Below are 1,153,433 nucleotides of genomic sequence, written 5' to 3'. Positions count from 1 at the left end.
AGTTTAGAGGCCGAGTTATACAGTTCTTAGAAAGGTAGCAGATGCTGCAGTCAAGTGACCACTTGTGCCTACTCAGCTTCACCATGTGTTCAATAACTATTTACAGCCATATTGGGAGGGAGGCGGTTACTTAATTTGAGGTTCAGATCACAGAAGATGATCTTCTGAAAACATGCAGTCTGAAATATTGACAAATGAACAAGGTGTAATTGCAGTTAATGACTTCAGATGAACAGGACAACTAACAGAAAAAAGTGAGCCTTAATGCATCCACAATTTGGGAAAAACAATTTCTCAGCTGATGGTTTAGAAAAAATATTGTTTTAAAACTAAACTTCTGTTTGTTTCTTTGAATGCTGAAATATTTTCTTGAAATATGTAAATTTTCCCCACAGCCATATTTTTCCAAAACATTCAAAAGAAAAAGCCTGTCCTGAAATACATTTATTGTTCTGTCTGTTTCAGTTTATATTTATTAAAATCTTCTATGATTTTTGATCTCTTGTTACTGAAAATCCTGGGAAAATGTTTTACGATTTCTATGGTAGTAGTCTTTTCACCAATTATTAATATTGGATCAAAAGATGCTTGTCTTGAAAAGGTTGAAAATTAAAAAGAGAATGGCTTATCCAATTCACTCCTATTCCTGTTTGGTCGAAGTCACCAGTTGTTTATATGAGAATACCTATATGATTTAAAAGATTAAAGATTTTTTAAAGTGCTTATTTTATATGGTAGCTTCTACATTCTTAATTTTCTTCTTCTCATCATTAATGTTGGCAGTTTTGTCCTCCATTCATTCCTGATACTAAAAAATAGGGTTAGGCATGTGATGATTAAGAAAAAAATCAGTTAAAGATGTTTTAAAATGAAATGCTTTCCTTAACCAGGTCCGTAGTGTCAAGTGTTAGACCTATTATTTGGATGATACTTCAGCATTTATACCTGAGCTTACAAACAGAAATTAGGTACACAGAATGTGACTCGAAATGGCTAAAATCTTCAGGGTTCTGCTCCCTCCCTACTGCATCCATTCACTTGTCCTTAACAGCTGGATTGGTATCTTTTCTCTCCTCTCCCTGTCCTCCTGAGTACCAGGTCGCTCAGCCTGAAGTTCCTGCCATCTAGCTTCACAGTGCGTAAATGACCAACCTTCGCAGGGATTCACTTTCCCTGTTCTACACCCACAAAATTTCTCTCCTGTGCTCCCCAAATAATCAACCCTGCAGCAGTTGCTTTGATGAGTCTACCTCACTCAGGTTGGGTTTTAGTAAATGATGGCCAGAAGGGAGCAGTTATCTGCATTCACAAAGGAAGAGTTTCATAGGAAATCTTTGGTATGTATTTTCTGATATGGCACAGTTCGTATGCATGTAGGATGTCTCTCCAGCATGGACTCTGTAATGGATTATAAAACCAGATTTACAAAAGAAAAAGAAGTTTTCCTTTTCACCAGGACATCAGTGAGAATTTTGCCCCATGTGTATTTTCTGAAGTGTCAAGCTATACCACAAACTGTTTACCCAATATAGGCACTTGAAATATTTCTCGCCCACATGAATGAATAGCCTGGTTCTGAAAAAGTGCAGAGCTCTGAGAACAGCAGCTCACACATTCAAAACTGGTGATATTTAAGAAATCTTATGATTATTAAAATTTTCTCTTAATTTATGCCACTTCTTTGATGCAAACTGTTGCTGCTTACTCTTTCACCCATGCTTATGCTGGCTGGTTTCTTCTTTAGCAAAGGGATTGACAATGTTGTCTGGAGAGATCCTTTTTATTTCAATCATCAGCTGAAACAGAATCAGCTGTAGCTACTAATGTTACTTCACATTTTTCAGAGATAGAATTGCTGAAAATAAAGGTATGGAGGCTTTCACAAGTTTGCCACTTTACCTAATAGTTCCAAATGAGAGTTGGCTATGAAGAACTTCAGAAATGGTCAGAGAGAAAATTGGGATCAAAAACTAATGTTGCAGACATTTCACAGTCTCTGTTGTAGACTTTGGTTGATTACATGCTTAAAAAAATTTGAACTTGAAATTCTGAAATGCAAAATAATCTTGAACTTCAGCATAAAATATTTTCTTCTCAAAGATGTAGCAAATATGCTCCAACAATTCTGATATTTTTTTCAAAATTATAAAATGGTCTTTCAAGCTGTTTCATTTTCAGTAAATCTCAATTTTATGACTAAAAACATTTTTCAAAATAAAAATTGGAACTATTTCTTCACATATCAGCCTTCATTTTATCTTCCTTCACTGTATCTACTTGTGAGATCCATGCTCTGCCTCTGTTCCTGCAAGCCTTCTATCTATCTGGCAAAGTTCATGAGTTGTTTTCTCCTCCTCCTGCTTCTGCCGTGATTTCATTAATGTGTCTATGAAGCATTTTACGTTCTTCTGAGCTCTCAAGGGATAAATCTGTAACTGTTTTGCTTTCATTCTAGGTTTGATTTTTTCCAGGCAGTACTCCAGTCTGTAGGGTGTGCAGTGTCACAGCGGATAAACTAAGTTATAAATTGAAGTATTTCTTATCCATATATTATCTTTCAGTATTCCCCTTTTCACTGGGTCCTGCAGAAACATGACAGATAATTCTTCCTTTTCATTCATCAATGTTAGCTTGTTTTTCAGGTGAATTAGAAGCCTGCTCCTGAAAAGGAAAAATACCTGTCATATGTTTTATGAAAGAGTGAGCTCTTTGAGTTTAGATCCTTTCTATCGTTGTTGAAGGGAAAGTTATTTTCTCTGAACAAAAGGGAAAATAATGATGAGGTCTTTATGAGAAAATGAAGCATCTAGTGGGAATTATATGACAATCAGTAGAAACCTTCTTCTGTGAAGCTCTTGTATCTGTTCCCAAGAGGCTGAAATAGTCTTATTTGGCTTCCAGGAGGTACCACGTGGAATTATTTCTGCTTTAAGAGAAGAATTCACATTAATCAGAAATTATTTAAGGTTGAATTTTAGGTAGCCTAAACGATAAAAGCCAGAACAATTCTCCCTGAAGGCTAACAAAACATGCAAGTATCATCACTATGTTGTTTCAAAGTATGTGTGTGTGTGGGGGGGAGGGGTTACATGCACAATGGCTACAGAAATTGGTTCAATTGTTCATTATTATTTTCTTCATTAGCAAGTTTCTTGATCTGTCTTGTTATAGCAAGTGACATTAAAGTATTAAAGTATCCTAAAGTATTAGGTCAGATATTCAAATCTATAGAAACGATGCCAGCTAATAGCAATTAAAAATCTAGGCCTATCATTTATTATATTAGGCAGTATAGGGAAAGAACAACTGAATGTCCAGAATGTTTTTCTGGTATGTGACCAAACTATTGTGTGTGTCCCATCTTCTCTGAGGTCTGAAGAGACCATTTTGCTATCAAATGTAAAGCCCCACATAAAGAATTGATATCCCTGATATGCTCTGAATAGTAAGATCTTGGCTATGGACCATACTCATCTGACACTAATCAGCTTTCTGTATCACTTGTCTGGTGTAGGATAGCTGAAGAGATAAGGATTGAATCATATTCATGAATTAGGAAGAAACTCCCCAAAAGGCAAGATCTATTAATTTCTAAATGTATGAGAAGATTAGATATTCCCCTCTGCTTTCTAAAAAGAGAGTATTAGTCCTCTTTGATAGTATGCAGTAAATACACACATTAGGACATGGTCTTTAAAACCTTGATGTTTCCCTTTACCTTTCTCCTGGAAGCTGATACATAGTACAATAATTCCCAAGAATATATTCCTTGAAATTGCTATGAAGTATAAACATTTCTAGGAATGTATTAACTCCTATGAAACATAAAATACTCTTTTTAGCCCAAGGTTATGTTCCTATAAAATGTCTGGGGTGTTTTTCTTATGTTTTGGCTAGAAGGCATTTTAACAACTTTAGAGCAGACATGATTTGGGTACATTTCATGTATATTATGTGCAGCATAGTAACATAACAGAATTTCATTTCTCAAAATAAATTACATGTCATTAGTAGAACTGCTGCAAGAAATGGTGTAAGCTGGCTAGCAGTCTTAATATGCATGCAAGGTGTTTGGCTTCTTGGTGTTCCCTCCAAACTTGACACTATTGCTGCTTGTACTCTTTACTCCAGTGTCTAGGTGGGTTGCTACAATCATCATTTTTCAGCAGTTGTCAGTTTAATTTCCTTAAAATTGGGCTTTGCCTAATAATGAAAGAACAACTGAATGGTGGTTGTTATAAACTGCAGCTTATCCAAACTAAGATTCATCACTTGATTTTTTTTTCTGAAATTTATTTGCTCTTTCAGTCAGTTTCCATAATACACTGTATTATCACATGCAGGTCTGCATAGCATTCAAAAGCAGTTAATTAAGTTTGCAATCAGTATAATTTAATTCCTACTGTGGAGACATAGATCACATGGCATTTCTTCTGTTCTTTGATTGGTTGAGAATAACTTAGCTTTTCTGTGAAAATGCTATCTTTATGTATATAATTGCTTTTTCTTCCTTCCTTTTAAAATTTGCTGTTTTCTGAACATTATTCTTAGTGAGCTCATTCACTGGCCTAGTTTTAGAGAAAAGAAACAATAGACACGGAAAAGCTAATTGAACTTTACATCTAAATTAAAATAAAATATATTTTTAAAATATTTTATCAGTTCCTTTGTATTAAAGAATTAGGAAACAACAAAAAAAATTAGGTCCTCCAAAAATGTGTGTGTGTATGTATTTTGGAAATAACTGAAAAATATTTCAAGGATGGCCAGAGAACAGGTAACAATTTTTCTTCTGTGTATCATAATACTGCTGTGTGTAATGAATTAGTTTGTTTCTGATGTTATTGCTGAAGGAATGCAAATGTATTCACAAAACATGAGGAAATAATGTCATATTTAGGAATGATTTCTGAAATGTGAAATTTCAAAAGATGAACTTTGGGGGTTTGGAATGACATCCAGATTGCTGATTCATTCTAGAAAATATTCACTCTATCGAGCATTTTGATCATATCAGCATAAAAAGTCAATTCACAATCACTAGGTATTTGGGAAACTTTGACTCACTTTGAACTTTAGTTTGGAAGGGACCTCCAGTGGCCATCTAGTCCAACCTCCTGTTGCCTGATTTTATTTCACTGTGTTGGGAAAGAATCTTTAGTGATAACTGACTTAGATTAAAGCAAATTTATAAAGGGGGAATACAGCAAAGGGTGCTATATTTAGTTGTCTAAGTTACAGACAAGGGACCCTATTAATGAAGAAGGACTTTATTCTGATGCATGCTGTACAATTAGAAGTCACAAAATGATCCCTGCTCCTAAGAAAGACTTTTATAAGCAGCACAGTCTACACACAAAAGACAAAACGGTGAACAAGAATGCAGTAAAACTGTAATAAGCATCATGACCAGTCCTTTCACATCAGCAAACTGATGAATATCATGGGTTTTATAGAAATCTACAGCAGAGCAGTATATGAAGAGATGATTCTGAAGAAGATGGATAGTGGGAAAACTTATATGTTTATAGGCAACTTCTCAAAGAGGCAAGAATATAATAGTAAAAAGCATGGCTTTTCTTTTTTGTTGTTTTTTTTTTTTTTTTTTTTTTTTTTGAAACCTACTATCCAGAGGTTGAATGTTGGCTTCATGGACTAACTGGAGGCAGAAGTCACACTCTTCATACAAAAGGAGAGATGGTAGTTAGCATAGAAATGTGAATATGAAGATAAACAGTTTATTTTAGTGTAGCATAAAATAAAAAGCCAGTGGAGGAAGTCAGAGAGATGGGTTTAAAGCAGACTGGAAAAATAATCTTTGCTGCAAGGATCTAAACAGATCGAAGGGAGAGAACTGAAATTATCAAGGCCATGTTACAGAAAATGACAAGCAAAATGAGGCTCATAAAGAGTCTAGCTATGTACTTGAAGAGAAAAGGTCATGGCTTAAATATTATGCAGCAATCTCTATAGTAAGCACTAATTATAGTTGAGCTATAAGAGTCCAGAGCGAGTCCAAGAAGGGGCTTTTGAGTAGGTTAGTGCAGGTAGCTGAGCAGCAGTCTGGTGATAATGTGCCCAGTGATAGAAGGGAGAAGGAGAACAGCTGCTTAACCTTGTTGAGCTTGCAGGAGAGATGGCTAACTATCCATGAAGAGATATGAAAATAGAGGGTAATAAGGCTGGAGCAGATAGGTTAATGTCTGAGCTGTTTTCATGGGGCAGGCATACAAGGGGAGGAAGAGGAGACCAACAACAGAGCTTTTGTTGTCCACCTAATACTAGGAGGAATAAAAACAACTTTGTGGAACTGAAGTAACAGTGAAATGAGAGACAAGTGGTAGTGGCAGGGTCACTGAAGTCAAGTGAGGAAAAGATTTCAAAAACTTTGCCTCCTCAGGCTGTGGAGAACATAAATGCAGGAGTAGAAAGGAAAGAGTTCTTGTGTCTGCCGGTATTTATGATCTTATTAATCAGTGAAAGTTCAAGACCCTGGTTTAAGAGCCCAGTTTTTGAAGAAAATTGCGTTTAAGTCTTTTTGTTCAGATTGTAGAAAATAGCTGGAAAATAATCTATGACCTGTCTTAACCTGTATTATCTTCTGTGTCTCAATCACCCTTTAGCCATGCAGACTCTATGCTCGTTGTGTTTTTGAAGAAAGATTTGTTGTTGGTTTTGATATCTTTTACTAGTTTTTCTGTAAAAGAGCCTTTTCGCACGCTGTGTTGCATTTTGACTTTTAAATTCCTGGATTTTATGGTTCTTTCTATGGTTTTCACAAAACATGATTCCAGCTTTTTGAAAGACACAACATTGCTTCTAGTAGCTCTCTTTGCCACAGTGTTTAGCTGTGCTAACATCTCTCTGCTCTTTAAAAACTTTCCTAACAACATGTACTTATATATTCTGTGCTCTCAACATGTTCCTCAAGAAGTCTCCATGCTGTCTGCAAAGACCTAAATCTCTAATTTAAACCTAAACCTCTTCTCATTTCACCTTCTTTTTAACACGTTTCCTCATTTTTATGTTTGTCACCTATTTGAAGTTGACTGTGGGGAGTGTCTGCTTTTATTGGTCCTGAAAGAATACTGAATTAGAAAACATCACAGTCACTGTTCCTGAATCGTTCTTAATCATCAGTATTCTGAACCATGTCCCGCATATTGGTGAGGAACAAATCAGGCTACCCCTTCTTTTGTAGGGACCCTGACTAGCTGTTCTGTGAAGCAGTCATGGATCTAAAAATAAATGAACCTAAAAATTTAGCTTAACCATTTCACCCCAGTGTGATATTTCCCATTTTAAATAGAGTAAGTGAAGCTTCTATTTCTACTTCTACTAGCTTCTACACTTCCACTGTACGTCCTAATCTCAGGGCATTTCTTGTGGCAGTGGCATCTGCTGCATGTTATTGTCATTGTTGCCATTCTGATCAAAGATGCAGTAATAGAAACTCAAAATTACGTTTTCCTGTCTAGGTCTGGAATTCTAATCCACAGGAATTCCATGTTACTTGTTGACAAATTTTGTTTCTTATTCTGATTTGATTAGACTTTATCTCAGCATATAGTGCATTTCAACATACAGGTGTATACCACCATCTTCATGGCCTATTTTGTTTCTCTTGTATACTTTGTACTCTAATATAGCACTGTCCTGGCTACTGCCCTCCTTCTACCCTGCATTAGATAAGTCTCTTAAGTTTGTCCTCAGTAAGGATAAATAGTGAGGTTTTCCCCATTGATTTCTTGGGTTTAACAGTATTCTCATAGAATGGTGTATATCAAAAAATTGTTCTGTTTTTCTGCATTTGCTTTACTAGGCTTTTTTTGACTTCTTATTCTCCTTTGCTGTTTGACTGTTCCCATCTTCTATCCTTTCTGCAGCTTGGACTTCACTCTGAGTGGTTGCTTCTTTCTGCACATATTGGCCTTCTCCCACTCTTTGGTTTGAAAACTCACTTCCAACCTTTATCATTTCAAACACCAAAAACTCGGCTTTCTTTAGGGTTCAGACAAAGTTTGTGCTGCCTTTGCAAGCTCTGTTTATTCCAAAAGTACCCCACAACCTGATGAATCTCATTATCCTTTTCATATACCATGTTCTCAACCAAAAATTAAACTCTTGCCTTTCTGCCTTTCTGCCTCCGTACTGGCCATATGTTTAGCTCTGGAACATTTCTCAGATGTCTAACATGAAGGTTTTGGTCTTCAGTTCCCAACCTGTCAAACACAAGTTTTACTCAGAAGCTCTCTCCTCCCTATGTTGCTGGTATCTGTACAGACCATGACCATCAGCTCATCCTCATATGCCTTCTAAAGCCTGTCCAGACAACTTGGGAGGTCTGCCACTTTATTTGTTATAAAAATCACTGTGTTGTCCTTTCTGCAGTCTGTTTAGCCAATGCTACTTCTTCCTTTTGACTTGTTTCCCTGCTTTCAGAGGTGTAGCTTTGGCATATAATCTTGGTTGCCTTGCCCTGAACCCATCTCTGGAATTATTTTCCCTTGAGGAAGATTCTTCAAGATTAAAGTGAATTTCTTAAAAGAAAGACTGCACAGTGATGTCTGCAATGGTGCGGTTAATGAACATTTCCCTTTCCCTAAACTCCTTCAGGTCAGTTGCCCCAGCCTCAAGGCACAGACATCTACCTCAGATGATCATGAACAGCGCGTACCATGTACAAGCACATAACATTCCCCCTCCTCCACCAATATTGCATATGACACTTAATTCTGTTAACTTAGAAATCCATCTTCTTGCTGGGTTTCTAAGTGCTCCTATCTTTCTATACAAAATGAGGGGTGATTACATTAGCTTGCCTAAAATGTACAGTTGATCTACCTTTTCTTGGTAAATTTGTCTCTAGGTTTAGGGAAGGAGAGTCTTTTCAACTTCTTTCACTTGCTGTGGTTCCATTCCTTCCACATTCAAAATCCCTTTTTCAGCTCAGAAAGTTCCAGGCTCTGCTTGTCATTGCTGAAACTATCATCACCTGATGAGGATGGTTTTCATCTGCTTCGATGCTGTACTTGTGGTTGCATCCACACATCAGCCAGATCCTTTCCTGGCTGTGTTGTTCCCCCTACATGGTCATGAGTGAATAGTACCATGGATCCTTTTTAGGGTTCGTTAATGACAGGTCAAGTCCTCAGGTACTATGGTGGTCCTAAGTCTCAAGGTAGTGCAGATTTACGGCTTGCTTCCTGAGCTTCTCTGTGGCAGGCAGGCTATTGTATGTGCAGCCTTTTCTCAGCTAAGTTTATACCTTAATATTTGGGAGCATTTTAGTCTGGTATCTTGCATCTTTAATGAGAGGTTTTGCGTTAAGCTACAGAATTTAATTTGCTGGCTCTACGTGTTTTAGACTAGACCAGAGCCTTCTTTTAAAAACAAGCTTCAAAGAAATTGACGGGACTCTTTGAACTTCCTTTTTGACCCTGGCTTCTCTTTGCAAGTAAATACACTTCATAAAATGAGCTGAACTTTACCCTGAGAATACACTAGAAGATGCTTTAAATTAACTTTCCTTGTGACAAAAAGTCCTACAGTCCTACAGTTGCAGTTAAGTTATGGAATTAGACAGGCTAAGTTTATTTAGAACAACAGCGGACTAAGAACAATAAAGCAGAGACACCTATCTGCTTCTTGCTTCCTCCTGTCTGCCTCAGCAGTTGCACAAAGATTTCTGCCCTGCTTTCATCCCAAAGGTGCCAAATGGGAGCAGTTGCATAAGGATTCCGTGAAGTCAGCCTAGGCAGCTAGATGAATTAAGTCATTTGTCTTGGGGAATATTCTGCTTTGACATCGGATGAAAACTAAGTCAATAATCTACTTTGATGAGGAGATCCAATGAGAATTCCTCATTTTCGATTTTCTAGATGCCTGACAAGTGCCTTATGTCTTTATTTTGCCCACTCAGACATAAGTGGTTAGAGACCAATTCACCTGAGTATTTAAATACACAAGAAAATGTCATTAAAGCCAATTGACTAAGGCAAGTCTTCAAAAAACATGAAATCATTCATCTAACTGTGCCATCTTGACACACATAGGTACTCACTTTGAAGCATACAGAGGCGAGATTGCCTCCGCCTCGAGACAGCAAGATTGTATTGTGGTACTTTTGAGAAATATATTTTTTCTTCTTCCTTATCTTTGATTTTCTGTGTTGCTTGCTCTTTCTATTTTTAGCAGTTTTGAGAATTTTATTTTTAATATTGTAATGAGCCTGTTGAATAGTATGGTATGTGTTGTACTTCTGACAGTTTTCACTCAGAGTTCAAAACAGGCATGTTTGTTCTCAAGGCAGAAGGCATTTTTATTTCTGCAGCCCTTGGTGGACAATAAAAATGCGTTAGCACTTCTACTTCCCTTATACTTATGCATGCACAAAGTTGCAATCTGAATAAAATATTTATAACTGTGCTATGCATGCTGTCCTGATGAGGAATTAATGAAAATGAGACAAAACTCTGAAGATACAGGTAACTTTCCTCAAATCTATTAACACTGAGAGTGTTATACTTACCAATAAAGCTCAAAGTTTAAGGCATTTTCTCTGTTTGAGTTGAAAAGGTGAATTGAAGACCTAGAAACTTATGCCTCATTAAGGTTTTGGTTTATATCCTGTGCCATTTGTAAAGACTGTTATCAAGGAAAAATATATTCTGGCAGTTCATCCAATCTATCCAGTTTACTAGTGAATTTATTTATCTTATGCTACAAAGTGTCTCCAAAGAAAAGAAACAAATTTATCATAATTATACTAATCAGAATGAGTCCTCCACTTCTTACTAATAAAGAAATATATGCTATTAAATAAAATATATACTGTTTGCCTATGGAAACACCAATAAAATGCGAGATTCCAAATATAACTCTGAGAGTCACTGCAATTTTATTTGATAAACTAACTTCCAGAGGAAGTAACTTGAGCTATTAGTCACTCCAGTTGTTATACCTTTTAGATTATGGTGTTACTCAAACTGCTCAGGCAGAAGAATAGAGTCCTCTGAGTATTAAAAATTGTGTATTATTTGGATGTGAGGCTAAAATCCTGTTAGAACTATAAGATGCCACCTATGCCAGAATATCTTTAATAAGAGGAAGGCATTGTTACTGTGTATTGTAATATAACTTCCTCTCCTCCGTGGCCACTGCATTCTGTACCAAGCATTTATATTACATTCACATCACATACAATGTTCTTTGCAATAAAAATCACTATGCAAAATTTAGGTGTATAAAGGTAAAGATGGAAAATGAGACAGCTGCATTAGCTAAACCTAAAATCACTTAGTGTTGAATCATGCTCAGAACATTACTAGAATGGGAATCCTGCCCATCCTTAGAAACCTGTTGGAACTAGACAGTTATGTCTGCAAGGGTGTTGGTACCTTTTCTCATGATACAATTCAAATATCTGTTCTTCCTAGCTAGAAGCTGTTGTTCCACAGTACAAGAATCAGCTCCTGTGATTGTTTTTTGATGGGGTGGGATATAGAATTGGCTCTAACAGCTCACCAGGAGATGAGTTTTGCTAGAATCTACTGTGTATGAGGAAGCCAAAGGGGACTTTAAAGAAATGCTCCAAGTTTCTGAGGATCAGTTTTTAAGACCTGCTTTCTTGGGAGATCAAGTCCCCAGAATCTTTTTTCTCTCTTAATGAAGCCTATTACTTTGTGTCCCCATGCTGTATCAAAGCAAATAAGATGGAATAGCAACAGGACAGTAAGATCTTGGCCTTTTATTTTACCAGTGCAAATTTGGCGGTGTATATACAGTTACTTCCACAGGTATAACTGAATGTATGACTTGAAACTCTCAGCAGAGATTAACTGGAGATGAGAAATCTTTGTTAATAAGAAAGACTGAAGTTTCTTTGATAGTAGCAGCTTGAGAACAGAATGTTGTTTCAGCAGTTCAGACACAATGGGAAAAATTTGTATGAGATCCTGCCTGTTTTTTTATTACTTTATTGCATTTACTTCATATGCTGCTGTTTTGAGGAGCACAGCAGTATGCATGAAGTCTATACTTTCCTTATTTTAAAAGGCCATGTTTTATAACTAAATGAAAAAGATGAGCTAATTTAGGGTCCATCTTGTTTCCTGTCCATAGTCTGCAACACTCATGTCTCTGTCATTTGTGGCTGGTGCCCTCAGCAGACCCTATTTGCTGACCGACAACCTCTTGTACATGAATAGGCTTGGAGTTCTCTGGAGAGCTTTCTTTAGGAAAACTACCAGAGAGAAAGCTGAGAAGGCTGATCTTCACCCAATACATTTAAAAATAGAAGAACAAGAATGCCATGTCATGAAAGCACTGTGGTTCAATGAAAATATTATTCAAAGGAAAAAGACTAGATTACCTCCTGTGGTCCCTTCTAACAAGAATTCTGTGACTGTAAGATGGAGAAAAAGGACTGTCTACTTTTTTCAGAAGATGACTTAAAATGGAAAGAACTTTTCCTTTGCCTTGCCATTCAACCTAAAATAAGTATGAGCAGGTCTCTGGGTGTCTCCTTAGGCTGTTTGCCCTAGTATTAAAGGACTTGAGGAAGAGACCACATTCTTTCACTCCCAGAAGGAGAGATCTTCATTCTCCTTTTTGTTCTCCAGGAAAAAAGAAAAATCCTTAAAAACAGGGAAATAGATATCTTCACAGGCTCTTACATAGATGTACTAATTGATCTGCATGATTTAGAAAAAGAATTGATTAAGATGGGATAGTGCCCCATTTTTAAGTAATTTGGGGTGACTAATTTCTGAGCAGGACTGATTATACTGTGGACTTTTCAGTTTCAAGCTTTGTGAGATTTTATTCTGCTAGTTGTCCTCATCTAGAATGACTCTTAGATGTTCTTACTGGTCAAAGATTCACATAAGGATTCTCTGACTAGGAGACCTAATCACATAGCATGCCACTCACAAGGAAAGCAATTCAATAACAAATACAGCCAAACATAGAAGCCCATCACAGTTTTGTAGCACCTAAAGAAAGCCTTGCTTTCTTCCAGTTCTCAGGAACCTCCTCCGACCACCATGACCTTCCAAAGACAATCAAGAGTGGCTTCACACTGACATCAGCCAGCTCATGGCTGCATCCCATGAGTTCCCCTGGACTTGTGTATGTGCAGTCTGCTTAAATGTTCCCTAACCTGACCCTTTTCCACCCAGGAAGGGCAGATCTTCATTGTTCCAAACTTTCCCTCTGGTCATAGGAAGCTAGGATTCTTGAAGGTCAGTTTTAACCAGTAAAGACTAAGGCAAAAAAAGTATTGAGTACCTTGGTCTTTCCCATGTCCTTTGTCCCCAGGTCCCCTACCCTATTCAGCAGCAGGTCCACATTTTGATAGTGGCATTACTGAAGAAGTGATTATTCTTAAAAGACATTCCACTCTCTGAATATGTTTTTCTGTGCATTCTTCAACATATATTCCCAGTAGTTTTTTATTTTCTCCTCCTCCAAATAAGCCAATCAAAAGATACTTCTTCCTCTGCATTTTTTTAAACAAATACTGAATGATACATACTGCAATGTGTGAGATGTAAAATGATATCAGAAAGTTTGAAAAAAAAGTTATCCAAATTGTTAATAAAATTGCTCTCAAGTAAGTGAAATTTAAAACATACATACAAAAATATATTCTATTATCGTGTTACAATGGTGCTCAGTTTCTCTGATTATTCAAAACATCTGAGCTATGCCAGGCACTTCATAATTTTTGGCAGTTCTAGCAGACCTGTGGATACTCACAAGATGAAATAAAACTCATAAGATGCATAAGTTGCATTAAAATACATTCTAAATATAGTAGATATGTACTTTGTCTTTTGTTTGTAAGTGAATGCTACATATTTGCTTTTAATTATAGAACAAATTCTATAGTAAAGGAATTATGTCTTTAGTGGCATGTTAGGCCACTATGGCATGAGTTAAAGAAAACAGTAATCAAATTACACTGAATTGAAGTAAATTAGTAGCTCAGCTCACTGAAGTTTCCCCAGTGAAGCTCAACTCACAGCAACATGGTTCCCAGGTCAACACAAATTTTTACTCCTCAGATTTTTCAAGGACAACCTCTTGAAAGCACAAAAATGTCCCATAGTGATCTGTAAAAAGCAAAAAAAAAAAAAAAGAGTAGCCATGGCAGGAAGCCCACTTGGCTAAACAGGGAGTGCCTGACTGAGCTCACAGCACTGTCCACGCATGAAGGGAGGAAAATAGGAAAGCCAAAACTCAGCTGGAGTTGAAACCATAAAGTGATGTTCAAGGCAACAGCAAAGGCTTCTATGGGCACACTGTCAGCCAAAAGAAGGCTGAGGCAAATATTGATCCACTGCTGAATGGAAGGGCTGACCCATGACAAAGGGCATTGAAAAGGCTGAGGTACTCAGTGCCTTAAGTTCTGCTCAGGTGTGTGTGCCTAGTTGCAGAGTCTGAAGGGGAAGAGGGGAAGAGGGCCCACAGAAGAGGAGGATTAAGTGAGGGACTACTTAAGTAAACCAGACATACAGAAGTTCATGGGTCTGGATGGGATGAATCTGAGGATGCTGAGGGAGCTGGCCAGTGTCATTGCAATGCCACTGTAGCGTCTTGAAGAGGTCATGGTGACTGGGGAGGTTCCTGTTACCTGAGGAATATGTGACATCCATCTTCAAGAAGGACAAAAAGGAAGATCCAGGAAACTACACCACAATCACCCTCAGACCCCAGGAATATTATGGAGAAAACCTCTTGAAAATCATTTCTAAGTACATGGTGGACAAGGAGGTTATTTGAGATAGCACAGCTTTACTAAGGTCAGATCATGCCTGATTGCCTTCAACGATGAAATGATTGGCTCTGTGGACAAGGTGGACTTCAGTCAGGCTTTCTGACACAGTTTCCCATAGCATCCTTACAGCTGAATTTGGCATGTGTGGGCTACAAGGTAGGTAGAAAACTAACTGGACAGTCAGGCTCAAAGGGTTGTGGTCAGTGGTCCCAAGCATAACTGATGGCTGTTTAGTAGTGTCATTCTTCAGGAGTCAACACTGTAGCCAATGATATTGCACATCTTCAACAATGACCATGACAATTGGATAGAATGAATCCTCAAGAGGTTCACAGAGTCACCAAATTCATGGGAACAAGTGATACACTGAAGGGTAGGGCTGCCATTCAGTTGTACCTTACTAATCTGGAAGAAAGGATGGCCTTATGAAATTCAGCCAAGGCAAATGCAAAGGACTTTGGGATGGAAATACCCCATACAACAGAGTGGGGACTGTCTTGGCTGAGGAGCAGCTTTGCAAAAGACAATCTAGGGGTCCAAACGTATAACAAGTTGAACCTGAGTCAGCAGTGTGCCCTTGCAGGGATGAAGACCAACTGTCTGCTGGGATATATTCACAACAGTGTGGCCACAGATCAAGGAAAATGATTCTTCCACTGCGGTCATGGTTTGTGATACTGCATCTGGAGCACTGCATCCAGTTTCGGTCTCCCCAGTGCAAGAAAGATGTTTGCGCACTGGAACCAGTCCAGCAGAGAGCCAAGATGGTTAAGGGGCTGGAAAATATGACATTTTCTCACAGAAGAGGCTGAGGGAACTGGGTTTGTTCATCCTTAAGAAAAGAAGGCTGAGGGAAGACCTTATTGCTGTCTATAATTTTCTAATAGGAGAGTATAGAGAAGAAACAGCCACGCTTTTTCCAGAAGTGAACAGAAACAGGAACTAGTAGACACAGGCTGGAACTCAGGAAATTTTTTTCCTAATATCTAGTTAGAATTTCATAATTTCCAAAAATATTTTGACACCTGAGGGGTGTCAAACATCAGAATAGGTGCCCAGAAGGGTTGTGGAGTCTCGGTCCTTTAACATACTGAAAGCTAAACAACACAAGGCCCTGAGCAACCTGATCTAGCTTTGAAGTTAGGCCTGCTTTGAGTAGGAGTTTGAACTACATGACCTTTAGAGGTCCTTTCCCATTTAAATTAATATATGGCTCTACGAACTTTCTGTCAAGTCCCTTTGTATTGAAAAACTTGAGTGGACTAATAATTTGCATCTGTGCAATGCTAATGATGAAATGAAAACTTTCAGTTCTCTCTGACTCTGAGGTTATTTTACTCTTATTAAAAATTACCTTATTTTGAAAAATAAACTACATTGCTCCTGCAAGTGAGAAATCACATTGATTCTAGGAAAACCACCACACAAGCCAGCAGTTACTAAAGCGGAAAAAGTTACTTCTTGTATTTTCATTGCTTGAAGTTTCTTGTAAACATAAATTTGAGACTTTGTTACATTAATATTATTACATTAATACACACTTTAAATAATATGTATAGTGATAAATGGTTTTAATAATGTGTGTGTGACAGAATTCCAGATCTCAGGATTTTTATAAGGGATACTTGTTAAAAGAAGAGAGAACAAATATCTCCAATAACAGAGGTAGTCTCCGAGTTATGGAAAAAAAGTGTGTTTCTTAAGCAAGGGCTGTTTGAAATTTTCAGAGCCTGCGGAAGAAATCCCTAAACAAATCAATGGAGTTTATCATCTTGCCCATTTGAATGAAAACTTTCCAGAGAAGTTAAAAAGCCTATTGAACTATAGGAGTGTATGACCTAAATATTTTTTAGGTTTTGCTTCTAAATATTCTGTATATCTCTGAAGTGGTTTTATTCATACTGGGAGTTCAATGCATAGGGAAGATTATTGACCCTGCATTTGTATCTGTTGCTCTCATTACAGGTTCAGATACTATCACAATGCTTGAGAATAATGTGTATATTTTATGAATAAAAATGCTTTTAAATAAAGTTTTGTCACACATTCTTTCATTTCAGTAGTTTTATGATTACTCTTTATATTTATATATTTCAACCATGGTACATTTTTAAAAGCAGCCTTTGTGAAACTTTATTTAAAATATGCATTCATTAAAAATTATGCATTCATGCGCAACTTGCATTATTGATACAGTCCCAGTAACAAGATACTATGTTTAATGTCAAATACCAGTACTTTACCATAACCATCAATGACTCATCCACCTCCTAGATATATCACCAATTCAAGGTACATCCTACATTCTTTCTGAACAATATTACACTGATAATGTAGTTAAGGTTGTCATGCAGACTTTCTTTATTTAAAGAGGTATGCTTTTTTAATCATCTGGCACATGTCTGATAATAATGTAAGCATAGGAAAAGGAACAGAGAATTAGCTGAGGAATGCAAATAGAAGTATGTCCTTCTGAGATTAATGCAGGAGTATCTTCATTAAGTCTAGTGTCTTCACAGAAAAAAAGTGTTATTAGCCCTAGAGCTGGAGCTCCTGAGTTTTTCAGCTCAATACTCTGAAAGATTCAGCCGACCAGACTATGTGGTTCTCCCTATGGGGAAAACTCTAAAAAAAAGTAAGGAGTTTGGGATAGTTCTTTAGAGCTGAAAGAGGGTCTGATATCTGTGTATTGAAATGACAGGTTTAACCTGGAGATCAAGCCTTGAGAAGAAACTGAGAAGAATTATATAATCTCTAGTTTACAAAAAAATGAAGCATAAAACTGAAGAGTTCAGAAGGTCCAGCAAAGCTCTGGAGAGGACACAATAGGAAAGCAGTCCTGAGTGATGAAAAGGAAAAACTCTAGCATCATTGGAAACCCCTTTATTACCTCTTCTAGAAGAAAATGAAGTAGAGTATCTTGTATGTACATTAAAATATCTATTCCTACTTATCTAATTTAACACTTGCAGAACTGTGTCTTGTACTTGTAGGCATGTATGATAAGATAATCTCTGGGAATATCTTTGCCAGAAGTAAGCTATTGTAATAGAGATTTCTATCAGGGTATAATTAAGTTACTGATAGATAAGTCAAAGCTTTTCTAAGAGTGATTAAAACCTCACACATCTGCCTCAGTGGAAGAACTTCATGTAACTTTACTTAAGGGTAGAAAATTTTGCCTTTTGGCTTTTACACTAAATTATAAAAGAAACACAGAAATACGCCACAACTGTAGTGAAACTCTCACATCCACAGCCATAAGTGAATACACTGAGGCATAATGGAGACAATTCTGAGATGGTAAGACAATCTTGTCATAGGCAAAAGAAAGTAGAGGCTCGGGAGGAAGAAGAACTGTCTAGCACAAGGATATTATGTAGAGAGTAGTGAAAGCATAAAATAAGGTTCAGCTTGGCCAGCAGGAAATCTTTTTCACGAGAAAGGCAGTGCAATACTAGAACAAGTTATCCAGAGAGGCTGTGGAATCCTGTCCTTGGTGTTTTCTAAGACTCAGATAAACAAAACCCCATCTGACCTGCTCTAATATTGGTGTGGTCCCTCTTTGAGTTGGAGAATGGACAAGATGACCTCCAAAAATCCCTTCAATTTATACTCCTGTGACTCTGTGAAAAAAAAGATAGTGTAGAGTAATTGAAAAGGGGTCAGGTGATGGGGTTTGGAGGGGAATGAGGGAGAAAATAATATGAAAAAAAAGGGAGGTGGTAGGAGTGTACTGAAGGGTACACCAGAGTTTTCAGCTTTGTCTTCTCTTTGCCTAACCCTTCAGCAAAATGAGGTTGTCCTGATTGTGAGCATGATTGAAATCCTTTTATTTCTTTTAGAAATAAATAAAAGCAGCTTGCACTCCTATATGACTAAATCCAAACTTTCAATCTCATCAGAAAATTCATTTAACAAGTGGACTATTCAGGAGAAAAAAAAATTGTTCAAGTGAATAAAATGATCTTGGGTAGCTGAATTTGTATCAGTTCCATACTACCAGGTGTTCAAATGTGCAGTATAACTATGGGAATATGCCTAGCCAGCAGATTGTAATATTTGCTATAGAGCTGGAGTTTATAGCCAAGAGTTCTGTTTGGAAAGACTTTAATTCTTATTGAATGGCCTTCTTAAATCAGGATTAGACTATCTCAGTGCCTCTTCCTATGTGAGAAAATAAACCTATCGAGTTCCCTGTTCTTGAGTATAAGAGGGCAGCTGATATTTACACTGTCAACCAGACAGGTAGAAAATTCTTTGCAAGAACATTGTTAGAAAATGCTCTGGTTCTTTCCATTGTAAAGTACCTGTTACAACATTATACAGAGTTTATTGTTGAGTAAAATCTCAGACTAAATGAGGGTCAGCACTAATGTGTTATTGATAGTTAGAAAATAAAAATTATTTATATGGTACTCTGGAAAGGACAACAGTCTGGACGTCTATAAGTAATCATTATTACTTTTTTGTGATTTTGTATGGGAAGTAATAACATTGGAATCACCTAATAAAATGTTACTTTAGAGAAATAAATAAAATTAACAGGAATTGTTTTGGAAGATTCATCCTACTCATTAAATATAACTGGGGAGATGCCAATAGAAATTTGAGAAATCTTATTTTAGAGAATGTGTTGAAATTTTAAAGATTCAATTTAAATGTCTGAAAAAACCAAAATTTACATGTTAATTAAATATTTGGACACTTTGCAAACTAAGCTCATTGATCAAAAATGTTTGTCCCCAGCCTTTTGTACAGATATTTGAAATAAAACGTTCAAATTTTCAAAAGTCATCAAAAGAAATGAGGGAGATGTCATGATTATCAATTATAAAATGTTGCTAAGTTGTCACTGATATTTTTTCCCTGAGTGAAAGTAACAGATCAGAATTACTGACCTTATATCTTCTTTTAAACCATATTACTTAAAAATAAATGCAGAGGGAAGAGTCCAAAGAATAGGGATCACGGGTATAGAAAGTGTAATTTACAACAAAGTGTGCATGTCTGTCAATATGTGAAAAATTGTTTTAAGGGAAACGGTAGTAGTTCACTGCAATTTGCCCTTATCCCTACATATGCATGCATCCTAAAATGCTAGAGAAAGCTCTGGGGGAGAGGAAGATACCAGAGCAAGCTGTCTCCAGGGGCTATTTCAGAACAGATTAGACAAGTATCTGTGTAGTGTATCCCAGCTCATTATAGGCATTTGCCTTAGATAACCTTGAAGACTAAATAGGTAGTAGAAGAGACTTATGGTTCTGTGTAAGGTTGTCTAATTTCTGTCCTTCATTCCTTATTAATGCCATTTCTATCGATGTTAACATATTAGAGCCCTGTTAGTTGTTACATAAAGCCCCTACTCTTCTTCTTTAAAAAACTTCAGCAGTTTACAGCAATTTAATAAAACAGATAGTTTCATCTTGCACTTGAATTAAAATTCCATTTCTTCTTAGATGCAGTATTTGATTGTACATGAAAACAATAAACATGTCTGCTTAGTTATGAATAGTAAGTAATTATAGTGACACAACAATTTTTTCATAACCATGAAGAGTCATTACCTTTTTGCCTGAAGAATAAGGGTAACTCCAGGTGCCTTCTTTACTCTTGTTGCAATTACGGCACAAGAAAACGAATGGACAGTGCATTAAAACAACCCCAATCTTAATAAAAAGCTTAGATTCCCGATGTAAATTATTTTTTATGAACTAAATACAAATTATTTTTAGGCATTATGAGCACAATTCAGATAACAGCGTTTGGATCAAATATTAGTTTTAGCTTTTGTGTGTGTGGTTTTTTTTAGTTCAGTTACTGTGTCTGTCTTCAATTTAGTGAAGCCTTAAGGGCTACTACTTTCGAGATATTTTTTCTTCTGTTATAGCAGCATCTAGATTTTTGAAAAAGAGTTCATAAAATAGTAATTAAAAATATAAGAATGGAAAATAATATGCAGGTATATTAAAGTTTTTCAACAGTCATTCTTGAAAGCTGAGGAGGTTTGTGTGTGTGTGTGTGTGTGACTGAGTCTAAATCTCTCTGTGTTTGTACTTACCTCTAAACTGAGAAAACTGTGAACAAATGCTACGCAAAGCATTTTTGGGCTCAACAGTTTACATGCTATGGACTTTTCTTAAATGTTCCAGAAAGGGCACTTTTCAGTGTGATTGTTCACATTTTTCCTCTCATTTTATGCAACTAAAGAGTGCTGGTCATTAGGCTTAGTTCTCAAGTGGCATACTTCAAATTGTAACTTTCACAAATTGGATGGGGATGTTGGTTGTGAAACGAATTAGGTGAGAGTGTGAGAGCTATTCATTTTAATGAAGAATTTTAAGTCCCATGCATGACTTCCCATATTAACATCCTGCTCAGAGTTAAACTTTTACTAAAAGATGTTTTATATTTGACACTAGTAGTAGGCAACATCAAAGTGGAAAACATTTTTTCTTTACTGTACAATTAATATAACAAGCAGATCAAGTAAGTGTTGCTCTGCTAACCACTCTTCCATATATGAAACAGCAGTGTGACTTTGGGTTACTAAATCAGTTTAAAAACAATACTGCTGACATTATGATATTTGGTTCTTCTGCCATCAAATCCGTATGGTAGAAGTATGTTTCCATGCACAGGTGATAAATTATACCCTTCACAGAGAAGTAAGATTAAAAACTGGGCATAAAAAGTTATTTACACATTCAGTGATCAAGTCAGTACACACAAACACACATTTTCTTTAATGCACATAACTTTATGAACATGTGGACTAAGTCTAGTTCTGCCATTAAGAAAAGGGACTGGTAGTTCTAACATAACTAAAGTCTGAGAGCATTGATCATGGAATCAGAATGTGACATAAAGCATTCAAACTGTCAAATGCTTATAAATTCTATTAAGTATAGGAGGTATAAGAACTAAATATATATATATATATATATATAGAGAGAGAGAGAGAGATATCTTGCACATGCAATCAGAATTTTGTATTTCACTTTGATGTATGCAATCTCACTTACTTTCCACAAACTTAGGAAATGAATGGTGTCCTGAGTAGATTTTCCAGTTATCTGTTGAGTATATCAGCTTTGATTTGAGAACAGAGTTGCTTCAGAATATTTATAGTAGAGCATAGTAGAATGTGAGGAAATCAAATAATTCTTGTCATACATAATGGAGTGATGTTTTAAATACAAATAATAAGAGATATATCAGGATTAATGGCCATGACCATCATACCTGGAATAATCCGAAAGAAAGTAAAAAGTACAAAAAAAGGTTTTACTGTAGTTTGGTTGTAGCAGGTAAATAGAAGCACTTGCCTTTTACAAAATATAGTGTCCCAGACAGACTACAGCACATACCAGATTTCGTGCTAAATTTAGAAAAGAAAAAAAGTTGCATCTTTTTTGAATATTCAAGCATCAGTTTATTAAAGTCATTTATATTTTATTGCAGTATGAATTGACTTTTTTCATAGTAGCTATTTAATTCAAAGTGAATTACACATATATGATAATCTATTTATATTAAGTATGCAGAGTCTTTCTTCTCATATTGTCTGTAGGGACTACTTAGTTAAACAAATGCTACATAACCCAGAGTAAAGTTGTGAATGAATTCTGATTCGAATTAGATACTCAGTCTTTGGAATAAAGTCTTTCTCTTACTATGCTGCTTACTTAAAAACATATAATCCAGCCCCTGCTGGAAAATAAATTGCTGATAGCAGAAAGAAAATCTTTCTTGAACCTCATGAAGTTTAATATTATGTCAGATTAAGCCAACTTTGTAAATAACCTCAGCAGTTTTCGATCCAACTTTCCTTAAACTGGAAAAGCAGAACAAAATGGCTTGAACCATGCATGTCACTCACACAACATTGGAAGAAAACAATGAGCCCAGGAATATATATTGTATGCTCTTTAAAATGAATATTATACCAGTAGCAGCTATTTCTAGTAGCAGGCATATATGTACTCTCTGTAAAAGTGAAAAGACTGAAAAAGCATCTGCTGAAAGGATGCTTTTAAAGGATACTTGTAATACCTTTTTCATGAAAAGTTGAGGTACTAGCCAGTCATAGTTGTAAGAGGTCCTGCATGTTCTAGGTTTTTCCTAAACAGAAGAGGGGAAAGAAGAGTATCGATGTCTAATAGTGTCTATGTTGTGGGGTATGAAAAGTAGTAAAAATTGTGTAAATAAGAAATCAAAAAAATAACACATCAGAATATCTTCTCTGTGTAATTATATCTACACTGAGCATAGATTCTCACTGGATAATCATTGGACTCTGTATGAATATTTCTGATGCATATAGATTTCGTATAGAAGCAAGGAACAAACTAGATTTGTATAAATTATTATAATCATGTATTAGTATAATTACTAATTAGTATAAAATTAGTGACATGTCTCAAAAATATTTGAACTCACTTTCCCACCCAACAGAACTTTTTAAATGATCACAGAAATATTTACCATTAGGTAGCTTTGGCAATCAGTCTTAATTACTAAACTTTTTGGGGTTTGCTTTTTCTCATGCATTTTGATTTCATATAACATAGAATGTGATGGTGATACAGCAAACTAAATCGGAGCAGAAGTTGCAATCCGGCTTTGCATTTGGGCTAATATTCCATTAATTATAATCATGGTTTCTTATTATGAATTCCTGTAATCAGAAATGCTCATATGATTATAAACTACAATTTTATATCCATCAATGACAACTTCCAAAAGAACATTCAGTTACCTTTAAGTGTATTAGAAACAGAAAGTGGGCTTCATTAATGCATCTTCCCCACACAATTGGGAGCTAAACTAAAAAGTTATGAATACCATATACTACTATAAAGATATTTTCACATTTTGACAAGAGGAATACCATGAACAGATGATAGGTAACAGCTCTACATTGCTATATAGAGCAAGACAATAACAATACATTAGGGAACAGAATGGCTGGTTGGAGCTGCATGCAGCCCAGCTGGTGTGAGCACAACCCTCATAGTGATGCTATGTCACACGGCCAATAGTAGAACTGCACTGGTCCAAGGACTACGGGGTAAACCAATCCCCCAGCTCTGGAAAGAAGCGTCAGCAAGGTCTGCAGAACCGGACAGAATTAACTTGGCAACCAGTTGCATTCCTGCAATAACTCTGTCTCAGCCTCATGTAGCCTTATCTCAGCCTCTCTACCTGTTAACCAAGAGTTAATTAACCCAGAGTTACCCTCCTGTTCAGCCCCTTGAGGTATATGCTTCATAACTTTCGGCTACATGAACACTTTGATGGCTTGTAAGATGAAGGTACAGGACACCTTGAATTGCCTTCATATTTTCTGGCAAGATTTAGAAACAAAGTGTTGAAAAGATGACACTATATCTGGGCAGAGCTAAAAACTGAGGATCAGTGATGAACGAAACTAGACAGATCCGTCCCACAGTTTGGGCCAAATTCTCCGATTTACTAAAATAGACAGAGAAAGGAAATCAGATCGTGATAACCCTGTCCAGATAAAACTTATTTTCCCCCTTACTACCTTGCCAATACCAATAAAAGTACAAGGTCCTCTGCATAAAGTGGTTAAAGATACAGTTATTCGTCAGTAACATAAGAGGCCTCCTAAATAACAGCATTTTATAAAACTGTATATGATTTCATACAACCATAATACTCCAGTGGTATGAGGAGATTCATCAGTAAGCCACTGCCACCATCAATACACTTTAATTTCTCCTGAAATTGTTTTAAAAGCATCAAGTGGCACATGCTGGGTGATTTGCATTAAAAAGGTACGTGAGGGTTTCCACACACATAAAACTAATATGAAATCACAAGGGAAAAATCATCCCTCAAATCACAACTTGTGATACATAAAGAAACAGTGATTTGGGAATTGATCATTGACAAAATGAACAGAAAGTTTTTACAACTCATCTGCCTTACTGTAATCAATACTTGTGACGAGTAATTTTCGCTTATCAAATAGAAAGAAAAGCACTACTGACAGAGGTCACACCAAAAGAGACAGATCCAAAGCTACGCGATGATCTAAAGCCTTACTTTAATCACCTATCACAGGTCTTAGTTGCATCTGATAAATACTGAGTCCAGAAATGTTCTTTCTATTCTTGAACTGGTTCCACTTAGTTAGGATCATGAAGGGTGGCTTGATTTGATTTCTGAAAACCTGGTCAGGATTCCAAGGAAAAAAGCCTTTCAGGATTCCACTGATGCCTTCTCTCCACTGACTACTGATTTTTTATAATTATTTTACATCTTATTCTTTGGTCATTTTTTTAATCCATGCAAGATCTTCCCTCTTACTCCACAGTTACTGAGTTTTCATGAGGGAGTTTGGCACAGGATTTTGTCAGGAAACATTCAGAAATGCAAGACTATGTTTAACAGATATTCTTTTTCACAAATCTCTTGCCTCCTTCAGAGAACTCCAGTAGATTCGTGGAGCAGGATGTATTTTTGCAAAAGCCCTGCTTACTCCCCCGTCCCCCAGCTTGGTCATACTTTTCCGGATGTCCACTTTTTTTTTTTTTTTAAACATAATTTCTACTTATTTGTTCAGTAGAGGCTAGCAGGCATTTAGTTGTTAAGATCTCTCTTGGAATATTTTTAAAAGTTGGCATTGTGATTGTCACACTCCAAGATAGTTTTAAGTAAGATGTTACAGTCTTCATTAGTAATTTGGCTATTTCACCTCAATTTTTCCTAGATCTTTTGCATGAATACCACTCAGCCCTGCCACTGTATGCTTTCTGTTTTCTCTCTTTATTCCTTGACTCCTTCTAAGCAATAATTTCAATTTAATATAGATCCTCTGAGTAGATTTTGGCATTGGAATCTCCCAAGCTTTATCCACAGTGAACACCGTTGCTAAAAATGGGATGGGTTTAGCTTGTCTACAATGCTCTTTTTCATATTCTGATTATCCACTGTTCCCGCAGACTCGCTGGCAGCCTTCCTGCTCTTTGAAGTGTTTGAAAGAAGATTTGTTATTTTGCATTCCTTTTGCTTAGATATTCCTCAAGCTTTTAGCCATTATTTATTTGTTTATTATGCCCCTTCTGAAAGACTTGAGCCTTCCTATTTTCTTTATATGGAAACAATTTCAGATTTTTGAAGGATGTCTTCTTGCTTCCAATAACTTCCCTTACTGCATTGCTTAACCATGTCATGTCCCTTTCATTCTTTCTTAAACCTTTCTACCTGCTGACATTTAAGCGTTTCAACTGGCCCTTGTAGCTCTTTGACAATTTCCTCATTTTTATGCAGTGCTCATTTTTTGGATAGAGTACATTTGCATAAATTACAATTGCTGTTACAGTTGAGGAGCCACTTTAACATACTGAACTACATTCTATACAGGAGTAACTCAAAGACTGAATGTTTTCTTGTGAAGCCTCCAGTCAGTTGCTAGTCATTGATAGTGTACAAAAACTGTGGCCTCTGCATTAGGGCCTGATATGACATTTGCCTAATCTACATGGAGGTGAATCTCCCATGAATGTTGTATTTCCTGCCTTTGATCACAGTCAACAGATCACAGTCAGTGTCACCATCCTGTAGTGGTAACTGGATGGTTGGTAAGATCTATCCAAAAATATATTTTCCCTGCTTGAGGACTAGAATTTCAATCCATACAGATTTTGTTACTGAGGTAAGTAGTTTTTCATATATGCTGAGCTTCAGCATGGCTCCTGCATATTTTGTAGTCCAATTTCAGTATCCTACTGATCAGAAGAGTATCCAGCATGCCTGGTATAGCGGTATCTTTATTTAGTGTTAGACTAAATAGATCACACACATAATTTCCTAAACCTTCAACTTTAATGAAAAAGCATAAATACCTCTGCTTATGTTCTTTTTTCTGCATTCTATATAGAAAGCACTCTGTTTGCCATTCCTCCTTCCTTTGCTTGAGTATTGAGTGTGCGTGTCTTCTTCCAGAGCAGAAGCATCATTCCAAACTGTGTGATCTTCTGCTTTGGTTAGCTTTCCCCTACTCTTCAGCTTAAAATGTTGACTCAGGTTTTTTTTGCTTGCTTGTTTGTTTGTTTTTTTCCCCAGGCGCCTGAAACCTACTTCTCTTGTTCTTCAGATGAAATCCATTTCTTCTGTATAGCCTCTCCTTAATCCACAATGTCCCTGGTTCTGGATGAATCTACATTCCTGTTCCTTTCATCTTCCTAGCCAGACACTAAGATTCTTCATCTCCAGTGGTCCTGCAGGTTTAGGAACATGTCACTAACATAGCAGTACTGCTTGTCGTCTTTCTTCCGAAGTGCCTGAATTTGCCTCCAGATTCTCTCTTGTTCTGCTCTGTCACCAGTACCAATGGAAACTGCAATCACTGGCATCTCCCCAGCACTTTCTAGTGGGGATCCAGATAACGGATAAGAGCAACCACTTCTGTACTCCACAGAGAAACTACCATGCAGTGTTCTCTGGGATGAGGGGCTGTCTATTTTGTTGAAGTAGCATCTCATACCACTAAAGTCTGCCTCTTTCTCTCAGCTTGGGTTTCTTATTCCAAAGAGATGTCCTCAATGCGACAGGATAAATGGCTATCTTCTAGTGAGGAGGGGGGCACTAGGTTCTGCCACAGGAACCATTGCCCTTTTGTCAGTTCAGTGTCCTCCTCCTAGAAAATGGGATGGCTGTCTTGAACTTGATTCTGCTACGTTATGTTTTTCAAAATCTTTATGAAGCTCTGTTGTCTTTCTTGGCCTGGGGAGGTTGTTTGCTTTGAGAAGAATCTGCTCAAGGATGTTCTTAGACTTACTATGAGTGGACCTCTCCAGTTTAGCTACTCTGCTTTCAAGAGCTAGTGTGTTCTCTGAGAATCGTATGTGGTCTGTGTACCTATATATGTGCTGCTTTCCCAGAAGATACAGTAGACTGAGTAATCCTTGTTTGTTTGTTTGTTTATTTGCTCAGGTTCTGTCTCCATTTCTTCTTTTGGAGTACAGAAGAAGGAGGATTTTTAAGTTGACTTTTTGTGTGGATGAGTCAGCACACTGGGATATAGCCATTCATAAGCTACAGTTTGATTATCATGTAGCTGCAGCACCAAATAAAATATATCCTAATACATCATATTATGCATTTTATAAATGACTAAGCAGACTGCTTGTGCACTTAGCACATTCATACATATTGATCAATATATGTAACTTGCATTGAGCACATGATCTATTATTTGTTTACAGCAACTATGGCTTGCAAATAATGTTTTCAATTAAGGTACCTTATTTGACTATCAGCAAGTACAATTAAGTTTGTTTGAACTGGAAACATCATTTTCTGTTTTACATCACTGATACCATTATTAGCATTATTCAGTACTATTTTGCTTTTCTGGCAATAAGGTGGAATCAAAGATGGAAAAAATGCATCTCTTCAGCTTTAACTGTGATATCTGCTATTACTATAACACATAGCTTGGTAAATTTGCATGCATATATCACTGTAAGCTATAAATGAGTTCTTGCTTTAGGATGCTCATGGGCCAAATGTGGCCACCAAAAGTGGGAAGGGTTTTTTCCCTTGCTAACCCATCAGAAGGTCCCAAATGCTACCTATCATTATCCATCGGATATATTTAGTTCTAGCCTGTTCACAGCAGTCAGCAGAGCACTCATAGCATTGTAGCATCTCTCTCACCCTGCAGAGGGATGGTGGGCTGCCTGGCAGCAATTGTCATCCAAGATATCAGGTCTATCCAGCTTCCTTGTCAAGGTCAGTTCTCTAGAACTAACACAGGATAAAATCAGTCTATCGAAAAATACTTTTCTTCACTGAATGCAACCAATTACTAATTTAGTTTTGCAGTATATAATATAAATGTTAGCTTAAATATGTAATTAAAAGGTACTGAAGAGAACTTTAAGAAGGCAAACACCTGACAAACTAAGCCTGTTACAATCAGTTCACTTTTTAATTTGCTTTATTAGCTTTCAAATAAGACTGTCTTATAGCTGCAGAAAGCAGTTGCTGTCAACAGCAGAAAGACTCTAAAAAGGTGAACAAATTAAAACACCTCTTATTGCTTCCCAGAAAAAATTATTTGGAATAAAATAAAGATATTTATAGATTATGGACTTCCTCAGAATGATTTAGTGAAGCCTTATGGTAAGAAGTAGTAAAAAGATAAATCTGATATCCTACTCTACTGTGAAATTTTCAACGAAAGGGAAAACAAAATAAATTTAGGAAATTATTAGGAAAATTAGGAAATTAGGAAAGATGTATTTCTTCTTTTCATGTCAAAGAAATCTAAGGAAATAATCATCAAGTATTTTCTTTTGCTAGGCAAATATGCTCTACTACAATGTGGTTCAATGGTGTATATGAATTCAGGCAGATTGCAGGGTATTTTTTCTTTAATTCCCTCTTAGAAAAACAGTTATCAGTGCTTTATATTCCAAAGTTGAAAATATTTTCATGAGATATTGCTCTTCTCCCCAATCTTGCATCACTGTGTTCCAAGAGTTGATCCCATCACAGAGTCATAGAGTAGTCACTTCTTTCCATCACTGAACCTTAAGTTAAGGGACTTCTGAAGTGCTAATTGGCCTAACTATATTTATGCTATGTCTTCTGATCATGCCTAAAAGATGTCCAGTGGTCAGACTGAAACTTCCTTCTAAATGCAATACAGATTTGTGGATGATAATGGTCATGAGCCACACCAACATATCAGCTATCAATCTCAATTTACTAGCTAGGAGGTGGTGAGGAACAAAGGAAATGCCTCTGGATTGTAAGTGACCAGGCTGCTGTTTCCCCTCCAGTACAACATCAAACAGATCATTGATAAAACATGGTACATGTGAACTCATTTGAGTTTGGGACAAAAAGGATTAGGAGTATTTATGTGGCTAGCTAGAGAAAAGACAGATTTATGAAGGATGTAACCACTCCATTTCAATGTAAAGTCCAACAGACAGTAATTTTTGATTTACTGGTAATGTTAACATAGAAAGCTCTGCTCTACTGCAGAACGTGAATATTATAGCTGCATAAGAATTACTTGGTGTTGAGCTGCACCTTGAATATTAAGGTTAACCTTAACAAGGTTAACTCAGGAAAGCACAGCTAGCTACCCAGAAATAAATATTGCTTTGGAGGTTTACTGGGCCAAAAGTAATACTCAGAGATATATCCCACAGAGGCACAGCACTTGGATATACACCCACCTACAAGATATGAAGGGGTGACATTTCTGAAGAACTACTGACCTCAAAGAAACACGAAAATTTTTCATTTGGTTCCATTTTTCTTCTGTGTAATTTCAGTGTCACAGGTGTGAATGCATGTCTGGCTTGTGCATAATGTCAGGGCTTACTTTACATAAAGATGAGACTGATTGATTGATGAATTCACTTTTTGCCCTGGCAGGAGGGAGAAAGAGAGCTTGTCAGGAGAAATAAAAACAGTTGTTATTCTTGCTTTGACAGTGAAAAAACAAAATTATAATAATTTCTTTTTTATTTTCTTCAATCTAGCAGTCACTTACTGCTTAAATGAGGTGAGGGGAGACTTGTAGAAAATGCTTTGAGTAATAGTTTCTTTTTCTTTAAGTTTATGCATAAATTCTGAGATTTCTACCTTCCCACAGCATAACATAACTATAATGGTTTTCTTTTAAATTTTCTCACCATTGTATTCCTCAAAACCTAACTGAGTGCATCCTGGGATGGGGATTTTTTTCCCTTTTGGTTCTGTTTTGTTACCGACAGCCCTTTTTTCATTTTTCAGAGGAGTTTTGCTTTTGATAGTGGCGAGCATCTACTCAAAATCAAATCTGTCAGGCCGCCGTTTCTTTTGGAGTACCATAATTCCTATTCAAGGGTAAGCTTCACCAAACACTTGTTTACCTGTGAAAAAAAATTTGAGGGTCATGTGAGATGTTTTTTACTTTGTAGCAGAACAGCAGCCTGTTCTTCACCTGAGGGCATTTCACATTCCTGGTATATTGTCCTACATACAGTTAGTTTTCTAAATTCCTCCCCAAAAGCATAATCATCCTCATCAAACCTGAATATTGTGTTGTTTATTTAAGTATCTGAAAAGAAATGTAAGTTCCTTTAAGTTCTTTTATAAACTGGCATCCATTGGCTCGATGCATTTCTCAACTGCTCAAGCTCACTCATTTAGCTTGAGGCAGAATATCAGACATCTGATTCAATAGTCTGCGTGCTAATGACTGCATCCCACCACCTATCATCCTAGGCTACTTTCTATTCTTTGTCATCAAAGCTTATTACCAAAGCCTCTTTTACCAATATACAAAACCTATATGCAATCAGTATTCGTCTTGTCTCAGTAACTTTGCTAGAACAGATGGAAACTAAAGGTAAAGCTTCTAAGCAGAAGAAAAAAAAAAAAAAAAAAAAGAATTAGAACGCTGCTCCATGAAAAGAACCCTAGAATGCTTTGACAGAGTCTTTTTAACATAATATTTTTTTCAGAGACTTCACCATGCAGATCAAAAAAACCTTTTCTAAAACTCATCATGTTTCAAGGTTCTAAGAACCTCCAAGACAACAGATAAGTTTTCACTTAGATGCCTATATAAACATATAAAAGATGCCTAAGGACCTTGTAAATCACACCAAGTTTCATGACCTCCTATAGGAAAAAATACAGCGCAACATAATAAAAATTGCTGGAATATAAGTTCTTTGAAGTTGCATTCATACTTATCAGGGAAAACACATAATTCTGTCACACATTATAAACTGTGTATAAAAATATTTCCATGCTTTATGAAAAACAAACAAGTTCAATTCATTTGCCTTAGAACTCCAAATTATAGCAGAAGGCAGGTGTCTAGAAAGGAGGGATTCATTCTCTGTCCTTCCTCCCAGAGGTAGGTTTTGTTTTGTGCTTTATTTAAATACAGGAAAAAGAAAGCTGGAAGGTTACCTTTATCTTGAACAGCAGCAGAAGGTTTTGGAATGTGGACAATATCTAGTGAAAATTATGGAAATTAAATTAAAATATATAACATAGGCTGAAGGGAAACTAATTTCTCATCCCCCCAAAAAAGTCAGAAGTAACCACTGAGAATACACTTCCATACACCCCTTGTTTTAAACACTGAATCAATCTCTCAGGTTATTTTGCTTAAATGTAGGAGCAGCAACACATTATGTTCAGCTACATAATATATGTGAATAACTGGGGATCTGGGGGTTTTACTTTATGTTTTATAGTTCCCAGACCACTGGATGTACAAAAAATGCTATGGAGATTCCTGTGTTGCAGTTTGCTGCCAATATAGCTGACCTTCTGAAAATGATTCTCACTTACAATAGAAAGATTCATCTAAACCTACACTGTTGAGGGTGATATGTCTAAATATTGCAGTGCTTGTGTCATGAAGATGTTATCCTTATAAAACCTTTATAAATTGTCCAAGTTAGATCCAAAATACAATAAAGGCAGTAGGAATGCATTGATCCTGCTCATCTTTGACTGTAGAGGAATAAAATCTGACTCATAATTGGATTTGTACAGAGACTGTATTTTGAAATGGTTAATAAGAAATTTTGGTCTTTTTGTCCTATCGACTTGGCAACAGATCAAAAATTGAGGTGATTTTATATCCACGGTGATTTAAAGAAATCCAGTCCAAGCAGAACAGACCAGATCCTGTATAGACTGATACAGAACAATTGCAACTGTGAAAGGTAATTTAGAAGATACCCTTAAACCAAGCGAAGAGAATTAGAAAAATAATATTTTAAACATGGAATTATTTCACCTGTACTGCTCTGATTCTGACAAGAAGCTCAGACAAGAATGAAAGATGACCTCTTTCTTTATTGTAAATATTTTAAAATAGTTTATATATTGAATGGTAATTAAAGTTTTACTTTCCCTCATTTCTGAGAACTTCTTGAATTAAATTATATTTTGCACCAGAAGAAATCAATGGGTCTACTAACAAATCCTTATTTGTATGAAACAAACACATCAAAGATCAGAGAAATATATTTTTGCATAAAATGCATACATTAGCTATTGACTAATAGAGATATCACTTATCATCCTAACCATACCAAAACCTGAAAGTATGTATGTGAATTTTTATTAAGCAGGCATTCTTTACATTTTTCTATTGGTAGCATTAATGCAGTTTACATTTATTTACATTACATCGTTTGAATTCTTCAACTTATTACCTCACCAGATCATGAAGACTTTTTTTATCATATTATCAGGCAAAGATACCTAATGAAATCAGCAGAACACAATTATTTGGTCTTCGCTTGAGCTAATTTTCACTAAAAGCAAAATTAAGAAAGGGCATAAAGTCCATTATAATTTTCAGGATTGATAAAGAAATTCTGCAAAGCTGAACAACTTCCTTGTGGTGCTCATGGGAGTTTCTTTGGGTATAACCTGCCCCAAACAGCTCCTGCCTAATCCAGGACTATTTCCAACTGCCTCTGCAACAGTCTTGACTTGGGGAATTTTTACTTAGTTTAACTTATTGCCAATTAACACATGCTTCTGATCAGAGATTTGGGTATGGAGAAAAAGAGGATGTGAACAATCAAACATTCATCTTTTGTCCTCCTCTTCCAGGCTCAGCTTAAGTTAAATGTTTATTCTCCCTTTTCCTAGTCTCAATTTCACTTGTATTCACCACAGATTGCACTTAGTCCATCTTAATTCCTTTGGAGAGGTGACAGGCAGTGCAGGAGTTGGGGTCATATGTGTAATAGTTTCTTTCTGCTACTTTTTTTGCTGGTTGTTTTCTTTCTGCCACTCTTTGCTTCTTACTGATTTCCTCTGCTGCTCTTTGCTTCTGACTGATTTTCTCTGTTGTATTTTTCCTTTGTGTCCGGTGCAGCTGAGCTGCAGTCCCTCAGGGTTGTCCCTGAGGACACATTTGAGCAGAGGCATCGTGTGTCCCGTTAAAAGGCACAAGTTTTGGTACGTGAGGGTCATATGTTTCCATCCATTTTGGAGCCATCTGGAAATGGCTGTGACCAGCACTTGCCTTCCCTTCTTCTTTGTGTGGTCACGTTCGTAGCTTTCAGTCCAGCCTTGCAGAAGCAAGGAACAAGTAGGAGATCTGAGCTGCCTAATATTTGTTATTAATAAAATGAGGTTTTATTTTATTAGCCTTGAAGTATTCCTCCAGGGTTATTTCAGATTCCTATAACAAGCTGCATTTTGTGCTATGCTGTAACAGGGATCAAGGCTGTTTTGTATTCATGTCCAATCATTTTATTTCTAGGGTATTCTTCTTGCTCAATTGCTTTTTAATAATTAGCTCTGCTATCCTATATACCCCAAACTCTTCCTTATTTTATAGAAATATCTCCTCGCAGATTAACTGAACAGAAGCTATTCCTCTGCTGAAGATGTTCTTTAGGCTAGCAGAAGTCTATTAATTATTGTTCCTTTTGCAATTTAATTTTCTCTGAAAGGTTTTTGAAAAGATAATGCTTTCTCAGTTAGAACCCTTAATTTTATGTGAAAATATATTGTAATTTTGTTTTTGAGCTGATAGCTACTAAGATAAGTTTTTTTCTGGAAAATTGTTCAACAAAGTTTTGAATATTTGTGACTCTATTATACATACATACTTTATAGATTGTGTGATTTTACTATCAGGCCTCCAAATATCATACATTGTAAGAATGTTTCATTCTGCTTGGAGGTTCTGATGACATGAAATCTGTTTTCCTCTAATTTCTTCAACAGAAGTTCAATCCTTCTGTCTTCCTCCACCCTTTTTTTTGATTTGACTGTCTGTAGATGACTGTGCCTCAGTTCTTCTTCAGTCTTCTCATTGTCATGGTTGGAGATATAAATACGTATGTGGTGACTTACCTTGAAGAATAATAACATGATGACCACCTAAAATACAAGACCTGATTTAGCACAACACATGTTTTGGGCAGCCCTTATCACAGCATCTGAACACATTTTTAACACTGAACCTTTGAAGTTTGACTGTAATCATTGTTGGAACAGTAAGTAGGTTAAAAAAATGAGTCTAAAGTTAAATATGTGCTTGATGACTTGCCAAATGTAACTTGGAATCTGTCTTTTTTTGTTCATGTTTCCAACAGTTACTCATTTGAAATTTGGTTTGGGTGAAGGGAAGGCCATTTCATTTTATGAAAAATTTCAATATTTCAAAATCTAATCTCATTACTACCTGGAAAAAAAAATTAAAAAGGCATAATTTAAATTCTCTGCAAACTGAAATAGGATCACAAGGAACTCCAGAAGTTTCTACTTTGCAGCCTAATCTAGAGTTGTAGGCCCTAAAAGTCAGAGCTGTTCTGGGGATTTGGGAAATTTCTAATTTCTTGATTACTTTTCAGCTGGCTGAGTAAGCTGGTAGACTTCTGACAAAAACATTACTGCTAGGCACATTTTAAAGTTTCTTGCGGTGTTTCAGTTTCAGCATTTTCTCCAGAATGTTTCCAGCCATATTAATTATTAATTTGAAATTCAAATAAATTTGTCTTTCTTTCCCTGGAAAATGTTACTTATGCAAATATTCCAATTGGCAATTAAAGCTGCTAGGGTATTCTTCTGTAGCACTTCTGAAGAAATACTAATCTCAAATTTTGTTTAAAATGCATTTGCCTATTCATGAAAAATGTTAGCAGAGTTAACCCATTTGTGTAAGCACAGAAAAGTGAACTGGACTGAACTGACTCATATCTGGTTACAAATAACAACCAGCACTAGACAATTAAGAGGAAAGAATGCAAAACACAGTATCAGACAATTAAAGAATAAATTTTTTTCAGGAAAAGAAAAAGTCCTCTAAATGCCTGTCATTAAAGCCTCAGAATAATACATGAATGTTTAAAGCTTTTCATGCTGTCATAGAAGTATCAGCATATGATGCCCTTTTCGGTAGACCAGATTTGCAGCATTTCTGCAGGTACGTGCATAGCACTTGGTTAACCAGGTCACTGCCTCTGAGTCCCCAAAGGTGGAATGTATATGGGCAAGTACATGAAAGAGAAGAGATTACTTACTTCACAATACTGTGGATCTTTGAGATACATTGTCCCTATACATGAATGCAGGGGAATCTTATAATAGCTTGATTCTGTATCATCAGCCAAAAAACCCCTCAAGTACTGGGAACGTTCTTGCTCTTTTTTCTTTTGAATGGAAGCTATGATAATACTCAGGATGTTGCTGCAGTATGAATTGGAAAAAGTGTATAAGTAAAGTTCCTTTAATATATGAGAGGTCAAAGTTCAAATTAGAAGTTAGACTGAGCATGGGATTTCTTGAGGCATGGACCTGCATAAGGTAAGAGGAAAATTAAATTAATTGGACTGTGATGAGTGCTTTCGGTTTCAGCAGTCAGTGCTTGGGGCCACTGCTTCCATGCTCACACTGGTTTGCCAAAGATTTAACTCCTAGTGGTAGCAAGTGATGCCCTTTTCCATGTCCTTCAAAATGATAATTAAAAAGTTTTCCACCTTACTTTCTGTGATCCTGCACTAAGCAGAAACAGTCTGGATACATTGGACACATTCCTTATACAACCACTTTATCAATAAGAATGAAAATTATCAGCCGCCACAGATAGCAAAGCTTGTCACAGTAGAGATGATGAATACCTACCATGATTCATACAGTCGCAGAGTATTTCAAGCTGGAAGGGAATTCAGCAGGTCATCCAGTCCAGACTCCTATTCAAAGCAGGATCAGCTACAAGGTCAGGGCAGGTTGCTCAGGAGTTTATCCCGCCAGGCCTTAAAAACCTTTATGAGACTGTACAACCTCCCTGGGCAACCTGTTCCTCTGTCTGCTTGTCCTCATGGTGAAAAAGTTTCTCCTCATATCAAGTCTGAAAATAAGTTGAAAATAAGACCATGAGTCTGTGCCAAGAACGGCCACTTTGTCTACATTTTTGTACTGAGCCATGACAAAATATACTATTTTTGCCAAGATCAAACTCGTACTTTTCAGATCATTTCAGTTTTCCATATGTTCCTGTTTCCATAAAGTTAAAAAAAAGTCTAAAAAAAAACTCTGCAAAAATTAATTTTACCATCTTCTTGGGTCCATTATTGTGCAGAAGTATTTCTTGAAATATGGCTGTTATCTGGGATTTATTGTCTAAGTGCTTGTGCTTAGGGAGTTCATCTGTTTATTGGTTTGTCATATGTATTTCTTCTTTTAAGTGCCACAGGAAGTCAGCATACCACGGCACTGAGAAATGTACTACTCTTCCTATTTTTCATTAACAAAATATCACCAATTTGATATGGCCTTTTGATCTTCAGACAGTGGACTAATACAGAGAACCAAAATCATCCCATTTGGAGTTCATGTCATGTTTTATGTCTTCCTCTCTGTATTCTTAGATATCCTTGCAAATGCTCAATTGATAATGGTTTTGGCTGCTAGAGTAATGCAGCTGGAAAGAGTCACTACTCTCCTTTAAAAATATGTGATTTAATGAATCATTTGCAGAATCTTTTAAAGGTAATACGGACTTGCAGTTTTATCATCAAAGTCTTTCATGGATAAACTACAGGAAACAGTCCTTTAAGGAAACATGAAGCACAAATGTGAGAATTTTATCTTGAAAGTCTGTCTGTCTGTATTTTTTTCCCCAAGTTATCCTGCAGTATTTGTTAAATCAGATGATACATTTAATACTTAATTGACATTAATGAAAAGTACCTCATTGCACTGCAGATTCAGAGAGGTTCTGTAGGCTAGACATTCATTACATGACACAAGCAGAGACATCCCTGGTTACCATCTTTAGGTGGGTACAAGGAGTCAATAGTATAACACAGATTTAATATCCTATTATTGCTAATTAGATTTGCTTCACTTGCTTCACTTTCTTTTGCATCTTTGTCCTTTAACTTGTCCTGTCCTTGATAGATGCAGGTGCCTAGAGATGAAATATAGTCATTGCCAGTTATACTCCTGCTTTCATCAAGAAATTCCTTAAATGTTTTATAGCTCATTCTGTGCCTCCTCTGCTGTACAGACTGCTGTATTAAAATGATACTGTAATGGTAATATCTGTTTAGGTACAGCATGTAATAAGTTACATCAGCTTAGTAACTCCTTTGCCATCAAATAATGCTCATCTAGGGCCATAAAGACGGAGGTTTTATTTTCCCATACAAGTCTATGACCTCTCTACCAATTATCCCAGGCTCAAGATCAGCCAGGCAGTGTGAGAAACAGCATGAGGCAATGGCTCAGTGCTAAAAAGAAGCCTAAACATTTCCCCAGAAAACAACTGGCTTCATCTTTAACAGGCAGGGGGTCAGTATCATCAGCAAAGGATGAATAGTTACCTACTGTGGGATAACCAGGGTTTCCGAAGCATCCGAAGCTCTGCTGCTGCTCCAAAAGCTCACCACTGTTTAACAGCTGTCACGAGAAGGCTAATGACTGCAGGGAATGCATCATATTTCCTGTCTCTGAGGTAGCCCTGTACGTTTCTGTCATTCTATATAATGTAATAAGCTTCACTTAAGTAGCTGAAAATCAGTATAAATGCAAAATGAAAATGTACTAATGTACATAATTTTATTGATGTCCACACAGGTTTGTACAGGTCTTGTGATGGTGAACTCAGACTGTCAAATAAATGACACTGAGGTTTAAGCCAAGTGTGTCTCGGATTTAACTTTTTGGACTTTCTACTGCATAAACATGGAAACGAGAAAGAATCACTGTTCTTTGCTTAAGAGACTTACATTTCAATCTGTTCTTGTAGGACATCAATACAATTGTAAATTACACTCTTTTCATAAATAACTTTGAAAAAATAGTGTAACTCACTACTGGTGAATGTGAACTTTTTTCAGAGATTTAGGGTGGGGTTTTGTTTGTGTGTTTGTTTGCTTTAAGGCTCTTTGGGACATTTTAACTGCATCTTCTATGCATGTATGTATTTATATGCATCTATGTAGTTGTGCATATAGGCTATAAAAATGTTTTTTCTCTGTATGCAATGGTTTTTGTCAGACGTTTTTTGTTTAGCTTTTGTTTTCAAAAAGTGCATAGCTACCCTATTGATAAGGAAAAAGGGACTGATTTATTAGATGACTTGTCCAAAGCTACATATTGATTTCACTGACTACAACTCTAGAACTTCAGTTTCTTGACTTCTGATTACATGCTGTCATACAGGAAAAAAAAAATGTTTATTAATACTTAGAGTCCCCATAATATAAAGCTTGAATGTAGAGACATGATTCCACATGTGGCACTCCACTCTTCAGCATCTAGAAATTGCACTGGTCCTCTACTTGTTTTACAACTTGGAAGGGAGAAATGGGGATTCACTTCTATGCAAATCTAATTATTGGTTCTGGTGTTTTAATAGATTCTTCCTTGAGTAGATGCAAGAAATGCCATGTACCACATACACTTTCTTGGAGATCTAGGCATAACATCTATGTGTTCTGCACTGAAAGTTTCAAGTCATTAATTAGTGCCAGTTCAGACCTTTGTTTGGTAACTGGAATCGAACCTTCTGGCTAACAAGTACTAAAAATACAAGTCTTGTCTTCTATATCGGACAAGAAATGACAAATTTCTAAAACACTGACTCCTTCAGCTTGGGAGTTCTGGGCTCTATTTTCAGTCTGTAAAAATGAAATAATGCTTTCTTACTTTGCAGAAGTAGTGTGAGAATGAGCTCCGTAATGATTACAAACACACAGATACTATGGAAATGAACAACACACAGTGATGTAGTTGTATGGTCTTTTGGTCTTACTAAGACACAACTTTTTTCCAATTAGAGTGTCCAGGTTGGAATTTTCAAGTCAGTCAAAAAAGAACAGGTAACTCAAGTACTGCTGCATTTCTATGGAGACGGGAGATCTAATTCACTTCTGAATGATCTCCCCTTATTCCATCCCTTCTTCTTCCCTATCTCCCCTTCTCCTCCTATATAAACCTTTCATTTTAATAATGGAATCTTCAAATACTTGAGCCTTAAATGAGGGAGAAACTGTTGGAATCCAGAAAGGAAGGTTGAAGGAGAAATCCTGCATACTAATAATCACGTCTGTGTTGCTTATGAATAGTCACAAGAAGAGTAGTAATAGTATTACGAATTCTGAAACACAAATCAACTATGAAAGTCATTTGAAGGTGACCCTGTACGACGTTTTTATATAAAACTGCATGAGGTGTCATGGAGGATGGGTAATATCCAATATTTGCCTTGAAGGTATCAAAAGAACCTAATCCTTTGAGAACTGCACCATGCAAACACTTTCCAGAAAAGTAGAGTGGGACTTCATTCTCTACAAGTGAATGACTAAAAGCAAATTAGGTACATAGTGGCAATTGAAGTTGCTGGCAAAACTGTCCTGTTGCTTTGATTACGCTGTTGCAGTGGTACCCTCCAGTGGAAAATAATGTTGTCATATTTGCCATGTGCTTGAAGCACAGCATGTAGAAGTTCAGTGTTTGTTTTTCCTCTTATGCCTAAGCTTGGGCATCTCCTGACCAACTTATACAAACAAAAAGGGGACAGAACCTAAAGACAATGTAAATGTTTGTTGCTGTTCTCTGTCTAAGCCTTGATGGAAATATTTCTGAACTATGGAAGAAGTTTACAAAATGAATTTTGTTTTATATGATGGCTGAAGAACCATGGTGAAAGGTGTAAGACTTCATCATCTCAGCAGCTGCTGAAAGATGGATCTCTATTTGTGGGTAAAAGGAAAAGAAAATGAAGGACTGACTTAAAGCAGTGAGAGTCATATAAGCCTTTCTTTAGTGGAAAACAGAATTTGAAATGCAAGTCAAAATTTAACAGCAGCATTATTTACAAAAGGGCCAAAACCTCGCTTTATTTTATAGATATCTGGATCTACTAAACAACTACATATGGGACAATATGCATCTATTAGTACAAAACAATCTATGCTGTGAAAAAATGAGAAAGGCTTGCTCCTTGGGTGTCTATGCAGATCAAGCAAATTAATTATATTAAAGATGTTTATCTGGTAATTTTAAGTTCAAATAGGGCATTATTACTTGTTTAATTCACATTCATGTTTAAAGTGAAAAAAACTGCAAGAAATGAAACATTGCCTAAAATATTCAGGGCAGCAGCATATGCCTCAAGAGATGAGACTTTCAATGTTAGTTTAATTAAGAGACCAAAAAGCAAGTTTCAAGTGTTATTTACAAGTTCTTGACATATTCGCTAATGAATCATAGGAGGCTGTAAAGGTTATTTTGCCTATTACAAAAGAAGTTCATGTCAATTATTTCGTAACTAGCTTGTTTTCTTTGCAAAGTTTTATTCCATTCATCATAGATCAATGTGCCAAAAACACATGAAACAAGTTTTAGTTTGTTTGTTTGTTTGTTTTTTTCACTGTTTCATCAATATAGCTATGTATCTCCATATGTGAGCTAGAGTACAGTGGTACATTCTTAGGTTCATTGTTGTACATAAAGGGGTTAAGCATTATATCATCATAATTTTTACTACTCTGTATTCTCCAGAGCACTGAATTTATTTTTAGGAATATCAGGAATGCTTGGTGCCCCTGCCAGCACACCAGGTAATGAAGAATTTCCAATATCCATTACATTCTTTGCTTTAGTACAAACAATTTTTGTTCTTGTTACATGCATATTTATCAGTCAGATTGGTATTGTTTTTTTCTGTTTCTTTTTTCTTAAAGATCTTTCTCATGCACACACACATTCTTTGTTCAGTATTTATTTGTTGCATTATACAGCCAAAACAAAACAATGCACAACTCCTTACCAAATAAGTGGTTGTAAGATTAATGATATGATGGAGATAAGGATATAAGGAGATGATAGTGCATGCTGCTTCTGGTAGAAGGGGTGCTGTATAATGTATAACAGCCAAATTTTTAACTAACAGCTCTAAACAGAACATATCTTACACAAAAAAATGTCTTGTTCAACGTCTTCTGTCTTCTAAAGAAGAGGCATCAGCTTACTTTCGCAGTTCCTTGTTATAGAACCACTGATTTTGAGATACAGTGTTTATAGTTCTTGTTTTTTATTTAGAGTGCTGCCTGGATTGGATAGCCAGCATTGGAAAGCTATTGACTTGTCCCCATGAGGAAAAAAATGTAAATGCAGCAGAAGACCAAGATTTCTGTATTTTTTCTGTTTGAAACATTCTTCTTGTTTCTCCCTTAAAACTACCCTACTAGAGGGGAGGGAAGAGCTAATTTTATAATAAATTATAGTCAAAATAACAGTTTTATTCTTCTTCTTAAAAATAGAAAATAAAATCTCATTTCTTTTCCTATCACCAGGAATTAAAGGATAAGATTTAACCTGGAAAAATGCCTGACTATGCTGTGCATTGAAGGGAAAAATAGTAATCTGAACCATACACACTCAGTGGAAAAGAAGAAAAGCTAACATTCAAAACCTACTTCAAGGGTGACTGTGAATAGCAAATTAGATACAGCTTGTGGTAAAGTGTAGCTGGAAAAAGGCCATACATCTTCCTGCTGAGGTTGTGAGGTGCATTTTCATGACTGCTTCAGCTTCCCTGCATTTTGTGCATGGAACCAGATTTATCAGTCTCCCTCAGCAGCAGGTGGTTTCCCTCTGACAAGAGATTTCCTGAGGATGTTAAATGTGCCCATTTAATTTCCAACCATGTTCTAAAAGCTGTGTTTAGTTTTGGAGGAGACTGCCTCCTTCAACTCTGCTACTCATTCTGATGTATTTGTGGCAGGTGGTGTCTTGAAAGATTCATTTACGTCAAACTAATTGTGCCTCCTCCTTTCCCCCCATCATGTCTTCCTCCAGGTGAAAGCTTGACCATATTAGGCACTTGTCCACATCAGCAAGCCCCTCTGCTACCTCCAGTCAAGACAGGCCAGCAAGGAGCTCCTTCCACAAGCACAAAGGAGTGAGGTAGGACTGGAAAAAAAATGGCCTTTAAGCTAAGAATCCAGTTGTTTAAATGCTTGTGCCTCTGAGCACAAAGATCGGAAATCCTCTCATCATTTCTTTCTGTGTGTCAGATGACGAATGCTTAATAAGGTAGGAATGAGCTTAGTAAGCTAAAACAGCACAGGTTTGGTAACTGCCCTTGGTGGCTTCAGGTCTCCCAACCAAATTCTGTGTGAATTAAGCTGTTTTTTTCTGCTCTCATACTTCCCCATCACTGAGGAGTACACACCCATCAGTCTGGACCAAATGCCTTCTGCTTATGGGCAGAAAAGTGAATATACAGCGTTGATCAAAAACATTCAGCCAGATATGGCCTGGAGTGCCTTAGGCATAATGAAAGGATTTAAGGATCTGTTTTGTGCAGGGCTTGTATTTCCTCAAGAGAAAGGGCCATCACACAAACAGACCTGTTCATCAGCTTCAGCATATGCCTATGCCTAAGACCGGACCTTTACAATCTATGCTTTGTCCCCTTGCCTGTTTTCCAGTTCCATAAAGTAGGGTACAAGCTGAACAGTGCCATTACTTCAACGTGTACATGCGGTAAGCTCACAGAGGATGTTTATCCTCAAAGCATTTTTATGTTATCAACTTCAGATACTTGTGCCTGGTTGGCTTTTTTGGCTTCTATAGTGGATGTTGGAATTTTTATTCTCCCTATTTCAACCATTGTCATATTTGTAGATTATCTGAAAGTCAAAGCAGATGTACACATGGATATGAACTCAGAAGAAACACAAATATCAGATATAAGAAATATGCTTACAGCATTCTTCCATTATCCATTGTCAGAAGGCACTGTTATTTAAGTTATGCATCACAAAATATCTTTTCTTTCCTTGGGGTAAACATAAGAAAAATTAACGTTTCTTCACAGAACCAGATAACTGATGCATTAGAATCTTTCACGCAAAACAGAAACACATCTTTGTTCAAAGTGTAGACACATGTTAGATGAAAGCTGTTTGCTAGATATGCTTTTCTTTTCTTCTTCTCTCTCATATATCTAATTCAAGTTTTTGCAAATGAAGTAGCAGAAAGGAGAGGACACAGATAGACAAGGATCAAAGGGCATGAATAACTTTTGGTTGGAGCAGTGGTTAAAATATGATTAAATGTGAAAAGGAAGAACATGAGCAAAAAAAAAAAAAAAAAAAAGAACACACTCTTCCCTGCTGTGCAGATGGCACTGTTCATTGTTTATAAACAATTGTGATCACATTTGAGATACCTGACTTTATTACTAGCTTTTGCACCTAACTGAAATAAAGCACAGGACCCAACATTTTGGTGAAAGTCTGAGATGAAAACCAACTGCTACCGTAATAAAAAAATAAATTTTATTTGAAATAGACAAAAAAAAAAATACTCTTAGAGCATGCTAGTCTTTCACAGAGACACATTCTCAATGCCTGTCTGGTAGCTCTGCCTATGACGTCCACATTTTTCCCTCCCTTTTTTCAACAAAGAATTACAACCAAATGTTTTCTTTACTCCCCACAGTGAACGGACAGAGAAGCAGAATAAACTATGATGGAGGATATATAACCTCTTTCTCACAAACCTTGGCTAACCCCATATTATATATTTTGCCATCTTTTTGGGTGCTTTTTAATGACTACAGAAAAAGTAGGTGTAAAGCAGTAGCTTATGACTTTCTGAATGAGGAAGCCTCTCAGGGTAGATTTAGATTTTTCTCTAACCATCTGCATTAAAAAATCAGTCCTCCACCTGGATTTAAAATGAAAACCTAAATGAAGCAACTATTGTTTTCTGGGCCCCAAAAGAGGAATTGGCAAATAAGCTTACTGTTAGCTGATATAAAGTCTGCAATTTAAATACCCTGTCAAATGTATGAAACATGCTTTGAATTCTTCCATGGTAAGTTTATTATATGTACGTAAATGGAAGTCTGGGGGAAAAAAAGAAAAAAAATCTTCCTCCATAGTAGTGTACTCAGACTGTTAAGGGGCAGATGTAGTATACTGAAAGTTTCCTTATAGCATCAATAATTAAAATAGGCCTTGAAAATGTAGATCTTATCAATTGCATTTTAACTTGAAGCAAGAATAATCTTTATTTATTTGCTCTTTTGTTCTTTTAATTATAGCACATAATTCTCACAACTGCTTGAAAGCTAAAAACAAAATTCCTGTACCAGGAAAAAGCAACAGCAAAATCTGGTCATTGAGACTACTGATAGCATAGCTATGGTGATTGCATTGAGATCTACCAGGCAACACGTTGCTTACTAAACCGAATTTTTATTGCTTAGTTTTAGCTCTTGGCATTGTTTTTCTTCTGGCAGAAGCCTTCTCCACACATCAGAGTTCAAAGAAAGACAAAGGAAATAATATAGAGAAAATGATAAATAAGATGACTAAAATAATGTAAGTAATCAACATTGTTTTTGAAATTCACATATAAAGGAGGTTTTATTTTTACCTATAATGCTGAAAATTCCACTATTATGGAAATTTCCAGTTTTCCAGTATGTTTTTTTTTAAATGTGTATCCTAGAACTGGAACCTGTATTCTAGCCATTTTCCTGTAAATGCCTGATTTGTCTTTATACCGTGGTGTCGAAGCATCCCTTACTCCTGATTGTTATGTTTTTCTCAACTCATATTTAATTTATGACCTTTATTTCCTGCAACACTATACATATGTGTATATATATATACATACACACACACACACACACACACACACACATCTGTTTGAACAGACTTGTGTAAACACACTGAGGAAATATTGTCTGTGCCCAGACAATACTTGCTCGTTTCTCAGGCTATCCAGGCAGTTAGCATTAAAAGCATGGGGCGTCTCCAAGTAATCACTTTAATTGGTTATGCATTTCTTAATAAAGAAAAGAAGGGATTGAATTAAATTTATGCAACTTCTGAATACAGATATGTACAATACTAGCTGTTGAATAGTTTCTTTCTACATACAAGCCTAAATAAACCATATAGTACTCCAAGAACTTTCTATACTAGTTTACCTTCATCTGCTTTAAGAAGTCATGCTGCTGTAACTTTGTTGGTTTATAAACAGATACAGTTAAACTGATAGAACCTAAAATATATCATTCAGTCAATAGCCTAAGCCATATGTGGAATGGTTGATCCAACAATTCCAAAATAATTTACAAAAGTGGTAAATACAATAAAACTTTTACCCACTCCAGACTTGACTTAGATTTTAATGAGCTACCTTAAGCTTTTTTTTTCCTTCTATCAGTCATCTGACCGTTGTTGTCCTATATAAGCACTCTATGTATGTACGTCTATATTTTAAGTTTCATTTCCAAATGCTCTGTCAGCTTTTGGATAACCAAGAAATTATACTTTGCATAAGACTTAGACATGTAGGACATGAAAATTTGTTTCTATGCATATGGAGAACACTGCTTTCTGTGCTGATATGCTTTCAGCAAGCTTCATCCTATACACTGCTAGAAAAGCCTCTTCCGAGCACAGAGATCTTAGATTTTAAAAGCAAGTAAGTTAACTCTTTAGCATGTGTTAAGAATCCTGTCTTGACTCTTTTGATATAAAAGAGAAAATTTCTATTTACTTTGATAGGCCCAAGGCCTCAAGTATTCACCTTCCCAGTTTGTGCTAAACTCCATGCATCTGCTTTTAGTCCGAGACAGGCATCTGATCTATAGTTTTTGGAGACTTAGCTGAACAAAAACCGCCGAGCCGGTGAAGCACAGAACAGGAGAGGCTTCTGCAGGAAGCAGCATGCTTAGCAGGCTAAATAGAGTGGCTGCAATGAGCTTAGCCAGTGGCCAACGGAGGCTAGCATGCCCTGCTGTGCCACACTAAAATGACTTAGCACATGAAAATAATAGCTCTCTGCAGGCAAATGGGAATAATTTGCTCCTGGCACTTAAAAATTTAGATTTTGATCACTGAGCCTGTAAAGACAATACTATGTGAGCTTCATGACCTGCATTGTACTGGCTGGTTGCCTTTGGGCAGGGAGGGAATTTAGCAATGAAAACTATCCCTCCTTTGTGTTCAGAGTTTAACCTATAGGAAGTGGAGTGGACTTTTTGTGCAGCTGTGTCACAAGGAAGCATAGGGTACAGCAGGAGGGTCTTTAATCATGTGGCCTTCTAAGAGTTTTTGGTCAATGTTCAGTGCATCATCAGGCAGTGGTACCTGCCAACTCCACTGCTAGAAGCCCTATAGGCATATTAGCCTTCAGCTTCACCCAAACCAGACAGATCCTTAACAATTTTGGACACAGCATGGCATGTTAAAAGCACCCTTTCTGGACTCATGGTGGGTCATGAAGAAAAAAAAAAAACTTCTGGAACTAGTCCAGGTGTATGAAAACTCCATTCCTAATGACCTGTGGGCCTACAACATTTCAAAAACCTGGAAACCTCAAAGTATCTGCTACAAAACCTTGTGATGTGTACTTTTCTGCTATTAAATAGCATCCTTTCGCTTTCATGACACCAGTGAGATCTGGAGCTTTGACTTTGGAAATGGAACTAGTATTTGGAGACTAATATGCCTGATAGACTTGATTGAAGTTCTGCCGCTGGGTGACTTGGGAGTAGACTTACACCTGCTGTACATCCACAGTTCTTGTTCTTTGTGGTACTCCCTGTAATGAAAGTAACTAATGGCTTGTTTATGAAAGGCACACTTGATCCAAATTCATTCAAGCAGTAGCTTCAAAGCTACTACTCTGCTTCAAAGCAGACTAGTTAAATGTGTGTGTCAGGATAATTTTATTTAGAAATTAAATGGCATTGATTCAGTTTGTTTTAGTCTTGAAATGAGAGTAAGATAAACTAAATACACTAAAAAATACACAAATACTAAAAAAAAAAAAAAAAAGAAAATCAGTAATACTAAACTAAATGCATTTTGGTCCTGAGTAACTGTTCATGTGGAGCAGTTTGTTGTTGCTTAAATAGGTCACATAAAGCTTAAAGCAGTCCATTTTTCTTCAGTGTCTCTACCTACACAAGCCTAAAAAAATTGTTTTTGGCAAGCATGTCATCATATGATAAAACTCATGTTGTGATTAGGGTGGATGTAGGCATTTATCTTCTGCTGTCAGCTTCAGACAAAAGGAAGATAAGTGAAGCTATTGAAATTGTGAAGTGACCTTTCAGTTTTAGAGATACTGACAGCTATCCTCTTACTTTCATACAGTACATTTGCCACCATGGTAATTAGGTTTTTGTTAGTGTATTGTTGGGTTTTATAGTTACAGTGCTGTCTCTCAAAATGTTTGTAGATTTCATCTGCTTTTCTCAAGATAACATTTACTATGTGCTTGACAAAATGTCAGCAAATAGTAGAACATGTTTTCTTAAAAGGATGCTTGCTTTTTTCATGTTCACAGCAAACCATAATTTGGCTGATCAAAAAAACCCACAAACAAACAACAACAAAAAACCCCAACTGCAACGGGTATAAAGATATTAAAAAAGAAGCCAGAAAATTTTCTTTTGAATACAAGAAAATGAAGCTCAGTTTTCACAGTCCATTTTAAAAACGGAGGCAGCTATAGGACAGAAATATGTTCTTGGTGATTATTAAAATAAATCTGATCTTACTACGAGCTCGTGTTGGGGACCGTTACTCATTTTGCCTGTGACAAAGTGCCAAAAAGGGCTAGAGAATTAGGAGAAGATGTGAATTTGTTTTGCCATCCAGTCAAGTAACTAAGAAATGCTCATTATATCTTTGTTGTTTAGCCACATAAGAATAAATCTGTCTTTCTACATGCTACTCACACTTTAGATGGGATCTCCAGCAAGGTGCTGGCACTGGGCATAGTTATGACGTGGCTTTCCATCTTTTTTTGGGTAACTCCGAGTAAATGCAAGGATTCTCCTGACTTAGCGCTGCTTTAAACCATCTGAAATTTACCATCCGTCTTTCCTCAGAAGAAGGAGGAACTGGGACTTAACAGTTTGATTTAAGTCATAACCTAGATCTTAACAGTAACTCCTCTCTGACAATGCCACCCGAGCACAGTTCACTGATTCACTGCTGCACAGAGATAGAGCTGAGCAAATAATTCACAGGGGTTCTTCCCCTTTTTTGCAATATTCATGACTAAAGTGCTGTTTCCCAGCATTAAGGCATTATTTGTGTGTTTGACTAGTATCTTTTACATGACTGTTGTTTGAATTGTTCATGCATAAATGCATGATGACTTGTGACCACACAGACAAATCCCATGCCTAAGAAGAAATGTCATAGTCAATCAGAGATAGTATCTTGCCCCACAAAGTTTGCCTTGCTTATGTCATTAGAAGACCACTACTTCAACACTAACATTACAATCTATTAAGGAACATTTCTGATATAATGTCTGAGCATTTTCATCTCTTTCTAGTTAAATTCTCTCCAACTCTGTTGTGAGTATGGAGAATTTTCTCAGCAAGAGATTTTTCAAACTCGGAGGTAAGGTAAGATCTTCTACAATTGTACTCTGACTGTTATCTTTATGTACAGTAAATATGATGGGATTCATGCTGAAAATCTAAAAAAAAAAAACAAAACAAAATTTAAAAAACATTAGAATGAATATTCAGGAAAATATCGTAGCTGTTCTAACAGTTCCTGGCTTTCCAAGTTAGCTACAGATGTGAAAACATAACTGTCTTTTTAGAACAATTATTATATTATACAAAATAGCTTAGATTAGTCTGTGGTGAAGAAAATAGCTTATATCCTATAGTGGCACTGATAGTAAAATTCACTGAAAAAAGAAGTTTTCCTATTTTTCATCATACAATATCCTCACTTATGCTTGATATGCCATATTAGAACTGTTGTTTACAACAAACTCCCTTTTATAAATCCCAGCACAAAGAATCATTTATTTTCTTAATAATCAGCAATCATTAATACTTTAGATTGAACATGAAGTCATATATTGCTTTTATAAATGCACATTTTTAAGCTTTTCATTTCTTCAATCATGTTTTTACCTTGCATATACTTTCAATATATTTCACTTCTGTTTTAAAAAGACAAGCAGAAACTTTTGACAGGAGGCTACTGTAGAGCTAGAAAGGGAAAGGGTACTGGATTTATTAATACAAGAATATTGTGAACCACCATGGATGGATTTAACTGTGATAAAGTCCATATGCCAATACAGCTTCTACTCAGAAATGTAGCTGTCTTCAAGTAGACACAGATTCTCACAGAAACAGTGAAAGACTGCAGATCACATGAATAATACCTGGTCAGCCCCTGTTACATAATTTGCCTTGAGAAGGAGCTATCTTCTGTAAAAAAGAGTGTTTGCCAAGAAAAGAAATAAGCAGATATGTAAAAAAAATAATTCTCTTAGTTTTGGCTCTCTGAAGGGTAAGGTTGGAACTGGAATTCTGCACCTGCGGAAAGCTACATGGATGCTTGGAGGCCATTCTGCATAGCAGTGTTTGGGCTTTTGATCCACATTTCTCACTTTTTATTAGTTGAATCTTCCTCATGGACTGTGTGTGCTGCTACTGGAGATAGATGGAAAAATACAGATATATATAAAATCTTTGTGGACAGCAGACCATACAGAGTAAACTAGATGAAATAATCTATGCCTTATCTGGAAGTATTGACAAGCAGTCCAAATTGTTTTATCTTTTGTCCTTTTAAAAATAGGAAAGAAAAACAAGAAAATGTGCTCATTTGTATTTTATGAAGACAGTCCTAATTATGGTAAGATTAGTCAGAGATAAAAGGACAGAAGATAGATCATCTGATTGGCAAATGCTGCAGTAAGATGCAATTTAAACCTTCTAGGTACAATGATGATATTCTAAGGTTTATTCAGAATTCATTTACTTAGAAAAAACAAGCCAAACAATGTGGAATTTTGTTTTCCATGCATTCCCTACTGAACTGTAATCTGGAGACCTATGCCGGGGAGATGGGCAGAATCACAAAATTTAGATCCAGATTTGGATGTATGTTTCTTGAAAGACTGTAAAGGTCTAACACTGACATTTAGGTTCAATTCCCTGCTTCAATTTCATAATCAATCTTAAAATACTAACTGCATTTTATGAAGAACAGACAGGATTATTTTGGCCTGACACTGTCAATACATCACTGTTTACAGTCAAAATCAAAGTAATTTATACATAATATTATAAAAGAAAATGACATGTGCTGTTACAATTACTTTGTTACGCGCATTTGTTCAAAGAGCCTGCACTTACTCAGGGTAATTCCTCTATTTTTATGGCAGCAAAAAGTGAGTGAGGAATGAAGGAAGGAACATACCACTTGCTTTAAAGTTTCATTTAACTTCTCTTCAAATGCATACTTTGGAGCAGTCAATGCCAAAAGCTATGATATAATGTATAACAGGAATACAGAATTATCCATGCAGGAAACATAAAGAAATGTGGCTCTAAAGGTGAGCTTTATAGTAGTTATTTATTCTAGATAGTAATCTCTGCCAAATGATTTTTTTCCTGATGGCAATAATTTTAACAATAACAGTGAAAGGATAACAAATTGATCTTTAAAGATGGCAATGTCATGATTGAAATGAGTGATGTTCCTACACATATAAGGCATCAAGAGCCTTTCCTCTGTCTTTAATGGTGCATAAATCAATCAGTCTTGCAGAGCCAGCTCCAGAAACTTTTTCTCAAGGTTAATAGACCCTTTACTATATAAACATTCCTCTAACAATAAAAGACATTTGAGGGAATAACATCTTAAGCAAGGCCACTAGCAATATTACAAACTCACTTATAGTAATGTATTTAAAAAAGAAAGTTGAAATTGTCCATTTCCCAGTAAAAATACTCCTTCAAGAATGTAAAACTGAAAACAGTCTCAACATGTTAATCTTAAAACCACTGGCTGGAAACTGTACTTTTCCACTGTGGGCGGAGTTCAACAAAATGTTTCGGCAGATTTTTTTTTTCTTGCAGAGGAAGCATGTTTGGTGATATCCAGACATTCTGAAAGCCTTTTTTGTTTTTTGTCTGATGTAATAGAGCTAATAGCATTCAATGTTGATAAATAGAAACTATAACAAAATAGTCTAGATTTTTCTCTTTCAGAAGTCGTCTTTAAAAAAAGATATTCTTAAATGGAAAATGCATTTTAGAAAGGAAAAGCTTCTTTTGATGCAATTATTTTTAATCACAGGAAACAAAAAGTCAGTGCTTTTTAGTCCTAGCAGCAGGATGTTTTTATGGTCCAGTCACTGTAGAGCTGTTTCACTGAAGTCTCTAATTCCAGGCAAAGTCATTTGGTTTTGGTAGGGAACCTGATAAGAACAAGATGGAAAGCATTCCCCTGGTTTATCAGTGTAGGTGAACAACCTGCCATTCTAAAAAATAAATTTTAGAAATGCAGCCTGGTAACTTTTCCCATGAAAGACAGAGCAGACATGCCTGGTGAAACCTATCACAGCCTCAAGAAATATCTGCCAGTGCAACAAGCATTCATATTCAGAATCATAAAGATACTTTCGTACAAGCAGAAGAAAGAAGAGGAATTTGCAGGGATGGACTCTGAAGATTAAAGCATTCTTTGGCAGTAAAAAATAGAGGATAGATCCTAAATCAAATTCCATAGGGAAGCAGTTCTCGAATTTTTAGCGTAATTGGCTCTAGAGCTCCATCCCGTTTTTCAGCTGCAGAATGGCAAGGTCGGAAATATTTGGACTTTTATGCTTGTAAGCTGTGATATATCAACAGATTCTTGTGCTTATCTTGCATCTCATTTATTGCCGCTAGACTGCAACGATCTTCCAAAGCATTGCAACTTGTTTAGGATCCTGAAGCAAATATTACACATCTGTCTGCAGTTTTTTCCCTACAACTTTCCATTCTACTTTGGCCCATCATCAGCCTCCTTTAATTCTTTACTCCATGGAGACATGGATACTGCCCAAAGAGGTCAGCTCTTGCTTGTCCAGCAGTCTCAGTGGGTTAAAGTTGTGGGCGCTAATGCTGTACAGCCCAGTAGTTTGGCTTTCCATACTTATCTCAGATTCCTGTTGCCCCTGGTGCAAAACTGAAATCTTTTCCTTTAAAGCACCTGCTTTCTTAAATACTAGAGCTGGTCAGATTATGTCCTTTGGTGCTGTGTTAGCTGATAAAATGCACCATGATACTAAAATGATATTCATATTTCTGCTTCAGCCAATCTTTTCATAGTATTGGCTTGTTCACTTGGAGACTTTTACATCTCTTCTTTGAGGATTAGCTTTTACTCTGAGCATTTATTTATATGTTGCTGGAAGAGAACAGAAGGTCATAGAGAAGAAAGAAGAATTCACAGGGATGAAAACCAGAAAAGCTAGCTATAAACGTACAGCCTGTTTGTGTAGAGTTAAGCTGAGTCCCTCCCTGTAACATAAGGGGAAATTTCTTTCCTAAATGCTTCTTTCATTTTACTTTTGTACCTTTGGACAACAGACTGTGTGCAAGACTGGCCATCTTCAGCTACTTACTGTAATAACAGCCCTTACAAACAAAAGGGTGGCACGCACATGCGTTGAGAGGCGGTGAGACTACCATCTCAATTTGACTGTATATTAAGGGCTAGATTGCATTTTGGAAAACAGGAAAAGAAACACAACAGCAAGACTCCTTAAGGAATAATGGTTGGCTCATTTCTACAACTTTTTAGGAGGGGTCAGAAGACTGTGAGGCTGTAATCCCATCATTATTTCCTTCTGCCTCTTCAGTTATCTAAAACAGCTCAATTACACAGTGCAAGTCTCTAAGCAAACTGGGCTAAACATTCAGAAGGCTTTAGAAGTCAGACTTTTCCCCATATTTGATGCCTGCAGATGACTTACTTTCAAAAGGGGTGGGCTGTCTCTTAAGGAGAGGAACTGTGATGAGAACAGATAACAGGGGAACAGAGCAAGCATATTACACTGGAGAATTATACAGCTGAACAGGCACAAAAGCCTGTGGGATATGTTCTGTGCCAGGATCCATGCCAACTAATTTTTGGTTTGGACACGGCTGCCCTGTTTTGGGAAAGAGGGAGTTAAATAGCATAGCAGTAGCTGTTCCATGCTAGTGGCATCAGTGCCAAAGGATGTTCCTCGGAGTGTTTAACTTAGAGCAAATGTAGACTATGCCTTCTTTTTTTCCTTCTTCCTTTTCTTGCAGCCACACTGTGTAGTAATTCAAGATATATATTCCCTTAAATTGATTGTCAGTGGAGAGTAAATTCTGACTTACATGCATGGAAAACCACTGGGATCCAGAAGGAAATTACTCTAAGAGATGACATTGTAAAATGAATTTTACTTGGAAATAAGCACAATATAATGTAATTCCTTTTACAGCATAAATAATACAGCAGTGAGATTATTTATTTTCCCGAAATACTTTGTTTAAATATTATTAGCTACTGAAATTCAGTAAACAGAAAATATGTATTTTTCCTTCAAAGACTGACAGCTCCAAGTGAGTCCAATGATCAAAAATTACTGAAAGGGAAGAGTTTTTATTCCCTTTGTGTGTAAAAATGACAAAATGCGTAAGACATACATCATCCACTCACGCACAGCTCCTCTAGGGATATCTGGAGAGGCAGTCTAGCAATCAGAGCTGATGAGCAGTGGATTTTCCACTTCACAGGAGAATCCAAAGTTTTGCATTTCTTCCCCCTTTCTGAAATGGAAACTAAAAGTGAAGCCACATTTTCCATCTGAAAAGCTTTAATACCTGCATATGAACTTAGACACTAGGAGGGTAATGGATGCCTGAAGAGGCTCAGTGAAGGAAAACCGCTCTTGCTCAAGTGCTCATTTCTAAGCAGCCAGGATTCCATTCAAAGGAACTGGCTGCTCTTTACTGCTCTCCCATGGGGAATATGTTGCTGCAAGTTACACAAATGATGAGAAACAATGCTGACTGAGAAAGCTTTTCTGAAAGACTTGATACAGAGGACACTGTGAGAAATGACACAGCTAAGCAATTTACTGTGAAAGTCACACAGGTGGCTTTACAGCAAAAATGAGGATCTTGAGTACAGAAACAGGGGTGAGCAAATTCTGGTTAGCTCTTCTTTCATCCCTGCCCAGAACAAATATTCAGTGCAACTTTATCACTAAAGTGGATTCCAGGGTTATTCCTCTTGGACAAACCAGAGTCTGGAGGGCTTTTATTCTGGCTGCATTGTATTAGATACCCCTGTGGCTCTTGATTATTCAGCTTGAGGCTTGCTTAATTGTCATTATTTCATGTTTCATGTACTAACATGACTGGCATTGTGAAGAGCTGGGAAGAAGAAGAAACTGTGTGATTTGCAGTAATCACATCTGCTAGTCAGTGAAGGTGTTGCGACTGCTCGGAAGGCTTGACTGTGCAGATGGAATGGTCTAGATGCATGTAATATCTAGTAATTTTTATGTTAGAGGACACTTATTGAGAATGTGACATTAATAAGGCACAGAGATAGCTGACATAATATAAGGCAGCACTAAGATATTTTGAGTCAGTCAGTTCCAAAGAAAATCTGTTCATGCCTGCTCTCTTTTTTTTCAGGACTTCCTAGCAAGTCATAAAATCCTTTTCTTCTCCAGCTGTAGCTTGTGACCTTTTCTGTTAAGCTCTGTGTTGCATACAGATTAGGTCCACCTTTTAGAGACTGTTTGAGTGGTGACACCTCTAAAAGAGCTGATGCTCTGTGTGAGACAGTGAACTTTCCTGAAATTAGAAAATGGAAAGTTTGGACTATTTCTTGGTGGAAATATACCTTGCTTTCTTTGAGGAGTGATAATGAGAAACTGATGCCTGTATAATGAAAAAAGAAGATGCTGAAAACAAACGTGTGTTTTATTCTTTCCTCCACATTATGGTTATGAAAGTCATTGTGCAGATGCTAGTCCAGAGCAGGCAATGCCTGTCTCAGCCCAGCGAGCCTTGTCATCAGAGGTCAGACAGAAGCCTGCAGCTGAGGAGGGTCAAGCTGGTGAATGAGAAGGAAAAGCTTGCTGAGACCATAATCCCTTCACTTGTATCAAAACTGATTTGAGCTGTTGTTCAGCCTATGGAACCTCTATTACCTTTAGAAGTCATTCTCTTTGAGAGCGTTCAGAAGCATTCAATTTGAGAAACTTGAAATGAGCACAGTTTAAAGGAATTCACCTATGTCACTTCGAGGAAAGAACAGCCTGTGCCCTAAAGTTACGAACATAGAACAGAGGTGCAATGAAAGTCCACTGGTTTACGAATTTTGGGTTGGAATAATTACAATCATACATTTCAATCTATATTTCTAAATGTCATTTTTTAACATATTAACAAATGGTAATTACTTCACTTAATCCTGGTCTGTGGGGTAAAGTTTCTTTAGTTATCGATGGAAGTAGTGCTTGGAAATTAGATATAAATTGCCAAACATATCAAAAACGCATAGCTTAAAAGCTCTGCCAAGTGAGACAAGAAACCCAGAAGAAAATTAGAATCCATTGCAGGATGAGTAAAGCCCACACAAGAGACTAAAGAAAGACAAAAGATTGGAAAGTATCACCATAGTTTGAATTGAGACCTCAAAAGGTATGTGGAAGTGAAATGGATACAATATGGGAAATATCTAGTAAAGCTAAAGGCCTGCGCAGGTTGCTTTTTTTCACACTCTCTGAACGCACTGTTATGTTGGAACAATATCAGCATAAATTATTAGTAAGTGCATGAGCATCAGCCATCATAGTGATAGAAAAAGCTGATGAAGTGATTTGATAGAAATCACAAAATGTCCAGAAGTATAGGTGACACAATCAATAAAGGGGTATACTGGCCATTTTAAAGAATCCAAATGAACGATCTGCATGAGTTTACAAGGAAAGTAGGCACATATGCTAGGTATCAGCCCAGAGGCCTAATTCCCAGCTGTCAGATTTTAACAGGCTTCTAGACAGAAGGAGCATAGAGGATTAGATGCTTTCTTCTCTAGTGGGAATGATCCTAGGAGGATCAATCTCATAGAAGAAGTGGATGCCCTCAAGAAACAGAAGAGCACAGAAAGAGGTCAGGATGAGAACAAAAAGTTCTCATGTCAACATCCTTTTGTTTCATAGTAGAAATGAAGAATAGAATTAGTTTCTTCTAAGAAAATCCTAAGAAAATCCTGTAAGAGCTCTAAAGACCAAAATGCTGGCAAATCTCTCCATGGATGGGATCTTCACCGCATGCCATGTGCTCTGATTGGAGGTCCATCTGAGGCTGCATGCCCTGTGGTTACCAATATCAGAAGGGACATAAGATTAGCTATCCTCTGTTCCCCTCTTATGTTAGCTCCAATAAATGGTATCTTAATCAATACCTTATGGGGTCTGAGTGCCTTTCTAACCGGGACCATAATGAACACTATGCCCCGCGCCTTGCATTGGTGCACAACAAACTATTTTTTTTTCCTTCATTGGAATAGTGAAAATTAACCTACAGGAATAGTAGGCTTGGAAAGCTTTTTCCCAAAACCCGAGAAAGGAGAATGGTTAAAACTGTGAATAATACTAGCCGTCTGGTAACTTTGCAAGTAATACATCAAATATTAGCATGGCAGATATGTTGGTCCCATCCCCAAACTGATGCCTATTCATATTCTCCTGACCCAGGGCCTTCCAAGCAGGTCAGCAGGTTCTCAATAACTTAATTAATGGGAGACTGTGCTTGAGATGGTCCAGTGTACTAAGCCAAATGACAGCATTAGCACTAACTATTGACATACATTACAAATTTTTGTGAGTATTAAGAAATATCTACCCATTTGGATGCAGGAGTTGAAGAGCATTCCTGGATTCCTCAGGTGTTACTTATCAAAAACTTCAGTTTTGTCACCCAGTGCTGTATTTACTCCAGAATGGGGGCTAAAACCAGATTCAAACTTCACCCACCTTGAAAAAACAAGACTTTATGGTATTTTTATACCATAGAGTTCAGTGTATGGTGAGACACATATTCAGAAATATCTACAGAATGGCTTTGTTTGTGAAAGAAGAAATCTACAATCTTATTTTATTACAGTAGACTTCCTATATAAAGACATTTGCTTTGTAGGTTTATACTATTGTTTGATAAGGGCACTGAGTTAACACATTTAGTTATGTCATTCTAAGACAATATTTTTTCTGAGTTTATCTTATTCTTGCCAACTCCAAAACCCATTTGCTTTGATAAAGAACTTCACAAAAGAATGTTCAGCAAGCGGATGCTGCCCAGACTCCAGCCATTCAATTACCTGCTACTTGCCTCTATACCACATAATGACAGACTGTTTCGTCCATAAGATGAATAGAGAAAACTGAGAGACTTATTTTTTGTTTATCTGACAAAGATACATTTCTCCGATAACATCACTTTAATTCTAGAAGGGTGTTATCTCTCAGCCAGGAAGAATGACAGCATACTTTTCCTGGTTTCATTCATCAGTCTGAAGCTTTTTCATGGCCTTGGCCCCTGTCTTCTTGTGAAAGACAACTGTGTGTCTAATAGGACAACAAAAGGGCAACTTTATTGTTTCAGTGAATTCCCACAGGAGTAAGAAAGACTGAACTGCAATGTTTTTAAACACATTCAGTTTGTGTATGGAGGGAAGAGGAGGAGTGTTTTGTCTGTTAAGAGGGTTTGGAAGTCTCTGGATTTTTTGACACAGATTCATCACTGTTACAGTTCAACACATTTTTAACCTATTGGTGAATCTGGAAAATGATTTTTTCAAGTATGTGACTGTTACATAGGTATTCAATATGTTACATGCAAGTATAATTCTGCTTTCAATTTTCAGTGAGGTCCTCTCCCTCTTTTAAAAACAAAAGGGTTTATGATGTCTCCCCTCTCGTTTACAAAGTAGTTGTGACATTATATTGGAGATTGGGAGGGGATTTTGCTCCTGATTCTGTTAGAAAAGAAGCCTGCAAAAGTCTTCATTTTATCCTGATACATTTCTGTGGTCAAGTCAAGTTTGTGTTCTTATACTGAGCCACCTAAACCACAACAGACATATTTAACCTTTTAGGCTACCCTAAGATTACTCATTGCATAAGGCAGCTAGAACCTGTCTTTCCCACTGCATTGGAGGCTAAGGTGAGAATGTGGCTAGGGAGGTGAGGGGTTTTACCCAGGTATTATTCCAGTTGTTTTAAGTGGGATGACTTCTCAAGAAAAGATGAGGACACAGCATGAGAACAGGGGCAGCCTTGGTTTCCTCCTGCCTACCACCTACTCACTCCCACATACCTGAACAATCTGTGGAGTACTAATAAAAAATGTTAGAAATAGCTGCTATAATAAGCACAGCAGAAATGCACTTCACTGTGCAGAAGACTCACTGAGCTACTATTGCAGCATGTGGACTCTCACACTTCTTGCAGTAGATTGTTATTTGCTTCCTCAGAGCTCTGCTTTTCGAGGCCAACTCAGTGACAAGTCAGCAGCCGGATCGTTTTGTTCTGTGATGGGGCCACAGCTAAAAGCATTCACGTGTTTCAAATGTGATCCGTGCTGCTGCAGGACTGCATGATCTTGAAGCCCATAGAAGGAAATATGCATGGAGGAGGCAGGGCAGAAACAAGGTAGGAAAGAAAAATAATTATTCTAAAACCTTTTAAAGTATGTTCAAGTGAAGACTTTGTGCAAATTTGAGAAGCTGCTGAGAGAAGATAACGGCCAATTCCCAGTTTCCCCACAATGGAAATCATTTGAACAGGGAACTCTGTGAATCAGTCACCACCCAATTTGCTGTGCCCAGCTGATCACTTAGCATGGCTAGAACAAATTTCAAACAGATTTCAATTCTTGTCTTCTTTTATGATAGCATTTCAATGACTTCTGCCCACATAGTGTGCTATTTAAAAGGCCGTGTAAAAGACAGCTGTATGAATCATATCCAGGCTAATCCCAAATAGTGCAGAAATGTGAGGGTTCCTTAAACAGATTTTGTCAATATTAAGCTCTAGTATAAAGTAGAGACTTAGAAGTAGATTCTGCTTAACCTTTATGCAGATTTCCCCGTGGAGGCAGAAAAGAAGGCATACAGACATATATACTGAAAAATAAGACGAGAGCAGAGGCCTGGCTTTGTGCCTGTAGATCTGCCTGTCCAGAGAGGCATTGGCATACACAGAGAATACAATGCTAGCCCTATGCATCCAGAAAAAATAATAATAAAACCTTTTTTTGAAATAATAATTGTTGAATCCAAAATCTTTCTTGACTTTGAGCCTTCAGAATTCATACTTTTGAGCAACTCTTTCATGACTCTGAAGCTTGCCTTATCTCTATTTCACAACAATGCATTTGTCATTAAAAAATAAAATCATGTCATAGGTCATAATGTGCAAGTTCACAGCATAAATGATGTTTTACAGATCACAAGAGAATTTCAGGGTGATGATCCAAAGAAGGAATATAATGTCAGCTTGTTCTATATCTGCTTTGCGAAGACAGCTGTCACTCAGTATTGCTCATTTATGTTTTTTTTTATTTTTGTTCTTACTGAAGAGCAAAAAGAGTATAAACAGATTTACCCTACACTTGAGTCCAGACTGTAATAAAGTGTTCCAAATGTTGACTGCTACACAAAATCCAGCTTCTTTTGGCCACATTGCCCCTGTGGAGATGAGGAGTGGCTGTTTATCTAACTCTTTTTTCCTCTGCTGCCTTCACAGGTCCAAGGGTTTGGACTGTGAGAATATGGTGAGAATAAGGTAGATAGAAATGTTTTTTCTCCAGTATTTGCATATGCCAAAGGTCTTGGGATTGCAAACCATTGCTCATGTGTCAAGTGTGGACCTCCTTGGACTGCATTACAGAATAGTACTTTTCTTGACATGGAATCTATAAACCATTGTGAATGAGTATCTCAATCCTTCAGAGACAAAAGGGGGGAGGAGAAAGAGAATCACATAAACTCAGTTGTTAACATGATCATTTAAAACTTTTTAATGTGCAAAAATTATTAGGCAAAGGTAAATGTAAGACTTTTTTTATCAGTCAAACCAGGGTAAATCCAAAGTTTCACAGATGAAAATAGCATTTCTCTGAATTTAGACAAAGTGGGAGCAGAAAGCATCCAGGTGATAACCTGTCTTTATCAGAAAATTTAAGCTGCTGTCTCTACTGGGACTTTATACCTGATGTTAAGAATCTGGAGACTGGGGTCAGAAATCAGTGTTCTTGAGTGCAGTTTCTTTCTGATAGTAAATATAAATTATAAGGAATGCTTGCATAAACTACATGAGAAAATTGTCCATGCTCTTCACTGTGGCAACAGCCAAAGATACTCTCCAGAAGCTATACCTAGAGGCCTCAGGTCAAAATGTTATTACAGGGAGATATTTCAAACTTTAGTAGTATAATATTGGCAAAATATAAACATTTTCTTTTGCTCTGAATAAAGGGTTTTTTTTTAAAGAAAACCCTGTGCCTTCTTATGTTTCAGAATTCCATGGATGGCATTATCCTTTTACAGCACATGTTCCTGTTTATTTTATCTTGGGAACCTTTCTTTTTCTTTTTTAATTCCTATACAGTTTTGCTTCTTTTTATCTTCACTTACCTTAGATTTCTTATCCTTCTGTTTCAGATTCATTCTTTTTCTCAGTGTCTCTTGTATTGAATTTTATACTCAATTTTGTTTTTTAGGTTACTTAGACTTAGTTATGGTTTTTAGTGTTTGTTTTATCATATGATGATTTTTCTTTTCTGAGATGATCTATACCCTGAGCAAGGATAATGCAAACTCCCTTGACTTAATTCAATTTGTATCCAAAACTCAGAGAATGCAATTGAGATTATTCTCTGAAATTTCTTTCTATTACTTTTTTTTTCCTTATGATTTACTGCGACTTGACAACACATTGTTCCTCTGTTTTTGTTTTTCTTAAAAATGAAACCTTCACCTCCTAGAACTGTGGCACAAAGTCAGGCAGGAAAGAACTGGAAAAGAATCTTATTAGAAAAGCTATAGTGAAGCAAGCAGGGAAGCATGCAATTCCTTTAGGATTATGGCTGTTACATTTATTGTCACAAAACTACTTGTTCACTTTTACAAGCAAGTAATTCTTCCATGAATCTTTTTCATTGCCATATGACAAAAAAATTACTTTCATTTTTCTTTCTTTTTTTTTTCATTTTAAAACAGTGTGCTGAGGTGGAACTTCAGGAGAAATAATCATTAGTGCTCAGGTAACTCACAATTCGGTGATTAAGACTGCCTGCTCTTGCTCTCTGTGTTTGGTTTGGGGTTGTGGGGTTTTTTTGCTTCCTCCTTTTTTTTTTCTTTTTCAGTCAAAATGTATTGGACAAAGGAATGTAAGGAGGCAAAAAAGAAAGAAAATGTTCTTTTCCATTTTGATTTTTTTCCCTTGTTTTCCAGATTTCCACCCCACTTTCCTTCTTTGCAAAAGAAAAATATAGAAAGAAAAATAAAAGAAGGAAAAGAGGGAAGAGAAAACCCAAACACCAAGACACAGACATAAACATGAAAACACATATTTTTCAGCTTTCTCATTTGGATTAATTTAAATGCAATATATTTGAATATGAAAAAAACAAAACTAAAAATATTTAATTGAGATTTTTTTATCCAAAAGGAAAATATTTTCATAAATAATTGGCTTTATCACCAAGACAAGCAACTCATTTTTAGCAGAGAAATCTTCTGGATAAGAAAAATGGAATGCTTGAAAAGTTTTTATTAGGTTTCATTTATAACAAACGCCAAAAAAATTTTTTTTCTAAGTGATATTATTCTCTATATTTGTTTGGGCATTTCACAGGCTCTGGAAACACAGAAAGATGTTTTCATACATTCATAAAGTTTTGGCTGTTGTTTTTTGTCACTGATGAACTTGTACACCACTCAGTGATGGAAAATTGTAGTATTAGATATACGAAGAGCTAAATATATACTGGCTGTCATTAGCTTTACCTGTGTTTTAAATGTCATATGGTGAATTACATAATCTAAAAATATTGCAGTTGTCCTAAAGTAATAATAGATTTCAAAGACAGAAAAGTAATTTTAATGCAAAGGTTGGAAATTAGTTACATCAGTTTTAAAGCATTAGTTTTCTAGTTTATTTCAGTCCTATTTGATTAAGAAACTTGTATCTGTGCACTGTTATTGATGTCACCAAAAAGATATAATTAGGATATAAGATATTTGATGATTGCACTTAATATTGATTGATCAAAATATATTAAATTTCATTTTAGGTATGTAATTTGGAGGTAATGGATCAAATATGACATCCTTGCTCTAGATAAGATGATGGCATGATGTGAAATGTAATTTGTCCAGGTCCCTACTAAGCCAATGAGAGATTAGGCCAGAACATGTCACTTCCTCTTACTTCATCCCATGCTTTTGCCATTAACTTTACTGTCACTATATAGGGAATAGCCTTTCCATTCCAAAGCAGGAAGTTGCTGAAGCTCTGAACAAGTAGAAACTGCTATTGTAATCATATAAGATTGTTTGATTTTAATTTTTTTTTTTTTTTAGATTCAGACAATAATCTCTAAAGCAGCAAAAACTCAAGAAATAGTTCTTGAGAAAATGCATGAAATGGAGAAAAACGCCCTCTTGAGAGTCAATCACACATTATAAGATTGTATTTGTGTGCATAGAAAAGTATCTTTGGGAAGGTTCAGGAAAGGTTTCACTCTTTTGTGCTATTACCTCCACAACGCTGTTACAATTTTTTCTCTTTATCATGGAGCCCGCTCTAAAAAGGCACTGAATGATGTTAGTGACTAGTTTTTCCTGTGTTGCTGCTGGGGCATTATGGAAATGACCAGGAGGCTATTAAAATTTTCCCCTCAACTGAAATAATCAGAATTCGTATTAGTGCGCAAAACTCAAAGAACTAGTTGGGAGATGCATTTGCAGTGACACAAGTAAGGCTGCAGAGACTGCACAGCTAAAACCCCGTGGATATTAACAGCACAGGGCTCTCAGAGATAGCAATGCAGTCAGAAATGTGCCATTTTTAGTTTATTTTGTAGTTTTAAAAGTGCCACTGGATAACAATCTGCTGTTGAACTGACAAGTCCTACTAGAGGTAGAGAAAAAATTTAAATTTTTTTCAACATTTTCCCTTGTAATACCCCACCTATACTTACCCTCTCTTCAACCTTCCTTTCATTGCTTTCCCTTTTAACTGTTCAGTGCTAGCCAAGGGAATGAATTATAAGCTCAGTCAGCTCCAGTCACAATTGTCATTACGACAGAAACATTCAACACCAAAGAACAAGTAGTATTTCATTATAATTAGGATTTGTCAATATTAAAAATACAAACATTATGGAGCTTGATTAAAGTGCTGTGTCCTGACCTGGTTGCAAGGTGATTCTCATGTGCAGGGAAGATGGCTCACCCTCTGCCATATTTTCCCTTTTTTAACCTTCTCCAGTCCATTAACGATAATGGGACCTGATTGTTTTCGTTTTGCTTTGGTCAGGAGATTGCAGGTGTGCATCATGGAGAACTGCCAAATTACTGTGAGATGACCAAAAAAATTCAGTGAGAGTGTAGCACATTTAACTATAATATTTAACACTGATTAAGTACAGTAAATTTAATTTTGGGTATACAGCTTTAAACCATAATGTGAAGGTAAACCATAATGACCAGATACAGACTAGCTTAGTAGTATTTTTATTCTCTTCTTATCAATATTTCTTATCCTGTTTGACATGCAATCCAGTACTGTCACTGTTTTTTCCAGTTGTTCCTCCTCCTGTTCAGCAACAATTTCTATTAAGTTCTTTACCAGATATGCTTATTTTTCATGATCTGCAGGTGCTTCCGTTCCAAGTAACATTTTGCCCTATTTGCCTCCAGGAAAAAATCAACAGAACAACACACCCTATAGAAACAGGAAAGTGTTTTGTATCTGAAACAAGCACAAAAATGTTATGCCACCTACACACAAAAAATTACAAGAAAAAATGGAAAACACCAACTGTAGAATTTTGTTTCTATTCTAAATTTCTATGAAGCAGGGCCAGCTTCTGGCCTGCTGTGGGTGGATATGCATATCCACAAGGAGAATATTTAAAGCAAGTCATTATGTCTGGGAAGCTCACTAATTTTGGTAGCTCATAAACTTTGACATGTGCTATTGCATCAGTTTATGGTAACAGCACTGCAAAAGAAAGGGGAAAATAGAAGAAAATAGAAGAAAGAGTTTCATACTTTATAAGCCCAGATGACCTAGAAAATGTGGGAATCCTATGGAAATTCTTGTTTAGAATTTACACTGGGTGTTAAACATTCAGAGTGAAATGAAATGAAGGTATGCAAGAGGCAAATTCTACAGAAATTATGAGAAGAATTGAGTAAAAAGGAAATACAATTGTGAGTAAACCTACTGAGAAAAAATATGTAAGAAGTCAAAGAATGTCAAAAACTCTTAAGTTTTTAAGAAAAATTGCCTCGGGACTGAACTAAACTAAAACTAAAATGAGGTTTAGCTTAAGCAAAAAATAATGCTTTATTTTTAGTCCCCTCAAATTGGAGTTTTAACAGAGTAAAATAAAGTTTCTTGCTCTCCATTTTGTTGCATACTGTGACTCTTTTTTCTTTTTAATGAATGGAAGTCAAGACAGATTTAAGCCCTATGCAAAAGATCAGCATTTTACATATGTCTGTGTTTCTTTGCCTCTGTGTGTGCCCATGTGTGTTTGTGCCCGTGTGTATGTATACATAAATTAATGCATACACAGGATGTGTACACATGAAACACAGAAAGACAAACATTAAATGAAGTCAAAAATGCATGCTTATCATAAAATAGTAAATTCTGTATCCTGACATATTTTTGCTGAGGAAAGAAGCCGTCTATAATCTACTCTTTCTGGAGACTTCAAGCCTGCTTTCACATGTCTGTAGTAAAAATTTATATTTAACAACAAAATAAAAAAAGAAAAAAATTATTGTGGTAACACTCAGAGATTAATGAATAAAATTGAACACATATTTACTGAATAAAATATAAAAGGTTTGTAAGCTGCACACTATAGAATGAAATTCATATATTGTATTGCTATCTTATTAACAGCAAAAACTGGAAATGTGTCAAAGCATTAGGAAATTATTATTATTGATAACTATTTTATTATTACAATCATATATTTTGGTTGTAACTGCAGAATTTGTAGAAGCATTGTTTTTACATTCACTCAGAACATACTATACTCTGCGACTGCAATTCAATCAGATGGAGGAAGGTGGAAAGGCTATAGAGATACCTTTTAGAAGCAAGGACAGTTTAGAATTAAATCATAAGCCTCAGGTAAAAAGGTTATAGATTTTGTCCTTGTTTTTGCTAGAAATGCAAATTGTCCTCTTAAAAAAAGGTAGTGCAAGCCTAATACTGTCATAAGAGCTCCATTCATACAACAAAGAAAGACTTGAAGCTCCTTTTGTGATCTTATGAAACTCATTTGACTTCTGCAGGTAAAATCCTGGTCTGATCTACTGAGGTCAAACTGCTGTTCAGTTTAATATTTCTTTTGCAGTGTCCAACTTCTGCATCTGCATGCTGGAGATAAAACTAATTCTCTACATCAAAGGGACGGTAAGAGGCTTAATTCATTAATTATTCTAAATTGCTTTGAGGTCCTCAGATAAATGCTGTGGAGTTTCTATTAATTTATTCAATTTATGAAAGCCACTGGTAACTGGTCACACCAGGTATTGCCTGCCATCACAAAAATTAACTTTCCTAATTACTTGTCAGAGCCCTGAGTGCTCCCCTGCTGGGGCAGGCTGTGTATGCTCAAGGCCAGCTCTGATCTGCTGCAGCTGTGGGACCTGGGGTCTCAGTGCTGGGGCAAGAGCCGGGCTAGAAAGAGCTGCAAGAAGTCTCATTGGCAGCTTCCTCCTCTTTGCCTGGGAACTACTTCTAAACTGAGATGCTTAGTCTTGGTCCTTGTCAGAGCTATGTCACAGCTTTGTGCCCAGCTGTGTGCCTTCCTACTCCCGACCTTGACTTCCCAGCTTGACCTTGGACCTGCCTTATCACTAAGAATGAGCCTTGTTATCATCACTGGAGCTGCTCTTCTTACTGGGTTCTGTGGGACTGCATCCTTATTTTTGGGCACATCTGTTAGAAGTTTCACAAATGCACTGTGCAAGAGGTGCTTCTACTGAACCTCAATACCTAATTTGTTTTGTTTTCTTAAGAAAAAAACAAACAAAAGCTCAGAAAAGGTGAAGTTCCAAATGATCCTGCTGCATTGCACTGTTTTAAGGAAGGCTGTAAGGAAGCTTGCTTGAAAGACTCTAGAAGAGTTCAAGGGAGGGAATTTATCACATTGCTATATTAGCCAAATTATTTATCAGGCTGTTCGTTTGAATGGGTGGAGATGGAAATGCAGGGAATTGACCAGATGGATCAGAATCAATGAAGGACAAAAAGGAAGAACTTTGCTCATGCTTTTTTGTGAATTTTCAGAACCTTCTTCATATAGACACCATGTGTTAGGAGTTCTGCAACTTGATAGATCATGCAAGAGTTGGTATTGGCAGCATGATATGACACATATCTGTGATACTAAGAGGACCAAATCATGCAACATACATACAAGATTTTCTTCTATATGGTCTTTTTTGGGCCCATATATCTGGAAGCCTATTTTCCAGAGATACCCTGTAGAGACACAATTCTGTAGTGACTGGTTTGGAAACAGAGGAACTTTACAGAATAAGGAAATTCAGGTGCCACAAAGTGTACAAGTGCAATCCAAACTGTTCCTGAAAGAGAGTACGGTAGCTAAAAACAAATTCACACATCACCATGTAACCCACATGATGCTTTCCTTCCTCATAATAACAAAGCACTTTTTATATGAATTTGACCTCAGAACTCTTCCTGTCAAATTCACCAGGACAGCAGAAGACCAAGACACCAAAGTTTTTCATTAAAGAGCCAACACCAGCCCATGTCTCTGCTCCTCCCCAGGTGTCTGAGGGCACTGCAGGCTGAAGAAGGGACGCCCTGAGGGCTCTTCTATTGAGAGTACCTACAAGGTAACATTAATATGTATTATGTAACTGATTCCCCTCTACAGTGTCCCCAGAATGTCATCAAATCAAAACTGTGTTTACAGCTTATGATACTAAAGAAGTAAAAATTTCACCTATTCCTTGAGAGGGCAATTGCAAGACTGAAATACTGCCAGCATTCACACTTGCTACCACTCATGCGAATGTACTGGTTGTGATATACTTTGATCTCGGTGACAGTCCATTATTCCTACTACATACATAAAAAGTTGATATCACAGTGTAGTTCAGCCATTAAAATATTACAAATGTTAGGGCTTTTTTAACACAGTTCTCATCAGCTAACCTGAAGGATACTCCTGTTCAAAGCTTACGCTGGATCATATACAGCGTATTTAAGGTGCTTTGAAGGTATCTACCATTCTTTTCTCTTCTGACCACACCAACTGTTATCCTTCAGGGCACTGAGCAGCTTCTGAAGGTCCAGACTTTCCCAGCTTGCTTTGGCTTTAGCTCTCAGGCTTTCCTGGAAGGACACTGCTTGTTAAAATGCTGAGTCCTATGTCTGTTCTTATAGCTTTGTGGGTAGCCGTATACATGAACTAGCCCTCTTTCTTACCTGGGATATGCAAGCACGATACTCTACTTCATTGTTTCACTACCAAAATGCTCTATTTTCATGTTTTCCTCAGTGGGATTTTTGCTTTGTAATTCGGAACTGATTTTTTTGTCTGTATATCTTAGATGCAGCACTTTCCCAAATATTAAAACAAATTCTATAAAATGGGAGTTTTAGGGAGGGAATCATTTCACTTATTAATAGCCAGAGCAACTGCAATGCCCAAGCTGCTTATGTGGAGCAACCTTTTCTAGTTTTTTTTGTTGTGTCATTTGAAACAGGCCAGACTGGCAGTGATTAGCTGACTAAAAAAAAAAAAAAGAAGAAGAATTTTTGTTCAAGCCATGCTCTAACGCCAGTCCTCCAAAGGCTGTTTGCGTCAACTTCAAGGGCTGCCCTCTGCTGAACTGTCAGTCAGGTTTATTAACCCTGTGCGCTGAAACTGCTGTCTCATGGTAGAAACATAATGGCTGCAAGTCCTGATACTATTAAGGACTATCAAGCGCTTTTGAAGTTTAATTTCAGTAAAAAGGGTAGGGCTTTTCACCGACTTAGGGTTTTTTTTTTTTTTGTAGACTTTATAGAATCCTAGCTTGCATGCCACATACATTCAGCTTAGCTGATGATTTCTTATCTGGCAGTTCACGCAGAGCCACTGGGTGGATGATGAAGGTTTTTTCTGAATCGAACAAGTAATGAGGAAATATTCTGGCAAAAAGTCAACTATTTCATAATCCACTGAGGAAGATGGAAAAATGTACCTGTCAGTCTCACATACTGTGCAATACATTTCATGCAGGTTTGAACATTATTATTTCTCGTTCAGAAATTTGAAAATGGTGGTATGGAGGCTTCTCCTCCACCCCCCTACTTATTCACAATTTTATACAGCAAAGTCTTTTAAATGGCACATCGCATTGGAAAAAGAATTGTTCCAATTAAGTGACTGTCAGTGTTTCATGAAGCTATTCCGCAGACAATTGTTTTTATTAGATGAATTTATAGAATAATATCGGTATTATCCAAAGTAATAGAACATTAAAAGAATGCCCTGTAATAATGCTGACTATATAAAAGCTTTAATATAGAGGGGACTGTGGGAGAATTATAAGACCTACAGAGGAATGCATAGACCATGATATGAGGTATATTCTCAATCATTAGGTTTTCATGTAAGAAGGAGGTGAAATGCTGCCATTCAGCTTTTCTTTTTTCTATATTTATAGCAGTAAACTTTCTATAACTAACTATATTTATATACTATATTTATAAACTTTCTATATTTATAGCTGTAAGCTTCATTCCTATAACTAAGATAAAAAGATTTATGAAACAGCAGCTGTGTCATCCTAATAGGAAGGACTTACTCTTCTACAAAACTGTATCGCGTTACTCATGTTATAACACAGGAGGGGCTTCCCAAACTGCATCTGTTACTACTGCTGAAGTCACAGCTGACTCCTGTTGCAACAATTAAGTCTAAATAAACAGTCTTTTTTTCTGTGCAATAGTGGGGAAATCTGAGTGATTTTTGACCTGGGAGTATCTCAAGTAGATCTTAACCTGGGAGTATATCTGTTTTATCCTTTTAAATATAAGTTTGTATAATAGATTTAGTAGAAAATTAATGTAGGCCTAGTGCCCATTTTATTCACTGAGTCAAAAGCAGATTTTTTTTAGAAAGTGTAACCATTAAAAGCTACTGGCAAACCTTAAACTCCCTTAAATCACAAAAATGCATGTATAAAGTTGATAACTTATCATAAAAAGAGTGATTTGCCATGCAACAAATCATGTCATGAATACCATCCCAGTTAAACAATTGTCCTTTTTAGCAGATTGTATACTCTGTTGTTGGCCCAGATATTTCTGTAAACATATCTTCTACAATATTGACAGGATGTGTAGTAGACTCACCGTACATGAGAAAGAAGTCATTTTCCTGGAAAAGAAATACATGACTTTAAGGGTTTTACAAATACTGTAAAATTTTATACAGTTTGAATCTGCCACAACAAATTTCTATAAGAGGTTGTATTTTTAGATGTGCACAGGAATTTTTATGATGAATTGAGTGATGGGTACATGAAAGGGAATATAACAGTCTACTGTTCTTTCCAATATCTGAAAAAAATAGAGTAAAAGGAAATGCACTGCTCTAAGGAGGAAAAAAAAATTCTTTGAAGAATTGACATGCTCTAGTTGTTTTTTTTCAGTAACAACTTCTGCAATTTTTTTTTCAGTTAGCATTTAGACTACTGTAAGCATGGTTGTTCATGAAGAATACAGAATAGCCCTATTTGTAGTCTCTAAACTGTAGTTCAGGGCATAGGATTGCATAAATGGCTTGCCCATTAGGCCTTGCAAACAAAACTCATATACCACATTGGTCATTTTTATTTATAGTTGTAGTACTGGGAAATTTTGGAATCAAATATTAATCAAATGCAAATTCTGCCTTGGAGTGTGTATCTAGCATTGTATCTGGTTGAACTTTGAGGTAGCTGAACTTTCTGAAAACAACTTATCTGAATTTCATACACATTTGAAAAGCACTTGCATACTCATTTTAACGAAGTATTATTTTGACTGAGTCTGCATCCAAAATAGAAAATATTATCAGTTTCTTGGGTTCTTCCCCAAATCATAATCCTAATTTGTTTGTTGTAAAATATTAATGAACACTGATCTAGACTTACAGAAGCAGTGTTAATGAAAGTGCCAGACACAAAATTTTGCCTTTAGATTTGGCTTTCAAGATCTGGCACCTCATGAAAGCTTTCTTTACACATCTGCATGTAAACACACAGCTCAGTGGAGAAGCCTGTCAGCAGTGATGGTTCTCTTCTGCACAGATAACAGTTTGAGATGAGGGTATTTCTCAGCAAGAACAGCTACTTCTCTGTTTTGGCAAGGATGTTGGCTAAACTGTGAAAGAACAATGCTTGCAGGATCAGCAGTCAGTGCTCCTTCTGCCCATGTCACTATAAGGAACGTGGGCGTTACGTAGGCATACTTTCCCAGTGGATCAATATTTACTAACAGGTAAATCCTCTGTTGTCATGGAAAACTGTACGAGCTAACTCTCAAGGCAGTACATGCTTCAAAATTGTGCATAGACTTTTTGTTTCTACCTCTTTTTTTTTTTCCCAGAACATGATGAAACCTTATTAACAAAGTAGTTCTTTCAGTCAATAGATGTGTTTGTCAGTTAAATGAGTAACAGTGAAGGTTACTGTCCCGATCCAATATTGGGAGGGTTTTATTACGATCCCAAGGACGAGATTAAGACGCTAAAACCAGTCAAATATCGTACAACCTTTTAACTTTATTTTCCACGGAGTGGGGAGAAAAGGTGGGGAAAGGCAAAGGGGAGGAGAGAGAGAAAGAGAGAGAGAGAAAAGGGGGAGAGAGAAAGAGATATCACCACCCGTGGATCCAGCGGCGTCCCGTTGGTCCTCTTCACCCTGGGTGTAAATTTTAGCGATGCGCGTGCAGTAATTACAACTCGAGCAGGGTCCGACCCTAGGTTCCCGCTGAAAAGTTCGGAGCCAAATCAAGGCAAATTAAATAAATAAATTGTAATGACACGCGTGCAGTAGTTACAGCTCAAGTTGGGTGCCTCTGAAGAGGGACCCCAAACAAAGAAATCCCTGGGCAATTATAGCTTTTTCAAATTAAGTTTCCCACCCCTCACACGGTAGTTCAGACCAATAGTAATTTTTGGGTCTGGGGTCTCCTGCTCCCTATTGGGTCTCATCGTTGTTCCCAGGCAGGCTGCTTTTCTCCCTTATCTTTACTGTTGCGGTTTCTGCTGACAAATGTGTTTTGATTCCTCGGGTTCTGCCCTTCTTTCTCAGGGCCCTGACCAACAGGCCTTGTTCCAGCAATTAGCACTGCCCCAGCAGGGACAGTAGGTGTTATCTTCCAAGGTCCTGACGAGGAGGATATAATCCAGACCCCCCTAATTAACACTGTTTCAGCAGTGAGGGGAGGCTTTGTTTCCCAGGGTCCTGGCGCCCAAGCAGGCCTTATTTCAAAGCCTTGACATCCTCCCTTTCGGAATGTGAGGCATAGGAATGCAAACTGCTTGTAACTCCCTTATCTTTCCAGTCTGCACCAGCTCTGGGGCCCTTTCTCACTGAACTAGGGAGTGCGGCTAAGCAAGTTTTATAAAAGTTGTGCTAAGCGGCAGTAATTTGCAGTCCAGGTCCCAAAGTCTCTGTCCGATCATGGTCCGGTTCAGCGCAGGCTCGGTGTGTCCCGAATAGTCACAGGGAGACCATTTCAGGGGTCGCAGCAGCTCAGTCCTGTTTCCGCTGGGAACAGATGGCTTGTTCGGGGTTTTGGTTTGCTTGCACCTTATGTTCCAAGAAATGTTTAAGGCAAAAGTTCACTCATCTGTCCGCCACAGTTACTCTTGGTGATTTTCTTGGTTTTAGATATATAGGAAGGCCAGGATTTAACCAGTAGGGCGTGAGAGACAGAAAAGGAAGACATATTACTCAGGCAGAAGCCTGACAGCCATGTCCAACTAGTACTTCACCTCTGTATCTGGTCAGGTGGGATGAACTGTCCAGGCAGACAGAGAGGCCTGTGGTCTGAGTGCTACAGAGTGAAAACCACTGGCTTAAATAACTAAATACAGAATATGATAAAAGGAAAAGGAGGATACAGCTTGGGAGTGCTAAGGGCAGAATAAGTTGTGACTAAGCAGTCACAGGTTCCTTAGTATGTAGCATGGTCCTCAGTGTATGCCACAGTTCTGCCCACTTACTGCTTCTCACCAGTGAAACAAATTATGGCAGCAAGTGTATGGCTGGAAACAGCCACATATGCACTTAACCTAAATCAGTAAATGCTTTGGAGAAGGCAAGGAAAAAAGAGGAGTCAACGTCCAAATAGAATTCACCGTACCTTAGCTACAATTTTTGGAGTAGAGTTAAAAAATACCTCAGTCCTCTGGAAAGGAAAAGCCTGGAGTACTTTAAGACGTGTCATTGCAAATGCCTTTTCAGCAAGGACTGGACAGAATAACAAGTCCAATGTCTTTCAAGTCCTTCTCAGTGGTCACAGGGATGGATAAGGGGTTCCAGCATTATTAAGCACTCTGAGTTTCTAGTGTAGTAGTGTTTGCTCATCAATAGTGTGTCACTTGTTTAATTCTGGAAAAAACAGAAGTCTCCCAGAGACTGTAGTTATAATGGGGAGGAAGCCTACTCAAGTTTAGACTGCCAGTCATAAAGAAAGAGACCTCAGACTCATCTCTCTGGAGATGATGATACCAGACAGCTACAGGTTAGTTTTCATAGAGCTATTTTTTAAATAACGCAAATTATTGTGCACAATACCGGGTGGTTCTTGGTGATTTTTAGGAAAGATTTCAGCATATGTGGTCTTTAAATAGTGAATATATACAGTACAGTCAGATATATGATTGCATCTTTTGTACAGGTACTGAAGATACCATTAAGCCAGTGCAGATACTGATAAGCAGTGTGGCTACAGCTTGAGAAAGCATTGCGCTAACTGCAAAACCAAAGTAAAGCCACTGTAAATGTTTCGCAGTCCATTCTTAGAAGAAGGATGTGAAACCTGCTGGATGTGGCTGCGAGGGGCATTGTTTCATTTATTTTTTGTTTATTCCAACTCCTTATTCTGCATAACTAAGCTGACGTCTGTAGTTGTACTCATAATACTCAGAGCTCCAAGACGCATTAGTTTTAGAGACCCTAATAAATCTAGATCTGTAAGTAGAATTTTGCTGACTCTATCAGTTGTGTTGAATTTAGGTAAAATGTTTTTGTTTCAGCACATGGGATTTGTTTGGTTGGTAGTGTTACCTACAATATGATGATGTTCTTTTTCTCTGGGGTTCTTTTAGTCTTTTGTGAATACATTTGAAAGCTATGAGTAAGCCACATTGCCCCATTGCTTGTAAAATTATTAAATCAGGGTGAAGTCATCTCTATCCACCTTGACGCCATGCTCTGTCCTTTAAAAGGTCATAGGAAAAGTGGAATTGCTATGATTACAGGTGTGAGGAGATGTATGTTTTGAGCTTGTTCTCAGCTGCAAGGAGACTGTAGGAGGGAAATTCCTGAAGGAAAGGGGAGGTTGCATGTCCTCTGGGGAACAATCAAGTTTGTTCATTGGAAGAAAAAGTTTTATGGCTGCAGGGTGCAGCAGGGGAAGATGAGGAAGAGGATCCCTCTGAGAGGAGAAGGGAGCCAGCCTGCTATAGCCCTCAGAGATGACAGAAAGAGGAATTTCTTGGGCACCAAGTAGAAACATGCTGAGTTTGCTGCAACTCAACAAATTACTGAGCTGACTAAAACCAAACATGGAAGCAAAGTTGGTTATAAACCCTTCTTTATTTTTTCTCTGTCTGACCTAATTTGAGCTTTCCCTATTCAAAAAATTAACTACTCTAGTCTTATAAAAGCAGGTTTTTCTGTGTTTAAAACCTTTCTAGTCTTCATCAAAGGCTTGCTAAAGGGTTATCTACCTCAAAGTTGTGGTGACTGAGGTCATAGCAAGATTTTGAGAGACCTTGGATTTAGAGGCATGGAGAATAAATGTCTGTGGGAAGAGGAGAGGTAGGCAGGTAGAGAAAAGACATGTTTTTTTGTAGAACTATGTTCTCACCTGAATATCCTGCTTTAGACCATATGCTGAGTTCAAACAGTGTGGATCTCTATGTACAGTGACTTTGATTTTGTCCTCAATTGGATTATTCTGGATTTACACTGTTTTAACATATACTCACCTGTTACTATGCTCAGTTCACATGAACACTATTTCTTTTCAGTAGCATCTATCAAATGTGGTTCCCAAAGACAAAGCTATTCATGGTGTACGTTTGGGGTTTGATCCCCCGGGTCATCCACCGGTAGTATCCATTATGGATATAGCAGTAGATTGCTATATATCATGGTGCCATCTCAGCTTTCTGACTCTCCTTAGTCTCAGGGTTATTGTAACACTTCAGATAATTCTGTATGTGATGTTTGATTTAAAAAATGAGGGCTATTACAACTCAGAAACATTTATCCTAAAATGTTTCCTCTGTTCACATATTTGTTATAACTACAGGGTAAAATAATGTTTTTTTAACTATAAATTTACAAGCAAAAATCCTTACAGTATTAATAGAAAGAAAGTGCATAAATTTCCCTGGGCACTGGTGGCATTATACTTCCCTGAATGTATGTGCACTGCATGTCGTTTGGTGCTTTGCTTGGTTCAAATCCTTCTAGCCATTTCCTCATCCTCCTGAAATCCAAGCCATTAAGGTACCATCATATGCACAGGGAGACATTTCTGAAAAACTTTCACATAGTTACTGTTGCTACGTAAATCACTCCCTTGGCATCCATGTATTTAGATATGCTTCTCACTTTCTTTGTCTCATCTGTGACACAGTGACATGACATTGGGGGAGGCGGTGAGGAGAGATGCATGCAGCTAAGGCAATTGCCAGGCAGTAGGAATAAAAGAAATAACATGCGTTCCTTTAAGATATGTTAAATACGTGTGAATTAAGTTTGCACGGAACTTATCTGCCGGTGTGGCCCCATGCATCAACTGGATCTTCATCAAATTCAAAGGTAAAAGCCAACAGTTACACCTAAAAAGCATAGGTCAGTTCTGGCACTGTTTGATTGCTGAGAAATGACACTTCCCAAACCAATCTTATCTTTAAGTTTTTGACTCTTAATGTGCTTCTAATCAACACTTACATGTATTTTATACACATATGTATATACAGTCTGTATTTAGGCCAGTTTAGGATTACATAAGCATTACAACAAATTATTTGTCTGTGTCCTAAACAGGAAAGCTCCAGTTTCAAAATTCAAATGTAAGGATTAATTTCTGACTGCTAGGATTTATGGGATGATTACACAGGGAAGCCTAGGGAGCAAGCAAGACAAAATAGTGTTTGAAAAATACAGAGGTTGGGGATGAGAGCAAGAAACCTCCTTCTTTATAAAAGAAATAATAGATTGAGTTGACCTTTGATATTCTACAATAGTCATCTAGAAATTCAAGTCAAAGCCTTGGAATTAAACAGGCCTTATATGGCACTTTGATTCTAAGACTGATTTTCTGTACAAGGCTAAAATCCACTCTTTTTGGATGTTCAATGTATTTTTAACTGTATTGGTGATATTTCTAATGGATAAATTACCATTCAGAGAAGGCAAGGTATGTCTCACAAGTTTTATGTATTTTCTGTAGCTTTCTTAGCCAATTCTCTTCAAAACCTACATGAAAAACTCAGTATTTACCTCTTAGTAGCATGACTGTTATTTATATATGTAAATGGTAGTGCAGAAAGTCTTTTCTGGAACTAGTAAATAAAATAAGGGTAAACTTCTAGACCAAGTTATCATTTAAATAAGATTTTAAAGAGCATTATAAGGCAGTTCATATGGTGTCCATAGCTTCTTTTTTCAAAGTCTTTCAAATTTTTACCCTGAACCATTTCTTCATTTTCTATCTGTTATACAAGCCAAAAATGTCAAATTCTGAAGCAAGAATCCATGTTGAGACTTGGGATGATTGATTTGCTCAAAATTAGATCTGTAGAGTCAAAAACAGTATGAGTAAATAGTATTCTTTATTTCATTGATTTGTTAATTATTAAGCATTCAGTTTCTCTCTATTTATGTTCCATTTGCCAATGTTTTAATTCTAGTTACATTAGTAATTGTGTAACTAGCAATAACATAATTATTTTGTATGCATAGACACACACATGTCATATACCCAGCTCTATGGATTAAAAATGCTAACTGAACGTAAACATACTCAAACTCTAGTTTTTGCCTTCATGAACTCTGAGGATGCCATTCTTAGAAGAATCAGAACAGAGAAGCCACAGATTAGATATTTACTCAGTTCGCAGTTTCAAGATCTGAGTTCACAGGCTGCCCATTTATACCATAAGATTAGGCAACTTCACCCGGCTCATTGTTTTTCCTCTTTGAGGTTCAATTTCTCTGCTAGAAGTGGCATCTTGATTTTAGGATATTAATTTTTTTAGCAATACAGATTAAAGATAATGTAATCTTCCCAGTCTGAATCTCTAAATTCAGGGTTTTTATCCACTACCGATAGAAAAGCTTAAATCGAACTGCAAAAACTCTGATGTGTTAATGCAACTAAAAATCTTAAATGCCCATTATTCCCAGAGTGGTTTGAAAAATGCTACTGACTAACTTATATGGGAGATAAAATATTTATTGAGATTTAAAAATAACTAGAAGGGAAGGAGGGGGTTCTTTAGATTTAAGCCTTCAGTATTTTCTGCAACACATGGTATCAAATTACACATAAGTCATCAGTCTTCTGAATAAAAGCAGAAAGGCTAAAAAAGCTGAAGCTTGGAAATCTTTCTAGGGCTCTTCAAGCATCTACAAGCTTATCAACAAAATCTGTATGATATGTTTCCTCCCCTCCACCCTATATCACGAAGAAGTGAGAGAGCTCTAGAATCTGAAAGTCCTGATTTACTATTTATACTGGGAGTTGATAACCTTGAATGCTATCGTTAATGTAGAAGACAGCACCATAGAGTATTTAATTTCTTTACTGAACACTTTCAGGTCTTCTTAATAGCAGCAAGCTGGAGGAAGAAATGTATTTGTATCATACTGCTTTTCCACTTAATATTTGCGGCTATTTAATAGACTTCATTAAGAGCACAAGTAATAGCTTTACATTGCAGCACTCACAGTTCAGTTTGCATAATAGGAAATAGAATGGAATAGGAAATAACAGCATGTTGGGAGAGACTGGGAGCTCTCCATCATTGCAGACCTTTGGGAACCAGTATGTGCCAGGAATTTTGTAGGTGCAGTTAAACCTGCTTTGGGGTAAGGGAATGAGCTAGGTGACTTCATTTATAGTGCGATTCAACAAACAGTCATCTCTCAGGAAGCACAATACAGATTTCCCAACAGCAGACCAAAAACAACATGAAAAGCTAACAGCTAGTCCATGGGTTAATTTGAATGGCATGTGCCAAGTGACAGGAGGTAACACCATTTGGCTTTTAAAAAACAGACTGTGGCATTAATCCTTCATAATGCTTTTGAATTTACATAGCACCTTTCATCCCAGAGTACTTTGCACATTATTTAGTGCATTGCTGGACTGGAGTGGAGTTTCTTCTGAATTTGGCTTGTGGCAAGGATAGCAAAAGCAACTAAATACAAAGAAAACCTTGTGCTGTTCAACCCATTTTTAAAATTATTATTATTTTAGAATCTTCCAACCTGTAAAGTCCATGTAACTGTAAGTATCCACCTTACAGGCATGAACTAAATAAACCCTGTTTGTGTATTGATGTTTGGATTCAAGGATATTATTTTGTATTTTTTATTGTTGTAGGAGTCCTCATCATGAATTGTTTGTAGCTATGCTCAGACATAAAAGAGATGGTTTTTTTCTTACTCTAAACTATATGTATTTTACAAAGAAAGAGACTGGAAAACATAAAGTAACAAAGACATTCATGAATGCTCTAAGAAGGAGCAATCATGGGACACCAGCTGTGTGCCTCTGTGCAGTATTTTTGCAGCAAAACTGAGTTTAAAGAAGGGTTTTCTCTGTGGATGCCAAAGTGGTTCTCCATTGTGTATATATGAGTTTACAAAGAGCTTCCCATGGACCTGAGAAGAACATGCCCGGAAAAGCAAGTCTGCTTGTTACAAAAAATTGTCAGATTGGCAGTAAAGGTTCTGCATTGCTGGAGTGAGGGAAAAGTCAACATCTCAGGAGTGTGCAAGAAATGATAGGTCAAATGAACTGTGATGAAAGCAATAAATTTATGTTTGACCTATTTGACAATACCAGTTCTTACTATTTTTGCTTGAACTAGATAATTCTCGTTGCATATAAAATGGTATTTTCTGAGATTAGGGAAAGGGAGATGGCAGTACAGAAACCATGAACTGATTAAAATGTTCTCAGTAAAATTGATTGCTGGGATGAGAATCAAGTTTGAATTTTAGATACAGTTCATGTGAAGGAAACGTTTTATATGAAATCTCATTCTCAGAGCATGTGGTTTCACTGTAGTATTTTTACTGACCTTCAATTTTTGATTCAGTCCAGAAAGCTTGCAATTTTTTTCTGAGTTATTGTGCATCTGATTATTATTTGAAGTCTTTTCTTTTGTAAGAGCCACCCCACATATTTTCTCTTTCTTCATCACTTTTAGATCATGTCCCCTATTATTTTTTAAGTCTGTAAGATCTCAATCTTGATTGTGTTCTGGGCAATACAAAACTTGGCTACAGGAAAGAACAATGATTCCTATCATATAAAGTGGCTCTTCAGAAAAAGAAAAGAATAACACTTCTGGAGTAGTTTATTTTCTCAGCTTCACAAAATTCCTAAAATTCTTCTCCCCCTCCCTCCTCAAGTTTGCCCAATATGTGCAGAATTCCTGTGTAATTGCCTAGTGGAAAGGATAGGTGTTGTTTTTGAATTTTTTTGAGGAGGTTGGGTAATTCACTGGGAAATTGAGTAAAATCAACTTCCCCCTCCCAGCCCCATAATTTATCTATCTATGCTTACATTTTAAAAGCACTGGAAAATCAATTGAGAATTATCCTCACTTTTGTGGGCTAAACTATTATTATTCTAGCCATAAAGAAACAAAAAGAAATGGTGACTAAATCATTGCTGATCAGTAGGATCTCCACCAACTCCACCAGCATGTTTTGTTTCCTCTTATTACGGGAGGGATGACTTTGATTCTATGAGTTTAAAAGGCCCATTTTAGTTAAAATGAGCCTTGTCTAGACTAAATGAAAGAATTCTGTTGACCTCAGCTGGTTTTGTCATCAGACAGTGTGTATAAATCCAGCATATTTGTATATAAGTGCCTTTAACCTTCTGACCAAAATGGCAACACAGGTAGCAGATAATGTATATCTACTTGGACGTAACAACTGTACTCATTTACACTAGCTTGGAAAACTTGAGCTGGGATTGAGAATCTGGCTGTACAATCCCACTTTATAACAGAGAATGAAAATAGCTGTTTTGGCAGCAACTTTAGATGATAGTGTTGTTCTGTTTCCTTCAGTCCTCTATTTGAGAATTTCATGAAGTTGTCTCAGGCTAATTTGTTTTTCTTAGCTGCAATAGCTTTTTTGAATTCACCTGCAAGGACTACGTCCAGTCCTTAATCTGTACCTATACTTTGTATTACATACCTTACATACCTTTAAAAAAGAAAAAGTCATATTAATGACTAGCATGATTTCCCCCCTTTATGCCCTGATAACCTCTCAGTGAGTATGTCTTTCTTTTTTTTTTTTTTCCTTGTAAATTCAGCTAATTTCTTAGGTATAAATATCATTTCATTAGTGAGATTTAATCTTCCTCTTCTTTCTCAATACTTTTCTGGTAAAAAAACTGTCTCAATGTGTCCCAATCCAATATTGGGAAGGTTTTGTTACGATCCCAAGGACGAGATTAAGACGCTAAAACCGGTCAAATATCGTACAACCTTTTATTTTCAATGAAGTGGGGAGAAAAGGTGGGGAAAGGCAAAGGAGAGAGGGAAAAGGGGTAAAGGGAAAGATAGAGAAAGTTGGAAAAGGAGAAAAGAAACTAGGTACCGCCACTCCGAGTCCAATGATGTTCCACTGACTCCACTCGAGTTCCTCAGTTGTCGCAAACAAGCCCCCCCTCTATTCACGCCGTCTGCAGTTTTTATAGGTTCTTGCCCCGCCTCTGGGAGGTGCTTCCTCACTTCCCATGCAGATTAGCTGTCGTGCACAGTCCGCCCTCTCGGAACATTTCAGAAACGGGCTGGGGCATCTGGGGGTCTCCTGCTCATGCGCAGATCGCGAATGAGTACGTGCGGTTTGTGCCAGGTGTGCTGTTCCCCTAGAAGCCTTCTTCTGCCCTTTTCGCGCCTTTTTTCCCTGTGCAGGCACATGAGGTTGTTTACCTCGCGGACGGCTCCCGGGGGCGCCGGCGCGGCATTGCACGGCTCACCTCAGCAGCGGCGGCTCAGCGGCAGCAATGTCGAGACAAAACTGCATTTAGTATTGGTTCTCTACACAATGTACTTCAAAACTTGGTATAGTACAGTGTCACGTGGTGCTCTGAATTACAAATTCCCAATGCGTACTTGTCCTTTGAATGTTTAGTAGGGATGGCATCCGTTATCATTTCACTGTTTGGTTTTGTACCTGTTTCTCTGACCATGTATCGGATGTATATTCCAGATGTCTCTTGGAAAAGATGAGGATTTACTAATACAGAGATCATAATCCATGATAACAGGGCAGGACATATATTGCATGACACTCTTTAAATTGGGCAAAAAGTAGAATAGAGTGAGGTCTTGGAGATTTATCAAATCTTGCTTCTTCAGGAGCCAAGTTCAAGTCACCTGGAGATTCTTTGAGGATGATTAAAAATGGCAGAACTGTGAACAGATTTTACAACTATATGGACTCATTTTCTAGTCACTGCTTTCTTTGATGAAAGCAAGTGGGAGTTTTGAGTGACCAGGAGTTGTAGGATCAAGTCCCCATTGTTAATGTAACATTGAAGAGAGATGAATGAAAGGATTTAATGATACAAAGAGATTTAATCATAGGATTAAAAAAGGATTTAATGATACAAACACTTCTGTGAAAACTCTGCCCTCGTGACCTTGAGTGAAAAATTATCTCAGTCATCAGTCAGGCTTTTCAGAAGTGCCCATGAGCTGGGAAAGGCTAAATATTTGTGTGTTCTCAGGCACAGTCTGGTCACAGTTGGATCAGGGTGTTTCCTTTAGACTTCCTTCACTAGGCTTCCTTGGGGATGGAGCAGCTGAGCTACTACCTCATCCCTGTCTTGCAAACCAGTTGGTGACCATGGATGGAGACCTGAACAAGTTTTCTGAAGTCTGCAATTTTAAGCTAAATCTGGTTAATTGTCAGTTACATCTGTGTAGGCCTCCCGAAGTAATTTGCCTTGCTTACTTTTGATAGTTAATCTGAGTGTGGAAGATTGCTGCCCTAACCTGGAGGATCGGCTGCCCTTGATACCTGTGTGTACGTGCGAGAGCCTCCCTTCCTTACTCATGGGGTATTCTGGAGGGAAATACTCTCAGCTTGATAGTAGTGAGAGGCACCTGCTATTCCTCAGAGTTCAACTTTGTTTCATGTCTTGATGGATATTTACATAGAAAAGGGTAGTAACAGGGCATGGGCTAAAACCTTTCTAATAAGCTGATGAAACAGTCCTTCATCAATCTCTATTTCTACCAGTCCACCAAAATTGCCATCCTCATTTTACTGTGCATCTGAGGCATAGCTAAGAAGCAGGGACAAAAACTAATTCCTGACAAGTCAAAGTGATGTTGGTTAGATGTGAAAAACAGTTGTCAGATGAAGATAAAGATGCCATTATCTGCACAAGCATTTTTTGGTCTCATAGCATAGATGAGATGACTTGCAGTTTGGACAGGGCTATTTTTAGTACGAAACTGAAACATAGTAGGCTATTTGAATGTAATCATCTGAAGACCAGAGCAATCTACAGCGTTGTATTTCCTTTTGAGTAGGCAAAAAAAGTAGTACACTTAGAGGACTGGGCTAAAACAAGTTGTGCTATTGCCACGTCCAGGGAAGCTCATTTTCCAGAAAACAATTAAAATTCTGTCAGTGTTAGTAATGTTTATGCTGTTGTAACTATGTCCTTTGAAATGTTATTACTGTGCTGTGAATCAGTTGTATGTATCAAACACACTCATCTTTGTTTATTTATGCTATCTAGGTTTAACCTTACTTAACATTTAAAGCAAAATAGTTCAAGCATGCCCATAAAAGCAGAGCTTGGCTGTTGAGGTAGTTGTTATTGTTATCCCATAAATTTTCACTTAATTGGCTGTATTTTCTGAAATGTATTCTCTCTGTAATGACCATGTTATTGCTGCAATATAATTTTGGTTTTAAACTGATGCATATTTTAAACATTGCACTATTATGTGTGATGATATTGACACATCTCATCCCCTCGTACTCTCCCATGCCTGCCTTAGTGCAAGCCATGTGGAGGCACAGACCACTCTGTTTAGTTTTGTTCCTTTAGTGGAGATGGTTTAAGATGCTCTTGATAGAAAGATGGTTGGAGGTGTTCCATGTCACGCACAGAGGCTGCTCTTGCTTAGCAGAACCCCTAGCATGGAGCAGCTTTCCTGGCTACATCCTCATCTTTATGGTTTAAGTATCTTCAGCTATGTAGGCTGTTCACAGGGGAGCCAGCTTTTCCAATGAAATTTTTCCGTAGGTTTGAAGGCAAAATCTTGATATTTTTTGAACCTTTATGCTTAGGACAATCTTGGTTAGTGTAATCCACTAAACTGTTATGTTGTTCTGGTTTTTGTTTTGCTGTGCTTCTTGAGATCTGCTTAATTTACTTTTTCAACAAGGGGGAAGAAGCCACCTAAAACAGCTATGTTAATTGTTGATAAATGGACTGCAAATTAAAAAAAAAAAAAAAAGGGAATATACTCCTGGAATTGTTCTGTAGTGTCTATAGAATTCTCTCTGTATAACATTTAAGTTCTCATGAGGCTGCGGTAAGCCTCCTGGCAATGAAGAAAACAAAAAGGAAAACCCTAAAATAAGTGTTTCAGAATTTTGTATTCTCTCATCTTTTTGCTGTATTAGAATTAAAAAAAATAGTGACATTTCTTTAAATATTCATAGGGTGAAATGTTTTACACTTCATTTATTACATAAGTTTTCAAGTTACTTTGGAGAAACTTGTGCAGGTGGTTTTAATGTTGGGACTGAATTACTGCCTGATGAGAAACTTTTTGAATGGAATTTCAATGGAAAGCTTTTCTTTACTTCATTTGAAAGTACATATGACAAAGTCCTTTCATAAAGGGTGCTGTAATCTGCCTACAGTACTTTGCACTTCCATCACAACGTTTTGATAATAGATTTTTCTCAGGCTTTTCAACCACAGATGTTTAAAGGTAGTTAGGCACTTAATTGCTGTGGAAGATCTGTGAAATACCATTGTAATGGATATTAAATACCATCTTTCTCAGTTTGGGGTTTTTCAGCACTGACGTCTTCTCTGGAAGAAGGTTAGCAATCTCCATCAGATCAGTAGATATATTTAAATGCAACACTTCAAGGAAGGAAATTGTGCTAACTGAAGATGCAGAAATTCTTTACTCCTCCCTCTTATGATACCCAGGATCAAAAGGAACCTTATCAACTATCCTGCTCTTGCTTTTGGAAATGCAGCTGTAAAATTTTGATTTGCTTTTGTTATTTAATGGCTATGCAAGGTCTGTGATCATACAAGCACTGTACATTTTAAGGGGGAAAAAAAGAACATTTTAGTTTTATATTCTGTCTTTTATGCCTAGAAGGGGTGAGCTGTCCTTTACTGATATCTATCTTTGATTATCACTGCCTCCCAATGCACAGACAGCCTGTTGGAATTGTGTATTAGTAGTACAGCCTGTGCAGAAAGAAGTCACCAGAGTTTTCATGGAAAATAAGCTTTTTAGCATATCTGTCTGATTTCAAATAAAAGCCTGAAAAGATATTATTGACCTTGCTCCTAATTTAAAATAAAGTGAGATGCTTATCTGTTGCAAGTTGGTACAGCTCCATTGACTGTTTAGCACTAACCTGATTCACACTTAAGAAGATCCTGGCCCACTGATAGCAAATGTATTCCCTGCATGATTTTAGCAGTTTGTTCTTGCTTCATCTCTAATCCTGTCTTTGGATGGCATGAAAAGGAACTACAGAAATATTGCACAAATGACTTGGAGAATGCTTGTTTACCTTGGCTTGCAGATTCCCTCCTTTCCTATGGGTGAATAAGAGATGCTGAACTATAACTCTCACTAAAGTCTTTGTGAACAGAAGGGAAGGATATCTTTCAGAAATTAGTGTGCAAAGAAATAAGAGAGTTTGCTGGCAAAGGGATAATAATGTGATTGACCCTGAAGAGCTGCATTGTTTTAGCTTCCAAATATAGCGTTGTCTATCCATATACCACTTTTTCAGTAGTCTCTTACTTGCCATGTGTCTATGCAGAATTTCAAAGGCCATGCATTTTTGCATAATGGGCAAGCACCAAGTATGTGCTCCATTCTATGGGGATCCATGAGTACAATTAATCAACTCTATTTTATTACAGTTGCAATACTACTGTGTAGGTGTTACCGTGAAAGGACTTAATCATGTACCCATGAGTGTTTCACTACATTACAAGGCCTCCTACAATTCAGCTGACTAAACACGGTAACGAATACTTTAGTGCAACAGCAGTGGCCTGGCTAGCAATAGATGTTTCTATGAGGATGTTCCTGGAGAAGCAAGTGCTTTTCTATTACTATTATTAGTATGGAGTGAAACAATTCTTTCTTTGTGTGTTTTTACTAGGGGAAGCAGTGGGGAAAGGAAGGATGATTTGTAATTTTTCCAAAGTGGAAGGCCGAGCTTTCACCTCTGAAGGAAGGTGGAGAGAAAGACAGTAACGACAGATGAAGCAACAGCTGAGCCAGCCTGTGTATTTGTAACAGATACAACAAAAAAATCATTTTTCTGAGGTGGACTAAAATGTGCCAGGAAGGCCTGTTAACTCTCTGTTGCAGCAGAGTGATCTGGGACCTCCACAACAGTCTTGGTCTCCAGGCTAAAGAATTTCCAACTCAGTGAAAAAAACAGGAGCATAATGAAGAAATGGAGATGAGTCTTTTCTAACCAGAAGTGGGTTTTCTTTCCTCCCACTCAAAATTTTTAAGAGAAAACTGAACTCACGCCTTCATGGTTAAGGCATTCTGCTAGAAAAGCTTTTTCTAATCTGTTCTATTCTCTTCTGTTTTCTCTCCCAGGCAGAAACACTGCTATGATGCAAGGCCATTTGCAAAGACCATGTGTTTGCAAACCATGATAAAGACAGATCTTTATCCACGTAACAATTGTCATTTTGCTCTGTAAAGGATAAGGATCAAAAGAGCAGTAAACTAATAATAAAGGATCTCTGTAAGCTCTTGGGAGAGTCCAAGGAATTGAGACTGGTATTTTGCTGAAAAGAGGCACCTGTACAATCTGTTTTGTCTCTCAAAAGAGAAAAGCAAAGAAAGGCGTGAACCTCTGGAACAGGCCTAGATACCCCTACTTAGTTTTAATTGTCAGACTCCAAATGCTTAAACCATCTAGCAACCTTGTGGATGGGTCCTGGGTAGCATGTGGTGAGTGACCCACAAGGAGCCCTCTGTCAGGGACCAGCGAGGGCTGGCTGCTCTATAACGGACAGGGAATTGAGTGTGATAACACATCTGGCAGTGCAGCGGCCTTGCCAGCCAGGGTCTGTCCCACAGCACCCAAGGCAAGCAGGGCAGTTCCAGAGGTAGCCACCAGGTTCAATCAAGAGTTTGTGGTGGGCATCATCCTAGGTCAAGCCAGGAGGTTGAGTCAGGATCAGGTCCAGCAAAGATAATCACGGTTAGACATAGCCCAGTGGTCAATCACCAAGCAGGTCCATAGTGATGAGGCAGGTCCAAGGTCTGGGAGTTGGTCTGTATTGGATCAAGGTCTGGATCAACATAATCCATCACAGGCATAGGCATGGCTGTGGTGGAGCTGCAGATCGGTAATTCTACAACATAACTCAGACAGGGACTGAAGGCTTAGGAAGCTCTTTGGCAAACAGGCACTGCACCATGACTATGAGCTCTTGAAAATGCTCCTTTCTTCCTAATGGTTAAATCTTTGCTTTGAGTGTTTGGACATCAGCTACATAATTTTCATCTATTACCTAAGCTTATGCAAGCTGTAGACCACATATTGGAGTGGTATATTTGTAGGTAATGAAGGATGAATAAAGCTATGTGAATTTTCCTCTAGCTAGCACGCTAATTCTTGCCTTACTTAATTCTGAACTGTAAAGTGTAACCGTGAAAGAAATTAAACATGGAAACAAATGACCAGAAACATAGTAGCTTGTTTCATTGTTTCCAGTCAAGGTATTTTTCTATAATATTTGTTGAAATGAAATCAGAAATTAAGGATTTGATAATAAAATTAACAGATGAAATTCCGTTTCCTGCAGGCTGCAGAAGAAAACTAGATTAATCTCATTTGCAAGGGGCACTTCTAATGTTAAAGGCTGTCAGTTAAATAACTCATTTTTAATTTTGTACATATTATCATGCTAGTAATTAGAAAGAGTGAGAACGCTCTGGTATGTATCCAGAATGTCTGGTAATTTAACATTTGTAAGTCAGAGGATATCATTTGTCATGCTCACTGGATGCCAACACTGATTTTGCTGGGCATGCTGATTTTGTGTTTTGACATTTGTTTTGAAGAAGGGAAAGGGAAGAGGTCATTGGCTTGATCTTATTTCTTTGTAGCCACCCAGACAGGGTAATCAAACTTGGTTCCACTGCATGGTATTTTTCACCACTAGCTCCTTGTGACAGGACCCAGCCCTAGCCTAAGTTTTAGATGGGTCTGAGTAGACCTTTTTTCTTTAGACTAAAAGCTGTAAAGTCAATTTGTATTTGAAAATAAACTAAAAAAAAAGAGAGAGAGAAAGACTTCATGTCAGGCTTGCTCTTAGTCCAGAAGGTCTGCAGTTTTCTTGGATTGCAGTAAAGTCTGTAAAGTCTCCTCCGAATGTCTAGAGAAGGTTTCTTTTCTCCCACCACCTCTGTGATCTGGCTGAGTTTCTGCTGCCTGTTCTTCTCAGCTGTCTCACAGTCTGTTGGGCTCCAGACACAGCTTGCTGAACACTCATCCTTTGGCTCCTACACCCTGCACTCAAGGAAGTATTTTTTTGTCTGAGCAGACTCAACTGCAAGAGAAGGCACAATCTGCCAAGGTGATCTGCATATTTCCCATCAGTTTAGCCATTGCTTTGCTGCTTCTACTGGATAAATTAAGTGAAAGTGCTAGCAAGGAATGGTTCATATGTTTTTAATGGACTGGTAAGTCACACACCCTGAATAATCCTTGATTTTTATACTGTAATTTAGCCACCTATATTCTATCTATAATAACATATCTTTGCAATCAACAGGTTGATGAAAAATAATAGACTGTCTTTCCCAAACTAGAAAGAAGTAACAGAGTATCTTATGGCTGACTATGGTGAAGTTAGCACTCAGGTAAATTTTCAGGCAGTTGACCATACAGCTTTCATTCTGTATTTGTGTATGATTTTTTTGCCACACTTACATACTCAAGATGAATAAATCCAGAAGTGTTCTGTCCTAAGTTGTTTTATTATTCTAACGTAATGCTTTAGAAAGTTATGTATTTCTGACTGTATTCTGTAAGCAAAGCAGAGTATTGTTGCACCCATATAGTAGAAGCACACTAAGTAAGACATAATTAATATTTGCTTACCTTAAACCCAGACATAAGCACACTAAGATAGTGTAACCCACTGTGGTGTATACATATATAAATTTTCACCCGACCCTAAATACTGACCAGTTTAAAAATTGTAGGATTTGGTTGTGTTTTGCCTAAAGTAAAAATTTAAATATCTGTATTAGACGACAGCCGAGTGGGAAGTTTGTGGTCCAGTCCTAAAGCCACTTTTCCCATGTTCTTTCACTTCAGCTACCTGCTGTCATCTTCTGGGGTTTCCAGACAGAAGTAGAGGAGACAGAGAGCTTATGTTTTCATAAAGTAATATATATAGAGCAATGTGACCTTGACAGAGGGAAATAGGAATGGTAGACTTACTTAAACATAGTTGTGGTACACTTGCATAGTATTACTATGTAACTGTATGTATGCATGTATGTAATGATAGGTATAGTGTGTAGCTATACTTACGTGGTTAAACATAGTTATGACTTCTCGTGAAACACTCTTTCAGAAGTAGGTTATTATCACTGAAAATGAAAGAACTCACACTTTTGGGAGAGGGTAGGTGTTTTTATGCCTGTTTTGCATTGAGTTCTGTGGAACATATGGCTCTTGAACAAGGCAGGAAAAGTCACAGAAGATGGATTAGCAGCTCATACACCTACTCTTTTTTACAAAGAAATCAATATGTATTTAATGAATTTATGTTTAGACATGGAGGAATATTAAGTTAAAAATCAGCAGCGAAGTTATTAATACACAGACAATGGTAAAAAATGGATTCAGCTTCCTGTTTGGTAGCTCATCAAACACAGGATTTGGAAATAACAGCTAAACACTTGGTACTGATTCTGATTAGGCGTGATCAGTTCAAGAACTGTTACTCCTTTCTGCTTCTAAATCAGTATTTGAAAGATTTCATAATCCTGTGAGACCGTACATTGTCTAGCAAAACACATTGATCCATTATATATTGTTAAGCTTTCTTACATTCTTACCCTGCAACACAAATGAGGATAGCTTGCACCTGCAGATGTGAATGTGGACACTTCATTAGGTACATTAATGATCCCATTTGCTAAGCACATTTCAACACAATTACAATATGCTTCCAACAGAATATGGGATAAATTAGTCATGAGCTGGTATGAGATACATAGTAGATTCAAACTTAATACTTCTTATATACAGAACTAATTTCTGCTTTCTCTGGGTTAGCTTTTCTCTTTGAAATGCAAGCCTTTCTGCACTTTGTCCCCAGCTTTGTCCCCAGCTGTTTGCTGCTGTTCAGAAATCTGGCATTTTTTGGTCATTAGATGCACCTCATCCTATAGACTGTTTAACCTGACCTGTGAGTAAGCGCTGCGGTGAGTATCAGAGTCATGGTCATCCCAGCAGCAGTCTTGCTTCCTCCATTTCCTTCTGTGGAAAGGAAGAAAGGAAGGAGAAGGGATGACTCTGGGTAAAGACCACAGCTCAGGAACTTGAGCTCTCCAGGGTTCCCGAGGTCAGAAGTTTCCTTTCTGAATTTTCCTTGTGAAAGTGAGATCATCCTTGGAGCTTTCTCCACAGTTCCCTCCTGATGAGATGGTCCCTTTTTGCAGCATTCCCTTACATATTCAGAATCTGCAAAAATCTTGTTGTGCCATATCAAAAGCTTTGATATGGCTGTTGCATGCCTCATGCCTGGGACTTCCAATGCAGAAATTACTCTTCAGAAATATTTTCTGTAAATCGTTCAAATAAACATGTGCTTTCAGATTAGTGAGCATGATTCTTTACAACTTGCATGGGGATTGTATCCGGGGGTACCTGTAAGAATCCCATTTTATTGGCCACTGTACAGACATACTATAAAAGGACAAGCTGTGTTGGAGTGAGAGTGTGTGTAAATTATAGAGACACAACACGGGTTGGCAAGAATGAGACAGCAATAAAAGCAAGCAAATTACCATGCCGTAACTGAAGTCTCAGCTTACTCTGCTCAGTTGTCAGTCTGCAGCACGTCGTGTACATTTTGTGTTCTGCTACACAGAGAAACTTTTAAGTACAAATATCACTCCTGCTGGTGATGGGAAAACACACAAGATTCTGCAGCCCTTTGGTTTTACCATAAACACAAAGGGTAAATAGGAAGTTTAGCTTCTGCAATATTTTTTAGTGCAATTTGAAATAGTAGGAATTCAGTTTTACATTAGATTCAGAGTTGTGTCTTTAAAGTGTTTAAACTGTTCTAAATTAATCTAAATATTAAGAGCAACCATACCACTAGGGAGGCCCTGTCAGAGGAAACGGATGCTAGGTTTGTGCATGTTCTTCAAAAGGAATCACTCTACTTCTAAAAAACACTTCTGAAGTCTCCTCTTAGGACCAAAATACTTCCCCCTCCTCCCCACTAGGAGCTCCTTACAAAAACTTTTCTTCTTTCAAATACAGTTTCCTGTTCATAAAGATAAAGATAAAAAATGCAGTGTATTGAGAACAGACAGTGCATCTTATGACCAAGTGGTGCTTGGGCATTCCCAGGCCTGATCACTTCGTAGTCTCCTGTGTGGGTAATCTCCAGAATTGAATGAGTTTGTGGTCTCAGTCCAATTACCCAGAAAATTTAATCTCTAATGCATAAAAAAGAAACAAAAAAGTGTTATCATCCCTTCAAGAAATTGTATTACAGAATTAAAGCTTTGAATTAAATTTTAGGATGAAAATGCCTCCTCCTTGTGAGAGCTGTGATATCTTAGGTCTATCCTGTATCTCACAAAATATTTGTTATGCACAATTTCATTACAACTTCTCTACTGAAAACATGATCAAATACTATCTTGCAATATTTTTATCTAATAAAAAGCCTTGTAACAGAGAAATAGTCCTGACATGTAAACTCTTTAATCAGATGAAACATTGTTTCTGTATGGCTTATATTGCAGAGAAAATATCAGCACATCTGCATGAGCACTAGAACAACCTATGTATCACAATGAGTCCAGATTTATAACTCTGTCCCACAGACATCTGACTGAAGAATTACTTTTGTGAAATGGTTGCAAGAATTTGTCTTAAATCATGAGCAATGCACAACTATAATACAATTAATGCATAACCTTATCTTTGTAAGTATATTAAATTGTAGCGTATCGGGCTTCAAATCTCTATTGTTAATGATAACTCATTTGATTCCTAAGGCTAGGTACACCGGATTAGTGGTCAAAATGTGTCACCATGTGGAGCAGTCTGAGAAAATGCATTTCTCTGTTTTTCTTCTCTTCAAGCTATATTCATTTCTGTAAATATATGTATCTCATTAAATCACAGCTTTTTTCAGAACTTTTTTTGTAGAGCTAAGTTCTTGAGGAGAGGTCTTCTAAGAGCTTCCTTGGGGTACTTGTCCATCTAGTCTTACATTTCAAGATCTATTCTTCAAAATCCCATTAGGATCCTGTATGCTGTGATTTTAATGACCTTTAAATTTATTACAGTTCTCATGACTTGGGAACATCACTGTTTTTGCCTGAAATTTAAGATGAATTTGTACCTTATATCATGAACACAAAATAGGCTAAGACCACAAAAATGCCATCTTTTTGCTTTCTAGAAAAGCTTTTTTTTCCAGGAATTTTCAGGAACTGTCTCATTGCTTTTGCGATCCAAAAGTGCTAACCCTCACATATTTTCATATTAAAAACATGAACATCAGATTGGCTTCTGTATCTCCATTTGAAACCTAAAAGATTTTGTCATAAGTTCTCAGGACAGATGGAACATTTAAAATGCAATATTAAAAGCTGAATAACGTAAAAAAGATTAGTGGAGATCAAGACATTTTACAACAGAGCTGTTGAGGTGCCTTTTGTGTTCTAATTGAAAATTAGCCAACTTTTATGTGAAAAAATAAAATCACGCATCATAAGATCTGTTAGAATGCTGTTATGTACTCTGCATTTTAGTAAACAGTATTTTCATGCTATCCAGATAAAATAAAGTGGCTTTATGGACACTATCGTTCCTCTTTGTGGATCACAGTTGAATAAGGTATCTTATAGGAAAAACTATTAAGTCACATTGCTGAAAATTTACTGTTCTTTTTCTTTTTCATTTTCTAAAAAAAATACATTCTCAATTGTTAAAGGTTTTGACCAGTAGACCAGGCTAATTTTAAATTAATAGAGAAAAAATAAGTGAGGAATATTATGCAGTATCTTGATTTCTACACTTGGAGCTCAAAATGCATTAAAAATTGCTGCCAGAACTTCATTATAATTCTATTACATAAAAGGCATTTTTAGCTCCACATTTTAATAATTCCCACCTTTGTGCTATCAAAACACAAGATTTTGGAAAAAGAATTCACTTCAAATAAAATTTCCTGATACTTTAAGGGACTCACTGATGTGGGGTCCGAAACGAAAACCCTGACAGCTTTTTTTTTTCTTTATCAGTCAAAGCATATAAAGACTATTGGAAAACTGAGAGTTTGCTACCGCAAGCTGCTAAACAGCTTTGTTTACATACATTTCAGTGAAGTTATTTCAGTGAAGTTCAGCCCTTTTTAGGCATCACTGTGAGCACTGAGGAGATCAAACCGAAATCTGAGGAGTTGCCTCTATAATAAGTTTTGTCAGAGTTGAAATATATTCCTTCTGACCAAGTGTTAAGAATGTGAACTGTGGTGCTGTAGTCAGTAGGACTTTTTTTTGGAGAGATTAGTATGTGCATAGCACTTTGAGAGAGCACTGTACTTTTTCTAGAATCTACCAATATATCAGTAAAACAGTAATTGTTGTTCATCCCTTCTCTCCTATAACATTAATAATTTCTTCCAGATAAGCAGCTTAGCTATTACTGGAATCCCAGTTAAAGTCTATTGCTATGGTTTTTACTTTGGTCCACTTTGTAATGACATATTTGTACATACCTAGGCACATTAGGGTTATTTTTTTTAATAAGCATTGCCTGTAGCTTGCTGACATATCCATACAGCCAGAAACTGTCATAAAGAAACAGCAACAAAACACTTCATACTAGAATACTTTAATAAAATAATCAGAACCAACACTAAGGAAAGGAAATTATTTTACTTTTGAGCTGATTTGATAAAGAAATTGTATAACCTTTGCTATTTTTTTCTCCCTTAAAATAAAGTAAATAATGCTCCTTGAGTGTCTGTTATGATGAGAGTATTTTGGAATATCATCTGTAATGTATTTTTGTATTTTCAGTTTTATAGCTTCTTTTATCTGTAAAGAAGGAGTTGAGGTTGGGGTGGGCTGAGAAAAGGGTTTGCACATATAAGTTGAATTAAAAAGGCTTTGTCAGTTCCATTTAAAAAATATCGAATCCACAAACTAAACTGTATTTAATTGGTTAATTTTTTAAAGTGCTCTGAAATGAAAGCACAATATCAATTTTAAATGGTATTATTAAAATAGATGACCTACCTTACATTATTTGTGAATATTAATAAGTAAATGTAAATGTGTGTGTGTGAATAAGTAAATGTGAATATTAATAAGTAAATATTTTCAACTTTGACTCACAGTCATAAACAAACTTATAATATAGTAACTATTTTAAGCAAAACCAGAGCTTTGCTTTTATTTCTTTTTATAAGAGCAGACTGAATTACTCTGACTCTAATGCCATGGTATAATTTCTTTTAAAAATATGGCTCAGTAAAAATGATACCTTGAGTTAATTTAAAATATATATATATATTATTTCAAGAAAAAAAATCATCACTTCAGCTAGTTGTGAAGAGAAGGATGTCATCATCACATACTGGCAGCCTGTTTCAAATCTACTCCTTCTGTAATGTCAATCCTGCCTTCCTAAGGAAGCTTAAATTAATTTGAAGGACTGGCCATTATTTCTCTATTCTTACACCTTGGAACTCATGCATTCTGTGATTTTTTTTCCACATACGGTTAGCACTCTTCATTACCAATGACTGCAATTAAATTTAGATTGTGTACATCCAAGGAGGTGTTTAACAAAAGCTTAGGAACCCGAGTGCCTGTTGTAAGGCATGTACAGTTTTCTTCAGTAAGTGCCACAACTCATGCATGTATTGAAATATTTATGTATCCATAACTCTATTGAATAATTTTTGTTATTCATATATATATCCATATACCTTTTCAATCCTCTTCATTGCATATTTCTATTACAGAGATATGTACATACACGTATATATATATATTTTTTTTCACCTTTTGTCATGGCTTAATTGTGCCTCATGCTTTCGTAATACAGCAGAAGGTGTAGAAACAATCACGATTTGAAAAATAATAAGTAGCCTAATTCAAACAAATCTATGTTAGGTAATACTCACATTTATGTCTGAATTTACACTGCTTCATCCTCAGAGGAACTACCTGAGACTGAAAACAGTTCTTGCAAACTCAGCATCTTACGGTGTGTTTGTTATTTCAAGGACATGGTTCTTCTTTTTGGCTGTCCTTTTTATTGATAATTGATCACTCCTTTTATATAATTTGTGCATGGCTACACAAGAATGTGACAGGAAACAACAATGTAAAAAAGCTTTTGGTAAATGAGAAAAGCAACCTAATTGCAATAAAGAAATTTATTTGGGAAAGGAGCTGGAAAATGAGAGATCCCCTCGAATTAGATTTCTAAGTTCCTTCACATATTTCAGACCTCCGGCACTGCACAAGGATACTAATACTGTGGGAAATTTTCATTTTGGATCAGGTCTTCAGTTTTGTTTCTTGCACGTCTTGGAGGTCAAAGTAGTCATTTTTTTTTAGGAAGATACAGAACCATCAGAAATCAATGAGAAGACTTAGACTTCAGTGAAGCTCAGTCCTGTATGAGCACTGTGCTTAGCACTCAGATTTTAGTGAGCTGTCATGCCAGCTGACTCTCATGGGCTCATTTTCAGAGTTTGGCTCAATTTCCTCACGCTGCTTCTTTTTTTGCTCTCTGTTCACATGGGATCTGTCTCCCACTGTGAAAGCAAAACTCACACATTTTTTGGCCCCTTGGTAACACTGCTTCGGAGCTCCTTTTTGCAGGCACTCCTAGTGTGAAGCAAATAAGTAAACAGCAGAATCCCACAGCAAAAGCATAAAAGGCCTTGGTCTTTTTTTAGCCATCCAGGATAGCTTGTTTCACAGATTGTCCTGTACCACAATTCTGAGAAATATCAGAGAAGACTAAAGATGTTCAACACAAATGAGATTTCCATGGTAAAAATGTAAGATTGCAACAAAGCTAGCTTATTCACTTGAAATTTCTGTACATACACTTTGTGCTCCTTCTACTTCTCCCTTCGCCCTTTGGTTCATGCTCGCACGACATGTAGATACCTCTATGTATATATTCAAGCAAATTTCTTCCTTCCAAAACTGTTTGGTACCCATTCGCCCTTGTAGCTTATCCCCCATTGATTTTGGTGACGTAAGGAAACACAGTCTGTTGCCATGTCAACGACCGGCCACGTACAGTGTGAGCGGCTGTGATTACAGGTCTGCTCTGCTAGACTGTTTTTTCCCAGTCAGTTCACAGCTATATCTTTTGTTCTGCGGTATAGTCCAAGTTCTGTTATTAACATGCTCGACCAATTTCGTGCCCACATAAGTGCCTGTGGTTGTAAAAATTATGTTCCCAAATGGCTGTCCGCTATACGCTTTTGCATGCACTTTCATTTGCGTGCAAGCAGGCTAGCTAGGGTTAATGCCTTCCTAGAGGCATTGCGTTACACGTGTGGAGCAGGGCACACGGAAGGGTTAACATACGGTATGCAACAGCGCTGAAGTCAGTTCTTCTTCCTAGGCCTCGAGGCAAACAGGCCCAGGTAGGAAAAATGGGACAAGTTGTGAGTGATTAAGTGGTGTGTGGTTGAACTGGGGAGAGGGAGTAGTACTGCGCAGGGGTCTTTCCCTTGACAAATACTGACACAGAAAGCCTTTCCTTTTTTTAAAAAAAAATTTTTTCTTCTTCTTCTTTTTGTTTTGTCTTGCTTTGAAGAACAAAAATTGGGCTGTGATTTACACACCTGTGTTATGAAAAGAAAGGGAATTTACTGAGGACATCCCTGCCCAGGGAAGAGCTCGGATTCAGCTGTTAAGGACACGTTGCGGTGGCTCAGCCATTCTCTGATGGTGTGTAGCAGACATTTACTTCTCAGCTTATTTAGTCACACAAAGTTTGGAGTTGGAGGTAAGGCACACAGAGAAGCTCATTCTGCTTAGTTTTGAGGTCATCGATGCCTTGCACCAAGAACTGGCTCTGAGCTCTCATGCACAATTTATTAATGCGAAATAAGCTCAGCTAGCATTTATCTGAAGCTTTGCACTGGTTTAGCAAATTCTTTTGTCAAATTGTTCCCAAATGCTTGCCAAGCACAGTAAAAAAAAGCATAAACTTTTCTGCTTGCCAAGTATTTACCTGTATTTCCCCCTACAACCTTTATGAATATGTTAGTATGTGTAGTATCTTTTGGAAAGTCAGGCAAAAAAGAAGAATATGAAACATATCTCATCCCTGTCTTTCATTAAGTGGAATTCAGCTTCCTTACCTACCCTTGTCCACCCAAAACTGTAATTAAAGCAATTGGACAAAACTTTCAGAGGCATGAAACAAGTCAGCTGGCATAGGAGGAGGCACTCTGCTACTCGGCGCACCTTCAGTACCTGGGCACCGCTGGCAGCAGCGGAGAGCTGTGCGTGACTTACTAGAAATCTTGCCTATATTCAGAGCTCTGGGCCTCTGCAGTGCAGTTCATGTAGCAAGTCCTGTGGCACAAAATGGTGGATGAGCAAGTGGTGCCACACAGCCATGCTGGGCGTCTCCTGGAGTGCATCACCCAGTTTTGTGTCAACCAGAAGGAACTCGGTTTGCTTGCTGGAGACGGGGTCACGTTGTAAAACAAAGCACAACGAGGCAGTGAGATTCACTTCAAACACAAGTTCCTCATCTGAACTGAAATGCCTGAGAAGAGGCACCATGAAGACTGCCCGGGGATGTTACAACCCTTGTTGTTAGCCCTTTTGCTTAAAGAAAAGCTGTTTTTTTTCCTTAAAAAAATAAAAATGGAGGGAAAGTATTCAATGCTAACATTCTTTGGCTAACACTGGACAGCCTAGAGTCATGCTTAATTGTGTGTCTTTCCTCCATATTTAGGTACAGGCTACCTAGGGGACCTCAAGTATTTCAGGGATTTTCTTTGTACCTGAAAAGGAACTTAAAATATATTTGAAAAATATTGTGAAATAATACATTTAAAGCTGTTTAAACATTCCTAGAATACTTTCTTAAAATACTGACTGAAGAATATATTTTACTTTCATTTGTTAATTCACCCCTTACTCTCAAAATGGAAGCATTAGGGAAAGAAACCTGCCTCTTTAAAAAAGCAAGCCAGCCAAATAACTCCTCTATACTTTCTTCCCCCTTCAAAAAAACCCCCAAGGAATGACCATAAATACATACAGAGACCTGGCTCTCAATTTTGCCTGTTTGTATTCTTGTTTTAAAAATCAGTGACAAAAGCAAGAATTTATCGCTCTGCTGCCAGAATCAGAGATGCTCTTTGGTTAGCAGTGATCTTTCTCTGTCTCTTGGAGAAAACAGTTTACACTGAGATTTCCATATATTTTAAATCACATAATGGATTATATAAATACTAATTATTCCTAATTTAATCACTTGCTCTCATTCACTTTGCTAGGCTTCTCTTCAGTGAGAGCATGCAGGTGAGCGGCTCTGAGAATTAGAAGCTTAGAAATGACTTGGTGGTATGCAAAGCACAGGAAATCTTCAAGCACTGATTTCATTTCTCTTTAATAGTGAAGGTGAACTGGGTTGTTTATTTGCACTAATTCCTTATGCTCTTAGGCATGGCCAAATGCTGTCAGCTCCTGGACTGCAGCTGAAGGCTGTCTCCTGTTATTTATTTTCATCTTCTCTATCAGTTGTTTTTCTAAGACTACAGGAGGAAGAATTGAGAACATCCTTATATATTCTTTAGTAAACCGCCCTATTTTTTATGAATTTCTTTTCTTTCTGACTGTCAGCTGTGTATCTATGTGAATCATGTGTATGCATATATAGAGGGAACAACAGCATTTGTGCATGAGTAGGTGTTAACCATGAGTTCATTTGGTTTTTTTGATATAACTAGTCATGTATCTCAGACTGTTGATGCCATAACACATTGATTAATTACAGTATAAAATGAAATTGTAGAACCATCACTGATTATTTCTGTGTCTAAATGCTTGGCATTTAATCAATGAAATGAAACTATATCAAAACCCAAATACTGATAAATTTGTAAATTAGGTGGGGGTTTTTTTCCACTGAATACACATTTGTGTTTTGCTTCTCTCTGTCATTTCCAGCACATGTCCCTTGCCCCTAAGGAGCCAAAAATATGTGCCCAAAGTCCCCCCTTTCCAAGTGCAGATTGATATAAAGTTGAATTAACAGTGGTAGTTTCCAAACACTGGGCAATGTCTCTCTACTCAGGCCGGTGATGTGAGGATCTGATAAATACTTGATGATCTTCATTCACCTGTGCTGATGCAAGTGCTCACAAGAGAGCAGAGAAGACATTAACACTATGTTGTTTTTCTTCACTCTCTTAACTCTTTCATGCAATTGGTTAGCCACTGGGATAAGAGCATCTGTGGGTGAGGCTAGCTACAGTTCTGAGTGAGGTATGAATTAGTGTAGTCTGTCAGCATAACTAATGAACAAACAAGAGTAAACAAATACTTTGTGTTTTAAGAGGTACTTTTTTCCAAGTAAAATAAATTAACTAATGCATGTGCTTGGTTAAAATGGCAGCCTCCTCCATAACGTATGTCACAAGGCAGTTTTGCTGCTTAGATTCTGGTTAAGAAAGGATAATAGCCTATCTTGGTATAAGCAATGTACCATGTAAATACCACAGTGCTCCTGGTCCCTACTAAGCTTCACTTAAGATTTGCTGAAGTCTGCTACCAAAATGCAAGTATCTAAGCATTGTTACTGTATCAGCTACTTGCTGGTGGGAGGTGGAGATATTGCACTGATGCTTTAAAAGATTTTTCTTTCTATGTTGCAGCTAGCTGAATCCACAGGAGAGAAAGACATGAAATGTATCATCACTTCCTCTAATAATGATGCTTTATATCCTTCAAATGAGGAAAAATGTTTAATGCAAACAGCTTTCTGCAAGAAAGATAGTATTATATGGAACACTTAGGATTTCCTCAGAGACTTGTATACTCTAACGTGGGGCCTCAGGTGATGTTAACTTTTTGACTGAAGTATCGAAATTTTCTCCTGAAGAACAAAGGGTATCATTTCAGTACAGTTGTATATTTTACTATTTTCTTGATATTTAATTTGGCAGGTGTGTCCTTCCAATAATACAAAAATTTTTGCATTGATTTTTTTGGTTTGTATTTTGTATTTTTGTTGTTGTTGTTTTTCTTCTATTTACAACACCTGGGTTTCTTTCTCTCAAATATCCCATGTACCTGATATCTTCTAATAGACAGTCCCCCTAAAAGAAAGAAATGAAATAACATCCAATCTTCACTAAAATGACAGAGGCAAAATAAATAAAAACAGTTATAAATTTCTACTTTTAGATATTTTGCCATTTAATTTTATATCAAAGAATTTCATTGGGTGGTACGTTATATCCACAGTTACAGAAGCAGTATATGCTGAAGACACAGAACATACACAACTCATTGCATAATTGCAATTATGATGCAGCATAAATCAATCTAATTGCAAAAGCAGGATCTTCTGTCTATACTCTGACTTCAACCTCTCTTTCAACTCATTGTTATTTCTTGCACTAGCCAAAGTATTTCCAGTGAACCTATCAAAAAAGAGAGTCAAACTGAAAGTTACATCAATAACTAAATAGTATGATAACCAAACATATAGGTGCCCTTTACATTATGTTCTAGCATTCTGCACACTCTGAAGGATAAGACTAGAAGAGATGTCTTTAAACTTATTAGAAAGAAATAGGATCAGAATTTGAGTTAAAGAAAAATAAAAACTTTTTGTATGTTCAAAGATTTATTATAATTGTAGTCTTAATCCAAGGACTGAATGTATTTCACTGGATTTGGATCATCCCTACTATCTGTGACCTTCATTAGGACTTCATTTTATTTCCAGGGGAGCATGAGAACAATAGATAGAGAAATTCCAATAAACACAACAATTCTTAGGTTCCTTTGGAATATCCCAGCTGTTATAGATAAATAATGGATTCACCAAAATCCACTCCAGAGAATCCAGTGAATGATTACTGGAACACACAGTATTCTTTTAACCTTTGTTTGTTTTCTTATTTGTTTGTTTTTTTGTTTCAAGGGACCCCCATTTAGCCTCTTGAACCTTTTGTTTTTGCATGCACAGACGTCTTTATATGAAGAATTAAATTATGCTACACTCAGCTTGAGTAAATAGAGTTTGGGGTTTTATTATAACATTTTGTTCTTCAGTTTGTTTGTGAAAGAAAACAAATTAAGAGTGAGAGCACTGGTTGGTGCCTGGACTTGCTTCATGCACTCAAACTAAAGTCAGTCTTCTAGAAGAATAGTTCAGATTTCAGTCTCACAAGAGAAAAGAGGCGAAGAATTGTTGTATACCTGAAACGTGTGTCTGGCTTGATCAGGATCATTGCTTCATCGTGTGATGTTGTTTCAGAGATAACCTCAGGCCTGTGTCTCAAGAATAAAATGCAATCAGTTTTGATGAAAATATGACTCTGAAATATTTTATATTTGCTCTGTTTGTGTTGACACTTCTTTCTGAAGATCTAGTTATACTGGAGAGGAGTTATTTTGCTGTGTCTTTTCAGTCTTTGGCAAAAATGTTTTAATGTTTATTTTATTTTTGGTTCATTTCATTCACAAATCCTCGTTCTTTAAGTTTTAACTTCATAAAGGGCTTTCATCTGTCTGTCCAAGGACTTGTTGATAAATTTGAAGAGTGAGATGAGAATTATCTTAAAAGAAAAAAAAAGAAAAAAAAAGAAAAATTTTGAAACCCATTGCAATCGATGAGCATTTGCAACACAAATTTCTGCACAGTGTAGAAAGTAGAATATGGTCCAAACCTAACTGCATCAACAAAACTATTCATGTTCATTTCACAGGGCTTTAGATTAGAATGAGTATTTGCCTTGGGAGATTTAAGCTGTATTTATTCACTCATGAGCCTCCTTTACTGTCTGCCTCAAGTTTGTTTTTTGAAAGAAAATCTCATTCTTTATTAATCAGTTTAATGCAGTATGAGATTTCATTCTTATAGGAATGTAAGCTTCAATAAATCAGAAGATATGACAGACACTGCATCTTAAGAGATGAAAAACTAATCAAGCCCTCTGATTGAAATACTGCAAATTTTTGGAGGTATTACGTTCTGGATTTTGGTCTTCCTTGTTTTTTGTTTTGAACTCCCCATTCCCATACAGTTGCTAACACTTTTGGTGACTGTTGGTGTTTCCAGCTTAACTGACACAGCAGATTTGATGCTTTGGTGTCAAAAAAGCAACTCCCACTCCCACATCCACCTATTCTCTGCTGAAGAATTAGTTCTGCTCCCTCGTATCCAGTTCAATCCTTTCTTCCCACTGGATCCCATTCAACATCTGCCCAGCATTCCCAGGGCAACGCGTTCTGTTTCTCCCAACCTTGTTTCTCTCCTCCCAGTAATCCCACCTGCTTCTAGGGGAAGTGGGGGTAGAGAAGGCAGAAGTGCAGCAATGTCCCCTTCCCCATTGCCCTAGCTTGTGTGCTGCAGGGAGGGCAGATGACACCTCTCCCTGGCGAGAGGAGCCAGCGGTGAGAACAAGAGCATTGCTGGATCCTTTATAGTGTCCTCTTCTCCCTTTGCTGCACGTGAGGGCAGCACATGGTGGTTAGGCCAAAGAGAGTGCCTGCTGCTCACCAAAGAGCTCTGATTACTTGCCTCTGCCCTGAGCAGCAGCAAACTGGTGTTGGAAGGCCATCAAAGGAGATGCCTCCTTCCTCCTTCCCAACAATTATTGATGATTTGTTCCCAGTTGCAGCAGAAATGCAAATTTCAAAGTTTTTCAAACTTTTTAAAGTTTATTTACATGAACAGAAAGTAGCTTTCATTACACATCATGAAAAACTGCATAGTTTTTCTTGGTGTTAAATCCTTTGGGGGGCATTTTCTTCTCAGCGAGGAGCTGTTAAAACAAATAGTAGTTGCCTATTAAGATACAGAAATACAAGCAATACAGAAATACAACAAACAAATATTTTCAGTATTTGGTGCCAGCTGCACCATCATTGTAAACCTTCATTTAAACATTCAGTCACATTACATCAAGTGTTCGTGCAGTAAGGTAGGGAATAGTTGCCTTGTAGTAAAATACTGCATAATTAGCTGCTTCTCTCTATTTTTTCAACTCTTAATTGATGGCCACCACAATAAACAAGATAGTGGAACAGATGGAGTATAGGCTAGTTCTGCTACAGCAATTTATATCCCTGCATACCTCCTTTTCCTATCAAAAGCTAGAAGCTGTAAATGTATCAGCTAAAGGACAGAAACTGGGAAAAAGTGTTTGAAATTTAATAGCGATCCTGAGGCTGATGTACTGAAAGGGGACTTTGGGATGTTTGAAAAGCAATGTTAAAGGGCAAATGAATTCAGAAAGCCAGCTTTTAAATGCTTTCATAAGGAAAAGAAAGTTAAGGTAGAGCAGCAATCTTTAATAAAAAATACAGCTTATAGGAAGAAAATTGTATAAACTAATGGAAGCTTGGTATGAACTTAATCCTTAGACTGAAAGGGGGAAAATATGATAATAACATGTGGCTTGTCCTATTAGGGTAGACAGTTAGTGTGGCCATTTTTGGAGACATGTCCACAATCATCTGCTGTTTGTCAGAAGAATAAAATCTTATTATTATTTTTAAAAAAATCTGTGAAAAAAATTATTTTTCTACTGTGTGTTAATTTTGCACTGAACTGAAGATTTCATAGTTATTCTAAGAAAAGTCAAGCTCCCAAGACTTTAAGAATTCATATTGGCAAAGTTGACTGAGTACATGTGAAAGAAAAGCACAGAAGTCATAAAATTAATTAAAAATAAATAAATATTGTATATGTAGGCAATGACTTGTCTTTGGAGACCAGAAAGGAATTATTTCTCTCCCTTGATGCATAACATGAGTTTTTGCACTTTTCCATCATGATCTTGAAGAGTGAAGTGATGAAAATTAAAATCTCTCATGTGTTCTTTAGTGTGGCTTGCTAAAATACTTGGGGTCCCATCCATTCTACTGCATGTTACCTTTCCATATGCTGGAGAGGTTTCCTTGCTGCTGATTGCCACCAGAAAATACCTCTTCTGATAGCTGTGATATCAACTCATGTGGAATCATAGAAAGTCTCTGGATATACAAGAGAAGTGTGCTAGGGAGCTGGCACTTGCTAGGGTGTCCATGTACCCCAGATTTCCTTGCCATACTGCTGAGTGAAAAAGGGCTTGGTAGTAGTCAGTAACCTTGAAAATCACCTTTAAATCAAGTGAGATAAGGTAAAACATAAGCAAAAACATTAACTTACCACATCCAAAATAATCAGCAAAATTAGAAATATTTATAAAGACAAAAGTAAAGGCATTAAAAAGAATGCTTGTTATTCACTTTAAACAAAAATCATGTCTAGAATGTCTCTGACTTCTCTGATTCACTAGGAAGTGTTCCAACTTATTTTAGCACAAACAGTTGGGGCTTTGCATTTTGTTTAATCCTTTACGTCTATGCACACCACTTTGAACAACAGCAAGTTACAACCATAGCATTTAACTACTCCTTTTGTTGAAAGAAAGTAGGACTGTGAGGCAGTGGAATAGGAAATGTATGTGGAAGAGTGCAGGACAGGAAAAGGGGTGAATGCAGATGCAGGGACATATGGCTGGATAAGGAGACAGGAGTAGGATGCTTGTCATTACTGTATAAGGAGAAAAGAGAAAGAGTTTGGCCTAGGATTTGTTTAGTAATAAGTTCACATGTGAAAACCTATCCTCAAGAAACAACATATAAGCAAAGAGATGCAGTTGAATTGAACAGGCTGTTCTAAGACTCCTGCTTCCTGATTTTTCAGTACTAACCTTTGCTACCTCAGACATGTCTAAAAATCTACAGTAAAGGAAGCTGTGTCATTTCTTTCCAGGATGACAACAGTGCCAGCAGCATGCTGAGGAAATCAAAGAGGCAATGAGAACATTAGAGGAGGATTTAACTTACCTTGCTACAGACTGGAGAAACATCATACTGGATCATGATGATAAGACTAAAGTTTTAAATACCCTTCAAGACTATTTCATGAAGGGATGTGACTGTCAACTTGGTCTTCACCAGCATGTGGAATCTGCTCCAAAATCTTAAAATTAAAGAAATTCTAAAATAATGACCGTGAAGTTCTCATATTCAACATTCTTCAAAGGGCAACAAAAGAGAAATCCACCATACATAGATGCATACAGTTTCTGAAAGGGGAACCACATAAAACGTGTGAAACTAGCAGGAGCAGTCAAAGGAAAAATTTTTGAAAGCAGCATGGAAGCCATTTTGGAGGCATAGATCAAAAGCATGTGACCTATCAATAAAGACTTGAGAAATGAAAAATAGAAATCATCATTGCTAAACATCAGAGTAAAGGAAGCTAAGAAATCAAGAATGCATTTTTCAAAAAGCTGAATTTGTGTCCAAGAAAATATGGCAGGAACAATGTAAAAGCACAGCAAGGTAGGTCAAAAAAGCATTTGAAGAACAACTTGGAAAGGTGGAAAAATTAATACTAGACATTTTTTCACATACAACAGAAACAAGAAACTTTCCAGAGAATCTACAGAGATAATAGCACACCTGAGGTATAGAAGGAGTGTCCATAGTAGATAAAGGCTATAGATTTCTTTTTTTTTTTTTTTTTCCCTCGTCCATGGAGGAGTTTGAAGTGTAGAAATAGGGACCCTTCCTTTCAGAGAATGTGTCAGAGGCTGTGTCTCAGATTGAAGTATTGGCAGAAAAGGTTATGGATCAAGGAGATGATATGAGCAATAACAAATCACCAGGAGCAGATGGCTGCTGCCCCTGAGTTGTGAAGGAACTCAAGTGTGAAATAGCCAAACTACAAACTGTGGTGTGCAGACAACTGACTCAGTGTCAGAGCCCTGGAAAGTGGTTAACACAATGCCAATTTTTTAAAGAAAGAGCTCCAGGGGAGCTACATATGAATAAAGAGTAGAATTAATGGACATATGGATAAGTACGGGATGTCACAAATCTAGTGGAGTACTTTGGAGAGATTAACAAGTATTTAGTTAAAAGGGACCTGACTGATACCATCTCTTTGGATATGTAGAGTGCTTTCATGATCGTCCCTCACCAAAGGTTTTTAAGAAAGCTAAACAGGGAAAGTACTGGTAAGGGTAAAGGCTAATCGAAAATTAGGAAACAGAGGACAGGGAAAAATGAAGAACTGTTCTCACAGTGGAAGACAATTCAATGCAGAAGCTCCACAGGAGTCCGTGCGGGATCCTTCAACGTTCACCATACTCACATGCACTTTGGAAAAGGGAGGTGAATACTGAAGTGAAGTGAATAGAAGTTGCTGATTCTATGAAGTTCTTCAGGGTGGTAGAGAGGATGTCTGGCTGTGAAAAATGACTGGGAGCTGAACTGAGAGTTGAAAGGCAAATAGACCAAGGCAAGTGGACTAATATAAGCTAATATCCCTGCCGGAACTACTTTTCTTCAAAATCCAAATCCTATCCTGCAACAATAGGAATGCAGCATAGATTAGGAAATCAGTTCAAGCTTCCTGATTCTCAAATTTCATACCCCAAACATGTACTGCAGCCATCTAGAACCAGCTGTAAAATAAACTCACTCACTCTGGTCTGTACTCATGTGACAGCAGAAGTAGGAACCTGAAATGAGGAATATGCTCTCAAGCCAAAGACCGCTAGTATGGTTTGGCCAGCTCCTCCAGTTGTGCCAGTTGCCACAACATGACGCTCTCTGTTGTGACTGTTAGGATCCAGCTGTGATCACTGCCTCTGTATTATGGTCAAAGACACAAGCAGAGAACAGACTATTTATGCCCTGAAAGATTTTTCACTGTTTTTATTTCTTTATTCTAGAGCTGGAGAGTAAAATGGGCAGGACTAAATTACTTGCTTTCTGTCATATGAAAGCTGTTAATTGCTGTGTGATATGATTAAAAGCAGAGAGACGACACTGTCAAATTACACTGCTTTGCTGATTGGAACCCAAGTGCTATGACAGGGCTATAGCAGCAAGATAGTATGATGGGGGAGAGGGAGGGGTGGATGCCTAGGTATAGAATTAGAGTGGGAGCTGTATGCACTGACTGTGCAATTTCTGAAATGAATTGCATTATCAATAAATAGTTATGCATGCTTTTAAAGCAACTTGACAGCTGGTGATATAAATACATGGGACAGGCAGAGAGTAGGTCGAATTTGACCATCTATTAAGACATTGACACCTAATTCGCTGTTCAGGTGAAAATGTGGCACCAACCTGAGAATTTGTTTTTCATGATCACCAAGGTGTTAAATTTTCAATATTTTCCTAACATTATGTCTTCCCTTCATAAGTTCAATATGAAAGACAGTCCTGCAGTACTAACATGTTGGATGAAGAGACTTAAAATATAGTCCTTGGTCAGAACAGCTTGCACCTAGTCTTTTTTTCTGTGTTTCTATTAAACTTTATGGGCTCGATGGTGAGATGTCTGTTCTGAAATGGATGATCTTTTTGTTGGCTGCTGGCAAAAGACAGCATGAATGGAAATATCAGTCAAAGTCGAATAATAATGTGTGTGTGCATAAGCGTGTGTGTGTGTGACTATAGGACGCATTCCTGCATGCCAGGCACATCTTAATTTTGACTTTTGTCCACATTTGATGGGAATTAATGGTCCATTTAGTAAGACAAAATTCAGTGGTTAATACAATAGAATAGATTTCAATACAGTGGACTCTTGGGATGAGTAAACCTAATTTCATAAACTTTAATTTCAGCCAGGTTCTTTGGTGGGCTGCTTGACACAATATCCAATTTAAAGACAGTTTGCTGTGGAGTGAAGAAGGCTGAAGAACAGCCAGTCATTTTAAGTTGTCCAATTTTCATTATTCTTTTTAAATCCTTTCGATAGAAACAGATGGTGCAAACAACTCTCCGTCCTAATGCTCCCACATGTTTGTGGTGTAAGTGCAGGATTAAACTGAACTAGAATATCAGGAAATATCAGCTGTAGAAAGAGTAATCAGATCTTTTATATTCCTGAATTTTCACATCATTATAGCTTATTTGTTGTATGACCTAAAAGACATGTTACATCAGTGCATGTATCTGCATTGCTGTAGCATGTAGCCAGTAAGATGTGTGAATTTCTGTAATGCTCTATATAGATTGTAATTAAGTCAGGAGACCAAGTGCCGTATGCTTGTATAATGCAATTAATACAAGTACCATATACTTACAGATGTGTAAGCGTATGCACATACAATGATGCAACTTGGTCCTGTAGAAAGAGCTATGGAATTTAAGTTGCAACTGAGATATAAGGATGAAATTCGTATTTGTCCTATAGTTGTAACTGTGGTGTAGCTGGGTCAGGGCTGTGCCCGTGTGCACAACTAGTACACTTAAGTAGTCCAGGAACTTCGCAGTTAGTCATCTGCATAGATGAGGCAATGAATTGATTTGAGTCAGTGGACCAATTTGAGACAAGGTGATTGCCTGAACACCTAGCTGTCTTCACAATTAAGTGCTTGAGTAATTGGTGCAGGAGTCTTCAGGTGGGAATTTCAGACTGTCCTGAAAATCTCCCCCCAGGCAGCTGCTGCTGTGCCTAGACTTTGTGTGTTTCAGTGTGTGGATTAGCATCCTGGTGGAGAATCTGGCCATCCCAAAGACTCTTAGGAGGTTCCTGATGCAGCACTGACAACTGTAAATGGGTAAGATACTTATAACTAGTCAGCAAAAACTGTTCTGACGGTGCAGAAATGACCACGTAGGACGGCTTTCTGCACATCGTTAAGGTAGTCAGGAGATGTTTGGTTCATAATTTAAGATAACTAATAATGCTACAGTAGTCATATAGGGCTGTGGGCCATCTGGATGTAAGAACTCAACAGCACTACATTTCAGGGAGTCCCACTCGATCTCACTAAGAAGCCATTGCAGTGGAGACTCCTATCTGCACAGAAACCAAACATCCTGTTCAAAGTTTTGATACATCACACTAGCATTACCCTGTGCAAAGATCCCAAGAAATTATTATTATTAATATTATCATCATTATCATTTTTTAACAAAGACTCTGCCTGTGAGTGTCTGTGCAATGATTCCCTACCTGTATTTTACACATCAAGCTAAGGCAGTTTTTCATTACACTGTCTTTCAGTAAAGGTCACATTTCAGTAGCCTTGATGTTAGCAGAAATAGTCACATATGTTGACTAAGATATAGCCCAATTTTTCCTACTACTATGGTTTGCAGAACGTTTAACTAATTAGAGGCTTGCAATTAGTACATTTAAACACTGCATTTTTATTTGTCATGGATCATAAAATGAACACTGAAAGGCCACCTGGTTCTTTCTTCTTAGGGCCCAGATCCCCGTTTATTTCCAACAGAAGTATTCAAAAGCTACCAATGGGACTTCCCCCACAGTAACTGCCGTGACAGAAAATTGTTTCCCATCTTCTGGGAAGTCGCCTCCAATGAAATTCCTCACATTGTAGTTCCTGTCATGTTTTCATAAGCTCAGCTTTATCCAGTGAGAAAAAGAGTTGTGAAAATTCAATGGCTACCATTAAAGTATTGTTGTTCCTTCCTTATACACAAGAATACTAACTCCATTCCTTCTTTAATGAGAATTATTTGCAGGCTATAGTATGAAATACACTTTAACATAGTATGAAATACACATGAGACTTTGGCACCACAATTTTCACCATCTAGGGCTCATAGATTTGAAGTGGAAGTTATGCAATAAATTTAACTAAAAGCAGGAAAAGTTCACATTTTAGTAGTTCCCACAGGGTTTATCTTTCAATAGAGTAATATTCTACACTTTCTGTTCTGGTTTAAGAAAAAAGATCTCTTTCACAGATTTAAACCTGAAAGTATAATGGAATAACATGGTGCAGCTGAATTTACAAAGCAATTAGAACTGAAGAAAGCAGTGTTTCACCCCTAGTAATGATCAGTCTAGAGATAATGTTGAATAGAACAAATACAGCTTTTCCTTGATTGACCTATAGTATTTCCGATTAACTCAAAATTAACTTTTCTTTTTTGCCAGTCTGACACCATGTAACAGAGCTGTAACAAGGCAATGTTTTATATACCCCAGAACTGAACCATGCTTTATACAAGAGTCAAGACTACCAGAGGAGGCAAGATGCTGGATTTAGCTTATTTTATGCTTATTAAACTAGTGCTAACTAAAATTGATCCTGTTGGGAGAGAAGGGTGTCATATTTTTTTAACTTTTAAAAGGAAGAGATGAAAGTAATGGTATAAAGATGCATTCTGATATTACTTATTTTTCTGAATCCAGTGCAGCCATTAACAAAGCTGTTGGGAGTCAGGGCAAAACATGCAAAGAGAGGCAAGTATTCAAGCAACAGAGAGCAGACCCATGGCAGCCTTGCCTGAGGATGCTGTGAATATAAGAAGATTACATTAGTTCTAAGGGCTGGCTCATGGAAGAGAAATCTTATCAGAGCCCTGAGTTCATAATACTTGGAGAGTATTTGTGGGAAATATTTTGTATGTTTGCTCTGTTTTTACTCTTTCCTAGCCATGAATTCATAGCTACTGTGCCCACTGTTGTTCCCTTGGGGTGGGAAGGCAGCCTCTCTCTAATACATCCTCAGAGCCCTCCCTGAGAATGGGGTTAATAAATGATATAAGGAAAAAAACTAAATGAATTCAGGACAGCAACCGGAGAGGATGGGAGAGGGGAGTAGCAGAGTTCCCAAGGGCAAAGTCCTTCCAGTGTCAGAGAGAAAGTGTCCATGTTGACAAATTCAGCAGTGGGGCTGAGGACTGAATGGCTATGCAGAGAAAGGAGATTTTAGCTGTCTGCATTAGCACACACTCTTCTTTCTTAGAAAAGACTTCAAAGAATTGCAGAACTCCGTAGGTTAGGTAGACATGATGCTGTTAGCTGTGGTTATCCAGTTACAATTGGTTGATATGCATGACCACATAGAACAGTAAGTAGAAGTTTGGTATTTCAATGACTCAGAGAGGTCAATTCATTGTAACTTCAGTCTAAAAAGGATCCATGAAATAATCAAATAGTTAAAACAACAAAAAAAAAAGGTTTTCCAATTTAATAAGCCTTTTTTTTTTTTTGTTACTATTTTTACCTTAATTTACACCAGCAAGAGCTCTGATCTTACAATATCATTAGGTAGTTATGAACTGCCCTTTTAACAATCTGACACTTTGTATCTTAAAAAACCCAGACACTAAAGATATTCTTATGGATTTGTTCCACTTGCAGAATACACTTGCAATAGAGAGATCAGTTTAGCACAAATTAAGTGCCTTTTTTAACATTACTTTTCTTTGTTTCATGTATTCCATTTTGTCTAAAATAAGTCTTAATTCAATACCAGAAAGCTTATATAATAGTAGGTGAGTGTAATAATAATGAGACACTCTGGATTTAAAGCACTGCAAGCTTTACTGGTATTGCTTTACTGGTAGAGGAAGGTTGCTTTGTGGTATAGCATGTTCAAACATATTTTCAGTTCTGTTCACTTTTTTCATCCCTGTTTCTTGTGTTGTCACCCACAAGAAGAAGCATGCTACCTTCAGCTGTACAGGCACATGCTGTTGTATGTAATGAAGGTACAAATGTAATGAAGGTACAAATGTAGTGAAAGTACAAATGCTGATTTTATAAGCTAAACATGCCATCTGTAGCTCAGGAGCAGGGTCAAAATACTATTATTCCATGATTCAGGAGAAATAGGACATCAGGTCAATTTATAACAAGTAATTAAGCTATTACTTTATTATTATTATTATACTCACCTTTGACTTTTTTTAACATAGAGATAAATTGAATCAAAGGCTGAGGAATCAAATGAATTCCTAAAGACCTACATGGAATCCAGTTCATATACTTTAATAAGGTGGATTGATGAATTTATAAAATAAAAACTGCTCCGGATCGAACAATCAGCAGGTTTATCTGTTTAGTAGAAACAGAAGCAATAGATGTACCAACACATTTTGTCTGGAAATTTTCTACATTAATTTCATGACTGGGCTTAAAATTCCCATTGTCACATATAGAACAATAATTGCTATTGGCACAGCTTCTACGCATACCTAACAAAGGCAAGTATCTTTTTTTTTTTTTTTTTTTTTTTTTTTTTTTTTGGCAGATTTAGTGCATGTGCGTAGAATACTGGAAATTTTCTGAAAACTATTCATGGAGATCACAGTGAGAGAACTTTGACGCTCACTTCAGTGCAACTGGGATTTCATCCAGCAATAATTTTAGTTTGTCTTTTTTTCCCATTGCAGGATTATTCCATACAGTATTTCCTAATGCACTGGTCCTGCTCAAGGTTCCTCATGCAGTGGGACTTCCAGCGTTCTGCAGTCTGATAAGACTAGCTATGGTAAGCAGTTCTTTAATCTCAAAATCCAACTCATAGTATCACTTGGACTATTTATTATATTCGGGAAATATATATTTATTTACAAGCATATGAATTTTATAATAATTAATAAAAATAGTAATACTTAAAAATGCAGTCCGGCCTTCTCTTCTGTATTAACTAGTCTCTAACTTGAAGGGCTCTGCAGATAAGTTCACTTGAATAAATACAATATACAGGTTATAGGCTAGGGTGAATGTAACAATTACAGACTGAGAGAGCTGGGGGCCTCATTCTGCATTGCTGTAACCAGTGAGCGCTTGGCTTTGGATCAAGCACCAGATTTATATTTACTGTCAAGGAACAGAAAGTAGAGAGGGTTACTGGGAGAATTTAAGACAGAATTTAAAAACAGTATGAAATGGCACTTAATGTACTAAATCTAAAACACTGTGTGTGTGTGTGTGATCAAATTTTGCACCACAATCAATGTAGACATCTTCTACGGGCAGTGATTTTTTTCTTACTATCTTTAGGAAGGATTAACTTCCCTTCTACTACTTTTTTTAGTCCTTCTTTCATGGTGTTTAGATGTTTCACACCAGCTACTAGGAGCTGAGGTGCCCCACAATGACCGTACTTATGCATGAATTCAAATATCAGTTGTTGATTCCCACTGTCTTTTTATGATTTCCTACATTCCTGCCATCATTTGATCAGAGTACGTGGCTGAAAGATCTCAGTTTAAATACACGCTCTACTTCGTTCCTTGGCCAGTGTCTCCCCCTTGCTTTTTTCAGCATGACTGTCACCCCCAAGCATGTTTTCTTTACTTTTTTTCCTCCTCATGACTAGTTGTCTTTTTTATTATCTTTTGTCTGCAATTGCAACCTTTCTAGCTCCTATTGTATTTTAGTTATCTGATAAGCCCTGAACGAGAAACTAATCCATTCAGCCTCAGGTAGAGTCTTCCAGCTCAGTCCACTGCTCTATAGCATTGCCTTTAGTATACAACTGTCAACAAGATTTCTGTGTAATCATGATGGGCACAAACTGCTTTCAGTCCAATTGGTGAGGTGATATTTTGTAACATTTATGTAAACTCTGAATAGTCTGATACATTGCCTTCATTCAGTACTGTCTTTGGTAATCTGTTGAAGGAGCAACTGCTTACCCATCCATTTATTTACAAACCTGGACAATAATTTACTTAAAGTTTTCTTTTTCCCTCTGCCTGAGTCTCTCAAACCATCTATGCTGAAATTTATTTTCATGATTATTTTCATAAGACATGTTTATTTTCATAGTGAAAATATCACACATTATGTGTGATAATTAAATTAGTATAAACCAGAATATTTGCTGGAGAAGGACATAATGACTTTACCCTCTACTAACCATTAAAAAGTTTTTTCCTTTGGAGAAGACTGATGCTTTGGCTGCTTTTCCCTCTCATTTCATCTCCAGTCCAGGTATTCATTCAGATTCCTCTGCTACCAATATTCTTATATTCTTATATGAGCAGTTATATCTGCTTGGTGTTCTAGCAAACCCATACTCACTTTCCTATTATAGCCATTATATTTACTATGAATTTCCTCTAAAATCTGAATAAAACCCATTTTTTTATTTGGGTGCTTTCAACAATAAACATTAAAAAGAAACGTTAGCCTTTTCAGCATGTAGTTATGTTAGTCTTTCTTCATGTAGTTTGAATTTAAATGTCTTTTTTTGTTCTTCAGTTTTATTATAAGGAGTAATTTCAGTGCTGTTTCTCTTCCAAACTTAGTAGGGTACTTTTTGTCTGGATTTTGATAGATAAATGTGTGTTTTTATAATTTAACATAGTTCGGTATTTATTTTAATGTTTTTAATACCTTAAAATTATACATTTAACATTTACTTATTTATGTGCTTACAGAGAATGCATTCACTTCCCTTTCTCTTTGTTTCTTATAATAATGTTGATCAATTGAAAATTTCCTTGGTTTTTCAACATGTTCTCATCTACCAAAAGTAATTTGCAATATGTTTCTGAAAATTGTACTTTCCTGAGAGGTGACTTATCCTGTATAATGCTTCAGAACAGACTCTGAATTAGCTACATAAAATTTTGTCTATGCTTCCTAAACGTTTTTGTTTAAACCACATTTGAATTTCACATATGGAGGATCATCATGTTAGATCTATTGGGGAAAATAAAACTGTTAAACTGAAAAATCTATTTTTATGACAAAAAAGATGGAATCTGATGCATAATGAAGGAAAGATGTCTGCAAGAAATGTACGCTGTTTACTAAGTCAACGCAGTGGCAGGGTGGGAATGAGCTTATTTCTGTGTCATTTTAATTTAATTGTTCCTTTCAGGAGAATCAAATTCCTGAAATAATGTGTGACATTTGTGAAAAAGACAAATCCAATCCTAGGGTGCTCCATGCAAAGCATTTCCAAGAGAGCTAGGGGAGCATTACAGCTATTCTACAAGGCCCCGACCCGACCTCATCTGCAGAACCGTAAAGTTCTAGTCAACCCTATTCAACGAAAAATTAACTGAAATGGGAAGAGGTACATAGGAGGGCAATGAGGGGGACCAGGGGAATTTGGGAGGATTCTGATGGAAACGTACATCTTGTTTGTATGAACAAAATAAAGGTTGAGAAGATATATGATAACTCTCTCTGAATATATCATAAAGGAAGCACTGAGAAAGGAGAAAAGCTGTTTAAGCTAAATAACAGTGTTGGCACAAGCAGAGATGGGAATAGACTGGTTATAATTAAATTTAGCCCCAAAATTAGAAGATGCATGACCATCAGACTAAATAAGTTCTAAAAAAGCCCTCAAATCAAAGAGGTCAAAATCTCCTTTTAACAGGGATTGTGATCAGTATTATAAAGAGGCTTAGATGAGCCCGTGATTGCAGTGTCTTACTGGGTCATCTGAATCCTAAATAAACTTACCTGCATCATCACAGCATCATATCAAAAAAAAAAAAAAAAAAAAAAAAAAAAAGCTAAAACAACTGTCAATTTAAGGATAATATTTTGAGTGATTCTCTTCAAGCTACACTGATTTTGAATGACTCTTTTTTACTTATAACTAATGTACTTCATGCTGTTTTGAAGCCTAAAGGAATCTAAGAATAGCTTGCATTTGCTTTCAGTTCCTCTTTTTTTTTTCTGTATGCTGATGTTCAACACCAGCCTTTCCTTATGTTATAACAAACACCATTCTTTTGTACTCTTATTCTTTTTGTGCTTTTTGTGTTAGTTTACCACTGCTTGTCCCTGCTGTTTTTTATTCGCTTCTGACCATATGCTGAACTGAGGGAAGGATATAAAATTTCAGAAGAGGTATAGAATCTTTTTAAGTAAACACAGAAATTAGCATTTTTGCAGAGCAATGCTATGAACGATTTTAATCCAAAATTAATTACATATTAAAATCCAGCATCACAGCATGTCCTATCACCAAGCAGCAGCCAAAGGAGAGATTACTGAACAAATTGTTGCATTTGCAGTAGTGGTAAGTATCCGTCACCTTATACTGAAGTCAGCCTTGGGGGTTTTTTGAATACTGCCATTGCACTGAGTAGCTGTTGATTTAATTCTATATACCAGAAGACAAACCATGGAAGATCTGAGATGTATTTGCAAGGCTTTCTCTATTGCCAACAATTCTCCATTACATAATCAGATTATTAGTGAAGTGGCGAGAAAATGAGTAGGAAGGATCCATATGTTCAACAAATAATGCTAAGATTTTAATTTTGAAAAATTGCCAGGGCACTATGTTCATTGACTAGCACAAACCACTTTAGCAAGAGACATACAGAGGAAATCACCCAGTTTTGAAGTGAATATCATAATCCATTGAACAATGCTCTGGTTTAGGTTCAATCGAGTAGGCCTTTTACGTGCCCACTGCCAGAAGAGGACTAGGGGAAGGTCAGCCTTCTGCTTCCTCTTTCTTTCTGCTCGTCATGCTGCGAAATGTCCAAAATGTCATAGAAAGAGATTCCAAAGGCCAAAAATATTGTCGATGTAGATTTCAGAAATGAAAAGGAAATCTGTCAGATGTTGCTTCAGCTCTTCCGTAAAGCTCAGTGCTTGAGCTCAGGTAAATATTATGGGACTGCTTCATCACTCAGAGTCTAGCTTTTGTAAAAAAGTTGCTGCATGTTCTGAAACTTCAGCAGAGGGAAAACAGAAAACTGACTGAAATGTAATGCCATTAATAGCTAGAAGTGCAAAGGCGTGGGAGAGGTGAAAGCCCATTTAAAGCTTCCCTACCAAAAGGATGCAATATAAATACTTTTAAGAAATTGGATTTTGTCTCATTCCAGTCACTCAATTCTAAGTGAATTAAAGACAGTGAGCTTCTGCCACACAACAGGAGTCAGTCGCTCTCAACTCCACTGCCTACCATTATATGTCTCCCATATCTCTTAAATTCCACTAAACTGAATCTGATTTCAAAATAAAATATTAGTTATTATCTCTGAGCCACTACGCATCTCTTATCCACCAGCAGCATGATTTGACAGTATTGGCTGAGTCATCTGCAGACTGAGCCCTTAGGGTTATCCTCGAGTCCATAGGCTTCTGTCAGGTAGTTTGTCTATCAAAACAGAATGATTTCTGTCTGACCTACTTAAACATTTCCACTTCATATCTGTAAAGCACTACCCCTTGAAACTGGTTCATTGCACTTCAATAACTTTATGTGCAGCAGTCACATAGATGTGATAATACTTGTGATGAATGGAGGTTCCCCAAACTTGGGTAAAAAAGCTGCATTAATAGTCAGGTAAAGTTTCTCCAGAAACAGCAGCAACAAAAATCAGATAGCCAGTAATTAGTATGTGTTTCTTGTAGGTCACAGCTGAGGTTTAAGTATACAAATAGAATTTAAACTATTATTACAATTATCACGCCTGCTAACTGTGAGCATGATTAACATGGGTGTGTGTACGTGTCTATATACTCATGCAAAATGTTGTCATTTTCAGGCAACAGATCTGAAAATAGAATGCAAGTTCCTAATATCTAAGTGGATGTTAGATCTTTCAAAATTGTGCCACTGTTTATAAAGACTTGTTTGCTAGTTTGTTTTATTTTGCTGGAGGGTTGTCATTGAACATGATTACTAGGGATTCAGTATTTTTTGAAAAAAAAATCAGGCTAAATACCAACTTAGGATACTTCGTTAAGGCACTCACTTCTGAGAACTCTGAGCACAGTTGATAAAGCATACTAGTTTTCAAGGCAGAAACACATTTTAGCATAATGCAACCTTTGACAAAAATAGGCAAGGATGTTCATAAACTGTTTGAGCAGACAAGGTGGCAGAATTTTTGCCAAATATTTTTGGTTTTTTATAGAACTATAAGCATGAAACTAGTCTTCAATGGGCAGAACAGATTTGTCAAGTTCAGGGATAAATTATAACATGCAGGAATCGCTCTTCTGTTCCCCCTATTTCCTACTCCAGGTACAGGCTCTTGCAGGTCCAGTTGCCTACCCAATTTCTAGTCTGGTAAGTCTTATAACCGCTTTTTGCCATTCATGCTGATGCTTTTACTTCTTTCACCCACATCACGCTATCACAAATTACACTTTTATCTGTAACACTCCACTTCTCTTTCAAAAATTCCCGTTATATTAAGCTGGTTCCTTTCCTCACCTATTTTTTCTGTGCTAATAACCTTTCTTTTCCTCTCAAAGAAATTATCTTGTTAATCTCTCTTTCCAGAATTCCTTCCTATGCCTTCTGAATTTATGCTGCTGAACAAAAAAAAAGAGAAATTAATTAAGGTTAAACCATTTAAATCATAGGACTTTAATGTATATCTAAAGGCATATCTTAAAAGCTAAACTGGTTTGAGAAACAGAGATTATTTAAGAGAGGCATAAATCTGTATATGTCTCCATGAATCACTTCATTTTTTTCCAGTTAATCTATCAAAATTCTAGGTAACAGTATTCCCCAAAATAAAATTTCATATATATATACACATATATATATACACATTATTTATTTATATATATATATATAAAATAGTGGGGGTTTTTTTTCAAGAAATTCAACAGTGGGTGGGTTTTTTTTTAATCTTTCTGTATTGTTGTTACCTCTTGCCTTTAATCAGATGAATCACAACACTTTTAAGGAAAATGCATCAGAAATGAAAAGAGGGAATGTTTGCAAATTTAGCGTAAAACCTTTTTATATGATCTAATGATCATATAAAATTATACTTTGGTACACTTGGAAATTTGGCCTTACTCCAAAGATACCTGAAATAATCTATCTCTAAATTAAATTGGAGGTAAATCACTTAAATCTAAACTTTTTCAGAAATGTTATTACATCATCCCCACTCAAAAAATATTTGTCGCAGACTTTCCATAGTGTTAACCCACTTCTTTGATGAGTGTCAAAAATGAAATGCATGCAATGTTGTGGGTACCTTTTACTAAGAAATTTTTTAAGTGAACATTGTTTGCATACACATAGGAAGTTATCCTAAATGATATCAGGGAACTTCCCAGTCCAGCGCTTCATCTCTAATGCTGCTTCAGAGGGATGTGTAGAAACTTCACAGAAGGTTACTATGCAATAAATTTCCTAGGACAGAAATTGTCTTCTGATCACTGGTCCTGGGTCATGGAAAATTTGACAACAGGTATCTATTGTAAATTCTAATACAGTTAATCTCATTATATTTTTATCTAGTCACCATATGAAGGTTTTATCCTTGCTGTTAGAAGTTCAGGAGGCTACTGCACTTTTCTTATATTAAAAGCATATGTAAAATATTTGCTTAGTTTCTTGCACTGGGATATATTGCACAGATTGCTTCGAAATGGCCAACTGTAGCAGTACATTCAGCAATGCCAACTAATATTAAACACTTTTTTTTAATGTCATCCTTTAGCTCTGTTGACAAATGATTCTTAATGTGTGAACTTTCAGAGAGCTGGACTTCATGAACTGAGAGTAGTTTTCCTTCAAGCTACCTGAAAATGTCACTTACCTCCTCTCAGCATGCCAGAAAGCTGCAATGTGGAAAAAAGATCTGGGGCTAAATAACAATTCTGTGTCTACAACATCTTCCAAAACTAAAATAAATGGCAAATGCCCTAATGACCAGCATCGATAAAGGATATTTGTGAAAGAAAACTTCAGCTAACAAATGCAAAGATGAAACCTTATACAGAGGCAGCCTAAATTTGAAATGCAAGTAAATTGCAATAAACAACTTCTTTAATAAATGTTTCTAGTTATTCTTTGGAAATAGTCTACAAGCAAACAGTAATTTTTTTGTCCTGTTAGATTTTTATATGAGGTTCCTAAATAATTTCTGTGACTCATTCTTAGGGAAAAAGGAACACATACTAAGGTGAGTGGCAAAACTCCATCCACTTCAGTGGGGCAAAATTGCGACTTTGTTTTGAGCTTGTTTACAAGCATTTGCTGATTATGTTTCATTCAGGAATTTTAAAGGAGACCTAAATCTCAACTTGCTACTTCCTAAATGAGAGCTCATCTATCGGACAGCTCAATGTTCTCTGACATGGTCTAGGAATTTTGCTACAAAATACAGGTTGAGGTATAACCATATCCTTTTAATATACTAAGCAGCACAGCTCTTATTAAGTTTTTAACATCTTAACCATCTTAAATTCATTCAAAATTAATAGACTTTTTGCTAGCATAAATTCCTCAGAATAGCTAATCCTAAAGATTGTCTGCATCATCTCTTCTTACCCTAACAAAAACATATCTAATTAGCTCTAATTCTTCAATTTATCTCCAAGAAATTGCATTGTATTGCAGTCTAACAAAAAATACATCATCATAAATTAAAAATAACTCCCTGCTATAATCATCACTGGAACTTCACCTATCTTTGTAATAGCAATGAAAATACCATTTCAGCTATAACTGAATGCAAATATTTTGTACAGATTTCCAATACGTGCTTCACAGTAATCATGCTACGTGAAAATAGCAGTACATCATGCTATTTACTGAAAACACTGAGCAGAGCCAGCTGGTCAATTAGAGAAAAATGCCATCAGTTTTTCAGCACAAAAAAATATTTTGAAAAAGCTGAAAAGGCCTTCTAGATTGTTCAGGAAGAAAAAATTAAATATGTGCAAATAATATTCTCTCTAAGACTGTTTTCAAGGCATGTTCTGGGAAATTGTTTTCTCTGGATATTCCCAAGAGAAGCAAAGTCTTTCTCGTAACTTTGATGCTGGTTCAACCATAAGCCTTGAAACTGATTGCTCTAATTTTTACTGTTATTTCATTCACTATTGCCAGTATATAGGTGGCTACCTACATCATCTGCTAGAAAAATGACATATGCTGCACCCATTGGGAGCCGGATATTCCATTCTGCTTAGTCATGAAGACTTGTCATGGTCAAGGCAAGTAGCGTTCTGCACTTAAAAGATCGTGGCTGACCTCTCAGTCACACTGTTGGAGACCACGCAGAAATTAAGTTTTCAAGCGATGTTCAGCTGCTGTGTACTTGTCATTCCAGCTCATACACACACTGAAATGACAGGAGACTAACACTGCAAGAGGCATGTATGATGACAGATGCAGCTCTGCAGCTCTGATTTACCTTTTGTTTTAGCCCTGCAATGTCCAGCTGACTTAATTTTAAAATATAAATACATTTGTCCCTATTAAACTGAAGTGGTGTAAAAGGGACATGGATGAGTGCATGATATCCATTTGTAACAAAAACAAAGTATTGAAGTTCACCAGTCTTGAAGTGAAAGATTAATCCATCCTTTTCCTCCTCCTGCAGTTTTTGTTTGAACTGACTGCAAGATGGAGAAGCCCTCAGGACCAGCTATATGCTGGTGTACTGAAGAGGCATCCTTCGAGACCTTGTCCAAAATGTGCATGGAAGTTGCAGCAGCTTTCTCTGTAGGAAGTTTATAGCAGGACTAGGCTCTCTGACCCTGCAAAATCCAGCCTAACTCCACTACCACAGCCACCCTTTGCTCACAGGATGCTAGACACCTAGCTCAGTAGAGTCACCTAAATCACTGCAGCTGCTAAGCTGGCAATAAAATAACAAAGCATAAAATAAAATAATGTAAAATAAAATAAAACAACATAACATAACATAAAATAGCATAACATAAAATAAAAGAAATACATCTGCTTTTTCTACTTTTCTCTACCTTCTTAGAAAGCCAATTATACTTGCTCTCTTTCCTGCTTCCCTCCAGTCTGTTTTCAGAGAACATGACTCTTCTTTCCATACCCACAGCAAACCAAGGACTCTGTTTTCCCTTTTAAAAGCACTCCTCCTAGTGTCATGTTATTTCCTGAATCTGTGAGTTTGTCTCAGGATACACAAGCTACTGTGGCGAGGAGCCTGGAACAGGAATTCCTCTCCTAACAGGAACAGTCAAAAACACTGCTAATACCACCCTTCACTTACAATACGTTCTGGAGCTCGGACCCAGCCCAGCATGCCTTCTCAGCCCGTAATACAGACTCTAGGACAGAGGAACTCCAGCACCATATACTGAGCCTGATGGAACATGCATCAAATGTAGATTCTAAAAAAATGCAAGGACAATAAGAAAACGTACGGCCACCAATTTTTTGGAGCCTAGTCATGTTTCACATCTTGGCCATGGTGACTGTAGCACTGCCCCACTGGGGAGACGAGTTCTGGTGCAGCCTTCTCAAAGCCTTGGCATAGGAACTTTTCTCAGAGCATTTTTACTCAATTTGGGAATATTGCCACCACAGGCGTTTCAAATGCAGGAGATAGATACTTAAAAAGGAGGATGGAGGCAAACATCTACCACAGGAGATGCCAATCCAAAATTCCTTCTTGTTTGAGGACCAGTCTGTGCAGCTACATGAGAAAATACTATCCTTCAGCTCAGTACTCTTCCTGCATCCATGGTCTTGGCCCTGTTAGATGAAGTCCACTCTGCTATGAAGTTTTCTTTCCTTCTTCCTTCCCCTTCTGTCCAGCACATAGGGTGTTAAACAAGGTGGGATGGTTAGCCTGGATATGGCTGATGCTGATGACTCTTCATTGGATGTACTTGGGAGGAGATATTAAAAAGAGAGGCTTGCTCTCCTTTGTTACTGTTTGGAAACACAGAAACCTGCTCTCTTCCCCACTTCCACCCTAACCTCAGCTATTTGCACTGCAAAGCCAAAGCTTGCAGCCTGTATATGAAGAGGTTTGGATTGCCCTCCTTCCTTTTCAGTTTGTGTCCCATTGGATGATTCATTATTTATCTCTAATGCATGGAGTGAATTTGTGGTGGCTTCTTGTTGAGAAGAATGATGATTTGAGAGTCTCACGTGCCAGCTGCAATCCTTCTAACAAAGGAGTTAATGCAGTATTATCACTGAGTAGCAGGGTCATTTCTTTAGAGAATATTTGTATTTGAAGACCAGCTGCTGCTGTTTTGTCAGTGTAGCACTGACAAAGATAATTAGCTTACAGAGACTTGCCTCTCATCATCTGAGTAGCTTACATGATCTTTTGTGAAGATTTTATGTATTCTTTAGGCTTTGCTCAGTCTCTAGCTCAGCAAGGAGTCTAGCTTCCTTAACTTAGAGTCATATAGTAGGATCCTCAAGTAATTTAGGTTGCCAGGGACATCTGGAGGTCTTCTGGTCCAACTCATCACTCAGAGAAGGTTAACTGAAGTCAGGTCACTGAGGGCCTTGTCCGGCCTAGTTTTGCCTTCTGCAGAAATGGAGACTCCACAGCTTGGCTTTCTGGGTTAGATAGACACCACAGGCAGAAAGTCATAGCTTTTCTTTAATAATTTTTTTTCCACAGTGTTCTTTGAAATGTTCTGTGTTGAAAGTCTGAATGACATGGAGTTTTCTAAATGAGTTGAAACAATTTCTGCAAAAAATGCAATATTAACTTTCAATTAACATTTAAATCTGTTATAGTGTCTATTTTTTTGATTACCAAAATAATTACCAGTTACAAGCTCAAGTTCTGGTCATAAATAATAGTAAATGATATATAGATATAAAAATAGAGTATATGACAATATTATATAAAGGAATTAGAAAAAAATAAATTGGAAAACACAAAATGTAATACCTTTTTTACACCTACAGTATATTTTCATTTTAGATAAAAAATTCAAATTCTGGCTTTTGCTTATATTCAGAAGAAAAACATGTTTACAAATTATATTGATTTTATATATATATATTATATATAATGTATGTCCTATATGTTCTGTATGATAGATGTATGAGACCTATTAATATAATATATACAGCTATGGTATATATCTTATCTTAGATATGTTATGCATAATGTATGTATAGTATGCATATAGAACACACATACATCATGTGTGTGTATGTTTAAATACCAGAGTCTTGTAGAATATAAATTTAAAACTTTCAGCATTGTAGAAATATTAATATAGTTAGAAAAATTCAAGTCATGATCATGCATTTTCATTGGTGCCCTCTTGTACCAGTTTATTTTTGGCAAGTCAGTGTTACCTGTGGCACTTAAGACTGAAATGAGAGGGTCTTCAGGTTCTCACCAGACATTTACTATCACTAGAATTTCTGAAGTGATAGCATATCCAGAGAGGAAAGGTGGCACAGATATTGTCTCAAATATCAAATACATATTTTTTTTTAAATCATAAACTAGGTCTTTATGTAGCTTGCTCTGATAATGGACTTTTTGGTCCAAACACTTTAGGGCATGTAGTTGAACCTCTTCCAATTCTCAGTTCACATCAAGCAATTAAGCAAAATTATTAATGGAGGAGACCTGATGAGATTTCAGTTTTTAGAATATTGCTAGTGTTGCAGGAAGTTGGAGCAGAAGTAGTCATCCTGATCACAGCTTCAAGATCAAGATGTCTGCAACGCACATTCGGCTAAACTTTACACAGCAATTTCCTTTCACTTTGTTTCCTACTTGGACCCTGTGATTTAGCAAAAAGTGAAAATCAGATTACAGTAGATAAATCTCTGCCATTCATAAGAAAATCAGGCAAAAGCTAAGTGATTTTCAAGAAAGGTAGGAAATCAGTTAGTAGGAGATACAAATACTTTCTAAAAATGTGACCCAGTCAGGTCTGTGAGAGAATGGCAAGGGAGCACATGAACTACAATACAGATCTGCAATGCATGAGATTTTACTGAGTATAAATACGATCTACCTTCTCTATTTTTGCCATTTTAGACACATTTTTTCACCATTGGCATCACTTCATCACTTTGCACAAAGAATATGGCTGCAGCAGGTGAGAATCAGTTGAACAGAAAGCACGTTAATGCTAATTGGTCAAAAAATAAGTTGAAGGATTAACTTGTAGAAATAGTTTTAATTGTGTTTGTATCTAAATCACCAAGACTTTTGTTCCTTCAGGGGTAAACCAGAACATAAATAAACTGTCATCCAATTTTGCATGCCACTAGGTTGATATTTTGCCTCAGTAGATTTATGATTTGTGTCTTGATTATGAACCTTTGAGAAAGGCTATGAATATAAGTGAAACAAATGCATTACCTTGGAAAGAAGGAAATACTCTGCTTCGGAGAAGGAAAAAAAGAGCAAAACGAAGAAGCTGAACTGAGATAGCTCTTCAACAGTTTGACATTCAAGAGTAGATGTCTAAGTATCATGTACAGACTGGAGTCACTGCTCAATAGTATCATGCCCAGACCTCCTCCTCTCCCTTCCTTCATCCTCCTCAGTTTTTACATAGCAGATAAAACCTGCTGGGCTTGTGACTGTGCCACTCCCAGGGACTTTGGTCTAGGACTTCCCTCAGCCCCAAATTTTTAACCTTTTTCTGCTTGACATTCACAGACATGTCCAAAATGTGGGAGATGGGAACCTGACTGATAATGTTTTTAAGACAACGCTCTCCCTCCCTCCCCACCCCCACCACACACACACACGGACATTACAAATGGTCACTTTACTGTCGGATGAGCTTCTAGCTCATGTATGTAAAACCAGTAGTTTGGTGCTTGTTTTGCAAGGTCGCCAAAGAGGTGTAACTCTCATTCATCAGTTTGACATTTTATGATTTCCTTTATCTCTTTGCTACCTTTTAACTCAGGCTTTTGACCATCATAGGGGCTCCTTCTCTAGATGTTTCTGCTGTAGAGAGTGGAAATTTAGCGGTCATTCTCCACATTTATAACATGCAATGCCCATGTTTCCTGTTTTGGGGTGGTGGTTTTTTAGAAGTTGCGTCAACATTTCCCCTTTATTAAGCTTTATTAATGTTATTTCCAGTTTGTGTTTTTGTTAGTAGTAGGAAAACATAGAAAATGTTAAATGTTTGCTTTCTTAAATAGACACTTTTGATGCCCTAATCATTTAAGATGCTAGATTAAATGTTAAACTTACTTCCTTACTTCTTGGGACAAGCAAGTGTGTCAAATGAGATTGGATGTGGCTGTAGCATTTGTGTGGATGGACATTAAATATCTTGGAAAAGTGTGTCTATCATCATTCTAGTGAAAGCAAGTGCTAGTAGGTAGTAGTTAACTTTCAAACACAAAAAGGCCTAATGAAATTTTAAAAATACTCTGTTTAGTAGGACAAGTGGGAGAACATTTTGTTGACAAAATTTGTCCTGAAATGTCTATTCCAGTTGAAGTCAGAACTATGAATTGCTCCACTGGACAGGATAGGCACTGCAAATTCTTCATGCACTGACTGAAATAATTGACTAAGCATTTGACGTTGAGCTCAGCTCAAGTAAACCGGACTTCCCAAGCATGAATGTCCAAATTTTGCTGAAAGCAGTGCTTGGGCAGTTACCAAAACTAGAAGAATCATCCCATTTAAACACTGTTATGGGCATCATTCCCCTAATTTGCTGTTTAGGATAGTGCAGGTTAATGAATTAAATACTATATTTTATCACCAGCAGTTTTCGCTTTTCTTTGGGAGCACTTGTGCATATTTTTTTTAAATGTGGTTAATTCTTTTCTCAAAAGAGTTGAATTCAAAACGCTGGTGTTCCTGAAGCGATTCTGATGCATCCAGGAGCAGAGTATCAATTGGATGTCCCACTTACAGGAAGGAAAGGAAAAAATCTTCCTGGAGCCCGCTAGGCTTGAGAAAACAAAAAGATTAAACATGTAGTCAGGTGTTATTTCAGAATGAGAAGAAAATCAGAAAATACTCAGATTCCTTTTAAGCATTTAGCCGGCTAACAGCTCACGATCGAACTGGTCCTGGAAAATTCTAATGTATTCTAACTTTAGGTGAGAGAGAAATAATAGGAGATATTTATGCAATGCTTTCAGTGCTGGTTAAAATTAAAAAAAAGTTTTAAAATCCTCATTTTTCATGATTAAAGTAAAAAATTCTATTACAGTTTTTAGTCTAAACTTTTAGTCTCTAAATATACAGATGAAAGTATCTATAAAATCTTCACTGATTGTGGTTGAGTGTTAGACCTGAACTCCCAAGAAAGTCACTTGCACAAAGGGAATGTTTCTTCTCGATGAAGAGGATAGATGGACTAATTTTACAGCCGTGTCACATGACAGTGCTATGAGTATTTCAGATTCCGTGAGTAGCTTCATACTCAAAGTGCAGATATTTGAAGAGTGTTTTACCTCCCCTGCACTGATGTTTTGGAGGTGATAATTCAGGTGAGTTACAGGTGGAATGGTATTTAAACATTCCTGCAGATTCAGTTCAAGACCATATAGGCTGTGCGATGCCATTTTATAACTAAGTAAGCACTTGAAAATGAGCATGAATGCATTTGAATGCAGAATTCAGAAGCTTGATTTTCTTTTCTTTCATATCACCATTCTGTCTCAAGGGCAGGGTGTGTATTATTTTGTAACATGCTACTAACATGGGATTTTCTTTTCCAACCGATTAAACAATTTGGACTTTACAGTGTGTGATTCACTATAGTTCTAAAAATACTCCTAAACAGCTTTCCCTAAATCATATCATGTTCAGCCTATTTGTGCCAGTCATCTGTGAGACAGTAATGAATATATTTTGATAACAGAAAGATCTTTAAAGCTAGAAAGATATTATAAGAATTAGTTTGGAAAATATAACTGATCCTGAGACCTATTTACTAAAACAGCAATGAAAAAAAAATTTTAAAATTAGAATACTCAACTCTTATAGTTGGCACTGTTAGTCTGACACACAGAGAGGTCCTTAAGATGAATTATCTCTTGTCTTTCTTTGCACTTCCCTTCTCCTTGAGTAACTGGGTTTAAAGAGATAGCAACTGCCCAGATTTTATTGTGGTACCTAGACAGCTCCATATAGTATTCTTCAGTAATTTCATAACTCATCTTTAGGAATCCCCCTGTGAGTACTTGATCTTTAACATTATTGAGGTGTAGTTTTTTTCCACGAGTAGCTCGAAGCTATGGCTTCTCACCATGAGCCAAAGTACCATAATTGCGTTATTTCCTTATAGCATGCGTTATTAAAGCATCTGCCATTCATGTGAAGACCAAATTGTTCTACACCAGGGTTTCAAATTTTAAATATTTCAACTTCAGGTGCTATATTTTTTATTATCTTCTATATTCATCATTCTTGCTAGGTGTTTCCTCCATTGTTTTGAAAGCCTATCAACTTTTGTAGTTACTGAGTTATTCTATATAAATTATTAATACAGTAATTTTGCTATGGAAATTCAGGCAATGAGCATACCAGGGAACATAAAAAGGGCATATGGCTTTGGGAATTGATGATGGGAATGGAAAGCTTTTCTTTGCTGAAACACTGATGTAAATTGGATCAAAATAGTCAAGCAAATGTTTTGATCCAGAATTGTTCTGGATATGAATGGTTTCTGAATCTGTGGAAAGCCTAATTTTCTTCAAAGCAATGCTGCCTGATGATAGGTCAAACGGTGCATTTCATGGTCAAATACATCCATGTGATTAGGAAAGGCAGGGCGGGGCGGGGGGGGGGGGAACATTGTTTGAATCCTCCACTGACTGCTATTCAGTTGAACCTAAGCATATAGCACAGCATTATTTGTAACAGCATAATAAAGTAACAAGCTTAACAATAACTTAGTATATGCTACTATTGATATTTATTCTTTCAAACAAATGTTGTAGTTTTTTGGGTTTTTTTTTTTTTTTGCAGCATAAAGAGATTCTGCAGCATAAAGAGATTCTTCTTGCAGTTCATTGGTTCTACCTAGAAAAGAAATGTAGAAATCTCCTGGGGTTTTCTTTGGATTTAAAGAAAGCCCTGAGGTTTTCTTTGAAGGGGGATTCCTGGAGACTGTAGAGCAGGTATTCAGTGAGTTTCACAGAAGGGATTTAAACTGACAGAGACAGTCTTTTAAGAAGGAGAGCTGTTAACTCGCATCCTTTCCCTGCATAGATCATAGTTTAGTAGATACACATCTGAATGGTTTTTTTTTTTCTTTAGATGTTTCATATATTGCAACCATAGTTAGAGTGGCAGTTTTAGGTACCCAGTTAATATCAGTAAAACATTTCCATTTGTATACACGCTTAAACTCTATTTTAATTCTGTTGGCTTACTTTCATACTCTGATGGTAATTGTGTTAGGCATTCCCCTAATACATGAGCAAAAGATACTATTGTGTTTCTCTTAATGACTATTTATATCACAGTCTATCAAAACAATTTAATACTATCTATACTTTTATGAGAATGATTAAAGAATAGGTTCTGAAAAAATAAAATCGTTTTATAAAAGTGCTGTATGTTGCACATTCAAATAACTGATATATTCAGGATTTCTTACAGTCTTAAGGTAGCACAGAGAATAATCTGTAGCCTTGATAAGATGGTTCTTTCACTGCCTTATCAGAATGTCTCTAAAGTAATGCACAGTTTTCAGGGAGTAATCCCATGAACCTTTAGTAGCAAGGTCAGTACTGATTCCCATAAGTGGTCAACTGGAAGGAAGGAAGAAAGGAAAGATAATAAAAGATGGGGCCATTTTATAGTACCTCATAGATCTTTACATCTGTTCACAATTTCATGTGTTTCTAGATGCATTTCAGATTTTGTCACCACATTATAGACACAGGTTATTTAGTCGATATGATGCACTCAGATTTTTTCAAGATCCTTTTGATGGGATTCTTCAGTAAAAGCTCTTTAGAAATCATGTTGGTTAAGTAGGGAGGGTGGTCCCACAGAGGAAGACTAATGTGGGAGCAGAAGGAAACGATGCACTTTGAGATACTCATTAAGTGCGAGCAGATGGTAGATAACAGCATTATGAAGTTTGCAGTGAAAAAAAAGAAATTCTCATGATAGTCCAAAATAAAACTGACTCCAAAAAAGTGCCTAAGAATCTTACACTACTTAATAATGTGGCGAAGGAAGTGACAGATTAAATTTTATATCAACATATGAAAAGTAAGACATGAGCACAGACAGTGTTGTACACACATCATTGCTGTTCAGTGTTAGCTACCACGGCTTAGGGAAGGAGATTAATCATTTTGGATAGCAGCTCTCTACTCACAAGTGTTCAAAATTATTACAAGGAGAGCAAAACTGAAAATAACAGTATCACACTGTTTAAATTCATTGCTACCACATCTTGTGTACCTCTTGCAATTCTCAATTTTCCACCTTCACTTCCTGATTATACAGAGCTACAGAGAAGATAACAAGGGTGATCAGAAATAGAGAATGTTTTCCATAGAAGAAGAGAAGAAACTGATTGGAAAGCTTCTGTCTAAACAGCAGAAAACTGAGGGAGAGCACAAATTCAATAATAATATAGAAAAAGTTAACAAGGAAAAAACATTCACTTGCCGCTTAAGCAGTCCCTAAAACATGGATTGTCAGAAGCTAGTAAGTCATACCGAAAGGGTAACTGAGTTATATTTTTCCCTTTTCTTACTCTGCCAGGTTATCAAAGCAAAATTATGTTAACTTGACTGCTTCATTATTTACTTTCCAAGTACCTGAAGTCAGAATTGTTTAAAACATTTCTTACCTCCTTTGCACTGGATCAGGTGACTGAGAAGTTCATCTCTTATATTTCTTAAATAGCAAAAAAATTGTAACTCAGTATAGAAATATTACAGTTTGACATTTGCAAGACATGAATAATCCATGCCTTCTGTAAAAAATACTGCATCTTACTTTAGAGGTTACCCCCTTCTGCTGTCCTCTGTATTTTTTAACTGTATTTGTTTGTTATCTCATTGGACAATAATTTTTAGTCTTTTGGCAACAGTGAACATGCCCTTCTACTAAAGGTGCTTCCATTTGCACATCATAGTATAATGCCATGCTTTATTGAGCAATCATACCAGCTGAGCAATAATGCCACGTATTAACATAGAAAAAAGATATCCAGATATGTTTTTCAACCTTTCTTCTCAGAACTGATCATATTAGGTTCTTTAGCTGATGCAGTAAAATCTGGTAAATCTTTATAATTGTTTAAATTAAAATGTGCCAAAGCCTTGGCTCCAGCTAAAGTCAATGATGTTTTTTTCTGCAGATTTCACTCATGCCACAATTTTTCTATCCATATATTTTGTGCATCTTCTTTACTGATATAATTATCTTTTTAATGGCTTTTGGTGACAAATTACACTATTTTTTGCAGAACTTGACAAAAAATTGTAATAATGCATATTCATGCAAGAGTTCACTAGGATTTCCAGTTTCCTCCCTCCAAAAACTTTCATTTGCTCTTTCAGAGTGAAAGCACTGTCTAAATACTTGATGACATAAATCAGAAGTAAAACTCTGTCCTTTGTCAGTTACAAGTATCAATGATACGAAGATCTCAGTGGCCTACATTTCCATATAAAGTCTCTGATTATTTCAAGTGATAGGCCAATTAATATACTCAGATTATTCATAAATAATGTATGAGAAAAAAATAGAAAGCATTACTGTCTTTGAAGAGCTTGCTTGCTCTAGTCAAAGATCTTTTTTTAAAGATCAGTTACAGTACATCAGTACTTTCTATAGATCAAGCACCACACATCAGCTAGAGAGATTTCCAGACAGGGCCAGGGCTGGTAGGTTACAGCAGGGAATGGCTTGATTGAGAGATGTTTGGTGGAAGCTGAACATCTTAATGTTAGGCAACACTGAATTAAAGACAAACTTTACCTGAATGCAAGAGTGAACTCCAACGCTAGTGTACAATTATGATTTATATACATACATACACACATACACACATACATACATATTTATATATATAGTTATTTTTGTGTTTTCTTTCTGAGAATGTCAAATGGCTTTAGGATGAGCAGGCACAGTTCAGTGCAGAGTTGTTTTTGCATATCTCCAGCACTCTTCTCATTCACTGCTATAACTTCTGTGGCTCTTGACTACTTTCATGAAGAGAAATTGTTTTGAGATTCCTTTACTACCTTTTTCCTTAGGTTCTGTTGAAGCTTTACTACTTTTTGATACTTTTAAAAGTTATTTTAACAAAGATGCAGCTGTGATCTATGTCATGCCAAGCAATGAGCCTGCTTTTATGTTTTAATTTAATTATATCTTCATTCTGTATCAATTTGGAGAAATTCATGAATGTCTGAAATTTTGCTAAAAATGCCTGTTGATTCAGGGAATTTATAGGCACGTATTTATTCCTTAGCATAGGAGGCTCTTAATAATGTGAAAAGCAGCAACTAACCTTTGCTAAATGGGCATTTTTTTTCTTGAAGGAAAAACCTTAGATCGCAGACTCAAAAAACAATTCATGCTGGAAGGAACATCAGCAGGTCATCTATTTCAACCCTGTGCTCATACAGGACATAGACCGATGTTATACGCTAAACTACCTGTATTCTGAGGATCATTTTACCTAAATCCTGTATTGGAGCTCCAGTGTTATTCTTGGCATTTTCGGAGTTCCACATCAATTTAAAGCAAATTCACAAATTAAACCTGAGTAATTTCTTTCCTTCCATATCATCTGAGCTACTGTCATATTTAAGGCCCAGATTTAAAATTGTAGCGTCTGTTGGTGATATCCAAAAAAGAAAGTCAACGGATGTTCAAAAATTCCAGTGTTTTGGGAAGTTTCTTTGATATCTAGGTTCATGTTTGACAAAAGCTGATTCTTATTCACAAATGGGAAAATGAAAAAGATATTATAGACTTTCAGAAAAAAATTGTGCCCAGAAATTTCTCCAATATTTTAAAATTCTGCTAATTACTCATTTTGATACATTAATATTTTCTTCAGATGGTAGAAGAACTTATTTCAAGCTATTGGATGCTTTCTAATTCCTGCAAATAATAGGAAAAATGTACTCATAAAAAAAGCTAATTATAAATATGAAGAATAAATGAGTGCAGAGGGACACAGAAAATAATATCTATCTCTAGGGTGCAGGTATATGCACACATGCCTTCCTAAAGCACTGCCCAAATATGATTGCATTGCGAGCCTAATTAGAAACAGTATGAATTCAGTAATTTTTTTCAAATATTCATTGCATAATATATTGTACTACATAGCTTCTCTTTTGTTAATGTACTGCACAGTTATCACATGGGGGAGGGACAACTGTTGAGTAATTTCTGGAGCTTCTCTCTGACTTCTTTTCCCAGGCCTGCTCCTGTTTAGAGGTCCACTCTGTGAGCCAGACTTGGCCTTATTCTGTGCTTGCTCCCTCCCCGCTTCCTTCTCTATCCATTTCCAAAGTTCAGCAGGGCCACGAGGGACTTCTGGAAAAAAAAAAATTAAATCTCATAATAATGCCTAGGCTATTCAAGAAGTCAAAGATCTCCTCAAATTTTGGTGGGAAAGGGTAGTAAAAGCTACATTGCCATGTTAAATATAGAAGGAGAAAGTAGGAACAATGTTAAAATTTAGCTACAGCAGGGATCAAATGCAGAGGGCAAGAGATGATTAAAATCTCAGGACTAACCTATTTCCTTGCCTCTTTTGATAAGAGTCTCCTCAAAGCATCTCTGTAAAGGCAGAGATATGCATTTGATTTATCTGTGTCAGACCCATGGGGCCTTGGTAGCAAGATGGCAGCAAGAAAAAAAAAAAGTAGTCTGATGAACTGTGGGAAACATTTAAGTTGCGGGATGGGTTAAAAGGCATTGCAGCAAGACAGCCTCGAGCGGTGAGAATTTTAGCATGCCAGACAGTGGCCTCTCATGTCACCGGGCTTCATGTGGATTCACCCACTTTAAACCTCCCTGCAAGTCACATCGCTTTGCAGCGAGGCTGTCTGGAAGCAGCACACGTTGTTTCAGAGCTCACTGAGGTACCGACAGAGCAGGAGATGCTGCAAGCTAATAAAGCTTTGAAATGCCTTTGTTCCCTGGGGTAGCCAGGAACGGTTCCAGCCATGTTTTGAAAACTGAGACAGTAATTATTGACTGATTTCCACTTTGTTCTGCATTGTCTGAGGCCTCTGCAAGGCCTGTCTCACTTTGCTGAAATAATGGCCCTTCAGCGTATGACATCTCTGAAGGAACTTTCATGTTGCTTTTAACTTGTCCTGGCTTATAAGTACAGAGCCAACCCAGTATAGCAAGTCTTTGCCTGATACGAGTTCAGAAGAAATTGTGTGCACTTCTTTGTGGAATACTCTGATTCATTCACTCGGTCCTCACTTAATTATTAAAATGAGACATTGTTTTAATCAGTTTTTCCAGAATAATTGTAACACTCCTAATCACATCTACCTGAATATTATCATTCATATGCTGAATGACCAAAGGAGTGCTGTATGGGTCACTTCTCCAAACAAACTGGTAGATTGTTCAGGTATTCTGTGAGAAAAATGTGATTTTTTTGAATAAAAGGTATGAATCATTGTTTCACATGTAATTTCCTCTTTCTGGATTGAGGGCATAGTGGAAATCTTTATCTCAAATGTATAAAACCAAACCCACACAAACCCCTGAGTTCAAAAAGCATGACAAAGTTTTCCATTTTCCCAAAGAAGATTTTGAAATAAGAAAGTGTAGAATAGGACTATTTTATTAATTATATTCATTTAATTGCAAAATGTATCATTGGATTTAGTAGCAATTCTAAGAAGAAATAGATACAGATAGCCCAGCTGGACTGTATGAGGCCCTCGGGTTATGTGAAATCTAACTAAGGCTTTCTACATAAACATTGTAGTCATTCCATGAACTTTCTTTTGACCTTGTCATGCTTCTTAATGGCCCCCTTACTCTTCTTGTTTCCAGTGGCTGTGAAAAAGTACGTCATCTGAGAAGTACCCTTAAATCTGAATGGAGAGACTGCATTACTGAGGGGCATCTGCAGCATTTTTATGGAGTTTACTTTTCATGTTCTACTGTATCATCTTTTAACTTCTAGATTAGTAACTGTATCTTATTATTAAAATGTAACCAGTAGCAGGAACTGAAGTTTTTAAGATCTTTGAACAGGTGTTTAAAAGTTCCATCTAAATAAATTTGCAATTATCTACAGAAATTCTTCCAAATATTCAGCTGTAGATTAATACTGGTATAAGCTTCATTGACGTCAAAAGTTGTGTCTGGTCTGCGAGAAAAAAAAATATAGTACTGGTAATGCAATGTTCTGTTATCCTATACAGTGGAAAATAGGATTTCCATGTTCGAGTTCTGTAGAGGTAGATATGAGGGTCAGCCACTAAAAACGTCATGCTGCTTGAGCAGAGGAGAGACATTAACTGTATCCATCAAAGTAGACGGAATAAAGTTTGTTTTTTCACGCCCTTACACTATAACAATTTTTCCAAGGCATGCATGGAGACAATTTCTGATTCAAACACTAGTCTTAATGCTGTATACATTACCAGATGATTTCACTTCCCTACAGTGATAATTAATACAATTTATGGGGTAAATTTAATCTTTGATGAGTAAACAATTCATGGAGTAAACACCTGTTCATGAAATAACAAGTAAATGAGGTATATGTTTGATACTGAGCTTGATACTTGATAAAAAAAGTTTGATACTTTTTTGTGGGGGCGGGTGGGGTAACAGAGATCATAAATCAGCAGTTAGGATCTTCTTCATGCCATTGCGTTACTAAACAGTAACCTTTCTGGGTGCACTAGGCAGAAATAGTGATTTAGTGATCAACTGAAAGATTGAATGGCTACTTGATGACAACTGCTTTCAACACTACCACATAAATTACACTGTTTTAAAGGTACAAGGTCATTTTCTGCTATCAATTGCAGGCCTTAAAAATCCAGCAGTGCTTGTGTCTTCAGTGGACAGAAAAGTTAATACCCTTTAAGGCCTTTCTTGCCTTTTCGAGGATTGTCAGTGAGATGCGGAGCCCAGTTGTGTGCCTCTAACCCATTCCGGATCCATAGTCTCTTTGCTTCCTGTAGACCCCTTGCTTCCGTTCCCCCTATAGATCTAGACCCACAGTACAGCCAGAGATGCAGAAAGATCAACACAAGGACAACTAGTATGGAGGTACGGAGGCCTAGGGAGAACAAGTATGATTTCTGCCTGTGGTGATTAGCAGAAATTATTCCTCTGCAATGCAATGTTAGAATGAGAAGGAGATATTTTGACTTGAATATGCACTCTTTCTCCCTGTCCCCCACAACCATTTCTGAGGTATTTGCTAGATCTTCAGTAGTAGACACAGTAGTTATATGCTTCTACAGAGCCGAAAGCAAAATGCCATTTAGAATTCCAGCTGGGAATATATTTGAGAAATGAATTATGTTGTGCATGTTTTATTTATTTATTCATTTATTTTTTAGATTGTTAAAGAGTGCTATATAGTGCTAAATGTGTGAAATGTTTTCTGTGGGGAATCTTTCAAGAGATGCACAAACTTAAGGAAAGTTAGAGCTGAAAATCAAGACCAGCGGTTCCTGACCTTTGGCTTGGGGACGATGTTTTTTGCAAAAACTTCTGATGTTGTTAACAGCTGTTGGAAATTACAATGAGAAATAGACTTTGATTACTTTAGGATATGTTTACACTCCAGTTTTTCTCTGTGTTTTAAATCAAGCTGTTGGGCTGAACTGGTCACCGCTGACTTGCTTACATTTCCACACAAGTTACTGATGATGGCTGTTGCAACCATATGATGGAAATCTCTTTATGTTTTTCTACGATTGTCTATCTTGTTTTGGCATTACACCAGGAGTTACTGGAGAAAATACATACTCTGGAAGCTTTGCCTTACTGCGGCCGCAATGTCTTCTGAGGTCATTTTGTCCATTGCTTCTTATGTCGTTGCTTCTGTTCTTGCTGTGTGGATCATGAGTGTCTTCTCTGAGAGGTCACCAAAAAGGCCTGGACAGAAACATCCAGCTACTACTATGAGTGGAGGCCAGATGCTTGCTGCCCTATGGGAAAACTGACAAGGTTCATGCCTGGTAAGCCCCACACAGCAGTAGGTCCATGGTCTGGCCCGTGGCTGAAGTGAATCTCTGCATGGTGAAATGGAAATTTTAGGCCTGAGAGATTAGACTGACTAGAAATGCAGTTGCTCTCTGCACTGTGGGGGAGAGGTGGGATCTGTCATTCTGGCATGTCATTCTCTGGCAGCATCTTACTTTCTGCCTAATGTATCTTAGTTGTAGCACCATGAGGTCTGTGAGACACCAGTGATGGTAATAGTGTTGGGTGTGTGCATACATGGATGAGCACAGATTTTTTTAAAAGATCATTTTTTGTTTCTTTTCTCCAGAAGCAGCAATAGATTTTTTTTTTTTTTTTTTTTTTTTTTTTTTTTTTGGCCAGGCTTGCTCTTGGCTCGTAAGAAACAAGTTGTGAGGCACACTCGCTATGGCAAGTGCTGTCAAGCAGCCAGGGAAGGGAAGAGTGCAAAATCAATGCACTGGCCCTGGAATATGGGTCTTTGCTCACTTCACTGGTTTTGACCCCAGATTTCAGTGTTGGCCCAGCATGCAGACTGTCTTCATACCCCCCACGTATGAAAGCCAGCTCCCAAAACTAGTGTATTGTGGACAATGTGTTGTATACTGGTGTCTTTTCAGATGACATCTGGGTCAGCTCACTACAGTATGGGTGCATTTGACAAACTTTTCCTGGCCACTGGTTGTTGTTGTCCTTGACCTTCATTCAACTACCTTTCATTTTCTTGAAACGGCACTATTCTATGTTTCAGTCAGAAGTTACTCAACCGTGATTCTCCATGTGCTCCTACTGGGAAATTCTCCAGGCAGCAACTCTTCTTCCAGCATAATCAGACCAGAAATTCAATTTATTCCAGCCCCCCAGGTAATCTTTCTGTGCTCCTAGGATTGGGACTGCAACATCTCTTTTTCTTGACTAGCAGCTATAACGAGTAACAAAATGCATTGCAGGACCAGATACTGAAACAGTTGTTTCCCAGCATGCAAGACCTGAGCTTTCTTATAGTTTTTTGAGGCCTCAGGCTCCCTAGGATACAAGAAATTTTGGAAGAAAATATCGCAGGACTCAGGTGAGGAAGAAGGAGTGGAGTTTGCATGCTGTATGTCCATACCTTCTGCGGATAGTATTGCATGAAACAGGGTACCCTGTCATATATGCTGTTTATTTTCATTTGGCAGGAAAGCAGGATTTTTGAGACACTTTCTTCCCTAGTGTGTGACATGCACAATACAGGTCATCAGGTAATAAGATACTCTAACCCAGGTACCATTAGTTAGTATACTTTCCAACAGCCCAGGTAAAGTTGGAAAATCCTAATCCAGGTAACTGAGATTGTAAAATAGCACAGGAGATACAGGAGAACCAAAGATGTGAAGCAAAATTACCAACAGTAAAACATAATGGATTCCATAGCAGCTCATTTTAAGTGAAGATGCATTTTTCAGCAATAGAGGTCTAGAGATTTCAAAGAGAACTATTGAGATTTCTCAAAAAATGTAAAGAATTATTTCAGCAAAATCTGAAACTGCACTGGTGCAGAATGAGTTAGCGAATACTGTAATTTACAGTAAATGATGGATTTCCCATACTATGAGATATGGTTAAAATATTATTGGGATTTTTTTGTAAAACAGTAAAATGAGGAAACATAACTGGCTAAATGGATTATCTAAACAAAAGTATATTTAATGGAGAACAGCATTCACTGAGCTTTGCACTTAAAGGATTTGGGCAGAGTCATTGACAGTTAACTGTCCATTTCAAAGAATGATTCATGTAGTAGTCTGTGGAGACAGGATGGGAGGTAGCCTCTCTCTTGGAAAAGAAAGGTCACAACAACTCTTCAATGACAAAAGTAATTAGACAACACAGTAGAGACACTGATGTGTGGTTGGAGATGGGATTAAGTCTGACTGGGTGATCTATGATGTTCTCCATGTAATCAAACCCTCAGCAAATGTCTAATGAGGTAATACAAAACAGTGCCCCTCAAAAGGGTTGTGAGTTGAGAGTGTTCTTGGGACTTCTACAATATATTGAAGTGATAGGGCTGAAATGACTTAAAAAAAAGAAAAAAGAAAAAGAAAAGAAAAGAAAAAAAGCAAGAAAATTGTCTTAGCATTTTCTATTGAGCTGTTTTTACTTAAGTGGACAGAAACCTCTGTACCCACAGCTACAGTGGGCCAGCTACTATAAAAAAATCAAGTTACTTGAAGCTACCAGGCCTTTTAAGCCAAAGTGTTTCAAAACTGTTTAGAATAAGGAAATGTTGTACCTGCTCCAATCCTTGTTAAAGGGGCCAGGGCATAGAGCTGCACTGAAAATGCTAGTGCTGGCAGTGCTGGCTCTGGCAGTGGCACCAAACAGATTTGGCACTACCTGTTTTGACAGTGCCCTGCATACTTAACGTCTGTACGAATGTGTGTGGAGATATATTCCCTTTAAGGAATCACTATTGCCTCGAGTAATCCTCATTCCTTGAGCCTAAACTGCTTCATCTGCATGCAGCACAGATGCAGCTTTCTCTCAGATAAGAATACAGGATATATTTGAAATTCTGGAAAGGAGGCTGTTTTGACCTTGTGTAGACACTATCCCAGCTGTCAAACCCAAACAATGACAGAACAATGCCGAATTTCCAAGAGTTTTGATGCACATCCAGAAATCATGGCAGCGAGGTTATCAGTAAAAGACAGAGACATAATTACCTTTTACAATACTCTGCTATACTTGATGTAAGACCCTGAACATCCATTTTGAGACAAACCTGGTATTCTCCCGGTAGCAAATATCTGCTTTGAAGTTTCTGTAAAAATAGAGACTTAGTCTGACAATGGTTGGCAAGTGGCTGCCTTATCTCATACTACCTGCAGTTAAGACTAAGAGGATTTCAATTTCCACTTTTAGTGACATAATGGACTTTTTTTATTGGAAGGATAACTGTAGACTTTGGGAAACTCATCTAACATAAGCAGTACAATTACAGTAAAACTACAAATTTCTTAACACTTACATGGAAATGTTTGAGACAAATTCCTCTGTGTTTCCTTTCCCCCACAAGAAAACAAAATGTAGGACAAAAGTTAAAGGAATCCTTGGTTATATAGCTATGTAAAAAGAAAATAAAAATATCTTCTACAGTTTTATTTCTTTTTCTTTTAAATTTTGGAGCAACAAAGTAACATTTCTTCAGTGCCAAATATGCAGGATTTTCTACAAGCCTTATTTGTTTTTACTCAAGCTTACTTCTCCTGAGCACATGTGGCTTTGTCTGAAGAACAGCCACAAGATCTGCTATTCAATGAAGAGGATTTTCTAGTATTTTTTGCACTAGAGCTACAATTCTTGTATCTTAGAGAGCCCATAGACTGGACAGCCCTTAGAATTTTCCTCATTGCATTTGATGTTGTGATGGACATCTTTATGTGATCTATTGCCATGGTACTTTTTTCAAAGTAGTTTTTCTGCAGGAAGCAGGAGCCGTAGCAACTGAATAGCCAGTTCTGTGTGGGAACAACATAACATGTGCCACAGTCCAAACTGATCTATACACAACTTCAGTGATCAAAACACATGATCTGGGTGTATTTTCTGGTATGGTGAAATTCTCCAGCTTATCTTTCTGTATAGCTGAATCCTGACAGTTCTTATTTATTGCAATGAATGTTTATGAGAAGTCTTTCTAGTGGGCAGAATTATTAGTCATACTTGCAAAACATGAAAGGCGACTGGAAAGAGATAGTTTTCAGTAGAAGCTTTGGGATATTAATGCAGCCCATTTCAAATCCTGTGCACCTTTAGAAAGCATTAATTGCATGACTCTCCATAATATTACAGACCACAAATGGTGGTTGTTAAGGAACAGAGTCACCTGAGCGTTTGGGTTATATAACTGTTCCTGCATAGAACAGTTAGTTAGTTTTAAGTACAGCAATCAGAAGAATGTTATATATACATACATATATATATGTTAAAACAAAAAACCCACATTTCTGATCCTCTGTGGTTGCATCATTATAATTGAAAACAACAATGTTTGTAGAGAAAAATGGTGCCTTTTAAAAGCTTGTATGATGTTACTGGAAAAGACAGACAAGTCATCAAACATACCAGTAATTTTAATGGAGGTGAAAGGAAAGAACAGGAAAGTGGAGTTATTAGACAAATGACAGTTACCAAACTATCTTACATTCCTTTATGAACTGATTTGGCAGGAAAAGTGCAACCAAAAAGGGGAAAAACCTTCTGAAAACTTGGAAATCCTGAACAGTTTATTATACCATTTTCAAAACTTAAATCTGTAAGAGCAGTTATTTAAAACAGTTTAATAAAAAATGAGAAAAATGATTGTTTTCAGCATTCTATTTTTCCTGAAAAAAACCCAATTTTAAAAAATTTTGGAATTCATACTCCAATAAAGTTTTCATTTTCTTTTTATTTTCCTTGAATGCATTTTTTAAAATTGGTTAATTTCACAGTCCTGTATAAGAAGTTTGATAGATCTCTATCATTCTGTTATTGTCATTCACAAAAACAAAAAGTTCTGATAACAGGCAGTATATTTCTTAGAGGGCCTACTTTAAAATTAATCTGATAGTCACTCAGAAATTGGAATTAGTCTTAACTCATTAAGCAGTTTCTATACACTGCAAAAGATCTAACTTTAGAGAGAATATTCAGTGGCTGAATCCCAAGATGAAATGTAAACCTCAGGTTCAATTATAGAGCAGTATCAGTCTCCTCTGGGACATGTTAATCATGTGTGACACACTGTCTTATTGACTGGGCAATGTATGCAGACATCCAGAAAAACTAAACATCTTCAAAATCGTCTTTTACCTTCAGATATGTTTTTAAGCCTCAGCAAGTTTGGTTAAACTCTGAATGGTGTAAATTAGGGATATTTTTCAGCCAGCCCATGTGTGGAACTGCATGAACACTAAAGGTAAAATGTAGAGCTAGTGAAATCTGCTTCATGTTGATCTTTGGACTATTGCTTATATGTATTTTTCTGATTTATCATCTACATGATATATAGATGAAATCTCACCAGGTTCCCAGGCTGGCAAAAGACTTCTTTTAGGTATGTTATAACAGCATATGGGAAGGCTTACCTTTGAACATTTACGCTAACAGATTGGGAAGATCTCCTTATCAGGTTTTTGCTTAGGAGACTGTGCATATAATTTGAATAATTTTATAGTGTAAGAAAGGATGCCGTAGCAGTTCCAGCTCTTACAAAATGAAACTGGGATTATACAATTTACCTTTTTATGTTCTGAGAGCTTCTGAAAACACTGGGAAGCACAACAAATAGCTTTTGTGCCTCTGTGCCTTGGTGGAACACCTATCTTATGTGTCCAGTCCTTGCTGTTGGTTGCTGCTTGTCTCCAGTCCTCCATTGTTAGGGTGCAATGAATGACAAGTTGCTGTTTTTTAAATCCAAACCTGTTATATTTACTGGTGCAGATTAAGTTTTCAGTGCCCTTCTTGGGCAATAGGACATAAAGTCTGAGCACGATAGACACCCAAACTGGTTCTTCTGTACTTATGATCCTCTAGTTGTTTAGAAATATCATTATCTGCTTTCCTTGTCACCACCGCCCCCTTTCCCAAAGCTTCCTGAATATTTAGATTCATAGAGAACAAACTGACAATAAAAAAAATACATAAACTGAGGAAAGGAATTTCTTAGTCATAGACACAGACACAGACAGACACAGACACATTAATTGTTAAGAACACTCAAGGTTCCCACCAGGCTGGTTTCTGTGATAACAGAGAGTTATTTTAAAGTTAGTGCATCTCTGGAGAAACCAAATCCATGGCTTTAGCTTAGAAAGAGTAATTTTGATTTCATGGTTCTCATTCTTGTTTGCTCATTAACATGCCCAGCCCTCAAATCAGATGGTATGCTCTTGTTCCAAAATGCAGACTATTTCACGACCTAAAGGTGTGATGAAAATTAAAACTGGGGCTGAAATATATTGTTCTGATCACACAGTAAGTCTCAGTTCACTATTCAGTGTGGTACAATCCTCAGTCTGTTTGTTCCTGCACATCTTCAAACGTTACAAATCTATTTCATATTCTCAATTTGAAGTGTAAATAAAAAAAAGATCACAGAATAGCCAGAGATGCTCAAAAATAGTTTAAAAAATATTTTCCATATAATAAATAGAGATCCGGGATAACTGAGAATGAGAAAGCATTGATTCAAAGGAATTATTCTCTCAGCAAAAAGCCTGTATTCTACATAACTCAACGTGCATGTAAGATCCAGGCCTGTATAAATATTGTGATATTTTTACTGAGACAGAATGGGCTCTCTGCAGGCTAGTGGTATTAGTCTCCTTTAGCCTCATAAAAAGAGTGTTTTCTCAAAGTAACGTGATGAATCCCACTGGTGAAAAGTAGGTTATAGTATATTAGCTATATGCTAAGACAATCTAGTGTTAAAATGCTAGAAATGAAATTATTATTTTTTTCTTTCAAATTACTTCTATATCATTCAGATTAATGTTATACAAGTCAGGTATGTAATTTTGTGGTCAGTCTGACAGCAGATGTCAGAAAAACACAAAATGGAAAGATTTAAGCTCTCTCTGTTATCATGAAGTGCCGGTTTGGGCTCTATCTTTGGTGAAACATGAATACCTTTATTTTGCTTACTGGCTATGAGTACTACTACAGAAATGCTATGCAAGTTGTTAATTTTAAAATTTTAAAATTGCTGTTACAAAGTCTACAGTCAAGCCCCCCAAAATATTAGATTTCTGTATTAAAAATACGTATTTCTTATCTTGAATGAAAGTTTAAAAGCTTCTCCAGGAGCCAGAAAACTTTTCCCTGTAGACATCAGTGGAAATTATGCTATATTTTTTTTCAGAACAAGGATCTGACCCATAAGATCTAAAGGCAAATATAAGATTGCTGTATATCAGTGTTGATCTTTGCTTTCCTTGGGCCAAATTCTGAGTCCACTGAAACCACAATTGTTCATACTAACTTAATGCCAATCCATATTCCAACCTCAAAGACGCCCTGAAAGTGAATTAAATATATACAATGTGGAAGTTATGGCATAGAGAAAATATCACGGAATTCAGGGTAATCGCTGATAGGAAAAGAAAGACATTTTAAGATACCTTCTTGCTTTAAGATGCTGCATCAGTCTCCAATATGTTGTGTGTGATGATAAACTAGTTGATTTCTAGGATATTAAAGCTCCATTCATTGTTCATCTTTGAATTCGAAGGAAATAATAGTGGATAAAGGAAGATACATCATTGCTAAGTAGGTTGAATGTGTTAAGTATGTTATCAAATGTTTTAGCAATAAACTGTCTGCTGATGTGTTGGCAGAAACAAATAAAAAAAACTATCACAACTAAAAAGCAACCAAATAAAACAAACCAGATCACTTGAAAAAAAGCAGCAAGAAATATGTTACTTGGGAAACTGAATTATTAGAGACTTTACTATCATAGGAATGCCGAAACCTTAGCTTAGCAGGTGATAAAGACTCAAGGCCTACAAAACCACTTTGCAGCATTATAAAGCAGTTCCATGAGTGCTTTAAGTTAGCATGTGTCAGTGCCAAGCTAACAGCAGTGGTCTTTCTGTCATACCCCATTGTCACTGCTCTTTTTTTTTTTCAGCTACATGCTTCCTCCCTCCCTTTTTCTGGCAAAGCAGTTGTGTGGCCAAACCGCAGGCTGTGCAGGGGAACTCCTCCACTGCTGCTAGAAGTCTGCTGGGCTGTGGTAATGGATTTCATTCATCAGGCCACAGAGGGATGAAAACTTCATGCTCAGGAAAGCTGAAAACCTACATCACCACAAATTAGTTTTTAAAGCATTTACTTGGAGGGAGCCCCTCAGCCTTGCTCCCTACTCCCAGGTGCCTTTTGTAATTGATCCCATGAGGGATTTAAGTTAGCACATGCCACGGGACTTCCTGCGATCTTACTTTGGCTGAAGAAATTGCTCTTCATAATAAGATTTGCTTTAAATATAGGAGTAGGCTAGTAGCAGACCCAAGAACAGAGTCCCATATCTGAAGACAAACTCATTGGACTCCCCTTTGGTTTATGCCTAATTTGAGTCCTTAGAGTTTTTGCTTTGAATATAAATCCAAACTAGGACACCTAGGACCTTTACTTTGTAATGGGCTGTACTAAGAACAAGGTGAACTGTGTAAGGGTTGGAATATGTCCCAAAGTGTTAAGTCTCTAGAGATACCTAGAGAGTTTGTTTTTGTTTTGTTTTGTTTTGTTTTGTGAGGTGAGTGTATTTCTTGTCCTTCGTTTGTGATTAAAGAAATAGAAAATAAATGTAATAGCAAAATGTGAGAGACCTACAGCAGGACCTGAGATAAACATATACATTTGCATATTTGCAACTCAAAAGCTTCTCTCATAAATAGAATGATTTTTTCTTTTATATACACTATCCAGCTGTTTCAAGATAGTTTAAGATTACTTGTACTGCGAGTGTTTAATCACAGAAGAAGGTTAATTCTGGTAGTATCCTTGAGTGATGACTTCCCTTTTTTTACTGCTATTAAAGAATGAGATATTCAATTTAGCCTTCCATTCATTAGTAGAGTGTAACAGATACACGAAAGATACAAATTAATGTCTTCTATGTTAGGTAAATAATTAAAAGCATATTTGCCTACTGCAGTTATTTTTCTGATGAGTGGACTAAGATATTCTTTACATGAATATCGCATTGGGCCTCCTGACTAAACCAATTAATTTAATTTTTGTGGAAGAGGACACTGCACTTCTTTCAGTGAGATTGCAAAGGGTAGTACTCAGCACTGGTCTTGTTTCGCCTCAGCAGTACAATGCACCTTTGCAGTAACGAATGTAGTGCAGAGAGCAAAGCTGGGCATTGTGCCAGATTTGCCATCCCTGCACAAAAGGTTTGTTGTCCAGTTCTGTCAGTTATCACTCCAGGCAAAATTATTCTTGCCAAATGCTGTATGTTATAATTGATCAGAAAAAAGGGGAGGCTAAGGAGCAAAGTTTGATGTGACTCATTTTCTTTGTTGTGGGACTGCGGTAAGTCTCTGAAACATAGTGTTCTCATTGAAACGAGTACACATCTGGGTTCATATTGCCATTTCCCACTGAAATATCCTAAAAGAGGATGACAAAATGAGGAGGAAAGGTTAAGGCACCTAACTTTTCTCAACAGATCTCTTCTCACATCTTGCTCTTGTATTTTACTGCACCCATGACAGTATGAGATGGCACAATCCATCTAAATAAAGATACCAAACTTTTGTCAAGTGTGATATGTTTTAATGCCATTTCTAACCCCTGAAAAAACTGAGGTCTGTTTGCTGAGCTCTCGAGAAGGAGGTCTGTGTGGTGCCATTAACCGTGGCTGCGGTTAATGAGGCCAGCCTCACTGAGCAACGGTTCTCTTCCCATTCTTGATGTTCAACAATGCTCTAAGGGGGGCACATTGTCATTTTGGGCCCTGGTAAAATATAACCATCTCTTCCTTCTGTCAGTAGCCACTCAGAGCACCAAACTATTTATATATAATGTTTCATTCCAGGCGTGCTTCAGAATTCCCTGAGCTGTAAAAATTGGACTAATATTTGGAAAGAGTAAGCTGTGATATCTATCAATCTTTCTGAGTTTAGCTTTCTCTTAGTGCCCAGAGATACCATCTCTCATGCAGGTCATTTTTCACGGTACCTAATACCAAATTATTGCAAAATTGGACACCAGTGCCTGAGAGTCATTCCGTTTCATAGCTCTGTCAGCTGTGGCTTTGCTGTTAAGGGGGCAGTAAGCCCCATAATTTCTTGACTTCTTCTAATAGGCCACTTTCTTTCAAAGGGAGCAGCACTGTTTTGAAAGAATTACTTGTGTGTATTTATCCCTCTGATTGAATTCCTGACCACTTTCCGGAATACTGTATTCTTTGAATTCTTACTACACTTGTTATGCTTGCATGAGTTTCCAGACAGTCTTTGCCGGTGCTTAGATTGTCTTCATCAAGTGAATGAAAAAAGTGCCTTTATTACCACACAAAGATCACATGGTATTTGTGTTTTGTATCTATCTTAACTCGCAAGATCCCTGGCAACATGTGTTATTGTGTGTGCATAGGCTGAAAGATTAGCAGTGAAAAACTCACCAAACTTTGAATTTACACAGTTTTTACTGAGTCTTTGCTCAGGATAAATTGTAATATACACTGTGATTTAACAGCTGAGAATGCATAAGTAGGAAATTCTTCCTGACACAGAAATAAGTGACTGCATTTCTTCTTTGGTAGCAAAACATACACTACAAGTATTATCAAAGTACTGTTACCCTGGGGTGATAATTAAGAGAAACATAGCTTGAGAAGATACAGAGGATATTTGCCAAGAAAATATACATCTTTCCTGGTTTATATGTCTTGAGCACCTTAAGTATTGCCAAAATGCTTTTAAACTAGAGCAGGCGAAGCTCCAGATGCAAAATAAGAAGTTTAAAGGGGTTTGATTAATTTGCCATTCAGAGCTGCCCTATATAATTATATTTTCTCTTGACTATTTGGTTAAAAAAAAAAAAGTAAACCACTTCAGCATTAGAGATATTAATATCCAACATGCTGGTCCTGGTGGAAACTCAATATTTCCTTCCATGCAGACAGTGATTATTTAGTAGATGGAAAATGACATCTTTGTCTTCAGGTATCACACTGTAACTAATGACAGATGACTCTGTTCTCAAGCAAAGCAGCTTTGCCATGGCCAGCTCACTGGGTAAAAGAAGCTGAGCCATGCTTGTGGGCAGTCAGCAAAAAGAGATCTCCCTTCATAAGATCTCTCTCATTTGGAAAGATTTGTGCCACTGTTTTTCACAGAAAACTGAAAAACAAGCTGAGGGAAAGTAATTAATTCAAGACAAAAGGAACTAAGGAGACTATAGCCAATGCAGAGACCTGACACCTGTAAGTCATAAATGTACTAATCAGATATAATTAACATTATCTTCCCTGGAACCCAAATGTAAGTATAATAAAATAGTGTAGCTAACCCTAGTATGTATTTTGTAACACTGTGATAGCATAGCTGTAACTCGCATAGTATGTGAGCAATGCGATCACCAAAGGGGCAAAGAAAGATAATAGGCATCCAAATAACTAAAATTGCTAGACAGAGGACAAGATAAGCACAAGGGACTGCAAATGGGCAGGACATCCTTCCAAAGACACCAGAAGGATGGCTGGCAAGACAAAAGAGAAGAAAAGCAGTATCAGGAGCAGAGGAGACTGCCCCCCCCCCTTCACCTTTTGCAGGAGGAGGCAATAGCATAAAAACATAAGCGAGGGAAATTGGAGAAGGAAGACAAGCCCACTTCAGTTCTGACTTCTTTCGTTGATCAGCACTCAGGCCTGGTCACCAGGTCTGCTGAAACCAAGCACCACCAAAGACCACAGCCACCAGCACTGACACTGTTTCATGGTGTCTTATATGCACAGCTAATTTAGAATTTGACTGCCAAAGTTTTGTATATCTACTGATGATTAATATCAAAAACAGACAATTAGTATTTTATTTTTCCATAATAAGATAAATTTATCCATTAGATGTGGAGCTGTTGGGTAATGTTTGGTTTAAATATAGAACCAGCTAAAACAAAGAACTTCCAGATTCTTCCCAGCCCGGAGCTGCAACACCTAATGTTTAAATCACAGCGTGGAATTTAAACCACAGAGGGGGTGCAGCTCCTTATCTGGAAGGTAGAACTGAAGACCACTAACAATTTTCCCTTAAAGTGTACACAGAGAGGGCCTGATTGCCTCTGCTTATCTTTTATACTGTTGTAGATCTTACTGCAGGAAACAGAAGACCTCCTGCCCTTCCCAGAATTTAAACCCAACATGTCATGTTTCTCAGGAGCTTTACCTAATTTATTTCTATTTCTGTTCAGTAACAATTTAATGAAAATTGCACGGAGATAGTGGAAGCAAAAGCAGGTCACTCCATTGTTAGATTACAGATGCACTCTCATGATCATTTCTATTCTACCTGCCACTATGAATCTTGCAAGGTCTTTCTCCTGCTTGCCCCAGTAGTAGAACAGCTGCTATTGCGAAGCAGCCTGAGTTTTTAGAGCTCTCAGCAACCATGGGAAACTGTCTGGGGAATTATGAGCTCAAACCCACTCAGACTCAGGTGAGCACAGACCCTCAGGCAAGTGCTATAGCCTCTGTGCTATTTTCTCCAAGCATTTTTTTAAACAGAGTTGTTGCATCCAAATTTAATTGGGGATACATATGTGGGCTTGTGCCATATCTGCTCTGATCCTGCTCCAAGTCTGGGGCCTCACTCAATCTCCAGCTGCTTTCTAGTGTGGCTGAGACAGATGCAGGTGGCAAACCAGTCTAAGTGAGCACTGTGCAGAATGAGTTTCTTTACTCACTCTAAGATGATTTTTTGAATCTCTTCTGACACAGAGAAAGAGGGAGTCATGCTCTTGCCACAGGGTAGACAAGGATTTGCACACAGTTTTATCAATCTCTGATCTTGCAGACAGTTATGCATAAGCTTAAGTGCTATTTATATAAGTAAAGCTCCTTGAAAGTGAGACATAAGAATCAGCTTGAAGTGAATGAGATTTAGATGGAAATTCATCTTTTAAGTTATTTTAAGAGTACACGACCTAGAAAAGCAGTATGATATGAAAATAACTCATTAGCCAAAGAGTATCCACAAAACTGAACCTCTACTTTATATAGCTCTTAAAGGAAACTGCATTGGCTAACATGTTTTAGAAAATACACATACATTTTACATACATTACAGTATAAATATTTAATCCATTTGGTGGATACCTCCATCTGGTAGAGGTATTCTAGGTTTTCTGTGTCTGCTCTGCCACCAAAGTTTGTCCCTGAAATGTTTTTAAGTTATGAGGCATTTAGGCATGAAAAAAAGTACAGAGAATTATGTCACTGCATATATATATTTATATATATATATGGCATGAAGTATCATACAAGAATCTAAGGGGTGAAATTAGTTTTTAAGACAGCTATCTACAGTGCAGAAAATTTCAAATTGAGATGCAGGTTTCCACAATGATGGCACAATGCCCTCATTTTACAATATGTTTCAAACAAGTATAATACTACTGCCACAATTTCAGGCTTGGACATTTAGAAGGAGAGCTCCATCTGTGATAGTTCTGTTCTGGCAATAAGCCTTCAAAAGTTGTTGACTTGTAACTCATATTTTGAGTTTCAATTGAGTTGCGCACACAGTTTTGTATCTTGACTCTTCCCTTCCAATTACAAATAAAACTTTCCAACTCACATGTTTTATAAAAGTTAAAAGTCATATTAAAACCTCTCATAAAAACCACAGTCTTGGAAGTCATAAAAAAAAAAAAGAATTAGAAGCCTGATATAGTTGAATGTTTAGTGTTCTTAACACTCGTTATTTTAGTGAGAGGGTTGAGAGCGCTCAGTGATTCACGATACTTCAAACACTGTATCATTTTTAAATGATTAGCAGATTACATTCCCAAATTTAAAGTCATCATCTCCTTGCCAAAATTAAAGCCCAATTCTACAACCATCTTATAAATGCATCTTGCCTTAGACTCACCAACAATTTGGGTTTTATTTCTATCTTTAAGATTTGGCTTAGGCATGTAAGTAAGGACAGAGCAATCCCCTCTGCGAACATCATTCTCCACATGGTGAAGAACTTAGGATGCTCAACCTGATGCTCAAGAATTATGACACTGTTCTGGGTCTGTGAAAAGGAGCAGCACCTCATAATGAGATTCCCCTAAAGCTATTGGGTTCAAGATCACCATCTAAAGACAATAATAGCAGTGCTCAGAATCACCCTGCAAGACGGGATTAAGACAACCATCTGCCAGCCCGAATTATCACCTCTGAGAAGAAGGCTGCCTTCTTGTGCAATGTGAACCTTCAGGGAAGTTGGCTTTGGCATACCAAGTTTCCTATCAGTAGTTATGTCACTGTTGCATGTCAGTATTAGTGATCATGCAGTCTCATTGGGGAGATATGGCTTATTTTGTGTCAGGACCTTTTTTTACAGTATGAAGATGTTTTCTTCTGGCATTTTTAAATGAGGAAGAGTCAGGCTGAGCGCATACCTTACACATGAATTCAAAACAGCATAGGAACTGAAAAGAAATGATCTGAAATCTTGCTTTACAACCAAAAAACTTTGTTAATCAACATCACATAGACTTGGTAAAACAAATCAACAGAATTGGAAGGCTGGTAGAGTAGAAATAGTTTATTCTGGAAGCATGAATGGGAAAAAAGGAAACCAGTGTTACACTGTAGATCAAGAATGCTTTGAAGTCACTCTCTGAAGTTGAGAAAGAGGTGAGAGGCAAATTTTTTGCATTTCTCTGGGTGAAGATAAAAGGAGAAAGAATAAAAGAAAAGTCCTAATCAAAAAGAAGCTGTAGATGAAGTTTTTCTGATCAAGCAACAGCAGCCAAAGGATGACAGCAATGAGGGACTAAGTACCTCATTATTTATTGGAAAACAGTATGTAGGGCACAGTCCTACAAAATGTATGGAGGGTTACTTCAGGTAGGGCAAGTTAGAGAGGTTCAGATGTGCAAAGCATGATAAAATTCAGCCTGGAGTACCTGATAAGTAATTGAGACCATCTCAGAAACATTTACAATTATTCTTGAGCATGCAGTTAGGGTGTGTATTTCAGAAAGTTACCTTCCAAAGATAACTTTATTAAGGGAAAGAAGAGTAGTTGATGAATTATATAGACTGATTGCTTTAACTTACCTTTCCAAATGCATTAATCAATTTTTAAGCAACTGCAATATGAGAACATTTAGTGTTTCTGATCACTGCATTTGCTAAGAACAAACTATGTTAAACAAATTGCATTTCCTTTTTGACAATATAATTGGCCTAGGAAAAGAAGACGAAGCAATATATGTGATATATTTTGACCTTAGTAAGCTCTCTGGCCCTGCCCCACATGACGTTTGTAATATTGGGAAGATCAGGTTAGATACAGTTGCCATAAGTCAAATTCCCAGGTCAGCAAGCACTCTTAGAGTAGATAGTAATGGTTCACTGATCAGCTGAGAAGATACTTCAGTTGGATGCCTGTAGGGATCTGGCTTGGGCCTAGTTCTAATCAATATCTTCATTAACGGCAGGAGGAGTGACTCTAGGAGGAATGAATTTAAGAGGAGTTGTAAGTAGTTCAGAGACAAGGTGAGAACTCAAAATGCTTTCAGTAAGTGGGGAAAATGGTCTGAAACTCACAAGATGAAAATAACAAAAAGCAACAAGTACTTTGCTAGAAAGGAGACATCAGATAATCAGGTCAGAAAATGAATACTCTGCTCTGTGGCAGGCAGCAAGCTCTGTGCGATTCTGTGCTGAGGAACTGCAGTGAATATGAATAGCAGGAACATGTCCCTAGCTGTCATTACTGTCCTGACCCATCATTGTCAATGCCAACCGCAAACACAGTGATGGTAACCCACTTGGCAAAACTAAATATGAGAAGTCTCAATGACCGTCTTCTTCCTTCTACTTGATTCTGGGCTATCGAAAGTTCAGTTCTCCACTCACATGGTGCTAGTAGGTTCTTTGGCTCCTGCTGTGTGTTTCTGAGTTGTGAAAGCTCACACCCTTCCACCGCTTCTGATGGACTAGCTGGATTCTAAGCAATAGCTGTTATCTTCATTGGTCCTCCTTTGGGGACAAGGCAAGCACATGTCAAAAGGAGGAATGGTTCTGGTCCGCCACCTTGTCATGTCCTTTCTGGTGCCCAGAATATCTTTTCCAGTGCTGGCTGCAGCAAGAGGAGTGTCTTTAGATTCTAACAGAGTTCCTCAATCAAGCCAAAGTATATTTCCTCTTATTGTTTGAGAGCTTCAGTAATACAGGTTTCAAGGCAAAATGCTGTTTGTTTGAGACAGACTCATGCCGAAAAATAAGCTTCCATAGTGACAGTACAGCCATGCTTGGTCTCTGGCCTCTAGCACTGAATATGACTCTTGAACGCAAACCAAAAATATATGGATACCATATAATATATTTCCAGTTTTCCTGTTTTTCCCCTAGAATGGACTGTTTGTGTTGTTTATCACCTTCATGCAGGGTTGCTCAGAGTTGAAAACTCAGTCATCCTTACCTAGAAAGAAGTGATTCCAAACCTCTCACAATGACCTGAAGATGTTTCAGATCTCAGTATAGAGAGGATAGCTATTCCTCTCCCATTCCATTACAGTGAGTAGCAGAGCCAACAACTACTCACGTGGCTATCCACCACTTCACTTTTTTACCCCAGGTAGTATAATTCTCTCCATTAACAAAGCAGTTAAGAATCTAGCATACGGCATCTACCAAACCCAGACTCCCCCAGTACGATAGCAGGGATACTGGGCAGAATGTATCATGTCATTTGCAGGCATAATGAATGTTCCTTTGTTACACCCGGCCTTCGCCGTTCTTGTAGTGGCATGGGTAAATAAAAGGATCACAGCATAGTATGGGTCTGGAGATAGTCTTCAGAAGACTGGAGTTTCTGGGTATGTGATCCTTCTAGGTAAGGTCCAAACTCCTGGTTAGTTACAAATACTGTAGTTAGATCACTCATACACATGATCCTCTATGACTTCTGTTTCTTCTCTCTGATGAAGAGTGAATACGGCAAGGAAGTAGTTGTCTGCATCATTCTCTCTGAAGAGACAATGAATGGAGCAAGCACAGTTTCTTACAATTGCAACAACAGTTACACGGCATGTTTTCTTGCTGCAAGGATCTCAGCTGCAAAAGAAAATTGTCAGTTTTGTTGACGAGCAGAGCTGTGCAACTGCAGGTTTGATGGAGTTCTTCACTCTGTCAGTGATAACACAAAATCACAGTCTCCACAGGTCCTGTCCTTGGTATCATAAAACAGACCAATACTAATTTGGATCCTGTACCTCTGAACTGTGGTAGCTGGCCCCTGGACAGACTACAAGGGCAGATCACCACTACTTTTATCAGTACTTACTAGCTGATATGCCCTGCTAACTGCCACAGACCTCTGACTCCTGATGCTAAAATTATGTTTAGGTACATTTTTTATCTTGCCTCCTTTTCCTTTTTTTCCTCTTCATTTCATTTCATTTCATTTCATTTCATTTCATTTCATTTCATTTCATTTCTATTCTCCCTGGATATCAGAGACTTGTGAAGCTGTTCCTGCTAACAAAAACCTTATTTCTCCACAGAATTAAACTTGGTACTCTACACAGCTGGTAATTGCTCATTACTCTTTCTGTCTGTGAAGATGGCTTTTGGGGACGCTATTTCTTTTGCTAGAAAGTAGGAGATTCACATAATGGTAATCAATCCTTCTTACACTGTTTTCTATATGAATATAGTCTGTCAAAATTTTCCCAGATTCTACCTGAGGTGGACAGGCTGACTTGCAACTAATCTAAGTCTGACTGAATCAGAACATTAAACTTTCATTTTCCCTAGTTTTACAATTTCAGGCTTAAGTCATTGCTTCCTTTATATCAGGTCAAACTTCAGTCTTATTGTAATGAATTTCCAAATTGGGTTTTACATGTCTGATAGTTAAAAAAACATGTAGAAAAATTGACTGTTTTTGTCTGTTGGAATAGAAATAAGACACTGAGGTTTTTCTCATGCTGGTTGGACTGAGCGATTAGATTACAATTCATGTTCAGTCACATATTCTGTGAATTTAGCAGATAAGGCCAACAGGGCAGCACACAAATTGCTAAAGAGGATCGATGCATGCACTTGCCATGCATTAAGGCTTATAAGCAAGGAGCACAAGCAAAATTCTTTTAAAAAATACTTGAAATGCAGCAAAAACAGGCTGTAAGGAAAGAACTCCATAAAGCCCAGTCATGCAAGGACAGATTAACCCTTTTACGTGGGTAGTAACTGAGCAATAAATTACAAGTCTGTCAACTGCACAAGTCTCTCTGATTCTTTTACATGAGCTTCTCCCTTGGCCAACAGTTTGTAGCCTAGTCTTCCTTTGTCGGTAAAAGGCCTGCACCTCATTGGAGGTATTAGAGATGAAGCAGGAATCTGTTTGGAAATCCCAAGCTTCTCTACTGCTAGATCATTGTGAAATAATTTGTTATAAAGTCAGTTCTGGGAACTCTCATGGGATTGACCTCTTTCAAAAAAATTGATGTGATTTTCTCCAGTACTACAGGAGCATTCAGATTGTAACTTTGATAATCCAGGTTGAGAGATGTTTTAAGTTTGTCTGCAAGGCCAAAGAATATCCTCAAACAACACATTTCTTTAGAAGGTCCTCTTAATGGTTTCTTGCAGTCATCCCCTGATTTTCCTATCTCCAAATCAACAATTGTATAGACTCTGTCTTTTTGCTTTCTATTATAGAGAAGCTAGATTCTTTTCATTTCCCTTTTTTTAACGTTGTCTTTGTTCATTTTCAATAGACTCAGCATATTATTTCCTCTGAAAAGATTGATTGATTTTTATTTTTCCTACACAAGGTCTCACATTATATCAGACATCTATTTCAGATGTGTGACCTTTGAAGTTAATTTTTGTTTCCGGTAAATCTTTCTAATCTTTCTTTTTAAATGGAGAGCCAGAAGCAAGGACACTTTTTTCATGTCTTCTCTGATGCTGTTCTCAAAGTCTCCTAAAGTATCTTACCTATCAAATCTCTATTGTTTGGATTATAATATTCCTCTGTACAGGACCTCAACTGATGCTAATTGCTAGCAGCCAGAGGCTGTGTTCAAACTTTAGAATTACTTTACGAGTTTTAACTAATGATCATTACTTACTGTTTTCTACCATTTTCTAGTGATTATTTAGTTACATGGAATAAATTAGTTTGGGTAGGGGAATTGCTTTGGAAATGATTGCCCTTTCCCATTAAAATAAGCAGAAGTAGACTCTGAGAAGGAGGGAAATCGAAACAGGACTTGGATGATGTTATTAACAGGGTGTTTTGCAAACCCTTCTATTCTAGCTGCAGAGCTCGCCTAAGAGCTTACCTCACTTACTTGCAAAATAAGAATAGGCTTTCTTCTAAGAAAACACAGAGAAGTCAGGCACGAAACACAGAAGAGATGTGTGACAGGAGCACTGCTCACAGCAAGCCCTACATAGACATTCATCTTCATTAAAAGGCATTCCTCTCCAAGTGCTCTCATCCAGACAGGAAAATCATCTCCTGACCTCAAACCTTACCTGCATCTTCACACGTAACCTCTCAGTCTTTTGTCCTCACAGAAGGATGTCTGTAGGATAAAACTAAAGAAAATAGTGATACATCTTTCTTTGAGGAAACAACAGATAAAACCAGGATCTGGATCTATTTTTAGGCATTTCTGAAAGCAATATTATGTTCTTTTAGCATAGCATTTTTTTTCTCCTATGTATGTGTGTCTATTATCCTCAGATAGACATTTCACTTTTTGTGAACTCAGTATTAAAACAATTGCTGTATAAAAGTTCTCAGCATGGCTAAAATGTGTTTGCTCAAAGAATATATTCTTGCCTGCCACATATTTAAAATAGAAATTGCCATAAAATTTTCTGCAACAAATCCAGGCAAAAGAACTAGTGGATGAATAGGGAAAGTTAGACCATGCAAGTTTTCCAAAATGCTCATGCTTATGCTACCAGACCTCTAGGTACATAGTGTTCTGCGCACAGATGTATTTATATCCTTTTTTTCCTTTTTAATTTTTTGAGCGTCAAGCTTTAAATTAAGTTTGTGCTTCCCCGAAAGGTCAACATCTTCCTTCAAAGGGAGTAGGTGAACTGGGATAAGGAATTAGGTGTTTGAGACTTAATATTGATACTAGTAATGAACTCCTTTACTGCTATTGCTTTTTTTTTTCCTGTTCTTTCAACCTGTTTTTTTTAAAGTCACAAAATTTGCCCTATTTAATATATTGAATTGTAAACTTCAACATGCAAACATGTATGAGATCAGATGGATATGGCTTTAAAATGAGCATAGGAAAAACTATTGGCATTGTGAAAGAAATATAAGCCAATTTTTCATTTGCTGGCAATCTCTCTTCCTTTATAACCATTTGTACCATATGCAAAGAACTTAGAAAATGCAGCTGGCTTTGTTGTTTAGAGTTATTGTACAAAACTACTTTCAACAAGCTGGAAACCATTTCACTGGCCTTTACATTTCAGGGTATTGAGATAATATTCTGATAGGGGATATGCTTCAAGATGTCAAAGTATTCAGGCAGGAAAAGGGAGTATCTCCAGCGTTTCTGAAAGTATCTTTTATAATTTGATAGAAGGGAGGAAACAGCAGAAAAAGGTCTCTCGACTTCAGAATCTTTCCAGTGATCTGAAAATGAAACTCTGAATGATGAGTTGTCCGGAATTTATTTTGCTATTTTGCAGAGTATGCGGGCTGGAAAGTTGGTTGGAAACAAATGGCTATTCTCATTTTTCATTAGTTTACTACAGACCTCTGAGAAAGTTAGCATTGAATTGTTGGCAGGAAAAACAGAGAAAAACTTCAAATGACTTGATCGTGGCCTGCATTATTTTTCAAATATTCTTAATGGAGTTTCATTTCTATCCAGAAGATAATCAAACAGGAAGTAGACTATTCCCTTTTTCAACAGTGCAGTAATAAGGAACTGTCAGAAACACATCAGTTTTCCATGGTCTGTGGCAACCGTTGCCAGAGAGAAAAATATACCATCATCAATTAAGTCTTTGTTCTTCTCAACCAAAAGAGGAATTAATGTATTCTCCTACCAAAATGCTGTATTTCAGCTTTTGGTAAGCCTTAGAAGATGATGTAATTTACTATTTTATTGACAGCCTTGTGATTACCTCATCATTTTTTGTATTCCTAGTAAGAGCAAAAAGAATCATTTTGTTTTTAGAAGCTGTGTATTAGCTAAATGATCTACTTCGACGGCATTCTGTCTTCGACAGTTAACCATGAGCAACTGAGAAACCTCTTCTGTATAAATGATAATAAGTCTTATTGTAGCTATTACTTCTACAGATTTGTAAAAATACCTCAGTTCACCCTTAGATCAGGATTACCCTCTGTGCTCACCATCATTTGTGTCCAAGGCTGATATGCCCTACACTTGATGCCCCATAAAACCAATATTTACTCCACCATGGAGTAAGCCAATATTTATTCCACCATACATGAAATTAAATGGTAATGAATGAGTAATGAACCACTGAATGTATAAATTGATCTTTTTGGAGAACAGAGCTATTCTGAAAATATATTTTCCCTTTAGTTATGATGGAAGGCCTTGGTGCCCTACATGTGGAGAGTTTTACAGAATATGAGGTCTCTAGATGTGTATTCTGAGTTAGGATCATGTGACTCATCTTCACTGTGCTTAAATCCACTTCCAGATAATTATGAAAATGAGGCTATCTTTACTAATTCACAGGGTGCTTAAGTTCATCTGTGCCATTCAGTGAAATTTTAGGTTTCTTCGTTATTGGCTTTCGCCATATTTAAATGCAGGACAAGAAAAAGTCTTGACCTCTCGCCATCAATTCCCAGATTCTGAAGTCAAGATTCAGATAGAGGCCTAATCATAGTAATTATGGCAAAGTATAGCTTTGAATTCCTCAAGATTTACTGTGTTACAGGGACAATTTTATTATGTAACAAACTCCTACAAAAAGGAACATAACAAAGATGAGAGACAGTGCTTGATAGTGTGAAGTGTTCTTTGCTCTTTTTAATACAGTGACAGTTTTCTAGATCGTGATATTTTATACATAGGCATATGAAAACAACACTGGATTTTGTGGGTAGAGCTAAGTTGAGTTTCAAATAAGAAATGTGTTCTATTGCCCTGGGACAAAAGTTGAGGACTATATTACATTCTGAGCATGCCCCCTAATGACTTGAAAATTGCACTATTGAAAACACTTCCATCAAAGTATAGGTTGGTTACTAGTTCGTATTTCAAATAAAATGTGCAGATTAGATACCATTTTGAAATTATGACTCTGTGGCTTCATTATTTTCCTAGGGATGTGCTTGATTTCATAGCAAAGAACAGATTACTCAGTACTAAGGATGTAGTAAATCAATATAATAACAGGTACAAGCGTAAGTCATCACATTCTCTCTGTACATAATACATCCATCAGAACAGTTCTCCATTTCTTCTCCCAAAAGCACAAGATAGAGGCATAAACTCTGTTTTTAGAAACTGCTGGTGGAGAAATCAAGATGTGGAAGAAGCAATAGGTTTGAATATTAAATAGTGTTACCTTTTTCTTTTTAAAATTAAATTGCTAAATCTGATTTAGTCCTTTCAAATTATCTACAGTTTAAAGGTTTCTTGAGTTTACATGATATTGACAATTATCCTCTGAATAATTCTGCCAGTAGGTGATGAAAGTATAACACCTGAATTGTGTCACTTAGTTTGGAAAGGAAAGTGGAGCACTGGATGCTTTTTAGTAGCTTACAACTCATGGAGATACATTTTCTTCAGGAAAGGGTTGCTTTTGTGAGTTTAATACCTCCTTGCTATTAACATGGAAACACAATTAATGAAGCAAAAAATTAGTATCTTACTGAATGTCCACGCCACCAGGCATACTTTCTAGACCAACAATGTGAAAGCATATTCTACATGATCAGTGTGCATTCAGATAAATACTATTGGAAAATTGGAGGGATATTCAATCAGTTTTTCTGATTTTCTGTCAGCTTCTTGTTTACTATGTGCTTTGATTACTTCACCTTTTCTTGCATAAGTTTCTTTCTTTTTCTCCTTCCTTTATTTTCCACTGGTCTATATATACACTTCAACTCCTCTTGTTATTTTTGTCAGAAAATTTGAAAATATCAAGCTGCGTTTGAAGAGACTTGCATAAATAGGCAACCTAGTGCTAGAATTAAATGCAACTACCTCAACTGACTTCATTTGGAGTGAAATCAATCATTCTGACACCTTGCAAATCCTCAAAGTCCTACTTCTTTTTTTCAAAGATCGGAGGATAATCTTCTATTTTCCCAGCTTCTGCAGCTACCCTATTGCTTTCCATCAAATTTTACTTTTACAAGACTGTTTACCCACATTTTACCTGTATTCATGCATTAGGTTTTTATTGTTCTGTACTAAAAAAGTATTCTTCCAGGGTTTTGTATTTATCTCTGATTTTTTCTTTGAATTAATAGATTATTACTCTAACTTACAACTGTGTCCTCATCTACAGCTGTCTACGGTCAAAATAACAAAAACTGTGGTTTTGCTGTACTAATTTATACAATGAAGATTTGCTATGACTGATCTAAACAGATACTGGATTATGCCTTATTTACTTATTGTTTTAGGATTCTGTATATTCATGGGTGGCATAATCTCTTGTGCCTCACATGTTCATAAAAATATGCTTTTCATAGCATAAAAATAATCAGCAACTTTATTATGCTTTGCAAGACAATTCCAAAGCAAAAAATGCTTTTTAGATGTTTGGATGTTTGAAGTCAGCCTTTGATTATTTCCCATGTAAAAAGTGTTTCAGATCCAAATACAAGAAAATACAGATGAAACCATACATGCTCTCAGATACAGACTCTAAAACCAGAACTAGAAGTGAAATTGGTTAGAACCAGCTCTCATCTGTTAATGGTTAAAATTCCCTAGATGAATATAGCTTCAACAGTTCACCAGCCTGTGTGGCTACTAGTCTGAAATTTGTATAGTCAGTCAAAATTGAAGAAACCAAAACAGATCCTGGAGTGTGAATTGGTCATCTCCGTTGCACTTCTAGCATGCTCATTTTATAGAGCATCAGCCATAGGAGAGCTGTCACAGAGCAATGCTTTGCTGATGAAAAGAAGGATGGGACATGTTTGGGAAGAGTGGTGAACCATCCTGAATGGCTTCAGTATTGGTCTGTAATTCTGCTCCATGCAGGCATTTGAAGACAGAAAGCGCTGAGGACTGGAAAGACAACTTTTGCACTTGCCTTTGCATGACTCAGTGTGTTGTGTAGTGCATGGGCAGATGACTGTCCTGGGAAAAGCAAGATCGATAGGTTTAAGGAAAAAACTGATTTGTGGGCATTTTTAACCTGTTTTGTAGAGGCAAGAAAGATATAATGCAGTACAGAATAGCAGGGACTCAGACGTAAAAGCCTCAGACCCAAAACATATCTCTGATTTTATGCTCCAGTGTACAGGCCATGTCTCCCTGTTACTGCAACCACTGGGATTTCCTGCACCCATTAAGTGGTTTGCAAGGCAAAGGCAAGAGAAGATCAAGTATGGAGTGGCTTTCCTTCTTCTCCTACCTGAATAACTGTGCCTACTTTAATAACTGTGCCCACTATATTGACTGAGAGCTACTGAGGGTTCTTGGTAGCTGAGTGTCGCTGGTTGCTAAAAGCAGCCTGTGAGAGTATTGAAACAAAACTTTTTCAATTATGCTGACTGAAGTGTTTTTATAAGGTTCAGTAACAGGCAAGATTGAAACCCTTCCAGGAATAATGTGAGCAACCTGTTCGGCTTAATGCAGATGGAAGCTCTTGTTACCACAGAAGTGAATGCTACTGAACTAAATCAATACTGGGCACTCCCAACCTCCTTCTCCCCAAGGTCTCAGGTAGCTCCCCTGCCAAGGGTAGCAAGGTGAGGTCCTACAGGCATTGGCTAGGCAGGTCTGTTATGCTCTTGTCACATAGCCTCAGACTATGCCCGAGTGATTCCTGAAGTGATTACTAAGCAGCGATTCCTAAAGGCTGCGTTACAGCACACCAGTGCTCTGTCTGACCTCCTCTAGCCCCAAAGCGTGAAATTAGCCCAGCAGGAATGAGAAGCCCAGGGGATGCAAGCAGAGGGATGTGCTAGGCAACAGGCCCAACAGTTAGCCATGAGGCTAGCACTCTGCCGTTGGCAGGCGAGCCCAGAGAGATCACCTCCAATTTCAATTCAGGAAAAAAAAAAACAAAAAGCAACCAAAAAACAACTGGCACAGGTGCCAAAACTCAGAGGAGCACTGTCCTTCATGGTGTTTCTTAAAAAAGATACAGTACTCAAGACACAAAGACATGAAACACTACATAATAAGTATCCCATAATTCAGTGACCAGGATGAAAAAGAACATATTGGTAAACATTTTAAAAAAACAGATGTGATGTTCAAATTTGTCATTTGTCATATCTCAGACTCTACTTAGATATCTCTCACTCTTTTGTGAAATACACGTATTAAAATCTCTCCTTGAGGCATCTGAGTTTAAGAACATTTTAGACGAGAACATTAATGCAATTAAGAATGATTTTTGATAAATGATTTCTGTGAAATCTAGGCACCATGAAAGCTGATGGGAGTTTCAGCATTTATTCTGCAAGGATAAAAGTTACCCTTCTTGAGAATTACTACTAATAGAGGTTTTTTTCTATACAAATTTAACTTAGAAAGTAATATTATTATATTCTTCATTGATAGCCCAGAGTCCGTACCTTTTTGTATGATTTGACTTAGGTAAAATTTTAAAATTCTCACATTGGTAAAATTCTGAATTTGAACTTGATGGTCTAAGGGAAAAATGTATTTTTTAACAAATGTGTTTGGAAATCGATAACGAATTTCCCACACCTACTTACTGACCATTTTTAGTTAAGGAGACAGTATTTCCTTATATCTGGGTAGAATGCTGATACTGAAATACAGTGAGGAAACATCACTGAAGACATTCACATGTCATAACTGTGCTTATAACTTCAGAACCTAATTTAGTGACTTCATGTTTGAGCTGGAGAGTGAAGGCTGAATGGTATTTGGACTGCAATACACTTCTGTTTATGTTAGGTTGCAGTAGAGCCCCAGTGCATTTCAGTTTTCCTGCCACCACAGCTCCCAGCCTGCGGATACATAGGCAACTGTTTAGTTCTCCTTTGATCATCTTTCACCATGGCCCTGTGATTTCAAGAAGATTCTTCACTTAAATATGTGTGCTTAAGGAAGGTATCATAAATGCAGGATTCTGCTCTTCTCACTTGTGTTATCAGAATAAATTTTGCCTGGCTTTCTTTGCATCAGTATAGAACTATAATAACTCTCTCCCCTCAGTCCTTCACGCACATGGTTCTTGTCAGAAAAAGTCTCTGAAAGGAGGAGAAACTTAACAAAGACAAAACCTTTTGCTGTTGAACTGGCAATCCCCAGGCTCAACAGATGTCCTAAAAGATACTGTAGTAGGTAGGGAAGTTGTAGGAAAACATACAACCCACTTGATGCTGCTTTATCCCACAACAAACTTGCCTTTCTGTAGATTGCTACTTGAACTGTCCGAGGATCTGCTGTACATATTTGTGGTAACATATGGGACAGCATTGCCGAGGTGCGCTCCTACTATTTAACTCCTTCACATGTACAGGAGGGCTAAACTACACGCTAGTTTTGTATTGAGTACCTCTTCAAGACACTATATGTATAGTTAGATTTGTATCCATACAATTTCCATTCACACCAATTTATCAATTTTTCATTGCCTTCAGACAATTATAATTATAAAAAAAGAGACTTGTGAGAAGATAATGGTAAACAGTTAGAATAGGTTGTGTCTCACTGAATCAAGCAGTTGCACTGTCTGTCTATATTATTTTTAATCCTGTAACCTTCAACTTCCCATATGTGACAGTTTCTGGCTCTTTATGCTATGGTCTTTATGAGTAAAGTCTGTATGATATCTGTCTGTGTGTATATTCATATATGTATATATGCACACATTTTAAAGTCTTATAATTTTAAATTACTTTAAACTAGAAATGTTTTTTTTTCTTTTGTCTTCTAGAAGTTTAGCTGAATTGATGACGTTTATTTGGTTCATTTCAAAAAAATACATGCTGCAGCAATAGTGTATAACTGTCCTCCAGGCACCTTTAGGCAAAACAATGACCTCTGTGCCTTGTTCATGTAAATTAAGGTATTTGATGGAACACATTAATTTACTACTGGCTGAGGATCTGGTCAAAATGTTCATCTCACAAGACTATCCTAGTGAGAGATTTAAAGAAATAAATCTGACCCTAATGTTGCCCTTATAGCCAACATATATATCAGCTTCTTGACAAAGGACCTGCTATCCCTCTAAGACAAGTTAGATGAAATTAAAGCATTATTGTTCTGATATAGTTAGCTTATCTTTCTTTCACCTATCCTGTTTAAATTCTCTAATAACTAAATTCAGCAAAGAAATATGACAAGTATATTTAATTGGCACAACAGAAAGCTGTTAATAAGCTGGCACCAATTCTGTGCTTATGCCAGAGAAAAGGTGACCCAGGAGTTATGTGCAAACCCTACTCTGCATGCTACCTGCACGTAAAATACAAACTTTTTCTTGGTTTGTTTTTTCTATCTGGAGAACTCCTCTGTATATTTGTAAATGACACAAGCTTTGCATCGGAACTGACACCTGCTTTACTCCCTCACAAATGCAAAATACTTTGCAAGAGTTTCTAACAGTTCACAATGATCAACACCACTTGATTTGGGACTTCTTAGAAGTTGATCGTCGGCTGGAGGAGTATGTTTAGTATTTCATATTTTTTAATATTTCCTTTGAAGATTTTTTCTTGTCAGTGTTCTTTTTTCTTCTTAGTGCTCTCCCTTCTACTGCCCTTTTTTGATTCCTGCATCAATTCCCTTTCCTCCTATCCACTTTCCCTGCACTTTTCCCTGCTACCGAGCACTGCATCATGCAAAGACATCCCTTTTTTCTTCCAAAACAGCACCACAAAAAATTATTGGAGAAGGGTACAGAGCTAGTGGTTTTGTTAACTGTTATATATATGCCTTATATATTATATATGTTAACTATTATCTTATAACTAAGTTATGCATGAGGCCTGAACCATGGTAACTGCTTATACTGATCACATGCAGAGCCTGACAAATAAAAACTCAGCTGTGGGATAGGAACAATATCAAACCACCCAAAATCCCAGCCTGCTGCCTTGTCTTCACCATCACTCTACTCAGTAGCACTTTTCTTCTGCATCTCTTACTCAGCTATGTCTTCCTCAACAACTTATAACTTTCTATGTAGTTTCTTCCCAAAATTCTTCTTAGCCCTGTCCTTTACTTCTCTTGTCCTGCCCTACATTATTTACTCTTTTACACAATTCTTTTCTTCTTGCTCCCAAACTCAAATTTATTTGAGTCAGTTCTCTCCTTCACCACATCATAGGCACCAGAATAACCTTTGCTACTCACAACTAGTACGAACAGTGAAAAATGTGAAGCTTTAATTTTAGTGCATCTTGTCCTGTAATGTTCTGATAGTAGCAATGCTGACTGGACGATTGCATGCAGTGGGTTCTTTTTAAAACTTTGTCTACAAAAGACTGTTTTAAAACATTTTTGTTGTAATAAAACTAGACAAGTTTATAATTACTGCTTCTTTTTTTCATCTAGTGCAGCACAAGCTATTTTCTTTGTGAATGGAGCTTTGTGATTTTTTTTCCCACTTTTGCATTAGTCATATAATCACATTCTGAAATGATTACTAGGTTCAGGACAGGATGAGTTATTATTGTGCTTTCTGAGAAACTTCTTCGATTTCTAAAATACAGGACTAGACTTCCCATGCTATTCCATATGTCAAACTCTTCCCTCAAACCCCTAGCATGATCGAATTTCTAGTTCTGTATAAATATTAAAATTGGTTGCTAGACAACATGTAGGAATCACTTCTGAATGTGTGTAGGTGGCTCTTTAGGAGGCAAAAGATCACTGGCACAGTCATTCAGTTAGAAGATGAGGAAAATATTCATGCATTATTTATGCCTGGTATTTTGTTAAAGCAGCTTCAGTTGATGGAGCACCATTCAGCTTGGACCTAGCGTAGATGAACTGACTTGCAGAGCCCGCTAGTAAGACAAAAAATAATAAGATGTAATGTATATACTTAAAGATTTGCTATAATAAGAGAGCAAGTCATATATAGTATAAATCCCTTGTGCAGATACAGTTAAAAAATGCACATTTGAAGTTTGATCTTATTGAGAAATATTGAGAATTCCAGGAGTAACAAGAAAAAAATAATAATATGATTACAAAGAGTACTGTAGAGTACCAATACTGTAGAGTATTGCTACTGCTACACAGTTTTAAATTAAGTAATGCAAGTGAGAAAAAGTTTACATGTTTTGGCCAATAGGTCATAATAAAAAAGGGGACTGCTCAGAGAAGGCATTTCGTTGAGGAATGGCTGAAAGAGCCAGACTCTGGGTTAAGGACACACGAGGAGTTAACGCTCCATTAGGCAACAAAATAAGCAGATAGACAATGTTGAGATCTACTTTATCATACCATCAAGTTTCAAAATTGAGGACAGACATTGTTGCTTCTATAACCTAGACTATAAGCAGCAAAAACAATAGTGATAGCAGAACATAGACTATAATAAAGCAATTAAGGTAAACTGGATGAGGTCTCTTTTAAGCTGCTGTCACTTAAACTCCCTGTGTCTGCACTAGTAGTCCCAGCTGGGACTGCTTGGCTATAGAGACCTCATCTGGCTGCAGGAACTTTCTCATGGTGGGAGTATCTGGTTGTTCTTGTGATTACTCAAATGCTTTCTAACTTCTAAGACTGTGGCCCAAGCGTGCACATTCTGTTTGGCACATGCACTCCTCTTTTATTAGAGCTGTTTAAAAGACTTTTCACCCGCATCGTTTCACCATGAAGATGTGCCCTTACTCACTCCCAGCATCCTTAGTACCATCAAGAAGCATCCTTTAGTTCACCATTTTCCTTACGGGCTGGCTCCATGAGTATCACTGATAGCACTAACAGAATAGCCCTTCAATGCTCTGTGAGTCCACAGCATCTCTCACATTGTGTATTGATGACTCAAATCCAGCCAGATTAATAGATGAGAATTTATTCAGGTTTCCTGTAAGATGTACCAAACAAATTATTCTATATTTAAATAATTCACTAGTATAGGGAGCTTCTGTATTAAAGTAGGTCATCCATCTCCTCTTTCTTACAAATTTCATTTTGCTAGCTTTAGTTAACTTCCTGAATTTCTCTATTTATAAGTGAAATCACCACTTGCAATTTAACAGAAAAGCACTGTATCTTGTTGTAACAGTCATTTTTGAACCAGCAGTTGGTTTCTGCTCTGTATGCAGGGACTGGAATTTTATTTAGGCAGTGAATACAAACCTCTGAGCTAAAACTAGAAAACTGCTGCTGTCAAATTCTTATTCAGTGCTATTTCTGCACTGTGATAATAAAGTATAATTGATAATAACACGTATTGCATCCTCCTGAGGATACCTAAGGGATTTACAAATAACTACAAATTCAGCCACAGAATCCTGTAAGGTATTACACACTTTAACAGGAGACAAATCCACCATGTCATACTGCAAATTGGAACTAGATCCAAACAGAATGATTGATTACATTGTTGCTAAGCAGTATGCTTTCTCTCAATGTATGAAGCAGATACAATAGCTAATTTTTACTTTATCATGCTATTATCATTTCATGGTAAGTTTGGAAACTTTTTTTTCTGACAGCACAGCTGTGAATAATATTATCACAAACAGGCACACATTCTTATTCTGGCTTTAACAGCTGATAAAACTGTTGGAATAATTTCTTCTGTCTAATCTATCTAACTATATGATTCTATCTCCATATAACTAGGCAATATCCATTGTTTTTCAGGCTATTAGCTGTAAAGGAATAATGGAAAGGTTTTTGAGAGAATGAGATCACAAAATCTTGTCAAGTTTTATTGACTCAGTTTACAGAAACATGAAGCATAGTGAAAGTGGAAAAAGGTATGCTAGAAAGGTGTGTTTATCAACCTAGCTCTTTGTTTCAGACTAGGAAACCTTGGATCTGTTTTCATTCTGGGGGTGATCTTCATTAGGAGCTGGTCCTAGGTTTGTCCTTTGTTGATTATGATTGTTTTGCATTTGATTTGTTTTGGGGTTATATTTTCTGGGTTAACGAGAAAAATATCAAAACTTAGTGAAGCTTTGCCTGGGCCATGTGAATCCTGAAAACCAGTAATTCTAGGTCATATGGTAATGGATTTTCCTTGTGAACTTTTCTCAAAAAATGTCCACTTCTCATCTTTAAGCAACATTTTGTTGCCATTTTGCAGCATCTGAAACTGGACTTTCAGACTACCTTTTAGTAGGTAGCTTCTTTAGCTTCTGTTCAGTGATTATTCCCCTACTTGAGGGGAATATGTTTTATCTTTCTTTCAAAAGGAGGTAGAAGCTCCCATTTTCTCTATCAAGGATTTCTTTTTTTCCATTCAAGACAAATGAACATAAACAGTTCAGCCTTAGCTAAGGAAAATAGCCCATTGATAGAGGTTTCTGACTGTGCTGTATCTATGCAAAGTATGGTAAACATGGTGAGCCATTGCTTTCAGAAACGAGAGCTACAACTACTAAGCAAATACCCATGGAGGGACCTAAATCTGAGTAGTACCTACAGGAAGCATCACATGGAAGACTTTTTTGTAGCTCTTTTATCAGAAGGAAAAGTTTGTCCTGTATTTACAGAACTCAGGATAGATCAGAGGATGGAGTCACTGATTCAGCCCTTTTGTTCGCTTCTGGAAGAAGTAAGTCTTCTTAATATATGTTAATGTCTTCCAGTGAAAGCCAAGAAGTTTAAATAACACCTTGACATCAGTTCTAGTTAGAAAGGCATAGAGCACATTCATTGCAGATGGAATTGCAGAATAATTTAGCAGCTGAACTCTGAAGAGGCTCTGTTAAACATGAGAAAACTAAGTTTCGCAAGAGTCTTTCAATTTGGTAACATTTCATGAAGCACCATGAGTCCTGAGACCAAGGTTTCATTTGTTAATGGAACAGATGTGTATAGCATATTTTTCTTCTAAGAAATGACTGCTGTAGAATGGCATATTTCCTTGCTTTCCTTAGCATTAGAAATCGCTGCAGCTTAGTGAAAATAAATACATAAAAGTAAAAGGCAGAGGCAAGCACATGAAACAAAGGTTAACCCAAAAACCTTTAGTTCAGCCACGTTGTAACCCACTCTAAACAGTTTCTTATCAAGAAAAGAGTTATGCTATCTTTTCTGTAGGTGGTGTTACCACCTACACCTGTGATAGGATCCACAGATATCAGACATTTATAGAACTCTAGCTGAAAAAGACTAGCAGATACCCTTGTCAATGCATCTGAGTTAGTCAGTTAACCGCCTATTATCCTACTGATATTTAAAATAATGCAGTGAGAGTGATCTCATGCACTATTTTTTAATTCCTTTAAACACAGAAACTAAAAGGACAGCCCCCACGGGTGGTCTCATCCTGCCTGTAATGATTCGTTAGCTCTGCACAGATATGGGTTCAGGCCAGATGCTCTAAACTGATTGCACCCATACTGCTTGTAACGTTGACATTTGAGTTTGGGCCAGTCCTCAGTCTGTGCCCAATTTTTTTTTGCTTGAAGAATAACATATCTCAAGCTGGTGAAAAAACCAAGAAGTAAACACTAAGCACTGGCAGAATTTGGCCAAAGTATAAGTTCAAGCTCAGCACTAAAGTGACATAATGTCATACTGATTTTTGCTTGAAGAATAACATATCTCAAGCTGGTGAAAAAGCCAAGAAGTAAACACTAAGCACTGGCAGAATTTGGCCAAAGTATAAATTCAAGCTCAGCACTAAAGTGACATAAAGTCATACTGAACTAGTTAAAGTATTAAAAAACAGACTAGAGAGAAGCCCATTGGAGTACTACTGAAATGGTTAGCCTCTGATATACCAGAAGAGGCTGAGGGAACTGGGTTTGTTTAACAAGAAAAGACTAAGGGGGAATCTAACTGCAGTCATCCATAACATTAAGGAGGGGTTATAGAAAAGAGGGAGCCCAGATCACCTTGGAAGTGCACAATGGAAGGATAAGAGGCAACAGTCACAGACACAAACAAAGGAATTCCAAGTAGACACAAGAAAAAAAAGTCTTGACAAATGTAGTGATCAAGCACTGGAACAAGTTGGCCACAGAGTCTGTCAAATCTCTGTCCTTAGAGATTTTCAAAACTTGGCTGGACAAGGCCCTGAGTAAACTGATCTAGCATTGAAGGTAGTCCTGCTTTGAGAACTTGAGTGATCCCTTCCAAACTAATTTTTTCTGTGATTTCTATGAAGTATACTCTGAACAAGAATGTGAGAATATGGTCTATGTTAAATAATCCTCCTGGTACTGTGTTGGCAATACAGGTTAATCCTGTGGGTTTCTCAATTTTTTTCATTCCATTAACATATAATTATAAAATCAACCATAAGGTTATAGTGTAAGTGACCTGAACGTTAACAGGATAAAAAATTCAGTGATTGTTTTTGTCCAATTTATAAAATATGAATGTTTTATTCCATAGATACAGTTTATTATTTGAAAACTAAATACTTAAAATTTCAGGGAAAAGAATGGTACTGAGTATTCAGGAGCTTCATCTCTAAGTCATCTTACCTGTGACCTTCATTGCTCGATGACCAAACAACATTTGTCAAACAAATCACCAACATATCGATACCCTATACATAATCTTCTGCTCGTAAGCAAGCGTAGTTGGCACCACTCTAAGCCTACTTACCTGCACTGAACTCGCTCAGCTCAGAACATCACTGTGAGATGACTAAATCTGCAATGTAATCATCACCACCCATGCCTTTGTAATAATCTTCTTTATAGTAATACCCGTAATAATCCGAGGCTTCAGAAATTGATTAGTCCCTCTAACAACTGCCCCCCCCCCAACCTTCTCATGCAGAAGCAACATCAGCTTCTGACTACTACCGCCCTCCTTCACAGTCCTGTTAGCATCCTTTGCTGTTGCAGCTGGAGCAGGAACAGGATGAGCTGCGCACCACGGCTAGCTGGAAACCTCACCATGATGGAGCCTCTGTGGACCTGGCCATTTTCTCCTTCCACCTTTCAGAGAATCGGTACTAAATGTGGTTTGTCTCGACATTGCTGCCGCTGCCACAGAGCCGCTGCCACCGAGGCGCGCCGGGCAACGTCATGCTGGCGCCCCCAGGAGCCATCCGCAAGGTAAACAACCTCATGCGTTTGCACAGGGAAAAAAGGCGCGAAAAGGGCAGAAGAAGGCTTTCAGGGGAACAGCACATCTGGCATGAACCGCATGTACACATTTGCCATCTGCGCATGAGCAGGAGACTCCCAGATGCCCCCAGCCTGTTTCTGGAAGGTTCTGAGAGGGCGGACTGTGCATGACAGCTAATCTGCATGGGAAGTGAGGAAGCACCTCCCAGATGCAGGGCAAGAACCTGTAGGAACTGCAGACTGTGTGAATGGGGGAGGGGCTTGCTTGTGATGACTGAAGATCTCGAATGGAGTCAGCGGAACATCATTGGACTCGGAGTGGCGGTAGTTCGTTTCTTTTCTCCTTCCCCTTACCCTTTTTCCCTCTCTCCTTCGCTTTTCCCCACCGTTTCTCCCCACTTCATTGAAAATAAAGTTAAAAGGTTATACGATATTTGACTGGTTTTAGCGTCTTAATCTCGTCCTTGGGATTGTAACGAAACCTTCCCCATATGGGATTGGGACACACCTAGCACATGTTGCCTCCATCCTAGGGGCAATTAACTGTTTCACTACAGCCATCAGTGTAAAACCCCAGCCCTCTCGCAATGCCAGACAGCCCTATTCATTTGATCTGTCCTAATTATCTCCATCCTGTTGCTACTCTCGCTCCCTGTGCTTGCTGCTGTCATTACTATGCTCCTCACAGACTGAAACCTTAACACCACCTTCTTCAACCCGGCCAGAAGAGGAGACCCCATCCTATACCAACGCCTCTTCTGATTCTTCTGTCTCCCAGAAACACATATATCCTCATCCTACCAGGCCTCAGAATCATCTCAACATGTAATAATTTACTGTGTAGGCAAAAAAGAACCATTTGGCTACATAGGAATAGTCCGAGTCATACTATCTATCAGATTCCTAGGGTATATTGTCTGAGCCCACCACATATTCACAGCAGGAATAGATGTAGATAGATACCTGAGGCTACTTCACATCCACCACCATAATCTTAATACACTTACTTTTTAAAGTGGCATTCATCTTAGTCATAGCAAGGCATTATTCAAGATAAAAGGTCCCTGAGAATATTATATAACCAAATTTTTTTAAAAAAAATTAAGCAGCCCTTTCTTCCCTCCCTCACAGCAACATTTCCACCCATACTCACCAAAAATCCAAGGAAAAAAAAACACAACCCCAAACTCAGTTTCAAACCAAGATTCAAAATTAATTTTCCTTGGCAATCAAAATTTGAACTCTACTACACAGAGTTCTATCAAGGTTAGGTAATAATTTAAGAAAAAAAGAAGGATAATTCCTGTTGACCCCAGTGTCAGTAGCAGCAATGTGATTAAATAATTGAACTGTCCTACCTTATGCTGGAAGCATTGTTCTCCCTGGAGTAATTAATGTTCAGATGGAAGCAAAAACAAATACAAAATCAAGCAAGCGTATGCAATGTTTAAAATAGTCTTAGGCTTTATTTTTTCTGGTAGTGTTGGCTATATAAAGCAAAAACTCAAGTAAATATCTAGGTCTGCTAGTTAACAAGACTCTCAAGCATAGTGGCTAGCCTAGCAGCTTTGCTCTCTCTAAGAACACTCAGCTTTGCATTAGTTCTCTCTCTTTTTTTTTTTCCTTTTTTTAATAGTTCTGGATGAGATAAACCAGAAGAATAAACAGAGTTTTTCTGAGGAATTCAAAGGTAATTAACCAAGGTGCACAACCAACCACAAGAGTTTAGCCAAGAGGTCATAAACTATAAACTATTTTGTTTTTTTTTTTTTAATAGGCTTGGTTTAGAATCACATTGTTTTATGTCTCCCTTAATGAAGTGTTTGGGGTGGTTTTACTAGAAATGAAACTGAAGGATAACACACTCTCACATACTTCATATTTATTATTATAGTGGCATGCCACTGCACAGTTCAGTGTACAGATTCACATCCTTACCCACATTTTTGCCAGCAGCCGTAAGAACAGGGATGAATCAGTGCTGTTTTACTGTGACAACTAGACCAGTTCCCTGGTCTTGCAAGAGGGAGCAGGAGTTAGACAATGGCACTCCAACAGTGCTGGGATAGATATACGAGGAACATCACTAGGTGAGAACATCAGCACAGATTAAGATTCTGTAAGGTTATTGAGAGCACAAAAGAATTTAACTATCCAAAATTGTTAATAAGCAAGTCCAAAATTTAGATTTTTTTCAAGCCCCAGTTAAATTATTGCAAATGATGGGGACAAGAAAGTCCTTCTTAGATGTGGACCTGAATTCATAATTTCCATATTCATATGATAATTTTGTGACCTTTTCTCACTGCAGGTTCCACATATGAACTTCAGATTCCTCAGGCATTTGAAAGTAACTCCTGCATGTGTGCTGAAACACCTCTGGCTGACACGGCTTAACAGCTCAGCATCTATATCGCATTTAAGTCTGAGTGAGAGACTAAGTGCAGAAGGTAAAAGATACTTAGTTCCTGAAGCAGAAACAGTGCCTATGGTTCCCTTTTCTAAGTGCCTAACGCTTGGATTGATGATTCTTTTTCATTTGGTCTCTTTGACTGAATAAACCTTGCAGTATCTACACAATGGCACAGCTCCCATAAGATTGCAAGAGAATATATCCAGAACCAGAGAACCAGAGCAGACATATGTTTATAGCACTCTTGTAGGAAATAGGACACGTATGCTTTTCCTCTCCAACACAGAGGAAAGAATTGAATTTAAATCACCTGCACCTTCATGTGTGCTCTGTTAGTAACAAGTACTGTAAGATAGGAGACCTGCTTCACTCTTTGAGAGAACAGGTATGCGTTCCTACCTTCTTAAGAAGTTCTAGTCTGACTCCTAAACTGAGGCACCTGTGGATGTTGCAGAATCCCTTTTATGGTCCCCCATCTATATTTGTACCAGTAACCTAAAGAGGGCCACATCAAAGGTGCAAGAATGGCGTGAAATAACATTTACCATTTAATTCGCAGCATATTCTTTGGCAGTTTTGTCCTGTGTCAGCTAGTAGTGTCCCAGCCAATGCACAGTTCAAGGCATGGTAGGGACCAAGGACTGTTCCCAGTAGGTATTTTGTATATGGCACCCTGGAGAGTTGAGCTCTGTGGATGTGCCTTTTGTCCGTAGGGCCAAAGAACAGGCCCTCACATGTTTTAAATCCTTTGTATTGTGTCTAAATCATAAAGTCTGTAGGTGTCTACATTTCCTCCAGTCATGAATTACATACCTAAATGTTTGGCACTGAACATACCTAGAATTGCCCTCCTATTGACATATCTGTGTGGCAAGGTGCCAGTAGTGTTATTCCTGTGTTGTCTGATGCATAAGATCCAACTCATCAGGATATTTTCCCAGCTTTAGAGCAAGTAGCCTTAGTAGTTTCCATAGATTTGAAACTTCATACCTGAGTTTAGCCCTAATTCAAACTAGACCTCTTTCTCCATCAATTTGAATCTGTGTCACTCATAATAAGATTCCAACAATAAGTCCTTAAAACAATTCAATTTGTTGCAATAAAATCTGGGTTTCAGGTTTCAAAAATTTGAGCTACTTTCAATTATCATCATAGGAAAGAAAAGGACCATCTCTGGGCATATTAAAAGGAGGCAATCAGTAGGTGACCCAAGCACTCCTTTATTTGCAATAATGAAAACTTAATAAGCTCCGATAAGGAGGCTGTTTTCTCTTGCTGCCAGCTCAGCAATAAGAATGGGATCAAATGAAGTCTTTCCATTTGTTTGGTTTTTGTGGTTTAGTACTTGCTAAGTATTGCCAACCACAATTCTTTAGCTGGTGCCAGGACTTCTTAACTTCCCAGATAAGAAAAGACTGATACATGATGTCCAGCATAGCTGTGGGTGTAAGAGCTATCATTTTTATCTATATATCTTCATTTTTACAGATAGATACCTATTTGCCTTCTTGAGAAAAGGAGGGAAATTTTGTGTTCTTCTCTCTGGTTACTTCTATTTGTCTTTTAGCCATTTGTGACTGGGACGTTAAAACACTGAATGAATTCCTTATTTTATTTTTATATAAGAGTTTCAACACACACTACCTCCAGCTGCATCTCTTGGATGTACAGTTCGATGAAAAGTTCAAATGCTGCATTTTTTATGGGACACTTAGGTTTGTAAGCAAAGCAGTAAAGTGGTCTGAATGTCTATTTGTTTTAAGAGATAATTGCAAATACTCCTGAGACTTGTGAGAACTGTAATTTATTATATTAGCATGTTTACTGGGCATTTTATATTTGAATTTATTAACAATATCCTGAGGTAATGCAAATTCTTGTCTGTGACAGAAGGATTCATAAAGATGACATTAGTGCTCTGTGACATGATGAAATGGCAGCTTTCACTTCAGTATATGCACATTTCTATAAATATAGTGTGACACCTTTGGTTTGCTGTCAAAGGTTTTGCATCTGAAAACATGTCCAGTTATCCCCTGCGGCTAAGTAAGACAAGCAGGAGATTTTGGTTTCTGAGGAAAGCATTACAGAGCTACTATCTCAGGCTGCTGCTTTTAACAGCTCCCTTCTTTTGCCCCGATGACGCTTCTACATATGGAAAATGAGCTGACGATCAACATGGAGAATACAAAATGCAGAAGTATTTACAGAGGCTATACAGAGTAGTCAAGATAAAAGGGATAAGATGACTCTAGAAGGGAGCAGGCTGGAAGTTAATTTAGGACTGGGTTGCAATTAATGAGATACAAAATGGTTAAGCAGATAAAGGGCCTACCTGAGCTGAGAATGGCTGGGAAGCACCAGCTCCATATGGTTCTCAGTGCACTTTTCTTTTCTTGTTACAAGTCTTCAGAAATTGGCTGTTAGAAAGACTGCAGGAGAGATAAAGCAGGAAGATGGCTCTGGAACATCTTGGCCTAATTCCAGATTTCAGGGAAGGTTTTAGTGCTTTGTTTCTGTGTTTGTATTAAGACACTCTCTAGCTAAACAAACCTTACTCTCTGTTCCTCTGGCAAGTTTTTGCTCAAACATCTCAGTAAAGCACAATGCTGTCTGCAAATGAATCCTTTCGCAAAGTCCTGAATTTTGCCTATATAAAGATATTAAGTAATATATTCATTTATAGGAAACTAGTATCCAATGCTTTAATAAGGATATGCATTCAGTTGAGGGAAATATGTTTCAAATGACTCATAAGAATCACGAGGGAGCAGGGCAGCCAGGGGCAGGCGAGGGGAGCAGGGGCAGTGGGGACAGGCCAAGGGCAAGTGGGGAACTCAAATCATGGGTTTGAAAGCCCCATCAACAGCATCAAAAGCAGCCAAACCTCCCAGACAGAGGATGTGCTCAGGGCCCTTACACTTATGCTACATAACCTAAGGGAAAAGGCAACAGAAGTTGGGTCCACTTGGACATTGCATCAAAACTATGCCAGCCAAACTCCTGTTGCTGCCGACTGTGCTGCATCTCTCCTCAAGAAAAAGTGAAGAACTCCATTCTGGTTCTAGTAAGCTAATTTTTATCTTTCTGCTTATTTTTTACCCATTTTGATTTCATAATTTTTCATCAGTGCTTATTTAACTACTTGTCTTAATCGCTACCCTTTGCAAAGAACTTTTGAATTTGTACAGTACCTATAAGTTGCATGTGCCAATGAATGCTTTTGTTTCCTTGCAAAATTTTCAAACATTATTTTCTCTAATCTTAATGCTGAGCTTACTCCTGCAACACAAATATTTGCCAGACTGAAAATGAAGAAATGTCTAGGATGATTGATATAATGTTTTTACAGCCTCTAGAATATTAAAATTCTAATATTGTATAAAAGAATAATATTGAGAGATGGGGGGTAGAGGATTAGATCTAGCTTTCCAATTTTACTGTAACAATACTCCTTATCTGTCAGAGGTATTCTTTTCCATAACGGACTGTTTTCTTTTGACACAATGTGTATCTCTTCCCTGTCAAAGTACATGCAAAATCTGTAGAATAGGAGAAATTAGCCTTTCAACCACACCATTAATGTTATAGGGTAAGTTGAAACAATCATGAATTTCAGTAACAAGCACAGGGACACAGAACCTCAAAATAAATTATGAGCTGTGATTATAGTAACACAGATTGCATAATAAAATTGAGCTGGGCCAATGACTGTGATGTTAGTGGCTCTAGGGGACACATTGTTTCCTCTTTAGTCTAACACAAGCCATACCTTATTATAAACAGGGTACTCCACTGGGTTTACATGGTTTCAGCACTCTGTTAGGGCTTAGTTTATAAATTTAAGGGCACCAAAAAAATCTGATAAACCATTACTACAAAATTTCAGACACAATGATGAAAAATCCATGTTGGTTCAGGCCAGAACTGGCATTTTAGGCTTTTCCAGTCGGAAACTTGTTAACGAAAACTACAAAAAAAAGGGACTGGAGCATTGTGCCAAAGGAAATCCACCGTTTCTTGTATTTAATCTGGAGTTATTATTATACTGTAATACAAATACTGCTTCTTACCTATGAGCAAGATTTTAAGAGGTCCAGCAGTGGATGATAGCTTAGAAGTAATTAACTTTTGAAAAGTGAATGTCTGTTTGTACATGATACATCCATTCACATATCCGTCTAACATTTCTTTGGCTCTGTCAGGACAACCAGGCTAAAAGACTCTTTCCTCTCTGTTGTATGTATGAAGTAAAAAACTGTTCTTTTCTTTGAACCCATTCTTCTTCTTCTGGCCTGTAACACTTTCCTTGTGGCCAATACAGGCTTTTGAAATGAAATTGTAAGCAAGCTTTTAAACCTGATTCTTGGCCTCTGTTTTAGCAAACTGCTTCTGTTAATCAAAAACATTTATAAAGATTTAATATTACATTTGCAGTTCTGGCATTTCCTTTCCTCCTTTTTTTTCCTTTTCTCTTCTTTCTTTGACTTGTTTTTGCCAGCCCCTTTGCAGACAAGCTGGCTTACTGGTAAAGCCTCCATACATCCCTACTTACAGAATTCAAAGAGACTTTGTTACCTACAAAGAACACCCACATCACAAGTGCCTTTGAAGATAGCTTAGTAAGAGGAGGAAAGAAGGTATGAGAGAGGATGGAAATGTGTAGCTGTATAATTAAGAAGTCATATGAGAGATTAGAAACTGATTAGGAAAGGCAATGGAGAATACAGAACATTACAATTTGGATAAAACACCTTCTCCTGTCCTTATTTGTATTCAGTATATGGAGACCCAGAGAAGAGACTATCTCCCTGATGAGCTGTTAACACTAGTCAGTATTACCAACAAGCGGATAATGGCTTTCCTCTAACGTTGAGGTTGAATTGCATTTCAGCACATGTGTGTATGTATATACTTATGCATACTAGCACATATACTAATATTAATATATAAAATTATGTAATATGATGTGTACTTGTAACCTATATTTGCATATATGTTTTGCCTTTGAAAGTATAATAAGTCATTTTGAATTGCCAGGTATCAGAACGGCTGAGGACATCGTCTGTCAAAAAATCTATTCTAATTGGACCTTTCTGCATGTTCTGTCACTGGTGCTCCAGCAGCTTGTCACTGAAACAGAACAGTTGCTGCATCCACTGATTTAAAAGCAGAAGGGGAGGGAGAAAGCAACAATTTTCAACTATTCTTTTTCCCCAAGTGCGAGACTGTCCTTGCAGTATGTTTGTAGATCTCCATTTGCTTTAACTCCAATTCTCAGACTGAAAACTAAGTTTTCTACTGCTCATTATTCAGAATTAAGAATTATGGAGATAGATACCCTCGAGACTTCATAGTCAAAGCTACATGTTAGTTAAAGCAAAAAAATGAAATCACTTTTCTGCATGCTTAATGTTCAAGTTTGGTATTTAGACATAATATACTCACCCTTCTTGAGCTAGCTAAAGTTTCTAGAAGAGTTCTTAGTCACATAATTACTACTAAACATTTAAAAATGAGTTTGTCTTGAACAGCCAGTGGATTTTAGATGGGAGGGGATTCTTCAAGTAAAGGTGCTTCTCAATACAAGCTTCCCTCTCAAACCTCCCACACATTAGTTCCTGTATGAGACCAAACATAGGCATATCTGAATTAAAAATTAAAAATTAATAAAAACCCTGAAGTTAAACAGGCGTTATCCCTTTCTTGCAGCTTCTCATTTCTGCTAGGAAAGCCCATAACTGACTATGTTCTTTTTCTTGAGCCTGTTAGCTGCCATCCCCCTTCTCTGAGCTCCTCTCATTGCTCCTCAGAGAAAGAGTCTCAGAAGTCAGGGGTGCTGGCAGGAAACCCACATGGAGAGATAGATAGGAATCTGGGTAGGAGGTGTCATAGGAGTATGTGGTCTGGCAAGGAGAAAAAGTGAAATTCAGTCCTGCTCCCTACAGTCAGGCTCTAGTACCACTGGGAGCTGGTTATAGAAAATGAAAATGAGATTTGGATGTGGGACGAGCAGGGTACTGGTTAAACTTCGAGGGGTGTAAGGGCTGAATGAAAGTTAAAAAAGGTTTAATAGAACCATGTGCTTGTAGAGAAAAGAGTAATGGATAACCCTTCTTGGGAGGAGGAGGTGTTTATCATGTTAGTCTTACTGGGTGGAGGACTTCATAGAACCGTCGGAATATTAAATGGTCTCTACCACCTCACATTTTGACAGCCTCAAAGACTTAGTCTAACTCTGACCAAAAATGTTCAAGAAATAACAGAGTCTTCATTGATTAATACATATGTAAACAACATGAGCAGGATTTTCCAATAAAGTCATTCCTTTCACTCAGTTTGGAACTGTATAAGTGTGGGGGCAAGACTGTACAAGTGTGTGGACCAGAAGAACCTATGAACATGTCTTAGTTAATACAATATCTGAGGCTTTCAGACACACAAACAGAGTGTCTTCCTTGTTTCTCAGCTACTTTATAACTTTCCACAGAAGTAAGACTCTCTTGCTTTTGAGTTTAGAAATGAAGGGAGTTTTAATTGTCTATAGAACCACAATTGCTGGCACAAAAGTTGTAAAGTTTTTTGAGGAATGATACTCTGCAGAGCCATTAAAAGGATCCTGCAATGTCATACAATAATCAAACATCATGATAGGGCATGCTGTTGCTGGCATGTTGTTATTTTAGAAGAAAATCCTTTCAACTGAATTTCCAACACCACCTCCTGATACATCCTACATGCTGCCTTAGGTCTCTGGTTCAGTCAGTTTTCTCCAGCGCTGTTCAGCTTGGGAGCGCTTGAAGATGGTATGATTGTAGTTATGTGGTTAAGTCAACTAAAGCATGTAAAAGTTTACAGAATTTCTGTCTTGTTCAAATAAAGCTTAATTTCATGAAAGAAGCAGATGATCAGGATTTACAGGCAAAGTTAGGAAGATAGAGAAGGATGAGGAATAAGACTGGATATAAACTTAATTGTAACTGTCTAGCTGTAGAAGGCCTCACTTACAAATCATCTATTTTTTTCCACACTTCAAGTCCAAAGAAAGGATTTACAAATCTACTCATTTTAATTTAGGATTTATTGGTATGATTTGTAAATTAATCATAGGAATTACATATAGAGGGTAGGATTTATAATCCTAGTGGAGGATTATAAAGTGTGATGTAGGATTAGTAAATCTATTGTGTGGTACATAAATATATTTCCTGACTTTTAAAGCTAGTTAGCTAAATCATATGCCTAATTAATGAGTAAAATACAATTTTTTTAAGCCAGTGGCAATGTAAGACAAGTTGGTACAAAGTCTAAGGAAGGAACATTAGCAAATGAAGTGCATAGAACAAAGTTAGTGTGGATATTTTACCAGCGTAAAGGTATGAGAGGGAAGAAGAAGATGTAATACTACAATAAATACTTCCCAGAACTGGTTTTAAAATGCACCTGTCCATCTGGAAGAAAGCAGTAGTCTACAGTAATGTATGCTGTGATCACGTGCACAATGGTGAGGGGACGTAGAGCGAGCCAGGAAAGCATATATAGGTTGGTTTGACTAAGCTGATTGCAATAGCCAGCTCTGGTAACAGAACAAAAACAAGAAAGAAGTTATACTACTATAGTCTGCAAATAAACTTGCCATCCTCAGTGACTTTGGGATGTCTCCCCTTTCTTTCCTTCTCCTTAAGTCCTGAATGGAGCAAGGAAAGATTGGCTTGGTGAGCAGCTGGCTCTGAGCCATTTCAACCTACAGAACTGCCTTCATCTTTCAGATGGGCAAAATAACTGGTAGGAGTAGTGTGAGTAATTTAAGATCGTTAGTAGCACAGGTTTTTAAAACCAAAAAACATTAACACAAAAATGAGAGCCCTGAGCTAACCTGCAAATCATTCAGTAGAAGGTATCACAATGCAGCAATTACACTCCGACTTAAATTTCAAAAGAAAAGCAAGTGGCAGTGTTATAAGAATAATCTGGGCAATTTGAATCACACCACAAAAATGTCTGAAATCTTCCTTGGCTGGCACTTGGATTTCATTTGCCAACTTGTAGTGGGTTGCTTTGTTTGAAAACACCCTACACTATTTTTATTGTTTCTAAATAGCCACAATATATGGTGTGTTTGTATCTTTCTATTGTGAGGCAGGGAAAGGAAGTCAAAACAAAACCGAGGCAAAAAGACAAGTTTTATCAGAGCTTGAGTACTAAACAGATTAGTCAGTTCGGCCATATTTCATTAATAATTCAACAAAAACATCTAAGGAAGAAGTGAAATTTTTCCTATTGTTCTAATGATGATTTTTGCACCAATTTTATTTTTCTTACTTACAGTGTAGTTGTCAGTCTGACTAAACAGATTGTGATATAAAGGATCGCTGCACCAGGTCTCCCTGATGCAGGACAGATTTTTATTATTATTTATTTCCTGCTAAAGCTTAAAGTACTGTCTTTGGCTCAGAAAGTCCCTGACTCAGGCACTCAGTCTTCAGCAATTTCTGCTCCGAGGGGAGGTTGCAGTATATGCTTATCTTGTTCTTAGTTTCTTTCCCTGGCATCTGTTTTTGATGGCTGTTGGAGACAGACTATTTGGCTAGATGGATGCATGGTCTGACCTGGCATGGCTACTCTTATCTGTTTTGTATGACTCTCATTGTCAGCTGTTTACATTAGCACAGACCAGTCCTTATCACTACTGAGGCACAATCTGAAATGTATAAAATTAATGGCTAGCCAGACCTATAGATTCATCTCTATGTACCTCTATCCACTGACTCTTCTTAGCCCTTGAAGAGTCAAAGACAGCTGAGAAGTAGTGAGACTAATTCACCTCCCTCCTTGCATCAAGGGAATGTCTTAGTAAATTCCCGTAACAGGCTCAATCACTTATTCTGCAAATCCATTCATGGACATAGGGTAAATGAAGGAATAGCTTATCCTTTAACTCACTGACAAGCTTTAAGATTCAAGGAAATGCAGGACTTGATTTTTAGATCCTAGAATGAACTTGCAGAGCAGAAGTTAAGGGAAAATTTTCTTACTAAAAAAGGATTTCTGACTTCAGGTAATTGGAACTGAAGACTTACAATGACAATTTTGCAGTTACATTTTAATATTTATTACTATTTCATTTATGCTTCCCCATTCTCTTCTTCTTGGTGCTTTTCTTATATACGGCTTCTCCTATAAAATGCAACTGAAGAGAGTGTCTTGCTTTCCATCTGCTTTTCATAGATTTGTAGAATCATAGAATAATTTAGGTTGGAAAGGATCTCCAGAGGGTCACCTAGTCCAACCCCCTGCTCAAAGCAGGTCTCATAAGATCAGGTTGCACAGGGCCATGCCCAGCCAAGACTTGAACATCTCCAAGTGTAGAGATTCCACAACCTTTCTGGGCACCTGTTCTGAACAAAGGGGAAGGACTGTCTTCATTGACCCGCTGACAACACTTTGCATAATGCAGCCCAGAAAACCATTGGCCTTCCTGGTCAAAACGGCACACTACCGGTTCATGGTCAACTTGTTGTCCACCACCACTCCCAGGTCCCTCTTCGCAGAGCTGCTTTCCAGCAGGGCAGCCCCGAGCCTATACGGGCACAGGGGGTGCCTCCCTAGGGGAAGGACCCTGCACTTCCCTTTGCTGAACTGCATGAGGTTCCTCTCTGCCCATCTCTCCAGCCTGTCGAGGTCTCTCTGAATGGCAGCACAGCCATCAGCCACTCCTCCCACGTTTGTAAGATCAGCAAAATTGCCGAGGGTGCACTCTGTCCCTTCATCCAGGCCATTGATGAATAAGTTGAACAGGATTGGACCCAGGATTGACCCTTGGGGGACAGTGCTGGCTACAGGCCTCCAACAAGACTTTGTGCCAGTGATCGCAACCCTAAGAGCTCTGCCATTCAGCCAGTTTTCAAGCTGCCTCACTGTCTGCTCCTCTAGCCTGTACTTCTTCAGCTTGCCTACGAGGATGTTACAGGAGACAGTGTCCAAAGCCTCCCTGAAGTCAAGGGAGACAACAACCACTGCTCTCCCCTCACCTCCCCAGCCAGTCATCCCATCGTAGACCAGGTTGGTTGAGCATAGGTTGATTAAGCATTTCCACTCTATCTTCATGACAGGCAGTTGTAGATAGCAATAGCAATTAGGTCTCCCCTTAGCCTTCTCTTCTCCAAGCTGAACAAACCCACTTTTCTCAGCCTCTCCTCATATGTCGTGTGCTCCAGCCCCCTGACCATCTTGGTGGCCTCCACTGGACTCACTGCAGTATGTCAGTATCTTCCTCACACTGGTGAGCCCAAAACTGGATGCAATACTCCAGACTCAGTCTGACAAGTGACAAATTGGGCAGAAAGGTCAATTCCCAGGACCTGTTCGCTACACTCTTACTAATATAGCCCAGGATGCAGTTGATCTTATTTGCTGCAAAGGCACTGCTGACACTGTTCAACTTGTTATCCATCATGACCCCCAGATCCTTTTCTGTAGACCTGCTTCCTAGATAGATGGCCCCTAGCCTGTACAGTTGCATGGGATTATTCCACTTCACATGCAAGATTTTGCATATTCTTTCACTGAACTCCACATTTCCAACAGGCCAGTTCTCCAGCTTGCCGAGGTCTGTCTGTCCTCAGTATATTGACAACTGTCCCCTGTTGTGTGTCATTTGCCAATTTGCTGAGAGTGCACTCCGTCCCATCATCCAGGCTGTTAATGAAGACATTAAACAGTATTGATCCCTGAGGATACCACTAGTTACTGGCCGTCAGGGGGACTTCACACCAGTGATCACAACTGTCTGGGTGTGGCAGTCCAGCCAATTTTCCACCCACCTTATCAGCCACTTATCCAGCTCACATCTCACCAGTTTGGTGAAAAGGAGACTATGGGAGACTCTGTCAAAGGCTTTGCTAAAGTAAAGGTATATAACGTCCATTGCCTTCCTCTTGTCCACTGCACCAGGAGTCTCATCACAGAAAGCAAAGAGGTTGGTCAGGCACTATTTACCCTTTGTAAATGTGCTGTGCTGGCTGTTCCTGGTCACCTTCTTGTCCTTCATCTGTCTAGAAACAGCTTCTAAGAGGATTTGCTCCTTAACCTGCCCAGGAACTTAGGTGAGGCTGACCAGCCTGTAGTTACCTGGATCCTACTCCTTGCCCTTCTTAAATATGGGCGAGACACTTACCTTTTTCCAGTCATCAGGAACCTTCTCTGGCTTCCATGACCTTTTGAAGATGATAGATAGTAGCCTTGCAATGTGATCAGCCAGCTATTTCAGTACCCTTGGATGCATCCCATCTGCTCTCCAGGACTTGCATATTAGCTTAAGTGATCCCTACCTCTATCTTCTACTGTGGGTACTACTAGTAGGCTCAGGGACCTGGGAGGCTTGAAGGCAAAGCTTACCAGAGGAAAGCAAAGAAGGCATTTGAGTACCTCAGCCTTTTCCACGCACCTTGTCACTAGGTCCCCTGCTCCACTGAGCAACTGGCTCACTTCCTGGCCTTTCTTTAAAGTCATAGTGTACTTACCAAAACCTTTACCTATCTCATTAATTTTGACTCCAGCTGAACTTTGGCTTTCCTAACTCAATTCCTTAATGTGTGGGCAACCCCTTTTTATTCTCTCCAAGTAGCCCATCCCTGCTTCCCTCTTCTATACACTTCCTTTTTTTGTTTGTCCTCAGTCAGCAGCTCCATGTTCATCCATGCTGGCCTTCTGCCACACTTCGACTCTATGCACTCTACTGAAAGGGACCATTCTTGAGCTCTGAGGAGGCTGTCTTGAACATCAGTGCACTTTCCTGGGCCCTTTGCCCTCCAGGAATTTTCCATGGGATTCTGCCAAACAGGACTATGAAGAGGTAAAAATCTGCTCTCCAGAAGTCCAAAGTTGTAATTCAGCTATTTGTGTTGCTCACTTCTTTCAGGATCTTAAACTCCACAGTCACATGGCCACTGCAGCCAAGGCTGCCCTCAACCTAAACATCTTCCACCAGTTCTTGTTTGTGAGTAGCTGGTCCCGCAGAGCATCTCTCTTAGTCAGTTCATCAACTTTGTCAATAAGTTGTCTTCAATACGTTCCTGAAATCTGCTAGATTGCTTGTACCCTGCTATATTGCCCTTCCAGCAGATTCTGGTGTGCTAAAAGTCACCTGTGAATTCCAAGGCGTGTGATTGTGAGACTTTCCCCAGCTGCCTAAAGAAGGCTTCATTTGCCTCCTCTTCTGGATTAGGAGGTCTGTAGCGGATACTTACCACACCACCACCTGTGCTGGTCTGTCCTGTGCTTCTTACACACAAACTCTCTACTGGTTCATCACCTGTCCCAAGGCAAAGCTCCATGCATGCAAGCCACCCCTTTGCATAGAATGCAACTCTTCTTCCTCACATTCCCACCCCAACTTTTCTGAAGAGCCTTGCGTTCCTCCATTGGCAACTCTTCTTCCTCACATTCCCACCCCAACTTTCCTGAGGAACCTTGCATTCCTTCATTGCAGCACTCCAATCATGAGAGTTATCCCACCATGCCTCCATAATGCAGATGAAGTCACAGTTCTGCAACTGTGCACAGAATTACTTCCTCCTGTTTGTTCCTCATGCTGCATGCATTGTGTACAGGCATTTCAGACAGGCCCCAAGTCTTGCTGCCTTCACAGTGGAAGTGTGAGAGCCTACCCTGTCATGCTGTCCCCCAGACACATCTGCTCTGCCCCTTATGTACTCACTTCTCTTCAAGTTATTGTAATCTGCCTTCAGTATAACCATTTGAAAGCCCTTCTCACTGTTAGCAAGTCAGTTCACAAAGACAATCCTGTCCCACTTTGTCAGATCTATTCCATCCCTGTTCAGTAGCCCTCACTTCTCAAACTGGCTCCTATAGTCATAGAAGCCAAAGCCCTGCCTGCAACATCAACCATGTAGCCCGGATTTGATCTGCTGGATGACTCCACTTCTTCTTGAGCCTTTCCTCCTCACTGGCAGGATGGAGAGGACACCAGCAGGTCCCACTTGAGCCCCCTCCACTTCACCCCCAGAGCTCTGTAGTCATTCTTGATACATTCCAGGTTACCACTGGCAGCATCGTTGTTGTCTGCATGGAAGAGCAGCAAGGGGAAATAGTCCAAGGGCTGAACAAGGCTTGGCAGTCTCTCTACAACATTCTGGCCCCAGAAAGCAACAAACCTCTCGAGATATTGGGTGAGGTTAGCAGGTAGGTACTTCCATCCCTCACAAAATGGAGTGTCCAAAAAATATCATTTGCCTTTTCCTCTTTGTGCAGACACTCAGCTGGCTCAGCCGACTCTGAGGCATCTGCTGATGAGCCCTTTTTGTCCTTGGCAATGCCCAAGGCATTATACCTGTTCTGAACTTGCAGATCTGTAGGTGGAGCAGGAAACAGAAGTTCCAGCCATCTCCATCTTGACAGCATCCCTCCACTGCTTGTTTGACCATTCCCTCCAGCTGTCCCTTCTTTCTTGCCTTGCTCACCTCTTCCTTCAGCTCCTTCACCTGGCAACTCAGTGCCACAGCCAGTGCATATGCCCCACAGAGGAGAGGTGCTGCTGTCTCCCAGCCCCAGGGAGATGCACCAGGCACTGCCCACAGCCCCACACCTGGACTGTGGTGTCCCCTCCCTGAAGTTTGGTCTGGATCAAGACCTCCAATGTGCCAAGGGCATTTGTACCAGCCAGTGCTCAAGAGTGCCCCTGAAGCATGCCAAGACCATCCTTGTACAGTTTTTAAGTGGTCTCGCACAATCTTGAGCAGAGTTTCTGGGCCCCTCTGGCTCCTGCTGTGCTAAGTGCTGTGACAACTGCTGTGCTTCTGCTGTGCTCATATGTCTATTTAACAGTAGCAATTGCTTCCTACTCGCTGCTGCTCCATTTTCTGCTGTGTCCTTGCTTCTTGGATATATAGATAGCATCTGGACCTGGCAGCAAAGAGGAGACATGACATATCAAGAGGATGAGTTGTAAGAAGAGGATTTAAACATATGAGAAGAGAATTTAAATTGAGAATAAGTGAAGTAATAAGCCATCAACTCTTCCCAGTCATTCCAACTAAGGTGTTTAACCTTGTAATGAAGACTATGCCAATTTAAATAGCCATGTCATTGTTATGCTCAATGTTACCTCTGCCAGCATAGCACTGGAAAACAGACTAAGGAAACCAAGCTTCCAGACCTTAATTACTTATAAATGTATTTGTATTGATTTATTGAACACATTGTTTGTGACCCCTCATTCAAGGATTACATTGTTTAAGATCTCTTTACCTTTTTTCCTGACATATACAAATCAAACATTTATTTGAAAGTCCAGAAAGCATGTTTACGTTACTGTTCCAGTCTGACAAAGCACACCTGTTATCCTGTCAATGGATACATTACACCACCAATAGACCTTAAAAATAAAGCATGAAAGGGAAATGTCTGTTATTTGAATTAACATGAAACACAAAATGTATGAATGGAAACCTAAAAGTAAACAGCATGAAATATGGTGTATGAACATGTGTCAAACTTCTGCAGCTTAGTGTTTGGATTAGTTATTTCATTTTAAGTAGTCACTTCAAAGACAGTGGTAAGCTCTTTTTTCTCTTCTTTTTTTCTCTCATTTTTACCTCTTGACAATGACAGTTCTTTCATCTGAACTATGGAGAAAATCAGCCCTATAGAACACTAGTCATAAAATTGCACACAATAGCACAAGAAGCAAAACTATGAGCAAGAGGAAAGAACAGATTACCAGTGGCCAACATAATCATACTCAAGTCTGCCTAACAGATGCTTGTCAATCCTATTCTTAACAGTGACAGCCATTCCACACCTTTTTTGTACAATTTGCCAGTGTCTAAGCACACTTACCATTAGAGATTTTCTCTGTGTTAATCAAACCCTATGTTCTCCTGCCAATAAAGGTCCTTTTTTAAAAAAAAAAAAAAAAAAAAAAAAAAAAAGTGGAAATGAGGAACAGTTTAGTTCCTCTCTGTGGCAACAAGGAACATTCAAAAGCCATCATTGGACCATCATTTTTTTTTTTTTTTTTTTTTTTTTAGGAAGGTGGGTTTTTTTCTTTGGAAACTCCTCCCCAAAAGCTTTCGATGACATTTTCCTAAAGTATTGTCATTTTAATTAAGTTAAAGCTAGTTTAATTACAAGCCTTTTTAAAGATAAGCTGGTTGTTATTATGAATGATTTTGTAAGCCACTCTTTTTGCTTACAGTACATATCAGAAGAGGCATTGTCAGTCATAAGAAGTTCTTTCTAGATATTTACCTCACAGGAACTATAAAATCAGAATCTTTGTAATTTTTAATGGCACTTTATTCTTCGCTTTTTTTCTCCACTATTCATTTCCCCCCATTTTAAGTGCCATTACTGGGCAATTTAGCAGTAAAAGAAGTGGCGCTGTACACCATCATGTGTGCTAAGGTGGCTAGTGACACTCGGTAACTACTTGAATCTGAATGAATCCATACAGCTAGTAATAGATGAGTAGAAGACATGCATCTGCCACTGTGGGGATACTCCTCATGAAGCAGCCACCTCACTGACTCACCAGCATGGCTGTTCTGGAGAAAACTGAAGGTGTCTCTCCCTCTTGGAGATATCTCTCCAAGGCCCTTCACCAGGGCTGTGGTGGCCAGCTGCAGTGCTTCCCTGGGGATGCATCCTCTGCCTTGGCAGGGATGGTTCAGAGAGCAGCCAGCACAGAGCCTCCCACTTTAACTGGCCAGTTTCCACCCCACTTCCCGCATTTGCATCCCTTTATACACATCCACAGTGAGTTTCAGCTGGCATTACGTTGCTTCTCCACTTCCGTTTTGCAATTTTTCAAGCAACCCTCACATTTAATATCCTGAATAACCTGGTAACATCAACAGATTTTCTTACTTCACTGCTTGCCCTTTACATGGATGTTTATTTATGGGTTATACTAACCGGCACAGCTCTCAAAACAGCTCCCTACCAAACTCCACCGCTGACTATCCTCCATTTTGAGGGCTGAATATTCAATTTAATTTCCTGTTTCCTACCTCATAATTAATTGCTCAACATGCAAGTACCTTTTCTATTAGTTCACAACCTTAGTGTCTTTAGAAGTCCTTCATGAAGGATTTTGTCAAGGTTTTCTCCTGAAAATCTTTTTAATTAAGACTCTTGAGGACTATCTGGAGTACAGGTACCTAATATGGAGTGACCTGCAATGGGTAGCTGCATTATGAAATGAGAAAGTAGACTAGGATTTAAGGACAGCAACAATAAGTCATTAAAAACTGTCAGTGTCTAGAAACATCTACGCAGCAGCCTCCTGCTGTACAAAATTGTCTCTCAGGTGCTAAGTTTCATAGTTCTACTGAATATCTAAAAGCACAGATTCATTACAGATATTGGGTTTATGGCATGTTACAATCTTTCCCTCCCCCCGCCTCATTTCTCTACATTATACAGACTGTAAAGTACGTCCCTTAGGAGACAGATACCTTACAGCTCCCAGAAAATGATTTTTTTAGAAGTAGAAGTCACCTCCAAAAAATCCCTTCCACTTCACAGATACCAGCTATCTCATCTTTCAGAAATACTCTAAGTGATACATAACTAATTAAATTCTGATCAGTTCTTCTCAATTTTTATTTCATTTAAAGTTTGTTTCTTTTGTTCACTGACCTGAAGAAGGATTTGTGTGCCAGGAACCTTGTCTGATTTTTCTCCACCTTGGCAGTTAATGTAATAAAAGAAGCGTAATAAAAGAAGCGTCACTGCTGCTTGTCAACTTTGTCTATATCCTTAGATTGTCATTGTTGCCGCGGCACTAACAGGTTATCTGTTTAAATTCTCTCAGCTGTAAGAAAACAGGGCTATCTTTTTTCGCCTTCTTTAATTTAGAGATTACGCATGGGATTACGTAATACAAAATCTTCCTCTTGAATTCATAAATTCTGGAAAATTCTATGTGAAGAAATTTGCCTGTTTTACCTTTCATTTCTTTTCTTTCTGTACACAAGATTTTTTGTCCTGGTGCATCAGGTTTATGTTGTTGTTTTGCATATTAAAACAATTAATGTAATCATAGATGAACAAGAAAAAATGTAACTAGCTTTATATGCATCTCCAATAAAGCTTCTTTTTTAACTTACTTATCTTTTACTTGGTATCATATTTTTCTCTGTTATACCAGCAGAATAAAAACTTAGTAAGATTACAAATTGAATAAAGACTGATACTCTTTATGAACCTAAAATTCTCAAGGAAAACAGTATAAGGTTTGGATATCCAAGAACTGTGGGAATGACTAGAGTCTAGTGTTGCAAAAGTAATATGTTAATTTCTGTCAGTGTTTGCTGATACTAATGAGAATGGCATTGCTCTAATTTTGCTTGAGTTATGACCAGGACTCCCAATATATTGAAATCTAACAAGTTTTTTTTTTAATTGCAAACTTATAGAAATGGCTTTTTAGCCGTTTCTTACACTGTATTTCACATATCTTCCACATGATTAAAAGGGAGTCAGAACTGTAAAGCATGAGATGGACTCAATGTGATAAATTTTATAGGATTTTTAAATATTTAAAAGGAGGGTTCATGTTTATTTTGCAGCAAGATGTTTTCTTACGGAATGCCTATTTGCTCTATTTGAGTAGTTAAAAAAGACTTTGAACCTCATTTTTATTTTAAAATATTCTTAAAAGGGAGATTAATAATTTATTTTTGCTGGAAAATATACCAGCTACATACAACTGAATACTCCACTTAGTTCCCCATTAATGTGATGTTTGTCAGAAATCTGCAGGAAGAATCCATCTCCTGAAGCTGTAGTAAAAGTATTGAAACTAATTATTACATCTAGTACATTGCACATCAGGTCCTAGAGAGTGTACTCACCTAACTCTTGGGGTAGACCAGGAATAGGATAGAAAAGGAATGGCTTAAGTCTTCAAAATGGCTTGCACTTAACACTGGCTTTTCTTTGGCAGAAGTGGGTGTGAGCAGCATATGCTTTTACCTACACTTTTGTTTTCATTTTAATGCTGGTGCAAAGTGCAATATGGATCAAACCGGCTTTTGTTTTCAGAGTGCTGAAGAATCACACTGCAGTAGAATTTCAAAAAGATCAGCAGCCTTTCAGACAATTAAATAGAATCAATTTTTCTAGTACTCTCTAAGAGCACCCTCTTCTAGCACCCTCTAAGATCTTCAGGTCAGATTTTTCAAAATACCTTAGCACCTGATGACTCTTTGGCAATTTAGCCATTCCTTTGGATACCTAAATAGAACCATGACTGCTTTAGAAATCTGTACCTTGCAAATTCTTTCTCTTGGGGTCAGGACGAAAGATGGGCCTGACTTTGAATTTCACTGCAGTCAAACAGAGTCTAAGTTTCTTCTGCAGGAGGGAATTCAGCTGCAGCACTTGCGAGTTAACATCTCATTTTCATGCCATTCTGAGGGGGGGCGGGTCGGGCCGGGGATGATCTTCAGTTTCCTTGTCCTCTGAACCATCATGAAACACTCATTTTAGCTGACATTAGATTCCTACTCCATTCTGACATGCTAGGACAGTATTAAGACATTAATGACAATGAAGAATTACTTGTCTGCACAGCATGTTGTATATTGCAGCATTTGCTACATACAAGAATCTTTGAGTGGTGACAGTGATGGCTTGATACATAAAAGACTTCAAATTATTGATGCCACACACAATGTCAGGTTATAAGCATGGCTCATCTTGGTGCCCAGTTTGTCACATCCTTGCACAGAATTAAGAACAGCATATTTGTCACATTAGTCTATACCTTTATTGATATTTCCACAACGACCTCACAAACATAAAACCATCCAAGCAACGTGGATAATTTTTAAATGCCTAGCTGTCTTGCTAATATCTGCATTAAATGCACTGAAACAGATTTTCCATTTTGTTTTCTATACTTAACCACTATACATAGCGAGGTCCCCATTTAAAATTAGGCTAAACAAATCCATAATGAGAAAGCCATAAATAAAATTCAACATTTTCACTCTTCTCTATGATTATTATGTGTTTTCCTTGTATTTCTACTTGTCTGGGGGGGAGGGGTTGCAAGGTGAGAAGCCTTGAAATATTTAAATAGTTCTAATTACGAACTTCCAATAATCTAACAGGATATAAGATAAAAGGCACTTGAAGCGTTTTATAGCCTGAGGAACTGAGTTGATTCCTTCTGCACTCATTTCTTAAAGTATTAAAAATGCATTATTGGGAGTGCTCAGATAACTGCTTATATGACGATTTATTCAGCTCCACAATTGTTTATGTTAGAATTATGGACGTGGTTTTCTATTCAGACAGTTAGTTTGCTTCCTTGCTGAGTCTTGAAGCTATTTTAGTTCAAATTATGTTAAGGCATCACTTACAAAAGATTTATTTGTTCACAGACTATCCAAGAAAACAGAGAGGGCTTCAGAGGCATCTGTAGCTCCAGGGCCCAGCAAACTAGGTCTTGAATAGAAAAATGAAAAGAATAAAAATTGTAATATGTAAAAGGGTAGATTGGATGTGTTGTCTTCCATTAAGCGCAAGGGAGCAATATTCGCTTATAAGTTAAAAGTGCGTTTAATTTACATACTTCTTCAAAACAGTATATATTCTTAGATAACAGGTTCTTCTCTAAGATAAAGAAAAAAAACTGTTTTATATTCTTTCTACGGCCCAGATTACACTTTTCTAAGAAGAAAAAGAAAGTGGGAAGACAGACCAGAAATATCCATGAAATCTACATCATCCTGATGACTATCCATTTTTGCACCAGCCACAGAAAATGTTGAGGAAAGTGGCTGCAGAGCAGCTAGATTTTACAATACCCTTAGCATTATTGTTATGTCACTATTGTTGTGGAGCAGTAAGGTCAGAAAACAGGATGTATTTTTAGGGGTTGCCTCAGGATAGAGTGGTTTTCTTCTCTTCTTTGCTTCTGCCATTTCAGAAAAATCATTTGCAGGGCATGCTTCCGATGAGGCAGCCACTGAAAGATAACTTGGGAGGATCTATGCCATGAAAATCCCAATATAAGCCTACGAGAAGGTTATCTGTTTCTGCTTCCTTCTATACATATGCACAGGGGAAATCCGATATCTGATTATATGAAAACGAGGTTTTAAAACATGGAGTTCTAATAGGATTTAAAATCTGGAGGGTTTATGTTTGGCAAATTAAGGCTTGGGAGTTGGTATAGGCTTTCCAATGGTTGACTTGATTTTTTTTTTCTTTCAAATACTGTTATCATGCTCTTAAGAGGCTTTTCATGGTTGAACCCCATAAAACATGTCTACTTACTGGATTTCCTGAAAACTCCTCCTACACAGCAAAATGTGTCGTTGACAGATTGGTTCAACAGATTGCATGTGTCTGTAAAAGAAAGAATGGACTTTTCAGCAAAACGTTGCTTTTTGCCACTTATTTTTTTAATGGTTGTATTACGAAAGCAATCTCCTTTAAAAAAATTTCATGGTGTGGAATGTATTTTTGGTTTCCTGTAGAAGATGTCTTATTAGCTGTGTTATTTTTCCTAATAATTAAGTTTAGCTAGGTGATGCATAGCAACAAATGGAAAGCAATGAAATTAGCTTTATGCACAATTTTGATAGCTTGTCTTAATGCAATATTACTTTTCTGTTTTAATACAAGCTGTACATAGTGGATTATTGTTCACTAAGTTGATTAACCTTTAATATAACAGTGGGACAGAAGATGTGATTTTAGCCATGGCCATGTAGAGCTGTTCATAAATTATTCTATGTTGTTTTAGAAATATCTCGGTCAGAGCTGTATTTTCCCTTTGTTGAGTGCTAACTTGCATAGAGGAGGGTATGCACATGCTATTCTTTAGTTCCAGTTAATAATATTTTAATTTCTACTTTCTTCCTTTCATGCCTCCGATGGATGAGGGTCCATTTCAGTTTCATTTCAGAGCTTATTACAAAGATGTATTTGGATCACTTCAAAGTTCTTTAAAACATAAGATCCATATGATCTATGCATTTGCAGAAAAGCAGGAGGAAATATGTCTTACTGGAAATGTTCAAAAAAAATCAGTAATACATTGAAAATATATCAGATACTATTTTTATACATCTGTATTATTTCCATGCATCTGTAAACCAGTGTAAGTTACTTATTTAGAATATGATATACATGTTGAATTCATTAACACAGTAAGCTAAAATCCTATTCTATAATGCTTCACGTGGTGTTGCTTCAGATCAGGAAGGAATTGTTTCTATTTTAAGAACCTGAGCAACAAACCATCAGAGTTACAGATGGGTTTTCATTAAAGCGATGAGGTATTGGTTTGTTCCACAACTATGTGGGCCAGTGCTTTTTTCTTTAAAAAGTTTAATGCTTTTTTTCATCATTCTTCATGTAAAGAAGGCTGTTTATAAACAAGTAGTTTAAACAGTCAATAGTGACAATAGAATAGAAACACAGAACAGGGAAAGAATACATTAATAAGCAATTAGATAAATCAGATGCTTTCAAGATGCAGGTTTTACTGTAAGGTGGTTAAGAGCTAGTCAAAGAAAACTTCTTACTGTTTAACTTCAGGAGTTACAAGAAGAGAGGTCTGATCTCAAGGGAGGCTGAAAACACAGCATCCTATATTTCAAACTAGGGAAATCAGAATGGGAATCTAAGACTAGTTAGCTTCTAACTTGGAAAGATACCAACACTCATTAAAGAAATTAGGGTGTGCATACCTAAAATATAATAAGATGATCAGGAATATCCAGGATGAATTTACTGAGATCGAATTTTCATCTTTAACAGAATAACTGGCTTACTGGACAGAAGGACTGACAGATGTGATATACCTTGATTCCAGTAATGTTTCGACACCACCACATGAGATTTCCATAAGCAAACTAGAGAAATACATTCTAGAAGAATCTGTTATAAAGTACATGAACTATTGCTTATGTAAGTTCCAAAGTAATTATCAAATATTCATTGTCAGTGCCTGGGCCATGAACAGGCTCCAGGTGCCCTGAGCAGCCTCCTCTGGGGTTTCCATCCATGCACCCTCTCACCCAATGGCCCGGAAGATGCACATAAGCTCAGACCCTTTGCCCTGATCCCTGCCTGGTCTCCAGGGCCTGAATGCTGCCTTGCCTTGCTTAGCCATGCCATGCCCTGTCACCTGCCTTAACTTTCTGGCTTGGCTTTGGACCTGTCTTGTCGCTACAGACTTGTTCAGGAGTCACCTGACGGTGACTGACCCTAGCATTGAAAGCATGCAAAGGTTAGAAGCAGTCCTGAAAAAAGGGAGGAGTTACTAACACTCAGAAGATTCAAAGTGCCCTGAATAAATTGAAGAGGAGTGTGAAATCCAAAAGAATACCCAGGTCAGGAGCTGTTCTACTGGGTATGGTCAAGAAAGATGACTTCCTCACTGGATCCAATGAATGTTTCTCATCCCCTTCCAAATAAAATAATTAGCTTAATTTTAGTCATGTTTTTCTCTTCACAACATTTCTTGCAAACTGGAGCAAGTGGGGAAGCAGGAGCAGGGAGAAGCTGAAACTACTATAGAGCATCAGCTTGAAGAGTTGTAGATTGGCACTGGAATGTGCCTTTTCAACAGAGTACCTTCTAGCCAGCAAATGAAAATGAATAGAACTTTAATATACAGCTTAATAAAGTTAGTGCATTATATGAAAGAAAGCAACTTGGCTTTTCACCTTTCCAGCCTTGGACAACCTATAACTTCTGAGATAAGCCAAAAGAGTATTTTAGAGACTTCTAAAAATAACTTTCTGTGCAGAAGTCCTGTTTTGAGCTTATGTATGGACAATGGGTTCTTTACTCAGTACTGAACAAGCACTTTCAAAATAAGCTTAGGCTGCAAGGAAGCAGAAAATATCTCTTCATAGTTGGCCAAGATGCAGTAGGAAAGCACCACAGATCTTTTTGACTATATAGCATTTTATGGTGATTCTTCTAGAGACGTCTGGAGTCAGGCTGTTTACAGTGGTGCATGGTGGGAGAAGGAAAGACAGCAGATATGAACAGAAAAAAAGAGAGGGTCCAACCTGATGTACAAAAATTTTTTCATGTACTGGAACAGGTTGCCCAGAAGGGTTATGCAGTCTCCATTGGTGAAGGTTTTCAAGACCAGACTGCATAAAACTCTGAATAAACTGCTCTGACCTCACAGTTGACTCTGCTTTAAGCACAATGTGGGACTAGAAACCTTCTGAGGTCCTTTCCAACCTGAATTATCCTATGATCCTATTACCAGCAGCTGTTCATATCATTAGCCAAAAAGACTTGTTTTTTAATATAGCTGATAATCTTGCCAAATACAGAATGTAGCCTTACGCTCTTAGTGAGGTTAAAAATCCCATCATATTACATGTTGTGAGCAAAAATATTGTACTTCTAAACACTACTTCTGGCCTAAAACAAAGTGACACAGTACGCATTTAACTCTGTGTTCTAAATGACACCCTTCTGTGGCCAATTCAGTGTCTGTTGATGTCTGGACTGTATGTGTCTGCTTCTTTCTGCTTCGCAAGGCATGGTATAGCTAGGTTACAGTAAGCAAAAGAATTCCTTTTGTGTAAAACAAAAAACCCGAAGTCAATAAAGTCTTTCTGTTCAGGCTTTCTCATTCATTCTCCTTTTCATGTTTTTGTTTTACTACCCTCTCATCCTTCTTATTTGCTCACTGCTGCTGAGGAACAACTTTCAGAAAGACTTTCTACATCAAAAGTGAAAATAGACCATATCTTTATAAGGCTGCTTAATTTCCCAGAGCTTCTTTTCACTTAAATAGAAGTCTTTCTAAGAAAGTCTTTGCTAATATGTCACAGTAAGTGATCAGGCTTGCATTAAATACCTTTGAAATCAATTGATGCTCTATAGCCCATTATGACTCTGGGATTCCACAGTTCCCGACACCCATACAAAATCAAGAACTAAGAGCAGATAGTAATGCAAACTAAATAAAATGTCCATAAAGACTCCATTTCTATCAGTAGATGAAGGGCATTTCTGTGACGCCACGCTTCCTGGTCTGTTTCTCCAAAACTTCAGTGATATGAAAGAAAAGGATTTAGAGAGAATCTATTACAGCATTTTCTTTGCTTTTCTTTGCCTTCTATATCCGGTGAAAGTTTGATTGATCCTGTCGAAAAATAAAACTTGACAGGGAGATGTCTGGGTTGCTTTTGTCCTAATCATAGCCATGCAGGGTTGGCCAGTTCTATACGGAAAATGAAACTCTCTCAGGTGATCAGTGCAAGATTCTCTAGCAAGGTGGAATTTTCTTTTTTTCTTTTACTGTAGCGTCTTGCACTTGGAGGATGTGATCAGACCATTAATTACAACCAAATACAGGTATCAAAATAATAACTGAAAATAAATTAGATTTCAAATATATCCCTGTTTCCTCTTCACAACACATATAGACTTAGCCTAATTTTTAAAAAAAGTATAAATATTCACTGACTGCATCTTTTTATTTGAACAATAAGTAGTCTGGCTGTTACTAAATAACTAAGAAAAGAAAACAAAAATGTTATTTAAAAAAGACTTAAGCTAAGTACTGCATCAAAGAAAAAGTATAAAGTCACATGTAGCTGTAGATTTTCCTCCTTGTCACAAAGTGCAGGAAAGCATCATTACCCAATTTTTGACCCTTGTGAAAATTCGTCAGCCCTTGCTACAATTGCCAGTTTATACTACCAGGCTCCAGGGTGATTACATAGAAATAATCTCTTACCACACCTTCTGGCATTCATTATTGTCAGTGCATCATGTTAAAGGTCTGGCTCTCTAGCTCTAAAAAACTTTGTCATGGCTACAAAATAACTAGTATGACTTAGAGTACGAATACTTTTGAATGTAACATTTGGTGACTTTTACATGTTTACATTTTTAACTATTTGGAAAACCGACCAAAAAAGGTGGGTAAATTTGACAAGTTTGTCAAGCTACATCAGATGTAATGAGCCTGGCTTTCAGATTCATAAATAAGATTTCTTTGGCTTGCTCTTCAGATTCTTTCCTCAAGAAGCTTAAACTCTGAAAATGCATGGATTTGTAAATGTTTCAACCCACCTTTTGGAGGCAAAGGACACCTGTACAGTGGAATGGTTTTAATTTTATGTTTTAAGGTACCTGGCAAACGGACCTGAGATTGGAGAATTCTAGGAACTCACAAAACTCAAGTTTCTATTTTTTTTCTCCCTAAAGACAGCTACCACAGCTGACAGTCTACACTTAAAGTTATGTTAGCCAAATAACTCTCTACATAACAATTCTGTACTAAACATATTTTCATATTTTCCATTACTTCCATCAGAAGTCTATTATGAAACTGAAAAAACCCTCAGAGACAAAGTCAGAAAACAGATAACTCACAGTTGATTCTAGGCCTAAATAAATATTTGCATGGTGAACATAAACAGGGTTGAAAACAATTGCAGATTAGGTACATGAGCACACTGGGAGATAAATAGTTTTTCTCACAAAATATGTTTAATTGAAAACCCTTCAGAGTAATTAAACTGTATAATTAAAGTGAGATGATCCGAGGTAGTCTTTTGAAATGCCCAGACAAGCATCTAGCTGAAAGAAGCATTAAACAATGTATGCCATATAATATCCTTATTCAATAATATGTCACCATCCTGTTCCTGATGGTTAACATTTTTTATCTTTGTATTACAAAAATATTAAGAAACTGCATTGCTTTCGAATTATTGAAAAGTTGCTGATGGATGAAATTCTGACAATCCACTTAGAGGAATCATATTTCTATTGTGATTAGAATGGATGATATGATATGTGTAAACAATTAAAAAGGTTTCTCATTATTTCAACAAATATAACTGAAACTAACAAGTTGTATCTGTTGAGTTACTAATATAGTCATTTAATTATTAATAATGAATTGTGGTACTTTTTAAATTTAAATTCTACAATTCACAGCCAACCAATTGTTTTATAAAGTTGAACTGATATGTGCATGCTGCAAAGTATCATCAAAATCATATGCAAAAAGAACATATTTATTAGAAAGCTATCTTCCTTTCTCACATTCTTTTGGTAAGTGTTACCATTTACTGTTCTCCATTGCACACCTAACATACTGCACCCAAAACTAACTGTTCTTTAAGTATAATGGCAACATAATTATTACTTCAAATAATGATTGTCTTTAAGCAGAGCTCAGAGATTTCTGCTGAGTGCTATGGCACACAGAACAAAAATTAGCAGAACAATGTGTATTATTTCTATTGTTTAGCTGCTGCCCACGTGGTAGATGCACTTCATAAGCAACCGCAAAGAAGTAATTGCTGAATTTCTTTTGAAACACAGTTCTGTCAAACAATGTTTGCAAAGTTTTCCTGCAAGAATCCTAGTGGTTAGGATTTCTAAACTGTGTACTTGCATAAAGGTACCCTTAGTGAGGAGAGAGCAATCTAATGCCCTTCAACAGAAAACTGAATATAATTTAAAAGAAAAAATAACGCCCAAAAGAAATGAAAATTAGGTCATGTAATAATTTTGAGGATCTTGAGAGAAGAGAAATTCCAAGTTAAAATTTCTCATATAATTTTACTTCTGTTCTTTAGGGCACAGGCACATACAGACATTTTCCACAGCAACTTATCTTTGTGTAGTCACCTACATGGGCACAAAATTGATGGAAGAGTTCATCATTCTGATTGAGTTGTATTTTTTGCTGCTACATTGACCAAGTTATTTTTATCCTCCTCTGCATCATCATGTGTCATTTGTTTCCCAGGCTCATCAGTGTGTATGCACCTAATCTGCCATTCTGCTGACATGGGGATTGCTGATACACTTGATTGTTCCTGCCCTGCTCCTTTTTTGTCATCTTTTACAGTAAAGATCTTAATTTCTAAGGCACAAGTGTTTTCTGATGCAGGATATGTCAGTATAGCCCTTTCTAGACAAGACTAAATGGTTGTCTGTAATCACAGCTGGGTGGATTTGATGGGTCAGGAGGTCTTCTTGAGCACATTAGTCCTAAAAGGAAATACGACTGCATAAGTTGGGAAGTAGCAAAGGATATTTAACTACTAAATCACACAGGCTTTTATTTGTGAAAGCAGTGATGCCCATGAATAAGGTAGTGGAGCACATTGTTTTTAACCTCCCTGTTCAGTGATCAAGGACATCTGCGTCATTCCTCTGCAGATTGCTTATCCCATGCATAGGGATTGTTCTAGTCTGTGTAGTACATACAAGATTATTTGTTCTTTTACAAAAGGCTAGGATCTACAATATATTGGCATACTACTTGTAGAAGCCAGTGTTTACACCTGCTTCAACCATTTTTTTCAAAGTCAGTCCGAAATTCTGTGTGTATTAAAAGGTATCCTTTTCTGTTGATTGTTTTTTCATTCAGGCTATCCCTACTTTGATGGGCTGCAGGCAGATATCTAGATGACTGACTAGGTCTTGGTCTGAGTTTAAGCAAGCTGAAGAGGACATGAAAAACTAAGAGCCATGAGAAACTGCTGGATGTAGAATAATCTGTCAAAAGTTACAAAAGTGCTGCAAGAGATGGCTAATTTCACAGCTGAGTAAGGAGGAGCTATGTGAGAAACAGCCAGAGTGCACAGATCTTTGGAGGGGAGCACTGAGGACCCTGGAGGGAGGGACATCTTTCAAGGCAAACTGTACCTAGAGAACCACATCAGTAATACCACATAAGGCTGAGATCACATGTACAACAGTATCAGAAATACCAAATTAGGATACAGATGTACCAAACCCAGGGCTAATGGGGAGCAGTAATTAGGGGCAGGTTGTTTATTTGCAAGAGGGAAAGAGCAGGAAAAAAGAAGAACCTGGGAGGAAAAAGGGACTATAAGGGGGTAGCAGAGCATGTGGTCAGGGCTGCTTGGATGTACCCGTCAGGTAGCCTGGGTGCTTGATTATAGTAGCTGAGACAGGACAACAACAACTCTTGTTCTGTCCATACAACACGTGCTAAAGCTACTTCTGTGGTCAGGTGGACTGGGGGAAATCAGAGTGCCTGCACTTGCTAGCAGGGGAACCCCTGGCATGGACAGATGAAGTGTCACCTTGTCAGTGCCCCTTCTGCACCTCCTGGCATTGGCAGCTCCCTTACAACTTCCTAGCATATTTCCAGTCTGGCTGTAGAAGATATATGATTAAAAGCCTGGGACAAAATATGGGATACAGGTGTTATCCAATGGCCTTAGGGCTCTGTTAGATGAGCACACAGTTGCAGCTAAGATAATATTAGAAACTAATCAGATCCCAGAGAGCCCAGAATGGGAGGACAGGAAAATTACATTAGATTGTATATTAAGACTAGGCTTCTAAATATTTTCAGTTCAAAGTAAAATGAAGGATTTTCAGGTTGCACAAGGAAGTTTCTAAATCCTCCAACAGAGTCATTGAATTTGCTCTAGGACAATAATCTGGACAAGTATCATTATAAGATAGCTCTGTTCTTACAGTCTTTCCTAGGCCACCACTACTGACCACTGCCCAAAAAAGGCTACGGAGTTGGGTGGCTATTTGGTCCAATCCATACAGTCGGTAGTTCCACCATACACAAAAGCTGAACTGTTTACAAATGGCATTATAATTACATGACCAAAAACGGAAGTATATTCTGTTGCGTAATAGTCAGAGGCTGTTCATATATTTTCGACATTGCTGCCTGAATCAGAATGGGATCATTCTCAGTATAAATGAATTTGCTGCAACATTTTCACAGGTTTATAATTCTTATAACAAGATTCTTTTTTAATATAGTAAAATCTGAGTCCAATGGGAAAGCAAAATGAAAATTCCATATTTTCGCTTTGTAAAGATTTTCTTTACTTGGAACACAGACACCAAGCACCCCTGTACCAGTGCTTGGAGCTAGATGAAAACTTCCATTATGCTCACCATTTTTTGGCTGGGTTTGTGTGGCTGCTTGCTGAGCAGTCTTTCAATTGCCTTTTTTCCCCCTCCCCTTTAGCTTATGTTTATGAAACATATTTATATCATCTTTTCAAAGGAAAAACTTATGTCACACAATCCTCCAGTACTGATAGGCCAATTCATCTTTTTCTGCTGGAAAACTAAACACATATATGCATAAATCTGTTTGTTTTTCAAGTTCCTTTGGTTGTCTCCATGAGCAAACTGTGAAATATAGCTTTATCTTCCTCTTCCATGTCCATTCCTATTTATCTTAGGTCATTTCCTAGTATTTCAAATGCAGAAAATTTTGCAAGGCAAAGATGTGCCATCAGCAGATTAGCAACAATTATAATAAAAATGTTCTCCTACCTGGCAATGTATGCTATAGAGAGGTACAATAGAAGCCTATAGATGTTATTAATTTGTGTTTATACTAACGTGAGAATTTCTGAATATAAGCTTCATGTGGCTGGGAAAATTCAGACAAAACTTTTTTTATTAAAGATTAAAGTCGTCTTCTGAAAAACTACAAATGTTTTATGAAAGCACATTTTAGTAGAAATAGAAAGAATAATTAATAGCTGCGTGGGCATTAGATAGGTTTTGGATCATGGGCTTGTATGTAAGTACAACTCCTGAGCAAGAGCAATACCGCAAGCCAGATTTTTAGCATCTCAGGCCTATGCATAACCAAGCAGCACTGAGGTAGTGCAGGCTCTATAAGCAGTTACCACCTGACTGGGCTATACGGAGAGAAACCTATTGTACGGCCTAGAGAGAAAACACGCCTAGGATGTGGGCAACAGCTTTGAGTCACTCCTTTTACTTCTGACACCCGGTGACCCTGTTGATCCCATTTGGTGTCAGTCCTCTCAGCTCTGAAATGCGGGAAAAGAAAGACTAGAGGGGTTATTTTCATTTTTAGACAGGAGAACTTGGCATGACTGGTTGCCATTCCATGTTGGGCAAAAAAGCAGGAAAACCAAGTCTGTTTCCAAAATACAGTTTCAGGGGTTTGGACTGCCCTTGTGAGTATAACACAGACTTCAGCTGTTGTAAATCTTCACTGGGGATCGTTTACAAGCAGAGGTGTAGCATTTCAAGAATTTCTTTTTTTATTACTGAGTGTTTGTTGTTGTTTGGTACTTTCCTACAAATAAATAGCCTCCAGATGTCAATCTTTCCTTGGGTTTCACCTCTAACCAGTATCATTTAGAGTTATATAAAGCAAGCACGTGCTCCATTAGAGTCAAGAAATTAAGCTTTCCTTTAGGTTTTCTAGCAGAACATTAACAAGGGACTATATAAGCTCTGGAGAGTACTTTGTATCACATGCAACAGAGAGCTGGAAAAAATGATTATTTCACAAAAAGTGAGGCTTGGTGCCTCACCTTTTTCACCCAGCAGGCTGTTGCGAATTAGCATTCCCATTCTTTACCAGGATTGTCAAATGATGTGTGGTTTTCAAATGTATTAGACAATTAAAATAGAGCTTTTTTTTCCCTGTCATGTACAAACTGAATCTCTTCAGAATTTTCATAATTCATCTGTTCTAGTCCTTTAATTGTTTTGTCATCTCCTTTGAATTCTCAATTTTTTTATGAAAAGGATTATGATGAGCTACATCAATCTAAGTTCTCACATTTTATTTCTCCTCCTTGATAAATCAAGATAATTCAGAGTAAATATTTCAGAATGGAGATGGTAGCTAACATCTCAGGACATGGAAATTTCGTGCTAAGAATCCTGAAATAGCCTCTGTTTTGCCATCAGAAATAATGCTTACATGAAAGCCTGTATTCCTCAAATAGCTAAGAAAGGAGAGGATAGCTAAGGCAACAATAATCATTTCAAAAATCAGATGCTAATTACTTTTAACAAAACCTTACATTTTTCAAATGAATTCAAGAAAATTCAGGCCTTTCACTGATTATGAATATAACTAATACAGAAAATACAGAGAAAGGCCTAAGTTTATTATTAATTACATCTTAATTCACAAGTTTTCAACTTGACTGTCCACAGTTGTTTTGAATGAGAAGCTGACAGATACTTTCTATATATTTACATTTTAAGATCAATAACAGTTTCTAAGGAGCAAAATATAACCCTTGCAGTACAATGTCTATGTGTAAACATAGAATTTGTTGTTGGTAAAAGGGTATACATTAGAAAATAGGAATAATGGGTCATAGAGCGTGAAGAACAGCGTGGAAGGAGTTTGGATTGACATGAAAAGATACAGTATGCCTATAAAGCCATAAATGTCATTTCTCTTAACTGTAGTTACAGTAAAAGGAACCATACACATAGTTCTCTGTTTTAAGTAAAATGAGTTTAAAAGGACAACTAAGAGAAGGGCTTGCATTCTAAAACTGGATGAAGTCACTACGGCTTTGGCAACTTTCTCAAGTCTAAGCCACTAAAACAGAAAAGAGATGGTAAGAGCTCACAGATTACACAGGAAAAGTTTTAATTTCAATATTTGTATAGTTTGTGTTAATATAATCACTTAACATTCTGGATAATTATTCTTACATAGAATCCAAGTGGATTATGTTGCTCCGCCCTCAAATATAACAGTTACTTTCTTCCTCACATTATTTTCTTGAGTTACCTTTTTCTTTCATAATTGATTAGATAGGAAAAGTGATATTTTTTGTATGTTATTACACATGGATCTTAACAGAAGTCAGAAGTCCAAAGGCAGGGAGGTAGATGTAAGGTAGCCTTATTATTTAGCAGGTAAAGGGGGTGACGGTGTATAAATTGAGGATGTTTATCAATGTGATGAAGAATTTTTGAGGATGGATCTTGATTAACAATGTTCTGATCATGATGGTTGCTATGGAAACTTAGCTCAAGTTTTATCAATATAAGCTCAAATAGTTGAATTGTGATTAGACATAGCAGCAGAAACAAGAGCATACATCACATCCTTGCACTTCAAAGCAAATTATAAGATAATGAGTCTAGGCATGTAGGACCAGGATCTCAGGGTAACAACCATTGCTCCCATCAAGCTACATCCATTGCTCCTTCTCACAGTTACAGGTACACAGACTTGCCCTTAAATGTAATGTTGAGTTAATGTAATTTTGTGAGATCTGATTTGCATAATTAGCTATACTTACCAAATAACCAGGTGCAGAAATTAAGTGTAGAAGAAAGAAATGTTAAACACCTACAATGCTTTCTCTCTGTGCAAAGGCACAAGTTTTCAAGCCAGCACTAGAAGAATTCAGTGCCATAATTAGTGATTTAGAACAGAATAGAAGCAGAGAAGAATCAGATTTCAAATGATTAAAAAGGTTTGGGGCCAGTAGTGGTGGATTACATTGTGAAGTTTTTCAGAGCAGCAACATAAAAACAAGAGATTATGGAGTAGATGCTATAGGAAGATAATGTTAACAAGCACGAAGCAAAGCGTGCTCCAAGGGTTAGTATGAACCGCTTGTGAATATTGCTGAATACATGCAGTTGCTTAAGTATTGCTGAATATATGCAATTGCTTAGAAGCAGCTGTTCAGGAAAAAGAACTGGATAGCTGTTAGGTAACTTGGTTGCAGTACAGGGTTCAGTTATGGTCATTTGAATTAAAAAGAGAAACAGTATAGGAGTAGACTCAGTATGTGTCCGTGTGAATCACTAGGAGCAGTGAAAGTGCACTGCTTTAGAGAAGAGAATAAAAATTCATCGTAGTGTCATACAAAACAATAAATACCAGAGAAAAAAGTTACCTAATTCCATTTGTCATTTCTTTTAAGAGAGAAAAAAGAGTAATTAATCTGGTGCTGCTGTGTGCAACTCCCCAGAAGAACTCCTTGCCACAAAATATCAGCAGGACTAAGCTTTTAGTAGAAAGTAGTAGGGGATTTGATCTCTACATGCTTGTTTAGTACTTCTGCACTTAAATTCTAGATAGAATTATACAGCAGAAAAGTTTGCAAACTGATTCTTCAGGATCAAAGCTACTTCTATCACGTGCCAGTGATAGAACTATTACTCTCTATATAGGGTTAAATATATAACCCTAACTTTGCTCCTAAACCTAGCTTCAACTTTATGTTGAACTGAAACTCAATTTCTGTGAAACATGGATGACAACACATAACTCCCCCATAAGGACATTGTGCGAATAGATTAGTGCTTTAAATGCTCATTTCAAAAATCTTTATTTTTTTTTAAAGTGAGCCTGAAGTGAGAGAAAATACTGTCCCAAACTCATCAGTAGCACAATATCAATTCATAAACCAAATTTCAAAGGAAAACAGGAATTCTATGCTAGGTTCTAGATCAAGGACAAAGGAAACCAAGCAGGTTCTTTCATGACCAACAAAAATAATGCAGGGGTTTTTTGTTTGTTTCTTTTTACTTTGGCATCATTTCAGGAGAATCTTTTGTGGATCAGTGTCAGATGGCTCTGTATTCTCTTTCCCTCACTGAAATAATTTGATCTAGGCAAAAGGTAGCAAGTGCTGTAACTAGCTCTTCAGCTGATGTATGAACATGCAATGTGCTAGTTGTGGGGACAAACAGAAGAGGTAAACCTCTTATACTCAGAAATCTTTTACTCAAGGGAGCACTGTTTGAACCTTTGTCTTCCATGCAGTAGGTTTTTTTTCCTGAACCCTGTAGGAACTTAATAGCTCCAAGAACTCTACTTCACTTTCAAATTTGGCTGAAATTGGACACTGCGTTCAAATTGTTGGGGAGACTGACTGATAGACAGATAAATGAACATGGACAACATGATTGCATAAAGCTTTTCTTTCTTAGGAAACCAGTATAAAAATAAGCTTACGCTATTGCATCACCCAGTAGGCTCTCAGAGCTGCTCATAAGAAAGCTCCTGTAATTACAGTACTATACTCCTAAGAATATCTGAAGATATGTAATGGTTATAACTGTTATTCTTGCCTGACTACCTATAAGATCTCTGTATGTCAGTCATTCCTAATGGCTGTTTAAAAACTACTGTTGTTCAATATGTGCTACCAGATGACTGTAGCTGGAAAAACAAGAAGCAAGACAAACCTCAGCATTCTTCTTGGGCTGTCCTCACTGAGGTCAGTTTGTACGTAACTCCTGTTAACTCAGTTGGGAATATGATAAGCCCTTATAAGCTGTAGAGCTAAAGTTCAGTCCAGAAGAGCTGAACTCTCGTAGGAAAGCTCTGATAAGACAATTATATTACAATGCTGTCTTCTGGGTATTTTTGCAGTAAATACTTGATTCTGAAGTACTTCAGGAAAAGTCGATGCCTTTTTAAGCCATTCAATAGAATACAAAAAGTCATTAAAATAAACTACATTCCTCAAATGAGTATCTATTCATATTCTGAAGTGGTTTACTTCAATGACTTCAATTTTTAAAATTCATCTTTGCTGCATTCTAATTGTTATTTTCAGTAAACAGATTGGCACTTATGTAGAGGCAGAAGAACATTTGCCTGTAAAAAGAACCCATTCCAGTGAAATTATCGAGGTTATAATGCATGCAGCATTCAGTAAGGCAAGTCACCTTTCTGGAGAACTCCAAATGCTTAGTTCAATTACATTTTTCCCTGTGTGGAAAGAAATATGCATCTGTTGAGTGTTCGTTTGCATCAAGGAACAGAAGCCTCTACTGAAAGTTCAAAGTTAAGCTGCAGTGATGCAAACACCATATGTGACATGGACTTTGGATCCTTTTAGGCCAACTACAGAGTCTGCATCACTGCAGTTTAAATGTGAACTTAAAAAAAAATTTTTTTTAATAGCAAGTAATTAGTATTGCATTTTCTATCTCATTATGTTTCAGCAGCATCGCCATAGGCTACAAAAGGACTGGATCCTGTTCTTGCTTATCCTGATGGAAGGACTCCTCCTGGCATTCAGAGAAGCCACACATGCTTAAACAATACGATGTTTTATCTTGTCTTGTGGATTGTCGAGGGCAGAAGAGCTGAACAATTAGGACAGCAGTGAAAATAAACAAATACTCTAGTCTTGTCAAATGCTTAATTTAGTTAAAATAACCTTGGCCATTCTTATACTGATTTTCTTTGTTATTTCCTTAACTTTTTAGATCTGGTAGATATCCCTTATATTGAATGGCAAATTCTCGATCTTCTGCTGAACAACCAGACTATTGATATGAGTGATATTACATCCCTGGAAAGTGTTCATTGTATCATAATGGTCCTTTCTGGGCAAAATCTACAAATGAGGCAATGCAGTTCAGCTAGCCTTATCTCTGAACACATCCCTTAATATTTGCCATTGCATTGCCTTCCCTGATTACGCAGCCATCATATGTACTTTTGCATCTTATAGTGACTTACTCAATTCATCTGGAGTTTTTGAGTGAGTATCTTCTATTGAAGGCAAATAAGAGATTCAAACTTAAGGCAGACCAATTTCACCCCCCCCCTCTTATTTTTTCTCCATATATTTCATCTTTTGCTTGTATGCATCCACTTGCTCCCATGGCATCTCAGTGTTTTGTTTCTCTTAAAAGACCTTAGAGGTGAGCTTTTCTTTTTGATGAAGGGCTGTTGAGAGCAGAGTGTTTTCATATCTTAAACCATTCTATGCTGAAAATATATATCCTTTTCCATTGCATGCTAGAAAGAATACAATAAAACTGCCATAGCAGAATAGACTGCAAAGGAAGTAACTGTTTTCTAGTTCTTTAAGACAACTTGTAAAAAGAAAATGGGCAGTTTTTTTTATAACTACAGTTGAAAGAATTGATGTATTTATTTTGAAACATAGAGAAATTTTTGTATCAGTAAGTTCTGACCTATTGATCTGCCTTCCATCTGGTGACACTATTTATACTCATGCAGAGCACAATGAATAGTACAGAAAAAACGTATTTTTCCTGTATTAAAGTGATATTTTAAGTGACAATATAGTCAAGGGATAAGACTTTAATAATAAATATTTTTTAAATAAGAAACCTAGTTTGGGGTTTAATAGCTTGGCAATATTGATCTTTTTTTTAAAAAAAAAGAGTTATTCACCATATTTTACCATCAGAGGAGTTGTCAGCTCAAGAAAACTTTTTTTTTCCCTCTTCTTTTTTTTTTTCTCTCTTTTTTCAATTAGCTATTTTTGGTTGGAGAAGGAGATAAGTATATTAGGGTTTTATATGCTTTCCTAATATTTTATCCCAAAGGTCCCAGCAATCTTCTGTCCCTCATCCCCTGGCTCTTTGGGATTCTTTAAGCTGAGTATTTTTCAAACGTATGGAAAATTCCCAGTTCTTTCTCTAGTCTAAGAAGTCTAGACAGTCATGGCCCAGACCAAAGAGGAAAATGGAGGTAAGTGTGGGAGTGGCTCCAAATGATTATGGAGAAAAGATCAGATGAGAAAAATATGCAGGTAAGAAGGAAAAAAAAGTGAAAAAAAGACATAGTAGAAAGTAGTATTTAGGTGAGGAGATCAGATTCTAGTTAGACCTTGAACCTTATACTTCTGAATTTGAGTGAGTCAAGTCTAGATTAGAATTTCTTCAGCCTTTCTCTCCCCCCACTCCCTCATATCACTAATGAGACATTTTTGCAGGGTGATCTCTGGAAAACCCGAAAAACTCCCATTTTCCTTTAGTCACCCTATCAGCAGGAATGAACTCTGCAAAACATTGGGAATGACCAGCTCACATGCCTGACCCCTTCCTTCATACATTCAGAAACCCACATGCTTTACCTGGCAGAGTTTGAGAGGGATCTTGTGGAGTTGGAGTAGCTTTGTGTGGATTGCAACAATTTCAACATTCTCTTTCAGACATGTCTTCCATCCAAATCCTGGTCTCCAGGCTTGTTGAGGCATGTAGGACCAAGATCAAGATCTTCATTCTTTGGTCTGTGCCCACTTGGAAGCGGCTGGCCATCCGCCTGCTGGCACAGCTGAGGAGACAGCCTGTTCACTACCTCTCCTCCTGCTTTCCTCTGACACTGGGAGGCAGAAGTGGGCGGAGACACCAGCAACAGAGATGATCAGCTTATCACCATTGTGACATCTATAGATGATGCCCTGTGTCTGCTTCGCTGCTGGCCAATCAGATTTCTCCTTTTGAATGTTGTCATAGTAGGGGGCCCCATCCTGATCCCCAGACCCAATAAATTCTCCTTGAAGGGGATGCTTGTCCTTTCTTCTGGGTTTAGAGGCAGGAAATACTTTGGAGGGGGCTCTCTGCAATTAGAGCTTAGTTAATACTGAAGGAATGGTATCCTCCACTGGCAGAGGCCTTAGGCAAACGTTAGGAAGGAAAGGACTAGAGCAAAAGGATCTGAAAGAGGGAAGATTATGTTTCCTCTCAGGTCTGGGAGAGAGTTCTGTGTATGTGTGTGAGTGAGAGGACAGAGAAAAGCAGTAGAGAGTTCCTAATAACTCCGTGATTATACGGTGCATAAAACTAGTCTCCATTTTAACTGTTGCCAGAATGTGATGCCTTTCAGGAGAGCTCTTTCTCATTTGCTTTCTTGAATTAGCTCCACACAGATTTGTGCTGTCAGGGAGAGGCATCTGCTGCTGGATTCTGCAGAGCTTGAAAGGCCAGAAGTCTCGTTCTGCATTCAGGTGAGCAACTTCTGTCTATCTCAACATCACCACCACATTTGAGGGGTGATACCTGGAGAACTGAGGACAATTTTTTTGCTCAAGTGTGGCCAGCAACATGGCAGCTTAGAGACATAGGAAAGGACGAGATTCTTCTCTCCTTTTTGGGATAGCATTTGTGAATCACTCATCTGAATGATTAAAAACTCCTCAGATTTCTTAACATTGTAGGATTAACCATTTTTCTGAATGTGTTTATGAGGCTTTTTTCTTCTCAGCCTTTCCTTTTTTGAAAGCCAATGTCAAGCTCACAGTTGATGAAATCAAGACTTGCCATCCCCGGACAAGAGGAAGTCTCCCCAAGAGTGTGCTACCAAAGAGGAGTATAACACTAAAATTTTAGCAAACTAAAAGCCAGCTGTCTCCTTGACAGCTCTACATGGAGACATCTTTGGTTTTCCTTCTTAACTCTAAGCATTACACAAGCATCACAACATATGTGCTCTGCCATGCTAGAGCCATTTCTTCTACAGAGAGAAGAATTTGTTATGCCTTTTGCAGAAAGCCCAGGAAAGGAGGAAGGACTCATAACCTCTGCCACAAAGTTATGATTTTCAGTCTCTGAAATTACTTTTGAACATAAAGACTGAGCTGTTGTTCGGTGGCAAGGAACCCACACGCCACAACAGTCTCTATGAACTGCCTTACTGAACCCAGCCCACTGTTGTACAACATGTAGAGGCTGTGCTTGTTAAACACTGGTGGAAGGGAGAAGGGAAAGCAAGAGGCCACTCTTATCTGACGCTCCTACAGTGGCAAGAAGCCTTTTGAGCAACAGAGGCTTTGGCAAACAACCCTTGCTCAATGCTGCAGAGGAACATGAAAAAAGCCCCTTGCCTCAGCCAATCTGACCTGGAAGAAAAATCCTTCTTCAGTCCAAAACCAGTGACTGACTTTACCCTGAGCATGTGTCCTGGGATAAAACTTCCCTGAAAGCACTGCTCAGATAATGAGTCCTTGACTACATCTACCCAGCTTGAACTGACTAGATGAATCCAGTATACACTGGAAAAGGAAGCACAAATGAACTTATTTACATTACTGTTGCCAGCTTCACACCCTTGTAATGTATTTGGGGGCAGGAAACCAGAGGGTGACAGAAACCCAGGTAAAAACTACTAATTGGTCTTTCATACGGGAAAGTCAAAGAGATTGACCTGTGTGCTACATGACTAGCAGCTTATCTAATCTAATTTAGAAAGCAATAGTGCAGAGCTCCATACAAAGGTGTCTGATACTGTGAAGAAGACCAAGTCCACTGTGGAAACACTACATGCAACTCTCAGGCTGCCAGTCAAGACTCAGATGTGCTGGCTGGTTGGAGGGGGCCTCATTCCCCTGAATCTATGGTGCTGGTCACAGCTGGACTGGAGGTGCCTTGATTAGCGTGAGAGAGAAGTGTGAGAGTGTCGTGGAATAGAAATCACTATTAACTTGCTGTAACTTATTTAATAAGATTATTTTAAGGTCACGGAGTGGTGTGGTTCTGTTTTTGTGTCCATCCCACTCAGACTCCCCTATGCATGTAAGCAAGAACAGCACAGCTGACATTTTGGGCCCTGAGACTTGCTGAATGCCATCAAAATAGGGGTGCTGTCTCCTCTGGGCTTCCCTGGCTCCATAGATGGCTGAGAGCTGACGCTTCAGAGGAAGAAGAGAGGAAAAATGAAACAATCCATTGCACCAATTCTGAATGACAGGAAGGAGAAAAGAGGGGAAAAAAAAGATTTTTCTCTAACTGCAGTGAACGTCTATTTTCATCACCATTAACAATAAATTCTCTTGAGTTGTTGCCTGCAAAAGTAGCTGGCCTTGTGAACAAAGACCAAGAACTAATAAGTATTGCCTCTGTGAAATGCCTATGGAGGTGATATGAGATGCTGCAACTCTAGTTTCTTCCTCTAATTATAGCCCAGAGTGTCCACATGTACTTTTAAATAGTTACTGAAGGAGTCTGCTGCTCCCTGCTGAGGCATTGTTGCCCAGTGCAACCACAGAGGGGCTTTGTTTGTCATGCAGTGCCCCACCACAGCCATTCTTTTCCCCACTTTAAGGGGGAGGAGAGAGAAAAGAGAAAGGAAAAAAAAAAAAAAGAGTGAAGTCTGAGAAATTGCTAAGCAGTTCATCCCACACAAAATAGCTTGACCACCCCAGTCCTGAAGGAATCAGCACCAAATGGCAAAATCCAAGAAATGAAGAAAGCTCAGGTACAAGATGTGTACCTTAAGAGTTAGGAAGAAAGAATAGGACTGTAATAGGATATCTGACACTGTTCTAACAGTTGTCCTTTGGGTATTGTAAATGAACTTCACAGAAAGAAGAGCTGAAAGATTATTCAGCTGAAACCAGTGAATGAAGAAAAACACAGCTGGAAAAAGTAAAAGAGAAAAGTGTTCACTGTGCAACAGCAGTCAATTTATCAACACTTCAAAAGAAAGATAACAGATGTTGCTCATACCGTGCCTTGCACCACAGAAAGGAAAGTAAGAGAGATGGGGTAGCTGTAGGAATTAGGAAAACACAACCTAGGAATTAGGAAACACAACAAGTCCCAGTGCAGTGGAAACCCAAGGATTAAACCATTGGGCACAATTATGGTAAAACTGCGCAAAAACTACACACTCTTTTTCCCATTGTTGTTCATTTTGTTTTCCTTTACCAGGCTGCCTCTAGTCCTTATGCTGTTACAGAGGAGGGAGAGTTGCATGGATAATAAAGGGAAAAAAAAATTTTGCCTGAGCAAAAGGAAACCTCAGAAATAAATGTCATTTTATGTGAAGGATTAAAAGATGAAGGAAAAACAGTTATTCACCATATGTGTTAAATATTTTAAAATAACTGAAAAATGCCTTTCTTCCTACAGACGTAGGAATAATCACTTGGGTGTTATAAATTGTTCATGAAGCCAGAAATCTTCAATGGCATCCAAGTGAGTGTCAGAGCATGTTTGTACACTGATGAAGTGACTTTAGCTTGTTTTGAACTAGAGACAACAAGTACTTAAATATAGGCCTGAATGAGATTTACTTGAAGAAGTTGTCTGGAAGATTGCTCTAGAGTGTGTCTTACCACAAGTACTTCATTGTGTGAAAAAAACATGTGGAGATCATTTAAGGCGTATTGGAATGCTTTGAAAACACTAATAAAAATCAGGTAGGGCATTCTGACACACAGGCTTGTTTAAAGAATGAGAGAAGTAACAGCAGAATCATTTTAACTAAAAAAAAAGCTTGAAATGATTATATCTTGTATCTCTATTTAATAATGTCATGACCCACCTTTTTTTCAAAAAAATGGAGCATCGATACTATGAAAATGGGAAGACGTAAAGTGAAGAAATTGTATAAATCATTAAGTACTAGAGTAAACTTGGAAGAGTTCTGCCATTATAATGAATATTTAGATCTTGATATGTATTAATAGACTATTGGATTTGGAGGAAACAAACCTGGCCAAAAATAAGTTCTTTTATTTCACCACCTATATTTTCTTCCAACCATAAACTCTACCTTATCAACCATAACATAGTGATCAGAAATGAAGGAAACTTCAAATTTGCAATTCCTTTGTTTCAGATATAGAAACCATAATCTCAGTATTCCCCAACCATATATTCTAACTGATGCCAATACTTGCTATTCTTGTTTTAATCAGTAAGTTAAAACCTGGATTTTTACTCCCAGTGGCCAGGTAGAATTTGGTTACTAGGATCCGTTATCACGTTATTAACTTCACTGGAGATCTGCATAGATCTGTTGCGGACTTAATTCACAGTAAATGAGCATAAGTTTATAGACATAGATGGCATTTATTGCAGCATAAACAGAAGTGCTTCCTTGCATAATGAAAGCATCTCTCACAGTGCTGATCATTCCCTCTGGAGCAAGGGTTTAGGAAAAGAGATGAGGGTAGGGCAAATATATGAGGATTATGTTGACCAGTAGCAATATGATCCAATTTCATTATCATTCATTTGGAAGTCTGATAATTTCCTCTTCCTCTCATCCAGTGTAAGCTTAATCAGCGCAGTATAGCAGATGTATAGCAGACATACAAGATGATGCGTGTTGCTACAGCTCTTTTTTAAATTAGTGCTTTTTTTTAAAAAAAAAAGGCACTTCTCAAAGACAATCCGATGACATACAAAAGTAATACTCAAAACAGTTTGCGCTCTTCACAGTTATCAGTCTCCATTTTGTTTTGGTTTTTTAATATCCCTGTGAAAGCAGTTTGTTGTCACAGCATCTACTAAACAACTCCATAGTTGTAGAAGACTGGTAGATAGAATAATGCCAATCTGCAGCTAACTAACATTAAGAGGTTTTGACCAGTGGTATTTAGATCTTGCGTAAACTCCGTAGACATGTACAAGTTAATCTACAGCTATGAATGCTTCAATAAGCTAGATTTTAATACCTGCCTGGAGTCATTTTTGAGTCATCATTCAAGAAGAAAAATGTGATTGTCCATAGTTACTGTGCCCCAAAACAGCACTGCATGGTGATTAAGTCAAATTATGCATCAAATTTTCCAAGAGTGTTGACTCTTTTTTACACTTACAAATAGCATATATCTAGCATAGATGTAGTTCACTTTTCTCTTTAAGATAGCACTTCCAACATTTAAAGCAAATAAATATAATGCTTTATATTATGTACATTGGAAACAAAACTCTTTTTATGGTTGATATTGTACAATTTTAAAGAACTTTTAGTAGTATTAACTATGGCACACCTATCCAAGCCTTAGCAAAAATCTTTTATTATTTTCCTTCTGTCTGAAGTTTTGTCTCTGGTTTGTTAAAGGATTCAAGGAGATCCTAGGATATGTTTAAACTATTTACCAAATTCAGTCATATGTTCCACTGATACTGACTTGAGAAAGTTTGATATCAGTTAAACCAGCATAACTCAGACCAGAATATAGCCTGGAAAAATCACTGCATACAGTAGTATGGTCAGGAAAGTGTGATGTCTTGCTGTTGCAGACTTACCACAGTAAAGGAAAACATTTGACTGGTTTCTCATAAATTTGTTTTGCTAAAAACTTTCTTACGTGTCATATTTCTTTTGTGTCTTGTACATCACAAGGCACAATCGCAAAAGATGTGATTCTGAGATGAAAGTGACTAGAATATTTGAAACGTCTACACAGATAGTGCCATAGGAGAGCTGACTGATTTTAAAATACGAAGAGGTGTTTAGAGTAACACACTGGTCAAAAACAGGCTACTGATGTTTTGTTTGAAAAACAAAAAACAAAAAAAATTTTTTTTTTCTAAGCAGTACAAACCATCATGCATCAATACACACAGAAGTGGAAGCCACAATCACGTGATTACCCGTTTTATTCTTTAAAGTTGTACTTTGCCATATTGCACAGAACCAACCAGTCAGGCTCTGGGTTCCCTATACCAAATGAGAAATTCATTCAGTAAATTCCATCCGGGACCATATTAGTGGAAGAAGAAACAAAACTCTTGGAATTATCTTACTACCTTGCCTGACAAAGACATTAACAGTGGCTTCACAATATTCAAGCAGAGTATTGAATCTGAAAGGAAATGGAAGACAAAAAAGTAATGTGAGACTTCTCTTCCCCTGTAGCCTGGGTGAACATCACAGCAGTGTATGATTCTGAGATTAAATATCCAATGCCAGTTTTAGGTTTGGTCCAGATCAGTGTGCAGGGCCTGGTTCAAATACTATCATTAGGAGTTGATGAATAACCATAAGCTACTTTGATTCCAAAATCCTTAAGTAGCTAAAGTCAAAAGGTCTACTGCTGATTGAATTTAAAAAAAAAAAAAACATATAAATGGGAAAAGTTGTCAGAAAAAAGGTTAAAGAGATTAATCACTCCACATGGCACAGAGAATAACACCCCTGTACTGCTTCTCAAAGTAGAGGAATACAATCTATCACCAAAAACTTCAGAAAATCCAACAGGCATGGATAAACAGGGGATACAATTAGAAAGGGAGATACCTTAAAAACCTTAAGCTGTGTCTAAATTTGGAAACTAGAAGGGATAATAATCACTAGCAGGTTGGTTACATGTAAAAAACACAAAATAGCAGGACAAAAAGAGCTTGAGAAGCAAGCTGTAGATATCACAAAAACAAATAATAAATCTATTTTCAAACACATCAGGAAAAAAGTTCCTAGGAAGTCTATAGCACCAGTAAATGATCAGCATATGAGAAGAGCACTCAGGAGAAGAAGTCATAGCAGACAAAAAAACTAGTTGTTTCCATCCATGTTCAATATGTATACTTTCAGGGAGATATCTGAGCTGAACTGTCCTCACCTCTTTTTTTTGCTTGTTTCCCCTGTAGACACTTCAAAGGAGTTGCTTAAGTTATTGAACAGATAGATAAAATGAACAGTAAGAAATCTCCAACACCAATTGGTATTTACTTTTGCATTCTGGAGAGACTTGAGGATGAGAAAGGTAAGTCCCAAACCAGCACACAGCTGCTCTCTGAGAAACAATGTGATATCAGGACTGACACACAGCTAATGAGACAGCAGTTATTTAAGAGGTTTGTAGGAGAATCCAGATAGACCAGTAGCTTGACGTCTGCAGTAGGTAAATTAGTTGAAACTGTTTGAAAAATAAATAAATAATTATGAACCACTAGGGAAGAGCAACATGGCTGTAGCAGAGGGAAACCAAACAAATGTACAGAAGTTCTCCGAAGGACTCAGCAAACATTCAGACTAGGACACTCAAGTGGACATAGTGCACCTGGGTTTTGAAAAGGCATTCAACAAGGTCTCCTACCAAAGGCTCTTAATGAGAGGAAGCTGACACTGGAAAAGGGGACTTAACATGAGTAAATAAATTACTGGTGAAGAGAGAGAAAACAAATGGCAAAAGCAGTTTTCGTAGTGGAGGGAGATTGCCAGAAGTATCCCTCAGAGATTTTTGCTTGACTCAGTGCTTTTTAACTTATTCATTAATGATGTTGAGAAGAAGCTGAACAGTGAGGTGAAAATGTTTGTCACTGTTATCAGATTATTTGGGGAAATATCTGTGAGCAATGGCTACAAAGAACTGCAAAAACACTTCATAGTAGGGACTGACTAGGTGACAAAATGGTGGATCAATCTACAGTGACACATATGAGAAAGCAAAAGTCTCTTTTATTACCATAAGTATGCTTTAATTAATCTTTTCCAAAATTAAAACTAATAGAAGTTAAATAAATATTTAAAGTCATCAACCCATTTCAGAAGCAATATAAAACCTTTAAAAAACTCTTCAAAATGCAACTTCACTTGAAAATTGAATAACTGGAAATTGCATCTTGAAGCCTACAGATATACTTCCTTTGCTGGAGACTGTCAGGTCTGGTACTAGACCAAAACTTATGATATCTGTTTGTTACAATTTAAGATCCAGAAAAGATGTTTCAATCAGCATTAAGCAGCTGCAGCCTTTAACGGTCTTTAACATAAATATATTCCAACTGTAATATTAAGCCATGCCAACAGTAAGAGTGCCTAATACACATCATAAAACAATGAAAACAATCTAAAGCTAAAAAACCCTTAAACTAAATCTGAGAAACATTTCTACATATTTCTCACCCACAGGACAGTTCACTAAAGTCAATATAACTTTATGGAAACTGTGGTTTAAGCAGGTTTTTCTGATTAAAAAAAGGCATTTTGTAAATTCCTTCTGAACGGCTGCAGTGGGGAGAAGGTGCAGGAAGCCGCCTGCACTGCCCATGCATGGGGTCTGGCACACCTGCACAGGATTAGGCAAAAATGCCCTTAGGCCAAAAAAGAAAAAAAAGAAAGCCTACCTTTCTACACCAGCTTTAGAAAGCCATAGGTCACAGGCAAGTCAAGCAAGCGTGAGGAACACGTCTGTGGCTACAGTGATTTCAACAGAGCCTGGGTCATGGGCCATGCACGGGGCCCAGTGTTCTATCAGGTGCCCTGACACACTTCCATCAAGGCTGGGTACAGCTATGAGAACATGAAATGGAAGGAGAGCAACGTCTTACTAGCAGAAATCCTAGACTAGCATCTGCTCACCTCTTTTTTCTGCCAGGTCGGCCCATTTTTATTTAGCAGACCATCTCCCTCTTTCCTACCCCCTTCAGACTTCCCTGGTTACGGAAGTACAACCCTGTCGCTGGCTGGGATCTTTGTGCTTCCCAGCAGGAAGGAAAGACCCAGGGTCTGAGGGCAGGAGCTGGCCCCAGGAGCCATTGGGGGTTGCTTCCTCTACCACAGGGCTCTTTGTGGGCTGATCCAGACTACACCTCATGTGAGTGGCTGTCTGGCCAAATGACTGCCATAGCGCTGTATGCTGTTGAGAGCCTTACAGCAACCCCAGGGAGAACAGCAGTGGAGGACTACACTCATGCCATAGCCAATAGAGCCCAGTATGACACCTCCAAATCATAACCGCACCTCTGCTGTGACCGCTGGACCCCTGCCAACACCACTGCCAGAAGAGTACAGTGACCTTGCTGACGCTTTTGAGAAAAAGGGAGTAGAAATGCTGCCACCCCATCACCCATATTACTACCCCATTGACTAGATCTCAGGAGAGGAAATGCTTCTCTTGTGTGGGAACACAGCTGTGCTGGTGATTGTGTGCTTGTTTGCTAAAATGGCTCACTTTGTTCCCCTTAGGAAGTTGCCCACCACCCCACAGACTGCCCGTCTCTTTCTACAGCATGTTTTCCAATGCTATGGCTTCCTAGCCAGCATCATTACCAACTGGGGATACAACTTCAAAGCCAGATTTCAGAATGATCTTCTTTAAGTACAAACTTACCACCTGAGACCAATGCACAGACAGACAGTGAATCAGATCCTGGAGCAATACCTCCAGGGTTACAGCAACTTTCTACAGGACTACTGGGCTGCCCTGCTCCCCTTGTTGGAGTTCGCTTACAATAGTAATACTCATATATCTACACTGCAGACCCCATTCTTAGCCAACTTGGCTTCTACCTCCACAGTCATCTAACCACACTGGCTGCCTCACATATACTTGCAGCTGGTGATCTCACACAGCTCCAGCAAGTCCATACCCTCCAAACAATAAAACAATTGCACAAGGCTAAAACTGCATATAAGAGACAAAGTTGCCCAGCCGCAGTTTTCTTCTATCAGTGGCCAGTTTTGGCTATCCAGTGAGTACATCCACGACACTTCACCACGAGCCAAACTGGACCACCCTTACCGGGGACCTTTCACCATTGTTGAATGAATCAATCCAGTTACTTACTACCTGAACCTTCCATGAGCCATGGATCATCCATGTAGTCTCCTATGTATCCCTCTTAAAGCCTTGTCATCAGGACTCTTTCCATTGCCAGCCCGCACTCCCACCCACAGTCACAGTGAAAGAGCAGCCAGACTATCGTGTGAAGCAGATTTTGGACTCTAAATTCATTTGGGGAAAGCTTCGCTCTCTCACTGATTGGCAGGAATATGGACCTGAGGAGTGCTCACAGGAAGCAGCAGAGGTGCACATACCAGCTAAGACCAGGCCATTTCACCCCAAGTACCCCCCTAAACCCAGACCTTTGTAAGGTGTGGGGACACATCTTGTAGGGAGGGGGTGCTGATATGAGGGCCCAGAGCACATCCCCCGTCTGGGAAAGTAGCTGGTTAAGTTAAAGAGTTTAGCTGGCTGAGTCCAAGGTCAGCTCCTTTGCTCATAAGAGCTGTTGTGAAGGAACCTAGAAGTAAGGATCTGCCCTTCCTTGCCTTTGGGAACTACTTTTAAGCTGAGGCTTCACTGCTGCCCCTGCCTGTGCTACACTGCTGCTGTGCAAAAGCTGGGTCTGCAGCTGGACTCCTACCTCCACAAGTCTGACACTGACCCAGACCCACCAGCTTGGCTTCCCAGCTTGACCTCAGACCCGCCTGGTCACTATGGCCTTGCTGGGTTCACTGGACTGTCTGACCCTGGCCACTGTCTCTGGCCCTGATGCTGACCTGAGCTTGCTGCTCTGCATCCTAGCTCCTGGCTGCTGAGGCCACTGCTCATGCCCGCCTTATTAATGCGCTCCACTCCAGTCTCGCTTTCCCTTGTGGAGCAGCCGGCCCTCACTGCTCACTGACAAAACATCCTTCTGTATGACAGAGCACCATCTTTGCTAGGGCTCAGTCCTGAAAGCTGCCAAGTGTTCTGGACCTGATTCCTGGGTCCACTCCATACAGCCAAGAGAGAGCTCTCTCGTAACAAGGAGGTAGTGAGTTTGAGGGTGGTGAGGAAGGAGTTATTCTATCAAGCGAACAAGGAAGTATAAGATCACATCAGTCTGGATTAAAACCTGCTCGAGGTTCCAGGCAACCAGAGACAACTGCACCATATTTCTGATATAGTCTTCTAGTAGAGGTGAACTGTGTGATTGTGTCTTCATTACTGTTACGCGAAAACTGTTAAGCAAATGTCCCAGGATATTTCTTCCTTTTACTTTCACATTATACAGTACGTGTGTATATTTAAATGCTTGTTCATGAAAATCTGCATCTATGCAATATTATGAGTATATGCATTCTTAAAATTAGGTAATTTATGCCTATAAAGTTATGAGAAAGCTATCTGAACTATGAATATATATGAAATATATATGAAAAGCTTTAAAATTGACATTATGTACAACAACGCCAGTATTACACCTGAACAACATGGCAAGATAACAGTCATTAGGGAACACAACCATTTTTAACTTTCTTGCTTTACTGTAATATTTCAGAACTTGAAATTACTTTAGATTTCTTGAGGATTTAGTCTCTGCATCTGTTTACAAAAGGTGAAGATACTCACACCTGTGGTATTGTTGTGTGATTCTGCATAGGACATTGTTTTGAAATTCAGAAAGTAGTCCTAGCCACTTATAAAAACAAAAGATGTACCTACTATTAAGCATAGGTCTCCAGTGTATTGTGTTGATGAGTTTCCAGGTTTTGAATGAACAGAATTCCTCTTGATTTTCCCTTCAAAAGATCCAAAGTGTCCAAGGCAGATCCTGATTGCCGTGGTTATGGTTATTGCAAACATCACTATAATTTCAATTGGATATAGTATTTCCCATTTCTATTAATTTTATCCCTTACTTGTGACTTCATTTCAGTCATCCCTAAAGTGAAGATTGTATTAGTTTGTAATACAACAAGTTTGTGATTCTTTATTATGAAACACATGGTAGCATTGTAAATACTAAGATTTTCAAAAATGCTCACTTTTATCTAACCTTTCTGCTGGTCAGATTTATCAATGACTCTAATTTAAACTCAACATTTCTAAAAATCCAACTTGCCATATATTATTGTAGTGAAGCTAAAAATGGAGAAAAATAAGACCACTAAATGCATATCAAACATGTAGAGTACAACTAGATTTAAAACAATGTGAAGGAGAACTATCTGGAAAAAATATGGCTTGAAATAAGAGCAATGTTAAAAAATACTTTTCAGGAATAAAGCTGGTAAACATTACCTAGGATATATATAAATAGTATTGACACTGTGCAATCTTCAAGATGTACATTCAGCCATATAAACCACTTATTGTTATTTTCTTCTTCTTCTTAAATTGAACTCCCCTCAGCGCAAATAATTCTGTCTTTAAATGCTGAAAAGTAGACCAATTTACAGAAGTCATCTGCAGTATGTAATTGCCAACTAGCAATCCAGGCAGCTTTCCCCAACTATGGGGAGAAAGAAGTAGATAAGGTGGAAAAATAGAGGCAGGCAATGAGAAACAGGTGGAAGTACAGACTGCTGAGAAGAAAAACTACTGCTATCAGTCCTGCCAGTTCATGCCAGTTCATGAGAAACTGATGTGCAATTCATGAATATGACAAAACACTTTCTCCTTACAAAACAATAAAGCGTAAAGAAGACACATAAACAGGGACAGAAGGAAAGGTGCCCTGGCATACTCAGTGCAGAGCTGTGAACAGTATTTCCACTTAGGTAGGAAGAATACAGATCCTTTGTGGTTTTTCTTTATGAAACAAGGGCATGAAGAATGTGGAGATAAGGAAGAATTCACATTTTTATGATTAAAAAAACCCATCCGCATGAAAATGAAGGGGCAAATGAAAAATTTCTAACTTGCATTTGAGAAGCCATGAGAAAACATGTTTTTTTCCTTGCTGGTAATCTAGGGTTCTTGCAAGCTGATAGAAGCTGAGATTCTTTTATCTGTATGCTATTGTCGTTTTGCTTTTTTCTGAAGAGTAAAGCTCCTACAAGCCTTTTTCTAGGACTCCTTTTTTATCTGATTACTGCAAAGTAACAAGGTATCTTTTTTCCTTCTTTGTGTTCTCATGGTTTTAAATATATTTGATGGAAATTACTTTTTCTCCTCTCTTTCAGACATGCAGGTGTGTTATTTTGCTTCTGGAAGCCAAGAAAGGAAACTTCAGGGATCAGACTGAGCAGAGTGTTTATAATTATACATAGACATTTTAAAACCAAATCAAATAAAACATGCTGTTTATTGGTCATTCAAAAGCAAATGTGGCACTTTTAACTGCTACATTCAACTTCACCAACTTTGGTCTTTAGGCCTTTCGCAGAGTGTGACATTCATTCCTCGTTCATGTGGTTCTTGGTACATTTTAAAAGCCAATTCTGGTATTTCCAACCCCAGATCAAATTTGGGGGGTTTCAGATTAGCATGAGAAAGTGGGAGAATCTCTGCTGGAAGAGTTCTTAAATCAAATGGCTAAGCCAACATGTCATGGTAGAAAGCCTTATTCTGACTTTTTTTTGTCTTCACAGTAAGAGTTTTTTAGAACGTAACGGTATCACAGGCTCCAGAGCAAAAGGTCTGTAAGTTCTTGGGCCTGAGCACTTCCATTACAGTCTCTTTTCATCTTTTTTTTTCTAAACTAACTTCCTTCTCATATCTGTATGCTGAACAAGTAAGGGAGATACCTCAGAGGAGTTACAGTAACTGATTGAAAAGCAATGTGTGGGATCATAGTTTTGGTGCACTTGTCCAAAGTGAATAAAATAGCAGAACTAATTTCAAGTTTGTAATGATGTGGAATGAGGCTGATGAAAGGCACTAATTACATCTCATTAATGTGTTATGTAGAAAACAAGTAAGTATAGATAATAGATGATGCTCTTCATGAAGATCAAGAGCATTAGTGTTTGGAAAAAGTTCTATGCAGTGGAGAGAAGCCTATACCTTTTACATTTGCAGAGATGTCTGGGATATCAGATTTTATTTTTGTTCTCTGGAGAAGATGACACTTTCCAAAACTGGAATATTTACAAAGAACAGCTTGTGAAACAAAAACATTCACATATTCACAATACTGAGGAAATTACTTAAAAGAAGGAAGTATTATGACCTGGGTGACAAGCAAATGGATGAGGAAAATTAACTTATTTTAAAATGTTATTTCTGGAATAGGTATACTTAGAAGATAATCTTCAAAGAAAGATTTTTTGAGTTTTGAATATGACATATATTATGGAACAATATTTTATATATTTGGTATTAAAATAACAGTGCAGGTTGAGAAAAGGAGCATAGCCACAAGCTAATATGCACGCATGCACCTTGATGTAGAGTTGATTGGATTACATTTCAGAAATAACATTTCAAAATAAGTTAATTTTCCTCATCCATTTGCTAGTCACGCAGGTCGTGACACTTCTTTCTTTTAAGTAATTTCCTTTTAAGTAAATTCCAGGAATCAATCAATGACAATTTCTTTGACATAGTACATACAACTCTAAAGATCTTATTTTTTGTTTTATCCTGGAAACACTATGCTACCATGTTAATCAGTTTTCCTCTTTAATTCACGTAATAATATTGATTAGGAGCTTTACAAAAATATTTCCAAAATCAAACACATTTCTTTAACAGCCTTCATCTTTGCACTCAACCTTCCCACGCCAATTTTCCTTTTACATGCAGGATTTTCTTCAAGTAGCAGATGCAGTGAAGAGCAGACATTTAGCCATTTCCTGTGGCACACGTAGCTTTAGTTGTCGCATCAAAGCAGTGTTCTAAATGGCATTAGTGTCGCCTAATGGAAGAAAAGATCTTCTAAAAAATACGTTTTCAACTTGTTTTGCCAATGCTGTATTTAGCTGTATTTTACAAACACAGGATTAAGTTCTTCCTTTTCTCGTCAAAGCAAAGCTAAAGCTGGTGAAGTTCAGCAGGGGTATGTGGAAAGCAAGCCACAGCAACTCTATTTATGTTTCAGTCTCTGCGAAACCACGGAAATGAGTCTCACAACCAACTTTTAGCTGTGTCAGGCTTTAGCTAGCCTGCAGGAACTGCAGCAGGAGAGGAAGGGACTGACGCTGAAGAATGAGCTGCTGTATAGTACATCTCAGGTGAAAATCTGCCAGGGCATAAATAAGGTCTCTGAGAAGCATTAACAACCCCTGCGCATTTTCTGTCTAGCATTGAGGACAACCCATGCCTGAGTAGCTCCTGAAGGAAAAGCAGCTTTGCTAGGTGACCAGCAGTAAAGGCCAGCTGGTATACAGATATCTCAACTCCCGTGTAGCAAAGCACCGAAGCGTGGGCTTATCCTCTGCATACCCCTACCACATTCCTTGAGATTGATGTGAATGAAATACGTGCCTGAGTGCTCTGTTGAATCAATGCTTCTGGGTTCATTGAAAGCCCACAAAGCAAATGGAAAATGTTGCATTAGCATTAATGAGCTTCAGAAATGGAAATCCTATGATCTGCAGGGCATGAGCCTGATTTCACAGTAAATTTGCCTCATTGTCCTTTCTGAGCTGAACTAATGTTATGAGATTAGAAGCCCCCGCTCACGAATGTTTCTCATTTCACCATATAAATGGATATATATTGCTCATAGATTTGTTCCCTGTTTTTTCCTCCCCACCAACTAGTCATTCTGTCATATGTGTATCCCTTTTCTCTGATAACTCCCTGAAACTTGTTGGACTCAACTAAGCATTATGACTTGGAAAAGGTAACAAGTCTGTGAGTCAGTATTTCTGATGATAAAACTGGAGAGACATTTTTATTACTTCCGCATAACAAACCACACTGACCAGATTGTGACGTTTTGAATGAAGAAATTATGAAATGCCAGTAAGCTAGTGCTAACATGACAAAATTCTGTTGAATTATTTCATTGATCAACATCTTAAAAGCCAAATTTGGCAGTATTTATATAATAAAGAAGCAGAGAGATTCATAAATATATTCCTCTTGAAGGGTAAAGCTTCCTTTTCTGGACATGAAAATATCTTAGTGATAAAGTAAATCATACTCTTTGGAAAATGAAAATCTCTTATTAAGAAATGAAAGCTGGCAGCAAAAGAAAACTGTAGGCAGGTTGCTCATCTCATCCATGTCGTGTCTTTGGTTGGGCCAGAGAACTGGCTCGCTTTGAGTAATGTGTCCTGAACAGTCAAAATTTCTGGGGGCATACAGCCTGCATCACTTGGGACTTTACCAGCAGAGCAAGGAGTTGAGGTGACAGATCTCCACTTCCAGCCCCAATTGCACCATGTGGCAGAGGCACAAGGTACAATCTCCTAGAGGAGACAGCCAAAAGATTTGTTTAATCCTATAAATACTAGAATATCCTTATATGGATGCTACAGCAGGAAAGTGGGAAAGGAGCCTGCAAGGCTGGTACTATACAAGTTGAGGATCTCTCATTCCAGCTTATCTACAGATATACCAGCTGTAGTAGATTACTTTGCATCAGCTGAGCATTGCAGAGGTATCCCACTGGAGCAGTAAATCTAGCCCAGCATGTTCCATTATAGAAGGAATTGCTAAGCCTGACATTTACATGACCTGTAAATGATATTGGTCTTCCTTATTTCACAGCAGACTAACCATGTTGGACGTCACCTCAGGATGAAATGGGTATATGTGAGCAAGTATACAGTTTGTGAAGGCACTGTAGAAACCACACCTTGTGATAGGAGAAACCTGTTTATCAAAACTCTAATTCTTGAATTAAAGCAAAATTACCATTGAATAAATCCACATGGTGTTTTTTTGACAAAGGACCTTGGGTTTTGAGAAATGATCTTGGAATTTGACTTGATTTGTGATTATTCTAAATTTTTAAAAAGGAAGTCATTGAGGATTTAATGTTACACCAGTCCTACGGTTAGGTAACATATGCAGTTTGCTCCTTGCTTCACAGTGGAACCACCCAGTCCAGCCCTTGAAATGCACGCTACAAATTTTTGTTTGGCCAGGTGTCATCGGGGGTGTCGGAGTGTCAGAAGGATGGGGACGGAGCATGTATTGCTCAAATTCCCTGGAAAGAATTTGGTTGCCTGTTATTTTTATTCCATCCTCATCACATCGCTCTTGCTTCCCCATCTGCTTGTCACTCTCAGCTCCCTCCTCTCCTATTCCCATTCATTCTCCTTATAGCAGGTTATATATCAAGGTGATGGCTAGGATTCTAACTTCAAGGTCCTACAAAAAATCTTTCATGGCAAGGACAGTGACTAGTTTGCCATTTGTAATTTTGTCTGAAAGGCCATTCCTTATTTCAACAGGTTAGCCTCTCCTGTTACATGACATTGCCAGACACCGCCTGCAAAAGATAACAGATTCTTTCTAAAACATTTGTGGGTTATTTAGGACCATTTGTCCTCCCCTTTTTAACTGCACTTTTTTCTACATTTTCTCACCCTAGACGGGGATGTGAATTTTTTTAACTTAATTTTTCATCTACTTTTATCTGTGTTGCTCATGCTTACTTCTGGAACTGTTTTTCCTCTGTGGAAAGAGAAGAACAGAAGAAAAAGTCGTTTAATTCTTTGAATGCGGCCTATCTTCATGTGCTCTGGAGAAGAGTAATGCAAAATGAGACAAGAGGTGATTTGTAGACACAGTAAGCAAACGGGTCACAAGTTTCAACACACAGTGGCTTGTGCATTTTTTCATGTGGATATACTAGACAGCGATGAGGTATACATATACAGAATAGAAGGCTTCAAATTGCTAGGAGCAATGGTAAGGCTAGTATTTTCACTTACACAGCTATTTTCTGTTATGCAGTCAAATAATGCATGGAAGAAAAAAGTCCTGGCCTCATTTGGCAACAGGCAAAAGCCCTGAAGCATATAAATAAAACTACTTACATATAGCAGAAAAAAAAAAAATTAGTCTTCTTTCAAATCTCTTTGAAGGTATCAATACATCAGATATCCAAAGATTTAATTTCAAACTTGAGAAGTCTTTTTCTGTCATCTCTTCCATAAATTTGTCATCTTCTGTCTTAAAACAGTTTAGATTCTTTGTCCCTACTATGCTGTTTTGGAAGATTATTTTGAAATGTAACTCTTTGGATAATAATAATCATAATTTTAAAAAAGTGTTCTAAATTTATTTTTCTGTCAAAATTTGTATTCCTATGGTTATTCCCTTCTCCTCAAGTTTATAGTTATTATATAATCATATCCCTCTCAGATTCTGCTCAGATAAACTGAACTAGCCAAATGCTTTTAATCTCACTTCTTAAGACAGGTACTTCTCTACTCTAATTAATCTAGTAAACCAATGTCTCTTAAAATTATTGTTTTTCTAATGGAACATGGCTAACCCAAGTCATACATAGTATTCCATATGAGATCCTGCCAGCTTCTCAAAGAACAGTTCTGATAATTCTATGTCTCTGTTAAAAGACAGTTTTCTGTCTAAGCTCTCTGCTTTGCCCAATGTGTCTCAAAACTCCATTAGCTTTTTTCATACCTTCTTCAAATGCACAGATGCATTTTTCTCCTGCCACATGTGTATGTGTAGATTTCTTTTCTCCTGGCTCTTCCATGTGGACAACTGATCAGTCCATAGCAGGTGTTTTTGTCTCCTTCAGTGCCTGACTTTTTGCTGTTTAGTATTGTTCTATTTCTACTGCTCCATGGTTTCATCCACCTCCACAACAGCGGCAATACTCCCCAGCTTTCTCTTTTGCCCAATTCAGTGAATTCATGCCTACTCCTGACCGGGAGGCCACTACAGCTTATATTAAACAGGATCAGGCCCAACAGTGATCTCAAGAAAGAATTCCCCAGCTTTCTGACAACTGCTGAACTCTCCCCTTTTGACAGCTTCCCATCTACTTCACAATTTGTTATCAATCTCTGTCATACTCATCTATTTTTATAATTGTACATGGGTCATGTATCAAATGCTTTGCTTAAATCTAGACTGATGACATTCTTTGGATTAGAGCCCTTCTATGAGAAATCAGAGATTATTTAAAAAAAAAGAGAGATTGGTCTGATATAAAACTTCTGGCCTACTATGAAAGATTTATAAAAAACATGCTGATAATTGGGATAATTGTATTCGCCTCTTTGTCCCTAATTACTCTTTCCTTTAAGGTCTGTTCTAAGACAATGCACAACACTGAGACAAACTAGCAGGGAAATTGTTGGTGGCTACTTTTCCACTTTTTTTTTTTTGGAAAATAACCAAACAGCTGAACAATTTCAGCAACAACTTTTGGAATAAATAGATAGTTTCCCTCCCCTTCCCCCCAAAAAAGGGATCAAGATCATTTCTGCTATTTTTCAATCATCTTGATGAAAGAGGTTGAAGAAAAACAGGCCATGAGCTGACCTTCTAAAAATGACATTTATTACAGAACTGCGATGATATAATCTGCATGCTCAGGGAGTAAAATCTTTTATTAGCTCTTGATTTCTCCATATTTCTTGATTAGCTAATCTTAAGACTAATCAACTAACATTAGTTGAGGCAAATGTTGTTAGGAGTGCAAGTGGATTCATCTAAGCTTGCTTTTTGACAATATGGATTATAGCTGCATTGAAATGGTGCACCTGAATCTAAAGAAAAAATCAGCTTCACAGAAGATCTTTTCTTAAAAAGAAACAAAAAGTTACTGCATCGCCAGGGATATTGGAAGATGCAAAGAAGAACAACCAAGGAAGCGCAACTATCTCAACTCAGAAAATTCAGATGAGAAAGAGAGCTGTGTTAGAGCCTTACTATTGCAGTTAAGTTCGCATCAAAAAAAACAGAGACAGAAAAGTGTAAATAAAAGTGCATTGCTACTTTCACAGGCAATCATTAGTCAGCTGGAGTTACATGTACCTACTAAAGGCAGTGGCAAAGTATCTGTTTATTTTACAGGGAGCAGAATTTCAAAGCCCCTTTAAAAAGCCTACCTGCAAAGTTGAGGCATTTGACAACTCTGGATGGGGGGAGTGGAAAAAAAGGCTTTCCTCTCCTCGGTCACATTTACCTAATGTCATACTCTAGGATACAATGGAATGGTATTACATTGTACAGTGTAGAAGCATGTAGAGAAACCCAAATTACTTGCAGTACTGGGATTAACACAGATGTATCAGAGCAGTGCTTTCCATGCGACAATTTTCTTTCCATTGTCCATTATGGCTGTTCAGGACCTGAGAGATTTAGATGCCTCCACCATGGGGAGCGTAAGGACGGGACAATAAAAGGAAGTTTCTCTAGCAAGATGCATAACATGAATCTTCTTTTCCTATAAGATTCTACAGCCGGGATGTAGGGACAACTTTCCACCTGAAGACACAACTCAGAAGACCAGTACTACAATATATGCCTGTTAGAGCTTCTCATTTATGAATAATGATACTACAAATTATATGGAGCCTGATTAGTAGAAGCCCTTGGAAGAAGGGGTGTAGTGATGCTTTTCTGAGCTTGTACTAAATAATTGTCCTATTCTGCCAGGAGCTTTGAGTGTGTCCTGCAGTTTAAGAAACAAGCTCATTTTCATTCACTGCTCAGGGTTTTTTACCCACCCCTCCTAGAAATGGCTGCATCTAGGGGAAATCTGCAAGAATCATATGAAGTCTAAATGGTTCACTATCTTGTGTTTTTAATAAGCCTATATTTCTTTTCTGAACATTGTGGGAGGATACTTTGGGTATGAAATGTGCCTAACCTTTAAGTTTATGATGCATGCCATCACAAATGATAAATATACATGGGTTGCAGAAAACTTAGGCTAGGTATTTTTATGTATCAAAGGAGTATGGCAGGTCTATCCTGATTCCACGACTCTCAGTAAATTCTTAAACAGGCAAAATTTAACTGCTTCTGAGTTATAATCTCTCAAAGGTTCATGCAGCTCTAACATGAACTAGGTTCTTCTTCTGAAATAAATATAGACAGTTAGGAAGGAAATATTAAAATTGAATTATTGTGATGTAATCGTAGGCACAAATATTCTCTTGCCAGTGAGCGTAGGTATGCTGAAAACAGAATCCACAGCCTTTGATTCCCAAGACAGAAAGCTCTAATACACGAGCTAAAGGTGTTGGTTGTATCAAAGCTTCATCATGCAACCTAATCAGTGCATTGCAGAACAGGAGGACACGACCATCATATCCTCTAGAAATACCCACAGAAACGCACAAATACATTCTGGATATTAACATTAATGTTAGAATCCATAAAATATCACATGGCTCTCTGAAGTAAAAGAAGAAAATAAGACTCATAAACAGAGAACTATCAAGAATCAATTTCAATAATTTACTCAGTGATGTGATGACATATAACTTACGGTATGGCCTCTAAAGTAGCAATAAACCAAGAGCAGAATGCTAAGAAGAGCGTGATTTTTTTTTCTTCATTTCCTTCCATCCTGGTCTTTTCAATTCTAAAATATGAGATAGCTTCAGCCAAAAGCTGCTGTGCAGCCCAAAGGACTGGAAAAATACAGTATGCTTCACCATTCAATGACTATGCATGATCGTCTGGACCTGAATTCCCAAAATTTGTAGAAGCAAAGATGATTAAAAAGCCCACAGCAATGCACAGGTCTTCCTGACTGTTTTCTCTTGAAATCTATTGAACCAAAGGAGTATACTAACTTTGCAATTTAAATGCAATGAACAGTATGAATTCCCTTTCTGAATTGTAAGAATTTCATTTTGGACAAGGTCCATTTAAGTTGTTTTTCCTCATGAATGATCTGTCAGCATAAAACAATTGCTACATGCATAATTTTACTACTGTTTGCATTTTCAAATCGTCCATTATTTGTAACATAGTACTTTGAATACTTTCCAGAGAATCATCATTCAGAATGTTTTGTTCTCTACTATCAATTTAAATTGAAACTGAAGTTCAGCTTATTCTTACCTGTACCTTTTACTTAGTATTCTGTTTTCTACTTTCTTATGTGTTATTTCCAACTATATTTTGTAGTTAATATGAGTGTAGATTGTGAGTTTTGAACTGGACTATAATTTAATCTTTTAGTTCTTAATAGCCAGGTATTTTCAGGCAGTAGGCACTGAATAAAGGTAACTGAATAAAGTGGGGGAGGATTCAGAATTTATATGGATCTGGCTTGCAATATAGAATGCAGTGTTGTGCTTGCCTAAGGAAAAGAAGAAACATTAAAAATTATATACTGGCAGCTAATCATGGCTAGCCACTAATGAAGTATCTAGCTGTGCTGTACAGTATGCAAAAATATTTTGGAAGATCTATAAAAATGTATTGCTAGTAAACAAGCAAGATTTTCAGAACCATTGCATTTTAGGCAATTTTTGTAAAAAAAAAGTACAAATTCTGTTGAGAGTGCTAACCAAAAAATGGAATTCCCAAGTAGTTGCCCTAACAGAAAGATCCACTAGCCATATATTGCAATATGAGCATTTTAAGGAATACTTAGAAATTCAGGTGAAACCTGAATGGTGAAAAGTAGAAGTAACTTAATTTGCTGCTGAATGGTTGATACCATGCATTGGTGAAGAGCTGGAATCCATCACCCTGACAATCTGCCAGGGTACATAACGTGAAGCAGTATGACAAGAAATACTGGTTATTTATGATTTAATTATTTCTGGTTAATAATATGTAGCACTGATTTAGGAAACCACATTTCAAAGTACTTTGCAAACATTATCTAATTTGTTTATAAATATGTCTGTGCATTTTGGGACCTTATTTATGCCATACTTTGTTTTGGATAAATGTGTTAAATTAAAATTAACCACCCCAACATGCAATATATTGAAAAAAAGAGGAGCAGCTGAGTGTAAGAGAATTTAAACTAGAACAGAGCCCATTCTAATCTTAGCAACTGCTATATCAAAAATGAGATTTTAAAGCTGAAGTATTGCAGGCCAGGCTCTATCATTCAGGCACATCTGTGGATATGGTCACAGAGGCTCCTGAAAGCCCTGAAAGATAGCTTTTTCCCTAAAAAGGGGGCAGCACACGTGTCTCAGCCAGCCACCTCAGTCAGATAGGGACACAGTCAAAAAAAACTGGAGCCTGAGCAGTGCAAAAGCTATTGCAGTTTATAGCTGCTGTAAGTTCTTCTTTCTGTTTACAGTAGACCATTTTTCCATATATCTTCACACATTGGACCAGGATGTTTCTACTGGTACTCAGCATTAGGGATCTTGAAAGACATCCAAGCTGTCCTGAAGTTTGTCATTACATGAATTTATGTCCCAGAGCAGCTACAGATACAAGAATCAATGCATTTGTATCCTGCACTAAAAACACGGTGCATGTCTCAGATGACTTAACTTCTTTGAGTTGTAAGAATATATGCACAAGGCCTGTTTGATAGGCTTGTACTATTTATTAAACTGTGGCAAGCACAACAGTGCATTCTATATTGTGAGCCAGATCCATGTAAATAACTCCTTACCAAGTCAAATAAGTGGAATAAATATTAAACTATTTAGGCATAAAGAGAAAAAGGTATCTATCAAACAAATAAGAGTACAGCAGCCTGGAAATAACTATTTTTAATCTATCTAAATGAATGAGCACTCTAGATCAGTGACCAGTATCAAATGTTTCAGAAAGAAGCTTTAAATCTCTGCTATGGATAAATAAATAAAAGTTTGTGATAAGATGAAAAGGATGAATATTGCAAACATTTCAATTGGATAGCAATCCAAACTGATTATTTTGTTGGTACAATAAAAAGGAGGTCATAAATATATAAAACTGAAAGATTCATGAATCTTTAACTACGCCAAGCAGCTCAGTTGAAATAGTCACTTTGAAGTGAGCACTTTACCCTGTTGAGTTTTCTCACCGCACTTCCTACTGGAAAGACAATTCAGAGTTCCAATTTGCTAAAAAATACCTTCTTCATTGTGGGTGATCAAAATATATATAGTGCTCTTGATGATCATTTTCCAGGCCGCTATACAATGGCATTAATTCTTCTTAGTCTGCTGCATATTCCTCTGATATGTTTAATTGCATTTCCTTTTTCTTGGCCATGCCACACTGATAACTTATAGTCTGTCTTAAAGCGCTCAAACTTTTGTGCTCCATTGTCATTTCATTTTCATGAACCTTCTATTTATAGAAAAAAATTTGTTATCAGTCCTTGTTAGCAAGACCTTCTTGTTCCCGCATTTTATACCAATCTCTACTCTTAATTACTTTTTCTTTGACAATGTATTTCAAGTTTTGCACACTGCAGAGGTCAAACTAATTCATCTGCAGCTGCCTAGATAACTTTCTCCTCCTGAGAAGTTACGACTACATGAACTATTCTCCATGACTACAGCATCAGACTTTTAGTAAAAATCTTTGGTAACAGTCTCATTTGCAATTTCCTATGCTTGTTTAGTCAGCAAGCTAAAAGCTGGAGATAATCTGTCTCGCCACGTAGTCCACCCACTACACTAATGATGTGATGTATTGACCTCTTAGATTTTTCCTGTCATTTCAGATGTGTCTGTTTCCACTTCCATACCATCGCACTCATAACCATCCTACTCCTGTGACATCTTCTGCAATGTCCCACTTTCTGAAAACAGAGGCAGAGTACTAATTTTTTGCTGGAGCTTTATCTAGAGTAATTTGGACTCCATAATCATTGGGCAGGATGAGCTTGACTTTGATTAATTATTGTCTTATTTCCTAACTTTCTGCTCTGCTTGACAAGACTCTTTGATGGTCAATTGCTTTTCTTTCATCCTTACAGGTCTCCAGTTTTTTCTTAGTATCCTATCTGAGCTGTCCAGTCACCTAGCTAAATATACAACTCTTCCCTACAGAGCTTTTTCCTGTGCTTGGTAGCAAATTCATGGTAGTCTGTACATGTTTCTTTTACATGATTACAGAGCCTTCAACATATGAATCTTTTCAGTCTAACCTCTCTAAATTCCTTTATATACCCCAAATATATCCTTTCAGAATAGAAAACATTACTTAGCAGCTTGTTTGTTTGTCCTTCCTTTTAATTTCAGCTGAAGCAGCTCACAATTATTTGATTGTGTACTCATCAGACTTCTGGAATAGCTTTATTTCTTGTTGATGTATCACTAATGACAAAATCTCTATCCCAAACGGAAATGACTGGCTGTGCTGTTCTTACTACTAATTTTTCTGTCATCCATGCCAAGGAAATTAAAGACCTGAGAAGTACACAAATATAAATCCCAGTAGTACCTATAATATGAGGAAGCACAGATTTAAATTTGTGGAGTCTAGTGAATATTTTTAATGTTGTTGCAGCAGTACTGATTTTTTTCCAATCCTTCACCAAAATTAATTTGACCAATATTTGAATCCAGGGCCTCTACTTCTTTTAATGCCTATCTCAGTTGTGTTTGAGCCATTTTGTGGGAAAATTCATCTTCAATCATAACAATTAGTAGATTCTTATTTGTTCCTACCAGAAACTTTTTTTTTTTTTTTTCCTTTTATCCACATTTCATATTCTGTCTGGCAGGAAGTTAATTTTTCCCTTCTCTGCTTCCACTCTGGCTCTGTGACTGTCAGTTCTTCAACAGCAGTCCCCGGTAGCATAGACTTAAAATAGATTCGTGATGTTTGTAAGGCTTTCAGAGTCCTTTATATTTGCTGAGTATTCCATTTTCAGTTTTCTCTTATGATCCGCTTGATATCATTCACACTCTTCTTTTGGATTCCTGCCCTTGGGCTACCTCCATTTTTTTCTTACTATCTTCTGCTGGAAAAAGTCTTCTTTCTCTTTTTCCTTGTCACTCCATCTTCTGCCTGCCTCACTTCTTGCTTCTCCAGTACAGCAAAACTTGTTCCTTGGGGAGCAAAGAGACTTGTTCTTCTCTGTCTTGGGAATTAGCCAAGACAAACCAGAGATGAATCACAAGCTATTGATTTCAGTTTCTGATCAGCAGTGAGAAGAGGGAAATATGGGAAGTTACAGATGGAGTGGGATGAAGACTAGTGTGTGGCAGAGTCCCCAAAACCAGCTGCTCTTTAATTCTGCTTATCTCTTGTCAGCCAGTCAATACACCTCAGAATTAGTCGTCTGATTTAATTAACAGCAGCTATGGGTCTAACAGTGAAGTCCTTAGTCAGACAAGACTCTTGCTGAGTTTTCAAACTGACTTTTCTCTAAGTGTAGCCTGTCTAGACTTCAATATCAAGCCCAAGAGAAATTATAGCTGTATTCCCGCTCTTTTGTACCTGGACTGATTCCCACACAATCTACAAAAAAACATTTTTAAACAACTTGTTTGTGCTCTGGTGCTCTCTACAGAAGTGGCTTGTTAGAAGATATGAATTCTAGATCTAAAGAACAAGCTGACTAAGTTAATGAATTGGTTATATTTCAACAGGTGATAATGCCTTTATGCAGTGAAGTCCTAATAAATTTACAGTGTCAGGTGCTACTTTAGAGTTTTGTTAAAGTCATATTTATGACTTAAGGGCTTAGTCATCAAGAAACGTGGTAGTTTAAGTTCATGAAATATAAAATTAAATTTTATATTTATGAAATAATAATGCAAAGATAACCAGCCATGTTTGCTTTTTATGAGAAGCTCCTTTGGGGCTAGACTTGACCCTTCTTCACCTGTGTAGCGTTTCCCTCCTCCTGCGTAATGCAGCAATTTCCTGACTAGGTTTCCTGGAGTCTGGGCCTTTGAGCGACAGTGGAAATGACAAGGGAAACTCTAAGATTGTTTAGAAATGTCAAGCCCAGTGATGTAGCAGCAAGTGCTTTCATTTCTTCAATTTTGTTAACTGTAGTATTGAATCAGCTTTACACTGAGAAAATAATGGATCTATTTCTGACGACTGTAATAACTGAGTCTTATGAGGTCTATCCCAGTTGTAAGCTCAAGTGCTGCAAAGTTGATGAAAGTTTATAAAATGTTCCAATAACTGGTAATAACGAATACTGATGGAAAAGCACTAAGGAGAGAGAAGAGACCTGAACTAGTCTAAGAACAAATATCAGCTCACTCATACCATAAGTGGACTACATTGAAGTCGTATTTGGTAAACAAAAGCAGAGAAGAAATGAATGAACAAAACTGGTGTGTTAGAAACTGAATCTATTCTATACCTATCCCCATCACTCTATTTTTTGGTCTCTTAAAAAACAGTTTGAGAGGAGCAGATGGCTATAGAGTCCAGACAGAAGAAAAGCCAGTAATGATTTGTGTCACTCCAGAGACTTTGGCCTTCATTCATTAGCTGTGGTCTCAGCACGTGAAGAACACTGTCCAATTAGCTTGTCATATCACTAGCAAAGATCCCTTCCTGATTAATATGAGACCATCCTTCTTTGCCTTTATCTTCCCAGGATCCGGAGGAGGAACTTTGGTGACAGAATCAACTTTGATGCTAAAAAGCATGCAAATAATTACATTTCTCCTACCATTACTAACTTATCACTTTTTTCCCGTTCATCTTTGTTTTCTTAAAAAAAAATACTGGGAAAATAACCATTTTTAAAGCTAGGAACTGAACAGCCAAATAATTATTTTCTTCCCTGCTCAAGAAAGATACAGTGAAAACATATCAGATTTTAACTAATAACTTCTTACCTAGAAAGGTGTTTGATGCTTTTTGGCTATAGTTTGTAGTTTTGAAATATCTTTTTTTTATGCTTTGATTCTTTTTTCTTTTTTTAATAATTATTTCTTATTTTAACACATTTTTCCTAGTTTCTGTGAAATGGCCTGAGTAAGCTGAGGTGTCTCTACTTAAACCCTGTTTACCATCTGACACCCTGTTATAGCGAAACAGCCATATGAATGTTGCCAATCTGCTAGGCCAATTTATCCTTTGATAATAAAAGGTAGTTGTATGGAAGCTCAGGTATAACTGAATCCAGTGTTACTCCAGATCTGCCACTGAACAGACCACCCTTCATGAGCTGTGTCAGAAGGTCTGAGGAGCTACCAGAGTCTTGGTCGAGCAAGAAGAGGACATCATATCGCTACACAGAGACCAAGGACACTGCTCATACTGCTGCAGCTGTTGTCCAACCCACTTTTGTCCATTCTGGAAAAGTTTTTGTCCTTGCTTTCCTTACCAGGATACAGCTGCTGCTGACTGATGAATGCTGCTCAGAACAACCACATTTTGCTGTGAGTCAGTGAACCACAGACAATATGCTACCCCATGACTACTGACAGAGAATATAACCAAAATATAAGTATTCCTTATGTATCCCTTTGTTATCCTAAATATCTTTTTAAGTTGGGGCAAGAGAACTATGCATTGCATACTGACCTTTACATGAGTGGCACAGAACAGGGAGGTTCTTACTGAGCATGCTGCTTCTCATCTTTTTCAGTATAAAAGGTAACCATAATGTAGGGAAAAATGCCTCTTCCTTTCATATGTTGTGAGATTCCAGCACAAACACAATCCAAAGGGAAATTGTTCTTAAACTGTATGACCTTGCTTAATGCTTAGGTAATTTCTCCATGAATAATTTACAAATTTCTGTTCCTCAGAAAGTTCTCCACTGTCCATGGAATGCAAGATTCAGGTTATTTCACCTTCCTATTGCATTATCATGCACTTCCTAGGGCAAGCTCTTAATGCTGTTTCTTTACACAGCTTCTTTCCTTGCCTCATTCAATCATTTGCTCTTGTTTTAATCTTGGATGGAATTGATCACAATGCATATGACTCAAGTATTTACATTATAGGAGGTATAGTTTAAGAGTTTTGAGTCAAATGCATCACTGAGAAAATATCTAGTTTTTTTTTTTCCATCATGCAGTTTAATATTGTTTATCAGATTATATTAATATAATATTTGTGTTTATTTTATTAATATACTGTTTGTGTCCTCTTCTAAAGGGCACAAGTATTTAAATCCTGTATTAATGTGGATTTAAATAAACATAGCTGCTTATAATACCTTTTTTTACTGTTGAATAGGGTTCAGTTGTCCAGATGTCTGTCATTCATTACAGTGAAACATCATTGATATTTACTGATTATTGGACCTTCAACAAACTGAATGTATAATATTTCCTTACCAGCTGACACTGTGATGCATTTAGTTGCCAATAATTTGTATTCCAGCACTCATGTTAGGAGATGGTTTGGTTTTATATTCCTGAAACTTTATCTGTTTTAAAATGCAAGTACTCTCTGGTTTTTCCTTATTTTTTTTCTAAATCATTGTGACAGTTGCTTAACTAAACTGATTTTACGTTTTTTTCTTCAGTCTCTAATGTTCAAAATGTAGAATACTCCTTAACTGTAAGAAGTAAGCTATAAAATGCAAACTCTTAATGAAGTGCTTCATGTTAGATTAGTTTATTATTTTTAACCTATTGCTTTTCCGTACCTCATATTTGCAAACTATTGGAGTTAAATGATTTAAGTAAAATAAGCAAAATCATGCTCTGCAGTACTACCGACCACTCTCATACCTTAAGTTTATTGTCATTTTTCATCTATTTATAAAATTCCTCAACCAGTTTTTGGTTCCTAACAATGCTTAGCCAATTTGAATTAATTTTTCATTATATCCTGAAATAAAGGATATGCAAAGTAATCTCCAAAGAGTGTTGAGGTTTATATAAACGGAAGCTAAGGTGATATTTCAGCTCAGATGAAACAGCGTATTGATTTTTCACATGAATTCTGGTCTTGGATTCAGCAGTGCACTCTCATCATGGAGCTACAGGAATATATTCATTCATGGATAGGGTTCCTCAGTCATTTATCTTTCTGGCTGAAATGAAGGTTACAATGGTGAAAATAAAATGCCATGGTTCAAGAAAAGGTGGTGTCAAACAACTGTTTCAACACAGAAGGGATTTATGCAATGTTGGTAACACAGTTTAAACTCCACTGTCAGAAAGTTGCTACAAAGGTAATCTTAGTCCAGCAGAGGTATAGGAGGAGCCAAACCTTCCACCCAGAAAAATTTTACTGGTGATAGGTATTGGTTTTGTTCTTAGTCTTTGTTTTTTGGGTTTTGTTTTTTTCTTTTAAGTGAGGTTTGCAGTTAGTGGGAAAGGGGTTGCCTTGTTACAGGTAAGTGTAGGTTTCTACCCAAAATATAGCATTCATAAATAAAAAAGACTTTTTAATTTTCCCTCATGAAGGTTGTTGATAGTTCCATTTTCTCCCATTCCAAGATCTTTGAAGTATTCTTGTTCCCATAACAGTGGCTTACACCTACAATACATAGACATATGTATGAGTACACACACACACATACACACACATATCTGTTTATGCTACCAGTTTATGAAGAATTTCAGATAAATCAGGTGTACTCATCTACTTCATACACAGAACATTCTTACCCATATTCTAAGCTCTTGGGGACTGGTGATATAAATGAGACCTTCTAATAAACACTGGGATTAGGGATTATGAGGAAATGGTGGGAAAGCACTGGGCAGGTTCTTTGTTTAGTCTGAAGGAGGCTAAGGAAAACAACTAGTTATCCTATACCACCTGATGGGAAAAGCCTGGAAGTAGGAATGGGGGTATCAGGCATTCTTAGAGTCATGGGAATTGAGGTCTACAGAGGTAAGAGGGAAATGAATATCAATAATGAGTGGGTTATGCAGGTAAAGTCCATCTGTGAGCTCTATACTAAAGCATGATCATAGAAATGTCAAGGATTGTTCCGTGCATGTCCCATGATGATAATCCCATGAAATCCCATGAATTTCCTCTCACTGCAGAGGCTGCACAAACAACATAAGAAGGTCTTTCTTTACCTCTCTCTGTTCATTAATGAGAAACATCTAGATGGATGATGGACAAAAGCAGTGGGGAGAGGGAAGTGCTCCTGTGGTTTGGTTGTCTTTGGAGGAAATGACTTTGTTACCACGAGAATTCCCTATGGCTTGGTGAAGGTGGTAGCACTCATTAATTACTCAGCAAGAAAAAAGTGCATTTTAGTCATCCCCAGTGTATGTATGGAAGAAGGATGGTAGCTTTAATAGCAGAATACAATGTGATGGGTTAGCACATTTCCTCAAGAAACACCTTTGCATAGGAGCATTTTTGTTTTCATAGGTTTCTGCATTTGTAACATTGTAATCAAAATTATGAATAAAAAGAAGAGACAACTTAATCTGAACTACATTTTTTATCTAGACTAGGAGAACACAGGAGGGGTTGTCCAGACAGAAAATATAGGTTTCAAACACCTTTTTATTACTGTCATTTTATTGCAAAAATTGTATTCTAAAATATATGGGAAAAGTTACGCAGATTAAGAACCAAAATAAAATTTAGTTTTTAAGATAGAATCACAATTATCCAATTTTTCCAGTCACTGAAAGATAAAAAGAACTTAAATGAGCAGAAACTAGAAGAACACAGAAATGAAATTTGACCTAGCAGAATATATGGAAGCAATCCACAGCATAAGAACAAAAGAAATTGTAGAGGAGCATATAAAAGAGAGAGACAGACTGCTCTATAGTGGAAGGAGAGATGAAGCACAAAAGGAGAAGTTTTGATCTTTAGACAGCGCTGATTTCTTGGACGATTGTTACCCACTCTTCTCCACGGCAGCGGCAGTCAGGCAGGAGCATCCCATAGGCCACATCTAGTCCTGAAGCCACATTTTAACTAGGCTGATATGGCAAAAATAGGCAGTACTGCAGGCTCCTAAAATGAGTTTTGATCTGTAAGTGATGGAACAGTTTATCACGCTTTTGTTTAGATTTTTGATTGTAAACAAACTTTTAAAAAAATCAGATTGAAGGTCATAGAATCAAAATCTCAATCAGTATGGGAGGGACCTCAGGAGACCATCCAGTCCAACCTCCTTCTGAAAGCAGCGTCAACATTAAATACAGACCAGCCTGCTTTGGGTTTTGTCCAATCAGCTCTTGAAAACCTCCTTAAAGCTATTTGGAGATCTCTATCATATGACTACTAAGAACAGTGCTATGAAATTATATTATTAAAACACATTTCCACTTGCTAAACTATTTCAGAATTAAAATCCATTAAAAAATTAAAATTGGTAAGAAAACTTTCTTTGTGACATGTATGGTATCAGTTATAAAAATTAGTTAGGAGATCTATTTCTCTCTGTGGGAGATAAGAGTACTCCTTCATGAAGAACAAATATTTGACCTAGGCTAAATTAGTTCATAATACTGCTAAATTGTTATTTGTAAAATGGGAACTAGTTCAGATTATCTTTTTTTCCCTTTCCAAATATAAGTTTAACATTATTTTTAGCAAATGAAAGAAAATTATTACTTATATGAAAGAGAACTAACACAAGGGTTGAATTTCTTTAAGGATTTCAGAGTTTTACATGAAAATGATTAAGTCTTTAATTGCAATGCCATTTCCTCATATACCAAAATATATAGGGTTTTTTTTCCCCTGTACAATCTTAATTCAATTCCTCTACATTAAACTCACAAAGTTTAATGCCTAGGCTTACAGGGGATCAGTAAATAATGTGTGGAAGACAAGCAAGAACTGGAAATAGAGGAAAAGCTGATGATTTTCAGGCTGTAGATTCATACTTCCTATTTTCCCTTTTTTCACCTGGGAAATTCTGTTTTTAGTTTTGAACTATGGGACAGTATAATTAGGAAATGTGGTTCCTAAGTCAGGAATCTAAATATGTAGAGACATAAATATGAATTTAGTTGCTTACCTTTAAAATTTTTGGTCTAATTTATGTTAGAGAATGTTACAATTGTAGAGAGAGGATTTTTGTGAACAAGTTCTGCAGTTCCTGTGCTTTAACTGCTTAGATAGACATCTAACAAACTACATGAAGAAAAACTGCACCAACATTTTATGCTTGCAACAGTGAAATGGATAATTCTATTTTCAGCACAAATGGACACTTGTAACTGGATATTCTATTCAAGAGCTTCCCAATCTTCTTTTCCACCTACCTCTCAGTACATGTAATCACACTTTCCACAGCTTTCCATGACTCTACAGTCAACTCTTTGCAGCAACTAATCTTCAGATTCAGATGTGCTCCAGAATCTTTCTTATGTGTCTTCCAGAGCCACAAAAGTAACACTTATGACCCCAGTGAGAAGCACTATTCTCTGTTCTGGTCATAGTATTAAATGACTCATAAATTGAGGTTTTCTGATCTACAAAAAAATTGGCAGACTAGATGAGCTAGAGAAAATGCTGAAATATTTCAAGACTTTATCTCTTAAAAAAGCAGAGGGGAAAGTGTGAAGATCAAGCAGATGGAGACTGTCAAAAGTCTTTATTAATGTTTGATTTCATGTATCACACTATAGGAGGCCCTGATACATTCAATCTTTTTACTGCTCTAGATATATATTAGATAGAATTTTTCTTCTGTGCTGTCTGGAATGGCTGATAAACATAAAACACCTTTTGTAATTGCAAGAAAAGAAGTAACAAGAGTTATTACACACTAAGAAGATTTATAATGTTGCCACAGGGCATATTACAAACTAACAGAAAAACAAACGAATGTTGAAGGCCAGAAGATGATGACTTTATTGTTCTTCAAAGTCTGCCCTCACCATATGGTCTATCTAACAATCTATGATTGTCTTTACCTTTCCCAGTTTTTTATAGACCCTTTGTGTTATATGCATAAATGTTAGGAAAATTAACCTCTGTCTCATTCTGATAAGATGGTTTTCAAATACAAAATGAATAACATGTCAGCATTTTTCCCTTTGATGATATTACTAGTTTCATTTTGGGTCTAGATTTAAAACCTGTATTTGTTTTCTAGGAGCTGCCATATGGCATCTGAAATAATACCTAGTTGTAGCTTACAACACATGAATCTCTGGTCTATGCTGTTAGAAGCACATACTGCCAACACATTGGAAATCAGGCAAAGAGAGAGAAAAGGCTCATGCAGCAGAGATGATAACCGCTGTTGTGTAGGCTGCATACTCCCCATGGCTTCACTTTGTCCAGAACATATATGGCCCCTATTTCCATCCCAGACACTCTGCTGCCCAGTCCTAGCTCACTTACTCTTTTCCAGTTATATCTTTCTTCTGCCTTACAACATATCCATGCCACACGGTCTGATGTGGCCTCTGATAAGTAAGGATCACTGCCCTGTTCTTTAATGTGCTAGATAGTCCCTGGTTGTTTTTGGCATGCTCCTTCCCCTCCTTTGAGCTCTGCTGATCACACTGCTTCCTGATTTTCTTTCTAGCTACACTGTCACTCTCTGCCAGGGGATGAGATTGAGCAGCTCTGGCTCCAAAAGTGGCAGAGATGTACTTTCCAGGACCTTCAAGGGGGAGCTCAGAACCTCCTTTCACTTGTCTAAAGGAGGGTTATTTTTAGAGCTGTCCTCCTTCCTTCCCATGTCATACAGGTATGGAGTGGAGGGACTTCCAGCTCCCTGCCTTCCCACCAAAATAATTAGAGTATGCAGTCCCCCACAATAAACACACATTTCCCACCTTCTTCCTTCCTGGTGCACTGGATATATATACATACATGTGTGTGTGTGCGTGTGTTTGTGGAGGGGGAGAGACATTTTTGTCATCCATGGTTTAAGAGACCCTCATCACCAGCAGACAGAAGAGGTTTCTCTCACACACACCTGTTGCTATGCTGATGGGTGACTTCCATGTTTCTCATAGCTCACCATTTTCTCTGCCTGGTGATGGAGAGGTGGATCCTCTCTGTCAGCTCTGATAAAACAGTAAGAACAGGGGCAGACAATGTAGCCACTAACAGTAGCCTTGAGCACCACCTCTGGTGTGTTCTCCAAAAGCAGGACAGTGAGTATTTAAGCTAAGACAGCTAATAACCCAAGATATGAAGAACCTTTTAGCTGAGTTGGATTTCTCTGAGGAATGTGGTCAGAGGAAGATGATGGCTATCTACCTCATTCACGGTGGAAAGACCATGCATAGATTAAGACTATTACTTATCTGTTCTGAAGAGCGATGGTCTCACTGTGATTTCTCAAGCTGATATGTACATTGTCGTGTTTCCTTTATCCTTCTTTCCTTCTTCCCCAAAAAGGTCAGTTTATGTAAAGTTTAACTTATGACTTGGAAAGTATTTTCGTTCTTGAGTATTCCCCTAGTTTCCCCAATGTATTGTTTGAATGCCTGAGTAAGAAACACTAGAAATACATATTCAGCCCTCAGTTATACATTGGTTCCCTTCATTCTTCCCAGCATAGAGAAAGCTTCACGAAATACCATCTGGAGTTTGACAGACAGCTGCCTTGTGCAACAGCACGTTCTCCTGAAATGGCAAGCAACTTCTCTGCACAAAAAATAACTCTGAACTAGGCACATTGGAGGTGAATCCCATCGAAAAATACTGCTATAGAAGATATTGAGACTAAAGATACAGCAAAAAATTGTTGGCTCCAAGCAAATGTCACATTACTATTGTACATACTCATTGTGGATTTCAGGACAAGTAGGTTTGATGAGTTCTCTCTTCTGACCAAACCATAGAAGAGGAGTGGGAGGACAGTTGAACCCTGGAAGCCTTTCACCTCAGAAAAAATGTGGCAGTAATTCACAGGTTGAAACATGTGATACAGGCATTCCTTCACTGCTCGCTGTTTGCACACATGACAGTACGAACGCAAGATCTTTTACTCTCCTTGCACATTTTTTGTAAGATCAGATTTTCATGGAGGGGAAAAGTCATCTTTTCCCCAGATTAATATAAAGGATTATTAATTGCAAAGGACCAAGCCTTGCCAGATGTCATTTATTATATAAACACTGAGGCAATTTAATACTTTCAGCATAAGGGGACCGACCCTTGATCAGTAATACTGAATTCTGAAATGTTCATTATAATGATTCTCACAGGCCATAGTGACAGCTTTTACTAAGGAAACCGCTGATCAGCCGTACATTTATCAGTTGCTAAACTGAGTCAATGTTCTAACCTCAACAAGCTGATGACTCCGCTGTGTGCATGCATGTGTAAGCAATCAAAACATAAACAATAAGGAATGCTTTTAAAAGGAAGCATCAGCATTGTTCAGATCTGCAAATTTCTGCCCATGTAGTGCCTTGATTGGTAACCTGCAAGACGTTTTCAGTTCTTGACAAATGCTAGTATAAGTGACTAGTATTAGCACTGTTCGCAAAACAGAATTGAGCTAGCTGTAGGCAGAGTAAAACAGACTTTGTAAAAGCAAGTGAGAGACAAAAAAGGCCTTAACCCTCTGCTGGACAAGTTTGTTATGTATGCTACTATATTAGAATAATGTAGATATAAGAACATTTAATTGATAAACCCTAACAATTCTAGTGAATCTGCATGCTATGTAAATGAGATGTACAGCTGGTTTTAAAAAAAACAGTTCTCTGTATTTTTTCAGGTATATATCTTCATCTGGTAAAATTTTATTCAGCTCATCTAGTTTTGTTTAGGCATTTATCTATTCTGACATAATTTCGTGTTCTACATGTCATTTAAGCCAGAGTCATATTTTCACACAATAATATATTGCAGTAAAGAGGAAGGATAAGAAAAGATCAGCTTAACTAATGATTTTTTCAGTTACTTCAAGCAAAAGAAGAATTCAGGAAGTAAAGACTAAATCAGATTGCTAAAGTTGAGTACAAAATAACATAGGCAAGCATGTGGAAACAGAAGACCATAGCATAAAAACCTGTGAACCTAACAAGGCATATCAGGACAAGAAATACAGAGGATGTTAGCAGAAGAGTAAGAAAAAAAGTAGCTCATTACCAAGCAGAGAAGTAAACCTACTAACAGCTAAGAAAACCTGTGTATTTATTGCCCTTTTGAATCATACTTTGCACAAACCTTCAGCTGTGAGCATTTAGCTAGCACAGCTGATTATTCCACAATGGTGGGATAAGATCTCAGCCTAGAGCAAGGAGAAAACAGGTATGAATGTATTCAGGTAAGAAAATTGTTTTGAGATCAGCTGGCCCTGATAACTTTTATTCTAAAATATTTATGGAACTGGCTGAAATAAACACAGCAGTTATCCTTGAAAATTCATAGAGACAAGAGGCAGCCCAAAAGCAGGCTGATCCTAAGAACGGATCAAAGGAAAAAAGCTGGAGGATTTCATGTGGATTTTACAGATTGTTCAGCTTCATTGTGAACCCTGAGGAATCTTGATGCAAGTAAATAAACTATTTGCAAGTAGTGAAGATACTGAAAGATAACAAAATTTAGAGCAGCTAACAAGGTTTTATTAAAAAAAAAAGTGTGAAATCAATAAAATTTTATTTTACATTGGGATAATGAGATTTTCAGATTCAATAGAAATACAGAAACAGTAGAAACATATTTCATATCATGACACTAATAAGACTTCTAATGATGTCCTGTATGATACTCTGAAAAGGAGTAGGAGACATGATCTAGATAAAATCTACTATAGTGTGGGTGTAAATCTTGTTGGAAAACCATAATCAGAAGTGTAACTATCAATGATTCACCACCCACAACAGAAGACATCTTTTCTGAATCCATTTTCCCTTAAATGTTGTCATTAATGAATTTGACATTGAAGTAAAAAGCAAGCTTATACATGCACAGATGATGGAAAACCAGGTGAGGCTGCAAGTATGTTGAAACATAACATTAGAATTCAAAATTATTTTGACAAATTGTAGAGATAATCTGACAAAACAAGAAATTCAGCAGTGAGAAATGCAGGGTAGTACACAATGAGGAGTAGTGAACTGGGCAACGGACAGGTGAAAAGCAAGGTACAAGTACTCAGTCCTATGTGAAGAGACCTACAGCGTAACTATTAAAAGAGGACTCTCGCTGTGTTGTTTTTGAAAGACAGAACACATCTAAGCCATCCACGTGACCATAATGTGCAGCTGTTATAGACCTGTTCTCCACATACCAAGAAACGAGGAGAAAAATTAATATCAAGTAACCGTGATCACTGAATATTTTAGGCAAAGTAATATCTCATTTGGGATATTTACTTTGATTTAAGTACACTTGGGAAAAGGATGAGATTTACTCTGCAGAAAAGCAATGCCAGGAAACATTACTTACCTGGACAATAATACTTGTTTGTTAAGATTTTGAACTTGAGCAAGAGACCATACTCTTTAAAATCTTGCCTCCAGAAGCAACGTTTCCTTCTCTGGGTTTTGTCCAGTGCGGAGCTGCATTAGACCCACTGGCTATCTTGACCTCTAGACTGGCTGTCCATCTCTCTCAGCATGTAAAAAAAGGTCTTTATGAACATTAAATCTGAACAGATAAAGAATTGGCTTTCTGTGGCAGGTCAAAATTTTTGAATCAAAACTGTGACAAAATTGTTTGGTATTTTTCACCCACAAAATGGTTTATCAAGTATCTATTTTCTTTAGGAGAAAAAACGTTACTGAAATCTGAGCGTTTCAATAATTTCAGTTTCATAGCTGAAGTACATCATGTGAAATGAAGTCTTGTGTGAAACTTCTTCTCACATAAGGCACTACAGCAGTGAAATTGCCAAGAAACAGCTAGGGAAGAGACTCTGAGAAATGTGGAGCGTTCCAGCTAAAAAATTCTGGCTTTCAATTTTTTGCTGAATACTAGTTCTGTGCAAAATACTCTGCTGTTTAGAGATGCTGTTGTAGAAAAGCTGCCAAAGAAACTCTGAAAGCTCTAATGATTACAGGATCTTTAGAAAGCACACAGACTTGGAGTCTGTCTTCATTCTTCACGTTACAGTTATGATATAATCCTAGTGGCTACAGTTATTTCTTGCTACCAGAGGTGGTGTTCTTCTAATATCAGGGTATTTTTTCTACCAGTAGAGTATGGTGTAATAATCAAAAGATCATCATTTTCTTTAGCTGTTGCTCTCTCCAAAATCTGCATAAAGCACATTATATTGCTTAGAAGAAAACTGGGTCATGTTACTCTCAGACTTCTGTTCGTCAATGACCCTAACACAGAAGAGTGATTTCTTTTCCACTTGTAGGTCAATTTTCTTAAGCAGATGAGTTTTAGTTGCCCAGACATTGGGCCATATTAAGACATACTGTAAGGATATCTGTAAGGTAAAAGCTATGTGAAATGTAAAGGACAGGTAGATACTTGGAATGTAAGGAAGATTTCTTGAAGATACCTGGTTAATGGCTATCCTGCATAAAAACAAAGGGAAGAGATAGACAAAGCAACAAACCCCACCTAGATACACAGAGCCCAAGGCACAGGGATAATGGAGACAATAGCAAGGACCACATCCCTCAGGTCACTGACTGAGGCAACACAGTGGAAGGAACCACTAAAAGCCTTGGAGAGGTTCAACCAGTGTTTTGTAACTGGTAAGAATGGTTTGAGGTGGGGGGGGGGGGGGGAAGAGTATCATGGGTCTCATGGCAAAAAGCAAACTTATTCTGAGAGCCTTTAAAGGGCTTATGAGAGTAGGTGAAACTTATCACAGAATGTGTAAGGGAAGAGCCAAAGGGAGGGATCAAAGTGGGTCAGGGAAGAATAATACCTGACAGGAGAGTGCAAAGAAGATAGGGCCAGACTCTTCTCAGTGGTGTCCAGTAACAAGACAAGAAAAAATGGGCACAAATCAAAATACAGGAAATTGCATTTAATCATATGAAAAGATTTCTTCTCTGTGAGAGTGATCAAACACTGGAAGAGGTTGCCAGAGAAGTTATGGAGTCTCCATCTTTGGAGGTGTTCAAAAGCTGACTGGACATGGTCCTAGACAGCCTGCTCTAGGTGACCCTGCTTGAGCAGGGTGGTTGGACCAGAGAGTCTCCAGAGGTCCCTTCTGACCCCAACCATTCTGTGATTCAATCACTTGTTCTAACGACTGCCTCATATGTATTATGTGGAACATACTAATGGTCTGTTATACCTACCATTATAATAGTGTTGAGATTGTTATTAGATATGTTAAAGTTCCAGATCATATTTGTTGTAATAGATTAGTGAAACATTATATGAGAAGAACAAATCACTAAACAATGTCTCAATTCTCCTTTACATATCTAAGTATTCTTTCTTCATTGTAATACAGTGACCATTCTATATATGAAACCTAAGTGAAAGACAAAATTTACATATTTTTCAAATTAATGCTTGTCATTTTTAATTCTTATTAGCATACAGTTCCTTCTTTAAAGAGGCATTCTTCTTTCGTTTTAGCTCTATGTACAATGACTAAAACCATAGCTTTTCAAAACTGTTTCTTTTTTAGCCACTATGGACTATTAAAATGTTATGGTAGCAAGAGGAAATTCCCCTCCCCCCAGTTATGGTCTTGTGACTTAATAAGACCAAGGTTAAGGTTATTTTTAAGATATGGAGAGCCAGCTCTATTCAGTGAAGGTCCATTCTAAACTTAAGATTCATATTAAGGTTATGAAGATTAGAATTTCTTCTGTGTTACACAGTTGATTGATGTGGTGTTAGCTTAAATCAGGAACCATCTTGTCAGTCTTTCACCGGAAAAAATAAAAAGAAAAAAGAATCCAAAGAAGGATAGGTACTTTCCAAGATGTTTCTGCAAAGATGTTTTAACTTGCAGAAGCATAGCACTGTTCTCTGCTGCTTTATACTGGCTGAAAAAATCTGCCAAGCATCACGAAATAACTTAAATACAACCAAAGGTACCTGAGTCAAATATAATTTTTAAATTAATATCCTAGAGTAAGGGAGACAAAGATTTGCCATCCGAACTCTATACGTGACAGTGATAACTTATTTCAGGGACACAGCTGACATGAGTAACATCAAAGACTTTTTGTAAGTGAGTTAAAGGGTCTTGCCACTTTAAAAAGTATCCTTGTTTAGTTCATTGGAGCTGCTACAGTCCACTTTTAACCTCTCTCCAAAGGGACTGATTCTGGGATTAGTTATGCTACTTTTGGACATCTACCGTTGTAGTGTACGGCCATGGTAGATGATGGGGGAGTTCCAAAATCCAGCCAAAGACATGGGCTAAGAAAAGCTTAATATAAATACATTTTTAATAAGGCCTTGATAAAAAAAAAAAATGAAAATCTTTACAATAGAATTTAGAAACATCTTATAACTTCCCTTTTATTACTTTGTATTACTTAACATCTTATTACTTCCATTTTTTTTTTCTTCTTGCATGAAAGGTAGTGGCATACTAAATTCAGCTGCCTTTTTCACTTAGGCAGGTGATGCTGATAAAATATATCTTCTTCTTTTCCACTAAGTTATAAATAACATGAAGAGGTCAGGTATGCAGTAATACAGAGATTTAAATAACAGGATTAGCCAAAAATGGGTAGTTATTTTTTCTGCTGAAAAAGCATAGGATAAGAAATTCACAGTTCCCTTTAGTAGCTGTTACCCTGAAACTGGAAGAGTAGAAGCATGTTGGGAAGTGAGGGAAAACAAATCCTGCCCCATGTGCTCTACATTTTCTTGATGCATTTAAAGCAGTGTTAAAGACTATCATATAGATACAGAAAATAAAACAGATAGTGCACATAGGCTGAGAGTGACATCAAGCAAATGATAAAGGTACCAACCTAGACAACTTAGAATTGTTTAAAGGTTGTTTCACTCAACATTTTATTACTTCCCTTCTTGCAACCTCAGGGTGAAAATCTGATTTCCCATCCCATGATGCTGAAAACTTTCATCGTTGTGTCCATGGCACACACCTCCATTCTGCTGTTCGGTGAATGGCCATTTAAACTGCAGCAACTGCCACTCCTTCTTTGATGAAAATTATTCCTTCTAAACAAGTTAGCTCACGGAAGCAACAGATTATTACTATACACTCTAGGGGATGATGACCAGCACATCTCTCTCTAGCACAAATCACATATAGGACTAGAGACACCCAGTTCTGCAGAAGAGCCTGTAGCAAAAAGTGGTGAGACTGGGTAACATGCCATGAATCAGATGACCTGGCACACATCAACCTTTTATGAGACAGATCAGTTCTGGGGCCTGGCAGAGGGAATGGTCAGATCCAAGTTGGAGGGAACCAGGCATCTGCTCATGACTGGGAGGTCTGGAAGAGCTCAGCTGAGGACGGAGAGGAAATGAGGTAGTTTTGGTTCATGGAGCCCCAACTGGAATGCCCTTTGTTCCACCAGGCTATATCTACATTGCTGACAGGTGCAGGGCAAAGTGGGGAGTTTGGTTTTCTGAGATGGGTTATGGTTCCAGGAGTGTATGTACATATTGCATCTGCATCAGCAATAAAGTCCACACTAGTTGCTGGGCCTCAGTCCACGTGGTAAACAGTGCTCTCTAGGTAGCCCCCCAATCTGTTACTTTAACTTCAGTTCCACTAGCAGGGGAACCACTTTGAATGCACCAGTGGCATACTGGAGAGTATGTCATCCACGTACAGATGTAAGGAATATTAAAGAGTCCTCCTGTACACTAAGTCACTAATATGCATGCAACATAAAGCTAAGGAATGTTGTGAGGAGCAGTAGAATTGTAGCAAGGCGTCCTTGATAGCTGTTGTACACCCTTGGTATGTCAGCGGTCTGGGTTTTCACAAAGATTACTAGTGTAGGTATTCTTGTGCCCTGGGAAAACAGACCAACAGTCTCCAGGAATGTACTATGTCTAAAGCCATGGATAGAAAAAAGCAGAGGGATGTGACTTTGGGAGCATGCTGTTCGTGGAGTTAATAGCCAAGTCAATTCAGCTTCATCTTTCCTGCCACAGTGACTAAATGTGCTAGAGAATAGATTAAAAAGTGAGCCAGCATTACATAATTGCAATAGAAGCCAATTCATTCACTTCTTTTTCAGGCTAACTAATATCTTAGTCTTTACTGAGGTCTAAATAGATGCTAAATTCACTGTTTTTTCAAACTGACATTTTTTCATACTGTGGAAAAATATTAAGTAAAACTCATGCATAATTGGATTAAATAAAAGAATAATCACTATAATGATGTTGCACTAACTGTCACTCAAACAGAATTACTTTCTGAGTCTATTGCAAGCTTTCTACCCGGCCTTTTGCAGGATGGTCTTTATTGTTGAGAGGGACTTGCTCAGAGCACAGTCACTTCTTGAGAGGTAGGTTAACTTCTTTAATTCTTTATCACTAAACAGGAAAGGATCATGGTGCAAACAGTCAAAGTAAATATACCAAGTAAGTGTCAAATAAACATCTGTTGTCTTCTAGTTGCTTCCGGTATGTCTAAGAATTACAACTTTTCTTTCAAATTATAGACCTCTTTCTTTTTTCCTCTCATTCTTTCTTACTGGCCTCAGTTTCTAAGTCTCTCCACCAATAATAATTAAAGCATTTAGGCTCTGCTTTATAGGGCTAATTGCCAAAAAAGGCTAGTTAGCTTTCTTCAAAATACTAAAAAAAAATCAAGATTAAAAAAAAAAAATAACAGTAGAGACACAAAGAGAAATTAGGACAAGTTGATCTTTCTTTCTCTGTTCATAATGCAAACCCTTCCACTCTCACCACGTATAGCCCAGTGCTTGCTTTGCTGATCATTTTGCTGTCATACGGCTATATCTGAGTCTACAGGACTTAAATCTTGTTTATAACTGAGCACACCTGACCTGGCAATTAGTGGCTCCTCCAGTGGTCTAGGCTGGCTCAGGCATCTGAGAGCTGTTAAGACAGATGCCTTAGATAACCTTCCTGAGGTCGGGCTAGATAAGACTGTCATATGGGGAGAATTTTTTCAGCAGGACATTGATAGGCTTCCAACGCAAACAAGCACTGTGGAAAGGAAAAGGAACCCGAGAGGTATAACACAGTTTTGTAAGCGTTACACCTTAATCCTAAATGCTTTTGCAGCTCTAAATGTATTAAGGGATACATCTGGAGAACGGCTTGGCATTTCAATTGACACTAATAGGGATAAACCTGTTTTGAACGGTTAATGCCAGACTGTTAATTTTCAGCTGAGTTGACATCATACTGCTCATAAGACTGGGTCACACCAAGATAAATCGAGATTACTTTCTTTCATGGGATTAGGCCTTAGAAATTGTTTCAAGACATTCAACTTTTTCTCCAAGTTAGCCTCTGTAGTCTGTGCATGTGCAGGATAGGACTCTATAACAGCAGCCTCTTTTTTCACTTGGGCGGAGGAGGCCCAGAGTGGCAGGGACTGGAGGGGGTCCCCGGGATCCAAGAGTGTGACATTTTGACTGGCCTAGTTATGAACACTTAGATGAAGTATGATTTTTAAATCATGTGGCTCCATTTCTGTTCCTTGAATGAGAATGCTGATTGTTTGCAACTGAGACAGTCCATTGGAATTTTACCTTTTTTAAATCATTTTACGTGAAAATCTGCAATGCTGAGAATGTCAAATTGCTTAGGAAACTGATGGCAGCTGTCAGCTAAATAATTGTTCTTAAGATGGTTTTATGAAGTCAAGGAGGTCCAAAAAGGGTTTTAATCCTGCTGTTTCAGAGAAATGTTGCTCACAACTGGCTACTTTGTCATCTATGGATGAAGCTGGGAAGAAGCAGCCATCTCTGCTCCCTAAAATCCTCTTCCCCTCTGCAAGTGCTTCAGAAAAAAACTCCAGGTCCCATTCAGGTCTTAGGGAACAGAGACTTTTCCTCAGTGATTAAATCCAACTCTCCCAGTGCAAATAGAGATTCATTTACAAAATCTGCAGGTACTACAAATTCAATTGTACCTTCCCATTGCCAGTCAAGCTTAGCACTTCGATGGTAATTTACTCAGAAACAGACTGAGTCAAAAACAGCTGTGTCTCAGAATGGAAAATACCTTATTTTCCTTTAAAAGACTACCGCTAAAGAAATGTTTCCAGGAGACGAGGACATGAGGTTATGCAAATGCAATGGTACAAATCTTCTCTTATCATTTTTTCTTTGTTTTATAGGAAGCCAACTTCATCCTAGGATTTATGCATACTTTGCTGTTAACTAAGCAATTGTGTACATAATATTGCAATTTAGGAAAATGGTAAATACAAATAATACTGCTATAATCCAATGTTGACTTAATTTATTAAAGATAATAATACTGAAATAAGGAAGTTGAAGCAGTTATTTAAATTCATTCCTACTTTGGTTTCGATATCGTACTGTATACCTCAAGACACATTCTTTTTCTTATCTGAAATATGTTCATTTCAATGGATATTGTCAACTTATTTTAATAATTCCACTTACAAATAAGTCTTAGAAAGTGATCAAACAGTTATAACAATACTTAAAGGACTTTGTAATAAACTTGAAAAATTAAAAATGTTTGGCTTATTTTCCAGCTTATTAAAAGGGCAAAAAATATGTTTTCCTGATTTTACTCCAGACTTGTTAAAGAGTGACTGAAGCATTAATCTGTTTCATAAGCCTAGTTCTGCCACAGTTATATTCTTGGCATGCACAGTTCCCATCCCCTTCAATGTGATGAAGGGTAGAGCTGCACCCTGACCAGTACAGATGATACCAAAATTTTCAAATAAAGTATACATTTAATTTTAAACATGATTTTTAACATTTTAAACATGAAGAGTAAACAAGTAAAACTGAGCAAGAAATGCTTTCCTTTCTGTCCAAGAATTCATTAAACAAATCCTGAAATCCAGTTATGAGAAGGATTAAACCAAATATGTTTTATGTAGAGACAGAACATGCAGGCACAATTAGCTTGCATCTGGATATCCCATGTTCTAGATGGCTTGTCTAATTGCTGGAAAATGGACTTTTCCCTGTTTGCTTCTACTCCTACCTTCCTCCTTAACCTGAAGATGAAACTTCTCACAGAAAAGTCAGAAGAAGGGAAAAGAAAATCACTGTCAAGTAACTATGGTAACAGGCGTCTTCTGAGCCAAAGCTGAAACAATTTGTAGTTGTTATTGTCCTTCATAATATTGCCATTTAGGCTGTAAAGGTAAAACATGGAAGAAAGTGTACAACTTTTTTTTTTTTTTTTTTTAAAAGAAAAGTCTTAGGAAATCTTGTAAAGATTTAGCTGTTCACATAGGAGAATATCTGAAAACTCTATAATAAATCTAATAGATCTAAATCTATTCACATTACCAAAATTGAATTACATTTTTATTCTCTGAAAGTTTTACTTGTCATTATTTTAAGCAAACAGAAACTTAAGGTCTCGAATACCTTTAAAAATCTTACAGCTGTACATAAATGACAAAGAAGTTTTTATGACTCCTGTGCTTGAAAATATTTGCCTCAATCATCGTTCCCTTTTCTTTTTTTCCCCATTTCACAAACAAAACCCTCAAGGAGGTTAACCAAGGCTTAGGCTAGCTACACCATTCCCAGGCACAGCCCAAGTAGCCTAAGGTAGCAGATTGCCCATGTCTGGGAAGCTTGGGATTGTCTGTTCTGGTGAAGAGCTGCTGCAGAGGGGGCAACCCCTCCCAGAAGCTGGTCCCACCACTTTTTACTTTCATACCCCTCACAGCTTGCCCTTACCCTTCCTCCGTGGCAGCAGCAATGGGAGGATGGAATGGGATGAAAAAGCCATTTCTTCAGGTTTTAGTTCCCTTATTCCACTCCTTCTTCTCCCCATCCACAAGCAGACACCAGGTCTAGCCCCTTCACTGACCTCCCCAGATGGCACAGACACTTTGAAGCAGTGATGCGGGGAGAACCAGGGAACATAAGCAAAGCAGAAGGAAAGGCTCAGTGAATCCTGTAGTGCATTTCAAAGAATGTCCTGTCATGCAAGAGAAAAGTTTGTGAGAGAAAAGCAGACATCTCCATAAACCTCCCATTTTCCCCCAAGCCCTTCTGCCTCCATCCCTCCCTTCCCCACACAGGCCCCTCATTGCTATATACCTTTATTTATTACTGCTGTATTTAACTCTTAGTCCAACAGTTTCCAGACTAGTACTCTTAAATTGATACAGGTAGCTGGGCAGCTCCCCCACACTTCTACAGAGTGTGGGGAGAATCAGGTGTCTTAGGTGTAGGCCTCACCAGCATGCTTTGCCCATCCTGCAGGTAGGCCAGGTGTGTCCTGTTCCCAGAGCCATAAAACACCTCTATCAGGTGGGTGTACTTTAGTGAGGAAGAAAGGAGGACATAGGCTGTTCTTCTGTCTCCTCTCCCTTGATTGACAGACAGAAAAACCTTTCGGCTCTGAAAAGAAGAGGCCAGGCAGCACCAGGTGGATTGCATGATGCTATTACACTTAGTAATGTTAGTATCAAGTCCATCTTGAGTTGTAACAGTAACATTGTATTTCTAGGTATCTACTGGGTGATACACTTCTCTCAGTCCAGAATTATGTGCTAGGTCAGACTGGGAATCACAACCCAGTGCTTACACTTGCAGTTAATGCACATAAGTTCTCCCTCTCAATGCAGATGACGAAAAGGTGGGTCTCTCCTTACTCTGCAATACCCTCAAAGTTTGAACGCTTGCACAAGAAATAAGAGCTGAGTTACATATCCAGGTCCCCTAACTTTCAAAAAAATGGGCTAAGCTACTATTTTTTCTAGCTTCAAAGCTGCCTCAGACAGCTAGGGCTGATACCACAGTTAGTGTCTGGGCAAAGATAAGAGACTTGACTTAACTTTTCTTCTTTCACTAGACTGTGAATGAATTCAGCCAGAGAAACTCTTAATTACTACTGATTTGTGTAACTATTTGGTGTTATGGCTTCTTGAATTGCTTACGTAGGCTCCTCTAAACATTCATTTTCTTTTCTATTCTTATAGTGTGTCTTTGAGTGTATTGGAACAAGTGTACTTATTGTGAGGCTAGAGATATTTGATAGAGGAGCTGGCCCCAAGGCGGTGCACACATAAAAATCTGTGTGTAATCCTTCACCAGGCAAACAGCAAAAGTAATGGCAGGCTTGATATGAGTAAAACAAAACAAAACAAAACAGAAAAGACAATAAATACAGAAAAGAGGAAACAAAAGAGACAGCACGGAGAAAAAAAAAAAAACAAACCCAAATATAAGTGTTTCTGACGTTGTACGTAACGTGACTAACACGACGAACTGAAACGTAGTCTCTGAACACGTCCCGAAACGCGGAGCCAAGGCCAGTTTGGGGGCCCGTCGGCGCGGAGCCACCGCCCCGCGGGCTGGGGGCGGCACTGGAGGCGCCAGGCGAGAGGTGGCAGCAGCGAGTCGCTCCGGCAGCGGCCGCGGTGGTGCCCGCGCGGCTGAACCTGCCCGCGGAGCCGCCCCCGCCCCGCAGCCGCTCATGAGGTGCCTGCCGCTGCCCGTCCCGCCGGCTGCGGGATGATTTCGGGCTGCAGCGGGCGGCGTGAGGCCACCCGAGATCAAGGCGCCGCCGGAGAAGCGCGCTCCGCCGCCGGCCGACGGGGCAGCGGCCGGGACCGGGCGGCTGCGGGCGCCCGCTGCTCTCGGTGCTTTGCTGCGCGCCGCGCCGGTGCTCGGATTACCGCGAATTAGCAGGGATCGCTGCGAAGGCAGCAGGAATTTATGTTTTTCTCGGACACGGAAACTCCGCAGAGCAAGTTGGGAGGACCCACGGAATAGCAACTTCCAGGTGAGAGCTGCGACTGCATTTCGCAGAAGTCGCTCAGCAGAGGGTTAACTGTATATATCTATATATGTATAAATAAACCTGACTTCCGTGCCCCGCTGCTCCCTTTGCCTGTGGGGGGGGACTTAGTTTTCCCACCCGGGGCCCTTAAGGGCGAGGCGAAGAAGGAGCGCGGCCACAAGCCCCTGCCGCTGTCCTGCTTGGCGCCCTGTGGCCCTCCCGACCCGCGAAGGTGTGCGTGTGTTTGGGGGGGGTGACACCCCCCCCATCGCAGAGCCCACGCGGGAGCGCGGCAGGCGGGGCGGCGGCGCGGGAGCGCGCGGGGTGCTCGGCGGCGGCGGGCGCGCTCTCGCCAGGGAGGGGACGGGAGCGGCGGGGCGGGGCGGCCGGCGGGGCGGGAGCGCGGCGGCAGATGCTGCGGCGGTGGCTGTATCTGCTCCGGCCGCATCCCGCGGCCGCTGCGCCAGGCGCCGCCGCCGAGCCCGGGTCCCAGCCGCCGCCGCCCCGGGAGCGGGGCGCCCTGCGGAGCGGAGCGGCGCCCCACGAAGCGCGGGGCGGCGGGGGGAGCTGAGGATGCTGCGGCTGGGCAAGGTCAGGACCTTGCGGTGAAGCCCCGGGCCGCCGCCCGCGCCTTGCCCGCCGGGCTGAGGATTTGCTGCTGGGTTTTTGTGCATGCTCGGGAGGAAGGAGGCAGGATCGGCGCCGATCGGTGAGTACGGCGACGGCCGTCATGGTGCCAGGTTTCTCTCCCCTCCCTCCTCCTCCTCCCCCCTTGCGTGATTCCTGCCGGCGCGGGCTGCCGCGCTGCTCCCCTCGGCGACACCGCGGGCCGGGCTGGGGCGCCGGGGCCGTGCGTGCGCCCTCGGCGGGGAGGCAGCAAAGTGCGCCGCCCCCCGCCTTCCTCCCCCGCTCCGCCCGCCGCCCCCCTTCTCCGCACACCGCTCGTCTGCTTATGTAGGGCATTGGCGGCGGCGCGGCTCCCGACGCCCTGCACTGATGTGCTCGTTACGGCAGTGAAGTCATGGGCCGGGGAGGGGGCAGGAAGAGGAGGAGGAGGAAGGGGGGCCCAAGGACCCGCTGCCCCCCGGCGTCCCGCAGTCGCTGCGCAGCCTGCGCCGGAGGCGCCGCTGCCATCGTCGGGGCCCTGGGGCGGCTCCGGGCGGCACTGGCTACGTGTGCAAGGGGGTGCGTGCGCGTGTGCAAGGCTGTGTGCGTGCGCAGGGGTGTGTGTGTGTGGGGGGGGGGGTGGCGGCTTGCTTTGAAGCCACCGTCTGCGAGATGCTGCGCCGGAGGAGCGGGCGGGAGGGGGTGGGGAAGGGGGGCTGCGCCGTGCGGTTTGGTTGATCTATATTTAATGGCTGTGAGGAAAGGCGCTTTCCTTTCCGTTTGCCTCACCTGGCTCGGGCGCTGGTGTGCGATGTGCTGGCAGCGAGCGGTGGGAGCGGAGCCTCGGCCGAGTCGGGGTGCAGCAGCGCAGGCAGCGCGTGTAACGCGCGGAGCCATCCGGCCGCGGATCTTGGAGAAAAATAACGATAAAAATAATAATGATAAAAAAAAAGACCCCGAAGAGAAATCATTTCAGAAACCATGTTAAATATACTCTGGAGGGAGTGGAGACATGCACATGCGAAAGGCTGAAATACAACCCGTTATGCTGAGACATTTTCTTTCCCGTAGTTGAAGTGTTCGGCGTGCTTTGTTCTCATTCAGGGTGTCGCGATTAACCTTATAGTTAATGGCCTTATAGGAAAAATACCCTGAACTTGGAGGAAATAAATAGAAATGAATAGGTCTTTATTAAACACTAAGCTGTTAACTTTATGGGCTGCAGCAACGGATATTTCATGCCCCTGAAACCTGTGTGCCTTTTTTTCTTTCTGTTGGTAATAGCAAGATCAAGTGTAAACTTTAGTTTTTTCGTGACCCATACAGGTAGCCTATATGGACAGTGGAAAGACTGAATCAGCCTGAACTGTAGTTTGTAGCACATTTCTCTACAGGCTATGCCAGGACCTCAGGAAAGGAAGAGACTACCCCAAATTGTATGGCATTTACATAAGTCTGCTGTAGGCTTTTGCAAAATCAAGAGAAGGAGAAATATCTCTGCCCTTCTCTATTTAAGAAGGAATTTAAAAGGAACTGATAAAGTTATCTAATCTCACTTAGGCTATGAAGAAAAAAAAAGGCTGAATTTTACATTTGTTTTCGGGTTCTTTTGCCTTTTAATGAAAAAAAAAAAAATCCTGGATTGATTTTCTTTTTCTTCTCAATGGGATTGATGTTTCGGGAATGGCTCAGTTAATGGGCTAGTGTATAAATGACACGGCATGAGTGAGTTCCCACAGGAAGCTTCTCAATATTCTCCTTGTTGGCCTTTGAGACTCGAATGCCTTTAGGGCTTTCATGAATCTGTTTACCCTTTACGCAGTTTGCTGGGGGGGATCCCTGCCCCAAACCCAAGCAACCCAGGAATAGTGTGATAAATAAACAAAACTTGTGCATTCAATGATTGTTAATGATCAAATATCCTTTCAAGACTAATTCTGAGGAAAGTTTGTGAATCTGGCCCTTTTCTGTCCGTAAAGGACTCCACCTTTCATGAGCCTTGACTGAGTATCAGTCTGTGGAGTGCAAACTGCCAGCGAACTTGCATTAGATCGCCCTTATTAGGCAGAAGTTGATTAATGGCTCAGTAGTGTGTTGAACATAATTATGTTGAGTGTTGTAGCACAGAAATGGGAGATCGCGTCTTAATCACGTTGGTGAGAGATGGTTTTTGCCGTCCGTTATGTAAGCAAGGCTTTGAAAAAAAGAGTAGTGGGCTGTGCTGTGTGTACACACCAAAAGAAACACCCCTTAAAGGTGCTGGTGGGAAGCAAAGAGAAGTATTCATTTCTGAATGTGAGTTGCATGACTTACTGCGCATTACAAGAAAGCTTCTTTTGGGAGAGAACAGCAGCTCCTATGCTTGAGTTTTGTTTCTCAGGTACCTTAGCTGACATTAAAAGTGCTAAATAGTTTATCAGTAACACTTATAAGCTTGTGACTTTTGCTGTGTTTTTTGAATAATGCTCCTAAAATAGTTTCGTACTCACATAATGAACTCTGACAGACAGCCGCACAGAATAGAAATAGTATCAACTTAAAAAAAAGTGTTTGCATAATTTGTATTTGCATAATTTACCTCTGCTGGTGGATGGCATCGATTTAACAGCTGTGATTCAGTATAATATATTTGTTTCTCAAGACATGTAAAATCAACTTACACTGTAAAGGAAGGGATGGAACACCTTATTTTAAGGGTTTTAAGAAATATGTTTTTAAGTAGGGCTGTAGATCAGCATGTAAATGAAGCAGATAACAGAATCAGCAGAACTCATGAGAATTAAATTTTGCACTAAATTTCAGATACATTTTCTATTTCATGGTTCAGTGTGATATGATTTTTAGAGCCTACCAGTTGTAGAAATTCCAGCATATCTTTGTTAGGATTTCAAATGTATTTTTCAACAATTCCTAGAAGCAACTGCATTCAGAAATATCAGTAAGATGAGGAAAATACATTATTACAGTAATTACTACTTAAATAAGAACTTGTTATTGTTTTTGATTCTTACTGATTGCGCTTGAAATGCCAAACTATTCATGACTTACAAGTTACAGTTTATGTCTGACAAAAAAGGATGAAATGGATTGTTTCTCTTCTTTGAAAGTCTCAGTAATATCTTATTACGGGATGAGTTTAGGATGATTATTTAACTGAACAGTAGTAAATTTAACAGTATAATTGCTAATAAAATATATATGTAAATCATAAACCACTAACTGATAGGCAGTGTTTTCAAATAGAATGACTCTCAAACAGGACTAAAAACACATTTTGTTTTAAAAGAGAGATTCCTTTTTCCTGAGAAAAGGCATTATGCCTGGGGAAAACATTATTCTTCTGACTTTTTTGATAGAGGGCATGATGGGAAAACTTTGAGTTTAACATCTCTTATGTCAATATGGGGTCTCCATGTAGGACAGGTATGCAATCCTCTGCTTGCATGCTGAAGAATCACAAGACCCTTTGGTTAGTGGCTCTTCTGCAGTTAGACTGATCTGGAAAGAATTTCGACTGCAGACTGACACACTGAAACAATTTCTTCTATTCCCTTGGGATGTGCTAACTTGGTATCATCAATGGGTGCTAAAAGCAGATTGCCTGACCCAATTCTCTGGCAGTATACTGGACAAAACTCAAGTTTAATAAAATTGAAAGGGAAATATGGTCTCTCCTTATGTGTAAACTAATAGCTGTGTTAATAGTTGCTAGTTTAATGCAAAACTAAGAAACAAAGGAATATTTCTTCATTTATGACAGCAAGTATTTAATATATTTTTAAATTGTTCTTGGCTTGCTGAATTCTAGTGCATCCTACTGACTCTTAGCTGCATGTTCTTGTTTACAAAATTCAATTATATTAACAAGCAATAACTTCAGGAGGCATGGAGCATGGAACAGATTGTATTATCTTGTCCTTTTTGATCATTACTTATTTTATTGGTTTAAAGTTTCTGGAAAAACAGGCTTCTAATGCAACTTCATACTTTTCAAACTTGCCACAAAGGTGGTAACTTTGTTTTTTAATCCATATATAAAATAATCTTGTTTGATAATACATTTGATTATGATTTATTATATTATCCATTAGAGTTTTACTGTATAATAAACCATTATTTTTTTACTTGATTTCAGTTGGCTTCATTTCATTTTGAGAAGCCATGAATGGGCAGAGTCCGCATCAAGTAGCAATTTTCAAAGTCCAGAACATCTGAGAGCCAAAGTGGCTCTTGTAAAAAGTTCTCTATGAGAAGATACTTCTTCCTTTTTTTTTCCTGCCAAGTTTGTAATTCATTTCTTCTTCTCCCTAAATCTTCATAGGACAGCAATTGCATTTTGGTCAAAAAAAATTCTTTTTGAAACTGACAGTAAAACCTAAATTTGACTGCTTAGTATAACATATGTGTGTTCCTTTTTCAGTGATAGGTACAGTCTTCTCTCCTAACATAGTCAATTATTGTTTAATTAAGTATCACCAAAATATTCCTGTAAGGATTGATTTTTGAAGGGAGCCTAATGAAATTAGGCATGTAGCATAAATAGGACCCCTAATGGGATTCTTCACTGTTTTAAAACCCACTGGATGAAACTTTTAACATATTCATTTCTATCAGGTTACTTTCTTTTAAAATACTGAAATGTTTGTGGAAATAATCAGAAATAAGTTCTAATATGGTAGTAGAAAATTACTTTACCTTTTGTCACCACTAGGATTACTAAAATTTATAATCTGCTTTCTGTAAAGGCATAACCCTTCCATTAAAGACAGCAAGGAGTTTGGAAGAGTCACTGGCAAAATTCTTGGAGGTGACTCAAGGCTCCAGACAGTAAAATCCAAAGGCAGATATTACATTTTTAATTCCTGTCTTCTGAGAAAGTACCTCTACAATTTTTGAACCAGGCATTCTGTTATTTTCTCCAAATGTTGTACTTGGCTGGGTAACCATCAGGTTTATTCATTCTTAAACATGCATATTGTCTGCTCTTTTACAGAAGAAAGTAGGTTATTGTCTCAGTCAGATCAGCTTGTTTAAAAATAATCTTTCCCCTTGCTAAGAGGTTGCCTGTTGCCTTACCTGTTTGGCATGTGGGAAGGCAGAAGCCTCTTCGCACTCATTTTTGACATGAAGGATGGTGTGGCATTGAGTATAGAGGTGACTAAGAAGCAGCTGGAGGCAGCAGAAGGTGAAGTCAGGGAACAGCTATCTACAGAAGCAAAGGCTTAAATGTTTTCAGCAAAGTAAATGATTCGGGGTTAAAGAAATATGGAAATGGAAAGGCTGCATGGGCAAGCCATGTTGTTGTCTTCTATACCAGAATTTTCAGAGAAACTGGGATATTTAAATAAGCAGATGCCTGGAGGCATTTTTGAAATCATCTCTGTCTCACATTTATTTATTACAACAGTAAATACACTTCAGGCCAGCTTTTGAATATGCCTAATGGCATCATCTCGTTTCTGCATGGCTCAGTACCTCTGAAAGTGAGGTGCTGTGTGATCTGCAAGCTGATGTCTCGCGGGAGGTGGGACTTGGGCTCCAAAGTGGTGTGGATGCAAAGTACAAAAATAGATAATCTAGTGAATTCTTACAAATGTAAGTCTAAGTCAGTCTACGAGTATTTTTGACAAGTCAGGATGTATGATTAATGAATTTGTTGAATTTCCTGAATCCTTCTGATGAAGTAACGCTCTAATAAGAGGTCTATTTTAAGAAATGTAGGTACAAAGCCTTATTATGAAGTGATTTGTTGCAGGAAGAGGGCAGAATGTGAAGGGGTTGTGGCAGATGCTGAACCCTGATGTCAGACCATGAATTAAAATTCTGATATGACTGTTTCTTCAATTAAGTAAAAATGAGGTGCATGTATATTACTAGAATTTTTTTCAGATAAGATACTTTTTTTTAACTGTTCCATAAGTCTTATTTTTGGACTATTGTACTACAGCAAATTTTTCAATGATGGCAATATAGGACGGAAAGGCTCTTTCTGGCTCAGGAACTCTCTTCGGCCATCATAGAGAGCATGATAAACTGAAACATTTAATATTGCAACAATCTAAGTTTCTTGCTTCCCCTATATTCTCATCAGGAGTCCTCTGAAAAAACTCTCTTTTCTGTAGCTGCAGAGCTTGTTACAATTTTTAACCTAAGCACATTTATGGTTAGTTTATTCCCATTTGTCCTTGCGCCAACATTGACCTCTGGTTTATATAACTCTGCTGTCCTGCCCATGTTTATCGCTGTGATGGTGTTTCCCAAAAGCAAGCCAGTGCCCTCTCAGCCCTTGTTTTGTGAGAGCTCCCTCTCTTGCCCAGTCACGAGGAGCTCTTCATTTTCCCTGTTAATCCCGGTTGTTTGCTCTGCCTGGCTTTAAGTTGTCTTTCCTAAACATGAATAAATAAACCTCCATATGAGGTAGGACCAGAGTCTTCTACATACGTCAGTGCTTTTCTGCATCAGTGCTCTGTTGATTTGTTCTAAGTTGTTGTCTGCTGTTTTCGTGTTTTAGGAAGTGGTAGTTCACAGTTAATCACAGGCTCCTTGGTAGGCTGAGTTTATTTCATTCCAAGCAAAAGTTATTGTTGCTCCCCCTAACACCTGACCAGTCTGTTTAGCACTGTTGAATCTCATCTTGTTTCTCATTACAACAACTCTTTCAGTGTGGTACTCTGAGGTTTTTGTTATTGTTGTTGCTTCTTTGGGTTTTTTGTTTTTGTTTGGTTTTTTTTTTTTTAATGGTAGTTACTCCTGAATTTATGTCCTGTTTCCCTTCCTGCCAAATTCATTAATGGAAATAAGGTCCTGAGATGCATTGTCTGAGTCAAAATGCTTTTGTTTTATTTTTAGACAAAAAACAATTTGTTGTTTAATACAAGACAGATGTCAATGAGAAGGGGTTAATGATGGGCTAACGGATCCTTTTGGCTTGAAATTTGGTTTGAAGCAAGGGTCAGCTAACAGTTGGAAGAAATGGATGAGTCTTATGATGATGAAAACTGTCTGAAAACTTCCCCTCTTTTTCCCCAAATACTTCAACTGCACTAATGGGGAAGAGTATTTGAGTATGTGGTCTATCATACTTAAGACAGTACTGTTACAGCCTATTGACCCAATGACTTTCTTCTTCCTTGTCATGTATATAAATTGCAAGTGTTTCTCATTTTGATGGTGTTCACTTTCCATGTGTGTTATTTTGCAGTGTTATATTACTTTAAGATGTTAATGCAAAACACTTTAATATATTAAATATCCAGTGGAGTAACATTTTTTTCCTGTTCGAAAAGTTGCTGTTCTACAGCATTGCTATAGTCGCAATGAGGCTGCGATATCATAGGCTTCGTTAGATAAAATGCAATTATCTCCAGATATTTGCAGGAAGTCTGACTTGTGTAATTCACTTAAGAATAATTAAAAAAAAAACCACACACAGCAGAGGAATAATATGCAGAGACTCTCATCCTTAAAGTTCACCTTTATGTCAGCATGAGAGAACCACATTGATTTTTGTTGTACCTATATCCTTTTATACCACGTGATTGTAACTTGACCTTTAGTTCAGTGCCCAACCTTGTCTGACCAAATAGGCTTACAAGTGCACTGAGCAGAATGAACAAGTTTTGGATATTTTACAAGTCCGCACTTTAATAAAGGATGTTGACAATAATGACGAATCATATAATTCTTGTTGTTCTGTACTGCAAATGTTTTTGCAGGTTGAGTTAGGAGAGTCTCATGACTTTGTATGTGGATTTCTACCACAATGCTGATGTATGTCATTTAGAGGGATAGGGAAAAGCCTGGAAATGTGATGGCATATCTCTTCCTTGGGAGTGTCAAAAATGTAGGAGGGCAAATACCATTCTCAAAATGATCATTGCAAATAAAACAAGAGAAGGTAGTTGGCATGTGGTTTCTTTTATTTCTTTTTTCAAACCAGATTTATGGCATTTTAGCCCAACATAGGGATTTTGAATAACAGGGTTTGGAAGTCCTGCTTAGGGATCACCAGGTTAATTCCCAAAGGCCCCTCAGCCATGTCTGCATGATTTTTGGAAGGTAAAGTTTGGTTCGCTCTGGGGAAAAATACAGCATTTGCAATCTGGCATAGACCTCATTAAGGATTAATTACTGCCCATGCTTTTATTTTGCTAATGACATATAGTATCCTATAATGGAGTGCATATTAGATATACAACACCATTTCCTCTCTTCTTCCTATATAAATTGATGATCCCTTAAAGGTCTGATATATTCAGGAGTTAATATTTTTGTTGAGAGTCTTTCTGACAAGCGTGACAGCCTATCACGCTTGTTTTCCATACTTGGATTTTGACTTCTTTTCTCTTTACCAAGAGCAAGTACAGTATTTCACAGAGCCTCAGGGGCCTTGGTGGACTCTGAATTTAATCTTTTTGAATAAAAATGAGCAGATTCAGCTTAATTAGAAACAGGTATGCCTAATCAAAGAATAGGCTTAGAATGACAGATTTTAAAAATGAGTTAAAAACAAATAGCATTATGATGCAAAGAAATCCTTTATATACAGATGAGAGTATTGAAGAGAAGCCATAAGACCATTTTCAAGCAGCTTAATGTACTATTCTGTTAAGCAATTGCTCAGTGTACTCAGATAAATAGGTGCTTAATATGTACGATTGCATTTCGTGCAAGAAAAACAAATTCCAAAGCATGCATTTCTGGTCAAATTAAGGAAGTTTGTTAACCTTTTACCGTGCTTCTGTGGGGATGTTACTCACTCATATTTCTCAATGCTAGCTTTTATAGTGAGAAATCAAAGGATTGAGAATACTTCTCCATATTTCAAAAGGAAGCAAACATTTCCTTACGTTCTGTGTTTCCTTATGTAGCAAAGTTTATGCAGCAATTACTTTATGCAGATGAAATGCAAACTTATAGTGTAAAACTTAATTTTTATATATCTTTGCCTTTCTGAGATTGAGTTTTGATCAATTGCCTTAATATTCCCTGTTTTTTTTTAATTAAAATTTAAAAAAGACTTAAACTGAACAGATCAAGACACCTATTTCTTTGTGGTAGAAATAATATTCTAAACTTGATCATGCTTTATGCCTTGACTTTAGCTTAGAATGACTAAAACTTTGCACAGTTGCATAAAGTAAGACAATTTAGGTTTGATTTCCACAGTAAGATTTTCTGATAAGTGCAACATTAGTATTTGAGGGATTTAGTGTATCTAGCACTCACTGCTAACTAAGCGCTATGTAAACTTGCCCTGCTTTAAGACAGCTTGGATTTTTGAGACTTGGCCTCTCTGAGCTCCTGAATCTGCTGGTGGCACTAGAAAGCAGGCGGGGCAAAGGCACTTCAAAGAACTTGACTTCTCTGCTGTTGACTTCTCTGTGTGTAACTGCCTATGCTTTTGCATTTAGAGATGCTATTTACTGTATAGAATTGTGGTGCAGTAGCTTTATATTTGGCCTCACGGCTCATTGCAGGCTGTGGTTAAGTGTCTCAGAAGAGGGACCTTGAGCAAGGCCTGTGGCTCCGTTGGCCTGCGAGGAGCAGTGCAGCTCTGCCCACCAGCCTCCTCGGGCTGACACTGCTGATGGAGCACTCTGGGTGAGGCTCCCTCAGCATGGTCTCCCCTCTAGAAATAGGTGCCTGGCTTTTGGTCAGCATGAGGACAATATGCCAGGTCACCCAGGGACAGATTGCTGGTGATCTATTGACCAAAAAGTCTCCGGGCCGTGATGTTTATCAAGGAGCCCAAGACTCTCTGCAGTACAAATTGCTTTTGTGTCTTTCACTGTGTAACTAGTGTCCCAAGGAGAGAGAGATCAGAGATACTGGTGATAGCAAACCGAAGTGGGGTGGGGGAAGGAAAAGGAGCTGGAATCCCATTTACAATTGCAGTAACATCAGTGAAGTAGGAAGACACAAATTCAATCGTTTAGAAGAGGCAGTTAAGCCAGTCTGCTGGTTTCCAGTGAAAACTTTTAGAAATACATTTTCAGGAGTGCTTTATTTACAAAAGTATACCAGTTCCAACAGGAAACCTGGTATCCATTCAATAAGGAAAATACAGTTTGCGTATGTCTAAGACAGAAATGCATATATTCTATTTATGTGGGCAATGAACTCAGTCTGACTGATCTTTCTATACAAAGCATAAACACACTTTCACCTCCTGATTTTAAAACTGAGATCTCCCTCAACAATTCTTATTTTTCCAAGTCTGCTGAAGTCAATAGGAGTTTGGCCTTGGCCTGAATACGGTCTTACAAGATAAACATTTAATGCTTATTTGTTCTGTGGGATTTTTGTTCTGATACAGTCTTAGGTTAGAAAAATGTTTTATATTTTTATTATATTTGCAAGCATTTTGTATCTAAATGCTATAGTGTTTTTTTTTTTTTTTTTTTAATTCTAATATCTTGGGCTCAAAGATTCACCTGTACTTTCTCTTCTTCTCTGTCCAATGCCCCCCAAAAGTTGTTTTTAAAAATGGAATTAGCTGTACCTGTGTCAATTTTTAAAATTCCTCTCATGCTTATGAATTTGTATTGCATAACTTGTAAAATAATGAATTCCAAAGCTGCATAATTTTATATTTCTCCCAAGTAAAACTCAATCTTCTTCTCATTGAATTAGGTAACAGAAATGCAACTGAATCAATGGGAAACCTGAACTTTGCAAGACATATCTTCATCACAAATATTTTTCATCTCTTTATTCAGCTACTTTTACCTCCTTGACTATCAAGCAATTGCATGATCTAATGTTTGTCCTGGTACATTTTTGGTTCTTTTTTTTTTTTTTTTTAAAGAAAAATACTGATATTGTAGACACTGGTAGAATCCTAAAATAGGCAGGATGAGTAGTCTCAGCACTAGTTTATAATTCTTATACTTTAGGATTTTTAAGTTTTGCTATACTGGGTCAGATGGTTCTTTTCCAGCTTTAATCAACACACAAGATTTCCACATGGAGGGGAGGAGTGGGGAAGTGTGTTGTGGGAAGGAGAAAGGAAAAATCAGAGTGGTAGTTTGTTTAGCTTATTTGTCCTGCAGCGAAAAAAAGCTTCCTTCCTGGCCTCTGGAGCAGTAATGGTCTTGAAGAATGAGGTTTGTTTACCTGACACCATAGCATGCTTGCCAATAATGGTACTACTGTCTAGGCAGTTGTATAGACTTTTAAGTTTATGAAATAGGATGTGTTATTCTTGTGAATGAAGCAATTATTTCTCCTCCCCCTTTCCCTTTTTTAATTCACTTACTCTTAGTGTACTTAGCATGCTTTCAGTAAAATATCAGGACTGTGATAAAGAACCAAGGATTGCTGACTGTGAAAAGCTTAGTGCGCTCATTGTAACATTTAAATCTGCACTTTTTTCAAACAGTTTATTATAAATACTTATTTACATTTGGCCCTTTTGGTTCTACTTTGGACTTAATAACTATGTAATATTTGCAGGGTGGCCAAAATTCAGTTATTTTGTCATATGGAATTTTTTTTTTTTTGGTGCATCTAATTGGTGCCACTATGCAATATACTCTTTGCTTAACAAAAGCGAATGAACAGCTGATATATATATATTAAAAAAAAAAAAAAAAAAAAAAGCAGTGTGGGCCAGGAAGAACAGGGCAAATAGAAAAAAGAAGCTGTCTCTAAAACTGGAAAAAAAGGGAAGAAAGAGTGACTGCTCTCGAGGTTACAGAGTAAAAAGTATGTGTCTTTCCCTAACTGTGCTGCCTGTTGATCTGCTTTCTGAAATGCCTTAGTCCTAGGCTGTTGTCTATAAGGATCCAGGTGAATTGGTATTGTAGTCTCTTGAACTTGTCTTGAGCTTGTTTGTAGAGAAGTAGGTGCTATGTTTCTTCCTCTATGCACATTCAAGGTGATACTAATACATGTTCTTTCTGGTCCCACCTTTCTTCCATACTTACCTACCTACTTATCAAAACCATGGGCTGGTAAACATGTGGTACACGCTATGATGCTGTCACCCTGTAAAGAAGTTGTATTGGTATTTACACTGAAAATAGGATTAATCATTGTTTTTGACATTATAGTGATGTAATTTAGTCTTCAGATCTGGAATGAGGTGCTGGGCTTCAGATTCAACTTTTTCTATTCATCTGAAGATAAGAGTACAGGCACTGGATGCTGAGAATGCATTTAGTAATAGCCAGCCTTCTGTATGTTTGATTGTGCATACAAATATGGGGTATTTTATTATTTGATTAAAAGTTTAAAAATGAGAAAGAGAATTTGAACTGAGTAAATTTCCTTTCGTATTGCTAGAAAGTGTGGCAGCCAGATGAAACTTAGGCCAGTAATACCTTTTAGTCTATATAGTACATATCTTTATTTTATTGTGTCGGAATTGAGAGCTGGTGTTTTTAGAAACTTCGTTTCTATATTTTTGTAGCTAGTTTGCCATATATTGAATTTGGCTGTCTGTTATCCCTTTTCTTTTCCTAGCATGTAATGCGACTTTCTCTGAGTAAGAGCTAATATTGTGTCAATGTTTGAGCTGCATTTTCCTTTCTAGGAATCAGAATATCTGTGTCATGTCACTGAAGTAAAAGATTGTTTCCTTTGTTTTTCTAAATCTGTATGTTTTCTGAATTGTTTCTTCTATAAATTGTTGTGAATTTTCCAGTATCAGCTTGTATTCAATCAAATGTAGGATATAGCAAGAAGAAGTTATAAGCAAACTTCTAATAAGATCCAATAACAGCTTTCAGGTATCTGTTTGAGAGGGATCGGACCTTCAGGTGGTTGCTGGCTGAGAATTAATTAATGTGACTTTTGGATTTGGTATAGGTGAAGTTTGTTACTTTTTTTTTTAAGCAAAAATATTTCCACTACAGTGAAAACTGAACAAGACTAGAATTTTTAAGAACAGTTATGGTGCACCTAGATTAGGTAAATGGTATACGAGAGGCAGGCAAAAGTATAAAATTGTACTTGAGGGTGTATATTTATGTGAGAGAAATGCTGTACAAGCTGGTGGAGGAAATGTAATGGTAGAATTGTGTATGTGGAACTGTAGCATGAAGTTTTAGTGGCTGCTCTGAAATCAGCTCAGCAGTAAATGATACCAAACAGCATCTCAGGTTGCCTCTGTAATTCATCAAGAATCTTGCCTACTGGAATAGTCGAGACATATTTTTGGCTTTGGATCGGCTGAAAGAAGTAAAATCATTGCAATAAATGCTCTACTACTTGAATGAAATTTGAAGATAGTTGAAATAGTTTTAGTTTTGTGTTCCATTCCCATCCATGTGCAACTTGTTAGTTTAAAGGAAAGAGCTAGAAACTTGTGATATATTTCACAATACGATTTTTGAGATAGCAAGTGTTTTTATGAAAGACAGCTATACTTCTGCATTTTACAGGAACAGTTGGAGAAAGCAAGGACAGCAAAAAGCTTTTTCTTCTTTGCACATGAATCATTTCAGAGCTCCTTCAAAAAGGTAACTTGTTTACCGATCCATTATCGGGAAGGTTTTGTTACGATCCCAAGGACAAGATTAATACGCTAAAACCGGTCAAATATCGTACAACCTTTTAACTTTATTTTCCACAAAGTGGGAAGAAAAGGTGTGTGGGGGGAGGTGAAGGGGAGGCGAAGGGAAGAGGGGAACAAGGGTAAGGGGAAAAGATAGAGAAAGCTGGAAAAGTAGAGAGGAAGCTAGCTACCACCACTCCAAGGCCGAGATGTTCTGCTGACTCCATTTGAATTACAGCTCAAGCTGGGTGCCTCCGACGAGGGACCACAAACAAAGAAATCCCTGGGCAACTATAGCTTTTTCAAACTAAGTTTCCCGCCCCTCACGTGGTATTTCAGACCAATAGTAATATTTAGGTCTGGGGTCTCCTGCTCCTTATTGGGTCTCATCACTGTCCCTAGGTAGGCCGTTTACTGTTGCCCTTTCTGCTGACAGGTGTGTCTCCATTCTTAGGTCCAGCCATCATCTCTCAAGGTCCTGACAAAGAGGTGGTAACTCCAGCAATTAGCACTGTTTCAGCAGTGCACAGGAATGTAAATTGCTGGTAACTCCCTTATCATTCCCGCCTGCACCAGCTCTGGGGCCCTTTCTCACTGTACTAGGGAGTGCGGCCTAAGGCTTCAGCAAATTTAGCCACTCATGCTAAGCAAGTTTTATAAAAGTTATGCTAAGTGGCAATAATTTACAATCCAGGTCCCAAAGTCTCTCCCCCCCCCCCCCCCCGATCGTGATCTGGTTCAGTGCAGGCTCGGTGTGTCCTGGGTGGTCACAGGGAGATCATTTCGGGGGTCGCAGCAGCTCAGTCCTGTTTCCGCCGGGGACAGATGGCTTGTTCGGGGTTATGGTTTGCTTGCACCTTATGTGCCAAGAAACGTTTAAGGCAAAAGTCCACTCATCTGTCCGCTACACTTGTGCTGCTGAATGAATTTACAGAACATTGTGTAATGTTTCTGATGTTTTAATCTTCATCTCTGTCTTATATACATGTAGAGGAGAAGAATAAAAATGGGCTTGTAATTTAAGATCTGACCATTTTCACATGCAAATCTTTTGAAGCTTGAACAAATATACCAAATTTTTAGTATTACCTAAATATGAATTTCGAATATTGGCCAAAAACATAGCAAACATTTAAAGCAGTACTGCCTCTCCTTTAATTCTTTTAAAAATACTTTTGATGCAGATTTTCTCCTTTGTGAAAACTTTTTGTTCTGCTGTTTTGAAACAGTCATTAATAGCTTAAACAGAACATCATGGAAATATCTGTCAGCTTGTGAATTCTGTTGTTCCTCCCCTCGCCCCACTCCCCTGTAAACATCTGGGATCTCTCCAGCTCTGTGACAGAATGTGAGTGCTATCACTTGCTATCAGCTGTGCATGTGTTACTTATTTGCATCCCTCTACAGTTTCTTATACTACTTTCTAGAAATAATGTTTATAGCTAAAATTGTTTTATGATACAAAAAGGTGTCAGAAAGGGGCTTAAGCTGCTACTTGTAGATGTAGGCTAGCTTGTTGTAGAAGCCCAGGGAATTCCTTCAGCCATTCTGCTGGCAGGTCTTGTTTCAAACTTTCCTGTCACTGTACCCATATGGAGCCAATTTTTTTCAACCCTTCTGAGTGGAAATGTATTTGCTTTCTATTGCAACTGGATTTCCGTAGGCTGATACTGTTAGGAAGCTCGATCTGTTTGAAATAAAACGTAAGTTAAAAGAGGAGCTTGAAGCTGGTTTTAAATTTCCCAGCATTTCACCTCTTGGCACACTGAGTGTACCAGTAGTGAGCTCAATGCCACTGAGTTAATCCCTGACCTTTTGCAAGGAATAACAAACAAAAGTAGCACAATCACAAGTACACTTCAGCAGTATCTTCATCTGCAGAGTGGCTTATAACCAAAGCCCTCTCAGTGTATGTTTAGAAAACCATGTGCTGTAGATTCATTAACTGTTCCATATATGAAAGAGCATATGCGGGCATGCAGATGGAGTAACAGACTGTAATGTTAATTTATCAATCACAGAAGCAATCAAACATAGTGGGGGCTTTTTATTTTCTACCGTGTCAGTGTTTTGACGACTCAATTTAGATCACGCCCCTGTTGAACTGGTGCTGTCCAAAACATGCTCACAGATGGTCCTTATGGTGAAGAGTTCAAAAACCTAGCTAACAGGAGTGATGAAGGGAAAGCAAGTTTAGAGGTGTTGAAATTAGGTCAGGTGCAAGCCTGAAAGCAGGGTCCCGGTTGTCTCTGCACTCTGTCTCCGAGAGCATACGACTCTTTCTGTGCTGCTCAAGCAAATGCTTGGCTCTTGTTATGCTGCCATCGATGCCTGGATGTCAAAAACTCACTTTTGCTTGACTCCATATGACACTTTCCCAGAGTAGGTAATAACATGTTGTATGTGATCCAAAAGGCTGTTTTCCAAAACAGCAAATACCATTGCTCTGCTTGTGTATCTTTTTGAAAATGAGTATTTACTCATAAGTAAAAGGTAATTTGGAGGGGGAAAAGAAAGGGGAAAAAATTAAGCTATATTGGTTCATTTTGCATAAGAAGCTTTAAAAACAAAACAAAAGAGGACTTGCTTCTGCAAGAGTAATGAAGCTGTACAGAGTTTCAGCAAATACACTGCTGCTGGTCCCTTACTTCTTATTATATTAACATGTGACAGATAAGGAATGTTATTAAACTCATGAGTGAAAATCTGTTGCTCTGTGTTTCCGTCGCATGTTATGAGAGAGATCTGTGCACTGACAGCTTCTGCTCAGGCCTTACCTTCATACCAAGGGTAATTTTCTTTCCTCCTTCCCTCCCTCCCTCCCTCTCTTCCAGCAAAAAGCACTAAGCAGCCTCAGTTACAGCAGGAGAGTCAGGGACAGGTGCCTGAGCTTTCTACGTCCTTAGAAGGCTTCCTTCAAATAGGAGTCAAGCTGATGGTGAAGAAATTAAATCTGTCAGCAAAATCCTTAACTCAGCGTGAGTAGGCCTTAGAATATTCGGACAATCTCTCAGCAATTTTCCATCACTTTCACAAAACAGTAAACGCTATTCTCATTTCTTAAAAATAATATCTTAAAAATACTCAAGAGCTTTTAATATGATATATCAGAAATGGTCTTTTTTGAGATCATTTTTCTTGACATTCATTTTCTAAAAAAAAAAAACCCCAAAACAAGAAACAAACCAAATAATGAGTGTGTGTGGGGGGGGTGGGGGGGGATAGATGGTTGAGGAATGTAGGCTTTCTTTGGCCTGGCTCAGTGGATCAGAAGGTAACTGTAGACTAACATCTCCCCGCTCCGCTCCCCCAAATAGGGAATGTCACCCAGAGCAGGTATTTCAGGCCAATATCAGCTTCAGTGAGGATCTGAGGAGTAAACCAGTGATACGAGAACTCTTTCCACTTCCTTACAACAACATACAGAAATAAAATGGAAAGAGCGTAGGGGTGGAGGAGGAAAAATATTTCTAGGCTAGCACGCATACTCAGAAAAACTGCTTCTCCAACGAAAAAGGACAGTCTGTTTTTCTTGAATCAAAATGTCTGACATTATATTACAAATGTTATTTGTAATAACATTACAAAACAATAAAATATGCTTTGTTGTGTGTTAGGTAGCAGTTGCATTTCTCATTCCATATGTCAAGCAAAATAAAATACTTTGAGTATAGGTAATAGTTTTGGTGATGGCAAGAGTGTATAATGATAGTCTGTAATATGGCCAAAACTATCTTCATTTTTCTGGAATATTTTACAGGTGTTAAACATAATATACAAGCTGAAATTTATTTAAAAAACAACACTAAAGAAATAAAATTTGTTCAATATTAATTACATGAAAAATGAGTTGCAGCTCTCATAGCTCATGCTATTTCAGTTAAAATAAACAAAAAGTTTTGCTTTTTTTTCCATTAAAATCTAATTTTTGGAAGTTCAGTCTGCTTATGCACTTGCAGTCAGCCTTGAAAGTATGGCCTATGAATACTTCGTAAATGTCCACTGAATTTTAGAACATCTGCCCCCTAATCTAAATATCTGTGTCCTAAATGCACATACCTAAAGTGACTGCCCTTCATGTTTTTATATAATTCTTTTCTAGGAGCTGCTCAAAGCACTTCACTGATTTTCCTGCCCATTGTTCCTTTGCATGGTCAGATTACAGTCAGTAAGACTTATGTATTTTACACACCACTTACACCTCAAAAGGGTAAATACAATGTAAAGACAATGATGTTTCCTAAACATGTAATCTGAGGAGAAATTCCAGTTTAAAAACTGCAGTTGCTAAGAGCTAAGTTTAACTGTATGTGTGTATATCCCAGAGTAGGTTTACCTTGAATTCCTTTGCATGCTCGGAGGATGCATAATCTTTGATTCCTCCCCTTCCCCCCCCCCCCCCCCCCCACTGTTGTACAGTTGGGCACTCTTCCCTGACATTACTCAATCTCTACTCTCATGAGCTTTGTTCCAGGCTTCACGTGCTTGTGTTTTCAGACCCTGGCCTGCTAGCTTTGGATATGTTTTTTGTTGAGTTACAGCATAGACTATCCCTGGTGAAAGATAACCAGAGTTCAGTCCTCACAACCATGATAACATGTAATTCTGTGACATCTTGTTATTACTCTGTGACTACAAAGATATCTTCGGTTGGTTCCAACTGTAATTTTCTTTTATTCCAGTGTGGACTCCATTATTGAAGCAAGAATGTATCTGATCAAATGCAAATAAATAGCTGGCTTGTGCTTCAGAGCTATCATGTAGACAACAATATGTTTGTCCGCTGAAGAGTGGACAAGAAGTTTCTATTAATCCACTTCAGGGTTTTTATCACCATTTGTCATCATGATACCTGTGCATCTCCTAGGTAAAAATTCTACTTTTGTACTAGTTTTAGGAGATTTAAAGTCTCTGATAATTATCTTTGAAAGGTCATTACGGTCAAGGGAGGTTCCTGAGGACTGGAAGAAGGCAAATATCAACCCTGCCTTCAAGAAGGGCAAGAAGGATGATCCAGGGAACTACCATGGCTAGTCAGCCTTGCCAGGATACCTGGAAAGATGATGGAGCAAATCCTCCTGGAAGCCATTTTCAAACATTTGAAGGACAAGAAGGTGACTGGGAATAGTCAACATGGATTTATGAAGGAGAAATCATACTTGGCCAACCTGATAGCCTTTTAGGATGAGATGACTGGCTTGATGAATAAAGAGAGAGCAAGGCATGTTGTTTATCTTGACTTTAGTAAGGCTTTTGACAAAGTCTCCCATAACATCCTTATGGACAAACTGATGAAGTACAGTATGGATGATGAGGTAGACTGAAAACTGGCTGAACTGCCAGGCTTAAAGAATTATATCAGCTGCACAAAGTCTGACTGGAGGCCAGTCACTAGTGGTGTACCCCAAAGGTCGATACTGGGGCCAATACTGTTTACTATTTTTCATTTTCATTAATGAACCAGATGATGGGACAGAGTTGCGCCCTCAGCAAGTTTGCTGATGGTACAAAATTGGGAGGAGTGGTTTATACACCAGAGTTTTGCTGCCATTCAGAGGGACCTCAACAGGCTGGAGAATTGGCCAACATGAATTTCATGAAGTTCAGCAAAGCCTTGCACCTGAAGAGGAACAAACCTATGCACCAGTACAGGCTGGGGGCTGACCTGCTGCAGAGCAGCTTTGCAGACAGGCACCTGGGGGTCCTGATGGACAACAAGTTGAACATGAGCCAGCAATGTGCCCTTGTGGAAAGGAAGGCCAACAGCATCCTGGGCTGTGCTAGCAAGAACATTGCCCGCAGGTTGAGGGAGGTGATCCTTCTGCTTCCTGTCTACTCAGCCCTGGTGAGGCCACACCTGGAGTGCTGGGTCTAGTGCTGGGCTCCCCAGCACAAGGCTGAGAGAGCTGGGACTGTTGAGCCTGGAAAAAGCTCATGGGAGATCTTATCAGTGTGTATAAATATCTGATGGGAGGGTGTAAAGCAAACGGGGCCAGACTTTTCTCAGTGGTGACCAGTGGCAGGACAAGAGGCAGTGATCACAAACTGAAATACAGGCCACTCCATTTAAAAATAAGAAAACTTTTTTTTTCTTTCTTTTTTTTTGAACACTGTAAGAATGAGTTAATGCTGGAGTAGATTGCTCAGACAGGTTGTGGAGTCTTGATCCATGGAGATATTCAAAAGCTTTCTGGACACCATCCTTAACAGCCTGCTCTTGTTGACTCTGCTTTGAGCAGGGTTTTCATGGGGCATTCTTATTAGGATCATCATTTACAGTAGAATGCCTTTCTCCATAGAGAGAGATGTTGAGATTCTTGTTTGTTTGTTTTAAGGCAGAGGGCCGCATTTCTAGATAAACAATTCATGACTGTTCTTTGTCTTTTCCTTTGATATCTGCACTGTCTCAGAGAAATTCAGATATTGGTGAGCTCTAACTTCAGTTTAACTGTTACATAATATGGAATGAGTAATAGGGCTTGACCTAGGGTAGTTGTTGTTTGGGACCAAGGGAGGAACTTGAGCATGGACATGATGCATTCCCACTGACACTTGCTACAGTAGGCAACTGATTTCTCTGCTAACTAGAGTCTGTATGTGGTCTTCAAATTCAGCATTGGATGCATTGGTTACTGTGCCTTGTTCTGTGTGCAGGAAAAGTTTCTTGGCAGGTAAGTGGTGACTGAATGTCCTGAGGCTACCTGAGAGCTTACACAGCAGTATGTAAAGGACCTTAAGGCTTTGCAGTGTTTCGGAGAGTGTCTGTGTAGCATCATTCAGCCTTGCCTAAGACCAGCTCCTCTACATGCAAGAGTTAGTCCCTCGAAAATCGAAATTCATAACAAATAGAGCTGGATCCCTGAAGACCCATCATAAGAGATTTCAAGAGTCTCATTACAATTTTCTCTGAATCAGACATGGTATGATTTTGTTAGCAGTTGGTCTTCATTTGATTTCACCAGCCACTGATACAGCCATCTACTTAGAATAAAGTGGTGTCTATGTCTCAAATTACTCCAATACTGCAACTGGAGAACAAAATATAGAATGATCACACTTTTCTATTATTACTGAAATACCTTGGAGACACTAATCAACATGTTTTTGATTTGCCGTCTTAAGCAAGTAAGAGATATTTGCAGCAGAAGACCAGTGGTTTCTGTGGCTAATGGGGAAGCATTGGATTGATGGCTTGCATTTTCAGGCTTTTCAAAGAATAAATAGTTCAAATACACATTTTTGTGATAGGAACAAAGAAGTGCATTTTTAATATTCACATTGTAATTTTTTTTTTCCATAATGAAGCATCTTAACTGAGCTCTTGTTTTCTGCCTGGTTTTGAGGAAGTTGCTTCAATCCATGTGTTTGAAAGACCCTGTATTTTCAGTCTTGCGGGGTGACAGTAGCAGAAAGTTAATGTCTAGTGTTTGAGCACATTTGTCTTGGACCTGGAGAGCATGAGCTACCAGGGTCTGGACAGATGCTTCCTAATTATATTAGAAGTTGCATCCTAACATCAGCTTGATCAAAAAGATCAGAAAATATGGAGGAAACAGTTTTGTAATAGAAAGTCTTTTTTCCTTCCATACTTCACATGCCCAGGGCTTGGTGGCAGGAAGGGGCTGGACAAATGATGACAGATCTGGTGACTGTATTTATGGAATATGAATAAAATTTAAATTCTGTTCATGAAAAGTTTGGGTGGCAAGTAAGGTTTGGAGTATTATTTTAGTGTTGCATGGATGGGTTATCCATTGTTAATTATTTTTCCTCTGTTTTTTAGTAGTAGAGCAATAGTTGTGCAGTACTCTTCTTTTTTTTTTTTCTTTTTTTTTTTTTTTTTTTTTTGTTCTGTTCCTGTAGATCCATCAGTCCCAGGCTATTTAAATGAGGCAAGCAATCTGATCACACACAATGAAAACAGAATTGTACCTGTATTGTGTTTTTTTTTCTCCTTCTAAAATGAACCTTTTTATACCAGCCTGTGTTTATTTCAGGCTTGAATTTTGGATTTTAATCTCTCAAATTTTATGAAAATTATAATTATCTCTGTCTTCTGAATTGTTTCTCTGTAGGAGCAAAACCTCTAGAGGGTGCCAAAAAACTGTTTTTGCTTAAAGCAACTGTTAGGTCTTGAAGCACTAATGACAGAAGTGAAGAGGTGCAGAACTGCAGGTCAGATTTTGGTTCCTGAAAGCTCTTCTCACTCTCAGTAATTCAGATGCCTTAGAAATGACTGCTCCTTTAGTTTTGGTTCTGAGAACCAAAATTGCTACTTGTTACTCTTGCTGCTCTGTAATGATAGATTTTATATACTAGGGCAATAACTGTATGACTGTTGAAAGGATTGTTGTGGTGTTTTGGAATTTTTTTTAAATACATTTACTCTTTATTCATAAATTTCTACAAATTCAGAGAATACATGATGTTCCTAATATCGGATAGACTATATTCTAAGATAAATACTGTTTCTTTGACCAAGGCTTTGCATGACAGCAGTGGCTAGATGTCTACAGCTTATAGATTTGCCAATTTTTTTTGTCATTTTTATCTTTGCCCAAAATTGTGCCTTCACTGTCACCAGGTCTCCAAAAGGCCCAGACAGGATTACTCACCCATTATAAAAAAAATCTGGTTTTGATATTAAAACTGGTACAGCGTAGAAACTCTAGGAACAGGTTTGTTAAATAGTTAGTCCTAATTCACTTCTTGACATGTCACTACCTTTCAAGAAAAACTAGACCAGATTTTTTTAAGAAACACTGTCTAATAGCAGTTAAACATGTATGTTATGACAAAATAATGCCAGCTGTAATATATGTCGAGCAGTATTAGTGCCAGTCAGCTGCAGCTTATGGTGATGAGGATGTTGTATCAGAAGCACTGGGTTTTAGAGGGCCAGCAATTGCTTCTGCTGCACCTTCTTATAGGCTTGAATTTGCTGTATTTTTCATCACTCTCCATAGTGGTATGCCAAAAATGACTGGATATATTCACATATTTGTAGTTTGAAGTATTTCTAAGCATTCTTTACTGCAGCCTTGCACGCAGCCTCAGAAGACTTGTAAGTAGTTGTAGGCAGTAATGAGCCATATCTTTAAAAGTAAGATGGTGTATCCTAGATGGAGTCACGATCACAGATTAAAAATTAGGGAAAAAGGTTCTTAAGGGTTTTGTAGATATTTGGAAGCTTCTGTTCTAAGATATGACTGGGGATTTGTGCTTGACTTAAGACCATCTCTCCTGCACACACACAGAAGGTATGGGAAACCTTTGTATTTGAGTCAACATAATCAAATCCTTTTTCTATTTACTTTCAAAATTCTGTTGACATAAGCGGGACTATTTACATGAGTAAAACAAGTGGGATTTGCCCTAAACTATATAATCTCCTAAAGAATTTGATAATTTACATGTATTAACAGAGCATTTATAGTGGATCATGATGAAGATCAATATTTAATCTACAGAAATTGTTCTGTATATGAGTGAATACATAAATTAAAAGACTTTAAGAACATTGCAAAAGTTAAGTGGCTGAAAAACTTGCAGTTGTCTTAAGAAGTAAGTCAACGTATATTCTTAGTTGGTGATGCTCTTTTTGCATGGAGTGCTAAGGAGACATGGTGAAGCTCTTTACCAGGCTAGGTAAAGAGAACAGAATGTGCCAGTAAATACAGATTTGTTAATATAGGAAGATTAGTAGAAACAATATTAAACACAATAAATTAGGCCTACCAAAATGTTAAGATAGTTTTCTTTATGTAGTCAATTTTTGGAGTGCAGAGCAAATCTGGTGTCATTTCTAGGAAAGAGCAAAAGCTTGGAAAAAAGGGTAGAGGGATAAATCTGTCCCAGACAAAATCAGTGTAGCATGCACTGGATTAAAAACTAGATGATTGATCTGAAAATATCTGTAAATTTGAGGGCCCTTACCCTACAGTGTAATCAGCTAAAACACTGCAAATGTATTCAGAAAGGACTTATAGGTGTGAATCATGATCTAGAAAACACATCTGGGGAAGATGATAAAGGAGCTAAAGTTATCTTTTGCCAGCTGAAAGGGGCAATTTGACTGAAGGCTGCCAGTACCTCTCAGTAAAGTGATTTCTGATGGAGGGCTTTTTAATTCAGAGGTAGTAAAATGTATATGATGTCACCAAGCAAGCTGCAGGAACACAAGGAGACAGAAGTTGGTATGCCAAACTACACATTTTGGTAATAAATGTTTGTGATGATTTTCTAAAATAATTCAGCTACTTCTGTTAAGTAGCCCTAAAATGACATTCTGTTCCAACACTAACCCAAGCAACTCTGCACCTTAACATAAGGATTATTCTATCTGATGCACTCCTATCATGATAACTTCACAAGTTGTTTCTAAACCTGACTTTAAAACCAATATCGGCTTAGTTAGTAGTTTAGTATTTGACAATATCTGACTAGGCAAGTAATTAAAATGATACATGACATTTGGTTAGTCAATAATATAAAGAACAATTAGTATTATGAGGCTTAAGCTCTTCCATGCATCAATAGAGTACAGGCTTGAGCAGCTGTATAGAATACAGGGTTTGAACAGCCTTGAAGTATGACGATATGTGTTTTTAAAATTTAGGAGTAAGTGTGCCTCTTCTGTAACTATCACTGTTTATCTAACTACCACCTCTTATACTTAATTTAGGCTTCACAGGAGTGCTAATTAAACTTTATTAACTATAAGTCTCTTAACTACGTTATGAGGAACAAGAGAGTTTTTGTTTATATTTTAAGGCAAAAAAAGTGAGAAAGTGGATTGGTATTTCTGGATCTTTCTTCTCTAAATCCACTACTTAAGGATCACCTCCTAAGGTTGCAGTGAAAACTACAGAAAGCTTTTATAAAATCCAACTGTTGTGAACTAGTTTTCCTTTCCAAGCCTGGATGTATTTCATATTGTATACTACTTGATTTTTATTTCTTGGGGGTAGGGAATTATATTTAGGGTAACTTGTGACATTTTTGATACACAGAGATAGATTTATTATCAATAGGAATTGAAAGCGCTCTCTTTGTCATGAAGTTCTGCCACGTCCATCCAGTGTTAATTCCTTATGTCCTGGCATTCCACCCTCCGTGGTGCTTAATAATAAGTATTTCTTTTCTAACTACCTTCTAGTCTATTTCCCAGTGTTTATATTCAGTTATGATTTTTTGTTTGTTTGTTAAGAATGAATCCTTTCTAATAGGAGCTGGTTGTGGCATCAGGTAACTACCTCATAATGTAGCTTTCATGTGTGTGAGAAGAAGAATCTAAATCTGCAAGGTAGTGAAGAAAGTCCTAGAATTATAAGCCTAACTGGAGAAAAAATAAATGCAAGGAAAAAAACCTCAATGGTTGTAACCTTTTGAAAATTATGACAGTGGGATTCAAATTGCAGAACTTGAATTATGACCATAGCTCATGTTTTTCTGAACCCTTAGAGCTGGCTATACTGCTTTCCATATCCTAAACTTGAATTAAGTTGCATGAAACATTGACAGCTCACTTGGTTCTAAAAGAGTATCACGGAAAATTTGTTTTTAAGGATTTTTTTTTTCCATAATATCACTTGATAAATTAAGGTGTCAGGTGTAAGTCATCAGTGTTTACTGGAAGCCAGTGTGGAGACAATAGGGGTGCAGTTTCATGCCCAGCCTATGGTGATCTGAGTTCCCCTTGTGCTGGAAGACATTATCTGAGTTTCATTGCTCCCAGACCTGTATTCCTGCCACTATTTCTTTTGTGCTGTACTAAAACTTTGTTGTTGATGACCAGATCAGGAAACAGCTCTGGCTGAAAACAAATGCAGCGAGAGGAGAAAAATAAATCTGTTCATGGATTTGGGTCCTTCTGAATTGGTCACAGAGCCATACTCTGAGAATTAAATGTACAGAATCCAATTCAAAAGGTGGGCCTCAAAAATCAAGAATTAAACATGAGTGATAGTTGCAGTAAACTCAATTTATACTCAGTCTATCTAGAACATTGCAGACTGCTTATTGTATCTAGAAGGTTATTTTGTGCAAAAGATAATAAATTATTTCTGTTAGTAATATGACAGTAAGAGGTGTTTATAGTGTAAAGAAATGTATATACAGGGTTTACAGTGTCCTATCACACTTAAGATAGAAGGTATCTTGCCAAAGGAAATATTTGTGGGAATTTAGTAAAATCTCTATATTCAGAAGATTATGGTACCTGTTGTGAATAGTGGGGAGCTTTAAGATAACATGATTTGGTAAATTGTAGTGTCGTATTTTATTACTTCCTAAATCAAGGTAATCTGTGGGCCTTTTGAGTGCCTCTGTCCAACTCATTTCAAGAGAGCACGTTATTCTTTTGACTTTTAGTTTCCACGGAAACAAAATGCCAATTACTGATTTTGTTGTCTCTGAAAAGTAATGACTGATGTGACTGAAGAACCTACAAATGATGCAGAAATTGTTTGTTATATCGTGATATGTAGTTTAAAACAAGGTAACTGTTTTAAGAGCATAATGACCAGAATGGACATTTTTCTGTGGTTTTCAATTGTTTATACATGCAAATTGAAATAGCTCAGATAATAACGAGGCCCCAGTATTTTCTTCCTCAGCTATAACAGTGAGACTGCTCTTCAGTGATGTAGGAGTTTAAAAATAGAACATCTCATAACTGATTGAGAAATGCACACGCAAGTAGAAGATGATTCTTGTGCTTATTTTTATACTCAATATTTTAACAGCTGCATCTTTCAATTATGTATGGCTAATTAGAAGCCTGGATTAAAGGCAGTACTGCTTCAGGGTTTTTAAAAGTACACTGAGCTACTTGTCAGAAGAATAAATCAAGTTTTAGCTCTGGACTTTCTTCCGTGTTGTAAACAGTATTTCATTTCAGCACATAAGTGCTCTATATTTGCCCGAAAAGACGTGGCTTTGCCTTCAGGTGTTTTACATTTACGCAGGTGCTTGAGAATAGAGTCCTTTTTCTTTCATAGGCTGCAGACATAATCCTGCAATCATTCTGTTTGGAGATGCAAACTGTTGATGACTTGGCACTTTTTCTAACTTAAAATAGACCTTTTACTTGTGGATTTTTTTGTAGTATATGAGCACCCAAATATTTGTTTCAGAAAATTTACAAGAGACTGTGTCTGTGGCCTCCTCTTGCTTGTTCCAAGCAAAAGTCAGTCTTAAAGTCTAAAAGTAATGTGCACTGTTGTTTGAGGTGCTCTGCTGCTGGCCAACCCTGAGCAGCTATCTGTGAGTTAGAAAGTCAAAGTCTCTTCTCTCTGTTGCCTCTTGCATTATTCTCTGAGGTCTTTAGGTAAAGCATCCAAACTTCTCTCTTAAGCCGTGGATGAAACTGTAAAGTCATTTAAGCAGTATGTAGCTATTTTTGAGCAAGTTTGTGCTTTTCCAGGAGAGATGTGGCTTTTATGCCACTGTTGGGCTCGATGGTCTGGATGGGATATGTCTTCTGAAATGTGCAAGGACCAGCTTCTGTGCAGTCTAGATCCAGAACTGTCACTTTGGCAGGGGAAGCTGCCTTTGAAGATAAGCCTTCCAGAAGGGGGAACTGAAGATGCTCACTTGATTTATACAAATCATGCTTGAAAGAGCAATTGCAATGTCAGGTGAAATAAATAGCATTATGTAAGGGATCTTGAAACATCTCCAAGCTGAAGTAATCAGGACAAGACTCAGTCCTGTTTGCTGACAGTTTGCCTTCTGCATCCTTCCTTATGGTAAATCTATTAAAGTTCACTTTCACTTTAACACAGGAGTCAGTGGATTTGCTGATTAGCCGCTAATGTTATAAGACTAGCTTTATCTCAGAGTGAAATGATGTTTCCAACAATTTTATACAAATAAAATATGCATCTTCCAAAAATACCCACGTGAAGGTGTGAGATGTTAAGCTGAGCTAGAAAGCTTTTATAACAGCATCAAGATACTGCATCAAGATATTTTAGGGGGAACTGGTGACTTGTACTAGCACATGAAACTATTTTGGCAGCATTCAGAAGTTATAGTTATAAGTTTAGTAAGAACCATATTAGATACTATCAAAAGTCATTTCAATTCTGTTCAGGTTGTTTAAACGAGCAAGTTCTTAGTTCTAAATAAATACCCATTCATGTAATACATACAATATGTTTGACTATTAGCAGAGTTCAAACCAATTCAAAAGGGCATAACAGATCTTTTTCCTTCCCTTTATTAGACTAAATCAAAAAAAGAATAAAGACCATTTCTGTCTTCAGAATAATTAATGCTAATGTCCTTAGTACCAAAAGACACCTAATTGCACATAGGTGATTGTTCTATGCGATTACAGAGTCATCACCGTCTTTAAGAAAGACTTATTAAGACTGTCCTCTTTGAATGTGTTAAGACCAGGCAAAATAACTCGCAAAAATACGCCACTGAAATGCTCAAGAGGGTGGGACAACAAACACGTAGGTTCAGACTTGATTTGAAATGACATTGGTAGAACGTTATTTTCAGTTTTAGAATCCCATTTATACAAATATGCACTCTTCTATGCAGAGATAACGATTGATTTCAATAGGGAAACTTGATAAATACAGACAGAATCAGGTCCACAAGCAATAACATCCTTTTTCACTTAACATAAAATACAGCATCTCCCAGATGTTTCAAACATTTTTGAATCTGTTTTTCATGTGGATAATTAAAAGATTGCTTGCTTAGAAAATAGGGAAGAATAAATGTTTTACAGTGATTTTATTGTGTATGGCCAGATGTCACATTATCACACAGCATTATTTTTCTTTGAGATTAATAGTGCTTTTTCTGTCTCTCAGATATATGCTAAACACCTACTGGATTAATATCTGTCTAGGTCATTTTTATAGTGAGTCTCTTCATAAGTGTGTCCTGTAAGAATATCTCCTATGAAATAAATGCCTTTATTCCATTTTTACTACTTCTGTTTCTCAGTCTGCTGGATTCCATATTGATCTGTGGAATGAGAAGGCTTCCTGTGTTTTTAAGCCCAATTTTATGATGGATGTGAGAGCAAAAGTCTTCTACTGGTTCAACCACAGCTTTCATGTTGATCAGGACATTGGGGTGGATGGTAACAGATCTCTGCCTCTTATACCTGCTAGTCCTACCAGAGGAGTAGAGAGGCGCAAATTTCATTTACTCTCCCTTAACCCTCTGTGTGGTGTTTTTGTCATCTACGTAGCTCATGAATAAGTGCACTGTTTGTTTCTGATGCTCTTCACAAGGTTTTGCCAAGAGCAGAGCTGTGAGTTAAGGGTAGTTCATGCTAGGTGTCATGGATCCTCACTGGGCTCTCAGTGGCAGTAGTGAGCGGTAATAATACAGTCTTGTTTTCACTCTGCTCTGCTTTAAGAAGCCTTTGTATAACTGTAGATTAATTGAGCTTTCTCTCTGCTGACCTGGGCCAGCATTACAGCACTTTGTTTAGGTTTAACTCCACAAGTTCATACATATTTAGGTTTTATTGCTATGTAAGTGTTTTGTCTGTGATTCCTAACAAGAGAAGGACTGTCTTGATAGATGCTTTGGGATTTTGTCAAGAAAAGGCTAGTCCTGCAAGTTGGCCTCATTTGCTTCATCTAAACGGTCTTGTGAATGTCACTTCTTCAAGCAGTTAGAGTATGTGTTCTGATGCCAGTCCTTGGAAAAGTAACTGTCCTTGTCAAGTCCATCACTGAGAATGGGTGCAGCCTTTTTGTGGATCTTGAAGACAATCTAGCTGTTGCATCTGAGCCCCCGGTGGCATGACAGGCTATATGATCTCCTATGTATGAGATCATCATAACTGCTGCTGGTTTAGGTGTTCCATGTCCAGCTTCCCAAATGCTTTTTAAGATTTCAAAACATGTTGCATCCATGTCCTGATCTCATGGCTTCTTCTTGCAGCCTGTTTCACCCCTCAGTGGGAAGAAGAGCACAGAAGAAGCCACCTCTGCAGGACTTTTGCTGCTGTTAGTGGATGTCACGCTATACAGTGGCATCATCATTTAAAAGATTTTTTGAAGTGTTCTGTGCTGATTGACCAAAGATCACCTTCTTAGCTGTTTCAAGAAATGGTCTGTTTCAGACCCTCTGAAGAACATCTTTAGTTTTTACCCCTCATAAACCAGGATCTATTCAACTCAGCTCTTGCAAAGTACTTCAATTGTATATAGTAAGAAAGTCTTATGAAAGGTATTTTGTTTTCCCACAGTGGCCTACATTTTTCTTGGTAATGCTTCTGTTAAAACTCTCATCCCCTTTAGCATGAAGTTATGGAAGAAAATGCATAAATCTCAGATTCTGCAGCACTGCATAAAGATCTAATCTTATTTTCTATACTGTGAGATCTGCTGAGCTGTGATATTCCTGCAAGAGTTATTTCTGTTTTGTTTTTAATGCCTTAGTCTAATGTCCAGACCCCAGATAATTGTCTTTCCAATGTAACAAGTGGTTTCACGGTGGTAGATGGAATGAAAGATGCATGTGCATACTGAGATACATGGATAGATCTGCTTATCTCCTTCTGTAAAATGCTTTGAAAATTAGGTATTTGCTCCAGCTGACGAAGCTGGCATTTATTGTTGCTACTATATAGCTTAATGGGCTTGTTTATTAATTTTATTATGTGATTGAGGCGGCTTCTGGTACCTACAATTAGATAGGAACTGAAGTTGCCAAAAATCTGTTGTTATTGCAGCTGCTTCCACTTTATGAAGATATGGAGTGTATTTCTTCAGTCTCAGATGAGTGTACCCATGATGTAGGAAAAACACTTGCAGATAAGCGCCAACTATTTGTCATTTGCATCCAGTTCAGACACTGTTCAGAAGTCAGTTAAAATTAGTCAAAATTAGTTCCTAAATGTTAAATTAAAATGTGTCCTTTCATTTAATGTCATATTTGTCTTGAAGTTTGAGCAAGAACGTGAAGTCGCATGTTACTACAGAACTTCAACAAGCTATTACAGCAAATTTTTGTGATACTGCCAAGCTATTTTGGTGTGCAGAGAGTAAACTTGTGAGGTTCAAATGTCAGTATGAATTTGAATAAATTGCTCATTCTCAAACTTTAACCTTTGATAAATTGAAATGATCTTTAGCAGTTGTTAACTTAAATTTCAGTAAATTTATATATTAGTAGTACTGAAAAGGAATTTAAATTTGTGTTAGGGCCAAACTATTGAGACATGGAGTTTCTGAAATTTCTATAAAAATTAAAATAAAGAAAAAGGGCTGCCAGGACTTATCAAAGCAGTGAGCCCATGATGTCGTCCATCAATGAAGCAAGAAGCCTTAGCTAAAATCAGCAAGCAAAAGTCAGCTCTGCATTTTGATGTTTTGCTGGGCTTTTTGCTGATGTGATGAGTTTGGGTTTCTGCTGTAGGTGTGAAATATGCCCTTTCCATATATTCAGCACAAAGTCTATGCCTCATACAAATCCTAACTCACTAATAGTTTGAAGGCTTTGCAAGGGCTTATGTGAAGCCTGGGCGCTCTGCTGGGCCTGTTGGTTGTGCTATGTTTCACTCTCAGTATGAAATGTCCTCATATTGAGAAATTGTTCATTTTTGTGTCATGCTAAAGGATACAGCTATTCAGTGTAAACTGAGTTCTTTGCACTTGTATCCTATGGGAAACAAAACAGCTTGTGTGCTTGGACAGAAGAGAATGTGCCTCTTGCCTGCCTAGCCTGACTGGTCCCCTTAGTCCATGCTGTCTTCAGGACGTGATAAAGTGAGCTTTTCTCTGAACCGGTGGTCTAAATCTGTGAAATTCCCATCTGGTGTTTTAGATTGCTGCCAATTTTTGGAAAAACTGTGGCTCCTGTGATTAACTTTCCCCTTGTGTGTTCCATACTTCCAAATCTGTGGCTGAATGGAAGAATTTTGCTGACTTGGGAGTGCTGGGTTCTGTTGATCATGGAGGCTTTCTGTGCATGCAATTCTGACACATCCAAAGTAAATCAGACTTGTTTCAAGTATGCTCTTGCCTGCAGTATACCCAGATTGTTTTGACTTGCTGTTTAGTTGCACAGGATGAAAGTAATAGGAAACATGTGGAGTTAAAGGAACGTGACTGTGTTGACTGCATAGTTCTGAGCTGACCAGAGCTTTAATGTATATCATCTTAGGCTTCGAAGAGAAGTCTTCTCTTCTTAGACCACCTTCTCTTCTGAAGTTCCCAGAGAAGACTGAATGACTTTTTTTACATGTATTAAAAAAAACCCACAAGCTTTACTAGGCAGAGGGACACTTTTTAGGTTTAAAAATTTGATTGACAGAGGAAGGCAGGAATAAAAAGGAAGGAAGATTGTATATAACTTTCTTTTATCCAACTGTGTCCTGGCATGGAGAGTCCTTATTGCTGGGCTTAGCTGTTGTAGTAGTAAATTGCCCGGTCCCATCTGATTTTTGGGAAGTTCCTTCTGTCAGGCTGGTGCCCTGCCTGGCTGCTCCAGTCAGCAGGTTTCAGCTCCACTCTGTGACTCTGTCCTGTGACATCCTGTGGACCCCTCCTCCAGATCTAGCCACTTCTACATGAACATAATAAAATTAAAAAGGAAAAATCCTAGAAGACACACTGTCTGTCATGAGGGCCTTCAGTACAGGGTAGTAGTGACTGATAGCTCTGAATTGTCTACATAATAAAGAACATAAAGTGTCACTGCTGGATTAGCTGAGACAAAATGTTAGGAGGCTAAGGAAGGAATGAACAATATATATTTTTTTAATCTACTGTAAAATGATATGTTTAGTTTTGTTCTTATGTGGTGCTTTAGCTATTTTTATATCTTTGCAGCATTTTTCATTTCCTTCAATGTTTTGCCTGTCCTACCCTCCTCTTCTCTTTCTGTTTACAATTATCCATGTCTTTTTATGACACAGATTTATAATAAGTAAAGAATGGCTGATGATGATTCCTATCATCTGGAAATATTCCTACATCATTCAAATGAGAAAGAGAGGTAACAGAGGAGTGACTGTGTATACCCTGCCTGCTGATTTCTTGTTCCATTATGGGTGTTGCTATTTATTCTGTAAATGTTCAAAAAATAAGAAAAATTTCCTTATAGGAAAAAGTGGCCTGCCTATTGAGATGATCATATAACCTTCAGATGTTTAAAAACTAGCGTACAAATACTAAAATATCCTTTGAAATGACTGATTCATTGACTAGCTTCATCAGCTAGTACATGCAGTGATTAGATGTTGTTTCCATTGTAGGGAATAACTTAAAAAAAAAAATACTGCCAAACAAATCACTGGCAAATAAGCCAGTGGGATCCTGTGGTAAATAAACCTATGGAATGCTGTGATATGGGTGTCACCAAGACATGGATTAACTCTAATCTTTTGGCTTCTATTTAATCCTACCATGCTCATTTCTTAACTTTAAGTTTACATAATCCTGATTATAGTCCTGTTTAGAAGAAGATATATTGTGGTATTTTAAGAGTAATGATGATTTATGAACATAAGTCGTAAAGCAAATATGAAATCCTGTGAATTAGCAGATCCGTTACATGACCTATGTACTGAATGTTTTCTCTTTTTTCTGCATTCATTTTTGCAAAAATAGTAAAATAGAAAGTACAAATTTCTCTATAGCTGTCCAAAACCTTCTCTATATGGTTTTAGGTTACAGTGAACTATTACAGTTGTTTCTGATTTTCATTATTGAGACATTAGTGAAAGATGCAACAGGCAGATAATAGAACAGTAGTACTCTAGAAAGCCACTGAAAACAACCCCTAAACTAACCTAATGAATGTTACTGGTATGACTGTAAAACCTGAACTTTGCTGAAAAATATTAGCTGAACTGTTCAGAACTCTTCAGAAGGGGAAGAGAAGGTATTATAAGTGGGGATTCTTTTTATCTATTATGGAGGGTAAATCAAATCAGATAAAAGATGTTTGGCTGAAAATCTTTAAAACAGTTTAAGGTTGATTAAAAATACTTGTTACTGCTTATATATTGTAGCAGTAAATTGAAAGCTTATAGGACTAATGATTTCAGGCTCTTCTGATTTTGTTTTGCCTGGGTTTGTGTGGCCCCTCTCCCCTCTCTGATTTATGGGCAGAATTGCTGGAGATCACAGAAAATGAATAAACTTTTAGAACTGAAATTCAGGTAGTTTATTTCTCTAAATTTATACTAGTAGAAGCATGTGCAGTTTTATGGTAGTGTTTGAACAGTACAAGCCACACACTTGACCTGATTTATGGCCAGGCCTGCATACATCTAGGGAAAAATGAGGAGCTGACTTCTCTTGTCTCTCAAGATTATATGTACTTCTTTATTTTTTATTTTTATTTACTTTCCTTAATAAACTATAGTGTTTATTGAATGTGTTGGGCTTTACTTTGTAATAATATTTATACTGTCGCTGTGCCTAGGGCTTCACTGAAGCTCATGAATAAATGCATCAGCTTACTGCACAAGGAACCAGTTCAGCTGGAAGGCTGATTCTTAATTTCCACCCCCCCCCCCCAAATCCCCCCAAACAAACAAACAAACAAATGCCTACAGAGTTGAGCATTGTAAATTTGCAGATAGTTCTAAGACCTATGCTAATATAAACCTGCTTCTTCCTCTGTCCTGTGTTTGGCTCTTAACTATCTTAATGTGTGGCAAGAAGCTAAAGCAGTGTAGTAGGTTGCACGCAATGAGAGCAGTAAGAGTCAGCTTTGTGTGCATGGGACTTGTGAAAGTGCCTTCTCTCCTCTGTTGTGCTGAACTGATATTTTTCTGGAATAAAATAATGGATGTTAAAATGTTGGTAAGCTCTGCTTATCCTTTCTTATAATACAGGCTGATTAGCTTATTTATATGAGGCACAAATAATTGGTGATAAAATGACTACCAAGTCTTAAAAACTGTAAGTACAAGAAAGTGTTGCCTTAAACAGGATTAAAATAGAAAATAAGTCCTTACACTTTTAGGGGCTAAATACAAAGTGAGAGAGATTAGGAAGAAAATTCTGTGAAAAGCTAGTTGTAGCATGCTCACCCAGAATGGATTTTACTTTTCAAAAGATATTCTCCCATAGTCTGTCATACTAGCCACAAACTGAGAAGAAACTGGAGTAAATGGACTATTTAATCAGTACATTATAATCCCTCCTACTATATGTGTAGAGAATTGTAATAGAAATTTTAAAGTTGATATGTTTAGGAATGTATGAGTGCGGAAGCACCAGAAGGAATAAGCTGCAATAGACGAGCTACAGAAATATAGAAAGTCTGGAGAAAGGAAGTATCCCTTGGTGAAGGAGGATAGGATTAGGGATCATCACTTAGACTTGTGTAAGTCCAGTTTGCTTATGGGCCCTGATGGGATGCACCCACAAGTGCTGAGGGAGCTGGCCTATGACATTGCAAGGCCACTCTCAATCATCTTGAAAGGGTCATGACCAGCGAAGGTGCCTGAGGACTGGCAGAAAAGCAGGACTGGCAGAAAGCAAATGTCCTTCCAGTTTTCAAAAAAGGGCAAGAAGGACAACCCAGGGAACTACAGGCCAGTTGGCCTCACCTCAGTCCCTGGAATGGTGTTGAAGCAGCTAATCCTGGACAGGAGGACAGAAGGGATATGCCCTTCTGTCCCTGGATAGAAGGGAGGGGAAGGACTGGAGAGATGGCCTTGGCACGTTGGGAGGCCTGTGGGGCTGCCCTGGCTGCTGCCATGGCTCGTCCTGTCCACCGCGTGTCCCTGTTGCCCAGGTGCGTGTTGGCTGACAACCCTCTATGAGGCAAGGGACGGGGGTGCCGCATGTCACAGGGGTCGTGGGGGGTGGGCGGTGGTGGGGCTGGGCGGTGGCCCCAGTGTCCTGGTGCCAAGCATGGGAGGAGGTGGCCGCAGAGAGCAGTGCTGTGCGTAGGCAGTGCCAGCAGCGTGGGGAGCACTCGGAGGGGAGGCCGTGCCTTGGCTGGCAGGGCCCAGGCTGCGCCGGGGGTGCGAGCCAGGGATGCTGGCAGTGTGCCGGGCTCTGTCTGCGCAGGCTGAGGCCTTGAGTCTCCTCAGCTCTTGTGCAGGCAGGGTGCTTCCTAAAGGCCCGGCAGTGTTTCTGCTTGCTCAGAGATGAGACCCCAGCATGCTTTTCCCCTCCTTCCTTCCTGCTTGCTTGCTTTTGCTAGGGAGAGCTTTGGTGTGCAGCAGTGTTTGCTGAGGGAGGATGAAGCCATGGGAGATGCTGGCTGGCTGGATCAGTCATTGGTCAGTCAGACTTTGAATGGCTTGTGGGATTTATGGGAGTGGGTTTTTTTGTTTTGTTTTTCTGTGTAGCTACACTGCTGCTGAAGATAATCTCATATATTTCACAATCTTCCATGTCCTGCTTTAGTTTGTAACAGTTCATGTCTCATTCTGTTTTCCCTGTGTCCCACTATGGATAAAGTGAGTTAATAGGGGAAAAAAAAATCGAAGTCAGAGTGGTTTGACTTGCATTCCTTTGCATGGTGCTCTCCGTATAATCGAGTAGCTTTCAGGAGTGGAGAATACTGCCTCTATCACTGTTCACTGGCAGGCTCTGGGAAGTCATCTTTCAATACTCTATTTTTCAACTTGGGTGTTCCTCAGGTCTTCCCTTCTGCATGCTCCAGCATGTCTGAAGGTTCTTTTTACTGCCAAAATAAGATGTTGTTTATACTGCGGATGCACGGTAGCAAAAGTTTCATATTTCTACGTAAGAGTCATGGTGGTGCCATTGTTCTGCCTGTGCTTGTTTTTTCTCAAGAGGTTGTTATTAAAACTTTCCAGACTGAGTAATGAATTATACTGCCTTCGTATCATGTGTGTTCTGAAGTGAAAGGTGTGCTATGTGTACTTTCTCCAAAGCTGCTGAAGTATAATGTGGGTGTTCATGCTTGCATAGTGAAGAGATCTGAGAGGTTGTCTGGACGCTCTAACGTAGCTCGTAGCTATAGCATTAGAAAAGCAGATCCACTGCAATGCCTGTATAAGTCTTGTCTGCTCCTAAACAGAATGTTACTTTGTATTGCAGATCAGTGTGGATGGGCAGAACTTACTGAAGTAAATAAGCAGTGGAAAATTTTTCTGTTTAATTGAATTATGAGTTGATTTGGTGTAAGAAAATTAGCATGAAAATTAGATTCCAGATAATTCCCTAAATGTGTTAAAGAGTATTTTCACCAGCAGCCAACTGATCGTCTATTCATCTAGTCGTCTGTTTGTCTAGCTGATGGTGCACAGGCTTGAAATTTCCGTCAGTAGGAGAGAGATGATTTTAAACTATTCCATTGGAGATCCGTTCTCATGATGCTGAACAAAATCAGTTGTCTGAAAGTCGTCTGATAGTCCATCCCATAATATGTTTATTATGAAGATGTAAAGGTTACAAGGTAAATGAATAATTAGTATGTTGGCAACCTTATGAGGTCTAAACTTTGTTTTTTGTTTGCTTTGTTTGCTCTTTTGGGTATTCTCACTTTTTTGCCCTAAATTGGTATTGTTAGTATCAAAATAACCTGTCCTACAATGTAAAAGGAAGTAATTCCATCGGGATAGTTATTTATTTTTCTTCCAGGACTTTGAAAGAATCTATGTGCTGTTTTGGTTAAATCCTGAAGGAGGATGGGAAAACAAATCAGAACTAATGCTAAGTTGATTTGTCATTTTTAATATGAACAGAGAAGTTTTCTGTGAAGTTGGTTTCCTGCCAGTTGCCCCTGTACTGGGAGGGTTCATGTTCTAGAGTTCGACTAAACTTAAAGTGAGTGGCTAGTGGTATCTTGCAAACCAATAGGACCATTAAGAAATGAGATTTTATTTAAAACCATATCCAGGAAGCAAAGCATATAACCTCAGTATTGGTTGTATTTTTGTCTTTTTTTAACTTGCTTTGATTCACTGAAAGCTTTTCTAGGAAACTGGCTAATCTGCTGGTGACGTTCAAGGATGGCATAGAATTATCAGTCTCTTTTTTTTTTTTCTTCTTTTTTATTGTGCTAAAGGCTGAAATAAAGCATTTCAAAATATACTAGGTATAGTATACCTACATATAGTGAAGTGCTGGTGAGAATGTGAAACTATATTCATCAGAGTGGGAAAACTTTTCTGTAAACAGATGTGTGGCTTTATGCACTGAACAATATTGGGAAAAAACAAAGATGAGAAAAATGGCTTAGTGTATGTTATACTCACTAAATTGCGTGCAAAACGAGGCACTACTTTGGTGGAAAACAGGATGCACAGCCAGACTTTAGCTTTCTGCTTTATATGAATGGCAATCTGTATAGTTTTAAATTTAATTACTTTAGATTAACTAAATATTACTATTGTTTGCTTTATTGTAATTATTTTTACTAGAGACATAACATTTAAACCCAGATACATCAAAATGTTGATAATCATAAAATAATTCTGAATTATGGAGACTGCTTCTTCAAAAACAAGAATATAGTTTGGGGGCTTGTTTTTGTGAGACAAGGACAGTTTTGTCCCTTTTAGTTGCACGTGGAGCTGTACATTAAGTACTGTGGAAAATAAGTTGTGTCTCTTAAATGTTTAGAATATATGAATCCTTTGTGTTTGTGACATTGGCACATTTGCAGACATATACATTGGGATTTTTAACTCTTTATCTTACTCTTGCCTCTGATTCCTCCGTATATTATCTTCCTTATTTTGTACACTCTCAGGAATGATTGCTGGAGACTGAGTAGTAGTCATATGCTCCACAGATACCACCTTGATAATGTGTTCTGGGTTGTGTATCTGGAGCTTTTATTCCTGTTGAGCTCTTGGCGTCTGAATTAGGGTAGACCAGGTGGCTGTGTGGGTTGAATTGTTCTCAGAGTTTATGCCAAACTCTTCAGTTTATTTCTTTGTTAGTGTTTTCTCTTTCTTGATGACTACCTATTTTGTTTAGCAGTTTTATGAAGCTCTGAATAGCTGATGTGTCTGCAGAACTGGAACGCTGTAGTAGTGTCGCTCTTACTACACGGTATCAGAATTCTTCCATTTATTCTTTAATTCTATGTTACAAAACATGGATCTCTGTTCAGGCTTCTTTAATGTTATGAATGTCAAGAGCTTTAATTATCTCTCAACCCTTTTTGCAAATAACAATCTTTTTTCTTGACACTGAAAAGCTGGCAAATTTTATTTCATTTCATTTTTAAACAATCCAAATGTTTATAAATTGCTTGAAACACAGTTGGTATTTTCAAAAAAGCAATTATCCTTTCCTTCTACTCTGTAAAACAAACAACAAATGCTAAGCATCCTCTTATTCTAAATCCTCCATTTGGCTATTTTGAAATAATTACTGAAATGTAATTTATCAAGGTCTTAACCCTATAAAATTCTTAAAAGTGGTGCGACAGCCATGTCCTGCTATTCAAACATCACTTTAGGAGTGATACGTGCTACTTGCAGCAGTGTAATTTTGGCAGTATTCAGTGTTACTGACTTTTGTTTCATGCAGACTAATTAGAAGTAGGGAGCCAGGCTCCAGTGGGACTTCTGGTTGCTTCCTAAAGGGGGCAAGGTGTCCCCATTACTCAGATGCTCTGTGATGGATGGTATATAAATATGGTTCATTATTTAATGTTCTTGCGTGGTGCTAAAGAAACTTTAGAGCCCTATCAAGACTCTGTTCTCTATACAACTTTTTAATAGTAATATTCCTCGTGAGGTGGTGGTTTAAAACTTATTCTGTTCTTGAATTTTTCACTGGTCAGCTATGCAACCACTATCCAAGGGCAGGGGGGAAGGTGTGGGAGATCAAGGGGTGAGAAAATACACAGCTGCAGTGCCAGAATTTAGGGTAGAGCAAAAAGCTGTAGTTTGCACACATTTAACTGCAGCCTGCAACTGCTGACATTGTGCTGATGTTCTGTTGCTTCAAGTACGATATTTTAAAAGGATGTATAATGCCAGTATTGTGTAGGACATGCCTCTCCCCATGCGGCAGTGAGATTTCAGCGTGATTGTGGAGAATGGTTTGGACCAACTGTACTTGCCGTCGAGGTTTTCTTTCCTGGAAGCCGAGGCTGACAGAATTTGCTGAACCTTGGCAGACCAGAGGAGTGGGAAGAGTATCTCAGGCCTGAATCCTGGATAGAAACAACCAAATTACCTCACCTTTCTATCATGGAAGTACATGAAAAGAAGACCAAGAGGGCTATTTGTGCAACAAATTCTGATTTATATTTATATATAAAGACAAAGACATTAGTATGGCATGTTTTAATTTCTTTGAAAATTAATAACCATAAAAAAATGTCCCTTTTGATCTTCAAAATGCAATGGTAGCTTCAATGCAATCTCCCTGCTCATTCTTAGAAAAGGCAGTTAAGGGTGAAATTCTAATCTGTTAAAGAGACCTCTCATCTTAAATGCATCAGAGTTTCATTTCAGGTGACTGAGTTTTTTTTGTTGTTGTTTCTTTGTATGTTTTTTCATCTCCTATGTGGATGTGGTATCCAAGCAGAACTTGCTTTGCAAGTCTGTATTGTCTTCCTCCGTTGAATCTGAGTACTGCTCCCACTGCCTAAAAACAATCTGCCAAAATGTCTTTATGATTCCCTGTTTCCGTAGAGCATGTCTGCCTGGATAACTCTTCTTTTTTTCCAAAACATACAGGAAAGCAAAATGAGGAAGAATTGTTAGATCTAAAAGCAGTGTGTGTGACTTCTCCTTAATGCAGCTTGTTCTCTCACCAAATAGAAACTCCTAGATACATGAATTATTTTTCTTTATTTAGTTTTTATACAGAAGTGTACTAAATTAGCCTAAATGAGACATTTTCCACAGAACTGAACTGTGGGCTCCTGCAATAGAACCAAACTTCTTTTGTGTAAATTCTTCTTTTCATGGTTGAAAGCAGTTTTGGCAATTCCTTTCAACTCTGGGCTGAAAATTATTGGTGCTAAAAATGCGGTGTCATTGTGCTCTCAGAAGGAATAGTGAATCATTAGGTTATACTGAAATACTGACATACACAAAAAAATTTACTGACTGTATATGGCTTGGGTATTTCGCATATTAAAGAAAATCCCACAGTAGTGTTTTTTATTTAATTCATATGTGAAGTTTGCTTTTCTGAGTGGTATTTTGATATTTGTGCTAGCTTCGTGCTTTTGCAGTGTTAAGGTAAAACTAAGGAAAATATTCACGCCATTTCAAGTCATGAGATAGCAAATAGACCTCATCACACACTTTTATTGCTTCCCAGACTTCAGTGAATTATTTACATAGCAAATGAATATTAAGTACCTGTTACAATAGTGACAGAGCTATGCTGAGTCTGCTTGCCAGGAGTTCTTTCTTATATTAATAGATCTTTATCTGGACACTCTAGCCTGACAGGAAATTATTTTAAAAGGGAAGTTTTTAATAGGAACGTGATTGCTGTGGGGGAAAAAAAAAAATCTATGTTGAAATTATAGTATAAATCTTACTTGGATAAAATTATACTTGTCTATACTTATCATAAAAGTATTGGTTTTGTATTTTTCCTCGTTTAGAAGATTTCTGTGAATTTTAGTGCTACATTGAGATTTTTACTGCTAAAATATTTGATTTTACATATTTGATGAATGTTTCTTTAAAATGGATAAAGCTCCCCCCCACCCTGGATGGTGACAGTTGTATTATTTTTTGCCAGGTCAGGTCTGCTATAGCTGTCCCAAGTTTGGTGCTGTATCCATTATGACAGCTCCTTAAAAAGAACTGCAAGGTATCTGCGCGCTTTGCTCTGGGGCGGAGGGATTCTCTCCTGCTCTGGAGTCTCTGGGAATGGGAAGGTGAAACCACAGCTCCTCACCAGCCCTTCCAGCGCCCCGCTCACTTCTTGGGCTTGCATCGCTTGTTCAAATGTGCTCATGCGTAGGTTAAAAGAATGACCCTATTTTCATGGTTTGCACAGTAACCAAAGCATTAGGTATGGTTTGAGTTCCCTGTTGTAATATGATATATGTGTATGTCTTTAAGTATGTGTGAGACTCATTAACCTTTCTACAATCCTCTGTAGTGGTTGCATAAGAACTGCTACTGCATAAGAAAGCATTTAAACCTATGTCTATCCTGTCTCTCTATGGACAAATCATGAGCAGAATGGATCTGGACTGTTACATCTCCACTTGAGGATGTGAGTTGTTAGATTAGATAATGTTTTCTTTGAGATAGGCATTTAAAGAAAATGTAGAGTTAAATAACCACTCTGTTTAATATTTGCAGCACACAAGTAAGCTCACTTTTAGTTCTCAAAGTAATTCATACAAACCAGCCTGAAAATGGCGGTAGTGGAGTAGAGATTTTTGGAAAAGTGTCAGCTGATTGACTGGGTGTCTTCTTGATTTGCCCTTTGGGGGAGCTCGCTGTAAATGGGAAGATGCTCTGTCTTAGGGCACAGTTCTGGAAGGAAGCTCAAGTGTGTGTCTATGCTGTTGTGTTGACGGACGGGTGAATTCATAGCATTAATGCTATCCATAGCAATTCGGATAGCTCATTAATAGCAGTCTCAAGCAGAAAGCTGCGTTTTGGACTCTTTTCTGTAAAGAGATGATTCTCTTACTGCTATGCTGGAATTTTGTCTAAGTATCATAAATGTTAATGGCTAATTGGCAGTACATAAAGAATAAATCACAAAAGAGTGTGATGTAATGGTCTTTAGGAAGTGGCACTTACTGCAATACAATTTCCTAAATAACAGTTGTTAAAATAACGGAGACCTGGTGTCAAAGGTTCTTTGTGAAATTCTTCAATTACTAAAATGTTAATTTTTTTTGAGATTTAATGCTTACATTTAAACTGAATCCCATGATTTAAAAATTACACTGAGTGTAATAATGAGAATAATTTTGGAGAATACAAATTGAATAACTTTATAAAGTTTAATTTTTAAAGAAATGTAAGGATTATATACACAGATAATTAACTCAGAAATTGATTACCAGAAATTACTTGTGCTGGAGGATTCAGACTGAAGATGAACACATTTTTTTAACTTTCCTTTCAAGTATCTGAAACATTTCAGGTAATTCCTTCAGGAAGAATCTCCTTGTCTATATACAGGTGCTAAATTATTGCACTAAAGATATATAAAACCTTTTACTTTTGTTTTTGTTCTCTACTGTTAGATACCTCCTGTTAATTTTCTGTCATCTCTTTTTTCCTCTGTTTGCTAGACAGTGGGTGGTGTAACATTTGAGCCTTTGTGTTTAGATAAATAGATCATTTATTTTGTAATTGGTAGAGACACTGATAGTCTGTGTAGGTTATTTTATGTTCTTAAAGAGAAGAATGATATTTTGCAGTTGTTTTTGTGTGGGTGTCTCTCACTGTGGTGTGTGGGTTTTTTTTTTTTTTTTCTTCCTCCTCTCCTTTCTGAAGGGATAAATAGTTTGGACCAAATATTCCTTTATACTCCTGCTCATGGTGTAAATGAAATTCTCTTACTGTTTTTGGCCCAAATCCTCTTAATGTCAGTATGTTGATTCCTCACTGAGAATCAGATTTAGCTTAGTCCTTATTCAAAAGCACAATGTGAAGGTTCTCATCTTCTTCCCTTCTTTTCCTTTTGTGGCACTTATTAAGGCTACGGAAGTATTTTACCTCCTCAGTTTGAGGAAGGAGAACCTACGTTTTCTTTGGGTTTTTTTTCTTGTTGTTGTTTTTTGAGCAGACAAAATAGCAAATGGAAGCATGTACATAAGGCTGTGCAAAATTAAAATTTTGTATTGCACAGAAGCATGTAGAGCAGGCTGCCTATTCTTGGGTGTCCTTAGCAGGTCTGGGAGGCAAGTCTCCTCCCAGCAGGAAATACCCCTGAGCAACCTCTAAGGCTGTGCAGCTTTACACAAAGAAGTTTTTTCAACTTTTAGGCAGTTTGCAGGTCTATGAATGTTAAGTGGACAGGTGCACCCATTTCTCATGAAAATGAATGAGAATTGGGCATCCAGAACACTCAGTGGTTGGAAGTCCTTCTCTCCGTCTCCCATTTCATACTGCGAAACTTGAGTCCTGTGCAAAGTGTAAGACATGCTTGCCATACATGAGACAGGGTTTTGCTGCAATTGCAGAACGGTATGGGTTGAGTGCGCGCTGGGAAGTTGGCAATACTGCTGGCTTTACAGCTAACACGAGCTTGCTGCATGCTGATGTTGTTCAAAGGCTTCTTTCAGAAACGACAGCCCTGACCTGGTCAAAAATACTGTAGTTGCTCCTGGTCTGTGAAATGTGTCCAGATGCAATGACATTACCAAATCCCAGCAAGAAAGGTGTGGTTTTCTAGTTTACTTGTTCTAGATTAATATTCAGAGACATGGACTGCAGAATGAGCAGTGAGAATGGTTGGTTAAATACGTGGGATGAGACAACCTTACTGCCTTATCTTTGAGGAACTGCTTCATAACTCAGTTTCTGTTGCTCTTTACCTTCTTAAACATTTTTTTGCTAGCCATAAGTGGTAATTTGTGCATAGAAAAGATCCTGCTGACTGCAACTGCTTTGTGTTTCTGCTGAGACCTTGCTGTAGTCTGTAGTCAGCATTTTTACCATCGTGAAATTAATGTTTTCTTGCTGCTTAATCTACAGGAAGTAAGTTCTGTGGCAGAGTTGCTTGTTGCTTGCCACTTCTTAAAATAATTTTTTTTCTTCAGTGAGCTCTGTCATCCTCTGTAGAGCATGGTGCTTGTTCTCTGCTATTGTAAGTGAATTGTGAGACTTCCCATCCTGAGCCACGTCTCCTTCACATTTGTTTTGCTGCAAATACTTTAGGTTGCCTGGCATCTTCCCCAGACCAATTAACATTAAAATCTGTCAAGAACAGTTCAAGCAAACGAACATAACCTCTAACGTGTCAGACTACAGTGAGCAATTGCTTTTTTGACAAAATTTAAGACAAGCCTGCCTGCTGTTTAAATTATTATTCTATTTAGCTGAGATTTTTCTTCTTCCACACTGTTGACTGTTTGTCTGACAAATGTATTCCCTAAACATAGGCAATGCTCTAGTACAATCTTTACTCCAAACATTTTGGAGCCTATAATCTCCCCAATCAAATACCTGCCAGAGCCAGAATCAAATTTCCACAATCTCATTTCCGTCAGTTGCCTAAACAGTAGGATTGCTCCTCCACCCCCATAGGGAAAAGAGAGGAGGATTGCTCCATGGTGAGACAGGGTTTTTTATGCCTGTGATTTCCCCTGCTACCTCTGTTAAACAAGTTGGAGATGGACACACATGCCCTGTGAGGAGAGGCTGGGGGAACGGGGCTTGCTGAGCCTGGAGAAGAGGCACCGGGTGGCAGAAGCTAATGCAGCCTTCCAGGATCGACGCGGAGGCAATCAAGACGACAGGGCTAGGCTCTTTACTGGGGTGCATGGCTGGAGAATGAGATACAATGTTCGTAAATGAAGAGGACAGTTCTGACTTACGGAAAAACACATTTACTGTGAGAATAATGAGGCATTGGAAGAGGTTGCCTGGAGAGGCTATGGAAGAGATCTCCTTGAAGATTTTCAAGTCCTGCCTGGCAAAGCCCTGAGCAATTTGGTCTGAATTCAGTGTTGGCCCTGCTTTGAACAGGAAGGTGGACTAGATGACCTCCCAGTGTTCCTTCCAGCATGAATTATCCTATGATTCAGTGAACAAAGGAAGACCTAGAGAAGCAGGAGATAAAGTGAATGTTTTCTATCAAAGTTTGTGGTTTATAGAAGATAAACCTACTTTATTATAGGTGATCAAGAAAATATCAAATAGTTTTTCCTTATGAGGCCATCTTTCAGCTTTCTGAGATTACCCCCCCCCAATATGCTAACCAGAATTATGCAGTGATCTAACAGTACGATAGTAATGAAAAAGGTACAAAGCATGGAGACAAGGATTATCAGAATATGGGATAGCTTCCACATGAGGAGTAAGGGGCGGCTGGGATTGTACAGTTTGCTGAAGAGATAGCTGAAGTGGCATAGGATAGGTCACAGGGAGCATGGAGGAGGTGAATTGGGAGCTCTTCTTTCTCTTCCACTGAAAGGAGAAGTGGTCATCAGATGAACCAACCAAGATACAGGTTGAAAATATATGAAAATGGTTCTCCGCAGAAAGGGTAGTTAAGTGGAACTGCTTGCCGCAGCCGTTGGTGTAAAATATTCTCATGCATCAAAAAGCATTTGGAAAAATTAATGCAAAAAAATCCATTGAGGACTGTTAATCATAGTGATTCTATTGCTAGCACTGGGAAGAGCATATGAGGGAAGGCAGCTATTCTTGGCCAGCATGAGAGAGAGAGAGAAGATGGAAATCTGTCTATTGAAACTACCAGGCTCAAGGGTCAGCCTGTTGTCTAAGTATGCACTGTATACTCACAATTTTGCAAGCTTTGCAACCTTTAAAATTGCATGCTGTCATAGTCTGACAGTTGATTAATGATCAGTTGTTGATTGATTAAAACTGATGATCTGATACCCTGAAATAATCATAAAAGCATGAATCAAAAGAACATTTGTTACCGGAAGAGGGTGGAGAGGCATTTGCCCGACATGTTCCTGGTTTTGTTGGCTTTCAACAGTACTTCAGAATTCCGCCTGTCAGAAGAAAAGAAGAAAATCTTTGAAGGTTTTCTATAGGCACATCATGTGTTTGAAGGTATTTAGCTCAGTAGCTTTATTATGATGCTTTTATATACAAAGGTAAGATGGAAACTTTATCTCAGATTGCAGATTATCTCAGATTGCAGAAAATTATCGTTGGTGTACTTTATCCTTTGGACAACACATGAAGCAGGAGCTAGTGTCTGCATACAAAGTATTTGGTGTTTAATCACTTTCAGTAATATTCAAGATGCAATCTGTTTCTGGACAATCTGAGCAGGCAAATGAAGTACAAATGCCATATCAAGGAAGTGAGCTCTTTATATAAACAAACTTTTGTTTTATGTAGTCGGTAGCAGTTTGTAACAGTCTGGAGAAAAGATGCAGTATGTAATCAAGGGAATGTAATTTAACATAATGCACTTTGAACGCCACTAGTGAGCAGAGGGTATGAGGATATCTTAACAAATACATTCAGTGTAACTCTTTCTCAGTGTGGGGAATTTTTAATCATCAAAACATATTTGAAGAACTGCAGATAGAGAACCACTATAACATCTTCATATTTGAATAAATTTATGTTAATAGCAAGTATGTGATAAGTGACAGAGATGCAGGAGCAGAACTCCAGGAATATTCCTAAGCTTCCAGAGCTTTATGTACTTCTTGTCATTTCTGATTCCATGTATATGAAATCTGATCTGCAGGACTAACATCCAGCAGACTTCTTTGGAAAGCATGCAGGTAGAATGAAGAGGACCATGCAAGGGAAGTCTAGACCTGACTACATCTGCCAGAAATATTTTTATAAAACAAAAACTTGAAGCTGGGACCCTATTCCACAAAACTTTTCCAGGCTGTATTTTGGCATGTCCTTTGTTGTTGTTGGACACACAGTTCTCATCTTTCCTTCAGCTATAGAATGAATGTTAGTAGCCATTGCATTATGCCTGTGGCTGGAAGATGGTGGTCTCCAATATGCTGTGCCCTTTGCATTGATATGTATATATGGAGAAACCAGAAGGTGCATGCGTATGCACCTACTGTTTAACTGTCAAGTGGGTTTTACTTTATTTATTGGTGGTATTTGTCTGCTGACGCACTTAGAGACCATCTTATAAAAAGCTAGGAAGTCTTACCAAGATGGATATCCTCTGGGAAAAAATGCCTAATCAAAAATATTTCCCGATTTCATTATTAGCATTGCCTGATGAATAGATGTAGAAGTTTTAAATTATCCTCAAAGCTATTGTTAGTACAGTCTTTTCACAGCATGACACAGAAAAAGTTAAATTGCATTTTAAGATAAAAAGATAACATTTGGAACAAACAAGTTTCCATGCATTTATGCTATGTCAAAGCCAAAGATGTGAGGCAGTTAAGCAAATAAACTCTTTGGTTCTGCTGTTTTTAGTCTTAAATATTTAATTATTAAAAAAAAAAAAAAAGCAGCATGAGTCAATGACAGGGAATTATTCTATCTATTATTTGATCACAGAGATACCTAATGAAATTTGATTTTATAGATATTTAAGAGCACCTAAATATAGTTATTCCAATGTGTTGGCTTTATGGTTTCTATTTGAAAACAGTTGCAGTAAAGGTTGATATGTGTAAGGTATGTTGTACCAGCTCTTATTAAAAAAAAAAAAATGGCTGTATAAATATTCTGTTTTCCAAAACTTTAAACTCAGAGGTTTGTGTGCAGCTGTGAATAATCAACTGGCACAAGCTCTACTCATTTCTTTGACGTGTTTTGTACATAAAGCAATTGCATAAAGGAGGCCGGCAATCTTAAATTACTTTTTTTCATCTCTCTATTGTATGTCCCCATACCATATATAGTTTTCTGCTTTACTATGAAATTCTGTGCACTAAGCTGTTCTTGGTAGTCCCTGAGATCCACGTGTAATGACAGGTGGTTCAACTCAGATATTCACAATTTTATCTGTATGTGTTACATCAGAATATTTTTTATCAAAGTATCTGGAAAAATAAGAATTTAATAAATGGTCTGAAATGGCATAATGGGCATTTGCAGAATAATCTGAAAACCTTTTGGAGAAAGAAAAGCAAGTATTCTGTAGAATATCATTGTCTGTGTATGAAGTCCATTCCTGTTGAATTCAAACGCTTTTTTAAAGACACTTTTGAGGATAATGAAGCAGTCTGGCCTATCGAGTTGACGAGATGTTAATGACAGACAGCTAACAACCTGCTTAGTGATTAAGTCCTATAAACCACCTCATATTATGTACATGTGATAAATGGCAAAATACCTACCCCACTCTTGACCGGTGCTCGCTGACATGTTAACAGGCCGATTTTGATGACAGGAGACATTTCAATGTATCTGCCAGTAAAATATCTTCACTATAATTTATTAGTGAGCATCAAAAATGACATTACTTTGTACAGTAAGATGACTCCTTACTGAAGCATATGTAGTTGTGTTCTCAATGTCTATTAAGCTGTGTTAAAATTGTCCTAAATAACAGAAGTGCTACTCTGAAATACAGGAAAAGAGGCACTGAAGTAATTGCTTATGGAAAATGTTAGTAAGTCAGTGTAATAATTCTGTACTTGCTTGATTGTAAAACTGTGACAAGTTTCAACAACTTAACCTAAGTCATGATTATGCCAGAAGAAAACTTTCATTTTGAAAGCCTGTAACTCTTTTTTTAATATATGATGTCTGCAAAAGTGTCATTCAGAACATAAATAGTATATACTAGGACACTCATTAAATACTTTTATTTTTGGAAATAAGCTGCTCTGAGAAAAAATGCTTCCTTTCAAAACCAATTTACTAATTTGCAAGATGATTGTAATATTTGTGGCTGACGGGTTGTGTCCATTTTACTGTAATCTGTGTACAACATTGAGAGTTGATTCTTTTGAGTCTTTGTGTAGGGCAAGGCAAAGATGGGATAATTTGAGGGCCTTTGGTGTCGTGGGTTGTTTTTAATAAGCCAGCAGCTGTCAATCACAAGGAGATGGGGGGCGCTGTGTGCTGCTCCCATGCCTCTGCGAATGCCTTTGCTGGTCATTGGGTGTGTTTTGTAGCGTTTTAGAAAAGAAACTCTAAAAGATTAGCAAATAAAGGTGGTGGTGGTGGTGAATCTTTCCTAGATTAGATCCTTTCACCTCTGTTGCCCGTTCAACTACTCCTTATAATATATACAACGATCGAATAAAAAAGGGAATTAAAAAAAAAAAAAGTTCAGTGCTAAACATGATCGAAGCTTATTCCAAAGCTTCCTGCCATTTCAAACCAGTGCACACTAGAATGTTCCTGTTTTATCTCCATATGGGATCTGCTTTCATATCAGGTCTTTGTATTATTCTTTAGCTTCTTCCTTGGTGTCAAATACGACTGTGAAAGCAATACAGGATATTACAGAAATATGGTTAAAAGACTATTCTAGGACTGTACGGTCCTTAACTTGTCTTGACAATGGAAATGAAAATTAATCGTTTTCAGCTGTAACTGTCTCATCTTGCTCTTGATGGCTAATTTTTCAGTGGTAAGATATATCTTGACATGACTAACTGCTGCTAAACTGTGGCATCAGCAGAGATCTCTAGTTATACCTCAAAAAGGTGTATTTTGGTTCTTCGCCATGGGTCAGCAGCTGCTGTAGTCCTCAGTTGCTGCCCTTCCCTCGGTCATTATCGCCTGCTATTTCCTTATGTTTTGCAGTTTTATGTATGCAACATGTACAGCCATGGAACTTATGCCCTAATCAGAAATTGGTATTTCTGAGCTGCCGGGTACTATGCAGTTAGGGCAAACTCAGTTCTGTGGCATAGCGCTTTTTTGATTTGTTTTGTTTTTTGCTTTTAAATCTGTTTGACAAATGACACGGTGATATATTAAGCATGGTGGAGAGACATGGTTAGCGCAACAGTCGCACCTTTCAGAGCAAACACCCGGTTTCAGAGCTCGCTCAGTGATTGCTGCTGCTGAGCCAGCTCGAGCTTCCCAGAGCTAGGAAAGAGCTGCCCCGAGACGGCAGGACTCGCACTCGTGTTCGTTTAAAGCTTTTGCTGAACCACTTTCTCTAGTAATGCTGGTTTGTGTAACAGTTAAAAGAATGTTTTCTCCACGTGGAAAAGAGTATTCGTCTGTGAAAGAATGGAGGAGCTTTAAATGTCACAGCTGCAAAGTGAATATATAATTAATATCTACCCATTGCCACTATAATAGAAATTAAATGGTAAAACAAAGCATTTTCTTTGTGAAATGGAATTGTAGAGAAAAATCGGTGCTATAGAACTGGCAAGCTGAGCATTCAGGAGAAATTTCCATTTAATTTAGTAAGCTATTTCGTGAATGAGAGGGATATTGTTAATGCGGAGATATACCGGGATGGGGGAGGGGGACACCTACTAGTTATCATGCATCTTAGTCTAGTAAAACTGAGATTCCGAAGTGTTTTTCTTGTTCCTCAAGCCTTGGATAGGTTACGTCTTTGAGAAAATGGAGATACACATGATGGCTCCATATCAATCTACCAGTGGAGAATTTTTTTAGGGGAAAGTGCCTCAGGAGCATCCCTTTCCTGTGTGTGGTTAGTCTGGGTAACCTTCACCACTGTCCTTGGGACAAGTTGCTCTCCAGGGGAGCTGCGCTTGCAGAAGACTGGCTGCGCATTTGCTATGAGACAGACCCATGCAGTGCTGCTTGGCACTTTCCTTCTGGCTGGCCGTATATACTTGATGCAAAGAAAGGAGTCAGTGTTTTTGGGTGGGGGAGAGAAATGGAGGAGCTAATGGAGTAACCACTTGCCTCCCTTTCTCAAAACTGCTAGAATAAAAGTAAACTTCTTTGGAAAAAGCTAGTACTCAAAGGATGGGGCAACAAAAAAAAGTCTTCCAATAAGATACTATTCGAGCTCTGGGCTTTGAGATAAAAATACGTTATTTCTGTCTGTCTTTCACTATGGTTTTTAAATAGGGTATGTTTGTTTCTTTTTGATTAAATAGTCACTCTTTTTTCCTGTGGTAAGGAAGAAAATCTAAACAAATAATCCAAGTAAAATCCGTTAATGCCGAGATTTCAACATTCGAACCAGTCGAGGGATTTGCAAGTACAGTGCCAGCAGCCTGTGCAAGGCTCTCACTGAGGGAAGAGAGCTATTAAAGTAGCTTGAGCAGGATCAAGCTGTTGCATGCTGCAGACCTCCTTACCTTTTTGATTCATTTCAAATAGATAAATATCCTCCAGATGATTTTTCAATAGGATCAGGGTTTTTCCTCCGATTACTCTGTTTGGTGGAATATGTAACTTGTTCTTTTTAAGACTTGGTTCATTAAGTATAACTGTTCACTGTAGCACCCCCGGTAATTACTGCCTGGGGGCTTTGAGAGTAAGGATGCCTAGGTTGTTACAGCTGGGATTAAGAAACAGGACTGGGAGGGAGCAATGCCAAAGTTCACAAATTTTTAAGGTCACCGCAGTATTTCTCACCAGTTTTCATGCTACTCCTTCATTAAATAATGAATTTATTGCGTGCACCTATTGCTGGAAACAAAAATACAAACGAGCTTGGGGAGTGCAAATAGTCCCTAAATACTGTAGCTTGCCCTTTCCCCGGCAGTTTCAGCAATGTGGCCACAGGACAACTGTTGTCACTGTTTGTGTTATTTCCGTCAACCAATTTAACAAGGATGGTATCAACAGAGGGGCTGTCGCTAGTGCTCTCTTCTGGCAATTTAGGGAGTGAGAGCAGCCTCAGGGACTGTGTTGACTGTGTCTCCTGTAGTTGTTTTTACAGCAATGGCTCTAGGAGGGCTGCTAGATCTTCACTCAAGTGATGGATTAATAATTTGGATAATAATTTGTATTTCAGGTTTCAGGTTTCATCTTGGAACAAACCAAGGAGGTACTAGTCTGCCTCAAACTGTATGCATGTAAAGGGCTATGCATTAGTCCTTAAGGAAAAATGTATTTAACAAGGAATCTAAGCAGCCTGGGCTTCAGTGAGTTTCACTCTATGTGCTAGTGTGCAGTTGTCGTATTGCCTGCTATCATTGCAACCATAACAGTAAAGCAAGATAAAGCTTTAAAATTAAATGGGGAGAAACTACAGGTTTAAGGCACAGCTGTACAGTACTATTTAAGAGATTTGCAGAAGAGTTACAATATTGCAGCTTCCTCAGCCTTGTGCAATGACTTCCTATACTGTTTCCAACTGGTAGTTCTTCTGCCATTTCTTTGTAGTGGCAGGCATGCAAGCCTGTGGCTGGGTTCACTGAATTAGCCTCATACTGTGAATATGGTCACTCATTCTCCACTAACCTTGAACTGTTCCTGTTACCTCCATCTCTACTGGCAGTTGTTTTGATAGTTGGAGCTTGGGGTGTATGTGGAGGAATATGATTTGGTCTTTATTTTGATGTGTTTCAGGCTTAAAGAAGTTGCCTCTTTCACAAGCCTCTATTTACGACATTTTATGGACATCCAAACGGTTATTTGTGGGGATGAAGTTTCACATTGTGTAGTCTTTGGCATTGGCATGATTTGGTCGAAGGGTATTTATCAGTTGACATCTGTCTGATTAGCTGGTTGGAAGCATTTTCTGTCCTCAGAATGGGCCTTCTTTCCCTGTGAGTGACAAGGGTCGATACATCTCCAGTGATAGGTAATAAGAACTGGAACTGTGTTTGGGGGTGGTTTTCAGGTGCATTTCAACATAGTAAAATTTAGCTTCTTTCCAAAATTCTTTTGTAAGTGACTTAAATATTTTTGTCAGTGTGTGCTTCATTCTGCACAAAACCTTTCTCTTAACAAATACTAATTATGAATTTGTCTCTGTGTTATACTGCCATGTACAGAGTTGCAAAAGTTAGTAACAAACTTGTCTTTCATAAACTGATTTTTTTCCGTGATGGCAGTGTTGTAAATTACCTGAGATTGGGCATGTTTTGCATAACAGCCCTCTGCCTTCAAAATTGGTCAGAAAAAATACTTTCTAAGAAACTTTTGAATCCTGTCTTTACAGATGTATTTAATGGATGAATATTCAGCAGATCAGGGAAGACCTAGAATTTTCATAATTGCTCCTCTCATTTTTTGCTTATAAATTAAGGCCAAGGTCATTTAAGTACCCGCACATAAACAGGTTAAATAAGTAGAAGTAAATTTAACTTGTTTCAGTTGTAGTGTTTAGTTATGGGTACACATACAGTCTATAAAATAATATATATTTTTATTCATTAAATGTTTAAGAGTGAAAGATGAGTTCATACAGAGAACGATGAGGTTGTTCGTATATATTCAATCTGAGGTACAAAGGCCAATAGTGTTAATGGTTTCTACAGGTGAGAGGTTTGATACAGATGAAAAATTACTTACTGGGCAGGCTGAAACACTAAAACTACTGTTTTCTTACAATGTAGGAAGGAATTAATCTTCCTGAACTACCATATCATTTACTTAATCTCTTATATTTGAAATTCTGCAAGGGAAACCGAAGGATGCCAGGTATGGTACTCTGCATAACATCCTGGTATTGAGATGAAGGCGATTCCTGAAAGTCAACTTCTAGTATGTTCTTGATTATTATGAAGCTTATGAAATTAGGGTGTTCATCCACAGCAGATGAATGCACACACTTTGAGTGCAGCAAACGCATGAAATATCTGTACTGTACTAAAATTTTGTTGGCCAGAACCATAGGATCGGCATGCATGCTAGCACAGTATGGATTTTTGGTTTTCTTCTCTTCTGGCCAACAGACAGAAAGAAGGCACAGGGGAGCCTGATGCTACCATGCCAGGTAGTGTCCCCCACTGAAGGTGAGGAGAGCACTATCAGGTATGCTGGAGGACTGAATGGTTTTTGTGAATGTGGAAAGCGGAAGTGATCATGGTTAGGAGTGCATGGTGTGGCCCTATATCTCATGTAGTTTGGGGTCAAAGGAACACACCTTACATGTGAAGCCAGGAATTTATTGTCAGTAGCAACAGTCTAATGAAATGGAGTCATTTTAATTGGACTCATAACGCCTATAGTACAAGTTAACTTGGACTCACAAAGCCTCAGTAATATGCTTAAAATTATTATACACCAGCTCCCTTGTGTCTGCTCCTTTAGTGGCATGCTCAACTGCCCCTCATCCGCATGGGCCCCACGGTGAGTGGTGGTAGCCACCTCGAGGAGAAGGAGGCAGGGGGTAGTCTGGTATTTGGGGAGGAAGAAAGCTTCCTTCCCCCTTGTCCTCGGCTCTGCTTGGCGCTGTTTTTGTGTCTTAGCTGGTCTGTTCAGCCCGTCTTTCTTTTCCGAGTGGCTCACGGTTGCTCGAGGACTATTTAGACCTTCATCACGTGTGACTGAAGTATAGCATTACAAAGGCAGCGTTAGGCCGTAGCAGAGCAAGCTATTGTTAAGCTGTAGAAAGTAGGTCGTTGCCGAGTCAGTCCTCGGCTATCGGAAATGACCCTCTCCTGACCCGTATTTGCACTTAGAGCTAAACCAGATAGGTGGCTGTCCAAGGCTGTGCCCCCCGGTAAGCGCACTGAGGCCTGAGCTACCGTGCGGGCACAAAGCCTGGCCGTGCTGGTGCTCGTTCGCTGCGCCACCGTTGCAAGCAGGAGGCAAACCAAATGAAATAGCGTACCTGGCAAGAGGGCGCATGAGGGCAACAGCAGAGAAAATGGGGCTTCAAATCAGCAGCTGATAATCCATCAGAATACGCTATTTGACACTCTACGTGCAGGTTTATGAAGACTGTTCATTAGCTGAAGCCAGCCAGTTGCAGTTCAAAAAGTCGTGTTTTTCCTGGAGTTTGTGAATTGAGCAGGCCAGTTTGGATACGCCAAAGCAATTTGAAGTTTGCAGCCTATGCTGCCATTTTTTTGGTGTTTTAAATCTTTAAGTGCACTTTAAATCTTTAACTGTACAATGGCATTGATTTTCATTCGAAGGCTTTGTAATCTATTTCATGATTGCTCTTTAAAAAAAAAATTGTACTGATTTCCAATTTTGGACTCTTTCCAGGTTTAGAAATTGGGACTTAATCAGGGCTACTCAACTGAAATAGATTTTATACAGAGTAACAACCCATTGATAAGATCTTTTCCTTAAATAAATCTTTACTTGCACCTCTGCTGAAGTGTGATAGAGAAAACTTATGCAGACCACTTAGTGTTATGGCTTAATATTGACAAATATTTTCACATTTCTTCAAGGGAAATATATGAAGAACTTTATTAATTTTAAAATTCTGAATAGGGGTAGAACCAATTCTGAATCTGAGCTTTATTTCCCTAACCAAATGTAGCTCAGAGCAAGAGGGTAATTAAGCTTTAATAGAAGGGCTTTTTAAAAATCTGTCAATTTATCCTCAGCTAGCAAACTTGATTCAGAACTTCAGACCTCTAAATAGTTAGAATAATCTACTTTAAGAAATTTTCAAGCTTTGTGAAAAGCCCATTAAAGTTCTTTTTTTTTTCTTCGTCTGTTCTCCTGCTGAAAAAAGCTCTGCCCAGTTGAAGCATGAAAATGAGACACTGTTCTCAGTAAAACATATCTTAAAAAAAATAAAGGTTACTCTAAGCAGATTGTGTTGATTTTCAAAATGTTAGTGTTCTGTTTCTCAGGCTTCACATCTCATTGAAATGAATGAATAAGCCTGAAGCTGTTTTTTGCCCAATTGCTCTTTTCAAGCTCTCTTAAAAAAAAAAAAAAAAACAAAACAAAAAAAAAAAAACCACTAACGTAAATCTATCAGTTATACTCTGTTCATTTTCACCTTTTGCTTGAAAAGAGAAATTGCTGAAGACAGTTACTCCTTTAACCAGTTGGTGGAAATGAGAGTTTGCGAGGTGCCCTTGTACCCTGCCACACACCTGTGTTGTGATGTATCTTTGGCTGATTAATGTAAGCACTACTCAATCTGTTCTGATCACTGATCCCTGTGCCATGAAGTTAACACTGTGCTGCTCTTACTCCGATGTCTTGGTCCTCCCTGCAAACTGTTGGTTTGCAACGGGACTGTTGGTTCCATATCTGAGCCCTATAAAATGGTGTTGCTGGTTTTAATCCATTTGAGCAGCCTTTATAAATCCTTTTGGAAGTATGCTTGATTCTGAGGTAGATGTGCAGTTGATGTGACATCTCTCAAGGAAATGCAGCATTTTATTGATAGCAAGCCATTCCTCCTGCTAACGTGTCGCTTTATGGGCACAGTAGTGGCACTGCTTTCAGTGGCAGTTTCTGTCTGCGATCCAGGATGCATATCAGGACATCTCAGACAGCATGTGTTCACACTTACAGTCATGAGGTAGAGAAGCAGTTTACTTAAACCTGCCTTTACAGTAGCTGGAGCATCAGTTAACTATGCCTGCCAGCAGAAAGAAGTGCTGGTACTTAGTTATCTGACTATTTAAGTGGTGCTCCAGGTATGTGTTGCAGCAGCCACATGGTTGTTAGTCCCTGAGCGACCAACGTCAGACGTCAGCATGAGCTCTGGCCATTTCTTTCAGGTGTTGGAAAGGGTTTGCATGTGGCTCAAGTTTACATCCAAGAATCACTGCATGGAGTTTGGCTTACTTCAGTGGAACTATGCAACAGGTTTAACGGCCAGTATCTGGATAGTTTTCCTGTGCAACTTTATGGTTATTAAAGCATGAAAGACCCAAATATGCTACAGTAAACTGTTCAATTCATATGGCCTATAGCTTTCCTACCTATTTTCTGGGAGAAAAAAAAGAAAAAAAACACAACCCAAAACCTTAACTTTATACTTCTGCATGTAATGGAAGTGTTATTAAGATGCTGAATCTAATTAGCTCCCATCCCAGATTGCTTTATCATTCTGATTTGGAACTACTGTTCTTTGAAAGGAAGATAGCGGGATTTTGTGTAAATACAGCTTCAGTTAATTGGTTCACCATTTAACCACAAATTAGCCAGTGGATATGTAAAGCTTCCCATGAATAACTTTCAAGCTTATATTCCAGATTACACTTATCTAAGGAGTACTTGTATTACTTCATGTGAGTGGAATAATTACCCTGAGTTAACTAGCACTCAACAGTTTTTCAATTTAAATAAATCTTTCCATTTAAACTATCTGTTATATTTAAACAAACAAAAAAGGCAGAAGGAGAAAATCTTAAACTTTAAGATCTTCCTTATAGCTATGCCCACTCTGCCCCCAGTTATACAAAAATGGACTTAGCTAGCAAGTGAATAGAATAAGATCCTTTTTTAAACTCTTTGCCCAGTAGTCTTTATAATGCAAGATTACCCTAATTCGTCCAAGGGGACCTACCGCCTTGCAGCCTGTTTTTTCTCAGACCATACATTTGTAAAACTTGTAATTCTCAAGCAAAAAGAAACTTGTGGAGGGGTCAGAGGGGTTGGGGTTTAAATACTTCAATTAAAAAAGAAAATAATCTTTAAAATGAAGTGATGCTGTGCTAATTATGAGAGTTAATGAACATCTGTAGATGTGGTGGAAAATTCTTTTCCAGTCAGAATCTCATATCTGTTGTTATCAGAACGAAACTTTAATTACCTTTAAAATATGTTTTCAATGGCTCTGTTAACCTGAGTCTTTTCCTACTTTACATATGTCTTTATTATAGATAAAACTTTCACTTGACGGACAGGTAAATCTCATGTGAATATATATATATATATTTTTTTATCAGCTTGTTTCCTTGTGGTGTCAGAGATTCGTCAGGATCCCTAAACTGTAACCGAATATAAAAATTGGTTTATCAGAATGCATAATAGCTCACACTCCCAAATTATCAGTGTTATGGCACAGCCTAGTGTTCCGTCGTCTTCGTCTCCTTGCCCTGTGCCTGCCCTCCTTGCTGCCCCCAAGCCTGAGGCCAGACCACGGTATCGCCAACGTTTCTGCTGTGTGACTGTGCATTGGCCCTGCTATTTGTAAATGTATGTGAAGAAGATGCTATCAAAAAAAAAGAAAGAAAGAAAAATTCAAAATTCAGTGCCCTGATATTATGAGGAGGAGAAGGGAAAGAAGTTAGGGACAAATATACCACTTGTACAAAAAATATTCTGTGTATGCTTTTTGTTTTGGAGAGGCTTTTGTTTTTATGTAGGGTAGAAACAGTAATTTACTTCTGATATGAGACAAACTAAAAGTGAAATGTTTCAGTGTAGGCTTGTAGTACCAATATTTGTGAAAGACCTCACCAAGTTGCAGTGGATGTTTTTCACAAGACAGTGGTCAGCCCTAGCGCTGACCTTCATTTGGATGGGAGCTTACTGAAATTAACCTGCCTCAAAACTTCTCAAGTGGTAAATGGATTGCTCTTCATGTTTATCTCATAAGGGTCAGTAAAATTAGCTCTACTGAAATGCCTTTTGCAGGGAGACATTGAACAAGATGATTTTACTGCTACTTTTAGAAGAAAAGCATTCTTTAAGTGTGGAGTTTTTGAGGAACTTGAGTATTGGCAGCTCTTTCTAAGGCCTAGTATGGTGACATAGGAGCTAAAAAGGCTCAAGGAGCTAATGGACATGCCTAAACTGAAAAGGCCAGGTGAAGTGGAACAGTGCTGGCAAAGCTATTTGAGACTCAACTTTAATGTTGTGTTCCCATGTGGCATGAATTATGCCAGCAAACTGGCCACTCTGCCTGCAACACTGCTGCTAAGGCAGGGAGAGTTTGTTGCTTCAGTCCTGTCAGCCAGGTGAAATAATGGTGGTGGTAAAAGAATTAGCACGGGCACCCTCTGATTACATTTCAGGAATTATTAATATATATCATGGTAGGGAAATAGGATTTGGTGTGGAGAAAAGGATTTGATGCATTTTCTCTGCTGCTGTGATGTATAACTAGCAATGTATTTAGCTTGGGTGAGTGTGGAAGCTGACGCCAGCTTATTGACCTACTCCTGCACACTTTCCCCGAGACCTCGCTTGAGCAACTTGAGCTCTGTCTACCCAAAAGAAGAAAACGTGACTATAATCTTTTCTGCTGCAGTTTGGCCGTTGGTCTGTTCCATTCATAACAGCAGTGGTGTCAGACCTAATGTAGTCAAGTTTTGACTGCTTTAGGACTCTCTGTACTGACACGTTGCCCACCTTGGGGAAGCTGCATAAAGCAATGTGTGTAAGATGAGGGGAGCAAGCGCTCTTCCACCCGGAGGAGGGTTCCAAGTTATCTATAGCAAGTTTATTAAAGAGATTAAGAGAGCATGTATGTGAAATTTAATGATGAAGACACTATTTTGAAGTGTTGATAATCTTAAATCATAAAACCCTTTGCACTGATACTGCCTTCTAGTGTGAAAAATTACGTAACACTTGACTTAAAAGCTATCTAATCCTAAATTGCCTTTCTTAAGAGCTATTGACTTGCAGAATAACGCTGCTGCGGAAATTAGAAATTCTTCTATACTGGGAAAAGGTGCAAGAGGAGTGAAGTGGGGGCAAAGCTTGGAAGTGAAATGTTGAGACCCAGACTGATGCTTTGAATGAGGCAGCAAGACAGAGGAGCAGCTGACTTAGATGGTGCCCATGCAGAGTGACACATCCTGCCGCACAAGGCAAATGTGCGATATAGCTACGTTTGCAAACTGCCTGGGCGAGCAAAATGTTGGCTGTTGCTTGCCCTGAATGCAAGTGCACCAAAGGCTGAAAACTCCTGAAAAAATGGTAAACAGTGCAGCACAAGAACAAGCAGAAACCTCCAGTGTAGTTTTTGTTACTCATCTGTTTTTCAGATGAGTTCAGCCCTTGGTTCAGATTAGAGTGGCCTTGCAGCTGCTGCTGCTTGTGCAGGTAGTGATGGTTCCTTGACAGCTCTGCAATTGCCGAATCGCTGGAGTATGGCGTGCCCATATCTTCTGGTGTCAGCAGTAGTTAGGGTGGAGACATTTCTGTTGGGTCTATGTCATTAGAAGTTGTCCTTATATAAGAGAAAATGAATATGACTAAGCATGCAAATAGAAAGCAAATCAGCTTCCTAAAGGATGTGTAGGAGTCTTTAGAAATTTGAATACACAGTTCAGTAGAATGGGAAAAGTAGTAGTAATAATAATAAAAAGCTCATCTTCTCATATTGTCTTTTGCATGACTCAGATCAGATTTTTCTTTGCCCTGTCTGTTTTCAGGTTTGGTTTAGAAATGTAATGTGTGATTTGTCACTGGGTTTTGGGCTTCTAAACTTTTCTTGGAATGTGTCACGTTGAATTACGATTCATTGCAAAATTTCATGCTGTCTTATCTGGGGTACTGTCTTAATTCATAAATAGCATAGTGCCACTGAAACTAGTACAGGTGCGCTATATAAAAAGAGGATAAATCTTATATATGTCGTCTGGCTCCATCAGTTTAAAACAATCTGGATTGAGGAGCAAAGCCTGTAAACAGCACTGCCGCATATGGTGTTTGACTATCGTGTATGTGTGTATGTGTGTGAAGGAAATTGTATTCAGGCCTCAAGTAATTTTTTAATCTAAAAAGTGAACATCATTTCCAAGCGCTATATTTTGGTGGCTTTCCGCCGCAGAGGCAAGATAGCTATCACTTCTTATCTGGTTATGAGCGCTGATGCCAGCTGAGATGGAGCGGTGCTCTGAAACGCCCCACGCGTGAGCCCCTTGTGCTTCCCAACCAGTGCGGCTTGAGGTTGGAGTCACTGCAGCTCCAGCAGCAATTCCTGAACCTTTATCCTCGTCCTCCTGTTGCCTCAGAGGGCAGAGGCATCGTACAACCCTCTCCCTTCATGTTCCCACCTGGCAGCATACATTTTTTGCATCCTTTGAGCATGCCCTCATTTCTAGCGTATCTGACTTAATCAGAGCTGACAGCTGAGCTTATAACAGCGGTTTAAGGAGATGAAGATGGTTGTAAGGGAAAATGGGAAGCAGGACAGTGATGATGGGGAGCGGAGTTTGCTGGGGATGTTGTGATGGAGCTGTTTTTTCCCTTGGAGGAAGGTAAAAGCAGGGGAAATTCAGCAGCATATGGTTGTAACTTTCCTGATCCTGCTGAACTCAGACTGCGTTGTCTTTAGCGCTGTACTGAAACGTAACGTTTTGGAGTTTTTATTTGCCTACGTAATAACTGTCATTTTATATACTCCTGACGGATGAAGTCTGTACATTTCCGCCTGATGACATAGGACTGTGTGGGACTGAGCTTTCATACAGAGGCTTGCTGATTTTATACAGGTGTATGAACTTGTCCACTCATATCCGCTTATAGTATCTGGGATTTTCATCAGCCAAAAAAATTTTACAGCAAACACAGGCTGAGGTTCAGAATTAGGCTATTTCACTAAGTTTCCACTCCTATACACAAAATATATATTCAAACTATGTTGGATGGACATGACCTCGGGAAGGCTGTTTGTTAGTCTTCCTCGACTGCGTGGCAGAAGTAGGCATCTGCTGACTTACCCAGGTGAAGAGCACAGAGTGTGCTGTTTTCCAGAGCTTTTCCCAGTTGTGCTATGTTTTCCAGTCTGGTTTGGTTTCACTTTTGTGTGTAGTTCATATTTCACAAGATGTAATGAATATGAAACTTTTCCACTCTTTCCAAGATTAAATACATATCTGTAATTATGGCTTAGCTGAAGATGTCCTAAATTATTGAAAATGTTCTGATTTAGCTAAGGAACATATCCTCCTTTCAAATACCATGTACCAGAGATGAGTGAGAGGTTCTCAACAATCCCTATAGTTTTCCTCTGTGTAGGCCAGTAGCTGGTTATCTCTTAGTGCAACATTTAGTAGATAAACACAGATGCAAATGAGAGGTATCATAAACAAAACAAATAGCAGAGATAGACAGGGACAAGTACAGAACCTGAAACAGCTCTTATTTCTGTAATAGGCTAGATATCAAGTTCTCTTTTGATTACAAACATCTAAAATAGCCGAATAGCGTGTGTTTACTACATAAACAACAACAGCAAATGCTTTTCTAGAAAGCACACGATAAAAAAGTAGGTAAGGTGAAGTGGTCCTTGATGGGCTTGTTTGTAGCAAAAGGGCAATTATAACAAGAAATATTTAAGGGGAGCGTACTGGAAATGTGTTAAATGTTAATTGTTTTCTTCTGGTTTCAAATTCAGACTTTGCCCATTTAAAAATGACCAAAATTTAATCTTTAAAAAAAATAACAGCCTACGAAGACAATATCAGGTATCATATATGTACAATGCTGCTTGATATAACTGAGGAGGGGAAGACAAAGTCCATCTTGTTTATCTCAAATGGTGAGAAATCCAATTGCACTGTATCCCACTCTGCCAGCAAAAGTCGTTTGACTAAATTGAAGAGAGTCATAAAAAGTGAGGAATGTGACAGATTGATGAGTAGGTTGAAAATGTTTACTCTGTAGAATATGGAGGCCTGGGCATGAAGACCATCATCAATCTACAAAGCAAATGAAATAACTTCAGAAAAATGTGAGCCGACTGTGGCATAATTTAGTCATAAGAAGTAATTTATGAAGGGTTCTCATTTTTCCACAAAATCATTATGTTGGTGCTGGGTTGAATAAATGGCTTTCATATCACATTGTCAAAGATAGTTGTTGTAACCATTCACTCTAAAAATGTGGGGGTTTTGTGTTTTGGGTTTTTTCTTTTGTTTTGTTTCTTTCCACTACCTGAGTATTACTTTAGGATACAATGCGTTGATGTTTTGTGTGGAAATTTATCTATTGCAAGAGTTTCTCTGGGAGAACCAGAACCAGGAAATGAGAAGGGGTGTGGGGCGGAAGCAATAAGCAGGTGAGAAAGGTGGTGCATAAATAGGTGTGATAATTTTAAATGATTTTGTTTGCTGCACTCTGTTCTCCAGGGATACTGCAGAGCTGCCGAAGGCACTGACCTCCTGTTCTCAAGGACAGTAGTTTTATACAAACCCAGACAATAATTCTAGCAGCCTGTGTGCCTGTGGGATCCTTTTTCTCTTGCCTGGAGGAAAAAAAATAGAACAAAACTCTTAGCATTACCAGTTTATATAGTGACTGGGGATATAGCATCAGTAATGGTTAGCTTTTGCGGGAGACATGGCTATATTATTTGTAGCTACATTTATCTAAATTGTCTTCATCAGCTAAATGCAAGACGCTAATTCTAATTGACTGCTTTTAATGCCGTGTCATCTGAAGGTGTCTGTATTGCTAAATTTAAACATAAGTAAAATGACTTACATAGTCCAAGAGGAACTTTAGTGTGTTTCTTTTCTGCTCCACTTAGCAATTAAAGAGCAAATCTCTCAAGATTAGCCAGGTGCAATCTGCTGTTACTTTTCTCGGTGGCGCCAGGTACAGGCCACCGCTGGAGGCAGCATGCCGGATCTCACAGAGCCGCAGTCCGATCCGCTGTGACAAATTCCCCCAGTTCTTGGGGGGAGGTGGGAAGCTGCTCTGCTTTGAACACTGATATGCTCTTCACAAATAGCATTTGTGGGTTGTGGCATGTCTATTTTTCTACATCCTATTTCATAGTGATAACTTTTCCCCCCACAGCTGTTGGTCTAGAAAATTTCCAGTTCGATGTTGCCTTACCTGTCAGTGTGAGTGCAGTTAGAAGGATGCACGGAGTTGGAAGGAAAATAGCAAGCACAAGGAGGAGTGGGGATACAAGCCGAGGAGCCCGCGAGCAAGGCTCGCCAGTCCATCTGCATGTGGGCAGCCGGTTTGTCAGGCAAAGGTAAAGCAGGGCTTGCTGGGCTGCAGCAGAACCTGAGAAGCTGAGTGGGTGCAACGAACTTCCGCTCTGCTTTGCCACTTCGCAGTTATTTCCTTAAAAGCATGCCAGTGAACTAGCACTGCGTTTTGAGCGGGCTGTCATGCAACGTCACCCGCATCTCCTGGGCGCTCTGCTTTGCTAAGAGAGACACGCGTACCAAGCCTGCGACCAAGTGACTGCAGCCCTCCTAACAGTCTATACTTTACTTGGATATTCCTGCACCTTTCGCCAATTCTGGACAATCAAAGATACCAGTTTTAGGCATGATTTTTTGGGCCTTTCCTATTCCATTTATGGGGTCTCACTCTGATCCTGTGGCTGGCAGAAACGGGACTACCTGGCCATCGCCAGCCCTGTGTAAGGCTGGAAAATCCGTTTCCTCCTCCTCCCCTTCTCCCCCCCCCATCATTTCAGAAGCATTTGTCAAAGTCTTAGCATTCATTTTAAGCAAAAAAAGGGCAAAAATGTTTTTTTCTTTTTTATAAAGAATAAAGCCTGTACTTAGCTGCTTATGTTTTGGCTGTAGTGACTGCTAGCTAAATGTTTCCTTTTGGGAGGTGGTAAATTTTATAGATGAATTAGCAATGCAAAATGTTTCTCATATTTTACTATAGCTCTCCTCCCTCACTGATTTTAATTAAGTAGACCCAACTGGGGTGCAAAAACACATTAATGCACTTCAAAGTAGTGTAACATAGTAGATGGTCTGAATGTGCATTAATTTTTTTGCATATGTTGTCTTGGAGCAAACAATTCAGAAGTTACTAAGAGACAGGCAAAAGTCTGCCTGAAATATTTTTGTGGGGATTTTTTGCTGGTATTTACTTATACTTGACCACATTTCAAAGCAGTCTTGCTACCAAAGGTTGTACACAGTGCTAATTTGTGGTATGCTTTATATAAGGATTATTTGCCTCCTCATGGTTCCACTGATGTGGAATAATTTGTAAGTTCAGGAAGGACTTATATACCTGCTATTGCTTGTCCTAAATTTTTAGAAAGAGTATACTTGGTTTTAATTTTGACACACACAAACCACACTTGCTTACACTTTTTAATTATTTTTTATAAGAACAGTTTTACATTTCAGGTGACAGGACAGTGACTAGAGTATGCTAGTTTCATCTAAAAAGTCATAACAGTTTAGGTAATAGATAAGGATTTCAAATGACTTTGCAATCTTGACTTAAATTCTGGATTTTTTAATTTATTTTTAGATAGGTTTGTGGCATTCTTTAGAGTTTTGTCTGTTGTGTCTCTTAAAAAAAATCACATTTGCAAGTTTGAGATTAGGTTTTCCATTTAGTGTTAGTTTCTCTTCTCATATTTACACAGCTCTCTTTAGGATTCTTTCATGCTTGTCTCTACTAACCATACTTCTGAGCAGCTGAAAGTTCAGCTGAACTGTATTTTAGCTTTTTTGAGAAGAATGGACTGAATTGGTGGCACAACTACTTTACTAATTTTATAAAGATCTGTTTACTTGACTATAATAATAAAAAAAAAAATTATCCTGTCATGGTACCAGAAATTGTGTTCCATTGCAGCATTGCCGTGATGCAACAAAGATGCAATTTCCGTTCTAGAAAGGAGGGTCTGGACAAGAGTCAGGACAAGAGCAAAGAGGACAGGATGCTGCAATAGCAGACAGATCAGTAACGAATTACAAAAGAGAAAGAAGAGCAAGCTGAACAGTGCAATGTTGAAGGCTTTCGTGCTCTGAAAAAAGGAACATGGACCTAAGCTTTGGGAGAATGATTTTGAAAGCCTTTTGTTAGTAGTGTTTTCAGGAAAGACTATGTTTCAGTGTTTTCAGAAGTGAGACAGAAGAAGAGAACACAGGATTGGGGGTGGGGATGATGGAGATAGAAATAAAGAATGAAGTTACCTAATGTCAATTCAAGGAGCCTGGCAATAAGAAGACAGCGTGGAGGGTGATTACAAAATGAGAAGAAAGAATCTACATTAAAGATAAAACTTTCCAGACCTCGCTTTTAAGTGAGGAAGAATTGCAGGTTGCTAATATAATGAACATAATCTTGCACAGTTTTCTTCCCTTCTTATTTCTTCCCCTGTTTCACTGAGAAAATTTTCCTTTCAAAGGTTTTCTCACCACCTTCATTGCTGACCAGCTCCCATTAAAAGAAATTTTAATTCAGAGACCAGGGCAAAATGCAGCCTGTTGTGTCTTGAATTAGTGCCTCCATCAGTTGCTTTGGATAGTGGGGTGAATAGTGTTCACATTTACTCACTTTAATTCCAGGATGATGTTCTCAAACACTACCAGTAAACAATTTCCCCCCACCACCACCTCCCCTGATTTCTCCCCCCTCCCAGTGCAAACAAATGTATATTATACTCTAAAAACTTTGAAGGATTTTAAGTTACAAAAATTCCTAATTATTATCAGTAGATATCTGCAGCAAACAGATGTTTGGCATCCACTAGATGTTAGATACATATTTGAAGGAGCATCTATGGTTTCACTGGGTCAGGACCGTAATGATCTCTTATAGACAAGACAGTCTTTATCCCAAATAGTTTCTTTCTTTTTCTTTTTTTTATGACAAGATACATTGAATATGAAAAATGAAAGGGTAAAGTTACCAGTGAAAAGATGATACAGAATACATTAAGCATCAGAACTAGATTTCTGCAATTTGCAGTTGTTCTTACCTGAGACTTAAAACATACCTGAATGAAAGCTTCACACTTTTAATTAGCTGGCATTTACAGGAAAAAAATGTATAAAGACTGTGTCAACAAAAAATAGTTTTTTAGTCTATTTTTTCTTTTTTTTAAGACTATATGAAATTTTTTTTCCCAGTTTTTATCACTAAGCCATGGCGAAAATAACTTGACTGTAATTCTCATTTTACTGGTTACTACAAAAGAGGTCAATTTTATTTACTGTGTTTTTTATTAAACTTAAAATGTGTAGTCATTTGATATATCTTGGGGAAAAAACAACTTGAGCTTTAGTAATAGTGTCATCCTTTGCTGAAACACGTTTATTCTGTTAAGAGAGATCTGCTTGAGAAGATTGGGATACACAGATTTCAAATCCTGCAAAAGCAGCAGGCACCCAAATGCATGTAGCTTTGGGGATAAACTCACTGCCTCCTCCATTCTGCAGGTTTTTCAGTTTAATGCAAATTAGTCTAAAATTCTGTAAATCAGAAAGATTGCAGCATTCTGTAGGCCAGTGGGTTGGTTGGTTTGGTTTAAGAGCAGCACTAGAATAAGAGCAATTCAATAGATTCTAGGAATGCCCTCTGTGGGAGACAGCATTAGAGGGACTGGGCAAGGAGAAAGCTCAACTCAGTCCTCGTGTAGGCATCTTTCCCTGAAACATTCAGGAAAATTCCAGCTTATACTACTTTATACTACTTTAAACCAAGATGTCTAATGATGAATAAACATTCTTGTTAAGTTATTGTATTGGATGGTTACCCTCTTTGTTAAAAGATTGAAGTGTAGTCAAAGTATAAAACTGGCTGTTTGGGGGGATCAAGATTTCCCTTAACTTCCCCCCCACCCCCTCCAATCTACTAGGTTATTGATATTTGATTAAACAGATAAGGCAATTTTTCAGTCTTGAAGTGTCCTTGTGGCTTTTTTTCCAGTGTATTTCTTTATACTGCGGATATCAGAACTTTACACACAAACCATGTGCTTGGTATCAGATTTATTTACCTGCCACTCTCTTTTCACTGTGATTTCGGTTCATGGATGTGATCTGTATTCTTTCCCATTCAATAGAGAATTTCACATCTAGTTTTATCTGGCAAAGATGTTTTATGTTCATTTAGAGTGCACCATAGCAACTTTCTAGATCTCCTTTCTTAAAGCTTCAAGGGACATGAAAGTTGTAGAGAAGAATACTAGTATTGCTACTTCTTTCAGCCAAGGTACTTCTTTCAGTCCTTCTGTATTCTGTATGGATAAAATTAAATCTGCTATTCAGTGGAAAATTCTAAATGGCATTTTAACTTGCACGTATCAACTCATATAGCTATTTTTGGTTTTTGTTGATTGATATATTCTACAGAACAGTATATGCTGCACTGAGACTGCTTTGCACTAGAATTGCAGGTAGGGATTCAGGTCTACATTCAGAATCAGCTCAGGCTGTGAAGGCAGGCTGCTTTTACTATGAGAATATGTGGCACTATCTGTCCCATTTTTGTGTGGGTTCTAGTTATATCATTCTTCCCATGCTAATAATTTTAGGTACTTCTGTAAATCTGACCAAAACCTTTTTTTTTATTATTATTTAATGTAGCTTAGTTCTGCACATATTTCAGTTGATGGCTCACATCTGTAATCTGGCTTACAAGGTTCACATCAATGCAATTTTTAGTAAAAGTAATAACACATGAATTTTATACAGTGTTCCATTTATGAACTCAGATTGCTGCACAAATAGAAGTTACCACTACTCACATTTTATAAGTTTGAAAAGTGTAGCTTTGAAAGAGGTTTAGATCCATATGCATGATAAAAGCTGTTTTAAGACAAAGTCCATGTACCAGTACTCTGAAGGACATTCATATATTTTGCTACAGTGAAAGCAGATTGTGGGTGTAAACCTTAATCCAGTTGTTTAAACTGTCAAAGTACCAAGCTTGGGTCATAATCGATGTACTGAAATCCTGTGTAAAAACACAGAGCCGTTAAAAATTGCGCTTCAAGGTTTTATTTCCTGTTGTATGAAGTTATCAAGCAGATAGCAAACATTCATTCCATAATTCTGAGGAACAGTCTGTTTCCACAGATCGGGGCCTATACCTATACATAACTTGCTGCAAAATGTAATTTCAAATACTGATATTTCAGTTTTATTTTTTCTTCAGAACACTTCTAGACTCTCGAATATGTACGTGCTCCTTCAGAGTCAGCAATTTCAAACCATAGTTCTGGATGCATCCTAGTTTTCCTCAATTATCTTTCTAAAACAAAGGAACTTGCTTTTTGGCAGATACCCACAGTCAAAAGAAATGGTATTCAGGTCTTAAAGAATTGTACTGCATATGCCATTTTGATGGCCAGCCAAAGCTATGGTTGTAGCATGTATTTTGAGTAGAATATGATAACAATATATATTCCCCTAAGCTTGTTCTCTCAAATTTAACATTTGAAATCATAGATGACTTTAAGCAAATTGTTGCTAACTGGTATTCTGCACTGAAATTTTGGCATCTCCTGGGAATACTCTTTGACCTTCTCATTCTTCCCTAAGGAATGTGCAAATACCCTCCGGTGTTGATCATTCACGGAAGGTTTTCTATGCCAGCGTAAACACTCTCAGCAATAGGTTGACGTGAAGAGAGCACTAACACAGCCTGACAGTGACATTTAAGCTTGGTAGAAAGAAATGAGGAAAAGAGTAAAAAGTTTAGTACACAGCTGCTGCAGTACTGTATATAGGTACCTGTATTTAGCAGCAACAGGCCAGTGCTGGGTACAGGACTGCTCTCTGCTACCCAGCTGCAGGCCTAATCACACAGGGTTTCTCTTCTGCAAGAGCTTTTTAGGTAGTTCCAAGTTTGAGAGAGAATTCTTCAAACTGATATTTTCCACGCGTTTCCTCTCGCAGCCCAGTTTCAGTGATTTCAGGTCAGACTGGTTACTTGCCATCCTTCAGTCCATTCTGGCACCTGTTGCAGGCTCTTGGAGTTGTACGTGAATGCTTTGTTTTTCAAGTTCATTCATATGATGTTGCCTGGCACGGTGGGATGAGGTGGGGAAGCAACATTAGGATATGTCTGTGTCTTCCTGCTTTCCCTACAGTTGGCACTTCAAAGTCTTTCCATAAAATAGTCCTGTGATAGCGTTTATGTTTCAACAGTAAGTTCTAAATGCAGCATTATTTTTGGTCACCAGAAGCAAAGTAGCTTAAATACAAAAGGTTAAGGCAAATACCAGTTGCAACCAACTGGTGAAATAAATCTTTTCAAGGAACTTGAATATAGAAAACCTAACTATTCACTTTCTTGTTTGAGAATAATAGCTTTCGTCACACAGATGTCACCAATAATGAACCTAGCAGCATTTACACCATTTAGATACCTGAAAAGAAAATGTCTTTTTTTTTTTTTTTTTTAAACTATGAGGACAGTCAAGCAGTGGAGCAGGTGCCAAGACAGGTTGTGCAGTCTCTCTGCAAGAAAACCTTGTGGGTTTTCAAGACCTGACTAGATAAAGCCCTGAGCTACCTGGTCTGATCTCACCATGGACACTGCTTTGAGCAGGAGCTTTGACTAGGGTCCTCTCCAACCTCATTTAGCCTGTGATTCCATGAAATTCAGACTAGATCTGAATTATAGACCTGTTGCTACTGAAAATGAAGTAATTGTGTTGCATCATTCAATAGAATATTAAAAAACTTATGAAACAAGATAATGAGGGAAAAAGTGTTTAACTTCCGATATTCTTGCAGTCCTCTGGTGGAAAAAGTGTGTGATACTTGAAACAAGTGAGAGTTGAGACGTATCTGGAGGAAGGTGATAGACTTCTAGATACTGTGAAGACATGTACTGAATTCAACATTTGGGGAACTTCCTGCAGAATGCTATCCAGAAAACCAAAAGAGGAGGGCAGGCCTAGAAAATCAGCAAACTCGCTCTTTCCTTAGTTTGCATAAAGCTTATTTTCCAAGATTTTAAAATACTGTTTTTTGCACTTAGGTTATGTATGTAATGTTATTGGTTTGCTTGTATTAGCTGCCAGCCTAACAGTAAGCATTTCTCCTGGGAGAGCTATTTCAGCTCAGGCTATAAAATAGCATAAAATCTTTCTTAATGGCAAGAATGTCCAGATGCATAAGAGTGTTTTTGTTTTTTGCTTTTTTTTTTTTTAAAGAAAAGTAATGAAAACTGTTTTAGATATCTGAGGCCATCTGCATATGCAGTGAAGAAGAAAGACCTCAATTTTCTCATGGCTGCTGTTCAAGGCACAGAGAGAGTTTTGTGGGCAGCAGCTGCGACCTCAGGAAGAGTCTCCCTAACCAGGAGGAACCACATTGTTTGCCTGTGTCCTGGCAGTGTGAGAAGTGCCCACTGCCACCCTTCCTCAGGGACATAGTTCCTCGACTTACTCCATCCTGTAACTCTGGTGCTTGACCGTAGAGAGCATCCTGCAGCAGCCATACATATACTCCTGACTTCCCCTTGTGTTGCGCAGGCTTGTGCTTTTATTAATCACCTTCATGTTGCACAAAATGAAGCTGTACCACTGTGCAGCTGGCCACGTGCATACATCTGTTGTGTGTGTGTATATATGTGTGTGTGCGTGTGCGTGCATGCGTGCCTTTAGGGCATACGTACTCAGCCATGCTCCTGCCTGGACCTGGGGGCATGGAGCTGCAGCTATCAGCCTACCAGATACAGCAGCCCCTAACAAAAACTACTTGTGGATGAATTTTTCTGTCCTAGTAAGCCTTAACACTTTAAAGGATGAGTGAAGAGTGCTGTTCTGTGTTCTTTCTCTCATTTTATTGCCCTGCTCTGTGGTATTAAAGATTTGTGAGTCTTCATTCATTATGTCCACTTCTCAGCAGGGAGCAAGGCTGATTTCTCACTTTCTTGCCATTCCCAGTAGATATCTGCTGTTCTTCGAGATGATTGAAGATGACCACTCAGCCTCCTAAGGGTATCTGGCTTTCCATCAGTCTAACATAAATCTTCTTCTGCTAACGTTTCAAGCTCAGTGCTATTTGTCCTGTCCACCACAGGCTCAGAGAACAAAATACTCCTTTAATACTTGCAACAGTATCTCTTCTCAATTTTCCCAGGCTGAAATACCCTATATTTCCATGCAAGTCATGCTTTCTTGGTCACTGCTCCATACTTCTTGCTCTCTTTTGAACTCTTTTCAGCAAGACAACATCTCTTTGCCACCTGAACAGTGTATTCTGGTATGTGGTCTTTACAGTGCTAACTGGAGGCAGAAGGATGACTTAAATTGTCCCTCAAAATCCTATTTGTTCATGTTAGCAATCATTTTCACAATCATATGAATGTGATGCATGGTAGCCATTTAAACTTTTTTCTGCTGCACTCTGCTTTCTGTGGTCACTTATTTGGTATGGTACATTAGTGCTTTCTTATTCTGGAATCTTGCAGTTGCCGAGAAGGGATCAGATCCGATCCCTTTCTTGTTCCCACGGCATTTACAATTCAAATTCCGTTTGCATTGTGCTTGCAGTCCATCACATCCATGAGTTTAATAAGCATACTCAATGATCTAGGGGTTGGTTGAGAATATTGAGTAACAGCAGACCAGATTTATGGGAACTGCGCTCATGAGCTAGAGAAACATGGTCTAGATGAATCAAAAAAATATAAAATTGCTTGGAAAATAATATTTGAAAATAATTATCAGTAGTAATTATCACACTGGAGGGATATTTTGAGTGCAGTTATGATGATATGAGCTGGCAGATGGATCATTCAGTTTCTGTTCAGCTAGCGCTGGTGCCTCTTCCACTGCAGTTAGACCCCTGAAGATATCTAACTGGATAGTTAAAAATCTTTTTGGTTTGCTGTACTCTTTGTTCCAAAATATTGCAGCTTGAGGCCTTTAGCTCATGTAGTTGTCTTAAAATACATATTTTTGTCCCTTGTCCTGTCCTTCAGAAGTGCAATGCAGTTTGCAGAAAAAGAAAAGATTTGCATTCATATGAAAATTAATTCAGGAAAACTGTCTATCAAGCAAAATACCAGTTACTTAAAATGCAACAGTATTGAAAATATATTTGTTACTTGCTATGTGGAACGCTGAAATTGAAGTTACTGGTTATCACTTTGAAGATATTCAAGACTAAGTAAAGCTGATTGTAATTGAAATCATATTTATATTAAGTAGCAAATATGCTAATTTTTAATCTAAAAGGTATTCATTAGCAAAAAAGTAATTCATTTCTTTTAAATTGAATGCAGTGTAAGTTTAATTTTCAGAACATTGCCTGGGGCAATAGTTTGACATTTTCTTGAAACTGATCTGATTAGTTCTCAGAATTATGCTGAGAAATGTCACTTACTATGGAAAATACCTTTTTAAGCCATGAACCTCAGAAAAGAAAAATTATTTTTTTCTTTTTCTTCACAAATTGCTTTGTGCTTTTCAGTGGCAAGGGCAACAGTTAGCTCTAATTGTGTATTGAACTTGTTTTTTATATGATTATTAAATCAATTCAGAATCTTAACAGAAAAATGATATGGATTGAACCAAGTGCATTGTACTACTTTTTGTGAAGGTGACCTTAAAGAATAAGTGTAAAGGCTTTAAGTATAAAATTTCAATACACTCCTGTAATTCTTGTGACTTGAAGCTCAGAATTGCCCGTGCAACATGTTTCCTTCAAATTGAAAAGGCTTTTTCATCTGAATTACTGTGCAGAACATGCATTATATATACTCAGACATGGGTTTTTGACTGATTGAATAAATATAATAAAGTTATATAATATCATGTAAAGCACTTACTAAAATAAGCATTTTGTCTGTGCTGTCATTCAGTGCAGCAAGATTTCAATAGGCTTACTGGACAGTGAAATACCATTTTAAACTATCGTATGGAAATTAACAGCTGGTAAAATTCCCAGGTCTTAAAAACAAACTTTGATTGTCACATTTCATCTCATACAAGACTTTGGTCTGTGCCAAAAGCAGTGTTTTCACATGTGAAACAAGACTTGGAGTTGTACGCAGTAAGAAAAGCAAAATGTATCATCTAAAGGATGATAATTTCCAGTACTGTAGTGGTTTTAGTGATTCTTTCTAACACTTGGGAATATTTTGACTGCTTCATTAAGAATAGAATTAGGAATGCATGTATTTTAAAAATTTAAGATTGTTTATGATACATATTGAAATTCTCCCCTTCATTTTTTAATTAAAAGTTGGGGTGGAGGGGTCCTGGGCCTCACTAGATGATGTCAGTGTGATAGTTTACTGTCTGTTTCAATATAGTAGCTTGTTTTCTAATTAAAAAATTTTCAAATGATGATAAAGTCAATATATCTTGTTGCATTTATCTGCCTGTATTTTCTTGCAATTTTTAATTTTGTCATTGTAAGGAAAGCACCATTTTCAGGGTGCTTCAGTCTGTCCATCAAAAAGAGAACAGAAAGCCAGTTGTTCCTTCCTTCAGGCTCTGCAACATCATGCACACTTCCACGTTGGAGCTTGCTGGAAAGGGCTTTGTGGAGGAAAGAAGCTGCATTTGACTGGTATGCAGAGTGCCGTTTACTGCCCAGAGCATGAGCTTTGTTAGAAATGGGGGGAGCTCCCCTAAAATCACTGGAATGACTTTGGGCTTGCTTTGGTGACATAAATTCAACCTTGCAGTATGCATGTCACTAACGTCAATCTAAAAAGTTCATAGGTTAATGCATATGCAAGTAGTTGGATGTGCAAATTGATGTATCTAAAAATCCATTCTGACACCTTGTCATCTGAAATGTCGGTGGCTTTATCCTTTAGAAAAAAGTGTGTATGTATATATACATATATATACACACACACACATACATATATGTATATATTTAGTATTCAGACACTCTGTGAAGGAGGTCAGTAACTTTATTCTTCCCTCCTTTTTTTTTTCTTTTTTGCTTTTTTTTCTTCCCCTAGGTTTACAGATAGGGAAGCTTAGAAGGGAAGAGAAAGAATGATTCACCCAAGGTGAATTAAGTAGGGCAGTGATAGGACCCAGCTCTCTTTAGTCCCAGTCCTATGATTTTCCTTTTTCCTAATCACATTCCTCTTCAAGCTACATTAGTTTTAATGAACTAAAACTGGTCCTATCTCTAGGCTTCATTATGGTGTCAGTAAGAGACTAGGAGATGAGAAAAGGATGTCAGAGTCCTTCAGCAAGTTCCTTAAGTTCTGTTTATAAACCATAACATAATTTCATATTCCAGTTTAGTTAATTGTTAAAGACACTGTTTTTTGTTAAGCTCTTCTGTATATAATACAGAAGTATACTGTATATAATACAGTATAAAAATGCTGCAGTCTCTTTCCAAAGGTGATTTCCACATTAAAAAAAGAAGATTCAGTTGAATGACTCATCTCCTCTTATACATTTTTGGGTTTGAAAAGAACAACGCAGTTTTGATTGTAAAGAGGAAAAAAAATCCTGCGCAGATATAGTACTTGATAGCTTAAGTGTAACTAGATGGAAACTAGCATTTGGAAAAATTAGAAAATAGTAAGTTTTCAGATGCTTGCTTTCCATGCTAAATTATTACTATTATCATACTAAAATACTCAGAAGTAACAGATTTGACTTTGTGACGTTGTGCTTTTATTTTGTTTGGGTTCTCTTCTTTTTAATGTGCTGTGTGATTAAACACTTTGAAGTTTATAGCTTCGAACTTTCATCCACAAGCAGAAGTCTAAAGGTAGTTTGGAGAATTGTATGACTCTATGGGGGTGAGTCTTTTAAAGTAGAAGAGAAGAAGATGTGATGCTGCAAGGCTCTTTAAAATCAAGGAGTTGAAAACTGTTGACTTTTCTTAGAAGTGAATCTGCGGCACCATATGTGAGCATTTTGTAGTCGTCTTAATTATGCACTGTTTCAAAATTTGCAGTGTGTGCTTGTGTGCTGGGTTGAGTAATTGATGTCCGCTAGGTTTTCATAAGACTCACAGGTGTGGAAGCTGTGCTCCAGCACTGTGACTTTTGGGGGGGAGGTTTGTTTGTTTTTTTTAGTAATGGTAATAGAAAACTGCAAGTGCTGAGAAATAATGTCAAGGTGGGCACTAAGCAGCCACTCTTCCTATGGTTGATGTGAAGATAGATTCCAAGTTGCCTGCAGTCCCAGTGAAACTTATGAAGGTCCTAAAGCCTAAGCTTTCTCCTTAACTTCTTAACAAATTACTTTTCCAGCTGACTTTAGTCATCTGAGAGATAAAGGACAGACGTGTCTTGGGAATGAGTCCCCCCTGCTCAGAGGCCAAGCCCAGCAATTGTTATCTGTGTTTGGCAGTCTTGAGGACATCCCTCATCCCTGGCCAGTTTATTCCCTGGGTCTAGAGGGGATAAAATGGCTTATATCTGCTCCTGTCCAACACTTGCACTGCTGTTTTGATGCATTTCTCTTCTGTCTTTGGGAATCTGGCATCTAAACAATTCGCCTTGTTAGTTTGCAGCGTGAATAAAGGAGAGCCAAGGACTAGCGAAAGGTTATTGGTTCAAATCCAAATGTGGCTTTGATAAAAATGTGTTTCCATTTACTGCTGGCACATGCTGGAAAAAAATTATATATAAAACCCCCTCTTTTTTGTAACACTTGCTTCAGAATGGTGCTTTGAGAAGACTCAAAGAACTGTACCTTCCTTTCTTGTCCGTCACTATTCTTTGGTCTCTTGGCATTTTCCCTCTGTGACTGCTGAATTTGGACGTTAGCTTTATTTAAGCAGCATCTTACCCCTTTTTATTTCATCATTTACTCTGAAGATATGATATTTAATTGTTAGATACACAGTAAAACCTAATGGAGCGATATGAAACATGAGATGCAACATGTGTTCTTATTTTTCAGAATTTAGGTTCAGATTCACTTTAACAGATTCACACACAAACTAAACACTGAATTATTAATGCAGGTACAGGGTGAGCTAAGATTTAGGCTTCCTTTTAGTCTCTCTTGAGTTCATCCCTTGAGGAAAAGATTTCATCAGCTTCACTGCTCTCTGGGTGGAAATGTGAGGTCCTCTTCTTAGGCTGGGGCCTGGGCTATGGTTCAATTAGAGAAGGAAGTAGAAATGTTTAGTGACCTACTCTGCCATAGTATAATATTCATAGTATGAAAGTCCCATTCCTTCAGGAGCCTGGGACACCAGAGCTCTTTTGCTGAAAACTGCTTCTTCCAAACAACCCATAAGTATTCATCCAAACAGGTTTAGCATCCAGAGCAAACGGCATGCCACGTGAAAATGACTTCATAGATATGGGTCTTAACTATCTAATTGAGTGATGTTTTTGCCACTTCAAGACATTTATTTTCCAATGCTCTGCTGTGAACAGCAAACCTGCAGTGCTCTCTGCCTCTTCTTGTGCTTCCATCAGAGCGCGCCCTCCCCAATGCCTGCTTAAAACTTGTGCAAATCTTACTTTATGAAAACCTGGGAGATATTGGTCTCCAGTCTTTTGATCCTGACAGCAGGTGCAAAGCAGGAAGTAAACCTGCTAGCATGTTGGTTGAGGGAAAGAGAGGGTCTCCGATTACCTTTACCTCCTAGCTGTTCTCCTGAAGACCTGTTTGTTTTGCCGAAGAACGATGTATGGTCCTGCATCTCCACGAAAGCAAACTGCAGCCTGTTGAGACACTGGTGAGGTCTGGGCTGCCAATACTGCAACTACCCAAACCACTCTCCTTTTTCCTGCAGTTCCTCAGGTCAGAGGGCTTGCTGAGTCTTTGGTGAGGGACATGCATGGGAGCTGTCTCTTGCAGGCTCCTACTTTCTGTGGTGTCGACAGATTCAAAGATCCTTGTGCTCACATACCCGTATAAGTGTGTGTGTGTGTGTGAATACATACATATTTGAATTTGTCCACACCACAGCAGGAAAGAGCCTGCAAGAGAGGACTCTCATGAGTCCCCCTCATGTAAGAGTCAAAACGCATTCACTATGTAATGAGATTTTAAAATAAAAATAGATACATACACTGTGTCTGTATATATATATATATATATAAAATATACAGTGCATCTCTATACATACCCTCATTGCATAGTGAATGAATGCGCTGTGCCCCTCTTTAGTTATCCGTTTTCTGCCTTAGTGATTGTATTTTAAGACTTGCTAATACACTGCTTGTTCCTATATGTACATTATAACTATAGAACTGAAGTAATGAAAAGAAGAAATAATTTCTCGGTACTTCATTACATGTTCTAACAGATGAAAGCAACACTCCCATTGATTCCTCTTTCTGCGTTCTGTGGAAGTTTTCCATGAGCTTTTCTACCATCAGATTCAAACGTTCAGACGGACATCTGTGCCAGCAGGACTGAGATTTGGACCTGCACACATGTGGTGTCTCAACTCGTCCTGTTGTTTCATTTCCTGTTGATTTTCCCTGTGGTTATTTTTTCAATCTCTTTTAATATGAGCTAGACAGAATAATGTGGCACAGATGAGCATATGTAATAAAAACTGTTCTTCATCTACAGTTATGGTTTCGCTCTCTGTCTTTATCTTAAAGCATTCTCATTTCTGATGGGAAATTTTATAGACGATACGCAACTTTGAAATGTCTAAGATTTTGTAACGCATTCAGCAGTGAAAAAGGAGAGACTTGTTATCAAATGTCTTGCACTGGAACAATGACTTTGAGAATAAATTTAGGATTTAATATATTTCCATTCTTTTGAACATTTTGATATGTTCAAAATTAGTATTTGACCTTATAGGAAAAGTATACAAATTTTAATGACTTATTTTAGCTGACTGGTAAACTCAGGCATATAGCCTTATTGACTTCATTGGCTCTTTTCATGTGATTTAGTCCTCTACAATTTTAACAGCCTCAAACTGTTGACATTATTTATATCAGATCTTTTGCCTACATATCAAAAAATTTTGTAAACGTTTTTTCTTCCCCATTTATCATCTAGATTTATTTAAGACTTTCCTATTTTCACTTAAGTAATCACAGTCCCTCTTTCAGAAAAGCATATACTGATAAAGAAACTAGTGCAGAAATGTTTCATCAATACGAAGTTAGATGTTCAAATTGCATTTGAAAGCTGCTCTCTGGGGATCTGTGCAAGAAATAACTGCAATTTTGCAAGTATGCAACTGTACATTTTATTTTGTATTTTATATTTATTTATAAAGGCATGATAGTTTTGTTGCAAAACTAGTATTATGTAATAAATTGAGCAAATAAATGTCCCACTGAATGGAAGTATCCCACCTTATTTAAGCACCTAAATGGGTATAGCTTACTGTAGTCTAAATATTGTCACTATAACTCTTGATATGCATATATTTAAAACAAAATGCCATGTATAATAATTTACTTGTGATATGAGCTGGAAAAAAATGCCTTAAGGTTTCAAAAAATTAACTTATGAGTGAAGTACATCATTTCAAGAAATTCTCTATGCTCTCATAAAACTGCGTGGCCTTTTTTGTCATGCAGTTTCCACTTAAGGCAATGGAAACTGTAGAGCTGAAATCACACTGAATTCACTGAAAATCTAGGGCACGCTTAAGGGGCACTTCATCTGAGCAAGGAAATCGTTGCTTTGACTATGGCTGTGTTAAGTAAAACCTGGAAGTGAACAGCTTTTAGTGTACTGCTCATGTGAAAGCTGGAAGGGAAAATGGCCTTTGTCTACCTGCCCAGCATTTCCCCCCACCCAAACTTCCTAAAAATGCTCCTTTGAAATCTGACAGCAGTTACTTTTGATTTGTTACAGTAGCTTTCCAATTTTTTTCGGTTCTTTTTTTTTCTTTCATCCTTGTAATAAATTTGCTTTATTTTTAAAATGCACTAAGTAAAGCTAGTGCTGTTTAAAACAAGCCACAAAGAAAAAGTCACTTAATGATAATTTGATACATAATTCAAAGTTTGATCACCAAGATGGAGTCATGAGTTGCTTAGTCTTTATTTATGTATGAACTTGTTTGTTAGGTTTCTTTAAGTGATTTTCGAAGTGCTGCCTTTTTATATGTGGGACACTTGCATCTTATTGCAGATGCGTTCCAAGTGTGTGCCATAATGTTGAAAATCAGGAAGGGCAGCTTGTAGAAAATTTGTGATATGTAAATCTGTGAATAAGACATGACGTTGTTATACAATTAAATGCAGAAAATGAGATTACAAAGTCTATTGTTAGCTACAACAACAGTGCTTTTAGTGCGTTAATTAGTTGTGTATTTGCTCTGAGACCCACATAAAGTACAGAAAATATTTGCTGTTTTCTTTAGAGAGCACTAAATAACAAGCTGTTCTTAATAGAAATAATTGTGTGTTTATTGTGTTTTGGTATTCATCCTACTGTTTGTCTTCTTCATGTTTATTTGGGAATTTTTGACCTCCTGACATCGCCACGAGCACTGTGTAGGAACAGCTTGGAGATTCTCTTAAAAGAGTCATTCTCGGAAGGGGTGGGGATCAGAGTTTGTTATTTTTTCTTCAAAGCTGTGTTACGATAAAGCACTTTCCATACTGCGTAGTCGTAATTAAGTGAATAGCTAAAAACAGCATCTAAGCATGAAATCCTGCAACTCTATTGCAAACAAATGAAAACCTGTGAATAAGATGCTGCTCTGATGCTCAGCATCTTGCTGGGTGGTGTGTTGAACGTTACCAAATTTAGCCCAGGTAAGTCAAGTATTATTCCCATAGAGTTGAATAGCTCTAATGTTTGAGGCCGAGTGGCTACTGATGCCAGGATTACAGGCAAAAAGAGGTGTTCTGAGAACAGAAAAGAAGCCAGTTTAGGTCAGTTCAGTGTCTGCTACTGTTCAGACTACATGCAGATACGATAGTGGATGCGAAATGGAGGAGGAGGCATTGACATCAGTAAGCGTGTGTCCAAGGACATGGACTGTACGAAAGTTAAACTGTGTGAGTTCCCAGGCACAGCTCACTGTTTGCCCCATTGCTTTTAATAGCTAGATTTTGAGAAAATCAGGAATGGTAAACCATTCCTGATACTTAAGGCCTTTTGCAAAATTAAGTATTTTCTCGGTTTTGGAGTGGTTATATGTTTTAAGTTGGTTATCTTGAAGTACTATGTTTAACTCGCTTTCTTTTTGTCTTCTGCAAAGTATAAAAGCTGGCCATTGCTGGCACCTTGCAGACATCTTCCTATTATACTTTTCCCGTTCTCCTTTCTTTGGGAGAAATAAAGAAATATGTACTTTGAGTGTGTGAAGTAGAATTGTTAATATTCACGTAATAGTCCCTGGTAGGTAATTTGCTACCAGACTGGCGAAGTGCAGCATTCTTTACCTAATGGGTTATGTCTCTGTCATCTTTGGGCAGAAACTCAACCTTCGGTGACGTTACCGAGAGTCCTGTGAGAGAAGTCTCAGCTCTCAGTAGATGTAACATCTCTGCTCCCCCTATTTCTCCTTTGAGGCTCCTCTCAGCTAAGGTCTGACACTGCATTAGCTATTACAGTCTTTCACCCATCTCCATCAAACTTTACACAACCCCAAAATAAACACTGAATTGCCAAGGATATAAAATGTACCGTTTGCAACTGCTAATTTCCTTTCATCAAAATGCTGACCAGTGAAACAGAAAGTTGTAGCAACATAATGATTTCTGCCAGATAAAGATGCTGCTGTAGAAGATACTGCTGCTAGATAAATGGCATTAGAGAATGAGACATTTTTGGAAAGCAGGTGCTGGGACTTGTTTGATATACATACTGAGCCTGTAAAACCCTTTTCAATAAGGGCTGCAGGTGCTTTTCTGTGCAGTAGAGGTAACCACATAGTGGATACCTAGGAGGGTTAATTTTTTTCCCTTCATGATTAAAAAGCATGGACTAAACTCGAATGGTTTCTGGGCACAGGCATGTCCATCCCTACCCACCTCTGCGCAGTGCAGCCTTGTGTTGACCATACGTACGTGACAACGTATATGACAAAACATAGATGTGGCAAAAGACTTACCTATCTTAAAAGTGTGTCTTCCATAGGTGGTGACAACTTTCGCTGGCAGCAGGGCTGGGAGAAAAATAGATAGTGGTGCCTGATCGTCAGTTTTCGCAAAGGTCAGAGATCTGGTTAAAAGCTGGTAGCTTGTGGCTTGGTATGTTTGTGATGATTTTTCACAACTAATATGCATTGCAAAGTACTTTTTAAAATAGTGGTACAGAAATAACAGTTTTGGTTGAAAAATTTGTTGGATTAATTCCAGTAGTTTCATAATCTGATAAATTTGAGTTGAGGGGAAAGAACCCTTCTTCCTAAAGTGACTTAAATATTTTTAAGGTCCTGTCCCTGCTACAGATAAGACATTTTGAGAGAGGGAGCATCTTCCTAGCAAATTTGCTACTGAAAGCTTTATTTCCTATTAGGCCACTCAGGTATTTTTAAAGCTCCCCTTCATGCAGTTTCGGGGAAACAAAGTCTTATGAGTTTTCCTGGCCATTATGTAATGATGTTTTAATGTATGAATTAGTCTACGGGACCCTAGTTCGTAGCGTTGTTGATCTCTGTTTCAAAAGAATCATGACTGACATACGACAAGGGACAGTAGATAATGTTGGCTTCCCACAGGCATAGTTTTTGCTGGGTAATATGGCTATATAAAATCAAGTTTAAGTTTTGAAGTGTACCCAGTGCTTTGTTTCTTAATTTATTTGTCTTCTTTTAAACAACGGTCACAGATAACTGCTGTATCTTCTTGACTTATTCAAGACAAGAAACACACAAAACTGGCTTAGCACCTCAGTGCTATCTTTGCCCTTTTTTTTATAGTGGCTTTGTAAGAATATTGAATATTTCATGTTTTTCCTTTGAAGCAATATTTCATTTAAACAAACTAGTTTTCTGGAAGTGACCGTGCTTCTAGCCCTTTTCAAAATATGATGTAAACTAGGAGTGGGTAATTGGATCTTTGGGAGATATTTCGTAAGAAACTTTCATAAGGTGATATGTATTGGAAATGTTTTAAAAAAATGACCATCTCCACTCTATTTGTGTATACATTAACATAGTATAAATTTAAGGTATTAATGCTTCCAATTAAAGCAGAAAAACAAGATATTGTCTTGGTTGCCTGCAACTTCAAAGATCAGGAAATGAGCAGCATCTGGCCAGTGAACTGAGCTGCAAGGTTTCATAGCCTATGGTCAGAAGGAAACTTGGTGAAGAGAAGTCTTGTAATTTGTTCCAATTATAGACAAGTTTGCTCTTGAATTCATTTCTGCCGGAAGCAAATCTCAGAGCTATGTATCATCTGCCAAGAACTCCCTCCTTGTGGCTGCTGAAAATACAAAGTTTGGAACCTGGCAAAATTTTGTGACGTTGAGTTAGAGACAGGTAGACAGTTGTTCTTTTAAAATACATTGCATCCAAGCTATTTACAATTGCATTGACTGTCCAGCACTGGGAAATTCCCATAGAACATGTATTGCCAGCTGTCATAGGGCACAGAATAAACATGCGTTATATTTTTCCTCCCACTTACATATATATACCTTGTTATAGGCAGGGTAAAACAGATTTTACAGTGAAGTCCCAGTCCAGAGCACGTGAAGCCACATTTCAATGAGTTCTATGTGTATTGTAATCAATCATTAATGCTATGAAGTTCAGGGTCCTCAAATAGTACACATCTGGGATTGAGTGATGCTTGACTTTTCACCTGCTGCCCTGCTTCCCAAAACAGAAGAGGCAGATTTGGTTTTAGCAAGCAGAGCAAAAAATATAAGGTGTTTATTAAAAAAAAAAAAAGTACCTAGAAATTTTCGAAAGCTGTAAATTAATATCTTGATATTTCAGAAGCTTTCAGTATGTTTGAGCAATGATTTGCTGTAAATTTAGCTGTATTTTACAAATATTAAAAATGTTTTATAAAACATTTCTAAATGTAACACTTCAGACATGGGTATAACATACCGTTAGGTGTTCGGACTTATTTTACCTAAATATCCTTCATAATAACAAAAGCGTGTCATATTCACAACTTATAAATGCTGTGCTAAGTTGTCTTTAAATAACATTGCTATTTTTTCATTTATTGTAGAAATGTTCGCTTGTTGAACAGAGCACCTGAGCTATCTGTTTACAAAACAGCAGATATCATTTAGACTGCAAGACAACGTATTTGGCATTCCTATAGTTAAGGAGGCTGCAAACTGTGCACAGAAAACGGAACTTAAATTCTTTGACACTAAAATAAAAAAAAATCAGATACTATCATGAATGTTGTGCTTTTTCAGTAAACTGGACAAGTTTGAATTAGCTAGTTGAACTTCATCCTATGTTCAGCTTAGACTGGCTTGTAACTTTTTTTTTTTTCTTTTTTCATGTATGTTGTCCTACCCTTCTTTTGGTAAAGCATGCAAACTGCACTTTGTTCAAGAGTGGTGCTTCTGTGCAGAACTGAGCAGGTTTTACCTAGGTAAAAGCAAGAGTGAGGAAAAGGTACAAGAGTAAAATTTTCTTTTCTTCTGCAATGTGGCACTTACATTCTCAGAGGGAGATATTAGTGCTGTTGAGAGGCAGAATTTTTCTTCTGCAGGGTCTACAAGACTTTGTCCCACAGAAAGTAGCAAGCAGCCTTGCAGAGTGGTGCATTGCTGGTGAGGAGAACAGAGCCCTGGGCCTTGTAGCAGAAAGCAGATACAATGTGAATTTTCTTGTTTTGAGGTTTGCCTCAGACAAGCTAGAGTAAGATATTTCCTTATTTCTTCCCTCCTTGCAACTCCTGGCCCGTCTAAGCTTCAGCTTCATTTCCAAACCCTGTTGCTTTGCTTTTGCTTCCCTGTGCCTTCAAACCAGGCATGCCTTATGTTCCTGGTCCTCTATGGCACAGTCAAGTGTATAAGCTCAGTATTTACTCTGGCAGAGTTGGTATTATATTGACTGCCTTTCATGTGATAGCAGTGTGGAGGAAGTTGCCAAAATGCACTGTCACGAAGTTATACATTAAAGCATGGTTTTGATTAAGTGAATGTATGCAATGTGGCTTGAAAGAATATTGATCTGGTGTTAAGGTATGGATTTTTGTGGTCAAGGTCTTGACTTCACTGATCATTTGCTTTTGGGGCAAGAGTAGTCACTGCACCAACAAAAATATATATTTGAACAGCCTTTGCTTTCATGTGTGGTTAATGTGTGCTTGAAATAATTTTTAGTGAAATGTTTATGTATGTGTATGTTGTATTATTTTTGGAGCCTGTTATAAACTTGAATTTACTAATACCGAAATTATGAGCAAACAGTAAAAACAAAGACAAGACAGTACAAACATATTATTTGATCTTGAATAATAACTTTTGTACCATGTGCAATTCAGTGTGTGCTGGATGTTGTTATGCATGCTACAACTTTTACATTTTTCTTAGTTTAGAAAAGTCATGAAGAAAGCAGTCATTCTTGCATTTTAATTTTGTTCTTGTTTTATAGAATTGAATGGGGATTTGTGGAGCTCTGGAATGTTTTCTAAAGAGCGAGAGAAAAAAACAAATCACTGCAATACATACCGTGTGTGGTGTTTTCCTTCGAATTAAGTATGTAAATCTGGAAAGACTGCATAAGAATAAGGAATTTTCCTCTGTTCACAAGTACCTTTGTAACGGGGACAGCATTGTTGGCTTGGTCTTAATCCCTGTAAACTAACGCTACATCAAGTCTGTGCTGAAAAATACGACAAAGAAAGGTCTGAATCATAAAAAGTCTGAATGACGTAGCTGGTATGATGGTGCAGTCTCACAATATGCATAGCTTCGTGGTCCCCCACACCCACACCCCCCCCCGCAAAGCTACTGTTACCTCTTTTAAATGAAAAAAATAATATTGTTTAAATCACAAGTCAGAATGGACTAAGAATATTGGCGCCAAGAAAGAAGGAAAGGACTTTGAGCGGAGCAGTGGTCACATCAAAAAGGCAAAATAATCATGTTGCCTGTTTCACAGCATCTGGAAGAGGTAATGTTTTCAACATGCCTTAAAACTGGGAGGGGGGAAAGTCTTGTTGGAACCGAAAGTTTGACTTTCTGACAAGAGCCAAAAGTGAGATTCCTCACTCTGTCTTCAGAACCGGGGTATACATTTCTGCAGTTCTTGTATTATAAAGAACTCTGTTTACCCATTTTTCTTTGGGAAACTGTGTTTTTAGAGAGAACTGCATCTACTGTAAGGTTTGGTTTCACCCCAGCTGCCTTTGTGTGAAGGTGGTCAGTAAGCTTGTTACTGAGTTTACTTTCAAGAGCTTCACTGACAAAACTACATGTACAATAAGAACTATTTTTTTGATAAGATATTAAGATATTGAACATGATATAGTTTAGCCATTCATATTTTTATATATATAAAAGCATATATATACACGTGTGTGTATATATAAATATATAATTTTATATATAAAATGTGCAACAGTCTCATTTATGGAGAACTGTGTGTTTCCACAATGGGAAAAGACTAATTATTTTCCTAAGGAGGGAAAGAAACCCTCTGTCCTCTTAACTGAGTGTAAAGTCTTGCAAATGGCTAGTGAGATGCAGTGTTTTGCTGCGTGTAGTGCAGCTCTGAATGTCATCGTTTTCCTCTCGTATAGGCTGAGGAGATATAGTATAACACATTTTCAAGCATAATTCTGTTAATTTCTGTGAAGTGCCAGCTGGTGAACTGCTTTTAATGTGCCTTCCTGTTTGTCTTCTGCATCTTCATTTGTTTCATCCATTCATATATGGCATCTCATGAGGAAGTCCATTCTTATCGACCCTTGTATTTTTCTTTCCATGGTATTTTGGGGGGTTGATATTTTATATCGCTTTTTCTTCCCTTATTCTCTATATTTTTCCTAATTCTCTACATTTTTCTGACTATCCAGAGTCAGAATAGTCCAGACAGTTCTTTAAAGTGACTTCTATAATATGTGGCTTGCTGCTACTGTTCTTGTTGTTATTACCACTGCTGTCTCCAAAAGTTGTTACACTGCAGATGGTAGCTACAGGTGAAATGATGTGCTGGGCTGGTGAGAGTATTTCTTCAGTTCATTGTCCATGTTTTTTTGTTTATCTTTCTGTCTTTAATAGTTGTTTCAGCGTACTTAATAGTTACTTTTGTGTTACCTGTGTTTCCTGTGATGAAGGGAGAACGTGGTATGATAGTCTGTTGATCTATTTTATAGGATGAGACAAGATCTGCTGTCCTGCAGATTCCCACATCAAGAAACTAACTGCACTTTAGGATATTCGTGGAAGAAACACTAGACCCAGGAAGGCAAATAAATCAAGATTCATAAATCCCATTCAATTTGGAAATGACAGTTTTTGATCCATTTACTCTCTCCTTCTTCTCCCCCTTTTATCCCAGAAAGAAACCACCAGCAAAACAAAGTATCTTCTTTTTTTTTTTAATTAAAAAAAAATCTGAAATACCTCTTCGAAAAATCAGGTGTCCTCCAAATCCCGCCAGAACCTCTGTGTGCTACTTTGTACCAGGGACGTAAGAAACCCTCAAACCCCAGATAATCTCTTTTTATATATACTGCATTCTTTTTTTTTCTCCTTTGATTGTGTTCTGGAAAGCCATACATTCTCTTCTTCTCTTTCCCTTTCTTTTCTTTCCTGTTAATACTTTCTCCCAGACAACACAAGGGCCATGTATGCATCACATTTAGCATCTCTGTGTTCTTCTCTTGATGCTTTTCTAAAATGATGCTGTGACCGTATAGCTTTAGTATGCCGTTCATTTTGCATTTGATTTGAGACAGTTGTATCTAGTTCTAAAAGACTATGTTCTAGATTCAGCTTATTCTGAATATAATGTACTTCCATTAAAGTATTGGGCAGACCAAATGATGGGAGGTGGCAGAGAGCCATCACTAGCAATCATTAGATCTGTAAGGTGATGAAAAACGTTTTTATCTGGGTGATCAAATGCAACGATTTTAACTTCCTCTTAAAAAATGTCTACAAAACCTACAATTCCACTTAATTTTTTGAATTAAAGGATTTTTAAGTAAAAATGTCCTTGCCAAATGAATTGGAGTAATATCAGTGGGAGATCTTGTTTCAGTTTTAGCTAGTTACTTGAAGTATGCACATATTTACAAAGAACTGCAGCACTAATTTAACATTTTAATTTATGTGATTAAGAGAAAAGCCTGGAAGGAGAAAACAGCTACATAACAATTTATTGTAAACATTTATTTTAAGAAAATATGTAAAGCAATAACTTGCCTCTACTTTATTAATGATGTTAAGCATGATTGCTGTTGCCATGACCAGACTGAAACCTGGCAGCGTGAATTGTTTCTTTTGCCAGGGGAAAAGTGAAACAGAATAAAAATATTCTGCCATGTATCGTCATAAAATCTTTTCCTCTCAGCAAGCCATCCTTGTCTAGTGCTGGATGTAACTGTGGATTTTGGTAGTTGAAAAGTGAATTTTAGGAGACAAAGGAATGTAAGAAAATAATAAAAAGAAAATAATAAAAAATAAAAACTTTTCTGAATCTGTGAGAAAGTAGGAAGTTTGGAAATGTGATTGATGGGTGTTTTTATTTTATTTTTTTATTTAAATGTTGTTCTGATACTAGTTTCTATTGCTGCAAATTTCCTTGGAGAAAATATGGCAATGTCTTGCATGCTTGTTTAATATCCAAGTGACTGTCATCTTAAAGAAGCTGGTTTGGTTACTCTAATGTAAGGAGGATTTGTCTACCCACCATTTATCGCTACATCTCCCCCTGCACCAATGTAGAGATTTACCTGAAGCAAATTATTCTGAAGATATGCAAAAACCCGCTGTTACTGTTTGCACTTTTTTTTCTCCAGTTTTTCTCTAGTTTTCACTTCAAATGTATTCTGTTTGGCTCCTGTTTTTTCAGTTGCTGCTCTTGTAGTTAGGGCAGCAGTATTCAAGAACATTTTTGTTCATTTATGCTTTGAATTGTAGATTTTAAAATTGCTTCTTCATGGTTTCTACTGCTGCAATGCCACATTACTTGGGTAAGATCTGAATTCAGCATTATTAAGAGGGCAGTTCTGTATGTAACATTATCATGTGGTAACATTTATTTTTACCTGTAATTTCATAAGGTTTTTAATCCTGTAGCAAAAGTGGTATATGCTGCACAAATGGCTGTTATGCACAGAGTACAGGATTTCTGAGCTTAGGGAATGAAATCATAAAGTTTTGCTGAAATACAAATTTATTCTTAGTGCAGCAAATTTTGAGGTTTTGCTGGAAACAGAACATCTTATACATCATTGAACCAAATTATCTATCTGGTTATTTGGGAATTTGCATAGAAATAAGAAATTATGCAGAAATCAAAACTTAATGTCCATTGGTAAGGGCGGTAAAGGGACTTGGAGCTACACAGAGTGTAGGAGATGAAAACTGAATCTTTGACTTATTCCACTTCTGTGGAGAGCATATCCTATGGAAAGTTTTCTGTTTGTTTTTAATATATATTTCACTATTTGCAATTAAAGTCCCCTTTTGGCACCATGTGGATCATAAATCAGTACTGTAAGTGGTTCACATGTAGAATTTGTCAAACTTGAAAAATAATTGTGTTTATAGAAACATCAGAATTGTTAGCATAGAGCTAACATTAGCATGACTGAAAATCCTTCCTGCACCCTCAATACTTCATTACCACTCTGTGGTGATTTATTTTCAAATACATTATTTCAGTTGGGTATTTTGGAAAGGATTTTTTTTTCAGAAGGAATTTTTGCTAATGTGACAAACCTAAGGTTTGGACTGTTGCATCTTTTGGTATGCATCTGCTTGTTTGGTTTAGTTTTGCTTTTCCCTCCGTTTGCTTCTGCCTCTGAAAAGGAGCATTGCTATCCATAGTATGTGAGGAATTGCCCTTCAAGCATTAGTGATGCTGCTGGGTACACTGAGACCTGCAAAACTGATCAGTTTTGGAGTTTGGTTTTTAATCCATTTTTACCTTCCTGAAACATTTGTTTGTGCTTGCATCCATAAGCAATGTTCAAACGGATTTTAAGATAAAAGGGCTACTTCTCTATTATTCTTGAAAGTTAACTCACGGCTCAAGTTTATGGTAAGGGAACTAAGAAAGTTGTTACTCCTATAAAAGTAAGTTTCTACTATTACATAAAACATGAATAGTGCATGTATCCTCTTAAAGAGAAAGGATAAGGAAATAGTGCCGAAGAAATTTTAAAGCCACCCACAGGCAAAGACCAGTCACAGAGTGTTATATCCAACAACAGTGAAATACTCTGGAAAAAGTTATTAAAGTCAAACACGAACACATTTTGTAACTTTGCTTGTGTCATTCATATCCAAATGAACAGTGTGATTCTGTCCTTTGAGTTTTACAGAAGAAAGACGAAGCAGGCTCTCTGAATTAATTTTAATCATGGAGAAACTAATTTCTTGGGATAAATACAAAATGTATGAATCTTTCTTTTCGAAATCATCTTTATGTCTTGTTCTCACTGGATGTGACATGATTTCATAATTGTCAGCAGCCTGTTAAGTTACCAAAAAAAAAAAAAAATCATCATAAAGGCAACATGGTCAGCGTCACCAAATGTGTCCACAGCAATGTGAGCACAATGCTATGAGTATGAAGATATAGACTTATTTTGATTTTTGTTTTTTGTTTTTGTTTGGGTGGTTTTCTTTTTCTTTTTCCTTTTTTTTTTGGTTAAGAAACAATGATTAAAAAGTTTATTTCTCTTACAACTGATACTGAAAACTTGGTTCAGTTGATGGAAACAGTTTTGTTTCGGACTCTGTGTTTCCGTAGTTCAAGAATACTGTTGAAGTATTGGAGATGTAGATAATGGAGAGAAATATTATGGGCACTTTATTTTAGAAAACAAAAACTAGGTTAAGCATTTGAAATACTGTAGGTTTTAGTCTGTCCATGCAAAGCCCCCTATCACTAAGCATTGGGGCAAAAAGCAGAGATAAAGCATAATGAAACTTGTTTTTTTAAAAAAAACAAACTTAAAATAGATATGATATAAAATGTCATGCAAATATCAATTTGCAGAAATGTTATTTGTAATAACATTGATACAATCTAGCTAGACATGGCTGGTTGCTTGCATTGCCAGGATGCTGGTTATATGCTGTATCTTTAACAGAGTTCAGACCTTCTGATAACGGGCCCCAAACAAAATGTCCCCTGTATGCAGATAGCACAACCTCCTATACAAGGTAGCTGTACTGGCTACCTTGGTGTGAAAGTACTGATTTTGTGTACATTTTCCAAGTAAATTTTCTTCATGAGAAAAATCTTCTATTAGGAAGCACAGTTGTTCTAGTTTCTGCGGTGCTGCCTGAAAAATGCAATTCAGACAAAGTCAAGAATTGTTATATATGAGCTACCAGCTACCACAGATTTAGCTGCAAACAGCTAAAGAGAGGGAGGGAGGAGCCCTTGCTTTCTGAGGTATCACAGTCAACACTAGAAACGGAGGAACACATCTGAAAAAGCTATCACTTCTAATATATAAAGGCATTGGTGATGCTAGACATCAGTATGCAGTGGGAGACGTCAAAAGTTACTCTAGAGTAGAGATTAGTAGGTAGAATTAGGGTGGGAAATAATCTTAGGTTACGCGAAAATTCACACTATGATATGAAGAATTCCAATGTAGAAAAGTATTTCTCACTCCCTTGAAAGTTTTCCTTTTGCATACTTAAAGGTAGAATTTAAGAGTTTTGTAAAGCTTCATTTCTCCAAAGAAGGGCAGAGTCCCATTAAAAGTTAATTCTAAGAGCAGGTACTCTACTATTGTTATTGACAATATGACAGTGCCTTGTTCCCTTATGGGTGATAAACTACGCAGAATAAAATGTCTTAGCAGTCTGTTGGGATGCCCTGGCAAGGATGCTGTGAGCGCTGCGCTGGCCTTCAAAGTGGAGTACCCCTAGCATTTGAGGGAGTCTAAAATATTAAAGTCTTGTTTCATTATAGCTACTCATCTTGGAAGCACTTACTTAAAATAAATAGTATATTTATGTTACTCCTTATATGCTACTACACGTGGAGGCGGCTTATCTCTCAGAACATCCTCAAAGACACCCATGTTTAAACTAAGGATAGCATCAGGTTGGTGCGGCTTGTAGGGAGTTGCTTCGGTCCTGGGACAGTGGGAGATGAGCTGGTGCATACAGAGATGTGATGTAGGAAGTACAACAGCGAAGGGAGAGTCTTTAACTGACAAAGTAAAAACAACGAGGAGAATTTTGTGAGGAAATATATATGCAGGGCAAATGTGCACCGGCCTTTAAAAAATGTAAATAAAACCTGTGTGAATGTGAGAGAGGCATAGTGAAGTAACACCAGGTGTTTAGAAAGCAGACACGTGGTTCGCAAGCTGTGTTTTTAGCAGAAGTATCCTGAATTATGCAGGAGGATGAGAGTGGCAAAGATCAGATCAGGAAAAAGGAAGATATGGTAGGCAAGTCCAGGTTCTTGCTCTCTTCTGCTGGAATGGTGACGGTTATGGTGATGCTGTGAAGGAGACATACAGGGCTGTGGCAGCGCCCCTCATCCATAGGGAATGTGTGGTTGAAATTGCTGAGCTGATGGTCTAAATAGGGTCTGACATCCCACATCTATGAAAAAGTTAAATCCAGAAAGTTTGTGGTGAAGGCCTCTTCCTCGAAGAGCTTTGTTGTTTTCTGCTTGAGTTTGAGATGGCCATGAAGCATTGGAAAAACTACTAATTAAAACAGGTCAAATTAACTGTTTGCGTCAATGACAACTGTGTACTCTAAATGCTTATTTAAACATAGCTGTGGAGGAAAATCATCAGATCTGAGGGCAAGGCAAATGCAGAGATTGACGGCCAAGACTAGGGAGATCATAAAAGGGCATCATGGAACTAATTAGGGACTGCAGGTCTACAGGGTAATACTGAACTTCAGTAGTGAATATAATAGTGATAGTATAGTACAGTAGTGAATATACAGTACAGTAGTGAATATAATAGTGATAATATAATAGTGAACTTCTTCATCCACTAAACGTCAGTGGATTTTTCTTGCATGAACTTGAGTCCCTGTAAGCTTTTAGCAACTGCAGGATCATTTCACAAGGACTTCAGTGGCTCAGCGATGTACAAAGAAAGAACCACATTCTTTTTTTTGCTTGCAACTTATCATTTGCTCACTTCACTCGATGTCCTTGTTTATTCCAATCCCTTCTTCACCCTGCCTATGCTACCGAGGCTTTTAGAGAGCTTTCTTATTTACCCTCTCAGCCTTGTCTTTTCCGCACTGAAGAGCGCTAGCATGTTTAACTGCTCCCTATATGGAAGCCATTCCACACCTTTGATTGTTTTTGTTGCCTTTCTCTGCCTTTTCAATTCCACTGTGACCTGCTTATGAAGGGGAAGCAGAGCTGCTCATGCTATTTGAGATGCAGATGAATTATAGCTGTTTTATTGCCCAGTCAGACTTGTCAGGTCCTCTACAGTTCTTCCTAATTGGTCCTTTTTTAAAATATTTTAAATTGTTCAGTATCATGAGCAAATTTCATCACCTCATGCAGTCTGGGAAAGGGAGTGAGTAGTATGAACATGTTGAAGAGCTGAGATCCCGACACGGTTTTCTCTGGGAGAAAACCCTTCCCTCCTTAGGAAGAGCTTCTTATCTCACTACCTTCGCTTTTTATCTCTTACCTAATTACTTAGCCATGGAAGGACTTTTCATCTGATGTGGTAGCTCTTTAGTTCACCCAAAGTCTTTTGATGAAGGACTTCAGGAGGCTTTTGACGCAGTCTCCCACAGAATTCTTGAACCGAGGCTGGGATGTTACATTCTAAGTAGATGGACTGCTATCCTGGGACCCTGTCTTATTTAATGTCTTTATCAATTACATGGAGAAGGAGATGCAGGGTGCCCTCATCAAGTTTGTGGATGACATTAAATTGGGAGGTGCACTCAGTATATTCAAGGGCTCACTGCCATTCAGAAGGGGCTACACAGGCTGAGGAATAGGCTGACAGAATCCTCATCATGATTTCCCAAGGACAAACAGTGTAGTCCTAAACTGAGGGTGGACTAACTCCCTCAATTGGTACATGCTGGGGACTCCCTGGCTGGGGAGCAGCTCTGCCAAAATGGACCTGAAAGTCCTGGCAGACAGCAAGCTGAACATGAGCCAGCAGCATGCCCTGGCAGCAAATAAGGCAAACAACATCTTGGGCTGTATTAACAAGAGCATAGCTAGTAGATTGAGGAAAATGTTTATTCACTTTTACTCAGCACTCATTAGACTGCATCTAGAATATTACGTCCAGTTTTGGGGCCCCAGTACAAGAAATGCATCAATAAGCTGGAGTGAGTTCACTGGAGGGCCCCAGGATGGTCATGGGCTGAAGCACTTGCCCTGTGAGGAGAGGCTGAGGAGAAGAGATGGCTTTGGGGGGACCTAGGAGCAGCATGCCCCTACCTATGAGGAGGTTATCAGCAAGATAGAGGCAGGCTCTTTCACTGAGGTGTACAGCTGGAGGATGAGCCACTGGTTAAGAGAAGATACTCTGATTTGACATGGGCGGGGAGAAGAAAAGTTTACTCTGAGTAATTAAGCACTGGAAGAGGTTGCCTGAAGAGGCTGTTGCATCTCTGTTCTTGGATCTTTTCAAGACCCAGAAGGACAAAGCCCTGAGCAACCTGATCTGAATTCAGTACTGATCTGCTTCAATGAGGTTGTTGAACATGACAACCTTGTGAGGTCCCTTCCACCAGAAATATTGTATGAGTCTATGATTCTGCAACTTTGTTGAAAACCTTAAGAAGTCCAAGAATAGCGCACAACCAGATCACCCTAACCCACAGGCTTGCTGAACTGTTTGAAAACTCCAGTGGGTTCATGAGGCTGAAGTTCTCTTTTGGTATCTATGGTGACTCATTTCCAATATGTTTGTCGTTGAATTCTACCCCTTACTGTATCTTCTATTCATTTTCTACCTTTCCTCCAATCCTCAGGTAACAATGCAGTTCTAATGAAATGGTACCTCCTTTATCTCTTTTTAAAATATTTTTTTCCTTCTTCTATTAAGGTATTAAACATCAGGAATAACATCTGATATTCTTCTGACACACAGAATAATTGCTGTACTGACTAGTGCCCTTGCACTCACTAAGGTGATTTCTGGAATGAAAGATGTTGGTGTTCTAATTGGGACTCATACAGTGGTTGCTAGGTGTTCAGGTCAAGGCTTTATTGCAATTCATTGACAATTATTCCTGATTTTTCAGGAGAGGAGATGAAAACTGAAAAGTCAGTTGCACAGAAAATTACTCTGCCCTCTTCTCATGAACTGCATTTAATTTTATTCACTCCTCTTACCTAAGAATTGATGTAAACAGCAAAAATAAGTTTTAGGCAAAAACAGATATCCACATTTAGGAGAGAGAGAGAACCTTCATCATGAGCCTCATGGCTACCAGATATGTATAAAGTGATTTAATGAATTCTGTATTATCATTTTGATGCTATACTTGCATATTTATTCATATCCAACCTCTTATCTGGAAATAAAATTATTTAAAAAAATAATTATTACTGAGAATAGATTTGCTCATATAGTGATTTGGCACTCACATGATTGAGTTTTTGTATTTTAATACACAGACATGACTAAAAGAACAAATAAAAATAATGTCATTTTTCTTTGGCCTCCTTATTAGGAATAAATTATCCTCCTCTGCACTAGAGGAGTATTATATCATCGCCTTTACAAAAGGAAAAAACAGTCAACTCTATCATAAATGCAGGGTACTTTGCATAATTATTTTTGTACTAAATTTGCATGCTGAATATTTCTGCTGAAAATAATGTACCAAAAAAATTTCCCGTGCCACTTAATTCTGTGTACCAACCAGAAGAGGCATAGGAATAACTTCGGAAAACTTTAGACTGGGGATTTTCGCATCAGGCACAATTTCTAGTGCTTGATATTTATACTTAACTTTTCAGAAGACATTCTGAATAACATTTTGATTAAATAGTGTTTCCCTGATGAGCTTATTTGTTGGTATATTTATTCTGTATCTAATATGCAATTCACCTTACCTAATTTTAGCTACCTGAAAAGTTAGTCATTGGGTTTAAAATAGTTGCCTAGGCACTTGCTACAGTTAATAGAGATGATTCCTCCTCTCCCCAAATGTGACTCATCCCTTCTGCCTTAGAGGCCTGTCTTGTGATAGAATTAATCACTCTGCAGAAGCACCTATTTCCCTCTATTAAGTAGGACAAGAATATAGACAACTAGCTCTTACAGGAAAACTGGTTTTATATGCTTATTTTGCAAGTCACTGTCCCTCCAGACTCATTTATTATTCTATTTCTCTTCTCAAACATAACTGAAACCACAAACCTTGGAGGAATAAAAGTAAGCCCAGATTAAAAGAAATAAAAATGATTTTAACTTCTGTAAACTCTTCTTAGGGCTTTTGGTAGCTCGTGCAAATTTATGTTTCTGCTTAGGAGTCTGGAACGTATCCCAGCTGGAGGCAGAAGTGCAGATGCACACCCGGTGTGATGACTCTTCAAAATCATGAATCCAGCAGTTCAGTGTGCTCTCTTTTTCTAGATGTGCAGCGTGGGGTGTGTTGTTTGTTTGTTTTAACTTTCCATTTCTCTGGCTGTTTCACAGGAGACATGTTATGCCTCTTTCACATCAGGATCTAGTGGCAACCTCAGAGTTGTCAGCAAAAGACAGTGAAGCATCGTTTTGTCTTGGGCAAGAGGATTTATCTAGTATGCTAAGAGCTAAATTCACGCAGAAGGTGCTCATACTTTCATTAAGCTTACTTCTGTCTTTTGTCTTCTAATCAATGTCAGCTCATCCATGCACAATATCTGTACTTCATGGCGAAGAGCTGTATTTAAATAGGGTAGGTAACGCTGAGAGACTGCAGAAACTGCAAAAGTGATGTGTGTGAGATGAAAAAATGTACGGATCTCTCACAAGTCAAAGATTCTTTCAGTCTAGTACTGAGAAAAGTTAAGTCTCTAAACACTTTCTGGAATTGCCTCTTTTTTCTTTTTCCCCTCTCCTTTATCGTGACTAGAATCTAGACCAAACAGACTGTGGGTTGGGTGTGCTCCTCTTTCCTTCTCCCTTTGCAATATGTGAATCCTCTTCAGGACAGCTCAGATATATCACTTCAGATAAAATGAGGTGAAATTTGATCGTCAGATGAAATCTGAAGTATTATTTCTTCCAGAAAGTAATTGAAAGAAAATTCTGTCTTTCAGTGGCAGAACTGAGTGTACTTCGTATAAAATTCATGTAATTCACAAGAACCTGTAAAAGACCAACTTGACCTCATGGGATGAAGGTGATAATAATAATAATGTCTAGCTTTCCAAGGTTGCCTTTAACTATTTAAACAATGAAAGAAATACTGGATTAACTCAATATTAAACTCAAAATTAAAATAACAAAATATTATATATTTGATGATTTAAGGTATAGGGAAGAAAACATCTGTGCTATTAAAATTTATCTTTGCAGTAGCAGGCAACAGCATAATAAATATTAAGCCAAGAGTATTCATTAAAATAACTGTTCTTTTCGGGCTGTCAAGTGAAACATCCCTAGCAAACTTTAACACCATTAATACAGCAAATGAAGCACTATTTGTAGCCTTCTGCAGTCTTTGTGCCTAGTATTTTCATTCAGAAAGTTGCAGATAAAACAATATTTTACTGCCTATTTTAAATGGTTTAAAATGCCTATTAATGATTTGAAAGAGTTGTGGAGGGATTTTTGGGGAAGGGGAAGGAGGGGGAAGAATTCTTGGTTAATAAATAAGTGGCCATAAGGAGTCTGTGAAGTTTGGCCTGCTTCAGCTTTAAGTCATCTGAAAGTGCAGGAATGGACTTCAGAACCATGGACACCCAAAGTGGCTATATTGCAGGCTAGTGAATTTTTAATTGAATTTTTTTCCTGCACACATTTAGACAAGTAAGCCGTGAGTCTCTTTGCAGTGTCAGATAACTTCTGAATAATGCTTTTGAGTCATTTATTTTGTAAGGGGAAAATAATTGCATATGTTAGATTCCACTTGTTTGATTAAGTGTGTCAAATTCAGTAGTCAGATCTGAAGTTCTGCAACCAAGTATCTTACCATTGTTTATTATCTTTTAATGACATTTTTTTGCTTAGGAAGATCCTTAGGTGTCTAAATTAGTAATCATTTTCCTTTTTACTCATGGTCTACTCCACCTGTTTTGCTGGCTGTAGCTATTTAAGGTTTCACAGCAGCTCAGTATCGGACACCACAATATTCCTTTTGTGCACGTGCATACAAGTTATAAGGATGAAATGGGTGGTTTTGTTTATAAGCGTGTATAATACATGCATGCATGTCTACTGCAGCCATGGAGCCTAGAGGACAGAGAACTGGGCCAAAATCCATGCCTGGGCTGCTTCCTGACCCGCAATATCCTTCCCTGTATCTTGAGTAGATCAGTTCATCTCTGTGTGTGTGTTTTCCCTTCCCTGCCTTGCTTTGCCCACCGAGGTTGTAAGCCCGTCTTGCCTGAGCGACACACTCTCTTAATTTGCGCCATCCTTAGGGCAGCGGGTCCTCAGTCGTAGTTGAAGGCTCTAGGTAATCCTGTAACACAAATAACTATTTTGTTTCTGTGCCCCATGGACCATAAACACTTCCAGAGCTTCCACTTCTTTGAGGCAATCTCTTATAATGCAAACAGAAAAAGACACTTTCCAGAAATACAGTTCTTGGAAATGCCTGAACTGCTTAAGGTTTAAAGGGGGGCGGGGGGATAAATTATGAGACAGCTGCCCAGATGGAGTATTGCAGCCCAAACAGTTAGCTTGTCAGAAGTGTAAGCAGCTCAAAATAGGATCTTAAAATGAGAAGCGCTAAGCGCTACTAGCTCTGCCTGTAATTAAAAGAGAAAGCAAGAGAGAAGATTTGTGAACCTTCCTCAGCCGCCTTAAGCTTGTGAAATGAGCGGATTCCACTGGGGCTGGGTAAAAGCAGCCTCTCGCAGCAGACCGCAGGTGCGCCCTGCATGTGCTCCCCACACGGAGGCTGGGGGGCACCGGGGGCAGCGGCGCTGCCCTTCCCGGCTGCTGCCTGCGCTCGGGGCTTCCTCCCCATGCCGTCTGGGGCAGCGCTTCCCCGGGTGCCACCTTTGTTTAGGTTGCACAGACTTTTTTTTAAGACACAGAACCTGGTTCCTCTTCAGCGATGTGTCATTTGATGGAATGAGCTTGTAAATAAAATCATATATGCATTTTAGACTTTGTGGGTATAATAAGATGAGAGCATCCCATAAATGTATCCATATAGCAGGTATGTGGTTGGTAAAGCTAGATACTGCAGGCAGCCAAAGCAGACATTGGGAGACATAAGTTTATGTAACAGTGTGCATGTCTTTGCACAGGCAGAGAAATATAGCTGTTTGGGGTGGATGTTGCTGCTGTTTCAGCCACCTGGCAGTGCAAAGGCGCTTAATGGCTTCTTAAATCAACCTTGCAATGAAAATGAGGGCAGCAGTCATTAAACCACTCCAGTTTAGCCTGTATTGTATTCAACAGCAGTTAGCAAGGCATTTTTTAAGACTTGTGCACTGTAGTAATTCTGTACTAATTCTGTTGAAAACTTGGACAATAGTACTTGTTTGTAAAGAATAGTCTGGAAAGAAGGCTTGGTTAAAAGATGTGGATCTGCATGGGGGCTGGCATAGACTGGTGCAAGAATACGCAATCCAGGAAACAAAACAAACAAACAAAAAAAGGACTAGTATGTCTTTGTAGGATTGCAATAAATGGAAGGAGTAGATGTGTACTGAATTGAGTATGATGAGTAGATGTGTACTGAATTGAGTATGATTTCTTTTCTATTACTGCTAATAACTTCGATTTAGGAAACTAGAGGTACACAGTACATAATAAAATTCTAGTGCCAATAAGTCACAGGCAGTTTTCAGCTTTATGCAACTCGCTGGTTTAAAACAAGTCAGTGAGGGGAGAGCTGACTTCCTTCTTAGGCCTAGTCTCTGCTACAATTTTTTATGGCTTTTGGTGTCTTAGCATGCCCTTTTTATAAAGAGACCATTGTTTAGGAACCAGATTCTGTAGCGGCGTATGGTCTTGGCCCCTAAGCCAAGACAATTATATTATAGTATTGTAAAAATCAGCCCTAGTTTTAGAGTGTTTGAGCAAATGACTGCAAATTTACTTGTCTGCAATACGTGTAGGTGTAATAAAAAAGTAATCATACCTAGATTACAGGCTAATGTAATATTGCTGTGTTAGTTTAACTGTGTATCCTTAGCATTGAAAATAGTGTCTAGTATCTCCTTTCCAGGAAAGCGTGTTCTTCAGGCAGCACGTACCTGAGAGTGAAGTGAGAAATTTGGCTGAGCTCCAGGCAGTTTTGTGGCCCATTCCTTCAGACGTGTTGCTCTGGCACTTCACAGTTTTGAGAAGCACCTGATTAGTGTTGATATGTGAAGGAGCTGACTTTCAACCTGTGGTCTTCCAGGCAAAATGGCTAGTTATGGGTGGATAAGTGGGACGTGCAGCACGTTCTTTGCAAGTACCTTTCACGTCATCAGTCTGAGACTCCCTGAACCTTCAGTCTATCCAGCTTGTGTTGGGGAGGAGCAGCGTGTTCGCTTCTTTAGCAACAGCAGAGTCTTTCTGTTAGACCAAGTCTCATCTTTTATCGCTTAGCAGCAAAAACATTTAGGCGAGCGTTTCCTGCACTCCCCGCCTTGCAAGTTATGCCTCCCACTTGCTCACAGTTACTGCCTTCCCTCTCCGCCTCTCCGCGCATCCCCGTCTCTGTCTGGAGTGTTATATGCTGTGTTGCACTCTTTGATCTTATGTACGCTTTATAGTCTCTTTCATTTTTAAGGAGTAAATATTAGCACATTTGTAAGATTTTTATTTTCTACATCTCGCATCAATTAGTTTGTTAAGTTAACAAAGTTTTGAAGTCCCATATCTAGAAGGATCAAGGCACAAGGGTGAGAATTGCCAGGGTGGTGGTGAAAGTAGGCAAGGAATCCTTAAATGAGCTTTAAAAAGCTTTGAGGGGATTATGCAGAGGTTCCAGTTTGTCTGTATTTTTCCCCCAGTGATTTTTGCCATCATTTCATAGATTAATCAACTTGGCGTATTTGGGGAAAAAAGGAAGAAGGAAGATGTAATGTAGCAAGTCTATTATAAGTCTTGCAAGTGATATACTCCGAACTGATGCATTTTAAGAATGTGCTCAACGTATGTGGTTAAAGATAATACTGTAAAATGTTACCATGACAGAGTGAAAACTAAAACTATTAGAATAATTACAGTCTTATACAACTTAAACATACACATCTTTATCCTTTTTTGTCAATTAGCTATCTCCTGCATAACACCATTTTGACTAGAAAGAAACAAAAATAGAAGTTACATACTGTGCAGAAACACTAGGTTTGGGTTAGCAACCATGTGAAGAGATTAATAATTTCCAAAATTTCAGAGAGACTAATTGAAAATGCAAATTTTCCCTAAATCCCACGGTATGACATACAAGTAGACATATACCCTCTTATTTTATATTTTTTCCTGTAAATTACCTGTTCATTCCACAACATCTGGTTGTAAGTTTTCAACAAGCCAGATTAGAAGAGTTGTCATCACATTCTTATAATTATTGCCGATATTGATATAAGTGTATTTCCAATGAAATCTGAACTTTCAAACTTGATGCATGTGTGTAAAGTACACTCTATGAAACTTATTCACAAATGAGGAGTTTTACCTGTTACTTCATGGCAGAAAGACACCCAGAGCAGTCTTCTATTCTGTTGGGTTTTTTAATGATGTTCCTAATGCAATTCTTTAGTGGATGCATCAGCAGCCATATATGAAAATCTCGATTCCATGCTGATGAATGCATAAAGTAGCTTTCTGTATTCAGAGTTAGAAGAATAGTTAGGATCTTACTAAGGCACTTTCTGTTTTGTTTTCTCTATTAAATTGGGCATATTGTCATGCAGATCGAACAAGTCTGAGTCTTGGAAAGCCTGGACTCAACTCTGATCTGCTTTAGATTTCCTTTGTAACTTAGGTGAGATTTGTGGCTACTTTGCACCTCTCTCTGTAAAAAGTGAACAAGAGCATTTTCTTTTCTCAGGAGTGCTGAGAACACTGATATAGTAAAACTCTGTACACTTCCATGATAAAATGATGAGGAAGGGCATATAAATTATTTCCTAGAGAAAGCAGAGCCTCTCAGATACATGCAGTGTCAGAAGTGCTATTGAGTTTTATGGAAAAAGCAGGCCAACGCTCATAAATCTGCCATGGTGGATTTTTTGTTGTTTTTGTAACTAAAAAAGTTAATTTTTCATGTCTACATAGCTAAGACATTTTTATTTTCTTCCTTGTCCTTCTATAAACTTGGCAAATCAAACATACATTTTCTTTATCTTATCACTATTTCAGGAGTTAGTTTTATGTGCAATCATGCATGCGCAGAAGGCTATGGCATTGGTACTAAGTGTCAGGCAGACAATAATCCTGGATTTTAATTCATTTTGCCTGTATATCCTAAAGCATAAATGTATGGATAAAAGTTTTATATTTCTGTCATAGTAAAAGAAAACTTTATTTTTCTGGTAGACTTTGACTGAATTGTCTTAAATTTTTTCTGCTGCTAAGAAGTTGTCTCCCTGACACGTAACTTCATGTTTTCTTTGTATTTGTCTCTTTCCCTTCACTTACCACTGCTTAAACATGACTATATATTAACCTGCTGATTAGACGAGAGAAAAAGAGATTTGGATATATACCTAGTACAGTATAATGCAAAGAGCTGAATAACTATGATTACAGCTGTGTGTATATATATATGATTACAGCTGATTATGATTATATAAATATATTTATAAATATGATTATAGCTTTGTACTTATATGGTCAGTATATTGGGAACAATAAAACCCTCAGTTTTAAAAATATATATGATCAAAACCAATCCTTAGGAAGGCCAGCACTAGCCTACTTGTTTTATTCTGATTTTTCAATTGATGATGAAATTGGTAGAGCCAAAGTATCTACTATACTGAGCTCAACTCCAGAAAGTTATATGAGAAGAGCATTTCTCAAGAAAGCTAAAAGTGGTCAGGAAAAGGACTAAGTCTTTGGAGGAGTCATAGAGACTGTTTGAAGGACACTGCTTTGGAGTTTAAGAATAGCTGAATACCACAAGAAATAGCAGAAGAAAGCTGGCACGGGTATCCAGCAGAGTCAAGAGCTGACGTGGAGTTCCAGCGTAGGAAATGGAAATGATTACACACCTTGGCAGGATAAATGTAAGAATATGGTAGGCAGACCGCAAAAAAATTTAGGAAACAACAAACAGCACAAAAAATAAATGACTTTTCTTTCCCCCCCCCCCCCCCCAGTCTGTGCTCTGCATTGTCCTGGTACAGGGCTGTGAGGATCCCTGGGTTTTTCTGCTGGTTTTATTGGGTTTTCTGGGTGTTGGAGAGATGGTCCCAAACCCTGATGCAGGGTTGTAGGATTTCCCTCAGCCCCCAAGTCTTTTTGTTACTCTGGTGGCCCACAGTATTCTTGAAGTGTTCTTAGTTATAGGACTGGGTAGAGAATAGCTTGTTGGTGATTAGTCCTTTCAAATTGCATTTTCTGATTTGCTGTTGCCATTGATGGTGCTCACAATCAGCTTGGTCTAGGCACTTCTGGATGGGTTTACACTTCTTGATGATCAACAGGTTATTTGCACAGTTAGGCTGTTTATTTTCTTTAGCACAAAAAAACTCTTCTGTTCTTTGGGACAAGCGGTTGGTCATGTTTCATCCACTTCTACTCCAGCAAAACCTGGTTAACTTTCACAGGCTTATGCCTAACTCATGCTCACTGAGATGAGAAAACAATAACTATAAACTTAAAATGAAAGGTTCAGAAGAGGATGTCAAGCAGAGAATCATGCATGATGCCCCCAGATCTTCAAAGAAGTCTAGATGTGTGTAGTACAGTCCAAGGATCACTGTGAGAGATCCTGCAGTTGCCTCTCTCTCATTCTTTCTCTCCTTCATTAGACATTTCCTCCCCTCTGGCAACCTGAATGTCCAGCCAGCTCTGCTAACCTGAGCAAGGAATCTGATGCAAGATTTTGTGCTTTTTGTGGGGCTTGGGCTGCATTTATAAGCCCATATGAGAAGGGGTGGGAAAGCAAGCAGCCACAGTTGCCCCGAGGAGTGCTGCTTAGGAAAGCTCTGCCAGTGCCACGCCAGCAGTCACCCTCTCTGCAGAGACACCTCAGCTCTTCAAAGGAGTACTAAGGAAATGTTTGATTGCCATGCTTATCTTGGGGCCTGGTGGAGATGGATCTAACCATTCAAAAGATAAGGCACCCCTGCTCCAGCAGATCCCTACTCCAGCATGTAGTGAACAAACAAGGAGACCTCATACTCTTCGGCCACCTCTTTGTTTAAAGGACATAGACATGGAAGCAATCCTGGAGTGACTGCTGCATTGGTTTGCTAGTACAGTCCTAACTGCTGGAGGTCATTTATATCTCTGAAAATTAGTTTGGAAATACCTTGCACACGATGTTGTGTGGGGCTTGGAAGTACACACTCTGCAGTCTAGCATAGCTCTTTTATAAGAGTAAGACATGAGGCGAAGATCATCTGTGCAGTTCAGTATGATATGTATAAGTAAGCTCCTTAACTGTAGGAATTAATGAGGAAGTAGATTAGTCCTGAGATTACACCAATAACAGAACTGTCTATCCTAGTTCAGGTTCAGAGCCATGGGAAACGTTAAGAGTAGACAGCATGAATCAGTCTGCAATTTAAATTTAAGTAGTAGTAATAAACAGTGTATCTTGGCACAGAACCTTTAGTGAATTACTTGTCCCAGGCTTTAAGAGGGCTGTGCTTTTGCCTTTCTACTTCTGTTCTTTGTAATGAACAAGTATCTTCAAGTGTTTCTGTTGTTGACCCCCATCTCTTGTAGTGCAAAGAATGTTTGTCTCTTAATTGCTCTTGGGGGTATTATGGGAAAACACCAAGCTACTTAAATGTACAAGTCACTCCCAGTCAATAAAAGATAATTGAAGAAAAAAAAAAGACAAAGGAAAAAAATGCCATATTTTGTTAGTATCATCTACTCATATGATATCTAGGTCACAAGGGATTTTAAGAATTCACTGTGGGAGTATTTTTGACTTTTGTTCATAAATGTGCATTTTGTTCTGTATGCTTGAGGACATTGGCATTGTCACTGAAATAAGAACTCTTGTTCTCTCAGTAACACCATCAAATAATATTCTCTTATTGGGTTCTATGAATGGAACAATTTTGCCTGATTTATGAATAGTCTTTTCAGCAATACTGAAATCAATTATTGTAAATCCTCATGCTGAGATCTGTAAAATATTGGCAGGAGTATGAATTTTTATGTTGGTTTCTCTTTGTGATCATGTTGCTGATTCCAGCTGTGGAGTGTTTTCATAAGAATTTTAAGAGTTTGCTCTGTTCTCAAGTGGTGCATGCTAGAAATAGCAGTTTCAATGCCAGTGAAGTAGGAACGTGTTTCAAGCCAGCATGGGGTTGATCTATCTTGATTAATTCAGTTGCTATAATATATTAACAAGGAAAAGGGATGGGGGAAGTTAACTGATAGTGTACTGTCTTCATTGTTTGGGGCTGGTCTTTGAATTTTAATGCACCCAGAGTCGATGCTGACTGAAGTCAGAGAGGAAGGAGCAAGGGAGGTGCAACTGGGCCATCTTTCTCTTGCTTTTCTTTGAAAGCTATAAGCCAACACACTTCAGGCCAAATCATGTCACTTTTCTTTCATAAGCAGTTCTTTTGAGTTATCTTGCTAAGATCATTGGGACCGTCTTAGGTGTTTTGTTTGTTCGTTTTTGGAGGAAGGCTGTATACTAACTCAAAGTACTTGAAATTCAAGCTATTATAGAAAAAAGCAAAACTGCCTATGTTCTGTGACATGTTAAGTGAGCAAAACAGCACTCTGCAGGATCATATTGAACTGAAACGTCTGGAAGTTTTGCAGATGGCTTAAGCTCCAGCCAAGAGGCCAGTTTTAATGTGACTTCCAGAATTCTGATGTTGGGTAACACAGAGAGTGGAAGGGAAATATTTGCTCTACCTGAGCAGAGCCCTCCCCTGTTGAGCTAGGTATGGTCTCTGGATGCTGTTTCAGGAAATGCCTTCTTGACATAGGCATATGTGAAACAGAAGAGAAAAGAAGACTTCATATACACTAGCTGCATACATATCAACATTTATGGTTTCTTTTTTAAGTATTATTTTATATATATATATATATGTATTTTTTATCTATAGGACTTTTGGGGAGGGTAAGTCAAGGAAGGAGTTGGAGGAAGTTTACTAGTATACCTGTTCTTCAGTGAAGTTTTAGAATCTGATTGTTACTGTAACAGTTAGGATCTTTTATATTTTCTATGACAATTTTGCAAAGAGCGGGAATTTTATGGTTTACTGAACTTGGAATTCCCCTTTGTCTAAAATTTAAAACCAGCTGATTCTTTTTCATCCTTTTAGTGGTCCCAAATACCATGATTAAAATAACTGAGGATGCAACAGTTCAAGTCATGAAAGGGGATATGAGAGGAATCTCACAAGGGATCTCACCTCTCTTAACGAATAGAAAGCTGGATGGGTCTACGGACAAGGAGCCATCCAAGGAAGCCAATGGTGTCCTCACTCTTTGGAAAGCCCCAGTGACTGGCAAGTTAGGATGACAAGACTGCTGATTTGATATATCCTGGGCCCTTAATTAAACTAAAGCCTTTGCAAAGGTCTTTAGAATATATTGCCCTCTTCAACTAATCTGTTTTCCCCTCTAGTAATTTCAACATAGGAGATGTATGTTTTAAGAAGCTGTGATAACTATTTAGGCAATAAGAGGAAATATCTCTTGGAGGTATTTGGCAAGGCCTAGTAGATTTTCTTACCTTCTTTTTGATTCATGGACTCAAGAGATTACTAGCCTATTTTTAAGAATACTTACCCAGCCACAGATTGCATCAAACTGCCAGCAAAGATGGGAAAAAATGAGCCCTCATTTAAAGAAATCTACTATTTCACTGCTTGGATGTGTGCAGAAGAGAAGGCCCATCTTTGCAGACTTCCTCCACAGTTTCACTGTCACGCAGCTGAAGGATGCTCTCTATCATTACAAGTGTGATGTGCTTGTGAGTACTTGAACCACCCCACAGAAAAGTTTAATGCAACATTAGTAGAAATGTAGCCTGCTGTCTAGATCCAGTGCTGTCTCAGTCTTCAGTCACCTCTACAGTCTGCCATTATCAAAGGACTGGAATATGTCAGCTTTTTGCTGATGCTGATTCCTTGCAAGTCTCAGTTCTCAAAAAGTGCCAATTTCTACCTCATCCAGTTGGGCTCTTATTCCAAAACCTACGGAAAACCGTTATTCCAATAGTTGTATGTATGTGATAACCAGACAAAGCAACGTCTGAGATGTCTGAACTGCCTTTACAATATGTAATAAGGAAATTATTATTTGGGTTTTTTTCCTCCATATCTCTACCAACAAACATGACTTGTGATGTGTTTACAGTCCTATATAAGTAACAACTTGCAAGAACTTCCAAAGCTATTGTATTCTGTATTGTTCTTGCTCCAGCCTACACCTGCTTATTTCTTAAGTTGTGTTATCAGAATGCTTCAGTGAATAATATGAAATTTGGTCATTTTCGTATTGGTAGATACTGTGCCAAGCCAGTTCCATTTTTATTTTGTTTACTGCTGTTATTAGAAGCTAGTGTGTTGGAGCTGTTCACAACTGTAGACTTGCAAATAACCACTGTTCTTCATATACGTAGGGAGAAACAGAGGTTCCCTATTGCAGTCATGGAATTATTGTGTTGAAAAATATTGGAGTATTTTATGTATTTATCTTTAATTAAAACAGCTAGAAACAGGATCCATGTTAATCCTTGCTTCTGAAATCCTGATATGGGATTCTGAAATGATAAACAGTTATTTGAAATGTAGCTATAAACATACAGTTTTAGGCCAAATAAAAAGGTGTTCAAATATTCATTTTACAAAAAGTCCCCATTATTTTGAAAAAATAGTAAAGAAGAAAGAACTTTAATGGGAATAATAAAAATGCATATTTATGAAATAGTAGTCCTACTGTATTCTGTGTTCAGGATATCTGGGTGAGAGGAAAGGAAGTTAAAAATATTTCCAGATGCATAATTGCATACTGGATTCTCTTAAGTGATTGGTTCTTAACCAAGGCTACTTCAGTGTTGTTCATGGTTCTCCAGATTAGCTTAGTAACAAGACAAATTTGATTGCTGTGTAGTAAGACAGCATGACTTACACTTTTATAATGAATGCTCTTACTGATTAATGGCTCATTGTACAAGGAAAACTCAGTAGGGAGTACATATTCCTTACTGCAATGTCTTTTAATTAAAAGAAACATATTTGGATTTTCTGATTCCACTGATTTGATGCGGTTGCCAGTGCAACAGATAATTCAGCTTTACCATAGATTTCCAGATATTATAGAACTGTGTTTTTTTCCAGCTGTCTACACTTTCTACCCATGAAAGGGTGATGTAACAGCAGACTGTGTAAGAAGCATTAACAAAGTGACTTTCAAGGGAATATCATGGTAATATTTAAAAATAAAACTACTATCAACACTCTCAAGACTGCCTCTTTAAGGAAGACTTCCTTTTTCTTTAAACATATGTTACAAAAGAACAAGAACCTATTAAAACAAATCAATTTAAGTTGGAAAGGGAATTAATGCTAACTTTACAGATCATTATGCTGCTTTTTCAGTTCCAGCACTTTTTTCAGTGTTCTCCAAGAATGTGGTGAATGACACATGATGTTTCTGATGGGGAGAGGAAGGGAATAAGATTGTTCAAAGGTGGATGCAGCCCCCCAACCTGAGTAAGAATAGCAACAAGTCATGACTGAGCTATGTCACTAGAGTGCCTTTACCAGCCAGTGGCATATTCATGGCTACAGCCCCACTTGGTCTTTCCTTAGTAAATCTGTGGCCAGTACGATTAAAATCTATATAAAAGTGCATGTGCAAAATTAATCTTTCAAGTGAAAGCACAGCATCTGAGATACCATTTTCACGTGTGTAACTGAATAATTTTATTTTTTCCTAAGGATTTTTATATCGTGCAGAATGTACCTCTGTGAACTGTGAATGTGCCCCTGTGCCTGAGCTCAGACTTCAGACTGAACAGACTTGCCGTTTTGCCTTGGAAATTAGCTGCATTGTTAGAGATGGCATGAAGCACTGATACAAGGAAGGGCACCCACCATCCAGCATCCCTGCCACATCATAAAGGCTGCAGAAGGAATCTGGTCTTGTGAACTTTTCTGTCCCAGTTCTGAATGTCATGGTAGTACTGTTGCTGGGCATTTGTGGGCCCAGTCATAAAACATGTATCCAGGTTTTTTGCATACTACTAAAATGTCGTTGATGCATCCTTAAGAAGGGAATTATATACATAAAGCACACCAGCATTCATTTAAATTTGAGTAGAATTTCATGGGACCAAGAAAGGGAACTTCACTAGCCCAGGGGCTGAGTCCCAGGAGAATCCCAAGAACTCTTGCAAAAAAGCAGAGTTAAAGATGTAGCATCTCTGAGGACAATTCCATTAAAAAGTTATTTCAATATTGTTATGCAGTGTTCACCATTAGACATGTTCAGAAAACATGAATTATATTCCAAAATGAGATTGACTTAAATCCTAATTTTAAAAAGTATTTTTGGATGTTTATGCTTCTAAGATTATTCCAAACTTTTCCATAACTGAAGAAACTTTTTTTTTTTAATAAAATGAGAATTTTGTAGATTTCTTTGACATAACTGCAGGACTGTTATGCATATATTCTGCATTGCACCCTTTTTGATCTTAAATTTGCACTGTAACTTGTCCATTCTCGCTGTCAAAAATTTAGATTGTAAATCATCTAGGCATACTCCCCTGCTCAGAGTGGGGATGCTTTCAAGGTTAGATGAGGTTGCTCAGGATCTTGTCTGGCTGAGATCCAAAAATGTTCAAGAATGGAGATTCCACCACCTTTCTGGGTACCTGCTCCCCTGCTTAACCAGTCTCCTGGCAAATAACATTTTCCTTATGTCCTATCAGAATTTCCCACATTGTAACTTGTGATTGCTGCTTTTCATCCTTTCACTTTGAGAAAAGTTTGGTTATGATGGAAAGAGTTGTAAGTCTATGCACTTGAGGTGCTTTGAAAATCTGTTTTAAATGTGGTTCAGAATTTGAGATACAGTGACAGTTTTCTGTTAATATCTCAGTGACCAGAATAGGACAAAGGCTTGAAAGTTCATAGCTAAGATGCTGGAATAACAAGAGAAGACGAAGGGTGTAGCCTGTAACTGCTGCCTGGGAGAACAGAGAGAAGACAGAGCCAGGCTCTTCTCAAAGATATGTGGTGATAGGACAGGAGGCAATGGACAGACGTTGGAAATTCACATAAGCTGGAAGGGGAAAAAATGTCAGCACAAGGGTGGTCAAGCACTGAAATGAGCTGCCCAGAGAGGCTGCTCAGTCTCCAACCCCGGAGATACTTGGCACTAGACTGGACAAGTGCCTGAGCAACCTGACCTAGTTGGCACTGCTTCAAGTAGGTGGCTGAATTAGATGGACTCAAGAGGTCCCTTCCAACCTAAAGTAATCCATGATTCTATGAATTATTTAACTTGGAAATGGTTTTCTTCAACTTTAAATAAGCTAGGCAGTGTCTGGTGAACTGAAACACGTTACCCCAGAGCAGAGCAGCCTGTGAGGAACAGCCTGGCAGCAGCACCCTCCCTTGGGAGCTTCTACTGCAGTGAAAAACTCAATGACCACTTTCTCCCCACACTCCAAAAAAACAGTAAAAGAACAAGAAAAATTGTATGGTTAATGAAACCAATGTGTACATCTGCCAGTACATAGAGATAGGTGCACCTGAATTATGCGTGTTGTGCATTTTAACTATTTATTATCAATTTTCTTTCAGAGTTATGTGTACATTTGCTCGTGGTCATTATTCATATACAACATACTGATAGAAAATGTGGAGACCAAAAAGTGAATGCAGTTCCATTTGGCTTAAGTTTACAGAATGGAGAGCCAAGAACAGCTATGTTAGGTCAATAATATTAACATAATGATGACTAACTAATTAATTTAATGGCTGTGATGTAGCTGGATGCTACCTCACTCGAAGCTTTAGGAGCTTATAACAGAAATAAAATTTCAGTTTAAAAGTGAAAATCAGCAAGTCTCTTGAGTAAGTACAATTACTTTGAACTACCTGTGGTGTGGAAAATACTATCATCAAATAATCTATCATTCTGCTGTCTTTCTTTTTTTTTTTTTTTTTTACTTCTTAACTAGAAAAATGAAAATACTGCAGTCTCGTTGTTCCTGGTGGGCAGGTGCTCAGTGACCTAGGCCGTTATCATGCCATGGCGTTGCGCCTGGGATGGCGCCGTGCCCGGGATGCTGACGGATGTTCACTAGCTTAGGGGGAACCGTAAAAGAGCAAGGACTCCAGGTGCAGCACCACTGTCAATTAGAAGTATTTATTGCTCATTCCCCCATTGCAGTCTTCCAGCCCAAATGGCTATCGGCAAGCGCTAAAATATAATTCTGTGCGCGCTTTGGGTTTGCAACAGAGCTGCTGTCTGACTGATCCCCATCACTCAATGTCCCATTGGTCACAGAGGAATCACGGTGCAGGTGTCCCCTTCTCACCAAGTGAGAGTCCTGGGGGCAGTCCAGCTGTTCAGAGCAGGATCCACACTCTATGGGGCAGCATTAATCTTTTATGGTTCCCCCTGCTGTTACCCCCAAAAGTAGCAGGTTAAACCAACAACAAGTTGAATTGCCTTTTTATCCGGTCACATTTCATCATTCCCTATGATGCCTTCGTTTTACTTCTTTATTGCTACTTTTCCCCATGTCCTACCAGAGTTGAGGGTGTCTGCAGTGCTGCCTCATTTCTTCTCACCATGTTCCCACCTGGCTCTGCACGGGGTGCCTCCGGCCATGGGCACTCTGGCCATCACTGACTGCCATCCATGAGGCCCCTGGGCCTGCTGGGCTGCAGCAAATGCTAAAGTTCAGGCATCGCAGATGTTTGTCTGGGAACAGGTTTTTCATTGGAATTTGGTGACTCGCGTAGTGATAGTTTGGGGGTGTCTGTGAAAGTCTGAGTAGAGAGTACAGTCTGTGCCGGAGAGGAGTTGGGGGCCTTTCTGCCAGGATGGGCCCTGAGCCAGAGGAGGTGCAGATACCTGCATCTGAACTGCCAGGGACCTTGCTTCAGGTGGGTTTTAACTGTCTCAGAAACAGTTATCTTCTAATTACCTTTGGCTCAAGAACTGGCCCTCTCAGCCCTGTTTATTTCAGGAGTAATGTTTCAAGTAGGACTCGGGTCAGCTTTAATGTTTTTGATAAGTAATCAACATAACAAATGTAATAGTAATCAGCATAATGAAGGTGGCTTTTAACCTGCTTTCCCAAGAAATTAGGTTTATGGAGTGCCTTTCTGCCTGACTTTTAATAATTTTTAGATCTGCTGGCCTATTTTAACTGAATTTAACCAAAAAAAGCAATACGCCTCTAACAATTTTTGTTTGAAAGCGGTTACTGTGCGGAATGACATTGATTGACGCCTGGTGGGTGCTTAGGGGTTACGAAGCCATCACAGGTAGGGGGTGAAGAGCAATGTATTGCCGAAGGTGTTGGGAAGGTGTGGTGTGAAAATAACCAGCGTGCACACGTAAGCCATCAAGGCCTATTTTTCTTGTCTGTCTTTATTATTAAAAATAAAGCCATTTTGGGGCTGGTGGGTTTGTGAGGTAAAATTTTGACATGCTCCTGCAGAGGCAACTGAAAAAAAAGCAAAGGAAGGCTGAACTCCAAAGAGAATTTTGCCACTGATATTAAGTACGGGAATCTATGAATAATTTATGTCCGACTTCCTAGTACGTTCCCAAATGGCTGGTGATACTTTTCCTCTTTGTCTATCTGTGATCTTCTAAGGTTCTAACTTTTGTTCTCTGAGGAGCACGCGTATGCCCTGCCTTACACAACCTCATTCGTGTTTTCGTGACACTGCTACGAATCTCATTGCTGTTGTAGAAACTGAATACGACAGATTTACTTTGTGTTCTGCTTACTCCACTATCTAGTGTCCTGTTCAGCTTCCTACAGATTTTCCACATCCACACTTGTTCTAATTTTCTTTCTTTCTTTTTTTTTTTTTAACTGCTGTTCTCACGTCCGTGTGAGTTATCGGCTACCCTGATTCATGAGGGAAGATGTTAAGAACAGGAGTAGCTTTGCTAGTAAAGCGAGCCCAGAGCGGAAGGGCGGTAGTCATCATATCTGCTAAAGTTTTGTTGAAGAGGAGTGAAATCATTTGATTTTTGTGTCCGTGCTAGATGCTACAGGAAACACTGAACTTAAATTGCCCTGGGAAGCCCTGATACTAGACACCAAAATAAGCTTCCTACCAGCAAGGCTGAGGAATGCAGGAGCAGGTTGAGAGAGGAGGCTGCGGGGAGTTTTGACAAGAGATGTTTTTAAGAAGTAATTACACGTATTACACATCCAAACTGATTTAGGCAGAAAAAACATCTGCCTTGCCAAGGAGATTGATAATGGTCTGGGTGACTTGGAGGCCCTTTTTAGCTCTATTTTCTGTAATTCTACACCGGCAGCAGTTTAAGTCCTACTAAAAACTGAGAGTGGCTGCTTTCGTGTACTGAAGGCCAAGCTAAATTAAAACATATACCTCATCTGATCAGATGGACTAGCACAAATGTAGGCCTTTGCTGTAGTGGTGCTTGCTGTCAAAACACTATGGTTGATTCATGTATGATTTTTTGAATATAACTACCTTCAGTACAGTAGCTTCTCTGGTAGTTTTGAAAGTTTATCCTATGTATTCTTTCCATATTATATTTTTCACATGATTTTGTGTAATGCAAAAATGTTAAAACGGATAATGGTAAAAGCTCAGCCAAATATTGTCACACTGTAGAGTCAGTGACATTGGCTTATTAAATGCAATTGACTGCAATCTTTTTTTCCTGAATGACTGTAGGGATAAGCTGAACCAATGAGGTAGATGTTAGAAATGATATTCCATGTCTGGAAGAAACCCGATGCTTTGCATAAGACTTGCATATTTTAATAGGTGAACAAAGTAGTATTTTTAGTTTCAGCAACATTTCTTGTGATTTCTCTGTTTCTAGAGAACTAGAATGTGCAGCATGCCTGTTAGCTTATTATTATTATTTTTTTGTATGTAAAACCAAAAATCCTGGAAACACGCAGTACCAAGCGCGCTGAATTGAGGAGCCGGGGTGGCTGGAGGAGGGCAGGCAGGAGAGAATGGCTCCTAATTCATCAAATGAAAAGGAAAATTTTAACACACATAAAATAACATTTCCCAACAGCTGAGAGCAGGACCAGGGAGTTTTTGGCCTCTAGTCTTGTTTAGTTCACTGGGTTTTACTTCCTCCAAGTAGTGTTTTTGGAAGGGTCAGTTGTGTGGCATCCCATGGCCGGGCGGCCTGAGCGGCCAGGCTGGGCACACAAAGGCTGCTTGCTGGGAAGCTGCCTCAAAACCAGAGGGAAAAATAAGCTTGCAGCAGGGGAGCTGCTCTCCGCCAGTGCATCCAAAGCTGCTCAGCGGGCACCAATTTCACGGTCTTAGTGCCTCTTCCTGCCCCGGGGTAGTTGGGGCAGGTGATTTTTCACACCACGCTGTGCAAAGGTCTGGGTCCCCCGAGTGAGCCGCGGGAGCAGTGGGAAGCGGTTGGGCTCCCCACTGCCCCAAATGAGTGGCTGCAGGGATGACAGGCCCATTTGACATAGCCTCACTTTCTTCCTGGTGGTCTCTCTCTTGCCTGTGCGCAATTTTCAGTCGGGCTTCAGGATGTGGGATAGATAGCGGGAGTGATGCAATCCAGCGTCTTGTGCAGAACTGCAGCTCTGCAAAATGAGCTATTAGGCCATTTGTATTTTTCTCAGGAAAATTGCAACACCGGAAAGAAAATGGCTTTGCTTCCTGTTGTGATGCAATTAACAATTTAGTAAAGAAAACATTAGATCTGACTGAAGGTAAGGTAGTAGAATAAGGGTGTATAAATATGTGTGTGCGTGTGTTTCGTGTGGTACTTTACAGAGAATAACAATGTGTAATCATTTTCTGCTAACTGTGTTTAATTATATGCTACACTGCAGAAAATAGCTGACTTGTCATAATAGGAGCCGATGTTTGTGGCACCGAATAAGAAAATATAATTCAAAAGTCATTTTAAATTGATGTATTGGAATCATATAGAAGTTTTATATGCTGTGCTTGTGGTAGGAAGAGACAGGTATATCATCTGGGTTTTCAAGTATTAGCTTCGGGTTGTGTATGCATCTTGAGCAAGGACATTACCAGAGCTAAGGATTCAGTATTTACCACACTTAGTGGTTTGCATACTAAAAGGCAGTCATGTGAAAATACGCAGCTGTTTTAATTAGAAATAATGTATTATGGTATACAATATAATCCTTCAATTTATCAACTAATCCAGACTGAGATTTAAGGAGATTTCTCTTAAGTGAAATGACTGAAAATATTTTATGAATAATTCATATTTTTCATGTCTTTACCATCATATGCATGCCAGTGCCGTGAGCTTCAGGAAGCTTTTGGAAAAGATGGCCCAGCTGGGCTGAATGAGCCTTTGTGGGCAGCACTGAGGCTACAGAGCCAAACCTTTATAGATTGCCATCTTCCCTCTGTTTTAGAGCCCTAGTTTCCATGGAAAGTTGGTGCATGGATGCTTGCGCTGTGCACTGAATTTTGCAAGTCACTTCTACGCAGTTCCCCCTTTCAGACTTCTTATTTCTTCTAGAAGAAGTTTTATTTTGTGGAGAGCTGGGGTTTGGAAAGGGGAGTGCAGCCACAGCAGGACACGTGCCATAGAGGCGAATGGCAAGGCGGTGCCCCGCGCCCCCTCCAATGGCACCGCTGCTCTATAGGAAGGGTGTCCAGCTGGCAGTCTGTGAGCCAGACCCGCTCCACAAAATAAATACCTTTGGCCAGCTCCCACATGAATGTGATCTCACCCTAACTTGACTGCGTATAACCCTGCAGACTGCCCCTGTGCTCATTCAGTTCTGGAAAGTGGCTCGACTTGCCTGCAGAGATCTGTCTGTAACACCATTTATCCAGAGACGCTATACCATAGCTCGGCCTTCAGAAAGATATACCTTTTCATAATTAATCTCTCCTCCTTCCTCTTGGAAAACGAATATTAGAAATACCAGTAAGTTCTAAGATTTTTTTTTTTTTTTTGAAACAGGTCTCAAAACTAGCATAATGACTCCTGTATTGTCCCCCCCTGCCCACCCAAGAAAAAAAAAACCTCTATGATAAAATGCTACCTAAATCACCTTCTAGACTAGGAGAAAGTTAGGCAGAGTAAGTTACCTGGCTTAAAATGCAATACATATTAAATATCCATTCAAGTTAGAAAATCAATACTTGAATACTATTTCGCTCATGTATCCTTTATTGGTTCTCTGTTTGCAAAGCATTTCATGATTCATTTCTTTTCATGGTATTGTAATTTCATGTTGGATGCTACCACTGGAACAGTATTAAAAAATAAAATAAAAACAGCTGTGAATGACTTGAATCCTCTCCAAATGTGCTGCAGTGAATATTTTGGAGTAAAACTAGGAGGTCATTTGATATTTTATTTTAGAAATAAATTTTAAATCAACTTAGTTTAAAAAGAGTGATGCATTAATTACTTCTATATTACCCACCTGAAGCATGCAAGTTCTTCTACACTTTCCTTAAAATAACATTATTCTTACATGCATATAATTTCTGATACATATCAGATTTGTAATAACAAAATAATTGTTTTGCTTTCCTATAAACTGCAGGAGCTATGCCTGTTCCAGACCAGCCCTCGTCTTCTGATAAGACAAGTTCCCTTAGTCCTGTGTTGAACACATCCAATGGCGATGGCTCCGAAACGGAAACGACCTCTGCAATTCTCGCTTCAGTAAAAGAACAGGTATGCAAGTGCCACATCCGCATGCTAGAAGACAATAATATGATTTAGTAATTTTTACTAAGGTTTCATAGATGGCATCTGAATAATTTCATTTTAAAAATGAATTTAAAAATGCATGTTGCAAAGAACCTAAAATATTTCTTCACTCTTCTACCATAGATTGAATATAAACATTGAACTGTTCATTTTATTCTCCGCCTTTCACTGTGGGCAATGGTTTTGGAAGATCTCTCCTTTTCTTGTTAGTACTCTTCATGTGGAGTTACAGTGTAAAAGCATGGCATATAAGCACTGCAGACAGATAATCAGCCTTAAAGAACATGTGCCATTCTCAACTTTTTACTTGAGAGAATTTAGAAGAATCCTAACATTTAAAAATTTAATGCATATTTGTTTTTATTTTAATTTGCCTACAATTTGACATTAAATTAATTTAGGCCAAAATTAGAAATATGAACACAATTAGGCAAAAGTACTGTTAACAAAGAAAAAGGTGATCAAGTTCATAATTCAGGTATATTTGGATTAATCAAATATGTTACATACTTGTCTTTATCTGTGCTGATTCTTAACTTTAAAAAAGTTGCTTTGCTACTCTTAATTCTCTTGGAACACTTGTGGCATATTCTTAAGCTGTTTTCTCATGAAATATCTAGAACAGTATCTTTGGATGACTGCAACAAAGTAAACTGCAGGTTTTATAGCGTTAATGACTGTAGTAGGTGTTCCCAGTCTTTGAAGAGGGCAGGATATATGAAAGAAGGCCACAGAAGAATTTATAGATATTGTATCTATCTGTTTTAGTTATGCTTCCTACATGAAGCATGAATGATTTATTCATAATATCTGAAATTTCGCTGTGCTTAGTTTGAATAACACATATTCATGTGCTATCTTACTTTGAGGAAAAGATTTATTGGGTCTAAAAAAACTGTGTGTCAAGAATTTTGCTCACTGTGCGAAGTGAAATAAAGGATGGTCATGACTGGATCAGAAGATTTAGCCACGTACTTCTCAAGATTGGGATTTCTGACAGAAATAGAAACAGAAATTGTTTTGTTGTTGAGGGGTTAGAGATATCTAAGAAATTCAAATCCCAAACTCCTTGCTTTAATGTGTAAGCCATTTCATTTGTGTTTTACCCTTGGACAACTATATGGAATTACAGTCAGGTTTCAGACTTTTGGGGTGCAACTGGAAAGAAGTTACGAATTTGGGAATATGAATCCAGGTTTGATCCCTTCCTTCTGACTTTCTTAAGGTCAGCAACCACTGCTGGAGGTGACGCATGGGTTATATTTCATATGCCTAAGAAGTCATGAGATGCTAGGCAGTGAGCTTTGGCTTAGGTATTTCCAAGCTGCCCTCATCAAGAGGGCTTGTAACTTTGGCAAAAATGAAAGCTGAGGATTTTTTCAAGTGGTCAGAATCAAGTGCTTTAGAATCAAGGTTTTGAGGCCAGAACAGGCAATGAAATCATCTAGTATGACCAATGAACACAAGTCACAGCATTTCATACAGTTATCCAAGGAGTGAGCCCCAAATCTGATCACAGAATGACTTTCACAATCGTTTCCCCTATTAAATTGGATGCCCTATTGTAATGTATGATATTCACCAGTATAAAATTTCATTGTTCCCTTATAGGAACCAATACTTTCTATAATAACTTTAAGCATTCTGTGGCTTTTCTATATAGATGCAATTATAATAAATCCATATCTTGCTTTCCTTCAAACATCAGGCTCTATATTTGCCTCCAAAAGTTTTAGCAGTTCACTTTCGGACCCAAGCTAGTTATATTTCATCAATATCTATTTAAGTTCTTTCATTGTCTCTCTCAGTAGCATGTGATTATACTCACTTCCTTAATTATAGAACTCCCTTGTTTCCAATGAGATTTTGAGATATTCTAGATAGAGATTCCCCTTCCATTTTGCCATCTTTTTTCATTAATATATTGATTTTCAGATATTAATACAGTATAACAGGAAGTAGACTTGGCTGCATGATGTATTTTGAATGCCACAAGTATAAATGCAGTGGATTATGTACTTCTAAGTTGCTGGACCAACATATTATTATTCAGGTGTGAAGCTTTATGAGTACAGTTAGTGCTTCCCAAACACATCCTCAAGTTGATGGGATTGCTTTTGAGATGTTTGATTCCCACTGCTAGAAACTGGGAGTTAAGCAGAGAAGTTTTGAAGAGAGTCAGCACAGGATTGGTGAAGAAGGAAATCCCTGAACACCCCTGCTATATGCCCTGCTGTATAGGATTCTGGATTTCTTGATTTAATCTGAGTCCACTTTCATGTCATTTTTTGGAGCAGCCATGTCTGTATTCAGTGTTTTACTTCTCAGGAAATGGCAGATTACAGGAGTGGAGGACTAGACACGCAATTTTTCTTCAGAACCTGGTATGCTATAAGTGGTGCCAAAGACAAAATAGCAATAGGAGACAAAGCATGAAGAAAAAGCAATTACTTCCCTGAAAAAAGAATGCGGTGATAATCCAAAATATATGTGTTTGGGACTGTCTGAAATGAACTAGGAGCAGAAGGGCTTCTGTAAATATTTACAGGTAGAAGATAGAAGTGTGATAGAAGAGTATTGAGGGAACACAATCTCCCAGCAAAACCATCTTTGAAGAGAGGGAAGAAAATGTCAAGTATCAGAATAAAATTAACTATTATGCTATCTTGACATAAAGTAATGTTGAAAAATGAGTAATTCAAAGCCAAGAGTTTCAGGGAAGTTAGGTGGAATGCTCCTTAGTGACAGCTTAGTCTAATCCCAAGTTAAAGCCCTGTTTAGAGGGCATCGTAAAGAAAGGTGCACTATCTCTTGTTATCCAGCAGCCAGGATATGAACACTTGTTGCCCCACAAACACTCCTGCCTCGGCTGTTGAAGGGACATCTGTTGCCATTAGTGGAAGAATTTCAAACGTAATATAGATTCCTTAAAAGAGTATTAATGTTGATATTCAAATCTGAATTTTGATATATTAAATTTGTAACATTTTAACACTGCTGATCTCTCTCTCTCTCTCCTCCTTTGGTATAATTTATTTTTTAAATCTGAAATATTTTCCTGTCTAAACCAAGTCTTTTTAATCAGCTTAGTGGAATACATTCTCAATCTTACCTTAATTTAGGTCCTCGAGAGGACCTAAATTAGAATAGTTAGGAATGGCTAAATAAATTGTTCTTGTTCCTCTGTTGGTGCAGCTCCCTCTGCCACGCGGGCTGAGGCCGCCAGGTGGTGAACGTGCCTGGGGGAGCTGCCTCATGGGAAAATAACCCTCCAAAATGATAAGTAAGGGGCTTTGGGAGGTTGTGTTTGGTTTTCTTTTTTAAGAGTGGGGTGCCGAATCAGTTTGCCAACTTGTTTTCAAGGGTAGGGCTTCTCAGCACTGCTGCTGTAAAAATATACTTCGCACAGTGGCCTGAGTCAACTGCTTTTTGTAGTATTTGCAGTGATTCAGAAAGTCCAAGGTAGCATCCCCATGTAACCGTGCAGGGGAGCAGAGGTTTGGGGTGTGCCTGCCCCACTCCCTTGCCTAACAACGCTCAAAGGCACGTTTCTCTATTCTTGAGCTTCCTCTGACTTAGCTGTCTTGCCTGTTTTCCGTATTTTTTTCCTTCCATTCCTGAATTAAGCAATGTTCATTAATAGTCATTTTTGTTTGTACAGAAAATATATAAAAGTTGCTGAGTCCCAATGCATTCAGAAATGGTGTACCTCTTCTAAGGAGAAGAAAAAAAAAGTGCTGTTAAAAGACTAACTGTGAACGTTTCAGTTAGTGATTATTTTTACTTCCCTCTTCTCTTCTCTGGAAATGACTGAAACAAAAAATAAAAGCACTTCCCAGATGCCACAGTGACCTTTCGCCTTTAAGTTGCTTTGCCAGTACTTCCGTGGGTGCAGCTTTATTTTACAACTTCGTTTTTGAAAGGAATTTTTGCAGGAGATTTAATTTTCCTCATTGTTTTAGCACTTCTTTTCCTTTTATGTCATTTTGGAAACATGAATTCTTCTATTGTGTTTTTCCATCTGTTTCTGTGTGTTTTCTCACATGATGGCATTTTCCAGTCCTGATGTATTTACTGCTAAAGCGATCTGTATCTTTCTGTGGGTTATTTAAATCTTTTATGTTCCAAGAAAAAAAAAATATTTAAGAGGCAGTTTAATGCTATGCATATTACACTTTGATAAAACACATTACAAGTCTGTTAAGGTACATATAACTTAAAATAAAACTAAACCTGGAAGTTAAGGTGCATTACCTCCCAGTAATCTTAACTTTGGTTATGACTTCATGTAGTAACGATAGTATTAAAAGAGTTTAGAAACATGCAATAAACTCATTTTAACAATGTAGTATATGTACTTCTCTTTTTCATCCTCCTTTGTGGAGAAAAAGTGTCTCTCTGTCAAGTTTCTGGTGACAGAAAATTATTCTGTTGTTGCCTCTAATAAGAATCTTTCCAGTGTGAAGGGATAAAATGCCCACAAAAGACATTAACCTTTAAAAGAGCTGTGACGATTCTTTATAAAGTTCTAGACAAATAAATGGGTTAATTCATAAATTCCTTCCCTCAAGGTTAATGTTGCAATTTGGTAGAAGATACACTTACTCTGTTTTGGAGGGAGGCTATATTGGTGCTTTACATTTACATGTGTAACCTACCCAGTGGCTGCACACTGTTTTTGCATGGTTTCCTTACTACTCTTTGTATATACTTTTTCTTTTCTTTTTGCCTTTTTTTTTTAAACGCAAACAGCAAATTCAAGTCCCAAGGACCAAAGAGTTTTTCCTCCTTTTTTAAAAAAGATTTTTGGAGGAATTTTACTTTTTCTTGAATGGATATGTGCGATGAGATTATAGCTACTTAAATTTTGCAGTCTCTCTTGTAGAATGCTATCTTGCTTGTAGCTGAGACCTTGTTAGAGGCCAGCGTGCTCTGGCCAGGTCCATTCAGGCATTCCTCCTGTGGAGGCCTTAATGTTGAATGCAAGGTTTAATTAATTTGAGGGTCTTTGCATTTATTTGCACAGGACTTTGATTTAGCACAGTGATACAGCAGTGCACTTAAAACACAATGTAAATGCAAACGTAGTGGATTGTAGGAATCTCAGTGTACAGTCAAACCGCAATATGAAAGTGAGTCTCATTACCAGTCTCTGGAGTATGCTCAGGGTGATGACACTGGGCATCCCCAGTTGCCAGGGTGGAGTATGCGTGTTGAAGCCAGCTCAAGCCTGCAGCTCACATCTTCTGGGCTTTGCTGGGTTTCCTTTTCACCGTCTGCACTCAATCGCTTCGCTCTTTGCCCCGAACCCTGCGGTGGTGACACCTCTGCTTGGGGCCTGGGAGCCTTCATCCACGGTGGGGGCGGGGGGGGGGGGTGTCCTTTGATCAGCTGCAGACCTTTGGCCTGTTATCTTACATATGGTGGTATGAAGTTTTGTTTTCTGCTGTGCCAAAATTTACCTGTTTGGATATTAATATCCTGTGACACCAGCTTTTATAAGTGAAAAACCTGCCCTGGTTATCTAATTGACAACATGCAAAGCAGCATTTCGATTTCCATTAGTATTTGCTCCATTTCTTCTGTTTGGATGGTCATACAGCAAATACTTGCTTGCAGTCTATTCCCTTAGCTGTTTTGGAACGTGAGCCATGCTACTCACATTTCTTCTCTCTCCCTTCAGTTGCCACTTCTATTTTTTCCCGAGTCCTCATAAAACACTATTCTTTACGTTTTGCAGTCAGTTCCATCTCTTTTGCATAATTAGTACGTCTTTCCTTCCTCAGGTATCTAGTGCCCTCTGATACAATGATCTGATTAATCAGGGATAGCATTTTGCTGGGTAATGTTGTATTCTGTCACTCTAACCTGCGATGCACGTTGCAGCCCTATCCCTTGGTCACGACTACCCCTCCACCCTCACCGCAGCAGGGGCAACGACGTGCCTGCCTGTGTGACTGAGGCTTAAAGCAAGCCTGCTGTATGCCATTACCGGCCTCTTCAGCCAGGGAGTCTAGTAGTTGCTGTTCATGTTGTCAAGTATTTTTCAACAAAAATTTGTGGTGGAAAGGAAAGCAGCATGGAAAACCTTCCTGACTGTATTTTATGGGTTAGCTACTCTGTCTTTCATACTCCCGATGACTATTTCAGAATCCTGATGTAAACAGATGTAAATAGATATGTTTAGGAATTGTGCTGTAGGCTGCTTTGAAGTGAGTAAATGCGTGGTTTTCACCCTCTCCCTGATTCCAGTATAGCAACATGTGATAGTAACATCCCCTTTACATTTTTAGTGTATAGTTATTTACTGAAGGATATCTGTGCTCCAGGTGTTTTGCTGGGATCCCTCATACTCCCTCGGCAGGGCAGCTGAGGCTTTATTTTCTTCTTAGCGTTATCTTTCCTGTGCGGAGTTAGAGGCCCATCTTTGTGCACGATGTTGGCAGTCCACGTCATTGCCTGAGGCCATCGCTGATAGAGCACTGGAGGGTGGGTGACTGCATCAGATACCATAAATAGCCTGCATTCTTCATATTAAGTCAGCAGATTCACTGGGAAATTCTCAGGTCTGTGCTAGGGTTGATAACATGGAGGGGGTTATTGCCTTCTCTGTCAACCACAGCTTGTTTTTGATGACTTGGTGTCTGGAAAAGTTTGACGTTCTAAAATTTGGTCATTCCGGACTAACATGGGAATACTGATTTTGTTTGGAGGAGAAAAGTGGACCTTTATTAAACTATCATGTCTTTTTTTTTTTTCCACACAAAGCAGTGCTTATGTGTGTAAAAACCTGTTCCAGCACAACTTATGCTATTCTGCTTTTCCCAAGTTACAGAAAAGAAGAGGATACTGGGTTACTTTTTCCTATATGTTTTCAGTAATGCATGAAAACAGATGATTCTTTGGATTAGGGTTTTTTGTTTGGCTGCTGCTTCTCCTCTTGCCTCCAAGTGGAGGTGGTTCTTTGGTCCCTGCCACGATTTGAGGCAGCCTTCTGGTATAGCTCCAAGATACTGCTCTGCTAGGTGAATGTTGGCAGGCAGGGCAAAGGCTTTTGCCTCTGATAGGTGGCTTTTCCATAGCTTTTCTGTACGGTTAGGACTGCAGGAAGGGAGCTAGCTGCAGCTCTGGCAACAGTGTGTGCTGGGATAGCTTTCCCTCTAAATCCTTTAGCCACTCTGCATGGTTATGGCATGCATGGGCTGACCACTGTGACGCGTAGTGGGATTGAAAGGCATCATAAAATGTGTGCGTAACAGTGATTTTCCCCAGTACAGTCTGCAAAGATCTGTAAGTACCCCACAGCTTATATGCAACACCAGCATCCCCTTTAGAGGTTTTTCATGCTGAGACCACCTGATGGACTGTAGCAAATGGACAGTAATAAATGTGATGGCTGAGGTATTGGTAGCCACTGAAACGGAGGTTTGACACGGTGCCTGTTTGCTGATACTGAACCGGCAGCGCCACTGGTGCTGTACTCTAGCACACGCCAAATTCACTGTCAGATGCAGAAATAAAAATTCATTGATAGCATATGCCGCAGTGATGCCTACCTAAATGCTGAAGAGCTAAGCTAAATTAACGACTCATGTCAGTACCCTTAACTTCTTTAGTAGCGGGCAAATATTTAAAGGCTGATGACAAGACCATTAAGCACTTGTCATTTACTTTGTAAAGTGAAGTACCATTTATTCCGTGAATGCATAAAAATATATACAAATGAAAAAGTACTTTCTACTGGAGTGGTGTGTGGGTAATTCACAGTTGTATTTCCTTATCTGGCACAAGAAGTTATCTAGTACTTAAAATCTTACTAGATTGTTTCTGTAAGAAATAGAGAATTATCATTACCAGATATTTTTGGTGCATTTTGCTAGTTGACACAGGTATGTATGGTCTTTGTTTTCCTGAATGCATTGGGAACGAATGAAAAGAAATCTGTCTGTCTGGTTGTCATTAGTTTCCTCTGAACAGAAACCAATGTTCTGCCTCCCTTTTCCATCCATAAAAAGATCCATGGGAAGCTCACGCTTCCCTGTTTTTCTCACCACACACTATTTAGCTTCTGATTTTTCCTGTGTTGACAGCTGTATCCACTCCCTCTCAGTTCATCTATGGTCACGCAAAGAGCTATTTTATGGTTTCTTTTTGTGAATTTGAATAATACATAATTTATGTCCCCTGATGATTTTTTTTGTTGTCTTTTTTTTAAAACGAAGTACGCTGTTAGTCTGTAGTTGAAATGCAAGAATCTAGGCATAGGTAACCCATTTTTAAAGCCAGAAAAGATACTCAAGGTTTTCTGCAGTTCTAACTTGCGCATCTGAGTATTTGTCCTTTAAAATTTTTCACCCTTAGTTGCTATAATAGCAGCTGCTCCTCATTACAAGCCTTCACTGATTTGAAGACCCTATGATGATGAAAGCTTGTTAATTATTTTTTGGCTCATTTGGTAGAATATTTTTTAAAATTCGCTTTTCATGAATTTTGCCTTGGTTATATACTTGAACATTGTGGCTGTAACTGTACTGTTTGCATAGTTCCTACATGCGTGATGACAGTCAGTGGCACCTTTTAGTATGGCAGTGCACATGTAGGTGTACGGAGAAGGAAAGTCTCCTAATAGAAGTATATTAATTTGCATCTCTTCTATTCAGTTTTTTAGTTAGTTTGTCAAACTTTGTCGTTTGTTGAACTTTGGTTTGAATGTGTTTGAGTTGTTTTCTTTCTGATCGCACATCTGCACGACCCAAGAAAGGCATAAGTGGGTACAGAGGTTTTTTCTCTCATCAGTGATGAAGCTAAGTGAGGAATGAATGGGCTGACCTAAGAAAAGTAGGAAACTTCAGATTAACTTTGAAAAGGATTGTATTAATATTGACAAAGATGCAGAAGTTACTGAAATTAAAATAATTCTGACTTTTAATATACTTGACATACTCCTTCCTAATTGACAATGTTTATTCTTAATCTTTCTTTTCTCAGTATGCGCTTAAAAGAATTGTGGATAATTGTGAAAGAATTATGGAGACAACATATGCTTGCAATAGTGGTCTAATACTGGCTTTTTTTTCCCTTGAGTTCAAGACTAATTGGCTCAGATAATAAAACAGTGGGCAACTTTCAAAATAGTTCTGTTCATTACTGAAGAGCATAGTACTAGAAAGCTCAGTTCAGTTCCATTCAGCTCAATAAGTGAATTAAAAAGACTGAGAGCAACTGTATTCTTTTCTTACAGGATCTCAGTTATTTTTGTGGTAGGGAAAAGCTCAAGCTGCTTTGGTTTCTTTATCCACAAAGCTTCCTGAGACTTTTCAGAACTTGGTCATCTGGATTCCCTGCTGGATGAAAGGTTCAACATGCAATGTCTTATGATAGTGAAAAACAAGCTTAGACTATCCTTTGAAAGAATATAGAATGTGATTTCTAACATTATGCATATACTGATCTAGAATTTGAGTGTAATTCCAGTGTAGTGTGCTTTATGTAGCACCTTCCATTTCTTCTGCATTATTTCTGGAGAAGGTAAATTGATGAAATCAGAAGGGTCAAAGCCTGTTTGGAGCTGAAGTTAGTTAGGGGCATAAAACACCGAGGGATTCTGAAAGTAGATTAGTAGCAGAAGGAAACTCGGAGAAATGTGGGTCCAGGCCTGAATGCTGGAGGCAATCTAATGGTGGACAACACAGAAAAGGCAGAAGTTTCCAGTGCTTTTTTTGCCAGTTTCTAGGCAAGAGTCAGTGACGCATAAAAGCCACAGGTCAGAAACTATTTAGAGAAGGTGGATGTATTCAGCTCTTTGGTACTTTATGCCAGGAATGACAAGAGCGCTTTCAGATGATAATAAAGGAGCTATCACTTGTGAGAAGTCATGGCAAACAGGAAAAGACCCAGAGAACTAGAAGGAGGCTCACTCTTTAAAAAGATAAGAAGTATCCAGGAATCTACTGGCCAGGCTGTGCAAGTCCCTGGAAATATCATGGAAGATATCTTCTCAGTACACATTTCAAGAAACATGAAGAAGGTAAATGGCAACAGTAAGCCCAGATTTCTGAAATGCAATTCATGCTTTACTAATCTGATTGCCTTCTGTGATGAAAAGACTGACAATATGAATGAGGCTGATATGATATAGCTTGAACTTTATTAAGAATTTTGATACCTTCTCCCAGACTTCTGTCAACAGTCAGTAGTCAATATTGTCTGTAGCTGAGGAAGCATAGGCTGGATAAATGGGAATTTGGTGGATTGAAAATTGGCTGAACTACTGGACTGACATGATAGTAATCAATACCTTTTAACAGTTAGCAGCCAGTAGTAAGTGGAGTACCCCAGGGGCTGATTCTGGTATTCATGCTATTCAATATATTCATCAATGACTTGGATGACAGGCTTGGACAGAATGAGTCCTCACCGAATTTTTGAGTAATATTAAATTAGGGTTATGGTTGAAAAGCTGAAATAGAGTTTCAGCCTTAAAGAATTTTGAGACCTCAAGAAATTTGAGGACTGAGCCAATGGAAAACTCACATAGTTAAAAAAGAGCAGAGCAAAATCCTGCACCTGGGACAGGATAGCCCCATGCATCAGTACAGGTTGGTAACCACAATAACTTCAAGGAGAGCAACAGAGATGATGGTGCCAAACCTTTCTCAGCAGTGGCATACAATTTAGCAAAGGACAATACAGCCATATGTGGCAGCTTGGGGACTTTAGACTGGACACAGGAAAGTTTTTTCATGAGGAGGTTACTACAGTACTGGAGCAGGTGACCCGGAGTGGCTGTCGAAGCTTCATCCTTTCACGAGTCAGCTATGCAGATCCTAATCTGGTGTTGGGAATTGTCATACCTCGAGTGGGAAGTTGGATGAGGTGACCTCCAACCAAAATTTCTATGGTTTGATAATTCTATAATGATTCCATGAGAATACATGGTTATTCTCAAACTGTAGTACATACCTTTGTATGTACGTACCTTATGTATCCACTATACTGTGGATAACATATTTTGCAAGGGAGGATAGTGCGAGATAAAAATTCTGCCAGTTTTGTTACTTATTTTTAACACTTTTAAATTTGCTTGTTTCTTTTCATAAAGGTAATTACAAGATTAGAAACTGAGGATAGTAGCTGATTATTGCAGAATAATCTCATTGATTTTTCAGTGTTTGTACTAAGTGGTAAAGGGATGAAGTAGTAAATCAGCCTGGACAGGACTGATGGATGAAGGGGAAAACTAGCTAATGCAGAACAGGGAATTGGAAGCTTTTGATAAAACTTGCTTTTCAAATTCATTTTGATTTTTTTTCCCTCCCCTGGAGATGCCCTTTGTTTTTAGAAAAAGGTAAAGATTCACTTTCTAAGCAGTTTTTAGAGACCAAGCCGTTGCTTTTCAAGCTTGACCAGATCTTATTATTTACCTGGAGAAAAACAAATGTGCAGAAAAAATCATGTTTTCTTAAAATTAGTAATACAGAAGTGTAAAGGTCAGTGTAAAAGTAGCCTCATATCTAGATTTGGGTTCCTTTTTTTTTTTCAGACTTTCTATGACAGATCAATTCTATTAACTATCTCTTAGCTCCCTATTTTTTTTGAAATGGGAATAATAACCTTTCCCTAAATTGCAGATAGGTGGCATGTATAAATACATGAAGAGTGGAGCACTGGTCTCTTAAGGGGGGCAGTGTGTGTGTGTCCATTGGTTGCTTCTGGATGGTTGCTTCCATCTGGAGAGGACTCAAATAGCTACAAATACTATGTTACGCACTTTATTGCAGCAAATTTTCCTATATGGTGGTGGTTGAACCTTCCCTCAGAGGGTTCAGAACTAATTCACAGAAGCTTTGCATCTCCACGTATGACTTGGACCTTAGGTCACGTAAAATGAAGGCTCCTAGCAAGTCAATTAGGCCTTCAATTGGAAAACTCATTACCTGATCATCGGTTTAAGTAAATAGATCGGAAATGAGGGCAAGATATTAATGAAACCAAGAGACCATTCATGCTGCTGCAAGAAGCTGGCAGTCTTTGCTTGGTCTTGGTGGGACAGAGGGTGGTCAGCACTTCTCTAATGCTTGTTCAGGTCTGCAGGAGGCTATTCCTTGGGCTAGTCCTTGGATTCAGCGAGGTATTTCCTGGTGTTTGGCCAGCTCTCTCTAAAGCTGAGGGAGAAATGCAGTGTAATAGTTACAATCATGTGTTTTAGATACAGTACAAGAGATTACAGTAATGTATTTTAGTATTTAGTACTTGTTATCTCTATAACACTGGAGTGGTTGACATGAGAAAAAAGGATTGCCCAGGACAGCCCCGGTTCTTGGGTTTTTAGGGATTATTTAGAGGAAGTTTCAGTGTCAGAACTGCCAGGATTAGGGTTTCTTGCTCCACAAGTGAGATTATGGCACATTTCTGTCTACATTATCTAACTATTTATAAAGTAGCCTTATACCACTACCTGTCCCCTCCCTCCTCCCTGCCGTGTTAAATCCTGAGAAAGTTTGACACTTTAAAGCAAATATAGTATTTAGCTTCTGGTGGGTATCTTGTAGTCTCCTGGAATGTTATTTGACAGCACTATTTCACCTTTTGGGCTACTTTTAATAGGTAGTGTTCTTTCAGCTCTGTGTTGTACCCTATTGACTCGTGTGTGTTTTTGTGGAACCCAGAGGGAGATGTAGTAATTAATAAAGCTACCTGCAAAACCTGCTGCAGATTGTATTGTCTAATACATTATATCTTGGTCTTTCCTACAGCAGTTTTTGTTTACAGTTCTTTTTAAAGTTGACTTTCTCCATCTCCTTCTATTGCATCTCCATCAATAAAATTCAAGTATGTTCTGCATTTGCTTATGCCTTTAAAGACATAATCTTCAGTAAATTTATGTATTTTTGGCTGTTTAAAGTAGTTTTCCAGTAGTTTTCTTGGTTACCACACAAAGGAATGAGCTTTCCTTCTTAGATACATTCTCATTTGGATAACAGATGTCAGCTTGGTGTTATATTCTAGTAGGTTGTGCTGTTGTGAACACATTCTAAAAAAGCTGCAAGGAGAGCTAGCGCTTGTTAAAACAAGGGTTTCTTATCAGCAGTAGGCTTTTAAAGCATGTTGGTTACTGTGTATTAGTCTTTTATGCACTTGTTATTATTAGCCCAAATGAAGCTGTCGTCTTGCAGAACAAGTATTACCACCCGCTGTTAAAATGTCTGTGTGTTTATGTAACTGCCTTTCCTAAGCGAGGTTTATTTTAATGAAATTTGTAGAAGGAATATGTTTTTTGTACAAAAAGATCACTTTTCCTCATTGACTGTTCTTTTTTTTTTTTTTTTTTTTTTTTTTTTTCTCCTGCCCAGCCCCATAGCATCTTTGCCTATCACTGGGATCTCTGGATGCTGTCATGTCATTTTTGAATTTGAAGTGAATCACTTGATCTTCAGAATACTCTTTTCATAGTCATTTAACACAATCTCCAGAAGTTGTCCTAAACAACTCTTCTTTATCTGCATAGCCTGGATAATGGGACGCCTTAGATAATACAGATGTAGGAACCCCCCATCAGCTTTACAGCCAATACATCTCTGGCAGGACCTGCACTGAGCTTGTATTAATATGCCCAGTAAGACCTGAGAGGGCTTCGCATGATCAGGTGAATTCACTGCAGACTATTCTAGCTATTGAATAAGCATCTGCATTCATTAGCAAAGCTAGATGTCAAATTTTCAACATGTTTTCTTGTAAATATAATCAGGAAAGCGGTCTAATCCTGCAGATCCTTGAGCATGGCCAGCTATACACACGAGTATCATTTAACAACTAATGAAGTTATTCAAATGAGTTATTTGCAAATCAGAGGGCTTAGAGATTTGAGTTGAATCCAGGTTTTAATTCTGAAGAGTCAGCTTTGAAGACTGGGATTCAAATGATGATAAAGTTAATTATAAAAAATGAATCCTTATAGAAAATATAAAAGCAATTTTTTACATGTAAATTTCCAAAAGTAAATTATTTAATATACAAATCCTTTGACATTTTACATTTTTCTTTTTTTTTAATGCTGGAACTTATTTTCCTATCTGAAAAAGTAGACCATCATATTTACATAATTTCAATATAATAAATAAGCTGCCTGTGAATATGTTATGTTAGTAATTCATTTTATGTATGGTAATTATATAGCATGCTGGGTTTTTTGAGGGTGTATATGTCTAGTTTTTACACTTATTTTATGCTTAAGAGGGGTTTCAAGGTTAAGACCTATAGCTGTGTTAGGCTTACTGAGAATTCAAGACTATTCTTTAAGTGTTTTTAAAGACTAGAAAGCATATAGAATATTGGGAAAAGGCTATTTTGCAGTAAAAGGACAAATTAAATCAGCACCTCAGTGTTTTGAGAAAGAGGTCTTGTTCCTTCTCTTTGTGTTAAAAACTGCTTTTGGTTTTTGTGTCTTTTAAGGGGTGTTTGGTTTCTATGAAGGCAACACCATATTTTTTTCAATAGCTAGAAAGAAATAACTGAAAGAAAATGATTGGTTAATCCAGATTAATAATTTAAAAATGCAAATATGTTATAAACGACCTCTTTTGGGGAGGTTGTTATTAAAATGTCTATGTTTCTATAGCGGGTTAGATTATGTGTGTGCCTTTGATTTACAAAATGGAATGTAATATGCAGTCTCTGTGTGTATGTTTTCTTAGCTAACGTTTTGAAGATAACTTTTCACTGAGTAGCAAGGGTTAATTCTCCTCATTTATAAAATAGTAAAAGCAGGATTAGAATCTGTCTTGCGATGTTCCAAACAGAATTGTGCAGAAATCTGCCTTTTTTCCCCCCAAAAAATAATAGATTTTTTTCAAGATGAAATGCTTTGGTCTTACCAAAAAACTCCTCCCTTCACCTCCTCCACCCCCCCTCCTCCCCCAAAAAACCCCAAACCCACAGGGCCTTTCAGGACAGCATCTTGATTTTTGATTGATCTGCATTTCCCAACAAGAAGATATTTCAGTGGAATATTCTAAAGCAGGTCTAATGTTGAATACTTGCTAAGACTTTAATATTACCTGATCACTTTGCAGAAGTAATTCTGAACTACTCACTCAGCCCAATTCCTGGTATGATAAGAAAATGTAATAGGTACACAATTAAGATTATAAATATTACCAACATACTGATATAAAAGAAGTTGCAGTTGTTTATTTAGCCTGAAGATGAAATTGTTTGTAATGAGCTTACCTGACTAAATGCATTTCAGAATGTGAAACTTTTAGTGAAAACTGCAAGGTTATTTTAGTCCTGTTAGCATAGTAGTGTTGTGGGAGAGTAAGCAAAACCCCTCCGTGCTCACAGTTCTGCTCTCTGATCTTCCTCTCAGTTGTGGATGGGTTTGTATTCCGGCTTCCCCTTCTCCTACATGACCTCATTGAATTTTGTTGTTTTTCACTGCAAGCCAAACAGAATAAAAGGGGTTGCACAGCTGCAATGGTACGAGTCTGAACTACTTCATCATCCTTGCTTGTGGCAGGGGGCACACAGGGAAAAATAGGCTTGATTTTTAGCTCTCGGGAACTTTACCAGGAACGATAAAGCAGTTATTTCCTCCAAACTGAGCAATTTGGAAGTAAAAATCTTAAAACAAAATAAAAACACACATGCACAACCCCTCCAGAGCTAGCCATGCTTCTGGAGACGCTGGGCTTTCCTTGTCTGCTGAAGCTGGTGAGAGCTCTGCATTCTGACCATCTCTGGCAGATTGGGCGGATACACAGAAAGCTTCGTTATTTACCAGTTATCTTACTGGAACAGAAGCGTGTGATAATGTGCTTTAGCTAAACATGTATAATTTTGGCAGAAATAGTTGTGGCTGAAAATCAATATTGGATATCAAAATAACATAATTTATTCTTGTCTATATAGAAGCACATAATTGAAGCTTCCTGAACGAACCCATTTGTACTTTGCTGCGTAGTAATTCTGCACCACTGCAGCCAGCGTGAGGATTCGGCTGAAGGCAACAACATCTGTCCAACAAGGTTGTTGAAATGCTGCTTGTAATTGGATTCGTGTTGAGTGAAGCCAGCCACTAAAATTTCTATTTCCTCTTATAAAATGAATCCTGTCCACCTCAGATACTTCAGTGTGTTTGCTTGGTAAATCATTTTTCTGCATATCCTACTTCTGAAGGTTTAAAGCTGCTCTGCCCTGAGATTTTTAGCAGTGATGTAGCTCAACCCAGTGAGCAGCACTGATGAAGGTACCACTGTAACCAGACAGCAGTGGTGTCTCTTTTGGAAATGAAATTACTTGCAAGAGCTCAAAAGACAGGGTATGCTTATATACATGTATATATGTGTACAGCAGGTCCATACAGAGTTGCATACCAGTCTTATTACACCAACACAGTGACAAAACCACAGTGTAGGTCAGGCTTTACAAAGAGCTGAAAGAGACATGAGATGGCAAATAAAGGCAGTCATGAGCCCAGGTTGCCATTAAGTATGGTTAACTGTAGTCTGTACAGCCAGGAGGGCCTGTATAGTCGGTAGAGGCACATCAGGTACTGCATTGCATAACCATTTGAGGTTGAAGGTAATGGAAGATCATTTAGCTTTAAAACAACAAATCCTGAAAGGATACACTGTTAAGAATCATATGTCATCTTTTGCCCCCATTGCAAAAAAAGTAATATAAGCATGCTTTTCTTCGTTCAGAAGGGCGCTGTGAAGTCTTCAAAAAAATGAAATTTGTACTTTCAACATTTCCTGGAGCATTGTGTCTACAATGTATTAAGTGATACTTAGTTTTACTAGCATTTTCATTTTATTTGTAAATTTAAGAATTCCCTTCTTTCACTATGGTTTTCTGAAACTGCAAGAGTATAACTAGTCAACCTACTCTTTTGGGGGAGTGACAGCATGACATACCTGTATAACAGTAAAATAATACATTAATAATTCACTGGTTATAATCCTACCAATAGGTCTTTTCCAGTCTTAGGCTTATTAAAACAAAGGTCCTTGTTCTCATCTGATGAAATTGCTTTTCTGATTTTTAATTTTGCTTTAAGACTGTTAACAGAAAGTTACCATGTGAACCATGATAATATTTTATGGCATTAGCAAGAAAACAGGTTGACATCAGTCCCTGTGACATAGCTGTTTCAATGACATTTCCGTAGATTTCAGACAGAGCACGACTAAATACACTTTTTGTACGTACCTTTGCATTTTTGGTTTAGAATCCCCAGCAGGCTGCTAAGCACCAAATGCAACATTATCTATTATCATGTTATAAAGAATATATAACAATTAATTATTTGCTTTTTGGTCTTTGTCCAAGATAATGAAATTAATGCTTTTTTCTATAGTACCTTTTCTTAAAACTCGAGCACCTGTTTTGTTCTTTTCTCCTTTAATGTTTTCTGATAGTTTAAGACACTAAGGAAGGGATCGAAGGAACAATATCTGCCATCCAAGTCTTTTCAGTATTTTGCTAAGGGTTGTTTTCTTTTTGCGTGCATTCATACCTCATATGCCTAATATCAGCCTCAGCCAAACAAACAAATGCAGCAATAAACAAAAGAGGTGCTTTGAAATAACAGCTAAATATTTTAGCTTTGCTCTTAATAAAACATGAGAAGTCAAATTATGTTTTCCTGATTTGATTGTCTTCTTTTTATGTTCTTGCCTGATGAGCCTGTGTATCCTTCAAGTAAGCCTGTCAGCAGTTTTAAAAATGCTTTCCTCTACCTGTCATGTTAGAATACGGTGAAAGGTTTCAAGTGCTGGAATCAATGCTTTTGTTTGTTGGTTGATTTCCACAGAAAAAGGAAATACTCTGCTTGTAGGGAAAAGGTTATTCAGTTTGATTGCTTGGATAGTAGAATAAATTTATGCCTTGCCTACGTGGGCATATAAATAAAAACAGAAGCTTACACAGATACTGTGCTGTTGTCTCAACAGAAGAAAAAAATGTTTCTGCATTGTTTTTTTTCTTTTTAATTCAGAATTTTATTCTATGTTTCAAGTCTTTGAGCAAGTTATGGTTGATGTTTCCATTCCTCAGTGAGTACCCAATATGTTCCCTGACTCTGCCAGTTAAACTCACTATTTCTGGCTATTTCTGATGCATTGTATGATGATAAATGGTTTAACATAGAACAGCACTTTCTTGACTGCCTCTTACAAGCTCCCGAGGAGAAGGGGACAAGACAGTACACACATATGCTACTGGCTTTGCATCACCCTAAGCATTACATTTCCTCTGTTTGCAATACAATATATAGCACCTCTCTCTTTGTTTGCTCCCCTGTAAGCAACAGCCATTACATCTGGTCAGATCTATGGGTCAGTTTGCATCTGGTTCTTGGAGTATAAGGAGCACTGAAACATTTTGAGAACAGAACTTCTTCGTATTAAGTAAGTGTTAAAATGTGCCTTTGGGTCTCTCAGGGGTCTGTGTGGTTGGTATAAGCATACCACCCCAAAGCATAATCTGAGAGTAGGGAGTGCATTTCCTGCTATGATTTATATATGGTAACAGTGGAGTTTGTCAAAAACTGCTTTTCTGGCAAGGAACACTGTTGTGCCGCTGTTGCACTGCATCAAGCAGAACACTGTAGAAAAAAATGTGGAAATGGGAATTTACAGTATTTCTTTAAACTTAATTGGCAAAATGACAGCATTTGCAATGACAGCGAGAGACCTTTTAGCACTTTATAAAGAAACCATCATGTGATCTGTGCTCCTGCAAGGCTGCGCAGCACGGGAGAGGAAAGAGAGAGGACCTCCTGCCTTGTGCCGCGGTGGTGGTGCCTGCAGCGAGGGGCCGTGAGGCTTCCTGTTTCTGTCCTGGGGGGAGGCAGCTCCCCCAGGGAGGGGTTTCAGCCCCAAGCATGCTGACGTTCTCATCCAGAACAAGAACAATCTTCGTATTTTATTTTAGATTGCCTTTATTTAATCTTTTGGATTTTGAAGTTAGGGATTCACATTTTCACACTTCTTCACAAGCAGAAGACCTAGCTGTCTTTTTTGATGGAAAATGAGATTTTCCTGCAACTACAGGAGAGCAAAGAAGGCAAAGCTTTCTGAAAAAAATGTGATACAATAGGATTGACAGCATCCACTTTAACCTACCTTTTGCAGTGACAAAGCACGTGGGAAATTTGCTGCATCCCTCCAGGAACGTTAACAGTAGAGTCTCTTTATATTTTTGAGACCTCTTCAGAAGGAATTGTGCTTTGCAGGGGAAATATCACTTCCTTGGTTCCTCACAGAGTCTCAATCCAGGCCATAACCTGTAACTTTGCCTGATCTTAACCTGATTTTTCTCAAACACTAAAACACATAGGTTACCCAGCTGTACTTATGATGTATTGTATGCTCTATATACAGGTACTGTTTATTCAATCCATTTGCATGTTTAACTTTATTTAGGTTCATTTCTTGACATTGAATAGTTTTGAGGAATAAGTAAACTACTTCTGAGTTCATTTAAGAGCCACAGTATAGATAGGTTGTACATATAAATATGGTTAAATCAGTGTGATTTCTCTAGATTAAAGAGGGTGAACCAAGAGGGTAAAGTTAGCATTTATTTCAGTAACAGTATGAGTAGTAAACATCTAAATATTATTATATCTGTATCAGAAATAACACTTGTTGCTCCTGTTTGTAAAATAATTCAGATAAAGATGAGAAATAATTCATGGTTTAATTTCAGAGTTTAATGAAATCCTCATCTCAGTTAAAGAATAAAGTGTTTCTGTGGGTAATACATATTTTTCTAATTCACCTATTTAGATGGAAAAGCAAAATAAGCCAAAATTACCATACTTGCATGCGGAAATGTTATAAGAACATTCAGGGAAAAGATGTTAAAACAGAGCCGCTGGACTCATGGTTAAGTTTGAAGCCTGTTACTTTCTCCTGTTTTTACTAAACACAATCTTCATCATTGTGGGCAAAAGAAAACTTTTATTTTTATCATTGATCTAAACCTTGAAGTCATCAGAACATTGTGACACTGCTGCTTAAAACAGTAGTAATGACTGTTATGCCAGGCAGCAAAGCTAATGCCTCAATCGCGTCGATTCTTGCAGGGTCAGATCTTTGATGCAGGTTGCCAAGTGTGGAAGTAGTGAGCAAAGATACGAACATGGTACATGCTTTGGGCTTTCTGAGAGCAGAAAAAGCTGGTATTATTGCTTCCACTCCTTTTATTATAGAGCCTATTAATTTTAGTAATCTTTCTTGTTTTCAGCCAAGCTGTGTGTGGGGGAGTGCGTGTGTATAAATATAAATATATATATATATATATATATATATATATATATATATATGTTTTTAAGAAACTTGGCATTGACCTAACAAGTTAATTCCTGGACATGTAGTAAATAAACGACCTAATATTCAGCAGTGATGGGACATCTTTAAACTGGCTATATTAAGGATCTAGCAAGCTCTAAAAATCCAGAAGTTATACTTGAATGTTTGGGGGAAACTGGCTTTATTATTATTTTTGTTGTTATTATTTGACAGCAGGGAGGGTTTGCCTCAAGCTCTTTTAGAAACTCACAGAAATTCTTTACAATAGTCAGAAACTTATTTAAAAATATATATAAAGAAAATCCCTTCCTGTCCTTCAAATATTGTTCCCACTCAATCAGTTTGTTTTCTTTCCTTTAGTGGTTTAAAAAGTTCAAAAGATTGCTCTCTATGTTTCACAACCTATGAAGCTGCAGTTTTTATAATGCCCGAATTTCCCTTTAAGCTTGCATCGACAAAGGAGCCCTTTCTTCATTCAGTCTATTCCACTTTGTTTTGAGTTACAATTGCAAGAAAAATCTTTTAAGTCCCTGTTAGAAATAAATTGAACCATCACTCAATAGTAAACATTCATTGCCCATACTAGAAAATTTGATTTAGAGTGTAATTTGCAATTAAACTAATATTTAACTTGCTATCAAAGCTAAATCTAAGTAACAGCCTTATCAAAATGCCGACAGGCCAGGTACAGTTCTTAATCGACTTTTCTGGATGCCGCTGTGCTTGTGCAGGAGTCTCAAGCCTGGATACAGTGGCACAAATGGCAGGATTGTTCCTGGACAGAAAATAACAATAGCATGATTACTGTTCACTAAAGGTTAGAAAATAATTAAGAAGGCTAAAAATAGATACTTTTTGCCAATATCATTAACTAACTACAGTTCTGTTTTCTGGGGAAATGATAAATGTTAATCTATCCAAATGTAGGAAGCATAATAAGAAGAGGGAAACTTTTTGCGTATTACTAAAATGAAGGGATTTGACTCATCGTTAAGACTACAGCCAGGCTGATTCAGGTTAAAACCAATTTGTTTTGTGTTAAGTCTGTTTTAAAATCCCCTTGATCTGTTTTACCACTGTGAACCGAGCACCTGGAGGGTTTGCAGTGCAGGGTCCTTCCCAAGGGACGGGAGTGCCCAGGTGCCATTGAGCACTGGGGTTGTATTTAAGCCAGTGCCAGCTCGGTGCTGGCTGGTGAATGAAAGAGCTGCGACCAAAAATATATCTGGTGCCACTGTACTTTAACAATTCCTAACTACTAATATAGTCCTCTAAAGGGACATACCCAGATAACTCAGAATCACCCTAATGCAGCATTAAGTTACATTGAAAGGTGAGTGGATACCCATTTGGATCTGAAACTAATACCTATGAAACTGTGAAAGCCTCACTGATCTCTCCTCCATTATGCAGGACAGTAGTTCAGGATTTGATGCAATATGGCTTCACAGTCAGGAGGGGCAAAACATGTTTTGAGTCATAAAGATGTCCTTTAGTTAAAGAAGTCACTGCAAAAAAAAATGAATGCAAAATCTCAGAGAGAGAACACACAGATGTGTGAAAACAGAGACGGAAAACGTGGCCTTTCCTAATCTTAAAAATGTTGTATTAAGATTTTTCTTTTTCCTGAAACAGGCCTGAAATTCTGAGGTTTATTTTTAGCTCCTTCTGAGAGTTAGGAATATGCATTAAGTTGTATAGATTAAGTTCCTTAGGCACCAAAAACCCATCTGATAAAAGCTTTGGCTATGGAAGAAGGAACAACTGAATATTGTGTTTTTGCAGCATTAAATTTCTGGTGACAGAATGAGGAATAAAGTGAAAATGACTCCTGGCCAAAATCTATAGTCATGTCACAGGTAGAACTGGTTATAGAGAAAAGCTTTCTTGTTGTACAAATCACATTATACACACACATTGGTATTTTGATTTGTACGACAATTCAATTTGCAGTTTTGGATTCCTCAGCCATGGTCAGCTCTGCAGGTAATTGGGGTTAGGAGGATGCAAAATACTTGCCATCACGTTGCTCTTGACTAATGCTTGAGTCTGGTTGTACTTACCCCTGTAGAGTAAATACTAAAAGTTTACAACAGATGTTTAATGCAGTTTTCCACATTATCTGCTCTTTGAAAATCCAAGTCATATTAAATTTTAAATAAAATAACTTGTGTAATCTGGATCTTTACTGTATAATCTACTTACTCTACAGGTTGGCTTTACATTTTTGAGATGTTTGCATTCATGTTACAGGGAGTTTTTTTCAAATGACTATGTTAACTCAAGGAAATAGCCACTTACAAATATAAAAGCTAAATCAATGTTTTCCAACACCTGTTGTTGTTGCCTGTTAGCATAAAACATGGGGGAAAAAAAGATATTCTTTCACTACTTTGCTCCTCTGGGAGTAAAGACATACACGTTTTAATTCAGGTGCATTCTCCACTTGTTCTGCTTTTCCCTTTTTGATATCCCCTCTTCAGTAAACATATTTTGGGACGTACTTACAGTTTTCCATAAGGCAGACAGTGTGCTGTTGTCTGAGATGCCATGGGACTACCCTGCATCGAGATACCCTTGATGATGCCGCCATCTCCAAGAACACCACTAGAAATAAGCACCAGGGAAGGTAATTTCCATATGTGCACACACATGTCCTGGTGACTGCACAGGCACGGCCCCCATACAGCACAGGCTGTTTTGAACTAGTCAGCGTAAATGCGCTGACTGATCTGGAGGTGACTCCTGCAGGTTGGTGTAATTTCTGCGTTTTAGGCTCTACAGTGTTGCAGGTACCAGATATTTGCCCACTTGTGGTGCTGGAACTGAGCTGGCGCATGTGTGTGCAACAAGACTCATCTGATAAACCTCTGTGGACTTCTGGGGGTCATCTTCAGATGCTTAACTTGTTGCTTATAGCTATAAGTGGTATAAGTGAGATAAGTCCATATGATGCTTACTCTTTTTACAGTTTCAACAACTAAGCACATCCTTAGCTGCAAAAAAAGAATACAGCTGAAAATCTCATCTCTGTCTCTAGTTGCTCATGATGTATTGCTAGGAAATGGAGGAGGATTTGCATGTCTTTAACATATTGATACAAAGCTCAGGCAGTGCTAAAAATGTTTCTGAAAGACTGTGGAAGATGCTGCTAATAAGGAAAAGTCACATTGAAATGCAGTTTTCATTACATAGCTCATAGATTTTTAAACACTTATAACTTGCTCAAGCGCCTTTTAGGGGGCTGAAATTATTCCAGGCTATGTTTCACCTTGAGGTTATTCATTTTCAAGTTTAAAAAAATGTATCTTTTTTACTTATTTTAAATTGCAGAAAAAAAGAGATTTTTTTTTAACTACAGCACTAAAAATATACAGCTTTTGTTTAAACTTTGCTTGTTTCATAGACTCTTTAGAGCTCCCAACAGTAATCATCACACAGAGAAAACCGATGCAATAGCTCTGCCTTTTCCTCATAAAACACTATATTTTATGTGCTATTAACTCTGTAACCATTACATTGATTCATAAGTAATGGAAAGATTGCTGGAATAGCCTTTGTATAAAGCAGGCTAACCTAAAAATTAGCTCTGAGTTGTGGTTCCATAACGTTTGACTCATTTCATTCAGTTACTTTGTTGTAATGAATCCAAATAAAATTTATTCATACACAGAGCATTATTTTATTTCAGTTTTCTAGAAACACATGGTACAAACGCAAAAGTTATGATTCTTAATAAAGTAATATTCAGTTTTGAATTTTGTGCAGTAAGAACTTTTGAGTATTTACAAAGTTTTATCTTCTTGACTATTGGAAGTTTGCTGTGTAAAATTGTCCCATCGTAGTCACATATCTTACATATTTGAAGGTCTTCTGGATGAAGTAGTCATCTCAGCACTCACCTGTTTTGAGGATTTAAAAAAGTAACCAATAGACTCTCAAGTTTTGGGTCAAACCTAGAAGAATTGGATTCCTTCCCTTACTCAGTTTTGTTTCATTTTTAACAATAATATTTCATTAGAGAAGGACCTATGGATAGCGGTTTGGGGAGTACTTAAAAAATGCACAATTTTTGCCAACATAAGAATAAAGCAAAAAAATGCAGTAACTGTATACAGCAGTTTTCTCCTAAATAATTTTTTTAGAATTCAGAGATAGGTGGCCTTGGCCTTAGAGATCATTAGCAGTGAGATGCAAGTTAATGTCATATGGCAGCAAAATAAAAAAAGGGAAAAGGAGACACTGAATTCTCAGTCACATGGGAAAACAGTGAGTAGGGCCTGAACACATATCTGGGTACAACTGCATCATACTGGTTTGTAGCCATATCTCTGTTGGATGATGATTCCTTTTATTACCTTTTATTATACCTTTATTACCTTTTATTTTACCATGTTAGTATCTGAAATACATATGTAGTACTTACAACAGGATGAGAGCCTTTGCTTAAGTCTTCAAGCAGTCAAGCCTGACTGTACACGTACGAATTGGATAACCTTACTGGAGAACAAATCTGCTTTATTCTTGCACAATCAGGTAGATGAAAAATGTGTGCTCAGTCATAAAATGTGAAGAGTTATTCTATTCGTATAAAGTACTTCTATTTTCACCAAAACTCTGTATTGTTATCACCGAGTTAACAATCCTTCAGTAGTTTTCTTGAACTTCCACTAAGTTCCAGAGCTGCTTCAAACTGAGCTTAATATTTTTATTTAGTTTATTATTTTCAGATTAAGGCGTGGATCAGAGACCTTATATTACGACCAAAATACACCTACTACTGAAAATATTTGCATATGTCCTTCCTTTAGATCTTTAGATAAAGTGTGGATTCAGTTCTTATTTGTGTACTCATGGGAGGATGGGGGGAAGGAGTGTCTCAGATCTGTAAGAGTGCATGAGCCCTTTTCATTTCCGTTTCAAGGGACTGTTTCAAGCCCTGTCCTTCTAAGACATATATTCCTTGCCAGTGTACTGGAAGGGTGAGGTGCTCCCCTTATCCTTGTGCATTTGAGAGAATAGGCCCATTATGGTGTAGATGTGAGCCATCCTGAGGTCCATCCCTGGTCCTCTGTGAGCAGGGCACGAGAAGCCTAAGAGAGGCACTCCAAGTGGAGATTAGGATGAAGAGTTAAAAACAGGCATGGCTGGCACCTGACAGGTGTGCCTGGCACTGGGAAAGGAGAACTACAACCACAAAGATGAATAAGCCTTTACATTTTCAAGACCTCCTGTATTCATCTCCACAAAGAATTCTTGTCCACCTGAGAACCCTTTGTGCCCCTTTATGTCTTTAAAAGAATCAAGATTAAATGCAATAAGAATTTATAAATGTTCCAAAATTTCCATACTTAATAATATTTCAGAGAGTTGGATTGGTGATCCAAATTTGGGATCATTTGATTCAAGAGTTTCTCAGATGCAACACCTTCACCGCTCTCCACATATATATATTGAGAGAAAGCAGCAAAGAACCCTAAGGATCATTGTGACCTATTATTTGAAAAAGCTAGCAATACTGTGATCCTCATGCAAACAAATGCCTCCTGTACAGATGGAGGTATTTAAGTATATCCCTTGTTTTGCACGTCTCTGTTACTGTGCACAGGAGGAATAGTGAGTACTAAAAGCAGAGGGATTATGAATCTTCAGCGGTTGAAAGTTAGTCTGCCTATTCAGTCTTTTGTAATGTCCAGCCCTGTCCTGTTAGCTGCTTGTTCCTATACATGTATCGCAGGCTATCTGACAGTGCACAGTCGTCTTCCGTAAATATTTGGCCTTAGTTGAATGAATGCTCGCTGCGTGTGTTTGACAACTGGGAAGCTGCATGTAAACTAGAAGCAGTTGCAGCTTGCGCTTTTGCATGTGCAAAGTAGACATTTAGATGGACCTTCTCTCATCAGTGTCTGCATAAGTTACCATGTGAAAAATCAGTATTAAATGCTGCCATCCAAAAAACAAGGTATGTGCAATGTGAAATGGGTGCTTTGTGTCATTATTTTCCCTCATCATCACTGGAGTGACTGTAATTTGGCCTGGCTTATTTATGTAGGTAGTGCAACCAAGTTGCATTTAACTAGTGCTTTTAGTACTCCAGTCAATAGTAAAGTTATTCAGAATGATAGCTCTATTTTGATCTTGCTATTGACAGCTATCTTGAAAAATAGATAAGGCTTTATTTGGACTTTTGTTTTCAAAATTGTTGATGAGAAGTTAAATATGTTCTGTATTGATGGATGGGAAAGTTGAGGGGTTGAGGGCATATGATTTTTTTTTTAATATGATCATCTCATCCAGTTAAAAATTTCATAGGCTAAAATGCTTTAGGTATTAACATAGGTTTGGACGTTTGGCATAAAAAGAGTATTTCAGATGAAAAGCTACATTAGCAAACTGGAAAACCTACATATAAAATGTTGAAAAATGTTTTTACCATGTGCAACTGCCTCGCAGGTGTCGTATATGTTGTATGATCACTGATATCAGTTATTTTAATTTTTGGTTTGGTATGTATAATAACCGCATGTTGAATGTGCCCCTCGCTATCATTGTGGTAACTCATTTATCTTAAAGAATCACTTGTTATCCGATACCAAATCTGTATAACAATAAACCACATATTGTTCAATTACTATAGTATGATGTTCAATATAATTATAATTATAACCCACACGATGATCAAATGTTTTCTTTTAAATTGTGTATTGCTGCAACTCCCTCACAACAGAGCCAATATGTTGTTGATTTGTTACAAAATACAGATGACAATAAGCGGTATTGGATATTCCAGAACTCATAGCTTTAGAGTTATGTAGTAATGTAATAAGTAGACTTTAGAAGAGTTATTCAGTGAGTCAAATCAAGCCTGTTACATGTGGCAAGATATGTGCCTTACATACGTGAGGTTTCAGCTATTTCTGTCTTTTCTAAAATAAATTCAGCCATATTGTGATATGAAAGTGTGCAGTTGGGGCACCCATATAACCTTAACAGCCCTACCACCAACACCCACACAACCTTAACCTGCTTTATCACGGCTACTTACCAAATGCACATTTCCAGCTCATGGAAATCTTGAAGGCAGAATATGTCTGAACACAGGAATAATTCTATTTTTGTATAGCAAAGCCTATTTCAGACTTAGAAGTTGGATGTTACATAACTGAAAATATTTTAGTAAGTCTCCATCATGCAGAGATCATAAAACTTATTCTGCCTTATGTGTTTAAAGACAGATTTTGATACCTGACTGCTGTTTTGAAGGTACAGAGAGTTGAGGTAGGTATTTGGGAATGCAGTTACTGGTAAGTGGATATCCAAGCACCAGCTTTGTGCACTCAGTCAGGTTCAGCTCACAGAAAGTTAATAAAAATCTAGCTTGCTGTGGAAGAAATGGCAAAGTGGTGCGCAGATGTGCGCAGGAGTGCCCAGCAGCTGCCTATTCCTTTGGCCTGGGCTGGGAAGGGGGAGCCAGAAGAAAGAGTGGAGGCAGACCTGGAGAGCAGCGCTGGGATACTGAACGGTTCCCAGGGCTCAGGTTTCACTGTCGATGCTTTGGCAGCCAAGTGGATGTATCACAGTTTGTCTTTTTTATAAAAACCTGGTAACCTAACCCATAGAGCAGTGTGGGTGAGCACAGGGAAAGTGTTTTGTGTGGGGGTGACGTGGGGAAGTGTGCTCCAAAGCAAGGAAGTGCATAGGTATATCCCGAGTACAGTTATTCCCTTAGACTCACTGGCATTTATGTTAGAGCAGTGATGTACATGGAAATATTTCTGAAGTACAGGCATCACAGGTTTCAGCTGTAGAATACTTCCCACTTAGGCAAGAACTAATTGACATGAACTCTGTCATACTGTGGAGACACTGCTCAGTTTTATGTAGTCAAGCGCTGTGCTGTAAAAACGGTAAACTGTTCCCATTTTTGAAGCTGAAAAAGGATGCCAGATTTATTTGCCTCTCGTCCTTTGCAGTTTATTCATGTTGATAGGTGATTGCTAGATTGTGAGATTGCAGAGTGCCGGTGTGGCCTGCTAAAATTTCTTGCTAAATTGCTGGAGGTGTGTGAGAACAGGATTATTTTTGTCAGACTTCCAATCTTTTTGACGGCACCATCACCCCTCCACCTTCAGCCTCTGAGATTATCCACACAAAGTCCTTGAGTATGAAAGTTTAGTTTAGGATTTTTGCTTTGCCAAATACTGTAGATCTGTGCAAATATAGGTTGCTAGCCAGTTGCCTGTCTTTTCTGAGGCAGAGAAGGCTGAAAAGCTGGAAAAGTCTTGCCTAGGTGTATAACCATTTTTGCTGCACAAAAGCCTACTCTGCAGTTGCATGTCTTTTTTCAGAATATAAAATTTAAAGTCTGTATTGCTCATTGAAGTACAAAACTACTGTAGAAACTATTATTGAAAAACATTTGTAGCATGTCAGGTTATCTCATGACATGAAGTGAAATGTTGGTGTGCAAATTTAGTATCTCTCACTTAAAGCACTGACATCCACATTTTGTAGTATCTGAGGTGTTGCTGCAGTCATACTGTGGGTGATAGTATGATCCCAGATCTTAGCAACTGAGATTGACCTTCTGTGGGAAGACAGGATATAAAATGTGTGTGATAAAGTGGTATTGAGTAATTGCTTGGAGTAAAATAGGATTAAAGAGTAAATCCTAGCTCTGTAGCACTGATTGACAGACTTCATCATGTAAAGTCCTCACATCCCAATGTTCTTCCTCAATGGGCAAGATTTTTTCTGGACTAGTTTTACTCACTATTTAACTCCTCCTACCAATGGGGACTTAGTTTTTTGGCCAAAAAAGGGAGACCCGTGTTCTCAGCTGGAAAGTTTAAATGGCACTTGCTTCTGGTTACTCCTAAAACCTGTTGTCTGGGAGGCAGGATGCTAATGCTCTTCTTTCGGAGGCACATGTTAAATTTCTTTCACACGAAGAGAATCAAAATGGAGATTATGTGATGTTCTCCATCCTGGCAATCATTCACAGCAAGCATGATATGGCCCTTTTTTGGGATGTGTGTTTAGTGGGAGGTTAGTAGAAGTTGCAAATATACAAGTACCATTCTTAAGGCAAGTGTTACATTCAGAACAAATCTTCCCTCTTCTTTCCTTTACAGACAAACAGTGTTTTCAATGGTGGATTTGCGTGTTGATGTCTTGATATGTCAAGATAAATTATCTTCATGCTGGAAAATGATCCAGTATAGCAAAACAGTCAGTAATGAAAATACATCCACATAATTGGCAACATTGAAAAGAAAAGGAGCCTATATCAAACTTGAAAAAAAAATCCTTGATTACTTTAATGTTTGCTTTGATTATTATTTTTCACAAGCTGAGTGGTATCATATAGGATCTCTCCATAAGCACAGTATTTTACCTCTGGGAGCTACTCAGTCATAGCTGGAGAAAGTACTTTTTTGGCAAGCTTTTTATTCAATTTACAGAGTTTTGATATGCCCTAAAATGTACATCACTCTGGTGACTGTTTTCAAAACCATTTACAGTTTTCCCGTGGTGGCAGGCGAGAAGGGGAAGGGGAAAGAATCCGTGTGGCAGGTAATGATCACATCTCTCCTTTGTAAGCTAAAATGGTTACCTGCATGAACTAAAGCTTTGAAGAGTTTGCAAGAAATAATGACACCTTGTCTTTTGTGACTGCGCATCAGGCAGCATATCTACACGCTAGGGAAGCTGGAGTGAGGAAGTGCTGTGGACACTGGTGTGAAGGGGAATTTTTCTGCCCATGAGCTTTTTTGGGGATTTAATATAGGTAGCACAAGTGTGCAGAACACCCCAAGCACTGCCCTGGTAAACAGTAGATGTAATATGCACGTAGACATGCTAGATATGGTATCTACAGTGGTGATCATACTATATATTTTTATAGGGGATATTTATTAGAGAGCTGCCTTACCTTTCTTTGTCTGAGGATGGATTTTTGTTTACTAGTTCTTCCTGGGTACTACTATTTTAAAATAATTCCATGGTATGTTTTCCATAAATTTTTGTACACACCTTGGCCGCAATGAAAACTCCATGGTTGGTTGTTTTTTTTTTTTTTAGTAGGAATGTGCTTTTAACACAACTTCAGTTGACTCTGGAAATGAAAAAATGTATCTAAAATATCTTCTTTTATTTTGCTTAAGCTTGTAGTCTCATTGCTTTGGTAATGAATTTGTTTTCAAGTTACACTGAATACTGCCCAATATTCTTTGGATTTCCTTTTATCAGCCTATGTTAATGATGCTGTACTTAAGACCACACTAGAGTTGATATTATATCATATTCTGACCTCAAAGTATCTGGCTACGTAAGGTTTAGTATAGCTAAACATTTACATGTTATTTTGCTGCCTAGATGAAAATTTATTTGTAGATGTCAGGTTGATCAGAAATCATTTTGATCAGTTCTATCTAGCTAAAAAAAAAAAAGAAAAATGTTCTCAAGTAAATTAACTAAAACTGGGGAAATAAAGTAGTTGATGTTTGGGGTGAATCTAAAGAATGTGGGTAACAGGTTTTGATTTGACTTACAAACTTTTAAAAGTACTATAACTGTCATGCCTTGGGTCTTACTGAGCTTTAGTTAAGGTTAAAATAAGCAACAACTGATGTGTTTTTCTTAATTTCCAGTAGAGATATGTCTTTTAGGGCATGCTTACCGGGGGCTGGGGATGAACAAAGGGGGCCAAATCAAAACTGAATCTGATTTTCAGGACTGAGAATACATGGGTTTTAATGATAAAAAGGATTTGCTTTATTATTTACACATGACTACTCTTTGAAGAATGGGGTTAGTGGTAAACTTAGGAATGAAACTTCAATCTCAAGCTCTTTGTGAGCTATAATAGTTTTCTATTGATACCATAGCTTCAAAAAATTGCAAGAAACAACATGAAGTTTTTTATCTGCATATCTATGAAAGTGATCTTCTCTTTGTCTTTGAAAACTGTCTATCTTTTGTTTTTCTCTTGTGAATTTTGACTAGTTGACAGTACAAAGGTCTTAGCTCCTATTTTCTGTCATTGTGAGGTCCCAAATACTTTTTGTTTAATGAATTGTGAATACCTCATGTTCTCTAGAATTAGCTGCAGTTGATCCTGAGCTAGGCATTTGGGGAAAAGGTTTTTGAACTGACTTATGGGCCCACACCTCACCTTTCAACAGAGCAGTGAAATTCGTATCCTTACTGTTTTTCTGAAGAGTCAGAATTTCTGCCAGGAAGCTGTGCTGTGAACGGTTCTGAAGTTGCTGTTTGAAGCAATTCCCCTTGCTTTGTGCACATACATTAGAAATGGTCTCTGAATTCCCCAGGTTTGGAAAGACTTGACTTTTTTCAACATCTAGAATTTGGATAGGAGTGTCCCGCTCGCTCTTCTATCCAGTTTCCCCGGTTGAAACAGAACTTCATTTTTTTCCCCAAAGTCTGCCTAGAACATTTTTACTTTTTTTTTTCCTGAAATCATGTAATCATGGTGAATAGTATTTTTCTGAGAGGCTTTTTAGTTTGAGGAAAGGTGTCAAAGTTTGTCTTCAGCTTTTCAGTTATCTAAGCAGATTCGGAAAATAGCTATCTAAGTGATTTCAGAAAACAGTAGCTTTTTCCTTTTTGTTTTTTTTTTTTGTTTTTTTTTTTTTTGGAAACCTGTGATTTTTAAGAGTACATGGGATTTGTATGTCATGGTATATTAACATATTTTCTTGAACTTAAATTGCATTATCAGCTGAAGAAAAAAGAGCCATCATTTTCCAATAACGAGCAGCAGTGTCAAGCCCAGGAGCATGGCATGAGAAGTGTGGGACAGGTACAGCAATGCCACAGTGATGGAGGAGACTTGACCTTCTGCTAACGCTGGCTGGCACAGAGGATGTTCTTGCATCATGGAATATATCAGTATCTTAAGAGTTTATGTGTAGTCTGAATCTTCAGTTATATAAAACATACTCAAAGCAGTGCAAGGAAAGGATGTCTTTGCCCAAAAACATATTAATGAGCTTGCAGAAAGCTCATTAATCCAGGTACCCTTTCTTGTTGTGTATCAGAAAAAAGTATACACACTGTTTATGGAAATCAAATGAAAGCAAATGTTTCGGCATATGTATTGGACTAACTGAATTGTAATAATAATTTACATGCCAGAATATGAGTCACATTTACTTCTGCCACTACGCAATTCAAATATGCCTTCTGAGCAGTTAATCGTGAAAAGGCTCAGGCACAGGACAGAATGTAACAAGATTAGGCTGCTTACTTACCAGGCAAAAATCAATAAAAGGGAATCTAATTATCACTTGAACCCTGGCCTTGTCAAATTGGTTGGGAACTAAAAAGGCCAGCATCCTAAGGCACAGAATAATAAATAAAATAAACTTTGAAACCTGATTTGGAAAGGAAATAGGATTTTCTTTGTATTTCAGTAAATAAGATGTGATGTACAGCCCCCTAGACTGTGTACCTTGTAAAATGAATCAAGGCAAACTACATATTAATTCTCAGTATCAAAATTTATACTTAATGATACTTACATGGAATTTTTTTGTTTTCACTTGATAATACTTGATAATAATACTTGATAATAATCCATGAGGAAAGATGGATGCAAAAAAAAAAAAAAAAAAAAAAAGACAAACTCTGTAAGGCTTGTATCTCTTTTTGATTGACAGATGGAGATTCATTATGTGTTGTAAAGGCTTCATGAAAGTCTAATTTCCAGGACTGAATGGGAGAACATGCATTTATTCAAAAAAAGCCTTTTTTTCAGTTACAGTATTTTAGAAATATATTAAATTGGCAACTGTTGACAAATCAAGATCATTGGAATAGCAACATTTATCAAGTTACAGATATTGTGAATTTCTCAAACCTACTCTTTAGTTCCTTAAATTTTCTTGCTTCCTCAGGAAATATAAGTTAATCATGCTTTTTTGTTTGTTTGTTTGTTTGTTTTGTATAGTTAGCTTTTATGTAGAAACTTTTGCTTGTAGATATGGCAAAATATCTAAATGGAGTTAATTCAACTGTTCAGTATTTCTTAGTGGATGGGTAATTTCAGCTTGTAAAATTGCATGTCCCAGATCACACTATAGGCAAGTGAAAGAAGTAGGAAGAGAAATTGAATTTTTTTTGTTTGTCTATACAAATCTTGTCTAAGATTTCTTAGAATTAAAATTGTGTTTTGTTCTAGAAAAGAAATTAACTATCAAGTTTGAGATTTTTCTCTGCTCTTTTTGTGCTTTTTGGTGTTTCCCACTTTGCCAGTTCTCCACGCCTTGCTTAGGACTATTTTTAACTGGGTTTCTTCACAGAAGGAGAAATCTCTTTTTGTCATTTCTTCTATAGTAATAATCCTCAGAGTTTTAGTTTTTTGATGGTACCATTTTTTGTTCCGGAGCTGGTTACAATGGAGTGTTCTCACTCTCACCGGGTAGCTATTTCCCACAAATAAACTTCTCTTTTATATAATTATGCGAGAAAGAAGTTGGCAAGTCTCAAACAGAAGTTCAGACGGAGCTTCTAGAGAACCGAACTCTTTGGTGGCTTATAGATGTCCACGTTCAACGTAACCTGGCAAATTTTCCCCCTTAGAGGAAAGGGTTGCTCTTCACTGTTCTCTGTCAATAGACTACTTATAAAAGACTAACGAACAAACACAATATGGAGCTAAAGGAGAATAGAAACCTAAATGCCGACTATCATCCATAGAATTTGAATTAAATCAGTGACTGAAGGCATAGAAAAATGTAACTTTTCTCTCTGCCTTAAGCTCGTTTCATTCTGTAATGAGTACACACTTTTTTGCATGTCTGTAGCACTGGAGACTGGAAAAGCATGGAAAAAGCAACAGCCCTAAGAAGTCTGCTTGATCTGTTTCATTTAGATCATATGAATTAATACTCTCTGAGCTTTGGCTGACGTACCTCGTATTTTACATATCTTACTTACATGATTTGCCTAACTCAACCCGCAGTTTATCTTCCTCGATCTCACTTCACCAAACTTCATTGTTAAATATTGCCCACAACTTTTCTGAGCGCCAGCAGACACAGTAGTTCAGGGTGTTCTAATCCCTGTTTCTGCATTCGCCTCGCATCGTTTGCCTCAAATAATTGACTTAGGGAGCAATTCTCCTCCTAAATATGGCAACAACATTTAATATATAGTTGCCCCTTGCAAGTATAAGTGCTTCAAATAAAATGCAGATTATGCATATTGAAACCCATCACATTTAGCCTACAGACTACAACAGTAGTCATAAATAGGACACAGGGAGAAGTTACTAAAGCTTTTTTATGAGCAAAGAATATTGAAAAAACTGACACAGAAGCAAGGTGAGAACTGGGGTGGGGGTTCTTAATTTTAATAAGGATACGAGACATTTGAGACATCTGGCAATGTTAACACATTCAGGAGAGAGCCCAAATACAATTGCAAGTGATAAAGTAGACTGGTAGAACAAGGTAACAAAAATGCTTAAAAATAGAGAAAAACATAGCTTTTCAGATCAGCTCCAAGCAAGATATCAAATCAAAGTGGGGGGCAAAATATCTCAGGATCACAGCTTTATTAAAATTACCTGAATTATGTAATTTTGAAAATTTTCCTTCTCTAAATATGTAAATAAAAAAGATCTGATAGATGACTTTCTAGGTGACTTAAAGTTCAGCTTTAGAAGAGAAAGGTTTGATAAAATAACTCAAAAAAAGAAAGGCTAATTCCAGATCCCATATGTGTAATCATAAAGTGCCTTGGATCAGGTGTAATGTAGCAGAGTATCAGAGATCCTGCCTTAGAACTATTGTTAATTCTTGGTGTCCTCTTAGCAGGTAGCATCTTCTAGAAAGTGCTACCACTTGAGTCTATGATTTAAAAAGTTGGCATAAGCCAAGAGTGGTTACTCTGTAAATTCACTATGCCAGAGTAAAAGGAGAAAAAGTCTGTTGTATCTTAGGCATTGTTGAGTGGTAACTCCTGCTTGAGGGTCTTTTTGGATAAAAATCTATCACTTTTTAGAACTTTGAAGCAGCAAATTGATGAAAAGATTTTTCCCTTCCATGACTCAATGCAATAATAAGTTAATAGAGATAAGGATTTTTTTTAATTGCACAGTGAGAATAAACAGTAAATTCATAAGCCTACATCTTAATTCTGTGGCCCAGTCACAAAAGAAAATTGCTTTGCTTTTTCTATGATACTTTATTTTTTTTAATCTGGTTAAGTGCAAACTTTAATTGGAAGTCTCAAAAAACATGGTTCATTTTGAAAGTGCAAATTGGTTTTACACAATAAGAAATGCAGATTGGGACTATTTAGCTAAGCAATAGTTGAATTCAGGAATGTTTCCAGCTGCTCTTGGTTCCCAGTGCTTCATGCTGCGACTCCCGCTGGCTCATCTGAACTCCTCATGGGTCTCTGTCAGCGAAACGGTGTGCAACAGAAGGCTGAAATAGAAAAGATGCTCTTCTGTCACCTAATTGCCTGGCAGTTGCTGACAGGCAGGCGCAGGGCTGTCACTCAGGGATACACTCAGACCAGTAAGCTGAGCTGCGTTGCACCAGGATGGGATCGCTCCATGGCTGTGGGAGAGGTGAGCACTGCTGCGTGCCTTCAGAGGGCATCAGCGTTTTTCCTTTCTGCCTGGCCTGAGCTCTGCCTCCCAGAATCACTGTCCCCTACTTTCTTCTGCTGCGTTGTTCTGCAGAAGCGTACAAAATACACAGTTTGGAATGAAAAGCCCCTTGAACTGAAGATGAACTTGGGTGTTCTGTTAACTATCACCAGCTGAGGACTCTCTTCACATTGGAAAGGTGGTGGACACCTCTTCCCATCTAGAAAGCTTCAGGGTCTAAGTGGTTTTTATGGCCTCTACAAGAAGATTTGAAGACCTGATTTCCTGATACCATCTGGACTTCTCCAGAGCTTGGTATCTTTTTGATTACCACTTTTATTGAAAGAGTTCTCTGCAGTGCCATTACCATTACGCCTCATTCCCTTGCCCCAGTTTTGGTCTTGCTGGCATCTAGCAAAGTAGGCGCCATTAGGCCGGATACCATGTCTCCAAAGGAGCGAGGAAGTGACGTGATATTACCTGTGTGGATGCAAAATGCTCGTGTGTGTCAGCAGATGCCTGGGGAAGAGGAGGCACTGCCTCTGTATTGCCTGCCTCCCATGCGTTGCTTGGGGGTTTTCACAGGAATTGCATTTCCCTGGCTAGTGGACCCTAGAAATTTTTAGGTTACTTTTATGAGATTGCCAACGAATGCAGAAGGCTTTCTGTTCCAGGGGTTTAAAGCAGAGTAACTAAGGCAGGCAGAAGTGCTGTCTGTCCTGCTGACCTGTCTGTATTCACGGGACAGAAGACAGAAGGAAATTCACAGCGTCTGGGCCCTTTTGGACATTTGCTGTGTCCTCCAGGAATCAGGACCTGAGGAAGGGCCAGAATGATAAAGCAGAAGCTATGGAAAAGGGAGGCTGGTGATTGGTAGGAAAAAAAAAAAAAAAGCAGTTCTATGAATTCAGCAATGTGCGTTTAGGGGTACACTGCGAATATTCTGAGCATCTAGCAAAATAGGAGCCATTAGGCCAGATACCACTACTCCAAAGGTACTACAGGTGCACTGTACTTCTGTGTCTCCTCAATATAATGGTATATATTAATATAAGGGGAAAGGGATCCAGTGGTTTTTGTGCTCTTATTCATCTGTAACTTTCAGCCTATTCATTTGGACTGTTGCAAAAAAACAACAACAAAAAAAGCCCTAAAAGCAAAACAGATTAAAAAAAATGCTTGTGCCAGAAAGGTTGTCTCGATAGATTTAAAATATAGAGGGAATTCACTAATCCAACTTTAGCTTCATTTGCCTTCTGTTACTGGCCACTTCTGAGGTATAGGCAGGTTTAATCTTTCTCAGCACTTGATGAAATAGATTCTTTTCAACTGAAGAGACTGTGACTGTTTCCTCCTGGTTGCTCTTTAGCAGATGGAAAAGATTTGGCTGGTTCCTCCAAGTTCTTAAGCAGTTCTCTGAAGAAGAGAAATGCCTGAAAGGACAGGCTAGAGGATACCATTACCGTCTTAAACAAATGTAGTGGGGGGGAGGTGAATGGAAAATGTGTGTATAAAATCAGGATGAGTAAGAGTCTAGATCAAAATCCCAAGCAGCTTTTGAAAACAGGCTTAATTCCCAGTCGTACTCATCTTTTCTAAGTACATATGCCTTTTCATGAGAATGTTATTAGGTTTTGAGATGACTGTTACAAATTTTGTTTAAAGTAGCTTGACTTTTTGGAAGGAAATTTGGGGTTCTCCATTTTATTTATATTTTTTTCAGTGATGATATCTAGAGAAGCAGTACACTATTCTGGTACTTTTAGTTGGGTGGTTTAAGCTTGACATCTGGTGTAGATATCAGAGCACTGAGCTTCTTTGAGAACTTAGGCAGTTGTCTGTTTACGGTTTTATATTTCCATTGCAAGGACATCTCTGAAATTCTTGGTGATGTAGGGAAAGTTCAATATCATCTCATTGCCATCTGTCTATTGATAGTAAATATTATGCATGACTGTGTAGAAGCATTCTGTGGTAAGCCGTACTTGAGCTAAATAAGATTTATTTAGAATATTTCATAAACCTTCCTGTAGCAGCATAAGGAGCTGCTACTCAGACACCCAGCAAGCTGTCTTGTTTTAAATGTTTTGCTGGTACTGTTTACATCATATCCACTATATAGCATGTAGATAATTCAAATGATGCATTAAGACGCAGGATGATTCACGAGCAGCACACTACGGATGGACTACGGCTGAATTACCAAGGCACAGTGGGAGGGCAGGGGCAGTAATGCTGGTATTTACTTGCACAGAGGGCCAGCAAGCTGTCCAAAGGTAGCTGTGTGCAAGGGCAGCTTGACCGTTTTGCACCCTCAGTCCTAACTGTTTGTTCGTGTCCCGGTAATTGGGAGGCCGTTGAAGAAGTGTTACTCTTTTCAGGATGGGTCAGCATAGCCTGAAGGAGTCCAATACACTGGCATTGTCCGAATTTCTATTTCTGTAGCAAGGATTTCAGGGGAAGACTGTAAACTATACACGCTGTAAATACTTAAGTCATAGGGAACCTGATGCAGAAAAGCACAGATCATAGCCATGTATCCAGCATCTCAGCATAAGATATTAGAACTTCGTACAGAAAAAATGCAAAACACATGCTTTGCTGCAATTTAACTCTGTATCTGACATACCAGGTAGATTTTTTTCTTTTTTTATCATGTTTGACACTTTCTCTTGCTTAATGTGCTTTTGTGTTCCCTGACTGCAGTATCACAAACATTCATTACAAGAGATGTGAAATGAGTATACAGAAATATATAGGTATTACGAGGAAAAGTATAAACATTCATGCACAATTGAGTAGGAAAAGGACTATTTTTGATAGAGGATGACGTCTAAGCAATTAACCTAGAAGATGTTCTATAGCATCATTTTAAATGTATTTTGAGGACTGTTGCTTACGATTTTAATCTTTTTTTTTCTCACAGTGTAGATAGAAATGAAATGCACACATTCATTCTCTTTTTAGGATTCTTTGCCTACCTGGTTTAAAAATCTCTGTGTCATAACAAACTCCCCACGGTGCTTTTCAGGTCATCTTGTATTTTAGAAGACATCAGAAAGCCTGAGAATAGAGTAGTTCTTATGTGCTGCTTTTGCAGCTCTGTCTCTCTTGGTGAATGGAATTTTGTCTCCAATTCCTCAGGTCTGCTTAAGTGACAAATTTATGCCATCTTGTTCAATGTTAACAGGTGCAGCCAAATTTTACCTCTTTAAATAATTCATTGTGTTTTGAAACTCTTTAGTAAAGAACATCTGACAATACAAGATTGATCACAGCCTTTCTATTCTTTGGTTAGGAATGTCACTCAACCAATTTGATTTCATAGTTCAAGTAGGAATTTAATAGAATAATATAAGAATATATTAATAATAAATAATTGGACCAAACAGATGCATATAGTATGTGCTTATGTTTTTTATTTAATTAGAACCACAGTAACTACTATTTTACCTTAAAGACTTTTGTTTTAGTTTACTGTCTCAGAAAATCACAATTTAAGGCATGAAAACTTGGAGAGGAGGATCAGCTGGATGACGTTAGCTGTGGCTAATGAATTGAAATGGAAGAAGCTAATTTAAAATGGTGGAATATGACAATGTAAAATGCAGCATATTTTCCTCACTTTTTTCTTCACATTCGAAATGCCCCCCCAAGCTACTGCAGATGGTTACAGTCTTTTTTCAAACTTTTTTTTTTCTTGAATTTCTGCAGCATTAGGCTTGATTATTTCTGTTGAATTGCTTTAGGGAACCCAACATCAACACTCATTTGCAATATCGAAGTAATATGATGCATTATGATAGCTTGTTCTCAAATGAAGGTCACTATTTTTTCTTTAACCCTTCATGTACGAATTTTATAGCTAGATCTATTAGTGGTAAAGCCAGTAGCTCCTTTTATTAAGAGGGACGCTGCCACTGACAAAGGATTAATAAGCTTTCATGGTGCATTTAGTTTGTAAGTCTTTTTCTGTGTTAACATAATTCCATACAGTATTGCAGATTGTTTTTCTTTTTATTGTTCATTTAAAGATTAATATAATCTTTCATTACATACTGTTGAGTTTGTTTTGTTTCATAGAATCATTAAAAAATTGAGCTAGAAGAGATCTATGAAATCATCGAGTTTGTCCCCAGTGTCCCAAGGCAGAATGAACTCTATGACTAAATTCTTATTGCCATCAAGTAAAATATCACCTTTGAACTCAGATTTTCCCTACCTCAAATATTTGATTAGCTTAATCACAGCCAATTTGCCTGCACTTTCTTGTATGTATCAGTGTCAGCAGCACTGCCATAGTAAGAGACAGGTTATTCTGCCTCAACTGTGTTTCCAATTAGGGCAATAAAGGATATAGGCGTTGCATCTCCTCTCTTTCTATCTGCTAGTTCTAATTATTAGGTGGGTCACAAAGGTCATATGGACATTAATATTTTTATCACTTAGACAAACCTAGGATTTTTTCAGTTCTGTTATTCTAATAATAATGTTAATATAATCATCCTTGTCTAGTCATCATAGCTTATAATTACCATCATTTCAGTAACACTCTCTTTACAAATACTTTGTAAAAACCTTAAAAAAACAAACTTGGTGCTTCCTTCCTAAGTTTGCAAACTTAGACAAGGCAAACAAAACGATTCTGAATTTAGCAATTGAAGGGGGAGGTGATTGCTAGCAAAGAGGAAAAAGCAGTATGTTTAAGATAACTGAGTTTTTAAAAATGTAGTGCTTTAGGAAGAGAATGGGGGACATGGCAACGCATAGGAAATAAATAGAGGAAAAATAGTAAGTGTAGTATACATGGAGAAGTGTATGAGCAAGAGGATGTCAGGTCAAATGAGAGAAGACATGTAGGCAATAGAAAGCCTGTTTTGACATTTTGAAGCATTCATATTTTCAAAAAGATTGTTACTAGTAATAGCTTGAGAAGATCATGAGTGGGGATGCTGGACAAAGGATGCACATTACTTTAAAAGATGTGAAGTTTTTATGTGGATTCAAGCAGAAATCTCCCCGAAGTAGTAGAACAGGTTTTTTGTCTTGTCTGAGGTCATAGTATCAGAGAAGACCTATAAAGTTGAAGAAAAAATTAGCAGCATTGTTAGTGAAAAGAAGAGGAAAGAGCTGCTCAATACTTTTTAGTTATATTTTTAAGTAATCACACTTCAAATGTGTGAAAGTGCTAATGGGAAGTCTATTAATGTGCAGGATATTTTTCTCTTGGCTCTCGTAATTCAGATGAGGGGTATGGAATTTACTCCCTCCCCCCCCCCCCCATTTTTGCTTGCTTTATTAATCACACTTTGTTTCAGATGTTCAGAGTCAGTCACGCAGTCTCGTCCTACAGACTGTTATTACCATGTTTCAGCTGTCTGTGCACACACTAATACTGGCATGTTTCATAGCATAGTCTCCAGATTTCTTAAAGCTTCTTGACATCTGCTTTAGGCAAGTGCTCACTGTTTCTATGTTACTGTCATGTATTCTCATCAATGTTGAATTTTTAGTGCTTATCATTTCTAGTAATGAAGAAAACTTGAACTAGAAAAGGTCTGTGTTTATGAGGAACAACATATAAACATGACCCTATAAGAATTAAAACGAATGTAAAGGTTTTTTTAGTATCTTCAGCTTTACATTCCTTCACGATCTGTACATATCACCTGCCAAAATTATGCATAGTCCCACATTTTCTTCATCCAACCTTTTACTTCTAATGTAGCAGTAGAAAGTCTTCCATTTGCCCTTAGTATCCCTTGCAAATCTCAACTCTAGTTGACCTTTGCTCTCTTAAGACCATCCTACATGCCCAGGCAATGTTTCTAAATTCCTCCTATGTAGCCTGCCCCTCCTTCCACTTCCAGTGTGCAGTCTTTTTTTACGTTGGAGCTCTGCCATGAGTTTCTCTCTTAGCCAAGCTGGTTTCCTGATATTGTTCTTCTGAGTGTTGGTATGGACCATTCTTGCACTTGAAGGAGGCTGTCCTTAAAGACCTGACAGCTTCCATCATCTCCTTTGCCCTTCAGAGCTTTGTCCCATGGAATTGCACCTACCAGTTCCTTGAATAAGCAGAAATCTGCTCACCTGAAGTCCTGGGTCTGTAGTCAGCTACTATCCCTTCTATTTCCCTCCAAAACTTGAACTTCACTATTTTATGGTCACTACAACCAAGGCTGCTATGGATTACCACCCCAACCGGTTCCTCCTTGATAGTGAACAGCAGATCTAGCTGTGCATCACCCTGGTTGGCCCATTCAGTACCCATATCAAGAGACTTCCTTAAGTTTTTTAATGACTTCTTCCACTTCTTCACACTGATCAGGGTGCTCTCTAACACATCCTTACCATGCTGACACCCTCACTGGCTTCTCCTCGGAGCCTGACCCACAAGCTCTCACCCAGACTGTCATCCATCCCACAGAAGAGCTCTGTACATCTGAGCTGCTCCTTTGCATAGAGGGCAATTCCTCTCTTCTTCTTCCCTTCATGTCTTTCCTGATGAGCTTGTGCCCATCCATCACAGCAATCCAGCCATGCATGCTGTCCCATGACAGCTCAGTAATTCCAGTGACGTTATATTGTGACTGCAGATAGAGGTCCAGTTCCTCCTGTTTTTTTTTTCCCAAGCTGTGTGCATTTGTGTGCATATACTTGAGGTGGGTTTCTCTTTATCTTGTTTCTTAATTTCTGAGGTGCCTCTTGTTCCTGTCACCCTGCACCGTTTGATTTCAAATTGTGAAACCTACCACTACCTCACTTGACTGTGGCTTGTAATCTCCCTCCCTCATCATTCCTATTTTAAAGCTCTCCTTACCAGTGCGGCCAGTCTCTTGGCAAAGATGCTCTTTCTACATTTTGTTTTCCCCATTTTGCTCTTTCACTTTGCCTCCAGAGCTGTGCAGTTGCTGTCGATGTGCTCAAGATGAAAATGCAGAGAGGCATCAGTGACCTGTCATGAGCTGGTGCCATAACTCCAGAATATGGGACTTGACACAGGCTTGTGCTTGTGTTCGAGAATGGCTTTTCCCCATGGAGCCTTGCGATCTCTTACTCCTACTAGTCAGTGGCTGGCCTGTTTGGGAGGGAGAGACCATTATGAGAAAAATCTTTGTGTCAGTAGTACACGTGAATGTTTGCTCTCCATGGATTTGAAATATCTGGAGGTTATTAGTAGGATTCACACTCCCAGGTAGCACTTGACCCATAGCAGCTATGGCAATGCAAAATGCATGGGATATTATTCCATTATAATGCAGACCTTTGCGGACCACTGAGGAACATTTATGGACAGCTGAGCAGACTTCAGCAGAAGAGTTTGTGGTATCAGTGTCTTCTGTAACTCTCCTCTCAGATTTCGTAGGAGTACTGGTGTCTTCTAAGAGGGGTCAGGGTCATTTTTGATGCTTCATTCCTCCTCCGTGCCGTGGGAGAGGCTGCATATATCCCTTATATATCTTTGTCAAGAGACCACATATCAGTTCTCATGCCTAGCTTAACAGTGCTCTTTCTGGATTCAGGTGGAAAGTGTATTTGGCTGTCTCACTGCTAGATGGCAGGCCTGGGATGACTGACTTGATGTCAGTTTTAATACTTTCCAAACTCTGGGTGGGTCCTGCACAACCACTGCAAGAATCCAGAAGGCTTTTCCACCCAGGCTGTGAGGATCAGTTTCTGTGGCAGCTCTAAGCACAGTCACTAGGCAGAGTTGGGCATCCAGGATGCCAGCTACTCTGCAAGTAACTGCCACAAGAGAGAACAGAAAAATGGAAACTTGACAGGGGACGAAGGACGTGAAACAGCCCAGGCCACAGCTCAGGAGAGAGAGGGCAAGTCAATAAGGGCTAAACCAAGGGCAAAGCCAGCTATTAGGCCCTGGTGTATGGAAAAGAAGCCTCTCAACAAGGAAGCCTTTTCCTCCCCCTCTTCCCAGTGAAACCAGAGCTTCCATCCTCTTTCCCCCACTCTATCCAACTCTCAGGAGACATCACCTCTCTCTCTGATGAATAGCTGTGCTTTTCCCACCTTATGAAGGATCATCAGCATGCAAGGGGCCATACTTGTGGTCCAAAGAGTCCTCACAGATTAACTTCTTCCATTCCAGAAACTACTTGTGTACACAAAGCACTTAGTGGCAGAGTGCTCTCTGGGGCACCTGTCACTGTGCAGAGACCAAAGGCAGCTATTCATTGAGTGACTATGCCCTTCCCAAGTTGTGGCCTGTGCTTTTTGCATCAGCCACTTGCCCTACATTGTCCCCACACCCCCAAGGATAAGCTCATGAGGAAGGCATGTAGGAGTAGTACTTCAGCAAGGATGTATGGGTGGACTTCCCAGATTCTCCCAGAGGGAAAATCTGGGATTCAGGGTGTGTGAGTCCAAACAAGCTGCAGGGCTCAGTGATGCATGCCCATAGGAAGCTCTTTTTTTTATAAATTTAAGTCTGCTTTAGTGCCCCCAAAGTGTGATTTTTGCCTGTGGTCTTCGAGAACTTCGGCTTCGTGATTTTGGTCTGATGAAGCATTCCTCTCATACTAGACTGCAGTCATAAGTTAGCAACCTGGTGAGGCTGCCACCAAGTTGAGCTACTGCCCAAGAAACTTGCCGACCTCTCAGAAGTAAGATTTGTAAGCAGTATCATGTTATTGGGACACCAAGTTACACCTCTGATTTTCTGAGCGCAGGAAGAGGTAGCCATTGTTTGCCATGACAGAAGAGAGTTGAAAGTGTAAAGGGCTAATAAATTATTAGTAACAAAAACAGAGTTTAGCAAGAGGACATGGCAGAAGAAGGAAGGGCAGGTAAAGAAGAGAAAGGATTTCAAACCAGAAATGTGTATGACTGAAGAAGGAGCTGCAAGGCTGAGTAAAGAGTTGAGGCCTGGCAGTCCCTGGCAAATAGGAAGGCACACAGAGTTTGTCTCGTTAAATGGTGGGAGAAACCTCCTGGTGTCCAGGATGGCTTAAGAACCTTTTAGTGCTGCTTAGGTTGTAGGCATGTGGTATTGTCACCTCCATGTGAGCTCGGACCCAGTGATCCCCATCAGAGGTGTAGAGCACTTTGGGACAATATTTCCAGTTTAGTTTTCTAAAACCTAGTTTGTGCGTAAAACTGCTCTCAGAAGCAAGCCAGCACATAGTAAATGCGGTGAAGTGAATCAGAGGATTTATTTTGAGACAGTGCTGTCACTTCAAATAGTATTCACAGCCTGTCTGCCAAAAAAAAAGCATATTTTGCTTGTCCAGCAGTACAATGGATAAATTATTATTTGTTTTAAAGTTTAAAACAAATAAAAAGGTCTGTATTTCATTAATTTTCCTAGATATTATTTTTCTTGAATATGTGTTCAAATGTTTGACTTCTAATACCTTGCTTTATATTTCCTTTACTCTTCCCTTTATGCTGTATGGTTTCCAGCAATCTGAGCTGTGTAACCGGTTTACACAGCTTCAAATTACATTTGAATCACAGGCTTAGATCATAATATGCATGAAAAAATCTGCATTTACATAAATTTGTCATTAATTTTTTCTTTACAGTTTACTATGTAAATATGAAATCTTTCTGTGCAAGCTTAAAAGGTTACTTCATTTATATCTGACATCTTTGTTCTAACATTTGAATTTGTTTAATAAAACAGGGTGTCATCTGTGGATAAGCTAGTCATCAAGAGATAAAAACAGTGTTTTAAAATGAGATACAGTTCAAACTGCTTTAGCCACGAGTGCGTCTCACTTCTTGTAATCTTGACTTTTTATATTCTCAGGTAACTCATTTTGTATTCTAATGGAACTAATGATGCTTTAAAATAAAGACTGAAGAAAAAAAATGGAGTTACATCAACTTTTTGGCATTTGTAACTCTACTCACTCCTAGTCGATGTAACTTGTTTGATATTTTTTCTTCGTACAGATTAATTGGTTGTAAAATGTTTCCAGATAAGTGCCAACTGAATGCTTAATATTATTATTACAAGTATATTTATTTGTAATTCACTAATTTAATTGACTTCTATTTTACTAAAATTCACAATGATGATCAATTAAATTCTTTTATAGCATTTACTGATCTTTTTTCATACCACACTATGTCTTCTCTAAATGCTTTTTCATCTCAAATCCCTTGCAAAGATAGGAATAGACCCAAAATTGCTCAAACATATTTTAGTTGTCCCCTCCTTTTTTTCAAAGTGGGCACAACACTGCCAGACTTTTGAAGAGTTTTGGCTCTAGAAATTCAGAACAAACACATTTATTCCAGGGCCATACAGCTTAAAGAGGAATTGACTTCCTTATCAGTTGAAGTGAAATACGTGAGAACTGTGCCATTTTACCACTGTGTTGAAGAATGTAAGAAGCACTCAAATGCTTTCTTCTCTTCAATGGTAAAGGTGATATGAAATAGCCCTAATGACTTCCATCCGTCATGCAAGGAATAACAAGTCAGTTCTTTATTTTGGCTGCAATACCGTATAACAGAAGTAAATTTATAAGAAATGTTTTCATCTGTCCCATCATTTTTTTTCTTTTTCTAATTGCAGTACTCCCCAAAATGTCAGATTCATAATGTACATTATGGTGTCCACAGCAGGACCATAAGCAAGTTTAATGCTTGTTTTTAAAATTACTTTAACACAGTTTCATAGGGTTCTTTTTGTAGAGTTGTGCAGATGATTTGTGGTTGACCATAATATTCCTAAAATCTCTTTCTCCAGCTTATCTTCTATATTGGTGTTTCAGAAAACTTCTAATTTTCCAAAATCTCTTCTGCTTTTGGTTTCTGTGATCATGCATATTATTGTCAATTGGCTTTAATTTGTAACTGGATCGGTTATACTTTTAAAGGCAGGTCTGTCTTGGAATAGATGTTTTCTATCAACTATGTTTGCTAAAATGGAAAGACCTGATCATGCCACTCTTTTTCTAGTACTTTCTCTTGTGAATAATTGAGAAAAGCAAAAAGAAAGGCAGCCCTGATCCAAGAAATGTTCCAGATTAAAGGCACCTGAATTAATCTAGAAGGACAAAAATGCTATATTGGGTCCTACCAAAGATTCATCTGTTCTATTAGCCTGTCTTTAAGAGTGGCCAGAAGTGGAGAGACAGGAGAAAAATATGAGAAAAAAGGCACTACAGAGTGATATTAAAATGTTGTTTGGGACAGCTGGATAGAGTTGTTTTGACTTGATCATAGTGTAGGTGCTATAAAAAATAGGCATCATTGCTACTATATATATAAGTAGTAAAACCATAATCACAGTAGAAAAGGGGATGTATTCACATACTTACTGGCATGATGGAATACATCAGAATTGCATGGGAAATTGCACCAAAAGAGCAGCATTTTGTGAAGCTGGCTAAAAGCAAAAATGAAAGGGGCCTATCAAGAGGAGTGAGAAACACAGAGGAAATGCAAAGACTGAATTAGCACTGAGTGAGTTAGGTTTTAAGGTTTCTTTCATCTTTGGTCATCTTCCAGAGTCCTGAGTAGCTCAGATAACTCGCTACAAAGAAAGGACCTGCCACAGCAGCTATTGACTGACAGGATGGAAAAAAAAGTATATCCAGAGCTCTCAGGTCTGAGGTGTTCAGAGGTTATTTTTAAGTTTGGATTAATGATGCAGAGATCCTGTCTATGTCTCATGTGTTTAATAAAGGTTAATAAAGTGATCTGTATAAATAAATGGATTATTAATTATTGGACCAAAAAGGGAATAAAATCCAAGTGAATAGGAGTGATAGGTGCTGTTTCTAAACAGCTGATTTCACAGCAGTGAAAACAACTGTGAGGCACATTATCTGGAAGAAAGTATTTAAATGAGAAAAAAGGATTGATAATTGGGAAGAAATTAATTTTACAGATAAATGGGAAATAATGCTGTTAATAAACCAGATTCAGGAAAGAAGAGCAGATAGATAGAAAAATACAATTTGAAGGCAGCTTACAAAAATATGTATATATTTATGTTTATGTAAGTATATACACACAAACAGATAAAAAGACCAAGATAGTAGATGTAAATACAATTAGAAGGAATCTGAGAAATTTAGAAAACTTAATTGGAGGTAAAAACTGTAAATGGAAGTGTGTAATTAGCAGAGTTAAGGCAATGAAGAAGTGGTTTTTTTGAAGAATAATAGGAGTTCATGTTACCCAGCCTGTTCACAGTCAAAAGTTGCTTTAATTTACAGAATTCATTGTATTATTATTACAAGATTCACGAGGGAAATAGAATCACCGTTATTTAACTGGGGATTTTAGAAGCAAGATAATTGTACTTTGTTGTTGTTGTTAAATTCAAATTGCCTTGATAAAGATGACAGTAACAATATAACAGGCTTTCTGAAATACACTTGATTTGATGTTACCTATGTACTGAGAAACAGAAATCAACATGGGATGCATTAAATAAGTTTAAAACCAGATACCTGATGAATTTCAGAATCTTTTAGGGAAAAAATATCAACTGCATTGATGTCTAGCGGATAGTCACAAACGTTGGTTCTTCTTTTTGTAAGGTTTTTTTTTTCTGTAGTGTCCAAGATGACAACATAAACTCATCTCTTCGGATATTTGCAGATTATTGCACCCTAAGGATGAATAGTACAACCGAAAAGGGCATCTTACTGGTAAAGGAGCAGTCATGACTGGTAAATTTACAGACAGGTTAATCAGTATTATCTCAGGAAAGCCAAAGAACAAATCATATATCTCATACGTGTGCGTGTGTGTGTGTGTGTGTGTGTGTATCTATCTTTGTATGTTGTACATACAACGATTTGAGACCATACTTGCAAAATAGTCTGCTCTGTTATGGAAGTGATTGAGAGGCATGATGGGACAGTTCGAAGTGTGACTCTGTAGCCAAAAGGGAATATTTCATTGGAGTGGCTATTGTAGCTGTGTATCACTTACTAATACAGCTTCTACAGAGGTGTGCTAACTAGTGCTTGCGTGTTAATAGTTCAAGAAAGATGCTGATAAATTTAAGATGTTTTAGAGAATGAGAATGACCAAAGGCCTAGAAAACTTTCTCTGTGGTGAGAGATTCAAGAAACTTGATCTTTTTAGTTTATCAAGGAGACAATTAGGGGAAGAGGTATCTACCCAGGAAAAAGTATGTGGTAACAGGTTAATCTTCAGTCCACCAGAAGTAAGACATCATCTAGACTCTGGAAACTGAAACTATAAATATTCAGTCTCAAGTCACAAATTGTTAATGGTAAAGGTAAATAAGTCTGCTAAACTATTGTAAAAGTTATCACAGAGACACCACTAAGATTTTTCTAATATGTATATTGTACTTTAAATTGAAGGTGCTTAGTTCTGAAAAACCTGACAGCTTCTTTTACACTAGAAGGCAAACTGGATATAGTTACTGGTTCTGGAATTTGGCTTGTTGCAAAATATTTTCTCCAATCCAACAAATTCAAGAAGAAATGATAATCAAACCATAAATTTAATTACTCAGAGTCATTTTTTTTACACACTAATCCTTTGCAATATAAAAGGATTAGGTTCACCCATTTACAGCAGTGCGGGTAGTACTTAATATGAGCGTTGTTAAACCGAGCCAGGCCAAGAATCCACCTAGCTTGGTATCCTGGCTTCAACACCAGCTGTAAGCGCATGCCTGGGGAAAGCCGTAGGAGAGGCTAAACATGTACTGACACTTCCCCAGGATGCTTTGACTTTCCTGGACCAGAAGTGATGAATTGTGGAATTTCTCCCCTTACACCCCTATACATTTTTAGCAGTTACCGCATCCTAAGGCCTTCCAAAGCCTTGTGATGTATTGTCAGAAGAACTACTGTGTTATTCTGAGCCAGTCACCACTACTCTTCGTTTGATGATCTCTAGGCCTACTATTAGAAGAGACATGCCTTTATTTACTCTTCTTCTGTCATATTTCCTTTTAGACATCTATTTTTGTACCCTACCTTCTTGCTCTTCAAAGATTTGTTCTACATTCCTGAGCATCCTATTATTCTAGTGATGTTACTGTCTCCCTTCTGTTTTAAGAGGGGACCAGTACTTAGTAGTAATTAAGATGGCCAGGTGAGTTTCCTGGCTGGTCATCAGTGAGAAAAAGTTTGATCACTCTCTTTGAAATATGTTCTGCACAATTCTAAGGAGCCTCCTTGGCACAAATGGGAAACAGTGAAATATGTATCGTAGCCTAAGGAATTCTCTGACAAGATCAGAACCGTCCTCTTTTGGGGACAAGAGACTCTTGCAACCACAGCAGTTTCACAGATCTCCTGGAAGCTCAGAACCTCAGAAAATAAATGTCATTTTGATACAGTCTCTCCCTTGGATATGTTCCACTATGACAACAGGCAACTCTGATCAACTGTTTCCAACCCATGTTTATACCACCTAAACTGAATTCTTTCCCAGTACAATGATGTTATAGAAATCACTGTGACCACAGGTGATGGTGACCAAAGGAACGTTACTAAAAGCCATATAAAGACTTTTGGTTTGGATGTCAGCACAAAAAAGTTAGGTGTTGAAAGCATGGATACTATTTTCTGTCATTTATAATCTTTGTCAGTATGCGTGATAGTATCAGAGAAGCACTCCATTACTGATTTTTCTCGTAACTGGAACTACTCATAAGGTTTCTTATTGTGGCTACATATTCAGATTAGAAAGGAAATGTGTACTTACCATCTACCACAGTGCTTCTGTAACTATTCAGAGTGCACTTCTGAATAGTCTTAAGAATTTTAAGTATGAAAATAAAATAAAAGAATATATGTTGAAAGTACATGGTAAGTGCATAATACACTATGTACTAAATGAATTGAACTACTACTCATTTGGTTTTTAGACCATACCTTGATTGCCTTTAATTTCATCCCCAGCCTCCCTATGTTGATCCCTCCTTGTTCATTTCTGTATTTAGCAATTGTATCCACATTTAGCTATCTTTAAGTGCAAATGAAATATGTCTTAATAGTTACTAACCAAAGAAAGTCAATGCTTTTTAAGGATGTAAAGTAAACATGGAAGATAGATGTTAAAACCAGTGACTTAATTTCATTTTGATTTAAATTGAAGCACTGTGAACAAGAAAAAAAACTCCATCCTTTGTAAACCACAACTGATCTTTACGCATAAAGGTATTTGAAAGATGTAGAATGCCTCAGAGGGAAAATGAAGAAGGGCAATTTAAGTAATTCTTCAAAAGTTCAAATAAACACAAGTTTGTTTTTAAATTTCTAAAAGCTGAACTGGCCAACTTGGCTGAGGCTGCAGAGAAGATTTTATCTCTTTGTTTATTCCATGGCAAAAGGCAGAGCAGTGATAAGCCTGATGCATAGGGGTTTTGGTTGTTGTTGTTGTTGCTGTGGTTTGTGGGTGTGCGGATACCCATTACGGGAATTTTTTGCTTCTTACATGCATAATTCACAAACTGCTGCAGGGATTCCAGTAAATCCAAACATGCCTGTAAAACATGACAAACAAACAAATAAATAAATAAATAGATGTTTGGGTTTTTTGGAGCCAATGTGTACATTAGAAAGTAGACATTTTGACTGTGGTATATTACAGGAGGAGCAATAAATCTTATTAGGAAAGAATGACATTTAAACTCTGATTTTTACAGAAAAATGTCCTTCAACTACTGTGGTGTTTGTGTCTAAGAAGAGATTGTAAAGCTTTAAAAAGAAGCAAATCAAGGATTTTCCTTTCTTTTTCCTTTTAAAAAGATTTGATGTCTTTTTGTAATATTATCCTTCATATGATTACAAACAAAATGATATTTGGTAGAATGTGGATTTGTCTGTTTTTCTTCACATATTTTTGGGGTTTTTTTTCCTTTCAAAATGCAGGAATTCAAAATAAATTAGTAAAAGAAAAATTATAAAAAGAAAGAGGAAAAACTATAAAAATGAAGGGGATCTAAACTGCACTTTTGTTGGGGAGGGAGTTTCTCTTTCTGTAACACTTGAAATACTTCCACTGAAGTGGCTGGACTGATCTTTGTCACTGCAATCAGAGAGCAGACCAGTCTTTTAACCAGGCTGTCCCTGGTGGAGACCTGCTTTCATTCTTTGCTCTAGATCACAAAGTTGGTGAGATACTGTTTATTTGCAACATATCAACCCAGAAAGAACGCTAGGAGAACTCTGAAGAAAACACTGATGAAATTAAGCCTATGTCATCTTAAAAAAATGGTAAAAAAAGGGGGGTGGTATCTATTATTTTGGAGTTTTTCCCTTAAAATTGACAGGTAATGCAAATAATGCATTGCCATTGTGATATATTTCCAACGAGAGCTAAAGAATAATACCAAAAATCCTATTCTTCCTGTAAGCATGACCCTTCATTATTTTCAGACTAGTTGCTCTATAGACTCATCTGATTTAGGTATTGAAACCTGATTAGAAAGTAATATAACACTTTCACTCTTAAAGATTACATATTATTATGGGGTTCTTGTCATTCTTTTGTAATATTATAAAATATAAGTATTAAGTCATAACTCATCAATAAATGTATTGGTAGTTATTATAAAACCGAGCTTTAACTCACTCTCTCTTTGGATGATAAGATGATTTACTCATTTAGACCAGTCCATTATACCTGGGTAAAAAAACTCATTCAAGTAGATAGAGATTATAAGCATAATCAGGAAAATCTGACAGGAAGCAAAAGCAGAAAAAGGAACAGTGATTTCCCACACTGGATGGTTGGCACCAAAAATCGTTTGCAACAGCTAGACGCAGAATAAGGACAGAGCCAAGCAAGTTTTGTTGAAGCCGTTCAGAGAGAGAGTCTCACAGCACAGCAGTGTAGCAGGAGTTTCTCGGGAAGCGCAGTGCAGTCTCGCTGTACCGAGAGTGTGCTGGCAGGGAAGTTGTGCAAGGACACTGCCAGCTTGCTCAGTGTGAACTCCGAGACCGAACGCTGAGTTACGAAGTGCTGCAGTGCTGAACACACCTGGACAGCCACCTGTTGTGCAGAATGACACAGTTAAAAAAAAAGTGTTTTCTTGTTTCTAAGTAGAAAAGAAGGAAAAAGAAAGTAAAAGGGAAGAGTGTGCAAAGGGAATGGTGCAATAAAAATAAAGTGAGAGTAGAGAGAAAGATAGGAGAAGAACTTGAGAATAGCACTCAAAGAGGCAGTGCAGCAAAAACACAGGGGAAGAAACATCATGAAAGGAGAAAAGATTCAACAAATACGAATTACTGGTAGAGAGGCCAGAAAGCTGACAGAGGAGCCCAAAGAGCATCTGTGCAGCAAGGGAAACTGCTGACTAGCCTTCAGGAAGCAGAGCCAAATTGCTTTATTTGTAGTGATGGAGCCTCCACTATCCGAGGTTCTCTGATCCAGGTTGAGACAAAATCTTTCACCTTCAAGAAGGTGAGCACCGAGTAAATGGACTCCTTCCCAGTTCTGTCGTACTCCTTGCAGTTACCAAGGGGATCTCTTGTTTTGGAAACTCCCACTTCTTTCCCGTCCAAAATCACTTAGTTTCTGTGTGCAGCTCTGGTGTTGGGGTGGGAAGGACCCACCTTCTGGAATGGCAATCAATGTCCTGACTGCACTAATCACAGCTGGCGGCATTTGCAGGCAAAGGCAGGGACAGGGGAGCATGAAAGGCCAGAAGCAGCTTTGCTTTGTGCAGGGAAATTCCCTCTCAGAGCAGGAAGCAGACATCGCGATGGTGTAACTTAGCCACAAATGCAATTTCAGTCTCAGATGCAGAATGCTGAGCAATCAATAAAGTTGAAAGCTCTGCTGCACTTGAAAAAGACTGGATACAAGTCAAGTATGATAAATACAGCTTGCTTGGGAAAGCACCTAGAATTTAATGATCATATACCAAAAGTGCTCATTGGATTCTGTCGAAAAAGCAGTAATAGAGAAATATTTGATTTCAGAAGTACAGACTCTGAAAGAATATAGAATGAGGTCAGGAAAACTCAGTAACAGCTGAAAATCTACAGTGGAAGGTTAAGAAATATTTAATAGAGTGGAGTAAGGCATATTCAAAAGTACTGAAAACCTAAAAAAAATTAGAAAAAGGAACAGAAATTATTGTGGGTTGGTGGAAGTAAGAACTCATTGAGAGCATTACAATGCAAAGAAATATAGAAAGCGGCTGAGCACTGTTATTTAGAATTAATGTTGAAGAAATAAGCATAGAGAATGGAGTAGAGAACCGGTAAACCGACAACAGCAACCATGAAAGATAGATTTCCTAAGTGGAAGGAAAGGCTGAGAAAAGGAAAAGCCACTCACCACAGCAAGAGGACTGAATATATGTTATTTAGACCTAAGAGATGGTGTGATGAGGTTTGTTTATTTGAAGAGGATAAATACAGATTGATTGCAAGTGAGTGCTGGTTTTAACAGGTGAAGGGCTAAAATCACATAAAAAACAATCACACAATTTAAGAGAAAAACTAAAGCTGTATTAGTTTTTGGTAGCAACCAAATGGGCTGCTGTAGTCTGAGTTTCTATACTATCTCGCTCGCTTCTCTCTAAGATCACTGGTCTTGCTTCATCAGCTCTCCATGCTCCTACGCTTACCCTACCTTCTCTGCTTATGTGCAGCTAAACGATAGTGGGGGAGATATATATCAGGGTAGGTTTCTGCCCTGGTAGTATTGCTAGAAAAAGGCAGCCAAAGATTATTGGCAAGTCCTGTATAATTTTTAGGTGATACACAACTCAGGCGAAAAGCTGTAAGAAGCTCAGGCACTGAGAGTCTGTGAGTGGGTCTGAGTATGTCTCTCTCATTTTCTCATTTCTCTTCTGTTTGGGTTAGTTCTGACACTAACCCAAATAGCCTTTGCTGCTTAGTAAGTGCATGTGGAGGAACTGTGCCAGAAGACTTTTGTATCTGTGCAGAATGTGGGCCATCTTACTTACTACCTGAAACTATACAGTGCAGCAAAAGATTCAAGAAACTTGTCCAGAAATTCTGTGCAGAGACCTGAAAGGCACGGCAGTGAGAACGGACATAGCCTTAATTAAATATATACATAATCTACAAAATATCTAATGTTGCAGAAAAACCTGCTCAACTCTCACTTGATATTATAAAGATTAATTAAATTTTTGATGTGATGCTTAAGGCTTCTTAGGTGGCATGAATAACTGTCTGAAGGAGGAGAAAAATAAAGAAACTATCCAAAAGCCTCTGTTTTGAGAAAAGCTTTGGAAATCTATTTTAAAGTTGTGGTAGAATAACACCTAGTAAGGCAGTCTGACAAAGAATATCCAGCATGAATTCAGGCAGAGGAGGTCATGCTGAACTAATCTGTTTGAGTTCTTTGAAGATACTAGTGGTAAGAAAGATAAGGAAAATTTAGAGATGTAGCATCCTTACATTTCAAAAAGAATTTGACAGGCTTTTGCATCAGAGATAAATGCCTACGGAAAGAACTCTGGAGTAGGAGGTAAATGAAGATGCCAGTAGAAAATTGTTTTAAAGCAAGAAAATGGGAACTTTTTGAATTTCAGAGAAGCTGAATGACATTCCCTGATCATCCTGTTCTATGAAGCTTGGAGAACAGAATCAAATATGATATTATTAATTTTTAAAATGGTTTAAGAAAGAACAAGAGTAAATCAAGGTTACAAAATCAGTTGCTAAAAATTTGATTCATCAGAATTAAGATTTGTCAGGAACCTATCTGTTTTCACACTCTGATAAGCTCTTGTTATGTGGTCACACAGCAATTATCCACAGCATTTGCCTTATTTAACATTTAAAATGGTTTGCATTCACTTGTCTATTCAGTAATGTACTTTACCGTCATTCAGCCTCAGGTCTTATTTATTAATAGCACTTGACTGTTGGTTTGAGATAGAATTTTAATTGCCTTATAGGCTTTTTCATGACACTTTTCAATAGTGCATACCATACGGAGAAACTGAGCAATTATCTCGGTGGTATCTAGTTAGTAGATGTCTACTTATTTTGTATTATCAATCTGATGTGCCTAGAATGTGACCTTTTATTGCACTTCATTTACAGAGTATTTTATATTTTTGAAACACAACTTCCACTTACTTAAGATTATGCAACAAGTGAGGAATACACAAATTGTGTTGACTCCATCTGAAAAGTTTTTCTTGAAACAAACTGTGTTTTAGAGGCTAAGATAAACTAAATTATCTAGAACAGCATTTGATTGCCTAAACTATCTAGCTATCCTTTTTCTTCATGTAAAGGGCTGTAAATTATAACTTCCCCAACAAATAAGGAAGAAAACAGTCTCACTGACTGCAGAAGTTACATATCCCCATGATATGCCCATCCTGTGCTTTGAAATAGGCAGATTTGCCTTGCTGAAAAAAAAACATTATAATTCATGGCACATTTGGGGTGATAATTCCTAATTTTAAATAAGTTGCTTTGCAATCTTGATCATAGCATTTTGATGTTTCTTTCCTTTCTTCATAAGCAGGAAGGTTTTCCAGTGGTAAATGGGAAAGTACCTTTCAGTATGTGGCAACATGCTAACACGTATAGAGCTGCAACCGTCACATCTGCTGCACAGGCTTCTGCCACTGAGGCTGGAGAGGCCACCGACAGTGCTTGTAATGCTACGATTGGGTCAGCACTGAGCTTCTTAGATATTTCCTGGCAGATGGATGAAACACTGACAGTCAGGACCGTACAGTGTTTTTCCAAGATCTTGATGAGATCATGTGATTAGTGTGCACAGGCTCTTCATGCTACTGGCCCTAGAGCCTCTAATTTTCCATTATCTCAGTTCAATTTTTCCCTCAAAACGTGCTTCTAACTCTAGCCAATGTCTGTCAAGTACAGGTACCTACACTTCATCTAATTTTGTTTGGCCTCCTATTTCATTACTACAGCTTTTTCTCCACTTTTATTTCCTATTCAGTTCATTTCCAGGCCTGCTTCATGTTATCCACCCACCACAATTCTCCGGTCGACCTACAAATTTGGATCACCTCAAGATCTATCAAGAATCAGTTTAAAGCTGTGAATATGATTAAAAGAGGCTCTAAAACCAAATTGCTAGGATTTCTCCTTATGTCAGTGCTGGAGAATTCAAGCAATTGCAAGTGTCAATACTTGCCACTGAGGATAATCATCCCACTCTGCAAGCCTTGCTGAACAGGCATTGGACTGACTGTTCAGTTTTGACACACAGTAGCTGAACTGCACACGTTATACCTATTGTATTATTATATTCTCGTACTTCGTAAATTCTAAGACTGAAACATGTAAGACAGAATACTGATCTTTTTTCTTCAGAAGTTACAATTTAGGCAGGCAGAAAAAATGAGTCATGATAAATACATTGCACAAAATGTTTAATATGGTGCTGTTACGAAGTTACATTATGTGCATTTGGAAGAGCAAGTAGAAATAGCTCTCAACTAAATCCTCTAAAGTCATTAATATTGTTTTGGTTCATTGCTTTTTCCTGTTTAAGCTGTTATGTTAGAATCTCCCTTTTGCTTCTTTTTCTTTTATATCCCGTGGGCAGTGAAAACATTTTTGTGCTGAGAGCAAATGGTACATTCTTATTAAATTCACTACAAATGTTCTAAAGACAGATGCACATTTTTTTCCGTAATTTCATACTATTATCTTTCCTACAAATTTATCAGAGTCCACACATTGCACTAGCAATACAAATATGTAATTTTTACAGTTATTTTTCTGAGAGAAGTGAAAATACATACAGAACATGAGATGATGTATTAGGCCTTTGCCAATATCTCTTGCATATGTATTTCTCTCTTCTACTGTGAATCATCATCTTTATTCATTAGAAATTCCAAATAATAGAGCTTATTTGACTTATCAGTTGAAGTGGCCAGAATAAAGATTTATTCCTGCAGTTCTCAATAATGTCATTTATATATTAGTATTCCCTTTAAAACATTCTTCAAGCTTCCTTGTTGTCTAAAATTGAAGTTTGGAGAAAAAATCTCTACAGATTGTTGATAGGGATTATCATACTTAGGTCTAACAAAGGTAAAAGGAACGATTTTGTTTCTCTGAGACGGGTTTTTTATACCATGTGCGAGGTGCTCCCCTGGCAGCACTTGCTGATGGGCTTTTTGTGAAGCCACCTTGTTGTGTGTGTTGGGGAGTGAAGCGTTGTTGGGCTTGGATTTTTCTTGCTTCACCTAGCTGGGCACGTGTTTATTATATTTGAGGGATATAAGAAGTTTTCTTCGTAAGAATGGCCCAACGGAAGCTTAAATAAGATGCGAAAGTAAAATCAGGAAAGGCAGCAAATGCCATTTGCAAAAGGGTGAATAACTAGAGTGGAAAAAGCATGCTAGGGGGTCTTGGTGTCAGCCTAGTCTGCTTGAGTGAGAAAGTTTTTCAAGTGAGGGAGACAGAAGAACAGCTCTCTGCCTTGAGCACCTCAGAGTGGCCTGTGGTATTTCGGGTTCATACTCAAATGAAGCCCATAAAGAGATGTGTGAAAGTGTCCTCTATAGTCTTTGAGATCTTGCTTAATTCATGCAGGTATCTTGTGGAGACATAAAAATTTAGATTAAAAGCACAGAATGCTTTTCTCTCTGGAAAATTCCCCTTCAAAGTAGCATTCTGCTGACTGTGCCAGTAGGAGACGCTAACACTAGTAAGGAGGCATATTTCCAGACCATTGCTGCTGTCAGATTTTTTTGGAAATGTTCCCTGAATGCTGATACCTATCATGCTTCAAAAAATAGTATGGTACAATTTTTAAACTGTACAGCTTTAAAATTTCTAATCTAATTTCCTTCTAATTTCTGATCTCAGCAATCACTACTGAGACTACGCTTTCTTTTTTGTTTGTTTATTGAGGAGAGAGGAAATGATTGCAACATCTGGAGGAAAAAGACTCTTGAATCTGGCACGCTAGGACTCTGATCTTAGTTGAAGCCCCTTGGCACTCATATAATATAAATAGTGTATTACATTGCTCTTATTATGATAGCACAGGATGAGCAGGGGGTACAAACATTGAAACAAATGTGGATTTTTTGGTTGTTTGGAAGCTTGATTTGAACGAATTGCTGGTTATGGTTAATATTGGTTTTGTGAGTAGGAATAGAGAAATTGCTTCTGCTGCCAACTTAAAATATCAAGTCATGAATATCCATTCCTTGACTATCTAATTCATAACTAGAATCCATTACTTTTGTTGTTGTGGATTTTCTATCTGTCCATCTTAAATGGCATTTCTTTCTTAATATACAGTTTTACATTGAGAGATATTTCCTGAAAAATATTAGTTTACTGCAGTTTGTAACCAAGTAAATCAAATGCATGATTTTTTTACAGTCATGTTGCAGGTATATATCCTGCTGTATCTAATGCAGGAACAGAAGTAATTAATAAACAAAGAGATTGAAAGCTGTAAAACATTCTTTTCTGCTACAGTGTAACGTATAAAGCATGCGCGTACTTAGATATATGTTAGTTATGGCTGTTTATATACTGTGTTACCTTCCTTCAAAGCACATTTGCTATAGATTTTCCCTGAGGGGGGCTCAGGATTAACATATTTAAAATTACAAACTGGCAAGAAAGTGCATAGACAGAAAGATAATGTGCATTTCTACAGCCAAGGTGAATCAAGGGTGTCAGTCATAGGTGTTTGAGAAAAGAAAAACAGATATGGAGTCATGTTATTGTGAGGAAGCATTAGCAACTTCAAAGCCTTGAAGATGCTGCAGCTGTTGAGTTTATAAAATCTATCGTGCTTGCTTTTTGAGATTGCCTTACATAAGAAATAACTGTTAAGTTTTTCTTCCAGTAGACTTACGACCAAGGACTTAAAGGGTTTGCTAAGAATGAACAAATCAGCTGAAGTGTGAGAGTTCACTAGTTAGAGTTTGCAGGATATTTTTCAAGGTTAGCTGTTTTTTAAAAAAAAATAGAAAATATGTTTGGCTGCCAAATGACATTTGTTTTTCCAGGTGCTTATATTATATGGCCACAGTTCTGGTGCACCTCATTCTTTCTGGTAGACCACTCACATTTGAGCACCCCTGCAACTCTCAATACAGTCAGTTGTAGCTGCATGCATGTTATCAGAGGACAGATTTTAGCAACTGCTGCACCAGTCTTCACTTCAGTTCCTAGTATTACTGATTTTAAACATACAGAATATATAACTCTATCTAGAATGTTTGTATATAATACTGAATAACTATCTGAGCATGCTATCCTTTTTCTGCAGATATTTTGTTTCTCTTCAATATACTCCTCCCTATTCTCTAGTACTTGGCTAAAAACTGCTCTCAAATAGGACAAAGTGACTCATCTTTCATTCAGATTTTTATTATTTTAGCAGGATTTGGAGTCAGATTCAGTTTTTGGAAAACAGTGGTTGACCTATTTGATTCATACGCCTTTCTTCTTTTCCCTGCCAAACATCCTGATTCACCATTAGGCAAGCAGCCGCCTCCTTCAAGATGCGGTGGCAGTGTGCCGTGCAGACGTTTGCCTCTCTGGTCACTCATTAGACAATTCTGAAGACTGTAAACTCTTCCCTTAATTATCTGTTGGTTCCAGTCTCCTAAAGTCACATCTATATTTAAATACCCCTTCCTTTGCCATCCTGTGATTTGCTCTTGTACCACTCAAGGGAATCAAAGTTCTTGACATTATGGCCATTCTGAATTATTACTGCATTAAAAAAGCAGAGATAATTTCCATGATGGGAGTACTTATATAACTTGTTTGAAGACCTGGAATCTAACTTATGAATTAAATATCCAAGCATATTAAGTATCCGAGTGTGCAGAAAATCTCTTAGAAAGTTCAGCTGATAAAATTTAATCTTTGAATTTCTCTCCCTCTACAGTATGTATTATCATATTTAATGAAACTTCATTCTTGCACAATATTCATCTTAAAACCTTAAAGCACCAGTCATTTTTGGGTCCTTGAAGCTGAGTCATTATGAGATCATCTGGAGGAGTTGGATAGTTGGACCAGTGCTTGATTTTTTTTTTTTTTTAATGTTGAGTTCTGTGCTGTCACCTAAGCAAAGCTAGTATTTATCTTAGGTTATAATGATAAACTCTGAATGAAAATTATCAACCACAACACCATTTTGATGTGTCAGGCTCAACTGAAGTTTGTTTCAATCAGAAGATAGTACTGCTTAGTACGTAAGTGTGTTGCCATCTGCCAGCTGGAGATATTACAGGATTAGCTATGTAGGAAGTTCTAGGGTAGGGTTTTTTTGGATTTGGTTTCCCTTTTTGGTTTTGTTTTTGATAATATAGTCCTATGAAGAAAGAAAGGAATAAACTGGAACAAGAATCGCTGGACTTTAGTTACAATTTTAAATATTTTTATTCACTTGATATTTAATTTACTATTTCACACTGCTTCCAAATCATAAAAGACTGTCTTTTGTCTAACTAAAAAGTACGTATTAAAAAAAAATTCTCCTTCCCATGTCGTTTTCCTCAGTAGAAACAGGGAGATATCTCTGCAGATTTCAAACTGCACCTCTGTGCATCGACTCGTGTGAAATGAATGTCACATCCTATATTCTCTTTGCTTTGTACTTCACAATTTATTCAGGTTGTTAAAGTTCTGCAATTCATTGCTAGTCCTCTGGTTCTTCATATTATCACAGGACAAAAGGAATGACCTCTATGGGTGATTTCGTTTTATTGTTGTTTTCTACACGGGTTGATGATGGCAGCCCATGGGGCTGTGTCACTAGGCCTTAAATAGTAAAGCTCTCTTCAAGGATGAAGCTGTAAAAAGTCTTTTTTTAAAAAAAATATAAATAAGGAAAATGGTTAGACTTAATGAGTTTTAGCAATGAAATTGGTGAGCTGGAAACCTTCAGTCAGGTGAGAGAGCTTTCTTCCCTAGTCAATTTTTGGAGGTTCCTTGATAGAATATGTCTGTTTAAATGTAAACTGAGAGAGTAAAATGAAGATTTTATTGAGTGTGTGATCTTTGTGTTATATAAGAAACATTTCTTGAAGTTGTGAAGACAGTTTGCCTCTAGGGAGGCTCAGGAAAATAAGAGGTTTTTTTGTTTTTGTTTTTTTTAATAGAGAAAAAGTCTTCAGGAATATTAGAAAGGGAACCTACTTTGTCAGCACTCCTAATTTTGATTTTGGAAAATAATCCATTCAATTACTGCCTGAAGACAGGAAACTGAATTCTTTTGCTATACTTCAGAAACACTTAGTTACAATATCTTTTTTTCAAAATAAATTTGATAGGAAATAATTTTTTTGAATTTTATTGTTTTACCTACACAGCAAGAACTGAAACTAAGGTAGGTGTGAACAAGTACAAGTCCTACTGACCCCATGCTCAAAGCAAATAATGAAAAAAAAAGGATGATGACTAGATAATACTCAGCTGGCTAATGTCACTTTATGGTACACTCATACATAGGAAAGGATGACCAAATGTAAAAGTCAATAGAAAAAAAAAAGTAATTAATTGGACAAAATTGCAATATTCTCCTTTTTTGTTGATAGAAAATAAAACATTTCAAGGCTTAAATGGCTATCCTTCCTCATCATATGAATTTACTGTCAAAATCTTCATTTGTGTGGGAACTACAGCCACATAGCTTGGAGAGAGGAAGGGAAGAGGGGCTCTGGCATGAATAACGGGTAGCAGGGTGACAATGGCTCCACAGAGTGTAACCGTCCTGGACATGGGTAGTTCTTCAAACTAGTTGACATTGGTTCGTGTCAACACATAGTATTTAATTCTTTTCAGATGTTTAGATGTTTATTTTGTTCATCAAAAATCAATTCAAATTTCATGAATTTCTAATCTTATCTTTATTCATTGTGTTAGAATTCTATATATATATATATTCTAATAGAATGAAATATGTGAATTACAATGAGCTAGTTTTTAGTAGGCTGCTGTATTTTTTAATTGTTTCTAATATAGTATCCCCTATAATCACTTTTTAAATGTTTTATTCATTTTGTACTCTCTATTGGTAGAGAAAAGTTAATTTGATGAAAATAATGGGAATCGAGGTTTGCTATCAAATTCATGTTTTACTTATCAAAGACAAAATGTTGTCTGTTAACATCTGCAAGTCTTTAGAAATGCAATATCTTTAATTCTTACTTCTAGAACAGTTATATTAAGTTGCTGTTCAAGTAAAACTAAACAAAAAACCCTGTGACTTCCTGCAGAATGCTTGGGAAAGTAAAGCTTTGAGGCCCCGGATGCTCACTTTTGTCGCTTTTTGTTGGTAGTGTTCCACGAGGGCACGGTCGGCATTTAATTAAGGAAAGTTGTCAGTTTATTCCAGCTTGTCTAGATATTTAAATAACTTTGGGTTTGGTTTGGTTTGGATTTGCGGGGTTTTTTTTCCCCTCATGGGAAAACTTTGCCAGCTGCTAAATGTTGAGATGATGACTGAAATCAGTGATTTTGTTTTTCAGGAGTCAGGAGGAAGTTGGTTTGTAGTAATGATTTACTGTCCATAGGGTTGTTCTGGCAAGCAAGGCCCGTACTGTGTTCCATAAAGTCAGTCAAAATTTACCTAACTGCTCGCCTTGTTATAGGGCTTGTGTGATAAGAGTTGTTTTAATCTGTTTTGTTTTAGGATGGGCAATTTAATTTTTTGAGTTTTTCAAATCTATGGAGTTTACTGGTGAAAAGAGAGAATTCTACCAGCCAGGCAGGAAACCTGCAAGTTTCCCTGCTGAGTTTAACATAAGAGCAGTTCTTGCTCCACAGGGGCACTTCATTTTCTCTTAGTTAATGTCCACATGGTGGGTTTGTTTCATTTAGTAAAGAAGGTATTTTTAAAATCCGCTCCAGACCGTGTTAACAATTGCAGTAGAGCTTTGGAGCTCATGCTTGAAATAAAACATCTGCTTAAGTGCTTTGTCAAATCTGAGCCTTACAAGCTGACCCTGAAATATAGATTCCAATTTTACACCTGCAGGACCTGGTATCACAGATGGAGGCTGCAATGATGTATAAAAAGAAGGTAACGATATTATAAAGAAGTCACTTCTGTGACAGGAATAAAAAGCAAAGGCAGTGCTGCTTTGGACCACCCGCTTAAAGACTATGTTATCTTATATGAAAAGGTAGTGCAGTGATTTTAAATTTAATAGTCTTGGATTGTAATATATTCAATATATCTATGACACTTCTCAGGTTATGAACAGCCTGACTACTTTTATAATGCATCAGTTATCCATACATTCAGAAAGATTTTTTTCCTGGTCAGTAAGAATTAACCTACAATACTTTGCAATAGTTTTTTTCCCGGGGCATTTTTTTTAAATTGGAGTATCTCGTAAACCTGGAATAGGGAATTTCTTCCTTAAAGGGGACCTCTGGCCTTTTTAATGCATTTAGTATTACATAATAACAATTTTAAGCTTCATAATGCATGTGGCCATGAGCCGTAGACTTGCCTAGTCCTTACCTGAAACAGTATTCCCTGATGATTATATTTACACATCAAACAAAACAAAACAAAACAAAACAAAAGACAATGTCTTTTTCTTATTTTCTTTTAAAAAGATTTCAGGGAAGGGTGGGAGGAGTGTTTCCTTTCTGGAAGGAGAGAACTGTCTGTGCCAGGAAACTGTGCAGCTAAGATGTAAACTCCCTTCATATCTACATGTAAGAAGTCTTTCACAAGTCCCTTTCAGTTAAAATGATCTCAGCTGTTATTTGTAATTGTAAATGTATATTTTTCAAACATGAAAGTAGTGATTTTTCTCTTGAACAGCATCTCCTGAACTGCAGGAGAAAGGCAGTAGTTATCCTGGGAAAAAAATTGAATAAAATTGTTGAATGCTGTTTTCAATAATAGCTTTTCTAATTTGATTTAAAAATATATATCATAAAAAGTATTTCAGGACCCTAACGGAAACATTGCCCTGTGTGTTGATTTCCTAGTGACATGGCCCACTTGCAGACTGATCAAGGTGAAACTCTCATGCTTGCAATGTCTTCTGATCTTTCATGAAGCAGCTTCTCCCCTCATGGTGGGCCACTCTGTAGTCTGCAGGTCCTCTGGCTTCCTAGCAGTGGCAATACGCAATATCCTTGGTCTGTTAATCATTGGGATGCCAGTTCACAAAGCAATTAAAAGCACTTTAACATGCACTTAAAACCCAGCAAAGGCAATTGAAACTAACTGTTTAAATGCTTTGCTGCAATGAGGACTAAAGGGATCGAGGCAGGCTGGCTCTCCAAATATAAACCAGGCTTCAGTGCCTTTTCTCTGATCTGAACAAAGTGTTGCAAAAGCTACTTGATTTCTTCCCTTCTCTTCGGTTCCCCGGTAGGTTCAGTGATACAAAGGTGATATCAAAAGCCACCAGCATTTATTTTCCTCTTAGCCTAGCACAGGGAAGCTGGCTTCCTGGGTAGCAGCTGGCAAGTTTGTTCTGATAAATATATACTGCCCCTCTCGGCATCTTCTAGGACAGATAATGGATAACGTTTCTGATACAAAAAATGGGCAAAGTGTTGCTGGTCCAAGCAAGTTTTTCCCTTTGAGTGATGACAGTTGTCTACAGTCTGTCATTGTTATGTCTGGTTTCTGGATTTTTGTATGACAGTGCAGATGGATTTTATTCTCCCAAGCTGCGGCCAGTTCACTTAGCCAATTTATGTAGGGCTGTCTTATTTAATTTTCGATTTCAGAGGAATTGCAGTGCTTCAGCTATGGGAATTGACATGATGGATTCATTTTTGTACATGTGCAAACACATTATTATCTATTTTATTCCTTTTGGTAGAAAGGAGTGAAATAATAAAACAAGCTAATGTGTAATGTAGGAAGCTAATTCACCAGGCTACGATTCAGCATTTCCTGAGATACTTGGGTCATGTTAACTAAAAACATAGGGGAAATAATGCTTCCTCACCTAGTATTTGTCGAAGTGTTTCCGTGATTTAAGGGCCTTAATATCCCACCTGAAGCCTAACACTGAATCATAAGCCTTTTAAACAGAGCTCCTTGAATGTATATGATCTATATATGTCAGAAGTAGTGAATACCACCTTTTCTGAAGAGAATGAAGGAGAAGGAATTTGAGTGAAAAGAATTATTTTACTAGAGCTGAAATCAGGCTAAAATTCTTGCTTTTCCTTCTCAGCTTTGAAAATAATGCTGGAAGAACAGCAATTCTTCGGAGTTTTGCTTTTTTTACCCCCTCACTTGCATTCCCTGTCTTGGCCTCCATTCAGAGTCAGCAGCCCAGCAGCTCACCTCGGTAAGTGGGAGGATGCCGTCATCTGCAGGGCTGATGTAATTTCCTGCGACAGCGGGAGTTAATTTGAGCCGATACATTGGAGGCAATTTAAGACTATATGGACCCGATGGAAATACGGCACATGTAAAACTTCTTTGCTTTCTGATCACTTACATGTGGACTGTCCTGTGCGATTCTCCACCTGACTGCTTTAAATATAATGAATGAATATTAATGAAAACGTCTAATGGATTTAGATCATGGAATTTGTTTGATCATTAGATTATATCTTTGAAAAACTTCAGTGAGAGCAATGACAAAGAATTCTGTTCTGGAGCTTGGTCTTAAATTTGGGGTTCTGAATATTGGCTTCATTTTTTATTATGTTAGAAGGTCACTAGGTTCCACAAAAGAAGAAGTATTATTATTCAGTAGAAATGGGTTTTTGGAAAGCACTTACTGGAAAGTGTCAACAAAGCTTCTTTCTGCTTAAATTTAAATTAGTTCTCTTGCAGTTATTAATATTCAACTGCAGTTGTTTTTTAAAGAAAAAATTAACTGTGATGAATGTATAACCATATTAAAAATGAGGTTGATAATTTATATGATAAAATATAATCTGGCTCCTCACAAAAGAACAATAAATGAAAATGCTGAGTTTGAGCTAGTTGTGGCCATCTTTATTCGCAGTGTCTCATGCCTTATTCCCCATTAAAGCTCTAGCAGTCATTTGGACTATATGCCTGGAAAGGTAATGACCTTTATAAATGAAGATGGCAGAATCCATTCTTATATAAATATGAATAATCCTTCCACCAGTTCAGAAAGCTGAACATACAGCTGCCATCTTATCCTGGCATAACAGTTTATGTTAAAAAAAACCCTTTTCATTCACCATTTAAAAAGGTTGGATTAAGCTCCAATTATTTTCATATTCCTTTCTCTTTATTCTTGGATTTAATTTTTAGGTAACTAATAGGCATTATAACAACTTAGGATCAACTTTCTAATTTTTGCATGAAAGGATCAGTAATATGGTCCTTCCAAATAAGATAAGCACTTGCAATTCCTTTTGCAATTAAAGTTTCATGAAATCAGCAGGATATTTTTAGATCCTTTTCAGTGCAGACATTTTGTTCTAACAAAAATAATATTCACATTTTGAAACAGTAAAAGAAACTAGGTAAACCCACAATAGCATGCATTCCAGGTAAAGTGACACTTTAGGTGTATCCTGTTTCTGGTTTGACAAAATCTATCAGAGTTTCATATCCTATTAATCAGGTTATTTTCACTGTCTTCCATTGATTCATTTATTGATCCAACTGCTAATGAAACTTTCCTATTACAGAGAGGAGGATCCAAACCAAAGCACTCATTATTCTAACTGTATGGGTTTTTTTTCATTTTTGTTTTTCTATTACACAAAAAAGGAGAATAAACTGGGAAGGTTTAACCACTTCTATTTTTGCATCTCTGCACTGTGACAAAGAAGAAATGAGCCAAATTTCCCAGAGCATCACAAACTACTATAACTTTCCTCGATACCACGACATACTTGTCTTTAGATGACATGACTGTTTTACCTGAATTCTGTTGGCTGAATTCACGCTGGAGCAATGTCTAAAAAAAATCATTTATTGTTACCTGGAACTGTGGCAGAGGCCATACTCATGTCTTCTGGGTGAATATATCAAATGTATATCTGTTTTTGGTCATTTCCTAATCAAGCAGTATCTCCAGAAGAATTAAAAATGTCACAATGGTATTCAAATATGAACAGGCCAGCTTGGGTAGCTTGACAAATTACATGGATGAACAGATGCAGAAGGCACTTGACCCAGTTTATAGTGGTCTTCGTGTAAATATGTTACTGTCTAGTACTGTCTTTTCTTCTCATTTTTCTTTACTTTTTCTGGTTTTTGTACTGGTTAAAAGGGAAAACATCCATTTATTCCCCTTGTCAGCTCTTATTATTTTTAAGCCATTGTATTTCAACAGAAAGTCCCTGAAGGGACAAAATTCTCACCACAGTTCCCTGCCTGGTGTAGGCTTCAATCCGTGAGGCACAGAGACTTCCAAAAGCTGTAGCCTGTTTCCAATCACAAGAATTACCCAGACATGAAAATTCATCTCAGATAGCACCAAGCCTAGAAGTGCAGTTTTGTGCTTGGCCTAAGGCTGTCTGTCACACCTGGGCTATGGAACCAGTGAGATTTTTTGAGACAACTCACTACTCTTTACCATTGCTCCCCCTGCATCTCTTTGAGGTCAGAGATGGCAGTAATGTCTGCTAGAAGCAGAAAATACATTTTAAAAGCCAAAGTTCTCCAACTCAGGAGAGGGAGATAAGGTCCCTTAAGCCAAGAATTTCTTGCCTGGGTTAGAGTGGACTAAATTTAGCTGCCATCAGCACTGTTTTTTTAAAAAAACAATATGCTGGCTAGTTTGTGTAAGGTCATCAGTCGCCAAGCTGGGCTGGACACCCACTGAAGTAGGCATCAGAACCTGAAGATCACACTTTTTACCGTGCCAGGACGTTATGGAGAGCATGTTGATTTGAAGCATCTTCTCTTATGCCACTATCAAGGCCAGCTAAGCTGACTATAACCAGTAGCCAAACCAGACCCTAAACTCTGTCCCTAGCTAGTTTAACTGCTTTTGCCCCCTGAGCACCAAGCAGTGCCCCTGAGCTGCAGAAGCTGGCAGCAGCTCCCCATAGCCACAGAAAGGTGTCCTGGGAACCAGCACTGTTAGCCAGGCTTACGTCATCTCGAAGGAGGGAGCATGTTCCTTGTCCCTTGGCCTGAGAGTCCTCTGCCAGTGCCTAGGTGGTCTCTACGTCCTGGAGCCTTCCCTGTGGCAGCTGCAGTCCCCATCTGAGCATCCGTTGTTGACCCTGCTGAGAAGGCATGTTGACAGAGCTGCCGCTAAAGAGCTGCCCATGCAGAAATGGGCCAGGAAAAAGCTCAGCTCACTGCCACTCATCTCTGGATTCTGCATGTCCCATTAGGCAGGCTTCATAGCCAGTCCATTAGGCTTCTCCTCAGAAAACATTCCCCGTCAGAGGTGTTGATCTACCACTGTACCCTTGTTCCTATTGAGGATTGGGACAGGTAAGACAAACAGCCAAGGTGCTATGGGAGCAGTCACAGACTCCAACCTTTTCTGCCAGACATTCTCTTCAAATTAATCACAGTGGTGTTTTTCCTGTCTCTGACTGATCCTGTATTTCACAGGACTCCAAGTCTTGTTTTGGCTAAGTAGGCCACAAGCAGGCTGTATAGGAGCTGGAGCTGAATTCCCCTTCCTCTCTTCTACGCTGTAACCTCATAAATATGATTTTTGTCATTACTAGTAAAAGGCCAGGGGCTTGGTACAGACCTGACGGTGCCAGGTTTCGGGGCATGTCTGGGTCTGCCTTGGCCCAGGCTGGTTTTAGCTGTGGCAGCAATTGCCTTGTGGCCAAGTGCCTATTGCCTGGCCTGCATTAACTTAGCTCTGGGCATGCTCCAGGGGCTGGGGCCAGCACCTACGTGGTCACTGAGAGACAAACAACTGCCCGCCAGGGTGCCTGGGCTGCAGGAGGGTGGTGTGCAGCATCCAGGCTGTACCTGGGAAGTGGGGAGAAGGAGGCAGTGATAAGGAAATGCATAACAACAGCAGATCCCAGGACTGAGGAAGAAGAAACTTTCATCATGCTCCCAGCAAAGACCTCAGGATGCTGATGGTTCGTTCTGACTCTCACCAGTCACCCTAAGGAAGACTCAAGTGTTGACCTTAGCATCCAGAGGGACATCAGAAGGGTGAGCACAACCCCAGAGAAAAGGGGTAGATATCAGTAGGTTTTCATTAGCCTATGAGACCTTTAAAACATTAAATGGACTAACAGTAAGTTCTTGGTTCCATAACTAGATTTTGAGTGTAACACTCCCCCTACTATAGCCTGTCCAGCTACAACAGCTGGCAACATAGACGGTGACATCCAGCTGAGGCAGAGAAGGGCTGGCACTAGAGCAGGTTTCTAATGTGACCTGGTTTCACCTGTCTGGACACCCCTCAAGTGGAAGGGGATCACCTTTCAACTCCATCCATTCCCTACCACCCTTCCAGCTGTGTCAAACCAAATACTGCAGCCTAGCTTTCAGATAGGATATATTTGCCTTTGCACTTTGGGAACTCCTTTTTTTTTTGGATATGTTATGAGATTCAGAACTAGCTGCAGTATGCCAATGGCAGCATCCAAACTGTATTTGGATGATAACAAAAAATTCCAGTACAGGTTTTAAGCAATATGACAATCTGTTGATTTCTAAGAGTAGATTTTAAATTTACTGCAAAAGGGATCTGAAAGCTCAATTCTTTTTTTGTAGACAGCAAATGTGATCCAGCACATATCCAGTCTCCCGTCTTTAGCTTACAGAATAGGCTCTTTTTTTTTACTGTTTAAAGTTTGCCTTAGCACTTAATTAGAGGCAAATCTGAGCAATTTTTAATTCATTCACCTAGTTATTGAAGTCACTGCTATCATAGCTATCATAACACTATTGTGACTATGTGGCTATCTTTCTCTCCTTCCCTCCCCTCATATCTACATCCTTTGTTGTCCTGGGGGTAAGTTGCAGTGATGAGTAGATGCTACTTCTCTATGTTAAAACAGTTGCAGCATGAATGAGATCTGCATGCCACTGTTCTTGTAGCTGTTTGTTTTCTTTTCTCAAGATGTGACTTTAAGTGACCTGCATCACAGCTTGGTTAGCGTGACATGACATATGATCTGCTGAGGAGGAAACTGTGCTTCATTAACCTAGAATCTCTGCTGATTATGAACTTCATTTACTATTTTAGTAATTACTTCCCAAGAGCTACTTCACAGTTGCATGGAATTTTTCCTGAATTAATCTGCTGGAAAAAAAGCCATTCTAATTGCTTTAACATTTCAACAATCTATGCAGTGGATCCACTTTAAAAGTTCATTCAAATTTATGATTATTACTACTTCAACCAATATCCTTTATTTTGTGCACTTACAATGAGGAAATGCCATTGGAACTGATAATTCTGATTTAACTGATAACTGAGTTCAAACTTGTATCATATTTGAACTGTAAGCAACTATACAGATAAAAAGAAATTATTTGTTAGAACATTATAACCTATTGAATTCTACTTGGATGCAAACTTTTTCCTGGAATTAAGATGTACCAGGTAAATAAAATGCACTTTTCATATTTTAATATGACAAAAATAATTCACAATATTTTTTGTAATAAATTTTCTTTTAAGTAACATCTGATGCTGTATGTCTTACTGTTTTCATTGGCAAAAGTTTAATTGACTTTAGTAGACTTTAATTTTAATTTACTTTAAAATTTTAATTCACTTTAGCAGTCCTTTCTGTGGTAGGATCGTAACTCTTGCAAGAGTAGATGATTGACCTGCTTAGCTGCTTCTTTATTCTGATACATTTCTGCAATTCTCATACCCGTTGGTGAGTGTCCCACTTTGCATGTAGAGGTAAAATAGTCAGTTCCAGCATTTGGCGATTTGGTTCGTTGGTTGCCCATTTTTTAACGGCCAAATTAGTCACTATTGATACTGACTGGTATTTGTTGATGAAACAGAAGTTGACCTTCTGTTTCCAGTCATGTAGAACTCCTGCCCAAAAACCAGTCTCGCAGTCTGGCTTTGGAGCCAGATTTCATTTATCCTGCAATCTGCCACTGTTGTGAAGTACAATTTGCATTGACTTTTTCGGATGTAAGAAGATCCTCCCAAGAGAAAGGTAGGTTTATTGTGCGCTAAAATAACAAATATTTCAGCGAGGGAGTGTCCCGATCCAATATCGGGGGGGGGGGGGGGGTTCATTACGATCCCAAGGATGAGATTAAGACGCTAAAACCGGTCAAATATCGTACAACCTTTTAACTTTATTTTCATAAAGTTAACGTATTTCTGGTAAAAGGAAAAACAAAGGTCTGATGATCCCTAAATAACAAATTCCCGACCACCCCACGGGTAAAAATTTATATGCTGTGTCCGCAGATCCAATAATGCCCCTTCTTAGCTCTGATGCTCTGAGCAAATGGCCTGTCTATCCCTCGTGGGAATTGAAAGTAAGTTGTGTCTCTGTTGCCCAGAGGGCTGACAAATGTGACCATCCCATCACCTATTTGGCCGATACAATACCAAGCCCCAGAAGTGCCTTCCCATTTGCAGGTTTGCTTGTAAGGGGGATAATTGGATCGTTGGAGAGTTAAAGTTTCATTTTTGTTTGACCAGTATCCCTCAAATCCCCGATTGTGCCCCGTTTCATCGAGCCACGTCCATGAGTGGAGATTCCCGTCTTTATCGAGTGGCTTACGAGCGAGTGTCCATCGACATTTACTTTACCCCACTTCGATCCCTCCCTCCTGGGTACGATTTAAACAATATTGCCCCATGGCTGGAAACTGAATTGGCCAGGTCCCACTGTCGTCCCACGTGTCGTCCGCGGTTTCGCTGTAATTGCTTACGATCTGGTCTGGGGTGAGGGGTGTGGACGTCCACGGCCAACTTGATAATCCTAGCGGTCCTCCGCAAACCCAGCAGTGGCTTAAATTGAAAGTTTGGCTTACTGCTTTCGCCAGCAACATGAACTCGTTGTTCTCGAAGGGATTAAATGGGTTGAGGGAAGGTAGAGAGAGTGGTCGTTCGTCGCCCTCATGGATGCATCCTTGAATCTGGGTGGTCCAGAGCAGTAGATGCATCTTGGTCAGACCACCACCTTTGAAAACATAAATAAGAACAAACTCACTCCTCGGGTCAGGAGGCGGGAATAATCCATTTTGTGTGAATCTTGTAGGTTTTCCCACTAGCATCTTTTGCTCTCCAAATATATTTATTATTCTATTAACCTCCCAGGCATTTTGCTCCCAAAAAGGAAGCCATTCCAGGCAGCCTTTGAACACCGTATGTGAGTCCGTGTAGATGTGTACAGGGGAAGTAGCCTGGCTTTTGCACTGGGATACGCTCCACACTGCAGCCAGCTCTCCCACCTGCGTTCTGCCCTCTCCCTCTGTAATGATCTGCTCCTTAGTCCCCACTTGGAGCGCCACAGCATGGTATCTCCAGGTTTTCCCTTCCCGCTTTGAGGAAGCATCTGTGAACCATGCATTTAGGATCTGATCGGAAAATGTGGGAGCTACTTGAATTACAGAGGGAAGTTGGGGGGTTTCTTTATTCAAGTCTGCCTCATCTTGTATATTTAATACTTTAGTGGCTCCCTCTGTTACGGAGAAGATTTCACAATAATGCTCTATTTGTGCATACCATTTTCGTACAGAGGCTCTCTGAGCCACCCCGTCAGGGGGTGGAGTCCCTGCCAGGACTGCTTTGGTCACCTTAAACGGACCTCGGAGAACTATGGTTTGCTTTCGAATAGCTCGTTCAGCCTCCCTTACAGCAAGGCTGACTACAAACAGCCCCTTCTCCCATAGGTGGATAAAGAGCCCAGTCCGGGCAAATCCCCATTCGATCTGGATAGGGTCGGTGGGGTGGATTGGCCCCAAAGCTTGGTAGGCTTTTGCCTCAAAAACCAGCAGCCGCAATGCCTCATCGTGGACCGAGGTCCGCTCCCAGTGAGCCCTTTCCTGTAGTAAGTCATATAATGGCCTGGCAACAATTGAGAAGTCAGGAGTGTGCGTCCTCCAAAACATAAGCAGCCCTAGAGCATGTTGTAAGGCCTTTTTGGACTCCAGCATTTTAACTGAGTCCAACGAGGACAGGGTATCCGGGGGAACGCAGGTCAACCCCCCCCTCCACCAGATTCCCCAAAATTTTACTTCACTGGAGGGAGTTTGGATCTTTTCAGGTGGAATTGTCAGCCCTATCTGTTCTAGGTGAGCAATAGTGTCACGCTGTGTTTTCTCAACATCCTCTACCCAGCTCCCTCCCACGAGCACATTGTCTATGTATTGATAAATTCTGACTCCCGCCTGTATGGGGACAGTTTCGAGCTCTTGTGCTAGCACATGATGGGCTAGCGTAGGGGAATGCTTGTACCCCTGAGGCAGTCGGGTGAACGTGTATTGCTGTCCCTCCCACATGAAGGCAAAACATTCTTGGTCCTCAGGCTGCAAAGGTACCATAAGAAACATGTCTTTGACATCAATTGTTGCCATCACAGGGTGGGACTGCTCCTGGATAGTCGCTATTAATTCAGCAATGTTTGGCACAGCTGTTATCAATGGGCCTGTACTGTTATTTAATTGCCAATAGTCTACGGTTAGTCTCCACTTACACTTTGGTTTTCAAACTGGCCATACAGGGGAACTGAAGGGGGACTGTGCCAGGATCACAACTCCCTGTTTTTTCAGGTCCTCCAGTACTGGGGTAATTCCCTCTCTCGTTCCCAAAGGTAACAGATAGAGTTTTACATTAGTCAGCCGGGAAGCGGGGAGGGGAGGCGCCGCTTGCAGCAAGCGCACTGCCACACCAAAATCTCCGGTTAGTCTTCTGACCTGAGGAACACCGAAAGACCACGAATTCCCCTGGGTATCCCGCCACTGTTTCCCCTTCAGGACATCTATGCCTAAGAGGTTCATTTGAAAAGGCCCCACAGCTGCCATGGTGTCCACAGGACTCTCTTCCCCTGGTAACCACAATGTTACCGGGGTCATGGGCACAGTTTGGGTCTTTCCCAGAGCATTTAAAACTATTAGGTGTTTGGAGGGGACCGAGATGCCACACCGTTCCGCCTCACTCCATGTTAGCGCTGTAATTTGCGCTCCCATATCGATTAGAAAGGTTACGGGCGCTCTCTTCGGCCCCACCGCTACGGTGATTAAGAAGTCTCCTTTGTTATTACAGGTGAGCTGTCTTGTAAACATCCGCCCTCTGACTCCCCCCTCACCCTGAGGGGGCGGAGGAGCTAGTTTTCCCACCGCCCTTTCGTCCTCCTCGAACTCCCCCCCACACGTTTAACGCCGGTGTGGGGGGTTGTTTCGGTCTGGGCGGGGGTCCCTGTCCAGACCACCACTGTACCAGGAGCTCTAGTTTTTTGGTCGGGAGCCCGTCCATCAAATCTCGGGGCACGCCTTTTTGCAGCCCCAATTGCCATAGTCCCTGCCGGGTCAGGGATCTTTCTCTTCTGGCTAAGTCTGGGCTCCTCCCAGAAAATGCCAGAGACTTGCTTGCTGGCTCTGCCGCCCGCACGGCCCTAGTTGCCACCCTTTGGTAAGTCCGGCCGACTGGCCCGTATTTCCTCCCAAAATTAATCAATTCCTGGGCTACCTCTCCCCAGGTCCACACCTTTTTCCGCAGCCACCGATGCTCGGGGGTTACCATCCCTTCCAGGGCAGCCACGATTCTCTCCTCGCGGGGCACATCTTGAATTCTCCCCTGCAATTGGATCCCAATAGGTTTCAGGGAATCAGGAAGTCCCCGTATTAGGGACGTCATCCGCTCGGGATCTACTGGCAATAACATCAAAGAGCTCAGGTTCGGCTTGAGTTCCTGATCGTACATCATTTGCAGACAAGCTGCTTTTTGTACACTTTCCAACAATTCATCAATGGAACCTGTTATAGCTAGGGGATTCCCCCCTTTCCAAAGGGTTCAACCCCCCCACCCAATATGCAGCCCTCTGAGTCAGGGACCACGGGGCTCAGCAATCGCCGGTTGTCAGGAACACACCCGGGCCCCAATATCCCTCTGTCTCCTTTTCAGATAGCAGGATTCAGTCCCCCCCCCCCCCCCCCCCCGACAGGGATACCCTCCACATGTATTCAGTTTCGGATTCCCTAGCCATTCTGGCAAAATCTTTTCGCAGCCTGGCCAGTTCGGTAGCTGTGAAAGGGATTTCTTTGGTAACAGCCTGGGGGTGGTTGTCGCTGTCATCCTCGTACATATATTCTGTTTTGACTAGTGGGCACATATGGGGGGGGGGTCGTCTACGGCCTCCTTTAGTCTTTTTAGGTCCCTTTGGGGGTAAATTTGGCGTACCCCTTTTCCCTCGAGCAGCACCTCACTTTTGGCGAGGGCGTCTGCCTCCCTCAGGAGCTGGTTTCTTAGCTCCTCTTTCAAAATCAGACCCTGGTGCTTCTCCTCCTCCAGTGCCCGCTTGGTTTCCTGTAATTGTTCTTGCAGCGGCGTTAGCGCTGCTTGCAGCGCGGCAACCACAGCCTCCACCTGACAAGGTGCCTGCTGCCTGTCCTCCACCGCAGCTGCTAGGCACGCTCCTAGCACAGCACAAACAATAGCTTTCCCTTTTCCTCTCTTTACTTTAGCTTCTTTTTGCAAGACCACTATTTGGTCTACTACACTTTGCAATTGGAACCAATGGTCCCGTGCCCAGTCTTGTCCTGAGGGCGAGGGGCGAGAACAGTGTACTTCCAAAAGATCATACAGTTTCTCGATTTCCTCACAAAAATTGCCTGCCTTCTGGGCAGCCATATCCTACAAAGGGGATTTCATCCTGGGAGGGCCAAACCTTAAAGGAGTCCAAGTTTCCCCTATACGCTCCCGGGAGGCCAAACCGTAAGCTACTACAAAAAATGTCCTACAAAGGGGATTTCATCCTGAGGGGGTCACACCTTAAAATCCAAGTTTCCCCTATCCACCCTCAGGAGCCAAACCACAAACTAGTATACTAAAGATCTCAACATTCACTCCTTCCTTACGCTTCGTTCGTCTCCAGCCGCTTCCCTCGCGAGAGAGCAGAACCGCGGATCAGAACTCCGCACTCGCTTTGTACTTGTTCATACGTCTCATTCACACACAGTCGCTCAGCACACCATAAGGTTGTACGACACTCTCGTCTCAAGGGATCCTGTCCGTGATGCCAATTAGATGTCCCGATCCAATATCGGGGGGGGGGGGGTTCATTACGATCCCAAGGATGAGATTAAGACGCTAAAACCGGTCAAATATCGTACAACCTTTTAACTTTATTTTCCACGGAGTGGGGAGAAAAGGTGGGGAAAGGCAAAGGGGAGGAGAGAGAGAAAGAGAGAGAGAGAAAAGGGGGAGAGAGAAAGAGATATCACCACCCGTGGATCCAGCGGCGTCCCGTTGGTCCTCTTCACCCTGGGTGTAAATTTTAGCGATGTGCGTGCAGTAATTACAACTCAAGCAGGGTCCGACCCTAGGTTCCCGCTGAAAAGTTCGGGGCCAAATCAAGGCAAATTAAATAAATAAATTGTAATGACACGCGTGCAGTAGTTACAGCTCGAGTTGGGTGCCTCCAAAGAGGGACCCCAAACAAAGAAATCCCTGGGCAATTATAGCTTTTTTCAAATTAAGTTTCCCACCCCTCACGCGGTAGTTCAGACCAACAGTAATTTTTGGGTCTGGGGTCTCCTGCTCCCTATTGGGTCTCATCATTGTTCCCAGGCAGGCTGCTTTTCTCCCTTATCTTTACTGTTGCAGTTTCTGCTGACAGATGTGTTTTGATTCCTTGGGTTCTGCCCTCCTCTCTCAAGGCCCTGACAAACAGGTGGTGTTCCAGCAATTAGCACTGCCCCAGCAGTGACAGTAGGTGTTATCTTCCAAGGTCCTGACAAAGAGGATATAATCGAGACCCCCTCCCCTAATTAACACTGTTTCAGCAGTGAGAGGAGGCCCTGCTCCCCAGGGTCCTGGCGCCCAAGCAGGCCTCACTTCAAAGCCTTGACTTCCTCCCTTTCGGAATGTGAGGCATAGGAATGCAAACTGCTTGTAACTCCCTTATCTTTCCAGTCTGCACCAGCCCTGGAGCCCTTTCTCACTGAACTAGGGAGTGCGGCCTAAGGCTTCAGCAAATTTAGCTACTCATGCTAAGCAAGTTTTATAAAAGTTGTGCTAAGTGGCAATAATTTACAGTCCAGGTCCCAAAGTCTCTGCCCGATCATGCTCTGGTTTGGCGCAGGCTCGGTGTGTCCCGGGTGATCGCAGGGAGACCACTTTGGGGGTCGAACCAGCTCAGTCCTGTTTCCGCTGGGAACAGATGGCTTGTTCGGGGTTATGGTTTGCTTGCACCTTATGTACCAAGAAATGTTTAAGGCAAAAGTTCACTCATCTGTCTGCCACAGGGAGTAAGGAACAAAAAGAGAAATATAAACTGTAATGTTGCTAAGCTGACCACATAATACAAGCATGTGATAATCAGTAGTGATACTGACCATAAAATTTTCTGTAAAGTTACAATATGAAATCGATTCATTCTTTTAATAAGTATAAACAATTTTACTTAGCTCTTACTTTCTGTCCACATAATGCTGGATGACTAAAATTCTATCTACTAAAAAACTGGTGGTTTTTAGTAGTAGTCTTCACCAGAGGAAAAATAAGAGAAAATACATTTCCTTTCCCTCCCTCCCTTCCCTAGCAATGGTTTCTTTAAGTTGTATTTTGTCCATTCAAAGGAGAATAAGCTATGTTTCACTCTTTTCCTAGCCTAAATGAATTTGGTTCTTTTTTTTTGCTTGTTTGTTTTAGTTGATTTGTTGACAATTTCAGCAGGTGTCATTATGATTGTGTCCTGATGAGTCTTTCCTCTGTAAAAGATTCAGTGAGATTTATTAGAGTGAGAAATAGTCTTGCTGTTTTAAGTGTAATGGTAAGTATTTTTTTATTTAATCTTTTTTGCTTTAGAAGTGAAACATTAACTCTTTTCAGCAGGATTTTTGACACAATTTTTACTATAAAACACAAATTTAGGCTTTTTTTCTCACTAAAGTTGATTCTATGTATAGTTTCGACTGTTACTATAGATGTTTTATAGATGAAAACTTGGATCATCTCTATATTTGTAATATAGAGCATTTACTTAAGGATAAATTTCTGTTCCAATAAGCTGATTTAGTGTGAAAAACAATTATATTTTGTACTATTTTTTCCCCCAAACAAATTGAAGGAAACTAAATAACAGCATCTTTGTAAGGAGTCTTTGTAGGAATACAGTAAGATAAAAGTGGGAAAGAAATCTGAAAAAAAGGAAAGCAGGTTTGCCGTACCATTCCCATACTCTGTTTTTTTAAAGGATCTTGGTCAGAGTGCAGAGCAGCTGTATTTATAGGTGTTTCATCTTGTGCATATTTGGTGGAAGGGCAAGCATGATTTATAAGAAGTGAATGTGGCAGGTTTGACTTTCTGTGAAGAATGAGAAAGGAGACAGTGAAGATCATAAGTTCGTTCAAAAATATTTGGTTTGGCTTATTCTAAACAGTGGCTTTCACACTCTTGCTCATACTAAGGGCAAAATATTCAGCTTATAAGATCTCAGACAGAAATCGTCTAATGATTTTCCAAACGTTTCATTCATAGATGGCGTACTCTTTTGGTGTAGTCAAATCTTGAAAATGGTACCTCAAAGGCACAGATGCTGGATTTGTTACCCCACACTTGAAGGACTTACTTACCCTTGTATTCTTACCTTCAAGTTCAAGATCACAGTGTTATTAAATTCTTGCTTACCAGACACAAAAATAAAGGGAGAAAGTAATAACAAAAAAAGTAAAAATCTATTATAGGAGAGGTGGCTTCAGCTTCCAGAAAGAAGGTAGTTGCTTGATACATATGCATGCAGCAGTTCCTCTTTAGGCTTCATTTACTCTGAACGTATATACTTTGAGCTTCGACTTTTTGTTATTGATACTTGCTAAAGTATTGGGCGATAGAGGATGGGACACATACTGTATCTCTGCTAAACTTAAATAGCTCAGTAATACTTTCAATACTCACAAATAGACTCAAATTTCCACTGACTGAAAAAAAAATACTGTTTCTTTGGGTTCTAGATGTACCTTCTACAGATACCAGTAGGCTGTTCTGGGGAAACAAGTCACTAAGAAAGACTTAAAGTAATCAAATGTCTCAGTACAGAGAAGCCCAACAAGTGCTTGCTGCACTTTAGCTTGTCTGGTGAGAGCTTTTCCTCTTTTTCTCCCTATATCCATCATCATCATGGGTTGGACAGAATTCTACTGAATTGTATCACTGTAAATTTTGAATCATTTCTCCAAATCCACTATTATCATGCCAAATTTATATACAAGATAATCAAGAATGAAATTTGTCTTGAAAAGATTATGATCTGGGTGGCTACTTTGTTACTCACTAAACTTTTCTCAGGGTAGTGACAATTTTTTCATGTTTGTTTTCAGGTACCATTTTTGAAATGGTAGTAGATTAGATTAAGTCACACACGTGTTTATTATAATTTTATTCATAAAGCTTGGTACATTCTTAGTTATGCAAAAGAGGCAGCTGGTGCTCAGAGGCCAGTGCATTTCTGTTGTGCAAGGGAGGGGAGTCAGAACCTGAGGAAGTTACGTGTCCTTATTCTGCACAGAATAAAACTCGCTGAGTTCCTTGTACAAGCTGGCGGATTTACTGTTGGGTCTCTTGCAGCTTAGCTCTTCTCCACTGCCTCAGCATCACCTCAAAGTTATTGGGAAGAACTGTGGAAACAGCACTTCCCATTGGGTTTACCCAGACATCTTGGCTTCTTGCACTGGAATGAGCACTTACTCCTTTTTTATGATCCACACAATTTAGGCCATTTACATTCTGGGCACAGGAGCAAAGTCATAAAGCATACCATGAACTAACAGTCACGATCTGTCATAAATTCCCTGCGGGAAAAAAAGCTGACTGATGAAACTCTTCGAAGTCAGCCCCTTCATTGGCAAACCTGACCTGGTGGCATACTTTTCCCTGGAGGTAGAGAGTTTTCTTGTTACAAAGGGAATTAGTATGAGACCTCAGAAGGTGTGCTGCAAGGCAGTGTGCTGTCTCAAGATGGTTATTTTACTCAGTAGACAGAATGGTGTAATCAAAAGATTATGCAGTAACAGCAAAACTGTTCATGCATGTGCACTGCCACCACTTACATTATACTTTGATGAAAGAGAGAGCCAAACTGGCCTGTGGTGACAGTTCACGAAACAGCGACAGAATGCCCAGGTCTAGCAGTGTGGTTTGAAGCCTGAATGTCTGAGCTTTCACACTTGCTCTTACGGGCTTCTTTTCACACGTATGGTCGTTGTTTCTCTTTTCCCAAATGTAAAGTGGACTATTTTCTTCCCACCCAGGCATGTTGTAAGGATTAATTAGTTGACGTTTATAAGGAGTTTCAAAGATGTGAGTTTATAGGACAGTGTTAAATCTAAGACTCAAAGGCCCACAGCCTACTTGTGTTTTTTACCTTAGCAATCTCATTGCAGTCACAGAGCCAAATTCCTTCCTCATCTAGGAGGTGAAAGCCTGGGAGGTGAAAAACCTCTGCAGCTTGCATTTGAAAATTTGATTTAAAATCTATCTGACCATAATTTCTGAACCCTAGCAGGATGAATTAAATCAAAGTAAGGCAGCCGAATATGTGACTCAGCTTTTCTATTCTGAGTACTCAGCAGCTACTACTGCAGTCAAGAGGAAATGTGCAAAGTGTGGGGTTTTTTTTTTTTTTTTTTTTTTTTTTTTTTTTAACAAATCAGGTCACTTAAACAGCTACTTCAAGTATGAACTTAAGAGGCTAACTTTGGTTATTCTGGCTTCTTAGAATATTAAAAAATTAGGAAGGGCTTTCATTATATAGGAAAGCTATAATGGGCCTTCTCTGAAGACTTCATCCCTAAATAAATTCTCATACGCAGGAATTAATATTAATATTGAATGAATGGAGTCTGCAACTACATCAGGTATTTAAAAGTTCATGAGTGACACCAAGTAGATAATCAGCTAAAATATTATAGACATAATTCAAAGTTCATGGAATTCAATGGAAGAGAAAGGTATATCTTTTTATTAAGTTTTAGAGTTTAGCTGGAACTTTGCAAATTCATTGATTAAGTCTAAAAATATATGTATTTAATTACAATGTTAAAATACTTTTTTATCATTGCAATATGCTTTTGAAACGTTAGGTTTATAAGTCAAGTATAGATGAAAAAAAGACTTCATTATAATGTAGGGCTTATGCAGAACCTGTGAAAATAACTAGAGTCCCAGAAGCAGGTTTAATGCCCTGTGAGATGTTTTGTCATAAGGAAGTTCATCAGCAGACATCCCATGGACACACAGGCTGGCTGCGCAATGCTGGGGTCTTTTGTGTCCACAGAAGTAGTGCGCGCAGGCGTGCGTATAGTACCGGGGATGCACTGAGAGTGCAGCCTTGCCTGCTGCTTCCCTGCCCCTTGCTGAGGGAGCCCATAGAGTAGAAGGGGGGGATTTCTGACAGCCAGACCGCTCCATTAACCTCCAGGTTGTTTCACTGCAGCTGCGCTGAAATGGATGCCATACACCAACTGTCGTCCTAATGCAACTTGAAATGGGCTGCTGTAATAAACTATTATCGAAGCACTTGAGGAAAATGTGAGCCTTGACCTTATCTGGCTAATTATCTAATAGAGTGCACAGAGTGATCCCTCTAATTGCTATTGTCATCCTCTGCAGCCCCGCTACATCGTGCTGGCTTGGGAACTTCTCTGTTCCTAGGCTGTCCTCATACTTTTAATATCGGCTTCACTCTTATAGGTCTGTAGCTTCTGCTAAACATAAGGATCCCACAGGTTTATTGAATGAATTGTGTTAGGACCATTTTTAACAATATTGTCATTTAAATTGCTTGCTAAATCCATGCTAGTCAGCTCTTGCTAACTGCTGATCTTCTAGACTATGTGGTTCAGGAAATCCCTGAACACTATAACAAGCTAAGTGGTGGCCTAAGGCTGTCAAGACACAAGTCTGCTTGGTTAAGACAAGTTTCTTGCTTCTCACGACCCATGGCCACCAATGTGAGGCAACAGACTCAGCTGCTCTAGGACACAAATTGGCACATATTGCTTGCCACACAAAAGCAGGTGTGTGTTTTTTGCAAAGCACAAATTAGCAGGATTCAGCTGTGCATCTCTAAAACCTCATTCCCCCAGTTGGGTTATTGGGGGCAAATAAAAGGACCTGGGCAATTTTTCACTGCTTTTTTTCAGCTTAAAAAGCTTTAAGCAACTTTGTTTCTGATGTACAAGGAAAGAATTTTGGGGGGATCTATATGTGCAGATTTGGGGGGGAATGTTTAGAGTTATTCTTCACTTCTCTTATATCTCTTTGCTGCTTTCCCCTTGCAAGTTCACCTAGTGGGTAAGGTGCACTACTGCTTATGTAGCAAAATATAAAACAGCCCCTATTCTAGAAACTCATGTTTTCTGGACCATAGAAAACTCGGCCAATGTTTCAGTCACATAATTATAATTAACTGTAATTTACACGGAGTGTAACTGAAACTTAATCACAAATCAAGTATACCCTCTCTTTGAAAGAGGTATCCCATAATCTTTGTCGCTGTCATGTTTCTGGTCCATATTGCATTCTGAAAAGTCAGATTCTGGAGAGCAAAATGTTTTGGTTTTAATATACATTGTTTTCTGACTATACTTTGGCCGATTTTTTACTGAATAAATATGATGCTGAAATAACACTATTTCTTTTTTCACATTGCCAAGAAGCCCTGTCCTAGCTTGTGCTCTTGGACTTTTGGCCTTGTATGTCTCTCAAAATCAGGTGCTCAGAAGAAAACCAATCAGTGTTCTCATTAAAGACGTTTATTAATTTTCATGCTCTAAGCAGTTTTTATCTTAACCAATGTATTATGAAAATAGTACAAACATTCCTTTATGATGGCAAATTCCTGTCAACTTCACTTATTCTTAATTGGTTACTATATTTTCCTAATGAATCTTGTATAAGGATTTCCTAATTTAATCCCCTATAAGAATGCACTGTACCCAAGGAGAGAAAGATTTCAGATGTGACTAGTGACTCATATTCCAGTCTCCGAGAAGGATGGTATAACTGAATGCACTGTGGCTTTTTAAGAATATTTGTTGATAATGGAGCTCTTTGTTGTTGGTTTTTCTCATACATATAAATAAAAACTACAACACAAAGTGTGTCATTATTTCAACAAAATAAAAATTTAAAATAAAATAAACAAACCCACCGTGCTACAGCTGTTAAAATGGAATAACTCTGTGTGTGAGGACTGATATAGGTCAATTCAGTGCTCTCCATATTCATTGTGACAGTTATTGAAATAGCTGGAGGCAGAGTAGTTACTGATACACTGTACTGTATTTAGAGTTTTAGATACTGTGGCATCAAAAGCAAGACCATTTAGAGCACTTAAAAGGATATTGGTGATACAGAGGTTGAATTTCATCCTGAGAAAAGAGAAGATGATTCTCATGGATTTCTGTGCTGAGACGCTGTTGAAAATCACAGTAGATACCTAGATGCCTATGTGATTTTTTTTTTTTTTAATATTGTTGTGACATTTACATTCTCTGTTCTTCAGTTCTCCACACTTCCCTACTTAATAGGATAAGGACAGGTAAGGATGAATACACAAAAAATGGTTAAATGCTCAGATATTATAGTGACAGAGATCATTTAGCCCCACATAAATAAATCATAATCCTAAAATTACCCATTATATTTATTGGAAACTGAAGAATGGAACTATGCCATGCTAGGCATTGTACAAAGTAGACAACAGTTCCTGTCTTATCCTGAACAGTTCACTAGCCATATAGTTAAAGCGTATGCAGCCCGAGGAGTACACCAAATGAGTAATTGAGGAAATATTGTTCAAGTTCCAAGTTCTTAGTTTATTTGAGTGGAAAAGTATTTAAGTGGAGAGAAACACAGAGAGAGGAAAAAAGAGGTGACAAGAAATAGTAAAAAATCTGGGGTGGGATCAGTGTGGGGGCATGGAGAAGGAACAGTGAGTCAGTGCAGGTCTGGTCTGGCTATTTCTGCACTTGCCATTTGGCTTGTTCTTTTATACAGTTTCCCCTGGGGGAAAAGAGCGCAGGGAACTATATTTATTGTATTATTATTTATCTAAAGGAAAATTTTCATTTTTTAACACAGCACTTACACAAGAACAAAATCATTTGAGAAACTGCCTCAATTTTTAGCTTAGGCTGCTATGTCAGGAATATAAACAATACATGCCATTACCAGAAGAACTGGGATATTCTCAGAACTACTTTTTGTGTGGCGATAAAGATTGTTGCTTAGAAACAGATACACAGGCCCCTGAAATTAGTGTGATCTTTTGACTTAATATCAGATCCTATGCCTAGGCAGACCAATTTCACTTTGCTGCAGACCTGGATCTCCTTGATAAGCAATCCAGTACGGTGGAAAGGTTGCTTGAGAAAAAAAGACATGCAGCAAGACCTTTCAGTTGATGTTCATAGTTACAGGTGAGAAAAGGGTAGGCTTTGTGATGACAGATTAAGTTCGGAGTTGCACTGCACCTGCAAAATGCCTGACTTTATAGCACTTACCAGTAGTAAAGCTGCATTGTGAACTATGGAATTCTATTAATAATATTTTGAAAACCTGTGTTCTTGACTAGCACTTTTTCTTTACAATTATTTTGTCTGAGAATTGCCTTCATTTTTTTTGAAGTGAGAAAAGATATTTCATCCATGTTGTTGTGTAACTCAAACAGCTGAACAAATTTGGATTGCAACTATATCTGTGTTTTATTATCACAGCTCTAGCCTTAGCATAGATGGCTGTGCTAATGGAGCTTGAAACGTTTTGTCAAGGTGTAAGTCTGATTCCAGGAGGGCACAGAAGCTTATATTGTTAAAGTAAAACCAAATGTGATTTTTCTTTTGTACCAGTTTTTAGTTATACTGCCTTAATCTTGCAGATTTTATGATCTCCATAAGCCTTATGTTGTGAGGTAAAAGCATGATTTTAATTCGACATTGACTTGACTTTCAGGTAACTCAATTGGAGTTGCAAGGAAGTAAAATTTTTAAATGCACTTGAATAAAATTGCTATTCTATGCTAATTCTCATTAGAGGATTAAAGTATAAGCATTTTGTGAAGGTGTTTATATCAATTTATTTTTAATTGACAGGATAAAAAATTCAGAAGAATTTAAAATGTGAGAAAGCACCATTATTCAGAAGTTTCCAACCAGAAAATTGTCTAGCTTGAGTGTAATAAGTAAGAACTCTGTATAGAGAGTATGCTGGGCAGTTTTAGTCAACCTTTTTTTTCCTAGCCCTCTAGTGAAAAATTCATCTGAAACATACTTCAATTTTGGGGTCATTATTATTCTTTATAGTACAAGGATTTTGAGCGGAAGAGGTGTTACACTGTCCCCCTCTGTTTTTCTTTCCTTCTTCAGCTGTGAAAAATGGCAGCTCTTGCACTGCTGATCCTTGTTTATTGCACAAGATGATAAAAATCTAGCTATATGAAGCAAGAAATTTAAGGGGATATTTATGGATAAATCAGCAAAAATATTGTTTTAAATTTTTTCTCTTGGAAAAAGTCTACCATTTTTCATAGGCCTCCTGTGCAACGGTAGCCAGACACTGCATGGCAGCATTTTTTTCTCTTTATTTAAGAACTGTATAGAGTTGTGTAAGCTGTTTTTATCTTACCTTTTACCCAACCATGATAAAAATCATCTCCATCTGATGCTATATCTAGTCAAAGGACTTTCCTGGAAGGATGAAAAATAAATAGCTTCCTTAGTGCCTGAGGAGTGTGACCTGACTAGCCAGAGATGACTAAGGAAAAGGGAGCAGAGTTTGTTCAGAAAGGAAAACTGCAGTCACCACGTGATGAGAATGAAACTGTAAAGCTCTGTACTCATTGTCAGGAGCAGAAACAAAGGAAACAGTTCTGGACGAAAAAAGCAAACAGTAATGTTGGAGGAAGGCTAGAAAGAAAACTGATTTATCAGGAAAGGGAAACAGCTTCAAGTTCTGTAAAGCTGAGTATGTATGATTTTGTGCATATTTATATCTGGGAGGATCTGAAGTGTTTTATTCTAGTAATAGTGGCTGGCAGCCCCGAACAATTTATTTAGGGATCAGCAATCACCTTTTGCAAAACACATGGTACAAGTACAGATGTATAGTGAGCCTGGTCAATGAAATAACTGTGAGCTAGTTTAAAAGGCACATACAACGGTAGAGACTGTTATAAATAATAATTTGTTATTTGTTACTATATAGTTATTTAATATTCAAAGTATATAGTAAATCCCTTTTGCTCATCAGTGGCAATTGCTGTTGTATTCAAGCTTTATATACTGCTAACAGGTTATATATATATACTGCTAACAGGTTATATAAATCTATTGAATTAAAAGATATTGTGTACAACAATTTGTTTTAATTATAAAATATCACATGTTCTATTTAAGTCTGAGTTTAATGAATGGCTATTTAATTAAGGGTTTTAAATCAGGTAATCAGTTTGCATCACTGGGCAACAAGTAATCAGTTTAAAACAGGCAGCTGAGCAATCAAAAGGAGCAATAGGTAAGCCTTTTGCTGTTATTATTTATTGGCTAATTAAGTAATCTGGACTCCAGAATACATATAACACAGAACTGACAGTGCATAGGAAGAATGCCAGAACTGGGTGCTTGATAGGGCTTGATGAAGCCATGAAAATGCTGGTTGAGGCTTGTCATTCGCTGTGTACACTACACTACTTTTTGCCAACAGAGAAGACATAATACCTTGTTTCTTTGCGTATCTCTGACAAATACATTACAACTGTAATAATAAGACACTAAAGATATTTATTATTGACTACGCTACTAAAGAATGCATCAGTAAAGTTTTTCTTTTTGAGGTAATATTGGAATCCAATGCTTTTTTTCTGATTTGCTTTCTCTTTCTGGTTCTGTAACATCTTATATGATTCCTGGTTGAATAAAATTGATTACACATACTCATGAGAAACTTACTTTTCTACCCATAGCTACTGTTTTAAGACACATGCAGTGATTGAGTATTCATATCTTCAGGGTGAGATACACTTTCCATTTAAGGTGACATAAAAACATAAGGCTGTTTTATCTCCTTAGTCCTCCTACCCATCTGTATTTATTATTTTAAATAATGTCTTCATATGAGGCCTCTGATTTCATCCATTCAGATTTTGATTTAATAGATGTACCTGTAAAGGGGGCCATTCTGATAATGCAGGATTTATTATGCAGGCCATAGGATTTCAGCCAATGATCCTACCAGTGTCCATCTCAGGATCTGTGGCTGATCCATTGAATCATTTTAGGAAAACAGACAATCTAAAAATATGAACTGATGCATAATCTAATATTATCCTAGCAAAGTTATTCTAATGCTTTATTTCCTTTACCGTTAAAGCCTTGCATCGTATTTCTCAATTTGTTTTGCTTTTCCTTCAGCTGGGCCTAGATGAGCTGTCTGTCAACTAAAGAGCTTTTCCTTCTCATGTAGATCCTACTTATACACCACAGGCAAAATACCTCTTACTATTTCTTCCAACTAATAATTAAAGATAGGTTCCTAAAGGTTGCAACTCAAAAGAATTGTTCAGCAAGTGCTAGACGTTTGTAAAAGACATTCTAGTTCAGATGAGAAACCAAAACCAAGCAGGTTCCGAAATTAAGTATGGGGAAGTGTCATGAATTTGGTTATTAGTTTCACCTTTAAGGCTTTTAGACTTCATTAAAAAAAAAAAACAAAACACGATACCTGGTACACACCACATGCACATGCACTGATTGTTTTTCAAGATTTTTTTTCTATTCAGGTTATGGCAAATACAGATTGTGTATTTAAACCTCAAGAACAGATTTCTTCTCTTCTCCATCATAAAAGACTTAAGTTATCATGATGGTACATGTGTGCAAGACGTATCAGTGAAAGAGGTACTACATGATAAATAAGTGCAGTAGTATAGTAAGTATTAAATTACAGTTCTTTTACTGTGCTCCTTTCTCCACAGCCTATTTATAAAGCATTCTTTTCCCTTTCCTTTACATTTTCTTGGGGAGGAAGGGACATGAGGTGGGACAGAGGGTTCTTCTTTGTTTTGGTGTTTTGGGAGGGGAAGTTGGGAGGGGGTTGTTTTGCTGTTCTTCTAGGTACAACTTCAAAATAAGTATTTCTTCATATTGGCCTAACAACGTCTGCACAAGATACTGCATCTTAATAGTCTGCTGACTGAAGAATTTCTCCTTTGACTTTTATAACAGATTTGGATTGAATCTCTTGTATCTTGACTTTCAGCTCAGATTGTAATTTAAATTTTAACACATTCAATGACTATTTGAGTGAATTACAAAAATGTGAAGAAATAAAGATGGGTTGGAGTCCTGAGTTTAGGTGAATCAGACTTGAAATATTTTCTGAAGATACAGGTGTCTTATATGTGAATTAAAAATACCTGAAATTTTAATTCTGCTTAACAGGAAACCAGCAACATCCATAGTGGAAAAAGTATATCAGCGATCATACCTTTCACAATTCTTACTGTCCTACCAGACTGCATTTTAAAGTAAGGACTCCCTATAGATGGCACCAAAGTAAACATTACAGGAGTTGCAGAGGAAAAGTTATAGCTTTAGAGTATAGCTTTAGAGTTCGACAAATCTGTGATTGCATGGAATCATTCATTGACTGTCTGAATATTTTCACTGTGTTATAAAGTATTCTATTAAATGTTATTGAAAAAAATTACAGTCCTCTAGCTGACTACAACTGACTAGAATTTGGGAGCTGGATCTAGCAGCTAACTTGGCCTAAATGGCCCTTTGGCTTAAATTTTTCCTTTCTGGCCTCTTGGTCTTTTGGCAGTTCTGGAGAGCGTGCCTTGTGTCAGCAGCAAGTTCAGCCTCTCAACTCCTACACTGCAGAAGAGAGGATACAGGCCAATAATGTGGTCCCAGATGGCCTTTCCTCCAGCTGCATCCTGGTTCTCCTGGTACAGCAGCAAAACCTTTTTAAGGGGAGGAAATGAAGTGGTGCTCAGTTACATCAGGAATGGTCCTGGCACTATCATGTTTCTTTATGGCTTTGTCACCCCCACCTCGGGCAATGAACTGCTCTGGCACACGCTGGGAAGTAGCATCACCCTTTTAGGTAGCATGGTGTCTGTGATTAGGATGTGCACCACTGTTTTTTTTGCTGTCAGTCTTTTTGTCCAAAGAGGCTCGGCATGCTGCTCCTGCCATAGGGTCTGCAATGCTGAAGGGAAGCATCAGCATCACTAACAATGTTACATTACCCTTTGACTACAAAGACAACGGACTAGCAAAAAACTACCACTAGAAACTGCACAGAGGGGTCTGTCCCATCATAATTCCCCTTCACAAGGCAAAGTAACTTGATATTACATTGTATGTAAAGAAAGGCCAGCCTGAGGCCGGAGGGGGACTCCAGAACTTAGCAGAGGGATGGAAAGCCCATACCTTGAGCCTCCCTGTCGCGTCCCAGATGAGGTGGAGAAGAACACCATTAATGTAATATAATATGTGAAATAAAAAGAACCAAATTTTACAAATTAATCAGCAAAAATGCACTATTTTCATTTTTCAATTTATCTTTAAATGTTGAGAAATAATAGGCAGTGCAAAAATGAATGGATGAAAAAAACTATGAAAGCCTGAACAATTTTGAATAATGCTGTTGGAAATGTACATAAGAATGAAATGATCTACTTGGTCCAAATTTGCAAATACAGACTTTAAGGGAGACTTTCAGCTATACATTTCTAAATGGTGTGGTGGAAGTAGTCTTTCCACTGCAAATGTTAGTGTCACTATCCCATGTGCAGGATGGTGCTAAGTGAATGTTGTAAGAGAAGGGTAATAATAAAATGATGTTCCTCTAAATTTTTTCAGAGGAATTAGACTGCTAGTGGTATTTTTGATGTGACATTAGCTGATAAAGGACAGTGGCCCCAATTCAGCCTAGGAATTATCACTGCTTCACTCCATTTTTATCAAAAATCTTTCCAATTTGTGGAACTCAGGATCACTTAAATATGTGCCTGTGACAATAATGCAACAGATCGTTTTTCATTTTTGCATTTTCCTTAGTCCTTTGCAAGACCTCAGTTTTTGCTCTTTCATTCGTAACTTGAACAGAAAACACGGTGCAAAACATTCAGCCTGTTGAATGATGGCTTGCCAGAGTCCTCACGCCTAAATGTCACTTGCTCCGGCCAGGAGTTTTGTGTACATAAATTGTACCCCACAGGTCATAAAGAGCACAGATAAAAAGAAAATGTGACATTATGAAATCAAAGAGAAGGCAAGGTTAGGGTACAAATATTTACAGTTTTTTGTGCGTGGCATATTTTTGATACCGCACGTCTGCTGTGTTCATTCCCTATAGCAGGACCTGTCATGTGAGGTCCAGCTGGAACCGGCTGGAACCGGCTGTGACTGGCGCAGGGCAGCTGGCGGGCCCCCCCCCCCCCCCCCACCTGCACTGGGCACCCCGCGGCCCCACTGCCCAGCCCCGGCCCCTTACGCCCAAAGCAAGAATAACTTTCTCTTTTGACATCCTCTAGCCTGAATGTTATTTTTGTCCCCACAAGGTACAGATTTCTGTGCGAGAGAAACACCAACGGTTTCTCCTGCTCTGTCATCCTTCTCTCCCCGATGGCAAGGCTGAGTCCTGAACACCTACCACTGCGGGGTTTAATAATGCACAAAAGCTTTGTTCCTTTCCCCAGCCAGGGTTTTTTTTTTGTTTGTTTTCTTGGTTTTCCAAACCCTCCATAAAATAAGAGGAAAATGCAGCACGTGGCAGTACCATTTTGGTTGATCACTGATGCAAACCTAAAATATGTAAGGCTGTAATGCTGCTAAAACCACTTAACTTTCTTTTGAAAATTGTGTTTTCTCCAAACATGTCATGCGTCATGCCTTCATAATACCATTTTATGTGTCCCAGGTATTTTGAAAATAATAAATGTGTTGTGCCATAATTAATTTGACAGCATTTAGTGAAGCTGAAAACATAGCCTGCTACTTTACCTGTTATTGCCTGTATTTTTTTTAGCTGACATTTTATAATTTCGTTCCAATTTCCTTCTCATTGATAGAATTCAAGTTTTAATAACTTTAATGTAACTATAAGAGATTGTGTAATTGTTGTTAGCAGTGATATCTAACAGCTGAAGTGTGCAGATACATGCGACCTGCCGTACAAATATCAGCTCAACCACTGACACAATGAACCTGTATGTTCATCTGATAATACCTGTAGCAGGTGTTGACACCATGGACATTTTGTGTTTGGAGGGTAGGAACTGCTTTCAATGACTGAGCAAAAAGTGAATTTGCCTTACTCTCTAAACAGCAATGGTTTAGTCCTGTCTGCTCTCCTCTTGGGAACAATCTTGCATAAAGTACTGTATATTGCATCTGTATTATTTTTTAATGTATAGGGAAAGGTCTGGATTTCTCCAGGAAAGAATCAGTGTATTTTGACTAATAGATAAAAAATACTCATACGTCTTCTCTAAATCTATAATTATATGTATATTATAAGGCCACATAATACTGTCAACTTCTAGACAGAGTTCCCTATTGAGAGTTAATAGCTTGATATGGCCAGTGTCTACTTTATTAATTTAATCATAGTTAGTTTATCAAATTAAAAATATCTTCACATTGAGAAAAATATAATTTGTCTCACGTATGGAACACAATGTTTTCTACACAAATGTTTTATCCTGGATATCTGACTTATGTAAATCAAGATGTCTTTGTTTTAGAAGAAATGATGAAGATATATGAGGTTTCTATCTCCAGCAAAATAGCAGCAGATGGCAAAATGTATGGGCTACAAGAATTCTTTGCATTTCCTATGTCACAGCAATTTTTCTTTAATTAGGTGCTCAGTTGAGTTTCTTTGTTTTCTACAAAACCCTAAACTGAAAAATACCTAGCATTTTTATGTGCAATAGAATTTTATAGGTTTATGAAATTGTTATCCCAATTAAAAAGAATTGCATAGCAGCTCTTTAGTTTTCCCTGTGAACTTAATGCAATTTTAAGATTAAGAGAAAAGCATCAGTTGCTCTTGCTTTAGGATGCATGAAAATAATTAGAGGGACGCGCTGAAAGAAAATGGAAACAGTGAAAGCTATATGAGACTGGAGAAAGAAATGGAAAAGGCAGAATAAGAGAAATAGCTTCAAAATGTTAGGTTGCAGAAAGTCAGTCAAACAAAGCAGAGGCATTCTAGAATTAACTTTATGTCCAGTTTTAAATGCTGTCTATCTCTTGAGCTGCCTTTTTGGTTCATTAACAGTAACAGCTGTCATGATGCAACAGAAACCCCAGAAAATGCCTTGCTTTTTCTGACTGACTGTCTTACACTTAGTCATTCATTGTTCTTCTCCATGCTATCCCACAGTCTTTTACATCAGGCTCCCATGATGTTTTAAAGCCAATGCTGGATCCAAAAAAGAGAGTTGCTTAGGAATTGGTGAACAGGTTAAGGAATAATACTGACAGCTAAGACACCATTTCTAAGTCTTGGAGCAAGTCCGCTTCAGTGAAAGACTGTCAATGAGGCAAGGCAACAAGCACACCTCCATCTGCTAGGGATTTCCTGCAGTGCCACTAACATCCCAGAGACACTAGGAGCTGGTGGAATGGCCTTTCCAGGCTCCGTGCTCTCTTTACTGACTGCCTTTGGTTACCTTCTTGCAGGATGAGAAATTTGCTTTAGGCTTATGAAGTGTGAATGAATTTCCAAACTGACTTTCTTCCAGTACTTACTGCTGTACAGCTGTCAAAAGAGTTTTAACTGAACCATTCCTCATTTTCTCGTTGTCTTCAGTAGCATGAAGAAGCAGAAACGTGGGCATGATTATAAATTATGGTTATCATGTATTTAAATCTGCTTGAAAGTCTAGATATTTGAGAAGTCTGTCTGTTTTACTCTGCATGAGAAAAAAAACTTTTCATTAAGAAAACATAAATTTTTGATAATTATTTTGGTAAGTTTTGTTGTGTTAAGCTAGTCTCTGGGAATGTGGTATTTTGAGGCAGTAGGCATATGTTACCTGGTGGAAGAAAGCTGTCCTACCTACACAAAGAAGTAAAGGATTCTATAAGCTCTAACTAAGATGGATTAATCTTTAGGCATCTTTCCCTGAAGATTTCTTTACAAGTGCGGAAAAGATCATTTAAAATGGCATAACACTTCATACTCATATTTTTCCTCTTGGGATGCATATGGCAGCACATGTATCAGTATTGCTGAAACAGAGCTTCAAAAATGTGCAAGATTCATTTATTCCAGCATTATTTATTATTGGTTTAAAATTTTCTTTGCATTGAATTTTACTCTTAAAATAAATAAAAGGCCAAATTGCATGATGTCTAAGCCATGTGGATTTATTAGAAACAGTTCCGCTCTTGTTACACAAAAACAGCTCCAGCTGACGTATACGGGATATGCCTTCATGTAAATGAGAGCAGAATTGATCTCCCTAGGTAACTGGGAACACAACCCAATCCTTCAGCAGAAGAAAAATGGTGTGTGCCAGTTTTGTTCTTTTAGTTTGTATATGTGCAATAGGCATCTCCTTTCCTATCATTAAGAAAATTTAAAAAGTGATTTCCACAAACTGCATGCAGAATATGCCTCAAGATTATATAATTGCTTTTCTTCATGAAGTAAGCACTTGTTCTCTGTCATATCTCAGCCATACTATCCGTAACTTCTTAGCTGAGAAAAATTCTGTCTCCCACCAGCAAAGCATACAAAGCAGCTTATTTAATAGTATTTAGCCAGTATTAGACCATTCTTTGAAAATGTCCAAATGCCAACCCTTTTACTCTGGATGCAAACACAAGGACACAGTCTTCTGACATGTGGCTTTGCACAGTGTTAGTTATTTAAAGATGTTTCATAAGGCACAAGTCAGGGAAGAATCTAGCCCTTTTTTTTATAAGTTCATGTGACCAGAAAAAGTACCCATTAGGTGGCTTAGCTTTCTTACTCTGCTAAGACATTCTGAGAAATCTGCCTATATCTTTCCTCCCCCTCCCAGAAGACATTCTTAATATAGGCCAGTTTGAGCTCTTGTGTAGTTCAACATAATGTAACTTTGCATTTTCTAGTTCAAAGTAGTAGCTGGTGTCAAATATTGAAGTAAGTCTATAGACCAAACAGACGCTTAGTTGTTGCTTGGTAGGTTCCATCCGTGTTTTCTACAGAATGTATCTGCTTGAATTACTGTAGCTATAAATGTATCCTACAAGTGCAGCTACTCTAACAGCTTGTGCACATATTTATTAACATTCACAGGCAAGGTGTAAAGGCTGATAGACAGCTCAGCATGGGTCAGGTCACAAGCAGAAACTCTTGCAAAATGTGTTGCCAAAAAAAGAGAGGAGACAATAAATTTACATCTCTGCGTGGGGAGAAGCAACATGACCAAAGTCTCTTGCGATTTATAAAGGGAGAGAGAGAAAGGAATAAAAGAGAGCAGTGGAGCAGCACCCACTATATGCACAGAAAAAGAATCATCCACAAGGTCAAAGTTACTCATGGCTGACTGGGCAGATAAAGATTTGATGAAGAATATTTCACACAGTGATATGTGTCGTCTCCTCTCAAAAAGGAAGATTAATCCCCCTGTAAGCAGTGTAGACAGCAGGGCCCTGAGTGCATTAACAGGCCTTCATCACCCTGAGCAGCATCACTTGGGACCTCCTACACTGCACAGCTGCTGCTCACGGCCCGAGCAGCTCCTGTTCAGCTCAGGACCGGAGTCTTGCCTGAGCTGTGTTGTAGTCCTCTTTCTAGCCCTGCCTCCAAGGTGTGTCACGATATCATGTGTGTGTCACAGTTGGGTCACCTGGATGGGCCCTAGCCCAGCCCCATCACTTCACCTCAGTTGGGACTGTGGATGGGTCCTGCCACCACCCTGGCCCTGCTCAGGGGTGGGACTGCACCCCACTCAGGGCAGGACACAGCACTGCCCTGCCTGTGCTGTGGGCATCCTCCACTCACAGCTGATCATCCCTCATGGAGCAGCCCAGTCCTGCTGCCCCCATCCTTCACTGAGCCCGGGTCTGGTTGTCCCAGCCTGAGCTGAAATGGAGCTCAGTTCAACAGGCAGCAGGTGGCAGTGTGGCTGGTCAGGGCAAGGAAGGCCTGACATGGAGTCTGGTGGCATCCTGTGGGAAATGGTAAGTTTAAATTCCAGTTTGCATTGAACTGAATTGGTTGGTATTTGGGTTTTTTCAGATGGGGTACTAATTCCCATGTGCCAAATGTCAGAGTGTAAAGAGGTAGTTAGAAGCCAGTAAGATTCTTTTTTTTAAAGTATAATTGTTATTGCTAATCATGTGTACTATACTATCAGTGGCTAGTAATGTAGTCTCCAAAAGTACATACAGAATTGGCAGTGGGTGTTTTTTCTCCCCAAAACATTGTGATCTGGGTTTGTCTGAGGGGCAGACAGAGAGGTAACATGCCAGCGGAAAGAACAGTGTGGTTGCAGAGGATTTCTGTGGTTTTTGTTTTGTTTCTTGAGGGAATTGGAATTAGCTAAAGAGAGAGAGGCTAGAAAAGTGAAAGGGTAGAAAAAGGTAATGGGAGAGATTGAGGAGAATAGGAAAAAGAGGTGGGTTCAGGGTGAAGACACTGATGTAGAAAGGGGATTATCTTAATACTCGGGGAGCCCTGCTTTGGCTGCTCCTGCTCTTACCAGGTTCTTTGGCAGCCTCTCTTCATTTTTTTTCTCCTCTGAGTCACGTGGTTGCTGGAAAGTAGAAAGCTACCAAAAGGTACCAACAGCTGTGGCTGTTCTCCTCTGCATGTTTTGGGGGCTACTGGGAGCAAAATGTCCTCAACTTGTCAGTCGTATGTATCACAGTTTTCAGCCAGCATTAAGTGCTATAAATTTTAGGATGTTTTTAAGAATTCCATTTACCATCTATCTGCATTTCTGGTTGTCTAAAGACCTTAAAAAATTTAGCTTGTGTCTTGCCGACTCCTTCTGTTCCTAATTAACAAGAATAATAGTATTGCTGAACTGCAGAGAGTTATGTGTGGATAAAAATGTGCTTTGCCAAGGCAACATATCAAGCATGCTTAGTAGCTGCTTGAAAGTCAACCAATTTGTTGCCTGATGACACCGTAATCCTATGCACGGTTGTATGCTGGCAACTAGTTGTAACCAATTCATATTTCTACTAATTTCTTGAACTATTACTGAGAGAACCAGGCCTAGTTCTCAAAAATTTCCAGGATGCGATTCCCTCTCGTGCATTAGAAATTTTAGCCCAACAGTTTGAGGGAAATGCTCTGTTAAATGTGGTTATGTCTCTTCTCAAGTGTGTCAGAATACCTGGTGAAAAAGAAACCTTATTACAAGTCACTGAAGGACCTTGATGGCTACTTGTTTGTGAGTCTTTCAGTAAGAGATTATATAGCTTTGGTAAGTAGGTTATTAGATTGAATGCATGATTGACTGGAGAGTGTTAGCAAAAAGCTACACTTGAGAGGTCACTTAATTAGTCTGTTAATCACTGGTTAAAGATAGATTGCTTTCTCTTGGGGGTGGATAACAGTGTTTCTTATTGTCTGCAGCAAACATGTTTAGTTTTTCAAATAGAATTTGAGGCCTTGAATATTTGCTATTATGTTATTTAAATAGACTATGTTCCTGTTCTAGGAAATGGTTATATTCTTGCTACAACTTAGGAAACAGGTGTACTCTGCGTTTTTGGAGGTGGGGGGGAGGGACCCACCCCCTGCCTTTATCCAATTAAAAGCCTAAATGAAAACCTGGTAGCCAAGCAGTCATGGTTTTCCCAAATAATTATTTGAAACAGATCTATTTTGTACCTGGTATGATTGCTCTCAAAGGTTAATGTGCCTGCCACCCCAAAGGGAATGGTGGCTGCAATCGTTAATGAGTGCCTTTCTCTCTTTTCTGTTAGTTATCAGTGGCTCCATACCTTTCTGAACACCAGATTCACTCCCTGCTTTTACCTACTCAGCTTCTTATTTGCTACTTTTCCTTTTCCCCTTTAACCTCCACAATTTCTTTTGAAAGCTGATCAGCTTAACTTCTTTTGATTTATAGCAATTGCTGATCAGTTTATTCTGAGACCTTCCACAAACAGTATAGAAATACATTCACTCTATATAATATAAACAGAATAATCTCAACTAGTAATTACTCATTCATCTTGCTGGAAATACACATTTTCTCCAGCTGACTGTCAATTCACATGCTTAAGAAAGAAGTCAAGTATTTAATCTGTTTTATAAAGTTTGTTAATGACAAATTCTGTCTGACAGATTGGAAGATTAGGTCCACTGTGTTGGGTGCATTCAGTTTAAAAATGTGATGAACTAAACGCCAAGTTGTCAAAGAAATTTTGCATGAAAAAGGAGAAGTTGTTAACATTATGTCTGTGCCCAGTGATTTTATAATGTACACTTTAAATATATATAAAAAGAATCTGCAGCATATAGCCATTTTCAAAAGGTAGAATATTTCACCTATCAAAAGAGAAGCCTGAAACAGTTTTTTAATCCTTCACACCCTCCCCAATTTTTTTTCATGTCTTTGACTTCATCGATACTTTTATTTTCGCTCTAAAATGTTAGTTACATCTGACTGGTAATTGAGTTGAACACAGAATCTGGCTTTCCTGAAGAACTCCTCCTCATTCTTACCTTCCCATCAAACCACAGCTGCACCCTGGGAGACTCTTTTTTCCAGTGTAGCATGATTTGCTGATATGGGCAGGTCATAGCCTAAGATGATTTAGAATTCCCACACTCGCTAAATAATTTGACCTATTTTATGGGTATATGCTTAATATCCAGTTTTTGCAGAGCTGGTAAAGTGTCTGACAAAAGGTCAAATTGATTGCACAGCTTCTTTCTGTTGAACTTGACTTCTGCTGCTTCCTTATGCTGCTATAGCTGTATATTGACTTCTGATTGATTTTCTTAACTAAAAAATTGACACAAGAAGTGTTTTCTAATAAAAAGCATGTTTCTCAGTATTGTCTGCTCCCTTTATAGATTTCTTTTACTTCTTTATTTTGGCTAATAGTTCCTGGCCTGATTATGTTCTGGATAACTTGAAAACCAAGAGCTTTGTTCTCCATTAAAAAAAATCATATTTGTTCTCATCTTCTGTATTGTTTCATGCTCTTTGTCATCATGCATGACTTCATTTTCAGGATCTGTTTTGGAGGTGGATAGCAAGCTCATGCTACCATGAAAGAAGAATATTTTTAAAATCCGAAAGAGAAGGAAAATAACCTGTTGTGAGCAGCAAGTCTTTATTTTTGGTCAGAGATGAATTCCTGGATAAAAGGATGTATTTCTTCCTTGTCTTGTATCAAAAAGTCAGACTTAAAAAGCTTTCTAGTTGTTCAAAAGTCACTTGGAGACTGAAGAAGTGACACTATGTAACACTGTATTATGACATGTGAAGCTACTGCATGCTTGTTCTGCAGATTCAAAGTACCCCTTTGGTTCTTGAACTCTTTTTAGTTCGATAGAAAACCCATCATAATGTTTGACTATCATAAAACTTTAACATCATAGATGTTGAACTTCATTTGATGTTTGTATATGTCATACAAGATGTAACAAGTGAAATTAGATTACAGACATTGTTTTTTGTTGTGGTGATAAATTATTTCTGTCACTGATCACCACACTAGCAATGTAGTATATGACTGTGATAATACATTTTCACATTGCATTTTTTCATTCCAACAGTGGCCTAATCTTTTTTCAATATACTATTTTTCCCTGAGATCTTACCTTACTATTAAATTAAGCAACTTCGAGATTGCCTTTATTAGAAGAACAACTTTCAACTAAAAGAATCCTAGGGAGGGAAACCTGCACATGCTACCCAGTCCTTTAACATTTTATGCAACCATATCCTTCATTATTTTGGGTTTCCATGGCTCCACGTGGCCCATGTGGCAAGTAAGTTGTTGAGGTGAGATGCAGTATGAATGCAGTTGTGATAGAAGTATCCTGCATAAATATTCTTTCGTTTCATACTGTTTCACAAAATATTAATCTCTTAACAACAGTTCTAGCAAAAAGGATTCCTCTGCTGATAGATAAGATCATTCCTCATGTGAATACTCACACACCTTTTCTGTGCCAGTTATTCAGCATACTATTGCTAGTAGCAATATTACTGCTTATGGTTTCTGTTCCCCTTTTTTCATGCTTGCATTAAAGCTTTTAAATAATATAGAATACTAACATCATTGGCCATTTTGCTGTATATAAGAAAGGCAGGTGGTATGGGTTTCTTGAAAGTAAGCTTATCTATCAATCAGGCCCTGTGTTTCTGATTGTGACTAAATCAACAAGAACAAAAAAAATTCAGGTTGGAATAGCCTATGGTGTGACTTGATTAGAAACAAGCAATTTTATATTTTTTCAAGCATTTTAAAATTCCTGTTAATCTGGGGGAATGGATTCTCTCTCCTACAAGGAACCCATTGTTATGTAGAGGATTCACCTGAAGGTTAGAAAAGCCCTTGCTGTGCAGGTGTACTTTTTTAAGGTTTTGGAGCTTATAGCAAGTATGTATAAAATAGTTGGTTTTATCTGATGTGTGTAAGAGTTGCAAGGAAATTACACTAAATATATGTTCTTTTTGCAATAATGATCTCATAAGATGAGGAGAGGTTGAGTGAACTGGGCTTGATCAGCCTGGAGAAGAAATGGCTTTCAGGGGACCTAACAGCAGCCTGCCAGTGCCCACAGTATTGGGAAGATGAAGGTAGGCTCTTCACGGTGGCGAGTGGTGGGAGGATGAGAAACATTTAATAAGTTGAAACAAGGGAAGTTCAGACTAGATATAAAGAGTGACTTCTTCATCATGAGGACAGTGAAACAGCGGAACAGGTTGCCCAGAGAGGCTGTGCAGTCTCCATCCTTGGAGGTTTTCAAGACCCAGCTGGATAAAGCACTGAGTAACCTGGCCTGACCCCTGAGCTGACCCTGCTCTGAGCAGCAGGTTAAACTGGATGACCTCCTGAGGTCCCTTCCAACGTGAATTATCCTGTGAGCTTAAAGCACGTAATTTTTAATTATACTGTTATTAAGAAGACAGATCTTGAGAAAATTATGCTATGCCCTCAATAAGCAGTCAGCATGCTAGTCAGCTCTCCTTGTAGCATGGTTAGACTCAGAAAAGTGAATACATTGCTATTCTTCCAGAAGTCTTTCCTCATAAAAGTAATTTCAGAAAAGTTTTGCTGATGTGCAGTAGGGGAATCAGGATTTTTGCAGTTCTTTTTGCCCTTTTTAATCCATCCCCCTGTGTTTCCCCAATACAGTGCTCAGAGTAGCTTTCCTTAACCATTCATGGCACAGACCCAGTGATGTTGCAGGCTCTTCATGAATCTGGGCGTATCAGCCAGCAGGCCTCTTTAGGACCACTGACACTCATGCAGTTTATCCAAGATGAGTTTATTTCTATTTTCTTAGCATTTACAGAAGATTGAGAAGGTGGGTGGGTGAATGCTCCCTTTTGGACAGGAACAAAAAGATTAATTATGATAAAAGATTAATTATGAATCCAGACAGAAAAGGAAAATATGAGTGTATATATAAGTAAATATGAGTCCCCACAAAGCTAGCATGAAAAATATAATCCCATTTATTTTCTATTACTGCTTCAAAATACATACAGCAGAGATTACTAGTCTGTACTATCTAAGGGTCATGATAATATGTGTAGTTAGAAATTAGGCAGCAGTGTCGCGGCCCGAAAGGAGTCGTTCAGGACGACCTCCCTCCCCTTGGGGCCAAACGACCAAGTTCGTGATGCCCTTGGACTGAATTAAGGTGAAACGACACCAGCCAACCAGTTTTAAGATTTATTAACACAAAGATAAGGCATGTGGTCAAATAGGATAATTCAATGGCGAATACTGCAACTAGCTAGACAAAAACAGATCTTACCAACATTCAACAAAAGAGAGGGGGAAAGAGAGAGAGAGAGAGAGAGAGAGAGAGAGAGAGAGAGAGAGAGAGAGAAAGATATCACCACCCGTGGATCCAGCGGCGTCCTGTTGGTCCTCTTCCTTTGGGAGTCTCGGCAGTGGGGGGGCTCCCGTCTGGTGGTAGGTGGGTCCTCTTCACCCTGGGTGCAAGTTTTGGTGGTGCGCGTGCAGTAATTACAACTCGAGTTGGGTCCGACCCTAGGTTAGCTCGGAATGACATGCGTGCAGTGGTTACAGCTCGAGTTGGGTACCTCCAACGAGGGACCCTGAACAAAGAGATCCCTGGGCAATTATAGCTTTTTCAAATTAAGTTTCCCACACCCCCCCCACGTGGTAGTTCAGACCAATAGTAATTTTTGAGTCTGGGGTCTCCTGCTCCTTATTGGATCTCATCGTTGTTCCTAGGCAGGCTGTTTCTTTTCTCCCTTATCTTTTCTGTTGCAGTTTCTGCCGACAGGTGTGTCTTCCTTCCTATAGGTGTGTCTTCCTTCCTCGGGTCCCACCATCATCTCTCAAGGTCTTGACAAAGAGGTGGTAACTCCAGCAATTAGCACTGTTTCAGCAGTGCACAGGAATGCAAATTGCTGGTAACTCCCTTATCGTTCCCGCCTGTACCAGCTCTGGGGCCCTTTCTCACCAAACTAGGGAGTGCGGCCTAAGGCTTCAGCAAATTTAGCCACTCATGCCAAGCAAGTTTTATAGAAGTTGTGCTAAAAACGGATCCCAAAGTCTCTGCTCGACTGTGGTCTCGTTCAGTGCAGGCTCGGTGTGTTCTGGGTGGTCACAGGGAGACCATCTCGGGGGTCGCAGCAGCCCAGTCCTGTTTCCGCCAGGGACAGATGGCTTGTTCGGGGTTATGGCCTGCCTGCACTCCATGCACCAAGAAATGTTTAAGGCAAAAAAATTCATTCATCTGTCCGCCACAAGCAGCCAATTCACTTATCAAGAACAAAGATAAAATGTCATGTGAAATGATTCTGGCATTTGTGTATTTACCAGTCTACTCATATCTTCAAGAGTCATCACTCTTACATTGTCACACGTCCGCAAGTTTCACTGCGGCAGGTGCTTTCCATTTCCGCTACATATAACCCTCTTTTAAGGGGTTATATCTTCTAAGGGGTTGCTGGTCACTTCTGTCAGTCCAAGAGGTACTTTATGAACCCTATAAAAGTGACTGTTTGTCAGTCCATGAATGACAAAACATATTGCCTCCAGAGTACCTGTTCTGAAAGGGAAGTTGGCTGAAGGTAGTAGGGGACATGTTAACCATATTGCAAAGGGACACTTCAGTATATCCATTTGTAGCAAAATCATGAGGTGTTTCATATTACTTTTAAAACAATCACCACATAAAAGAAAAGAACTCTCAGATTATGACAGGCACAGGGTAGACAGTCAAAAACAACTGAGAGGAGAAAAGCTGTTATGTAGAAAAATGCAAATTAATACTTTTTTTCAGACTCATTTGTATTTCTCATATTTGACTTTACTGCCCCAGCAAATCACACTTACAGATTGAATTGCTGTGAAGGACAACCTTACTTTTAAAACAGAGGACTAAACCTTAAATACAAGTATTTAAACTGTGTAGCTATTAGAAATCTGGCAAGATTCCTATAAACTTTTAAAAATGCAAATCTTCATTTTTAAAAAATTTCTCAACAACATATCCAGAAAGCCTATTTGTAACTTCCAGAAATCACCACTAATCCAATTAGTTGGAATTTAAGCACGGTACTCGGATAAGCACTAGCTCCACATAATGATTCTTTTGGGACTAAATATATTACCACTGGAATCGGTGAGCTTTACTTTTGATTTCCAGATAGCTGTGGAAATGCCTGTGCCTTTTCAAGCTGCTTTCGTTTCTACTGTCTCATTTAGACGTGCCTCATATTCTGCAAAACACTTGCTGAGTGTTAAAAAAACTTTCCGGAATGGCTTACGAAGCTGATCTGGAATGGTACAGAATGTCCAGGTAGCTGTTTTAGCAAAAGTTGGGTTTTTAGCAAAAGTTGGGTTCAATTGCTTTGTCATTTTTTTTCTTTATTAGTATTAGTGATTATTCCCATGGACAGTAAAACAGTATAAGTCTTAAAGACTCCGTGGCCTGTAATTTTTTTTTTTTTATCTGCTATTCATTAGTGTTGCAGGACATATATAGTAAAAGTTGATGGAAATAAAAGCCATATGTTGCTGTCCATTCAGATCCTGAAAAAGGCTTTCTTCATTCATTATGCAGGAACAACATTCACTATTTACACTTTTTGACTAAGCTGAGTATATCATGGAAGAGAAATTGTAGAGATCTACAGAGTCACCATACAAAGTATTACACAAAAACCTTACTTGTTCTTAGAATGATCTTCTGTGTGAGGTACAAAATGAAAATGGAAACTTGAGTAAAACACAAGAAAAAACTGGCATAGGCCTGAGCCTCTAAAGTTGCCATAAAATAACATTGCAGTATAATTTGAAATGTTTTTAATGTTACAAAATAGAAGAAGGCATTAGAGAAACAAGAAAGATTCTGGAGTAATCTCTGTCTGTGTATGTATGGAGCGTCAAGCAGAGGAACAGCTATATGTGCCCTAGAAAGAGTCTTGTAGGCAGAAAACAGTATAGAAGCCACCATCAAAGTAGTTCAGTAAAAGTTTATGCAACTTCAAGTGAATCAATCTTATTTCTGCTTTGTAAACCAATTCATCCTACACTTGCATCCTGTTGGCTCAAGGACAGCACAGGCTACTCTTCAACTCTGGCCTTAGTATGGCTTGAAATACTTACAGATTTTTCTCTTCTGAAGAACATAAACTTGAATATTGATGTTTTGCATTCAAATTATAAAGAACTCATGTAGTCATTATGCTCTGAATTTCTGGAGAAGTTATAAATGATTCCTGAAGTTATAAGTGTGAAAAAGATGGGCATGTGCATCTGTGCACATAAAAATTAGTATTTAGATGTAAACATAAAAAAACTGAATTGTGGTTCAGAGGTATTTGTATGCTGCATAAGCATTAGAAAAATCCTGCAAGTATATCTGAACTCTTTTCTCAGTATACCAACTTAAATGCTGTTTCCCCTGAGTAAGTATTACAGGAAAGTATAAAGTACGCTACAGAATTTTCTCTCCTCCCACTCCAATCTCTTGTAGTTTGTATAGCTTCAGCATACGATAGGTCATACATCCACAGAGCACTTACAGATTTGTTCAATTTAAATGTATAGGTATTTTTCTGGTTCAGAAAAAGTACATATTCCAACATGAGGGGTATACAGGTTTGTAATGAATACAGTTTTCTTCCATTTTCATCCATTACTTTCATATGAGATAGGATCCTTTTGCTTAAAGGTAGCAGTCTGTACAAATTTCATAATAATTAACAAGTCTTGCATGATGATGTGGTAATCCTTTTTTAATATCAATCATTTATCTCATCAGCAGCAGTGAAATCCCTTTATAGTTGATCGTTATTATTTCTAACCAGTTATATTTGATAGTATAAATTTCTTTATTAAACCTACTGTTAGACTGTGTATATGCAGTGCAGCAATACCTGTAATGACTTTATAGTACCTGTTTTATTAATTTTTCAGCAGTGATGTAGAGCATTCCTGCAACAGTGATGCATATTAGCACATTGAAATGAAACAGGGTGGCCATTTACAGTATTTCAGTGAAACAGAACATGCTCAGAGTGCTTTGTAATTAATTACCCCTTGGAGATATTATTTCATGTGAAGTAGATTTTCTTCCATTAAATTGCCATTTATTTGTGACCTTTAATTTATCACAAACAATCTTCTTTCTTACATCCTAGGCAGCAATGGAGAACAACAATAAATTATTCCATTGTTCTCCTTAAATGACACTTAAAACTTGGCATAGTTGCAAGGAAGCTAGTAAGGATGTAATTCAGGAGCTAAAATAAAGAGCTTTACAAGGTAATTTTCCATCCATTTTCCCCAGCAACATTTTATTTCCTTAAAATTTTAGAAATGCAGCTCACAATTGTTTGGTTTTCCCCTTCCAAAGGTGTCTGGGAGAAGCAGCAGATTGCATCCTGTTTTTAGTATTGCCTTGGTCTCAGCAGATGTTTAAAAGAGGTGTTTTTAACGCTGGACACAGCTGCCCCTCAGAACCTGCCTAGGTGCATCCAGTGTCTTCCCTTGGCCCACTTTGAGGGAGGCCGGTCGCTGTCCCCACCTCTGCCACCACGAGGGCGGGTGAATGGCTTGGCACTTGCTGGGAGCTGAGTCAGCGGGTTTCTGCAGCCCCTGAAATGTCACTCCTTCTTCCTTAACGCCTATACCGTGTCCTGTAAAATCAAGCAAAACTGACCTAGAGCTTCACTGTGATATTTACAGAGAAGACTGCTGCAATGTGCACTGAAATTTTATGACTTCCAATTGCTAATGATAAATCTAAATGATAGAAGATGTTAGCTACTTGGTCATTGTGTTTCAGAAAAGGGGAAAAAGTCTTTGTAAATATGAAGAAGCTATTTCTTTAAAATCTGGGTTGAATATGGAGTGTAGAAAAAAGGCTAAAATGCAAGCCTGCAGTCCTGTCCTTCAGGCTGATAGTTAAGTATTGGCAGTGAATTATGATGGCTGTGTGCTATGACATTTTCAAAAATTAAAACAGTATAATAATCATATTTAGTTTAATTTAAAACATCAATAAGGGACGTGCTCATTTCAGAGTCTGCAAGCTGATGCAGTTTATTCACATGAAATATTTAAGTTGTAGCTCATATTTATGTGAAAGAAAGGAAATGCTATTTTTCTGGAAAGAACCTTCGTGCAGAAAATAATCCAATAGATTTTATCCTTGACTGTTCAGGTTGTATATATGTTGACCATCTCAAATTCGCAGAATGGATGAGACACTTTGGCAAGAAATCCTCAGTAGCAAGTCAAGTCCTTTTGATTTCAGTGGTATAATTCAAATACTTATGCATTCACAACTTTCTGAAGTACAACAAAAATAAACTCCATGTAAGCATAACTGTCAACAGCAGTATGGCATGAGGTTATAGAAGTTTGTCGTTAATATTGCTTGATCCTCATTTTGGCCTGTACCATCTACTGCCACCCTCCACCACCCACTCTGAAAAGCTCCTTGAACACAGATCTCTTGAACGTTGGGGCACATGAAAAGTCTCACTGAGCTCAGTGGGAATATTCATGCAAGTGAAGTTGTTACTGCTTGGTAATGTGCAATAAGGCCTCTGAGTTGTCAGGACTGAAGGATGGGAGAGGCATTTAGTCTTTCTCTTTTATCTTTGCCATGTATTACTCTACATGCTCCTAAAGGTTTGAGTGTATATAGTAAGTTTTATTTTTTATGTGCATGTATTTTTAAGACAAAAGAGTCATAGCTTCAGGTAATACGCTACAAAGCAGAAGGAAATCATCATCTATGCCCTGAAATATATGCTCTGTATTATAAAAGATAAGCTAAAAATGTGGTTTTTAAATTAATTCTGTGTGAAGTTATGGCATGCTGAGATTCTATACTGACATATTGACTTTTACTGTAAATTAAAAAATCTAAACAAAAATACATATGTATGAAGATTGATCTGCACTCTGAAAAAAAGATGCTGAAAATTTATCACTGGGACATGGGCACGGGTCAGCAGCTTAATAATGTAGTATCTGCTTTGCTTTATACTTTTGCCAGTAATGCTGTATTTAATTTTTCCTTGATCTTGCTTGAAGGATTGTTTCTAGTCCCATGTTATCTTGGAATGTTTTTAATGTGATCAAAGTAGAAACTGTCGTGTTCAAACTGAATTCAAAATTCTTTTTGTTGTTGTTGTTGGCAAACTGTGCATCATTGGTATCAAGCACCTAAGTGTTTTAAAACATAAACTCCACAGGGTTTAAAATTCATTTGCCGTCCCTGAAAAATAGCACAACGAAGTCGGAAGACAGGTTGCATTTATTTTGCGCTACTGTGGGGTCTAGCTTGTAGTGGAGATGGGGCTAGCTTAAGGGCCAGCTGGGGATGCGAAGGAGGAGGAGGGAGGGAGGGAGAGCGGAAGGGCAGAGTTTGTGAGGCAGGCTGGTGGGAGGGGCCTTTTGTGATGAAATGTTGCATAAATAATGCCAATGGGGGTCTAAATTCACCGTTGCCATGGAGACCTTTGTGCCTGACTGAACTCTATTCTTGTCTGTTTTAAGACTGCAACCACTGGGCTTGTGGTAGCTTTAATGAATATAATTTTATGCCTTAGTTTATTGTGAATGTTTGAGTGCTTTCAAAATAAATAAAGCCGTGCGTTTTTTATTCTTCTTTGCTTTTTTGCTTTCTGAGAGTTCTGAATGGTTGGCAGCATTCTCCATTTAATTTTCTTTTTTTTTAAGTTTCTTTTTGTGAGTGATGAAAGGAAAAAATGACTAGACCTGCTTGAACTACTGCTTCGGAAAGGAGGGAAAACTCTCAGTTCAGCTTTGAGGAGACTGCTCAATTGCTTAGAGTGAATTTTGAAGTGATTAAGGAGATTAATTTACAAGCATGCAACAAAGGTAAAGAGTTAAAGATAGATCACTTGTTTGGGGCTGCTTTGTAATTTTATTTCCCGTAGTTTGAAATGAAATGAGATAGTTTGTGAAACGATATATTGGTTGTTGTAAACGTCATTTCACAATGGCTTTACAAATATTTTTGGACATCAAAATGTTTTAAATCTTCTTAAATGAGGCTACATAGATAAAATAATTGATTTTTTCAAAGTCCACATGAAATGCCATTTAACTTGTGACTGATAGCCTATTTTTTCACATAGTTATTGGTATTTTAGTTTTAAAAAAAGGAGCAATGGGCTTTTTAAGACCTATTAAAGGCAAGAAAGTAAATGTTTGTTTTTTGTGGAGGTGTCTTGTTTCCCCACAGTTTTTTGTCCTTAGTAACATTTTATTTGACTGTGGTTTTTGCTTGTTTCAACTTGTCTAAAGCTAAGACCTAAGAAAATCAGTAATCCCATTGGGATAAAATAACAGACTAATCTTTCTTGTGCAAAAATTTATTTGAGCTTACAGACCTGTTGCTTTATACTTTTATCCTAGAAAGTCTTCTCAGTACATACTATGTAGTAAACTACAGTGATTGAGACCTATTTTTTTTTTTTTTTTTTTGGATTGTAATATCGAACAGGTGAGAATGGGATTTGCATCTCTTATAATTGCGTTTAATCTTTTAGCCTTTAGTAGGCTTTTCAGGTAGATTTTTGTTTAGATGGGTCAGCTAATTTGAAATTTGCTACAGAAGATTGATGAAAATAATGCATGGATATGACCTCCTGGATGCACCTGGTGCTGCTGTAGTCCCAGGGAAATGTAACTGGCTGTTCAGAGGATTAAATAAATGAATTTCATCCTGAAGTCAGTTATGTGAAAAAGTCCTAACAGCTTTTTCCAAAACAGATCTGTAGACCTGTGAAGTTAGCAGTTTATTTACTCTTATGATCTTTATGGCTGAATTCAAGTGAAATATCTAGAATGTAGGGGGGGGAAAAACCCTATCTATAGTACTTCAAACAAAAAAAAATTGTTTACAGAGCAGACTGGTTTTACATGTTATTTCTGACTCAAGATACTGCAGGAAAATGCTATTGTGGATTAATACTGTTTAGTAGGGGAGTGCATCTGTCAGATTAAATGAATAAGCATGTACCCTCTGGAAGTCCATAATGCATAAAACATATGGCTTTGAGGGAATTCTCTTTTGCTATAACTGTAACTGTTAGATTTTATTGGTTAAAATTGCTTACAAAAGATTTTCTTGATCAAGCCACTTTAATTGTTCAATCTTAAGCTACGGACTAATTCTCTCTCTCTCTCTCTCTCTTTTTTCTTTTCTTTTTTTGATGTGTTCCAGAGTATTCAGAATGAGAAATCCTACTTCAGGTGTTCTGGTCTTTAACAGAGCAGTAAAACTATTTTAATTCCTTCAGGTTCAGGCAGTAATTTGATCTGAAACAAGTTTAATAAGGCTAATTCAATGCTTGACTGGGGTTCTATATTTTAAATGCTTTGATGGGTTGATGCAGGGTTCTTCCAGCCTCCTTTTGGTCCTTTTACCTAGTTTGTGCCACTAGACAGATTCTAATACAACTAGTTAATTCTTTATGTGATATTTTTGAGTTGACCATAGTGTTTTAAAGCCTACTCCTTGCTGTGGATTCTCTTAGCAGCTTTCCCATTATGAAATGTTCTCATTTCTAAATCTATACAATTTATTATTGGTGGCTTTTGAGGTTAAATAACTGAAAACTTATATCTTTTCCTTTTCCCCTCTAAAAGGCACTGTTAACTCCAGTTAGTCTTTGTTTTGGGATAAAAATTAAGGTGAAAGAGAAACAGTTCCCGAGAGACTTGTGAAATCCAGGGTTACAAAACAATATACAAAATTGTTTTAGTAGTTAATTTCAGTCTTCTTTTCTGCATTCCTCAGAGTCAGGTGTGGAAATACTAATTCAGTGAAGTGAAGTCACTAATACAGTTTACTGCATGTGGAACCCTAGTGCAGCTGATAAATATTTCAGGAAGCTGAAAGTTAGTGATACATTTTAAATGCATTTCTAAGCCTGGATACTTCATGGTTCTTTGCATACATATTTGCATTATTCATTTGTGCTGTGCAGTAGATAATGGGCCAAATTTATCTTTGGTATTACTCGACTGATTTCTGAGTAACTGAACTAATTCAACCGTACGTGTACATCTTGATTTTTAGAAGTTCAAGGCAAAGTGAACTACTTCAGTGATTTTATTATACAGGTAAAAGTTGTTTATGTATAAACTAATAAGTATCAGTAGCTTAGGCTTTCTTTCATGAAAATAATCATAAGCAGACAGTATAAGGCATTTATTCCTCTTCTTTTTCTGAAAAAAGTGTTGCTGATTCTAAAGGTAACTGACTGAAAGATACGATAAAACTGCTTTCTGCTATTGGGAAAAATTGATTCTAATAACTTATTAAATTAGAAGTTCTTGACACATTTTTTTGTAGGCTAATAATTCCTGAAAGTAGGGATTCTCTCTTCTCACTCTCCATGCAATGAGTCCTTTGTACTAACATCCTAGATTTGCGTGTGTGTGTATAAACATACAAATATTAACTAATGAAAAATAATGTGAACTTTAAATATATTAGAGACTTTCTGCAGCCTATGGGAGAAGCAGAGTTAACAGAAAATAGTAAAACTTTGTCTAAAAGCATTCACTAGGTTTAAAAAAGTGGTATCAGGTAGACATTCTGATAGGGGACATTTGATGGAAGCTTCTATCACCACATTAAATCTGGTATATAAAATCCATTATTATTTTGCTGTGTTCTGGGGGTATTTTTATTGTTTTTAAGAGACCTATGCTATAGGAAGTGATTAGGATCCTTTTAATGAGAAATTTAAAATATTTATGTTTGAGATCTGAAGAGATCCTTAGAGAAATTCCTAGCAAAGGGGTTCACATTGTTGCAAGTAGTTTCTACCAGCAGATCAAGGCCTCTCTATGAAATTCTCAGAATTATACTTGGAATTATTCTCAGAATCTCCTCTCGCTCTTTATGATTACAGTAAATATGGCCAAATTAATGAGTAGAAGACCTTGATTTTGTGGTCGTACAATGGAGCAAATCAGAACCTGGAGTTCAGTAAGAAGATGACATATGCATTTAGTACATTACCTGAGAATTATCAAAGTTGTATATAATTTATATTTAGACTATTTCTATAAGTTTTATTGCCAGTGGACTGAAACATCTTATACTGAAGCTCAATGACTTCCACTGCTTGTCCACTCTGGAGCATGGCCTAGCAAACTGCATGGGGAATAAGAGCTTCTGCCTTATGGCCTTTGTTCTGCAGTTGCTGCTTTCTTACTTGTGAAACCTTACTTCTTTTTGTGTTTCAGTTTCCTTGTTTGGAACTGGTGATAATACTGGTGTCTAGCATGGTTGAGTTAGTCTCTGCCTCTTGATCTTTTCAATCCTCTGTTTCTGAGTGACTTTGTTGGTATGTCTATTTCAATTTCTGATGTGAGCTGACACGGTCCAACACTGAGTTCGCCTTTAGAGTGTTTCCAACTTTATCACCTTCTCTGAAGTGCAAGAGTTTATGAAAGTGCCAAAGGGACATGCTGAAGTTTAATACTAATTCTCTTAGACAGAGGGTTGAGATTCATCCGTGACTGATAATATCAGAGGGGTGCTGTTGGCTAAAATCTAGATAACAACATAAAAATGAAGAGATTGCATTACACACTTGTGGGTTTTTGTCATTATTTCAATGGTTTGTCTTCAGAGGAGTCAGTATTTTATCAGTAGACCCAGTCTAGCATGAACCATATAATGTTTTTGTCTTTTAGACTGTAAAATCTGTTAGCTTTCAGATGCTGACCCCTAAGCAGTAAAAAAGCCAGCCTGTTGCTAGAAACTTAAAACTAATAAAACCTTAAAAATTCCTCTCCCGCAGGAGATGGTTAATTGCCAATAAGTAGAGATAAAGAATTTAAATTTTAAAAGATCTGTTAGCAGAGGTTTTCAAAAACTTTGGATTTTTTTTTTTCTTTTCATTCAAAGATACAGTGTTATGGCTCTGCACTGCCCTGGTCTTAGAGCAAGATTTCTTTTGGCTCCACTGCTGGCTCTCTCAACTGGCTTTGGAAGTGCTAAAAATTTGATAGCCAAATTTGAAATTGAGAAGCAAGCAAACAAATGGCTCAGAGTCAGTTTTCTGTGAGGAACAAGTTCGCCTCGTGCTTGGGCTCCAGCTCGCTCCAGCTTTTCTCCAGCTCACTCTGCCCAGCAACTTAGTTATTTTCCATTGTCTGTCTTTCTGTGACATTCAGAGTCATTATGTAGACACATCCCAATAATCTTAGACCATGACTCTCTCTAAACAATGTCCTATCTGATTGATATTCAGTCACATGGATGAAGACTCATTCCCTGAGTCCTTCAAGAGACCTGCTGTCAGCCCAGGCCCTGCAGCTGGCTGGGGCAGGGACAAGGCCTTCTGATGTTCTCCTATGCAGTTTACTGGCCGTTAGGGAGGCAAATCTGTGACTGCTGAGCCAAAGAATGTAGTTTTGATTATTTGTCTCCAATATTTTCTTTTTTTCCTAACCAAATCAATGGTATGCACTAAAATCCAGGGACAAGTTCTCAGCTGGTTTAAAATAAAATATTGAGATCTACTGAAATTAGTAGGACTTTACTGACTTAGGCAATCTGAGAAGGTAGGTCTATGCTGGGTTACTTTGTGGTGCACCTGCATGTAACTGTGGAAGAGAGTTATGTACACTTCCAGAATTCATAGGTTTTGTTGGGACTTTGCTGAAACAAGGCCATACAACTGTTTTAAGTAATGGAAGACATAGTAAATTAAATCACATATTGCCATGTACTGTGGAGGAAGTGAAACATAAGTTTTAGCTACATAAATTGTGTTAGAAGTCATTCACTCAGAGTGATGTGATTAAAAGAGTAAAAGAATATTTTGTACTTAAACTGTGAAAGCCCTTGGGCTTTCATAAACAAGTACTCAAACATTTTAACTAATTCTACAGCAACCTGATCAAATTTGTTCCCTACTAAACAGTCATGAGATTAGACATCACACTGGAAAGGCTTGCGCTGAAATTTTATGAAGCTTCAAAGACTGAAAGATTTTTTTGGTTTAATTTTTAACAAGCACAGATGCCTAAAAATCACTGCTGATAAATTATATGGTGGTGCTAGGATTAGATGGATAGGGTTCTTTTCCAAATTATTGATTGAACAAGCATGTAGAAAACAATTTTTAAAGTAGAGCAGTTTTATATTAATATAATTGTTCATATATCAAGATTAATACTGCGCATAAGTATTTACTGAATAACCACTGCATTAATCATACTTTCCTTCTTCATGATTTTTTTTTCTGCCTCAGTTCACTTTAAGCCTATATGTTCTGGTGCAGTAACATCAGTAATTTTCATCAAAACTCATAGAGCTTCTGTGAGAAAGATTGTGTACTCACCATCAAAACATTAAATCTAGTGAAATTTTCCTTAGAGCATTGGGAAATTATCTTCATCAAGAACATAATGGAATGTTTAGATTTCTCATTCATTTTTGTCAAGGACTTTAGCTTTAATTATTTCTCACCTCCATTTTTAGGAGAGATGAGAATATACCTCCAACCTCCTGTTACTACAGATAGCTGCATTTACAGATGACAATCCATGGGGTTATTTCAAAGGCCATTACTCTAATTTTGTTTCCTATATGAAATAAGTATTACTTTGTTAGTTTCTCAGGTATATTCCTAGTATTGCTCTAGTTATTCTATTTTTTTTTCTTAATTTAAGGAATTTATTTAAGCACAATTTTTTTTTAATATAACTGTAAGAGGAATTTCTGAGTGCCACTGTGCCTCTTGTATAAGCTTTTGCAGTTACTTAAATATACATGCTTATTTACCTACAGTGCACATACACAGTGTATATACATGCATATAAATGATGATGTCAAAATTAGCTCTGCATTTAAAGAGGAATTTTATCTAGAACATATATCTAATGCTCCCCCACTGTTAATTGCACAAGTTACCTATCTTTGAAGAACGAGCTTTTGCAAAATGATATCTCTCAAACAAACAAACAAAATCCTCTTATTTCACTGTATCTTTCACTTCGACAACCTGTACTATTTTCATTTAATAGTAACTTAAAGGACATCTTTAAATTTCTATTAAGTTAGCATTTCGAGTCTGCATAGCAAAGAATAAATAATTTGTTTCAAATATTGTAGACACAGAGTGGCATATATTGTCAGTAAGTTTGGTGATGCAATACATCTCAGCCTTTGAGTGCAGTGGAAAATGTGAGTGTGCTTGGTGATGTCTGATGAGAGAAACAGACGGATGAAGTAACTTTGGCCACGGTTCCTGCCTGTCATCTATTATCCACAGGTGCATGCGTTAAGGCACAAGTGGTAGTGTTTCATAGGATGTGGTGCTTGCTGTTCTAATTAGTAGCAAAAGTCCACATACTTTAGACTTCAAGCCATTGTTATTTTATGTAGGCAAGTAGGTTATAAAACAGCCAACCATTTCCAGGTGATCATTTAGTAGCCTGCCCATGCTGGAAGAGAGTAGTAATCCTTCTGTACAATTTGAGGCCTTTTCTGTTACTAACTGGGTGTTCAGGAACCAGGCTGGTGAAAGCTTGTTTATATGATACAGCATCTGAGCTAATAAACCTTGACAGCCAGACTGGATTTTGCATTTTTTTCTGCACTTTTCTAGAAGGTAAAAATCTAGAAACAACTTGGCAAATTCAGTTAGTCTGCTAACCAGACAGCATTCCCGGAAGACAGATAAAATTACTTTGCAGGCTGGATCTAGTGTTTACACTGCTGACTGCCTGCCCCCAGCACAGAATATGTAAGTTATGGATTGGTAAAAGCATATTAAGGATACCAGGAGGACATGTTGAAGAGGTTGCTAAACAAGTGTTTGCATTTGTCCTCAAACAGTTTGAGCGTATGCAGTCCGTGACTGCAAAATACAGGAACGACAGGAAGACAGTCAGGTGTGATCGTGATCTATAGCAAACAACAATAGCAAGTAAGGCAATGGGTGTATGTCCAAAATGCCATACAAGCACAAACCTGTCATTAGTGCAGCTATCAAAACTGTATTAGGGTTGTTTAAGTGTTCTTATATTTAAAGTATTCCTTTATTTGAGAAGACCATTGAGGAAGTCTCAGGCAGTCTCAGGGTGGAAGTTATTTATATTCAGTCTCCTGACTGTCAGTCATCTTCTCTGAATTATACAAATTTCAAAAGCATATCATTTTCTTTGACATTACTGTCACTTTTTTACCAGGAATAAGTCTTGTTACAACAGGAGTAACCAAATGTGGCAGTGACTGGGGCAGTGCCATACAGCTTTTCTTATTCTGTTTAACTTCTTTGTTCCATGCTGACTCCTGCCATAGTATCTTGTTAGGAAGTTCTCCAAGGCTGCGTTGACTTAGTAGTGTCATTCTCATATCTGGTATTTTGTACTGAACCATATGGTAGATTTTTCATTAGGAATCGCATGAGCTCATCTAAAAGCAGAAGTTTTTTCTTAACTAAATTCTAAGTTCCTTCTTAGTTACTGAAGTGCTTAAAAATTGCACATATGGCCATAGTAAATTCACTCCTAGAGATAAGTGAAAATTCATTTGCTGCTATACAGAAATATACACATAAACAATATATGCTGTCACCTAAGTTTAATGAGTCTCTATTTTGTCTGTAAATACATGCAGATAAAGTGTTTGTAGTAGAGTATATTTATGAATTTGCTGACTTATTTCAAACAAAATGCAATTTCTGTTTTAATAGATGAATTCAGATGTTGAATTCCCCTATTAATTGCCTGTCTGTTAGAAATAAATCCAGTATTTTGAGTGGTTGAAATCTGCTATGATATTATTTGACTATCAGCATGTCTTTTACCCTATTTCTTTCTGCAGTATGTTCAGAAATTACTGGGCTACTTGCATGGCTTCAACTTGGAAAGTCTGGCAGCAGCAGTCCTACTGCTTCCTATTCTTGATTTTTCATTCTTTGGCATCAGCACTCAACTGCCTCAAAATGGAAATGAGCTTGGATGAATGAAGGGGCAAAGTGTCTAGACACTGGTTTCTCGAAAGAAATTCCTTTTGCAAATAAAAAGTACAACAGTGCTAGAGCTGTGATATGGCTGCAGGATAGGAAAGACAAAGAACTTGGCTGTGGCAAGCCAAGGATGGACCTCCAAATAGACTCCGGGTATCTAACTCCAAATAGCTTTATTCTTAAACCTTTTGTCCTGCAAAGGCCTCCTGTCCCAGTTTCAGCTTCTTACATTTACATGACAGGAAACAGACTGAATCTACATTCTAATTAATACTGGATGTTTTGTAACAGAAATGCTATCCATAAAATCAATGGAATTTATATTTGGACATAGGCATATTCTCCAAGGTCTTACACAACCTACTTGTACAAATTTCTCTTCTTTGCCTCTTCCAGCTTTTATTTTTAATGTTCATGGGACGCTTTAAAAGAATAATTGATAGCAATTTGGTTATTCTGGAGGAAAAAGTGAGTTGCAGGATTGAGACAGTTTAGCATAGGGACTTTGCATTTTCTGTCTGATTTTCTTAGTGACAGTAGATTAAAAAAATGCTTTTCCATTTAAAAATGGATATATCATGGAAGAGAATTTGGAAAGATGAAATTTATATGTTATTAAAAGGATCCACTGTGATCTTTGCAGGGAATTTTTGACACTAAGCTGACATCCTTTCCAATGGTGTCCAGTCGTTATTGTTTCTCAGCACTGTCCTGTTTGCTTTAGGATACTTTTCTGCCATGATATGGTATTATTTACATATATATATACTATGTCATTAATGTTCTTTATGTATTTCAGTCATTCACCTCATGTTGGTCCCAGTTGAAGTTTTGAAGCAAAGGCTAGTAGGGCACAATATAACTATGAAGAACAGCCAATTTCACTTTACTCTTTCTTTTTTTTATGAATAAGAAAATGATTTTAAAAAATCAGTTTGGCCCTGTATACCAGAACATCTGCTGAATTCATGAACAGCTTGTTGGCTGAGCTCAACAGCAGGAGAAGCTGTAGTTGATCAGTTCTGCCATCTTCGTCAGGTGTAATTTTAGTTGATAGAAATTGCACTACATGGTTTCAGAGGACATGGGGATAATGTGTCCAGATGACAGCAGCGTCAAGAAAGTATAGGAAAAAAACCACAGGCAGATGTTAGGGTTATTCTGTCTACATAGATACATGTACCTAAATTTACTTTAATGGAGTTTATCTACTGTCACATTGTGGTTAGCTCTGTTACAAAGAAGGATTTTATGGTAGGCTGCTAATCCTACAAAGCAGTCCACCTGCTGGGTGGCCATACTGTACAGTGCCTTGGTTGCAGATTTTCTGCCTTTTTTTTAAGCTTTCTTTCCAAACCTGTTTAATTGTTAGCCTTGTGTACAGTGGAATGAATTGCTTTTTGGTTTTAGTATCTGGCAGGTTATTCTTGCAGTGAGAAAATGAGACTGTATACTTCCTAACTTCACAGACAGAAAGAAGATGAATTACACACTTTTCAAACTTCACTCTAAAAAAAAAAAATGCCACTAGTTTTAGTTTATGGAATGATTTTTACTTCTGTTCTTGGTCAGTTCTGACATTACCAAAATAAAACTTTGACAAACCAGATTGATAAATATAATGTTAAAGTACATTGATACAATTAAATGAAAATATTTAGTCTGATAGTTAAATTATTAGTCTTTGTTTATCAGGTCCATTTATGTATAAAAAAATTGGAAATTGGTAGTAAATATAGCTGTTCTGTAATCAAAAAGTCTTGCTGTCAGTATACAGATATGAATTGATTATCTTATGCCTTTTATCCACTCCAGACCCCTCTCTTTTCATCCCCACTACTAGAACTTTTTAAAATTCTGAATCATCACAGCTAGCAAATTTAAATTCAGTGCCTTGTAAGGTTAATTCAAAAATGTATCAAACTGCAACTTTGAAGCTGATGTGAGCATTTAAAAAAGGGGGGCTTTATCTGTTCTTCATTTAATGCAGCATGAAATTAACATCTGAATCAAACAGCAAAATTTTAGTAAATAAGATCCAGTATCTATTATGAGACATCATTATTCTATATACACAGTAATATTTTTCAAAGTGTATTTTTTTTTCCCTAGGCTGCTCAAAATGTTTCCCTCCTGTTTTTCAACGTGGCATTGGGTGTTGGTGTTTGTAATTAGATCATTTGCATACAGTGATTGCCATTAAAAAGTTAGCATTTTCAGTAATTATGTCACGGTATCTGATTTATCCAAAATTTACCCATTTACAAGTATTAGAAATTATAATTTACCTCACATAATTCTCACCATTCTAACCTTTATTTTCAGTGTTATTTCCCACATGACTGCTTCTCAGGCTCAAGTTTCTTTCCTTGTACATAATTTTGTAGTCTCCATTTTAGTGGGATTCTAATTCTAGGGTTTTTTGCGGGGGGGGCGAGGGGGTAAAATGTTGACTGAGAGATACCTTCTGGATATCCAACGAATAAAACTAGAAGCATAAGCAATGTTAATATCCACTTCCACATTCCAGGAAATTAGTCTCCCTGTGTCCATTTCTGGCCATAATCAAGTTGCCAAACTCCATAATACAATTACGATTAGTTTTTCATATACTTCCCCTTGGTTGCAGAGACTGCCTTATACATACGGTACTTTTAATCTGGAAGGGCTTTGTGCTGCTCTCCTGTGTTGAACATGAGCTGGGAGACCAAAAGATAGAAGCCATTCTGCAATATAGAGATATGAAGCTGTTTAAAAGCAAGACAGCTGATATAAAGGAGTTAAATTATCAAAATCCTTCTTCTTTCTAGGTAAGAACACAATTTAGTGAAAGGTTTTCCTCTCCCTAGAAAGATAAATAAAGTGGTTGGAGACACTTTGTATTCCAAAGTTGCTGTCAAAGACATCCCAAACATTGTTGCAAAGGTCTCTGTCCACTTTTTGTGAATCTCTATTCAAAGGAGGGAATGCTGTTATTTTTCCCTCTCTCATTCACTCTCTCTTTCTCTCTCTTTGTGACTGTGCTCTGCAATGGACATGAGCCAGAGAAATGTCTCTCCTAGTCAATGCAGTCTCTTGTCTGAGGAAATAGAGTGGAGTGAGTAGAGTCAGTGTATCCCATTAAATTATTTCTTTCATTCTAATGCCAATGACTGTGCTTTAGCAAACTATATTGAATTTGCCAGCCATGTAAACCAAAAATTACATTCTTTATGAAGTAGAAATTATGCTTTAGGAATGGAAAGGTAACACAATAATAAGAAAGCTTCACTAGAGGTGAAATTTGGCTTAAAATCCTTACTTAGTACACTAAATACCGAGCCTTCCTTTTAAGCTTGTGAAGTAATCAGGCCGTTTTCATGTTCTGCTTGTCAAATGGTTGCATAATCTGAAATATGCAAGAAGTGGGCAACAGAATGGGCCCAGCAAATTAAATAGTCTGTCTTCTATTCTTATAGTTTAACATTGCAAATGTGCTTAGTACTTGTGTATTCTAGGCTGCAGAGACCTTCCTAAAAGGGTCTGAATGGGAGGAAGAGTTTGATACAGCAAAGAGGCTTTCCAGGTCTTTATACAATATAACTTCTCAGGTAGCCTGGGGAAATTTAGTGTTTTGCATGGGAGAGTATATTTTTGACATTGGAGAATGACCATGAATAGAAGTAATGTACCTTGCCAGGTAAGGCAAGATAGACCATCCATGATAGATTTGGAGAACCAAGTAACAACATTCTCTCATACACCTTTTTACAGAATTTCGCAATTAGGAGAAGTCCTATCCATTGCTAGCCCTCCATTCAATTGCTCACACACAGAGAAAAAACACCTCTCACACTGGTCAGAATGGGAAACATCATAGAAAAAAACCTCTGCTACTGCAGAGGTGTTGCAGGAGGGAGAGTAATTTTAACATCTGAGAAAGGTATCTGGTACTATTTAAATGGCAACAGTCTAATCAAATTTTTCTGCTTCAGGGATGTCATTTATTTCCCTTAGTAGCCTTAGTAACTCTCATTGTAGACAGGTTCAGGATGTCTGCCATGTGTGATTAGAGGCTGTGCGTGGTGCAGAGATGCTGAGCTGGGGTTTGTGAGCATGTGGTTTGATTGGCATTTGGAGCTGGCCACAGTAATCTTACCTCATTGATATGTTGTGCATGCACAGATCGAAATTCCAGATTCACATTATTCCGAGCTAGCCAAGACCATTCATAAGTGTCAGATTTCATCTCATTTCTGTCTTGGTGACATTCAGATGTGCAAATTGAAGAGCTTGGACAAAATAAACCCAACACACAGACAGTTCTGAGATGCTGAGACCTCCAGCTAAGAGCTTGATACCATGAGTTTGGAGTTGGTTATTTTTGAAGTAAAAATGAAGCCCTGTCCCACTGTTTCAATTCATGACAAGTGCACCGCTCTACTCTCCCTTAATTGGGGAGAGATCCAAGTTATGTTTGATGGAGAACCATAGTCAGCATGCTCTCAGAAGACCCTGGAAGGGGAGGGAGTTGAGCACTTGCCAGCAGTTAGAGGTCAGCTTGCATTTACCTGCTAAACTGGGCACTTGAGCTGTTGTATCATGTATGTTTGAACAGCAATTGTTCCCATCGGGCAAGAACGGAGAGTCCCACACTGTGTGCGGTGCTGCCCATAGCCTACATTACCTCTCAGGGTATGCCATCAGCTTCTCTCCTTCCCATGCTTTTTCTAATTCGCAGGCCAAGGGAAGCTGTAACCATGCAAGGCTCAGCTGGGCATGAGCTCTCTCTCCTTTTCGGCTGTAGGACTGTTTGCCTTGCTTCCCCAGCTGACCAGTTCGGAGTGGTTTCCTCTCGTGCTGCCATGGTAACAGCGCGGCAGTAATAGAAGAGAGGAATGCGTGCGGCATTCAATGGCTGCCAGGTGTAGCAAGCAGAGAGCTTGCATTTGACCGAGGCCAAGTTCCCACTACAGTGAGAGACAGGAGATTTTACGATGGGAGGAGGGGAAGAAGAGAAATGGTTTGAAACCATAGTGCAGAAACTATGGTTAGAAATAACTGCTAACCCTCTTAAATTAGGTTAAATTAGCTTAATTAAATTAGCTTAAAGTAGTAAGTTTAAAATTGAGTATACTCTGGCATGCTTTTATTTACTTTGCCTTTCTTCAGCAACTATGATATCAAAACTAGTCTGTTTTGAAAAGAGAGCTGGGATTCCTAAGTGATCATTTTGCATGCAGGACCTGGAGGTATAATGATACACATTATATGCACCAGATTTTAGACAAAATTGTTAGAGTTAACAATACTGCCAAAACAAATTTCCTGCATTCCTCGCATGGGAGTAGATATAGTCTTGATCTTTACATTTTGTTGTAATAATGACTTAAATTTCAAGTGACTTCCATGGTAATTTCAGCAAAATATCCTGATTGCAGTTATGCAACAATTTGATTTATTTATTATTTTTCACTGAAATGGAAAAAAAGAGAGAAAAAATAATGATGATTCCTATGGATCTCTTATTTTCTAAATCAGTTACAGCAGTAATTCTGATATGCCTGCTCTAAGAGATGGTTCTGTCCATTTTGTCCTACAGACTCTTTCCTGAACAGCATTTTGGTAGCAGCTGGCTAGTCTTTGGACTAAGAATCTGTCCCGTAATTGTGGGAGCAGCATCATTATTTTAGTGAGGCTTGTTACAGCTGGAGAGAAGCAAGTGTCAGCTATTTATTTGATTCCTTAAAGCCGTAGCCATACATCCAGTCCAGCATGTTTAGTTCTGTTGTTCCATTCACTGTTTTCCTTAGAATGAATGGTGCAAATGAGGTGGGGGGGGAAAGGGGGAGGTCTCCAGCAGTGACCATAAGTATAGGCCAAAGGAAGAGTAAGAACAGGGCAAGCATATGTAATACTTCTTCCTAATACTCAAAGGCTGCCTGTTTTCAGATTTCCACAACCCCGAGAAGTTTCAGAGAAGTTATGATGTACTTAGTAACCATCAAAACTGTGCCTATTACAGAAGAAGAACCACCTTCTGTTTTCAAGTCTGGCTCTTGTTTGTTTTTTTTGATAAATCCTACCTCTCATTTCAGAAGAGCTAGTGACCATTCCATGCAGGATTTTGTACACCTCTATCATATCCTCCTTAAGCTGACTCTTTTCCAGACTGAAGAAGTCTACCTTTCTTGTTCCTTGTACAGAAGCCATTTCACACCTTTGATCATCCTTGCAGCCCTTCTCTGTGTCTTTTACAGTTCTGCCATGTCATTTCTGACATGAGCAGCACTTCACACAGTATTTCAGAAGCTAGCACATAATGGACTTATTCAGCAGCACAATGTCATTGGTGCTTTTGTCCTAGTAGGAAGACTGGTGGCCAAATGGTGGTGACTTGACACAGGATTCATCACAGGACTATTGGCATTAGTAGCCAGCAGGACTGTTCCTAGGATATCAGAGGTGTCAACCCAGACAGAGCTCCTGAGTGGGCTTTTGTCATTCAGGTGAGGCACTGCAGGGCAGGCCTGGTGCTCCTCTCTGGGCTTAGCAGGATGGGGACCTCACCTGTGGGACATATGCCCTGATGGATCACTGATCTGTGAGGCAACAGAGTTGCAGGAAGGTTATCAGGGAGGTGAGCAGAAAATTGATGTAATGCCAGCAATGACACTGCAGAGGCAAGGGTTGAGGCCTTGGGATGTAGGCTGCAGAATGACCAAAAGCAAGACTTAAACAGCAAAAAAACATCAGTCACAGAACACGGCACCCTGGAAGCTCGTGATGTGTGGCAATACAGCAGCTCTCCCTTCATCTAGAAAAATTCAACTGAAGAACAGGTACAGAGTCCTGGCAACAGAAGGGAAGGACGAACTAGGTCCCTTGGAAGAGATAATCAGGCCCATAGCTCAACAGGTCAAAACCATGGGGGGAAGAAGCAGTGGTGAGTGTTAGTAGGACTTCCTTCTGCAGAGAATTGAGGCACCCATCTACAGACCTGGCATGGTGTCAGAGGAAGTTTGCTGCTTGCCTGAAGCCAAAATCCAGTGTGTCATGGAGACACTGCCAAGACTCATCAAGCCCATGGACTACTATCCCCTGTTCCTCCTTCATGTGGGCACCAATGATCCTGCAAAATGTGACCTGGAAAAAAATCAAGCATGACTACAGAGTCTTCAGGGTTAAAGTAAAGGAGACAGGTGCCCAGGTTGTTTTCTCCTTGATCCTGCCAGTCCAAGGAAAGAAGCAGGCTTATCACACAAATGGACACAAGATGTGTGGAAAACTGGCTGGACTGCCAAGCTCAAAGGGTGGTGGTTAATAGCTCAAAGTTAAGCTGGCAGGCAGTCATAAGTGGAGTTCCTCTGGGGCCAGTGCGGGTCTATTACTATTCAATATCTTTATAAATGATCTGGATGATGGGATTGAATGCACCTTCACCATATTGTTCACTCCTTGTTTTAAGTCATTTATGTGTATATTGGATAGTACTGAACACAGAACCAAAACATCACTGGTGGACACCTTCAACTGTGGGAATTTACCATTTATTCCTACTCTTTATCTCCTATTTTGAAAAGTACTTATCCATACAAGAACTTTCTGGATAAGTAGTTCATGTTTATCCCAGTGTCCACTGATTCTGTTCCATGCTCTATTGATTTGCTTGGTATGAATGTCTGGCTCGCTGCTCTGCGGTCTTATAGATCTCCCTGGCATTGCATCTGATGTCTTTCAGTTCTCTGGTACTATATCAGTTTTAAGCTATATAATTTCTTAGTTCCTTTAGAACTCTTGAGTGAATACCATCTGATCTTCCAATTTGTTACTGTTTTGTCAATTTGTTTTACGACCTACTCTACAGTCGGTTCAATTTTAGACAGATCCTCAGATAAGACTCCCTCAGTGAATTCTTAGCATGGGAATTTCTTAAGAAATAGCAAAGACCTTGCTGAAGGATTCATTTAGCTTCTCTTCAATGAACCTTTTCATATCCTGGTCGCCCAGTGGTCCTACAGATGCTCCGGCAGCCTTCTTGCTCCTGATGCATTTAAGAAAGATCCGCTGTTAGCTCTGATGCCTTTGGTTATTTGTCCCTTAAAACCACGTTATACTCAGTCTTGTGTTTTTATATTGAATCTGTCAGCATTTATAGTCTTTTATTTTCTTCATTTGGAGATGATTTCAGCTTTCGGAAGGAGCCTTTTTGCTCTCCTGTTTAGCTGTGCTAACTTGTTGTTCTTATTTATTAAGCTTTTCTTGACACATATGCATTGGCCCTGTGGTTCCAATATGGTGTTGTTAAGTAGTTTCCATGCTGCCTATGAAAATTTAACTCTTAGCTACCACATTTAAGAACTTAACACTTAAGTTCTGGGTTTTTTTATATAGTTACTCTTTCTATGATGTGGCTTATAGATTTCTGGCTGCTGTAAGGATGTTGAATCTGAGCACAAAATCACCACTGTTAAAGAGTGACTCCTCAGCTGCAAGATGTTAAACTGTCTTCTGTGTGCTATTCGAGACCAAGTCAAGGATTTTATATGTTGTGGGTGTCCTAAGCAGCTACTCCATCATAGTATCCAAAATTTGGTCTCTGCGCCCTGTCTTGATGTCATGCCTTTTTTTAGTCTGTACTAACAGTAGGAGTAGTTGAAGACTACCATAAGTATTGCAATTTGTACCCTCACTGCCTCTCTAACCTCTTTCAATATATGTCTCTATCTTGATTGGACAGAATTGCAGGCTTTATACTGTATTTTTCTTTATTAATTCCCATAATCTCAACCCCTATAAGGTTTTTTTACTCATTGAGATTGTTCATTTAATTTGATTCAAAGCTCTCTCTAACATAGACCTTTACTCCACTACTAGCTTGGTCTATTTTATATTTTCCTGTATATTTTATACTTTCATAGTTTAATGTCTCATTGTTCTGATTACATAAAGTTTCTGGTGAGTGCATTATGCCTATGACATTTAGGGCTACGCACATAGGGCTACCCTGTCTTATTTGTATGACTTACAGCATTCATGCAGATGCATGTGTACTGCTTAGGTTCCTTTTTTGGCAACCCCTTTATTTTCCCTTTTTTGTTTTATACTTTCTATACTCTGTCCTATCCTTCACTAGATGACACAGAATTTCCCTGTCTTTGTCCACAGTATAAATGTTATTCCAATCTTATGTTCTTTTATCTGTATGCTTTTCATCAGATAATTTATAAACTGTAATTTCATTATGAAAACCTTTTAGTTTGTTCTAGAGATAAGCCATTCATACCAAAAAAAATCAGGAGAACAAGATCATAATGATACTTTTGAAAACTAATATTTTCATTACTAATTGCTTTTCTCTTTCATGAGGAACAATATGAATATGTTGGGAATTTCCTTAATCTGTAGTATATCTGCAGGGTAGCTAGAAAAGGAACTAATGATCTAATTATTTTACTTCATTTTTATTTATTTTTTTATTGGCAGATATAATAAAAGCAGAATAATTCAAAAGCATAGTTTGGATTATCAAAGTTAACTGGTACTGCACAGAACCAGCAATGAGAGAAAATGTGCAAATCTTGAGGATTTGCAGTACTTGAGTTCAACTTGTTAGCCAGTGCTGCTTGAAAGCTTTCTTTTTTTTGTAATATTTAAGAATAGTAGAAATATGTTGTTCAACTAATAAATGTACTGTCTGCTAGAATACTAGAATAATTTTGTGTACAAACCTCCATGCATTTATATTTATGCTGAATTTCCTTACAGTTTCATTGTAATCCTCTATTGCTTTGACAGTCTAGCCACATTCATTAAGTGTAGCAAGTGGAATCCTGCAAGAAAAATCAAGCTTATGTGTTATTAGCTGTAAGAAAAGAAAAAACAAAATCATATAGGAATTAGGTTGCATGCAGTAAATTGCCCTTTAAAAGTAATAAGCCTATCTTGCTTTGGTATATAACTTTTGAATCCATTTACTAACATATTAATGATTAGCTCTTTAATAGCTACACAAGGCAGTAATCAAATCTTGTATCCTGATTAATTCAAAGACAGTTGTGAATTATCAAATCTGTTCTTGGATAGGCTGCACTGCCAGTCTGTGAACTAATGAAGAAATCAGTGTCTTGGGAGGCAAGAAATAACAAGAGAGTGTATATATTACTCACTTGAATGATTTCTTCAGTGGAAGCAGAAGGGAAAGGGACTAGTTGTCTCTAGTTTCTTAGACCATTCTGTGAAGTAAAACTAATGATTTATAATGCTAACTGTCCATGTGCAAGCAATGCCTAGGATAACCTGTAACTTCTGGAAGAGAGAACTTAGGATAATTAGGGAATCGGAAAACCCCATGAACAGGATGACTTTGGATCTCTAAACACAGCGATAGAACGACTTCATGGAAAGTAATATGTGTTATTGGTATCCATACGTATTGGGGTTTTTTTACTTCTGCTACCATCTTGGCGTAATGCCCATCCAACCACAAATCAGACCATGATCAGAGAAGAAAGGAAAACTAGAAACCAAATGTGTTATCAGAATCAAAAAAGTTTTCTCAGTTTTCTCTACATATTTGTGTGTCAGTTTATGAAACATCGTTGTTTCACTTTCTGAGCTTTTCACAGGTCTTTAAACCATGTAGTTACTTTAAGCATCATCATAAAGCATCTTCCAGCTGCATCAGGAAAATTTTGCTCTCTTCAAAACAAAAATACCCTACAGATATATATCAGGCTTTTTCATTGTTTTCTTTACTACTTCTGAGTGATGCTGCTCTCTTAGAGAAGTTCCAGGTGAAAGGCCACCAGTCTACAGTTCTGTCTGGTATACTAGATTTGCTGAACCAATGAAGTCAGACTCCAAAACAGCTCCCGTAAATGGAATTACCTTCCCCCTGCCCCCCACTTAGACTCGTGCCTGGATGACTGAGAAGTAAACAGAAATTAAAATCTTGGCATAACGTAGCACTGAAGAGTCAGGATCTGTTACTAAACTCCAGCCCTGCTTCTTTCACTCTGCTTGGAGAATCTCCACTGTCTCTGAGGTTTTGTTTTGCCTCCACACTGAGCTTTACAATTAATAAGCTGTAAAGCAAGTCAAAGCTTGTGAGTTAGAAAGTCAATTTATCTGGCATACTCCTTATGCTGCTGCTCAAAAGGAGGAGAAGCAAAGGTATGAGATTAGAAAGTTCTTAGTAGTTCTAATCCTATCCTAACACAGAGGTTTTTACTTACATTTCAGTACTTTGGGGACTTAAGTAGTCTGCACAGGAGGAAGTGGAATACTACAGCAAAGATGGTTTGTGAGAAACTGTTGAGAGTGTTGGCAAGGAAGGCAGAAACTACTGAGAAGAAAAAGAAAGGAGTGAGCTAAACAAAGACTGAAGCTGAATACAAAACACAGAAGAAAAAATGGGATGAAAAAGGACCAGGCAATTTGTAACAGAAAAATAGAGATGATTTGAATCACTTTGGTGATTGTACTGGAGAAGAAATAATGTAATTTCCCTAGGAATTGAAGTCCAGACAATTGGGCAGTATGCCTTCAGAGAGCAAAGCTTGCCTATAACTCACAGAGGAACAGGGCAGTGCGCCTGGAGAAGGGAAATGGGCAGCTGAATATAATTCTGACTTTATTTTCATCGGAAACTTAAAAATAGAAAATAAAATAAGGTCTGAGTTCTATAAAAGCTTTTAAAGGCATGAAAGAGACTTCTTTGAAGTAATCTAACATGAAAAAGAAGAAATAGTTTATTTTTTAACACCATCAACCACACCTGTTCTTTACTAAATAATCTATATGCATCATAGCCCAGACTGGGAATTGCTGCACCAAACTCTTCTAAAAAAGAATGTGATTACGAAAGGCCCCGGATCCGGTGAGAGCATAAGCTAGAGAAATACAGGTTCAGGACAGTAAAATGCTAGTGCATTTATGTCAGCTCAAAAGTATCTTTCTGTAAGCAGGATGATGATCAGAGACTTTGATAATGGATGATCTGTGCTGGACAATTAGTTCTTTTCTTGTAATCCCTAATACGGATTGGCATAAAGCCTTGGGAAAATCATTTTTGGAACTCATTAGTCATAGAATCATAGGAAAACTTGGTTAAGAGAGACTTCTGAAGGTCTGCTCCAAGTAGGGATGACTTCAGTGTTTGATCAAATGTACATGTGAGTTTCCAAATCTCCAAGAATGGAGATTCCACAACTTGCCTGGTCAATCTCTTCCAGTGCTTAACCACCATTACTGTGCTTTTCTTTTCCTTATATCCAGTCAGGATTTCCCTTGTTGCAAATTGTGACTATTGCCTTTTCTTTTTGTGGTATACCTCTGACAAGACACTGGTTCTATCACTGTTATAATCCCCCATTAAGTTGTAGAAATCTTCAATTCAATTCAATTCAATTCAATTCAATTCAATTCTTCAATTAGGTCTTCACTAGGCCTTCTCTTCTCTGGGCTAAACAAACCAAACTCCCTCAGCTTCTCCTTGTACAAATGTGTGCCAACCCCCTAACCATCTTGCTGGCCTTCAGATGGTTTTGCATCAGTCTCTTGTCATCTCTCTTCTATTGGTGGCCCCAAACCAGGCACAGTTCTCCAGATACAGCTCCAGGAATATCAAATAGAGGGGTGTTGGAAACTTGCACGGGAGAAGCCGACGGAGGGAAGACCCAGACGCTCAATATGAGTGATCAGCGTACTTCATCTTTATTAGGCGTGATCTTCCTTTATATAGCACAGGACTAATCAGGCTCATACATATTGCAAAAGCTGAGCTCCTTATTGGTAATAGTAATTTTGTTTACCCCAACGCCTTCCGCATTACATCACCCGCAAGTTCCCAGGACTAATCATTGGTAACACATTGAAGTCAAGGACAATGTGTCCTTGGCTCTAGCTGTTTTTACTCTCGTACGGGACTTGGCTCACATCAACTGTGTGCGATATGTACTTAGTTCTGCTTCCTTTATTTGTTCAATCTTCACATGACCTCTGCCCTCAAGCCAGTCCTCCACAGAGGGGAATACTTACTTCCTTGTCTATGAGACCTTTCTGTGGAGATGCTGCACAGATGTACAGTTTGGCTGCAGCCTGTACTGTTGCATGGGATTATTCCACTCCCTGTGCAGGACTTCCCATTTGTCTTTCCTGAACTTCATGATGTTCCTGTTGGCCTATTCCTCCTACTTCTTGAGGTCCCTGAATGGCAGCCCTGCCTTTCAGCATATGAATTGCTTCCTCCAATGTGGCCTCATCTGCCAGTTGATGAAAGCACTTATAGATGATACAGTCATAGCTATTAAAAAAAAAAAATCTTTTCTTTTAATCTTTCTGATTTTTTTCTTCCATTAACATCCTGCAACACCATATCCACCATTAAGTTTTTGAATTTGCCACCTCTCTGCTCCTCTGACTATTATCTTTTCTGAGCTATTCCCCTTACCCTCATTTTATTCAGTGAAGGGGAAAAATGAAATGCTTCAGGGAAAAAGGGTAAGAACAGTATGAATCAAAACTTAGTCGAAGAATGGAGAAAGTGGAGAAACTTGAGCGATAGGATGGTATGTTCTAAAGCCCAATTTTGAAGCTTCTGAACAACGTTCAGTATCAGATTCATTGGGGCATTGTTAGTGATGTTTTTAGCATGGTTGAAAGCATCAAGACATTCTGTTTTCCTTCTAGATACAGAATGGGCTGTCAGCTCTGCTTTGTGTCTGATGCTGTTCCTGGGTTTCTGCCAAATCAAGCTTCTTTAGATTTTGCCATTGTCCACTGGAAATACGTGCCTCATTTATAGATGTTCATGGCTTTCCAGTATGATAGGTCAAGAGGAATTTGTTGCCAACACCACTGTTAAGTAATGGCTTAATTCAGAGTTTATAGAAGTGCAGTACATGGGATTATACATGATGTCATTGGATATGCGTAGCAATATAAACATACATGACATCGAGGTACAGTTTTTCATGTTTAATAGGCCAAAAGAGCATAGAGCCAACATTGTACATTTCTACAGCCTATGCACTTCAGGAAGTTCTATGTTTTTTAAGATATTTCTGTAAAAGGATTCAATCCAGGAGACCTTTTATTTGTTTGCATAGCTGTAATGAGACTTTCTGTATTCATCTCACCAGGGATTCCCAACTTTACTTCAGTACTGCTGTTTGTCTCTATTTGAAGATTCAAATGATCTTCAGTGCAGCAATTTGTTTTTGTATGAGATATTTGCAGTCAAAAGCTAAACACTTGTTTTTTTTCCTTTTAACAGTATACCTTAACAATCTTGGGAATACAATAAATCCACAAGGCTGTTCAGCCAGATTTCAATTTTTTGTATCTACTGCTTTTTACCATTTTTAGTAATTTTGCGGTGTCTTTTGCTCAGCATCAATACACATCTCTGTGCAATTGAAAAGGATTGCTGCAAGACTGTAAAGGATGGAATGAACTAGGGTTGGCTCTAAACATCAGTCAGATTTTTTTAGGCCCATTTTACTCCTCCCAGTATGCAAATGAGTCAATACAATCCATTTAGCAGACATAAGGCTGGAACTAATCAAAACCCCACTACTTGGAGTGCTCTAAGTTCAGAAGTTCATAACCTGTCTAAAGGCTGTGAAGATTTCCATTAGGCTTACTTAGTTTCTGGACCACTGTGAAACATATGACCTAGCTCAAGCCCTCCTTAATGCTTGAAGCTTTAGTGGCTGCAGAGAGTAGAACTTCAAGTCTCATACACTGAAAAGGCAAATATCAAACTGCAGTTGTCCTCTACGGACTAATGAACATCTTTATTCACTTTTGATAGTGAATAATCACCATTTTTAAACATAAATTGTTCAGGTCCTAGCAGACACCTACTCTTTTTAGCACTTTGAAACAATTTGATGAAGTTACCATGAAGCTCCTGCCTTTCCAAGCTGCTGTCTTGATTGACTTCTCTATATTACTCTCATCGTTATCTCTGCTCTTTCTGTTAGCTTCACACTCCCACGCGGTTGCTGCTGTTAAGTGCCAAGGACTGTCAGACTGGTCCTTTCAACTTTGCGTTGCCTTTGCATGTGCACTTGCTCTGGCATCATTGGCCTTTGCAGTGCAACCCATGAGGCTGCATTTGACGTGACGTTACTGAAATTAATTTTGATGTTGAAATGTAGTTTCTGCAGTCCTTCACTGTGCAATTGTCTTGGCAACAGATTTGTGTAGTCAGTGAGTAGGAACTTGTCTTTAATTTTGATGTTCATATTGATTCAGATGAATATTGTAAGGTTGTGATGATAACACTTGGCATGAACTGGTAAAAAATGACTGTAAACAGAACAAATAGAATAAATGATGGAGTCAAGTTCAGTGGTTATTTTTATGAAATATAAGCAAATACTATTTCTAATTTCTGTCTTCTTGCAAGTGATAGCTGTTTGAAATCTAAACATATGGATTTATTCAAATATTACTCATTCAAACTGCTTCCCAAACAAATATACAGAAGCTTATTAATCTTTTTCTGCTAAAGATTAGTGATACAGAGAGATGGGAGACACTCTCAACTCTTCAATCCTGTTTTTCTTTCATTCGAGAGGCTACCCTCTGGACTTGCACCTTTGTCATCATATGGGGGATTAATTCGCGTGGTTTTTTTGTTAGATTTAATGTAAGGGATAGTTCTGGAGAAGAAACGGTGTGGAACTCCCCCTGCTCCCCCAGTCCTCTGCCTTTCCTCTCTCTCCTTCCATCTCTAACTTTCAAATGGCACCTCACAGAAGAAGACAGTGAGGTGAGAAATAGCCGCCATTAAGGCAAACTAATCATAACATTACTGAATACCTACTCTAGGTGGTTTTTTTGAAGTGATCCAGCACATTACTACTTTTGCTTGAGGAGGAACTTTCCCTTTCCAGTCATCTCTGCAGAGCAGGACTTGAATAATGTGGGCCAGTGAAAATGGAAAACATTAATTTCCACATCTCAGGAAGTGTTCCCTCAGTAAGGGACCAACTGTCTAGAGAAAAAGAGAGGTTGCTTAAATCTGTCATTTTAGGGGATTTGCCTGAGTAGCAATTTGTACCGTGGGACTGGAAGAGATTAGTGGAGGATGAGTCATGAAATATGCTAGGGAAAGAAAGAGAGGAATGCAGAAGAGCACAGAAAGAAATAAGAAGGAAATAGAAATGATGAAGGCAAGAGTATTAAAGTATATTTTGAAGACTAGAATTGTGAGAAAAAAAATGTTCTGGAGATAAGGTAATCATGAGATAAATGTGCCAACTGGGAAAGACAGAAGTACCCAAGAAGCAGTCGATCAGAGCAATTAAACTGACGGCAGGTAAAACATACAAAATATAAAAGAAGATAGAAAATACAGACAGCAAAAGAAAAGAAAAAGGCAAAACAAAGTTTAATTTAAATGTATTTCATATATTCAGTTTGGGGGCATTTTTTATTTAGTTGACCCAGGATAGAACAGACGAAACAGAAATGGAGTGAGCTTCTTGCATACCTGCCAGAGTAAAAAGGCACGATGAGCTACCCATGTCTGTCTGGGAGAAGACAAATGACAGTATGGACAGTCAAGGGGGTTAGCTCCTGAGTCCTTCATTTTTATGCTCTTTTGGTAAAGTTATGAGGACAGCTGCATTTTCTCATTATGCAGACAGAAAAAAGTGCGCTCTATTAGGCCATAGCAGAAACCATGTCTGGCTTCCCCCACCTGGGACAGGTAGTGAAGCTGAACCAATGAAGAAAAATGCTAAGCTTCTAAATGTGTATCAGTATCATTGTTGTGATCGAACATACTGACTTTAAAGTGCTGTGGAACAGAATAGCTGTTAAAGCTTTGGTTGTTCTTGTTTTTTTTTGTTTTTTTGTTTTTTTTGTTTTTTTTTTTTTTTGATAAGTGAACTTAATGGTCTATTTGTTTTTGTTTGTTTTGTATTCTGTACTTTCAGAATTTCTCAGTGCTCACGTGCTTTGATATAAGCACATTAGTACGGCAAATTCCATCCCAATTGGATTTTGTGTTCTTCAGAACTTTAGTAATATTTGTTTCACAATCATTTCTGCAGTTACAGTATTATTTTACCCAAATCAGGCATGGATTTGAGTAATAACTGTTGGAAAGTTGATTAACAGTCTTTTCAGCTTTTCAGACAATTGATTCTACTAGGTAAGCACACAAATACCCTGTGTGAAGTAGGCATATCTAAAATAACTTTGATGATTAGGTGATTTTTAATCCTGTTATCTACAAACAACAACGAAAAAGGTATTTTTGAGGACTGCAAAAACATGTGCAGAGAACAGTATTGACTGTGATTACTGATGCATTGTTAGCATTCAGTGGGCAATGATGTTACATTTTGTTTTGCTCTTTTCATCACTTTGTTTCTTTTGATGGTTTTCTCATATTCTGCTTCGTCTTACTTGGAATAATGAATACAGAATTAAGTAGCCTCTGTAAAACAGTCAGTGGCCATTTAAGCATACATCTTTTTCTCTGTGTCCCCTGTGTTTTTAGTGCGGGACAGAAATTATTCTCTGTCAATCCCCAAAGAAAGGGGAATGATCCAACTGAATTAGGTAGAACAACCACCAGCCATTTCTTTCTTCCATCCCAGTTATGGTTTTCCTAGTTTCAGAGCCTGGAGAAATTCATTGTCTCTGTTTACCCTTGGCTTCTTGGTCAGATGTTTTAGGTAGCAGATGGGAGGAAGACTTTTGAATCTCCCCAATCCCCTTATTCCTTCCTTTCTCTCAAATGCTGAGTTTCTCAGTGATGTTTATGGCAGGTAAGAGTTGGAACCACTTGGTTTCCACAGCTGGTTTTGTTGCTCGGCCAGATGTTACTGGAGAGTTAATCAAGGGACTCTCTCCCACACCTCCTCATTGCTGGGAGGTCTTCTTGTACAGGGCAGTTAGGACTCAAGCTCACTTCTCATCGCTGAATAAGGGCGGGGGCATGGCAGTTAGGGCCAAGGAGTCTCAGCTGGGGACTTTTCCCTTTCTTTGGAAGGAGTTTTGTCTGGCTGCCTTAATGGAACGTATCAGTCTCAGGGGATAATTGAAAAATATTTTTCTGTCTGATCACATTTCTAATTAGTTGGATATTAGTTACAATTACAAAAAATAGGGAAAAGCAATTGCATGAATAATTGAACAACTGCTTAAGCAAGGCGTTTTGCTACTTTTATTACTTTTATAATTTTAAAAGATAGGAGGCAGGATTCTCAGTACAGGTATTATAAAGTATATATAAATAATTGTTTTCAGCAATAGTACTGTGTTAATTTGTTACTACTTGGAATGAGCAGTTTCAAGAAAGAAAAAAGGGAGACAATCGGTGCATTTGTGTGAACACAAGAGTAATTTAACAAGTGGATTCCCAAAATATTTCTCATTCAGCCTTCAAAATATCCAGCAACTCAGAAAACAATGTTTTCAGAAAAGAAGTGAGACCTGTTCCCCTGTACATTTGAAAATGGTCTAATATAACTATGACTAAAATGAAAGGCAACAATATTTGGCAAACTTATAATTAGCATACTTCCCTAAAAGTGTTTTTATTTTGTGTTTGATAAAAGTGCTGATATTATACCTGTGAAATGCAACTCTCTAGGGAATAGCTTGGATTTTACTTGGCTTATTTTTTCTTTTTTTATTAAAAAAAAAAGTCTGTTGTGCATCAGAAGGAAAACTCTTTGGAAATATTTATGAGCTTTGTGGATAAATCTCATCTGATAGGACTGGTCTGGCTTCCTTGACAGAATAAAAGAAAATATATTCAATTAGTGGCAGGATTTTTAATGTAGCTTTTGTGAAAAAGTGCTTGAGTTTCCCTCTTGCACATCATTAAATGCTGAAATTAAACTGTGTGCAGCCCATAACAATATGCCTTCAATTTAGTGTATTTCACTAGTCTATACTATGACGATTGATTTTTGAGTACAAAAGCTTTCATTACCACATGATCTTCTACAGCACTTCACATGTTTGTTAAGTAATACAAATTGTTCCTTATGAGGTAGTATACTTAGATCAGCTTGTTAAAAGCACATCTGTATGCTGCTGAAAGCCCTACATGAACTGTGAATGATTTTGATGAGGACGTAAATTGTTTAATGTATCTGGAAATCTCGTTCCTGGTAAACTCCTTATACTAAAACATATACCATTAGAGAGAATGAATGAACCAATAGATGTTATCACAAAAATTTGGACTGTGAATGTGTTAAAACAAAAAAGCTTGTCTCATAAGATAGTATGCTAACAGTTCTTGCCCAGATTACCGTTTTGTGTACTGAAATTCGTTCTTAATCTCAAGAGAAGTCAAAATGAATGGTTGCATTTGTTGTTTCAGGAACTGCAGTTTGAGAGATTGACTCGAGAGCTTGAGGCTGAACGTCAGATTGTAGCTAGCCAACTGGAGAGATGTAAGCTTGGATCAGAAACTGGAAGCATGAGCAGCATTAGGTAATGTACAAATTGCTAATTTCTTTGGTCTGGAAATGAATTAACATGGAAAACAAATTGATCATCTTCTTGTAAAAAGTTATACACGAGGGAGCATGAGCTTTTGGTAGAGTTTGGAAATTTGCATTTTGACCCAATTTTTTTACAGAACATTTCAACAAGAAGATGAATTTCTGTGCAATCTGGTATGTGATTTACCCACTAATAAAATGATAGTCACATCTGCAATTCATTGACCTGCTGTAATCTGATTAGATTAATACCAAAACTCCCATTTCCACTACCAATCCAGTTACCATTTTCAACCAAAAACTTTTTAGCTTCATATGTGCAGATATGTATTGATAAACATGTGAACCTCTTTTCTGATCATTCCATCATTCAAAGCATTAAGAGCTTTAGAGGTCATTTCAGCTGCATACACAATATAATGTAATTAGGTAAAGCTGCTGTCCTCACATCAAAATGTAATGGTAAAGTAGGAATCTCCCTCTTCTTTAAACATTGGCTTTCTTAAATTAGATTGTTCTGGCGTATTGGTTAGATGATGATAGAATTCTTTTAAAAATTTGTAATGAAAGAAAAACTGACGTCTTGGTCAGTTCGGTGGGAGTAAAGGTTTTGTAGTTTTGGGCTTCTTGATGGTAGTTTATTTGCTCTCTCAGATGAGCATAATAAATGAAAGATAGTATATTTCAGTTTCAAGGATCAAGAAGAAAAAAAAATGTATTGCATGACTACTTCAGCAGAAAGCCAGTTCTGCAGTCACTTTATATAAAAATTAGGCACCACTGAATGGACCTATCTTCTCTTTTCACAATAAGTGTGATATCTTTCCAATAGATAAGATGAAGTATGATATGCCAATCTTAGTAAATTTTTGTGTGGTATTAGTAGAAAAACTACAAAATCTGTGACTATTGTAATGAACTCTTCCTTAGTTCATGCAATTCAAGCTGCTCCTCAATCAAATAAATGATTATTTTCCAGGATATGTAGGAAATACTTACTCAGTAGAACGCCAAAGATGAAACAAAAGTGGTGAAAGTAACAGTTCAATTAAAATGGCAGAAGGCAGAAGAATCTTTCATTAATTCAGCAGTATCTGTCCATGAAGTTGACTTAATTATGAACAGTCTTAACAATAAATCAATTGAGAACTGATTTCCTAAAGAGAAAAGCATCTTAATGTATTCTATATATTCTTTCCTACCAACTAGATTTATACGAAAATTATATTAACATTATATTAATGTTGGAGAAACCATATTGCTTAGAGTTATTTAAACACGTATTAGGTAGCTGTTTTTGCAAGGCACTACAGTATTGTACTCACGCTTAAGTGCATTCGCACATCACTTTAAACTTAATTCCTTTGAGATTATAGATTCAGGTTCAGCGAAGATTAATTCTGTTCTACGGCTTTTTATAATTAATGTTGCATGAGTTCACGTTAACATTTAAATTTTATTTGCTTTCCTACTTTAAAAAATGGATTTCAGGCTAAAAAATTCAAGTGATGAGGATAGTTTTAAGTAAGTAGTTTAAGTCCTCAACTATATTAAGACATTTTGTTATGTGAGCAGTTACATAAGGAAAAGAAGATTTTTGAGGTTAAAAATAAATGTATTTTCTTCTCATTCATGTGGGGAAAAAAAAATCACAAAAAATCAACATTTACTTACTGGGAAGATTACTTATTGCCCCCATATCTGAATCTGAACATGATGGCAGCCTCCCTGTGAGACTGATCACTGTGTTGGGGAAAAGGGACAGAGATGATCAGAAGAAGAAGAGATTTATGGCTAACAAATGAAAGCTGAAAGGACTTGGGATGCACAATATCTTCTCAGCCCAGTATTTGGGAAAGCTGGTACCATCTGAAGCAACATTCTGGATTTCAATATCTCTATCCGTCATATTTTTAATATCTGTAAATGGAGTGTACTTATGGTTGCTATTGTAGTCAGCAGATACAAATAAACGTTAGCCTAATATGGCTCTCTGTTTATCTCTGTCTAGCTTTTGTTTTCCCAGCTACAGAGCCGTGTTTGATGAATGTGCAAGCTTCACAGTAGAGATAGGGAAGCCACCTCCTTCTTCCTTCTCAGAATTTCATTATAGGAAGTTCTACATTATACTTTTCAAGGTTTGTCCTTCAGAGTCCTGGGTCTGCTCTTGCGGAGTGCACACTGCCTCAGTTGCTAGTTCCCTCTGTAGAGAACAACCCGGCTCTGAGAAGAGGGGTAGCTATCAGCTTCTGCATAGTGTAGTTGTTACCAAAGCTGAGTGTGGGGAAAATGAAGAGGAAGTAGCTTAAAAGGAAAGATAGGCTACCCTTCTTGTGTACCTCCCACTGCAAAGAGTGAAATAAGATTAAAAAAAAAACAAAAAAACAAAAAAACAAGCATTTTGCAGAGGAAGGACTTGTTACAGGAACAGGGAGGGCTTCAAAAGGAAGCAGTGAGCAAGAAAAGAAATGTGGACCTAAGCTATGTAGGACGGCATAATTTTAAGGTTTGCCAAAATAGATGATGAAACACTGAAAATAGGAAAAAAGTAATTTTTTAAAAAAATTTGAAATTCTCTCCCCAAATCTGGAATTCTTATTCTGCTAAACAGCTAGAAAAGAAGGGGGGTTATTCTCTTGTAGATGAAAAAAAAGTTCTGGAAAAATAAAGATGCTTCAAACATGTCATTAAAATCCAGTCTTTTTGTGTTAACTTTAGCATCTGTTTTCTTCTTCTGGTATATTCACAACGCATCAATAGCCAATTGCATTTGAACATTTTTCACCCACTTGGAAAAGCCTGCAAAGCCTTTACTAGCAAGTATTTGTAAGATGGAAATCATTAGAGGACTACAGCTACTATAAAATTGCAACAACAGCAATAAAACACCAAGGAATATACGTACGATGGATACTGTTTTGCAGAACAACAGTTTTAAAGATACTGACAGGATAACTGTAGGATCGTAACTGTAGAAGACAATAATACTACTTCCGACATGGAAGGATTGTGATACCTCCAGTGGAGCAGAATGAGCAAATGGAATTTCAAGGGAAAGAGCGAGCACGGTTTGCAGTTCATGTTTGTAAGTAACAGGACAGCGTCTTGCCTGTAACAAAGCAAGACTTTGAAATCCACAAAGGACTATTCTTTCCAAAATTATACTTGCTCAAGCATTACTGTGGAAGAAAGTGACAAAAAGGGTCTTTTTCTTGAAACCAGAGTTTTCCTTATTACCACTGAATAAATGAAACAGTTTTATTTTTTGAATACAGGCTGGCTAAAAAATATCCTCCTAATTAAAAATTTTATTCAAAAATTTTTCTAGTAATCTCTGAATGCAAGGATGCATTTGTTTTAAATATGCTTTCTGGCAGAAAACAAACTAAAATGAGAAGTTATAGTTATTATTAGTAGGCCTTTATAGGTGAAGGGTTTTTAAAACAAACTTTAGATCAATGGCATGTATTTTAAATACTGTCATTATTTAAAGTGAAATCCCACCTGTAAGTCTCCAGTAGAAGTGAATATACATCCCACAATGATGTCACCACTGCCTGATGACATCTAGGGTTATTATTCAGATGCTCTTTCTTATTAAGGAATAATCAAACTGGACTGATTGTAATCAGCATATTTTAATACTGGGAAGTTTCATTTTTTTACCACTTGGAAATAATTAATTCAAAATATCTAAAAGGAATTTTTCTTGTTAATTTTTGTTACCTATGCCCATTAGTAATTGAGCATCTAAATCTAGTACATGGAGCATTTGTCCATATTTGAAATTTTAGTCAGGTTAAAACAATTTACAGTGGTGTGTACTACCATGTCTTATCTAACATCTTAAAACAAGTACAGATGTACATAAAAAGAAGTACTTACATGCTTAGAAACTTAATGTCAGCTTCACTGTGGAGCTACCAGGAAAGTTATTCTCTGCTTTACCTCCTTGGGATGGTGCTTTCCTGAATTCTTTGTGTATGTCTTAAGATTGTGCACTTGAAACTGCATTTCAGGAACATGCTAAAGGCATGCTATTTCTGGCTTCATTTTTGCTTTCTGCACTCTCCTTGCAAATTTGACACTTGGCCCAAAAGCAGTCATGTATCCAGCTGTAGAGCTCCTTGTGGCTCAATTTTGGATCATTAAGGACCTTATGTGTGACTTTTTCTTTTCACAGAAACCAGAATCCAGAAAGTAACATTAGATGAATTTGCGTAGTAAAATGAAACTCTGCACAGCAGATACAGCCTAGTTCCAGAACTGGAAACTCCGTATCTGGAAACTCAGAACTGGTCTAGCCACACAGCTCACATTGGTCAACCCTGGTGAGAAGCAGGTCTAATTAGCGAGGATGGAAAGTTACATTAATAGAATTACACAGTTTCTAGGATATCAAGTAATACCTCTGTACTGTATTTTACCTGTAGACATACCAGTTTGGATAGAGGAGCCAACTCTGATTAACTCAATCTCTTCTGAACAAAGTTATGATTGTGAGAAGTCTTACTCAACTCAGGAGACACAAACACTTTAGTTCTTCCTCGGGATGATTCACTAGCCTTGAAGAGTTGGTTCTGGACATGCAAGGAAACACCGCTGCTTTACCACACAGTTCATCAGTTCTTTGCCTATGTATCTCACAGTTGAGTCTCGTCAGAAGTGCCTGAAGTAGGTTTTCCTTGTTACATGCTTGATCTTTAGACACTTTTAGAGGCTTAGGGGACCGTAGTCACTAGGAAGTGTACCGAAAGGATTTGGATGCCTTCTACTCAGGAACAGTTCTTGGCTGTGAATCTAAGAGGGAAGTAGTGGCCTCTGGTAAAGCTGGATAAAACATTTAGACTCTGAATTAGGGCAGAACTTCAGGAACTCTTCCATGCCACAGTGTCTGCATGTTGGCAAATTCTGGGCAGCTCGCTAAGTTTGCTCGTGTATTGCAATAAGGAGTCTAGTCATGTTCAGTACTTCTCCATCCCTCTGCCTCAGCTGCTTTTTCCTTCTGGGCCAGATGCTTCAATCTGTCCCGCCCATTTATACTGAGGGCAATTAGACGCCTGAATATCTTTGAGCACTTCAGTCTCTGTTCATTTTACGTATATATTAACATATTTCAAATTTTTAAATTCTCCAAGACCACAAAAATGTTTCGAGCTCCTTGAAACAAAAGCTGAGGCATCTGGGGGTGATTTTTTTTCCTTACAGAGATTAAAACAAAATCTCTGTGGCACTTTGGAGATTATACTACATGCTTTCATTTTTTCTTTTAAAAGAATTCAGACAAAATAGTGCCACAGAACAGAAAGACTGAACAAGCAAGGAAATAGGTTGCATGGGTACACATGTAACAGATATGGAAGCTGTGTCTTTACACAGTCAAATATCCACTGGACTTGCTTAAAAAGACTGTTACTTATTTACTGGTTAGTAAATGCCTAAAACTTGAAGATAAGTTTCTGGTTTCCATTTTTATCACTGTTTTATTTAAGCAACTTATGTTAATTTACAGGGTTTTTTGAGGGAATCTTACTGTTTGAAGTCAGGTAAGCAGTTCAAGCATAGACCACACTTTTTCTTTTAACATACAGTTTGCAGATTGGTCAGGCACTAGATTTTTTTTTCAGCTGAATTTCAACCCCCTGTGAAATTAGTAGTAGTGATTTGCCATTTACTATTGAAAATTTCCTGAAAAGATTGACGTATGTGCGTGAGTATCCTGAGGAATGTACAAAAGCTTCTCTTTTATAAAGGTAGCAAAAATATCATCTAATTTACTGGCTTTCATGGAAAGTGTACCTGCTTCATTCCATGTAGCTTGCTTTCTTTGAGATGCATATATTATACAGTTCATTACATGGGAAATTGATGTTTTACTTAGAAGCATATGATTTTTGTGAACTCCATCAAAAACTGTGCAGCAAGTCTAACTGATAAACCTCTAAGATCCTTAAGATTTCAAGTATATTCCAGAGATGGATGAAATGCACAGTTACATGATTAGGCAGATGATTTTCATTGTATCAGTCAAGTAAATAAAATTTCAGCTATGAATTTTCCTGTACAACTGTAGATGTTAGGTCTAATTTAGGCTACTTATTTTAGAAGTATATATAATGGTATTGCACATGTACAACACGTATGCATATACATGTGGCTTTTCATACAGGCAGAAACATGCAGCAGTCACACAAACACAAACAGCACCAACAGCATCATCTGTTCCCCTCCCTGGCTGAGGAGGATGAAGGTCCGTTAGTGGGAAATGTATATACACAAGGTGAATCCCTCTAGTAACTGGCTTTAGACATGCAGTCTACCCAGTAACTGGCATTGAATCCTCTTGTCTTCAGTTTCTTCCCACACAGAGACACACACACACGTGCACACACACATGCACACACACATGTATACACACACACACACATGCACACACAAAAAGAGGTGTCTCAGTTGACTCTAGACCCCACAGTCTCTCTGGCAGTTGGCCAGATTGCCTGAGTAAATACTGGATTCTTGAAGTGCTAAATTGCATGGCAGTGTGTCTTTATAGGGACTTTAAAGCCTTGCAAGAAATATAGACAAGTATATTATAAATTTGAGTAGTTAAAAAATTGCTAACTGAAATATTAATTTAAGGTAATTGTATCTGATATACCAGGATGAAAACATTCCTGCTTTTTTTCCTTTGACTACCATTATTGTTGTTGCCTTCTTCAAAACTCCCCACAGTAAAATCAACAATACCAAGTCCAACTGGCAGCCAATGACTAGTGGTGTCCCTCAGGGATCGAAACTAGGACCAAATGGAAGAAATGGCAGGGAAAGAAAACATTAGTTGTATAAAGCATATTATCAAAACTGTAAACAGTGTGTGCTTTGGAAAATAAGATCTAGCAGTATTCATATTTCATATGACATAACTTTCTTCCCAAGTAAAGTAAAATGCATACTGTCACAATAGTTTTTTGTCTGTGTCTCTCTCTCTGAAGCTTTATTATTCACCAAGTGATGTTTCAAGATTTGCTTTTAGTCTAAAGTTAGCTTAAATGAATTTAATATTAGTTTATAGAGACAAACAGTTATTCTTAAACTTTAAATGAGCTTTGTGAATAAGAAGAAAAAACAAGTGCAAAGACCTTGGCACTGCCCCACCAGTTTAGAGGGACATTATAAGCTAGCTCAGTACTTGGTGGGTATATATGTGGCTGATAATATAGGCTGTAGATAATCTATGATATATTTGTGTATGGTATCCAGGGAGGTATTTACACTGTCATGGCATTGCTGTGTAACTCCATATCAAGAAGAAATAGGCTTGTGTTCTAGAACGGAAGTTCCTAGACTTTGCAAAACTTGTGTTTTAGAATTGAACCTAATCCTAGTTGTTTCTCTTACTGCTATGACTATGTAATCTTTGGGAATCTTTTTTTGAAACTGTCTCAAGATTGCACTGGTAAAAAGTGCTGTAGCAGAAATGTGTGTTGTGAAGTATAGGGAGATGGGTGAAGATAATAAATTAGTTTTTCTGTATTTTGTACTACACATGATTTTTTAAATCTCTTCAGAGAAGAAATTAAAGGGCATAATAGAGTGACTGGTACTAACTAGGTGTCTTTTGAGAGGGATATTTTCTATGCTTCTCTCAGTTAAAATTTGGAAAAGATGGTCTTGTTTGTTCATGACCAATATGATTGCTTGCCATGATGAGATGACTAGCTCAGTTCAGTGGTTGAAGGAAGAGCAGCGACTGTCATTTTCCTAGACTTTGGCAAGGCCTTTCACATGGTCAGTATAGATGGTGAGATGGGTGGAAAATTGGGTGGACTGTTGAGTTCAAAGTGTTGTCATCAACAATACCAAATCCAACTGGCAGCCAATGACTAGTGCTGTCCTTCAGGGATCAATACTACGACCAAAACTCTTTAATGTCTTCATTAACCACCTGGATGATGGGAATGCACAATCCATAAATTTGCAGATGATATCGAATTGGTGGGTGTGGTCAATACACAGGAGGGCAGGTCTGCTATTCAGAGGGCCCTGCAGAAATGGGCTGGCCAGAACTTCATGAAGTTCCAAAAAAAAACAAAAAACAAATGTAAGTCCTGCATCTGGGATGGAATAACACCATGCAGCAACACAGGCTGAGGTCGACTGCATAGAAAGCAGCTCTACACAAAAAGACTTCAGGGACCTTGCTGATAACAAGTTGAACATGAGTCAGCAGTGTGTACTTGCAGCAAAGAAGGCCAACTTCATCCTGGGCTGTAGTAGCAAAAGTGTAGCCAGCAGGTCAAGAAAAGTGATTTCTTCCTTCTATTTGACACTCAGGAGGCTACATCTTGAGTATTGTGTCCAGTTTTGGGCTCCTCAGTTCCAGAAAGACATCGGCATACTGAAGCAAGTCCAGCAGAGGGTCACCAAGAGGGCTGGAGGCTGGAGCACGTGGCATATAAGAAAAGACTAAGGGAATTAGGGTCATTAGCCTTAGGAAGAAAAGGGTCAGGAGGGATCTTATTGCTGTCTACCACTAATTAGCAGGAGGGCGTAATGAAGACAAGGCCAGACTTTTCTCAGAGGTGCATTGTGATAGACTGAGAGGTGGTAGACAAGCTGGAACACAGAAAATTTTGATAAGATGTAAAGAAAACATTTTTCATCATCAAGTTGGTCAAACACTAGGACGGGTTGCCCAGAACTGTTACAGGTTTCCATCCTTGGAGATACTAAAAAGTGACTGGACAAGGCCATAAGCAATCTGTTCTTGTTGCACCTGCTTGGAGCTGGAGTTGGACTAGATGACCCCAGAGGTCTCTTCCAACCTAAATGCTTCTATGATTTTTATTATGATTTCAGCATAAATATCATGAAAATAGTTGTATTAGAATTCTATGATGTTTCACACTAAATTCTGTATTTCAGATAAAAATTCTCTCTGTAATCTGAACTAAGGAATGTATGGCTTAATTTTGCTCATAAATATAGTAATTAAAAACAAAAGTGGAAAAATATATAGTTAATGTGGACCCTAGAGCAAAGTCTGAGCCAAAAGAAAAAGATGCAATGTTTCTATTATATTATGAAAACAGAGAATTTGTTTGTATGCTAAATGTGAGTGTTGACCAAACACTCACATTTAGAAAATAATGTATTTTCAGGTGCGTTCCTGCACCTTCATTACTACAAAACCATTTTGACTGCATTCTGGTTCTTCATCAGCTCAACATACTATCAATTAAACATGTCAAACTTTTTCACGTTGCTTTAGTCACAGTGAGGTAAGGGCTACCAAGAAGCTTCCAGATTTGAAAAAAAAAGCAAGCAAATTTAAATTATATGCAAATTGGAAATTAACTTTTAAAAAGAAAAAATGCACAGCAACTATATCGGAGCAGAAATAAAAAGGTAGCAATATTACATTGTTATTTATGACAACGCCAGGTAAAATTTTTGTATTTCTCTTTATACGTGAGTCAATAGCATGATATTAAAAGTCAGTACATCCAAGAAATGGAGTCAGATTTTTTTTAAATAGTGTTCTTTAAAAAGATCAGTATCTCAGCAGTAGACAGAGAAGAGTTTGAATAGCGTTTTGACAACAAATGCTGCAGCTCAGAAACTCTCAGCTCGGTCTGGAACATGTGTTTGCTCAGTAGTTTAGAAGCTGAATAAGCTTAAGGTTATGTCACACGCTGTTGCTCATCTTCACTGGGGAATGCATGAAGCTTAACAAGTCATGACTGGATGAACTCGTCAGCAGAATTAATCAACACGTTTATTTGAAATGAAAGATGGAAATAAAAGCAGGCAGTTTTCTGAAAATTCTCCTCACAGATTTTACTACAAGTCTGAATATTTAGCTGTGCTGAGACTGTATTTTGTTTTTTCTTCTTTCCCACAATTATTTTATTTTGCTATAATTGACCAGGTCAGATGGAACCCTTTAGAAGGGATGGGGAGATTGTTCCTTCCTGAAGAGCAACGAAGCTTAGTCATGAATGGGCAGACTTCAAAGAATGCAGGATACAGCAGGCAAAGGAATCACAATTAAAAGCAGGACGCCTACAGTTCATAGATAGACTTGTGAGATATATGAGTTCATGTAGAAATTGGAATGAATGTCAGGGATCAGCCAGTCAAACCTCAGAATAATGGAATGAAATTTCTAGAGTCCAAGGAGGACTGTCTAGACTTTGCAGCAACTCAAAACATCCTCCAGTTGGCTACGATTGAGTGAGGAGGCAAGGATCCAGTTGAGAGGAGACATACGCAAAAGGCAAGTGGGAGATAAACCTCTAGTTGATTTCTTCAGGGGAAGGATGAGCTGTTTTCTCTGAGATTTTTCTGTTTAAACGTTAACTTTCTGATTTTTACTCTAATAAAAGCTGTGGGGGAACAGGGGAGTTGTGCCTTTCAGTAGTCTTAGGGAAAGATATGCATCCATCCCAAAGCTTTGATCACTTTGAGATCCCATCACAATTCATAAATCTTTAACAGCAGTACATTTTAGGGGCAGCACCTATGCATATGTGATTTGCTTCTTTAGTTTGTGAATATTATAACATATATTTTTCCTCAATATTTTGTTTTTACCCTAATGCTTTGCGTTGAACAGGAACTGTTATAGCAAAAGAGATGTAAGTGCAGCATATTTAATTTCCCTCTTACTGGAGTATTATGTAGAATCCATGGAAAGCATTGTTAGTAAACCTATGTCTCTATTAGCAGGTAGTGCAGCGCAATAAAACATTCATATTATATGCATTTAGAGGGGATTTATAACAGACTTAGTTCTATTAAGAAGTATACTGAATTTGTTACTTTATCTAGGATTGTTAAAATCCCTACAGGTGATTCCTAAATGAGAAAAGTAAACAATTTGCTGCATATTTTTTTTAATACATAGCTAGCAGATACATACATATATGATAAAGAGTACATTTTGATTACCCTGATATACAGCTATGTCAGATTTACCTCGACATTGGCATAATATGAGTGTGAGAAGTCAACATGAGTACTTACTGTATAAAAATCCAGTATTTAGGAGGTTATTTAGGAAAAAAAACACAAACTACTGAGAGCAAAAGTTGATGCAAAAGCAAGGAAATGGGAAGAAATCACTACCACTTTTTAGTTATACAGCTTTTCTGCATTTCCACTAATCTAAAATTTGTGAGGTGATTGTGTTGTTACTCCATAATGAAACACATCAAGAAAACAGATAATCCTATTGTTCCTCTACTGGGGACTAACTGGTTTCACATTTTTGCAGCAGAGAAGTTTCTGTTGCTGAAAGGCAAGTTTCCAGCAAATGTCCAAGCAATTAGGTCCAGTGTGACTTTCTGTTTTACAGTACATCCATATCTTTTATAATTGTATCATAGGCCCTATCATTCCCAGATAAATAGGTCTTTGAAAGCACCAACTCCAACAAGACTTTTAAAACACTCCCTCCACAGATGTTCTCCCTCTTCTCTTGCTTGCCAAGTTCCTTCTTTTCCTGCCTGAGATATCACCTCCACAGGAGCTACTGCTCAAAGTAACATTCAGCATTGTCAAACTCATAAGAATGGCATGTTTAGGAAATTAAGGAATCAGATGTTGTTTTATTGTCATTGAAGCTACTGCAGAGAAGCTATGGCAATAAGCATACACAGGTATTTTTCTCCCTAGTAGCCTAAAAAAGGATCTTTTAAGCAGAAAGCTTTATTTGAGGGTGCCCCTTGTCCCTTTGATTCTCTCTCAGTTAGCACAAGTCTTTCATTAGTTCTTCTGCCTCACTAATGCCAGAAAAAGAAGCAACAACAACAAGAATGACAACAGAACAGCAGATACTATATATACCATTATTTATTGATATGTAAGCCAATAAAGACTCTATTCAATAGTATAGTTTCTATTCCTATGTATTTCTGGCATGATACTGAGATGTCTGAAGACACTTTACAATTAGCACATCCACAATTTAAATGTCTTATTGCAAGCTGCATACTTGAATATTACACTAACTTGAAAGAAGCATGGAAAAACTGATATTAGGAAATGTGTCTTCATTGGTGTAAAACCTGATTATGTGTGACTCCAGTTCTGTGTACATACTGACTTTTGACAAGCCCTTTGTTGAAAAATCAGAGCAATACTTTTTACTATTGAACCACTGTAACCACTGTTACAGGTTGCCTAAGGAAAGCATAAAAACTATCATTTGAAGCTTAAGAACGTGTTGAATATCTATCAAGGGTGGGATACAAGTGACAAGACTATTTCTCTACAGCCCTGCTAGCTCTACTTTTATGATACCTTGATGGGCTCTGCTTTAGTAATTTGACAACATTCTTCTTGTCCCCATTCTTATTTATCAGATGTTGATCTGTTTTTGGATTGGTTTGGGGGAACCAAAGTCAAGATTAGGGAGAATGCTGAAGGAAAGTGTCTTGCTAGTATGAAGTTCTTGAATTTAGAGTCTTTGCAGGAAAGTTGGATTAAACTTTTCTAGGAAAGTTGATTTTTAGTGCTTGTTGCTTGTTGATCAAATGTACTAGATATCAGTTTTTTGATATCTTAGAAGTAGGTGGCTTAGGGCTGAGAAAAATTCCATAACATGGTGACAGTATTTAATGACCATGGGCAACTGACATCGCATACTGTAATAGAAATAGCATAGCCAAGTTGTGTCAAAGAGTTAGTTTGAAGAATCATGGACAGAGACTGCAAGTGGTCTGTCATTAATGTTGCCTACTCGCTTATATTATTAGACCAAGTTTTCAGTTGTTTTTTACTCTGCCAGATTAAGCCTTCCAGGTTGAATATTCCCTTCTCAAGATGCACATTTTGAGCTTTTGAAGTGAATTGCAACCTATTATTATTATTATTATAGATATGCACTACAATAGGCCTTAATGGCCCTAACCCTAACATTTAATGACCCTGCCTGGCCTCACCTGGGGCTTCCACACACCCCTCCCACCCAGGGGACCGATTTAAGCTCAGGCCTGGGCCTTCAGCCCCTTGCTGAACGATGTTGTTGCTGATGTTGCTGATGTTGCTGATGAACGACTTCCCAGCTTGACCTCAGCCCTGCCTCATTACTGAGGGCTTTCCCGATGATCACTGGGCTGTGTCTGACACTGATTACCGTCATTGGACCTGATCCTGACTCCTGTTCCCAGCTCGACCTCATCACCATGAGCTTGCCTGAGGGTCTGGACTCTCAGCAAACCCTGGCTTCCCCCCCTGCCCCTTCCTCTCTAGGCCTGCCCTGCTCAGCTTACTTGGGTACTGCAGGATGAGGTCCTGGCTGGTGAGGTCCCTGCCCTGGTGTCCCTGTTATCACGTTCAGCTCCAGGCTCCCCATCCTCTAGGCGAGCAGCCAGCCCTAACTGATCTCTGAAAGTTTTGGCTCCGGCCATCAAATTTTAACAGAGATCCAACTTTTCTGGTCATGTGCCATGCGTAGCAGTCTGTCACACCTTAGTCGTATCATACCAGGAGCATGCAAGCTCAGATAAATGGTTATCTCTGAAGCGTTTGTATTCAAAGTATTTTATATCACATCATGTTGTATGACAGGAAAGAATATTCGCTACTAATAGAGAATAACTAAATAGATTTTTCCACAGGTTTATAGAGAAATCCATATTTTTCCTAATATGCTTGCTCCCATCTGCCTAATGAGGTGTATGGTGAGGCAGGATATTGGAACTGAATGGGTGTCTCCTCAGCATTATATGATCCTTTGCATAGTATTGCCAGGGTAAGGAGGGATCCTTCTGGTCCCAGTGAAGAGAGGTTGAGAAGTAGACCCCGGGCACATTTAGGTGCCAGGTATGAGGGAAAATGTTGCAGGGGAGAGACTTCTGTTCTGTGAGGGGTCTAGACGAATCCAGACCTGGCCTAAAAGCTGAAGATTTGCATTTAATAGGCGCACACCAGAATCAAAGGCTCTGAGAAATGAAAAGTGGGATGAAGCAGGATGAGGAAAATTTAACTGGAACAGAGTTTAGGGAAGAGTACAGCAGGGGGATAAGGCAGAGGAGCCAGGTAACCCTATTATTCCCTGCCTACAACTGGACGACCAATGGTAAAAGTTGAAAATACTTGCTGATACTGGGTATTCAGTTTTAGAAATTTAGGACTAATTGTTGAAAGCACAGATCTCACTGGCTTCATTTGCTGCTATGAGTAGTCACTGTATGTCAGTTCCTGCAATACTATCTGGTTATTATAATCTCTGCGTATCTGGATAGCTGTAGAGAAGAGCAAGAAACAGTGAATACCTGGCAAGTATTCAAATGAATCTTTACAGTAGAATTAGGCTGCAGAAACTGATACAGTACCGTTGGGTTGCCCTCAGCTGTTTTTATAAGCAGATATTTCTCTTCATGATGCTCATCTTGCAAGTTATGAAACTGCGTTGGTCCTGTAGACAACAGCATTCCTCTCCACACAAACACCACTTATCCCTAGAGCAGTTTAGAAATGAAATGGCCATGAAACTGAAGTTGTGTAATAGCGCATTTGTACAAGGAGTAAGCCAGTTATAGCTTAGATGCAGTCAGCTGAAGGCTTCTCAGAACTCCAGGGAAAGGAAGTTTTGTTTTTCCACAGATGAAAACAAAGCCTATCTTCTCCTTATTCTTGGAAGAAACAAGTTCAGTCTTGTGTTGAGGTTCAGAGACATATTGCAAACAGGCATGGTATTTTCTCTCCCATCACCACCACCTGCTTCTCACCATCTGAGCTTGTGTAGGCGACTTTGACTCCTGCCTTGAGCACCCTCCTTTCTTTTGGTACTCTTCTTCTTCTCCATTTCCTAAGTTTATATCCTACCTAACTCACATCCCTAAGCACAGTAGTTTCCCAAAATACAGCCTTTACCTCCTGCTCTCAGCATGTCCTTGCTTTAGCAAGTCGTCCTGACCACCGTTCACCAGTGCAGATATGGGAAGGGTTTTCTTAACAGTTACTGCTACTTCCTGCCAAAAACTGTTGCAGCCTAGTTTAGCTATCCCTAGCAAATGACTAATTTACTTTTGCATTAAGCTGACTTTGTAAAATAATAGTAGCTTTTCAATGCAATTGTTATAATAAACCAGAGAATTTCAATGAAAATACATTGGTGGAAGTTATAGACTTCTCATTTGTCTTATCAGTCATGGCTCACAAAAATATATTCATCTGAACAGGAGTAATTTCTGCTGTCACATTGGAAGTGGAGCCTGTGTCTTGCCATGATCCGTCCTGATGCAAACTCCTTTTGTCTTGAAAAGATTTGAGGGTTTTTGTCTTTCTCTATTACTTTAGAAATTTTTTAACAATACTATTGGTCATTATAAGGAAGTCTTTCCTTGCTCATACATGATAATACAGGAATTAGTCCTGACTTCCCTTTTTGTTGTCTGCCAGCTTCTGAAGGCCTAGCATAAAAGGAAACATCTTCACGGTGCTGCTGCAACTGTGACTGCTCTGTAGCAGAAACTGAGCTATGCATTCCTCGATACTCGAGGATATCAAGTATCATAAGTGTCTGGGAAGTGTTATTAATATAATTAGTTGAATTCCAGGAATGTCATAAATGAACACAGTTTTGTTTCCACAGGCATCTCACAATTTGATAGCAACATGCTTTGAAAGCTAATGTTATATCCTCTCTAGGCATGTTGCCGCTTCAGCAGTTAAGTGAAGATTTTATGGTTTTTAGTACGTTAAACTTAAAAGGGTCTTTTAAACCGCTTGTGCTTTCAGCTCATACTAGACGTAGTCTCGGTTACTGCTAATTGTGAATATTTTGTCTACTTCTGACTTCCCACTACCCCTTTTATTTTCACCCTATGCCTCCACACTGCTCATTTGCAAGAACAAAGATTTAATTTAAGAAAACAAAGACTTTTGCACTCTGCGCTCTACTTTTACATTTTCTGTAGAGCAATATCCCCCTATTCCCCAGGTATAGAGAAAGAAAATACAGTAACACTTTTACATTTATATCTGCTCTTGAAACAACTAGACTAACATTAAATTGTTATATCTTGTTTTCATTTAAGTTTTCCTTCTGCATCTTATTTTGCAAATCTTCACCATAAATGTTATCACACAGAATTCTATGAATGTATTTGCAACAAGATTAGCATCAGAGTGAAAAGTGAAATTTGTCTAATTCCAAATGTCTTATGATCTGAGAATTACTTTAAGTTCTCCAAATAGCTAGTGATTTCCTTGACTGCTGCTCATGAGAGGCTGCTGGGAACCAGTGGCTGCCATGAAAGGAATGTCTCCAGTTCAAATAAAAAAGCTTCAGAGCTTCGGGGGGGGGGGGGGGGGGGAGAAAAATCATATACCCAAAATGTTTGGTAAAAGTGTTCTAGTTTCAGCGAGTGCTTCAGCTAGCTTCAGTGCTTTCTTCAAGCAATGACCTACCTCCTCCCTAAAAAAGCAGGCAGTTTTCCAGCTACAGGAGAACTGACTTCCTAGCCAGCTCCGTGGTTCCTGCTCCTGCCTCCTGCAGCAGCCTCCTTGCTGGGTTAGAGCACTGCGAAGCCCACCCTGGCAATAACCTTTCTTCCTCGGGGTCTGATGCCAACCTGACTGAGCCACCCTGCTTTAGATCAGGCCTGCAAGGAAGGAGTGGAGGAAGGCAGCGTTGCCAAGATACCCATGCTGGCTGCAAGCAGGGCGGCTGTAGCAGCCCGGAGAGTGGCAGTCCCAGCGGGAGCTTCCCCTCTCTTCTCGGCCATCCGGTGGATGCAGGCTTCCTTTCCCAGTCTCAGGCCCTGTGTAGGGAATGTCACGCAAATAGTTATACGGATGTTTTAGTTTTCTTCCTTCTCTCCTTCTGTCACCTCCTTTGTCCCCAGTCTCCCAGGGTAAAAAGAGAGACATTAATTCTTTATTTTTGGCTCAGGTTTATGGGTTTACTGAATGATATGCATATATGTGTCTTTGAAATGAGCCTACTGTTGTTGCATCAAGGATTTAACTACTTGTACTTATGTGATGCTACACTCCAAAGCCAAGGAGTTGCCAGTGCCGGAAAACCTTCCTGTGCATAAATTGAGATATATATGGCTGGAATAATATAAAGCAGCTGATCATTCCTTTTTACTAATTATTATGAAGTTTGTTTGTTTCTAAAAAACAGTTTGTAAGTAGTATTTTAATATTAACCTGTTCAAACCACTTCAGCCAGATAAAATACCGTCATTTAAACAACACTGATCTGGAAGCATTGGTCTGTACTGAAATCACTTGTCAAAATGCTGGACTAGTAGATGTTGAACATTATAAGAATTATCTTCATTACAGTCGTAGGACTGATCCAATTATAATCAATGCTTTGTAGCTCAGCTATCCAATTTTCTTCTTCTAGTTCATTAACAGAGAGCTGTGACAGATCTTGGGGAATTCATAGCCAAATAATTTGTCAATGAGATGTAGTGTATGTAAATTCATAAATGTAGTCGTTAGGAGGAAATAATCATTGCAAGTTGCTGATGAGAACAGAATACCCTGTTAATAATTTGAAGTAATCACCACCTCCACTTTCTAGGATAGTCTGCTAAATATATTACATCAGAATATATTGTATTTTCCTTCCTAGGGGTATATAAACCTCCAGACATAAATATCTTCATATATGAACGCTTTTACAAAAAGCAAAAGCTTTCAATTTCCTCTGTTCAGTCATTGTTAGTCCTATAGAAGAAACAAGCAAAAGCAGTATAGCTCCACATGCCTGCACAATGGCATTTATAAATCTGCTCTTGAAAAGGGAGGAGTAGCTTATGCAGTAAATTACAGAAGTCAGTCTGAAAGAGCTTCTGTAGCAGCATTTACACTTGTCAGAATTTTTTTCTGGTTTAAAAAAATACTCAAGGCTGAAAGAAAAATGTAGTACTTTTGTTCTGTTATTGGCTATTCTTCTGTCATTCATCTCATCCCCTTTTCTTTCCTCTAGACTTTCCTCCCCCAGTGTTTTTAATTAGTGCTGTAATTAAGAAGTCACATTTACATTCGAAGTTAAACACTTTCAAGGCATTCAGCTTTCTTGAGCCTTTATTTTTGGCTGTAACCAAAAGCTTTAGAAATAGCAAGCAGTTGTGTGTTACTCTCCTTACCACTCCAAAAATCTGACTTTACTACAGCTCAGCTTTGTTCTTATTCTGAACTGTTGTTTAAATCCATATAAACATCGCTTCAGCCACCTTTACTAATAAATCTTAGTGTTATCACCTATTACATGAAGAATTAACCAAAAATCTTTTTCATTCCTTCTGCTTTAATTTTTACATTGATTCTCACTTAAGGCCCTTAGTTTTTGTCTTTACTGATCCATTTTGCAGTGAAAGGAGCAAAATACCAAAAAAGTATCAGGTAATGCTTCTAAATGTATTTACTTTAGTGGTCCTGCTATACACAACCATTTCAAGATTCAACTTTCTGCTACTGCAGCGAGGTGCTGATAGTACATTACTTTGTTCCTTTGCAACTACATTTTGATGTCAGTCTGTATTCAGCTTAAAAAAAAAAAAAAACAAGAAAAAGGGATATTGATGTAGTTACAATAAATGTCCTTATTCACATTATTAAAAGACTCTGTGGCGTGAATCTCCTAACATCAACGATGTTTAAATAATCGTGGTTTTGATTTCTTAATGAGTAGAATTTAAAGAAGGCCCTGTAACATACATAATGTAACCCTTTTCAGGGTTTTCATTACTTAAAACTTTTGCTGAGAATGTAGGCTATGGATGATTTTTGTTTAAAATAATGCAGAATATAAACAGTGAAGAGATATAAATGTGACTAGTCATTTAGAAAGATTATGGTTAATTTATAGCTTGTGTTGTCATGATGACATTTAGTGAGAAACAGAACTACAGCTACCTGAGTATTTTAAAAGTGGGATGTCATTAATTAGGTATGCAACAAGCCTGCTGTACAATTTTTGGATATACTCATTTTTCACTTTATCCTTTAGAATTTAAGGCTATGTTAAGTGATGTTAGGCGGTAGTATTGCTAAATAGTCTTAATCTAATCGAATGATTAAGATAGGATTTTAAAGATTTATTTTGTTTTTGTGTTTAAATTGTATAGGAGTACATTGTTTTGATGTTACTATTTTGATGTTCCTAGCTGGAGTGTCTTTATTGTAGCCTATGAAATATAAAGGTCGGTATCTTTCATCAAGGAAACTATGACAAAACGTTTCCCGTTTAGTACATGATGTAAGATGAGCTGTAACACAAAGCAGATAGATTGATAGTAGGATCAGGACTGGTTACACTAGGACAGACAGTAACTGAATGGCCTTGCAAAGAGCAGGACCTCCCTGCCCCAGTGCAGCATGACCAGTCACATTGACACCTTCTTGCTTTACAAACCCCCAGCAGGCAGCCATGTGCCGTAATTCTGAGCTGCTGTTTTGTTTCTTATTCAACGTAGTTGATGGTGTAAACGAGGAGTAATTGTCATTAATCTGCAATATGCGCTTTTTTTGGTATAAAATATGACTTGGTATTGTTAATGTCCTTTTCTGGCCTTCTTGAAATCGAACGTTTCCTACTTCTTCCATATTTTGTCAGCATTTCAGTCCTGATTTAGCTTATTGTCATATCTACAGCTACTCTTTCTCTTCCTGCTTTTCTTTTTTACTGATACTAGAATAGTGTTGGTTTTTTGATGAGCAGTGATCTATTCCTTGTGACTCAATTTTTTTGCCTCTCTGAAACGATTGACTATGTAAATAATCTATTTCACCAGAGTAATGTCATAATCATGAGTTTCAAGACTCAAGCGTCCTGGAGTCTTCATAAGTGCAATTCTTCACCAGTTAACCCTTTCTAAAAAACGTGATGCATCTAAAATTTTATTCTCCTCTGAAGAGAGATTTTCTTTCTCTCTGCAGCATCTCTGGTTCTCAGCTGCTCTAGGAGTAGATGTGGGACTTTCTGAGCTACTCTATTCAGTTAAGTCAGGACCCCTTTCTCACCTTCTCTTTGGGCTGTTGGAGGTCTCTCACTCTCTGCTTCTATAGTAATAATCATTGTGTGTACTTCAGCTTTATCATCACTTCATGAGGATGAAAAATATGTACAGTCTCTTATGTACTCCAGTAACGTATGCCGTTCAATAATGCCTCCCAAGTCAGAATCTGGGGCTGCAAGACTAGAAGTAGCAAAGTTTGGAAAAGATTATACACTTTCATAGATGCTTGCACTCCATAAGTGAATAAAGTAGTTCTATGAAGGTCTGTCAGAAATATTACATGTTATATTTCTTGGTAATAGCTATGAATAGAAGATTATATGCAAACACATGCACTTACTTCAGCTGACATTTTATCCATTTCAATGAAATGCATTTGCCTTCCTCCCTTAGGCTCCTTTGAAGAGCTCAGCCTAAAAGTATTGCACCAACATTGCTGAAGTTTCTGAAGTAATATATTCAAAAAATTAACTGTGACCCATTTTGACTGATGTTTAATTTTACTGCAGCCAAATCTCAAAGAGGAATATTGTGCAATGTAACTTGTAAGCAGGAACACTTTTAATGGAAGATACAAATCCTGCAGCTGGTTTTTAATTTGATGACATCTCATTAATTGCAAAGACATTGCATTGGTAAAGAACTTAGAAAATGACCTTTGATTTCAGCCATTTAAATTGCTAGTGGAGCCGTTACATCATTCTTATGGAAAAGAACAGTGGGAGTAAAAATAAAGATATTAAATACAGGGTTAAAAGAACAGTCTGTACATTTACTTTTACGTTAATTTTCATAGTTTTGGCAACATGTCCTTTGGCTTGCTATGCCATGGTGAGAACTTAACCTCATAAAAACCTTATAGCATTTGTTTGACATTGGTCCTCATTTATAAGACTTAGTTGCAAGAGAATACAGAAGCTTTGAAAGAGCCAGTTCCATCTCAACTAAATTTAAACTATCTATCTATTAAATTTCAAGTTGTCTTTCATGGAACTTCAGCCCCTTGCAAATCTGTAGAAACAAGATTTTGAAGAGTTTCAAGGAAGAAATTCAAGGTCATTTTCAAGTAGCAATTCGACTGTTTTTATATCAGAAAAGTGAAATCTTAATTGCTTTTGGTAACACAGCTTGCACAGAGATAAATACTGAAGTTTGACTTCTCTGTCGAATTGTCATGCTTCTTTTTAAAAGGATGGGACCTAGATGCTGTACTCCATGGAGACAAGTTGATTTCCTTCTAAATGAGGTACAAATGGTACCTCATTTATTGTAAAGTTGGAGACTTTTTAAAACCAGGATCTTTTAGCTCTATGTGTTTTGCAATATGATAAGATGAAGCCTGATGGGAAAGATTCACCATCAACTACTGCTCAAAGAAAACTGGCCTATGGTTTTTGAAAATGAAACTTGCAATTAAGAAATGGGGAGGGAGGGAGGGAAGGAAGGGAAAATGAATGTGTAGCTAGGTTTCTTTACTTATTTGACATGACACTGTGTATAGTCAGTGTGACGTATTCTTCTCTCTTCCCACTGTCATCTAGATAGTCTTTTGGTAGCAACAGGGAGAAAAACTATTAAAATTAGGAAAAAAGATTCAAACATATGAGGGGAAACACACTCATATGGGAAATGTAGCATTTAAAATGACATTGCTTGCTTTTTGAACTTTGTTCAAAATGCCTTCAAATGGCAATATATTTTTCTTTGCTTTGTTTTTTCTAAAATAAAGCTCATGCTTCAAAAAAGAAATCTAGGGAAAATCAGGGTTAAACCACATTCACTATATTATTAGAAATTCTAGCAATAGTAGGAGACTTTAGAGTATTACTATAATAAGAGATGTCTTACTCCTCAAATTCAATTTGCTTCAACATTGAAGCATATGAGATTTTTCATATTTCAACTAAACTCATAAGCTACAGAATAATTATTGAAGGAAACGTAGTTTACATAAATAGTTGCCTTGTTTGTTTCCCAGGATCAAAACTGTGCTTTTAATTAATGAAAGTAACGGTAGGTGTTTCCTTAAAAGGAAATTGTGACTCTTTCAGTGATTCCCAGATTTCCTCTGAGATTTTGACCATGCAGTAACTAAAACAATCTAAAGATTCAGATGTCCCAAATAAATTATAACTGTCAAAGACTGTGCTCAGTTACATTCAAATTTATGACATTTTGAATACTATGAATTGCTCTACTTATTAAAAAATACTATGTTTAAACTGTTTTCCTAATTAAAAAATACAAACTAAAATTATATTATTTAAGGGATGGTTTTTAATTACTAATATTTCAAGCGTAGACTTTTAGGATACTTTTTTCTTAATTTCCTAAGTCATGTGGTAGTTTGGAGAGAAAGCTGAGTTTCTACCCTGCGGAGTCTGAACACATTGAAACTAGGTGCACGCTGAAAATTAAGTATAAGCCTAAATGATACTCTGATTTGAAGATAGTGCGGTCAGCTACTTACAGATTTCTGTGGTCATTGGCTGTACCTACAACTCAGGGCCATTATGGCCCATTGCAATTCTCCACCAATTGTCCAGCTGTGGGCTCCTAGGTGGTCTTGTTGCAGCTCCATCACTTTCCATTTATCCAAGTGTCTTTCAAAAGGAAATCAATATGTGCAGGGTCATAGTGCACACCCAGATCTCGTGCTAACATGCGGTCAGGTTGTAATCAGTCTCAATAGTTCGGAAGTACTCCAAGGTCCACAAGTTCTGATATACCATGTTTCTATTTTTGTGGGCATCTACAACTGTTCTTAAGCATTTAACGGGTTTTTATTGTCTGGAAAATACTAAAATCTCTCCTAACATCAAACCATGATAAGAACACAAACTTCTTTTTGGTTCTTATTCCACTTAAGACTGACGAATTTTTTATTATTTCAATCTACATTTTGCACGTGAAACTTTGAGTTATGCCTATGATAAAAAATAACAGTAACAGTTACTGTACTACATCAAGATACCAGTCATTGGTCCCTGGTACATCAGATAACTGTGTTACTAACATATAAATGGTGTTCGGAAAAGATCTCTTTTCTGTGGAAGCTCCTGACTGTACGTATATGGCCTTGACAGACATTTTCAAATAGTACATTTAAATAAGAAGAGCTATATCAAATGAAAAGGCCAGGAACTATTTGATCAGGATTGTTTAAGTGTTCTCTAAAATAATTAAGCATGAAAAGCTTCTCTGAATATATTCCAGAATTTTACCTGTAGAAAATATATATTGCCTCCCTGATAGACAGTGTTGCCAATTTTTTGCCCAGTGTTGCATGCAAGTGACAATGTGTTTGGTCTTTCTGAGTCTTGTACGAGATGGCTGCACCTGCAGACTGCCTGTGAGAGTGACAGTGATGGAGAACTGGCTTTTGAGTTTTCTGATGTTACTCTGTAAATGTATAGGCAGGTTGTGTTTGAAATGAATGTGTCAACATTATGTTGCTATACACTGATATCTATAATGTCACTTCCATTTCCTTACCCCAGCTGGAACAATTTAAGTTAACCGTGACAGTATTCTTTTTCTGCTGTCAGCATAATATCGTTACAGCACTCAGTGGCCAATGGTAATAACCTAAGGTAGACCTTGGGCACCCTTGCTACCACCCTGGAAGATAAATTTCCAAATTGAGCAGTTAGTAATGCTTGAGTTTCTCGTAAGCTTTCCCTGCCTGTCCTGTGGACTGGCATTCAGCTGGAAAATGCCCGCATGACATTAAGACTGAAAGTCAGGGCCCCAAGTGCACTAATAGGCATTAATGGCCCAAACCAGCCTCACTGGGGCCTCCACCTGCACCTTCTGCCCATGGGTTTGGGGGCTCCAGCTAAGCTCAGGCCTGAGCCCCTGGCCCTTGCTGAAGTTGTTGTAGGTGTACCTGTTTCTAGCCTCTCACTGCTCAGTGGTACTCCATCCACTATCACTTTTGTGTAGGTACATTTCCTCTGTGTGTTCCTCTGCATTAGGCTTTGATGTTCTTTTTGACTTTCCTGAAATTCCTACCTACTGTCCAAGCAGGGAGAAAATATCTTGCTGCTTTGAGCATCTCCAGGGGTAGTAAGTGAGGCTTTTGAATGCAGTAGAGCCACCCCTTTGGTGCTTGCTCTGAGTCCGTTCTGGTGTGCTGCTGCCTACGCAGATGTAGGAACTGTCTGGCTTGGTGCAGTAGGTGTTGTACAGACCACTTGCTGCTCATGGGGCAGGTACAGCATCCCTGTTGTTGCTGACTGTGACAATGTTACCTAATCATCAGCCCTTAACCTGTTGTGTTCAACAGGGAGAGGAGAACATACAATATGGTCTGTGTACAGCAGCTTAGGTGGTCGGCATTATCATGTCATGTCATGCGCAGCTTAATTTGTCACTGGGATTGAATTGGGCATCTGCCTAGGGCAGGGACAGTGTTGGTAGTTTTTGAGATATTTTGAGGTCAGCTCTCCCAGTCAGGTTCAGAAACAGGGATCCCAAAGCAGTGCTCTGAGGTTGACTCTCCTTGAGCACTCTTTCATGCGGTATCCTGGGACTCTGAGTGTGGGCATCCAAATGAGTGCAGGGCTCTGTGGTTTGTTCCCACCTGAAAATGTGCTCTGCATCTCTGCAACAGAGGCATGTCTGTTGTGCCGCCCCCAAAGTATGGTAGTTGCTTAGGGTCTTAGAGAGCAGGGCCTCCTGGACGCAGCACTTGCCTTGTCATACAAGAAGCACTACAGAGTAGCATGGGACCCCTCAACCTTTCCAGAACCTTTGGATGGCATATGTATGTTTAGAGAGCATTCGGTGTATCCCTGGAGCAGTGCTTTCAGCTAAGTTTCCTCCTGAAAGAATCTAGTTTATGTGCACCATAGCTGTTCTGCATGCTGAACCAAAGTTCAGCGTGGTCATTACTTGGGGATTCGCTTAAAAAGTGTACTACTGCTCCGGACCAAAACAGTAAGGTAGACAAAGCCTTAGGATGTGTTTCCATGTTATGGTTAATTTTGTCTAATCGGACTGCCACTGAAAAGGGCAGTAGCCCTCCCATTCTTACATCACTTTCAGTGTGCTCCTTCTGCTTCTTTGCTGAGTTAGTCTCATCGCTGAAAATGTTCCTGCTTGGACAGAGAGCTAACTCCTAAAAAAACTACTAGGTTTCGCTTGGATCAGCAAGCTGATCCAAATCACTATAGAGTTGCACAATTACTAAATCTAACACAAGGGAAGAGGCAGAAAAGCGAGGGGAAAGCAGGTCCACCCCTGCTGGCCTCAGCCTGCTGTTAGATTAGATTAAGCATAATATGAAACTACACCCTGAAGAAGAAGCATGTAAGTTTATCCACAGAAGATTATGGCTTGCTGTTAGTTGAGAATTTGCACAGCTGAGATTTCGCTGTTTAAAAAAGCACTGGAATTCCCCAAATTACCAGAGGGTTTTCAGAAGAGCTTATCCACAGCAATTAATACAGGTTTTCAGGTGTCTTGTGGAGGTCTTTCCTGAAAAATGCACAGACACTCTGTGTGGATTTAGCTGTCCTTATTTTCTTTGTTGGCCCTCTCAGAAGGACAGAAGAATTTCAGAATGCAACAGCAAATTGTAATGTATCAGTATGACATTCGCAGGCAGGTATCGTAGCAAAAGTACCTCTTAGTTTATGCTTCTTGTATTCATCTGTCCAAAATCTTTAGAATCAGTTTTGGTCTGAGGTTATTTCTCTTTCTACTTTTAACTGATTTCTGTCTATCCATATTTAAAAGATGTTTAAAAATTAAAATTGTGCATTGTAGTTTTCTACCTATACCTTACAAAACTCCTATTTCTCTTTCTTTCCAATCCATTTGGCTTTTTCTAAGAGAAAAAGAAGTAATTCTTAAAATACTAGAATGAAACACTGCATGTATTTTGCCAGAACTATAAAATAGTCAGAGCCTTACAGTGGAACTACCCTCACTTTAAAAGGAACATACCAAAAAGAAGGAAAGCATTCCACTCTCTAAATATAGATTTTGTTAGAAAATAAGAATATCTAATCAGAGCATGTTAATTCTGGATATTGAGAGGTCTCAGTGCTGGTGTATAGACAAATTAAAATACAGGTTCTGAAATAAAATCTACCCTTTGTATTCATGTACAATAAGTTATTTCTTTCTGCTTGTACACTAGCAGGTTTCAGAGATTTTTCTGGGTTGAATAAATTCCATACATACAATCCTTCTAGGCACTCAAAGATCCACACACCCTCCCCCCGATGGAGATTTCTCTGCAGTGTGGCTGCAGCCTGGTCTCTGCTCCGAGCAGGACCGCTCCCCTCTCTGCCGTTCTTCCTGTCTGTCTCACCCTAGAAGCTGCTCCTCATCCCTCCATGTAGTTCTTTCAAACCCAGAGTGCAGCAGCCAGGAAAGGTGAACACATGCACTGTAAAAGATAGCAGATAGCATTTGTGCATCATGTTCGACAGTATAATGCAACCAACACAGTGTTAGAGCATTCAAGAAAAAAGCAGATACCAAGCAAAATCCTTTGGTCTTAGTTTTATCCTGCAGTTGTTGATAACTTTCAGGCTAGGACAATCCAGGTGTAGTACTTGGGTTTTTGTCAAATGAATATAACTAAAAGTGAGGACAGTTAGTCAGTGTTTGCAATCTTCTTAATGTTTATTATGTTTGTTATATTAAACATGCTTTGGGAAAGTGAAATTACTGATAAATGTATCTGGCTTCTGAAATCTTGGCTGATCTGATATTTCCATGGTTACCAATTATGAAACTGAAAAGATTTTTCCCCAGAGGAAAATAGCCATGTGGATGTAGCCAGCAAGGTTGTGATACGCTGTACTGAAGTATATTTATGTGATGGAGATTTACCCAGCAATTACCAATGTAATACTTCTGAAGAGTACTTAAGGATTGCACTGGCTTTAGAATCATTGTATTTTTGGATTACAAAAAAAATTCCCCTTCTATGGTCATTATTTACATAGCATTTGCATATATCATATTTTATAGCTAGCTAATCTTTGCTAACTTAAAGATACATGTCTATTCCTAGGACTTTTTTCAGCTGCACTTCCAGTTTCACTCAACTGCAGAAGCAGCATAAGCAGGACAGAATAAATCACAAATAGTTCAAGAATAACCATCCCTAGGACCCTCTCTGCCTCCTTCCCGTTGTGAGAGGTGGGTGTTGGAATCAGCTGCTGCCGCTGGCTGGGCAGCCAGCCCCCCACACCTGCCTTCCATTTTCCATAATCAGAGCACTGAAAAACATAGCTGGGCCTGTTAACTTGTGTAGATCATTTCCCTGTTTTCTGCCCTTGTGCATAAATATGTACTGCTGTCCCAAGACTGCTCCCTACTTTAATCCCAAAGCATCTGTACACCTTTCTGCAGCTTACTTCAGAGCAACTCTAACTCATAAACATTTTTTCCCAAACCAATTGAAAAGAGAGGAAGCTAAGTCTGAAAAATTTAAACTGAGCCAACTATCATTTTTCTTTTCTTATTCTAGTCAGCATATAATTATACATGTCCCTGCAGTATAGTATAAATCAGTATCATCATTAACATTATCCTTACATAGACAATTTCAGTGCTTTAAACCTGCTTTTCTCAAGTTGTGTGGTTCTGAGCTTTGACTGCCTCTTGGTATGAGGCCACTGTTATGAGATGATAAATTTTCTTGCTTGCGCTGTAGAGAACACCACAGCTGAGTGGGTATATACAAATGTTAATGTTATGCATATAAGTACTGCGGCTACATAATTATTTTTATTGAAGCCATTTTATCACAACATGAATGAAAACAATTACTTTGGCTCCCTATTCCAGATTATATGACAATGATACAACCAAACAAAATATTCGATTAAATAATGCTGAGACTAGCTTCAATTAAAAATAAGGAGATTCAAACCCTGACACCTCATTATTTCTCATCATCCTGTACCTAAGCATTGCAGTAAAAATTGTATGGCATGTCAGAGGATTGACAGCAATACTTAGCTACCATATGCATCACTAAGAGGTGAGTGTTATGTAAAAGCAGCGAACATGGTTGGAAGTAACAATATTTCCATGATTTATTCAATGCTGTTTATATACCTGTTATAGGGAAGAGAGCTGCAGCACATCCATTCCCCCAAAAGCAGGGACCAGCTCTAGGAAGAAGTGTCTACAACACCTCTCACAGTGTGGGTATCTTGCAAATGCTTTCAGGAAGAACTGCAAATAAAGGGCCCTAAAGCCCCATCAGTCATGTGGAACCCCTGATGGGGGCCTATAGTCCAGGTCTCCTACTCCTGTTTTTCAAGGCTTTTATACTCACGTTTCCAAAGTCCTCCACACTATGCCTTATCTCAGAATCACCTATCAAGGAAGAGTTTCTAATGCAGAACAACTCTGGCTGAAAGTGTGCTCTGAACTGTGTTAGCTAGTCAGTGCACCATCTGGAGTATTTTTGTTTTTCTGTCTGAGGGTTAATGTACTAATATCTGATGTGCACCTGCTGGCACTGAAGTTTCAGGTCCCTTGAAGGGTCCTAAAGGAAAAGGGAAGAATGGGGCAGTTATGTAGTGTTAAGAGAGTTAGGGGTCTGCAAACATTTTCCAAACAGACAGAAGTGCAGGTGTGGATGTAGATCTGCAAGGCCGCATCCTGGTCTTTTACTATAATGTCCAGTATAAATCTGTTTCAATGTAGTACTTAAAGTAATGATAGCCTTCTCCATTCTTGAAAGCAGACAAAATGGCTTTGAGATTTCCAAATCCTCCATTCTACATCTTTTCTCACTGAAAAATATCTGCTCCTGATACATATATATACATATATATATATGTCCATTTCCTTTCTCCGCCATCATTTTTTTTTTCTTCAAAGCTGAAAAAAGCAAAATAATCACTTTCTCAAGCCTAGCCTCTTTGGATGCCATGGGCATGTGACTGCAGCACAGTGCAAGTGTAGAATCTGGTTTAGGTGAGGGAAAGGGATGTGGATAAATTGCTGCTCAAAATTGAAGAGAAAATTTGGTTTTAAATATAAGTGAATGCCATCTTTTAAAAAATTACGGGACAGAATTTGCCTGTCGATGAGATCCTTAGTCCTAAGTCCCTTCTCTTTCTCACTTCAGCACACAAGTCAAGCTTGGTGTTTCCTAGGGTCTTGGACCTCCATGCTGATAACTGTGGCTTTGTCAAGGGATGGGGGAACCCCCTGTCCCTGCAGCCCATCGATGACTCTGGGGTAGGTGGATGCAGCCACTGAGCCTTTTTCTCACTTTCAGAAGGATCTGCTCTGTGTGAAAATCACAAGCTTCCAGGCCTCTGCTGATGTTTTCATCCAATTCTTCTTGAATTTTGTTAATATTTTTTGAGAAGAGGGGAAGCTAGGAACTGAAAAAAGTGAAATTAGAAATCAGAGGCAGAGAAACGTAAGCTGATGTTTAACAGTGAGAAGCTTGGGGATGCAATAGCAGGGTAAGTTGGGAGTAGGAGAGGGTACAGTAGGACTGGCTGAGTGAACACACAAGCAAAAGGTATACTGAAACCTAAAAAAGAAGAGTTACCTGAGATTATGAAAGGAACTAGGACAGGTGGATAGGAGCCAAAAGATAGTGGGTAGACACACTAGATGACAGATGGGGAAAGCCAGCATGACATGATGAATGTTACACTCAAAATCATGTTATCGTCAAAAGGGAACACACCATATAGGTGGAATCAGGAAATTATTATTAATTGAATAAGTATTTTAACAGCCTAAAAGTCCACATTATCTAATTAATAAAGAAAAGCCTCATTAATAATATCCTTAAAAGTGTTATACAAAAATTTGCTGGTAGCTCTCTCTTTACTGTGCAGTTATGCTCGTTCTTCCAATGTCCCTTTGGGTCCTTGTCAGCCTTTCTTAACAAGAAAAGGAGGATGGCTAGTATGAGTTTTCAGCAGCCTGAGGCCTTTGCTGGGAGCAGCATGATGTCTGTGGTGAGTCCTCAGTCCTGGAGTCCTGGAGTCTGCTTGGGGCTATTATACATTTTCCTGCCCCAGCCTGCTTCCTTCTCCCTGCTTTGCTTCCTTCTCCCTGCTTCCCAGGCACAGCCTGGACACCGCACACCACCCTCCCGCAGCCCAGGCACACCAGCGGGTGGCTGTTCGTCCTGCAGTGGTCACATAGGTGCCAGCCCCGGCCCTTGGGGCATCCCCAGTGTAAAGCTAATGCAGGCCGGGCAATAGGCGCTTGGCCACGGGCAATTGCTGCCACGGCTAAAACCAGCCCAGGCCAAGGCAGGCCCAGACACATCCTGAGATGGGGCTGTACCAAGCCCCTGGCCTTTTACTAGTAAAAAACCTCACATTTACAGGGCTACAGAAGAAAGATAAGACGGTAAAGGAAAGGACAAGGATGCCAAGGATTAGAATCGAGGTGGAATATGATGCTCAGAAGCGAACCTGTGTCATTCTGTAAACAGGATGACTGAGATCTGAGGGTAGTTCAAAATTCCTATTCAATGTAGAATATTAATAAATTAAATATAAAAATAAATAAATACAGATGCGTTATGCTAGATATTCTCAACAATCAGTTCTTAATGATCTTATATACATTTGTGAAAGCCTTCTATAGATCCAGCCACTCATGTAGCCTTGCAGTAATAGCTTTTGTTGTGTAATGTCAAGGACTGTTTAAGTTATGATATAATGAAAAGTGGTATTTCGTATGTGATTTCATTTTATTTTGGATATGCTTAAGAGAAGTCAGTTAAATTGGTGTTTAGTCTGTGACTCTTGCTGCTACCTAAATGCTTTGCAGGAGTAGTAGGATTTATCAGCAAAAATAATGGATGAGGATGATTGTATTAAATGACTGATAAAAATAATAACAATTCTGTTTGATACTGGTACAGTAGAGCAACTACTTACACTTAGATGAATTTTGATTATCTTTCAGAAAAGAGTCATTTGTCAATCTCAATATTTAACTCTCCAAAGAGGAACCTAGCACAAACTGGCTCTCACTCTATCTTGGCCTTTTATGCTTCAGCCATGGAAAGCACAGCCAGACTAATTCAGCTCTGGAACTGCAGACAAAACGTTTATACTGAGCTGGAATTGAAATGCCTAGATCGAGGGGAGGGATAAAGAAAGGTAAAGGGAAGGGAGAAGGTTTTAATTACAACCCAAAATCTGCTGTGGCAAGGTTTAAGTCATTCCCTTTTGCTGAACTGCTGCCCAAGCACTTGAACTGTTCGCATTTTTGGGGCTGAGGGGTCACCTTTCCCAGGTGGCTGCTGTATCTTTGTTTTCCATGAGCTAAGCCTTCTCATTTCTTCCCTGACCATAGAAACACCAAGCTCAGTGAAGTCTGGCATCTCTACACTATTTCATTGTACTTTCTGTGCTATATAACAGTGGTGGAGGAGCTATAGACTGTTCTATGAGGGGAATGCAAGAAGTACTGCACAAAATCAGTTCAGCAGCTGCTTCTAGCGCTCTGCACCTGTGGCTCTGGCTAGCTTTAAGTAGCCAAAGTAGGCTAAGAGATGTCTCTCAATGGCCCACATAATGTGTTCTGGAGAAAAGGTATAAGGGACAAATACTTGCCCCATGTTTTCTCTCATTTCACCCTTCTTTCCCTATCAAGCCATGGTCCTAGGAACTTCTGCATTCCTACCACCACTGTGGGGAAAAATGTGTTTTGATGCCCAGGACTTGATGTATGTTGTATGTTAAGCTGTGAACTAACGGAAGGAAGAGAAGAATATATTCTGTTATCAGGTATGGGACAACTTTAAAATTGGCAGTTCACAAAGACTAGTCAGAAAACACAGATCTGGCAAATGCCAATATCAGGATATAGGTTACATAATCTAAAGTAAAAGTTAGATCCTGCAAGGCACTGAGCGTTCTCAGTTGATGCTGAAGACCACACCGCCTCTAGATGATTCCTTATCCTACAAAAAACTTTCTCCATTAAAAATTAAAAGCACCCTAAATATTTTGATTGAATGGAACAGGTTTTTGGAGGCTCTGTTCATCTCTGTATAATGTGTTATAGCATATCGTTTGTTGATTTGTCAAAATCGATGTATTTTCCCACTAATGTTAAGTTTCACTCAGACTGGAGGAAGCCTTACACAGTTTTCTTGTGTATGGATTTTGCTTTTAATGTCATTCAGATGGTGGTACTATAATTCACTGGTTATGTTGAATTGCTGTTAAACCATCCCAGTAATAAAATTTGATCCCCAGAAGTCTTTCATTGTCATCAGGGTAATCAATGCATTGGGAGCCTGTTCCTGTCATGCAGGGTCATCCCACACCACCAACAGTTGCAGGCAGCTAAGGTACTTTTTCCCTCAATGTCAAGCTGAAGGAGTATAAATTTTGCTTTTGAAATGGCTGTTCAAGAGCTTTTGCTTTGCTGCTCTGCCAGCATCCTTCACAAAGGCTACAGTGTGTGAGTACAAAATAGTATTTCTTACCACTTAACAGAATGCTTTTGGATTCCCTTTCCAGCTCAGTAGGACTCTAACGTGGTGCCAGGTCTCTATTCTGTCCGTATCCGGTCTGTACTCCTAGTTCCAGCATCACTGTCAGGGAGCAGCAGGGGCCGGCTGCTCCCTAAGGGACGGGGAGCCAGGGGGATCACACCGCCGGCAGAGCCAGGGCCTGTGCTGCAGTACCCAAGCAGGACAGGTCTGGTGGTGGTAGCAAGGTTTAGTGAAGAGTTCAGATCACCAGACAAATCCGTGGTGATTTGGCAGGTCTGAGCCAGGAATGTGAGTCAGTGAGTCTGGGTCAAGATCAGGTCAGAGATAGCAGCCAGGTCAGCCCGAGTCCAGAGATAACAGGCAGGGCCATAACGATGAGGCAGGTCCCAGGTCTAACTGGGAAGCTGGTCTGTGGGTCAGGATCCAGGTCTGGACCAGCAGGGTACAGGACCAGGCACAGGCATGGCTGCAGGGCAGTTGCAGCGTAGCTCAGATGAGGGTCAAGCATGACAACCGCAACCAGAAAGCCACTCCTGAGCAGAGGAGGGGGAGCCACTGAGTCTTCTTCCAGCCTTTTCTGAAAAGCTCCAAGGCTGGCCAAGGCATCTCAGACAGCTCTGTCTATCAGGGAGTTGTCCTGGAGTGCAGAAAGATAAAATCCTAGCAGAGTGTGTTCCAGGCCCTGATAATTACTGAGAAACCTAACCTCTGTATCCTATATATGATGATTAGAAAATAGATTTTTGCTACTGTTTTAACCAATAAGTTTTGTGATATGTCTCCAAAGACTATCAACAGGGACATCTCTTCCAATACATAAAATGGTCAACTGTTAAAAAATTCACAACAGCAAAATAGGACAAGTATATTCATGCTTGTCCATGCTGTTTATCCACAGATCTATGACACGTAATCTCTGCTCTGTACAATCTTGGAGTAGACCATACTTATCAATCACTTACAACACAGAAAGGAATCTCTGTTTCGGACACTGCCATTTTCTTTCAAGTGCAGGCAGGCAAAGTAGCTTATACCTGCTCTTGAGCAAATCTAAAGGAAATGTTTTTAAGATCTTTAAGGCTCCTGGGGTATGTTTTTATCAGCAAAAGGATTCCTTTTCTTCTCACAGAGAATAACTGTTCACAGTCCCCTCCCTCTTCTACCATGCAGGGAATGCTGGAGAGAGCCCAGGTGATACCTCGTGTATGCCTCCGTTAATCCATTCTTGGATTAACATCCAAGATCAATTCCTGCAGAGATCAAGTCAACTCTTGAATGCTCAGGTCAGGACAGGGACTCCTCCCCTGTCCTTATTGACACTCCATGTACCTCCAACAAAGAGGTTTCTGTAAAGCATTAACAGGACACCAATGTTAAATTTACATAGTCCGGCACAGATGCTGACCGTAGAATTGGCACAAGTGACACCTCTTCATTCGTGTGATCTAAAACAAAATACCAAAGGGATATTGAAGTCTGTGAAGGTGGGCCATGGCTGTTCAGCTAACCAGGGAGCAGCTACCAACTTCTTTTTCTTAGCAGCTGCTAAGGCAGAAGTCACCTTATGAAGCCACAAAGACCAAGCTTACGAAACCCTTTTTAATAATATTTGCACCTTGGGAAACCTGTTCTGAACCAGCCACCCCCAAACCCTCAAAGACTAGCAAGGATTCCCACAACACTCCATTTTTGCTCCAATAGAAGGTCTTCAACTTCATTTTCTGAAATGGTGCTTAGCTGGTGAGCTCTGTCTTGTTCCCTGACATATTTTAGGCAGAGAATGCACCCAAGTGCATGTACCAGAAAACAAAGGAGGACAAGCACTTTTCTTTCCCCATCCCTCCCTGTCCCTGCCTTCCTCTGCTGAGTATTTAGTTCTAGAGATTTCTGCAAGAGATGAAAATCAAAATCCATTGTTTCTAAACTGTAAATCCAGTGCAAACAGTCTTCTGTGCCTTGTTCCTTGTTCCTTGTTGCCTTGTTCAGGAAAGGCAAGGTTGTGACACTTAATATTTTCACCTAAACATCAGTGTGCACTTTTCTCTATGTCATTGTTTAGGATTAGCAGGCCAATTCCAACACTGGAGTAGTAAATTTGGAGGAGAAACATAATTCTGCAGAAAGCTTTTTAAAGCAAGTTTCTTCTGAGCAGTGAGAGTACTACAAACTGATTGTGATGCCTGCAACCTCTGTGGGCAAACTGTAACTCCTGCATATTTCTTGTGCATTGTAGCAATAGGAAAGCACTGGGTGGTTTTTCACTGCTGGTGTGGGTTGATGTGTCCTGATGGGCTTCCATTCGCAGCTGTCATAACTGAGGATTTCTGGACATGCTTCAAATGGCACTTTCAGAGACAGAACTGTATCTCTTCTGGCACTTACTGACCAGTATGACTTGCCTCCTGGGCATAACAGAATGGATATTTAGTGTGATGTCTTTGTGGACCTCATTACTCTAACCAAGGCAGGGTTTTATGTGAGACTTTTTGTGTGTAATGGGGACATTCTGCAGGGAGTCTGCAGGGAACTGCTGGAGTATTTTTCTGCTTCAAAGTTTCTTTGGCATTCACCCCAGCCAAAGGCACCAGCTGCTATTAAGATTTGTTTATTTTCATATTTTCTCTTGCCTTTGTTTCCCTGCAATTAATTAATTATCTTAACAACAGATTTCCAGTTAGTCTGACAATGTCTGAGGACAGTACTGGGTGTTGTGATCAATAGGAACTCTGACAGGTGTTAGAACCTGTTTACCAGAGTAGCAGCACTTAGGGATACTTCATCATGCAAAAAGATAACCAGAAAGAACAAAAAGGAGCATAGGGTGATGGCATTGCACAAAGCGCTTTAAGTAAAAGCATGAAGTGTCCTTTAAATGAAAACTGCATGTTCAGTGGAGACCCACAATGGGTGTCTCAGTGCTTTTTATTCATTTATTTATCTTGTGATATTAATGACGCACCGGAAAGGAGCAAGTAGGGAAAAGTGGAGGTTATTCCATAATCACGAAAATAATTTCAAGCTATTTATACAGTAAAATTTACTTCGATACTTAGTTTAATATATGCTTGTCAGAAACAAAAAGCTGGATTTTTTTTTCTCCCTAGACGCAAAACAGGGCCTGGAGAAAACCTGAATGTACCTGTAAAAATGTTTTCTAGGTACTTTTTCTGAGTGGTACATGGTTTGAATGTTAAGTTAAACATTTTTGCTGTTTTTTTTTTTAATCTGTTCTGCTTAAATACACTTGGAAAGTTTTATTTTGAAATGGCAAGTGCATTCAAACAATACTGCCAAATCCTAGGACTCTTAGAGTTAATACAGAACATTTTGTTGACTTTCATTTATTCAGCTCTGCGAAAAGGATATTTTAGCAGTTTAAGAGTTCTTTAGCAATATGCAACCTGAATTCCTTTCTGCAAAATTGCACAAAAATTGAAGCTGTTAGGACATGCAAATGGCGCATAATAGTAGTAGCCTATTGCCAAGAATGGTGGAACTGAAATGCAAATACAGGATAAAATCTTTCTGAAAAGTTCTTTTAAATGAAAAATGGCACTGCCCCAGGACTCCAACTTTGGTTTTATCACAACCCACCACCCCATCTTCACTTTTGCAGGGAGTTTGGCTTACTTGAATAAAAAAAGGCATTAAACCAATGATTATGTAATAGTTGGTTTGAAAACGATGCATCAGCATAGAATATTGGTATTACTGAAGTTATCTTGCTGATAAAAGATGTACATTATAGGGGGCTGTGACAGGATCTTGAGCAAGATGAATACACTTAGTCTTCTTCCTTAAAATGAGCTCCCCAAAGAAGACCAAAAAGGCTTTTAAACTCAGCATAAGCTAGAATGCTTATCTTTTAAATACAGACAGCTCCAAGTGACAAGGAAGAACTGAACAGATGCACGTGGTTCCCACCGTGTCCCGGAACAGTAAATTAGTCCTCCTGGGCTTGCTTGGTGTCAGCTCCGCACCCGAGCTGTAGGAAGCACTGAACTTTTCCGCCCACTGTGGCTTGCTGTGTCTCCTTTTGGCCATCCCTGAGGCTGGCTGCCAGCGGTCCCTCTCTGCGCAGCAGCTATGGCCGGAGGAGCCCCAGCAGGGTGCGAAGAGGAACCGCTGGCAGCCGGCCCCAGGGCTCCCACCAGGGAGGCCCAGTCTCCAGCCCCACACTTCAGCGGGCGACCTGGGCAGCCTTGCAGGCACTTAACTCGCTGCTGAGAGTTCAAACGTGCTAGGGATCACAACGGGATATGACGATTGTTTTCTTCTAAATGGCCGATGAATTACTTGGCGCGCAGCTGCTTGCTGCTTTCCAACAATTGTTAAATGACAATTTAGTCTGAGGCAAAACAAAGCTACCCTTGACTTCAAGAATAACAGGCTCAAGTCTTAATTATTCTTGAATTTAAAGGCCTACTGTTAGTGCTAGACAATAAAAGAGAAAGACACTTTAACACTCATGATATGGGTGCTCTGGTAACTGGTACTTTATAAGGCTGCTGTTTCTTTATTTGAGCGAGTTACTCCAGTTTTGGCCATGTATAATTTCACGCTGCCTCTTGAGACAAAAGACAAGGGAGGAAACTTCTTACTTCCAAGCACAGGATTGCAGGAGCTTTTTCTCAGCAGCTTAAAATGACTCGGATGTGTTTTTTGATGCATAGCTTCTCTTGGCATATTCCCTCTCCATGGTGTTACTACACATCCGCTAATCAGGGACTGTAGCGATACAGAAACTTGATAGTGCAGGAGAACAAGAAAAGGTGCCTTGTGCTACCAGTCTGCCCGCGTGACTGCTCAGAGAGTATCAGCAGCAGAAGCGGTTTGAATGGCTGTAAGGACTGTGACACGATTTTTTCACTACAAAGCTGGTACTGACATTACATTTTGAACCTTTTGTACTTCTTTATGAATTGAATAAGATTAATTTGTCCAATGCCAAGCCCAGTAAGCAACTGGTAAAAATACATAAACCCGCCTATCCTTCTGGATTTGGCTAGATTTTTTTTTCCCTATTACTTTACAGTTTGCCTGTCAGCAAAATGACTAGTATCTCCATTCTGTCTGCAGATTTTCAAGTTGTTAATTTGTCAGGGTTATTTTAATTTGAAGAATCCCTAAATTGGCAGGGAAAATCATTTTCTCATGCTAACAAAATGCATATTCTAATATAACTCTTTTTAGATACAATACATGCCCCTTAATCCTAAAGGTTTTTCCAGTGTCTTGCTTCTTGCCAACATGCGCCTCCACACACCCGTGCACACATACACACTCACACCCGAATCTGTTTGGAAAGAACTTCAAAAGTAGTACTTGAAAGATTGTTTGGAAGTCTAACACATGATGCTCTTTGAGTGTTACTGTGTGTCAAAAGAAATTAAGTATTGGTAACAAGTTGAAGCAAAAATTATTTACCACAGACTTAATTTTAAGCATCCATTTTCAAAACTGTGCTGTGCACCTGGATTCCCTGCACATGCATCTAGATACTCCTTATATATTCTGAGCAGGAATCCTATTTATCTTCTCAAAATAATAAGCAATTCAGTGCTCTATTTTGGATTGAAGTTTAAAGAGAACATATTTTTTTCTTATTTTCCCAACTCTTACCAAAATATTTTATCAGTCCTCCCAGTGGCATTCAAACTACAAAATTTCCAGAGCTCCATACATTGCCACCCTTGATAACAGTAGGAGACAAAGCAAAAAATAGAATTGCATGGGCTTCATTTTCAAAAAAAAGAAGGCAGAAATGAACTCTGTAAGCACACAAGAATAGGAGAAGAAAGGGAAAACGGAATAAGTGGAAAATTGTAAAAAAAGAAAGTGTCTAAAAACTTTATCTTAAAAATTTCCATAAATGTTTTTCTTTTCTTTGCTGGAATAAGACATTTTATGTTTAAAATCTTGAGCAATAGAGTAGACTCTAAGGAAAGAGTAAAAATCAATGGGCCCTTTTCACTATTGGTTTACAATGCCTTGCTGAAGATAAGAGCTTCATATTTCTTACTCTGAATTGAAGAGAAATGTTGGCTGATGTTCCATATAGCTACATAGTTGAAACTAGTCTGGAAATGATGTGTTGGAAGGTTTCATTTTTTAGGACTATTTGATATTATGTGAGGAGCATTTTTCCAGTGCAAAAACTTAACTACAAATTTTGTGCTGTATCTAAAACTTTTAAAGAGTAGCCAAATAGAAACTAAAACTAACTAACTATTCCTTGAAGACATCAATTGTATTTTAAAATTTTCAGTTCAGATTTCGTAAAGTGATTTCTGAAACTAGACCAAGCAAAATGGGATACAAATATACAAAAGAAATTAACCTTTCCCCCACTGTTTCTCAGTTTTGAAGCCCTTGAATTTTGAACTCAGCATTTTGGGTCTCTAGAACAACTTCACTCAGTCTTCTCTCCTTGTCCTGCTTTATTAACAGAGCAGATCTTTTCCTGTTTCAAAAAGGCCAAACTGTCTTGTTTGGTGACAGCATCCTCTGAAAGAGATTCCACTCCACTGCTGAATAATTCTTGATTTGAATGTTTCTGTCTTAGAGACCTAATCTGGAAAGCTGCAAATAAGTTATTTTATGGTGCCCTCATCTGAACAAATGATTATCCTGGAAAATGTCTCTTCGATACTGTCATTGTTAACCCTCTGTTAGTGTGCAGACGCTCTTAAGATTCCTAGCTATCCAAGTCCAGTATGGAAATTAAAGCAAAACTGAAGGCATTGTGCAATTCAAAGAAAGAAAAGATATTTCACCAAGAATTTGAATGATAGACTTGAGGCATTTATATGTATTAGTTTTTTGCCACAAGAGTGAGACTGTTTTATCTTCACTTTCTTTGACATATCGTCTTTAGCTTGATGATTAAGAAGAATTTTGCGTTTATTTGGGAGACTGTGGACATGTGATAGTTCTGTTCTTCATGAAATGAAATTGTAGTTGTTCTTATGCTTCAGTGACTGCGCCTAAATGTAGCAATATTCATTTTTTCCTCAAGAAAAGGTCACACATGATATCCACCTCTATGCTGCACATGTGTAGTAGGGCGAAAGCTTTTCACAAAGCAGTCTGCACAAACAGGAGGTCCAAAGCTCTCGGGAAACATTAGATTTTTTGAGCAACTGTCTACTGTAAACATGCAAGAAATTAATTAAAATCATCTTCTTGTACTGGAATCCTCAACTGTCTGTCAGAGGAAGAGACATTAGCACTTACAGACCTCTGGAAAAAAATAGAAAATGCCCACTAAAAACAATTAACGTGTGAGTGCTTTGGCACCTCACAATAGCTCAGCAAGTATGACTCACCCTTTTAATTCTAGTTCTGAAGTGTTCCTCCATATGAGTAGAGGCTTGGGGAGGCTCACACGTATATAATTTGCAGGATTTCTCTTCTTGAAGGGCAAAGAATTTTTTGAATCAGATTTGTTTGTGTTTGACTATACTGACACAAGGTGACCATTTCATCCTGCCATGTATATTGATATACCTGGTCTTGGCAGCAGGATCAGAACGTATGTATACCAAAAAAGAAAAATCATGAGAATAAAAACTAAAAAAGAGAAGAGAAAAAAAAACAGTTTTAGACAGAGATGTACATGCAAAACTCTCAGTAAAAGGTAAGCAAAATCTGATAGAAGCTGCTCAGCTTTTTAAGAATCCTCATCCAAAAATTATTTCAATTTTTTTTTCCTTTAATTTAGTGTCCCTATAAGTCTGTGGAAAAATCCATCTGTTTAATTTTGCCTGTAGTATATGTTATCAGTTTGGAGGTTAGGGAAATACATTTGACTACATGCTAGCTTGACTAATGACAAGGGATGTGATTTTGTAGATTATGAATATTAGTTTTAGTAATTTAACAACTTTAGAGAAAAAAAAGTTTATTAGTAATGCCCAGTTCGAAAGGACAACTGTTGGGATAGTAGGATATTTCTGTATTTCAAGTTTGAATAAATAGGTATAATATTATTGATGACTGATTACTCCAATTATACGGGGTGGGAGGCAGCAGGAGAAAAGCTGAGAGTGGCTACATTGTACCAATATAGTAAATATAAAATGGTGCTTCCTATAATTGTCTGATTCTTTCTAGCAAGACAGTGATATGAAAAAATGAGTCTGAATAGCTTCCAAAGTCACACAGTTTGAGATGAGGGATGAAAAAAAAAAAAAAAAAAAAAGTGTGTGTATGGAGAATGCCTTCAGTTTTGCCAAACTTTTCTGTTAAGACTTATTGCTCTTCATTTTAGAACAAACGATTGACAAGAAACATTTCAGAAATGTGAGTGCAACAAAAGGATTTGAATTTGAGGCTCTTTATAATTCAGGAGAGGAACAGTAAGGCCTTGATTCAAGAACAGAGGTAATAGCATTAGTTTCAAGTTAAGCATATCTTCAAGTGCTCTTTCTGCATTGAAATTCCCTGGTTTAACCCTGCAATTACAATCAAACAAAACAAAAGTTCAAACTCTTTCGATCATCACTCTTCAGAGTACAGCGGACAAGTCAATCTCCTAGTCTTTAGCCCACGCACCTCAAAGAGATTGGCCAATTTGTATGCCAGTACTGGCTGCCAGAACTTTCATAGGTTTAAGAATGAAGATTTTTAAATCCATTTATTGAGACAGTAAACTGATTCAAAACTCCTTTCTGACTGTGACTTCTAAGAGAGGAGAAGTGTAGATTAAAATTGAAGACAAAAAAGAAACCTTACATTTCTGAGAAAATTAGCTATAATGACCTTCATGCATGACTGTTTGACTTCAGTTTGTCATTATTCTCTGTACACAGATGTCCCACTAGCATGGACAATATTTAGTTTTTGTGATGTTGTTTACTATAGAATCCCATTTCGTGTTTTTCCTGCCTTGTAAATGTCATTAATGGTTGACATTACAAAATTCAGTCATGTTTCAGTAGGTACTCTGCCTATCAAGGTGACAAATTAGCCACTGAAAATTGCATAGAAGTCCACTGATTTCACTGAAGTTAGGCCCATGTATGACAACAGTGAATTTGGGCTACAGTGTTCCAAGACACTGAAACATTGACATTAAAGGCATTGATGACCATTGGATCTATAGCCTTCAAGTAAATCCATCAGTCAGGGAGTACTCTTGACCTCGTTGGGAGCTCTGTCCTGGATCAGTGAATCCAGACTTCATCACTGATGTGCATGTGCTCAGCATTAAGCCCCAGGCTGGCAGGAATTTATTTGAAAAACACACCTGGAACATAATGAACATCTTGCTCATTTTGAGGTTCTCCAGTGAGATCCCACCAGTACCATACACAACCGGTTATCCAGTATAAACCCTCATCTAATCTCGAATTTTTCAAGACTGTTAAGAGCACATGATGGAAGTGGTTGAAACTGTTACTTCATTAATTTTTCCTTTCCATCTTTTTTGTCAGTATCTCAGTAAAAATGCTGCTTTTTTTCTAGAGGACCTAAATGAGCATAACATAAGTGAATAGTAGATGTGTATTTTATGTCACGGTTGAAAATCTGAAATGCTGAACCATAATATCGGGGCACAGGGGAAGATATTGTGGCAAAAAATGACAAAATTGTTTCAAGGAATTTTGAATTCTTGGAAAATTAAATCAATGTTCAAGGCCTCTGTTGGTCCAACAGTCTTCTTCCCTACATCTGCTATTGGGTGGGCTGAACAGAAGAAAACTGAAACTGTCTCAGTTGAGCCAAAATTTTTAAAACTACCTGGGAAACTTAATTTTTAATAGCTTTTTAATGTTTCCAGAATGTGTAATTCCTTTTTCAATAAGCAGTTTTCATATTTCTAACTGCTTGTGTTTACTGAAAATTGATCCTTGTGTTTTAGTAAAATGCTAAGTTGTACGCAGATGCTGTGCTGTAGGGCACAAAATCAAATATCAGAATATATGCTGGTTGATTTATTCTTTCTATTAAAGTCCAAATTTTATTCCAGTCTAAAAGTGTGATTTAGTATCAGTACATACTTTCCCAAATGCCAAGTTTTATCCTTTTCTATCAATGTGTTTTGTTAGTGTTTGTGTACAATTCTTGCATTTGGATGCAAAAGTATGTACTAAGGTTGTGTTAAGGTTAGCTCTCTAGAATCGACTTTAAAAAAAAAAAAAAAAAAAGAGTCCTATAGTAATAATACTAACGTAGTGTTGATTCATCCTCTGCAAAGTTAATTATACACCTTGACAGAGGTCAAAGGGAGGAAACTGAATTAATTCAAAAACCTGTATCAGCGTACAGACCAATGCTATTTAAACCTGTTAGTCAGCCAACCAAATGGTAGAGAGAGAGGCTTCATCGATACTGTTGTGGTGGTCTCAGATCAGGTGAGACCTCAAACCTCCTACCCAAAACCTTCCTCACCAACCGGAAAGGACATCTGGACACCCAAGAGTCCTTTCAGAGCTATGTATAAGGTTGGTTGTCTTCCAAGTCAGATAACTAGACATTAATGATTATGCCTATATTTTACTAAAAGCACAGATATTTCCAGCAAATGTTGAGACTTGTTTTATTGCATTTTTGAAATATTTCAGATATTGCACTGAAACATTCTCCCCAAAATAATAAGTTATTACTGTAGCAGTGACTTGGATTAAGTTTACAGAGTCTCTCATATGTTATGATTAGTTACCTTACAGATAAAAATTTCTGATACATACAGTAATGTGCACTTTACTGTGGACTTTGCCTACCATCTTTGTTTAACAGTTTGAAGTGAGGCAAAAGCTTGCAACAGAAAAATTTTGGCATCTTTAATTAAACAAACTAAGTGCATTGGCAATAAAAAGCAACCAAAAATAGCAGGACAAATATCCAAAGGATAGGGAGGCTTAGTGCAGGACTAGGGAAAAGGCTTGAAGCATCAGGTTTTGCTTCACTGATTCACAAGTCTGAGTGAATTTTGCAATTTAACTCCACTTTTTGCAGTTCTAAGTCTAGAGTTCCGTATGAGCCTGAGTATGTGGGGAGTCTTCCTTTTCCCGCTCCCCTCCCCTCCCCTCCCCTCCCCTCCCCTCCTCTCCTCTCCTGTCCTCTCTTCCTTTTTTTTGGGGTGGGCGTGGGGTGCATGGAGATGAAACATTTTGCTTTGCACCAGTAAGATATCTGTCTAATCATTCCTTGCAAGTTGTAAAAGGACAGAGACTTAGTTTGTGGTTTCGTTTGGGGTGTAGCTGAGAACATGGAGCCTTAGAAATGGTTCTCTGAGTTAGCCTAAAAGTCCTGAGCATGTCTTCTTCCCTGCTACAGGACATGTACGTACACAAGTTGCATCCACACTTGCCATTGTGCTTTGTGACTAAATGAAATGAAAATCTAGAGAGAACAGGTAAAATACATGGACAGACACAGAAAATATGATCTAAAACAGAAGAGAGAAGTGTAAAATATGAAAAAAGATTTCAGTCAATGTGAGCAAGAGCAAAAATTGGATATACATAGTACATTAAGTAGATGCAGTAGTATTAAAATGAAGAAATTAATCTTCTGATGATTTTCAAAAAAGTCTAGGTAAGGTTATCAAATCCTGTTGGTTTTAAAGAAGAGTTACAGTCCTAATTACTTTAGGTCTTCTTCTAAGCTGTAGAAGTTGATGTATCCTCTTAGATGAAGATGATTATCTAGAGAGAAAACAATCAGAAATATTTCTACAAATACAAAGTTTTTAACGTAAAATATGAATGTATGAGAATGCAAATAAAATGGTAAAGTAGAATACAGAGATATAAAACAGAATACAGAATGATTTCCCTTCTGAGGAAAAACCTAGAAATTTAAAGATAGAAGTTTAAGGAAAAAAATGTTGTTTGCAAATGCTGAATATAAAGCCCTGAAATTTGTTTTTATGCACTCTCAGTAGACACGAGTCTCATTGTTAGTGCTATTCTGAATTGTCTCAAAATTAATTAGCCTTTCTGAAAATTATCAAGCTTTTTGTTCAGCTACCGGTATATGTGAAACAGCACTCACTAACAGCCTTAAGTATTGTCTGTAATAGTATAGTAGGTAACATTAAGGCAAGTTTTATACTGTAATAAAATACCACATTCTGATTTACACCTTTATTTTCAAACACATCCCGTACAAGTTACTTAAATTTCACAAGTCATATCCAGCTGCTGGTTTTCATTATAGCAAAACATAGGCTAGTCTCCTATGGTATATTCTCTCAGCAGTGAATTACTTCCACTTTTTATACCTTTGGTATAAAAATAAAGCATTAGTGTGAGTGAGAATCACATAAAACTGTCACTCTCCTGCAACAAAATATAGTGTACAATAGACTTGTAAATAAGTTAACCATATGGAAAGAGTAGTGTACAATCTCCGTCTTCTGTTCTTGTTTTCCATGGAAGCTTCTAAAGGAATTTATTGTTGCACTTTTGAAATAGCTGCTGTAAAACGCGCAAGGAACAAAACGTTGCAGCTGATTTAAATACAAATCCCTCAGTGTAGTTCTGTATTGTGTATGTCAGCATGGAATTTAGATAAATGCCTTTATCCACCATGACCTCACAAATCCTTCAAAAGACTTGCTGCCTTGTTAATCAAATTGAGATATATTTCAGAAGGGATGGATAATATTCAGTAGTAGCACAGTATAAGAAGCTGACACCTTGAAAGTGGGTGATGAGTGTTTAACTTGGGACCCATACAACTGTGAGTACAGATTAAAGAAATCATGTGAACTCAGTCTTCAGGTACATTCCTGAGTGTCTCAGAACTAAATGCTTAATTTATGTAACATTCCTGAAAGTCTTTCCTATTTGCTGATTCTTCATATCAGCTTAGCTTCTCAGGAGATTAACATCACTTTATTAAGGTACCTTTGAAGTAAGAAAGTACTATTTTGATATTTATATATAAGAAATAAAAGGTAAATATTGACTGCAAAGGCCATTTATAGTATCTTAGACTGTCTTCTTTTTGTGAATGTTTTTCTATCTGAATATCATATATTCATTTGAATATATTTATTTTGAATAAAGACACTTGGTCAAGTGGCAGGCATCTGTTAACTAAACAAAGCAGACAGCCATATAAAAGTCTGCCCAAATCTAATCCATTGCTATCTTTAATAGTTAGGTAACTGAGAAAATAAATGCTAACCATTGCAGCCTTCCATGCACCTTTGCCTGATGAGGGCAGAAGAAGGAGGAAAAGAAGGGATGGAGAAAATTAATTCTTCTGTTGTGAATGTCTACTAACAATCCCTTTTTAGTGATATATATTACTGACAGGATGGCCTTGGAATGCACATAAAGCTTGTAATCCTATGACCCAGCAGGTTGTAGGATATTTTAAAATACTCTATCAAAGAATTAATATAAATTTTAATACTGTGTAATTACCTATGTCAATTGGTGCCATATAAGTACTTGATCTTCCCTGGAGAAATATATCCCAAAACTATCTGTAGTTAGCCTAGAGAAAGCGAATGTTTGCAGCTGTAATGTGTATTTGTCAATGTAGCATCTGCAAAGAAGTCAAGACATTGAACCCTTGTTTAAAAATGCAAATGCATTCTTATCTTTTCCAAACACTTGATAGTGGATGAGCTGCGATAAGATTGGCTCTCTGCTACACTGTGCATAAATCTGCAAGCTATGTCAATGCGAGATGGTGGTTGTAGGATCATTTAAGCTGATTCAAGCAGTAATGCAATTCCCAAAACCTGGCCATCTATTAAGTTGTATGTGCTCTCTCATCAGAACTGTCTAGGTTTTTCTCATATTGGCAGACATCATTTCATTCGCTTAAGTTATTTCTGAGGTGGATATGATCCCCAGGTTAACTGATGTCTAATAAAGAGCTGCAATCTTGTCATAAGTATCTCGCATGGTCCAAAAGGGTACTGAAGTAGTAAAGGGTGCAGTTACTACTCAAGAATTTCATAAGAAAAATGTATCAGAAATCGAAATGGAAGGGTTTTAAAAAAAATTCTTTTCCATTATAGGTCCATTATAAGTAAATGTTTATGTGCACTTTAGACTTTATGAAAGACTGAAGATTGATGTGATTACAATATTCCTTAAATACATGCAAGAGGTAATATCTCATGGCACAATAGAGGATAATGCGAATAAGGGTCTATTATGAGACATTTGCTCTGAATACGTAAGGGCCTAATAATGTTGCAAACACAGTTTCAGTTATATCTATGAAAGTGTACTCATCTGGAAATTTTTTTTAATCTCTGTTAATGATTATTTCAGGATTTTATTCCTTCATTGGTCATATGATCTGTCTGATGATAGATCTCACTTTTCAAACAGCCTTAGTCCAACTGCTTCTTATGGATTAATTGTGTAAGTTTATTTTTTGCTGTATTTTGAATTACATACTGGTTTAAGTCTCATCTTTCACCTAGTATTGCCTTTAAAGAGCAATTTCTTTAAAAGAATGATAGCTTCACATTATGCAAGTAGATCCTCAGCTACTGCTTGGAGAGTCTCTTTCTACAAGTTTTTTTAAGCAGGTACATCATTTTCTTAGATTCAGAGATCATGCTACGTACATAATGTACATATGTACATGCTATGTACATAAAACAAGTGACCAGCTCACTTTCCAATTTCTCAGGTAAAAACAAGTGCTGTGGTGCTACCTTGACTCCCATTGTACATTTAAAGGCGTGGGTCTGCACTGGACTTACGGAGAGCTGAATCCACAGACAAATGCAGGTTTTAAGCAGTAGGCTGCAATTTTGACAAAATCCATACACCAAGCATTTACTGAGTCCAGTGCAGGAATTACAGGATTACCACCTGAAGCTGGTACGCAGAGATAGAGCTACTCATGGGATTGTGACATGTCTTTTAATTGTCCGCTTTACTTCCGGTAAACTAAATGGTCACCTATATGTGAGGCTTTGAAGTCTGCCTAGATAGTCACAGGGCTCTCTCAGCAATGCTTTAGGCAGTCATTTCATCTGAGAAATAGTTGTTTTCTCTATGGACATAGCAGTAAGTTGAGACAAACCACATCACTTAAAAATACAAATACATCTCTGTCAATTAATGTAAATTCCTTTCTGCTCCTCAGAAAGGTTGGGCAGGGAGGGGAAACAGCCTATTAGCAATTTTCACCCTAACTGAGGAACAAGCCTCTTGAGTCCAGAACAACTGCTCAGCGAGCTATACTTGTTGGGCAGATCCTCACAGACAGCATGCCTGTCAAAAATTAGCCAGCTCAGAAGTCAGGCAGGCACCTCATCACAAGCCAGTCTGTTGCCTCAAATGAGTCCGGTGGCTCCTTTATCTGGAGAGCAGCTGGGCAGTTCCTGCACCACTGCGCAAACTGATGACTAAGTGACACAGGCAGAGCCCTGATACCCAGCCACACCACAGCTGTTACTTTAATTTCCTCTTTGTATCACAGTTATAACTTAAACTCCATAGCTCTTGCCAAAGATGTTTTCCTGAAAATGCACATCCTAGATTAGCACTATAGGGAAGTAGGATAAGGCAGCTGTAGAGCAAGAGCCTTGAAAATACATAAATATGTTAAAATCATTGCCTCATCCATGACAAACACTTCTCTCTCTGTCCTGGAAGATGGAGGCACAAGCTGCAGCAAAATGAACCTCATTCGCATTCCCTAAAATGTTTTCAGTTACCTCTGCTGAGGTTTTCTTCCTCTGGATTCCAGTTAACAATCTTAGCTGAGTTTTTTTTTCTAATGAGGCCCTAGGAGATAAAATGCCCTGGAGCCATTCTCAAAGAGGACTGGTACCCAGCCTTTAGAGAGGTTGCTTTTATCCTTATCATACCTGTGGTTAACATAAACTCTCAAGCTTAAAGCTCATCTTTAAAAGCAGCAAGCCTGTGGAAACTTGTCTGTGAAAGGTTCCTAACTGTGCAGTGACCTCAAATAGTACATTACAGTGGGTTAACACTGGAAATTAAAGAATGTTTCAATTTTGTCTTTCTCTAATGGACTCTTTCATCTTGGAACTTCTTGGAGAAATTCTAGCAACACATCCTATTTTTCATCTTCATTACAGTTAGGGAGACCCTCTTCTGAGAAATGCCAGAGGAGGGGATAGAGATAAATAGTACTAATGGTACCACTGCCTACTAACCTTGTAAAGGTGGTGTGAGAGCAAGTGATAAACTTTTGATGGAATTTCCTTTTCTGTAGATGTCTTCACGGCAAGTGAATTCTGTTAAAGGAGTCTTTGGGGTTAACAGACAGTTAGACAGTTATGCCGAGACAGATGGACATAGAGTTTATAGAATAACCAAGACCTATTTTGGATTCTGGAGGGCATGCTGGGTTTCTGAAGTAGACATTTGGTGAATTTCAGGTGAGCTGAGCCATGAGGTGAGATGAGGACTTCCTGAGAATAATGTCAACATTTTCCTGTTTCTCTTACAAATGTTAATCATTGTACTAACTAAATGGTAATTGTTGGCCACCTCATGGATGATGAAAGTAATGTTGTGTTAATGATCTGTATTTAAAACCAAAATTTTGAACTTTTTTACTTTAAAGTGTTAGGAAGAGCAATATTACCTCTACCACTTACTTATACAGGACAAAAACCTCATGAATTGATCTTTATATGTTGTGCAAGGCTGTCTTAGCTTATGAACACATATTAGCAAAAAGTAGAGCTCTTTGAGACAGTACTTTTTGGGAATGAAACATCACTAAAAGAGAAACTCCATTTTATTCTGCCTAAATCCAAAATGTACACAGTCAACAGTACTCCCCCAAACCTTCATTTTCCTGTTTTTTCACATATAAATAAATGTAATAGTGTAGTCTCTGAAAATATCCCTTGAATTAGGGGCTATCTCATTTTTCTTTATGAAGCTAGGAAATTATATAAGGTATGATTCCAAAGACAATACCAGTGACAAAACATTACAGAAAAATGAGATTCAGTGAAAGTATTAGCTCTCAGGTATTCCTAGATTGCAGCCTGAGAAGCCTTTAGGGATGGTACTGAAAAAAATGGCAGTATTCTATTGCAGGTGAACATCACGTTACCCTCTGGCACGCTGTCCTGCCCATAAACCATGCCTCCAAGACTGAAGGCTTGAGAAACTTTGTGCTGGGGCAGATTTCCATATTGCCTTCACTGTTATTCAAATAAGGAGAATCCATTCTCAAATATGCAATATCAGGGCATTATATAATTCTAACTTTTGACATTTCTGGACTGGTGAGGTTGGAATGTTTCCCTTTCTAGTGTTTCAGTTAAAGAGGATCATTCAGTTACTTTAGAGGATCACTGCTTTTTAGGTGCTATGTATCTCAAAGACTGCATGGGCAATGAGCAATTGTCCAAATACCACTATGTCTGACGTATTTTGTAAAGAAAGCAACAGAGCTATAGGACAGTGATAATTCCATATTATGGTCAGCTGTCACCATACTGATGGTACTAAAGCTACACTGATGAGAGCAGAGGAGTCTGACTGAAAAGTGGGCAGTAAACTTAGTTCCAGCCTAGTGTTTGTTCCATCAGATAAACTACCAGGATTAGATACTGTAAGTAAAGCAATGCTAGCTAAAAGCATTGCCAGAGACTGATACTTTCATAAAAATTCATAGTTAGATGAATTATCTGCTTGTGGAATGTCAATAATACACGAGGCACTGCAGGACCTATCATTCTCGGCAATACAAGTGTCTGTCTGCAGAAAAGTAAGTTTATGTCCCAAACATTTTTAAAACTAATAAACATAATGCACTGGAAAGTTACTGCAGTAACTGTCATATGAAAATGATGCCTTATAGCCCGTAGAGTGGATTTAAATATTTTGAGGGTTATATATTGCCATCAGCTCCCTAGCCTTAGTATTGGATGCATGTCAAAATATCCTTTCTTGGTGTTATGACACAAATTTGAAATTATGTGTGAGTTATCCTTCTGCCCACCTTACAGCTTGTGACTTCCTTACTACAAGTCTATGCACTAATTTCAAGGCAAATGGTGCTTGAATTATATAGTAAAATACTACAACAAGCATAAAATGTCTGAGAAGTATTATTTTTGGAGACTTCGGACAGGTCAGCAGCTCGGGTTTTTATGTAATTTTTCCTTTGTGTTCATTCAACTTAATAGGAAGACAGAGGACACAGGACTAGTTGTTTCTGTGGCTGCATACAATAACAAGAAAAAATAATCAGTTTTTATGCCTACCTCTGGCAGAAAGACATACAACAGAATTTCATGTTCTTAGTTGCAAGCATTTGCAAAGTGATGATTTGATACCAAGACATGTGGCAGATCAAGAGCGGCACTCAGCTTCCAAATCATCAACTTTTCTAGAGTGAGTTAGCTATGGAAGCAAAATGCACAGTTAGTCCACAGTATTTTTTCATAAGCATTCTAATTAAATAAATATGAAATTGAATACTTTTAAAGGGAGAATATTGGTAGAATAGTCATATGGGGGGTTATTCTCCTTTAAAACTTTTAATTCTTCTGTGAGACAGATAAAGCTATGAAGATAAACCTGTTTGTCTTTAGTCGAGACATTCCCTTCACTGCGTAACTGTTTTGTTCTCAGAATCAGCACAGCTGACAATTGGTTTTTACTTTACAGTGTAAGAGGGCAATTGCTTACACATTTATATATATAAAATTATATTTGTGTGTGTATATATATATATTCATGCATATCTATACACACACACATACATATATTTACATACACATGTATAAAAACACAAATATTCTCTTGAATAAAAGACCTGAATCCCAGCAGAAATCTTCCCTGCTGGACACACATGCTTTCAGGCTTAGAATTTAACAGACAAGACCCTAAATGGTCTCTGAGATATTTCCCTTCTGTTTATTCCAAATGTGATCTTTCTCATGAAGTAAAACCACCCCAAAGGCAGGAAGAGGGAGGGAGGGAAAAAAAACACCACTGTCCTTAAGTCTATGAACATTTACTGTATGGCCAATAGGGAGGCATAAGCTCCATCCGTAGGGGTAGCAACATTTACTGATATTTTATAATGTTACCTGTCTGTGCCCTGCAGTTTGGACACTGCTGTACAGTATCAGGTGTAGCATTTATTTCTGCAAAATTTTTTGAATATATAGCAAACAGTACATGTTTACTACAGCCAAATGCAACCAAGAGATGGCAGCACTGTTTTTAATATTGTTTATGCACCATCTGCACTAAATGATACATCTGTCAATAATAGTATTGAACTTTTCATACATAATACACATTTTCACTGTTCAGGGAATAGGTCTATCTTAACAGAAGACCTTTAAAATATTGTCAACCTTGCTGCTAATGGAAATTGTCCTTTACCACTGTAAATTTGCATAATGCTGTATCATCTCTGCCGCAGAAAGAACCTGTCACACCCAGGAACTCCAGTGAATATTCAAATGCCACAGGACTGCTTTGATTCGTGGCACTGAGTAATCTCGTTTCATCATTTGCTTTGCTTCCCTGCAATTATTTCTATTCCATTTTTACTCTGGGGAACAATTTTTCTCGCCAGGCAATGTTTTTTAGAATATAGGACACTGAAGTAAGCATAGCTAGTAGCTTCTTTACCAGTGGTTTTAAACGCCTTCTACCTCTCTGAGAAAAACTCTGAGAAAAAGTGTGAGCACTTTTTGTTTTACATTTTAAAATTCAGTAAGTTGTATATGGCTGCAATGTCAAAATTTCTAGATTTGGCCCTGTTGAAAAACAAGATGATTTAGTTTGACCCTTCTTGAATTGGTGTCAGTTTCTAGCAAGCTGAATTTCAGATCACCTCCTACTGCCATTTTGCAAGAAAAAGAATAAGAAACAATATGCTATTTGATCTTTGAGTTTCAGGGGTTATGACTAATTTTTTTATCAACAACTTCGCTCTTGTCAAGATAGACTATGTGAAACATCTCATTCTGCGTGACATTATGAGACCTGCATGTCCACGTATGCCCAAACATTCAGAAAACACTGTGAATAGTTCATGGGCTGAAATGTTTTTTGGCTTTATTTTGCAAAATAGCAATATTTACTGTGCCTAATCTCTGCTAAGAAATTGGTATTAATATGTCTGTTTCTGGCATTACTTCTCTTTCAACAGAATTGTGTAACTTTTTCTTAGAGCAGTGCTGCTGAGTGGAATAGAGCATCACTATTTTAAAATAAGCACTTGAGAGTTTACTTACGCAGAAAATAAATAATCCAAATGATTAGTTGTTTTCAGAACTCGAGTAATTTTGATTTAACATGTTTTCTTTTGCAACCGCTATGGAAGTGATTGTCTGGCTTTTGGAGAAGGCGACACTTTACTTTTGAAATGAGGTGGTCATCTGTTTGTCAGTGTAGTTCAAGGACTGTTTTACTTGTCCGTGGCTGAGGATAACTTGATGCGCAGGGAATGGTTTTCTTCACTAATATGTGACAAGATCTATGGAGTTCAAGCTATAACTGTGATACAAAGAGGAAATTAAAGTGGGGTGGCTGGGTATCAGGGCTCTGCCCATGTGCACACCCAGGTCACTTAGTCTTCGGTTCCCGGGGTGGTGCAGGAGCTGCCCTGCTGCTCTCCCAACAGAGGAGATGCTGTGCTCGCTTGAGTCAATGGACTGGCTTGAGACAAGGCACCTGCCTGAACTCCAAGCTGGCTTCACAGCAAAGCATTTGAATAACTGTTGCTACAGGAGCACTCCAGGTGGGAATTTTGGGAAATCTCAGAGATTCCCCCAGGCAGCTCCTACTGTCTGTAGCGCAGCTGACAGGCACAATTTGTACCTCCTCGTTGGAGAACCTGGCTGTCCCAGAGAGTCCCCAAGGCAGCTTCTACTGTCAGATTTACCAAACCGTACATACATAATTTTAAATAATCAGTAGAAACTGTTCCCTCAGATGCAGAAGTGGTCACATGGGACAGTCTTTTGTACATAGCTAAGATAGTTAGGAGATATTTTATTTGGAGTTTGGGATAATCAATAGCAATGGAGCATGCATGCACTAGAGTGATCACGTATGCCCACGGGCTAGCTGAATTATAATAGTTCAGGAGAACAGTTTGGGGAGTCCCATGCAATCCAGCTGAAGACACCACGGCAAGGAGCCTTGCAGAGGAGGCTCCTGTTGCCACTTGGACAGCAACAGGCCATCCTCTCTGAGAGACTTGAGTCTCTAGGTTAGTGTTCCGAAGGCAAAAGACCTAATTTAATATGGCTTATGTTTTGTTTTAAACAAACACACTGTTCATGTCAGTCTGTGCAATATAGCATAACTGACATTTTTGCTGACACCAGTTATGAGGGGGCATATCCTCCATGAGACTGAGAGCTTCTTGACCCAGGTCTGGCCTTGTACTGATAATGGCAAAGACAGTGGGTGTCAAACTCATAAGTGTGTGCCTGTTGTGTCAAGCATACTTGTTAATGGGAAGATTCATATGACATTGACCCTTGTGAGACCTTCCAACTTCAAGGATTAGTTTGTGTGGTACCTATGAGAAACCAATGAATTGCTCCTATTTTATCCCAGCTTTATTACCTTGATTTTGCTATGTGGGCTATCTGAGGTGCTTTTTCTAGTACTATGAACCAAGTGCTCGTTTCAGCTTATTCAGCGTAGTGTTGTCAGGAGGACGGTGGCCGGGCAGGGGCAGGGCCGTGGCGGGGCTGGAGCCAGCACTGCGGTGGTGTCGCGGGGCAGGGACTGATGGCCCCAGGCTGGGCTGAGATGGGGGCCCGAGACCAGGGGTGGGCAGAGACCGGCAGGGCTGGGGGTCCCTCGGAGACCTGACATGCCCGGGCAGTTCATAAGCTGAAAAACGATGGGAACAGAAGGCTTTGTTTGAAGCATCTATTTGAAAAAAAATAGATATAAGTAGATATTACGGCTATTAGAATAAAATTTTTATGTGCCTTAAATATAGTTTCAAAAACTGAAGCAGAAACTGAACAAGAAACTGTGTTTATGCAGTCCATCTTGAGAAATTGGAACACTAAAGAAGGGTCAGCAGGTGTGGAGAGTCCAATGGACTAAAATCATAGAGATGACAACTGGGAGGCCAACTAAACTGAGCAACTCTTGTTTCGTATTTGACAGCCACCTCAATTGTTCTTCATTCAAGAAAAAAAAAAGCTCGTAAAAAATTGCTTGCCGTCTTTTATTTCAGAGATGCTGGCTTTTGTTTCAGTTTCTTCTTGACATTTCCCTTCCCTCTTTGGGAGGGGGAGAGAGTTGGTCATTAATGAATCGAAAGCCTCAGGAGAACTGGAAACTTTTGAAGGACTTCAAAGTCTAACAGGCTTTCACAAATGAAAACAACTGGGAAAATACTGAGAGTACTGAGAGCTGTTTACCTGAATGACAGCTCAGGTAAATGACAGTTCACAAGCCCATCTACAGGCTAGGCCAGAGGCAGAGCCATCAATCCCATTAGTGGCTGTATTTGGAAAGTATTCAGACCATAGAGCAACAACAGCTTTGCGACAGTTAGTAATACTGGATTTCAAATCCACCATGAAGCCTAAAAACTTTTTGAAGTTTCACTAGCGTGAAAGAGGCATCTCAATTTCTCCATAACCTTCAGATTTCAAAGGACTCTACTATGAATAGTACAGGTCTTGGTATGAACTAAAGCAGAGGAAATGATAATAATAGTTACAGCCTCAGTCATTATTTTAATACATTACATATGCATAATAGGTTCATCCACTATTGCTAACTAAGCAGAAAATGCAGCCGCTTTTAATAAATAAGGATATCTTTAAGCAACTTAATTGGCAAATGACTAGGAACAAAGACCTGAAAATACAAAATTGATCAAATAAAGATCAGTGAAAAGTACAACAAAATAGTTTGTGATCACTGGTGGAAAAACAACCAGTGAAACAAAATCCTGAATAATCTTTAACAGGACTTGAAGTTTGTCCAACAAACCAATGAAGTCCTTCACAACAGAGATGTGCAGTCATGCAGTAAAGGAATTTAAATAGCATTGCAAAATATCCAAGTCTAACAGTCAATGTTAACTCAAGGATTTAACTCAGATTTGGATTAATAAAAAGCATTCTTTTAAAACAAAATCTGAAAATTTAATTGCAGCTGAAGAAAAAAGGAAATTCCAGTAAGTAGATTCAGGTTGTAAGTACTACAGTGCAAAGTTTTGTTTTTGTTTTTGTTTTTTTCAGCTGAGCTTCATATGCTGAGTGGAATTATGATTGATGTTCTTTTTCTCTTCTCCCATCTCTCCTTCTTCTCCTCTCCTCCCTCTCCTGCATCAAATCTCCTCTCTGTGTCCTGCACTGCTTTCTACATAGGTAGGCCTAAATTAAACGTAATCTCTGCATATACTTGTGTCTATTCATGTGCATCAGAATATTATTCCATGATGGTCTTAGATTATTAAGGGGAATCCTTTTGAAGAATATAGCAAGTCTGCCCTGTGGCTACTGCCAATTTGTGAAATATTCAAATTTGGAATTTGAGGTGGAGAATTGCGCAAACCAGGATTCCAACTTAACCTTATGATGAAGGAATTCTTTCTTAACCTATTTTCTGTGTGCCCAGAATGCTAGCATCTGTGAACAAGTTTCATAAGCACCATAATGCTTAAATCATGGGAAATGTTTGCAGTTTATTAATGAGAGAATTATGATGGAGGATGGCTATGCAGCTCTTTTTTCTGACTTAAAAGCCCATCAACCTTGTCTCTGTCTTTATGAGTTGCTTAGGTTTTCCATACTCTAACTATCTGTCCAGTGCTTCAACACATAGTGGCCCAAGAGGTATTTCAGCTCACTCTGTGAAATGACCCTTAATAGTACTGAGCTGCTTCTACCATGTTGCCTGATTTTCCAAAGGTGCACTTTTGTGTCTTGTTCATGAAGGTTTACTGGTAAGCACTAAGAAGCTGGCATTTATGCCCCTGTAAGACTGTATGCAAACCAAGCAGGGAGAATTGTACTCTAAGCAATTTGCATTCAAATATCTGATGAACTACAAGCTACAAATTCATAGCAGAAAATCTACATGGACAAGCATGCGGAGACCTTCAAGACCAGAATTTGATGTCTTGATCTCTTTTATTTCAGCTTTTCAGTAACAATTCCTAGCCTGTTCTTTAGCACCATTACTGAAGCCACCTTGGGTACTTAACTAGTGTTTCATTCAGGCTCTTAGAAAAAGAAACTATCTCTCTGTAAAGCACTGTCGCTGGCACTCCTGCAGCTGAACTTCAGTGATCCATCTCAATCCTGATTGATGGCAGCCTCCAGACAAGATAGTTAAGTAATGGGACTTCTTAATTGCAGTACCAGATAAACAAGGATTGATTTATAGCTTCAGATTTTGCCTTTAACACACAATTCAAGTTTAAAACTCTGCACGCCAGCAAGTAGAGGGGGGAAAGAGCACAAGCAACTCAGCAGCTAGGAATTGGGATTTGGGTGCAAAAAGGCCTCTGGATGAAGTTCACTCCTAAATATTAAAACACTTCCTAAGTGAATATTGGATAAGAAGATTATTTTACATCCACCTTCCTTTCACTCTCTTTGTTCTGTTGTGCTTTTTACCTCTTCCTATGATACAGGCCTTTCTGTGAGCTGTGTGAGCTGTTGCATGAAAGCAGTCCTACCGATTGCTGAGAAATTGCTTATGAGGTGATAGGAATGAGAGTCTGCTCTGTTTACCCAGGCCTTAACAAGTAGCTATGTATCTAAAGTCACAAAGGCAGTACCTGCGGAGATTTCTAGGTGGACCCAGCAGGTAAAGCATTTATAGGCAGTGTTGCTTTAGAGATTTCCACAAGACTTGATGTGTCAGTGCAGCACTACACAGCACCTTTCAGAGATATTGATTGGGGTCACAGTGACCACAGAGCTCTGGCAGTGAACTTCTGCATCCAGACTAGTTGGAGCTGCATTCTAGTCTGGGCTGTCTAGTTAAATCATAGCAAAACACTTGCACAGCTCTGTTGCTTCCACTTCTCCGTGTTTGATTTCCTCTCAGCTTTAGGCTCTTTAGGCAAAGATCCCACCTGGTGCTTTTCTGCATCTTGAAGCACACAAATGCTTAAGAAAACCTAGCCCAGACAGTCTCTGGCTACTCTATCAGTCATGATAGAGTAATTGATTAAGGCTTTTTTCATGAAAATAAAAAAAAAAAATATGAATGGAACTTGTTTGTAACCAAAGTGATCTTTTCATTATTACCATTTTAAAGTCTGTTAAGAAGATCATTTTAAAAAATAGATTCTATTCTTAATACAGAGAGCAGTATTGTGGTAGTTTTCTTTCGGGCATCATTTTAATATACTTATTAGTCAAAGTTCTTCAACCTAACCTACTCTCCATTGTCACAGAGGCTACTCATATACACTTAAATAAAACTTAAAGGACAAGAAGTTGCTATCCAAAATTTCTTATCCAGCTGGGCAGAAAGGTCATGAGAGCCTTTAAGTGTTTGAAATACTATTAATGAATACTCATATAAGAACCAGAGTAGGTAATCAGGTTAATTGCTAAACCTTTTAGCCTCTTTATAGGTGGCTGGATTCAATTTTGAGATTCATACTCAAAAAGTTATAAACCCTGTGGAATTCTATTTGAGCAAAATAGCTACTTTGTGCATTTTTCTCTGTCTAATATGAAATGATGTAGGAATATTGTCAAATACAGCATATGAAAGCAATTAGTGAAAATGGAAGATTTAAAGTGAAAGCTTGCTAGCTTTAAAAAACAAGTCTTTTAATTTTCCTAAATATTCAGAGAAATAATTTGCAAATAAATTATAAAATAGAAGTAAAATTAGGAAAAACACTTTCTTTCCATGTGCAAACAATAAGATGGGTACAGAAGAAGGTGTTGTATCTAGTGACAATCCTAACAGTCTTGAAGAAAACAGCAGAAAAAACACACCACAGAGAACTTTTTTATTAAATATACTTCCAAAGAAAGAAGCAATAGATTTTTTAAAGTGTTTTATATTGCAACCTCTTTAATTAACATGTTTAAGGAAATCTCTAGTTAAAAGAATGGACCTAATTTCAGTGACTGCAAAATTAGAACAGGTAGGGTCACTAGCAATTGCTGCTGCACTGAATAAGAAAGCATTGCATCTGTAATGCTATTAGTGCCTGGAGGTGTTTTATCTGAAACCATAGAATTTCTTGCAAAGGATGTCTGTGCACAGGAGACGGAATGAAGATGAGTTACGAGATCTCATCAGCACCCCACTGTGTGAGCTTCCCAGGTAGGGCAGAATTGAATTTTGGATGCAGAGTGTACATCATTCACTGGCAGGTTGCACATTAAATCAAGCAGTAGACTTTAGGTAAGAGAAGATGACTTAAAGGATTAAGTATTGACAGCTATGTGTGTTATTTATTATTACATATTTGAATAGAATTATTGAATCTGTGTTGGCATATTATAGGAGAGAAGGTGAGAAAGGGATCTTGGATGGGGCTAAAAGCAGCTAATAGAGAAGCAGAGCTAAACTGTTTACTACTTAGTTGCATTGATATTAAGAAAAACTTCAGAGTCTTCAGCCTGCAGATAGTCCTTCAAAACTGGTACAGTCTTGCAAAAATAGAATATCAAGTTAAGGTATTTCACAGTCAAAGGACAGGACCAAGTCGACACTTCAGTAAGTCCTCCATTTTTTAAATGGCAAATGAATACCTGTTTTTCTGTCACGTATGTTCTCATCAGAGAAAACATAATAAAACTTCAGGAAAAACAGTACTGCAAAACTTTCATGTATAAGTAAAATAAATTGAATTCTAAATTAATGATCCTTTCTCAGTGGTCTGAATGACAGGATGTCATTCATGCACAAGAAAAACAACTGTATTCAAATAATATTAGGCCACACAAATAATCTATGTTGTTTGCTTTCCATCTTAGAAAGCATATTTAACCAGAGTATGTGGGCTGCACACAAAAGGTAGTTGCACTACAGGAAGCAAAAATCCTCCTCCTGGCTGTTCTATGTCAGTTACAATAACCTCAGGGCTGCAGTTGTCTAAATGGCTACATTTATAATTTGCTGTTTGGATTCTCTGGTTTTCTATAGCTGTCTTAGCAGGTGACCTTAGATTTAAATTCTCTGGAGCAGGGACCATACATTTATATGTGCATGAACAGTGGGGATTTGATCTTGGCTGGAGCTGCAGGGTATGACTGCGATGTAAATGTCAAATCATAATGGAGTGAGCTCAGCCAATTTCTCTCAGTAATAAAACTTACTGCTTTCAAATGCCACGAGGCTAAAGAAACTTCAACATAAACTGATACTGAAATCAGTGGAAAATACATTTATCCACAATGTAACTTAAATATGAGTTATTTAATTGTAAGAAATATTAAAATTTTATTAATCCAGTTATGCTGCATTCTTCGGTCTAGCAGGACCATGCCCTTTGAGAGAAATAAACTGATGAATGCTCAAAGAATTACCACACTTTTTCCTTCTGTCTCTTGGGCATTCTTTGCAATTTTTTTCCAGGCATAGTCTGGAAAAAAGAAAAAAAAAGGACTACAACATAGTAGCATCTCTGAATGTAATTTTATGTTAAATCAACCATATGGCCCTCTCTTTTTAAAGAAGTCATATTCTCAAAGGTCTTCTAAATCATCAGTGTGAATTCTGGTTTATTCTTTCCTCACTACAAAGCCAAAAAAAGAATGTATTTCACCTTTATGAGGAACAATAAGTTGTGAAGATTCCATCAGTTGTTTAAACTCCTTAGTGCTACTTACGCCAGAATCTCTGATAGCTATGGTGCAATTTAGTTACAAAACCAAATCTTAATGCTCTAATCTCAATGAGCAAAGGAAAAGAACTCTATATGTATGATCATGTTCACTTTTCTTCCTAGCAACCCTTTACTACTGTAGTATACCTTTCATTCTTAGGCAACTTTATTTGTTGCCATAGTTGGAAGAAGTCATCGTCCTATCTTTTGCAGCACTAGGGCTTGTTTGCAAAACAGAGAGTTCAGAAGTGAACAGTTTTAGGGCTATGAAGAGAAAAATAAATATGATATAGGGAACATAAGTATAAATTTGAATTGATATATCTGAATCTTTTTGTTTTCTAGAAGACCAGTACAATAACTCTCCCATTATTGTGTCCCAGAAATGGCTGATGTTTGAATTTAATAGCAAATAATTGCATGAAAGTTAGATGCTGCTAATCTGGAATAGTAAATATACAGTCCATTTATCTCTTTTAAGTAGCTGCCTCGATTAAAGGGAAAGCTCTGAGAGAAAAATATGGGACGTCAGAAAATCTTATGTAGTAAAATCAAAAGAAAAAATATGCTATAATTTTATCATCGTTAGGTAGACTGTTGCATATTTTGAGAATTTTTGTCAGTGACTTTAATGAAAGAAAGTTAGGCCACTAGAACTGAGCTGACACTAGAACTCCACTGGACTCAGAGGCTAAGATTCTACATTGTAAAAGCTGAGTTTAGAGCCCTCGTCTTGTACCTGTTATATCTAGACCTTAAAGTGAGTAAAGGTAGCTGGGTACATGCTATTTTGGGTTTACCAAGAGCAGTACAATTTTTTTTTTTTTCTAAGAAGCACTACTGTCATTCAGTAGAGCTATAATCTCTGACCGATGAAGTAGACAAGCTGGATCATAAGGCAGGACTTGATAGGTGTATGTCCTGCTAAAATATGCTCCATAAACCTAGGGGGGAAAGGGAGAAGTTAACAGGAGGAAGCACATTTCAGCCAAGTTCAAGCTTTTATATAATTTTGCCTATTTCTTCCTAGTTCAGAAGAGGATTTGGCTCAATGGCTTTGAATTGAGTCTATGTGCTGTGTAGTTTCATGCATCTACTCTGATTCAGTTGTGAAGTCTTAACAAAGAAAAATTAATTGAATGAGCTGTTTTCATTGTATCTAACAGTGTTTTCCTGCCATATTTATCATGGAATGTAACTTGTAGAATCATGATAGAACTGGAAAACACACAGGCACACACTCGCATGCATATATATTACCAAGCTTTAACAACCAAGTTACGTAGATCTCAGGTGTATAATATAAAGCAGATGGTCATATAGCTGTCACATATAAAATTCATGTCCTTACTGTAAGATAAAAATGTAGGAGGTGCATCAGAGCCAACTAATTCTGCAACAGTATTGTATTATTTTTGAATCTGAAACACCTAAGCTGTTTCTTCTCCTCACCTGGCTTTCAAATTGACAAAGCAGCTGCCTTGGCTTCTCCTGCATTGCATTCATTTTCTGTTTCACTGGGGGATGCAGGAAAAGCTGACATGCAAAAGCTCATGTTGGTTCAGTAAGTTATGTTTGGGTTTTGGCATAATAGGATGGTTCTGAGGGCAGAGCCTAGAATGGAGATGCAAACCAAGGCAGAAATAAGGAGCCTTAAAGAAGTAAATGATATGCTGCAAATTTATTTGTAACATAGCATGTCCTTTTAGAGATGTAAGCCATGTCTAGGGCACACTGAAGATGGATACTGAAATGCTACCATACATCTAAGGAATGGGCTGGACAAAGATTTGAGGCTTCAGCTGCACGTGAAGGCCTCTGCCCCTTTTCTCCCAGTTTGGAGGGTTTCAGCCTGTAACCACACTTTACTCCCGACAGCTTCCTTAGGCCATCCTACCGAAAGGAACTGCCTTGCTGGTACACATATCAATGGGAAGTTGCAATGAATAATGCTGCTTGTCTCTCTGCGCAGCTTCTGTTCTGCTGCTGCACTGCAAAAGGAGAGAAAGGAGAGAAAAAACAGCAGCAACAACAACATATTATTCAGCTTTGGCTGGTTTTAGTCTCTGAAAAGGAAATTTCTTTCAGTTCCTTATTGCTCTGGGTGACCAGTTGTCTGATGGTATGATTTTGACATAATTGAACTACAGGGTGTGGTGGAGAGGCTGAGAGGCTTTGCTGATCTGTTCACTGTGGAAGTAGAATGGGCTACCACCACAAGCAATTAGCTAATCCATAGTCCAGTTTACCCCTATTAACGGGAGTTCAGTAGTGACTGTCTTAAGGACGGTGTCCTTGAGAACACTGAGTTCCAATACTCTATCTGGCCACAGGGTTGGCAGGTGGGAAACTGAACTAAACTAAATTTATTAATTTCACAACAACAAATTGATGTGAAATGAAGGTAGAGGAAGGAGAAGCAACTGGTTTATGAAAAGGGAAAGGGGAGATACATAGAAGTGCTTTAAAATCATCCAGACACATGTGAGAACTTAAATGATTAACTAGAATTTAGGAAGTTGGTGCCATTGACTGTAATAAAACGGATGTTTTCTCTTTCCCATAATTTGTATGCAAACAGTGAAGGAAACATTTTAAGCAACTTTTTTAAAAGGGCTGGGATCTGTGGGAAGTCCTACTGATTGCAATAGTTGCCAGCACAAATAATATAACATTCTGATTTGAGTGAAGTTATAATTAATCTCAATAAATTAATATTAGTAATGTTGCTTTCCAGATGATCTGATACTGGAATGATGACTAGTTCACCAGAGTATTGTATTCCAATATCTCAATGCTATTTGCAAACTGAGTGGCAAATGCTCCTTCTCTTTTGATTCAGTAAGTTACCATAGATGAAAAAAATCATACATGGAGATAAGAGTTGATATTCAGACTCTTTTTTTCCCTTTTAGCAAATGTGTCATGGCTTATAATAGTTGTAATCATGATCAGTGATGTATCAATCACTGATGATCAGCAATTGTAATCATGGTTAGTGATGCGCTTAGTTCCCAAAATAAAATGATACTGTATGTAATATTACAGACAAGTATTCTTATTTCAGTAAACAAGTGGAGTGCATTTACCCCCTCCCCCCCAGCTTCCCTCACGATTAATGCATTTTATCCTTAAACAGTACTTCAAAATCAGTTCTGGGAGTTGAACAATTTACAATGAGTAAATCCATGCTTTTTCATTTCCAAGTTTGATGTAGTCTTAAATCTTGATTTACTAACTACTGACATTAGCACCATTTCCAACCAATTAACATGAAAATGTCCATGTTCCTAAATGTTAATTTACAGTCACTGTATTTCTAAGATAATCCACATCTACCTTTAACAGTTTTATGTTCAGTCTAAAAAGCTAATGAAAGACTGAGATCTTTTCCTGAATTATTTTCCTTAGACTTTTATTATTTAATTCCTGTTCCAATGGCTGAAATGTCAAGAAATGTCAAGACCATCTAAGATTTCTGTTATACTTCTGTTCTGATCTGAAAGCTTTGTCAGTGAAGTGATCCAGTCAACAGTTAAAGTTCTCTTGGAAACGTTAATATTAATTTGTTGGGAGCACTGCCAGAAGCATGGTAAGTTCTGTGAAGAAAGGGTAGTGGTATTGTCGCTGTAGGTACCCGAAGAAGGGGCTTGTGTGCCATCTATAATGGCTATTCTAATAAATTACCTCTCCTCACAAAGCACACTTTGCTTGGGTGCAGAGAAATAAACATTGTGATAGGCTCTGAATGGTTGAGAGGCTGAGGTCTGGGTCAAAATTGTCATAAAGGCTGATCTCCTGATCATCCTCAGTGTGAATCTTCATGTCTCTCATCTACCCTAATAAATGACAGCAAGCAATATTCACACACTTTGTCTATGATTTCTTAGGCAACCTGAAATATGTATGCTTTCCATGCTTACGAAGTACCTAATATCAGTAAGGTATCTCCATAAGTCATTTTCTTCTTATACCCAAGCCTCTTCTGACTGACCTGCACAGTAGGACTGGTAAGTAGCAGAATGCAGTATTCCTCTGAGTAATGCCTTAGAAAGCTGGAGAACCCAGAAGTTCCTTTTTCCTGCCCTCCGTAACTATGAACACATTTCAAACTGCTGTCACCTTGGGTGGAGCTTACACGTGATCTGAATTTCGCTGATCGTAAGCTGGGCCCTGTGGCCTCATGCCTCATATATGCACTTCCTACAGATATTCTCCAAGCCACGTTGCCTGCAGCTTTTTGCATTCTCAGCTTGTGTTCTTTTCCTTTCCATTATTTCCCAGGCTGCCATTCATGTTAATAGCATGATAGAAATGTCAGGCTAACTATCTATGAGACCAGGTAATAGTCTGGAAAAGAGGAGGGGAGAACAGTTATGCTACAATAAGAGAATTTACTGCTGAAAAGATGTGCTAGCTCTTAACTTTGCTGAAGTGAATGGCTTTCTTCCACTTTTTGAGGCAGGTGTTTCAGTAAAATGTATAATGGGAGATGTTCATGGTTCATAACTTACGTAACAAGCAGTACTATGTTTAGAATTGGGATAGGAATCGCCATTGCAGGAAGGATTGAACTCAGTAAGACTGAATACTGCAATATTCACGTTCATGCCTGTAGGTGTCCCTTGTGTTAATAAAAAAGACCATAGCAAACTTCACAAAAATATATGCTGCTAAACATTTCTCCAGTTGGAATTTACTTTGCTTCTCTAATCAAAATGTTGTTGCCCTGGGCTTAAGGTACAGTTGTCAACTATTTAAGAGAATGTCTTTGAATCAGCTGGGAAACTGAAGGGTTTAGATCTGCTGTACCTGGATGTTATCCATTTAGAGCCAAAGGGAGCCTTTAGAGGTCCTACAAGTCTAATTTTCTGCTTCTTGTGACCAAGGACAGCAGATGATGACTGAAGACATACTTGAAATAATTTCTATAACAAACCCAGAAGAAGCAACAGAGCATTAGTAATTGCTTTAAGGTTTGTATAAATTCAGACTGGGATAACATCATGTAGCATCCTTTTGGCAGAACTTGTACAACTTAGTGTCATGTGAATGTAGGATAAAACACTAAATAGGAATCAAATATTCATATATATGCTCAACCATCTGCAATAACAAATGCATTCAACATGATATTTGAAAGTCCAGAGCAATTTTAATCCTATGTTTCACATGCAGAATCTTTGGATATCTGTGTGAAGAAGGGTAGGATCACAGTGCATTTTATTTATGCATAATGAAAAATATATCTTCTCCAACTACCAATAGTGTAAGAAATCTTTAGTCTTTTTACTAAATGGCAAATTTCTAAGATTATAAACCCAAGTAATATTGCTACCACAGTAGAAATTCAAGTAATAGTGATATAGCACCCATCTGTAAAGGAATTTTAGATAGAAAAGTATTATCCACATTGTGTGTAATAAAACCAAAATATTTGTTAGAAATAATCAAGGTAAATGTGTTGGCTCTTCCTAAACTTTCATTTTACATAACCAGATGACAGTTCCTCTGATGCCTAAACAGGCAAGTCACATGGATCCCTGAAACAATAAGGAGCTGATGGAAGAACTGGTGTCATGATAACAGAACATGCAAGTCTGAGACAACGTCCAGGCTTCCTGAATCTCTTGTGGTCATGAAGTTAACTGTAATATGGAATAACTTCTCTAGCATAAAGCAAAGTATGAGTTTTGGTTCTTTTTCCATTTTACTTCTTGAAATACCTCTAAGGGACAATCTGTTTATTTTGTTCTGCCTAGCTATCATGGGTTTACCTACCTTCTTTTCCTGTGTTGAAAAATTGTGCTCATCTCTCTTCTGCCATCTATTAGCTGAAGGTCAAATCCTATAGCTTTGATAAAATCCTTGAGGATGAGTGGAATTTTACCTCAGTAAAAATGTAATTTTGGCTTCAAGTTTTATCATAAAAGGCTTGAAAGATATTAAAACAGATTCATTATAATTCTCAATGTCCAGAAACATAATTAAGTCCAAGTCAGTGTAAGTTGTTTTACTGAGGTCAGGCAAACAGAAAACATTTAAGGTCATCAAAATAATAATGATAGCCTAACTTTTGGACAACTGTGGAAAGATCTGCAGCTTCTAGAGTTATTTTTGCTTTGAGAGAAGTTTAAGTACAAGACTACTGTCAAATATACTTATGAGCAGGGAATGGCAGGGAAAAAGAATGAGCAAAATCTGACAGGATTGAGGAGAGGAGAATAAAATTCACAACATTAGACTGGCTTTTAATTGAAGATTCATTGAAGGTTTTGGCTTCTGTAAGATTTTTTTTTTCAGTCCTGCTTTTAATACTTCCCATTACAGAGCTGTGAAAATCTCCTAGAATGGAAAAGAAAAAAAGAAGTCTTGAGGTCTTGAGTTTTATTTCTGAAAAGCTTCTGAAAGGTCTTTTTTAATAGTCTGTCAAATTTCACAGGTGGTGGCTGAGCTTGGACATCTTAGAAGTGCACCTGAAGACAGCCTAGGTCTAAAATCTGGATGTGTAGCAATTTGGAGAATACAGTGTAATTCAAGTAATGTGGCTTGTCGAGAGACCCCCAAAATCTAACCAAGAACTGAAAGGACCAACTTTAAATTTCTGTTTGCCATATTAATATTTCTACCTTGAGTGGTAGACAAAGGCAGGAATGCTCACAACTGGCAAAACCTTAGCTTGGTCTGACTGAAAAGACCATGTTTATGACATCTCAGGAACATGACTGAGGTAATAAACCCTCCAAATGGTGCTTCATGGCTTGTGGACTTTTGATCCGTATCCCTGCCCAGCTTGAAACTGCCCAGCTAAGTATTTGTGGCTGTTTGCATTTCTGGTTAACTGTTTCAAGGACTTTTCTAGGTATTGCTTTCCTTGAAAGGCATTGGATGGCTTGTTTCTGAATCTGAATCTCTGCATTTGCTTGCAGCTCATGTTTTTCTTGATATCTTTAATTTAGGATATGTAAGTGTCTGCTGCCTACTATGGACACAACTTGTCTATAACTTACTGTGACTGTGAGCTAAACCACGTGAGGTTAAGAGCCTCTCGGTGTGATCCAAAACAGTTAACATACTGAAAAAGTCACCTAAATTCACGGAATACCAGAATGCAGCTGCACATATCTAGCTACATCTCAGGTGCTTCCCTAGAAGCTTCAGAAGGTCAGTTGTCTACTTGAGACCCATTGCCCTAAATCCTTTCCTGTATATTAAAAAATGTAGCCAAATTTCTTCCACCCATCTCCAGGAGGCCACCAGAAATGGTGTTTCATACTTGATTTAGAGAATGTATGATAGCCAGATGCAATTCACTTTCCCCATCAGCTAGGAGAATGTTCTAATGACCTGTCATATAAGTTGTTTTTGCTGAGATTTATTTTTATACTTCCTGTTCTGGCTGTTCCACTGTACACAGAACTGAAGATTCGTTAGAGTGGAAAGAGGTCAAGGAACATTATTCTGACAGCTGGAGAGGTACCTGTATTCCCATCTGTGCTTCCAGGACTGTTTCTGTACTGTGGTTTCAAGGACTGAGACATCAAAATTTAAAATGTTAAAGCATTTTTTTTTCTTATTGCCAACCCAATCTTTGCTAGAAGTGAAACCTTGTTTTGATAAACAAATATATTAATATAAATGGAAAGATGTCTTAATTGTTATTGTTCTGATCATACATAAAAGAAAATAGTGGTTCTTTTGCTGTGGGAAGAAGAGAATGCAGTTTGTGTAACTGAAATTGTTGTTAGAGGTTACCGCCTGTCTGACCCCATTCTGAACGTTGTTCGTAGGACTGGCATAGTAAGGAGAAAGTTTCTAGCCTCAGTCCAGGGTGCCTTCAAGGAAGGGGAGTTTTCTTAACTCAGGAAGATGCCTCTTAAAGAATTTAAAGTAGTTTTACTGTGAAAGATACTCATATTCTCAAAATAGTTGTTAGAATGTTAACCACTTTTTATTTATCAAATGTGCTTTCTTTTTAAAGTAGCCTGCTTTCTCTTCAAAACTTTGCCTTTCCTAAAATTATCAGCCATGGAGCTGTGGGTGAGGGCTTTCTTACACATCACTGCTAGCGTGCTGGAGGCAACATGCAAAAAGTAGATTTGAGTAGCTTTGGTTTGAGTGTCATCTTAGGGCCTTCATAGAAATAGCTAATTGTAACTTAAATAAATACATTTTTTAAGGAAGTCCACAGCAGCATAGAGCTGTGCCCATTACCTGAACTATACCTAGCTTTGCATAGGTTGTAGAATAAATTAACTAAGACATTACTTTAGTTGAAGAAGAGAGCAGATACAGAGGCATGCTGATGAGGACGAATGTAAATTTGCCTTCCCCACCTATGCCACTTTTCCTAAAAAGAAAAGAGGACAAAACAGAAAGTTAGTAGTTACTCTTACAGAAAGAACATCACAGAAAAGAACACTCATGACACAACACACACCTAGCGTGACAAAAGAAAAATCAAAGCCTTTAAAGCATTAAGCATTAGCATTGGAGCCAGATGTTGTAAGATTAATTATCCTTGTGAATCCTGTTTTTAAGGTTTTACAAGCTAAGTCTACAGATTTTGCACACTTCACAGTTCTAGTTCAGTGCATTCAGTGTAGTGGTTACCCAGAGTTAGCCTGACACTACAAAAGGCAATCACACATGCTAAACAAAAGATCAAATGCCTAGCAATAGATCACCTGGAGATAAACAGTATTAAACTGGAAGCACATCTTCCACGTATCCCCCGCTGAAGCCTTGCAGCTATCTGAAACCAATCAAGCATTAGAATAATCCATTGTAGAGCACTTCTTTGTTAAGTCTTCGTAAGCATCCAGCTAATTCCACAAGCTCCACACAAAAGCATACATACGTGTTTGTGATTACGATAATGCTTTAAGTAAAATCTGAAAAATAGAACAGATACTTGATCTGAGGCTGTGAACTTTAGCACTTCATTTTGGTCATTATTTCAGAATTTCCCATTACAGCTAAAAATATTTATTCATTCTTTTTCTAGTTGAGAATTAAGAAAACTTCATGTAAATAGTCTAAACTCTTATGCTAGCACAGACAAGACTTAAATTATTCCAACATATGCGTATTTTTACTGTTGTGCTTTAAAAATGTATAAATGTATGCTTGATAAATGTATACTTGTATAAAATTCACCACGGTAGGGGGATAGTACAAGCTAATTGCTAAGGTCCAAAGTCTAATTTTCAGCTAATATAGCTGCCACTTCAGATATCTGCTGTATCTGTGTGTAGGCCATAATAGTTAGATGACTTCTTTGTACTCTGTCATGGTCACTCTGAATAAAACTGAAAGCATGCCCTAATAGTTAGAGAAAAGGCTGATAATGAGAATTGGAAGATAAGTCTTTCAGTTCTGTATGACATAAAACAAGTAATTTCATGGTGCCCCCCTTTTTTTTTTTAACTTTCCCATCTTTTCTCTCCTCCTTCATCTGTCTTCTCATTATTTTGACACTTTACAGGGCAGGAACTGACCTTTTTTATAAACCAGGTCTAGCTCTTTTAGGGATTTGTAGAGCACTTGAGCTTTATGCTATATAAACTAACTGTCTTTACTTATGCTACCTAAAGCCTGTGTTTCTGGTTGTCAGTTTTTAAGGAAGGGCAGAATTCTGGTAGGGTGGAGGAGACGCAGGAGAGGCGCTGAGTGATGCCTAGGCCCAATCCACTGCAGCATTATCCATACTATTGAAGTGCAAGAACCCACTCACTAAATAGCAATGGCTAAAAGTGTGTCTACCCTCTACCTATGTTTTTTTTGCTTTTCAGCATAATCATTGGGTTTTGTGCATGGATAGGTTGTATTTTCCCTGATATGCTGATATCCACTGGGAATAGTATTCAAAAGTTTCACAGCAGAAACAACTGTTTAAGTCCTTGGATGTGACCTCTTGTTTATCTTAAGACATTACAATTCAACTAACCTATATGTATTTGAGTAACGTGTTTACCTCAGCATAAGTTTCAGAGAAATACCAACTCTTGGTTTATAGGCATCAAGGAATGGAGAGTCTAGCAGTGCCCTTGGTAGTTTGTTTCAGTGGTTAGCTACCTTCATTAATATTTATGCCAGATTCTCAAAATGATAGTCTGGTTGAAAACTGCAGTAGTGCTCTCATGTTATGCTTTCTGTGCTAGAAGAAAACCCTAGTGCCTTGACTGAGAGAAATAGTTTCATATACACTGTAATCAGACAATCTCTCAATCGTCTTGATTAACTGATCATACTAAGCCTTTTAATCGTATAGGTCATACAGAGGAATTTTCATCAGTTTAATTTGTATTTTTCTGCACTTTTTTCTCCAGTTCTTTCAATGACCCCTTTTCAATTTGAGTTCTGTAAGCAATATTTAACTATCAAGAATATTTCTCACTACTGAAACAGAATTTTCTCTACTATTTCTTAATCTCTTTTTTACATCCAAGGCTTATATATTAGCTCTTTTTGCCACCGCATACCACACTCAACTAGCTAGATGTTTATCCACAACCCCTAAAGCCTTCTGTCACTGCTTTTCCAAGATATATTCTCTGCTCCATAGGTAAAACCAGAATTCCTTATTTTTTAATGAACTATTCTGCATTTGGCTGTAATAAAATACATTTTTTTCCTAGGGAAGTAATCACAATCAAACTTTGTACTTGTTCTCCTCATTTCTAAAAAATTTGCCAACTCCACTCATCTGCAAGCTTTTTAAAGTGATTATAATGCCTAGTTACAGCTCATCAGTGAAAAAATTGTTTGTTAGCTATACAGAATCCCACTACCAGTGTCCCAATTTCCTGCTGAAAATGTCAGCCATTTTGCTACATGTGCTTTGATTCTGCCCAGTCCTACTTTTTAACTGAAAATACTATGTCAAAGGGTTTTATGGAAAGCATATCTATTGTTAGTTTCTAAAAAATGAAACTTTGGATCTAAGAAGGTAATCAAATTAGTTTGATAATACCTGTTCTCAGTAAAATCTTGCTGACTGACATTCAGAACAGGCTCTGGCTTGGTTAATGCAAACAGAAGATATCTTAAGAGACCCATCAATAGTTTTAGCAATTGGAAGAATAACAACTGTAAATTTTTTTTAACTCAATTTGATCTGTCTACTTAGTATGAGGATGGCACAGACATCTTAGACTACTGCTGTTTCTCCTGGGTCTGTACAACTTTGCAATAGACTTTCACCTTCAACAGCTGTTAATCAGGCATGATTTATTTCAGAATTTATGAACAATAATTTTTTTGCCAGGATTTGCTAAAGCAATTTGCAGTTGGAACCAGGAAATGGTCTAACAACTAGGCTAGAACTCATTGATGTGAACAGAGTATCTTACATAGTCTAAAGTGTGCTGTGATGAGGCAGGGAAAAACGTTGCTGAGTTGTACCAACAACTTGTGCTTCATTTTAGATTGTATTTATAAATGGATAAAACATGAGTTGGGAGGTAATTTTTTTGTTGAGGTTATATTTTGCAAAATATAAAATGTTAAGTAAGCCTGCAGTCATTATGTGTATAATTCTTAGATGTCTTATTTGGATACAGCTTTAAATATAAGGTAATAGTTAGCCTGCATAGTTTAAATTTCCTTGTGAATCTTAGTATTTTGTAAGTATAAACACATGAGATAGTAACCTTGAGCTTCTTTCAAATTCATTGAATCAGTAGGGTTTTTTAATCAGCATTTGAGATCAAGGGCAAATAAACCAACATTTGAAGTACTTTAACTGCCCTGCACATGCATTGTAAGATTTTGCATTGTCTGTCCAGTCTAAATAATTCATCGTTCTTTTTAAAAGATCCTGGAATAAATTAACCTGTTAATTGAATAAAGGTTTTCCTGTATTAAATTTTCCTGTTTCCATTAAAAAATCCAATCTTCTCTTTTTCATTATTCAAGCTATTAAATAGTTTGGACTGTATAATATATTAGATTGTCACATTTCGAATCAGAGCAGTCTCAAGATTGCTTTTCAGCTGAGATAGAAATGCTTCTCTAGTTTGTAGTATGCCCCCAGGAGCGCGTGATGTTCAAAATATTGGTGACAGTATCCTCTTCTGAGGGGAAAGGAGACTGACCTCCTTTTATTCAACAACCAAAGATAGAATTAGGAGCCCACACTTTCTATAATGTACTTGACAAAGCGACACAGCAGTATGTTCAGCAGTTCCTACAATCTGTAATAGTATTCACTGTTTGACTGAATTAGACTCAGCTAAGGAACAATTTTAAAGGGGTCACAGATATAAGCAGGCTCTCCTTCTTGACAGCCCTGTTCAAGAGTTCAGCTAAGGAGAAGGAGATAGGAGCCATATGGCTTGGATTACCACACTATATAAAATTGAGGGATGAGAGGGAACAGGGAATGCTCTCAGAGGCTGCTGATGGGGCACCTCATCCTCCAAAACAGTAAATACAAAGACTTGCATAATTTTGCCAAGTCTGACAAGTGGGATTGTATTAGACATTGACAGGAACAGTTGTTACAGTAACCTATAATAACGCACTGCAATTCTGTAAATAGATAAATAAAGCCAGCACCTTTTTGTTTTCTTTTTCCATGGAAATTCTTTCTTCCAGCATTGAAATAAATAGTAACACAATTTTGCCTGTTTAACAGGATAAGGCAACATTCTTTTCGTCTATGTGAAATTGTCTAAAGTATCTAAGAAACTAGGATCACTTAGATAATGCTAGTGTCAATGTTATTGCTCTAGTAAAAATTCAATGTGAAAACTAAGCTATTTGTATATACATATAGTTAGCATTGACAGGAACTGTACATGTAACCACTTATTTTTCATTGTGGATGTGCTAACAAGGTAAGGACAATACAGCATCTCAGCACTCTGAAGTACTGAATGGTGATTAGCCTGATTAAGTTCCATGGTACTAACAATGAATAACTTAAAAATATATAATATTCAGAGATATGAGCAGGAGAAAATGGGCTTTTCATTTGAACAATGTTGCTTTCACCCTTCAGTATGTGCTTACTATTAACTATTCAACAAATGGCCTTTTGCCTCTATAAAAAGGAATATAGTTCATTTCAAATGTCAATTTTCTGACTTTTGTGAACAGAGCTTACAGTGACCACATATCTCACCATTTATCCGCCTTAAGCAGACACTTGCCAACACTAGCAGAGCTTGGCTTGTCCCCTTCAAAATTCTGATTCATACAGAGTATGGCTCATTACTACTTCTAGTAGTTTAATTTTTCAAGCCTATAGGGGAGTTCAAGATTCCGACCCTCTTTCTTTTGAAACATTTAATTCCAATATAAATTCTTAGTTTAATCTTTTAAATGAGGAAGTTACATCCAAGGAGAGATGGGAATTCCTTGGAGAAAATAAAATGTGAATGCTTCATTTAATAAATATATATATTTGCAATAGGAGCTTAAGAAACACTAGATAGTAAATAGTGGTGCTAATACTCTTAACTTTTTCCTTCAGAAGTTTCCCTCAAGCCAGGCATATGTATTTTCAATCTGATTATGCAGTTCTGTTTTTTTAATCCAAAATTCTCTTTGGTCCCCTCATAATAATTATGCTGTAAAATCCCTTCAAATAGACAAAAAGAATCCAATATAATAACATTTCAGTAACCAAGTGTAATATTTTTTATCTATAGATCTCTGCAGAAAGCACGATTTTTGTGTCAAGTTATCACTAGAGACACCTATTTCATCCTCGTGGGGTTTTTTTTGCAATATTTCTAAAATCCAGGTAGAGTCTTCCTCTGGGTTTCCAAAGAGTATGAGAACTGAAGTGTGAGACTCTTCACCACCTTTTGCTGGTGGAATCAATAAGTGATATACCACATTAATTGCTCAATGATTGCCTAGATCATAACTGCACATTAATGTGCAGCTATGTATGCAATGATTTAATGACGTGATAATCTTTTATAACCAAGAGCTTACTATTTGCACCTTCAGAAGCTTTATCCTGACTTGGTGATAGATACCTCTTCTACCAGCAATATTTATTATGTACCACTTTGATTTTACTCTTTGTTATTTGATTTGGCTACAAAAACTGGAAATTTTCATATGTAGTATTTGTTCTAGTTGCCTCCGATTTATTCTAAATACAGCACAAACATACAAAAACATAGAAATATTTGACTTTGCTTTTAAGTGCTCAGGTCCTATTTGGTAGGCTTACTTATTTTCAAGAACACATTCTAGGCTGTCTTGTAACAAAGCCCAGAGGACGTCTCCAGGCCTGTCTTGTGCTGAACTAAGCGATGGTGCCATACTGCCATGAAAGAAAAGCTTTCTAATGGAACAAAGTGTCAGGGGTTATTTTAACTTAAACTAACATTTTCAGAAAACTTCAACAATGTTTTTGTTTTCTGTGTATAACTCATTTGAACAGATTATTTTTTAATTCATCATAAAAATCTATCATTTAAAAAAGAGTGTGCTGTTCAGGGATTAGAATCATTTTTTTATTTTTTAGAGCAGAAAGTGAAGCCCATCTGTCTATTAATTTTTCCCCAAGTTACAACTTTAATTATTCTGCAGTATCATGCAGCTTTTTCTTCAAGCATTCCACTTGTATAAAATACTATATTTTTGATACATCTTAAGGATATGGAACAATCTCTTTTCCCAGCTCAGTCTGGCCTGAATTTTAACCTATGACTCATGGCTTAAATTTTGCTCTTGCTTGGCCAGGTTGCATCCTTAGCTTAAAAAAGAGCCTTCCTTATCGTTTTTTTTTTTTTTTTTTTTTTTTTTTTTTTTGTAGGTCTCATCTTAAATATTTGCAGAATGCAGTTAGCACAAAATTGACATTTATCATAAGCCTATTCTTGAAATATAAGATTTACTGAGCAATTTAGATGTGGGAGGAACTCAGCTATCATCCTAGATACATGATGTTCTGAAAATAGAAATGGTATTTCCGATGCTTGCTTTTGATCCAGCTAAGTTGATATATGCTGGCACGGTTTTTGGGAGCTGCAAAGGTTTCTTCCTTCCAGGATGTCTTCTTAGTATGAAATCATATCCCCATTTTTTCTAGCTGACCATTAGATGCTGGGGCAATCAGTCTTTTTGAGTTCTGAAACTCAAAAGAATCAGATTTCCAGGACTGTGTGTGTTTGTTTGGGTTCTTTTTTAAGGTTTGCTTGGTATTTTTTTGCAAATGTGGACCTCACTTTCTGTGTTCTGAATAATGTGTCTGTGTTGTCTTCCAGTGTTTTTAATTTGAAAACAAGTAAGACAAAGTCTCCCTGATTAGGTCTCTGATTGTGATAGTAAACAGCAAGGGAGCAGGCAGGAGAAATAGGCCTTTATTATGGAAAAATGTGGTAGCTAAGATGGAAAATAAGAAAACACTTTTATAAAAATTGTGTAGTTTGGCATAAATTAGAACTTAAACTCAGCTAAGAGTACCTTAGCAACAGATTAATAAAAATACATATTTACATAATTGAATGTGTACTTGTTAATAATTATAACTGTTAATAACAATTTATTAATACTGGTAATAATATTATTATTTAACAAGATACACAATTATATTTATAGAGAAATTAGAGCCTTAATTCAAACAGGCTTAGAAGAAAAACTCATGAAATTTTTTCTCTGCGTGCCAGTTCAGTACTTGATCAAAATGAAGCCATACACTATTAACCAGAGAGTGCCATGCTTCTGCCGGTGACATCCCTGTATTCTAATGGCAGCGTGATTTTGTGCATTTAGCTTCTTATGGTGTATAGCTGAATTCACATGTTGGTGGGGACAAATAACACTTCAGCGAGGAAAAGTAAAATGTGATAGATGAAATTTGCAGAATACCCGCATGAGTAATAACGAACCTTGCTACCTCTTCACTGCATGCTGGGGAAGGAAGAACTGAACCAGGCTCAGGGCTGATACTTGAAGTCCACTATACTGTCACAGATAATCCAGTAGGGTAAGTTTAGTTATGACATCAGAACCTTTTATCTGCACTTCAGCCTTTACTTTCACTGCCTCCAATAGAGAGCTTCACTGCTGAAATTTACAGAAAGGACAAGACATTCTTGACATCTATATTTTAGTTTTAGAGTCTGTAATGTACCTAACAGAAAGCCAGTTAGGTCATGTCAGCTTTTCCACAATAGCCGCAGTGATTAAATGCTGAGTGTAAAGTTTTGTGCTTGCTCTGTTGGAAATGCATTGAATTAAGTGTAACAGGCTCAGAAAAGCATTTGCAATAGTATCAAGTGTTGCAGTTTGAATACAGAAGATCAGGTACTCCTGAAAGCGAAATATTGATAATCAAACCATGAAAATGCCACTTTCAAAGAAGTTTGACATGTTTTACTTCTTTCCCCCCTATTTCTAGTTATGTGGTCTCTCTGATTACCTTGCTGCATATCAGGTACTAACAGTCCTTAATGGTCCTGAGCTGCTCACCTAGGGCCTCCACCCACACCTGCTGCCCATGAGCCCAGAGGGTCCATTTCAGCTCAGCCTGGGGCCACCTCCTCTGTTTAAGCTGCTTTATAGGTGTGCCTGTCTCCAACCTTGTCTCCTGCTTGGACCATGGACCTCTGCTGTAGGTAGTTTGTCTCTAGGCCTGCCTCTGGTCCTGTCTCTTGCAGGGACTTTGGAGCATGTTGTAACTTGTTTCTGGCCCTGTTTCCTGCTGCTTGTGACCGGACTCTGTGGATGGACCCTGGACTTGATTCATTGCCTTGCCTTGTCTAGGGCTGTTGATGGAGCTGGTTATCAGTACCCCTTTCTGCCCTACCAGCTCAGGGGCTAGTCAGGAGCGCCTCGGCATGCTCACCTCCAGCTCCGAGTTCAGCAGCTCACATGGAACAGCCCTGCTCTTGCTGTTCCCTGGTGCTCAGCAGCCTTCATCAGTGGGCTAGGGCGAAATACCACCACTGAGAAGCTATCACACTTTTTCTGCTGAGCTGATGGGTGGGTACGAGGGCCTCTCTTCTTCTCTGACAGTTAGTTGTTAGATCTCCCTCTTGTACTCCATGTTACGAGAGAATTGAAAGAGGATCTTGTCCTTAGTTCTGCCTTTATTTGACTCAAACTTTTTTCTTTGTATAGCAGGCATATGTATGAACCTGAATTCATCACAAAGTTCCACATACTTCCACAAAATGCTGTCAGTGAGGCCCTGCAATGAAGCCATATCATAAATAACTCCTTCAGAAATGTGGTGACTCTTTGCCCATAGAAGATAGAGGTGGCTAGATGACAAGTGACAGCATGTGCTGCTGCTTGTTACAAGAAGTCACTCAGAGATCTTTCTTTTGAAAGATATCTGTATAATGTATGATTTGCTTTTATTCAGGTACAACAATTAAAGATACAGGTCCATCTAATTTCCACTGTAGTGAAGCAATATGGAATCTAAAAGTGAAAACTGAGGGGTTCTCATCAGAGGCAGGTAAGATGCAAAATCTGGTATGGGCAGTTGCAGAGATGGAGAGACAATTGTGAAGCGAGGACACGTATAATCCACATTGTGATAGGAGATGGCTTTTTACAGACTCATTTTTGAAATGGTCAATGCTTTCATAAAAAAAAAGGGGCAGATGTTGTGAATTCAGTCATGTACACAGATTGGCTTGGGCTTTGTGGAAAAAAAAGAAATCTGCAGAATAGACTAGTGTATGGTCAGCAGCCCCTGTAAAGTTGAATTTGCCACACAAAATAACTGTGTCAGGTGCCCAGTAGCAATTGGATATACTGACAAGGAATGATTTCTATTTCTTCTCTTAGAGAAATACTAGGTTATTCTTTGCTCTAATATAAATGTACAAAGGGCTTGAAGGAAAAAGGGCAAGAAGGCTATCAACTGTCAGATAGCCTTGCACGTCAGATAATGCCCATTTGTTCTTTGCAGGTTGTTCTTATGCTGCTGTGAGAAGGGTTACCCTCTCTGTCACGTGCATACCTTGTGACAGAGCTTTAAAGAGTGAATTGCAGTGAAGGGAGGCTTGTCCTCCTGTTTTAGGTGCTTTTTCAGAGGACGCCATGAGTGTGTTGTCCTCTGCTGAAGAGGAAAGTGAAGTAATCTTTTCCTTTCAAATATATCACTGAAAATGTAGTTCTGCCTTCAGAAGATGGTATTATAGGATGTTTTTTCTTCAGTTTCAGTGATTCTAGATCATATTTTCACAGTTTGGAAATAAAAAAAATTATGCGCTGTGTTTCCCTTCTCTCTTGCCCATCTCAAACGCAGCATTGCACCTTCAATTTGGGTTTTAAACGCAATCTGCCTTCTTACACGTAACTATCTTGGTTAGCAGGATACGAATGGTAGTGCTGAGAATGCTGTACGAGCCAGAACAAGCCAGCTGTTTTTCCAAGTTGTGGTGGCTCTGTAAAATGTATGTGACTAATTTAAGTACTGACATACTCAAACATATCAGTTTCACATATTTGGAATCAGATCTCTTGAGAAATCAACATTTTTTTTTTATTGTCATGTTTTAAGTGCAACCACACTGGCATAGTTAATCAACATTCTTCAACTCCTGCTGATCTGCGTAAAATCTGAGCTGCTTAGGAAGAAATGCAAAGATCCAGAATGGCTTGAGCTAACTACATTTATTCATTGGATAAATACTGCTTGGGATTCCAGTGGGCTCAATCCAGTCACAAGTTCCATTAGTGCCTTTATTATTTTTTTCGAAAGGATAAAAAAAGGCAGAAGACGGGAGGAGGAGAAGATAGTTCACTTCAAAAACAAAACAAAACAACCCCCCACCCGTCAAAGCTCGACCTAAGCGCTTTCAGAGAGGTGCCGCCTCTAGCACCGACGCAGTTAGCAGCTCAACCGCCGTTCTGTCAGAGGCCCTTACCGTTTCGGGTTTGGGGGGGGGGAGGGGGCAAGATAAACTCTGCAGTCGAGCACCAGTCGTACAAACTCCCCCTGCTTTAGGAGCCTTTTCCTCATGTAGACCTATCAGGGAAACCGACGGGCACGTCTGCTGCTGGCCGCCTCTCCTGCCCTCGCCCTGATGAGGTGCTCGCCACGCGGGGAGGACCGCCCCCCTCTTCCCGGGCTGGGGTGCACCTGCCCCGTGACGCGACTGAGGGGCGGGGCGGGGCGGGGCGCGGCCCTGTGTGAGCGCAGGCGTCGTCACAAGGTGCTCGCGTTGGGGCTGGCGGTGGCCGCGACAGACTAGCTGCTACCGGCCTCCCCGTGCGAGTCCCTGCGCAGCTGCCGTTTTTCTGTATCTCAGTTCTTCATACTGCTTCTCCTGATGTAAGGTCCGGTTTGTAGTTTGTGTTAATCTCGAAGAGACCGTTGTTTCTTTTTCCTCTTGTAATATGGAAGCCCTAAGGGTGTTTTGGTCTCACGGTGGCTGCGGAAGGCTGTGTGTTCTCTTTGCTCTTCAGATTTAATCTCTGGATGGTGAAAACGATGACAAAAAAAAATAGGACTGGAAATGTTTATCTGTTACTAGCGTGTGTTATCCAAATTTCACATGCGGTTTGTCTGCTAATGTTTGATTTGAGCTGTAAGTCTTTATAAATAGCTACAGGATGCTAACATCATGGTAATTCAAAGGTTAACTTCTGTGACTAAGTGTGTTAGGCCATCATTTAAATATGTTTATAATTGCCATGTTCTGTTCTAGTCTCTTAAACTTATATTAGGTCTAACATAAAGATTTGGACATAGCACTGAATGCACTCCCCCCTGCCCACCACCACATGCACATGAAGAACGAGTTTCTCCAGTTAAGGCTGGAGACATTTATTTTCCTTAGAGCCGGTAATCTGGAAGTAATATTAAGTATTTGTCACCTTGGAGGATGAAAATATGCCGCAGCGCACAGGTAGAACATGCACTTACGAAACAAATACCTGTGTTTCTGATACAGATTTGTGGTTGTTCTTCCTCTGCTGCCCTTTTTTTTCTTTCTCGGTTGCAGATGATGTTTCCATGCTGAATGAAAAATTAATGAACCTATTGAAGGAATTACTGTTTTAACTGACTTTTATGAATGTAGCAGTAATCATAGTGAGCCTTCATTTCCTCATATGTCCCTCCGTTTATCTAGCTCTACTATCGACAGTACATTTTGAAGTGGTTTATTAAAGACTTATAATAGCAATACAACTTTTATTACTTGTAAATAAGTTCTATTTTATAGATTACCATAAAGTATTTTCAGAGCTTCTGTTATTTTTTCAAAAACTAGTTCCAAATCTGTTTCCTCTTAAAAAAGAAAACATATTTGTTCAAGGAGAAGAAAGACAATTTTCAGTCTTAGTATCCTGAAAAAATTAAATCCAATTCATAATAAAATGAGGCTGGAAGTAACCTAAGGAACAATAAATTCAGTCATATGTGGTATCAGAAGACTGCATTAATACATTTCGGATACTGATCTTGCCTCATCTTAAAAAGGATCAAATTTGTCTTGTCAAAAAGTTTATTCCAGGATCAACCCCAAGACTGATGAAGATTATTGAGAATAAATCTGAGTTAATTCCCTACAGTTCAGCTTCACTTTAGCACTACTGGATGTCTCTTGTCTAGCCATTTTTATGCCCACTGTACAGATCTTACCTTATTTCCACTTTTTTTTTTTTTTTTTTTTTTTTTTTTTTTAAGCTAAGAACTAAGCTATGTCATCTGATACTGGGTTATGTGCTCAGAATTCCACGTATATTAGATCTGCATTTCTCTTGGTTACCTTCAAAGAGAAAGTTACTATTTCATCTGCTGTGTGATACCTTAATAAAATTGTGTGCATTTAATTTTTTTTTCCTGTTGACCATTCCAGTTCTCAGTATTAGGAGGAATTTTTAACCTTTGGAGCTCAGTCTAGACCTGCCTTGTGGTTGTTCTAATCTCTTCCCCTTTTCTTAAATAGATACAATACTTAGTGATGTCTGGAGAGAAAGTGCCATCCCTAGCTTGATAGATTTAATAAACACTGTTACTAATTTCAGTTTTGGGCTGGAGATTATATAGTTCATAGGATGTACAGCATTCTGAATTCAGTGAGTTCTCCTTACTACTATCAATCTATAGAACATTATTCTTACTGAAAACAGACCAAATACAATTTCTGGCTCTGTCTAGATCGTTTTTTGTTCCTGTCTCATCTTAATTGCAAAGTGGTCCTGTGTTGTATTAATTTTAAGGTTGAAAAATTTTACTGTATTTTGAAATATTTTGCCTATATATTGAAATTATATATTGAAATATATTTTATAAATTTGAAATTTATAAAATAATATTTTGAAATATGTGAAATTATATATTAAAACTACATATTGAAATATTTTACTATCGTTTTAATTTCTTGTACAAGGTTGAATTTGCGTTACTACTGGTAGTTCTTAAAGATTTTCATTAGTGGGTCCTTTCACATTTTTTTCATAGACTTCCTGCTTACTCATTATATTCTTGGAAGTGAAAAAACATTAAGATCTGGGCACAATTTTTAAGACTCGGAGCATGAAATGCCTCTCAGGCTGTTCTAGTTGACCCTGCTTTGAGCAGGTGGTTGAACTAGATAATTGGGGGTAACAATCTGTCTCTGCTTTCAGCAATGACTGTCCTCAAGCTAACTTTGAAATCCCATCCTTCTTCCACTTGCTATGAAATGCACTGCTTTTAACCATTAGCATTTATATACCCTGAGAAATTAATTTTGTCAAGTATGGAACAGATCTTACGTGATTCATGTGATCAGTCTCTTCTGTTTTCATATTAGGTCCATTTTGCTAGCTTTTTGACTGGGCTATCTCCAAGATGCACTGAACAAGTCGAAAAATGTAAATGTTTCAGTTTTAAGGGCAAATCTTAAACATAGGTATTTAAAGAGCAAGAACTTGTAGACAGAGCAAAAAAGTAAGATAATTCAGTGGAGAAACCCCCAAAATTTCATACAGATTAATTAGAGAAAATAAAGCTAAAATACATGGAAAGCCAGCAACTTTATATATATATACAATATTTATGATGGAAACATGATTAGGATGGGCATGAAAGGAAAATAATTTAGTGGCATGCACTATAGTAAAACCTAACTGGACTCTGATTACGCCAGTTTTGAGGCAGAAAGAATTGTAATGAATTATTTTGAACAAGTGACAGTAAGAAATCCTAAAGAGGGTCTTGCACAGATGGCTAAGAACTTTGTTTTCTATGTTTCAGGAACACCTTATCAAAATGAAAGCCATCCTAAAAGCTTGAACATGATTCTGTATCTGCCAGTGTAAAGCTGAAGTGGTTCTTGAGGTCTGTGTTTCATTTCCTTTGCTTTTTCAGCAGAGGAAATTTGTGCTTTAATTTAACCTAATAAGAGTTTAACATTTTTTTTTCTGTGCAATTACACAGACTTTCCAGAAAGTACTGTATGGCCTGTGAAGCAGAATAAAGAGCAGTGCCCCATCTTAACATTTTAAAGCATTACAACCTTCCTAATTCAAGATGCTTTGAGAACTCTGACAGGTAGAATTTGGTTTGGTTCAAATGAGCTGTCTCAGCAGTAAAATTCTGCTATTGAGGGGTACTGAAATTTGACCTCAGTGCTATCGTAAATGATAGAGTAAGCAGGTCCCTTAAATTTTTACAAGTGATGAAAACTTACAGCAGAGTATTATTACAAATGTACTGGATTTTTTACCGAATACACCCTGAGAACCTGAAATATATCAGGTTGTGTGTCTAGTGTGTTATGGCCAGATTTGTCTGAAAAGTTTGTGGTCATTATGAGACAAGTAATGTACGCTGCTGATGCAATTTACATAGAAGTGAAAGAAAGGAAAAATCAAACCTCTCGTGCGCCGTGAATTTCACACTTACAGGAGTTTATGGAGAGAAAGATGGTCTTTTCAGGAGCATAAGGGAAGAATGGTATGGAATTGAGGGGTATGCTTTTATTTTTCATGAATATTAGTCTGATTGCCCAAAACTGAAGGAGCAAGAGGACTGAAGCAGAACAAGGTTTAAGAAACAAATCTGCCAGCTGTTTAGTTGTAGCAAAGTCAACTGCATGTAATAGGTGCAGACAGGAAATTTGTTGTTTTCATATGGAAACACAACAGTAGATTATCGAAAATCCAAATGGAAGAAAGAAGTGGTGAACAGAACTTCCAAGATTGGCTGAGCATTTATCTTTTGATTTGATCTGATTTTTCAGTAGAACTCTTTTATCAGTAGTGCAGCCCTTACTGCTTTACCTGTCTGCCTGGCAGATCTCAAAAATACAAATCAGTGCAGATAGTATCAGGAAGTCACATCACCACAGTTCCCTTGCAAAATTTTATCTCAGTTTTGTAATGTGTAGATTATATACATATACCAAGATGAAAAGATTCAATGCTTAACTATATTGTGAAACTATATGTTCTGGACATATAGTATATTTAAGTAGAAAGGTGATAGTACAAGTTTTCATCCCTGTCACTACAAAACAAAAAGTTGCAAATAAATGTTTTTCTTGTCAACTATTTTACAACTTCTTATATGGAAGCATTCTGCTAGGAATAAAGCTGACTGAAAATATTTTTGTTCTCAGTATTACTGGTATGGTATCCGAATGATCATTCTCTTCAGCTTCTGCAAGGATATCTTTTTACTCTTTAGGAATATTCTCTTTAGTATGTATATACAAGATTGTAATTTTTTTTTTTTTAACAAAAAAGGTATTTCTTGCATCTGGCTTACCAAATGTCTGACTTAAGAGCCCAGTTTTGCATGTGTAGTGTCTCCTGTGTTTTATTTCTTTAGTCACTGGTAGGCAGGCAATAACTGAACAAATATTATTTTCTTAGGGAACAGATTCTTCTTTTCCCCTCTGAGGCTTAATGGGAAAAGAGCTAGAATAAAAAGACTGTGCATTTGCAGACCGAAACTCTAGATCTGTCTGAAGGTTACTTCTTCTTTTTTTTTTTTTTTTTTTTTTTTTTTTTGGTCAGCTTGCATGAATACTGTTTTTTTTCATTTTCAGTAATGAATGTGTGATTTAAGGTTATCTATATAGCTGAATAGCTGCTATTACCATGTGCCATTTTAGTTAGTCGGGTAATTTGTCAACTCTGTATACAAACAGTTGCAAATAAGAATTTTCACTGCCTTAGTTAAAAACATAAATCAATAGCAATTGTTTGGGAGTTGATTTATTTGTTCAACACCCACCTAATAGGGCAAATTACCTTTTGCATTCATCCAACGGCTTAGATTAGAAAGTTGCTTTGTGCTGTGGCGACTGAAATGTAAATATTTAAGACTTCTTTTCTTGCATATGTAATTCCTGGTACTGCCTACTTCTAGAATAATTGAGTTACACCGTTGTTCAGTGTCTTTGGCAGTGCCAGTTGAGATTATTTAAAATAGAGAACTGGAGGGACCGCCCTGGGATGTAGTCCGGTTCCTTGGAGTTGAAACTAACATCAGCTCTCCCTAATAAACTTATTGAGCATCATTACAGAAACAGTAGGGTTTCCCCCCCACACACACACCTCAGATTGGACGGCTGTTCCCTTGATGTTTTAGCACCTTTTTTTTTTTTTTTTAAATTTCCAGCTAAAATTTCAGTGACCAGTTTGAACCTATCTGTTTTTGTGTGATCTGCATGCATTCTCTAATTATTTTTTCCTCCTGTTTTTTACTCTTGCTACATTATTATAAAGGCCCGTTTTGCTCCCTTCTGAGTCTTTAGCTGTCCCACCTAAGCTTACCAAACACTGCTAACTTTATCTATTGTCAGTTTTGGTTTTCTTTCTTAAAGAATGAGAGTTGCCTGAACAAAGTCTGAACAGCAGAAGATTCAGGCAATCTCCCTAATGCCTTGTTACAATGTTATATCAAGGACAAGCTGCTTAGCAACCAGCTTTGAAGTTAGCCCAGCCTCAAGCAAGGCTTGGACCAAATGACCTCGAAGGTCATTCCAGTCAAAATTATTCTGCAATTCTCTCTCCTTCATCTGAACAGGACATAATTTGTTTAATGGACTCATCAAATTGTGAACTTAATAGGATCAACAAAGTCTTTCCTGCTCCCTGAAGAGTCCTCTCCGGCTTCAAGTCAATGTTTTGTGTCCGTATATCCAGCAGAAAATATGGAAATGAAAGACAACAGATAAGGTGGAGATGACTACCATGAAGTTTGTTCAGTCCCAAAATTTAGACCAGATATCAACACTGAAAGTATTTCTTGTTAGTTACAAGGGACTTCCAGCCACTATGCTAGCACTGTAGGAGTTCGCTCCTTGCCCAAACTACTATTAACAGGCATAAGTTGTGGGAAAGGGAATAGCACATAAGCAAAAAGAAGAAACATCCTGGCTCTATGTTTTCTTCTGGGGAAGGAGAGTAGGAAGGGAAGGGAAATTAAGGAGTTCTTTACATGGAAAGAGGAGAAGGAAGAGAGCTCGGAGGGGCAGGTGTCTTGGAAGACTGTGAGGATGGAGCCAAGTGAAGCCAATGTGGAGGGGCTGTACGGGAGAGGAACTGGGAAGGGCTGTGGCATGCAATTCCTTACAATGAGAGACTGTTTTTGTGTTTGAAGTTCCCTGGGTGGAACTAAGCTCTTTGTGCAAGGTAGAAGCTGTCTGGCTTCTGTCTGCATTCTTTCCCTAAGGAAGTGCTGAACACAAAATGAATGTTCCTTCAAAGGCTAGAGAAGATAGCTTTCTTATTGGTTATCAAGGACACTACAGAACAAATATTGGACTTGAAATAGTCTTATGAAAGTGTGGTCAAACTTAAAAAATAATTTACCTAAAGCAGATGTTCAACATGAGGCCCTTGGCTTAGACTGCTTATGAAGGATTATGCCTTGTGCAGAAGAGATACTCTGTGTGGTTTGTCTGTAATGAGGAGAAGAGAAGTTTCACCTTTTGGTCACTCCTACATTACTAGTGGGGTGTTAACCTGCTCTAGCAGTTAGTTATCCCAGGAAGAAATATTGCTGTATCCTCATGCACCTCTGTTGTTTCCTCAAAGGGGCTTTATTTGTATTGTATTTCTTTAGAAACTTATTTTCTGGTATCAAAATTCAGCTCAAAAGAGTTGCTGAAAAGGTGTGTTGTAATGCCCATTTTTAGGAGACTCTCTCCAAACCTCTTATGGTTTGGTTTGAGTTCCTTGAGTGCTTAGGGAATACATGGAGAATTACATGCCTCTGAATGGAATTGGTTTCAATTCACTGAGTATTTCTCCCTGATGTCAAAATATTGGGCAGGATGTTGAAGGTACTTTATAGGAAATTCAGAGAAAAGCAGTGTATTCAGTCTTATATCTGGACCTTCAGTACCTTACTCTTCTCTGCTGGGAAACTGTCTTTCCCCATGTGGGTTTTACTGCCTAGTACCCTCTTTCGAAGCCCTCTTTCAAAACTTGGTGCAAAGAGATCATTGCTATGATGGCCTCTTTTATATTGGAGTTCCTTAACTAGAATACCCTATTCTTTTCTGTACAGGACTGGGGATTCGGTAGGAAAAACAGAATAGTCTAGTTGTTACAGTTAAAGGAGATACTTCTTTGAATTCCTTCAGGTGGAAGAAACAGTTATTCTAGTTCTGTTACATCCTGCATGAGTGCTCAAGTAACTGAACTACTGGAGTAAGAGGGAGGAGGGAAAGCAGGAACTAGGCCTCATTCCTTTTTCCAGAGGTGATTTGTTTTTTTTTCTTTTTTCCTTCTTCTGAAGCATGGCAACTATTACCATATTTTGTGCAGAGTGCTGTCCATTAGGCATACTTGAAGAATATAATTTTATGGGTACTGATAGGCTGAGTTGTGATTAGGTGCCAAATTGCTCAGTTGCTGGAAAGGCAGTGATAATTCTACCCACTACAGCACTGCATTTCTCAAATCTGCAATTTCTGATGTATTGCTTGAGCACTGAAATTCATCCTAAATCCTATTTTAGATGTTAGCTTGGGCCAAACCCAAGTATGACCATTGGGGCGGAATAAATATGGTAGTAGAACACTATGGAAATTGATACACTGTGGAGACACAGTAAAATTTTAAGTGTACTCCTGTTCAGATAGTTCAGTTTTGAAAGTGAGCTCCTTTTTCAAATAAAAATAGCTGTTTATGTGAACAGGAAGAACTAACGTTATTACCTTAGCAGAAACCCAGCCCTAAGCCATGGGGCAGCCCTTTATGGGCAGCCACCCTTCTCCCTAGTTAACTAAAAATGGGAAATTACAAAATGAAATTATTTGATTTTAGCTTCTCTGAATAAGAACATGAGAATGATTGTATTGAGTCAGAATTAGGGTCTGTGCAGCCTAGTATCCTGTTTCCCATGGAGGCCATAAACAGACACCTGAGGAATAATAAGGCAATATAATACTTGCTTCCCTAGTAATGCTATTGCTTCCAAGTTTAAAGTTAAGTGTAACAAGTATTTACGTGTGGTCTCCATATTAGTTCCCTTTGAATAGCAGAGATTCACAGCTCCTGCTGTGAAAGGGTTCTCTGTCTTCATTGTGACACAAGTAACTATCTGAAAAACTAAAACTAAAGGAGACTGGATGGTTTTGCAGCTAAGTAGCAAGTATTTTGTTTCTGGATGGCTAAGTCCAATCCAAAACTTTAGTGACTGATTTGGAGGGGAGGTATGCGAAATGAATTCAGCAACTTACAAATCTAAAAAAAAAAAAAATTTCATAATTTATACTCTGGTTGACCATCTCGGGGATGAGGTTAAAAACTAAGGGGAAATAGACTATACCCATTAAGTAGTGGTCTTTGCTGCCTGCTTTGCAAGCAAATAAGCAGCATGTTGTGTTGACTGCAAGAATGCTGCTGCTGGCTTTTTGGTGCGTGCTCCATAGGTAACTCAGAGGAATCATTTCCGGTGTTCTTAGCAGTGCAGCACATTGCACTTATATCACGTTTACATAGGAAGAAATAGAACAATTATTATTAGGCATGATCATTATAGGAAATGTGGATATAAACAGGACTGAATAATGTATGGAACAGTTAAAAATAGCTTTTAAAGGAAAGCATGTCTGCACACTTCTGCAAGTGTTAAATATAGGGGAAAGCACTGAGCACCAGACCTTTCTGAAAATTTTGTCGCGATATTTCCCTGCATCATTGATGAGAAGTGAAAAACGTTTATATCAGAGCTGCAAGGTTCTGCACCAGGAATACTGCTATTGATTTTGTAAAATCTAGGAAACAACAATAATTTGTCTGAGGAAAAAAAAACAGAAAAAAAACCCAGACAACTCTTTCTCCTTAGAAATTTGTAGTCAAAGAGAACTTCATTAACTGGCAGTTTCTTAAAAAACAATGGGTTTTTTTTGAAATAAAGGTAGTGAGCCCCTTCTCATAAAAGTGGGAAATAACCACTGGGAGTGTTTTCTGGCATCTAAAGCTAGAAAGAATTCTGGAGCAATTTTAAAAAGTCAGTTTGAAATTCACTGGGTACAAAAAGGTAGTGATCTGTAAGATGCTGGTAGACTTGGGTGTTTGGTTTGGGGACATGGAGGGGTTGTTTTGCTTTGGTTTGTTTTTTGCAGTTTCTAAGATCCTTGTAGGTGCTTGGAGTAGGTTTGTTGGAACGTCAGAAGGACTTCTTGATACCAGAGCTGAGCTGATAGCATAGCTGAGTAACAGCATTCTGTTCAGTATATAAGAGGTTACTGTGTCACAGCTATAGAGGTGGTTATTGCAGTCAGAGATTTTCACTTAATTTTAAATTGTGGAACAAAAAATTGCACATGCTGGATATGGCCTTTTCTACGGTAATTGACTGGGAGGTTGGCAGCTTTTCCTGGATTTATTTCATATCAAATCTTTTCTTAACTCTTTTTTCCAGACGGTGCTAAAGATTATTTAATATTTTGCAGATAACCAAAAGTGTACTGCTGATTTGGGATCTGCTTCTCCTTTCTTTTGAGGGAATAATGGTGTTTCTCATCCTCCTTGCTCTCTGTGAAATGCCTCTGAATCTTTTTTTCTTCCACCTTCCACAAATTGAGAACATCCAGAATAGCAATTTAAAAATCAGTGAGACAGTATCTGCCTGTAATTATATACAGCTATGTTTGGGTGGCTCCACTGCAGAATTAATTGAAAAGATTGTGTGCTGATACAGCTCCTTGTAAAATTCCTTTCATAGCTGCTGTCTGATAGTGTTAAATATAATTTCATGAATTGTTTTAGAAAAAATAAAATCTTTTTGTGTAGTAGACAGCAATAGCACTTTCTCAAAAACTGAAGGCACTAAGTTATAAGAGGCACATCTACTTTGCTGTTACTAATCACAGCAGGTTTAAGTAGGTTTCTTCATTCTTCTTACTGCACAATGTACAGGCATGCAAACATTTCTTGCATAATTAAAGGGACACAAAAGTGCAGGTTTGCCCTTCAAGTCTATGTGCAACTCTGTGATAAATTAAGAGGCGTGCTACAAAGAGTGACGTAGAGAAGACCTACCCTCCCCCCCTTACCAGCGAGAATTAAACTTCTTTGCTTCAGTCTTCTTTCAAAGACCCCTAAGGCCCATGACTTGAATAACCAAATTGTATGCCCTAATATGCATGTGCACTGACATATTTTGGTGTGCAGGCTGAGAAAAAATAATTTCCATAACCTGGATAATACAGAGCATGTTAGAAAATGCAGGGACATCTTGCACTGGACATCTCAGAAGATACCAAGAAAATTGTTCTGTAGGGAGTCCAGGCTTACATTAGCGTATGGAAGTAAAACCCAGCTATATTGCTGCAAATACTGTTGTGAACATACAGCGTGCAAAATGTGTGTGTTGGGGTGAGGGCTTGACACAAGCTGCCTTTGGCCTGCTGTTGTCCCTGCTGCCAAGGCCCTGGCCATGTTCCCCCTTCTAGGAGTTTAGCTGGCTGAGTGCAAGGGCAGCGTCTTTGCTGATAAGGGCTGCTTTCTTTTGAAAGTGTATTCTTGGGTGCTTGTGCAGGCCTGGTGGCTCTGTCATCTTAAGGATGAATATCTCGGGCAGTTTTTCTTCTGCTGTGATGATCAGCAGTATTCCCCACCTCTGGTTACCTCTCATGAGTGTTCTCATTACTTTTATAGAACTACAGCTTGTGAGTGTGGTCTTGGAAAGGGATATTTTGAGGTCAATTTGAGTGTTCACCTATAAGCAACCAAAACTGCTTTTGACTCCCTTAAGTTGTGGGTAGAGGCGTTTGATCATATGTAATTCATGTTATTCCGAAACTTGTGCTACTGGCCACTGGCAGACAGTTTAGTAGTCTACACAGAACCCTTCTGCTTGTGAGCTAGTTTGCGAGTTGCTGTGTTCTCACTGACCTCTCCTTACAGAGGACTCCCTCTTCTTTTTTATCTTTACTTGAGATACAGGAAAAAAAAATAAGACTCCCAAAAGCCCAATTTGTTGTTTACATATAGTCATACTGTAGTTCAGGCTGTAATTGTGTCTCCACACCTAAAAAGAAATAAACTTGATGTAGATAGATTTCTAGTAACAGACAGCCTTTGATGGTAGAAATTTGGTGTTTCTGCAACACTCTGCTTCTGTGATCTTTCCACAGTGTACAGCTACAGGTGGAGTTCCCTGAGTACTCTATTTGTCTAATATTCCCCCAAATGAAAAGAGTGCTATGCTCATTTTCCTTCCATCCACTTAGACTGTAAGGTCAAATATAAACTCTCATACATTGATTAAGGTTTCTTGCTCTTCGGTGCTGCTATTACACGTGTGCAGAAATGGGAGCATTTGAGTGCAGCTGAAACCAAGATGACCATTCTGTGGTCACTTTGCTCCTGCTTGCCATAGGAAGTACAACTTTTACTGGAATATTTCCATTCATAGGTGGATAGTAAAGACACAGTTTTAGGCACAGTGTAGCACATACATACAGAAGGAGTGCTCATCAGCTTCAAGATAACTAAACACATCATAGTCTCTAGTCCTTTTGTTTATTTTAACATTATCTTCTCATTCTTAAGGTTCTTTTGCTTCCCTGGGAAGCAGAATACTTATTCCTTGAATAAATCCTGTTTTCCAAAGACAGTAGAAATACAGATGAATCACAGTTCTTGTATAATTGAACTGTGACACAGGATTCTTCACATCATGCCCATGTGATTAAGTAGAATGGTTGTCTTACTTGTAATAGAACATTTGGAGTAGATACATGATTAAAATGACTACCAATGACAGAAGAATAAAGCAAACAAATCAGAATTATTCTGTTTTGAGTTAAGGGAGGTAATGATGATCCATATCTGCCTGAGTTCTCAGCCCATTAATTCTTTACAGTGGTATTTTAATTCAGAACTTCTCAGTGCACTGTATATTATCCCCAGCTTCCTCAATTTAGAGGAAGAGTAGAGTTTACAAACGTATACAATAAGGCATAGGAATGTGCAGAAAAGTTGTTGATAATGAACTTTAGACATTTTCTTTCTTTTTCTTTAGAAAAGCTATCAAGTTGAAAGCTATATTTTGCTGAACATGCTGAAAAAATAATGAAGGGGAAATATTTCTGTTAGTTGTGTTAGTTTTTCATGTATTGGATGTCAGTGCACAGTCAATTGCACTGTTCTCTTGTAAAGCTGGAAAGGCACCAAAAAAAGCCACAAAAAAGCACTTGTACTCACTCAAGCAGATTAGTCACACTTGTGAGACAGTTTGAAGGCTCCTTGCATAGACATGTTTGGTTGCCTGAGTCAGGAATCCTTTCAGGGCAAAAGCGGGAAAGGTTCCTTTAAAAAAAAAAAAAAGTTAAGATCATAAAAGGAAAAAAAAAAATCTAAATTTAAACTATGTCAAATCCTAATCAGATTTTTCTAGGAAGACTCGTTATGTGTTTGTCTGCAAGACTGAGACTTGGTTTGTAACCAAGAAATAGTCTTGTAATATGCAACTACTTCAGACTGTTAAAAGCTGAAGAGCACAAATTTGACAAGGAAAAACAGAATTCTTTTCATAACAGGACATACTGATATCCTTGTGGGAGCAAAAACACTTTTAATATTTTGAATCAAAAGGTTCTATTAGGATGAAAAAGTTTGGTAAATCTGTTACCTTAACTATGAAAGTTACAGTATTAGAAGAGAGTTGCAGTATTTGTAGAAAAGAGCTTGACTAAAACTGGAAAAGCCAAAACTTATTACAGCCCTTTTTTACACCTTCCAATTTTCAGGTGACTATATTAAAATGTTTGTGGAAATCCAACTAGTGATATAAGTGATCACCAGTAATCAGACCCTAGTGATTCACTTAACAGTATCTTTTCCATGTCAATAATCTGCTTATTATTTATTGTGTGAATTTAGTGCTTAAAAAGGGCTAAACTGGAATTCCTGAAAATGATGGTTTGTTGTTTATGCACAGACTAGATTTTCCTTTCTCGCTGATTTGGATGAGATGACACAATCTTTACATCAGTGTGCTCTTGCCAGAAAGATTTAATAATTCATTTTGCCAGCAAGAATGCCACCTGAGATGCTAAATTTTGTGGTATTTAGGAGTCTGGATACTGGAAGTGGGGCTGTATAGTAGGAATTAATATATTACTTCGTATGGATGACCTTAATTCCAGAAAGGAAGAATGCTTTCAATTCCCAATGTGTGAGTTGGAGCTGGAATTGTTTAGTGCTTTTGAAAGTCAGGTGCAAGGAATTTCAAATTGGAAAAATCAGTATTTCAAAAATAGCCACTCTCCCTAGTCACCATTCTCTATGGCTACATTTGAACAGGTAATTTAAATGCAAGTCATTTCTTCTGGTTTAGCACTTTGCCATTATTGTCTGCCAAAGGACTCTGGCTGTATTTATCTTGAATATTATTAACTTTGGTAGACTTGAATGCAAGCATTTTAGCTGAGTGTTTCATTGAAGGGCCAGCTTCTTAATCCGTGAAATCCCACTACAGTGAGTCAATATCAACCACAGATGGTAGATATGTATAGATATCTGGAAATTAATGGTGATCTACAGATCTGAATTTGTCAGAGTAAAACTTTTGATGCCAGCTAGAAATTTAAAGATGTGCTTTTAAAACTATTTATATGTAAATTAGGCAATTATCCATTTTTTTGTAACTATTAGATCTGATTAATAATTAACCCGAGTTCTTTTCCTGTAAAAAGAGACCTCCAAAAAGAACCTTCTCATTTCATTTACATTATTCTTGTTCACAGAACAGAGATATTAGGAGCTCTACTCACATATTCATAAGTGATCCAGCATCCTTTGGGAATAGGGAAAACAATTCAAGATGTAAAATCCACTTGCTCATTAAAAAGAGCATTTCAGAAAGAAATAAATTTACAGTTTGAACAGTTAGAAATATTTTTTCTTTTTTTAACTGATGGGTGTGACAGGTGATTTTGTTCTCTCCCATAAATACCTTGTAGAAGGTACAGAAAAATGTTTTAATTGTGACTATAATAATCAAATTACTGTTATCAAAAGAATGATTATTGCTGAGTAGCTTCAATCCTTTCTGTATTCTTGGCATGGGAGAAAGGTGTATATCGAAGGATAAGCAGATCATACCTTGGAGGAAAGTGTACTCATTGCCTAATTAAATATATCCTTCATTTTATTTACTCTAGGAGAAAACTTGCCTAACCCATGCTCATATGTGCATCCTCATTATTTTAAAATTAGGACCTCTTGTTTAAGTGTTTGTACATGGAAACACAAACACATCTAAATTTACTATCTTATGTGGACCAATTGAATTAACTTTGCTGTACATTTGAATAGTATAAAAATGCACATAATGCTCAATAGTACCAGAAGTCATACAGGTAGTTTGCTGTAGGAATCACATGTAACTGTTCACTTGAGAAAGCAATTCATGGCTTTCTCCAAAAATAAAAAATAAAACAAAACAGAGAGACAGAGCAATAGTAAGATCCAAAAAAGTTGCAACGTAAGATTTTAACGCTTTTGTCTATGAAACAGCCTAATTTGTATATCAAGGCTAAGAGGGCAGTTTCTATATGTATGCTTTATATATTTAATATAGAGATATATTTATATATGCCTTATATATTTAAGAAAGGAAGATGCATCCCCCCTGCCAAATGAATGCTTTGCAAGTCATCCATGGGAAAAAAATGTAAAATGATACTTGATATATTTTAAATGTGTTTTTAACATGCTTAAGTCAGTTCCATCAGAATAGATTTAGGTCTGGATATTGGTGGTGCACTACTGAATGGTTTCACAAAAAAAATTAACACTTTTTTTTTTCTTTACAGTTCGACAGAAGAGCAGTTTCATTGGCAAACACAAGGTAATGTACTTTTCATTATAGTATGGCATACATTATTTTCCAGAGTGATCATATTCCTTAAAAGAGATGGGGGAAAAACAATATGCAATTATGCACTTTTTGTTTTTGATAGAATGCGATAACCCTACAAAAAACTAACAAAAATCAGCAAAAGCTGCTAGGCTTAGCAAATAAGGCACCTAGAATATTGTAGAGTTTTTAGAGGGGGGTATTGCTAAACGTATCTATAATTGTTTTAAAAATTAGACCTGAATTTTCTCAATACAAGGCCAGGCATAATTTCCTTGGTTCTGTAAGGCCACCTTCCTGTTGAATACGTGATCCTGGTATGTTTATCCATTCCTTCATTAGCTGTGAATATTTAGTCACATGTAACTGGTTTTATCTTCTGCCTTTCTCTTATTTTTTAAGTTGTTAATCTTATTACAGATGGCCAGAAGGACATAGAAGATGAACTCACCACTGGTCTGGAGCTGGTGGACTCCTGTATTAGATCACTGCAGGAATCAGGGATACTTGATCCCCAGGACTATTCTGCCAGTGAAAGTAAGTTGCTAGAAATGTGCTTTTTAGAACCCAGAAGCATTTGTAATGTTTCATGCTTTAAAACTGAATGCATTTTTATAATGTTTTCGTTGATTATTTTCTCATATTGACAGAAGACAATGTAGTTTTGAGTAGGAAGCTTACCTCCCTGCCTTTGCAAGTTAATTTTTGCTTTTTTTCTAATGGAGTGAATCTCACTGGAAGTTTGTGGACAAAAGAACTACGGATTAGATCAAGGAACTTTTATTTAAGTAATACGTACTGTAATTGCAGTAGAGCTGTGCTATACTACAAGGTCACAAGATTTCAGTGTCACCACTACAACAGTAACTGTCAGTCAGCACTCTTAGAGTATGCAAAAGTAATAAAATGAAATACAGTGTGGTAGTATGAGTAATTCTGAGGTCACTTCTTAACCACTGAGGACAAGGTGGCTGGTACTCTGTAAGACAAAAATTCTCAAATGGTTACACAGACAGAAATAGGTGAACTTTTTAAAGGTGATGCTGAGAATGCCAGCTGTAATGAGAAAGCTGGAGTCTTTTACCAAAGGTTTGTTCACTGGGGATTTAGCAGACATCCTGTTTGCAGAAGTGTGCGGTGAGTGCGTAGATCCTATACCAGTACCAGTGGCTGTGGAAGGGAATCATGGCTAACCCATAGCAAAAATGAAGGAGGGGTATGTATTTGGAGAGCAGATTTCTACAAATGTATGTGCTCATAAGTCACATACAGTGAGACAGTTTTCCAGTGGGCTAATGGGTCTGTTAAGAGATGCAGCACTGGATTATGAAAAAGCAGGATAATTCTCTATTTCCCTTTCATCAGTCTCCTATCCAAATAATCTGTTCCGGTCTACCACAGTACGTTCCCATGCTTTCACTTCGCTTTTACTGCTGCTTCTGACATTATCTTGGCTTTTTAGTTTTCTCTACTGTTCCTCTAAATGTCTTCCCTCTGCTCTCTGGAGCCATTTTTGTCTTTTTCAATCCCCCGCTGGCCAGCACTTGGTGACGTGAGTCACGTTTTTCAGGATGGCTGCCCAAGTTCAGCTTTCTTGGAAACAAAGCGGACAATCTCCCCTCCTTTGGGAAAAGTAGTGCAGTGTGACAGCCATTTTCGACAAAGCATCAGCAGTGATGGCGAGTCATCACCCTGAAATGAGACCATCATTTCAGGTGAAAGCAAGGCATTGCAAGGTTGAATGCAGAAGACTAATTTGTCAGAAAATGTTTTAAATGTTTCCTACAAGATTTGCAGCAAAATCCACTGTTGACAGTCCTGGAAGATTAGAAATTTTTCACTTTTTATGTATGTGAGATATCTGGGCCAACAGTGTTGCTAACAGTCTTGATAAGATGTTGCTTGATCTGAACACAATCTTCCATTGGTAAAATGCGATGCAGCAATGTAAGCCCTTACAATTTGCCCTCATTTTTTTCCCTTACTTTTTTCCTCATTTGAAGGTAAGAAGAAACAGATTAAATGACTAGGATGATAAGAACTGCCTTCATACTGGGATTGCACAGAAAGATGAGATTGGTAGATGGTGATAGGGGAGCTCGGGGAAGAAAAAGGGGACTATCTTGGATGCGAATCTGGCAGAAGCTGTCTGGATAAGGAGACTGAAACTGAGGAAAAAATGTTAGGGAAAGATGACGGCAGTAGATGGAGAGAAAGTCTGGGTATATGAAAACTCAGTACTAAAAGTTCAGGGGAGTATCCCAGGAAGATAAGATGCAAACAGGAATTTGGGTGGGAATGGGAATAAGAAATGTGGGCAAATGGGAAACAACGATGGAGAAGAGAAGAAAGAGAGATGGATCTTGTGGGGAACCAGAAGGAGAGGAACTGAGATTCATTGACGTGTTGGGGGGCGGGGGGGTGGGCAAGAGGGTTGAAAGCCAAGTTTGATTTGTTGGATGGTTTGTTCATGGGATCAGGAAACAGGTGGAAAGAGAGCGAACATCTAGGTGATGGGAATGACAGTCAGCGGAGTAGGTAAGAGTTACGGACAGGACAAAAACTGTCTCTAAGAAATGTTAAGTTTGGAGGGAAGAGGCAGATGAATATGTTCTCAAGGGAGCAGACTTACCAACAGAGCTGCAAACTTGATTCTTCGCCATTTCATAATCAGCAAATATTTGTGAAGCCTTTCATCAGAGTGCCCCGTACTCCTCTCTTCCAGGCACACCCTGGTAATGAAACTAGATTGCTACTTGCTATTCATGTTCTTAATTAAGAAACAGATATATATGGCAAAGGTAAAGGCTGCAGCTCTGCTAATCACTCCTAACTGTAGTTAGGATGTCATATACCGGAATTTCTTTTGGGGTTTTTTGGTTTCTTTTTTCAGTTGAGAGTGAAGTATCACAAATACATGTCAAATAGTTAAAATGTTACCATGGCTGCAAAATCAAAACTACTGAAGTCAAGGTTGCCTGTACAACAAAATTTGGCTTCCTTGCAGCTGCATTATAAAGCAGTCATTATCATGCCCTGTTTTGTCCATTTTCCGTCCATGCCTCATTTACCCCAAAGCTGAGGCTCAGATTGCATAGTGCACTGAAGGGTGATTTCAGCTGGAGCACTTCTGCTCATTGCTTACAGAAGTTAGAAGATACATACTAAATGAATACAAAAATCTCATATTTGACAGTTAAAGTCTGCACTTAAAATTGAATTTTATCCCTCCCTTGTGTCCTAAAGTTCTGATGTGATAGTTGTGAAATCATTCAAGTTATCTTTTATGGATACCTAGTTTTAGACATTAGTGGCTGATTTGCAGAAGTGCTGAGCGCAAACAGCTTTAACTGAACATTGCGGAAGCAGTGTCTCAAACATATAAAGGGAAATTTAAAACTCACTCTGAAGCATATCAGACACAGCATTTGCACTTCATAGACACTTTATCTTAATTCCTTCAATATCCAAATAGGAAATGAGGACTACATAAATGTCTTGCTTCACAGGTGTTACAAAAATCATGATATTTGTGATGTATTTGTACTGAGCATTGAGTGTCATGGGATAATCCACCAGGGTTCTGAAAATTTTTTTCTTCATATTGGCCACTTTTCAATGATGTCCTAAGGCCATGCAGTGAAAAATAAGACAACTACAAAATACTGAATAGCTTTGCATTGTGTACCCTGTCTGTAAGGTAAGGAGGGAGGGGAAGAGCATATGTGCTGATGTAATAATTCAAAAAAAAGGCATCTTAAGTCCATTTTTTCCTAACTTTTGGTCTTTTGACATTGCAGCTTTAATTATTTTTACTTCTGCATTTCAGATACATACGTGCATTTCCTGTGACTAGGCTGACTGTCTTTAGGGCATTTCTAGCCTGCCGTGGCAGTTCCAGTTTAGCTGGGACTGATTTTTTTTTAAACTGTCGTATCAAAGGCTGCCCAGGGATGTGACCACAGATTGGCTTTTGACCTGTGTGCCTCTAGTCTAGCAAGATGATCTATCAGTAGCTGTTCCTCTGGAAGGGATTAGTCTGCTGTAGTCAGACTCTTTATGATACAGTTTTACATGGTCCGATTTTCTCAGAATTAATTTATAAAAGTGGCCACATAGCAGGCAGCCATTGTAAGGCTCTAAATCCCAATATCACCTCACATGTGCTATTCCTTTGCTAGCAAATATAAGCTGTCAGCAAAGCCTAAAGGAGCAATTCACATGAAGGGGGGTTAGACAGGAGGAGTTCTGTACTGCTAGTTGTGATGCTTACCAGTTATCTCTACTGAGTGTGAATCAGCAAATAGACAAATATGTAGGTACCGGTATATAATACTTTGATGGATTCAGGGCAATGCAAGCAGAGCAATCCCTGGGGTGTTTTTTTGTTTGTTTGTTTATTTTTTAAGTAATTTTTGTCAGACAGACTGGCAGATTCAGAACTGCTGTGTTCTCTCATGTATAAGTTTTCTGTGCTTCCACTGAATCTGGGACAAGGTTGTACATGTCTGAGGGTTAGTCCTGCACTGTTGCCTACCACTTCCTTCTCTCCCAACGCAGTATAAATTGGGTCCCTGAAAATAAGTGATTTTAGTTACAAACAAACAAAAAGTAAGGCAACTTCCATAATTATGCAAGTAGTCTGTAGCTGAGCTGAGAACTAAACCCACATCTCCTTGGTCCAGTCTCCTCTGCTGCAGTAATGTTCTTTTTATCTTTTATGTAGCTATAGATCTGTCACCACTGCAGCACTTCAGTTTACATCAAACATGACCTGACATAGTTTTCCTGGAGTCAGAGGGGAGTTCGGATTGACCTAAATGTTGGTGGGGATGTCCCCAGCAGGATGACAGCAGTCCCCACGTAGGCTCAGCTCCTGAGGGTGGGCAGCTGTAGGCTGATAGCCATTAGCTGCTGCCTGTCCTAAGGGCCAGCGCAGTCCCTCAGTGTGGCTGTAAGGGCACTCGCTTCTTCCTCCGCCGTTGTAAGTAGTTGTAACAGCCAGCACAGCAGCCTCAAGCGAGCAGCCGAGCAGGCTGTTCCTTTCCTTCTGAAGCAGTTTTCTCCCTCCCCCATTGTCCCTTTCTGATGGCACCTGAAATAGTGCTGTTGCACAAATGAAGATATAAAGTTGTCACTCTTGAATAGGAGTAGGGGGAAAAATCAGACGCATGAAAGCCAAGCTAGGTCACATAGGAGACACTGGAAGGAGGTCATAGGAGACGGACGGAAATGTAGAGCATGCGTAGGAATCATTTGAAAAGGAAACGTGCAGGGGGAGCAAAACTGTGCAGAGCTGGGACGAGAGTTCAGCACAGAACGAACACCAGGAATGTTTTAGGCACAGACGTAAGACACAGGAGTACAGAATGGTGACGGTAACTGAGAAAAGATATTTTGATGATGGAATTGGTTAATTTACTTGGGAAAAAGATGTGAAAAAACACTTTGTGAGGGTTGAGTGTGTGTGGAAACCAAAAAAATATATATTTTAAATTGGAAAGGATGTAAGGATGAGGAATGCGGGAAACAAAAGCCACTTCGACCCCTTTATATCACTCTCTCAAAATCACAGAACTACTTCAGATTAATTCCTTTTACTACCTGGTCAGAACTCCTCCTCTTTTTTTATTTCTTTTTTTTTTTTTCTGTTTTCAATTACATGGAAGAAGACTTGAAAGGGGAGAAAGGATCAGGGAAGGAACGAGAGTAAAGGCAGATATACAGCGCTCTGGGTGGAGATGGGTGATTGGTGCAGGAAGTCCATCATTAGGGCCTGTTAAGTTAGCAATCTAGCCTGCAGATGAGTGGGAAAGGGCCTGATACTTCCAGCCTCTCTGAAGTGAAGAAACTGGAGGCCTCTGAGCCATCATTAAAGACCAAACTACCATTTCCTGCAAAGGTTTGGTAAATCTGCATTTTAAAGATGGGTAATGTGAATAAGAATGGGCTAAATGTAAAATGAAAGGAAATTTTGGTCCTGTATTTCTTTCCCTCCTACTTGTTCCTCCTATCCCTATGGTTCATTAGCATGTTACATCAGAAGACTGCCATGTTACTAGCAACAAAACCATTTCTGAAATAATTAGCTGAAGCACATGGAATCCTTACTGACAGGTATATACTACAGCAGTGACGAAAGGGAATAGTTACTCCCTCTGGTGTGGCATTAACAAGATGAGGGTTAGACAGACTACTGAGATTACTGAGCGAATCTGTTAGCACTTTTTTCCTAATTTAAACCACAGGCTCAAATGTCTCCTAATCCAAAATTCTCTAATTTTAATTTAAGGTATCTACACTTAAAACTTTCATGCTATTTTCCTTGATTCAGTCTCCGCAAAGTGAACATAAGACCAGTCTTAAAAGGATTATGGATCAGATTTCTGGAGCTCTTGCTGCTTAAGTTCCTAACTGAACTGTAATCATTTCATTAGTTATTTTTTACATGTTTAATCACTTCACGTGGAAACCCTCCTTCCATGCTCTCAGAATAGTTACTACAGACTGCAGACACAGAGCTTTTGTGGACGTAAATCAGAAAACCTCTCAGATCAGTCTGATGTGGCTGCAATTGTCTGATATTTCAAGGGTGCTAAATTCCAAGTTTCAATTTAAAATAAAATTATTTATGTTGGAATTGCAGTTTGCCCCAGCTGACATGGCCAGTACTTCAGACAAATTTATTTTTTTCAAATTTTCTGAATATACTTACTTTCATTTATATCTGTGACCCTACTGTCCTTGTGTTCAGGTTCTGCTTAATAATAAAAGCACAGATTTTCCTGCTCTCCAAAATGAGTGCAGGTTAATTGTAGAATTCAGCACAGTGATAAAGGAAGAAAACAACACAGATTAAACAAATACTGTCTTTTTAGTTAGCGCCATTCCAGAGTTTACTTCATTGAAGACAGAGGTTGACAGAAATACAGGCAGTTTAGGGAGATCTCGGTCCTTCTATTCTGGTGAAGAAGGAGCACGGCTTACCACTTAAACTCAGTCCTACAATATACAGACTCTTCTAGTCAGGTAAAACAATTTGCCAAAACTGCAGCACAAATGGACAGTACCACCATTTTGAGAAGCATGCATTTGTCTGCTATAACAGATATTGAATTTTTTCTCTGAAAATTCACTTGTTTGTTACATAAAGAGGTAATTCATATCATATGAAATTATGTATAGCTATTGTATATAGCTTTTGTGTAAGGCAGATGTGGTTTTTCACTTAACGAACCTTCCTAATTCTCAGGCTGAGAAGATGGGCTGAGCTCTTATTTCATTGTCTTAATTCAGTTTTGCTCTCAGTGATTTTTTGATATAATAGAGATCATCTTTACTCTGTGAAAGCAGATGTCCCAGTTGAAAGAGCACTCCTTGTTCAACCTTTATGATTTTCATCCTTTATCAGCTGCTTCATTCAAAGGTAATGAAAATGGACTGAAACAAAAAGGCCGTATTTACACAATGAATGTGTAAAAAAGATGTGTGTGTATGTGTGTTCAATCCCATAGCTTGTTTTGTGATATTGCCACCTGTCAGATGGCTGACATGCTCAATGAGATGAAATTTGGCATCAGTGGACCTCACAATTTGTTGATAGATGAAGTTATTTCCATTTCATTATCTACTCTGAGTGCCAGGGTGATCCAGCTGAGTCATTCTCTGGGTGCACAAAGGAGGTGTTCTCATGAGATCTTGTGATAAACATACACACTAATAAAATCACGTGCGTTTTGGGTATGTTTCAGAAATGTAAATCACCCAGGAAGTGTGCATGCCCCTCTGATTCTGGATTTGGAGTCTTTGTGGTGGCAGTGACTCGTGAGGCATAAGAATGTAACACAGTTGGGTCACTTCAGCTTTCCTTCTACTTCACTCTCTGTAGTGTTAATGCAATGCAAATCTGGCAGTTGTCTGACTCAACAGTTCTTAGCTCCAGATAAATCTCTCTGAGTATGAAGCCTGAGGAAATTTTGATTTATTGATGAAAGTTCCTGGATTATTTTAATATATTCTGGATAAATATTTGTGGTCAGACATTCTGCATGTCTCTGCTTATTCCATCTCTCTCTTTTAACACAAGCCTTTTCAATACTTTGCCTTCAAAAATTCAGGGCTTTGAAGTATTTTTGCCCATTTTGTAATGAGGTAAATCCCCTGAAAAGTGGATAAAGAAAGAATATCTTTTGTTAAAGGGTGGTCTCAGAGTTAGTTGTTGTTTGTTCTCACAGAGAAAATTATGCACAAATCGACTAAACTGTGAGTCAGGTTCTGGCTTGTGAAGCAGTCCTTAAAGACTTATATCCCTGAGATCCCCCCTTTCTGGCCCTAGTCACTCTAAATATGAGCATTAAAAAATCAGCGTGTCATTTAGCATCATAAGAGGCACCGGCTGACACCAAAGCCAATCCTTACAACAGAAATCTAGTTCTAGAAGCAGTCTTCAGAGGGAGATTAGTCTTTTCACAAAAGAGCTGACCATGTAAAGTTCCTGTAGATCCATCACTAAACCCTGAAAGACATTAAGATTTGATAGTATGAAGCAAGCTCTAGCCCTGACCCAAAACCCAACTTTATATCTCAGAATTAAAGTCTACAGCCACTGCTGCCTCAGGAAATTCCCCAACAGCACTGAGCATCCTTTCATTGGACTTAGTTGTTTTCATCCTCAGTTAGAGGCTGATTTCAAAGATACTGAGAGATCAGACAAAAAAGATGTGAATGAAACACTGTCATTAAGCGCTGTATACTTCTCTTCTGCCACCTATGATCATTATCACTGGTATCAAGATGGCACATGTCACATAAATCAGATGTGCCTTCGGTGTTGGCATACTGTATGCTATTAAATTCATGCTAGTCTTCTCACTTTAAGAGCATGAGTGCCACTCTTCCTTTTTTGGCAAGACCACTGCAAAGAGTCAGACTTAGGAGCTGAGCCACAACTTTCACCACCAGGGATCCTGACAGTGCAATGTCTTTGGCATCTGTTTCACCAGCTGTGGTCTGCCGTGATATCTTGTCAGGCTGGTGCTATGGATCGTAACTCAGGTCTAGCCTATCTCATTCTGCTTTGGTTCTCTGCCTGTCTTCAAGTTCTCTTTTCATGTATGATTACTTTACAAGCAGTAGATCCAGTGAAATCTGCATCAGAAATCTGAACCAGGATTCAGGAAAGCAGCTTCTACTCTTGCTTATTCCTCCGGAGCAGCACACAGGTTACTGTGGGCACCCTCCTGTGCGTGACTCCAATTGCCCAAATTCTTCTATAGCTCTTATAAATTGATAGGGTGTCGGGGGGGGGGGGGGTGTTACAGACTGCTCTGTGAGAAAGCAGGGAAAAGCCATTAGAAGCCTCTGGCAGAACAGTTTGAAGCATGGCAGTCCAGTGTGTTCCTTTCCTTTTGGTTTTAAAGTGCTGCAGCCTGCCTGTTACAATTTCCTCTCTTCAGGAAGGAATCTCAAGCCAGAGATGTTGACTCCACTATCTCTCTCTCTAGCTTTCTCCTTTCCTTTGCTCTCTCATCTTTTCTTGTTATTCTGTCCTCCCCATGCTGCCCATGACTGTCTTCCCATACTCTTTATGTCTGTTACTTCCCTTCTTGTTTCAGTTCCATCTTTTCTTTTTCCTTTTCCTTTTCCTTTGTTTTCTATTCTTACACATCATGAAATAAAACCCAGTGTCTTTTCCCCAAAACAGATGATGATTCATCTGCAGAGAAAAAAAAAACAAAACAAAAACCAAAAAAATCACATTTTCTGTGTAAGAGTGTCCTTGCTATCCTCATTTTTTACATGTTTGTGTAGCATCAGGCTAATCCACCTTGGTCATTGGTTTGTCATTTTAGGAGTCAAAAGGTAATACTATGACAACATTGCAGCTAAGTAATTTCTAACTTCCCTCCATTTCCATGAAGCAGTCTACAGGCAGATTTTTTGTTTCAATGTGCTGTCACCTACAGCATGTTTCTTAGGGTGCCCTCAGCCCAGGTTATGTCTACATAATGAAATGTACTTTTATATATAAATTCCATACTGATATCACCATATTACTTCATATCTCTGAGTTTGCTTGTCTTGAGATGAGTCAGACTTTGATACATGATGTCTTTTTATGCTGTGTAATTGATTTAAAATCCTTTGCTAAAGAAAACAATCCCATATAGTATTTCTAGCTTTATCACTGTAATACAAAATGTGTAAGTTGAATTAACGCAGGAATAATAATAGCAGGCAAAACATACAGGGAGGAAGAAAATGGAGATAAAGGTGAGAGAGTTGAGACCAAAAAAGCAGCAACAGTTCAAAGATGAAAAGGAGGTAATGATCAGACTGTGGCTTGTAATGATTAGCCTGTGGCAAATAAAAATCCTGAGTAGGCAACCAGATGTTCCCTCATCCAGGTGTTCCCTCATCCACTGCAGGAAGCAGCCACTAAAACTCATTAGAAAGTGACAGTGACTTATGGTAGCTTTTGTAGGAGCAGAACAAAGAAGGAGACTTGGCATCTGAACCTACCATGCAGGAGAACATCAGAAAATACTGGACCAGGACCAGGAAACAAATGGACCCACATCCTCAGGACAGACTGATAAACCAGTCACCCTAGCTGTGCTTCAGTGATGTGCCAGCACCTGCTCTCTCATCACAGCTAGAAATGACAAGAATTGCATTGTTCTGTGATTTACCAGTGCCAGCTCATGACCGTAAGAAGTATGTAGGAGCAACGCTGAAAAGAGATAGTTAGCTGGTTTACCTCTGTAAAACGCTTACATTGCTCTCAACTGAATAGGATTTTTCTTATTTCTATGGTAATGCAGAGTATGGTGTTATCTCTGTTTTTCACAACTTGGCCTTATAAATGGAGAAGTGCATTTTCTAAGTGAAATGTGAAAGCAGAGCATGGTACATGTATAGGAACCCTGAATGGGAAAGTAGAAGCATAAAATGCATCCATAGAGTCTTGGGTGCACAAGGATATTGCCCAAACTGTTTATCTGCAAAGCGTCTAGTAAGCAACTTGCAAAACTGCTGTTCATTGTTGCTGTGCTTACAGTACTGGAAATGCTGCATAAATGAAATACGGGTCTCTCCATACCTAATGCTCAGACAAGTTTTAGGCAGTCTTCGACTTTAACCTATGTAGATTGAGACATACCTTCTGTTTTACTTCAGAAGTGTTTGGCATATGAAAAAGATTTTCATAAAAATTTTGGCCTTGTTGACATGCTTCTTGGTAAACTGGCTTTGGAGACAGTGCTAAATACATTCTGAACTGGTTCTCCTCAGAGGCCAGATAGCCTTTTTCATCTGTGGACAGAAAAGAGTCAAGATTTAAGCTCATCAAAGGTCAGAGAAAAATGAGAGTTCTACTTTGCACAAGAAGAGGAAGCCTATTTTGTGCTACTAGTTAAGTTCATGGAACAACATTAATAGGTCTACTGGTGCTTTTTGCATTAAAGCCATATATCTGTAAATAGATACATATTCTGTACAGTAGAAAAGCAAGACAGGCATTTTTTTTTTTTTATTTACTGCCAGCCCAATTTAATACTACAAGAAGAAATTAAATTTTTTGAGGCTACTGGCTGATTTCTGATTTCATGTGAGTCATGTTTGTGTGATGTCTACAACCATCTGATTTTGTTTCCTAAAAAAGAAAAAGTGAACACTGAAGTTGAAGATTATCAGTAGCAGCTTTAGGCTGTCTTAAGCACAGAGGATAATTAGGAACACTTGAAATTGATAGTTGGTTTTTAAAGGTATAAAATATTTCCAAAAAATCATGACTGAAGCATACAGAAAGATGTTTTTAATTTATTTTGCTTTTTTGATAAACAAATCAGACATAAAATGAGTTATTCTTCACAAAATGGGACATTGCTAATGAAAACAAATTAAAAAATCATTTATGCCAAACTTCAGTGTTTCCCAAACAGAAGCATAAAACTTTCTTTTGAGTAGGAGACTGCTGTCTGTGTATCTGAATGCTGTGCTTCCTCCTGCATGCAAGCTTTTTCCTGTGGTCACACTCACAAATGTATCTAGTCCCATTCATGTACTGATCTGCTGTTCCACAGGCAGTCCTGATGGATAGGAGCCTGCTGGTATAGCGTAATACTGTGCGACTTCCACCACTTCTGGTATTTCACCTGTAGCATTTCATAGGAGTAACACTGGGGGAAAGAAGTGATTTATATTCTTAGTGTAATTCACATCACATCTACTTTAGGCCACTGACAAGATTTTGTTGGCTGAGGCCTCTTACATGCCAGCAGAAATTTTACCTCCAAAATAGTTCCCGTTCATCCTTAGCTATCCCTAGATAGAAGGCTAGCGAATATTATTTTTCTCCTTTGTGTCTTCTGTAGTGCAGAAATGTAATTCAGTTGTTATCCTTGTTTTCCATCTTGTTCCTATGTTCTTTCTATCCACTGCTTCTATAGAATGCATCGTCATAATGGCCATAAATCAACTCTTTCAGAGAATATCCAATTTCAATATTTGCGGAGTTTAGCAAGCGTTTTCACAAAATATGACTAATCTCCTACAAAGTAAGTAGTTCAATTTTGGGGTCATTTAAAAATTTGCAGTCGTAGGTTATCCTCATTTTAAATCTAAATTTAGGATAGCTTTTTATATATAAAAAAGAAAACACTACGGACAAGAGCAGCTTCTTTGTTCTGCACTTAAATATGTTTAAACCTACCGTTGCTCAGTGCATGTTTTTATGCCTTGTTCTCTAGCATCTTCAATAATTTAATACAAACATCTGAAGTAATGCTGTTTGTGGTAGGGTGTAGAAAGCAAAGCATACACTATCTGAATAGGTAATACTGAACTTACCCCATTTTGTCAGTATTGGTTGGGCTTTGCTATGCTACCTCATTGCATGAGTTTGCTGGTGTTTTATGCTTGCCACACCCACACTTCTGAACTTCCAAACAACTTTCATCTAAACTCACTGGTGATTTTATTATATTTGTAATATATCACTTACATGTTTTTTGCCACGGTTATCTGTTTCTAAAGAAATTCTTGTCCTTTAAATACATCCTTACTTGGTTCTGCTATTGAAGAACTATTTATTTCTCTCTGTTTTTCTTCCAGTCCTTCACAGTAGCACAGTTAGTGAATTTTAACCATCAGGCAATACTTCTTGCATGCCAAAATTTTAAAACCAGATTCTGCCAAACATTTACAGGAAATCACATTTTTTACTTTGCCGTCTTAGCTTAATCAGATATGGATTCTTATTATTTGGGCATACTTCATTACTGTTAGGAGTGGCTGAAATATTTAGTGTCAGGTGCCCCTCTGAGTTAGATATTGTTGCTGTTCCCTCCTAACTCTGGCATTCCAGTATGACCATGAAAAAAAATCTTTGAGTAACCAAAAAAGAGTCATTTACTTTTGGGGAGGGATGCAGTGGCATGCAGAAGTGTGAGTGGATTTTGGAGCTTACAGCAATGTGCTGCAATTCGGATAGTTAATGTTGGTGGTCAGGATCCATGAGTCTTGCTTGCTGAACCAAGTTGCCTACAGTGTAGCTTTTAAATGGCTTTCTCACTTCAAGGTTTTCTTTTTTTCTTTTCACTACTTCTTGTGGGCATTTGTGGTGCTTTGGTTATCCCTTAGAGTAGTGATTTATTATTTCAAATCCTAACCAAAAGCTTCTGTTTTTGTCTTATAAAAATGGCTAACTTTTATCTTGTATAAAAAGCACAAGATAATCTGCATATAAGGAAACTTTTCTATTCCCTGTTCACTTACTCTTGAAGCAAAGTGTACTTCATCTTTTATTCTAATAGTAATTAGGTCAAAAAGAGAGTTAGAAGGGATATCCTTGTATTGTTCCCTTATATAATGGTATCAGCCTAGTTTTTGCATTGTTTCTTCAGTTACATATCATTTATAGAATTCTTCTTGTACATTTCTGAAAGCATTCCACAGAATCCTATTTTCCACTACATAAAAATAGGTTATGTTAAAACACTAAAGCTCTTTTCTATATCTGTAGGTAGAACATAGCCTTCTTAATTTTGGTGGAGCATGATATTGCATATAAATTACCATGGGGCTTTACATTTTTGCAAAACATGTCTGTTTTCAGCGTACTTGTTTAATGATTGCTGCTTCTCATCTAAGAAGATGTGTTCACTTCATGACAAGGGAGCTGCTTGTGATTTTACAGCTGAAGCATTATCATTTACTTCTTGATTTTAAGTATGCAGTTGCTTTTTTTTTTTCTTTGTGCATTACTAGGCTATGGAGTACCTTTGTTATATTGCAGCCTTGGCATTTTTGATTGTAATATAAAAGTACTGATATCTTTAATATTTAAATATCGCCTACGATGTAGATCTTGAAAATATTGTCCTAGTATTGTCAGTCCTTGACTGGGGGGGGGGGGGGGGCGGCAGGGAGGGTGAAATGCCTATTATTGTTATTTTATTATAGCTACTTGGTATATGTTGTTTGAGAGCTGACCAACAGCTGTCTTGAAAGTCCTTTTTCTACAGAATCTGTTTGATCAGTTGTAGCTGACTTGTTCTGTTTTTGTTGTTCGGTTTAGTCTTTCGTATTACTCCCTCTTGTGACTTCTTACGCATGTTATGCCTCTGGAGCCCATTGTGATAGCTGAGCCATACCCCTTGTTGTTCAGCTTTGCCTTGGTTGAATCTCATTTTTTCTGCTATAATTAAGAAAATGTTCTCTTTTCACAATAAGCACAAAGGTCTCTCATTTAGTTCTCAGTTATCCTCCCCGATTGCCCATGGCCTCCACTGCTGGTGTCTGCGCTCTTTGTAACTTCCCCAGAGACTGGAAAATGGAGGGGAGGGAGGGAGAGGTTACTTAGCCATCAAGGTCGCTGCTGTTTGTGATCCCGTGAGGCACTAGGAAGACTTACCTTCCATTCACTCAGTTCCTCATCTTTCTTAGCACTGTCCTAAATCATCACAGCAACGCAGCGTTTCTTTAAGGAATGTTGCAGATAATCTCAAAGATAGGCCATACTGCAACAGAGGGCTTTAAAAACAAGCAGACAAACGTCTCTTTCTCCACCAGGTTTGGAGACAAGATTTTTCCTAATTGCAGTCTGATATGCAGTCTAATCCAGGGAGCAGGACTTAGACGCAGTATACCAGTGAGACACCATTTAATATCACTAGGATCATGAGTGTCCACCTTGTCTTTAACTATCATCTTCTCCATTCTACTATCAAATACTGTGGAAACACCCTGACAGAGTACTGTCAAGAGCTACCATTGTTTTTAGTAGTCTTTGAGTATAGTTCTAGAATTCCCCCAGCTTGCCAAATACTATTGAGCACTCAGAAACTTAGTGCCTGCTCTACAGATACCTGACCCGATCTGTTATTTTATTAAATCTTTTTTAATCATCTATCCCTTCGTAGAACTGGGAAACAAACACAACCAAGTTTTAGCAGTGGTAAGCAACTACTTTGCATAGGTATACACACTTTAAAAAAAAAAAAAAAAAGGTAGGATAGGAATCAGTATTTCACACTCAAACTAGGCGACCCAAGAGGAAGAAGAAACACTAAGCAGTGACTCTTTGAGTATTCGAAATGCTTTAATTAGGTGTACAGTAACAGTTACAAGATGATTTGTTCTAGCTGAGATATGAGGCACCTCGATCTATTAATTCTGTAAATGAATGTTTAAAGAATGTTAAAACAGTTTTGCTAGTGCTTTCTTTCAGCTGTTACTCAAATGAGCAAAAGTTGAAGAATGTGAGAGGTAATTAATTATACTAATCAAAAGCACTTTATTTACATTTACTGTATAATTTATCATTACTTCTCCTGTCTGTTGATGAAAGGTGAGTGAAATGTTGTTTGTAATTGGTCTGTGAGTTAATTAAATGTTAATTCTCTCATGCTTTGGTCTATTTCCTTTGTCAGTTAGAACTAGGATTGTGATAGATGATTGGCCAAATGGAAATATATAACACAATAATAGTGCTCCAGTTTACTACTTACTTGAAGTAGAAATGTGCCCCCAGTAAACCAGCTGACTTTAAATCTTCAGGAGAGAAAAAAAATCCTACTCTTTCCACTGGCATGATGCTTCTCACTGGAATCTTCACATGAAAAACTAAGTAACAAGTATGTAATTATCTCAGGGAGTCTGACTAGGTATCTATTTCTGTAGTTTGTAGTGTAAATAATTTAGCCAATTCAGAAGTAATTATTGCATAGATCTAGGTTGCTGAATTAATCATGCCCTTCTCTTGTAATAATACAGTACTGTATGTAACCTGTCATTAAATGGTAATTATTTGATAATTGAACAATCAGCAGATAATGTATTATTGAATACTTGTTACATGATAATGTCTGCTCTATAATGTAAAATATCAGTCCTGTCTCATAATTCAAGTTTTTTTTTTCTTTTGCAGATTGACCATACTGTTGCTATATTGTGTGAACTAAAAATTACTATGAGTTGTTATATATGGTGAAGATATGATTTTTAAGGATTCGCTCTGTAATGTATTCCATGAGATACTGCAATTTAAGTGTTAGGAAGCTGGAGTAACTTTTCAGATGCTAGACTAGCAGACACTGGAGGTAGGGTGTCATTAGTATCACTGCAGGGAACAGAATCTCTTTGGTTTCCTTTTGTGCGTTCCTCTTTGATAATAATCCCTCATTTATCTGACTCTTTAGCTTTGTGAATCAGTAATTGGCACTACAATATCAGCTATAAAAAATAGAAAGTTCTCTGTGTTTATAATGCTGTTAGCCCAGAGATTCCTTCCACCTTCACTGGCCATCCTGTAGGTATCAATGCATCATCATAAATACTTACTGTATTTGATTCTTATCAGACTTTACATCATTTGTTTGTTTTAAAATCCTCACTCATAATACCAATGGCCAAGTTTTGTAGAATGTGGCTGGGTTTTTTTTCCCCTAAACTTTCTCTAATTAGTGTAAATGTACTTGACCAATTTCTCAGCACTTGCACATCATCTTTCTCAGGGTTTACAAAATTGCCTAACTCCTGGCACTGTTAAGCTGCTCTGAGCCCTGTTTAAGTTCCTACTGGTTTCTTAAATGAGATGCACTTCTGCTTACGAGCACTATGGGATATGATTCAGGTAAGCTCTGCTTCTGCATATTTACCAGACAAGGCCCTACCCAAAGAAGGGTAAAAAATACGTCATAACCCACCAGCTTTGATTCCCAAGAAGGTTTGCTGGCTGTTGGATTACTGACTGTTCTGATGCCTGGTTTTCATAATCGCTCACTGGAGCTCTTGCAGTAGGCATTAACAACTACTCACTGAATGAAAATTCAGTACTGTACTGGTTAACTTTGATCTTTGCTTCTTGCTCTCTTTAATCGTCTCTTTCTTTCTGTGCTTAATCCAGGCAGCCTGCCTCCCTGCTCGGGGCGGTGAAGTCTGGTGGGGAGTGGAGCACTGAGGCTCTTGGCGGGTTTGCTACCGAGTGTGTGGGGAAAGCTGCGGGCATATTCTTGGAGTCTGGCAATGTCAGGAAGTTTTAAATCCCTTTTGTTCAAGGGGGACTAGCAGAAAGAAACGTATTTTAGAATTTGTAGCAGTACTACTGACACAGTTCGTGTAGCCAAAACTGGGGTAACTTACTGAGACCTGCTTTATATTCAAAAGTCGCACCTGCCAGTGCTGCTGATGTGGAGATAGACTACTAATATTAGTAATGTTTTTCTGCCCTACAAGAAACTCAGTGACCAGCTAGTTTTTCAGTTGTGTCTCTGCTCTATTGCCAAATGCCCTCGAGTGCTAGACAAATGCTGCTGTGCGTGTTCAGAGGCACTCCCTGCATGAAGTCCCAGGTGCATTGGGTTCGCTGTGCGTGCGTTAGAAAGGCAATCTGTGCTTTTGACGTTGCTAATGTTGACAGGTCTGACTACACTAATTTGACATAGCTATCAAGTCTTTTTTCTTGTTTTTTCCTGTTGGAAAACAGTCCTATATAAAAGCTTAATTTTAAGAATGCCATATTTTAGTTTGGTTTGAGTCACGATTGACTTAATCTCAACTGAAGTAAGACTGATTTAAAAAAAGACTAGCCATACAGCATTTCTAATACAATTTTACTACTATTTTACCAGCATTATCATTTTTTTAATTGGTTTTGTACTATATGTGCAGTCAGGACACTTCCCCGTAAGCATGCTCCACATTCTCCATCCCACTTAAAATATCTTAAAACCTGATTTGACTCCCTGTGAAATTAACAGGTATATTCCAAGGGGCTTGAGTGGAGTAGACCTAGCCCTCAAGAGTTCCTGAGCACGCAGAAATGGAGGTTTCGGTCCTTCCGTCAATTTATAGCTGATTGTGCTGATGAAATATAGGTTAAAAAGTCAGTTGTGCAAGTGAATGAATTTTTATGCCAAAGAACATTATATTTAAAAGCAAGGACCACTTTTTCACACAATGGAAAGCTTTTTTATTTTGTTTGAGTATTCTGCAAAGTGTTGTTTTGGGGGGGAATCTTAGGGGTTACCTAGATAGAGAAATGTGGCAAGACAGTTATGCTGGTGGAATTTTACTGTGGTATTTCCATTTTTCTTTTCTTTCCTTATTAGTCTATAATATCTTGTCAGTTGTTCCATAAGAAGTGGAGTAATCAGAAGTTTGCATGTTCTATCATTGTAACTATTTTTTCATTGCGTTAGAAAGCACTGGTACAGATAGAAACGTATGTGGAGATAATGAAAAATATCCTAATGTACTGCTGTTCTGTTACACCTGTATAAAAATATTTCTGCATGCAAATATTCACTGTTCAAAAACAATTACTTACCTTCAAAAAAAATCCGTTCAAGATGGAAGCTTTAAGCTTTGATTTGGAGGGGAGGGGGATTGTTTGGTTGGATTTTTTTTGGCTCTATAAAGTGTGGTCTGAAGAGAGCATAAAGGACAAAGACGAGATTTTATTTCCAAAGAAGATATCACACTTAAAAATAAAAGGATGAATGTTTTCATAATTGAAAAGGTTGGGTTTTTTTTTTTCCATTTGACACAGACATGGATGAGGATGATAATTGGGATTCTGTGTGTAACTTTGATTTGTTATAATGTCTTTGTCTTTGAATTAATATCTTTAAAGACTGCTCACTTCATTGGTGTGGTTTTTAAATAGCTATACTGCACCTTGTCACAGCATTGCATTATTATTCAGAAGGAAAAGCAATGGCCCGTGAAGAAAAACTGCCTATGCAAGTAGTGTCTTTCGTCCTTTTCTGTTCTTCTTGCTTGATTTTCTTTATGTTCCACAAGCTTTCCCCAGCTTAAGTGCACTTTTTTTTTCCCAGGCAAGATGCAAACACTCTCCTCCTCCCCAGAGTTCCTTACTGAGGCAGATTACAGCAACCAAGATGAGGAAGAGAGGCAGCCTTATGCTCTGTTCTGCTACAGGTTACGGGCAAGAGTAGTATTTTGTCTTTAGTGCACATTCACCAAACTGGAAACAAATTAAAGAGTTAATTGCTATACCCAGTTCCATCTTTTGAAGTTAGTTCACAGTTGTGTCTCTTGCGTTATGGTGACTCTAACTTAGTTTCTAGAATTCGCACTCACATCTGTACTGATCTTAGTGCTGATAATACAGTAAGAACTAATGTTGGGAAAGTAGCATTGATTGAATCGGTGCAATTTTGGTACTATCCTTTATAAACTGTCCAGCATTAATATTCTTTCACAAGGAGAATAGGTGTTGTACATAGTGGTGAAAGAACATACGGGAAAACAGGTAGTTATGCCCCCTCCCTCACATAGAAGCAAAACTAAATGTAATGTAAAATTACAATTTTTAAGCAATATTTTTAAGCAGTACTCAGGGTCTGCTAAATTGAACCTTATTAAGCTGGAAGTGTTTGTTTTCAAGCTTATTTTGAATTGAAGATTGATAGCTAATTACACAGCATTAAAGTAACAAATAAGATTGAATTAATCATTTAGCTAAGGAGTGATTTAGAGTGACTGACGGAAAATAGAGAATTTCTACCTGTCTTATAAGTTTCTTAAAACAAATGAAAAACAGTTGTATAAACACCAACGCAATAGAGTTTAAATTGTTTCTAGGTGGAAAAAGTAGTGTGTTGTAAAGAGCCAAGGGCACTTTCAGTGTATGGAAGCATACAAACAAACCACTTTCTTCTCTTCTGTGTGACCTGCAGTCTCCTCAGAAGGTTTGTTTTTTCCTTTAGATTGAAATCTCAAGAATCTAATGAGAAAAGTGATCCATCTTTTCATTAGTAGAAAAAATGGGGCTGCTTGTAGTCATTGAATACTGAAAAGGGAACTTGTGTTTTGTTTTGTTTTTTTTAAGATCACTCTTACCCATCTCAGATATATCTTGTAGTTTGTATTCTTTTTTTTAATTTAGTTACTTGCAGGTAAGCAACTGCAGTTCTACTTTTACTTGAGGAATGTGTGTGCTTTTTTTTAAAAAAAAAAGTATTTGTCTAGCTAGCTGTATTAAATGACTTTGTAATTACTTTATTCAAATGTTTGTAGGTTATAATTGTTATTGTTTGTTAAAGTACAAAATAAACAGTGCTATGCGATATTTAGTGAACTTAAAACCACGTGCTTCAAATTTTTTAACAAAAAAAAGAATTATAAAAGTTTTGGATAAGTTTCCTTAAGTGCGTTAATCTTTTAGGCTAAGTGGTATAGAGAAGCATGTGTATGATTCTAGCTAGCTGCACAAAACCCCTAGTGAGCAACACTAATAAGAAAGGAGCACCTGAAAGCCAGATGCAGTGAAAATTTAAACATACTGAGTTCATAGCATGTGATAGTTTAATCATTATTTAAGCTTTAGAAGTGTTACAGAATAATTACTTTAAAAATGACTGCAAACAGTTTCATGAGTCAAAATTGTCTTTCTTGCTGCAACTCTTGCCCCTCCTGGGAAACTTAGGCTGTTGTGAATTTTATGAGCTTAACCATATCAATTGGTCACCAGCAAATTTTCAGTGAAAATTCAAAATCCAAAAGATTGAAATAAAGTTAAAATACATATTTTAAAATTAAGCCTATATTTTCCTTATGCTCTTAAAAAAACCTTCTATGAAAGTATTTCTTTTATTAAAGACAAAATTTGGAACAAAGCAAGTTAAGTGGAAAGCACTTAGTCAACCTTATTTGCAAAGTCAGAGAATAGAAACCTACTATATGTTTGATTTATAAGCACCGGTGAAGAGCTAATTCAGCCCTTCTAGGCATATGCTATATTTTTAATAACGTCACAGCGTACATTTTTTCCGTTGAGCCCTGTCTCATTCTGTACTTATAAGGAAAATAGGCCAGAATTTACTTTCTAAATTGTCATAAATCTGGAATTTTCTGATGTATGTGGTTGACCTTGCGGTATAAATTGTGTCTGTGTGTGAGATAGTGTTATAATCACTCTCTACAGTTAGATGCTAGCACTCCCACTATTATAAAACCTACTTCAATTTGTTTATAATATGAGCCATTCAGGTTGGGTTTTACATGCCAGATTTCTGCCTCAGGCTGATGATTTTTTTGCAAATGTCAGTTATAATGATTCTGCCATTTCTGTGAAACAAGCTAGGGAAAAAAGTATTTTCAGTGTTAATTTTGGGAGGGTCATTTGCATGTTTTCTAAATGGAAACCTTTAGAGCAGCTGTACATCCTCGTAACAAAGACTTAAAGGACTTAAAATTTGGCATTTTATTAGGAAAATACTGGGTGTTATTTCCAGTAAAACTCATGCAAATTTGACCATTTTTAGTCTCTTTAAAATTGAACTTGTCACATGTTCTATAGGAGCTAAATCAACATTATCATCTCACACCTGGTAAGATTTTTGTCGCCTTCTGCGTGCTCATGAGCTGGTTAGAGCTAACCAGAAGGTGAACATGCCGTCCTCCTGGAGCCCCTGAATATCCTGTGGCCTGTAGCTGTTGGGCTATACTTCTTTGTACTACGTGGTATGCCCAAGGCATAACCCTTGTCTTTTCTCTGCTCTTTCATTTTACTTCCTGGGCCCAGACACTGTGGAAGAAGAATACTCTAGTTGATTGAAAATTAGAAGAAACTAAAGTCAGTGATGACATGAGAAAAGGATTAGATGGATATTCTTTAATAAAGCTTTTGGTGTATGGAGACAGAATGAGTTCACGTTAAAAGTGGTTCAGGGAGGTCGTGTCTAAGCACGCTGACAGAGCAGTGAAAGAAGAACCTTTCCCTGTCGGATACGTGCTCCCAGAACAAAAATTGGGAAATTTGCTATGTGTACGTGAGAAGCTAAATCACTTGTAAATGAACCTAATGAATATTAGAACATGTTTTAGTTTCACAGAACAACTAAATGACTATGGAAAGTATCGCTGTTCACATTTCCGACTTCCCAAATACCTCTCACTTTGGCAGTCCCAAATTAAGCTCGCTGCCTGTGCTCTGTTCTCCTGCTGCGCAGCACTGTGATGGGAAAGATAAGATAGGCTGACAAAACAGTCATCAAAGATTCACTGCGATCAGGGTGAGCCCTGCGTGATGAGAGGAGCTATTAATATTTTAAAGTCTGCCATCCGTCCCTACAGGCACCAAAGTATTACATCACCATGTGTGCGCTACAGAGTGGCAGCGATCAATAGATCTAATGTGCTGGAGGCCCAGGGAAGGAGGACTCGGCATTTCCCATGCTGAAACACTGGATGCAATTAAGGGAAATAAACAAGGTTTATCTCAAACAAAAAGAAAGCTCACAAACCATTCTGAGCTGAAAAACAGGACTTTCTTATCAAACAGTGTGTTTGGTTTTGTGTCGTTGTAGAATTTCTTTACCAGGCGAAAATGAATTTGTTTTAAAGAAAGTTATGTTGTCTGCCGCTTGAGAACACCATAATCTGATGAAGTGGTAAAGAAACACTTTAATTTGCATGACCTGATTTTTATTACAGAAAAGCCAAAATGGGGAAATGGAAAATCACATAACATTTGATAATTTCAAGGATCAGTGAAAAGCTAACACATGTGTTCTCTTGCACTGAGACTTTCTGACTGCTCCAAACTCCTTTTGATGCAGGGCCCAGCCTCCTCTCCCAGAGTGCTCTTCAGCTTAACTCCAAACCCGAAGGGTCTTTCCAGTATTCGGCCAACTACCATAGCAACCAGACCCTTGCCCTGGGTGACACGGCGGCGGCGCAGCTCCCGGCCCGCAGCAGCCAAGCCAGAGCAGCCATTCAGAGCTACAGCCAGGTACGTTTCCTAAACAGCCCATTGCTTTCGCACCTGAAATCACTTAGGAGAGTGCCGAGAAAACACAACTGTTTGATGCTTGCCGACTTTTCAGTTTTGCCCTTTCTTTTTGTCCTGTTTGGTGTATCTGTAGCAGAGTTGAATTACCACCCTGATTTTTGTAAATCTAAAGCTGTTTGACTTGTATGGGAATAAGAGAATGCTGATTCAAAAGGAGATTTACATGCCAGTTTTACTTTGTTACTTGCATATTTACTTTGCTGATCAAATGCTTAGGCACTTAGGTTTGAAACTTTGTATTACTGTGCTGATTAAAGCCCTAATTAAGGACCAGGACCTAATTAAGGACCAGGACCTTACAGTGTTGATACCGTGATATGATTGAAAGAGCTGAAGTGGCAGCGAACCACAACAAAGCTTGACTGACAACAGATGCGAGAGCTGCTTAGAATGCCGTACATAGCCTGGTGCCGTGGACTGATTCCTTTCAGAAGAATCACTTTTGCCTTGTTTTTCCATATTGTAAGACAAACAGCTTATCAGACAGTCATCTGTACATTTCAAACGTTTTGGAATTTTTTTATCAGATACTCATGAAAACTTTATAAATCTCTCTTCTTGTTAAAATGATTCTTCTGAACTGCGGCACACACCCCTCTCACCTTCTGTGCTTTTCATTGAGAGATCAAAGCCTCTCACTGGGAAGTTAAGCTTCAGTTTAGACAAAAACTTCTAGATGTATTCATGCTCCTGTACATAAGCAAAATATGATTGAGTTTTACTGGTCAGTTCAGGTTATTTTCTCTTTTTAGAACTTAATAGCCATAGTAAAGCAGAGTGTCTCAGTGTGATACTGGGATATTTTATAATTCAGGATCCTTTAGAAGTGAGTTATATTTGAATTTCAAAGCATTAAATTGCTAAGAGAATTCAAGTGTTATATAGTCATTGCACAGCTTGTGGGATACCAAGAGACATACAATATTCTATTCACTCAATTTGCTCAGAAAAGCCCCCTATCCTCAAAGACTGAAAAACAAAATAAAGCATGGTTAAATTTCACTTCAAATTGGTTACATACTTTTTTTCTTCTATGAAAGGATTTAAAATGAGGCTGTATACTAGTAAGAGCCTCAGGGTTTTTGTGTGTTTACCAAAGAAGCCTTCCCTGATGTTCTTTGGCATTGGAGCCAGCAGGAGGGCAGGACTCTGGCTAGAAAGAAAAAGGAGGCTCTAATATCCAGTTGTAGCCTGGGCAGATGCCATCAGGACTTGTGATCTATGAAAAGCATCATCCCCTGGGGGTTATCCTGTAAGGCTGGGATGCGTTCTTCAAAGCGGCTAGAGAAAGACTATGGAAAAGGAACAGATGTGCTTAGGAGGTAGCTTACAGGAGCAATAGGAAAAAAAGAGAAAAAAGCAGCAGGAAGATGGAAGTAAGATGTGGAAGGGAAAGCGTGTGCATATACCTCCACATTGCATGGTAGATGTTTGTGCAGGAAAACAACTTACAGAACGTACTAAATAGTATTTTACATGAATATCCTGCAAAGGATGCTTGAGAACTTAAGGTAAATTGAAATATATCTTGAAAATTTTTGCAAACTGCCATATAAACTGTAAATTAATACCATAAAAATATATAAAGTAGGTTTTATAAAAGGTATACAACTGAAGGAAGAGGAAGAACTCTGTTAAAAAGTTCTGAATTTGACGATTTCTGGTCTTGCAATTAAGGAGAAGATAGATAATCCTTGGAAGTGTTTTGCTATCCCTGTTATAATTACAATAAGCCTCAGGAGTCATAACTGCTCAGATTGTGTGAATTTCCTTTGGTATTTGTATGCAAGGACTATAACTATCTCTGAACATGAATGATAGCCTAAATGCGTGGGAAAATATGTAAATAGTCCCAAGGCCAGCTGTGACAGCAGGAACAATTTCTGAAAATGCAATTGTGTTTAAAAAAATGAAACTAATTAGTCTTGGGACTTCCTGTATAGTGCTGCAAAGTGAAATCTAACATTTTTGTCAATTTGGAGGACTTCATTATAGATCATAGTTTTTCTACTGCTTTGAATACTTTAGAACACAAAACTTTGAAATTTCATTATCATTTAGAAGGTAAAACTTCCTAGCAAGAACTGTTCCTGTGGCTGGGAATTACTCTGTTTCCTAGCTGAAAACAGCTTTTCAAACTTGGTGTCCAAATCCTGATATAGCCTCTATTTATCATTTAAGGGTTTTTTGTTTGGTGAGGAGTCAGTAATGATTTTTATTACAAAAAGCTTTGGAGATGTGGTGATCTTGCAAAGGAGTTGCTCGGAAGTGAATAGTCTATTTGGAGAACGTAGATTTGTGAAAAACTGATTGGTTTTACTGTCATCTTGAGAATGGTCAACTTACACTGCAGATATTATAGGAATATAAAGCATGGTTTGCCACATGTTCTGCCATGCATTTGTAAGGGGAGAGGAAAGGAAGAAAAGCTAGTTTACGTTTCTGGATAAAGATTTTTTTAGTTTCTGCTAATCCTACTGTCTTTTCAGATGCTGAGGCAGCAGCAGAGGTAAATCTCTATTGTGTATTATTCTCTGTTCCAAAAGTTTCTGGGCTGGTATGAGCTGGTACAGAACTTGACAACCCTTAAAGCCAAAAGTAACTGGAAAATAAAGGGCTTTTTTTTTTTTTTTTTTTTTTTTTAAATAACTGTTACTTTTGTAACTTCCATCTCCTCTTTCCTGTAACCATGTCATGAGTTTGTCATTCATCAAACCACCACATATCACTAGCCCTATTTATAATATTAGCTAATGGATGCAAGTGTTCAGTTGTCAAGCAAAATACATACACTGGCCTTTTTCAATTAGAAGATGCTTCTTCCCACCGTGAATCGTCTGTGCTGCAGGTGATGGGCTGCTTGATATTCTGCGCAGACAAAATCTAAAATAATGATGTCACATTGGCCTCTGGTAGGATTTAACAGATGTGTTTAAAATTGGCTTCCAGATATGAACATGAGAATTTTTCAGTCATTAAAGGAGACAGATGAAATCTTAGGGCACAGTACTCTTAGTATGGCACTCCCAGACAACAATTCACTAATATAGTTTATGTTAGTAAAAAAAATTGATCTGCATAATGCTGATGCTTGATCCTGCAACAGGTAGTGATTGCAGCTTTCATTGCTGCATTAAAACCAGACACTCACCATCTCTGAATGATTTTAAAGGATCTAATACAATTCTGTTTGTGGATGTAGCCTATGATGGTATCATCTCCCTTCATCTATGCATATATCCTTTGAGATGAGAGTGAAGTTGGCTGACAAAAGTTCCTAATAGTTCTGGGATATATTTTGTAAACAGAGTATAGAGATGAGCTTGTGCTAACCGTGACTTTTGTGATGAAATCTGGAGAAATAGATAGAATAGACCACATTTGAGGGATTCAGAGGTGTAGTCTGCCCTCGAGTACCATGTAAGTGCATTTGAATGTAGGTGGCACCTTACTAGTTGGGTCAGGATCTCGTCAATGACAGCAAACCATTCCTGCAGAAGAAAGATCCTTAGATATAAGAGGTTCTGTTTCACACTGAAATCCCATTAGATGAGACTTCTGCTGATTTCTGTGGAGGACTGGGAAATCAAAACACATTGTAGTCATTTTAAGAAAATTTCCGTGAAATACCTGCAACTGGCCCTTGTTCAGGTAAATTTCAAGGCAGAATCCTCCCTTTGGAAATGAGATGCCAGTCCTGGAAGTATTGACAGACCAATATAAAGCACTTGTCGCTTATATACTTACGGAAAGGCAACTTGATGGCAGTATAAAGATAAGCATCCTCAGTGCTGAGGGATGTAAAACAATCCTTTTTTTGCTAAGCAAGAATAATGTCAGTAGCAGTCACCATCCTGCAGTTGATCCTCAGGAACTGTGAGTTTAGATTCTGTAAGTGCACGAAGGACTGCCATTTCTCTTTCTTTTTCAATATGAGAAAGCAACTTCTCCAAAATATTTTCCCTGTGAGATGGATGGTTACGAAATAACTCTTGGAGCCATAAGATAGTCTATGGCCTGCTGATGCAGACTCTTATGAAAGGATCATTGAATAAAAGGTATGTTACTAACAGAGTGCACACAGTTGGCTGTCTATCCACTGTGAACCATCCCCTGTGTCTGTTTAGCTGATGGTGTTTTCCCATAAAGCGGATTATCTTGGTTGTAAAGAACATAGAGGACAGGAAGGATTACCAGAGGGGAAGATGTCGGGAAAACAGTTCACAGCTCCTGGCCTTTAACTGGTGCTGCCCAAGGACTGAGGTCTGCATCATAGAGACTAGAGAATCTTAAGCATTTTCCATACCCTCAAGTTGCTCTTTGTAGGAGAGCGTTGACAGAGGTTTTGGACCAGAGGAGAGTGATATCTTGAGTGAAGCTGTATCCGTGGTCCTTAGAGCAAACAGAAAAAAAGCCCTCAATAGACTGGGAAGTGTTCCAGTCACTGAAAGAGCAGAGAACATGATCTTGTTTGTGAAACACAGAGATCACCTGCATCTGCACAAAACCCTAATGAGGCTGAGCAAGTATGCTGCCTAAGGCTGGCAGCAATGATGGGTATTCAGGAAGCCAGCGCAGTGGTGTTTTAGCAGCTGCAGCCATGTCTTGGTTTTGTGTTCGTAGTTCTGTGTTTGTAAGACTCAGCCAGTTGCACTGATAGAAGTTCTGTTCCTCAGAACCTATGAATTACGAGACATACAAAATCAACAAGTTTTTGGTTTTGCATTTTGGCCTGCTTAAGAAGAAAATAGTTTTTAACAGATTTTAGATGACTACCACAAATAAATCTTAGATGTGTACCTGCTAGTTACATTCCTAATGGTCATTTTGTTCTCTGCAATTTTGGTGGTCTTCCACACTGCTCTTCCATCTTGGAACAGTCTCCAAGAATCAACATATAATTTGACTGTGCTGATATTTCGGTAATTAGCAGCTGACCCCAAAGCTTTGCTTACGCTGTTCAGCCATCTAGGATTTTTAACTCCTTATCTATAAGTAATTTTCAGCAGAATAAAGGATTCACACAGTTATTTGTCCCTCTCAATTCCACTTCATAAAATAGAAATCTCGTATCACAGTCTCTTTCATTTGATCTTTTTCAATTAAAGTTATGGTTTTAATCAAATTTTGATTAAATGGAAATTGTATTTTAAAAAAAAATTGATGTCCTGAAATTTAGTGCATTAAACACGTGAATGATGGTGGGCGCACAAGAGCTAGACTGTTCTGTAGTCTATTATAACCTAACTGGATGCCTTCGGTAATTCTATGTATAGAGCTCTGCTGAGCTTGTTTTGTCAGAATCAGTAGAGAAGGAACGATTGAATATGATGAAATAGGGAAAGAAAATAATTTTCATTAATGTTGTCATGGTTTTTCATGAATTTATGCTGTTAAAAAGGATAAAAGAGAATCCGTATGTTGGATCCAAAGAAGCAAAATGGGCTCCATTTCTGTAAGATACCAGAAAAATTAAATCTCTGAGTCTTAGAATGGATATTTATAGGGACTGTAGAAAGAAAGTCCTTGATATTCCACCCCCTGCCCTCCTCGATATCTGTATCTATTAAATACATTGCTACAGGAGGATATAACAACTGGAAAGCAAATTCGGTCTCAATTTATTAGCTTAACACATGGTTTCATTATCAGGCTGAAAATAATAATGGATGAATGGAAATATAATGGAACGAATGCCATTGCATTTCATTATTCCATATGAAGTATAATGTAACATTGCAGGATGCACGATGACACGTCTGTATGGTTGTCTTAAGCAATAGACCAGGAGAAATATATGGAGAAACTAAAACACACTATGCCTCTGAAAGCATGAGTGGAGAATGTTACTGTATAGTTGACCCTTTGAAAAAAATTAAGAACCTCACAATAAATTTAAGATAGGTCTGAGATTAGTCACATCTTAGAAAATGCTGCATGCTAATGTTTTTGTAGCAATCTGTTCACCCAGAAGTTCTCTCCTTCACACACAGCAAATGCTTAGCTTTTTAGGAAGTGCTAAACACTGTGTTTTTAATTAAGGTTTTAATTTCTGTGTCCTAACACTACACCTTCTTCCCTATAACCCCTTTCTTATAATCATGAAGTGAGGTTTTTTTTTTTTTTTTGAATTAGTGCTTGTAGAATGCCTGCAGCTTTTTAGAGGTTTATTAGGAATACAGGATAATATTGGTTTACTCTAAATTAATTACTTTAAATCCTGCAGTGTAGAAGAAGATTAGAAAAAGAAATTATGTATACATGTTGCCAGTGCTGGCCTAAAATCCTTAAGACCAGTAGCAAACAGTTTGATGTTACCAGCGTGTTGCATCGAGAATATTGTATTTTGGAACAATGTTGAATATTACAAACTATATTATTATGCTGCTAAATTAACAGGCCGAAAACTAAAATTTACTCTTAAATGCCAGGTGATAAAGTAATTTTTTCAAATGACCTCATCATGTGCAAAGTTTGTCCTGTCTGTGTTGTCTTAAAGGTTGGTAGCCTTATTTTTGTTGTTACCATACAGCTTAAGCCTTGAAAATGAAGATTGTGCTCTTGTCAAATACATGCTTGGAAAGAGAGTTGCAGATGATTTTCTCCTTAAAGCAGAGATGTTACATAGCGCAGAACGAAATTGGTGTGTAAATGCTCTTTGCCGTGAGCAGGGTTTGCCTGCCTGCTCCTTGCTCATGGTGTCCGCAGGGAGCAGTCTGAGGGCACTGGCCCTTTATGACGATTCCCAGCCTCGTACTATATGTGGTGGTGTTTTTAACTGGTGGCCACTGTTAGAACAGCCCAACTTCAAACAGCAGAGTACTGGCATACGTGATTCTGCTGCCTGCTGCTGGAGGGCAATAGTTCACATTAATTTTATTTAGCAGCACCTTGCTTTCCAGTGTATGAAGCCTCCTGAAGCCAGTGAGGTCTGAGTCTGTCGGTGCTCTCGTGAGCTACCTGAATGTCGTGAGGGCTAGTTATTAGTTCCCATGCTAGAAACAGAAGCAAACCACTGGGAGGAGTTCCTCCACAGCCCGACCTCCTGTTTGCATCAAGAAGAAAGCATAGTCTTCCCCAAAGTATGCGAAGCATTTAAGGTAAAGGGATGGGCTCCCCAAGTAACAAAAGGATAGCAAAGTTTCTGGTCGGAGTACACTGGAAGAGGTACAAGTTTGTGGCATTTTGAACCTCATTTATTCTTTGTCCTGATCATTTGTTTTATCTTGTCCTCAGTTCCTGATCTAAAGGCGATCTGCTTTTTCCTGACCTACTTTTATTAGGTATCCTAGTGAAATTCAGAGCCAGAACAAATCAAGTTTCTTAACAGGAATGTGGTTCTTTTTGCTCATCTTTCATATAGGATGCTATTAAAAAACACCTTTCTATTTAAACTTGCCATGACAGTGCAGTTGGCATTCGCTGCAGCTCTTAGAATTGGTTCACAAAATTCATTACTTGCATTTTAAAAGCTCTTCTTGCTGAAGAGATGCGTAGCTGAAAGGTACGTGCGTGTCTGGGGGGCAGCACTGGTCAGACTGTTCTGAGCTGCGTTGCCCACTGCCAGGATCTGGAGCACTTTTTAAGGTTTCAAGTAAATCTCCTGCATCATCAGGCAAAGAAAAAAAAAGTACGTGAAACAAGAGAGCGTCTTTCAACAGAGTGCTGAGCTCGCTCTCACTCCAGGGTGCTCTTATTAGAGGATTTTAATGTTACCAGATTAACAGCCGCAGATGATCTCTTGAGCCCAAGATCCCCGATAAAAATTGGACTACTGTCTCCGTGCAGAGATCAGAGCGCGCCCTGTTCTTCGCCGCCCCAGAAGCGGCTCAGGCACATAATTGAAATTTTTAATAGGCAGCATCTGCTGAGGCTTTTCGCTCGCTCCCGCCCGCCACCCCTCCCCCGCAGCACGAGACGGGAGGAGCGCGCGGCGCCGCAAGTGAATCTCGCGGCGGCGCCGGGGCGGCCGAGGAGCGGGGCCGTGCCGGTCGCTGCCGGGCGGGGACGAAACCTGCGGCGCTCTCTGAAACGCGCTTGCTCCGGGGGCTTTGTCTGCCTGTCTGTCTGGCGGCGGCAGCAGCGAGTCTGAGGGCCGTTTTAAGCTGACTAGGCACCTCTCCCAGGACGGACGTTGCTTGCTTTTCCATGAGGAAAGTTACCCAGTTGAAATGCTTCCAGTAACTGGAGCTACTTTTTAATGCGGAATAAAAGTTGGGGGGGGGGGTAGGGAGGCTTTTTCTTTTCCTTCGGTCTCCCGGCTTAATATCTAAACGGTGTGACTGTCGGTGCGTGCGAGTGCTGCGGAGCAGGAGACGCGCGGGGCAGTTGCGCATCAGTCGCGTAGCCGGGCGCCGACTTCGCAGGTAAAAAGCGAGCTGCTGGCGGCTGGCAGCCGGGCTTCCCCGAGGGGCTAAAGGCGCGCTAGCGGGTCTCCTAGTGCCGGGGCGCTGCCGAGGCCGCGGGGAGGCGGAGCGGGGCCGCGCTGGGGCGCCGCGCTGACGCCTCTCTCTGCCTTTGCTTCCCCGCAGCCGGGCACGAGCAGCCGCGGAGCCCACGCGGGCGGGCCGGAGCCGCCGCCCGCCGCCGCCTCCTCGCAGTCGCGGGAGCCCTTCGCGCCCAGCCATGGCAGCGCCTTCCACCTGCCCGAGCCGCAGCACGCCGCCGCGCTCTACTACTCCAGCTCCACGCTGCCCGCGCCGCGGGTGAGCTCGCCGCTCGCCGTGTCCATGCAGCAGGTGGGCTCCCCCACCAAGCTCCAGCGCGCCGCCGCCGCCGACGGCGCCGCTTACGGCACGGCGCAGCGCGGCTCCTCCCCCAAGCAGTCCCCTAGCCGCCTGGCCAAGTCCTACAGCACCAGCTCGCCCATCAACATCGTGGTCTCCTCGGCCGGCCTCTCGCCTTCCCCCATTCGCGTGACCTCGCCGCCCACCATCCAGTCCACCATCTCCTCCTCTCCTATACATCAGCTGAGCTCCACCATCGGCACCTACGCTACGCTGTCTCCTACCAAGCGGCTGGTTCACGCGTCGGATCAGTACGGCAAGCACTCGCAGGAGCTGTATGCTACCGCTACGCTGCAGCGACCCGGCTCCCTAGCAGGTAACCCGTGCCCGGCGCTCGCCTGGGGGCTCTGCGGGGGTCGCCGGCTGCGCATGGCGTTGCTCCCGTGCGGCGGGCTCTGGTCCGCAGCACGGATGGGGGTGGCCTTTTTGTTTGTTTTCTTGCGGGCAGCGAAAGGAAGATGCATTGCCGAAAGCTGTTATGGCCTGTAAATAGACCCCTGTGTTTCAGATGTGTCCCAGAAGTTGTATGGTGCAAGCAGCCCATCTCCATAGCAGCCTTTCCATAGAAAGCGTTGAAATTCTGGGAGCGTTTGGGATGGAGTGCTTGCTGACTGAGGAGGAGACATCGAGCAGTTAGGCAGATTAAGGAATTTGGTGGGTTTGACAGCAAGCCGGTTCATGACAACTGTGGGTTTAATTCGGTGGGTAGTGGGTGGGCAACCACCCTTCGGGGGGAGGGAAGGCCCTCCCCCCCCCCCTCCTTATTTTCATCCCTTTGATCTTGCTGATACCGGGTAAATCTTCCCTTTCAGGCCAGGCTTTGGACACTGCCTTCCTTTTCTTACCCGGAGTTTTGATAGGGAATGTGTTACTATTCCAAATGCTTTCTCTACTGCCATCAAAAGTTCAAAGCCTTGTGCAGAGAATTCCCCTTTCCCAGGTTTACAAGGCGCTCTGGTGCATCTGACAAGTTTTGGATCACTTAGCAGAAACTTGTGGTGCATCAGATTCTGCCAAGTTACAGGCAGCAGTTGTTTGGCCCTGCGAACTCGAGGGAATAAGCTGTTATAGCAGGTTTAATTTCTCTGTAACCACAGACTTTGAGCAAATGCTGGACCTGAGACACTAATGTTCTGTTCTCTAAGGCGTCTCTCTGCTAAACTGAACATCTTTCAGTGGTGGGGTTTTTTTGTTCTCAGAATTTCCAGTTTCATTGCTATAGTAACAGCTGCTATGCTCATATGTTCTCTTGTCTGACATAAATAGATTTGAAGATAAATAGGATACATAAGGAACTTTTGCTGTATTTATCAGGCAGGTACCCAAATTTCTTACTGGAGTTGAAGCCCCTTCTCGTCCTCCTTTCTCCTACTGCCTATCCCCCTCACACACTCCAGCGGTTGTTGGCATCATACATAATTCTAGTGTAAGGTGTCTAAAAATACAGATTAGATTAGCTGGTAATAAAATATCGTCTCAGTGTATCTCCTTGCAAGAATGATTCAAAAACTTTTCTTAATTAGAAAAGGGGGTATTGGAAAACGCTATGTAACGCTGTTTTTGAAGTTCAGATTGTGTGAAAACATGTCATCACTTGGGCTGCCTAAATGATGTCAAAGTAGAAATCTCAGCACGTTTTGATCAGTCCTGTTGTAAAATATTCATTAGTCCTTTCCCGAATTACAAAGCTTTTATTCAGCAATTATATTAAGGTAACTTCTTCCCTCTGTAGTTGTCGAGAAGTCGTGCTGTTGGCCATGCGGTTAAATACTGCCTTTATAGAGCAAAGCAGAAACGTCAAATTCCCGAAGACATTGTGTTTTAGAGATTTGTGCAACTTCATGCTATAACAGAAGTTGTTTAAATAGGCGTGGAGGGAGCTGTCAGTATCAACAGAAAAGAGAGTAATTATACTTAATTCATATCCAGAGGTATATAAATTTTACTAGTATTTCCCTGATTTTTTCCTTATCTTTGTTCTTGGTTAGAAGTTTCTGCTTGTGGAAGTTTCTACCATCCTTAGTCCTTCTTTTATGCAATTTTAGCATTGGATTTTTTGTTGTTGTTTTTAATAAGATACCTTTTATAGCTCAGCAACATTAAAACTGTGATGATAGTTTAATTGAAGCTTGTTATGTAGGGCTTAAGCCCTGCCATAATGACTCTATAGTGTTAAATAGAGAAGTTGTCCTACGCTAGACCCAAGTCATAAAGTGGATTTGGACTTTCCTAGGCCAATTGGCCAGTAGTGGTTATGCGTGCACTCCTAATGGTGTTTTCTACTTTGAGCTGAGTAAAAATTAAGAGACTGTTTTTTTTCTTTTCTTTCATTTTCTTAGATTTCTTTTAAATAAAAGCTTTTTATTGGACTTTTTCTACATCTTGCATGACTTAGGTGTTTCTCTCCCCACCTCTTCTTAGGACCCATTGTGACAAGCTGCCAGTCACTGGTTACTCGCTTAGGTCAAACAAATGCTTATAGATTATATGCCTTTAGGAAATAATGTGTGTGTGTGTGTGGGGGGGGGAATAGCGATCAGTCATTTGACCTTGATAATAATTATATAAAAATTAAAGCAAAACTAACTTCTCCAAGTATTGTGCTGATCAGGAAGAAGGTAATGCCTTTCTGAGTTCCTGTATCTCGTAGGGTTTTTCTTTTAAGGTATGCCAGAAATCTCAGTATCTTATTTTATAAGGAATGCAGATTCCTGTAACTACAGTAGGCATTAAGTGATAGACATAGTAAAAGAAAAATATTTCAAAGCAGAATCAACAGTACATTAGTAAATACTATTTTTTTTTTTCCTGTAGTGGTGACATGCCTTTCAAGTAGTCCTTGAAGGGAGCTTTATCACGTGACCCATTCCTTTGCAAAAGTTTCCTATTGCAAATTTACTTTCATTATTTTCCATTAACATTCCAGAGCATGGTCATTATGGTCTCCCAGTCATTCAGGAAGTTATATAATTGCAAATAATATTAGGTGCCTGACTAATTTGCAGAATTTTACTGGATTCACTGGAGTCAATGGATTACTTACAGGGTTAAAATTACTGTATGCTTTAGAGTTAGACAGGATCAGATGTTATGGATGCTACTAAGACAATCTTCGTAACTTTATTTTCAGCTTTTTTCTGTAGGCATTTTTGCTTGGAACAATTTGTGATTTTGAGCTTTAAGTATGTTATATTGTTACAAGAGTTTTCTAGTTGTTACTTTAGAAATCAAACCCATTGGAAAATGAGAGCAAGCAACTGTATATTGAAAAGCTAATGTTCAATAAATGGGATTTTTGCTTGTTCACTACGTCCTAAAATGTTTTTTTTCTTTGGGGAAGGATGAGGAGTGGAGAATAGTTGTCACATTACACTGATTGATGGTTTGCCTTCTGTGATTAATGTGAAGTTGCATTGGTATGTATGTGTCATCACAGGGATGCTGCTGCTCAAAGTAATCCTCCTTTTTTTTTCCCAGGAAGAAAAAATAAATATTTTGTAGTGATTACTGTGAATGCAAATAATGCATTTGTTTTATTTTTTATTTTTTTGCATGATATTAGAAATTTGTATTGGAGCTAGTTTATGAATGCAACTGTGTCTCAAAGTCCTAAACTGAACAGTATCAGTGCAAGAGTTAGATATTTGATAGATAAGACCTTTAAATGTGATTAGATTTTTTTCAATTGTAATTGAAAATGTGCAGTGTGAACATAGGTTGCCTCAAATTGAATCTGTGTATGACTGAATTGAAGGGATGACACTGCTTATAATCAGTTCCCACCAAAGTTAATTATGAAACCATTTGAGATTATAAAAATGGCAGTTCTTAGACTGCACTGTACAAAAGCTTGTATAGATTTACTCTTAACTGAGTAACCATGTCCTCAGAAATGTGTTTTAGTCTTTTAGATGAACTGTTACCTGTTGCCAGATGTGCCCGTGTGTGTGTGTGTGTGTGTGTGTATGCACATGTGCATAAAGTGGATCTTGTTATGATACACTTGTTACATTTATTCTTATTTTAGCTGCTTCATTGCTATCATCTACAGTAACAGTTTTGGGAGTAGTTTTCAGATCTGGGCTGCTCTAAAACTTACTCTATAGACTGTTCAAATAGTGATCTTAATTCAGAATGCACAGTTTCGTAAATACCTTGTTGCAGCTGCCACGTGTAGACCAAACTGCTGAGTGCTGCTTGGAATGAAGCTCACCAGCTCAGCCCATCCTGCTTAGAGTGAGACTTACACAGAGCAGAATAGTACCAGAAAATTGGGAAAACTTTTTCAGTAGGCAGGCTGTCATGCGGTTCTGTTCAGCTCACTATTCCTGTTCCTCTGAAGCAGCTCCTTTTGGCAAGAATCAGATATACAACACTAAAAGAGGAGTAGGTTTGCTGAGGAAGAATAAGGGGAGAGGAGACAGTGGAAGAGTATGGTTGCAGTTGATGAAGTGTGACGGAGGAGCAGCCACTGTGTTGCAGAGCCTCTCCTGCCTTCCTCCTCATCTTAGCTTCATCCATGCTTATAGAAGACTAGGGACACATTAGACAACAGAAAATAGTTTTGTGCATTGCTTTGTTACCAGTAATCCTTAAAAGCTAAAAGAAAAATGAATACGACTGATGACTGTATGATACTTTGTTATCTGTATTAAAAGGTTAGGTTTAAGAAATGAGTGTGGATGTGAATCACTTTGTATAATGTTAGGTGAAAAGAATATTTTACGGCCATTTTTTCATGTAATTATGACATGTTCCATTGAAACAACAACTGAAACATGCCTCAGACAGTCCTCATACCACTTCTAAAAACATCAGTGCTTAGTTTGCAAGCAGAATCTTCTTTCAGGTCTCTCTAAAATCAAAACGCAAAGCCATGTGCTTCCTAAAATAGGACTGTTTGTGTGCATGTGTGTTATTACTACTACATTGACACTGGTTTGTAAAAATGTGACATGAGTTAATATATAAAATATGCTTATTGGTTCCTTCTGCTCCTTCATCTGTCTTGCCTTACTCTTATCCCTCTTTACTGGGGACCTTTCTTTGCCCTTTCTCCTTCCATATGCCTTTCATTGCATATGACATGTTGAACCCTGGTTTCCTGTGGAGACTTATGGCAGGACTGATATTTAATGGTGAGTGTTGACATGTTTTAGCATTTTGGTGTATGATCATATGAGCACAGAATGGATCAGCTTATGTAACTGTGTATGAGATAACTCTGAAATCTATTACCACTACCATGGATTTAGATTTCCTTTAAATTGCATGAAAATACAGGATCATCTATATGTCATTGGTTCATTGTCATCTTTAAAAAAAATTATCTAAGAAGTCTATCAAATCATGTTGTGCTGTACATTTGTGCTAGAATGGCTGTATTACTGCTTGTGAGCATACATGCATCCACCCTCCTCTCTCATACATGGGGGAGAAATAACCCTTGTAGCAGAGTTGGACGCTATTCGAAACAATGCTAGTGCTAACCTGAATTGAAATCATCCTCTCTGAGGGATATAAACTATATGCAAGTAAAATATTTTTTAGACTGTAACAAAAGCAAATTACCACCACTATTCCTCAGGTCTCAAGTGTAGACAAGGCTTCTGATAAATTCACCAAATGCATCATCATTCAGCTTCTGAGCAGAGCATTACAGATGGTGAAGGTACGAGCAAAGTGTTAACCCAAAGCCTAGGTAGATCTAAATCACCTCAGAATAAAAAGCTCTGTGTGATTTAAAATCACCTCCTGAGACACAGGCTGAGCTAATAAAGCAGTCTAGGTGTGAAGTGCACTTGTACTTTGGACAAGCAAGGGAGGAGAATCATTGGATTTTTGGCTTTAAGATAAAAGGTGAGGCTTGTAATATCAATTTAATTTTCCTTTTTTTTTTTTTTTTTTTTTTTTTAAGGGCACTCAGTTGTTTCCCTTAACTATCTTTCTTTTATTTTTGCAGAATCATGTGAGTGTTTCTTTTATAGGGAGAATAAAATTGCTTCATTAACTTCAACCAAAATAATTTTCAATTGATTTTTTTTTCTCCCAAGGTTTTGTTTGTTTTCATTAGCTGGAAATTTCCTATATTGGCCTGTCACAGCCTTTACACCTGAGACACTGTTAATGCCCTTTCATTGTGGGACAGGCAGTACAGACCTGGATTTTTTTCTCCTCCTTCTACCCTTTTTCGTTTTGAGACTCTTTAAGCCAGCAGGACAAAACACAAGGAGATTTTGAGGCCTCCAGAAATATTTCTTCATTATTTGCCCTGTCAGATATTAATCAAGGTCTTATAATTAGGTATCCTTTATACATCTTCTCATGCTGAACAGTTTTATCCTTATTGTAACCTGGAGAATAGAAGTGCTGATGATAGACTCAAAGTTGATACAAACATGCAGTGCAGTTCACCGTTGTTGTGCTTTCAAGTTCACTTTGCTTTTCTTTTTTTTGCCACTAATTCTACTCCCACCTATTCCTTCAGTGATAATTGCGTTATTAATTGTTATGGCTAAAACATTTACAGTGGTGTTCAAATCCCCATTGGACAAGATATATGAAATGAACAGTCTTCAGCGGTAGAACAGAAGGAATAAGATTAATGTCTTTAAAGTATCCTATTATTGCCGTGATTTTTGTTCCTATGTTTTTCAGATTGCGATTACTTGAAATTGATTTGCTCATGGAGAAAGGGCTGATTGACAAAGGGTTAGCTAAAGTGGCTACATCTAGGTGGATATGTTTTTGAGCCAGTGAACTTGAGCTTTGATTTACTGTGTCAGCAGATGTTACAAATATGTCTAAACTTGTATCCTATTCTATACTAACCATATACTTTCTTTTCACTTCTTTCTTGCTGTTGTAAATCATTGACTTACCTTCTGAATGGTCTTTGAAAGAGGGAAGAAATCAGATAAGTATTTCAAAATAGCAAGCCCTTAAGAAGAGAAAACCAGTCTGCAGCTTTGTTGAAAACAGATTCAACTGGTATGAAATTGCAAGTAGTTTAACTGAATGACTGTGAGAAACTGACTGGCAGTGGCTTTTTTCCTCATTCTTTGGTGAATATAACATTAGCCAAAGATGCTTCTGATTAGCACTCAAATCTTTGCTGCTGCTTGTAGCCACGCAGCCTGGTGTGGCATTTCTGCCCTTTGGTCTTGGACATTTTGGCACACCTATAAGGACAGGATTGAAGTGTTGTTCATAAACATGCAAGCCACTTGAAGAAAATTTTTAAGCGTCAGGTTGAAGTTTAAACAGTTTTTGCTTATGTACCCTCTGGAAAAAAAAAAAGCATGGAGAAGAGTTGAAGTTGGCAAGAGATTAGCAGAGAAGAATCAATGCTCATAGCAGAAAGATGCTTAATCTGAGGATCTGAAATTCTTCGGTCAGTTTTTCTTGGCTACTGACATTCCCACATTATATACATTATATACAGTTGAAGAGCAGTGTTTTAGAAATCCAACTTTTTGAAACTTTAGTGTAGAGAAGTACAAACATATTAGCCAGTGTTGGCACTCAAATCAATGTAGCTTTTCCCTGCTTATGTTCATCCCTATAATTTTTAGTATCTGAGGTTACAGGAAGTTGGGGCCAGATGGACTGTGATATGTCCGAAATCTTGGGTCTTGTGGGCATGTTAGTCTGGTTGAGTCTTGGCTGTGCCTGTTACTACCCCATTTATCCATCAGATCCGAATGATATCCTCATGCAACTGTTTTCTTTTTCAGTTGCCAAGTGTGTGATTCTGGGTCCTCCCAACTGTCTTCATCGTTAGATTCGTTTATTCAGAGTAGAAAAGAGTGCAGGTACATGGGATAGGGAGTATAAGGGAAGGTTCCCTTGGACTTGCATTTCTGATGCTGAGGCTTTAGTGGCATAGGTGAAAATACCTGCTTGGGCTGTATGGTCCAAATTGGAATGAATCTGGTTTTTTTGCTTGTGCACTGGGCCAAGGATGCACATGTGCAAGCCGTAGTTTGTTCATGGTATGAAATCCCATTGCAAGGCCTTATGCAATTGCCTGGAAGTGTTTATCATGAAAGTCTAAATAAATAGTCACAGGAATCTTCAGTCACTCATATTTTTTATGTGTTTAAGGGAAGTGAGAAATTGCCCTTCATTTTACTGTGGTGGAAAACCTCATCCGTTCTCGTTCTTGTACACAAACTGTCTATAGTAGCTGGAGTGTCTGAGGAGACCTAGAAAGTCGATATAGAAGCAGTCAGTAATGTAATAGTGGGTTTGCTGGGAAATATAATAGCTTTTTGTTCTAGTGTGCACACACCAGATTTCAAAGCAGTGGAAGTGCCTCAGATCACAAGTAAAGTGATTACTTATGGTAGGAGGCATTCCTGCAAACAGGGGAGATGAGGAAGGTTCCCTTTGTTTAAGGCAGAAAATGGGGTGGGAAGCTCTTTGGGGCCGCTCATGCAGAGAGATGCTAAGTGTTCACAGGAGCTGTGGGAAATATATTAGCCCTCCATGGTGACTGCCAGAAACTACAGTGGCCCAAATTCTCTCTGTGAGAGACTGTGGGAGATAAATGAGGTAATTTTGCTCTAACTGTGGGGTCAAACTGGAAGATCATCTAGATATGGACCTGAAATAGACAGAGTATTTTTTGTTTCTATTCGAAGTGGTCTTACAGAGGGCAGAGAGAGACTGTCTAATGATAACGAATACGTGGAACTGTGTATTAGCGTAAGTGGGTAGAAGCAAAAGTCAGAATTTAATATGCTGAAATCAGAAGGACCAAGTGATGACTAATCTCACAATTACAAGGCATGGCATATGAAACTGCCAGTTGGATGACATAGATCTTAATAAGTACATCAAGTTGCAATTTGTAGTTTATAACTGAAGAATAGAAAAGTGCTGTATTAGTTTGAATACAAGTAGTCTTGCATCTCAGGTAACCCTAATTTTTCTCAGGAGAATTTTACACTCACTTTTCTATATTTCTCTCTCACATAGTGGGTGTTTTGCTATACAGCCTCTACCTCCCCCACCCCCTACCCAGGTGCAAGCCCATTCCTTTATCAGATGGCCAGCTGTGCTGCTCTCAGGCAGTAAAGCCTTTTGATCGTAGGACTAAAGTTATCTCTGGATTTAAACAGTGCTGCCAGGGAAGAAAGCAGAGGTGGAGAAGTAGCTGTGGCCTTCTGATACCGGGGAGCAGGAAGAAGCCTCTCCGTTTGCATCCTAAAGGGGCCTTCCCCCAGTGCATGCCTTCCCTGAACCCACTTCAGTGGTGGTGGGGGGACACACGACTCGACACACATTTTTATGTTTACTCACCAAAAGGTGCCACAAACTCTTCAAAGGCTTTGTATTAAAGTCCTTGGAGTTTAGTCTGCAAAGGAGGGTGAGTTGAATTATTTCAGGATTTTTTTCGGTGGGGAGGGGGTGGAGTGGGAGACAACCTTTCTTCTGTTTGGGGTTAATAGGCACTTAAGAAAGGGAGGACTAAGTAAAAGAATTACAGACCAGCTAATCACAGTGCTTTGCTGGATATTACAAGGGAAATTTACTGAAAAGGTAATGAAAGACACAAAGGTAAATGGATAATGGGATAACTTGCAACATGAGTTCACCAACATCAGATTAGGTCAGAATAACTTGCTAACTGACCATTTCTTAGGTTATATTTAATGCCTTTCTATTTCCTAGTAGGACTCTCAAGTAAAGCATTTTCTGTAGGATTGCTTGGGAAATGCTTGCTTAACCTGGAGATGATGATGGATATTCTTGCAAGAATTGAGTTGGGTGAGGCCCTGGCCGAAGCAGAATTGAGAGTTTGTCATTCTTCAAATAAAATTATTGCAAAGGAAGGATGCTGTGAGTGAAGTTCCTCAAAGAGAACTCTTCAGGCCACTTTAAAAATATGTATTTTTTTAATTTTATTGTCTAAGCAAAAAAGAACAGGCGTATGCCAAGGAAACTTCCTGATGATGCAATATTAGTAAGCATTTTCTGTACAGAGCATAATCAAAGGCTACGTAGAAAGAATTTCACAGATCAGAGGGAAGCAACAGAATTGGAGTTGAACTAATAGCTCCACTAATAGCTTATTATAAATCAGGTTCTTCGGTTAAAAACAGGAGTAGGAAAAGACCTGGGTGACCTGCTTGACTATGCTATGCTTGAGCTACCTATATGAGGATCATAATTGAGTATTTGGTTGCCTCATCGCATAACAAGCCGGCTTGTTTTCACACAGCACACTTGCCCTTTAGGGCTCTGACCAACCAGCCATGATGCCTTCAGTGTGTACTGAGGAACTCTGTGCTAAGTAATACTCCTGGTGTTCTGCTGCCTTAGTGAAGAACTGGAACTGGAAGCCTTCTTAAAGCAAAAGATGGAGGGATTATTGAGGCATGACTGGCTGCACTTCTGACCACACATCAAAGTTTCAAGGCTTATGTATTAAAATTCCACATTTCTCTCAGTTTTAAGTTGGAGTTCTAGTTCAGCTCATGTGTCATCCTTCTCTGTGTTGTGCCTCCAGCTGTATTTGACAGGAATCTGAAACCAGTGCTGAACATAACTGAACAGTCTTTTTCAAATCGATCTGATTTGTGTCATTTCTTGTGTAAGATCTCATCCTGGGAGTTGGAGAATTCAGTAATTACTCTCTTAGCCTGAAATCTCTTTTTCTGTGAAGTTTGTTGAGATTGTGATGGTAAATTATTTGCAAGTCCCTGCTTTTCTGAGTCTGCAGTAGGTTTCAGGAAGGAAGGCAATGAAGAACAGTGACTTATTCATTAGTTTAAAAAAAGAAAAAAATGAGTGATTTGATTGATCAAGAACTTACAGCTTTTGTACAATAGGGCAAAACTTGATGCAAGTACCTTCAGCCAGTCATACGATCTTGGAAGTACAGGTTTCACAGGTTAGACAGCCATTTGATATGGAAATAGTGCTGATTTGCATTTATGAATAATCAGGAACTAATTGTGGGACAGCTCAAAATCCCTCAAGTGTTTTCCACCTCTGGACTAAAGTGCATCACATTATTCTAATTGAAACCCACTATTAAAGTCTTCATAGCAGCTAAACTTTTTCAGTGGTTTATTGCAAACTACTGTGAATGCATTTCATATGTTCCTTGTGTTAGGTCCGGCTTCCTTTTGCGGGTGACCTCTCTCTCCATTTGTTTCTTGCAGCATTTGTCATGGCTGTTGCTTTTTAGCTTGGACTCTGATTGAGTGGCAGGGCTCTTTCCTCTTACAGTTGTTTCCTTGCCATGCTTTTCAGGGAGAATCTGAATCTGTGAGGTTAATGCTGCATTGCAAAGCTTTCTTTTATTTTTTTTTAATTTAATTTTTTTGTTGTTTCTGTGACTCTCAATGTTTTAAATAAGTTCCTGGAAAAATGTCTTTAACCATCTACTTCCTTTTTCACTTGCTATCCATTATGGAAGGACTTATATAAGACATTTTTCTGAGTTTTTGAAAGATCGATAATAAACGCTTAGCTATTATTGTTGTGATTGCTGTATTAATAAATATAATAACTTAGACTGAAAACTTTTACCATTTTATGAGATATGAATTGTACAGTGATTAGTCCAGCATGAGCTCTGCTCGTTGACTGCTTAAGCTACACATGATCTCACTGTTAGCAGTATTCCCTTTCTTTGACTTTACATTTAGCACTTCATTTAAAACAAACCTGTTAGAATTGCTTTAAATTATAATGATATTGATAATAGATTACTCTTTAAGTGTGTTAGCAGAAGTCTTGATGTATATGTAATATGTACAACCTAAAAATAACTTGAATAATACTATAACAATCTATTGAACAAAATGCCGTAGTTATGGAAGTGGATAGTTCATGATCTAAACTTTTTTTACAGACATAACTAAATTCCTTAGTTAGATTGTGTTCCATTTTTTTAATGTATGAATTCAATAAAACCTCCATGTTTTCACTCTCATATTTTAAATGCAGTGAATTTCAAATGGGTAATGAAAATACGAGTACATATTATATTACTGAATGTCCAAAGAGATCTTCTCTCTCTTCCTTTCAATACTACATTCAATACGAAGATAAAACTGTTTCCGCTAGAATGTCACAGACTTTTGCAGTGTTGTGCGGTGAACTCTATGCAAACAAATGCTTACTGAGAAGGAAAAAGCCTCTGAGAGGAGAAAATGTTTAATATTCTTTTATGTAGAGTCATCTTTGATAGAACAAATATTGTCCTATCTAATACTTTTATCCATTCTCCTAGTGAAATGCAAGTTTGAGCACAAAGTGTTTCAGATAAAATCTCCAAAGAGTAATATTGCTTACATGTCTAACAACAATAATAATAATAATATGCAGTCTCATTGTAAAATGAATTACAGAAGGCAAGTTGCAGATACTCTTCTGTTAGTAAACCCCAAATATGGTGTCTGGGATTTCAGCTGTATATATCACAGTCTGCCACATATATTTGCAAAAGAAATGTATGCAATATTCACCATAAGTTTACGCTTTTTAAAGGATGCATAGCATGGACAGGATTCATTGGAACCATTTCTTTGCATTTTTGCTGTTAGCAGGAAAACTGCCTGTTGGATGCTACCCATGACTACCCATGTGCTTAGATAAAAAAAAAAAAAAATCAGGTTGTCCAGTAAAGGCCAGTTGGAGAATATTGCAGTTGGATAGACTTGACACTTCATTACCCAAGTGAGTTTTGTTTTCTGGTCGTAGAGCTACCGAAATGCCGGACAGGGACTGTTTTTTCCCTTTTAGAACCGCTGTTCTGCAAAAGTGCATTCACTAATCAACACATTTTCTATGCCGATCTTGAGACATTGATTTCTGGTTGGATTTAGGACTAGATACTCTTTCTGTCCTGCAAATAGGAAGGGCTTGGTTTAGAACAGCCCCCCGCCCCCCCTTCCCCCTTTGAGTCTGGTGTGGAAACTTGCTCAGTTTAAGGCTGACTGAGCTGATGCTCAGTTTGGGGGCAGGGTTTTGAGCTGTTTGGTTTTAGATGCTGTGCTTTCCCACAGTGTTAGACCCGCTGAGCAAGTGCAGTTTTTACAGGCAGGGCATCGGTGGAGTCGTGTCCGAGTTGCTTTGTTGGGGGAGCAGTAACACTTTTCAGCAAATCATCCTGACTGCTGGAGGTGGTCTCTGACCCTGCACAGATCTGTGCGTTTTTGGACGTTTGGACTACGCTGCCTCTTCACAGGCACGACCAAGACACTGGAGAGTCTGCCTTGGTATGGCTTTGTGCCTCAGGGAGGAAGGATGACCTAGCATCAGGAAGTTACGTACACACTGTTTTTCCTTTAGATTTGCAGTTCTCACTGAGGAGGTGTTGACTGTAGAGTTTTACAATATATCCTGTAAAGCTTTGTATTGCTGAATATTTACTTCAGGGGTATGTCTTGTCAAATATCTTGGATTTCTTTGCTTCATGTGCTGAGCTGAAAGTATTGCCACAGCACCTGCCTTAGCATAGAGCTCATGAGGCAAGGCAAGTTTTTTCACACTTCAAAACTTAAAACAAACTTTTAATTATCTTTGGGCTTTTTTGAGGTTTGTTTCTTTTTTTTTTTTAGTCTCTTTTTTTAGACTTTCTTTAGTCTGTTTAGCAAAACTTCAGAGAAGACCTGTTCTTATATAAAGGCTTGATATTATTTTCAATTGTCACGGAGCAGGAGTTGCCTGAGGAGCATATGCCCTGCTGCTTGGCAACATCATCCTATTGCTGAAGAATTCAACCCGCAGTCAAAATGGGCAGTGAGAAGGAAATTTAAAAATGGGAATTTGTATCAGAGGAGAGCAAAATCTTTTCCAGTTCATGCATAATACTTCTTTCCCCTTTTCTTACAAAACTGGCAGTGTTGAGGAGGAGGGAAGAGGCATGGCTTAAGAGGGGAGAAAAAAAAAATGTGAGCATTTGGGTATTAAAAACTAAATGAGGAAAAGTATGTAGTTTCTATCTTTTCTGCCGTGATGCAGGCAAGGTGTTGTTACTGTGTGGTAGCGGTTGGTTTGGGAGGGTTCTTGTTTTTGTCCTTTCTTCAGCGACATTTCCCTAGATCAGAAATGAAATGGGAATTATCTCCCTGAACTTGTCTGTCACATTTAATCCGCTGTTCCTTCCCGACTATCTTTGACTCTTATCTTTTTGCTCCCAGTCACACTTCTCTTCTTCCACTAACAATTTATTTTTGATAAAATGTTTTAAGCAGGTGGATGTTTTTGAACAGAATGAGGACAGTAGCAGGAAAAAGGAAATGCTTGTGAGGGAGCACAAATGTGTGGGGTGTTTGTGTGTGGATTTTTTTTTTTCTCCCCTCTAGGTTTGTACCAGTATGGAATTAAAATAAGCAATATGGTATTTTGCAGCAAAAAAGCATTGCGTGACTGAAAAAATAAACAGAGAAAACTGAAGAAATTATTTGTAGCTTTATTTCTCTTTTATTACATTCTTCACTTAGGAATGCAATTTAATCTCTATGCTTGGTTTAAAAAAATTTAAATGGGATAAAATTTATTCTGAAACTTTATATAAGACAGAGTGAGCTTTGTCAAGTGATTTTTGAAATTCAGTTTGGGATTTTTGGTTTTGGTTTCTTTTGAAACCTTTCTGTATTTTTAGCACTGATGTGCAAAGTGCTAACCCTGGATCAGAGGCTGGTTTTTCAGTGTCCCTTAAGCAGCCAAAGCCAGTCTCTTCTGAGGAGGCTTTCTTAAGGCTCTTAATCTGGTTAGCGGACAAATGCTGTCTGGGGAGTTCCACAGTGAGAACCATGCTGCTGAATGTGACAGTACCCTGGCAGTGAAACTGTTAATAGCTCTGATTGTATGACGGTAGCTTACAAGAAGAGACCTATACTGTATTTATACTACTGTAGAAAAATTAACATAATTTTAATTGCTACCGTGATCTTTCAAAAAAAAAAAATTGTATGCTTAAGAATAGAAAAAAAACTCACGTGTTTCAGCTAAAGTTTTACTGTCTTTGCTTCCACCATTAGCAAGTAGTGCACTTGAGGTCCCAAATCATATATCCATCATATTATGCTTTATTCTTTAAGTACGAAGCCAGAGGAAGAGCAGTCTAAGATATTGGTAAGTGAGGAAAGTATGTCCTTTCAATTCTGGGGGCTTGTGTACTATAGCATGTACTTGTTTTGTAATGATATTATATGGTACAGACCAGATTCAAAAGTAAAATATCCATGTTTTTTTCTGGATGTCCAGAGCTTACCATGAGTTGAAAGGCAACAGGTGTAATTGGGCAGTTCAGTGATGGTGTTATTTCCCTCTTTATTCATGCAAACAGTCCTGAGTTATGGACAGAGTAATGTACTGAGAATGGAAAAAGAATATAAAGGCAAGAGTTAGTCTAATTCTGAACTCTAGTTAGTTAATCTTTAATTCTCCTATTTGGGGAAGGAAGAACTTCAGGCCCAAATAAAATACGTTCAGAGAGTGCGTGTCTAGACAATCGAAACAGCTAAGAAAACCATATCTAAGAAAAAGGTGAACCCAATTAAAAGGAATTTGCTGCAGGCTGTATTTTGGTTCTGGTTCATGCAGTTTGTTGGTATGCTAGAGGCACAAAGTGGTATACTCAAGGTGTGCATTAGCGGGTACTGCCATATGGCCTGTCATGTCTTACTGGTTAATTTAACCATCTGTCATGTCTTGATAATTTGTATTTACTCTCCGTACTTGGATTCGATAGGTTTTCTTCTCTTTGGTACCGTGTTTTTCATCACACAGTATTGGCATGTTCCCATTACATCATTTTATTTCTTCATATTAAGTATAGCAACATTCGTCGTAGATATTGCTGTAGATTATTCTTTCCTGTCAGTTTAAGGAGAAGATGCATAGGTGCAGACAAGCATTTGGGAGAGGTTTCTGCATATATTTCTGGCAAAAAAGTTTATATTTTATCAAAAGTCCTCTCATGAATGCTTTTTCGTTTTCTCCCCCTCCTATGGTTTATTTCTCTCTAATTCTACACTTGGTTCACATCAGCTTCTTTCCTATGTAAACTAAATCAAGTTAGTGTCTATAAAAGAAGTCTCATTACATCTGAGTTCAGAGTGGAAATCCTACTGTAAAAAGCATGTTTATCTTTTCTTTCTCATGTCATGCTCTTTCAGAATTACAAACTAAAAATGTAACTTACTTGGCTGACCTGATGTACTGTATGTTTTTTTTGTAAGAGCAGTAACATTTCAGGACATGCGTTTAGGAGAAGTGAAAGTCATGTTGCACAGGATTTTCAGCCCCAATATGCCAGTTAAATTAGAAGTTCATTGAGTCCACTGAAAAGCATGCAACATACCAAAGCTACAGAAAATGCTGCGATTCCTTTTTAGTTTCTGTCCCTGTAGTCTCATTGCTATTTCACTGATGGGCTTATTAAAATATTACCATGGTGTGGATTTGTTGGTTTTGACCTGTAATCCGAGGAAGACTCAGTACAAATGAAAAGAGTAATGTTGTTGTTATATTTAAAATGAGAAGTATGTACAGCCAGTTGTGGATAATCAGTCCTCTTTATTATGGAATCAAGGTAGTGTGTGTTGTGTTGTAGCCTGTTCAGAGCCCAGGTTTGATACATAAGAGCCTCAAGTAGCCACATATAATACCTGTTGAAATGTTTGGAGTTATAACCAAGTTAAGTTAAACATTGTAAGCTTATTACCAATAAACGTTTCTTATGGTAATATAATGATCTGTGAGCTGCACCATCAGCTCCTATCTCATTAATGATGTTTGTGTAGCATAGACATAAGGAACCTGCTTAACAGAACTCTTGATTAATGTAGATTTTGTGATGGAAGATTTCAAAATGAGAGGTTGAATAGTTTATCTGATCGTGCCTGGATGTTTTTCTTCATGTTTAGATGATGACTTGCATATTTAATGATTCTAAAGAGCTCTTAAATCTTGGAGAGGAGGACAGTACCATGTGCTGTTGCTACTCTAGCTGTTCAGAGAGTATCATGAATTTGTAGGGCCCTGTCGTAGGGCTGCAGCAAGGCAGGATGACTTGTAGTAAAGGCTTTCACAAGGGGCACAAATGAAGACTGTTCAGGCTTTATTAAGGCATATCTGACTGCTTGAGTATCCACTCATTTGAATAGATTTATTGACTTTAGTTTATTAATGTGAAAAATGTTGCCAATACAGTGGTTTACTCTATTGACTTGAACTGTCAGATTTTCAGTGTCATTCAAATGGGCGTATTGTGTTTATTTCCATGGCAGCTTGCACAAGCTCTGAAGAAACAATTGGGGATTATTTTATGTATTTCACTCACGTTACGCTTGTCTGGTAACAATTTTTTTCTCCTTGTGAAAAGTGGGATTTTGTTAAAAAAAGAATATTTCTGTAGGAGATAACAATTTCCCCGTATTACTGAGAAACATCTCAGTAATATTAAATTTTGCATTTAGTGTTTTTGTTTTAATTGTTAAGGGTGGAGATCTTTTTTGTCCAGTAGATTGGATTGCACTCTTCCTAAATTCTTTCTGTCAACCCTCTTGAATATAGGAAGAAAGCAAAGATTCTAGGAATGTGATATCTTCATTCAGCACAGAATCACAGAGTGGTTGAGGTTGGCAGGGAGATCATCTAGTCCAACCCCCACTGCTCAGGCAGGGTCACCTAGAGCAGGCTGCCTGGGACCTTGTCCAGTCGGGTCTTGAATATCTCCAAGGATGGAGACTCCACAACCTCTCTGGGCAACCTCTTCCAGTGCTCAGTCACCCACACAGGAAAAAAATTTTTCCTCACGTTCAGGCAGAACTTCAGTGTTTAAGTTTGTGCCTGTTGCCTCTCATCCTGTCACTGGGCACCACTGAGAGGAGTCTGGCCCCATCCTCTCCACACCCTCTCTGCAGATCCTTATACACATTGATAAGATCCCCTCTGAGCCTTTTCTTCTCCATGGTCAACAGTCCTAGCTCTCTCAGCCCTTCCTCATAGGAGAGATGCTCCAGTCCCTTGATCATCTTAGTGGCGCTTTGCTGGACTCGCTCCAGTGGCTCCATGTCTCTGTTGCACTGGGGAGCCCAGAACTGGACACAGCACTCCAGGTGTGGCCTCACCAGGGTTGAGTAGAGGGGAAGGGTCACCTCCCTCCACCTGCTGGCAATGCTTTTCCTGATGCAGTCTAGGATACCATTGGCCTTTGCCACGAGGGTGCATGGCTTGCCCATGGTCAACCTTTTGTCTACCGGAACACGTAGGTCCTTCTCTGCAAAGCTGCTTTCCAGCTGGTTGGTCTCACCAGCCTGTGCTGGTGCATGGGGTTATTTCTCCCCAGGTGCAGGACTATGCGCTTCCCTTTGTTGAACTTCAAGAGATTCCTCTCTGCCCATTTCTTCAGCCTCTTGGGGTCCCTTTGGTGTATCACAACCATCTGGTGTGTCAGCGACGCTTCCCAGTTGTGTGTCATCTGCAGACTTGCTGAGGGTGCATTCGGTCCCTTCATGCAGGTCATTACTGAAGGTGTTAAACAGTTCTGGCCCTAGCATTGACCCCTGGGGGTCACCACTAGTAACCAGCCTCCAGCTGGATGCTGAAATACCATAGAACTTCTGGAAAATAACTGACCCTTTCTAGGTTGTCCTTGCTATAATCTGATTTACCTGAACAGAGGCTCATGATATCCCCCTGGTGGAGCCCCACTACAAGGTGCCTTTTTACAAGCTCCACAAAGTTGCAAAAGAAGGGGCATTTACTTTCTTGGAAACTTTTGTTTTTCCATTTCTCTTAATCTAGGGGAAAAAAACATGCCTTCTGCAGAACCTCGGTCATAAAAATTCTGTGTCTAGTCAGATGTCGAAGACATTGTAGTTACCAGCTTGTAAAACTATAGATTTAATAATGAGTTATGTTTGACTTTGTTTGTGGACCTGTCTTGAATATGCTTGGTGCTCTATACTCTCCCAAGGGAATAGTGTTGCTGTTTGGGTGGGTGGGACGGGGAGGAGGGGTTATTCTGTTTTCAGAACCTGTGTGTGTGGCTTTGATGCACACAACTGCTTTGGTTTTGAGAAGCTCAAAGGGGTGCAGCGTTAGTGGTGGAGGAGGAGGGACCATGGCTGGTTGAGAACAAGGTTTGGACACTTGCAGGTTGGGGTAAGCACTAGATTTGTGATGGCATGAGGTTTAGGGAAGAACCTTCTGAGTGCAGCGAGCGTCCCTGAATGCTGGAATGTTAACGGACCTTGGTAATCCAGTGTTTTATTACCTCTTGCTGATAGATTAATTGCTTCTTTTCTATTCTGACCTTGTCATTTCTCTGGACCTCTTTGACCTTGGGACTGCATTGATGCAAGTTTTTCTGAAGCAAACCACACATGTCAGCTTGCAGCTTCAGGTAGTAAAGAAAGTAGTTCTCTGCAGCTAACTCAAGATGCAGGCAGGAGGCGTTTTACCCGTCGCCTTTCTTAGTAGCATCAATTCTCTGGGTGCATTTCACAACCTTTGTATTGCTCAGTTATCCTAACAGTTTGCCAATGTTTTCTCAAGTATCAGCAGGAAAAGCACAGGGGCTTTCTCGCCCAGTGTATAGCTGAGGTGTAGGATGCAGTCGTCTGAAATCCATCACAGACCCTTTAAAAAAAAGTCATTAACAACATAAAAATCTACAAGACTTTTGTTGACTTCAACCTTCCGGAAAGTTAGTGTGGTCATCATTAGATATGATACAGTGCCAGCAGCAGAAGTAACTATCTCCTTGCTCCCGATGGCTATTGGTTAGTTTATTTTAATATTTAAATAAAGCTTGCAGTACAAACTTGCTGTTCCTAAGTTGAGACTTTGATAAATCCATATACAAAGGAATTGTAAGAGCAATGATAAAGAGAATATTTTAACTGAAAACAGAACTTGCTATTCCAGCTTTTGAAATACCACCTTAATAGAAATATTAAAAATGGTGTTGATATTCCATCTTTTTAAAAATTTTATGAATCTTTTTACTAAATTTAAGAACTATACCGAGTTCTATTATTTCCTGTTTAAATACTGATATCTCAGTGTTTGGAAATAGTGTAGTAAAATTGCATATTGAGTTCTGTAGAAAACTATTAGTTTTTTATTTGAAACTAAATGCGTTCAAGGGAAGTGCTTTAGAAAGTTCATATTTCTTTTTAGAGTACTTATTTCTTTATTGAGCAGTTTTATATTGTTATTTGCTATGATTTGTCAAATCTTTAACCCATTAAAATGACTCAAAGACAAATATGCACAGTAAGGTGCATCAGCTTTGCAGCTGATAAGCAGTTCATAAGTTGATCAGCAGTTCATCTGCGGAAAAATCTACAGATTTGTCCAAAGATGACAGCATGTAACTGTTGCAGTTAACAATCACATAATACAAAGAGAGAAATACTGTCATGGTTGGTATTCTGATAACTTTAATTTCTGAGACTGAGAATGGTTATATATATTTTTTAAATGAAAATATTTTACTCATCTGCTGGAATCTTTGTTTCCCTGACACCTTATGGAGAGAACGGCAGTTACTCCCAAATAGTTAGAACTTGCCAAATCTTACAATTCAGGCAGCTTCATGATATTTCTAGATCGCCACTTAGCTGTTTTGTGACTTTGGCCAAGTTATGTCAGTTTTCTTCTACTGTTTGCTGTATCTTCCGTGACTTGTTTGATTGAACTGCAATGTGTTTTGGGCAAGAGGTTTCTCTTGTTATATATGAGCTTATTGCTCAGTACAGTAGTGTTCTAGTCTTGATTGCATCTGCAGTATGCAAATAAGCTGTGTGTTTTTAAAGATAGACTTGTAGTAATACTTGCAGATTTGGAACTGTTGGTAGAGCATGAAAGAGGTTGAGTTAAGTCCTCCTCATCAGATGACTAGCGTAACTATTTGAGAGCATGTTAATGTTTGGGTTATACTAACAGTGAATTCAATGGGAAAAATACGTTATTTCATTGGAGGCAGCATTAGGGGGAAAATCTATTGCTCAAAGAGTCTTCTTAATTTGTAAGTGCAGAAAAGAGTCATCGTACTTGAAGAAGGAGGCATAATTATTTTGTAGCAAGTTTGGTTTGTTGATGCACTGTTGAACCTCTAAAATGTTGTCTCAGTTTTTACTTTTTTTTTTTCTTTGAATACAGATTGAACCAAGTAGAAAGTGAAGCAGCTCATGCAGAAATTTGGACATAATCATAATAGGTTGAATTTTCAGCTGATCCTGAAGGATACTAGACTTTGGTGGAGCTGCTCAGCTGTTTGAGGAATCAGTCTCAAAGCCGCTGGGTTAAAGAGCATTTTGAAAATGTGGACCATGCAGAATTTAATTCTGTAATGGTCATATGAACTTCCTAGATAATTGCAGTAGTTATAAATAAAATGTATAATTGGGATTCTTGGCAGACTTCCTAGTAAGGGGGACAACAGAATTACTTGCAGTAGCTGTGCCAATGGCAAGCCAGTTTGAAAAGTACTTGATGGGAACATGCACAAATAGAATATTACACTTAAACACATGCATATGTTGAATAATTTGGAAGTAAACATAAATATGGCAGAAGCTGATTAAAAGGATGGAAACTGAAGAAACTATTCCTTTCCTCTAGACAACCTGTATTAAAATTTAAGTAACTTTGTGTCTTTTTCCTCATTTTTGTCCTTTTGTTTGTGTCACATACTGCTTTATATCTAGGCTTTCCATTATAAAAATATTTAGTGTTTCTTTATGCAGCAAAGTCCCTGTCAAAGCAATGAGTGTGGTAGCAATTTTCTGCAGGCATGGTGACATAATTTGAGCAGCACAAAGCAATAGATTTCTACCCACATCCAGGAGTTTAATCTTTAGCGAGTATCAGCAAGGGATGTGATAGATGCATCTTTGATTGCTTTTCTAAACATTTAAATAGCATGTTAACACTTTATGATATAGGCCAGACTTTTGTAAAATGTCATTAGAGTAGTTGGTTACTTCTTGCTTCCCCATGACAATCCTTGGGAATCTTGCAAGCAGACCACAGAACTGAAGTACCTAAGTTACTAATGTGACAAAGTGATTCAAGTGTCAAGACTAATTATAGCTGGAAATACACACATCTCTTTTAATATAATAATATAAAATATTATTTAATAATAGAATAAAAATATTTTAATAACATTCCAGCTGATCTTGTTGTTTAAAAAGATATATCCTTAAATTTTTTTTCGTAAGATATGTTTAATTTATTCATCCTCAAAGGATTAAGGGTATAGGAGGTCTTAGTAAAATAATTTTTACACAGTCAGTGTGTAAAAATGGCAAAATGCTGATAAGGCACAACTGCTTTATTGTGCTTCTAGTGAAGCAGCAAAAAGATCAGATTTCATATTACTACGTTTATTCATCAGGTATAACTTATTTCACATGTAGATCTTAAGATATGAGCACAACACATGAATCTAGTTCTGACTCTGCATCTCCCTTCTTCTCTCCCATTCCTGATTCTGCTGTGGGCCACTTTGATGCAGGGTATTCCTGGATCTCATAGGTCTGTGTAAGGAAAAAAAAAAAGTTTTAATTGGCCTTTCATGATAGCTATCTCTCCAGAATGTGTAGTTAGTTTCCTTGGAATAAATGAGGTTTTGGAGTAGATGCAGGGAGCTGGATGATGCAAGTAAGGTGATTAACTTGAGCTGCTGCTTCCGTTGCATGCTGTTTCCCTTTGTATATTGAAAATATATATATTTATTTGATTTTTGTTGTTGTTGTTTTTGACGTGCTACTTTAAAGTAAGCTTTTCGTAAGTGAGATTCTGTATTTCACACTTTTTCCCTCACTCTTAAATGTCTCTTATAAATCTGTTTGCAGCTGGGTCTCGGGCATCTTACAGCAGCCAGCACAGCCACCTTGGCTCCGAGTTAAGGGCACTGCAGTCTCCAGAGCACCACATAGATCCTATTTACGAAGACAGAGTTTATCAGAAGCCCCCTATGAGGAGTCTCAGCCAGAGTCAGGGGGACCCTCTGCAACCAGCACACACAGGCACATACCGCACTAGTACAGGTAGGTGGATGTCACTTGCATGACTGTCTTTTTATGAGCTATATCTTGTTCTTTAGACCTAATTGGTCTTCTCTTTCTGATGTGCTAAACAAAATGTGTTATGTGCATGCCAGTCAAACAAGATACCTTACGCACATGGCAGTTATCAATAGAACCCTAAAAGCATGCGCAAAATGTAGAAATACCTAATGTTGTGCTATATATACACCGTAGGTTAAGCTGGTTTGGGGAGGAGACTTACTTTTAAGGAGGGAGAATGTTTTTGTTAATCTTGCATATTATCTGCAAGAAAAATCTAGCTGCTCTGAAAAAACTTGTAGGTTTTTTGCTCGTAAAGGTATCTTGTGTGTCGCAAAAGAACTGCAAAGTTCCTTCCACATGAAGTTGAAGGGTTGTTTATTTGCTTCTTAAAGTCATATGTAGAGTAAATGTTCTTCTGCTGTCATACAGAGGTCCACTTAAGTATACACATATAAAATTGAACTGTGGCATGGAGAAAAGCTGTTAGCACCAGTGATTTATTCATAAAATAATAATAATTGTTCATGAAATGTATTGGTGCACAAGTCCTGCTTGCAGAATGTCCTCTCAACCAAATGAAATACAGCTGTATGTTGCTACCCACAAATAGATCACAAATCAACAGGGATATTTATCGTATTTTAATGCACAGAATAATTAGAGTACATAAATGCCACAGACAAAATAGGCTAAAACAGATGTAGAAAGAACTTGCGTTAGGAATTGTAAGTATTTCTGGTGTTTTACCATTGCTGCAGTGATTGAATATTGATGCTTCTTTCCATTCCCAAATCCCTCCCATTTTCACCAACAGAACTGAAGAAAAACAATTGAACTTTTTGGAGCAAGAATCTGCTTTCTTTTAAAAGTTTTTTTTTTCTTTTAAAAATATTTTCTCCAAGGGCAAAACTGGCAGTTTTTGCGTCTCCAAAATTACTGTTGCTTATTGGAAATTTTGGGTGATCAGAGTGCAAGAGAAAATCCTTAAAAAGAAATTATTTACATGCTTGTGTAGTTAAATACCTGTAACAGCTATGGAATTTTAAAGAATACCATTTCTATTGCTTTCCAGTGAAAAAACTACCATGGTGTATGTTTTGCATTGAGTCATATGGGTATATATGACAAAAGATGGTGATACCTTGCAGGAAGGGGACAAGACTTCTGTCTAAAACGTTGAGCAGTGGGGGAGGTGATAATGAATGAAGCAACTGTTTATACAGAACTTTAATCCTCATGTTCAACATGTAGCTTTGTGTTTCCTATACCATGCATTCTTCCCCAGTTGTGTCCTGAGGAGAGTTTCTTGTTTTGCTTACAAAATATCCTTTGGTTCTCTCCACTGAAGTAGCAGGCTGGCTTGTAACTGTTGCACACTGTTATTTTCACAACACCTCCATATGTAAGGAAAGCCTGTGAACACAGATAATTATAGTGAATGAAACTGGGCCACAGGATGTTAGTGGGTAATACCTGAGGAAGGTTTTTCAGAGGAAGATTTACAGAAGACAGCGCTGGTTTTGTGCTTTGCTATGTTGGAGAGACGGATTTGAGTGTTGCTCCAGACCCGTTTTGAAGAATGGCTACTCCATGAGCCTGGCTTCCTTTTGGGATGATTCTCACTGCTGTCAGCCTTGCAGAGAACGAGCCTGATGAACTATCCACGCTCAGCATGGGAGTCTTGAAGTTGCCTGGACTTGACTGTATCTGCCTCTGCCTCAAACGTCTGGAGGAATGTATTTCTTAAGATGAAGGAGACAATGCAGTTTTTCTCAAACTAACAGAGTAAATGGGAGTCCAAATTAAGTTCAGCACATCTAACTCTTGATTTCTTTGTTGGGTTGTCTGAGTGCTTTTTAATGTGGGACTGAGTAGCTGTCTGTTTTGACTACTTGTATAGGATTTGAGGGATGTGGATTGCTATGTACTCCCTGAAGATATGTGCCAAGGGTTCATGTCTTGTATGTCGTGTGTGTGTGTGTTGGGGCAGAGGAGGACAAGGAGAAGAGCACACGAGACTTCTTTAGTGTGCTTCTCTATAGAACATAGTTCACGTTCTCTTGGCAAAACACTGTCTTTAATTTGGGGGGGGGGGCATGTTTGCCAACCCCTGGTGAAATCTTGAGAATTTGTGGATATTTATAGTGCACTTCTGTGCCCTGTTGCTAAACAATAAGCTAATATCATTCAAAGAAACTGGCAAAATATTTTATTGATATACTTTGGTGTACTAACATAGCTAAATGAGTCATAGGAGTACAGAAAGGCAAACTTAGTCTGAGGACTTATGCCCCTGACAAAGTCCAGATTTTTTTCTCTGCCGCTGACAATAACCATTTGAAACAAAAATTATGGTAGTTATACTTGCAAGACATTTGTTTTGTACAGTATTTTAAAAGAGAAAAGTACTTCCTGAATTTGAAAATTTCATTAATTTGGAAGGTTAAGTGACTCTCAGGATGGAAATGCTTCTTCACTTTTAAAACGGACATCACCTCTTGCTCTTTTTTGAACTTCAGAGTACTTATTACATTGAGGAATGTTTATACACCTAAGGATAAAGCCCACTCAGAGTTTCTCATCACCTAGGTGAAGCAACATTCAGTGAGCAGAGTTTTAGAATTTCTCTATGAGCTGAGAAAAGTTCTTTTTTACTTAATCACTAAATTTTTTCAAGTTTTGTTTTTTCCCTATATTTTACTAATGGATGAAATGCATTACCATAGTAAGGGCTACATACTGCAGAATATATAAAATAAGAGGAGCTTACAAAACATATCCCTTACTGGCATATCTTTAGATAGGGGCAGGATGAATTCTTCATTACCTTGTGGTTTAAATTATGATGGGGTGTACTATCATTATTCTGTCCAAGCTAAGAATAATCTTTCAAAGTTGACAGAAATAGCTGCTTAGGGTTCTTTGGTTTGTGTTTTTTAGCAGATCAAGTTGAGATTAGCAGTCTCTTTTGTTCTTCCAAGAGTAGTGCCTTCTCTTTTATAAAAAAGTAGCAGCCTAAACTTTTGCACTAAAACTAGCAGTATACATACAGTTAATAATGGTAGACTTAAACTTATTTGATGTGACTTTTACATGTGCGCTACTGGAATTTGAAGTGTTGTTACTCAACAGAGGGGAAGGATTTCCTTCCAGCCAGAAGGGGCAGAGAAATATAAATAGGTTTTCTTTGGCTTAGTTGTTTTATTTGTGGAATTAGAAGTTTGGATTTGGGATCTAGTCCAATTTAACTTAATTATTGGCACTTAATTAATGTTAAACATGAAACAAGTCCAAGGTGGCAGGATCTTGCTATTTTACAAGCCTGGGATTTCCATAACTTCCATGAACAGAAAGCAACTTCCCTCAAGGTCTGAGCTGTCGTTCTTGACCTACAGCACAGGAACACAAGTATGGCAGCAGTGGTGCTTGTGAAATGAGTTGCTATGGCGCTGTGGAAGTTGGCAGTGCTGGGTTTGGAAGTTCATAATGACACTTGTGTTCATCAAGGTGTCTTGATGAAAGAGAAGAGCCCTTTTCTGTAAGAAGATGTGATTTTTTTTTGGGGGGGGGGCGGGGAATAAAAGCATTGAGAGCTTTGAAAGAACACTGTCCCTAAATGGATGAGGTTATAAATAGGAGTTCTGTGCTTATTTTAAACCCTCCCCAAAGTGGGCCTGAGACTTTTATCAATTGAAAAAAAAGTGCTACTGCTTAAAAATGGGGCAGGCATTGGTGAGCTGTGTGTGCTTAGGCCTCAGAACCTGCAGAGTCCTCGTGCTTTAAAGAACACTGATGTGTTCCAGGGGCTGCAGGTGAGTATCTTTGTCCTGGACCTCACACAAGTGGCATGGAAGAACCAGCCATGGAGAAATGAACCTGTCCTCATCTCTGTGAAGAACAGCTGCATCTTGCTGGCACCAAAGGAACCTGACAGCCTTGAAGGAAGCTTAAGTACTGCCTCGGGATGTGCAGGATAATGATTGTCTCTGCCTGCTGGCCCCCCAGAAAGTCACTACGAGGAACGCCTCATGATGCAGCTCAGCCACGGGAAGTCCAGCAGCTACGGTTATGCTGTTAGTTGGCACTAGTTTTGAGTGCTGGCTGCGCAGGCCAGAAGCACCTGATGAGGGAGACAGGGTATGCAAGGCCCTTTGAGAATTCCTGTGTGCTTATCGGAAGAGAGAGGGAGAAAGGGATGGGGGAACAGGTTGAGAGAAGGGAGAGTGGGGTTTGTGGTTGAGCAGGTGTGGTACTGCTGATCTTGAAAAGAGCACCCCAAAGCAAAGGTTTTATTGGAAGTAAACAGTGAAAGGAAAGCAGTCAAAATTTGCATTGCCTCTGGACAGTGCACAGGACGTGAAGAGTTTACCAGGCGTGTTCTTGAAATGGGTCCTGGGGGCTGCGGGGGGGGAGGGGAGGAGCACTCTCACAGCATTTCTCTTCGCTTCCTCAGAAGTTGCCCCATGTCCCTGTGTGCACATACGGTTGCTAGGCCGTCCTGCAGCTCCTCCTGTGGCATCCTCCTTCAGATCAGGTCTCGCTGAGTTTGCTTGGGCCAGCGCTCAGTGCTCTCACCCGTGCACCACTTCTGAAGCTATCTTTTAATAAAAGCTGCGCTGCTGCAAGCTGTGCCACCTCCTGGGTGCCAGGGTGGAGAATGCTAATCAAAGAAAAGAGGCTTGTAAAATTTATGATGGCAAGCACAAAACAGAAATGTGACTTTTTTGTAAGTTTGATTTCTGTGCAGCAGGAGAGTGCTGTCAGGAGAGCGCGGTGTAGGGAATCTGTACTGTGGTTGCCATGGTGAGTTAAGTGGGCTCCTTTCCTTAGAGAGAAGAGTTATCTCTTATAAGTTGGCCCTGACTGTGTCTACCAAGAGGGTTACAACTCCGTAGCAGTAACTAGGCAAAAAAGTCCTTATTGGAAGTGCTTTCAGTGGTTCATGTTTACCTTCTGCACTGAGTGAAGGGCATAGGGGGGAAATACAGCAAGGAGTGGCTTTTCTGGCCTGTTGCTGCTGGCTGTAGTTTCTGTTCAAGTGCTTGTGAGTGGCACGAAATATTCTGTATTTTGTTGTCCTGTGACCAACACAGGAAAAACCCCTGAAAGTGAGCAATACTATTATGTTTCTGGAAAGATGCTATCCTCCTCTTCTGCACCTTCCTTCCTTTTGCTGTTCCATCCTTCACTGGCTGAATGAGAGGAACCTGCACCTAGGAATGATGCATGTCAAACACTGCTCTTAGTTATTTATAACATTGTCTTTCTCACGTAAATCTTGTTTTTGTGGGGTAGGGATAGTGTTGACTCTCAAATGACAGTCTTTCTTCTGTGATAGCCTGGAGGCCTTTCCGAATAAAGTGCAGCTTAGCTCTACGGACGTGTTCCTTTCTGTGGATGTGTGCCGGGGAGAGACTAGACATGGCATCGGAGGGAAGAGGCTCAAGGCTGTCACGCCTGTGTTTGCTGCCTCATACATGCTGCCATTGGCCATGACTTTTGCTGTCCTGGAGGTTAAGCAAGGTCTGAGGGGAAGATTTACCAGAAAACTGATGTTTCTTTTCTTGTCACCGAGTTAGTTGTTTTCTTGCGACGTGGCCAGGGTGTTTCTCTTTCCTGCCTCCTTGTTTCGCTTTGAGGCACCTGTGGTGCCAGGTCAAGGCCCTGGGTGGGAGCTGAAGAAAGGGCAGGAGAAGGGAAACTCCTGAATCTCTTTTTTTTTTTTTTTTTTTTTTTTGCCGCCGTAGACAGCCTTACAAAATCGGTTTGGCCTTACAAAATCGGTTCTACTGCTTTTTGTATTGGTTTGTTGCTTGGGGGCACACACGTGGCTCTGATCCTCCCCTCTCTTTCCTGGTTTGTGTTGCTCAAGTGAAGCAGGGCAGTGCTCAATCCTAGCTCTTCTGTTCTCCTACTGCCTCAGAAGCACGAGGCGTCTGTGCACGACCTTTTTGCAGTGCCATGTTCCCGTGCTGCTCGGCTGCACAGGCTAGAGGTCCTCTTTCCGTAAGAAATGGAGCTGTGCTTCCAGTCCATTTAAACTTCTCTCTGTTGACCTGACAACATTGTGGAACTGGTGCTGGAAAGCTGCTGCGGTTGATAGCTCCTTGCTTCTGCCCTGCATTTTTTCTACTGCTGGCGCTGTGGTGTCAGAGATCTTTGCTTGCTCTGGGAAGGAGAGCTTCTCTGCCGACAGAAGACTGTTTTATCACCTTGAGAGATGGCAGTCTGTGGCAACTGTAACTGCTGAATTGATGCAAGTCAAACTTTGTCAGTTGAGAACTTTACAGCGAGGTCAAAGTACATTAAATGGAGTACTTGATGCCGCTTCCAGAATCCAAGTGTGTCTGGTCTGCTCTGCTCTGTGTTTTTGGTGCTGGTTCAATTTACATGTTCAACTTTTTCGTGTCTGATTCTCAAGATATAATCATGTCTTTTATCTCTTTTGTTGTGCCTTGCAAAAGGCGCACAGGGCTCACAAAGGACACACCACTTGATCCGGAGTGCATCATTTTGACAAGACTGTAAATATTTCTTTTCATAGGTAATAAAGTATTTGATGTTTTTAGAAATCATCATTATTTCAAGGTGAAGAGTTTTTAAGATTACGAAGTGGTTTTTTTTTTTGTATGTATTTGGAAGTGTGCTCATATAAAGACAGTTAGACATCTTTATCCTGTAAAATAGGGTGATTTATTATTCTTTGGAGGATAAGTAAGCCTGCTTTATTGTAATCCTGTGACATTGCAAATTGGCAGTGTTTTTCTGTGTCTGCTTTTAGAGATAAATTATTCCTTTAACCATTTTAATTCATATTTGTTTAATCTTTTTCATTTTTATTGCATTTGAAGTAGCTAATAACAGTATTCAAATGATACTAGGATATGAGAAAGTTTTTAAACTTTGCTTTGAGAGATACCTTTTTGATAGTCATTTACAGTACCTTATACCAAGTAGCCCTTTGTTATCTAAGTTGTTATCTTTAACCATTTCAAACCAGTGAGATTGTATAAAACCCAAATGTATTGAAAAAAAATTTAGAAAGTTAACACAGAATTCTTCTGTTAAAATTGAACTATGTAAAAATGACCATGTGGGATTCCAATTTGGTTGTCTTGGCGAGTTCCATATAGTGATCTTGGTTCACAGCAGGTATTTCTGCAGCTGCAAGGCCAGCAAATGTATCTTACCTCAGCTCTTAGAATCAAACCCAGAATTTTGGTCTTGCCCATCACCAAAGACAGGTTTCACAGAGCAATTTGTATCCCAAAGTTATCCCACTGCTGTCTCAGTTTTTCTGAGTAAGAGTTACTTCTCAGCATAGAAGTGGATTTGGAATTTAGTTAACCGCCACTGATAGTTCTACAGACTTCAGGCTTAATGCAGAAAAGGAATTTAAAAGGAGTTAATAGGGAAAAGATTTTTTTTTTTCTTTTAGGTGATTAAATGCATCCTCAAATTCTTACAATGAGCAATCATTTTGAGTAAGTTGGTATAGTTTTTACTTAATCCGCTGCCAGAACAGCATCTAGCTATGAGTGAAAAACTACCTTTCACAAGTTAACTCCTGTGCTACAAATATCTGATTTGGAAACCAAAAGGAGAACTTAGTTTCAAATATGTTTTTCTTTATTTGGGTTTTCAAATTGTCACTTTAAACAAAAAGTAAGAGTGATAGAAATATCAGCTTTGACCTACCCTATTTGCATTAAACTCTTTGTCTGTTGCATTGCTTCTCAAATCTTTATTTAGGTTCTGTTCGGTCCTAAAGTGCAATAGCTGGGTTATAAATGCTGAATATCACTCCTTGCTGCTTAGGTTGTGTTGTTTTCATTTTGTTTCCCTCTCTCTTCTTTTTTTTTTTGTTTGTTTGTTTGTTGGTTTGGTTTGGTTTGGTTTGGTTGATACGATCTGTAGTGGCATACTGTGATGCCACAACTGCAGATTAATTGAGAATTGTGCTGGTAAATCACATGGCGTGGAGTTTTGGCTATAGGACTTAATGTTTTCAAGGACATTAAAAAGAAAAGTTATTTCTACCTCTGCATCTCAATTAGTTTGGTAATGCTGGGATGATAGAACTATATTCCTAACTGCCATCCACTTGATAACGTTGCTTTGGGAGAGACGGTTATAGGAAACAAGCAGGGAACAGATCCTCAATCCGAAGTAAATTGAGCACAAAATGCCTTAGTGATCTGTAGAGTGAATAACAAATCATCTCAAAGCAATGGAAAGTCATCAACTCATTTCATTTGACAGATCCTGGGTTTCTGCTATAGCATTGTCTGTGTTATGTTCTTGTACATATAAATAAATAAATCTTAGAGGGTTGGTTTCATTCTTAAACTGGTATTGACTAATGTAACTGTAGTCCTACAGGGCTGGAGGAAACATCCTGACTCTCAACTGAATAAATGAGACTGTAACAAAACAGTAGCTGACAAATCCTGTGCACAGAGAAATGGAGCTAAAATATACAAAAAGCAGCTGAGGTGATGCGTCTGGGTCAGAATTTGACCTGGTAATGTTTAAAGAAAAAATACGAAAATTATTTTATGGCTGTTATAGATGCTCTCCCTTCTTTATTGTTCCATGATATGAAAGAGATGCAGCTTTCAAAAATCTGTCTGGTCAAGGTCACACTGAAATAACTGTTTAGCATTCATGATGTTCTTCATCCAGATACACTGTGTAGGTATCTTCTCTGAGAAAGGATGTGGATTTTTCATTCCCATTTAAAATTTTGGGAGGATAATGAAAGATAGCTTTCAACTCCGGTGCTATCCACTGGTCAATGTAAAGCTGTGGGCAAGAGCAGTGGGAGATGGAGGGAAGTGGTAGGATATGAAAACTCTGCAGAACCTTCTCTGTAAACTGCTAGCAATATTCCCTCTTACAGTGGAGAAGCTTTTTTCAAAAAAAACATGACTTGATACTTTAAAGCTATGAACATCTTAAGTTCCTTAGAAGAATCGTGTCTACCTGAAGACAGTCCAGACTTCAGTGTTTCTCAGATTAGAAACCCATTAAAATTGTCAGTCTCCACTGCCTCCTTCCTCTGTCCCATAAACATGATACTTCCAGAGGTGTGTGATTTGCCCTACATATTTCCTGATTCTTCTACTCCCTTTTTTAAAATATATGATTTAGAGCCTGTCTGAGTGCATCTCTGATGTTCCTTAACTCACTGCTGCGTATTGAAGTAGAACTGCGATCTTGGCCATGACTTTGAAACTCTGGGAAGTAAATATCCTGTAAATCTCATCTGCCATTATTGAGAAAATATTGTGGCTGCTTTGTGCCAGAAAATGTCTGTGTTTATCATCTGTTTACTGTATCTGTGTAGTCTCAGGTAGCTGAAAGTCTGGTCACGTTAGACTTCCTTGATGCAGGACTATGTCCATTCTCTTTTATTTACTGAAGTGTTGCATAGGAATACGAGATCGTCGTTCAAGAAATAAGAAACAGTTCAAAGACTTCTCTTAAATCTGCTTCTTGTAAATCTTTGATGAATAAAAACACAATGCTGTGCCTGAGGTAACCACCCAGTAGGGTCTTCAAGAGGGCTAATGCTTCTGTTAAAGGATCATGCTTTCAATAGTATTATGTTTAAAAGCACTCTTAAAAATCACCAGCTCATTATAATTTTTTTTTCAACTAAAGCTGTAACCTCTACTACATGAGACTGACTGCTTCTCCAGGTAGCTTTCTTCATTTAGCATATCATAATTCAGTAGCTTGCATGTAGGGTTGGATTTTTTTGCAAGCAGAGAAAGGATTCAGAGATGTTGGTGTTTATTATAATGGGTCTAGCAACTTTTAAACTGTCACTTACAGAATTTATGTTATATATCTAAGGTGTACATACCACACACTCTGACACTGGAATGTAAATATAGTTAACTTAGTAGTAAAATAACTCTCTACTCTAGAAGGAAACCGTTAATTTAAATACCTGAAGCTCAATAAGGTGTTCTAAAGCATACCAACTTATAAACGTTTTATGACTTAGGATTATAGTGTACTAAACTGGGAGAAGCTCAAAATCTGGAGGAGAATAAATGTAGTTTATATGCACATTGTATTTGATGGCTGTAGCGTGATGCAGTGTAGGCTGTTGGGCTGTTATATTCTCATAATATTTTTACTTTTTTGAATAATAATAGTTATGACTTTGTTCAGTGTGTACGGTTTTGTTTTGGCCAGCTGGAAGGGAAACTTTTAACTGAGAGATTTTAGGAGAAGGTTAATTTGGAGTGGAAACAGAAATTTAGTTGCAGTAGGCTTGTCTATGTTCAGTAGAGCTGTGTAGTTTTGCTTTGATGAAGTTTTATAATGGTTATGGTCATCATGTCCAAAGTGCACAAGATGAAACCATGTAGTACTACAGAGAGGGCTCAAGTGTGTATGTCTTGTGTTATGCCATTGCTCAGAATTGAGTTTTATCTCCACAGAGCAAATTAACATCATGAATTTGAATATCTCACATTTTCACAGGGCAGTTGCTGTTAAGGGCTTTGGAAATCGCCACTTTCTCTCTTTAAGTGTTCATGTAACGAGTCAGTTAAACTGCATTTTCTCCCCAAATTTGAGGATGCAAGTCAGAGTGACAGGAGAGGATCTGAGAAAAGATCTTGGCAGAATACCTTTAGCAGCCAAAGTTGTCATCTGATTATCACATTATGTGGACGCAGCAGGGCTTTTGAACAAAAAAGCATTGCTGAAACATGCTAGAAGCTGTCTGAGAATGCAAGTTGCATAAATCAGTGAGGCTTAAGAACTCGAAGACTTATAATGCAGTCAGTTTCTGAAGGCAGCTAGGAAAAAAAATTGTATATTGAAAAACCTAGTATGTGTCCTGACTTGTTTTGATTCTAAAGAAGGAAGAATGTTACTGTTCTCCTGAGGTGGGGAGTTGGGAGTTTGAAATCACTGAAAATACGTACCTGGTTGGGGAATTCCAATATCGGCATGAAACCTGGGAATCCTATCAGAAAACTACAAGGATCTCAAAATGATGCTGTTGAGGTAGAGCTTGTGTTATTGTGATGGCTGCCCAGTAACTTTGAACCTGTTGGCCATGTACAATTGGATGGAAGGGCAGATATTGCAAAGGTTGTGGGTGTGGTGGTGTGATGCTGAGCGCCGTAGTGAAGCTTTATAACAGGCTTGGTCGAGGAAAAGACTGCCCTCAAGTATGCACTTTATTGGTCTCAGTGGAGTCACATCAGAGACAGTTGTGAATAAACTTTGGTCAGAGGTCATTCATCTTAGATGCCGTATCTATTAAACTGAAATGCAAATCCCTATGATAGAAACTTTGTCAGCACTGCTGTTCCTCTACTTATTTTTTCATTAAAATTTGCTTTTGAGGTACAAAAATCTTTATAGATGTCTCTATTCGTAAGATATATATTTATTTCTATTGCTAACCTTAATGAAAATAGATGATTTTGGATTGATACCAGCTAATCACATATTTGAACCCTTAAATAAAATAATTACTAGCAAAGAAATGGCAAGTCTAAACTGGTTATTAAGCAAATTATGGAACTGTTGAATAAAAGGAAAAAGGTATGTATTTCAAAGAGAAGATAAGCCTGAAGGAGGAACTAAGACATAGACAATATGAAAATATGTGAATTGAAGTGTAATGATACAGAAGAAGGGTGCCTTCAGAGTGGCCAGATACCAGTTGTCTTGTAAAAACAGGATAGCTCAGAAAGCCAGGAAGCAATGTTTTTTTTTTTTTTTTTTTGTAATGAAGAAAGAATTAGTAAAGGAACATAAGTTTCTAAGCAAAGGAACATTCAGCCTTACTGGAACAATTAATGTCAGATCTAAAGAGTGCTCTTAGAAAATTGAAATGAAGGGATACATCAGCACAGTAGCAACTTCAGTTTTTCAGTGCTCGAAGGTTATCATTTTCTGCATTGGTACAGGAGTTATTAAACATGACGATATGCAGAGAACAAGTGATGTTTCTTTGGGTCTTATGAAGCAATGAGTTGTTCTTCCATGAAACAGTGGCATGTAACTACAGTGATGGTCAGGAAATGATTTTAAGACTGTGAAAGAATCAAAATAGCAAACAGATAATAATTAATTACTGCGACATGCAATTGCTGTGAGTAGATTTATGATCTAATACATTACATTAGGTTTAGTACTTTTCAGCTGCCAGTGATGGGGATGGACCTCTTAACTAATCCAGTCATGTACTGAATATTTCTAATAGAACTAATATCGTGGTGGTTAAACAACTACCTCTGGTTTTGGAGATGGGATAAAAAAAATATGAACAGCCTGAATCTCTTGTAATATCATCTGGAAGAGTCATACATATTACTTTGGTTAAAAAAAAAAAAAAGACTTATTTTTTTACCATGTTGTGGAAGCATCTGATAATAAAAACTATTGTTGGATAAAAACTTGCAACAGTATGTGGACACGCTAATTGCAGCTAGGTGTGACAGCCAGATGTAACCAGGGCCTGAGGAAATACTAGATACCATGCTGTATTTTTCTTCTATTTCTATCCTAGGTATTTTTTGCTGTTCACCATGCTGTTTAGAATCTATTTCTCTTGCTTATTTGCACTCCCTCTGTAGTATGTGCTATGTTCCCTTAAAAGGACAAACCTGGTACAGCAGAAAGATTGGCTGCTCGCTTGCCTTGCCCTGGCTGTTGAAGGCACTGAGTTGAACGTGTTGAAGCTCACTGGAGGGAAAATGATTGTATCTTCCCTGGGACAGGCTGAATGTGAGCAGCTGGAGAATGTAGAGCTGGCAGAGAGAATTAGGGAAAATATGGAGAGCAGAGTCTTTGAAGCAGGACTAGAAATCCCTGAGAGATGGAGAAGGCATGAAGGAAATAGAAAGAAAAAAGACTTTTCTGGTTGATTATATGGAGTCTGTTGCAATCCTGGAAACCCTGCAAGGCTGGTGCATTGAGATGCATTGAGAGCTGAATGGCTGGATGGAGGAAAAGAGCTTGTCCAGTGAGGGTGCAAGGGGAAGATACACTTACAGATTCTTCTGTCTCACTGAAAGTTTTCTCCATTCTAAAAGTTCTCTTCTTGTAGTTTGTTCTAAGGTAAGGTAGCTTTTAAGTTTCAAAGCCGTAGTTGGAGTTTTGGTATGTTCATTATGAGAAAGAGGTACAAGAAGGCCTCCCTCAAAGCCCAGGCAAGTGGAGAGTCTTTGTCCTTACTACGCTTGAAGTTGCACCTTTTGAAGAGGTCAGGTCCATCAGTCCTGAGTTTAAGCTTCATAAAATTGTAATATTTGTTTAAAACCAAGATGCAAGAACATACTGAGCAACCTGAGACTAAGCTGTGTGAAATCTTTTATGCCCAAAAGTCATTGAAATACTGAAGAAACAGATGTGGTTGAGCAGTGGCTGTCTTACAAATTTAGATATACTGTGTGCTTAATTAAGTTATTATTCACAAGTCTCAGTGTTCATTATTGCCTTTGATAATGACAAGAGTTTTTAAGCACCACTTTAAGAGTGACCTCTTAAGAAATGATATGCCTGTATCAGTTAGTAAGACTGAAATTCTAGGTACTGGTGAAGAAAGCTTAGCTCTGCACCAGCTGGAAAAGCAGCCTAGCTGAGAAAGTGGGTACACCTTTTACTGAATCCAGTTTGGTCAAGGAATTTCTGCTCAATGTAAGCAGTAATGAGGATATAGGATATAATAAGTCATTATTCTGTGGGAGTATTTTAGTGAATAGCACAGATTTCAGCATAAGCCAAAGAGAATGTGATGATGTTTTTGAATTAAAAAAAAAACATGCTTTAAAATTTTGTTTGAGCTACTCAGGGAATGTCTGGTTTGCTCATCTGATTGTGCAAAGAGACTTTCTTCATAATCAAGAAAAATTAAAAGGTTATTAAAACCGAATAAAAGCAGTTTTGTGCAAGAGAGGGCTAGCAGGGAAAGGTAGTTGCATGCTTATGTATTATAATCATAGATAAAGCTCACAGTTCTCGTTACAGAGGGAACATGGTACTGAGCTGCAGTATGAATCAGGTTGCCAGTGCTGGCCAAAGGCTATTGCTTTCTAAACATTTAACAAAAGAGCAATGGGAGCAATTGTCTCTTGCACACAGTGTGGAACAAGGTCTTTGGCCAGATTTTCTTTAGTTGTATGTATAGATTTGCCCCTCAGATGAGGGAAGGAGGTAAAACCATTGCCTAGACATGGACACCGCAACAAAAGCCTTTTAAGTACTCTGTAGAAAAAGTCTCCTCCTATACTGTGGGAGAGAACCTAAGTGAAAGGTGTCAGGTACCGTAATGTCACAAGCAGAAGTAATATACTTTGTCTTTATGGATCACACTGCATACTCAGAACTTGATGGCTTGTCTCTAATAAAACTGAATTAGGCACAGTGCTGGACTCTGAGCTTGTTTTAGATGATGAGAAAGCAAAACTGCGTTCTAAAGGAAAGGCAATGATACAATTAATAGATGACTTCAGGCGACTGGTGCTAAAGTTCATGTGTTGTAACTGCTATAGATCACCATTAAAGGTATTTAAAGGTTCATTTAGAGCAAATGTAACTGACTGACAAATGGTTATATTGGTAACTGCACATTTTTAGAAAGACTTGTTTGTCTAAAGTGATAAAGTTTTTCCTTGTTTTATTGTTTTTAACTTTTTTTTTAGGAATAAGAGAACTATATTAGAATGGGGGAGGAATGGCAGAAGTGAGAAGATCTAGCCGGTTATTGCCACCAGGATATTTCCTTCCTCTTGAACAGAAAGAATCTAAAGCCTCAGAGTTTAAGGGATGAGAATAAATACAGGATTTAGAAACTAAAGTGTTTGATTGCAAGATTTAAATAGGACAAAATAAAGAGTGGGGAGAAGTGAGGAAGAAGAGAACGGAAAACAGGAGGAGTAGAAAATTGCAGGAGTTTGGGCTGTGTTGTTCTTGTTCTGGCTACAAGAAATTGTGTAGCCAAGTTCCCTAGCTACAGAGAACTTCTGTGATGTTGATATTTGCCCAAGGTCTTGAGTATCTTAAATCTAACATAATTTGGAGCGTTGTATTTTGAAATCCTTCAGTGCTTTTTTGCTCTTCTCTTAGTTTACCTGTTTGAAGTATGAAAATTCCTTATGCATGTGTACTTCTAACAGAACATGATAGTGCTTTGGTAAAATCCTAACCCCTGCCTTTAGAGGATGTTGTTAATATCAGCTATACTAATGTTTTCTCTTTTAGTAAATATTTTTGTGGTTCCCCAGCCATACATTTCTCTAAAATCCTATGTTTCCCATGTGGAAAAGTGATTCTTTGTTTTAACTGCTAGGTAACTTCTTATTATATATGTATTATCATACAGCTTTAACAGTGTTAAAATTGACTGCTGTTACTTGCTACTTTGGATTGCTGATTTGCTCCTAGCTTGATTGTAATCTAATATTTTTAATACATCTTCTATTGCCAAAAAGCTGTTGCATGCTCTAAAATGCTCAGTTAATATTTAGGGAGGAAAAAGTGTTTGTATTCCCCCAAACTTTTATGAATTCTGTTTTCTAATAGGCAGAGAATGGACTGCGTTATTTTTGCAGCATATTAGATGGGAAAAGTATCAGGTTTATAAATTTTCTTACACGTTTGCTACCAGCAGAATGACTCTCAATACTCTACATCCATATCTTTTATGAACTCATGGAGGGATGATGGACATATCTTGAAATGAAGGGATATTTTACTGGTACCCAGTTTTTCAAAAGATCTTCAACTTTCACATGAGAATAAGAATTTTGCTTGTGCAAATCAGTGCAAAGAAAAAAAATTACAAAATCTGTATTACAAATTACAGGTGTGAAGAGAAGGTCAACATAGGCATTGAATGTTTAGTATAGAATAAGAGGAGGAAAAGGTATTATCCACAACGCAAACAGTAATATCAGCCAAGTCATTTTCCACAAGAAGGTACAGCAAAATAAGTCTCATAAATGAGTTAATCTTTTCTGATGGTCTGATCTTAACATATGTTAACTGGACAAAATTCTCTCTGACTTTTAGGAAGTCTGAACGTCTTAGCAGTTCTTATGTGAATTTGGTCTCCCTGAGATGTCTAGATGTGGTGCTGTAGTATCCCTGTCTACACCAATGACCATGATTTTGCTTTTGGATTTTGTTTGTTTCCTCTATAGAAGTCATCTATTTGAAAATAAGATACAAAACCTAAAAGTGAATTTGTGACCTGAATGAGCATTTAGAGATGCACCTAAATTTTCAATGTTAATATAAAATTTGCTTTATCTTTGCTGATACTATGCAAAAGCCATAGAAAATTATATAGGTTGGCTTTTCTGCATGCAGTTTCTGCCACCAAGAGAGCCATAATCAGGGCATACATCAGGTCTTCAATCCTGATCCATCAGGTCACTGTAGTTAACAGGGGCTTTTTAGTATCTTTGGCAAAATTTCTTAGGAAGAACATATTAAGTCTTTGTATGGTAAGCTGGCTCATGCTGAACAAACATAAAGTTATTTGTGAATGTTTAAAGAAGTGATGCATTTGTCTCGTTGTTCCGTACTCTAACCCTGGCAGTACTGTGTTCATCGTGATAAAATCCAAAAGGAAGTAACAGTCTGTTAGGAAGATAATTTGAGAAATGAATCAGAGTGACTCAAAAAGCATGTAGGTGTTAGGGTGACAGCTAGTTTCAGTTCATATAAATACCTATTTTGATAACAAGACAAAGTAGAGAATGGAAAGAAAAGTTTTTCAAAGAATTTAAAGACAAACACCATCTTTATAGGACTACCTTGCAAAGAAAAGCAAGGGCAATACATTGGAATGTTTTGCAAAAAAATCTCCATTTTCATATTCTTGTTTTCAGCAATATTAGCGTTATAGGGCTTTTTGCAATTTCCCCTGTACCAGTGGTGCATCAGAAGCTAGCAGCATATGCTGCCCATTGACAGCAATTAACAGTACGCTATTTCGGTGTACACTTCTGTTTTTACTTTTTCCACTTGAAAATATTTCCAGTATTTTGTCTAACTTGTGTTTTATTTATTTTTCTCATAAAGCACCATTTTTTTTTCTGAATTATGTGTATTTCCTGTTAAAATGCGATGTGTTTTCTTGTGTCTTCCTAATACTGGATTTAGTATGGTTTGTGAATGGGATGTCTCAGTATTCTAACAGTGTTATTGCATTTTAACTGGTACAGTTTTAAGACAAGATCTGTGTGTGTATCTTATTCCTTAGGCAAATCCATACTAGCAGTTAGAGAAAACCAATACTTATTAAATGTTGCCGTATATGTAGATTAGAGTAATCCTATTATATTTGTGTGTATTTTTGTAACAAAATTATAAGGTGATACTTGTTATGATAACATGATACATGTCAGAGCCATAATGAAAATAAGGCAGGAATTTGATGCAAATTTAATATGTTCAGGGTGTTTTAACTTGGGTGAGTATTACCTCAGACAAAATGGCTGTAATTCTATTTTAAGCTGACTGTATTTCATTTTCTGACACTTCAATATAAAATGCTTAAAATCCCCTTTCATGCACCGATAATATATTAAAAATAATTACTTTTCTGGAAGGTAAATGTGTATGTTAATGAGAAAGGATTGGAATTTTTATTACGGTAAGCTGTTGCTTGAGTGTGCAGTTTTGCCTGCAGTTTTGGGTATGAATTCGAGCCAGCTAATAATAATCCTGAACGCAGACCCACTCCTGCTTCTGAAAGAGTTCCTGTTGGCTCGGGTGGGGGAAGTGGGATCCCTGATGAGTTCGTTTGCCATGCAAAGTGGTCAGAGCTTCCCTCTGAGCAGAGGCAGCATTTAACTTGTATTTATTTCCGGGCCAAAGATCGTGTAGGTGTTGGTCCTCTAGCCATTACAGTGTGAATCCAATTGCCGTTATCTGGACTTAAATATTATTGCATATTTAATACAAATCATAAAGCAGACTAGATTCTGCTGTGCTGTGGTGTAATAGAAAGGTAATGGGCTACACAGCAGATTAATAAGATTTTGGAGTTGCAAAAGCATTAAGTCAGTTTAAATCTGCTAGTTAAGCTGCTCAAAACTGTTAATACCATAATCTTGAGAACTGTAATACCCAAGCGTTGCTGGCATGGATGGAGACATCTGTGTGATTGCCTTGTGTTCACGTTCTTTTTCAGAATCGGTTAGCAGGAGCAGTCCAGCAAATTTTCTTTATGGTGAAATACGAAGAAAAATGGTTAACAAAGCATGCTCAGCAACTGTTTCAGTAGCAGGTGTCTGTTCTTCCGTATTTTGCAGATACCAGGACTATAAATTTGGGATGACCAGGCCTGGCTGTCTCTTTCTTCTGCCATAGAGCCGTCAGTCTCAGTTTGGACGCTGGGGCCTGGTTACGCACTCCTTCTACAGGTGCTACTGACTTCTTCCACCTGTGTAAGGACTGCACAAGTCTCACTTGTTGGTGGTTGGAAATGAGAATTTGACTAGTGCCGTGTGTTTCGGCATTTCTTTTATTTCAGGGTAACGCAATTAAAACCCCAAGTGAAAAGCACTGCTGCACGGTCTGTTTGACTGTTGTAAAGGTCTTCTAGGGCAGAGGTGGCATGTCATTTAGAAATTCACTTGACAGTTACTTACTTCAGTGGTTTTGAAAATGACAATGTTGTTCTTTGTTTGTTTTTTTTTTCTCATTCTTTTTGAACCCCTGTTTTATATGTGTGTGTTTTTTTCCTCTGCCTAGACCTGGTTAACCATTTCTGTGAACAGGTCCTCAATTTTTTACTTTGTCCCTACTTTCCTGTCGTAGCCCCATCTTCCCCTGGTGTCGACTCCGTACCCTTACAGCGCACAGGCAGTCAACACGGCACACAGAACGCAACTGCGACCTTCCAGAGGGCCAGCTATGCGGCAGGCCCGGCCTCCAATTACGCAGACCCCTACCGACAGCTGCAGTATTGTCCTTCTGTTGAATCACCATACAGCAAATCTGGGCCAGCCATCCCACCTGAAGGGACCTTGGCTAGGTCACCTTCCATTGATAGCATTCAGAAAGATCCCAGGTGGGTGAAACCTTAATTGTCTACTATTTCTTGCTCATGCAGAGGTTTATGATTGCAGTTTACCTTGTACATTTCCACTATTGTATATCAAAAAAAAAAAAAAAAGGTTTTAAGTATAAGATTTTGTTTGCGTAACCATTGTGTTCTAATGCTCTACCCTGGAAGGCTCTCATGAGCTCTCCTGTGAAATGAAATGATAGGTGTAATCTTGGGTATTTATGTTTAACCCGCTTTCAGTAGTGCTGCCCCTCAAAATCTTACAAAAAATAATTTTCTCGGAAAATGAGAGTAGTGGTATGACTGTTTTAACCTTTTAACCATTGTGGATTGAATTTTCAAGTTACTCCTCAGGCAGAAGTTCTTACAGGCAATGATTTGTCTGCAGTTAATATCTAGTGCTGCACAAAAGGGTATTCTGGTTTTACACAATGAGACTAAGAGCAGTGTGGAAACAGAATGTAGTCGGGTTTATGCCTTCACCTTATGTGCTGTGCAGGCTTCTCATGCTAGTACATGGTAGCAGAATGTATGTACTACAGCTTTTTTAATATGCATGCATTTTAAATATATAGCACAATTTGAAATGTCCTCAGACATGAATATCCTGGTTTGCAGTACACCTAGAGAAGGTGCAAAGATAAAACTTTATAGCCAAGTATACAGACAGTTTCGAAGGAGAGTTTTCTGGCATATGATTTGGCTTCCGTGATAACTGTAGCGGAAATGCTAAGTGTAGTCCTTGGTATATTTGGTGGTTTTGTTAAATTTTTGGCTGGAGGAAATGTCAGCAGATTTTTTGGTAACTTAAGCTTAAATACACTGTAAATGTTAATTTATAAAGGCTTTTCTATGGCTGATGGTGGGTGGGGTTTTTTTGCTTGTTTGTTTGTTTTTTTGCTATATGAAATTTAATGATAGGCAAACCCAAAAACTTGCCCCCAACAAAAATGCCGGAGGTGTTTAAGCAACAGAATGAAAAGACTCCTCTCCTCCCGGCATTCGCAACCCGATATCTGTATATGTTTGCGTTATTGAAAATCTCTCTCTTAATACAAAAGCCCAAGAGCAGTTAAATTTTACAACACATCAGAAACAGCACTGCTTACAGCCACTTCAGCCATCACAGAGTTTTACTTATTGGGAAAACTTCCCTCTGCAACTTTTCTTTTTTTCCCCCTTAACTCTTGATGTTCCTCCAGAAATTTGAAAGAATGTAAACTCAATTCCTCCCCTCCTTCTTCCTGCCCCAAAGCAAACATTGGTAACCAGAGGGAAACAGTCTTTTTCTGAAATCTTGGTATGTTGATGTGTTTGTATTCCAGAATATTAATGTTCTTGGAGAAAAAGAGCTTTGCTTTATAATTACATTGTTTTCAAACTTCAGGAAAGTTGTGTTAGGACTGAACTAAATCAGAGGAAAAAATACTATAATACATAAGCAATGTACTTAGGAAAAGCATGTTGATCATAACATCCATGAAATGTCCAAAATATATTGGACATATCTTTCTTGGAAGGGGTCATCTCTGTTTAGTTGATTTGCTGTCATTTTGAATCTGTTTGTGAGTGACAGTGTAGGATATGTGCTTGTAAAATTTAAGATTATTTCTTTTAACAAATTTTTCATTTTACTGGGTTTTGGTTCTTTTCTTTCTCTCCACGTGATATCGTTTGTGCAGCAGAGTTTGTAAGTATTGATTTCTGTAGGTAAAACAGGAGAGAGCACAGATCCAAATACAAATTGAAGTCAATAAACTCTTTACAGAGAATCATTAAATAACCTTTTTATTATGATTATTATTAGTCATAAATAATGTGACTAAGCTGGGATTTTTAACAAAATGTTTTTGGTAATAGAGGTTTGTATTTCAGTATAACATATTTCTGCCTACTTCATTTTCATTTATTTATCCATGGACTGTGCTGTCTAATTACTTAATATTACTGCTGTCACTGGTTGGTGGGGAATAATTCTTATGAAGAGATGTTAGCGGCACTACTGCTGGTCTTCCACCTAGGCAGAATGCTTGTGAAACTGTCCCTGGAATATAGCACTTGCTGATCATTCAGATATTGGAAACATGCTGAAAAATTGGAAGGAGATAAGGGAAAAGCAATAAAAGCAGTCGGGAGACTTTCAACATGTTGATTTTTATGGAAAGACTACAAAACCTTGGATGAATGACAAATGGGGGAAAGGAGGGACAGAAGACTTTACAGATGCTTGAAGAAACAGTAAAGGAGGAGGGAAATTATTTAGGGTAGCACATGGAGATATAATTAGAAGTAATGGTTTTAATTAGGAAAAGGAAAACATGGCCCAAATATAAGGAAAACTTTCAATAGCTGTGTTATCTCACTGGTGAATAGTATGCAACTTATTGTTTATGCCTTAGACAGCAAGAACAAATAAACATATTGGTTAGTGGATGGATTTCGGCAATTGATAAGTCTTGAGCTTCTTTACAGAGCAATCACTGCTTAAAAAAAAGTGTCCTGTGTGAAGGGTGGATGAGAATCAGAGACGTGATTGTCAGGCACCAAGCCTACCTGTCCAGTCAGAAATCCAGCAGAGAAGGTTCACTGGCAGAGCCAACTGGAAAGCAACAGCATGTTACCATATGTGCTAATAGCAGGTTTTGGATTAGTGTATGGTACATGCCAGTCAATTCAGGATGAAAAATAGATACCAGAAGAGAACATGTATATCCTAATAAGCAATTAGAGTTTCTGAAGTTTATCTTTTTTTTTTGAGAATCTTCAGTTCAGATGAAATTTCTATCTGATGACCAAGAAAAGCGATTGGCAGGCACTCCTGTAATTGATCATTTTTTCCATTGTTTTCACTGTGTAGTCTGGATTACTAATACCGCAGTTTTGCATATGTGTTCTGGGCTGACATTTAGCAAAAGAAATTTTAGCTCAACATCTGTTCTCTATCACGCAGCTCTCATAAAATAGTTTAATGTTAAGTAATTTAAAGTATAGGACAAAATCTATTTTTAAAAAGTATCAGTATTTATTATCAAGCTTGTGGTAATGAATAATTTTTAGTCTATACAGATAGACTGTTAGCTGGTATGAACTGATATAACAAAGATGGTAAAAACTATATATACTTATAGTGGATAAAAGTCTGTTTTGTGTTATTTAAAAAGGAAATGAACTTCTTTTCTCCTATCAGTAATAAAGCTTAAGATCTGCATATGGAAAATGGAGAAATTGAATGTCAAAGATAATATACATATTGGAGTTTTTTGGTGTGTTTGTATGTATTGGTCATGTCAAAAAGGAAAATAAGTATTCAGTAGGGCTGTGTTCATGACATAATATTTCATACGAAAACGTGGCATAGAGAGTGGGCCTAAGGATGTAGTATTTATTTTCTAATTGTTATCTTGCTTTTGGTTCCTATTGGACTGTGAATGCAGAAGTTCACAGGATTCAAAAGCTAGCATAAAATGTTGGAAAATGGCAGAGAGGATGAAGGCGAAAGATGACAGAGGATGATGGTCAATAACTTCTGCTGGCACTGGTTCATGAAGCATAATGGCTTACAGCGCAAAACATGTTCACCCACTTTTACCCTTTTATAATATAATGGAGAAGGGTATAGTGAAGGTTGTTTTCACTGGATATTTTAATTTAAAGTGCTAGAAATATATGTTCATTTTCTGCCCTACTTTCATTTAAGAAAGATTAATTTGTCCCATAGCGCTAACAGATTATTGGAGGTTTCCCATTCCTAGAATTTAGGGCAACTGTGGAGCCCTAGAAGTAGAAATGTCAGTATCCAATTAGCAGTCTGTGTGCCTGCCAATTCCTACTCCAAAATGCAAAACTGAAAAATGCATATAGATTCTTTAATTGTTGAAGTTTTGTACTGCTAAGAAACCATGTGGGTGCACCATCATTGATGAATAATGCTGTCACATAAGAAGTGAAAAATATATCACTGTTTACATCTTTCAGCTAAATACATATTAATAAAGTTTCACAGTAGCAGTGGTTTTGCTTGTTTATATTCTCCCTGTCTGGTTTGATGGGTTGAGTTGGCATGTTTCTTTCATTGTTTTGTGACATTTCTTCAGTATTGTGTTCTTAAATAATTTTATGCACACATGCTTTTCATGCAAAAAAGCTGGCAAGAAGCTAAGTAACCAGCAAGAATTATGTGAAAAACACTCAGTTAAAGCTATCAAAATGAAGTTCAGACTTCATATGTCCATTTAATATTGTAACGAATTATATTGATCTATACTTACACTTTTCTTTTGTGGGATTTTCTTTCTCAAGACATATCCTTTAAAACCTTTTAACTATTTATTCAGAAGTAGTAGGGAAATTCAGTGACTGCAGATGTAAATGGTGCACTTTTTTATAGAAGAGAATGCGATAATGATGTGAAAGACTTACTTCTTTTTTTTTTTTTTTTTAAAGGGAAAGAAGAACACTAACAGTAGGGTTGTGTTGCAACTACCCAAGAAAAGGAAAATTTTAAATCCAGCTGTCTTGTAGTGGTTCTTTGTTTTATAACTGTCAGAGTGCAAGTCAACATAGTTACAGAGTGTTCCAGATACTGCACGGTTCAGCTTGAATACCCAGAGACATTTCTGCACTGTCCTTTGCTTTCAGAGTCCGCATTTTATTTCATTACCTCTGCTGGGGTTAATTTCTTACTAAGCAGAGAATGAGAAGGAAAGCTCTGGCTATCTACCTTCTAAACCTTTAAATTAGCATTTTTTTCCATTTATGAAAAGGAAATACATTGGATCATTGCATATGGACTGTAAATTTCAAAACTCATTTTGCATTATATTTTGCAAAAAATGTGCTGAATTTTCAAAATGCAAACTAGAAATTTTTCTTTTCTGTAGGGACAGGGAGCTAAGTAAAATAATTTTTTTATAACTTCTGTGTTCCAGTAAAGCTTCCTATGAGATTCATGCACACAGTTTGAAGCATGGCCTGTTAAAAGGTGAACGTTTCTGCAGGAGTCTTTACCATATATTTAATCTTGCTTTGTTCCAAGAATTGTCAAAGTGTTAATAGCAATCCTCTATTGTAAATCTGAAGGGCAGCCAGACAGTAAAACAGTGCTAATGAGATAAGAAAATAGCAGTGTAAACCTGTGAGGGGGAGGTTGGAAGTCTTTATGAGAAGGTGTCCGATGGCTTCTGCAGGAAGGGTTGTCGCCTTCAGAAATTTCTGGTGAGGGAGAAAGCCCTGCTGTGACCCCAGAATCGCAATAGTCGGCCTGTTCAGCACTGCCTTGCTCAGTCTAGAGATGCAAACTTCAGTTTTCAGAATCTAACAGGCTATTAACTGCAGTGCTGGGTCTCTGTCCTTCCTGAAGGAACTGTGCTTTGGAGTAGAACAAGAAGCTGGGTATAGGTCTCCCACATCCTAGACTAAAACCTTTACCACTGAACTATAAAGTCAGTCTCTCTCATACTGAATTATTTATATGAAATTAAAACAGTGTGGGGGAGAGAGAGAGTAAGCCTAACTAACCTAAGAGGCAGAAGATTGAAGTTCGTGGTCTGAATGCGACAGAACAGGTATGGCAGATGTAGCTCCCCACCTTTAGATGACACTGTGGTAGGCAGATTTTTTCACTTTTCAAAGGCCTGTCTTATTCCGATCTGAAATTAGAGGTGAAGTGGAAGGGAAAATGATTCCCCCCCCAAAAAAGGAAAAGAAAAAAAAAAGGAAAAGCAAAAAAAAAGCCATGGGAAACTTATTTCTAGTGGAGCTGTGCATGTACGTGTTCAGTATTACCTTTTTCATTCACCTAGCATTCGTTTATCGATGACAGACACAAATACAACGTAGGCTTACCCCCAGGAATAAATGTTTCGATGTCCTAGGTCCTACTAACACCGTCTCTGCAAGATCACTTCTAAGAATTTTTTACAGCAATTTTCCATAGACCAAGCCCCTTGAATTGGTAGAAGGGAGCAAATGCTTTTTTAGAGTGATCATTCTGTGAATCTGTTCTTAAGTATCTTTCATTCAACAAGGCAATATCTGGTTTGTTTTCCCTGCATAAAAATGGCACAATCTCACAGGCTTTGATATTTACTCCTCTATGAAAAACTGACCCCATAGTAAACATTAAAATGAAAGTGAGAGTCTAAACAGCACAAAAATACACGTAATTCAAGAATAGCAGGTGCAGAGCAAACTGCAATTCCTTTTACCAATCCTTTCTACATAGAAGGTATGAATTTTTATTTAGTGCACAGAACAGCTTTGAGAAAAGGTAGAAGATATGATGAAGTAAGTAGAGATCTGTTCTGCTTTCCTGCTCTAGGCAGCTAAGGATGAAGCCTGCTTCTTTAAAATAGGTGAGGTGGGGCTCCTAGGCTATCCTACAGACTAGGGATTTTAGGAGATGTATTTAGCTGGAAACCTTGGTTGGAGAAGACTTTCATTAGGTGTGTTTAGTTCCAGCTTGGGCATGGCAAAATAAACCAAGAGCTATCTGATCCAGGTAACTAAATTTTAGGCAAAATGGAGGAGCAATACCCAGAACTTGGGAAACTTTCTTTCTGAACACATTCCTGTATGTAGGAACAGTGTCTGTCTTCCCACCGCTAACATCCAGGTAGTTTGTAAATGACTGGAGAAGCACCAAGCATATTACAAGCTCATTTCACAGTGCAGCAAATGCGATGCAGCATGCATCAAAGCATCACCTGTATTTGCTATTTTTTCCTCTCTGGAATTTTTCCCATGCTGTTTTGCAACCTCTTCTCTCTGGGAAGTGCTTGAAGAAAACCTGAAGAGTACTCTACAGGAATAAAGTGTCCGTGCTTTTAGCTCCTGAAGCAGTAGTACCCACTCTCACTCTTTTATAAATAGTACTGTTTTACTGACAGTGCAGGAGGCCACTCCATTCCATTGCCATTTTGTCTTTAAAGAAATCTGATCCCATCGTTAACAAACCTACCATGCCATAATCACAGAACAGTACAATTTTATTATATTACAGTAACATGGACATTGCAGGTCCATTGAGTTTGAGTAGTGAATCCAACCTGAGGTGCTTAAAGCCCTAAACCTTCAGCAGAGGAGAATAGGATCTAGGTAGCCATTTTATTTGTAGGATGCTTAAGCAGTATACAGGATATAGTTTTGAGAGATGTTTTCTCATCTCCTGTTTTGATCTGAAAAGGTCTAGTCCTTATAATCTTCTGCCTCCATCAGAAGGTAATTTCTTTCTGTCGTGTGGAGTGGGAGAAGTGAAATGCAGTTATGTACTTGTCATTGCTGCAGGGCAATCAGGGGGGTAATGGTGCGAGTACCTCATAGTGCTGATAAGTGTGCACCTGAATAAATGGAAAAAACAAAAGTGAGGTCTCCTCCCTTGTAGACAGAAATGATTTTGCTGGACATAGTGCTGGTCTGCTACTTGAAGATCAGCAACAAAGTCCTTTCCGCTGTTTCCTTCTAGATCTGTTGTGTGTTTTAATGGCATGATTCATCCAGGCACAAGCATGTGGACATTGTGTCTCCTTCTGTCTGTAGCTCATCTCGAGCTTTTGAAAGATGCAGCTGAGCTTCTAATGGTGAATATATTTCTTAATGCAGTTTCTGCCTCTGTTTGCCACACATTTTGCTCTATATCCTGTGGTTCATTTGCAAACTTTGACAGATGCAGAATCTGTGTGGTGCCTTTCTGTGATGACAGACTGTAAGAGCCACAAAATGTTGTAAGTGTATTTTCCAACCAAACTTTAAAAACATGGGGAAAAGAAAAAACATACTTTCAGGCTTTACTGGGCTCTTGTAAGCTGTTACGATCTCTTGGCAAGATAAACCACCTAAGAAACTTCTCAGTAGTAGCTCACGGACACCTCATCAGCAAAATAGATAGTAATGCTCTTCCTCTTCATAGGGATGTTGAGAGTAAGTTATGTTTGTAATGTGCTTTGAAGTTCAAAGGATAATATTGCCCTTGCTTCCTTGGGAAACCTGATGGGAAGGAGGGAGAGGAGATGAAAAATCTTGAAAAATTTTCAAGAAGCTTCCTAAAATCAGGACATACAGTTTGAAATTTTCTGATTTAGAAAAAAATTTACTGAAAATAGTCCTCAACCCTGAGACATCTGTAGCAAAAAAGGAAAGATAAATTTCAGCATGGAAGTTGTTACCTTCTGAAGCTGGATCTCTGTGATGTTACAGTAACTTTTTATAAGCAGAGAAACAAAAGCCAGCTAATTTTATAGCAGTTGCACAAAATACTCTATTAGAGCATAGGATTTTTGTAAGGTAACACCACCCAAAGTTTGCTGAAAGAGTGTTTGTTTGTTTAAGTGAGAGGTTAGCCAGAAATAGTGAAGAAAAAGAATCATCAACAACTTTTATTAGTCACTAGCAGAATATTATAACTGTTGAAAATGAAGAGCCTGACTGTATGCACTGTGTAGATTGAGTGTGTTTGATGGGAATAGGCCAATCTCTGCCAGTTCACCCAAATTTAGAGCCCCATGTAAAGTCCAACCCCTAAGCCTTTCCTTCTCCAGTGCATCACCTCTCCTTTGGTGCTCTCCATCGCTTTCACTTAGGTCTTCCTTTCTCATCTCTCTCCACTCTCTCAATCCAGAGTTCATCTGACAAGTGCAGTTCAGAGGTGCATCCCAATTGCTAGTGGTTTCCTAGGAACCAGGAGCCATCACTGATTCCGTGGAAGTCCTACAGCAGTTGTTGCCAGGGCAACTCTAGACTTATTATGAAATATTTGTTCTTTTTACTTGTTTTTTAAGCCACTGCAGCAAGAGTGGGAATATTCGCTGTTTAGGTTGCCTCCCACTTCTAATACTTTGGGGGCTGCATATCTCCTTACCATGCAACACAGTGAAGAGACAGTGGAGGGGACTGGATAGCTGAAGACCCGGGAAGAAGTGGAAAGACTTTCTTAGCGCAAAGGAGGACAGAGTGAGTTCTCTAGCTTTCCGGAAGACACCAAAGGTAAAAATATGGAGGAAGAAGACAGTTGTGGGGAAAGAAGGGGCTGTGCAAACTCAGTCCCAAAGTAAAGCAAGTAGGCTGCTTCAGGAAATGACCAAAAGCTGCAAAGAAAAGAGAGGATTTAAGTAAGTTTAAAAAAGAGTGTATTTGAATTTAATCTTTGACTCTTTGAAAGTATATGTTGTTAACGAAAGTTCGGGTGTGGTGTGGGATGAGTTTGGGGCTTTTTGTTTTGTTTTATTAAATCATTTGGAGTAAGCTTGATGATCCTATTGTCCCATGCCTGGACATGATGTATTTGGCTCATATATTACATTTGAGTGAGGAAGGCTGATTTTTTCTTTTTCTGCTGTTTTGATGCTGTATTTCTTCTTCTACTTACCTATAAATCTGGGTTTCCGTAGTTACTGTAGGCTGAATTTGAGTGTTGTGAATATAGAAACCTAGCTGGAAAGTTGGGCCCTGATAGCTGATGAGGCTAAAGAAAAATGGTTGTGTATTTGTGTTAGAGCAAGTGGGAGGAATGAATGTTGACACTTAACACAGATCTAAATTAGTTTCTTAGTAAATAAGACTCCCTTACTTCACTGTTTGTCAGGATCGTGTCAGGTTTCTATGCCACTCTTGTACAGAAGCTGTGCTTATCTGTCTCATTTGCTCCAACTGTCTTTTTAACTACTATGAGGAGCAATCCCTCTTCTTGAATCCCTCTGAATCTTGGGAAGATTCAGAAACTAATTGGCTGTAGCTGTTTTTTTCCCTTCAATTTCATCATGCTTGAAACATTCAGGCTCAATAACTTCATTCAAAGCACTGCAAAGTGGCACGGTAGCTGCAGCTCTGTAACCCTGCTGATCTGCTCATCTCCTTGCAAAACTACCTAGCTGATTTCGCAGGACTTCTGTATGCCTCCAAAAGTTAACAAAGGTTATTTCCACCATAGTTTTGTGCTGTGGGGGAGTTGTTTTATCCTTATTTTATAGATGGAGGAGGTGCACAGTATCGTGTGACCTTTACAAATCAGACAAAATTTCTGCCTGAGTAAAGAAATGGCCTTACATCACTTAAGTCAGAACAATGAAAAAATATGATTTTTTTTTTAAAAAAAGCATGCCTCAAAAAATAAGATGGAGGGTGTCCTTGGGTAATTCCTTTGGCCTAAGGCCTGAAATGGGGTGTATAGGATGTTAAGTATATTTAAGTTCACGATCTGTGACATTTCCACCTGTGAAGTGATGCCAAAATGGCAACCTAGAGCAGCAGTTACAACACAGTGCTTCTCCCTGGCCCAGGGAGCCGTGAGGTGGGCTGCAACCAGGGTGCCTACAGTCCCATTTGTGTTCTCCAGGGCAGAAGGGGAACAGCCAAATTCCTTCCTCCTCTCTACCTTACCCGTAAGGTTCAGTTTGACTATTATTCCTGATTAGTATTTAGTTGGGTGAGGGAAAAGGTATCCATTTGGAGTAATTGGAACAATTTTCAGGTTTTTTTTTTTTTTTTTTTTTTTTTGGAGTTGTTAGTTTCTCAACAGCTGAGTTATAATATTATTATCTCCTTTCCTGGCCCAGTACTTTCACCCAAATCTCTCTGAAACTTGAGCACACAGTTAATTTTCTGCTTGCCAAGAGTCAGTGAGGATATCTGGGCCTTCTCACAATGGATATTTTGCTGTTATAGTTTACTTTAATTGAAGACATAAAATCTTTAAACTGTCATGCTCGGTTGTAATTCGCATCAAATGATTCAGGAATAAAAGCTGCTTCTGTTCTGAAATGTGATTCTGTAACTATGTAGGTGTTCATATTGCCATACCTAAGCTGATATGCCTGAACAGCTTTAAAATGGATGGTAAATTTGCTTTTTCCACTGCAAGAAGTTGGCCTTTGAATGTGAGGCTTTGTATGGGGCTACCTTTTTTATGCCCTTTGACTTTTTCTATGTAATTCTTTGATTTCTTCTAATAGCTTTTAACAGGGAAACTTCAAATGTTTCTGTGTCAGAGTAGTTGTCAAATCTCTTGTCAAATTTTGATTGATCACAAATTGGTGCATAGAGGATTCTTTTAGATATTTTGAAGTTAGATAGCTTTTTTCAGAGAAAAAGTGGGAGTAAGGGTGTGTGGCTTTTTTTTTTTTTTTTTTTTTTCTTTTCTTCTTCCCTCTGTGCCTTTATTCATCATAACTGAGAATGGAGTTTGCCATGGGTAGCCAAATCATAGAACCTCCACTTAGTCAAATATAATCTGTCATTTACATTAGAGAGAGCGAGAAAGTGAAATAATCTCTGCAGGATGAAATTTTCTTTGTCGTATACAGTCTTCTCTATTGGATTTTGTTTGTTTGTTTGTCAGCAGCCACATTTTTTCAATGAAATTTTACCCTAAAACTCTAAAGGCTTTTTCTCCAGCTGCTAAGGGACAGCAGATTCTGTCAGCTGCTGCTTTTCTGTGACACATCTCCAGGAACCATTTGGTACCTTCCTACTTCTGCACTATTTACACCTCAGACTCTACTCCCTCAACAAAACAAGGAAATGCTGCCCCAAAGCTTCCTTCTGAAGTGATTAAGTTATTATACTAGGAATGTGGGGTTCACTTTTGGGGCCTGATAAAAGAAACTTAAGAGCAGTTCAGTTATTTTGTGTAGGAAGAAGGGAGTTGCCTTTTCATTGGGAAATTCCTACACGAAACTTTGTTGTATTAGGGATGGCAAGTATATGCTCTTAATGAAGTCACCCTGTGCTCCCCCATTTCTCCATAGCAGCTGTGTGTCTGTTGGAGACAAGGCAGAGTGGTGATGACACCAGTCTTTTAATTACTTAAAAATGTGTGGACGAAAGGTGTCACACAGAAAGAGGAAAGTTTTGAAGAGGAGAGCAGGAACTGCATTAATGTTTGTCTGCTTTGCCAGGTTTTGTGCTGTTGCTGAATGTATGCATACAACAGAGTACATCACCGAGAAATTCAAGAGCTGCCTTGTCGAAAGGCACACTGAACAGCTCTTTACGTTCTCCCTTCCAGTTATTGGTGCGTGTTGATTCAGTTTTCAAGTCAGCTAGGTGGAAATACTTTCACTAAGCGGTCTGTTTATTGCCCCCTCTGTGCCTGTAATTGTATCAGTTGTACACATGGGTACAGTGAAACTGAGCCTAATAGTTTCTAGGTCCCAATACACTTATTACTCGGCCGGACTCACCTCATAATAATAAAGCTAATGGCTTCTCAGAATGATTTGAGATGTGATTGAAGAAGCCACATTCTTGCCCCATTACAGGTTTCATGACACAAAGAAAAGTCTGTTACTGAACTGGTATTTTCCCATCCTGTTTTATTTTAAAACAGAACCAGATATGGCTTAGAGTTTGAATCTAACTCATGTTAATCATGACTTTAGTTTCAGTCAGTTTTAGTTTTTGTTTGTTTTTTTTTAATGAAGACTAAGCGTGGAAAAGAATCATCATTATCTAAATGGAGCTTCTGGAATACATTATGAGGAAAAGTGCAATTCCATTGCTAAAAGGAAAAAAAAGGTTAAAGCAAGAAGAAGTAGCACTTTTTTTCTTCAGAAGAGTTTTTATGAGGGAAAAAAAATCGGGAAAACAATCTATGCATCACTCTCCCTGAAATTTATTTCAGGGTATTATTTATATTGCCGCTATATATAGCTAACTGAATGATAGAGGGGAATGATAAACCTGGTAGGTGATAACCAGTACATTCAAAATAGTAAACATAGCCTTTCACCTTTGTGTTGTCAATTTTAATATAGCCTGAAGGATAATGGAATATAGAAAGTATGTTTTCAGAGCTTTAAATAAACTATTTATTAGCTCAGTTCTCTATCATTTTAAATATCTTTGCAAAATGGAATTCTGCGTATGTGTAATTGATTTCGTTCCTTGGTATCACAAGGTTTTTAAGAAAGCTAAGTAAGGTTGTAACATTCCCAGTTCTACTGAATAGAAGGTAACAGCAGTCCACTAGCAATGTAAGTTAAATCTGGCAGTCTTTTCCAAGACAAAATTCCGTTTACTTTGGAGCATAACTTTGAATGTAGTAAATACAGGCATGGAAACGAACTTCTAAACGAAGACCATCAGTCTTGAGTGACACTGGTTAAAGATGCAAATTCTTACAGCCCTTTTAGTTTTCATGAGAGAATTATGAAGATTAAACTCTCATTTGACATTTTATTAGATTAACACTAGTCAGTTACAGAAAATTCAAGGAAAGTAGTTTGAGGTTCTGCAGTTGTTCTCAGTACAGCCGAAGCCTGGGGTCTTACCAATATAATTTATTCCTCTTCTTTATGAAACTGTCTGTGTAGGGGAAAGAATGTTAAGAAGGACTCACTGTCAAATTCGCAAAATATGTGTAATGTAAAATGCACAGAGAAAAACTTCTTGCTTGTTGCTTTAAAATGCTCGTATAGTTTCCCTGTACTTCTGCTACATAATACGCATCTGAATCTCTCAGCCCTTCAACAACAGATAGGGCAGATCAGTTATTTTTTTACCAGACAAGTAGAACTTCTCTATTCAAACAAAACAACCATGTTTCTTAGATAATAACTATCTATCTATGAAAATAACTATCACTCAGATGTGTTAAGATGCTAATATAAAAAGAAAAGTATTTTCTGCTGTCAAGATCTCTGTAGAGTAGGGATTTCTTTTCCATCTGGACATTATAGATCCAACTTAAAATTTTAATTAAACCTATAGAGAAATATGCTTTATATTTTTCTGTTAAGACTGAGGTTTGAACTCTCAGTGGTAAAAAAGCAAATAAACTTTTAGAAGTAGAGTGAGTAGTAGTTTTCATATGCTGACATTTGGTTTTGGTTAGTAACTTCAGAAGAATGGGAATGCTCTTTTGAAGTAAATAGCAGAAACTAGGCGGAAGAAATTTCATTTTTGAGTTTTCTGGAAATTCAAAGACCTAGTCAATGCATAGAAAACTCAGAGGGAAAAGCTGAGTGTTGTAGTATTAGAAATAGTATTATCTCTCTGTTTCTTTTACATGAGGGAAAGAACATTTTGGGTATTCTTTCTCATTCTCCCCAAGCCCATGTAAGATGTTGGCTTTGTAATACTGAATTTTCTTAGAATCCCATTGAAAAGTAAATTATTGTGAAGATTTGTATACTTCTCTCGACATATGCATGTGGTACTGATAATGATGTAACTCCTAGGAGAACATGCAACATAAAATGGAGGCTTGAAAAGTGTTAGGTGAATTACTGCACTGTATTCCTTTTTAGTATGCATTTTTGTAAAACAAAGGTAAAAACATGGATATATGCTACTGTTTCTGTTCATCTTGGTAATATTTAAAAGGCCCAGTGGTTACATTTTGCTGTACATGATATGATTACATAACATTGCACATCCTTGCTCCAGAAAGCTTATGTTCAATTTGAAATGAAATGCAGAAAGATGAACTGATGAAGGACGAGATAAAGTAGAAAGGAAGGCAGGGTTAATGATAAAAGCAGTTAAATTGGTTAATTATGTGCATAGGTTTACCCCTCTGAATCGGTCAGAAGCTTTTATTCTTCTTAACAAGTAATTATTGGTATCCCCAGACTACTCTTAACGTAGTCATGTTTCGTTGTTTTTCTAGTAAGCACGTCTCAGTAGAAAAGCAGAAGATTAAAAAGGTGGGTAGTATCTTGCTGGATAGCTCACCTCTGAAAGCCTGTAGGAAGGATGCACTGTGAAAATTGCAAAAATGTTTTTGGAAGATGTGGTTCTCAAGGTTAGTGTTATAAAGCCATTTTAAAAAGTGCAGCAAAGGGCAGAACTGTGACGGACCCTGGACATCTATGAAAACTGTGTGGAAAATGTAGCCAATTATACTCAACAATCTCTTGCTGTCCCCTGTTAAAATAAAAAGTGCTATGAAAGCTTCGTTGCTAGAATAACAAAAAAAAACCCCACATGCCTTTCAAATAGACTAAGACTCTAAACGTTCAAGTATTAACTCTAGTGAACTAACTCAGAAAAAAAATTTGGTTGCTGTATCAGTCTCTACTTAGCATTTGCTCTAAAACAAAGAGGGTAAGAAATGGCAGTAACGTTTCTGAAAGGAGTGGCTTTCTCTTTGTAAACAGAAGAGCTGTCGATAAATCTCAGTATTCCTAGAACCACTGAACTCCCTTTTGAGCTATCTGCTTCGCCAAATAACACGGCACGAGGAGAAGAGCCAGGGTGTGATTTGGTACAACCCACTATAGTATTAGAACAGTAGGTCTACTTTGCACGTTTACTGGTAACAGTTCACACCAGTGGCCAGTTCTCAGCATGCAATGCACATCTATACCTAGCAGGCAATGTGAAGCAGATTTTGTACAAATCCCGTATTACCTTGCCTTTACTAACGGTATCTAGTCCATGCAGAAAGCAAGTGGTTGAATAATCTTTCTTCCATATTGCAAGTGAGGTGCTTTAGAAGGCCCCCTCGGTTCACCCTTGGTTCCACCAGGAGATAAACTGCTTCATGCTGGTATGCATACTGCATGACTGCACCTGTGGACACGAGGCACGTTTGCACCTAGGAAGAATCCCTTCAGTGTAGATCCACTATTTATGGCAGCATGGACTGCTTCTCCATTTCTGCCATCCCTAGGAGCAATGCTTTTCATAATCCACTTCGAGTTAGTGAATTGGATTCTGCCTGGTGTGCTAATCTGCGTCAGGGATAGAGTATGCCTTCCTTGGAAGGACAGGTAGTGATTGTGCTTTTGGTGTTAACCACCACGTGTAAATCACTGTAACTAAAGTAGAGGTAGGTTTACACAAATGTGTAAAACTCAAGTGATACTGAATTACCCATTTGAGTCCTGTGAATATGAAGATATTGTGAAGACTTGCTAGAATGGGCCTGACTTTTAGCTTAGCTGGTAGCAATAAGTGTAAATGTTTAGCATTCCCTCCATTTCCTTCCCTTTCCTCTCCATCTTTCCCTCCAGCTGCTGGAAGAGCTGAGGCTCTCATTCTCACAAAATCTCAAGCCCTGCCTTGCAACAGAAGGATGTATGTAGTCAGACCCATCTTGGTCCTTTTTAATTATACATTTACTTACTTACTGAGATCCCATTTAAGCCAAATGTACTTGGCTTGTCACTAGGCTGCTCTTTATATTGAACTGTAGCAAAAGATGCCTACTGTGAGTTAGTTTATTTTCAAGAGTTGGTGGCATCTCTATTTGGAAGATAGTGTCAATTCAGCACTTGATCAAATTGTCTTCAGCCCATGCCAGTTTCTTGAGAAGCAGCTCTCAGTGGATTTTTTACAGTGCTACTGTAGAATATGTGTTGCTGCATTTTGTTCCCCACTCTGAAGTAAAATTTAAGAAGATTGCAGTACTAATATATTATATGTATTGTTAAGAAAAGATAAGTGTTCTGTATAATGAGACTCACCAAAGCAATAGCCTGGAGCAAATACAAATAAAGCTCTTCAGTCCCAGTCATTTTTAAAATTATGCTAGGTATGGTAAATGCTCTTGTATAGTGATGTTACAAATTTGGTAGTAAGTATCCTCAATTTCTTGAGATTATTTTTATTCTGTTTCTTAAATAAGGCTTATGTGACCACCTCACCTTTGTGGGAAGGGCAGAGGTAGTCTCAAACAAGGACCAAAGCTCCTATAAGCTGTGTAAAGGCTGGACAGAGGCAGGAAGTCTCCCAGTGTCCTGTCACTGAGGGAAGTCTCATGTTCTGGGCTTCCTCTTTCTGAGACATTCAGTGGCCAAGATGCGATCAACCTAGCAGCCCAACTGAATGCTAAATGTGTATGTGTGTGGATGCTGTATATACATAATACATATATAGAATACATAATCCATGTATACATGTCATGGAACTGTACACTTTCAGTGTGTGTAGGAGGGAGATACAGAATATACGCAGAAGCTGCACGTGATATTTGTTAGATCTGTCAGATTAATTTGTTGCTTAAGAAACAGAATGATGGCTGCAGTGTGAGTTGAGTCTCCTTGCACATCCGGTGTGCTGCTCCTGACATTGGTTGTGTAGATGTTGATAAGTACTTGGTCAGATGCAAACACTAGCTTTTCCAGCACTTTTCATACAGAAAGCACAAGTTCAAAGGATGTGGTCTTTCAGGTGTTGTTTTCAATAAGGGTATGGTTGTTAATCACCCTCCCTACTTCAGGTAGAGCCATTGCCCATATCCTCGTATGTTCTTTGTACTAGTCAGTCCAAATACCTTCTCTGTCTGCTTTGAAATGATCAGCTCAGGGACTGCAAATTTTACATACCTGAACTCATTTACAGCAGTTAATTTTATTGATGCCAGTGGAATCTGCTTGTTTATATAGTGGAAACTGCAGTATCATTTTAATTGGGTTGTATTTGTAATATCACTGACAGACACATCAATGAATGGCCATGTTCCTTTTCAGCATTTTAGTAACAGGCAAGTTACCGAAAATTTTATGGGTTTTTTCATATTTTCAAATACAGAGAAAGAATTCACACTTCAAGACAGACAAAACTAGTATGGTTACTGAAAAAGACAAATAGTTTTACTGCCCAGTCCTGCATTATTGAGTTGTTGTTAAAACTTTACCTCAGACACTGGATGCATTAACACAAATCTTGTTCAGTGATTGTGCAGGCTAAAGTCATTCCTATAAACCAGACTGCCACATGCTGCACCAAATTACTTCTACCTGTACGTTATATGAAGAAGCCAAATATGTATCAGGGAAGCGTGGAAGAACTTTAAGGTGACAAAGGCTGTTCTGACTTGGTTTGTGTCAGCTGGCCTGGCTAAGAACACCTGGCAGCTAACTCAGGGTGTAATATTTGAAAACTCTATACCAATAAAACCAAGAAGTAAAATTTAAGTTTTCTGTCTTTCTTTTTTTTTTCCATGACTGAGTTTATGATACAAAAGAAAGTAGCTTTCCAGTTCAAGAGAGCCAAGGGAGTCGATAGACTTTGGTTCAGTCCTGGCTAATTTGCTTGCATCTCCTAAGATGTGTTGCTTTTCTTGAAAGACCTACAAGTGAGACTTGGACTTGTCCTAAATTTAAAGAGGAGACTTTGTTTTAACTTTTGTTTTACTCTCTCTGTCTGTAAACAGATCCTTGCCTGTGAAAACAACAAATTTTAACATATATGACAGCAAAGTTACTCTTTATTGAATGAGATTTAATTGTTGGCTGATACAGAGCAACTGTTTCATTTTGGCTTTGTTTTTATGTTTGAGTTGAACAGTGTGTTCTTTTTTAAGGACAAAGTTAATCTTGATTATGGTTTTAATTTTAGTTTTCAGGGCATGAATCCCTTCTGCTGAGGAGTTATGGAATAATTTTAAATGACCATATGCTACATCGCATAAGAAAATGCTTCCTGCTTTTGGGCAGGAAGCAGACTCCCAACATGCCGAGTGGAGAATTATGTTTTACCTAGACTGTTAGAGGGAAAAAACACTCTGTGGAAGCTGGAGAAATTAGAGGAAGTAATAAAAGCCAGTTTTCTGGTTCTACTGGGTAATGCTGGGGAATATCAAAAACCTTGCAGTAGGAGAAACCCAGTAAGAGTCAAGTGAAGAATCCCACTTGTGTGCACCTCACCTGCAAGCCAAAGATTTTAGTCTCTGAAGTCCCTAGCATAGATAGTTTCTTCCTGTCATATTCACTCGTTTGACACTTTCACTAGATGGAGTTGAGTGATCTTTAACAAGTAACTAAAAATATGTAGGAGAATGACAGATACAAAACTAGTATGAATTAAAATGGTCAGAAGATTGACATTAAAATGTTTCTTCTAAATTTATCAAAAGGAAATGCAGAAAAATACTTAAGAACTACAGTAAAACAGACTTTCATGTGGACATGAGCAATATTCATGGTGATAAAATTATTTCCCACTGTTAGTACTGAGAGGTGTTTCTAGCTCCTAGGCTTACGATTTCTTCAAAGTTCAGTATGACCTGCAGGTACCTGAGGTTTGTATCATGTATGTGAAGTGTGGCATGCATGTGTCCGTGTCAAATCCTGCTTCCGTGGAATGGAAACTGCTGCCTGCCTGTATTTCCCCTTTCTTTGTTTTTCTAGAGGTTCTGGGACTGTGCTGCATGCCACGCTATACACAGCTCTCTCTTCAGTCATGCTCTTCCACTCTAAGCCATTCTCTGTGCTTAGAATTCAGGCCCATTTCTTCACCCATGAAGCTTATTTTCCAAATCAAAACAGCATTTAAAATTATTTTTCTTGGGATACGTACTAACTTGTCCCATGAAAGAAGAGCAGTTCAGACTAGTGTTTCATCATGGCTAAGTCGAGCATTGTGAGTGGCCATGAGAGTGAAGCTGAACTCCCGTGAGCTTGCATGCAAGGCTTCAGGAGACAGTGTGGTCTCAGCTGTGAACCACGAATAAGAATTTATTCCCCATATTCAGTATAACTCATAAGGCAAGTTGCAACTTAAATTTGGGAGTGTAAGAAAGAAATGTATTCTTTGGTTAACATATTCCTTGCGATACTACATGCAGTATGCATACACTATATCAAACTTTGGTCACCATCTTATTTATTATCTGAATTTTTCTTACTGTCAGTTTTGTTGCTGGCAGAGCCTGAAGTTTTCAGGGGCAGCCCTGTCAGAGAAACCCATATCTGAGTTGGTAGAAGAAGCTGTGAGTGTTGACAGTAAGCCACTGCTTAGAAATTATTTATGGATTAGTTTAACAGTAGAAGCCCCTTGTGTATATCACACTTGTGGGAAACAGTACTGAAAAACATGCCTACATTTCATTTATCAAAGCTATTGGATGCATTTAATGCAATTAAAAAGCTTATCCTCACTTTACCTTAGAGTTTAGTGAGTGTAGGCATAGTGTAATGATTACTGAAAGGTGCACAAAACCTGAATACAACATGGTTGGTATTTGTTTTATAGATAGGAAGTAACTGTTTGCTCAAAGGGACTTCTGGGCTTATAAACATAGGCAAAGATCAGAGTTTGAGAATTCCAGGCTTTTTTGGATTGCCTATGTGAGATGTGGGAAGTATTATATTATTTATTATCTATAAATAAGTATAGGACAGACACTGTCTCTTCATGGGTTACATTTACTTGGCTTTTCAATACATTTGTAAAATTTCTAGGCATATTTTCTATGTCCGTAGCACACATTCTCATATTGCATGCCTCTTTATGGAACATTTTTCTTTTACCAAAAGGCTTTCAGAAACCTGAAAAATAAGCTCATTCGTGTCAGCGGATTTGTTTGGAGTGAGCATTCCCCACACAGAACATACACTAACATCAAGATAATTTTTCAGATAGGAGTCTATTAAACTATGTGCCCGTGGACTAAATGAAACAGAACTGTAAAATGACCTATACAGTGTAGTCAGTCTTTCTAGTAAGAGTCACAGCCACATGAAGGAGAAGGTGATTGGAAACAGTTGCCATGGATTTACCAGAAAAAGTGCCTGACCAAACCAGTTGGCTTCTCCAATAAAATGACTAGATTTGTGGATGAGAGAAAAGCAGTGATCTCATTTACTTTGATTTAAGCAAGGCTTTCAAAGCTGTCTCCTGCAATATCCTTGTATCCAATTTAGGATGGTATGCTTTGGATGGAGGGGGGCAGTTAGATGGGTAAAAAGCTGGCTGTATGATCAGGCTCAAAAGGTAGTGATTAAAGGATGTACTATACCTGAAGGCCAGTAACAAGTGGAGTATCTTGGGACTTGTCCTGTTTAATGTCTTTTTCAATGACTTGTGGAGGTGACAGAGCAAGCTCTAATCAAGTTTGCAGATGATGCCAAATTGGGGGGATCTGTTGATACACTTGAGGGCAGGGCAGCCATCCAGGGGGACCTAGACAGGCTGAGGATTAGGTCAACAGGAACCTTATGAAATTCAAGAAGGACCTGCCAAGTCATGCATCTGGGAAGAAGCAACCCCATGGGGCCTGCCTAGCTGGGGATTAGCTCTATAGGAAGGGACCTAGGAGCCTTGGCAGACGCAAGGTGACCATGAGCCAGCAGTGTGCCCTGGCAGCAAAAGTGGTCAACGGCCGCCTGGGCTGTACGTGCAGGAGCATAGCCAGTACATTAAGGGAAGTGATTACCCCCCTCTACTCAGCACTTGTTAGACCACAGCACAAGGAATGGCTGGCATAGGTTGAGACAGAAGGGTTTTAGGCTTGATATAAGGTAAAATTTTCACCATAAGGAGACTCAAGCAGTGAAACAGGTTGCCCGGAGAGGTGTTGCCGTTTCCATCCTTGGAGGTTTTTGAGACATGTCTAGTTAAAGCCCTGAGCAGCCTGGTCTGACCTCATAGATCTCCTTGCTCTGGGCAGGAGGTTGGACTAGAGACCTCCTGAAGTCACTTCCAACCTGAATTATTCCAGTGATTTTGTTTGCAGCTGGTTCAGGTCATCCTTGCCAGCTATTTGACTGGACTAACATATTTTAGAAAAAATTACAAGTAGAATGTATATATAGTAAGAATTTTACATACCTTAAAGAGTGTTTTTTAGAGAGTCTAAGAGCAAGACTGTTAATGATGTGAAATACGGAGCAAGTCGTGGGTATTGCAGTCCATTGTTAAAGAATAGTTACTAATTTACTGTTCCATGACCGAAGGTCTCTTCACTACCTTTTATGTTCTTATGTAGAATACTCAAAGGCGGGGCGGATTTTGTTAAAAAGGAAGAAGAGGTGCGAAACTGCAGAGTAATACAAGAGGAAGCAGAGGGCAAATGTGACAAGAGCGAGGACTTTGAATGTTGATAAGTGTCCTTCTGTCTGTGCCTAGTTATTTGTTCTGTTTTTATTCTTCATGAAAGCGTTCTGTTTGTTACTGGATCATTATCTGCCATTGCACTCTTAAAGTAATTTCTGTATTCCCTATTTATGTCCATTGGTTTTCCAATTAGCTGCAATTTAAAACAGTGTCAACTTTGGATGGCTTTGTATTCATCTCCTACAGCCTGAACCCAACTCATTATTGCGTTACACAGTCTTTTTATATATATGGAAAGATTGGCATGGGAAAACAAATCCTCCCTGAAGTAGCATCGAATTCAGTACTTTCCTGTGTTTCACATGGAAAAAGGATGTTTTCCGTAGTAACTAATGCTCTGATGAAATTTGATAAGATTTACTGGCTTAATTCATATGTATAGAATTCTTAATACAGTTCCTAAGAAAACAGATAAGCCTAACACAAATACTAGTGTCTACAATCAGCAGGCTTTTGTTCTGCTTGCCGAAGGGTCATACAGTGCTTTTTTCCAATGTCATTTTGGTTGCGATTCTTGTATTTCTGTGTCTCTGAAGTTATCAGTGCTATATACCTCAGTCAGTGTACCATCTCAGTTTAAAAATATTGCCACAATGTTATCATTGAAAATGAAATTAAAGGTATTCATGCTAGTAACTTCCATTCTAATATATTATCTTAAATTATACTGAATTATTTCAGTGTCGTGCTTGACTCATGTCTGAAATGTTCTGGAGGATGGTATGATAATAACTTGGGCTTAATGCAAACAAAATCTTACTTTGTGAAACATTTCAGAGTGAGAAGTATGATTAAAATCACATATACTTTCACACAGATTAACAAAAAGAAAAAGAAAACTTCCATTGTTATTTTTAGCTAGAGAGAATGTTAGTAACCAAACCCAAGTCAAACACAGATATGACAGTGACTGAAATCAACAGAATCTTGTTTCAGAACAGCATTTGGACCTAAGTTGTGTACACTTTTCTTTTTTTTCATATAAGCGACGCTATGTCATGGTGCAAGAGAAGGGTGTATGCACTGGCTCATTTTGTAAAACAAAAAGGCATGTGTTTCCAATTTGGATCCATGTATGTGATTCTTGTTAACATGCATGTTCCTTTGGAAAAGACATTTGGAAGAAAAGAGGCATTAAAAACTCCGGTTATAATGATGATGCATTTTGCTGTTCTTACCGATTCAGTTTTCTGAAAGTTGAAAAAAGGCTCAAGCTATTAAATTATTATGCTGCTTTTTAACATTTTACTCATGATCACCACCTAGAAATGTACCTTGTAGGTAGCAAAAGATCCATTTTTCTCCAGAAGATAGTAACTAGCTTTTACTTTTCTTCTATGAAGAGAAACGATGAAAGTACCAAAAGCTTGAATCCTTTATCATAACTGACCACTAGTTGTCCACTAACGTGCAGTGGAGAAACGATGACCTCCAGATGACGAGATTACAACGCTCAGGTGATCTCCTGCCATCTTTACACATTGTGAGAGAGAGACTTGAGTCTCAGAGCCCTCCTGAGGCCCTGGTTATATAGGCTATTTGAGATGTTAATCAAGACTTAACTAGGTAGTAATGAACAAGGAGGCTATATTAAGGCAAGATCTTGGAGAAACATTACCTTACCACCACTGCGAGTTTTACTTAAGCTGCTATTTTGTCCAGTCTTTTCCTAATTCATGCAGTAGCTAAGGAAAGCTTTTTTCCATGTGTTTTGGAAGAACAGAGGGAGAAAGAAGAAACTCCAGTTGACAGAAAAGATATTACACTAGAAGCAGGGAACTCATGAATCTTTTCACAGACAAGGAGAAGGTTTTGGCAGTTAAAGATAAGAAATTATGAAGATGTGATAGGAGATCTAAAACCAAAATAATTAGGAGCAGTTTAGCTATGTGTAAAATTTGTATACAGTTATCATTCTAACCATCTGTTGTCTTTCCTTTCATGTTGTATTGTATTAAATTTGGGTAGATGATATTCTGTTACAGGTGAAAGATTTTTGAAAGCATGGTGTATGCCTTTGCAAGTACATTTATACAGTGTATCTTGTTATAAAGTCTGGATCCTGTTGGTCCTATTTAGGGATGCCACTGTAGTAACAACTATTACATGCAGTTAATGCTATGTTTACAGAGCATTTCCAGTTAAAGTCTTTATGCAAATTTAATTTGCTTCCTTTCCCCATCTGGTTGGTTGTATGCAGACTACTGCATGTTTTTCACTGTTTTTTTCTTTCTTCTTCTTCTTTTTTTTTTTTTTTAGGCTTATCTTTAATGTTGGGGGGAATGGGGAGGAGATTACTGTAACAGGGAATCGTAATGTCTGTTGATCAGATTTATACCAGCAGTTTGTGGACTTCTTGGGTACACAACACTGTGCTGTAGCACTTTGGTTAATGGGTAGTTCACAGCAGCAGTGTTTTATTCCATGTGCATTTGCTGCTTAGAGTATGGAGAGTACTATTTCAACAATAAGCATCACAGCTTTTTTCTAGGTAGTAGAGTAGTATTAGGAGCCTAGAATAGATGTTCAGTTGCAGGTATGATACTGAAATGTGCATCAGGGTAATGGACACATTATAAAAATGTATAAGGTTTGAATGGGTCTGGATTCTGAGCTGCCCTCTGATCCATAGACTTGATCCCTCCAGGTCATGTTTGCAGCAGGTAGGTGACCGACCTGTGACAGCTTTTTCCCCTGTATCTTGGAATGTCACCCCGCAGGCCTGCCACTCTGATACCTGTCACAAGAGCCACAGGATGACCAAAAAGGGTGAAGAATCCGCTATCATTTTTGAGAATGTCAGGTAAATTGTGTTTTGTACAGGCATGAACGTCAGCTGAAAAAAAGCCAAGATTTCTTTCAGGTCCACAAGTAAAAGATATCTGTATCTTTCCATATTCCATATGCATTGCAATGGAATTTACTTCCCAGCAGAATTTAGTGAGATTTGTCAGTCTTATTCGTACCCATCACCAGTCTATTTGAGGGCCCAGTCTGAGTGTAATCCTAATAATTTGTGATAGTTCATATGCAACATAGTATTCACCTAAGAGTAAGTACATCATCTACCTCCATTTTTATAAAGTACCAGGAGTTTAAACTAACATCTTTAAAAGCATGTGTTCAGTCTGGATATGTTGCTCAGTTTTGCTTGGCTGGGAGGAACTTGACTATGGAACAAATAATGCTGAATCTGAGGTTACATGGTCCCCTCTGAACCAAACAACAAGCAAAACAGTTCTGCCAGCATTAATAACTGCTTGCTCTAGAATTTAATCTTGTAGAAGTTCACCTGATAGTCTGTTGTCACCCATCATAAATGACTTTTGTGTATTTGAAGCAAGACTGAAATGCCAGCAGCTGTGATCAGCACTTCAGACAAGAGACACAATAAAACTTGCTTCAGTTTCAGCTAGAGATGTATTCACCTTCCTCTTGGATCACTGTATATGTTTTCCTTAGTAACAGGCTATTTATAATTGCATGAGTACAATGCACGCATAATCTGATTGTGAGGCCCGATCATAGCAATTTTCAAAAGCTGGTGTGTAGTGTGGACTCCGTATCAAAATTCAGTTCCCTCCTTGTAGAGGGCTTGGGCTTTTTTCTCCACTATTTGTAGGGTTTCATAGCTGTTAATTACCCGTTTAGCATGTTACATTTATGTGAACACTGCAGAATGAATTTAGTGTCTGAATCCTAATGGCATACTAAAGGAAGGGATCAACTCCTGTATCCAAGATAAGTTTTCACGTGTTAACGGAGTGCACAGCTACTGAACTATCATATAGCTTGATGCACTGCTGTCTCTCTCCCTCCCTCATCCCCCCCTTTAAACACACTCCTGCAGGAAGTTGTATATTACTATGTGTATGTATATTGCATATGTTTTTTTTTTTTTCTGGAGGGACTGATGCTGTGAAGGTAATGTTCACACTTGGCCAAGAGCTCTTTACGTTGTCAGCCTTTCATGGATGCTCTGCTTTACCGTTTCTAGTCATTGGTTCCGAAGTACTAATAGTGTAAAGAGATTAAAGAACAAGGCACAATTTTCTTAAAATTAAACTTTTGGCAACTAAATGTACAGGACAGGAATTTTATAACTTAACTCCTGTACCACTAATGCAGTAGTTAATACTGAAGCAGATCACACAGTTCTGACAAAAAAATTTGTCAGTGATTTAGGAAAACCATGCTGAATTCTTGCTTTCAGCATTGTAACTGGCAAAACATGGACAGAGGCTAGAGGAAAAAAAAGTCAAGATCAATTAAAATTATAGGCTTGTAGTTACATTTCATGATACTTCACATGTTCAAAGTACTTTGATAACTTTCATTAGTGTACAGATGTATAATGTATAAAGTATTTCAGTATTTAGTAAGTGGAATAAATAATTAAATGATAAACATAAAATACTTCAGCAGTCTTCCATTTTAAAGGCAATTTAAGGATGAACACTGATAAATTTAAATTTTAAATTGGAATATTGGTACTTCTATATCCCTACAGCCCACCTTTTGGCCCTAGAGGCTTAAAACATGTAGCTCTGTCATGTGAAACCTCTGAATAACCTCTCAGTCACATTTAAAAAAATGTTACAAAATGGAAAATTGTAATCAGTTTAAATAGTTTATTCAATATTTAATATGTAGTATAAGTTTCTAAAATCAACTGCTTGCATTTAAATAGTTTATTCAATATTTAATATGTAGTATAAGTTTCTAAAATCAACTGCTTGCAGTAATTCTTTATGGAAGGTCAGTCAAGTTTTTGATTTCTCTGTGTCCTGTTACTCTCTGCTGCTACTGGGCAAATAAAAAATTCTGCTATAATTTGGAATAAAATTTTCACTTTAGTATTTTTTCCTATCTTCGTCATGAACCTTGGTCAGTTATTTTTCAAAAGAAATCTGGTTTAAAAAAATTACTTCTCAATCTAGCAAGTGTGCTAAGCTCTTTATATTTCATTTATTTGTCACGTGATGGTGGAGCAGAAATCAGCATCGTGAGACAGGTAGGACAGGTCAAATTTTTGGAATGATAAATAACAAATACTTAAAAATAGTTGAAGTATTCTATTTGCAAAAACGTCACAAGGACAAGAATTGTCTTCGAGCAAATTTGGATATAATACAATAAAAATCTCTGTAGACTATTTTTCAACAGAAAACAAGTTTAAAGATGATGAAGTTCTGTGTTCCCCACCATTTTAAGATTAATATGACAGTCCCTGAAATCTGTTATTTTTTTTTTTATTAGGATTGATCAATTTGCATGGCCCAATTTGGAACCAGGTTATTACTGACACTCTGCTAACACTTTGTTAAGAGAAAACCTTACAAAACAGAGTAGTAAAATCAAATACATCCCTTTGTTAAATTACAATGAGTGGATTAAGATTCTTGAAGCAGCACAGATGGCAGAAGATTGTGTCATTGAGGATAACTGGTAACTAAAAATTGGTCAAAACCAGAGAAAATAAAGCAAATCCTGAGCAGAAAGTTGATTTTCTTTCTAGGAGAAGTGTCTGGGTAGGCAAGCACCAGGTTCTGTATGTTTGCTCAGACCAGTTCCTATCAAGAAAAAATTCGTTAGTAAGTTAAACTGGGAAATAAAGCATTGTTCCCATCTTCATTCCTCAGTACATAGCCAAAGTTATTTTTGAAATCCAAGGGAATTTTTAGTATAAGAGGACGTAGGTAGGAAAGCAGCTCAGCTTATGTTGTGGTTTGAGTTTTGAGATATCTACATCTATATGCATTATATTCTGATAGCAAATCACTTTTGTAAATACTTGAGAGGTTAAAGATTCCTCATTAGGTAATCATCTTTTTATCTGTATATCTTGTATTTTTCCTGTTCATGTGAGAATAGGCAAATATTAATCATTGCTGAAATTTTTTTCAGTAGGCTAGAAAATCTTTGAGAGAGAAGTACTTGAAGATGTGTCCTTGAAGATGTTTTAAACTACTTAATGTTTTCACTTGCCAGTCCAATCCCATTGGGCAAGTCACCTCACTGCTGTGAGCAGTTACAGTTACACAGAGGTTCAAGTAGGTTTAGTGGTTTAGGTTATGTAATGTAATAGGGTTATTAAGAGTTTTTGGAAGGAAGAAATAAAGCCGCAGCTGTTGTTCTGCCTTGTCAGTTGTTTTATTATAACATGAAAATTGATTGAAATCTTTGCCAGTTCAATCAGCATTAGATGACCCAATAAAAATGTTTGTGTGAGGGTGAGATGGGAAGGATTTAGTGGTCCTGCCTCATGTGAATAGCCCTTTCTTATTCAACTAGTCATTTTCAGTTCAAGAGATTTGCTTCTGCAAAGACTCATTAATTTTAATGAGGATTTCAGAATTGGCCCACATGTTTATTTACCTTTAATTTCAGAGAAACCTATTTGATGAGTTCTACTTCTGCATCAGTGCTGACCAAGAAACTAGAAGTATACATATGATACAGTTAGAGATACTACTGGCCAGAGACGTTAAGGAAGTCTTTCATTCTTTCTCTGAGAGGGGAAAGAAAAAAGACTTAAAGTTTTATTATCTTACTCTGTTAAGCAAAAAATGACATTATTCCCTACACGTTTACCTCTAAAGAATGAAGAACTGAATTTGTTACCTGCACGTTGCCGTAGGAATGGCATACCGTTATAGAAAAAGGGAAGAAATCAATATTTTATATCTCATAAGGTAATCATTATTAAATTCTTGATTTATTTTTAAATATTTATTTAAATTTATCTATTTACACTTTCATTAAAATGAAAACTACTTACTCAGTTTTGTTTTAAATACTCTGCAGAATGTCAACACTAAGACTGGTAATGCAACATTAATTCTAACTAACTAGGCCAAATGGAGGATGACTATCCTACTGGTTGTTTATTTATTTATTTATTAATTACTGGGTTAGTGCTCTCTTAAAAAGAGCTAAAGTTAGAATCGTAGAATCATTCCACTTGGAAGGGACCTCAGGAGGCCATCTAATACAACTCCTTTTTCATTGCAGGGTTAACACTGAATTTAGACCAGGTTGCTCAGGGCTTTGTCTAGGGGAGTCTTGAGAAACTACCAGAACAGAGATTCGGCATCCTCCCTGGTCAGTAAGTCCTTAACTATCATCGTATTGAACAATTCTTTTCCTTGTGTCTAGTCGGAACCTCCCTCATTTCAACGTATGACCATTGTCTTTCGTCCTCCAGCCATGTACCTTCAGGAAGAGTCTGGCCTGATCTTCTGCATAGCCTCCTCTTTGATAGCGGAAGGTTTGCTGTTAGATCCAGTCCCCACCCCAACCCTTCTCGTGTCCAAGCCAAACAGGCCCAGTTCCTTCAGCCTCTCCTCATACACTGTGTGCTCAGCCCCATGCTGGTGGCCTCTACTGAGCTCCCTTTGGGTTGTCAGCACCTTGTATTTGCGGAGCCCAATACAAAGTGGAGGAGTATGAGAAGGGACATATCCTTGGAGTTTTCTGAGGAGCTCGAGCTAGTTTTCCAGTGATGACTGAATCTCACCTGCATTTTGTTTCTTTATGTGAGATTCATGCCCCTGCACTGAAAAACTGAAGACTATTTCAGTAATACTCTTGAAATATGAGAAAAATGAGAAAAATATGGCTTGTCTGGAAGAAAGCAGAAAGAGGAGATGTAGTCTTTGTAAGTCTGTGTAGCATTTGATGCTGTCTGTCATGAATTCACAGTAGTGAAATAAAAACTCTTACAGGGCAGAAAATATCGAAATACTGTCTAAAGAATAAAATTTCATAAATAGCAATGCAGGGATAGACAGCAAAGCATATGGTGTCTGGAGCTTGATGCTGGGAACAGTCCCACTGCCATCTTCATTATTAATCTGGAAAGAGCACAACCATATGCTAACTTCTTTTCTGTTTTGTTTTGTATAGATGGAATGCTTATAAATTGAAGGGTGTTGTAGTTACCAGTCAGGACAGAGGACAAAGTTATTTGGCACAATTATTAAAAAAAAAAACAAAAACAACAAAAATGCAAAAGACTATTTCACTTGGAAATTACAAGCTAATATAATTAGGGGAAAATGAGCCAAATTTATTTATCAAAAGATAGAGACATTCATTTAGGAAATAATGGTACTGAAAGACCTTTGGGATTCCTTTTAGCAGGCGGTAGGATAGGAGTGCGAAGAGCCGTGTTCCCCAGCCATCATCTTAGTGAAGAGAGAGGTAGCTGCCCTTTCTTACAAAGTTACGTTGCTGTTTTCACACAAGAGGGGGAATTAGGTCAAATTAGGATTCAAGGAAGACTACTAGACTTTGTTAAGGTTTTGAGGGAACATCGCTTATAGGGAAATACTAAAAGTAAAATAATACTTGGCAAGGCAAGACAGTCAAAAAAGCAAAAGCAGCATTGTAGAGATGATAGTGAAGAAAGAGAGTTGTATAGTATGAAACAGGAAATAAATGAGAATAATGTTCTGAAGGTTACAGTATAGAAATACAGTGTTCACTATGGGGTGGAAAAAGCCTTCCTGGATCTACTGTTTCACAGCATGGGAAGAGGACAGATCCCTTAAGTTTCTGTATGGAGCAAAATGTTGGAAATTAATGTTATGCAAAAACAGTTCCTGCATCGCTTGGGGCACAGGCTGAAAGAAGACATAGGTCTTTTCAATCTCAAATGTCTGTAATTTACTTCATTAGTTAGTATTAGCTGAATGAGTCCTAGTTAGTGCATTAGTATATCAGTATATGGTGGTAATGTCCCAATGAAGCAACATTCATTGCACTTCATTACTGTTCGGTTCAAACAGGCTGCCTTAAAAAAGGAAAAAATAGGTTATGGTAGGTATTTGATTGTGAAACACTGAGCTTGGGTCTGTACAAAATGTTTTAAAAATTTGCTCTAAAAGATTCTGCATTGTCACCTGAAGAAGCATTAATGGGAAGCTTTTAATTTTGATTTTAGTAATTTGTTTTTGTGCATTGTAACACTCAAACAGTTCAAGGGCTTAGCTAAAGCTTCTCAGGGAAAAGAAGGAGCATATGGCAGAGTCTGTCACTGCTGTAAGGATGTCCTGGAGGGTTGTGAGCATGCATAGTAAAGTATTCTGGAGCCTTAACTTGAGCAGGCGCTACGGGCAGCTGTTCAATTTGGTCATTTTACAGCGTGCAAGTGGCATCTGAACGTGAGCAGCAGTTAACAGCAAAACAAAGAGATAAGTCATGCAGCAGTTCATCAGCACGAAGCTAGCTAGCAAGGTAACTGTAGCAGTTTTACAGCAGTCCCAAATGCCAAATGTGTTTCTTGCCCTGATATTCTTTCAGGCGACAAGTATTTGCTTGCCAGCAGTGTGGTGAGTGGGTCTGGGGAATAGACAGAGACCAGAGTTTCCCTTATGTCTGCTGTCTGGGAAGTGCTGTGTTTCAGTAGCAGATATCTTTGCCTCTAGTACATCTTTCTTATTACTTCTGTTCTGCGTGGAATAGTGTTTTGGGTTTTATTTTTCCAAAAAAGAAAAAATGCAAAATAAATCAGTGACCTAACAGAATAATTAATTTCACAGATTAAACTGCATCATCTACTGTGCTCACCTGTATTTTCGTCTTTGACTTTTAAAACTTTTGTCTAAACAATCAGCAAATATCAGAAAGAGTTAATAAGAAAGTAATGACATCTCTTCTGCATTTGAGATTATGCTTTACATTTGCTTGATACTTGTTAATATAGTCTGCTGTCTTTATTCCCTATACCACCTTAAAACTTTACTTCTGTCGTCTGTGCATTGAGCAAGTGCTTCTTAGAGTTTGACAACTAATGTTAACTTGATGTTTAATGTAATAAGTATGAATTCAGGAAGTGATGCTAGCTTGCTAATAATAACTAGAAATTCAGAAAATGAAGGCATGAGATTATTTATTCCAAATTGTTTTGCTATTTTAACTGAATCCTACAGGAAAGTTCACCCTCTGTGCTGTTTTTCTGTTAAATTTTTTTCTGAAGAATTTTTTCAGAAACAGTAATTAGACAGTAAGCTGAAGAGCTGTTTACGTAGCACATAGGTTAATTTCCATGAGTTAGTTACAACAGGAAATTGTTCTAGATTAACACAATCATTGACTTGCAAAATGGTTTAAATTCACTAGGTATATAATTACAGTCATGAGTGCAGTTATCTAGGAAAACACCTTGAAATCACATTAGAAATTTAGGACAACCGTAATCTTTTTAAGGTGTTTTCTTAGATAACTGCATTCATGACTCTGTACTGTGGCCTTTGTATTGCTGGAAATCATGGAGTTACGCTTCAAGGAAGTATTGCTTGGTATCTTGGAAAATTTTATTTTGCTTAGACCTAAATGGGGATAATACATGAACAAGTTGGAAAATGTACTTAGCACAAAAAAATCACAACCTAGTAAGTGAAAGAAATGGATCAGCTAGTATAAAAACAGGTAAACAGTCGGTATAGAAAAGGCAAGCGTCACGTGCATTTGGTAACAAGGGCCATCCTCTTTATTTTAAGTAAGAATCTAGATAGTCTTGGGATGTCCCTCAGCTGGTTTCCTAGCTTTTGAGATTAGATAATAAATTTCCTTTTCTCCAGCCAGATTAAGAAACATTTTTCTACTGATACACACTAGTTTATAGTGTCATATTATGTGGCGTTTCTTGTCATATCTTAGGTTGTCTACCAGAACGCAAAGATTCATCAAGCCACAACCGCTCAGTCACTATGAAAACATTATGGTATAATATCCTTAAGATTTAACCTTCTAGCATGAAAAATCCCAGGCAGTCCAAAAATATCGAGGACCAGTGTTCACTCTGGTATTTTTCTGGGTGAATTTTTATGTCTCAGTATTTTCCCTATGATGATCAAGAGTCTCCTCTCCGCTTTTGCTGTGGTTGCACATCAGATCATAGCAGCCTGATCCAGCAGAAAAAAAAGTAATGGGAATTCAAAAAATGATCATCCAAATTAGAATTGTGTCTCAGATTCCTACATGTTGTGATTTATTCAGGTTAAAAATAAAAATACGCTAACATACAATATATAAGAGGTCTTGAAAATAGCGAAGTGTGGATTTAGTTGATTACATATGTGTGATTTATTTATATGTACTTTATTAAGGTAGTCGAAGTGCCCAAGGTCAAGTGTGGCCCTGTCAAACTGGTCAAAATGGTTTAAATGAGAGTCTCTCGGTACTTCAGAAATGAGTGCTAGCTTATTACTGGAGGTTCTAAATGTTATCCAAGGTCAACTCCACTGCAGTACAGGAGACTTAATGTTTCAGGATGGTACTTAGTGAGCTTGATCTCTTTTCACCCACTCTGTGAGGACCAAAGCTGAGGCTGGTGAGCATCAGCTTGAAAGGGGTAGGGTCCGTGCTGAAAATCCACAAAAATGGTTCAGAAACTTGTCTGCCATTTCAACTGATTGCCCATTTGTACTCATAAAAGTTTAACAAGCTGTTCCGTAATCAAGAAGATTTTTTGCCTTTTTAAATTGAAGTTGTGGAAAGGGCACTCAGCCAGGGTTAATGCATAATCTGAGCATATTTTGGAACTGTTGAGTATAAGCAAGAGACGTTTTGACTATTGAATTGTCTAGGGATTGTGCAAATCGTATAAATCTCTAAAGGGAGAGCACTAAGAGGCTTAATTCTTTATTTGGTTTATTTTTAGAGTTTTTTCACTCTTCTATTCTTTTCTAACATTTGCCCTTTTCCACTTGTTTTTTGCAGCAGCCTTTTTTTTGAGAAGGTTTTATAATGTTTAGCTACTGCAAGTCATTCATTTGTAAAGATTTGACAGTTGCTGGATTTTGTATGAAATCATCAAACATTCGTTGATCACTGTTTAGAGTTCCTTATAGTTCTCTGTATATCTTTAAAAAAGTTGATTAGAAAATGGGGCTCAGTTCAGCCAAAGCATTCTTAATGTGCCTCTCCCTTTAATTTGTAATATTGTTTCCTCTTCCTACCAGCTTGTGCTTTCATCCCTTCAGGTTGTAATAATTTTTTCAGGGATGTGCCAGATGCATGTGCAGGTGCAGGCTTTCCAAGAAGTGTACTGGGAGTGCAGCAGGTGAGGGTGACTTAGCCTTTTGAGGCAGCTTCGCATTCAGAGCCCGGAACGATGGCCAAGGAGTGCTGGCAGAGGGATAAAATCCGAAGCCGTGGCTGTTCTTAGACATCAGCACTCTCAGGGTTTGATTTTTTTTGTTCTGCTAGAATATTAGCTAGCCCCAAAGTTTAGCCTTGAATCCTGCATGGGGAGCTGCACTCTTACTGACTCCATTTCCCTTATGTTGCAATAGATCCTGGTGACTTTCTGAGCTTGTGGAGGCTGTGTTAGGTAACTGCTGAGTTCCAGTTTAGATGTGACTTCATTCTTAAAACATATCGTTTAGCCATCTTGGCAAGTGGGTGTTTAGAAAGTATTTTCAGCTCTGGGAATGAAATGAGACATGCACAAAGATTCCCGAAGTTCTCCGTTCATAGATTTTTATTGATCTTGTGTGTTGCAAAATGATTTAAAAATTACCTCGGTAATGTGCTATTATTTCCACCTCTGTGAAAATGTTTTTTCCATTACTGAGTGGTGTTGTGGATGTGATGCAATCTCTGCTTTCAATTCCTTCTGAATTCCTTTTCACTACTGCACACTTTGGACAGATTTTATTTTTTCTGCCTTTAGGTAGAATCGTATCATCTCACTATGCCTATATTGAGCTAATGGTCTAAATGCACTCCTTGATTCCCCTTCATTCTCCGACTTCATTAACCTGTAAGCTTTTTCTTTTGGGAGTCTGATCAGTGAACAGTTTTCAAAGATTGCAGGAACACTTCTTGAAAATAAACCTCTCTCGCCTTTTTAGCTTCTTCTTACCCTTTCTGAAGCTTTGTTTGATAGTTGATTTACACTGCCATAGTGCTTCCCTTATGATGTCCTAAGGGAGCAACCACACCACCTGTGGAGACTTAGCTACCCCTTTTGTTTTTATTAAGACAATGTTTTTGTTTTTATGTAGGTCCCCTTTCTGAAGTTGAATGAGACTACAAAGGATATTTTGACCTTCATTTTTTACATAGGGCCATTGAACCTAAGTACATTCTGGTCTCTGTTAGAGAATGGCTCTTCAGTTGCAAGAATTTAAATGAGGTCTTTCATGCCAGCAAAATCAGCAGTTGCATGTTCTGCCGTGGACTTCTTAACCAGTTGCTGCAATAAACAGCCACTGTTGGTATCCAGTATCTGTGTTATGTCCTGGTATGACATTTGCCCACACTGCCAGGAGGTGAATGAAATCTCTTGCTACTGTTGTATTTCCTGACTTTGCAACTTCTCTGATCTATCCCAACTTGTCCCAGTCAGAATCACCATAATGGTCAGGGAGTGCTGAGCTGCATTCATCCTGTTTAATACTACAATGTCAACCCGTACCGGCTCTGAATAGTTGAGGTGGTGAGTATGGTAATCTGATGTTATGTTAAAGAGAACTCTAACATACAGCACCAGCATTGCCATTTGTATTATTCCTGTATATTTTGTATCCTGGCATTACGGCATCCCACTGATTCTTCCTTCCATTACATTTCTGATATGAATATATATCCGTGTCTTTGTTTAGGGCTAGGCATTCCAGCTCCTCCATCTTAGTTCTTAGACTTCCAGCATTCACATGGAAGCCTATATACTACTGTTCTGGCTCACTTCACGGAGCCCTGATTAAAGGACTGTTTTCCATTTCCTATTTTGTTATTTCTTTGTCTTCATTAATAATAGAAGCCTTATACCACGCTGTGTGCTCTTCTCTAATCACTGTTTCTCTCTCCCCCCGCCTTTATACACACATTCATCGGTAAGGAGTTCACTCATGATCTTCTGGATTTTAAGTGGCAACAAGTTGCTTCCCTTAAGCTTCCAGTGAGCTCTGTCCCTCCTGTAGAGGCTTCTTGTTTCCAGTATCTGATGTCTCAAAGAGAAATGTCTCCACTCCCTAATGAATCTGAAATCTCACTTTTTACCCAAGCATCTTTGCATTTCTGCCTGTTTACAGTCCTGTTCAGTGTACAAGAGCATTACTACATGGAAGACCTACCTGGTCTTCAGCTTGTTTTGCAGGGTCCTAGACATTGTCTCTAAAACCTTTCTCTTGACTTTTCCCTGTGTTGCTGGTGCCTGTAGAGACCGCAAGTGCAGGCTTCTCCCCAGTATTTACCACCTGATCCAGAGCCTTTGTCCACTTCATATGACCTTTGCAACTAGTAAACAAGTCACTGTGCAGTGCTCTCTGGGCTTGTAAACACACTTGCCTGCCTTTTATTTCCTAGGTGCCAATGCCACTCTTAAAACCCACCTCTTCACTCCATCTAGGATCCCTGGTTCCAGAACAAAAGGGGACATGACCATCTTTGGATAGAAAAACACTATTCGTTACTGCAGTCATTTCCCCATCACTGACCTAATGCCCTCCTGCCCCTTTATCTTGAGAGTGTTATTCTAGGACTTAGTTTTGCTTTATGATGTTCCTGAAAGTTTCCTCTACCAATCTCACCATCCCCTTTCTCAAAATGATTGTTTCCTTGTCCGGAGATGAGACTGCTGAGCAGTGTCTCTGAAAGTGCCACCCCTAGGCTCTTTTTCTCTGCGTTCCTTCAGTTCAGCCACCTCAGGAGACAGAAACTCCCCAAGACATTGTCTGCACCATAAGTGCATCTAGTTTGCTTTCCTAGGGGGAAGATACTTGTGCATTTGATGTCTGCCAGACACCTTCTTGCTGAAGCTCTACCTTTATTTTTCTCTCTGAATGGGTAGCAGTGGTTCTTTAAGTTGGTTTCTATATCCAGGTGATTCAGCTGACTGGTTAATTTCCAGATGTTGCCAAATTCCCCCTGGATCCAAACTTCCGTTTATCTTCTCAGCTGATGCCATGCTAGGATTCTTCTTGCTCCAGCAAAGGTTACTTGGCCTGTTTCTGGTTTTGTATCTTTGGCTGAGTCCTCCTTACCTCCATACTTCTCCTTCCCTCCCTGCTTCTTCATGTCACTCCCAGTCCTTTCCTGAGTGAGTTTCTTTCCTTGATCTTGCAAGATTCAGAGATGAGACTAAATTCTTTTTGATGCAAGAGGGACAAAAGAAAAACATATAAATATTTTATGTTGCACAACATAATATATTCACATAATGTATTTTAAATTACTGTGGTTTAAATTACCATGGTTCTGTGTTTCAAGAACAGTAAGAGCATTAAATAATATTTCACAGATGCGACAGAATTTATGACAGTTTCAATTTCAGTTTAAACAGGCAATTTATTGGGGGAATTTTATTAGAGACTTTCTTGTCTTTAAACATCAATTGTACAGTACACAAAATACAAAAAAGCAAATAGCTCACAACTGATGTGAGGAGATCATGCCATCAACAGGTATGTCCTCCAAAGAGGAGGCAGTCACGCATAAGGAGAGTCAGGTCACAGCTTGAGGCTGTCTTGCCATCCTTATCCATAACACACAGGTTGATCTACAGTCACCCTGTCTTTGAGGGTATCCTTGGGTGAGTCCACTTTCTTTCAGGCATCTCTGAACTTGGTCGCCAGGCATCTCCTGTGACTTCCCCTGAACTCTGAATTGAGGATTCTCAGATATGTTGTTACCAAGCATGCTGGGTTGTTGATTGGACCATACTGACACATGTTAGTCTCTTATTGCTTGGTTTGTTGTGTGGATAGTTTCTTGATATCAGAAACCATGAGCCAAGTCTTGCCAGACTGAACAGCATTAACCACTTACAATCAGATAGAGCCACTGGGGCAAAAGTTCATCAACCTCAACACCAACAAGCGAAGTGCATGTACGATCTTATCCTGTTACGCCATAAAACTCTCCTTTTAATTAAAGGAAGGACTGTGAATTAATTCTGTAATTGGCTTGAAACATCCCAAACTGTGACTAGCTGTTGCATTCCTTCAGCGGTTCCCAGCTATTCCACAGCAACTATTCCTCACCTTTCAGCCATGTATCTAGCTTTCCACTGCTGTGACTAGATAGTTGTGTTTTCTTTTGCTCAGAATATATGACCTGTGTATTCAAAGATATTTTGTGTCAGAATGAGTTTTCTGTAAGGAAGAATATGTATGAACTCAACACTGAATAATTCAGCAGTGTTCCAACAGGACAGACTTTGACATATAGATGTAATAAATGACAAGAAATTTTCCAGTATACAAGACTTAAAACATTGATTCATTTACTTATCCCTATTTTATCTTGTTGTATTTATTCATTCATAGCCTGGATGTTTTCCAAAAAAAAAAAAAAAAGTTCAGACTTTATTTATAAATTCCCAGCAATCATAAATCTTCTGTGTCTGTTTTTTCAGTAGTGATTATTGTGATGTGTATTTGTGCTATAGAAAAATGAATACATCTACAATTTTGGGATTTCTTAGCTTCCAAGTCCTCTGTTTGTCAATTTTAATATTTTAGTGGTATGGGGGTTTTTAATATATTTATATGAAATTTGTTAGCATATACTGGTGTATTTCATACTGTGTCTCACAAAATGTGGCTCAAATTAATTCAGGTATTTTCAGTGTGAGCATTGTCACCTATTCCGAGAGTTTGTTGAAAGGCCTTAAATTAGTTATGATTATTAGAGCTGGTGTTTTAGGTTGTAGGCGACGCTTTTTGTGATGTTAAAGAATCTGTATAGAGTTGACCACTAAATGAGATGTGCTTATTAACAAAACAGGAGAGGGAGTGAGGTGCATAGCAGTGAAAGCTAGTCACGATTCCTGTTTGGAAGCATACCTTACAGTACCTCTGGAGAGAGAAAAAGAAATATAAAAGAACTAGGAGAGTCAGTAAGTGACATACTCATGTTTATTATGTACAAATGTGTGTAGAAAAAGAGTAGGAGGAAGCATTAATGATGAAGAAGACGTGACATGATACTGGATGGCAAATCAGATATCTTAGAGATACAGTATTTGAGCTTCAGAAGACTTCTTTGGGAGAGTTCTTTCCAAGAGCAAGTGTAAAAAATGCATTACTTCAGTTTAAAGCTAAACAGGAAAACATGTGAGAAAATTTTCTTTAGAATTAGTCTGGAGGTGGGCAAGTGCCCTCTATGCATTAAATTTAACACAAGAAAGCTAAAGCTAATTTAAATTTTCTCTGTGGCTTCCTGTTTGCAGAAATTTTGCTATTCCTTTGGGTATCCAGAATGTAATTGTTTTCCAGTTCATCTGAGAAACATTTGCCAAAAGAATGTAAATAATTGTGTTTATCTAAATCAAATTTTTACTCTTCATTGAAGAAGCAAATTGCAAAATCTGAAAATAATGGAAAAGCAGATCGCATAAACCTGTGTTGCTGTTAAAAAGGAATTGATGGAGTTTCTCATTAACCTGAAAAGAATGAATATCAAAATACATAATTGGAAATACTTTTCTTAATTTGACTTCTCATGATCCAATTTATGACAATTTTTCAATGAAAACACTAACACAAGAAAAGCAAAGCCAAAGTTCAATATATTAGAAGTGAACTATCAGTGAACGGAGGCAGACAATATATTAGAAGGGAATTACAATCCAGGAGCACTGCAGGCCTGCACAGCTCAATACTCAGTGTGTAGCCCCTCTAAAAATCAGATACTTTTCTTCTTTCTTGTAATACATAGTTGCAGAAACTACTTCAGTCTTGTACTTGTGTTCTTTTGCTGGCTTGGTTTTGATCATCATGTTGGTATGACTTCTACCTGCTGTTATAAAAGAATCTGCTGCTTATTAAGACTGCAAGGGTTGCAAAGACATACATGCTGGGCTTGACCTGAATATGTAGAATTTCTTTAGGAAATAGAAGAACCTGGAATGTTCAGAATGCTTCAATCCAACCTGTCATTTTTTTTTCCTTTCCCCTGAAAGATTTACAAAATTTATATGAAGGAACATAAAATAAATTTAGCTTAAGAAGTTCTGATTCATATTTAGAATTTAAAAAGGTCTTCACTTTCTAAACAGTGGTTTAACCTTGAATTTTATTTCAAATTCTGTGTTTAAAAGATTCTAGAAATATACTTTGATTTTTTTTTTTTTTTAACCCCTAACATTTGCAGAGGCATAAATCAAACCAATATTCTCAGATCTGGGACTCAGTTCCCTAATTGCAGCCCATTGTCCAGTGGATACAAAGTATGTCTCAAATTTGCAATGAAATTCCAAACTGGAGATGTTTTCTCTTTTGATTTTTCTTAAAATATTTTATACCACTCTTATAATTAGGCAATGAATTTTTAGAAATAAGAAGAATGTGAATGCAACATTTAAACAATTTAAATCATTAATCATAAATGAATCTATGTAGTGAGTATATTTAAGACTGATTCGTATGTCAAAGTAGTTTATCACTTGTAGGGGAGATAGAACATAAACCAGAATTTTTATTTGTAATATTTTTAAATTTCTACTAAATATATTTTTATAAAAGCTAACTTGAAGTTATGACATAATATCAAATCCCAACTTTTATTAAAATGCTTGTTTTTAAAAAAAGGAGCTGTTTTTAAGCATTTTCCACAACTTCATTAATTAAATCTGCTAGAGTCAGTGCGTCTAGTATGGGACTTATATTATATAACGCATAATACAGGATAGACATTTCCAAGCCTTCCCATAGGTTCCTGCTCAATCTTTTTCTTTATTCCTTTCCTCCTGACAAATCTGGGTCTCTAAGGCTTCCAGGTCTCTCACTCTTGCCTAGGCTTGGATTTACAGACAAAGTTTCTAAATTTCCTTTGTTACTAAAGAGGTGATCTGTCATGTGGTCATGTAACTGGAAGAAACACCAAGCACTGAACGTTAACTTGCTGTTAACTTGCTTGCTCCATTAACCCGCCCTACCTGGAACTTGGTTCCTGCAAGCGCAAATGACGTAAAGGTATATGCCTGTTCTCGGTCTGTAGTGACCTCTTTAATTGGGAAAATATCACTTTTGTTCTCTTAAAAGTTAAAATGATACAAGTTTCTCTGGGACCTGCCATGCTGAAATCAAGACAGGCAAAGCTTAGGGAGGAGCTTTTGAATAGCTTACTAAAGCAGTTCAGTGAAAAGGCTCTCTGTATTACCCATGCTGACATGGCCAGTAGTCAGTTCGTGCTGTGAATCACAATATTGCACCAGAGGAACATTTATTTCTTCCTGGATTTCTCTGCAGACCAAATGCCATCAAAACATCTACAGTGGAAGTGAAAAATTTCATTTTCTCTTCTCCCTTTTTTGAAGGAGAGGGGGAAATGGACTCATCAGAGGATCCATCTTAAACTGTATTATTGGTGGGAAAGTTTATGGGCCAATATTAAATTAGTAAGAACAAATTACCAGGACTAGATAATGTTTATCCAAGAGCAGTAAGAGCAATTGAAAACAAAGCAGTGAAAATGTAGGCTATGATGTGTTGATCTTTTCCTTTTTAAGCCCCCCAGAAGTGTCTGTTTTCTAAAAGGGTTTCAAAGTAGACCTGGGCAGCTCAGATTGGTGTCATTTTTATATCAAACTAATAGAAGTGGCAATCGAGAACATAATCAATGAGCTCATGTATTACTATAATATAATACATGATGCGAGAGTTTAAAAAAATTAAGAGAAAAATCATCATGCTGCACCAAAACCTTATTGGAGTTCTTTGAAGGAGCCAGTGTCCCCAGGGACAAGGCAGATCCAGGTGATGGTCTGTTTAGTGAACTTCTAAGCTTTAAGGAAAACTAAAGAGCCATGGCCTTAGACAGATGAACTGTGCATGGATAAATGACTAATCAAAGGAAGGTAAGGAGAAGGCAGGAATAAATAGACAGCTCTTCGCAGTCAAAATGGATCACTAGGGGATTCTCACAGGAATCTGTCTAGAGCATCACTGGTCAGCATGTTCATACATGTTGTGGAAAAGTCTTTGAATACTGAGGTAATGATTGATTGATGATACTAAGTTAGTCAGCATAGTAAAGGCAAGGGATGAGTGAATAGTAAGGTAAAGATTAACTGATGATACTAATTTATTGAGGATAGTGAGGGCAAGGGATGACTGAGAAAACTTTCAGAAGAATCTGATGATAGTCAATGACTGTTCCGTAAAATGACAGGTGAAATCCATCTTAGGTATATACAGAGTGATGCAGGTGGAAAAAAATAATCCTAACCTCACATGAACAGCTGATATCAGGCAAGAACAAGGGTTTTGTGGTGACGATAGATTGTTCCATTAAACTGGTTACTCAGTAGTCAATAAAAACCTCAAAGAAAAAAAAAGACGGGCTTGAAAAGAATGGCTTAGATGGACCATTAGCCTGACCCAGAATGGGTTTTCCTACATTCTAGTATTTAGCTTAGCATGACCTTCTAGACTACTTTCATTTCCTTAAAAAGTTCCTTCACATTTCACCTAATAAACCCTGAATTCCCTCCCTAGCTTGGCTTTATCATTTACTGCCTTTTGCAGGTTGGTTTCTCTTCATCAGACATTCTGGTATCGCACTAAAAACTCTCAAAGAATATGCATAGCTGGTGGTCTTGCCTTTGCGGAAATGACAGTAATCTTCAAGCTAAAAAGCTTATTGACAGCAGTCTCCTCATTCTGAACATACTGTAGGTTAATATTGCTCTTTGCAAGTAAAATAAGCAGTGGACGAGTTTATGTATTCCATATTCTTTTTAGGTACAAAAGATAAAAAAGTATTTTTATGTCACACATCAGCAGAATGAGAAAGTGTCTAGTTTCCTGCCTGTCCCTCCACTACTGTTGTTGCTGTCAAAACTACAGGCCTGAATTCTTCCTGCAGTGGAAGGTTTTAGTCCATATGCTATTGTTTATTTCTTCATAAAATACGAAGTCTCCTTAAAATCTAATCCACCAATAAGCCACATTTTCTGCCTTATTAGGAGAATCTTTTCACTCATAAATTTAGGCCTTTTTTATTAAATTTAATCCTCCAGATTTACCATATCCTCTCCTTTCTTCTGTGGAAGTGTTGGTCTTTTCATCTGCCATATGAGCTTTTGCTTTGCGATTCTTCAGTGATTTTGAAAAGTGTGCTCCAGACGGCCTGTCAGATCACACCTGTGGTTCTCTGCTAGCAACATCCATTTCCCATAATTTCTCAGTAGTTCCAGTCTCACTGGTAACAATTGATGTATAAACAAGTACAGCGGCCCACTTAAATGAGCTACAGCAGTGTTCAGCATTTAAAGGTGGGATAAGACTCAGAAGATCTTAGAAAAGCATAACTGTCTCAATAAAATGTACATTTGTACATCATTTGTACAATGAAAACACTACCAAAAAAAAGCCCTACTAGAAAATCTGAATACTCATTCATGCTGTTTGCAGTAGAGAGAAATTTTAATGTCTTCACACTCCAGAGCAGCAAAAAATCCATTAGCACACAGACTCTCACAGTCATTGACTGTGTGGGAAGATACAGATGGGCTTTTTTCTTCATTGCAACTGTATCACTAGCAGCAGGAGCTGAAACATACTATGTCATGTCAACCTGAAACAAATTAGGATTTAAGAATCTAATAAAGTTGGGATTGCTCAGTAGTGCAGTTTGCTAACAGAATGTCATTGCACACAAATGGCATGTTTTCAGAATTGCCTGGCTCTGGCGGTTAAAATACATGTGCTTCCCTGTTGAGCTGAAATATTAGCTACCTCATTGCAGTTTTTAGTGTGATACGCTGACCCTAATTTTTTCTTGGCATTTGATGGTGGAAGAGCTATATGGTCCAACAGTTGTACAGTTCCATTAAGAAAAATACCTGCTAGCCTATACAAAACTTAAATTGTGCCAAGTTCTTTTGTTACCATACTGTAAGTGGCTGATGCTGTCTATATTACACAGAATAAAGTAAAAAAGTGTGGATGTGTTCTGTGCTATACCTAATGAAAATATTTATTTAGAAATAATACTAATGTTTCCTTTTCTCAAAGTATTATGCTATTAATTGCCTATTTTTTGCATATAATTTCAATTACAAGGAGAAATAAATCAAAAACAAAATAGGTAGACATTCCTTTTATTATCAAGAAATTGAATGTTTGCATTTTTGATTCATATATAGCCAGGTATAAGAAACCTGTAATAGTGTACTTACCTTCCTATGTGAGTGTTTTAAACCTGATTTGAAGTTCATGGTCACAGCTGTATATGTAGAGTTTGAAAGAAGTATCTGGCTACAGAGATGTTAATGGTATGTGCTGTCTTTTTGTTTTTATCAGTGAAAAGTGAAAACTCATGTAAGTGCATACTGTAATCAACAACAGAGAGTTGATACAATTACAAATTCAGAATACTGATAAATATTGCAAACCCAAAGCAACATTATCCTTCCAGAAACTGGCTGTCCTCAAATGAGTTAGTTGTTTTGTGAAGCAAGGCATATAGCTCTGTGTTGCAGAGATTAAACAGTGCCTTTAGAATATTTGCTTAAAGACACAGCTATTGCGTATAAAGGTAGCATCAGTTTGTCCTGTTCTTGAATTATCTTAAAAATATGAAAAGTATTAGAACATTATGGTGCCATATCTAAAATAAATGTTTCTACAGCTATCACTTAAGTAAGACAAAAAAGGTAAATTACCTTAGCAAAAGTTTAGATCTTTAGGGTCCAGTTGAATAATGCAGACAGTTTTTGTTTTTGTTTTGCCTAACATCCTATTTACAGGTTTGTTGTGCTTTTCTTAAACCAAATGATGGTAAAACTGGCAGTACTATAATTTTTTTTTGATTTGTGCCTGGCTAGATGTTTGGACTGCATTAATCTTTCATTGTGCTGATATTACCACAAAATACAGTGCTATTCCTTGTTGGTTTGGATGTATGGGGTAAGATCCCAGTACTGCCTTGGCGTGCTGCAGCCGTGCTGTTCTGAAGGCCAGCCCGGCACGGCAGGATGCTGCAACTAATTGCCATTTACATCCCTGGCTCTTAGTGAGTTAGCATCTGGCAATTCTTTACTTGTATGGGGCAATCAGTCAGGCACTGAACAAGTACAAAATGAAGTGTCAGGCAACTGCTGTGTCATGAACAAACTCTTAAATAACAAGTTTTTTGTCATGCATTGCACGTGCAAACTGTGATTCTGTGGCACACGTGAGGTTGCTTCCCTCCCTGTGAAAGAACTGCAGTAACCCATCGGACATGCAGCATGGGATAAAGGAAGCAGATGTGGATTGACGGTTCTAAGCTGTTGCAGGGTCCTTAAACCAGACTCTGCCAGTTAAAATGCTGCTGATTTTCCTTAACGACAGCTGGGCGGTCAGTGAAAGACAAGCAAATCATATTGCCTCCCTGCTTTCCTGCAGAGAAATAGTAGGAGAGGCTTCTTCTCACCATATTCCCTCTCAAATGGCTGGCATCCAACTTTACAATCCACTCCACTTGATACAGGGATGAAGTGTTCATATTTCAGTGATGAGGAAAATCTATTTGTATCTTCTTGGAGTTAGTAAGCTATGAATTCAATCTGAGAGTTGAGAAGTGAATGCAGAGAACTGGCTGTGCACTTGCCTTTTGGTGTGCTAACAGGATAGCTTAGACCTGCTTTGTGTGGAAGAGTAAGCTCTTCTTACCTGTATAAACTGGGGTTTGCTAAAACTGTTCTGTCCAGTCCAGCAGCTACTTTATGTGGCATGTGTGATCTTGAGCTTCTCCGTCTGCGTTCTCCTGAAGCCGCTGCACCTCAGAGCACCGGCGCATTCTTGTTCTAGTCGCTATTAGAGTACACACGTTGAGATTTCATTGCAGAGCCTACGCAGAGCCAGGGTAGGCTCCTGACCAACTCTGAACCTTTCTGGGCATCGAATTGCATGAATTAGTCATGAAGGGTAATTTATCTGAGTGTTGTCTCCCCACTGGAAGAATAGGGATTTTGTACTGTTTAGCTTATGCTGAGTAATCGTGACTCTAATCATGTCAAACTATGGTATGGTCCTTTGATTTAGCACTTCGATGTGTTAGATACTGCCTGTCAATCCAGTGATACCTGAAGTTCATGGGAATTTGGCTACCCGTCAATGAAATGTGCAGTGGATATATTTTAAATGTGTAGGGCTTATAACTTTAACCTACAGGATGCCTTTTTAAGCAGTTTTTCTGTAGAACCCTTCCTCCAAAAGGTGTGAAAGGCCAGATGAAGGTAGGCCTGTAGTATGCCAATAAAATTATTAGAATTAGGGAAAAGCTGTTTGGCTTGTGAATTCTGGGATGAACCAGAGATAGTGTTGAAAAGACATAGTAGAAGGTTTAGTGTGGTAACAATTGTATTCTTAAGTATTACTTAACAGAACAGTGAATAAAATGTGAAGACTCAAAATTATTTGATTAGTTATGTAATTTATTTCCTGGTTTAGTGAGACCTCTTGATAGAGGCACTTCTATTCAACTTGTATTTCTCTTTAATCACTCAGGACATATGCAGACAGCATATTTGATTTCCAACTCTCAAAAGCCTTCTCCAGGAAAACATAAAAGTATCCATTGTGTCCTTGGGTTTACCTCATTTACTTTGCACTTTCCTCATCAAGTGGGTCCTGAGAATCTGATGCTGTCTTGCGTAGTTGCAGATATCATATATGAAAAGAAATTATATATTGGACAAAATGCGATGTCAACCTCTTAAGCATAAATTACAATTGATAAAATATACAGCAATGAATTTTAGTTAAAAGAAAAGCTCTTTGATTGTTTCACTATCACTTATAATGGAGTAAAAAGTATGCAGATTCAGTGTAAAAATTCAAACTGCTGAAAAGTAAATCTTCTAGGGCTGCACATTCATGTTGATAACTAGGATTTTGACAATTGATAATGTCATCCTTTTTGCCGCAGAAAGAAATCAGTGCCTAGACTAGCAACTTTCTCTAGCAGTGCAGGCTTCTTACCTAGCTATAGTAGATAGTGACAGTGGGTTTTATGGTAGATGGTGGGATTAGTATATAGATGTTTGCCAACTGATAAACAATTGACACAGTTGAGTAGATGATGCTAAAGGTTGATAGATATTGCACATCCCAGTTCTATTCAAGATTTGGCATAAAATTTTTGTGGGGAGTCTATAGCGTAAAACCTAACTTTATAGACAAATGAGCCTTCCTTTTAGCATCTGTGTTCATGAGTCGTTCCGTTATCACATTAAAAACCAAGAACAAGTCTACCTTGCTAAAAGAGCCATGAAACTTTCCCACGCGTTCAGCTGTGAAAGGCATTCACATACATTTTTGAAAACTTGGTCATAAAACAGGTAAAAGGCTGATTTAAGCTGTCATTTTAATAAGTGTTATCCTCAGTGAGCATTAATGAGTGACCATTCTTGTAACTGCATACATTAGGATTATTTTTAATAGCTGAAGATTTTTTTAAAACCTTTCTATATTTATATGTATCGTTGTGTATACATTCTCCAGTCAATGTCAGCTCTCAATACTGGGAAATGTGGAACCTGTTTCAAGGAAATTGATTTTTAAGAGGAAGAAGAAACACTCTGTAACTTAAATAAAAGATGGAACCTCCTCAGGCATGTGAAACAGGTCAGCTTTTGCTAAGCTACTCTCATTTTCTTTCTCCACAGTGCCTGCTTAACAAAGTGTAGTCAGTAATGTGGATCTCGGTTCTTTTTGCCTTAGATCTCCACCCTCTTTAAAATCATCTAAGTCTTAGTGTCTGCTCTGCACCCCTGTGGCAGCACTGGGAATGATATTTTGCCCAGGAGTTAAATAAAGATCACTGATCTTCCCAGAAAGCTCTCAAAATTCTTCAGGAAGAGCCTTTCAGAAGGGCCTTTCTTACATCTAGCAAAACAGATGTATGGAGAGATGAAATGACATGGAAAAGATAACAATACATTTATGCCTCCCATTTCCTTCCCTCTTGCTGTGCTTACTCTGCATGATCTCCCTGTGACCTACAGGGTTTTTTCTTAGTTTAATTCATTGAGTTTGTGGCTGTGAGTATATTGCTTTGCTTTTATCTCATGTCTTCAAGCCATAACTCTTTATCTTCTGACTCAAAGCTGCGGGATTCAAGGCTGAAACTGAATTTCTTTCTTCTGTTCTTAATGCTCTGATGCTCTGTGAAGAGAAGACAAAGAAAAATTGGCAGAGCTAAATCCCCTGTCAAAGAGAAAAAACAAGATAAACATGCCAAGATTTTTGAAACTGGCCAGTAATTTCAAGTGTGCTGATTTGGGGGTTCACAGTTTGACAAACAGAGGAGTCTAATTTACAGTCAAGCCTCTTTGAAATGTTTAAAGCTAGGCAGCCAAAGTCATTAGCTTCCCGTGATAATCTTTGCTACCTTATTATCTTTTTAGATAGCCTGATTGTAAATAGGCAGCTAAATTGAAATTGTATTAGAAAGGGGGAATCTGTTTTTTGGAAATTCTGAGCAATTTTATTGCTTGTGAAGTCTAGTCTTAAATATAATAAGAAAGGTTAACAGTCTCAAAAAGGTTATTACTTGATTCCTGAAAAAGTAGTGCTGAATTGCTGATATGTTTCTGACATGCTCTTTGGCAGCAGAGGTGGATAGGCATGGCCTCGCTGCCTCCCTCCCCACTTCGGGGGAGCCACCAGAGTATCAAATCACGTCACTCCCGGGGGGAGGGACAGAATAAGCAGCAGATAGCTTCTTGGGACATCTTCTTCAGTTCTGCTTGCACTTTTGAACCACGTTAAACTGGCTTTATGTAATCTGGAGACTGTAACTGATGTATTGTTTATATGTCTAAGTAACCTCATTTATGGTGTATTTCATCACCTTAGGTTCTAATCGAACAGAGGCTGCCTAATTGTATGTGTTCCTGAGAAAACAATGACCTGAAATAGATATTGCTTTGATTTTCTCCAAGAACTGATTTCTCAATTTCCATTGCTCTGAATTGGGTTGAATTTTTAGGAAATCTCCTCGCATGTTACATTTCAGTAGCAGGATTCAGTGGCTGGTTAGTATGCAGAGACTGTTTTGGTCCCAGCCATGTTTAGTAGTACTAACCTCCAAATAAACAGTTAATTACAGTGAGTAAAGTTATTAAACATTACTATGCTATGTAAAAGCTGAAATCTACATTTTCAAGAGTGTCTTAGGCGTTTTGAAAACCTGATTATCCATTCAAATCCTTTATGAGGTTACCTGAAAAGAGGACTTTGACTTTAAATCACCTTCATGCTTTTGAAAATCTTGGTAAGTGTCTGTCATTGCCTCACACAATAAATGCTAATCCTCCACAGGTAAGATTGTCTTTATACCATTCGTAACTATAGAAACATGCAAGGGCACCATTGCCAACAGCTTTTATTTAGCTAATATCCATCACAAAACCCAAGCAACGCTTTAGAAAGCAGTTCATTCAAAACTACCAGGATTTAGAAACAGTTAAATGAAGACACAAGCAAGTATTCTTTTTTTGTTTTCGTTTTAGTTCTTAAATGTCAAGAGAGGTGCCTGGCTGTTTGTATTAAGCAGAGATTACATCCCAGAGCCAAAAGCAGATGTAAAAGATGTCGAAGATGTAGGTAGGAGAGGAGCTAGTTGATTCAGAGGGTTGCTAATGGGATGCAGAGCCTTTCCTCCAAAACTTCTTGTTCACATCTAGCTGAGGAGTATTTGAATAGCATTGCCAGCATGCTGCCCATTGGCTCATGTAAAATTAGTTTGGTATTGTCAGCCCAAGTGCCAGGGAATCAAGCGTCCCTAAAAGGCCCAGTTGGTACTATTTGGCATTCTTTTTGTTCAATCTTTCCCAGAAAACCAAGGTCTGAATAAGCCAGGAGACAGATCTGCCTTTCATCTATGCTGTCATTGGTTTGGCTGTCTTCATTGGGAATCGATTGGCTGCATTTAAATTAGCCAAAGAGATGGAGAATCATATTCTTTTTCTTTCGTAAAGCTACTCATGGATGCGGTATTGAGGAAGCCAGTGCACTGAACGGGATACTAAGTAATCTGCTGACTCTACCCATGGTTATAAAGCTGAAATTCAGTAAGGGAGGATCAAGGAACTGTGCAGAACATAAAACCATCCCAGGAAGGGATGGCTCAAGTCCTTGCTTATCTTTCGTAAAAGCATCTTCAGATGCTTGTTGTAGTTCAGATAATATTTAATCTATGTTCCGTTTTACATTTACTGCTTTATCTTGATAATGTAGTGTTTGTTGCAGCTATATCTGTCTCCCTTTCTCCGCTTGTCTAGAATATCCTTGGTGTTTAAAGCCAACCCTTATGTCAGCTTTTTTATTAAGGAAAGTGTGGTGGAAATTATGCTAATTAAGCTGGAGTGTAATTATGGGTTAGGAAGATTATTTCACAGTCAGAATTGAATTGTTGTAGATAAATGTGCATTAACTTAATAGTGTGCAGCTAATTAGTTTTGCTATTTACTCGTAGAAGGTAAAAAAAAAAAAGATGTAATCGGTTATACAAAAGCTTCAGAAATGAATATATTGAAGAGCCAATGGGAAGTACACTTTGAATATCTCTTTAATTACTATTTTGCTGGAATTTTTCTCAGTTTTCCTATTCTGAAATTACAGTGGGCACAAGTGGCTAATTAATATACATGTAACTTTATTTCTACTTACAATATATATTGTACAAGTAAAGTGTATGGTTGCCAGTGTGACAGTTATATATATTTGTAAAGCATATTCAAGTAATTATGACTTCATGGTCTCTTGTGCTCTCCACTAAATGTAAAATATGTTAGATCTCATTGTCTAGCAAATGTTGAGAAGGTGGAGACTTCATTTACTTTACACATCTAGCTTTATTTTTTCTATTCTTCAGGAAGTTTGAAATTTGTGCTTAATATATTTTTAAGGCATGAAAGAGATAAACACTTAAACATTGGACACATGCACTGAATACCACTTAAAATATTACAGGTGTATAGTAGAAATAATAGCGGTAGAGGATTAAAAAGCAAAGAATGCTGTATTGCTTTATTTTCCAAGCTCTGTCTGGACCCGTCTGACAGACTGAAAGCCTTCAGCAGTTTTCCAACTAAAACACAAGTTGGTATATTCCAAAAATTCCCACATTTATTTGCTGTGCTTCTCAGATGTTCATGAGTATGAAGAGAAGGTTGCAGAATATTGTCATTAGTATCAGTTTCTGAGAATACCTAACACAGTGATTTCGTTTGTGCATGTAAAATCATACATAGAAATTCTTTATAAGACATCTCTGAGCAAATATTTCTTTCATGGACTTTTGAGTGAAAGAGACTCCAATAAAGTGGTATAATAAATCAAGGTAGTGGTGGAAAAGTAGAAGCCTGAGCTGGAGTGTGTGGTATGCGCAGAACGTCACCTGCGGTGTAGCCTGCAGAGCTTCATTGTATGATCACCTTTTATAGAAGAGGGAAGTATTTTCTTGAAATGGAGAAAAATCATTTCAGTAGCCTACAATAGTGATTTTTCCACTAATAAATAACATCAGGCACAATATCTCCTGCTACAGAACAGTTCCATGGCATTTCTGTAACAAGATATAGTGAAACTGAGTAGCTATCAGTTGTTTCTCTTTGCTAGAATTTGTATGAAGTTATATTCTGTTAATAAGAACAGATGCATTTCAAGACCACGGGATCCTGGGTGCATTCGTGTTTGCCATTAGATAAAAAATTATGAACAGCAAGTATTGACACTGACCTAAAAAAATCTCAGACTTTTCCCACTCCCAGCCTTCCCTTGTGTAAACCACCCTGCTGAAAATCTGTGAAGTGTGTTGCATTAGAACTTGACTTTGAAATTTGCAGCTTGCCATCTTTCAAAATCCTGTACATACAGTAATGCTTTGTCATCGTTTTTCCCCACCAGCCTGACTGCTTTTATCTTTCTTCAGTATATTCAATATATGTGCTCAATATATTTCACTATTAGTTTTCCTCTAAATTTGCTCTTTTTTCCATTCCTTCCTCCCCTGTTGCCACCTTTCCAAGAGTGTCCTTATGTCAACTCCTCTGTGTCATGGATTCGCATTTCTGTTTTATTTGTTTGCAAAGATGAGTAGTAATTTTAAATTTTTTAAAAAAAAATCAAAAATTGGTCTGTGTCATGTGTGACAGCTGGTAGATTACCAGCCTAGACAGAACTATTGCATCTATTCCATGCAAGCATGTTTGGGACCTGCATAAAGCTTATCTTGGTGTTCAGCAGTTGATCTGAGTGCATCTCAGGGGAGGAGAGGAAAGGAAATAAAAGGTGATCAAAATGGGTTCAGTGCTTGTGAACGAGGGTTGATTAAAAATGACTAAAACCACCCGTCATTACATTTTTTTATCAGTCTAGCAGCTGAACCCACTATTCATTTTTGGAAGCCAACGTTTCCAAAGTTCATGGCTTTCATTTAATTTTAAAGCAAAATCTATTTTCTTAAGAGATAATCTAATTAGAAATGAATAGATTTGTATAGACTGTGCATGCTACATGAATTTCACACGCTGTGGAAGCAACGCGTCTTGAAACTAACCACAGTTTAAATTAATTCAAGTTACAAATATTTTGGAAATCTGTTTCAGAAAGAACTGTGGTATCTGTTGCTTAGGTGTGTGCAGCATGGTCAGAACATGCTCACTGAAGTCTGAGGCAGTTAATCATACTGGCACTCTAGGATATAATTGTAGGGTGTTTTTATAGTTGGCATCGGTGCATCAGCTGAACGCATAGAGTTTCCAAGTTGGAGGGAGCGGCATTGTCTTTTTAGCTTTAATAGAGAAAGCTGGGGGAAAAGGTTATCCTTTGTCTGGAAAAAATTAGTTTTGAGGTAAAAAGGGAAAGAAGCAATTGAGTCTGGTAATTTTTGCAGTTGACAGTGTCACACACCAGGTTAATTCTTTGATTAGTTAATAGGCCCTCGAATTCAGTATATCGGATGAAAAATCCCACCCAAACCATGTTGCATAAAAACATAAGTACCACACAACTGACATTATCTTACCGTTCTTTTAAATGTAGCTGTACCTGCAGAAACTGAGGAAAGATTTTTAATAGATTGAAGCATATATTTTCCCTCATAATATATTCTAGTTTCTAGCTCTCTTTAAGATATCAATTCTGATTTCTTCATGATGGATCCTTGGCAGTATTTCTCTCATTCGTTAATAAGGGCAATTGTCCTGAATCGATTGCATGATTATTTTGTGCAGTGTATTAGGTATATGCAATATTTCACAGTTCAGCTGGAAATGTTTCTGCAGAACAGTCTGTAATCTCATACTTTTTATAAACAACAGAAAAGTAGTGTCAGACTGTAACCTAACAGGATGGCAACTAAGAGGGGAGTTGTATTTTTCTCATTCAAAAGATGTTTTTCTGTGAGCTGCATTTTACTGAAGTAAAACTGTATAACATAGCTATAAGATTTCTGTTTTAAGTTTACTTCAAATCTACAGCTTACTTCTGCAGCAAACTCAGTGTCACCGATGTAAAAACACTTTCCTCTGTTTTGGCTTCTTCTTTTTGCATTGTTTTGCTGGTCGTAAGTTGAGAGACATCAAGCTAGCAAGCAGGAGACCAGATTTTTCCTCCTTAATGAAAACTGAAGTAAAAGCAGTAAAGAAAAAGCCATTACTCTATTTTCCTTTAATAGGAATATCAAATTCAAGTGCATTTACAGTATTATACATCTCATAGATTTAATGAACAAGATTTGTTCCCTTGCTTTTCCAGAAGTTTGAATGGGAAGGTGGTTGGAGAACAGAAAATGAGGATTTTTTTTAAGTCAGTATCAAAAATTTACATGGGCTTTTCTCTTGGCTTTCCAGACTGTAGGTTTGCATGTTTCAGGCCAGATTCTGGAGCTTATCGATTTGTATGATATTTTGAGTCAACTTAAAGTTTTATTGTTTAATATTCATTATTTAAGCATCAAAAATATGTCTACTGTTTAGAGTTTACTGTGCTCAGAAGGATGGGGAGTGCTGTAAAGTATTTGATAGGAGCGATACTTGATGGTGTTATCACTAAGGAGTGACATAACACAGGATATTAGGATTTGGGGGAGTAATCTGCATTCTTTGGAAAGCATACGTTTCTATGTGGCTAGAGAGAGAATCTCAAAAGCTTTTTTCCCCTCTTGCTGAAATACAGAAAAGTTTAAGAGCCTCTGAGTGGGAACACTACTTCTAAAAAAAGAGACAATTTTGATTTAAAGATCTGCAGAGACAGAGAATCTATCAAACCTCTGAGGAGGGCATTCAAGCAAGTGACTGTGTCAGATGAAGTAAGTCAATGACAAAGTCAAGGATAGAATCCCTCAGGTCTAAGTCTGGCTGCTGTTTTAATCTCTAGTCTCCATTTCCACTTTCTGACCTGTGAGAAAAGCCTATACACATCTGTGACAGCAGTGCTTCCGCTGGGCAAAATTTCACAACGTTAAGTGTGAACTCCTGGACCCAGAGAGGAGAAAATGGAAATCAGTCTTTCTGGGAAGGGTTAGCTTGCCATGTTTTCACAGCTGCAGTGTATTAAGCTACTGTTAGACCCTTGTGTAGTAGAGGGTCAGAAAGATGTTATGCATTGCAGAGGAAAAGAAGAAAAATTAAGCAGCTTAAAGACACTGCGATAGCCTGCCTAATTTGTCTCTTATTTGCCTGTTTAGAAATAGTCCTTCTTTATGCAAATACCTACAGAGGAAGATACAAAACCAGATTTTCAAGAGTGTTTCGACTTAGCAAAGGACAGTTTCCCCAAAGAATAACACAACTCTTCCTGACAAAAAAAACCCTGCCAAACAAACAAAAAAGTACAACTGGCAAAATCAAAGATATCCTGAAGCGCTGAAGTCCCTAGTTTTTCCCTGCTCCCCATCCCGGAGTCTAGAGGAGAAACAGTATCATACCAGCAAGGGCAGGGAAGCCTCAGGGTACAGCCAATATTTTCTCCAAGGCTTCTTTGCTGGCAATGAGGGAATGAATGAGTAAAGGGCAATGTCAGGAGCACGGAAGATTATTTGATAAAGATTCATAAGTATACTTCAATTAAACAGACATTTGTAGGGGAAGTAAGGGTAACCTCGAACAGATAGATCATACCTCTGCATGTGCTGTAGTGGAGGCAGTGAATTAGAACAATAAATAATATCTTATGGGCTAGTGTCATTAGATAATCTTTACTCAACTGTATCATCTTTAAAAATCTTTTAAGATGAGAATATTCTAGAAATCTGCAGAAGGCTCGTCTCTAGACAATTTTTTATCGTGTTGAAGTAGTCATCTGGTAAAGCCATCTTGCCCCTTCACAAGCTCTTTTTTTTGGTTTTCTTATTTTAAAATCTAAATCATAGGTCGTAATGTCAAAACAGAAAAGCGATGCTATATTAGAAAACACGGAGTAGATACAAATGCAGAACTGCATTTTTCAGCATGGAAGAGGGAATATTTGCCATTATGCACGTCCATTTTAGGCCTCTGCTGTAGAGGAGACCTGATTCTTTCAAGTGCTGGATTAGCACTTGGGCCACAGGCGTGTGGTTCCGTTAGAGATGCAGGAGAAGTCGTGCATAAAGCTGAACATCGCTTTAGCTCTTGTGCAGAGCTGGGCAGGATGTCTGTGCCCCTTCCAGAGCAGATCCTCTTCTGCACTTCTTTAATAGACACAAATACATTGTGAAACAAGAGTAAAAATGGTACTTTGTGATGAAGCTATGTAAACATTTGTGCATTGTTCTTCTAGGTTAGGCCCCATAGAAGTGTGAAAGAAGGAAAATGTAAATCAAGAGCAGTATTATGAAGATTGTTTCCACAGATTTTCAGTATTGCCACATGTTTGTACAGCTGTCCTAGAGTGAGCCGTGCAAAATTTGAAATCTAGAGAAAATGTAAGCTACATGTTCAATAAAAACAAAGCATATATTGAAGCACAGTCAGATGTCATTGGCTGTTCATGCATCGTACACTTAAATATTTAAATGGCTCACTGTCAGGATGCAAAGTGTTATCCATTTGTCTCAGTGAAGTCGTTGATCCAGTAAAGTAGGTCCAGGTATTGCTGGCAGAATCCTAACACTGCCCATACTAATAGGCAGCAGTTTACCTCGATAAGGAGTTCAAGCAGGTTACTCAAATGAAAATACATAACTGTTGGGCCAAGCATATCTTTCTATACATCTTTTCCCATTCAAGTCTGAATAGGACTGAGCTCTGAAACCAGCTTTTCCCATACCCGAAATGCAGCTAGACTCTGCAGTGAAATGTTTCCTCCTCTTTGTGATTCCACTTGTACAATTCCTATATTTGTTTTTTTGCCTACAAAACAAATCTACAGTTGTGCATGTAAGAAAAAAAAGAATGAAGAGGTTACTGTGATCAAAACATTATTTGCTTTAAACATTTGTTGATGTTCCCAAGCAATTTGGCAAGCAAACTGTTCGCTAACAGCAACTCTTCACAAAGTGTTAAGAACTGCATTAGTAGAAAAAACATATGGTGGAAATTTGTGAGAATCAAGAAGTGCAGGTTTGGCAAGATTTATACATTTACTTTGATTGTAATGATGCTGGATGCATTTGTATCTGTCCCACAGAGTGCCACACACGTTCTTCTGTAATCCTTACAGCACCGTGGACTGTGGTGGAATTACTGTGCTTTTAATTATATATGAAACTCAGAAGAGAATTTCTCTTTTATCTCCTTCCTGTGCCACAGGCGGACACGGAGTTATATACGATTCAGTTTCAGATTGGAGTACACCGTAACTTAAATGTATTTCTTTATTTTATTGGAACTTACATTTTTATTTGTATTTTTTCTCTGTCCTGGCTTCTGTGCTTTCAAATTTAGTCTAAACTATGTCTGATTTTTTGTTCCAAACTCTTCCAGTATCAGGTTATTAATGTAGTCTTTGTTTAATTTACCTTTCTTGTAAGATAGAAGTACAATTAGTTCTCTGCTTATATTTGTTCATTGTTGCCTTAATGAGTTTATACTAGGCCTAAACCTGCCGTTATTACATTATCTCATGGATATGTATAAGAATCTAGGGTTGAAGATGAAGGTTATTGTTTGCTTGTTGCTTTGTACATTTATTCGGCCAGGTTTAATCATAGAAAGTGAGAAAACGAGCCATTAGGTAGCTTTCTTCTGTTTATATTATGATCTTTGTCTATGGATTTTGCTTAGGGTTTTTTTTGGATTTTTTTACCGATTAATTTTAACACCTTGTTAGTGCTCTTTTTCATATGTATAAGGTACAATGTCCTTAAAGAGAGATTCCTGTATTACTGATGTACTCCCTTCAGATATTCTTAATAGGAGTAAATATTTTCCTTTAAACATGGGAGGAGGTTCTTTTTTTGATCTTCTCTTGACTCTTAATTCCTTTGTGTTTGATCCTGAGCTACATGTAATTTGTTTTTTCCTATTACTACCAGGAAGGCATTCTCGGAGCTCTCCTTTTGGAAATAAGGCAAAAGAGATCTTCAAGCTGTTACCTTGGATTTCTGGGCGACAAAACAAGCAAACTCTAGGCACAAGTTCAGCAAAAAATGTTGTAGGCTGGCATTAGGAGTACCACAGTTTGTATGAGTTTGAAATCTAGGGAAGATTATCCTTTGTTCAGATTGCATTGCCTTTGAGCACCACTTAATGAATGATAACCTCTCCTGCTGTAAGACTCTCTCATGTATATGCATGCTTATTAAGACATGCAAGCACATGCCTAAAAGTATGGTTTAAAGACACAGTTTTGTAAAAAATGTATCTAAAATTGGGGTATTCTCTTTCTTTGATAAATTCTTGGTGGTAGATAGTTCAATCTTTGTTGACCGTATGGTTCTTTATAGCAGGTATCTTCACAGGGCTGCCTTTGGGGAACATTGCTGAGCCTGGAATAGCTCTGGATGTCAGTGCTGGCTTCTGCCAGCTGCTTGGTCAGCTGTGAACTTTCATGTTCTGCTCTAATAATGTAAAAGAGACATAAGAATCTAAGTTCTCTTGTAGTTTACTGTGACCAATGGGTAAAAAGTATATGAAGCCATCATACCTGCTTTTCATATTCTATGTGAAAGTGATGTGTACTCTTAGTTACCAATTGGAGAGGCCTGTGCTTTTAAAAGCTATTATTTAGTATGTTTAAAATCAGTGCTTATATAAATATAACAGGTTTTGAGTGTGTGTGAGCAGCATTTTTAGCAGTAGAAAAAAAATTCTGGCAAAATTCAAGCAAATATTCAGATGCAGTACTCGCTTCGCTCACGTACAGCTGCTGCATGTTTAAGTGATCCCACATACCCAATGCTTTCTACTGTGTAAATTAAACTCTCTCTGAAGTCTTTATCTCCTTTACTCTGTGAGATGTGTATGTGGCACGACGGCAGGAGCGGGAGCTGTTTGGGATGCGATAGTCAGAATCTGTGCTGTCCATCAGCCAGGTGGGAGTCCTTGGTATTGCTACTCATACTGCTCCATTTTCAGAGTTACCACAACTCGTCAAGTCCCTAGTTGATTCTCTTCAGCTGATCCTGCATAAAATGTAGTCTATCATGGTATTTTGGCCATACATATGGGTAGCTTACGTATAACACGGTGTTCCCCTTCGGGATCCTCTCCCGTTCCCTGACAGCAGCCTACTGTAGTCCGTGGAGCGTCTGCATTAGGCACCACTTCAAACTCGGACTTTGGAAGGATTCAGAACAGCATCAGTCTTGCATTCCTAGAGATAGCTTGCTTCAAGGAAACAGGGTGGAAAACTTGGGCATGCTTTGGTCACTCTCTTCAGATGTAGAGAAATAATGCGCTTTTACAACCTGCTGAGATGTTTGGAGGCACACACACACTTTCTGATCAAAGATGTAAAGTACTTGCACAGCTGTAATTCTCTCATGGAAAACCCCCCAAGAGCAGCAGAAGCCTATAGCCAACCATAACAGCTTAGTAGTGGTATCCTGAGGGATGTATAGGCAATAGTGGAAGAGTGTGAATGTGCGTATGTTAGCTTACTGTTCATTTTTAGATCACCTACACAGATACTTTACAGGCTTCTCAAAAATGGCATGCCACTTACCTCGTCGGAGTGACTCCAGCTTTCTGGCTTGTTTCACCATCTGTGCACATTGCCTCTCAGGTGTTGTAAGTACGGAAGATGTTGATAAAGGACACATGCATTTAGCTAGTGCTTGTTTAGGTTATTCACCACAGTTTCAAATTTTGCTTGATTCTACTTGGTAATTCTACTACTGATCTTCATTTGCTGTCAGTTTAACTGATTTCCATGTGGCATGATATCAGATGCTTCACAGAAATGGAAGTAGATGCAATTGTCACTGTCCTTTTCCCTTTCTTTAATCTGACCCTAGTCTTCATCATGTGCTGACCTTACTATTACTTTCCTTTGGAGGCAATAAAAGATATTTTGCTATTTAATTTTAATTTCCTTTCCAGGATCTAACCCAGCTTATTTTGTGATGTTTTCTAATTCTCATTCCATTTCAAGTCTTTGGACTTCCATGATCTGTCTTCCTTTCCTTATCAGTCTTTTCTGGGTTTTTTTCTTCCCTTCTGTTTGGCTATTTTAACATGTATTTCTTTGTTAAGCAGGTAGGCTTGGAACCATGGCCTGAAAAATTTCCCTCTTTTATGCAAAATATTCCAGGTAGCTTTGTACCTTTGTCTTAGAGAAATTCCAGTCCTCCTTCCTGCTCAAGACCTTAAGCTCTTCAGTCCATTTGACTTCATTTAGTAGCCCTCCTAACTTTCTTTAATTAAGCCAAATTTTAAAATAACATAAGTATTTTAATTTTTGAAGTAAACTTTGTTAATAGAGCTGGAAGCTTTGCTTAAAAAAAAATTTTTTCCCTAGCTCATTTATTTTTTTCCCTAGAAGAGATTTTTTTAAAAGAATTAAAAAATGCAAACTCCTGGAAACTAGTCCTCTCTGCCCTGAAGGCTGCTAAAATTATCACAATTATTCAAGCAGCCTTAACCGTTGACAGAAGTTTTTGTTTGTTTTATATAGCTACCGTATTTCATTTAGAAACTACTAAAAATATAACCATTTTAGAGACCATCTGCTTTAAATGACAATGCAGACTGGGGCTAAATATTTTATCTTCTCTGCTTTGTTCCTTATTGCTGTTAAAACTGGTTGCATGATAAACCCAGTATTCTAGGTTAAAAGCTTGTTTTTCTGGAATACTTTTCCAATTATGTCCAACCCATGCACACACAGTCATTTGCAACAAGTGTTCATTCATCACTTATTTGTTAGCCTTTCTCTTTGAAGATCAGAGGGGGAAAGTAGGCACAACATTGGTTTCGTGTGTACATACCACGTGAAGGCTGCAGGGTCATTGTGACAAATATCTGGGCCTTTGATTAAGGGACCTGAAGCTGGTGGACATAACTCTAACTTTGAACACTGCCTGGGGATAACTGGTATATATTTTGCATGCAGAAGAAACAAATCCAGTTTTGGAAATGTCTAAAAATTCCAGTAGAGGTTCCTTTTTAGAGGCTTCATTTATGAGCTGCATATCTGATAGCAGAATTGGGGACTAATGAAAGAAACAGACTGTTTTATTTGTGATGTGTATGTGGAGAAAACACTGTTGTTCTAGGCCACTGGACAGCGAGCAGGCGTACCTTTCGGTGATGTAGAGCCACCTCAAGATCACTCCATAGCACTGAGCCTTTTGTATAAAAAAGGCGAACTGGCTGTGTCAGCATCTCCGGATCTCATCCATTGAGGAAGAAGACTTTCGGGTAGCTTTTTCTCTGCCCCTTCATTCATTGCCTCTTCCGTCCTGGATTCCAGGACAAAGGAAAATGAAGCTGAGCTGGTTATCCGGCTCCATGTTGTACTATTGCACGCAATAATGAGGGTTTTTTTGCCAAGTAATAGGCATATTACGGAGGGGGAAATTTCCTTTGGGAGAGAATTTGGTGATAAAAGTTCTGCCACTTTGAAGTATAGTTATTTAGTTAAAGGCAATTACTTTGAACTGTTACAACTTATTGTCTTGTCATGTAAGCTGTTTCTGGTATTTTGGATCCTCTCCAAAATACCAATGCCCGTACTTGGGGTCTGGTATTGAAAATGAGAACAAATTGGAAGTGGAGCTGGGATAATCAATTTCTCCTCTATATTTTTTTTAAATTACTTTTATTTTAGAAAATATTTTCTGGAAGGCTTATTTGTTTCTTTGAGAACTGTGTTATGTATGAAGCGGGTCTAACATGTAGTTGAAGAACCTGTTAACATGTATTGCTACCTAGGTATCCTAACTGAGAAAATAAGTATGAGAGAAAGCTAGCACATCAATTAACATTGGTTCTGTCACTTGCCTGTGTAAACCTATGGTGTGTTTATGGATTTGTGTTACTCATTCTTAAATAGAATTAAGTGATCAATCAAATAACCACTTATTTTCACCTGTAAGCAGAGTCAGAGTATGCCAGTATGCTTGGAAATGTAGTATTTGCCATCATATTCATCTTTAGTTGTAAGATCTCACCAAAATAAAACAAAATGAAGGGTTGGATACTAGCTTGTGCAAGTCAGAACCATCTTACCAGCAAAGTATTTTATGCTCAGCCGGTAGCCCACAGTGGTGCCTGGATCCTTCTAAATACCACACCAGTTTGTGTGTGGGAGGTAGAGGCTGCTCAGGTCCGCCAGCACTGTGAAGCAATAGTTCTCTGAGAGATGGACTGCTTGTACACCCCAAAAGGATATTCAGCTTTATTTTCAATATATGCCCTTCTGTGTCACTTCTGTGAGCTGTTTACATCCTGACCATGTAATCAGTAGCTATTGCCCTTATCCTATGCTTGAAACTGCTTCCAACATCTTGTCAGCTGCCTGGTGTCCCAGTGTGCCTCCAAGGGCTTGTCAAAGCTCCTAGACTTCCCTGACACCTCTTACAATGTTGTGCTGCGTTTTCTAAATATATGTTCAATATTAGGATCTTTCCGAAGATATGCAAAAGGTCTCCATTAGGAGGTTGTCAGCAGTCTACATTGTCTGGAATACAGCCGCTGGAATAGCTCATGTGTGATTTGTCATCACATCTTTGTTTTCTTTGTAATAAACACTTAATGTGAAATTTAATATTCCTGAGTTAACATCTGCTTTGTCAGAACAGAAATAGCAGATGAAATTCTGAGTGTATTTTTTAATATTTCATATTCTGAATCTTTATAAAGATACAAACAGAATGATAACTCTCAATCTGGCCAAGATCCTGTATGGGAAAAGAACAGACAATACCTCTGTTTCATAATAATTCATTATTCTTGTAAAACAGGGCTTGTTTCAACGAAATGGCTTGGAGAACTGTTGTATTAAATGTGCAAAATGATTGATTTTGCCTGAGATGGACCGCAGAGCTACTGTAAGCTTTATCCAAACTCAGGTTAATTCATCCAGTGATGTACACTTGGCTTCAGTGCAGCAGAATCCCTCTTACTCAGAAAGGGAATTAATAATGATTAGGAATATTTTTTCGGGTACTAGAGCTGAACTCTGCAAAAGCTGTTGTGCATTTTCTGTCGAGCAGCCCCCGATTACCCCAGTAAAGACAACAAAGAACCTACAACCTTCTTCACAACTTTTGAGGGCTCGCCTGCCCCCCCCCCCAATCATAAAAAACTAGCTCTCCCATGCAAAAATGGTGTGGGAGAATTGAAGCATCTCATGCAGAGTGGCTTCTGAGACACAAAGTACAAAGCCATTTTCATGAACGCTTTTACCCATAGACACAGAGGGGAAAAAAATTACCTGAAGTGACAAATTAATTTAAAATGCAATTGTGGTAGTTGCAGAATACCTGCTGAGTCTTCTTCGGTACTCTGGGGTTCAGTTTTCACGTGATGCTAGGGTGTTTCATGCATTGTAAGATTAAATGAAAGTCCAAACCCTGAGTCTTTGTCTAGTTGCTTTAAATTGAGCAGTATTAATGATGATTTAAAAGTAATCAGTTGTATAATTGTGTAGTGTACAATTGTAATAATTATATAATTGTATAATTGTATCATTAGTTTGCATTTAGCATGCCCCATATCTAGAAACAATAAACCAAAAGACAGAATAGGTAATCATTTTCTCTGTAAGATAGCAGTTTTATAAAATAAAGATTGCAGTAATTAAAAAGGACTCTTCTACAAACTGTAGGATTTCATAGCAAACAATTTTTGGGTTTTGATCCTAGCACTCCAAATTTTAATTTTAATAGAGAAAGTATAATGGTATCAGCATGTTTCTTTCTTTCTTTTTATTAGTGTTTCATGTAGCCTTTTTTATCTAGAGGACTTTAACACTTAGAGACTTAATTCCATAATGTTATTCACTCCAAATATACTTCCTATAACATTCTCTCAGAGAAATACAGTTTAAAAAGGAAAATTAGCTATGTAATTGATTGAACGTTGACTTTGAAAGTAACAGAAAATCTGAAGTTTTATTACTTAGACAATTCTTTCTTTGTGTTGGCCAAACTGTTGCCACATTTATCCCCTAACAGCAGAATTTTTGCTTAATCTTTCTTGTTTGCTTTTGCACAGAGAGTTTGGATGGCGAGATCCAGAGCTTCCTGAAGTTATACAGATGTTACAGCATCAATTCCCCTCAGTACAGTCCAATGCCGCGGCTTACTTGCAACATCTCTGTTTTGGAGACAACAAAATAAAAGCAGAGGTAAGATTTGTAAACACTGTGTTTTCAACTGTGATGTTGTATGCGAATTTTCATCACTTATTATTTATATGTATTTGAAGAAGAGTTACAAGTCTGGACCAAGTTTACTCAAGCTTTCAATTAAGTCATTCATTACCATCAGAGAAGGTACAAATTGCATAAAATATTATTGCTACTTACTTGAATGACTTGTTTGGATTGAATATTTCTGTTTGATTGCATACCACTGTGCCTGTAGTTGATCAGAGTAACTAGTAATATAGTCTTGATCTCACTGAAGCATATGACCATTTCCATGGGAACGTCAAAAAAAAAAAAAAAAAAAAAAAAAAAGAAGTTTGGAAACTAAATACAACTGTAGGAAAAGAAAATTAAACAGAATGCCTCTGAATTAAAGCCTGCTTTCATGTATAATTGCATGAACAAAGATTAATTTCACTGGCTTTGCAGCTTGAGCTGTGATCTGTGATCTTGAAAATCTGTGCAGATTGTATCTGAAATGTAATTCAAAGAAGCAATACAGACTTTGTTCTCTACTTGTAGTTGATCCGTACTTCATGCTTACTTGTTCCCTGTGGCTAATGGGACCAGTTCAGCTTTTGGCAAAGAATGGTGCTCTGAGGTATCTGACAAGCATACAGGAGTCAATTAAAATTGGACGAATGAAGCTGTTACCATCCCCAGCTGCCTCCCCTGCCCTTCTTCTGGATATTGCTAATCAGGGACGTGTGGTGTGCACGTAAATCTGTGCCTGGACTGGCATTTTGTGGCCTGGCCTGTAAAGGTAAACTGAGTTCAGGATTTGCTATTGAGTATGTGTCAGGACTGCAAAATGATGCTGGCTTGCTGCTGCTTTATGATTTCTCACACTTGGCGTGTTCCAAACCAGGGAACAATCCAGCTAGAATTTTTTCACACTGAAGAAATTCACAAGTGAGTAAATATTTGATCTGTTGGCACTGGCAGGACTGCACTGAAGAACTGCACTTGGTGCAAATGTCTGCCCCAAACATCTTAGAGATAAAAAAATATATGTATATATGAATGTTAAAATGAAGAATTTTTGTTCCAAAAAGATCTATGCTACAGGTGTTGCTGAAGGTTTTAACTACACGCTGTCCCCATACTCTTTTCTCTCATCCTTTCTCCACAAAGTAATCTTTCGGTAAAAACAATTGAATAATCTCTGAGAAAGGCAGTTAAATGATTGGAACAATTATTCATTGTACAATCTGTGCTTCCCCTTGTTAGCCATAGATCGAGAGCCCTTAGGTAGCTATCACATTTCAGGGAGAAGGTTCTTTGATTTTGGCTGCCAAGCATGTAGGGAGAAATCCTTTAGAAGCATTATTGTTGTTGCTCTGATCCATCCCTTTAGCATGTCAGCCTTCATAAGCTTCATGATCTGAACTTGATCACTCTTTTCTTCCAGTTTTATCTTTGGAGTAGCTATAAAGTTGCATTAGTCTAATGAGACTTCGATGAAATCTGTGTAAAATTTCTCCCCATGTACTTGATAGGATTGAGACCTTTATATTCCTTTTCAGCGGAGTACAGTTAACTAAAATAAAAATAGAAAATAACAGCTCAGACTATGTGCATTTATAACATCACTGACACCTTTTATGGTTTTACTGTTAGGTTTTGCTCTTTGAAAACATTTTAATCTCCATGGCTGAGGTGTGAAAAACTATCCTTTGAAAAACTACTCTGTCCTTCCCCATCATGAACAAGAAGTGGAAATACTAACTCTATAGCAGACAAGTATGAGAATGAAATTTTGTCAAACGTGTTTTGGACTAGGGAGAAGAGAGAATTTTTTCCCCCGATCTTGATTATTTTCTTTATGTTAGGTGTTATTTCTATAACACTTGTTGATTAGAGGCTTACTTCCGAATTTGGTGATGGTATTCTAAATGTCTCTTTATTGCTTCATAAATATAAAAGCCCTGATCATTCTTTTATGGAGGAATTCTCTCAGTTCCATGAGATTTGCAGATACCCTTCTCTAACTTAAAGGACTTTCAAACAAGCAGGGTAACTGTTTATGTGAAGATGCCCCAGGGTGGCTACAAAGGTGTCAGAAGCCATTTACTTTTTCACAAAAAACTTCTGGAGTGAATTAAGCGTAGAATTTTCATTTTTCCCTCCCAGCTGTGAGCGTATTAGTGCTGTGATATGCATGATAAACAGTGACGGTTGATAAAGATGGTGGTGTTAGTTCTTGAAGATGCTGCTGCTTCTCATCTGCTCAGAACAGTTCAGCGCTAGTCTCATTTTATTTAAGAGTGTGATTGTAATTGCTGCTTTCACCCAAAAGTTTTCCTTAAGTGGCACTTCTGAGTCTCCTTAAGTATTGCTGACTGCAAGACGATGGCTGCTACATCCTTTGTTTGTGGCACTTCAGATTCTCTACTTTTATCCCCTGTGCTTGGTGCTTAGGTGGTGCAACAGACCTTAGGATGGAGCTAATGACATTTAATTATTTGTGCTAACATCTGATAAGTTGATTTTTCTTCTTCTATTGAGCAGTGGCCAATCCTAACTGAAGACCTCATGTATGTGGAAGGTGGCAAAGAGAGGCAGAAGGCCAGAGATTATAAAAATTATCAGGCAGCCCGTTTCAGATATGTATAATAATATTGAAATTCTGAAGCTAAAAATACTTTAGGGATTTATAATATAAATTAATAAGTTTATTGATAACAGAGAAGAATACAATTAAAAGGCAAAAGGAAAGGAAGAAAGGTGTTTTGATATGATATTTGAAGGCAAATGGAAAGTTTGAGGTGGAAGAGCACAAGAAGGCTCCTTCACATGGCATTTGCTCCTTAGGAGAGGACTCTTCCACCAACAATGGTGAGATTGTGTGCAGAGGTAGTTCTGAATGCCAAAAAGGAGCAGGCAGGTGCGTATAGGAAAAAAAACGCATTTTAAAATAGTCAGCAGAGAACATTTCTTTGAAAGAGAACATTCTATTACACACAGGATTCATTCTTCTAAAGCAATTTCTTTTCCTATAAAGACACCCTACTCCTTTCTATGAGATCAACATATAGAAGGATTGAATTGTGCAGTTTCACGTGCCAACACCGTTTTGCTGTCATGGAAAATGTCAGCCTGCCATCAGCTGCAAAGGTGTAACAGGTCACTGAGGGTTGTGACACCAATGACTTCCTTCTGTAAGCTGGGAAATTAATTTTAGCTGTCAAAGCCACAGCACTTGAACTTCTCATCTCAGAAGAATTCTGCAGAGATGTCAAATAAAAAGAAAGTAACTACCTAACTGTCTTGGCTGTTGCCTTTCTGTGCATCCTTAATAAGCCCTGCTGGATGGGACAGCTTCCTCTTTATCTTGGAAAGCATTCCTGTATACTCACTTAACACAATCTTAGAAGAAAAGTATCATTCCAGATTTTATTGCGTGGCAACTCAATACTAAAAATAGAGTGATTGCATGCTGAAAGTGGTTTTTTTTTCCTTCCTAACTTGCTCAGAGCGATAATTCACATTCATTTTGTCATTGATGACATCTATTATTAACGATGTTTCTGCATCTTTGTTAATGAATTCTTGAGGATGTGTTCAGAACACTTTCACCATCCTATCTATGTTCTTTGGTATGTCAGGCAGCAGGCATAGATTATACTAGGCTTTTGCTTAGGTTCATTGCTATTATATTAATGTGGCTGTTGATTATTATTTCTGAGGACATGTTGATTATGCATCTTTCTTTCTTATCCTCTATTCTGTTAAGTGTGTGATAGCCTCTTTGGTTGAGAGGAATATTGAATATGAAGAATATATGAAAAAAATATCTCACTATGTCATATAAGCTATTGTCAGCATCTTCCAGGACGTATACTTTTTTCACTTCTAAAATTCACATAATGACAGTGCTTATTGTGCTGTAGTAACTTTGATGTCATCTAGAGTACTGCTAGAGCTCTGTGAGCAAGAGTACATACATGTCTTTCTCTAGCAGGACTTTGGCCCAAAGAATACATATACTTAGTACGAAGTGATGGACAGATGTTCTATGACGTTCCTTTTAGACCTGCTTGCTGACACTGATTTCAATTCTCTATTTCTTAATATTTGAAGAGCTCCAAGCCCCAGAAAGATGGGCTTGGAGGTACTCCTGTCATCCTTGAGGGATATCTTGATTTTTGCTTCTACAGCGTTCTACAAGGTTCCCTTCTGCTTGCTTAAGGAGCCCCAAAGAAAACAGCATACCTTTTTTTTTTTTTTTTTTTTTTTTAACATGGTTGAAGAAGAATCACGGTTTTGCCTTCCCCTTCCCATAGCTTTCTTTTCCTCTCTCTCTTCTTCCTCTAAAATCTGTCAGTTAAAGGCTGGAATTTGGGTTGTCCAGTGTTGAAGCTACGGAGTTTCCATTCAATACATTATGTACACTCCTTTAATCTTTGCATACAAGATGATACAGACTTGGTGTTTGATTTAAATGAAAGAAGTATCTCATAGGTGATACTGAGAACGAATGTAAAAATTGCAGATACACTCTAAAATATTTGTTGGGAGTACATTTAGTACAGACAATAACATTTTTAGAGGACGTGTCATTTTCATATGTTGTTTTAACATTTCATTTTAAGTTACTGTGTTTTTGGAAATGACTTGTCTTCTGCAAACTGTCTTAGTTTATGTTACTGAAATAAATTTTTCAACAAAACATTCCACTCCTTGCACCTTTTCATGCAAGGATATAATTTTACATTTAAAGCAAATTAGCAAGTTATAACAATATATACAACAAATGTTATGTTTGTTGTTTCTAAATTATACTACATACATGAGTCACTTGAAAAGGCTTTCTCTTTTGCTCTTTCACTGTGAAGAGCCAGTATTCCTTTTATACTAGTGAGACAGTAGTGTACATTTTTATTTGTGTACAAACCATGACCCAGACCTATCCTAAATGTAAGCCTGGATATAGGCAGGACTGGGGAAACAGTAAAATCCATGATATGGTCCTCTGTTAGGGCCCCAGGTCAGCCTCGCCTCCACCCTCTCTGTGTGCTTAAATAAGAGGTTGCACAGGGCTGACAAGTTTGGGTAGACATGTAACTCCCCTGCACAACCGTCAGCAGGATCACTCAGTCTTCATATCTTCTTCAGAGGTCTCAGCTGTTTTTAAAAATAAGTTCATTTTTAGTTCTTATTCCTTTACATTCAGGGCTTTTATCGTTTCCATGATGGATTTTATGTTTTACTATTTTTATCGTTCCTGTGAGGAACGTCACTTTATTTGGTGTTCCCTTCTCGGGGATTGCTTATCTTTTTAGCTTTATTTTTGCAATGAAGCTTTAAAATTGGCGGTGTCTAAAGGCTGTGTTTCAGCCAAAAGGGGCTACACCGGTGCAGTATTTGTGGTGTATTGCCTACACTTTACATGAGATATAATTGCAAAGTGTAAAATAAATGACATGTAACTATTAAATGAGATTGGCTCAATTGGCATAATAATAATAATAGTGATAATAACACTGAAAATAAACTGTGACAAGAACAGTCAGTTTGATCAATTTGACCATCTGTTATTTTAGCTTTTTCTAGTAAACCTGTGTCTCAATTCTACCCTATGATGCTGCAGCAAAAAAATGACACATTGGTGTTTCACTGTAGCCAGAGAAAGGACAGAGAGAGAAATGTGTGAAAATGTTTTATATGTCATAAGTGATGGTCAGATGGAGTAAAAAACGTATACCTAAGTATACCGGAAATAAAATGAGCTTATAGTAAAAGCACTTGACGGAGATTCAGACCCAAGTTCTGTTTGTAGCACTGTATGACCATGGGCTCTTCTGTAAATTGGGGGTGATCATTTTCTTCTACTTTGATTATTTTATCTCTGTTACGTATTTTATATTAAATAATTGATTTTGGTCTCAAGAGGGGTAAGTTTGCAACACCCTGTTAAGATAAATGCCTGCTCAATTTCAGGTTGAATACTTTTGGGAGGATTGTCCCACCTGTCTTTCATTCTGGGTACTCCCATGAAACATTCAGGTGGTCGGGTGGTGCCCAAACGCCATGTCGTGCTCATGAGAGCAGAGGTGTGCCCTTGCTAAGCAGAGGGCATGTAAGAGGCTGCTCCTGCGCCTCTGTTTTAGGGGTTGGTACTACTTTCATCGGCGGCTGCTTCTGAAGTTGGGAAGTTGCCCAAAGGAGGGAGGCTGTGGTTTGTGCTCCACCTGGCTGAACACTTAATCCTGCATCCTCAGTGGTGACAACCTCTCACGTGGGGCCCCAAGGCACTGCTTTTCCTCGTCTGAACCTGGAGTCCTGGAAGGGGAGGGTGCGAGGCAGCATCACAGGGCTCTGCCTGGCTCTGCTCTGCCCAGCACAGGGGCTCCTGTGGCACAGTCACAGATGGACTAATGTAGGGTGGGATAGAGGGGCTAAAGGCATATTTTGCCCCTTCCTATATACTCATAAAACACAGTTGGAACAGATGAAGACCAAATCCTCTATTTTCTGTCAGATTTATAGAATAAAGTCCTTTCTCTCCTGTGGTTAAGGTCTCATCACCCTGATATTCTGTTTCTCTCCCTCATTTTCTTCCCTCCGTATGAGAAGATTTTTTGAAAGCGACCTTTGTTTTCTGCTATTGTTGGTTGTTACTTTTTGTTTAATCAGCTCCATTTGATCCGGTCTACAGAACTATACAATGTTTCTTAATTTCTCTCCTTCCTTCCATTTTATTTCTTCCAGCAGTCGAGGGTGTGAGTTTGGTTTCTGTCATATAAATGGTATGTTTTCCCAGGGTATAATGATTATTTCTGTACTTCAGGTCCTCCTTTATTCACAGGTGTATGAGAGTGTATTGCAGCATTTTGGTAATGACAGCGCTAATTTGAAATGTCTAACCTGCCTGCTTTGCCTATTCCTTCATGCTGTCTTTACTAGACCCTCTCTTCTCTTGTCGTTTAAATCATGCGAAGCAAAGAAGCACTAGCTCATGCACTATAATATAACCCGCTTATTGAACATTTTCCCTCTTTAATGCTAAGTAAAACAGGTGTGGCAGAAACGGTTGTATTTCATTACTTGGAAAAAAGTTAATACCATATTCTCTTTTATTTGCTATTCTTACAATATTTTAATTAATTATTTTTCTTTCCCAATCTAAAGTCCCACACTGAGTTCACCTGAGTTACTAAGTAATATTTATCAGAACATATCACTGTTCTTTTTTTACTAATAAATTTGCTTTACTTTGCCATTAAGTGCCAGAAACATGGTTAATTGTAAGATGTTAGATCTTTTCATTTAATGCTTTAAAAAAAAAAAAAGAAAGAAAGAAAGAAAAAAAAAAAGCCCAGCTTCTATCAGGGAATTAAATCTGAAACTACTCACCTGGAGGTGATCTGCTTTGAAGTGTTTCTGAACGCATTTCTCTGTTGAGTTTCATGAGCTGATTTATGTGCTATCTTTATGTGACATTTATTTCTTGTGACGATAGATAGCATCTTGGTTTTGTTTGCAACCTTTACATTTATTAACACTGAGTGTTAATGAATGGTATTGAGTGCAGTGCTGTATGTCCAAAATCTGTAATTTCTACATCACAGGAGTGGCATTTTAGACTCAGCAGTCCCGCTGTGGTCAGTTAACCATGGTTGCTCTTGGATTTCATCATCAGGATACTGTGACGGGATTGTAATGACTTACTCTGCATCTTCCATATTTCACTTGATATAGGATTGGGAAAAATACTACAGTGTTGAATAAGTGAGTTAATGGCAAGTGCCACTAGGGTAACATTTGGTTAAAACATTTGGTTTGTCTCCTCTGCTCTGCTGAGAACCTTCATTAATGCTTTGGGTTTGTTGCATTCAGATTTCAAAGTTATTCCTTTTGCAAAGATTTGCCTTAACTGGGAATGAAGCATCAGTTCTGTGAAGGGACATGGTTTTAGAGGTCAATAAACAAGAGTATATGTTTTCATGAAGAAGTGTAATTGAAAATATAGTTGTAGAGTTTTTTCTGAGTTAATGCCAAATAAGCAGAAATTTTGCATGATTCCTTCCTATTGTTTTGTGTAATTACATCATTCTGTGTCATCTTGCTAAGAGACTGAGTCAAGCAATTTTTCAAAGTTCCTGAAAAAATTATTATTTTACAAAATGGTTGACTTAATATTGACAGTATGTACCAACGTCATTACTAGCCACACCGCTTTCATGTTTCTTTCCTCTCCATTATTCCCTATCCAGGGGATAGCCAGCCCGACAAACTCTTGCCCACTCTGCCTAAAGTTCCTCTTTCAGATACCTTTTTCCTTGATGCCAGTAAGTAGTTAGCAAAATTATTTTGTGCCAGAGTGAGCCAAAAGCAGGTATTTGAATTATTAACAAGTGTCCACGCTTCGTATGGATAATTGCAGCTTTGTTGATTATTCTGCACTGCTGTCTGTGCACTACACCTGTTAATTGTTAACCAAGTTTTAAAAAATCCTTGAAATATTGAACCTGACCTATCTCTCACTGCCTTCAGGGGCCTGGCACTACTCTTGTATGCAGAAGGGAGTGAAGTCTTAAACAAAATCTGTCTGGACCTCCTGTTTATTTGGGATGTTCAACATTTGCTCCCACCACCTTTGCCTTGCAGTATATGAAACTTTTGGCTAGAGGTTTCTAACTTTTTCAGCACTGAGCCACAAGAATTTGCCTCTGTAGCCATATGTAAGAGGATTTTAGGCAGTAAATTCAATTAGTCGGAAAATTCAGATGCAAACATCTGGTGATAATGCTTTTAACACAGTAAGAAGGAGAGAAAAAAATCAATATTATGTGCACAAGATGAATGTTTTCATGCTACTTTCTGTGACATGCACCAGATGCAGGAAGAGCATTGTGCCGTTTCTTGAAGGTCCCTCCACTGATCTGGGAAAAAATATTCTTGTTGCATTACCAAATTTTCAAAAGCTGAATCGTCTGTATCTGAAAATACTAGGTACTAGGGAAAGAAAGGTAATATACATTGAAAGACAGTGTCATTTGACATAAATAATATGAAATTCCCACATTTTGAAAAGGCAATAAATATATTGGCAAATATTTGAAGCATTACAATGCTTGAGTATATGTCATAGTTTCATTTATTTCTTTCTTTTCACAATTCTTCTGCCAATTGCTTCTCTGATTTATTAGTCTGATGCATGAATGCTTGGGATTACTTTCCTGTCATAGAGTGTATTTTATTACTGTTTTCATCATCCAACAAGCCAGGGCAAGCTTTTGCAGGCTATGTATAGAAATGAAATAACACAGATCAATATCAGTATCTGTAATTTGATGCTTTCTCAGATATCTGGAGGAAAAAGGATGGCAGCAAAATGATTTAAATAAAGTGAATCGTAGCCCTGACCAAAAAAAAAAAAGAAAAAAAAAAAAGCTCCACCAAATGAAAGATCCTGGGTAAAAACTGTGAGATGATCAACAGAATGTGTTTAAAAATACAAAGACTTGACTGTTACTTAGCTACTGAGAGTGGTTACAGCAGAAAGCATGGTTTTGTAGCCGTAAGACTCTTAATATAAGACTCTTAAAATGAAAATGCCTACATAACTATCCAGCAACTACAGAAAGCTATTTGAATTCAGTTGAAGCAGAGTCCTCTACCTGATCTCAGAGTAAACAAGGTAGAGCAATGCTGCTGAAGTCAATCCTGGTGTTCTAGATTTACTCAGGTTTAACTCAGAGAAGGGTATGACTCATACTATATCATGAATAAAATAAAAACTCAGAGAATTACAAAGGAAATATAAAAATTATCTGTTTTCTGAAGTCTGGACTACTGTAGATTTTGTATTGGTCATGGGCCAGCTTCTCCTCTTTTCCTCCTCCCTCCTGCTGGAGAAGTTCTGCTAAACTGACAAACATGTGGCATTTCTGAAATTAGTATCTTGTAGGAACCTTAAGGAAATGCATTAGATCTGAGAGATACATTTTGTAAAGGTATTCGGATACCCATCCGTTTAAAATTAAGGACAGGGGTATCCCTTTATGGGGTTCATTTAGCCTGTATAAAAGGTTCATGCATAACAACAAATGAACAGTAGGTCAGAATCAGCCCCTTATATGTGAGCTGTTGCTGAAGCACAGGTAGAAAACACTGCCCACCCGTGTCAGTAGCACGGCCGGCTCCCAGTATGTGTGCGCCTCACTAGATGTGTTGCAGGTACACGGTTAACCAAGCAAATCCCTGAGAAAGGGAGATGCTCCATACACAAAAGTAATACCATTTTTTCTTTTCAAAACTGCTACCTTATGTCCAGGAGCAACTAAAAAATTGCCATAACGTGCAGACTTTATAGAAGAGCAAGCAGAGTTAGTCTCCTGGCAGTGAGATAGTACTATTGTCTGTTACTTTATTTGTTCCCCATTTCTGTATATTTTCTCTGTATTCTGCTGATTGAAGAGAGATTTAAAGTTATTCTGGATAGCTTTTGGAAAGTGTTGTGATGTTAAGCTTATTGGCAGTCAGAAAGGCAAATGGGGCATTAAGTATCAGGACAGGAGTGGAGAATGAAACAAAGAACATTACTGGAGACCTTCTTGTAAGTCCGTATTATGCATGTCCTGAACACTGCATGAAGCTCTTGTCCTCTCCAGTCACCCCATTTCAGAGAGTCTAATCGATCTAGAAGAAAGTAAAGATGGGGCTGACAAGAATGATCAGAGATGCAGACTAGCTTTCATATGAGGAGAAACTAAATTAACTGACTCTTCATTTTGAGAAAAGAGTTAAAGGAGGATATGTCAGGTATATAAAATTATGAGTGACATGAATAAAGTAAAAAGGGAGTAATTATTCCATAGCTTTTAATCCAAGAACTGAGAAGTAACAAATGGCGTCATCAGGCACCAACTGCAAAACAAAAGAGCTTTATTCATATAATAACTAAACTGTGAAACTTGAAGCTGTGAACTGTGGTTCAATGAGTTTTGAAAAATGATTAGATTCTTTTCACAGAAAAAAATGAAAAAATGTCCATCAAGTGCTGTTGCCTCCAATGGACTTTGTGTGACACCTGACTGAAAAAGTCTGCAGACTGCACATTGCCAGAAGGCAGAAGGAAGGAGAAAGGGGGAAGAAGGGCATTTGGAAGGGTTCTCTCCAGTCGGAGAAACCTGGACAGGCGGGAGTGTTGGGTGGAGAGGAACCTCATGGAGTTCAACAAAGGCAAGTGCAGGGTCCTGCACCTAGGGAGGAATAACCCCATGCACCAGGACAGGTTGGGGGTTGACCTGCTGGAAAGCAGCTCTGCAGAGAAGGACCTGGGAGTCCTGGTGGACAGCAGGTTAACCATGAGCCAGCAATGTGCCCTTGTGGCCAAGAAGGCCAGTTATCTCCTGGGCTGCATTAGGAAGAGTGTGGCCAGCAGGTCAAGGGAGGTGATCCTCCCCCTCTACTCAGCCCTGGTGAGGCCACATCTGGAGTGCTGTGTCCAGTTCTGGGTTGCTCAGTACAAGACAGACATGGAGCTACTGGAGGGAGTGCAGCAGAGGGCTACGAAGATGATTAGGGGACTGGAGCATCTCCACTGTGAGGAAAGGCTGAGAGAGCTGGGACTGTTTAGCCTGGAGAAGAGAAGACTCAAAAGGGGATCTTATCAATGTATACAAATACCTGAAGGGAGGGTGTAGAGAGGATGGGGCCAGACTCTTTTCAGTGGTGCCCAGCAACAGGACAAGAGGCAGTGGGCACACACTGAAACACAGTAAGTTCCATCTGAAGATGAGGAAAAACTTTTTTCCTGTGCGGGTGGCAGAGCACTGGAACAGGTTTCCCAGAGAGGTTGTGGAGTCTTCTTCTCTGGTGATATTCAAAACCTGCCTGGATGCGATCCTGTGCAACGTGCTTGAGCAGGGGGGGTTGGACTAGATGATCTCCAGAGGGTCCCTTCCAACCTCAGCCATTGTGTGATTCTGTGATTCCCTTGTTCTCCTGCTCTTTCCAAAGCCTTTTCTGCTGGGCCCTCTGAAGAGAAACTGTGGCAGTAGATGGATCATTGATTTGATCTGCTGTGGCTGTTAGTATGTTTTAGGTTGCTGTACGCTTTCCCAGCTTTCTTTCTGGCTTTGTTAGCACTCTTCCGAGGCTTAGGAATTAGAAGAGGCTTTTTTGAGGATACACCTAGGAGCTGCCTGAGCAACATTTAAGCTTCACAAAAGGATATCCAGTTAGCTTCCATAGGTGGGTCTCATGTTTGCAATTTAGATGCTTGTTCCCTCAAGAAGAAACATTAGTACCCTACTCTTGTTTTTTTCTTTCTAGTTGTGGTATGGACACTGTGGAATAAGAAGAGTCCATAGTTACCAGGCAGTGGGAGAAATGGCTTTTGACAAAGCTACTACAAAACACATAGTTTGTTTGATTTTTCTTTTTTAATCCCCAAATCAAAAATTCCTTTGTTTGAATTTGTTTGTTTATATAAAGAGTAGGGACTGAACATTTTGTCTTTTTACTGTTGTGCCAGTATGCATACAGCCTGCAGAACAGTGTATATTGCATATGTGTATTTAAAGCAGGATATTAAAGGACAGTCTTGAATGTTTCAACGTAGTATTAAAAGTTTTCCACCACTAAAGGCTCATATGGAAGCTGAGGTCTGCCACAGGCTATTTTATTGGTAGCCATAATTAATGCTGGTTTTTTATGTGCTTCTAAATTATATGCTTCATTTTCTGTGAATAATGAATAGTCTGAGAAATGTGTGTTCAGAAACTTGGTTATGATGCTAGTGGGGCAGAACATAATTTCAGGGCTGCTAAAGAAGTCTTTCTCATTATTGAGATCCAAAAAGTGAAGAAAGATATAAAAAAGGTTACTAGTGAGTATGTTTGCATTTTTTTCAGATTGCTTTGTTTTTACACACACACACACACACACACACACACACACACACACACACACACACACACACACACGTATATATAGCCTGAAAATAAAGAGATGATGTTTAAAATTCATGTAGTTTTAATTATACAAGGCATGAAAATGTCATTTTGCTCTATTACTAGTAACATGATATTTTCTCTTAAAGGCTTTTCACATTTTTAGGAAGAAAAATCTTGTGCATAAGACTTGAATGTTTGAACTGGTCCACTCCTGAAACTGGAACAGTTGACAGAGGCAAACACAGGGCATCCACATTTTCAGTTCAGGTGTAGAATCAAGCACATTCCCAGAATTATTTGTTCAGTGTTCTTTATGAATCAGTTCTCTGTTACAGAGGCAACATCTCTGAAGCCATCAGAGCACATGTGTTGAGATATTCTTAGGTGTAAGTGAAAGTAATACCCAACTTCATGGTATGTGGGGCATCAGAAGAAAGTTGAGGATGCTCGGAGGGAAGCAACCCCTCAGTTAAACAAAGGAAGAATGTAAGATTCAAGCCTGCAAGTGTGTGTGTGTGTGTGTGTGTGTGTGTGTGTGTGTGTGTGTTTATGTATGTATTTGCATAATGAATTGTGGATATTACAAATTATATTAGATATGAGGCCGGCTTCCTTGTGCTGATTTTTACTCTGTTTACAGGTCTTATGCAAATAGGGAGATGGAAGGAAGATAGCACTGGAACTCTGGAATTACAGGTTGTAGTCTTAGCTGTGCCACAGCCTTCGTTTTTGACCTTAGGCAAATAATTTAATCTTATATGCCTGAGTTTCTGTGCATCAAGAGTGCCTAATATTAGAAAAACTTGCTACCAAAAAGGACTGTTGTGTGAATGCATTCATTAGCATTTCAGACAGTAGCTGTCCTCCTCTCCCTCCCCCCGCCCCCAACACTTTAAGATAAAAAATTCTCATGTGACTGAGAGATTCCTGGGAGCATAATACCTCAGTTCCAGGAAGATAATGACACTTGTTTTCATTGCGGTATAGAACGTCATGGGAGCAGCCATCATCTGGTGGCAGTATGATAATTGTTTGTAAGTGTACTTTTAATCTGAGAAAAAATGGTGGGTTGTTTATTTTGTGAGGCAAACTACCTGGGATAGTTATAGGAAGCATAAAGGAAGTATCGTTTTGAATCTCTAATTAGAGCTGAAACTTCACACAAAATTGTTCTGTTATTTGGGCTCAAATCACTGAAAAAAATTTTTTCTCTGGACTTCTTTCTGACCACTGTGTTCCAAGACAATGTGTGTGTTCACACTGATTAAAGCCCATTAAGAATATACTTAATTGAATAGAGTTAATTACCACTTCACAATTTTTTCGTCTGGTAGTAAATTAATGTTTTCTGTTACTGTTACAGTATTTGAAGTATTGGGCTACTGCTTTTGTCAAAAACTATTTTTTATGTAAAGAAAGTGTTGAGTTTTCTGTATCTTTTTTAACTTTACTAAGAATCTGTTTATAGCAGTAACAGGATGCTTTTACTTGAGCTATATATGCTGACTTTTTTCCCCAAGAGTAAATTTAATCCTTCATTCTCAAAAAGATGCTTAATTCTTACTAAATACCAGAAGGGAAATGATCCAAACCCTTGGCATTAATAGCCATTTTTCATTTAACTTCAGGCAGTGCTACCTCAGTGCTTGAGGAGTGCCTATAACTTTGCATCCAAAATTAATACTGCAGTTGCTCCATATATAGAAGGCACAGTGCTGAACCTCCTTGAAAACAATGCCATTTTTGACTGTTTCCAAAAGGAAACACCACAAATTTAAACCAATCAATTACAGTACCTTCTAAGGGCTTTGGCTTGTATTTTTCCTAATTTGTGTGTTCCCTGTGATTTAGAAGCTGAGACTCTTGGTAAATACAGGCCATTACTAATCTTGTCTTTTTCAGGAGATACTGCTTTTAATAGTGGAATTAAAAAATCACATTCCTAATACCTTCACATTCAGACAATCATCACTTTAGGTCAGTTGTTTGACTATAGTTAGGAGTACTATTTAGATGATCCCATTAACGCTTGATGTTTAATTTTAGAATAGGGTGCTTATATGGGCTTACAGAATTATGCATGTTAGGAGTATTAGGTTAAATTATTTTACCATGGGTAGCTTACACTGAGCCAGAGATTTTCCTTCCTAATAAAAAATAGAATCGTTGTCAAACCTGGACTTGTAGTAGGCATCGCCTTCCTACCAAGTGTGAAAATCAAAACATATTGTAGTGTAGAATATATACTGAACAGAGATGCAGCAGTTTTATTCATCCCTTTTCAGGGCAATTTTAGAAAATGATTTTGAGTCTCTATCTGTCAGAACATCACAGAACATGTTTTGGGTCTGTGTTAATCCACACGTAGATACCAAGATCTAAAAAGGTAACTTAAGAGAGACAAGGAAAAACAGAATTATACTTTGTAACAAACTCCCTTAGCGGCAAGAAATAGAATATCCACTCCCAGAAAAAAAACTTCTGAGAATTGACCCTGTGCTTTGAGTCCTCACATGTCGCATAACTTTTCTTCCAAACAGTTACCCACTGTCTACAGAGATCTCAGAATACTTCTGGTTGTTTCCACGTGATGTAGTTTAGCATTTAGTGAGAACCCTTGTTTAACTTAAAACAGAATGTTGTATGTGTAGCAGCAGTTGAATGTATTTAAATTATGCCTGTAGCAGCTTTACATTACCTTTGTGTCTCGTCTAAGAATTCCTTAACGATAGTTCTACAAAACTGTTTTTAAATGGGACCCAGCTCCAATTCCTGATTTAGGTTCCTTAAACAAATTAGACTTCTGAACTAACGCAGAAATTTGCATAACATTCCATTCTATTTTAATTCCACTCTATTTTAAGCTAAAATTGCTCAGCACTTTTTTAAACTTGCATCAAATTACTTTCCTAATGAGACTAAATTACTCCATGATGTTGCAGGTAAATTTGTCTGCAATAAATCTCATGTGTGTTTACAAGCAAGGATGTTGTATTGTCTGCCTGCCGTTCTGTAGACACTTCAGAAGGTACAGTGGTAAGAAATTGAAGTTTGAACCAGTACATTAATCTGAAGAGAATTATTGTCCTAAATATTATTTCTATATCCTGTTTTGATGGTGAGTTGTTTTTGTCCCTTCATCTCTGTTTTAAGTTTTAGGAATCAGCCCTCTGTGAAGGAGTCCTGATACTAGCAGACAAGGAGGTCATCTTCCACAGCCTTCTCCAAAAAATACTGTGTTTTTTCCCCTGTTAGATCAAAGTTATTTTAATAATGTAGACAAGGCAAATGTAAGTAATGGAAATGTCTCAAGGATAGAATTTGGCATTTCAGTATAATAATCTAGAATTGTAATGATTTTATGTGTACTATATGTGACCGGTCAGTAAGGTCAAGTTACTGGGCAGAAATTAGCCTGTTGGGCTTTCCTGTAAGAATGCACTCATTTGCATAAATGCAGCACTGCTGTGATACTGCGCCTGAGAGGAGCCCGGTGGCAGTAGGCAAAGAACATTTCAGAAACACTGCACTGTCACTAGCTTCTCTTTCCCTCATTCATGGAACAGAATTGTTCAGAGTCAGTTTAAGTATGAAATAATGCGCATTTCTTTTACTTATTAGAAATCTGCTTCCAGCCTCTAGGAACATGAAAAACAATTATTACTGAAAATTTCAAGAAATAAATTGAGCTATTCTTTTAATTTTAATTTTATTTGATATATACTGCTACCTGTGCTAAGAGTCAATTATTTTGACTTCTTGCATATATGTAACACAGTGGCATTAAAAATAAATCCACATATTTAAACACTTATATTTTGATATAATAATGGAAACGTGAAACCTGCTTTCTTTATAGTGGAAATATGAATAAATGCTGACAGATGCAGTGTGTTCTGCTGATTAGGTGACAGTTAACATCTATGATGTCTCAAAAGGCTTCATTATTGTTAGATTTCATTCATCTAATTTGGATGAAGAGTTATTCAAAAGTAATAGTAAAGAAAAATGTTGAAAGTATGTAGCCATGAATTAACCTTTGCGTGAGGACTGTGGAGCTGTTAATGGTGGGACGCTTAATGTTTTGGTGGGAAGAGGGAATGTGATGTTGTAGAAACACACTATCACTGTATCAGATCAGAATAGCGTGTCTTTACTGTCTTGTCTCTGACAATGGTCAATGCAAGATATGTCAAAAGATGTTGTAAAAAACTGCACAAGTACAAAAATACCTTCCTAAGCTTATCTAGCTGGTGGCTTACCTATCTAATAGATAATACATCCCTCATTATTGCATATCCTGTTGAATGTAACAGGTATGTGTTTTCATTACTCTCATAAGTACCTTGTTCTGCGTCTGAAATCTTAGATTCATTGATACGTTGCAGTAGGAAATTGCCTTTTCTATACCATTTTATGTTCTACATGTCTTTGCTATGGCAGCTCTTCTTCACTGAAAGAAATGCTTCTAGCATTCTCCATCTCTTTGCTTATGTAGAATTTTTCATATCTGTAATACTTTTTGTCAACTATTCACAAATCCAGCTCTGTTTCCATTATATTCCATGTTGTAAGGCAGAGTAATCAGAATTAAAAACAGAAGAGGATGCGCTAGTTATACTTACTGGCAAAATTTGAATATGTCAGATACCCACTTGCTGAGTATAAATAGAAGAGGGAGGGTGTTTTGCGTTCTATCACAGTAATATTTATAGGCTGTGTTGGAATACTTCATTATCTAACAGTCTTTGGCTAAACTGCATTTAAAATTTGAAGCTTCTCTTTTCTTCCTTTTTGTAAACCTTGCTCTGATTCTTCAGCCTTCTAACAGATGGAAGAGAAGATTTCCACTCTGTCTGACTAATAAAATTCTGCAGTGATTGAAGAGGAAGGTTTTTGCTTCTCCTCTTTGCTCCTGGAAGGAATAGAATGATTTTTATTTCAGCATTCACTAGAGTTCAAAACATAGTAATAGTGAAAACACCTAAAGCCTATTTGCTTTGACTTTGCTTCTGCTGTTGCAAAGCCATAAGCAACAGTCAGAATCCAGAGTTTTCTGCTGGCATAGTAAAGAGAAAGGATGTTCACTTATATTTTGTTAATATTTGAAAAGTTAGCAGAGGTTTTAAATGTAAGAGAATACTACTCTTGACTGTAAGTGAAAGCACGAATTCTGTTCAAGCTGACAGTACTGATTATCCTTACTTTTAGGGCAAACATCCCCATTCCCTGGAGAAGCAAGCCAGTCGAATTTTCAAGTCTTATTGTTAGATTTTAAATAAAGAGCCTGGGGGAACAGCATGACTTTTGTGCTGAATCAGTGACAGGTAGCATGTTTTGTCAATTAAGGTCATGGACTGTAGTGCTGTTACAGCTTACACCTGACAATAATTCAGTTTCAAGCTGTGTTACGATTTGTACAAACCTTGGCAGGTATTTATCATGAAAAATAAGAGGTAAATCAAAAAGGCTGAAAAATATCCTACAATATTTGCAATTTTTTTTTTTTTCTGAGGGGTCTCGTGTTCATAAATTGTCCTTCTGTCAGTTCTTTTTAGAGCACAGAAAGTATTCCTCGAGTGGAGTAATCTGAAAAAGAGCAAAGGTTGTATTTAACAAGTAGAATATAGAGCAGGCAGAAGAACCCAAAAGCTGTAGATCCAGACAGATGGTTTTGCTGATTGCACCTATCTCAAAGGGAGCTAAATATGCCTGGGAGACCTCCGGAGAAGTCTCTGGAATTTTTTAGACTGTAGCTCTATATTTGATCCATTGTGTCCAGTATGCCCTTAGTGTAAGAATATTGCTTGAATTGCAGCATAAAGTACTCCTATCTGTGGAGCTTGATCTTGTTCTCTTACTGTTTGGCATGGGCAAGACTTAACTGCTGCTTGGAAAGAGAGCAGGAAGCATTATGGCACTGCATCAGAACATGGGCACTTCTCCTTTACACTGGCTTGAAGAGCCAGCTGGTGATTGCTCTTCTTCTGTACCCTTTGCAAAACATTATACAAGGCTGAACATGTCACCCAGTTAAAATCTTAGGCATAATGTGTGTAGTATTTATTAACCTAAACTACTTATCAGTGAAAACAATAAAATAAATGAATGAGAAATTAATTAGATACAGATAGTCCTAGAAATAAAACAATCCCCCTTTGGGTTTACCCAAATAGTACAATGGTTCCTACCGGTTAATCAGGTTCAAAGCTTGCTAGCAGATCATGCACCCACAGAAACAAACAGGTCTTCCCAGTAGCTGGCTCAGACCCATGCTTTCTCTAGTAGCAGATCCTCACACCCCTACTCTCTAGAGTATCCAGCCCCCAGATCTCTGGTCTGTCTGTTAGCTGGCTCCCAGATCTCATATCTTACTCACCAGCTACTCCAGCTAGCACTACACACACCCAGAATATAGAGCACCTCATCCAGAAATACGGTTAGAAATAGCATTTAGTAAAATGAAAGAGATTATGGTGATCAGGCACAGGGCCTGGGCAAAGAAGTGTATGGACAAGCAGCTTGTTTATATATGACTGGACCCTTTCATCACTGGCTTGCCCTCTCCATTTTCATGTGCATTCCTCCCTGATCCTCTTCCTCTCCCTGCCTATGGCCCTTGCTCTGAACATCCCGTAAGTTTTGCACGTTCCCTTAAAGCATCCCATAATAAGTTTCCTCTTTCCTGTGAGATCCATAATAATTTCACATCCCCCCACTCCCCCCAATCACTTGTAGTGGTTATAAAGCTCTGGTTGAACCTCTCCAAGGCTTTGAGTGGTTCCTTCAGTGGCCTGTCAATCAGTGGCCTGAGAGATCTCATCTTTGGCATTCTCTACTTTATCTCCTGTTCCTTAGGGTTTGGGTGTTTAAGTATTATTATTTCTCTTGTTTTGTCTTTGTTCATATGCTGGATAGTTGTTAAACAGCTGTCCTTACGTTCCAAGTATCGACATATCCTTTACCTTCTACATTTCTTTTACTTTCCACATATGCTTGCATTCCACACATTCTTACAATCTATTGTAACAAATTAGAAAAATAAGTTGTTAAATAATTCACATGCTAAAATCGTAAAAAATAATCAAGTATATCCATATTTTTCCAGACATATCATCAATATACTACTGACTTGTTTTACCAATGCATATGCTTCAGGCTAGTTGTATGTAACTTATGGTAAATTAAATACTTAACAGTTCACTGTTGTGGAAAATATATTGTGAAAAGCACACTCTGAACTGATCATGGAGCCAAGTCCACTGAATCAAAAGTCAGCCTTGAAACTGATAAATTACATTTCTCAAAGGCTCTTCCATCCAGGAGCTCCTCCTTAGGAATGTGAATGACATCTTCGCTGCCTCCAGCACTGGTCTGAACTCCTGCTTGGGTTCAAATTCGCCTTGTATCTGCATTGTGTGAACACAAATATGCTCTCAAATGCAATGCAGAAACAAACTTCATGCAGTGCCAGAGGAGAAGACTCAGGTGTATCATGCTGACACAAGGGCACACTTATCTGCCTGGTGATCAGAGTCTGGCACCTCTTGCTGTCCTGTCTGTGTGGTGGCATCATGTGACGTGACCAGATAAAGTGCTTCTCACCATCATGCAGTAATGTTAATGGTGGAGGCCCAACTTTAAAAGGAAATTTCAAAAATTTGCTGGAAAAAGAAAACGCATGATTCCTCAGAAGAAAGCAACTTTCTGCATTCTTACATGGAAAGTTTTTTACGTCAAAACTCATGTAAGCTATGTTCTTGCTTCTTTACTTTGTACAACATAGGTTTGCACTGAGCTTTTATTAAGGAAGCTCAATAGAACAAATTAAAGCTTACACACGCTGGGATTGCTGGTCCGTGACTGGATTTGTAGTACACTCCATAATGTCATATGTGAATGAACGCAGCCTGTTGTATTTAACTACCAACTGTCTAAAAGCATTTCCCGAAGAAATACAGTATTTCTAATGCAATAAAGTAAAGAAAATTCAGAACTTCATAGTGTCCATGGATTAAAGAAGCATTTGAGAAATATATAACAAGGCAACACAGATTCCCCCAACATTTTTATTACTTCTAGTCTGATCCTCTTTTTTAAGGAGAAGAGACAGGGGGGAAAAGAGACAATCTATTCAAGATAGGGAGAATGAAGCTGATCATATGACTGGCCAAACTCAGTTGTGCTAAAGAATCCAGGATAATTCTTTTGACCTCAGAAGTGGCTACTCTGGAATTGATTTGTGTGCGAATAGAGTTTATCTCCTGTGTCTTCTGATAACTTGGTACTACTATACTGACTATTTAGTTGCAGAAGGCAAGCAAACTCCAGTATTTTCTGTATTCTTTTTTCCCCTACATGTAGCAAGGCAGCAGCCCCTAATGTGTCAGTAAATATTACATTCAGAAATGTTCTGTTCATATAACCTCGGGACAGAGACCAACGTTTCTATTGAAAGTCATTTGAGAGAGTGGGATTTGATGCCCCACTGGTGTAAACTGCTGTTTATCCACCCATCGAAGTATTCTTTGCAAATACATTTGGCAATAGCACTGTTGAATTCACTGCAGCTATGGCAACTTAGCTTGGCTGAGAATCTGCCCTAAGGGACTCAGTAAGCCAGAGTGGTCCTCTAGGCTGTAGCCGTAACTCCATAAAGGATTTGAACAAATAATTTAATTTCTTTGCCTCAGTTTCCATAAATGTAAATAGATTCTAGTAACATTCATCACAATCTCACAATTTATGAGGCATAATTAAAACTGCTGGAGAATACAGTATGAATCAGCTGTGTAAATATGGAAAAATGAAGATGGGTTAAGACTGCTGATGAATAGTGGGCTGTTGGAAAAACAAAAACAAAATGGTACAGTAGTCCAGAAAAATCCCATCAGTAGATGGGCTCCCAACTGTGAAGAAGCAGCTTCATCTCTATATGCATGACACAGCTACTTTGCCAAAACCTCCAAGCCTGGAAATTCAAAGCATGTTTGCAGACTAACGTTTGTCTTTCCCAGGTGAAAGTACGTCTTTTTTTTTTCAGTAGAATTTAAGAAATTTTCTCAAGTTAGGTAAAGAATTATGTAACATCAGTTTCATTTCTGTTGTATTACCGGTTTCTTTTTTTTTCCTGACAGAAATGTATTTTAAATGAATATTTAATGCCCCTGTTTTGAAGAAACTCTATTAATCACATCAATGTGCTGCTGACTTCACGTTCCTGGTAGAGAATGAGCTGCAGGAGCTGAATACAAGCGGGCTGTCAGTTATTACAGTTGAAAAGGTACAACTTAGGAATGCAGTCTCAGTATGGCAGAATCATACCTTTTCTCTTGGAAAGGAGTGGAAGGTAGCAAAATCTGTCACCTGAGAGCATCCCCACAGGTAGCTGCGAAGGGGCCTGCCAGATCCCTTTGCTGGTTCCTAGGAGATGGAAAATGAGGAGTGCTGCGTGCTGGTGATCTGGTGGAAAGTGGGTGAGTTAAGAACTGCCACCCTGGGCACAGAGCAGGGGCCAGGCTCCAACGTGGCCTGTGGCCTCTGGGGAGAGGAGCGAAAACGACACAGGCACAGCTTGCCTCTGAGTGGAGACACAGCCCTTGGATGCTTCAGACGAATTATAGTGCCCAGAAGAACTTTTGCTATATACTTAATATTTTCCTCATTCCTCTCATCATTCATGACTTTGTTTTTTTAACTAGTCAGTGCAGCAATTAAAATAAAGCACAATATGCAAAAAGATTAAGAGTACAAAAACAATGATTGTTAGGCATGTGTTTGTTCTGTTGTTCCTCATATTACTCATCGTAGCAGCACCACTTGTGTACTTTCTAACAACATTCTTTCTTCCATCAGATTGCATTTCTTTCCAAAGGTTGAAATGTGGAGCTCAGTGGTGGTTTCACCTTATGTAGAACTGGTTTATAAATTTCTGTTCCTAGTCTGTTGCAGTAAATGTCACCTCTTTTGTCATGTAGGTGGCTGTTCAGGTAGCATGCTTGATTTTGAAAATCTGTTTTATTAAGGGAAGCCAATGTATTTTAATCTGAAGATGAAATTGTAATAGATTCAAAAATGTAAAAACAAGCAAACAAGCACTGTTCCACCTCTCATATAAACTTGGGAAATGTTGCTGGCAAATGATTTCATTCCAGGTCATCCTTTTCACATCGGTGAAGTTTTGATCAGCGAGACATATTGCAACACAGCCTCTTTGATCTATTTTTCTGTTTTCTGAACTGAAAGACATCACTGTTTCTTTGGGCAGTAGAAGCATGGACTCCCAAAAGGTTAATCAACTCTTATGCCTGGATTTCATGTATTGTACTAACGTCCAGTCCCATCTATGCCCTTTGGATATAGCACTGGCAGCTGTAGTCTTCCAGATGACCTGCATACTGCTCAGACAGTTCAACATGATATACTGATGTAATGACTACTTCCAGGAAAATATTTTGGCTTATCTCTAAACTGTAACTATTGTTGTGGCATTTGGCCCAAAGCTGTGTTGTAACTGTATACACATTATAATGTTTTAATTTAATGCTGTAATATCTGCAGTATAAATGAGTATATATTTTTTCAACTGTAGGACTGCTCTATTACTGGGTCTTGCTATTATTGCAAAAATAGGAATGTGCCACATAAAGTGGTAGAAGAAAAGTGATAACTTGCATTCCATCAGTGGGTCAATTTATATAACTTAGTTCTGGAGCCCCAAAGGTGGAATCATTTTTCAGTCTTTATTTGCAGCAGACCTTGTGTTAGATGTACGAAACATCGTACATTAGTTGTACATAACTAGTTAGCAGAGCATGAATTTCTGATGAAGGTAAGCATGCTTTGTTTAGCCTCTTCCTTCTTCTCTCAAGCTTCCCCCCTGTGGAGAACTCCAAGAACACATGTACTTGAAAGAAGAAGAGAACAAAAATTTAGAAACTGTGTCATGATAAACCTTGATTCTAACAATAATGTCTCACTTTTCCCCTGCATTTTGAAAATACTCTATAGCTGTCTCTTGTTACTGGCCTAGGTAGAATATTGCTGTAGGTGGTAAAATGGCTATTTAGGGTGTCTGGCTTGGCTCTGGGCCCTAGCCAACAGCACACACAGAGAAAAAGTTTGACAGAGCTGTCAATATAACTAACTTGAAGGTAAACCATTGTATTCCTCAGACGTTAGTTATTAATTGCTATAGTTCATTGCAAGAAGATCCAATGTTATTTATGGTTTGAGGAGCAAACAGTGCTAGAGAACCCTAAAGCTGGGTTTCTTGCAAATGGATTTAACATTTTGTAATAAAATGTTTTTGATATCCTCAGTGTCCTTCATTTGTCTCAGATATGTTTGTACTTTTCCTTTTGTGTCTTTCCTTCATATAGTGCTTACCTGTTATTTGTTTGTACCCAAAGTAAGAGTGCTCTTGTATGTTTTTTTTAAAGAAACTAAAAAAACCCCGCAATAGTGGCATGTCACTCTTGAAAACAACAGATAAAACCTAGTCATTCATCCACTTCTCTGGCTTCTTTTCTGAAGGTTCATTCCTGACCTAAAACTGTAAACTCTTATCTTCACCATTTAACTAACAGAAATTTTGTTTCTTACGAATTTTACAGATGTTTTGCATTTGCTGCAAAAGTCCAGGATCTATGCAGAATGAGGATGAAGGCTATGCTTGCTTTCTTCGGAAATTTAAATAAAAGCGTGCAAGTTGAGAACAGAGTGTGTGTGAGAAGATCAGGGAACTGAAGTGATAGTTTTTAGTTCCTTAATTTGAAGTCCTGCCACAACACTTTCCAAACAAAAATCAAACCACTATCTTTAGGCTCTGATATACATATTTTTGTAAGCTTAAATACATGGTTATCTTTGGAGTAGATAACTCAGATGGTTTACTGAGTCGTATCTTAGAGATTAGCTAAATTTATTCCTTAACAGAAAAAAATAGGTCAACTATGTGATTGTGTAACATACTTCTTCATAAAGATTGTAAAACCTATAGATACCTGTTCAGAGCTTTTTATGTTTTCAGTTACCTTTTTGGGATCATTGAAATATTGCAAAAAATACCAGTATGACTTCTTCTTCATGGTTTTATTGATACAGCATCCTTACAGAGAATGCGGTCTCTTGTTTTAAATAAATAAATAAGGAGAGAGTCTTAAAAACTTTAATCCATTAAGTATTTCTTTTTTTTTCATTTGCAGAGCAGGAAAATAGTAGTCTTGTGGTCCCTTCCTACTGTGCATACTGTCTCTAGCTTGTTTCTCTTCTATTATTTGCATCAGTGATTTCCAAACTCTGGAGCATATGATGTTTCTCCAGTGCAGGAGAAACCCTTGCCAAGGCAAATCTTGCTGAACCTTGAGAAATCTCTCTGAGGCAAAAATTTTGGCTAACTTTTGGCTGCTTTTAAAGAGGTTCAGGTTGATCCTTGTACAGTTACGTTACTACTGAAAGAATAATAGGAAGAATCGAAGAAATGTAATATAACAGCTTTGTGGAGCTACTAGCATACCTTCGGTGGAGTATAGCCTGCATAAACCACAGCTTTATTAAATTGAGTAGCACATATAATGCGGGTGTTTGTTCCCTAATTTTATGGTCATCACTTTGTTCTGTTTCAGATAAGAAGACAAGGTGGAATACAATTACTGGTGGACCTATTGGACCATCGAATGACAGAAGTCCACCGCAGTGCCTGTGGAGCTTTGAGAAACTTGGTGTATGGGAAGGCAAATGATGACAACAAAATTGCCCTGAAAAACTGTGGTGGTATCCCAGCATTAGTACGGTTACTCCGCAAGACTACAGATTTGGAAATCAGAGAACTGGTCACAGGTTTGAATCTTTCAGTACTTTCTTTTGTGTTTCAAACCCTGTTTACACAATTCTGTGGTGCGTGTCGGTTGCTCCATCAGTAACCTTTTATTTATTTCAGTCTTTCTCGCGCTAACGAAATACTTTCAAGCCCTTTGGGTATATGAAATACTGAATAACTTTATTTAATATTATGCAGTCAGTTTACTGGTGAGGAAATGGTTTCCTGTTATGGGTCCTGGTTACTTTGTTCTTCGTTAGCTGTGAATCTTCTTGTAAGAGTTGCGGTCCGTGCAAAAATATATTGTGGTGGTGCAGAATTCTGCCGTCAGCTGTAGTCTCTTCTCCCTCCCATCTGGTATCGTGCTTCACATGAAGAAGCAGGGTTTCACTGGGTTTTCTCAGAAGCTGTTATTCACTTCTGTTGTATCATCTGTGGTGAAAATGATGTGGGTTTTTTTTTATTGTATTTCTTTTTCTTTTGATGCTGGAGGAAAAATGCAAAAGTATGTTGGAAAGATGGACAGTCTTCTGAAGCCTTTTTCTGAAATATGATAGCATGCTGTGTGATGTGTGTTGTACACAGGGCGTGCAGGTAGTGGTGAAGATTATTTCTTTTCTTGATAGAGAAAAATCTGGTCTCTTTAACATTTGGCTTTTTCTCTAATAAAATTGTGGGGGAGGAGGGTTTCAGGCGTACAGAAACACTATCAAATAGTAGCAGGCTGAAGTGTTTGGCAATTTCCTCCCCTTTGCCCTAAATCATCCTGTTTAAAATGCACAACAGAAGGTGGAAGATTACTTTTTTGATTTTTGCTTTGTGATTTCAATCTGTTTGATTGCTAATATGAACATGGCAATTAATTTAATGGTACAAATAGAAAATCTTTTCCTTATCCTATTTTACAATGCCTGTTTTTCTGTTATGATTTTCCTACTCAAATGTGTAAGAAAAGTTCTCATTTTTATCATAGGAACATCAGCATTTGCATTATCATACGTGCTTCTGCAGAAATTGCTTGCGGTTGTGGGTCAGGCCTCATTTAGGACACAACTGATAAGATTATCATCCCCTGCTTGACTCCAGATTCTGTGCTTGAGGGTGTTTGAATAAACTACATGGTGTTTATTAAATGTAGATTTTTATATTTAATTCTGTTTCTTAGTTACAACACCTATCACCTCCTACTTGTTAGGCAGGATTAATGGGACAGAGCTGCTGAGTAACCCAGGCGCTGATGGTGCCTCCTGCAGTGACAGAATTACTGACAGATCCAATAAAGTGTAACCACCGCTGCAGATTGCTGATCCGTGCTTGTCTCCTGGTTCTCTTGTCTATGTCCTGACTCCAGGGAACATCCTGCCTATTTATGCTGAGTAATAAGCAGCAAACTGCTAATGAACTTAAGCAGCGCACTTCGGCAGTTTTGGTGGCCGTTCCCATGCTGGCTGTAGATGGCGTACATAATGTCCTTAGGTCATTTGAAGCAAAGATAACAGGCTGCAGTTTACACTCTGTCCAGCGCACAGGACGTTGTTTAGTTGTGCTAAGTAGCTGCTGGAAGAACGGAAGCGCGCGCTAACACGCCCGCCACGTGGAGCAACGGCAAAGGGGTGAGTTCCGGCCTTCCACAGTCACAACCGGCACTGGTGCTAGAAGATGCGGCTAACAGGGATGATAACAGTCAAGAGCGCTGAACGCCTGTAAAAAGGGAGCAGAGCAAGCCGACTCCGAGGAAGGGAATCAAGGTCACTTGGAGTTGAGGATTTCATTGCTGGACCTGTTTTTGTGTTTTAGCTTTTTGTTTTTAAGCAATCAGTGCATCCTGAAAGGGCATTTTTTGCCCTGGCTGAGTTTCGTGCCTTTCAGCGTGTAAGTGACTGGCCCTTAGTTTGAAAATGAAATCCTAACAGAGATATCACTCTACAAAGCTCCTGCCCAAAGCAATGCTCGTAGCTGCACCTCTCATCTTAAATCCTTTAGAAAACCAGCTAGTGTTGTGCATCTTAATCAGTTCTCATTTGCTTTTTTGTAGAGCCCTGCAGTGTGACAGCTGCCCCACTTAAATTCCTCCCCTCTGTCCTTCCTGGGGAAGGATGGGTAACTCCTGCAGCAGCTGCCTCAGTAATGGAAAAAAATGTAACTTGGTGGTGGACGCAAGGGAAAATAAAAGAAGTTTCTCTTGTTTCTTTCTTGTCAGCCTCCTTGAGCTGAGGTGGCAGGAAGATAATTATTTCAGTAGTGCCGCCGTAGCCTGAAGGAAGTGCTGAGAAAATAATAGCAAATGTGTGTTTCCATAGTAGATGTAAGCCTTGAACCTTTCCATCTCACGTTCGTTGTGTGTCCTGCCTACACAGAAGCTATTCTTGTTACCCTTAGAGAAGGCACAGAGTGTCTGCCTTAAGAAGTGACAGGGGTCCTGCCTTCACAGTCTCTGAATGTTCCCCACGCGTGTGTCCTCCGAATGCTTTTCCTGGGGGGCAGGCGTCATGGGCGCAGCTTTACAAATGGGGACTGAGCATAACGAGACTAAATGACCTGTCCGGAGACCTAGCAAGAGAAAGATGTGAATCACTTCAATCAGGCGCTTAGCTTTGAGGAACGAGACGGGGGCAGCAAATGTTCCTAGCAGCTCAATTTATCTGGATAGCAGCAAAGCATTTGTTGCCTGCCCCAACTAGTGTCTAACACCTGCCCGTCAGAGACAGTTAGGATATTAGCATTTTCCTCAACGATGTACGTTTTCTTCTTTATTGTTGCCTCTGTCTAGAGAGATTATCAGTTCAATTTCCGGCCATCTGAAGACTGGCTTTGGAAGGGCATTTAAACTTGCAAACCACCTCTCTATCCCCAGCAGCTACTTGTTTGGCAGTAATGTCTTCAGCTGGATTTGTGGCTTTTCCTCCTTCCCAGAAATTTCTTTGTGCCGTGATCTCTCCCAAACCTGTCCAGAAATCTGGTAGGACATAGGTAATGAATACATACACATTTATGTAGAAGTGGAATATGCTGATACAAATAAGAGTTTTTTATAGGCCTACAGTGAGGAATCTGCAGTCTCTGATAATTTCCAGAGACTCAAGGAGAAGCTGAATTACTCTGCCTTGTTTCCTGTAGGTCTCTAAATAAAACGAAGTCTGTGTAATCTGGCTGTACTATACTTAATTTAGCCATCTTTTCACCCTAGCTCTGTGCTACTGCTTTTCCCCAGTAGCTCTTGGTAAAGGGAAGAACAAAAGCCTTCCTTTGTAAAATCATTAAACGTTAACACTTTCCTAATAATCATAAATAGATGAGAATGCAGGACAAAATTAGCACAGAGTTTGCAGATGGTGGAAAATAAATGTTTTCACTTGTTAATAGTGACAGTGTGTAGCTGATTTGGGACTCTGCTTTCCTTTCCTGAGTTATGAGCTAGTTATGAAAACTTCCATGAAATTCTGTTTTAGAGTCGTTTCTGTTTGCTTTACTATCGAGGAAAAAAAAGACACAAAAAATAAACGTTAGCAAGGATAGCACAGGAATCCCCACTGATACCTTGTGGAGAAAGTAAGGTTGCTCAGCTGCTGCTAGATGCAACCTACACTTGCTCCTTCTTCCATCAGCTACATATGATAACTGCTCACCTGCCTCGGTTAAAACTATCGAAACTGCTCTTTTTTTCCTGTGGACAGACAAACTGCCGCGCAAATGGAATTACAGCTTCTGCTTCATGAGACATAAGCTAGCTAAATTAGCAACAGCCCCTTTTAAGCAGGTCGCCTATATGACTGTAACACAAGTTTTCAAACCACATATGGCATGTTTGATTGACAGGGCAAAGTGGATGATCCACTTTTAGAAAGCAGATGATTATAAAGAGATGTAACTAGAAATAATGAAAGGAAAAATTTCTTCTTACTGTGTGGGCAGTCAGCCTGCTGCTTGTTTTTGGTTGACATGAAGGTGTCAGAGATTTAGCTATTGTCTACTGAAAACAGGAATTAGGAAAATTTTCCATTTTACCTCTGAAGTTTTAAAATGCAGAAACTATGTAACACTGTCCATAGGGATATATATAGTGTCTATATATTTCATTCATATTTATTTTCATTTAATCAAAAAGGATATATTCCATTCCTGCAAAAAATTATGACAAGTTTTGTACCTAATCATCCTTTTTAAAGAAGCACCAGTTGGCCAAGTGTATTTGGCTCGTGGTTGGGATGGACATCAGAAATTCTTCATTTACTTCAAGGATCTGGGGTTCTAACATTCATTCATGTTGTCTGTAATTTCAGCTTGAGCCAGCTGTTCTTTTGGCTTGGTTTGATTTTTGTTGTCACCCCATTTTCTACATTATTATGTAGTAGTTTTATTTCTGTGCCACTGATTAATATTAGCCTTTATTTTTAGCAGTTGCCAGATTCTTTTAATGAGGTATTTATAAAGTTATTGATAGGCCCTCAGTGTTACTGAGAGCAATTATATGTTGTTCTACTTATATCTATCTGTCTTGAGGTGGCTGGTGTAGTTGGTCAGAAACTCCAGTAGATGACACTTCTCCTGTTGGGTATTCCCAAAGTCAGAATCACATTAACTGTAGTACTGTAGTTGTTTCCTATTTGTTATGTTATTCTCTTATTGGACTTTTTAAGGTATTACAATTTTGATTTCTAAGATAGTAGATCAAATTTAACAGTGTTATGTAAAAGGGCTGAATATTTAGTACTTAGGCTTTTCAGGCAGTTTATCAATTTAATAATTTTCCGCAAAAGTGCCCTTGACATTAGCTCAGTTACTGGAGTGTGTAAACACAGATGTGAAATTTTATTGTGATATAAACTTCTCATTTAGAGGTGGCATCTATTTGTAGCCCTATAGCTCTTTGGAAATTGATGTGACGATGAGTAAGGGCTGTTTTATCACACTTCTGGGTGACTTTCCACTTGACTTACATAAAGAAGAATCAGACTCTCTTATTAGCTATATTCTTACCGTATCTCTTTGACATAATTCTAAGAGTCATATCATACCTTTCTTTCCAGGCTTGTATTAGGTGTTCTGGTCCTATGTTAATCACATTAAATCTCGTATTTATTAATTATATTCAAGTTTTGTAGTAGAGTAACACAAGTATAAGGAAGCCTGGCCAGTGACAGGCCTGGCTAGTTACCAACTCTTGATGCTGTGTATAAAAGGATGGGTAGGAAGATACAGATAGATACAGATAGATTGATATGGATATAGTGGCTCTCTTTTGGACCCAGAGAAAGGATATAGTCATTATATTAACTGAAAATTACATTAAAAAGATATACCGTGTTTTAGGTTCAGATATGTATGCTGGATATCACAATATTTTCAAACAGGCAGTTTGAAAAGCTGGGTATGTGTGTAAATGGTCATGCTGATGTAGCCATGGTAATACTGCTGAGACAAGGTTGAAGTAGATTTGCTTCAGTACATTCTTAGCTAAGAGAATAAGACTGCCAAATATAATTTGGGGTACATAAGCTTATGTAGTTAAACAAAATGAAGAAGTGAAATGAATGAATGAATGAAGTATAGAAAGGCTTTTAAGATGCAGCACTCTGAATTAGCTTCTTCTCGGACTTCAACATCTGATTGTTTTGTCCTGTCTAGTCAAGGAAATTAGAAAGGTGAAGTCAGGAAGTGGGTAACTCCTAGCTGCAAACACCTAAAGCACTTCTTTCAGAAGTGCTTGTTTTGATTTTGGCAGGAAAAGGTGTTAATTCATTTCTCGTTTAGTTTGTCCTCTGCAGATGTGCAAATTTCCTGTAATAACTTGAATGCAACTGCTTAGAGAGGCTTGCCAAGCCCAGGAGCAGGTGACTGACTTTCCCTTTGTAGCCAACAGCTGCAAAGCTCAATCATGGAAGAGACAACTGAAGAATAAAAAACCTGTTAAAAAAGTCCAGCTGTCGTTGGAATCCTTTTTTTTTTTACTAACCATTTTAGTAAAAGATTCAGTTTTCAAATCTACTGCCTTAGTCTCTACAATCTGTTTGTTTAAATGTTAAATGCTTTTAGTTCAGAAGGAAGATTTGAAAGGTACTAGCTTTAATAAATCTTTCCTACTGTTTCTTCAAATGGGTGTAATTGTAAGTCCAATTTCCTACAGAAATTAGTTTAAAAAGTTTATTAAATCTTTTGTACTAACTTAGATCTGATTCAGTGTTTTAAATTACAGTTGTCTTCAACATTAATAAAATTATTTGTGTGCTAAAAATTCGTATCTGTTTAAGTTGGATTGAAGCCAGTGGTTGAACGATGAATTACATACTACAATTTCTTCACTATTTCTTTTCTTCAGGTTCAATGGTGTTCTTAGTACATGAAGGTTATATAATAATTTGACTGTCTCCCATTGCTTGAGATACCTTTAATCAAGATATTCTTCAAGCTTTTCCCCAATTTCTGTGAGTCATTGCAAATTTCATATAAAATGCTGAACTCCTTCAAAATCTCCTGTGAGCATAGGGTTGCAGTAGAAGCATGTGCATCACTCTGTAGCGGAGAGTTTGCAGTCTCTGCCATTACGCTTAACATGTTGTTATGGGGAAAAAAGGAAACCAAGGATTTACTGAAGAGAGGAAATCTACCTGTTGCTACTATCTTTTTAAAATGATGCTTGTACCACTCAGTTATACAAAGCTCAGCAAAAGTAAAACACACTAGGTACTGGCCACCTGGCCTATTCCTAGCCAAGGCACTAGTGGGCTAATCAGTAGATAGGCTATGCCACAACATAGCCATGCAAGGAGGAACACTGTTATTCTTTAAAGTAGACTTTTACAATACAACAACTGTGTAAATTTTACATTTTGTTGGCACCTACAGAAAACATTGGGGTAATTTCTAGAAATGTGGACATTTTTTCCAAACAAATTCATCGAAGGAATTAGTTGGCATTTTATAACTTCTTCATGTGAGCATGCTATGCTTGCTGAGACACCAAATATTAGTTCTAATTAAGCTATTTTCCTTGCAAACCAGGGAGGAATAAGGCTGTGAAGCTTGTATCATAGGTAGCTGGGAAACTGATTCCCAACCTATAGCCTGCAACATCTTCAATAAATTCCAGAGCCGTTCAGAGCACAGTCTGTTTATAGCTCGTATGGAATGGCAAACCTGAGAGTGATTTAATAAATTGGGCAATTTTGCTTCAGAAATGATGCTGTCTTATCAAATAATGCTTACGCAAATAATATTGACAATTTCCATTGAATAATTTTCTACAAAATCTATTACGATTTACTTTCTGATTATAAAACAATCTGCCCCTCGCTCAATATGCTGTCACTGTTTCTGGCTCGGAAGGTAAGAAAGCCCCCGATGCGATTTGCTGTATTCAGGAGGACTCACTCTCCACTTTTTCAGAAGTACCAGATTACCTAACTCGTCCCCTGTTGTGACCAATTTAAGAAGGAAAGGTTCCTTGCAGATGTTCGCTCCGGGTGGTGCTTCTCCCCGAGTCCTGTGAGTGCTGCTTCTCTTGGTTATCACAGGGTATTTTACGCTGCCTTCGTTTCACTGTGAGTCTCTCATTTCTCATTCTTGAAGTGATGGAGGAGCTACATCCTCAATAAAATCTGTTGAAAATGGTTGAAAGCGTAAAGCTTTCTTGGCAGCTATGAATGTTACCTGGGCGGGGTTCTGGCTTACCTTGCTTTGGGAGAGCGTCCCAAGTTGTGAACAGTTTACCAGTGCTAGCACGTAAACCAGGGGGGTCCCTTTTGCCCTTCTTTTGCCTCTGGGACTGGAATAACTGACACGTGTGAGCCAAATCAACTTTCACGTCTATATTGGAAATTATCATTTTTTCTTGGTGCAGTCAGTGATGAGCATTCTCTGCAGAAAATTCATTCAAGCAAGTTTGTTTCATATGTCAAGGATAGGGACAGAATTTATAATTTGTTCATTAATATACTATATGAAGGATTTTTTTGTATTGAAATTTTTTCAGATTTGGTCAAATCTACGTTTAAGAGGAAATATCAAGCGAGGCAATCTGGAGTGATAAATAGAGGACATCTGTTGCAGCATATGACTTGACAGCTGCATTGAACTTTTTCAGCAAGTACTAAACCTTTTGAAAAATTCAGTTTGGCATATAATTTTGATCCCCCCCAACCCCACCCCCCAAAAGATAGAGTGTTAAAACACCTGGAGTTTTAAACCACTTTGGAGTTTAAAATGGACATTTTTAACACAGAACACTTAAAATTTTCAACACAGAACACTTAAAATTTCATTTTAAAATATTTTTGTTTTGAAACGAACCGGAATATTTCACTTTTTGTTTACAAAAATGAAAGTTCAAGGATATGCTAAAACATGTTATTTTTGAGATGAAACTACTTGTTGTGCTGAGGCCAAACTAAGTTTGTTTTTTATTTTTTGGTTCAGAGGCAAAAAAAAATCTTATTCACAGTACTATCTTTAAATCGCATTATCAATTTTAGGTTTGGTTACTAAATAAGTGTTTCATTTTTCTGAGGGGGTTTACACTGAGCCTCCCATTTTCCATTTTCCTTTATGGATGTCCACCTCGCTAGCTGGTTCTTGTGAGGAAGGGGTTAGGTGCTTAAAGCTATAATCGGATGGTCAGTTGCAAGTATAAAATTTTCGTTCTCTGTATTAAAATCTGTTACTGGACCTATCTTTTAATTTTGGGTGTTGTAGAAAATTCTTGAGTAAAATACATGTGTAAACATGGGAAAAAAAGTCTTTGCATGCCTATGTGCCTCCCTGCTTGGTTTTCTGTGCGATGTGTTTTCTAGTTAGGTGCATAAGTACGAATGGCATTGCCATTAGCAATGGGTTAGGATGAAATCTGATTTGAAAACAGTTGGCTTATTTTTTCTTGTGTTTCTCTCATGTAGAAATAATTGCTTTTGGTTCCACTTTTTTGGCAGTAATATGGGAATCATCAGTTAGGAAAACAAAAAAAGTTGGAACACATTGATCTCTCCACAGTAACTTATTTCAACTCTTCTACTAATTCCTCTACTATCTAGTGTTAAATCTAATAACTTGTGAACTCTGACAGTTCTTCCCTTCCATGGTTATACATTATTTCAAAGTCTTAAGCAAAAGATAGCAGCAGTATTAGGACAAACACTGTGCTGTGAGAAGAATACGGACCTTTTCTGTTAATGCAATAGCAGTTGGACAGAATTTGTTCAGGAAAGTATATGCAAGCAATATTGTGTTCAGTGCCTCCTTTTTTTTTTTTTTTTTTTTTTTTTTTTGTTTTGTTTTGCTATTCTGTAGTCAGAAGCAAGCTGTGTTTGTTTATAGTTAAAAAAAAAAATCTTTCTGTTCGGTCCATGACAATTTTTGCTTTGTGGGGCCATGGATGGCTGCAATGGGAAAAGAGCTAACCCGACTGCCATTTGACCTGCGATCCATTAATTCTGACCCGCTTACGACTTTCGCTGCAACACCGTCTGTCTCAGTTTGCACTTTTCATGGGTTACTTTGACACACAGGGTAGATAGATATAAAACCACCTTTGTGCGTGTAAATAGGTCAGTTGTATAAAGGTGAACATAGGTAGTCATTCAGTAATCACATAAAAAAATGATTTCAGGAAAATCAGTGAAACTTCCTCCTCTGTTGTGCCAATCTTAAAAGTTTTTTTTGTTTTTTAAGTGTGCTTGTCAGGAGCCCTCTTATGAGCTCTGAGTTGTTCAGCTGCCAGAACCCATTAAAAAGAGTCTGAAATTAGCATCAAAGCAACCACTTTTTGTTTTTCTTGTAGAAAGTCTGCTACTGTGATCAACTTCTTGTCTTGACAGTTGAAATAGCTGCAAAGTACTCTTGCACTTAATGTTAAGAAATGCTGCAGTGGTAGGTATTTGCCCTCTTTTAAGTACATAAGTTTATTTTTCCAAAAGTTGTCAGTAGCTCCTGTGCTTCTTAAACACCAGTTGAATTTAAACAGATGTAAATTTTTCCATAGGATAAATGATTTTGTTTCTGTCTCTGCCCTGAACTCAGCAGAACTGATGAATACGTCAAGCACCCCACTGCCACAGAGCTGATTTCACCTCTGTAGAGCAACACTGTGATTTCAGAGGGTCCGACTGTTAATGCTATAGTAAGACCCAGCAAATGACTTTCCTAACACTTCATGGTTTGGGATAGAAGATGCTTTTCCTAAGGGCTCCAGCAAAAGACAGCTTGTACCTGGCTTCTATGCAGACAGATATTATTACGTGCATTATTATGGCGTGTATTTAGCATTCACATTTCAATCTTAGCTGTCACATAGTGAGGGGAGCTGCCTATAATACCGGTGTGCTTTCAGCATTTCGACAAAAAGGGCTGGCGAAGCTGTGTTCCCTCTTTTGGAGATGTGGGGTTTCCTGACTCCATCAGTCTATACTCTGCGTCAGACCATGGCCAAACTATTAAACAAAGGTGAAAAAGATGAGTGGCTGAGTTGGAAGACTCTTCAATTTTTAACAAAGAATACTAAATAAGCAAAGTCTTAGTATAATTTTAAGGCTGCCTTAAACATACCAAATTGAGGACAATATTTGTTTACGTGCATTCCTTCTGCCCTATACCTTATTAGGCGGTGCACATATTTTGCAGCACAGTCAAAAATAACATGTCTAATGGCAATGTGGCAGGGACAGTGCTTTTGGGAAAAGCTGACTTTTCTAGTTTCTTGGCTTCCATTTATATTTGTAATCTAAGTTGTTGTAAGGGGGTTGTTTATATATATATATATAAGTCATAACATGAGATAGCATTAAACATGAACTGAATAATCATTTAGACTTTCTTCATTCTGCATATGGTCTCTGTTTTCTTAACTTTGAATGGAATAAGGGTGGCACCTGGCTCATCAGGTCTATAATTCTATCTATATCTACAGATGTACCTAGGGGAGTATGAGTACTAACTAAAAAATTGGCTAAAACATGCATTAAAGACTTTAATCAGGATGAGTTTGAGCTTTAGCCTGACTCAAGGATGCTAGGTTTTTGGCTCCATTAATTTGAGTATCTTCAAATTTTGAAAATATTTCGCTTTGCTCCTTTCTGTTATTATGCTGTATCTTTTGCAATAGCTTAAATTAGTTTGATTTATGTAGAAAGGCATGCTGTTACTAAGCAGAAAGCATGGTGCATAAGTTCTGTCTGCTTAGCAGTAGTAACATCCCATCAACTTGGACTGTGCTTTTAAATGGGTTGATCCTTTTCTCAATCTTCTCGATTTTAATGAAGAGGAGGATAAACCAAAGCTTTTCCTGGCACTTTGCTTTCTCAGTTCCCTCTTCCAGTGGCAACAAATAAGTAATGTTTTAAATTACCTTGACTAAGATCTATGTAAAGCTTTCCTTATGGACTCTATCTGTACAGTGAAAAGATCTTGGGGGGACATACATGCTCAGATCTGTATTTGCATTGTACCAGCGTACATACTTCTGCAAAGGAGGGCAACAAAGCAAAACTTGTTGTGATGGGAATACATATGCTATTGTTCTTGTCATGACACTAAGGATTATACTGCTTTGATAACTTCATCTGAAGTTGCTTTTTAGTGCACAATTTAAAAAAAAAATCATAGTAGGTTAGTCTTTATCCCTGTAGCAAATGAGAAAGAGAACACACAGAAAAACTACGTAACAGCCACTAATGACAATAATTGGGTTTTAAACCTTTTAGTTGTTTGTTGTGAGTTGCAGAATGGCCTTGAAAAGATCGACTATAACCTTTTCCAAAAGTTATAACCAGTTTTAAAAGTTGACTGTCCTTCTCTACCAAAAGCCTTCTTAGAAAAGATGATTTATCTGTAACATGTTGAACTTAGTGGATGTATGGCCTCTAATGAGCTATGAGTAGCTCTTCCAGAATATTTAACGTGATGCAGTCAGATGTCCCTAGCAAGTATTCCAGTAGACTCTTCTAGCAGTCCTTCATCTGATATCTGCAGGAGGACTGACAATTGGTACCCTGCTCCAAAATTCATCTTCCAACTGGAACCGGCTGTATGCTTTCAGTATGCTTCTCCTTAGGTTCATACTCAACATGAGCCTGCAAAATACTTTTATTTGCTCTTCAATTGGTTTTATGTAAAGATGAAGACTTTTGGCCTGCAAATAGACATGATCAGTCTGTCGCAGTTATTTTTTGACTTTCTAGCACCAGAAAGTAGCATCCAGCGCAAACTAAGGTGATTTGCAAATAAACAGGAGACAAAACGCTTGCTTTGAATGCACTGCAACCTTAAAAGGAAAGAGAAGATAAGATACTGTGAATGAAAGTGACTAAGAGATGTTCAAAACAGATCTACTTAGTTCTTCATTTCTTCTTCTCTCTCAAGAGTCAGTCTGCAGATGGTAAACTGTGGAGTTAAATTATTGGATTAACAGCTCTCTCTCAGTCTATATACAACAGGATAGGTCCCGCTATCCATGACGAGTTACTCTTATGCCAAGTCCAGTCCCTTGTTGTGGGCAGCTGATGACTCTCAAATGGTTTAGTAGGAAGCCTAGGCGTGAGTACACAGCTGCTGGACACCTCTGGGGCTATTGAATGCCTGCTTGTTGTGCCCCGAAACCTAATTCAGTCAAGACTTTCACAGTAAGCTGACAAAGGATCTCAGTGACCAACTCCTTCCTGTAGCCTTGAAAGTGGTTGAAAAATGCGTTCAAAGCCATACAGATTTAGCCCCATAGTAGAAGGTGCCTCAGATAAAAGCTCTTTTATTTTCCTACCTTTTGCACAGCCACAGGAATGGAGCATCTTCTTTGACCACAGATAAATCTAACTTCAAATGTTCCTCTGCAAGGTAATGGGAACAGGATTCCCAGTGCTCATTCATAACTGCAAGTCCTTAACTAAGGAGTCCAAGGATGCACTTAAAATGCCAACCTGAGCAAGTAGCAGGCCCTACCGGTTGTGAGAATAAATTCTAATTTTACATGCAGGAAGAGAGCTTAACGAGTATTTCTGGGCATCTCAGCTATTACTTTATATCAACACATCATGATGTTTGCCCGAGTTTACTTTTAATTGGCAAGAACCTCTTGTGAGACAATAGGAAAAGCAGACTATCAAGATGGAAGGAGAGTGAATGTACGCATGTATACACATTCATATATGCATAAACATTCTTAAGCATTTTGTTAGACTGGGCCATTATGTTTGCTCCTTTTGTGTTTTCTCTGCTCCCCTAGTTTTATGAATGGTTCCTGAAGCCCAAGGTATTGTTTTGTGACCATCAAAGAACTCTTTTTTGCCTTACTTCCAGAGTAGGGTTTCTGCACCAAGAAGCAGCACATTGCCTTGCATAAGTATGAAATCATACCTTGAAGGGAGAAAGATTTGCATCCTGATTCTCTATTTCTGTACCATGGACATCATTTACACCTATGTAAATAAATAAAAAAGACAACCACATTGTTTTTTATACTGACCAAAAGCAGTGAAATACTAGATATTTCAAGAATAATAGATGTGCCAAGAAAGCTTACAAAGAACAGGTCATAGAAAAGTGAATGTAAATATCATTTTGAAGGTATATATTCCTCTAAATACACTACTACTTTTCATATTAAGGAGTTCAGAACAGAATTCATGCAAAGATTCTTTTCTCATTAGAGTAACAAGTCTTAGATTAAAAAAACCCCAATATTCTTACTTTTGCTTTTCAACGTTTTGTGTCTAGCTGAAATCTGTCACTTTCGGTCTGTCTACCATATACAGGTTATTTTAAGTTTTTATTATTGGTACATTATGTGGGATTTTTACATGAAAATGCAAAACTGTCTATGTACGCAATTCCATACAACTACATACATATAAAATAGTAAAAAACAGGACTTGTATAATTGAAACAGTCTTCCAACAGAGGTAAGTAATTTTAAAGAGAAACCAAAAAATGTGGGTTGACTCCTGTTAATTATACTTTTCCTTGAAAACAACATGCTAAAGCAAGTCTGGAACACGTAGTGTTCCTCTGGCTGTTCGTATTTATAAACGAATGAGCCTCTGTTGGGAGGGTCTTTAGCTGTTTCCTTCTCACCGCCACTCTGGTTTCTGACAGTGTGCTACAGGGTAATGTCATGATCACATTTGTAACCTCGTTTATATGATGGCGATAGTATTTCTCAGTGTTGGTTCAAGCTCACAGCAATACAGGCACAGCTGAATGTTGCCCTTCAAGGTAAGGTCTGGAGGCAGGCTGCAGTTCCTGCAGGAAGGTGAGGGAGAGCAGGTAGGACTGGGCTACGGAGAGAAGGGAGCTGCGCTGGGAAGCAGAGCGGGAGGAGAAGCCCAGCTGGTTGTGCCGGCTGTTGCTACAGGCATGCAGTGCAAGGGGAATGGCAGAGCACAGCCGCTGCCTCCGGCTTCCTCCCAGCGCTGCTGGCTGCCCAGCACCAGCAGGGTCTTGTCATAGCCCTAAGATTAAACCTAGCTTTCCAGGGCTCCGATTCAGGTATAGGAGGGAATGATAATCCAGGGTCTCTTCTGCCCCCAGGAATTTCTTGCCTACTTTCTGTATGGCATGTCTGTAGTGGCCCGGATTTTTGTGGCTGTGCTCAGAAAGCTTTGGTTCGTTCCTGCTTTCCATTTTCTTTTGCGCGTTATGAATTTTTAAAAAGGAGTTTCTTTTCTTTCCAATAAATTGTCTCATGAGTTGCACAATGAACCTTGTTGTTTCTGTGCAAAAATAGCACTGTCTTATAACTTTGAGCAGTAAAATTTTTACCAAATAAAAAATGACTGGTTGAATTGTACTAGGCTATTGTATCACGTGAGCTGTGAAGGGGACCTTTATGCTTGTAATGCTGGTTAGCGTAGACAGTAGCTTTCATTACAGCGGAGATCACAGACGGAGTTGGGGTGTTGTTTGGTCTACATGTAATTACCAACAGTGGCAGTCTTAACAAATCAGAGCCTATTTTCTGTGATTGATTTTTGTTAATTTTATTTAGGAGGAAGAAATCTAAAGCGGAAGCCCTCCAAAAATACATAACGCTCCTTCATTCCATTTGTGGTTCCCAGCTTAGAGCTAGGTCATAACCAGCTGCTCACTTTTTAGACGTAGCTCTGAGGAATTTCCGACGCTGCTGTGACTACTTGCAGTGCCTTTAATGCGGCGCCATTCAAGTGTCATTCAGCCCCATTCACAATGTAGTCTTTTTCTTTTTCCTGACAGAAACAGGTTTGTTAAGAGTAACAATGCTGTGAAATGTCTTTTTATGTAAAAAAAAGAAAAAAGAAAAAAGAAAGATGAAGTTACTCAAGCTTTTCTCCAAACGCGTTAATTACTAGTGATTTACTTTTTGTAGGAGTTCTCTGGAATCTCTCTTCCTGTGATGCACTGAAAATGCCAATCATCCAGGATGCCCTCACAGTGTTGACCAATGCAGTGATCATCCCTCACTCTGGATGGGAAAACTCTCCGCTCCAGGATGATCATAAAATACAGCTCCATTCATCACAGGTGCTGCGCAATGCCACTGGGTGCCTACGGTGAGTATGGCAAAATATTTGCATTGCTTTAATGATCTCGCTTTTTCTTGAATTGTTATTTCTCATTCTTAGGCATCTGTAAAATAAATAATTTGTTTGTGTGTCTGCAAGGAGGATGACTTCTGATGCTGTAGACTTAAAGTTTGGAATTAATTAGAAAACAAGCTTCAGGCCATTCAAAAACAATCTCTAGAAACGCCGTTGTGCATTTTCCTTTTTTCTCTTCTTAATGGCTTTGACCAATCCCCTCATGAAAGCTTGCGTATTACAGATGTTTTTCTTGTTATCTGTCAATATGTACTCACTATTACATCCGATTTAATTAGCACAAAAAGTAACAAAGATGCTTACACAAAGTAACACTATAATGCCTTGTGGGTTCCAGATGCTGTTGGCAGTGGTGTGATAAATAGATAAAGTAGATTTTTCATACTCTGTGAAGGTGAAAAATGGAGTGCAATAAGAGACCAACCAATTTAAAACTGTGCAACAAGAATACCTAAATAGATCTTTAATGAGTATGGTATGTATATGTATGCAACTTGATGTATCTGTTCCTAAAGGAACTGGAGATGTGGGAATGACGACAGGATGAACAAGAGGAATTTCAGTTTTGACAAAGTCTTACCAAAAGATTGAATCATAGCAACTTCTGAATTCCAGTCCATATCATTTTATTGAAATATTTTAACTTACGAGGCAAGTTCTTCAGGTGTTGACTTTTTTTCTCTTTGTATATTGGAGATTCTGTAATACACCTAACAGACACATTATGAAGATTAATTAACTAATATTTGTAAATACATCAAAGAAAAATTGTTAGGTGAATAGTATATATCGGTAATACAGTTACATCCAAAGCAGAAATCCTTCAAATAGAGCTAAGATCAGTTCAAAAAGCATTATTTGGTTAGGAGGGCAAGTAAAATACGAGTGTTTTTTACCCTTCCATAATAAGTACACTTCTCTCCTTGTGCTGTTTCATCAAATGAAATGTCTCCAGAAAAAAGTAATACTATTATTGATTGTTTTTACATAATCAGAAGAGGATAAAATATAGAGGGTAATAACTTCCATATTGCAAATATATAGGGCGTAAATGCTAGCATGTGTATGACTACATCAGCTATGTTGAGATATGTGGCAGAACTCAGGTGTTTGTATCTGAACTGTGTTGATTTAGAGAAGAACTTGGTAATATACCTATGTTGTGTTGCATTGCATTGCATTCAAATCACTAAGAAAAAGAGTTGTTCAGATCTCTGTGACAGGAGTGATTCTGTCAAGGTCTGTACTGTGTTAGCCCATTCACACTTCTGATGTTCAGCCTGTGACAGCTAAAGAGCTGGCTGTAAAAGGAAGACCGATGACGAGTGTGAGGATTCTCCGAGCATGCATGTTCAGAGTTGGTCTCCCCTTTTAATTTCTTTCTGATCTCAAACCCTCCTTAGTTCCCAGATGCATCTTCCTCTTCTCTTTAATTGCTTCAGGTATTTTTTTGGCCTTCATCCATCTTCTTTAGATAATTTCATCCCACTTAGCTCTATGTAGCTGCTACTTGGCAGGGACAGGGCACATGGAGAGTGTTGAACTTACTTTTGCTTCACCCCAGCAAGAACCTTCTTGCTTACCTTTCTCTAATTGCTGTTGAAATCTGTCTCTCTGAAGAAAATGTGAAGTTCGAGGTTGTGCAAGGGAGAAAAGTGTAGTTTGATCTCTGAAGTGGTGATTGAATTCCAGCCTTGTGCTCCTCTAGGATAACGGGGCTATAGGCTGGAAGAACCTGTGAAGGTCAGCAAGAGGAGATTAGAAAGCTCTTGTTCTTACTGGAGCTGATTCGAGTAATGTATAGCCGGTGCAGTTAGTACATTAGTACACTGTGTCGTTCCTTAAAGTTCTCTCCGCCATCAACTTCTAACAACTTTCACGCTTTCCACTTAGGGCTAGATTCAAGTCTCAGATTTCCACTTCATGGTCTCACTGGTTGGGGAGCAAGATAGGTTTGCTGGCAGAGCCATTGCTTTGCTTGTGCGATAAATGGCAAGTACATTGCCATCTGCTCTGGGAATATTTGTTTGAAGACTCTCTTAGGTTGTCCTCTGCAGTTTTCTTTTTTTCCCTTTTGTTTAAGCTGGTTTGAGAAAGGACATTAATATTAGTTGCATCAGGGTTTTGATTTTTTTTGGTGATGCTAAGTATCATAGGAAAAATACTGTTCTGCAAAATATTCGACAGACGTTTCTAAATCTCTGATGTTGACTGACTTCAGAAATGTTAGGTGGTATTACATAGGATTTAATGCTAAAAAATATGCTGGGAGGCTTTTCTTTTAATCTTCTGTGCTTTTGTTTTTCTGATGCGTTCATTGTTGAAAGCTTTAAATAATAACTAAGAAGCACTATAATACAATTCCTTCCTATATACAGTGCTAATAAATAGTTTACAAAGGGAATTACATAGGAATACTCAGATCTTTGTTATGCATTTTTTCACAGTAATATATGAATTATTATTACTTCTACTGCTCTTTTCTCATTTTTTGATGAGGGTTTTTATGTCTGTTCAATTAAAAAATCATTTCTTAATGACAGTTTTTAGTACGCTTCCTTTTATTTGTTTATTCATTATCATTCTTAAGCAAGTTAATACATTTCAGAAAAGATGCTATGTGGGCCCAGTACTGCACCCTCAGTCACACAGTGATCCAGTGAAGACCAATATGAAATCATATCAAAGAAAGTAGCAAGATCAGACCTTTTCTTCCTGTTTTTTTCTTCTTTAATGAAAGATGTTATTTACAAGCTGCACTCTTGCATACTTTTGTGGTTTGAAAAAAGAAAACAGCTTTAATAAAATATTGTACTATTTAATTTCACATAAATTGAGTATTTTGAAATTGTTTAGATAATTCAAAGCTCTAAGCGCTGCATTGTACCTATAACTTATAAATTTAATCTTAATATTCATCTTTCATAAAACACTGCATGACCTCAGATGTGACATGTATTAGAGTAATTATCCAATTTACTTGCCTCCCCACTGAGGTACCAGTACCTTACCTCATCAAGTTCTGTGAAAGCTTTTCTTTTTTTTTTTCTTTTAGATTTCAACTTAGATTGGTTCATTTGTGTTTGTGAAATAATTTATCTTTGTTTTATAGATTCTGATTCATTTAGACCTATTAGGGAAGGTCAAGTGAAAACTGAATTTTAAATCCCAGTTATTTACATGAATGTTTCCAATCCCTAATCTGAAATTTAAAAATCAAACAGAGAGATATTAAACAATGTTTTCATAAGCTGAAGTGTCAACCTTACTTACCACAAAATGAGATCTCCTTCTGGAGACCATCCAAAAAAATCCCAAAATCCTTCTAACAGTTCTAAGAAATCCTTCTAAGAATTTACTGCTTTAATATTCCAATCTGCTTTAAGATTCAAAATAATAAAATGCTGCCTGACATTCCTTCTTCCATATTTTATTTAATCTTTCATCATACACAGAAGGTAGAGGGGCGATTTTGAACATGTATTAAAACATGTATCTCTATTTTACCCCCAAAGCATAAGTTGATGATTAGAAATTTTATGGGAGAGTAACTCAAGTAGTTTTGGTTTATAAAGGCCCATACTTTTCAAATTTTCCCACTTCATATTTTCACATTCATCAAACCTTTCACAAAATAACAGGAATTATTTCTTTCAACTGAAAAAAATATCTAGCAAGCTCTCAGCATATGAAAGCAAAGGGGGAAAGTGCTTTTAAGACATGAAATAAGTGTAACTGACCCAGTAGTTGGTTTCTGGATAGATTAACTTTTGGAAAGAACAAATTACCTTGTTACAACAATTTGTGTTATCTGTGAAGTCTAAATTTCAAGTGGTTTTAGTTGTTTTGCACATGAATGATCTATTTCATATTTTAGCTAATGTATTTATCCCACAGTTTTATTTTTCTTCCTGTCCTTTTTTAAGCATCTAAAGGTTATTGTTTCCTATTCTTAGAAACTTCTATAATCTGCTTGAATATAATATTTTGCTGCATACTGACAAGAGAAAATGTGGGAGCAGCATAAAATAAATAGCACAGATTATATTATTCATCATTTGTTCCGTTTCTTAAGAAACAAATATATCTATATAGAGAGAGCGATACAAAAGTATTCATATATATAAATATATATATATGGGCTGATATTGAAGCTAAAAAATGTTTTCATCTTTATTGACCAGTGCAAACTCTGAATATCTTCAGCTGGGTAAAAACGAAGCTGGCTCCTTACTGTAGGACCAGCATGTTTGCTAATAATCACTTGATTCTCCTCCTGTCAGCAGACCGTAGCAGTTTTTCCATAAGTTTATGTTGTAGTAGGTGTAGAGATGTTGGACTGAGCAACCAGTCTCGGTATCTCCCTTGCTTTTTCTGTAGCACAGAAGATAGTTCTCAAGCTGACATTGCAGTCCTGTGCACCAGATAATAGAAAGTCCATGCTCCAAGTGCTTCTGGAATTAAGAAGTTTGTCGGAGTCCAGAGTCAGGTCATAATGGACAAAACTCCTATTAACTGTATATTTCTACTAGCAGCTTACTCAAAGGAGGGAGGTTTATTACAAGCAGCTCCACACAAGAGGCACAGGAGAGGGCCCTCAGAGATGAGGCTAGGAAGGCCAAAGCCCATCTAGAGTTTAATCTGGCTATGGATTTTAAGGGCTTCTATAAGTACACCAGTAGCAAAAGGAAGATGAGGAGAAATGTGGGCCTGCTGCTGAGTGGGGCAGAGGCTCTGGTGACAAAGAACACAGAAAAGGTTGAGGTGCTCAATGCCTTCTTCGCCTCAGTCTACTGGTAATACGGGCCCTCAGGAATCTCAGGCCACAGAGAGAAAGGAAGACCTTCTCTTGGTGGAGGAGGATCATGTTAGCGATTACTTAAGCAACCTGGACATACACAAGTCCATCGACCCTGAAGGGATGCACCCACGAGTGCTGACGGACCTGGTGGATGTCATTGCAAGGCCTCTCGCAATCATCTTGGAAAGGTCATGGCAATCAGGAGAGGTGCCTGAGGACTGGAAGAAAGCAAATGTCACTCCAGTCTTACGAAAGGGCAAGAAGGAAGACCTAAGGAACTACAGGCCAGTCAGACCTCAATCCCTGGAAAGACAATGGAGCAGCTAATCCTGGGAACCATTTCCAGACACAGGAAGGATGAGAAGGTGATTGGGAGTAGTCAGCATGGGTTCTCAAAAGAGAAATTGTGTTTAACCAACTTGAGAGCCTTCTCTGATGGAATGACTGGCTGGGGAGATGAGGGGAGAGCAGTGGATGTGGTCTGCCTTGACTTCAGGGAGGCTTTTGACACTGTCTCCCATAACGTCCTCATAGGCAACCTGATGAATGGTGGGCTAGATGAGCAGACAGTGAGAGGGACTGAAAACTGGCTGAATGGCACGGCTCAGAGAGTTGTGCTTAGTGGAGCAAAGTTTAGTTGGGGGCTGATAACTAGCAGTGTAACGCAGCAGTTAATACTGGGTCCAGTTCTGTTCTGTTTATTCACGAATGACCTGGATGAAGGGCAGGGTGCACCCTCAGCAGTTTTGCTGATGACACAAAGCTGGGAGGAGTGGCTGATACACCAGAGGGCTGTGCTGCCATTCAGAGGGACCCCGACAGGCTGGAGAGATGGGCAGAGAGGAACCTCCTGAAGTTCAACATAGAGAAGTGCAAAGTCCTGCCTCTAGGGAGGAATAACCCCATGCACCAGTACAGCCTGGGGGCTGACCTGCTGGAAAGCAGCTCAGCAGAGAAGGACCTGAGGGTCCTGGCGGACAACAAGTTAACCATGAGCCAGCAGCGTGTCCTTGTGGCCAAGAAGGCCAGCGGTCTCCTGGGCTGCATCAGGAAGAGCATGCCAGCAGGTGGAGGGAGGTGATCCTTCCCCTCTACTCAGCCCTGCTGAGGCCACACCTGGAGTGCTGTGTCCAGTTCTGGGCTCCCCAGTGCAACAGAGACATGGAGCTACTGGAGGGAGTCCAGTGGAGGGCTACTAAGATGACAAAGGGATGGGAGCATGTCTCATATGAGAAAGGCTGAGAGAGGTGGGGCTGTTCAAGCTGGAGAAGAGAAGGTTGAGGGGGGATCTTATCAATGTGTATAAGTATCTGCACGGAGGGTGTAGAGAGGATGGGGCCAGACTGTTTTCAGTGGTGCCCAGTGACAGGACAAGAGGCAACGGGCACAAACCGAAACACATGGAATTCCATCTGAACACAAGAAAAGACTCCTTTTTGGGAAGAGTTTCCAAGCCAGTGTGGCGTTTCATGTATTTTAGAATATGTCACCATGTGACCACAGCATGGAAAGCTGGACAGGTAGAGCCAAACAGCCAGTTCTCTTTCAACTAACTTGGTCCATCAGGCAGAATTGCTTCTATTTAGAAGGAATCACAAGGCTTCAGCAGGGCAGCAGGCCTCAGGTGTTGGTTGTAGCCACAGTGTACCTCTGTTGTTGTTTTCCAGATTGTCCAAAATCTTGGATGGTCCCTTTTGAATGCTTCTTTGTAAAACTGATCTGGTCTGGCTCTGCAGAAAATATTATTTATCTCAGCATGACAGAATAACTAATTATGACCATTCACTAGCACTAGCCATGATGACTGATGGTAGAGCATGGTATGTTATTTACCCAAAGAAAATGAGAAACACAATCTTCCAGGGTTTGTATGCCCACCGAGTTCACTGAGAAATACTAAAAGAGTATTCTGTAACTCTGAAGAGGGTCAAGATTCTTTGCTGCCAATCACTTGACTTCTATTTTAATTACCTTTTCTCCTTTCAAAATTCTTTGCATTACTAGAGAATGTCAAAAAGGAACATGTGAAAACACATACCTCTGCATACTGAAGAAAAGGTACGGCATACTTGCGCAACTTTCCGTCATTATCTTAGGATAGATTGCTTCAGATCTGAAGAAATTTCCCTTAGGAGTGAGAAGATCATTTGATCTCTTTGGTCAGTCCAAGGATTTTCTATACAGATACCTGTGTGAAGTGTGCTGAGCTTGCCTCATCCTTTTGGATAAGCCAGCCAACATCACAGAGTAAACATTTTATCACTCTGTTTCAGAAAGTATGGAGCATGTGAACTGTCTCTTCAAGCACAGGACTAATGCTAGTGGCTGAAGATGAGCCAGTGCTCAAGTCTTTTACTGAGAGAAGGCTTTGATAGTATTTCAAATTTTCTACGAATTGGTGAGCTGCTGAGAGTGCATGGGAAATATACTGCAGTAATATTCTTAGTACTAAAGCCCTGAGACCTGCAGTCCCCACTAATCACGCTTACAAACTTTGTTACTTTTATTTGTTTTGGATATATTTTCCCATGAAGCCTCTCATTAAGTAAGTAAATAGTAAATAGATAAAAATGCTGCTCTCTGGGGTGTGGTGGAATAGGCTGCAGGCTGCCAGGCGTGCTTAGCTTCTAGTGCCATTGCAATGTCTGAGCTGAAGGCTGAAAAGCAGCAGATCATTTCTGGATGTCGTCTTTTGTGAAACTTTGCCTGATGAGTGTTGGACTTGCATTCTTATTGCCACTGTACATCTGAATTTAGAAGTTTTAGCACTTCGTAAGATTTTTCTTTGAGTGGAGAGGACAGTCTAGTAAGAACACTTTGAGTAAGAAAGATGAAGTCCATTACTCACAACCAATTGGATTTCCCCAATTCTGAGAGGATTATTAAAGTGGACAATTGATTTGGGGTAAATTGAGACTTTCATACAGATGAAAGTGAAAAGCATGTGACACCTGTCACTAATCCAGTCTCCTCAATTTTATCCAATTTGAATTTTTCTCTCAACATGCTAAAAAAACTCACACACAGAAAGTGAGAGGCTTCAGAGACAGGGCAAGGTGCAAGGTGATGCTGATCTTAAGCTGCAGATCATTGACTAGCAATGAAAGAGTCTTAGTCCCCATGCAACAACAGAAGAACAGGAGGGAGGTTTTCTCTGTCTTCTGTCAACAAAATCTGTGGGAAGTTTCTGTCTAATATGGCAGGTAAAGTGGAAGACTTTCCTCTTTAAAAATGAGTTAAACATTTTAGAGGTTTGGCTTTTTTTTTTTTTTTTTTTTTTTTTTTTTTGGCCTTCCCTGAATTAACCTCATACTGTATTTTCAAGTTCTGTATTACTGTTGAGAAAGTGTTCTTTGGAAAGAATGCACACATCCTTTTCTTTTTTTATTAATGCTGTAATTTAACTGCACCTGAATGCACTGTATAACACATTTAACACACTGTATAAAACTTTCGAACATCTGCGTGTTAGTATTTTTAGCTAGAGTTGCACATGACATACATAGGATTTCTATGACAAAGTACTTGTGAAATATCCATCCTAGTGTAGCTTTTTTACTTTCACGGCTCATTTCTTTTTGCTGGGTACTCATTTATTATCGTTAGGTGGTTACAGCTTCAGCATTTTCTCTTGAAGGACAGCAGCACTGTGAAATGCCTCCTCCTCTCCCCCTGCTGTCATTCATCCACCTTTATGTGCAATTTACTATGCGCAGAAGTATAATACTTGAAAAGTGTTCCAAAAGAGATAGCTGTAACAGGGCATAATACAAGTATTGTGTGTGTATAAATAAGGGTGTTTTTTTAAGTCCACTAATAAAGTAAAAATACATAATAAGTTAGAAAACAAATCTATTTTATTTATATTAAAATAAGTATATTATGCTTATCTTAAAATATTCTTTGAATTTCTTGGGTTCATTTTACATCCTTAATTTGTATTAAGCACATTTTTCAGTAGACTGGTTAAATGATTTTGATTGGTACCTACTATCTTTGGGTGCCAGACTTCACACTAAGAAGGAATGTCTTCTAATCTATACAAATATGACAAAATGTGCAATATTGTTGGTATTTTTCATTGTTACTCATGTTTCATAGTTAGCTGCTTGTGCTCACAGTCTGGATGCCTTCTAGCATTTTCAGTCAACTGATAGGCCTAAGGCTGTCTGGCCTTGGACACAGCTTGTGACCTTAGAGGTATTTAGCTTTTGTAACCCCACATAAACAGGGAGATCTCATGTTTAGTTAACATGGGAGGGGGTGCATGGAGCGGGGCGGGGGGGGTGATGTCTTTCTTTTTATAGCATCCATGATAAAGAGGGCACAGTTGAGACTAATGGTTCTATTTGCATTCACCTACAGCATGATCAAGAACCAGAAACAGACATGTACTGGTTTGTACAAATATTTCCTATGCACACAAGTATGATAAGCTCCTGGGACAAAGTTAAGAAGCAAGCTGCAGCTTCATTAACTTTAAGGGAGATGACAGGACTAGGATGATTTCTCCTATACTATCATCTGTCTGATGCATTTTTCTAAATTGAAAGTTTACCATATATACAAGAATCATGTGAGTTTTTTGAATTGTTTTTAAAGGTTTGAGGCGTTTGGTTTTTTTGTTTAGCTTTGGCCTTGCTTTTGAAGGGGCTGGTAATCTTTTTGGGGAGCTAGCCCTCAGTTAGATTCTAGAAAAGAGGACTGTGCAACTCCCTGGGCACGGCAAGAACTCCAGATTTCCCAGAGTGGGTGGTTGGGTTTTTTTGTTTTGGGGTTTATTCATTTTGGTTTTAATCAAGAAAATTGAGGTGCCCAAATTTCAGAAGACAGCATCTCCATCTGGGAGGACTTCAGAGAAATCAATCACCTTCCATTGATTATAAAAGCAATTTATGACTTCTTTTAGGGGGATTGCTTAAATAGGCACCTAAATAAAATGTTGTGTAGAAGCATCCTACCCCTATATTTCACTTCTGTGTGTATGCAGATGACTTTCTCTAATTAATCAATTTGTTTCACCATTTGCTCCTCCAAAACTATAGGTACTGTAAGTACTTTGATATTACTGTTAGAATGAAAATATATCACAATTTCTCATTCGTAAACCAAAAAGAAAGATGTGTGTGCATCTCTGTGTGTGTGTGTTTATATAGCTGTATACTTTTTTTTTGGTACTTGTCTTTGGACCGAATAACAGCAGTTCAAAGTATTTCTTTTAAGAAAGTGGAAAGTGTGACTGCATTAGCACAAACATTTCAATCTAGAATCGTTGCTCCACATTTCATGAAACACATGGATAGCATTTACTAATTAATTACCCTCCGTAATTCTCTGACAGAGCTCTGTCTATGCTGTAATGTATGCAGCGTTGCTTCTGCCAGGGTTACATTTTGCTTGACCTTATTGCAGGCATACAGTATAATTACTAAATGGGGGCTAATTTATGTAAACAAATGTTAGTTCTGCATACCATGAGCCCTATCATTATGTTTTACTGCTAGTGGATGTGTTATATAGTAAGTCATTCTTCAAGTGCTTGGGTAGATTGTTGTTGTAAATGATCTTTATACTTGAATTCTGAGGATTTAGAGTTTACAAAGTGAAAGTATTGTAAACCCTAGACATGATTATTGTTTCCTTTCCTCCAGGTTCAGTTCAGTTCAACTTCAGGTGATCATGTTTTAGCAAAGTAAATATATCTTACGTGCTTATAGGGGTACTCTGATTATTTTCTATTTAGTATGCAGTCACTTTGGGGCAAGCAAGATCTCCTATTGCCAGAAATAATAGATAAAAGTAAAATGTGTGGGACTGGAATATCTTTGTTTCTTTGATGACTGTAATGTACTGTCCTTCCCTTATCAAAAAATGTAGAGGTAGCTGCCACACAGTAAAAGTAATTGACTTCCTTTGCTTCCGAAAGACCAAGTGAAACTAATCTATTTTTTTTTTAATCAAATGCAGATATATGTAATGAGGATAATAGTGACACTAACCACTCGTTTTATTCTTGGTTTCAAATAATACTTAACTTTTTAATAAGATGGAAATTGACCATCCTTACAATGACATTTGAATAGCTGGAGGGTTTTTTGGTGTAGACAGGCAGCAGTTTTGGGAATGGGCTTCTTGGCAGGTATCTAAGCTTATTCATTGATTTCCTGCTTACTCATTTATTTTACACTTACTCCTCTCTGTTGGAGGTCTGTCCTTGGGCTTTTTATTTTGTGAAGTGCATGTGTACAGTAAAATAAAAATGATTCTGTTATATTATCAATAATAAATGTTTATTCGTGCTCAAATTCTGCAGTGAGAAACAGAGAACATTTTCCAGCAGATGCCAGTTTGTAGTTTGCTCTGCTCTTTTAATAGCTCATGTGAAATGGTTTTAGTGGCCTCAGCACGATTCCTGTTACTGTCTCAGCGAAAGCAATGCTGCTATTGTCAGTCCTCGATATCCTGGTAGGGAATAGAAATTATGTCCACAGAGCAACTGCAGGCTTAACTTGTAGCACTGGGTAGGTGTAGCTGTAGTAGCTTCACAGCAGCTTGTTCAGCCCACAGTACAGCCTGCTGCATTTGGTATAAACCTCATGTGGGCCTGGCTATTTAGCTTGCTCTTCGCAATTGTAGTGGCATGCTTTCCGTTTTCATTTTTATTGTCAACCATACCTAGCTATGCTTTTGATGATTCCTCCTGACAGCAGTTCCGGTATATCCATGGAAGTCACAGATTTGATGGATTTTGCAGAACTGCTTTGCAGTTGCAGGTTGTATTTACCCAGGAAAGTGCGCTCTGAGGAACCCTGTTCCTCCACAGAAAAGTTTTGTATCTTTTCTGTAAGGCAACACGCGATTGTGGCCCTTGGCACTGTCAGTGTGAAAAAATTCCTCAGCCTTGTAGGTTGAGAGAGGCTGGGGCTGGGAATGCTGAGCTGGAGCATGTGTTGGAGGCGCTGTGAACTGCTGGTCTGCCACCAACTAGAAGGGAGAGACCCCACCTGGGAATGGGGTAAGAGAGCAGAGTAGGAGGACAATGATTGGAAGTCAGGGGAGAGAGGGATGCGAGATATTGGGTGAAAATGCTGGGAGTCAGAAAACGAAAGTGGTTTTACCTAAAGACAGGGACACATTGTAAGAAGAAAGAAAGGTTCAGCATAGGAGTATTTGCTCTCTGGAACCGACATGGAAGATTGCCTGAGAGAGGAGAATGGACTAGGATAAGGATCCCGAGAAGCAGGTGCTGGAACTGGAGTCTGTGATGTCAGTGAAACTGGGTCATATCCCAAGTTGTGGGGAAAGTCAGGATAGGAGAGGCTATAGAAATATGGTAAAGGAAGTGAAGATGGAACAGGAAGGAGAACCTGTAAATAGATCCTAAGAATCCAGATGTTACCATTCTTTGCTATCAGTAATGACCTGAGAGGCCACTGGATTAGTGTCATCATATGACACTTTATCTGTTCCAAACAGAGCTTTATTGCAGTTTCAGTTGCCATTATGAATATTTGGCACTTCTGCAGACCAGAGGTTTCTTTAGGAAATCACTAGGCAGAATCCTCTGTGGAGCCTCCACATGGGAGATGGGTGCTCAGGAGATGCCCAAATTTTAAAGAGAACTCACTGAGAACTTGGAAAAAAACATCCTGTCCTACAGGAAGGCTGGAAATTTTGGCAGAAGGCTCATTTGGATAAGCAAAAGCTTCTCAATGAACTAAAACACGAGAAGAGAGCAAGCAAGAAGTGGAAATCAGAACAGACAGCAAGAGTACGACAAGCATTGCTTCGGCTCTTGGAGATGAAATGAGAAAGGCCTAAACTCCACTGGAGCTAGCTAGGGACATAAGGTGTCACAAGCAGGGATTTTACAGGCATATGTACGCTAAAAGCAAAAAGAAGTTGAGAGGAGTGTGAGCCCATTGATGAATGGGGGAGACAAAGCAGTCTGGACAAGAGGGAAAAAGCTGAAGTACTCAATGCCTTTTTTGCTTCAGTTTTAAAAGGGAAATCCTGCTCCTAAGCTCCTGTACATGTCAGTATGGTTTAGGAAGGAGAGGGAGCAGTCAGCAATGGGCAAGCAACAGGTTAGAGACTATTTGGAGAAACTGGATAAATTCAAATCCATGAAACTGGATGGGATTCATTCAAGGATACTGTAAGAGGAGTGGGCTGATACGATTGTGAGGCGCCTGTCTATCATCCTGGCATTTGGGGAGGTCCCTGATGACTAGAAAAAGGCTAAAATTGTATCTGTGTTTGAGAAGAAGTGATGAATAAGAAGATATTCAGGAGCAGTCATCATGGGTTTAGTAATGGTAAATCATGCTCAACTAGCCTGATTGCCGCCTTTGATAAAGTGGCTGAGATTGTGGAGGAGGGGAGAGCATTGATGTGATATACCATAACTTTATTAAGGCTTTTGACAATGTCTCTCATAGTGTTCTTTTCAGTGAGCTGGGAAAGTATGGGCTGAATGAATGGATGGGTTGAAAATTGGCTGGACTGCTGGTCTCAAAGTGTGGCAATCAATGGCTTAATGTCCAGTTGGCAGCCAGGAACAAGCAAAGTATCTCAGGGGCTGATATTGTTCAATTCTTCATCAGTGACCTGGATATGAGACAGAATACACCCTCAGCAAGTCTGCAGACAATACTAAGCTAAATTATGCGTGAGGTGAATCATTCTATGCCAGATGCTTCAATCCAGAGAGAACTTGAGATTTGATCCAACAGAAATCTAATGAAATTCAGCAAGGAGACTGCAAAATTGTTCATCTGGCATGGAGTAACTCCATATATCAGCGCAGGCTGGGAACCCTGTGGCTGAGTAGCACCCCTGTTGAAAAAGAACTGGGGGCTATAAAGGACACCAACCTGACTGTGAGCCAGCAATGTGCTCTCATCATGAATAAGGCAGACTGCATTCTGCGGTACATTAGTACTGTGGCGAGCAGATCCAGGGAAGCTATCACCGTCTGCTCAGCACTGGTAAGGCCACCTGTGGATTCTGTGTCCAGGTTGGGGCCTAGACAGTTCAAGAAGGATATTCGGAAGCTGGAGAGAGTGCGGTGAAGAGGCCACAAGTTGAAGCTTGGAAGGTTCAAGTTGGACATCAGGAAAAATGCTTTGCCAGGAAATTAGTGAAGCACTGGAGCAGTGAGGTGGTGGAATGTCCATCCTGGGACGTTTTCAAGATTTGCTGGGCAAAGCCACTGACCTCATCTAGTGTTGATGATATTCCTGCTTCAAACAGCAGGCTATACTAGATGACCTCCCAGAGGTCCCTTCAAACCAGCATTTCTGTGATTCTATGAGAGACACCAGACTTTCAAGTCAAGCCCCAGAATATGAGGAATGCAGAAATTACAAGCATTTTTTAAAAAGTCTGGTTGAAAGGCTTTGTTCAACTTTACCTGGAAACTCTGAAACAAAATCTGGGAGAGAATCTAATTCCCAGGGGCAGAATCCAGCCATCTTACAACCAGGGCCGTTATTTCTCTTCTCTGCATTGTTCACAGGACAAGTTAACAGCAAATGGCCTGTTTTACAGGCCATATACACTGTTACAGTGTAACTCTGACTCATAGCAGAGTAAGTCCATCCTGTGCAGGCATGAGTCTATGGGGGTGAAAACAAAATTGACAGTGTAGACAGTATATCTTGATCATTTTGTAAAAGAGATTCGAATTACAGTTGTGAAGACAAACTTAATTTGGGTATTACTTAACTTTTCAGTGCTTGACATTCTAACCTTACTATTCTTTAAAACATTTTATGTGCAATTGCATAACAATTAACTGATTAGCAATTGCGAGTATAATTGCTTTCAAAAAGTCAACTGAACAGCTAGAGAAATATTTGTATTTGGAACATCTTTTTTAATTATAGTACTGTAGGTTAATGAGTGTTCATTTGGTGGTTCTCTTAATTTTTGTAAAGATTAATATTAAATGATGGAATAGTTTATGGAGAAAATAAAGTTCTGTGATTTAGTAAGTCGTGTTTTGATGGGATTTTAAATTGAAATGTGTTGTTATGACATTGGACATATGTAATAAGATCTTGATTTAAATAGACTCTGCTCCACACTCTGCAGCATTAAATAATCACCATGGCTTGAAACACTAACCAGATAGTTTGAACACCAGGTTTTTAAGTAGCATTTAATTCTCAAATAAGAATTCCTTTCAGACATTCAGTAAATAGAGATCTACTTGCTTCTCTGTGCATAAATGCAGTAGGATCTCACTAGAAAACTTCCACTGTTTTTAATGGTGCTAACTGTGAAATGCCTCAAAAGTCTCTGGAAATGTATTTGGAAGTATACTGTTTGTATATGACAGTTGCATATCATATAGACATACCAAGAGTGTTTGCTACTTGAGTTCAATAGCAGACCTGCCTGCTTCACGGTACCAAGTGCCCAGCTAGCAAAAGGGATGCTTCTGCCACATGGCCTGGTGAGAACGCTGGAGCTGCCTGCGGAGCGCCGTCGCCCAGGGACCTGGCTTCTGCTCTTTTGGGGTGGATGGACAGTGCGATGCTCTCTGTCTTTGGGGAAGGATATTATCAGCTTGTTTATGTAGCAGCATATTGACTTAATTAAACAAACTTTTATTCATGTCATAAGCAATATGCACTTTCATTTTAATTAAGTTCTGTTCTGTACTAGCTGTTCTCACAGTGGAAGTCAAAAATACACTGTGGCAATGAGAAAGAAAGAAATAGGATCAAAAAAAACAGATCAGAAGGACATTGGTGAAGCAAATTTTTTGAAAGAGAAAGACTGTTTTTTCTTTCGTCAGTTAGTAGCTACCAATTTGCCAAATATGTATTTGTGATGAAAGGAGCGCAGACAATCTCAGAACTGCACTTACAAAGTGCAGTTCATAATTTTTGACATCAAGATGATTATTAAATTATAGTCAGAAAAAAGCTATTGAGTGTTACATAAATGTATGCACTGTGAAATGCAAGTCTCTAAAATCAATCAGATGATTGTGAAACAGGGATCCAATTTTAAAATTCTATGTAAAATATTAATATGAGTTTATTCTTGAAGGAACTGAGGTAGAGGAAACTCAGTGGATTTTTCTTAATTCATTTTTTAATTGCTGTAACTTTGGAACATTAGGTATTATTTCTTAATCAAGCTCACTGATACCACCATGGTTTTTGGAGTTTTTTGGGCTTGTATGCTGAAATATTTCCAGAGCTCTTTGCCATTTATTTCAGTGACTCCATCAATGGGCTACATAAACAAAGGTGGTTGCACTTGAGCTTTGAAGTATTTTCAGAGTTTATGCGTGTTACTTCTGTTCTTTCTCAGTAGTAATCGTAGCAATCAGCTTCTCTGGCACTGCATTTTCTTTTGGCGCTCATGTTTCATTCAGCTAACAAGGTAGATTTCTAAAGCAAGTTTACAGTACGACATGCTGCCTAAATCTTCTGGGGCAGATTATAAAGTCACTCTCCTAATGGATTTTGGATTATAAATGTGTGGGTTGAACACTTAAGTGCTCTAAAGCGGTTTTATTTTGGGGAGAGAGAGGGAGGCCTGCTGAAAGTCTTGGAATGCTTACGACATCAAACAAGAGGCTACATCCAACAGCAGATGCGAACAGATGAGACTTCACCTCCTGCTCTGTAAATGTTAGGCGTTAAAGAGCTCAGTGTAGTAAGGCACGTTCTGCGAGAGCTGTTCGTCGCACAGACTCAAATTCCAACATTCCTCCATGTGCGTTTGAGTCACTTTGGCTGTCCTGGTCACAGCAGTTCTGCTGGCTGGAGCTGCTCAGCGCGGTGACAAAACGGAATGAGTAAAAATGAATGCAGAATTTGAGGTTTTCCACCTGCCAGGGTGCAGAAGAGGTGCTGTTTTCCATGGAGATTCTCAGAGAAGTAATGACATTCGTGGCATCAGTGTTGTATGGCTTAGTAAAATGATACTGAGGACAATATTGTAGGTAAAAATGTTCAGACAAGAATGAAGATACGGTTTGTGGGAAGCAGGCTTAAGGTCTGGATTGAAGCCAGGGATAGATTGCTTCTGTTTGCTGTGGCTGGGCTAAACCTGAGTTTTAACCAAAAGAAGGTATTAAGTTTTGTCTTAGGGACTTGTCAACACCATGAAACAAGCAGAAAGAAAGGAACTTCAGACTAGTTACTTCTCTGTAATTCTTCCCATGCATACTGTCAGGAGGAACATGTGTGTCCCCAGGGGAAGTTGATGCAGAATAAATGCTGCATTTAAAACTCAATTTTCCAGTAAGCTTCCTTCAGCAGAAGAGTCTGTATAGTGCATGTGTGCTCCAAATGTGTTGTGTAGCAAACACGCATGCTAGTGTGTATTTCTTGGAGTAAATGTATATGGCTTTTCCTGCAATCTAAGCACTGGTGTTTCATACACCCAAGAAGTCCCTCTGAGCAGAGAGCTGTGAAAAAGTAAAGTTGGTAGGTAAGTATATAGGCATGTGAAAGACAAGGTAGATTAAATAACATAGAGGTGGTACAAATTCCTTTCGCCATAACTAATGCTTTGCAGGATCATGCTGCGTTTGTCAATGCAGTGTCTGTAAATGACTCATCTCACAAAGGTAGTTTATCAGTTCTGATCACGTGAGCCTTGTGTATCCTCTGCCTGGTCTGAACGGAAAGGTGCTTCCAGCACAAGGAGCTTGCAATACTTGATCCATGCAGTTTTCACCTTGATGGAGTGTCATTTTACGGGAGCCACCTGTTCAGTAAGGGAAAAAACTTTCCACCAGTATTTGCGATTAGCATATTTATGTCAGCAAGCTTTGGCAATGGAAATCAGATAAGCTCTGAGCTTGCTAAAGTTTCATTAAATAATTCGTACTCTTTTATACCTCATACAGGAGTTTTTACTGTAATTCTGGGAATTGCATTTGCACTATACCAGCAAAAGCTCTGTTGTTGAGTAACTGACAATTAACTGAGAATGGTAAAATAATAATTACAAAATTAGAATGAGTGTTTATTCATAAAAGAACAGACACCTTTATAAGCTGTAATTATCTTTTTGTTAATTTGGTCTCTGGCTGGCTTACAAAGCATACAAAGGATTAAACTCTTCCCAGGCATAAAACCACTACAGTCACAGCATCGTATTAGAGATGAGGTGCATGCTTTGGGCAGGTTCTCAATACAGGTCACACATGGGAGCAACTTGGATGGTGCTGAATATTTGTCACTCACTGTATGCTTATCTGGCAGCTAGAGAATGAGCATAACTGCAGAAATCACTTAGTGTAGTAACAATTATAGAGAGATTGTAGCTGAATATTGTCACAGTATCAGTAACTTTTTCCTTGAAAACAGCTCTCAGCATTGTCTCTTTATTCAGTTTGCATAATCTTCTCCTTTTTTTGTATGTGTATGTGTATGTATATATATACATACAAATACATATTGTACAATACATATTGTACAACATATATATGTGTGTGTATATATATTATATATAATTTTTGATTAACAGTGGGTTTGTAGAACATGAATACACTGTTCCCCTTGACCCAAAGAATACATAGGCCCTATATAATACGACAGTTGATGGAAGTAGGATGCACAAAAGAGACCACAGCAAGAAAGACGCCGGAATGAGTCTACTGAGAGCCATTACTCAGAAAGAGACACACGGCTCTTGCAAAGTCCATTATTCTTTTTTTCATTTGTCCTCTTCCTTCACTGCGTACACGTGTTTTGGTTCAGTTTCTAAGAAGAATCAGGATGAGGCAAATGTAGTAACTTCTTAAATGAATACATTTAGAGGTGGGAGGATAAAATGTGTGAAGTCAGGCATAATAATACATTTGACAGCAACGGGAAGGACAGGGTAGAAGAAGAGAGCCTGCTATTCACGCAAGAGTTTCATGAGCATCGTGAGGAATTGATGGGAAGTGTGAATTTGGTGTTTAGTTTAACAGGAACCAGTGAATTGACTCAAAGCGAATGTGTCAATATGAAAAGGGGAAAATGAAATTTCTGGCGACAACCCTCGTGGTGGTTTTGACACAGAACAGTCAGGCATCGAGACAGGGCAGTGAATGGTTTTGCAAGAGGTTCATTGTGGCAGAACAGCTGAGTGGTCAGACCTCATTGCTGGGATATAAGCCGAAGGGACAGAGACGACTGACAATAGTAGTAGTAGTAGTAGTAGTATAGAGCGTTTGTTCATTGTTTTATATGGCATGGACTAGATGGGGCTGAATAGGGTTGTGGTAGAGTGATTCCCTTCTCTTTTTGCAGGTTATTGCGAGCAGCAATGATGCACAATGACTCATTAGGCTGAAGGGCACGCTAGAGGGTCAGTTCTTTCATCATCTCTCAGTATGCACATAAAGCCGTTTGGAGATATGATGAAGTGACATAATCTGAGGTAGGATACACACTCTGGCAATTTCAGGTTGACTGTCATGAAAATAGGACATGAACATATGTATTTGTTTCTTATGCTGAAGGCATGTTTAGCTGAGGTATAAGGATTATAAATTTATTATACATCATGTGTTCATCCATACCTTGATGTTTTAAATGGAATAAAGAATAAATTAAAATAATAAATTAAAGAATAAAAATGAGAAAATTGAGAGGTAAGATTTTTCTAGAAATAGTAAAATGTAGTATTGCAAGAACAGTATCATAGTATTATGTGAATAGAAAGAAAAAATACGAGAATTACTAAACGAGTGTTGAGATGCCTAACTGAAAATTATGAAGGAAATGCTGATAATATAGAGCATGTGGATAATGATGGTAAAATAAAAATGTAGTCTAGACTAGGAACAAGGAGAGATGGACTATAGGACAGCATTTATAAGAATTTGTAGTTTGATAGAGAGGAGAAAGACTCCTCTTAGGTTTTGAGAAATAGTCCAGCCTGAGGAGTATCCACAGCAGTCAGTTCACTAAGAGTGTCAGTATACACACAGGTGAAAAGCACCTGGCCTCTACTTTTCTGTGCTATGCTGTTACTTACTTTTTCATACAGAATATAGTGTTTCATACTTTCTAATATTCTAATGAATGTTCTGCTTTGCGACTTCCTCTTATCCTCTATATTAAAATTTTTAAGTAGCTGATCAGAAAGAGATGAACCTAATAATCTAATGAACTGATTGGTGGTGTAATTAATTGTGCTCAACTGATTAGTCAACAGCCAAAGCTAATTTACCATCCCTTCTTCTCAGGGCTCTGCACTGAGAATGGTTTTTCAGGACTGTGGAATAGATGTAGGAAGACACTTGAAACTCAGATGGGACAGAGAGATTGCTTTGTAGGTTAGGGGAATCATCTTACTTAAGCAATCAAGATCCCATTTGCTCGTTCCTCTGGGTTGATAGGATTGCTTATTGCAATATATTACAATATATATATTTTTTTTTTCTGGAACCTAATCTTTATTGATACGATTTTCAGACTGGTAAATATAGCTATTTAAATTGTTCACAGTCTGATTTTGGTGGTTATCTTTTTCATTTCAATATAAACCCAAGGCAAAAGAACTGTAGTTTCTGTCCAATAATTTGATTTATAAGACACGAGAAGAAGGCATTAGTAGTAACACTTCTGAAAGTTTCATACTTAAGGGCACATGCAAACAGACTTACTGAGCTTAGGTGCCTAATGAGGTATACTAGAGGAATACACATCCTAACATCTGATCTGGGACTTATACATATATATATTTTTTAGTTTCGTAACAGCAATGCCAATTTAAAAATTGTCATAGCAAATGGAAAAGTGAAAAATTAGAACATAAAAAATACAATTTTATGTCAAAGTAGAGCCAAGAATGCAGCTGTAATGGCAGTATTTATTTTCATAATTGTACAACTAAAAACTCCCTCCTCAGTTTTCATCTAGCATAAGGAGAACTGTAGTCTAACATGGAGTGAAAAACCAAAGCGACACTGTCATGAAATCCTGCCCCAGAATTTAGACTGCTTTGCCCTCATACAGATGCTGTTCTGTGTAACAGCATTTCTGAAGCAAGCAAGCTCTACGTTATGTATTTAATTTTTTTTAAGATGTAACTTTCATGTTTTCATAGATACACACTTATTTGCTGTACATCCTTGAACTAGAGCTCATTTTAGCTTGTCACCATTTCAGAGTGTTTACTTGTTTGGGAATGTAATTGTCTGTCCAGTTGAATGTAAGCTTGCTAGTTTTATACCTGAATCGCAGATGCAACTTTTTACTTTCTTGTCTTGCAGAAGGAATTTGACAGTTGTAGCACAGGGCTTTTAACTGTACAAGCCTGCTTGCTCTCAACTGAATTTCTGTGAGTAAAACTTAAGGAGATCCTGCAACATACATGGCCAGTGGGTGTGTTTGGAATAAGGACCTTCCTACATTCTTAACAGAAGAACATTGTCAAGATAGAGAACTATAATTTTGTCATTAGAACACTTTTTTATTGTGGGCAATTAAAAGAGTGTATAGACCACAGCTGAGACCGAATGAAGATTGGAATTCCTGTTGACTCAAATGACTCAGAATTTGTAAATGCAGATAGTAGCCTTCAAGCCATATTCATTTCTTGCTTCTGTGGGGTGACACAGCAGGATTCTTTCAGAGAAGACTTAGTATGAGAGTGCTGGAGACCGTATTATAAATGTCCTATTAAAACAGATTAGAGGATGTTTGCAGCTCAAGTTAGCAGGCACCTTAGATTCGTAATCTCATGTCAGAGGGAAGAAAGAATATACAAATGGTCCTTTAAGAAAGCAACACTAAACTTTGAAAAGGAAAAACCCAAAGTGTTTCATCTGATATTTTTTTTATTTTAAAAACTATCCTAGAATTAGGTAAAAGAAAAAAAGTATGTTTTTCATTGATATATTGTTTGGGGAATTTTATGAAATAAACAAACTACTTTTTTTAAAAAAAGCATCGTTTGTTTTTAACTAGTAATTTTACGTGATGGTCTGGTCGTGTCATATTAGTCTAAAGGAAGCTATATCTTCTGTAGCTAGGACATGTCTGCTAGCACTAAACAATTTAGGGTAAAACCTGGAAACAGGATGAGAATGCATTTGGACCCTGTGTTAGGTTCTGCGGTTGTACTTTTATCATAATCACATCAGGCATTTCAAATATTTCTGACAATATAGTAAAGCAGACAGCATATATTCCTGAAACCTGCGTGAGCTACGCTGGGAATAAGCCAAGGGGAAAGAGCTGTCAAAACCAAGAATTTTTATTTTCATTTGCTAGTACTAGTTGCTCTTAATCCAGAACAAGGTCAAATACATGAGAGGATGTTGAGAAATTTCACACGCTAAGTGAAGTTGACTAAAGGCCTTTTCACATGTTTCATGTAAGAAAGAAGATCCTTTTTCCCAGCTATTATAGATGTTAGAATTTCAGCTGAAGGAGAGCAATTTTTTTCCTTACAAATAAAAAAAAATTAAAATTATATTAGGGAAATAACATTCAAAGGATTTTACAAAGTGGTGTCTCAGCAATGTAGGGAGTGCTGATCTATACAGTCAGAATATTTTTAAACGCTTAGAAAATTCCTGTGTTTCTCAGATAAAAGTATGTTTCTTTCATGCGTATTCTGAACTCCTTAAAACATTTTTCCTGCTTTTCAGCCATTCCTGTGAATGCAGTCATGATGGTAAGCTTTTCCTGAGAATATAGCCTATGAAAAATAAAATGGGAGTATTTTTCTTCTTGCGTAATTGTTTTTGCTAGTACAGCTCATGCAAGACAGTCATTCCCACAAGACTAAAAAGGATAAATGCAGAGTTCATCTTTAACTGAAGGAGAAAAGGAGACATGGAAATGATGAACAAATAGTCTGTATTTTAATACTTTAGAAATTGCTTGAACAACTAAACAAGCATCAAGTGTAGAGAAAGGCAATTAAGAACATCAAAACAGACCAATTTGTAAGCATTTGAAGAAAATAATCTAATAAATAATAGGTAGAATGAGGTTAATTGAAAACCATTTATGTCTAATCAACAGTTTTATTGGAATAAGATAAGAAACTGAACAGGAAAATAAAAAACAGAAGGGAGTGTTTTACATTGCTAAAGTATCTGACACAATTTTGTTGAGATTTCATGGTGACCAGAGTGGATTGCCAAGGAAGAATACATTAGACTAGTAATAGGTCCCCAGAATATGCTCCCAGCTGCCAGTTACCTGTTTTTCTGGGAGCTGAAATGAGGGGCGATACCTGTATTTCACAGCCAGAGTGGGATCCTTCCGCATGAATTTGTCCAGTTGCTCTTGGGCCTGTGTAAACTCTAAAATCTGCAGTATCTTCTGGCAGGAAGGCCTGCTGAACAGAGATGGCCGAGCTAATTCTGGAGCAGGTAGCTCAGGCAGGAGCAATGATGATACTGCAGTAGCATTTGTCTAAGTCACTTGGGTTTGTGGAGAAACAGTGAATCAGAAGGTAATGAGAGAACCAAGCTGGCATGGCGGCAACACTTTGCACTAGTAGTCTTGTAACTTGTTCAGCGCTAGCTTAGGCTTCTCTACTGAATGTTCTGCTGTGCCTTGCAGGTATCACTGCCTCAAATAGTAGCAGAGGGGGACCAGAAACCCCTCTGGGCTGTCCAATCCTTTGTTCTTCCACACTCATCTAAGTTTATTCCTATACATAATAATAGTATTTAATATAATTTTGAGTATATGTCTCTCAGAACATCAGTTGCATTCTTGAAAAAACTTAGAGTACTGATTCAGAAGCTGTTGTATAAGTGTTGTGCACCACCTTATTCTTCTCTTGTTGCTGGATGGCTGCTCAGGTTGTCTGCACTACCTGTGAGACTGACTGACTCCTCAGCATTTCATTTGTACATATAAGCAAAGCAGGAGATCCAAAGCTGTTTTCAGGGTTAAATCCAGCACTCTGGATTCAAAGGCTGGCCATGTGAGGCTGGTGCCGTTTCAGGTTCAGTTACCGTCCTCAGTTCTTTGCTCTCCCAACCTCTTGCTGGCTCCGAGTCTTCCTGAAGCAGATGTGATTTCTTTCTTTTTAATAACTCAATAGATTTCTCTTCCATGAACTTGCCTCCCTTTGAGCCCGTATACACTTTTGACTTCCACAGCTTCTTTTGGGAAGAGCTACACTCAACCACCATTTCTTGTTTGTTTTAAACATGCCCTGTGCTGGTTCTATCTGGTGACCCCCTAGTTTTTCAGCCGAAACAGAGAATGAAAAATTGATTTCTGTCTACCTTCTCCATACTCATAATGCCTTTATAGATTTCCGTTATATTCTTCCCCACCCATTTTCTGTCACTCTTTCAGACTGATGCATTTTGGCTTACTAAGTCATTCTTAATGTGGAAGTATGTAGCCCTCCTCTGACCCTTTTCCAGTTTTGCTAAACCGTTTTCGAAATGCGGAGATCAGAACTGTACACCATAATAAGAATGATGGGAGCAAACTCTGAATGTATACTCTGAATGCTGTGTTCTGTGTTTTTTATGTTCCTTGCCTTATCCTTGCCTAACAGGCCATTTTGTTCTTTTGGCTGCTGTTCAGTATTGAGCTATCTCTTCATGGAACTATGCATTACAATTCATAGGTTTTAGTCAGTAGCTCTGAGCTCATCATGTTGTAAGTGAAATCAGGAATGTGTTTGGTTTTTTCTCATTTGCATCACTTTACATTCATCTACATTAAATTTCAAGTCCTTCTGCAGTACTTCCTTGTTAACGCTCATCTTGTTACTCTGGATAGCTTAGTATCTTCAGCCAAATTTTTCATTTCATTGTTCACCTACCTCCCATTCTGATAGCGTATGAATAAATCACTCTGCTAGTGACCACACTCCATTGTGAGAACTGACCATTTGTTTCCTGTTTTTAACAATCAACTATCCATCTTCCCATGGTTGCTCAGTTTCGTTAAAGTCCTTTGGTTAGGAGCCTTGTCAAAAGTCTTTTGAAGAGTGAAGCAAATACTATCAATCAGGCTGTCCCTAATCTGACAGGGGTGGCAGTGTTCCCTTAGCCTTTACTTGGCAACTGAGGATATTCAAAAATGTGCTTATTCCAGGGCACTAGTATGGAGGAAGACATGCCCTAAGACCATTGTCCTAAGAGGACTGCAAGGCTATTCAGTGAGTGACAGGTTGAGTATTTTAAAGAGTCTTCATTTTTTAAGAATTTAAGTCTTCAGCCTCTTACTGTAGACTCTTAGAAACTTTATAGCTTTTAAAAATTATTCATTAGTAGGCATCTAATACAATTCAAACCTGTTCCTCCCTATTCTCTTCATTTGTATTTGTATATCCCCTCACAAGATCTCATTTCAGATCAGAGGGTTGTGTTTGTTTTAAAATAACTTCTAACAAAAGGGCTCAATTTCTGTAATAATGATTGGATTTTTTTTCAAGACACGATTTGTTTGCAAAGCAGATTAGGGATTTTTTGGGGGCACAAGAATTTGAATGCTTTTACCTTTTAAAAAAAAGAACAGAACCACATTCTGTGTGCAAACTTTAGCTTTTCCTATACTTCACTTGCTTATATTCACCATGGTTGTTACTTGAAAGCATAGTTGAAACAGCCTTTTGTACTATAGAGAGGTATGGACATAAGTCGCTTTTTAACAGAGTAAGAATTGTCAGACGTCTTGGTCAAGAGTAGGAGGGACATCTCAGAGCACTACTAGTTGCCTGCAAGGTTATCTGATGTCAGGAGCTGCTATATGTCTGTCTTGCTCCATTTACTTGGAGGATTGCAAGAGAAGCACATGGCCAAAATAATAGTTTTTTTAACTGCATTTGCTGAGCCAAGTAATACTAGCTTTTCTTTCAGCAAAGAATGCCGCTAGGCCGTTATATTCACAGCTTTCACAGTAAGAACTGAAGCCTTTTATTCAGACCTCCTGAATAAAACCAGACTGTGGGGCAATCTTTCTTTAACGAATTCGGAGTTCCATTGTGGCGCAGAGTGTCTTACTAAATTCTAGGAAAGAATCAAGTTGGAAATGTTACAATTGAATGTGGAAAAAAAAAGTCATACCACTGATATCTTTAAACTGTCCCCATTATGATCTTCATGGTCTGCACCACAGCAGCTCCTTCCCAAGGGCAGGCGGTGACACAGTAATTCACCTCTTACCAACTGAATGAACATTGTGGACAAACTGTCTTTCATCTCCTGGAGGTAGTGTGTTAAAAGCAGTGTATGGATGAACAGCTGAGCATTAGTAAGTGCAGTGATTTTGATGTAGCCAGATACTACATGTCAGAGAAATGAAATATCAAATCAGAAATTTGCTAGGGATGGAATTTTTTAAGCATAATTTAAAATACTTATTAAATACACTGTATATCATATGTATTGTATTTACAAGAGAAATTTAAATGGAAAACCATAGCAAAATGGGGGGGAGGGGGAGGATTAGAATTTTCTGTTAGATTAGCTTTTCCGTTTCTTTCAGATGGGAATCTGTTTCATTAGACTCTGAACCCCTATAGGAAATATTTTATGCCATAATGTTTTGTTCATTTCTTTTAGAGAGACTATTTCTTTTAAGATATTTGTGGTGCTGTATGTTCTTCTGTTTCTACCAGATATCTCTTCAAAAATTACTAAAGTGGACAAAAATGATTTTAGATGTGAACTGATTTGCAGATCACACACAGTGGTCATTAAAAACAGTACATTTAGTCTAAGGATTGGACATGCAGATGTACAGCAGTAAAAGCTACCTGTTGAGTGCTTGCTTTGGTGGGCTAATTACTGTGATGTTTTGAAAATGAAAGGCATGGCTGAATAATGAAAGCTAAATCACATTGTCATAGCATTTGATAGAAAGGTTAATAACCAAGAGTGTATCCACATTAAATTGTCAGATGTTTATCTAATTGCAAGGTATGCTTTCAAAGTGAAATTAATACCTAAGAGCTAGCGATCTGGGGCCAGATTCTTTGTTGATGTAAATTGGTCTTGCTTCGTTAATCACAGTTGGGCTAAGCTGATTAATAGGAAAGAATTTGCCCCTAAACTGCGTTATTCTTAACCACATTCAGGACTGCAAGGAACTCCAACAGAATTTTGGGGGGGATAAATTATTACTAACCTGAAGGCCAACTTATAAATAAAGAAGGCTGTAATTAGTACTAAGAACACTTAGGAAGAAGGATTCTTTATGGTGACCCTACTGCACATTATAGTTGTATTTTGTACCATGGTGAAATGTCCTGCTCATTTAAAATGATACTGCATTGAACTGTCATTCAAATCAGGCAAAATTGCAAGGTGTATTTGTGGCAGTAACTAAAAAATCTATTTCTACCTACTATTACTTCCAAATAATGAGCTGGTTTTGTGGTTGCTGAAAGCCTAACATTTAGAAACTCTTAATAGTGGAGACATCTTGTGTTTTATTTTTTTGTCTTACCAGTTTGTTTAAATATGCTGGTGGTCTGAGAAATTACTTTTCTCATCAGCTAGTTTAGTTTTCAGCACTAAGGGATGATTGAAAAAAGTTTTAGTGCGCCAATAATGATTTTTAAAAATCAGAATTTGTCTAAAAGTACTGAAGCTCTATGTAATCTGTTTGCTATATGTCCAAAGGCTGCACTGAATTCTTAGAGATAAGCCAATGTGACTCAAGGTCTTACTCCATTATAAAAAGTCCTTAAAAACTGATCATTGTCAATGGACTACTAATGACCGTGAACACACTTGCTGGATGTATGCATGGCATTGGTTGCTTTGTTTTGCTGTCAGTGTTACTGTATTAAACTCTTGCAACAAAGAGCCTGAACACTTACAAGAACAGCTGAAAGCAAGCAGAAAAAATAATACGTCTTATGTGATCATATGCTACACTGCAGACCAGCTTAAGGCATCATCACCTCTCACTGCAGCCTCCCATGGGACTGGGCTGTCAACTTGCTGCTGAGACAAGGCTTTATCACTGAAGAAGATTTTTTAACCAACTAGACAGAAATAAAGCTAGGTAGCATGTAAAAGAGCATATGTACAGGAGGCCAGCAGCAGGGCATTTGTGTGGCCATGTGTGTGTGTACATGTATTTTTTTTTAAATATATATATATATTTGACGGAAAAATATATAGGGTGCTCTAAGAATCTGAGCTTCAGGATTGGATTGGATTTGGCAGGGAGACTACTGGTGAGGTTGATTCTCTTCTGGGCACCATGAGGATACTTTCCTAGCCCTCTGGCATTATGTCTGTTATCAGCCTTCAGCACTCTTGGCCGGGAATTGCTCTTGCTCTAAGTTTAAATACTGATTGAGAGGGCTGCATCTATGTGGCTTTGCTTTCTCCAGAAGAGATTTGGAGAAAACTTCTTGAAGATGGAAAAGTGCAGACATGAAGAACTGCTGGGAAGCACTAGGAAAAGCATTGCGGCAGGTCAAAGGAAGTGATCATTCACCTCTACCCAGGGCTAGTGAGGCTACACTTGGAGTGCTGTGTCCAATTCTGGGCTTCCCAGTACAAGAAAGACATGTACATACTGGAAGAAGTCCAGCAAAAGGCCACAAAGACAACTAGGGGATTGGAGCATCTCTCTCATGAAGAGAGGTGGGGAGAGCTTGGATTTTTAGCCTTGAGCAGAGAAGGCTTGGGGTGGGGGGGAGGGGATCTTATCAATGTGTATAAATGCCTGATGGGAAAGGTGAAGAAGAAGAAGCCAGAAGCTTGTCAGTTGTGCTCAGTGACAGGATGAAAGGCAATAGAAAAAAAATGAAGTACGGGCCACATAAGCATAAGCAAAAACTTTTCTACTGTGAGGGTGGTCAAACACTTGAGCAGGTAGCTCAGAGCAGTCGTGCAGTGTCCATCCTTGAAAATATTCAAAACCCAACTGGACAAGGCCTTCAACAGCCTCCTTTGGGTGACCCTGCTTTGAGAAGGAGGGCTGGACTAAACAATCTTCTGAGGTCCCTTCTAACCTGAACTGTTCTATAATTCTGTGATTTTCGTGTTCAAATTGCTTATGTTCAAAGTCAAGTATGGGGGCCAGTCAGAGGCTTACTTGACAGCATATGGCATGGCGCTATTGGTATGTTGCTGGTGCACAAAAGTTTATTTCACTCTTCTGCTGTTTGTACATATTCATAGTCACACTATGGATGTGTAAATGCACTTTATTTTTCTTTTAGCTTTAGCAACAACTCTAGAGACATGTCGACCCTCATTCCCTACACATGCCAGACTAGCAGCATGAGAGGGCAAAGCTTGCCACACAGTCACAGTTCCTCTCAACAGTCTGGCTGCACTGGAGTACATTTTTATGACATACTGTAAACAGCAGCCTGTGCACTGCCTCAGCCACGGTGTATTTTTTCACTGATGGGTGTTTTCATGGTCTGAGGACTCATTTCAAGTAGTTGTCTTGCCCCAGAGCAAAGGAAGAGCTTGCTTTCTGTCCCTTCATCATACAGCTGGATGCATCAAGGTAGCTTGTTTCTCCAGGCTGCAGATGTGTTGCTTACAGATGTGGCTTTTCTGTCTGCTTATCCAACAGGCACCTGATGCTGTTTCTATGTGGTTTTGAAGTCCTGAGGATGATGGTACAACCTACCAAATGTTTTGGTGGATATGCTCTTCTAAAATTGAGCCTCTAGGGAAACCTTTATTAAGAAATGCTTTGAGGGTGGGCTGTAGATGCCCTCATGTCACAAGGTCTCCGTTCTGCCAAAGAGACTTTGTTGTCAATCATTGTGTTGGAGCTGGAGTAGGGGCTGGAGTACAGAACTGGGCTGAAGTGTACACTGCAAGTGAAGTTGTGCGGTGATCTGAAATAGTAGACAAAGCCCTGTGTAATGTGGCATAAACGAGTCCCAGGTCTCTGTTGGGAAGCAGTGAACACTGGGAGTGGTAAAAGAAAACATAGCAGCTTGTTGACGGTCTACCTTCTGGGATCACTGAATGCTCTAAAGGACAGTCCTTTAGAGGAAAACAAGAAACAACCAACCAAATCACATGTGGGAAGTTAAATACGACCACATTTCATGTATTTACTAGTGCTGATAACACTGACGAGTGAATCTCTTTGTGCTTTAAGAGAACCAGAAGTGCTGGCCGCTCTCCTCGAGGATCTGTGCAGTTCCAGCATTCTCTCATAGATGCTCCTAATCCTTCTGCTCTCCCTGCTCCACCTTTTTGTCATGTCTTTCTCCCTCATTCCACTTTAACCCAGGTTTCTTTCGGAGACAGGTGACACAGCTCGTTACCAGGGTAGTTTTCTGTACTTCAAGGTGATTGAGGCAATCCTGGTCTTAGGACATCCTCCTCTCCAAGCACGTCCCTAAACACTTTGCAGCACATTGCAGAGTTCATGCTGAGCAACTCAAGGAAGGGGTTCTGTCCAAGCCTGACGTTTCTATAGTCCACTGCATGATGCCAGGATGGCTCTCAGGACTAAAGCCCTTCGTGCAGCCTTAGTAATGACAGGAAATTATGCAGAATATGTATTTGTAGCTGAAGGGACTAGAATGAATGGACTTCCAGGTATGATACTGGTGAGGAAAGTGTGGGGGAGGGTGTTTTGGGTGTTAAAATATAGGACTTTCCACTAGCTCAATGAATATGTGCTGAATAGCAATTTCTGCCTGCTGCCTCACTCATGGAATGATTCTTGGACATTTTTTCTGCTCAATTGCAACTCAGTTATTCACTATGTTCCTTGAGGGGCTTTCGCTTATGAAACATAGACTTGGTTCCTACCACATTAGTGGAGTGTTTTTTGAGTTCCTGATTTATATAAACTTTACCCCCTCTCTGGGAAAACTCTTTTTGGTGGCTATTATATCAACTAGAAGGAATAAAAAGATTGAAACTGTTAAAATCCATCGCTCTTGCACAAAACGTTTTGGGATAAAGCTGTGCTTTGGACTCATTTGAAGTTCCTTGCCAAAGATGACTTCTGAGTTTTACCTAGTTTAGGATGTTATCCTTCCAGTGTCTGTCCTTTCTTACACCACGCCAGTCTGCAGCAAAAATGTAACATACAGATATGCCACATATACTAGTTGTTAAACATGCTTTCTCTTTTTATTAAGGGGCCTTGAGGAGGACCCATCTGAATCTTTGTTAGAAGATAATTTGTTCTCAGAGATTATCATACATGACTGCAGTGAGATCTGCAATCTGCAGACCTGTTGCTGATACAGGAAGGGTGAAACTGCTGGATATGATCTGAGCATGCTCAAGGAGGGCAGATGCCTCTGTAGATACTTTCAGCTGGGAAAGCCAATGTGCTAAAAGAGACATCTTCTCTGGATATGAAAACATTTAGCAAAGTGTTGACATTGCTCCCAGTGGCAGTTCTACAAATTTGTACTTCCATGTACTTCCACAAGTATCAAACCTTACCAGGCAATCAAACTTTTGCTGTGGCTGCTTTCATGATGGAGAACTAAATTGTTCTTGAAAACCTGTGCATCGTATCTGCATATCTTTTTGAAAATCCGTAAAACATAGTTTCACCTTAAAAGTATTTGGGTACTGAAGCTGGAAAAAATGTGTGCTTACTTAGTGAGATGTCTTACTGAGGGTAGATAATACCAGTGCTCCAGTTTAAGGTTTCCACAGTGACCTGTAAACTTGCAAATGACAAATCATGTCTTACTCCCTGTCCTGCTGCCAGCTACAGCATGTTGGAGTTAACAGCTAGAAATAAGAAAATTAAGATGGCGGAGTGTTTTCTTTGACAGCTCAAGGAAACTGGAACTTGCTTCCAGAACTACATTGCCTGAGTGTGGTGATATTAGAGGCCTTCCATGAGAGATCTGTTATCAATCATTTACACAGCTGGTGGTATGTTTCCTTCAATAAAGATGAAATGGGAATAATTAGATAACAGGGTGCATTTCTTTTTAAATAATTAAATGAACATTTCTGCCAAAATGTTGATGTGAAGTTTGAATTTTTCTTGTTTTTTAAGCTATTTCGCATCTAAAGTAATACACTAGATTTGGGGAGAGCCGTGGTAACTAAGAATCGTATTCAGGATCCAGTGCTGAAGCTAGATGGAGAGTTTTAAAAGAAAAGGAGAGGCAATCACAGGAATTCATCTTACCCGCCTTGTGATTCCAGAACCAACTGGAACATAATGGGGAAGGGTAATCAACAGAGGAACTGAACTCAACAGGTCTTCCAGACAGAGCTAAAAAATGCACCTTCTCTGAAGGCTGTCCCCCTAGTATATCTGTACTACTTTGTATATAGACCTCATATTGTTTGTTTATCTAGAAATAAATGAGGCAGACAGCTCACAGCTGAGGGACTATCAGGATGTCTGTATTGCTGTCTTGTTGCTTCTGGAGAGCTTGGAGAGGAGCTGAGAGGCTGCAGGTCTATTTGGGCTTTACGGAGTCAATGTGACATGGATTCCGCCATGCTAGAGAGACCCCTGTAAAAAGATCAGGGAGAATGTGTTTCAACTGATGTGTAAGTCTGTATATTTTGAAAACTTGCACTTGGTATATGTAACAGCAGCAAATGAAAAAGCATGGATAAATAATGTTAATATGGAATGCTACATCAAGTTCTGTTTAAAGATTGTCAATAATATTTCACATATTTCTTGGACAGTGGGGCAAGAAAAAGTGGAATGTAGAGAACACATCCTCAGCATCCTCCTATTGTAATTCGTGCAGTTACTCCATATGTGATATTCTTTTAGGTCTGGATACAGCCATTTCTTTTTCTTCATGTTCTTGGAAGGTAGGAGAGTAGAATTTCAGAAGAAGGAAGTCCACTAATGCCCCTAGACATCCTCTCGCGTCCTTGGATTTTTCAGATGCATGACACTGCTTTTTCTACATGTGTTGCAGCTCAGGAATTTCAAGCAGAGCTGTTGCCTTTAATAAGGTGACTGTCTACTCAAAATACATCTCAGCCAGAGTCCCCAGCACTGCAAATACAGGGCATGGGCACTGTTTGGGGAAAATCGTGCTCTACAATTCTAGTTTATGATTTCCTTAAACGAGATGGGAAGTGGAAAGGTTTCCATCACTTCAGACTGGGAGCCAGTGGAAGACTTTTTCCAGTTGATGCTCTCTGGACTGCACTTTCTAGATGAAAGAGGGTTCTGAGGGTTTCCTCCTGAGCTGCAGGAAAGGTCTACATGTGTTCCTCCTGTAGCAGCAGAGAGAAGAAGCATTGAGTCTAGGGACCAGAAAAAAGAACAAGACAACACAAGACTTGCAAGCCATTATGGGGGAGACATTTCTGATGTATGGTACAGGGTTAACTAAGCAGTCTCAAGGAGAATGGAAAGCAGTGCAATTGTATACTAAGGAGAAAAAAGAAATATTTTTCATGTTCCTGGGCTGTATGTTTTCATGGGGCTATCTGCATAGGTGAAGGGAGCAGTATCAAATTATCAGACCAGCAGTGTGGGAGAGCAGAACTAATTAGGACTGTGTGGGCATGCAAGTATAGATTAAAAATCATGTGTGTTTAGGGAGCAGAATCAATTAGAAGCCTGCATTTTAGGGGGTAAGGGGTTGTCCAATTTAAGATTATTTAATTAGGAAAATTCTTTTGTGCTTTGTGGGACCCACAAAGGTTAGCATAGGAAGAAGTAGGCAGAGCAAAAAAAGAATTGAAAGTAAATCTATCCTTAATTTGTCTCACCTTTCTCCATCCAAAATTCATTCTCACCTCCCAGGATTCTTGTCCTCTTTCCATCTTTAATGCAAAGGCAACTGCCTAAGGGGAAGAGTGCCTTATCTCTTCTGCAAGCCAAAGAGCCAATGCTCTCCCTCCCATTTACATACATTGGTATTAAGTACTTAGGGCTGGTGTGAGGTGTTCTCTGTTCTCCCTTTGTATTAACTTTAGGAATGGGGAGAGAGGAGCTGCAGAGGAGCACCTCAACAGAGGGAAGTCTGCTCCTGCCAAGGGAGACTTATCTGAGAAGTTTTACCCTATTCTTAAGATTGCTAATTCAGCCTTTCCAAATTGGAATTGCTGTGCAAATTTGAATGCAATTTTTCTCAGAAAGCTTGATGTTAACCAGTATAGATTCTGTATAAGTACACATTCACACATATGTCCTTCTTTATGAGTCAGTTTTTTGAGCTTTATAATTCACAGTGTTATTCAGTAAATTTTGTCTTAGTTCTGTTTTTATAAGTATGTTCAGAAGCCACTCTGGCCCTCTGGAAACACAAATTGTTACAGTAAGCTGATGTTTTAAATTTTGCAATGTAAAACAACTCATATAATTAAAGAGAAGATTGAGGCAATCCTGTTCTCCCACAATGAGAGAGAGAAGGAAGCAGTTATGTAAAATGAAAATGTAAAGCTCAGGTAGGGCCATCCTGCCTGGAGCCTCGGCACTTTCTTGCAGGGGAGCTGAAATTTCCATTTGTTCCCCTCTGTGTTACATTTCCTGAGCTCATTCACAGCTGTCTTCATTATTCACAGCTCTGAACTGATGAAAGGAGAAAAAGGCAAATGTTTTATATGTATGTTAATTGTGAGAATATTTTAGTACGGGAAGCAGAGAATAAAGTTGTGAAAGTGATAACTGTTGCTGTTGTCCACCAGGAACGTCAGCTCTGCTGGAGAGGAGGCCCGCAGAAGGATGAGGGAGTGTGATGGCCTGACGGATGCTTTGCTCTACGTCATCCAGTCTGCTCTGGGGAGCAGTGAAATTGATAGTAAGGTTTGTCATCTTTGTATTTTCAGGAGAAAGAAATCCAGGTACTCAGGGTAGCTCAGGAGTATTAAGTACCCAGTAGGAACCATATCTAAAAACAGTGTGGTGGGTTTACAAGGCAATCAGAAAAGAGTGGAGTGATTGCTGTTAAAAAACAGTGGGCAATTAATAGACAATTCCACAGTATTACCAACATTACATCTTCTTTGAAGAGGATCAATAAATGCTTTTTAATAATAGCTGTTTCAGGTGGACATAAAAATACATCTTTAGTTCTCTGAAAATACAGGGGTATGAACATGCTCCTCCAAAGGTACTGCCTCTCCAAGGCACTGCTTAAATAAAAGGACTTAAATGATTTTCAAATTGAAGATTTCTAATATATTAAATACACCAAAGTATTTCAGAAAAGGAGAAAAATGCTAGTTTCAAATATATTTTGCATTCAATATGTGGCGCTGAAGTAATTACAGCTGTTGCTCCAGAACAACCTTTGTCCATTTGTAATCCCCTAAGAATTTTATAGCAAGTGAGCAGCCTTTTACACAGCAAAATTTTAAAGCCTACTGGGCTAGTATTTCTAAAGTATCTTTCACAGATAGTTGTCTGTAGACCGATGTGGATTTATAGATTGGAGAGGGAAAATCTCCAGAGTTTTATGGTTGCTAGCCTGAACCAAGTGGATGGATTTTGTCTATATGGAGGGAGGAATTATGAAAGGTTCGTACCACACAGTGCAGGACTAGCAGCCTGTGGGTGCTTTTTTGTTTTGTTTTGTTTTTTAATGATAACCCAGCAGTCTATAATCAGTCTTCCATTAATAAAAGTTACTGGTAAGTGAAGGAGACCCACCCACCAGGTAGGCACCACACTCGAAAGAGACCTCAGAGCAAACTCAGCTGCTGTCTGGTGGCAGCCACCTCCCACCCTTTCCTGTCACCGCCTGCAGAGCCACTCGGGAAACGTGGGGGTGTTTTTTGCTTCATTAGCTTTGGAAAAGGTGAATTAGGGCCTGTTTCAAAGCTCCCTGATTGAGCTTGTCAATTAGAAAGTAAAACTTAGAAGACTTCATGGAAGCAGAGTGGGAGGAGGATTAAGGAGGAGGAGGGAGGCAGTCAGTTTACACCCCCTTCTCATAGCTCAGCTGCTGCTGTTTCAGCCATCTTTTTGTAGGTGACTAGACTGATTTCAGGATTGTTTTACTGTTAAAAGGGGTAAAGAAGGAGCATAGTAAGCTCCTGGTTTTGCCTCTTATTATTAATATAGAGAGTGTTGCATTTATACACTAATTTGGAGTTGTTATGACTTGTAAAACTGTAGGCAAAGTCATGGAGAAAAAATGAGGACATGACAGAAAAATGATTGTTCCAGCCTTGGTGGTTTTAACCTCCTGTTTTACAGATTTTTAACTGTATGACATAAAGCAGTTGTGCAGTTAAATACAAAATAATATTGTGGCCTCCTATCCCAAAGCAGAATGTGATTTTAATTAGACCACATATTCAGATAAGTGACTCTAAATCACTTTTTAATCTAGCTTCAAAAATGGTGCTATTGTAACCAAAAATGAAATTTTAAAATTGAATCATAAATTTTGCTTTCCAAATGCCATGAGAATTGTGCTATTAGACAGTTTATGAGACTGCTATTGAAAAAGAACAAATTACTGGCCCCTGCTCTTGCAAACACTGAAGGAGGACGTGGAACTCACATGCATACGTTGAATTGCTGCTAAAGTTGCACCTCTTGTGGGTGAAGGGAAGAATGCCTAAATCTTAGCAGAACTAGGACCTGAAGTTGTGGGGTTTATTATAAACTTCTAATAAGAAAAAGCTATGATACTTCAAGGTAAAACATTAAAAATAATGAATTAGATATGTTTTACGTAACAAAGTTACTATTCTTAATCTGCATTTGATCGATTAAATAAGAAAGACTACTGAAGTCATATTTAGGCCTCTTATGGTGACCCTTTTAAAAACACCCGTAGGTCTAAGAAGTACAAGGCCCATTAAATTCAAACCTACACATCAAAGAGGAGTAGAGTTTGGTTAAGTATGTGAATTGAACCAGTTTTATAGGTTTGTGCAAGTTCATCTTAACGAAAAAGGTGTCAGTTGCGTGTGTGGCCCCGATGTTTGCTTCCCAGTTTTTAGTTTGAGAAAACGTTGTCCTCACAGTGGACTCAGCCAGTTTGTTTTTGGTATAGATGTGAATTTTAAATAGCTGTATAAAAGTAAATATTAGCAATTAAAAAAAAAAAAAAATCCTGTCCAGATAAGTCTGAGTTCAGTATTCTATGTCATCTCTAAAACTTAATGTCAGCTCAAAACCCGTGGGCCAAATGCATACCTGGCATAAGCTCATAAAATATGTGAAAGTAAAGGAAGGTGTATCTTTTTGCCTCACTGAATAAAACCCATGCTTTCTGTGCCTCCAGAAAATCAAGTGCATGTATTTCTCATGAGGGACAGTCAAACCAAATTGAACCAAGTAAAGGAGTAGCCTTCAACTGAGTCTAAACTGAACTTCTTTTAGACTCGCAGAACTCATGTTGAATTCTCAATGCCCTCTTTTTCCTGCCCTGGCTCTCACTCCATTTCTGGGTTTCAGACAGCATCATATGCAGAAGGCTCAATGTATCTGGGGGACAAATGGATGAAAGGGAAAGACTGGCTGCAAGTTGTTTGCAGCCTGGCTTAAAGTAGTAAAAGCAGGAAGACTCCTGAGATTTCTAGTCTTACTTCTCAGGCTCAAGAAACGTGACCTGTTTATATCCATATTACGCTACAAGCACTTGCAAAACAGAACTCAGGTGTCATGGTAATCCTCACAGAATTGAAACCAGAAGGAAAGGTTATTGGTGGTAAAAATACTATTGCTGTGTTGTATATGTAACATTTTCTGTTCACTGAGGTGGAAGTTAGCTTATGTTTTGTGTATACCTAGGTTCTCTTGATCACACTTTTCTTCCTCAGCTTCTGTTTTCACATTGGACTCCAGCATGAAGTTCAGAAACATGACAAAAAACTGATGAAAAAATACTGTCCACCTGCTGTTCCTTTCATAGAAGGAGGGTGTGAGGTCCTGCCAATTCTTCTGAATCTTTTAAGCAGTGGCTGCCTAGGAAGCACTCAGAAATGAGTAGAAAAGAATTGTGCTGAGCAAATGCATGTGCAAAGATCAATGATATTTCTTCTGCTTTGTATACAGAGTGAACAAGGGAGGAATTTTAACCTTTTTTCTTGCTCTCTGTGTGTGTGTATGTGTGTGTGTGTGTGTGTGTATTTTTTTTGTCATACTTTTCAGACCGTCGAAAACTGTGTGTGCATTTTGAGGAACCTCTCATACAGGCTAGCTGCAGAAACATCTCAGGGACAGCAGATGGGAACAGATGAACTTGATGGATTACTGTGCGGTGATACCAATGGAAAAGATGCCGAGAGTTCAGGATGCTGGGGGAAGAAGAAGAAGAAAAAGAAATCCCAAGATCAGGTAAGGAAAGTTACTTGCAGCTGCATGCAATTAGTTGAAGTACCCACCTTTAAAATATGAAAAGTTAATGCACTGCATTAGAAATAGATTTCATGATGCACAGTATGTGGAAGCATTACCATTGTTAATTAGCTGAGAGATTAAAGCAGAGCATAGTTCTGAAATAACTACAGAAAATATATTTGCTTAACAGAGTTGCACATTACACAATGGCACCTGGAAACTGTAGTCATGGGTACACTGTGAATGCCATAAATAAATATTGTAAACTGCTCAGTCTGTTACAGGGAACTATTTATATTTTAAAGTGAAAATCTTAAAATTGAGTTGTAATCTGCATATACTTTATGTTCTTCTTCCACTGTCATATCTGTGTAGAGGGGCCTTAAAACAAACAAACATCGGGCCTGTATATATATGTGTGTGTGTGTGTGTGTGTGTATATGTATTTGCTAACTTTGAGTTAGCTTCATACTCTGCCTCAGCAAGTTAAGAGAAAACCGTACAGGACTGAATCAAAGGGTATAAGTGAATGTAAAAAAGCACACACAGTTTGATATATTTAATGTTGTTACCAAACAAAGGTCATGAGAAGTGCAGTCTTCATGTGTTCCTTAGATTATCTGAGGTGCTGTGGTGGGTTGCTTTAAAAGTGTATTTATTTCCTTATTTTCACATTTTAGCTAAAAATTTGGGCAATGTTGACAGAGTGATATTACAGAAGAAGACCTTGTTGTATCAGTGCACACACACAATGACAATGGCTACTAACTTACAAACTTTTTTTCAAAGACCTAGGATGGCAGGAGGTGTTTTTCCATCTCTCTTTACAGACTTACTCCTTTCTATTGCCATTTATTTCTGCTTCAGATGGCTCAAAGACAGTATGCATTTGAGTCAGCAGTTAGGCACACAGGGTTTTGCAATAAATTATGTGAACCATTATTGAAAATATTCTTGAAGTTGTAAAGGCAAATTCTGTTAACGTGTAAATGTTATAGAGACATTAACAGGTTAAGATTCAGGTATTGAAGTGCAGCACTTATGACTAGTAAGACTTTAATTTCACCCATTCTAGTTAAATATTGCAGTCGTCAAAAAAATTGCATTTATTATGGCCTTTTGTTGAGTTTCATATATTATGCTGCAATGAAATCAAAAGTGTCAAAGCAAACTAATAATTTTATCCCATAAAGCAATCATCTCTGTCCCTAAATTAACAGGTCCCACAAATAATGATTGCAGTTATCCAAAGTGAAGATCCAAAAATAGCATGTGTGAATATTAATAGGTCATCCTGTAACTCACCTTTCTTATTTTTGATGCTTTGCTTACCAACACACTAAAATCGTATGAAGTCTTTTATAACTTTTCCTTCCATCTGTGATTTCTGCATCTCTGGCTCATACCTTCAACTTTGTAGCATTGATTATTTCATCCTTCCTCTCAGATTTCTGTGCACCTTAAAGGCTCCTTACAAAAGATCTTCTTCCCTCTCCTCCAGGCTAAAGAACTCCTTTCTTTTGGCTGTTTTCCTTTACAATAGGCATGCTTCGCCTGGTCCTAGACATATTTTGTATCTACGATCATTCATTATCGACATACAGCATGGTGAAAACCTACTCATATCTGCTCATCTCCATCAGATTCAACAGCTTAATATCCAAATATAAACTATTTTTATATATTTTTATTTATATTTTATATATAATATAAATATATTTATATTTTATATATAATATTTATAAAGTTTAATATCCAACAAGTTTAAGATCCAAAGGGGACTAAAACTGTGCACCTCCTTTCAGGTTTACATTCACTAGACTTTTCTGCAGCAAGGAAATACATTTTCAAAGCTTTTCAAAACCTTTTCAAAACTAATTTTGCAGTGCCAAGAACTGCTTTGTCTTAGAAATATCAGAAATATTTTTCTAATGCTTTTTTCTTCCTTTTTTTCTTGTCCTTTCCTTTAAAATCAGAAAGCCTACCCCATCCTGCCATTGGATACCAATCCTCACCTGTGGCTATTGTTCTTCCAGCTCAGCAGGATAAGAGAAGACCACAGTATTTGCACCTTATGCAGAGCTTATTAGTCTTACCCTGTAATTTTTGACTGTTGCTGACCATGCCAGAGATGCTTTAAAATATTTATCAAGTTGAATAGAATGCTACTAACGACAACTGTGACTGAGGTCTATCATCAAGATCACCATGCCAGATAGAAAGAGAGGGAAATTACATTATAGGTCTCCCAAGTTTCTTTGGTAAATGGAGAAAAAACAAAAGAACATTCTTCATGTAACAGTATCTTTATATTAATAGCATAGAGCTCAACGCCCAACTCAAGCTATGTTGTAAAGGCAAGAGGTTTTGTCTATTTATTTTGCAAAAATAAGCACATACAAGTTATTCAGTTGCTTTCCTTTCTGAAAACCACCTAGTCCAATTACATAAAAAAGGTCTTTCTGCTTCATTTGCTCTATGACAATCCTGCAGTTTTTCAGGATCCCCAGTATGTTTGTTCCCACTGGAAAACAGCTTCACCTGGGAACAGCTAACCTTTCTCTCCCTCTAGACTGTGTTGTGGTCAGGAATACTCCATTTACTATTTTTGTGTGTGCTTAAGGAAATCAATATTCTTGTGTGTTTTATGCCAGGAAATAGTCTTTAACAACTGGATCGTCTTGTGTTTCTCAGCTTAGTCAGAATTCCCCTTCTCTGAATTAAGCTTATCTATGCTTTCTGCACATTCCAGGATAATGTTTTCACATGTCCTTTCACAGTGCATTGTCTCCCTACATGCTGACTGATGCCCTGTGTTTTACACATGCATACATATTCTTTGACATTAATCTTATCATTTTTCTGCAAGAATGGTAAATTTTTCCAGGTAATGGCTTTCATAATCTCTTTTCCGTTGCAGTGCTTAAGCTGTTACCGGCTGCTTGTTCCATCTCTCACAAAAGAACACGTGTTCTCCTTGTGATACTATTTTTAGAGAGTTCATTCCTCTGAGTGAATCAGCAGGGAGGCTTTTATCCTCCTAAATACCTCAGAAGACCACTCTGGTGACTGACAGAGTTTTACATGTAAGATGTACATGTGGAATCTTGAGAGGATGCAATAATTTAAAGTATGTGAAACACTTAAAACACTATGCATGGCCAAGAAGTTACATTCCGTGGAAAGAAATCTCAAACAAGAAATGGAAGACAATGTAAATATAAAAGTAGTCAGTTACCCAGATGCCTCATAAAGACATTGGGTTGAGCTTCAGGCTATTTTTAATGAATTGTTCATGCTGGACAATACATATTTAGTTACCTGCCTGGGAAATCATTCACAAACATAAAAACAATTTTTTTTAGGCTCCTTATTATTGTCATTTACAGATACAGAAGTTGTGCTCAACCCAATATTAGATCAATTTAACCCATTGTTTTACCTATGTGATTTCTTTAATAATCTTCAAGATTTTACCTTTCTTGTTACACAAAACGTGAGAAGTACACATATTTCCAAGAGTCATGACACCTCAGCACAGAGGAGAGGTCTCACTTCTACAGCCTGCTGCATTCTATGTCCCTAGAAAATCTGTGCTGATGGTATAAGTCGCTTGCTTTTTTGGCAGTGCCACAGATTTCTTGTATAATAAAACTGGCTGTGTCTCTGCAGAAGATCAGGTTTACATAAAAATGTGATTAAATGTTTAAAATTTAATGCACTCAGTTGTGAGATTTTTCTATTATGGTAGACTTCAGTCAGTAGGAGTTCTTCCACTTACTTTCTCAAGCATGTATTTTCTTGCACTCTTTCTGAAGGGAACACAATGTGGGGATTTGTGGGGTCTTAATTTTTAAAGAAAAGTATTCAAACGATCTAGAAGCTCCTACTAGCTATCAAAGCTACTGGAATTGGGCAATAATGCTAAATTTATTTAAACAATCAATGTGGATAAAGTTGTAGTTCTCTATATTTTGTAAAATTAATCCTATGCACATTTGGGGGAGCTTTGTTTCTGAAACCAGAAAACAGGAGAAACCTTCTGTAATATTAAAATTGCTTTCTCATTAGTTTTCTCTGTAAAGAAAGTAAAAGTTGATTTCTCTGTTTTATGTTTTAAGAAACAGTTATCCCATTCTTTCTAGGATATACTTTACTTGTACTTGCACATAAGTTTCTTAACGAAAAAAACAAATCTGAGCAATGATATAAAACATGCCTTTTTTTAAATGGTATTTTAAGAACAAATTAGAAAATATTATTCATTAGTGATGTCAGTTGTCTATATCAGCTACAACTTTTCACATCAAATGAACTTGCAACTTGAAATCAAATACGAGATATATCTTTGATAGTCAAGTCTTAACAACACCTTTCAAATGAAGTTACTTAAGTTCCCTTAGGATCACAGGAAACAAATGTTCTCCTTATTTCAGAATAAATAGTGGTTTTGTTAAAAGAATGCACAATCCTTCCTCTGTTGAATTCTTTGCCAGAGCTCAGAAAGACTCCTGAGGCACTTACTTTACCACATGAGTCTATTGCCCAGAAAAAGCAAAATCTTCTAAAGATCTGCAATAACACAAGTATGCACAATTGTTGGTGTTATCTATGGAAAAACAGAAAGGAAAACTTCATTAAAGGCTTCATGAAAGAGAAGTGAGACTCATCTGTCTTTATTTGTGTCTCAAATACCAAGGACCGTATTTTGTTCCCTCACAGCTGCTCTGTATATTCCCTCTTTGCTGCTTGTCTGTGTTCAGCTGTTATGGAGTTCACATCACATCAAGTTACCCAGCTTCACCTCCGCCCCTGTAGCCATCAGCCTCTCTGCTTTGTATCCTCTCACTTTCCAGATGGAACCAAATTTCTCCACCTTGGAAAACATCACTTGCAGCAGTATTCTCACTGCTGCCAATAGGTTTGTTCTTTCAGCTGTGTGAGAGACAAGGATTATGGCAAAAGCAATTAAGGAAAATAAGGCATGCAGTCCAAATTCAGGAAAAGAGACAGGGAATTGCCATTAATTCTGATTTGGTTTCTTCATTTATGCAGTATTATACATATTAGCACTATTTCATGTCTTTTCCTCTTTTCAAAAAGAAGCAGGCTTACTTCTTGGCTTTCTTACGCAGGCTTCAACCCCCTCTTGAGTTCTTCATCTGTGACGCTTGTCAGCCCAGCATCTATCCCAAAATCTGTTTTTGATTGGAAGTGGCACTTCTGAAATGAGCCTGACCTCTTTCACCTTCTGTCAGGAGCCTTGAGATATAACAGCACCAATTCAAGTTAAAGATTATGAATTGACTGGCGCCCCTCTTTAGCATGCTAGCTAAATAGGCTGTAAATTCTACTGTTCTATAGTAATGAAGCTAAAGAGTTTATGTTGCAAGGAAGCATTTGCTGTCACTAACTGAAGAATCCAGGTAAAATAGCATGCTTAAGACAGAATAACATTTCCAAATGAAGAGAATAAAGCGCATTTTGAGCAGTGTTGTACCGCCTGTGGAACTGGTCAGTGGCCTGCCTGGTCAAGGCATCTATGTGATGTTTTGCTAATAGTTCAAGCTGTCAGATATGCTTATTCGTGTGGTCACACCTCTATTTACCAAGTGTATTTTAATACTACACTTACGTGCACCAAATGAAGAAGCCCAGAAATAGAGACATGGCAATTGTTGCTGGTTTTAGTCAATAACCTGAGCTGAGATGAGGGATGAATGACTGCATTTCCAGTATGTGCTGCTCAGGAAGGCTATTCCTGTTCACTTGTAACTTCCTTGTCTTGTCTGAGGTGGTTATGCCAGGTGTTGTTTAGCAATAAATCTACTGTCTTGAGAACTGCTTAAGATGCATTTTAGCAGCTGTTTTTAAATTCTTGCTTGCCTACATAGAAGCATCTTATAAGCCCTGGGAATCTCTTTTTATGCTGTATGACCAAATTATTTTGAAAGCTAAAACTATAGGGCTGTTAGATATAATTTGTTTGTGTCAATTTGTGGAATGTAGTGCAAAGCCTATTAGCTTCAGTTACCTATGGAGACGGGTGAGGAGAAGGAGATGTGGTTAGATGCCAAGGATCCTTGCCTCCATATTGAACTGCGTGCTACTCTGTTTGGGAGGCGTCTGGTTTTAAGCAGAGGACAGAATGCTCATTTTTGCTTAGCTGAATGTAGTAATAAAAAAAATTGAACAAAGTCATTGAAAAATGGATTAATCCGGAGTATAATTTAGAAATATTCATATCTCATATAAATAATAAAGATTTTAATTTGGATGTTTTGAAAGCATTCCAAACACCTTTCCCAAAATTGTAAGCATTGCTGTATCAAATGCAGGAAGCTACCATTATTTATCCAATAAACTGTATCCAGAAATCGCACAGTTTTGTGTGACTACATGTGACTGGATCGCGGCAATAGACTCTGTGTCATTAGGCACATTCATTTGTCTTCATCACCTTTCTTTAGGCCTCAGATTTGACTTGGTTTAAATAACGGCATTCTTGTCTCTTTGGTATCAGCTCTATGGGTTCTCGTCATCTCTGAAAGCAAGTGTTTGATGTTGTTGAGTATTTGTTGCTTAACTCTAGATTTCTGCTCTTGAACAATGTTTTTTCAGGCAGATGGTTGGACTGGCATGCCTAGGGACAGCTGGTACAGACTTCTACAGCTGCATCTACAGCTATGTGAAGGATGAGAAATCGCTGTCTTCTTATGGGGGCATGCTTGTTAAAAAGTCTTTGAAATTTTGTAAATGCTTTGGTAAGAACTATTAAATTGGTGATATAAATTTTATCACTACTGACACAAAGAACATAGCTGCAACATTATCAGACTATCTCAAATGCCTAGGATCATTGGGCATTGATGAAGATGGTTTTGGTTTTGGGGGTTTTTCCCAGATACTCTTTTTTTAGTAGTTTGTGGTGATGTTTTTTCTCATAGTCTGGTTGAAAGGAAAATAGATATGTTTAATAACTGAAAATAAAAACACTTGTTGTTTTGATATCAGAGGAAAAACCTGTGGTCATGAGATACTCCTTAATAATAAACCCCACCAACTAGAGAGTGGGTTGTCAGTGCAAAAGATGCAAATATAGAGAATGCACTTCTCTTACTTAGTAGAAACCTTTCCTAATATTCTGTATAATCACACTGTAAATATGGATTTGCTTTCATTAAAATGAGAAATAGGAGGTTGGATAGTCTATTAAGTGTCATGGGAAAGTATCTAGGTGAACAATCTTTTTTCTCTTCTCAGAATTCTCCAGTAATATGTAAACTTTGGAAATTTCTTAGCAGTACTTTCTTACTCTCAGAAGTTTTTATTGTTCTCAAAGATCTTTATATTCAGCTTTTTATTCTTCTTGACTTTCTTCCTTTCTTTGCACCAGTTTCAGGAAATGAGAGATTTATATCTTGCCCATGTAACTTAAGAGTTTGACAGCTCCAACCACAATGTATGTGGGTAATTTCAGCTGAAGCAGGGAAGGCTGGAAGGAATATTTGTTTATGACTTTTTTCTGCTTAACATAAGCTAAGAAGAGTAATTGCATACAGCCTTGCTCTTTTTCAGAGGTTGCTACCACATCCACAGCCTATCTCAAATAGAGCTTATTGATCATTCCTGATGGGCTGCAACAATACAGTAACTGTTCCAGTAATTCACTGGGTAGACTCGTTTAGCATAGCGCCTCAGTTCATTAATATTGAGCAGCTTGAACTACAAAGCAGCTTCTGCCGTGCTTTAGCCACTGTTCAAGAAAACGTGCTGTAAGATCATTTGGGGGGAAAATACTTTTTTTTTGCTCAGGCAATTGATACATTTCCTTATGAATTTTTGAAAGGTAAGACAAAATACATGGCTCAAGGTCAGGCATTTACATTTACTTTTCAATAGCTTCTTTTCTGACCTGTATGAGTCCTGCATGTCCCAGCAACAGTCGGGCTGTTCAGCTGCAGGTACTGGTCTCAGCTAAGAGGAAGATTCCAGAAGACATTAAGCCCTTCACTGAAAGTTTGGCTGAGATCACACATGCAGCAGCACAGGAGAGCTAAAACATAGGAGACAGGGAGTGCAGGAGAGGTCATGGCTGCTGATGCCTTCTACCTCCCAGACAGGCCCAGAGACAGGCTACAGTGGCATCTCTTCTGTCACCCTTTATCTCATGACTTTGAAGAGGACACCATAGGCAGAACATGCATCTTATGCATGATTAGCACTTAAACCCCTCTGTCTGCCTGCCACTCAGCTGCTTGTGGGCACATGCAGCAAGTCCAAAGAATAATGCAGGAAGCTTATGCAATGCCACTAGAGTTACTGCTCCTTTCGTGCTCATGCATGTGGAATACCAGAGACTTCCAGCGCCCTTACAATGACCCTGAGGTATCATAGTTTCTTAAAAAAGGTCTCCTGCAGACATTTTCCCTCATAGTTGATGGTAAGTTAATGCAATCATGTGCCAAAAGTGAGTAACAACAAGGGCAGGAAAATGCAATAATTAGTATCAGGTTTTTTTAGATGCTTTCTCATAGCTGGGCAGAATGACAAAACTGTGTTAAATGTGAATTTGTCTGCAAGTATGATTTCTAGTGCTTTAAATGCACCAGTACAGCATGAACACATTTACAACTTTATTTATATCAGCTGATTTTTGGCAGTACTTGAGATTGTACGAGTGTAAATACTTGGGTTAAAAAAACCCCGTGTACTCCCACATGTGCACAGAAAAATGTACGGGGTAGATATGATACATCTGATGCATTATAGATACTTTGTCCCTGAAATAATACAATGAATATCCTACACAAACACTGTTCAGCAGCATTATGTCTCCATACTATGTGCAAATTGGAATGAGATGGATGAAGACCTGAATTTGTGTCTTTGGACTTCACAAGTTACGTTAGGGGACTTATAAAGGTGTTAAGCTCAAATGTAGTGCAAGCTCAGATTTGGCCTGTAAGAGATGCTTCTGATTTGTTTTTTAAAAAAATTCTAACTGTGCAAGTCATTGAATTCCAAGAGTTAAAATAAGTCTTTAATGTGTTTTCTATGAGCCTGTGAGAAGTCATTTCTGTCAAGGATGATGAATTACAGGTAGGAAAAGGGAGAACTGAGTCACGTATATAAATATAAACCTATATAAATATATATATAAATACATAAATATAAACCTATTGGTTTAAAAGCAGAAAGGTATTAAAAAGCATTTCAAAGGCACAGCTCTATCCCAGTGTCATTTAAAGGGATTTTTTTCTTCAGAAGGTGATTTTCCTGTTGTTTCTCAGCCACTGCGGGGGTCTGCTGTTCCATTTTGTTAAACTGTGGTAACCTTTGTCCAATGCAATGAGTTTTATATTTGAGCAGCTTTCTGGTTTTGAGAAACTGCTCATGTGTATTAAATGTCCCACTAGCTCTACATATTGGTGTTCTACCTTAATTTAGAAAAAACAGTGTTCTGGATTCTCAGTGGTTGTGAACTAGCACAACTATGTTAAAATGAATTAAGCTTTATTAGTTGATAATAGATAAGACTGGGTTGACTGTCCCTTATATTAAATTATATGTAGATTTTTAAAGTTAGCTTAAATAACATGATAATTGATAATTCCTGAAAATAGGAGAATCTAGGTCTTTCCCAGTGTGAATTCCTTTGTTGTGTTGTTTGAATCATAACTGATTAAATTGATTAAATCAGCTAGGAAAATTAACTGTTGCAGATCTAAACACAGAATTAATTCGGTCTGTGCTATCTTTGTATGTGTAGCAGATATATAATGTTATGATACACATTTTTTATCTATGTAATCACAGCAAGTTATAACCCAATGCATTAAATGGTTTACTTTGTACGATATCATGTAATCTGTACATGTCAAAGATGTTAGAGAAAAATTATATTAAAAAGTCAAGGATTATTTTTAACACTGGTATTAAGACTGAATTTTCTAAATCCTTTTATCTGTACATAGCAAAGCAAAATATGTGTTTATTATATAGAGAAATAAGAATCACATATTTAAAGTACTATTAAAATTGCATTCCATGTATTACTGTTGTTTAAAAAGCAAAAAAAGTCTTCAAAGTTCCTTCTTTTAAGAAGTTTCATGCTTAGGTGCATTGTGCATCCCAGAAGAAAAGTGGATCACTTTCTGCTGGAACAAAATTTCTGTTTTTAGCAGGAATGCTGTTTGTGCATATCCTGCTTGTTGTCCATGTTTTAATATCGCCCATCTTGGGGGACAGACTAAGGTAATTTTTGTGGCAAAACTCCATATTTGATGAGGAAAGAATCAGTTTTGTGAGACGTCGTTCTGCCAAATAAATTGCAAACTAAAACCTTAACGTTAGCTGACTCTCTGGCTGAATGGCAGCAGAACAAGACACAGTGAAAGGCCAGAAGAAGTTGTATAGTCAGGGAAAGCTGCTCAGTCACTTTTGGGCCTCTCAGGGGCTGGAGTGTTCATATCCTTGCATAATTTGTTTTTGCACAGTGGTGTTTCTTATTTTTTTTCCCTCCCCTCACGGAAGGAGAGAGAATATAGAGATCTGACCAGTATGTAAAAAAGGAAAATCTCTTCCTTGGCAAGTCATAGATTTACCTCTTAAGATATGTTGATCCGTGTTCCTCTTCAGTAGGTTTCTCTTCACTACCAAAAAAATAAATGCAGTGAAAAGAGATTTTGTTATGTCAGCTGGCTAAAACACTGTGCATTTTGCCAATGCTGTGGCTCATTCATAAAGATTGTTGGGTTGGAAATTTGGTTGTTCTGTGAAGGATCGCATGATGTACTAAAGTTGAGAGTGGCTGCTTGCCACATGCATGCTGATGCCTGTATACACGCACGCATACACATGATAGCTTCAACTGAGATACTGCTCTAGCATTTCCCTGTTCTTTGCTGACATTGTGATATGTACTTTCCAACAGTGGGATGGAGTTGGACCTCTCCCGGACTGTGCAGAACCACCCAAAGGAATCCAGATGCTGTGGCACCCTTCAATAGTCAAACCCTACCTCACACTTCTCTCTGAGTGCTCGAATCCAGACACGCTGGAGGGGGCAGCAGGGGCACTGCAGAACTTGGCTGCTGGGAGTTGGAAGGTAGGAACGGTAACCTGATCCATGTATTTTTAAATTCAGAATCCCCTACAGATGACAGCAAGTTAATGATGTGAATTTATGTGAATGCTTCTCATAGTGGAATAACTATGCTTTCAGAGAGCTATCTGCAGTTTGATTTTAGACAGTATTTTAAGTCTCTTGAACTGATAGAGATAATCATATCACAGGAAAGCGCAGCATACAGCAGTGAAGATCCCATTGGTCCAGTGAAATGTGAAGAATTGCTGCTGAAAACAGATATCCAGATGAGAAGAAGCAGAATCTTTGTAAATCAATGGTGACACAAACATGACAAAAGAGCCAAAAATATCACCAGTGACAATCCAATGAAACCCTGTTGGTTTGTCAGTGCAGAAACTGGTTGACGTTCTGTTGCTTATGAGAAACTGGGCAAGAGCATAGCAAGGTGAAGTGACACCAACATGAGTAATCCCACCATTTACTTTTTAAAAACCTAAGAAATTATTAAAATACACCATCTTTATGGTTAAATATGTAAAATAAGCAGGGAAATGCCCAATCAAGGCTATCTATTCCATGTAATTCTGCTTCTCAGTTATAATCAAAAGATCCAGTTTTCCATCCCCAATTATTTCCAGTGAATTCCAAAAATTATTAACTGATTTATTTTATCAAGTTCCCTTAAAAATCATTAGTTTTTGAAATATTTTCTAAATTTACACTAATGAGTGGCCTCATTTGAGCCTGGTTTACTTTCTAGGACAATTTCTGTATCCCTTTCCTGATGGTAAACTGGTCTGATTGGGTGAAAATACTATCTAACCCTATTGCATAAATAAAATGCATTGTTTCTAAATTAATTCTCAGTGGGGATTTTTCACGTTTACTGTGAAAACACACATGTATTGGGGCATACAGTTTTCAAAGTTGGGTCTCAGACAGTATCCAGTTTGGTTTTAAATGTTCAGGCATTCAGATTAAATACATGAGTACCAATTTAATTAGGCACTCATTTTGAAATGTTAGCCCTGACGCTAATAAACGACTTGTTTTTCCATGAAGTTTTTTTGGAAGGTTAGCTGGCACATTCAGTAGATCTTCAGAGGCATGTAATTTTTTTGAGCTTTATGTTCCACCAACCTTATAAAATGCCTTTGACCATGGCATTCAATGACATAATGAAATGAATAACAAAATCTCTGCCTAGTGATTTTGTCTTGCAAAGTGCTATGTATATACTGTGCCTGAAGATCATTACAGTTTTACTATCCCCATATTAAAGACCACATCTTATTATGTAATCTTGGCACAGGAACATGGTACATGTGTTTTATTCATCTGGGAACGGGTGTAGCACTAGTCCAAATGAGAAAATGATGTATGACACATTTGTGAGGACTAATAGAAATGCTAAAATCCAAATAGTGCCTTTTTCCCATTTCTAATAAATCTATACCTGTCATTCTTTAGTTGGCAGATACCGTGAACTGGAGAGGAAGGAAAGCTTTGCAGAGCTCTTTTGTGAGGGATGTTAGAAAAACTGACTTGAACTTTATATACACTGGTATCATGAGGAAGGCTTGGTTGTTCTCTTGTTACTCTATTTTTCTAAAGATTCACCAATTCCATTACAATTGATGTGCAGACACAAAATGAATATACTTAATTTCACATGTCATATTAGCCCTTTCTGTGAGAGGAATAATCCTCTTTGGGGATTACATAAGCATTGATGTTTCCACCTTTTGACCTCTCTTTTCCACTGCTGCAGTCTCTGGACATAAAATGACTGAAATAAAAGATAAACTCTTAAAAGAAGATGTTATTTCTCAGGGAGATTTTCATTTTCTGAATTCCTGCAAGAAACTGTAGTTGTATAAAGACTGGGAAATGATTTTTGCTTGAAGTCTTTCAAGAAGAACTTAGTTTGAACTGTATGATAAAGTGAAAGAGAGAAAAAGAGGAAACTATATTAAAAATAAATGATGTTGCTATTGCTATCAATGCTAATAGCAATTGTGGCTGGTTCTTTTTTTTTTTTTTTTTCCAAATAGCATTATTGTAATAACATAAGAATCCCAGACAGCATGCGGTATCCAGTGCACCAAGCATGCTCCCACGCTTCACAAGATGTGATCTCTTCTTGAAAAAAATTTAGTGTAGTTCATGTACTTACATGATTTTTTTCCAACTGGTTTGTCCTTTAGGTTCCTCCAGATATAAAGCTGTCTAATCCTCTTCAGTGACAGAGAAGTAACGCTTTTAACATGGGCAGTGCTTAACCAATGTCATTATGAAGAGGAAGTGGGAAGATAAAAGGAAGCCTAGAATAAGTTTAAAAAAAAGTAAAAATTGTCTGGGGTATTTAGATAAATGTCTGCCACTACAATTAACTATTGATACATATCTAAATCCCCTAGACTAGTTTTGAAAATCTCAAATACAAAAGGGAAGCAGCGATATGTAGCTTTAGGGATTAAAAGCTGAGAGGGGCTGAATGTGGGACAAAGGTGTTTTTTATTCCGGAGAATACAGTGATACATACACATGATGTCAACATATGCACACGTGGAAGGGAATAAATCTTAATAAATCTTAGCTTGTAGGGCATTTTTAGTCCTGTTTCACTTGCAGGAATTCCTTGTAGAGCCAAGCACTGCAGAAGTAATAATAAAAAAAAGGTGGTACGTACATACATTTGCACAACATTTTTTTATATCATGGCAGAACACTGTTTGGGCCGAAGTCTTGCCATCTATTACTCATCTGTTGACTAAATTAGCTTCACATACGATGGTTAATACAGTATATGGTCTTCATATAATTATTATTAGAATCAAGACAAACAATAGTGAATCAAATAGGAGCATATTGATGACAAGTATATTAACTGGTCCAAATGAGAAAGTTTACCAGCAAAACAGGATTCTGAGGAAGGTATGAGGAAGGATATTTTCAATGGAGCATTTAACCTGAGATAGATCACAGTTGTATATCTTCCGGTTATGAAGAAAAATGAATAAATTGACAGCTTATGTGCAAAGCAGAACATTTTGGAAGAGGCTGTTTCAGGTAAAGTTGAGTGTTCAGGATGCTAGAAACCTTACAGCTGAGATGATATGTTTCCTCCCTGATGTGGTGCAAAGTGATTTTACAACCATTTGTTTTGGAAGGACAATTAGAGTTTGAGTTCCTTCATCTTGCACTTCTGCATCAAGGCATTGGTCCATAGGGAGAGCAGAGAGGTATTGGAGCCTGAAGAGAGAAATACTTTTCTTTCTTGAAAAGTGACATGCATCTGCTCACAGATCTCTCCTTCTTTGTTCATATACTTATTTGATGCATCTTTGTATGATATGAATGGCCTTCCTGGAAAAATATATATGGAGATGTCCAAATATGTGGGCCTGGGGTGGGGAGGACTGGCAAAATAAAATATTCTACATTTCAGCCAGAATACACCGATGTTTCAAGCCTGACTGTTGCTTCACATGGTGGCCTGCGGTAGTAGCAGTTGGTCAGTGCATTTCTGCCTCGCTATGTGGCTGAGGGCCACTGGCAGTACGCGCTCCATGTATGTATGGATCTGATTGTCAGCTCCGTATGTGCACACACCTATCACCAGAGCAGAGCTCAGCTAGTACCTGGGACTCTGTGGATTTTGGTTTGAAGGGACTCATTGCTTTCCAAAATATGCTCTCCCATCAAATTGTAACCAGGATAATTTCGCTGTATCATAGCTTCCTGCAGGCAGAAGGAACAACCCATAGAAAGAAGAGCTGCTGGCTTTAGTTTTGCTCTTTCGTTGCCACTTTTAGATACGAGTTTTCCAAGAGTAGACTTTTTCTAAGTACACCTATTGCAGTTTCTATTATACTTAATATAATCTCATATTTTAGAGCTGCCTAGTACTATGAAAAAAACCTAAGCAAATATATTCCTCAGGCAAGCTTAATTAGAGTTTTCCTTCAGGAAATAAGGCTCGAGACAGGCCTTTAAAAGCAGTGGAGACTCTTATCTCCCATTAGGAACCTCCTCTCATTGGGAGCTCTGTTAGTTGTCTTTGGCACTTAGTTTGGGTTTTGCCAACCCTGTGGAGGACACAAAAATAAAAATAGGAGGTTTGCTGACTTAGTCAGCTATATTCTGAAGACACGTGCCTGCTTTTTAAGAAATCCCTGTCACTGTAACCCTGCAGACCTGACGTCCTTTCTACAGTCTCATTTCATTATTTATTGTAATACCTTGGATATTAAAAAAATATGAACTATAAAATGACTCATCCTGTAAAAGGAAATCTTCATAGATATTTTTATATCTAGTCTGCAATCAGTAATTTTTGTTGGCCGGGGGGAAGAAAGGAATGGCAAGTTCTTAGTTTTTACCTTGGTCAGTAAGCTATTAACAAGTTAAATTACTGAGCATGTAAAAAGTTATGTTCAAAATGTCCTATGGGTAGCGATATCAAGACTCCAAGTTTATGTCCTTTGGGAACAAAATTTTGCTCTCAGGAAGAAAGGAGATACCATTGGAAATCTGTATATCTGTACATATCTGACAGCTAAATTTAGGCTGTTGACAGTTTGTCTCCTGGAGACATTTCTGCAATACTTATTGCTGCGATTTCATCACCTGCAGGATCATTTTTGTACTACACATGGTTAAAAACCACAGTGCTGTCATCACAACTGGGATTTCCTTATGTATATATAAACACAAGGACCAAGAGCTAGTATATTTCTGTTGACAGTGTAATGCCCTACGTGAAGATATGTCCTAAACCTCCTTTGAACCTTTGAACCTTTCTGTGCGCCAGCTGTTCTGTCTCAGTTGCCATTCAGCCTTTTAAAACTCCCCTTGGCTGCGTAGATGACAGGGTAGCAGCCCTCGTTTTCCTGAGTGCCCATTAGGTCCTTCCCCTCCATAACGTCGGCAAGAGGGCGGCTCTGCACATGTCCTGCAGCAGAGCGAGACCACTGTGGTCCTCAGGCAGTTTGTTTTGCCCCCTTTCCTTTCACTTCCGTCTTTGACCATGCTAGGCAGGGCATGGCAATGCGCTCCTGCTGGGTGACTGCATGTCCCTGCCTTTGATCCCCAACAGGTACAACGCACATGTGAACAGGGTTTCTGAGTCAGTGGCCTGATCTCTTGAGATAGTTCAATGAGATACCAGTCTTTGTGCCCTAGGCACTCAACTACGTCTATTTGCTAAATTCCCTCCTAGAGAAATTTGAGTCTTATAGGAGCAAAAGACCTATTAAGGAAATTATTTGGATAAAGAAACTGAAAACATAAAAGGGACTACTGATTCAGTCACAAGGTCAATGCAGCTACTTCAAAGAGCAGTAAGAAAAGAGTCTCCAGCTCCTTGCCATTGAAACACTTACAGATAATGAAAAATTGTTGTTTAAAGTAGCAGCCATCTAGTTTAGCAATCTTCCTCTTATCAGGCCAGAACATATTGTGGGTTCTTTGCCAAACTTCACTGATTACTCTAATTATTTACATATTCACCCTTTAGAGTTTCATCAGGCTATTCCAGGAGGAAGTTATTTGAATTCCAGTGAAAAGGCTTTCATTCGTTTTCTCCAAAATGCTAATGTTATGAATTCTTATACTATAGAGTGGAGAAGACCATTTATAATACCTCAGTTACTCAGCAAAGGCAAACTTTCTAAAGAACCAGTGCATTAATCTGTCAGGAAATCTGAACCGGGTGGGATGCCTCTCTCCCAAACCCCCATAGGTGAGACAGCATCAGTTAATACAGAGAAGCATATTGATGCGTCTTCTGTTAGCTCCATTTCAGTTTAACCTTATTTATTTATTTAGCTGTATATCTTCACCCACCAGATTTCTCCTTTCTGTTTAGCTTGACTAAGGTCATGATACAAGAGGAAAGTAACCAGTTAAGACTTTCCTCCTGGGCAGGCGAATCCCAGGCTGTTTTCTGCAGTCCCAGCACAGAGATGTCGAGAACTTCATGGTGGCCTCCTGGGTGGAGTTGTTTCTGAGAAGGGAACGCTGCAGTCAGGGAGCTGAGAGTCCCTGGAGAGTGCTCACTTTCTTCAGACGTTGCAAAAAGAGAAGTTCGCAAAGCCTTGCAAACTCATGTGGTGTGACTCCACAGGGACCCCGTGGAGTTAGGGGAAAAGTAGACCCATAATTTTCTAAGTGAAATATAAAAATATTATATATATACATTTTTTTTTTTTTTGAGCTGTGTATGTTGTGGTTAAGTATGATCAGACAAATGGGAATGTTATCTTTGATTACTCAATCTGCAGTTTTCTTCCACGGTCTGTTTTTCCTTCTGCTGCTTTTACCTGTCAGCGCCTTTCTGAGCCTCTCCTAGGAAACTATGAGTCTTTCTAATCTTCCTGGTTCTGCTGATAACTTAGTTTACTTTGTCATGCTTGCTGCCTTGATTTGGCTTGGATTTTGTGGCTTGTGTCTCATCTATTCCCCTTACCGCTTGGTGCCTCTGTAGGGTCTTTGAGTCAGAATGTTGAACTGTAGCCTTACAGCGCAAATTCCAGTTAAATTTAAGTGTGTATGGTGTCCAAAAAATCTGGAGGTACTCAGATAATACTGATGTCGATGGAAGGAAAAATGAATCCATTCAAAATATCAGGTCTGTTCAATTGTTGGCTTTTTTTTCCCCTCCATTTTTAGTTTGGGCATCTCTGCAGGTGCTTGGTAGAAAAATAAAGAAAACCATTCATAACCCTAAAAAGAGTTGAATAGTTAATTGGTTATATTTTTTTCTAAAAAAAATTAGTTTTATCTAGATGAATTACCCTTATGTAGACTTTCACCCTACTGTAATCTTAATCCCTGGAGGCATTCAGTCCTGAAAATGGTCCTTTATAACAACTGTGACAAACTAGGAAATAATTTTCCAGATTCCTGTATTTCTCTTTTTAATTACCATGACAAAAATAAAAAAAGAAACCACTAATGAAAGTGGACATCGAGATGCACTAGATACTTTCAAAGTGATGTATAGTAGTTATGCCCCACAAATTCAATTAACTGTAAAGAGTATTCGGTCACAGATTATGGCTCCTGTGCCTGTCTCTGATAATTTAGCTGCAGTTTCATGCAATAATAATTAATTTTTTTGGCTTCTTGTTCCTTCTGAAGTGTAGGCTGTTCTCATAGGAGTCCTTTTTCTTTACAAACTGAAGAGTTATTTGATCATTGACACTGCCACTGATTTGTGGAGTAACAGGATGATCAAGTATATTGGCAGAATGTCTCATTTACAGAGAGGCAGCAAAGCTTTTGTCTCTTTTCTTTTTTATGATTTTTCATGTCTGTCTTTTATACATCACTGAGCTCATATTAGCAATTGACCTGCAATATGGAAATGCAGGAGTGCTTCACGATGGCTTTAGGCAAACAAAAGAATCATCAGTATACCAAAGAGTGAATCAATTTTTCCATTCTCCGACAGAATAAAAGGTGTTGCAGCATCTCAATTGGAGTGTTCCTGAAATGCAGACTGCTTGCAGAGGCTGGTCCTCATCGGCAGTTCAGGGAAGGAGACACAGACAGCTCTTAGCACTTCCCAAATGGAAAGTTCTCCAGAGACTGCTGAAACAATTAATCCACATTTCTGTATTTCTGCCTAAGGTGAATGACTTGAAAATGCATCTGTAATGCTGGCAAATCGCAGTGACAAGTCGCTGAACTTTTCCAAAGCAGATAACATCAGTGTTTCAGAAAAGAAAGTTTATGCGGGGCAGAGGGAGAGGAACATGCAGGGTAGAGGAGAGGTTTCCCACATACTTTTCTCGGTTTCTCCCATTGCTTTATGTACATGTATCCATATGTGCATCTATAAAACATTGTATCTGCTTTTTTCCCTTATGAAAACTTTGGAGCCATATTATAGACTATTGTGATCAAATTAATGGCTACAAGTATTGAAGACTTGCATGTCATTTATTCAGAGAGGAGGTAAACAGTTTCTCTTTTTTCATACTCAGTTATTCCAGTGCTTTTCCTACAGTGTCTTTTGCTTTCCATAGGGTCAAAAAAGCATTTCTGATTTTGTTTCCTAAATCTGCTTGTTTCTTTTAAACTTTTCTTTTGGAATGGATGATGAAAACTATTATAACTAAGAACTTTGTTGTAAATCTGGGTTTCATAAAACAGGTCCGTGTGATTTCCCTTCATAGTTAACTAAAAAAAATTCCAAGGAGGAAAGTTTACAGGGATTTTTGTAATATAGTGAATAATCAATAACAACTTCTTAGATTCTCTCTTTGAGAAGAATAGACATAAATGTGATTTTTTTTTTTTTAAACAACAGCCCCACTGATTCCCCAGGCAATCTACATTGAAAGCAGTAAATCTGGGATGTACTCTTACATTGAATATCAGCATCTCACAATATACTGACTTCTAGCCAGGACTCTCACCTCCGCCAGACAGGCTCACTACCTGCTCAAAATAGCCTCCCCATTAACTTGACCGCTCACTCAGGCGGTCACCTTGTAGTCATGGCACACATACTGGATGCCTCCCCTGAGAGAATTGTAGAAAAATTGAGGGTGAGAGTTTTTAACTGCAAAGAGCCATTGCTCTGCATACACCTGCTGCACGTGACAGTGAATTTAGCTGACAGGTAAATGCACGGGTATTAAAAAGAAAGCTTAGAAATGTTAATTTGGGGTTTTCGTAACATCCCTTATATTTAATATCCCATTAAAATCAAGCTATAGGAAAGAAATTATTTTTCAGTACATACTTTCAGTTAAAGTCTCTGATCATTAAGATTTATTTTAGTTTCATGTCTAATGATTCTTCCTCCAAGATGAACCCATATACTGGTTGTAGAGAAACTGGAGGAGAAGAGAGCATAGAATAAGATCAATCAAGAATCCTGCTGCAACTTGTTTATTTTCTCTTACCTTAGAGCTATTCCTTGCTTTGCTGCAGAAAACTATGGCACATTTACATTTTAGACACATTACATTATAGTGCTCAATGATGCTGAGAATCTCATGTCCCATTAACCTGAATAGAGAAGTTACTGTAACCATTATCGCTTTTGTCTTAACACAGTCTTCATACTCTGTCCGGCTGGCTGATTTTTGTTATGCAGTGTTACTATAGGGGGGAACGATCAAATAATATTCTTTACACGCTGTTTTCTTTTACTTTCTCCTGACTTTCCCTGAATGGTGTGACCTAAAATACATTTGAACTCCAAGCACTGCAACCCTGCAGACCCTGCCTGCCTCCCTATCTGCTATTGTTACTCTAAAGCATGTTCTGGCTTTTGTTGTGCAGGCACCTGTCTGTAGTATAAACTTTGAAGAGAGTACCTCAACTGTCCTAACTGGGGGCCATATGCAGAGGTTAAAGATAGTCTGCTGGCAGTGGAGTATATTTTCCTTCTTCTAATGCTATGTTTCATGAAATTTCTTTTTTTCCCTTTCTGTCTGTGGAGGATCATTATTTCTATGTAACTGTTCTCTAAACAAGGTTTGTGCAAAGAGTAGGGTTGCCATGACCTGAAAATGCTGAGGCTTGTGTTATCCTTATTTCTGTTATTTAAATATTTCTAAAGCTAAGGGCTTCCAGAACTTTACATTCACCATCCAAGCACGATCACGGGATAAGCATCCATGCCATGGCACTGAGGGGAGGGAGAGGCTCCCCTGCAATAAATTCCTTTAAAATATTGGTACTAGGAGCATGAATGTGGACATTTGAAAATTCAGAGGAGAGTTCAGGATATAGGAAGGAATATAGGCCCAGAAGATTGCTTGTTTTGATGCGGGCTGCACTAAGTAAAGCTACACATACTGCATGTCCAGATGTCTCAAATTTGAGAATATTCATAGACTTTAAAACTGCAAGGTCATGGGTCTAGTCTTGTTTGCATTTTGTAATTTCGTGAGTTCAGTGTTATTAAAGAAACAACGTTTACCTCGCTGTGTGGACCAGAAGCCACAGATGCAGTTCCAGCAAAGCTGCAGCTTCTTAATCACCCCAAAATGGGCAATGGCATGCATCTAATTTTGTAATCCATGTTAAATGATACACAATTCTCCTCATACAAAAAACAAAATTATTATGCAATATATATTATAATATATAATACAATATGATGCAATATTATATTATATTATATTTTTTAAACAGAAAGAGCTAAGACTCGAGAAGCATTTCCAGTGAATTCAGATGATTTGCATAGGAGGTGTAATCACTTAATGTTTTCTTTCTGAGATTCTCTTAAGATAGTTAACTGTATATATACAAGATGTTTGTATTTACATAAAGAGTATATCTCAAATACAATAATTATTTCTTCTAAGTTGATGCACACACACCCAGAGCTAAATTAGAAGCTGCATAAAAATAGCAGCTGCAATATCCCAACCACCACTTCAGGAAGGAAAAGATGTACCTTTCTTAAAACCAAAAAACACTTCCCACAAAATTGTCTGACTCTGATATCATTCCACTTCATGTTGTTGTATTCAGTGTTGTTTGATAACACTTCACACATACTTCTCTTACTGTAAGCTCTAATGGAACAGACTTCTTTAATGCAATTGTTCACTTTCAAGCTTAGAGGAACAGTAAATGGAGTGCAAGTCGTGTACTCCATTACAATGAGCTGACGGAGTTTGTCCAGCGGCCGAGGGTAAGTAAGTGTAGCACAGCACAGGGCTGAAGGCCAAGCTAGACCTGCAGCACAGTGCAGCACAGCACCTCCGTAGGTGGTAGCTGGATCACTAAGTCCTTGATGTACAAGAGTCTTCTCAGAAGGACCACTACGGGTGTCAAAACCAGAAGTACAGCTGTCCTCATTTTTTGTTCTCAACAAGGTGTCAATCACAAGAGAAATTATAAAAGTGCTTTCATATTGTTAAACAGAATGGTTCATATGATAATAACAAGAAAATACTCAGAGCTCTTGAACATATTTTGTAAAATATATCTTGTAATGTAAATTTTGTGGTTTAAGCAATGAACAGATACCATTATATGTTATATAGGAACTGCTGATACAAAGCAAGTGTTCTGCGGACTTGGGCTGTGTAAGTGTAAGCGGGTGTGCTAGGATTAAAGTCAATTCATCATTTAATGTTTTTGCTACCATAAAAAAATCTGTGGATTTCCAAGTCAAGTGGTTGCCTAGCATCATCAGTATGATTATTCCCTCTGTTTGGAGTTTACATCCACACGCTTCCTTCACCCATTACTCTATATCTGTTAGAAGTCCAGACACCTTGCTTGCTGTAATGGATTTCCCATGTCCGTCCTCACACTCTCTCATGTGTCTTTACAGTGGTCAGTGTATATCCGTGCTGCTGTCCGCAAAGAAAAAGGATTGCCAATCCTGGTGGAACTGCTTCGAATAGACAATGACCGGGTGGTATGTGCAGTTGCTACAGCTTTACGGAACATGGCCTTAGATGTCAGAAATAAGGAGTTAATAGGTATGTTCTTTCCAAACAATCTATATATTCTATGTTTTTTAGTTTACAGCAGGATGAGCACAATGAAAACTATTATTCTTCTTTCTAGCAGAATTTCTTTAAAACATTTTTTAGTGTGCCCTGTTCATATTTTATGTGAGAGCTCTGTGCTATACTGCAAAGAATTGTGTTTAAAATTAATAAAACATCATGCAGCATTTTATGATTTGTCATGCTGTAATCTCCAGAAGAAAGGCAGTGGCTTTTGTTCTGCTTCAGCACTTAAAATATGGCCTGTCTAAATTAATAGCTTTTAAATTAAGACAGAATTTTTCCATGGCCAATACTCCATTCACAGGCTGATAAGAGGGTAGCACTTGCATCTTCCAGATCGAGGATCTAAGCAGGGCAGCCACTCCTGATCCTCAAATAATATTGGGGAATATGAAGTGTCAAATCATAAAGACTTTAAAGATGGTGCCAGGAATTTACTGGACAGCTTAGCAGCTCCAGCAAAAGAACTGGGAGATACTTAATTCACAAATGCATGTGCATTTATGGAAGAGAACTGCAACTCATATTAATTGTTGTTGTCTCCGAATTCTGATGGAATAGTAAGCAAATTTATTAGGTTTTCTGGTTTGGGATTTTTCTTTTTAGCTGAAACTCATTCAAACACTACAGATCGCTGGATTTTTATTTTCATATTCTGCCTTTGAAAAATAGTCACTGCCTTTGTTCTGGATTATTTCAACAGGCTTGACTAAGTTATGTCTTACTTGCTCTGTACATTAAGAGTTTATTTTTATTCATTTATTCTGACTTGTTATTTTGTTATCATTGCAGCATATTTATGCTCCTCTGCTTTTAATTACAGAATTCCACAATTAGATACTTTGATCCTAGTGCTTTATTATTTGTATCTCAGGGCTAGTGCTTTGTTACAGCAGTGCCATGCAAGTCATTAAAACAAAGCTCTCACTCTCCTCACATACTGTACAGACTAGAGAAAATCCGCTGGCAAAAGGCTGTAAAGCAAACAGAGGCAGAGATTGGCAAGTCGTGTGAGCTGATGTGGTTGTCAAGGAACTGAACTCAAGTTTGCTGCTTTACCTGCAAGACCAGCTTCTGCTTGTGTTGTAGTTGATAGAATAGACAAGAAATTGGATTGTGTTCAGCTTTCCAGAAGCAGGATGCTGCATATGTGTTCTTAGTGTTCTGAGTTGTTGTCTAACAATTTTAAAGCAGACACAACTGCAGAAGGAAGTATATCAGACCATCTAATCTGTGCAAACAACAGACCTTTCTTTTTTTTTTCTTACGATCCTACCTCTACTTTCAGTCTTCAGTATGTCTTAATCTCTATTATTTAACATCTTATTCCTTCATTTATGGGACTGCCTCTGAGGGGTTCGGCAACCACATTTTAGGAGCTTTGATATAGTGCATTCATATTGAGTTGTGTTCTACTTACTGACATTACAAAAAACTTTATGTTGAATTTACTGATTTTAACTGTGGCTTGTAATGTCGTGGATTAGACCATTGATTTTGTTGCCTTTTCTGTGCTCCAATTTTTTTTTAATTGAAACTTTTATTTTCTTCCCAAGTATGCACATATGAAATAGATCCGTCTTTTAGTAAGATGTGCCATACACAATACTCTGGTAAATTATGGATAATAAGACATAGCTTGTGTAAGCCCCAAATGTTACTGTTTTATGGAATTTTCAGAGAACATGCAGTATAAACAAATATGAATTTAAAAAAGTTGGAAGGAGTCTGTTGAAAATAATTACCTAATAACTTTTTTATGTAGCCAATTTGTAATGGCAGTGCAATGCTGCTTGAATTTAAAGTATTCATAGGGTGATTCTGGGAAATTGTACTTCATAGCTGCAATACAAATTTGCTGCAGGTTAAAAAAAGCATAAGTTTGCCAATAAGATAGGCAAGGAAGGTATGACTGTAATTCCTGAACCATATTTATATGTTCACTTTTTGGCTTTCATCACTGAACTGGAAAGAAACAGTAATAGTGATCACTGTTTCTCTCGTTCCTGCATTTCGTGTAACAAATAGGCAATATCATAGATCCGATTTTCAGAAGTGCTGAACATCTGCAGTTGTTGGGGATTTCAGCTCATGTTGTAGGTGGTTTTTATGAACATTAAAGTTCCGCATGTTTTAAGATACCTTAACTGTTATTCTGGAAAGGAAGACAAAGGGGTGGTTGTTAGACATTTAAGTATCTTTCTGCCTAAGCAGAATCGGCATCCTGTTTCTCTTTCCTCATTGCAGTTTCTGTTTGTGAATCATATTCTTGCGGTGACAAACTCCAGCTCACAAATTTGCCCTTTTCCCTTTTAGATAATTTTTTTAAAGGTGAATTGTCCATCTGTGTATGTTCTAAAGATTATGTAGGTAGAATAGCATTTTTTAAAAATAAATCTGTAAAGCTTCCTTTTCAGTGGTGCTCTGGCTCCATTCCCAGCTACAACTTTCCACTGAAGTATGCCACAGAATGAAGCATTTCTTTCTCATTCTGCTGCTGCCAGGCAGCCCATAAATCAATGCTGACGCATCTGGCAAATATATCACCTTGCCAAAATCCCAACTCACCTGTACCAAACTACAAAACAAACAAAAAAAAGACCCTTTTTTAAATTACCAAAATTTTCTTTCTTGACTTTGTCCAGTTGACCAAACTATTTTGTTTTTTTCACATTTGTTTTTTCATTTGTTGTTATATTGCTAAAGTTTGGTGCCAGACTTCTCTGATAATTTATCAGAGCCATCCCCATGCAGCATTTTCCTCTTTTATAGTGAGATCTTCTTCCTGAGTGTCTTTCAGTGCTTACTCCATATGCTTAATATAACCAGAGGGTTGTATTTCTCCTCCTTGTTCTTTTTCTTCTCAGCCCTTCTGAACTGTGCCAATGTTTTCTCGACTCGGAGGTTGAGATAGGGGGCATATTCATTTTTTTCCTTTCCAAAACTGAATCCCACTTAGACCAAGATATGGTAAACTTGGCCTGTTTAGGACTGACGCTAGGTAATCCAGCACCTGGTTTTCCTTGCTTGCACATGCTGCTCAGGTGCTTTCCTTGTTATGTTCAGATCGCATTCATTTTCTGCTCACCTTTCAGGACCCACATCTTTATGAAATAATCCCCATTCTATGTTGCTTCCCAGCCACATTAAAAAGTGCCCCCCATGGGAAAGATTGTCAGCCTTCCATCTCTCCCGGCAGTGCCACAGCTGTGGGAGGCAGCACTGTGGGTCCTGAAAAGGGCTGGCTGCTGATACTGTCTTTCTCTGTTCTTTCTGTTTTCAGCAATTTAGGCTGCACAAAGGCCCTGTGTCCCTTTGGTACCCCAGCATCTTCCTGCCTCTTCTCACAGCCTCTATAAACATTTTGGAAGGCCCAGCTTCCTTCCCTTTCAACCGGGTATATTTGTTTCCCTTGCTCCAGGATATCTTCCGCATGAAAACCATTTCAATTTGATCAGAAGACTATACTTCAAGCAACATTGCTTTGGGCTTTTCTAAAATTTATTGGCCAGGCTTCCCTCATTTCTCTGACATCTACCTTAATGTGATTTCTCAATCCATACTTCAAGCAACACTCTTTTGGGCTTATTTAAAATTTATTGGCCAGGCTTCCCTCAATTTGCAATAAACGTTAAGTAAGCCTCCTGTAATACCTAACCTTATTTTCATTCAGGAGGCAGTCTCAAGCTTAGTGAGAGAGACGGCATTAAAACTAGGCACTTGATTATCTTCCTGGGCTGTCAAAACCCTCTTTCATCTCCTATGAGCTTCATGTCTGTGCTGCAGGACTTTTCTTTTCTGCTCAAATCTTTTTGTACCCAGTTTCAGCTACAGTGTCTCTAGAAATGCACCCCTTCTCTTATGCTGTCCAGCAGGTTTGACATGGGTCTCGGCAGCTGGGCACCTGTGCTGGCTGAATCCTCCCTTGAGGATGGGATCATTACTTAAGACCTTTGCTAAGGTTGCATCTCTGCTAAGTTCTGTGGAGCTCCCCACAGCCACACTGGAGGCCTCCGAGTCAGCCAAAAAACAGACTTTATTGGCTTTGATCATTCGCTTAGATAAAAAGATTTACTTTTGCCTCACAGCTCCTCCAAGGACTTTGTTCACAACCTTTGTGCTCTTGTGTCATCCTCCTCTTCCTTCCTACCATCCTTTAAAAAAAAAGAGAAAAAGGGAAAAAGTAGAATTAGAACAGCCCAAAATTTCTGTATCACTCAGCATTCCAGATGCCGTAATTTGAGGATATAGCACTATTCTCCCTCCCCTAGCAATCTCTTTTGCAAGTAGTTTTTTGCATCAGGGTCACATGCAGACCTGCTGCTTCTGGCAGTGCCATGACACAGTTCCAAGGAGGCTGATGTCTTGAGCTGCAGCTGTCTCACTTTTTTCCCTAAAGTGAGCCATGCCAACAGACTTTCATTTTCTAAAGCTAGGCTTTATTGGGACACTGTCAAAAAATTATTAACTTAGAATAAGGTTTTTTTCTTTAAATGGAGGAAACCTGGATGAGCTGGCTGAGGCAGAAATGTAATAGCATCCTTGCAGGATGAATTCTTTCCAAAAACTTTCCATAGCTTTCTGATTTGAACACCTTCTACACAGTTGTCTTCGGCTTCTAGGAAAATTTCTGTGTATCACCTGAGCTTTCACTGCGGATCTCTATCCTACTGTAGACAGACTCTTTTCCTCACTGGTCTCCCACTTAACACTAGTGCAGCAGGCTCCCTTTTCCCTATGTCTCTTTCCCTGCTCTGCGAGCAAGAAGGTTTTCCGAACTGAGATGTTCCATTCAGTCTTGGGGAACGAGCCAACTTCATCTTTCCCTTAGCTGATACACAGTCAGCAGTTCTCCTCTCTGCTGTCAGGCCACATTCTTTTTGATAAAAGATAATGTGAAAAATCCAGTTAAATAAAAAATAACTGGATTGTTATTCTGTCCCACGTAAGCAGGTACAGATTGTCTGTCAGTGAAATAAATGTTTAAAGGGTGGATTTCTGTCTTAAAAACTAATCTCTATTTGCACTATTCTTTTTTATGCATGGCATTTACCTTTGATTTCTAATGACAGTTCCTGTGGCATTTTAATATGCAGTGGATGGCCTTGGAGAAGAGTTTAGCTGACTTTTCAAACTATCCCAGATGAAGAATTTGTCATCACTCATGTACAACAGAATATGTACTCTGTAGGACTTGCACTCCTAAAATACAATTTGGAACTTTTATTAGTATTACATCTCATACTGTTCAGTAAAAGTCCAGTGTATGGACCAGTGTATGGACTTCAGGGTGAATGTGGAGCTGGAATTAAAATTTAGAAACTTTCAATGCACAGTTTTGTATTTCAGGTCTTTCTTTCACTGCCCTTACCCTGACAGTTGTTTCTAATGCTATTCTGGGTCAGTACTGACTGAGAGCAATGGTGTACTAGTAATTCAAGAGCACCATTCTTGCACTTCCTGGCCTATTGAACTGTATTTCTGTGGTTTAATGGAATACTTCTTCAGAGACTGAAAGTCTTTTGGTTGCTCATCCTTGAGAAGAAAAGGAGGACAGTTCCATTTCAAGGTTCTTGTTGACTTATTGTCTGATATAGAAGATATGTCCTTATGGATGTAGCTCTCCCCTTACAATGCGTAGAGAACCCATGTGTCTTAGTTCAGGGTTCTAGATTCTAGGGAGTGATGGGATACTTCAAGTTTTTCAACACTTAAGACTTGCATTTTGTGGATACCATCCAAGAACATGGTTCAAATAAGTGAAGTTAATGGAAGACTTTTGTTGACTTTGGAAGGTTTTGAATTAAGTCTTGAAGCAGAGCTTATTGAGGATATATTCTTTTAATAGTTGTTCTTGCGTTGGGGGCTACAAGGTAACAGTACTGAATTATTCCCAATTCACTGCTGCATCTATTAGGATCAAGCTATAAGATAATGCACAAAATTCAGGGATAGAATATCAGCTACCTTGTTATTCAGCACGTATTAGGACCTGTTTAATCTTGCTAGGTGTCTAAAAATTCAGTATCCGATCTAAGATTCCAGTGTTACGCTTTCTCATTGACTGAGAGAGGTACTCTAAGAATGTGATTTATTTCATCTAAGATGCGATAAAATAGATCTCACCTTTTATTAAACTCCAAGTATTGTTGAATGATGAAAAAATTCTAGGGAATGTGTGATTACCACAGGGTGTATGTCTTGCCATTTCAAGAGCAATGTGTACGTATTTGGGTGTCTGAAATAACTGGATTTTATTTCAAAGTTTTATTGCTAAACTTTAGACTTAATGTTTGACTGAAATGCATATCAGCAGTTCACAACTCTGATGAATTGTTAGACTCAGAATAATTCAGGTTAGAAGGAACCTCAAGAAGTCATCTAGCCCAGCCTTCCACTCAAAGCAATGTCAGGTATGTTATTTCAAAGTGTGATATTGATTCATGTTTGGAAAGATTTGTTTTCAGCTACTGGGCTGGAAATGTGTCAAAAACAAATACTTGCATTCTTACAGCAGAATATGACTCTTTGGGAGCATGGATAACTACAGCATGTAGCCTGGATGGGGTTCTCCTATCCTAGAAAATGATTGCATTTTAATACCATAATTTTGTTTCAATATTAGTAATAATCTAAGTGAAAATAGTGTTAGTTTTTCTGCTTACAAGAACAGCAGCTATAAGCAAGTCCTAGTAATGTATATTGATAGAGAATATAGGGATGGGTTGGGAGATGCTTAGATCAGATATGTAGCTTTCATCCCGCTTAGAATGTCTACATGCAATTTCATCTCATTTTTACAGAGGAGCACTTCTGAATATGATACACAAACCTCTGCAAGGATCTGAACGAGAGATACTGGATTTTTTTATTGAATTTTTAATTGACTTGTAAAGTAGCTTAGTCTCTGTAATCTTAAATTGACATAAATTGACAATGCACAAGATGCCAGAAGTCATTAATCACAAATCATAGACATTTGTTTGTAAGAAGTCGAAGGCAGAATATATGCTGCAATTTGTTTAATTTGTGTCAATTCTATTGCACTTCATTTGCTTTATTTAATAGTTGAGCTATGCAAAACATATATTACAACAAATACCTGAAAAAGAAGAGGCTGTCGTCCAGGAGTTGATTTAGAAAACAGGAGATATAGTCATGCAGTAATGGCTTGTGTTCCTTACTCTATATCAATAAAGGCAAAGGTGTTAGTTAAGGTGGTAAATACTTCATTTGGCTTTAAAGTTTTATAACAATTATATGGCAAAGTCCAGACTCCCTGGTTGCTAATGATGTATACGTAAGTTAGCAGAGAATTTAAACTGATAAAAGTTTAAATGTTAAATATTTTTTCATTAAAGCATGGAAGCCTTGTGCCAAGTGTCTTCCTAAGCCTTCAGCCACTTGTGCATGACCTTTTGCTCTAGTTTATCTCAAATATATTTCCAACAAGCAGACCTGGCAGTTGCAGAGGTTAGGAAATGTTTCCTTTCTCAGTCATTTCATATTAAATAACATTTTCAAGTGAAAGGATTTAGGGAGAAAAAACAGGCTGCTAAAACTGAATTCTCATTTTTAAGATCAAAGTCAAGATAAATACATTTTCAAGACCAGAGTAAGCCTTTTCTACATCTGAACTTCCATATTGCATAAGTAAGTCTGTCTGGATTTTGAGGGAACTGTGTCTGTCTAACATGAGACATCTAAAAAATTCGGTGTTTAAGCTAGCTGGATAGGCTCCCTCTCTAGACAGCAGAGAGAGAATGGCACCTCTAATGGGGAGTTCATCCCATTCATCCCACTTACCTGTGTCATCTAAAGTTTTAGAGCTTAGGATGAGATGAAACCTAGAGGAGCTGGAGGCTAGATGGCTAACTTTTAGATGACTAAAGATAGGCAAGAAATTCTTTTCATAATGCATAAAAAAGTACAGTCTTGCTCCCCTTCAGTTAGCTCAGTAGACTTTGCAAAATCGATTAGCAAAAAAGCACCACAATTTTTCATTGCCACTCAAGACAACAGAAATAACTGAATACAGGCTCAGATCTAGGAGAGCAGAGAAAGCTCCTTTCACAAACTTGCCTCTCACTGTAATGCCATAGTCTGAGAAACACACAGTCAGCATTTCTTTCCCATAAAATAAGCCAGATGCCATAAAGCCCCTAAGTCAGTTATTCCTGATTATGAAATAACCTTTTTGCAAAAAATGCCTGCAACCAAAGTCTTGAGAGAATCTTCTTCAGTAATGCACCATGACAACTTTTCTAAGCAACACTGGTAATTTATGTGGTGCCTTATAATGTGTCTAATAGGTTTTATAAGTCTGTACTCATATTCATTATTACTTAAGATGAAATTCTCAGTTCAAGTTGTAAAGGTTGCAGGATCTTCTGCATGTGGCTCAGGAAAGCCTATATTTGTGCAACTGCCAAAAAAAAAAAAAAAAAAAAGTAGACAACAGATGTGCCTTTTTACTTCATTGGTGTGCATTTCACACATAAGAAAGTACGCCAAGCTACACCTTGCAATGTGTTTGAGATAAAGAGTTTCCATTTGGTCCAGTTCTCCTGCATAAGGTATAAAGCAATTAAACTGTAAGTGTATCCATTTTCTCACCTCAGAAGATTGACATTTCAAACAATTCAGTATTAATTTTCATCTCTGTTTCTCTGTGTAATCATTCTGAGAAGTGCTACTTATCTTTTGAAAATTCAGAGTTCTGATCATATGATTCAACTGCAAATCGCATAAAACTTATAGAGGTAGAAATGTAAGTGTCACAATGCAAAGTAATTTTAAAAGCACATTTAATCCATGAGGAATTGACTTAAATCTGCAAGGGGGTTTTGAAAATCCAAGTTTTGTGACAGCTTTACGTTAACAGATAAGAGTATCAAAACAGATGTTTCTAGCCTGTTATCAGCTTCAATTTGTAGAACAGTGAGATAGTTTTATTCTGAGATATAAAATAGCTTTTTTCCTGAAATCCTTATCAATGTAAGTGATCTTCAAACAATAGAAATCACATATATGGCATTTTTTACTAGAAGCACTTTTCTTTGAAGAAACTAGAACTGTCCTATCCATGACACATGTCACTGAATGACAGTAGACCAAGGCAAGTGAATTATCATTTGACAGAGAGAAGTAGCAACTCCTTTATCTCTCTTGTGAAGACCCTAGGAAAGGGGCTGGGGCATTGCAGTTGCAAAGGATGTTGCAGGTAGAAACAGGAAAAGCCGCAAAATGGAGGAATGTATGTTGCTTAAATTTGTTTCCACTGTCTACAGATTGCTCCCAGTCATATTGCTGTTAATTTTCCATATGCTCCTTCATCCTGGCATCCTGTAAGGCAGTGTGCAGTTGCTCTCACAAAATCTCTTGCAATCCTGGCTCCTGAGTCAGATGCTGACAGGTGAAGCGGCTGTACACAAGTTCCTTCCCTCACAGGTGGTTCTTGAGAGTTGTTCAGACTTTTACTTCAGTGCCCCCAAGCTTGTCTTTTGCATGTTTCCGAGTGGGGGTGGCCTAAAAAGGAAGAACGTTCAGGAAAAAAATCTGACAGCTTTTGCAAAGGTGACACTGGGAGAGAACTCAAATAGTGAGGACGTAACAAATTTCCATGCCCCTGCACAGGATGACTAGGCTGACGTGTTATAGGCTAACACAGAACTAAAATATCTGTGGGTATGAAACAAAAATGTTTATCATCCAGTAGATTAATTTTTGCAGCATAAAATGTCTCACTTCCCCAGGACAAAAATATGACAGAAGTAAATGGGTTTGGCACAAGGACAGAGAGTAGGTTTTCAAGGAAGGCAAGAGTAGGAGACAATGCAGACAGCTGGATTCTCACAGCTGGCATTGTAACCAAAGCTCTATACAGTTAAACTGAAATGAGGTTTGGGGTTTTTTTTTCAGATCCTGACCATTAGGTGGTTACACAGCATCACTAATAGTCAGCAGTTGCCCCATTGTACCAAGAGGGTGATTGCGTTTTCCTGATGGGCTGTATGTATTCTGTCCCAAAATGCTGGAGATCCTGGTATTACTTTAGTCTTTGCAGTTGTGGAAAGGGATTTCAGTCTCATGTTGGTTGGTTTCTGCATAGCATTTTCGGATGTTCTTGTATAGTTTACAGAATAATTGTTCCTCATGAAATACTTTGATGTAGTATTTGCTTACCTGTAAGAGCTAAGTCGTACACTAGATGTTTCCATCATTTATTAAGCTTTGTATTGTTAAAGGCTCTTGTTTCAGGTAGCGTTACTAAAACGTCAGATATCCTTTTCATTACAGAAGACAGAATTCTGGCCTCTTGCTGCAGCATTTACAAATTAATTCTTGCACTTCTTCATGAATATTGTACCTTTATGGGTGTGTAATATCTGTAAACCTGCTGTGGGTGGACTGGCTAGAAGCACTGTCATTATCTGTTAGCTTTCTGCTCATATGTAAGGGTCCTTCTGCTGGATACTAGTTGAATAGATCTCAGACTAAGTCAATTTGCACCTCTACTTTACAAGCAGTTAAAAAAATATTCCAGATCTGTTGTTTCATGCTTATGATTCTTTGGAATTGAACAGCAGTAGTTCTGTAGTGCACAGTTACAAAATAATAAAAGGGTAACAACATAAATTGTAATCATCTGAGATAAGTGAGGAAATAATCAATTTGTTGAGGGGCCATATTATCATAATTCTGTAAGGTGAGACAGTTATTCTGGTACTTAATATCTCAAGGGGGTCAATTAAACAAAAATAAAGAAATTTAGTTTTTCTCCTAAGGAAGGCCATAGAACCCTTAGAATTAGCTTCAAAGCCCCATTGATCTTTCCATAGCATCTCTATGAAATTATTTGAAATCTGGAATTACTGATAAAATCTTCAGTATTATTATTACTTTTTCATTTTCCATTTGCTTCCTCTTGTGGCTGCATAATGCAAGAGGTTGTGCAAACATGAAAAAGATACAATGACTACCCCCTGGAGTTAGCAATTTAATAATGTAATGTATAATAATACTTCATAATAATAGATCAGACTTCAGCAATTGATCTAAGAAAGCATTTGTATACATTACTGTTTAAACCCATACTTTTTGAGTAGAAATATAATATGGGTAGTGCAAATTGAAAGATCAGGTCGAGACAAAAGAATACAGAACTTTGTTTAAACTTATAATGAAGACATTTTCTCTTTTAAAAGAATTCAAGTAAGTGAATATTTCAGATACAATCCCTTCTGTATTCCAAAATGAAGATTTTGAACAAACTTACAACAGAACCACCTCCAGAGAGACCATTTTCAGAATCTTCAGTAGAATGTGGAGCCCTGCCATACAGAAAGAAATGGAAATGAAATTTGCCTTGTTACTGGTGTTATATAAACCCTAATGAATGCAAAGAGCAGACCAATTTTAGTAGGCAATAAAAATCAAAAGTTACTTGTCTTAATCAGCAGTCTTAACTGCTAAATAGTTGCCAACAGTCTGGGATACATGAACCATGAAATTTGTGTGAGTGCTAGGTGAAATGACTGAGTAAGCCGGTTTTGCTCTCAGATGCGATTCACCAAATGAATTAAGGAAAGGTATTATAAACTAGTGTGATTAAACTGGTTAAAATAGTTGTGAAGACAGTCTTAAATCCATATAAGATGGTCTTGTACTAGTTTACTTCCTCTTAATCCATGTGAGCCTAGATAAGTAAGTTGTCCAGGTAACTTAAGGAAATGCATTTAAAAAACAAACCCACATTCTCACTTTCTAGGGAAGTCTTCAGTGCGCCAGTGCAACAAAGGACAGAATTTAGTCTTACAGAATTGTGTGGGCTTGGAAGGGGCCTCTGGAGGTCTTCTAGTCCAACCTCCTGTTCAAAAGAGGTCCAGTAAGAGCAGGTTGCTCGGGACCTTGTCCAGTTGCGTTTTAAGTATCTCCAAGAATGGGATTCCACAACTTCTCTGGGCAATCTGTTCCAGTGTTTTACCACCCTCATGGTAAAAATTTTCTTCCTTTTATCTAATCGGAATTTCCTGTGTTCCAACTTATGTCTGTTGCCTCTCATCCTTTAACTCTGCTCTTCCAAGATCCAACTTCCATGATCCAACTCCATGGCAATTGTAGACAACAAGATTTCTCCTTAACCTTCTTAAGGACCAACAAACCCAGTTCTTGTATGCCATGTGCTCCAGCCCCCTGTCTGTCTTTGTGGCCCTCCACTGGACTCACCCCTTATACTGGAGGGGCCCAAAACTGGAAAGAGTACTCTAGGTGCAGTGTATTGAGTGTTGAATAGAGGAGGAGAGTCATTTCTCTGGTTGGCTAGACTCTTGCTAATACAACCCAGGATGTGGCTGGCCCTACAAGGGCACTCTGTGGCTTCACGTTCAGCTTGTCCACCAGCATCCCCACATCTTTTTCTGCAAAGCTACTTTCTAGTTAGTTGTTCCCCTGCACAGGTGCACAGGCTTATTCTATTCCAGATGCAGGACTTTGCCTTTGTTGAATTTTGAAGTTCCTATCAGCCAATTTCTCCAGCTTTTCAAGATCCGTCTGCTTAGCATCCCTGCCCTCTGGTGTATTGACTGCTCCCCCCAGTACAGTACTGTCCACAGGCTTTCTGAGAACATGGTCTATCCTATCATCCATGATGTTAATGAAGATGTTAAACAGTATTGCCTCAGGTATCAACACCTGCGGGGCACCACTAGTAACCAGATGAGAGTTGGATTTTGTACTGCTCATCGCCACCCTTCAAGCCCAGCAATCCAGCCAATTTTCCACACCCCATATCATCCACTTATCTAGTCCATATCTCACCAGTTTGGCTCTAAAGGTACTATATTCGGTGAACAAGAAGTGGGTAAGCTGACATACTTCACATTTCAATCCAGGCAGAGTAAACGCTATAATTCCCAAATTAGAAGTGGTCAAACACCATTTAAACGTGTTTAACCTCAATGACATCATTGCATACACTTAAGTTGTTTCAGGTCAAGTATAACCATATTTTTAGTGTGAGGACAGCAATTGGATCATCTTATTCATATTATGGAAGCAAGGTCATCATAGGAGAATTGCCATTAAATGCACTTAGAAGGAAATGGTTGATTCCATTACAATAAAGGAAATTATAATAATAGCTCAAACTGTTGTGTTTTAAGTAAGGCTATGTACTTGCAAATTTTCAAGGGAAATATTATGGAATGTCTTTTATTTCATCTTTGGAATTGGTTATGTTTTAAATCTGTAGAATGAAATGTAGCTTCCTCTGGTGGCCAGTAGTCATGGCTATTACTAAATTAATCTCAGTAATCACATGTTAGACTAATAGATTCTGCTCTGATTTGATGTCTAATTCAATTATGTAGTTATAAGAGATATTTTAAATAATTGCAGATACATGGGAAAAAAACAGTGGTTGTAGGAGATATAATAGCAAATGGTCTTATGTCCAGAGGCTTTTTCATTCCCTTTTCTCCTGTATTGTAATTTTCTTCAATTTCACCTCTGCGTATCATTTGCAAAATATCCCTCCAATGAATTGCCATAGAGTTTCCTTAACTTAATCTTCATATATATGTACACATATATGCACATACAATATATTTGTGTGTGTGTGTGTGTGTGTGTGTGTATGTATGTATGTATGTAGTTTTTTATCTGATCTTTTATCTTCACCAAAGAGGACAGGGAGGTGTTTTGAGGGGCACACATTCATACAGAAAGGTACTTAGTCATTTAAAAAACATCTATCATGGCACATCATTGCAACAGCCACAAGAAAATCTTGTAACTGTCAGCTCAGTCTTGTTCTCATGGAAGCTAAGAAGAATTTTTCCATTGAATTCCTGAGAAGCAGGATCCAACTTACAGTAACAAAGCAACATCATAAAAAAGGAGTGAGTAGGCCTGTCTGCATGCTAGTCATCATAACAATGTGAAACAATATAAATAATATAAATATAAATATATAAATATAAATATAAAGCATTGGTGTAAGTGTGAGAGCAGGGAAAGTGAAAGTACAACTTGTTTTTGCCATGTTAATATTATCTAGATAAAATTTTTAGATGCATGATGATGGATTAAGAACTGCATTTCCATTTTCAGTTATGACATAGGCTCTAAACAGGCTGTAAAGAGACTAATTGTCAATTTTGAAATTGGGAGTTGGATGCCAGTTAAGTCACCTGGGTTCTTTGAAAATGTTGCACTTACTCCACTAAGCATATTCAATAGAAATAAATTCATATTAAACTATTTAATAAAAGGTGTCTTTTTCTGGCAGTGAAATTTTCCCAGTCTGAATGTGTGGGTTCACAGCTGATGGAGTCATCGTGTTTAGGAAATTATTATTCCCTCAGCTGAGACATGGTAACTGATCCCAAGGCAGTCAGTGGCAAAACATACTCTTGCACCCACCCTGCCTCCCGTCTCCCATTGACGCATCAGGGCTGCAGGCAGACCGCTTGGGTGAGTCAGCCTTGCCTGGCTCTTACCTGTTAAAATGAGCTGCATGAGAAAAAATTGCTATTTTCATTTACTGACAAGTTTTTGTTAAACACAGCCAAATTCAACAACTCACATGGGCAGCTGATCTGAGGGGCAAAAAGCTCTGACGTGGCAGGGCATTGCTTGTGAGGGTCAAAATGGCTTGTTATTTCATAAACTTTTTCACTTGCATCCTGGCCGTCAGCCCACACCCTGAAGGTTGTTTTGCTTTGTTAGAATACAGCCACTGAGTCCTACCATAGCATTACTGCACCAGTGCGAACCATTACGTTACTACAGAAAAAGACAGTTTTCATAATTCCTTCATGTCTTTACTAGCAAATTAGAGCAGCAAAACAGAGAGGCTGCATCCTCAGCCAGGCAAACCAGCCTGCTTTGGGATATGATCAAATCAAATAGGTTGGCAAGCCTGTGTGTATTAGCTCTCTGTAGGTATTAAATCTTCAGAAGTTAAAGGTGTTATCCTCTGTTGTACAATACTGTACTGCCATGTCTAAATCAAGCCCCAAAGAAGAGGACATTTCTCATTCTCTGTGGTGAGTCACTAACAATCCAAGATCCAGAGCACATTGTGAGCAAAGCCTTCAAGAAGAGACTTCTAAGGAGGGATTTTGTGCATTGTCCAGTGTAGTTAAATCCATCTTCTGCTTTGGGACTGAATACGTATATGCCTTATACGGAAGGGCTCAACCTCTTCCTAAGGAGACTGAAATTCATCTCATTCACTCAGAGCCATGTTTAAGCATCTTTCATTCTCTGGTACTTTTCTGATAAGCTATCCTGAGCTTACAGAAACTTCAAAGCTGAGGCAAAGTGATTTAAAAGAGAAAGAAAAAAACTGCACCTTTAGTTCAGACTTCAAATGAGGTAAAAATTGATCAAGAGTCAGAGATTAACTTGGTTGTAACCCTTTCCACATTCTTATGGAATATCAAATGTTGTCTCTTTCTTTACCCTTTTTATTCTAAAATGTACTTTAAAACTCAAGTTATCTATAACTATTAGCCTGGCAGTCTAAATAAGACTTTACAATTAGGAGCCCTATGGCTAAAGCTTTGTTGTAGAGTTTGCACTGAAGAAAACAAGCTCACTTGAAGGAATTAAATGGCTCAGAAAGCAAACACAACAACATCACCTCTCTGCTGCTGGAAGCTGGAAGAGATTTTTTTTCTCTGGGTTTGTTCAGTTTTTCCTGAGCAGGAAAACCATTAAGTTTCAGAAGGCTTCTTAAGCTGAGCATTTACCTGCCTTGCCTCAGTTTCCTTACCTGTGAATGAATAGTCACCCTTGTTTTTGTCATTGTGAGGCACAATTAACATGCAGAAAATGCTAGAGATCATCAACTGAAGGGCATTATAAAAAGCAGGTCCAGTACAAATTGATAGGAATACTTTTAGAAGAAGTGGTACTTACATGAAAGCTTGGACAACATAGCTTTCTTCATTACCAGTCCTGGGGCATATCCTGGATTAGATTCCAGAGGGAGCCCAGGGGAAAGGATCAAAAGTGAGCCATTCCTACACTGATGCTGCTGCAAAGGGCAGCGTCCTGAGTTTGTGCGTGACTCTTTAAGGATAGGCCAGTCATAGCAGACACTTACTCCTTCTGGTGATGGTTGTGGACATCTGCAGCCAGGATTGCCAAGTCACCTGGAGGTTGTGAGCAAAGAGAAAGAATATCCCCCTGATTATGGAGAGGAGTGGAAGGAGATAGGATGTCTGTGCTTTCTGCTTCTGCTCATTCTGGAGGAGGGGCAGCAAACAAGGCTAAAAAACATGGAGGGTAAGAAAAGAAGGTTGTTTATCAAATGAACTTGGGGAATTCTGGGGTTTGAAAATGTGGGGAAAACAAAGATTCAGAGAACTGAATCTGGTGACTCTTAGTGTGCTGAATTTGCCATTGCTGCCATCTTACTTCTCTTCTTGGATCTCTTTGCTTTCTTCCAAAGACCATTAATTTGAGCAGTTCATTCCTTTTGTATGCAAGATCCTGCATATTATCTTCCAGCTAGTGTACTGTACTCATTTGCTTGGCACTCTGTTTGCTGCCTGAACTCTCCCTGCCTGCTCTCACCAGCTACAATGCCTTCATGTCAGTCCCCATGTTTTGCTCCTTTTTTCCTACTTCAGCCCAAATTCTTTCTGCTCTTCTTTGACGCTTTGCTCTTGTTCTTTACTTTCTGCTGCTTCTCTTTCCCACTACTCATCTGATACCTAAGGCAGTCTGCTTGCATTATGTTTTTCTGAAGATTCCAGCTTCTGTAGCTCTCCTTTCACAAAAGGAGTCTATTTCAAGGCCAGAAAGACAAGCTTGCTAATGTAAAGGAGTTTTAAAAATTCAGAAACCACAAGTGAACCATTTTATCTAAAATCTTCAGATGTTCAGTGCTTAACTTACCATTTTCTTTTTTCAAATTCTTGGAGTTGGCCATATGAAGACCCCATCCTGGACATGCCAAGGGACCATATATTCAAGGACCCTACTTTTTCTGACTGTCTTCTCTTGATAGTCTTCAGCCTCCAATGGAAGCCTTTTCTGCTGTATATCTTTCATGAAGGCGGTCAGCAAGAATGATGCCACTGCATTACAGTACCACAAAGAACACAACATCATACCTCAGGTACATGTTGAAGAGAATAGCTGAGTGCATGATTGAATCTAAGACAGCAACAGTCAGTTTGGTCTGTCTTACTAGGCTTTCATTCTGACTCACTCTAGTGGGTCTATATCTTGCCTGAGTTCAGCATTCAGACTGGTCATGGCTAACCAGGGTTGCACAGAAGATCTCTATATATTCTGCCAGCAGTAACCATTAGTACACTCCTGTAGAGCTGCTTTTTTCATAGCAACCCATCTTATAACTCATGCCTATCTTGTGATCCTCTCAGGCTTCCTAAGCCTTTTCTGCAGAATTACTACTCAGTAGGTTATTCTTTGTTCTGTATCTTCTGCCTGTGTATAATATTCTCCTTTTGCCATTAATGAATTCCATCAATCCCAAGTCAAGAAAACTTGAACTCTAAGCCAGTCCTCAGGCATGTTTTCAGCCCTTGGCCTTCTCTCTTTCATCATCCATACCACTAACTGTGATGGTGGATAGTTATAGACCCAGAATAGGAGGTTCTCTGCAGAACTTATTTGATACATTCTCTACAGAATTCATTTGATACATTCTTCAATTTTGATGATGAACCTTTTGTAACTATTTTGAGTAGCAGCATCCAAACATTTTTCACCCCATTCGCAGCAGTTAATGTTAGCTTTCTCATGAGAACGTCATGTGAGACTGGAATCTCTTGTATGTAGACTTAATGTCAAGACAGGTGAGATCCACAGCTTTTCTCCATGAGACCTATGGCTACACGATATTATCTCTTAACCACAAAATATGCAAATATCACATAATTTACTGTTGCATTTGCATTTTAATAGACAGAGTACTGACGGGTTACAAAATAAGAGCTCTTAAAACCTTATAAAGGGCACCATGTTACTGTCATCATGATTTTGAGTGGTCTGCTCTTAATTTCTTAGTTCTGTCTGGGTTGCTCTCCTCTCATTCATTCCTGCATGGATAAAGACTAATGTCATGAGAGTAAACTGCAGCTCCTCTAGCAATGCTTTCCTTCCTGGGACATCATGTTATGTCCATTTTTCTTCCAAATTGCAAAATGTTTGAAAAGTAGCAGGAAATCTCAACTGCCATGGCAAAAGAAAATAACATAGGTTTTTAGAATAGCTAACAACACTGATTAATTTAAAATCTTAATATAGTAGCTGTTACTGTTGAAGAAAAATGTAGATTTTGAGGGCACCTGCAATTGTTAGGTAGAAGACACCAGTGTTTGTGTGTGTGTGTGTGTTTGTGTGTGTGTGTGTATCACGTATAATACATAGAACCCATCTTTCCATTCGAGTTCTATCAATAAATACGTTTTCTGTCCTGTATTAGCTGATCTTACATTCACTTGTTTGATTCTTCTCCCAGAATATGTGCACATCATGAAGAGTCTAGTCTGTTGTGCTCTTCATGTAGGCAAAATTCAGTTTAAAAATTGTACTGGGAGAAGAGAAAGAGACTAAATGCACATGTGCACACATAAGGAAACAATCAAATATATATTTCAATAGGAGCAGTAGCCCTTTTAGCAGAACAGCACTAAGGGGACTATATGTCCTATACAGTGTACTATGTCCATTATATCAAGTATAATATATGTATTACTTTAATAGTCTTCACTTGCCATTGTATAGTTATCTGTTGTGATGTTTTTGTGTTAGATTGTTTTTGCATTTGCTTTGAGCAGGGAGTGGGACTAGAAGATCTCCAGAGGTCGCTTCCAACCTGAACTATTCTATGTTTCTAGATGTAATTACAAAATTGACTTGATATTAATATAAATATTTTTCATGCATTTAGTTATCTAAAGACAAATACTTCTATGAATTATAAGGAGAACATTATTTGACTCAGTCGTTGAAAGGAAAGATAATTGTGGGACAAAGAGAACTTGAACATAAATGACACATTTTCCTACATTAATTTGTTTTCAGGAGAGGATTTCATAGCTCAGAAGTGGGTCAGCTTCCAAGATATTCTCAGGGACGTTTACTTTTACTATTTGAAATAAGTATGTACTCAGGATATGTTGCAAACATTTTCAAAGATAAGCATATGCATGCCAATAAATCTGAAAGCTGAGAAATATTCTACAGAATATCATACATAATTAGTGAGAGTGTGCTTTATATTAGTGATTTTAAAGGATAACTGTTCAGTATAGTTTCTCTGCTCTAAATTTGATACAACATGATAGTAAATATTTTTGCATTGATGATTATATTAGATAAGGGTTTCATGTTTAAAGGGACGTGTGGCTGCACAATATTGCTATTACTATGCTTCACTCAAAAGCTGAAAGTATTTTTGCCATGGGTATGGTCATATATTATGCCAGTGCTCATATTCCATCCCCTTCCCTCAGCCTTTTCACAAAATTTCCATTTATCTCAGTGGAATTTTTCCGGAAGGGTAGCACTATGATACTAAAAATCCATCGAGTTTAGTGATGTTAGTTTAGTTTTCTTCCACAGAAGGGAAGACCAGTGCCATTTGCTAGTGTATTGCATCAGATCCATCCTTATCCTTCAGTTGCTTTACAATGAGTGCGATTTATAGGAAGGACATTTTATTGGGTGTTTCTGCTAAGTCAAATAAGCTGGGAACCAGCTTGTACCACAGAAATTCCATGGCTAACAGAAGCAAAATCTTTAGTTTTGTCATGCAGTGAAAACTAGTGTTTGCTTGAGACAGTGAGAAATAAACAGCCTTACCTCATTGCTCCTGCGCAACTTTATAAGAAAAAAGATGATGGCAAAAAGTATGATTTCTTGGCAATAGTAAATATTTCTTGTGGCAATTGATTTTCTTCTATTACAAGATTATTCATTCTTTGTTTCTGTAAGCGAATGACTTGCACAGAATTTTGTTTCATTTTTACTATCAGAAGTATCAAGGTCTGCAGTCCAGCATGATTAAGCTAGGTACCTAATTCATGTATAGATAGGTGCACCTCCATTTTAAATGCTTAGCCCTTTGCAGAACGGGAGCAGAGGTGGCCTAATCTTTCCAACATAGGGGCATTAGCCATTTAATTAATATGTGAATGACTCTGTTAGTCAATAACTGTCCTTGCTTTTTATTGAAGATAAAAGCTCTGAATTTCCTTCTCTTCTGGAATTTCTCCTAAGCAATCCAGAGAAAGAGGCAAAAAGCTCCTAGCCTTAGTTTGCAGATTTTGCAGCATAAGGCAGTAATGCATAATGGTATTCAGGGTTCTCGTGCTGTTTGGAAGATCAAACGTGCAACATGAGGAAAATAGAGTGCTTCATTACTTACTCTTCTTAGGAGAGAAGTTACAGGATCTCTTAGATTGTGTGCTACATAAAGTGTTCTTAAAGTGATATGTTTTATACATTACTTGTATTTCATAACACCAGGTATTCTAGCAAATAATCAGAGTGCTGATTTTAATTAGAGGAAAATGCACAAGATTAGCATGAGTGAGTATATGCAAAGCCATACATTTGTGTGCAAAATTTTTGAAGGTGACACTGTTAAAGGGCTGCTCTCACAAAGGGAACATTATGTTCTGCAGTTTTAATTTATCATTTGCAATGGAGCAGTGTGTCAAGAAATAGTTTACCTTTGGGAACGTTGTCCTCTGAATCTTCTGTGGCTAGGAGGTCTGCATTGTTTGACCTCTCACCTGATCTGTTTGATTGAAAGCATTCACTTATCTACTGTGTATTTCTGTTTTTTGTTGTTTTTTGTTGTCTTTTTTAGCTCCTCAAACCTGAACTTCCATGCCTCCCCTGCATGTATGTATATGCAGAGTGGAGCTTATACTCAGTCATGTGGCGGAGAAGTGGGGAGATTGCTGAGTTTATATAATATTTTCACTCTGACTCTACCCTAGTCCTTCAGAGCACTTAAGTCATTTAGAATAAGGCATGTAGAGCTGGAGAGACAGCTGGTCTTTGCCAGAGTCTTCTTTTGCCTAAATCTAGAGAGAGGAGACTGGACTAGTTTTGGAAGGCGTGCCCAATGCTCCCCCTCTCTTTGGGCATAGCAGAGAGCAGCCTAAGGTCTCTGTGGTCTGTGAGAGACGAACTGGAGGATCTAAAGAGTACTGGGTTTTGCCTTAAGCAGGTCTCCTCTGTCCAGCTTGATCTCCAGGAATGCACAGGTTGGATGGAGGGAGTCTGGGGCTCTTGCTGTGCGGGCAATTGCGTCCCCACAGAGGTAGCCCAAGGGAGTTCAGTGAGAGCACAGTCCTGAGGCTCCTGCCTGTGTGTGTTGCTCATATAAAGGTGAGCAGCTGTTATTTGGTTTAGAAGAGCAGTAACTCACTAGACGCTGAGCAGGCTCAAATGGATGTCTGGAAGCAAGGTTTCTTTTGGGGCCATTGGAGAAAAGGCTTGATCAGCTATTAGCCTGAAGGTGCCATCTGAAGCTGTTGCCTTCAAAAGAACAGCAATACCACAACCCATAAACAAATAAGACTGTGATTTCTTTGACTCCAGCCTCTGAGGAAACACAAGCAGAGCTGCACTCCAATGTAGGAGCCCAGCCTAGGATTCAGTTGCTGTAATATCTTTAAACACGGCTAACGATGAGCTGTGCAGCTAAGAAGGACTGAGGCTGTTTTTCACACAGATGTAAAAACTCATCATGCCATAGTCCAAACAAACATTAGATTGCACATTAATTGAGGAAAGTTATCAAATGCTTTTTTGCCCTTCCCATGGGAACACAAAGCTTATTTTAACTCTGTGCCATATCCTTTCTCACCTATCTGCTGTATTCAGTCCTTAAATTATAGTTGCTTCAGGTGAATTAACATGTAAAATTACAATATAATTTGCTCTTTTCCAATCTGTATTGCAAAGGACACAAAACAACCTCTCAAGGACAGAGATTACACCAAGTCAGAACAACAGTATTATCCGAAAAATGAAATTGACTTCTAAAAAATACTCGATAAAACCAAATACGTCTTCACTTTCTGAATGACCCTTGTGTGAGACCCCCTTGCTAAATAAATGTCCCTGTAACTTTATTAGTATGGAGACCTTTTTATGATCTGTTTTAATTACATTACTGAATTAGGAGATCCACAGGTGAACACTGTGGCTTCATGAGGTCTGCTAACAATTCCTAATTACAGAACAAAAGCAAATACTGTATTATACTTCTACCTTTTCATGGATAAGTCGTTCTTGAAGATTTTAGAAGTATTTTTAAACAGTTGACCCTTTTCCTGTTGACATTCATTTATTTGTTCTTTCCTTTTTCCCTTTTCCCCAAACACTGACATCTTGGAAGACAGTGAATGGTTTCACTGGGGCTTAGGTACCCCCAGGATACATTTCATATTACATATAAATGATTTTAACATATTATGCACAATAAAGCAATATGAAATATTGATATGTATTCTGAGTATTGTTATTTTGCTACCATACGCAGAGTAATTATATAATTGCTCCATGTCAAATTTTCATTCTGACTAATTAAGAAGTGTTTGAACATTACAACAATTAAGAAATACATAGACATTGCAATATGACCTGGAATGGTTTTGATATTTCTTAGAGTTGTTTTTGAAAGACACTATCATTTTAGCAAGATTCGTATTTAATGAGCTAACACATTTTTATCTACGCACTTTTAAAAATCTTTTTTAACAGAATGTATCGTGAGGTTGCATTTTGTCGTTATTTGTCTTAAGAGCTTAATGTACATCTCTAAAGAGCAGGAGAATTTTTGTACGTTTCACCATGATATTGTTGCAACTACATGTAAGAGTGTGCAAAAATAATCTGTCTTTCAGACTATGCAATGGGGACAAATTCCTTCATGAGTTTCAGATAATATTCAAGTCAAAATCAAAGTAAAATAGAAAAGCTACATCTTTATGTATCTTATTTAATACCCTCTGACATTTGTAGACAGGCTCATTAATTTCAGTGGGTGTCAGATCAGGGCATAGATCTTGAACCCTAAACTTATTTTTCCAAAAATAGATTACATTCTTATGTCCTCATTATGGCGTAATTTAAAGTCCCTTGAATCAGACTATCAACAAAGTATTACCCTATTTCAGAAAATAACACAGATAAATCTAAAATTCCATTCAGCAGTCACATGGCACTCTTCCTCTTCAAAGCACTTTAGAAAAACTGATTAATAATAACATTAATTAAACGACTAGATTTTTTAAAATTCAGCCTTCCAAAAGCTGTATTCTCTGCAGGGAGGGGGATAGCAAGGGACTAAAACTAGCTCAAGTGATCAGAACACTTAGCCTGCAGCAATTAAACTGAAGAATCACTTCCCTTTGCAGGATCTTTCTTACCTTGGGCTAGTGGAAAGATAAAAAGATAAAAAGACAGTGCAGTGTAAACAAGAGAAATAAATCTGTTGGCCTGTAAAGAAAGAGCTGATTAATTACATATCTTTGCACTACTTGGGTTAATAGGTTGGCTAACAACTCCTTTCTATCCCTTTTCCGATTTGTGTACATGGCAAGAAATATATGCAAAGTGAATGAAAAAAGGAGTTATTTGAATGATCGAAAGATGACAATTTAGGTGACTAAGAAGTCAGATGAAAGAGGCAGAGGCTTATGGCAAGGCCTCGATACATTGCTTTTGTTTTGGCATTAGCTCTGATGGAGCCAGCTGAAGTGCCTCTGCATGCACAGTGTAGACACAAATCTAGCCTTTAAGACCCATGTTAGGACGGATATGCTGTATGAATTAGCGGATGGTTTGTGGTCAGCTAAAGAGCCCTGGAGGGTCTTCAATCTCCAGATCTTAAGCCAACTGGCAAGAAAGCAAGAGGCCAATGGCCTCCATCGGGTGATGATGAATGTTTGCCACCTTGCTGTGCAAGAGAAATGGAGACTATGAAAGCATTCTGTTGAGAGAGGAGTAAAGTAAGTATCAGCACTAACAATAGATTAAATAGATGTCAGGTGTGGAGTTGAGATATACAAGGGGGACAACACAGCAGTACAAGTAGTACAATAGCTTTTAAACAAGCCAGTTTTTAGAAGTCTAAAATATATCCTTGTAAGCTAGATAAAATTTCCTTTAGTTCCAAATGTTACAGAGCAGGAGCTCAGGCAGGGGCCTGGCCATGCAGGGGTGTGGCAAAAGCAGGACCTAACTGAGGGAAAGGTTGGTAGACAGGGCAGAGGACAGAAGAGCTTGGGAAACAAGACAGATCCACACCTAACCTTATGCAGATATGCATAAGGCAGCAGAGGAATGCGAAAGCCCAGTGGTTAAGAATAGAAGGGTTGAGGGGGTGCAGTTAAGGGACAGCAAAAATGTTAGTCACATAATAGAGTGGTCAGGGAGCAGTCCTGAGAAAGTGAGTTGAAAGCAAGAAAAATGATCGGACAGAGAGAGGCAGGAAATACATGAAATGGAAAAGTTAAGTTTCTGGAAGCAGTGAAACAGGAGGAGGAAGGTGGCTGGGTTAAAACACAGCTAAGGGAGAGAGAATCTACCAAGGATCATGGATCTGAGAAAGCAATTCACTGCAAAGCTGTGATTGTATCACACCCTGGTGTGATTTTCCATGGCATGTTCAGGGTGAAAGTATCAAAATGCTTTTTTCTTGCTTTGCCCAATGCTACTTGCTTCCATATGTATTGCTCTGCGATCCTTGTTACAGCTGTGCCCTTTGTCATTCCTAGTTCTCCTCTTCTCATATCCTTTCTTGCAAAAGATGGAACCAGCATTTTTAATCTTTGAAAGAAATAAAGCCTTCTGTATTTGTTACTCTTTTAGATATTTGATTCTCATACAAGCAAATCTCAATTGATACTGCCAACAAAGATATTGGTGGTTCACACACTCATCGTTCTATGAAAGTCTGAGGGTTTCTTCCCTGAAACTATCAAAGATGACTGTTCTGCTCTCTGTAGGGCTTTATCTGCTGTACTACATGTGACTGAATTTATTCTTGATGAAAAGATTTTAAAAAAAGAAAACCAGTGAATGGTACATAGCATACAATGGCATCAGTGAGGGTATTGTTCCTCTTTGTCATGGGCCGTGCTGAATACCAACCTTATATCTTGAGATCTTTCTGCCTGTCATCAGAAATGGTAGAAAAGTGAAAAGGCAAGTTATCCTGCATGTCGAGCTTGTGAGGGGGAAAGGGAATGTAAGGCCTCCGCCTGGTCTTTTGTTCTGTCGCAGCAGTTGTGAGCAAAGTGCACCTGGCTTCCTGGGGGCACAGCAGAGCATGTGTGTGGAAGGTGTTTTATTCTTTCCATCTTCTCCAGAGATAATTTATCTTCACAGAGTTTTAAGATACGTTTAGATAAACATGCAAGGAGGTGAAATTCAGCATTGTTCTCTAGCTCAAAGCGCCTGTATCTTGATTTAATCAGCAGGCTAGGCTCAACGTGAAGCAGCTAAAGCAGTGGCTCCGGCCTGCAAGTTTTGAGGTGCTTGTTTGAACCAGTATGAGTGCATGATCCTGTAGCAATTGTGTCATCGCTCATCCCTTGACAAATGATTGAACTAGGCTAATTTGGGGGATAGGGATAATTACGGTACTATAGTCAATTAATGTTACGTAGTGAAATGACTTCATGTGCATGTCCTCTAAAATGCCAGGGATTACAAATGTTTCTGCATATCCCTGACACAAGAAGAAAGGACTTGGGTACCTAAAAGCCATTTTAGGTTGTACACTGGGAGTGGGATTCAGGTGCCTAAAAGTAAACATTAAAGAGCATGTGTTATCTTACTTTGTTTCTATCTGCCCTTCCAGAAGGGTGTGAATCTTCCATAGGTCCTGTGTGATCTCCCCAAAAGTCTGTGCAGACAGAAATCAAAGGGCATCTGAAACAGTGTTATCCGCCTATACTTGGATGCATGAATTGCTCCCTACTTACCTAAAAATAAATTTTAACTTGCCTTTCATGCGTCAGTACCAAACTGTGATCCAAAATCCTCAGTTCTCTGCCATTTGCTAGAAGCGATGGGGCCCATACTTTTAGTCCCCCTGCTCAGGGTTTTTTTCCGTTTCTTTATCCAATACTAGCATAGTGGTCTTAGGACCAAGAAACTGATATATTGTGATGAGGAGCATGATAGACCATTAGCTGACTGATGGGACTATGTGGATTTGGCAACTGTCTCTGCCTTTGAGTTGCACAGATCTGCTCTGTCAACAGCTTAGTCAGGTCAAACAAGGAGTCACTAGGCAGAGGGAAGAGAGGGTGGCTGTGTACAAACTGTCATGACTTACGGTTCCTTCACATGCAACATATGCCAATGCTGATGATTATAGAGACTATACACTATGGAGAGGGGTGAAGAGCAAAGTCACAGGCACAGTGGTTGCCGTGGGAAGCCTGTCTGCAGGCAGCCCAGAACTACTTGCAGGAGAAAATCTCCTCGTGAAAACTAACAAACCTTTATCCTCTTAAGTCACATGGGCTTTGGGTTGTGATGCCCCCTCTCGCTTCTCACTATATATTAGAAGATTTCCAGTTCTCAGGACAGGGGCAAGGTTCCCCTGGAACAGTGACACCTGAACCCTGAGGAGCACTTCCAGGTGCTGCACTAATGCCAATAATGAATATCATTTACTCTGTGTACCAGTAGAGTACTTGGCAAGAGAAAATGTCATATACCAATGGACTATTTCTTAAACACAGTAGTGGTATTTCTGTAACTGCTCTAATGTAATGAATACATTCAAATTTATTAGACTATCAGTTGAACACGCTGACTCTTACAATCAAATTTCTTCTGTACGAATTAAATAGACAGTTTTAGCACATTTATTAAATAATGATCAAAAGCAATAATAAAAGCTCTCCCAATAACAATCTTTCCTAAAAGGCTGTGAAATACTGAAGTTGAATGATCTTAACCAACAAGGGTAGAGAAAATGCATAGAACAACATGTATGTCTGTAAATTTAAATGAAACACACGGTAGGACCAAGAAGCACGAGCAGTTGGTAGGACAAAATTCACATATATTGTAACATACAGGTACCAATAGTTCTGGAATAGGATATCTAGCATTGCAATAAAATGCAGTAGCATTTTGCTATTTGTTCCTATCTAGCTACAAAACATGAATTCATGGGTAACCGTGAGGAAAAAAAATGGTGATGTATTACTTTTATCAGAGCAAGATCTATCTCTGGGACAGTGTTCTTAGTTTGAATTAGTATTTGCTTGAGGTTTCTTGTGTTTCCAATAGCTTAACTTTACTACTCGTGTTCTCTCAAACCAAGAACCCTACCACTACTATTTAATAACTGTGCAATGTGGCAAGTCATTTTTCAGAGAAGAGTGAAAATGGAAATGAAGTCAGTGGGGTTACATCAGCAGTGAATTTGTCTCAAGGCAGCAGTAGGGAAATACTTCCAGAAGTGGAAACTTATCTGTGATGATTTTATTCTTGTTAATCTACTGGAAGAATAGTTTGCTCTGCTGTTTTGCTCTGAAGGCAAAATCTGTCTTAGAACAGCTATCTATCGGTTTGACCCTATTAAGGAAAAATTTCCCGAATTAAGTAATACAGACATGTACTAAAGTGTGTTAATGAAACCTTATCATGCAAAGAAAAAGACGTTAAACTTGCACTGTTCAAACATTAAGTAAGCAAACGTTACTATCTTTGAGTCAAGGATTTATTGTATAGTGCTAGCCTGACTGATCCTGCCCTCAGTTTAAAACAATGGTGGAAGTCTTACCCTAGAAAAATAACTTCAAAATTTATGGTGTCAGGAAAATCCTAATCCAAACACTTATAAGACAACCCTTTTCCTATGACATTACCCTGAAATTCTGTGTATTTAATGTCTCTCTTCCTTCCTTTATGAGTAAAATTGAGAGGATAAATATGATTTTTTTCCTTGTCAAGACGATGGTTATGTTTAATCATATTATGTAAATCCTCTTTAAAAGTATCAAATCAGTTTTGAATCTTACAATGTGTACTGTTGCTCAAATAAAAATCAATTTATTTGTAGATCAAAGCAGTTCTGCATGAACCCTGTATGAACCTCAATGAAAATTAACAGTGCCATTTATTTTTAGTATCATTCTCGCACACATTATCCCCTCTTCCCAGGACCCTCATGAGCTCTCACTTCTTCAGCTCAGTGAGGCTTCTGCAGCACATGTGCTGCAAGCTCAGTTCCCCAGCCTTCCTACTGGTAGTGCTAGATGAAACTTGGCTGACACTGCAAGACTAGTTTTTATTATACATTTCAGTCTGCTTTCAGAAGAGGTGCTTCGTGCTGAAAGAAAGATTTGTGAATGCAGACGCTGCGCGGATGGTAGCATGCAATAATGCACCAGCCACGGAGCTGACATTTGCTGTCAGCTGTGTTGGGCTGACATAGCAGTAGCTTTGCTTTCAGTGGCATCATTTGCCCAACTCAAAACTAGAATAGACTTTCGTATATCGTTAATGCTAAAAAACCTGACTCTTCTCTCCTTCATGCCTATTGCAAAACAGCAGGAACATAATTGAAATAGCAGAGATTCCACTGATAGCTGAAAATTTTTCCATCTGTAAATGTAATATAATAGTATATTAATTAACTAGAACTACAGGTTTATAAGACACCATATTTGCAATGCAATCAAGTTACCGTGGAGTGTTTTCAATAGGATATAGTAAAGGCCTTAACTTTAAACTTAGATTACTTAACTCTATTAAAGCAAATTTACTGCTTTTTCAATATGAGGTCATACACTTTGAATTAAATTAAATTAATCTGCACATTTTTATGTCTAAGATGTTTTTGTGCATCCCAAACATGTTTTAAAATGGCTAGCAATGTATTCAAAATACTAAAATCCGGGAAAGTACGGTAACAGTTGTACTTGTGGATAGATTTTAGCCCTACGTAAGCGGTGGCCTGGATGGGCGCCGCAGCTGAGCCGTTCGCCCGGCGTGTGGCCGGGGTGCCGCCTTGTCCACCAGGGGACGGTGGGGCACACACGTGTGCACACGCTTGGGAGCAGTGACTGCCGCGTGTGCGCTTGGTCGCTGTTTCCCGCGCGTGCAGGTGGCTCCACCGGGTTGGGAGCTCTGGGATGGGGCAGGCAGGAGGTGGCCTGTCTCCGTCGCGTGCGGTGCTCGCAGGACTGGAGGCCTGGTGTTGCCATGAGGGGAGTCTCCAAACCAGGAATGAGCTTGCCTGGCCTCCACAATACCCCGGCTAGATTTGAATCTACAAAATGTGTGCTGTGAGTCTTCGGACACTTTCTACCCAAAGGCCAAGTTTGATGCAACATGTAGAAAGAAACCGTGAAAACTCAGAATGTAATTTAGATTAAATCTGTAGCTAATTAAGAATCGAATTATATTACTGAGCTGGAATTACTGCAGCTGCTCAAAATACAGAGATGCTGGACTGTCCTATGATTATATCTTATTTATAAAAAGCCTAGCTTACTGTTTGAGTTGGAGTGTCTAGTACTGATTTGATCTTCTCGTGCTTCAGTTAGGCGTGTGCACAGCAGAAGTATAAGAACTGCAGAGCATTAACATGTCCAGGATGCTCATACCTCATTTGACTGCATTTATTTTAGTTTTCCTACCGAGCTTTTCATGGCAGCCCCCAAATTTTTACTTCCTATTAGAAGAAGCTTTTGCATCTAGGCTTGTGTGTCTATGGGCATGAATATTTTAGCCTGGACTACCAGGGCGGTTCGAGGAAAGGAATCTGCTTGGGGCAGCCATCCAGATTTCTTTATGGTCACTGCAAAGGAACATAGTCTTTGGCTGCTAAAGGAATGATCACGTGGCTCCATCAGAAGACTGAAATTGTGAGATGCTCAGTTGCAGTTTATATTAAGTGAGGTACTAGAGGAAAATGGAACGTTGGTCTCTTCTGGATATGTGTAAAGAGTAAAGGAGAAAGTCTTCCTGAGCTGACTTATTTCTTTGTCTGTACTCGTGTCCAGTGGTTGAAGCTGCATTCGAAGAATAAAGGCTGCGACAAATCATGTTCTACAATTTTTTTTTTGATAAAAAGCTCGATTTAGTATATGCTGCATACTGAAGTAATCACTGTAAGTGATAAGCGACTATTAATGTGTTAGTGTTACATAGAAAAAACAGATGCAAATGTAATAGCATTTCAGGCTGTTCTTGAAAGGTGTTTCGTATGTTTGTAGGGGAAACAATTTCAGTTTGCCCAAACAAACAAGTTCTGAAAAAAAGGTATAAACTTCTTATGCTGTACTACATTTGGTATTAACATAGTAGTGTTGAAAAAACTAATAATGCAGATAACTGATTAAATAAATATTAAGTGCAAAGAAATAAAAATGGATTGGACACAAAAACTGTATCCGAATTGCAGCATACCAGTAAGATTCAAATCCTACCACTCACATTTTGTTGGTGATGTTTTGGTTTTTATAATCAGGAATGTTTTCGCATAATATAAAGTGAGTAATTCCTAAGATTTCACATTACCACAGAATGAATTTGATAGTCTTTAGGTTTAATATCCCAATACAGAGATTTTGAGTTGTCTCTTTACTATGAATATCCTATTCCAAATGACTGGCTATAGAATATAGCAAGCAACCACAGCAAGTAACATTCTGAGAAATAAAAATAATTTAACATTTGATAGTTAAAAGATGTGATTTTCCTCTTATTTCTCCTCTCAAATATGGACACACAGCTGAATATATGACCCGAGAGATAAAATTTTTAATAAGTACTCATATATACTAATTTATCTGAACTTTTAAATGCTATCAGAAAAGTCTCTGATTATATTATCATATTATATATAATAATCATGCCTGATTATATTTCATTCATGAAATAGGATGTAGATTAGGTTACTAATTATATTTATTTTTCCCAACTTTCCTGTCTTTCTCTTCCTGAGTGATACACTCTCATGATGATTGCTTAGCGATTAGCGATAGCGATAGCGATTATGCAAATCGCTAGTACAGCTGCACTGAAGGTGAATCAGAGTTTTCACTGACCTCAGCAACCACTTCATCGGCCCCTTCCCCCCCCTACTCCCCCCCCATGATGAAAGATGGAGCTGCCATTTTACAACAGTGGTGACCTTCCATAAGTGGTGTGAGGTTCCTCATATAGCGGAGTTGGAAGGTTCTGCTGCATGGGCTAACCTCGCCCTACATTTTTATATACATATATATATATGTGTGTATATATGTATATAAATTCTTAAAACTGCTCATCTGTCACTTTCGCAAGTATTACATTACTTTCAGGTGCAACTTTTCAAAAAATTCTTTGTTCATTTAAACATGAGGAAATTGTAATAATCACAATATTTCTTTTTCGCATCTTCAGTTCAACGTGACCATCTTAAAAATGCATTTGCTCCTTTCGTTTTAGAAGATTTTGAGTTCTGTCAGTTAGTGTTGTATAAAGTAACTGCCACTAAATATCAGAAAGGCTCTCCTTCTGGTCAGTACCATGCATACAACTAAGTCTGGGTGAAAAAGTGCAGTGGCATCTATGAGCAATTGAATAACCAGTAAAGTCAGAGAAACACTAAGAAACCCATTTAAATTACTGGACACAATGTAGAATTAATCACTTATAGTGAAACTGGTCCTTCAGAGAAGACGTCCCCACCAAGAACAACAATTTTGTTGGCTTTACATTCACTGTAGTGTTTTTAACAACCGATGCACGTTTTATTTATAGTAACTTGAGCTACGAGTTCTGTCGTGGGAGCTGAGGACATGCCAAGCTCTGTGAGTTGTGGTATCATTCAGGTTATCTTTATACATATACCTGGCCATTACTATCATTGTTTTATTCTCATAAAGACATGATGTAGCCCATACCTGAATTCTCCAACTGATGTAATATGGAAATACTAGCAGAGTCCCTAATGTGTGAAATGCTTGAACATGTAATTGTATAAATGTGGCTTGCTACAAAATAATACCAGTAGCCAGTTAGATTGAATGACATGATGAAAATGGTGCTGGTAGATTGTGTGTGTTTTCCCTGTACTTCTCCATCACCCTTTTTTAGTGTATCTATCTTCTGAATTGTCCCTTCATTTTCTTTCAACAAAGGCAAGTATGCCATGAGGGATCTGGTCCACCGACTGCCAGGCGCTAACAACAGCAACAGCTCAGCAAGCAAGGCCATGTCTGATGACACCGTTACTGCCATTTGCTGCACTCTGCATGAAGTCATCACTAAAAACATGGAGAATGCCAAGGCCTTACGAGACGCAGGCGGCATTGAGAAACTGGTTGGCATATCCAAGAGTAAAGGAGACAAGTATGTTTCGCAAATCACCTTGCACCTTTTGTAACCTCTCCAGTAGTTATCATTAGTGCTGAATGTGTTTGCCTCTTCTGTGCAGTCATGAGTTGAGTACTTTAGTTCCATCAGAAACCCAGTGGCCAGTGTGAAAGGTGGCAAGAAACGGACAATGTCAATAGTAAAAGTCTCTGCTATGGTTTATTTCTGACCTACTTGCAGCAATTATATGCAGTTTAAAGAATGGTAACTATCTACAATAAGTGCTACCTCTAAGCACTTCCAGAAGATCCTTATAAGCGTGAGGTATGAGACATTAGGTGTTAGAGCTGTTGGATCCACTCTGCAGAAAGAGTGACATGCAGGTGGAAGGATCCTGTGAAAGGACGGAATCTCACACAGGTTGTGTTACTGCTCCACTTGTTTGGAGCGTGAAGAACATAGAGTCATTGTCCCTCTTTACAACACCTTTTCCCAGCCACTAGCTTGCTGGTAATGTGGGGTGTACTAGAAAAATGAATCCAGGGATTTTCCAAATGCCTTGCTTCTCAGACAGCATTACAGTATCTGCAGGCTACTTGGTGAGGCTCCAAAACATACAAAAATCTTACACACAACTGGGACATTTTCAGTGCAGCTATGGTTTCATCTTGTCTGTTTTCCTGTGTACGCACTCTGCACAAAGAGTTCACTCTTTATCCTTCTTTTGCCTAAAACAGATAGCCTGCTTCTCATATTTGTCAACCTGCAGAAGTGTAGTGCAATGCAACTATGCCAGTTTGAAAACAAAAAGTCTATATTCATGTACTATACAAAAGCTCCCACCAGTCCACCTCCTTGAAGCTGCCAGCACACAGCCTACCACAGCATCAGAGCTCTAAAAGAGCCCTGCAAAGCCAAGCCTTAACCTGAAGGAAAGATTTATGCACCCTACGTTTGGTATGAGAAATTACTCTGGCCTATGTGATTGGAGCATTACCAATATAATTTAACCAGATATCTTTCCTCTGTTGTCACTCTTTCTTTTCGTACCAAATTCATTACTGAAACATTCTCACTGTGAGGGGTAAGAAGTAATAGCGTAAGAAAGCATGTGATTCCAGTTGTGTGAGCTCCAATGCTCTGCTAATTTACTTACATTTGCACTTTTATTATAGTTAAATCTATGTAAAATTTGGGGGGTTTTGCTAGATTAAAGGTACAGATACTGCAAGCAGCTTCATATCCATTTCTCTTAAGTTGAATATTTCTTTGATCAGAATAATGCATTTGTCTACCTGTACAGTGTCTGGCAGAGATTATTAATACCTGTTGAGTCTGGAATTTTAAAAGTATCGTGGGCAGTTTTAGGTTAGGATCAAAGTGTCTAGTTCCCTGTCTAACTGTACCTGATAACTTTGAAAGAGATACCTATGTTGAATGTCAGTATTTGGCCATCCAATTCCAAAATTCTTTCCAAAATCATGATACTTATCTCTCCTCTAAAGTACTTCGAGTTATAGTCACGCATTATTGCTATTACAGGTTACACAGTTCTAGAACAGGAAAATACATCAACTCACAGTGATACAAATGCTCATCTTAAAAGAGAATTTTGTGTTCACCAAATGTTACCATTTGGCATCATTGTTTTGGTTTGATTTCATATAGGAAATCCATTATTTAAAAATCAAAATCACTAGTTGATGGTCTGATAGGAAATCCTGGCATACTCAGTTTGATTAAATAGAACCCTTAAATATAAATCTAACTTGCCTGGAGTGATACATCTGTTTCTGGAAGTGCAGGATAGGAGCCTGGCTGTGCATCCTCATAGGAGCCTAGCACACAAGCTGATCCAGGGCGGGCCTGTCAGAGTGGCCCAGCTGGCCCTTGGAGCATGCCCAGGGCTTCAGCACTTTCCCCATATGACGGCGTGATAAAAGTGGTGTACCTAAGCTCATACTGGCCAAACTCCGGGCTTCTCCGGGTTCCTGTTTCTCCTCAGCACTCAACAGCACGATTGGCACCAGTATCTTCCTGGTTGCTGCATGCCACCAGCACCCCACTAGCTGGTACAGCTGGGAGTATAATGAAAACAATTATGCTTGAAAGTGTTCAGCACATTCCTGTTTATTCACCAATTACCCACCCACTGCTGTACTCTGGATGAGAAATGGGGGAAAACAGTAGCAAATAATTACTAGTAGAATATTGTATGAGTTAATGGAATCAACTCTGTTATGAACATTATTTTACAACTTTGCTGTCAGTGTACCTTTGGCCCTTTGCAGAGCCCGCAGAATATAACCGGACCTGAGTCATACGACTTGCTGCCCACATCAGTGACATATGTTGCTGGTTTTCTGGTTTCTGTTTAGTTTTGTAATTCTTGCCTTTTTCTGAGTAAAATGTGAATCATCTCAGTGACTGCCCTGAGCTTCGTCAGTCCTCACTTCAGACTTCAGCCTTTGCAAGGTTTTCTAGGGCTCTGCTGCTTTATATATATTATTGGAACAACATGAGGGCTTGACTACCCAACGTATGCTCTCCAAAGAGCCTGGTCTCTCCTCCCTGTCCTTTCCTTTTTGATCCTTCTTCACTGAGCTGAATACTCTTTGCTTTTTTTAAAAAAAATATATGTATTGCCTATCCCAAGAGGAATATATGGCTCTAGCTGTCTTAAGTAATAGTTCAGAGCTTCTTTGAAAAGCTTCCTGAAGTGAAAGTTCATGTGAAGTTATATGTCTCTTAACATGAATGATTGCCATTGTTCATGTGTAATGGTGTGTGCAAGATACAAGTCCAAATTTCGAATCCAGATGAAATTCATGATGTCCATGTGTAATCAGCTGTACTTCTGCATCTTGACTACTTGGCAGCTGTAAACACAGTGCTCATCACCCATCTGATGTGTTTCTTCTGGCCACTGGTAAGAGGCATTTAATGCTTTGAGCACTCTGTCATGACTTAAAGTTTGGCAGTTTATAGAAGAAAGAAGCTGGCTATAAATTCTTGTCCCTTATGCCAAAAGTTGTAGGCAGAACATCTTCATAGATGTACTTTATACCAGTTGGGTTCTCAACAATTTTCTGTTGCTGCCTCTCCTATTCATCTTCTCATGTTCTCAGCATGAATCCTTGTTCTCAGTGTACTGAGGAACATACATGTTGCTCCTCACTGGACAATTAGTAATATAGGAATAATATGTACTATCCTTCCTTAAAAACATATTGGTCTCCAAGATACCAAACAAAAGATCTTACAGTACTTTGATAGCACAACTTTAATTGTGGGTTTAAATCCATAGCAATGCATCTGAAAATTGGGATGAATGGAGTCTTGTGCTTAACAGTCTCTTTCTCACTCTTTCTCTCTCTCTCTCTCTTTTTAATATATGTATATAACAGGCATTCGCCAAAAGTGGTGAAAGCAGCATCTCAGGTCCTCAATAGTATGTGGCAGTACAGAGACCTGAGAAGTCTCTACAAGAAGGTAAGGCTTGGGTTTTTTCCAGATTTGTCTTTTTCATATGGTTACTCAAATTTAGGGGCTGGGAGACTTCAGACCAAACATTTATATGAACTGGAAATTCACCTAGAGTTTAAAATTTTGGATACTTGGAGCAATAAGATTTTTCTCCCATTTCTACTTTTAATATAGAAATAACTTATAAAAATGTGCAGTGTTAAAAAAGAGTTGTGAATTTGTTTTTCAAATGAATTCTTCCAAAGAAGTGCTGGCTCTGACAGCCCTGGAGAGTGAAGTCCTCTGTTTGCAAAACAAACCTGTGCAAACTCTCCTACTGTACCTTTCCTACTTCCACCTCCCCACCCTATCCTCGGGATATTATGAGATTTCCAGCCTTCCAGCTCCCAGATTTCCATGGGATTGCCCACAAGAGTACCTGAGGGAGTGGTGCTTTGGGACCAGTGTGCAAGTGGAGCTGGACTGAAACTTGTTAGCTTTGCTTTCAATCAGCTGGCAGATATACTTGGCTTTGAGACAGTCTGTAGAGAGCACCATACCAGTCCCACAAACCTCCTGCCCTCTCACATATGAATTGCAATACTGGTAATATGATCCTGTGAAACAACATCCTATAGCTGTTGAAAAATAAATGTCTAATTACTAAGTGACAACATATCAAAGTACTTCTTACCGAGTATTTGCCAACAGAATCACACAGCAGTGTAACCATCAGCCTGCAGACTTAGTTCTCAAAAGTCTTTTTACGACATGGAATTTCACAGCTATCTAACTGATAGTTGTATTTGTAACCTCGGCAAATAGACCTAAGACTTTATGTGGTGCAAAAGTTCATGTCCTGGCTCAGAGTAAGGTGTAAGGATGGTGAAATGAAGAAAAATTCACAAATAGCGTAGTCTATGCTATATGTATTTTGCACAAGAAGAGAACTTAGTTGTGGGAAAAATATGCACCAAATAAATCTCAGGCTGGCTCAAGCTGATCTTTGGTTTGAAATGCTGTTCTTTTGCATGCTTGCACCCCTGCTTGTGTCAGCCTGACAAATAAGGAAGACTATCATTGAGCCTCTCCCACTGCTCACTTCCAGTAGCTTCAGTCACCCCAACAGCCCTAGGGATACCTTATGCACAGACGTTCCATGTAAGGAGATGGAGCACCACTGTCCCATTAAGAGGTGGGAGCACACATGGGCTGGAGAATGCTTTTCATGAGGCAGTGATGTACTTGCATGCATAGCCTGACTTCTATGCATGTGCATGGCCGCACTGTAGAAGTTAAACTTTATTGCATCTAAATCTCTTAGAGGGTCTTGCACTGTCTGACTCATTTCCAACCTTTTGGTTATCTATACATGCAATGGAAAAGCAGTTTCTGGGGTTGTTCTTCCATCCATGGTGTAATCTATGTGTTATATGGCTTTTGAGTATATTGCTAGCTAAAGAACATTCTGTTAGCTGCCAAAGTGTGCCTGGTAATGTTCTTACCTATTAGGCATGCTTGGCCACTCAGTTCCTTGCATGCTTGAAAGAATGTGTTCTGAGGACACAAATGTTCAAATAGTTACCATAATTTAAGATGCTCAGGTTTGTTGAAAGACATACAATAATCTTTATGAAGTCATAATATTTATTGAATTTGCAAATAGTAGGCTGATTGTTATGCTGGATGTCTGTTTTTCACTACTGTTGGGAAAAGGATGTTTTTATAATAGGAAAATTACAAAACTCTGTATTTTACCAGTAATGCAGCTAGGTATGTAATATAAATATACTTGGTCAGTACAATCTTTATTTTGTCCCATTAAAATACTTAGGTCAGTAAAAATGAGTGAACATACAGCTACTATAATATGTTCAGCACTTTGCAGTATCCTGCACTTGCACAGCCTTTTTTTGAAGTGCAAGTAAATCCCATTGCATAGCCATCAGCAATTTCTTCATATGTCCCAAAATATCTGTACAATTACTTTCAGAGAATTGGTGGCATTCAGAGAGGCACAATTTTGTATTGTAACACAGGCAAATGACAAGGATCGCAGAAGAAGCAGCAGCACTTATCTTTTACCATTTGGGGAACAGTGTAACCAAATAGTTTGAACTGTGGTATATTTTAGAGGTACATGTTTACAGTAGAGTAGGTAAGGAGAGATGACAAGACTAGAAGTATTATCCTTTCTATTAATGAAAAGAAATGATACATTTACTACTGGTACAATAGTGGTCAGTATATTTAGTCCAAATATATGACTGTATCAGGAGAATATGACTCATGCACTTCTCTACTTTTGCACAACTTTACAAGCATCATCTGTCCTCTCTGGCAGAATACAAACTGCACTGACAGAAAGTTCATACAGAGCTTGGGACCGGTGTGGTAAGTCAGCTTATGACTAACCATACCTGTGAGAGGACTAAAAGACAAGAAGTGCATAGGCACCAATTTCTTACTTGCAGCACTCTCAAGTAAACTCTTGGCTGTAAAGTGGAGATAACTGCAGGAGTCTGAAACTAGTCCCCCACCTGCTGCCGTTAGCAGAGTTGCCCTAAGTAGGGTATGAAATGCTTCCTGCAAGCTCGGTCCTATCATGATTGGGCAAGCTCTTTGGCTTTAACCAAGGCTGTAGCATTAACATGCCTATGTAATGAAACCTAAATTAAGCAACCTCTGAGAACACTGTCAAAATCAGCTGTTGTGTAAAAAAATGGTCAAAATTAAAATCTGCAGATTTCAAGGTGTCAGTTTCAGCTAAGACATTGCTTGAAAAGGATAATAGTATGCACAAATTTCATTGTGCTGCTCAGTGTCTGACAGACATCGCCTGTTTTTCTGGGCCATTCAATGCCAAAAACTGCAGGAGCAACTGCAGCAGCTCAGTTAACTTCATTGAGCAAATCAAATAATATACCCTGTCTCAAGGTGCTAGTGTATTTGGCTAAGAATACAAAGAATGTGTTTTGACAAGATAAAAATTTAGGGTCTTATCCAGCTTTTTTACCCTGAAAAAATGCAAAACTATTCCACAAGGAAGAGAGGTAGAAGGAACAGAATGAATCTTCTGTGGTAAGCCAAGTTAAGCTAGAGATGAAAGCGTTTCTGGAGAGGGGGGTTCAGGCAAGCCCATGGCCTATGTTCAGGTAGAAAGGCAAAGAATGTGTGCAAGCAGTGGAGCTCCAGCAGCCAAAGCTCAGAGTCCTGGTGCCCAAGAATTTCTCTGCAGTGCACTGATCGCGCACCCAGTGAAAGCAATGAGAAGGCTCTTTTCATTTTGTAGGGCCTTTCTGTAAGGCCTCAGAAACAAGATGTGGAACTTTTGCAACCAGTAGGACTTCACCAGGAAGACAGGCTGAACAGTGTACAGCATCTGATACATCTTAGGATTCCCAAGATCCTATAAAAAATGAGGATTGAAAGTTTCTGTGTTACTTTTTTTCAGTTGCTTGCTGGAGCAGGAACACTGTTCAATTATTAATAGCTAGTACAAGAGCAGCTGCACTTCACTTTGAGCTGTCGTGTCTCTTTTCAAATAGCTTTTGGTTCTCAAAAAAGGCAGACTGTAGCTGTTCTGGCTCAGGAGAGTGATGGGGCGAATTCTGACTTCCCACAAATTGAGCTGCAGTTGTTAAGGAGGAGGTGTTGGCTTTGTTGTCTCAGTTTCTGCCCAGAAAGCTCCGTAAGCCCACAACACCTCAGGCACTGTGTTTGCAGAGCTGTGTCATGCTCGTTACACTCCATCGACAGGTTCTGGGATTTCCAGTTATTAGCTGTGTAGTGGCTTTATTGGGACACACCAACTTGTCAGACTGAGCTGGAAGGGAAGAGGCACACAAGATAAATGTCAAGTCAGCGTTCAGATCTGTGAATGAGGTGGCGTTATTTGCCATGCACCGTAGGCTTGTGCTTTGGAAAAATAGAGAATTTCACTCTCTGGTATGGTTACTTTGGCACAATCGCAACAAAGTTCAACAAGATAAAGTTATTAAAAGCAAAATGTTTCTAGTTGCTAAAATTAAAGAAAAAAACTTGGCAGAACAAAGCAAAACAATGAATTTAGTCTTGAGGGGAAGGAGTTGTCAGCCATCCATCACTTGGGAGAGTTCTGTACCCTCAAATGTCAGGAGTCTCTTCTTCTGCTCTACAGCAAAGTTACTGCTCCGATATTTTGTCCTAGTTGGCTGATTCTCAACTTTATCTGCAACTAATACTATTTCAGGAAACCAGGGAGTGATAATAAGCCATTAATTATCAGTGCAATAAGAGTGACAGGGAGAAATTCAAAAAAGTGAACATTTCACTGTGCTTCTTAAAGCACTTGAACTCCAGTCTCTAAATGAAAGATTCATGGTCCTTCTTCTGTCACTCTAAATCTAGAAAAGTAAAGCTTTTCCTTTTCCCATGTATTTTTTGGGAGGTGGAAGTGTTTTGTTTTTTGAGGAGACACCTGAGAAGTTTAACTGGGAGATATTTCATCAGGGAAGAGTTCACAGGAAATAATGTTTAGTTTGCTGAGCAATCTGAAAACTTCTCACCCAGAGGAAAACATGGTTCAGTCCCGTATAAACAGTGTTTGAATGGATTAGTGTGATTAATTTCTAAATACTGCTAAAGCTTTGCAAGTAAGAAACAAATGATCATCGTAATTTTTCATCAGTAGATGAAATATTTTCTCCTCAAAACTGACTTAAATGTCATGTCATTTTCAAACTTCTTTCTACAAATAAGATTTACATTTTCATAAGTGATCATTTGTTTTATCTGCCTCTGTTTTGGGGAGTCCATTCTGAAATACTCAAAACATGACTTTCCAAAGTGCTTAATGGTGACATCATCCACCAGTTGGGTCAGTGGTGCAGCACTTACAAAGAACAGGTAGGGGAGCTGTCTGACTCGGCCCGCAGGCATCTGGTACACCACTCCTCCTCAAGTGTCTTGGTGAACCTCTACAGTCAGTGAGGGAATTAAATGCTGCTTATAATGTCCCATTATTTTTAGCCACCTAGAGAATGTGAAAGGTTCCACTACAGTGATTCTTTAAGGACATCTATTTCCAAGTGAGGAACACTGGATCCCACTCCAGTCTCTAGTGTGTTAGCTGACTGAAAATTTGTGGACACCTCGGAAGATGTGGCTGTGACTGTAAGGGAGCAGATTTCCGTTAGCCACAGATGGTAGATGCTGTCCATCTCAGTATTCATGAAAATAACCAAGTGCTCTTAAACACAAATAGCTTGTTAAGTTGCATGAGGAAATTTACACATGCAAGTATTCCCAGGCCCCGGAGCAAAAGGGATGGGCAAAAAGGGGAACTAAATAAGCTAGCCTGAAAGAAAAATTATTAGCTAAAAACAAGCTTCTATTAACATTAAGCGCATGTAGTACTAAAGAGCAGGAGAAACTGTCGGGAAGAATGTGTTTCCTATCAATTAGTTTGCCTTGCCTAACCACTTAGGCTACAACAAAATACCTGTTTACAGTCTGTCATTATGTTTGCCTTTATTCTGTTGTCTAGGATGTCATTAGAAATCACAATGAATTTGCAGAAATCATTTTTTTCCAGTATACCATCGTAGGTTTGTGTTCTGCATAGAATAATATAAATGTTTGTCCTATTCACCTACCATATGAATAAAAACCACAACCAATTATTTGGAGCTAGGGAGGCTATTAAAGGCAGTTGTCCTTCACTGTGTGCTGTGCCATTGACAATAGGTAGAGTACTGTGACAAGCATTTAATGAAGTGGAAGTAGTGACTCTGAAGATGGCCTTGTCTGTCATTGGCTGGAAAAGATATTTAGAATTGCTTGAGGCCTTAAAAGCAGTTGAGCCAGGCAGGATCTAGAAGAGGACTCTCTTTTCATGTGACTTTCAGAATAATAAACTGATGACTCTGTGGGAAGGTCCCTTATTGCTAAATGTTCCATGAAAATTGCAAGCAATAAACTTTAAAATTCCAGTTAAGTAGTTCTAAAATCTGAAGTCCTTTCTTAGGTAAAATATACCTATTCACCCTTTTGAAATGTCAATTATATCATGCTATCCTGTAGACTTGGAACACAGAACTTGGATTTGCTTCGGGTAAGGCTATACATATTCAGTCAGACATCCTTAAAAAAGGATACTGTCTTTAGGTTAAATTTACCTGGTGCAAATGTCTGTGCATAACTTAAGCCCTACGTTAAGGGTTTAAATTCCAAATCCAGACCATAACAGTTCCCCAAAAAAGTGGTTTGACTTTGATGGAACTATTCATGTGCTCAAATTATTCATGAACATATGTATTTTACTGTACTTGTCTTTCAGTGGGACTTAATTTGCTTCTGTAAGTTGGGAAGCCTTTTTCAGATGAGAATGTCATCCATTTAGAAAAAGGATGGATTAATTGAAGGTAGCATCTCCAGTGTAATTTAAAACTGAAATGGCTTTATAGAAAAGGCATTGTCTAGAGCCCATTTCTGTATAACTATGAAAATACAAGTACCTGATTAATGATTGACTGACTGGTTGATTTATGGCAGTGGGCGGCCCCAAGCTTCAGTGTGGAGGACAGAGGATTTTCACCTACCCATCAGTGTGGGTCATGGCACGCTCAGCATACTCTCTCCCAGAGCCAAGAAACCAGAATCTGTTCCCAGACCCAGGTATTCTGGCTGTCAGCTGACCAGTTTTGAATTGTTGTGTTTAATGCATACTTAGCTTTGTACCCAGGAGACTTCCGCAAAAGACATTTGAATCAAAAGTAGCAACACCTTACTAGAAAATAGATTTTAAAAGTGCACATTTTAATTTGCTGAACCTTGCGGTTTCTAGGCTGAAAGCTGCTCCCTGCACTTCCTGGAGCAATCACATTCATTTCAGCAGTGTGCATATGGTATGCAGGATTTTGCGCTCTCTCAAGATAGTGCATACTGGGGAGCGGAACAAGTGCAGTCCCTTCTGTCTCCTTTCAAGCTTTCGATAATACATGTAATCTATTTGTTGATTCTCTGAACCTTTCCAACAGAAAGGCAATTATTGATAAGCACTGTGTTGCAACAGCATCTGGAACTTATTTTTATCAAGCACTTTGCTATATTTTCTAGGCCAGTGCCAGCTTTAAGAGAAAAGCCATAGCTGTGCATTTCATTAGGAGGATCCTGGCTGAACCAGGATATCTACAGAGAAGATTAATGTGTCCAAAAATCAGTGAAATTCTTAAAGTACTAATTTTCAAAGTCTATATTACTAAGAGCAGAGGAGATTTCCTGCAGACATAAATACAAGTAGTAAAAATTAGCACAACTGAGTATTCTTTACAGGAGGCCCTGTTGAGCTTTAGGTACCAAAAATTCCATACATATATATATAGTATAGTCTTTTGTTTTTTCCCCAACATACTTTTTTCCATGATAAAATGTGACTGTGTGGCCTTACTGTAAGAACAAAACAGTATCTGCTTCATGCATACAACATGCAAGTAAATCCATGTATAAACCTTTATACATATGTATTTTATTTCTGATAAAAAGCATAGAGAGAATAGGAATCTATGTTTCTGCTGATCACACAGGACATAGTAGTTACGCTTTTTCTTCCAATTTAATTTTTTTTCTAGTAAATTTGCTTGGAAGAGGGAAGACGTCAGAGGTGATCTCATTTAAATACCTTAGACGTAAATATCATTCAAGGTTAGGGTAAATCCTTTTAAGCTTTAGCTAACAAGAATGTGACTTTCTAAAACCCCAGCATTTCATTCTTTGATGTGTGACATTAATTTTGTTAATGAGGAATTAAGAAAATTCCTAAAATGATTTTAAATAAAGGATATGTGAAAATTATCTATGGAAATAACATATTCAGACTTTTTTAAAATGTCATCTGCATAGTTCTGGAAGAGATGGATTCTATAAACAATATAGCAGAAGAATTGTAGTCTTTAAATACATACTTTCTGTCCCTTTTTTTCTTCTTGTTTCAGCCTTCCTTGCCTAAAACCATGTTACTCACTTTTAAATGAGAGTTTTCAATGTGACTCTTTATCGCATGGCAATTCAGTTAATTATCCACTCATGAAATTGTCATTGGTTTCAGTACCAGAGAAAGGGATAGTATCATTAGGATGTTTTTTTTGTGATTTATTATTATCAATCCTACGTTTTATGCTGTATATTAATTTCCAGTGTTCAGAATAAGATGGATTTTCCTTTCCCAATGCAGATGCAGATATGATTTCTTCGTCTAAGTAAAGGCATATCTTCTATTTTTCAGGAAATAGTAAGTAGTAGCTGCAGACCAGCAAATAATCTGTTTATACATTCTTTCTTAGAGACACAAAGCCTCTTAAGTGAGGAATGATATGTTAGTCTGGAATCTTCCTTGTTCTTTTTTGACTTGATATGACTTTTTCAGCACTATTAGCAGTAGACAGCATCACTGTGTAGCATCAACTTATCATTTAACATGTCTCCTGTTTTGATTGCACGTGCCTTGCCAGGGATGGATTTTCTAAAGAAGCATGGAAAACCTTTTCAAGTACATTTTAAAATTTACCTTTTTTTCATTGCCGGTTTCCTGCTTAAATAATAATTGATCTGTCTATACAATAGTTACTTATACATTATGAGCAAAAGTCATGAAGCCTAAATAGGAAATTGTGCAGATAAAGTCCACTGTCCTATGCAAGCAAAATTTTGGCATATACAGAAGTATTCATATATGGAAAAATGGTGTATAAACAGTGCTTGAACTGAAAAAAAAGAGAGAGGGAGAGAGAGAGAGAGACTCTAAGCAGCTGGCAGAAGAGGAATATATTAAGTCTCTTCACCTAGCTGTGTTATCATTGTAAATCATTTGGCTACTTTTTAGGAAGAACAATTTAGAAAAAAAGACTATTTGTAACCAAAGTATTATAAAATGTCAAGTCAAACTGAATGTTATTCAGGTTTCATTTTAATGCAGTAGTTGCCATTTCACTCATCCAGTCAGGCAGATCATGTTCTGCTTTTGCTAGTTTATCCAACATACGAAGCAATATTTTTCCTAGTTCCTAGATTTAATAATACTAAGAGACAATACTAGAAAGAGAGACAATACTAGAAGGAGGAGGGCTCACCATTATGTAGTTGCAAGCTTAGGGTATTCTGCATGGCTTAAAGTTACTGTTACTAACTTTCAACAATATACTAAATACCCTGCATTTCCTAATATGTGGATAGGATAAAACTCAGCGGTAGGTGAATAACGAAAGGGAGACAAACACTGACCCAGTTCTGTGCTGTATTCGACTTCTGCCCTTCACACCTGTACAAAGAGGGTATAAAACCTTTCAGAAGCCAAAATATTCTTACTTGTATGACAATGACAACATGGAATGGAGTATCAAAATCTGGGTCTAGAGGGAGAAATTTTCAAACGTTTTATGTTTCTGAATTCCGTCATGTTTACTGTGTAACAGACTTCACTAATTTTTATCATTTTACGTTTGATATAGTTAAATTCTTTGTGACATTCTCCTCAAAGCTTTATTTAATGTGCAGCATCACCTAGCATTCTTTTAGTCATGTTTCAGTTTTTATGTGTTTCACTGTAAAACATTTTCCATGTTTACTATTGTATTTTAAATAATTAGCAATAATCTTAAGATTTGGTCTGCGCTGAATGAAAGATTCAGTACTGATGATGGTATTTCCATGTATTTCAGTCCTGTGTAGCTGAAGCCAGACTTTGTCTGTCCTTTTACTATATTGATGGGGGCTTTTTTACTTAATGGCATCCAAAAAAATCAGTTGTGCTGACTAAGCCCAATAAAAGCCAAACTAATCACCCCACCCTTTGCAAATATCTATATGTCTATATGACTGTATTTTTTGCAGGTATATATATGCATGTATCAATGTATGTTGTTTGTATGAAAAATTTATTCATGACACAGGACTGGGCCGGAAGCCCAAGGACTGCTGTTGCTGATGTCACTGCCTTTAAGCATAATGTCTGAACAAAGACAGGTTGGGAATTCCTATAGGCATAAACCTGAATGGTTTGAGGTATGACCTTAGAAACTATCTGCAACTGTACTTATGAGTGTTGCTTTACCCATTAGTGTCTTAAAGGCCCTATGGCTTAGCAGTGAGTATTCTAAGTTATCAGTAAGTGGTGAGTGGAAGGTGACACCATTTGCATGCCAAACCTGCTAGTTTCAAGAGGTGCTAAAGGAATTTAAAAAACCACAAAGTTTGTCCAAACAGTTGTCTAGGATGAATCATACATATATGTGATGCTAAAGCATCCTCAGATTTGGTAGTGATTCTCATGGTGAGCTTTAGGTGACTAAGTACAGATTTAGAAGACAGCAATTTAATCTTGCAGTTCTGTGAAGTCTCTGTCTAAAGTACTCCACCTTTGAACTTCTCTGAAGAAAAGAAAATTTAAAATGCAGCCCAGCAGTCAGTATCTTTGACTCAGAGCCTTGTTTCTGAAGGGAATTGTGTAACTGAAGTTTCTGAAATATCCTTAGGGCTAGAGATTCAAATAGGCATCCAGAATCTGAAGGGGTATGCATATGTGGAAGGTCACGTCTACAGACTTTTTTTCTTCCCAAAAGTACAGCATCTTGGTATAAGATGAGGTTTTAATAGTTGAATAAAAGTGGATACCTGAGAAAATTATCTACGTGTCTTTTTGGACTGGGACATTTTTACTCCAGTTAAATAATACATTGATATTTTGGAAACATATAAATAACGTTAAATAATGGCAAACAAAGTTAAGCTGGATTCAGGTGGTCAATACAGAAAAGAATCCAAAAGTCTGTGTCCATGGGCATATGTAAAGATAAAAAACATTGTCTTTTATTGATATATGTTGAGATGAACCATTTTTATTCATGTCAGTCTTTTTCCCCAGAAATCATTCAAGGAACATGATTTCTAGCATTCAGAACTGAATGTCATTCTGAATTAACTTGTATTCTTGATGTCTGCATATCTAGGTTTAGACATGATAAAAGCACATTTGCAGTAAAGAGAATGGGTAATCCAAATGAGAAACTGAAAAATTAGGGTGTGTTGGGAAACTCACAGTTTTTCCCAGCAAACTTGAACTGACATGTTTGATGGCTACTTACAGTTTTGCAGATGAATCAGATCAGTTGAACTTTCACTAATCCTGGAACATGCAAACAGCACAGAGAGGGTGGAAGTGTCAGATTAAATTTAGTATTCTGGTATTCAAGGCAGGTTTCTTTCCAGAGGAAAATGGTCTCACTGCGATGGTGTGATGCATAACATTGATTGTCTTTTGCTGCTTCCTGTATGTTGCTGTGCTTAAGCTAGCATAATTCTGGTTCTGCTGGGTCCTATACGGAGATAAAAAGTGTTTGTTTCACTTGACCAATACATGTAAATTCAGCCATAGTTTCATTGATTTAAGTATTAAACAGGTATGTCGATACCCTACTTTCAGTTCTTTGATGTTCCACGTGAAGTAATAATGGGTGCTGAAGAAACTGCTGGGAAGTACTCCTTACTTGTTTCCTCTTCTCTTCTTAAGACTTAGTGGAATACAAATATGGCCTAAATATGTCTGCCATTTCAGGCTCTGAGAAAGAAACCTAGTATTTTGAAAGGAATCTCTTTAATAGTACTCGTGCTTTGTTCTGAGCTGTTTTACTTCCTATACTCACTGAGACAGCTCATCCTGGTACAAGAACTATGGCTTCTTCTTCCTGGAAAAAGTAGAAATGAAAAGTTTCATTGAAGGTTTCTAAATTATTTTTATTACTTTTAGTTCTGCAAAGTGCTTTTAGAGAAAGTTGTGGTTCCTCTGAAAACAGAGTGGTAAACTTTGGTGCAGTAGTGTATTCCGGTTAGAGTTAACAATACCAAAGCTGTCGTTTACTAAATCGAAAACTCCTAAAGATATTCTGGTAAAAATGAATATGCATTTCTCTTCCTTACTGCCTGGGTTGCTAAACTGTCTGTGTTTAAAGATACAGGAACCATACAAAGATTAGAAATCAAACAGCTTAATAATGATCATTCAGGTCTCTAATTCTCTAGTTTAAGTGCATTTTTGCAAGAACTTTGGAACTGAACCCAGGGATAGCATGAGTGTATCTGCTGATTCTTCTTTGCTTGATTTTGTGATTTGATGTATACAATATAAGAGGTGTTGATTTGTTTCTGACCTTTGTAAGGGCAGTAGTCTTAAGAAACTGATCCTGAGCATAAAATAGAAGAGTATTTGTCCTACTGCTGAGATTCTGTAGCCAACAGCTGCAGTTTGCATTTCTAGGGCATAAACGTGTTAAGACAGGTTAAGTTGCGTACCCAGAATGATAGTGAGCTGCAAGTCAGAAATTACTGTAAACACTTTCGTGCATGTGAATTTTCTTTGTGCAAAGAAGATACAAGCAAAAATAATTTTTTGTGATTCTTATGATTTAAATTTAGTTTATATACCTTATGCAGTGGAAAATAAGAGAAAGACAAAAGTTCTAGCTTAAAAGCCAAATACTGTGATCATTTCTTGTAAAAGAGATTAAAACAATTGTATTTCTGTATGAGAGGAAAGCGATATTTAGAAAAATGAATTTATTTCATTTTATTGCAGTATTTGAAAGGTTTATTATTTAGCTGCGTATAACATCAGCAAAATGAATAATGAACTCTGCTGTGTCTGAAGTCCTGTCCTTCATGCTTTGCCTCACATACAGTTCCCTTTTCTTGCAGCTGTTTTATTCATCAGATTAGGTCTTGTCATCCTCACACTCACACAACAGGAAATCAATAAATAATTATGGACAGGTAAAGCAATGCTTGAGTGAATTCCCAAAACCCCCCTGAGTTGCACTATATAAAACAACCGGGGATAGTTATCTAGCTGGTTTTCACTTGGATAGATTTGACAAGTATTTCATATGTCTCTCCCTGATTGTGTATCTTTTCATAGCTAAAATCGAAGGATGAGAGCTAAAATTATGGTAGAAGATAAGTGACTAGAAGATGATAACCCTACAAAAAAGAAAAAAAAGGTGTTTGAAAGAGAGAGAACTGACCAAGGCTATCTGAGGTATTTTGAAGAAAAAAGTTGGGTGATGCTCTCAGAAAAATATTGTACCTCAGGCTTTGCAATGACAACAGAAAAGCAGAGAGAGAAAATATTTTAAATGAGTTTGGTGTGGAATGCTGACAATGTGTGAATAATGGGCTTTGCTTTCCGAGATGGAGGCTGGGAGCTATATGTCCTATGTACAAAAGAATGAGTTTAACCACTGATTCTGAAAATGTCACTTTATTAAAGAGCCTACAGAAAACTTAATAATCCTCATTCATTCCCAGACAGTTTTGCCATGGTAAATGCCTGTCTGACTAGGAACTCTTTTCTTCCTCATGCTGCCCTAAATATAAATTCCTCGTACCAGCTTCTGAAGAAATCAAATTTGTTGCTGCGGCTGGGGTCCTGAGGTCTAGCAAGAAGGGAAACTGAGCTGATGTGTGTGTCTAGCATAGCCATGCAGGCCTGGGACCAGCTAGGGAGCCAGCCAGCAGGCAGAGCACAGAGCAAGAAAGCCAAGGGTCTCTGTGAGCCTCCGGCTGCCCCAGTGGCAGCTCTGTTGCCCTTTGGGATCGCTCCTTGCCAGCCCGCTTTGCTCCTTGGCACGCTGGCATTAGCTCAAATCACTGCACTGCTCTCGTGACGCCCTGGGGGCAACCTGACAGCATTGGCTTGCAGCAGGGTCCGCATCCTCTCCCTGCAGTTATATCCATGCAAGGTAAGAAGGAGCAATCTTCCTCCCAGCCTGGCATAGCTGCAGACGTCGTACTCCCAGCATAACCTGTAATTAGTAAATAAATATTGTCATCATCAGAAGTCATGACAAGTAAACAGTGTTTTTGCCTAACCACTAACCAGCTAAGCTCTCATAAACGTAGTGTGAATTATTCCTGCACTTTCATCCAAGGTATCGAGGTATTCCTAATATTTCTAAATGCCCCAAATTTGGGTAATTTCTATGTTTTAAGTAATTTTATGGCTTTTATAAGCTGTGGAAATACCGCTATAAACATAAATACTAAAATCCCAGAATTAAGATAAGCTTTGATGATTCAAGTCTTTGTTTTATATCTGTTGATTTTAAGGGCCTGATTAGTAACAATTTGGGAGAGGAGGGGAGATAGGAGAATTAGGGTCAGCAGACCTTTGGCTCTTGAAGTCAGTGAAATTACTCCAGATTTGCACTTGCAGACTTAATGCAGAATCTGTCCAAAGGGCTTAACCCAAACAGCAAACTGCTAGTGTCCAAGTTGCAAGAATACCAAATTCCTCCACTATACCCACTCCTCCTTTCAACAACATAGCTTGAGTTCCCATTATTGGCAGTAAAAGGCAAAATCCTGGGAGCAGAAATGTCCATATACTGTTTATAAGTGTTTGCAACTCAGCTGCTGCCATTAAAAAAATAACTAAAGCAGATTTATTCAGAATAAGTCATAAAGCAGATGAATGTAAATAGCTCAAGAATTCTCTGCTATTTTTGAGTTCTCCCTGAAACAAGACAGCAAAATCTAGAAAGGATCATCCTTTTCAGTTGTCATTTACTGATATTAGGACTTGGCCTTGTAAATGCAAAAAAAAATTAAAGAACATCTTTATTTTTAATACAGATAGTTTATCTAAAACTAGTTGTTTTGTTTGTTTTTCAAGAATGTTTCTAGAGTTATTAACATATTTCGAATTTAGTTTAAATCTCTCTCTCAATGTAAATAAAGAACCAGGTTTCAAATGCAAAGGCAGGGACGTTTTTCGAGAACAACCATCTCTCCTTCTGTTCTTCAGCAGCTGCCATTCACTTGCCAGCCTCTCCACTGGCACACATGGAAGCATCCTCCTAGGAAACAGAATATTCATGTATATTCCTGGAGGTTTTTTTAGCCTCCGTTGTAATGCAGTTGGCAGAGGGAAAGAAGCCAGCCGCAATATCTTAGAAACAATAAGCTCGGTGGAACTCCACTATTGAGAATCACTGGGGAATATATTTATTCTTCTTTCTTTCCCTTGTGTTAAAACAAAATAATGTAATCCCAAGTAGTAAAGCCTCATGATACATGTGATAGTTGTTAAACATTTAAACTGCATTATTTCAAAGATCCTATTCAAAAGGTTAGTTAAATACATATATGGATCACCTCAACCTTACCATTTTCAGTTGCTCACTGCAGTCAGGTCACACACGGAGTTTTCATATGTCAATGTATGGAGATAATTTGATCCAGTTCTAATTTCTGTTATGTCTTATTAGTGTCGTGACAAAAAATTCCCAGTGAAGAATTGCCCAGACCTGTGTAAGTCTGATGAGCCTTGACTTAATTCTCATCAGATTTGTCTTTTGCTGTAGACAGTGTCACACTGGTGCACACCATTTCAAAATGTTTCATTTAATCTGACAGCAATGCTCGAGCTTGTGAAAGATGCAACACCAACAACTCAAAGCAATTTCTGTCCGAGTTTCAAAGCAAGTAGATCTTCCATTATGTACTTACAGGCACTTTCCTTTTTTGCTGTATCATCTACTTCTGATATCATGGAGGGTCTGATCACTGATTCCTGCAAGTGGTTGCCTATTAAAAATTCAATTTCTACAGCTTACTACCATTACAGGAGCAGTTTTTACAATTAATATACTGGAACCAGTAAAATGCTGTCTTACAGATAAGGAAGTAGGTTTACAAAACAACTCTGGTCCTGTATGCTTTTAAGGGAGTAGCAAAATGTCTATTAATTCAAGTCACAAGCAGGATCAGACCTGAAGCAAGAAATAGCATGCTGGAGAATTTGTAAACTTGGGGAGGGGGGAATATTCTCTATAGTTTCTCATTTTTTAGCTGTTTCCATATCATATTGCTTTGTCATTTTTGCTCCTTTTCCTTGGTGAGATTTTTTGCTTCTGATGAGTTGCTCTCTTTCTCCTTGATAAGAGTTTTGGAACCAGTGGCCAGGGGTCAGTGAGGGTGGCTTTGAAGGAAATACATGTGCATGCTGACGTGACTCGGTTTTTCTAAACCACTCCAGTGATTTTTAAATCACTGGCATCCTTATTGGCTAATCAGCATAAACAGTCAGAGTAGTGATTGCTTTTATTTTTGCTACATGACTATTAACACATAAGCTGATGGGGGAGATCTTTCTGAGCAGTTGCAGAGGGCCTGTAAGCTGGGCACTGCCCCGAGGATTGGGATCCTGGCGTTTTGTCACCAGCTAAGCCACATATTCTTTGGCCATGTGATTTTTTCCTCTCTATCCTGTTTAGTGTGTAAGTTCTTCAGGCAGGAACTCCACTCCCCTGTTGTGTCCGCATAGTGCCGGCTCCAATCAGGGCTTAATTTCATTCAGTCCTTTTAGTGCTACTATACTCCAGACGAGAAAAATTATGTACGTGGTATCACTCAGTTCAACAAATCATCTCCTAAAGTCAAGGACTCTGCTCCTGGAGAATTCTGACAATTCTGAAATTCTTTCAAACTTAATAGAAAACCACCCTTGGTTTCCCCACAAGTTTTAATACAGAAAGGATAATGTGGAAGTCACAAATTATATTTTCAGAAGATAAGTTGCAATAGGTATGTGGCACAGTAAGTTTAGTTACTGTCACAAAATAATTATTTCCCGTGGGCCTAAAGAAAATTACAGATTTTCAAAGTGCCTGACAGTTGAGCAGGGACGCAAAGGACCACTTCACTCAAGACCAGCAAAAGCTGATCAGTGAGGCTACATTTTTGCTCCTGTTTTCTGCAGTGATTATCCAACCCTCCACCCCAAGTCTAATCCCTGCTGCTTTCCAAAGAACGTGTTCAGAAACACGTCACTGCTGATATGTTTTCATACATGCCCTGTAATTTCTGGCTTTATGTAGTATAACTGAGGAAGAACACAGATATTCATTCTAGTCAGAATATAGAGAAATGCCCAGGAGAAAGATATGCTGGGGGAGATGAGGACATATAATGATATTTCTGTACTCCGGTTGCTTTGTGCCTTGCTGAAGTGTGCAGTTGCTACCTATTAATTAACTGCTAGCAGTTCACAAATGCATCCATTTCCTAACAGAACTGCATTGAATTTCTTTCCAATATGTCAGATCCTTTTGTCTTACTCTTCCTCTCCTAGATCACATTTGTGTCTGGTAAATTGGTTTCTGGAACGCAGTCTCACACACTTGGCTTTTGAGATAGCTTTCTTCTCTACAGGACACTCTTATATACTGTACCTTTAAGTACCCAAATCAATTTAATTAAATTTCATTACAGGCACTAGAGCTGAAACAAACTAATGAAAGCAGCCACCACATCAGGTGGTATTTATCTCAGCATTAAATTGAAAATACTCCCTTTAGGCTCTTAAAAATTAGTTTAAATTTTTAACACTAATAGCTTTTGGAATTGTTGATGGGGATAGATTTAATGAATTTGTTACAAACTGTTTACCTTTGCAAGGAAAGAGTCTTGTTTCTTGCAGCAGAGGAGAGCTGAAGATAGTGGACTTAAAAATATTGGTTTTGGAGTACTGTCAAGTCTGTGAGTTGCCCACAGTGCTGTTGAAAAACACTGAAATTTTTCATGCAGCGGCAGCAATACACCTTGACTAGTCAAAAGCAATGCCAAGTCACAACGGCATTCGTGTTGGAGTTTGCTGTTCGCCCAGCTTGTTTTACCGAGTTGATCAGGCTAGCAAGGTTGCAAGTTTGTAGCAGGTCTTTATCTGAAGACCTCGCAGCAAGAGCTCCTTTCAGTGGAGGGAAAAACTACCATTTGCATGGAGGAGGAGGAGAAACACGTGCCACCCAGAGGAACGCTACTGCCTGCAGCCCAGCTACAGCGAGATTGAGTTCCCCCTCTGCTGAGGCACCTTGTAATGCCGTTGCAGAGGAAGCAAAGTATCTGCTGATACTCCGCAGAACCAGACTGGTGCCATGTGCGATTCCTGCGGTGCCTATGGCACTATGCAGATAGCAGGACTCTCAGCCCCTCCCCATCTGAACAAGGGTCTAGGTATCAATGTTAATACGGAGAGACAGGATGGAGGGGAGGACAGGAAGAAAGGTTATGGGGAAGGTTTTTCTGATGCAAACAACCAAAAGAAAAAAAAACAGTAATTCAGCTATTCACATATGAAGTTCATACTAAAGTTTATGTCCACTCAGGGAGCAGGACCTTACTGCCTGCATTCATCTTCTAACAGGTTTGTAGCCATTACAGCTAGCACAGTTACAGCTTCTGACATGGACAGCATCTAAAAAAACGAAGTGGCACACATAATAATAGAATAATAATACATAGCATCCATCTTCTGGTGTTCTGGATAATTATTTTTAAAAGGTACAGAATGTTAGAACAAGGGCTTTGTGCACCTCCTTGCCACAGCAGAGATTAAATTGCAGTCTTTTCCAGTCTTTTTCCTGAGCCTTTTGATGATTTCCTTTGCAAAGAGGCCCAGAGAGACCAGTTGGAGCACCTAGGGCTTCACCGAGGTGCTGGGACAGGTACAAAGTCTCTGGCGTGCTCCACCACCTTCATCCCCTGATCATCCAGGTCAGAGGAGGTTTGGGGGAGTCTAGGGGCTGCTATGCCTCCCTTATAACCCATGTGCCAGAGATTTATTTGAGGGCAACAAGAGAGCAGAAGAAGGGCAGCGTAGATGGAGTGTGGGGTGCAGCCTTGCATGCATCCAGGCGCAGAAAGCTGGAAGCATTTCCAAGTTGCATTGTGTAAACATGGCTGAAGTCTCCTCCTCTTGCAGGAAGAAGGTCATGAATAGTCTTTTCCTTCTCTTTTTATCAGATCTAGAGTTATCTGTTGCCATGGTGTCTTCCTCTTTAGCAGAAGAGTCTGTTTAAAAGAAAAGAAATTATCAGAAGATTGTAACAGAGAAGTATACAGTCACCTTTCTTGTAAGAACTGGCGTCAGAGGAAGAAAGGAACCATGTTTGCAAAACAAGATAAAGGCATAGTCTCCTCACATGTTTGCTGTTTCATTTTTATAGCAGAGAAGTTACTATGCAAGTCAGTGTTAATGGAAAATGTAAAAATGTAACCTTCTATGTTACTTACAGTCTTGAGCCATGGATAAGATTATTGGACTCAAGCTGCTCATGATAATAGTTTAAAGAATTTGAACTATTAGTTTTTTAAAAAAATATATACTTATTTAGATATTTCTAATAATTTCCACAACATTAAGGAATTAAGTCTTCGCACACTTTTTTTTTGTTAACATCCTCATTGATTCTCCAGGTTGGAGGACTCAGCTTGTGTAGAAGTTGCTTGTTGGAAATGAAAGATTAGATTTAATAAATTTCATTTTTGATAAGTGGTATTAAAGATTAGCTATTTGTTTCTCAAGTTATTCCTACCATTTTTTATTAATTGATTATTTTTCTTCCTTATGCTTTCCTATATGACCGCCATGCGACACATAGATGGAGTTCAGTGAAATGTCAGAAACATAAGTGACCTCTGTGGACAAACACTGACTTATCCACGCTGAAGAAAATAATGACTGTAGTACAAGAGCCATGGCCCAAATTTCATTCTTCTATTTTTTTTCTTTTAAACTTATGGCTGAGACACAGGCATGTTTATACCAATACAGTGTGTAAGGAGTACTGACATTCAAACTTTGTAGTTATGTGGCAAGTTTGTCTATCCTAATTTACTTCCAGCATTTCTCTCTGTATTAAATATGAGTACCTTTTTCCTCCTGCTGTTTTTAAAACAGAAAAGTGTCACACTCTTGCTGAGTTCTGTTGCTTAAAAGCTTAGCGGAAAGGGGGTTTTCTATTGCAATTTGGGGAGCCAGATGCCTGTGGTTTTAATGGAGGCCACAAAGACAGGCAGATGTCCTGGGCGAAGGCAGCGGGTGGGAGGGGGATCGAACTAGAGCACTCAGGTCAGGTGGGTGAGGTAGCCTGGGGTGGGGGTAGGAAGAGTCTTTACTATCCCAAGAGAAAATTATTTTTCTGTAAGGAAGAGAAAAATTCCAGCTGTTTTTTGACATTATTTTATGGTGTTTATTTTTATTCGAGATTTCATTGCAAAATCTTGTTTAGCACCACACCAGGTGCTGCACTCTGTGGTCAGTGCAACATAGGCATTTTTAAAGGCTTTTACCTTGAATGCAAGCCTGGGAAAACTCAACTTATGCTACGGATTTGGATTTAACATTAGGCAGTTAAAATCTGTAAATACTTTAAGACATCTGAAATATTGTAGTCCAGTAACAGGGCTGGCAAAAGCCAGTTTATTCTTTCATCATACTTTCAAACTATTTTTAATTCCTGTTTAAAAATGTACAGTTCTTTTAACCAGTAAGTTCATTATTTTGGATTATTACGTTATATTGTAGTACAGGAACAAAACATGAATGATTTAAAATCTTCTTTGTTTATTTCTGAACTAGCTGGTTCTAGAGTTTGTATAACTGTGTTATGCAAACAGTTTTAGTTTTAAAAGCAAAGAATGGGGTTTCTTTCTGCACATCTTGGAGAAAAATGCAATGCGGAAAACACATTGATTCTTCTTGCCTCACACATGAACAAATGGGCAGTTAGTGTATTAACCGGACTATAGATACTGAAATGTTTATGACAATTTTGAAAATCCTGGAACTTCACCATCTACATACTCCAGAATTTCCTACTAAGATAGGAATGATTTAAAGCAAAACCTTATTTTGACTGTGAAAACAAGCTCAGTCCCATGGAGTATCTTCATCACCAGAATGCCATTTGAAATGTGAAATTAGAGGCAAGGAAAAAGACAGGACTATTAAACAAAAAGCCTGAAATATTGTTCAGTGTTTTCACAATTTGAATCATTCTGGAAGATGGTATCCATTGTCACTATTTTACAGAGCTTTCTGCATTTTAACTATTCTCTTGGTTTGTCACAGTCAGTACGTCATACCCTGTGCTGCTAAGAATATTTACCCAGTGGCAGGAAAAAGACAGTAGCCTGCTGCTGAGAAATGCAGAAACAAACTCTCATGGGATATCATAATTGCCTGCTTTTGTGTATAAGTGAAAACACTAGAGGAAAATATTCTCTGCTTAAAATCAGGAGGTGTATGGCTTTTTCACTGACCGCTGTCACAATGTTTGGTGTTGCCCTCCTGCAGGATGGATGGTCACAGTATCACTTCGTAGCCTCATCTTCAACGATAGAAAGGGATCGGCAAAGACCATACTCTTCATCACGCACACCCTCCATCTCTCCTGTGCGCATGTCTCCTAACAATCGCTCAGGTAAGACCAGGCTTCAGCACCGCAGTAACAACAGAAGTAATCCGTCACTGTCATTCTCCATCATTAAGCAATGTCACTAGTATGTAGATCCATTATTAACAATGGTGGAAGACCACAAAAAACTTGTTTACTCTTATCTGGGTTATGTGTTTAAAACAGGAATGATTTTTTCTATAAAGTTAAAAGATCCACATTATTTTTTTGTCAGCTTTTCTTCTGGTTATATGTGTATGAGTATGTGTAAATGTATATATGTGTCCATACACACACATGCATAAAGTTAAAGAAAGATTGACTACAGGTCTTAATCTAATATTGATTCCATAGTTACACCAACTGTCATTAACTGTGTATGATCCATGCGATGACCTGTTATGCAATTATCTTAATTAACGCCATGGTGTTAATTACATTTTCCTATTAAAAAATCTGGGCCTTTTGCCCTCTTTTTATTCCAGGGTAAAATATACCTCAATTTGATACAGCCTCAGTGAAGGTCAAGTCTTTTACAGTAAACACAGTAAAACAGTCAGCCTTTGAATGTGCTTTTTACTACTTGCTTGGTGAAATGCTGTCATTCCATAGATGTACCAGGAGTTTATCATTAAAATAGGCCAAACTGATGGCTACCATCAGCATCATGCAATAGTAGCATTTGTAAGAAAATAGTTTTGTTAATTATCTGGAAGCTGCATCTTACTCCTGCAGAGCAACCACTGAGGAATTTTGAAAACCTGGCCTAAGTATAGCTCAGTGAGAGCTGCTGCACGCTGTTTACTTTTCAAGATCTGTTGGTTATACAAGTCCTTGGGTTTTTTTAATCTCAGCTTGACTATAAGTGCAAGGCACTTGAAATGTCTGGATGTGAGATCTTTGTTCTGTGTCTGGCCAGAACTATCGCCTCACTTCTGTTGCTCTGCTGCTTAAAGAACCTACTTAAAGAGATGGCTGATGAAATCTTACTGCCACTGTCAGTTATCAGAAGACTGGAAAAGGACAAACAGAGGGACTGTTTCTGAAGGTGGAAGAGCCCATGTAATCACAGAATAGTCAGCTTAACTTTAGTTTCTAGAAAATTACTGGAACAAATAATCACAATGTAAGATCTCAAAGATAATAGGGACATAAGATATTACTTGCCTTGCAGGAATGTCTACTTCTACATGGTAATATAAGTTACTGTCTGTCTGGTAGTAAGCATATCAAATCCAAATATTGGTCCAACACAATATGTTCTTGTAAAATCCATCTGAATTCATACTACAACATAGGTATAGGGCTTTGTGGACACGAATAGTCAGTGAATTAAATCTACTGTAATCAGTAAGACTTGACACTATTCCACACAACATTTTTGTAGGCAACCTAGAGAAACACAGTCCAGAAAAAGATATGTAAGGTGAATGCAAAACAGACTGGAAAACCATTCTCAAATACTAGATACTGTTCATTGCCAAAATGAAAGGATGTTTTGCTTGGGAGTCTGCAATGGGTCCAGTACTCTTCAGTGTTTTCATTAATGGCCCAGATAATGCACAAAGAATGCCTCTTACCTTTGCTGATGACACAAACCTGGGACAGACTCACGTACCTTGAAGGGCATTATCAGAATTCAGAATGATCCTGAGAAATTGGAGATACTGTCCAAATGGGGGAAAAAAGATCCTGTTCTTTACCGGTAAAGTGTATGGGGAACAACTGGCTAGATAGAAGTTGTGCAGAAATGATCTAGGGATTTTTGTTAATTGCAAACATGAATCAAGAGATGGAGAAATCAGGATATGAGGACGAGTGAATGGACTGTGATTGTTTAACTTGAGGAAGAGAGACTCAAGATGAGGGCTGTGAAAAGAGGTACACATTAAGTATTCAAGCATGTAACTGCCAAGCGCAAAGAGGAATGGTATAATCTTTCTCTATTTTCATAGCAGAAAAATGGAAATAATGAGCAGCAAGGAGTCAGGTGAGACATTGGGAACATTTCCTAACAGTAGGGATGCGGAGCACTCGAGTGCTTGAAAAAGTTATGTGGTCTCTCTCATTAGCGATCTTTAGGTTTAGATGAAAATCTATCAAGAATTATCTTGGTATACTGGATTCTACCTTGGGGTAAAGAGTTGAAGTAGGTGAACACATGGCGTCCCATCCATCCCTGTGATTTGGTGATACGATGCTTTAACTAGCATAGAGAGATCTGTCTTCTTTTTTGTGTCCTGTAAGGATCAGGAGCAGAAAGCCTTAGAAGCCTTTCAGTCTAATGTTGACTAATGATTTTATGTCTGCTTCCAATAAAAACCCTGGAAGAGGTGGCATCTGGATTTTAACACTTGCCAGAAAACAATTTTTTGTGGGATGAGAGATATAATTCCCACAGGGAAGAGCGGGAGGTGGTTTTGTCTTTATCAGTCAGCGTGTACAAAACACCAGAGTGTTTGGCATCACTAGAGTACGTGAAACAAAGTGCATCTGTGCATTAGCAACGTTTTCAAGGTTTACATTCTGTTTTGTCTCCTGTTGGAGTCATGTTCCCATTAGCCAATTTGGTAACATCATGTTTCTTTACCTCTGCTGGATTATCAGCTTCAGAATTACATCATTATTGACATGCAATTTCAAAGCAATCCCCAATTTTAATGGCTTCATAAGAAAAGCCATCTGTCACACATTTGCTTTGTAAATTCAAAGGTCAGGGCCAGCAGAATCTATCCGAGCAGAATGCATCGTTACTGCACAAGTGCTTTGCTACTCCTTAAATAAAAATTGTACCATGGTTTAGAGACACTGAGAGACATAGCTGCTGATTAAGCTTAACGAATGAGCTTTTCTTATACCAAATGTTAGTGTTCTTATTTAAAATCATGCAACTATAATTTTGTTGGTTAGAAATGAGTAAAAACAATACCACTGTCTTTGGGAATGTTTGGATATGATACTAGGGAGCGAAGTCCTGTTCTTAAAACTTAGGTTTCAGGTAAGCAATATAAAAATGGAAAGGCAACTTGTGCATGGAGGAATGTGAAAGTGCTATTGTTCATAGCTAGGATAGCACTGTAATGACAGCACATCAGCTAACCTTGGGGATGGGAAATGTTGATGCACTGAGCAATTACCAAAGCCTATGATGGAAGGAGAGAGTTCAGTAACACAGTGTGTTACGAATGCAAAGGTGATAATTAGGTATTTCCCAAAATCTTCACTGAAACTCATTTTCGGCATTCTTTCTTCCTTTAGAGAGTCCTCTTGACATGTCAAATACTTGAGTGGAGGCTCTGCCACTCACCTTGTACTCTGTCCTCTGGCCCCGCTTTTGTTCGTGTTCACCAGTCTAGAATAGCTAGATTACTAAAACTATTATGTCATCTTGTGGAAAAAGAGTTATATGTGTATATACTTATTTCAGAGGTAGCTGTATATTGGGGAAATACTTACACCTGGGTCCAAAATTGCTCAGATATTCAGATATACTGTCAGGGCCATGTTATCAGATAATCAGCCCATAATTCTCTGAAACTTCCATTTTGAAAATGCTTAAAATATTTGCCTTTTGCCAATTTTCTGTAATTTCACCTGTCGTCTGTGAATTCTCAAAGCAAACACTAACAGGTCTGAGATTGCTTAGCAAGATCCTTAAGTAGTAGAATGGATTTCATCATGCTTGGCCAAGTTAACTTGCCCACAAATACTCTCTTCTTGCCTGAGAGAATTATCATTGCTGTTAATTGTTTTATCCATCTGATCACTTTTGTAGTTTTAATGAAGGAAGAAACAACACAGGTATTAAACATTCAGAACCATTTTATTATTAATTCTTCATCCTCCTGAAGTAGTGAGCCAGCTGTATCTATATTTCTTCTTACTACTGGTATTGTGTTTATAGAGTTTTTAAGACTTCGGATGAAATTTCTCTCATCTAACTTTAACTATCCAAGTCTGAGTTGGTAACTCTATACTCCCTGTATAGGCAATAGAGGAAGAAAAGTCTAGAGGGCAGTTAAGGTTATTTAATGTAGACACTTAACTTGTGAGACAAATCATCCTCTGGAAGTACCTCTTTCTTTCCATTGTATATAAAGGGTGCTTCAGGTGCGTAGCCCCAATTAACACATTTAATTTAGATGCTGAAGTTAGGGCAAATGAACGTATATGTCTCTTGCTAGTTGTGTTTTATTTTGTAGACTGGCTTCCTTGATTTTGTCTCTAAGTGCACATGGTATTCTTGTATATACATCCTAGGTAGTTCCTGACCTATTTTTCACATTTCGATATGACTCCTAGAGTTTGGAGTTATGCAGTGGCCATGATTGATCCTAGCTGGTCTCTACACTTCCTGTCTGCTGTCTCTATGCTTGTGTCCTTAATAATAGTTCTTTAAAAAAATTTGAAAAATCTCTCATGAACTCTGTTTTTAATTAAATTTGTTACCCCAGTAGGGAAAGCGTATTGTATCTACCAACACCTAAATCTTTTGAAGTCAGTTTACCTGAAATCCATTTTTCCTCTGCTTTTCTTTCCCCTTCGTGTCTAAGAATCATGACTGCTAAGTCTTCATGATCAATGCCAGTGGTCACTCACCTTTTCCAGTGCATGGCAATGAAATACAAAACCAATTCTCCTCCTAGTCATCTTGAGATTTCCCCCTTTTATCCATACAACTAGTTTCATTGAGTCTTTTTTCTTACTGACTGCCAGATCTCAGAGTTAGTTATGGATCCATAGTGCAAGCCAACTCTTCCTCCTGTTCCATCACCCCTCTTCCTTCTTCTTTTAGCTCTCTCCACTTTTAAACAATTACTGGGTTTTTCCAGCACATGATGAAGGCGTTTTAATTTTTTTTTCATTTTCATTATAACTTAATTTTTAATGATGCCTTAGTTGTTGTTTTAATTGCAACTGCTCATCTATAGATAGCTAAAGACAAAAGAGAAATTATTTGAGTTACCTTTAAGTATTAGGTATTCTTTCTTATATGTTTTCTATGAAAAACACCTTTCTTTTCTTCCCTTCCCCCTTATGGGAACATGTTTCATGGGTTTGTTTATTTCAACAGAGAAAGAAGGAAACTATTTATAAGCATTTTTCTACTCAGTTGACATTTAAGGGTCTTTTCCACAAAAATAAATTGACCATTTTGAGAAAAATATGGAAGTGCCTATAACAGAAAGTACTGACAAGTTAAAGAAACTGAAAAGCTAAAGGGAAAAAAAAATTTGGTTATTATTATACTGTTTCATAATGATCATCTTAGATGTTGCGTGTAAATGAAAAAATAAAAAATTCAGAGAGAAAATGATGTTTGGAGTTGGTTGTCCCATTAATACATTTGTTCTGTATTTGAAATAACAGCACCTTCTCTTCTCTTCCATCCTGTGGTGGTGTTTCTTCAAACAGCTTAATATTACTGTAGTAACATCAATATGCTAACAAATACAAACTTTATTAAAATGTTTACTATAGAGCTAAACACTACATTCAGTGATAAGTGGGGAGAAAAATAAATCCATTTTTATGATCTAGCAAGTGCCCCAGCCTCACCTCGGGAAATGATCAGCCTAAAAGAAAGAAAAACAGACTATGAATCAACTGGAACAAACGCGACTTACCATGGAAGTAAGGGAGAACACACTTCTAGGAAAGACACCATGACAGGTAAGATTATGCTTATGTAACATATGTAAAAATCAGCTGTCATAGACCCATTTTGTAGGCTTGGCAGAGCGTACAGTAACAGAGAAAAGAGCCTGCTTTGGTTGATTGCAGAGTTTTAGTATCCTTGAGAAGCACAAGTAATACTGACCTCTTCACAAAGAAGAAGTTCTAAAAGCAGTCTTACAATTTTTTTAATTAGAAGTTGGTTTCCTTTTTAATACAGGTGGGTAAATCCACCTTGTGTTAACTAGCTTTGTTTCTGTTAGCATGACAATGGTTGAGCATGTGCAGCAATCCCTAACATTTGTCTTTTGCAGAGAACAGCCTTCTAAGACCAGTTAGTTTATTTTGCATGTGTCAGTAATTCCTAGGAAATTCAGTAGCAGTTTGTACAGTCTTTCCTTGCTACTTTTTTCTCCAGGTTGATTGAAATGCAGTGATTTTCTCTGTGTCTGTTATGGCATCTATTGCAGGTTTCATGAAGGCTTCTCTCTCCTACTGAGCTCATTAACCCATTAGAATGTCAATAATTATGAATTGTTGAGTGCTTTGCCTAATAATGCTCCTCTTCATTAATTCTCTTACAAAATATGTGTTGGTCTCCATCACCATTGCACAGGCTCGTGTTACCTGTGATGAGCGTTTTGTTGTGTTTATACAGTGCTGAGCACCATGGTGTCTTCTCCTCCAAGTGCTACCTCAGTGCAAGGAATAAATCACAGTGAGGAGCCCTCCTGCCTGCTGGGTTTGCCAGAGTGGGTTGTCTTTTTGTTCCTCATCTCATTGGGGATGGCACTAACATGCCGATTCAGCATCAAGCCATCCATGCCATAGTGTCTACTTTCAAGACTCTATTCAGGATATGACATGACGCAGACAGCATTATTGTGCTATACACTATTTTGCAATCAAAATTCTAAAAGCCAGCATTTGAACATACGTGAAAATGCAATACAGAACATTAATTAACATGAAAGTGGAAATCTGAAGAAGAGGAATGACAATCAAGAGCATTTGGAAACCACAAAAGTGATGAGTGTCCTGAATGGCATCTGCAGGATACTGTGTGTGATTGCAGGAAACAGGAAGCCAGTTATTCAGTCAAGGTACTGTACTTAATGTATCTATAATATTTGCAGTGTTTGGTATTCACCACACAGAATGGTTCTCTAAAACACTTCCAAGGTCATGACGTACGTGACTGGGAAGGATAGGATTTCATTTTTTTCGCAACTTTGTTGAGTATCTGTGAAGAGGGCGTCTTGGGAGTAAGAGCAGCAGGCTGAAAAGACAGCGTAGAGTGTTTCCTTCTAGCTGTATCTGCAAATTTAAACAACCAGATTACATTAGAAGGATCACAAAAAAAGGATTTCCGTGGTTTCCTTACAGATAGTAACATCTTCCTTCTTGTGTCTCTCCACACAAAGAAAAATCATGTTGTTTTTTCCCCATCCCTTTTCATTTTGCCTTTTACTGTAGTATTTTTGTTCTTCCATTCCTGTGTCAGTTACGTCCTTTCTCTTTCTAGCCGATTTTAGGAGCATGAGGCTTGTACTTCACTGGCAGCCTTTGCTCTGCTGTGATTTTTGCATCCTGTTTTCCTTGACTATGTGCTTCCATTTTGTCTTTTGTATTACTGATCTTTTGGGTGGGCTCTTAATAAGGAAGCTCTCAGCATCGTGCTCAGCTGTTGACTACTTTTGCAGCTGCTGGGCTCAGTGAAAGAAATCAAAAAGTCAATTTGATAAGTTTTATAATATTTCAGTCTTACATAGCCGTTGTACAAATGAATATGGAATTAACGCATCACATTCTCTCTCTTTCAGATCACCAAGCCTCTGCTCTGGTCTGAGCTCAAACTAAGCACCATTTTAAGAACAAGAGAACATTACAGTTAGAAGGAGTGAAAAAGTCTTGCTAATCAACATTCAACGTATAATTTGTATAACATATCTGTAGGTTGTTAAATAGAAAATATTTCATTAAAGAACAAAATAAAATTCAGTATTTGTGATTTTAATTGCAAAACATTTTGGCTTGACTCAAATGGTCTAATACAAATTTGTGTGACAAGTTCATTGCAGTATCTGTATCTCATTTTGTGTATCAAATAATGCATTACAGCTAATATATCCACAGACCTTATGGGACATAGATAAATGTTTTTTCAAGTTCCACCTGGCATATAAGTATTTTGAGCTGCTCTTGTATTTTGTGCCAAGCTGATGTATTACATAAGGCTTTTTTTGACTTACGGATTTACACAGAATGTGGAACTATAGCTGTAGTCCCCATTTATTCACAACTGTCTCCATGCTCGTCTCCAAAGCTCTTCTCAGTTTATAGGTCAAAAATTTTATGACTGGTTGGCTGGGACTGAAATGAGGGTTTTTTGATGGATTTTCAAAGTAGAAAATTTGGCTTCTTGCCATTGTGGGGAGCTGTCAGGAAACCTTTGGGAAATATGGAGAATCTTTGAAGTAAACAGTTTGGCTGAAAATGATAACTTGTATTGATTTCACAAGGATAGCTAGGAAATACAGGAACAATATCAAAGTTCTCCTTGCCCTCTTCACTTCACAGGTTTATGATGCCTTGTACATTTACAATCCATCTTCACACTAGAAAATAATAACCAATAATAAAATTTTATCACCCAAAGTATATTTTTAAGACAAAAACGATTATATTCTTTAAAAAAATACAAGAACTATAAATGAGTGCGATAGCGTTATTTATGCCATGGTGTTTCCCTTCAAAACAGGGAAGATAAGCTTGCTGTATACTATCAGGGGATTCCTACTCCAAAGTTTCTTTTACTTTGTGAGTTCCCTTACTGAGCTGATACATGCATCACAATCTGTGCCCTGTATCACCTCTTCCACCAGCAGTAACACCTTCTGATGATTTTCTTTTGGTTATCGATAGTCATACTTAATCATCTATACTTTTCTTATCTAAACTTACTTGTAAGTTCCTGCACAATCTGAACACAAACAACAATCAACAACAGCTACAGGTGCTCTGGCTGCTTGAACTTGCTATAACTTTAAGAAGCCATAATATAAAGTAATCTTTTCCCATGCCCTTGCCTCGTCTTTCACCATGCAAGAAGCTGGCATTGCTACGACAGGTAGTCATCTTTGGTAGTTGATATTTCTGAGGTACAAAAGTATTTTTCTTTGCTGTCTTGAACTAAATTTCAGAAGAGGACTCCCACTGATTATAGCAGAAAAAGCAGGACATGTACATGAGGATGACTATCTGATTTCTCTTTTCTTTCTTACTCTCACTCTGTGTTTGCACCTTACTGTTCCAAAGTGACTGTAAGTGTGTTCAGAATGAGCACTTTTAGGAACTGAAACTTGAATGTTAAGCCATCAATCAAGTAAGTGACTGGGATATATGGGGAGGACTTAGACCAGTGGTATCTTTGTGACATTAACCACTGAGTGACATAATTTTCAAAGCTGCTCTAAGCTTCGCGGAAGACTGCTGTGGGAAATTATTTGATACTTTTTTAACCAGTATCATCCTGAAAACTGAAGGGAAAAAAAAGAAGGTAGTTTTATATAATTGTCTTTGTACACTGCAGCCATGAAGTACTGCCGTTTTATCATGGTACTCATTTTAGAACCTTCCCAATTTTACCTCTTCAGTATTGTCTTGTACTTATGTGTAAAAACTACATAAGATACACATATACACACACTGAGATGTCAGCTTTGGGATCATTTCATCTGCTGCTACAATTCTGACATGTCCGTAAGGGAGTGTGGCTGCTGGGAGGTCTCCATCTCTTGCGCTCCTGGTACTCCTTTCCCTTCTCTTGCTGTATTTTATTAAAAAAAAAAAAAATCTTCCATTGCCCTGTCTTTCTTTCCCTGTGATAATTTTACTGTGATGGTGCCTAAACCGTATAGCAGCAAGAAACAGACAATTCCACAAATAACCACACATACATCCACTCATCTGGCTTATTCCCTCTCTTCTTTATATTTGCCCCTTCCTTTGGACACCAGACCCAACTGCTCACTGAAGCATAGCAGAGTTCAGCAGTTTCCAAGCAGTTCCCTGGCCTACATGTCCAGAAGGAGGTACTGGAGCAGGGCTGCATGCATTGCTAGCGAATGCATTGCTTGACTTATATATATATACTCAAGAGAGGGAATTATATCAGCCTCCCAGCTTGACTAAGCCAAGATTTCTTGTTTGTGAACTCGTGGCAGTCATTTCTAAGTGTTTGATGTGTCACTGTATTTCATTATATTAAAAAAGATACTCCAGTTTGTTTGCATTTTTAAGTGGTGAGTTTGTATTCATGTGACTGCAGTGGAATCAACAACGTAGACCTTACAGCTGTTCTCACAAGCAGCCACTGTGTCCATCTTTCTATTGCAGATCTGCAGTCTGGGAGACTGCAAGTCTTATATCTGGCATGTGTAAATTTATGACTGCATCAGTGCAAATTTCATTGTAGTGTGTTGGACAGGTATGCTTAAGTCTAGACTATTTCTGTGTTTTAATAGCCATGGTTATTTGTGTCACATACGTTCCATGTGCCTTTTTATATACCTGTAAAAAGATGGAAAGGCACTGACCCTCTCTTAATCTCTCTGCTTGCTTCTGGGAGCAACATATAAATATTAGCATGTGTCCAGTCTGCTAGTTTTCATCAGATTCTTCATAAAACCTTCAGATGTTGCACCTTATATCCATCTCCTTATTCTTGACACTAAATACCCATGAACAGTATTGCCCTGTCTGGCCTGAACACTTTCAGTCATGCCTGACTTAAAACTTGCATGCATGAAGCTTCAGGCCCTGCTCATTTTGAGATTCATATGTGTTCAAAAAAATGGTTACAGGAAGTTCTTCCCCTGTTTATGAGAGGCCAAAGCTTTGAAATCATTGACTGTCACTTTCATTTTGTTCAAGAGGTTGCACATCACAAAATGGGGAGCTGAAACACTCTCTCTGAATCTTTAACTCTTGAGAAGAAGGATATGTATAAGCTAGCTTCTTCTAATGCCTTGTGTGGCTAGCAAAAAACTCAGAAAACCAGCATAAAAAAAATAGTACCAAGGAAGGATCTGGCACTGACACCACTGAGCCACACCAGCTGGAGAAGCACCCTGAATGGCAATGCTGAAGTGGAATCATCTAATATCAAAGACTGGCATCCAGAAGGAGAGATTCAAACACTAAAACAGTGGGTCCAGGTGGAACTCGTAAAGAACACTGAAATAAAAAAACAGTCAAGCCTCACACTTTACTGAAGTCTGGCAATACAATGTAGCCTGAACAGAGAGACCCTCTGTAGAGTCACTCTTCTGCTTTAGCATCTATGGCCAAAGACAACCTGCTCAGGCACTCATGACTTTCATCTGCTACTGGCGCCCAGGCAGAATTGAGAATACCTCCCATTGAAAAGGACCAACCATCATCTGTTACTAGAGTTGATGTTCCTCCCATGTTCAAAGGAAGAATCCCACCACACTCCTTGGAGACCTCTATTTCGTACACAGAACTGTGCAATGCCTCAGTAATTGTATCGAGCTCATCAAGAAACCAGAGTTTTCTCATCCCCTTAACTAATGGTTATCAGGTGAAAAGCCTCTTCTTCCAGCTGTTAGAGCTCATCACCCCACCATATGAGCCTTGTCTTTATCCTGTTTTGAGGACATATTAGAGATCTTTAAGAATACTATCTGAGATCTGTAAAGCACCAATATGGAAGAGTGCACCAAACTTTGTCAAAAATCACACCCTCAGCATAGTACCTGTGACAGATGTGAAGCTCAGAATTGGAATATCCCATTCAACTTTGACTAATGACCTTGTCATTGTTTGGCAATAGAAGGTGTGGTGGCTGGAGAAAGAAGGATAAAGGCAAGTTGTGCTTGCTGGGATCCATGCTAGCAGGCACTCGAAGGAAGAAAGAATAGTTACCTCTCCTTCAGTAACCATGGTTCTTCGTGATGGTGTGACTAGCATGGATCCCATACCCAGCTTTCATCTCTGTTGCTCAGTCACCCTCAAAGTTGGTCAGCTGTGAAGGTACTGAAAGGAACTCTTGGTACATCCAGTTCTTATGCCATTTCACAGAAACCTGAAAGAAGTGACATGTTTTGATTACAGTGATGATTCTGATTTTATTAATGGTCACAACTACTCAAAATTTTTAAAAAATTGCTTGCAGACACATGCTTTTATAATGGGAATAATAATGGCAGCATAAAATCATTGGCTCTGACATCTGGAGAGTTAATAACTCATGCCCAGTAAGAACAATGTGCAGCAGCTCTGCAAAAAACATCTCTCATATTCTTGCAAATATGAGAAATACATACAGTGTTTCTGATTCTACAGGTGAACTACACTTTAGCTAGATAGCCACATCAAAGTAATCAGTGAAATGAGCCTTGCGGGAGAAATTCTTGTCTTTGTATGTGTTCTCATGGGGAAAAAATAAATTTTTGCATAACACCAGAATGTTTTCCTTGTCTCTAGAAGCACTTGTTTTTCAAACTCATAACTCAGTTTTATTAGTGCATTTTAACAGTAGGCCATCTGAGAAGAACGTGACAGCCGTTTGCAGATGTGAGACTATCATGTCGTCCACATCTCTTCAGTATAACCACATACTACTTTTTCACAGAACTCATTTTTCAGTTATATTTGATCACTTTTCACACCAATATTTCACCATATAGCAAAAGAACTCTATAATAAACAATACAGAATTTTGTGTAACATCATCCAAATGAAGTGAAAGGAACAAAATGCCAAGTTGTTGTTGTTTCTTAAACTCAGTATTTATAACTGCTATCTGTTTAGTGTATGTGTGACATAAAACCTCATATATAGCCTGAAGTATATTACTGAATGCTAGCTGTGTGTGAAGTTCTTTTGTTGATTTATATGAGAAGTGCCCAAGAGTGGTATAAACAAGACATAGTACCTGTAACCATTAGCACCATTAATAAGTGTTATATACATGTACACCAACAAGAAGATTAAGACTGTTTGGTGGGAGGGGAAGAAAAGAGAAGTCTGCAGGTGCTTTTAAAGGTGCTTTCATATGGGTAACAAGCATTGTATTTAAAGAAGCCTTAAGAATCAATTTTCAAGCCAAAGAGATATGTTTAGTAAAACTGCTTTTACCTTCCTTTTTTGTCTCTTCAGCTCAAAACACTGGAATCTCAACTTTGTACAGGAATTCATATGGTGCACCTGCTGAAGACATCAAACATAACCAGGTAAGGAAGGAGACTGAAATGTTATTGTTCCAAATGGGAAAAGACTGATTTAGCATTTTGTATGGAAACAAAGAAAAATATCACAAGGACTGAAAAATCTAGATAGCAGAAAGGCTAGCACTTCCACTGGCTTCGACCGAGTTACAGTCTTTTATGCTAATGGATAATTTCAGTCCAAGTTTCAAAAATGTGCAACAAGTTATTACATTGAACAGTATACTTGCAAACATGATCTAAGGTCTGTCACTATTACTGAAATAAAAAGGGGCTCGGGAACTAAATGTGTTTAAAGGTCTGGATGGGTACAACTAAGACTACAAAAGCCTGGCTAGCAGAATGGCCACTTCCACTGCGTCTACTAGTAAAGGGAACCTATTTCATGGTGTCTCATGCCAGTGAATTTGGTGAAATCCATTCACATCTCATTATGTGGATATATCCATCATAAAAAATTCAGCACTACTGTTGACACCACGTGGCTCACATGCTAAGGCATTTCAGCAGAAACACAAGCATTGAATAGGCCTGGAGAGAGAACCTCCTTCTATCTCTTTCAGGGATGTGTATGCTATACTTATATGTAGTTAAAGCCCTCGTAAAGTGACTATTTGGTCACTTTACAAGCATGATTTGCAGTAAGGCTTTTTGTTTATTTGTTTGTTTTTAATGTATGTATCAGGGCATGGCTAAGAGAAAATCTAGCGTTTCATCAGTAAGGACAGTTTTACATATATGTATATCCAAGCCATTCTGTCCAGAAGCTTGGGAATGTTTTAAAATGTCCTGTCTGTGAGTACCAGTAAGCAATAAGTACTGATGAGTAAGGTGGACATTCCAGAAATTTAATTGGTAGTAGGGATGGCAAGTTAACATACCCCCACAGAATGAAAAAAAACCCCAGACTGTTGTAATATTGACACGTATGACAATCAGGTGACTTCAAAATAGTATCTCCTCAGCCCCTTAGGAAGTGGACCTTTTTCTATGGTCATGGGCTTTTGTTTCATCATTATGTGTAATGATACTTTACACTTAATTATCACAACTCAGTAATATTTTCACAACCTCTCTATGAGTTGTACAAAAGTTATAGCATTTTTTAAATTAGAAAAATGAAGCAAAAAAATGTTTAAGGAAAACACTTAAAATGATTACTAGTATCAGACAGGTAAATCCATATTGGGTAGAACTGATGAAAAAGATTTTGGGGGGAAAATTTTGATTCTGATATTTCAATTTCAATCCACCAACTGCAGGTGAACAGTTTCCAATGTTCTGTGCCTCCATTTTCCATTACTGATTATGCTCTCTAGTTAGCCAGCATTTCCTATGGTGTACCATGTGTTTTCTTTGTGTGAGCCACTTCAGTGCATGACAGCATTTCTGCTTTTAGTGCATTGCAAGAGATAAAGTCCTTCTAATTAACACAGTATTTAGAGAAAATAAGTACTCTGCTGAAGTACTCTAACAGCTGGTGCACTCTAACTGCAGTCATGAATCAACTAATTTGATTTTGGGGGCAAAAAGCTAAAGCAGGAACCCAAAAACCAAAAATATTTTTCTATTTCTACCTATTTGCTTTCTCAATGAAATGTCAGGTTTCTGAATGACATGTCAGAAATAATGTTTTTAACTAAAATGAACCCTAACATATTAATTCAGTCCCCTACTTTTTGCCCAGAGAACATTGATCAGCCCTAACTTTTTGGCTTCTAAATAGATTGCTTAGTGTAGCATTTTTCTCATGTGTCCAGAATTAAACAACTATATTTAAATATGTGGAGTGAAATGAGCTGCTCAAGGTCCTATAAACATTATTGTTATATATAAACATTAATAGCAGTACTCAAAATAGAATCTAGTGTAGTTATGCTCCCTATTGCTGTTCTAATGTTGGACCTGATGTTGCAACATCACCCATGGGCTTGTTAAAGCAGATGGACACAGACAACCTTTCGCACTCTGCACGGGAGTCCAATACAGCCATGCTTTGAAAGAATATCAAATGATTTAGGACATATCAGTGAGACGGCTCTATGCTTTTACAATCAAAAAATCTGCCCAATTTTAATGGAGGTGACATAGAGTAAACGGTAGTATTCTACTAAGATACTTAGCAAATGTTTATACATTTCATCTCTTAATTAAAAATCCCCACGGTAAGAACAGATACTCACTTGGGCTGTGTGAAAACAGCTTTACAGGGAACTTAGGTTAGGGGACTGCCTGAGTCTGCACATCGTAACTATTTGGTCTTTGAGGCAACTTGCTGGATATGTAGCAACATCACAAAATTGCTAACAGGACGTGTTGAAGAGGTGGTAAGAAGATGGTTCAGCTTAACAGTAGCTGAAGGTTCTCATGGTTCTTATTCTAAATCTCACTTGCATCAAAATGTTCAGCATCTTTGGAGTGCATATCACTTCCATTCAGATTGTTCAAGGCTGAGTTTTGGGCACCAATGTTGGGAATATACATCTGCAAAATAGTCAGAAAGTTACATGCGGATTATATTACAAAAGTAATTGTAAGCCACACTGTTCAGATCCAGATTTTTAACTGCTTTTGAAGTAAACCAGCATCTGTTAGCAGCAATAATATTAAATAATAAATGAAAATGTAACAAAGTCATTTGGAATGGCAAGGCAAAGCTGTGGAATTAATTCACTACCAAGCAATACTGTGGGCAGATGTCAGGATAATGCATGCCTTTGTATTCCCAGCATGATAAACATAAAAGCATGAGCACTGTTCTTTCTTCCATGTTGTTGCCCACTATGCATTATATCTAACAAGTTGTGGGTATTTCAGGTTTCAACACAGCCAGTTCCACAGGAGCCCAGCAGAAAAGATTATGAACCATATCAGCCGTTTCAGAATTCAACCAGAAGCTATGACGAGTCCTTCTTTGAGGACCAAGTGCATCATCGTCCACCTGCAAGCGAATACAACATGCACCTGGGACTAAAGTCAACTGGCAACTACGTCGACTTCTATTCAGCTGCTCGTCCCTATAGTGAACTTAACTATGAAACAAGCCACTATCCAGCCTCTCCCGACTCCTGGGTGTGAGACTTGGGCAGACACAAAAGCTCCAGGAACTGTGCATGTGCATGCATACCACAAGACATTCTTTTTCCTGCAAATTTAGTTTGTTAAAGCCTGTTCCATAGGAAGGCCCAGATAACCAGTATGGAAAAAATAAGATTTTTTTAGAAGGCTAAAAGAAATGAAAGCTAAACAAGGGAGTAATTAGAAAGATATATATATATTATATATATATATATATATTACAGTGTGGGACAACTTTACTGTTGGCCTGTAGAGTCTAAAGTTCGGTGTCGTATATTGAATGTGGCTGAAGGAAGGAGGGAGAACATGACAGTGGATGTGGGTCAAGAGTTAAGCACAAGTAACTGAGCAGCGTACATACTTTATGGGGAACAGCTTCTCACACTTTGTTTAATATCCTCATTCATTGTGAATCTAGGCTTCAAGTTGCATTTGGGGTTTCCTCTGTACAGCAAGATGTTTCTTGCCTTTTGTTAATGCATTGTTGTAAAGTATTTGATGTACATTACAGATAAAAAAACAAAGTGCATTGTGTATATTACACCAATGCCACAGTGTTTCTTCATCTATGGTTCTAAATATTGCTTCAATTTCAAATTTTGAAAGATGTATGAATTTCCAGGTTTTTTGGTTTTCTTTTCCCCGGTGCGTTTTAACAAAAAAACAAAAACAAAAACAAAAACAAAAAGGAATATTTAGCAGTATTGTTCGTTCTGATATGTGAATTTGTTTGTGGCAACTAAAAAAAAAAGGCATTCAGCAGTTTCTGACAATTAACATTCATCGTTCCACACTCCTTGTCAACAAAGTGCTTTTTCACTGCCTAAAATTTTAGATGTAGATATTTGAAATAGATTTTTTTCATTTATACCAGTTTTCTTTATGATGATACAGTGTTAAAGGAAAATAAATTACAATTGATCTGTCATCCATATTTGCTAAGAATGTCTATTTCCAAGAATCTATCATAAAAATACACATTCTTACTTGTGTGTGTCCACGTATGCATAGTACTCTCTTTGTGTGTGTATGTGTTTGAGTGTGTGCGTTTGCGTGGTAAAAGGATTATTTTCATCCAATGTTTTCCTTGTTCAAGCTTTAATTTCTGTTTGATTTTTCTGGTTTTTTAAACAGTGGAAACTCCAGTATGTGCTTTCTCTTACTCACTTTATTAACCATCAATAGCAATTCAAAATTGTTAGGCCACTTACAAACTGAGGGGGTTCTAGGATTTTTCGCTGACTCCTTCACCCTTGGTTGCCATTTCGTTGATCTTCTCTTGAGGAAAGAAGTTGATCCTGTTACTCTCCAGCCACCAACCAGCAAGTGCTCAAGGAAGACAGAGTTTGATCTTGCCATCTCCCTGAGGGAATGGAGAGCAAAGACCCAATAGATGCAAGTCTGGAGTCCCCAGACTCTTCAGGCTGCAGAAGGGTCCAACTCCTGAACCAGTAGGGCAATCAGTTATTTGAAACCATACCAAAAAAACCCACCCCACCCAAAACACATTCCTCAAATATAAAAACACTGACCATTTCCTTGCATTTAAAATAAAAACCCTAAAAAATAAAAGCTGTAAGGGACAGAGAATATTTTTTTCTTTCAAAAAAAATCTAAGCTAGAAGGCTAGAAGAGCCGGGATATTTATCTTAGCTCTTGGGACTCTGAAAGTAAAAAAAGAGTATCTGTAATATTTCTTTGATTCAGCCAACAGTTCAGTGTACTGTTTTCACAGACTGAGACCCAGTGCAACTGGACTAGTTGCAGACTGTTTCGATTCCCATTAAAGAAATTGTTTTAGGTTACAAACATTTCTGTGATTAGTCTTGTAATAGTGCTACCATCACCTGGCGCCCTTTGGGGTGCATGCAGCAGGAGGATTTGCTCGCAAGTCGTTACCTGCTCTAGAGACAGCAAACCAAGTAGTTCAGGCAGGCAGGGACTGTGAGGTAGAATTGATTTATCAGTCATCTAGAACTATAGTTTAATCTTTTTGGCAGCTTTTCCCAGTGTACGATATGTAACCTTACTTGCTCTTTGTAGTAAACAGGGGGGAAAAAAATCGCATGCAAAAAAAAATTGAAAAAATTTGAAAATGGGTGGGTGGGAGGGGCACAGTGGGCCAGATGTATAGTGAGGTAGATAAAAATATTATTCATAGTTTTGGACACAGGTTGTTTATATTTTATTTATTACATTGATTTTAATAAGACGAGTGACATTTGCAGTGCTCTTTTGAACAAAGCACATTTTCAGTATAAAAACTTTTTTTTACTAAAGAATGTCATCAGTAACTTGAAGTTCTTCTTGACTGCCTGATAACCATCAGATTTGTGCAGTTCTCCAAGAGCAGGATTGCCAACAGGCCTGAGGGATCTTTGACTCTGCTTAAAGTTCTTAAGACAGAAGGTTATTGTAAGTTGGATTTATTTGAATTCTTTAAAATATTAAAATGCCCACATTGACCCCTTTCCACTCCTCTTAGAAATTAGTTCAAGTCAAATGTTGACCATTGCTCAAGTGAGAGATTCTGGATTGATAAGTGGCAAAAAATACCTTTTGTCTATGGTTTATGTTGTTCTGTTTCCATTCCTCTGTAGTGGCAAGTGCTCCGACTAATACTGTTCACTCTTGCTGTACTGAGTTTTGAAAAGGTGTTGGATTACCTGGCTTCTTTTCCAGGCTTGGAAAGCCAACACTGCTGCCATACCGAGCAAGATATATATGATGCATTCTTTTTAATATTGAGGAAAGTATCATTACCTATTGCTGTTCCCTTCATTCTTGTACTAGATCACACACAGAAATAGAGAATAATTAAAAAAAAATGTTCCAAAAAATGTATAAAATGCAATTGATGTACTGTAAAATGTTGGATTTTTTTTTTTAACAAGCTTCATATTAGAATCTTGATCAGCTGTGTAGAGCTATATAAATCTCACTGTTTTATTAAATGCTGTTTATGGTCTGGAAGGAATGGTTAACCTATCTCAAGATAACAAATTTGCACTAACATGAGCAATATTGATTTGAAAAAAAAATAATATGAATTCAATATTTAAAAGATAAACTATGATTTTAAAGGTATATTAACACTGGAAGTACATTTTGACAAATAACATATTTAAGCCCAAAATATAAATGGTTATGTCAGATAACACAAAAGAACTATAACAAAATAGACTGGGGAAAAAAAATGTGTTTCACTGTACATGTTGCTAACATGTACAAAGACAAACTCATATTGACATATTTTCTATTAATAAATCCTACTGTATTGTGGAGACTTGCTGGTCATAGTGCAATATGTTTAAACGCAGAAGTTGACTCCGTCAGTTGATTCCTAGCTTCACACAGCCAACAAACCCCTGCAATTTGTTCATTTTAATGCTTAATTGCATAGCTAGCTCAGCCTTTCACTCCCCTGCTCCCCCACCTATGTTTTCCATCAGGTTTCCGAGCAAAGCCTGCTTTGCAACAGCAAGCAAAAGGGAAGGGGGTTTTGAAAACAGTGTCGACACACGATCCACCCCCAATTATGGCTGCTAAAGCTGAGGTGCTGCCGCTTACCCAGAAATAGTTTATCTATACCTGTCCGGATAACAAACGAGCCCCAAGGCTGGGCACTGCATAGGAGCACACTGTAAGAAATATGTTCTTGGCCCCAGTGTTGTTCTGTAGAACAAAGCCAAGAAACTGAGAGAAAACCGTTAATTCGCCTGTGCATTACTGAGCATCCTAGTGTGCCGCACGTGTCCTAGCTGGGGGATAGCTCTTTGCCGAGCTCAGGGTGTGTTAGCCGGCGGGAGCGTCACTGGCCTGCTCCTTGCAACTAAAATCAGAAATGCTGGCTACTTTCGTACCTCAGCACAACCCGCTGTGCTGCAGGAAAGGCTTTCCCAGCTCCTCTGGCCCTATTATTCATCTCACACTCTTCTGGCAAGTGGAAAGAGGTCATTTACTGCTGCTGCATGCGTCGTGGGGGGTGAGGGCAGCAATGCAGAGGGAAGCAGGAAGACCCTGAGGGACCTAAAAGTACAGAAGGGCAGAGCTTTTGTGTGAGGACAGAAATAAAGCTCCTCATTGCTAAGGGTGGCATGGGCCCAAGGTCACTACACACTGAGATCATCTAATATTGCCAGCAAGCTAGCGTCCTGAATGTTCAACAGCAGGAACATGCGGCGCGCAGGTCTTTACCAGAGGGAAGCAGGAGGGAGCAGCGGAGGGACATCCCGGTTGCCCCTCCAGCCTCATCCAGTGGGGCCGGAGCTGCCCAGGGTGACATGCTGTGCAGCGGGGCCCTGTCTGCTAACTCCTCAGGCTAGAAAAGAAATTAGGCAGCTACGGCAGTGGTAACCTGGGCGCTGCCCCATCGCTCGGCCGCAGAAGCTAGCGTCCCAGCATGTCACTCATGGTGCGGTGTGTCTGAGCTGCCCCGCACCCAGCACTGGGCCCTGCCACAGCTGGGGTGGCCGAAAAGTGGTGCCAGACCCTCGCTGTGCATTAGTCTTAAAACTGATTCCCAGCAAAACCTCCTTTAGTGCGTTTAATGCAATTTCAAAACCAGTTTCCTTCCTCTGTGAGCACTAATGTTGCTTTCCCAGAAGAAAGCACAAGCTGGCTTCTTGCACAATTTAAGCCTTTAGCTCAAACCTTCCTTTTAAATACCCAAAAAGTCACTGGAAAGACTTTCATCAACCTCACTGAGCCACGGATCAAGCCCAAAGTGAACATAGTCAAAGTCATGCTGGTGCAATCCTCTCGAAGGATGACAGCATCAAGGCCACTCTCACCAGTGCGCAGAAAGGTGTAATGTTCTGAGAGCTGAAAGAAGAAGAAAAAAAAAAAGCCAATTATTTCCTAGTACCTGGCTGTCAAAATTTGCTATACAGCCTTCAGCTCTCTGTAATTTTATTTTCACTGCCTGAAGAGATTGATTTACATGAAAAGCACTTGTGGGGCCTGAGTGCTGCAGTGGGTTTCAGTAGCCAGATAAGCAGCGGTGGAGGCTGGCAGGCCTCATGGTGCTGGACCCACGCTGCAGGCAGCCTGCCCCTAGCTCTAGGCAAGCAGGGTAGCAGTGGGCTGCTGAGCCACTTTTTTTGCAAATTCAATTAAAAGATTAACTTGCATAAGATTTTCCTTCATGCGTAGCTGTAGGGCTTGCTTTTTAAATACCTCACTTACTTACTGTACATGGATGATACACAGGCACAAAGTTTTGAGGTTGAAATCCAGAGTCCAAGTGCCATCAAGCCTCAGTCGTTAACACAAGGGAAAGTGCCAGTTACCTTTGCCATGGCCACAGGCTGCTGTTTGGGATCCCCTTTCTTCATTTTATTAATTCGGGCTTAGGGCAATTATATTTTTAATATAGCAATCTGTGGAATGTGTTTTCACCTAAGTAAGAAGAAAAAATTATGTTAACATATAATTGGAAAAGATAGTTTGAAACAACTTATTCTGACTTCCTAGAATTTGACGTATGTGTATAGGTTAAGAGGTGTGATTTAATGACACTGTGATGCCAATGCAAATTACATAAACTGATAGACTACAAAATCCCAGATTGATCCTGGTGGCTGTGTATACCATAGGTAGTTAATTAATGACCTCAAATCAGCAAATTTAGGGTCAAAAAAGTGGTAACTGATGGCAAAGAGAGAGCTGCTTCCTAAAGTGGCAAAATGATGGCTGTCATTCATCTTTTCTCTGCCATGCCATAGCTTAAGTATGAAGTTCATCTGCGGTATTAACTTTGCTTTTAAAAATAAAAACAGTTTTATGAACCAGAACAACTTCAGTCACAGCTAGGCCTGACCCACTGAACTAAGGGGAGTGAAAACTGGTGAATTAACTGCATATTATTGTATCGTGCGTCCAATGTTTCCAATAGCACATCCAGAGGTCATGAATCACCCTGGAAAGACTGCACACATTTAAGTACAGGAATTATGCCTAGGCCTTATCGGTGACACATGCTGACACGGGCATGAGGCCACCTGCCGAAGCACTGCTTGAGGCCCACACTATGGCCAACAATATTTTTATGGCCAAGTTTCACCCAGTAGATATGTGTGGGGGGACGCAGAACAGTAGATGTCTGTCTTGCCACAGCAGAAATCCTGATCTTTCCCCCAGGGTCTTTGTCCCGCACCAGAGTGCTGGAGGAGCAGAAAGGGGACCTGAATGGCCCAACTGTTGTCCGAAAAGCCGATTCGTTGCCCGGTGTGCAATAAGCCAATAATTACACACTCAGGAGAGACATTTGTTTATTTATTTCAGAGTTGCGCAAGCCTGGGTGCTCGGTGGTTTCCCACAAATCGAGCACACACCCCCAACTTTTCAAGTAGCATTTATACAAACAAATTGCCAGATTTGCGACTTTCCCTATTACACTGATTGGTTAGTGATTTCTTCATTCCCTGGGTCCCAACCCTGCTTCTCAAAGTCCTGATCAATTAACACTGCCCCAGCTAGGTCCATAGATGTTATCTCCCAAGGTCCTGACGAAGAGGACATAATGCAGACCCCTTAATTAACACTGTTTCAACAGTGAGAGGAGGCTTTGTTTCCCAAGGTCCTGGCACCCAAGCAGGCCTTATTTCACAGCCTTGACATCCTCCCTTTCAGAGAGTGGGGCACAGGAATGCAGACTGCTTGTAACTCCCTTATCTTTCCAGCCTGCACCAGCTCTGGGGCCCTTTCTTACCGAACTAGGAGTGCGGCCTAAGGCTTCAGCAAATTTAGCTACTCATGCTAAGCAAGTGTGCGGCTACTCATGCTAAGCAAATTTTATCTAAGATAGAAGTTATCCAAATCTACCTACTTCAAACATTCTTTCTGAGCCTCTCAGGGTTGTCTTGTAACACAACTACCTACGATGTGAAAAAAAAAATAAAATCACCAAAATGCAAACAGGGCAGCAGAGGGTAACAAGGGTTTGCCGCTGTTTCCCCCCCACACACCTCCAGCCAGAAATGCTGGCAGAAAAGCATGTTAGACCGGGCAGATGGAGAGATGGGCCAGCCTCTAAGCAAATTAGATTCCAGGCAAATTAGCAGTGCCCATGGACCAGTCGTTAGCAGAGCTACCCCATATAGTGCAGAAAATCCATGTTGTGCCTCGAATTAGGAGAGGATAAACCTGTTTAAAGATATATTAGGTCTAGTTTTCTTGGTGCATGGGCTCCAGTATAGTTCATATGATTTCAGCTTCATACCCATAGAAGAGGACTTCTTCACACCAGGACTCTGTTAGTCTTGGTGCGTGTTTCCATAGCATGGTGCGATGACAGGGATGGCCAGGGTGGCTGGCAGAGCATGGCACGGCAAGGGCCAGTGCGGAGCTGGGGTCAAAGCGGCAGGCAGGACCAAGAGCTGGAGCGAAGAGCAAATGCCATAGGGTAAGGAAACCAGCTCACAGGAAGGGCAAATCCCAGGGAGGGAATCAGGCGCTCCTATAGGAGCCAGAGACTGGTGGGAGCCCTAATTCCTGCCTCACCAAAATAGAGGGCCACAGAATGGGGTTATACTTATGCTCTAAGAGTTGGATGGTGTGTTCAGATACCTTGTTAGGGTCTCATTTTTCTTCCTTTCGATAGCATGTTTTTAAGGCACCTGGTGTGTAATTGCAAACAGAGGAATGTAGCTTAGCGAGCACTAAAAGGTTTCTTGTTTAATTTTTTTTCTCCTGCCTCTGAAGGGGGCTGAGACTCCTGTTTTGTTAGCAACCTCTTTAACTGGCACCCCTGCTGCTGCACCTGCCCATCAAGCTCTAGCAGAAAGGTTACACGTACTTCTATGGTCTGGTTGGTTATTGCACCCAGGCCAATAAGCAAGAGAAGAAATACTGCCACCGGGAACTGGTTACCTGAGGCTTAATGATGTCAAACCAGTTGGGTGTAATTGAAGAGACAAAGGTCCTGAAACAGTGTGAAGTGCCCCCTGGAAAGAGACCTCCTGCAATCGCTCCAAGAGTTACCGTTGGACAGCGGTGAAAAGTGTTGCAGAGGCATCAAATCTATCTGGTCTCTGCGCAAAACTAGACAACCACCTGGCAAGCTCGGCATGCCGTTTTCTGTATGTGTGAAAGGCCTTTGCTCTGTTTTAGCCATGTTAGTGGTTTCCTGTCTTAGCTCAGGCTCTGCTTGCCCTTGCATACGTGTGTGGTGTCAGCAGTTGATCTTAGCAAAAACGTTAATGCAGTTGGGGGAAGGATAATATATAATCAATGAAACCATTGTAGACTGCGGCATGGAGAGCACAGGAGACGTGAGGAAAGGAGCAGGCGACCTGAGTGCAAGGCCAATGCGGTAACCACTGCAGAGCATGGCTTTGACCTCATAGCAAACCAGCCAGCCTGTGGGGAAATAACGGGGGCTGCATGGAGGCGGAAAAAAACCCACCAACAGCAACTAGGTAAGGGAAATGGCTTCCTCCTGCTCCAAGGGTGCCATGAAGGGGCTGTGTGGCACAGCAGGAGCTTTGCAAGCTGGGCAGGCCTGGGGAAGGGGAATGAGCTCGGCTTTGAATATGTCTGCTACCATGTGAGCTTCTGCTGAAACTGCACCAAGAAGCACAGGGTTGGTGGGCAACCAGAGACAACCCCAAGCAACATGGCCACCGAACCTGTCCAGGAAGAGCCACCCACCAGAAGGTGAGTTGCTCCTCGCTAGTGCACTTATGATCAGTGAGGACCTTGAAGATTATTTTAACAAGATTTTGCTTCCGTCACTTCTCAGCTGCCAGAGGCACAGAGCTGCTCAACTTTGCTTCGGCTTGGTTTGCTGGCAGCCAAAATTCCCATGAGCACAGCTGCAATGTCAGAGTCAAATTTTAAGTGGAAAAAAAATACATATCAAAAGCTTTCGGGGGGGGAAGTGTTGCGTGGAGTGTCTTCATGCTGGAAGCCCACAGTGAAGGACTCAGCAGGCTGTGAGACATGGACCCTGCTCATGGGCAAGGGGGATCGCTGCAAGAAAGTGAAAGTATCACGCTTTAGCAGACAGTGATTTTACTATACTGAATTTCTTTTCTTGACTTCGGCTTTCTAAATACAGAATGAGAGGACCCTTTGCCTACAGCCTACAAAAACGGGTTGATTTGAACATGTGTTTTAAAATGTAAACAGAATTCAGTATAGACAGACAAGTTCAAATACTGTTTTTCTTCTTGCCCTAATCTTTATGCTCTTTATGCTGCTTTTATTGTCTTCTGAAAGGATGGTGAAAGATACTTTAGTGTCTTTTATAATTTATCTGCATTATTTATTTATTTAATTTCCTTAATGTTGATAGAGTTGAAGAGTGGAATATGGACTATATGGATTTTTCTGGGAGCAAAATATTTGTCTGTTATTGCTATTAATTCATTGAAGATATTTATGCCCTACAGCAATAATCAAATAATGCATAACTGGCTTTCTCTTGCTTTCAAGAAGCATCAAATATGTAATCAAGTGTGATCAGTTCATAAAGCTCTGTAGACGCTGGAGCGCTGCTCTGTAGATGCTGGAGCGCTGATCTTTGAAAAACTTTTTTGATCTTCTTTGCAAAAGTAAAAATGAAATCCTAAAACTGGATTTACCTCGGAGGGTGGTATGGTGGGAATGTTATTATTATGCTGGAAAAAGCTTGGTTCCAGAATTCACTTTTTCTTCCAGTGAATCAAAGTGAATAAAAATTTTGTGTTGCAGAGAGCACCTCTTGTTTTGGACTTTCAGGTGTGGTGTAGGCTGGATGAATAAGTTATGAATTAGGACAAACATCCATTTTAAATTGGGCTGTTAGGGGGATACCTGTTTTTAAAAAAATGCACATGCACAGGGATTTGTTCAGGACAATTTTTATAAACCTCAGTAAAACAGTATTGCTTTTCAGTCCTGAAGACAAATCACTCTAACTGGAAAACCTTCCTGGCCTGAGTCCACCTTTCAAACCATGAAGAATACTGTGTTTCAATATGCTGTGTCAGACTTTACAGCTTACAGGCTACTGTGCTTATATTATGCAACCAGGTAATTGAAGCCAATGGTATTTGCTGATACTAAGACCTAAGGGTAGACCATTTTTTTCATATTTTCCAGATGGATTCCTGCAATGTTTCTGTGAGGACAGGTTGTTTTAGCCACCTTATCTACAGTTTGAATATGCATTTTGTCCAAGAAAGAAGTAGTAGATAAAGCTGCATCATTTACCAAAATTTTGGTTCAGCTTTTGCATATTTCCCACCCGATAATTTAGCTCCCATTTTTGTTAATATCCTACATGAGAATAATTTCTTTTTCATAAGGAAAGAGTCTGCCTACTTGTCTACTCTAAAGAGTTAAGTAGCCTTTTCATTATGCTTAGGAATGTAAATGTAACCTTGAGTTTTTCATTAAAAAAAAGAAACAAAAACAAAAAAACCTTTCTTTCCTTCAAGGGCATGCTGACTAAGTTCATCCAACTTTGCCTCTCAGATCTGCGTATTAAAGAATTGTTTATTCTTGCAGAAGAACAATGTGAGTGCAATCCATGGCTTTTGATGCCAACTGCAAGGTAGAAGAAAGCTAGAGAAAATAATTAAAGGGACCAAAATAGTTAATAATTTACTAGAGAACTAGCATGGAAGGAGCTAGTCACAGGGGTTAACTGCTTGGAGAGGGACTTCTGTTTCAAGGGCTTTTGTCTTCTAAGGATTGTCTATAAAACAAAGCCATGATGAAAATTCCTGGTGGGTGGCACTCTGGTTCTGCAGGGCTGAGCTGGATAAGCAGGGATTATGATAAATCACTCAAAAACACATCACAAGAAACAAGCATCCCAAATCCAATATTAGGTGGCAGTATGCAGGACAATTCAAGACTGGGTAAGCACCATGGGCTCTTCAAATGAGAAGTCCAGCTTTTAAGCCTTTTAGCCTGGTGATGTGTTAAAGTGGGCAATATAACAGCTCTCTTATGAAGGCTTTAACATGCAGCTTGATTGATGGTCATGATCAGGTTGATGTGGTCATAAAATTGAGCATAGGAAGTGGTGGAACAACTGCTTCAAAAGGGGAAGTGTGAGTACCAGAGATGCTCTATGGTCTGTCTAGACATATGCTTTGTTGCACTTTTCCTGTGAAAAAATGAGGAAAACTGAACATTGTAGTATGAGTTATTTGCTTGTGTTTCAGGAGGTACCTCACATATTTTCCCTCTGTTTCATATTTCCAAATGGCAAAGTACTTTTTCATAATGACAGACATTTTAGAAAAGAGATGCAAATTATGAATGTTCTTCTTTCTTGCAGTTTTCCTTAGTTGGAGTTAGCAATATTTTCAGACTTCTTTACCATGCTTGTGACCAGTCATCTGCTGGAAATTTACCTGCTTCTATGTCTTGTCTGGATATGATGACTGTGGCCTCTCCTACGATGGTGTCTTTCAGTGCCATTTTAGGACTATCCTATTGATTCCATATGGAGGTGCATATATGCCACACCAATATAATTCAGCTTTCTTTTTTTTAATAACCTGAGCTAAAAATCCCCTGTTCCTTCCTTGTTTCCTTTCACAGTGCAACCAACCATTTGATCAGCTGAACTTTCCAGAAACTGAAGCACACTGATTTCCCATGCTGAGACTAGCCAAGATGCTCTTAGAAGAATAGAGTGAATTAGAGCTGCAGTTATACCATGGAGCTGAGGTGCAATGAAAAAGCAGTCAGAGGCATTCAAAGTCCTTCATTTAAGTTTTCTTCCTTTGCTCTCCTTTGTGAAGGGTTTCTTTCACCAGGTATCAAGGCTTCAGTCCTACCAACAATCACTCTAACTCAAGTCTACATAAGAAAGTGTTGACATTGTTTAAACATAGCTAATACAATATGATAAGCACATTTCACCGAGCAATAGCATTTTATGTGTAGTTTGCTTTGTGTATTCTCACTTTTGAACATCTTTTTTTTTGGCAGACTTGTCTCATACAAGATCCTCCAACCCAGCTTGCTCAGTCTGATTATATGAACATGTGCCTTTGCCACCTCTGCAAAGACCATTTCAGTAGCTGTCCCCCTTCTCTAACTCTCCAAAAAAATACATACAGCAAGCATTCAGTTAGGTCCCCTCTTTTCTACAAGGAAACTGTCCACCATCTCTAAATTTCAGTCTCTCTACAGATGCTTTCAGTAATCTATGCCAAAGTTTCATATTCTACAGCACCATTTCACTTGGATAATTCGTGCTCAACTTAATACTCCCCCACATTTAAATATATGCACTGCAAAGCTTTTAGAACACTTGTTTAGTACTTTCTCTGACTTAGGAAAGCAATCAAATATGCCTTCCAAAACAAGTCACTTCAGCAAATCTATTGGCACTTCATCAAGATACTTCCCTCACTTTCATTTCCTTACCTGCTTTTATGACCTGCTCCTCCTAAATACAGCCAGTCTCATCCTGGCTGCATTTACATGATTTAATTCCTCTTTTGAATTCTCTTCATGTGGTACTCTTTCAAAATAATCACTCCAAGCATTGCTAATTAATTCAGCATTCATTTCCAATACACCTTATTTACTTCTAACATAAGCAAGTGTATTCATATCCCTTATCATTTGTCCGCTTGCTTGGATGAGTTCCCTGTTTGAGAGAGCTATAAAATTCACTGCTAACTGCACTTTTAGCTGACAGTGCTTCTTTGGCTTCCTTTTTTGCTTATTATATTTTCCTAGTTCAAGTGGTTGTCCTGTCTTTTCATCTCAACAGATTCTTTCTCTTGAGTTTTTCTCAAGCAGGTCTCCTCTGTTATCCATTTCAGCTCTGATATTAGTACTGGGGACTTTTTGCACTGTTTCCACAAGATTTATTTAAAGTTCCTAAGCTGTCCCATTTGTCTTAATTGTATTAAACATATGATAGATCTCAGAGATAGTGTTAATATCACCTGGAAAAAAGAGGGTTGCTTATACACAGTAGTGTATGTTGTTGCCTACTAATGGTATGACTGGCAGCAGAATGACTTTTCTTCTCTTTGGAACTACACATGCTCAGCAGACCATAGGCTTCACCTTCTACAAAGCCACCCAAAGCCTCTGTCACTTCTTTTGAGCACTCCGGGTAGCAATGAATTCCTTAGCCCAAGAAGTCTGAGGTGCAGCAAAATGCTGTTATACAGCATTTTTTTATATCAAGGCATGGCAAAACACAGAGGTAAACTTAGCAAGAATTCAACAGACCTTACAAAAATCCTAAAATCCTTCCTCTGTGCAGCTCTTGCTTTGTCTGACTAGTTTACACAAAATTCAACAAGGAAGCAGAGAAAAAAACTGACTTGCTGAAGAGAAGAGGAATGATTAATCACTTTTGAAATGTCTCAGTGTTGCAATGGAAAATAATTTCAATGGGGCAGCAGAAAGTGTGCATACAGCAGCTACTGGCAGCCAAGAAGAGGGAACGGGATAACCTCTAACCAGCACATCTAAAGTATCTAATCATTTCACTTGAGTGTTAATTTACTTCTTTGACAAGGTTACCTTAATTATTTGGCAGATGATAGGAAGAAACCTGACAGATAAGCATAACCTGACAGGTCCTGAATCACTGCTGTCCCCTCTGCCTATTCATTTTGAGGTGAAATTTGAGCTAAAATATGCATTGCCATGAGGTTGGAAGTTGGCATGGAAGTTCTTGCACCAAAAGTTAATTTCACTTTTAGGAGATTTTGGAGCTGTATTTACAATATTTTAACAAAAACAACAATAAAGTGTGTAAAAAGATTAATTTTTAAAGGACCAACATTAAGGTTGACATTTTCCAGTTTTAACTGGCAATAGGAACTGTAAAAGCCTTTCAAACTGGTGAACACTTACCTCTCTGCAAGAAGTCCGGGAGGGCTGGCAAAGTGTGAACATGAAACAGCATTCAGGGTCAGTGAGGAAGAAATTAAATAAGAGCATTTTAGGGAAAAAAGAATTGTCAAAATCAGTTTTTCTCTCTATTATGATTTAAACAATTATAGTTGTAATGGATAATACAATTCACTGTATCATTAGGGCACTAGGCTGGCTCAGTTTCAATCTGCCTTCTGGTGATTAGAATGAGACCTGAGAAATGGGAATTACAGATACGGTGCCTGGGACTGTCACTGACCTTTTTGGCTACCATGTGGGCTTGTTTCTGGAGATATTTCTGCATGTGAGTACCTGCATGAACAGACCCAGCACTCAGTGGTCCTATTCATAGGTGCTGAGCTACAAGGAGTTGTAAACTATTTCCAGGACCAGAGTCTTAAATTCTTGCTCTATTTTCAAGTTGCAAAATGTACTCCTGAGCCTAAAGATGAACACATCCCACAGTCACCTTTCCTCCATCACTTCCAGGTAAATCAGTGCAATTTCCAGTCAATTTTTTTTTTTTTTTTTAATTTAAAGCTGATCTGATTCTATTCACTCTCTGGAGCCCAAATGACAGGCATGATATTTAGCCTCAGAAATTTCTGTATGACATTCCTGGTTTTCTAGAGAATATGAGTGAAAGGTGAAAAAACTGTGAATATCTGGTCTGGAACAGTTCAGTGCAGTATACTTCACTTGGGTGTGTTCAGTGCTGTGGGGTTTCCCTTTGTTGTTTGAGGCTACCTTCATTCTAATATCAGAAACAGGTCAGTAAAGCAGCTTGCAATTTCTCTGTTGAGACCTTTATAGCTTTCAGGTTAACCAATTAGTACTTCCTCTGATGACTGACGTATAATGTGCTGACAACCAGTGCAAGTAGTTCTTCACAGAAATGTTGGCATTCTCTGACATTTCACCACAGGATGAGAATTTTTTTTATGCGAAGCTTAAGAAAAGATTTTGCTTCAAATTATTCGCTATTTATGAGTCTCATCCAGTTTGGCCCAAGGGAAGTTCCTATTTCCTACATATTGTAGCAATAACCATTTATTCAGCTTCAGTTAAGGGTCTGCTGGCTTTTCTAACAGAATCCTCTAAGTCAGAGATTAGTGACTCAGTCATAAAATGTCTGATATGGAAGCAACATTTCTTCTCATGAAGGGCAGTCTTTAAATGTGTTAAAAACTGTGCTGTAGACTGGTCTCTGTTTCCATCTTTTTTTTTCTTTTTGTAAGATCAAATGACACTTCTCTTTGCAAGAAGTTTACAAGACATGCTGCTAAGAACCCAGTTTCACTCGGAATTTGCCATTACTGCATCTAGCAACTGTCCCCTTTCTCCAGTTGTCGGCAAAGACACACCTGACAGAGCCTTCACTTCGTGTTTCATCATCCAGGAGAGGTGTTGTGGCTACAGGCTACCTGCCCTCTCCTTCTGCAGGTGGTGTGTGTTGTATAGATCTAAACCTTGGTCTACCTGCTACCTTGGTGACTGCCTAGGTCAGAAGTATCTCCCATGCTGAAAAAATTTCTGGAGTAGTTAGTTACATGGACCGGGGACATGGCATAGAGGTCACTTTCTGTTGGCTAGAGTGGAAAATCATTTGTTTCCTAATTGAGAAACCTTAAAACCTTGGCAACCCTCAGGATTGAAGACATGAGGAACTTGCAGGAGAGAAAACCATCATCCTCAATCACCCCAAAATGGTTGTTGCCTGCTAAGAGAGTCATTTGTGTAAGCTGTACAATTTGCACAACTCACCATGTGCCATAAAAGGTGTCCGCCTCAGCAGAGAGGTTGCAGTCTGGTCTCTCTTGAAGCTGAAAGGGTGCATCTGAACTCCTAACTGGGGTGACAATTAATCATTTTAAAGCTTCATGAGAGGCTCAATGATGACTTAAACATAATGCTTTTCAGTTATAATAGGAACAGAAGCACAAACATCTGAAATATTGGCTTTTTTCATTATTAGAATTCTGCATTTCAGACATACTGGGCAGTTTCCTCTTGAAGTCAGTCCTAAACTTGACTATATGACCAACATACAAATGTATAGTTTTGTTTACTGTTAGTGACCAAAAAACTGAATTTTCAAATATTTAAAATATTTCAGTTTCTTGTTCTCAGTTTGAGGACATTTCTTGCTCTCTAAAATTTTCTTTGAATTTTATATCACCTCTTCTTTATATCCATTCAGACCAGAGAAATTATCATATGTAGCTTCAAGCCTATACTCACAACTGTTCAAGCAGTGCTTGATTGTAATTAAGTCAATGAAGTTTTGGAGGCTCTGGTATAATTGTGGAAAGACCGAGCCCTCCGCTTCACAAAAATCTCACATCACTTGCATGGAAATAGGTATTACTTACCTCACTGAACACATTTTGGAGAATTAACTACTGTATAAAAGAGAACAATTCTTATTTCTAACAAAACCTCCCAGTTTTTAATTGAAATATCCATCTGAGCTGGCTGTCAGCTTGCTGCCTCCTTTCTTCCAGTCATGTTGGAGAACAGGGAGAAGTCACTCTATGCCCACCCTTACTGGGTCTCCTTAGACCACTTCAAATATTTTTCTTTTTCCTTTGGTTTTTCTTCGTTAACCTTACTCCATGCACAGGTCCAAACATTGCTGGCTGAATTAAGTTCAGGAGACTAGTCATGCTTTGGCTTATTGAGTTTGTACTTGCCAGGAAAGAAGTGGGAGGCCATAGGCTCAGGCAGGTTTTACTTGGATTTTACAATCACTAGCTAACAAGAAGATTGTATTGCAAATACCATACTCACAGCAAAGGCCAGTGCAGGCTTTTGAGATGCTATTTTGTCCCACTGAAAAATATCGACTGCATATTGCTCCACAAGTTGTTCTGTAGTAGTGCTGTACAGATACGACAGTGATATACTGAGAGTAAAATAATTGTGAGAAACTGAAATTGAAATTCAAGCCCTTACAAACTATTTTTCAAATCAGTTACTGTGCTGCATGGAAACTGGAGAAAAGAGCCCAAGCCTGAGAAGGACAGTTTGGAGTAGACACGCGGGAGGCAGTCTGCGTACACATTGCTAGAAAGCAGGCACAATTGCATCTCCGCAAACATTCCTCTTAATAAATACCTAACTTACTTTCATGAATATACTCCATGAGCAAGTCATTAGCCAGCATAGGGTAAATTCATCATGGTGGCCAAGATAAACAGGGAAGAGAACATAATGGATGTGGAGGGTGGAGAAGTATCTAAACCTGCAGCAGTACAGAGGATCAGGGTGTGAGGAATGCTGTATTTCCAGAAAAAAAAAAAGTACAAAGTGGGCAGCTGCCACAGCTGCCCTGTGATTTTAGAGAAGGAAAAAGGGACGCTTCTGTGAGAAAGATGATGAAATGGAAAACAAGGAAGCGAAATTGTGTCTTGTCTGGTAAGATAACGTGACTGGGAGAGCTTCAGACAGGAAATTGCCTGCTTAGTTTCAGGAAAAAAAAAAAAAAAGGAAAAGAACATGGAAATAGCAGTGGAATCAGAGAAAACTGAAAGGCAGAATGTATTTATAACTGGAAGGACCCCTGTTAGCTGGTTCATTTTTATTTTGAAGCTCTAGTAAATGCAGACATGTGTGCTTGTGCATGCACATGCACACACAGACACAGGCATAAATACATATATACATATATAAATATATATATATATATATATATATATATGTGGTCAGTTCTCCACATAGTGTATATCTAACTGTCAGTTCCAGAACCACCACATAATCTGAGTACCTGCTTTAAGAATGAAACAGAATATTGAGGAGAAGATTAAGCAATATGCTCTATTAATCCAAGTAACAAGTAAATCATGTTAAACAGTTAGTCAAGCCATGCTTGTTGTTCCCTGTAGTGATGAACCTGGCCATAAGGCTCAATGATTTGGGCTTTTAGCAAAAGGCCAATGAATTGGCCCACACATATATAAAACAGTAATTGTAATGTATTTGCTTTGCACGTCCAAAATATTCTGCTTCGGAAATACCTTGTCACACTTAGAATAATTATGGAAAGAGAAGCTCTTCATTCTGGTTGCACGGTAACTTTCTCAGACTGGTAAACACTAAATAGAAGCCCAGTTACAAAAGTTGTATTGTTCCTTTACTTTTATTTTATTAGTGGGTTTTATCTACTCAAATAATACTGGAAACTGTACTGGAAAATAGTTTAAGAGTGAATCACAGCAAAAAAAATCCCAATATAATGCCTGAAAATTTTATCAAATGGATGTTTGAACCTCTTTTCTCACCCCTGCCCCAAAGTTACAATGTTTGAGGACCACTTTTATTATTTTTTTATCAACACTTTGTTCAGATGGAAAATGTTCTTGAAAAGGCTGCTCTGAGACAGAGTGTGTGTATGTGGTGATTAATTCAAATTCACAAGAAAAGCCTCATAATTATCTTATGACTTTCTCCCTTCTTTCCAATTATAAAATGGTGTATATGTATACAGTAGGAGGAAAGAAGGCCACAGAAAAGTGAAAATTTCTTGCTTCTGAAACACATTTCCGTTGCAAAATCCATTTTCTTCTTTAATTATTCTGTCAGGAAATTGGAGAATTAAATCAAAATCACCAGCTGTAACACATAATCCTCATTATGCTGCATTATGTTATCCTGAAGTTCCCAGCTAACCAGTTCCTTTTAAGAGCTTTAGCTGAAAACTTGCATCTTGCATAAACACATAACAGCTAAGATAGCCATGCCTATAGGCAACACAAGATGCTTTACCACACCTTAAATAATATATATAATAGGTTATTCAGTCTATGCATGAACTACGGAACTAGCATTGCAAACTTCAGCAGTTACGCAAAGCTGAGCCCAGAGCATGTGCCATAGCACTGAGGTGACAGGTTGAGGGTGGTGGTTTCATGAAGCTTTATCAAAAGCTAAAACATCAAACATGCTAACACAAATACTTTTGAGAGTGGCCAAAAAATCATTTCTCTCACAGCTGATTCACAATGCTGCCATGCTTCTGGTAGGTTTCAAACCAAAAATTTATTTAATAATTATGATTATTCAATGAATTATGTGCTTTCATGATTGTCACCAAATCAGTAGAGAGAAACATCACTGCATATTTGGATGAATATTCATATGGCACAAATAAAAAATGCATACTCCTTGTGGCAAGCTGACAATAATTATATGCTAAAAAGATGTTGAAATTATTCTTGGAACAAACTCAAAATTCATAGCCTCCTGGCAAATAATTTGCTAACAGAAAGAGAACTACAATTGCCATGAAATTATTTGCAGCAAATTTTTGACCATTTCACTAGTTGCATTAAGTCATTTTATTTAGCCATAAGGACTCTTAAGACTTTCAAGTCTGAAATCAATTCCTCTATGAAGTAAACAGTTTTTAGAAGATGCTCAAATAAATTATCTTCAGCTCTCACCATTAAGCATCTTATCACGACAAGTCAACAAGACTGGTCTACAGGCTCTCCCATTTAAACATCATTACTTGTCCTTGGATATTATTATTGTAAATTAAAACGTATTAATTTTGAATTCATGCTCCTATACCAAATTCAAGGTGGGCTTCCTATCCTCGATGTCACTGTGCTTCTTAAATAAAGGACTTCACGCTTAACTTGAATTTGGAGACACTCTTTCAGGTATCTACAGCCATCGCACAGTGAAAATCCACTTCTTTCATAAAGCCAAATAGTCCTGCAAATAAGAGCAATAGGCTGAAACATTAAACTCTATTATAATGACTTCACTCAAAAGCTTTCAATAAACTCAGCAAAGCTCCAAATAATTACCATGGTCTTAAAATGTGAAAATGAAGACATTGCGAGGTTGCTTAGAGAATAATCTCTTTAGAAAGGTGATGTGGAAGGAAGGAAAGAGTTGAAAACAAACCATGAAGCCACCATCTTGAACTTAATTAAAATAAGAAACTTTTATCTAAAAAGAAGAATAACTGGGATGTCGAGAAGTAGCTGGAGAAACATTTCCAGCTCCTGCTCAACTTAGTGGCAGTTGACATTTTACAGGTAGCTAGAAGAATAACACAAGATTGATTGCATACTCTGTATTCCTACAGAAACTCTGCATTGCTCTGCATACTTGCTTTATAATGCTAAAACATGCCTTGTAAATTCGTAACGTATGCACAGCTGCCATTGCAAACCAGCACAAATGGACAGAGGTCCTCTTGCAGTAGGACTGGAATGGGGGGAAAACATCTTTATTTTGCAATTGTGCAGCTACTAGCCACTCCACCAGCTTTGTGTCCTCTGTGGGTTCGTACTTCCATCCACAGCTGGGGAAAACTTTTCCTGTGCAGGGGTAGCAGGCAAGGAGGGAGCCCGGGTCCCATCTGGGAAGCTGCAGCTGGGGAAGGCTGCACCCCACCAGGAGAAGGCTCCCCTGGGAGAAGGGGTGACTTGGTTGTACCCCCCGGCTTGGTGTCAGACCCAGGACCTTTGATCTTCCTCCTTTCATAAATGCGGGCAACGTAGTTCATATTCTAATGAACCTGGGGGTTTTCTGAGTTTAAATGCTGCTTGGCGAGTTCACCACAGGAAAACAGTCCAGGCAGATCCTCTTCACATTTGTGCACCATCTGGAGTCCTGTCACATGGAGTTTTGAGCATGAGGTAGCAAATGCTGAAGGGCCTTTTGTCCTGCTAGACTTCATATTACGTGTCCTGGCTTTATAAACATCCCCGGGCAGCACTGCTTTCAAGAAACAAGGCTGGAGGTCTCCAGCCTCCCTTTTGGGCACTTCCAGTCCCTTGCCTATCCCCTGACCTCATGCTCTTGCTGAAGGACAGCTGAGGAGTGCACGTGCTGTCTTTCAAAGCATTGCCCGGTGCAATTCACCCTCAGGCACGCAGATCAGGAGCATCCCCCCTGACTCAGTGACTTGCTCCAACGGGCTCATGGCAAAGTCTCCTTTTTTTCTCTTAGAAACAAACCCCGTAGTAGCAGCTAAGTATAAAAAAAAAAAAAAGTCATCCTGTAAAATTCAAGTCTTTGCATAGTTTGCATTACCTGGAGACTGATGGCTAACCTGTGCAGTAGCCTGTTGTGAACTGCAGGGTCGTTGCTCTGACACCAGTGGGGCCTGGACTTCACAGAATCACAGAATCACAGAATGGTTGAGGATGGAAGGGACCTCTGGAGATCATTTAGTCCAACCCCCCCTGCTCAAGCAGGGTCACCTACAGCAAGTTGCACAGGATCGTGTCCAGGTGCGTTTTGAATATCTCCAGAGGAGACTCCACAACCTCTCTGGGAAACCTGTTCCAGTGCTCTGTCACCTTCACAGTAAGGAAGTTTTTCCTCATCTTCAGATGGAACTTCCTGTGTTTCAGTTTGTGCCCGTTGCCTCTTGTCCTGTCGTTGGGCACCACTGAAAAGAGTCTGGCCCCATCCTCTTGACATCCTCCCTTCAGGTATTTGCATACATTAAGATCTCCTCTGAGTCTTCTCTTTTCCAGGCTAAACAGGCCCAGCTCTCTCAGCCCTTCCTCACAGGGGAGATGCTGCAGTCCCCTAATCATCTTCATAGCCTTCCGCTGGACTCTTTCCAGTAGTGCCATGTCTCTTGTACTGAAGACCCCAGAACTGGACACAGTACTCCAGATGTGGCCTCACCAGGGCTGAGTAGAGGGGGAGGATCACCTCCCTCGACCTGCTGGCCACACTCTTGCTAATGCAGCCCAAGAGACAACTGGCCTTCTTGGCCACAAGGGCACATTGCTGGCTCATGGTTAACTTGTCCACTAGGACTCCCAGGTCCTTCTCTGCAGAGCTGCTTTCCAGCAAGTCAATCCCCAAATTGTACTGGTGCATGGGGCTATTCCTTCCTCAAATTTCATAATCTTCTCCTGTCACCTAAGGACTTCCCAGGCAAAACCAGCCTCAGTCCCCTTCTTTCTAGAATTTGGAGATGGCACTGATAACGTCGTTGCAGAATGGATTCATCCGAGGTAACACTTTCATCCTCTCATGGACTGTCCCCCTACCTGTGTGCCTTCTCACTTTGCTTGCATGATGACAGTTCCTAGGATCCCACAGGATCCCAAAATAAACTTCTTTGTTTGCTGTTTGTTATAACTGCCGATTTTGCAGAATAGGTTCCTTTAGTCACAGATTCTTCAGTTTTTACCTTTCTCAGTACTCCCTGTAAAAGCAGACAATATTGCTCAAATGTCTGTAAAACAGACATGCAGTTAACTGAAAACTAGTAAAAACATTAGAATTAACTTCATTAAAAAATAAAGGCACCCTTGATGTCATTCTCGTGGGCATCTGCTGTTTGCAGATCCAGAGCAATGGGCTACTTTCGATCTTCTGGTATCCTCCAGGCTTCTGGAAAGATTTAGCTTTCCTGGAGATTTTAAGTGCTTCATTCTCCTTTCCAGGCTGCTTCCCTAGTTGTTTTTTTCTGCTAGCGGCACATTATATTCAGTGATCACTGGAGAGCATTGGACAGAGAGGAGCTGCCAGAAGTGTTTCAGCTGCTGCCGCCAGGCGTCAGGCAGCGACTGACCACTGCTGGTGCCAGGAGTACCTGGCAGCTCCTCCCCTGCTGCTGGTTCCCCAGCTATTGCCAATACATTTTTTCACCACCGCAAGTGTGCAGAAGACCTTGCAAGAAAGTTTCCAATCTGTTTACTTTAACAACATACATATTTCTTTCTCTTCCTTTTTTTTTTTTTTTTTTTTTTTTTTTGGATTGTTTTTTCCCGAGCAGGGCGCCCTGCTGCAGAGCATCACAGACAAACATGCTGCATCCCCTTTCAGAGAAACTCCATTATAGGTGCTGCTGTCCTTTTCTTTACATTTGCAGCTATATCCCCCTTTCTTCCCAAAGCAGCCGGATCATCCTGTAGCACGGGAGCTTGAAGTGGCTGATGCCTAAAGAAGGAGAACGGCCTCTGCCGCTGATATCTGATGGAGAGAAGAGATTGATAGAACAGACCCATGGAGTGTGTCTTGTTTTAACGTATTTGTGGGGATATTTCCACCAAAGCAGGCAGTCATAAAATTGAACAAATTTTATAATTGTAATAATAAAGGTCTGGGTTAGCTAAGAGTGCCTGAGGTAAGTGTTCCCATTAGGTAAAAGAATAACTGGTTGATATATATTCTCCTGTTTAATTCCCATGGCATTTTTCACACTCTTCCTTTATGCTATGCTCTTTGTTAAGCCAGTTAATTCTCTTTAAAGGGCAAGTGGGGCAGATTAGGTCACTGAGCAAGCGGCAGCTTAATTTAATCCCCCTCAGTTTCTGGGTAGGCATGCAAGCCAATGTTTTATTAGTGACAAAAAAGCGCCTTTGAACCAGGCGCTTGCTGCTGTCAGTCAAGCCCTGGCACAAGGGTTGTACACACAAAGCGTGAAGCAAGAGTGCTGCATGTGCGGTACATCCTGCAATCCAAGGCACCTGCATTTACACAGCGCCATGAAGACCTGTGGACTGTCTTGTTGCATTATCCAGCTACGAATGGACACAGGGGCATGTCAGATTTGCTCAGGTATTTTGGATGCTGACTGGAGTAGAAGTGTATGTTTATTATATAAAGTATTTAAAATTTAACAAGTCTTGTAATGCATTTTTCCCTAGCAGAACAGAAGAGAGTTTCTGAAACTGCTCAGATTTTGTACAAGCAGCACTAGTTTGTCGAGGCTAGAGGGGAAACTAGTACATGTCTCCCAGAAATGTCAGGAACAATTAGTCTCTCTAAATAGAAGTTCCAGCAAAACATTTCTTACAGTTGTGACCTCACATGGAAGTTATATGGTAGGTGTGTTTTCAGTCATTTCCTTTTAATATAGAGTTTCAGCACCAGGAAAAGCTCTTGGCAACATTACCGTCAATAACATCTAAAGCCCCATATCAAGATTGTCATAGCACAATATCCATGTTTAATAATAGGGTCATGGAAAGGAGGAAAGCCAGAACAGCAAAATACGTGTAAATCTTGAAGGCTTTATAAAACTAGAAACTCGAAGTTTTAGAAAAACACAGCTCCTTCATGCAGAGGCTAGAAGTGCTGTCTTAGAACCTACCTTATCTTGGTAAATACAACAGTTAGATGCGATCTGGAATTAAAGAGAAAACAGCAATAACCCCTCTAAATTCTATTAATTTCAGTGTTGCAAGCCTGGGTTTTTTATCAGGGTAAAAAGTTGTAAAAATTAGTGCATTCATACAAAACCATGCACATATTCACAGACTGGGGTTTCATACCTATGTCAAAATTAGAAAATATTTTCCAACTGTTAGATTTAGGAGTTTGTGGGGAGACAAGTGACAGCCTTCTTGAAGTACTAAACCCAGGGTCATCTCACTAGCAGTAACCAGGTGCAGTATTTACTCACCTCCTATATTCACTCCTATTTTTTAGCATGTCACTTGTAGTACGGGCAATTTTATTGGTCATAGGTAATTGTTTCTCAGAAGGAAGGAGCTCAAGCCTGACAGCATATGTCCTCAAGCTCCTCCGAAGCAAAGGTTAAAAGTAAAAAAAAAAAAAAAGAAAGAAAACAAAAAACCCACTCTATACGGCAGCATACAATAACAAGAGACAGCAAGAGCTGGCAGACATGACTATTGCAGTGATGGAGACTCAAGAAAATGCTGCTTACATGAAGGAAGCTTATAAATGTACCTGCTTAATGAAATCTGTCAGCTTTCCTTCATGTGCCAAAACCTGTGCGCTGAGGAAAACTGAACACAACAACCCTTACTGAATTCATGATCGCCACAGTTAAAGAAGCAGAAGTAAATGCACTGGCATTTATGGAAGCTGCTTTCTGCCACCCGCCCTTTCAAGTCTTTGCCCTGGCAAAAAGTGACAGCAACACACTCTTAATTAATTCTGTTATTCCACCTGGGCAAGACAGTAATTGTGCCAGAAAACAAGCAAGCAACCCCAAATCATACTGTGGTTAACAAATTATACATAGAAAAAATGTCTTCATGTCTTCAGGGGTTAACTGCCAAATATTCCTCTTGATGTTTTCGTAACTCGTGTGTATGCTCATATCTGAGCTGCGTGACCTACTTAACTCTATGTCATTCACAATGATTTCCACGAATTTATAATATATGAAACAATTTTTATTGTTTACATTTTGTTAATTATGGAATAAATCAAGTGTACCTCTTTGTACACCTTCTGTACAATTTATAGACTGTTGTTAGTAAGATATTCCAATTACCCTTTGCTATACTGTTTATTAAGGATATAGGAAGTGCTTGATGGGGTCAGAACAATGGTCCATCTCCCAGGCATAGCACACGACTCTAGCCACTTTCTGTAGCCCATTCACCTCACACGTCCCCAGCATTCAGGATGGTTGTGTAAGAGATGTTGGCAGGTACACAGCCTTGCTTTTTTCATTTAATATGTGTGTGGACCAGCCAACCCTGAATTTGACTAGCCCGCTTTGGGCCCTGCTCCAGAATGTCCTGCAGCAGCACATTGCAGATGTTCACCACCCACAGTCAGAACAGGTGCTTGCTTTTCTCTGTTTTAAACCAGTCTCCTGTTAGTTTCCCCCAGTGTCTTCAGTATCAGCATTGTGGGATTTGGCTAACAACCCAGTTCTGCATCCACTTCATCTGCTGCCTTGACAATTTTGAAAACCTCAGTCATATGCCCCCCTCAGCCTTCTCTTCTACTCACTGATCAGAATTTTTATTTGGTGTAAAAACTATGCTTTGTATGCTTTAGGTAGCTTCTTTATTTTATATTTCAAAGTGATTCCCAGATTTTGAAGAAATTTCAGCATATCCTGAAACTATGGAGTGTTATAGCCTTTGGGGGTTATCAAATACGATTTTTGTAAAGTTTCCTGGAATTCTTCACCACCTTTTCTGAAATATGCAGAAACACATTGTGCCCTCTTGTTCTTTTCCTCTCCTCTTTCAAACCAGTCAAGACCTCCGCCAGGTTTATCAGGACCTCTTTCAGCTGCTTAGCTGCCCACGTATTTCTACCTTGTTCTTTATTTGTAGAAGCATTTCAGTCTGTGCTAGGACTCCTTGCAAACACTTTATCATTCATCACAGCGCACCCTTTTAAACAGTCAGGTGCTAGAACAGGTACAGGAAGGCAAAGAAAACATTTCAATAAATATTGCCTGAAAGAAGCTCCTACCTGGCCCAGCTACACTGCATATGTTGAGAGAGAGTAGGAATATCCAGAGGTGATTCAAAACAAGAATGACAAGCATGACTAGCTACACTTTTTGATATAAATAAGTAAAAAACATTTTTAAGGGCTACAGAGCCATAGCAGTCTTTTGTTGTTCTCATCTTCTTCTAAAAGACAGAATTTAAAAAGGCATTAAAAAAAATAGAGATTATTGCCAGGAACAAGTAAGACAGAAGAATTCATCTGAATATTAGAAATTATGGTCCACAGTGAACTTTACTTATCATTCTCAAAGGAAGCTTGATAAAGATAACTTGAAAAGTAAGCCAAAGGTGTGTTTTTGCTAGGCTTTTCTGTACTTCAGTAAAGCTTTATAATTTTAATCATGTATGTATTTTATATATATACATATATATTTAATTGTAATTTACATGTTCATATAATTATAGCTCATCATTCATATGTATGCTTGAAATCATAATTACATAATTCATAAAAATGAATGTTTCATAAATTAAAAAAAATCTTCAAAGTTTTCTTTGAGATCCTAGTCTTGCAAGACTAAGCAGGACAGCTCTTTCATCTGCTTCAGGGGAAAAGGTTGTGAGCAGGCAGTTCGACCAAGGCTACAGATGAAAAAAGCAAGAACCATCTTTAGTCAAGAGGGTCAGATTCATGGCCCACACATCCAATTAAGTCAAATACAGTCTTAAACATATTTGGGACTATGGCTGAACCTCATACTCTTGCAGCTTCCCTGCCACCCATTTCTTGCCAATACCCACACAGAATCCAAAAGATTGTGTAACTTCCTCTTTCAAGTCATCTCACAAACCTTGGTGAGGAAAATTCTTTCTCTGCTGGTCTTTACCCCTAACAAGATGTTTATCCAGACTTCCCTTTTGGCTTGCACTCCTGAGGATCTCTTTTCCATGAGTCTCTGAGCAGAGGCAACACCAATAGACTTGCTTTCCCTAAATAAAAGCCACCCAAAAAATCCCCTCCATAAGATGAGTTGCCAGACAGACTTTTCTTTTCTTCTGGGGCTTTCCTCTGATTACCAGTTGGCCTTGTTTGGCCAGCTTCCATGTGGCTCCTTTAAACATCTGTTTAATTAAAGGAGTCACATCATGGAACATATAGAGGATTGACCTTAAGCCCCAACACCTCCTAAAAGGAAAAAATTGCCTGTCCTATTTTTGGGCCAAAAGAGGTTTTCAATGATATGTTAGCTGATTTAAGGAAACATTAATTCTTTGTTATTTTGGGGGGGTGCGCAGGAAGAAGAAGTAAAGCATGATCTGTTTTTCTGAGTCAAGTATAGGCCTCAGCCACTGCTCAGACACAGTCATCAACACTCTCGGCAGCTGCGTGAAAGCTTGTGACTGAGTCTCCTATTCACCTTCAAGGAAGTCGCTTATCTAGATTTTTTGTGAAAAAGCAAGGCAATGGCTTGAGAGTACTCAACTGCTGTGTCTCAGTGCTCTTTTACACGTTTAGCACACATCTAAATCAAGGCACTGAATATTATGTTTGTTGACAGTGCTACAACTCCCATGCTATTAGATGCTTCCTAATATCTTATCTTGGTAGCTATCAGGCTTAGTACGTTCCCTCATCTGACTGGCATTAAGGAAAAGTGTATAATTTGTAAGAGCTCAGACTACCATTCTGCATTTCCCTGTCAACAAGAGTAGGTGAACAGCTCTGCTACGCAGCCTCACCTAGCTGTCGTTGATGGGGAACAGAGCTGCAGATAATGGTAAGAGAATTTCTGACTGCAGAGCTTCGCCCCAGCTGTGCGCATATCTGAAAGAACAAAATACATCGCTTTCTCTTGAGACACTTCTTGGCTGTAGATTTGGACATAAGGAGCAACAGATTGGTGGACAGGGAAACTGGTTAAGTTAGATTGTGAGTTTACTGACATTAAGTCTTCCTGAATGATGGCTGACATATTTGCAGTTGAAAGGGTATAGTTTCAGGTCTACTTTCAAGTGACGTGTCATCATTTTGTGATCTCTGGACAGATTGTTATATGGAAAGGTTTTTGCATCCTGCTAGTAAGCTAATGTCATTATTGTTAAGCATTCTGCCTGGATGATGTTTAGCATATTTTCTTCTTGAAGTGCTCTGTGGTTTGAGGCCTACTTGTTAGAAAGATGTCACTTTTCTGTGCTCCTAAGAAAAAAATGAATAAAAAATAAAAAATTGCTTTAAGCAGTGCAAATAATATTTATCCAATGTACTGAAGTAATGCTATGATGTCAAGAAAAAGATGGTGTTCAGGACACTGAGATGTGGCTAATGTGGCTCTCAAGTGTGTTCTGTTTTGCTTCTTAATGGTTGAATTATGCCTACACTGTTCTTCATAGCAAATCATAAGACCATGCATCAAGCACTAGATGTGCAGTTGTTAATAGTTATGAAATGTATAGTTAAACACAATGAGTAACATTAAACTGTCTCCAAATAAGCATGATTGTGCTAGTAAATGCCTATGACACTAATGCAAAGTAGAAACATACAGAACACAGACAGACACAAAAAATTTAGTGCCATCTCCCAGTGTTCTTTCTGTATTTTTTTTCCTCTGTGTGCTGTATCTGCTTACAGCATAATCATCCTCTTTGGAAATTTAAACTCCAAACTGTATGCCCGTACTGTTCTATAGCCTCAATGACCGAGTAAATTACCTGCCTTGTGAGAAAGGGAAATTAGTTATGACTTAAAAAATGCTCTAATGAACTAATTGATATGTATATGCATCACTACCCTGTGTGGCATGGCATCAGACTGGCCCTGTGCCATACAATAAGGTACATAAAGCTGTACACCTAGAAGCCATTCTCCTTATGTTTCAGTGGCAGCCCTATGCATTTGCAGAAGATGACATCGCTCTATCTCCCATATTGCTGTGAAGTGGCTGTTACAAGCAACAGCAGCAGGCATGAATCTGTACATTTATGACTCCAATATCATGCTGGACTGGTGAAGACCAGATCATGGGCACTCTCATGAGAGTGATTTACCATGAGCTACTTACAAATAGTACATGCAAACTAGATTTGAAAGGAGTGAGGGAAACGGCAAAGAAATATATTTATGTATTTATGCAATGTAGAGCATGTTTGGTGCCATGCAAAAAGGGACAAGGATGCGCTGTGCACAAGTTCTATAGAAGACTGAATCAAAATGGCTTAGTAAGTTTATAAAACCAATCGGTAATAGATATTCTCTTTTGTCTCAAATGACGATTTCTGATTCTTTAAAGATCAAGGAGCTGTGCTCTCATGGAAAAATTAAGCGCTGCCATATAATACAGCCCACTGGAAAACAGGTAGCAGCCTAGGGTGATAGGTTTTTCCCTGTATGATTGGCTATTTGAAACTGTGATGAAACATATTTGCAGATGTAGAAGAGAAGAACATAACTGCAGGGTATTTAGAAACTAACCTTTCAAAATAATGATCAAAGGAGTGAAATAAAAATATACCTGAAGAGAATCTAGAGATATGGAAATTGTTATTCAGCTGATTCCACTTGTATATATGAAATAGCCTGTCCAGGTCCTGCATGGATCTGCTGAGAGGTGGTAAGCAGGCAGCTGTCCTTCTGAAGACACAGCAACTCTAACCTCTCAAGATTTGATTCTTTACAAATAAACTACAAGCAGCTTAGAGAGAGCTGCTTAAACTGTACAGGACAGAAAAGAAGTGCCTGAAGTCCACAATTCTCCATTGATCCACAAAGCAGAGAGAATGCAGATCACATAATCTCCAGCAGCAACATGAATATCTATTTTTTTAATGGTTAGCTACTACCTATATAAACTGGTGTTGGAATAACATGTTTCAAGTTTGGAAACTGCCTGAATAGGCCCCATATGGCATACTTGCTGGTTATCTTCAAATTTTCTTCCTAAAAATGAAGAAATTGGGCCTGGTAAAATCATGCTGCAGCTTAGTAGTCTACCTTTTGGTAGACATTACAGAAAATAATTTGCAGATTTCACAGATACCACATATTACACAGTATAAAAGACAAAGAAATGGACATCATTTAAAACAATGAGGAAAAGTGTAGAGGGCTGATCTGAAAAATAACAGAAATTTATTCTGCTTTTGTATAAAATGTTCCAGACTGCAGAAGGTAGAAGAATCAAAATGGAAAGTTTTGATGAATTAAACAGCTGAGGGGTGTGACTGAAGAAAAAGAGTAAAAGCCTTTAAATTTAAATCTCGGTACTATTTGTAAGCCTTTGGTGTGTGTATTTTACATGATGAGTAAAGAGTAAGTTCAATTGATACTTTTCATAAGGATATGAGTGGCGTAGAAGGAAAATATATTTTGATGGCATTAACAGGGCTGACCTCAGAGATAGGAGATGCCAGATGAGGGACAGAGTTCTCTCCTCTGCGGAGAGATCATGTTCCACACAGTCTGGCTACAGGGAGAGTGGGGGCAGTGTCCTCCCAATGCCCCAACATCAGACTTGCAGGATGGAGCGGTGACACCACAGTGGCATTTCACAGCAAGTACAGTTTTCAGAGTCTTTCTGGCGTATTTGAGAGGATTCAGGCTCACATGCCCAAAAGACAGGAGGGAAACATGTTTAAAGATTTTTCCTTTCCTGTTGAACATTAAGCTCTTCAGCTGAGGGTCCTGGAGAAGACTGTAAAAAACCAAATAGTTAAATACATCCTCCTAAATTGTCCTTAACTTGTAGAAGTGACTGTTCTGCTCAGCAGTGTACGGATGCCCCTTCAGGAAGCACTAAAAGAGAGGGACGCATAAAAAAGCATACTTTGTTTCCTGAGATCAGCTATCTGTTCTAAATGTACCTGGCTTGTACGTTTTTTTAAGTATTAGCCTTGGTATTAATGGCATAGTATCACAAGCGTGGCAGGTGTCATGGCCCCTACTTATGATTGGTCCATACTGTTTCCTCTGCAGTGGAAAAACTGCCTGCAAGGAGTGTTTCCAGTAAGGATGAGTTAAGTGCAAGCTGTTGGACTGTTTTCATCAGGGCCTTTTGGTTTCCCTGGTTCTGGAGATTTCTTCTTTTGTCTTGGGCTGCGAGGAGAAGGGAGACTGGAAATTCAGTCCCTGTCCAGTCAGGAAACAACATCTAACATCCATCACCAAGCAATGAGCTCCTGCCACAAAAGAGAAAGAATGCAGGTGACCTACAGTCTGCAGGGAGACGTCTACGCAGAGGGCATCTGAAGCTGAGGCCAGTCACTACCCTCAGCAGCCTGCCTCTTCTTCTCTTGAGGGATGGCTTCCCTTCCAGCAGTAATGGAAAATAGGAAGGTGTGGAGGGGAGAGGGGACAGCTAAGAGTGAGATATGCTTCTTGGGAGGGAGACTAAACTCTTTCACTGGGGGCTGCTGCAAGCAAACCCTTCTACATCGCTGTTCTCAGAGCCACTGCAAGCTGTGGCAACTGGAGAAGTTTTCTGGGGATAATCTTCAGATCTGCTTGACTGGGTTTCACCATGAAGCCCCTAGGATCAATTAAAAGAAAAATTTACCTTTTAGATAGTTTTCCTTCTCAAGTAAAAAGCATCTATTGTCATAGATGACCAAAAAATAAAGTGAATTTTCATAAAATGGGAGGGCAGTTTGGGATGGACTGGAGGATTTACCACAAAGGTGTGCGAAGCTATGCGCTTCCTGTCTTAAGAACCTCATCTAACTTCCAACTGGAATTTTGGCTCAAGAAATGGGCTACTGTTGCCTACATAGAGAAAGGACTTAAATATTTACATGAAATTAGAGTCAAAATGCAGTTCCATCCAAGTCTGCAAGTGAAAGAGCCAAGTCGGGACATCTAATGGCCCACCCCAATGAAGTGTCTGCAACCTGGAAAGAACAGATGGGAGTGTAGTGGCCAGCTGCAGTTCTGAAGAGAGCAATTTGGCTGATTGGAGATTAGACAGAAATATGAAATTAGCCTGAAGAACTTTGTCCTGTGCATTGAGGTGTTAAGAATTAAAGGAAGCTCGAAAGTATCTTCACTTTGATTAAAAATTTGCCTTAAAACAGGGAAACGTCAGGATATAAAAGTTCTAGCCCCCTGATGTTACTGGTGGCCTGCTGCTGGTTTTTTGTTAATGTTTATGTTTGCTTGTTAGAGACTATAGGTAGTTATTCACAAAATGTATTAGGCATTGTTATAGCTGCAAAGACATGGCACTCATAGTCAGCAAGAGCCAGCATGCCATACCACTTAGCTTGCACCACTGTGTCTTTATGTGCAACTGCCTTGGAACCCAATTTTCCATTATATGGGAAAACACACCATTTCCCCAAAAGGCCTTCTGCAATAGATCGACAACAACAGAAGTTATTCTCTTAGAATGAAGGGGAAAGAGTGAACCACCCTGCCTTGTCTGCGCCAGAATTAGCAGTGTCCCTTTGAACATGACAGTGTACCATCCAGTTGCTGGGACAAAAGAATGAAATAAGCTTCACAATCAACTTCATATATCAGCCTGGCCATGACACACCTTCAGATGTTGTTGAACTTCTGCATCTCCTCCAGTGTACTGAGCTCTCATCTTTCTCAAGATTAAGCATAAGTATGCTCTACCCTATTTATTCACACTTGACCATACTTAACAAATTTTTTTCCTTCAAGAATACAAAAGCAACCTTTGTGCATTGGGGTGATTGGAAAAATTCAAATATAATACAACAAAGATGAGGGAATATCCTAAAAGGGCACAAGAAATTCTCATGGCAATTCCTCCTCCTCACATTCAGGGCTGCTTTTATCACCATGTTAAGTCTGTAACTAAAAATGTGGCTAGGAATTTTCTTTGTAATCCAAAGGCAGTGATGACAATTCCTTTGCACAACACCATATTTCTGGGAGAGGTTACTCTTAATTGACCAGGATCACGGAAGCTCTAAGCACTGTGAAATTATAATTTTATGATTTCTATATCTGTATTTCTGTATCTGCATTCTGTGTTGTAACACTCTGCTTTAAAAGTTTTTTTCATAATGCCTGTGACGGCAAGGGACAGGATTCAATCCAGATGGTTCAGTAGATCCTGGGTAAATATGTGTAAATCCAAATACTCTGAAGAAAAAATATACAAAAAGGACAGAAGAAAATTTAGGTTGCTAGGTTGAAACTCCATAGCTCCTGCTCTCCCTAGAGACTGAGACTCTCAATAACACTTTCCTACTGATATTGTGAAAACACAACTGTGAAAAGCTAAAATGTAAGGTAAGAATGTTGTAGCAAATAGTAGTTCAACTATTCACATTACCAAACAGAGCTTGTAGCTGGACTTCTTTCCTTGACGGAGACTAAGCAATAAATGAAAGTCCAAGGGTCTGATTAGCAAAGTTTCCAAGGTCACTCAACATGAGAAGGATAAATGGTGACAAGTTTCACAATACAGAGCAATTCAGTGACCTACTGTTGTGATTCAGGGAGAGTTACCAGTGTTGAATTTGCAAGTCTTCCCCATTAAGAATGAGATCGACCATAATGTGTTTCAATCTACAGTGGAAGTAGGTTTTTTCCTTCTTCTATACTTACAGATATAAGAGCCCAGACTTATTCCACCAAACTGCAGCTATTTAGGAGCCATCTAGTTAAAGTTAGTTATTCAGACTTCCTCTGTAATAAAGAGGGATTCTTCTTAGTATTGGTGAGCTTACTTCTGGAAATGCCTATTTTCTTTTCTGCTGACTATGAAAGAAGCTTACCTGACCCCGTTAAACCAAGGGCCAGTCTTTTAGGAAGATAAAGTTAGAGGACACAAATCCCATAAAATGTGATTTATGTTTAGTTATATCCAGTATCAGTTTTGTCACTAGTCTTGACCTTCCATCTCACCCTATGATGTAATAAGAGAAGAATATTTGTGTTAGATATGGACATTTAAAATGCAAATCTTAAATTCACATGGAGGATGAAAAGACAAGATGGTGACAAACACCTGGCCAATAAGAAAGCATTCAAGTGAGCCTGGAAAAAAAGTGAGTGAAGGCAGCAATGCAAGTTGGTTCTCCTTTCCTGCATCAGGTAGGGTTAAGAGGTTACACTTGCATGAGCTGTTGTTTGCAGCATTAACGAGAAAACCAGGGAGAACGCAACAGTCAACCACTGGTGTCCAGTGCTTTCCAAGTCTTATAAAACTGTTTTTAAAAGAAAGGTAAATTCTTAATATAGTCACATGATTCCAGGAGCTGAGAATTTAAAAAATAAGACTTCCGATAGAGACATAACAGATGACAATGTAATCTGTTGTCTCTCATTAATCTAAGGAATGTTAAAGTCTGGTTCTTCTCTCACAGTAATGTTAGTTTTCTGGTGAAAGAGAAAAATGATTGCAGTGGAATTACCTTGACTGAGGGTGGCTGTTTGTTTGCATAATTAGGAATATGGGCCTTCCTCTCCTATCAGTTACAAATTTTGCCTCTCAGCAACTACAATGAATTCAGTGTAAATATTCCTAATTTATTACAGTGTAAGCAAGAAGAAAATGATAAATACAAAGATTTCTTCTTTATTACTCAGGAACTACTTAAGTAAGGCATATTCTCAATTGGATTCTCAGTGATATTGTACGAACATGAACTTGCATTGTTTAATATCAATTTGCTGATAAACAAAGCCTCTTCTGACTTCAGCGTGACTCATGAATTGCAAATTAATCAAATTTGGAGCTGTTTGTTTGGTCTTTAAAATGATTTAATCAAACATATCTCAATTAGAAAATAATTTAATAACAGAGGTAAAGTAACAGTTAACACCGAAAGAGTCATGCTTCAGCTTGAAGCACATTGTTTAGATCAATTGACTTATGAAGGCAGCATACAGTATATGAAAATGAAAACCTATCACCCTGCTCTTTTGGGATCAATGGCTTCAACTAGTTGCTAATAACATTTTGCATGTTCCAAAAAAAGTATTTAGACAAATTTTCTTCTCATTTTGATGTGTGAAAATGAATGTTTGGATCTGATACACGTTTTAATACATGGTTTATCAAAAAAGTCAGCATCGGTGAGATTAATTTACAAAAGCTGAATCTTTGGCATCATTGGAGCTCCTCCAAATTATTCCAGTTATGGATGTATTTCTCAATTTGTGACTGCATTGTAGAATAGGAAAAGCACTCTGCAACATGAAAGTCATTCCCTGAGGAGGAAAGAACTGATCAGCAAAGTCACAGGTAATCACTCGTCAGGGGCCCAGTTCTACAAGAAAAGGAGCAGGACAAAGAGGTACTGCCACTATCATAACATTGTCACAGGAAGAGAAAGGAGAGGGGTGATAAGAAATTTGGGGGTTCCCAGCAAGAATTGTCATCTCCTTCTAAAATGTGTACTTGAAAAGTGCACTATAATTAGTATGGGAAAGGTGAAACTAAGAAAAATTGTAGCCTATATGTCTGTACTGGAACAATACGTGCTGCTATATAAAAACCTCCATGCCTTAGCAAACACAACAGTAGGGGTCAGGGGGTCACCGTATAACCTACTCTTTCAGGTAATACTTTTTCACCTCTTTATTACATAATTTGGGGGTTGCATTTATCAGTCTTCAGCTGCAAGATGTAGACTTGGCTTTTTTGGTACCCAGACAGGAGCTATATGATGACTCAGTCAGGCATAAAGACTCCATTAAAATCTCTAGAGGATCTCCTCTTGCTACAAGGTGATATTTATACAGGAAACATCACCATGGCAGCTCACTCATATTCCCTGTCCACCACTGCTGTGCTATTCTCACCCTCTCTCGCCTGCCACCATGCATCCAGCATCATACCATGTTCCCTGCCCTGCCACAAAGTGCCCTCAGCTCTGCCAAGTCTCTCGCCTGTCTCACTAATAGTCCCTCCTTCTTTCATATCCGCTACTTCTTGCCTTGGCTTGGTCAGAGCCTCAGGCAAAAGGAAGCATAAATGGTGGATGCGTCACTGCTACACGTGTGCCTTTCAGGTGGGTGTTTCATAAACATAGAAAGCCAAAAGGCATCGGCACTCTGTTTGGCTGACGGGATGCTGGTTCTTGGCTACATGTGTGTTTATAAGGACATAAAAAGGACGGTAGTGTGTTAGACCAAGTCTGTCTAGCCCGGTATCCACCTCAGCAGTAGCCAGTAGCAGGTGTACATGGAAGAATCTAAGGATAAGGTAACATACAACAAAGGCAGTATTTCCTTGAAGTTTTCTCCTAGCTGTAGCCCTGAAAATACGATTTTTGCTGTTAGCTAATAAAAGGCCAGGGACTTGGTACAGACCTGACAGTGGCAGGTCGCAGGATGTGTCTGCGTCTGCCTTGGCCTGCACTGGTTTTAGCCGTGGCAGCACTCACCCTCTGGCCAACCCCAGAGAAAAGAGGTAGATATCCATCAAATTTTCTTGCAAAACAAATTTACCTGTATTACTAATAAGGCTTCTCTGTACTAATTTTGGACTCGGAGTGTATGTTCTGGTAAATGGACTAGTCATTTGGACTTTTAGATGGTTAAAATATTAATAGAGATAATGCTAAACTGTGTTCCCCTTTGCCAGTAATTAGATTTGTGGGTAAATAGATTTTGAGTGGAAATAGCTGCCAGCAATTTGCCTTCCCTCTAGGGACTTCCTCACCTAGAAGTAGTGTCTTTATAGTTTGTAGCTGTGAATCGGTGTTTCCATCATGATTTTGCCCAAACACTTTTTTAAACCCATGAAGATAACCCTGCTTGTAAGATGGGGCATGCATCATTTCTTATCTCACAGCAACCAGCAAGCTCAACAAGGGCTTTGGGGTGCATGTGCTGTTTGGCCTTGCTCTGTTTTATGTTACAAAAAAAAAGAAATTCCTGTATTCCCATTTAACTTTGCAGTAACTTCTCCATAATCATGAAGATGCATGACAACATATAACTCTACATATTGTTACAGAATCCACACCAACCTGTCCGCACTGACTAAAGAGCTTTACCCATGCTGTCCTCTAGCTATGTGGAGGGTTTGCTTTTGCTTTTGCAATGTACTTACTACCGGTAGTTGAAGAGCCCTCACTGAAGCTTGATGTAGACAGTGCTTCACCTCGCTACACAGAAAGTAGGTGAGCTTTGAAGGGACTGTGGGATTCCCGAAGGAGGAAACAATATCTGACACATCCTGCCTGGGCGCTCATCCTTGTTTCACTGAAACTGCAGAGCAGCACAAACAAAAATGTGTCAAATCAGCTGAACTGAAGAAATGAGCTGCCTCAGGACTCACTGGGGATTCTGCCTCTGTTTGTACACTGCAAGCCCTAGCTTTAAATTCACTGGTTTGTTTGCTGGGGATATTGCTTTTTCCCCCCTTATAAATGAGTCAGGCATGATTCTGCTGTTACAATATCCGATCATGAATAACGACTTCTGTAATTTGCCACTGAATTGTGCCTCTGCTCTGGGCACTACATATACCCCCTCAAAGGCAGTGAATGAAATAAAACTGTCACTGAAACTTGTCTGCAGTGCTTTATGAAACAATCTGTGCGAGCTGCTCTGCCTGTGCAGCAAGCAGCAGGCGTGCAGAGCCGGGACCCTTCATCACAGACTGTCTGTTTTCCCTGGGAGGCTGAAGAATATGACTTTTTGAAAACTCCATAGTATTCATTATTAAAAAAAATAGTTTAAACAATTATTGGGAGATAGCTATGTTGTTGTAGTACTGGGCTAGACCTTAGGAGAACAGCATTTATCTAGTAGCTCAGCTTTCCTCCATTCTCAGTAATCTTTGGTGATTCATGGGATAGCTCTCTATTTCACTTTTCCACTGTAAAATATTCCCTTTCTTCCATTCTTCTTCCGCCTTAGGCCCTACATTCGTTAAGGCAACTGTTGCTCTCTATAGGTAGCAACAGACACAGTAGTGCAAGATTTTCTGGCTTTGTTGAGTGTTATCGTTCTGTAAAAAACAATAGTATTTAACCAGTCTTGTTCAATAAAACAAAAATCATCAATCGGTCTGTATTCAATTCTCTGCTTGGGGAAGGCAGAAATGCCATTGCATATAGCCTCATTTCAGAGAAGCCTAAGGGAAAGCAGCCTTGTTGTGGACATCCTGTACCTGAAGCTCCTAAACTGGAAGGTAAAATTGAAAAATGAGCTGTCGGAATAATTATAATGAGGGAAAATGTAATATAATTCTTGTGGGAAATGAATATTCTGCTCAAACTCTCATTTCTATTACTGGCTGATGAACAGCTCCAAGAATCATACTAATGTTGGTTGGAGGGGACTTCTGAAGACTGTCTAGTCCAACACTCTGCTCAAAGCAAAACTATAACCAATATAATATCAGTCAGCCGTGGCTTTGCCAGGCCAGGTCTTGAAAATCCACATGGTTTTCCACACCCCTAGGTAAGCTGTTCCTGTGCTGCACTGCCCTCCCAGGGAAGAATTTTTAGCTTGAGTCCAGCCTGAACCTCCCAAGCCACAACTTGTGTCCTTTTCCCTTTATTATATCATTTGCCACTGCCAAGCAGAGTTTGCCCCCCACCCCTCTGAGACTTTCCCTGAACAAATGGTGGGCAGGTACGACATGACCCTCAGCTTCCTCTCCTCCAGACTAAGCAAGCCCACCGCCCTCCAACTCTGGGCCCCTGACCATTCTGGTAGCAGTCTGTGGGACTCTACTCTGCTTGGCAGCAGCCTTCTTGAACCATTTGATGTAAGAAACCCTTACACTCCCACCAAATTTAGGGTGCAAACCAATAGAAAATCTTCACTCCAAAAAGTTCTGCTAACGCTTCTTCAAAGGGTGGCAGTGAAAGGCTCCACAGCTTTGTTTGATGATCCTAAATTCATGAAAAGCCGTATTACTGAAACCTAGTTAGAAGAAAAAAGACAACATGAGCGAGTCTTTGTCAAGCTTTCGTGGAGGAGAGTCTCTCTCAGAAAATTGTAGGGTATGTAATCTTTTTTCTATGGAAGTTGCATTATGTTGAAATTTAATTTTGTGAGCAAACTCTCTGCACAACCAAATATCCTCATAGTACTATCTCCTGTAAAAACTAAAACTGCAGTTTGCATTTTAATGCTTTTTGGTAGCATTGAACCAGTGCATCATTAGGCATCTGCATAGTAAGAGCAACAAGCAAATATCTTCCTGGCACAGTAGGACAACCTGAAGTAAGTACAGAAATGACCGAGTCAATTCCAATATTAATTTAGTGTTCTTAGCTGCCCTGATGTTCCTTAACAACACACCTTGCACAATCACCACTGGTCCTATCCATGCTGAGCACAATCACACCTGTCCCAGTAACTCCTTATGCTTTAGGCTGCGCTCTGTGGCAAACCTTAGCAAAACGTCTGCTGTCTCTGCAGTAATTTCACTGCTTTTGCAAGACCTCTGTTGTAACTGGCAGAATACTGCAGCTGTAAAATCATTTTATTTCTGTTGTTTTATATTTTGTGGCTCCACAAATGATATCTCTGTAGATTTTCACAGGTTGCCCTCTGAACTGCATCTGTCGCTGTTTTTACTCTGAGATGTTCATGTAGTGTAGCACCTGCCTCATTTCCAGATAGCCATGTGATGGTTAGTTCCCTGGAAATTACTATGTTCTCCTCTTTTGTCTCTCTGACCTTTGTCTGGGGTGGCTAAAGATAAAGCAAATGCCAATTTGATTTAGGTCTCTAATGCCACAGGGGAAACGTGGTGTTTTTCATCCCTAAAGGGGAGCATGTAGAGTACAAGCTGGCCTACCGCTCCAAGGCAGTGCATGAGCAATGCATGCCTTCATGCTTCAGAAAGCTCTTTGTTATTAATTGCAAGTATATTATTCCAAACACTCTGATCCAAACCATAAAAGGGACTGCAGGCCTCAGCAAGCATTTCTTGAAGAAGACTGAAGGGACCTCTTTGTTACCAGCTTGCAGTATATCCAGAAGAAATGAATGATTTTAGTCCTTGGAAGCTGTTTACCCAAGGAAGCCTCTTGCAGTGCGACCCCACCAAGGGCAGACAGCAAGGCACAGCATTTGGAGGTGGTTATGCCGAACTCTGACTATCTCCGCTTTTCTCTTCACATCAGCATGTAGAAGCAATGCCCTCCCTTGTCCAGCACCAATACTGCAACTGCCCATCTTTAAGTAGCTACTTATGCATAGTAGCTCACTGTAGCCATACTTGCAAGAATATTGTGCCTTCTGTACTGTTATTTCATATGCATTTCCTTCATGTGCTAGCTTATATACATAAAAATCTGGCTGACTAAAAGATAGCATGTTGGTGTATTTTAAAAGCTGCTCTTTCCAGCCATGTGCAATGAATCTTGAATCTTGAATCTTGAAATCTTTGTTTTATCCAGTCATTAAATAGGATTCCTCATTTGTGAATGAGCTTTCCTTTTAAGGATTGCTAAGCCTACATAATGTGAATACAAACCATTACTAAGGCAAAAAGAAAAAAAAAAAAGCAGTTTGGTAGTCTTTCTAATATTCATGAAGACACTCTTGAAATCAAGAAAGATTTTATTCCCACTGGAACCTCTCCAATTTCCAATGCGCAGGAAATACCATGGGACCGCTAATCAATGCTTTTTAGTGCTCTCATCTCCTTGAAAATTCCTACTGAAAGAGTGAAGGAAGATTCAGAGCTGAGCTTTCTGTAACCCCCGTGTGTAGGATTCTTGCTGAAGTGATTCTTGCATGGTCCCTTCACTAACAGGGAAAAAAAGTGGAGGGAACCTGTTAAACAAATTGAAAGGGAGAATAGATTTAGATCATAACACTTTTGAATTTTGTTTTCAACTGCAGAAATTTATCTGCTGTTCAAAACAAGAATGTAATTTCTCCTGGGCTCAGTGAAATACAGAAATAATGGCAACCTGCTGTCTGTTACTGCTTCACTTCAATGGCAACCTCTAACAGCAACTCCCTCTCAGGAGAGCTATCTTTTATCTCTCAGTGGGGAGGAAATAGGCTCATTAGCACATTTGCTTTGTAACCTGGGAACGTTCCTCCAGGTCAGCCCAGGATGTGGGGAGAGGCACTGCGTGGCTGCTGGGACCTCAGGGTTGTCCAGCTTCATTTTCCCTTCCCTTGTGATTAGGAAATAGTCTTGTAAGTGAGGCTGCAAGAGGCCAAAGGGGCAGAATGAAAGAAGTAGGGCTTTGTATTCAGCCTATGGGAGCTTTACTGTATGCAAGATGTGGGGAATACTTATGATTAATTTGTCCTTTTTCACCTTGTTTTGCTTGTGCTCATGAGATTCTCTGACAGATTTTAATGTCCATTAGCGGGATTTTTGATTCTGAGTTTTGCTACCAAGCTAAACAACCTACACACACACCAAAAAAAATAATCTTGATGAGAATGGTAATCTAACTAGGTAGGCAGAAATCCTGATCTAAAGAAAAAAGGTTTGAGGAACATGGCTTCATAAAAATTTGAAGCTTGTTTTTTTAATGTGTAGTCTTTCCCAAGATGGTGAAAAAAGCTGGCTTATAGTAACACCCTTCAACCCTCAATAACCTTAGCAGGTCTGGGCTGGTGACTTCTTTAAATGGGTGTCATGGTCATCTCAACCATTTCCTGGGCAATAAAGCATCAGAGTGCTTGGTTCTTTTTCTCGCAGAAGGGTTTGCTGGGAACATTTTCTAACTCCATAAAGTTTCTCTAGTCTGGCTGCAATTCAGTGAATTATTGGCTAGGGGAAAATTATTGGAGCTCATCATGACAACATTGTTCATCACATTAAATAGTGTTGCTAGGGGGGAAAAAAAGATGTACTTTCAAGACAATGCACCTGCAGAGAATTAGCTGAAAAATGAATAATAGACACATGGCTGAAAACATTAATGGAGAAACATATTTTTAAGGAGAAGGACTTGGGTTTTTGCAACAAACTCTAAATGCCTGCCTGTCTGTGAAGCCAGCAGTTAAAATACTTGGCAGTCCAAAGATGCAACACTGTGTTTTGTGCCACAGAAAGCAAATTGCTCAGACTTTTTTGTCCTCTTGTTTGCTGGTTGATGGTTCTCCTACCTGTCATTTTGCCCTTACTTTAGCATTGAACAAAGAAATCATCATAGCTGAGGAGTCTTCTCCACTCCCATTGAAGAAGTGGGAGCATGTGACTACCTGCCCAAAATGGGCAGCCAGCTCTCTACTATTTATATGTCATTTCTTCAAGTATAAATAACTATACTCTGCAAGTTTATGATGATCAATTTATAGTTATACTTCAGCAGCAATAAAAGATACCAATATGTTACTGCCAGGTCCTTAGAAGTTTTATTTAGACGTTTAAGTCCTGGTCCTTGGTTCCTGTGCAGTGCCTGAAACGTAAGCATCCTCTGTGCAGATGGAAGATGTAGTCAAGCATCAAACTATGCTGTGGGCTATAGGACCCTTGATTCCTATGTTGCAGCTGTTGGGAAGTATATGATGAGTGAAGAAGAAACCTGCAGGAAGAAAAAGAAGCGATGAGACAGTGGAGTGATGCCCAGGAGAAATGTACTTTATCCTCCAGCCTTCCATTGCAGCATTCCTAGGTGATGCTCATTATTAAACTTTTCAGAGTTATCTGTTCCTCAGTACCCAAAACGAAGCACAGAAAGGGCTAGGTTTGCAGAAATGTCGATCTCTCAGAACAGTGACTGAGATATATGGGGGTTGTGCTATGAACACAGCTAATACACTGCTGTGAGAAAACAAGCAACAAGAAAGTGATGAAATCCTTTGCCAGTAGGTTTCACAGTTTTTGCTGAATGCAGAATAACTTTAAGCAGAGGACTTTGTGACAGTGTCTGGAAGGCAGTGTGATCTAGAAATGTCTGGAAGACAATAGATCTTTCTGTCTGTCTTTCTGTGTCTGTTCCCCAGACCTTTAAAGTGATCCAGCTAGTAGCTCCTATGCTAGGTCCTCTCACCCCCATCCTCACCTTTGTATCTTCTGGGTGCTTCCTCACTTCCTCACTCTAATTTATTTCCCCTTCCTTCTCTCTTCTCTTGCTTTTTTAAAATCTTCCTTCTGCAATGTTGCTTACACTGCACTCCACACCTTTGCTCACTCCACATTGCAATTTGTATTATTTCCTCCATTTCTGTCATTCTTAGGCATCAATAGAGGAGCATCAACTACAGTAACTGTCAGGAAAGTTCTGATCATTCCCTGAGTCCCTATTATGTGCAGTCTCCTTGCTAAGATAAATCAACCTCAATTGACTTAAATTTTCTTCTTTCTGTGGGGATTTGTAGTATGCCTGATATCCAGATGTCTTAACCTGAATCTTTCCTCCTGAGTTTAAATCTATTACTTTATCCCCTGTCTATTACAGACATAGAGAAGAGTTTATTCACTTGCTTTTTGCAGCAACACTTTTACACATCAAAAAGGTGTTATTATGCCTCTGCTTGATTTTCTTTTCTTGAGATTAAGTAACTGAACTGACTTAATATTTCCCTTCAGGTGATGCTTTCCAGCGTTCTCATTGTTCTCTCTGCCCTCCTTTTTTGCACCTCCTTTTCAAAGCATGTCACCAAGACCAGACATAGTCCTCCTGCTGAGGTCCTAGCAATGCTGACTGCCCTGGAATTCGGTCTTTTGAGCTATAATCCCCTCTATCTATATATAGAGATAGAAGAATATAAAATAACTCTCAGTATAGTGGTTTCGGTGCTTTTTTTGCAATAACATGACACTACTGAATTACTACTTCTCTGTAAATCGTTTTTGTTTTTTGTTTTTTTTTCCTGCAGAATGGTTACCTAGCCAGTTCCTCCTGGAATCCTGTGTTTACACAGAAGATTATTCCTGCCTAAGAGTACTAGTCACTATTGAATAGTACCCTGTCTATTTCTTCAATTTGCCAAGATTATCTTAAATCCTAAAATTGACCTCTAAGGCCCTTCCTTGCCTGGCACCATCTGCAAATCCAGTAGGCATCCTTTCTGTTGCATTGCTTCCACTGCTCCACTTTCGTTCCACTGTTTCTGCTCCATTCTGTTCCACTGTTTCCACACTTTCTGATCCAGATCATTCATTAAAACATTAAAAAACACTGGATATGAATCAACCTTTAGTGGAAACCTGCTTGGTGTATTTTCTCCCATTTTGATAATGTATTGTTATGACAGTCTCATTTTCTAGGCATTGTCCCCAACTTAAGATTTCTGAAGTCAAGATGCATGAAATCTATTGTTTTCTCTATATGCACACAACCTTTAATTCTGTCATAAAATAAAAACACATTAGTAAGTCTGTGCGGGGTGCCCCACCTCACTTTATTATCTTCCTGATGCTTATAAATAGCTGGCCTGTTGTAATAAATAGTTATATAGCTATAGAGCTACAGTTATTTTTCTGTGAACATAATCTCTTTTTTACCTATTTATTAATGTGTTTATTATATCCTTTGTTCATGAAAACAGTAGAATCAGAATTCCTAAAAGACACTGTTTGCATTAACACACGCCATTCCTTGCACACAGACCACAAAACCAATGGAAAGATGACTTAAGGAAGGGAGTAGCTGTGGCAACTGATATCTGCTTTATTTCTGTGTTTGCAGTTTATGGGTCAATATGCGTTGTCTTGCTTAAAAGCCTTCCCCTGGCTGCTACAGGCTGAGCCAGGAAGAGCCTCTGGATGGAGCAGAAGATGGTGCTTTCCCTGGGAGCCACTGGGCAAGGTCAAGGGAAGCTTCAGGGTTCAGGATGGGGCCAGCTGAAGTGAGGCAGAGAACAGGCAGTCAGCAAGCCAGCAGCCTGCAGAATGGCTGAGATGTGGAGACTGCTGAGAAAAGCAAAAAGCAGATGGACAGGCAAGAGGATGTTTGCCTAGAAAGACAGAGGGGATGGTGTAGATCTTGTTGCAACAAGAAGTCATTAAGGAGCAAGTCTGTAAGAAAGGACTCACTCCACAAAGATGTGAGGGTGTTGTGAAGACTTGTGACCAAGTCCCTTTATTTCTGTTTGTTTTCATCCTGAATTTTCTCTGCTTTAAAAAGTTTATTCTTTCAGTTTGTGGTGCAACCTGGCATTAGCCTTTAAATGCCCTTCTGATGTGCTGACCACAAGGAAAGGTCTGACAGTGCTATCACAGTGCTCCAGCTAACTTAAGGTCTCATTGTAGTGGCCACCAAACCTCAGCTCCTCATTTTTAAGCCCCCTACCAACCTGCTCCCTGTAAGTATAAAGGGAAACACACTCTTTTCCCATGTCCCTTGCCTGATTTTTCCATTTCACAACACACATTGGTGATGGTTGGCATATTAGTTTAGCATGAGATGTTGGGAGTTTGATTAAGAAAATGCTGGAAGGGGGGCAACCCTCAGCAAGCTGAAGTTTTCTCTAGAAAACTCTGGTCATGGGAAGATACATGCCTGTGGCTGAAGGGAATTACAATAGGTATGACAGGTGACGCAGCATTTCATTTTCATTTGTTTGTCTAATGCAATTCAAACTACTTCATTGGGAATCGTTATGTTGGTTTGTACAGCTGATATTTTATGTATGAATTAGCTATCTTTCTCAAGTGTAAATTATGTCTATCATGAGACTCCAGCTGTGACATAAGCAGAGCTGGCTCAAGGCATAGGAAACATAAGCAAAATGAAGTTTTTCTCACCCTTCGATGACAGACCAACACCAATCTGTTGTCATCAGAAAAGAGTCCTGCAGAGCCTGGCTGGCTACTCCTAAGACTGCCAGGGAGCAGCTGGGGAAAGGTGCAACCATAATTACTGGAAGGAGCCAGGGTAACCACTAGCTCACAAATGGAGAGCCTGATACCTTTAGGACAGCAGCAGGAGCCAGCCTGGCTTTTCAGGACTGAGCATAGGCAAAATAGGCAGCCTCCTTCTCCTCCTCCCCTCCCACACTAGGACAGTTTTGCTGCCCCAAGGCTATAACCCGAAGGCAGATATCTGCTTTTTCTATGTCCATACCCATCCTGTGTCTAATTATGGCTTATTTTACACCATCTTAATGGAGCTTATCATACCCTAAAAATGCATGTTAGGAACATGGGTGCCATATACTCACGCATCTTCTGTATTTGAGAAGCTAGGGGAAATAGAGGAAAATTATAAACTCCCTATATAAAACTTTTCTATGCTGGACACATGCAAAAGAGTTTGGGGGCAGAAGGGTTAAAAGAGTTTCCTTTTGTTTCACACTGATTCTTTCATTTGATGGTAGCATCCTTATACCTTCTCTAGAGGTTTATTTAGAGGGTTTTTTTTTTTTCACTTTTAAGTTACTTTGAGATCTTTAAACATGAACATTTCCTAAATAAAACTGTAGCCACAAGGGCATAAAGTCACTGTTAAATTGCAGCAAGGGTCTGAGGACTTTTTGCTGAGCAGGACTTTTCTCCAGGAGAACTCCCAAGAATCTGTGAGCAAAGATTTTTGTTTCAAAAGGAAGGATTTAATTCTTTGAAAAATGGACATGGATAATACCCAGCAAGTCACTAGATTCTCGTGACAGAGATTTCCTATATATTTCGTATGTTGGCCTGAAGCCACCTCAGATGTGCAGCCCTGGTCCCTGGCAAATTGTATCAGAAAGGGGTCAGCTGAGAGTGAAGATGATCACATGAATCATTTTGGTTGCAGATTAGCTTGAAACAAGATTTCCACTAGTCATGAGTGCTAGAGGATTTCTCCAGGTTATTGTAGCCATGACTTGTGTGTATACTGCAGGATGGAGATGTTCTCTGCATGCTCCCAGGCATTAGCTAGGCTGGGGAGAGTAGTCGTTTTGGCAGTGGCAGCCTTGTTGATTGCAAAACCTGTAAGTGCTCGGGGCAACTCCAGCCAAACAACATCTTTCATCCTCTGGACCTCTGAGAATGCAGACAGACTTGATCAGGCCTCAGTGACTTGTTTCATCTCAAATAAGGGCAGCAGAGTCATCTCTGGTGCCATTGAACTGTTTATCTTCTCTGCTGAACTATTCAAACAAAAGGATGCTTATCAGGAGAGAAAAATTTGTCACTATAAAATAATACTTTCTGTTAGCTTATGGAACACTTTGCCTCTTTCCTTTTCATTATTTTGATGCTTGTGAAATATTTTAGAAACTCCTAGCATTTGATTTGTTCCTCCAGCAAAACAAATGTCTCTGCCTTCAACCTCATGCATTACATATGTGAGCTAATGATATCTTGCAACTTAATATAATCTGTGTATTAATGAATTATCAAACATCTACCTGCATTTTCTTAGTAAAAGATTTAAGCGTTCTCTATGAAAACAGAAGGCTGAAAGCAGAACCAGCTATATTCTGGAGACAAACCGACTGAGTAATTACTCTGTAGATCCTTCTCTGCTAAGACATACCTATTCGTTTATACAGAGCATGGGTGTTACTAGGAGGACACGTACTTAGTGTGAGGACTTGATTTTATCATTAGCATTGCTAACCTGTGTGAATCTTACAAATCTCTGTCATTATTTTTGTTCTTCAGGCCTGACCTTTGAGTAGTATGTCTAATAAATAAGAAAATACTTGAAGCTTCAGACTCATGGTGTGCTCAGCACCTTTGTTTAACACATTGACTGAGGCACTAGCAAGAGTTGATTGCAACGTGAACAGCAGGAATTCAACTGTAGCAATCGTTTCACTTACTGCTGAGCAGTGAGCAAGCATGAGACTCTCATATATTTCAGTCCTATGTGGATCCATGGTCAGTGAATGGGGTCCTTAGTGAGCAGATGCTGTGTATCCATTACTTCTGCACCTCTTAATTTTCTGTTAAAATGAGTTCAAACTTCAAAATAGCTGGTTAGATACTTAGATCACATACTGGCTATACAGTGCTTGTTTCATTTAAGTTCAGCATATAGAAGAAGAGATACTAATGTTCTTCAGAAATGACCATAAACTAAAGCTGACTCAGTCAAATTAATTAAGATTTTGGAATGATGCAAACTGAGGAAGACTTTGATGGGGCAGCTTATTTCTGTGGACATAACGGTACATTACTTCTTCAAAACCTCTTTGTAGGCAGTCAAAGATGTGTTTTTCTAGCCTACACTAATTCTGAAACCTATTCATGGGTAGAGTCTTCAGCACAAATGGAATGGTTTCTAAGTTGCTTGGAAACACACACACACACACACACACACACACACACAGAGGAAAAGGGTAAGATAGAAGATAGAATAACTGCAAAAGTAGAATAGAAAGATTATTGCACAGTCCTTTCAGCACAGTAAGTGGGACATGATTGATATGTCAGCCTTTGCAAGTCAGGGAAATCCAGCTACGTTATTGGCAGACTGTGCCGTGAGATAGAAGTGGACTGGATTCCCAGATACAAAATCACACAGCAATGACTCAGAGCTGAGGGAAGACAAACACTGAAGGTGGAGTGGATTCGAGGGAGCCATCACCTTAAAATATAATTTTTGAAGTCTATAGAGGGTCCATATACACCTTTCACTGCTAAGATGATCACCAGTTTGGCAGCTCCATCTCAAAAAGATCTACTTACCAGAGGCTGTCTGTCTCTGTCTGGATAGCTATACACTGTTTATCTTCACGGCAGAAATCAACACACTTCAAAATCCCTTACCTGCATCATGAACAGACTAACAGTAAAACTTGCTTCCTTTTAGAGGCCTGAATTTGTTTTTATGTAGGTTTAACTCCAGATTTCAATGAATCTGGTCATGATATATGATGATGATACAAGGAGCAGAACAGTTCTTAAATTCACCAGCTTCACTTGGGTGGTGAAAATAAAATTAATTCTACTCTCATATATATTCTTCGCTGTTCTTTTCCATGCATACATACTGCAGTCTTTAGGCTGAAAATTCTACCCATAATAAAAGACCTTTTCTATTCTTGTTCATCACATTAGCTCATTTGAACATCTCTATCACTGATGAGTTTTGTACAATTATCTTTCCATCCAGATGTTCATTTCACCTTGCCAAAAGTTGGTAGCCATTTCATTAAGCAGCTCATGTCTGGATTTTTACCTTTTCCCCTGTAGGTTCACATGTGTTTTCCCAGGAAGTGAGAGTTGAAATCATGTGATGCTTCGTAAGAAGTATATAGGAATATAAGAATATAGGCTTATACAGGAAAAAGGCAAAATTAATCTGGTCCTGAAACTGTGGTGGGAGTATTTAACTTGGGCCCAAGTCCTGTAAAACATTCTGGGAAACAGGCTGAATTTTGGTGGGATAGGCCAAGTTTTGAGTGAAGTTAGCTGGAGTCTTAACTAATCCTGGGCTAATGCTCAGGCAAATCGTGGCTGATGCAGAAATTCCTTTCATGACACAGAAAATACAGCAGGGCTTCTCTTTCTTTCTGCAGACAAAAAAATATGTTCCTTCATTTGAAAAGACTTCACTCCCACTGGGCCAAAGCAGCTAGGTAGACTTCCTGGGAAAAGACCCCTGAACCTACATGGCAAAAGGTAAAAATCCAGACATGAGCTGCTTAAGAAAATGCCTATCAGCCTTCGGCAACCTGAAACAAACATCTGGATGATCAGAGAAAACATGACAGAGAAAAAAAGAGTCAGGAGAGAGCTCCTCAGATGTGACTGGAGAATGAGGGACTGCACCCCTTGCCTTTGAGGATGCTGCCCCTGCCCACCCTGCTGTCACCTTCTGCTCCCAGCTCACCTGCCCTTGTGGAGCAGTCCACTCTTTCTGCTGCCTGAAAAGAAGCTTACTTCAGATTAAATTCAGTTTGGTCCCCTCACCCAAGTGTTTCTACTACACACGTGGTTCAAAATGTTCTAAAGGAAAAAAGTGTTAGGCGCATGTGGGAAAATTTGGGGTCAGTGTGTCCCACCCGTTAGCTGAGAACTTAATACCCCCAGTAAGTGTTGGAGTGTTTTTGAAGAAGACCTTCCAGCTGAGTTTCCTCCAAATAGGTCTAGTTTGTGTGCACCTGAAGCAGCTTGAGAAATTATCAGAAGGTGGTAAGTGGAAACAGGATTTGCCTCAAAATCGCCCTACTGCACCAAACCAAATCTCATTAAGTAGGCAGCCATTCCAAGCCAAAGTGCACTAGCTAAACACATCAACTGACTAGGAAATATGTTGATTTCCACCTGAGGCTCCACAAAGGAGAGAGGTGTCCTTCCAGGGTGTATCATAAGCTTTCCCCCTGAATACTTCATGATTCTGATGAGTCAAAAAAATGCCCACTTTCCCCCAAGACTGCTAGAACCTAATTGGTTGTAACTCTCATTGGTGTGTAGTAATAAGACACATGCTGATTATAGAAAGAAGGGTTACAGATTTGGCAAATTGAGTAACAGTGTGGAAGAGGGACCCAAATACGAGGCTGTGTTCTGAAATAACAACTGAAGACAGATAACTGAAGGGAAATTTTGCTTTCTGCGTTTGTTAAGTCCCAACTGTAATAATGCAAAGAATATCATCTCATAGAAACCAAAATTCAAATTAGGCAATGCTCTCCTTTTCCTAGAAACCAGTCATAGAAAACATGCCCAGCTCTAATTTAGAGAGTTTTCTCTGTAGTGGCGAAGACTGAAAAGTACCCTGGCAGCTACAAACTGCCTGTGTCCTAAAATATTCCAGCATTCAGAAGATGGGCAAAAAGGAAAAAATTGGATCATCCAAAGGTTTTAAGAATATGTCTGAAGGTAAAATCCTTTGTGACTGAATTGCAATGCAGTCTTGCAAATCTCAGATGTAACGAAATTGCTTTCTGTTTGTCCTTTGATGTGGTAAGGTCTCTTGCCTGCAGCTCAGCTGTTCATCAATACTTTTCAGTGAAGTTGTAAAAATAGGGAGAGGAAATACTCTATTCATTAACTTTAGCCATTATAGAATAGGGCCAGTCTCTGACTGCAGTCCAGATGAGGGGAAGCAGCTTGAAAGAGGTGACATTAAGTCAGTCATCTGGCTGAAAGTATATATCTGTTAATAGGATTACTCACAAACAAGGCCATAGAAAAGAAGACATTGAAAAGGTAATCTGTGTACTAGACTAGGAAGAGAACCAACCCCCCAAATTTTGAATAATGTGTACTGCTCATTATACTGCTTTTGCTCTTAATTACAGTTCTTGTTAATTACAGTTAATTACATCTCTTGTTGCAAAAAGTTATGCCAGTTTTTCACAAACAATTTCAACGATACTCTTAGTAATTTTACCATTGATGGTCTTTTTAGCTGCTTATCAGTTTTGACAGTCATCTGGGAATTCTGAGATCTAGTTACACATTGCAATACTACAGGTATGCTGTTGGTTAGAAAAGAAAGCATGGTCAAGGAATGAGGCTTTAAACTATGTTCTTGAAGGGGATTTTTCAGTAGGTTTTGACTTAGGTTGGACTAGAGATTTCACTCTCTCTTTCCTTGACTGGAGTCAACATTCTTATAATTAGATGCCTTAAGAAACTGTACTACACTGAGAAAAAAAATGCATCATTCCTTGATGCACAAAAAAGAAGCTTGTCGCGTTGGCTGAGACTTATTAGTAGTTCTACTTTTCAATTTTTTATAACTTTGCTGTGTGTTTTGGGAAGATGGGACATGGGAAAGAAAAGCAACAAGGCAAAGCTAGCGGTGCTGTGTTCAGTGCTTGCTCTTTTTTTTGTCTGCTGTGACAAAACAGTGAAAGTTTTATCCTGAGATCATAACATCTTGGCCTCTGGTCATCTGAACACCATGCACTAAAAATCATGTATTGATTTTACAGATTATGTATACATGTACTGAAAGTACAAGACAGGTTGTAAAACACAAGAAAGATGTGCTCGCTACAACGACCCCAACTGGGGTTTTGCTTGTACTGCAAAATTGCCAGCTAGATTTTAGGCAAGAGACCCCACGACACAAAAGCCTTATATGACGGGTACCATCAGCACCCAAGCACTTTTAAACTAGGCTACACTCCTTACCTTCTGAGAAGCTTCCAGTAGGGCACAAAGAGATTTGACTAACGTCTGTCACACCTTTTTCTTCTCATACTTAAATCTTGCACATGGGTGGCATGAAGCCATCAGCAAGGTAGGGTATAGATGTTTTTTGAAGCTTTGGTTCTCTATATGGAGACAGGGATATGTACCTGAGGGAGCCATAAAAGCCAGGTGGCTGCTTTTGCTAAGTAGCTACCTAACCTAACCAAAGAAGAAAAGCTGGGTAGAGATGTCTGTCTTACATTTTGCCCTCCTTAGAGCCAGTACGTCTTACCATAATGTACCTAGCTGGCTGCGTTACAGTGCCTACATGACAGTACAGGTGCCTAGCTCCTTTCAGGCTTCTGAAACCTCTGCCCGGGTCACATCAAATATTGAAGTGGGAGCTTCTGGTTCAACTCTCTCCTGATCTCTCTCTTATGAATGAAAATGTTTTGACCATCAGACTCCACAATTCCAAAAAAGTGATATGGACACTACGAAAGGGAAAAGTGTTGTACCATGTGGGATATGGAGGCTGTGTGAAAAAGACAGCAACCACTTCCCACCTTCCACCCAGGAAGAAATGGGAGCATTCATCTGCTTGTGGTACAATAATTTGGAAGCCACCAGGCTACAGCATTTGGGGATAAAAGACTGTGGGGTACACTCAGTTTCTCCTTTTGCACAAGTTCCACCTCACGTGGAACTATTAAAGAGAGTAAACATGCCTCCAGATTGCAGATATGGGCAAAAAGAAACTGCAAGTCACTAGCCACGTTTCAATGAGGAAGCAGGTGAAATCAAGCCTTTCAAATCCTGCTCAAGTGCTCCAGTGAACAACTCTCCTAGTCATCCACTATTTTAAATAATTCTTCTTCCTTCCTGATATTTATACCCTGCACCCTCATGCATTTTAGACAACATCCATATTCCTTTTTTAACAAGCTTCTTTTTTATTATCTTCTGTATACTAACCTCTCTTTTTCTCATAACTTTAGTAGCTCTTCTTTCCGTCATCTGTTCCAGCTTGATTTTTTCTTGAACTTCGGTAAGCAAAAGTATGGCATTACCAACATAAGCCTCTTTTCTTGCCACAAGTCATCTTCTTTTTTTTTTTTTTTAACGACAGAGAATCAGGATCTTGTTTATACATATACATATATATGTATAGGAGTTGGACTACATTGAATAATGTGGCATGCTGCAATTCTTGAACTGGATGTTTGTTAGCTTCCATTTTGTGAAGTCTTCAGTCTGAATGACTGAAGTTCCAGGGCCTCATATACCTGGTAAGATCTTGGAAAATATAAATATGAATTATGTTAAAGGAAAGCCAGGCATTTGTAGTAACTTTGATAAACTCACAGCAGAAATATGCCTTTCATTATTATCTTATTAGTATTTTTTTAAAAAAAGAAAGAAAGAAAGGTTGGTTCTCACAGATGTTTTATGTTACCATGTGCTTGTATTTTTGTTCTGCCTGGCTTCCCCACCTCTCTATTGACCTTTATGCTTATTCTTGGCTCTTACCTTAGCTTGGTCCAGTCCTCCAAGCACTAGTCCTGCAAGCACTCCTCAGTGTGCTTGATGTTAGGTCACCGCCATATGTTAAGTAGAGACATAAATCCCCATGAAGCTGAAGCACTGGACTAGAAATTTTTTAGGATATAGGATGTACTTCTGTTTCATATGCTCTCTCACAAAAAAGAGCCTCCTTCTAACCTGAGTGCCTGCATGTGACTGCAAAATAGATCATTTTATAGGTAACCTCAGAAGAAGCAGGAATTCTTGCCTATTTCTTGTGGTAAGAACTGCTTCTTTTCTCAGTGACCTACAGCAGTGCCTGGTACAAGCGGCTGGTTCTTGCCTGTTGAACAGCCAGAGCAAGACATTTCACTACTTGTGGACTTGCTGTAAAAAAGTTGTATTCAGATGCATTGGATATGAAAAATGTATTTGGGGCATTAATGTTTATCTAAACAACAAATAATTACCAGAAAAGCTTAAAATGGCTTTTGAGAAAAATAAAAAGAAATATACATACCCTTCAGCAAACATAAAGATCAGTTAAAATATCATTTCAGCACATTAAAGAAGATATATCTGAGATATCTACTAGCTAATATATTATTATATTAGATATATTATTATATAATAATTAGATATATTATTATATAATATAATAATATAATAATTATATTAGCTATATTATTATATAATATGTATAAAATATGTCCTTAACCTGAACACAACATGTCAGTGCAAAACTAACCAGATGGGAGATTGCGACTGCCATTTTTCAAGCAGATAAGGCATTTTGAATAGTAATAGTAGTAGTAATAGTAATATTTCTGTGTCTTGTAGTTAGTGAAAAGCAGGACTTGTTGGGGTGCTGTTGTGCAAAGTTTACATATTAACGATAAGAAATAAAAAAATAAAGACCATTTGAAATTTTACTTTAATTTGTCTACAAGCCTGTACAAGCTGGAGAATTACCTAGACAGTGCAAGGAGTTTCATTGCTTAGGAATGCTTTCTGAGCTGCTCTCAGCACTGATGAATGTTGGGCACAATTTTGATCACTAAAGCAGTTCTCTGTCCTTTCTGCCAGGCACACATCTGCTGATGAACCTTTTTCCTGCCCATGCTGTGTGCTGAAATGGAAAAATACTTGTGCTGTAAAAAAAATGAAGAAGAAGAAGAAGAAGAAGAAGAAAAATTCTCTGCTGTGATAAGTGATAAAGATGCTTAAATATATATTAGCATCTATCTTCTGCCTTTAACATCTGAGGCCATTTATACCAGGGCTGCATTGAAGTGAGGCCTCTGGAAAATATTACAACTATATATAAACAAATGCTCTGTGATCTTTGTAGTATTCTTCATTGTCTTATATGCAGTTTATCTCTGTGGCACATTTGTGTAAGGTAACAGAGTAAAATGATTGTTCTGCAAATAAATTCATTTTATGCTAACTTTTATTTCTCCTTAGTCAAGCATAAACATTCACTTGGGATTGTCATATGTGATTACTGATCTGGATCTGACAGCATAATCCTAGCCAAACAGGCCTAAAACAGTGAGTCCTTCTTTTTTCTTTCTTTTAATTTGAATTTGACTTGAAAAAAGGGTAGCATGGAATGGAGAAAATGGAGCAAATATTGAGGGTAATGCACATTATCAAAGCAGGATCATACTTTTTATGCTTCAGAAGCCTGAGAGCCCTCCTAGAACAGCAGCGTGCATGTGGCCATAGCTGTCCCCACACCTGGAGGGTTTGTCATATGGTGTGACTGAAGAAAGAGGGAAAAGACAAGCCATTAAAAAGGGAGCGCTGCCTGCCAATGTTGAAAGAAGTCTGTCAGCAGCATCCTTCTCCACGATCTGGTGACTTGCCCTACATACTGGAGGAGGCCAATTTTCCTTCCCTTCCCTTCCCTTCCTGCCCTTCCCTGCCCTGCCCTGCCCTCTCCACTTTTTTCACTTCTCACAAAACCAAAACAGCATGTCCTGAAAGTTTCATGTGTGAAGTTGTGTACTTTGGTTTCAAGACAGGCTTTAGTCTTGTTTTGACATATGGCCCACCATAGTAGACAAAATATTTCTGCAGTTTTAGTATAATGAGGAAAATAATCACGTTTTTCAAAAGCACTATGGATGGCCTAGAGGATTATTTATTAACTGGTGTTTCTATTACGACAATAGCAAACTACAGCTTTTACTCCATCGATTTCAGAGGGGGTCTTCTTGAGTAAAATAGTGTAGCAGTCAGATATGAAATGAACTCCACATTTCTAACCTAAGGCAAAGCTGGCACGAGGCTCTGCAGAAATATAGACGTGCTTGAGTTTTTCTGCCCAAAGACGAGGTCAAAACTTATTTTGTTTTAATTCTCAGGCACCACAATAATTTTCCACAGAAAAGTTCCCTTTTAGGGAAGATTAGAAGGAACTCAAGGGCGACTGGCAGTGATCCGTGGGATACCTGTTGAAGAAGGATGGAGGAACAGGAAGAGTTGCTGTGAACTTCAGAGGTCTGACTCTCCATTTATGAACCCTGCACTCAGCAAATCAGCCCTAAACAGCAGAAGGAGCCTTATTTCTCTCCCCTCGTCCATCCCAATTATTGACCTTAACACCCAGAGGGACATCACAAAGGTGAGCACAACCCCAGAGAAAAGGGGGAGCTATCAATAAATTCTCTTTTATAACTATTTTAACTGTATTATTAATGAGCCTTTTCTATATTAACTTTGTAATTTGGACTATTAGACTGTTAAAACATTAAACGGAATAACAATAAATTCTTGGTTCCACACACATGGTGTATTCCCTTTTGCCGGTAACAAGATTTTGAGTGTAACATGTATTATATTTCCCGCAGATGCTCTCCCAGCATTGCACAGTTTATGATTCAGGGACTGTCCGAGTCAGATGTTGTGTCTTGGTATTCAATAACCTTAAATTATTTAATTTGCTCTCTGCAGAATTTTCCAGCTAACCCTTAACTCATAGAAACTTCTATCACCCACATCTGGTAGCAAGAAGTTTGAAAGGAGCAGCTACATGTTGCATGAGAAGGTGTCTCCCTTCGTTTGCTATGAACCTGCCACTGGCTAATGAGGTCTGATGCCCCCTAGGTCTGTGCTGGTTCCTTCTTTGTCTCCTAATCCCCATTCCTGCCTTCGCCTTTCTTACCTCAGCCCCACTGGCACCACATGATCTCCTACAGGGTGTCAAATTTGGGCACTGACTGCCATCAGTGCTCACTGCCTTCATTTCAAGCTGTGAGTGCTTTTAACTGTACAAAAGAAGATGCAATGTCTGTGCCATAAGTGAGCAGCAGCCTGCTACAGGATCTTCTACCAGCATGCTCCTGACATGAACACAGTTCCTTGCTTTGCTACTGAAAGCACTTTGCTGGCCAGCACTTTGCCCGATAGGAAATTATTATTTTGTCTTTGTCTATTATTAAGAGGCTGCCTGACAAAAATGACTGGCACAACTGGAATCCCTGATGCTATCTTTAGCAGGGAGCTCAAGGCTTGAGATGTCATGGAAAATGATCTTTCCAAGAAAATAGCATTTGCAGATTAGTATGATGGAGCAGTAATAAGGCCTGCTTGTAGGAAACCCTGTTCTGATGACAGAGGCCTCAGGGCTTCAGAATACATAAAATACCAAATACAGGAAACCATAAAATCTATTGAAAGTTTGCCATTTTTCCAAGGTAATGCTCTCAATTTATTTAATAAATTGTTGGACTTTTTTTGAAATGTTTCATATTCCCCAAAGGAGCAGATCTTATGTGTCTTGGTAAAGTTTGACTTTAAAAATCAGTTTCTGCAAAGCAGGTGATGAGTTCCCTAGAACGGCCTTAAACTCGGGCTGCCTGAGCGAGTGCCCTGACTGCAGAGCTGCTGAGTAGAAGTGAGTGGAAGTCAAGGAGAAGGGCAGTCCCTGTTGCATTTTGAGCAAACTCCAGCCATTTGATGCACTTAGGCAGCGCCTGCTGGACAGAGGACCTCTGGCAAGGTAGGTGGACATGCGTCTGTCTGATGGGTGCAAATGGGGTTTATGCACAAACAGGCTTTGAGCGGCTCTGTCCTGTCGAGACTGAGACACTTCCAAGTTTGCTCACAAGCAGAAGTGTGTGCATAACATGGATGCAAAAAACCTTGGAAACTCTGCGAGAGTCAGGCATGAGTAGAGCAAGGGTTTTGAGTACAGCAATGTTGGTCTTGGATATCTAAATCCTGGCCAAGTGCTTATGTGGATGGTAAACATCTTTTCCCACCCTCCTGGAATGGCAGGAGAAAGGATAAATCATACTGCTCTGTAATAAAGAGGACTAATCTTACATTTCTCATAAAAAGGGAGTAAGAAGAGTCACTTGTTAAAGACTGGGAGATTTTAGGAAGGCCTTTGTAAAGACTAGAATTAGTAGTAGCTTTAGGAAATAAAATTGTATTAATCAATTTTTAGTCACATTTATAGCCCTTATTTCCAGTGGAAACTGGTCAAGACAAAGCCATCAAGACAAAAACCGCAGAAAAGGAATACTTTTAAAAACAATTTCAAATTGATTTTTAATTGCTATTTTCATCAATGGAAGGAACAATGTGGAAGATTTCTCAGAATAAATATTTTGTGAATGAATAAAATTTGATCGCATTTTGTCTGTTTTACTTGATGTACCTAAATATACATATTTACTTTATACACACACACACACACACACACACACACACACACACATATGTATATGTATTATTTTGGATATTTCGATATTTCTTTCAACAGCCGTAGTTTTAAAGAAGTTGTTTTGGACAAAATTAGGGCATAAACATTAGAAATGTGGATATTCATGTTTCTTGCTCCAGGTCTAATACAGATGTTTGCAATGGCAAGATAGAATTTCTGCCCTAGATGTTTATTATGACACAATTCAATTATAAATTTGGTTTTGCTTTTTTGCTGCCTTCTTCCGATGCACCAAGCACTGGCCACTGCCAGAGGCAGGATTTTAGACTTGAAGTGAAATATCTGTCATATAATCTTGCAACTCCTTGGTTCCTGTGCAACAAAAACACAGTAGTGGGAGATTAATAATTTAATATTAGGTTTACTATGCTCAAATAAATGAGTTTCATGCTGGGAGGAAAGATTGGCTCTCAAGTGTATTACCTAGGTTGTACACAGCACATATACAGTGTAAATACGTTTTTATACAAAATAAATGCGATTGATTATTTTTTCCTACTTCAGCCAGCAAATTAGCAAATTAGCTATTTTGCATGTATGGGCTGCTAATTAAAATGATTTTGTACATGATTTTAGAGACTAGTATAACATGACAGTGGGAGGCATTCAGAAAGAGTTGCTATTTTATAACACTAAGGAATTTCAGTATTGTAAAGAAAGCAGTATTGTTCGTAAATCTGTTCCTTTTCTGCCTTACTGTTGATGCTTTTGCTTAGGACTTGCCCTTTCCCCACCTGTCTTGTTTCTGTGTGCAGTTTCAGAGAAAAACTACACATAAAATTACATAAAATACACATAACTCCTCTAAGTACATCTCTACAGAAGCACTAAGAAGAAAGTTTCAGTTCTTACTACCTTAGGATAATAATCTAAAGTGTCTGGTAGAGGCGTTATTCCAGCTTGGGTTCAAAATGCAGCCGTGCCTTGTCAGTCCAACAATGAGAAGAAAAAGCTTATAACAGTGTCGCTCCCAACTACAAAATAATGGTGGAGACTTTGTTATAGCATCTTCAGCTGCTAGTACTGATTATTGACAGGGATTATTGGCAGGGACCATAAGTCTAATCTAGTCTTGACCTGTGTGTGTGTGTGTGTGTGTGTGTGTGTGTGTGTGTGTGTGTGTGTGTGGTTTGGGTGTTTCATTCAAACACATACCAAAGGGGGAACATGCTGTGGAGATCACTGTAAAAACACGGGTTGTTCAGCGCTGCTGATAAATGTGGCAAAGAGGCTTTTTATGCTTTATGTTTCAGAAAGAGCGAATAAAATGTAATAAAAGGAAAAGTAAAGATAATAAAAGAATAGGTACATGATGTTGCTAATTTAATGGCATGACATTCATTCCTTTTATTAGTAGCAATCCCATAGATGCCTCAGGAAACACATTTGCCTACACTAAAACAAATCCTTTCTAGAAACTGTTCTGACATTCATCATTAAAGAATTGTATGCAAGTAGTCTTTTTTACTGTATTATTAAACCATTCATTAATGCGATAGATCTATTGCACTGAGAACCTGCCATAGCGTTAGAGAAATGTATCTTGCTTGGAAACAATGCAAATATGGCACGACAGGAAAACCCTAATACAACCCAACTTTGCAGTAGGCTTTTCACACTATGGAGCATTTCTAATGTAATAACTTAGAATATATACCAAAGTCAACCTCCTCTTAAAAAAAAAAAAAAAACAGAAATCATTCCATTTGCAGCAGGATTGCGGCTCGGCAGTGCAGTCTGTGGAAGGATTGGTAAAGCACGACAGAGAACAAAGGTGAAACTCTTAGTGCAGCACTCCCATGCATTGACTCCATACTATTTTAAGTTCCTAATGCAGTTCTTAAATGTGCCTGGACAGCTTGAACTGTATTTCCGGTACTAAGCAAATAGCAAATGATGGTACTTAAAACACCTGAAACTGCACCAGCTTAGATATAGGGTGCAGCAAGCAGTGTATTTAGACATTAAGGAGGATGTCACAAGCATTTTATTTGTTCAATACACTGCACGAAAAAACATATTTTCAAAGCCTGGGCTTTATAGATAACTTCTCACACTATTACTGCAGTGTTTAAGCACCTCATAGCCTTCAACATCTCTTGTAGTGTTCCTGTGAGACAGGGAAAGACATCTTGGAAACATAAACTGAGACTGAGGGGCTGGATCTGTGCAGCTGTGGGAGCCCTCAGCCACAGACACTTGGGTAAGTCAAGAACTTCTCTCTAAGAAATGTCCATCAAGGAGGAACCAAGATGTTTCCATGAATGGGCAACAAATTAGCAGAGTTTTGAGGATCTAAATGTTCGACTTGGCATCAGGTGTAAAAGCAGGCTACATTGTTTGTACCTGAGGGTGATCTTACATGGAGAGGACATACCTGAAAAGCAGAGGTATTGTAGTGCCAATACGCAGAAAACTTCTGATACAAATCTTGCACATGTTCGGCTAGGATAAAACATCAATTCTTTACTGTCTTTTAAAGCTCTTCTACAATTTTGAAAGGTAAAGCTCTGCTCCTCCCTATCCAGCATAAACTAAGCTAAACCATAAAAGATAAGTTTGTTTCAAAAGACTTCTAAAAGCAGAAACATGATTCAGTTGCATCTGAAGAAAACAAAGGCAAGAGCCTGGGGGTTTTGTCAGCCTCTGCCAAACATTGCTAGCTATTCCATAAAGACTCAGTCTTTAATCACAGACAGATTCCGCAGGATCTAATATTTGTCATTTTACAACATGCAGACCTATAACAATCTTAAAAATTTAGACAATCCACAGAATTTATTTAAACAGCTTTTTATTTGAATTGCAGCTTGCAGAATGCCTAGGGAAACGTTTTGCATTTTCATTGAAAACATTGAAAATATCATCCACTCATCAGAGACATCAGATTTATCACCATTTGATAGTTAAGTCTGACCATAGTTATCTGAGAATTGACAAGTTAACCATTAAACAGATTCAAAAGAGAAAGTAAAAGTGCATACACTGTACTACTGCATAGAATTGGAGACTGATCATTTGTATACTGATGCTAAGTTCACCAAATATTGCATTCGTCTCTCTTACTGTTTACAACATTTAAGACATGTACAGCAGCAATAATCCATCACTGCAGCAGGATTTTGCTTCTGGCAAGACTGTAACTCTGTTAATATCCCTAAGTTAGCACCGCATGCTTAATACCCAGCTTGTTCTGGCTTAAAAACATCTTCAGATAAACTTACTAAAATCTTGAAACTCTATATCCTAAACTAACACATTATAACATAAATACTGTGTTGTGATCCAAATACACTATTATCATTCACATGAAAAAATAAAGATACTTCTGAATTTTCCCAGAATAATACAATAAAACATCAAATACTACTAATTAAAAACTGAAGCTTACATTAAGTTCATAGGGAATGTTTTATACTTTGCTAAGTTTTTTGTAGTCATCTCTATTACACCAAAATTGTCCTTGAACCGTAATAGCCCTGTCACCCAGTTTAACAATAGTGAAGTAGCAATTAGGTGGGTAGTGCAGTAGAACCATCAATCTTAGAGAAAAAGTACTGCAGAATCCTTTCTTCTCTTTTTTCAGCCAGAGGGAATTTTGTGCAGTGAAGGACTGAAAATTTGATAAAATTGCCTCTGAGTACAAGGAGGTTTTGCTTGCATTTGAAAAAAAGCAATGAATGAATTCAAGATTAATTCAGTGTCAGCTAGCTTTGACTTCTGATAAACTTAGCCCACATTGAGAACAAATGCATCTGTAATCAGGCCACAATCATCTCATCCACACTGCTAAACCTAGATTTTGTGCCTCTATTCAAGTCTAGTATAGAAATCTAGCACAGGACATTTAAACTGAAGAGCTACCAAGTCTTACAGATGGAGCAGGGTGAAAAAGATACCAGCAGATGATCAACCAACTGCTAAACAATTTACAGTCCAGATCTCTCTACTAGAGCAAGAGCAGTTTCAAAAATTCACTTCACAAAGCTAGTCCCACTGCTGAAGAAACTTACATCTCCAGAACTTTATTAGTGATGCTCAGGCCAAAGTTGCTATACAGAGACTTTCTTTCTTAACTAGCCAGCCAATCTGAAGCTAGTCCCTTAGCTTCAGGAGAGGCAGAAAACTACAGCATTCAAATGTTCACCTCACAAATGATGGCTGCTGAATCTCCCTTTACAGGGGGCAAGTTTCCTAGGTTTCCTCTTTCTTGCTATATAGTTTTCTACTCCTAAAGAAGATAAACGAGCTCAGACTGGCTCCTGGTGGGGTGAGCTCTTCTAGAAGGCACTTTCCCCCACTGCCAGGCCATTCCTGGGCTGGAAATCAACAGGGAAGATTCAATTCATCTCTTGTAGGTGAGGTCCAGAAGCGGGACCAGCTGATATGAAGGATAAATACAGCCCTCAGCACCCTCTTCTCTGGCCTGGAGGGCAAACATCACGGCCCTACTGGTCTGCACACAGCGGCACCCTTCCTTCCCCAGTTCTCTTCCTCACTCATAATGCCAGCTGAGTACATTCCTGACCCTTGCTAACTCTGAACTGTGTCCTGGCACTGTCTTGGGGAGCACCAGTCAGCGTGGGCCGGTCAGGCCGGGGAATGTGCTAGCAATTAAACAGCATGGACAGGTGCCAGGCAGCATTTCGGCCTGTGCTCCCCTCCCCCGCCCCCAGTTCAGTTGACTAGTATGGATGCATGGACATGGGTTGAGTCTTGGGAGCATTTCTCCACATAGCTGCAGAGCTGCTGGAGAGCGAGGTTTGACAAAGTATTAAGCAGAGCTGCCTCCCAGCAAAGAAGCGGAGAAAAGGTCTCAGGCCATTCCCAGTGCGTTACTCCCAGCCTGGCAGACCAGCAAAGGTAGCTTTTGTTTCTGTAAGGGTCTTTGGCTATGCTAACAGGGAAATCTTAGATGATGGCTAACTATATCCCTCTGAAAAAGTAGCTTCCAGAAGGACTTTAGGCATAGTATGCTCCACCTTCACTCTGCCCCCTCCTTTCCCTCCTTTTGCCTCGCTCAGATGGCTGCCGTGGAGGCTTGCTGTAGAAAGCTGGCTCAGTGCCATAAAAACATATAGTTCTAACTGTCTGTATAAACATTTTTGAATACATAATTATAGACATGTAAGGTTTATTCATTTCACAAGCAACAGGATGTGATTTTTACAGAGTACTTTTTATAAGTAAAGAAAATTGTACACCACCTTGGAAACGCGCAAGGAGCTCCCAAAACCCAAAGATCCTATAAAATAGTCCACACAATAAAGTTCTGACAGTAAAGTTATTATGCCTTTTCCTACTTTGCAAAGCTCCCAGTTACACCTAGCAAAGACCCTGATGTTCCTAACCAAAAATTTTGCTATGCTATGTACTCTGGCAAAAGACCAAGTTCTTATATTGGGTGTCCTTCAAAGGGGATGGTGTCTGGAAGCAGTAATATATTACATAAACAGAACCAAAGCCTGAAGGAGAGGGGCTCCATAAATCTCAGAAGATCTAAAGCCACTCCAAAAGCAACACACTAGAGGACATCTAAAATATTTTCTCTGGTCTGCAGAGGGAAAAAAACTTGCTGGGATTTCTGCCAACACTTAACAGCTGAAATGCTGGCGTCAGACAGATTGTCATTCAACATACAATAGCATGGACTATGCCCAGACTGGGTAGGGGTGAACATGTTACTCTGCAGTGAGCTTTCAGTTTTGAGGCTGATGGGGGTTTAATTTCATTCTGTTGTCATGTAGCTTATAGCATGAAGGAGAGAAAGCCCAGCCCTCCCAGAACTGCTGTGCACGTCTAAGACTAACGTGCTGTATTTGGAGGACTTTGTTAAATAATGTGGGAGATCTGGATGAGAGGAGGGAGGGCAAAAATAACTATATATAACATTGGTTGGTATCCTCACTAACAGTCATAGCAGAGACACAGGGTTTAGACACATATTACTGCTTTAGTGACCATCCAAGTGGCTACACGAATAGCTGGAACTGGAAAATCTCGGCACCACACTATGGTCAATTTACAATATTGCAGTTAATTGTAATTAACAGAGTTGAGCTACTCTGTAAAATTGAAGGGTAATACCACAGTTAATCTGTGGTATTGTTCTAATGGCCCTTGTTTGGTGCCCATTATTCTTTTCTTTGAATCCTGCACAATCTTTATATATACAATCTCTATACAATCTGGTTAAGTGTGCTCCAGCCAGTGACCCCAAGAGGCATGACTCAGTAGGAATGGTCTCTCCCTCTCCTCCTTCATTAGGATAACAGTTCAATGTTGAGAATATCCTCCTGGAAAACTGGTGGTCTGGATTTGAACCTTCCCCAAGCAGAGGAGGAAACTGAACCTGTGATTTCTCTTTCATAGTGAGAGCTTCCACGCAGGTGCCTGAGTTCCTCAAACTTAAGAGCTATGACATCAGGCTTTACAACATGTAATTAACTCTCTTCATGGAATTATTCTTAAGTGACTTGCTTACGGCAACCTCACATATCATTTTGCAGAGACTTGAACCACATGCCAGAGTCCAAGCGTGTATGCCATCCACCCATTTGTTCTTCTTGCTAATCTGCTGAAATTTGTCACACAGTATATACCAAACTAGCACATAATTTCTGTTCAGTTCTATTTCTCATTCATTAATTTTACATGAAGTATGAAGAGCCTGTCTAATTAAAACCCAATGCTTTACAATAGGAATAATGGTTTCAGAACCTTCTCCTAAAAGCTGTCACACTTGAAATTCTTTTTTTTCACCAGTGAAAGACATGTTATTTGTATCACCTAGGGGCTGGTGCCCTCAAAGCCTAAGTCATGCCACTTGAAGTTTCTGCTCAATTTACCAGACATATGACCCAAGTATCAGGTCGTATGTACAGTGCGTTGAATTGAATGCACACTTTAATCTCTCTGATGCATGAATATTTTAGGGTTTTTTAATTTAACAGAGGAATATGAAATTTGTATTTTCTTTAAACCATAGCAAATTAGCTATAACACCCTCTTTGTCTGTAAAGTACACTATGTACACATAATGGCATTCTAACAATTATTTAAAACCCCATTTCTCAGAAACAGAAGAACTGGCCTAATGGATAGTTCATAAGCCTGACTACTGAATTCTCCTGTCTCTGTTTGTGGTCAGTACTATGAGCATGACAAAAATACTGGAAAGCACATGTGGAACAAACATGGAATAATCTGTCTATACTACGGGTATCTGCTGCAACCATTGCGACTGGTCACAGCATCCAGTCATAAGTGAATGACTTGAAGCCTGCTGGCCTTTGTCTTACCTAATCTACCTGTAGGTGACGTGATCTTGGCTTTTTCCTAATACTATAAAAAATCCCCATACACCGTGAGTTAAGCTTGCAAATGCCATGAAAGCAATAAAAATATGTTTTGTAAGGTGTAACAATAAGGACAGAGTATTTACTGCATCCTTGAAGCAGGTAAAGTGATTACTATGAAGAATTTTCTGAAGTAAAATGTACTACCTAAATAACTACCTAGCTAGATCATAAATATTTAGCAAAGTAATTCAAGAGCAAAAGGTCCATTTAAATGTTCACCGTTTAAGTTATTTGGGTATTTAATTAAATACTCTAAGACTGTCACTATGTTAAAAAAGTACAGATGGTCAATGCTTTCTCTAAAGATAGTGAAGTCTCTGATGGGCTGTAAATGTCAGCTATAGAGGGGTTATTAAGCAAGACAATGAAATATTTCATTAGAGAAACTCTAAATAAATCAAATGTCAAAGGGATAATGAGAAAAGATACAAATTAATTTTTATCATAAAGACTAAATTTTCAGTAAATATCATAAACAGATGAAGCAGGGAGGCATTTTGGCTTGACCATGCAATGCCATTTGTCATGATTGCCAGAAGCCATCATCAACATGGCTCTTTAGCCTCCTTGCTCAAGACAGACAGTTGCTTCCAGACATTCAGAGTGGCTTTAAGCTGGTCAGATAACTCTTGTGCAAACTCTGATCACTGGCTAAGGAGCCTCAGCACACCCTTAAAAAACCACTGCCAACCCCAGCCCAGACAACCCCAGCTGTCTGTGCCCAGACAGCACATTATTCCAGGTCAGCAAAGTCACAATAAAACATACTTTTACATTTATGTATTTGATATTTATACGTATGCCAGCTAAACACGGTGAAATGAAAAGTGTATGAGATTCATGTAAATGTGTAAATTTTGATGGCAAAGACTTTGCATAAATGATAAAATACCAGCTAAGACTATACTGTTAGCTGTGACTACTTCTGGAACAATTTTCTAATGTTTCTTTCTTACACTGCTTTATTCTGCCAAGCAATTACTAGGTTCTAGCTAAGAAGTTTTGCTCTCACTAAGCTAGAGGAGTCATGATTTTGGTGAGACTATTTATCCCATTGTAAGCATCTGCAATTACCATTGTAGGCTCAGATGCGAGGTCACACAAAGACCTCTGAGGTTGGAAGCCCAGAACAAACAAGTCAGCGAACTCCAGGTAGAGTCCTTCCTCAGCAGCCACAGTCCACTCACTTGGGCATTGACTTTGTCCTACCTGCTCATGCGCTTGGTTTTCAGATATGGTTGACAGACGCTTAATTATGACATGTCAGGTAGTTGCTTTCTAGGTCCTTTCACTGGAAAGTCTGCTACCAAAATCCGCATGTATCTTTGAAGCACTTACGGATTTTCTCTGACTTAAAAAAAGCTGCATTTAAATTGATTTAAATACTTAATATCTGACTTTCATGGAATAAATAGTAACGGTTTCCACACTTTCTTAGTTGTGCATCTGCAGGAATGCTTTAAGTCTCCCCAGCTGTTGCTGGTTAAACCTGAGAAACATGGACTGCTGATAGCGAGTGTGTGAGCTTTTCCTTCTGCCTTGTGAAACTTCAGACATAATTCTTTGGTGTATACTGCTCTACTTGACCTCTTCTTTCTTCTAAATGATATTGAAACTATTATCGCTGGCTCTGTCTCCCCTTCCCTATTGTTCCTTTCTCCCAAGCTCTTTTTTCTTCCTGACAGTTCAATTTTCTGAGTTCCTTGTGTATCATTGTAATCTTTCTTCTAGAATTGTCTTCAAAGGTCATGAGGTCCTTTCTTACAGATTCTTCCTGCTCTAATAGAGAAAATTCCTTAGGCTTATTCAATTAATATGGCTTGCATTACTCTATAGCAATATAGCCAAAATGAATGAAAATTTGTGTTAAATGACCAGAACTCAGAGGCCTGCACTTCAGACTCTTTATTAGGGTAAGTGACAGAGCCTTAAGAGATACCATCAATGTCTTGGTGTTGCTCACCACGTGAGAGTATTTTAATCTTCAGACTTACATCTATCCACAAAATTTCTTTTGCATTTTGATTCAGCTTTTATCCAGCAGTCTCAAAGCATTCTGCTAAATGTTACTAGTTTTGTGTCAGTGTATTTCTGTGAGGTAAATAAACACATGTGCATGCAGTAAAACTGATTAACCTAGGGTGCTGATACTGAAAGCGAAGTAGCTCTCTAATAGAGTCACTCCAGATGCCATATTCACTCTGCTCAGAGGAATGCACTGCCAAGTACATCTTACAATTTCTTTAATGAAGGGTAACGTGCATCCTTCTTTAGCTGCGCAGAATGACATGCCAGCAAGCTGGCTCCAAGGCTGGCTGGCGTCTCTGACTGGTAAACTCAACGGTGGGAAGTGATGGAGACTGACTGGCAAGGAAAAGATTTCTTTGCTGGCACACGTGAACTTTCTCATGCTATTTTGAGAACTAAGTATGAGTCCTACGGTGTTATTTGTGCAGCTAGAGACAGACTTTCTTTGCTTTATGCTTTCTCTCTGACCAGTACAAAATTTGCTGGGGCCTTGTGTAACTTCCAGGAATCATATAATGAAACCAGATCAGTCAGGAGTAACAGCTTCAGGACCCAGGTTCAACTAGGTGTATTATCAGTGTATGAAAACCAGATAAAAAATTGGTCTGGGCTTTTTTCACTCTTTTAATCTGGAATTTATTCAGATTCTGAGAAACTGTTAACTTTGATATTAGCCATTTCTCCAGCTGTATCTACTTAATCTTGTAAAATCTGGACTGTACCTTCTAAGGCAACCTAGCAAGAACTTGCAATACTACAGCGGTGAAGAAAATGCAAGATACTTGTTGACTCACTGATGCTGAAATACTGCAACCAACTCTAACAGATTTTCATAAAACTAATTTCTGTTTCAGGTAAGGAAGTGTTACGTTACTTCAAGCAGTGGCAGACTAAAAAATCTGCATGGCTGGCTAAGATCTGCCTCCTCCTTTCTCCCTCCAATCACCATCCTACATTTTGTTTTTATGGAAAAAAAACACAATAAAAAATAATTAAAAGAGCTACTAAAGCAGAAAAGAATATTTTAGGCATATGATCCTCTGAGTTCACCCCATCAACATCATCTTAGGTAATAGTTTATCACGTAACATTTGTTTTATTTTCTCTTTAACAGTAGGTTATTTCTAAACTTGGGCATCCCATCTGTATCCATTTTCACAATGACTGAGCAAATGCAATTAGTCTGCAGTCAGCCACATAATGGTCTCCTTCTACTACCACTGGGTATTTTTAGTCCATGGATTCTCTTATTTCTCCATATTGCTTTTTTTTCTTTTCCCAGCTTACATGTATTATCAAAGTGGCTTTTTGCTTCACTTCCAGTCAATGTTAGTGAAAAAATCCCATATGCACTATCTTTTCACATTTCTGTCATGGTCTCCTCCATGACTACAGCTGGTTGAACAATGAGCACATTTTTCAGGAAAATTTTTGGAAAATTTGCCCTTTATTTCTTCTCAAATCCTGAACTTTGAATTGCTTTCTGGATCTGTGCAGTCTGCCTTCTATCCAGACTCCACAATATTGGTTACTTTATTATTACAAAGATATAAGACTGTTGGAGAAGAGAAAATCTCTATCCTATCCTATTGTGAAAGGAGTTCTATTTCCTTTTCCCACACAGATTTTCACTGAGCCACCAAACTCAGAGCAGGAAGTGAGATGACGTTTTTTCAAGCCCAGATTGAAGTTCTTTTATACGTTGAACAGAGCAGGGATAAACATGACTCTATGTGTGCTCTTCTTTGCGTAGGAGACAGAAACTCAGCAGCCTTTTCTGACTTTGCTTCAATCCACTAAAAACAAAGACGTGTTGCTGAATCTTTCTTCACCTTTCACAGTGCTAAAAACGACATACTTCAAATTCTCTGGATTTGTCAACTGGTTTCTTCTCCAAGCTAAACACTATACACTTCTCTCCCTACATTACTGCCCTTGGCTTTCCTTAATACGCCTGTTGGACAGGCTTCTTTCAGGCTACCTTTGAATTCTTCTTTTATTCCTGGTTTTGTGGTCTGATATCATGCTGCACATGTGCAATTCCCTGTCTGTTTTTTTTCCACAAAGCAGTCAACTTCTCTTAATTCCAGTTCCTTTTTCCAAGTACTTCTCCAAAAAAAGAGGAATCCTGTTGTTGTATCTCCTTGACAGTGAAGTACAGTATACTACTCCTTCTGCATCAGGTTTCTCTCTGAAGTGGACAGTGCACATACTTAAAGGCTTCTTTAAAAAAGAAAGCTGCACTAATTTAATTTAAACCAGATTTTAAACCAATCTAATCTAACAAAAGTAAATTCTTGTGTAAACATTCTTACTTGGTATAACATATGCAAGTTTCTCATTGCCCTGAATTAAAAAAAAAAAAAGTTTCAAGCTGGAATAGGAGTGTCCATGTTATTTATTTAAAACCACCTGCCTAAATAGACTGGTGCAACTTTCTCATGGAGAAAAGGCTTTGAACTATACACAGTAGGATAAAAGAAGTATATACAGTCCCCTAGAGAATTTTTTCCTCTATTCTGTCAGTTTCCCATCTTTTCCGCACTTCTGTCTCCAATAGCAAGTACAGCTTTTGAGTTGTTCCCAAAAAAGAAACTTGCATAAACTTCATTGCAGCTTTTGGGCACCCTAATGATCTCCAAAAATTTTCTTGTGCTTACATTTCCTATTCATCGGTTCCTATTTCCCTTTTTACCCTGCTTTTTTCACGCTGTCTCTGTGGATTGTACTGGCTCTAGAGCAATTTTGAACATTTATTCTACAGCGTCTACCTTCAAAAATGTAACCAAGCTTCCAGTTGGTACAAATACCAAGAGTATTTTCAGAATATAGATTTTTTTCAGACATATTCCTACCTTTTAGTCAAAAGAAAACTTTAAAAAGGAATATTCTGACAGTGAATAAGAAACTGAAATGGATTTCTACCTTTAGTTTTGCTTAAGTTATATTCAGAGACAGGATATACTGAAGAAGTCACAGAAATAGGATAAGCCTGAATCTTTCATTACCTCAGAGAATAGCGAAGCTTAGCAGCAGTGATTTCATCTCTAAGTCCAAAATCTTCAGCTGGAAATACTTTTCTTGCTTCATTTTTAACAAGCTCAATAATCTTTTCTCCCTTGTGATCTGTGAGTCAGAAGAATCTGACTTCTTTTCCCAGCAAAACAAATTATTCTGGTTTCTCAGTCAGCCTATGCTCCCAAGCACCCTCAATTTGCACCCTCAGCTCAGGTTCATATGTATGAACAACCTATACACACCTGATTGGTGTTACGCTTTCCCGTTACGCATAGGCATATTTGCTGTAGTTGCTACTGCCTTTCCATCCCTTTTGATATCAGATTAGTGGGGATCCATTAATTATTCATTCCTCCAGGCTACAAATGCTCTGTGTTCAATAGCGGATTGGTTCTTTATGCTCAATAGAGATGTTAGTTTTAGCTGTCCTGGAGAGGACAAAGGAGAAAGGATACCTTAACAAGAGTTCAAATATTTATAACAGAGCAGTTTCCCACTGTTTCTCACTGTGCTGCGTGCCTTTTGTTTTATGCAAGTCGTCACTTAAAAAATTCTTTCATTAAGTGTCAGGAAATACAGTGAGACCAAAACTGATACAGTTCTTAGGCTAAGCACTCTTCCTTTGCTATTCTGCTGCTTCCCTGCTTAACGGTGGGCACAAGAAAATGTTTCTTCCACTTAGACCCCTATCTTACGAGCTCCATAATGGAAAAAAGCACTGGGCTACTGGGCATTGCAAGAATATTCGAGTAAACTGGTTCAAAGGATAGCTGCACCTATGGGAATAAGTCATTAGCCATTTACCATGGAATCATCCTTAATCCAAGCCAGTTTAAAGTAAAAGGGAAGAAAAACATTTGTCTACAGAACTCAAAATAAAGGGTTGCAAAATTTTTCTAAAGTCAGGTTGCAAAATGGAAAAGAGAAAACACATGCAGGTTTCTAGTCATTATTTATGTTAGCTCTAAAATTTCCTCTTACCCATTATGATGCAGCTAAGAGACTGTTAGAAACTCATATCCTCTTGACTGAGGGCCCAGGCTTCAAATAACCCTAGGCTGGGTTTCTTAGGTTAGGTTTATGGAAGAGAATCTTGGTTCAGGGAAAAATGTTACCTTTCATACAACATTCCTTTAAAATACTTTTTAAGGATGCATTCAAAATCAAATTTCTCCTCTGACAAAGTTTTGAACCTGCAATTCTTAGGCAGATACCTTGGATCTCCTTGTGGAATATTAACTACCCCATCTCTTTGAAAATGCTGGTTTCTCTTTGGCAGCCAGACATAGTCATCTCCTTGGCTGGACTATTAGCAAACTTCTCTTCCTATCTACTCAAAAACAAAAACTCTATTTATTCAGAAGCTTTAGTTCCATGTAAGCTTTCACCCATGTTTTATACAAATATACCAATGGACTATTCCACATCTGGCTATCAGATAAAATCCCTGGACCAGACAAGCAGCTGAGCACTAGCCCCCTGGGTAAGTCAGGCATGGGATGTCTGAAGAGCATCCCCAGCTCAGAGTCAGATTTGTAGCATGGGTTTTGATTCACTTTGGGTCTCTGTCCACAAACCAGCAGGGTGGAGCTAGAGCAGTGTGCAGGCTCACACTCAGCACCGCTCAGAAGCTGCAGCAATACGCAGAAGCCACTGCAGGAACAGAAGTGTCCCCAGGCACAGACTCCCTTTGCTGGGGTCCCAGTGTTTGCCGAGCAAATGTCTAGAGTAAAGCCCCCTAGAGCTGAGGGGACAGTAGAAGTGCCCAGGTGGGACAAGCATGTGTGGGGACTGGCTACAGAGAACTCTCCAGCAGATATAAGGAAAACACTTGTGGGTTATTTGAGGTTTTCTGTTTGGGATTTTTATGTGTTTCTTTCTTTCCCTAAAGGCTAGAGACCAGTGACATATGAGAAGTGCCCATGGAACTAAACAGAAGCTAGATTGTTTTCATATTTATTTCATGCATTGAGGGTGAGTTAGATGCTGCAGAACTGTCTTCTGGGATTGTCTCCATAAGATAAACAGAGGATTATGTGAACAGAAGGCAGACAAAACAACAGGTATTTAACCAGCGTATGGGAAAGGACTGAGCAGGGTAAAGAAACAGGGCATTTCTTCCCCAAAAATCTGGTGGTAGAGGGGTTTTCATCAGATGTTCAGAGTTGGAAGCAATATGGAGGAGTGGCTAATCTTCTGGAAAGATAATATTTGGAACAAGAATATGTGGAACAATTTTCATTGCTGCATTGAGGAAAGCTTGCAAGATAACAGAGAAACCAGAGCTAATACAAGCATTAGGGAAGAAGAGGCAGGCCATACAGAGTCTTTTGAAGATGAGCTTTTAACCTGTGCCTGAATTTAGACAGGGATTAACTAGTGACCTGGGGACAGTGCAGCCTGACTTGTGGCTATTGATAACTATAGAAGAACTGACAGATTAACAAGTTTCAGACAATAGGTCTGCATTAGCAAATAGTGGGGAGAAGGATACTGAAAGGTTAAGGAGGTTTTTTCCCAGATTTTTTATGTAATTCAGCTTCAATGTAGAGCAGTATTTTTTTTGGTTTGGTTTGGTTTGGTTTTTTGACCTTATAAAGTTTCACACTGCTGTGCCAGATGCCAGTTTGGAAACTAAGGCAAGGTTTGTGCCAGGGAAAAGGGTGAGTAGGACAGTAAGCAGATGAAAAGGGCAAGGAAGGGGCACCAATTCCTGAACAGGGGGCTAAGGTATTTCGGATAGCAGAACTTTCCCCAGTTCATCTTTACGAACTTAAGTCTCTGCTTAAGGATCACCATTAGAGACAATATTTCCAGCAGATTTTTCCTTAAGGGGGAATCAGAAGTCCTGCAACAGCCAAGAATTTAAAATCAGTTAAGGGCTAGGAAGAAGTGGCCTATCAAAAGATAATAAATGTGGCAGCTACAGGGCAGATGATGGGTCCCTTTACTGCTCTAGGACAGGTATTGACAAAAAGATGTGATGAATTCAGAATGATCCATTCAACTCCCCCCACCTTATCCTTGAAGACTATATCAATAAATGATGATGGTGGTGATCCTCGATTAGTTAGATACTTTTGCCTTGACCAAGCACTATCAATCATTCTTTCCTGTGGCCTTAGAGCATGGCTTGCAAATTGTGATATCAAATTGGTATTTCAGCTATTGCCAGTTCACCATCATGATTTCAATTTGCTGGGATTCAAGATCTAGGGACAGTATTTCCTCAAGAAAGCTACGTCAATAGGCTGCTCAGTGGTCAGTATAGCCCTCTGTAATTCAAAAAATAGGGTACAGGCAGTGAAATGGGAAGTGGAATGTCTCTGGTAACCTACTATTTTGAGGACTTTGCTGGAAAAGGAGAGAAGGAAGAACAGTATATGTGGTAGCAGATTGTGGCAGCTGGGAGCTATGAAGTCTCTATGGCCATGTAAGAGGACAGAAGGTTTGTATGTAGAAACTGCTGCCTTGGGAAGGTAAATAAACGAGACTCCCATATAGGAGCAATCCATGATGCCACAGGAGGAGGGGATGGAAATCAGAAAGGCAAAGGCATCCAAGAAGGATCATTCAAACAATTGCAAGCATTGCTGGGGGACACAGATTTTGTATGCAGAATGTGCTTGCACAAAGGCACTGTGCAGAAACCACTGCCAAATTAGGAGGTGATATGCAAAAGAGACTCCTTTGTTAGTAAACAGCATGATTTGCCATAACTCATTAAGCTGGCAAGGAGTTTGTGCTGCGTGCTGATAGTATAACACCTTACTCCAAACCATAGACATAGCAGGCCTGAGTAAAGGTTTATGAGACACTTTATCTCAATTTCAGGATGACAAGTTTGGGAAGTTAGCTCCCTCAGTCAGTGCAGAGCTCAGGGCAATGGCTTCACACCTGTGGATCCTGAATAAGAATTAAGTCAAGGGAAGCTGGCCTATTTTGCACCAAAGATATGGTGGGCCCATAAAAGTGCATTCTGAGGAGTTCTTGAAGTTCCCAGGGAAGGTAAATCTGGAGAAAAGATAGCCTCTGCAATACTTAGAAGTGGATGTCCTCAGCAGGCAGGGCCTGGCAACATGCACTAGGGAAGACCAGTTAGTAGCCATTGCTCAGAGTGCAGGGCTGATGGATTTTACAGAACTATGTCAGAGTCCCTTAGCCCTTAGGGTGGGCTAAAGACATAGATTTCTTGGAAACATGGAGAGATAGTACAGGAGCAGACTTAGAGGTGATCACAGGGCTTCACTCTTTAGGCTAGATGGACCTTTGCCTTCACACACGGCTATTAGTTATGCAGTATGTGATACATACTAAAGCATATCTCATTGTTCTTTGAGTGTTATGAAAAGAAATTGAAGTGGTTCCAAATATGAAATCCCAAACTAGTCTATCCACACCTGCTATAAATGCCACATCTATACCTCTATGCATCCTAACATTTTTTTGCGTTAAAGCCTTTTTATATATAGTTTGATGACATATCCACTCTGCATATAGTGGCATACAGAAAATTCTTTTAGTTAACCACTAGACTGGACAGAGACTCCACGTAGCCTTTCCTTTTGGAGGAAGCCTGGCATCCTTTTCTTCTTGCCCAATCACTGTGCAAATCCAAAAAGAATCTGGCTCCATCTGCTCTGCATCCCCCCCGTTACATAGGTGATGACAACAGTAATATTTCCCTTAGCCTTCTCTTTTTAAGGTTGAACAGACCAGCTCTCTTGGTCTCCCTTTGTACCTCACCTCACATCTTGGTGGCCCTCCACTGGATTCAGACAATGTCTTTCTTGTACTGGGAAGCCCAAAACTGAACAGTGCATCAGATGCAGCTTCACGAGGGTGGAATAGTTGGAAATAATCACATCCCTCAACCTGCTGGTTACATTTTTACTAATACAGGTTGCTCTGCATTTGGCCTTCTTCATTGAAAGGGCATGCTGTGACTCATGTGTATTGGGACCCCCATGTCCTTTCCTGAAAAGCTGTTTTCTAGCCAGTCAGCCTCCAGCCTGTACAGTTGTATGGAGTTGTTCCATCCCAGATACAAGTCTTTGCATATACTTTGCTGAACTTCATAAGGTTTTTGCCAGCCCATTTCTCAGCTTGTTGAGGTCCCTCTGAATAGCAGCCCTGCCTTTTGGCACCTTGAACATTCTCCACAATTTGGTATTGTCCACAACCTTGCTGAGAGTGCCCTCTGTCCCATTATCTAGAACATTAATGAAGACATGAAATAGTATTGGCCCCAATATTGATCCCTGAAGGATACCATAGTTACTGGCCACCAGTCGGACTTCGTACCACTGTATCTCTTGAACTTAGCAGTCCAGCTTCCAGGAGAATTTTTTCCCTAACTTTTCCAGGTACTACTGACCAGCCAGTATTGCCCCAGACCTTCCTTCTTGCCCCTCCTGAAGATGGGGGCAACATTTACATTCTCCAGTCTTCAGAAACCTACCCTTGATTGCCATGACCTTTCAAGGATGATAGAGAGAGACCTTGCAATAACAGCAGCAAGCTCTCTCAGCACTATTGGATGCACCCCATCCAGTCTCAGATGTCCAACTGGCTTAAGTGATTGCCTAACTCTGTTTTCTTCTATCATGGGTAACGCTTCAGTTCCACAGGCTTGGATCCTGGTACATCTAAGGGAAGAACTTACCAGTAAAAATCGAGGTAAAAAAGTACCTTGGCCTTGTCCATGTCCTTTTTTACTAGGTCCCATTCCTAGGGCCTTCTTACTGCCCTAACCCCATCCCTGTACATAGTATAATATATTATAGTACGTAAGGATTTAATTAGATAGGGAGTGTATATACATATGCAATGACGCATAACAAAATACAACAAAAATACTATACAAGGTGAAGAACAAAAGCAAAGTAAAAAAAAGCTAACACACTCTGAGGTAGAAAAAACTATAGTTTGATAAATGCTCAAAACGAGAAAACTATTGAACATAAAACTAGACTTCTGTGAAAAAGATAGGAATTGTAATATAATCAATTAAAATAAATTAATTTAAATTATGTAGTTTGGACAAGTGGGAAAACTTGAAAACTGTTAAACAAATGAAATCGGTGTGCAAAGAAAAATAAAATATAGATACATACTTTAAAAATGTCTTGTAATCTTAAGTTCTCAGCCAACAAGTATTTTGAAAATATGTTAATTAAAACTGACATAATTCTGGAACACAATTCAAAAGCAGAACACTCTTCCGCCATTATTCAAATGCAGCAGTTTCCTACAGAGAGGTCATAAGACTACCCAACGCTAAAGAATTCTGATAGTTTTCTTTCTTTTTATGTAAGAAGAAACAGGATTAGAGAGATAACAGGAGAAATAATGTGTTAGCCTTATACCCTTGAGCTGTGATGAAATACCAGTCTACTTACATTTAATTATGTTCAGTTTATAACAAAGCATTCAGCAGAAAACATCTGGAGAATGTTGACACATTCAGATTTCTTCTAATAAGAAATTAAGAACAATTATCGTTGCAAAGCTGGCATCTAGAATTGGACTGGAAAAGGCATTTTTGCTGTATACCAGTTAGTACTCTCTATAAGAGGAAGCAGCAGTGTTTTTAAAGGGAAATTGTTGGCCAGATTTACAACTGAGCTCATGTATTAAGATCCGTTTGAAGATTAAAAAAGACAAATTATTCTAGACAAAGATATACTTTGACTAAATATATACCACAGTATATAATTTCTCTTTGTCTATTACCTAATGTTCTCTGGAAGAAAAATAAATAAATAAAGCTTAGAGCAAGGACCTGAACTTTGCGACTGACAGATTTGGCTCAAACTTAACAGAAATCTTAGGTCAACTACCAGAGCTCTGAACCTAAGGCTCTTCTGTGAGAGAAAGTGTTTTTCAGAGTAGTGCTGACTGTTTCTTGGATGAATAAAGAAGGGCCAGATAAAGCCAATGACAGGTGCTGGCACTGTGGGAAGCTGAACACCAGCTTCACTCGTGTCTTACCAGTGGCCATTTGAGCCTAAGTAGTCACCCTGGTAGGTATGAAGAGGTGCTGACCTCTTGTATTGACAAACTTGTATTAATGGCAGCTGTTCAGCCCTGTTACAGTCAAACCCTACAGTCTTAAATGGTTATTTCCCATGAGCCAGGTGCAACAGCATGCAGTTGGGTGTGTACCCAGCTCCCTTTGAAGCTAAGAATAATTTCTGTAAACAGATAGAAAGAACCTGAAGATACTGAAATCAATGAAGCTATTCACTGTGGATGTGGCATCTGACTCTGAATATGGAAGATGGATGCTAAGCAACTATCACTTCTGTAACGTGTGCTTCAAAGCTTGCAGTCAGCATGATTCTCAGTTCCCATCACAACCACAAAAAACATTCTGTTGTTAACTGTTTTTTAGAAATAAAATGCAGAACACCCTCCCCCCAAATCCAGTGAAACTGGAAATAATAGCAATTTGAATTAGTTTGATTTTTTTTCATTTTCACTTGTGAATCAACATTAATTCTTTCCTTTATTGAAATATTATAGCTTCCACAGGTCTAAGATTGCAAATCAGTTTCTATTACAACCCTTGTGAAACCCATGAAGAATATCTGCCTCCAAATGGGACAGTGTGAGTAGATAAATGTCTCTGTCAAATTTTAGAGGAGTGAGGTACGGTTTTCCTGAACTCCTCCTTGAAAATCTAAATTTGTGCAGCAGTGAGATGGGGACAACAAGGAAAAGAAAAAGCAAGGAAGTTAAAGGTGCCAGCCATGCAAAGAGACAAAAGACAACAGGTAGCTATGGGCCAGGTGAAATTGAGGAGAGCATGGGATAGCAGTATAGTTATGCATACAGATGATACAGCCATAGTGGAGCCCAGCAGTTTGGCAGGATGCCCACACAAAGCTATGGAGAAAGGATCAAGCAGTGGTGGACACACTGCACATGTGCTGACCATAGGTACTGCAACACATGTTGTAGGTCTGGCACATCCTCACCAAAGTAACCACTCGGGAGGCATAGTCTGTGCACTAAGATTTTTGTCTGACATTTTCTGATGCAATTTGATGACTTCTAGTTATTTATTCCGGAGCTCATCCTGCTTCTACCACCACTTTTTGTCTTCCTGGACTGTTGGGATATATGGAAAACGTTTGGCAGCTTTTGCATTTTTTTCCCCATGTTAATGCTCTAGGTGAGATGGATCCTTTTCATGGAAAAAACTTTCTTGTTCCATTCCATCATTTTTAGAGGATGGTGCAATCCCCAGCTGCATCTAAGGCTATCTCAGACCACATGAGATTTTTAAGATCTGTCAGCATGAACTTTTGTGCCTTCACTTCAAATCTCATCTTAAAGAAGAATTCATACAACAAAGGAATGTGATGTGATCCCAAACTATGTTATCATCATTTAAAAAAAAAGAGAGAAAAAGGGGAGATATGTATCTCTTCTCACGGCTCCTTTCTAAGATGTTCCTTTCTTAACTATACAGCCTTAGTTTTGTGTAGATTATATTATAGTCCAGTGGTCACAGCCAAAACTTACTAAGCACATTACAGACACATAGGAGAGATATTTTAAGCCTGCCAAAAGAGAGAATGGAATGGAAAATAGAGGAATAGAGAAGTGATAAGAGCCACAGGTGAGTAGAAAACGGAATTCTCTTGATCCTTGTTTGGGGACCATGCCAGTAGCTCACAGTGGCAATTTTGATCCCTATTTCCACGGGGAGTGATGCTCCCATACGACTCAAAAAAACCAAGAGGCTGTGCATGCTCACACTTGTGTGAAAGGGAAGCCTTGCCATCTACAGAGCTAGAGGAACAAGGCCCTCTAACTGGGCAGCAGTAATACACCCATTATCCATAATGATAATATGCCCATTTTCTATAAAAACCCTCAGACTAGTGAGATTTAAGGGAGAGAGAACAGGGCCTCAAGAGGCCTGGATTCTGTTTTCAACTCTGCTGCTAGTCTGAAGTTTGGCTTTGGCAACTTATTTTTCTCTCTCTGAACTTCCATTTACCCATTGTAAGGTGGGGATAATGAAAATGATGGTCTTTATGCAGAATTTTGAGATCTTTGGGTGAAAAAAATCTAAAGGATGGCTTTCACTTTCTCTGTTACTCTAGGCATCCTCCTTCCCATACGCCCGTCCTCCCTCCCTTTCCTTCTTTTTCTTTCTTCTTTCTTCTTTTTCTTTCATTCTTTTTTCTTTTTCTCTCTTCTTTCCTTTCTCTCTCCTTTTTCCTCCCTCTCTTCCTCTTTTCTGCCTTCCTTCCTTCAAACCTGTAAACTACCATATCAATCTTACATGTCAGAATACTTGTGTATTATTATCATCACTGTGAGCAGTGTTCTAAGGCAGAGCTGTGAAACATTGCATTGGAGAAAGAACACTTAATGAGGAGTGATATTTTGTAGCGCAAGGTCTCTGGAAACTTACAAAGGTTTATTTGCTTTATTTTGCTTTTAATATATAGCAATAAACATTTTTATGAAAACCACTACATTTTAGCTTGCCATGAGGCCACATTGTGTAGTGGCTTTTTTTTAACAGTAGAATTCTCCCATGAAGTCAATACTAAGTTCTACTTCAGCCTCATGGAACATAACAACCCATAACTATTACTGAAAGAAAAGAAACCTAGTACAAATTATGTTACTCTAGCATGCACTGTGTCAAAAGCTTAACAGCTAAAATAATATTGTAAACAACAGCGGGGAGAAACAAATGTAAAAAACAGTAATTATGTTATTACAAGATAACTATTTACAAAAACAGTGAATGCTTATGTAAAATACACATACACAGTAACTTTTTCACTTGCTAGAATCCTCCTGAATTTGATTCACAACCCAGCAGTAATCCATCATACTGAGAAATTGGTTGTTGTGCTGATTTTATGCTTGGTAATGGCCCAAGAATATGAACTTTATAAAGACCTAGCGTAAGAGTGATAATACAAGTTTGCAACATTTCTGTATGAAAACAGCATTCCACCTTTCCGATGAGACAGACCTGTTGTACTCTGATTTTTTAGCTGAAACATTTCCAAGGAAATTTAATAAGACACAAAGGTGAAAAAGGGGTTGAGTTTTACAATTAGATTATGATTCAATTCAGTAACTTCTAACACTCACAGTTTTGTATGTTTGCCTCTGTGGGAATTTGTTCTAACTCTAAAAAAGAAAATGAATGCAGCAGGGTTTTTGTTTGCTTGTTTGTTTGTTTTAAATAAACTGTTTTCCTAGATCTGTATACAACATAAGAATCACCTTTTTGGCTGGCAGTCCACAAAATCTCTGAAGATTTCCTAGCAAACCATAGTATTAAAAATTGTACCATCTTCTTAACCCAGAGTATCAGTGGACAGAGCTGAAATGATCATTATTTGGCTTTTGATAAAGGTGCTATATATTTTGATGGCAGCAGAAAAGCAAAGAACTTAACCATCTCATGAGCGTACTAGATTGTAAACCCCTTGCTTCAATTAGTGAGTAATGACATATGCCAGTGATCTACATGTATGAATGGGTGTGATGATCCTGTGTACATAAAGAGAGGATAACTGTTTCCTACGGTCCAAACATGCTTTGTAATAAAAGATCTAAAGTTGTGGATAATTTTAATTCATAAAAAGCTACAAACTCAAAAAAGTCAGAATGAAGTATCAGATCAAATTCCAAACAGAACCCTTTGGTTTGCCTAGTATTATAGCTCAGAAACGATCATGCTATCCTAAAAATATCATAAAAGATTAGGAGTTTGTGGAGAATTGATACTTTGATTAACTGGCTGAACAAAGGAGAAAACTCATTTAGTTTCTCAGTGTTTCTATCTTTAAAAAGAGCTAAATCGTAAAACATCTTGTTGAAACAAAACAGTTCCACTTTCAAAACAACTAATTATTTTCAGTTGAAGCTATTTTGGATGCATACTAAAATCAACTAGTAGGTTTGGTTGACCCTACACACACACACACAGACTTTGCAAAAACCTATTCATTGAAAGAGTCTGGTCAACCCTATAGCTAAATATAAAGCAACTTATCATGTTCCTCGGGATTTACAACATACATATGTTTGTGTGTGCTTTGGATCATGGTAGAAGTTGAGAGGGTTACAGCAACATGTTCAGCTGTCTTTCAAGAGTCGAGTGACCCTGGACTGCATTATCTAAATGTCCCCCTGACTTGAATGCAGAAAAGACTCTTTTACATTCTTGAATATTTTCAGAAAGAACACAGAGCTTTGCTGCAGGCCTCAGTGAAATCACCCCAAAATTGTAGCCATCTGGAAAGTACTGTGGAGTATTTTCAAAAGAGGCAGAAATGGTGTCCTAATCATAGTTCAACAGACTTGCATATTTTTAAAATAGACTGCTGAACTTACTTTAAAGCTAAAAGGCACAAAAATGTAAAGTACAAAAATAGGAACCCAGTATTATTGCCAGAAGTGTTGTGAAGGGCCAACTGCAACTGAAAGTAGTTATGTGCATGCTTTTGCATTCTTTTCTATCTAATCTCTTAACATGTTTGGTTTTTTTAACCTAGCCATTAAGATCCGTAAAGGGCTTTAGCCTTTTTTTTCTTTTAGTGCGGGATGGAACTTTGGAAAGCTGATTTTTTCCCTCCACCATCCCCACAAAAGAAGTAGGTTATTTCTACTTGCTATTTTAGTTAAAACTACTAGTAGTTGGACAGTGTTCTTTCTGGGTTGTGCTGGATAATGTCCTGGATACCTAAGATGTCTATTCTGAGCTCTTACCTGCTAACTGAAGAGGAATCTTTCACAAAAATACTCTCATTCTACACTATCCACTGGTCTTCAAAACAAGCTAAAATATGAAATAAAAAACTTCTAAGCAGTCTGATTTAAATACTATTCCCTCACAGTGCTTCTGTGTTTCAGTGTCCTGTTTTGTCCTGCAGTCATTCACTAGCTCTCCAGCTGAGACTTGTCTTTGCTAGAAAAATTGCACATCTCTGAGAAACGGGTGTCAGCACCAGGTGTGGCTGACTTGGCAAAGCAAGTTACTTAACTGCCAATTGTTGTAAAAGCTCTGCCTGTTTATTTTCTCTGAAATTTCCCATAGTTGCTCTCATTCATGCATCACTGGTAGAAATAGTGGGAATGCTGGAAATGACAAAGTGACTGACAACTCCTGGCATTTTAATGTCTACCATCCACCTCTGCATTTCCTGTACAAATGCACAGTCAAGAAGGTTGCTGTTGCTAATATTATGGCTAAGCCTTTAGTGCAAGGAACGCATGTTGCCTTAGATCTGCAAAGAAAACAATCATTTTGTTTTGTAAAAAAAGTGAAATTTCAAAGAATCGTGACACAGGCAACCTTTATGGCATTTCCTCATTGAAGTGCTTGATTTTACAAATCTTCTGTGGGGTTTTTTTTGGAATTTGGGATTTGTTTTTATCTCTTTTTTTAGTCTCTTGCAGCATTTTAGAAGCAGTAATTGAATGACTAACTGAAAAATGAAATTCTATCCTATGGTAACATACTGACACCTGCATAATTCTTTCGCAAGGACAGAAACATAACATTTGCACAGGCCCCTGTCACTCAAGGAAATGGGTAATTATACATCCTGACAAGTAGGGTGAGATTTACGAATCTTCTGGCTCTGGAAGGCAGCAAAGCTCCTTCCCTCTCTTTTTCACAAGTCTGATCCTTTATGCATGCCTGACCTACCTTCATCGCAGTCTCGTTCCTATCCAACAAGTGCTGGTTTCCAGTTCGTGGCTTGACGATAGATATTTCTCATCTCCCACCTTGGTACTCGCTCTGCTTCCACAATTCTCCTTTCAATCTCTCAAACACCTCTTAGCCAACTCTTTGTCCTTTTCTCCTTGTCCACCAAGTCCTCCAGCACCTTGGTATTTCCTCTATTTTCACTGCTCTTCCCCTGCTCAGTTTTTGCTTTTGCTGCATTAGAATTATTTGCCTTGGGATCTCCACCTCCAATTCTGACGTACAGTTGTGTTTGCAAGAAATATCCTGTTTAAGCCATGTATTTCTGAAACATAGTCAGGACAGATGTCATATTTAGCAGTGAAGCCACAACAAGCCTTTATAGCACTTGCACTATGGGTGACATTAAACTCATATAACATTATGAAATTTGGCCAGTTCTCACAGAGACGACAAAAGCACATATTCGATGCAATTCTTCCTCACATGCACATCTAAATATCAAAACCCTGCACTGAAATATGAAGGTATTAGTGATTCTCAGAGAAAAAAAAAACTATGATTTTTTTAATGTCATAAAGAATCTTTTCTCTAATTTCTGTTTCATAAATAGCTGTTTTAGATAAAACTTGCAACAACAACAAAAAATTATACCGATGGAGGTAACCAACACAGAGAATTCCAGACTAAGTTTATCTGGGAAAAAACACGAATAGCTGAAAATAGAAGCTTCGAATTCAAATCAAGAGGAAAAGGAGAGAGAAGGAGGATCTATAATCTCCATTTAGGAGATAATCCCATCCCAGAAAAAAAATTATAATCTGAATAGAGCTAGACAGAGCCTGGAAAGGGAATTGGAGTAAATTGTTTTAGGTTACACAGGTGGTGACAGAGCTGAAAATATAAGTGCTGTACATGTGAGAAATCGAAATTGCCCAGCAGCAAAACGTAAGAGCCTAGTTACAGCATTTTCATAACATTTGTTCATGAAGACTGTTAAGGATACTGTGAGGTCATCACCTTGGTAATATTTCGGTATATTTTGGTAGGTAATATTTGGTAATATTTTGATCTGTTGCCAACAAAATACATATTTATCCATCATTTATATTTTGACAACGGTAGTTTAATGGTTGTGACAAAGACGGATAGCAAATAACTGAAATATGTGGCACCACACAGCTGTGTTAATTTCTTTGTAACATACCAGATATACACTATTACTACAGCACTTTGGGGGGGTTCAATTTGCAGCCATCACACAATCATTTTTTGGATGCTCACTTTCCTTACGTCAGATTGTAAAAGAAAGGCAGAGGAGCACGCGAGGATTACGCTTTGTCCTGATATTGTAAGTTTAGACATCTTGCCTAATCTGTTCCTGTATGTTTTTCAGCATGTAATGGAAGTAATTGAAAATTTTCCTAAAGCGGCTTGAATTGGCACCGCAGTTCAGAAGAGAAGGGTAAGGAGAGGGGGAGTGGAGGCTGGACAAGCACGGCGCACCGCTTTGCACGCGTGTGGGTTGGCAGGCCCACACAAAGTGCGAGCTGGGAACCGCCGGTTAGCCACGAATGAAAAGCGGTATTTGAAGTTTGCAGGCACATAATTCAGAACTGATGCAAACTATGCCATTTTCTCCTAGCAGTTAAGCGAAAAGGCATATTAGCCCGCAAAAATCGCACGCGCTATCCAAACGTGATTTCTAAAAGCAGCCTGCCGCAGGCAGAAAGTAAAATGACCATAAAATAAAAAGAAAAAATCACACTGCCCCGGGGGGGAGGGGAAGGTTTCGTCACGGCAGTATGTTTAAACGTTAACAACGGCAAAACTTCCCAGCGGCGAGAAAGATCACGGGGGGAGGAGCCACCACCCCCCCAAAAAAAAAACAAAAAAGAAACAAAAAAGAAAAAAAAAGGCAAACAAAAAGGCAGACTGGAGGGGGGCCGCCATAACAGAACTTGCCGCTCCCCCAACTAACTACCTGCCCGCCCTCCCGCAGCGGAGCAATGGCGGCACCGCTGTCCGCACCGCCCCGCGCGTCACGTGGGCGCCGCTCCCACGGCGGCGGCGCGTCGTGGCGGCGGCGGCGCGGGCGGCCACGTTGACAGGGCGGGAGCGGCGGCGGGGCGAGCGGCGGGCCGAGGCGGCGGCGGCGGCACCACCCTCTGTATCGCGGAAGCCGGGCGGGGGGTGCGCGCGTCCGTCTTTCTGTCCGTCTGTTGCGTGCGGGAGAGCAAGGGGGGACGCGACGCGGGGCAACATGTCTTCGCCTCCCAAAGAGAAAGCAGAGACGCGCGCTGGACACCCGCCTGCCGGTACTGCCGCCGCTCCCGCCGCGCCGCGGGGGACCGGGGGGGCAGCGGCCCGCTAGCGGTGCTGGTGGCGTCGGTTTTGGCTGCGTGCGTTCCCGCCCGGGCCCGCGGCGGCGTCTGCGGCCGTAACGGCGCGATAGGGGACGGGCCCAGAGCGTCCTGTCAGCCGCGCTTGGCCGCCACGTCGCCGCGCCGGTGCGGTGACAGCGGCCTTGGCGCGGCCCCGGCCCGTGGCCCTCCTGGCAGGGGCAGTAGCTGGGGGTTCCCCCTGCTTCTTGGCGCCCTGCCCCCTTTCCTTGTCACAGCTTGTCCCCCAGCAGCAAGGCTTATTGCGCGCCTCCGGCACTTCTTGGTGGGATAGCTTTTTAAGTGTTTTGGTCAAAAAATGTTGAAATTCTTAATTTGCAGAGTGATTAATATGATTTTCAAATGACTTGACGAGACTTAGTAACTAGTTTTATGTTGTAAAGCAAGTTGAAAACGACTTTTGAACCCTGTTTCAGTTCTGCTCTTTATTCCTGAAATACCTTTAAATAAATAACGGCAGTCATAGAAATGGTTGCCCCGCTTGCCAATGCGGTTTGCCAGTAGAGCTAAGCTGCTCAGTTGGCTGGGCAGGCAGTCCCAGCTCTGCAGCCTGCCCTTTTCCAGTGCTGGCTCTCAGCTGGCCTGGTGAGCTGGCTCTGGGAGCTAAATCCATCTGCCTTTCCAGATGTCAGGAGTTTTTATTTGCAGCCTTATTTCTTTAAATTGGCTCACCTTGAGGTCAGGTGGGCACCAGTTTTCGTGCAAAGGAATTGCTGACGCATTAGATCGATTTAGCTCTATTGTCTGGCTGCACCCTCTTTCAAAAGGCATAAATAGTAAATGTTTTCAATTAGATGCTTTTAAACTATTTTCTGATATCGTTGCAAAGGAATTTGAGAGTAGGTCTTCAAAACCTGTGTTTAAGCAGGTGGAATTTCTTTAAAGACCCGAACTGAGCTTCCATAAGCCATGTTAGAAACAAGTAATACGCAGTGCAAAATCATAATGTGAATACAGGTTTCCCTCGTCAGGTTATTTCAGTTTGTCTTTCTCTTTTTAAGACATGAATCCCCAGGTGAGTTGAAGAGCTTGTTCAGCTATGTATGTCCTTTGTGAGGATATACCCATTAATCTGCAGAGGGGACCACCAAGTCTTCCTGTGAGGCCAGCTGAGCAAATGTTTGACAATATCTTCAAGTCATTTCAGGAAGAGGACGCTTATGAACAGGGTGGCAGAGGAAAGTGGTTCTGTGGCACGTTGATCTTTAACACTTTGAAAATCCACAAGAAATCTGGTGACTAATGGCAGTTTAAATTTGCTCTGGAGGCTAAAGCTTGAGTTTAATCCTCTATCCCAAGCCGTTCTAGATCCTTGAATAATAATGTAATGCCATATGGCAGTTTGCAAATAAGTTTTAATAAAATGGAGTTCAGGATTTCTTAAATAAAAAAAAAAAAAGTTATGCATAGAGTTATGTGGAGAGTCCTACCTGTAATGAGGATGTGTCTCACTTCACTGAGTGTGAGCTGCATACATAAAAGTATAGGAAAGAATTAGATTATCAAAAATAGAATTAAATCAGAATTGAAAAATCCATTTTTTTCATATGTGCCATTAGCCCTAACCTTACTACCTGCATGCATTCTGTTAGCTCCCTCTGTGCATTGATCTTTCACATAGAAAAAAGACAAGAAAAACACTTGAAAAGAGGATAATGAAATGGAAAGAAACCTCGAGACCTCAGGCTGGTAACAGGGTACCTGAAGTGTCTTTGAACTCCTTTCTGAAACAATAAAGCTTAAATTGTGGCCCTTTTAAATATCCATCTGTCAGTAAGATCAGTGCATCTATAATACATTGCTGAGTAGGTTTGTACAGCTTGCAGTCACTCTAGGGGCCTGTGTAATTATGTGTTTAGGTACTCATTTCTTCTGATAGATACAGTGGATGCATAAAGAGAGGTGACTGTGTTAACAGTTTATCTATGAAGCTTTGCAAAAGATTCATGAAAATAGTTATGCACCTTTTTTTGTCATGAAAAAAAATCCAGCTCTGAGGCAAGATTACTCTGGGGGGAAAAAAGGTATATAATATATGCTCCCTTAAGCATACAGAATGGCATATTTTGAGTTTCCCCCAGTCTTGGCCTTCCATACATCTTAGCAATATGATGGAAGCTATTACTGTGTGGTTCATAAGAAATAAATTTTATGTTAATATTTAATACTATGCTCAAAAGGAAAACTGGAAGGTGCTAAAGATCTAGGTTTATACTATTGTTTTCTGAAAGTTCCCATCTAGTTGTTTTGAACAACAAGTTATTTCGTTTGAACTTTAAGGTTGCCCAGAAAGCGCTGCCTCGGGTCACAAGGTCACCTGCCAGCAGTCAAACTGAGCTCAGGTCTGAGCAGTCGTGGAGTTGAGATTTCTCTGTAGATGCTTGGTCCTTCGGATTTCTCTGCCTAAGTATGATTTATTTCAGCATTAAATCTCAGAAAACATATGGTGCCCCAAAAAGCACCGCTGTGGAAAAAGAGTAAAGAGAATGAGAATGTTTACCAATTCCAGGCACTCCACATATTAATTAACTGGCAGAGTTGTTAATTGAATTTCCAAAAGGTGTCTGGAGTAGTCATGCTCTTTAGAGCAGTAGAGAGGTCAACATTCATAGCAGAAACAGCACAACCCCTCTGCCCTTTAGGGAAAACATATCCATTGATAATTAAAAAACAAAATTAAGATCCAGCAGACAAGCAAACAAAGGTTTACTGTTTTTCTTCTCAGTGTGTTGGGTGTAGCCAAGTCATCCCCTATGTATTTCATACTTGAGAAGCTGATGACTTTTCTTGTTGGTTCTCCACCACGTGGAGCCATTCACCAGCTCTCTCCCTCCCTTAACACGGATTCCACTTCAACTCTCCTATGTAATTCCAGTCTGGGGCCCACACACTATTGTCGTCAGTAAAGGAATTGTTTTGTCTGTAATCCCAATATAATTGTTGATGTCTGCCTGCTCTGAGCATTGATTCATGGCAATTGTTTTGGAAGGTGAATTCTCAGTTATTTAAATCCTCTTTCCACTCTGTGAAGGATTTAACATAAGGAAATTTGAGCGCCTCTTTTAAAAAATGACTTGTAGCTGTCAAAATCACCGTGGTAAGCATCTGTCAAATTATGTAGAAACTAAGCAGGTTAGATGAATCCTCCAAGTCCAAGAAAATCTCACAAGTAGAAGAAGTTTTTCTGTTAGCTTTACGGATGTAATTCATCAGTTTACTTTCCCTCTTATGCTGAGGTAGTGTAGCTTGGTTGAAAACCCTTGAAAAGGGAGGTGAACCATGTTGCAAGGATGGATATTCTTGCTGTCCTTAGGCTAAATCTCTTGAAGCTAGTTTGAGTATAACTTTGCAATGGCGTAGGTGGCATAGATGTACCTCAGCTGTATTGACAGGATGCAGGATTTCACTTTTGTTCTCAGAGATATAAATTATTACTGTAGTTGTTTGCTAGGTCCTTCTTTTGCTTTCCCAGATATGCAAAGTAACCCTGGATTACTAAAGATTGCTCAGTTATGTGCCAAGGTACTTTTGTCTGAATGTACTACGGTAGTAGATATTAGTGAAAAAATCAGACGTGCGAGTTTATAATGTTTACAGCATTGGTCATTGGCTACTATGCCATTTAATTGTCTGGTTTTTTTAATCATTAATTTTACATACAGAAAAATCCTTAAATTTTAGCAGGATCTTTTTGTTGGTGATACAAAAGGAGTGGTCTGATGATATATAATGTAAGAGGAGAGAGATTTTTAGACCAGCAGGGTTAGTGCTAAATCAGTGGGTATTGTTCTTTAGTTTTCTATTAGATGGTGAAGAATTGCAATGTGGAAGCATGCATATATTGTCCAGAAGTGCTGCTTACAAGCCAGCACCTTCCACAAAAAGTAATTTGAATTGGAAGTAACGTGAATTGGTTGAGCAATGGTTGAGCAATGGTGTTGAATTACATAAATTAATGTAAATAAAACTAATGAAGATAAGGAAAGTAAAAACAACTCCTGTGAGTAAGGATTTTAGGATTTGTTTTTGCAGGTTAATGCTGTCTCATCAGATGGTAGATTAGAAAGAAATCCTTGCTGTAGGCCTGTACTCTTTTCAATTTTGTTGGCAAGGCTTATGGACATATTAATCGCTTCGATTAACTAAGTTAAATTGAGACGTTAGAACAAGATGGCAAATGTGTTTGCTCTAACAAACAAACGAAGTATTGAGCTGCCGTGAAGTGCCTTAATCTCTCTGTGGCTGGACAGAAAAGGGCTGTCGGAAGTGTGAGCTTGCCCCAGGTGTGCTGATAAGCTGTTTTAACTCTTTTTGAGTCACTCACTGCTGGCGTTGTGCTTGCTCAGCCCACGACATCTCTGCTGAGGCTGTCAGCAGGCTTATCCTGTCATAGCAGCGTGAAGCACAAACCGACATGTCTGTAGGTATCTTAAATATTGACGCCTGCCTACTCTAGTGGCTTGCTGACACAGTTGCTGATTGGAACATAACTCACCCAGTTAGCGAGGGAGATGCTGTCATCTAGCATCCACTGTTCTACTGTGATCATGTATAGTAGGGTAGAAGCAAACAGGAGCCAAAAATATTAAAACTGAAAGCAGATCAAGAACAGCCTGCCCATAGATCTCTGCTTAGTTGCTGCAGGTTTAGAATCTGGGCTTAGTTCTTGTTTTGTGTTTCACATAGTGGGGGATAAGTGATGAATTTAGTGGATTTGCTTTCACTTCTCACTTTGTGTTTCAAAGGGATGCTTTTCTGTTTACATCATTTCTAAAACTAAATCATGACAAGGATTCAAAATGTGGTAAATGCTTTATTTTGCAAAATAAAAAGCAATGCAATACAAATTAAGAGTTCTCCTGAACTTTGCTTTTTATTACACTGTTCATGAAGTACTTTTCTGTATAGATAGTATTGTTATTGTCCTAGTTTTTAACTTGAAATTACAAAAGTGAAGTTCTTCAGCCCTTCCTGTTTTATAGGAGTATCTAACATTCCAGTTTGTGGCCTTTTGCATAGTGTTATGCAAGCCATGGCCTTTTTTTCTTCTGATTGCGACAAGTTAATAGGGGTGAGAGTTATAACAGAGTTGAACCTTCTGAAGTAGTATTGGAAGCAAGTGGTAAAATGAGCAGCTAGTTCTTGGATGACGTGAAGTGACTGAGAATGGGAGATGTGGTCCTGAAATAGCTGCTCCACAAATTTGCCACTTTTAAACAGTTTTCGCCTGTTTTCCAAACCATGATTATTAAACTACTCTGCAAAAACTGTGAGGGGAGAGGAGGGAGGTCATCTTTAAAACTTTTCTGAGGTTCTCCTTCCTTCCCATATACTAATTTAACTTAGGTTTTTTGGGTTTGTTTTTTTTGTTTTGTTTTTAAATTTTGCTGCAGTGAAAGCTGGCGGGATGCGGATTGTGCAGAAACACCCACACAATTCTGATGCCAAAGAAGAAAAAGATAAGGATGATCAAGACTGGGAAACCAGCAGGTGAGCATTCTGATTTGGTGGATCTGTTATAGCTAATTTCCATCACCTTGAATATTATTGCTAATTTGTTTTCCTTGCAGATATCAGACCAATGATAGTTGTTTTTGTGTGATAAACTTCATTTAAAGCAGTAGCAAGTTATATGTTCCTTCAAGAGAATTGGGGAATTCAGGAATTTTTACCTTGCTGAGCCTCTTTTAAACGATCTTGTCAAGTTAAGAAAAAAGAAGGTTAGAGAAAAAAGTTAACATAAAACTTCAGCTTTCCTAAAATCTCTGAAAATCATTTCAGGTTGTGTGGAAACATAGAGGCTAGGCATATTTGGGCACAAACATTAGGCTGACCATCTGCGTATCAGGTCTTCTTGCTGTGTGCTAGTTGATTTCTTCTACTGTGTGGCCCATACCCCTTTCCTGTTGAGTTATTTGGCAATATGTCATGAAAAGACAGGTAAAAATAAATGCTATTAATATAAGCCCCTTTATTTTAGGTGGGAAATTACCAGTTTTAGTGGAGGAGGATACCAAGACAGACAGTTGTTCCTTACCTTGTTATTCATCTGTTTAAAACTACTGAGTAACAAGTGTGGGGAAATGAAAGCAGGGAGGTTCAGTGGACTATACCATATTTCTGTTCGTATAGAAGCCACTGGTTTTGTTCTGCTTTCCTTGACTAGCTGTTTTTCTTTGTAGTCAAGACTATATTTACCTGAAATCTTTCTGTACTAGCTTACTGCATTGCTTTGCCATTGCTATTGGCTCTGTGATTATTTTTTTTTGCCTTAAGCTATTTTTGTGCTTTTGTATGTAGATTGACTTAGGTGATGTTTATTTTGCATTTGAAACAATGGTAAGAAATAGGCATCGTGAAATGTCTGTGTGAATGGAAACAGACTGGTTTATTTATTAAATCACAACCTAAACAGGAGAGAAGTAACATATTTATGAGAGAGAAAACGTAGTTTCAATTGATATATCCAGATGAAAGGGCAGAAAATGGAACTTTCTGCCTTTTCTTCCGTAACCAAATTGGTCATCTTCTATTTCTGTTCAGTGGAACCTAAGTTGGAACAGAGTTTGTGGTGCAGTCAAGTTTTGTCCAAAGTAAGGAATCACATCCTGTAGCTAATTTAAGCTTTGCTTGGGGATTAATTTTTTTAAGGTGTTTTACATTTTGTGTGTGTGTGTGTGTGTGTGTCTTTCTCTCTGTATATGCATATATATGTATACTTGTAGGTCTGTGTATACATACACACAGAGTTGCATTTTATTGGTGAGCTAGTCTCATGGTAAGGGAGTCTAATTAGTGAGAGGATCCAAATGAGAAGACTTCTTATGCCTGTTCACAGACTTAAACCTCTGTTACAATATAGCTATTTAGTCCTTTCTTCAAACAGATGGTCATTTTCCCCTCTCACTCTAAAACAGTGTAGGGAGAAGTTATAATTTTGCCTTGATGTTTGTGGCTGTCCCTGTTTTAACAGGTATTGTGGCATAACAGAAGCAGGACTTCATGTTCACATTGTATGTGTTTTAGAGAAGGAGGTTACTTAGTCTGGTCCTCTGGACTGAAAGACCAGTAATAGTTGGTGTGCATTAGGTGTGCCTGTGAAATACACGTTCCATTTTAGTGTCATCTGCAAGGAGTCCAGTTCAGGTGCCTTGAGACCACTCCACAAGGCAAAATGAAGTGTGGCCAATGGATGACAAGGAGATGAAGTGCACTTCCGATCCTAACTAAAAAGCTAATAAATATATACCAATATTATTGTTGTAAAGCAGGTCCAGAAGCAATTTTTATGCTTAATGGAGGTATAAAGTTTAATGATCTCTAGAGCTTCCATATTAGCTAGGGAAGTCAGTTATTGTACCTCATGAAATCTGTTCCCTCAGCAACCTGTTCAATTTATTGTCAAAATATACACTTAGAGTGGGCTGTTCACTTTGGTTTTGTTGTAAAACTGTACATTATTGGCCCTTCTTAAGCCCTCAGGTGCATAGAGTTATTTTTGAGCCTGTGTTTTAATATAAAAAACATTGATCTGCATTTTCTTTCTTTAGTTTAAGTTCTACTGGGAAAGAAAGTGGCAGGAATGGCAGAGAGAACATAGGTGGGAATTGGTGTGAATATTCAGAATTCAGTAAGTTGATTTACAAGTTTGGGAGAAGTTATTTTCCTGGTAGAACTGGAAAACCTTTTCTTCTCTGGGGGGAACAGTTTCAAATGTCTGTTGTAGGTTCCTACTGAAGTACTTCTGCAGCTGGTGACTGTATGGGCTGTAGATTTGAGCAAGAGGTTATTTAGCTGTAGACAGAGCAAGTGAACTCCACAGGCCATATGAAGTTTTTGCTGCAAACGTGTAATTTATTTTTGATAAGCAACATGTCAGCTACTTTCATGCTGGAAGATGGAGTCCCTTGGATTTTCTGTGGCTCTGCTACAGGTGATCTGTGGTGCCCTTGTAAAACACTCAGATTTCTGATGCCTATGGGGAGAGGTTTCCATGTGTTTATCAGGAGGGGGAGAAGAGGCCAGTAGCCTTGCATTCTAGTTCCTCCAGCATCAATGTACTTTTTGGTCACTGCCTGCTGATATTTTATGTTCCTTCACTAAGCAGGTGAGGGGACATCTGTGCTTTTAACTTCTCACTCTTATATTTTTAGTCTTGGCCATTTAAAGACAACCATTTTAAGGTAATGTTCTTGATATGGTGCAGTCTCTACTCCCTGTTGCATTCAAAGTCGAAGCAAACAGACTGTTCAGGGAATTCTTATTAGGTGATATTGGCAGCTGATAATGTTTTAAGAGAAAATAATGAAACAGGGAAGAATAATTTCTGTATGGTAAGAGGGAGGGTGGGATGACCTAGTGATTATTTTAATCTCATTATAGGCTTAGTTGAGGATAGATTAGCAATGGCAAAATTTGGAATTGGCAGTGAATTGTGGCAGATTTCAAGCTCTCTAAGAGTTCTCTGGGAATGATTCAGAAAAGGTCTCTCTGGGACCACGCTTCAGTATGGCAACTAAATAGCAGTTCATCAGGAAAGCTTTCTACTAGAGTTTCCTTTTTTTTAAAAAAAAAAAAAAAAAAAAAGCATGTGGCTTTGCAGACAGCTGGCACTGTTTTTGCAGTATGCTTGGAGAACTGGACATTGGGTGAGTATTTCTAGTTTTAATGCAAACAAAGCTGGTGTTGGTAAAGATCTTTGAAGTTTGCTAACTGTGATAACGGTTACTTTAAAGTAACATTCACTAGTTAGATCTTCTTTGCCATTTCTTTTTCATAGTCATTCAGAAACTCGGAATCCAGTCTCCGTAACTTACTCTGCAAAGTATTTTAATCAATCCTAGTTCCTTAAATAAAGCTGTTATGACAACCTACCATGAAATGGTAGGTTGGCTTGTCATAATACTGGTTTGCCATCCCTTAAAACAATATGTGGTAAGATGATTTTATACTAATTCTGTACTAATTTTAAACTTTATTCAAGGCTGAAAACTGCCTTGCAGGAAGTAATGGAAATAATTGTAGATGTCTGATATAAATATAATATTACTTAAAGAGGAATGGTTGGATATGATTGTATGGAGAAGAGCTCAATGAAAGAAGGGAGGAACTGGCATCATCTGGTTTGGGTGAACTAAAAAAAATGTGGTATCTAAAGCTGGTGATACCACCATGGCCAAGATGTCAGTGTTGAATGTGACTGTGAGGGTGGGGTCCTTGGCCCACATGTTCTTTAGGATAGCAGTGATTTTGATCAGCCTGGTTGGAGACAGAATAATGGCTAGATGGACCTCTGCTTTGATCCATTGTTGCTTTTATTATCTTTCTGTAATTTTTCAAGGCTTAGGTTGACTTGGATTTTGGTTGCAGTTGGTTGCGGTTGCAGTTTTGATTGACAGTCATACTGATTGTTGTTGGATAGTTTTGTGCTATTGTATGAAAGTGAAAAACTTAAAAGTAGGATTATGAATACAAACAATCATTTTTCAAAACTGTTTGTTGTCATAGAAAATATTTGGAGTTAGTAGTCTACTCATGGTCCTGGACTTTATTAGATTGCATGTTTAACTGAGGTTTGGAGTATCACACTAACTCCTCTGTGAGCATCTGACTCCAATCATAATAAATACTCCTGAAATACAGATAATCTGAAGTGAGAGCTGCTTGTTCAGTTTTGCATGAGAGCTGCTTGTTCAGTTTTGCACAAGAGCTTCATTAATTGTCACTCTGGGACCTCAAGAAGAAGAAACTATAATTATCAGTACTTGGATTTTTAAAAATATTTAAAGCAGATACGTGGCTCATCTTATCTTTTAACAAACCAGGTGAACTGCAGAGGTTTTCATGACTAAATAGTCTTTCCTTCTCTTTTGTTATATTTGTGATATAGAATGGGTTAATTGCAGTGATTTAGTTACTGAATGTAAATACAGGACAGTGGTTTCTCAGGGTACATATGTAAATTGTATGTGCTGTGCATCTTAAAGACCAAGCTTACCTGGAGACTGTGAATCCAGGAGTATGTCTGACTTTCCCTTTGACTTTGGATAGAATAAATTATGCAGTTTGGATTTTAATTCACTTTAGGATGTGTATAGCCCTAGCTATATTGATTGTGGAAGAAAAGGGGGGAGGGAGGGACACAATTAAGAAGATAATTTAGAATATGGAATGTAGTGACTCAAAAGTAAAACCATACTAATGAAGCATATGGGTGTCCATATGTCAAAGAGCCTGTCTCTGTTCGTACTTAGTTCCATGGCGAGAGAGGAATTGTTGAAGCTCCCTGTCATCCTTCAGGCATCTCTGTGTGACTTGTTAAGTCTGAATATTCTAGTTAAGCTACATCTGCTTTTTCTTTTCATGAGTGCTCTGCAAATCTCAAAAATTTACCCTGTCACTGTATACTCTTATTCCAAAACAAATTTGTTTTTCCTTTCCTTCATCTCACTTTGTTGTTACTGATAAGAAATAAGCTGTGGGCATTATTTCCATTTTTCATTTGCCATTGAAGATTGTCTGTTGTCATTGCAACATACTTAATTTTTGCCTTGTAATGACCCTTGTTGTGCAAACTTCTGGCAGAATTGAAAAAAGAAAATTAAAGTAGACTATACGGGTGAGCCACTAGAGCAGGTTTGTGTATTTGTTTATGCTGTAAATATGGAAATGCTTGAAATCATCTCTCCTCATATTTCACCCTGTTCTGGTTATTTAGCCCGGGCAGGAATGGTAGAGTCAAAGTGCTGACCCTTTAACTTGGGAATAGCTGCTATTCAGCATGGTCAAAAACTGGGAAATGGCAGCCAGAGTTCATTTTGCTTGCATACAAGGCAACTTGTTAAACGTGGAAACAAACTCCCAAATCTCACAAGGCCAGTGGCACAAAGTGCATGAACGAAGTACTGCACCATACTTCTGTAAATATTCTGAATACATAGCCCATCATATTTTCTCACATGTGGCTCATCTACATAAAGCCGAAAAAAGAACTCTTACCGGTATTTATGTATCTATAAAACAAACGGCTGGGAAAATAAGTGGGCATTGACTCAGCACGTTGAATATTCAAGGTTTAAAAAAGACAGTTCAGGACAGATAGGCTGCTGTGCGTTCCACTTTAGTTTTTGGAGGTCCTGCCTCCAAATCTCTTTCAATCTCATGAAAACCTGATCTTAATAGTGAGGTAAGTGGGTTCTAAAAATTTTGTTTAAACAAGTAGATGACCATTCTTGAAAAGGGTTTATTTTTTTCCTGGTAGATTTATTTTGAATATCAGAGTTGGGTTTTTTCTTTAGATTTATACATGAAACATTTGGAAGCTTTTATTTCCTTTTGGAAAAGGAAGTTCTGATCAAGAACATTGTCACATCGATATTTTACATTGTGTTTTTCTCTGTGTCATTCCTAAATACTAGAATATATGGGATGAAGATATCTGTGCCAGTTTCAAGCAGTGTTCAAACAGAGGTTTTCCATGGGCTTTATAATACACAAAAATCTCCAAACCCAGATGTATAATCAAAGGGTTCATTACTCTAGCTAAGCCCCAATCTCCCTTATCTGAGTACTCAGTGACTCTGGGAGCCCTTCATAAAGCTAAGGGTATGAATTTTGTACTAGAAAAAGCTGCCAAAGAACCACGTGCTACTAGTTCGTTTGGAAACAAAAACCTCTGTTAGAAGTCCTGACACCATGAGCTGCAAGTGGGTAGGAGATGTGAAAATGACTGTGTGCTCCAAGGGGAATCTGTTTTTTCAGGTAGCACCTTCCTTTCGCTTGTTTAATTTAGTCTGCCTTGACTGAGTCAAGCACTGTACTTCTAAAGAATTGAATATTAAAGTAAACTTGGGTGTTACTGTTATTTGTTAACTGTCACTGGACCAAACAAGAAGGAATTTTCCTCCTTTACTGCTCCCAGGACATTGGTACTAGAAGCAGGAGATATATGAGAGATAATTAAAGACAACCCTGAAAACATTTGTTATATTATCACCAGAGTTTTATTTAGTCTGTTGTAGCAGTTGATAGAGCTGTTCCATTGCAGCAGATTGCTCAATGTGAATGCATTCACTGTAGTAGGCTTGCTGTCCTCTGATTTTATTGTAACATTTAAATGATTGCAGCTTGGTGAGAGGCATCCTGTTAAATAAACTGCAAATTGTAAAAAATATTTAGGCAGCATTCACGCAAGGCTTAATTCCGATGAGTTTGTGGTTTCTGAGTCTCATCCGTTAGAGTATATATACCATGAGCCTGAGTCTGTTCATGCTTTCACTGAAAGAGGAGCTGGTTCAGTTGCTGCAGTGTACAACCAAAGTGACTGCAGCTTGTTCATTTATTTTCCCCAGTGATCTCCAAATATGCAACTTTTCTCAAATTGTTTGAATGATGATTAAATACAAGGCTAGCTCTGTGACCTGAATTGTAGGGAGACCAGTGGCTTGCATAATCTAGTACCCCATGCTTCGGGACTGAATCGGAGATTCCTGCAGTTCTGGCATTTTGGGTTTCCTTGCTGTCTTTCGGCAGCAGACAGGAAAAGGCCTTTCCATAGTCTAGACACATTGATTCAGACTCAGTTCCTGTTGGTTGCATTAGGATTATGTCAGAGATGGGGGCTGGGGGGAAAGTAGCATTAAGCTTGTAGATGAGGCAGTGCTAAGGATGTGCCTGTGTAGGTGACTTTTCAAATTCTAATTTTTCCTCTGGGAACATTACAAATATAGAATGCTATACTTAAGGCATGAAAATTTGTCTTGCTTTGCAATACTGAATGTTTGTTGTTGCTTCTCAAAGCCTACTCTAGGGCCTTCTTTATGAAAAGAAACAGTGCTCCAGATATTGTAGTGGAAGTGCTAGGCTGTTTTGCTAGAACAGCTTAAGTTGTAGTGTCTCTCTTAAGATTGTATTTAAGTGTATTTGGAACAACTAAAGTCTTTAAAAATAATTCAGTGAAGCAAAATTCATTATTGAGTGTGTCCATCCTCATACTCCTTAGACATTGATAATGAATGTTCTCCAGTCCTGACAGTCACTATTCTAAGATTGTAACTTAATATTTAGAACATGCATTGGTAAACTCTTTACTATTTGATTGTTGATAGGATAATCAAGAGTATCCTTGCATGCATGCCTCTTGCTGCTACAAATTCAGTAAATTTCTGCTCAAAGGAGAACTGTATCCTCTGCTATTACTAAGGCTGCCATTGACAGATCTTTTGTGACTGTGTCCTAAGTATGTCCTGAAGGACTTTTGACTTTGTGCAGCACTAATGAATTGACTGGCTAGTTAACGCACAGCCCCGTTTGGCTTGTTCGACAAAATGCTGCTTTTGTGTTGGAGGTGATGGAATGAAATTTCAGTAAACTGAATTGAGTGGTTTTACACTTCAGTGGTGGTTCTTTTATTTCTGGTATCATGCTTATTTGTGGTTATAGAGGAAAAGTATATGTAACTGTGTGTATGCTGTTTTTATACTGGCACTGATAAAATTTTCAAAAATTCTTCCACGTGGGACTATTCAGAAGGCTTTTGACTAAATGAAATTTAGTCTTCATATTTACTATTTTGAAGACTGTGCTGTGGAACTGATTTCCTATTTCCAGATGTTACACCGTTGTGTTTCTGCTGGTGTGTTTGAAGATTATGTTCTTGTTTTAGTTTACAATGGAAAAAAACCCAGAATCTTAAAAACTTTTAAGGAGCAAAGTTTGTGTTCTGCTGTTCTCTCCAAACATACTTGTTCTGGCTGATAACACTGGCTGTTCTGGTTACTTCTCTGTATCAGGATGGTTTGGATGACCTCTGGATGGCCTTGAAATTAATACCGCATTTTTCCCCTGTATGTCATAAGCAAGCAAAGCTACAGAAAAGTTTAAGTCCTGCTGGTAACATATTATTTATTTCTGCTGCGGCCCTTTGAAGGATTTCCCTCCCTTCATGCCACCTTGCTTCCCAGTTTTTATGTTCTTATTTCATATTGTGGCCTACCCTTTAAATTATTTCTGTATTAATGACTAATAGTTGTTGTCTTTCTGTTATATTCCTAAAAACATCTTTTTTCTGGAAAGAGTTCTAATTTTGAGAGACTTCTGTATGTATATTCCTTCTTTTGTGGGGGGCTTATTAGCAACTCAGCCTGTCTGATAATTAGGAATTGGCTCTCTTGTATTTTTATCATCAGGTTAAAAAATAAAGACGGTGTTTAGGAGCTGCATGCTTGTAATAAAAATAATAATGTAATAGAAATGCATGTTTTACAGCACTGATCCATCATTTTTGTGATTGGCTTTGTAATTCTTACTGAGAAGAGGAAATTAGCTAAATTAATGCAGACTGTTTCTTTCCCCTAAAAGGGGGAGAAAAGGAAAGGTAACTGCTCACAGTTAATGCACCAGATTTTCTCCTCTTTTGTAGTATCTTTTAAATGCATGTAGATTTATTAGACACTAGCTTTTACAGACGCTGTGTAGCTCATACTTCTCCCTGCTTGTTTCTCTCTTCTAAAACAGTAAAGAAATATTCATTCAGCAAAGGAATGGGGGAGTTGTAACCTCATTATAGTCTTTCTTCCTCTTTTGTCTTAAAGGATATGTGTGGTTATAGATAGATCTTTGTTCTGACCCACCATCTAAACTATCTCTGTGCAGCAGTTGCAGCAGATGATACCTGGGGACAGTGCCCAAGAAGGGCAAGTGTAGCATGAGCCTGGTGAACTCTCCTAGCACCTAGCAATCAAAGTTACTATTTAGGAATTTGCTATCCATATTAGATTACTGCCAACAGACTTACTTTCTATTTCTCTAGCCCCCTTCCAAACATGTTTCTGGCTTTGGTAATATTCTTCCTGTGGAGGTAGTACCAGTTTAGTGCATTCAGTAGAAAGTGTTTCTTTTTGATTGCCTTATGCAGTAAGAAATAGTGAATAATTGTTTTCTTTTCTCCTGTTCACTGTATGTATTTTTCTAGTTCTGTTGCATCTTTTTGTTTGCTTTTGAGATGGGGTAACTAGAATTGCAGTGCTAAATGTAAAAACATACCACAGACTTGCACAGTTGCATAGTTCTGTTTTTCTGCTTGCTATTTGCCTAATTTTTCTTTTTCCATGTGCCTTTTTAACTGTCATTAGGGAATTAAGCTGATGATTTCAGAAATCCTTTCTGACTCCAACATTTCTCTCAGTTTAATAATTATTCTAAAGCCCATTATTATGGATGTATAGATAAGATTATTTTTCCCCACTGTGTATTACTTCACATATATCAAGATACCATCTTTCACTTTATTGCCCCATCATTTCTCTGAGATCCTTTGTAACTGTATACATTCAATTTGGGTTTTTACTACCCTCAATGACTCATTAACATACATTGTCATCTCACTATTTATTCCTCTTTTCCAAAATTTTGTGGGATCCCACTGTTAACCTCCATCATTGTGATAATTGACTTCTGATCCTCAAGAGTGTCTTCTGCTGTATCCTGTGGTGACTCAGTTTATTTCATGGGAGGCCTTGTTGGCATTTTTTTGGAAATCTATGCATACCAAATACTCCTTTGCATGCTCCATTCTCATGTCCTTCCCTGTGTCTTCACTGCCGCCCGCTGAAAGTCAGCAAGACAAACATGTAATCTAACATTATATAAGCTATTCTTTGACTAACCTTGAGAGCAGTAGTTGTTTCAGTAGACACATATGTGTTTTGGTAGGAAATGTTGGTCTCATAAAAGATTTACTTACTGACAGTGAATAAGAGAAGTTCTTGGGAATTTGGCCTCTCTGAGGCCATGGTGGCATTAGTCGCTTGTGGTGGCAATCCACAGTACAGTGGATTATAAGCTTGTAGTGCAGCTGTGCTGCAGGAGTTTACAAAACATTTATGGCTGATTTTTAGGAATTTGGAAGCCTGCATCGGAGCACATTATAGGAAGCCATTTTAAATCTGTATTTTAAATTACTCTGCCAAACTGCTTGTTTCTTTAAACCAGTTATAAATAGGATTTTCAGGCTAGATTCTCAGATGGAGGCTGCAAGCCTGCCTCAGTAGCCTATTAGATGAGGATCTGGTCTTTTCATCCTACGCCTGTTTATTCTGTGGCATATCTGTAGGCTCTATAACACATTCAGGGAACAATTCAAATGCAGTATTATTCTCTGGATTTACAGCTGTTGCACATGATGTTGTTGTTATCTTTAATTGCACAGGATTCCATGGGCAAAAAGGACTAGAGAAAATGTAAAGCTAATTGCTCAAACATGACCCACATACTGTTTACAGTTCCTCAGAAAAGCTCTCCTGGCTAGATTCTGAGAATTAGTCTTGAAGAAAAAAATTGCAAAACATACTTTCTGAATTAGGTGCTGTGGAGTTTTCTTTCACAGGAAACAACATAAAAGTGTTTTTCTTCGTCTTTGACTTTTTTTTTTTTTTAGAGTGGATTGCCAAGGAATTCTTCCTGGAGTTTTGACATAGCAGTGCATGTGCTAGCACCCTAAATCTCCTAGATGTTGTTTAGGTGTGTATCCATTATCTTTAACCTGTGGTGTAAATTGGATATGATTAATTCTTTCCTCGTTTCTTTAAACTATAAGCATGAGCATAAATATAGACTGAGCTTTTCTAGTAGATAATAGAAAAGAATGAAAATGGTTGCTAAAGCAAATAGAGGAGAAAAGTCTCGATTTATGCCTTTTCAATTTGATTTCCTCTTTCTTAAGATGAAGGGAAATGTGAGTTGTGGTGTAAGTAGATGATTCATCATCTGCCAAATCCAGTTTGGCTAAAAGGGAAGGAAGAAAAAGAAAAGTTTTAGCTTTTGAAATATGGAAAATGAAGGAAATGTAGGAGTGTTCTGAAAAAAGAATTTTACCACAAATCTGACAGATTTTAAGGAGGGAGATTTTTGTGCAATTGAAGATTTGGAGAACAACCTAGTAAATAGAGATGAAAAATTTTAAGCGACACATATTCGTCTAACTAACTGTTAGCCTCTAGAAATAAATGTTACTGTGAGACCAGACAATCTTTGAATAGATATCAAGACACAGATGTTTGTGAGCTCAAAGTTTAATTTCGTTCTGTACATCTTTCACTTATTCTTTCACTTCCCCAAAGTAAACTGTCAAAGGAAGAAATGAAATATTGTATGGGAAGAAGCCTCAAAAATCTTCATGCAGAGTGCAGTTGCTGCAATTTAGTGTTTGGTACTTGACATTCATGACTTTTCCTAATCAGTAGTGAGCTTGTCTTCACACCTTTCCCCCAGTGCTTCTGGAGTGATAATTTTCATTTAGGATATAAGTCTGTGGTCCATCTGCTACTAGGCATCTCCAAGTAATTTGGCAATGATGTCATTCTGGAGACTGTGTCCTGGAATTATTCAGATTTGATAGAAGTAGTATTGATGGAATGAATATTGGCTTCCATGGTAGCACTCGTGAGCTGATAATTATGAACAAGCCTGTAACTACCAGAACTTATGTCTGTCACTTATCCACACGTTACTGGACCAGAGACACTTTTTCCACATTCTCGAAAAGTGAATCTTGATCCACTAGAGCAATTCTTCTGAAGTCATTTACCTTTTTGTCTCCTGAGACTGCCAGTAAGGTTGGTAAGCGCTGAAACTCATTGTTTGTAATGTGAATGGTATTGCATTCTGGAAACAAGACCGAGACCACCAGCTTCGAAGTGTGAACCTTACCTGAAGTTAATTGGTAGGCCTGACCTGAAGAAGAATCTGCTCTTGTCAGTCCTGAGGCCTCCCCAAGTCCAGTCTTTCCTGCAAAGGTGGAATATTAGCAGCTTTAAGAACCTCAGTTACTTTTTTTTTTATTTAATCTGCTGCTGTCTTAACCATGCCCAGAACTTATAGCTGGGGGAGGTAAAACTGATGATGATTATTATCATCAGCAGCAGCAAACACCATTATAAACGTAAGCCCATCAGAGCAGGAGTATGAAGTGAACTTGTCAGCCTGTGTGGGAATTTCAGGTTTTACATAACCCTAGGTGGGTTTTGGGGGAAAATCTCTCTGTGATTATTCTCTTACATAGAAATCTTTTTAAGGGGGATTGTATGTTATCAAAAGCAGGAGATCTCATGGATTGGTAGTAAACTGGGAACAGGCATGGGGGGGAAAGAAAAGCTTTTACAGAGAATCCAGTGATGTCTTAAGTCAAAATTACTAGAGCTCTCACATGGCTGGGCAGCAGGCATGGGTGGGGGTCCCAGGTGAGGCTGAGGAGGGCAATTAAGGTCTTTTAGGGCACTCTAGGCCCTCATAGTCTAAACTGATATAGAGGGATAGAACTCCTTATTGGGTTTAACGGCTTCATTAAAATCCAGCAAATGTACCCTCATTTAAAAAAAATGTTAGCAAGAACCTCAAATTCTAACTAATCAGGCTGAAAAGTACAAGCTAACTTTCAGTTGCAGAAGCTAATTAAATGACTAAAAGTGCTGTAACCTCTCCAGATGAGTGGCAAAATGACAGGAAAAAGTTGTTTCAGAAAGCAAAAGTCAAGCTGTTCTCACCTGCTAGAATACCTTAGCATGTTAGCAAAAGAGGCTAGTGGAATCAATTGGTATTGTGTATTGATGTTTTCAAAATACATTTGAAGCAGCCTTTGGGAGCAGGGAGGGGTAAACACTTTAAGGGAACCTAGCCACCAAGTTATGTGATAAATAAACTACTTAATGAAGAGGGGTTGGAGTTGAGCTCTGCTTCTGTTACAGGCTTCACCTTAGAGCCCTGGGGGCTAACGCTATTTTGTGTTGGTTAACAGATAAAATTACTCAAATCTAGGCAGCAGCCAGGAGTACAAATCGGTCTCCTTCCCTCACTTCCAACAGCAAGGAAGAATTTGTTATCTGAGATTATTGACATCAAAAGTTTGAGCCCTATGTGTAGTCTAAAAGCCCTAAATGTAATCTAAGAGCCTGTTAGGAGCCTGCTCCCAGTACTTTAGGAATTACAGAAGATATTGCCGTCCCTCCAGCTCTGACCTGTGGTATCTTCCTGAGAAAAGCGGCAAGAATTTGGGGGGGCAGGGGCTGGCAGGTGTGTGTGTTAAGGATGACTTCTTTTCCCTCGCATTTTTAAAGCTGAATAAATCTGTTTATATAAGCCTGAGCTAGAAATGGCAACACCCATGTTAACTTATGGTCTCCTGGTAGTAAACAAAAGCAGCACGTGTGTTCAGTTCTGGCAGTGGCCTCTCAGAAAACTTGTCAGGAGAGTCTGTTGGCTTGTGTTCCTCCCTCTCTTTGTGATAATGGAAAAGAAATTGCAGACAATTGTTCTTTTGCCCTAAGGGTCATTGTAGATGTTACTCACAGGGATCTGCAGTGTCTCCTGCTATGAATAACGTGTGAACAAATTTCTTGGACTAAGGCACATCCTGGGTACAGCAAGATGTCTTCAACTCAGCCCAGCTGAGATGAGGTACTATTGAGGAACCCAGCAAGGCAGTCCGTAAAAGAACCTATAGCAGATTGCTGTTTTATTCTTGCAGTAAGTCCAAGTTGAGTTGCGGAGATGATAGCTTTGAACTGCTCTTTTCCCCTTTGTATCTGCCTTTGTATGTATGGCATTTTCTCCCTGATGCACGGATATTGCCACTAAATTGCAAGAGTGTCTCCTTGCTCCTTATGCTGCATAAGGGACCACTGAGAAGCTGAATCCAGTGCATTGTTCCACAGCTTATTTATAAAGTACACTCCTCCTCCAGAAGTTTAACTGTGTCAATGGTCTGTGCAGATCTGTGTTGGCTCTTAAGTTCCTGAACTGAATAATGAAGAATTACGGTTTTCATCCGTAGGTGCTACCTGGTTTTGTTCTTCATTAACTTGACATACAGTAACTATAGATGCTCAACTTGAACTTGCATCCAGAGTGCTTTGAGGGGGGGTGTGAACACTAGTCTGACATACTCCAAGTTTCCTAAAAAGGAAGAGATCAGCTTTGCAAGGTATTTTGGAACTTCCTGTCTAAGAGAGCAGAAGAAGGAATGAGTTGAGGTTGGTTATATCTACAGGTAGTACTTTATTTATGTTGTTTTATAATTTATGAGGTAGAATTTCAGACCACTGGATTGTCTATAAGTGTATTTTAAAAGCCTAGTCCAAAAATGAGAATATTTGGTTGAAGCACAGTTGACCTAGAAATTTGATAACATTGCATCCATAGCTCTGGAATGTGGTGGGGTTTTTTGGGGGGTGGGAGGTGTTTTTTAAGGCTTGTAATAGATACAGATAGATATCTCTAGTGTATGTGTATGTATGTGTACACATATACACACATGTATGTGTGTAATATATGTATATGTGTGTATACATGTATATATATTCATATATATGTGCATATATATTTATACATATACACACACCATCTTCCTTAATAAATGCCAACCTCCATGTGATACAGTAGGGAGAATTTTCCTTATAATCAGATATTTCTTTAATTTGCTTATTGCTGAGTTTCTAGCACTTTTTCTGGAGGTAAGGTGGGCCAGTGAACTGGATGGAATACTGCCTCAATGCTGAGTTAAAATGAAGAAGTGTTCAAGCCTAATTTTGGCTGTGTTTCTTTGGGTGTTTCTTCTCATTTAGATACGACAAAAATAGCTGTCCTTCAGTGTCCTTCATTTCTGATAGAAATAGCTAGATGCCACTGGAGACACATTTGTATTTATTTAGATATGTATATGTGTGTATATACATATACCTATATATAGTATGTTAAACATCAACTGTCCTAACTGTACTACTTTGGCTATTGTTATTCTCTCCAGTAGCCACTCCGCAGACCTCAGTTGCAAAAGGGTGAGGGTACAGACATATGAAGAAGCTGTCTGAGGATAGGCAATGAAATGTAGAAGGTATTGTATTTAATAAATGTTAGTTCCCTGGAGCATATTGTCATCCTCATTTAAGACTCCTGTAGGAGAAGTTCTCTCTTCTGCTCTGTTTTTATACATTCAGTTAGCTGCTATCCTAGTAAATAACTGGAATACCTCATTCCAGGTTTTGTGTCTGCATCTTTAGGGAGGAGGAAAATTTTCATTTTGTGTACTGCCTGTGGGTAAGTTAGAGGTTTGCTGTGTTCATGTTAAGGATTTGTGGGACAGCAGGAAGAGCAATACCACCTATCAGAAAGAGGTTGTTGCAAAAGCTTGATGAAGGAGGTATTTTGAAAGAAAAGAGATATATGCCTTAGTTAAATTAATACACGTTCTTTCACCAAGGGACTGACTGTCAGTTTTAATTTCAAAGCAAACTAATTGTTATGTCTGACAGCCTGATGTGCTGGGAAACATGATAAATACATTGGTACCAAAATAATTTTCAGCTCTATTATCTAAATGTTGTTTGTCTTGATGAGAAATAAAGAGCTGAAACACGTTTTTAGGAACAACCACCTCTAAATTATTCTTATGTAGAAATAATGCAAGCTTTTGTACTCTTTACATCAAATGCTTTAAAAACTATTGTACTCTGTTTCATAATCTTTGCTAATTAACACAGGCATATAAATACTGATAGTTTTGGTGACATGCTAGAATGTTTATCCCAATGGTTTTGGTCCTGTTACTATATTATTCCTTACTCTGGTGTATCTGGGACAGAGAACAATCTGAATTCCCTAAACTATCAAGATGTAGAACTAAAGCATTAATTTGCATTTTTCGGTCATAAGAGGTTTCATTAGAATCACTTGAACTTTAAAGAACTAATTGCAAGTTTATTTTCTAGTTGGTATTAAAAGGACAGCAAGGTCACTTTCTCTGATCAAAGCTAAGACTCAAAAGAACTGCTTAGCAACTGACATAGATAGACTTGGAACCAATTTCATGAATCATCGAAGTTTTATTCTTATCACTTCAAACTAGTATAATTAGACATTACCTCTTAGGCAGCCACAGAATGTGCTTGGTTCTCTCCAAAATGAAATGAAGCTTGCCAGAACACTGCTGTGAGCCTGGCTTTGAAACAGAAAGCATAATGGTTTCTCAGGAAGGTAAGACTTCAGACAACACTCTAGATTAAGTGCTGTCTTTGTAGACAGCTATCTTACTGCTGGTACTAGTTTCTTATATTTGTGCTTTATTCCATCTATGATTAAAATTTTCCTGAAGGAGTGACATAAATTTATCAGCTCTTGCCTCATGACCATAGCCAAAAATGCCCAACAATGCCGGTATGATTTTTACGAAAACTTTCAAGTTAAGTGAACTTTTTAAAGTAAATATATTTTCTGTGTAATAACATGGGATAAAGAATCACAGAATGGTTGAGGTTGGAAGGGACCTCTGGAGATCATCTAGTCCAACCCTCCTGCTCAAGCAGGGTCACCTACAGCACATTGCATAGGATCGCATCCAGGCAGGTTTTGAATATCTCCAGAGGAGACTCCACAGCCTCTCTGGGAAACCTGTTCCAGTGCTCTGCCACCCTCACAGGAAAAGTTTTTTTCATATTCGAATAAGGAGCTTCCTGTGTTTCAGTATGTGCCTGTTGCCTCTTGTCCTGTTGTTGGGCACCAGTGAAAAAGAGTCTGGCCCCATCCTCTTGACACCCTCCCTTCAGGTATTTGTATACATTGATAAGATCCCCTCTGAGTCTTCTCTTCTCTAGGCTCAACAGTCCCAGCTCTCTCAGCCTTTCCTCACAGGGGAGATGCTGCAGTCCCCTAATCATCTTCGTAGCCCTCCGCTGGACTCTTTCCAGTAGTGCCATGACTTTCTTGTACTGGGGAGCACAGAATTGGACACAGCACTCCAGATGTGGCCTCACCAGGGCTGGGTGGAGGGGGAGGATCACCTCCCTCCACCTGCTGGCCACACTCTTCCTAATGCAGCCCAGGAGACCATTGGCCTTCTTGGCCAGAAGGACGCATTACTGGCTCATTGTCCACCAGGACTCCCAGGTCCTTCTCTGCAGGGCTGCTTTCCAGCAGGTCAACCCCCAACCTGTCCTGGTACATGGGGTTATTCCTCCCCAGGTGCAGGACCCTGCACTTGTCTTGGTTGGACTTCATGAGGTTCCTCTTGGCCCAACTCTCCAGCCTGTCAAGGTCCCTCTGAGTGGCAGCACAGCCCTCTGGTGTATCAGCCACTCCTCCCAGCTTTGGATCATCAGCAGACTTGCTGAGGGTGCACTCTGTCCCTTCATCCAGGTCATTGATGAATAAGCTGAACAAGGCTGGACCCAGTACTGACCCCTGGGGGACACCACTAGCTACAGGCTTCCAGCTAGACTCTGCACTGCTGATCACAACCCTCTGAGCTCTGCCATTCAGCCAGTTCTTAATCCACCTCACTGTCCACTGATCTAGGCCGCACTTCCTGAGCTTACCTATGAGGATGTTACAGGAGACAGTGTCAAAAGCCTTCCTGAAGTCAAGGCAGACCACATCCACTGCTCTCCCCTCATCTCCCCAGGCAGTCATTCCATCAGAGAAGGCTCTCAGATTGGTTACACAAGCCCCTTGGTGAAACATGCTGACTACTCCTGGTCACTTTCTTTTCTTCCACATGCTTAGAGGTGACATCCAGGATGAGCTGTTCCATCACCTTTGCAGGGGTGGAGATGAGGCTGACTGGCCTGTAGTTTTCTGGGTCCTCCTTCTTGCCCTTTTTGAAGACTGGAGTGACACTGGCTTTCTTCCAGTCCTCAGGCACCTCTCCTGTTCTCCATGACCTGTCAAAGATAATGGAGAATGGCCTAGCAATAACATCTGCCAGCTCCCTAAGCACTCGTGGCTGCATACCATCAGGGCCCATTGACTTGCGGGTGTGCAGTTTGCTTAAATGATCTCTAACCTGATCTTCCTTGACTAAGGGAAAGTCTTCCTTTCTCCAGAATTTCTCCTTGGTCTCCAGGGCCTGGGATTCCTGAAGATCCTGGTAAAGACTGAGGCGTACTGAAGGCCTTCAGCATCTGCCTTTTCTGTATCCTTCATCGCCAGGGCACCCACCCCATTCAGTAGCAGGCTCACATTTTCTGTAGCCTTCCTTTTGCTACTGATGTATTTGAAGAAGCGCTTCTCGTTATCCTTGACATCTCTTACCAGATTTAATTCCAAACGGGCCTTAGCCTTCCTCGTCGCATCCTTGCATACTCTGACAGTGTTCCTGTATTCCTCCCAAGTGGCCTGTCCCCTCTTCCATATTCTGTATACTTCCTTCTTCTGTTTGAGTTTTGCCAGGAGCTCCTTGCTCATCCATATGCAGGTCTCCTGCCCCCTTTGCTTGACTTCTTACTCACAGGGATGCACCAATGTTGAGCTTGGAGGAAGTGATGCTTGAATATTAACCAGCTCTCTTGGGACCCCCCCGCCTTACCTTCTAGGGCCCCTAAGCCATGGGATTCCTCCAGGTAGGTCCCTGAAGAGGCCAAAGTTTGCTCTCCTAAAGTCCAGGGTTGCAGTCCTACTTACTGCCCTGCTTCCTCCTTGCAGTATCCTGAACTCTACCATCTCATGGTCACTGCAGCCAAGGCTGCCCCCAACCTTCACTTCTCCATCCAGACCTTCTTTGTTAGTACAAGGTCCAGCAGCACACCTCTCCTCATTGGCTCCTCTATCACCTGTGTCAAAAAGTTACCATCTCTGCTCTGTAGGAACCTCCTGGACTGTTTGTGCCTAGCTGTGTTGTCTTTCCAGCAGATACCAGGGCAGTTGAAGTCCCCCATGAGAACCAGGGCCTGTGATTGTGAAGCTACTTCCAGCTGTCTGTAGAAGGCCTTATCAACTTCCTCTTCCTGATCAGGTGGCCTGTAGGAAACACCCACAACAGTGTTACCGTGTCAGCCTGCCCTTTAATCCTTACCCATAAGCTCTCAACTCGTTCTTCATCCACCCCTAGGCAGAGCTCGATACATTCCAGTTGCTCTTTCACATAAAGAGCAACTCCACCACCTCGCCTTCCTGGCCTGTCGTTCCTAAAAAGCACGTAGCCATTCATGACAGCATTCCAGTCATGCGAGCTATCGCACCATGTCTCTGTAACTGCAGTGAAATCATGGCCCTGTGACTGCACAGAGTTCTCTAATTCTTTCTGTTTATTCCTCATGCTATATGCATTGGTGTACAGGCATTTCAGGGAGGTAATGGAGCATGCAGGTTTCACAGGAGGGGTGCAAGAGGATCTTCCATAGCCATGTCCCGTATGCACTTCCCTGGCTGCATGCACCTGTTGGAGACATCCTGACTTGAGCCGTGTTTTGCTGACTACCCTGTCTCTGTAACTCTCCTCTTCCCCCATCTTTCCTAGTTTAAAGCCCTCCTTACCAGGCTGGCCAACCTGTCGGCAAAGACATGCATGCCCCACTTGGTGAGGTGGATCCCATCTCTCTCCATCAGTTGTCAGTGTTCAAACAGAGTCCTATCGTCGTAGAAGCCAAAACCCTGTTGCCAACACCAGTGGTTCAGCCAGTTGTTAGCTTGGAAAATCCGTCTACTCCTCCTCCCATCCTTCCCTCTCACTGGCAGGATTGAGGAGAAAATGACATGGGCTCCCAGACCTTTGACCTCCATCCCCAGAGCTCTGAAATCCTGTTCGATGGTTTCCAATTTGCTCTTGGTATCGTTAATGCCCACATGGAAGAGCAGCAGAGGGTAATAGTCCGACGCCTGGACAAGCCTTGGCAGTCTTTCCATGACATCTCATGTTCAAGCCCCTGGCAGGCAACAGACCTCTCTAGAGAGGAAGTCAGGTCGGCAGATAGGTGCCTCTGTCCCCTGCAGCAGGGAGTCACCCACAACACTCACTCTCTGCTTTTTCTGGGTGTTCCTGCGTGGCACAGGGCCTGTTGGCCCTGTTGCTTCCCTTGAAGCTCTGCCCAGTTTCTCTTCAGCCTGGAGGGTGCTAAACCTGTTCCTCAGTTGCAGGTGTTCAGGAGGAGTAAGAGCCTTTCTCCTCCTCCGAGAAGTGACCAGTTTACAGCTGCCTTCTGCAGTGTTATGATGCACCGTTTCACACGGCACAGAGCCCTCAGGCAACTCCACTGCTGTGGAGGGTTGGGACTCCTGGAGCTATATGGTCTCCGAGGATACCCTGTCTCTCTCTTGCTCATCTTCTCGGATGCTGTGCAGCTTACTGACTTCCTCCCGTAACTCCTTCACCTGACTATAGCTTGTCAACAACAGCCCACCTTTTGCAGGAGAGCCGACGGTCAGCCCAGGCCTCACGGAGAGGCCCCAGGCGTTCCCTGCAGCCTGAGACCTGTAGAGCTGCATCTGCTGTCAGAGGGTCTGTTTGGGTCGAAGCCTCTTACTCAGCTGACGGAGCAACTCCAACAGCTACTGGGGAATGTGCTCTGCGGCGTCATGACAATATCTGAGGAAGCGTACACTACTAGGACTGGAAACGAAGGTGCCTTCTTGTGCCCTGCGTGAACTGCTGCGCAAACTGCTGCATCTGTTTGCTGCCTCTGTTAGCTGCACTGTGTGGATGATGAAGCCTCATATCATGATGAGACAGACTGTATTCTATCCCTTAGCACTCCTTGTTGTGTTTCTCTCCAGCTTAGCTGCTCGTGTCTTTTCCTCTCTTTCACAAGTCCCAGTCTTTTGTCTTTTTTTGTCTTCACCTGTTCCCAGCCAGTCAGGCTCATACATTTTGTCTTGGGGTTTTTCTGTGCGCTGGATATAGTAGGCACACTAGAGAAGCAATGGTAATAAAGCATAGCTGGTATTTTATGGGTTGTTTCTTGGGGACATTGCAGTCTGCCAAAATTGCAGGACGATCACATTGGGCTCATGAAACTTTGAGGAATCATGTAGTGAGGGGAGAACTGTATTTCCTGTGCTTTAGCACATCCCTACTGGTATGTGCAAGCACAAATACTTTCAAAGTATAGCCTACAAGTAGAAGCGATATACCTTATTAGACCAGCTAACATACTTGGAACAGTAGATGAGCCTTTGGGCTCGCTGGCCTTTTGAGGTTTGAAATATTCAGACTTCCGTTTCAAAACTGAGGCTGTTACCTATACCTACATGTCTTGCTGTGTCTGCGTCCTTATGCCATCATGGGAACAATGCTGTCACCTCAGGGCCTATCATACTGTGTACTTTTTTTCTCACAAATGCCAGAGGGCATGTTTTTGACAAAGAAGCTACAGTCAAACCTCTCCTTTAAGCTATTAAAATGCTACTGCTTCTTAAAGTTCTTTCCAATTTCTATGTGGCAGAACAATTTACCTTCCCCTGAAGACAGTTATTCAAACAGCTGGACTACCATCCCTGTTTTCCGGGGTGGGGGGGTCAGTGCTTTCTGTGTTAAGGAATTATTTTACCTGTAGAGGGGCAGCCTCTTTGCTATATTGGAAGTTAAGTCCTGTTGAGAGCTGTCTCAGTCCTGCTGTCAGTCATGCATGAATCTTTGAAGAAGTATCAGGATGGATTTTTCAAAAATTAGGAAGTAATACGGTCTGACTTCTGTATAGCTAGAGGTGCTTCAGTGAATCATGTCATGTGAATCCTACCCAGTAGCTTCTGTTGAACATCTCTTCAAGGTCCTTTTTTCTTTTCTTCTTCTTCTTTTTCCCTCCCTTAGCTGATGAATTCTAAGAACCAGATGTTTCCAGAAAACATCCCCTAGCTAATCAGTACAGTATCTTGGAAAAACAGAGGCAGCTGTTTTTTGCAGGTTTTTTGTAATTCAGATAATAGGTAGTGTAGAGAGAGTGAGATTATCGTACATCTGCTGTAACTAAACAGTTCAATGTCTCAGAGGGCATCTCTTGCCATGGATAAGGAATTCATTCTCATTGAGACAGACATCATCTTGGAGGGAGTTCTCATAACCAGAGTAGATCTGTAGTGGATGAACTAGTATTGCTGAAGCATAGTGTGGGAATAGCTGTCTGGCAAAGTCCAATACTCTCAGACCAGGTTCTTTTAGGTATCCCATGCATGGAGGGTATAATGTTTAGTATCAAATTTAATTATTTGAGGATATTTGTTATTATATGGGTTTCTGATTGAGCAGAGTGATACAACAATATACAGAAATCACAATACAAGTGTAGGTTACACTTAGCAGGATATAGCAATTGCAATATACAGTTGAATCACAACACCAGTGTGATTCCCATTACCAGTCTATCATATGCTTGCTGTTGCAACACTGGGCATCCCCAGTCACTGGGAAGGAACACCTGGGTTGAAGCCAGCTCAAGCCTGTTGCTCTCTTCAGAGCTCTTTTTGTTAGTTGCTCAGTTTTTATACTGTATTTTGAGCTGAGCCAGGGATACATGCCCATGGTGGTCTGGCTAACTTAGGGAGACATTTGCACTTTTTTGATTAACTCGGGAAGAAACATTTACACACCTAGTTGATCCACTCAACTGATATATATGGACTTTATCCAAAACAGAGGCTGCCCTTTGTTCCCCTTTGTGTTGAGATGAATTCAGCTTTCTTCACAGCAGCTGTTGTCAGTCACACTCAGCGTTTGTCCCTGAGCTTCATGGGCACATGGCCCTTGCCCAGCTCCTCTGAGCCTTCTCCCATTGTAGCGGTTTATTAATTGGTCGCACTGTCCAGAGAATGCTCACTTAGCAGGTACAAGTTGGACTAAGCAGAATGAGGCTGACCCCTAGAAAGTGTTTTGATCGCTTGTTAGGATTGGTTATTGACATTTTAGCATTTATAGACAGCCTAGTCTGATGTCAGGATGTGAGAAACAAGAAAAGAAATGACCTTTCAAGGCTAATCTGCCTGTGCATTATAGTTCCCAACTTTCTATCTGCTTCTCATGAGGGATCAACTTACACTGTTAAAACATTGCTGGGCAGAGAGGGTATGGTTTACAACTTTGATTAATGTCACTTAGTGCTGTCTAATGCCTTTGACTTCCAGCAATACTTCTCAGTTGCACAGATGGAAGTTCCATCCAGCTGTTAACAGGATCAAAATGATTCTTGAGTGAAGCGACTAATAGACTCTAAATCTTACAGTTTATTTTCCCTGTGGCTTGATGACGATTTTAGGGCATGCAGACATCATCTCAGGGTTCATTGTGAGTTCTAAAGTTTCTAATGTTAAGAGAATAGTAGAACAATATTGCATGTTTCCTCAGTTTAGTAGCATGGATTTTGTTCTTGTAGTGTCAGAGAGCCCAAGGTCTGAGCTTCAGTCTGTTTTCAAGGGATACTTTACAGAAATGTTATTACACACCATGTACTCATTAAAATAGCCTTTTAATAGTTGCTGCTGCTTAAATAGTCTTTTCATACCGAGAGTTTCCTCGGAGACCCAATGTTGGGTAGTTCTAACCCACTGGTGGGTTTGTCACTGCGGTATTTTTGGCTGAAGTCTTCTCCCACTTCTTGTGCCCTGCTGAAGAAAAGAAAAAGAATAATGTTGCCTGACTTTTTTTTAATATCATTATTATACCTAATTTTGAAATAGCCTCTTTGTCTTTCCTGAAGGTATGGTGTTACTCTGAAAGTTTCTTTGCATTGGGTTAGTGGACTCGAGTAAGCAGAAAGGAAAAAAGCCTGAGATCACCTTAATGTACCTTTTTTCAAATAATGAGGTCTAAAGATCTGGACTGTTGGGGAAACACAGAGATAATTTGGTGTGGACAAATTTTTATTCAAAGCTTTGTATTTTTCATCAAAAGAAGTTGCCCCTACGCCTTACAGTGAGAGAAGCTTTTTATTTAAAGTGCGGGTATCAAACTAATTTAGGAAATGTTAATTTTTTTCCTGGCTATGAAAACCATCTCAACTGGAGGATGCTTCAGTGTGAAGGGTATTATGTGTTCATTTTTAAGGGTATGTTGCTTATTCTTGTGTTTGAGCTGCAAAAAGCATGAAGTATCTCAAACTCACTAGAGTACCTAAAGAAGGCCAGTTGCTAAGCAGTTTTAGTTGTTTGCCTATGTATATTTATTACCTGTGTTATTTTTATGGCACCACTTTTATCAGAGGTTCCCTATTCTCCACTCTCAAAACTGAGGTTTTTAAGGCTTTATATTTGTTAATTACTGTTAACCCTGACAGTCTGAGATTTGACTTCCTCCTCCATGACTCTGTTCTCCCATGGAGGGGGGTTAAGCAGCAACCAACGAACCTTTGGACAGCTTTGTATTATTTATTTTAGAATGAAAGCACTGCAGAAAAATTAAATTATTAGTTTACACGTTTGTTTTCTCAGGGTTTGCCTGAGATGCTGCTGTGTCACAGGTTCACTAGTCTTCTCTTAAGTCTTTAATGGCTTTTAATCCATGCAGCTTCTGTGAATCTGAACTGTGTTGACTGTGGAGATCCATGCTTCCTGATTTGTTTACCTGCTACAGATTTCACATGAATTTTCCCCATGCAATTTCAGGAACTCAGCCTTTATTTCATCCTTATATCAGTGACAGCTGCTCATTAATAATACCTTTTATCCAAGAAAGGCACTGGAAAAATAGCCTCGACTGACCAGATTAGTAATTAACATGTTGGAGGCAGTTTCTGTATAAATAGCCACTATGAACCCCAATAACATGTGATTGAACTGAATCACATAATTTAGAAAGACATTCATCTCTTACAGCTTTACTCAGAAATTCTTGCGGGAGCATTTAGAGGTGGGATGCACAACACTTGACACAAGCTGTAAAAGGAAGGTCAGCAACACTGTATACCCCTCTATACAGTCTTTTCCCACCATGGCAGAATATCCTTCTGAAGTATATATTGGCAGGGTGAGAGTCCTAGGCTTAATCTGACAGTTCATCAGACTAGTTTCGGTCATTCTATGAAACTTAACAAAAATGTGCCTTTTAAGACAGGTGACCCATTCGTTATCTGTGTAACAAGGTCCAAATGAGGTGCTCCTAGACTTTAATGTGCCACTGCATGTTTGCCACTCTAGGCAGAACAGACTAGGATGTTTTCTGTATTACGCAGAAGTCAAGTTCATAAATGCAGGGAAGAAGGCAATTGAACTCTGTTGTGCAAACAGCACTTTGTAAAAACTGTGTAGAAAATAACTTCATGACTTTGTCTAAATGACAGGCTTTTTTAGTGGGGCAAACATACTACTGCCGATATATACTATTTTGCTGCTTTTTGGAGAGGAATGGACATGTACGTAGTTAATCCTAAAGCATAAAAAAGTAAATGTTGTGGATGTCATAATCACTTCAAGAGTTTATAGTTCAGTAATTATCTTTGGTATTTATTGTGGCATAATACTGCATAATGCAATGTACATGTCAACTTAAAAAGTTTTAATTGCTTTATATGAGACTGTGTTTGGAACTGAAAAGAATCAGTTCTGCTGTGTTAAAAGCTATGAACCCATTCATTGCAATAAATGAAAATAAAATCATTATAAGAAGTAAAAATCATATTGGGAATTTGATGTTTCAGTCCCACCCTTACAAATAGCTTGTTCTCTTGAAGCACTTAACAGAAACTCCCACTAGAGTAAGAATTTTGTTTCTTTCAAACAAAGGAAAGAAGAAAATTCCCCATGTTTATAAGCACCAGAAGATCTTGTGTGTAACTTTTGGCCTGAATGGACTTCTCTGTAATTACAGCCCAGTAATATGTTTTGTTAGCTATTTCAGTGTTTGTTGTGTCCTTTAGACTTGATGGTTCTTGTAGTCCTCCAGAATGAACTGCAGAATCATTGAAGACAGTTCTTCTTTATGAACTGTGTAAATAGGGGTATTCACAGGCCAGAAATGAATGTCTGCAATACTCTGAGCAGACTTAGGAGACTTGTATCAGATTAAAGGGGTCATGTGACTCTTTCAAATCCACCCAAAGTGTCATGACAGGCCTTTAGTAAGGATGATCTGAGAGGAAGCACTTGTGCTGTGTGCCACTGTCCCAGAGGAGCCAAATAAGCAGCAAATACCAGAGACTGGGTGATGCAGGAGAGTCACGTCGCCTTTTCAGGGTGAAGCCTCATGCGGGCATCCCCAGATGTTACAAATTGGGGCAACTGGGAGCTACCTCTTGGTTCTCTCTACAGCTCCGCTGGACCAAATTGTCGGATTGAGCTCTACTCAACAAAGTACCAGTGGGAGACAAGAGTGTGTGTGTGTGTGTGTGTGTGTGTGTGTGTGTGTGTGTGTGTCTGTGCAAAGAATATGCGTACACAGTGGCATACTCTGCAGAGGAAGAAAAAGCAAACACCCCTTGTAGTGAAACATGCAGCAGACTGCCGTGGGCATTTGAACCTCCAGAGATCCTGCCCTGAACCACTGCGTCACTGTCGTGATGGGTGTGTTATCTGTGGCTAACTGTCTGTTTGTTGACACTGCTAACAGAGCCTAAGTTAGCAGTCAGCCAAACCACCAGGGAAGACCCTGGAGTGCAGGTCAGGGATAAAGTCACATTGCAATGGTGATTGAGTTGGCCTGTGCTTTATTTGCCTGTTCTGTACTTAAGAGGACTATGATCTCTTGAGTTGTCAAGTCCACATTTTACAGTGTTGTATTTACTTATCATTATAGCCAAATAGTTTACAAAAAAAATATTGGTTAGCTATTGAAAAATATCGGTAGACTACGAACAAACTCAAGATCACGTGTGACGTGGTGGACAACCAGGTCTTGTTTATGTTCTGTTCTGTTTAATCAGTGCATTCATCCTCAAATTCTTTTCACATTACCCTCAAGGATAATGTAGACGAAATACGAGATACTTCCCTTTCCATCATGCTTCTTTGACAGTGATTATTGGGGCCAAGTTGCACATTCCACTGAAAATTCAGAAGTGGTCTCTCAAGTGTAAGTGCCCTACTTGAGAATCTTGACTCAATTTTCAGAGATAGTGTTCTGTTTAAATCAAGTGAAACCACATACCTAATCCTTTTGAAAAATATGCCTGAGTATATTAATCTAAACATGAAGACTTCCATGTCCAAGTTTAGAAATTGGCTGTTTTATGTGTACAACAGCTGAGCTGTCACACAGGTATTCCTTAGCTTTTTCCAAGGACATAAACACTGCCACATTACAGCTTCACATTGCTATGTTAATGTCTTGATCCGATCCAACACCTGACCTACCTGAAATAACTGCAAGTCTTACCCTTGGGAAGGAAAGCCTTCACGAAGTTCCAAATATGCATCTCCATTTTAAAAAAATGCATCTGAATAGTCACACCTCTCAGTCTGGTTTAAGCTTTTAATTAATTTGTTCCTACAGATTAGGCACACACCTAAAAGGAATGGTAATAACAGCTGATCAAATTGCTTCATATGTGAAGAATGGCGGTGAAATGACGCTAGGTAAAATCAAAATGAGAATTTTTGAACCTTCTTTGGTTGATGAGAAGGTTATAAGAGGCTGCTTGCCAGTCTGAGATTTAAGAACTACTGAGATAAGAACTACTCTAAACACTCAGGATATACTTTCTTAATAGTTAATGGGCTCACATAATGTCAAATTTTGAGCCTTTGACACAAATATAGGTATATCATTTTTATTATGGTTATAACATGCCAGAACAGGACAGATTGTGCGATTTCCCATGCATTTTTCTCCTGTTGACAGCTGTTGACAGCTGGAGGCTTCCTATTTCAAATGCTTCAAGTCATAACCTTGTGATTCATAAAAAATTGAGGATCTCTAGTGAGCTATATGGAAACTGGGGTTCTGAGAATAGCAGAGGTACCAGACTTTATACATAGAAGCTTAGTGGTTTGTTATTGATGGTTTATCACTGTTTTCACTGGAGCTGTAAATGCCTGTTTTGCATGCTCTTTCAGTAGCATGAAAGAAGAGTGCTCATTCTCTCTACATTGACTACAGAACATTTGGATCATTTCTTCATGTGACATCAACAAAATGTGTGGGGGAGATAATAGACATGTATATGAAGTCAGCCCATTCACACTGCAGAGCGAGAGGAAAAAGAGTATTTGTGCAAATGTTCTCTCCCTTTGTATACGTAACAAGGTCATGATTTCTTTGTCTTTTTGGATCAGGTAGTTAGCCCATGGCAGTATGCCTGTTACTGATACCCTGCCATGTCTACATCAAAACACTTCATGGGCAGATCAGTAGCATTTTGCATTATGTTCTTTTATGCTTTCTCTATTATTTGTCTTATCTACAACAGAATGTACATTTCTGGTTAGTAATACTAAGTTACTTTGATTATGCATATGTGCATATATGATATATGCATAATTATATATGCATATGATTATGATTATACACCCCGCTTGTATTTGGAAAGGTGAACAAATTTAATTTTAGCAGCAGGATCAAAGGCTAAGGTGTCTTGCAGCTCATCAGGAATCTCTGTGCCTTTTTGCTGCTGACAGCTGTGAGAAATTTTGATATGGAGTTTGCAGGAATTCAAGCAACATATTTTGGACAGAAAATCTCTGGTGAACAATTCTATAGATTAATATTTAAAAGTGTATTATGAATATAAAATGAAAGATCAAAACATCTCAAAGCTTTATATGATGAAGTCAATAATGGTTTTTATGTTAAGAAAGTAACAGAATTTCTTAACTTGCAGCATAGGGTTGTATTTTCCCAAACACTGAGGTCAAAGGTAGATTGAACTCCCTGTTTTCAAATTTCTGGCAAAACTAGTATTGGATATGTGTTTTTTCCTTTTGTATTGACATTTACCATGCTGAATTTTCGATGGGCTATGTGTGCCCTGCGTATGAGAGTTGTTGACTTCCCTTCCCACAGCTCTTGCTAACAGCCATTGGCATTGGGATGAATCCTCTTTTTGATCCACTTCTCCATTATCTGGGTAAGAGATCTTCACCTCCCTTTTGGACATAGCAAGCAGTTTAATTGTTGCCTGCAGGATGTTAGTTGTCCCCACTTTTGACATTTGGGTTTTCAGTGGCCTTCCTGGTTACTTGCTAGTGGGAATACATCTGAGCCTGCGGGTTTCAGTCCCTAGTTCTTGTAGGAAGTAACCTGGATTCTCTTCCTGTCCTGACATCTAGGCCTCTCACAGGAGCTTATTCTTCCACTGTGTACAGGTTCCTCTCCCCCTGTACTATCTGCCCAGTAATCACAAAATTCCTGAGCTACGTGATCCTGGGGAAAAATGGACCCTTCCTCTTCTTATTTCCACTCACAAATCAAGTAGCATGATTGCACTGTGGATTTTCTGAATTGTAGATGATGCTAGTATCCTCTCGACGCTGCATCAGGAAATGTTACTGTTCTGCACAGGAGAGCTTCATAACAAAGCTTCCCTTTCTTGCTTAAAGCTCCTACACAGTTTTTTACTTTCTACTTCCCTTTATATGTTACAGTAATAAAAGAAAATCACTACGGTAAAATTTTTGAAAATTTCTCTCTTTGCAACTGAAAGTGGCTAGAGGAGAGCCTTCTGATAGACAAAAGTGAAATTAAATCTCAGTTTGCAGCTGGCCATTATGTTTCAGCAATAGTATTGCTGTCATCTGTGTGCCTAGGGTACTTCTCCATGGACAGCTTCTCTATAAAGATTTTAAATTAATATGACAGGAGCCCAGTACCCTTCTGTCAATTTTAATGTCCTAGCAGCAAGTATTCAGAGCAAGTATACAAAAGAGATCTGTCTTCTCTTTTGAATGTGCAGGCTAATAATAGGTATGCCACATTGGTTAATACAAATTTTTTTCATAAATACAGAGAATGAAAATTAGAAAATTGTTTGGTCATTTAATAAATTAAGGATGTTCTGTTTACACCTGGTCTCTTTTGCTTTTCTGGTGGTAATAAACTCAAAATGAATGGTTAGGTATTTGACATGAAAAGAATGTGCAAACTGCTGGTGGGAAGTTTATATATACCAGTTTATAAAATGTTGTCTCAGAAAAGAATGTGAGAGGAGGATTATAGGTAAATTCAAAGGCAAGCAATAAAGATAATCTGGATTATTTTGTATTCTAGTGTTCTTATTTTGGGTTCATAAGCATAACTACCATGTTTTGACCAAAAGCCTTTAGAAATCCACCTGATTGTTTTTTCAGGATCCCAGCATTATGCTGGTTGAGGAGCAGACTGGATTGTGGTCCTGTGTCAACACATCATTTGCACCTACCATATGGAATATATTCTGAGAATCAGTAAGAGAGCGGAGAGAAGTGACCATGGATAGACACCATTTCCCAAAATATATTATGATTGTACCTAGCCTTGTGGCTTTCCATTGACCTTTCCTATTTTATGTTTCAGAATTTTTGCCTCATCTGAATAATAAATTCAAATAATATCCCTAATTTTCAGTTAATGAAAACCCCAATTTTTTTTTTCAGTGCCCAGTTTTTAAGATATATGTGTATTGTAAGTTATCAGATCAAAATTTAGAGCCTTAATGGAGTGCAAGACCTTTGTCAGATACAGGTATTTTTATCAGTGCGATTTCTCCTGTGTCTGTTCGTCTTGCTATTTATTTTCTTTCATTATACACTTTTCTGATGCGGTCAGGTTAGCCATTTGAATCATTTCTCAGTGTTCTATGGCATAACCATTTCTGACCAATGTATCTATAAATAATTTTCTCCCTAAGTTTTTGGCATAGAGAATATCCAGAGTAATAGGGCTTCTCTGAAGTATTTTTGAGACTTTTCATTGCAGGTTTTCAACTTTTTCTAAAATCATATGAATTCAGAGGAGTTCAGCTGAACCAGGGAGTGCATCGTCTCACAGTAGAACCTGCAGCAAAATTTTGTTGCTACAAGCACCAAATTCCTGATATTTTCTATTTGCATAGGAAGTGAATATGTTACAATTTACAGAGATGTTTTTTCAAGGAAGCAGCAGGTTTGGGGATTTGTTACCCAAACCCATCACTCTTTAGAATGTAAACAGTTTGATGATTGATTAACTTGTCATTGTGCACAGTTAGGGTGGTAGCGTTAAAAACAAGCAGTAAACTATCAGTTTGAGTACTAGCCCTTTTGGCTATGTGAAGAGTGTGTTGGGCCTAAGAGACTGTGTTAGAAGTGGTGTTGGGGGGAGAGGAGGGCGGCAGGATCAGTAGCTCGCCTCTACCAAAAAAACACCATTAAAATTTTTCCTTTGCTTCCTGCTCCTGCAAATGTTGAGCTCCCTTCAACAACTTGCTTTTGTAATAAATACTAAATGGCAAAGTGTTTTATACTGAATTCTTAAAATAAAGATAACACGTTGTTTGGGTGCAAGCCCCAGCTGGCTAGGGAGTGGAATGGGGGTGATAGAAATGGAGAGGGCTTCAGAATAGGTGAAAGGGAAATAAGAAAAACAAAGGAAGCAAGGAATTAAAAATGGAAAATAAGTTTTTGTAGTGGAAATGTCTGCTATGTTTACAAAATATTTTTTCAAAATGCGAAACTTTGGAAAGAATAAGCTGTCAGTAGTGATACCACATCATGAAAAGTCAGGCCACATACCCTTTACGAATGTGCACACCTGGTTGTGCATATTGTGGAAGGTGTACTTATTGTGACAAGTAATATTTCCACTTTTTAATTGCTTGAAAATCCAAGATTACAGTGTCATATGTTTCTATTAATTTTTACACTGATGTAACTGGGACTCCATTACGCTGTTGAACTATACAGAGTAAAAATGACCTACTATATCAGGAGAGATCTCTGCATTTGCATGTTAATGGAGTTCTATAAAAGCTATATCCTGGTTCATTAGGAAATAAAAAACTATTAATTAAAATGTTGACGTTTGTATCCGAGTACACACAGGATGACAGAAATGGCCTTTCGAAACAGACAAAGGCATCAAGGGATCTTCAGAAAAGAGTTTGTTGCTAATTTAACCTAAACTGATGTTTAGGTGGGTGCAATTTATTTTTGTAATAAGAAGTACATTTTAGTTCTGTACATTGTTGCTGATTGCAAAGGTGAAGATAATGATCTCTTAAAACAATTCCTGTTATTATATTGTCACTTGTTATACTACCCAGACAGTGGCCAGAGGTACTACCGCCAGGCACCTGTTCTGGAGAAGCCGTGTTCTTGCTGAGGGCATTCTTCAGCTAGAATTACACAAACATAACTTTAGACATCTCTGCAGCCAGAACTATGCCGCCAGGTAGTGGAGAAGGTAAAATATGTCATATCTGTGTCATCTGCACAGGAGTGTTCTCTCTGAGGGAACTTCCATCATCTTTCCATTTCAATCATTTGATATATGCAATCCTTTTTATTTCTGTTGTCTCCTGTATAGATGCTACCAGTTTAAAATACCACTAATATAAACTACCAGTGTAACGTACCAACAGCAATACTGCTGTTTAATAAAGGTAAATTCTGGGACTGGGCAACTATTGTGCATAGTTGTTTTACTTTCATTCTTCAAAGAAATTGATCTATATAAGCAAATGGCTGTTTGATTCTGTATGGTAGAACTTAATATTGCCAGGTGGTTAGCTGTTATTTTTCAGGTTCTACAACATCTCTTTAAGGAAACAAACTGCTTTAGCTATTATTAAAGCAATTAAAAGCCATTTAAACAAATGAAACACTGGGATGTGACAGATCTAACAGACTGAACTAGAAAATTAGCAGTTGTTTTTGTTAGATTAAGAGAAAAATCACTAGTGGTATTGACTTTCAAGACTTTGTAGTTGCCTTAGATTTCTACATCCCATTGAAAGGAACTATTATATAACCATATTCAGATTTAACAACACATTGATCTGTTATCCATTTACACTGTCACAGCTTTTATTATCGATTACAAAGCTAGACATTTATGTCACACTGAGTGAAAGTTTGCCATCTAAAAACTCTTGAAATCCTTTGATTGTAATGTTTTTAAACCCCATTTCTATTGATTTCTTCAGGGTTATGTTCTTAATGCCAAATTCCGGTCCCTTTGACATTAGCAGAAGTTTTGCAGTTCATTTTAGTAATATCAAATGCTAACCCTCTGGATTAAGCCCTTAAGATAAGTATGAAAGGAGGAAGCAATCTTTTTTGATTCTGTTCAGGAGGCAGGACGTTTCTGGATGAAAAATGACACTTCTGCCATTCCTCCCTGCACGCATCAGTAGCAAGCTTAGCAATGGCAGCAGAGGAGCGCAGTGGTTGCTTCCTGTCATTGACCTGACACCTCTGCTCTGTGGAGGAATTGAATTTCTCAAAGTTCACTTAAACAAAGACCCATTCTTACCAGAATTCCTTTTAGAGGACTTTGTTCCATATCTTTTGTCACATTAAAAACCTAGCTTGGCTAAGTTTATTAGTGGCTAGTTAGATTTTTAGTATTGAAAGTAAGCTATTAAGTCAAAAAAATCTTTAGTTCTGTCTTCTGTTGCTCCTTTATGATCTCTAAATGTAAGATTGCATATTAAAGGAATGTTTTCTACATCTGAGTTAAGAGGAGTTTCAGGTTCAAAGACTTACTAGTCTCTTATCCTTAAGATAAGATTTCTCCCTCTGGGAATGCCACTTACCACTGAAGAGTAAGGAGAATAGTGTCAATAACTTTGGCAGGGTTTAAACTAAAGCAAGTTCCTGGCCAATACAGTTTGCACCCCCAATCTTCCAAATGAGATCCAGTGCTGCAAGACTGTTTTGCTGAGCTTCCAGGATGCCCCCGTACCTTCATTGTGCTCAGTGGCGCATTGAAACATACGTGAACTTAATCGTTATCTGCTCTGCTGCAGGGGGAGCTGTGAACATGCATGGAAGTAACACAAGTCATGCCGATTTTAGTCTGAATTTGCTTTGGAGAGCTTCCAGGCACAGTAGGGGTGTTACTACAGAATGGAAACCATATAGAATGAAAGCTGTGAAATTGGGTTGAGGAGGCTTCTCGTTAATAGTGTTGAGCATGTGGAAGATGGCATAGGATTTATGCACACAGAGACACATATATGCACGTTTGCCTCTTTGTGCCTGAAATAAGTTTATGGTTTGGAGTAATAAGAAATTTGTGCATCTCATTGTGCAAAGCAGTAGGAGAGTAGAAGGCACACATCTACTGGATGCACAAGAGCTTGAGACAGAGAGCGAAACAAGGCTCAGATGTGAATTGAGTGGCCCAGAGAGGTGGGACATTCTGGGCCACTACTGCATGTCTCTGAGATGACCATGAATTTACCAGAGCAGGAAGACACAAATGAGAAGATTTTAGCCTTCCCATTCACTTGTACCTTGTGCATCTCCTTTGTTGCACTGACATCATATATTCCTAGCAGAGTGTCACAGCTTTTTTCCAATTCCACCCCATATTCCAGCTGCTGGGAGATGGAGGAGCTACAGCAGTGCCACAACTGGATGACACATCCCGGTAGCTGAGACACTGCAGACAAGGCCCATTGTCTTTCTGTCCTTAGGGTGGAAGCATGTTACTGGTGTGGGAACATACACGGAGATGCACTTCAGCAAGTGACTAGTATGTGGAAGACTTAGTCCTCTCCCCCCGTGCACCATGATCTATGCTGCCTATTTTGCAGACGTTTAAAGCCTGCCCTACTTCATTCTTTATTTGAGAGCTCCCTTTGAGTTTTGTCACCATATAAATACTACTTGCTTAATGTCAGTTTTCACAGCTATCATTTTTCCAAAGTTAAGTGGCTATGGTAGGCTAATGCTGCAGCTACTGCCTGTGCAAAGTTTGTCATTGGTGCTCACTGAGAGCTGTGGAGATACTGAGATCACAGAGTTGAAATTTATTAATGAACCAGCAGTGGGAGAATTATGGATTATTTATAAATCCTCTGAGTCTATAGAAAATGTGAAATACTTAAATCTTCATTTTGTGATCAGAGGAAGAAATGAATTTACTGTCTGATACCAATGTCATATGCAAGAATGTAGGTAAGAGATGGTGAATATCTTTCTTAAAGAAATTTCTTTTATGGCTAATACATGCACTAAAAACAAAGATGAATGAAAGGCTGGTGAGATTAATCAGGCCATATGCTGCAATAAGTTGACAGTGAACATAGGAACAATGAATGTCAGTCAGTTGTGATTAAATATAATGGGCAGTGATTTACCATCTCATTAGAAGATTAGGACACCCAGTTTGCTTGTATGTGAATAGCAAAACAAATAGTCATTAAAATGTCCTGATAGGGCATTAAGTTCTTCCTTAAGACTTGTGAAATTTCATTAATTTTGCCTGCCTAGGAAGAGGAACAATCTAGCAGAGTTGAAACTATCTCATGGGATTTATTGGAACACAGACTAATACACAGGGACAAGAAAATTGTTTTCCAAAAATAGCGACTATAGATATGTGTATGAATTTGTTTGTGTATATATACTGCATTTCATCAAGATTTTGCATCAAAGGGAAGCATTGCTTTAGCTTGTTTTAGTATTTACCGCAGCATCTGGATTTCTTTGAGGTTGTTCTGTAGTTACCATACACAATACTCAGAGGTTCAACAGTGCCATCCTGTGGGTGATCTTAAAGGTTTGAGAGCATGGCTATGGCAGATAAAATGTCATCAACAGGTTAAGTTATCATAGAACATCAGATATTGTATGGCCCTGTGCAATCAACTAGAATATTTCCCTCTAGTAATCAGCCAAGCTAATTATTACTTTTCTGTTCAGAAAATTAATAACCTAAATGCATTATAACCAACTGGAAAGTATTACAGGCCAGCTGATGAGCACCATGCTTGTTATTCTTACCCTATTGCTGAGAAATGTGTTTTTAATCATCTCAGGGTGTTTTTAATCATCTCACAATTTATTTTCACAGACAATGCCAAAATCAAAGGCAACCAAGTAAATTCAAATAAGAACCCCTATAAAGATGTATCTGGACAGCTTTAAAGAGGCACTAAACTGAAACTAAGAATATTTAACTCTCATGTTTTATAACCAGAAAATATGAATTCCCAGGCAACCTTGAGGATTAAGCTAGATGGTTTGAACAACTCGCCAGAATACTTTTAATTACAGAAAGATAAGGGCAGGATTAAAGTCTAAAATTTTGTTGATTGAAGATAAACTTCTACTTAGAACATCTGGAGAACTTTCTATTCATATAGTGATTATTATTGCAGGTCATATTCTAATAAAGTGTAAAATGGCCAAACTTCAGCCTGCTTTAATTGGGGAAGAGTTGGGGGTTGGTGGGTAGTTGCAGCTCATACTATTTAATGTGTGCTTTTCACTTTGCTTGCCTAAGCAACTTGTTAATGAGAGTGTGAATGATATCTTTACTTGGAAAAGGAGCAAGGCAATGAAAGACAAGCTGCTCAGTGGAAGGTTCTGCACATTTTTGCTGTTTTTGGTTGCTTGCGGGGCAATGTATGTGGTGTCTGCACGCTGCCTTTGCCCACTTGCCCCGTGGTTCAGAGAGTTATGAACTGGAGTTAAAGCTTGTATTTAGGTGCCTCTTCAATTCACAGTCTTTAGCTGGAATTTGTCCTTTATACTCCATAACTAAAGAGGCCAGTTATAGGTCTCTGTTCATGCCAGTGGACAATTTGATTATGACAAGGAAACACCACATTACAGACTGCACTGTTACTTTTTGGTAGTTCAAAATTATAATGTTATTTATAGTTCCTAAGTGTTTGAAAAGCACCTCACTGTTCATTTTTTCATATGTCTCAGTTTGCCAGGCTCCCTTAAACGATAGAAGATGGTCACCCATAACAAGGCATACAATTAACTCCCATATATATGAAAAGACAAACATGTAAATTATTCACATTTAGAAGATTAGTGTAGTTTTAAAGTATTTACCAGTTTTGTATCTATTTTGACTAAAAATCCTGTAGCCTAGCAAAAGACTTGCATCTGTGTGGTTCCATCGTTTTTTAAGTAGGCTAAGCTGTTTAAATGTTGGCATACTGGGAATCTTGAGACTGTGCTTCTAGCCTGACTTACGGTGCTTAGATGAATTTTGGATGAATCGGATGTGTTAGGAAAATAATCTCTTGTGATATTCAATTGAAGGCAGAAAGGATAATGACATATCAAAGTTTAGTCTCTGCACAGAAGAAATTTCTTTGTAGTCCATATCAGTTTAAGATTAACTTGAGCCCAAGAGCATCAGGATTTATATAACTTTTATACATTTTTATCCTAACTGATGTGAATGTGTTTAAGTCATATAAATGTCTAATTCTGTTTTTGAATCTTGCTAAGCTCTTGATCTTAACACTGTGTTATTTTCAGGAAGTTTTGCATTTAATTTTACAGTATTTTAAAGGTATCTGTTATTATTCATTTTAATTGTGTCTTTCGTTTTCTTTGAGTGATGCTTTCTACTTAGACTATAAAGAAGGTAAATGGGAACAAAACTCTCCACTATTTTGTATATTATATACAAATAGGTCTTAGCTCTTTCCTCATATAGAAGGTTGTCTGTGCTCTCACAGTTATTTCTTCCATCTTTATTTCTGCTCTAATTCTTCTGTTACGGTACTCCTGGACTGAAAGTGATATTTTGAATGAGGCAATACTATGAGATACTGTATTTACCATTGTTTTCTTCTATTCTTGATTTGTCCTAACATGTTTTTTTTGATTCTGCGATCCTCAGTGAACACAATACATTAGCCTTTTGCGCTGCATGCAGTGAGACCTGTTTCCCTTTCACGAGCTTTTACAGTTAATGTAGGCAACAGAGATGCACACGCATGGTTCAATTTCATAGTTAGTTTAAATATAGGCTCTTGTTCCCAAATGCATTTTGAAGGATGGTGATAGTCCTTGCTCCATATCAGAGCTGCTGCTCCAGCAGCCCCTGGAAGCAGAGCCTCAGACTCAGACCCTGTCCACCAAGTACCGGCATGGCGCGCAGTTCGGGTGCTGCAAGCAGGAGAGTGACAGCAGACATCGCTCCCCCATGTGGCTGTGGGGATGTTCAAAGATATAGTTAATGACTATAAAATTCACTACTAAGAAAACCGATGTATTCAGGTTCTCTCTTTTAAGCAGAGTAGGATAAATCATCATCTTCCCTGTGTATTTTCTGTGGCCTGTAGGAAATTTCACGGTAATTCCAATGTCATTGTGTTTTTCTTTACGGTATCTCTGTCAGACTTGAGCTCCACCAATCCCTCTAAGATTTTAATATTATTAATGCCTCATTTCATCTAGTTAATGATCTTTTCAAGTGTTACATCTTCTTTGTGATTTACTTGCAATGTCAGATAAAGACCTTCTTTAAGCTCTAGCATTTGACATAATAGAAGTCTTTATTTTATTTGAATACAGTCAAGATAAATGTATCCAGTAGAGATACTGATGTTAAACAGGTGCAGTTCCTAACAGTATCGCACATGTAAAATCAGAGTAGGTTCTCTGAACGTTCAGATCTTAGCAGATGTGTTCTTTTTCTCCATATGTTATAGTAAAATCAGTGTTTGTTCTGAAAGTATTGACACACACTCAAAGCAGTCTTGACAAATATGCCCGTATATTCCTTGCACAATATCAGCTGTGGCTATTATTTAACTTTAAATAAATGTGCCATTAAATGGCTTTAAAAGTCCATATATGTATACAAGAGTTCTCTTTTAGTCAGAAAGTAGTATTTTTTCGCTTTCTTTTTTACTGACGCCTAGACAAAGGAATGCTGCATCTTCAAAACAACATCTGTCAAACCAATTTTCATCAGATTAAGTATATCCTCAAAGCAACCATCACAGCTTACGAAATACTAGAAATATAGGTTGTGCTTTGCATAAAACACCAATCGAATTTAGAGCACTTGAAATTGCTTTAGGAATGTAGCAATACTAGCCTGCACATCTTTTCCATTTTTGTTTCTGTTTTTGGTGGGTTCTTCAGAAAGATAGTGCATGATGCTGGAATACTACAATCACACGAGATGTCTTGGAGTGTGGTTATGAAACTGTGTTCTTGGGAGCTAATCTGGGTCCACAGAAGCGCATGGTTTGAGAACCTGGCAATAGGGATTGAATTTATTGCAAAGTATGGTGGTAAGCAGGCAACCTATACCACGTTCAGCAAATACAGGCTCTTTTCAGGAAATACTGATTGGAATTTCATGCATCATCCAAGCATAGTGAACACTGAAAGGTTGTGGTAAAAGGATAAGAAAAACTTTTTAATAATGTAATGTCAAACAAATAACTGGTTCTCTGAGTGTGATTAAAGCCAGATTCCATGCATTAAGGATAATCGCTACACATTTTTTTCTCCATTTACTATTCATTTCCTTTATAATGTCTTAGTGTTAAGTTTATAAACAGAACCTTCAGCCACTGCAGGGCATGTGTGTTTTCTTAGAGTGATTTCTTTGATTTTGTCACTCAGCATACAGGAAATCTCATCTAGAATATAACATACTGATTGGCTCAGTACAATTAGGGTAAAATGAAACTGTTTGAGTATTGATCTTTGCTTATTGTTAGTTTATACTAACAGAAAATTAGATTGAAGAAGTGCTAATGCAGCTGTCAGAATTCTCTTTGTCATCACAGGAAATATTGCTGGTATTCTTAAAGGGAAGTCTCTTAAACCATAACTTCATTTCTTTCTCTCTTTTTCTGTAAGTGATCTAATCCTGTCTCCCTGATCTTTTAAGAATTTCTAGAAGATGACTCCTGTTAAAGAATTAGGGTATGTAATGATACCATGATTTAATCAGGGCTCAGATAATATTTATTAGACCATTATATCATGATCTAATAGTGTGCTGACTGTCACCTTATTATCATGTAACATCATATTAATAAATCTTTACAAGCTCTTTAGTTGCAAAGTGTGTCATCATAATCAATATCATTCCCCTAGTAAATCATTTGGTTTGTGTTGTTCCAACCTTGTCAGCTGTAACATCCTGGTTTTGGGACCCTCTCATGGGCCATGTTAATGAACCACTTGCTGTGAGTCCCTGGTTATGGACAGGCTCAGAGGGAAGTAGGACTTTACCTCCACACCCTCCTTCCCGTTGGCGGTGCCTCAGGTTGTATGTTTTTAGGGAGATGTACATCTATTGAAAAGATTTTGGGGAACTGCTGGTCTTGACTCTGCTGCAGACTTCATACTGACATGTGGTGATACTTGTCCGGAAGACCAGTTGCTGAACATTTACAGTTTAGATGTTATGGCAACATTCACTACTGAGGATGATGTGTGGCAGCCTGTCTGCATTTTGGCCGCCATGCAGAGGTTGCCAGTTTAGTAGATGAGTGGCCCTGGGAATTTGATTCCTTGTACTGACCAGGTTTCAGAGTTGAATTCTGTCCTTGAGTCTGTTCCTATTAGCATGAATGGAAGTTTGCATATGAAAAACAAGGGCAGAGTTTGCTTTATGGTTTTTACTGTTTGTTTTATTGCAGACATGATTCTCCTATGTATTGGAGTAGGTAAATATCTGCTTGAAAATCTGTGATTAAAGTATTGGGTGTGTATTTTTCTGAGACTCAGAATCTTAATCCACTTGACTGACAGAAATAAACTTGTTTTTTATTTTATTCTTCATCACAGCAGTAAATTTAGTCCATCTACTACCTTCATCATCTCTTGCAATACAAATATACTAAGCCTAAAATACTGCTGGCAGCTTTTATATGTAATTTGAGGATTAACAAAACAATACAAACAAACAAACCAAGACTTTCAGCTTTAAGTAAAGAACACGGTATTGTTGGACTTCCACTGCTTTCTATCAATTAACCTGAAACAATAGCAGCCAAAACCCACAGGTCTGTATCAGTGTTCGTGGCTGAAGTATAGTAAGTAGTATGGTAAAGGAAATTTGAAGAGAAATTGTCTTGTCTATTTGAAGCATCCATTAATTGCCAAGAATGACACTTTTCATTGTATATGTGTTCTACTTTTGATTTTTACCTTCTGAACAACTCATAAAAATAATCCTCCTTATCTTTTTCAGCCCACCTAAACCAACTGTGTTCATCTCTGGTGTCATTGCAAGGGTAAGATTACTATTAAATTTCTTTCAGACATAGAAAAATGATCGTAGGCTTTTCAAAATTATCACTGATCAGAGCAAGATTAATCTTCTTCATTCCGCTTCCTCTTTTATGAGAAAGTGCTTTATGTTTTGTATATTTGTCTAAATCTCTTTGAGCATTTTTTTTGGTTTAGTGTAAAATTGAAATTATATATTGAAATGACTTCTACTGTTTTATTTCGAATTTAAGCACTTAAGGATTATTGGATCTTCCTTCCATATCTAAGCTAGATGTTACTACATTCATTTTCTTTGAAAGCAATTACATGCAAGTCTGCTGCTTTAGCTTGATCTGTGATGAGGAGGGATGCTTCTGCCTGTAGTGATGCATGTTTCAAGATAGTCAGATACCATATGTGCCTTGAGGTAATTGGAATTCTAGGAGTCATTCCTTGGATTTTAACAGCGAGCAAGGCCTGGAAATCCATAAGCTAAAAGATTAGTATTAACTAGTCATTAATCGTGTGATCAGTAAATTCATGCCTTATGCGTTATGACAATGTTTTTGTGTCAGCCTTACGTGATGGTTATCACCAGGGTGTAATGTGGTTACCTGTAGGATGTTGTGGCTGTGTCAGATCACTTAGTTGGTAAAGACAGGGTAGCAGATAGGCACTAGTGTCAGCATGAAACTAGTGTATATCCTTGACCTTCATCTGCACCAAGATGGATGCCCATCTAGGTCTTGGGCTGCATTAACAGGAAAACAACTGGTAGATCAAGGGAAGTAATTAACCCCTTGAGTTAACTGAGCGCTCATTAGACCACTAATAAGGTCCACTTTTGGACCCTCCCCATTATATGAAGGGTGTTGATAAGCTGAAGGGAATTCACTGGAGGACCCCAGGATGATCAGGAGCTGGAGCACTTGCCCTGTGAGGAGAGGCTGAGGCACCAGGGCATGTTCAGCCTGGAGAAGAGATGGCTTTGGGGGGACATAACAGCATCCTGCCCCCACCTACAGGGCAGTCACAAAGAAGATGGAGCCGGATTGTTTGCAGTGGTGCATGGCAGGAGGACAAGAGACAATGGACACTAATTGAAATGGGAGGATCTGACTGGATGTAGGAAAACCTTTTTCACTGTGAAGACAGTCAGGAGCAGGTTGCCTGAAGAGGCCGTTCAGTCTCTGTCCTTAGAGGTTTGCAAGACTAGACCGGATAAAACCCTGAGTAACGTGATCTGACCTCATAGCTGACCCTGATTTGAGCAGGAGGTTGGACTAGAGACATCCTGAGGTCCCTCCCAGCCTGAATTATTCCATGATTTTGTGATTCTAACGTACACGTTTCAAGCTAACACTTACAGACAGACCCTGTCATCTGCTCAACTGCTAAAGCCCCCACAAGTGATAAAAGAGCTGCATTCACATCACCTGTTTGAGAAAGCAGGGCACGAGGGGTCAGAGAAATATGGAAAAGGCAAACAACCGCACAGAGCACAAAGAAGGTAGAAAATTTCAAGTCTGAGAAGAAAAGGTCTTTAAGAAAGAGGAAGCAACTTGGAGTGGAGAACAAAATGAAAAAATGTACAATATTAACCTAGTGATCAAGAGAAAAAAAAAAAAAAAAGATGTCAGACTAGAAAGGAATAATTAGGAGTAGATTGAAATGGGGCCAGAAGTGAAAGAGACATTCTGAGACATCTGCTTTATACAAAATACCTTTGTGCAGCATTGTCACCCTGTGAACCCATAGAATACAGAATGCTTCTGGTTTATAATATGTCCCAATTTTTAAGCAGGGAAGTTGTGATGCCATTCTCTTCTCCCTGTCGCTAAGCACTGCTAGTAGTTGTTTCCCATTGCTTTGTGAAAACCTGGTGGGACTGACCTAAGAAAGGATAGTTCTAATTAGGTGACATAAGTATTACACATCGACTGATACTGTAGAACAGTAGCAAGTGAGAAGTAACACTAACAGACCTTGTTAAAAGAACAGGTTAAACTTAAAAGCTAGCCAGCTGTAAAATTTGAATCGAAAGTAGTGCTAGATCATACCTTTCTTCTTGCAGAGCTGGTATTCCTGCAACTGGTTTTCTTGTGCAGATAATTTTTCAAGCTGCCTTACCTTATTTTTAAAATAATATCCCGTTTCTTGTTGCTTTGTGAAAAAGCAAACATGTCAAGTAGTTCTGACCATACAGAGCCAGTAAAAGTGACTTAGCACAAGGAGCTATGAGACCCTGAAGAGAGAATCGTGTTTTTTCTCTCTGGTCATTTTAAGGTACTGTGATCTAAGATGCTCTGTATAATAGGAAGAAGTGAAATTTGTGTAAGTATTATTTTGAAGTTGTTTAAAAGATTGGCAAGGTAGAGTGCATATAGAGTGACTTCGGAGGAATATGCAACAGTCTTCCATCTGCTTTTTACATTTTGAAAAACTTGTATCCACTTGTCCTGTAAAATGCACTGTCAAGATTTCTTTAATTTTTCCTGGTGTGTTCTTCAAACAGGGTGATAAGGACTTCCCTCCAGCTGCAGCTCAGGTGGCTCATCAGAAACCACATCCTTCTGTGGAAAAGCTCCCTCATCCACAACATGTCAACCAGCACATCCACCAACCTCGCAAGTGAGCTCTCTGTCAAAATCTCAGCCAGAATGCCATCAATTAATACATTTTCAGGGGAGGAAGAAAACACTTTAGGATTCACACTACCAAATCAGTAAAATTGGCCTCTAAAATAATGTGTTGTTTCTTTTACTTTAATTCTCAAGGGTTAATAAGAATGGAGACATTGTTCAGTTGTTATCCCAGGTGGAAAATTTCCCCCTTCTCTATTATGTATTTGCTGATCAGGGGTGTTATTCAGTTTCTCCAATTTACCTTTTTTATAAGACTCTTTCATTGCAAAGGCAAAAATTCAAAATGAATGATATGGTTAATGATTTTAAAACTTTTACTTTTCGCTCTGGCATCGCATAGCACATAGTTAATGTAGTCCTTTATGCTGAACCAGTAAGGAAGGATAACCCATTGGTACTGGTACTTTTGCTATCTGGAGAGAGCTTGTTGTGTATGTTTCATGCAGAAATTGGTGGTTGCCTTGATTTCATAGACCCGTTGTGGTTTTTAGTATCCTAAGACATAGTACCTCAGCGGCAGTTCCATCTGATTTCGGCTAGTGATATCATAAAAGGGTCCAAATATATTCTCAAGTGGGCACAAATCCAGCTGAATCTTCCTTACATTCCATTGCGCTCACCCAGTCTTGTTGAAGTTCTTCTGTGCAGGCTTTGCACATTTTGAGCTCTGTGGGTATGAACAGGGGTAAGAAATCAGAGTTTCAGAAACATTGCTGCTGTATGTAACCCATTTGCAATCTCATTTGTCTCACTGGGGGCTGTGTTTTTATGAGGTGATCATTTCTCAATTGCAATAGAAAGCTGAAGGATTTCAGGACCTTCCAGAATTGAACTTAAAAATAAATTGGAGAGAAACCTGTTTGGTTGTTTTTTTTAACTTGCAGTTTGTTGGAAAATAAAAGATAACACTAGTAAATGTGTTTGACTTTATGACCCAACCTCTGTTGTGCACCATATGTTTTTCCTAGTCTTTTTATTGTGAATAAGGAAGATAATGATAGAAGTGAAATAAAAAAGTTACCTTACAAACAGAGCAATCTGATTAGGTTTCACCATGTAATTAAATCTTTTTGATTGCACTGTTCAAAATCACTTAGCTCTATCATCTTCCTTCCACAACTCATCTCTATAAAACCCGTGAAAATAATTTTTTAAACATTCAACCTACATTTATAAAGTGTACTTCAGTTTTTAACTGAATAACAATACACTACAGGCTTTTATACCCTTTAGGTTTATAGAACTTTTAACAACCTCAAAAAAGGTGGGTACTTGAGCTAGTGCTGCAGTCAGTCATCTGGCAAATTAGTGGAAGTCTGGGGTCACTTGAGACTTTTCTAGCTCATTTATGTTTAAAATCAAATTGTATGGAAGAATAGTGAGAAGAGTTTTAAAAGTATGAATTTTTAAAACATCTGCAGATTAATTTTCCCATGAGTAGCTGATTAAGAAAAAAATAAATTAATATGAAATATGACCCATTTCATAAGGGGAGTAACTGACTTCCTGTGGGTGCGATGAACATGGCCTGTCCATCTCTTAGTAGGCTTGAGATGGAAAGGATGCTTGGCAAAGGAGGGAATTTCACCTCATGTGCATACATGTATGTATTCTGCACCCAAGGAAGGCTGTACAATCTTTACATGCAGTCCTTATTTTCAATTTAATTAGATAGCTGTACTTGCCTTAAGGAATGAACATTGTTTATTACTATTATTGTATATGAGAGTATGCATAATTTGTAAAATATGCTTTTTGTTTCTGATGGCAGTTCTTCTGAGGCCTTGTTGGTGGCCACTCATGAGTATACAAGCGATTCATACATGAGTAACTTATGAATAAGGATAGAAGTGTTGAACGCCGTGGAATATTTACATGAGCTAATTTGCTGGCAGGAGTGTTTGCAGATTCAGGACAGCAAACAGTGATATCTCATTAATAGGACAGACAACAGTTGTCAGTCTGCTGGGCCAGTGCAACAGCAAATCATCACAGTCACCTGATACAGTGTAGCTGCTGCCTGGCGGTGAGCTGGTTGGATTCAGCTGTCCTAGTGCTGTATCTGCATCTGACGTGGTGTGCAGACTGTAGCCAGTGAGGATATAGCCAAAGAAGTCTGTAGAGCATAGGTATGACTTATTTGACCAAATGGAAGTGTCTCCTCTAAGAAGAGCTCAATCCCTCTCAACTCCCATAGTGGAAGACAAGACACATACCTCAGTGTAGATGCACAGAACTAGATGGGCTGGAGACCTCTCATCTGTATCTAGCAGTAGTGGGTACAAATGTACCTTCCAAAAGCAACACCACATTTCAATTCTAATATTAAAAGTTAGGAACATGGAGGCTTCGAGTGTTAATTCTACATATACAGTATATATATAGACAATATCTGAATTTTGTCTTTGATTACTTAGATGGATATGTTTTTACAGTGGAATATGACTCTCAAGATAGTTTTAGTGGCTTTTAGAGTGCAGGAATTCCTATAAGGTTAGAAAATGTCTCTGTATGAAAGTATACTATATATTGTTGGAAGGTAGCCATGTTTATGCATAGGTGTCCTTACCAAAGCATTAGCTTCTCTGAAATAAAGAATTGTAACTGGTGACCGGGATTGTCTACTGATGATTATTGATACATTTTTAATAAATAAATATGTTACAATAACATACAAGCATAGCAGATGTTCAGAGGTTACCATGAAATGATTGTTTTTGAAATTTTCTGGAATTGTCAATGTGGCAATAATGAAACAATAAAACATTGCTCTGAGGTTGTATATTGGGCTCATTTTTCTGTGCAATGTAAATGTGTGGGGTGGGGTTTTATCGGGTTTATGGGGTATTATTTCAGAATGTGGAACAGCTAATCAACATTTTATAGCTAGTGATATTTATTGGGAAGTTTTATGACACAGTGGATGAGCTGTTTTGAATAGTCCAGTCTCATAAAATAAAACTAGGCACTACCATGAGAAGGGAAGTTGCTGTTTTATGTTATGAAATTGGAGATCCCCACTACCTCTTTGGGAAGCCAGAGAATCTAAGTGTGATAATAAAACAGTATGGTAAAGGAAATGAGATCTAACATTTTTCTTTGCCTTTCCAGTTCTAGTCTTCTCTCAGAAAAAAAGGATTTATAATCAGAAGAGGTGGCAAACTTCTCTTAAGACTGCAGTTAACATTACATACTTTTGGCATCCTGTATTTAGTGTATCTATGGTGTGTATGATATATATGATGCCTCACAGTACAAATAAAGATAGATTTACTGCCCTGAATTGTTATGATGTTAACATCCTTAGGCTCTGCAGTCACATAATGATGTACTGTATTTTTCAAAAAACTGGCTTCTTTCATTAAAATTTTGAGGAAATACATGGGTATGATGGCAGGCATGCTGTTGATTTAGCTGTCCGTACTTATTCCAAGCTTGATGGCCCTGGTTATCTGCAGAATTGCAAAGGTTATTAGTCATTAGAGATTATTTACATCTAATTTCAACAGCACAGTTTACTCTTTTCTCATTGAATGACCTGAAACATAAGACTTGTACATTTGCCTGTGGTAGTATGATTGTCAGGTACTCCTGATTTTGTAATGAAAATATTCACAATAATCTGACTCATAGAAAGGTGAAGGGGGAAGTGTGGGCATATGTTTTTGTCCCTTTGGAATAACATTATTCTGAATAGTCGTTATCTTCAGGGAGGAGGAAGTTGTGGGTATTATAAACCACTTCTTATGTCCCCTTCAGATTTGAGTATATCAAATTTAAAATAAGATTTAGGTCTAGGCCAATGCCTTTAAGATTAGGATATTTTAATGCTGTCTAACCTTTCTTAATTGACATAGGGAAAAGGTGGAGCTGTCAGTAGGGGCTTAGTTGCCATTACAGCTGGAATAGCTGTTGCTCAGCGGAGCACTTGCCAAAATGATGGAAAGAATTAAGAGAAATGTCAGTTTGAGTTGAATTGCTTTGCACACAAACCTCCTCCCTTACTAGACAAGACATTTAAATACAACTGCTTAGAGCTAACATTTGCCTAACATTATCCAATCTATCAGTAAAAGAGGGATCGAGATCATAGTGACTGAAGGAGCCTAGACAAAAAGAAACCAGGTCAAGTCTACAGTGGTAAATCTTCATCAGACTTCTCCAACAGATGGGGTAAAATTAAATTTCCATTGTTGTAGCTGTAGCCTTTGGTAGGTGTTGTGCATGATCATATTATTTATAATTAGTAAAGGTATCTGACTTGCTGTCCTAGAGCATTACCTTATTACTCCTCTGATGCACACGCTTTTTTCTTGAGGAGGTGGAGGTTTGTATTTGCTTGTTGCTGTGTTCTTGGGTCTCCATCAAGAATGTCTATTCTTTGGTTGTCCACATCCTGCATCAGTGAAAAGACTGCATCTAATGTATGCTCTTTCTTTGTATCTCTTCATAAAATGATAGCATCAGTATTTATACAGGAAACCAGAAAGGAGGGATGGAAAAGGTGGTTTTATACAAAGCAGTCTGCAAATGAAGAATTCCGAGTTCTTTTACACAGACTCTTCCCTTTCCTTCAGGATACTGAGCATAGGTGAGGAAAGGAATACGTTTTCTAAGAAAATAATTTATTACTGCTTGGAGCTGATGGGCACAAATGAATGCTGATCATTCTTGCAAAATGCACTTCCAGCCCTGCCAGGGACAAAGTGGAAACACAGATACTAAACCCACTGCAAGCACATACCTTGTGAATGACCTTGAAAGAACCTCGGTAACACGATCTCTGCTGCCCAGCTTGTGTTTGAGATATTTTTAGAAAACCAGAGTGGCTAGCATTTTATCGGGCACTTACAGCATTGAAAAAAGAAAAGCATTTGTAATCCACCGTGATTATAAGGATTATAAAAATTGTTTAGCTGTTAGTGAGCTGTGAGCTCTATACTGCCAATAGTGAGAACACATATATTACCTTTATTGTTTTCTCACAGTGTTGTGACTAAAGCTGGTTCAGCAGAATGTTTTTTATCTTTCATTTTGTCTAGCAAACAAGTGGTAGTTTATGAAAGTGGATAAAATAACTTCTTACAAGACATTTTTGGTAGACTGTCTCAGGTGTCAATAGATGGCTGCTGCCACGTCAGAGAGGGTGATGACATCACTTTCCTGTATATGGAGGAGTAAATGGACTGAAAAGCACAGCAACCAACCTGAATTTCCTCTTAAAACAGAAATGCCTCTTGAAATGCAAAACAGCAGATTTAATTGAAATGAAAAGCAAAAGCTAGTTACTACTCTGTGCATTTGCCAGAGGCTGAAATGACTAGTATCTCAGAGTGTTCCAGATTTGACTGAAATCACAAGATATGTTCAATGCTTTTTTGAGTAAAATTATCCCAGTGTGCCAGTGTTTGGAGGAGTTGGTCTGAAGAAAGAGATATGCCAGTTTTCTCCTTGTTCTACATTAATTTGTGAACCTGCTGTACTTACCTAACAACCGCTTGATATTTAAAAAATCGTATCTCTAAAGTCCTGTGCATTTAATTTAGGCTTTCATTTTGAAAATCATTCATCAGTCTCTACAGTGAAGATTAACTTTCCACTTTTTTGACTTCTACAGACCTCATGATTCTTAAAAAAAAAGGGGGGGTTGTTTTAATCTTTGATCATTTCCATGAATTCAAAGCAGCTTTTCACAAACAGGAGCCAGTGAGCTCCTGCTAAGGGCCTCCTTAGGGCTGAGCTAGTAAACAGGTGAAAGAGTAAAAGTAGAGCACACGAAAGTGGTTCATGAAAGAAGCAGATGATATAAAATAGCTGGCAGCTTTTGACTGCCGGAGAAGCCCCAGATGATGGGAGATGGTGGTAGGGAATGTGTCTGTTGTAGACTTGAGCCTGCAGGAGAGAGGAGATGTGTGGACCTGGCCTTTTTCACTCCTTTTTCTGCTGTTTCTGGGGTCTGATACCAGAGAATGAAAGAAATGTTGGTCAAATGGACCCCTGGAGTGCTCTAGTCCAACCTGCTGCTCAAAGCAGGGCTGTCACCACCAGTGTGTTGGATCAGCGGGGCGTTTGTAATACAGTAACGGGGAACTTGGAGGAAGCCAAGGGTCTTTAACTTTGTCTCTTGAAGGCCAATAGATTGCGGAACATGCTGGTGGAATATTGCACATTTTATTTTTTAAAGTATTAAAGTCTGCAGTAAGTAGGACTTGTGTCTAGAATAGTAAACTCTTACATGTTAAAAATGGAATAGTAAGCCAATCAGCACAAAAACAAATTCAGAAGTATTCTATAAAAGTCTTGTTAGAAGACCATGATAGAGAAAAACTTCCGTTATCATCTTGTGTAAGAACTGGATACTGAGCATTTCCTGTGCTGCTCAGTGACCTCAATTTCCACTGACTAATTATATACTGAATGTACAATTCATTGATTTGTAAATCTACATGTCCTTGAATTTTTTTTATGGGGGAGAACTTCAGATGAGGAATGCAGACGTATTTTATGAATGCAAACTTATATTTTAACAAACTTCTGATTCTTTTTACCTGCAAGATTTATACAAAAATATGTATTATCCCTCTGTGCTGTAAAATCCAGCACTGGGTCTATATTTTTATAGGCTGTGGAATTCAGACGTATTTTAGTGGAAATGAGACCTAATTAATATTCTGGTGTGTGTGCCTACAAAGAAGGAGAGTAGTCAATTTTGGAATCTAAGATCTGATATTTTATTCATCCCAGAGGCATTAAGCAACATGAGATCAGGTTTTCATGGAGCACATAGTTTGAATGGACACCTTGAACATCCTTTTTGAATGTAGCTTTCACTGTATTAAGTCTGAGTTGCTAATAAAAAAAAATTACATTAGAAGCTGATTCCATACTCAATTCCTCTTCCCTGAAAAAAAAAATGTAATGAATAGTAAATGCAAGATTGTTTTTCTCTTTAGAGTCTGATTTATCATCCAGAACAGAATAAACATTAGGCCACTGCTGATGTGACAATTGTGACAGCTGGAGGGGTCTGGAATGAAAGGCTGAAACCTTAAATAAGTCTTTCAATTGAGCTTATTATGAGGACATTTGTTAAACATACAGCTTCACTTTTTGCTCTGCCAAATAGCTCCTACACTGTACACACTGGAAAACTATACTTTATAGTACAAGAGCTCTATTTTACATGTTAATAGCCGGTTCACCATTAGCCAATTGTTTCTAAGATAAATATTTATGGAAAGTATAGAGCGTGTGCTGAGTATTTATCATGACTCATACTATTCCTCTCTCCTAGGTTCATATATTTAGTTTGTTTATAGGCGCAATCTTTTTCCTGGCTGTCATTACACACAATGTATGTCACTGTGTCTCGTGTTCAGTCCTTTGTAGCAGCTATGACTTTGTTCAGTGGGAGCAGGTTAAAAGGCAGAAACCTCTGCCAGCCCGTGCTATAGAAAATGTTAGCAGCAGAGTCCAAGCAGATCTCTCCTGAGATGTCCTACAGATTTTGGTTACTTTAGTGCAAATTAGATTTTCCTGTCCTGTGAAGGCTACTAATCTTTCAGAGAGGATTGGTACTTAGTGTTCATGGGGTCCTGTTAACTTCAGTGATACTCTCCGAGGTGGAAAGCTCACTTCAGATTTATTTTGTACGATGGGACTATTGAACTAGATCTTTCATGTGAACCAAGGTAGGGACCTCCAAACATCTATCTCCTCAGATGCCATGGGCATATCAACCTTAAAAAGTGGTGGAAGAGAAGACTTAATGAGCAGATCCTTCACTTTATGTGAGGGGTTTTTTGTGGAGCTCTGCAGAAGAATGTCAATGTTAGACAACTTTATGTCCTATTCAGTTCTGGTGCTCAGTGGCTAAGAAACCGCAGTTTTTGTATTGGTCTCTTGGCTTTCTGCTGACTGCCAAGAGAATGTGCTGACTGTAAAGAGAATCGCTATGGCCTGTCCTCAGGGAGTGGAATTAAATTTGCCATGCAAAATATGATCCCAGGCTGCCTTTGTGCAGCTTCCAGGACCTCAAAAGCAGGGGACTGGAGTTCAGCAGAGCTCTTTGGCGTAATGAGCACTTGTCTCTGCAATGCTCCCTGCTGGAACATGGATTTTAAAAGAAAAGATGGTAACAGTGAAAGCCTGAGTAATGGTTGAATGAAATGCTGTGGTGTAAATTAGCTCACTGTTTTGGAAGGAAAACAAATCACTATTATAACACACAAGAGTATATGTATATCTTTATGTATACGTGTTACATTGTTCAGTATGGCCTGATTTTAATAACTAGGGAAAATGCCCTGATTTTGCAATGTCTAATAGAAGTTTACTGTACTCCTCAGCAGAAACTTAAGTCCTACCACTGCCATTCTTTGAGGAAGCTATAAAAAACATATTAATTTACAGAAGCAATCCCAGGGTTACTGTTCTGCAGTTTCTCCCAGATTCAGGCTCTGCTTCTGTGTCGCTTTTCCTGTAACCAAGCAAGATTGCAAAGCAATTGGCAAGGTATCTGCTTAGCCCTGAGATATTATTACTTTTATTAGTCAGAATCAAGCAGGGGCTTCATTCTTGATTTGTCATCCTTTATGATTTTGAAAATACAAATACTTATTTGGCTGTTTATAAGGAGCTGAGATTATGGAATGAAAAGATTAAAGCACAGCTCTTCAGGAATAAGAGCTACACCACTTACCCTGGGACACAATTCTAAATAGCATTAGTGACCTAGTGCTACTACTCGGAAAAGTGCCTAAATAAAGATGCCATCTTTGTGCTCATTATTGGCCACCATATTTTGCTAGTTATAATAAGTATTCAAGGTAAAATGATAGTGCTGATGTAAATGGAGAATATTACTTTGAGTGTATTGTATTTGTAATGGATAATATATGCTACAAGAAATGAATATAAGTCCTGTGTTTTTTTAGCCATATTTGCTGGCATTAACAATAAAGTTTCAAACGTGAAGAGAGAGGTGGCTTTGTTGTGCAAATTTAATCAAAATACTTCTTTAAAACCTTAATCTACCCCAAACGCAACTTGCTGACTGCATCTGATGGAATTGGTTGGGGCATAACTTCAATGGGACCAGTGCAGATCTGTGTTGGACAATTATTTGATTTTACAGCCTTTTCTCTCCCATAAGAGAGAAAGAAAGAAAAATGTGTTTTCGCATTCCACTGCTTGGTTTGCAAGACCAGCGACTGAGGGGTAGGAGGAAGCATGTAACTTGTAAGCCACACATGTTCTGCCTGGAGTCTCTCGGAGTCCGAGAGACAAGTGAGACACTTAACTGTGTCCCATTTACTGGTATCTCCCTCCCTAGCTCAGCCACTCTTGATCTCAATGACAGACTGTCATACCCATGCTCCAGCCTGGCTCCCATGTGTGCCTTGCCAACTCCCAGACTGATCCGGGATACACTGGAAGGTGCTGTTTTGTTGTGGGCTAGGCTTCTTAGAGATGAGAACATGTCCAGATATGGGCAGCTGTCTCAAAGCAGTGGCTGGCAGAGCATCCGTGGTGAGAGACCTCAAGCTGAGCATGCATCTTTTCACTCCCTAAAACTAGGATCACCACTGAATGCTAAGAGTCAGGTAGGCATTCCTCTTTAGGTTCCCCCAGGGATGGTTTGGCAGACAGGCAGGATTTGGGTATGCTGTTTACAAAAGATCATGGTAGCAGATGGGCCAATCTAACCCCAATCATCTGACAGGGAGATGCTACGGCATTCTTGGGCATGCACCTGGCCCTGCTGAAGCTGGGTCTAGGAGGAGCAGAAATATGATCTTCTAAGGAAGGTGCAGTTAAAAAATTAAATGAATCCAACTCACGTATTAAGTCAGGACTACTTTTGTCTAAGGCACTTAGAATAAGCAAGTTATGAGTATCTACTTGGTGGATGCAACAACTATACCAAAGAGAAAACGTGTATGAGTGACTGGCAGCTTTCACTTGCCCGGCTTCATCATTTCTGTAACACAGATGCATCTTCTCCTCCTTTCCCTTCAGCTCTTGCAGAAGAGGTAGCCAGTCTACCTTGCAGTGTCTTCTAGTGATCCCTGTCCCAAACAGCCCTGTCCTGCTTCCCTGTGACTTACCATCACTTGAGCTGCACTACTGGAAGAGCTGGAGAGATGCCCCTGGCTGTGTGTTGTTGCTGTGCACCTCCCAGAGGAATGCCTCTCACAAGGGAAGACACTGAGAAGGTGCCGTTGGCTTGCACAGAAATCCCCCTGGAGTCAGCTGAGTTGAGAGCGTCTGGGGATGACAGAGATTTGTACATCAGGGAAAAAAGCAAATACTTACTCAAAAGATATGGCTTTTCAAACCTTTGAGCATCCAAACAACAAACACCAGCAAAGCCTGAAAGAGCTTATGAAGTATCAGAAAGTGAGTCTGAGTGCTTTCAACAGCTTCTCCTGTTAGAGGCGAGTTGGTATGTGTTGTTCTGTCCAAGTCAGTTATACAAAGGTGTGGGACAGCCCGTTCTTAGGGACCAACCTGAAGGACCAGGACGTGAGGTGTGTATCCTTCTTCAGTGTGGGTCTGTGCAGGTTAGGAGCAAGCACTGTTGATGTAGGAGTCTGGCGAGCTGCTGCCACAGGCATTTCTCTGCACATTGCCTGTCTTTCACGGTCTTCGGGGCTCAGGTGGATCAGGCAGCCCAGAGCAGGTGCCCAGGTCCAGAGGAGGCCAGGCTGGGCTGAAAGCTCTCTATTTTACCTGTTTTTAAGAGCTCAGTGGTGAAAACCAAGGAGGACACTGATGACAGGACTGCATGGTAGAGTCATGCAATGCAGTGAGGTCCAGAGTGCAAGCAAGGACTGCAGGTACCTCACTAGGGGCAGCAAGGTGCTGTGCAGTCACTGTCTTGCTTGAGCGTGCTGCAGACAAGCTGTGAATAGTGAGGAGACAGCATGAAGCACTGTAGAGGGGCCAGAGATGTGGTTTTCTAATGATGCTTACGAGTAACGTCATAAAAAGTACGCACGCGCCCATTAGGACCCTCACTAAGCAGTGTTCACACTAATGCCTAAAGCATGATGTTTAGAATATGGACTCAAATTTTGAGAGATCTGAATTTCTAGCCCATTTCAGAAGAAGCCCTTGCTATCATGAAACTGATTGCAGTAAAGCGCTTGCAGTTATTGTAACAATTTGGTAAGATTTGCCTGTGAAAACAGATGTGAAAAAGTCTTTAAATAGCTCCATGCCCTGCAAGCATCCCAGCATTCACTGATATTCAGTAGATATTTTCTCAAGGGAAAGAGGCCTGTGTAATTAACGTTAGCAGAAACCCTTTCTAGGGAATTCTAGGAAAGGCATGAGCAGCACCCAAACTATTTCACAGGCACAGGCTTTGCTGCAAAGCTCTGGGTCCAGCTTCCTCTTCTTCTCACCACTATGGTTTTCTTCACATTATCTTGAAAATGTGAGCAGTGAGTTTGCAGGCTGCCTGAAACTGCATGTCCAGGAGAGAAGTACTCTTTGTGCATCTTAATGGGGTGGTTGATTGTGAAACTTGAAGATGACAACTGGCAGCACCATTAAAATTGAAGCTGAAGGCAGCAGAAAACATACTGAAGTTCACGTCCAAATGACACAGCTGACTACTGTACTGACTATATTATTTATTTTTATGTTTAATTCAAGAACTTCATAGAAATTAGATTAGAAGCCGCTGCATTTCCTCCAGCTCTTGGCAGGACTCGGACCCAGCTGGCCGTGGAGCCCCTGGGGCCGAGTTTGCAGCATCCTGCTTCCTCCTCACACATGACGCTCTCGGTCCGCAGGAGGGTCCCATCCAAGCATCGCCTGCCTCAGTTACGATTATGAACAAATTCAAAGGAACTGAGACAATGCTTGAATAGTGTATGGCCTTTTTAAAAAAACGGTCTCACCCAGCTTAGGAGTAGTGAAATATCTGCTCTTGTCCTAAAACATTCATCAGTGTGTGCTCAGAGCATCTTGTGCTTGTTTCGTGAGATTTATTTGCAGATAGCTTGATCGTTTTTGATAACTGTGACAAGAAAGATATGCCTGATCTGGCAAGAGGGAGAGAGCTTCTGGCTCGGAGAGGAGGAAATATGGAGCTGCTTTCTTCTGCTCTTTCTTGGGCTAACAGATCCAAAGGCTGTTTTGAGTGGGTGCAGACCCATAATTACAAAGGAAGTTTCAGTGTTTATATCCATATGTTAATGTGATTTTTAAAAATTCTGCTGGGGGATTATCACTGTTAAGTGAGCAACCTGCTTCGTTTGACTTGCTGCTGCTCCCAGATTCTTGCCATAGTTCCTTCCTCCTCTATTCTCCTTTTTTTTTTTTTTTTTTTTTTTGACATTCTACCCAGATTCACTTAAATTCAGACTAAGTGCCATTGGCTAGTACTAGGCTTTCAGAGGAACCTATCAAATAGGAAATGGCAACACAGGGATTTAAAGGCATTTAGACTGCGTGGACCTGGCTTTTGATTTCAAGACTTCACAAATCTGCTAAGTAGTCCACTGGAATCTCCAAAAGCTGGAGCTATTCAGAAAAGCAGGGCACATACTGGTGGTATGTGACACCAAACGTTTTAGCCTTATGCTTTAGGCAAAGCTCGGAGTGTGCATTTTGCAATATAGCAAATACTCATTTATCTGAGGAAAGGTAGGACATATCCAGTAGCTAAGACCTTTTTTTTTAGTGCCTGAAAGTAGTTAGTGGAATAGCTCTGTTCTGCACGTGGCAACTGAAGAGCAAACCTGTACATGAAGAACCAACACCGCCTCCGAGCAAGCTGCAGGTTTAGTGGCGGGGAGGTTTGCTGTTTGGCTACAGCACATGTTGAAATCCCACCTGCTGAATTTGGTACAAGCTGTGTTTTATAAAGAGGCCTTGGGAAGACCTGCAAAGAGGGAGTGACCGTAATCCACCCTGGAGGTCACAAAAGCACAGATTAATATTTCATCGTCTGCCTCTGCGAGTGCTGTTGTCAGGCTCACTTTGCTCCTGAGCTGGGGCTGTGATCCTCAAAAGGCAGCCTGGAATTAAAGATTAAGCCAGTGTTTTACTTGCTGGGAAAAAATGGTTATCATGCGGCTCTTTACCCGGCATTGCAAGCTGGCGTTTAGAGCTCCCATGCGATCACTCAAAGCTGCAGCAGGGTGCTGTGGCCTGCCAGAGGGGAAAGGTCTCTGGCAATTGCAAGGCATTTTAGTAAAAGCGAGACTGGTAATTAGCTCAAGGTGAGTAAAAGGCCCTGAGCTGCTCCAGGAGGTGCCATTTGACCCTAGCGGGTATGAAAGAGCTCATCGATAAAAAGCCTTAGAAGAGACCCAAGTAACTTGCCGTCTGGCTGCAGTGGCAGAAGGGATCAGCATGAGCTCGAGTGAGAGCCCCACACGCGCCCAGCGTGAGGCCCTCCACCGCACCACCGAACAGCAGCTTTCGGGGTTAATTTAGCCCGAGTATTTTACCTTTCGCTTTCTCTTGAGCACCTAAGTCTGAAACAGGCTCTTAGAGACTGGGAAACTGCAGGCAAACCTGCATAGTGTGGGCACGAGTGCAAACAAACGCTAACACAATCGGTCCCACGAAGGATACAAATGACAGTTTTCACAAGCCACAAGCAAAACAAATGATCATGGAAATACCTGCAAAGTGAGTGCATTCATAGAAGCTGAGTTTGTAAAACAAATTTTCAAGAGCAAAACAAAGGAAAGTCAATTGGTCTCGTCTGGGTGGTTCTGCTGTTCTCCAAAGCAGCGGTGTTTTATTTCACTTACAATGATACACTTTGGGAGGCTGAGATCACAGCGTTTGAGAAAGGCCGTCAGGCGGTCAAAGCAATCACTTATAAGACATTATAAATGATTATTAGATTATTACAAGATTCCTTCCATGGAAACCTGGGCAAAAGCTGAGTGACAACTATTTTGCTACGCTTTCCTGGGAAAGCAGCCAAGCTGATAATATAGCATGTCCGTTCCCATATAACTAAATTTGTGTAGTCTTTTGAAACTGCTTCACCTTGTGTTGGAATAGCACTTTTCGTGAGGCAATTACTTAACCGAACCACATATTGATTTGTTTCTCATTAACACCATCACAGGGTAATGCAGAACATCACAACACTAGCACCTTTTGCAAGACATTTGCTTCAATGCAATAGCAACAAGCATGAGGAAACCTTCGCTCCCTCGGCCAGGTGCAGTTGGGATGGAAATATTTTATCACCTTTGTCAGTCAGAAGGCTTTGTCCGGACACTCACACCGAAATCGTCTGTGGCTGCTAATGCTGCCCTGCACAGATTTTTGGTTGCTATTGCAGTGATAGTTAAATACCATGCATGCACACATGCACGCATGCATACGGACATACCGCACAGAGCAGGGATGTTTGTGCAGTTCCTGGGCCTGTTTCTTGAGCCACGTTTACGAGTATTCACAGTTTGACGGGTGCCTTATGAGAAATCACAGAATGCATCTTGGGTAGCACATGCTAGCATGGATTTTGCACAACTGTTTCTTGAAGGGTTGTGTTTATTTTGGGGTTGCTGAGGGGGGGGCTTGTGCAAAGTAGCAAACTGTGATTCATGTTGGAAGCTGCTGCAATGGGAAGGGGAGAAGAAGCTGCCTGAGACCCCTTCCCCAGCCTCTTCAATTTCCCGTAGAGTGACATGAAACAGCAGCACTTGGCATGCTAACTATCTACAAATGTTCACGTGGTTTTGTAGATGTAAAAGAATACCACAAACATTGCAAATTCAAATGTTCAGAGACAGGTGCCAAATTCAAACCTGACTAGGCAAAATTAATATGCATAATAACTTCAATTACATGACCAAGTATGATTTTTCACAAAAGCCCCCTGCCTCTTTCCATGCAAAAGCTTTGTAGCCTCCCTGTTATACTCTGAATGAATGAACGACTTCCACAGAACAATTAATTACTGCTAGCTTTTGGAGAGGAGTCATCATCAACGTATTTGAGTGCTGCATGTCATCACTGGGAGGTGAGAGGCCTTTTATATGTATATACTTAAAAATATATATATATTATTTTATATGAGTATGCAATAATATATAATATATGCACATATATAATATTATCAAAACAGTATGCTTATATATAAGCACATAAGAGATAAAATATTTATTATATAATTTTTATATAAAATGATATATGATTATGTTACTTATAGGTACTTTTACAGGTATGCATTAATTTAATATAATGTATAATTAATATAATTTAATTATATAGTTATTTTATGGCTAGGAAATGAAGCTATTCACTTGTTTTGGGCACCCAGTTTGACAAGTTTGGGATGTCCTTATTTAGCATAATAAAACACTTTGTGGTCTAAGCCTGGCTCTAGCTAGAGTAGTTTATGCTTCTCAGTGTTCAGCAGTTCTACAGTCACAGGGCAAAAGGGTCCACTGTGTATATTTTCCTTAAATGCCATATTTAGCCTTACATAGGAAATCTGCAGAAGAAAATTGCTGTTCTCCAAAGCAATGCACGTTGGCTCTTTGCATCTGCCATGCAACATTCTGCAAAATCCAGACCCTCAAACGGAAAACGTTTACAGCTCCTGGGAAGAATCCAGAACCATTTTTTTAATCTGTGTGCATCCTACAAACAGCCTGCCACCAAGCAGTGGGCTGCCTGTTGTACCCAACTCCTCTGGCCAGCATTATCCTCCGAAGGGCAAGCTTGGGAGTCTTAAACACTTTCAGCACATGTACAAACGAAAGGACATAAGGGATGTTGCTCGTGAATTAAGAAGGCATTTGCCCATGTAAACCTCAGACCAAGTCTTCTACAGCTCTCTGTCCAAAGTCATTGCTCGACAAAAAGCCTCAAAAGGAAGTGCTGAGATGTTGCAGCCCTCATCCAAGATATTAGCTCATTTATTTCTAGTGTAAGTAAGGACAAGATAAGTTTGTCTTGTAAAACGTAATATCCCTGTTAGCACAGGAAGAGGCAGCCTACTGAACACGTAGCTGCAATTGGATACTTCACCCATTCAGGAAAAGCTTTTCTTCATGTTGGTTATTTCCTAATATTTTTTCTTTTCCACATAGCCTGCTCTGCGGGATATTTGTTGCAGCTACTTTACATCAGGGCAATTGATAATTCCAAAGACTGAAGGTTTGGGGAGGTTTTTTGATAACACTAACACTTGTCTTCTCATGATTGCTGCAGCATTTTGCAGTATTTTCATTAACAAAACAGAAAGAAGCTTAAACCATTTAAATATCCATTACCTCAACTTAAGTAAGCAAATATGCTTGCAGATGGTGTACAAACCAAATATCTTGCAATCAGGAAAGTGTGCAAATGTGTTCAAAAGCAGCTACTCAAAACAACTAGGGAAGCCAGTTTCCAAAAACTGAGGAGTCACTGAACAAAGCTCATACTGAATCATATTCTTTCTAAATAACATATTCTTTGGCAGATCATACCAAGCCTTTATTGCTGCTTTTAACTCTTGTCTACACAGTAGTCAGAAAAAAACTGAGTCAAAAGCCCATGTTGTTTTAAATCAGAGACATGGCATAACCATTGCCATATTTTTCCTTCCTTCCTGCCCCGCCACTGACCTCTCCACTCTTCCAGCTGCCCAGGATACTTTTCTAATAATATTTGTTTAGCAGTTTTCAGAGACTTGGAATTCAAAGATTTAATTGCAAAATTTACTATACAGAGAGTGTGCAGAACTCTGAATCCAACTTTTGCTTGCCTTGAGATGATTACGGGGTGGCTCGTCAGCTGGTATCTCTGCTGAATATACCCCCTTGCTGGGTAATTAGCAAAGTAATAAAGAGGCCCTTTAGATGACCCAAATGACTACACTGGTTTGTAATTCTACCTGTGTTAATTTAAAAGAAAAGGAAAATGTAAGCCAGTTCCCACCTCTTACAGTTCTTTCTGCCCTACTTTATGGCTGAAGTCGGTGAACATCATCAGGCAGCTCTGTGTCTGGGTGCTTGTTAAATCCTTCCCAAGTGGGTTCAAAGGAAGAGGTGTGGTGGGGGAGGCTGTAAGTTTCCCGAACATCTGAAAACTAATCCAGACTGCTTTCTTTGGGGTTCTGAAGCACTAAAAATGCCTCTAAGAGGGTGTCACCTTTGTGTTTATTTGGAGCCGCCCAACCCATGCCATGCCCGTCTTCCTGCACAGCCTGGCGGGCCTGACTGAGCTCACTGATACTGAAGGAGATGGTCTATCCCCTTCCCTGCCGGGCTCCCCTGCACTGGCACCAGTGAGCTAGTTTTGATCACTAAATCAGCAGAATACTAATCTGGCAAAATACCAAGTTTGTTGGGGGCAGGCAGGCAAGGGTACATGGACAGGAGAGCAGGACAGGATGGCCCTTCCCAGCTTGCTCCCTGCTTGTGGCCTTCAGGAATCTCCCGAAACTGTGGCACACTGGTTGTAAGGCACAATGCTAGCCCAGGCAAAACCCGGCTGCACAGCAGGAATTAAAGAAAGAAAAAAAGAAAAAAAAAAAACAGGCTACAGTTCAGACCATCTGAAAACTGGCATATCCTGCACACTGGATCCTAATTTCAGTTGCAGCTTTTGGAAATTTCCTGATGAAATGTAGATACTTAAAAAGTCCACAGAGGATATTATATATCTGCATGCCATTTTTCTCTGCAAGGTGTCTTTTACCAGCTGCTCTAAGCTCTATCCCTTAATAGGACAACATGAGCATACAGGACTATTAAGAACATTTCCAGAAAAAAGGAGATGGAGATGCCTAGTGAGGATTTTTGTCAAAGCCTAAGGAACAGTTTTCATTGGCATAAAAAGTAAATGAACATTATATAGTGGCACAGAGAACCAATTGCATGCAAGTCTGTGTTCCTGCCTGAAAAGCCTTCCACTGGGGTTGATAGCCTCTTCATTGCCACACCAAAGCTTTCAAGAGAAAAGTGAGCATAATGGCATTTTAGCATGTGCTGTGAAGCGTTTGGGATTTCACTTTCCATCATCATTATTTTAAATCCCTCTTGCTTACTGCAGAAGTAATTCAGCCCATCAGGCTCCCCCACGAGTATCAGATGGCAGGAGCTGCAGGGTCACGCTGAGAGGGGCAGCCCTCGAGAGCTCTGTGCCGGCAGCTCCCAGCCAACAAAGTCCAAAGCCTTAAACAGCTACAGAGAATTCAGTCACACCATCTCTAGTGATACCAGGGTAGCGTCTACTTGCAGTAAAAAAATGTGACTGCAGGTCATATAAGGAACTGTTATCTCTACAGAGACACCACCAACCAAAGTCCAACATATGGACAAATGTCGTGGTTTTCTTTTATTCACAGCGAAACATTCACAAGGAGTGGAAGTCAGCTCCTCCCAGGTAAACCAAACCGCTTTCAGATGTTACTGATGAGTTCACTAACAAAAGTGGGTGAACTTTTGATCTCCTGAAAAGTGAAGGCAACATCCCTGAATCTCTCTGAAGAATAAGCTCTCCAATAAGTTTCACAGCTTGTGCTTCTTTTAATGGAAACATCACATGTTTATACTCATATACATAATAAAGTACAAAGGGTTAGAAAACAGGCTTCATTTTCAGCCTCTAATTCTAACATACAGTATGTTAATCCCTGAGAGCACCTGTCAACTGTACGTTTCCTGCAAGTGATACTGAGAGTGCAAATTCAAGGGTTCACCTTGCAGCACAGGTTGCTTTTGCTGAATCTGAATGCTAAATATTAAGTACACTGGGCTGGCAGTAAACAAAAATTACCAGTTGAACCATTCAATATGGTGTTATGACAACAACAACAACAAAAAATCCATCGTGATGGCTTTGCCACAGAGAGCTAAAACATTGTTTTCCCTCTCCCCAAATGAAATGAGTTTCAGCTTCTGCCTTATATTCTGGTCACACAAAATCCAATACAAGCTTAGTGCCTATGAAATGCACACAACTGATGTTAACAGCAGCAGCAGCTAAGGTCTACTCAGACTCCAACAGAGAGATACCATGAACAGAATGCACAAGAGCACATTTCATTTCAAGTAGAAGCAAAGCCTGAGAAAAAAAACGTAGGCTGAGTATTTCCTTCATGATTTGCTGTTTGCTTTTGACCTCTGCCTTTATGAATGTGTCTTTCTTCAGCAAGCAGTAAATGTAGAGCCCTTTCTTACCAGAATTTGCCAGGGTTTAGCATGACTGACTTCTGGTAAAACCAAAGACAGACTTAATATGGACCTAAAGGACTTGCAGCAACCTATGGGAATTACCACTTTCAAGAGCGCTCATGCATATCAAGTAATGATGTGTTTCTGTAGCATTAAGTGCTACTCTCACCAACCTGGCAGTTTAGATCAAGTTTGGGGATGGGAGAATAGTTCTGAAAGTCTTCGACTTGGCAGGGCAGTAGGATTACAATTAGCCTCATGGTCTCCAGAAAGGGTCTGGGACAGGATGGTGGACATGGTAGTCTTCATCTCTGGAACTGCACAACCAGTTCCTGCTCTAACCTCAGTATTAAGGAACTTTTTTTTCCCCAGTGTTGAGACAGAGGAGTGAAGTACTGTCCTACCAAGGCACCCAGATGCATAATATCAAAGCGTACAATGACGACTAACCAAGGTTTCCAAACACTAGTGGCTGAGCTGCCTGATACTGCCTCTCTGGCTGGATTTTCATGGCATATGGCTGTGCTTGATACCTGCTTGAATTTCTGGAAATTGCATAATTATCCTGTCCTGTTATAATCTGCAAAGATCCTACAGGTGAAGTTCACAATAAACCTAGTCTGTTTTTTAACAGGAATCTAAATACCAACAAAAAAAAAGCCTGCCTGTGGTTCACCAGCTCCCTTGTTTCACAGTTAAATGCAATGACAAAAAATTCCCTGAGACTAAAGAGGAGACAACAGATAGCAGATGTAAGGAAACTTAATGGGGGAGGTAAATCTTAGGTGACCATGGCATTCAAAAATTAGCTCATGTTGTCTGGCCTTTAACGAAAATCAGGCCCTGCACCTGATTTATATCTGCAGAGGATATCAACTCCTTAAACTGCAGAAATATTTCATATACAGCCCTTTTTATATTCAATAGAACAACAGCATTAAGAACTGCATCCATACAGACTGTATAGAGCTGTAGATTTTAATATCTATCCTATCTTAAATTTTGATTACTGGAATTAAAATGCCATAAAGTGCTTAGCATATTCAAAACAATTGTAGACCTGGATTTTCACTGCCCACCAACACCATGGTATAATTAAAACTTCTCATCATTACTATAAAACCTTGCAATACATCTACCTAAACAAGGAGAGGAAAGAATACCTAGTGTCAAGACCACAGCTCCTTAATTTTGTCTGTTACAAAATGAATAAACACAAAATATGACCCTTTCACACACATGTTCTTGTTTCATTTCAAGCCTTTTCTCAGTCATTCACCTGGAACTGGAAAAAAAACCACAAAAGGATGGCACCATTTAAACTTGCTACCAACAGCAGACAGGCAAAATCTCCTCTATCTTCCACCCCAAAATACCTTCGCACTCCATCAGATATACTGTGGCATAGCCCATGGCCTGGTTCTGCGCCAAGAAGGCCATTATTCCAGCTCTACGCATAACGCACATGTGTGGTGCATGCAGTCTGTTATCTTGCCCAGATAACAAGACTAACAGCCATAAAACCTTATATGCAACTGCCATTAAATCAGGTCCTGCATCTGGCAGGAGATGCCTGCCTCTGTTTTTGAGCCTCCAGTGCTTTTTTCTTTTCCACTTCCTCTGCCTTCTTCCGCTCCTCTTTCAGCTCCTTGTATCTCCATTTAGGAATCTGCAAATATGGGTCATCTCTAGCACTGCTCCTCCGTCTCGCATTTTCTGGCTGGTAGGTGGGTGGAGGAGCCTTGATGATGCGGACTTTGGGGATGACAAATCCTGGTCTCACACTGCTCCGTCTCAAAAGGTGGAGCGGCAAGAGACTTGCTTTCCTGAGGGCTACAGTGCTCACTTCAGGTACTGCAAGGCTGGCGGGCTGCAGACTGGCTCGACGGTCCTTCTTTTTGGGGATCAGCGTGACTTTGGAGTTCTGAAATAACCTCTCATAGCTGCTAGCATGGTCTTTGTCCTGAGATCGGATTTGCTCAGCTCTCTGCTTCCGAAGGATTTCCTGCACGGCCAGTCTGCGTTTTCCCACAGAAGGTGGGCTTCCCGGGCACACAGTCCTGCATGACAGAGCAATAAAAGGACTGCCTAAGCTTGTTGTCACCCTGACCATGTGATCAAGGACCCCATCTTCTTCTGGGCCATGGTAAGCCCGGAATGAAACTGCTGATCTCATGCACTCTGAAATCCTCTGCAAACAGCTCTTTGGCTCCGCAGCCTTGGCAAGAAGTTCCTTCATCTTTGGCCATTCTGGTTTATATTGATCACAAAACTGTTCTGGGCATGGCCTGTCCATCAGCTTTTGCATGATGAAGGCAGATTCTGACCTTCCTGTGTAACAAGCCCATTCCCATGAAGTCAGTCCACGACTTGGGTCTGTTGCGTGAACATTTGCCCCTTAAATAGAAGAAAAACAACTGATGTTAATTAATGAGAATGTCTACATTTCTGTTGCCATGATCAGAGTTGCATCACATAGGTCCTTGCAAGAAAATATCCCACATGACATACTACCATATTTGTGCCAAAATGCACATGCAATAAGGAGAGATTATGGTTCCTGGCTTTCTGAACTCTTGATGGATACAAAAAAAAAAACAATATAAAAACTAAGGTTGTATATATGAAATTCTCTTAAAACAACGCACAGAGTGACATAAAGAAATTTCAACTGCATTGAATTTCACCTGTCATTTTAAAATCCATTCACTCAGGCTTGCAGGAAAGACTTCCATGAACATGGAAAGACACAATTGAATATACAAAAATCCTTCATTTACAGAATAATGGGCTTTGCACTGATCATTGCCACTCAGAAGAGAGATCTTGAGCTAATAATAAAGAGGTTCATGAAAACATCAACTTCACGCTCACTAGTGGCGAAAATAGTAAATAGAATACAAGGAATTACTAGGAAGGCATTAAAAAGAAGAAGAGAGAGAGAGAGAGAGAGAAAAAAAAAACCCACGTTTGCAATTCATGTTCTATATCCCTTCTTTGGAAGGACACAGTAGAATTAGAAAAAGTTCAGAGGATGGTGACAAGGGTTATCAGATATAAGGGAAGTTTGTATACATGTAAGAGACTGGATAAGACCTTCAGTCTGACCCCAGAACAGCTCTTCTCCTGTAGCTTAGATTTCCACCCTTGAGCAAATGAAGCAATTGTTATCAAAAGCTGGCTATTATTCCCCACGTGAACTAGCCACAAAAAGCAAGTTGGACACATGCTACTCAGCAGAGGCTCAGGTATTTGACGTACAGTTTTAGGTCCTGGAAAGAAATGATCCCTAGTTGTTATTATCTTTTTACCTGTGCTCCCTACCTCCCTCCCAAATTATAACCTTTTCTATCTTTATCCATCCAATTCTGTTATCTGTCCCCATCACCATACTTTCTTCCTATTTTTTTCTACATCTTGGTCTAACTCTGCCCTCCTTCTGTTTCTTCCATATTCCTATAAACTCTATCACATGGGCTTCAGTCCTTCTTCTTCACTCTTTTGTTTTCAAGTGGAGTTATATTCTTCTTCTTCTTCTCCAGGACATCAGACTACAAGAGTAACAGAAGGAACAAACTTCCTATTTTGCTCTACATTATCCTTTATAATTCCCGTAGTATTATCCAAAGCTGCTATATTCCCTGGCAACCAGAAAACTGCAGGGAAGTCCTCTTAGTCCTGATATTAGGGTGGACTGTGGGCATTTGTCAATGAGGATGGGGTATGCTTAACTCCCCTTACACGCGAGAGCTCTGTAAAGGACAAAACATGCTCAATGCAGACAGAAGTGTTGGCAGAACTGCTGCCTGACTCCAAAAAGCCCTCTTCCAAACATAACCAAATTGGTCTGACTGGCCTCAGTCTGAGGCAGACACTCAACATAGAATAGTTCAGGTAAAATACAGCCAAACACGTTAGCAACCGAGTAACTTCGTAATGTGACGTGCCAGGCATTTATACTCTAGACACAGTCATGGTATTTGCGAGACACACTTGTGACAGGACCTTGGTTCAGCCAGAGCATTGTGGTAGATATAAACAAGAAATCTAAGTTTTCAAATAGGGAAAACTTAAAACAATTAAGTAAAACAATATGGAAATAAAAATTACATATATACATAACTCTTTCTGACCACTGTGTCCTGGCAGGCAGGTCCTCAACTCCAAGCTTCAACTCTCTTGCCTGTCATATCCTGAAGTTTGGGGAACGTTTTCTCCTCTCAGTAGGCTAACTTCTGCAGTAGACATTTGTAACCGAAATATTAAGATAGGTATGAGTCAAGTATGAATGGATGTGTGTATATGTAAGCACACAGAAGAAACAGCAAAAGAAAGGGTTAAATAAAACAACTGGTATTGATCATGCAGGTCTCTGATCCCCGCTGGAAAATTGAGGAATGTGTTGTCTGTGTCAATACCAAAAGGCCTGCACTCTGATGAGACCATGGCATAGAAGGAAGACTCTGGTCTTGTCTTATCAGTGGAAGAGCAATGACCAAGAGCATGGTAACAAGGGGTGTCACACATCACAGTTAAGATTCCCTTTCCTGTTAGTCCAACAGGAAAACTGACTACGGGCATATATTCAAACATAAAATCACAAAAGAAGGAACAATGAGCAAAGACTCTGTGGCATAACAGCTGATGACTCCTAAAGTGTATAAAAGATTTGTCCAAAAATTAGCTTGCTGTCGTCAACCAAAAAGAACCTCAGAGACATGATGATTGATTGATGACATGATTGACAGCCAGTGTCACATGTCCTCTGCATCACACACAAATGATCCTGGCCAGACCCCTTTGGCACACACATCTGGGTCCTTTAGAGTAGATGGGTATGTGGGAGAATGAATGAAATCAACAGAAGAATGAGTGCAAGTGAGTAAAATCAACTTATTTAGAGATTTTGTGAATAACTATCACCTTCCCCTTCTTTAAGTTCTCACATTCAGTTTTATTGCAATAATTTTCCTATAACCCTCCTTGTAAAGAATAATCTCCTCTTAATTTCAAAAAATTTCCTACTGACTCTATCACTTAAAAGTAAGATAGCACATAAGTGATCAAAAACTCCAAAGTCTAAATACTGTCCATCACAATGCCACAGCATTTGGATTGCAATTATAGGATACACCTAGATGTGATTAGTCATATTGACTTGCTCAACCAAATTCTCTGGTTTCAGTAGACATGTTCTTAAGCTGCAAATAAAATCTTTTGTTTTATATTCTGCTTTTAAACTTCAGTTGATCTCAGAGGGAGCTTTGCACGGTCCAGAATACAGACTATGTTCTACAAAACTGCCATATATTCAATGGGACAGGTACTGGCACATTGCCTGGCTGTTTTAAATATAATGGAGCTCTTCAACATTCAGTTGTGGTTTTCATATATCACTAACCCTGTAGATACTTTCTGAGTTTCTTCTAAAAGTTTTAAGGTGGAATATGAACAGGCTACAACTTTTGACTTCTTGAAGGACTTCTCTGTTGGCTGAAGCACTATCTTCAAACAGCCAACACAAAACTGACCTACACCGATCTTGCCACAAAAGAAAAGACATTCTGTCACATTGCCTTGGAAGATGGAAATGTCCAGACAGTGAGATCTGAGGGAAAGGCCAGAGAAACATCATGATAAAATATTTTTCTCAGCATGGATTATCTTGATGATAACATTTCAAAGAGGCATGAGGAGGACTAGATATCAGGAATGACAACCAGGAACTAGTCTGCAATGGCTCCCATTCCAGACAAAGGATGTTCTGTCACTACAGAAAAATTGCAGCAAAGAGGAGACTATGGGGAAAGTGGTCAGAATTTTAACGCTATTAAGTACCAGCTGATTCCTGAGTTCCTGAGGAAACACTTGAAAAGAGGATGCTAGAGAAACAGTCCAAGAGTCAATGTGAATGGAGGGAGACACCCTAATCAAAGAGGTTGATGAGAACGATGTCAGTTTATACAAAGTTTGCAGAAAGTATCATTCAGAGACAAAGTATCGGGCTACTGCAGGGAGTCAACCATGAGTCCCAGACTGGAAGGCAGAAAGGTAGCAAAGAGGAAGAAGATTTAATTAAATAAAAGAGTTCATTAGCTGTGGACTGAGAAAAAGATTGTGAGGGCTCAAAGGCAGCAAGGTTTGAAGAAGTTAATAACAACAAAAGCTATGGACAAATGTCAGTGAAGAGTGGGTGGAATCAAGACCCTGTTACTCAGCCACGTTCTCCTCTCCCAGATCTTTCAGTAGAAATCAATGCTGACTTTGTACCTTGTGTCACAAAATCTCTTCTAAGACATGGTTTACTATAGTGGTATGGTTTCTGTACAAAACCAGAGACGTTGCTAAACTAACTTGTCATTCAGAAGAATGTTTCATCTGGATGAGACATGAATAGTCATATCCCTTTTAAAATGTTATAGCAGTATTATTGAACTAATTGTCATTCCAATGTAAGTGCAGCCCACAGGTTTTCTTATGGAAAAATTGCATCTGCCATGTGCCCTGATTTTCCTAGGAAAATTGAACATTACTTTTCAACATAACTAGTTTGAATGCACCTGCCACTTTGAGATAGCAATATGCTGTTTGACTAAAAAGGTTTTATGTCCCTTGAGATGCAAAACCAACATCCTTGCTGATATGTTTCCAACCAAAGTGTCTGCTGTCCAGCTCAGCTGAATCTGAGACTGCCAACAAACCCTACTGGGCTTCCTGAGGGAAAAATACGCTCCTCTTGCTTGGCCTTGCAATGCAAAAGGACTCTGAGCAGAACTTTGGGTTAGACAGCTCCTAGCAGGAGCTTCAGGAATAAGCATCAGATCAGAGAGAAAAAGCAAAGCCACAAGAGAGCTTTCTCAGGAGGGACTTGGTGAGGGTGGCTGAGGACAGCTGTTTAAAAAGGAGTGCGTAAAGATGGCAGACTGGATGGCCAACCCATTGGGAATGCTAAGCTTTCAGACAGCAGTGAAAGAATGCGGGAAGGCACGCATCTGCTACTGAGCTATTTTATACATAGTATTGAAACCCCAGAGTCCCTGAGTCTATAACCCCTCCAATGATTTCACTTAAAGCAGCACTGAGTTTACACGGGAGATTACAACTAGGCCGGAGATGAGAACTACGGCTGGCATTTCTGTGCTCCTGCTCTGGGAAGCCCCGTGCTGAATGCTGACAGCACTGAGGACTTGGCAGCGTCGCGGCCTGTTGCAAATTGTAGATAAGCAACTCACTTGTTCTCTTGCTCACTTTGCATTCACAAATAGCAAATTCATACGTTCTGAGGATTCACTTCGAAAGAGTAAACGTTACGGCCAAGTGTCTAGTATCTCAATCTTGCAGTGACTGACCTTGGCCACCCTCCAGGAACTCAAGCTTCAGAAAGAGCAGTCACTTTGAAAATCCAGTTCCAACCATCTGTTACGCTTTGCCTCTACCTCTTCCCCATCTGACTGCTAAATCCATACTTAGGCAGCTTGGAAGGTGAGTTGTTTTCCTTTACTGACCTCCTGTGTTGCCACAAGGAGGTGCCAGTCACTAGAGATCTTACCCAAGCCACTAAAGAGACACTGGATTTTAAAACTGCCTTGATGTAATTCTTTCTAAACACACACATCTCCATGTAGCTGTATGAAAGTCACAGGTTATGCAAGTAGGCTCATGGCTGATTGTGGATGGTTCCCCCCATATTTCCATGTCTTACTTTCTAACACAGAATTTTGCTGGAACTTCAGGAGCTGTTTCATTTGTGAGATTTTCTTTTTTGCCAAAACCTTTCAATAACAAATTCTTTCATCTTCTTCAACAAACTAGCAGCCACCAATTATCCCTTAAACTACGAAGTATTTCTAAATCCATTCCAACAGCTCCCTTCCTGTGTTTCACCAGACTGCAGAGTGTTAAAAAAGCCCCACATATTAAATGGGGACAGGCAATTTACCACACTGCCTTTGGGGGTCATGTTTTGAGTTGAAGATGTGCAGACCTGCAAAGTACTCACCAAAACCTGTAAATAAACTGCAGTTTGGGAACTTAGAGTATATTAGCTCTACACCTCTTTAGCCAACGGATGTTCTTTGATGTTGTCACTACTGCTAATGCACAGGCAGGCCAGTACAACTTCATGTAAGTAAACCCTATACGGAGCCTAATGAAGCCATTTTCCTGGCTGGCCCAAGGTTTGTTCTTCCCAATATTCTCTTTGCTGATGAAATATGAAGAAGATTCATGATGGAGAAGGTGGCTATAGAGATCCCAGACGCAGCAACCACACCTTGAACTCTGATACTGACATTTTTTGTACAAAAAGTGTAATAACTAAGACTGAGTTATCTCAAGGGATGGGAACATTGTGGAACAGCTTCTAGTGACCAAAACAGAAAGAAACATCAAATCTTCAGTGACAATAATAGAAAGTCATGAGACTGTAAGGTCAACTTGACAAGTCATAAGGTCTTGGGATGGAAGTTTCGTTTTAATTGACAATTTATAACTAGCACTGGGAAATTTTGAGCTGGCGTCTGCACAAAGTGCATTCAAAAAAGAGCAGCTGTATTGAGCAGGACTCTAACTGTCATTTTATAATTTTCTCCATAAAAATTTCACTGCAAAATGAATGATTTGATTTCAAAACACTGATTCCAGCATAAGAGGCTAGAGAACATTGCAAAAAAATAACATACCAGTTACCACATTATCTGATCACTTGCTATGTCATATCAACATCTAGAAACTAGATATTATGAAAATGGATGAATATAATATCACCATGCTTGATAAATGCCTGTCTACTTAAAACATTCATATCATGAAGGGTGACGCTTCTGTGATAGCAAAAAGGCTGAAATTATTCACGGTCTCAAGCCTGCAGCGAAACAGATCCGCTGGATTCTTGGTCCAGACAGATACAATGCAATCTATTATCATTTCCATACTACTTGCCTTGTGTTAAATATCTGCAACGATACTATAATAATATATATTACTATAGCTGTATTATTTACTTATTTATTTGTACTAATTATTTGTTATTTATTAACTACTAATTTACGTATTAATCATTTAATATATGAAAAACATACAATGTTGTGGCAAAAAAGGCCACCACAGTGTATAGCCCTGCCAATGGCCTGGTCCTGCTCCTTTAGAGGATGTTGTTCCAGTGTCTCCTGCCCTTCAGTTTCCCCTCCAGGAACCCTTCACCCCTCTAAGAACACTGGAAATGCAGTCAAGGAGCCAAGCACCAACTGCAAGAAACATATTTCCTGTACTCCGGTGTGAAGAGCAATTTTTTTCCCCATGTGTGACCGTCTAGTATTTACAGTTAGATGACGAAGAAAAAGCAGTGAAGCACTCGGCATACCTGCCAGCATCAAGGCTCTGACACATTCGGTGCGGCCCTGCATTGCAGATTTCATCAGGGCGGTAAATCCAAACACGTTCCTCTTCTCAATATCAAGTCCAGGAAAATAGTTCAACAGATAGTTTGTAATGGTTATGTGCCCTGTAAAGAAATGGAAGAGCAGAGAAAATGCACCATCGAATTAAGAGGCACTTTGAAGGTAAAACTGAAAAATAATCACTGCTGCAGGTTTGAGAACTGAAAAATACAGACAATTAATAAGATTTCAAGGGAATTTGGCTTTCAAGGGAACAGCTTATGGAAGGCTGTGGCAGACAGATGAGTGAACTTTTGCCTTAAACATTTCTTGGCACATAAGGTGCAAGCAAACCATAATCCTGAACAAGCCATCTGTCCCCGGCGGAAACAGGACTGAGCTGCTGCGACCCCCGAAATGGTCTCCCTGCGACCACCCAGGACACACCGAGCCTGTGCTGAACCACACCACAATCGGGCAGAGACTTTGGGACCTGGACTGTAAATTATTGCCGCTTAGCACAACTTCTATAAAACTTGCTTAGCATGAGTAGCTACATTTGCTGAAGCCTTAGGCCGCACTCCCTAGTTCAGTGAGAAAGGGCCCCAGAACTGGTGCAGGCTGGAAAGATAAGGGAGTTGCAAGCAGTTTGCATTCCTATGCTTCACACTCCGAAAGGGAGGATGTCAAGGCTTTGAAGTGAGGCCTGCTTGGGCGCCGGGACCCTGGGGAGCAGGGCCTCCTCTCACTGCTGAAACAGTGCTGATTAGGGCGGGTCTGGACTATCTCAGGGTCTGGATTATATTCCCTTTGGACCTTGGGAGATAACACCTACTATCACTGCTGGGGCAGTACTAATTTGTCAGGGCCTTGAGAGATAAGGGCAGGACCCAAAGAATGAAGACACATCTGTCAGCAGAAACCACAACAGTAAACAGCCTACCTAGGGACAGTGATGAGACCCAATAAGGAGCAGAAGACCCCAGACCTAAATATTACTGTTGGTCCAAACTACTGTGTGAAGGGTGGAGAGCTTAGATTGGAAAGTATAATTGCCCAGGGATTTCTTTGTTTGGGGTCCCTCTTTGGAGGCACCCAACTCGAGCTGTAACTACTGCACGCGTGTCATTACAATTTATTTATTTTATTTGCCTTGATTTGGCTCCGAACTTTTCAGTGGGAACCTAGGATCGGACCCTGCTCGAGTTGCAATTACTGCACACGCATCGCTAAAATTTACACCCAGGGTGAAGAGGACCAACGGGACGCCGCTGGATCCACGGGTGATGATATCTCTTTCTCTCTCTCTCTCCCTCTCTCTCTTTCTCTCCCCCCATCCCCCCCTCTTTCTCTCCTCCCCTTTGCCTTTCCCCACCTTTTCTCCCCACTTCATGGAAAATAAAGTTAAAAGGTTGTACGATATTTGACCGGTTTTAGCGTCTTAATCTCATCCTTGGGATCGTAATGAAACCCCCCCGATATTGGATCGGGACAAAGGCCCATCACTGGTGGGACCTAATGGCAAAGGTTTAGCTTTTTCACTCCCCTAGTAAATTTGAGCCTCAAAATTGTGATGCTTATTAAACAGTGATTATGTATGGTACCCCCAGCCAACAATGTTAACAAACCATGGCTTGGTTGATACTAGACAAAGAAATATTTTGCATATAATCCTACATAGCTATTTTATTTATTTTTCCATCTGACAGTGTAAAGCCATTTGTCGCCTCTCCAGCAAGAGGACAACGGGGCTGTTCTTCTGTTTCTGTGGTAAAACAAATGACTTCAGTTCTGTTTCTAAAAGCAACTGCTGTTGCCATTCATTTGCCTTGTGAGCCAGGATAACTGGTGTCAGCAAGCTGAAGATATCTCTGCCTAAGTGGCTGGAAGACCAATTAAATCATCAAACCTTTAGAATTGGACTGTTGGAACAAGACAAATATCTAGTGCCATTATAACTCATTCAAAACAGTCTTCCCTTTGCTTGTCATTCATTTTAAGCTGTTTTGAGGCTTTATAATGCAGTCCATCAGGCAGCTGCAAAAATCACAATTTAATTACTATGAGCTCTAAAAATTTTCTCTCATCTCAGTTTGCAGTCCAGCTGAATATTGCGTGATGCATGTCATTCAGATTCATGCAGAAATGTTACTGAGGCAGACTATAATTCGCAGAGAACAATTTTTGAAGTCTACAGTGACACATCTTGGTGCAGTTTTCATCTGCAGCTGCTTTGTACGAACACAGTCTTGCATTCACTTTGTAAAGCACATTAAGAAAATCTCCACCAATTAATTTAAAATGTATTTAACTCCAAGATGTTTTACTGGTCTTGCTCTTCATCTCCTATAATTTTCTGGGCTGTGCTACCTTACTGCATAACTGGGAAGTTTCCCGAAGCCGGGGCAGATGTAGAGAGCGCAGCAGTGCCAGAGCCAGAGAGAGTCAAGCCAGGGGCTCCCTGTGTCTTGTGCAATCTGATGCAAAAGAAATGCAAAGCTATGGCGAACTGCAACACACTGAACAAAGCAAAAGCGACTGGGCTTGTGGCAGGATCAAGTGACCCAGTCCTGCTTACTGGCAGAGGCTTCAGCTTCACTGATTTTATGGTGTCAGATCAAATTCCAGGAGGACACCAGTTACTACCAGGAGGGTCTTTGTGCCCAAAATGTTTTGCAGGACGTGCTCTGCTCCATCCATGTACAGTGTCCTTCTCCCCAAAGGTTTTGGAATAGCTGAAATACTGCTTTGTGACCACAGAAACAGGAACTGAAACAAGGAGAAATACTAGACAAAAGATTTTCCATAATTTATTACATGACTAGAGATGTTCTTCTCTTTGCCAAAAGCATAGCTACAGTGAGAGATGTTTTGGAAATCCAGGATGATCCTAAGAGTCAATCCTGAAAGACCTCGCTCAGGCGAAACTCTCCAGGGGACTACAAATGGCCTCCAGTGATACAGAAAAAAAACTGCAATAAAATAACAAAGAAAACTAAAGACAAAACAAAGAAAGGTTTGTGTTTCTCAGAAGTTGTGCGTCATGGGGATTCCTGAAAACCACTTCAGTTTTAACATGCAGGAGCTTTGGTCCTCTGAGGTTTGCTTCAAATTTCAAGTTCAAACAAATATCAAATTCAAAGCGAAACTCAAAGCAAAACTCAGAGGTGCCAAGCTTTTAGCTCAAACTGTGTCATACACTTTTGATTTAAGGCTATAAAGTTTGCTTCACTTCCCCTGCATCTGGGTGACCTAAAAGTGTGTATCTAAATCGTAGGCGAGGTGAGTCTTGCGTGAGTTACAGTCCGCTACGAAAGCTGTATGCAGCTCTAAAATAAATTAGCCTGGCCCCAGCCCCTTCGGGCATACTGAATTCATATCAGGCGCTTGCTGTTAGTAAGCCAGATGTATTTCTAACACAGCTAGCGCACCAAGGGTACAGCTTATTGTGCCCTGAGCCGTATTTAGAGATAAGCACAGATGTCTGCACGTAGCCTAAATTCACTTAATTGCTGCCACAGAGGAAATACATATAATGATTACAATATTACCTAATAATGTATGTAATAGAGGCAGAAGGATAATCTGCATAATAAGGAAGATGCTCTAGCACATAACATCATGGTTTGGCCAGTGAATTGTGCCTGTAAATAGGCTGTATTCGGTCTATAGGTAGCGAATGCTTTCTGCCAGAGAAGTATTCACTGAACTGAAGATGCCCAGCGTCTTTTATGATCTGGTAGTTCTAGGTGATTGTGCTTTCCTATATTCATTAATAAAAAGAAATTGGGCTAATCTGCAATTTTGTGTTCACGATGGTACACTTCCGCCCCAAAGTGGTCCCTATAACACCAAACATGTATTTCAAAAATGGACAAATGCAACTCTCTCTAAACACCGGTATATGCCAGTTACCATACACTTCCCCTGATGTAGCTATTCCCCAGTCAACAGCAGGACTGAGAATTAGCAATTTTTACAGCCTGCCGTAGGCTGTAACAAACTGACAGCTTGGGAATGCAAGCTGTCTTTGAGAAGGGACCCCATATCTGAAAGAAATACTGAGAGACACGGCAGAAAAGAGACCAATTTTCAAACTGAAATTTACACCCTAAGTTGAGTACTTTGGTTTCGGCTATTTTTCTATACCAATAAACTTATTAAGAAAGTACTGCTTTTCACTGATCCCTCCAGGCTATGTTCTTTAGGTCTGCTCATTCGGAAAAACTTCAGCTTTAGGTGCTTTCTTGGAAAGATGTGAATCTAAGATTTCCAAAAGCAAATGGATATGAGGAACTGAATTTGCTCCTAAGACCATAGCTGGCCTCTAAAACAATTCTATTTAATTCACACTGATGCTTAGATTTGAACAGCTTGTCCAGGTAGTCATGAAACTCTGTAAGCAAGTGTGGATTTGTAACTGTATCTACCCAAAATAAAAAAGCCTCTGTATAGTCTCCCTCACTATCTGTAGCTCATGTTACAGAGGCAGTCACCGACACACGTGGAGCAACCCTAGAGGACCACAGCCTCTGTCCCATGCAGGTGCTCTTTGGAGCCAGGCCACATCTGGTGGCCCTTAGCAACCAACAGCCCAGCTGGTTAGGGGATCACAACAAAAATGCCGGCCCTTGCTGGCACCATCTGATGTGACCATACAATTGCCTGAAATAATGTGAATTTGCTACTAGACTTTTCATGGGACAAACTAATTCTGGTATACATAACAGTGATCTTGGTGAACAATTTGTTTTATTCTGCAAAAATACTATTATTTCCATGGCCTAAGAGTTTGCTCTGGCAGTAATCTTGAGGGGTAAATATCACATAGTTAGGAAAAAGTCCACTCTTCAGTTTGAAGCTTGGTAATTTTCCCACTATTTCTACCTTCTAATGACTTGGAGAGAAGATCTGAGAGATAGATCAGTTGACTGAATATTTGATGAAATTTTGGCTTTATGCCCTATGAATTTCTCAACAGTTTTTGGCTTTCTTTTTTTGGCTTACTCTCCTATTCTTTGTGGAAAGAAAAGAAAGAACACAAAGTCTATGTACAAAGTTCAATGCAGAGGGATTGGTAATGCTACTGTAACAAACAAAATCTCTGCAACTGATTGTACCAGAGAGAGGTTCAAGGCATGGGGGTAGCAAAGTGACCATGCATTTCTCCTTTTAAAGACTGGCTTTGGGGACAAGAATATAGAACTGTAGCTCAAAAGTGTTTGCTTTGGTTATTTGGTTATTACTAGGACAGGCTGAAATTCAGAATACTTGATTCTTGTGGAAATTCTGGAATTTTGAAACACGTATTTTTTTCTGAATTGTACTCTAAATCATTTTTTCCACAAAATTCCATGAACTTTAAAAAAACTGACAAGTCTGAACTCATTCTGAAATTGACTGTACAAATACTATAAAACAAATAACAACACACAACAACATGGCCTTTCTGCCATGCTAACAGGAGATACTTAATTCTAGAAGAGAATGTGATCCTTAATAGAGGGTATGTTTTGTGATTTTATAAATAAATACATTAAAAGCTCTAAAAATGCAATGCTGCTACTGTGGTAGCAGCTTGATAATTCAACACTAGCCACGGAATATTGAAAATGTTTCACTTAACAGCACTGATGCTGAATAAAACTGGACTGCAAGTAGCTGGGACAGGGGCTTGAGCTTAGTCTTTCAGGTGAATGATCCAACCAGCGGATAATGACCAGAGCCCAGGCTCCTGGTGGCAGCTTTCTGAGCATCCCAGCAGAAGAATCACAAGAAACCTGCTCTTGGAGCTGTAGCTCCAACTACTTAGCAACATTTCCTATACTTCAAATAAGCCAGGTGAATCACTGCACTTCTTAAGGTTTTTTGGCTGAAAAAGAAAGGTTACTCAGTAATAACTGTTGCTCTCTGAGAATTGTTTTTGTGCTATTACTTCCTGTTGACCTTCTCTTCTTTGGAGATTGTCACCATTCTGAATGCCAGTTTTGGAGAAGAAATGGAGGAAACTAGAGAGTATAATTCCTGGCATCTTTTACTCAAACATTGTATAATGGCAATCAACACAGCAGGGAGGCTAGGGAGAACCAACCTGCAAAAATAAGGTTGTGCAAAGGTGGCCCTCACTAAAAAAACACAATTAGAAATCACTAGAATTTTTTTTTCTGATATATCTATGACATCTTTTGAACTAGCAGTTGCCTCTGAAAACTGCTAACAATCAACTAAACCTTTCGTTCTTGGGTCACCGCTTCAAATTCAGCACAGTTCTGTAGACCTTTAAAGCTGTTCTTGTCTGTAGACCTCAAGAGAAAAACAATTTGGATCTCAGTTTCAGCTCCCACTGCAAACTCATGAGAACATTTCTTAATAAATGGCAGATTAAGCTTGAATTCCAAGAACTTTAAAGAGTGAGCTGTATCTCTGACTGGGGTTGGTGTTTGCGGGATAAGCAGAGGGCATCACTTCTTGATGATGCTTTTCACCAGCAACAAATACAAGCAGTTTCTTTAAAACTAAGTCATAGGCTTCATAGAGATATTTCAGGAAGAAACAGATAAGCTTCTTAGTTTTCATTATGTCTCACAAAACTCAGGACCTGATAAGTGTGCCATACCATCTTATCAAAACTGCCAGGAATTGGCAGGTAATGCTGGCACTGCCCAACCAGCTGAAGAGCAATAGACTCTATCAGCCTGGAATATAATCCCTGGAAAATAATGACATCAAGCAGTCTTGAGGCTGCCTGGTGGGAAGGAACGACATGCCACCACAAACTGGACACCACTCGAAAAATTGTTTGACCTACCACTGCACTTAACAGATGTATTTATCCACCAATTCAGCACTGAAAGCTGTGAGGACCAGAGAAAATGGACCAGACTGCAGAAGATCTCTGAGGAAGCAACAATTGCAAATTGAAAATGATGAGGAAAAATGGAAGGCTCATTTTAAAACTCTGTATTGAAAGTTCTGTATTTGAAATATAAATAAACTCTCCATTAAAACTCACATAAGCTTTGCTTTCCATTCTTTACGATACACTGCTGAGTGTTACGGCTTCTTCCAGTTCAGCCGCTTTGAAGCAGCACCTATTGCACTGTAACTCCCCTGGTTACAATGCTAACCACATGGTAATCTGTATTACTTCTACCTCCAGTATGTAGTGATAATGAATTAAATAACCAGTGCCAACACTGCAGCTCAGGATTATCACAGGCAGGGGAAAACATCCAAGTTTTACAAGTTTGTATAAGCTTCTGCTGACTACAGTCATTTCCCATTCCTCCAGGGATCTACAGTAGGTACTGACAGACAGGGTCAAGTCAATGTCAGCCCTCTGGATTAATGCTGAGCTCACTATCATTAAGTATAAATGTCTAGAATGAGTCAGTGTTAATGCGAAACCTTTTATAGTCCAAATTTATATTAAGGCAGATAAATAAAAGTAGGTTGGAGTTTTGAAGACTTCTCAACTTTCTTCAGAAAGCTACTGTAACCCTGACTTCACTATGAACATGGCAACTCCATTAGTAGTTCTTCTAGTGTTTAAGACTTATCTCACAGTGATTTCTTTGGTAGACTTCACTTTTTGGTGCAATGCAAAGCCAAGTTCAGCACTGCCTGGAGATGTTTAGTGGCAATAATAGTTAAAACCAAAACCCAACCACTCCAGTCTGTAGTCACTGCTTGTAATGTCTGTCTGATGGAAAGGCCCATTTAGCTTCCTCCATTCAGACAGAGAAGAACAGACAGGATCAGGGAGGGAATACCGTTTCCCTCCCATGCCCAGCATCCTCACTCCCATGAACATCCCACATTCTCCGCCGCCAGGAAGGAAGGGTAATGGCTAGACACTCGTTTCCTGGTGAAGTGAGGGCATTTGAGGAGGAGCATGCTTGGGACATCTATATGAACTGTTACATATGTTCACAGAACATTACTGTGCTGGATGGGATAAGAGAAAACCCAGAGGTGAACTCTGCTCTCATTTCAGCCTGCATCGGGATTAACATGATTAATGTCAATACCGTCAATCTGTTATAAAATCGGCACCAGTGAAAACTGAATCCTGCTGAGACTATATACATGTATTTTTTGCTGTTAACTAAGGAGTGATTGAATACAGTATTTGCAGCTGAAGTATCTCTGAATGATGAAACATTTTCCTACAGTCAGCAATTACTACAGGCCCATTGAGGTAGATGCAAAAAATATGAGAAAGAGAGATGCTTATGAGCACTAATACAGCACATTATATTACCACAATGTTGACTGGCACTTGCCGGAGCAAAGAGAAGACAAAAAGCTTAAAGGAATGAGGTAGTATAGGACTGCATGTTTGGGGCACAATTTCTGTTTTGAAGTTTAAATATTTAATGACATTACTAGAAATGAATGGCTTGTTCTCTCTTAATCCATTGGGTAAATATTGCTTCAGATTAACTATTTCAAAAAAATTCATCATAGACTTATTTGGGAGTAGGCATGGCCAGAATTATTTTATGCAGTCTAATTTCTTTTAGGGCTTCAACAAAAAAAACAAGGTAATAGTCACAATACACATTTCATCTTAGACCCAGCATGCAAGAGGTGAAACAAAGAGCCTTACCTGCCTGCGCAGCTGTAATTAGAGCCGTGTTCCCTTCGTTGTCCTGCCAGTTTACATCAAGATGAGGGCATTGTGCTAAGGCTATTACAATATCCACATAACCTTGGTAACAGGCAACGATAAGACCATTCTGTAAGTAAAATATAAAAAGAGAGTTAGGGTTACCAGACTCAGAACAGTTCACTGCAGAAAACTTTTTACTTTTTAATTTTTTTTTTTAGACCTAAGAACTGAGATTGTATCAGCATCTTAACTAGCAATTAGCTCCAGACATTATTTTCAGATCCAAAACATTATTTTTTATCTCTGCCCTTTGCCTGAGTAACACTTGTCATTCTTACCTAAGAAGGGAGGTGTTACATTATGCTACTTGGAAAGTAACTGCTTATAAATGGCTTATGCTTATATGGCTACATACTCTGTAACCAAACCAAAATAAATCCAATTTTTTAATATAATAAAACAAATCTGGCAGGTAAGATGAATTGGGCCTGATCTGAATATGAATCTCTAAAGAACAAATATTTGTTCTCTGGAAGAGAAAGTGACAGGGAAGAGTCATGTGTTCAGCATGCCTGTTGCCCCTTTTAGATACTTGAGGTTTCCAATTAAATCACATTTTTGGATATTCATACATAAAATAATATTTTGTTTTCTGTTCCTGCTTAATGTACTTCATGACAGCTGGAAGCTGTAAAACTTCCAGAAGGAGCACAGGTCAGGAAGTATACCTTACAACCCAGCTTGGTATCCAGCTAGCGTTTCACTCCAAAGCCAGGAACTGACAGCTTCCCCAAAATATATCAAAATACATTTGCCATTAATTAAATGGAACTACAGTACTTAACCCTGATAGCTCACTTGACCACTAGGATTAAAACCATTATCTCCTGTTTTCAGGATTACTTTTGTAGCCCAGTGTTCATCTGCACCAGACTGATGAGTGTAGAGTAGGACAGATACAAATAAATCAGTGCTTCCTGCAATTCCTCTTCACTGCCAGCACATGACTCCTAGCTTTCTCGAGATCAGCATCAGCATCTAACTATTCAAAAGACAAGGCCAAAGACACAAATCTCAAGCTCTCTGGAAACCCTACCTGCCTAAAATGCACTCACACAGACATGCTGCAAGTTCACAATCACAAACGTACAGCAAGAAATAGGTATCAGTCATGAAGATGAATAAAAGAAACCCCACTGAAACCTTGTTAAGTGTGAAAGACTGAGTGGCCCACCCTGACCCTCCCTGGCCCCTGCAAAATCTGCAAGGACCAAGTATGGCTTTGAGTAGCAGCCAGCTTTCCATATACTCCACCTAATACTAGAACAAAGAAATATTAAAAAAATCCTCTTTTAAACACCACCCTCGCTTATGTTGGAAGCAGAGCAACAGGGTGCATCCAAACTTGGCCCTTGCTATGTATTATTTTTCCTTTGGAGAAAGTTACAGCAGCACTGGGGGCACTGCAGACTTGAAGATGCTTCTCATGTGCAAGTCAACATGAAACACACACATTTACCGCGGTCACATGTCCAACAGATGTGTAGTGAAAAGCTTTCTGAAGAAACCATCTCCTCTTGATTTTAATTGTTACTAAAGACAGTGGTCTAGACCTGCCACGTGGATAAGCTGGCACAGCACCTGTTGAAGCTAGCGGTATTACTCCAGTCACCCCATTGAAGATTTCACTCACCGCACCTGCAGAGGAGGGTAATGGTCAACAGCTGTCCCCAGACAGTCAGCTGAGCAAAAGACCAAGGTTATGCTCAGGTCCAGCTTTTCTGATCATCCGGGTGTTTATCCACAAGCATGCAGTATACGCCTGGCAGCCTATGCACCCAGGAAAGCTTGGATGTGGGCAGGGTTGAGTGTGTTACAAGTGATCATCAGTAGATCCCCCAAGCCCAGGTCTTCTTATACCTAAAATGAATGCTCCAGGCCCAAGCCATGCCCAGACTGTTAGCAACATGGAGGAAAAGCAAGCTTGAGGTATCTACTGATGCACCACTTCTCCTAAGCAGATCCAAGATTGTCTGAGTCCCACACAAAGATGATGTATCAAGTGCCATCTTAGCAGGGGCTTCAGTAAGCTGGATCTACCTCACCTACTACTACAGCTATAGTAAACCCCCCAAATCATCATTTTTCTAAGCTGTTCTTGCCTAAACATTCTTTTAATTTCTTTTCCCCATGGACACTACGGAGACAGAGCTGTTCACCAAATGGCCACAGCTGCAACTTCTGATTTATTGTCATTACAACCCAGTCGCTAGTATTTCAACATCCTGTTTCACAGTTATTATAGATAGTCCTGTTGATTTAGCTGGCAAACAGCTTCATGTGGAGGCAACATGAATCCCAAACCTTTGGGATGCTTGCAGGCCATAGCATTTCTCAATTACCTCTTTGATTATTACTCTTATTTCTTTTATTTTCAGTTCACCCTTGCCCTTGATATTAAACAAAGCCCACCACTGCTTTATAAAGAGCATCTCAAGTTCCTTGTGAAGAACCTGTAATACTTCAAACCATTCTTTTGAGATTGCATAGAGAATTCTGCATAGAGGAGCACACTCTCTCTCTCTCCTCTCTCTCTCTTTTTCTTTTTCCTTAGTTGCACATGACCTGAAATACTACTTATTAGAAAGTACCTACTCACCTGGTGGGATTGTTCAGATTAACCCAAGTTTTATTAAAATACAACCATGCTTACTTAAAAAAAAAATTGTAAGTAAGTGGTTAATAACAACATACAATAACCTTAGTAAAGAACTAAAATAAAGTTCTTAATAGTTTCATTTTTCACTTAATGTTCAGGATAGAGGTCACTACAACTCCAAAAAGCTGCGGATTAAAAATGCTACCTAATCATGCAGAAAAATGTCAATTACTAATGATATCAGGAAACTAAGTATACGAATATTTGGGGACCTAAAGTTCTTGAGAATAAGAAGAGGGATTCTATTTTTTAGTGAAAAAAAGAGCAAGTTTTAAAAGAGACTGGTATTTTCAACAAGGCGTGAAAATAACTGAGAGTAGTTATCCTCTCTAGTGGACAAACTTTCACTCAGTATCTGAAGCTTATTTTCAGATACCGTGCTCTAAAATTATTTACTGAATTTTAAAAAGCATAGCTGCTCTTTTTTTCTCTCTTTCAAGCAGTAGGACAAACAACAAAAACAGTAACAAACTACAAGCATTAGGGCTTTTTTTGCAAGAAAGCTGTTGCATTACAGGACTTAGGGACGCTTGCCCTACTTTTAGCTGGCATCCCTATGAGACAGAGTGCTGAGGACATCACCAAAGCACAGTGGAATCAGTGGCACCCTGATTCCAGCAGATGTGAGCTCAGACACAAATTATAATGCTGATGATTAAAACAAATACTGATTTCTCCCATCTCACAACAAATTGCTGATCAAGCTTTAAATGATCCAAGTTCAAACACACATAGGGAAAGCTAAAGCTTTAATGAGACCTTCGAACAAGAACAATAGCTGGATCATCTTAGTCAACACTGAGCTTACGAAGCAGAAAGATTAACCAGACATAAACTTTTTCTAAAGGTTATTTTCCAAAGATGCTAGCAAAGACTGCTTACTTAGGGATAAGGAAACACATTGGAGAGTAGGAGTTTTATGTGGGACTATGCGATGCAGCAACACTGTAAATCATTTTTTTAAGCACTTATGTATGAATTTTAAGTGGTTTAGACAAGACTCTGAAAACCTAATATTTGACTGAACATACTCGACATTTTCCGGTGGAGAAACAACATGAGTAATCTCAACAGGACATAAACACAAGCAATTTTCCCTGCCATATGCCACTTCCCACCACCGTGCAGGACTGCAAAAGCTGATGACAAGTGTGTTCTGGTTACATGTCTCATAGGTCAATGGTGGCACAGCCCAGTGCTGAGGGGCTCTCTGCCCTTGCACAATGCCTCTGAAGGCTTCACACACTGCAAGGAGGTGCAGGGGGACACAGCACTATCATGAAAATGATTGCTGTTGCCCCAAACCTGATTCAATGACAACAGGATAAACTGGGGTTGCAGGTTGGTTCTTCTTTTCTTTTTTAGTCTTCGCATCTGTTTCTGGCCCTGCCTGTATTCAGCTTGCTGGAAGTTACTACAAGCAGACTATTGCCCAAGGTACACAATCAATCAGTCGCTGATTTAATTTTGTATGAGGCAGCAGCATGACTTATTAGACTGGAATTTTTAACCTTACTTACTATTAACCATGGCCATAATCTGTTTTAAACTCTTTCAACAATCTCAATTAATAAATATAACTGATAAAAAACTGCTTCCAGCAAGCCACTTTCTGAAGCAACTGGTAGAGCAGCAGCCTGCACCACAGCAGTCTACAGTAACATACAGCTGTGTGCTTAATGCCTTTTTAAAATTAAAGAAGGACAGATTAGTTAGAAAATTCTGAACCTGCATAATCTGGTTATTCTCATAAAAGATATGACATTTTGCCTCATTAAAGTTTTACCAAGGCATCAGTTATTCTGCTACTAGTATGAAGGCCCTTAGCGCAATTTTGAAGTGGCCAGGCTATGTGGAAAATAAATGAATAAATAAATAAATAAAAGGACTGTTTTAACTACAACCTTACTATTGCTCTGTCAGGCAGATCATTTCTCAGGTGTGTTCACTATATGCAAAATTTTTAGAAGATGAAACATAGATCACTCTTCAATGTATGTCCTCTCTCTAGACACCCACCTTTCTCTATCTACAACATCCCTCTCCTCCCTCTTTTCCCTTTCATACGTCCCCAAACACCATTTATTTGAAATCATGGTAACAATCCAAACTGTTCATATTAATTAGAGGATTATTCATATAATAATTATTAATTATTAGAAGGCATAGCCATACATCACACCATACTAGCACAGTAATCCCTCCTTTTCAAGGACCATTTTGTTAGCTAAGACCTATTCTTTCCTTCCATGGTTGCTGCCAGTCATTCACTCAAACCAGTGAAACAAAACAGATGAAAAACCTGCTTTGATCCTCAATACAGAAGAAGAGACGATAAACATGAAAGGGCACTGATGCATTTGGAATATAAGGAAAGTGATTTCTTTATCGTAGGAGACTGGGGCTGCTGGTGTCTCTGAGTTTTGCAACAGATCCTATTTCATTTTTCAGATATCATAGTGAGACACTGTGACAAACAAGAAGTCATGACTCATCCGTCACATCAACTACATTAAAATTTACTGTAGATGGTTCCACATAAGGCCATTTTGAAATTGAGCTCAAAAACAGGTTTTTCTAAGCAGAAGCCATAATGCTGCAAGGTATCGAGTGCTCTGTCTTTCTTCTGTGGAATATTTAGCATTTCACAGAGCCACCCCAGAGTTTTTCTCTAGTGCATGCCATACCTTTTCCTGACATAACTAGCACAGATTCAAAGCCTCCTCCTTTGTTTTGAAATGACAAAGCAAAATGAAAAAATATTTAGATTACAGGGCAAATCAGCCAGTCTGTGCTAAATGACTACTTTGTCATACATTCTAAATAAAATGTTACTCATTCTTCTAATTTCATCACAGGCTTCTTAAATAACCGCTTCAGGCATGGGCCCACCTGCAGTAACAGTACCTGGCAACATGCTCCTCCTCCTCAAGCAGGCTGAAGAACTCCAAGAGTCCCACTGTGCTTTGCTGTAATGCCGACAGAATTATATTATATTGAAATTTGCTATAAAAGTATAAATCTGAAATCTGCATGCTTACAATAGAATAAAATAGTCTTGGAAAACTTCTGATTCCCTTTAAACTGCTATTTCTTCATGCATCTTTGGTTTCATGTACGACTGAAATAATGCTGCCATTGTAAAACTAAAATCTGATTTGCTCAGCTGTGTTGGCTAAGGACATACCAATGTGTCTGATTAAGTGAGATCACAGACAGGAGCCAATTTAATATATCAGGATTTATGAAAAAAAATTACAGATGTAAGGTTATTTGTACTCTGGATCGTTATGGAAAATAGACATCACAAGAAATACCAGAGGATCAATAATGAACTCAAGTTGAACAGCGGAGCAAATCACATACAGCAGGCAATTATTTTAGCTTTAAATAAATTCTCTTCAGGCAACTTATTTTCCACCAAGAAGCTGAGAATGAAAAGAGCTTATTACAGCCTTTTGCCTGTTATCCCAGGCAAAAAATGGGTCTGACAAAAGCCTAAAATGACATTAACTATTGCTTTTTATAAGCATCTTGAAAAACAACTGTCCATTTGGCTTTGTGTAGAGTCTGTAAGCATTAATGACAATTCTGCAAGGTCAGTTTAATAGCAGTGATTAAAACAGCATGTAATTGAATTAAATAAAGTAATGATTCATTGTAATCCATAATCATGTGCAGGGGGAATTGCGTGAATTATGTCTAAGTTAAAAGCATATTACACAAACAATATGCTAAGTAATAGAAATGGATGAAAAATAAAACATAAAGAAATAAAAAGTATTTAATTTTTTTCTTGTTTACTTACAAAATAACAATAACTCATAAATTTAATATTTCATGTCACATAAATGTTAACATTTATCTCTTTTTAATTCACTGTCACACAAAGAGAAAAAAATCAGTTCAAGTATTAAAAAAAAAAAATCCTCCCAAACCTATGAGAACCTCTGTTCTCAGTTAAAACTGTGCAGCTCTGTGAAACTCAAGTTAACAAAGAAATTCCAAATTACATCACAGTAAAAAAGAGCAAAATTTAGTGCTAAGCATCACTATCTGCTACTTACTGATTTATCTAGATTGCATAAAACCTTCCATTCTGTATAAAGCAGTCTGAGAAACTTTTCCAAGTAGCTTCAGCTTATATTATAATTGGTTGAGCTGATTAGATCAGTGACAACCGAGATGGGGTAATTATTCAGGTCATCAGTCCCACGAGAAGTGGTGTGTATGTGCTACAGAAATCCATCAGGAACACAAGCTTTAGTATTATCTGTACAAAATGATTTAGGCTGACCTTTTAGAGCAAGAATGGTAACAACCTATTCACCTACAAATTTATATCAGGAACCTGACAAAGCGGAATCAGGAATTTAAAAGCATAGGCACCTGGGAGGGAAGCATCACAAAAGCATCACCTCCACAGCACTATGATCACCACAAAATTCATTTCACCGTGTGAATGTCATTCTGCTATATAAAAACATGTGCCGGTCTCCAGATACGCAGATGATAACCCACAGCTTTTCCCCTCCATTTGGTGAGAGATGTTCTACTCCACTTATTTCATAAACACGTCTTGTATCTGTGGGGCTACATGTCTTTAAGTAAAGGTATAGCTTAGTATATGTATCATCTCTGCAAAAATCCTTACTTAAGCTTCTCTAATCTGAATCTACTGTAATCACCTCTAAAAATAGTTTCAGGAAAGTTCATTTTACTCTGCTTGCAAAACCTTGCGTTACACAACAAATAAAACCAGTGCCACTGGTACAGAAAATCAGATAACAAGAGAAGCTTTTGCCTGGTAATAAAATTAACGTGACTCTCCTGATGTGAGGAAAACTGGAGCATTATACAAAGAGTAACAATCCTTCTTTCTTCTCACACTCCGCATCCTCCTTATCTTCTTGTGAGGAAAACTCTCTTATTTGTGTGCGAGAAAAAACTGGTTGTTCAGCCACCAGTCACCACACCATCGGTCTCAAGTTTCAGCTGGTAGGAGAACTGCTATTGCTAGATACTACTGCGCAATAAAAGCAATAAGCAGAATAAAGAAGTTTATATGGAAAGAGAGGATGATGAGACTGGGAGCGAACTACAGCTGACAAGAGAAGTGACATTCAATTTATTCAAATCAGTACAAAATTAAGCTTTGCAATGTATGTGAGAACTCTAGTCACAGCAGAGCTAAAGGAGGTGTAATTCTGGAGAGGGACTATGTAGGGAAACTTTAAGGAAGTACTGCTTAATAAAAATAACATCTATTTAAAATGATCTGACAGTTCACCTAGCAAAGCTGCCTTAGGCTGGTTTATTTCTACTAGCCATATACTAAAAGGGAGTTATCTCTGGTTTCAACAACATGGCAAATCAATCAAGAATTCCGTTTATGGGAAAAAGTTCTATATCCTGTTTATGGGTTGCCTGACTGTAAAGGACAAAAAATACCGTGGGAAGAGGGTAGGTGAAGTAATACAAATTTTATAAGGTTAAATTTCCTATTTTCAGCTTAGTTAGACCGTCATGTTGGGTACAACTACTAAATAATGACAACTTTTGACAAATAATGTAGCCTTACTAATCCTAGATTTACTGTTTGTATAGCACCTACTAATCAGTGTTAATACTGTCAAATGTTAGTGCTAAACTTTGCTAGTGTTGACAGTAATAATACATGATACATAGAGCCAAATTTATACATCCTCTTTGCTATGTTTATTTTTCAATATTTGTGCTAGACTCAGGTCATTCTCTTCTCTGACTTAGAAGTAAGGGAAGAGATATTCATAAGAAAGACGTGAGAAATCAGATTTTGGAAGACAATGTAAACCATGTACTTAACTTTAATGAGGGATTTCTGATGAAAAACTCAGAAAATATTTCCACCCCAAATCCTATGTCTGCAGATTGAGGTGCTCTAATCACTAGGAACCCACACCATAACTTCAGAATTCGATATCTAAAGTCATAATAATGATCTTCCTATCGATTGCATTATTGAAGTATGATTTTCTTTCCAGCAAGACCAAAGCCCTAAGAGCTAAACAAAACAATACTTAAAGGCAGATCAGCTAAGACAGGGCATACCCTGTACCTCATATATCAAGCAGCAAGGGTTTCAATACAACGCACTCTCTCAACACCTAAGACCTTTAGGAAAGTTCAGAGATCAATTTAGAGTTGAACTCCAAGTCTTTGGTCTTATGGACACGCTGTAATTTCTGCCCTCTAGACATATACATACATTCACCCATATTTAAGATAAACAGAAGAGTCTGCAGCATTCTGAGACATATTTTATAGCACATTCAGAGCAATGTGAAATACACTTTGTGTGCTGATATAAGACTACCAAAAAGTATTCCCTTTGACGTGGAGCATACTATTCAACTCTTCCACATGTTAACACATACATTTTCCTTTCTGTTATGCTCTTTCAGACATGGGCTTACTGCAGGTTATATCTGCTGCAAGAGGCTAACCACAGTGTTTGAATGCATAGTTTTTTCATGAAACCTCTCCAAAAAAAAGGTTCTACAAAAATTTTGTGAACAATAAGTTAAAATGTCACACTGGCTAAGAGATATATACACGACTTTCCACTTTCTCATAATCTCTCACTGTTTCTAATCTCTCTCTCTCTCTCTCTCTCTCTCCTATAAGCAACAATTTAAAGACCTCAGCGCATTTTCACTTGGGGATTTCTCTGCAGATGACACAGCCAGTGACGACTTTGCAAGCACCCTCTTGTGGCAACGAACTCCTCCAGCTATACAAAGAAAGCCCTCCCCAAGAAGTTTCAGTTCCTTTCCTCCAACTTCTGTAAAATGAGCAAAGAGCTCTTTGCTCTACCCTTTTGCTTAGGACAGAATTTCTGGTTTTGTGAAACAGCAATTTTTGTCAGGATAGGGGAGGCTTAGAGCTAAATGATATTTGTTTTGCTTGTGTTTCTTGAGGCTCCTGGCTGTGGAATCACACCAGACCCCAATCTTGTGAAGAGTCCAGGAGTCCATCGGTGGTTAATCTGCCACTGAAAACAAGGGTCTCACTAGTAAAAAAAGAATTGACTTGATGAAGGAAAATCCATCAGGGTGGAAGCTCTTCCTTGCAAAGGCCTTCACAAGGAAAAACAACTGCATACCCTTCTTGTGATATCAGAGAGGGAGGACTATTGCATCTCACACTTCCACACACACAAGCACTAATCTATTTCCTGACCCTTTGACCTAAAGAAGCTGCAAGAGCGATTAGCCCAATCTCTATCTTAGTCTGCCATTTGACAGTAAATTTTGTAATGACATGACAGGATAAACAACAGTCTCCGTTGTCTCTTCTTCCCAGCCTTCTCTCTTCTCTGTCTTCTGAGCATCATTGCCTCTTTTCCTATAATACTTCTAATAATAATCACTATTAATCTTCGAACGGACATGGATGGACCAGAAACTGTGGCAAACTTTCTTCCCAGTGGAAGCAAAGAGAAGAGAGAACATCAGCTGCCCATATGGTACAGGAGGGCAGCCAAGGGCTGCTCTCAGAAGTATTTCTACTGCAGTGGTCCCACTCCTTTGTACTCTCTGTTCCAGCGTCCTTCAGAGGAGAACTGAGATTGACCAAACGTGATTCTCAGACGACAGGGATGTTTTAACATGTAGCCTACAGAAGCTTATCTTTGGTTCCCCTTACATACTCATACTTCACTCTAGATGTGTTATCACATAGCAATAGACTGCGTCCCCTTTACAATCAAGCAAATCACATGGTAACAACAGGCAGTACGAGTTGTTCACAGAAATACAAGCTGAATAGTGATGTTGATGAAGAAATATATGTTGAAATATGATTGTAGAAATGAAAAAGATCCTCCAGCTGGATCAGGAGTTATTTTATTTCTATCAAGCAAAGGTCCACTGATATGAAAATAATTTTCAGCTCAAGGATTACTCTTTTCTTCAACAAAAAAAGTTACTTTTCCTCTTCAGCTTACCATCAACTAGCGCAAGGGACAATGTTTCTTCAGATGTCAAAGAGTCCAGGTTCTTGAAAGCCCTTACCATTAACTTTCAACAATGAAGAAATTCCTTTATCTAGGATATGCATCTGGTTTTGCCTAGACTAACTTTCATCTCAGTTGTAACCCCTCCTCTTTTCTCCCCAGCTCTACTAAGACAGAAGATTTCGTTGCATATAAATATGAAAATGGTCTCCTACTTTTCCTTGGAAAATAAATAAACTCGTTGTGCAGCAGACCATCTGTTGTGGATAGATGCAGATGTTTTTCACTCAGACACCTAATACGGCTTTTGGTATGTATAGATCAGCGTCACCTCTTGTGTTCCTAAAAGGTTGCAACCCTGTAATCATGTAGCTCCCTGCAATGCAGCTACTGTGGAATATTACACACCATGCTGGTAATTTGTAAACCAACACTTTGGATTTTTAGAAGTATCACTCCTTAGACTGGAGGAAAGTACCACAGTTCCTAACTTCCCACAAACTCTCTCACTGTTTCCCACCTATGCAGAGCTCGCTACTGATGCTCCACAAATTGTACTGACAAGTGGCTCTCAACAAAGAAACAGAGATGAGGTACTAATAACTGCAATTGTTTGACCATAGCCTCAGTATATTCACAGTTTTCTGAATATTGGAGATTTTCCGTTCTAAGTGAAAACTACCTTCAAACAGAATATGCTATCTTCAAGTAAAGCACAGAGAACTAGGATTGTTAATAACAAAGAGTATAAATTTTATGCACATACAGGGTAGCATGCACACATGCAGCTCAAAACCTCACCCAGAGGCAGAGACTGTCTCCCCAAGAAACACGCTTTGACCAAGGGATCAGGGTTGTGCTCTCACGACGTACGTTCACGACTTGTTAGAGAGCAAGTACTAACTTCCACAATAAAAACCATCAAACTACTGTTCGTTCTAGTTTATAAAGTAACTGGTGAACTGCACATGACCATTGGATTTGAAACTAAGCGTACATCAGACTTCCCACAAAGGAATAGCTACTTCCTGGTAGCTTTAGCATCATTCTATCAATCAAAAGTGCACCTTTTTTAACAAGAGAGAGAACTCTAACTTTGAAAGATATCGAATTAGCATAAGACTAAATCAGGTATGCTTTCGCTACTGGCTTTCAAGTCCTAGCTAGCAGCATTACATTAATTTAGCACTGTGTTTAGGGAAGAGGCTCATCCATAATGATTCTGCTTATCCGCAAAAGGCTCAGCCTGATTTTTTGTTTGAGCAAACACACACAATGAGAGTGGATTAATCTATTCAGACAGGACTTTTTTCCCCCTGGTAGCTCACTATTTTTGGTAGATTAAATTAAAAAAAAAAAAAAAGGATTATTCTAAGGCATTTTTTAAGCATTCAATCCCAGTTACAGCATCTCTCTTTTATTATCTCAGTTGTCTAAATAAGGATGCATCTCCTGCTGCAGTTGCAATAGGTATCAAAGTATGGACAGACAGCTCAGCTAAGGTACAAGTTGTATTTAGCATATCCAAGGGAGAGACAGCAGCACCACAGTCTTACCTGTCTCAAGTCAACTGAAGTACTGCAGCTGAAGCACACGGGGAAATGCAGCACACATTTGTACTATATGCCATTGCCCTCATGGCAAGAGCTACGTCTTTGCGCAGTCTGCAATCACCCTGTTTCACCTCAGCTGAATGGCCAGCTTCACACAACAAAAGCAATTTTTGCTTTTGTGTTTGGATCTAAGGTCTTCTACTGAAGACACCCCATTAATCTGGATCATACAGAAATGTACAGAGGGATGGAACATTAATAAATTATCAAATTTGAATTTAAAGAGAGAGAATTAAATATCTGATAAAAAAGAGGAAGGAATCATTTCAAATTTATATTCAAATTTCTAGAATGACTAAAGATGACCTGCCTGAATAAGAGAACACTAAGTCATTAATAAAATATATCCACTTTATAGAACACTGTTTCAGTTAAAAAAATCCAGCAACTGTTCTTCTAATCAGGAATTAGCAAATGGGCCTGCATATCCATCAGTCCTCTCTGTTGCTTTGCCACCAAAGGAGAAAATGACGGGACACCAGTCATTTATATCCTCATTTATTCCAATGAAACTGTGGCATGAACCATCATCAGCATGTGGCTTTTTGTTACATCAGATGTCTCTGGCCTAAACATTTACTCATGGACAAAAATTCCTGTGCACACACAGAGTTTTAAATTTTTTTCAGAGAAAATATAATCAAATTTCACTTCTGGTTCCCTTATCACTTCTACTAAAATGTTCTTCACTCTTTAGAAATGCCTTGACCTGGAGACAGACTGTGAAGCTGTCCCTTTCCCCTGACTTTTATTTTTAATTCAACAGGAATTAAGGTGACTTAAGTCTGTGTAGAAAAGTCACACTGAAGTAAGAAAGACAGGAAGTTTTGGAGTTGTTTTTCTATTTCTCTGACGTACACTGGGAGTATGCTATTGAGAGCTATTGCAATAGCTATTTAAGGGCAGAATGTCAGGTCTTTGTGTTTCTACCTCAAAATTATGGGCTGGATGTTTCCTGTTACATTCAGAGTCAGACTCCTTCAATCCACCTCTGGAAGGAGGTAACTAACATTAGTATCAAAATCCTGCAAGCAAAAAAACACCTTCATCTCCTTAATATTTGGAAATCTTATTTTGGATATTTTCACAACAGAACTGTAGTAAATAAAACAATTATACTAATTAACGTTGCTTCCAATAGTCCTAAAAATCTCGCTAGGACAAGTAGACTTCAAAATCATGTATTTAGTGATAATTCAGAAGAGATGCAATTACTGTATTAGAATTAGAAAATATATGAGGAAGTGGAATTTTTAGATAGGTATGCAAAGTCTGAACTGGGTACCCGATCCCTATTTGAAAAGCTTCTTCCCCCCTATTTCGGTGGAGAGCAGGAAATACCCTGAAAAGAAGAGTCAACATACACATTAAATGCACCAACTGCAATTACTATTTGGCATTACAGAAACACTAGCATGAGGTTTTTTTAATTCTAATGTTGCCACAGAGGTACTGTCTGTGCCACAGACCTGGCGCAGGGGTGCAGAACTCCCTATGCAATCAAAGGTCAGATTCTAAAACACCAGAGAAAACCCACAGCATTTCTTGGTGACACACGACAGCTAGGGGATTTAGGGGAGGGAGATCAGTTTATATCATGTAAGTGACGTGTGAAGCACAGAGTGACAATCACATTGCTGCATACTAAAAAACGCGCAACTCTGTCCGCATGCCCGCTGCACCGTGACTGTGTACAGCCCTCTTAGAAGGACTCCTGAAGTCAACTTGTAAGTCAACTGCACTTACTGTAATAAGCACAACCTAGGCTGATCTAAAAATGTTCAAAGACAAAATTATAACAGTAAGTGAAAGACATTTCACAATCTTGCATCTTAGAGTAAAATAATCTGGGCGACAAATTTTAGGAGAAAGGCAGACATTTATTTGCCATGTCTCTTTCTCTTTTTTTCTTTTTCCTCTGAATGCTTGATATTGCTTATTGCTTCTGAACTATCTTCTCAGTATTAAATAGGTCAATGTTTGATTCATGCCATATCACTGATGAGATGATTGGGAGGTAATGTATGGGGGGAAAGGACTGTGATACCTGCTTGTATTCTTAGAACTGAAAAGCAGCTTTTTCAAAGTCTTCAAGCAACTATATTTTTTGTAACAGATGTATCTCAGTGAGGCAGGTCCTCTGTGCCACACTGAATTATCTTACTTTTGGGGGCAGGTGTCCTCATATATGTAATGGATCCAATGCACTTAATTGGAAATTGTATGGAGATGACTGATGCTGTAAATATACCAAGACATCAAAATTCAGTAAACTGCATACATGTTATTTTAATTCAAGCAAGGTACTAACAAGATTATTATGTACCCAGGACTCTATTTTGTTTTAGAGCAATTAAGGTTCCTATTCTACAAGCAATTATGCTTGTGAATATCTTTACACATGGGTAGCCTTGTTGCTTTCTCATGAGCAGAATTAATTTCAGTGTTGGGGGATTAAGTCTGTAATCCATATAGAAGCAGGAGAAGACATTAGAAATTCCAAAACAGTAAAACAAAACAAAACTGAACTAGCAAACCCCTTCCCCCATCCCCATGTATGATAGATAGGTGGTAAGGAAGAGTCAGCCTACCTCATGTAGGTGGCCACAGGACTGCACCTGGAGGTGGACCTGTGTCCCACCAGTTGGTGCTGACAGAGAGGTTGATGGGGGAGCTGGTGTTTCAAAGCATGGCATGAAGGAGGTATTTTCACTCCATTCCCAGGAACCTTGAAACAGAGTGGTTTCTTTCTCTGTCACCCATGAAATGTCAGTTTTGCTCCCTCTGTCAAATCACAGAACGCACTTGCTGTTCAAGAATAAAGTATTTTTTATTCCAGACTGGTGTTTCCACATGGGGAGCTGCTCTGAAACAACAACAGCAGAACAGTGTCTTCTGATATAATTGTGCTGCTCAATTTCCCCTGTAGACAAGGTTCTAGTAACAGAATATTGAAGAATTGCCTGCAGCATGGCAAAAAAAAAAAAAAAAAAAAGCTGTTGCTTCCCAGCTCCCAGCTGAAGGCTTCTTCTGCCTGATTATATCCAGGCATTGACTATGCAGTCAAGGTTGTCTCATTGTAACCGGAAAATTCATCTATTGTGTTTGCAATTTTTACTAGCTTGGATAGGCTTTGTAAGTCTGAACACCGAGGCTCCATTAATACTGGTATCTCATTTTCCAAAACCAACCAATATACTCTATATTCTATACAGTTCATCTAAATGGTTATTCCTATTTAATGCTCTTTACAAAAAGTACAAAAATATTTTAAGTGAATTCATTTATGAACCTGACCTGTGACTACAACTCCTCTCTTCAAGCCTTTATCAAACCCATATGATACGTCCAAACACACAGAGCAACCGCAGCACCTTCCAAAGAAAGGTTTCTCTTTCCTTTCATTAACACCTACAGACACTGTCCTGATTACATTGCTAGTCTTCCTGTGTTTCTTAGACAGTAGATAAGTGTGCTTAGTCTTTTTTCATACTAGCTACAAACAACAAGGTAACTGGGCTTTCTAAACAATGCCAAATACCTCCTGAAAGGCTGTTCTTATCAACATACCGAATATATTCAGTTATCTGCTACTTTTCCACTTCAGAAAAGTAATAACACTGGCTTATATGTAAGCCTACCCCTCTAGGAGTAACACAGGTGAAACTTCCCTGGATGGCCTGGTTTGGAGCTGAGCTGGTTCTTCTCGGAGTCTCCCGACTGCACAAAGCCCTCAGGCACGGAGCCACAAAAGGCAAAACCCGCCACGTATGCGAGAGATTTCTAACATATTGCCCGATCAGCCTCATAACTATCCCAGGTTTGGGCTCAAAACATTATACATGCGAAATGTGTCAAGCAGCCAAAGCCTGAGCATGAGTCAATCACACTCTGAATCAGCCTGCTTTCAAATTACTCTCTGGGGAATTTAGCAGACATAATAGAAAATAATGGAATTGAGAAAGAGGAGCTATTTCCACATTGTGGGTTTTTCCCACAGTGGACACAATTTGAATTGCTAATTCTCTGCCAGCTGTGCCACTGCAGGCTCTGTGACAACAGTCCTCTTCATCTGCTACTTAATTATTTCTTATTGTGACACACTGGGTATGCTGCAAAATTGTATTTTGCCCAGGTTAGAGGGTTTTCATTTTTGTTTCTTTAGAGGGACTCTTAGAAACAGGTAAATTCAAAGCTATATGGCAAACCATTTAAAAAAGAATTAAAAGGATAACCTCTGAGCATAACTCCACTTATGTAAGCACTAAAATTGAACTCCTGTCCCCAGTAAAGTCAGTGAGAGTCCTTCATTGCTTTCTCATACTCTAGAAATTTTATTTTCTATGTCAAAAGCTACCATCAGTTTTCAGCAGGTGTCCTTCATGCAACTATATTGCAATCACAAAAGTTTAACCTAATGCTACAAGGCAAGAATGGCCATAATACAGGAAGAATGCTCAGAGAAATTGTTAGCAGCCGACATACTGCATATGTCATTTGTTAAAAATACTATCCAGAACAGAGAGATTTGTATTAAGTATGAGAATTGAAGAAGGTACTGAAATTAATCACAGAAACATCAATTTGGGAAAAACTGGAGCACCATATTATCTACATCATCCTATCTGAAAGCTATCTCATCATATCTGAAATAAGTACATAGAATTTAGAAATAGCTGTTAAACCAGTTTCAGTATCAGTGTAGTTCTTATTTCCAAAGCTATAACAAAACTGGAAATATCACCGCCCCTTTCAAACTATGCTACTTCATGCACTCTGAATTGAAAAGCCTCCAAACAATGACTAATTAGGGGGACCATGCGGGACTCAGAGAAAGCATGTGTGGCCAAGTGTGGACACTGTTGGTGCTCCCTGGAGGAGGCTGCCTCTGAGCAGGAGGGATGTGAGCTGAGCTGCACACTTGCTCGAGTGCCAGAGACCGTCTCCTTCTGCCACACACAGACAGGCTGCGCTTATCTACTGCCACCTCTTACATTAAAAGATGTCTGATGTTTCCCAAATCTTTATTACCAAATTAACAGTGAATTTTAGTTGCCGATCATATATCATTTTTCTTTAGAGGAAGGAAAATGTGTTTTAATGGAATGTAATTTAAAACAAACCTGATGCGCACTAGGCTTATCTAACACTAGCAACCAACACCTGCAAAGTCATACAAGAGCTGCTACTCAGTCTCACTATCACTCTGTTTTATGAAAATGAAATACTACTAACACACAGCAGTATTACTATAAATCACCTGTCTTTTGTTCACCTCTGTTAACAAAGTAATCATTACCAAAATCTGTAACAGGGCTTTCCTTTTTTTATCTTTTAGTCTCTCTCTTCTTGAGTAGTAGGACAGGTTTTAAACATAACAGTGCCTGCTGAAATGTCTAGAGAGATGTAAATACATATTTCAATTCCTTCTATTCCTCGTACATTATTTATTAGTATTTATTCCCATAGTTTATATTATTCCCAAGCACACACACAACACCATGTGGCTAAAATTAATATGACAGTGAGTGGTTCCTGTGCCACATATGCAAAAGTCAACCTTAATATATATTTTGAAGGCCTTTTGACACGTCCCCTGAAACCCAGAGAAAGCCAGACTGAGTGAAAGCCAAACAAATCTCAGATCTCCAAAGAGTATACTACCAGAAGCAAAAGAAACAAAAGCCTCCAGCAGGAAGGTGCTGGGGATACCTAGTCCTTCCTTTCAGCCACACCGTGATGACACTGGTCCTCCAGAAACCAAAACTGGAATCAGAACATCCAGTACTACCAGAATCAGAGGATGTGAAGGAAGCTCGAAGCTGAGCTCTTGTTGACTGTGAAAGGTGTGGAACCGAGAACAGGCCATCACTCGCAGCCTCATCCTAAATCCATCGCTCCTATGGTGCTTTTCAGAAGAAAGTTCTGAATCCAAAGCCTAAGATGGGCATGTTTACTCCTTCTTCCTTAGAGAGCCAGCCTGGAGAGTACAGCCTGTATACGTGGGGAGGCAGAAAATGACCCTTACTGGTACTTAGCCCAGAGCTGAAGAATTTTGGATTTTTTTTGACTTTTGGACCCACTTCCTTTCCTAAGATACTTGGAGCCTAGTAGCTCCTACAGATGACTGCAACTGAACAGGACCCAGTTTTTTCAGAGCAAACAGATGCTTCTCAGCAGTGCCATCTGTTTCAACTTTCATTTTCTTCCAGAAAAACAATATTGGCATGCATTTGGCTTCAGGTCAGGCATGAGGCCTGAACAACAAATGCTACACAGAGTAGTATCCTAATCCAAGGAGAAGTCATACCGGAAACGAATTTTTTTTTCCTGTAGATTAGACATCTTTGTCCTTGAGGAGGGGAAGGTGGAAGAACAAGAGTGCAGAGATCAGTCACTCCCATTACTAGGCATCAGTAGAGTAGCTGGGATCAAAGGAACACAGGGATTCTTTATATGGTCACAGGCTATGTCAACGCAGACTGAAGCTGGCTGAACGACTCAAAACTGAATGCTGAAATATCACCACAAAACAGTGCAGAACTACAGCTTGTTTTATATTGGTCCTGTCATCAGAAGGAGCTTTTCTGTCAGAAGTTGGCTAGATATCTACCATGCCTATGCAGTAATTTCAAGTAACCTTTTTAAAATGCCAAATTAAAAGAACCCCAGATTTGCCTAAAACTTGGTTTTGGACAGCATTTCATGCCTCAGTAAAATTTCAAGGAAAGGAATTTAGTAACCTTTAAGTGAGGAAAATTAGTACTAATATTCCTTCTTGAATAATTCCTCCACAGTCCTGTGCCAAGAATATAAACTTGCATTTCCTAATGGAATGAAGGAGTTAGCAGTCTCATTGTGCACTGCAAAACAAGCCTCAAAGATTCTCCTGGAAAAATGCAGTAAGGCATACTGAGGTTATATTTCATAGCGTTGTTACAGATATGTTCTATTAAAGACACCACTATAGACCTCTCCTAATTATTGATGACAAATGTCCCAGACAACCAGTCTTGTTAGAATATCATTAGATTTTAAATGTAACTGTATTTTATTACACCTGCAGTCAACCTGTGCTCAGCTGGGTAACCAGGATCATCCCTGCCTTGCTGAAGAGCTCTGTAAGTCCAAACGTTCAACATACTAACATGAAACACTGTCTAAACTAGAACATAAAAAAAGTTGCTATGATCTTTGCATCGAGGCTACACTTGGGCTAAAAAAAATCTCTCTCTTTCCATGCGTTTTGCAAGAAGCAATTTGTCAAAATTTTACAAGGAAACTGCTCTTCATTTACTTTATCTAAAAGCCACATTGCTGGAAACTCAATCAGACTTGTGCAACTTCCTCATGTTGATGAGGTCTTCAAATCCATATCTATTGATTTCAACAAGAGTTACAGCTGTTAGCTAATGTCGCTTGTGACACTAAGCACAAATTTTGTCTTACTACCTGTCTATTGCATGGAGGATGCAGCAGGTCTGCCTGTGCCTTTCCAGCCCTGCATTTGCATTCATTACTTCTAAGCACCTTTAGGACCCTTATTAATTGTTTTCTTTACTCTTTAGAAATCACAGTCCATGCATTTATTTCTTCTTCAGGTAAGAAGTTACTCTAAAGGATATATTTCTGTGCCAGACTTACAAAGGCATTAATCACCTAACTGTTCAGATGAGTGCTCACTGGGACACGCAGATGTCTAACCTGCCTACACCCTTCTGAAAATGCCTCCAAGCACCTACTTGTGTAAATCTGGCCAACTCTCTCGTTAGCTCACCAAATTCCTCCTGAGCCGACTGACTTCCTATTTTACATGTTTTACATACTCCTTTCTGATGGCTCTCCTTGAATTGTAACTACAGTATTTGAAGGGTTTCCAATTTGGTTTCAGCAGCTTCTGCATTTTGCCATCTAACGCTTTTTGCTTTGTCTTGCTTGCTTACTTCCTTTCTGAAATTGCATATATGAATATATATATATGCATACACATATATTTCCAGGGACTCTTTTGGTGTATTTGGGTGCTTCTGTACTATTTTGAAGGATTTAAAATAGATTACTTTTGTCTTTAGGGTCTTTTTAAAACTATTTTCTACCCTAAAAAAAAAGTCCCTTTTATGGTTTAGCATCATGATGTTAACTTTTGTTTCAACACCTTCTGTGACAACACCCTGCGTAAGAGAATATGAGAGAACTGAATCTGCCTATGCCCACTATGAAAAGAGTTCCCACCAAATCATAGCAGATTACATTCACAGAACCCTTTTTCTAACGTGGGATCACTTACGCTATGTGAAAGGCAGTATGCGACAAGCCTTTCCTTTCCAGGAGAGCTTTATGTCTCACCAGAAAATGCTGCAGTCCTAAGTTTTTTCCTCTTAGAAGGCAACATCTTGAAGATAACAAAAACAACAAACATAGGTTAACAGAGTGTTACACAACCTACGTCTTTTTTTGTGATTCTTGACTAAACATAAAAAAATCACATTATTTTTATTCCAATTTCAAGAAATGGGTGGTGGCTAACAAAGATCCAGACTTCCTAAATTCCTCCTAAATTATGATTTATAGAAATTTCAGGCTTAGGGTTTGACACCCAAGAAAGCCACCCTTACGGCCTGCCTACAACTCATGTCATGCCTCCCTGAAGGTCTGAACATCCTCCTACACTTAGACGTCCACCCATACTCCAAAGTGAAAATGCCACGGTGGGGGCATTTCGAACGAAATAAGCATGCCTAAAAACTGTGGTCAGTAGCAAGTTCAGTGCTAAGCTTGGCAGCTAGAGCAACTCAAGTTCAAAGTAACACCTGTGATTTAGGTAGTTGGGACATCCCTGTTGTTACATGCTCTGGCTTTAAAAGCACCACGGGTAAAGGAAGAGGGAACCACTGGTTCTGTGCCCTTCCCCGCCAAGCACCATTTTAGGAGCATAGCCCTTTGGCAACGACAAATCCTGACGTCCACACCTCTGGATGAGCAGAACTTAAGATCACAAACACACAATCCGCACTATATAACGCTACACCTAAACAACAAACTATTTAATTGCACATACTTCCCTAGCATTGGTTTCTAGTATGGAACTGGACGACAGAGGCGTAGATTAATGACATAAAAAATGAAATGCTGAAAAAGATGACGGAATATTTCGCACATGTATCAACCCTAAAATACAGAGTTACAGAATACATATTAATACGGACTATACCACACAGACAGTTAACACAAAACCTTTTGAAGGCTGAGCCACAGCAATTACTTTAAATCTGTTACAGGAACATTTTTTGCCTTCTTCTCTTTCTCTCCTTCCCATCCCTTATTACCTTCTCTATTGTCACGACAAATTTCTACAGTCTTGGCTTTCATTCTGTAGGTAGATAACACCAGAGTTTGAAACTCAGTCTTTCTGAATATACATAAACCTTGGTGCCAGACAAGTTATTATATTAAGTTATTTTGAAGCTTTTGAAATGCGAGTATCTGAAATTCTGGCAATGGGGCTTTATGGAGGCAAAACCAGTGGCCAGACCACAGGGTGAAAACCAGCATCACTACCCAGGTGACATTCTGGTCTCAGCCGCGTCAGGAGATTTCACTGGAGCCATTATTTTACTTTCTTGTACATATTTGCAGATCCCTCTTCACTGTCAGGGTGAGACAGGTGAATATTTGCAAATTGAGGGGCAGTCCTCCATGAACCGCAATTAGTATTCATATATTATATGTCATCATAGTCATTTTTTAAATATTTTCATTCTAGATTTCAACAAGGAGAGGAAATAACCAATATGAGGTAAGTCTTTCAGGACTCTCCATATAGACAGCATTGCAAAAGGAGATGGGAAGATTAATTCGTTTGGGGAATTTATACAGGTTTTATATATACAAACTGTTGTTGCCTTCGCAGTAATGAAAATGAGACAGGGAAAGAATGGGTCTTCAGGCTACGTATGATGACTACTAATAAATCAGAAGTTTGGTTTATTGCAGGAGGTTGAACTTGCTGAAAGCCTCACAGGTGGCTCCTAAGCAGGGATGCTGCAGTCCATGAATGAGCATGGGAAAATGAAGTCTCTGCAGAAATCGTATCAAAAGTCACTATTTAGGACTGGGAAATTGTCTCAAAAGGGAGAGTTGATGGATTTCAATGAAAGAGAATGGAGAAAAATAAATAAGGTTACCTGTAGATAATAGCTCAGCACTTTCAGAAATAGTTTTTTCATAATCTTAAATTTACACGTAGAACTGCTTTAGGGTTGAGGACAAAATTTAAAAGCAAGAGAATGATAAAACTCTAGCTTTTTTCTCCCTAATTAATTTAAGAATTTAACAATTAGGAGTTTTCTTCTTAATTTTTATATTTTTTTTAGATTTGAGTTTAATTACTTTTGGAATCAAAATATGGTATTTCTTATTATCGCAACCTACTACATGTTTTGTTTATTTAAAAGAAAGTAATTTTTACATTGTCAAAATGAAACTGTACTGTAGGTTTATGTTCTGGCATGGGCCATTTCCTTCTGTAAATGAACTGTAAGAAAAAAAAAATGCTTTCCAATGAATACATGCAACATAGTGCTGTAAACAAACATTATCCTGGCAAAAGACGACACTGAAAGCAATGGTACAAATATGAGCAATTAAAAAATGTTATTAGCACAAGAAGAATATGTAACTCCTTAAGTCATTTTTTCGCCAGAAAAATAAGTTTTGTCTATGCATAATGTGTGATGATTTTATATGAGACAGGAATTTAGGAACTGCATAAATTCCATAGAAAAGGCATTAAAAGGGCTGAGCGAAACTTTTCTTTTGTCAGATGAAGTTCTCTGAAAGATGCAGCTTAATTATTGCACAATAATATTAATTTGATGTGATTTTCTGCTGTGAGGATTTCCGAACTGCAGCTAAACCTGAAGCTCAAGCTTCCCTGCAGCAAGGTTTCTTCCATCCTATTCACATCTGCCTGAAAATGTTAGACTGTCCTGCACCACTACACTGGGATTAGGCTGTCTCCGTGAGGGTTCATATCCCCTGCAACAGCAAGAGACATTGAATTCATCTCACACATCACAAATGAGGCTTCCAGCAGCCACTGAATCCAGACTTTCTTTTCCTTCCTTTTCATCAAAAATGCATAAAACAGAATTTGATGTCAAAGTTTAACTTCAGGTCAAATGGAGTATTGCTTAAGTAGAGCAAAATTTATATAGTGAACATATTTTTAGTAGTGTGAACAAATACTGTGAGCTTTCAGTTTGGATTCAAGCAAAAAAATTTGTTTCTCTTTTGGGAGGTGGGTGAGATGAGGGAGAATTATTTGCTTTTGGGGAAGAGGGAAGGGGCAGGGAGGGTTGTCCAACCAAGTAAACTATTTTCACAACCGTGATCTGCTAAGCTCTGCAGAAGGAGTGGCTGTGGGCCTGTAGCTGATGCCTATACCAAACTTTTTCCACACTTGCTGACACAGCTTACACCTGGGGTGTAAGCTGCCTGCAGCTCGATAGCCTCTTGGGGCTTGCAGCATGATAGGAAGACCCCACTTTCAGATGGGATGTCTGTGAGGCACTTGGTCTGTTTATGCCACACATACGGTGGGCCCAAACCACCTCCACTGTGGTACACTTTAGGCACATCCAACGAACGTGCCTGAAAGGAGGCTAATGTCCATACAGTGCGGCCATCGAGCTTTGGCTCACGTTCAGACTTGGCCTTCACACGCAGTACAGAGGTATCCACAGAATCCTCAAAATCCGTAATGCATGTTTTGAGGCTCATGCATTAGCTACTAAGAGTTTAAACTGCAAAACATGTTGGCTTTGCCAGAAAAGTCAATTTGAGACATTGCTACCCTCAGCTGCTCATTCCCACCTCCATGCCATAGTTCACTGCCCTCCCCCAGATGTGTTAATACAATTTTTTATATTTGTGTCTTCTCTGCAGCTTTACTGCAAATCAGATCATTGAAATAATCTTCATTAAAAATAATCCTTTTTAGGGAGAAGGTTGCTATAGCATCAGTCTAGAGCATTCTGAGTTTACAAAGAGCTGCCACACAGATTTGTACTGGCACAACTGCTACAAACTGGAGCATGAGGATGGAAATGAGCAGCCTGGGCTGGAGATGGGCAGGAATTTCTTAAGCCAGTTTCTCCCACTCCAGCATACCATTAACTACATATGAAATTAGAGTCCTTTTTTTCCTCCTGAGGCTTTTGAAGGGTTATTTCTTCCCTCTTACCTCAGAGTCCTGTGAATCGTGAAGAAAGCTCAAGAGATTCTTGGAGAGTTTATAATAAGATATAATCCTATGTGCATACGTGCATCAAAGACTAAAAAAAAGACCTCCCCAAAGAGCCTTAAAACCAAATATTTGCATTATTTTCCAAGCAAAGACCAGTGATTTTGCCAGAATTTTCAAGTCACTTGCCCGCTTAAAGTCGCTCAGGCTTCCTTTCAAAGTGTTCCCATCGCAGACTAGTCATAGGAAATTTCAGCTGGAGCAGTTTTTTCGAGATTGATTGTTTATACAAACCACAAATAAAAGCATCTTAGTTTTGACATAAGCAATAATAACACTAGTGAATGGAGTGATGGTTGCTAATCTCTTAATATCATCACTCAAATATGCCAGTTACTTATTACCTGGGAAGCCGCCCGCAGGCTTTTGCCTTCCGACTCGGCGAGATGCACCCCGGCACCCGCAACTGCGTGAGTCGCAGTCAAGGGCTCAACCACGAACAGCAACTGAGAGAAAATCCCCCAAATAGCTCATCACCCACTAAGTATGATAAGAACCGCAAAAAGTGATTTTTAGCAAGGAACTCCGCGAGCCCTCCTGGGTGTTGCGGAAACGGGGAGAGAGCTTAGGAGCCTTTAGCGAGGGGGAAAAAAAAAAGAAAGGCAAAAAAAAGGTGGGAAAAGGGAAACCGGCGGGGGGGGCGTGGCGCCGGGTGCTCACCCGCCTGTTGCGGTCGGTCTCCCGCACCTCGTCCTCCTCGGGGCCCTGGCGCAGCAGCGCCCGCAGCACCACCGCGTTGTTGGTGCAGCAGGCGCGGAAGAGGCTGAGCGCCTCGGGGCTGTCGCGCTCCGCGGGGCCCAGCGACCAGCCGTCCTCCTCCTCGTCCTCCGGCCCGCCCGGCGGGTAGAAGGAGTCGTCCGAGGCGATGCTGCAGCTGTCGGGCAGCTCGGAGAAATCCTCGTACTCCTCGCAGTCTTCCTCCTCCTCCTCCCGCTCGTCCTGCCCCTCGGCGGCGGCCCCGGGGTCGGGGCGGGCCGGCTGCTCCCGCTGCCCCGCCAGCTTCGCCGCCGCCCCCGACAGCAGCACCATGCGCGGCGCCCGGCCGCGGGCGCGGGCGCTCCGCGGGGCCGCCGCGCAGCTCCGCCGCCCTAGGGGCGCCGCCGCCCCATGCGCGCTCCCCTTGCCCCGGCGGCGGCGGGGGGGGGTTGGGGTTTGGGGGCCGTCCCCGCTGCCGCAAGGGGGGCTTCCCCGTTGCGCGCTGCCCCCGCACGCACTTGGGAGCCGCCGCCGCTGGTTGCGCCCCGGCGCCGGGCCGCGGAAAGGCTGCGCGCCGGCGCCCGCGACCAGCAGGCGAGAGAGTTACAGAGCTGCCGGTCCGTAATCGGCTCAGCAGCCCTCTGAGCAGATTTGGGGCTCGGGGCTTAGCGCGCTGACATCAGGGACGCGTTTGGAGAGCGATTTGCTGCGGGAGCCTGCGGCTGCCCGCGCCGCTTCTTACGCCCTGCACGGCGAAACAGCAGCGGGCAGGTGAGGGACATGGATCTCAGGAGCACCTCCAAATTCCTCCCCTCGCTGCGTTTGCTCGTCGCAGTTGAACAGTGTGTTTGCATCTCTGAGTTTGATTGCTCTTCTGCGAAAAGAGGTCACCGCCAGACCACTCGTCGCGGAAAAGGCAGGGAGTTTAGGGCTGGGCGAGCAGGGGGCTGCAGCGAGATGTGCAGTGCGGGTTCTGGCTTCCCCGCGGCTGCAGTCGCACTGATGTGTGTGAAAGTTTCCAGGAATACAACTACAGTTTGTGGGATTCATCTTTTAAAATGGATAGTCACCATTCAAAATAAGGAAAATAGCTATACAGAGTTGGAACGCGTAGAAGAACTTCCTTTCCAGACAAGAATTCGTTAAATCATCTAACGCAGCACCCAAATGCAGAGATGTTAGGCACGTATTTTTTAGGTAATGCATTTAAAGATTAGACTGAGAGGAATAATGCAGGCATAAACCGAGTTCCTGCTTTGTCACAGTTCTTGCATAACATTTTTTCCCTTTCAAATACTGTGGATTAGCACAATTCTCTGGCAGGGAAATGGCGGGGAATGCCCTTCAGCTGACTAAACAGGATATTTGGTTTCCTCAACAACACTTTGAAGTGAACCTCATATATATATGCTTCAAAAGGTGAATGTCCAGGGTCCAAGTCCTTATCTGTTTGAAGGGAGACAAACAGGCTTGCGTTTCTGCATGAGGTGAGGTACAGTGTGATGCACATTTTTTTTAAGTTCAAGTAAGGTATGAATTGGAAGTCAAACATAAATATGAGTAAAGGGGCCTGGTAGAAGGTGTTTACAGTCTTTCAAGAAAACAGCATGTGAAGCAGATATCACAGGTGATCAAAAGCCCAGTGGCTTCCTGATGCTCTGTACAGCATCGGTCGGTAGGGTTAGTGGAGAGTCTAGCAGAAGGATATCTGTAATCAGAATTAGTAATAAATAGCTCCCTGATTGGCTGCTTCTGCAAAGAGGCTAATCGGTGAAGAAATGAGATTAAACTCTGCTCTCACCTCCAGACACCTCTGAGATCGTAGCTGACAGGCACTGTTTGTGCTGATGCTGCCCATCTTACATCATTTCTGCACGTAAAGAAAGGCCCTTATTCGCTGAGACTGATGTATATCTCTGTCCACTGATCAAGCGCTTCAGCTGTTGGCTTTAATTTCAGCCTGACAGCTCTGCAGGATTGACTTTTTCTTCTTATTGCCAATTTGTTAAGTGTTTTGCTTTTGAATGCCCAAAGCTCCAGGGCTCCTTTCAGCTCACCTTTTGTTTCCTGCTCAGTGTGGCCAGTAGTCTGGCCAGCAGTGTCTCTATTTCTTAGAGTATCATCTGTATTTGGGAAGAACTGTGTTTTTCTTTGAGAACCAGCAGCTCACAGAAAACATTTGCATTGTGCTCAGCCTGAACTTACCAGAAAAGCTTAGAGCTCATGAAGACTTCTAGCTCCAAGAACTTGTTGTCTTTTCAACTATAAACACTGCTCTAATAAAAGATACTAGCTCGCCCACATACCTTGCCTGATGCACACTAAGCAGTATGTAGGTGAAGCTTCAGCTCATCAGTAAGAATCAAGGTCTCAGATATAGCTGCTTTGTTTCTGTTTCATAAAATAATTGTACACGTGTAAGGATTTACTATAAAATTTATATGCAATATGCTGAACAAGGTGCAGGCTGTAGTAACTTTCAATAGCAAAAAAAAAAAATCTAATAGAGGGGAACAAAACCAAATTATTTCAATTTAGGAAAAAATGTTCGTAAGATATATTTTTGTCTCAGATGCTAACCTTCATATGGTTACCTGAAGGGTAGAGAGGGATAACAATTACTAGAGAAGAAGTCCAGTTTTCAGCCTGTTTCGTATCTGACATCTCACGACAGAGCTGCTTTGGCATGACATATTCCTTTTTTCTCTTTCCAAGTCCCATGTGCTTGGTGTCTGATTAATGGGTCTGAAGCTGCCAAATATCCTCTGTTGATCTTGGAAAGCCAGGGAGGAGGAGAGCCCCAAGCTCAGAAGGCAGACACACCATTAGGGTGAGAAGGGAGGCTCCAGAGCACAACGTGAAAGGTCTGACTTAAATTGTAATAGTGCTCCAGAGACACAGCTTTATGGAGCTAGCACTGAAAGGGAAATGATGAAAAACATGTGTTACTGGACAAGCAGCACCAGTGTCAAAATCCCTTTATTAACCAAAAATTAAGTTTGCAGGAAGTCATTCTCTAGCAGAAAGAGTAGTTAAATTTAACTTCTGAAAGCCAAGAAATAATCTGCGAAGCACATGTCTCACTGGAGCTTCCCTTTGGAGCTGGCTGTGGGCACTGGCCCCAAACCAGGTCTGACCTGGTGTTAGGCTCTACTTTTTGTATGGAGTCATGCCACGTTAAACACAGTTCTCCATTTCTGTTCTTTCAGCGCTGCTCTTGTCGATGTGCTTGTGCTGCTGGAATTAATGACTACAAGCTCCTGCCTCCCAAAGCTTTCCTCGCAGGCTGTGACAAATTAAGATGCAGTTGGAGAAAATGCATCAGTTCAGTAGGGACTGCCTGCATTTGCCCACCTTTCCCTGTCTTCTGCTGACTGTGAAAGAAAATATTCTGTTTTACCAGGCCATGTATCCTTCTTTATTGATTTTCAGGTGGGTTTCCTATCTAGAACTCTGTTTTTGGAGAGAAGCACAAACAGTATATCTTCAGTGAAGGTAATTTGGCTTATTTGTTCTTACTTGTCAGGGAGCTGAACAATATTGATTCTTCTTCGTACCACTCTTGAGCTTCCTTTTGTTTTTCAAAGATCTTTGTTCCATGTTGGGGAAATTGGGAAATAAGTTGATACTTGCAGACAGTTTGCATACTCTTCCCACAACATAAATTATTCAGACAAACATTACCTAAAAGTTAAAATGTCGGCCAGGTTTATTATCTAACGGTTCCTCCTTGAAGTCTTCAGCCACAGCGCTACAGCTCTGATCTCCAGAGGTAGCTATCATTTGCTAAAATATGTATTTTTTTTTCTGTCTCCCACTACTTTTCATGAGAAGCCTGTTCAGTTCAGGAATCAAATGATGATTCTTTTTCCCATGTCCCTTGGCTTAAACTCTCCTTTGACTCTGAAAATTCATGTTTTTTTTTTTTTCTCTTTGGCAACAATAACATTTCTGGGTTCAGAATTGAGCTCATCAGCTTTTTAATGAAGCAGAAATGAACCAGTTTTCTCCCAAAGAGGTAGAGATTCTGCAGGGACCAAGCAGATAAAAACTGTTTTCTCTCATCTGAGCCTGACGCTTTCATCCTTTCTTTCAAAGAATAGTGCTGTGTTTCATGAGCTTTCAAAATAAAGTGTCAGACTAATACACAGCAGACACTGTCTCCCATTGAATTTATCACTTTAACAACCACTGTTGAAACTATAGTTCAAATTATTTAATCCCTGCGTAGCTTGATGATGAACGGCAAGCCACTACAGAAAGCTGTACCTAAATGGGCAGAAATTGTAACATTGCTCCCAAAGATGATTCTCCAACCATTTATCGTGTCAGTGCAGAAGTGCTGACCAATACTAGCCTAAACGAGCGAGTATGGTTAGGTATGTAATATCGATTGTGTCCGAGTTTCTCATTTCTTTCAGTGAGACAGCTTATATAAATGGCAAACAGATTTGCTTGTCATTTGTGCTTCAGTGTAAAAATCAAATGAAAACAATGTGAAGAAAGGCCATAGAATTAATGTAAATACTTTCAAATTGTCAAAAAAGCGCCATTTTATGACATTTGTAAGAGGACAGCTTCAAACCTTTCATCTAGAAAAGGTACCAATTAATGTCATTGAAATTAGATGCTGGTATTCAGAAATTCAGTAAGAAAAGCAAAGAAAACAAGGTTATCATCTTAAAGCAAATAACCCAATGTCATTAGTCCTTAGCAGCAGCAGCGTCTTGTCAAAATTTCTTGCCGGGCATTAACAAGGCAGGAAATTAAAATATCCAGAGCAGATCCTACCTGTCCCTAGGCAGGCAAAGCTTGCACTGGACGAACTGATTTTCCTATTGGCCATAGCATTGGGCCCTCCCAGTCTGCCTCATTAAGGTTCATAAGTCATTTCATTTACGAATGATTCTGAGACCAGTTTTTTCATGAGATTCATGTGCAGAAGTAAAATTAGTGTGAAGATTTAGTGAGTGTTGAGGGTCCTTCTCATGTTCCATAATTTAACCTAAGGAAAAATGCCACAACAGCAAGGGATGTCACCAGTATTCTTTAAAAAGGAGATCTGGTCAGAACAAAAAACATTGGTTTCTATAATTTTAAAAGCAAATTACTTGTCTTTGTTTGCTTTGATTATTTAAGTACCTGAAATTAGTGATTAACAAGAAGCCTGTGTATGCTTTATTTTTGCCAGCCCAATGTCTGTGTACCCACTTTTGAAATTCTGAAGGCATTTCTCACCTCCTCCGTTTAGCTGTCTATAAAAACCTACGGAACAGGCGAATTTGAGCCTTACTTAGTGTTTGTTTGTAAGGCATTTACACTGCTTATGCATCTTCCAGGTTCAGATCACAAATTAGTGGTTTCAGTGACTTAAAGGTTTTGTAAAGTCGCAGTTACGCATGCAGAAGAACTTTCTATAGTGACTTGGCTCATCACCCATTGCTTTGCAGCTTTCTGCTGCAATTATGTAAAAGAACCAAGTATTATATTGCTACACAAGAATACCAACAATAGCAGTGATATCACACTGTTACACATAACAGCCGTCTAGCTATTTTACTTTCGTTTCTATTGAATGGCATGTACACGTTCCTTTTTCTGCAGAGAATAAGAGATGTTGCAGTGGGTGCCGAAAACCCTCTGATGGCATTTTTACCATTACTACAAAAGTAATAGTGAAATGACACATACCCTAAGCAATGTCTCCTTACCTACACACAGGAGAGTCGCCAAAACCTCCTGAAGGCTTACAAGATAGATTCGACAAGAGTTGGCCCTAGGCCGCGCTGAGTGGCTGTACCACGGGGTATGTTACCAGTGCACAGTTTGGACCCCGTGCCTGGAAGCGCGCCTGCTTTGTGAAGCCCTCCGTGGCTTCAGCTCTTTGGGCTTTTAGGTGAGGAAGATCATGCTCAATAGCAGAAATCTGAGGCATAGCTCAAGGAAAACTTTAAACCAGGGCCAGACCAAAATGATGAGAGAAGTAGTCCTGGTTTGCCTCCATTGACTGCTGATTCCAGCTTCCTCACCTCGCTGCTTGCTGGTGCCATCACACTTCTGTGCAGTGGTGGGGAACAGCGTTTGGTCAACTGGCCTAACCAGCAAAACCGGAAAACTAACCTGGTCAGCAGGTGTGCTTTGCCACAGATGCTGTAAGGATGTCAGTATTAGACATTTAGGCATTGTAAGAAACAAGGGACTAGAAGAGATGGGGTACTGTTTTTTAATGATAGCGTCTTTTTGGTTTTGGACATAGTTGTCCATGTGTGGTTACTGCTTCCTAACTTTGTATTGGTTTGTATCGGACCAGTCACAGTTTCAAAAAACAGCTCCTTGAAATTAGACTCAACACAATATTTATGCATGTAGGTAGGTAAACTAATTTCTGGAGTTACTGACTTCTTGACAGGTCCCACAGACAAATAAATCCAACGCAGTGTTTGTTTTACCAAGTCATATATTTGGATACTTTGGTAGACTGTAGCAGGACTGTATACAGGCTAGCTGTTGTGGAGCATCAGAATGCGATTAACTTAGTCAAAACCAGTCAGCTGATGTACCTCACTTGAATATTGCCACTGATGAGCTACATGTGAAGAAGACATGCCAGATACAGAGGAAGAAGCGCACTGAAGAGATCACTGAGGAAACGTTATTATTAGTTACCATTAGAAACCCCCAAAGAGAAGCAGCATTTGTTTTGATATTTACCTGGTGGGGGGAGAGGGGGCCCCTTTTACAAATGTAACCCAGCAGCGCTTGCCAAGAGGCCTAAGGAAGGAGTGGGATCGGAGCCTCAGTTTTCCTAAGCTCTAGCCAATATTCGGAGTGAGATCCTACTTGCTCTGAGAAGTAGCATCTGCTAAAGAGCTATGGGTAGAAATTGCAGCATGTTTCCTGGAAACTGAAGCTTGAGCTGAGTGATGAGAGTGAAGCCAGAGAACGAGAAATATTATCAATCATCTTGCTAAATATTAGTGTTGTCTCAGTTGCTGTTATTTTCCAGCTGGTGCTCAGTCAGACCAAATGCTGTTTAAGGGATCTGTAGAACCAGCCTGCTGGTGCCTCTGCTCAAGGTAGTACAGTGAAGGGACCCAAGAAGTATAAAGACTTGATGTGAATTTATTAGCTGTGCCTGAAAATAACTGGTGTTCTAATTTTAAGATTAATTTATATTTTGTAAATTCTAAGTTCTTTGACAGTAAGTAGCCTCTACAAGGCATCTGTCTGCTCTGCGCTGATTCCTGGGGCTCAGCTCCGGTAGAGGAAGTCTGGAAGTTACTTAATCAGCTCTCTTTTTGGACTATTTCTTCAGGACTGTGACAATCTTCTGTTACAGAAGGCTCCTGGTAAGGCACATCAGATATGTGTTTTTATATGTTGTTTTGATATTTTGAAGATGGTAGACAGAAGGCTGGATGTGGAAAAGCAAATGGGAGTGAAGGGAGCAGAGTTTCCACACAGCTGCTCTCTTCAAGTACGTATTACTGTAGACTCAATGTTAATGATGAAGGCCCTTAAGGCTTCCAGTAATCCTCCTGTATGGAACTTCTGTTTTCATATTTCTCTTCATTTCTGTCTTAGGGAGTTTCTTGGCAGAAAACTGATGAAAATTTATTGTTATTGTTCATATGTTGTTTTATTAAAATACCGAAGGAAAACGGAAGTTCGCATAAAATCTGTGTTCAGGGCTTTGCCACCTCTGAAGAGTGGATTAGAGAAATGTCTGCTCAAAAATACTTTTTTTTTTTCTCTTACTTTGCATATGACTTCTTAAAATCTTGCACTCATGCACAGAATGGTGTGGAAACACTGTCTGAAATGTCAATTGCCATTTTTTTCATTGGATTGAGGATAGGAGAACAAACTGTTTCTCAGATGATAAGTTTAATTTTCTCACTTTGGGTTTTAATATCTGTTAACAAAATGGGGCAATACTAGAAATGAATATGTGTATAAAAATGATTAGGGAAAAAAAATCCCATATATATTCCATTACTAGATTATAATTATTGGATCATCTGCCTTTCAGCTGGATTAATGTGTATGAGAATTTATTTGTGAACTGTTATTTTATTTTTAAACTCTAGCATAGCATAGAAGTCCCCACCTATGTTTTGTGAAAATGTGTCATTCATTGTGGGCATCTGAAACAAATAAGTAATGTTACCTTTACACCAAAAATCCCTAAAAGAATTTATTTCTGCATACACAGAAGAAAACACGCCTGACCTTCACATTTGCTGAAAGTACTTCCTCTTACTTAGCTGCAAAATTACGCAACCTGAAATAGGTTGTGTTGCTACTGGTATGAATAACCTGCTGATGTTTTTCCATGTGGACAAAACATGTAGGAGTGCTACTTTTGCCCTTCTGAAACCTAAGTTCAGTTCCCTTGTCCTCTGCAGACTGGTACTTCTTTCTGTACTCTTTTCAACATTTTGCAAGATGTTGAAATGCTGTTCTGCTTTAAGCCATGGAAGTACCGCAGGTACTTGCCCATCTAGCCTTACTGTTGTCCTGCATCAGTTAACTGGAAAGGCTTAAGTACTGAATTCTTTGTCTTGCAGACTCCAGAGAGAGCTTTAATATGTGACACAGTTACTATTTCTGAAATCTTATGTTTTTAATCCTCTTTCTATTTCAGTTTTGTTTAATTCATACTGGGAGATGGCCACTGCTGTCTAATGCAATTCAGTACTAGAGAAACACTGCTGTAAAGCAGAAGTCGAAGTCATTTTACAAAGTGAACAAATTAAAGGGAAGGCATCAAAGTTTTGTTGCCATAACTTATTCATATTTACCATCTCATTTTATTATCTGTCCTCTTATGAGCATTTGGAGTGCTTTAGAATATAACTTGCATTGAATGATATGTTGCAGCAAAGAATCTCAGATCATGTTGAAAAGGTGAATATTATTCTCATTTTATATATATATGTTGAAATACATATATAAATATATAAAAAATATATATATGTTGAAATTAGATTAGAGAGTATTCAAATGCAGCCGAATGCTGTGTAATGTGACTTTGAGCATGCAGATTCAAACATACAGCCTCCAAGAAGGGCTGCAAGTGGTCATCCATTTTGTTTTTTGGTAGATAATGAATGCTGGCCAGCAAACCTTATTAATGGCATTTTATGACATCTAAGTCGAGCACATATTTAGTGTACTGGATTTTTCTTAAACTGTTTCTTAAGATTCTAGATAAACTAGAACACTGATGAGCAAAGTGGTCTCCAGCAATACTGCATGGATATGAAACGCCTACCCAGACTGCTGCTTCAGTAAGCGATTTCGGAGCTTGTGTTTGCTTTTTTATACAGTATCAAAATAATAATACCCAATTTTTGAAAATGTGATTCCATGTATGTACAAGGAATCATGCTCACAGGGTTTCTTTTTCCCCTCTCCTGCCTCTTCTTGAGATAACAGGACTGTGTTTCACCAGAGTAGGCAATCATACGATTAACCAGAGATTGAAAGTCAAATTGGTTAAATATTCTGGAAAAGCTATGTGCAAGTATTTAAATGATTCAGTGAATCAGTGCCCTGATAAAGATGTGAGTACTTCTAAAACATTTTAGAAACTCCTAGAATAACTGTGGGGCTATATTACATTCCCATCGTGCACATTAGTGTGCACAGTGATAGCTTTCATTATCTCCAACAGGATCATACTCATTTTCATCTTTGCAGAAATACATTGTTCTTCAAGGAGAATATTTATTTAATGTTTTCCTGGAATCATATAAATTGCCATATCATCAGGTGAAAATAAATAGGACTCAGTGGTTTCCTTGTTTCTTGGTGTTTTCCTAATGTAATTTTCACAAATCACAAACATCGTGGGACTTGCCCCAGGAGATGCTCAAATAAGAGCAGAATATTATCTGTATAACATATCCCCTTAGAAACCACATCTCTCATTTGATCATCGAGTTTGTAATTTTAAATATATGTGTCTCTGTTGTATCTCTTTATCAGAACCATTCAACTTAAGAAAATATGTTTCCATGCATGTGCTACAGAAAAAGTGAGAGGGCTGTTAAATAACATCGACTACATTTTTGTAGTAAGTTCTGTACAGGTCTGTTGGTTTCAGTCCTGTTACCTTGTACAGCTCTCTTCTGCATGGATGGAGTCTATGAAAATGAAGAGCTGTCACTATTGCAAACATATTATGCTACAGAGGGGCTTTCTGACAGACTAAATTCCTGTCCCATTCACCCTGTAGAGGGTATAATATCTCTTTCCTGCATTGTTCTCGTTGCAAGTATTTTCTTTATAAGCCAAAAAATCTGTTAGTGATTCCATAAAGGAAATAAATGTTTGCACATAGTTGCGTTTTCTTTCTTTGGAAACATCCTACAAATCTAGCATGATTTTCCTTTTGGCTGGTTCTCGCATATCCAGCAGTAAAAAAAGTCTTTATCTGTCTCTGTAAGAAGACAGTACTGAGGAACAAAATTTGCATAGTCAGCTTGCGCTACGAGCAGTGACAAGGAACCAGAAGGCACAGCGAGATAGGTGAATGCAGTTATCTCCACTCTTCAGTGGGTGGACGTGGACCCAAGAGGTCGAGGTCAGCGCCCTCTGATTTAGAATCTGTGCGTCTATTCGGTCAGCTAAATTAGTGAAATAAATTGCAGATTTTTAAAGCCTGTAAAATCAAAAGGACTGCATATTCTCAGCAATACTAAAAGATCTGGACACTTATTTATGTGCCAAAGAAGTGTTGAAACCAAGTTAAACATTTCTGTTCTAATGATCCGGCCTATGTTGGCAATACCCTGAATCTCTTTAGTTTTTGGAGTTTTGTCGTATGTTCAGCAGTAAATATCTGTATTTAAGTGACACCCCTCTGCTTGCTTGTGCTTATGTAGTACCTTTACGATCTTGGGAGGACACTTTCCTTAAGCATTTTATTTGCTCTTAAAGCGGAGTTGTACCTAGCTTTCCTTCAGCTTCCTCTGCTGCGGTCTGTCGCACAACGCCAAAAGAACAAAAACACTTGTAGCAGAGAAGGGGAAGGGGCAGTGTCACTCTTTGAATGGTGTGCACATTAGATGTTTTTGCTGCGTCCAAAGACTCCTGTTTGAAAGGGAGGCCAGACTATGGTGGGACGTGGGGGCGCAGACCAGTATGGCTGGGGACTATTTTTCCTTGTGAGTAATTTGTTAAAGAAGCGCTAGCCAGATGGCACTCAAAATGCATAGCACAAATGCACGGATTTTTTTAGGGCTCCCAAAAGTTTATTATCGCAAAACTTAATTTTTTTTCTTTCTTTTTATAAGTTTAGGACAACTGGCTATCCCTCAGCTTAAGGCATGTGGCCAAGGAAGCGTTTTTTCCCGTTTCCAGCAGATGTGATAGGAAAGCTCCCTCGAACGGGAGTGAGAGCCACGGCAGGTATCTGCTGGGTCTTTACTGCCAAGCAGTGGCACGTCTGGCCCAGAGGCCCATGCGTGGAGCATCCTGGCCACATCATGCCCCAAACGTGGCCGGCTGAGGGGGGAGCACAAGCGCCGAACCCCTGCTGAGACACCTGAGAGCAATCCCAACAGCAGCCGTGGGATTTGGGCATTCCCAGAAAGGTCCACATTGCTCTTAATTTTGAGCACAGCACCTTACATTACTAATATAAATCTCATTACACCAGTAAGCATTTTAGCATTACAAGCAACATAATGAAGCATAATTGATACAAGTGCTCAGTGTGAACTAATTGGTCTGAAAGAAAGTGCCATTTTAGAATACACACAGGAAAAATAAACTTTGACTTTCCATACAAATTTCCAGGAGGGATTGTGTTTACAAATCACTAGGAGAGAATTCAGAACATGCAGGCAAGTTGATCTAATTTTCTGTTGATCGGTTTAGAAAATGGTATCTTGATTATCACCTAGCAATGTGCTTCATTAGCAGGAAGCTGTATATTGAGCCGTGCTTGACTGTAAACCCTGCTGAAATTTTTCTGTACAAGGTTCATTTTATTATAGACTGCCAAAAAATGATGTTTCGGGAACAATAGGATACTACAAAATTAAAAAGGAAAAGCTGTTGCTAATTTGCGTTGTCTGAGATTTGAAGCAGTAAAGATACAAATCTTCAAATATGGTTACTGTGATAAGGGAACCCGTTCTAGCTATAACAAAACTGCCAGCACTGCTGTAATAATATTTTGCATTGTGCTATGCTGTACTGCATACTGTAAGATTAAACCACAAGAGATAAGTCTTTAAAAGGTTACCCTGGGATTTTGAACCATTCATCTGATCAATCAAGAAAGCAAGCCTGTCAATTAGGAAGAGTCAAGTGGCCTTTAACTTAATAAACCTTCTGCTGTACCTCTCTTTTGTTCTTGACTAAATTAAAAATACCTGTTTCAATAGCGAAAAAGAAAAAAATTAGGGATCTAACATTTAGTTTTAAAAATTTGCCTTTTGCTTACCCATATTATATCTACTCTGGATTGGGACTACTTATAAACCTTTGCTTTTGTAAGGATGAAAAGCATTTTCTGCATTTCCGTTATTTTTTTTTTTTAGAATGATCATTTGAAAGATAATGAAATGCCCTTTAAATAACTAAGAAATAACGTCATTTAAAGGAAGACTTGCTGTGACATTTGGTGAGATGCTACTGTTTTTATGCACGCCAGGTGCCAGTTTCCGGTAGCGACAGGAGTTGCTTTTGTCTGGGCTTTAGGGTTCCTTCCAGTGGCACATGCCGAGTTTTGTTCACCGTGGAATAATAAATCCCTAAGCGCCTAAGATAAATGCATTAATAGCACTTTCTAACACTGCAGAATTGCGAGAGCCAAGTTCGATTTCCACAAAATGTCTGTGTTTGAATCATTTGTGGAGCGAGGGTGGACTGCATACGGCAAGCATGCGCACGCGACCGCTGCAGTGGGTCAAGTTTCTCTTTCTGCGTGGGGCTGTGTCGGCTGGAACAGGCAGTGCAAGCCCTTGCCAACGATGCATGGACCTCCCACAGTGCGGGGGTCGCCTCCTCCGCGGGCAGAGTGCAGCACCACAGCTGCTGAACCGCACCGGTGGTCCGAGCCCAGGCAGCAGCTCAGGCTGGACCTGTCTGTAGACATTTGAGAGAAAAGGAGTGTTAACCCTGCCATGTATCTCCCCAACAAATCATCTTCCCATTTCTCCATCAGTGCAGCAAAATCAGCTTTCAAACGCTGCTGGGAAATATGTTGGTGGGCTCTTTAGTGTGTATATTCTGTAGCACTGCTGGGTGAAGCTGGCACTGTCCAGACTGTCCCTTTTCTCTTCTAAAATGCATTTTTCCCAAGGGGAGGAGGTGCACGATGAATTGAGGGGAAGGAAATGGCTGCTTCACCTGTAGAAATGAAAGGATAGATAGAATTTTTTTGCTGAAAGTTAAAGCTCCTGAAATCACCTTGTTCATCTGAGAATCACATTTTTAAACTAGAAAGGTGAATAAAAGGAATACGCATGCTATTCTAAAAATCTGACCATTTTGGAGATTTGCTTGTGATTTACGTTGTTGAGTACATGATCTTTGAGCACTTGAGTGTGGCAGCCCTTGAAATCAATGAATCTATGATGCATTTCCTAGAAACAAGATGCACAAACTGGGAGGAGCCCCAACCTTCCTGGCCTGCCTGAGCCAATCCTACGGGTATCTGGGCTAAAGCTCCCACCTCCTGAATGCTTGCGGATGGTTATAGTGACATCAAATGTAAATGACTTGGTAAGATAGTTATTAATTAATAAAAACTCTGCCTAATTCAAAATTGAGCAAAGAGTTGGGAATCAGTAGTTTGGGAGTGCACGTGGCTGACAGCTGTATTTAGAGGATGGTAGTACAGTGGGTGCTCCCTCTCCATATCGCCTGCTTAGAGAGCACCAGACTTCTAAAAATACTATGCAGCCCAGCACCTGTGACCCACCAAGTTCTTGCTTCTTCTCTGGATCTACCCTTGACTTCAGTTCTGCGTTGCAAACTTTCCATGCGTGACCCAAAGACATAATAAAGTCATTTTATATGAGCGTTGCCAACCTTCCAGCAGTGGGGAAGAAGTTTTATCACCTATTGAGCTGTGCTGGGCTTTAAAAGAGAAGTCTCTGCAGTTCATGACCAATATCAAGTCCTCCACAACAGAGATTCAGCCCCTTGGGTCCTTATGTAATTAAGGCAGCTTAACACTTTCCCATTATAAGGAGCCTTGTTCTGTTTCTTACAACATTACCAAATCCCGAATGATTGAGCAAAACTGCTCAGCTTTCAGGAAGGTTGCTTTTATGTTTGTGTTTATATTTACCCTAAAATTGGTTTGCTACTTCCCAGGAAAAAAAACATGGAAAAGTGTTTTGCTTTGGCACACTAAAAAATTCTGGGGTCCTTCTCTTTGAAAATTGATTTTATGTAAATGTTTCAATGTTTTTGGAGAGTCCTGATTCCTTCTTTTCAATGTTCTTGATACGATTCTCAAAAATATTGATCATTTACTACTGCAGCTGGAGCATACCTATGTTCCAGAGAGCTGGAACCCTATAAAGTTCTTAAGGGAAAGATGGGGGTAACTTGGCATGCGTGTGAGGTACCTAAATACATTTAAAATTGTTGCCTTCATCTCCTTTGAAAAGAATCTTTTTTGTGTCACAAGATTTGTTTCACAGTGAAACATGCTCTTTAAAACATCTGGCTTTACCTCACTTCTCCTACTATCCCATTTTTTTTCTTCTTTTTTACTGGGAAAAACTAGAAGATATGGAGAGATGAGACTAAAATAGTTTCTGAACCATCTTAAAAAATTTAAATGTAACAAAATCTGACTTTCTGCCAGCCTGACTTCACTTTCAGCAAACTCCTGTTTTTACCAGCCCCATTCAAAAGTGGCTTAGCAAACATTTTTGATCCTGAGTCTTCATGCGGGTGCATTACAGTGCCGTCCCGAATTGGGCAGTGACGTGCTGCTGCCTTCCTTGCCTGTGCTGCGCACAGCCCCAGTGGAGCACCATCAGGGCTCAGCTGCACGGAGACGCTGAAGTTTGCCCTTTGCTGCTCCTTCCCCCACTGCAAAGCAGCTTCTTTAAGAGGAGCCTCCGTACACACCTCGCTGCCGGTCCATTACCATGAGTTTGTGAGACATCTGAGGCTTACTGGGATGAGAACACTTGGCTTACATAATGCTACACAGTTATAGCACTTTTCATCAGTAGATACTAAAGTGCTCTACAAAAAGAGGTCAGTATTATTATCCTCAAGCTACACATTCTATTTCTGGCTGCGAGAAAAGAGCATTTGCTAGTGGTCAAAGCAGTGGTAAAAGACCAGACAGCCCATACAAAGATTTAAAAAACTTGAGTTAAAAAGCAATATGCCTGAGTGAATAAGACATACCTATTTAGCACTTAAGACCTGCATCCTAGTCTGAGACGTGCCTGAATTTCCTTTGTTTAACCTCTCAGTCATAAAATTGAATAATTTTTAATTACCCGGCTGTCTGTATGCTCTGTGAATGGTGGATAATCATGCCAAAAGGGACTTTATTGGGGAAAATTTCCCTCCAACTTCTTATATTTTGGGCAGCATAGGTAGCAGCACTTGTAGTTCAGGTTGCTTAACACTTTTCATCTTAAGAGTGAAGACTTCGTCTTCAGTTGCATATAGTTTGTGTGTGCACAGGTGTTCAGGCTGAATTTTTCAGCGCTACCTCAAACTGATCTTTAAAAATCTTCTGGAAAAAGTGCTTCTGCAAAAGCAAGTGAGCATAGATTGAAGTAAGGGGGAAAATATTTTTAATCTTATGCATATCATTAAGGAGTTCTGGCACCAGATACAGGCTTTAAAGTTGCCATTATTCTTTAAGTGTCTGCACATCTGATATGCTCCATTCCCTCAAAAGCCTCTGCTTTAGTTCTGCCCTGGTAAAATGAAAATAACACTTTCTTTCTGCAGTTTTTCCTATGTTTTACCTTTTCAGCCTGTAAGCTCTTTAGATGACAGTCTGTCTCCTATACACACAGTCTGGCTTGTCTGGTCCCCAGTGTTATTTTAAAACTTGCTGTAGCTTCACTATAAGAAATTTATGCTAATATAACATTATTAAAGGCTCTTTGATAAGGATTTCATTGTAGAACAACACGCTGAAAGAAAAATACATTTAGAAAAAGGAGTGTATCTCCTAGGAATGATCATTTGTTTGACCTTAATCTGTCATTGGCAAAGCTTCCTGGCTGCGCTGTATTAGCAGATGGATAATCGGCTCCCACTGAAATTACTTGTGCAGTTAAGTAGTTTATTTTCTCGTTTTCCTACAGTGAGAGTCTTTAAGAATGCGGTTGACTTGCAAGAGCTCATGGTTTTTCCTGTATAAATGTAGCAGACTCCTAAGCTGGACTGTGTGAGTAAGAAGCAGGTTTTTGCCAAGATGACTAGTCCAGAATTAAGTGGTGTGCAGTTCCTGTCTGTATCCTGAAAATAGCATCTAATTTGAATACAAAAATGTGGAGGGCTATTGATTATAAATCAAAATGATATAAGAAAACTGTGTGCAAACTAAGTGCCATATCCAAGAGTTTTATTAAGGAAGAACAAATGCATTTAGTCAGAAGTGACACAAAGTTTTGCATTCTGTTGAATAATAATCTAGATGATTACTAATGTAGTTACAGAAATGTTGTGGTTTTGGTATGGCGGAAAGCTGTCATTTGAAGCTGGCTTGTCTTCTTGACGTATAAACCTGACATAACTGTTACTGTATGACATGGGGTAATTTTAATGAAATGTAATTGAAAGAAATTGAAAGGCAGGTTGGATTTGGAACTCCCATCTCAATTATATTAATTCTGCTTATATTAACCACAGACAGAAGAGATTTATTTATTTAACTGTGCTTCATTCCTAACAGAATCATGGGTAAATGACATTTGAAAATTTGAAAAGGAAAAGAAGAGCAGATCCTCTGTTTAAAGCTTCAGGAGCTGAATAAAAGGGAAAATAACCAAAAACTATAGGAACCAAGTGAAATGGTCACAGTTTTTACAAGGATATTCAGTCATTCCAGATTCTGTGATAGAAAGAAAAAATGATTCAGGAACAGATGAGAAGTCAATGCTGTTAAGACAAATATGGCCTGGCAGTGCTGCTGGTAATAGTCTTCCAAATGACTTTTGTTTGTGTGTGAGTTGCTATGCTGTATCTCTTGTTGATTTTTAGATAATAAAAATTTGTTTGGAGACACAGTGCTCCTTTGAAAGGCGGCTGTAAATGACGTTTGCTTACTCTGTTGCTATTCCGTTGCACTCAGTTCTTGAGGAAAAGCTCCCAGGCTTCCCACAACTGAAACAGCAAATTTCAGCTCAGTGAAGGGTTTCAAAGCTTTGGATTTAGGTGAATGACCAATGGGGATCCAAATGGGTGCAGGTCCTGCACCAGTTTTTTCCCCTTTTCCCAGTGGTGTTTCCTACAGAAACCACTCTGGTTTCTGCAGAAGGGAAACATGGGCGCATGGGCTGCATGGGTATTTAGGTGTCATCCAGCAAGTCGGGGGGGTGGATAACTGTGGGAACATTACCATCAGACACCCCGCAGTCAATTTAAAGTGAGTAAAGAAATGCAGGAAGAACAGAAATAGCATCTGGATGTAGAGCAGAAAGCCATGACGTGCAGACAGCCACAGAAATCCAGCAAACGTTAAGTAAAAATGATGTTGGATAAGGAGTCGCAAGGATTTCAAAAAGAGGCTTGGTGAGCTCTGGCTGATTTGGAGTCCCCAAAGGCTTGTGGCACCTCCCGGCAAAGCCCTGCTGACTCGAGAGCCTGCCGTCAGGCGGGTTACATGGCTTGCGCCCCACTTTGCCATGCAGGACCAGGCGGTGCACAGGCGAGTCACTCCAGCGCTCCTGCAGCATGGCACTGCGCATAAGCTAATTAACGTCTTGGGAATTTGCTTTGAGATTCAATTTTCCCCTCTTGCAAACAGGCATGTTTTAGTGAGGGTAGGACATCTGCAGCGTTTCCACTACTGCTATATCACACAGAGAAATCAGCTCCAACGGTAGATGAGAAAAATCTTTCTAGATTGCTCAGTGGCTATATATGATTGATAGGAGCAACAGAGCAGAAGTGAGCAGGCTTCTTTTTGCTCAGCTTCAGAGAAACAGTTTAGATGCCTCAGCATAGGCTATGTCTACATTACAAGGTATTGCACTGCTATAGGACCAGGTCAGTAATCTAAGTAGTGTTGAGCCCCCTACATGTATGCTGTGCAAAGCCTGGGGTTATTACATCAGATGACACTTAGCCTAGTCCCCTGAACCAAGTGTCCCCACCATGCGCGTGGTTCAGAGCTTCTTGAAGGACCAGTCTTGGTTTGGACCTTTAAATCTCTAAGACAGATTGGCATGTAATTGATGCAGCTGTGACCAGGAGCTTCCAGTTTAGTTTTTTTCTGAAGGGAATCCAGTTCTCACATATGATAACCACTCTGCAGACGAACCAATGCAGTATAAGAGTGGGCAATGGCGGGAGGATTTGCTTCAAAGCAGCACCACTGCTGTGAAACAAAATGCTAAAGTAAACATAGCATAAAGGCATCTAGCGCCATTCTAGACTCCATTGGGTATCTGAGGTCTCCACAGGGGGCTAGCAGACACAACATGGGGCCTACAGCATACCTGTACCTCTTTGGCACCACAGCAGGAGGTCAGGTGGGTTTCTCTGCTATGTCCGCAACGGCTCTAGGTATCTACGTCTACATCTGAGATAGTTACGTGGGCTCAGGCGCAGTCAGCGGAGTCTCACGAGTGCAGTCAGCGGTCTGAACTGTGCAGGGTTCATCTAAGGGCAGGGAAAGAAGGTGGTACAGAGCATATACGTGAACTGTGAAAGAACCTGGTGAGACTGATGTGACTAAATATCCTCTGTAGGGGCACATGGGATTAAAAAAGAAAAACAGTGAGTCAATTATATCTTCTAGCAACATTGTTGTGAGAAATCCATTATTCCAATGCGAATAATTGGATTCTTGGTTCAGTGGCTGAATCAAGTAAGAAATCACAATAGGCTTTTTTTGCTTTAGGCAAAGAGTGGGAAGGATGAAAATACTTGCAAAAATTATATGAAACTGTATTTTTGGTGTACTTAAAATCTGCAGGAAATATTTTCTCTGGTTCTGATGAGTTCCTGGACTTTGACTGCATAAATCAGCAAGCAGTGGCATTTTCTTAATGTCACTAATGACATTTTGACCAAGAGGGTCTCAGCTGACTTTATTCACTATAGAAGTGTACCTGGCATGTCTGGAGGGGAATGACTCCATCCCTGTATTTGTTTTGCATCCCCAACGAGGGTAATTAGGTGTCCAATGAACCATGAGCTTTCATTACAATCTTTCCCACTGCTTAACTTAGGAATAATTCTCTGGAATATTTGCTACATATGGACTAAACAAAATAAGTTTTCTTCTCGGTGTGGGGAATAAAGCTACTGTTATCAAATGGTGAATGATGAAAGACACAATTTACCCAAGGGCACTGTTTGGGGGGGGATAAATGAGAGAAAGTGGACATTGATCTGATGCAATGCTGCTGAGGGTATTATATGACAAACTAACAAAAGTAACAAATGTGCATCTTTATCATAACATGTAGAAAGACTGAGTACTTTTGGTGTCAGGATTCACTTGTGGTTTTGAGACAGGAGTAAAAAGTGGTCCCACAGAGTATCCCACATTTAAAAAAAATTTCTAAACCACTTGCAGAGCACACTTTCATTGCATACTGTACACTTAGACCACTTTAAGAGTTCTGCAAATACGCACCCAGAATATCTGGCCTCCTACCAAAAAAGTAGTTTTGTCATGACTCCCAGTGTGAGCAGAGTAAGGCCAATGCCATGATTTGAAATATCCTACCCTAATAGTTTTTTGCCAAAGAATGTATATTGTCCTTTTTCTTCTGAAAAGGTCAGACTAAAACTGAATGGAGGTGAACATTATAGGGGTATCCTGCTATGCAATGTGTTATGTCTTTTGGCAGATTGCACTCCTGGGAACTTGACATCTTGTTTCTTCGTTGCACAGGCTATATTAGGGCAAAGCTGTGCTAGTACTAACATCCCATGGGTCTCAGAATAGTGCTGTTAGAGGGGTCAACAAGGCAAAGTGCACTGAGGGCCAAGGGCTGTAAAACATTAAGTACCTTGCAGCTGAGAAAGGCTTCCGTGCATAGGATCTGTGCTTTCTGTGCTCCACAGAGGTTAATTATTTTTCAAACAAAAATATTGTCTTGGAACGGCATGTTCCCCAGGAGGTTAAAATGTTCTCCTGTTTAATTGGGTTACTAATTCCCTTACCATTAAGAAAAATTGCATCAGTTTTTGTTAGAGAATAAGGTAGCAAAAGAGGTGATGGAACAGCTCATTAGTCAGGGGACCGTGATCCGTGACTCGGCTGCCATAGGCAGAAAAGGTAGAAGAGATTGCAAAAATTATGGATGTGTGGCAGGAGAAATGGGAGGGCAATCCTTGCATTTCTTTCCAAATCATGGTGGTGAGCCAAGTTTTCATGTACACTCTGAAAGAAATTGTTCCAACCAAAAAGAGACGAAATAAGTGACTCATGCTCCCCCCTCACTAGGGAGCCCTTTCTTTCCCTGACTTCTCTAGCATGCATGTCCCTCTGACACAGGATGAGTATCTCGCCTTGGGCCGCAAAAGGAGACATCAACCTCAGCAAACTTATGTCCTTTATTCTGCCCCAGGATCACCTTTGCAAGTTTCTATTTGGAAAAGAGACTGGGAATGGTAACACTGCGACCTAGCCCACCACACTGTCTTGTGTATTGGTCTCACTCCACAGTGTTTGCAAAAGATGAGCAGCAATCAATTGTCCTTTTGAATTACTCATGTCCTCTCAAGCAATCCGAGCGGAACCTAAATGTGGAACCTAAAAAACGACATCAAAGATAGGTGAGTCTCTTCCAGCACCGAATAATGGTTTGCTAAATAAAGGCCTTTCACTGGGAGGAGGTTTGCATATTCCGTTCAAGAGAGTAACAATTCCTACTTTCACAGCTCATGTTGAGGAGCTATTTGGGGCAGGAGTCCAGCTCAGAACTGGTGGCCTGCAGCCCCCCAGAATTTCAGAATTCCAGAATTCCAGCCAGAGCTGACTTAGATTTAGTGCCAAGAGGCATATTTCAGCTTCTGCAAGCAGCTTGAGGCAGAATAGACCTCAAAATGTGTACCAAATTTTTGCAATGACATACAGGGCTTTGTTTTTTTGTTTGCTTTTTTTTGTTTTTTTGACATTGCAGTTGATGGGAGGCCAAATTCATCAAGTCACTATTACTGAGAATTACTCTGGAAGTAATGTTAGCCTCGCAAAACCTATTCTAAGTAGAGGGAGAGTTGCTACCATTAGGATTTACATCTGGAAGCAGGCAGAAACACTACATGAACTGTGTGGCAAATGGATCAGCCCAGGAATGTGATTATCTCAGCTGCAGTCTGCCATTCATCCTATAGATTACCTCTGGAAAAGGTAACCGTGACATCTTTACAGATGATCCTCAAGGTCTGGGCTTTTTTCCTGGTTGTCCTGCTGTCAGCAGTGTTCCTAGTAACTCACTACAACCAAGTCCTTAAATCATAGTGAGAAATGCTTCTCTCCTGCGTGGGGCAGCATGCCACTCTTAGTGGGATGGTAATATCCAACAAGCACAGAAACAGAACTAATGCAAATGTGTGGTGACTTGCTCTTCCTCGTGACCAGATAGGCTCACAGTTGATCAACTTTGGGGAGTATTAGCTTACCAGTGAATGTCCCAAGCCCTAGTTATGGAGGATTAGTGTAACTAATTTATAGCTATGTCGGTTGGTCTATTCATTAATTGCACTTGCTAAAGATTTTGCTGGAAATACATAATTGCAAACACTGAGACTGGTCAAGTACAACTGAATACATTTGGCTTACAAGATCTTTATTACTGGTGATTTGAACTGGATGCAATTTTTTGGAAAGAGCTGTTTCCCACTACAAATACACGGCTTTTAGATGTTTTGCAGTAGTACAGCACATTTAACATGTCAGATGGTGGCAAATCTACATGATGACTTTCCTTATCTCACCAAAATATTTCAATAATTAATTAAAAGATTATTAGACACAAAAACAAGATACATTTTTCTCTCTTTGCAATTTTAATTTATTCAATTTTAAATTATATGTGGTATTAAAATATTGGAATGTATTATTTTCTATTAATTTATTATGCATTACATTGTAATGTATAAATTCAAAGTTGAAAAGGCCAGAATTTTGCTGTGGGACATAAGTTCTATTTGTTGAACAGCTGAGTGACTGGACATCACAGACTGTGAAGATTGTAGTTTGGACTTCCAGTTTTTGGAATAAGTTTTCCAGGCTGGTAGGAAGTGAGACCAGGAAATTTTCATAGACAAATATCTAAAGGGCAAGAAAAGTGTAATACCAGTAATGCTCTTTCTGCCAACATTGTTTTTTGGAATTGGATCATTTTTTAAAATTCACCTGCTATTTTCTTATAAGATATTGAATTCCTGCCTTTTTTATTTCTTTATTATGTGAAAAGGGCTTGAAAAGTTTTCCTGTTGTTATTTAAGAAAAACCTCATTATTTTGTTTTAACCTCAGAAAACATGTGTAAACTTCAGTCTAGAGTTCTTTCTTTTTTTCTGTAGACTTCAACATGAAGGAAACCTAATAGATTTATATTGTCATTTCTATTCTCACATTTTTATTGAGATGGCAGAGATTTTGAATCCTAACAATGATGGAATTTCTCCCCACGTACTGCGCTAGCACTGATGAATATCAGCTGAACTTAGCAGGGAGGCCAATCAGTGGCTTCAGCTGCCTGTGTCCCAAATAAAAAGGGTGCCTAAAAAAGATTTGGGAAGCACTGATAATGTATTTGAAGGTTATTCACACAGACTGAGTGCATACTTGAGTTAAGACCCACAGAGCACACTACGGTCTCTAAGAATGAGCACTTGGAGGTTTTAGTAATACAGTCTTCCTATTCCTGTTCTGATGGCAAGAATAGAAATGCATTAAACTGTAGTGCGGTATTTTACATTTTGATTTCATTTCAGAATTCTGCCTGTATCAGAAAAGGTAATTTGCTGAGTGTTACCTTGAGACAATATTCTGGTGAGAATATGCTCGTTACAGATGGAGCTGTCTGAACCCATTAGTTGTACAGCGAGAAGAGTGTTTGAAAAATAGTCCTGAGAGCATTTAAAACCCTTTGGCGAATTACAACGCGAGCTGAGCGACTAACACGGCGGTGTAGCCTCATCTGTAGTGTGCCAGAAGTGGTACCCTGCATCAGATGGATGGACACGCAGTGTCTTGGCCTCTGCTAGAGCACTGATAGACTCCATCTTAAGGTGTAACACTTGTAGTTTTAATGAACTTAGCAGCTGGAAGGGAAGTTTACCTTATGTGTGGCTAACTTAGCAGGCTAGCTGCACACACTCATCCTCAAAATAGAGGTAGCCATGATGTCAATGGTACAGTGGATTTACTTTAATTTGGGGCTGATACATGGTCTCAATATCAGCAAACAGAGCCATGCCAGGAAAATGTGTCTCACTCAGAAGCAAAATTACAAAATGTGTTTTGAATTTAATTTCACATCATTATGCTTCAAAAAATTTCTAAAGAGAAAAGAAATAGTACTTTGTTCTTATCTTCCATTGAAGATTTCTGTAGCTTACAGGTATTGATGAAATAATCCCCACTGTAAAGTAAAAGATGTATTAAATTTCTTTGAGGAAAGTGAAGCAACTAAGAGCATAATGAGTTCCCTCACACAATATATTTAAGATCCATTTATGAATACAGATCAGATCTTTCCACAAGCTCCTTGAGAAAATAACATCAGGATTAGGAGCCAAAAAACTCCTTAGTGTGCAGAAGCAAAGTTCATAGGGCAGAAGCAAACAAACTTCAAATGCTGATAATAAGCAATCAGCGTATCTCCCTTTCTCTTGATCTTCGCTATATTAAAACAACTGATATGCAGTTTCTGATTAAAGTGACTATTCCAGCAAGGTACAGACCAGTCAAGCCCACTAGTCATTCACTAAACTTGAACAAATGTTCTGATCACCTGGCAGTTAATAGCATCAGCATACTTTTATTTAAAATCAGCGTATAAGCCTTAACTCATGATTCCATTGAAAACATTACTCATGATTCCATTGAAAACATTACTAAATAATATAGAGATCCCTCTTAAAACCTTATGAGTAACAGTTTATTTTTAATGTCCACGTATGATTTTTCTTTACTGGTTACAGCTATTAAGAATGATCAGTAAAACACCTGCACTGCTAAGAAAAAAATTGTGAGTTATTACTACCATCAGCCTCCTGAAAATGGTCACAACCAGCGGGATGACAATCAAATTGGTCTATTTTGTTGAACTGCTGCAATATTGCCATATTGCTAATGACCAGTTTCCACAGCAGTGAGTTTTCTTATTGGTGCTGTTAATTTTTTCCTCTGTTCTTTCACAGGCCTCTGGTTGTCTTTTAGACATAATACTGTCTTGCTGCAGTAAGCTTAACAGTCTGCAATGGCCATTTCAAGCATTTTTCCTATTCCATAATTTTTACATTATGTTTAGGAGTAGAATATAGTGAATCGGCTTAGAGAATCTAGTTATGCCCAGCTTAGGAAATAATCGGTCTTGGGGGGCCCCAATACTTATCTATTGCAAACCACAGGCTTCATTTTCAAAGGGAGTTCTTTGTCTAGTCTGTTTTTTCACTCCTTTCTGAACTGGAACACCAAAGCTTGCAGAGTGAACAGTGAAGAAGCCTTATGGTAGAGAGAACTGGGAAGGTAAAAGAAGCTTCTTGCTTTATCTGTCCATGTTATTGGCTCTCTGATGCCTGTATAGATGTGGTGGGCCTGTATTGTTCAGAGGGCAGAGCAGGCTCAGACATCCACTGTAGGTAGGTTCCTGCAACACACAAACATATTTTCTTGGGCTTTTCTAGAAAGCAAGAACAGATGCAACCCCAAAGTGGCTGTGTGAGGGTTCCTGCATCTGTTGCTGTATTCTATGACTGCAAGACTGCATCAGCAGGAAATTCTCATCCTCGTAATAAATCCATTTCTGCCAGGGACCCTACAGCCCTCTTGTCTGCAAGCCTTGGCTGTGTCATGTTCCTACAAGGGCTGTTGACAGTAGATCCAGCTGAGATGCATGCAGCCATACCTGTCTCTGTTCCCCCAGTTCTGCAGTGAGGAGTTTGCTTGTGGCCATTCAAGGGGACATACTGCAGACTTGAGCTTTCTCCTCTGCTGTGCTTGGAGGGAAGCCAAAACACATGCTAAATGTAGGCTTGTGTCCCACATCTGGATGTTTGGGAAGATGAGAGCTCCAGTGAGGGTTTGGGCCAGTGCTTGAAATGCAGTATGTTCACACTCAAAGGGGATAAAGACAGGAATGCTGCAGCGTGCTCAGACCCATAGGCTCCATCCGTGGTATTCACCAAAACAGGCCAAGTCCTGTTTTCAGAGGCTAAGGAGCACTGTACAGCTTGCATCTGTACAGTTCTTCTCTCCTACCTTCGAAACCAGTGTGGTCACCTCCAGGCTGCCCACCAGGAGCAGTCCCTGCCTCATATGGACTCCTGTGCTATGCCTGGGAGTTGTGTGGCAGACTACCTGCACTCAGGACTGTGCCAACAACGTCACAGTACGGGCAGCTGCAGGGCAGTGCCCAGGCTCATGTGCTGGAGCTGTTCAGTTTATTGCCATAGCTGGAGGGCCAGGGAGACTACGAATGCACAGAGCCAGCAGTTTGGGAGCAAACGCAGCAGCCTGGAGCAGCCAGCAACAGAAGTCTGACCAGACTGAGCAAAGTGCGTTGATGAGGAGAATTAAATAGCTTGTTAAATAATTAAGCTCCTGCTAAGAAAGTGGCTTTTAATAGGAGAATGAAGAATGTCTGTCTTTTCCCTTTTTACAGGGTTTTCACGTTCTATATTCATGCTGCAGACTAGGATAGCGAAGGAAAACTTTTTAGTGCTTTCTACCATCCAGCTGCTTTCAGGAGAGATTCTGGCATAAAGCAAATTGTTGATAATACTATAATAGGATCATCAGTAATAACGAGTAGACATAAGTAGGCCATTATTATCCTAGGCATAGGGCTATTATCATGCATTCTATACAATCACAGCTAGAAGGGGTCTCCTGTCCTAAAGGATTTAAAGTCTAAGGCTCTAGTCCTGCAATTTACAATATTTGAGTGCATCTCCTCATCAGTATGCAACACCAAGGCAGCCAGTTGCGCAGGCAGTCAGTTACTGGATTATGGCCTTCCTAGAGCAGAACCGAAAATTGCCTGGGAGGAGCCAGTGCTCGGTTTTGGAATTTAACTAATACGCTTTATTGTCTTGCACAGCCAAGGCAGCTTTTGCTTCGGAAAGAGTAATGCAGTGCAGCACAGGACAACTCCAATAATTCACTGTGATTGCCAGGTTAATATTGTGGTGGTGAGTCTCTGTAAATCCCAGAAGGTCTCCTGGACATACTGTGCCTCTCCCTTAATTTGGAAACAGTTATCTACAGCCAGAAGCAGCACTGAGACTGTGGAGAAACAAACAACTCTCCTCAAGCACTTGTAGTCTCTACCCTCTGATATAACAGACAAAAGCCCCCAAATCACTGATCTTATTGGTAGTCTAAAAATTGCCATTAGTAAATAAATACCATCATTTGGCAAGGCCAACTTTACCACAGGAGAAATGTCTAAAAGAAGTCATGAATATTGTTCATTCACAGTGGCTAACATCAACAAAGGCACAGCACTTTGCATTTCTTTAACAGGTAATTGGTAGTAAAGGGGGGACTTTGTCATGTGTGCTCTTACATTTTATTTGCTTATTTTTAATTTTGCAGCCACAATCCTCCTGGCTGCCACCACAATTTGACACCAGTTGAAAGAAGGTTCACTTGGAGGGGATGGGTGGAGTCCCTTCCGAGCTCGGTACGACGTCCCCTTCAGGCCTCTGAGCTTCAGTTGAAAAATGAAGCGCTTGCTCAGCAACAGTGTTTCTGGCCCAGCCTTGTGGGCCTCCTCCTGCAAACAAGGGCATCCCAGGTTTTTGCTGCCTGTGTAAAGACTGTACAGTCACATCCCAGATGCACTGTGACCACTCTGTTGTATACTTTGAAATACAGAGAACATATGCACCAAGAAACTCACCTATTTTCCAAGCTGCATAGTCAGACATTCCCTTAAGTAGAAGATTAGAATAAACTCTGCATTGCCATTGCTGTAGACAGCATGAGTCACAACAGCCCTTGGAAATCCCCATATCTTATCACTCAAACATTCATGCTGACTTCTTATTTTCTTAGACTTCTAAAACAGTGTGCTTGGACTTCCTTTTTTCCCCTCAAAAAGTTTGACTAGAGTAATCGGCATTTCCACTGTAACAAGCATTTGATCCATCCATCATTCCGAAACCAAAAGGAAAATTAGTGTTGTGGGTTTTTCCATTAGTTTTTAATGGACAGAACGTAAGGCTGAAGACGAAAATAAAGTGCACAGGGAAAACAGTCAATGTCTTCATTTGAGAGAGGATTGTTCTTTATCTATCATGTATCATGTTTCTGCTGGTCTGTAGGTGGCTGAGATGTAGCAATACATCGTAGAACGCTGACTATATTTCTTTTAACACTGGCTATCATATAACTTCATCAAAAATGAATAGCTGCCAGCTAACCTAAATTGTGGCAGTGCTTTGAGGAAAGCAATTCCCCAGCAATTGTGGGTGTAGCCCATTGCGGGAGGGCAGTTCCTCCCGTCTGTCCATCTGCCAGCTGCCTCAGCCTACAGTCTGCTACCTTCCCGGCTGGGAAATAACTCACTTCAAAACATGAGAGCAAAGTAGTCAAACATTTTGAAATTGCAAACCCATTAAAACAGTGTTATAGAAAATGCTATCATATTAGCTATCACATAAAGCTTAATACGAACAGAAATCTTTGCATTAACCTTTACCCTACTTAGAGGTAAGCTAATCAATTATTCTATGAAAAGTTTACCTTTTAACACTAACAGTTAAATGTACATAAAGCAGTATGTATAGCAGCTTAAAACCCATGAGCGTTTAAAAGAAAAGGAACAAAGAGTTAAGAGGATAAACAGATGAACGGTTATATAGTCTGTCCCTTCGTAGTCTTTTCAATAAAAGTATACATATAAAACCCATCTCCATGCTTCCTTTGGAAGTCTACCTAAGTGTACAGTCCAATTTAATTTGGACAATGTGGTCATATTTGTTTCCCAGATTCTTTCTATGCATATATATGTATGTGTATGAGAATAGTTTTCCCTCACACCAGCATTTAGAAGTGATTTTTCCAGCTGCATATATAAGAGATGAGATGTCAGACTGCTACTCACACTGTGCAGTACAGGCTTATATCTTCCCCTCTGTCCACTTTCCTCCTCACCCCCAGTCCAGCCTGCTGTCCACAATAACAGCGCTGTTTGCTCCTCCTTACCACCAAAATATCTCCTTTTCAGTATGAGACAGCTAGGGTGCCGGGCAGTGTGTGGCTGCATAGGAAAAGTGGACATCAACAGTAACACAATATATAATGTAGAATCGTACTCTTTTGCAAAAGTGATAAGAACATTGACTACTGCTAAAGTGAGCAATCAATTAAAAAATCAAGCATGCTTTCTTTATGGACTGTTACAGCGTTTGTATTCACAGCCGCACTGGGAGATACAACTATGCTGCTTCTCCCTCTCTTAAGATTTTTCTCCTGCAGTTAAGGGATTCTCTGACCCCTTTAACATGGGCACAGTATTGCTAGTTACCTGGATAATGTTGTCTTCTGAAGTTTAAACACATAGCTACAGAAATAATGTGCTCTGACCATTGGTTAAAAGCAAGGAGCTGCATTTTTAGCCAGAGTGCATGAAGCCTGGCTGTCCTGTCAACATGTTTTATAGTTGGTCACCACAGAGGTGACACAAACCCCAAGAGGTCATTTGTCCAAACACAGGAGTAAACATACTCATGCTGTCAGTTTAGTATTTAGCTAATCTGTTTTACAAGGTTGCATGATTGGAGTTTCCATACCATCTCTGACAGCTTATTCCAGATCTTTTTCATTTTTGAAGTGCAGTGCCTCCAACAGAGAGGCCCTAATAGAACGCAACAGAATAGAAGGAATTCTTGTAGAATTACTTGTAGGTCTTGTCAGCTGTGCTCCTGGTTATACCTATTTCACAGCAGTCTGTCATAGGCTTGTGTTCTGTCTTTGATCCTCTATAATCCCTAGAGGCTTTTCTACAACACTTCCTAACTATTTGGTCCCAATTTGTACTCATGAAATTGATTATTCCTGCCCAAGTGTAGTGCTTTGCACTTGCCTTTACAGAATTTCATCCTGATTTTTTGCAGTCTGTTTCTCCAATTTGTCAGCTTTAAACTCAGATCCTGTCCTCAGTGTGTTCGGAGGAGGGAGGTAGAGTAGAGATATATAGAATATGGTGACATTAACCATACATCCTTAGGAAAGAGGTAAAAAAGGCAACATGAAAAGAATTCAAGACTTACCATGTTGCACTGACTCTGCAGTACATTTGCTTTACAAGGGAAAAACAGTCACTCCAAAATTTGTTCAAAATCTGAAAGTTCAGGCTCTTGCAAAATTAAAATTAGCAAAATCCATTCCTGCCCCTGTGCAATCTGATGCTCTCCAGAAGAAGACCTACATGGACATCAAAGAAAGCACAGTTGGGCAGGCTGCATTCAGAAGTACTCAAATCCAGCAAAGCACGCAAACATGCACTGTCAGCACACGTCTATTCCCATTGATTTGAAGTCACTGAAACTTTAAATCAAAGCCTGCTTGAACCTAAACATGTATTTTGTGCTTTGCTGGGTCAGGGCTTTAATCAATCTTTAGATGATGTGTGAATACCAGAATAAAAACCTTGCTTCCACAGCAGTATTGGGCTGATGGGACCAAGAGAATTATGTTATAAAGGTTCGTTATTGGCATTTAAACAGACAGCAATCCATATTTTTAATAAAGGCACTCCTGGTAAACATATAGAATAAGGAGGCTGAACTTTTTATAGGCTTGCTTTTAGCAGAAACATTATTTCATTTATAGGAAGATGTATATTTTTTATAATGATTCCAGTATTTAGCAATGGATATTTTGGTCTATTGGTTTGGAAGCCTCTAATAGCTTAGTTTGGTTGAGCTCCTTTCCGAGAGCTTCCTTTAACTGTATGACCATCTGTTATCCACCTCGCTTTTTTTTCTTGTTTGGTTTCACACCAAGAGGCTCTTTAGTTCATTTTAAACAAGGGCTGTTTGGGGAAAATAATACTGTAATCTTTGGTTGCTTTTCCCACTAATTAAATAGAAAACATCCTGCGATAAAAAGTGCTATTGAATTTACCAGGCTTAGTGGAAAAAGGGTGTGTGGGCGGATTTTGTCAAAATCTACAAGGCTCTACAGGTAAGCCTCTAAAACCTACAGAACACAGTAAAGATTATAATCCTTTAGTGCCATCCTAGGTAACTTCTAGTAATTTTAAATTAGACAGAACAGCTAAAAAGGTCAAGAGAGACCCATGTTCCTTACTAATACTTTCCTCTTTCCTATATGTTTGTGTGTTTGTATACACACATACACTGTTGACCTTTTACATATATATGAAAGATATCTATATAAATTCTACATATATTTATATAATATAAAAATCCTCCTCATTTTCTTGGGGATTTTCTCCTTAATTAAAAAAAAAACCCTCTAGCTTCCAACTCACACAGGTCATGAGTGAGGTTGGAGAAGTATAAGGGAAAAGAAGAAATATTGGAAAATTCTTAGGATCCTCTTGAAAAATGTCTCCAGACAGAAGAACTGGGAAGCCTGCTTTGTTTCTGGAAATTGTTTTCTTTTAATTTTGAACTCTGAGCAAGAGCTGGAGAATGCTAGATTGAAGAACGGCTACTGAGGGGAAGAGTTTTAAAAGTAGTAATTCTGAAATGCCAGGCTGAAGGAATCTTGCCTCACTTCCATCATCATTTTTTCATAAGAAGCAGAGTCCTGAGAAATCCTTTGTGTTTTAGCCAATTGGCATTTCAAACTGAAGAAAAAAAAAGATCAAGGAATGTCTGACAAGCTCTGATAATCTCTACGTTGTGTGAAACAGCGTTGCAATAGGATAAACCATGGGCAAGAATAGAAGCAAATTCAATTCATTTGAGATATTAGTTTTCAAAGCCAAAAAGTCCACTTGTTGGCTGCAGCAGGCAGGAGCACTTCACCGCTGTGCAGCCTGCCTGAATTTGGCACTTTGGCCTGTCCTGCTGTGGCTTCACTCTGCGTTTGGCACAAGCTCCTTCGGTGAAACCTGCTCCCCTCTCCACTCCACTGCCCTGGAGAGGAGTCCCACGCGCCCCAAGCAGCGCAGCGGGGGCAGCAGGAGCTTGCCAGAAGCCAGTGGGTTCCCTGGCACAGAAATGGAGTAACGGGTGCTAGCAAAGTCTTGCTGAACATCCCATATGTCTGTAGGGGGTCTAGCAAATAACACGCAGCTTCACATCGAAGGACTGTAAATGCAGTGTGTTTTTGTCATTTTATGGCACGTAGGTTAGGGAAGAATAATTTTTCTCCACAGCCCCTTTGTTCAAGTGCATTAGATGTATGCAGCAGGCAGAACTGTGAGAAAGAAGCACAAGAGCTGTAAGGAACCATAGCAGACATTTTGTTTGAGGAGAGTGAGTGTGCCAGCGTGCTGTGTAACCGCAGCAAAGCGTTGTGGGGCTTTGCTTTAGCTTTACATGGCTCCACCTGGTGTCAGGCCATAGCCAGGAGAACATTTCCAGAGCTGTTCACGTTCCTTACAGGAGCCACATACAAAGCTTTTCTCCTTTCCTCTCCTCTGTGTGCTTAACGCAAACTGCTTTGCTGTGAACAGTTTCTGAAATACCTTCTCGAGTAGGTTTAATCGGCTCATGCGGAGTACTTTGGGGGTAACCCTACAGTTACCATCTCAGTAACAAGGGGAGTTTTGCAGCTAGTATTTCAAATAAAGGAGCGATCGACATTTGGCTCTTAAGCCAAGTATTGTTTATTGGGGTAAACCAGTGGTGGCCTCCTTGTCCATCAGTGTGCTCAGGCCGCTCAAGCATAACCAGTGTATATTGTGTCCCTGGGCAATCCCCTTAACGCGAGCAGTGGCAAACCCTGGGTGCAACCTGAAGCGTGCTTCAGCACCAAAGCGCCACGTGGTATAAAATAGCACTGACACAGTTAATCAGACTTGCTTCCTTCAAGCAACTGGAGTCAGGGCTGAGGTTTTTTAGTGGTTATGTAAGGGTTTACAACTTGCTGCATTATTAGCCCTACATATGTGATGTTGAAGAGAGAGAGGTGGGCAAGAAGCTCTTTCCTGCCTTCCACCCTGTGGCTGCTGCCTGACCACTTGAATCAGCAGCCTCCGGGGCAACCCAGGGAAAAGCTGGGGGAGCCCAGGCATCGGGGAATGGGATCCTGAATCTTCAGCACTGGGATTTAGGTGTGCAACCAAAAAGCACAGCCCAGCTTGCAGGATGTCACATGATTCAGTGGTACAAAGCCGCAGTTGCTTTTTTCCAGTATCAAGTAAGGAACTTTTAATATAGCTGAGCAAATGCTATTATGCCTTGCATTAGTGTGTGCTTTAAATCAGTGTTTCTACCTGCCTCTTTGGGTTTCCTGTGTAGCCACCTACAGCCTAGAAAAGGCAAAACGGAGTTTCAGTATCTTGACTTCCCCCGAGTGCTGCTGATATTACTAGAGACTTCCCAACCCATACTGCGCCATGGTACCTCTCCAGTCCTGTAAGAGAGGCAGATAACCTGACTCTTACTGTACCAAAAAGGCAGTCACTAGCAGGCTTGCGAATACAGGCATCGCTTGCAGTAGAGCAGCTCCAAATCCCCCTGAGTCAGTCACCATTTCTCAAAGAGAGGCCTCCCAACACTGTGCACTTGATTATCCTGTTAGTAATCATAGCCAAAGCCATTAATACTCTGCTTCCTGAGCCGGGAATAGACCGCAGTAATCCGGGAGCCCGGCAGCCTTACCCAGAGTTGCGCAATTCACAGCCCTGCGACTGACATCTCAGACTGGCTCATCCTCTCCGGGAACTGCTCATACAATATCTAGCAGTAGGATCTCCCGCTCACCTGCTAACGCACCGTTGTTCGCAGTGCATGCCACATATATGTGAGCCTGAAGTACTCAGCTTGGCCCTTCAGCTACAGATCTGCCTTTTCTTATATTTGAGTTTTCAGCTCAAACAGCACAGTTTTGAAGTAGCTCGTGATTTTGCACATGTATTACATGGACCCCGGATTAATTATCGACATGCTTTTCCTTTGCTGGCAGTTTTTGCTTACGTGATTGGAGATGTTGTCTTAAGGCACGTTTTATTAGTGTTTCTATATTGTACTCCTGCTTTGGTGGGTGAGAGATGTACCTGAGGTGAGGTGAGGCACTTCACTGCAGAGTGTATTTGATGGACACAAAAAGCAGTAGACCTGAGGTTCTCCCGAATGTCTGGAAAGTGGAATAAACAACCATTAAGAGAAAATAGCCTTATTCTTCATGCTGCAGCCTTAGCGCACTTGCAGGGAAGCGCACGCTGGGGTACTGTCTGTGGGGTCTGTGGGGTCTGGACAGGAAGATGGTGCCAACGCGTTCAGTGAAGTGGGCGAAGGTGGTTGCTTTTTCTTTCTGCTACAGTCCAGCCACTGTTTCCTCTGCCAGTCTGTGACTTGGTGTAAGAGACAAAGCATCTATTAGGGGACACACAGCAGTATGGCAGCGTGGTTCAGAAGTGCAGAAATGATGATGGGTTGAGCAAAACAGGCTGTTTTGCTTGGCTTGGGAACATTTCTTGTTTGGATGTAATGTAGTTACATCACAGTGGATCAGTTCCTAACTTTCAGTGAAGGTTTTGAATACCAGTGAAGAGAATCAGAAAGAGCTGGGAACATGCAGCAGCTGACATGATGGGAAGAGCGCTGAATCGACGGGGATGACTACAAAAGCATAGGCCTGAGTGTGGAGGAAATGAGGGGAAAGACTGCAAGGAAATACAGGAGGATGGAAAGGAGCCTGCAGTGAGAAACAGATGGATGTAGGGACCCCAGCATGTGGGTGGTGAACTCAGTTCTTTAACTGCAGACTGACTCCCATGCATATGTGTGTAGAGTCAAGAGAAATTGGTCAGGGCATGGAATTTGAAACTGTAATTGAAGCAGGCGCAAATGCCCAAGGATTGTTTCTGACCACAAGCAAGTAGGAGTTGTGTTTTATGTCTCGGCTGAGAGGGTGTTCTTCTAAATGTGATGCAGCTGGCGGACCCTGGGGTGCTGTTTTTGTGCTGAGCCTGATGAAATTCCATCACTGATGAACTCAGCACATACAGTGATCTGAATTATGGGACCTTGGGAGAGCTAAAGCCAATTGTGTTTTTCCCACGGGCAACTATTTAGAAGGACCTCTGTCCTCTCTTGTGCTTGCTTTCTCCTTCACTCCCCCATATGCCTGGAAAATTTGAGATGGTGTGACCATCTGAGCATATGCCAATCTCTTCAAAGGGCATCTGTAATTCACTGTGCTAATCCTCCTGCAAGAGGAAGGATGCTTATACGCAGCAGTTGCAAATCCCCACCCATAATGTTAAGCTTGTTATAAAACCTGGCCTGTCATTGTGTCTGCTGACTCGTTTCCAAAGGAATTGTTGTGGGTGAGTGAGTTTCTCCTTCCTGAGGACTTCCTTTGAAATGTTGCTTCAGCTTAAAATAATATTGCTTGGTTCACACATCCTTATGAAAAGAAATGGCAACACCTAGAGAGAGCTATCATTATTCACTGCACTAATAGTGCTGAGCACAACAGGCCACATTTTCAAAGCGACCTCTAAAGCCATACAAGTCTGCAGATGTGGCAAAACTCTATCCAGTACATGTCCAGACGTCACCTATGACTTACTGTTAGCTCCACGCAGGCAAGGATTGCCTGGAGACTGCAGCATACACACGGTCCCCAGGTTAGGAGCCTAAGTTCCCTGCATCCCCACAGAGCAGGGCACATTGAGGAGATACAGATGCAAGAGGGACTTTGGCACTAGCTGAAACAGGCAGCTAACTTATGAATTCTGTGCCGCTCTAAGGCTTTTGCAGTGTTGTAAGGGCTAAGAGCATGCTCACGTGTATGCTGTTTTGGCTCCCTGATGCCTTGCCTGGGGTGGCAGTTCATTTGCTGGAGTGTGGAAGGGCTCCAGCTGGATGTAGTGCTGGCATCCCTCCCTGGAAAGCACTTTCATGTGTCCCATTACCAACAGGTTGAGTGGTTAGCAAGGACACTACACAGCCCAGCTGATTTTTGGCAGCTGATCTGCTGGGCAAGTTCCCCATGTTGGGAAATAAAATCCTATTAACGTGCATCAGGCACAGACATCAATGACCCAAGGACAAAGGCCTGGCATAAAGCTGTGACAGCAGCACACGGAGCAGCGTTAGTCTGTTGCTGTACTCTTAAATATATTCACATAGGGAAGAAAATACACTGAACTCTTCCTTTGGGTAACACCTTTCAGTCAGGCAACAAATTTACAAATATTTAATTCATTAGCTGTTGCTCTGGGATGGGAAGCTGCTACTGGTAGGGAAAATGAAGCAAGGAGGCAGTAAAGCATACATTTTCAGGATATTTCAGCATATTATTAGTGCCTCTGCTGTCCTCTGCCCCACTGCACGGACACTCACGCCCTGAGATTTGTACATGTTGAGCACCCACCATTCCCACTGAAATAACACTACTAAGTCACTACCTCTGATGAATACAGCCAGTACCTTAGTCTAAAATCATGATTTATGACACTGACACTGAAGGCCCTGCTCTAGCCTTTCTCACACCTCCCCCAAACCCATTACACTCACCCTAATGCTGATGCTTTTAGGGCTGTGTGTAATGCCGAGTAGCTGCGGATATTGCCAGGAGAAATGCTCCTCTTCTTGCACTCCCAGCTGCATATTTATACTGGATTATGCATAACATCAGGCTGCCTCTTCATCTGAGTCAGCTGGCTGAGCCTGTGCAATGGCTTTACAGCTCCAAAGGGCACAGCTCAGCAGCTCCAATGTGGCATGGTGCTTGGCACACAAGGACTGTCCTGCTCAGCCCACGCTCACTAGTGGGGAGCCATCAACGTGAACTATGGCAGAGCCCGAGCTTCTGGCTAGGGTACGGGTACAAAGCCTCACTGCACCAAGCCGCAAAGCTTCCCCAAGAAGACTGATGCAAGGAAATAGCAAGCAGAGGAGTAAATTGTTGAGCTCTTGATTTCTGTGGAAGCAGAAATCAACTGGACATCAACTGTGTGGTTTTAAAAGAAAACTGCATGCTCTTCTATCCTCTCTAGCAAGGAGCACGGGCAGCCCAGTGCTAGAAATGAATCCACACCTCGAGTGCGCAGGGCATCAGCACAGCTGGGCAGGAGGCAGAGGCTGAATCACCGGCCAGGAGCTGCCAGTTTCCACACTTACTGAGTCTCAGCCACATTTTGGTTTAGTTTGTTTCTGTTTCAGCAGTAATTGTGACAAAAAATGTGAAACTGGTTCTCTTTTTTCACATTATCATCAATCATAATGAGTATTGAATAAATGAATGCGCTGAGAGCAGACCGCTAGGCCATGGTGTGCCAGGCCATTAGCAATCCAGGAGGAAAAGGCAGGTGAGGAATCTCAGCTCTGAGCAGCCAGCAGGGATTGCCCTGTTGGAAAGCTCCGAACAGAGAACGAACACAGG

The 1,153,433-nt window shown here is 38.7% G+C and overlaps 3 protein-coding genes and 2 long non-coding RNA genes across 9 annotated transcripts; 3 read left to right on the top strand and 2 right to left on the bottom strand.

Moving 5' to 3' along the window:
* Nucleotides 1–258,233: 258,233 nt before the first annotated feature.
* CTNND2 (catenin delta 2) lies at nucleotides 258,234–922,238 on the top strand. 5 transcript variants are annotated; one of them, XM_064506857.1, is made up of 23 exons: nucleotides 258,234–258,550; nucleotides 375,644–375,777; nucleotides 511,783–511,895; nucleotides 606,316–606,350; nucleotides 606,780–606,896; nucleotides 629,447–629,619; nucleotides 638,211–638,781; nucleotides 661,307–661,501; nucleotides 680,333–680,585; nucleotides 743,896–744,028; nucleotides 769,584–769,797; nucleotides 785,097–785,280; nucleotides 819,675–819,792; nucleotides 823,096–823,281; nucleotides 834,221–834,394; nucleotides 845,691–845,841; nucleotides 878,043–878,253; nucleotides 881,625–881,709; nucleotides 888,217–888,339; nucleotides 902,846–902,972; nucleotides 908,487–908,618; nucleotides 915,807–915,880; nucleotides 918,692–922,238. In XM_064506857.1, exons 2-23 carry the CDS (start codon nucleotides 375,649–375,651, stop codon nucleotides 918,950–918,952), a joined length of 3,759 nt encoding a protein of 1,252 aa, XP_064362927.1. In that variant the 5' UTR covers nucleotides 258,234–258,550; nucleotides 375,644–375,648; the 3' UTR covers nucleotides 918,953–922,238. The 5 variants fall into 5 exon arrangements, with proteins under 5 accessions (XP_064362927.1, XP_064362929.1, XP_064362926.1 ...); XM_064506856.1 differs by lacking the exon at nucleotides 258,234–258,550 and adding an exon at nucleotides 259,122–259,256; XM_064506859.1 differs by lacking the exons at nucleotides 258,234–258,550; nucleotides 908,487–908,618 and adding an exon at nucleotides 259,120–259,256.
* Nucleotides 447,860–451,487, bottom strand: LOC135327319 (uncharacterized). Its single transcript, XR_010387428.1, has 2 exons — nucleotides 451,241–451,487; nucleotides 447,860–448,715 (listed from the first exon to the last, which is right to left on the bottom strand). It is a non-coding gene; the product is annotated as an uncharacterized LOC135327319 (long non-coding RNA).
* Nucleotides 922,239–1,004,246: 82,008 nt separating the features above from the next.
* Nucleotides 1,004,247–1,056,836, top strand: DAP (death associated protein). The gene is made up of 4 exons (XM_026099303.2): nucleotides 1,004,247–1,004,531; nucleotides 1,010,009–1,010,105; nucleotides 1,051,390–1,051,432; nucleotides 1,053,925–1,056,836. Exons 1-4 carry the CDS (start codon nucleotides 1,004,477–1,004,479, stop codon nucleotides 1,054,042–1,054,044), a joined length of 315 nt encoding a protein of 104 aa, XP_025955088.1. The 5' UTR covers nucleotides 1,004,247–1,004,476; the 3' UTR covers nucleotides 1,054,045–1,056,836.
* On the top strand, nucleotides 1,039,267–1,042,867 carry LOC135327518 (uncharacterized). Its single transcript, XR_010387758.1, has 2 exons — nucleotides 1,039,267–1,039,357; nucleotides 1,040,577–1,042,867. It is a non-coding gene; the product is annotated as an uncharacterized LOC135327518 (long non-coding RNA).
* Nucleotides 1,056,837–1,069,245: 12,409 nt separating the features above from the next.
* On the bottom strand, nucleotides 1,069,246–1,116,860 carry ANKRD33B (ankyrin repeat domain 33B). The gene is made up of 4 exons (XM_026099281.2): nucleotides 1,116,492–1,116,860; nucleotides 1,091,197–1,091,326; nucleotides 1,082,570–1,082,710; nucleotides 1,069,246–1,075,605 (listed from the first exon to the last, which is right to left on the bottom strand). Exons 1-4 carry the CDS (start codon nucleotides 1,116,858–1,116,860, stop codon nucleotides 1,074,755–1,074,757), a joined length of 1,491 nt encoding a protein of 496 aa, XP_025955066.1. The 3' UTR covers nucleotides 1,069,246–1,074,754.
* Nucleotides 1,116,861–1,153,433: the final 36,573 nt, after the last annotated feature.

This window comes from Dromaius novaehollandiae, chromosome 2 (assembly GCF_036370855.1).
Source record: "Dromaius novaehollandiae isolate bDroNov1 chromosome 2, bDroNov1.hap1, whole genome shotgun sequence".
Classification (NCBI taxonomy): domain Eukaryota; kingdom Metazoa; phylum Chordata; class Aves; order Casuariiformes; family Dromaiidae; genus Dromaius; species Dromaius novaehollandiae.
Note: the sequence above shows the minus strand (reverse complement) of the source record. Positions and strands in the feature narration are given on the sequence as shown.

Bases quoted from the DNA above. Each gene is read 5' to 3' on its own strand.
- CTNND2 (XM_064506856.1), top strand. From the start codon at position 259,220: ATGCTCGGGAGGAAGGAGGCAGGATCGGCGCCGATCG. The intron at 680,586-743,895 runs GTGGGTGAAACC...GCTTTTGCACAG, and splicing joins AGCATTCAGAAAGATCCCAG to AGAGTTTGGATGGCGAGATC. The intron at 744,029-769,583 runs GTAAGATTTGTA...GTTCTGTTTCAG, and splicing joins ACAACAAAATAAAAGCAGAG to ATAAGAAGACAAGGTGGAAT.
- DAP (XM_026099303.2), top strand. From the start codon at position 1,004,477: ATGTCTTCGCCTCCCAAAGAGAAAGCAGAGACGCGCGCTGGACACCCG. The intron at 1,004,532-1,010,008 runs GTACTGCCGCCG...ATTTTGCTGCAG, and splicing joins CGCTGGACACCCGCCTGCCG to TGAAAGCTGGCGGGATGCGG. The intron at 1,051,433-1,053,924 runs GTAAGATTACTA...TTCTTCAAACAG, and splicing joins TCTCTGGTGTCATTGCAAGG to GGTGATAAGGACTTCCCTCC.
- ANKRD33B (XM_026099281.2), bottom strand. From the start codon at position 1,116,860: ATGGTGCTGCTGTCGGGGGCGGCGGCGAAGCTGGCGGGGCAGCGGGAG. The intron at 1,082,711-1,091,196 runs GTAAGGCTCTTT...ATTTCTTTACAG, and splicing joins AATTACAGCTGCGCAGGCAG to GGCACATAACCATTACAAAC. The intron at 1,075,606-1,082,569 runs GTATGCCGAGTG...CTTCTATTTAAG, and splicing joins CAGAGCCTTGATGCTGGCAG to GGGCAAATGTTCACGCAACA.